This window comes from Macaca mulatta, chromosome 15, assembly GCF_049350105.2.
Source record: "Macaca mulatta isolate MMU2019108-1 chromosome 15, T2T-MMU8v2.0, whole genome shotgun sequence".
Lineage (NCBI taxonomy): Eukaryota > Metazoa > Chordata > Mammalia > Primates > Cercopithecidae > Macaca > Macaca mulatta.
The window spans coordinates 80273262-81355393 of record NC_133420.1 but is presented as its reverse complement, the minus strand read 5'-3'; the positions used below and the strand labels follow the sequence as shown (position 1 = coordinate 81355393).

The following is a 1082132-nucleotide window of genomic DNA, read 5'->3' as shown; positions in this document are numbered from 1 at the left end:
AACCCAGCTACTTGGGAGGCTAAGGTAGAAGAATGACGTGAACCCAGGAGGCGGAGCTTGCAGTGAGCCAAGATTGCACCACTGCACTCCAGCCTGGGAGACAGTGAGACTCCGTCTTAAAAAATATATATATATATATATATACACACACACACACACACACACACACACACCATAGATACAGATCTAGCAAGATTATGCATGATCTCTGTAGAAAATCATGGAACATATCTGAGAAAGTAATTGAAAGACATTCTGTGTTTTTAGATTGGAAAACCCAGTCTTGTAAAGGTATCATATTCCCCCAAATCTAGCTGTTAAAAAAGTGCAATTTCAAACAAAAAATGCAGGAAGTTTGTTTCCACGTGTTTGAGAATTGACAAGTTCAACTTTTAAGCCTGTCATAAAAATTTTTGTGGAAAAGCAAAAAGATGTTTTTTTTCTCAAAGAAGAACAAAGTTGGAGGACTAACTCTTTCTAGATATAAAACATTAAAAAGTTACAGTAATTAAGGTAGTATGGTTTTGATACAAAGAATAGATGGTCTATACTGAACAGCGAGTCCAGAAAGAGACATAGATGCATTCGACCATATTTGAAGGAAAAGCATTCCATTATGTTTAATGTGATGCACTCATATCAACGGAACCTTTTTAATATTAGTTCCATAACCCCAAAGTGAAAACAGCAAGACCTTGCACCAAATACAGTAATCTCACTATGAGTCAATGTCACATGAAACAAGTGTCGTGACCACAGATTCCAGGAAGAACTTACTCTTGATTTAAGGAAGTCTTTTGGAGACCATTACTAATGTACTCACCAGATACAGGACTGTTAATTCCTTATTTTTATTGAAGTATAGTTAATACCTTAGTACAAAACCTTACGTATGGAAATTACTCAGTGGACCACCACTAGAAGTTGAACTTACCAGAAAACACTTGTTCTTCTAAGTCAGATCATTGGAACAAACTGCCTGAAGTGGAAACAGAAACAAAATCAAACTGAACTAAAATGAATAATAAACTCAGTGGGGCAATCGTTTCGTTTCTTTTTCTAATAGGTCTACTAGGTTTAATAGGTCTTAAAGAGAAAGCTCTAGGAGTATAGTTACTTTCACATAGTTTCTCTTTGCCATAAATCAGTAGATGATAAGAATTATATGACCTAGAATGGAGATTTCCCTGGGGCTGTGTATAGTACACAAAATACTCTGGAACACGCCAAGTCCTGCATACGTTATTTAGGAAATTTAGCCCAACACTTTATTTTCAAGATAGCTTCTAGTGTTCTGGATGAAACTATTAATGTGTGGGCACTATTATTTTCTTTCATTGAGATTCCAGGAAACAGTATGTGGGCACTTTTAAAGCCTGTGTTTCATTAGCCAGAATTAGAACTACTGCTAAACATGCAGACTGCCTTCCATCCCACGGGGATGGGGAGGTGATGAAGGAGGGACGTTATGCTGAAGAAGGAGGCAGACAGCTGTCATTAGAACTCTGGCTAATGGTTGGTGGAAGAGACTTAGAGTGCTGCAAGGCCATACCAGCAATTTCTAGGCCCAGCTTTATGGGATCTAGCTATGAGCCCCTTGGTTAAAGGGGCTGTCAAGGAAAACAACAAAGCTATTTTTTAAGGACCCATTGAATGCTAACCGCTGACAGGTCAGGCAGTTGAATGTTACTCTGCTATCGCGTATGCCTAAGTGACGGCAGCCTTCCACTTAGGGCAAGAGACAACTGTGATTCCTGACAGCAGGGGAGTAGGCTGTCAGCTTTGGGAGCAAAAGAATGGAGTACAGCATCTCACTACCACTTTCTTGAAAAGGAAACTGAATATGATGATTTGCTAGTCTGGGAAAAGACCAAAGAATCCATTTTTAAAAAGCTCTGTCGGTGATTTTTATGTGCGTTCCTTATCAAAACATCTGCCTCCAGGACTCATGGAGATAAGAGTCCAGGTGACTCTTATTATCAGGTAATAAGATAACTGTACAAATTGGATTTCCAGGTTCTCATTACAGCTGCTCAGAATCAGAACTGCCCATAGAGGGACCCCTAGCAAGTGGTATTTACCGCTGAAAAATTTAGGAAAAAATCTACAGGGCATCTAAAACTGATATGCACCAGAATCACCTGGGTCTTGTTAAAACATGCCTGGCCTCCATCTCCAGATGTTCTCATTCAGTATGTCTTTAAGTGGGGCCTAAGAATGTGCATTTCTAACAAGCTCCATAGAGATGTTGCCAGTCCCTGGACCACACTTGAAGTAGTGCTGCTCTACCAAATAAACTTAGGAAGAGCCAACTGTTGGCCCTGTCGTTGGTGTTGAGAATGATCAGAAAACACAGACATATTATTCAGTCGTTTTCCTCAACTAAAATGTTCTTTGGGCTCACACCGTGAATAAAACTTTTGTGGAGAATGATGGCTTAGGGAAATCCAGGCATTTTTTGCAGACCCAGGAAGTCCCGCTTGAATTGTGCCCTGGTAGTTGCTTAAACATTCCTTCGAGGGTCAGCATCAGGTTTTTTAGCAAGCTTCCCAAGCAACTCTCCCATTCAGGCAAGTTTGGGGAGCTCTTGTGTGTATGATAACTTTTTAAATAAGCAGCCAACTGCTCACTGACTTTCTTATCTACTGTTTTTGGTTTGAGACATTCGCATTTTTTTTAAATTTATTTATTATTATTATACTTTAAGTTGTAGGGTACATGTGCATAACGTGCAGGTTTGTTACATATGTATACTTGTGCCATGTTGGTGTGCTGCACCCATCAACTCCTCATTTACATCAGGTATAACTCCCAATGCAATCCCTCCCCCCTCCCCCCTCCCCATGATAGGCCCCGGTGTGTGATGTTCCCCTTCCTGAGTCCAAGTGATCTCATTGTTCAATTCCCACCTATGAGTGAGAACATGCAGTGTTTGGTTTTCTGTTCTTGTGATAGTTTGCTAAGAATGATGGTTTCCAGCTGCATCCATGTCCCTACAAAGGACACAAACTCATCCTTTTTGATGGCTGCATAGTATTCCATGGTGTGTATGTGCCACATTTTCTTAATCCAATCTGTCACTGATGGACATTTGGGTTGATTCCAAGTCTTTGCTATTGTGAATAGTGCTGCAATAAACATACGTGTGCATGTGTCTTTATAGCAGCATAATTTATAATCCTTTGGGTATATACCCAGTAATGGGATGGCTGGGTCATATGGTACATCTAGTTCTAGATCCTTGAGGAATCACCATACTGTTTTCCATAATGGTTGAACTAGTTTACAATCCCACCAACAGTGTAAAAGTGTTCCTATTTCTCCACATCCTCTCCAGCACCTGTTGTTTCCTGACTTTTTAATGATCGCCATTCTAACTGGTGTGAGACGGTATCTCATTGTGGTTTTGATTTGCATTTCTCTGATGGCCAGTGATGATGAGCATTTTTTCATGTGTCTGTTGGCTGTATGAATGTCTTCTTTTGAGAAATGTCTGTTCATATCCTTTGCCCACTTATTGATGGGGTTGTTTGTTTTTTTCTTGTAAATTTGTTTGAGTTCTTTGTAGGTTCTGTATATTAGCCCTTTGTCAGATGAGTAGATTGCAAAAATTTTCTCCCATTCTGTAGGTTGCCTGTTCACTCTGATGGTAGTTTCTTTTGCTGTGCAGAAGCTCTTTAGTTTAATGAGATCCCATTTGTCAATTTTGGCTTTTGCTGCCGTTGCTTTTGGTGTTTTAGACATGAAGTCTTTGCCCATGCCTATGTCCTGAATGGTACTACCTAGGTTTTCCTCTAGGATTTTTATGGTATTAGGTCTAACATTTAAGTCTCTAATCCACCTTGAATTAATTTTCGTATAAGGAGTAAGGAAAGGATCCAGTTTCAGCTTTCTACTTATGGCTAGCCAATTTTCCCAGCACCATTTATTAAATAGGGAATCCTTTCCCCATTTCATGTTTCTCTCAGGTTTGTCAAAGATCAGATGGCTGTAGATGTGTGGTATTATTTCTGAGGACTCTGTTCTGTTCCATTGGTCTATATCTCTGTTTTGGTACCAGTACCATGCTGTTTTGGTTACTGTAGCCTTGTAGTATAGTTTGAAGTCAGGTAGCGTGATGCCTCCAGCTTTGTTCTTTTGACTTAGGATTGTCTTGGAGATGCGGGCTCTTTTTTGGTTCCATATGAACTTTAAAGCAGTTTTTTCCAATTCTGTGAAGAAACTCATTGGTAGCTTGATGGGGATGGCATTGAATCTATAAATTACCTTGGGCAGTATGGCCATTTTCACGATATTGATTCTTCCTATCCATGAGCATGGTATGTTCTTCCATTTGTTTGTGTCCTCTTTTATTTCACTGAGCAGTGGTTTGTAGTTCTCCTTGAAGAGATCCTTTACATCCCTTGTAAGTTGGATTCCTAGGTATTTTATTCTCTTTGAAGCAATTGTGAATGGAAGTTCATTCCTGATTTGGCTCTCTGTTTGTCTATTACTGGTGTATAAGAATGCTTGTGATTTTTGCACATTGATTTTGTATCCTGAGACTTTGCTGAAGTTGCTTATCAGCTTAAGGAGATTTTTGGCTGAGACAATGGGGTTTTCTAAATATACAATCATGTCATCTGCAAACAGGGACAATTTGACTTCTTCTTTTCCTAACTGAATACCCTTGATTTCTTTCTCTTGCCTAATTGCCCTAGCCAGAACTTCCAACACTATGTTGAATAGGAGTGGTGAGGGAGGGCATCCCTGTCTTGTGCCAGTTTTCAAAGGGAATTTTTCCAGTTTTTGCCCATTCAGTATGATATTGGCTGTGGGTTTGTCATAAATAGCTCTTATTATTTTGAGGTACGTTCCATCAATACCGAATTTATTGAGCGTTTTTAGCATGAAGGGCTGTTGAATTTTGTCAAAAGCCTTTTCTGCATCTATTGAGATAATCATGTGGTTCTTGTCTTTGGTTCTGTTTATATGCTGGATTATGTTTATTGATTTGCGAATGTTGAACCAGCCTTGCATCCCAGGGATGAAGCCCACTTGATCATGGTGGATAAGCTTTTTGATGTGTTGCTGAATCCGGTTTGCCAGTATTTTATTGAGGATTTTTGCATCGATGTTCATCAGGGATATTGGTCTAAAATTCTCTTTTTTTGTTGTGTCTCTGCCAGGCTTTGGTATCAGGATGATGTTGGCCTCATAAAATGAGTTAGGGAGGATTCCCTCTTTTTCTATTGATTGGAATCGTTTCAGAAGGAATGGTACCAACTCCTCCTTGTACCTCTGGTAGAATTCAGCTGTGAATCCATCTATCTGGTCCTGGACTTTTTTTGGTTGGTAGGCTATTAATTATTGCCTCAATTTCAGAGCCTGTTATTGGTCTATTCAGGGATTCAACTTCTTCCTGGTTTAGTCTTGGAAGAGTGTAAGTGTCCAGGAAATTATCCATTTCTTCTAGATTTTCCAGTTTATTTGTGTAGAGGTGTTTATAGTATTCTCTGATGGTAGTTTGTATTTCTGTGGGGTCGGTGGTGATATCCCCTTTATCATTTTTAATTGCGTCGATTTGATTCTTCTCTCTTTTCTTCTTTATTAGTCTTGCTAGTGGTCTGTCAATTTTGTTGATCTTTTCAAAAAACCAACTCCTGGATTCATTGATTTTTTGGAGAGTTTTTTGTGTCTCTATCTCCTTCAGTTCTGCTCTGATCTTAGTTATTTCTTGCCTTCTGCTAGCTTTCGAATGTGTTTGCTCTTGCTTCTCTAGTTCTTTTAATTGCGATGTTAGAGTGTCAATTTTAGATCTTTCCTGCTTTTTCTTGTGGGCATTTAGTGCTATAAATTTCCCTCTACACACTGCTTTAAATGTGTCCCAGAGATTCTGGTATGTTGTATCTTTGTTCTCATTGGTTTCAAAGAACATCTTTATTTCTGCCTTCATTTTGTTATGTACCCAGTAGTCATTCAGGAGCAGGTTGTTCAGTTTCCATGTAGTTGAGCGGTTTTGATTGAGTTTCTTAGTCCTGAGTTCTAGTTTGATTGCACTGTGGTCTGAGAGACAGTTTGTTATAATTTCTGTTCTTGTGCATTTGCTGAGGAGTGCTTTACTTCCAATTACGTGGTCGATTTTGGAGTAAGTACGATGTGGTGCTGAGAAGAATGTATATTCTGTTGATTTGGGGTGGAGAGTTCTATAGATGTCTATTAGGTCTGCTTGCTGCAGAGATGAGTTCAATTCCTGGATATCCTTGTTAACTTTCTGTCTCGTTGATCTGTCTAATGTTGACAGTGTAGTGTTGAAGTCTCCCATTATTATTGTATGGGAGTCTAAGTCTCTTTGTAAGTCTCTAAGGACTTGCTTGATGAATCTGGGTGCTCCTGTATTGGGTGCATATATATTTAGGATAGTTAGCTCTTCCTGTTGAATTGATCCCTTTACCATTATGTAATGGCCTTCTTTGTCTCTTTTGATCTTTGATGGTTTAAAGTCTGTTTTATCAGAGACTAGTATTGCAAGCCCCGCTTTTTTTTGTTCTCCATTTGCTTGGTAAATCTTCCTCCATCCCTTTATATTGAGCCTATGTAGAGACATTTGCATTTTTTATTGATCCAGTAATTCGATGCATATATTTCCACTCAGAGTGGTCTTGCAAATTCAGGACATCCTGGTGTTTTACCAACTTTGCTGACGACATTACCAACTTTGTGCTAGACCTGAGTCTGTGCTGACTTGGAATTCCCACCTTCTTCCAGGTCATTCATTTATGCTTTGCTGCCCACTTCCCATCTTGCGAGGGGAATCAGAGAGAGGTAAGTCTGCAGTTAGCCCCACGTTCCTCAGATGGGCTACTCTGAGCACTCTTGCTTTTCTTATTTAGATCAGTGGGTCACACCCTTCAGTTCATACCAGAACCCTGAGGGATACATGCTAAAATGCAGATTTCTGGGTCCTGACACCAGATATTCTGATTCATTTTTCGAGAACGGGGCCAGGATCCACATGTGTGACAGGCATCTTGCCCCACCCCACAGTTCTTACAGAGGCAGCATTCAAAGTCACACTGAAGAACCTGCCTTCAAATTTGGGAATTCTTTGGTTTGTGAGTGCAATGGAAGAAGATCATTTAAGAGATGGGTTGGTAACCAAGAAGGGGATATGAGGAACCAGCTTCCTCTCACATGGCAATACAAGTGCTTCTCATGAAAAGAGAAAGTTAACAGTGTTGCAGAATGCACAGGTTAATCCCTGACATTAACAGTAACACAGCCTTTTCTCTTGATTTTTCTTTTCTGGAATGAAAAAAGATCTGAATTTATTATGTGTAAAATAGGGATGAAGGAGGAAGGTGGTTCGAGTCTGAGGAAACATAGACCTACTGACTTCACATGCCCAATCACCAAAATTTTGGTGCCATCTAATTATATATTGTGTTTCATGTTCTTTTTAAATTTCTGTTCTTTTATTTTTCTCTTAGTATTTTTGTGGGACCTAGATTGCCCTCTGCTGGCCTGCCCAAAAATTAATCAGTTACAAATCTGACCAGTTTGCCTGGTGGTTATATAGTCATCATATACATAAGCTACATTTAAGATCTTTCTTTTTCACATAGCATGCTGTTTAAACTATTGCTCCTTTAATAAGTTAGTCATTTTTAGCAAGTCTGGGTGTCAAAGTGATATCCAGTAAATAGTATGTGATCTTTGGGAAAAGAACCAAGCTCCCGCTCGTCTAATAAAAAGCATGCTTGTGGATCAGCTGGCATAGTTACCCCATAAGTGACTGGCAGTTTAACTAGGGCTGCATGTTTTTACTATAGGAATTACCTAAACTCCTTGAACCGCTTGGTGATATGCAGTCTCACCTCAGCTTTTAGGTCACCTAAAGCTGAAAAGGTCTAGGTCACAGTATTTCACCTTGGACATCAGCCCTAGAAAAATGCCGTATCTAGAGACAATAGTAAAAGTTACAAAGTATAAACGACAGTATTCTTGTGAGTAATGCTTAGAGGAGCTTCATTAGTACAATTTACCTACAATAACATTCACCCATTTGAAATGTATAGGTTAATGGTTTTCGGTAAGTGTATAGAAACATGCAAATAGCACCAAACTCCAGTTTTAGAACGTCTCCATCCCACCCTAAGAATTGTGACTATTTGCAGTCAACCCTGTTTCTACCCCCATCTTCAGGCAACCACTAATTTATGAGTAATGTTATAAATTACAAAAAATTGAGATAGTTAAGTGGAAAATACTATAGTTTTGTTGATGAATCGCACTGGCATCATTAGCCATCCATCTGGAAAAATATCCCAACTAACGTGCTTACCTGCATGAAACCTCTTTCCTTGTCCTTACCACTCTGATAAGGTAGCTCCAGCATCTCTACTTTGTTTACTTCAGGCTGTCACCATATCCAAGTTTCAAGGGGCTATCCCAGCAACACATTAGGACTAGCTCTAGGTGTTGAATACTGAGTCACAGGAGAGTTCTCCCAGGCCAGTAAATTCTCCAATTCAGCCTTAGATTTCTGTCATCCATCCCCATTTCAACACCCTTGAGATCCACTCCCACGAGTCTGCCCCGAGTCTCTGCCAGTACATATGAGTCTGCTCCTCCTACAATGCATAGACTGTTTCACCCAGAGCAGGTACTGGGTTTTTCTGCTCTGGATGTACTAAGCTATGTCACTTTATCAGCTGAAAGGCAGCAGGGACTGACTTGGGAAGCAGGACCCTTAGGTGAAGTCTTTGCAGGGTCTTCAAGCAAGGGGAGGCTGCTGTCCTCTAGCAAAGTGGAGGAAGGATTTGCCTGTGTCAGATGGGATGATTCAGGAGAATCCAAGAGTTGAAGATTCTGAGCCTTGTCTACCTAGACAGGTCCATGACAGCTTGTGGGTCCTGTTGTTCCTCGTTCTGACATAAGAGAACTGTTGAGATTGCACATTCTATTTTCTTTTCCCTCTTCTTTGTTTTTGTTTTTGTTTTTTTCTGAGACAGGGGTCTCACTGTGTCATCCAGGCTGGATTGCAGTGCCACGATCTTGGCTCACTGCAACCTCTGCCTCCCAGGCTCAAGTGATCCTCCCACTTCAGCCTCCAGCATCGCTGAGAGTACAGGCATGCACTACCATGCTCAGCTAATTTTTGTAGAGACGCAGTCTTGCTATATTGCCCAGACTGGTCTCAAACTCCTGGGCTCAAGTGACCCTCCTTCCTTGGCCTTCTAAAGTGCTGGGATTACAGGGAAGAGCCACCATGCCTGGTCTACATTTTCTGTCTAGTTTTACCTCTGTAACAAGTTCTGAGTTTGATTTCTAGTATACTCTGCTCTGTAGCTGCAGGCAGTAATCTGCAAAGCCCATTTGTTTCATGGTAGGAGAGATTTTCACAGTTTTCATAACTGCTACACCTGTTTTATCTCATTTAATCTACACAACAAACTCTAGAGAAAGGTGTGGTCAATTTTACATAGGAAAAAAACCTAAGGCTCAGAATTCTAGCCAAGTTTTTCTGACTCCAAAGCTCATGCACTCCATGGACCTTAGCACACAGGGTTTCAAATAACTAACATTTTGTAGATGAGGCATTCAAGTCCCCAGATTCAAACACATCACTTCCACTACGTGCCATTTACTAACTCTGTTATGTTGGGTAGATTACTTAAACTCTCTGTGCCTCAGTTTCTTTAATTGTAAAATGGGGATATAATAGTACCTACTTAAGTATTATGGTAGGTGGTTGAGGTGAAGTGTTTAAAATAATACAAGACATAGAATAGGCACGCCATGTGATTTAATGAAACAAGAACAGTCCAAGGTTCACAAATTCTGGGATTAGAATCGGTTCTGACTGTAGCTATAAAGTCTTCCTCTATGAAACATTTCTGTGATGGTAGTTTAAGTCAGTGGAAAATGAGTTGCATTTTCCAAAATAGTCGTTGTGCACCTCTTTTCATAAAACGTACCATTGAACCGTGACAATGTATGGCTTTTTAAAATTTGGAGGCTGCATCCAGTATAGAATGATTCAAATTCATTCACCGAGAGACTAGGGAAAGAGCAGAAGCTCGTAAGATTGGAGCCACTGGAGCTTTAATGAATGAAAGGAGTGGCTGGGTGTGGTGGCTCACACCTGTAATCCAAACACTTTGGGAGGCTGAGGCAGCCAGATCATTTGAGCCCAGGAGTTCAAGACCAGCCTGGGCAACATGGTGACACCCCACTTCTACCAAACAAAAACAAACAAACAAAAAAATCAGATGGGCATGGTGGTGCATGCCTGTAGTCCCAGCTACTTGGGGAGCCGAGATGGGAGGATCACCTGAGCCTGGGAGGTTGAGGCTGCAGTGAGCCGTGATTGCACCATACCCTATGAGGCTTTGGAATGGGTATGGAGCCTACCTGTCCTATGTATTACAGTAGTGAAAATCTTCGTTATAAGTAACAGTAACCTAACACACACTAAATAACAAAAAAGGAATGAATTGGTTCATGTAATAGGTAAACTCAAGGATGGAACTCACTTTGGGCAAGACTGGATCTAGGGCCTCAAGCAATGTCATTAGAGCTTGCCGCCCTCTTTTTTTCTTCTGTTTTTATATCTCAGCTGTGCTTATTTCCATTCGTCTTGATGTGTTGGCTTAATTCTCTCCTGCCATAGACAACTCTTTGCACATCATGGGAAAGATGATTGCTGGTAGATGTGAGACTTCATACATAAAGGTAGAAGGTGCCCTTTCTTTTTAATATCCAAATAGGAAAATTTCATGGACGAAGCCTGATTAGCCGGTCTTGGATCTGTGTCCAACCTTGGACAAGTCCCAATGGTCCAAGCACTGTGGTGAGGTGGATGGGGCTCCATGGTAGTCCCAGTGTTGGTCATCGCCGCCCCCTTGTGGAGGAGGAGGGCCAAGGCTTTGGAATGGAGTCAAAGCAGCAGCTCCCAAATCAAAGTGGAATACTGGACAAACACAAATCAATTGATGTCCTCCCTGTTCCTTATATCCAAATCTTAGGCTCTCTTAATTGATCTGTTTCCCTTTCCGCCCCAGTCTAGGTCCCAACTGGTTCCTGGCTCTTGGTTTTATTTATGTTTTATAATCTCATCTACCCCTAGACTTATGTTTATGTTTGATTCCCTTGCTGAACTTCACTCAAGGATTGTGGCTCAGATGTGCTGTACTATTTCTGCTTTGGACAACTACCGTGAGTAGGATTTCTTTCTGTGGCCAGCCCTAAAGACCTAGCTTTTAACAGTAGTTTCACCTTTCCAATCCCCTCGAGCTTCCCAGAACCAGAGATCTTGAGTGACATCAGGGTTGTAGTGGATTTAGGGTTCATGTGACTGATAGCAAGTAGTAAGGCTTCAGTTAACATAAATGCATTGGCGGGAATGAGGGGTGGGATCTCAAGAACATGGAGGTAGAAGGAGAAATATTAAGGTTGGAGGTAGGACCTGAGGACTAACAATGTATCAGAATGAGAGCATTGTTGTAGTCACGTCTTGGGAAAACTGTGGGGCATTGAGGTTAAAGGGGAATAGATCACTCCATGGTCAATGAAAAAAGGGAATCAGTGATTTCCTTTTATTTGGGAGAGGGCTGATAGGACTTTTAAGACTCAATTCGTTGATATCCTTTCCATATTTTTTTCTTGCAATTCATTGAAGATACAAGATCATTCATTCCATAGAGTTTCCTGCAGTCTGGATTTTGCTTATTGTATCCCTCACTTGTTCCTAATATCCTTTTTGTTTCCAGTGATTTGGTGTTTAGATCTAGGGAAGTGCCTTGAGTTTTTAGCAAAACTACCTCTTAGCTAGTGTGTGCTTCCATCAGGAGGTATTTAATCTTCGATAATTTATCTTTGTGTGATTTTGGCAGCCGTTGATGGTCATTCCTTAGATGCATTCATTCATTAGAAGTTGCAAAGTTGTGACATTCTAATTTTATCATTTCTTTATTTGCTAGAATACTTCTATAAAGAAACTTTCATCATCTACTGCTGTTTTTCAGCAGTATAGTCTATAGAGGAAAGACAGAATAAAATCTTGATGTTTTTCTTCTGTTTTTGTTTTCAAAATAGTTAACTGACTACCATCTCCAGTGGTGACCAATAAATATTTTTAAAGTATTATGAATTCATGGATCTAAACATATCTGGTGTGCTTTTAATCCATTGGAGTTATCCTTTGATACTCAAATTGTCCCTACTTTGGCCAGTGTGAATCTATTCAAGTTGAATTCCAAGTACTTTGAATACAACCCTAGGTGTCACTCCAAACTTCCTTGCTTTCTGGTGAGGTTAGAAATACTAGGCTGCTCTGGTAGATTTCTTACCCCAGAACTGGAATTGGCCATTTCTTCAAGGAGTCTTGTTTCTGTTGAGTAGGAGGTAGAATTTGAAGACCACAGCCTAGGTGCTAGGGGGTTATTTTATTTTCTGAATGAGCAAGAACGAGAAGTTATTCAATTACAATTAACATAAGTCATATGTAAGCAATGACTGGTACTAATTCCATGAAAAGGTCCTACAGGTTTTCAAAAAAATTGCAGGGTATGTTTAAATAGTTTGTGACATGCCCCCTCCCCCATTATCTTTGGAAGGTCCTTGGGGGCTTCTCAAACACATAGGCTGTTCCTCTTCAAGGGAGCTGATCTTGAGGTCTACTGATGGGCCTGTGAAACTGCCAATCACGTGAGATATGCTAAGTGAACAGAGAAATCAAACCATGCTTTCAAATATAAGCCTAAAATTGAAGTCACTGGACCAGATGCTTCAAATTTGAGGCATTGATTTGTGTGAGCAAGCTGTTTCTCACATGGGCAACCCTGTGTAATAGGCCTCAGGAGGGCGAGCAGCAAGGATCTATTTATTTAACGCAGGTTAAACATTCACCCAAGCGGTGTGGGATGCCAGCTGGTGGGGAAACTATCACAGAGGCTGAAAGGCTGTATCATCCAATCTGTGTGTTCTTTGTGCAGGTGAGCTCTGCAGAAAGCTAAATTTGAGTCTGTGTGCTTACAGTCAGTTGTTAATTGTAATGTTCAGTTTCACCATGCGCTGATAGCCAGATGCGATGATTCCTACCAGGAGGTCTGGAATGCACCTTTCCACTAGTCAAACTCCCCCTTCCCTGGACATTACTGGAGGCTGTTCAAGTTGTATAAAGAGCAAGACTCCTCTTTATAATGAGTTAACGCCACCACCTCCCCCTTTTCTCTTAAAAATATGGCATTTTATGTATTTTATGATGCAGGTCTCCTAGAGGGTCCGGGTCTTTAGCTGCGGGAATTATTGCTTGCCTTGTACCCAACATTTGTTTAAAAGGATGAAGATATGAGTGGCCCTTGTCCACACATCTGAAGGGGTTTGCTGACTTTGCTTTCCAAAATTAATTCACTTTATTCTTCCCACATGAAGATGAGCAGTGGCATCTCCAGAAAGAACATCTGACACACGGAGATGATTGGCTTTTGGGTGAGAACATCAAATTACAGTTGCATATTTGGGTCTTATGAATATGGAGCCACCAAATCCAGCTGATAGAAACTGAGATAGTATGATGTCGTATCATTTTCTGGTTCATGTTAAAGCAATGCAAATCTTAAGTGGTGGCAATACCATGTTTCAAAGTCCCTCTAAGTAGTACAAGCATGAGAAAACATATCCCTGTATTTTTATTAAGGAGTTTGGTTACAAAATTTTTGTCTCTGGGGGAACACAAAACTTTCTTTCACCTTCACCTTACCTTCTTCTTTTACCTTTTATGGGGGAGAGGGAGCATATTTGGGCCCAAAAAATGACACAGGCCGCCATAAGTATGAATAGAATGATTTTCTGCATATGAGGAAGAGGTTGGAGGTGGAGGGGGAAGGGGAATTCTAACCTGTGTTGTGGACTCAGTGGCAGTACCCTGGGAGATGCTGGATTGTGTATATGATAAATCCTATGATACTTGCTCCCAGGCCTATGGGCTCCCAGTATCTCCAAAGCAGATGGGCCCTGTAGACTGGAAAAGTGAGCATCTCTGTGTTAATCACTGTGGTTAACAGCTGGAGTGCTCATCCAGATGTTTTGATGGTATGCTGTGACCCTTCCATGATCCTTGGGAGGTAGGAGAGCCCCCGTGTTGAGTGGGATAAAATTTTCCACCCAAGAGTTGGAATTAAGTGGCTTTGTAAGGAACTGTGTTCTGAATTTATTTGCAAGGCTTGTGCCTACAACTCCCTCCTGAAACTTCAGGGATCTTATGTCATCAGTTATCACCTGTCTCCCCTCTCTCTGACCCACTTCCTCTGCTGGTTTTCCTCTTCAATATGTAAATACATTCAAATGTCCCACATCTTGAAATACCCTTCGCCATGTGTTCCCTAACTGTCCCTCAATGTTTCTCCTCCCTTGCATAGCCATCTTCTCGAATGAAGCATCTACTGCTCATATCTATTTCATCTCTCCAATTTAATTGGCTTCTGTACTCAACACTCCACAGAACTGTCCTAGTTAAAGGCACCAAAGTGGTGTTTCCTCACCCTGTGTCACTGAAGTGGGAAGTTTCCTTCTGGAAACTTGGTTGCTTTGCCTTTGGAGAATGCTTCATTCTTTGCTTTCTCCCTCTGCTATTTTGTTTTCTTTTGTTTCTATGTAGCTTTCCTTTCTGTCTGTCTGTGGGTGTTGGTCATCGTGAGGGCTCCTCTCCACACTGTTTTCTTATCTCCTTCTCTCTCTCTATATATATATGTTCCCCAAAGAGTGACCAAGTTGAGTTCCATAACTTCAATTACCGTGTACACATTAATATGTTGAAAATCTTTCTCTTAAGTCCAGATTCTCTGATTTTCATATATGAAATTCAGCTTCTTGGTTCTTTAAACTCTGTGTGTAAACAGAATTCATCATTTCCATTCATTCATAAATCTAATTCTCCTCAATTCTGAATATCAAGAGTGACCCATCTACCTACCTCATTATTTAAGCCCCAAACTTTGGATTCATTCTTGATTCATCCCTTCATCCCATCTTCTAGTTCCCACACGAATGACCAAACCCTGTCCATTCAACTTTCTCATGATTCTTTAGATCTCTTCCTCTAGAGATTAGTCAGACTCTAATCTCTGCCTTTCTCCCCAGTCCTCACTTACACCATTATAGGTGTCCTACTTGGTCCTCTTCACTCTTATCTTGCTCTCTTTCAATTCATTCTCTGCTTGTTTTCAGCCTGATCTTTCTGAAATGCAAATTTCATTGTGTTACATCCTTGCTTAAACCTTGCACTGGTTCCTCACATCAGAGAATGTGAGTATATCATTGAGTATGCTTTAGCTAAAGATAACAGAATACCTAACTGGGAGTGATTTAAGCCATAAGGGTTATTTCTTCTTTCATAACAACAAGGACAGAAATAGGTGGTCCCAGGGGTGGATGGTTCAGCAGCTCTGTAATGTCACCAAGGACTGCCAGCCTCACAGTGTTAGTGATGCTGCCATTCATGTTCACCAGAAGGCTGCAGCAGCAAGGACCACCTCTTTTCATGACAGCTTTGACAAGCAGATTGACGTGATGGGTTGTCTTCATGGGTGTCTCCTCTTTTATCATCAAAGAAATTCTATCTCAGCCATCCCTCTAGCAAGTGTTCCCTTATATCTCAGAATTTTTTCACAGTGCTATTTCTAGCCATAAAAGCAGGCAGGAAAGTCAGTACCTGGCACATTCAGCCACCAACAGGAAGGCAGACCAGAGGGAAAAAGAAGTCAGGGGATGGTTGGTGAGTAGGCAACCAAAAGTAATTTTCTCACTTCCGTGCCTCTGCATCTGTGGCTCCACTGCCTGGAACGTCACTGCCCATCTACACACCCCTCCGTTCACATGGCTCCTACCCCTTTTCAATCCTCAGCTCAGGCACTGCCCCGCCCCCCTGCATGCTGGACGAAATGCCCACCTGGTGTTCTAGATTGCATCATTTATCCTACTCTACTGTAATTCCAAATTTCTCTTTCTCATACTTGTCTTCAACCCCCTTGAAAACAGGGACTGAGTCTTTCCCTCTTTTATAGCCACAGCTCATTTTCTTTGCAGGGACTAAAATATTTTTTAATAATCCCGTGAATGGATTTGAATATAAAGCGGCTTCCTCTGTGATTTTTTTCCCCATGGTTTGTTAGCTACCAATAGCCAGTAGAGGGCACTGTGACCTTTGGCTAGAATGCCCTTTAGCTTTAGTTTGATTCCTGTAGCATTAAGCTGGCTTTTATTTTTATTTTCTCCAAAAGAAGTTCTGATTTTTAGTTTTTTTAAATCAGAAGATTGAAATAATGCAATAGTTATTTTAGAAATTTGAGTTTTTTCATCAAAAGATTGAAATCATGCATTAGTTATTTAAAGTTATACTTTGTATAATGTAATGTTTGAGGTCATTCAGAGTTATGGCAAACGTTCAGAATCCTCTGAAGTTTATTACTAAAATGATGCACTCTTTAAGTTCCCCTCCTTAGGCAGAGGGGCTGCAGCTGCTGAGTTCTTGAGCATACCTGAAGTGGTCCGAAGAGCATCATCTGGCGTCTTAAAAATGTACCAACTTTTCGCTTGTTCAAACACTGTTTCATTTCCTCACTTTGTGGGAAATCACTTAGGCCAGGTTGGCCTAGGATGTTGTGTGGGCAAAGGTGGGTGTTATTTCAGGACTGGAGGGAAAATGAGTCTGGTTTAGGAAATAAGGATAGTGTATCATTCACTCATTCATTAAGTCTTACATGCATTTGATAAATACTTGAGAAGCTGCTATGTGCCTGGCGTTATTCTTGACACTGGGGTGCAAAGGCTTAAATGAAGCAGATTAAATCTTTCACTTCATGGAACTTACCTTCCAGGGAAGGAGACAAACAAATAAACACATGTATAATAAAATGGCAGGAAACCTGGAGACAAACAACCAAATAAACAAATGTATCATAAAACAACAGGAAAACTCCTGTGGAAAAAAAATAAGACACAGTAAGGGGTTAGAGGGATGGGGAGGGTGCTGTTTTAGGTATGTGCCGTAGAGGAAAGAACGTTCCGGACTGAGGGTTCAGCAAGAGCAAAGGCCTGAGGCAGGAGAGTGCCTGGCAAGTCTGAGGGATTCCAGAGAGACCCTGGGAGCTGGAGCCAGGGGTATGAGGGGCATGGTGGGAGACGAGATGGGAGACGTAGCAGTGGATGACGAAGGGCTGGAGAGTCCCTGTAAAGACTGGGATTTTCTTCTCAATGTGATGGGAAGCCATGGAGGACTTTGAGCAGGGAAGTGGCTTGATCTGATTTACGTCTTAAAAAGAATACCCTGCTGACTGTGAGAGGGGGTGGTCAGCAGTGGACGACTGGCCAGCCGGGAGGCCAGTGCGGGGGCCAGGCCAGAGGCACTGCTGGGTGGAACACAGTAGCAGTAGTGGAGTGGCACACAGTGGTCAAATTAGGCTGCCTTGGAAAGATCTTAGAGTTGCCAAGATTTTCAATGGATTATATAAAGTGTGTGAGAGAAAGAGAGTTGCCAAATCCAGAGTCTCCATTTTTTTCTTTTTTTCTTTTTCTGAGGATGCAATGTAAACAGACCAAACCATTCGTCTATCTTACGCTCTTCTGTACCCTAACAGCAAACCTAGTAACAAACAACTCTTGTTTATGTTGTCGTAAGCAATGAGGATCTCTGATTTCAGCCAGTAGGACTGCACAATGGAGACGTCCTCCATCGCTCTTGATTGACAGCTATCTGTCAGTCAGGTCTGAATGATCTGCGGGCATTACACACACATGAGGGACCTGCCCATACTTTTAGTGTCCGCTCTTTTCTCTCATGCTCTGCTGCCTGCTTTTTTTTTTATCTGGAACGGCAGCTTTTCATTTTGTTAGCTGAAGCAAACCACCTTTTTAATGTTCATCTCTGTAACACAGAAAAGAACATGTTCTATCCCTTCTGATAAAGTGAAATGAAACCTCAGTGTGGCATTTGTTATTAGCGCAGGTTGGCCAAATCCCTTGATCAGGGCTGATTATAATACTTTTGAGTCCTGTGCCTGTAATTCAGTGAGCTGCACCCAGTGGCGCCTGCAAAGAAAAACAGGCTGGCCTCCGCTGGCAATGAAGCCAGTAGGAAAAGAGCATAAGATCCAGTCACAGCCAGGCGCGGTGGCTCACGCCTGTAATCCCAGGACTTTGGGAGGCTGAGGCGGGCGGATAACAAGGTCAGGAGATGGAGACCAGCCTGGCCAACATAGTGAAACCCTGTCTCTACTAAAAATACAAAAATTAGCTGGGCATGGTGGCACATGCCTGTCATCCCGGCTATTCAGGAAGCTGAGGCAGGAGAATCGCTTGAACCCAGGAGGCGGAGGTTGCAGTGAGTTGAGATCGTGCCACTGCACTCCAGCCTGGACGACAGAGCGAGACTCCGTCTCAAAACAAATAAATAAAAATAAATAAATAAGTCTAGTCACTTCTTTTATCAAAAAAGAACTCACAATATATAGATATGAACCTCATTAAAAATTACACCCAATACTTTGGGAAGAATATTTGTGCAGCAATTCGTAATGAAAAAGCCTGTCCCGGCCAGGCACAGTGGCTCACGTCTGTAATCCTAGAACTTCAGGAGGCTGAGGCAGGCGGATTGCTTGAGCTCAGGAGTTCAAGACTAGCAACATGGTGAAACCCTATCTCTACTAAAAATACAAAAAATTAGCTGGGCGTGGTGGCGTGCACCTGTAGTCCCAGCTACTCAGGAGGCCGAGGCAGGAGAATTGCTTGAACCTGGGAGACGGAGGTTGCGGTGAGCTGAGATCACGCCACTGTACTCCAGCCTGGGCGACAGAGTGAGACACTGTCTGAAGGAGAAGGAGAAGGAGAAGGAGAAGAAAGGAAGAAGAAGAAAGAAAGAAGAAGAAGAAAAAGCTTGTCCTTCAGTGTTCCTGAGTCTCTCACCTTCTCTGCTGCTCCCTGCCTGTTTTGGGTCCCCTCCTACTATCTTCCTCATTTCCACAAGAGCCTCCTAATTGCAGTCCCTGCACCCGCCAGCCACTTCTCTTACCCAGTCCTTCCGTTTTAGAAACTCCTGTTGTGATCTTTTGAAATCATAGGTTTGATAACATCCCTGTTCTTCTCAAAAATTTTGCCCCCATTGTGTACAGAATAAAGCCTGAACTTTAAAGTCCATCATCTGGGCCCAATGCGCTTTAAATTTGCATTTTCTCCCATCCCATCTTTTCAACCCTCTGTTCTATGGACAATGTACACCCTCAGGATTCCTTTAGTAACAATATAAATTCAAGCCTTTGCTTTTCTCTGTGCTGTTGCTTCCATTTGGAATGCTCTTTCTTTTTTCCCTAGGAAATTCCTTACAGATCCTCCAATGCTCAACTCAAAGCACCTCCTCTGTAAGTAAGATCTTATACCACTTCCCCAAGTCTGTTCTTCTCTATGAGGTCATAGCAGTTTCTAAAACTTCACATGCCATTATCCTAAGCGAAATAAGGCAGAACAGAAATAGATACTGTAGTTTCCTACTTGTCAGTGGGAGCTAAACATTGGGTATGCAGGGACACAGAGATGGAAACAATAGGCACTGGGTATTCTGAAAAGGGGGAGGGAGGCAGGCAAGGGCTGAAAAACTAGCTAATGGATACTTCATTTACTACTTGGGCAATAGCAACAGGATCATTAGAAGCCCAAACCTCAGCATCTTGCAGTATACCCATGTAACAAACCTGCCCTGGACCCTCTGAATCTAAAAACAAAACAAAACCTCATGTGCCTCTATTATAGTGCAGAAGCTAATAACTAAAGCTGTTATCAAGGGATTTCTATGTGTCTGGGACTCCTTTAAGCCTTTTCTATGTATAATAACAGGAATCTATGTCTTCCACTCGAGACCACTTGAGAATCAAGTTTTGCTTACATTCTGTAATGTTTCAGGGCTTAGTAATGTACCAGAGGTATAATTCATGCTTATGCCTTGTCCACTGAGTAAAGATGCAAAGATTTTGTTTTTGCCTTTGTTGGTTCTCAAGCACCTCCTGAGGGTTGTTAGAATTCCCGTAAGAATTCTGAGAAGACTAAAAAAAGTCCTTTTTCACTAAGATGAAGTTTGGAGATGCCTCATTTTATAAACCATGGGTTATACCTTAATTCACCACAGAGGATAAATCAAATTACCCCTCTCCTATCAAGAGCACTTCTCACTTTCTGACATTAATCATAGATGTAACATGCTTTAGATAAGAAGATGAAATGTAATTAATTTGCTTAACATGTTGTAAAGTTCTATTCACAAATGTGCTAAATAAAGAACTCGGATTTGTCTTACCTTTCCCTTCTCCGTTATGCAATTTAATGGTTTAGGAGTTCTGGTATAAAAATAAAGAGCAAGTGGAACATTTTCCCTTCACTCTGAAAAGTTTCAAGGGTCACTATACGCTCAGAATTACGAATACTACAAATATAAGAAACTGTATGGATTCAGCTTTGTTCTGATGCTGCTTTGGACTCAGAAGGGTGGAACATCTGCAAACACCTGCTTGGTCCTGTATCTGCAGGGGGAAGAGTCTGATCTAAATGCTACCATGGGAGCTCAGGGGTGTAAAAGAAAACTCTTTTCATGAGAGGAAGAACAACAAAAAAAGTAGGTAGACGATTGATTGATAGATAAGTGTACAGTCAGACCCTTTGATACCTGGATTAAGACTCTTACCCAATGTCGGGGGAACCACGGTTAATTCCTGCTTCTGACTGAAGTGCTCTGAACAGGCAGAGACATCCTGCTGACAACCGGGATGGTATAATCTAGTTCAGGTCTGCGGAAAAGCTATTTTGAATGTAAAACTGGGTACAGGTATGACTATTCCAGTGTCTTACAGGAAGATCCCAGGAAACTTGGACCTAAGTCTTCCTCAAGAGGGCAGACTAAAATACAACCGGGGCATATGCCTGTCCTGCAGCCTAATAAAGAGCCCCAAAGACTGGTGTCAAAGGAAGGCTTTTCCATCAACTACAGAAGAGGAAAATAGTGGTGGACAAAAATCAGCAGCAGCTACCAAAGGAAGCTCCCAGTGGGCAAGAAAAAAAAACAACATCTGGGGTGCCAGGAGCAATTCACTGGCCACTTTGGGGAAAGCGAGACCTGACCTGGGATGAGAGAGGTGTCCAAGGGAAACCAGAGTTAGGTTTCTTATTTAAGGATTAAGGAAGCATAGGAAATGTGGAAAAGCACAAAACCACTAAAAAACTTCTCCATGAGGTGTGCTGCCCAGCCGTTTTGCGTAGATTTGGTCATACTGACTGGTCTGGGGTGTGTGTGTGTCGGGGTGTGTGTGTGTGTGTGTTTGTGTGTGTGTGTGTGTGTGTGTGTGCGCGCCCTGGGAGAAGGTATAGCAGAAGCATTTTCTTTATGGTTGTTGCTGTGTTGTACTGTGGTTTGTTGTTTGTGTGTTTCTCTCTCTTGACAGGTTGTGAACTATGTTGGAGAAAGGCATGCATCATTCCTTGTTGTATTGCTAGAACCTAACTCAGAACCTGGACTGCTGATTTATCAATAAATCTTGGTGAATGAACAAATTTATGAATGAATCAATGGATAAATGGATCAAGCTGTGGTTTGACTTTCTTTCACTGAAGGCTGACTCCATATGCTGCTTTCTAAAAAGCATTTCAGTAATCTCTGAGAAAGTTTACCACTATCATAATCTGCGTTTTAAAGGTGGAGGACTAATATTTTCTGACCTATGCAGGCATGGCTGGAAAGAACAGATTCATGGTTAACAGTCTTTCAGCGGCCGTAAGACAAAGACTTGTGCCTCCAAATGTACTCTGCAGATTCAGCCCAGCCTCCCAGAGCTCTAATAAAGGGCCAAAGCACCACTGTCCTCTAATTCAACTCTTTAATCAATAGTTAACATGATTTTCAGGCTCTGGGAATAGGTAGGCCAAAGGCAGTATGAAGGAATGCATGTTCAGGAACCATGCAACAATTTCTTGTGTGGAATTATGGGCATCTATATGAAATTCAGTACAGAACAAGCAGGTTACCAGTGTGTATTTTGTTTGTTTTGCTTTGTTTTATTATAAACTTATATTCATCATCATCACCATTGAAACACTTTTAATGGCAATTTAAGTTTCAAATAAGCAAACCCCAAAACAAGAAAACGCATAAGAGTGTTCAAGAACAGAAAGCTGATGGAGATAGTTTCCACACCCTGGCCCAATCTCCGTGTGGATGGAAACCAAAGAAATAGAGCTTGGGAGAAGTGTCTTTTCATGATGGGCATCCTTGTATTTCCTGAGTAACTTGCAAATAATTTACTGCTACAGAAGGGCTATGGAGAGTTCCTGAATGAGACCTCTGTTGCCAAAAACAAAAATATAAAAACCATCTTTCTAGAATAGTTATAAATTAGTTAACAAGTGTTTCTGATTCCAAAATAATGAAAACATTTTATCATGCTTCAGTTATTTTAGCATGTGCTACAGTGAAATTGTCTTGGTCCACAGCTGTTTTTCAGCTCCTTACAATTACCCTACTATACCAACTTGCTCTAAAAGTAACTATATTTAAGTGATTTAATTATGATGCTTAAAGTTTCTATGTGTTTGCAGGTCTTTCACATCTAAGCTTCTAGGAAACACTGTGGGACTTGCATCTTGTGGAGAAAGATTTATAGGTAGTTAGGGTACCCAGGAACTTCAGACCCCATCTTGCCCCAGCCTCTGATCCCCCCAAAACTGAGAGAGGAGAGGATGAGGATGGGGAAAGGGCCTGCTGGGGCCTAACCAAGTGTCTTGCTTAGCCAGCCCGCATGGACTCTGAGAGTCTCTCTCCACAGCAAAAGGAAAGACTTCCTGGACTGTTTACCCAGGCCTACCCTGAAATCTCAGGTGTCTGAGGTTTACCCCTCAGAGGGAAGAGGGGGAAAACCCAAGGAAACGTATTCCAAGGAAGAAAAAGGGCTGAATGCTGCAGAAGCTTTATAAGAGATCCCCATTCACCTGAAGAAGGCTGTTGAGCCAGCCCACCATCTAAGAAGTCCCCAGTGCTGCCAGAGTGGTGGGAGCTAACAGAGACAAAAAAAGAGGCAAAATATGCCACCAGAAAATAAGCAAGAAAGAATTGTGCCTTCATCTGACTTTTTCATAAACATGGTGGTGTTCTTGAACTTAATGTTCTTGTAAATAAGAGAATTTATATCATCTAATCAATTATTACCATAGTTGGTATTGTATTCATAGTGTACTTGGTATAGTTTTTTATGAAATATGCTTTATAGGAATCAAATAATTATGTGGAAACAACCAAATGTTGTTGCACAGTTATTGAATCAGTCAACATGTATTAAACTTGTTTTAACCTGTGATTACCCAAACCTGGCTAATCATTGCAAACACCCAGGGAGCTTTCTGGTTGGCCCTTTGTAGTTTCCAAAGTAATTAGGTCTTTCTTACGGTCAGCCAGATTTGAGAACTGCATCATGCCATGTTGTGCCTTTCTCCATATTCACCTTCTGTATCCCAACTATTCTTTAGGCCCATTTTATTGTCTGTTACCTTTGATGAAGCCTTCTCTAAATACTTGATCAAGCAAAGTACTCTCTGTTTTCTGGACACTTATAGAATCTATGTATTACGTTTCATTCTTAGTCATATTTTGAAGTGTGTAAATCTGGTTTCCTACTTATGAGTGAGAACATGCAGTGTTTGGTTTTCTGTTCTTGTGTTAGTTTACTGGGAATGATGGCTTCCAGCTTCATCCATGTCCCTGCAAAGGACATGAACTCATCCTTTTTTTATGGCTGCATAGTATTCCATGGTGTGTATGTGCCACATTTGCTTTATCCAGTCTATCATTAATGGGCCTATGGGTTGGTTCCAAGTCTTTGCTATTGTGAACAGTGACACAATAAACATATGTGTGCATATGCCTTTATAGTAGAATGATTTATAATCCTTTGGGTAGATGCCCAGTAATGGGATTGCTGGGTCGAATGGTATTTCTGGTTCTAGATCCTTAAGGAATCATCATACTGTCTTCCACAATGGTTGAACCATGAGAACACATTGACACAGGGAGGGGAACATCACACACCAGGGCCTGTCAGGGGGTGGGGAACTAGGAGAGGGATAGCATTAGGAGAAATACCTAATGTAGATGATGGGCTGGTGGGTGCAGCAAACCACCATGGCATATGTACACCTACGTAACAAACCTGCATGTTCTGCACATGTATCCCGAACTTAAAGTATAATAATGAAAAGAAGAACAATGAAATCTTAAAAAAAAAAATCTGGTTTCCTCAGACATGGAGGAATTCGAGTTTATAGCCCTTAGATCTTCAAGAAATCATTGGCCACACACTCAATGTACATTTGCTGTTTTTTTTTTTTAAAACAGAATGCCAAAGCTGAATTGGTCAATGTCAAATGCTTCAACTTTGAGCTACTTAGAAATGTGTCTGTTGCTGAAGACACACACACACACACACACACACACACACACACACACACACACATCCCTTATAACAGTTTACTGTTGTCAATATTTTACCAGTTACAGTGAAGTCTAGAATCTTACCTCACTTTATATCCATTTACCCTCTTTCCTTTATAATATAATCATCTAAAATAAATGTTAATTTTATAAAAGATTCGTCTACACACATTGAGAACCGAGTCAGAAAGTATTACAATTTTTGCTTCAACTTTCAAACATAATTTAGAAAACTCAAGAGAAGAAATAAAGTTTTCTGTACCCATGTTTTTGTTCTTTCCACTGTTCTTTCTTTTTGCTTGATGTTTTAATATTCCTATTTTATTATTATTTTTTTTGGTTTAGTGAACTTCCTTTAGCCATTTTTGGGGGTAGGTCTGCTGGTGACAAATTCTCTTGGTTTTCCTTCAGCTGAGAGTGTTTTGATTTCCTCTTCATTCCTGGAAGATATTTTTTAGTGAATACAGATTTCTTGGCTGATAGCAACTTTCTTTTAGCACTTGAAAATTGTGTGTCGCTTCCTTTTGGTTCGCATGGTTTTGATGAGAAATCCATTGTCATTTGAACGATTTTCCCCGAAGTGGTAAGGTGTCATTTCTTCCTCACTGCTTTCAAGAAGTTTTCTTTGTCTTCAATTTACAGAAGTTTGAAAATGATGTGTGTTAGCATGGAATTCTTTGGATTTAGCCTGTTTGAGACACATCTGGCTTCTTGAATCTGTAGTTTTATGCCTTCACCCATTCTTTGTTTGAATACTTTTTCAGCCCTATCATCCTTCTCCTCTCCTTCTGGACCAGTTACATGAATGTTAGATCTTTTGTTATAGTGCCGTAAGTCCCCAAGACTGTTAACTTTTTTCAGTCTATTTTTCTCTGTTGTTTAGATAGGATAATTTTATTGTTCTATCTTTAAGTTCACTTTTTATGTTTTTCTGTCTTCTCCATTCTACTGCTGACTTCACGTATTGAGTTTTTAGTTCATCTTTTTTTTTGGTTCTATAATTTTCATTTGGGGCTGGGTGCAGTGTCTCACACCTGTAATCCCAGCACTTTGGGAGGCCAAGGCAGGTGGATGACCTGAGGTCAGGAGTTCTAGACCAACCTGGCCAACATGGTGAAACCCCATCTCTACCAAAAATATAAAAAATTAGCTGGGTGTGGTGGCATTCGCCTGTAATCCCAGCTACTTGGGAGGCTGAGGCAAGAGACTTGCTTGCACCTGAGAAGGGGAGGTTGCAGTGAGCCAAGATTGTGCCACTGCACTCCAGCCTGGGTGATAGAGAAAGACGCCATCTCAAAAAAAAAAAAAATTCATTTGGTTCTTATTTATAGCTTATATTTCTTTGCTGAAGCTTTCTCTTCCTTTGCAAAGACTTTTGATTTTTTCATTTAGTTCAAGAGTATTCATAATTTCTTCTTAAAGCATTTTTATGATTTCAGCTTTAAAATCCCTGTCAGATAATTCTAACATCTGTGTCATCTTGATGTTGGCATCTGTTGAAGGAAAAACTTCAGCTGTATCAAATTTAAAGGAGTTTAATTTAGCAATGAATGATTTGTGAGTCAGGTAGCCCCCAGAATCACAGCAGATTCAGAGAGAGTCCAGAGGTGCATCATGGTCAGAACAAATTTATAGACAAAAAAAGTAAAGTGACGTGCAGAAATCAGAAGTGAGGTACGGAAACAGCTGGATTGGTTACAGCTTGGCATTTGCCTTATTTGAACATAGTTTGAACACTCAGCAGTGTATGAGTGGTTGAAGTATGGCTGCTGGGACTGGCCCAGAGTCAGCAATTGTTACAGGTGCATACTCCTAAGTTAGGTTTTCAATCTTGTCTACCTATTAAGGTAGGTTGCAGTTCATCCACAAGGACTCAAATATAGAAGTATGGAGTCCTTCTCAGGCCATATTTAGTTTGCTTTAATACATTCATCTAATCATTGTTTTCTTCTTCAAGTTCAGATTTTCCTGATTCTTGGTATAACAAGTGATTTTCAGTTGAATCTTGAATATTTTCAGTATTATATCATGAGATAGTGGATCTTACTTAGTCTATTTTCTTTTCCTTATTAGGCTTCCTCTGACACTGCTCCAGTAGGACAGAGGAAGCATGTCTTGTTGCTGACAGGTGGGGATAAAAGTCTAAGTTCCCCAGTTGGCCTTCATGGATACCCAGCAGTGGGTGGGTCCACGTCATTACTACTGGGCAGAGTTCGAGTTCAGGATCCTTACAAAGCTTCTGCTTCATGAGTATTACTGTGGAGTCACGTCATCCCTCATGTGTTGAGGTCCCCAGCCTGTCTGCCGTTTGCTGTTTGCTTATGAGAGTCTTCTTACATTTATTTTATACATAATGTCCAGGAATTTTAGCTATACTTAAATAGGAAAAGGTATGTTTACTCCATCTTTGCAAAAGTGAAAAATCTTAGATAATATTTTGATCTCAATGCTAGTGAAAACATAACCTATCAGGATTTGTGAGATGCAGCTAAAGCAGTACTTAATGAGAAAAGTATACCTCTAAAAACTTAGAAAAGAAAAATGATCTACAGTTGATTATCTAAACCTCCACCTTAGAAAGCTAGGAAAAGAGGAAAGGAGATAATAAAGATAAGAGCACAATAAATGAGCCAGAGAACAAAAGAATAGAAAAAAGTCAATGAAACCAGCAGCTCATTCTTTGACAACATCAACAAAATTGGTGAAACATCAAGCTAGATTGATCAAGAAAAGGAGAAGATGTAAGCTACAAAATCAGTCAGTTCTCATATAATCTGTTTTGAAATGTAAACCTTTCTAATGCAATTGATATACTTTGAGCATAGTACACTTTCACATATGCTTATACACAGCTTTGTACACAACAAACACTAGGTAGGTGCAGTAAACTATACCCAGCTGAACCAAGCCACGTAGGAATACACAAAGTGCACACATGTACACACCTCAGACATCTACCAGCTACCCCATTTCACTGCCTGTGCGGCAAGCCACTCCCATCCACATCTAGTGTTGGAAATTCCAACCAACCTCAAATGACCCTCCTTCCACTACTTCACAGTAACTCACAAGCTGCAAGAAACCTGATGCCTAACTCCACAAACAAATTTCAGGCCTTTTTCAAGGTAAAGAGCCATATTTGTTGCAGTATTTATGTATTTCTTAATGACTTCCCATACGTAAAACTGTGCTATTTTTAATAGGTATCTTTTTTTTGTACATGTCACTGACAAAGTTTTTGAATATGTGACCTCTAACCTAATTTTCCTCATGAGTCTTGTGGTTTATAATGTGCAGTTTTGCATAGCACAGTGATTTTCACGAATGCATAGGTGGCATTATAGCAGAACTGACTGCACTTTGCCAAGTGGTCAAATTTAGTTTCCCAACCCGACATTGTATGCCTCTTGATATGTTGTAATGTGAACTATACAGCATCACCTATGAAGAGTGATTACCAAAAATCTTAACCTGAATCTAACCATGCCTTTAGATACAATCTCCCAGGTAAAGAAAAACAGTAGAGAGAGATAAGGTAGATGACACCAAGAGGAAATCATGAGATAAATGCAAAATGCTGTATAGTCAGCTAGACCACTTACTTACTCTGATTAAATCCTATTCTGAAGAAACCAACTAAAAACACATTTTTTTGTATGACTAGGACAATGGACTAGACACCAGGATGTTACATGATATGGAATTTTTGTTAACTTCAAGGGTAATAATGTTATTGGTGTTAAGTCACAAAATGTCCTTATTTTTTGGAAATTAGAGTATATATATATATATATATATATGGCATTTTATAATGGTGTACACACAAGCACACACATACATATGCAAATATAACACACAAAAATATATTAAACCAAATATGGAAATACATATGAAAATATAAGAAAGTAAATATGCAAAATGCTATGGGTATTCATTGTACTGATGTTTTTACTTTTTGTGTGTTTAACATTTTTATATTTTGTTATTCTCATAATTTTACAAAATTGACATGTTAGAGGAATTAAAATATTTTTACCTCCTCTTTTTTAGAGAAACTTCATGACCTCAGTGGGCCCCCTAGGTCTATCCAGCTTGTACCACTCTCTCATTGCTCTTGTGTTTTCAGTTATAAAAAGCACTCTTAGCTCCAACAGCCTGTGCCCATCTTCGGGATTCCTTGCATTCCTGCAGGATATAAGACTTCCATTGTATTCCCTTATCTGGCCCCACAAGGAAAATTGAGCACAAATTTTTCTAACTTGAATTTTTTTCTTTGAGTAAAGGAACAATCAGATTAGAGAAAAATCTGAAAAAGTAAATGGAGTTGTGCTTAGTAGTCACTGAGAGAAGAGATGATATTCTAGAGGTTTGGGACTTAGGGAAAAAGAGTCAAAGATGTTAGCATGGATGAACAGCCCAGGGAGAAGGCCAAGCCCAAAGAATGATTTTCTAAAATGTGTGTGCCCAGGTCCTGCTTTCATGCCAGATTGGGCACAGTCTCTCTCTCCCAACTCCTTGACAACTTGTAGCCGCTGAATCTGAGCCAAGACTAAAGGAAACAGATAACTGAGCATTCCAGAAACAGGGGGACAGCTCATGTGCACACTGTTATGGTGACAGCAGAGAAATCTCAGAGACGAAGGGTGTGGGAGAGAGGGATCCAGGAGAAGAGTCAGGGGCATTCAGGAGTGATTATAGGACTTTTTTGCATTTTTTTTCTCCTTGAATTTTTCACTGGAGGAGTTGATTAACTGTTGTGCATCCAGAAATAGTTTAAGCTAAACATAGCAAAGCTGGCAGGGTTTGGGATAAAATAGAACTTGGGTGTAGGAATGTTGCCTCTTGGCTGTCATCCTTCCCTTGACTAAAGCAATGTTAATGTCATGAACTCAAACCAAGGTCAACCTTGAGAATCAAGTGCGAGATCTCATCTCTTCACTTCAGGAGGAAAAGTTTGTTCTCATGGTGATGCAACCTATCTAAAGTCAGGAGTCTTTTAAAAAATACCTATCAACTTTTTAGAGGTGAAAGAGACTATTATTAAGAAGATTCAGTTCAAAGTCTTGATTTTATGTACAAGGACTATAGAAGTGAGTTACCTGAGCTCACAGAGCTAGTCGATGGTAGAGGTAAGACTCTGGATTCAGTGCTCTTCCCAGTATAGCATGTGGTTTCTCGAAATTGAAACCTTGTAAAATTTTGGTTAGATTTTTGGAGGCCGAGAGAAGACTGAAGCTGGAGAGGAGACACAATCAGCAAAATAATCAAGACCTTTAGTTAGAGGCGGGTATTGGGCTTTCTGCCCTCTGGGTAGTGTGATCTCAAGGGATGCTCAGAGATGATTCCAGTGTACATCTGTGCTTTGAATGTGTGGGTGCCTGTTTGAAGGGAGGTGGAAAGCCGGTATTTCCTGGCTGTAGGCATTATGACATTAGGCCAGGAAACATTAGGAAAATAGGAAATGTGGCTGGGCAGTCACCACTCTGGACCTACTGTGGGTACAAGAAAAGAAATCTCTTCCTACCCCCAGCCTTACCCCATCCACCCTGTATGGGATTCCATGCGACTTTTTCTCTCTCTCTCTCTTTTTTTTTTTTTAGTAGAAGCTCCCTGGAATTTTGTATTAATTATTTTAAAATTAAAAAAAAATTTTTTTAAACCTTTTATTTTAAAATAGTTTCAGGCTTTCAGAAAGGTTGCAAAAATATTTTGAAGAATTCCCATATGTTTTTAACCCAGATTCCCAACATGTTAACATTTTATAGAGATGATTTTTCATTCTCTTTCTCTGAATCATTTGAAAGTACCCTGAAGATATGATGCTTCTTTATGCCTAAATTCTTCTGTGTGTGTTTCGAGAAACAAGGGCATTCTTTTGCATACCTACAGCACAATTATCAAAACCAGGAAATTAACATTCATACAGCTATTATTCAATCTACAGACCTATTCAAATTTCATCAGTTCTCACACTAATATCCTTATAGCAAAAGAAAAATATATTTTTCTGGGTAGGATCCAATCTAAGATCATGTGATGCATTTAGTTGTCATGTCTCTTCAGTCTCCCATAAGTTCCTCAGTCTTTTTCATGACCTAGACACTTTTGAAGATTATTGGCCGGTTAATTTGTCACGTGTCTTTCATTTTGGGTTTGTCCGATGCTTGCTGTATTAGTCAGGGTTCTCTTAGAGGGACAGAACCAATAGGATATATACATAGTTCCAATTATATGTTATATATATAAAGGAGAATTTATTAAGTATTAGCTTACACAATCACAGCGTCCCGCAATAGGCTGCCTGCAAGCTGAGGAGCAAGGAAGCCAGTCCGAGGGCAGGAAGCATCAAGCCCGGGAGAAAGATGTAGGCTCTCCTTTTCACGTTTTTCTGCCTGCTTTATATTTGCAGGCAGCTGATTAGGTGGTGCCCACCAGATTAAGGGTGGATCTGCCTTCCCCAGCCCACTGACTCAAATGTTAATCTCTTTTGCAACACCCTCACAGACACACCCAGGATCAATACTTTGTATCCCTCAATCCAATCAAGTTGACACTCAGTATTAACCATCACACTTGCCCACGACTGATTCAGGTTATGCCTTTTTGGAATCAATACCACAGAAATAATGATGTTTCTCTCAGTGCATCATCACAGAAGGCAAATGTGATCTACTGCCAATTATAGGTTATGTCTACTTTGAACACTTTTTAATGTGGGGTCAGTGAGATTTCTACACTGTAAAGTTACTATTTTTTTTTTCATTTGTAATTAGTAAGAGTCTGGTGGGGAGATACATCTAGACTATCTAAAAATTCTGCTTCTTATCATACTTTCCCCTTAGTTTTAACATCACTTGGTGATTCTTGCCTAAAACAGTTATTAGTTTACATAACTACAGCACAATTATCCAAACCAGGAAATTAACATTCATATAGCTATTATCCAATACACAGGCCCATTCAGATTTAACCAGTTGTTATGCTAATATGCCTTGTAGCAAAAAAATACATATTTTTCTGGGTAGGACCCAAATGGTTGTTGTCAAATGGTGATTCTTTTCTTATTCCATCGTTCCTACATTCATTTACATCGTTTCTTCTATATTTATTATTAATAGTTGTCATCCTACTGCAAGGAAGAGATTTCTCTTATTTCTCATTTATATATTTACATAACTGTAGACCCATGGCTTTTTAATGTATTCCATGAGCTATAATCTGTACTGTTGATATTTATTTTGAAGCTCAAATTGTCCCAGGTTTAGTTCCTTCAACTGGCCCCTTATGCTTCTGACACATCCTTGCATTCTTTGAGCACATCTTTGCCTTCCACGTAGCAAGATGTTCCAGGCTTATCTTGTACTTTTCCAGCTACACTTCTGGAATCAGCCAGTTCTTAAAGAGCCCTAATTCCTTTTAAGGGAAAATGGTATTTAGAAACTAAGATCTGGGTGTTAGGTTTGCTCATTTGTACTGGAATGTTCCAAATGACACTTTTTTTTTTTTTTTTTTTTTTTTTTTGAGACAGGGTCTTATTCTCTCACCCATGCTGGAGTGCAGTGACATGAACATGGCTCAGCTGTAGCCTCAACCTGCTGGACTCAATCCTCTTGCCTCAGCCTCCCAAATAATTCATACTATAGGCATGTGCCACCACACCTTTTTTTTTTTTTTTTATCTTTTATACAGACAGTGCTTTGTCATGTTGCCCGGGCTGGTCTCGAACTCCTGGGCTCGAACCATCCGCCTGCCTTGGCCTCCCAAAGTGCTGGGATTACAGGCATGAGCCACTGCGCCCAGCCCAAATGACACTTAGAAGCAGTGCTTTTATCACTTCACTTCTAGGAAACTTTCCTGGCCTTTTTGCTAGGTAAGACTCAGGGTCCACTTTTCCAATCCCAGACCAGTCCCATGTGCTGCCTCCTGTTTTCCAGGAAGAAGCTTCTACCTGCTTGTTCCTATCTTCATAGTAATATCTCTTCTCCTGGTGGCTACAAAGTTGCATGCAAGCTCCCTAGAGCCCTCCTTTCCGACCCATTTCTTCAGCAACTATGCGTTCTTAGCCAAAAACTAGGAAAGCACAACACGTGATCTCCCAAGCATGCATATACTTATGGGTAGAGTGGAGCACGGTATTTGAAATCAGGGCATTTCTGCAAATTAGATCTATCAACAAGTACAAAGACCTCCCTCTTCTTTAAATGGGGGCACAGGCATGAAAAAATGAAATTGGTCAATATGGGTAGAGTTCAATGTTTCCAACTGTTGCTTATGTGCATTGGTTTAGGGAGTATCTCTGCCTCTTATGCCTCTTTAATCCCTGGTAGTAAAGCTCATAAATTCATAAATTCCACTCTCTCTCTGTGTCTCTCTTTTCCTGGCTATCTCAGGAAGAGATTAGTCTCCTGTCAAAGCATATACTCTCCATATGAATTCCCAAATGTTCTAAATATCAACCCTCCAAAAGAAGACCTAATACAGTGAGTGATGGTACACAGGGAAAGTAACTAACATAACATATAAATTTCATTTTCCTAGTCCTAAAAGTTTTCCCTGGACAACTCTGGCATGTTTATTATGTCTTAATGTTGTACTTTGTTATCATTTCATTTGAAAACACATATCTTTGTTTAAAAATTTGCATTAGTTGAAGCCAGTTGGAGATCCTGAAACGTCTTCCTGGGACGATAGTACTTTTCATTCATTTCAGAAACCGTGATCTTTTCTGATGCAGGGGAAGCAGAAGCATGAAGTAGGCTTGTCAGAGCTAACTCTCAACTCAGGGCTTGATTTCTCTGTGTAACCTTAACAAGTCATGCAGCTCATGTATCATTTCTACTGCTGCCACTAGCCCTTTTGGTAACTTTATGTGAGTTAGAAAGAGGAGCCTAGGAAGTCTCCATCTCACAAGTACCTAATTAGTTGGTCACTTCTCCTCATAACTCCTCAGCCAGAATTAGTCATATGACTTTACATATCCACAAATGTCAGGAAATGCAGCCCCACTATATATCCAGTATGATATGTGAGACAGGAAAATATTTGGTAACAAGAATAATGAGAACTAAATGTCTTACAATTGGTTATATCTTACAATTAATCAGCAGTATTTTCTTATATTTGTAGTACATAAAATAATAATGCTTCTTATAATATGTGGCTTCTTAGATCATATAAAATATGGTAAATTTTCTGAATAGTTTGAGAACATCAACAAGATTTCTTGCTAGCCCTGCCAACATGGAGTGAAAATGGAAGTCTGTGGCCATAAAAACACTCATAGCCAACAAACAAATCCAAAAGCTCATAGGATATACTTGTGGAAGCATGCACCAATACTGTGCCATCTGCCCGTGTGTTGGGGAGGTACGTGCTCTGGCCACGACTGCTGTTGCATCCTCTCTCTTTGCTCTGTGTTCTCCTCGCCTCTCATGGTCATTGTAACTGCTTCTGCAAGACCGGGGCCCAGGGTTTCTGTGCCTGTTTGAATCCTGCTGGCCCTTGTGGCTCTTGCCATGCCTACTGCTTCCCCTGGAACCCTGGTCATGTCCATGTCCACTAAAGTTAACTAACTCTATCTCAGGCAGGAACTGCGGTTGGGCCAATGCTAGGGATCTGGACCAAATGGACTCTTTTATCTCAGCCTGAGCCCTGTGACTGCTCTGAGGAGGTCCTCTGGCTGTTTGCAGCTCAAGCTGGTGCTGGTATCTGGGAGTAATGCTGGTTGCCATCTGGCTAGATTGTCCCAGGAATCCCATACCTTGACTATACCTGTTTTGGTCCAGCTGCAGACAGCCTAACTAGCCAGCAAAATGTCCTTTTCCTGAGCACCCATGGTCATGCTAAGGAGGCTGTGTTTCTCCTGCTCCAGGATGTTAATGAGCTGCTCCTAGGGCACAGCACCCAAATGAGAGGAAGTCTGTCCCTACTGCCTTTCACCATGCAAGGCTTAGCACTTGCACAGACCATTTGCTCTCCCTACAGACCCACCTCAAACACTCCTGTCTTTGCACATTACACTCTAGCCACACTAAGCTGTCTGCAACCACCCACTCTCCAACACATCAGACTCTTTTATACCTAGGTCTTTTTGCAGGCCTTTGGTTTAGATCTGCTCCATCTGCTCCATCTTGCTCTAGCCTGTGGATTCTTGTACATTCTTCAGTGTCAGGCCAATGGCTACCACTTCTATGACACTTTCCTTGATTTCTGCAGGCTTGCTCTCCTTTCCTTCCTTTCTCCCTCCAAAGTCTCACTGAATTTCAGCCATGCCCATGTGGACTTCATCATTGTATCACATAATGACTGTGTGTATATCTGTATCTTCACTGTGAGCTCCTTGTAGGCACAAGCATATTCTTGCATTTCTGTGTATCTGATCTCTGGCACAAAGCCTGGCACATTATACAAGCTCATTAAGTGTTAAACAAATGCTCATCTGTGTTCTTGATGAAAAGAATGGAGAGTAAGTCACCAGGCTTGCAAACTTGAGGGCTGCAATAGGGCTCTCTTCCTGAAAGCGAGGGTGACACAAACTTTGAGACAAAAAATGAGAGGCAGGAGAAGGAGATTCCATTCATTTCAGCTTTCCTCAAGGAGAATGAGGAGGGGGCAGCCTCAGTGATGCTAGGAAACAGTGACTTCCCCAAGGACCGGTGTGTGCTAAGGAAGAGCTGTGGCACCGCAGCCAGTAAAAGTAATTGTCTTGAGGGGCCCACTTCACCCACAGGTTCACTGCTGAGCACCAGAGTTGTGTTCCCAGCTGCCCACTAAAATTCCCTGGATACCTTGGGCTTAGGGAGCCCAAAGGTGAATTCATCATTACCTTCTCTATCTCCCAGGCTTCTCCTTGGGAAGCGGGTACTTACTACCACATACCCAACTGCATGAGCCAGATATCTGGGCTCATTCATGATGCCTCTCACACCCTCACTTCCCGTATCTCATCCACCACCAAGACCTGCCAATGTTTTTGCCTGAACGTCTTTGGATTCTGCTTGCTAAGTGCGTCTTAATGCTATTCTTTTTTTTTTTTTTTTTTTTTTTTTTTTTTTTTTTTTTTAGGCAGTCTCACTCTGTCACACTGGAGTGCAGTGGTGTGATCTTGGCTCACTGCAACCTCCACTTCCTGGGTTCAAGTGATTCTCCTGCCTCAGCCTCTCAAGTAGCTGGGACTACAGGTGGGCACCACTACGCCCAGCTAATTTTTTTTTTTTTTTTTTTTTTTTTTAGAGATAGGGTTTCACCGTGTTGGTCAGGCTGGTCTCAAACTCCTGACCTCGTGATCTGCCCGCCTCAGCCTTCCAAAGTGCTGGGATTACAGGCATGAGCCACCGCACCCAGCCCGAATGCTATTCTCTTATCTCCACTCCATTGTCCCTGTTTTAATTCAGGTCGCCGTCTTCTCCCAGACTTCAAATTGACTTCTCTGCCTTTAGTTCCTGCACAGTGCTTTTTGATACTCCTTTCCTTTTCTCCTATAAGAAAGGAGAGGCTTTGCCAATAGGAAAAAATTGCCAATAGAAAAAAAATCTTGTTTTCTTAGAATGAGATAATCACGTTTATTATCTGGCCCCTTCCTCAATGTCAAGCTGAGTGAGGTGTCAGCATCAGGAAGAAATCTTTCTGTTTCCTACCCTTCTTGAGTTCTCCCACTCTAGGAATAGAGAGACAAAAGTCCCCCTTTTCAGTATTTCCTCAGCATCTCAGGGGCAGGAAGCCAGAGACACTTATCCAGGCCTAGTTGTTCTTTCCTTGGGAATGATGTTGAGGTGGGAGGTGGTGGTTGTTCATGGATCTCAATAGACTAAGTTCTCCTCCTAAATACAAATATTCTAATCCTTGACCTCAAGGTCTCTAATGCTGTTTCCAGGCTCTCACCTGGCCCAGGTGGGCAAAGTCCTGGACATGTAGTGATCTTTACCTTTACCATTGCCAACTGCAGCAGGGCAGTGCCTGACTCAGAAGTTAGCTGGGTTAGAGAAGAGACTGAAGGGTCAGGACACATTTGAGCTGCCATCTTTCCAGAATTCTCTGCTTTAGGGTCTATTGTTAAATAAAAGAAAACTAATCACAGGCTGGGCATGGTGGCTTATGCCTGTAATCCCAGCACTTTGGATGGCTGAGGTGGGAGGATAACTTGAGCCCAGGAGTTCAAGACCTGCCTAGGCAAAGTAGTGACGCCTCATTTCTATAAAAGAATCAAATAAATTAGCTGGGTATGGTGGCTCATGCCTGTAGTCCCAGTTTTGGGGAAGGATGAGGTAGGAGGATAACTTGAACCTGGGAGTTGAGGTTACCATATCAAATGTATTTGATTTATGTCTCAGGCCTTCCTAAAATGTATAAAACCAAGCTATACCTTGACCACCTTGGGCACATGTTCTCAGGACCTCCTAAGGGCTGTGTCATGGGACATGAGTCAAGATCCTGTCACTGCACTCCAGCCTGGGCAACAGAGTGAGAGCCTTTCTCAAAAAAAAAAAGAAAGAAAGAAAGAAGGAAAAAAGAAAGAAAGAAAGAGAAAGAAAAAGAAAGAGAGAGAGAGAGAAAGAAAGAGAAGAAAGAAAGAGAAAGAAAGAAAAAGAAAGAAGGAAAGAAAGAAAAGAAAGAAAGAAAGAAAAGAAAGAAAGAAAGAAAAAGAAAGAAAGAAAGAAAGAAAGAAAGAAAGAAAGAAAGAAAGAAAGAAAGAAAGAAAGAAAAGAAAGAAAGAAAGAGAAAGAAAGAAAGATTAGAGAGATCTTTCTTCACAAAGACTGGAGAGATTACCGAGGTAACCATCATTTTCTCCGTTGAGTGATGTGTGAAGCCATCTGCTGGTCAAAGAGGTCAAAAACCATCTGGTGGTCAAAGCCATCTTTGGAGTCACTCAGTCCTTGGAATTCCAGCTTTGCCACATACTCATAGTGGGCAAGCTACTTAAGGTCTATGGGCCTCACTTTCTTCCTCTGTAAAATTGGGAAGATAAGAGCTCCTTTATGTAGTTGCAAAAATTAAATTAGACAATACAGTCATGTGTTGCTTGGCAGGGACGTGTGAGAGCTGCAGTCCTGGGTGATTTAATCATTGAGCAAACATCGTAGAGTGTACTCACACAAACCTAGATGGTAGAGCCTACTACACACCTAGGCTCTGTGGTATAGCCTATTGCTCCTAGAATGCAAACCTGTATAGCATATGACTGTACTGAATACTGTAGGCAGCTGTAGCACCATGCTGTCTGTGTATCTAAACACAGAAAAGGTACAGTAAAAGTATTATATACAAGATTTTAAAAAATGGTGTATCTGTATTGGGTACTACCAGGAATCAAGCTTACAAGATGAGCTGCTCTGGGTGAGTCAGTGAGTGAGTGGTGAGTGAATGTGAAGGCCTTGGACATTACTGTACACTACTGTAGACTTTATATACATTGTGTCCTTAGGGTACATCAAATTTATTTTAAAAGTTTTTCTTTCTTCAATAATAAATTAACCTTAGCTTATTATAACCTTTTTTCTTTATAAACTTTTTTTAATTGTTGAAAACTTTTTGACTCTTTTGTAAAATCACTTAGCTTAAAACACATTGTCCAGCTGTACAAAATTATTTTCTTTCTTCATTTTCTATTTTGAATTTTTTTGCTACTTTTTAGACATTTTTGTTAAAAACAGACACAAACACACATATTAACCTAGGTACACACAGAGGCAGGGTCATCAGTATTATTGTCTTTCACCTTCACGTCGTGTCCCACTGGAAGGTCTCCACGCTCAGTAACATGCACGGAGCTGTCACCTCCTATGTTAACAATGCCTTCTTCTGGAATACTTTCCGAAGGACCTGGCTGAGACTGTTTTACAGTTGGCTTTTTTTTTTTAGTAAGTAGAAGGAATACACTCTAAAATAACAATAAAAAATATAGTATAGGAAATACATAAACTAATAATGTTGTTATTTATTATTTATTATTATTTTCTGTACCTAATTGTATGTGCTATACTGTTATGTGACTGGTAATGTAGATGTGTTTACACCAGCGTCACCACTAACATGTGAGTAATCCACTGCATTATAGCAATGTCATACGCCTATGACATCACTAGGTAATAGGGATTTTTCAGCTCTGTCATAATCTTATAGGACCACCATCACGTATGTGGTCCATTGTTTACTGAACCATCGCTATGTGGTGAATAGGACTGTGCATGCAAAGCTTCTATCACATGCAGGTAGCACTGTGTAGGTTCCCTTTTCCCTGCTTTTAGAAATTCTCTTTCTTCTGCTAACTTTCCCCTCTTTTAAATTATTTGTTCTCTAGCTGATAGACATGTTTCATAGCTTAGAACAAGGGTAGCCACAGGATCTCAGCCCCAGCCCAAGTTTTCCAATTTCAGCATTTTCCCAGTTGTGTGGCTATGTAATGCTGCAATATGTTCTTGTACTGTAAACACCAGTGTACCACACCCAGATTTTCCCGAAATAGGAAGAACTGGTGTTATGTAAGAAGCAGAGTTTGAGATGGGAAAAGAATATTTCTTACAGCTCTGAACTTAGTTCTGCTTATAACCCTGGGTAATGAAATATGTGAGAGAACCCAGGTCTGGGCAGAGAGAGAGGAACTAAAAGCGTGAAGGAGAATGGAAGGTGAACTGAGACTGGTAAAGGGACAGGGATGAGGATAGAGATTGAGAGAGGGACTGGAATCAAGAAAGGGAGTGTGGAGCTGAACTGCCTTCCTCTTTCTAGGTCCTTTAGAGCATACATGTGCCCTACATGCAGACAGAGCACAGCATCTGTCCCCTGTGCACAGCACATGGGCAGAACAGGCTGACAGCTGATGGCCAGATTTCCTGTAATTAACTGCCAGATCATTGACACACCCTAGGTGCCTGGTGAACCCAGAAAGGTAACCTGCAGACTAAATGGAAATATCAAGACCCTCTTTGCTTTTTGCCTTTTTCATATTTTCCCTGCTCCTCATTTTTGTCCAGTCTCCTGTTATCAGCTCTGCTCCTGATGATCTTGGTGCTCATGCACTCAATTTGGTTTCCATGGGTCAGCTCTAATGCTAGCCAAGGAGTCTTAATGGGATCACTCTCTTTAACTCCCAGGGGTAACCTCATCCCGGCATTAGCACTTGCTCATGGAATGGGGGTTGATCTCAGCCTGACCAAACTAAGTTTTCCTTTCTGGTGTGTTCAGCTATATTTTCTCTGTCCTTCCATGATTTGAAAATGTCTTTGTTTTAAAGTCTAATTTTCCTAAAAGAAATTTTGTTACATGGATAGATTGCATAGTGGTAAAGTCAAAATATTCTCTGACCTTGTCAGTAACAGTTGCTCAATCAGATTAGCTAATCTATCAGTGTGAGTGAATGAAAAGAGGAACCATAAATCAGGACGTAAATGGGAGGTGGGAAAGAAGCTTCAAGAAGAGGCTGAAGATTCGTGTAATTTAGGGAAGGCTGGGCTAATAGGTAAGAGCAGTCTAGAAGAACACCATGGCTGTTTCTTTCACATAGTATTTTGTTTAGAGAAGGTAAAATTGGGTGCTGGGGGAAAAGCTTTTCTTTACTACTTTCTAGTTTTTAACATATAAACCTTTCTTCTAGCTAAGAGACTAGGTTTTCTAAAATCCAAGTTGTCCAAAATATAATTTGTCTTAAAATGACCTTGCATACCCCAAATTAATAACCAAAACTTCCACCTTAAGAAACTGAAAAAAAAGTAAATTCACCCCAAAGCAAGTGGAATGTAGGATATAATAAAGATTAGAGCAGACACTAATGAAATGGAAAACAGAAAATTAGGTAAAATCAAGGAAAACAAAAGTTGGTTATTTGAAAAGACCAACAAACTTAAAATCTCATCTAGACCAGTGGTTCTCAACCAAGGGTGACTTTGTCCCCCAGGGGATATTTTGTCAATGTCTGGAGAAATTTTTAATTGTAATACTTTGTGTGTGTGTGTGTATGTGTGTGTGTCTGTGTGTGTGTGTGACTGACAGCTCATGGGTAGAGGTCAGATATGCTACTAAATATTCTACAAGGTATGACAGCCCCTCCATATTAAAATTATTGTGCCCAAATATCAATAATACTGAGGTTGACACACCTGATCTAAACTGAACCAAAGAAAAGGAAGAAAATGAAAAAGGAGACATCACTACTAATCTCACAGAAAATAAGAAGATTATAAGAGTACATGATGAGCAATTTTAAGCTAAAAAATTAGACAATTTAGATGAAATAGTTCATAGCATGATACAAATTAATGAAATGACTAAAGAAGAAATAGAAAACATGCATAGACTAGTAAAGAATTTTAATAGTAATGGAAAAATCTTCCCTCAAAGAAAAGCATAGGTCCAGATGTCTTCACTGGTGAATTCTACAAAACACCAATTTTTTTAAAAAAACATTTCCACAAACTGTAAGAGAGAACATTTCTGAACAAATTCCATGAGACTAGTATTACCCTTATACAAAGCGAGACAAAGACATCTCAAGAAAACAAAACTACAGACCAATATTCCTCATGATTGTAGATGCAAAAATCTTCAGCAAGATATTAGCAAAATAATCAAATTATAAAATGATTATACACCATGCCAAAGTAGGATTTCCCCTAGTAATAGAAGGTTGGTTTACTATCTAAAAATCAATCAATGTAATGTCATATTAATATAATAATATGAATAAAGACAAAAATCACATGATCATCTCAACAGATGCACAAAACATTTGACAAAAGTTTAATCCTCATTCACGATAAAATTTTTTAGTAAACTGGAAATGGAAAATAATTTTCTCAACCTGATAGAGGAATTTAATGAAAAATCTGTAAGTAGCATGATATAATACTTACTGGCTAAACACTGACTGCTTTTTCCTCTAAAATTGGGGGAAAACTATATATTGTATGATTCTATTTATGTAAAATACCTTGAGATAAGTAAATCTATAAAGGCATACAGTAGATTGGTGTTTGCCTGTGATGGGAATGGAGTGATAGCAAATGGGCACTAGGAATCTTTATGGGAGAATAAAAATATGCTAAAATTGGATTTTGGAGATAGTTTCACAACTCTGTCAATTCGCTAAAAATTATTAAATTGTGTACTTAAAATGGATGAATTTTATAGATCTAAATTATGTTTAACAATGCTCTAAAAACATTATAATGTGTGGGATGTGGTGTGTGTGTATGTACATGTTTGGGAATGATTCTTAGAATTTCCGAGGGCTTGAGCCTAGTCCTGGCCTAATCTTGAATTCGCTGTCTATCCTTGATAAAATTACCTTATCAGTTTTTCATCTATAATGCAAAAGGGCAGGACTACTTAATTTCCAAAGTTTCTTCCAGTTCTTTCAACATTCTATGCATCAGGGTGCTTTTGTGTGAATTGTGGCTCATGATTCAGATAGCTAAGATTAGATGCTAGGCTTCAGAGAAAGGTCTTCCTCTCTGCTTTAGAAAGTAAGAGACGATTAGGATGAAAGAACCTCTTAGAGATGGATCAGGGCTAGGTTATGCCTTTCACCATGGGGGTGAGAACACTGATTGATTGACTTCTCCAAACCAAAATATCTCCTTAAGTAGACAAGGTGGGACTAGAATCCACTCATCTGGTCCCATATCCATCCTTGCCCAGGGGAAAGTTATGTTTTTATATTTCTTTTACTAGGAGTCTGGAGAGGGTAAGTTTGGGAAAAAAGTAGGCAAGAAAGAACTCTTGGGTGCCTATATGAGCAAGTTATATCTTCATGCTTGTAGATGTGAGCCTGAGTCGGCGGCAGCTGTGGATGAGTGGGAAGGGTGTTGCCATATTTATGTCTGGTATCTTCCTTGCATGACAGTAAACACACACTCTCATTTTCTAGCCATCTTTTTCCACTTGTCTCCCTATCGTGGAGTAAAGTCACCATAAGCATCAGCTTTCAGGAAAACTCCTATTTATTCAAAAGATATTTTATTCCCATAAAAGCCAAACCAAAAAAAAAAAAAAAGTAATTATGTAAAAGTCAAAGCACAGTAAAATCCCTATAAATCCATGGCCTGATTTCACAGCTCTCACCAGGGACCCACCAGGGTCCCACCAGGTCCAGGTTCATTTCTCTTTCCCCTTTCATCCTATTACTGCTTTCTCATTGCTTCTTATCTCCAAGCTCCATCCCAGAGTATAATAGTTAGAGTGACAATCTGTCTGCCACCTTGTGGTTAGAAACCTGAATGTTGTCGGTTACGTTCCTTGGATCTAGAGAATTTGGAAAGTTTACATTTGACTATCAGGGTAATAAAAACCACAAAGCTCATAATTAATGGTGAGAACAGATGTCATGTATTAGGCACTACAAGCCAAGCAGAATGTGAAGCTTTCTGTATGCATTAATGCATCTATTTCTCAAAACAACCTTATGAGACAGGCACTGTTATCTCCATTTCCTGGTGAAGCAACTGAAGCTCAGATGAGTTAAGTAGAGTGTTTAGAATTAGGGAAAATGAGTGAGCAAGGCCCTCAAATGTGTCTACTTCTAGGGCTGAGCTCTTGGTGTGACCATTGCACCACCCTCCTCGATCCCTCTCATCCCAATCCAATTTCATCCAGTGCTCAAATATGTCTACCACACCACTGTCGATGGACCATCCACCCTTCCTGTGAAAGGGAACTTGGTACCACTGAGGCACTCCATTCCTTAGTAACTTTCTGCAGCCAGTACCCAGTATTTGTTCTGGAACTGTTACATCAACACATTTAAAATCACATAATTGGCTTTATATTTTGTTAAAAAGAGTATCATGTCCCTTTGCCCCTTGATCTCTCCCCACGCCCACAAAGCAATCCTAGTTCTTGAACAGTCTCTAAATGACAAGTTTTTGTGTCTTTCTACCACCCTGGTTTCTCTCCTTTTAACAGGCCCCAGGTCATCTCTATTCCCTCTTAAAATGTGGAGTTTGGAACACACAGCACAGGTGGAGCAATAGCATTACCTTCCTCTTTCTAGTTTCTATACTTCTAATGCTGCCTAAATTTTGTTTAGTTTTCACATTATTTGGTTAATTACTTGGGAAGTACATTTTAATCTCTATATCATTAAATAAAATAGATTTAGAAATAACAGTTGAATACATAGAACTTCAAGAAACATTTGTTAAATGCTCTTTTTTATCCACTGTATCTTATTTCAAAATTGATTGCCTCTATGTCTGTTTCCACGTAAGCTTGCTGATGATTTTACTCCTTGACCTCATAATCCAAATTTGGCCAAGGGTGTTTGCTGGTCCTCTTTTTTAAATGCGCTTTCCATAGAGGAAAAAATAAACCAACAGACCCTTGTTGTGACAAGCACGGCCAAGCCATGTCCTAGCGGAAGAGGATGCATCCTGTGCTCATTCCTCTCCTGATTAATTGCCAAGCTGCATATTTGACCACAGAAGATGCTGAGGAGCTCTGCCCACTCCAAGTTTAGCCTTGATCTTGGTGAGTAGAAAAATTCTCTGTGTCAATGGCTAAAATTACCTAGTCAGGCTCTCTCCAACTCTGGCCTGCATTTTCCATCATTTGTTTATTTGCAGTGGGAAGAGATCATCTTCCAAAGTGGGCCAAAGGCAGATAGATTCAGCTCTACTCCACGTTGAGGCATAATAATTTTCTAAATCTGCCTGGGGACTCAAATTAGTTCTGGATGCTTTCCTGTCACTTGGGTGGAGGGCTTGTCTCCAGCATTAATATCGACATAGATAAAACTGTTGCTGCCTTTCTAGTTTTTAACCAGTTCTTACGGCCTCACAAATATTTTTTAAAGGTGGAAAGCAACACACTTGCCAATTTCTTTATTTCTTAAAGCACTCAAGCAGTAGGTCCTCTCTGATACCCTTAAATCATAAGAACATTTCCCCCAACCAGGCCCTTGTCCTGTAATTCTACCTGGAAGCAACTTAATCCGCGTTTTTGGTTGTTGCCCTCTTTCTAAGGACCGACACAGAAGGTGGTTCAGTAGGATGAAATCTGAGCCCTCCTGGCAGGCTTGATTTTTAACACATGTCTAAAGCACGTATTTAGCTGTCACCAAGACAGCTGACAGTTTCTGGGAGAGGTACTCTGTACAAAGGACCAGCAGTGGGCATTCCCAGACCACACCCACTTACAGCATGCTGTGATCTGAGCTTCTTTTTTCTCCAGAGCCAAACACACAGAATGAAGAGAAGCTTCAACCACTGTAATAAAAAAAGAAAACAAACAAGCAACAACAACAACAAAACCCTACCATTTAAAAGGCACCAGAATAAGCCATAGCCAGAGTTTTTTTTGTTGTTGTTGTTGAGGGGGGCACCCTACAAGGACATGGATGCAGGTAGAAACAAGTATTCAAAAGCAAGTTTACTCATCAAAAGTACATTTTTCTGTCTTGGCTTAAAATAGTACAGGGAATGTCTGATTCTAGCCATCACCAGAGATCCTAGACCAACTGAGTTTCTTAGCATTGGAATTTCTCATTTCTTGGGCTGGATCTGGGCTCAACCTCTAAAATGCTGCTTCCTGACAACATTGAACAATTGACAAGCACCATCTAAACACAAAACATTGCACTTTATTACCTTATTCAGGATTCGCAAATACCCTGCAAAGTTGGCATTATTACCCCCCTTTTGGAGATGGGAAAATGAAGTTCAGAGAGGATGAGGACCTGCCCCAAGGCTACACAGCCTGTGAGTGGGGAGCCTTCAAAGTGTCAAAGTGGCCCACAGACGCTAAGGTCTTCATCTCTAAAGTCCATCTTCTTAACTGCTGTGCCCTGCTGCCTCCATTCGACCTTCTCAACCCTGTGCCGTGTCCCTGACCCATACCCACACTTCCTTTCAGGTTAAGTGTTAGGATTATTATAAACCTCCTAGTGTCACCCTCCAGGGAAATGCATTCTCATGCTTTAAACAAAATAATCCCACCACTTTGCCCAAGAAAGGAGAGGCCCCGTCAGGGCATGTTCACGCAGTCGGCAGCTGGTCCAGCCGTTTGCTGTCCAGGCTCCTACCCCTTCAGAGAACTCCAGCCCCAGCCTGAATCTGACCATGAGAGACCCTAAGTGAGAACTGCCCATCTGAGTCCATCAACCCTGGAACTATGAGAAAGAAAACTAAATTGTTTCAAGGAACTCAGTGTTGGGAAATTTGTTATGTATAAGTAAACAACCAGAATATTACTTTTAGCACATTAATATTCTTTCTGTCATTCAGTATCTCACAGTACCTAATGCTCAATGTGGAAACATCTCCTTCTACTGACTACTAGTCATTCAATAAAATTTTGTTGGCCAGGCATTGTGGTTCACATCTGTAATCCCAATGCTTTGGGAGGCCAAAGTGGAAAGACCACTTGAGGCCAGGAGTTCAAGACCAGTTTGGGTGACATAATGAGACCTCATCTCAACAAATAATTTTAAAAAATTAACCAGGCACATTGGTGCATACCTGTAGTCCCAGCTACTTGGGAGACTGAAGCAGGAGGATTTCCTGAGTGCAGGAGTTCCAGATTACAGTAAGCTATGACAGTGCCACTACATTTCAGCCTGGGGACAGAGTGAGACTCTGCCTCTATACATTAAAAGAAAAAATTAAATTTTTCCTTGTTGGATTGAGGGGAAGTGATCAGAACTCAAAAAAAAAAAAATTCCTTATCAGCGTTTTACTCCCGTGTTGTCATATAATGCTACAGAACAGGTTTGGTGGGGGTGGAGGTGGGATGGGGTGGTCAAAGCTCAAGGTCGCTATATATAGTTCATTACATGACATTTATACTTCTGCCATGTCCAACATGCCTTCGGATTTGATTTTCCAAATAATTTACTGGGACTGCTAAAAAATAATTTACATCATGAAGTCAGGGGGTAAACTCTCAGTATATCAAGACAGTTCACCGGTGGACAAAAATATGGACATGGGAACTCATATTTTACAAGTGCTTCCTACGTGCACAAATGCTTCCTACGTGCAGAAATGCTTCCTATGTGCCCGGAGTCTTCATGAATTATCTCATTTGGTCCTCATTCAAACACTCCAGGGAGACTCACTTCTCCCCATTTTATAGGTGGGAAAACTGACTCAGAAAGGTTGTAATTTGGCAGTAGTTGAAGAGCCAAGTCTTGAACCTCAGCCTGATTACAATATCTGTTCTCTCCTCATTCATTAGTGTCAGGTACATGCAGGAAACCAATGTGACTTCACTGCAGATGTCAAAGCCATGTGAAGGGAATCCTTGCTGCCTCCCTCTGCCCTTCTCTAAGGCAGGGGCCATTTTTTGACTTCTCTCCAGGAATGCATGACCATCACTGAACCAGCTTGTCCTATCTGAGCAAGAGCTTGTGCTCTATTCTGTTCTGCTCCCTATTAAGGCCCAGGATGCATGCCTGTCCTTGGGGACATGGGTACCTGCTAGTATTGGTTCCCCTTGGTGTAGGCATCACTCAGGGTTAGTTTATGGCTCTTGGGTCACCATCACATTTCCAGGTGTTTGGACCTTCAGAGCAGAGTCCTAGGTGACCTTGTCTCTTCATTCAGAAAGAAAATAGAGGCCTTTTACATGTGTAGAATCTGATGTTTACGGTGCTGCTAATCTCTGTCCCCTCCCTCCCAGCATACACTCACTTATCATAGCAGAAAAGTCTCAGTCACAGCTTAGAGGTGCAGCCTCTCTTTAGTTACTATTCCATAGCTGTAGGATTTCTCACAATTCCCCCTTTTCCTCTGATGGCTATTTTTTAATTTTTATTTTTTGCCACTTCAAGATAACTTAGTCACTTATGGTTTTAAAAGTGGTCAATTTTGAATTTAATTCGTTCAATTCAGTCTACCTTCCCAGGGGCTGTCCTAGCCCAGGGCAGATGGTCCCATGCCCCCCTTCATTCTTTGCTGACTGTTTGACTGTTGCTGGGCCATCTTGTCCCCTCCAAGGCTATGGTGTGGGCCTCTGAGTCTTCTGCCCCCTCTACTGAATTGTCTAGAGCTGATGTTGTTTGCACATCTCCCTCTGCACCTCCACTGGCACCCCTGCAGCCTTAGCTCCCTTGGCTCACAGCATCGTTGACCCTGACACTCATCTCTGTCCTCATGTAGTTCCTCAAAGCTGTGCCCTCTCCCTAAGCTGCCCAATCCTCTGGCTGGTGCATGGACTCCCCTTGCCATGGAAATTATGGTAATCATTAGTGCTGCTCACCAACTATCTCTGGACTATACTTCCTGGGCCCCATTTTGGGTGACTGGGGCCATGTGATTTGTTGGCTAATCTCCAAAATGAGACGAGTCAAGCTAAACATCTAATTGTCTGGGGACAATCCTCCAGAATCCTCTTTCCTCTGCAGTAGCACCCAGAAATATCCAAGATGGCGACTGTTGCTGCATCAGTCTGGATCCCTGAGGATGGAAGATGGGCTGACCTCCCTCTCAGAGTATTTTCTCGATTCTGGCTGCCCCATGGCAACTGAGACACCCTGGGAGGTACTTCAGTTTCCCAAGCCTGTCGAGTATCTAGTATTTCCATCTTGTCTTCCTCCCTCACCACTGGTTTTGACCTTGAGGAGTGAGATAGAGCTGGATTGCCTCTGGCTCTACTCTCTAACTCCTTCCTTTCCTTTTTTTTTTTTTTTTTTTTTTTTTTGAAACAGGGTCTTACTCTGTCACCCAAGCTGGAGTGGAGTGCTGTGTCTTGGCTTACTGCAGCCTCCACATCCTGGGCTCAAGTGATCCTCTCACCTCAGCCTTCCAAGTAGCATGCACCACCATGCCTAGCTAATTTTTAAGGTTTTGGAGAGACAATGTCTAACTATGTTGCCCAGGCTTGTCTTGAACTACTGTGCTCAAGGGATCCACCTACCTCAGCCTCCCAGAGTGCTAGGATTATAGGCCTGAGTCACTGCTCCTGACCAACCTCCATGAGTTTCTTCAAAGAAGAGCATAATCACCACCCATTCCTCACTTCTAGCTCCTTCCATTTGTATGTTTAGATTCAGTGGGCGTGTGTCAGCCTCATCTAACTTGACCTCTCAGCGGCATTGCTCCTGTTGACCCCTGGCTTATTAAAGCCCTGACCCTCCCTGGTCCTAGCTCTCCTAGTTTCTCTCTACTTTCTTTCAGCTACCCTAGGGAGCTCCTCAGCCTATACACACCCTTTTTATGTTATTGTTGTCTGGGTTCTGTCTATGGCTGTCTTTTCTACTTACATCCTGTCTCGAGTGAACTTGCCCATGCCCAAAGACTTAGAGACCATCACATGTTCCCTTTGCATCTGCCGTCTAACCCTTTATAGTTTCTTCGTTGTTCTCCTGGGAGCTGGCCCCTTGACACATTCTTCTTTAGCTTCCGACTGAAGGTGAGTTTGCAGGGTCGTGGGTGGTGCTGAATGTTTCTCCTTATCTGGGCAATGTTGTACCCTCTCTTTGCTCTTAAAGGCTGGTAAGGTCTGCCAGTGTGGGTGCGCTCTGTGCTCTGGTAGACCTCTCTTTGTCCTAAGCACACCTTTGATCCTGGCTTTATAATCACCTGATGGGTTCTTCCCACCTGCTCCATAGACAAAATCAATTCACTGAGACCATGGCACTGCAGTAAAGAAAGATCTTAATTGACATGAGGCTAGCTGTGCAGGAGATGGAGTTATTACTCAAATCAGCCTCCCTGAGAACTGAGAGGCTAGAGTTTTTATGGACAACTTGGTGGGCAGGGGGCTAGGGAATGGGTACTGCTGATTGGTTGGGTATAAAATCATAGGGGTGTGGAAAATGGTCCTCATGTGCTAAGTCCACCTCTGGGTGGGGCCACAGGGTCAGTTGAGTCATGATTCCAAGTGGAATCAGTCTGAAAAGTATCTCAAAAAACCAATCTTAGGTTCCACAATAGTGATGTTACCTATAGGAGCAGGGAAGTCACAAATCTTGTGACCTCTGGCTACATAACTCTTGAACAGTAAGGGATTAGAGAAAGCACACCTACATCTTAGCAGAATTTGGGCCCTCCAACAATCTTAATTTTGTGGCCTTTCATTAGTCTTACAAAGGTGATTTTCAGTCCCTGAGCAAGAAGGGGGTTAGTTTTAGGGAGGGGCTATTATCATCCATACTTTTAAGTTAAACTGTGCACTAAATTCCCTCCCAAAGTTAGCTTGGCTCACACTCAGGAATGACCAAGGGCAGTTTGGAGGTCAGAAACAAGATGTAGTCAACTATGTCAGATTTCTCTTACTATCAGAATTTTACAAATGCAGTTTCACCTTTCCAATACCACAGTTTTTTGCAGGAGTAAATGGAGTCTCTTTCATTGTCCACTCCCTGATGTTAACAATCTTGCTTTTTCCAGTGACTTGAGAGTTCTCCTGTCCAGCAAGCAGAAGATAATTTGCTCTCTGAGGTCTGTTGAAAGATAAATTTTGGCACATTAAAATTTTAGAGTTTATTTGAACAGACAGCAATTCATGAATGAGGCAACTCCAAACTGGAAGTGGTTTTTTTTTTTTTTCAGGACTCCACTAAAGGAGCATGAGAAGGAAGCTTTTACAGAGTGACTGAATAAGCAAGGCAAAGAAAATATTTGCTTGGTTAAAGTGGAGCAGTAGCCTTATTTAGATAATTCCAATGTAAAGTCTATAGTGGGCAGTTTCTAATTGGTTAAGCTTAAATTTTGTTTTCCTAGAACATGACCAATTCCACTGACTTGGGTTTTGGTTTGCTCATATAGAAACCCAGGGCATTAGAGCTGCCTCAGTCTAATGGCTTCCCAGTTAATTATTTTAACTTGTCTCAGACATTTGGTTTCAGAGAGAAGTGCAGCATTTGAGGAAGGTGAGAAGGAACATCTCAGTTAGGCCTTGTCACAGGAATACAATACTACCTTCTGAGGAAGACAGACAGTGCTCTTGGGCAGTAGCTGGCCCTGTGTGGAGAAGGACTCTTTCTAATGGCATCTTTCTCTAGCCTCCAAACCTTTGCACTGGCAGCTCCCTATGTCTGGAAGACTCTTCCCTTTCCTCCTCTCTTTTTGCGGGTCTTTGCTCAAGTGTCACCTTCTTTGACCAGTTTATGTTACCTAGCACCCCTCCATTACCCTCCATCCTTTTATGGATTTTTCTCCCTTCTCCTTAGCAGTTATCACCATCCATTCCTCACTTCTAGCTCCTTCCATTTTTATATCCAAATTCAGTGGGCGTATGTCACCCTCATCTCACTTGACCTCTCAGCAGCATTGCTCCTGTTGACCCCTGGCTTATTAAAGTCCTGTCCCTCCCTGGTCCTACCTCTCCTAGTTTCTTCCTACTTTCTTTCAGCCACCTTAGGGAGCTCCTCAGCCTATACACACCCTTTTCATGTTATTGTTGTCTGGGTTCTGTCTGTGGCTGTCTTTTCTACTTACATCCTCTCTCGGGTGAACTTGCCCATGCCCAAAGATTTAGAGACCATCAGATGTTCCCTTTACATCTGCCATCTAACCCTTTGCATCTGTCATCTAACCCTTTATAGTTTCTTCTTTGTTCTCCTGGGAGCTGGCCCCTTGACACATTCCTCTTTAGCTTCCGACTGAAGGTGAGTTTGCAGGGTGGTGGATGGTGCTGAAGGGGTTTCTCCTTATCTGGGCAATGTTGTACCCTCTGTTTACTCTTAAAGGCCGGTAAGGTCTGCCAGAGTGGGTGTGCTCTCTGCTCTGGCAGGCCTCTCTTTGTCCTAAGCACACCTTTGACCCTGGCTTTATAATCACCTGACACATTTTTTTTTTTTTTTTTTTTTTTTTTTGAGACGGAGTCTCGCTCTGTCACCCAGGCTGGAGTGCAGTGGCATAATCTCGGCTCACTGCAAGCTCTGCCTCCCGGGTTCACGCCATTCTCCTGCCTCAGCCTTCTGAGTAGCTGGGACTACAGGCACCTGCCACCATGCCCGGCTAATTTTCTGTATTTTTAGTAGAGACAGGGTTTCACCATGTTAGCCAAGATGGTCTTGATCTCCTGACCTCGTGATCCGCCCACCTCGGCCTCTTACCATCTGACACATTTTAATCTATTTGGCTGTTGTGCTGTTGTCCTACTCTCTTTACTGGAATGTAAGCTCCTTGAGGCCAGGGATTTCTGCTGCTTTGTTCAGTGCTGTATCCCCAGTGTCTTAGACAGGGCCTGGCACATGCAATACACATTCATTGAATAGATGAATGAATGCTATCTCCTTCCATGAGAATGGGTAAGTCAGAACAGTAGATTTTAAACTACCCCAGGTAAACCAAACCAGAAAGTGGGAATTTACCCGAGGCTCTTTCCTCTCCCCAGCATTCAGTATCACTAAGTTAGTTCTACCTATTCCATGTCTCTGAACTTAGTTCCAGTCTCTCTGGCCTCATTTCCAGTTCAGACACACATTACCTTTCAAGCCGTGGCTCAGTCTCATACCTGTTTTCTATGACTTAAGTTCATCATCCTCTAAATCATCCTTCCACAGAGCCAGAGGGTGTTTCCAACACACAAAGCTGCTAGTGGTACTCCCTGTGCTTAAAAGATTCCAAAATCTTCCATTTTCCCCAGGGTAGACCCAACCCCTTTTGCATGACATATCTAGATCTTGACAATTTGGCTTCAATGTGTGCAGCCTTATCTGTAGTAGCTTTTCCCTTAAACTCAGAGTTCTACCTACCTTCTTCCCAGTTCTTCATACCCACACAACCCCCTTCACCCTTCACCACGCAACCCCTGCTTCACACAACCCCCTCCCTCTTCACCTGGTTCAAGAACAAGAATGTTCTAGACAGACAGCTGGGCATGGACTGGGAGGGGCCATTCTGAGCTGAGAGTCTTCATGGACTCCAACACAAACAAAAGCACACAGCTCCTGTTGCTTCCCACCCCAGCTCCCTCTGGATCCACGCAAGGCCCTGTGTTTGCCGTTGCCAATGATATCATTACAACGTTTCATTGCAGTTGTCTCCTAATTAATCTCTCTCCTCCATCAGACTGTAAATTCCTTGTGGACAAGGTCTTCTCGTGTATTGTTCGTATGCTCAGAGTCTTTAAGGAAGACCAGCACGTGGCACAGAGGAGATATTGATTGAAAAGATGATGAGTGAATATAATTTTAACAAACACATTAATTTTATTCACAGAAATTGAAAAGAGAAGACAATAATATTTTTAAAGTGGAAAATACCCCAAGTTATTTAAAAATAACTCACCTTCTTAATGAAATGATTTTTATACTTTACATGCAGCCTTCTCTGAAATATGCAGAGTTATTGAAAGTATTATTTTATATTTGTGTACCTACATGCCTTTAGAAATGAATATTCCTAGGACAAAGTGCAGAAAAATACAACTTGAAAGAAATCATCAACATAATGCTCAGGCATTTAATTTTGGTGCTTTGAATTCTGACGTGTGTTTGGTGTGTTCTAGTGCAGGTGCGGGGCCTGGGGGGCAGCCCTTTCTCTGGGCCACCTCCTCAGCATTCCTCCTTCCTGCCCTGGGGTTGACGGCACTTAGAGACGGAAGTGGTTGTACAGTCTCCAAGGTCTATTTAATCTTTGGCCCAGTTACTGAATTTGCCAAAAAAGAGGGCAATTAGTTCCAGGTGTGATGCTGGGGTCTCTGAAGTGGAACTTCCCTATTGGGAAGCTGGCTCACACCTGCCTGCAAATGGCTCCAACATCATTATCAAGCCTCTTTCTTGCGTATGGGGTGGGAAGGGAACTCTGCTCACTTGTTTTATTTCAAAGTCAGTGTCCCATATCTCCTTCAGAATCAAGCATGCATTTGGTAATATTCCTTCCACAATCTAAGAATTCAGTGCTATTTAGGCCATACAAGTTACAAGTAAGAAATGACCCTCTGAAATATCTCAAAGCATACTTTTATTGGAAAGAAAAAAAGACATTTTCCCCTTTTCACTAGTTCAAAAAAGACATCTGTGTTGATGAAACTCGTCTTGCCCTTCATTCATGGTGTGGCTCTTTTTACCCAATGGGTGATTTGTCCCCAGAGAGGATGATGTAACAATTTCTCTCTCCGTGAAGGAGCGTAAAGAAAAACTGTGCTGAATTTTACGTACTGTAAAACCCCCTGCTTAATGTTTTCCAGCATTGAATGCTCATCTTATACACCCCTGCCATGTTCCCAATTACAGTGTTCCTTCCTCCAGCCCCTGGGAAAACCAATTTTACTATTAGTTGTACACACTTGTGGATCCATGTTTTCATTCTCAATCAAGAATCATGGCACATTCTCAGCAGCTGATGTATATATGGGGAACTAACATTGTTCATTCTTTAAAAAGCTCCCTACGGTATCAGATGTCACACAGAATTCACGGGGGCAGGAAGGCGGCCCCAACTCCCTAAATGCCTGCAGCTTTCTCTGTTCATCCCCCAACTTCTGCCAGGCACTCAGTCCCTGTGGTTTCAACAGAGGCCTGTGACCTCAGACTTGAACTTTGGGGAGATTGTTCCCACCCAGATATAAAGAACATCTATGAGCAGAACATGAGGATTTGATTAGAAAATGTGTTCAAGAGGTTGAACGGCTATGTACCAAGAAATGTTCTCTCATTCTTATGTAGTGTATAAAACTCATGTACAATTTAGGGTTGATTAAGAAATATTGGAATTCTATAGCATAGTACGTGAACTCTTTTCAAAATGGAAACAGAGGAAGTTCCTTATTTATAGTGTAAGAATCTGACTTAAAAATCAAATGTATTTAAGGGCAGAATCAGGTAGGTATGGATCTTCTACTCTGTAAAGATCATGATTCTTAACTAGGTACCAATCTTTTATAAATGTTGAGGTGAACTCCAAGGGCCATATCCTTATTGAGCACTAGTAAAACTGTAATGGTTTCATAGCACTAACACGGAACAATCTAACTATTAAGCCACATTCTTCTATTCTGTCCAATGTATTTACTTTGGGCATCAACTCTTCTAAAATTCCCTAAGATCACCGTATGAAGCATACTTCTAATAACTTGTAATCTTAAGGATGGAAGATAAAATAAAAGATAAAACAGTATGTCAACATTTGTGAGAGCTCCCTTTAACGAATCCTTGTCTTCGTCTGTTCCCGTTGCTATAACAAAATACCACAGATGGGGCAATTGATGAAATAATAGAACTCACAGTTAAACAATAGACTTTCACAGTTCGGGAGGCTGGGATATCCAGAAGGTGCCAGCAGATTCATGTCTGGTAAGATGGCATTTTGTTGCTGTGTCCTTCCGAGAGGATGAATGCAGTGTCCTCACATGGCACAAGGCAAAAAAAAAAAAAAAAAAAAAAAGCAAAACAGGCCTTTTATAAGGGCACTAATCCCACTCATGAAGGTGGAGCCCTCATGACCTAATCACCTTCTAATATTGCATTGAGGATCACTTTCAACATATATTTTGGAGGAACACAAGCATTTGAACCAGAGCTGTGCTAAAAAAAAAATTAAAGATAGCCAATAATGCTGGTAATAATTTACCAAATAAAATATATGAACTCCTGGTTCAAGATTACATTTATTTAGGAAAGTCAGCATTTGGTGCTTTGTAAACTCCTTTAGATGAATACTAGTCGTAAGTGACAGAATAAGATTCTTTTCCTTGATGTTACTGAGGGATTAAGGGCAGGTGACAGACTAAATACCAATGTAGCTCTGAACCCATGGGAAATGCTGGGAAGACAAGGATCAGAAATGATGGGGAGGGAGTTGCCATGCAATAGTTCTCTCAAAGGCATTAGAAACTTTAACTCATTTAACTCTTGATAAGTAATTGGTAAAACCCATCACTACTAAAAATACAAAAATTAGCTGGGCTTGGTGGCAGGTGCCTGCAATCTCAGCCACTTGGGAAGCTGAGGCAGGACAATCATGTGAATCTGGAAGGCAGAGGTTGCAGTGAACCGAGATCGCGCCACTGCACTCCAGCCTGGGTGACAAGAGTGAAACTCCATCTCTAAATAAATAAATAAAATAATAATTGAGCCGGTAAGCATTTGATACTGATGTTCAGAAAAGACTTAAAGTCACTGGTAAGATACATCTCAATAGTATTCTCTCTAACAACAGAAGTCCTTCAATTAGTGGGGGTTAGTGGTTTTGGAAACTTGATCTTCTGGTGATGAATATCAAGGAAAACAGAGAGATCTATGGGAGGTTGCCAATGCTTATGTCACAACTATATAAATTGTGCATATTATATGCATCAGATTCTTTTGGCATGACATGGAACAAATACATTTTAATAAGATACCCAGGCATAATTGAGCAAATATTTTTCTTTGGAATACAAAATTAGCTGTAGGAAAATACTCTTCTCTGATAATATTTCTAAATTCCCACTTATTTTTAAGCTTTGTTTCCTTGTGAGATTTTTAAAAAATAATATTTCCTATTTTAGCTGAGTTAAAACAACAACAACAACACCACTTGTTTGGGAAATGTGATATTGCTGGAGTGATTCCCTATAGGAAGATAGAAAATGTCCCTAGTGTTTAAGCTAGAAGATGTGGCATCTGTTGCATATAAACTTTCCAAAGACAATTTTGTATACTTGTTTTTTGAGCAGATGTTCTCTTCATTTTAAATGGCCCTATGATTAATGTGCCAGTAGAATGCAAAGGTGTTTTCAAAATTTTATGCACACCATGTGAGTCATCCTGCATGCGTTATGCATGTATGCCTTTAAATCTCAAGAAAGCCCTAGAAATTGTCTGACTTATCCTGCATTAGTGTACATTTGTTGGTCCAGAAAGATTTCCTCAATTCAGATCTGTAATACCCTTTTAAAATTCCTACCTATTTATTAACACATTTCCTTTTCTCATTTTGCTGTGTCATTGATTTTCTTCTCTTCGTTTAGCCTTCTCTCTGAATGAGGAGGCTGGCTGGCTATAGTATCTCACTAGCCATAAATCCTCTTGTTGGCCTGCTTGAATATCCTGCTCGCTCCCCTGTCCAATATTTCAGACGGTTCCTCAGCATCCTCTTAGTCTGCAGAGCACTTGGCTGTGGTAGAAGACAAAGTGTGCCTCTCTTTGTTTGGGAGGTAAACTGAGAACAGTTTTTCAGCAAATAATGCTCACTCTCAAACTCTTCGTCATCAACTGTGAGCATGTCCTTTCCAAAAGCAAAAATAATAGTCTGTAACCTGGCAGGTACGCTGTCTTTTAGGTTGAGCTCACAGAGTTTTAAAATTCAATGTTAATATGGTAAAACAGTCCGAGTTGTTGAGCAATGGGTTTCCTCCTACCTTCCTTTAAGTAGTTTTTTCCCTTTCCCTTGTTTCTATTCAACAACCCTCAGAGAGGAGCTGCAACAGGATGTAAAACTTTCCTGAATAAGTATTCCAAACACTCAAGCACATTAACAAGATTATGCTGGGTGCCCCTGAGGCAAACCTCAAGAGAAAGGGGCCATCATTCAAGAGCCTCCCATGGTAACTTTACTCTCTGCTTGAAGAAACAGAGCAGGCTTCCTTCCTCCCAGTTGTCCCTAGGGTATCCCCAAGAATTAGGGTACAGGCTGGAGGCAGAAATGTTTGCCTATTATCACAGTTTTGGAGTTTCCTGGTCTGTGCTCAGGGCTGAGAGCCACGGGGGACTCAGACTTCATGCTATCATTAGCCAGAGTAGACTCCCAGGAAGCTGTCAAGATACCAGGGAGGAAATTGCTCCCTGCTGCATTTAGGTACATGATGCTATAGTCAGCCTTGATGAAATCTGCATGCCTGGAATGAGTAGAAGAGGAGAAAGCCACCAGACTACAGGGGTCGTATGGACATGAATGAAATCTGTTTGTGTGTGTGTGTGTGTGCTGCTATAACAAAATGCCACAGACTGGGTAATCTGTAAAAAATAGAAATTTAATTCTCAAAATGCTGGAGGCTGGGAAGTCCAAGATCAAGGTGCGGGCCTTCAGTGTTTGGTGAGAGTTCTCTGCTTCCTTGATAGTGCCTTGTTGCTGCGTCCTCATGTGGCAGAAGAGCAGAAGAGCAACAAAGGGCTAAATGCTGGATGAAGCCTCTTTTATAAAAGCCCTAATCTCATTCGCAAGGGCTCTGCCTTCATGACTTAACTGCCTCTTAAAGGCCCTCTTAATATTGTCACATTAGCAATTAGCAATTACGTTTCAACACATGAGTTTGGGGGGACCTTCCGATAATAGCAGCTGTGGCAGGACAAGCAGCATAGAGAGAAGAGTTGAGAATCATGTTCTACCCTCCCACCCAATACAAATAGCTTTCCTATTATGATGGCACATATCTTGAAAATTATGGAGGCCTGAGAGGGATATTAAATTGTATTAAATTAAAAAAATTTTAACATGTTTTTAGTTTTTTTGAGTGGTAAATAAAATATAGACTCACTGCATTCATATATTTGGCATTCTGTTACAATTTTACAACAGTGACTTATTTCATTTATAAAACTGACAAGTGCTTATAATAATAATAAACAAAGAAGAAAGCAACAAATCATAACAAATACTACCACGTAGAGATAACCTATGTTAACAGTTGATGAGCCTCATTGTAGACATATCTCCAGGGATAGTCACAGATAAAAGGATGGAGAGAGGAGAAAGAGAGAGGATTTTATTAAAAGGGCATCATACTACATATTTTATATTTAAATAAAAAAGATTATACTTAATTTTACTTGGATGTAATATTTAATATAGAAAAAAAAACACTGAACCAATACTAAAGGAATTTGCTATGCCTCACATAATTACTTCTTTATCAGAAGAAATACTAGTTTGTATAAGAATGTTTGAAAATTAAGAGGGAAAAATATTAGGAGGCTAAAATCATTATATAGGTTTATAAAAATACCTTTGGACTTTATTAACTGATTCCCTGATTGAAATGATGAGATTAGTATTTTTGCACTTCCTCTCCCATACCCTTCCTCAATTCCCCATATTTCGTTAAAGTCCCATCTTAATGACTTTGGGCTTGACCATGTTACTTACTTTGGCCAATGGATTGTGATTGGACATAATGTTTGCCTCTTAAGCAAAAGGTTTTTCTGTGAGCATGTGCTTTGGTGTGGGACCTCTTGGTTTAGCTCTCCATGGTGAAAACAGCATGTTCTAAAGAGGGACTTCTCATTCAGTCTGGATTCAGCAAGGAGAAAATATGTGGAGTTGAACCCAGCAGAATCACAGCTGATTCGCTGCCCTTATCTAATGTGTGAGCAAGATAAAAATGTTTGTTATTATAAGTCAGTAGAATCTAAGTTTTGTTTGTTATAGCATCCAAAGTAGGAACTTAAAAAAAACTTTATGTATTTATATTCTGTCCTATAAACACAGTTTCTTCAATTGTTTAGTGTTAGTTTTAGAATTAAATGGATTTAGTGTTGAACACCAATGCCTCTATGATGGCTTCTCCATTTATTTTGATTTATCTCTTGATTAGCTAGATTTCATCATCCAATTTTCAGAAGGGTTCGTAGTTGCTGTGTTTTGAGTTTTTCAGATTTGTGAATACCTTCTTGTAGCCCTTCTCTACTTGAATACCAGCTTGGCTGTGCATAGTATTCTTGTATTATAATTTTTTCACTTTAGACTTTTGACAGCATCAAAAGAAATAGAACAATAAATAATGCTTATAGAAAAATTCAAATGCCAGGCTGATACTTTTTTCCCATAATACATAATTGTTCCTTTTGCCTGAATACCTCACACATACTTCATTTGTTTGTTTGGATTTCAATAAGTAAACCAGGATATGTCTCTACATGGATCATTATAGATTCATTTTTTAGGCTTTTTCTATGTCTAGATTTTTTTATTTCATGGAAATTTTTCTTTATTATAGCTCTGAATATTTTCTTCTGTTTAATTTATTAGATTCTGTACTTCAAGGAAACTAAATTATCTACATATTTCATCATTTGTTTGAGTTTTTTATTTCTTAAAATTGTGATAAAAATAAACATGACAAAAAACTTACCATTCTGTCCATTTTTAAGTGTACAGTCCAGTGGCATTAAGTATATTCACACTGTTGTGCAACCATGACCACCACCCATCTCCAGAACTCATTTCATTCTGCAAAACTGAAACCCTCTACCCGTTAAACAACTGCCCGTTCCTTCTTCCACCCACCCTAGCAACCACCATTTTACTATCTGTCTATGAATTTAACTACTTTAGGTAACTCATATAAGTGGAATCAGACAATACTTGTCCTTTTATGACTAGCTTATTTCACTTAACATAATGTTTTCAAGGTTCATCTACAGTTGTAGTATGTGTGAGAATTTCATTCCTTTTGAAGGCTCATATTCCATTGTATATATATTACCACATTTTCTTTATCCTTTGTCAATGGGCACTTGGGTTGCTTCTGTCTTTTGTCTATTGTGAATAATGCTGCTGTAAACATGGGTACACCAATATCTGTTTGAGTTTCCACTTTCAATTCTTTTGGGTATATACCCAGAAGTAGAATTGCTGGACTATGTTTAATTTTTTGAGGAACTGCCACACCATCGTCCACAGTGGCTGCACAATTTTACATTCCAACCAACATTGAATGAAGATTCTAATTTCTCCGTTATCCTCACCAATACTTATCTTCTGTCTTTTGTTTTTGTTTTAATAATAGCTACCTAGTAGGTATGAAATGGCGGATGATTTCTTGATCTAGTCTCTCTATATATACCATCTCTTCTCTATTTGCTGTAATTGCTTTGTCATTCTAATCTATATACACTGTGATAAATTCAAGTCTTCTTTCAAGTTAATGAATCCAGACATATCTATTTTGTTTGTTGCTGTTACTCCTTAGATATGGCATACTCTTGTTTTGGTAATCAGTTAGTTTCCTAGTTTTGCAACGTGTATTTTCAACTCATTCTGTAGTTTTATTATCCTCATATATTGAATTAAGCTATTTTTAAAATGTTGTATCTTCAAGTATTTCCAAGGAGTATCATTCTGTTTTCTGGCACAGGTTTTCCTTGAGACTAGGTTCATCATCTGTCTTTTGACTGTTATGTTGCTTTGTGTCTTTTTCTTTTCCTTTTTTTCTCATAAGTTTGCATAGTTGCCATTCCTCTTCTCTTCTTGTTTATATTTAATTTACAACATAGGTAGCTCTAACCAGTAACCAGTCTTCTCTTTGCTCTGAGAGCTTATGAGCACACACTCCTGGCCACCCTTTCTTCATTTTCTAGGCCTACTTCTCTTCTTCTCTCAGCTGCAGTTTGAGGATAAGTTTAGATTTCTGTCCACTTTTCTGTAAGGATTAGGGAAAGCAAAAGAGATTATCTGGGGGCTGAATACAATTCTTTGTCATGGGATGTGAATTCTCTGGCTTTTTTGCTTTTGTTTTTTTAATTTTCTGTTAGGAGGCCCCACTTGTCCAGAAATACACTCCACTCCTATGATTTTGGGCTGTTCCCCAACCAGCTGAGAGCCCAGGCAGCATTTCTGGCCCAGCCTTGAATCCTTCAGGCATGTACAGCCTTCTACCCTTTAAGACTTTTCCTTGACTTTTCCCTGAGCTGCCCACTCTCTCCCACAGGCTGCTTCTTTCAATTTAGTAGGTATTTCTAAGAAGCACAGAATTTTGTCTATTCTTCTTTCTTTACTATTATTTTTAGAAGGGTGGGGTTAGAAAGCAAGCCACAAAGGAATCTTTTGTTGTTTTTCTCTCACTGACGTCTTCTTAACATTTATGTCATGAAGTTTAATCATTTTTCCTTTTTTGGCTGTTTTTGACTATTGGTTTATGAATTTTTAATGCATTTTGTTAGGTACCAGAAGGAAAATATTTTGTAATCAGGATTTGTTCTGCTATTTTACCTGAAATCCAATATATTTTTTAAATTCCTTCCCCAGGGCCATGGAGAGTGTCACCTGCTCTCTAAGGAGAAACAAATATTGTGATTCTTTAGCATGGAAGGGATATTTGTTAGGATTTGTGTCAGTTACACCAACCTTACGTTTTTCACTTACTGTGAATTCCAGATAAACTTATAATTTCTTCACTAATAGATTGCAAGAGAGGCTTAACTTTTTGATTTAGAATGCTGACCTCTTGGGCTTGATGTGCATTTTGAGAGGGCCTTTTCCCCTCCCTGACTCCTGGACTTGTGTTGAAGGGGTGAGTTGAAGAGAAGGTGAAGTCAGGAGGAAATGTGGCGTAAGGGGTTGGAATAGATGGGGCTGTTATTTTGCTGGCTGAGGAATGGGGTGGCTGCCCCCAGGAAGCTGACCAGCAGGAGAGGGGGTCCTAGGGAATGAGGTGGGCTCCAGCTTGTGAGGGGGTAGGTACAAGCTAGATTCTCTGCTGGCCTGGATTCTGTTTAACTCCCTACCTGCCTTCTCTTTGTCTCACATCGCCTCTGCTGCTTTTGCCCCCTGCTCCTCTGCTTTTGCAGTCCTGCCTCTGTCCAGGTCTGACTCCACAAGAAATTTGAATGTAGCATTGGACAATGCAAAACTAGAATCGATCTCCTTTGAACATAATTGCATCATTCCATTCATAAGTCAGTCTCTTCCCACTTTTATCAATTACTTTAACTACTTGACAGGCCTTGTCTTAGGCTCTTAAATGATTTGTGATGATGGGATCTATGTGATGGTTAAACAAGAACATGATGCTTTAGACTCACAATTCTGTTCAAACAGAAGCGCCTATTCACTTACAACTAGAATATCACCAGTGTCAAAGAGCAGAAAAATGTTCACATTGTTCCAGGAAGAAATGTTACAAATCTTTTCTGGTGTGTGTGTGTGTGTGTGTGTGTGTGTGTGTGTGTATTATGATAAGAAAATTGTACTATATCTGGGTGATTGATCCAATAGTGGGGCTTTGCAGTACCTAGTATGTTTGAATTATTTACGTCTTTTGAGGTCATAAACAACTAAATTATGGACATGTTGGAAAAGGTCCAGAGGCCTCAAAATTAAGAGAGAACCATGGGAAAGGCAGCAATCCCAGCTCCCACATGACTTACTCTGCTGCCTCTGGCCAGGGCTTGCCGAGTAGATGCCCATCAGATCTGGGCTTCTGGATTGCCTTTCAGAGTCCCCCTTCATCATTCACGTGACTGCAGTTTGAGCCTCTCCCCTGGATGACCTGAGTAACCACACAGGCAATATTGAGTTAGTTTTTCCTTTTAAAAATTGATGTTGCCAAGAACTTGAATTTCAGTGGCATTCTTGCCTCTCTGCAGTTGGGGGTGAGGGGTCCCTGATTGGTGCTCAGGGCCAATAAGGATAAGGCCTTTGGGCGTTTTGCCATTCACCTGTCCTCTGAGCTTGCTGAGAATTCTCTTGGGCATATCTGGTGGCCTGGTCAGGTTTTCATGGACTATCCAGTCGCACAACACCATTTTGCATCTAAGGCTCCTTTCTCCTAAAAGGTAGTTTTGTGTCATGCAGGTACCATCAACATGATCATGACTCTGAGTTTATGGTTCCTGAAAACAATTCCACACCCTCATGATATCATCAGTAAGTGAGTAGCTCATCCCCCTTATGGGGAATATTTTCAAGCACATTCATTTTATTTGAGGGGATGGAGGTGGGATAATATCAAGACCCATACTCTCTGATTCTAATAGTAGTATTATTGTGATAAAATAACCCCATGAGTAGGATGTGTAAGGATTAATTTAAAATAACATACGCAAAGTGCATAGCATAGTTCCTGACACATAGTAAGTGTTCAGTAGTAAAAATGAACAAGGGTTCTTGGAAAGTCACTCTAATAGATGCATGTGTTTGTATGCTTACATACAGTGATTAGTTATTTTAACCACTTGAACAAGTTAGCCAACATCAAACATATGTGGGAGATTTCCTAAACCAACAATTTAGGCTTCCGTCTTTCATAATTCATAGGAAATAAATACCGTAATATTATATATGGGACAAACTACATATAATTATGTTGTATGTTATAACATGTATTATGTTGCATTATTACATAGTCATATGTTGAATAAAATATGTCATATATTAGTATATACAAGTTGCATTTACTAATCATTGTAAATATCATAGCTAATTTGTGGAGCTCTGTCTGTATGCCAGGTATTACACAAAGCACTTTACAAATGTGATCTCATTTAGTCCTACATCAACTCTTCCATGTAGGTACCCCTGTTATTTTTCCTTTATGGATGAAGCAATCAATTATATGTGTTTGTGTGTGTGTCCACAGTGTATGTTTGTGCATGTGTTGGGATGCCTTAAGGATTATTCTTTTGCTCACAGCGCTTCCAAGAGGACAAACCAGGATTTGAGCCTCACTGTGTTGGAGTCCAAAATCAGTGTTCTGATTTTGTAAGCACCGCTGTTTCTTCTCACTAGCTACTTATTTGCTGGGCTATTCCCCAGGCTGTCACTCACAAACTCTTCATCCCTCCGAAGAGCTTTGATGTTGGCTACAATCCTGAGTATATATTCATTATTTACTCCTCTCAACAACTCTGCAAGGTAATAGACTAATTTTACTAATATCCTCATTGTACAGTTGAAAAAACAGAGGCTCAGAGAGATTAAATCACACAGCTCTTAAGTGACAAAACCAGAATTGGCCATGAGTCTGATTTCAAAATCCTTCATCCTCTTTCCACTTCACCACGCCCATGTCCACACAACCACCACCCACCCACCAACTTGGAAACCTCTCGCCTGTGCAGGGTAGCCAACCAGGCTGAGGCTACCTCAATAGCGCCAGCCTCCTGATCGTGTTTGTCCTGGAATTTAATTGAAGGGGAAAAGGACCAACCAATGAGTCAGTGGCTTGGCTCTCTTGGGAAGCCGCTTTTGACCCTCTGCTCCAGTCCAGCCCTATTAAAATGATGAGTCCTGACAGCTTCACAGCTGGAGGTATGGCCAGCCTGCCAGTGGTCTGATTGATGATATTTGTTACGGTCTTACCACTGGGTGTTATTGTTTTAGCACTTCATCCATTTCCCTTTAGATGGCTGGTGGTAGAGATTTTCATCAATGTCTTCTGATTAATCTCAAATAAAGAGGAAGCTAGTAAGCACCAAACATGTTTGGAAGAATTTCAACTCCAATTAAGTGTGTACTGTAGCATGGTTTGATTTGTAGGAGTCACACAACAAGGAATTCAGAATAAACATGTCTAACATGAAACCAGGGACTAAATTTAGGTGCTTAACACATGCTTAATCCAACCATTATCCAGGTTGTGCTCGCTGACTCTCCAGATATTCACTGACATCCCAAAAGTTTTTCCACATCGACCATGAAAGTGGGACTCACCATGTGGGCTCTCCATTTATTTGCTAAGAGAGTTTTAAGGAGATCTGCTGTCTATTCCTTGATAAAACTGTGCAGTTTTAGTGCAAAATAAGTCCCCCATTGCTGTATCCCCTCATTTCCACCTGGGTCTGGGGAAACACACACAGTTCTGGTCTTGGTGCACCTGAGGCTCACTAGTTAGAGACGTATGTGTCAATTCTAGGGTCCTGCTTATATGCCAAGTTGTTTCTTTACATTCTCTCTCCCCCACCATGAGCTACTCATGTAACATTCACCAGAAGGAAATTGCAAACTCAGCAGCTACTGAAGAGTTCATTTCTCCCTCCAATCAGTTCCACTGAACAACCAAGCATTTTTGGAGAGGTCATAGCACCGTCAGTATTCTTTAGACCTCTCTATTCTATATTCAACAAATAGCTATTGAACACCTGTTACGTAATACCGTCTTACACTAATTTAATTTTTGCTCGGTGTCAATTTTTTCTTAATTTCTAATACGGGTTGAAATTCTGCTATTCGATGTTTAGTTTCATGACAGTTTCTGTCTTACCTACCTACCATTCATTTTTTATTTCTTGGCGCTTTAGCACTTTAACCTATTTTCAATGAGTTTTTTGTTTCTCTAGATCTTTTCCTTCTGGGTACTATAATAAATTGTCTTCCAATTTAGGTTACTCTTGTAAATCATTAGTGTTAGGGTCTCTTTTAATGGTCTGGTATTTTAATAGGTCTTATGCTAAGTATTTTTTATTTTTTATTTTTTTTTTGAGACGGAGCCTTGCTCTGTCACCAGGCTAGAGTGCAGTGGCAGGATCTCGGCTCACCGCAACCTCTGCCTCCCAGGTTCAAGTGATTCTCCTGCCTCAGCCTCCCAAGTAGCTGGGATTACAGGTGCCCACCACCACGCCCACCTATTTTTTGTATTTTCAGTAGAGACGAGGTTTCACTGTGTTGGCCAGGATGGTTTGGATCTCTTGACCTCGTAATCTGCCCGTCTCGGCCTCCCAAAGTGCTGGGATTGCAGGCGTGAGGCACCACGCTCAGCCATGTTAAGTATTTTCTCCACTCTTTTCTTATTTTTAAAGGAGGGATACAATGTTTTTCAAAGACAAAGGTTGTTGTTTGTCTTTGATCTTCTTTTTTTTTTTTTGTGACGGAGTCTCACTCTGTCTCCCAGGCTGAAGTACAGTGGCTCTATCTCGGCTCACTGCAAGCTCCGCCGCCCGGGTTCACGCCATTCTCCTGCCTCAGCCTCCCGAGTAGCTGGACTACAGGCGCCCGCCACCTCGCCCAGCTAATTTTTTATTTTTTTATTTTTTTATTTTTAGTAGAGACGGGGTTTCACTGAGTTAGCCAGGATGGTCTTGATCTCCTGACCTCGTGATCCACCCTCCTCGGCCTCCCAAAGCTCTGGGATTACAGGCGTGAGCCACTGCACCCGGCGGGATCTTCTTTAGATGAGCAGCTAAACAGTGTGTTAGCACGCACACTTCCAGACCCATTATCAAACTCTAGGCTGGGAAATCTCCAGGGGTCCTATTAGACTATAATCCTCAGCATGTACTGCTTCCAAAACGGCTTCTGAGAAGCAACCCTGCTTATTGTGCTTTACTTTAAGGGATTGCACCTTCCATTCACCTTCTTGGAATTCCCATCTCTGACTGGATACAGAAAAGAGAGATATGGGCAGGAATGAAGTATGGATTAAAGGATGGCACCAGGCCTCAAATTGTATCACCCATCTAAAGAGAGGCCCTCCGGACCCAGTTAGTAACTATGTTGGATTTCTGAGCCAGGGCTTGGATTTTGAGAGGATGCAGGGACTTCTTACCTACTTCCTGTCTATTTTGGGGGTGACAGGGAGAAGCTAACTTTATTTTGAGTGGTCATAGCACAAGGGATCTTGGATTGTGCTCTTAATTCCATTTTTCCAGTCTTGCAGTTAATGAAAATTGGTCCTGGATTCTGAAAGTAGATTATTTAGTTCCTGTTTTGGTGGTGGCATAAGTTTTCATTTTCTGTGTGTCTTTGTATGTATTTTGTTAGATTTTCGGGAGACACTGAGTGACTAAGGGCCTCCAAGCCAGATGCCATTTTAAACCTAACTTTCTCTGAGTCTTCATTACTTAAAAGTAAAAAGGCTTTTAGTTAAAAATATGGTTATGTTGATATCCTTGTAGATAACGCATCATGTACATGACAGGAAAGAAAGGTCTATTCAGCTGGGACTCGTTCTCCAAGGCAGAGAGACGGCTAATGAGGAATAGGTTTCATGGAACAAAAGTCCTCATTGTCTGGGGAGACTGCATTGACAGAAAGACTACATTGATGAAACAATCTGATCTTCTAACCCATTCACCTTATGTGGAGTGATTCTGTAAATTGTAATGATCTAATAGCAGAACTTGGAAACACCTGAATGAAAAAGCCAGGCAACTCCAAGAGCAGATTGTGTTTTCCTTGCTCAAGGGTCAGTTGCTGTGGGACGTTGACCAATTTCCCTGTCTCTCCTGAGAACTGGTGATGCAGCTCATTTCAGGCATGTGTATTCAGCCCACTATGACTTCATTACCAGGGGACACTTCCCACATGTGGGATGGGAAGAGGAGTGCCTTCCTCCAGTCACAAGGATGTTGACAGAGCTGAGTCTTTGCTGCATGGGAACAGCGTGTGGACAAATGTTTGGCACTGGAACAGGGCTTGGGCTCCAACATTTGAGTTGCTGAAGCCCAAAAAAGTCCTGCAGCCAAATCCACAGAGTCTTAGCAGCTTGCTTTACAAAACTTGAATTTAACAAAGTGTCAGTCTAGACTCGGTTTGATAGACTGCCCTGCACACTGGTAATTTCAACTAAGAACTAAAGGATGAGTCTGGTTGGGTGGAATAAAAAGATCTTTGGGAGTTTGTTTGCTCCTGTTGTTCTTCTCTTTTGCCAGAACTCAAGGACTGTAATCCTAGTTCATTGCATTTTAGTAGAATAGCATGGATGGCTAAGAGGCAGGATCAAACAAAAAAAACTGAAATATCTTTAAAAGTCTTCTTTGCTGAGGCTACATATTGATTTTTAAATGCGTTAAAGTAATTAGGTGTTGGGGTTGGACTAATACGAAGTTGGTGGTAGTGTATCTGTTCACTGATACTCCATCATCTACATAACTCTCAGTAGAGAATTACATATGTGAGAATGCTAATTAGTCCTTCTCAGGGTTGGCATTGAGATTGTGTGGCCAATGATTGAAATGATGATCTCACAGAAATCATTCATAGGAGCTAGAAAATGTGTATGCCTGTTTCCGTGTGCATGTGTAGATTCTAAAAGTACAGCGTGCTCTCATTCACTCTGGTTGTCAACATTATGGGCTGCCTAAGTGCTTTTCATCTTCCTGTATTTTTTTCTGTCTCATATCCATTTTACTTCCGTCCTCCACATAGAGAATGAGGAAGAGAAGGAAAAACCTACAATCAAATCAGATTCTTGAGCTTGTTTCTGGTGAATACCATCTCACCAAGAGTTAAATCTGCAAATGGCATTTAGCCTCCTGCTATCTTCCTGGAGGCTGGGCCTTGTGCTGATAGGAGAGAAAAAGATCAGGCAAAAAATCCTGTCTTGTCCACATTGTCCCTGATCTCAGGCAACCGGACTACTTTGGGTTGATTCTGGAATTTCCCCTGATGTCATTTGAGTTTCTTTGGTGACACTTAGACTCTTGATTGGTCTCAAAATCTTGAGGTCATGCTTGATGAACGAGTACAAGTTGGGGTTTTCTGTGGTAACAACCTCAAAATCTCAACCACTCACCACATGAAACAGTTTTCATGGTTCAGCCAGTCAGCTGCAGCTCTGTTGGCTTGATTGGGATCAGCTGGAGTTGCTTCTGGACTATATATTGGTTTGATATCTGCTCCATGTGTCTTCTCATCCTATCATCCAGGTGGAGGGGCAGCCACAGTCTGTCCTTCGTGGAGCAGGTTGACCTTGTGAAGGTTGGGATGAGTGAGAAAAAATGCCCCTCTTAGAAGCTTCTGCTCAGAACTGGCACTCTGACATTTCCATTCACAGTCCATTGGTCAAAGTAATTGATTCACAAGTCCAAGGTCAATGGGGGGAAGCTGTGTACTCTGCCTACTAGAAAGTATAGACATGTTACGTGAAAATGGGTAAAGTTGTGCTTCCCTATTACAGGGACAGAGCAAAGATTTGAAAAACAAAAACTAAAACAAAACAAAAAAACAAAAACAAAAACGAAAAAACCTATCCGACCACACCAACCATATAATGACCTGAAAAAAGGTTTACCATAACACACACCTATTTTTACTAGATATTCATAGTTCCAAGGTAGTATAATAGATAACATAATCACAGAAGAGTGCCTGTCTCAATCATGGCCTCATTTAATTTAATTTTCCTAGAAAACTGGGAAAGAAAGAATTCTTCCACTACTGCCCACACCCAATGTCTCCACCTGATCATGTATGTACACTAGAGGATATACTCATTTGATTATAGAAGATTTATTGTTTCTCCTCTTCAAGGGGGTGTGTAGTGGAAATTGCTTGGGATCTGCTTTTATATGCACATGAGTTTCAGTACAACTCAGGAACTAAATAGCTAAGAGGAATTTGGGGCCCTTTATTGCACCTCCCCAGTCTCCATATATTTATATATAGCATGAGAGACACAGGACCTTCTTCACTGCATTGCTCTGCAGATTAAATGAGATAATCTATGCAAATTTTCTACTATGAGTCTCATAAAAATTAATTTCATTTCCCTTCTCCTAAATCTCATCCATTATCCAAGATCAACCTTATATTCCAATGCCTCCTCTAAACCAACTTTAACTTCCTCCTGAATTCATTGAGCTTCTTCTCTTCTGAAGTTCTGCAGTTCTCTAAGGGAGGGATCCATAATCTGCTTCTGCATTCATGAATGGATTTCAAAAGTTAATAGACTGCTTTTTTCTCCTCTGGAATCAATATGAAATATTTTGCATATGAAACATATGCGTCTTCTGGGAGAGACTGCATAGTATTCATGTGAACTTCAAAGTGGTATTGGATCCAGAGTAGGTTCTGAACCATTGAGCAGAGATGAGCTATTGACCCTTGTCATATACCACCTTGTATGCTGGGTATTATTGCATGCCATTAGCTCCCTTTCTTCATCTATATTGTGACTTTCTTGAGGGAATCAAACATATACTCCATGGCTTATGTATATTTTACAGCTTGTAGCATAGGCTGAACACGATGAAAATTCAAGAAATATTTGTTAATTACTCAAATAAGGGTTTTAAAAATACCATCATCATAACCAAGGTGACTCTAAAAAGTGAAACATTTAACAACAATGCTGAAGGCATGTAGAGAAAAAAATCATTTGAAACAAAAACAAGCAGAAAACTCTGATGGTAGCAGAGTCAGTCTGTCTGTGGACCCCTTCTAGTCCTGGATGAAGGTTGCCAACAGTCCCTTATACCATGTCCCACAATATGTCTGTGAAACATTGCGTCAGATGTGATTATACATATCTCCATACTGATTAAAACTCATATTCTTACATTTTCTAAGAGAAATGTGAAATACGTTAGTGATTTTAAGTATAGTTATAGGTTAGAACTGGAAGAGAAAGGCTGTTGGAGAAGTGACATTTTGACAGAATGTTGGAGTGAAGCGGAGTAAGTCCTGTTACGGAACTCTGAGCTCTCTTTGCAAGCAGAGCCTCTCCTCATCTATAGGTTGATGTTTGGGTCCAAATATAATTTGAAAAAAGGAAGAAAACAATAAATAATGATAAATGAAGTTGTTTGTGCTTTTTCATCCTTTCCTAGGAAGCAAAAGAAATGTAGGGTTGAGATCATTAACTAGAATTATAAACCCACCCAAAAATATTTTCTAGAAAAGAAATTTCTAAACATTTAAGAATCTTTAACTTAATTGTAAGAACTAAGCAGATTTGAAGGAGAAAGAATGGCTGGGAAACTCCACAGAAGATGTAAGCATGTTGACAAAAGTTAAGGCGCAAGCATGTTGTTAAAAGTCAAGGAGGTTTGTTGGTCCTTTGCCTCCTTATTGGGAATGACTTTCAAGATTCAGGTCTTTGATTCCACAAGATTTTAAAAGTGATTTTAGGGTACGCATCATCAAGGGCAGCATGGTCATAGAATTCTTAAGACACGCTCTCTACATAAAAATTCACAAGCATACATATTCTCAAGTCAATCCTCTAACACTTTCAGAGGGCCAGATTCCGTATGCCTAGCAACAATTCTATTTTTTTGTGTGTTTTATCCTTCTTCTCAGCTTCCTTGCTAGGCTTTAGGGAATTAGCAGGACTTACCACCAATTGGATTGCAGAGCTTTTTGGCCCAGAGTGAGGCTTGCTATCATCAGGTATGTAAAATCTTGCCCAGTGTAGTCAGAAGTTAAAATCAAGCCATCATAAACCTGCAGGACTTATGACCCTGAAGGCCCTGGGGGAGTTTCTTGGACCAGACCTCAATGGAACTTTGCCCAAAACCCCAAATGGGAAATATATATGAACTGATTCTGTGCAGTGTGAAGGCTGAGGCAGCAGCAGAATGCTTTTACAGACTGATACAATGATAGATTAGCATACATTTAATCCTAGGTTGGGGGTTTAGAGTAGTCAGTCTTCCTCAGCCCCTCCTCCGTTTGTTAATGTTAATAGTCCAGAGTGCTGGGTTTAATGGTAATGGGCGTTTTTCTTTTGTGACACAATTATTCTATATTTAAGCCAATTAGAAAGTCATTTCATGAAGATGGGAAGTACCAGTGGGACCCCAGTGTGGCTACAATTTGCTATAGGATTGTAGACTTCTAGTCTAATCGAGGTTGGAGAAATAAAAGGAAATTTTTAAATAGCTATCTGATGACAAAAAAATAAACAACATCACATTTAAAAGTATCTACACACCACTGACTTTAAGAAAATCTGCTCCCATACAAACGTATAGAACAAGTAAGAGCTATTGTTTATATTACACTTTTTTTTTTTTTTTGGCTAGAGTTTCCATAAAGGATAGGTTTTCTGGTTACATTGAATACATATTTGATTTCCAGTAATCCAATGGGTATACCGCTTTTCAGGAACCAACTTACTGTGAGGAGAAAGCTACTTTGCAAAATTATTAGAGCAAAAAGATACCATGTTGAAAAAAGACTTAAGAAATAATCACAAAGTTCTTGGCCACAGTTTATGAGAGAGAGAGGAATTACAGGCAGTTCTGATAAAAGCTGAAGAGACAGTCCCCCATGGGAGAGTCTGTCAATATGTCATATGCACATGTGATGATATATTCTGAGTGTGCAAATAATCTAGCTACATACTCTAATCAGAAAATACAGACAACACCAAAGCTGTAGGGTTTATCCCTCTTGGTTAGATTCCATATTCAATTCTATATTCCATCAGAGTTTAAGCAAAAAACAAAAGCAAATTAAATTATAGGTCTCTGAATGAGTATTAGAAACCTCCTTTAGATAATTTGTCTCTAACAATGGAGAGTTCTTTGCAGCTGAACACCTCTAAGACATACAACACACCCTTACCTTAACTTCTAGGTATTTTAAATTGTCTGATTTATCATAAGCTCTAAATATCAACACTTGTAGCTGGAGATTTCTACATCCTATTCCCATGCCAGTGGAAAATGAGAAGTAAATACATTTACACACAGTGGTTCTGCCAGAAGAACTAGAAGCAACGAACCTTTCTTCCAGAGGCACTGGGAAATTGCCCAGGGATTGCTCTAATAGAGGTAGGTTGGCTATATCAAGGCCTGCAATCTACTTGATTTTTTTCTTGTGGGGCTTTTCTTCTCATCTTTGAGAAATGCTCTGGATGTCATTAAGAAGAATAAAAGGAAAACCTAGGATTTGAAACTGTGCTGTTGTTAGACTGACAGTGTGAGTTTAGGGTGGCTTGTTTAGAGTGCAGACTCAGATTTTAGTTCTTGGATGTGTCCAAGATCTCCAATTGCTTGGACTTCTCTGCCCTTTGAGATTTAAGCAACAATGGATATGAACCCCATGAAAAATATAGTAGTATATCTGATGTCTTTTCTAACATATCTAGAGGTTCTTGGTGGTGGTGGTGATGTTGGTGGCAGTGAATAGGGGTGTGTGTGTGTGTGTCTGGTGTTAGGGCAGGGGACTTTCTCTTGGTGCTCTGACTCTGAATTATTACTTGCAATGAATTCTCTGGGCCATCTTGGCTGTTTCCTCCTGTTCCTTTCCTTCACCATGTCATCCCACTGGGCACAATCCCAATCCCCCTTTGTGTCCTACCCTCCCCTCCCCTTCCCTCCCCTCCCCTTCTCTCTCTCTCTCTCTCTCTCTTTCTTTCTTTCTTTCTCTTTCTCCCACCCCCGGCTTCTTTCTTTTCTTTAGAGGCAGGGTCTCACTCTGTTGCCCACACTAGAGTGCAGTGGCCAGTGGTGTGATCATAGTGCACTGTAAACTTAAACTCTTGGGCTTTGGTGATCCTCTAGCCTCAGGCTCCCAAGTAGCTGAGACTGCAGGTGTATGCAACTACACTTGGCTATTTTTTAAAAAACGTTTTTTGTAGATATGGGGGTCTCACTTTGTTGCCTATGCTGGTCTTGAATTCTTGGCCTCAAAGGATCTTCCTGCATTGGCCTCCCAAAGTTCTGGCATTACAGGCATAAGCCACCATGCCCAGCCCTAATCCCTTCTTAACCAAAGTGCACTGACTGTATGGCAGTCTTCACTAACAGTTTGGGCCTAGGATTACACAATGTAAAAATCTATAATGGAAACTTGACATCTTTCTTCTTAATGTGATGACTCCTGGAACGAGGAATATTTGCTTTGCCACGTTGCTGTTTGTCTCCAACTCATTCATCATTCTTCCTTCTCTCCAGCTCGTGTCTCATCCTCCTCCTCTCCAGCTTACACCTCATTCTGCTCCCCTCAAATTCTTATTTATTTTATATAGAGATCAATTTAGCTAATATTATGTTTCAATTCAAACCCATCTAAGTTTGTCCTTAACTGCATTGCCAAATAAGCCCACTAAGCCTAAACGAACATGGTTATCTCCTCAGAGGAATTCTACTAGTTAGCAATAGTTAAATAATTATGTTCAATGAATTCTCTCTTCCCAGCATCACTGCACATCCATCACTCAATCAGTAAAAGTACATTTTGAACATCTATAGAAGCCAAGACTTCGGAGTCTTTTAAATCTACTCCCTCTGTAGGCATGGAAGAGCAGTGGCCCTTTTTTATTGACCACACCAGCCATGGAGGTGGAATCATAAAGGCCCGGGGATTTCTCCTCTGCCAATTCCATTCCCATTTTGTGCTAATGGGTAGAAATGGGAAGAACACAGATTTTCCTTGTCAAGTTCTTTTCTAAAATCTCCCTGGTTCCAAGAGACCCCTGCTCCCTGTTTCCTCTGCCATGCCACATGCGAAGCTGGGGGCCAAATACTCTGCTGAGAACTGTTACTGTTCTCATCCCAGTTGAGAACTGATGCTTCCCTGCCTTGGGCCAGGCCCAGTGATGACACTTCAATTAGAGCACCACGAAGTGGCTTTATTCCATTCCAAATACCTCTGTTTACACAAACAGCGTTCAAAGTCTGTTTCTAGGTCCACTTGCTCCCAAGTCCTTCATGATTAAAGGTTTAAAACTAGGCATGTAATTTTCTTTTGTGCTAATATATGTTCTATTGAGCATCTTCTTTTGAAAAAGTAAAACCAGTTTTGCCCATATTGAAGTTCTAATGTAATAGGACCACCCTCTATCTACACCCCACCACACCTTGCCTCATGATCTCTGCCAGTTATATCTGGAATACTTTAACAGCTACTGTATCCACACTCATCAACACTCCCTTTGATGCCATGCAGTCCATCAGAAACACTGAAAAACAAAAGTTTCTGTAGCAGACTTTTATGGTGAAGTTCTCCAACATGATCCTTGACTTATCCTGAATTAACATTAGGCTAATCAACTTTTGATATTAAGACTAAATATTTCAGCCTCTACTTTTCTTTGTTTCTTGCTGATTACTGTCCTTTGCGTAGAGATTTTCACCTTGCATGATTTGTTCTTCGTCCTTCAAAATTACTTCTACAGATGGAATGGGTCATCCCAGGAATCTGTGGACCTCTGTCATTTTCTTGACAATTTTGATTTTTTCTGCTTTTGAATTTTGTTTCCATGGCCATTAGAACCTTTTAAAATAGCACTTTGAAAGTTCTTGGTGGCCTTGTACTTATCAAAAATTAAGCATTTCCAGAAATAAAAGAAATAGAGGCATCGCAGTGTGGACTAACAAACGAGAGGACAGTTGGACCTAAAATACCACCAATTACAACACCTGTGGTAGCAGGCAGAGTTCATAGTATTTTGCTTTGGGATATCACTTTATGACTGTGATTGTATATATGCTGAAAATTTGTAAGGAGATGATATCTGCGTATCTCTCTTGCTATTGAAGCATTCTTGAGAGGATCCCTAGCGGCTGGGTCACTGTGCAATGTCAGTCTGTAATATATGGTTAGCATTCCTAATTGAACCTCTATTCTGACATGTACTCATTAATTCTATGCCTTAAGAGCAGCTAGTTTATTTTCCAGGGACCTTCCTCTCAGGTGCTGGCAGGGATTTCTTCTGCCTTTCTTTGTTCAGGAGCCTTCATCTCTGAGACTCAAGTGAGGAGTGGAGGGAGAAGGTAAAGAGAGCATTATCAGTATTTCTACTGAAGTATCTTTCTTCCAGATGGCATGGATGCTCTCGTGCACATAACTTTCCTGGTGGCCATGCTCCTTATTCCAGTGTTCCCAAGAAGTATTTCCGGATTCAGTTCTTACCATGATCCTTGCTAGAGTGATGAATTAATATCAGGACTTGCAAAGTTTTCCCTGTATTTCTCTCTAGATTACACAGTCTCCAGTGACAAAATAGAACCACTGAAGATTTCACTGAAGATTCAGTGAGACCTTTGCTATTCCACTGCCTCTCCATCCCAGGGGAATCACAGAGGGAGTAGGAGTAGAGGAGCAAGATGTAGTCCCAGAGCAAATCTTGTCTTGGCCTACTTGATACACTCATGGACCCAGAAGAGCTCTGTTTCACTAATTTTATAGGATTTTGCCCTTTAGCTTAACCCAAAAGATGCCAAGACTTTACAATAAATAGTTACCCTGGAAACTCAGGGAAACCCAGGATAAACCTAGAGTATGAAATCATTGTTTAGAATGTCCCTGGCCTGCTCTGTCTAATTCTTGGTTAACGCTTTTTGGACGGGCTCTCTATTGCTGAGGAGGCCTGAAACTGCACATGCTTCATAAACAGATGAGAAGTCAAACTGCTTCAGAGAGCACCCAACCTACAGGCAAAGATCCCTGCTTTGAACTTCATCAAAATGCTTTGCTTAGCTTTAATTCCATACCAAATAAAATGCAAACCTATGGCTGTCTCTCCTGCGTGCTCTTAGCCCCATACCTATTAACATTTTTGGTTCTTCAGTTTCACAGGTGTCACATGCACATTTCTTGGACCCATTTTGTTCTGGGAATTATTGCACAGCACCACCTCATATAAAAAACAGGAAAGAACAGTAAGACAGCTGTTTGCTGTCATGATCACGATTAGGGTTTCTGTGGCATATTTTTCCACCCTTTTAACCTATTTGTGTCTTTACATTAAGATTCATGTCTTTTTTAATAGACAACATAGAGTTGATCTTGCTTTTTTATTCATTATGAAAGTCTCCACCTTATTGTAGTTTACTTCATTCACACTTAAGGTGATTATTGATCTGGTTGGGTTGAAGTCAGCCATCTTGCTGTTTGGTTTTTATTTGTCACATCTGTTCTTTCTTCCTTGTTTTTTCCTCATTTTCTACCTGCTTTTGGATTAATTGAAAATTTTTCATGATTTTATTTTATGACCAGTTAACAGCTCATTATCCAGAACTTGTTGATTTGGTTTTTAATAGTTGCTTTACATTTACAATCTTCCTCTTTAAATTTTCGCTTTCTATTTTAAGATGATACTACACTATTTCATGCATAAAGAAAGAACCTCACCACAATATATTTTCATTTCTATTGTCATTACTTTGGCTATTAAGGTCATACATAGTATAAAATCCCTAATACATTTTTCTTATTTTTACTTTAAACATACATATGTCATTCATTTCACAATACATTTCTACTAGTCTTGCTTTATCTTTAAGTAAAATAAAAATGGAAAAAACAAATATTTATTCAAATACCATTGCTAGAGTGCTCATGCTTTGACTGGAAATGAATTCTATCTGATTTTTCTGTTTGTCTGAAAAAGTCTATATTGTTGCTTATTTTAGAAAGATATTTTTGCTTGATTTGGAATTATAGGTTGATAGGTATGTTTTTCTGTTTTCTTTTCAACTTTTAGCACTTTAAAGATGTTATTCCTTTGTCTTTGGGCTTCATAGTTACTGCCAAGAAATCTATTATATTTATTACCCTAGTTCCACTTAAGTTAAGCCATCTTTTTTTCTCTGCTTTTAAGATTTTTCTTTTATGCCCTTCCCGCCACCCCCCTCCCCCCCCGCCCCACACACACATAGAGTCTTGTTCTATTGCCCAGGCTGTAATGCAGTGGTGTGATCTCGGCTCACTCTAACCTCCACCTCCCAGGTTCAAGCCATTCTCCTCCCTCAGCCTTCTGAGTAGCTGGGACTACAGGTGTGCACCACCACACCCAGCTAATTATTTTTGTATTTTCAGTAGAGATGGGGTTTCCCCATGTCAGCCAGGCTGGTCTCTTGACCTCAAGTGATTCACCGGCCTCGGCCTCCTAAAGTGCTGGGATTACAGGTGTGAGCCACTGTGCCTGGCCTCTTTCATGACTTTTTAAAAGAAATTTGATGAGTATGTACTGGACCTTGAACTATTTTTTTCATTTTTATTTCGTATGTATTTTTCTTTGGGCTCATTGAGCTTTTTGTGTCATCAAATTTGGAACAAATTTTGGCCATTATTTCTCCCAAAATTTGTATTCTTTCACTCCTCCTGTTCTGCCTTTGTCAGGCTGTAAAATACGTGTTAGACCTTTTGTTATTATCTCACAAATGAGAGAGATCACTCATTTTTCAGTCTTTTCCCCCCATTTCTGCTTCGTTTGGATAATGTGTATTACAGTGTCTTCAGTTTCATGAATCGTTTCCTTTGGAGTGTTTAATCCTTTTCATTTAAGATATTGTTGGTTTTTTCCCTAGATATTTCATTTGGTTTATTTTTATATTTTCCATTTATATCCTCACTACATCCATGTGTGTTATTAAATATTTGAATGTAGTTAAAATAGTTGTTTTAATGCCTTTGATTGCAATTTCATCATTTTCATCATTTGATGATCCACTTCTTTTGAAACATTTTTATCTTGGTTATGAGTTGCATTTTCCTGCTTTGAAATATTTAATAATATTTTGTTATATGCTGAAACTTGTGAATATTATGTCATCACTGTCTGGATTTTGTTGTCACCCTTTAAAGAGTGCTGACATTGCTTTCGTTGTTCAGTTTGCTATTCATTTTGACCATCTTGAGACTTTTAAAAACTTATTAAGGTGATTCTACAGTACCCTACACTTTACGGATATTTAAATCCCCTTCTAAAATATAGCCTTTCTGGTGTTTCTACTGAGTGCCTGAAGTGGTCAAGACTTTCTGCCTCATCTGGTCAGGAATATAATACCTCCTATTATTTTTTGTTTCATATATATTTTTCATTGAGTTCATTGAGCTTTTTGTAATCAAATTTGGAATAAATTTCAGCCATTATTTCTCCCCAAATTTTTATTCTTTCACTCCTTCTGTTTTCCCTCTTCTAACACTGTAGATATACATATGTTAGACCTGTTGTTATTATCTCACACATCACAGAGATATATTCATTTTTCATTCCTTTTTCAGCTCAGCCCCAGGTGAGCTCTGTAAACCATTCGGTTCATAACGCCTGAACTGCTGCTTGCCTAGTCCCCTGATTTTCCATCCTATGCATAAGATCTTAGTATTCAGCTAAGACTCATGAGGACCTCTATTCAGATTTCAGAAACTATTTTTCTGCATAGGGCGCTGCTCCCAGAACTTCCTTGCAACTTTTTGCTATTTTAGGCTTCCTGAAGTCTGATTCTCTATCTCCTTAACTTAGCAAACCTGCCATGCTTGGGACACCCCCCCACCTTCCTTCATGGTCTGCAATGTGATTTCAGGCAGAAAGCAAGCATAATTGTAGGAACCATCTCGGTTTTTTCCGTTTTCTCAGAAATCAGAATCCTGCTGTGCATGTTGGCCAATGGCTGCAAACAGCTGTTTCATTTTTTCCCCCTAGCTTTCTAATTATTTATTTGGGGAAGGAAAATCACATCTTTGCTACTTCTTCATGGCTGTAAGTAGACTATGCAGCTGGGATTAAATTCAGAATATACAGGTAGAGCGAGTATTCTGAATTACACAGGTGGGCCCAATGTAGTCACAGGTGTCCTTTATAAGTGAAAGAAGGCAGAAGAGCCAGTCAGAGAGAGAGAGAGAGAGAGAGAGAGAGAGAGAGAGATGATGACAGATGCAAAGAGTGGAGTGGTTATGAGAAAAGGAATTCTGGCAGCCTCTAGAGACTGGAGAAAGCAAAGGAGACATGAGAGATTCTCCCCTAGAGCCCCCAGAAGGAATGCAGCTTTGCCAACACCATGATTTTGCTGTGGTAAGACACATTTCAGACTTCTGCTGTAAGAAAATAGATTTGTGTTGCTTTAAACCACTGTTTGTGACTATTTATTACAGCAGCAATAGGAAACTAATACAGTTTTTAAGAAACCATTGTTCCTGTATTAGGCTGTTCTTGCATTGAAATGCCTCAGACTTATAAAGAAAAGAGGTTTAATTGGCTTATGGTTCTGCAGGCTTTACAGGAAGCATGATGCTGGCATTGGCTCACCTTCTGAGGAGGCCTCAGGAAACTTACAATCACTGCAGAAGGAGAAGGGGGAGCAGGTATGTCACGTGGCCAGAGTAGGAGCAAGAGAGAGGAAGGAGTGCCACACACTTTTTAACAGCCAGATTTTACCAGAAGACATTTACTATTGCAAGCATGGTACCAAGGAGATGGTGCTAAACCATTCATGAGAAATTCATCCCCATAATCCAATCACCTCCCACCTGGCCACACCTCCAATACTGGGGATTACAATTCAACATGAGATTCGGACAGGGACACATATCCAAAGTATATTAGTTCCTGTCTTCAAGGACACTATTGTTAGTGCTTAAACATTTCTCAATTGGCCTATATTAACCAGTCTCAATTCAGTGCTCTTTGTGCTACATTAGTATTTTCCAATTGCCAGGCAGTGGGGCACTACCATCATGACTTTACTATAGCTTTGTAGCACCTGATACCACACCAGTAACTTTTGTGGGTAGCATAACGTGAATCACCATGATACCAGGTACTACTACCTCTCCATTAGCAAGTATGTTTATGAAGATCACAAGTTTGAAATTCTAATTATATTCTTTTTGAACGTGCATTAAAATATGCCATATCTGGCCAGGCGCAGTGGCTCACATTTGTAATTTCAGCACTTTGGGAGGCTGAGGCATGTGCATCCCTTGAGCTCAGGAGTTCAAGACCAGCCTGGGCAAAATGGCAAAACCCCATGTTCACAAAAAAATTAAAAAATTAGCCGGGCATGGTGGCATGTGCCTGTAGTCCCAGCTACTTTTGAGGCTGAGGTGGGAGGATCCCTTGAGCCTAGGCAGTGAAGGTTGTGGTGAGCCAAGATTGTGTCACTGCACTCTAGCCTGGGTGACAGAGCCAGACCCTGTCTCAAAAAAAAAGAGCCATATCTACAAAAAGTATTCTCCTGCATATCCCCATATATGAATTACAAACCGTCAGGGATGCACATCAATAATTTGGGACACCCAGCTGTACTCCACCCAGCATTTAGCAGGATTTTCACATGGTGGAGCTGTACGTTGGAGACTATAGCTTGCTTTGATAAGGCATGGGTTAAGCAGCATGACTACCCACCAGTATAACAACGATGGAAAGATGCCAGAAACCTGGACTCTTGCTGATCTCTTATGCTATTAAGCACCAATCTTTAATCAACTCTCGTCTCCTGAGAGCTTGTAGATAGGTGTAATTTGGAAGAGAAGCACAGGGTCTTGAACCGTTTGAAATACTCCCTCCCACAGGCAGACTCTGTCAGTCACTCCATGCTAATACTCTTCTTGAATGAAAAACAGTGGGGGGGAAGAAAAGAAAATTTTTTTAAAAAGGAGATCTTACGTCAGCATTCAAACTCCTGGAATTTGGTGTCGATTTAGGTAAACTTGCCAGATTCTGGCGTATGCTAAATAAAACAACGAGCTAGAGCCTGTGGAAGACACAGCCCAGTTGAACACATGATGCAAAGCTCTTCCAAATGTTCTGTGGGAATGAGTTGGAACAGCATACAAGAGGCCACGGATTCCAGCTTTAGCAATTACACAGCTGATCACACCAGGCCTAACTGAATTTGGCATGACTTTGAGGGCTGTGGTTTTCTTGTACTTGTCTCCCTTGCCCCCTCATGCAGCATGCAGGGTAAGACATTCCTAGACAATCTCTGCACTGTATATGCCACACTTATTCTTCCACCTCAGGAACACTGGATTGTGTTCGCCCTCATCACTGATGAACTCCACAGTAACCACAGTAAGGAAGACGTTATGAGTCTTCACCCTCTCCCTCTTGGTCTAGTCTAGCAGAAAGAAGACAAGAGCCATAAAACCTAAATTACCCACCTAGTTTAGCCACATATTCACTATGTGACCTTAAGTAAGATCCCAAACGTTTTTGAGTCTCTTTCCTTATGTACAAAATGTCAACAATAATACCTTAAAATGGTAGTAGTTCAAATAAAATTATATGATGAATAAAGGGAAAAACTATGTGCAAAGTGTTTGTAAATATCTGATAAAAGTGCCTTTCCTTGCTCCATTATTGCCTTGAAACAGATTGTCCTCTAGCATCTCTGTAGGCAAATATCTTAATTAGTGATTCCTTTATTTTCACAAATGTGGAGAAGGGTGGAGAAATATCAGATCCTGTTGTTTCTGTCTTAAGATCCTTGTTTCACATTTTCACTTTGAATCAACATCATCTGGCCACTGCTTATGTTTCTGACTTTATTTTCTTTTGCCTTGGGCCTATCTAGCCATACCAGCCTCTGGTATTTGCTCACACATAGCAAAGTCCTTTCCATTTCATAGTCTTTACAGGTTAGTCTTGCTTTGACTGGAACTGTCTTCCTGCTGCATAGATGGCTCTTTGCTTAAATCTCACCTTCTCAGAGACCCTTTCCTCTATTGTTTTGTGTAAAGGGATCCTCTTGTTTCGTAATTCTTTATAACAGTGCCCGCTATATTTCTTTCATGTGGCTGATCATAAACTCTAATTAATCTACAAGTCAATTTGATGGTCAGTTTATTATCTGTTGTCTGTAAAATGTAAACTCTGTGATTTTCTCTTTAGATATAATGAAGAAAGCTCAAAGAAACAGGCATTCATTTTGGCAAAAGACCCCTTGGTGCTTTGAAGAGGGGCATGACACTATGGTGAGTTTTGAATCTTCTTCTGGGTTTCTGTTCAAGAGGATGCAGTCCTTAAGGGAACATAGCTAACATGGTATTCTTCCTAGCACCCTCAGCATCTAGCCCAGGGCCTGGCACATAGGTCTCAGTGTGTTGTGGTTTGGACAGAATGAAACCTGCCTCTCTTTTCTGTAATAGACTGCCCAGTGAGTGTATAGCTGCTCCCCTTATCCAAGAGGGCTGGCAGCTCACGTTGACCTCACTGCCAACCTCAGTAGCTCAAACTTTGATTACTCTTCATTCCTGGGAATGCCTTTCACTTCTTCCGAAACTGGCTTGCACCAAATCCTTGAGTCTGTATGTAGACAGCAGGGGCTTTCCAACTTCTGTACTACTAACTGTAGGGAACACTTAGGAGAACTTGTTAAACATAGAAATAACCAATGATAACACTCACAATAACATGAGCTAAAACATAGTCTAATATGCACCAGGCACTATTCCAAGAGTTTTGCATATATTAATTTATTTAATCCTTACAATAACCCCATAAGGTAGGTTACGATTACTTCTTCCATTATACAGCTGAGGACACTGTGACATGGAGGGGCTAAGTAATTTGTCAGTGACAGAGGTGGGCCAGGCAGTCAGGCTCCAAGGACTCTGTGTTTAGCCATTCAGCTATAAACATTGCAGTTCTTCAAGACAGATCTTCTGGGCTTATCATCAGCCTTCTCTAGGCAGATGGTATATTTAGCCTTTAATTAAATGTTTAGTGTTTTATTTATGTAAGTAATGCATGAGATAAATTCTTCTATAAAGCAATTAATATTTTCAAATAAAGTAAAATTCCCCTTTGACCATCTTTTATAACCCTAAGTGGCTCCTTCCTTCTCCAAGGGCAGCCATTGTACCCAATTTTGTGTTTATCCTTCCTAAACATTTCCTATACATTTGTATGAACTTGTGTGTCAATCAAAAATACAAAATATTGCTGTGGTTTCTTTATCAATTGTGCATATATAGTAACATGTAAGAATAAAAATAATTGTATATATAGTAGGCCCTTCCTCTGACAATGTACATTTAGGTGGTCTGTGTCAGGTACAGGGTTGCTATTCAGCTGGTACGCAACAGTATGGCCATGGCTGTAGCTGCAATTCTGAAACACTTCTGTAATAATTTGGTAAATAGACCCTACTGCTCTCCTGGGACCAGGGCCAACTTATTCATTAGGCACACTAGGCACAATGCCTGAGGCCCATAATGCATTCAGCCCCCCACCGAAATATTTCAATTTTAGATTTTTAAAAATAATAAGAAAAAATGAATATAATAATGAATATAAAATTATGAATCTAGCCAAGATTATATCTGTTTTTTTATCACCATAGTCATAAAATATAATTTTTGATATAATTTATATAGGATGGGGTCCACAGAGGGAAAAGTACCTAGGTCAGTACCTAAGGCCCTGCCTGGGTCCTCCCCATGGTCCAGCAAGTACTGGGCCAATGTCTGCCAAAGCTCGGGTCTCCTGAGCCCTCTCTCTATGTTTAGGCTGGAGTTCCTAGGTATTAGGACTGGTCAAGGTAGTTCTATATGTATGAGTAAAATTTTTGAGTATCACTCATAGCCACATATATTCCAAAGAGAAAAACATGCTGGCTCATGCAGGGATATTTCTAATGCAAGGAACAGAAAACTATGCAAATATGCCTAAGCAAAACTAGCGGTGTGTGTGTGGGAGTCTAGAGCCGAAGAGCAACCAGGCCACATGGAGGCCTGGAACAGCATTAGAAGAGTTTCCAGAGACCCCAGTGGCTACCCCTCTCTTCCTTTTCGGGCCATGTGGCCTCTCTTCTGCTTCCCTTGGCTTATCTGCTTTTGCCCTCTTTCTTTCTGGTCCGGATTTTCACTTCTCCTTTAGAGCTCTGCCATAAATGTGATACACCTCCCACAAAACGGTTTCTGTGTTTTTCATTTCAAATTCATATGTGAGACAGAAACTATTTGGCCTAACTTAGGTCAGATGTCCATTGCTCATCCAGTAAGCTAGGGCCATAGGCCAAGGAAATGTCAGCAGAGGTGAAGTCTGGTGGTACTTGCATAGACACTCCAGAATGTCAATGTCATCCCATCCTTTGATTATCCAGTCAACACACCCTTCTGCCTACACATACAATTTCATTGATGGTCTTGCTTAACATGGGCTGGCATTTTCATAAATAACTACAAATATATTCCCTCCATTATCAGGAGCAGCAACCCACAGTCCCTTCCAGCTAATGCATGCAGAGATCATGCCATGGGCCAAGGCTCTGGGAGTGCACGAACTTCCCCTGAGGATGTTTGCTCCTGAACCCAAATTAACTTGTCAATCACTGATTTGTTAAATGATAATCTCAACTGCCATGTATAAAATAGTGGATGAAAAAAATTTTTTCTTTTTTTTTTGTTTTCTTTTTGTTTTGTTTTGTTTTGTTTTGTTTTTTTTGAGACGGAGTCTCGCTCTGTCCCCCAGGCTGGAGTGCAGTGGCCGTATCTCAGCTCACTGCAAGCTCCGCCTCCCGGGTTCACGCCATTCTCCTGCCTCAGCCTCCCGAGTAGCTGGGACTACAGGCGCCCACCACCTCGCCCGGCTAGTTTTTTGTATTTTTTAGTGGAGACAGGGTTTCACCATGTTAGCCCACGTTGGGATGGTCTCGATCTCCTGACCTCGTGATCCGCCCGTCTCGGCCTCCCAAAGTGCTGGGATTACAGGCTTGAGCCACTGCGGCTGGCCAAAAAATTTTTAATTTAAAGTATATAGTTAGTTTTTGTATAATTTAGCAGCAAACATGGATGTACAGGTAGAGGTGATAGACCCTATTTCTACAATTGTCATAAGGCTCTGGCTGGTATTTACCGTTTAAAGAAATTATAAACTAAAAGAACATTCTTTCCAAGTTTGTAATGAAAAATTAAGAAGTCAGTTGACTTTTCTTCCAAAGTATTTTCATGTCTTCCTTGAAACGAACTCGCTTTAGCTTAGCATGTCTTGGGAAGTACTGTTAGTTGTATTCTAAAGCCATCATTTTATGTGGATTTACAGTGTGAAGAAACACTAATCTTTTTACTATCTTAAGACCAAATCAACACAACTTCAGTAATCACTCTACGAAATCCGTGGTTTCTTCTAGGCATCTACTCAGAAACAAGGGAGAATTGACTCCACAGTTCTAGGGCCCATAATACATTCAGCCTCCTACCCAACAAATATTTCAAAAATTTTAAATTAAAAAAAAAAATCAGAAGAAAAAATGAACACAATAATAATGAATATAAAATAATGAATCTAGGCAATATTATATCTGTGTCTTCTGACATTGGGTAGACTAAAATCTTAAGCTTCAAATTTATAAAACTAATAAATCTAAGGTGGCAATGGGAGGGGCATTTAATAAGGACAGAATTTACAAGGTTGGAGAACTTTTAAATGAAAGCCTGAGAGGATGACTCAATGTGGCTATAATATACAGCTGAATGGAATTGTTTCATTAATTACCTATAGATACCTGAATATGATACATATTTGTTGAGGAAGCAATTCATAAGATAAAACTCTGGACTTTAAAAATTTATAATCTAGTTAGTCTATGGAATCTGCAACTTCACCAAAAAGTCAAAGATAGCACTTGAATATAATTCTAAAACTTTTCCTTTTTACCCTGCAACACAGATGGTGCCACATACCTCTTTGATGAAGGGTAATGTTTTAGGATAAAGTCTTGGTGGAAATGTTCTTTTTGTTTTTCCATAAGGATGGACGGAATATGGGAATGTATGTAACGTTATTGTAAGACCACATGTGCTATACACACTGACTTGGCACAAGGCACCTGGCTTACAGGTGCTCTGGCAAGTGATGTTGAGAAGGCTTCTTTCCTTTTATATTTCTAATATCATGTGCATGAAATGATTTTAATGTGTTTTTTTGGTGTTGGAGTGTATACTGCAGGCAGTCCCTTTGGGCTGAGTAGTTTGGCTTTGAATGTGGTTCCCTGAAACAGTGACAATCTCCTTTTCTTTCTTAAGAGGGTCCTTTGTTCTGGGTGGTGCCCAGGATTGCTAGCTGGAGCCAGTTCTCTTTTCCTTTTCATCAAAATTGAGGAAGGAAAATGTGAAAACAAAATAAATCAAAAAGTTACCTTAGAAAAGATAAGATTCAGCAAGGTAGTTCTAGTAAGATCATTTATACCAAGGCAAGTGGGTCATGAAAGATTAGTAAAAACTTTATAAATGACAAGGCAATTGTACACATTCTTAACAGCTTGTATCCGGAAGTATTCCAGTGTTTGTTTTTGAATCAAATGTATGCAGCTTTTGCTGTTGGAATGCAATCAGCCTGCAGGGAAGAAGATGGTCCTGTAATTATATGGCGAAATGTAAACTACAGGGGATGTTGCAGAAGGCATTTGCCTTACCTCGATGCCTTGCTGCTCCGTTGGAAATGTATCTGCCTGGAACATGGTCATCTAAGGGCTGATCTTTCAGCATGTGAAATAAAGAGAGGAAGGGGAAAAAATAGCCATCCATACAACTGTGCTGAAATAAAACTGTTCTTCGTTAGAGTCTGACCATTCCCCATCGTGCATTCTCCTTCGATGATGTAAAGTCGTTCGGGTGTGCGAAGCCATACCATGAAGCACAGGAAATAGTTTAAATCTTTGGAAATGTTTTTAGGTTAAATAAATGGGGAAATGACTATAGCTAAAGTTGCCAACCACTTGAGAGTAATTTTTACTGGCAGATTGTTTTTTTTTTTTTTGGTTAATTGTCAGTGTTCCTCTGAAAACATATACACAACCAAGGTATACTGTTATAGCCTGCTCCATGGGTACCGGACATGCTTTTAAAGAAGTGATTGTCTGTTCTTGGATTTCTTTCACACTCAGCTTACACTTAGGCAGCCTTTTGGGAATACCAATTACTGAGTTTGGTACATTTGTCTGATCTGAGGGTGTGACTGGAGATTTCTATATGGATGATGATAAACAGGTGAGATTTTAGGGGATTTTGGTAAATGTCTATTGTTGCCTTCAGTAATCCCAACAGACACACGTCTGAGTTACTTTGATGGAATTATTACACCTATTTTGTCAGCTATTCAGATATAACGAAGGCAAGGAAATCATGGGATATGGTTTTGATGACACAATCTGAATTCAAATCAAGACAGAAAGAAGCTAATTGGCTAAAATTACTTGAAAAGCTGTAGTATTCTCTAAGGCAGAAGCAACCAATATGCTTATCTGACCTAAAAACAGCTATTTTTATACCACCTTTATGACCACCAACTCTTGATGATTTAGGTCCAGGCAAATCGAGCTTCTTGTTTCTTTCTCTTTTTTTTTTTTTTTTTTTTTTGGCAATATCCTGATGTTTGACTGCCTGATCTCCAAAGAGTAAGGCAGGGAATGTAAAAAAATTAATTGCAAGACACCTTTTTAAAATACTTCCAATTATTAGCCAGTACCGTGTACATGTCATTATTCTGACTTATGGCACGTATCATATATTATTATAAATATATGTTATTGTTTCTATTTGTCCCACTAGTCTTAGGGACACTGCAACATGTTCAACTCTCTATTCCTAGTACCTAACGGATTGCTTATAAATAACAGGTTCTTAATGTTTCTTGAACAACTAAATAAGTAATAAAAGGTAAAGTATAAAGTTAAAATATGACTGGGTAACTATGCCAACCCATTACTATGTTAAAGCATGTTATTTAAAAAACCAAACAACTTTACTGAAATATAATTTATATATTATAAAATTCACTTACTCAGAATTCACTTGTTCAAAATTCACTTGTTAGCATATTAACAATGTTGTAAAACTATCATCACTCTCTGATTTTAGATCATTTTGACCATCTCAAAAAAAAAAAAAACCCAACTGTGACCATTAGTATTCATTCATTCTCCATATCCTACTTCCCTCAGGCCCTAGCAACCCTAATCTATTTTGTCTGTATGGATTTGGCTATTCTAGACATTTTATACTATTGGAATCACATAATACAAGATCTTTTGTGTCTGGTTCCTTTCACTTGGCATAATGTTTTCAAGGCTCACATGAATCAATACTTTATTCCTTTTTACACTTTTTTATATCTTACTGGATGGATATACCACATTGTCTGCCCATTTATCAGTTCATGGACATTTTGGGTGTTTCCACTTTATGGCTATTAGGAATAATGAGGTCATAAACATTCATCCCTAAGTTTTTGCATGGATGTATATTTTGAATTCCCTTTGATATACACCTAAGAGTGAAATTATTGGGTCAAATGATAACTCTAACTTTTTGAGCAACTGCCAAAGTGTTTTCCAAAGTAGCTGCACCATTTTGTAATCCCAAGCAATGTATGAGGGTTTGCATTTTTCCACATCCTCACCGACATTTGTTATTACCTGTCTTTTTTGTTTGAACCATCCTAGTGTGCATGAATGGCATCTCATTGTGGTTTTTGATTTGCATTTCCCTGATGACTAATGATTTGAGCATCTTTTCATGTATTCATTGGCCATTTGTTTATCTTCTTTGGAGCAATAAATGTCTATTCAAATTCTTTGCCCATTTTGAAATTGGATTTTTTTTTATTGTTTAGTTGTAAGAGCTTTTAACAAATATATTCTGAATATAAGTTCATATCAGATGCATGATTTCAAAATATTTTTCATTATCTATGGACTTCAGATATAACGTTTTAACTTTTCTAATGGTGTCCTTTGAAGCCCAGGTTTCAAATTTTGATGTTTAATTTATTTACTTTTTCCTTTGGTTGCTTGTGCTGTAGTTGTCATATCTAAGAAACAACAATGTAATCCAAGGTTACAAATATTTACACCTATATTTTTTTCTAAGAGTTGCATAGTTTTAGCTCTTGCATTTATGTGTTTAACCCATTTTAATTTTTATATTTGGTGGGAGGTAAGAACCATTTTTTTGTAATCCAATTAATTCTTCTGCATGTAACTACCTAATCAAATTTAAAGTAATGAATCTGATATATATATATACTAATATATAGTGAATGTATCAGCAGAAGTTGAATGATGTTTGAGCATATAATAAAACCTCAATAATTCAGATTTCACTACACTCAAAACTAATAATAATTTGAATATTGACTTACTGTGTTAGTTATAAAGAAAGACTTAACTAAGGAAATTATTAATGAACAGAATCACAGCAGAATGTTAGTATACATAGGAATTTCCTCTGCCAATCTGTTAACTGTAACCATTTGTTCTCAAATATTATTTATAATATTTTTATTTACTTATTAAAAAAAATTGTTTCACACTTTGGTTTAGTTGGGCTCTCCGAATTGCACAGAACAGAGACGTTCATCATTAACCTTAATTTAAAAAGTTTACTGGAATGAATCAGAAAGCTATCAGAATCTACCCCTGAGAAGGCTTTTTGTTACTTAGTTCACATTTGAGAAAGAAGGGAGGCTTTTTGGTACAGTAAGATGGAAAAGCTATGTAGGAAGGGGATCAACTCCCCATGGCAGAATGTCCTAATTTTCTTTAGATAACTCATCCTGAGACTATAGTACCTAATGGCCTTCCTCTTCTCTCCATTCTCAGGAATAAAAGCACTCCTAATGGAACTGGAGCACAGAGGGTGAACAGAGCTTAGAACTTCCATATAGGTAAGTGGCTAAAAGGACAGAGGGCTGTGGAAAGGTTTCAAAGGAGAAGCTCTGTACCCTGCATAGGGAGTGGCCATGTAGGACACCCCCAAAAGCTGGAACTAGGGTTCCAGTTGTAGAAAGACTTGGAGTAGAAGGACTGACATCTCCCCATCTTTCCAACTCTATATGGATTTAATTTTATTTTTTGATGCTATAGCAAGAAATTACTGGTACAGAGTTGGGGTTTTTATATGTATTACCTAACCTTTTTATTTTATGCACACAGAGACAAAGAGGGGACAAGCATGGTGGGAGACGATGCATCTTCCCTTTCTGATCAGGTTGGATGCCTAACTTCCATCAGTGAGGTGTGTACAGAGAGTCATTAGCCAAACAAGTTGTCCATTTTCTTCCCCTGACTATTATTCCTGGCCTCCATACTTGTCTTGGGTTGGTCCAGCTTAACCTTTTGCACCAGTCCTCCTCATGTGTGCCCAACAAGCTTGTAGGTTGCTCATCATCTGCTCTCTGGCTTACCTGCTATAGCTGGGCATTAGGTTCATGAGGCTTACAACTGGCCATCTGAAGCCCACGGAGTAGAGTTAGTGATCTGGGAGTACCTATGAACATGGAAGCTCTATGATTTCCTGAACTAGAAACTGCCTACTATGGAATGATATATAAATATGTTTAACTTCTTGGTATGTATAAATAAATGTAGACACATTTGTTTATTTTAAAATAAATAAAATTCAGTAATTTGATCATTCAGATTCATTACTTTAAACATTTCACAAATTCTTCAATGAATATCAATTAGTGAGGTTTTTATATATTTGAGTTATTTTAACCACCCATAATTTTTATATAATAGTAGAAATGGGAATCTGTCTCTTTACTATTTTTCTCTAATGTTCCCATACAAAGACTCACTTATTTTCTTATTCTTCTTTCTCTCCCTTTGTAAGAAAGTTTTTTTACAGGTAAAAGAATGTCATAGGCTGAACTGTGTCTCCTCAAAATTTATATGTTGAAGCTATAACCCCCTAGGTGACTGCATCTGGAGATAGGGCCGTTAGAGAGATAATTAAGGTTAAATAAGATCGTAAGAGTGGGGCCCTAGTTTGATAGGTGGCGATTCCTCAAGGATCTAGAACTAGATGTACCATATGACCCAGCCATCCCATTACTGGGTATATACCCAAAGGATTATAAATCATGCTGCTATAAAGACACATGCACATGTATGTTTATTGCGGCACTATTCACAATAGCAAAGACTTGGAATCAACCCAAATGTCCATCAGTGACAGACTGGATTAAGAAAATGTGGCACATATATACCATGGAATACTATGCAGCCATAAAAAAGGATGAGTTTGTGTCCTTTGTAGGGATAGGGACATGGATGCAGCTGGAATCCATCATTCTTAGCAAACTATCACAAGAACAGAAAACCAAACACCACATGTTCTCACTCATAGGTGGGAACTGAACAATGAGATCACTTGGACTCGGGAAGGGGAACATCGTACACCGGGGCCTATCATGGCGAGGGGGGAGGGGGGAGGGATTGCATTGGGAGTTATACCTGATGTAAATGACGAGTTGATGGGTGCTGACGAGTTGATGGGTGCAGCACAGCAACATGGCACAAGTATACATATGTAACAAACCTGCACGTTATGCACATGTACCTTAAAGTATAATAATAATAAAAAATAAATAAATAAAAAAGAAAAGGAAGAGATGCCATCCTCTCATCTCTCTCTCTCTCTCTCTTGCTTTGTTTGTGTGTGTGTGTGCGTATGTGTTTGTGTGTCTGTCTCTCTCCATGCAAGAATAGAGAAGAAGTCATGTGATGACACAGTGAGAGGGCAGCCTTCAACAAGACAGAAAAAGAGGTCTGCTATGGTCTGAATGTTTGTATCTCCTGTGAATTCCTATATTAAAACCTAATCACAATGCAATGGTTTTGAGGTGGGGCTTTTAGAAGGTGATTAGGTCATGAAAGCGAGTGCTACCCTTATGAATGGGAACAGTGCCTTACCAAGGAGGCCTGAGGGAGCTTGTTGGCCCCTTTCACAAGGAGAGGACACACAGAAGGCACCATCTGTGAGCAACAGGCCCTTACCAGACACTGAATCTGCTGGTGCCTTGATCTCGTACTTCCCGGCCTCCAGAACTGTGAGCAATAAATTTCTGTTCTTTAAAAATTACCCGCTCTGTGGCATTTTACAATGATGGCCCTAGTAGACTATATAAAATGTGAAGCAAAGATGAAATCAGTCCTAATTACCTCTAACTCTGAACCCAACTCAACTTTCTTCCTAGCCTATATAAAATGAGCTTATTTAAGAATTGATTTACTTGCTTATTTCCAGTCCCCCTTCCCTTTTTACAATGTAAACTCCTTGATGAGAGGACCTGCCTATCTTGGTCACTGCTTTACCCATCCCAGGCACATTGTAGACAAATACATATTTACTGAGTGAATGTATTAGTGATGGAATCATTTTGGTGCACCTTTATGAATGAAAACATGGGAGATTTTTCTACAAATATTAGTATGTGACCCAGAAAACCATTCATTTATTCCCATGATGCTGTCTACATTTGGCTCTTGGGAGACCCCGTGCTTGCTCTTGATTTAATCTTTTACCTCAGGGGCTGCTTCTTCACCATCTTCTTTGCTACTTCCTCTTCTCTCTGACATGAAAAACTTGGAAATTCAGGTGTCAGCTCTGTTCCCACATCTCTTCTTCAATAGAGTTTAGATTGATTTTTTTATCCAGATTGCCTGGGTCAAAATCCTGGCTCCACTACTTTTTTGTTTTTGTTTTTGTTTTTTTTTTGACACAGAGTTTCGCTGTGTCGCCCAGGCTGGAGTACAGTGGTCCTGTCTCAGCTCACTGCAACCTTCGCCTACCGGGTTCAAGCAGTTCTCTGCTTCAGCCTTCTGAATAGCTGGGATTACAAGAGTCCACCATCATGCCCTGCTAATTTTTGTGTTTTTAGTAGAGACGGAGTTCCACTGTGTTGGCCAGGCTGGTTTGAACTCCTGACCTCGTGATCCACCCGCCTCAGCCTCCCACAGTGCTGGGGTGAGCCACTGCACCACTATTTAAATAGTTGTATAAGGTTGGACAAGTGAATTAACCTCTCTGTGCCTCAGTATCCTTATCTGTGAAATGAGGCTTATAGATTCCTACAAGCCTGGGCAACATAAGGGGACCTCATCTCCACAAAAAATAAAAAATTAGCTGGGCATAGTGGTGTGCACCTGTAGTCTTAGCTACTGTGGAGGCTAAGATGGGAGGATCGCTTGAGCCCAGGAGTTTGAGGCTGCAGTGAACTATGACTGTGCCATTGCATTCCAACAGGGGCAACAGAGTGAGACCCTCTCATACACACAAAAAAGAACAGTGCCTGGCAAATAGAATGTACCTAATAAGTATTAGACATAGTTATTTTATATTAACATTCATTTTTTTAATATGCAGTCGCTCTGTAGGTAATTTTTACACTCCTATGGCTTTCATAGTCCTGAATTGCCATTGATTTCCAGTTTCATAGCCTCATAAAATCATCATATAACTAACTGTGGGAGGCAAGATTCCACTATGGCCTCCCAAATTCCTGTCTCCTGGTGTACATACTCTGTATAATCCCTTACTCTTGATTATGAGTGGACTCTGAATGTGGTGTGATAGCATTCCTGTTATTTGGTTACTAATCAGCTGACTTGGAGATAATGAAAAGGAGCTTATTTTGGGTGGGCCTGAATTAATCAGGCAAACCTTTAAAAGAAGGTGAAGGATTAGAGAAATGTGCTCCTCCTGGCCTGAAAGAAAGCAAACAGCTATAGTGTGAACTGCCCATGGGAGCCACATGGCAAGGAACATTGAGTGGCCTCTAGGATCTGAGAGCAATCCCTGTATGACAGCCAGCAGGAAAACGGGGACCTCAGTCAGACAGCTGCAAGGAAATGAATTCTGCCAACAATCAGTGAGTTTGGAAGAGGATCCCAAGTCGCAGATGAAAATCACAGCTCTGGCTCACCTCTTTCTGTTAGCCTGGTGACACCCTCAGCAAATGACCCAGCTATCCTGTCCCTGGAAGTTTCACTTACAAAAGCACTGAGATAAATCAGTGTTGTTTTAAACTGATGTTTGTGGTCATTTGTTATACAGCAATAAAAAACACATATATCAACTGCCAAGTTTCCTTCTCTACATCAATGTCTAACATAGGAATCTCACACTTTACACATTCTTAAAAAATTCTTAATTTCTCTTCACTATCCTGCATCTTTCTTCGTTCTTCACAGTAACTCACTTGGAGCTAAAAGCTGGAATAATTCTTGAGGCCTCTTTTTTTCCCTCAGACCCCACATACAATTTCATCAGCAAATCTTACAGGATCTGTCATCAAAATGTATCCTGCATCTGACCACTTTTCACCCCTTCCCCTGCTGCAACCTGGTCAAAGCCATCTCCATCTCTTGCTTGGACCCCTACAATAGCCTTCTAACTGCTTGCTCTATACCGTACAGTTGACTCTCCTTCCTGCAGTCACCGCAAATGTTTTAATGTAAATCAGGCCATGCTGCTCTGTGTAGGATCCACCAAAGACTTCTCATGGCACTCAAAATAAAATCCAGACTCCTTACTATACTAGTCCATTCTCACATTTCTATAAAGAAATAGCTGAGACTGGGTAATTAACAAAGAAAAGAGGTTTAATTGGCTCACGGTTCTGCAGGCTTTACAGGAAGCATGATGATCTGCTCAGCTTCTGGGAAGTTCTCAGGAAACTTACAATCATGGTGGAAGGTGAAAGGGAGGCAGGCATGTCTTAACATGACTGGAATAGGAGCAAGAGAGAGGGGGAGGTGCCACACACTTTTAACCAGATCTCACGAAAACTTACTATTGTGGCACAGTATCAAGGGGAAAATTTACTCCCATGATCCAGTCACCTCCCACCAGGCTCCACCTTCAACACTGGGGATTACAATTTGACCTGAGATTTGGGCAGCAACACAGACCCAAACCATATCACTTACCACAGCATCAAGGCCCCACGTGATGTGGTCCCTGGTGTCTCAGTTCATTTTGTGCTTCTATAACAAAATACCACAGACTGGGTAATTTTTAAGCAATAGAAATTTACTTCTCATGGCGCTGGAAAACTGGAGGCACCAGCAGGTTTGGTCTCTGGTGAGGGTCTTGTCTCCACTTTCAAAATAGTGCACTGAATGCTGCATCCTCCAGAGGGAAGGAACACTGTTCCTCACATTTCACAAGAGTAGAAAAGGAGAGAGAGGCAGAGAGAAAGAGGAGCGTGAGAAAGTTGAACTTACCCTTTTATAAGAACCCACTACCTAGATGACAGCATTAATCCATCCATGAGGAGAGTTAGAGTCTGCATGGCCCAATACCCTCTTAATAATCCCATCTCTTCATGCTGGAGAATGAGTGGCAATTAGAATTTCAGCATGAGTTTTGGAGTGGACAAACGTTCAAATCATAGCACCTGGCTACTCTCTGACCTCATTTCCCACCACTGTCCTCTTCCCTCATTATTTTCCAGCTACGTAAGCCTTTCTGCTTTTCCATTTTGATGCCAAGTAAGCTTGCATTCCAGGACCTTTGTGCTTGTTTTTTCTTTTGTCTGGAACCTTCTGCCTCGTATCTTCCATGATTCCTTCCCTCACATTGTAAGGTTTTTTCCCAAATGTAAGCTCCTCTAGCAGCCTTCCCTGATTGCCCTGTGTAAAATAAACAACCTCTTCCTCCCCCTACCAGTGCCTATTTGTCTCCATTGTACTTGGTACTCCTGGCATTGTTTTATGTGTTGTGTTCTCTATTTATTTGTTCACTTGTTTATTGCCTGTCTCCACTGTTAGAATGTAAGTTCCATCAAGACAGGGACTCTGACTTGATCATTACTCAATCCTCATGCCTTAGAACAGTGTCTGGCATGTGTAAGTAGGCACATAAATATTTTTTATTGAACAAAGAGCTTAGAGAAATATTTGACATGTTTACATTAAAAGCAGAATTGTAACTCTGTCTTTTCAAAGAAAGTCTTGATCGTAACACTTGTTAAAAGCAGGAATTGAGAAATCATACATTATTGAATTAAGAAGTATTTGTGCTATCAAAACTACATGGTGTTTTAGAGAAGTTTAATGCTATCGAAACATTACTAATGGTATTGCTGATGTAATTTTTTGCTGATGTACAGTTCTGTGGGTTGAACTCCAAGACACAGTGCAGTTCTCGTGATGTCTTCTTTTGTTTTGTTTTGTTTTGTTTTTTGGCAAGGAAGAGGCAATTTCAGTAATCCAAATGCCAAAATGTAAATTCTAGCCCTGATGAAGATAGACATGAAAATGGGACTGTGATGAGACCAGGTACTTGGTCAAATACTAACAGCCTTACTAATCAATAGCAAAGAACGCTAGACAATATCCAAAATATGTGTCATGGAAAATGTAGTTGTTTAGAGTTCATCTCATGGTTTAGATATCTAGATAGATCACAAGTTCAAAATTTCAGCACAAAAAATAGATGCCATTACAATGAAGTTTGGTAGATTGCAAAGTTTTCCCAGTATAAAAAGAGCTTAAATGATCCAAGATGTATCATTTTTTAAGGCCAAACTTCCAGGTTTACAATGATCAGTTTATAAGTAGAGACATATTCATCTCCTTTCCTTTTTCCCACAGTGAAGATTATCTTTAGAAACACTGACTCAGGCTGGGTGCAGTGGCTCATTCCTGTAATCCTAGCGCTTTGGGAGGCCGAGGCAGGCAGTTTGCTTGACCCCAGGAGTTTGTGACCAGCCTGGACAACATGGCAAACCGCATATTTACCAAAAATATAAAAAATTAGCAGGGCGTGGTGGTGTGGACCTGTAGTCCCGGATACTTAGGAGTTAGGCTGAAGTGGGAGGATCACTTGAGCCCAGGAAGTCAAGGCTGCAGTGAGCCGTGACTGTTCCCCAGCACTTCAGCCTGAGCAATGAGAGTGAGACTGTGTCTCAAAAAATAAAAAATAAATAAAAATAAAAACACTTACTCTACCAGGCCAATAATGAGTTAACTTCCCTGCACTATAGAATATGGCATATTGATTATGAAGAAAGGCAGTGCAATGTGGTGTGCCTTTTCCATCTGATATCTTAGGTTTCCACTCTTTCAAAACCATATCAGCTCACATAATGCACTTACTTCATTTTCCTTAACAGGTCACCTCCTTGCCAACTGGAGACTTTTTAATTAATTAATTTATTTTTTTGAGATGGAGTCTTGCTCTGTTGCCCAGGCTGGAGTATAGTGATGCTCTTGGCTCACTGCAACCTTCACCTCCCGGGATCAAGCAATTCTCCTGCCTCAGCCTCCCAAGTAGCTGGGACTACAGGCACCCGCCACCACGCCTGGCTAATTTTTTTTGGTATTTTTAGTGGAGACGGGGTTTCACCGTGTTAGCCAGGATGGTCTTGATCTCCTGACCTCGTGATCCTCCCACCTTGGCCTCCCAAAGTGCTGGGATTACAGGTGTGAGCCACTGTGCCCGACCGCCAACTGGAGACTTTTTACACAATGTAAATATCACTTAATTTATGAAATAAATGTTTCTTCTAATTTAGAGTGGTTTAGTCAAATCAAGTTCAACTCCCTCAAAAGAAAAGAAACACAATGTAATAATTTCTTTAAACTTTTAAACAGAAAAATATTTACTATTTACTAAAAAGAGCCTTTTTTGAGCTGTCAAGTATGGAAGTATGCTGTGAATTAAAAATCTGATCTGATAAAATAACACATACATATTTTAGCAGGAATTTTGGTCCTAACGCCCAGGAGATGGCTGTAAATCTGCCTGTAGCACAAAACTCTCTCTCGTTTGAAAACTTCAGAGAGCCAACTATTTGGGTGTTAAAAACTCCTGCCCAGATTACTGTTAATGCTAATCCTGATGGAATTACTTAATAATTATGATTTTTCTTCCTTTTAGAATGTCATAGCTGTGTGACTGTTATATGTCTCCACTAGGACTGAATTTCTGGCTGCTTCTGTTGTACACATGGATAGAAATCGCGAGTTCCCCCCCCGCCCCGTCATGAAGGTGGGTTTAGTTATAGTTGAATGGACATTGTAAAAGAATTATTTATTTTTGATTAATGTCAGTGTTACATCTATACCTTTACAAAAATCTGTCACAGTGATTTTATTTAGATATAGAAACGGCAATCTTTTAAAGATTTTTTAAAAAATTTATACTGACTAGAAACAGACTCATTTCAAATCATCAAAGCTTTAGTTAACAAAGTGGTTAAAGACCTAGAAGTGTCTGAGAACTTTCTAAATTGTACTCACATCACACAATAGCAGTTGTTCTTGAAGAGGTGAAAGTGATAAAGTATTCTAGGAACCAACAGGCTGTGACAAAATGTCCACAAACAGACCAAAATGATATTACGAGCCATTCTCTCCCATCACCTTCCCACTCCCACATGCTCCATAGATGGACAAAGAGCTAGTCTTCATTGAACCCTGCTATTTGTAATAAAATATTACCTCCCTACCTCTTCTTTAGGTCACAGGCTACCCTGCAGGTTAATAATCACATTAAATATGTTCAGATATGAAGAGGTACAACAACAGGGATCCACAGTGATCCAAGGGAATCACTGCATTCAAATGCCTGAGAGACTCCATGCTTCACTCTTATTTTATCATTAATCTTCATATTCCCATGAGGGGGTAGAATCTGTAACTCCATTTGACTCATAAAGGCACTGACACAAAAAAAGAGCTGAAGATTCTTAAAATGTCACAAAAAAGTTTGGGGGGAAAATGGCTACAGATTCCAGGTTTATAGACTCCTTAACAATGCTGAGTCCACAATGGTGCAATCCATGGAACTTATTTAAAATAAAATGTCTTTATCTAAGTGGAACAGAACAGTCACCCTGAGCTTGTGTTGGCCTCTTTTAGGAGAAGAAATGTTATTTTTCCTATTTTTTACAGGGGACCTGGAAAGCCTCCTTGTGAAATTGACTTCTTAATTATGTAAAATGTTCATTTTTAGAATTAAAATTTGCATAGTTGGGCAACTTAGCAAGCAGTTTTACTTGTTGAACTGCCACTGTATATACTTGTGGTTATTTGAGCCGTCATTCTCATCTAGTGACCAATTCTACTGCCTTAGTACATAGAGCACTAGCAGGTCCTGCAATTATTCCTTTTAAATCATTTTTGAGCTCAAAACCTTTTGTTGATGCTCTATTGCAAAATGCCAAGTCTGAACTAATAAACTTAGCTGTCAGGGCTCTCCGCTAACTTTTTTAAACTACCCTTCACACTCATTCATTCATTAATTTGTTGAACTAATATTCATTGACTTTCTGTGTATACCAGGTGCTGTGTTAGTCCACTGTTATTCACAGCCATGGAAACTGTCATCTTCCATCTCTTGAGAAACTCCCACTTTAGTAAATGGAGACACACATGTAAATAAATGTTTACAAGTGGTAGAGCCTTTCACAATGCCCTTTCCGGCTTCCTGCTCAGCCTCTTCCTGAAAATTGTAGTCTTTGGATGGTAGATAGGTAGTTAAAGGGAATCAGTCTGCTCTATTTTTCCTTGCAACAGAAAATAGCAATCACTTGGAGCAAGGATAATTCCTCAGGTTTGTGATTGGAATAGGCTTTAGAGGTTACCCCAGGGACTGACAGTGAAAACAGACAAATGGTTCTCTTATGGACTTCTAGGCCAGCATAGCATGAGACTTTTTCCATCTAGCTCCATCAGTCTTACAGTTGGTAGAAATTCTTTTCAAATTCTGGCAATAACTTGACTAATAGTACTGATTTCACCATAGTTGGTTTTTGTGTGTTTTCTTCTGAATCATTGTAGGTATTTTACAGTAAAGTTTGGGAAATCTTTTTCAGGGATCCATGCCAGCAGTATTAAAAGACCACTATTTCATTTGGCCAGTGCAATTTTAAAAAATTCCTTCAGACTGGACATTGATTCTCCATTTTGCCATAGTTCCACTTTCCTTCCATCTTGTACATGACTTACTCATCTATTGCCTGCCCATTGATACTATCAATGTTTACCATTTTATTTTACAAGCATAACAAAAATGGAAAAAATATATAATCTGGACTGGTATTATGATGCTTTTAGGTATTTTAAACATTTCCAACTTACAATCAGTAGGAACCAACAATAAATTCATATAGAGAAATTGTAATGATCCTAGCATTTTTCATTCATTCCTAAGTACAGGGAGGGAACTTTCCCAGTACCTGTAAAGTCTGTCTTTAGTCCATGAATGGGAGAAAGGAATGTGAGGCCTTACAGAATTGATGTTTGAAAGGACTAGAAAATGCAAGCTATAAAGAGTGACATGTAATGGGAATCCTGCCAAGTAATAAAACATTTGCCTTTCAAACCAGGCACTGGGTCCAAATCAACGAGCTGAATTCTTCATGGTTCAGATCGTCTTCATTTTCTCTGTAACTCTCCATTTTGCTCATCGACTCATGTTTTCCAAACATTTAGAAACTGGAATGTAATCCCCTAAAGTGAGGGATTTCCTCTGGGCAGCCACCCTGATCTTGCAAAGAAACAGGATTTCAGACTCCACACCCTCTTCTTGGAAAGTCCATTTCAGATTCCTTTCTGATAGCCTAGGGGAATGCAAATGACATTAGGGAAGACCTAAACCTTCCTGTCATTCAGCGAAATCCAAAACAGCGAACCCCTCTGTTCTCTTTTGGGTACATTCATATTAGATTGAAATATTTTGGGAGGTTTAGAAAAATCTGTGACCTATATTGATCACATAATCCATTTTATTCACTTTTTATTCATTTTATTTTTAAAACGTTAAAACAGAGAAGGGAGATTCTTAGATGTTGTTAAAAAAACACACAAAGATGGGGATGTATAGATATTAGACAGGAGCTGGGAATAGGCACTTTTAACAAGCATCCCAGGTGATTTTGATGCTGATGGTCAAAGGACCACGCGCTGACAAACACTAAGAATTTAATTTAATTACACCTGAAATATGTCTGCAGACTTTCCACTGTGAACTTTTCATTATTGGTGATCATGAGGGAATTGGGTAATATAAATCTTGTAATAATTGAGAACTTTTCACTTTGTCGTTGATTCAAAAATTCCCCCAAATCTCAACACACTGACAGAAAGCATTCTTCACTAGAACAAGGAAGAGAAGCAAACATCATTGATTATCAATCCATGAACTGGATAATCAAGTTTACCATTGAACTCTAATTAGAGCTCATCACACAGAGACTCACAAGAGAAAATTCAGTTTATTGAAATGTGACTTAATCGAAGATTTCCTCAATGGAAAAAGGAGACAGGAAAATAATTGAGAATGTGAGCTTGTTATAAATTTAGAAGGACAACAGCAAGGAATGTTACCTGTAATGAAACTTGAGAGAAATAGTGGATTATATAAAATCATTAGAAAAATGTAAATATATAGTTGCCAAATTGGCCAGAGTATCTCAAGCTTATATGCTTCTATGAAATATATCATTCCATGATTAGTAAAACTTCTTCCTAGGTGTATGTATTTTAAACATATGTAAATATTTCCCTTTTCAAGGTCATAAAGGCTGGAGTTTTGAATCTATGTGATGCTAATATGGCACGGGTTATAATTAATAAGCATTTCTTTGGAGATACTGCTCAGTTTGTGTATTGATTTTACTTGAGATCTTAAGGCTCTCAAAAGGAAAATTGACTCAAAATAAAATGTATTTGGAAATATTTAGGAAGGGGCAAATGTTGCATAAATGAGAAAATTCCTGAAATAATTTACAACTTTTACTCTTTTATAAAGTATCCCTATAAGCCTCATACTTGATTTTCTTAAGCCTAGAATTCACTTAAGATGAATGTTAGTAAAGTGCTTTATAATTTCTGATAAGACTGTTCTAGACTTTGAAAAGATGCCAAATTTTGTTCCATCAATGACTTAAGTAATATGGCCTTGTTTGCACAGCCAACACCATAATTTGCACATGTAGCTCGATAAATACATTTATGTACACTAAGTAGCAGTATCTCAGGCACAAGGGTTTCAGGGAGGCTCTGTTTGCCCTGTATGTTTGCTCAGAAATTTCTTTTTTACCCTTGTGGAAGGAGATGGAAACAGGCACAAACAACATTTATTCCCAAAATAAAGTTTTTACATATTATAGTTAATAGTAGGTTAATTCTAATATGTTCCTTCTCTATAGTTTATTTTCACGTAGTGGCACATAATGTGAAAAGCGTAAGAGTAAAAATGAAATTGACATTTTTTTTTTCCTGTTTTTCCCCCTCTAGCATAATGGCATTTAGAATTGGCATTTTTCACATTTCTGTGGCTTACTTTCGAATTAATTCACTTTCTTATACAACTGAAAGATTATAGCTAGTCTTTGTCTTCTAAGGTTTAACATCTTTTTGAGTTCTTGTGCTTCTTCCCTCTCTCCATTTCTCCTTTCCTTCTTCCATTTCTCTCTTCCTTCAATGAATATGAATAAGTACCTATTATGTGCTAGGCACTGTTCTGAGTACTGGGAAGACAAGGGTGAGAAGATGTAATTCTTGCTGTCATGGGGCTTACAGCCTAGTAGGAGAAATCACAACATTACATTACATCATGTGATGGTCACTATAACAGGGACAGCCTAAGAGGAGAAGTACAAGTCGAGTGGAGGCACTTGGGAAGATGCCTAATCTAATCTTGTCAGGAAGAGGAGGTCAAATAAGGCTTCCTCAAGAATCTCCCTTAGGCTGTTGCTAATGTATGACAATGTCCATCTTTTAACTCTAGATAACTCTTTATAGAAATACTCAGTTTTCTTATGTTCTGTTGACTTTCTGTAAGGATTTTTCACGTATTTCCAACTGTCATGCTTCACCTATTTACCTAAAACACCTGTTATGTTATGCTATCGAGATTTGGGGATTTATCTATTAACAGCAGTTACTATTACCCATCCCTAACTAATATGCCTCTTGAACCTGATTCAAGCCAGCTGTGGGATCTCAACACCACATCCCTAAGGCTGAACCCAGTGGAAATCCCAGATGAAGGCTGAGAAGATGCTCTTTTCTTCCCTCATTATGTGGCCCTTGATCAAGGTAACAATTTGCATGCCCTATATACAAATAGGCTGCCCCTGTTATAGCACCCATCACACACTGTAATGTAATGGTGTATGTACTATACCTTGCCTCACCTTCAATTCTGCATTTCTTCTTCTGTTTCCTTTTATGTCGTGGCTTCTTTTTGAAAAACTTAAATGTGATATCTAAAGAGAAAAATACATTTTCATGAAATATTGCTACAAGAGGTGGATATCATAATTGATGAAGAAAATTATAGTTTTCTAGATACAATGAGTGCCTAGAGATATAATAAATGCTAAAGTATAGTTTATCAATTATTTACTGTATCATTTTTTCTATATAACTCTATGCTAATAAACCTAAGGGCATACATGATAAAATCTATATGAGGCCAGATTTAAAAAAAAAAAACTGTGAAATTTTCTGATTTTCAAGGCTATAGTGCTTCATCATGCAACTATGGTCTGATACCCCCCACCTAGTTTGGGCACTGTAATTTATCAGGTTTCATGACTCTTTGAAAGTTGAGGGCCAAATCTGTAGCTGTAGTTTTTTATGGGATGTGCGTTTGTACTAACTTCATCTCTGGCTTTAATATGGGCATTTTAAGGCCATATTATTATTTTTGTTTCTCATCCACTTTTTTTTCTAAATGGAAATATCTTCATTGCTTTATTCAGTTATGAAGTTAATTTGTGCTCCAAGAAACAACAGTCAGATGATATTAAAAATTTAAGAAGAACCTGAAATATCCCAATAATCTCACACTGACCTCTACTCCCTGAGAATGTTAGTGTTCTCATCGACTTTTAATTAGATTTTCATGTCTATTTTAAAACATATCTTTCTAAGCTGCCATAATGTCTTCTGCAACATAGTAGTGTACTACTGAATAATGAATGAAATGTTTTTAATATTGCTTCACAATTTACAAAGCGCTTTTCACAGTTTAGTTCATTTAATCTTATCAGCAAAGATCAACAGTATCTTCTAAAACATGGTCATTTTATTGTTGCCAAAAATCTTGCTTATTTTTTTCTGGCTGAATTTTATTTTCTTGCCAGTGTTGTTTTTGTTTGTTTGTTTTTTGTTTTTTTTTTGGTCGGTAGTTCCCTGGTGCATCCAGTTAGGCGAAAAACTAAAATTTATCAGTCATTAACTTGGGGTCGAAAGTAACAGTTGCTTTCAAATTATATTCTATGGCTAGGCTCGGTGGCTCATGCCTGTAATCCCAGCACTTTGGGAGGCCAAGGTAGGCAGATTACTTGAGGTTAGGATTTTGAGACCAGCCTGGCCAACATAGTGAAAACCCATCTCTACTAAAAATACAAAAATTAGCCAGATATGGTGGTGTGCACCTGTAATCCCAGCTACTAGGGAGGCTGAGGCATGAGAATCACTTGAACTTGGGAGACGGAGGTTGCAGTGAGCTGAGATCACACCACTGCACTCCAGCTTGGCGACAGAGCAAGACTCCGTCTCAAATATATATATATATCCTATATCACAATTTGTTTTGATTCTCTGAGGGATTATTTTACTATGTTGTTCATGAGAAGCAAACAGAGTAAACAAAATCCTGTGCTTTCATGTGTTTATTCTCATTGTATGAATTTCCAGTGCTATCTGGAGATTCAGTGTTGAAGTTCTGGTTTTCCAGCAAAACTGAAGGGGATTGTGTCTGCATATACAAACTGATACTTCTTTCAGAATGAACCAAACAGAGATATAATAAATGTTATCACCTACGTAGCTGCTGATATGGAAACTGAGGATGATAGTTTAAAACAGGCCCGCTTTCCTTTTGTTTTAACACTGATTGCAAATAAAAAATAAAAGTTGGGCCAAGTGCAATGGCTCATGCCTTTAATCCTAGCACATTAGGAGGCTGAGGCGGGCAGATCATGAGGTCAGGAGATCAAGACCATCCTGGCCAACATGGTGAACTCCCGTCTCTACTAAAAATACAAAAATTAGCTGGGTTTGGTGGCGGGTGCCTATAGTCCCAGCTACTCAGGAGGCTGAGGCAGGAGAATTGCTTGATCCTGGGAGGTGGAGGTTGCAGTGAGCGGAGATAGCACCACTATACTCCAGCCTGGGTGACAGAGCGAGACTCTGTCTCAAAAAAAAAAAAAAAAAGTTGGTTATAATAAGCAGAAACTGTTGCTATCTAGATCCAGTTATAGGTGACAACTCAAAAGTGTACTGTTTCTTAGAAAACAGATGACAGTCATTTACCCTTGTTGTGTTTGCTACTGTGATTTTGTAAGACATGGACATCTAGCTTCCAGGACTTATTTTTGGAGACCTTGAAACACAGTCAAGGAACTTCAGATGTAAGTTTAGAATAAGTACACAACTGTACTTTATCACCAGTTTTCTAGGGATGCCTGAGAGCAGACAGAACATGAACTGCTATTGTACTGGATGATGTTATAACAAAACAAAACCACAGAATATTTTGATTTCACAAGGGCATGCATATATATATATACACACACACACACACATACACACAGGAGGTATATATATATATATACACACAGGAGGTATATATATATATACCTCCTGTAAAATAAGTTGAATTAGCTGGCTAACACCTACCTACTAAACCACTACTACTTTCTCTATCATATTTTAGATTATGTCTTAGAAACTGCATATCAGCACGTTATAGAAGTAAGGGTTCTGATCATTGAAATATTCTGACTTTGGCTTCAGGAAGCTGGGCATAAATACAGAATCAGTATTTATTCCTCACAGTACTCATCAATGTGGTTTGCATTAGAATAAATGTTCAGTGCAGTTCATCAAACATTTATTGAGTGCCCAAGTATGGTAGGTACTGAGGAAAAACGGCTGGAACAGAATACTCTGCTCTCAAAGGGCATGTATTATAATAGAGAACAAACATTTTGGAGATATAAATTTCTTTCATAAATGTATTTTGTGAAACTTAATTGTGTGTGTTTTGAAAAAACAAGGATCATATACTTCTTTTACATATTTTCATAATGGCTAACATAAAATGGAAACTGAATATTTTTGTTGATAGACTAGTTGAAGTATGGAAAACTTGTTGCCCATTCACGTAAACAGTTTCTGAGGTCTCCAGAGAAAAGAAACAGAATTCATAAATCTGTTTTTAAATGTAATTTTTTGATTCCTTTATAATCTCTGTTGTCCTTTGCTGTATTATTTGAACAAATACATCAACACATGGAGAAAGAATGACAATTTTTTTAAAAGGTTATTATTATATAAGATTTTCTGTGCGATAAAACCACACCCAGTGGGCCTCACCCAGACGAGCTTATATATGTTATTAGATTCAGGAATGTGAAGTGTGTTAGATTCTGTCCCTGTTGGGCAGTCATATGACGCAAACAGTGACTCTGAAACGAAGCCATAATATATGGTTTAACCTCTTAACAGTTTGTGATGTCATTTTTTCTGTGGTAAGAAAAACAAATGCTGTCACATTTTATAGTTGAGACTCCTGCAAGCCAACATCAAGAGATTAAGTATGCGCATGATGAACACACTATCATGAATGCAGTCAGACTGATGCCAGGGGATCACTGTGAGCGCAAACCGTCCTCCGGGACTCAGTGTTATAGGATGGAAAGATAAGCCTGCTGATAAGTTACCACCCTCCTGAGACACTGTGTTTTCCCCTTATAAGGAAGCAGAGGCAATTTAAAATATTGTGATCTGGATGTTAATTCATACAACTATGCTTATCTAGTATCAGCTAACCTTTATGCTTATAATTTAAGAATCTAGAAATACAGTAGCTAAAGAAAACCCTGTAGGTTCATCTAAAAGAATTAGAACAGACATTACACTGGGGCAAGGAGTAAGTAAAACTGCTGGTTTCCAGAGTTTACTTTCTTGAAATATGGTTTTGAGTCATTTCTGCCAGATATAAACATACTACTTTATGTTTCCTATCTTTTTTTATTATGCACATAATTTAACAGTTTGTAATAGTTGAAGCCACATGTCTCTGTGGACTGGTTTATTATTGAAATGGCTTCACTCAAGGAGGAGACTTTTAACTGTATAATTCAGGTATGTATATTTTCTTTGAACAAAGTATGTGACATTCAACTTGTCAAAAATGAACATTTCCTTGACTGAACAGCTTTGCTCTGTGTTTCCTTGTCTACTGAGGCAAAGAAAGGCTGACAAGAGGGCATATCCAGTGAAAAACCAAGAGGGGAACGAAGCAGGATTTGAGTCAGCTATAAGAAAATTCCATTCTTGCTGAACATTTTATAATGTACAGAATTTACTAATTAGAACGATTTAGATAAATCTGAACTCTGGGTAACAATGAGAGTCTCCTCCCTTCCCCTGCTTCTATGTATTTATGAAAAAAACAATTTGTATTGTGGTGGACTTTCCGTATTATTTTCATTATTGTTTTCTTATTGGAGACACTTTGAGATTATGATGGGTAATATAATTGACTCTAAACCAAACTTCATTTCTTAAAAGAAGGAAAAGTTGTTGCTACAACCTTGAATGTTTTATCAATTCAAGAACTCTACATAGGCTGATGGATTTTTTAAATCGGGGGTTTGCCTAGGAGTTTACATGATTAGTCAGTCTCTCACTCTATTAGTGCATTCTGTCCATTCATTTAGTCGGTCAGTCAGTGTTTGGAATACCCACCATTTGGGAAGACTACCATAGGTACCTGGATAAAGGTCAATAGTCTATCATGCTTATCTTCTAGGTGCCTGCTATTTGTGTCTTGCCTAATGGTTAAGTTTCCAGCCCATTGAAAGGTATGCAGTACTATATCAACCATTTATTAATACAACAAATTTCAATTTTGTCAAATATGTGCTATGCATTTGGATTGAGTAGGCATTGGCACCACAATGATGAATTGCTCTTGTAGAATTTACAACCTAGTGGGAGAAGAAAGGACACATTTTGGTTACTTCGGTTAATAAAAGAGTAATTACGAATTAAAATCAGTTCTTTGAAGGAAAAGAATGCAGATATATCCATGCAAGTAAACACGAAATCCAACCCATATATGGGAGAGGCTCAGTAATGAGTTCATCATTGAAGGAGATCCAGAGGGAAAGGGACACCATCTTCAAAAATGTGTTCCTAGAAGTAGCATCCCAGTGTCAGATGAACAGCCAAGAAAGTAGAATGTTTCAAGAAGGAGCAATCAACCATGTCATGAGGTTTTGTGAGGACAAGGAGAAGACTGACCAATGTCTGTTGGATGTTACAGCATGGAGGTTATGGTGACTAGAGTAGCTTCGAATTTCATAGAGTGATGGTGGCCAAATTCTGACTGGAATGGATTGAGGATTAAATAGACACAGAGGAAAGCAATAGGGAATATAAACAAAACCTTTAATAAATGTAGTTATGATAGGAAAAAGATATGGGGTCATTGAAGGAGAGTCCATGTCCTTATTTATACATGGTGGCGGGGGGGCTTGGGCATGTTTGAATATTAAAAGGTAGGATACAGTTTACAGTAAAGAGATGGAAAAACTAATGTTTCTTTACTAGTTGAAAGCAAGAGAAGATCAGACCCAGAACACTGTAGAGAGACTAGCCTTAGAGAGAAAACAGAAGGGAAGTATGGTATGGATAGAAGTAGATTTGGTGCAAAAGGGTAGAAGTAGAAATTGCTCCCATTGAACTAATTTGATTTTCTCTGAAAAGTTGGAGCCCTGCATGTCTTTTGAAAAGGAGCAGTGTGAAGGAGGAGTTGGAGGTCTGGAGAAACTGGGGAATGTTTGAAATAGTCGATCTAGAGAGTAGGATGGTATGAGAGTGAATAGACGGACAAATGTAGGAACACTGAGGGGCAGTGTTGCAAGTCCATCTGAAGCTGGTGAAGGTGATGTTCCAATACTTACCTGTCCTATTCTGTGGCTTTCCCCTGCGGTGCTTGTTCCTGGAGGGTGAGCACTAAGAAAGCAGGTAATTGAGTTCATTTTGAGTTGAAGAGTGAAGACCAAAGGGCAGGAGAGTGTAGGGTTATGAAAAGAGTGTTATTGAAATGACGAGCTCTGGAAAGAAAAGTATGCTGGATAGGAAGAAGAGTAGGAACTGAAAAAGGGATTGGGACATGGTGAACAGTCAGAAGTACCACTGAGATTAAGTGGAAGAGTGAGAGCCAGCCTCAGCATCATGCATTCGTGTGTTCCAATGGAACTATCCTTTCAGAGGATTGTGATGGCCAAAACACTCTCCTGCTGCAAATCTCAAATGAAAGGCCTTGTAGTATAGAGCAGAGGCTCTGGCGAGTTTGGAACTGGGTGAAGTGAAGAGCCATCAGTGGTGACTGGCATCTTCTGACACTCCATGTGGATTCCAGGGCCTGAGCAATGTGGCATTTCTTAGTCCTTGTGTGACAATGAGGTTATTAAGCTATTAAGTAAAGACATCTGTTTTAAAGCATCCTCCCTACAGTTTTTGCAGTATCAAGGAAAGTTGATCTTAGTGGATAAAGGGAATATTTTTGTCCTTGTCATTCATTCTTTAAACTATCCATCATGTATATTGATCAAAAGTCATCTAAAAACCTCTGGATTTTTAAGCAGACAATGAACAAAGCAACAAACTCAGGCTCTGCTAACATTCAAGTCTGATGTTGGACACAAAGATCTGGAGTTGAACCCTTGGCATGGAGATGCTCTAAGGAGATGCCATCTTTTCATATTATATGAGACCAGTCAATGCCTTCCTTCTGCTGTCCAGCTTTCCCAGCACCCACTTTGTTCTCCACTCACCAGCGTGCATCTCCAGGAATGAAGGCTTCATCATCTCATGGCCAGTTTATGGCAGCATCTTCCTAGCTCGTCTCCCTCCTTTTGAACCTTCTACCCTTTTTTAATTAACTAATTGCCTTATTATTAATTATTTTTTAATTAATCAACTAATTGCCTTATTAATTAACTTCACATTCCTCTTTTCTTCTGTTAGCTCACTATTCAAGGAATAGAAGGTCATGCTTTTCTAATCAAGTTGTAGGAATGAATTCATCTGCCTCTTACTTGTGAGACATTGGACACATAACTTAATTTTCATGGGCCTTAGTTTGTTCATGAATTTAAAAATCCAAATGTGGCTATTTGACTAGATGGTCAAATTCTTCATGGTTTGAAGTATGTGACTGGGCTAGAGCTCCCTTCCGATCCTGAAATTCTGTTGCTGTGCTCCCCTCCAGAGCCTACTTCCAATCCTAGTAATATAGCCATTGAGCTTCAGCACTCTGATGTGTCAATTTAGGATAATCTGCACCTATCTTGGGGGTTGTTTGAAAATTTAATTCAGTTAATGTTGCTTAGCACTGCTGCCTGGCACATCATTTCCCTTCTTTCTTCCTGCCTGGTGCTGTAGGTACCCACAACCCCAACAGTTTAGGACCACCTACCTGCCAAGCACAGCCTTGCCTTTTTCTGTTTGACATTGTGGCTCAATCATCCTAGCAAGACAAGCCATTTGCGACCTTCCGTAGAAATATTTTCCTGTCTCCAGCCTCTGTGGTCTTTGTTCTTATTGTGTGTGTGTGTTTGGTGTATTTACTCATTTTTTAAAATATCTCACCTTTTCCTTTGTATCAATTAAAGCTGAAAACTTGGCCTAAAACTCCTTTAGAAAAGAATCTCCAAATATTTTGATCTTTGAGCTTTAGCTTTCTGGGAATCTAGGCTCAAAGGTAGATGTATTTTTCCCATTTCTGATTTTTTTCTTTCACACTTTGGGAACTCAATACACATAATGACTAAACAGATGAATTTGAAAAGCAGCCTCCTTTACCATTAACAACTACAAAACTTCTATTCTGGACACAAGTGCTGATATTGGCACACATATGACATTCATTTCCTATAGGCACTTGTGCCCTGACTTTGCCTCTCATTCTATTAGCACAGTTTGTGTCTGGTCTGTGCACCCAATTAAAAAGAGCAGGATCCGCATCTGTCTCAGTCGCTGATGGGCTACAACGTTCAACCACAGCGCCTGGCAAGGAGTAGGCATTTAGGAATATGTGGATTGAATGAATGGTTGCTAGGGAGTATGGGGGCGTCTTAATTTTATGCTGGGCTTGTCCCAGTGCGCGCACGTGGGAACTTCACAAAAGTTATTTCACGAGCGCAGCGCTGAATCCCCTTATCGTACGGACTTTACTGAAGTGGGGCCAGTTCTCCGCCTCTTTTAACTTTACTGCCAAGGCTGGAGAGGGGTGGAGTGGCCTGGAAGACAGTTGGAAGGAGGGTGGGAGATTTGCTTTCTTATAAAGATGCTTTGGGAGACTGGCTCTGTAGCGCCAAATTTTCAGGAAGAAATGAGCCCGAGTCCCAATGGCAAAGAACCAAAAACAAAAAACAAAAACAAAAATACCAAAAATAAAAAACAAACAACAAAAAAATCCAAACCCACAAAAGCTGCAACTGAGTTTATCTTCTGTTAAAGAGACAGCCTGAGAGCCTCCTGTGTACTGACAGCGTGGTCCAAATCAGAGAAGGGGGCGCCCTAGCTTGCCCCCAGCAACGCATTAGTACAGGAAGACAATCAGCGAAGTCAACCTCACTGAACTCACTTCTTGGGCTCCCTGTGCCCAACGCCGGCTTCTAGTTCACGGCGTCCCTAGCCAGCTGTCGTGGGTCCCCGCCACTCCCGAGCGCATGTTGCAAAACAAATCAACTCCATGGGAAAAGCTCCATGAGCGCCCAGGGGACAAGTCTCCACGGACAAGCATGCCATAACAATTTCAGTTTTGTCCCATTACGTGAGGTTGTGAGTTTCTTCATCATTCCCCCCTCCCAACACGCACAAAATCGTCCCCAGCCCCTGGAGCGTCTTGCGGGGCTCCCAGGGCAGCAACAGCACTCGGAGCTCCGAGATCCAGGGAAAGCGCGCTGGGAATGGCTCCTAGGACTGGTTCCTGGGAAAGCGCCAGCGTCCAGGGAGAGCTTTTCCTTCTCCGAGGGCCGGCAGGGTGCCATTCCAAATGCGAGCAAGGTGGGCAGTGAGCGATCCTCCCTTTAAAAAAGAATAAATAAATAGAAGCCAGCGCGCAGCCCCGCTCGGGTTTCCCGAAGCGCGCACCGCTGTCGCTGCAGGGGCGGCTGGATGTCTGCGCTCCCCGCCTCCGCTGGGCTGACACGGGAGGGGAGGAGCAGGAGCTGGAGGGGTGTTGGGGGTGGGGGGAGCGCGAACCGTCCCGAGCCAAGACAAGCAGCACATTCACAAATAACGCCCCCACCCCCAGCGCACGCGCTCCCATTCAAAGCAGACCAGCTTCGCGGCCGCGCGGACGCTCCAAAGCCGCGCCGCCTGCCGCAGCACAGCCCTGTCTCGTGGGACGCACGCCCGAGCCCGCCTGCTGGCCGCCGCCGCGGAGCCACTGCAGTCAGCGCAGGAGGCAGCCACCTCTTCCAGGGAGGGGTCTTCCCCGAGACTCCCCTTGGTCCCCGCCATGGGGACCGTGGCACGGCTGGAGGCGCCCCAGCGCCCCGGGTTCCTGGCCCGCCTCCTCGGTGGCACCTGGTGCCTGCTCTATATCGCCGGACAGGTAGGGCAGCCTGTGCGTCTTGCGTCCCTCCGGGGAACTCTGCTTCTAAAACCTGTGCTACAGCGAAAAGCGCTACAGCGTGGGACGTGCTCTCTTCTGCGAAGGTCCATCCTGGGGCTCCGCTGCCGCCCAAACTGGGAACAAGTGGCGCGGGATTGGGGCTAAGGAGTACCCTGGGGTCTATTGGGTCGATCTCTGCGTTTAGTCTCGGCCCAGCCTCCTGGGACCCTGTTCTGGCTTTTCGCCCTTGCCTGGGTCCTGCTTCCAGCCAGGCAGAGCTGGGGCGAGAAGGCGGCGCCTGAGCTGGGGAGCTGTCATCCCCAGCAGTCAGCTGCCCCTCACCCTTTCCGACAGTCCTTCGCGGAGCCCCCTGTCTCGTTCCAGGCTCATGCTTGGGCGGCGCCGGGAGGCTCGGGTGCTGGGACACTCCTCCTCACTTCCGCCCTTCTGCGGACCTAGTGAACTTGTGACACTGTCACCCTAGGGCCGCCCGCAGCCGAGTGTCGGGGAGCAGCGTTGTAAGGTGTGCGCACGCCGGACCAGGTGGGCGGACGCCGGACCAGGTGGGCTCCCTGGTGCCTCCGCGGTCTAGAAGTGGCTCTGGTGGGTGGGTGTCCGAGGATTGGCCCTGACCACACCCCCTCCGAATCCTCCCAGGGTCTTCTCCAGGGCCAGACAGGGTGTATAAGGAACTGCGGAGTTCTCTCGAGTGGGAAACACAGGCCCCGAGGCGGCGCGGAAGGGCCCTGGGAGAGGGTATCTGATTAATTTAGTTTGCCTGGTAGTGGTTTATCATCACAAGACTTGGAGGAAGCTGCTTAGGGAAGAGGGCAGGGGTCCAGGGTCCAGTCAAACTCAGAATGCCTGCGGTTCCTTGGTTTTCACACTTTCCAGAGTCAGGTAACTTTTTATTGAAACCCACGATTTGGGCAGTTTGTACATAATTTAACCTCCATAGATTTGCCTTTCACAGGATTACTTGGGTAATTCTGGGAAAATACCCAAATACTCTTGGCCGGAATTACCGCCAGATAGCCTCCCTTTCCTCTGTTTTGCTTATGGAGACTTGTCCAAATAGGGGGATTTCCTTCCCTCACTTTTTCTTAAAGTTTTGAAACTTGTTTTCCGATCTCTATTTTAAAGTTTTGATGGCAGTGGTGCATTTCTAGAGTCTGAGGGAGGATCGAGAATGTTGTCTCAGAAGGGCCCAGAGCAGCAGGGATTACGCTCATCAGGAGTAGAAATTTTCAGCAGGGAACACCTGCTTAGATTGGAATATGACAAACAGTTGGAAAAGCTTGTATTAATTATCAGCAAGTTATATTCCCACCATGCTTCGTTCCTTGTCAGGGCTTCCCAGCCCTGGCTGCACAGTAGGATTACCTAGGGGAACTCTAGAAACTTCCTGCGCTAGGACCACACCCCAGCTGGATTACATCAGAATCCTGGTGGGAGAGGGGAGGCTGGGACGTTAGAACTTCTAAAGCTCTTGGGTAATTCTCTTGTGCAGCTGGGTTAAAAACCAATGTGCAAAAATGACCTGCCTTAATGACTTTTTTTTTTTTAGAAATAGAGTTTCGCTCTCGTTGCCCAGGCTGGAGTGCAGTGGTGCGACCTCGGCTCACTGCAACCTCCGCCTCCTGGGTTCGAGGGATTCTCCTGCCTCAGCCTCCCGAGTAGCTGGGCGTCTGCCACGACGCCCGCCTAATTTTTTGTATTTTAATTAGAGAAGGGGGGGGGGTTTCACCATGTTGGCCAGGCTGGTCTCGAACTCCTGACCTCAGGTAATCCACCCGCCTTGGCCTTCCAAAGTTCTGGGATTACAGGCGTGAGCCACCGCTCCCGGCCAGTGTGACTTGTTTTATAGAATCATGGCCCCAGAAGGAAACTTGAAGAACAGTAAAGAAGGCCTGAGACAGACTTGGGAGTCTTGACATGTAGCTTCCAGTCCCCGCGCTGTCCCTAAGCACCGTATCATTTTGGTCGAGGCCCTTACTTTCCACTTCCTCATCTGTTAAGTGAGGGTGTTGGTCTCTTTTTTCACAGGTACTGCCAGCTCTAACAACACCAGGCAGGTTGACATTTGAACCAAATTAAGACATCTTCCGTCTTATTTTTAAATACCCACAAGGTAGAAATTCTACCTTATCATTGATATTTTGCTGCAATATCTGCTCTTATTTGGATCCAGCAAAGATGTTAAACAGGAGCTTGTAGTTTCTTAGACTTGCAGTTTTTTTTTTTGTTTTTTTGTTTTTTTAAAATGCTTTCCCACTGCCTGTTCAAACTCACTTCAAGTTATTAGGTGCTTTGTTGGCATTCATGACAAGCTGATTTTTCCTAACATTACACACATGTTCTTTCTTGTGCCACTTCTCAACCATTTCTTCTGGATGAGGATGATCACAGCAGATTTGGGTCTTGTGTGCGTGTTGCAAGTGGTTTACTGTTTAATTCCAAATAGATCTTTCTCATTCCACCATCAGAGCTGCTGTCCACATGTGAAGAGCCTGATGAAACTTGTCTGAGAAAGAACAGAAAAGAGTTTAAAGTGGTAGATTGGTTCAGTATCCTGGTAAATGCAAAATGCCTTTGAGAGTTAACTTGGTCAGGTGTTTGTCAGAGCAGCTGTTTAATGTCTTCACTTCGTTTTTAATCGTATGACCTTATATTTAACCATCAAATTAAACAGATCAGAAATTTGAGGATACTTCAAATCAAGAAGAAATCATTCTATGATCAATAGCCAGTGCCAGATGATTTGAACATTATTTGGAATTTATATATTCTTTAAGCTGTTTTTGAATCAAGGCACTGAATACATGAAGGCATAACAATCAGACCTCCCTTGTAGATATTGTAGCCATAGTGAAAGGAGACTGTGCAATCAAGAGCTTTTGCTACCCAAATGGAATGAGGTTTGAGCTATATTCTCCAAGTAGTCCAAAGAAAAATTTTAATGCAAATAAAAATCATTTGGAAATGCAAAGATTTCTTTCTTCTCACTGGATTTCTGCTTTTGGGGGTTATTTCCCTCTCTGTTCTGACTGGATTACCCTTCTTACAGGATTCTTTTCTTTCCTTGCAACTTAAAGGCAACTCACTCCGTAGGTTCTTATGAAACTGATTATTTTACTGATTAATTTCATTTCATAAGCTGAACCCAGCATGATCCTATTACCTTAATTACTCTCAGATAAGGAAATGCATAATCAACTCATTGTAACCAGTAGATATTATCAATTACTTAACGATTTCTACAGCCTGACTGCAGCAATCCACTGTAAAACGAACAAGGCTGGTCAAGAGGATGTGTTACTAGATCAGCGCAAATCCATTACTGTTGCTTAAAAATGGTACTTGCTGGTAATTCATGTCCTTTTGGTGATATATCTGTGGTAGCTCATTCAAACAGAAAGATTTAATATTTCCATTTACAATGTTATTCTAAATGGTATCCTTGTTAGGAATTCAGTAATAAAATAAATAGTTCATGGTTGACTGGAAAGAATTGTGCCTTTAGCACCTGATTTTCAACTAAAATTCTTGAAGATGACTTGCTTGTTTCTTTTGTTATCCTCATGTATGTTCTTGCTGTTGTTTTTATTTATTTTCATTTTTTACCATAATAAGTTTGCATTGTTAAAAATGCTACTAAGGATTTTTGTTTGCTTTGCATTATATTAAGGTATAAATGGCATATGGTATACTGCACATGTTTAAAGTATACAATTTGATAAGTTTTGACATATGCATATATTCATGACACCATCACCCTAAAGTTTTCTCATCACCCTTTGTAATGTCTTCCTCCCTCCTGTCCTTGAGTCCAGCATCACCAGGCAAATAATGATCACCAGGCCAACATTACCAAGCAAATATTTTGTTACTATGAATTAGTTTTCATTTTCTAGAATTTTATGTAAATGGAACAATCCCTCCTCTTTTAACAAAAAGGAGGCTTTTGGCTTTTTTCCCTCAGCATAATTATGTTGAGATTATTCCTGTTACAGCATGTATCAGTATCTCACTGCTTTTTATTTCTGAGTAGTATTGCATTGTATGGATAGACCACAGTTTGTTGTCCATCAGCATTCACCTGTTGATGGACAGTGTGTCTGTTTCCAGTTTTGCTATTACAAATAAAGCTGCTGCAAACATTTATGTACAAGTCTTCATATGAATACTTGGTTTTACTTGTGTTAGGTAAATACCTAGGAGTGGAATGGCTGAATAATATAGTAGGTGTACATTTAAGTTTTTAAGAAACTCAGTTTTTAAAAAGGTTGTACCCTTTTCTCAGTAGCAGAGTGAGAGTTCCAGTTCCTTTGCATCCTTGCCAATATCTGCTGTGGTCTTTTCTTTTAGTCATCCAAACTGGTATAGCCATAGCTTGTTCTGGGTTTTAATTTGCAATTCTCTAATGATTAATGATATTGAGCATGTTTTCATACCTTTATTTAGAATCCATATATCTTCTTTGGTAAAATTTCTATTCAAATAATTAGCTCGTTATTGGATTGTTAGTTTTCTTATTGAACTTGGAGAATTATACATTCTGGCTGTGAATGTTTTTTTTTTTTTTTTTCCACAGAGTCTTTCTCTGTTGCCCAGGCTGGAGTGCAGTGGCATGATCTTGGCTCACTGAAACCTCCACCTTCTGGGTTCAAACAATTCTCATGCTTCAGCCTCCCAAGTAGCAGGGATTACAGGTGTGTGCCACCATGTGTAGCTAATATTTTTTTGTATTTTTAGTGGACACAGGTTTTGCCATGTTGACCAGGCTGGTCTCGAACCCCTGGCCTCAAGTGGTCTGCTCACCTCAGCCTCTCAAAGTATTGGGATTACAGGTGTGAACAACTGTCCAGCCACTATGACTCTCTTCTCGGATGTGTGATTTGCAAATATTTTCTTCCAGTCTGTGGCTTGTCTTTTCATTTTCTTAACAGTGTCCTTTGCTTAGCAGAAGCTTTTAATTTTGACAAAGCTGAATTTATCAAATTGTTTCCTGGACAATTGTGGTTTTGTTCTTGTTTCTAATAAATGTTTGCCTAACCCAAAATCACAGAGGTTTTCTTCTAGAAGTTTTATAGTTTTAGGTTTTTACATTTAGTCTCTTTCATTCTGAGTTAATTTTTGCATATGGTACAGGGTAGGGATCAAAGTTCATTTTTTGGCCTATGGATATTAAATTGTTTTTGCATGACTTTTTGAAAAGACCATCCTTTCTCCACTGAATTGTCTTTGTATTTCAAAAAGCAGTTGTCCATACACGTGTAGGTCTATTTTTGGATTCTCTGTTCTAATCCACTGAAGTATATGTTTATTGCTATGCTAGTAGCACACTTTGAGTGGTATAGCCTTATAAAAAGTCTTAATAAATAAAAATAACTTTGTTCTTCATATTTCAAGGACATTGATTTGTCTACCCCATATGAATTTTAGAATCAGATTGCCAATTTAAAGATGCATACAGGGATTTGATTAGGAGTGTTTTAATCTAAAGATATATTTTGAGAGCATTGTCTTTTTACTAATACTGAGTTTCATGACTCATGAACATGAAAATCTCTATAGTTATGTCTTCTAAACAATATTTGATACAATATTTTAGTGTACAAGTCTTACATATTTTCATCAGATTTATTAATATTTCATATGTAATGCCTTTTTTTTTTTTTTTTTTTTTTTGAGATGGAGTCTCACTCTATAGCCCAGGCTGGATGGAATGCAGTGGTGCGATCTTGGCTCACTGCAAGCTCCGCCTCCCGGGTTCACACCATTCTCCTGCCTCAGCCTCCCATGTAGCTGGGACTACAGGCAACTGCCACCACGTCCCGCTAATTTTTTGTATTTTTAGTAGAGACCAGGTTTCACTGTGTTAACCAGGATGGTCTCGATCTCCTAATCTCGTGATCTCCCTACCTCGGCCTCCCAAAGTGCTGGGATTACAGACGAGAGCCACCGTGCCCAGCCTGTTACGCTTTTTTAAATAACATTTAAAAAAATTTTAGTTTCCAATTCTTTTTTGTTAGTATACAAAAATACAGTTGATTTTATATATTCTTTTAAGCAGCTTTATTAAACTCATTAGCTGTAGTTGCTGTGTGCAACAATATGTAGTATATTCCATAAGATATTCCACATAAATGATTGTCTTGTGCAAATAAAGAGAGTTCTTCAAAGTCTTTATGTCTTCTATGAAATTTTTTCTTGTATAATGACAGTGTCTTCGAACCTCCAGTACAAGGTTGGATAGAAGTGGTATGAACAGATATCCTTGTCTTGTTTATCATTAAGTATGATGTTAGGTGTGGGCTTTTTTGTAGGTGCTCTTTATGTCTGAGGAAATTGCTTTTATTCTTCATTTGCTGAGTGTTTTTATCAGAAATGGATTTTTCCTTTTTAGTTTAATATAGTGAGCTACCTTCACTGATATTTCGATGTTCAACCTACGTTGCATTCCTGGAATAAGCCCAAATTGATCATAATATTATTTTTATATATTGTTGGATTCAATTTACTAAATTTTGTTTAAAATTTTTACATCTATGTCCATGAGGAATAATGTTCTGTAGTTTCCTTTTCTTGAATATCTTTGGTTTTGGTATCAAGGCAATGCCAGCTTCATAGAATAAGTCAGAAAATATTCCCTCATTTTCAACTTCCTGGAATCTGTATATGATTTCTTCCTTAAATGTTTAAGAATTCACCAGTGAAGCCACCTGGACCTAAAGTTTACTTTGTGGGATAACTGTATAATTACAAATTTAATTTCTTTAATAGATATGGGGGCTATTCAGGTTATCAATTTCATTTTGAATTAGCTTTGATTGTCTTTCACAAGTTTGTCAGTTTCATCTAAGTTGTTGAATTCATTGGTGTAAAATAGTTCATAGTGCTCCTTTATTATGTTATTTAATATTATTAGACTATGTAGTTATATTACCTGTATCATTCATGATATTGGTTATTTCTTTCTTTTCCTCTGATGAGTCTGCTTCATAGCTTATCAATTTTATCAGTCTTCTCAAGCAACTTTTGGCTTAATGAATTTTTCTTTGTTGTTTTTGTTTTCTATTTCATTCATTTCCTCTCTTTAATTTTTTCTTCTAGTCTGTGTTTTATTTGGTCTTATTTTTCTAGTTTTGTAAGGTGTATGTTGAAGTCATTGATATAAGGTATTTTGGATTCTGAAACACAGATGTTTAATGATATAAATATTGCCTAAGTGGAGCTTTAGAGGCATATCATAAATTTCTACATGTATTTTCTTTTTTTTTTCAGTTCATAGAACTTTCTTATAACCTTCTATTTCTTCTTTGACCAATGGCTATTGAGAAATGGTTGTTTGATTTCTAAATATTTGGGGATTATCTGGGTATTTTTGTGTTACTGATTTCTAGTTTAATTGCAATGTGATTAGATGACACACTTTATATCACTTGAATCCTTTTAAATTTATTGACATTTGTTTAATGGACCAGAATTATGGTCTATCTTATTAATTGTTCTGTGTACACTTGAAAAGAATTAAACTTTCTACAAATTTGTGCCACTCCTTTTTTTTTCCTGATCAGTTTAGCTATTGTTTGATAGAATGTTCTTTAAATGTCAATTAGGTCAAACTGGTTAATACCATTGTTCAAGTCTTCCACATACTTACTGATTTTTCTGTATACTTATTGTATCAATGATTGAGAAAGGGATATTGACATCTCTATATTACCACTGTAGACTTGTTTATTTCTTTTGCAGTTCTATTAGTTTTTGCCTTATTTTAAAGCTCTGTTATTGGGTACATAAATGTTTAGGATTGTTATGTTACCTTGGTGAGTTGACTCTTTATTACAAATAAATGACCTTCTTTATCCCTAGTAATGGTCTGTACTCTAAAATCTACTTTGCCTTTGGCTATATTAATATTAGATAACCATTTCTGATTTGAGATTTTTTTTTAATATAATAGTTACCTCCATAGTTCTCACACTGTACCTTTAATGTGATCTCCTGACTTACCATATTTTATTAAATTCCCATTATAGTTTGATTTCCTAATTTTCTTTCAAATCCTGCTTTCATCATCCTTTTGTTATCTTTTATCACATTAAAAAAATCAATGATCAGTATTAATATGTTGTAGTGGCAATAGTGAGCCAAGTAATACATCATTATTGTTTTTTTCTAGTACACTTCTTTTTGTAAAAAAAAAATTTAATGAGATATAATTCACAAACAACACAATTTATGCATTTAAAGTACATGTTGCTATCGAGGAATCCAGACTCCATTTTAAATGGTTCTGGTTCAATGGTTTTTATTATATTCACAGTCACATTAAACCATCATCACAATCACTTTTGCAATATTTTTGTAAATTCAAGAAGAAATCCTGTACCCTTTATATTACCCCCTTACTTGCCTCCCACCCTAGCTTAAACAACTACTTACCTACCTTCTTAATAGATTTCCATGTTCTAGATTTTCGTATCAATGGGATTATGTAATATGTGGACTTTTGTGACTGTCTGATTTCACTTAACATAATGTTTTTAAGGTTTTTCCAAGTCATAGCATATATCAGTACTTCATTCCTTTCTATGGTTGAATATTATTCCATTGTATGAATATACCACATTTTGTTTATTTGTTCATCTACTTCTGGGTATTTGGATTTTCCCCACCTTTTAGCTATTATAAGTAATGCTGCTATAAACATTTATGTACAAGTTTTTGGGTGGACAAATGTTTTTATTTCTCTTGGGTATATACCTAGGAGTGGAATTGCTGGGTTGAATAGTACACTGTATTTAATCATTTGAGAAACTGCCAGAGTGTTTTCCAAACTTGCTACACCACTATACATTCCCACCAGCAGTGTATGAAGGTTCTAATTTTTCCACATCCTCACCATAATCAAAAAGTATCTGACTTTTTGATTATAGCCATCCTAGCGAATATGAAGTGATTCCTCATTGTGATTTTTGTTTGCATTTCTCTAATGACTAATGATGTTGAGCAACTTTTCATTTTTACTTAGGTTTTATTAGAGTTAACAATTGCCTTGATTGAAAGAAAAGTTCTTAATTTATGTAACTGTTACTCTTTTCCTCCAATGCTACTGTATACCCATCACATGCCTATGAATAATTTTTCCAAATCCAAAGGCGTAATACCAATCAGAGTCAGTTCCTTTGCCCTGCTAGTGTTCCTCCTTTCACACTTGTATGTTGTCTTTAGGTCTGATTGCTTTCTGCATACCCACCCTCATAGCTGTCATACTGAGACTTTGCTTCTTTTATTCTGTTGAACTGGCCTATTTCATAGATTCCACAACCTCCAGAAAATAAAATGTGTATGCAAATAAACATTTTTAAAACTACTTTTGTGTCCAGAAAGTTATTCTACTCTCATACTTATTGCTTATTTTGCATGACATAGACTCTTAGGTTGAAAATAGTTTTCTCCCTGCTCCTACTCCCCTCCCTCAAATTTGGTGGCATCACCACATTCTCTTTTGACATCTCATGTTGCTATTGAGGAATCCAGTTCCATTTTAAATCTAACTCCTGTGTCTTCAGCCTGCATTTTTTGGTCTCTGGAAAATTCTAGAATGTTTTATATCTGACCCTCTAAAGCAAAGGTTGGCAAACTTTTTCTGTAAAGGGAAATAGAGTAAATGTTTTAGGCTTTGTGGGCTATACTGTCTTTGTCCTAACTTCTCAACTCTGCCTTTATAGCATGAAAGAAGCCTAGACAGTTGTAAACAAATGATCATGGCTGTGTTCCAATAACTATTTACAAAAACAGGCAAGAGGGTAGATTTGGCCCATGGGCCATCGTTTGCAGACCCCTGTGCTAAAGTTTCATGATGCTGTGCCTTGCTGTGGGTTATTTAAATTCACCATGCTAGGTTCTTTGTGGGCTTTCAGTAGATCTATGTCTTTCACTTTAGGGAATATTTATTTTCATATATCTTCAATAATTTCCTTTCCCACATTTTATGTGTTTGCTTTTTGTAAAACTCCTGTTAGTTATTGGGCCTCCTGGGTGGCTCATCATCTTTTAAAATCTTTTGTATTTATTTATTGTTTGTTATACTTTCTAAAGGATTTTCTCAATTTTATTTTCAACAGAGTTATATTTACGTAGATTTTGAACCAATATTCCTAGTTGGAGACAAACTTCACCCATCTCTCTCTCCTTTCAACAGCACCAGGTGCCTCCGAGTCTGAAGCCCTACAGGCCACATGGTCTGGCGTCTCCTCGTTTTATCTCTCTGCCGGCACAATTCTGCTAAGTCAGTTACAATTCCTCCACCAGTTTTCCATATTCCAAAAATTTATTTGCATCTTTTGCCTGTTGTTGTTGCCTTTCCACTCCTCTTGTCATCTTTATTTATTTACTGTTATTTTAGTAGACATTTGGGAGAGAATGAAGAAAATATGGTGTTCAACCTGCCATGTTAACTGGAAGTTAGCACTATTTATTCTCTTTAATTTCTATTTTTCTATCCTGGTCCAATTCCCAATCTTGTTATAACTCATTCTGGTTATGAGGCACACTTTTCAGAGGCTGATACTTTTTATTTCCTAGTGTAAATAAGACGCTGGTCAAAATTATAAAAGAGACACTAGATTTGTGGTGTAGAGGCCCAAGATCTAGTTCTGGATTTAGTGACCCTTTCTGCAACTAAAAAAGTCAGAATTTTCTTTTAGGGAAGAGAGTCCATGCTCACTGACTGCCTTCTGGTTGCCAAACACAATAATAATGGCTCTCTCCATCCCTATTTTTGTTTTTCAATTTTTCAGTAACTGCTCATTTTTCATTCTCTGTTGAAGTAAACATAATCTAACCTATTTGCTTAGAGATACAGCACAGAAATATTTTATTTTATACATTTTGACATTCATATTTGGAAACAGTTTTATGAGAGAACATAGAGTTAACATGATGTAAAGATCTGGCCTTGAAACATCATATGTGGTATTAAAAATTTATTCTCTAAGGTGTGATTGCAGTTCAGGCTTTTTTTTTTGTGGTGGGGAATGGAGATGAGGTGAAATGAATGGGAAATAATTTTGAATAGTCATTAATTTTGTATCAGTTTTAATGTTTTATTTTGCACTGAGATGATCTCTAAGTGGAGAATTACGCATTTTGGGGGCAGTGGGGTGAGTAGCGCAGGTGTTACCTATTTCTTTTCAGTTCTGCTCAAGACCATAGGATTATATGGCTGGAAGGCATACGAAGGACTCTTTAGCCTTGTGTTTCACAAACTTCAGTGTGCCTAAGTCAGTTGTGCCATGCTGCATAATTCCAGAGGTCACTGAAGAATAGATCTGTGCAACTAAAAGCTGAGAAGTTTTTCACTGCAGATTTCTGAGCCTCACCCTCAGAGATTCTGATTCAATACGACTAGGATAGGTTTAGGGCTATACATTTGTTATAGGTACCCCCTCCATTCCCAACCTTCCCTCTCACCCACATACCGACAGAGGATTCAGACACATTTTGACCAAAGACCACATCTTAGGAAACACTGATATGATCTGTCTTATTTACAGATGAGAGAGGTAAGGTTCTAGAAAGTTGAGTTGACTTGTCCCAGTTTGTTAGGGAGAGAGGTGGGAGTGAACCATGTATCTCATAACTCTGTTTAGTGACTTTGTTCCCATCAGAGCATACGCTATTATTTTAGTGTCTAGTTACATCATGAACTAAAGATATGAACCACCAGTTTAAAGTGTCTTTATTTGTAGTAACTGCAGTTGTTTATAAATGGTTTTCAGATGTTTAGGAATAGCCTCAGCTCAGTCACTCTGCAGCAGAGGAATGATCAGAGACATAGGGGAAGGAAAGCCCCTGTCCTTACGCCCCTCTTATAACCTGCTGGAACACGGCTTCTGTGTGTTTTTTCCTCAAGTCATCATGCTCCTGGAAGATTAATAGATACTTGTTTAGAAAACCATCCAAAGCATCCAGGAAGCTGACACTTGACGAAATGGAGAATACGTGCTGCTCAACACCTTCTATCCCCAAGTGCAATGTAGCAACTGTTGCTACATTCTTGGAGGAAAGGAAGGAAATGTTTCATGTGCCTATTATTTAGGATGTTCTCCCCATCTCTACCACAAACCAGCCAAACAAAATACGTGCAGACACGCTCCACTGACTCATGCAGTCTGTAATGTTGTACTGCATATGGAAAGCTAGGAAGTTTTCTTTATTATTAATAATCATTGTCATACAGCTTGTATGTTTTATGAAGAATGATTATTGTGATGTTTCTTTCAGACATCACCTGCAGAGAAATAAAGGTTGTTTATTATTAAAGAGTGCTTATTGATTGGTATAAGATGAAATTCAAATTCTCAGTTTCGAATGCTAGTTTTAAAACTATTATTCAGGATGGACTAGATCACGCTATAATAGCAAACAACCCCCAAATCATGGTGGTTTAACACCACAAAGGTTTATTTTACCACTCAGCCGCATCACCAGTGTGGATTCTCAGGAACGCTTGGCTCACTGCGTGCACTCAGGAATCCATGCTGATGGCAGCTCCATCTCAACCCGCATTTCCATAGCCACCTAGGCGGGAAGAAGAGAGTGCTGCTCTGAATAAATACTTCCACTCAGAGGTGACACAGGACACAATGATTTTTTACTTCAATGTAGAACTAATAGATTCACTTTGGCAATCTCCTGCCAATGGTTAAAACAAGAGGTGCTTTTGCTCGCATACTATCGGCCAATCAAATTCAAGAGGCTTGTAAGTGTAATGTTATCATGAATCCAGAATATCCCCTTTCTGGTTTTGGTTTCCACCAATTAGCTTTTCCAGACTTTCAGACTTCCAAGGTGTGGTCTAGATGTTTAAGTTTTCTGACTGTGTGTGTCTATGTGTACAGAGATTCTCTGACATTACAGTGAAACCACGTATCTTTATCTTACCCATTAAAATTATTTTAAAACTTATAATATGGGAGAATATATATAACACAATTGACCATCATGACCACTTTTAAGTTTACATTTCAGTAGTGTGAAGTACATTTACATTGTTGTACAACCATCCTCACCATCCATCTCCAGAGCTCTTTTCACCTTGCAAAACTCAAAGTCTATATCCATGAACAACTCCCCATTCTCTTCTTCCCCTAGCCCCTGGCAACCACCATACTGCTTTCTGTTGATGATTTTGACTACTCTAGGTACCTCACATAAGTTGGAATCACACAGTATTTGGTTTTATTTTGTGACTAGCTTATTTCACTTAAACGTAATGTCCACAAGGCTTATCCATATTGTAGCATATATCAGAATTTCCTTTCTTTTGGGGGCTAAATAATATTCCACTGCATGTATGTATATGTATATATGTATATGTATGCATATGTATATATGTACATTTACATACACACAGTGGAATATTTTTATATAAATGTATATTTAGATATAAATTATATATATATGGCCCTCTATCTATGGGATTGGCATCTATGAATTCAACTTTAGATCAAAAATATCTAAAAATAAACATGGTTGCATCTGTACTGAATATGTACAGACTTTTTTCCTTGTCATTATTCCCTAAACAATACTGTATAACAACATATTTACATAGCTTTACATTGTATTAGGTATTATAAGTAATTTAGAGATGATTTAAAGTATTTGGGAGCTGTGTAAATTATGCTGATATTACACAATAGAAGGGACTTGAGCATCTGTGGATTTTTGTGTTCCTGAGGTGTCTTGGAGTGAATCCCCCTGGATACTGAGGAACAGCCGTATATATACTGCATTTTATTTACTCACGCATTCATTAGTGGACACTTGAGTTGCTTTCACTTTTTGGCTATTGTGAATAATGTTGCTATGAAATTGATGTTCCATTTTGTTTTATGTGTGGTTCTTTCTCTTTTCTTTCTTTCTTTTTCTTTTTTTTTTTTTTTGAGACAGGGTCTTGCTCTGTTGCCCAGGCTGGAGTGCAGTAGTACTATCAGGACTCACTGCAGCCTCGACTTCCTGGGCTCAGGTGATTCTCCCACCTCAGCCTCCCAAGTAGCTGGGACTACAGGGATATGCCAGCCACGCCCGGCTAATGTTTTTGTATTTTTATTAGAGACAGGGTTTTCACCATGTTTCTCAGGCTGGTCTCAAACTCCTGGCCTCAAGCGATCTACCTGCCTCAGCCTCCCAAAGTGCTGGGATTACAGGTGTTAGTCACTGAACCTAGTTCTTTTTCTGTATACAAGAAAAGCAACACCTGCCTCTTGAGACTTCTAGTTTACTATTTTGGGAGATCCAGGAAACAATTCTTTTTGAGCTCAATGTAGAACTAATAGTTTCACATTGGAAATCTGCCAATGGTTAAAACAAAACCTGAGCAATACTCTACCACTTTTTCTACCTTTAGCCAAATCAACAGAGCCAAGGAGGATTCCTGTGTTTAGTCTTGTATGTAACCTGCAAATCTTGACATTTTTCAAGATCGGGGACAATATGTTGCTAGGACGTTATTTTTCCTATAACAATCTGGGAGTATGACAAAAAGAAATTATATGTTTTGTCAGGCATGGTGGCTCACACCTGTAATCCCAGCACTTTGGGAGGTTGAGGAGGGAGGATTGCTTGAGGCCAGGAGTTCAAGATGAGCCTGGGTGACAGAGCAAGATCCTATCTCTAACAAGAACAAGCAAATAAATTGTATATTTTTTGTGCATCTGACTCATACTATGTGAAGGGAGGTCAAATGTGAATCAGTATTTAAAATGCAAACTAATTGCACACATGGCATGGTGTGTGGAGCAACAGACAAGGTAGAATTTTAGGAAGGGTGCTGAAAGAGAAGGCAACAGATCAGGAAACTCTGCTTACTACTACCTGCTAATTACACAGCTATGGACAAAACAGTTATGTAGCCTTTCCGAGTGTGTGTGTGTGTGTGCGCGCGCGTGTGTGTGTGTGTGCGTGTGTGTGAATTGGTAGAATGAAAGGCTTAGATTACATGATCTAGTGGGTTAAGACCAATTAACCATCAAATTTTAAAACGATGAAGAATAGGGGTTTCTACCCTTTTTAAATATAAAAACTTTTTAAACACAAACGTATTAATAGTTCCTGTTTGGATTTTTGAGAAACAGAAATTGGATCATGGCACTCCCCTGCTTAAAGTCTTCAGTGATTTCCTGCTGCTTTTACATCAGTATTTCTCAGCCTTTTCATTATCACCTCCCTAAAAAGCTTTTTTAGACATTTTATCCTAATCCACTCCACCACCCCCATGAAATCTTAACACCGCATGTACTGTAAGACCTCTTCTGTATCCCTAAGAACCAATTTTTCACCCCTTTGGGGGCATTATTGCCCCCACTGAGAATGCATGCTTCCGAACAAGCTGGGAAACCCTTATTATGGACATCAAGGCCTTGCCTGAGCCAGCCCCTGCCTAGCTCCCCAGGTTCCCTCACTCCTCTTCCTCCCTTCCATCCTCCTCCTCTTCCCCTCCCTCAGCTCCCGTCTACCCAGGTGTCCTGCCCTTCTTTTCTTTCAGTTCCCCAAGGGCACCAAGCGTTCAGGGACTTTGCACTATTTGTTTTCTTTGCCTGGAGGCTCTTTCCTTTATTTTAAATTAATTATTTTATGTTCATCTATCTGGCCTGCAGCTTAAGTATCATTTCCCCAGAAAGTCCTGGCCCTGAACTTCCTTCTGTGTTCGATGGTTTCTGCCATTATTTCTCACAATGCCCATTTTCTTTCTAGCACGTGTTTGCATTTTCTTTCATATACTTCTTTGCATTTTTGTTATATGTCTGCCATCCCCAGTACATTGTACACATGAGGCCGGGGTGGACTCGCTCTGCACTCTATATATGTCACATCTAGTTCAGTGCCTGGCATTGTTGAAAAAAGGATTACTGAAATATTTTTGAGAAAATATGCAGTGAATAAAACTGTCCTGAACTTGGCATTGGTTTTACAGTGAATGTATACATTATTAATTACAGCAGCACCTATGTATGTATGTTATTTAAAGAAATATTAACTACCATAGTAGAAAAATCCTGAAATCTCAGAGTTTTAACAAAATAGTTTCTTTCTCAGTCACATAAAGTCCAGTTGGCAGGGCTGAAGTGGGGGTGGGTGCTCTTCAAGCACCCATTCAAAGGACTGGTTTGATGGAGTCTCTGCCATCTTTAATACATAACTTCCAAGGTCACCCTGGTGCCTGTATCTGGATGACATATGGGGGAAGGGAATGTTGAGAATTGCATGGGGAAATTTTCCTGGGGGTAGTCCTGGGAGTGGAATGCATCACTTCTGCCCACGTCCACTTCTTGTATTCTTTACTAGGCTCAAATCTGTAGGGTCCCATTCCCACTTATCCCTCTGCAAGAAATCAGTTTCATGGTCATACCTCCCAGCATGGGAGGCTGGGAGGATAGCTATGAGTTTAGGAGGTCACACAAACTGGTCTCTGGCACATTGCGCTTGGAGAGTCATATGTGCAAGTGCGTAGTTGATGTCTGGATACATATGGATTCACAAATGACTTTCAAGAATATAGAAATCCTAAAGAATTCCAAGACCCAGAGGATGGAAACCACTAAAAATAAGAGTGTGAGTTTTGTTTGCGGAGAGGGTTTTTGCCCGCTTCATCATTTCAAAATTGTAAGGTAAGATATGGTGGAGTGGGGTTGAGGGGAACCAGTTAGAAATGCACTACATGCGTCTTGACTGAACAAAGCTATTTGTTGCCCTACAGCAGTGAATCTTCCCAGGCTCTTGTGTAGCTGTATTCATAATATGTGCTGATTAGCATCTTGTCAGCTGAATGGAAGCCCAGGTGGGGTTCTGGTTGGACTGCTGGCGGCATTGTCCTTAATAAAATGGGGCCTTTCAACCAATGGGCTATTTTCAGTTCCCAAATCACCTGATAAGTCCTAGTCTTTTGATGAACTACAAATAAAAACCAGTTCTCCATCTCATAGGGGCTGTTAATCAAATAGTGTCTGTCTGTTTAAAGAGAAAAAAAGACCTATTGCATGTCTGGTTCATAATAAAACAAGGCAATTGTAACTGAGCTACGACATCATGATACTGTACTTTTATCTGAGCCAAAGCTTACCTGGCCATCCTTCAGATTTGCCATTCTTCCCGACTCCACAGGATAGGAGCAGAAATATGAGCCTGGGTGCTGCTTTTGTGCACAGCTTGTGGCCTCTCTTTTAACTCCATTCCTTAGCAGAAAGAATTCAGAGTTTGGTGGGTGAGGTGGGCTGCTGCATTCTTTCTATTTCAATTGTATTGAGGAGCCTTCGAAATTTTCCATTTTTGTTTTCTTTCATCGTCCATCTAGTTGTAAAAGCTAGCTGTCCCTCTGGAAAAGTTGGGGGGAGGAGACAGCATTTAGAGACAAACTACAGCCTTCAAATAGAAAATGTATAATTAAACTCTAAAATTTCAAAGAAGTTAGTTTGCAAATTGGACATTTTTCAAGAAATGTAAGTATTTCCCACATCCTCCCTCTTTCACCTGTCTTTTTTCCTTTTGCATAAGGTGCAGTCTCAGATCGGTGTTGTCCTGTTTTCTGTTTCTGATGAAGCTTTCAAGTGTTTGATTGGCATCTATCAGAAAGTTGTGGCAGCTGTGAACGCTCGTCCAAAAGCAGATGAGAGGGGTCATGGTGACATCCTTCTTGGTTCTTTAATAGGATTAGCAAGGAGGTTTATGCTGAAATCCCATCAAGGGTCAGAGCTAGACAACGAGGGAGCTCCCAAATCCATAGATCCGTCATTTGGCAAAATCTTTACAGCAGTGCTGATTGGCAACAAGCTGGTGAGTAATCATCTTCCCATGTGTATTTTCAAAACTGCCTCATTTAGAGCAAGACCACAACGTAGAGGCTGTGTGGAAATGGCTCAATGGGACCCCTGCTGTTTGGAAACTTTGCGTTGCAGGTCATTCAAATCCACCTGTGCACAGGCTTGGCTTGCCTGCATCTGGCAACGTGCCATTTCCTGCGGGTTTTGTCGTGGGTCTTCCCCCAAGTAGAGGATCTCTGTTCAGAGCAATGCTAATTGGGTGGGATTTCGGGAGCCTCTCAGCCAACCATGAGCTCAAGCAGTTCTTTCTTGCAGCTGTACTCGATTATGTTTTTAGCTGCCACTGTTAATGAGTCAAAAGCCACATCTGTTGAGAGCTGGGCTGGCACTTCCAGGGCGGTCGGCCACCTTTCCGTCAGTTGTTCCAAAGATAGTCCTGGGTAGGGAGCAGATGAAACAGAGTGTAGGGTGTTTGGTTCTGTGAGGCTGTTTTGAGGAGGAAAAAAGGGAGAAATGATTGAATTTGCCATTGAGTGGCTAGCCAGTACATTTTATATCTCTTATGCTTTTTTGTCCTGGTTGCTTTTATTTCAATTAGAAAGTCTTCGTGGCAAACTCATTTTTCACTGAAGGTGCAGTAGAGCTATCTCTCTGAGTTTTGAAGACTTTTCCTGTAGAATCTTTCATTCCTTGGGTGATTTCTGAAGCTGAAACTTTGGAAAAGATGACCGGAATAAACTTCCACTAAGTTTATCTCATTCATTTCTAAATCTTTTCTGTGTATTGGGTGGGGATAACTATATTCCCTTTAGTGCAGGCTATCCTGGAAAATATTTTCATTTTGAATACAGTGATCTAAGTAATCAGCTTATTACAATAGACTATTCTCCATGTTGTCCTTTTTTTGAAACAAATACAAGTAAATTGCAAGCACTTTGGAATTTCTTCAGGAATCCATAATCTAGATAGCTCCTCTTCTGTCATGACCATACATACGATTATTTCTTCACATTTTAGGATTCATTTCTTCAAGTGGTTTCGACTTCCTATTTTCTGGATTTGATCCATCACTTATGTCAGATCAATTAGATAGTTAAGTCCTTTGCAGAAAGGACTAAGCCTGGTCCATCATGGTTACAAAATGCCCAGCTTGAAAAACCATGCATGGTAGGTACTGCTTAGATAAAGTTGTGTGTGTTTCTTTTCAGTGCTGTAATAAATTGCCACAAATCAAGTGGCTTAAAACAAGAAAAAAATATTTTCAGAAATCCAAAATAAAAGTTTCAGCAGATGCCATGCTCTCTCCCGTGGCCCTGGGAGAGAATCTGTTCCTTGATGCTTCTGGGTTCTGGTAGCTTTCAGCATTCCTTAGTCTTCCTTGGCTTGTGGCTATATCACTCCACTCTCTGCCTCTGCCTTCATAGCACCTTCTCCTCTGTATGTGTCAAATCTGTCTCTGCATCTCTCTTGTGATGGCATTTGAGAACTCACTGGAATAATCCAAGATAATCTCATCATCTGAAAGTCTTTAACTTAAATATTCAGAGACATGAAGTCTTTGCCCATGCCTATGTCCTGAATGGTACTACCTAGGTTTTCCTCTAGGATTTTTATGGTATTAGGTCTAACATTTAAGTCTCTAATCCATCTTGAATTAATTTTCGTATAAGGAGTAAGGAAAGGATCCAGTTTCAGCTTTCTACTTATGGCTAGCCAATTTTCCCAGCACCATTTATTAAATAGGGAATCCTTTCCCCATTTCTTGTTTCTCTCAGGTTTGTCAAAGATCAAATGGCTGTAGATGTGTGGTATTATTTCTGAGGACTCTGTTCTGTTCCATTGGTCTATATCTCTGTTTTGGTACCAGTACCATGCTCTTTTGGTTACTGTAGCCTTGTAGTATAGTTTGAAGTCAGCAAAGACTTGGAATCAACCCAAATGTCCATCAGTGACAGATTGGATTAAGAAAATGTGGCACATATACACCATGGAATACTATGCAGCCATAAAAAAGGATGAGTTTGAGTCCTTTGTAGGGACTTGGATGCAGCTGGAATCCATCATTCTTAGCAAACTATCACAAGAACAGAAAACCAAACACCGCATGTTCTCACTCATAGGTGGGAACTGAACAATGAGATCACTCGGACTCAGGAAGGGGAACATCACACACCGGGACCTATCATGGGGAGGGGGGAGGGGGGAGGGATTGCATTGGGAGTTATACCTGATGTAAATGATGAGTTGATGGGTGCAGCACACCAACATGGCACAAGTATACATATGTAACAAACCTGCACGTTATGCACATGTACCCTACAACTTAAAGTATAATAATAAATTTAAAAATAAATAAATAAATAAATATTCAGAGACCCTTTTTCTAGAGATGGGGCAGGGCATATTTTTGGGAGCCTCATCAGTCTACCACCCGCATGGATGGATTCTGCATAACATTGTGGTCAGTCATTGGATCTTCATTTAGGCACTTGTATTAGTCCATTCTCACACTGCTATAAAGAAACACCTGAGACTGAGTAATTTATAAAGAAGAGAGGTTTAGTTGGCTCACAGTTCTGCAGGAACTATAGGAAGCATGGCTGGTGAGGCCTCAGGAAACTTACAATCATGGCAAAAGGCAAAGAGAAAGCAGGCTCGTCTTACATGGCTGGAGCAGGAGGAAGACAGAGATGGGGAGGTGCTACACATTTTTAAACAACCAGAATTCGTGAGAGCTCACTATCGTGAGAACAGCAAGGGGGAAATTCACCATCATGATCCAGTCACCTCCTACCATGCCCCTCTTTGAACATTGGGGATTACAATTTGACCTGAGATTTTGGTGGGGACACAAATCCAAACCATATTAACCCTTAACCTCAAAGATTCTTGATTCTGTTTCATTTTTGGTGGGCTGTTTGGTTCAAATCACTTCCTTTTTAATATCCTCTTCTTGTTGTTTCTTTTGTCTTTACAGTATTAACTTATCTGCAGTGAAAATGGCTCCCACTGCAGTGGGAATGACCTTGATATTGGCAGTCTGTGTCATTAATAATGAATTTCACATGTTGTTTGGGACTGAGGACAAAGCACTATCACCATTGAAACTAATCAGGAAGCTGTATGTGGTGTCCAAAGTGGGTTTATTGTGCATATATAGGTTAGATGGCATCAAAGTCTTGTTGTTAAGGTAATTCCCCCATAAACTCAGCTTCTGGCATTTTACTCTGTAAGCTTTATTCCTGTCTTTAAATTCCCTTCCTCTAGAATTTCCAGTTCCATAATTCTTCAAATCTCTGGGACCTACAAGCCCTATTACTTCCACCTTTTCATGACCCTATTTCCCTCCTTGGCTAGCTAAAATGCTTTGTCAAAGTGTTATAATCACTTCCTCAAATTCCTGCTCTCTCTTTGGTGCACTCACTTGTTTAAGTCTTAACACAGCTTCTGTGCAGATGAATGGCTTGATTTTGATTCATGACCACTGTCCTCAAGTGGGTTTGCATGCTGCTCAACAATGATGCCAAATTTCCCAAAGTCCATCCATTCTCCCACTCCCTTGGATGAATATTTTGTAGATTTTTTTCGTCAGACCTGCCACGTTTCTTTCCCTATCCCTCATAGCTTCTTATTTCATGGAGAAAATAGCAGTTATCAGAAAAAAAGTCTACATTTTCCCCACCTACCTGCATCTAGTTCATGTATTCTGACATACCTCCAGTCGTGATGGATAAACTACCCATTTTCCTGACAAAGACCCATCATTCTACTTGGCGCCCCAGACTCCATCCCCATTTGCCTATTCAAGGATATTCTTCTAATAATTCTTCCCCTCTCTCTGCATCCTATTTCCTTTTTTTTTTTTTTTTAAGAAAACTTCTATATTGTTTTAAAAAGTTTAAAAAAAAAACTTTCCCCTGTAAACATATTGTTATTCCGTCTTAAAAGCCCTCTAGCTATTCTCTGCCCCTTCAGTTATCTCTTGTATACTACAGTTATTTACTATTTATTCTTCTCTTATTATCTCTTGAATGGATTGTAGTAAAACTTTCACAGTATTTCTCCTCAGAAACTGCTTTTTCAAGGCCATCAGAAAGATGGCCTTCATATTATTAATATTACCAAATGCAGTGGACAGCTCTCCATCCTCATTTCACTTGACTTATCATTTTAACACACATGGTCATGCCCTCTTCCTGGAAGCCTTTGATCATGCGGCCTCCAGAACCCCACACCCTCCTTTCCTCCTGCCTTACGGGTTGTCCCTTCTGTCCCCATGCTCCCCCAGCACCAGTTCTTGGACACTTTCATTTTTTCCACACCTACTCCTTGGTGTAACTTACTTTCACTCAGTATCACGGTTTGAAATACTATTTAGACTCTAATTACCTAGATTTGTATTTGTAGCTGATAAGTTTCCTAGACTCTAACCTCATGCATTCACTACCTATTTAGCATTTCTACATGAATATTTAATAGGCCTCTTACCACGGCTAAAACTGAATTCCCGTTCCCCCTGCTCCCTCTCCCCCAAAAGCAAAATAAAACAACATGCTTCTCCCAGAGCCATTCCTATATCATTGAAAGGGAACTTAGTTCTTTTATTTGCTCAGGTCAAAAATGTTGTAGTTGTTCTTGACTCCTCTATTTCCCTCACACCCTTTGCCTGATTTACTATTAATAGCAATACCTCTAGCTGCTCTATCTATAGGTGCAGATGCACCATCTTGGTTCAAATTATCTACATCTTGCCTGGATTATTAGAAAAGTGCTTTATACTGGTCTCAACTTCTGCTTTTATCTACCTTCAGTCTTGTCTCAGTAAAGCATGCAGGTGATCCTATTAAACATGACTCAGGCCACGCTACTCCTGCTTAATGACCTCCAGTGCTTCCCATCTCCCACATGGCTTATAAGGCCTGATTTATCTAGCCGTCTCTCTGATCTTCTCACCTACCAGTTTCTCCTTACTTACCATTCTCTAGCCTCACTGGTCTTTGCTGTTCTTCTAACATGCCAAGTGTGCTTCTACCTCAAGGTTTTCTATTTAGCATTTAGCTCTTAGAAAAGAAAACAAAAATAATGTCTTCATTTACTCCCATTTCTACTCCCCTGATTTGGGGCCAAGTGTGCATGTGTATGCAATTTTTACTCTAAGTGTAATTTCCTTGCTATTTGCTAAGTAAAATCTATTTCTTTAAAAAAATTTTTTCAGATAGAGTGAAATTGTGGGTAAAAATCTATTTATATATGAAATGAATTTACACATGAGACCGTGGTGCCTTATGTTATTTTACAGACTTATTATGTATCTCCTTTGCAATTTCACATACTAATTGAAATTCTTGTTTACCTATGCTTTTAAAAAAATCACTGTAGTCCATTTTTAAATTATGAACCTTTTGTCTCTACCTGCTAGGCACTATTGAGGTAGAAGACTGCATTACCCCTAACATCAGTGGAAGTTCACAGATGATAGGGGCCATGGTTATGACCAAGTCCTCTCTCATCCAGAGCCTCTGAGAGAAGAAACGCAGGCTGGGTGACCTCAGGAGAGTCTTGTAGCCTTCGTTTCCCTTCTGTAAAGGGAGAAGGTTGAACCAGTTGATCTCTGAGGTCCTTTCCAGCCCTAACAATCTGTGAATGTGGGCAGGGCCGCCACTCAGGCCATAAATACCTGCTGGATTATATCGTGTATCTCCCTTTTCCTACCTGTTCTTTGCCAGCTTTCATGTTAAATTTTCTCACCACACAGGAACACCAGAGGCAAGAGGCTTACAGCAGGTATCACCCCTGCCTGCTGCCAAATATCTCCCCAACCTCGCCACTGCCTGCATGGATGGGTTTTTGCCAGAAATTGGCCTGCTTTACTCCCCTTCCACAAATAAACTTTAAAGTACTCCCTTGAAGAGTGAGAAGCTGCCAGTGGTACTGGCAGTGAGTTTTATAATGATGTTTTGATATTTTCCATGTGGCTTTTGGTCTGAGGGCAGCATGTTTGGGTTGGGTTGTTGGAGGGGTTTCCCATGGACATGGTTTTATACCGGCCAGCCATGCAGGATGCAGCGTGGTGGGGGAGCTCCCTGCTCCACTGGCCCTCCACTAGCCAGTGCGTGATTGCTCTCTCTGCAGCCCTAACCTTTGTCAACCTGTCTGCTATTGTTGGTGCCTCATCCATGGCAGCTGCAGAGAGCCTCAGACTACTCAGCTTAGAAACGATAAGCTGGCTTTTGAAAGCATCTTCTCTAAAATGACGCTGCAGATAGTGATGAAGGATAATCAGAACAGCACATTGCAGTGGGCCCTGCCCAGTGTTGGCCCGATCATTCATCCTCACAATAGCCATTTCAGGGGAGGCTTTATCTGCATTTTTGGAAGGAGAGTGACTGAGATCTTGATCAGCAATCAGTACAGAGTTGAACTAAATTGGAATGCAGACCTTTCTGCCTTCACTGTACATGTTCTCTTTGCTGCTCCATACTGCCTCTCAGTATAGCCAGTGCTAGACTTAGATCCCTGAAGGGCAACTAGATTTTGATAGTTGATCAGAAGCCCAGATCTAATTCTATAACATGGTTTCTATGGGGAAAAAATGGATTCCTACTTTTAAACACACTTACAAACTTCGGTAATATTAAGCCTTTTTAGATGGAGGGGAGGCTTGCTATACTTGTTGACTTAAATTCCGTGTTAATCACTCAGGTACCTCTTAAAATATTAAGACAGTGAGGTTAGTTGAGAATTGGCCTACTGTGCATTGCTGGCCATATATTACATTCCTCATCTCTCTTGCTTAAAATAAATAATTAAACACTCTTCAACCAACAGCAACAAAACATACAACTAGAGATTAGGAAATGAGGAAGACTCTAATGCTTCCTTTTAAAACACATGGATCTTGAGGTTTGAATCAAAATGATGGTGTTTTACATTCACGTCTGTTTAATTGTGACACAGTACACCTGCTTGCTCTTAAGAAGAGAAGTAACAGGAGTATGAGGAGGGGGGAAGGTGACGTGGACACCCAATAACTCTTCTCCAGTGATATCCTGATGAGTTAAGCATAAATGAATCAGAAACAGATGGATTTTTTCCCCCTTGAAATACACATGGGTTTAAAAACCAAGGGAAAATATGCTTGGAAAAAAATGTTCTTTGTTAAAGTCCAAATGTTTGAATTATAATTTAAGATTTTCATAGGTTCCAGCAAGTAGTTGTGTGCACTCATCTCTAATTTAGATGGGGTGTGTGCATAAGCTGAGCGTTTAAACTATTCCATGGAGCTGCTGTCAGGGAGGCGTAACAGTCCTGTAAAATGACATAAGGCACAAGGGCCTTATGTGCAAACTCGTTTCACATGGGTTCTTGGGTATTGAGTAACATGAATTTCGCGTAATTTGAGTCTTGAAAATTTCATAAGGTTTTACCTCAATATTTGTGTGTGAAAGTGGAAACAATTTCAAAGAGATACCTCCAGGTACTATGCCGGGCATCTTTACTGCCCATCCTCCTGCCAAGGCTGCGATGTCATCTCTGTGACCTTGTCCTTAACTCATTCTTCTTCACTGTGTCAAGTTTGACTGAAGCCAGTATTCCCTATAATTTGTTCCACTAGCTGCAGGTGTTCCTGTGAACTTTGACTTAACTTGGACTTCACTGTAAAGTAGAAAACTGCAGAAAGGTGTCAGTTGGGTATGAGGAAAGCCCCTGACCAAACAAAAGCTAGGTATGAGGAGAGATTTCCCAGTCATCTTCCTCTGACAAGGTTCTTCATTGTTTTCTTGGCTTACCTTGTCATGGAATCTTTGAGGAACTCTGGGAACAGTGACCTTTCAAGAGCACATTTTTCCTAATTATGAAGCTATTAACTCTGAGCAGATTCACATTGTGTTTCCTGACTCTCCATGGCTTCCCCCTGATACTTCTGCTTGAGTATCTTGTCATCATCTTAAGCTGGACATAGAGAAAACCTTTTTGTCTTGTTTTGACAAGTCATTAAGCAGCTTCTCTGCCTAATGCCTCTGTGCCTGTTGGGAGGGAAAATATCCCTCCTTACATTTATGGTGTCTCCACACTGAACTCCTATCAAATTCTTTCATTTCATTCTCTCAAATATCCATCGGTTCCCACTTATACTTTTTGCATGTGTAGCTTGATGCCTTCCACTCATAGCTTATTTATATGGTTCACAATAACTGCCTTGCTTCCATTCAATCTCTGGAAAATTCTCTTTATCTCCAAATCATCTTTATCTTGTTTCTTACTTGGTCCCTGCCCTTTCTCTGGTAAACTATTTCCTTTAACATGAATGTGGTGTTACCTAACCTTGAAAAGCCTCCCTTCATTAGAAACATTTTTTTTTTTTAACTCTCATAACACCATCTAGTGTCCAGCTGGATTTTTTGTTCTAATCAAACTAGTCTGTTCTTGGGTCCCCTTTCTACCTTTTTTTTTGGTTCATTAATTATGTTTTATGCTGTATTCAATGTCTAAATACTGACATTTTCACCTCATTAGTGTCTTTTCATCTCATTCAGAAATCTCTAATATTCTTTGAAAAAATGATGTATACTTGGTTGGTAACAATGATGTATGACTGTTGACATATAAAATTCCACCTCAAGGGAAGCTTGAGCTCCTATAATGATTATAATGACCATACGAATCTTGCTGGGATTTTAATTTTTTCAGCTGGATTTTGATTGTGATGTTCTGCCTCATTCATTCATTCTCTTACTTTATTTATTGAACACACATTATACTCCCATACTATATTAAACACTTAGGATAAAATCATGAATCATATGTGACCATGTTCTTGGAAAGTACATAATCAGAGAAACACAGGCATGTATAAATTATAGTAGAGTATATCCACTATGATGAATGTTTTAATGGAGGCCTGAGAGGACATGAAGTGGGGAGTGAGAGAGTCAGTTAAGGAAAGGGAGGGTGTCTTTGAGGAAGTGACATTGGACTTGAGCCTTCTTGGCTGAGTGAGGTCATGGGGAGAACCAGAGTATTGGTAGAGAATAGCACTGAGAGGCATGGAAGCATGGGAAAGGAGGCGTGTGGTGGGGAAGATGAAACAATAGGTGTGGTTAGAATGTAGGGTATGGTAGGAGCAGTAACAGGACATAGTCAGGTGGTAGGTTAGACCAGATTCGTGACCACGCTGAATCATATCTCAAGTTTCTGGAGGTTGCTTAATGCTTTTGTTTGCATGTGTGTTTGTGTTTTAGCATAATGAAATGATACAATTTGTTTTTGAGATTGTAACTTTACATCGTTGTAGAGGGTAGATTTGAGAAAAGAGAACTGGGGAGATGATTTGAGAGGGTGTTCCAAAGATCCAGGCAAGAGACAATGAGGGCTTGAAGTGGGCTGTAGCAGCAGGGAATGGAAAGGACAAACTTCTTAACAGCAGAATTCAGTGAGCGATTGAATTCAATGGCCAAGTAGAGAGAAGCAGCTGATGAATCTAGGAGACATTGTTTGTATGAATGGCAGGACAATTTACAGAGATAGGAGGACAGGGAGAAAAACCAATTTAGGGTGGGCAGATAGCATCTACTTTTTGACCTGTTGAGTTGGAATTGGCTAGGAGGCATCCAAGCAAAGCTGCCTGGAAGGCATTTGGAAATGCAAGATGGGGGCCAAAAGAGGGAGTTTGCATTAGAAATAATGACTTGTGTAACAAACCTGCACGTTGTGCACCTGTACCCTAGAACTTAAAGTATAATAAAAAATTAAAAAAGAAAAATAATGACTTGTCATGTCTTTAGGCTCCCATGGCCTGAAGAGTGGTAGATTTTTATGCACTTAAGGAAAATTCTTAAGGGCGGTATCGCTTATGCCTGCATTGCTCTTATTTCTCTCAGATATTTTCACATTTCCTAGACAAATTTTTCCATGAACATCTCTTCTGCAGCTACAGATTTTGATGCTGACTCTTTTTCTTAGGCCTTAACTTGAGACCTTTTAGAGAGAGAAGAGTTTCATGTTTTATGCCATTTTGAAGTTGCAGTTCTGTGGCTAAGCATGTTTTTCTCTGTATTGCAAAGGAGAGAAGTCAAGCACATTTATTTTGGTTTAGACATTTCAGGCAGGTGATTTCACAGATATTGTGTCATGAAAATCTTCCCATTCTTTATCTCATTGGGTAGATTGGAAACTTCTAATTTACCCAATGAGATAAATTTGGATTTTCAATTTGAAGTTATAAAAATTCATGCTTCAGTTGCCAGCCACAGCAGCCAGTGTTGTACTTGGCCGGTGTTACTTAAAAAGGCTTTGAGCATTAATCCGGTTTTTGAATACTTGTAGTTTATTTCTTAATTGAAGAGACCATATTCTATACAGTTTCAGTATAGAATCTATAAATGTTCTTAGTTGATACAATCTCTACCATTTATTCTATAAATGGAATCTCCTGTGTGATACAGTCTCTACCATTTATCCTATAAATAGACTCTCCTGTGTCCTACTATCAAACATCTGTCAGGCCTCATTTTTCAAAGAGCTTTTGAGTGTAGAGTCAGGGGTAACATTAAATACTTAATAACCAGTATAGTCATATGTATGTGTAAGTGTTTGGATTTATTTAAAAATATACTGCTGTCTTAGTCTGTTCAGGCTACTATAACAAGCTACCAATAAGACTGATTGGCTTACAAACAGCAGATATTTATTTCTCACAATTCTAGAGGCTGGAAAGTTCAAGATCAAGGTGCTAGCAGTTTTGAGGTTTGATGAAGGTCTACTCCCTCAGGATTCATAGAAGGCTGGCTTCTCTGTGTTCTCACGTGGTAGAATGGGTGAGGGAACTCCTTGGCATCCCTTTTATAAGGACATCCTAATTGCCTACGAAAGGCCCCACCTCCTACTGCCATGACATTGGAGGTTACGATCTCAGTATCTGAATTTTGAGGGGACACAATCATTCATTATGTAGCTGCTGCCATACAAATATATGATTCTATTGACCTGTATAAGGTATATAATAGGCAAATTCATAGAGACAGAAGGTAGAATAGAGGTTATCAGGGGCTGGGGGAATAGAGAGTTATTGTTTGATGGGTGCTGAGTGTCTGTTTGGGATGATGAAATAGTTCTGCAAATGAGTAGTGATGCGGTGAGTATGCAACATTGTGAATATAGTTAATGCCACTGAATTGTATACTTAACAAATATTACCATGTATTACCTAGGTATAAAATATACCTCATGAAAGTATGCTCAAATTATTCATTAGATCATTTCTAAGTTATCTGTTGATACCTAGAAATTATCAGTGTAATCTTTTGTTTCATAAATGATGTCACTGTCTAAGCTCAGATGTGACACAGGGAACAGCATCAAATGCTTCCAAGCTTCTAAGTTCCCCATTAAATTGACAGTCAGTTGGGTCTCTGGAACTGGTACTTTGTTATAGCTGAAAAATGACTGGATGATGCTCACCTAGAAGGCAGTCCTTCCCACATGGCCTAGGAAGAATTTGTACTTTGGCCTGCACCAAAATATCAGTACCAACCTGCCAGCTGTCACCCCTTACACATGCTCTGAAACACACGTGCCCTTGCTGCTCCCAACACCTGTGGAGTTTCAGCAGCCATGGGAAGCCACTCACATCTGTGCTGGCACCACTCCAAGGTCTATTACCTGCTTTCCTGGCTGCCACTGGTGACATAATTAGGTAGCTTGTAGTCTCAATAAATATAGGATTTCTTTTTACCAACTAGTATGGGAATATTTCAGTATTTTAACCATCAGTACATTCCATCTGAATGTCAACCCTGGTTGCATACTACAATGTACTTCCTTTTTTGTTGTTTGTTTAATAAGACAGGATCTCATTGTGTCACCTAGACTGGAGTGCAGTGGCAGGATCATGGTTTACTGCATCCTCAATCTCCTGGGCTCAAGTGATCCTCCTGCTTTAGCCTCCCGTGTAGCTGGGATTAGAGGTGTGCACTACTATGCCAGGCTAATTTCTTTCTTTTCTTTTCTCTCCTCTTCTCTTTTGACAGAGTCTCTCTATGTTGCCCAGGCTGTTCTCGAACTCCTGGGTTCAAGCAATCCTCTCACCTTGGCCTCCCAAAGTGCCGGGATTACAGGTGTGAGCCACTGAACCCAGCCTGCAATATACTTAAGAGTTTATAGTAACAATGTTCATAAAGAGTAGCTTATAATGGCTTATTCCTTAAAGATTAACATATAGCTGGGCTTAACCTGGATTCCATCTTGAATTCTTGTATTTTGGGTAGTTTAGAAGTATTGCTATTGGTTTTGAGATGGGGTAAAGATCATTCTCACCTTATCACAGGTTGAGGTAGAGATAATTTTTCTTGATTTCCTAAATAATCTTTCCTGAACCTTGTGGGCCGGGGTAGTGCCAAAGTTCCTGTTTAAAGTATTTTGATGTTTGATCTGGGCATAGACACACTTGTTTTGTCTCTTTTCTACATGGTATGAATAGCTTATGAGTTATGAATTTGAACCATTTTAGAAATATGAAACCTCCTCAGTTCCTTTGCCTAGAGACCTTCCTCATGGCTTCACGAATATGGATTCTTATGTGTACTATTTTACTTTAAATTCTATTAGTATCTGTATTAGGCTGTTCTTGCATTACTATAAATAAATACCTGAGACTGGGTAATTTATAAAGAAAAGAAGTTTAATTGGCTCACAGTTTTGCAGGCTATACAGAAAGCATGGTGCAGCCATCTGGTTGGTTTCTGGGGAGGCCTCAGGAAGCTTACAGTCATGGCAGAAGGTGAGGGGGGAACAGGCACATTACATGGCCACAGCAGGAACAAGAGAGAGAGGGAGTCGGGAGAGAGGTGCCACACACCTTTACATAATCAGATCTCATGAGAACTCACTATCACAAAGACAGCACCAAGCCATGAGCAATCCACCATATGATCCAAACACCTCCCACCAAGTCCCACCTCCAGCACTGGGAATTATAATTCAACACTAGATTTAGGTGGGAACAAATATCCAGTGTATATCAGTATCTTTCAGAAAATCTTTTGCCACATGTGATTTTTCTGTATGTTCATAAGTCTTTGTGTTGAAAGATAAGCTTGTGTGTGTGTGTGTGTGTGTGTGTGTGTGTGTGTGTACAAACAGAATTAAATGAAATAACATCTCTCATGACCACCATACCCAGCTATTTTTTTTTTTTTTTATTTTGAGTAGAGATGAGGTCTTCTATGTTGCCCAGGCTGGTCTCAAACTCCTGGGCGCAAGTGTTTCTGCCACCTTAGTCTCCTAAAGTATTTGGATTACAGGCATAAACCCTCATGCCGAGCTGACCTTAATATTTTTGACAGAAAACATATTTCGTCAATTGGTACTCAGGTATCTAAGTCCAGGAACATTCTGGTAAATGGAAAATATTTTTAGTTCCATATTTTTTCATAATTAAATGTATAATTATTTCACCCTCCAATGAACTTATCATCTTTGGATCTCCATTTAGAAGACATTCTTTACTAAATATTTTTGTAAGAAAGATCTATTTGTTATCCTTTTTTATGTTTGGCTAAATTTAGAGGCTGTGAAACTTTAGGCCTTCTGAACTTTTTTCATTCTGTGATTGAATGAAAATTTTCTAATTAAAAATAGGAATTCTTTAGGAATTTCATCAAAAGGTTCTTCCCACCAGTAGGAGCTATTATTCCAAAGTGAAGTTTGAGAATTTCAAATTAAGTCTTGCATACTATTTGAGGAGCTCTCACCATTGGATTATTTCAGTTGCTCCCTTGCATTTGTAGGGAAATTTCTTAATTTCAAGGTCTTCCTGTTGGCAAGCTTTAGTTTCATAATTGCAATTTGCTAAAAGCTTTGAAAACTTAAGTGTTTTGACATTTCATTGATTGCATTTTGATTACTTTATTAAAGCTTTCTACTTGATTTTGAACAGAATGCAATAAATTCAGTGGATTTGTGTACAAAAATAGATCAATACCATCATAGGACACTAGGGTTGATTTACAAAATAGTTCTACAAGTTTTCTAAAATCCAACCGATGATAAAGGAGCAAAGAGAGAGAATACACACTGCCTGGTAGAGGCATGTATAAGCATATCAACTTTGCCACCAAAATGTTGTTTATAGTTGCTTTAACTGTGTGTGCATATAAACTACATAGCTATATATATTTAGAGTTAACTATATATACATATATAGTTATATATAGTATACACTTACATATATAATTAAAAACACAATCTGCTAAACTGGTATGTATGTGTTTGTGTACATATACAGTTAAAATAACGAATGTAATGAAAAATTGTAAGGCATTTACCTTATGCGCGCACACACACACACACACACACACCCCACTATGCACTTGGTAATTTTGTAAACTATAGCTATTTTGATTAGTAGACTATCACAGTTTGGACACAATTTCAAATTATTTCAACCCTACGTGTTTCTTAATTTAGTAAAAACCATGTTTTTACTAGGATGCTCTATTCTACCAAATTTTTGTTTTATATTTGTATTACAAAAACAAATACTTTTATTTTCAGTGATAAGTTTTTAAACTAAATTTGCAATTGCAGTTGCAGTTGCAATATTGTCAGCTACTTAAGACATGGTGAACTTCCCAAAGCTTTAGTCTAGTCTAGAGAGTGAATGAGGAAGCAAATGATTATTGGCATTTATTTAACTGACTTTTTTGAAGCATCTGATGACAGTGATTATTCCACTGTTTGCAAACCTGTGCTAATGAGTCAGGCATCCAGTTAATGGTATTGCTTCACTTTTCTTATGTGCACAAGAAATCTTGGAATTGAAATAGGTGAAATTAATTTAGGGGAACAACTATGCTGCCTGAACAAAAAGTCATGCATCAAAGAGTGATGGATTAAACACACCTTCTGCAGCTGCACATGATACACCATCTTCAGGCAACATCTTTCAAAAAAAACTACCAATTTTTGAAGCAGACGTTGATGCTTCTTGGGCAGATTGTGGTCATGTGGTCAGTGATGCATTGTGGCTCCAGTGGTGGGTGGTAAATATTGACAAACATTCTGTTCAAGTTACATGCTCATCATCAATTTTCTTTCGAAATGGAAACTCAATGCTTAATTTTTCACTAAATATGTATTTTCAGTTTTTGAGCTGATTGCTGCCGGGAGGGTTCATTGAAATATTACAAAGCATTACCAATAAATAAATAAATGGTCATAGCTTTCCACCACAATATGTGATAAAACCACTGTAGCAAGAGTGTTCAGACTCCTTTCTGCATGTTCTTCAGCAGGACTGACTGCAAGACCTTTATTTCCTACACACATTTTACAAATACCAAATTTGTGCTTCTCTGCATTTTCCATTGCTCCAGTTGACTGGTGAATTAGCAGCTTCATGCCTTTTGCAGTTAGGGCATGTGAGTGGTTTGGGGAGCATCTTTGAATACTTATCCCATCACTATTTGGGATCAGGAGTAGCTGTCTGAAGCCACTGGTATGAAAATACACTTCATTTTATTAGGGAGTGCTGTGTATACTGCCCTTGCAAGTAAAGCGTCAATTGAGTTAAGATAGAAAAGTATGTAGAAAACAGCATCCATCGAATACTAGTTGTTTCTAGATTTAATCACATGTTACAGTGATAACTTTGTTGACAGCCGGAGTGTCTCCCATACTAATAGATAAGTCCATGGCAGAAATAAGTACAAAGTGGTTTATTGTGATGTTAAAAGAAACTGGAAACTAGTTAAACCATCCTGGTTTAGGTTAATGCAAATGCTAATAAAAAGACTTTTAAAATTAAAACAGCAACAATAGGACAAATGTAATGGTCAGGATGCCAGGACTATAGGTGTAAACCAAGACTGTTTCTACCAGCTGGGACATGTGATTGTGCTAATTATCAGTAATCCTCTCTAGAAGGTTGATATTACAACTCCCTTTACGTGGGAAGAAATTGAGGCTCAGCCAGTTTAAATACCTTATCGAGGATCAGATAGCTAGTAAAAAAAAAAAAAAATCTGTATGATTCTGACTATTTATCCCACTGTAAGAGTGATATAGTGGCCATTCTAGTATCTGAAAACCTTAAGTATAGAATGAAGATACAATGTTAATATATAGCTCCTCAATAATTGCTGATATTTTAAAAAACATTTAAAATACACGTAAAGGCTCCTTATGGAGCCTTTATGTTGTATGCAAGATAATTACGTAAGAGGTTAAATTTTGAAGATTTTTGCAGAGAGGGCATCACGGAGCTCAGAGGCTCAGTGGTAGAAGCGAGGGAGGTAGTCTCCCAGGAACAGAGTCAGGAGGTGGTAGCCAACCCTGAGTGTGAGAGAGCTGAGATATGAAGGGCTTGCTTAGTAGGTTTGCCCAGAAAGTACTGAAGGGCAGGTCAGTTGGTCAGAGGAAAAGCAAATTGGGTTATCTTCACTATTAAGCAGGGCTTTGGAAGGAGAGTGAGGGTCTTGTATTCAGAGTTCAAAGGAAAGACACCACAAGACTCTAAGGAGAAGGCTAGTTGATTGGAGTTTTTGCTTTTCCCTTTTATTAATCAACATATTGTAACTGAGACCGTCATTTTGTTCAGAATCCTGAACCCTCCAAGCCAGACCAGCCTAGTTCTCAATGCTATGAACACAATGACATGTTTCTGTCTTACTCCTCACAGGCAGTATGGTAGTAGAAACCTGAGGCCCTTTCTCATCTTTCTTCTCCGGGACTGACAGGATCAGTCCCCGGATGTATCTCCCGCGCTTCCCACAGCAACGCGCGCGCTAGTGTGTGGCTTCCATCTCTTTGGAAAGATAGCAAGGTGGATTTCCAGGTCTGTGACGTGATTTCCTGAAAAGCTTGTAAATGGAGAACCACTCTTTGATTTGACAGCAAAACATGGAAAAGCAGGCTCCACCTCAAATTGTGTTACATGCTATTACCATAGTGCTTTTTTTTTGTTTTGAGACGGTGTTTTGCTCTGTCACCCAGGCTGGAGTGCAGTGGCCCGATCTTGGCTCACTGCAGCCTCTGTCTCCTGGGTTCAAGCAATTCTCGTGCCTCAGCCTTTTAAGTAGCTGGAATTAGAGGCATGCGCCACCACTCCCAGCTTATTTTTTTGTATTTTTGGTAGAGATGGGGTTTTACCATGTCTGGAACTCCTGGCCTCAAGTGATCTGCCTGTCTCGGGCTCCTAAAGTGCAGGGATTACAGGCATGAGCCACTGCATCTGGCCTGTGTTCTTGAATTTTTAGAGAGACTTCAAAATTATATTTAAAAACAGAAAAGAAAAAACATAGTACAGTATTTTACAGTGCAATAGTACTAGAAAAAACTTATATACCTACCAGCTAGAATTAATATAAATTACATTTTGTTACATATTTTATTAAAATATTAAAGATAGTAGGGAAGTCGTCTTTGAACTTTTCCAAATCCTATTCCCATCCTTTCCCAGAAGAAACTGCTACTGTGAATTTCGTGAGTTTCCTTCCACCTCTCTTTTTATACTTTTATCAAATATGTGTATGATTGTATATATTTTAAAATTTAAATATTTATATACATTTTATATATACTACATAAAGCAACCTCTAAATATTTTATGTCACACTATAGTTTTATGATCTCTCATACTGATATATAAGAGAACTGGTTCATGAATTTTAATGGTTGTATAATATTTCCATCATACAAATATATCAGAGTTTATGCATTTCTCTACTGATAAACATATTAGATTTACACTCATCAGAGTCACAGCTGAAAATAGATGGCACACTCATGCTGGGTAACGGGTGAATTTAATAAAAGGACTGTTTACAACTATGTGGGTAATGTTTCAGAATATAACAAACACTATAACAAATATTGCATGCAATATAAAGGTCCCATAAATGCAATGTCCCAGGGAAGCAACAGTACGCCTATAACCACCCTTAGGCTTGACCCAGGGTTATTGTTTCCTAGAGAGAGCTGTCTAGAGAGGCCTCACACAAGTCATTGTCTTCATAAAGATGCAGCTACCTCCCCAAGATTCCTCTAAAAGAGAAGGTGAAAGCAAGCACCTTGATGGCATTCTCTTCCTTCCCTCCATCTTCCTGGCGGGGCATCCCATTGGGTAGATGAACTCGCCTGGAACACAGGGGGCAAGGGAGTCCTTAGGGATTAGCTCCTGGGGCACAGGACATCATGGAGAGGGATGAATTGTGCATCTGGAAGGGCGAAGAGATGGGTGGCAGATGGTAGTTTCATATACTCTGCTGCCATAGACAGTGCTTCAGGGGCGATTTCTGTCATGAATCCCCATGAGTCTGCCTGGAGTTTCTCCAGAGTGTCCATGTGGAAGTGGAGTTGCCTAGTCTTTGGCATACATTTTTTTTTTTTTTAACTTTCTGCGTATTGCCATCTTGTCCTCCCAGGTGGTTGTATTCTTACTAGCTCTCCAGGGGAGTTTCTTTCTCCCACATCCTAACCATGCTATTTTTGCCAAAATGGTGAGTTTTAAATTGTATCATAACATGGTTTTAATGTACGTTTCCTTGATTATCTATGAGGCTGAATTCCTTTCTCTAGGTTTCTTGAATATTCTTTTATTTTCTTGTGTTTTACTATTCATAACCATTACTCATTTTTTTTTTTCTATTGGGCTGTTTGTCTCTTACTGATCTGGAGGAATTCTTTATATAATTAGGATGCCAATCCTTTACTTCTAATATATGTTACAAATATTTTCTCCTAGTCTGTGGCTTATCTTTTAATTTTATGATATATTTTGTTCGAATATTTTATATTTTATATAGTCAATGTTATCAGTTTTTTCTTTTTTCTGTTTTTAGAGACAGGGTCTCACTCTGTCACTGAGCCTGGAGTCCAGCGGCATGATCATAGCTCACTGCAGCCTCATATTCTTCCACCTTAGTCTCCAGAGTAGCTGGGACCATAGGCGTGCACCACCTTGTCCGGCTAATTTTTTAATTTTTTGTAGAGATTAGGTCTCTGCAAGGTTGGGCTTGAACTCCTGGGTCTGAAGCAGTTTTCCCATACCAGACTCCTGAGTTCCTGGGACAAGAGGTGTATGCCTCAGTGCCTGGCTAATTTCTTTCTTTTCTTTCTCTTTCTTTCTCTTTCTTTCTTTCTTTTTCTTTCTTTCTTTCTTTCTTTCTTTCTTTCTTTCTTTCTTTCTTTCTTTCTTTCTTTCTTTCTTTCTTTCTTTCTTTCTTTCTTTCTCTTTCTCTCTTTCTCTCTCTTTCTCTCTCTCTCTCTTCCTCCCTTCCTCCCTTCCTTCCTTCCTTCCTTCCTTCCTTCCTTCCTTCCTTCTTTCCTTCCTTCCTTCCTTCCTCCCTTCCTTCCTTCCTCCCTCCCTCCCTCCCTTCCTTCCTTCTTTCCTTCCTTTCCTTCTTTTCTTCCTTTCTTTCTTTTCTTTCCTTTTCTTCCTTTTCTTTTCTTTCTTTTCTTTCTTTTTTGTAAAGATGGAGTCTTGCTATGTTGCCCAGGCAGGCCTTGAACTCCTGGGCTCAAGCAATCCTCCTGCCTCAGTCACCCAAAATGCTGGGATTACAGGTGCAAGCCACCACATCCAGCATCATTTTTTTCCTTTAGGACATATTTTAGGTTCTATTTATGAACAAATTCCTACCCTGAAATAATAAAATATTCTTATGAAATATTTTTCTGAAAGTTTTATTTTTTAACTTACAGGCCTTTAATCCATTTGGTAATTTTTTGTTTACATCTAGTTGATTTTTTTATTATGGAAAATTTAGTTATTCCAAGACAGTTTACTAACTAGTCTATCACTTGCCTTCTAGTTTATGATGCCTTTGCTCTCATACCCAGGTTCTCATGCAAGTATATAATTGTATCTGTGCTTTCTAGTCTGCTGCATTGACTTAAAAAAAAGTGTTCCTGCCTAGATACTACCATGTTTTTATTCATTTATTTATTTTTAAGACAGAGTCTTGCTCTGTCGCCCAAGCTGGAGTGCAGGGACCACAGGCATCCACCACCACGCCTGGCTAATTTTTGTGTAATTTTTGTATTTTTAGTAGAGGTGTGGTTTCACCATGTTGGCCAGGCTGGTCTTGAACTCCTGGACCCAAGCCATCCACCCACCTTGGCCTCCCAAAGTGCTGGGATTACAGGCATGAGCCACCATGCCCAGCTGCTACCATGTTTTAGCAACTATAATTTAAATCTGTATGCTATGGGATAATAAATCTTATCTGGGAAACAGTTTCTCTCTCTTCCTCCTTTCCCTCCTCCACCTTCAGAATGTCCTAGCTTTATTTGGACCTTGACTCTTTCATATAAATTTTATAATCAGTTTGTCAATTTCCATAGTTTTTTAAATTGGAATCACAGTGACTGTTTACCTTCATTTAGGTAAAAATGACATCTTATGATACTGCAAACCAAAGCTGCCCATGGAGAAAGCTTTGTCACATGACACATTGTATTGCTAGAAGTTCAGGTTCTCACTGCTGCTGTTGATGCTCAGCTGTCACAAGGACATTTGTTCATTTATTTTTTGATGCTACAACCCTTGATTAAACAAGAGCATGCTTTATGCCTGGTGAATAGGCTATCCCATAACTTCCCCACCAGCAATGCTACCGTTAGAGAGTTCACACTCTATTGGCAGAACATTGGGAGATTTCGCTGAGAAGGGAACAATTGAGCTTGTCCCTATTTATTAAAAGATATAAGTTTCCAAGGGGAGAATAGAAAACTAGCTTTACAAAAGCAAAGTGCTTTTGACCCAGAAATTTCACTTGTGGTAATTTGTCCTACAGATATATGTGTTCACAAAGACTTACACATGAGGATGTTCATTCATCATCATTCCTAAAAGCAAAATAATAAAAACAATCAAAGTGCCCATCATTATGGGACGGGTTTAATACTCCAAAACTGTCACAAGTATTAAGTGTTTATGTACTGATTTAGAAACATATAACATTAAATTTGAAAAGAATAACCTGAAGGCTCAGAATAATACATGTGGAAAGAAAAAGGATATGCTTATAGGTGCATGAAAAAAGTCTGAAAGGTTACTGTTTCAGTTATCCATTGCTGCAAAACGAACCACCCCAAAACTTAGTGGTTTAAACAACCCATTTTTTATGCTATTGATTTTGTGTGTGAGGAGTTTGGGCAGGACACAGCTGAGGAGGCTTGTCTCTGCTCCAGCATGACTGGAATCTCAGGTGAAATAGCTTATATAATTGGAAATGGCTGGTCTCCTTGAAGGGGCCATATGTCTGCTTGTTGGTTGGATCCCTTAATTCTTTTCTATATCTCATGCCTATTTAATATGGCTCCTTCATTCATGAGTCTGGAGCCTGGGCTGGGATAGTTGGAAGGTCTGGGGCTGACTGAGGCAACCTCTCTGTCTCCTTGCCTCTATTTTTTCTATCTCTCTAGTCTGTGTATAGCCTCATGTGGCATCTTCATGTGGCTAACTTGGACATTTTTACAGCATGGCAAGAATGCTGTAAAGAAGGGTAAATGGCAGCTTGCTTCTCCTAGAGTAAGCATTCCAAGAGGCCTAGGCAGAAGCCACAAAGCTTTTTGTAACCTGGCCTTGGATGTTCTGAAGCATTATTTCTGCCAAAATACATTGATCATGCAAGTCACTAAGGCCAGCCTAGGTTCAAGGAATTAGAAGCTATCTTAATGGTCGAACGGCAAAGAATTTACAGCCATCATTAATCCAATTCAGATATATAAGAAGTTTGTTAATAGCAATTGTCTCTGGGATATTAGATAGACTTATATTTCATTGCATATTTTTGAATGGTTTAATTTGAACAAAATGTCATTATCATACCTGCATGACATTTTCAATGGGAAAAGCAGCTTCCAAACCTAGTTACTGATAAAAAGCTCAAGGGGCATGGAATTGTGTAAGCTGGTGAGGCATGGAAGGAATCATGCTTGATTATTTAATTGTTCCTTAGTGTGCCTATGAAATATTTGCTGTATTTTCTGTATAAGGTAGTTTGAGCCAGAGAAGTAGGGGAAGCAGAAGACCAGAGTTTTAGTCTAAGTTAACGACCCTAAGTTCTAGAAAGGGAAAAAAAATTAAACACAGTTAGGTCTGTTTAGAGTTTTCACATAAAATGGAAATCACTCTTTACAGGAAAGGTTCATGTTTCCTGAATTTCTACTTCTTCTAGTTCAGCTATTTGAAGATGTTGGACCTGGAGTCTGTCAAGCCAAAGGTGAAAAGGTACTGGGCTGCTCTTGAACTCCAGAGGCCCCTTAGGAAATATAATGGTAACATCCAGCTTGCAAGATAGGAGTTAAGTGCAAATGGATGTGGCCCCAGTTAAAAATAATGAAGAAAAAGGTAAATGTACACATACACATGTATATATGGGTATATTTGATGCCGTGTGTATATATGCTATATCATGTGCATAGAAAGCTATTGAAAGACTTAATGTGTTGCCTTGAATCTACATGCCATGACTTTCTTTTAATAATACAGAAGGTCCTGCCTTTCATCTGAATTCAAGGCCCATTCTCTGTGGCCTTACGGTTTTGGGTAGCTTTCAGGCTGTTGCATCGACTAAGTGGCTCATCTCTTCTAGGGACCCAGAATAGGGGAATCTACTGTCAGCAAAGGAAAAGGAGGGGTTTTGTTCTGATGATTTGCTTGGTTTGCTGAGGCCTAAAGCTCATTTCAAATTTAGGATTGTAGTTCTAATCTTACAATTTAAAATTCTAAGAAAATTCCAAATTTAGGACTGTAGTTAAAGTAGTCCCCCCTTATCCGTGGTTTCACTTTCAGCAGTTTCGGTCACCCACGGTCAACTACGGTCCAAAACATTAAGTGAAAACTCCAGAAATAAACAATTCATATGTTTTAAATTACGCCAGTTCTGAGTAGCATGATGAAATCTTGCTCCTTCCTCCTTCATCCTACCCAGGTCATAAATCCTCCCATTGTCCTGTGTATCCACACTGTAGATGTTATCTGCATGTCAGTCACTCATTAGCCATTTCAATTATTAGATTAACTGTTGTGGTATTGTTCTACTTTATTATTATTGTTGTTAATCTCTTACTGTATCTAATTTATAAATTAAATTTTATCACAGTATGTATGTTTAGGAAAAACATAGTATATATAGGGTTTCGTTCTATCCATGGATTCAGGTATTGGGGTTCTTAGGATATGTCTCCTGGGGATAAAGTGGGACCGTTGTGTAATAGGTTTTGAGCTTCTAATTTATGTTGCTTTATTCAATTTCCCTTTTAGTCACATTTTTTTTTTTAAATCTGAATGCTTTCAAAGGAAAAAATAGTTCCGAAATTATTCACTGACGTTCTTGTAAATGACAACCAAATACCGTGGAAAAATCTGAAGTTTATTTTTTAAATCCAAATATGCACAATTATCCATGGAACTAATATTGTGCAATCAAATACTTTATTTAACAGAAATGTACATTTTTCATAAATACATCTTGCCTTGTAGTGCTTTTTGAAGTGGCTGTAAGACCTTCTTTGGAGGTCTTCTTTGGTAAATGCCATCAGTGTTTTGCAGAGAGATGATCTAAGTCTCATGATCAATTACCTACATGCAAAGAATAGTTTGAACACTGAAATTTGATCTTTTCTGTTTTGTTGTACTACTTAATATAATAGTAATGATAGTATTATTAATAAGGTATTGAGAGTATTAAGAGAGTTGGCAATATTGTTGGCAGTGTCCTCTTCTTTTGACATGTAACAGTTAGAAATTCTAAAGAGCTTTCATTTGATTTCAGCAAATAAAAGACTTCAAGAAAATAACAAAGAAAGTTCCACAGTAAACCACCTTATGCTTGGGAAGCCCGGGTGATTGTAACTATTTCAGTAGGTTTGGGTGCTGACTCACCTGAAGGTCTATAGGATGACTCAGTTTTCCTGCTCTGTCTCTTTCTTTGGACTTCTGGAAAGCCTTCTCTGTATGTAGCATTATTTCTGTCACATTCTATTGATCATGCAAGTCACTAAGGCCAGCCTAGGTTCAAGCAATTAGAAGCCATTTTAATGGTAGAATGGCAAAGAATTTGCAGCCATTGTTAATCTGACTCAGATACATAAGAAGTTTGTTAATAGCAATTGTGTCTCAGGGGGTCTGGGATATTAGATAGACTTATATTTCATTGGGGCTATTGCCCTGCCCTGGTTTGAATATGAAAGTTAAGTATTTCATTCACTGCTGTTCTTTCCTCATTAGCTTGCAAGAATTAAAATCATCCTACTTTGGTGCCTGTTAATTGTTACTGCTAACATGTATAATGAAATGGCATAGCTATCTGATGATTCAGAATATATGTATATTTTCCTAGATTTTCATGAATTGGAAAACATGGAATTAAAAATGTTCCAGTGTTGTCAATTTTAAATAGGAAAACTGATATTAGAAAGATTAACTGAATTTAAAAAAAGGATGGATATAGATGTAAACTTATTTTAAAGATCAATAAAATGTTCCAAAATAACTCACAAACCCATGCACCCTCAGTCTGAGAAACGCAGCTGGAGAATCAGAGCCTAGAGGAGCCCATTGGAGTTGCCTCCCCAGAATTCTGTCCAGAAACCCCTTCTGACTTCCAGAGACTGCTGCTGTTGCTTCTTCCCTTAGCCCCTATTAGCAGCTTCCTATTACTGCTAATCAGCATGGCTTGGAAGCCAAGGTACTCTGACAGACGCCACCACCGAGGTGTGGACACCATCATTGCCTTATAGCTTTTTGGGCTTCTGATACCTCCACCCTCAAGCTTTTTCACCATCTCTACTGCTTCAGCTGCTGTTCTCTCATTAGCCTAATTTTTGGCTCTCTATGGGTCAATCTCCAAAGGTAAGGGAAGTGATAAATCAGGTGGGACCTTTGTTCCCCACTGTAGTGGGTTGAATAGCATCCCCCCAAATTCATGTCCACTCAGAACCTCAGAATGTGACCTTATTTGGAAAAGGGGCTTTGTGAATTGTGAATGTAATACTGAATTAGAATTGACCCTAAATCTGATGACTGGTGTCCATGTAGGAAGAGGAGTAGACACAAGAAATGCAGAGAAGAAGGCTTTGTGAAAATAGAGGTGGAGATTGGAGTGAGGTAGCTACAAGCCAAGAGATGCTAAGGGCTACTGGGAGTCACCTGAAGCTAGGAAGAGGCGAGGAAGGATCCTTTTCTAGATCCTTCAGAGGAAGCATGGCCCTGCCAGTGTCTTGATTTCAGACATCTAGCCTCCATGACTGTGAGAGAATAAGTTTTTGTTGTTTGAAGCCTCCCGGTTTGTGGTAATTATGACAGCCATAGGGTGCTAAAACATCCTCCTACAAAACATATTATTCTTACCCTTGTCTTTTCTCCACATGCTTTTCCTTCTAGTCCTCTTTGTAAAGGTCTCTTCTTTACTTCTTCCAATTGTGTCTTTAATCATTTTACCTCTTTCCATTCAAACCCTACTATTTAAGAAGGGATGGGTACATTCCAACTGCGGAATGCAAGCCACCCTTTCACATAAAACCCCCTTGAGTTTCTATTACAGCAGTGTGGTATTTCACAATACAGAACAACAGGTTCCCAATAAATGATGTTATAATGTGTCTTTCCACTAGACACTCAGATGAGATAACGGGGAGAAGAAGCAACTTGTAGAAACATTCCCTCCATCTTGGGAAACACTTAGCAGTCTTGTTTATCAAAGGCACAAGTTTTGTGAGCAAGTTTATCATTATTTTAGTTGACATTTTTCTTCCAAGAAAAATTTGTGGAGTGCTGACAATGTCTTAGGCTGGGTCCCAAGCCAAAATAACTTGCTTATCCCTAGATGAGGAACAGCTCATTAATTGGGCATTGGACAAAATGTTCTTTTCCTCTATTTGTCTTTAATTACATTAATTAGCTTCCATTTCTATGGCACGGTATGCTTTGTGTATGACACATACCAGGGAAGTTCAACTAAGGTGATTTAAAAATTGGATTTATGTATTAAAACCAAACCCAAACCCAAACCCGTATTTCTTCCATGCCAAAGAAAGAAAAACAAGCCCTAAAAATTACATTGGGGACCATGTGAGATCTTGTCTGATATAAGCAATATGTAACATTACAGAAAGATAACCCTATTAAATTCCATGGGAAATGTGGGCCCGTTATAATTCCCGGCAGTAGTTGAGAAAATCCGTGTCATTTGGGTATTAATGCTGTCATACCTTAAATCAAGACCCTATAAGTATTGAGTTGGGTCTCTGACAAGTATTTCCAGATTTTAGAGGCTTTCTGAATCAATGTCTTTTCTAATATTGTCCTAAAGTTTCCTGCCTGTGGGAATAGTAATTTAATATAATTACTACTATAATATAGTATTATTTTTATTTGCCAACATAAATTCTGTATGTAGTTTGAAATGTAAAAACGAAACTTGAAAGGATTTCTAAATATTTTGAATATGTTTGACTTAAATACTCAAAGACGGTAAACTAAAAGTTAAATTCGTGCCTAGCATTTTGCTGAACAGCATTTAGATTTTATTTGATTAATGTCATTTGTCACGTAATATGACTTATTGTTGTACTTTTTTCTCATCTTCTTTTGCATTAGAGGTCAGCTACTTTTGGCGTTTTTGTATGATTTAAAGTTTAGTTGATGCTACAGAAATAGATGATACCCTCCTTCCTCTACCCACAGCTTTACTGGGTATTTGAAATATATGAAAATCAGGTTAAATTTTTAATCTGATTTTTTTATTTTTATTTTTTGAGACAGAGTCTCACTCTGTCACCCAGGCTGGAGTGCAGTGTTGCGTTTTCGGCTCACTGCAACCTCTGTCTCCCAGATTCAAGTGATTCTCCTGCCTCAGCCTCTCAAGTAGTTGGAATTATAGGCATCTGCCACCATGCCTGGCTAATTTTGTATTTTTAGGAGAGACAGTGTTTCACCATGTTGTCCAGGCTGGTCTCAAACTCCTGATCTCAGGTGATTCACCCACCTTGGCCTCCCAAAGTGCTGGGATTATAGGTGTGAGCCACTGCACTCAGCCTTGACATTTTTTAAAAAAGTATATTTTCTTCTTTCTTCTACCCTGACCCCTGCATCCTGTCCTAGAGTATGACTTACTCAGTTTGATTTTCCAAATCTGATCTGATTTATTCATAAAATGAGTTTTTATGACCTTCCTCCAACAATGATTTGGGCACTGCTTACCTTTGAAGTCCCTAGGAGTCCCTGAGAGAAAGGGTGGTGTATTAGTTAGGATTAATTTCAGATGGGACAGAGAACCCAAAGTTACAGTAGCTTAAATGTGATGTAAACATGTATTTCTTCTTACCAACACTGATGATCTGAGGGTGGTTTCTGGCTTCATGATCTTTGGTTCCTTCTTTCCTGGGTTTCCATTGTACTATTTTCAACACACGGTTCCAGGTTTGGTCCAGATGGCTGCTCTAGCTCGACTATTATGGCTACATACACTTCATCCAGTAAGAAGGGACAAAGTGAAAAAGGAGGGCATGACCCTCCCATGGAGGACACTTGCTACAAACTGTAGATACTATGTCTGCTTGCATCTTATTGATCAAAACTTAGTCACATGGATATGTCAGCCTTGGGGGACACTGGGAAATGTAGTCTTTATTCCATGTTGCTAATTTCCCAGCTAAGGACTTGAGATTCTACACTGTGAAAGAAGGAGAGAAATAATACAAGAATAACTAGCATTCCTGGTTATTGTTACAGAAAGAAAAGTCAGAATGCCTTAGAGAACGTCTCAAACTCCACCATTGACTGTGTGATCAAACTATTGTCAGAATCCTGCTTTGGGTCTTAGTTTCTAGTCATCATTCATTGTATAAACACCAGTTGATCTCTTCTTTGTGCACACCACTGTTCCCGGTATGGGTAGATAGGAAAGCAGGCAACATTGTCTTTTTCCTTAATTACTAATAACCGAGTGGGCAAGAAAGATGTTCTTTTCTCACTGTTCCTGTATTCATTTGTCTTTTTAACATCTCAGTCTTTTTAACATTTCATCTCATCACTGCCTGCACTTATACTTTGTAGATTTCATTTACATTTTCCCAGAGCACTTCCTTTCCATTCCACATCAGCAGTGTGCAAAGTGCCTGGCATGTAGTAAATGCTCAGTGAACAGTAACTATGTCAGGTCTCTGGACTGTTCACCCATTTTTCCTCCCTTACCCTAAATTAATGTGATTCTGGGTCAGTTGTAGAATATTTTGTTAAGATTATATAATTCTGGAAATATACCAGTTTAGTCAGGCTAGAAAATTGTTTTGAAAATATACTGTAAGCCACTTAATTTTCCTGTGTGCCATTTATCTACCTTGGAAATTTAGAATTTTTGAGGCAGTTTAGCACAATATCTCCACAGGGACTTTGGAATCACTTGGTTCTAGGTATATACCTGGGCTCTACCAAGTAATTACTATGCGGATTTGGACAAGCTTTTAATTTTTCTGAGCCTGTCTTTTCACCTAACGGGTAAAATAACTTTTCATGGATGTTGTGATTATTACCTCCCGAGTAACTGGGATTACAGGCATATGCCACTACACCTGGCTAATTTTGTATATTTTTTAGTAGAGATGGGGTTTCTCCATGTTGGTCAGGCTGGTCTCGAACTCCTGACCTTAGGTGATCCACCTGCCTTGGCCTCCCAGAGTGCTGGGATGACCGGCGTGAGCCACCGCGCCAGGCCTATTTTTAAGAGAGATAATGAAAGGTGGTGGTGAGGTACACTTGCCATTTGACTGTTGTCTTTGTGTTCCAGAAGTTTTTAATGATTATATTCAGTTTGCTGATTTGATTTCAGCCCCAGATTCATTTTTATGTGGAGCAGGCTTTGCTGCTGTGTGAAGCACCAGGGGTGAAAATGAGCCCGCTCTGGGGACTTTCTCTCTGTTTGCCTGTGGCCCTTTAATCTGAAGGCCTTCACCGTTTCTGCCCCATCTAAGGGAGTGCCAGGGGACAGCAGCATGGTGTGGTCACCACAGCTCTAGCCGCTCCTGAGAACCCCAAGAATCTGGGTTCCTTTTCAGAACTCCCCGGGGCCATAAGCTTAGACTAAAGTAGAATTCTCATGCTCATCCAAAAACATAGTAGCACTAACTTTTGTACAGAGCTTTGTGGTGTAGAGACACATTGACTTGCAGCAGGGATATTTGATTATCTTTACTATCAAGATGAGCAAAAGAAAAAAGAGTTGCTTAGAAATTGAACAACCTAGCTAGGGGTTGTGGGTCAGAGCTGGAGATTGGACTCACATGTCCTAATTCCAGTTCCACATTATGAGGCTATGTCTTGATCTTCCCTCGGCTCACCAGGGTAGAAACCACAACTCGGACTTACCAGACTTAGTTTAAACCTACCTGAAGGGCTATAATGAGACCAAGACTGGGAGGGCAAGGAAGCCTTGCCCTGGAAATGTACCGTTGACTGTGAATTGACTTCCCTGTGAATATCACAGGGTAGCTTTTGAACACTTTCCTATCAGTTGTTTTACATTTTTTATCTCTGGTTTTGTGCACAGTATCAAGTGTTATAATCTGTCTATGAAAGTAAGCCCTAGTTAGAGTAAATTTTCTGGCATTTCTCATCTCTCATTACTGTGCTTTACCTTATACAACCAGTGTTAGAGCAAAAATCCAGGGCCTGCTAGCTATGTGTAAAGAAAACTTCTCATTGAGAATGTTATCTGAATCATTAATGGCTGTGATTGTGTGAGATCCTGGAACCAATGTGCTTCAAGTTCAGAACTTCCACGTTCTAGATCTGTTTATAAGCTTCTTTGTGGAAATTCACTGGACCAATTACATTATTTCCCCTATATAATATCTTTAAACTTATGATTTCTGATATAGTTGTATATATTTTAAAATTTCAAGTATGCTTTCATCTATTTTCCTTAATATGTTCAACTTCTTTTCCTTTGAAGACAACTTTGCACAGCGTGAAGTTATTTCATGGGTTGAACAGTGAGTGACATCATACTCAAAGTACATGGCCTTGTTGCCAAGTTTCCTGGTGAAGTAATTGTCGGTTGGTATTCAAGGAGCCACATCGGTTGAAACTATTTCTCATGATGTCACCCTGTGTCAGGGCTTGGGGCCAGGAGATAGGATTCCCTCTGACCTTCAGGGCACTAAAACTTGCACTTAGCTACCTTTTGGCAAAATGCCCTTGAGATAAGTAAATGAGATTTAGAGGTTCATTTGAACAATTCCATTAAAGTCCTTTTTTATTTTTAGTTTATGATAAGTGACCCAATTATATCTAGCTCCTTTTCTGAGGCTGAAGTTTCTTTCATTTTATTATGAAAAATTTCAAACATACAGAAGTGTCAAAACAATTTGAAATCTTAGCTCCCCCTGCATAAATTATATAGTTAATGTTTTACCATGTTTGCTTTATCACATATTTATTCACCTATTTATCCCTTTATATGGTTGGAGTTTTTAAACATAGATACTAAAGAAGGCTAGCTATTAGACTGTGGACATTTTGAGGGGAAAATTAGAGCACAACCAGTAGTCATTCAGGAAGACGTTAGAGAAAGAGCTATTTAAAGAAAACAATTGTTAAAGTAATAAAAGTTGGCAGGAGGGTTGTTCAAATTGAGATTAAAGGTGAGACAGTATTCCATATGAAAAACAGTAGAGAATCAAGAGAAATCAATGAGTTTTTAGGAAGTTTTAGACTCTGACATCTGCATGTTGTTGATTCTAAAAGGATAGACCTTCAATTCTGGAAGCCTGAGTTCTAGCAGCTTCCTGTTTTTAATACAGGTCACTTCATTATGTAACATCAAGTAGTGCAGATTGAGATTCGAATTGAAGGCCACTAAACTGTAATGGGCCTTTGTCCCTCTAGCCTAACAGAAATTTTTGTTAATAGATCCCTTCATTTTTTGTGGTTGTTGAAAGATTCCCAGGAAGAAAAGAATTCTAACCCCATCTCCTCATTTTACTACTTAGGAGCCAAATTTTTAAAAAACAGAATCCTCAGTGACAGCTGGAATCGTCCTGCTGGTTCTCACTTTCCAATTCTCCTCAATTATATTTAGCTGTGCCTTTGACATGCTAATAGATTTATGTCTCTCAAATTATTATTTTTTTATTTAGTGCAATATATGGCACAAATTAGACAAAATTTTACAAAGCACGGTAAACCAAAAAGGAAAAACAAAATTGTGAAAACCATGTTTCCTTGACCACCCTGCTGTTTGAAGATTGACCAAAAAGTTTCCAAGGTTAGTTATTAGTAACACACTATACATAGAAAAATAAATCCTTCTGGGTAGTAAAAATATTTCGTTGGTCACTTCATGAAACACCATGTGCTGTGTAGTTAAAAGTGACTGCTGTCTTGCTTATAAGCTATGTCATTCCTGTGTCGTTCTTTCCTCTACGGTTACTGCTGATCTTAAAACTCTTTATTTACTGAAACTATATATTCTCCAAACCCTACAAACAATATTCCACACTGTAGGATTCTACTTATGTAACATTCTTGAAATGACACAATTATAGCGATGAAAACAAACTAGTGGTTGCCAGGGGTTAGGGAGAGGGGAACAGTCAGGAGGGGGCAACACAAGGAATCCCCGTGGGGTGACAAAACTCTTCGGTGTCTTGCCGGGAGTGGTGGATACATGAACATGCGCATATAACAAAACTGTGTTTAACTAAATATACACATGTACACACAAATGAGTGTCAGTACAACTGTGGAAATCTGAATAAGATAGGTGAATGGTATCAGTGTTAATGTCTTTGTTATGCTCTTATTATAGTGCTAGAAGATGTTACCGTTAAGGTAAACTGGGTAAAGGGCATGTGGGATTTTTCTTTGTTGCTTCTTATAACTACATGTGAATCCACAGTGATCTAAAAATTAAAGAAGTTTTCTTTAATGACTTTCTTTTGGGGAAAACTATCTTGTTTAAAAACAGCATTTAAGCATTTACTTCATCTGGATTTCACTTTTTGTTTGTTTGTTTGTTTTAGTTTTTTTTTTTTTTTTGAGACAGAGTCTTGCTCTGTCGCCCAGGCTAGAGTGCAGTGGCATGATCTTGGCTCACTGCAACCTCTGTTTCAGGCTGGCTGGTCTTGAACTCCTGGCCCCTAGTGGTCTACCTGCCACAGCCTCCTAAAGTGCTGGGATTACAGGTGTGAGCCACTGCACTCAGCTAGATTTATTTTCTATCTAGTATTTTTACAATGACAATAACATATAATGGACAACATAGAAATTAAATAGAACGAAGATAGAGTAAAACTTAATTTTCTTCAAGCTTGTAATTTATATTTGTTTTCTATCTATTTTCTGGCATATATTTCAGTAGAAGAGTTTCAGTTTTTCTCCTATGAACATTTAAAGGGAGAAAATAGTCTTGTACCAGAATAAAAACAAACAACTTATTTTTACAAAGGAAGAAGGAATATGATACAATCCAAATTTAGCATATTTTGTACTTTGTATCTCTAGAGAATATACTTATATTAAATACCGATGAATTATTATAGACCATCAAGGCATGCATATTGATTTCATTGATTAAATACTGAATTTCTGGCATTGTGGAATAAAAAGTATTCTATCAATGTTAATTACTAACTGATGTGCTATATTTAGGCTGATCTTTTAAAAAATTTAAAGCAATCACATCGTTTATTATTTTAACTTTATTCATTAGAGACAAACCAAACCAACCAAGTCCTTATAAAGATTTCTGTGGTATCCTTAAAGAAAATTCCCTCATACATGATAAATTGGGATATTCAGAGTTTTGACAATTCCTGTGACTAAAAGGAAATTATTTTCAGACTTCCAATTAAATTGGGCTTGAATAATTGATTCTGTGAGCTGGAGGCCCCAAGGGCATGTAAGTACCCATCCAAGTAAGTGCGGTTGACTGTTTCTCCAGGTTATGAGGATGCTGGATTGCTTTGGTCTACTCAGAACTCTCAGATATCCCAGTCCTCTGAGTGATGGGATTCTACATCCCAGAAGTAAAGCCAGGCAGCTTTTTTGCTGATGATGGCACATCTACTAGCCAGGGACTATGGCCTGTTCCAATCACTTGGGTCTTCCCTACTTTGTTCTCCTGCCAAATTTTGAACTAGTGAAATAAAGCAAATGAATCTCCTGTTTCTGAGTACCAGTGCAGTGGAATAAAAGTTGTTTGTCACATTGTTGCAAATCTGGTCTACATATTTTAGAAATGTTGAGGCCCACCAAGAGCTTCTTGGATAGAGCTGGATTAAGATAGGTCTGGGAAACCTTCTGAATACTGATCAATGAATACCTGAAGGCACAGTTCTTCCTTTAAGGAAACAAACCCATAGGAAACACAGAGAAGAAATAAGTGATAGTAAGTGCTGTGTCAGAGTGTTAGGATAGAAAAGGTTTACTTGCTCATTTACTTTTTTTAAGTTTTTACTGTAAAATAAAACAAGTACAAAAACCACAGAAATCCAATATATGACTTAATGAGGTTGAAGGTGAACACCACCCAAGTGAAGAAACAGAACTTTGCTGTGCACTCAGAAGCCTCTTCATGTGCTGCATTCCAATCACAGACCCTCCTTTCCGCAATAAATACCACCATGCTCCCTTTTATAGTAATTTATTTTTCTTTTTGTAGTTTTATCAACAAAATGTGATTGAGCAGAATGTGCATCCAGTGATAATCTAGTGTAGTCTTGCCCTTTAAAAACATGTCTAGTTTTCCTTTTGTCTGTAGATTTCCCCTTCATCTCTTTCTTTCCTTGCAGGTATCCATGAAAAAATAAGGGCCAATTGGCCTTAATGCTTATATCTCTTCATTCACTGAGGGCTACAAATGGTGATAGTCTAATTCTAGCATTTCTTTTTTTTATTATTATTTAGATTACCTTTTAAGGATTCCCCCTGCCCATCCTGTTGTTTGATTAGCTAGTAGCACAGTTCATGTAAGAAAAAAAGAATAAGCGTGTAATATTTCCTTTTATTTAGTAGTTATCAAGATAATGAATTAATTTTCTAACATCTTTGAACGTGGTCATTGTTTAGAAATGTTGTTATAAACTCATGGACTTAAAGGTATTTGGATTATAGTCCATTGTAATCTTAATTATTATTTAAATTTAGGTTGACTGAAATCAGATACTTCTCTAAAAACCATAATTTTCTTAAGTGAGAATACTATTTCAGAACCTATATAATATGGGCACTAAAGGTAGCATTATTGCTGCCAGGTTGATCATTGTCTCTAGGGCATCTGTGGATATAGGTGGGAAATAAACAAATACACACATTCATTGTTAGAATTGGAATGTCTGAGAATTCCTGGTATATTCCATTTTAAGCCTCCTGCTAGTTTCTGGCAAATTTATTTTCCGGCAACTTATAGTAATTTGTACTCCTGCCAAATTATTTATAATTTTATAGATAACTAGTTTCAATCTTTTGCCAGTTCAGTTTGCCCTGATTGCTATTCTTATGATCTCTAGATTGGCTTTTTGTATCTGTGATTCGGTAAAGATGGGAAACAATAGTAACGCCAACTAACGTTCATTGAGCAATTACTGTGAGTCAAGCACTTTCCTAGCACTTTACACACAACCCTCAAAGCAATTGTGTAAAATACCATTACATCAACCATATCGATGACAAAAAAGAGGCTTAGTAAGATTAAATGCTTCCAATATAGATATACATCTGTAGTTAGACTTTTAGTTTTTTTGTCATCCTGCTTTATCTGATTTAGTTTGCTTCTTATATCTCAGCTTTTTCTTCCTTTATATATTTCTATTCCTGATTCGTAGAGGTCTTTTGTGTCCTATTGAGGATAGTAACCGCTTTTCTGAAATATTCTTTTGGTTCTTATAGTAAATAATTTTAAAATATATATACTTTCTCCATTTTCTCAAAATTTCTAGTTTTCCTTCTTTTGTCCAAGGTTTTCTTCTGTTTATTCACACTGGGATCATGAAAAGTCTATTCAGACTTTGTATTTGCCAACAGACAGGGTGTGTAGCTTGCTCTTGGCCTTGCTCGCTGACCACTTATGAACTGTTCGATCTCATTCTCTGTTATACAACCAGAGAGCACGTTGCTATGCACAGCTCTTATTCCAATATTGAGTGAACAGGCATTTGTCTAATGTAGTTTTAGTTGTTTGAGGAAGAATCTTCTCTTACTCTCTTCCTGGGTCTCTGAAATGGATATGGAACCTATGGATTACGCCAAAGACTAAAGACCTTAGTGTGTACTGCTACCAAGGTTTTCAGGTTCATCATCTCTTTATCCTTCTTCACTTCATTGTACAATACATATTTATTCTATACCTCCAGGAAGGCATTGTGCCACTAGCAGTTCCCACCCTTCTTTGGGCATGGATGCATTTGTGTGTGTGTGTTTTCTTCCTAAATACATGTGTTTTTCTTCCTAAATACATGTCAGAAGAGAAGAACTGAGAGAATAGTTTGAGAACAGTGTGCTGACTATTTCATATTGCTTACTCGTGCTACAGAGAAGTGATTGCCCAATTTTCTGGTTAGTTCAGATGCTGTCTCCTTGCCAAAGGTGAGGCAAATGGAGGCAGATAAAATTATAACCCCACTATTCCTTCAGATTGATGAGTGTGCATTGTTTCAGCTGGTAAAGCAGACATTGGCTACTTTACCAATGTTTGATTCTTAGGTTAGCACCACTGGCATTGTAGTTAGGAGGATGTTCTCCCAGACAAACAATGTGGTATCCTCAATGGTTGGTGCTAGTTTGATTTCATCTGTTTCCAGGTCTTCTTACAAAATTTAGTATAATGTTGGGAGAGGCTGTATCATACACTGACTGGCCCCATGCCGTTTTAAAACCAGTATCCATGCATGAATTTTGAAGATCAGTTATTTTTAAAAGGTCTTTAGAAGGCTTCTAATACATTGGAAATCCTTCATTGAGGTTTTAAACATAATTTATTTCAATGCAGAATGGTATCTAAGTGCCTCAGTGACATTGTATCTAGGGATTTTTTCCTGTTCCATGTACAGCTAGTACTGGTTTTTAATTGCACCGACCGAGAAGATATTTCCGATGTGCTCAGCTAGGGTCTTTCTTTTGAGGCCTCTTTCTGAATCCTACTTGAGGAGTTCTGTATGATAAAACGTTCTCCTCCTCTCACAGCTTTCGGTAGTTATCTCCTGATTGAATTACATTCTTCAGTACCTAGAATTCTTTTTGCTATATGTGTATACATTGAGCCTAATTTTTATAATAAGCATAGACACTAACTGGATAAACATCAAAGACAAATAAAACAGAAACAGAGTGTTTACTAGATTGCCAATTAACATCTAATTTCTCTCTGCTATTGGAATGAGTAAGCCTTACAGGAAATAGGAAGAAGATGTGATATTAGAGAATAATTTTAATATTTCTTGGGCCATTTTTAATGCTTCCTCAGCAGCGAGTACAATGTGCGAATGCTTTCTGGAATAGGAAAGGAGACCAAATTACAAGGAAGGAAACTGAGATACAGGAAGTGGACTTTGCCTTCATGAGGTGTCTGGTGTCAGACACATCATTTAGCCATATTCTAATAAAAAGCAATTATAGTTTGTAAATCCACACCCTTTGGAAGGAGTTAAGGTCATATACAGTACTAGTCTTCCCTTTACACATCTTACCTTTTTTCCATAACTAAGAAAATGATCATGAGTACTGCTGAGTTTTAAATTGTTTGTTTTCTATAAAATGAGATCTGAAGAAACATTTGAACAGTATACTAAATGAGCGGGAACACCTAGTTGTAGATTAAACACATGTCTAATCTATACATTAAGTTATTTTTAGAAAGTGTTCTTAGAGAGGATCTTAAATAAGTTGAATATTAGATAATTTTTGAAGTCTAAAATTTATAAAATATAATTTGCATTAGGCCAGTATAAAAGCAGAAAATAATTTCACAAAGGTAACAGTTACTTTAGCCATATGCAGACTTGTTTTGGTGGTAAGAGTCTATATTACATGCTATATTAAAAGTCTATGATGAATTTCTTTTTAAATATAGAATCATAAAAACAAAAAATGATAAAATAAAAATTGAGGATAATAAAAGATAACTGTAGTAGTCTTACCCTGTACCTCTGGGCTTATCTCTTTTATCAGCCTTGAACTTGTGACTAATCTTCAAGTAGTATATTCAGATGCCTGCTGTATGTTTCCACTTGGGTATTAACACTGATATTTCCTCTTAATGGGGACTTATCATCTTCCTCTAGTTCCCGTTCTAGATCAACAGTATTTCTTATTTCAAATAATGTTCTACTGTCTATCCAATGACCCCAACAACAACAACAAATGGGAGTATCTTAACCTCTTCCTGCAAGGACCCATTATATCTTTTATCAACAAGTCCTCAAAACTACCCCCTCCAATATACCCCAACTGCCCTGTTAGCTGTTACTTGGAACATGGCATTGTCCTCCTCCTTGCCTTATTCATATGAGCATCTATACCATTTCTGTGTCTAAAACCCTTGGATGACTCACCCCTGTCCTCAGAGTGAAACAGAAGCACTTGGGTGTGGAGTACAGGCCTTGTGGTAACTTGGCCTGAACCACCTGGACAGCTTGGCCCTTCTTTCTGACCACCTCTAACTTGACGCTTCAGTGACTGAGCTGTGGGTGGGTGCTAAGGCTGCCAGAGTGACTTCCCTCCTGTATTTTTGCTGTTTCCTATGTACAGAATGACATTTTCCTTCTTTATTCTACATGTTTCATCTTACCCTTCAAGTCTGAGCTCATGCATCATCTTTTGCAGGATGTTGTCCCTGGTTCTGCTCCCCCTCAGTCCCTTAAATTGGATTAGGCACCTCTGTGCTCCATTGACACTATGTGCTTACTCCTATCTGCACACTTACTTGGTCTTTTCCTCTGGTTCTGAACTTGCTAAAAAATACTTATGTGTTTTCCTTGTGAAACTCCATGCTTTTTGAAGGTAGGAATCAAGTTTAATGTGTCTAGCACAGACCTTGGAGCACAGAAAAAGATTAATTGAATTTATGTATGCAATCATAAACATGCTGTACTTTAAATAGTAGATGTTTTCCTAAACATTTCTATATACATTTGCTGTTTAGTAAATTTGGTTATTGTTACATAAATATCTGTTTGCACACATACACATATACATGTAAATAACTAATTTTGTTCATATAGCAGAACTGATTTCTGAAAGGTGGCCTTAATGCTGTTTCTTTTGTGAAGGGCAGTCAGGTATGAGAAAATAAAATATACTATCATAACACACTTGTCTTTAATTTACAGTTTGGAGGGTTGGAAAATGTAGTCAAGTAAACTGCCACGTGCCCTTCGAACATTAAAACCAACTTCATTCTTTGGAGCCAGCAATTAACCTTGAAAAATAGTTTCTTGTCTATTCAACTGACAAGAGTAAATTCTTTAGGATCTCCAAACTAGTGAGTAGTTTTGTGACTTATATTTGTTTTAGCTTCTTAGTCTCCAAGTGCCTAAAAACTATCAATATTACTTTAACTGTGATATTAAGTGGGCTTTTAAATCTAGGACACAAGCAATCATAGCTAATTAGAAGTCTTAGAATTGGTACATAATTAAATTAACCTATGGTATAAAAGTCTCACAAAGAGAACAATCATAATTCACAAAATACCTGTATTATTATTATTGGAAAAGTAAACATTTATATGACTTTATGAAGGTAATTTTTTCCATGTCAACAACTGTTATAAAAGTGTGGCCAAATTTAAGTAGCTTTGCAAATTTAATTAAATGGGGCTTTTATTCAATTTTATTTTATAAAATTTAGTTGTGTTTTAGTAGTTCTGCCTGTACACTTGAAGATGCCTGTCCAAAAGATGCATTTTTAACTGCTTAAATGTGACCATTGATTGGGGGAGATTATCCTTTTTATATTTTATATGGGGAAAAAGACAACTTAAAGCATACCATGTACGTATTTTCCTCCTATGATTCTAATCAGAACTGGGTAAGACTCTCTCCCTATATCCTTTGTATCTTTCTTTCTTTATATTTTAATGTTAAAAATCTTATTTACTTTTTCTGGCTTTATCAAAATAAAATTTACAAAATTGTATATATTTAAGGTGTACAATGTGATTTTTTGATATATGTATACATTGTAAAATGATTGCCTCTATAAGCTAATTAACATATTCGTCATCTCACAGTGATGTATGTTTTGTGTGCTTGTGATGAGAACATTTAAGCTTTATTTTCTTAGTAATTTTTTGCAATACAGTGTAACTGTAGTCACCATGCTGTACTGATCTCTGAAACGTATTCATCCCATGTAACTGAAACTTTGTACCTTTTGCTCAACATCTCCCAATGTTCCCACCCCTCAGCCCGTGGTAATCACCATTCTGCTCTCTGCCTCTATGAGTTTGAGTTAGATTCCATATATGTGAGATCATACAGTATTTACCTTTCTGTGCCTTGCTTATTTCGCTTAGCATAATGTCCTCCAGGTTCATCCATGTTGTAAATGGCAGGATTTCCTTCTTTTGTTAAGGCCAAGTAATATTTCATAATATATATGTGTGTGTATATGTGTGTATATCATGTTTTACTAATGCACTCCTCCGTTGAACACTTAGGTTGTTTCCATATGTTGGCTATTATGACTAATGCTGCAATGAACATGGGGTTCTTTGGGATAGTGATTTCATTTTTTGATATATACCAGAATGGGGATTGTTTGATCATCTAATAGTTCTGTTTTTAATTTTTTGACGAATCCTCATACATTTTTCTTAATGGTTGCACTAATTTACATTCCTACCAACACTGCACAAGGGTTCCCTTTTTTTCACATCCTCCCCAAAACTTAACTTTCATCTTTTTGGTAATAACCACTCCAAGAGATGCAAAGTGGTATTTTGTTATGGCTTTGATTTGGATTTCACAGAAATTAGTGATGTCAAGCATCTTTTCACATATTTGTAGGGCCATTTGTATGTTTTCTGTAAAAAATGTCCATTCAGGTTCTTTGGCATTTTTTAATTGGGTCATTTTTTTTTCTTTGGCTACTGAGTTATGAGTTCTTTACATGGTTTGGTTATTGTCTTGACTTATTTGGGCTATTAAAACAAAATATCATAAGCTGAGTAGCTTATAAACAATATACATTTATTTCTTACAGTTCTGGGTGCTGAGAAGTCCAAGATCAAGGCACCAGCAAATTCAATGTCTGGTGAGAACTCGATCTCTGATTCATAAATGGCATCTTCTAGTGGTGTCTTCGCGTAGAAGCAAGGCAAACAAGCTCCACTCATCAAGAGCACTAATACTATTCATGAGGGCTGAGCCTAATCATCTCCCAAAGGCCCCACCTCTTCATAGTTAACTTTGGCGATTAGGTTTCATCATGTGGATTTGGGGGGACACAAACATTGGGACCATAACAGATACTAACCTCTTATCACATATATGGTTTGCAAATGTTTGCTGCCATTCTGAAAGTCTTCCACTTGGTAGGTCATTTTGTTGATTGATTCCTATGTTGCACAGAAATTTTTTATTTTGACATATACCCACTTGTTTATTTTTGGTTTTGTTACCTGTGCTTTTGGTGTCGTTACAAAAAATCATTGCCCAGACTAATGTCATAAAGCTTTTCCCCTACACTTTTTTCTTGGTGTTTTATGATTTCAGGTTTGATATTTAACTGTTTAATCTATTTAGAGTTTATTTCTGTGTTTGGGTAAGATAAAGGTCTAATTTTATTCTTTTGCATGTGAATATCTAGTTTTTCTAATACTGTTTGTTGAAGAAGCTAGCCTTTCCCAATTGTGTATTCTTGGCACCTTTGTTGAAGACTACTTCACTGTATATGTGTGAATTTATTTCCGGGCTCTCTGTCCATTCTGATCGTTTGGTCATTGTGTCTATTTTTATGCCATTAACATACTATTTTGATTACTATTTGTAATATAATTTGAAATCAGGAAGTGAGTTATTAAATTTATTGGCATATAGTTGTCATCGTAGTCTCTTATGATTGATTCTTTGTATTTCTGTGGTATCAGTTGTAATGTCTCTTATTTCTGATTTTACTCATTTAAGTCTTCTCTTTTGTATTGCTATTTTCTCCTTGAGTTCTGTTAATATTTGCTTTATATTTATATGGGTGCTTCAGTGTGTTGGATATGATTGTTTCTATTCTCTTGATAAATTGACCCCTTTAAAACATTATAAATGACCTTCTATGTCTGTCTTTACTGGTTTTAAAGTCTATTTTGTCTAATATAAGTACAGCTATCCTTCTGTTCTCTTTTAGTTTTCATTTGTATGGAATATCCTTTTCCATTTCTTTATGCTTATCCATGTGTGTCCTTAAAGCTGAAGTGAGTCTCTTTTGTAGGCAGCATATAGTTTGGTTGTTTTTTAATCCCTCTGTGTCTTTTGGTTGGAAAATTTAATCGATTTTCATTTCAAGTGATTATCGATAGGTAAATACTTACCATTGCTGTTGTGTCCAATTGTTTTCTGGATTTTGTAGTTCCTTTGTTATTTTTTCCTCTTTTGTTGTCTTCCTTTGTGATTAAATGATTTTCTGTAGTGGTATTATTTGATTTCTTTCTCTTTATTTTGGGGGAATTTAGTATGGGTTTTTTGCTTTGTAGTTTCCATGAGGCTTACATAAAATGTCTTAGAGTTGTAACAGCTTATTTTATGCTAATAACTTTGATTGCTTACCGAAACACTGTACTTTTTATTTCTCCCTCCTCATTTTATGTTTTTACTGTCATAACTTAAACTCTTAAATATGATGTACTCATTAACAAATTATTGTAACTATAGTTAAATACCTTTGTCTTTTAATCTTTATCTCAGAGTTAAAAATGACTTACATTATTACCATTACAGAATTAGAGTATTATGAATTTTTCTAAATACTAACCTTTACCAGTTATTTTTTTTTTACCATTATGTATTTTCTTGTTACTATTAGGGTCTTCTCATTTCAGTGTGAAGAACTCCCTTTAGCATTTCTCGTAAGTCAGGGCTAGTGACAATAAACTCCTTCAGTTCTTGTTTGTCTCAGAGAGTCTTTAGTTCTCCTTCATTTGAAATACAGCTTTAGTAGGTAAAGTATTCTTGGTTGGCAGTATTTTTTTTCTTTCAGCATTTTTCATGTGTCACTGCACTGTCTCCTGGCCTGCAAATTTTCTGCTCGGACATATGCTGATGGTCTTATTGGCGGTGTCTATGCATGTGACAATCTCTTTTTTCTTGCTGCTTTAAAAAATTTCCCTCTAATTTTGACAGTTTGATTATAATATATCTGATAAAGTCTTCTTTGGGTTGATTTTGTTTGGAGACTTTTAGGATTCATGTACCTGGATGTCCATATTGCTACCCAGATCTGGGGAGCTTCCAGTCATTATTTCTTTAAATATTCCCCTGCTGTTTTCTCTTTCTTTTCTTCTTCTTGGATTACTTTAATGCACATATTAGTTCTTTTGATGGTACCTTATAAATTCCACAGCCTTTTACAATTTCTTTTCTCTTTTACTTTCTTTTTTCTCCTCTGACTGGATAATTTCAATGTCCTGTCTTTGAGTTCATAGATTCTCTCTTGATCAAGAAAGATCAAGATCATGCTTGGTAAAGTCTGTTGTCACTCTGTATTGCATTGTTCATTTCATTCACTGTATTCCTCAGCCATGGATTTTTTTTTTATTTCTGTCTCTCTGCTTAATGTCATGTTTGTTTCATGTATTGGTACTGAACATTCTTAAGACAATGACTTTAAATTCTTACGAGCTTTTGTAAGATCAGTTATAGTGCTTTACCTTGCTCTTTTGGTGGTATTTTGTTTTGCTGCTTGTCTGTAATTCTTGATTCTGCTTTTCTGTGGCTCTGGTGTTTGTGCATTGGAAGGAGTAAGTACCTCTTTCAGGAGTTCCAGACTGGCTTCAACAGGGACACCCTTCATCAGTTAGCCCATCCAGGGATTCTGGTTCGGTCAGCCAGTGGGGTCCATGAGCATGCCTACTGCCAGAATCCTTGGGTAGGTTAGCCTGGTGCCTGAGTTAGTGGGTGGGTAGTCCTTCTGCTTGGGCCCAGAAGGACAGGAGCTTAGAACTGAGGGGGCTAACATGAAGCTTGGAACCATGGAAACCAGCTTGGCACTGAAATTCTATAGGGTGAGCATAGTGCTGGGATCACTGGTAAAGTTATGTGCTAACTTCACTCTCCTATCCCATGCAGAGGGCATTTCTCTTTGTACTGTACTGCATGGGCAGTACAGAGACGGGTGACATGGGTGAGGTGAAACTGTTCTTTCTACCTTCTTAAATGAGTATTTTCTTATTTCTGTGGTCTACCCAGATGCTATAATTTTTCACTTGTATTCATTAGATCTTGTGAAGGTATTTGTACTTGCAGACAGTTGTTCAACTTAATGTTTCTGTAAGGGGATGTGTGCCAGAAATTCCTATTCTTCCATCTTGCTGACATTGCCCCCTACCATATCTCTTTTTATTCTGCATTTTCCATCTTTTTGCCTCTCTATATGCCACATTTTGGACTTTTTTCTTTTTCTATCTTCTAACTTACCAATTTTCTCTTCCGTTACCAAACATGGCCATTGGGTTTTAATTTTGATTACTATCTATACTTTTTTATTTCTAGCACTTCTACTTGACTTCTTTTCAAATCTTTTGTGTCATCAGTATAAACTGAATGTTTGTGTTCCCTCAAGTTCATTTCTTAAAACTCTAACCCCAGCATGATGGTGTGATGGGGTTGGGAGGTTGGGTTTTTGGGAGGTAATTGGGTCATGAGTGTGGAGCCTTCAGGAATGGTATTAGGACACTTATCAAGAGAAGTACAAGAGAGAGGATCACTGTCTTGGCCATGTGAGAATACTGTCTTAGTCCATATTTGTTGCTCTGGAGGAATACTTGAGGCTGGTAACTTATAAAGAAAATACATTTATTTGGCTTACAGTTCTCCAGGCTGTATAAGAAGTATGGTACTGACATCTGCTTCTGGTAGGGGCTTAGGTTTCTGCCCTTGCAGAAGGTGAAGGGAAGCCAGTGTGTAGAGATCAAACTGGGAGAGAGAGGAGGGAAGTGCTGCACTCTTGACAGCCAGCTTTTGGGGAAACTCTCCTGGGAATTAATGGAGGGAGAACTCACTCATTGCCATGAGGATGGGACCAAGCCATTCATGAGGGATTCACCCCCATGATCCAGATACTTCCCGTTAGGTCCTACTTCTAACACTGCGGATCAAAGTTCAACGTAAGACTTGGTGGGGTCATAGCTTATCCAAACCATAGCAGATACAATGGGAAGGTGGCCATCTGAAAACCAGGAAGAATGCCCTCACCAGATACCAGGTCTGTCAGTGTTGTGATCTTGGACTCTCCAGCTACCAGAACTATGAGAAATATATTTGTTGGTTAAGCCACCCAATCTATGGTATTCTGCTATTGCAGACTGAACTGAGTAGAACAGTCATCTTTCATGATTCCCTATTCCCTGGAAATATTTTTAAGCTTACTATTGATTTCATTAAGTGTGCTAGTCCTAGTTACTTTGGTAATTTAAACATATAAAGTCACTGCAGGTCTCTTTCTGCTTTTTATTTGTGCTGGTTCTTGATCATGCTGCCTTATTTCCTGTGTGTCTTACTAATTTTGACCGCTTGCTTGTCATCAACCTTGAAAATTGTTCAAGTGAGCCATCGTTATGGTCTAGGATGAATGTGTCCTTCTTCAAAGAGATTGTGCATTTTCTTCTGCCAGGCACCTGAGGCCCTTCCCTTTAGAAACCTTCTTTTATACTTATGGATTGAGATTTTTTGGCCCACTGAAGCTGCTTGCACTTGTGGTATAAATCTATTCAAGGTCCAGTGTATGATCACACATTGTTAGATACAGGTTTTGTTTGTACTTTTCTTGCTTTACCCCAGGACATCTTTCTCTGTAGTTCCTAGAAGCTGGTGAGGGTGAGGTGGGGTGGAAAAAGTTTGGGTTGCTTTTGTCATTAGGATATAGCTATTTGGGCACCTATTTAGAGTATAAGATTCCCCAGAATGGTTGGACCTTGGCCTTGACTTCTGCAAGGTGGAGCAACAAAGTCCCAAGTGTGAGGTAAAAATGGCTTTCCACTCAGATGCACCTAAAAAGGGAGAAGGCCCGGTTTATGAATAAATCACACTACTTGCTTATACATTTTCCGTATAGATAATTCTCTTTTAAATATTGGTGTTCTTCTCTCTTATTTTATAGTTTTCCTCGACATTTCCCTGAAGCTTCCACTTATACACATCTTATACACATTCATTACTGACATCGCATGACATTAGTTTGGTGATAAAGCCGTGAATATTTTATCACATTCCATCAAATACCAGATATCATTTACAGATCCATATGAGTCATGGCCTTGTCAGAAAGAAAGACTATGAATAGAATTAATAAAACCAGGCCGGGCGTGGTGGCTCATGTCTGTAATCCCAGGACTTTGGGAGGCGGAGGTGGGTGGATCACAAGGTAAGCAGTTAGCGACCAGCCTGGCGAACATGGTGAAACCCCGTCTCTCTAAAAATACAAAAATTAGCTGGCCATGGTGGTGGGCGCCTATAGTCCCATCTACTCAGAAGACTGAGGCAGGAGAATTGCTTGAACCCAAGAGGTGGAGGTTGCCGTGGGCTGAGATCGTGTCACTGCACTCCAGCCTGGGTGACAGAGCGAGACTCTGTCTTGGGAGAAAAAAAAAAAAAGAATAAAACCAGGCAGGATGTAGTCCAGCAAACTAAGTGTATGAAATCACTGGCTCAGTTTAAATGGCAAAATTAGTTAATGTGTAACATTCAGAGGGAATAAAATATTAAAGGGACTCACCTGTCTGAGTTTCACAAGGAGCATTCAATCTTATTGCTATCCCCCAAAATACCATCAGAATAAGCAGTCTCAGCTTATTACCACTTATCACCAAGATAATGCCAGTTTTCACTTGGGATGTTATTATTTTCGTAGAGCAGAGGTTCTCAATCCTGGCTGTATATTACCATTATATGAACAGCTTGGAAAAAAAAAATCATCCTCAGAGATTCTGAGTTAACTTGGTTAGATTGGGGCTAGGCATTAGTACTTCCTCCCTCCCCTTTTCAACTTTTTTTTTTTTGAGACTGAGCCTTGCTCTGTCACCAGTCTGGAGTGCAATGGCATTCTGCTCACTGCAACCTCCAGCCTCCCAGGTTCAAGCACTTCTCCTGCCTCAGCCTCCCGAGCACCTGGGACTACAGGTGCGTGCCACCATGCCCAGCTAATTTTTGTGTTTTTAGTAGGGACGGGGTTTCACCCTGTTAGCCAGGATGGTCTAGATCTCTTGACCTTGTGATCTGCCTGCCTTGGCCTCCCAAAGTGCTGGGATTACAGGCGTGAGCCACCTCACCTGGCCTCTCTTCAACTTTTAAAGAATCCTAGGTGATTTTAATGTGTGGCCAAGATTGAGAACCTTTTCCTTATTGGGTATGTCTTTTAACCTTGAAATTTTAGCATTTAGTGTCAAAATTTAAAAATAAGTTACCTGTATTCCATTAAACTTTTGCATTGCATTTGGGAATAACTCTGTGGTTAGTTTTCTAAAGTTTTGTTAATGTTTAAGAGAACTTGATATTATGTAATTGACTAGCCTTGTGATTTCAATTTAAAATGTATAATTAAATAGTTTTAGAATTTATGATTTTTAAATGGAAATGTATAAGGTTATTTGGCTACATTTATAGACAGAATTGGACTATTAAAATAACTTGAGAGACACAATATTTATGTCTAATTGATTAAGTTTATTGGAATTAATAACCTGGGAACATTTTGTTTGTTAGTGAGCCTTTTGAAGTTAAAAAAAAAAATCCCACACTTTAACTTGTAAAATGTAGTGTAAAATGTGTATAAAAGCGGGTGTTTAATGATCTTATTTTGTAAATGAGACCAAATGTTAATCAAATCCTCCCTTAAAGGCAGTTTAAAAAATACATTACTTGGTTTGTAAATAGATAATGTGATTAATAAGTTAAATTTAAGTGATTTAATAAGAGATTTAATAAAATAAGCTAGATTTAAGGAATGTGAGACTTTATAATTTATTTAATTGAAAATTATTTTCCAAGTAGCCACAGATGGGATTTTTTTGTGTGTTTAAGACCCATTCTCAAGAATACCAAAAACTTACTTTAGCAATTAGCAGGTTCCTTTGATTTTTCTTTCTTTTTCAAAATTAAAATAGAATATTTCCTAATTATAAAAGGGACACATAATTCAGAGTACAAAAAGATGTAAGGAATGAAGTAAAATTCATACTCTCGGCACCCAGATTATAATTGTTAGCAGTTTTATATGTCCTTCCCAATGACTGGCTGACTGATTTCTCTCTCTGTGGTCTATTTACTTATGTTTGATTAACTACTAAATGGGACGATATTACACATGCTGTGTTCTAGCCTTCTCTTTCCTTTACTAGTCTCTCTTGAGCATTTTTAAAATAAATTTTAACTATAAGGATTGTATTGTATTCCATTATAGGGATTTATAAGATGTAAAATGAAGTGTGTACCAATTGACAAGCTATTTTCAAATTTTTCTGTTATAAATATTAAGGTGATGAACATACTTAATTTTTTATATTTGGGTACTTGTGTGACTATTTCCAGATACCTTTCTAGAAGTGGAAACTCCTTAGTCCGAGTTGTAAGTTTTTGGATGTATTGTCAAATTACCCTACGAAAGGATCCTAGGCTTGCAAGATTCTGAGAAATAAACCTATTATTTTCATGGCAACTGGGTATTTTCAGATCATTTAAACCTTTTTCTTCTTTGTAAATGAATGCATAGCTGTAGTCTAGTTCTGATTTAGGCTTTTCCTCAGTGGTAAGAGTTTGGGGACTGGGGTCAAAATCCCAATCATAACCCCCTCTACCTTTGTCATTTTAAATGTTACTTAAATTTTCAAAATCAATGTTTACTTCATAAGATCATATCTAATCATAGTTGCCTTAAACTATTGTGTTTGAATGGATAGCTTTGTGAGAGCAGAATAGTGCCTGACACATGAGAAGACCTCAGTAGGTAATTTTTTTCTGTATTTAAAAATGGGAAGATGGAATTACGTTAGTTCTTCCTAGTACCATCACTCTTTTAATGGTATAAAAGATTGAGGCACGGTTTAAGTTTGCAGCTTTTGCTTGAGACTTCAGTCTGACATCTTTTTCTTTTTGGATGGTTAATAAAAAAGTTTTTCTCTTTTTTGATGGTTAATAAAAATTTTGAATGCAATGATGTAATCACCCTGTTCACCACAGAATCTTCTTTCCTCTTTTTCATGATTTTCCAAATATTAAACCTTTCATATATTTTCCAGACATTAAAACTTTAAATGTTTAAATGTTAAAACATTAATACTAGATATCTAGGAAGACCATTTAAAATAATTAAATCAGTGTTTCTCTTCCAACACATGAAATTTAAATAGGCAGATTTAACTACAAGGAAAATAAAATATTGAAAAATACTTCATAGTTCTGAGTACTACACAAAAAGATACTTGAGCTAAGATATAAAGGTAAGACTTGACAGGCAGCATATAAGACAAGGAGGAAATTGGTTGACTGAAATGTAGAAACATTTTGCCTTATGGAGTTTAAGTGGATTCAATTTAGTAAAAATTTTTACTCTGAACGAGCAACTTTGCATATATTGCATAATCATACACAGAATCCTGCAATCTCTAGATATCATATGGGAAGCAAGCTTAGCAATCAGATACGCCAATCCTTTCATTTTGTAAATAAGCAAAATGAGATTCATGGAGGTTCTGATGTATATTTGATGATTTTTGTAAAAAGGAACATCTGGAGTTTTTGTTAGTATGAATTGCAGGCACCAACCTCTTCATTTCATGCAAGAGAAAATTGACACCTGGAGAATCTGAAATACATTGGCTATGATAAGCCAGAATCCTGGCCCAGGACCCTTGCTCTGGTGTTCCTCTAACACTAATTAAGACACATGATGAACGGTCAAGAACAATAAATGATTTTATTTATCAGCCTGAAATTCTTTGATATGTGAAGTTAGGTTCCAAAGGAATTGAGTTGTATGTGGGAGCAAGTGGCCAACAAATACCAATTCAGTTATTTGCACACAGTCTTAATTGTCCTTGGATATTGCTTGGAGGCTCTGAGTTCATAAGTACAGAATGGTTTCCAAGGGGTATACTTTAAGGAATATTAGAATGCCAGTCCAATATCCCTGGATGTTTCTACTTAAGGTAAATTGATTGAGAAAACCCATGTTTCTTTAACTGCCTTTCTGCAATGACCACCTACTGTCCTTAGGAATTCAGTTCTGGCCCTCTCTGGTTATGCACGTAAAGGCTGACCCATTCGTTCAATTTAGTTGTCCACATGGCAGAAGTCCAGGACTTTTGAAGACATACCAGAAAGAAATAGTTCTATGTACCCAAGGAGAAAGTAGCAGACATAGTGGAAGAAAGCTCAGTGTGAACAATTATAGAAAGAAGAATGATCTGTAATCCTCTATCATTTTGTAAAGAAGTGTCTTTTCCATTTTCTCTCACCTGTATTTCTCAAAGGTAAGACACATGCTCAAGTTAAGATTATATTGAATTTTAAACAGGATAGGCAAGGGAATCCATTTAAAATTATGCTGTATGTCCTTACAGAGGTTTGAGTTCTCAGGTGAGCCCTCCCTCTTTGCCTGTGCTAGCAAACCCTAACTGAGAGTGCGGCACTGCAGCACAATAACTTATTTTAAACTCCAGGTGTGTATGCAGTACTAGTATTTGGCCTTAAAAAATTTATTACAGATGTCTGGAATTGAAACTGTTGACTAGGTGCAAACATTACCTCATACTCCATTTGACACTAGCACAGTTGGGGGGAGATTATAAAGGTAAATAAAAAAGTGCTAAAATGTAAATGTGTGCTATTTCTTCAGCAAATTGGGTTTTCTTGTTATAGCCATTTTAGTGTTTTATGAGTCAGATAATAGAAATCCTGAAATTAAGTACAGATTTACAGCTTGTTAGGGGAACAGTTCCCACTAATCCCTTGCAATTTTGATATCCATGCTCTCTTTCATGGACTTAGTAAGAATAACTTCTTTTATATCACATCTCTCTGAGTTTTCAGAGAGTATCTAAGTTTTGATATCAGACAAGAGAGTTAGTGTTTTACATTTAGGAATCTAAAGTAATGGCAGTAGCGGATGCATCAGGGCAGTGAACACAACCTGGTGTTACTATTGTAGCGTTCACATCTTGTTTGTCTGTCTTGATAGTATGTCCCCAGATGGTAAGCACCACGTTGTAATAATTTTGGAGGGCTGAGGAAGCAGGGGATAGAACACAATAGATGTCATTTGATGATCAGCAACAAAAGGTTGCTACAGAGAATTAAATGTCACAGCAATCTGATGTTATTGTTTTATTACATTGGTTGAACACTACCACACATATCTGACCCATATGACTAAAGCAAAGAGAATTTAAAAGAAATATGGAAGAGGGAAGTGTTTAAAATATTTAGATCATTTTGGACTTTTTGTCTTAATGTGTTTGTAATAGTTTGTTAAGCAGTCTTTTTAAAAGGGCTGGGCAGGGAGAGCCTATCTTGACTAATGAAACCATCTAAAATGTGCCCAAGAAGCGCTTGGTAATGAAAAAATTGATTAACCTTCACATTCTTTTAGAACTGCAAGCAGTGTGCTCCCAAATGCCTTGTTTTTTGCTTTGGAGCCATTGGAACCTTTTCTTGTCGTTCCTTCAAACCTTGGAAGACTCAGGTTCCTTAAATGTGTTGCTTGACTGTCTGAGTTAAATGCAGACTCAGTCAGCAGTTTAGACCAGTGGCTCTTGAAAGAGTTTGTATGTACCCTTTAATCTCTCTGTGATAACTCAGGATATATGCATGCTTGTCTTTGCTGAGACCCCATCCCAGGATCCCAGCTTATTTTTTAATCTTCTTTTGAATTACATGAGCTATGACAAACGTGTTTTGGTTCATTAAAATAGTAATTGCAAAAGTACACTCTTAATTTAGTTCTGTGATTTTTGAATTTGTGTTGCCTGGTGTTGATTGCTGGTTCCACTATTCTGACATTTATGGCTGTGTTTCATCTTGGAAACCATGTGTGGTTGTAACTGGGAGTTGGCAGGTGCAAGAAAAGAGTAAGTGACGCTTTATTGGCATTGTTTTATTCCTCAAGATTCCTTTCAGAAGGTGAAATAAGAAATATTGACTAAATTGGAAAGAATGGAATGTTCAAGCCTGTTAGAGGTATGACCTGATTATGAGTTCACATGTTACTCTCTATTGACCTTATTGCTGTAGTGACAAATATAACATTGGGTTTCAAATACCTACCTCAGTAACAATTCTTTTCCACAATGAATAGTAACCAGTTAATATAGAATTAGAGAGCAGATGGCCCCTCAGTGAATATATTGTAAGTTTCCCCAGGGATTATTACACTGATGTGAAAATCACAAGAGTATTCATACCAGGTCCATGTGTTATTAGTTATATAATTCTTTTATATAAAATCCCCTTATTTTTTCTTTTTTTTAAAAGAAATTTATTGGAGAAGATGGCCAAGAGTACCATCATTTTAAAGTAAAATATCTGACTTCACCTGCCAAGGGGAGCTAATTTGATGTTAAGGTCTGTTAATGATTTCACTTTTCCTCTGCTGATGTCAGTGTGAATGTGTTACTGCTTTCAATTATCAATGAACTCTTTTCCTTTTTCAGAGGAAGACAATATACATAGTGAATGTGTTAGAATAATTTTGGTTTTTATTGTAAATAACTTTATACTTTATGTGAAAATTGGTAACAAGGTTTCATCTTGATCTGGTTTAGTGTTTCTCAACTTGGTTTTTCCTTATTGTACCCTAAGGAACTTATTTTTAGAAATTTTTTCCCCCAATTGCTCTCCCTTTCCCATGCATGATATTAAATACTAAGAACAAGATGATTTTGTCAGGTAGGGTTTTTCACACACCCCCAAAAACCAATTTTCACCCTCTTGGAAAGTGATTATACCCTCCCACTGAAAATGCATGGTTTTCTTAAAATAAGCTTATATAAACTACTTTAATTTTAAATTTTGTTTATCTAAAAAACAATTTATGTGTAGTACAGAAAAATCAGAGAATGTAAATAGGACATAAAACACACCTCTAAGCTCATCTACCCAGACACAGTCCTTGGTAACTCCTTTATACACTTACAAATTCTCATCTTCTTATATTCATGTGTTTAGAATTTTAAATAAGCAGATTGTACTATATGTAATGTTTTGTAACTTACTTTATTCATTTAATATTTTCAGTGAGCTTTCTTTTTTCAGGCCCACAATAGAATTATACAAAATCATTTATATTGACTGAATGTTTTATTGCTTTATCATGATTTACTTAACCAATATCCTATTATTTAACATTCAGGCTGTTTTAAAAAATCACTGCAATTTAAAAAAAAAATCAATTAAAAAGTCACTGCACTTCCCTTTCGGGCAAAGCTTTTTGCGAGTTAATTACTTTAAATGAATTTATTTCAAAAGCAGAATTAAAAGCAATGCACACTTTAAAGCCTTTTTTGCAATAATTTTGCATTAGTGGACATTTCTACCAGTGTTAACTGAGAATACTCCCTTTGCCTGGAACTTAACCAACGAAGAATATTATCACTTTTTAAAGTATTTGCCACTTTCATAGGCAAAATACTTACTTGTTTTAATAGGTGTTTATTTCTGGAAATGGTAGTCATTTTTTCATATGTTTATTGGACATTGATATTTTAACCCTTTTCAAACTTAAAAATAGCATCTGATTTTTTTTTAACATGCAAAGAAAGGTCTTCTAAGTCTTCAAGTATTCTAAGGGGCAAATGGTTTTGATACAAGGTCATTGTAAACATCTTTTTTTTTTTTGTTCCCCAAACATATTCTGCTTAGGTAGTAAAAATCTTCTCGATGTAAGAACAAGAAGTTCCTGAATGTAAGTTCGTGTTAGGGCAAAAAAACATTTAAGACATAAACTTGTTAAATGAAAATCAGGATTATTTAAATAAAATATTTGTGGTAGGAGAGAATTAGGGTGAAGGGGCACACAAGAATGACCTTTAAATTTAGGGTTTATTAAAGTAAGTGATATGTATCAAAAGGGAAGCCATCTTGTAGGTTTCTCACATGACACAGAGATGTTATCTTCCATCACACGTCGATAAGCTTTCCTTTTATGTAGCAAGCTCGACCTTTGGAAAGTTAGAGCAATAGCTCTTCTGTTTGGGTATTTTGTAGATGACCATTTATGTACTTTATTTAGTCCACATCATTAATGGTTTACGTACTTAATCACTGAGATGTTTGGACTCCTTTCATTTTGTTTTTGGTTAATTAAGTCAGTTCCTTGCCACAAAATAGTAACTAACTTATGCTAAGACTCTCAGTGGCCATGAACTATTACTCCACAAGAGGAACCTTTAGGTCTGAGATTTTTTTTCACTTATTTTTAACAGTAGATTTATGTATCAAAATATAAGTGATTGCACTTACTGACCTTATTTATTGGCCTCACCTTGAGTTGAGCTCATTATACTTAATTTCCTGGTTATCACGTTTAATTATTAAGACCTGTTTTTAACAACAGCAAAAAGAACTCAGAAAGCCAGATGAGTTTTTTAATGAACTATCTAGAAGTGGTCATAACCATTGCTTTTTTCTAAGCCAAGCCACGTTACTAGATAATATTGTTTTGCTTTTGAAATCACATGTTACCCAAGGAGTGATGATTGAATCATTCCTGTCCAAACTGTATGACCTCAGTTCTTTACTCTTTGACATATGAGACAAAACCTTAATTTCTATATCAACTTTACCTAGTAGGAAACTTGTAGGTAGAAAGATGCATACCCTTTATCTGTGGTTAGAATTCTTTTATCACAAATCTCAATAGCAAAGTAGATAATACAATAAAATAAAGGAAACATTGACTTTGACAGAAAATTCCAAACACGTAGCTTCATGAAACTTTTTGTCAAGACTTGGTTCTAGAATGTAATAAATAATTGAGGCAGAGAGTGTATGGAATTCCTATGTAGATGTCCTTACTGTATCCCAAACACTGTACTGGGAATTGGTTGAATATGTCTTAATCTCACAACCTTATTTTGACCTCTGCTTAAAATATGAGGAAATTGAATTCCAGAAAAGGATTTTCCAGCTCTATCTGTATACTATATGGCTGCTCTGGAAGCAGTGTAGGTGTTATTCCAAACCTTTGTCCTATCTATGACCATCTATTTAAACATGTGGGAAAAGAACATTTTTATCAAAGCAGTGATAAATGTTACATGATTATATGTAGATAGGTGGATCTCAAAAGTACCTGGTAAAGAGGTTCTAATCTTCTGATTCAGGGACTAAGGAGAAGCCACCTCAAAAAAACTCAGGTGCTAGTTGATGCTACTGAGATCCCAGTGCCACAGATACTCACCCTTGCTCAGACTTGGAAAAGGCCTGTCTTCTACAGGGTGAATGGTTTTGGTATAGTTCAAGTCTTTCAGATTCCTTCTCTGGATGGCCCCTGTTTGCGTAACTCCAATGTCCTACTGCATTGCCCAAGGACCCTTAACAGAAAAGATAAGAAGCAACTTGAAATCTTTGATTTTGCTAACATGATTTCATTCTTGTATGGAAGCTGAAAAAAAGTGTTCCTCAGTTCCTTCGGACTTTTATAAGGATTCCCCCACCCTGCCCCCACCCCACCGTGTGCATACATGCTTGTGCAACTTCTGCGGGCTGGCTTCACATTGTATAACAATGTGAACCTGGGCTGTATTGGAAGGAAAGAGAACGTGACTTGCCTGAAGTCCCTCTCCCGTGCCAGGTGCATTCATAGTCAGGCCTGCCTCAGATTTCACGGTTAGACTGTACACATGCGTCCTTACCTTTCACGTAACTTCCTTGATTATGCTAGAAGTACTCTAAGGAATGATTCAGCCAACTCATGAGAATTTCTCATTTTCCCTTCGGGTGCTTTCTTGGGAACATGAGACAGGGCCCTGCCCCCACATGACCCTGTGTCACTGCCTTGCCCCTTCTCTCATTGCTCCCCTTTGGGAGGGAGAGCTCCTAATCACCGGGGGCTTGGTGCTACCTCTTTCATACCTAGAGAGGCCCAGACGTCTATTGCCCTGCCCTGCTCAGCCGCCATCCCACCTACCTGATGTTTGTTTTGCCCCTTCTGTGGGTGTGACGCCCCACTTTCTCACAGGCCATTTGAGTACGGGTAGAGAGAGAGCAGAGAAAGAGACCCCTTTCCCACACCCCTGTCCAGGTTATATTCCAGGTTCATGTGGAGAGGCGGGGGGTAGGGCAGAGGTCACAGCTGGGATAGATACCTCTTGCCAGGGGTCAGAATCTTGTGCGAGTTTATCTCCAGCTGGTGCGTTATCTGCAATTCTCATTTGTTTTAGAAGTGGGTATCTCCTAGTACTTTGTTGCTTGCAAAATATATTCAATGCCATTCACATTGGTTAACTTTAGCTATCTCTTTTTTAAAATATTTTTTAAAAAATTTCACCAATGATGGTTTTGAAGGTTTTGCTAACTTTGTTTCTTTTCAGGCGAATGCTTGTACTTGGTCTCTTTAGTATCTGGGAAGCTGGATGGAATGATCCCAGCTACTCAGGAGACTGAGGCTGGAGGATCACTTGAGTCATCTGAAGGTAGGAGTTCCAATCCATCCTGGGAAAAATAGTGAGAGCCTGACCCTGCCATCTCAAAAAATAAAAGATTAGCCCTGCGTGGTAGTATGGGCCTGTAGTGGCCATGATCACACCACTGCAGTCCAGCCTAGGTGAACGGGCAGGACCCTATCTCTAAAATACAATAAAAAACAAACAAATATTTTGGAAGTAGGTGCTATTACCCTATGACTTATGAGAAGAAAACTGAGGTTATACAACTAGAGAGTAAGGCAAGATTCAAACCCAGGTTTCTGTAATCCCTTAACTTATTTTTGTTGTGTTACTCATGCTGCTTTTCCAGCATTATGCATAACCCTTTACTGAATTCAAAAATCAAACTGAATGGAAAATTGCAAATGTGAAGAGAGGGGTATTCATCTATGTAAATTTAAATTTGATACTAAGTTTACTAAAGTGAATAGCCAATTTATGGGTTATAAGTAAGATGATCTATCCCAATGCTGTGTTCAAAAAATGACAGAGGCAAATAATACATTCTTGCTAGTATGGGATTTACTTCTCTAGAGATTTACATAGCAGCTCTTCATGGAAAGGAAGAAAGATCATAAAAATGCTAGTAGGTTATCTCGTCGGGTGGAGTTGTAAGAATTATGAAATCATACAGAAGGGTGTAGCACACATCTGGCCTTTTATGAAGTTAGGGGAAAGTGTGACATTCATTCCTGTTTAACATGTTAAATTACATATTTGATCATGAATGATTTTTCTTCCTCACTGGAAAGATTTTTCTCTACGTATGTTTTCTAAGAATAAATGGATACCTCTGATGTACTGGTGAAAGTCACGGCTGAAGTTCATGCCTTTCAGTTTGTCCACAAGTAATATAATAAGAGCCTGTCATAGTTTACAGAGTTCTATTCAAGTAGAAATTCTTTGGCTATTGGAAATGTGTTTACATTTATGTGTATTGGTCATAAATTTTCATTTTTGGGAAGCCTGTTCCAATCTAATGAGAAGTGACAGGATTCTCTCATTGTCAGCCATCTCAACTTGGTCACCCTTAGCCTTTTTTTTAGTTAACATTCCTTGCAGGAGGTACATAGTTGTTATTAATGGTGCTAAGTTGGGGAGATCCTTCACAGTTTTCTAATACAGAGCACTGTTTGGATGTTGACTTTTGTTAATGAAATTGACTATTACATTCTGCAAATTTTTGTTTGTCTTCTTTGGCATTTACAAATTTCCTTTTGTCCCTAGCTTCATGATTGAAACTGTACATCCATCTCTTGTGGGATTTGGAGTTGTCTCTGTTGAAGAATGCTTAAAAATCTAACATATCCCTTAAAAATGAATCTCCATGTTAGTAGGAGATGGTTTTCTTTATCTTTGTCTATGTTTTGAGAGATCAGAGAGGTCTCTGGAAACTACCTTATGTTTGGTGAGTTTTTTAATTCGATTTTTTTTTTTTTTTTGCCTCTCAGTAATACAGATTGTGCTTACCCTCATTATACAGATTATTGCTCCAACTTGGCAGATATAATCCCATTTTGTGTGTGTGTGTGTGTGTGTGTGTGTGTGTGTGTGTGTGTGTGATTCTATATGGTCCACCGGGGTGATCATCAAGATGTTTAACCACTTGTTCATCAAAGACCCTGACTAATCTGAACAGTCATTCTGGCCAGTGACAAGTGACATTGACTGTAAATGACTGGGTGACTCTGTCCATGCACAAGGGTTGAGCTGTTGCTGGTTGGAGGTATTTGTGGGGTATCTGTCTCAAATAACTTTTCTGTCTTTTTTGCTTTTTACTAACTGTGCAATCGGTGTCATAGATTGTAGAAAATGTTGATAGACCATAGCAATAGTCATTTAAAGACACACTGATGAAATAATCAGAATAGTTAAATGCTTCAGTGCCATTCAAAAATGCTTTTATTAGATATTTGGTATATTCAGTTCCACTTTTGTATTGTACTTTTTGGTCATTCTTTTTTCTGTGAACATAACAGAATTCACAGATATTAATTCCTAGCACTTGTATTTAATGTGTGAGAGGTAATTACGTTGTATTTAAGATCAAGTTAACAAAGCAGAAAGATTAAATCTGAATGCTGTCAGGTCAGTGGTACATTTAGGATCAAGGTTCAGAATGAGACAGTTCATTTACAATCCTGATTTTCCACGTTCCTCTGAAGTCCAGGCACAGGCTCTTTTCTAGGTAGACAGGAATGTTTATTTAAACATTTTGAAGTGATTTATTAAAGTAGACGCATCAGTATTTTCTGTATGCATGTGAAATCCTTGAGAGATTACACAATTAAAAAGGAAATAGATGAGACCTCGCCCTTTATAGGACCCACATTCCCTTTAGCTGAAAGCAGGCTTGGAGAAAGAGATTAACAATTTTTAAAGAGGAATGCAATCTGTTTGTGTTTATTTCATTTTCTCCACAAGAGATTCTTTCTCACAGTCAGGATGTGTGGCTTAGCACTACCTAGGGAGCTTGTTTGCCTCCATTTTCTTGGTTACTTAACAGAGAATGGGAGGCCGAAGTTAAAGCCCAGCAATGTCTTTTAGCTACACTTTGTATTAGTACTTACATCTTCCTTTCCTTAACTAGGCTACAGGGACCAGATTGTTTTGGATCCTTTCTTCCTGAAGGGCAGAGAAAGAGGAGGTGAGAAACACTGTGATCTCACTGTTCCCTGTTAGGTCCAATCAAGGCGTGGGGAAATCTCATGGGGATTAGGGAGGTATTCTTTGAAGGTAGGACTGCTTTGACCAGATAGATGCTACTAAGAAAAATGCTGCATTTTTTCTGCTGGCAGAAGAAGGGCAACTAGTGAAATGCAAGGCAGGCAGCTTGAAGTGAAGTTATAATGAACTGAAAGACTTAGTAAGGAGGAAATTGCATTTTTTGGCAAAAGGAAATTAGGTGCTCCCTTTTATTTTGGGTTAATTAGGAATAGTTTGGTCTAAACTAGTGAAAAAATTGGAGTAAAATTTTAAGTCACTTCAGCTTTATTATTTTAAAAATCATAGTAATTTGTTTTAATTCTGATTTTTTTATTCTGTGAATTCCTTGCCAAATTGTTTTTTAACAGAAGGCATGCAAGAGAAACTCCTGCCAAGACTGCTTAAATTAATAGAGGAGATACATTTATAATTAGTATTTATATTATAGGAGTTAGAGTGCTAAAAACAAACATACTGTATTATTTATGGCATGGTGGATAAAAATGCTGGTTCTGGAAATAGAGGATGCAGGTTCAAATCCTGGCTCTGCTACCTACTGGACTTTGGGCACCAACACTTACTCTTTCTCTGCCTCAATTTCCTCATCTCTAAAATGACACAGTCCATATAGCTAGGCCATACAGCTGTTATGATGAGGACTAATGTAATCTAAGCTCCTTAGAATCGTGCCCAGCTCAAAGCAAGTGCTCTAGAAATGTGGGTTGTTATTACTGAGTAAACCTCAGGCTTTTAATACTACTAATATTTGTATCATTCCCTGTCTTGTGGATAAACTTGTCTCATCTATATTAAATTATCACATCATCCTAACTTACCAGTGTTCAAAAAGTATTTTTAATTATTTTTCAAAATATTTGGAGAGCTCCCATCATCTGTAGTTTTCTTCCACTCTCCATCCACCTCCTACCCCCAAGCTTTCATTAAAGGACCAAGCACTGTATTAATTATAATGAGGAACACAGACCTTGACTGGCTTTTCACTTGTATGCTTTTACTTCCTTGGCACACAAACCTGGATGTTAGAGAGAAGATGGGTTGGGGATAGCAGAGGACTTTTCAATATAAGGTGAGGATGAGGCTGAGCTACAATGTTATATTCAGTTAAAGTAACTGCCTCTTTTGTTACTTGTTCAGAATGACCAGAGAGGTGAAGATTGAACACAGGGATCATTGGGCAAGGCAGAACTAATTCTTGGAGAACTTTACAACACACTGCATTATGGTTTCGAGAGGTCAACTTAATGTTCTTATTGTACTGGGTATCGTTTTCCATATTGAATCCCACAGTGCTCTCAGCTGCTGTTAGTTGCCAACCCTTTTTGAACCAGTTTTCTATTCCTTTCCCTCCCTCAGTTCCCCGACCCCAGCTGTCTTACTTTATCCTTCTAGATTTTTGTGCTCCACAGTTCACTCCCTGTACTCCCTTCTCACCACCACCCCCTTTTGCATTTTTTATGGCAAATAAAATAATTGTGCAGTGTAAGCCCAATTACAAATGCAAGGCAGCATTTGTTATTGCATATCTTTTTGGTAACATAAGCCGCAGAAGGATGATGAATACTCTTTTATTTACAAACAATATACAAGTAATTCCACTTAACTGGAGATAACAGCTTAGGTTGCTTTCTGATTTAACCTCCTTGCTATTTCAGATAAGAACCTACATAAGCTTTCATTTGAATAGGTGTTTTGCCCAAAAATTGACCCTTTGATAGTGAGCAGTCTCAGGGCAGTTCTGCATCCATTGGTGCCATTTAGTATGCATGGTGAAAAGTAGCATACAGGGTTGGCTCTATCCCAGTTTGGAGCCTAACTGAAACTTGCACAAGTATCAGAGAAAAAAACAATTGAATCAAAGCCACATGGTCTAAAAATAGGTTCCCCTATTACAATAGAAAGGTTTTGGTTAAGAATCTTTCTTTTAATTGATATTGATATTAATTATAACAAACAAGGGTGTTGGTTACAATTCTACAGTACCCAGTTATCTTGCCAAATAAAGAATGGACTGGCATTGGTTGTGATGAAGAATTATTGTATATGTGGGCAAGGGAATACACATGTGTTATATTAGAAATGGGAACATTTATCGCTCCTAAACACTCTAGCCAGAAAATGAATCCATTGAAAATCTTATTTACACATATATTGGTAACATTCATTACTTGTTAATTCTAAGTTAGTGGCTCTGCTTTTAGTAGAGACAAAGATCTATTTGAAAATAAAAACATTTCTCAGCAGGGCCCTCCACACAGTGACGCCCCTGTTTCACTGACCTTTGTGAAAAAGGTGCTGGTTCTTGAATTCATGCATTACTGTTCTGCACAGGAAAAAAAAGAAGTAGTAATATCTCCTGTGAAGGATTCTTTTGAAGATCACACACGTAATGCATCTAGTATGTGGTAGCATTTCAAAAAAATGACAGTATTATTTTAAGAAAACAGATTTTCTTGAAAATATTGGGGAAAAAAATCACCTCTTTCTTACTGATCTCTTGTCTTCACACTGATGATACTCCAAACTAGCAGCTGCATTCACTTACTCTCTTCTGCTGAAAATGTTACGATGATAGTTGTCCCTTACTGTTACCTGGAATGGCTGGTACCACTGTAGTCCCCATTAATAAAAATAGAAGCAATATTCTCCATTAATAAAGTATGATCACTCTCCATTAATAATACCCATTGAATATTCTCCATTAATAAAAACCGGACTCCTTAGGCATCTGACATCGTCGTAGCCTTTCCATTCGGAAGCTAAAAAAAGCCAATTTAACCCAATAAGTGGAAGCAGACATGTGTTAAAAGAATACATATTTAATATATCTGCATATGCTTACAAACATATGTGCACACATACCTACACATGTGGAAATTCAAGCACCATATACTTTATTAATGGAAACCAACGTCTCCAGAAGGCAAGGAACAGCACTCAAAAACATAATAAAGTTAAGAAAAGATAAAAAGAATATGGTGAGTGTACATGTAAAAGGAGATAAAGGGGGTCATGGGGCTGGGAGGCAGAGCTAGGGTACATAGGGGAAAGCTGAAGACAGGTGAGGACTTTGCTAGTTAAGTAATGCTAGGCTGCTGGTCCGTGATACCAAGAAAGTGAAGAAATGAGAGCAGACTCACAGTTAAAGCTGTATTCATTGAGTGGTCTTGCTTGAAAGAAAGAAGAGAAGGAAGTCTATGGGCTGCAAGGAGTGTAGTAATCACAGGGTATGTTTAGTTATATGTATTTTTTCTTTAAATAATAATCTGATCTTATGAAGTCATCTAGGGAAGGTAAATGCTTTGGAAAGGGAAGTAGTAATGAGGGGGAAAGTCTTAAAAAGTCAGACCATGGAATGGGTTGGTGAATTCTTTATAAGTATTGAATTTCCTGTCTAGGAGATAGATTTCTGACTTTGTCTTCTGAGTGAGGTGACCTAGCAGGCCCTTTGCTGCGATGTCTGCAGCCCGTTTCAGCTTTCCTGCCTGTTTTATCTCCTGGATGCCTAGAATAATCTGAGAGGAGACAACAGAAATCAAGCATATGTTCAATACAAAGGCCCCATGAAATCTGCAAGCCTGCTGTGTATCAAGTCAATGTAATTCATTTATTTTTTTAAAGGGGTGATGATACAGTCTTTCCTCTAGATGACAAATTACAGTGCTCATCTGAAAAGCCCTCTCTTTGGGGAAAACATTCTGCCTCTTTTTTTGTTTTCTGCATAGCCTCTTTATTTTGTATGGTGAATAAAGAAATAATAACATGAACTGAATACCCATAAAGAGAAAAAGTTGATAAAAGCAGAACTGATTGTGTGATTGTGAAAATGAACACAAAGATAACGTACAAAATGTACATATAGCATTCAACTAGGAGAATCAATTCCTTTGTAGTTTTTTGCAACTGTTTAAAATATGGATTATAGCTAAATCCTATCATATGTTTAGACCAGAGGCTAGAAGTGGTGAAGCCTATCACAGAAGGGGCCACTGTGAAAGTTGATCTCTGTAGGATCTAGTAAGTTAGCGGCTGTGATGCTTCTCCAAGAATTATGCCAAAATAACAGCTTTACTTTCCTCAAAGAGTAATTTTCCTAGTTATCACTAAGATTTTTGTTGGTCATTATAGATTTTTTTATATACTTGCAATGAGAAAGATTTACAACTGACATATTAATACTATGCTCTATTGAGATTTGGCTTCAAGCTGTCCAATAATCCTCATCATCCTTGATTTTTTTAGTGTGCCCCCGAAAATATTTTCAGATACTTTTTTTATGTCTCCTGAAATCCCCTTCTTTACCTCCCCCCGACATAATTATTTCCTTCTCTAATAAAAACTGGTCATCCTGCTCACCACCCCTCGTCTGCTTTTCTCTTTAGCTTTACGTATCTCTCTTATGGACCCATAGTCAGAGGAAGGGGAAGAGTACCTCTCCTCTGAGCCCAGTTTCTTGACATCCATAGATTGATCCTTTCTCTCTGCCCTAGGGTTCCTTCTATATTAGTCATCTTGCTTCTAGGAATTTATAGGTCACTTTTAACTTGGGAAAAACCTCCTTTGACTCAAATATTCATTTGTTATTCACTTGGCAGATGTTTATTTAATACTTATGTCCTGTAGCATTGGTTGTTGGCAAGCAATTGAAACAGACTTTGGTTATCTTGAACAAAAAAGGAATGTACTGGAAGGCTATGAGATTATCCATAAAATGGGTAGAAAAGATTAAGGATCTGGCTCCACAGATGACATAGGCCAGAGCGGCTCAGGTGAATCCAGGTGACAGGGACTACAATAAATCTCTTCTGGGATGAAACAACTTTAACCAACTTTAACTTGGCCTTTGTATCACTTTTTTCAAAACTTCAGTTCCAGGAAGTGACGGTCTGATTGACTTGGGGCACTATCCCATCCCTAGAGATGAGAAGTATGGAGAACCTGGATTTTGACAGTCCCATCAGGACTGCATCCAGTTGGGGGAAGTTAGTTTCTAAAAGGAATGTGAAAATGCTATTGCCAGGAAGAAATGAATGGGAATCAGGGAGGAAAACCAATAACTTGTCACTGTAGCCTATAATATGTCAGGCAGTCAGTATTCCTGGTCTTTGAAATAGACAAATAAAACTAACATTTACTAAAAGGAAAAACAAATTGATGAAAGTGGTAAAATTGAAGGTGAGATTGCAAGAATAAGCCCAAAGATAAAAACATATTGTGAAATATATAGGAGAAATATTTCCCGTTCGTGGATGACAGAAGTAACTGTCCAAACATATGAATAAATTGTGGCACAGTCATACTGTCTTGTCCCAATGCTTAGATAAGAGATTGGAACTGGTCCAAGATGAGGGAGACAGTTCCTGTCCTCAAGAAGCTCACAGTCATTGGGGAAGTCAGATGTAGAATAGGTCATTTTAGGAAAATAAAATTAAAATAGAAAGCTACCGATCTCATGGCACATGGAGAAGGTGCATCTAATCTTAGAATGCGCTGATTCAAAGAAGGTCTCGAGGAAGAAAAATCTCAGTTGAAATCTAAGAAGAAATTGTCTGTGGTAGGAAAAATGGTGTAGCAGTAAAGAAGGGCATTCCAGGAAGACAGAATGGACAGGGAAGTGAGAAACAATGCATATGTTAGAAGAACCATGGTGATTTTGTAAAGAAGGGATTTGAGGGAGCAGCGGTTGGGGGTGGAGAGCTCTAGGCATTGTGGTAGCCTCTGAGGAGCATCACAGAGAGGGCCAATAGGGTGAGGAGTAGCAATGCCTGTTAGTTTTGGCAGATAGGAAGCCAGTGGTGAGCTGGGAAAGAGGAGTTTGAGTTGAGTAGAACAGGTAGAAACCAGATGATGGTGACCCAGGAGTGAATGGGAGAGAAGGAAGTTGATAGGAAATGAAGACTTCTGTGCAGAATGGTTTGGGTGAGAAGGAGCAAAGGGCATTTGGCTCACAGCTGGAGAGGACTGTGGAAGGAGGGCTGTACTTTCCTGCACTGAAAGAATGAAGTCAGTTGAGGGAAAGATTGAAGACACAGGGGAAGAATGATACCTAATGATGAAAGTAAAAGGAAAGAATGTTGACCTGAAGGGTAAAAGATGACTTATTTTCTGATACTAGAGATCAGAACATAAGAATAGATGTCAATCTAGAGGAATCTGTGGGCAGAAGGAGAATGTTGAAAGATGCCATTATGGGTAGCCTCCATTTTGTCAAAGAAATAGAAGACTAAAAATACCTTGGAATTAAATAAAAACCAAACACCTGAGTTCAGATTCTGGTTCTACAATATAATAATAGCTAGGTGATCTTATACACTGAGCCTCAGTTTCCTCATCTGTAGAATGGAGACATTACGGAAGTTACCTTAAAGGGCTATGATAAAATTAAATAGTATAATATATGTAAAATAGAAAATACTGTCTCTGATGCTTAGTAAGTACTTAATGTATTAACTGTTATTATTAGCATAAGAGTATGTGACCATAGGATTAATGAACTACTTTATAATATACATGATCTCATGTTTATGAAAAGATTCTGGAACTAGTGATTCCCAGCTCTGCCATTTATCAGCTTGGTGACTTTGGGGATGATAATAATGTCAACCTTATTAGGGTATTATGAGGATTAAATGAATTAATTCATATAATACACTCAGTGAGGATTCTGTAAATGTCAGATATTGTTAGCGCTTTTATTTTCATTCAAGATCCAAAGAGCACTTAGTAGTATATATTGTTATCTCTATTTTGTAGGAGAGGAAGTCAAAGTATAAGAGAGTTAAATGACTTACCCAGAGCCAGATAACTAGCAAATGGCAGAATTGGGCTAAAACCAAGATCCTTTGTATGTCCGAATTCCATTCACTTGCTATTACGCTGTGACTGCTGACCCACTGCCGACCTTTGACCTTTAGCATCTGTTTACCCATACTCTGAATTATTCATCATCACACAACCTGTGAGCTCATCTTGACCATTAGCTTCCAGGCCCATCCTGGAGTTCAAATTCTGGTTCTACAATTTAATAGCTAGGTGACTTTATACTAGAGAATGGATTTGAGGGAGCAGAGGCTGTGGGTAGAGAGCCCTAAGCACTGTGGTAGCCTCTAGACCGCTAGCTTCCAGGCTCATCCTGGGGTCCTTCCCAGTTCCACGCTGACTCTAGATTCTTGTCCTGCCTTTGCCTTTTTGACCTGCATGTTGAGCTCCAGCTACTGACAGTCTAAATGTCCATGAAGCAGCATGAGAGTAAATAAAAATCCGATTCACCCAAGGGTTGTTCTACAAGTACCTGTTGAAGGTTGCAAATACTCAAGAGAGAGAAGATGCCATCATGCCTTCAAATACCAAGTGCTGCATTTGTTTCTGTGAATGTGTTGAAAGAAATCTCTCCCGGCCAGTTCCAATGATGCTGCACATCTGTGCACACTCTACCTACATGCCTGTCTGCATTTCTTTCCCATCGGCATGACCTGTTGTTTTACTGCAACATGAATCAGCACTTTGGGAACACTCAGAGACTTACCATTTGGATTGTAGTGTGGATGCTTGATGATAAAAGTCTGACTTTGTTTCTACTCTTGTAGCAAGTCTGATGGGAATCTCAGTTCCGAATGTTATATAACATCATGACCTTTCTTTGATGCATTGTGCTGTAGCAGACAGATGTACTTAAGGATCAGCATTCAGAATATTTCAAACCGACTTTCTTCTTCATAGCAGGATTAGGAAACAGAATGAGCCTTCTGTGCAGTCCAGCCTTACTATATGAAAGAAAACTCGTGTGAAAACCAGATTCTCTGTATTTAGAAATGAAGTTCTTTGGAGTCAGGTTTTATTTAATTTAAGTACACTTAGGTTTTCCATTCAAATCATTTTCCCACTTCATGACCTTAAAGAGTCAACTATTAAAGTTGGAAAAAAGGATTCCAATAGTGTTTAAAAACAATTAAGCTGTAGAATGTCAATGTTTGGACACCTAAAAAGAAAATGTTTCTTTTAATGATTAGAAATGTAATCACTTATATACCAAAGAAAGGGTCCATATGGACCACTGAATTTATTAATATTTTAAAGGAAAGCAATTTTCATTCAACTGCTGAGGAAATGTTTCAGCTAGCAATACAAGGGTTTCATATGCACATGGAATGACATTGCAATATGGAAAGGATATGGAGGGAAGAAAACAAAGATCAGAAATGTTAAACAGAAAATTTGAAGGAAGGACAGGAAGGAGATGAGTGAAAGGCTGAGGGATGCCATCTTCAGGGAAGGAAGGGGCTTTATTTCTGAGTTCTGGCTGCTTCCATAGGAAGCAGATTCAGAGCAGCTTCTGCAGGTGGTAGGGGGACTCCTACAGATAGCCTAGGCTCAGCTGAGACACTGACGTAAACCCACAAAGCAAGTGAAGGCACAGAATGATGTGGGTAGCAAAGGTGGGGACCTGCCACATGCCAAGGGGAGAGTGGAAAGGTGCACAGAGGTAAATTGCACGTGTGTGTCACACACGGGTGTTTGTTATACTCAATTATCTCACACCCATAGCATGTCAATTTTAAGCCAAATTTACTAACCTGAGACCTGGGCTGCTTATATATCCCCTCTAGTACCAGTAGGAAAGTGATGTTTGTCAATCTCATGGAGGCTTTAGAGTGCTACCTTTGATGCATTACAGTGTATGACTAAAAATAAGAACTCAGTACTTTTCTTGGAAAATGTGGGAAACTAGTATTATTTATTAGAAGAAGGAACATTAAGAAAACAAAACTTACAAAAGCATTGACTGAAGGAGGAAAATTGAATCAAAATTTAGGTGCCAAAAAGTGAAGACGTACCAAATGTAACTGACTGTCTAAAAATATCTAATTCTACCATTCATTTACTTGGCAAATATTTTTAAAATGCTGACTATGTGTTAAGCACTGTACTGGACCCTTTACATATAATGACAAGTAAGAGAGATGAAGTTTCTGACCTCATGGAGTTACTTATTCACAGATGAGTAAGCAGGTGGTGACAGTGAAGTTTGATTCATGCTCTGATGGTAGCTTACACTGTAATGAGGGCAAAGATTCAAAAGCACGTAACTGAGTTTATAGAGTATCATGGAAAGCTTCTTAGGAGAAGTCACACTTAAATGATAACTGAAGGAGAGAAGATAGTGAGGCAAAGAGATGGGAGACAAGTCTACAGGGAAGAATGAATGGCAGAGACCTGGAAAACACTTCAAAGGCCTGCACAGCTCACTAGAGAAGTGTGCAGAATAAACAGATGACTGCTACAGAAGGAAGCTGAAGGATGAGACATGGCCTTTATTGAGCACCTACTGTGATCTTTAAATACATTATCATATTTAATTTTCCCAAGCACAACTTGCTTTCATTTAACAGATGAAGGAAAAGAATACAGGGAGAATAAGTAACTTGACCAAAGACACACAGCTTAGTGCCAATCCAGTCTATAACCCAGCCCCAACTGGTCCCTTAGCCTTTGTTCTCCACCCTCCCCCCGCCATACTACCTTATCTCTCTTGGTTTTAAGGAAATAATAACTTGTTTTATGACTATGACTGTCTACATTACAAACCAAGTAGGTCTTAACTTTTAAGTAGTACCAGATCTTTCCTATGAAGCATCACGTCTGGTACACAGTGAACAAATGAGTGATAGGAGTATGGAGCATGCTGATAGGAATGTGCTGGAGGCAGAACAGTCTTTAGTTGCTTTGGATCTTTGGCATGTCACCTAGCCTTTAGGTGAGTTTACTAAATCCATATCAAATGTGGCCTCTTCTCTGCCTCTCTTCACTGCCCTGCATAATTCATTGCTTCCTGCTGTGTGATCACAGGACTTTTTATATTACGGTTAGTTTTGCACAGGTCAAGTCTTCTACCAGTCATAAAATCTGTCTTGTAGACTTATTAATATGTGGAAGAGAGTATGAGATCATGTATGTGTGAATTCCTACTATAAACTACACAATGGTAAAGTACACTCCATATATATTCAGTGGCTGCAGTGGTGAGGTGGTGAATTTGAACAACCACCACTCAGAAAAAAAAAAAAAGCAAGCTACCTTGTAGTGTTTGCTAATATTCATAGTGTAAATACCCAATTTCAAGCTACCAATGTGATATCACTGAGTGTGGACTTGGGAAGAGATGTGCTAGAGCAGCCCATTGTATAATATTTTACACTAGAAACATAGTAAACTAATTTAGTTCTAGCATAGAAACATAGGAAGGTCTGTGCTTTGAGTACTTATTACCTTTAATTTCAATTTAATTAATTGCAAACTTATAGAATTTAGTTTTTAGTAATGACTATGTTTAACAGCTCACTAAGTTCCTAATAATTTCACAGTTGACCCTTTGAAGCTGGTAGCAGCTGGCTCCAACATACCAGTGAATTCTAAGTATCTGATGGGAACATTCTTGTGTTCAACTTCGTATTTTCAGTGATTAATATATATCCTGGAACTCAGAAGTTGTTGGGTAAATCAATAAATTGATGAATAAAATAATGAAAAGTGCCAATGTAAAACCAAGTTAGTTATGCATGTGAAAAAGACCTTGGATATATCCCACGGTCTCTCTTGGCCTCAGATTCCTCATCTGTAAGGTGAGGAACTTGGATGGATTTGATTGATTTGATTAACCTCAGTGTTCTTCTAGCTCTCACATTCTATGTGTTCTAATGACCAGAAGCAGAGTCTGTGATTATGTCAACTATTTTCTTAGCTGCATACTTACATTGTGATGACAACATTTTAACTACCTCATTTGGAACTTAAGTACTAAGTGAATAGGAGATTAGAACTGATTTACTTTATCTTGAACCAAAATGAAGACTACCTAATTTGCTTCGTTTCACTGTTGATCATTAGATCGTTTGTCTAGATTTGCTGGAACAGGGCATCATCATATGCTCTTACATATTTGGATTTAATGGAAAAATCGGGCTCATTTTTAAAGTGGTAGAAAAAAAAAAAACAGAAATTCCTCATTTTCAAATGTTTAAAGCTTAAAGGCTAAGTTTTTGGAGCTGTTAGCCTAGGATTAATTTTGCTGAGCATTTTCTTTGAAGGGGAGATCAGAATAAACAATAGAGTCTTGTTAACACAGTTTAAGCCAGGTTCCTTAAACTCATCACAGAACTCTTTTTCCATACAAATTGTAGTAGCACCTCCTGGAACACTGGTATTTTGTGGAACACAGTTTGGACAATGCTGCTCATGATGTTTCTCTCTGATAACTAGCCGTGAAGAGGACCAGAAAAAAATAGCTTTTTGATATTTGCTGATGTCAGATAATTTATATTTTTGAACAGTTCCCTGTTTATAGTTATTAACTTAGAATTCTACCTTTTCAGGTGTCATACTACCACATCATTAGCCAGCTACATAGTAAAAAAGCAAAAAACAGACGGTATGTTAGAGTCATCTTGGAATAAATGTAGAAAAACTAAGAAACACTTTCCTCATTCATTTCCTGAAGATATCCAGTATAATTTGCCGCCTCTGTCACCTTATTTGTAAAGTGAGGCAGGTGGATTAGATAAGCCCCAGAGTGTGTGATTTATACCCTTAACCCATGTAATCACTGCATTTGAGCTCTGGTAATGGGGATGATTATGGCACTGAAGCCTTAAACACATTCACAGAAGTGAAGGAGGAAGCAGAGAAGAGTATAATTAAGCTAAATGTTCTGATGTTCAAATGTTGACACACTCATTCGTACTTACATCCAAGAGAATTAAAAAAAAAATTTCCCCTGGGGAGAATAGACTTGATTTACATGGTACTTCTTTCATTAAATTCAGTGAAGCCTGCTAAACTTACTAATGAAGGAAAATTATGAAGTATTTTGGCTCAGTTAACTTGCTCTTTCCATAATAATTTGGCCTCAGACCATCTGACACATAATCTGAAGTAATCAGATTTCAAAGAAATTAGCCCCTTATTCTTCAGCTTAAAATTCAAAGAAACATATTTTGCTCTAATCAGAAAGAAAAGAAGATATAATAATGCTGCATTGGTAATTTCATTTCATTGTGAGATATTTAGGTTATGTTAGACATGAGATTTTAAAATATTCTTAGATGTTTCCGTTAGAGCTTCTCAATTTTGCTGAGACAAGTTACTCCTGTGTGACCTTCAGAAAATAGGTCTAGATGAGATGTTTAACCAGTCTGTGAAATGGCGATTCAGGAATTGAGATTTCCGCATTGTCCCTTCCAATCTGTTCTCTGGTTTGCCGTCAGAGTGATCAATATTAACATGCAAACCTGATTAAAACTCGGCTTAAATCTCTTTAAAGAGATCCCAATACTCTTGGCATAATAAACTTTTTTTACCAAGACACTGAGGCCCTGAGTGATTCAGCTCTTGTCTGCCACTCTCAGCTCGAGTAAGTTAGGACGGGCTTTATATTTTGCTTATTGTTTATTCCATGGTATCAACAATCCCAAATATTAGGGATTTAACACAACACAAATTACTCATGCAGAAGGAGCAACTCAGGTAGGCAATGGGAATTTGCTCATTACAGTCCACTCAGGGACTCAGGCTCACTATGCAGCTCCACCCTGAATAGTGCAAGTTGTTTTACCTGAGGGAAAAAGAGCTCTGAATGGTCCCACCTTAGCAATTAGGTTCTCTGGCCTAGAAGTGACACTTGCTTAGAACTCATGGCCATCTCTAGTCACATGACCTCATCTACCTACAAGGGGGCCAGAATGATGACAACATTTTAACTACCTCATTTGGGACTTAAGTACTAAGTGAATAGGAGATTCAGAACTGATTTACTTTATCTTGAACAAAAATGAAGACTACCTAATTTGCTTCATTTCACTGTTGATCATTAGATCGTTTGTCTAGATTTGCTGGAACAGGGTATCATCAACCCAAAGGAAGAGAGGACTGGACATGGGTGAGCAGTCGGAATGACTCTCACGAACTCCATGTCTCTTCCTGGTTACTCTCCCCTGCAGATCTGCACTCTAGCTCTACTGATACTGTCATTATTGTGTCGTTCATGTCCTTACTCATTTCACCAGATCCCATTATTCAACCAGTTCGTGCATGCAGTTCACGCATTCATTCCTTTCTCTTTCTCCTCCCCAATGTTGCATTAATGTTCAAAATAGTCTTCCTCATCTTCCCTTCACCTTCCTATTTTCTCTTCTGTCTTCCTTTACAACTAAGTTTTTCCGTCATCTCTTTCAACAGGCTTATCTAACTGTACCTAAAAAGCTGGCTTGTCATCCATTCTCTGGTCTTTCTATAAAACCTTGTACTCACTTCTAATAAAAACCTAAACACACTGCACTGGAAATGCTTACTTGCCTGTTTGCCTCACAGTAAGGTATAAGTCTCCTGTCTGATTCACTGCTGTACTCTGAGTACCTTGCATGGTGCCTGGTGCAGGGCCAATTAATAGGCATTCAGTTACTCTTTGCTGTTTCAGTGATGAGATTATTTATGGTGAAGAACTTAGCATAGTTTTGGATAAGAGAAACTACTTTTTCTCTGGTTTTCAGACTTGCTGAGTTAAAAATTTACATAATAAGAGATTTGTTGGTTTATTTTCTGGATAAGAACAATACAGAGAATGAATTTTGGATATTCCAGTAGCTGAAAATTTAACTAGCCACATAGGCTAGAAGCATAGGAATTGGAATTGAGTGGTAGTGTATAAGATCAAGTTTAAATTCAAAGAATATTCTAACTTAATGGTCATTGTGAAGCCGAAGCAAATAGTCACCAAGCAATTCTGCTTGTTGTTAGGATCCAGGCCTGCAGATATAGGTATTCAGTCACAAACATGCCCATTTTCTTTAATTACATGATTTTCCTTCTCTGAACATTTAGAAGATAGAAGACAGATAATATAAACATTTCTTGCTCTTCACGAACTTCAGAAGAAACTTTGAGCCCATGCATCAATGATATGGGAAATTAAAACTCAATCTAAGAATAATGCTTTCTCATCCCACAACTGATACTGTGTGTGGTTAAATTACCCATGGGGACAGTGTAGAATACCAATCACTGCACAGTGGCTGGTTATTCAAATTCGGTTTCACAATTTGCCAAGTTTCTCAGATGAAACTGAAGCAGCTCTGAGAATTAATATGATTGTTAAGGCAGATTCTTAAAGTTTAAGTATTAGAGATTAGCTCTGAGCCCTGCATAGTAGAAAAATTGCCAGAAAACTTAGCAAGCAATAACATATAATCAGAAAGAAAATTTTCTATCCACATACACATAATCACTTACACGTATATTACATGCTTTCAAACCTGGAGAGATTGTTACTAGAACATTAAACACTAGGGAGAACTATTTTATGGAAAGGGAACACATCAAAATAAAGGATTGAAGAACAAATAATCTAATTCTGTAAAATACTTCACTTGGTTTTAAGGACCTGTCAGAGCCAGAACAGGAAGAGATTAATTGTGAATTAAAGTGAGTAATCCTGAGGCCACAATTCAACATCTGCTGAAGGATAGGTGTCAATTCCATGGGACGTTAGAGAAAAGGAAACCCCTAAGTATCTTCAGCGCTGCTCTTGTGCTTTCTCAGCCCAGACAATGGACACAACCCTAAGAGAGTGGGTGGAGAGCTAGCTAAGCCAAAAAGGACATGCAGGCCTAGATTTGTTCCATTTGGTCGATGTAATCCTAGACCTAAGGGTATTCTACACAATTACCAAACTCGACACCACTGTGCAATGTAGTCAGATACTTCTAATTTTATATATCACAAATGTAACACATAATTAGTTTTGCTTATGAATTTTGTGTGATCACTGTATCCTGATATATAGTTACTTTTGTGCACATTGTTTAGATTTTTAAATATGGAATTATTTTTTATTTGTACTATTTTATGAGTATTCTATAATTTCATTAGGCAGTTTCTTAAATACATGGCCCATGTGGCAAATGAAAATTGCAAAATTCTTTAGAACACAGTCTCATGTGTCTTATAAATGGTAAAAACATGTATAAGAATTAAAAAACCTCAGAAAATGACATGAAGGTGCTGAACTTTTCTCAAGAGTTTATATCTAGCCTAGAACTAATGTTGGATCTTGGGACAAAAGAGATATGTCAGAAAACATCTTCTGTAACAATGAAATTAAGTTGAAAGTAGTTGAAGAGCTAATGTTTATGAAAAATACTAACTAAACTTTTGTTTAAACTGCTCTCATAACCTTCATCTCGGTCAAATACTACCTAAGGGTTTTACCAGAAAAATGTTCAACTTAAATAAACTTATTGAGCCAGGAGTGGGACAGGCAAACAAATCTTACACCCGGTGGTCAGAAATGGTCTGTTTACCCCCTGCAAGTGGTGAAGAAGGTCACACTCATGCCCAGGAGACAAGGATGGAAATGGCAGGGAACTGCTCAGCCTTGATGCTGAGGCTCTCAGAATGAGAGAAAACAGGTGGAAGTGAAATCACCAGCTCTGGAAATCTGCTTTCTCACTCCCTTAACTCTTTTTCTAGATGGCGCTTGAGCCTGCCACAGTTCAGGACCCAGCCGAGGCTGTCAAATTGAGAATATCACAGGGAAAGCCATCTAAAACTTATTATTAGAGCTCAAAGGAGTGTCAAATATCATGGAGGCTCTTTCATTTTGTGATGGGAAGGAAATCCAAAACCTAAAGGGGTTCTGTGACTTGCCCAAGCTCACACAACCAGTGCATAACACAAAAGCCAGGCTGTTGCCTTCCAGTCCAGTATATTGTCCATGACACAAGACAACCCATGAGTCGCCTTGGAAGGGGAACCTAGAATTACAAGAGCAGGGCAGCCATCGAAGAGAGTTGCTGTATAGAGCTTTGGCGGAGTGTTCCCTCTCAGACATAGGGGCCATTCTCTGGGAAATGTTCCCCTAGTGTTAGCATTCGGAATTCTAAAATGCTCATGGGGATATTTGGCCTTCAGGGTGAGAAGGTTCCTTCCATTTCTAGAGAAAGACACAGGTTTGGCCTGGCAAAGGTCCAGGGGTTTGCAGGCACTCTTTGTGGGACTACATTCATAAAAACTTGTCTTGTCAGAGAGAACCCCACCTTGGCAGTGTCTGCTGAAGAACTCTGAGCTGCAGGCCCCTGTCGCCAGTAAGAAGAGTAGCTTTGGGAAGGGTGGTGGCTTCTAACAGATGGCCCCCATCTGACCACCAACTCAGAGCCACTTTTTTTTTTTATGAAAAGGTTGCTGCTTTCCAGGGTTTCTGGTGTGTGCATTCCAAGCAGGATCAAGAACATCTGGTGAACTTGGAACGAGAATTGTGCTTAGGTCATGGCCTCTAGGCAAGAGATCAGCACTTGAGTCACTGAAATCTTTTATGAAGCATTAGCTGTAGGTCTGGAAACAGCACTTAGGCAAGTCCATGTAAAGTGGAGGCTACTTGCCTCCACCCGTTTTCCAGGGCTGGGCCTGTACTGGAGCCCAAGACTCATATGTGAACATTGCTTTCCAGCTACGGAATTTAAAATCGTGAGGAAAGAGAATAGTCACAGATTTGTGTGAGAATGCTGAGGCAGGTGGCAGAGCACCTCACCCTGGAGGCCTTAGAAATGTCTGTGGTGGGTATTAGGAAGGAGGATGTGAGGTGTCGGCTTCTCCCAGTAGATGGGGAGACCCCCAGAATACTTTGATCCTTGGAAGCATCTTTCAGGGTTGATGAGGTATCATGACATGGGGGCTTTATCTTTCTTGCTTCTCCTTATATATTCTGTGCCTAGAAATAAGAAAAAAAGAGTGACAGGAAACTTAACGTGTATAATACAAATTTTACTCAGTAATGGCATTTGTAGAAAAGTCTCTTTTCAGTTAGGACTTGGAATCGAATCCAAGATAGTTCTCTTTATTTTGGGCCTCCTTCTTCCCCACCATTTACTTACCAGCATTTTTTTTTTTTAGCACATGTTTTTAATTTTTCATTTTCTTATCTCCATTACCCTTAGATTTTAAGTATCATAAGGGTATTATTCCATGGTTATTCATCCTGTACTCTCAACACCTAGCACTGTACTTACTGAAACACCAAAAGTAACAATATAATAGAGTAAAAATTGTCAATGATGATCATAATTACAATAATAATTTTACATGTGCAGCTTCTTATATGTGGCTTGCAGAGCACTTTCACATATTTTGTACGCTTTCAAACTTTGATGAAGCCTGACAGAAATTTGACTTCTGCCTAGGTCTTTTGACTCCAAATCAGATGCTTTTTTAATGGTCAGGAGGATATCTGGATTTCAAAACAATGTGTTTTTCAGAGAACAGACTGATCAGGGTTGATAGTTCTATATGCACACAGCATGAGAGATGGAGGTCCATACAGTCTTACCTTGAGTGTTTAAGTAAAATTTCAGAGCAACAAAGTTTGTACATTTTTAAGTGAAGGAGTTTTCTAATGGTAAATAGCCAATTCAAAAGCCAAACCAAAGCAACCAAAAAACACGGACTCTAAAACCTTAACTGAGGAAATTACTGAGTTTTTCTGTTTCTGGTGCCACAACAGTTGTATCCTTATTCATGTTACTTTTTTTTTTTTTTTTTTTTTTTTTTTTTTTTGAGACGGAGTCTCGCTCTGCCGCCCAGGCTGGAGTGCAGTGGCCGGATCTCAGCTCACTGCAAGCTCCGCCTCCCGGGTTCACGCCATTCTCCTGCCTCAGCCTCCCGAGTAGCTGAGACTACAGGCGACCGCCACCTCGCCCGGCTATTTTTTTGTATTTTTTTTTTAGTGCAGACGGGGTTTCACCGTGTTAGCCAGGATGGTCTCGATCTCCTGACCTCGTGATCCGCCCATCTCGGCCTCCCAAAGTGCTGGGATTACAGGCTTGAGCCACCGCGCCCGGCCTATTCATGTTACTTAACTTTAGTTTTTCAATATGAAAAATAACAGCATTTAACCAAATGGGGCCTCTGCCACTTCCCATGCCAAAATGCCATACTTCTGTTAGTCTAATTTAAAAAGTTGGAAGGTAAGCCTTTAATTGTAACTATACAAAGCACGGTACTAATTTCTGGTGGGGGAACTTCTCATCTTGCAAGTTGAACATGGGGTTATTAAAATGCTGCAATCAAGGTCTCCATATAAAAAGGGGTTAAAAATTAAAAGCCAAAGTTTGAAAGGTCGCTTTTCATCATTCTGTAACTATGGTAAAAGAGAACCTGGGAGTAGTTCCTTAAGCTTTTGAAATCTGTTCCCTCCGAAGGTTTTCTCATGCCATCTTCCAGAGATTACCATCAAGGACATAGTCAAGCATATTTGGCAATACTGCATAGCAGATTATATTCTGAAAATAAGAGGTTCATTTTTAGTATACTTTTCCCATCCTATTTGTGATCTTGCCTCTCCTCAACCCCAAAACCTGCAGCTTGGGGGCTGTGTGTCCCAGGAAGTGCCCCCCATACACTTCCAGGCTGCTACCTATCGGCAGCACCAGTGCTCCACTGGCAAAACGGAGTACTAGTAAGTCACATGCAGAACCTGAAATCCAACATCATGTGAAAATTCAGAGGTTTCAACAACTTCATGGAATTTAGTCACATCAAAGCATAACTTGGGAATGGAAACCTTGGTTATTTAGAAAATGTAACCATAACAGTGGTTCTTATTCGCTCACAGAATTTCCTAAAGGCTATCTGTTTAACTCCTCTGGTGAAAACTCAACCTAGAATTATTTCAACAATAAAATATTAAAATAGACTAATGAAAAGGAATTCACTAAGAGTATACACCTTATGCATTCAAAACTGAAACAGTTTTAATGCAAGTTGGGTATGTGTGAAAGACTCAAAAGACTGCAGGCTGAAATCTCATTGCAGCCATCTCTGTGTGCAAAATAGTTTTAACTGTAGGTTTCAAAGCAAAGTTGTTAATGCTGAAGGATCATGTTGGATCAGTGGGAATTGCTTGCAGGGGAATTGCAGGGAGGCCAAGGCAGTGGAGGCTGATGACAGCTTGGGTCTGAATCATCCAGAATGGTGTCAACTGGTGTATCCAAATACATCAGAACTGTTTTCTCTGAGTTTCAGAGTCATTACTAGGAGTGTATGCAGCTTGTGGAAAATCACTCACTCTGCAGGGGCTCCCCTTCTCTATTGACATTTGTAATGAATAAAGGCCAAGTACAGTGATCATCAAGAAAAGCCATGTTAAAGTTAATCTAGGGTGTAGACATCAGGAATAGCCTGTAGGTGGTAATATAAATAATAGCAATCATAGCAGAAGTAGCATTCATTGAATGTATACTGTGCTGCAAAAAGTATGCTAAATCTTATTTTGTTAAATCCTCACCATAGCCACATGGGGCAGGTAGTAATATCCCAGTTTTATTAATCTAGGGAACTGAGACTGGGAGAAAGGAAACAGCATGCTCTGGTGTACATGGGAATGAGTTGGAACCTAGGTGTGCCTATGCTCATGCTTGCTTCTCTCTGGCACTCTCTCTCAATCTGTCTGTCTCTGCTGGGCATGATCTAATCAAAGGTTGATAAATGGCCTGAGGAAGTTTCTAGAGGAAAGCAGGGAATTTACATAAAGATGGTGATCTCATTTCACATGCTGATAACTGAATTAAAACTTAGCCTCTAGCTATTAACAACTCCCTTTCTTCTTATTCCTGCCATTCCCTTGGGGTCACCCAAAGCTTGAAGATTAACCATGGAGCAGAGGCATCTTGATCCTGTAGCTCACTTCCCATTTTACAGTTGATAAAACAGTCTCAGAATGTTTAAGGAATTTTTGTAATGTCCTGCGCTTATGAAGAGGTAGAGCAGGATATGGACTGAGGGCTGCCTGACCCTGAGCTTCTTCTCACAAGACCAGGGCTTATCATCCTAGGCTGCTCATTGGAAACACCTAGGATTTCAAAAAATATGCCTGGATCCCTCCCGAGACCACTGAGATTAGGATAAGAGAGGACCTGAACCTCACTCTTTCTAAGAGCTCCTTAAGAGATTGTAATGTGCAGTCAAGACTGATAACTTCTCATGTGAGTATTGCTGTATGCGTCCTCCAGCTGTCTTGCTGAACATAATAAAGATTTCGGGAAAACAGTATGGCAGCTGAATGATTGGCTTCTTTTAGTTATTATGGCAGATCTAATCTTCTCTGCAGAGCCTTGTATGCCAGGTAACCAATACTTGATAATTTATACAATCTTAATAAATTCCTCAAGGATTTAAATAGGCAGGAATGTTCCTGTTACGGGGTAAACATAAGAGAGAGAGTCAGAAGACATATATTCAATGTACATCCATTCTAATGGCTGCCTCTTCTTTCTAGTAAAAACAGAAATGCAATTAGTAGTCATTGAATTTAGGACTCAAGTCTCTGTGAATACCAGAGTACCCAGCTCCTAGTTGCCCTTACAGTCTCTTAAGTGGATTGAGAAGAAAGTTCTTGTCATTGTCCTGATCTCTTGTGTCAATGGGCCCATCTTCTTGATGTCAGTAAACATAGGTAATTCTCATCATAGTTTCTAGTATCGGTTGTCCTTCTGCAAGCTGATGGTCTGCATGGTGTGGTATGGACTCCGTTATACTCAAGACTCACTGAAGCACAGAACAGAGTCCTGTAAGTAAATATTTTCCCCAACATTTGCAAGATACCTGATTACAGAGACCCTGATATACATGATATCTTCTAATTTTTCCTTCCCACACCTGACCCCCTTATCAACTCTATGCACATAATGAACAATTATAAAATGGAATACAAATTATGAGATAAAACTAGTCCAGAAGAAAGGGACTCAGTTACGTTTTTAGATTGAATCTCCCATGCCCCATCAAAGTGTCATGTATGAAAAAAGTACCTAACAATTTGTGTTGGTATTTAGGATGTAAAATTTAACTTCAAATTGGTGGATGGCCAGCAGAATATGGTCCCTGCATTCAGGATATGGTCCCTGCATTCAGGTGACCAGTATTCTGTGTCATGTTTATGGTCAGTATAATCAAACTTTGGAAGCTGGCTTTGCAGCAAAATTTGTTACTCAAATGATAAAAATATTTTTTTCTGTGAATTAAATATGAAAAAATTGGGGGAGATAACACTATACACTTTCATACTAGTTGGATGGCAGATACCTAGCCTATGTACCCTTATTCCATCCTCCTATACCACTGGATACTTTCCCTTCTCTTTTTCTGGCTGAGCACAGGCATAGACTCAAACTTTTCAACACTGCGACCCATGCAGTGGGTCCAGATAGATCAGATTTTGCACAAAAGATTAAACCTATTTTCCATCTCTACTATAGCAACTTATAGTTTACAAAGGATATTCATGCCCAATACCTTGTTCATGTTGTTCTCTGCAAAGTTAAAAGCCCTATAAAATACAAGGTGGTGGTGATTACATAAAAGATGACAGAGCTCTTCATATTTGTTCTGAATGTTAGGTACATACTGAAGTTTTGTGGGTTTTTTGAAATATGCTTCCAAATTGCTAAATCCAGCAGGGGGAGTATCCTGCTTTCCCAGATCCTGCTTTTAACACCTGCTTAGTTTCAGCGCTGACAGTTTGTTTTGTAATCCCCCCAAATTTGAGGAGCCTGTTGGGAAAAATTATGTTGACACCTTATAGGATAGACCATCAAGGAAATTAGACTTCAGTTTCCTCCTGTACTCATAGAGCCTTATCTGTGGCACCTCTCTTCTCTTAGGTTTGGTCCCAAAGCCATGTATGGCTCTAATGATACGGTCTGTGAGCATTTTTGTTGGAAATCCTGTCTTTAGAATTGAACCTGAAATTATGATCAAATTTTTTCTTAAATCTAATAGGTCACATGATTTTTCCCCCTCTGGAGGAGCTGTGAACTGGCTAGGTTTCAATTTAGGTAATTATATCCAACTTCCCAAATTCCACCCTAGTTTATGTGTTTCTGTTTCTTTACCTGCGCCATTAAAGTTCTATTGGCAAAGAAAGATTGTGTCATTCCTTACAGGAACAGGCTGTCTTTTCCTGGCATGTGAAGTAATGTCCCCCTGCTAAAATAGCATTGTACCTGTCAGATCAATGCACATGTAATGGCAGGCTTTATTAAAAAATACCGTTATCTTTGTTGCTCTGAAACTTGTGTCTTAATATTAGAAATTTTCAAACTGTGGCCTGAGGGATAACTCCAGCTAGTGACCTATTTTGGTACAGGTCTCATGCTAAGACTGGGTTTTACATTTTCAAAGCATTGTAAAAAGAAACTACACATATATGGAAAAATGTAAAACAAATGATATGTGAACTCAAAAGCCTAAAGTATTTACTAACTAGCTGTTTACAGAATAAGTTTGGTGACTCCTGCTTAAGATAATCACAGTAGTGGTGATAGTACATATTAATAAGAGCCCACTCATATGGCACTTACCATATAATGTTTTAAGCATTTTTCATGTTTAACTTTGTTAATCTTCATAGAGACTCTGAGATAGTGTAGCAGACAACCTTTAAGACTATCTCGAATAATCCTTGCCTCTGACATTCATGCCCTTCAGTAATACCTTCTCAAATGTAGGCTTTAGTTATGAACTCCTTTTGAATGAATAGTGATTCTCTCTAATAGAACATGGCATGGGATATAGAATACGGCTATGGAATGTCACCAAGATTAGATTATAAAAGACTGTAGTTTTCTTCTTGAGTGTTCTCTCACTCTCCCTTTGATTGATCACTATGGGAGAAGCCAACTGCAACTTAGAGATGCCCATGTATTAAGAAAGGATGGAATGCTACAGATTAACCCGTATGCAAACCCCATCAATTAAACTCCCTGCTCCCTCAACCCAATTGAGTCTTCAGATGAGACCACAACCTCAGTCATCAACTTAACTGCAGTTTCATGAGAGACCTTTAGCCAGAGGTCCCCAGCTAGGTTATACCCAGATTCTTGGCTCATAAAAACCAAGATAATGTTTGCTGTTTTAAGCCACTAAGTTTTGGGATAAATTGTTAGGTATCAATAGATATCAATAGATAAATACAGGTATCAATAGATAAATACCGATTATGGTACCTGGAAGTGGGAGCATTGCCATAACAAATACATAAAATGTGGGAGTGGCTTTGGAACCAGGTAGTGGGCAGAAACTGGAAAGGCTGTAGTACTTTTAGGAGAATGTTAATAAAAGCTTAAAGTATCTTGAACACATTAGTCATAGAATTTTTGGCTTTGAAGACAGACACTGACAGTGAGAAAGTGCAGGAAAGTTAAGAAAATGTTATTGAAAACTGGAGGAAGGGGGGATTCTTATTTATGTAGTGGCAGGAAGTTTAGCAACACTCTGATCTGTGGTTATGTGAAAAGTAGGAAATATGTCTAATGAACTGGGTAACTTCCAAGTAAAGTGTTGAAGATTCTGCCTGGTTTCTTCTTTCTGATAACAGTAAAATGAGAGAAGAGAAATAATTTAGGGGAAGGACTGTTAAACAAAAAGGAGTCAGGACTTGATTGTCTTCAAAATTCTCATCCTCTATAAAAAATGACACTAAAATTAAAAAATAGCTTCTCAACAAAGATCGAATTCAGAGTACTGTCAGAAAAATATAGTCTAAAGATGAAGCTAAGAGTGTGACTGGACCTCTGTTAAGACCTCAGAAAGATCAAAGGTAATGCCTTGGTGGTCTATTCAGTCACACAGAAAGGTCTTTCAAGTATTGAAGGTATACCTCAAACATTCTCTCAGTCAAACAATAGGGCCCCTAAGAAGATTAAGACTATGTCTCTCAGCCTTCTCAGCAGGAGCCCAAGGTAGAGAAAGACTTACCTGGAAAAATTTGTAGGAGTGATTTTTGTCTAATAGAGTTGAACTCAAGTGGAGTCATAGGTGACCCACTGAGCAGGAACATTGGACTTGGACTTAGGGGAACAGAGGCAGTATAGAATGAAGAAAGGTCTTTGGAATCTCAGAATTCTACTGGCAGGAAGCAGGCAGGGAAAACTGTTCAGTTACCTTTCATCATAAAAAGAAAAGATGACTCATAGAGTAGAGTCCAGAGCCCAGAGGGCATAGCTGAGAGTAGTGGAGAATTATTCTTAGGCCTTGAGAATCTACCCAGGGTGTCCCTAACAGTTCCCTGGCTAGATGTTAGAATGACTATGCACCAGTGACTTCCTTATGCCTCCTATTTACCTCCATTTGAACAGAAATGTGTACATTGGTTATCCTGTGTCTTCTTCAGCACTATTGTTTGGGTGTGTCTGGAGAAGGGAACTTTTCTGTTTCACACGTCTAGAGTCTATTGTATTCAAGGAGCTATATTCAGAAATTACATCTGAGGTACATTATCTGTACCTGAACCTGATTTGCTGTGATTCAATGAAGCTTTTAGGGACCTTAGAAGTAGATGGATGTATTTTTCATGTGTAAAGGTGTGAATCATTGGGGGTTGGGGAGGGGACAGGCAGTTTCTAAGATGGTCCCCATCTACTGGCATCATTCTCTTTAGTGTGAACAAGATTTAGCGAATCATTTTTAACAATTATAGCACTGCAAAAGTGATGAGATGTTACTACCAAACTTAAGCTGTGAAAAAGATTGTGGCTTTTATCCTGAGTGCTCTGCTCTCATTCTCTTTTGGCTTCCTCACTTTGGGGAAAGCCAGCTACAGTGGGAAGCTCTGTGTAGAGGGTACAAAGCCTGCCAACAGCCATGTGAGTGAGTCTGGAAACAGATCTTCCCTTCTTCCAGTCCAGTCAAGCCTTCAGAGTGTGTGCAAAAATGAGGAAGTGCCACACTTCAAAACCATCAGCTCTTGTGAGAACTCACTCACTATCAAGAGAACAGCAGGGCAGAAACCACCCCCATGATCCAGTCGCCTCCCACCAGGTCTCTCCCTAAACACCTGGGGATTACAATTCAAGGTGAGATTAGGGTGGAGACACAGAGTCAAACCATATCACCTAGGTTCCTTGGAATAGGCATTAACTGACATAGAGGGAGCCTCTTGAAATTTCTGTCTACCTCATTGGTGCTCCTGAATATCAGTTTTGTTTGCTGTTTGATCAGCTACTGGCCAAAGAGTGAGCAAAGCATCAGTAACTGAAACTCATTTACACTGTTACGTTTAAAAGCCATGATTATATCAAGGAGAAAGATGCGGATATCCTTGGTGGTATAACTTCAACACCACCCTTCAAATCCCTAGTCATCGGGGCTTGATAGCCCCTGTGCCACTCAAAGGGTGGTCTGCACAGTGGTACTGTCAACATCACCAGGGATCCTATTAAAATGGAAATAGTTGGACCTCACCTCAGGTGTAATGAATCAGGCTCTCTGGGGCTTTGGTCAGCAATTTGTGCTTTAACAGGTGCTTCTTATACAAAACTATAGTTTGAGAAGCACTTGTGAGACTGGGCTATAGGTTTGATTAACTTGGTCACAAGTTTCTGAAGTCTGAAATACACAGTTTTAGCACTTTTGGCAAGAGTTACTTTGTTCACAGCAAATTTTTATCTTAACACTTCATATTTTCTTCTGTGGAGTAGTGATATTTGAAATGTGGTTTGTAACAAGTCATTTTAAAAGGGGAAAACTCCTTAACAGAATAGGTTAAGGATTTCATGTATAGCTTTATTTTTCCTCTGTGGACCCTCCTGTAATTTGGGGCTGTCTGGAGATTAATTTCTCTTTTCATGTGAAAAATGCTGTTAACATTACTAATTGTAAGAGCTTCAGTTGGTAGTTGGAACTGAAACATCTATCCTTAAATCTCCTCTTTACAAAACAAGTGATTGTGTCATGGTTCCATGGGACAAGCATAAACTTTCTGTGCTGTTAGAAAATAATTATTACTAAGGTCTAATAAATGTTTATTATGGAATAAAAGTTACTTAGTTATATAACTGCTCAGATGACTCTATTTAAAAGGAGATAGATATCTCTTAATCTAGCTGGGTGTCTTCTCATTAATTGTTAGTTGAGCTGTGCCAGGAAATTATTCTGCCATTTTATATACTATTTTAAGCTTATTGCAGATGTGGAGTCTCATGTCAAGACTGGAACATTCTTAATCTTTCCTGTTTCTTGAAAGAAGAAGATAAACATTTCTGACAAACTGTAATCAGGAACTGGCCTGGTAGTTAATGAACAGGTCAGAGGTGGCCATTGGGGATGTTTCTAAAGAATGTTCACAATGAAAACTCACTGGCTTAGACCTCAGCTCCATAAAAGTGGTAATAAAAGGCATGAGGAGGGTGGCGATTAAAGAGAGGAAGATTCGACACAGCCTCCAACATTCACAGCACTCATTTTTTTCTTGTTTTGCTCTCCTAATACTCAGTGGGTCTGTGATGTGTCTAAACCACCCACCCTGCACTGATCACAACCTTGAAGAACTAGGTTTGGTTCAGTACTTTCTCTGTGATCCCAAGGGAAAGATCACCATAAACTAGGAGGAAAGAATCTGAAATCGAATTTGAGCACTGCCAGTACCTCATGTTGACCTTAGGGAAGTCATAGATACCTAAGCAGCTGCTCTGGGAGGTTGCAGCACTCAGGCCCCAGCAGGAGGCAAGCTGTTGTCCTGTATTGTTCTCCCTTTCCCAATATTATTGATGTTCTGTTATTTAAGGGTGGACACCCCACACTATCTTTGCCTCCTGATGCCACAATATCTTCCGTCCTAGCTGGCTATGGGAAGTGGCTGAGGAAATCATAAATCCTGCAAGAATTCCTGCCCATTTTTCCACTTCCTCTAGGTTGTAGCATAAATAAAACATAATGTTATTTTTTTTAGTTGAAGAAAAATGTGTAATTAAAGCTGAATACACGTTGAATGTGATTTTTATGTGTCTACAAGGCTTGTGAATTTCAGGTATATTACGTGCAAACAGTCATTTACTAAGAATGTCATAAAGCAGAAGCAATTTTTAAAAAGCTAATAGCCTTTATAACCAAAATAAATATAGAAGATGATTTATGCAAGTGCTGAATTATTATTTCCTATTGTGAACATGAACAAGAATTCTGTCTCCTCTATTAATATTTACTCTGAAAATATTTATTCGGTGCCTACTATTTGACTATTTTGGTTCTGGAATAACCATGCATGATTTGGTCCCTGTCATCTTGCCTAGGTAGGAAGTGATCAAGATCACCAGCTCACTGGCTCCCCGTCCTTCTCCAACTTGCTGGGTTTCTTTTCCCTTACCCTCTTCTTCTTTCTCTCCATCTCCCTCCTCCTGTGTCCTTAAACATTTTTTGTGTGTGTTTGAGACTTATTCAATGGGCTGAATGGTTTGGAAGTATTTATAGGGTAGCTGTTTCCTGAAAGTACTTCCAAAATTTATGGTTTCTAGATCTCTATTTCAGAATTAGTTACTATGTGTATATATGTCTACGAAAGAGCAATTTACCTAGAACAATGACTCTCAAATTGTGGGCTGCATTAGAATCACCTGAAGGGCTTCTTAAACCACAGATTGCTGGGTCCGTCTCCCAAAGTATCAGCTTTAGTAGGTCTGGGATTGTGCCCAAGAATTTGCATTCTAAATTCCCAGATGATGCTGATACTGCTGGTCTGGAGATCACACTTTGTGAACACTCACCTAGGACAGTGTTTTTGTGGCAATTTGTTTGTTAATGTTTTTGTTTGTGGAATAGCTAAATAAAAAAAACGTGTGATAAGTTATTTTCTGCAAATGACCAGATGGGGTCAAGAACCCCAAGATCAGCCACTTTCTCCAGATTGCTTTTAATCTTCAGGAAATGCCCTGCATCTGACTCATTAACGCTGAAACTTACATTCCGGTGGATGGAGCAGAGCAGCTGTTGGCTTTGGGATTTTTATTTGTTGGGTGGGAATGGAGTAATATTATAACATTTCCCCAGATTTCTTCTGTCTGGTGGATTGTGGCCATCTATACGTAATATTTCGGGTTAGGACATTTGTGTCCTTTTTCTGTTTCTTCGTGTAAAAATTTCAAATGCCCTTATGTTTCTTCGAAGACTAATGATTTGCAATGAAAGCAAATGTGAAATTTGGCATAAATGATCTTGGCAAAATATAGCAATGCAGATAATTCAGGAGAAAATAGTTTGATAACTTAATTGCTTAAAAAATCCCAACAAGTATGTAACAAACCTGCACGTTATGCACATGTACCCTAGAACTCAAAGTATAATTAAAAAAAAAAATCCCAACTTATTAAACTGATATATTCAGAAAGAAATATGAAAATATTTACTTTTTAAATACTGAGATATTCAATTAAACTACTTTTCTTTTGTAGATCTTTATTCAAATATCTCCTCATCTTTTCATGGTGCCCCCTTCCCTCCCTTTCTTCTTTCCTCTCTGTCATCAGTTATCATTTTGTATCTGGTTACATAATAAGTTGATCAGATATTTTGAAATACAGTCTACTGCTTAATTTTTTTATTGGTGAAAATGGATTGATATCTTTGTCTTGATAATTGTAAGTGTTTTATAATTACTATGGTCATTAAAACAAAATAGTTTTGTTTGAATTAACATAAAAGGAAAATAGTGTTTTATTATTTATTTATTTTCTTACTTTTGCAACTTTATTTTAGCTTTGGGGGTACATCTGTGGTTTTGCTAAATGGTATATTGTGTGATGGTGAGGTTTGGGGTACAATTGATCTCAGCAGGTAGAGAGCATAGTTTCTCAACCCTTACTCATCTCCCTCCCTCCTTCCTCTAGTAGTCCCTAGTGTCTATTGTTCCCATCTTTATGTCCCTGTGAACCCAATGTTTAGTTCCTACTTGTAAGTGAGAACATGTCGTGTTTGTTTTTCTGTTTCTGAGTTAATTTGCTTAGAATGGCTCCCAGCACCATTCACGTTGCTGCAAAGGACATGATTCCATCATTTTTTTTGGCTGTATAGCATTCCATAATGTATATGTTCCACATTTTCTTTATCTAGTCTACTATTGCTGGACACCTAGGTTGATTCCATGTCTTTGCTATTGTGTATAGTGCTGTAATGAACATGTGAGTACAAGTATCTTTTTTGGTAGAACAACTAATTTTCCTTTGGGCCTATACCCAGTAATGGGATTGATGGATCAAACGGTAGTTCTATCTTTAGTTCTTTGAGAAATCTCCAAACTGCTTTCCAGAAAGGCTGAAGTAATTTACATTCTACCAACAGTGTATAAGCATTCCCTTTTCTCCACAGCCTTGCCAGCCTCTGTTGTTTGACTTCTTAACAATAGCCATTCTGACTGCTGTGAAATGGTATCTCCTTGTGGTTTTGATTTGCATTTATCTGAAAATTGGTAATGTGGAGCGTTTTTTCATATTTTTCTTGGTCACTTGTAGGTCTTCTTTTAAGAAGTGTTGTTCATTTCCTTTGCCTACATTTTAATGGGGTTGTTTCTTGCTTGCTGAATTGTTTATATTCCTTATAAATCCTGGCTATTAGACCTTTGTCAGATGCATACTTTGTAAATATCTTCTCCCATTTAGTAGGTTGTCTGTTTACTCTGTTGATAGTTTCTTTTGCTGTGCAAAAGTTCTTTAATTAGGTGCCACTTGTCAATTTTTAATTTTGTTGCATTTGCTTTTGAGGACTTAGTTATAAATATTTAGCCAAAGTTGATTTTCGGAAGATTACTTACTAGGTTTTCTTCTAGGATTTTTATAGTTTTAGCTTTTACATTTAAGTCTTTAATTCATTTTGAGTTAATTTTTGTATACGGTGATAGGTAGTGGTTCAGTTTTATTTTTCTGCATATGGTTAGCCAGTTATCCCAGCACCATTTGTTGAATAGAGTCCTTTCCCCATTGCCTTTTTTGCTGACTTTGTCAAAGATCAGATGGTTGCAGGGGTGTGGCTTTATTTCTGGATTCTCTATTCTGTTCCTTTGGTCTATGTGTCTGTTTTTGTACCAGTACCATGCTGTTTTGGTTACTGTGGCCTTGTGATATAGTTTGAAGTCATGTAATGTGATGTCTCCAGCTTTGTTCTTTTTGCTTAGGATTGGTTTGGGTTTTGGGGCTCTTTTGTTGGTTCTGTATGAATTTTAGAATAGGTTTTGGTAATTCTCTGAGAAATTATGTTGGTAGCTCGATAGGAGTAGTGTTGAATCTATAGATTGCTTTCATTAGTATGACTATTTTAACAATATTGATTCTTTCAGTCCAAGAGCATGGAATGTTTTTCCAATTGTTTGTGTCATCTATGATTTATTTCAGCAGTGTTTGTAGTTGTGCTTGTAGAGATCATTCACCTCCTTGGTTAGATGTATTCCTAAGTATTTTTTTGCAGCTATTGTAAATGGGATTGCATTCTTGATTTGGCTGTCAGCTTGAATGTCAGTGGTGTATCCTGAAACTTTACTGAAGTCATTTATTGGTTCCAGGAGCCCTTTGGTAGAGTCTTTAGAGTTTTCTAGGTATGGAATCATCATCAGTGAAGAGAGATTATTTACTTCTTCTCTTTCTATTCGGGTGCCTTTTATTTCTTTCTCTTGCCTCATTGCTCTGGCCTGGACTTCCAGTACTATAATACATAGGAGTGATGAAAATAAGCATTCTTTTCTTCTTTCAGTTCTTAAGGGAAATGATGCCAGCATTTGCCCATTCAGCATGATGTTGACTGTGGGTTTGTCATAGACGGCTCATATTATTTTGAAGCATGTTCCTTCCATGGCTAGTTTGTTTAGGGTTTTATTTGTTGAAGGATACTGGATTTTATTGAAAGCTTTTTCTGTGTCTATTGAGATGATAATATGGTTTTTATTTTAAATCTGTTTATGTGGTGAATCACATTTATTGATTCATGTGTGTTAAACAAATCCTGTACTCCAGGAATAAAGCTATTCAGTAGTGGTGAATTAACTTTTTGATGTGCTGCTGGATTTGGTTTGCAAGTATTGTGTTGAGGATTTTTGTGTCTGTGTTCAGCAGGTATATTGGCCTGAAGTTTTCTTTTTTCGTTGTGTCTCTGACACATTTTGGTGTCAGGACAATGCTGGCTTTGTAGAATGAGAGAGGAGTCTCTCCTCCTCAATTTTTGTGAATAGTTTCAGTAGGATTGGTAGCAGCTCTTCTTTGAACATCTAGTATAATTCGGCTGTGAGTGCATCTTGTCCAGGGCTTTTTTTGGTCAGTAGGATTTTTATTACTGATTCAGTTTCAGAATTCATTATTGATTGGTCTGTTCAGGGTTTCACCATCTTCCTGATTCAATCTTGGGAGTTATGTGTTTCCAGGAATTGACCCATTTCCTCTAGGTTTTCTAGTTTGTATCCATAGAGATGTTTGTGATAGATTCTGAGGATCCATTATATTTCTGTGGAATTGGCTGTGATATCACCTTTGCCATTTCTGATTGTGCTATTTGGGTCTTCTCTCTTTTTTTCTTTGTTAACCTAGCTAGTGGTCTGTTGAACTTGTCAGTCCTTTCACAGAACAAACTTTTGATTTCATTGGTCCTTTGTATGGATTTTTGAGTCTGTATTTCATTCAGTTCTACTCTGGTTTTAGTTATTTCCTTTCTTCTGCTAGCTTGGGGGATGATTTGCTCATGTTTTTCTAATTCCTCTAGGTGCAATTTAGATTGTTAATTTGAGATCTAACTTCTTGAGGTAGGCATTTAGAACTATGAACTTTCATCTTAATGCTCCTTTTGCTGCATTCCAGAGATTTTGGTATATTGTATCTCTGTTATTTATTTCAAATAATTTTTTTTTATTGCTGCCTTAACTTCATTGTTTACCCAAAAGTAATTCAGGATCAAGTCGTTTAGTTTCCATGTAATTGTGTGGTTTTGAGAGTTTTTCCTGTTACTGATTTCTATTTTTATTCCACTGTGGTCTTGAGAGTATGCTTGGTATGATTTAAATTTTATTTGAATTTACTGAGTTTTGCTTTATGGCTGAGCATGTGGTTGGTCTTAGAGTATGTTCCATGTGTAGATGAGAAAACTGTATATTCTGTGGTTGTTGGATAGAGTATTATGTACATGTCTAGTAGGTGAAATTGGTCAAGTATAGAATTTAAATGTGGAACTTCATTATTAATTTGTTTTCTGCCTCAATGATCTAATGCTGTCAGGTGGGTACTGAAGACCCCAACTATTATTGTGTGGCTGTCTAATTATTTTTATAGGTATAGAAGTACTTGTTTTATAAATCTGGGTGCTCCAATGATGGCTGTGTATGTGTTTAGGAGAGTTAAGTCTTATTGTTGAATTGAACCATTTATCATTATGTAATGCCGGTCTTTGTTCTTTTTTACTATTGTTGGTTTAAAGTCGATTTTATCTGATACAAGAATAGTGACCTCTGCTTTCTTTGTTTTCCATTTGTGTAACCTTTCTCCATTCCTTTAGTTTGAGCCTATGGGTGTCAGTTCATGTGAGATGGGTCTCTTGAAGATAGCAGATTGTTAGACTGTTTAAATTCAAGATTACTATTGGTATGTGAGGTATTGTTCCTGTCTTGATATTGGTAGCTGGTTTTGTAATCTTGACTGTGTAGTTGCTTTATGGAGCCTGTGCGATATATACTTAAGTGTGTTTTTGAAGTAGCAGGTATTGTTCATTTGTTTCTATGTTTAGAACTCCCTTAAGGTTCTCTTGTAAGACTGGCGTAGTGGAAACAAATTCCCTTAATGATTGCTTATCTGGAAAAGATTTTATATGAAATTCTTGCTTAGAATTTCTTTTCTTTGAGAATGCTGAAAATAGGCCTCCAATCTTTTCTGGCTTATAAGGTTTCTGCTCAGAAATCCTCTGATAGCCTAATGGGGTTCTCTTTGTAAGTGATCTGACTCTTTTCTCTAATGAACTTTAAGATTTTTCTTTTATGTTGACCTTGGAAAAGTCTGGCGACTTAATGTTTCTTAGAGGTGGTCATTTTGTATAGTATCTCACAGGACTTTTCTTAATTTCTTGAATTTACATGTTGACCTCTCTGGTAAAATTAGAGACATTTTTGTGGCCTATATACTCAAATATGTTTTCCAAGTTGCTTACTTTCTTTCCTTCTCTCTCAGGAATGCCAGTGAGTCATAGGTTTGGTTTCTTTACATGATCCCATATTTTTGGAGGCTCTGATCATTTTTAAAAATTCATTTTTTGGCTGGGTGTGGTGTCTCACGCCTTTGGGCACTTTGGGAGGCTGAGGCACTCAGCACTTTGGGAGGCTGAGGCAGGTGGATCACGAGGTCAGGAGATCGAGACCATCTGGCTAACATGGTGAAACCCTGTCTCTACTAAAAATACAAAAAATTAGTCGGGCATAGTGGCAGGCACCCGTAGTCCCAGCTACTTGGGAGGCTGAGGCAGGAGAAATGGCGTGTACGTGGGAGGCGGAGCTTGCAGTGAGCCAAGATCATGCCACTGCACTCCAGCCTGGGTGACAGAGCGAGACTCCATCTCAAAAAAAAAAAAAAAAAAGAAATTCATTTTTCTTTATTTTGTCTTGCTGGGCTAATTTGAGAGACTGGTTTTTGAGCTTTGAAATTTTTTCCTGAGCTTAGTCTAGTCTCTTATTAAGGCTTTCAATTGTATTTTAAAATTTCTGTAGTGAATTCTTCATCTCCAGAAGTCCACTTTGCTTCTTTCTTAAAATGGCTAGGTCATCTTTCAACTCTTGGATTGTTTTACTTGTTTCCTTGGATTAGATTTCATTTTTTTCTTGAATCCTGTTGAGCTTCTTTGCCATCCAGATTTTGAATTCTATGTCTATGCTTCAGACATTTGAATCTGGCTAGGATTCATTGCTAGGGACTTAATGAAATCCTTTAGAGGTTAAAAAAAAAACAAAACTGAATTTTTGAATTGCTAGAGTTCTTGCACTGATTCCTTCTCATCTGAGGAGGCTGGTGTTTCTTTTCCTTTTTGAAATTGCTGTTGCTTGCATGGGGCTTTTTGTTTTTATATTCTTTTTTCCTTTGAAGCCTTGACTGTGGTGTGTTGTGTATAGTTGAATGGCTTTGTTTCTGGCTGATTTCAGAGAACTGAGGCTCTGTATGGGTTTCTTTGTTGTAGATAGCTTGCCGCATTGGGTTTCCCAGGCTCTTGGGTGCTGAAGGAATTTTTGTTTGTTCATGTAATTCAGGCTGTAATCCAGTAGATGGTGCATAAGAGTAAGGCCAGCAGATAGTCTCTTACATACTTCTTTTATATCAAGAGGCATATACAGCAGTGCTCTGGGGAGGGGGAGATGGGAGGGTGAGAGATACCTGCCCTCCCAAGTCTATTCCTGGGCTTTGGTGGAGCCTTTTCCAATCATTGGCATTGTTCTTGCATTTCCTTAGTCCCAAGGGGGACCTTGTTGGGCTACACTCTCCCCTCTTATTGGGTGGCCTGAGCCAAAGGTTAGAGTGCCAGGAAACCTGTAACTCCCCAGGAACCTGCTGGTCCTCTGAGCTTGGTGGGGTCAAAGAAGGCTGTGGGATGTGTCTGTGAGTGGTCTGATGATACAGGGGTCAAAGGCAGATGATCCTGGGCAGGATGGTGGTGCCATATGTGAAGTTGGTATGGTGCCCACAGCCCAGGGATTTTAGTCCAGCTGATGACTTTGGGGTCCACCTAATTCATGCTTTTCAGACTGGGTCTCCTTCTAATGTCTTCCCTAGGAGCAGGCCCGCCCAGCTAGATTTGTACCAAGCCTTCTTGTGCTCATATAACTGCGCTTTTCCAGGTGTTCTGGGCTGTGTGATTTCCTTGGGCAGAAGCTATGACTGGCCAACAGCTACACCCTTCCTGGACCGATCTTGCAAAGGGAGGGATGCCTGGCTCCTACACTGGCACACAAACCAGCACCTCACTCTTCTTTGTGTCCCAAAAGTGGTGGCTCCTCCTCTGCTGAAGCTCTGGCCACAGACCTTAGCTCAATACCCCTCAGGGTAGTGTACTCGAATCCTAGAAAGTTGGGACTGAGCCCACAGCTTTGTCCTCTGGCCCCTCGGGACTGAGTACTGGCTGTGCTGAGGAGTCCAAACTACTCTCAGGCTGTTGGCAAAACATTTGGGGGTGGGGGGCAGTGGAGGCTGAGCTGTGTACACCCTCCTGGGGGAGCAGCCAGGTAGACAGTTTTGGGAGGGGTTGGCAGACAAGGGGGCATACAGATCAGATGCACCTCAGTACCATAGGAAACGTAGCCCTGCTCTCTCCTGGCTGGCAGTCAGCTGGGGCTGCAGCCAGTCAGCAACATGGAGAGCCTTGGAAGAGGGATAGGTGTGGTCCTGTTTTGCTGTAGCTGCCCCACGTAAGCTTCTGGGCTCCACACAAGATCAAGCTCTTCCTCTACCTACTCTCCAATTCAAATGTCTATGGGGGTTGTAGTATCTCTTGTGGCCAGAATCCAAGAAGTCTGTGGTGGAACTGTGGGCTTTTTGGAGTTCCTTTACTCACCCCTTCCAGAGGACCTATTCAGTACCAGCAACCTGTCCTGGTGCTCAGTGACTCTGTGGGCTACCCACTTCCTCCTCCTTCAGCTTCAGTGTCTGCATCACCTCTCTATTGACTTTAGGTGTTTTCTCTCGAAAGGTCTGTTCAAAGTGTAATTGTTTACTTGGTATTTTGGTTTCTTTCTGTGGGAGAGGCACCTCCCTGCTATGTCTAGTCAGCCACCTTGTCCCTTCCCAATCATATTTTAAAATTATACTAAAATAATATAATAGCTTCCTTATTCCTGACCTTATAGCGTGTGATAGATAGGTCTCTTCATTCTTCATTTAATGTCCCTATCAAGGATAACTATGAATTGTTTTTCAAAATTAATGAAATAAATTCTTATGGTACCACTTTAACAAGAAATGACTTAGAAGTTCTTATTCCAAAGAAATAAGTAAGTCATCTAACGGGTGTGTCAATTAGCTTGAGTCGCTCATTGCACAATGTGTACACATATCAAAATACCATGTTGTATACCATAAATACACATAATCTGTGTCAATTAAGAAATCACTAAAGTTTACTAAGTTGCTGTAAATGTTATTTTAACACATTGTTTCCACTTCTTTCCATTGAATGAAGCTCCTCTAGTTGTCCAAAGTCAGCTTCAAATAGATGTACTCATCTACAAAGCCGAAAAAGGCTTTAGGGAATGTCCTTCTAACCAGCCTGTGTCCTGGAGGCAAGATTAGAAATATGACTTTGATGGTAACCATCCTTTGATACCGAAATGGAAACAATCTCTCAACATGGTGTTCCGGATTTGAACTTTAAGACAATCAAGTTTCATATTCAGTCTACAATAAGCTCTTGCCCTCACCGGACGTCCACACACTATAGTTCCATTTTTATACTCATACTGTAATAAGCACCTACTGTTTGCAGCCCTTGAGTATACCCATTAACCTAAATTATTTTGAGGGGAGACCCCCCTCTTGTATATGTCTGCATCCCCCACATAACCCAACATAGCAGATGTTCAGTGTATTTTTGTTGGTTATTTTCTTCTTTTAACTATTACATACATTATCACAATAAAGTCCTTCTAACTCATGTTTTGTCTGTGTTCTCATTCCTTGTACTTTTCTTTTCTCCTCTCCTCTCCCAGAGTAAGAGGGTGGAAATCAAAGTCAGCAGCTCTTACTCTCAGAGTGAGGTTCTTTCTGTTGTTCTATGTCTCTCTTGCTTTTTCAATTGTTTCCTTATATCCCTCATTTTCTACAAGCATACTTTTCTCTTTCTCATCTTAAAACAACCATAAAAACTTTTCTTTGAATCTCTAACCCCTTGACTTAACACTTTTTCTCACTCTTCTCATTAACAACCTTCTAGAGAAGCTAGCCTCCATTTCCAACCACCTGTCCATCACTTCCTGGACTCTCTTTAACTTGGCATCTGTGGCTCCATTGAAACTCCTTTCTTTAAACATCACTCTTACTTTCTAATTCCCAAACCAAACTCTCTACAGTCATCCTCCTTCATACTCTTCTCTCTGGCCATCTTGCCTTTACTCCTATCTCTATTGGCCAGTCAGTTTCCTGTTGCATATTTCTCTCTGTCTCCTAGAAATATCCATTGTGTTTGTCACCGGGATCTTAAGCATATAGAAACGTAAACTCATCATTTTCTTTCCCTTTTTTTCAAACCAGTTTTCCCTCTTGACTTGTGTATATTTGGTAAGAAAACTACCATTCATTTGGTGAACTTAAGACCAAACCTCAGTACCATGTGACGGTTTTCTCTCCTTCTCTGTGGGTATCATTAAGTCCTAATAGTTTTACCTCTGTCATTCATGCCTTCATTTTTATTCTTACTTTCTCTACTTTGGCTTAGCTTCTCATTAACTTGAACTACTGCTACCAAGATTGTATAAGTGGTTTTGTTTTTTATTTTTCTCTATTTTCTACACACTTGGAACATCCTAAGAAACTTTTAATCTTATTTTTATAAAGGAAAGGTTATATTCTTCTCTGAGCTGAATATTTCAGTCTTTCCTCATGTTGTAACAAATATATTTTAAACTCCTAGGTCTGGAAATCAGATTATTCTAGTCTTCACTTTCCTGTCCTGTGATAGCTAGTCTGTATCCTGTGTTCTAGTTACTTCTAGACAGGTTTGATCCCAACTGTCTATTGGTTCACCTCAACTGTGGAGGACTTTTTCTGTAAGAAGTTACCGTAATTAAAAAAGATGTTTTAATAATTAAAATAATCTTTTCAAAGGATAAATTCTGCTTAAATTAGTATGTTATTAAACATGGGACTGTGCATAAAGAGAGCTTTAAAATTCCCACAGCTATTCCTCTACCTCCAAGGTTCTCAGCATAGACAGTGACTTTTTATGGTCAAATAGAGGAATGCCTGTTACGCATATTTATGCTGCATCCTTTTTGCACATCCTGAATTCGTCTAGGAGAAGAAAAATGATGTGCTTCAGTTGAAGTGGACCTATCCTTTTCTCTCAGCAGCCAAAGGAGGAGCAAAAAGACCAGATTGTGTCCTTTATCTTGTAGGGATTGCAATGGTGAGGATATGAGGAAGGGATGTAATAACATCAGTTATCCCAGGGAAAGCAGTCCATTTACTTGGGCTGGAATGTTTTCTCTTCAGATACTTATACAATTTACTCCCTCACCACTTCCTTGAGTCTTTGTTCAGATGACCCCCTTCTCAGTGAGGCCTGCCTTAATGGCATCTAAAATTGCAACCTATTTTCCCTGGGCACTCCTAACCCCCTTAACCTTCCTCAAGTTTTTCTCCCGTAGTGCTTCCCACCTCCTGACATTCTTTATAGTTTACTTGTTTTTTATGATCATCGTCTGCTGTCTCTACTAGTATTGAAACTCTATGAGGGCAGGTCTCATTGACTATTTCGTTATTACAATACACCCAGAATGATGATCTAGTAGTAGGTGTTAGTAGGTGCTCAGTAATTATATATTGAATTAATTAACAAAATAACTTTTTCAAAAATAATTTTTGTCATGTCCTGTATATGCTAAGAGCTGTGCTGGTGATGAGGACCTATAGTGGAAAACAAACAGATTTGGTCCTTACCCCCTAACTTGCTATCTAGCCAAGAAAGCCTACACCAACATTACAATAAAATGAGATGAGTGTTTTGCTCCGGGAACACTGAGCTACACAAGGCATCTTGTGTAGGAGGTCCCTGAAGACTTCCCTGAACAAATGACCAAGCTGAGACTTGAGGATGGTTAGGAGTTAGCCAAGTAAAGAATGACAGAAGGAGGACGCCTCTCCAGGTATACTTTAAAGCATTACTGGTTGAAGGAATTGTAAGAAATCAAGTGGCTGGACTATAGAAGGAGGAAGACAGGCTGGTCCTACAAAAAGAGAGGCAGGGAAGAGGTTGAGAGGCCTTTCTAACTCCTTCTATGGAATTTTCACTTTTCCCAAAGGCCCGTGGATTATCCGTATACTCTGCATTACCCCATGTAATAAAATGCTTTTTAGAGTATGAACATCTTCCAGTTGACTTTGTTCTTCATTAGACTGGATAAATACTTTGTAAAGAAATATGCACTTGGTCAAAGTAACTCTAGGTATAATATCACATCTTTATTTTTAGTATTTGTGGCTGTGGAGCAGGCACAACTCTAGCGATGGTATGTTTGGTTTGGCATTAGCTAATACCTTGTTGTTTAAGTAATCCTCAGATCTTGCTGAAAACAGCATAGCACATTTTAGCGTTAATCTCCAGAGTAATCAGATCAGTGACACGTATTGGGGAAGCAAAGAAAGTAGACGTGGAGGTATCAAATATCTTTGTTTGGTAAAGACCTACAGTGATACGGGCTTCCTCTAATTATGTGTTAAGATTCTCCTGCTTTCAGTATATAGGCCAAAGTTCAGACCACATTATTGAGATAGGTAGAAATTTGCTTTAAACTTCCTCTTAATACTCTGCCTTTCATCTTATCTCCTTTTTAGAGTTTCATTACGGGCACAGTAGTGTCCTGCTATTTTCTGGTTACCTAGAGGAACACCCTACCCTCACTATTACATGGTATTATTGGATGTGCAGCTAACCAGTCTGTGCTTTCTGCCACTAACAACCTCAAAACTCACATCTTTTTTGTCCCCTCCCTTTGGGCCTTCCTAGGTGATGTGTTGTCTAATCTCTCATAATGCTAATTTATGCTGATATCTTTATGACTGCAACATCTCTTGGAAGTATTTACATTTTAAATGATGAAGGATGCATTAAATCAGTTTGCATTCATGAAACTTCAAGCTTCAGAGAAAAAAACTACAAGCTAGAGTTGGGAAATTCCTGTTACTAAGGGAAAAATAAGAATACAACGTGGGACTTGTAGTCCCTTGAATTTGATCCTTGCATGTCTTATATTTGGTCAGTTTCTAAGGCCTGCCAGTTTTCATAGATAAAAGATCACAAGAGCTTTACTCTCTTCTGAGTGTCTGTGGTCCCTGACACAAATTTGGGGGACTACTTAGTACTTCAGAGCACAAACACCAATCTGGAGGTAGAGATGGAGCCCTGGCTCATGACAGTCACAAAAGTTGATCTATTGCTTGACTTCTTAGAGACTTGCTTATATTTTTTCCCCTTTTTCTAAAATGCACTTCTTTCTATAGCATATTAAATAAGTGTTAATGATTGTCAGAGTATTTCAAAACTATGAAATGTACACAAACAGGAGATAGTATTTAAATGCTTCCTTTTAGAGTTCCAAAGATGTTATTTATATAAGATTTCAGAGAGCTGCTCTGAAGAATTCCAGCCTATTGCAACTCAAATCCTGATGCGTATAATAAAGTTTAAAAGGCTTACTTTTTATATATGTAACAAGAACTCACCATTATAACTTCTTACTTGAGTGAAGTAAAATTGTTCCATATAAGAGAAATACATCCTCTCCAAATACAGCGTGCAAAAATAGCATCTGAAGATTTATTACAGAAACAAAACAAATGGTGCACAATTAAAATAGACATGTTCTCCAGGAAAAACATCCCCAGCAGGCTTCAAAACCCTGACTCTACTTTTGGATTTGTCTGGTCTGGTCTGGCATATATACCAAGAATCTAAAGTATTTTAGGGTGATGCAATTTTTTTATTTCAGTGATCATGATGATACGAGAAATCAAAGAACACTTGGGAAAGTGATTCAAAGCTGGGACCAACAAGACACAGTATCCATGGATGTCACTGACCTGGGCTTCTGCCATTATGGTCACCAATTGTGTGTGTCTTTCACTGAAGTGTCAACCACACCTCTGCCATCAGGTAGACCATCTGCTCATGTGACTTGTCCATGAGAGCCCTGGTTGTTCATTCCAGGGTGGCTATTAATGAGGCAGCAGCTTGGGAACCTTTCCAAGTGGCATTTTTGGCTGTTGCCCCTCTCTGGGCCTCTGGGGATCTTAGAATCGTCCATTCTCCCTATACTCTAAAGCCAAAACCAAAATCAAAACCAAAACCACTCCTGCCAGCAAGTCAATTAATTAAGAAATCAAGAAGGCCCTAACCTCCTTGAAAAATCAAGTTGGACAAACTTTTTTTCACTTTAAATAAAAGTCCAGATTTTGAAAGCATTAAACATATTGGCAGTCATGATAGTTTTCAAGCTGATGGTAATTCGATATTTTATCTCAACCTGTATCTTTTGTGTCTGATATTTTGCCTACAGAATTGCAAAAGGTGATACAGAAAAGAGGGAAAATAGAGAAATCAGCTGGATGAAATAGCATTACCTAAGGGAGGGTCTGCTGGCTTGGATTATTCCAGGTTTAGATTTGAATCCCAGCTCCATTATTTCTCAGCTGTCTGTCTTCTAACAACTTACCACTAACTTTTCACATGAAGTTTTGGAGATGACTGATTCGATAATGAGTAGAAAGCATCTAAAAAGAAAGTAAAGAAGATGTGCTAGTTCCACTTCTCCATAGGAAGGCAATTGTTATGGAGAATCTATTGTGTAAACTTCCCACATAGCTGAAGGTCAGATTTCTGTCACAGTAATTACCAGTGACAAAGCTATGAACACATAAGTAAGTTAAAGAATGAATGGGTTATCTTCTATAAAACTCATGTACTTCTCTTCATAGGATTAATAAAGAAAGCACTAACCCAGAACCTAACCCAGATATTTGTGAAATGAAAATATTAGCTCAGGACCTCAGGTATAATAACATCAAAGAAAAACTAACACCAGCTGAGAAAGAACTTTATAGAAAAAAATATGACACTAAATAGTTCAGGCCATTATTTTAGGAACAAACTGTGTTGCAATAGAATTATTATCTTGTGCCATTAAAAGAAGAATGAATTAGGTCTGGTATATTTGTTTTATAATATAATGCCATTAAGGGATTAAGATTTGAGCAAATAAATAGTTTTATCTGGGAAAATGTCATCTTTTGGAATATCACACTGACAGATTAAAGATGTATTACTGTATTTTTTTTTACTTCTCAGTGATAGATAATGCCTTCCTACAGGTGACTATTTTTAAATAATTCCCCTCTCAAATAATTATAATAAGTCCAGAATGTCTTTCAATAATTTTGGTGGGCTCAAGAATTAGCATGAGTGTATTATTGGTGTATTTTTATTTTATGAATTTTTCTTGTTATGGGATAGGGTTTCTTTTTACAGAACAGATATTTCTCACAAGGAGCTTTTCTTCTCACAATGCATTGAGCAAACTAACTGAGTTAGTTTCCAAGCCTATTATTGGTGGAAATTTAGAAAATTTAGACTGGGAAAAGTCAAGTTAATGCTACAGACACATGCACATGTAGATATAGAGGCAAAAAGCCAAGCATGTCTTGTTTCAGCCTATTTCTCTTACTACCATAGGCTGGAGTGCAGTGGCGCAATCTCGGCTCACTGCAAGCTCCGCCTCCCGGGTTCATGCCATTCTTCTGCCTCAGCCTCCCGAGTAGCTGGGACTACAGGTGCCCACCATCATGCCCGGCTAATTTTTTGTAGTTTTAGTGGAGATGGGGTTTCACCGTGTTAGCCAGGATGGTCTCGATCTCCTGACCTTGTGATCCGCCCTCCTTGGCCTCCCAAAGTGCTGGGATTACAGGCATGAGCCACCGCGCCCGGCCAGGATACTCATTTTTAAAAATTATTATTTTGTCAAGGTAAGGTTTGGGTTTGGGGGGAAGGTTAATTCTGAGGACATTTGCATATTTAGCTGATCAGATTTCTGAATCTGATTTGTCTTCTTGGCAGATAGAAATTGGCAATTTTCCTTTTTAGACATATGCTACTATCTATTGCTATGACAAAACATGTAAGCAAAGGATAGAATTACCATATTATTGTTTCTCCAGGATGGTCCTAACTTATGCCTATATCTTGGCATTTTGTCTGTTTTAGCATTTATTCAGTATTATTTTATTTTTAAAGTCATTATCATTAATGTCAGGTTAAAAATAAGCCAGGTTGAGTCCTACCATGTTCTCATTCACTAGTGTGTGAGGTGCGAGTACAGTAAGCAACACCCTTCCCTTAAATTGTGAATAAGCCAGGAAGATAACTATTAATAACCTGCCTCGGTTTTCCCAACCCCTTCTGGAAGCAAGGTAAGTAACATGTCTCCTTCAATGACAGTATGGTCTCTGATAAAATAAAGCCCTTTTGGACATGAGCAGATGAGGATAGCTAATTGTTTCTGATCTTAAGTGGTGGTGGAGAAAGTTCTTGATGCTGCTGTTCCTACTGACTGCTTTGCTTTTCAACTAGTTGGGCTGTGGCTCATGTGTGCAAGGTGCGTAAAACCTTCAGGCCACCAGCTTGCTGGGCCGGTAGGAATCGTGGGAAATATACATTATGTGTAGATGAAATGTGTGTGCATAGTAGAGCTTGAAGAGTCCTGCCATAGTGCATGTAGACCTTAATCTGAATACTACTGCTATAGTGATTTGGTTATTTCCTGCATGGTGTGAATCTGTACTTAAGTATTTGTTTTATCTATGCAGACAGAATTATTTCAGTTACTGGAGAAAGCTTACAACCTGAATGGTTTACAATTACAGCCCTTATTTGGTTTATCTTTCTTCCTGGAAGCTAAGTGAAATGAAAAAAAAAAAAAAAAAAAAAAAACAACTTTGGGAAGGTTAAACTCATTAAAGCCTGGAGTTATAATTTCTCTTCATTTGTCAAAGGAGTGATCAACAGATGGCCACAAATCTGAGGATCAGTTTGTCATTATTTGTTCTGTTGTTAACAATCTGAAAAAAATTTTAAATAGACTCATTTGGCACCAATTAGTTTTAAAAAATATATTTTAAGGAAAATTTTGATTTCTCAAGTGATTGATAATAAGTAGGAATTATGTATAAAATGCTTATTGATATTTACCATCCACTAGGGGGGCTATAGTGGTCTCAGTTAACCACATAAAAACCAAAGACACAAATCTGCTGAAGGAGCATCAGAAGCTGGCTGAGAAACCAGCAGTTCTGGTCAGAAGACTGGATATGAAGAGGATGATTTAACACATGTAGCTGCAGAAAGTACCCTCACCATCACTCTGTAAAGCCTGCCCTGTCATTTGGAATAAATGGCTGTTTTCCTGAATTAATTTAGCACATTTATTTTAGTTCTTTTGTGTGCAAGAAGTGAAGCAAGAGCCATTAATGTGTTAGTTGTATTAGAAGGATTTTGTAAATATTTACTGGTGCTAGTTTTATGGAAGTGTCATTAGATGCTTCAAATAGAAAAGTCAATTAAGCAAATTCCAGTGCTGCTTTGATTATTTTCATTCAATTTATGGAATAAAGGTAAAAGTTTGGAAATGTTGAGGATAAAATATTTGACACTGTTATAAATGCTACTGTGGATTCAGTTTAAAATTCAGATATAATGATGAAATTATTTGTTTTTGCCACATGCTGTGGAGGACTGAATCATCATAAAAATGATCTTACTAAAATGGTAAAAATGATTTAACTGAATGATTTAACTAAAATGATAAAAATGATTTAACTAAATGATTTAACTAAAATGATTAAAAAAAATCATAAAAATGATCTTACTAAATTAAGAACTCTATGGAGCAAAGATTACTTGGAATTAATTTGTGGTATAGTTTGTGGTATATATTACTTGGAATTAATTTGTGGTATATATAGTGCATATATTTAATAATTATTCCCAACCAAACTGATATTCTACCAATTGTGGTATTGTACCAATTGATATGCAAATTATAGTTTTCAAAATTTATAAATATTTTGTACATACAGATTTAAAATAATTGATATCCCAAAATCAGCTGAGGTTGAATTAAACAAAATGAAACAAGAAAACCCTTCAACAGAGTAGTACATACTTTCTGTCTTTGCTATTCATACATCTGATTTTAGAAATGTTGGAAACTTTGGAGCATCTCTTTGAGTGTCAAGTTGAGCATATCAACTTGAGTGTCCTGAAACCATATTAAATGTTTAATCATCTTAAAATGCTTTAAAATGGGTTACTTTAAATTTTGGTTACATATTGTTTCCAATCAGTTGGGTGATGTCTTTGATCAAATTATTGAGTGCATTAAATGCGAAAATTTCTACCCTTGAGGCTTTTAGTGAATTGTAATTGTTAAAAAAAAAAAAAAGCTTATGAGCAGTAAGAAAGTGGAATTGATTTCTCCTAAAACATGTGAGGAACCAGCCATGAAAACTTAAGTGATGTACAAATTACAAAGCATAGAAATAGTTAAGATTCATATGCAAAAGTTTACAAAACTTGATTTAGGTTTCAAAAATAGCTTAATTTAGCAAATATTAAAAACATTGTAATAATAATTCTGATTGAATTTAGCAAAATCAATGAAGTTATGCCTAAGAGGAAACTAAAAAAAAATTTACTGAGTGTTCACTATATGTCAGCAACTTTCATGGACTATCTCATTAAATCCTCAAGACAGTTCTCTGAGATGAGTTTAAAAAGATCTAGTTGTTTTCTAGATGAAGACATGAAGGGTTGAGAAGTCAAGTAACTTGTCAAAATCCTCACTAATACATAGGATCTGAAACTAGAGTGCTTGATAACAAAGCTCCCTTCTTCATTACTACTCTCTTCTGCCTCTATTTAGTCAGGATCAAGTTGAAGTTATCAGAGAAAGCTCTTATAACCCAAATGATTCACTGTTAGAGCACTTTTTTGGTGTGTGTTTCTTTCTGGAAGCCAGTTGAAATGAAAGGTTATATTTTGTGGAAATTAAACTCATGAAAGCATGAGTTATAACTTCTACTCAGTAGTCTAAGAAGTGCCTAGAAGGTATACTCAAAAGTCTTGTAGCTCCATTTAAGTCATGACTGATATGTAGTACAGAATGATGAGGTTGTGAGATGACATCTTCCCAAGTTGTAATTGTCAAGACCTCTTTAACCTTAGAAATTTGCCAGCCAGGAAAAAATTCACAGAGGAACCTATGTAAATGCTTTGTGGTAAGAAGTAATTGAAGCCAACATTCATAGTTGGGCAATGAAATGAAGACTCCTTTGTAAGACAAAAAGTAAGGAAAAGAAAGTCATAAAACAGGAACATTTACAGGCTAGAAAACTAAGAGGCTGAAACTGTAATACAGACCAGTCTTTTTCAAACCTGCCACGTGTCAGAATTACCTGGGATGTTTACAATGATATATATTCATATGCCCCACTGAGGACTGCAGTATCTGAATATGTGGCAGGAAGATCTGTGTGTGTTTTTTTGGAGCTTCCGAAGGTGATTTTTTTGATCAGCCAGGATTAGGAACTACTAGGCCAGAATACTCCCAAGCTGCTGCACTTTGGTTAGTTGGGGAAAAAAAGCCCAAGAAAGTAGTGGATTTCCTTAACATTTTTTGTGGGGGGGATGTGTATACATTTTTGGGATATTTAGAACCAGAGGTAGCTTCCAAATCAACTAACCAATTCAAGCTATTTTACCACTTGGGCTAGAGTAAGCAAAAGGTGTTATTAGCTTGGTGCACAAGTTATTGCGGTTCATTGAAAATAGTGGGAAAACGGCAATTACTTGTTCACCAACCTAATAGATGGCCTAGGCCTAACCCCCACTCCAGAGCCTGTGCTTATGACTTCTAGAGAGAAGATGTGGCCAGCAGCAAAGGGCAGAAGACTCCATTTGGCTTTTATGAACACATGAAAAATTGTAGTGAAAAGACATTTATAATTTATTAACGTTATATAATGAAATATTTTCAGCTTGTGGATAATACTTTTGCTAATAAAAAACAGTAATTCTAGATTTTTGTGAATTCTCCTGAATTATACATAGGTACAATGTATAGGGAAGGAATGTACTTTAGAGATGGTGAGCTTTATTGGCACTACTTTATTTAGTAACCTGATGACTATCCTCTTTCTTCATTCCCCTTCATTTTTTCGTCCCTTGTAAAATTTCCAGTGAATTTCTACAACCATGCTACACCCCTCTTCATGGATGTGTGCCTTCCCACCTAATATGTTCCTTTCCGTCATTTCCTCCTTGTGTCACCCTTGGGAACCATTGTTATCATTGTGATCAACAACAAATATATTTTGGGCACCTGCTATGTGTAGGCTATTGCACTAGGTATAAAAATAGGTTTAAGTCATATTTCCTGTAGGGAATAGACTTTGATCTAGTTTGGCCAGAGGGCATTCACTAAGACCAAGTGCCAAGTGGCTAAGGACCAAACAGATGGTCAGAAAAGAGAGATTGCAGAGGACTAGGCAGATGCAGTGAGACATAGGTAGGGCTCATGTTGAGCCCTGAAGGGAAAATTAGGACTTCACTTAATAGAAATAAAGAGGCTATTGAAAAACCAGCGAAGACACAGAGGCAGGGAAGGTGGTGGTGCCTTTGTGAAACTATGAATGGACCACGTGGTGGGATGGTTTGACTGTTTTTCTGAAGGGAGAGGATCTGAGTTGTAAGTTTGGGACCAGTCTTCATAACTCTTGGCCTGCAATTTGGTGTAGGGACTTTTAGGTGGAGGGCAATATTAACAATCTACTCAGATGATTGGATTGGCTTTTTATTTCTCCACCACTTCCTTTAGCATCTTACTACCAAGTAGTGTGAAAAGATTCAAAGATAAGGAAAACAGTGGATATAGGTACATTTGAGTTCAAACTGCCGGGTGAAGCCAGGACATTCAGTGATCTCTGTCCCAGTTCTAAAATTATAGAACCAGAGACTTTTAGGGGCACTTGCAAATATTATTTAGCCTTTTCATTTAACCTTATCTAGATTTATCTAAGACAACACAGAAAGTTATTAGCAGAGTCATGCCTAGAATACAGATCAGTTGGCTACTGTTGTATAGGTCTTTTCTCTGTAAAGTATGGCTCTCTGGCTCTCCTGTACTATGCAATATTAGAAAGTTGTATTCTTTTTCAATTACCAAATTAGTAATTGGAAGGACTCTGATGCATTTTTATTCCTAAATATGTTTCATTATTGATCTTGAATGTAAACCAGTTGAGAATAGAGGCCAAAGCCCGGTAGTGAGACTTAGGATCCTGAGTTCCACTGCAAACTCTGCCTTCTGTTAGCTTATGTATCTTAGGTGACTTCCATGACCTCTCTGGGGCTCTGGTTCCTCATCAGGAAAGAAAGGAGGTTCTATTAGAAGGACACTAACATATGTTAGTCTTTATTTGCTATGAATTTAATAGTTTTCATATCAGAAATGTTACTTGCCAAAAAGTGGGATTATATCAAACTGAGTATATGCAGTTTGAGAATCACTAGATTTCTTCTCTGGATACATGTATACTGATGTGGTTGGTTATTCAACTACTATTCAAATAATTCTTCAATCAGCAGTTGGAGTTGGCATGAGTGAGTGGGGGCATCAATAAGTAATGGTTCTGAAGTCTTAGCACAAAGAAAGTGATTTTGCCTTCTTTTGCTGACTCTAAGCAAATTTAGCAAGAAAGAAAAAATCTGTAGAGATGGTTTTGACTAAAACTTGGCATTATGTTTTAAGTCTGCCTACAAAGATACCCATTCATGATCAATGAATGCTTATTAAATTAGATGAATGGGTAGGTCCCAGAGGGAATTTCATTGCCCAAATACAAAAGCACTGCCTTTCCATAGAAATTCTCACATATAGTGATAGTCCATAGCTTTCTGCAGTGAATTTAACTCTGTTTTACCCTCACATTATCTAGTCATCATTTCCATGGATCAGGCTATCTGACTTAAAAAAAAAAAAAAAAAAAAAAAAAAAGCCTTGAGTTGTTTCCTTTAAGAAAAAGTTGTGTGGCCTTTTCCTGTTCTAAGTCCTGATACTCACTTGGTGCCTTTATTTTCTGTGTGACAGTGACACAGCAAAATATTAACATTTTCATCTCAGTTGACAATTTTGGAGCAAAAAAAATTCACTTTCTAGAGAGAGAGAGAGAGAGAGAGAGAAAGGGTAAACATTGAGATATTGAAGAAGCCGTTTGTAATTAAAATATAAAGTATTGGTTTCTCCGGGAGGAAGGAATCTGTTCATAGCCATTGTGGAGAGAATTGTCTTGTTCCTGGACGATACATCTTGTTCTTTCTTAGTTTTCTAATCTGTGAAAGCAAAACCACAGTGGGATTTTTAAGGAAATGGCAAGTTGAGGCTAAATTATGAGAGGCATATATAATAAAGGAAATTAAGAGTAAAAAGTACTAGTTAAGATATAGGTTTGGGTGCTGTCATGCAGAGACTCAAAACAAGAGTGGCTTAAATAAGGCACCAAGTTGTTTCAGTCTTGCTACTAGGCATGATTTATTTACCACAGGCCTTTTCTATCTTGTTGGTCTACCACCTTCAATGTATGGCTTTCATCTAGTTGTTCAAGATGGCTTTTCCAGCACTGCTCATCCCACATACATTTCAGTCAGCAGGAAGAAAAATAAAGAGGCATATAAGCCCTTTCCTGTTAAGGACATGACCCAAAAGTTGCATTATCAACCCCTTCTATTCACATCTAACTGGCTAAAATATAGTCACCTGGTTACATCTAGCTGCAAGGGAGTATTCTTTAGTTTGGTGACCATGTGTCCAGCTAAAAATTGTTAGCATGTTAGAAAAGAAGAGAAGCAGTCTTCTGCCACAGGAAATAAAATTTATTTTTCAACCTCTATTCTGTACTCATAACTATTTATATTAATAATGATGGAAACTATAATAATAATTATTATACAATATACCATTTATTGAACTCTACCTGCTTCATTACATTTTATCCTATGTAATCTTACAACAGCCCTAACAAGGAAAGTAGTTATGTGTTACAGAGAAGAAAATCAAGGCTCAGAAAAGATCATCAACATCTCAGACACAGAGCTAGTAAATAGCATCTTTGGAATTGTAGGTAAATTCTATGATTCCTGGAGGTCTCTGAAGACCAAGATAAAGAGGCTGAATTTTCTTCTGCAATATGTCAGCAACAGACTTGAAGAAAACTTAATGAAAACTAGATCAGGGATGTGTGTGGGAGTTCAGATGCATTGTAATGTGGAGTAATGGAAGGCAGAGAAATGGCTTACAAGATGACTACATAGGATAATGGGGCCTTAAATTGACAAGGGTGAAAATAAAAATAAAAGGGCTAATTCAGGAGTTGTTACTACAGAGCATTGTGTGAGTCTAGAAAGAAGATAGAAACTCCAGTTAGTTATTTACATACAGAAAATATAAAGAAATGTTAACTAGGTATAAAATTAGTAGTTAGATAATGGAAAGGATTATTAACCAGGTAATAAAGAGTGAAGTCTAAGGTAGTGGCTCTCAACCCAGGATAATTTTGCCATCCCAGGGAACATTTGGCAATGTCTGAAGATGTTCTTGGTTGTCACAATTTGGTGGGGAGATGTTGTTGGCATTTAATGGGTAAAGGACAGGTATACTGCTAAACATCTTTACACAGGACAAGTCTCTATAACAAAAACGTATGCAGCTTGAAATGTCAATAATGCCGAGGCTGAGAAACATTCCTCTAAGGTATCAGGAGGTAGCGACTGCAAGAAGCAGCCATCCCTAAAATTTAGATAAGTGAAGGGGTCTTGTGGTGCTAAAACTTAGACATCTAAAGAGGGGGCATTTGTTGGCTGATGCTGAGGTCTTGGGGGTGGGGTGGGGTGGGTTGATGACACTGGTTCTGCTATCGTTTGAGAACCTGTAAACTGAGAAAGCTGAAACTGGATCCTTTCCTTACTCCTTATACGAAAATTAATTCAAGATGGATTAGAGACTTAAATGTTAGACCTAATACCATAAAAATCCTAGAGGAAAACCTAGGTAGTACCATTCAGGACATAGGCATGGGCAAAGACTTCATGTCTAAAACACCAAAAGCAACGGCAGCAAAAGCCAAAATTGACAAATGGGATCTCATTAAACTAAAGAGCTTCTGCACAGCAAAAGAAACTACCATCAGAGTGAACAGGCAACCTACAGAATGGGAGAAAATTTTTGCAATCTACTCATCTGACAAAGGGCTAATATCCAGAACCTACAAAGAACTCAAACAAATTTACAAGAAAAAAACAAACAACCCCATCAAAAAGTGGGCAAAGGATATGAACAGACATTTCTCAAAAGAAGACATTCATACAGCCAACAGACACATGAAAAAATGCTCATCATCACTGGCCATCAGAGAAATGCAAATCAAAACCACAATGAGATACCATCTCACACCAGTTAGAATGGCAATCATTAAAAAGTCAGGAAACAACAGGTGCTGGAGAGGATGTGGAGAAATAGGAACACTTTTACACTGTTGGTGGGATTGTAAACTAGTTCAACCATTATGGAAAACAGTATGGCGATTCCTCAAGGATCTAGAACTAGATGTACCATATGACCCAGCCATCCCATTACTGGGTATATACCCAAAGGATTATAAATTATGCTGCTACAAAGACACATGCACACGTATGTTTATTGCAGCACTATTCACAATAGCAAAGACTTGGAATCAACCCAAATGTCCATCAGTGACAGATTGGATTAAGAAAATGTGGCACATATACACCATGGAATACTATGCAGCCATCAAAAAGGATGAGTTTGAGTCCTTTGTAGGGACATGGATGCAGCTGGAAACCATCATTCTTAGCAAACTATCACAAGAACAGAAGACCAAACACCGCATGTTCTCACTCATAGGTGGGAACTGAACAATGAGATCACTTGGACTCAGGAAGGGGAACATCACACACCGGGGCCTATCATGGGGAGGGGGGAGGGGGGAGGGATTGCATTGGGAGTTATACCTGATGTAAATGACGAGTTGATGGGTGCAGCACACCAACATGGTACAAGTATACATATGTAACAAACCTGCACGTTATGCACATGTACCCTACAACTTAAAGTATAATAATAATAAATAAATTAAAAAAAAAAAAAGAACCTGTAAACTGAATCCAGCTGATCAGAGACACTTTAAATTGGCATGCTGGTATATAATCAGACATTGAGTGCAGGCAAAGAAGAATAAAAAAATGATTTTGAAGTCCAACGCTCAGTTATTGTTAATACTGAGAGAAGTATTTCTCCAGTTACTTGATCTGGGGGAAAAGATGAGTTCAGTTTTAGTTTGTTGACCTCCAGATGGAATAATCCAACAGGCAGTAGGGAGGATTGCAGAGGCTAGGGACTGACGATAAAGATCTAAGTCCTCCACCCAGAGGTCAAACTTGAAGTCCTAAGAGGAGATGAGATCAGCAAGGGAGAAGCTGTAGTGAGAAGAACAGAGTGTTGAACACGTAACTGTCAGAATTGCCCCATTTAGGGACAGGGAGTAAACATTTGACATCATGCTTCTGGCATCATTATCTTGGAAGAGTTGTTAGATTTTTGATTTAGAAATGTTGCAGCTCTGATGTTGATTATTCTATTGTGTCATGGTATGTACTAGGTTATTATGGGCTTATCTTTGGGCTATTCTTGAAAAACAGTTTATTTTTTTCATCAACTCACATTTCGTTTATTTGTAGTTTGTAGTCTTTTGGTGGACCTAGTCTACTTATGTTTCCTTTATATGAAAATGTGTGAATACACAAATTTTCTGATGATCTTTATAATTATATTGCTTCATCTTACATAGAAATTTAACAAAAAACAGGTGAAATTCCAGTTGGTTTTATGGACATTGCCACTATTGTGTCCTGGAATAGAAAAAAATACATTAGATAAAAATAAGAAAATCTGAGTAGACTATGGGCTTTAATTAATAGTGCTGTATAGATATTGGCTCATTAATTGTAACAAACGTACCATATATGTAAGATGTAACATTCACATATTGTATAACATGTAAATATAATGGGGGAGATGTTTTAATCAGGGAAATTGAGTGTGAGATATATGGGGATTCTCTGTACCATCTTGGTAATTTTTCTGCAAATCTAAAAGTATTCTAAAATAAAGTTTACTTAAAAAGTGGATTTTATGAATGGTTGGGGTTTGACAGTCAGGAAGGTGTCTATGCCAGACATCCTGAGTTGCTTCCCTTTGCCCTTACCAGCTTTGTTCATGATAACTTCCATCTTCCACATAGTCATGTGCTTCAGGAAGACTGTCCAGCCCCAGACAGTCCATCCCATATGTCTGTTTCCCAGGGCTGCCATGGCAAAGTACCACAAACTGGGTGGGTTAAAACAACAGAAATGTACTTTTCAACAGTTCAGGGGGCCAGAAATCCAAGATTAAGGTATCAGCAGGATTGTTTTCTTCTGGAGGCTTCTGTTTCTTCTGTTTTCTTCTGGATCCAGTCCATGTCTCCACTCCCCTACTTCCGGTAGTTGCTGTCATTCCTGGTGTTTCTTGGCTTGTAGATGTGTCACTCATCTTCACACTGCTGCTTTCTCTGTATCTCTGCTCTCCCTCCCCTTTCTCTTATAAGGACACCAGTCATTGGGTTTATGGAAGATCCAAGATGATCTCTCTTAAGATCCTCAACTTCATTACATCTACAAAGACCCTGTTTCCACATAAGGTCACATTCTCAGCTACCATGAGTTAGAACTCTGACGTATCTTTTTGAGAGACAGAATGTAACTCATTGCATAGTTAAAATTAATAGTAGTGGCCAATGATCACTTTCATCCTCTACCAGTAGTCATTTTCGGCATGAAAATTTGTCAGAATTCTGGCCAATGAGATGGAAAGGAAAGTTTGCTTGGGGTTTTCTGGGAAAGGTTTACTGGCTTTTAAACATTTATAAAGGGTAAAGAGCCTCTCTTCTTTCTTTTGACATTGGTGTGTCTAGATAAAATGACTGGAGTTACACTGCCATCTTATAACCATGTGAGGATCTTGACCGATGATAAAGCTACTTTATGGGACAATCAGAGCCCAGTGGTAGGGCCCTGATGGAACTATCTCTGAGGCTTCCTGTCTTCGGACTTCTTATTCTATGGGATAAAAGCACCTTCATTTTGTAACACATTTATTTGAGTTGGGAACTTCAGTGACTTGCAGCCAAAGGAAGCATAACAGATACCATATCTATGTTTACCCATTCCTTGAAACAAAATTTAATGACTTTAGTCATCCAGTGGAAAATGTTAGTGTTTGGATTTTCTTACAACCTAGTATAATACTGAATAAAAATTAAATTTTATGGAGTTAAAATCTCGTTATACAGAAGACGTAAAATATCATGCTTCAACTATTCACAATTAAAATAAAAATTTGGTCTCTTAAGAATTAACTAGTAGATTTTGATATAACAAATTCTTTGTTTATTTTTAAATTTTCTGATAAATGGGTAATCTTTTCTAAAAGTAAATATAGAGACTAATAAACTTCTTGAGTTTTTTATATATCTATATCAAATTATTGAATACTTGGGTTGGAAGTCAGTAATATGCTACCTTCCAAAAGTGACTTTTTAATAAATATTCCCTGTAAGAAAAAAAAAAATTATCTAAATGAGTCTAGCATCAATTCAGATGCCAAATCTCTAAATTGGTCCAGCTGCTTCCATATTGCAAGTATCTCCTTATTTCATCAAAATAAGTTCTGTGTGAAATAATGTTGGAGCTTGAAATGCCCTTTTTCTAAGTCAGAGTGTTGTGAAAGAAATGCTGTGAGATTTCTAGTCTTTTGTAAATCTGTTGATTTTCAGACTTATTTTATGGAAGTGTGTACTTTTTTGTGATGTGTCACTCCTATTGAGACCCAGAGGGAAATCTAAAGTCACAGGTGGGGATCTGACTCACTTCATATTTAGGGGGAAACGTAACAGGTGAGGCTGCCTTCCCATGGCAGAATGATTAGGGTGCCATGTTTCCATGTCAAAAAGCTTGTTTTGGTTAAAAAAGGGAATCCTTTTCAATCCTGGGGTTGGTGATATTACCATTACATGTCAATTGAATTGTGCTGTGTCCCATATACACCCTGCTACTTTACACCAGTGCAATTAGAATCCATTCTAATTAGTGCAATCACTTTACTTAGTCCTTAAAATATCCAGACTATATGGCCAGGCATGGTGGTTCACGCCTATAATCCCAGCACTTTGGGAGGCCGAGCGGGCGGATCACGAGGTCAGGAGATTGAGACCATCCTGGCTAACATGGTGAAACCCCGTCTCTACTAAAAACACAAACAATTAGCCGGGCGTGGTGGCGGGCGCCTGTAGTCCCAGCTACTTGGGAGGCTGGGCCAGGAGAATGGCGCGAACCTGGGAGGTGGAGCTTGGGGTGAGCCGAGATGGTGCCACTGCACTCCGGCCTGGGCAACAGAGCGAGACTCCGTCCCCGCCCTCTGCAAAAAAAATTATATATATCCAGACTATGTAACATTATAGACTGATCATCACTTTCTGTGTTACTCTATACTGGAAGCTGGTAGACTGTGTGGGAACGAGTCTTCCATGAAGGGGAAGGTAGGAATACTTGGAACATTTGGGTAGGAGGAGGTCCTGAGGGGTCTTTTCAGAGGCATGCTTCCTGTTGGCCTATGTGGTATCAGCCCCTAAAGTTGGGTTCTCCTCAGAGAAGGAGAAAAAAGGAAAGATTCAGACAACTTTTTAAAACTTTTTTTTTTTTTTTTTAAATACAAGGAACTCCAGGATTGTTTTTTATTTACCATGTAAATGGCACATGCCTGTCCAATCATTATCAGTCTTACTCATGGCACAAATAGATAAGAGGAAGCTCCTGTTATGAAGCTTTTGGAAAGAAGAGTGACTTTGGTCAGAATTTTGGTTCACATCTATATTCTGACACAGCGGTGTCGTTTTTCTCTCTGTTGATTTGTGATACCTTGTCTGCTTAAACAGATGCTAGGTAGATGAAAAAAGTAGGTGACCATGTCAAAGCTGTAAAGGTGATTTTCCTTTGGTGTGTGCTTTGTTTCTTTGGTAAGAAGTGTTTCTTTCACTTTATTGGTTATCTGGGTCTGTGGATATAGGGAAGCATCATGGAGTAGTCATTACCAAATTTCTTTTTTCTTGACACTTTGTTAAAACATCTTTGAAGAAGTTCAAGATAGAAACAGATGAAAGTAGAGCTCCTATTTTTAGAACAGGCAGAGTGCAAGTGCAGAAGGATCCACAGCTCTTCACCTTGTGAAAATCATTGTCATGCTTCTATCAGTCAATGAGTCGGTCAACAAGTATTTATCCAATAATTACCTTTGCAGAAGTGGCCCTTGCCTGTCTGGAGCTTACAGTCTAGACCAGAAAGTGGGCACTACACACGTCACACAAATGAATACATACTTTCACACTTAGGTAAATGCCCTGAAGGGAAAGAATGAGCTACTAAGCTTGTGAATAACAGGATACTTACTTTAGGTTGAGAGGTCAGACAAGGGTTTTCTGGGGCAGTGACATTCAAGCTGAGCTTTAAAGGGTGAGTAAGAGTTGGGCCAATGGAGAGATGGGGGAGAAGGTTCTAGGCAGAGAAACCAGTATATGTGAAGCCCCTGAGAGGTGACGAATTGGCTGCTCTTAAGAGATTTGGGGCCAGAGAGCCCTGGCCTAGACTTTGCTTGGCAGCTCTGTGCCTCCCATTAGGCTGTCTACTTTGTGCTTCAGTAGCCTCAGTTGAAATGTAAGGCCCATGCAGTGTTGGGCCTCTTACAGTGTTGTCCTGAGGATGAAAGATGATTTCATAAAGCAATGGTGCAAAGTAGAAACTGTATTAGCAACAACATCATCATCCTTTTTTATTTTACCATTCTAGGAATCTTTTAAATGATGTATCTTAGTTAACACATCTGTGTTTTGTACTGGAGTAGGGGTGGGGGTGATATTTTTTTGGAAATCAGAGCAGGAAATTCTCTGTACATTTAGAAAATGATTAGAATTAGCACAAACCAAAGTAAAATCACCTTTCCAGCTTTGACATGGTCACCTACATTTTTGTCTAGTAGGTTTGAACATGGGGCTCCAATTTAGAAATGGGTTGTCTTCAAGTTTCATCCTTTCTGTTTCCTCAATCTTTAGAGTAGACTTGAGGGTAATGTATTATTTCTTTGATTCTTGCCTTGGTAATGCTGGGTCAAAATCAAAATCCATAAAGCTAAAGGAACATACCAAGTGTGGAGTTCTGTTCCTGCACTGCTGTGGGAAAATGGGATCTTTGAGCTTGAGAACTTCTTGCCTGAGAATGCAGGTTGGAGTTCATGGAGGAGGGTCTTCAGGTGGGCAGTGACACTTGGGGTTAGCACTGCTCCAATGAGCACAGTGCCTGCTCTGGATTATGATCTAGATCTTATAATGAGGCAAAGAGGACAGGAGAGGGGGGAGACATACCTGTCATTACTCATTATATTGCACTTTTGTTTTCTCTCTCTCAAAAAAAAAAAAAATCCCCTTGGGAATTAAAACATGTTCATACTTTTTCACAGTAAAGAGATTAATTTATTTCCAGAAATTATTCAAATATTGGTTCAGTGTGTTTCATATGTGACAGTCTCTTAATTTTTAAAACCAAAGACCTTTTTCTGATTTCATGAAAAATTGTATATTGTAATAATCACATAACATATTCCACCTTCTTAATTGCCAACCGTTCTTGTCTCATTCTGAGTATATTCATTTGAACGTTGCTTGCCCAAGTCTTTCCATTAATAAACAAAACAGAAATCTTGAAAAGCCACTATGATCATCACTCCCATGTTACATTCATATATTCTTTGAATAAATATTACTGAGCACCCACAATGTACCAGCCTCCAAGTTTACTGAGCACTCATGACGTACCAGGCTCTGAGGAGGCTTCAAGGATAAAACACAAGCAAGACCCTGGTAACTTTGGTGTGTATCATCACAACCTTAACAGATATCAGGCAATGTCTTTTGAAGTAAAGGGTGTTCTTTTGTTTTTTCTTTTATTGTTGGTGTGCAGCTTTCACTATGTATGACATCTATATCAATGTTTTGATGGTGTTGAAAGTACAGAGTGATGACGTACCGCCTCTCTTTTTTTCAGAATATTTCAGTAGCCTGTACAGTTCTGGTTATAAAAGGACACAGATACTTATAGAAACTATTATAATTAAAACTATTTGCCCATATCTTTTATAAAGCATAGTTCTGTGATTACACAGGAAATGTGTGTGTATAGTTATGTATGTGTGTGTATGTATATGCATACATTCGTATGTATATAAACACAGACATACAATTGTAGAAAATTGAGAAACCATGTAAAAGCCCAAAGAATAAATTTACATGCAACCCTACCTCTGAGAAAACATCTATTTAAATTTTGAATTATAGCTTTTCATTTTTTTCATTTCTAAGAGTTTATTGTGAAGAACTAATTAGAAAACTTTACTAAGTCCTATGCCTAACAAAATGAATTGCAGTATTGCTTCTAATAGCCCAAAATTTGAATCTGACAGTAACAAGTCAGTTACTCAAAGTTTGGCCCAGTTTCTGCTTTTCATTATTCTGTATACAGGCGTGGTGTATGTGTGTTGGAGTGGTACTAACATTTATTTAAGTCTTTCTGACATTCTAGGTCCTATTAGGCCAGGTCGACATGTTTTCTCATTGAATGATTCCATCCACCGTCGGGGGGCTAGTGACAGTGTTATAACCAGTGTACAGTTAAAGGGACCTTGAATCTCAGAAAGATTAAGTGACTTACTCATGGTCCTTCAGCTAATAAATGAAAGAGTTGGGGTTGCATGTACTTCAATAATATTTTTTTAAAAACCCTTTTATCAAGGCTGTCTTTTTATTATCTAGAGAGTTCCATATATTTCCAGATGCTTGGCAGAATGTGGATAAATTTAAAAATTGACATTATTTCCCTTGGGGGAGGTGCTTTGTAATATGTGAAGTGTTCCCTCCCTCCAAATCTTTTTGTAGAAGTAGTACTGAACTGGTCCAACTGTTTACTTGGAGCTTCTTAGAAGGCCAGTTATTTTGACGTTAGGGCATGCTCCCTTCCCCAGCCGGTGCTCTAGAGAGAGTGGATTTCTGGTGTGGGTGGCACAGGCAGCCATCTCACCCTGCCTGCAGCTCTGCCACAGCACTATGCATTCCCTGAATGGATTGGGGCACACACATGGATCTCTACTGAGTGGTTTTCCTAAAAAGCATAATGAAACTACAGCACTTGGTATAAGACACTAAAGTCTGTAGTAACAGTGCTCTTTTTCAGCACCTATTCATAGTCAGTTTAGTAAAAGCAGCTACATAGCTATCCTTATAGACTGAGTTGTAAAATATAAGACCTTGGGCCTCACAAACAGGCTGGTTTCATTGGCTCTGTTTTCAAAGCATTTGTTTATAATCATCTTACTTGTATTACCTTTCCTGCATGCGGTAAATGCTGCCACACCCCCATCAAAGGAAGTGTGTAAAAGTAGGGTCAATCTCCTTGTCCTTTTGTGCATTAAAGTGTTCTCATGGAAACTATAAAGGCTATTCTAAAAACCCTTCTATAAACTATAAATAAGCCCATAAGATCTCCTTGAATGTCAATACATTAAATGCTTAATATATGTACAAAGACCAAAGTGATGTTTGCTTTTCTATCATTCCCTTCTAAAATTCCACAAAGTCTTTCAAAGTAACAACCACAAGGAGTCGTAAGCACATGCTTCATCTAAATGTCACCTAATCGCCGGGGTGCTGTGTCTTAGAGTATGCCGTGCATAAAATCACGGGATCTGCACATGCCTCCAGCAGTTTAGGATATTTATGATAGAGAAGAAGAATGAGGTAAATTAGGATAAAGCTCTGGTTTTGGCTTTAAATTTCCTATATTTTACAAGTCCAAGTTATTCGTTTGCCATCCTGACAAGGTTTAATATTCAAAATATGGGCTTGAAGGCCCTGTGAGGCCAATCAGCTATTAACTATGCTTTCAGGTTTAGCTTTTAAAGAGTTTAAAAATACACTCATTAATTTGAATTGCTACTATTGCAACATCCATTTTTTGAAAATTATACCGCCTGAGCTATTGACCAGATAACCATGAGCAAAAACAGTTTCCTGGGATCTGCTGTATAGATCATGAGCCTCTTTTGCTCCCTTTATTCTATAAGGGGAAAGGGGCTTTAGGAACTGTTAGATTTTTAGGAAGGGTTATTTTTTTTTTCTTTCAGCAAAAGCTTTTTTTTTTTTTCCCTCTGCCCTTCTCCTCAAATATCAATATCCAAAAAAGCGTTCTCTTATTTTAGAAGAAAGAGAAAGACAAAACAATATTTCCCCTAAAGGTATGAAACGTTAATGTGGAAGGAGAATTTTTAGTGAAGAAATCTGAGTTTCTTCTTTTCTGACGCTGGAGGCAGGGTTGGATTCATTTAGTATGTAACGGCCTAGACAAGAGCTTGTTTCAAATACTGAACCATCCAGTTATGGCTCAACCGTGGTTCCCTACAGCAGCAGCTGAGAGGTTAATGTTACCCACAGCTCTTTTCCGGAAAGCAGATGAGTAATTCCACCTTCAGAGGGTGACCTGTTGGCGCTCCCTTGCTCATCTCGGTATAAACAACACATAGGGAGCGGGTTATTTGTTGGCAAGGTATATTTCTGTGGGAGGTAGGGAGCAAAAGAAGAGGCAATAAAAAGAGACTTAGATAGTTGAAAACTGCAAATCTCAACATGGCAAGCATTCAGAGCATGGTAACTGGCCAAGAAGAGGAATCTAAGTGCACAAATGTGCCTGATCTCTCAGACCCTTCAGGTAGAACCTCAGTGGGGCAATGTCCTGCTGCATTTCCCCAGCGTGTTCTCTAGACCTCAAAGAGGAACCCACTCTAGGTTTCTGCTCAACTTCTCTCCCTGCAGTGCCCTTTACAGACCTCTCCTCAGTGCCTCCTCCTCACTTTTCATTAATCTCCTTTCATATGTTTGTTTCAAGACTGGAGCCTTAAAATATTACACCTTGTCAGGATGACAAATGCAAACCAGACAAACCACTAATGCACTACTGTTCAATATGTTTGATTCTCCTTCTAATCAACCAGGAATCCCTCACTGCGAAATAGCTTTAAGGGGCATCTGGAAACATCCAGCTAGGCTTTACTTTGTCCTGGTGAAGGTCAATGTTGCACACCAGCTACAGCAGAGACCCTCCCACTGGCAGGCAGGTAGCGGTTTTACTAGTATGTGGTCTTTTCTGAGAGCTGCAGAGACCACAGGGTTTGCATTTCTCACATAAAGAATTTCTGTGCACTCAGTTTTCCTGTGTGTGGAACTGATGTGCGATATTGAGTCAGATGATTTTTCCTTTCATAATGAAAAATCCTCTAGAAGTAGACAATTATTTCCCTATTTAATTCATTTTTGGGAAATTGGCTATGAGATGCTAAAGAATGATTTTATAAACATCATCAGAAATAAAAGTTTTTTAATGTGCAAAATTAGTTCTGTTCTCCCAATATGAGTGTTAGAAGTTTACTTGTAAAATGACTGTGAGGATCCATGGAAAGCTGGCTACAGGTGGACTTGCAAATTTCCTTACCCTAGCTGAGGGATATTTGTGACTAGTGTTACAAACAAGGGAGAAATCATATTGGCAAATTTAGTACTGGGTTAGAATGAGCTTTTTAAAATGAAAATCTGACTGTGGGCTGACCATGGCCTATGGGTCCTGCATCACCCAGACCGGTCCAAAGTCACAGCTTGTCACTATCACCCATGTTTTCTGGGCTCCAGTCCTACCTGCTGAACTCACCAAGCTCTTCGCTGCCTCAGACTGTTTGCACATGCTGTTCCCTCTGCCAATAATGAGCTTCCCAGCACTTGTCTGGCTAATTCTTACTCATTCTTTAGGATTGAGTTTTAATGTCACTGTTTGAAACAGACCATCTTCTTTGAACCCCTAGTCTTCTTTAGGTCTCCCTGTTATCCATCTTTGTCATTTGCAGTATTTCTTCCTTAGAGCACTTATCTCAACCGTGAATGTGTAGCCATCTGGGATGTTATCATTAGCTGCTTGGCTAGGCTGTAAGTTGGCAGGGAAGGGTAAATCTGCTTCCTTGTTCATCATTGTGTCTTCAGCACCTAGCGCATAGAAGTATCTAAACCCTAAATATTTGCTAGCTGGATAGGTAGAGGAATGGATAGATGGAAGAATGAATGGTTGAAAGATTAAATGAATGGAAGAGTAAATGAAAGAATGCAAGAGTGTTTTGAATAATCTAGTACATTGTTTTGGTTTTTACACAATTAGGAATCTCAGTCAAGTCAGCTTATTTTATAAGATCAAGAGATAAATCTCCTCATCCCTAGAGAGTGTTCTGCCAGATGCCTGATAAATCTATCTGTGGATACCTAACTACAAGATTTCTACCCAGAGAAGAGACCAGATGGGCACACTGCCTTCCTGGAAATCTTTAACATATAAACGCCATGTTCACTTTAGTCTTTGTCCCAATGATAAGATTAATCATTGAAGATAAATATTATGTCTCATTTGACATGTATACCATTTGTTACATTTCAGAGTATCATGCACCAATGTAATAAATATCGTGAGCATGCTCTTTCTTCAATGATTATAACTATAAATGAGGATCTGGGGATGAATGGAATTTCACTGATAAAATATAAATACTGGCATTTCTCACATAAGAAAAATTGTAAAATCCCACACTTTTGACCCATGAAGTAGGTCTCACTGATTCTTTCCTTCACTGAGAACTCTTTGTCCTTATGTTGTGAATGCACAGAGAGACTATATTAAAACATTGTGTCTGTACATCTATTGTGTCTCTACACCATTTTCTTTTATGAATAAGCCAAGAAGGGATGTTTGCCTCTCATAAATCTTTTACAAGAACAGTTCCAGTGAAAGAAACCACAGATGTTACTGCCAGTTTAGGTTTCTAACAAACTACTCTGCCAGTCCCACATGAGCTTCTAAGTTGAAAGCTTGCAGTGCTTGGAAATTTCACGGATATTCCTGTATTTTAGCTTTGGAATGTTTACCAATCAGAGAAGCACATTCTTATTTAAGCCTAAGCAATCACATCGTGCTTAGTGTTTGTTTAAGATTAACCTCTGTTACTTTGGTCCTATCCAGTATCTTGCCCTTCTTTGCTGCTTTCTTTCCAAATGTCCCCAGTTTTCCATCAAATTCTGTGCTGCACTGATTTGGAGGGTATCACAGACACGAACTCCTGGTGTGAAATGTGACCCTCATCACATTGTCTGTCCTCTGAGTAAGTTACCTTCACTATTGGACTGTTAACTCCTTGCAACGGTAGGTTGCATGTCACCTTTGCATTCCTCAGTGCTTGTGTTGCAACTGCAGTCTTGATAGTGCTTGATGTTTGTAGAATTAAGATAAACCGAGTATCATTTTTTTTTTGGTTGAGTCATTTTTGATAATTTCACATCATGTATTTTGTGAAATATTGGAATGTGTATAAAGTTTTTGCTTCTTAATATGGTGGGGAAAATGGTGATTAGGAAGCTGGCATATTCAAACCTGGTAACACTTTGATATATATGATCTATATTACAGTAAAATTTATCATATGACTTTGATAGACTTTAAGGGAGAATGAATTTTTTCTCACAGACAATGATAAAGAAGTGAATGGTTTTATACACACATTATCACTTGTACACACATACCACTAGGTTCAAGGACTATGGATAAAAGCCAGTACAAAGTCTACTCTTGAATGATTGCTCTTGACCTTGTACAGTCTTACCTGGGAATGTTTGTGTATCCCATGTTTTTATTCGTTTTAAGCTATAAAACTGGATTTCTACCTCACCTCATTAAATTTTGAAACATGGCAATTTAGAACTAAATAAGAATGAATTTGGCTTTTTTATTCAGGCTGTATTATAAATCTTATTTAGATACCATTTTAAGTTCTCTTTTTGTGCATTTTTGTTTCTGTTGACTCAAAAGTCCTTAACAAACTTTTCTTTAAAAATAACTTTAATTTTATTTTTAATTGATTAGATAGTACAGTCACATAGTGTAAAATTTAAGAGGTACAAAATAGTAGATGGTAATATAGTATAAGTATCTTTTTCCCTAGCTACCCAGTTGAGCTCCTTGGAGTTAACCACTATTGTGACTTATGTATCCTTCCAGAGCTGGTTTATTCTTATGCTTGCCTACACATACACACACATTCCACATATATGTATATGTGTATGTACATAAGGCTGTCTTTTTAAAGTGCAAATGGTAGCAGATCATATACCCCACTTTGTACTGGCTTTCACTTTAGTGTATATGTCTAATCCTTTCTTTTGCCTGGATCAAATATTTGTTTTTACAAAGACTTTTCCATTTGTGGGGTCATGTGAATGTTTGTTGCAAGTTTGTTCAGTTACATTGTATGCACCTCAGATATGCTGTAAAACAACCCTATGAGCCATGAGCTAAGGTGCCTGCAATATTTTATTAACTTCATTTCAAAAGTAAATAATAATCTGGCTTCTGTCCACTGAGGGTCAGAGTCTGTGTGATTATCCTTACTTCCAGCTTCAGCTTCTGACATGTCGGGCAAGAGTAAACATAAAGACAGTTGAGTAAGTTGCCTATAGAAATTTGGCAAAGAAGCAAGAAATGCCTATCATTTATTTCTTATTATACTCTGCCTACTTAACAACAAAACAAAAAACATAAAACAAAAAACACTTTCATTTTCATTTCTGACATGTTGACCCTACTGATTTTAGTCAGGTTAACTTACTGTTAATAATTCGTCTCACCACTGCCCCCTATCCTGAACTTTTAGAGATTCTCAGGTTCTCTGTTTATATGCTTAGAATATGCTTCATCACAATTTTACGTTAAGAATCAATGTCATTGCTAATCTTTTTGCATATTCAGTATATATACACATTACTTATTAACTTTTTGGATTGTCCTTGCTTTACCAGAAAATCTCAGTAATGGCAAACATTTAAAAACTTCTCCTTATTTCTTTATCATAGAGATTAAACAGGTACTATGTCATACAACTAGAAAAGTAATTCACACTGGATGAGAGCATAATGCTACCTGTTACTCATGGCAGTTTTCTGCGACTCAGAGTTTTTTTGCAGTGAGGACTTTAGTGTCCTTGTATCTTAAGAATGAACTTTGTTTTACGGTTTAGAAAATCTAAATCCTGTCCCTCTCAAGGCAGGGGTGGGAGGGATAGAAAAAAAGAGCCATGACTTATTATCAGAATGTCTTGATCAAATCTAAACAGTTACATTTAACTATTTGTGTAACATTAGACAGGTCACTTAGCATCTCTGATGGTGGCATTAACAACTACTGAGCAAAAGTGTTTATGAAATGCTCTGATGGTTAAGATCGAGTAGCTTTTCTTTCACATAGTTTTCCTGTGCTTCCTATTGATGTCTCATTTTTTTTCTGGACTCCTTTAATATTTATTTGCTTCTACAAGAAACCATAGTAGCCTCAGTTTACTCCCATGTGAAGTGGTACTACAAACTCTTTCTCTATGTCACAAAATTGATGTGAAGATCAAACAGGGATAATATATGTGAGATTGCCCTCATAAACCACAAAGAACTCTGCAGCTATAAAATATTACTGTGCCATTTCCTTACACGTGGACTGGACCTAGGCTCTAACTGCTTTATGTGAAAAAGTCTTGTTTCCTGAACAAAGAACAAGTTAGATGCCCCCAGAGAAGCTGGGATTGTGCTATGGGCAGTATAAATATTGCATTCAGTACTCATTGAAATGAATTTGTCTGAAGTTAGTGTCATATCATTTGAAAACAAGTTTCACTTCTCTGTCTCTTATAAATCATTCTTTTTTATATTTCACAGAGATCGGTTTGGGATCAGTTTATTTGAGTCCATGCAATAGAGAAAGTGCATTAGCGGTTTCAAAATCTCCCATGATAGAAATACTTTGAATCACCAAATGGTATCTTCAATTTTCAACAGCAAAATGATTGGGCATCTTCAATTTTCAACAGCAAAATGAAATGAAGGGATCTGAAGATCAACGAAAGACTACACGGTGTTTGTTTTGTCATTTACTTGGAGACAGGATGAAGGAAGTACAAGTTGCAGTGCAGTGAATGGAGGGCCAGCCACAAGCTACACTCAGCCATCTGATTCACTGGTTTAGGGGTGCATTCTTGCTCAGTGGTGGATTTAAAAAACAGGAAGAATGGGTATTTTATGACCCACATAAGTTCTCTAAAGTGTTTTATTTTTATTTTCTGAATATTTCAACCTTAGTGATTCAATTTCTGGAACATTTCAGGTTTACAACATTTTCTTCTGATTGAAAAATCACGATTGACTTGTATAGGAATGTTAGAGAATATGCTCATTTTATGCAGATCTTTTCAGGTAAAGGTAGATCTAAGTTTGATATTGAGTTAAGAGTATTGAGTTACTAAACATTAAGATAGTTTGCAGAATATCATAGAATGTATTTGAATGCTGTTGCTAATGTAACTGAATAAATACCATAATAAATATAATATTTTAAGTATAATAGAATAAAAATGCATATGAGTGAAATTATACAATAATCAATTATCCTTTCATTTGGCAAATACTTACTAAAGATTTTCCATGTATAGGCTACCTAATATGTTTTGAGACATCTACGTTTAAAAGTAAATGAAATAAAGAAGAAAATTAGAAATAAGAGGAATAAGAAATCATTTTGGACAGTCTGAGTAAGGAGAACAGTCATAACATAAATATTTGGAATTAAGGAATTACACTAGATTCTAAAAATTTTAAAGTGCATGATCGAATAATTATATTTTATCCCTTCAATCTGTAGAGTATAATGATGGCAGTGAGAAACAATTCTAATGCTTTAGAAAATCCAACTTTTAAAAAACGATTTAAAGAATTTTTCCCTCTGACTTATGGCTGGATACTTTGATGAAACCTTCCATTAAACAGATACTTGCTAACATGACCTTCTCATTGGTTTTTCTAATTTTCTTAAATTTGATATTATTTTATTTCTTGGTTGTTGAAAAGAAACTATTTTGCATGGCACATTATGCCAAGAAAAATTAACTTTATTAAATAAACTCAAATAATACACAGTATGCCTATTACGTAAGTATTCATATTCAAAAAACTTTGTTGCTGGGTGTGGTAGCTCATGTCTATAATCCTGGTGTATTGGGAGGCTGAAATGGGAGGATTGCTTGAGGCCAGGAGTTCAACACAAGCCTGAGGTCAGGAGTTCAAGACATAGTGAGACTCTGTCTCTAAAAAATCATTGTTAAAAAAGTTAGTTGGGCATGGTGGTATGTGCCTATAGTTTCAGCGACTTGGGAGGCTGAGTTAGGGAGATCACTTGAGCCCAGGAGTTCAAGGTTGCAATGAGCTATGCTCATGCCACTTAACTCCAGCTTGGAGTTAAGTGAGAGCAGGAGAGCAAGAGCCCACTATTAAATTTTAAAAAGTTCTTGTGTACATCCTTCTATTTTGTAACAGTTAACTAAAGGCAGCCTTTAGTAACCAAGAGGAACATATTGTATTCTGAAATGAATAACTTAAATCTCTTTCCTCTTTTATCTAAACATATTTGTGAAGTATTCATTTTCAGTTTGGGAAGAGGACGCAGACACATTCATTGTAAAAACAGGCATAATTCAGTGTTCTTTTCTGTTGCGAGGCGAATGCAGGGAAGGGCCATGTCGACTAGGACCCGCCAGAATGGCGGGCAGCCCATCACTCAGGACGGGACAGTGATGCTTACTGTATACCACCAGGAAGAGCTCCTGGATAGTTCCCACAGGTAGCATACTTCGGTTTTGTTCATTTAAATCAATAATTGGGGAAAGTACACTAGAATCATCTTGTGAATATCTGTCCATGCATAAAAGTCTTTGGGCTGAGTGATTTGGCTGTCACAAAACACCCTCCTTTCTTGTGACCTCTGCCTCTTGCTGTCGCGGAGACGTTTGGCTCTGCACCTCCTTTATGAGTGGGTGTTCTGCACCAGAGCCAGCTTCCAATTTCCGTGCCGGTTTAGAATCAACAACCACAGGACTCACATTTTATCCCCCACTGCCTCCCTTCTCTCCCCTCATTCATGGCACCATGTATATTTTTATCAATCCTCTCTCTTTTTTAAGTTAAAAAAATTAAAGAAATAGGGAAGCACAGATGCTCCTACTGTTGCTCCATATGGAAACCCACTTTCTAAGCAAGCAAGTTGTAGATCTGGGAAGCACACGTTGCTGTCCCAAGCTTCCCCCTGGGAGTGTGCAGCTGGATGGGAGCCTTTATTCAAAAGAGCAAGGAGAAGGGTGTGCGTTGGGGATGGGTTACACCATGGAATGATCAATGTGGTCTGTAGGGAGATGCAGAGGGAAATCTGCAAAATGTTAATCTCCTCCGTCTCGGAGGATTCTCAGCATCTCCAACTGTAAATTCATGGTAGCCTTGTAGAGCCACTTGGAATTTGAGAACTCAGGTTTTGATGAACTTTCTGGCTGTTTCTTTTGTTGCTTGCAGTTTAGGAGTTCTGTTTCATTAGAGTTAATTCCAAAAGGCTATCTGTAGGAACATAAAGTGAAAGTCCTGTTACCTCCTTCTTGAACCACAGTTTCTATATTCACTTTTAAGAATCTTAACAGATTGCTTTGGGTGTAAGGGGTTTGAGAGCAGGGTTCTCTCTCCTTTTTATATGCCCTATAACATAAACCTAATACATGAACATTCATAAAGAGGTAGATGAGTTGATGAAAGCATTATTACATGTAGCTTAAATTTATGATTAATAACTGGATTTCTGTAAAAATCTCATTGGCTTCTTTGTGCCCTTTAATTTGTAAATTATATCCTTTTTGGGAGGGTTATATAATTAAAATTTTTATATATATTTTTAGAAAACATTATAGCTATACATATGCTAATATTTTCTGGAGATATCTTTGAGTCAAGACATTGGAACAAAATATATGTAAAATATGATTGTTATGATAACTGTATCACACTGGTATTCAAAGATTGATTCAGAAAGCAGTATTTGCTAAAGATTTATTTTTTTGGTGGGCTCTGAATAAATCTGGGAACACGGAAAAGATTGAAAAGATACGGATTTTTATTAAATATGTTTGAAGCAATTCAGTACCTTGGGGAAAACAACTTCAAACTTCCAAGGGCTTCTCTGCAGCTGGGAAAGTAAATTTGTAGAAAACTTTTTTCATGTTTAACTCCAAAACATGAAACCTGGCTCTATATACCACACTGATTCACGTCTTATCCAGAGGGACAGATTCACATCTCTGTTGGGATGTACATGCAAGGATTTCCTGTACACTGAGATGGAATAAGCTATTGTGTTTGCTGGCAATTTCTAGTTACAGAGTAAGGAGACTGCATGTCTTTAAGGATTTAGGTTTTCATCTTTAATAAGTGTGGATTAACTCATGGTGTTTCATTACTCTCTTCTCAAAGTTCAATCATTTGCATGCCCTCTTTATAATTATTTCCATTTTTATGTACCGTTATAATTTTGAACTGTGTCATTAAATCTGCTTACTTTGTAATTCAGTTAACTTAAAAGTGAACTTTATATCACTGCCATAAGTGAAAAGTAGTGCCACAGGTCATAGATGAAAAGTAATTGGAAAAATAAACACAGGAGTAATAAAATGACGTCTTTAAATTCTAGCTGTGTGTTGTTGTCTGCACAAGTCTCTTAAGGTTAGTTTGCTCTTTATGAAATGGGAAATTCTCAAGTGTTAGAAAGGGCCGGGCGCGGTGGCTCACGCCTGTAATCCCAACACTTTGGGAGGCCGAGGTGGGTGGATCACCTGAAGTCAGGAGTTTGAGACCACCCTGGCCAACATGGCGAAACCCCGTGTCTATTAAAAATACAAAAATTAGCTGGGCACAGTGGTGGTGCCTGTAATCCCAGCTATTCAGGAGGCTGAGGCAGGAGAATCACTTGAACCTGGGAGGTGGAGGTTGCAGTGAGCCGAGGTTGCACCACTGTACTCCAGCTTCAGCTTGGGACAGAGCGAGACTCCATCTCAAAAAAAAAAAAAAAGATAGCACCACCACAATGACCAGTTCTCCTTTATTTAATCAGAATGATTGAAAGAAATGATAAAAGAAATAAGCTTATGACAATGTGATGTTATGTAATATAGTGTCACTATGTTGTTTCAAATCATCTTGCATAAATCCCCAAAACAATTTGAGTATTCTCAAAATCCTAAGTATCGTCAGTGGTAAGGCATCCCAAGTCTTGGGAAATGCTGCTGTAAAATAAAGATTTTGACACAGAAACTGAAGCACCAATAATAGAAGTTATATAATAAATTGCTCATTTTTCTGGGATGCTAGCATCACCGGGGTGACTCGTGTTCAGTTACATAGAGAAAGATAGTTACAAATGTTTATATAAGACTTAGGAGGTAGAGTTATTTATATCTAATTAACTTTAAGGTGACTTAAAAATATCTAAAATAATCTTTGTCATTGTATGCATCTATACTCCATCCCTTTTGAAAATATATATTTATATAATGTAAACCTAAACATATAGAATGCATGTGATTATTAGATGACTAGCTCTTTACTAAAATATTGTTTTTATATTTTTAGGTAATTAACAATTGCTATTCTCATTTAAGTATTTCGTTGAAATATTTTGTTGGTGTTTATTCCCTTAATTTAAACAGCAATTCTAGGTGAAATTTAAACAGAATTTTATGGCTATGAGGTCCTAATAAAAATAGCAATGAGTTCAGTGAACAAGTTGTTAGATAAAAAATGTAAGTGGTTAAGGGTTAGCCTGACTCTTTAGATTCCAATCCCAGCTCTACTATTTACTAGCCACGTACATTTCATCAAGTTATTTAATCTTTTTGTGCTAATTTTCATTGTTAAGGTCACAATAGTAATGATGATGCTTACTTCATTTGTTTTACTTATTTAAAGAGTTAATATGTATAATGCATAGAACGATACCTGGCATGCAGTGAAAATCCAAAAACATTAGCAGATACTCCTCTTCCTCATCCTAGAGGGCCTTTTGTCATATTATGAGATGAGAAATATGAAAGCATAAAATGCCACATACCACATTGAAACTATAATCGTTGTGCTCTTACTGTCTTTAGTGAGTTTAAGTAGTGGGCAATTTAGATTACAAAACATTCCTGATTTTGAGAATTACGGTCATGCTAATTCATATTCCAGTTTTCTTGAGGCCATTACCTAATATGAAGAGATATTATTCACAGTCAGGATGGAGGAGCGGTGAAATACTCAGCACAGAGAGCTGTCGGCAGCACTAAGCTTTACAACAGCAGCCGGGCATAGGAACTTGGAGAGTCTTGTCTGGAGGCGGTGATTAAAAGCTTGTGAAATAAGATCTATGGAGGAAGGCTAAAGAAATTTGGATTGTTTACCCTGGAGAAGAGAAGACTTAAGGGTGATTTAATGCTGTTATTGAAGCATAAGAGGGTTCTTTTCTAGAGCCTCGTGGTAAGCTCTTCTGTAGCTCTCCTGAGATCCAAACAGGAGGGGGTGGGCTGACAGTGAGCACAGAGGATTTAGAGTAGGTAAGAAAAGCTTTCAACAGGATAATTTTTTAAAAAACACAATTTGAAAGGGAGACTGTGGAAGTTAGGTTTCTGGGAGTTGTTAGTAATAATAATAGCCATCTGAAGTGGTTTAGTGTGGTCCTGCCTGGAGGCGTAGTGATGGGGTGTATTGGCCAAGAAGGTACTTCCTGTTAATCAGTAAAGGGCTGGCCCACCCCGCTCTTAGAAATGGACTCTTTATTAAGATAGCAACTCTTCCCGTCAGTGGGAGTGTAAGTGCAGTTCGGCTTTCATATCTGTAGGTTACGCATCTCTGGATCCAACCAACCATGGATCACAAATGGTCAAAAAGAAAACAACTAAAAATAACAATACAACAATTAATGCAAATTAAAACAATACAGTATATCAACTATTGACATAGAATTTACCTTGAATTAGGTATTATAAGTAATCTACAAATCATTTAATGTTTACAAGAAGGTCTGTGTAGGCCATATGCAAATACTATACCATTTTATATAAGGGACTTAAGCTTGGACTTAAGCTTGTATGGATTTTGTTATTCCCTGAGGTCCTAAAACCATCCCCTATGGATATCAGTGAACAAATGCACCTCAAAATGGTAAACTCCACAAGGAAAGACTTCAACCCAGGATTACTAAAGAGAAACACAAACCAAGCAGAGGTTCTCAGCTGGAGCCATGACTGTCTATGTGTCCCCATGGATCCTTCTAGAAGTTTTTAATGTTGTGAATCCAGAAATTTTAATATATTTAACAAGTTTTCACTGAAAGCACTCTATGTGGCAATAACAGTGCTAAGTTCTAAGGTTATAAAGCAATTAAGATACATCCTTTGCATTCAAGAAGCCCACATTCTGACTGCCTAAGGCAGCATGTGAAAGCACAATTACAGAGTGGTATAGAGCCATAGCCCTTTGCTCTGGGACCTAGAAGAGGTTACCTAACTTGGCCTTGTAAGTCAGGAGTTTCCAGTGGAGGTGGCCCTTAAGGTAAATGTGTAAAGATAAATAGGAGTTTACCAGATGGATTTAAAAACAAAACAACAGAACAGCATGTGCAAAGACAGGAAGATACAGGGAAGCATGAATGGTTACAGTAGCTAAGTGTGTGTCTAAAACAGCTCTATCATTATGTGAGTCACTGCCCCCATGTAGCTATAGCTATCCAGCAGCTGAAATGTGGTGTCTGAATTAGGGTGTGCTTTAAGTGTAACATACACACCAGATCTAAAGACTTACTATAAAAAATAATATGTTTCAGCCGGGCGCGGTGGCTCAAGCCTGTAATCCCAGCACTTTGGGAGGCCGAGACGGGCGGATCACGAGGTCAGGAGATCGAGACCATCCTGGCTAACACGGTGAAACCCCGTCTCTACTAAAAAAAAAAATACAAAAAACTAGCCGGGCAAGGTGGTGGGTGCCTGTAGTCGCAGCTACTCGGGAGGCTGAGGCAGGAGAATGGCGTGAACCCGGGAGGCAGAGCTTGCAGTGAGCTGAGATCCGGCCACTGCACTCCAGCCTGGGTGACAGAGCGAGACTCCGTCTCAAAAAAAAAAAAAAAAAAAAAGAATGAAGCCACAGTGTTGAAACTGTAGTAGTCCATGAGAAAGATGAGGAGGGCTCTAAACTATGGTAATGACATTGGTGGTGCAGAGAAAATCAATTAAAAATTGATGAAGACAAAGGGAATGCTATTTAGAACATACATTATGGGATTTGGTGAGAGATTGGATGTGGGAGGTGGAAACATTGGAGTCTATAGTTGAATCTTTGGTTTCAGAGCTTGTCTTGGGGAGATTAGAAATTCAGGTTTAGACATATTGAGTGGAAATGTCTGCATGAGATCTAGAGTAGACCATTGAGTAAAGTCATCAGTCTTAAGCTTAGATGTGAGGCTACAGGTCTATATGAGATAACCCAGTGAGTAAGTGTAGACTGAAAATAGACTAGGTAAGAGGACTGAATTCTAAGAAACACAAACATTCAAAGAACCAGAATAACCATAAAAAGGACTGGATAGGAGAGTGTGGTCTAGTGAAGCTGAGGGAGGAAAGCATGTCCAGCAGGAGTAGATAGCCAGTCCTTCCACAGAGGAGCCAGTGCTGGGAAAACCCATCTGACTTGGTTGATATCGCTAATTGCAGCAGCTGCTTCAGAGAGGGATGGCAAGCAACTGTGGCTGGCTGGAAAATTAACAGAATGAGAATAGGGATGATAGACTCATACAGTTTTTCAAGAATTTTGGCTGGGGAGGGAATGTGAAATTGAAATGAGAGAGAGAGGGAATAGGAATGTATAAGTAAATGAATGAATGGTAGAAAATGGAGGATGCAAATTTGAGGAAGTGCTTTGGACAATAATTTTTGCTTTTTATTTTACGAAGGGAAAGATTTCGGTATCCTTGTGAGCTTGAACTAAATGGCCCAGCTGTGAGGGAGAATCTGAAGATGAAAATCTTGGGAAAGGTTAAGAAAGCAAAGCTCCTTAGGAGAAGGAGTCTTATAGCCCAACCAGAAGCCATGGAATTCACTGTGGCCAAATGCAGAGTAATGAGTGGGGTTAGATAGATAGAAGAGAGGAGGGTGGGATGGTGTGGAGATGATGCAGGATAGGCTGCTGAACAGCGTAGAAGGACTGCACGCTCGTCCCCACCCCGATGATCTGATACTCTGCACAACTTGTGGCATCAGATACATGAATGTTGTTGTCCAGCAGCACTCGGCAGCCCAGGTCCAGGGGCAGAGAAGAAAGGTTGGGGTTGATTCAGGATCAGGTTCATGCCCGAACTGTAGACTCAGGGCTAGACAGGGCTAGAAGGAAAGCAACGCAAGAAAAAGGAGGGAGGGGTCAGGGGACTAAGGATCTGAATGAGGTCAAAGATCAAGAATATTTGGAGAAAGAAACAGAAGAGAGAGGAGATTGCAGTCAGGGTTTAAGTTTTGAGATGAGCTTTCTGTGACAGAACCACTGTGGGGAACGGCATGTACTTAAGTTGACAATAGTCCCAGGAAGACTACTGAGCAGGCTCTAGAACTATAATTTTTTGGTTTGTTGACAGATGTTTTTGTTTCAAAAAAATTAAAGATTTGGTCACTTCAGAGCATATCTGTGGGAGCGCTTTAGAATTTGTCTGGAACACCAAAAATAAGTGTGTCAGTTTGTTCCTTATTCTGTCAAGATACTTGGAACAACAGGGGTTCCTGCCTTGTATAAAAGGATCTCCATGGTGAAGAAATAGTTAAAGGAACTGGAGTTGAGAATTCAGTTAAAAGATTAGTAAGTGGTTATGTTATTGTTCCAAATTCTCAAATGTGAAAAATACTTTGTAAATTACTAGAATATGATACAAATGCAAGGAATGCTAATGCACTTAGAGGGTAGGAATGATAAATCTAGTGGCAGGTACAAGTGAAGTGACATTTGCAAATGGCCCTCTGCTTTTATCCATGTACTTAGCAGAGCCCAAGTGAAGCCCAGGAAGGGAGTGTGTCCTCTATAGAGATTTCTCTATATCAGGGCGTTTCCTCAAAAGTAGGAGATAAGTGCTGAAGCATGTGCCCATACCTCAGAGTACAGCCGGTGAAATATTTGATGCACTGTGTGTTCCAGGATGACTCAATCCGGGGAGCTTGGAAGTCAGTGCTGGAGAGATCTTGTGAAGGGTGCTGAATGATGATGTTCATCAGCTGCACTTCCTATGTGTCCCTTGCTAGAACATGATCCTCAGTTTCATCTCCATTAGAGAAAAAAGACTCTGAGTTCTGTTTTAATATAGAACAAGCTTGATGGTTCCAAGCCCTTGACAGTGCCAGAAACTTCCTAAGGCTCTTAGCTATCCCTGGCAACTGTTAGAACAAGAACATTGCCATTCATATGTCCAAGCTTGCATTTTCCGGGTGGTCCAAAAGCCATGTGCCGTGGGGATCTTATTTTTGGACTGTATTTGTCATTTTTCTTGTTTTTCAGGAAATGATAGTTGCACAAGCAAAAATGGGCTGATTGAAGGCCTCTGTGAATATTTTTCGTTACTTTTGATGGCAACTGATGATTTTTAGGCTTCTTACCACTGTAACACAAAGCATGATTTTATGTGGTGGCCTCATTGCTGGGGGTGCAGTAACAGGAATAAAACAAAGATGGCTCTCCAGTGTAAGTCTTGACAGAGCAATCCGTGCCTGGAGAGTGCTACTCACCCTGCAGTACTAGATCATTTGCCTGCATCTTGTAGAGGCTCCTGAACTTATATTTGAGAAGCAAATATTGACCTAGTCTTCAAACCAACACAGCTTGCTAGTATACTATGTGAACTGTGTGTACACATACACACACTAATGTGTTTTGTATTTTTGGTTTTGTTTTTCAAGTAGAGAATGTTATTTTCTGTCTCACAAATAATGTTCCTTAAACACTGTTATCGCTAGAGGTTGATCATCAGCATATCTTTCAGAGACAACATCGTTCAGACAGAAAAAAGAAAATCTTGAACCACTTGTATTTTTTTATCCAGGCATTTTTGAAGGGTCCACTTCTCTTTGAAGGGTTGGTACTATTAAGCTGACAATTTTCGTTGCCCACGGAGGGCGATGAAGAATAGTGCAGTTTTCCAGTTCATGCTATCCGGAACTGATGTGTAGAATTAGTCTTAGGCTTAGATAATATCCTTTGTCTTTTCCGAAGATGAGACAATATTTTTTCTTTCTAGTAAAGATTGTATTTGTTGTCCATTTGCAGCTTAGGGGAAGCATTAAGAATTTTTATGTACTGTCCAGTTTGATGTTTGTTCCCTGTTTAGGAAGTGAGACAACGAAGCTGATATTTAGATAGTTTCTCTTTGGGTAGATTAATAGTGTTGTCATCACAGTGTTATCTTCATTAATGAACAGCACTTAAGTTCATGACATTCTGAGAGGCCAGAACAGGCTCACCAGGCATGCCACGTGTTTTCCTTTCATGCTAATTCCAGGATTACTTGTAATTCCTGGATTAAATATATTCATTGTCAGCAATTCAGAGCAACCCCCAAAATGCATGACATACTACAGTTCATCACTTGAATTGTCGGCCCTGTGAGGAGAAGGCTGCGTGGAGCTGAATGATTCAGCCTGTGTGAATGCCTGATGAAGATCCACATCTGAACTGGTTTTGCTGCTTTCTACTTGATCCCATGGACTTCTGTGAAGAGCTGCTTTATAAATCCATCTAGGTGATATTTATAGAATTGTTAAGAAGATATCTAAAGGGGTCACATATATTTTTCATGTGCACTTCACACATTTATAGAGGAGATTACATGCCACAGTAGTGTTTGCATTTGGGATATTGGTGAGGGCCTTTGGATGGGGTCCATTGTGCATGTGCAGAAGAAACACAGCTCTGGAGAATCAGGACACAGTCTTTCTTAGTCTTTCTTGGGTGAAAATACGAACACTTTCACGTATAAGTATATCACATTATTGGCATTTAAAAGATACGCATGCAGTTTTGATAACCTTGGAACTGTACTAAGATAGAAGACAACATGGTGTATTTAAGTGAGCTGTGGCAACGGATTAAAAATAACAGGTTCCAACTTCTACTAAATGACTGACCTTGAGGATGTCACCCAACTTCAGAGGTCTTGGCAACGTCATTTGCTAAATGAGGTAGTATGAGTTATAACTTCAGGATCTGCTTGGGAGTGGGACTTCTATGTCAGAATTCTCAAACTCTATTTTAAGCTAATTTGCTAAAGATTGCTTCACACAGGAGGTTATCAGCCTGTTTCATGCCTTGTTGTAAAACTGATTTTTTATTTTTGCATTGAAAAGGGAGGGAGTGCAGGAGGAAGTAGGCTTGTTTATTATTCAGTGCATGGTCTAATTTTGGGGTTCATTTCTCATTTTTTGGAGCATCTAAGAACTCTTTACACTTTGAGCACTGGGGACATAAGATTTAAAATCATGCGCCTCTGCTCTGGTGCAGGTCTGAGATGCCCACCAGTTGGCCCAGGCCACATCTGCTCTAATGACAGGCAAGCCGGGCTTCCCTTTGGCTTGTAAACTTCTTGCTGAGCTTCTGTGGTCGTTTTCTTTCACAAAATTATAAATGCAATGCAGGAAGCACCATCCAGGTGTCTGTGTGCTGCCAAAAGATGGAGTGCATAGAATGGAGCTTCCTGTAAATAGGTGTGGAGCAGAGAAATGAAGAGTATGTTATCTGTTCTCAGGTTACCCTGGAAGAAAACACTCATTCCACTTCGGCCCTTTTTTATTTGGCAAATTTATTCGTTTTACCACACTGTATTTTCTTTACTTTTCTATTTGTTGTTGTTGTTGTTATTGAGATGGAGTTTCGTTCTTGTCACTCAGGCTGCAGTGCAATGGCACGATCTCTGCTCACTGCAATCTCCACCTCCCAGGTTCAAGTGATTCTCCTGCCTCAGCCTCCCAAGTAGCTGGGATTACAGGAACTCGCCACCACCCCCAGCTAATTTTTGTATTTTTAGTAGAGATGGCGTTACACCATGTTGGCCAGGCTGGTCTCGAACTCCTAACCTTAGGTGATCCACCTGCCTCAGCCTCCAAAAGTACTGGGATTACAAGTGTGAGCCACGGTGCCCAGCCTCAGCACATTGTATTTTCCCTCACTGGAAAGGGAATGCTATCATCAGCCAGGCAGAACAAATTTATTGGAAATAAATGTACATTTCTTGTTTCTTTTCTACCTATATTCCTTATATATTTCCTTTTTTCCTTCCTTCCTTCTTCCCTGTCTCCCTCCCTCACTGTATCCTTCTCCTTCTCTCTCTCTTTCCTACCTTGCTCACTTCCCTCTTTCCCTTCTTTTTATCTTTCCTTTATAAAACTTCCGTGAGGAGGAGGGAAACCATTTTCCTTTGAGCCCTGATATGAATTTCTTTACTACAGTGGTAATTGAAATTTGAATCATTTCTTGCTTAGTCTAATGAGAATATTATAATAATGGTTATTAAATCTATTAAAACTTCTGTAACATAAAGAAGTATGTATGGTACACTTATATGCATTTTTAAAATATGAAGTAAAAGTGAGGTCACAGTCAATGTCCAAAAGAGTTTTATCTGAGCAAAAAAAGCCATGATAGTTTAACATGTGTGGAAGCCACTAGGACGTTGGGATTCACTCCACCCTATCCCACCCTTCTGAAGCTGTGTAGTTTGAGGACTATGTAATAAAATGGGGTTAATGTGTGTAGTTTGAAGTCAGTTTCAATATAAAAGTTTTATAAAAGTCAATTTCATTACTTTATAGCACACCAAAATCATTTAGTTTTGGCATATACCCTAGCTGACTGCAGTGATTTATCCGAGAAGAAAAACAGTTTCATTTCTAAAGGAAGAAAAGGCAAAAATCATAGCCAACATCAGAAAATGGATTAGGGAAAGAAAGTAACATCTTTGGCCCCAAGCCCACCCTGGGAGGGCTGTGTAACCCCAGAAGGAGGCCAAGGCTGAATTAGAGCTGACCCAGGCTTTGGGGTATTTCCAAGCTGAGTGTTGAGCTAATATAGGGAAGTTCCTGCTGTGGGCAGGCCTGTGCCTATAAAAGGTGATGACTGAATATTTATTGATCAAGCTGTTAATTAAATACCAACTCCCCAAACAGCATTCAATTTATTTGAATTCCAAAGAAAGTAGTGTAGTGTCAATACAAATAAACACTCACCTAAGTAATAGCATCTAAAACTGTTACACAATTTAAACATCACCTCAAGTTGAATCCCTGATTCAAGAATGAGGATATTAGTTTTTTCCTTTTATTAGGTTCCTGTTTGGTTTCTCTAAACAATGTGGCAGTGAATAATTGTGACTTCCTCAAATCCTTCGAAACCAAGATCTGTTCCTACGGTTTAACCTTTTATTTTGTTTCTTTTCTTTGTATAGATAGCTAAGCCCTAATAAAACTATTGCTCAACATGGGAAATATTGGAAATATTTTATGGAATTTAGGTCATGACCATGGTGCTGTGCTACCAGATTAATACATTCTTCCACACATATTATTGAGTTCCTTCTGTAGTCTAGGTGTTGTCCTCCTTGTGAGGTGGACACAGGTAAATACCAGTGATATAGTTCTTCCATTTAAGAAGCTTAAAACTTGTAGAAAAAGATCAGTGAGCAAACACATGTAGGATCATACGTGGCTATAAGTGCTGTGGCAGAAATGATGAGGGCACAGTGACAAAAGTAGTGCCTCCATGGGGTGATGAGGAGAGGGGCCTCTCTAAAGAGCTGGACATTAGGAAGCTGTCTTCAGAAAGATAAGCAAACAAACAAAAACAGCTGCACGTGGTTATGAGTGCTTTGAGAGGGTTCCATTCAGAGGAAACAGAATACTTGAGGACCTCTTAGGGGAATGTACAGGCAGCTAATGTTGGCCAGTGTGGCAATGTCATATGAGCAGGGAGCTGCTGTTAATGGCTGGGAGACAGGATTTTGTTGAGTACATTGAGGGACTTTGTGTGTGGAGCGGGGCTGGGATATGTACATTATGGGCTGGGATATGTACATTATTGATACATATCAGTAATGACATGTTTTGATAATGTGTGGAGTGTGGCTTGTCAGAAAATAGGAGGAAAAATGGGGGTATTAAGGAGGCTTTTGCCTTACGGTGAGCCATACAAGGTAGTAGAGATGGCGAGAAGTGGACCAATTAAATATATACTTGGAATTACATGCTGTTAGATGGCTACGGAAGATGAAGAAAAAGGAAGGATACAGAATGACTCCCAGGTTCCCGGTGTCTTTAAATGTTGGCAGCATTTACCCAGATAGGAAGAGTGAAAGAGAAGCAGTCTGGGAGGAGGAGGAGGAGGAGGAGGGTGGAGATTTATTGGTCTATTTTGGACCAGTGGAATTTCACATGCCTGTGAAATATCCAAATGTAGGTATAAAATTAGTGATAGGATATAAAAGTCTGAATTTCCCAGGAGAAATTTGGCCTGGAAATATAAATGTGGTAGTTATCACTATACAAATGGCATTTAAAGCCACACAAAGGCATATTTCACGTGGGGAGAAACAGAGGGCAGAAAACAAAGATGCAGAGACCCAGAGGCAAGCCCTGGACTCCTCTCCCTCATTGAGAGTTCATGGAGAAGAGGAGGAGGTTGCAAAGGAGATGACGAACAGCCAGAAGCTCAGGTGGAAAACTGGGACACAGTAATATCATGGAAGCCAAGAAGGAAAATTGTTTTGAGCTTAAAGAGGGACACGTGATATTGAGAAAATGCATATCATGATTGATAAAAGGCACCTTGGATTTAACATGATAAATTATTGGTGACCTCACTGAAAAGTTTCAAAGAAAGGAGTGGTGGTCAAAGGTCACCCTGGAGTAGCTGAGGAGTAAATGGGAGCTGAAGGAAGGTAGACATCAAGTAAATGCTACTTGTATGAGAAGCTGAATTGTGAACAAAATATGAGAAATGGAAAAAGCTGCAGAGTAACGTAGGGTCCAAGGAGGAATTTTTTAAAAATGCATATTTGCATGCTGATAGAATGAGTAAAAGGGAGAGACTGCTGAGGCAGGAGAAGGGGCCAATTGGAGGAAGATGAGAGGATGGAGAGGGGCTAGCCTTTTACGGAAAAGTCATCTTTGGATGTTAACAGGAGAAGATGCAGCCCATTCAGGAAGTTTCATGGGTGAGAAGTCAGGGCATCCCCATCTTGGCCTTTCTGGGGTCTCAATGAAGAAAGAGATATGTTTGTCACCTAACAAGGACAGGGTGGGAAGGGATGGAGGAAGGAGAGTTGAACCGAGAGAGAAGATATAAAAATCATATAGGATAATAGTGAGCAAACAAGCCTCCTACACAGATAAAAGTAGTAGCATTGCTGGGCTCTGTTGAGAGCCCATTTGGGGCTTGTGAGCATGGAGTTCAGGTGAAACCAGTTTAATCAGTACTTTTATAAGCATGACTCATGATATAGAATAAAAATAAAACAATTTTTTTTCTCCCGTTATGCCTTTTATAGTTGCACAGTGGGGAAAGTTTTCTCTCTGCCACAGGTAGAAAATTCTGGAGGCTGAGGCAGGAGAATGGCGTAAACCCGGGAGGCGGAGCTTGCAGTGAGCCGAGATTGTGCCACTGCACTCCAGCCTGGGTGACAGAGCGAGACTCTGTCTCAAAAAAAAAAAAAAAAAAAAAAGCCTTTCTTCCCCTACCTCACAGCTCCTGTGTATTTGTTCTTAGTCAGAGATTCACTGACTAACTTTCAGGCTCATCCTGGGATGTGCTCAGGGAGACAGGAGAGGACAGAGGAACAGAAGGTTTCTGCTCAACAGATACACTTGGAAAATAGATATTTCTTTGGTCCTGGTGTATATTTAAAGCTGTATCACTTTCTCTTGAGAATTTTTGTGGGTTTTTCTAGACTTCCCTTCTAAGCCCCTCCAATCCTAACTGCTGGGATGTAAGCATATTCTGTTTCTCTGGCTACCACTCGCTTCTCAGCTCCTGGTTTTCCGGAAGCCCAGTCCACCCATATTCTCTCTGCAGGGAATCCATTGCCTTCCCAATTGGTTTGTACACCTATAAGCCCCTGGCCCCTCAAAAAAAGGCAACTGAGCTCTCTTCAGTATGGCCCATCTCTGGCGTCAAGAAACAATCATGATGCTGCCTTTGCTCTTAGAAATTACAGAGTAGGCCGGGTGTGGTGGCTCACACCTGTAATCCCAGAACTTCGGAGGCTGAGGCGGGCGGATCACGAGGTCAGGAGATTGAGACCACCCTGGCGAACACAGTGAAATCCCGTCTCTACTAAAAATACAAAAAAATTAGCTGGGCGTGGTGGCGGGCGCCTGTAGTCCCAGCTTCTAGGGAGGCTGAGGCAGGAGAATGGTGTGAACCCGGGAGGCGGAGCTTGCAGTGAACGGAGATCACACCACTGCACTCCAGCCTGGGTGACACAGCGAGACTCTGTCTCAAAAAAAAAAAAAAAAAAGAAATTACTGAGTAGTGGATTCCAGGCAGCAGCCTCTCCTTGGCTCCCACATCAGAGGAGTTTATCAGCCTGTGTCTCTCAAGGTTCCCCAGGCAGGGGTCAGAACCTGTATCTGTGGAACCTCCATCCAGAGATGTGCTGTACTGAACACTGGGTGGCCCCATAGATGCAGCCCTCACTAGGGTTGACTCAAGGGGGCACATATCCCCAGATACCCTTTCCTTTGATGGTGGATACTAGGCTCAGTATCTAGCTGTTCTCACCCAAAAAAATCCTTCTTTTCTCAAAATGTGTTCTCAGTCTTTTACTCCCATCCTCATAAAGAAGGGTTTTTTAATGTCATCAAGTCATTTTCACTCTTTTTGAAGATTTGTATTCTGGCCACTTCACATTGGAATTTCACTGCTATCATGTCTTGATACCTTGCAGTGAGCCGAGATTGTGCCACTGCACTCCAGCCTGGGTGACAGAGCGAGACTCCGTCTCAAAAAAAAAACAAAAAAAAAACAAAAAAAAAAACCTTTCTTCCCCTACCTCACAGCTCCTGTGTATCTGTTCTTAGTCAGAGATTCACTGACTAACTTTCAGGCTCATCCTGGGTTGTGCTCAGGGAGACAGGAGAGGACAGAGGAACAGAAGGTTTCGGTTTAATATCCTTTTAACCTCTGTGTTTAATTTTTTAAAAGCAACCATTGGGCGGGGCGCGGTGGCTCATGCCTGTAATCCCAGCACTTTGGGAGGCCAAGGTGGGTGGATCCTGAGGTCAGGAGATGGAGACCATCCTGGCTAACATGGTGAAACCCCATCTCTACTAAAATACAAAAAAATTAGCTGGGCGTGGTGGCACATGCCTGTAGTCCCAGCTACTCGGGAGGCTGAGGCAGCAGAATGGCGTGAATCTGGGAGGCAGAGCTTGCATTGAGCCGAGATTGCACCACTGCACTCCAGCCTGGGAGACAGAGCGAGACTCTGTCTCAAAAATAAATAAATAAAATAAATAAAAAATAAAAAGCAACCATTGGTCTGAAGAGTACCATGGCGGAAAGCATTCAGTTTATGTTTTTCTGGTAAGTCTTACAGGCACATGAGGTTGGATGTGTTCCTAAAGGGGTGATTTTATTGAGGGACTTCAGAATCCCAGCTGGACAAAAAGAAGAACTGAAGACAGGCGACAACTGGTGGATAGTGAGGAAGTGTGTGGGTTGAAGGCCACATGCTTTTGAAGAATTGTTGTGGGAGTGCTTGACCAGGTGAACTGAACAAAGAGGAAGTGGTGGTTAGAATACATTGTGTACTGATGATGACAAGGGTCCAAGTGTTACCATAGGAGAGCCTGGCAGAGGCAGAATGGAGGAAGAAGTAATGGGAGGTCAAGCAGTGAGAAGCCAAAGTGATGGATAGCTCATCTTCTGTGCAAATGCAGATTAAGCTGGAAATAGATGGGAGGACTGAACCAGAACAAAGAGTAGTGATCACAAAGTTGATAGAAACACCAAAGACATATAAGGTAGAGATATAAGATAAGGTATTTGGAGGGTGTCAGACTCAGAGGAGCAGTGGTTTTTGTAAGACTGAGGCAGAAGGATGGTACAGAAGTGGAGAGGGTGAGCTAGGAGGACACCTACAAGATGCCTCTGAACAAAATCTTAAGATAGCATTGTGCATTAGGAATTGTGATTCTATCTCCTTTTCTTAGAATGGATACACAATACCAGAGAAAAAGGTACACTGTGCTAGAAAGGGTATGGACAGCAGCCAGGAAACCAGATTATTACATACTATGTTGTCTCTACAAAAAATTGGCTCTGCGTTATGGGATAAGTCACTTAACTCTGAATACCAAAACCCTACGTTGAAAGAGCAGCTTACAAAGCATGTTTATGATCAAGTCAAGCTATTATTTTATGAGACAAACCCACTATGTGTTAGACATTATTTTTTCCATTTTACATTTAAAACACCAATTAAGGCCTAGAGGCACTAACTGATTTGCCTAAGTAGTATTAGACTTAGATGTAGATTTTCTGGTTCTAAGTCATTTCTACTTAATAGTCATTCTGTCATCCTTCATTCTAGACACAGAAGTGCCCATTTGGACTCATAAAACATATTTTTAGAAAAAATCTCTCATTATTTTAATGTTAGTCCCAAAATTATTTATAACTGTAATTCTAACATATTTATTAATATTTTATGCATTTGTGAGTCAACTTTTAAAATATTAGTGATTTATCTGGTGATATAATGCCGACATTTAAACTAAAAACATTTCTAGTTGTACCTTATGTATAAAGATGACTTGATATCTTGAACTGATCATTCTTCTGGAAAAAAAGAAAACAACATTGCCCAGCTTGTTAATATTTTTGGCAGTTTGCAGCTTTGAGTGGGGGTGGACTTTGATAAGTCTAGTCTATCAGAATTAGTAAGTGGCAGTTACTGTCTCACAGTGGAAAACTGCTCTTTTAGTTCTGAAGATTGTAGAGAAGATACCATCAAGTGTAGTGCATATGGCTGCATGTCCCCAAATATAATATTCAGAGTAATTGTTTTACATGTAGTAATACTTTATTGTGAATGAGTATCCTTTCTTCAAGCTTGTAACACAAATAATTCTTTTTCATTGTTTTTTTCTGCCTTATATTACTCTCACTTTATAAACATTCCCAATCTTTAAGAACAGTTAACTATCCTACAGCTGACCTTACATACAAGAGTACTCTGTAGTCCTATTAAACACTTAACAAGCCTTCATGAAAATTGTGTGCAGGTGGATCAGGGCAATACTTTAAAATCACTCGAGCTGAATGACATATGTTTGCAGATTTCCATGGGCCCAGTGCATGTTGCTTGGCCAAGCTCATCTTTTTAAAGAAACTAAAATCAGGAACGTAGTTTTTAAAATTAGAAAACGACTTGCTTTCTCATTTTGTTTGTACCTCTCCCAAACCAAGGAACAAAAATTGAATCCTCTGTTTTTGTCTATTTATCTTTTGATTATCATTATAATTAATAGTTTAGACTTTAAAGATTATGATACAAGAATATGTAAGCATATCTGCATTGTTCTAAACAATTGTTTTAGGACAACGAAGAAAAACTATGTAACTGTGAAAATACTAGCGTATGCTTGTCCTGGATAAACTCAGGTAAACATTTTATATGTACTTATGATGTGAGAACAAGGTTAAGACTGATAAATAGTCTTTGTTATATTGATAATGGCTCTGAACTGGTGGCTTAATATATTTTAAACTGCTTTTATTTGCTTAGGATAGGAATCACTCATTTGGAATATTTTCCAGTGAAGTAATTTTTTTCCACAAACCAAAATGCAAATAAGCTCATTTTCAACTATAGTTATCTTTAATGTTGAAAATTGTATTCACATTTTTTCAGACAGCAGGTTCATATAAAGGCAGAACAATAGCTTTATTTTGTTAAATAACATATAGAGGATAAGAAGTACGAAACTAAATATGTGCCCATATAAAGTTTTGAAGTAGTAGAAAATGTAAACTATAGTGGACATTTGCATCTGATTATCTCCACTGACCTAGATAGATTAAACCACCATTTTTAGCCTTTTTTTTTTTTTTGAGATAGAGTTTCACTCTTGTTCCTCAGGTTGGAGTACAGTGACACGATCTCAGCTCACTGCAACCTCTGCCTCCTGGGTTCAAGTGATTCTTCTGCCTCAGCCTCCCGAGTAGCTGGGATTACAGGTGCCAAGCAGGACGCCCAGATAGTTTGTGTAGTTCTTAGTAAAGACAAGGTTTCACCATGTTGGCAGGTTAGTTATGACATTTTCAGCTTCTTAAGGACACCTTGAGACACATCCTATGTGAGCCTCCTTCACTCACCTATTCTTCAAGCCTCCCCAGACCAGATGACCCCAACGCTGTCCATGAATCCCTGTACTACCAACCTCTTTCTGGATGAATCCCTGTACTACCAACCTCTTTCTGGATGAATCCCTGTACTACCAACCTCTTTCTGGATGGTCTCCTGCCATAGGCTCAAGCAAATGTTGGGCTGGTTCCTGCAGTGTCCCTCTGCTCACTGTTGTGAAGGAGCCTACAGGATAAGAGAAGCTGAGAAAGGGAAGAGGCACAGGTAAGAAAGAAGAAGTAGAGAGTTTAAGGGACTAAGAAAAACTGTCTAGCCTCCAGTACCTAAAAATCCTTAAATAGCTAATATAACATGAGAACATTATGAGAAGCAGAGTAGGAAAACCCATAATTAGAAGTCAAAACGAATGTAACAAATTATAAATAAAGGTAATATGTCACAACCAGTACTGCCAGGAAGCTGGATTCTGATACATCATCAATTACTTTGCAAAATATTATTAGATAAGGATTGAATAAGTGGAAAAATTAAAACTGCATCTTTATTACAACAGCATTATAGAGAAACATGTGGAACATAAGACTTGAGACAAAAAGACTTTATTTTGAGGATGTGGGGCAAGACATGAAACTGTGTCTTTAAGTTTAGCTACTATTGAAGGCAATATTTGAGGGTTTTAGGGCCATTGAAACAGCGATAGGCTGGGGGACCTACTAGTGTTGGAAAGATGGTGGTAAGCATAGGTTCAGACACTTTAAAAGCAGGTTTGTCTTGTATGATGAGTTCGGTTCTCAAGGTTAGAGTTCTGTAACATTGAAATAATATATGGAGATATTCATCTAAAATTGGCTAAAGTCATTGAAGAAGTTATCATGATAGGAAATCTTTTAGTGCCAATGAGACTAGGCTTTTTTGGATAAAAATGCCCACATGATTGACTGTGGCATACATCACCCAAGAAAAATGTATGTCTGTTTTTAATGTTGATATTTAGCCTTTGGCTTGGTTCAAATGCTGTAGGTAATTTCAGGCTTAAACCTTTGATTGTGTAAAGCTCTGAAAATCTCAGAGCACTTAAGAGTTATATGAAAGACAGACTCGCAGTCATCTGGAATTCCAATTCTAAACACGGTACAACTGGGGCTCTTTATGAGGAACAATTTGCTGTTTTCTGCCTGCTATTCAGCGTTGTGTGGACAACCTCGTCCATAAGACATACAGCTTAAATAATGTTTCTGGATATTCTGTATAACTTGTAAATGTTATTCCTGATATTAAAGTTAGCTTATACCACCCTCCACAATACAATATTCTTGCTCTAGCTCTAAACGTTATTTACTCCTCTTTTTAAGGGCTCACTACATTAGAAAACCCTTTGCCCCAGTTCTCGTTTCCATAGACCTAGACCAATATGGTCGGTGGCTTCATTCTCTGTACTCTGGATGAAAGATGAAATAAAGCATCCTGAAAACTAACAGAGGCCAATTAAAATATTCACCAAGGAAAAATGTTTACTGACTTTTAAGAAGGAGATGACTTCCCTCCTCCACTTCCCATTGTAGACAAGTTTCCCTACCTTCCAAATTCCTTGCCACGTGAGCATCAATCTTTTGCCTTAGCTAGACCCCAAGACTCTAATCTTGGACAACTGCTTTCCATACAGATTAGGTGAGTGTGGTCTGTTCTTTCTGTAAAATCAAAGTAAGAGGTGGTGATGAGGCTGGGGCAGTTGCTCACGCCTGTAATCCCAGCACTTTGGGAGGCCAAGGCAGGTGGATCACCTGAGGTCAGGAGTTTGAGACCAGCCTGGTCAACATGGTGAAACCCCATCTCTACCAAAAATACAAAAATTAGCTGGGTGTGGTGGTGTGCTCCTGTAATCCCAGCTACTCAGGAGGCTGAGACAGGAGAATTGCTTGAACCCAGGAGGCAGAGGTTGCAGTGAGTCGAGATTGCACCACTGCATTCCAGCCTGGGCAACAGAGCAAAACTCCATATCGGGAAAAAAAAAAAAAATGGTGGTGATGGAATTCTCTTAGCTTTTCATTAATGTTCAATTCATAGTCACCTCTGATGCTATGAAGAAAACCGATCAATTACACCATACAGCTCAAGCTCCCTCTCTCCCTTTCTGCTTCCTTTCCTTCCTCTCTCCCTCATCCTCTCTCCCTCTCTCCCACCCTCCCATTGCTTTCCTTTCATCCATCCAAGTGCTAAACACATTCTAGGTGCTGGAGACATGAGAGTGAGCAAAACAGACAGAAATCCTTACAATCATGCAACTTAACGTTATAATCAGGTGAAGCAGAAATATGCGCAAGTAAAATATATATCTTGTCAAGTGCTGCTAAGCATTAGGGATAAAAATAAAGTTTGCAAAGGGGGAAGGAAGAAAGGGAGAAGAGGGCTGCAGTTTTAAATAGGGAAATTAGGTAAGATTCTACTGATAATCTGACATTTGAGCAAACCATGTGGGTATCTGGAGGTAGATTGAAGCTGAAGGGACAGCAAGTGCTACCACGCTGAGCTGGGAGCATGCTGATGTGTTCAACAGAGAGCAAGGAGGTGATGAGACTGGAGTGGACTGAACATGAAAATTAATAGGCAATGTGTAGAGAGAGGGCCAGATTATATAGGACCTCGTAGACTGTGTTTTTCCTGTGACTCAGGTGGGAACCTCCTGGGAGCAATAGAGGAACTAATGCCCATATTGCCTGGGTTTGAATCCCAGCTTTGCCACTTACCAGCAGCTGTGCAATTTTGGGCACAATACTTAACCTTACTGGGCCTCTGTTGCCTCCTCTTTGAAGAAAGTGATACTATCTTCTTCATAGACCTCATGATGAAATGGCATAATACAAGCAAAGCACTTTGGACATTGATACATACTAATTATATAGTATGTATTGTGTAACATATACACAAATACACGTGTGTGTGCATATATATATACACACACATATACATACTGTGTGTGGGTGTATATACATAGCAGGTTATACACACACACACACACACACACACAGAGTAGCTGGTTGGCACTTGGAAGTCTCACTCTGGCTGCTGTTTAGAGAAGTGACTGTGGCAGGAACAAGGATAGGAGCTATTTATCTAATGTAGCCAAGAGATGGCGGTGGCTCAGGCCAGGACAGTAGCAGCAGAGATGGTAAGAAATGGTCAGATTATAAGATAATATCTTGAAAGTCAAATCAATGAGCACAGATTGCGTATGAGGTGTAAGAGTAAAGGAAGACTGCAGGCCTTTTGCCCTCAGCAGCTAGTGGGCTGGCATTGACATTTACCAAAGGAAGGAAGAATATGAGAGACATAATTTTTTCAGGGAAATCAGAAATCCAGATTTTAGACACATTAAGTTTGAAGTGCCTGTTGATCATTTACATGAATTTGACTCTGCATCTTTGTTACAGAGTGAAGCAGGCTCAAGATAGTCCAGACTGAAGGAAGAACAGACCTTTCAGAGACAGGGACTACCATATAGAGGAGGGAGGAGGCCTTCAAGCATTTGCCAGTTGTGTTGTAGGAATAGGAGACTAACCTTAAATAAAACAGAGCGACCAGTGATTTGAATTCCATTGCCTGTGCTTGGTACAAATAATTTAGTGAGTTAAACAAAAAAAGCAAAATAAACAGCCAAAATCAATTTCTTTAAGAGCCATCATATAATCCTAAATCTGCTTAAAAGTTACATCAAAATCTCCCTAATGTTGCCTCTCAGAATTCCATGACTATGATAACTACACTCTTTCACCTACTGATGTATTGCCATAAAAATAGAACAGATATTATTAAACAGTAAGATAAGAACCTGTAGTGTACACTCTGATACAATCACATATTAAATACTATCTTCAGTGATCGGTAACTGGGTTACTTTGGCTAGCTGATTTATGTGTACTTTCAAAAGCGTGTAAATGATTTTGTACAACAAGGATGGTTATAATTGACTAAAATGATGCTTATGACAATTTCTGTAAAAAGTGGGACAATGGCCCTTAATGAGGGATGACTAAGTCGTGTTTCAATTTTTCATAGTATTAGCTTCATAGTTTTTGATTTCAAGTGCTTTGTAAACAGTGAATATTTCTTTTTAAAAAATGCTTTCCATATTCAGAACTTAAGATTTTGATGACTTATGATTGCTGATTGCTTGAAACTTTAAGAGAACTCAAACAATAACCTATTATATAACTCCGTAATCAACTCTGTTTTTGTAAAGTCATCTTCCAACCAACATTCTCATGAGGCTGAGTTAATTTTGTTATTATATGTTTAATTCTTGCTTTGCTTGACTTGGGTTAGATAGCCACTGTGTTGTATTAACTTTATTTTTGTGCTTTCATTTTTCTCATTTATCACACACTGTAGTTAATTTTAGTCATAACCTTTTCTTTACTCCCTCCCTAAATACTTTTAAAAATGCTTTCAGCCAGAAGTTTTTCATGTTTACTTTCATCTCAAAGAGCCATCTTCTGGAAAATTTAAGCAAAATATATTTAGCAATGAGTGTATTTTATGGAGGAAAAGAAACTGTTCATTTTTAAAGCAATTAAGTTTGTGCAGTAATTGATAAACTATAGTTTGGAAATATCCATGTATTTAGCTAGTTTTCAATGAAGAATTCTCCTAGGTCACTTAAAGTGAGATAATATGAAAGTGGTTAAGTTCTACAAATTGGCCTAAGTTCTCATAATTTTTAATTTTTTACACATAAATCTCTTCATAAAATATACTTTCTTATTAATAGATCTAGAGCCATGTGACTATGTAATTTTGGATTTGCATTTTATAACAGAAAATTTAAAGTTTTCTATTAGTAGACATGTTTGAGTTTAGGATATAGAAAGTTATTATAATTTAACAGTGGTTATTTTGGAATAGGTGAAATAATGGATATTTAAGTACTTTTTGATAATATTTTATGATTTTTCTGTAAAAAAGTAGAAAATGTCTCTTTTAAGTAGAAGAAACTAAGCAATTTGTGTCAGCGTTGTGTTGCAACTACTAAGGTTCTTGGTCTTTTGCAATTAAAAGTTGCAGAACATACAAATAGTATTGGTCACTTACCTGTCTTTTGGATGAAATAGAAGGCGGTTGCCTATCTCAGGAATTTCAATAAGCAACAATTTGTCCACACCTGATATCTTTGGGCCCTTTAACTTATATTAAACAATCAGCCCTGGAGGTACCATACTTCATGATCTCAAGATATATTACAAAGCTGTAGTAATTAAAACTCTACGTACTTGCATAGGGACAGACATATAGACCAATGGAACAGAATAGAGAGCCTAGAAATACACACATACAGGGTCAACTGATCTTTGATAATAGTGCCAAAAACACACAATGGGGAAAGGATAGTCTTTTCAACAAATGGCATTGGAAAAAGTGGATATTTATATACAAAAAAAATGAAATTGTATCCCTATCTTCATATATAAAAATCAACTTTAAATAGATTAAATACTTAAATATAAGGCTGGAAACTGAAAAATTTGTAGAAGAAAACGTAAGGGAAAGTCTTCATAACATTAGTTTTGGCAGTGACTTCATGGACAAGATACTAAATGCATAGGCAGCAAAAGGAAAATTAGACAAGTCACACCACATCACACTGAAGAGCTTTTACATAGCAAAGGGAACAATCAACATGGAGAAAATGCAACTTAAGGAATGGTAGAAAACATGTACACAAATTATATATTTGGTAAGGAGTTAAACTCCTACAACTCAATAGCAAAGAGACTAATAACCCAATTAAAAATAAGATAGGAACTTGAATAGACATTTCTTCAAAGAATACATACAAATGATCAACAGGCATATGAAAAGATGCTCAATGTCAGTAATCATGAGGGAAATGCAGATGAACACTACACACAATGAGATAGGACCTCATACCTATTTAGGATGACTGTTATAAAAATGAAAGACAACAATGTTGGTAAGTTTGTGGAGAAATTGGAACCTTAGTACAATGTTGATAGGAATGTAAAATGGAGCAGCCACTGTGGAAAACAGAAAGGTGGTTCCTCAAAAAATTACACATAGAACTCCCATATGATCTAACAATCCTACTTCTGGGTATTTATCTGAAAGATACGAAATCAGGAGCTCAAGGAGACGTTAGTATCCCCATGTTCACTGCACGATTAGTTATAATAGACAAGATATGGAAACAACCTAAATGTCTATCAACAGATGAATGGGTAAACAAAATATGGTGTATATACATCGTGGGATGTTATTCATTCTTTAAAAAGACGAAAATGAACCCAGGAGGCAGAGGTTGCAGGGAGCCAAGATCACGCCATTGCAGTCCAGCCTGGGTGACAGGAGTGAAACTGTCTCAAAAAACAAAACAAAACAAAAAATTTGTGACTCTGCCAGGTTTTGGTATCAGGATGATGCTGGCCTCATAAATGATAGACTGGATAAAGAAAAGTGGCACATATACACCATGGAATACTATGCAGCCATAAAAAAGGATGAGCTTATGTCCTTTGCAGGGACATGGATGAAGCTGGAAACCATCGTTCTCAGAAAAAAACACAAGAACAGAAAACCAAACACTGCATATTCTCACTCATAAGTGGGAGTTGAACAATGAGAACACATGCACACAGGGAGAGGAACATCACATACTGGGGCCTGTTGTAGGGTAGGGAGCTAGGGGAGGAATAGCATTAGGAGAAATACCTAATGTACATGATGGGTTGATGGGTGCAGCAAACCACCATGGCATGTGTATATACATGTAACAAACCTGAATGTTCTGCACATGTATCCCAGAACTTAAATGAAAAAAGAAAAAATATGGATGAACCTTGAGAACATTATGCTACGAAATAAGCCAGTCACAGAATGACAAATATGGCATGATTCCACTTGTAAAATAGTCAAACTCATAGAACCAGAGAGTATAATGGTGGTTTCAGGGTCTAGAGGGAGAGGAAATTGGGAATTGCTTATTAAGAGAATATATTTTCAGTCACGCAAGGTGATAAGCTCTAAAGATCTGTTGTATAACATCCTGCCTATAGTTAACAATATTGAGAGGTGCGCTTAAAAATATGTTAAAAGGGTAGATCTGTTAAAAGAGTAGAGCTCAGGTTAGATTTTTCTTACTATAATTTAGATTAAGTTTGGTAAAATACAGTGAAGAAGTTGTTGCAGTGTTTTACCATTTGTTAGCACTTTCATTTTCAGTTTAAATGCTTGGTCATTAAAAATTACTTGTTAACACACCCATAGTATGTCTATTATAAAAAGGAAAAAGAAAATAAGTATTGGCAAGAATGTGAAGAAATTGCTGGTAGGAATGTAAAAGGTTGCAGCTCCGTTGCAAAAAAAAGTATGCCACTTCCTCAAAAAATTAAATATAGAATTACTGTGTGATTCAGGATTCTACTCCTAGGTATAAACACAAAACAATTGAAAGCAGGGACTCAAATAGATATTTATAAATGAATGTTCGTAGCAGCATTATTCACAATAGCCAAAACATGAAAGCATCTCATATCCACTGTTAGACCAATGAATAAACAAAATAGGGTATATACACTCAATAGAATATTATTCAGCCTTAAAAAGGAAATTCTGACTCATGCTGCAACATGGATGAACCTTGAAGACATTATGCTAAGTTAAATAATTCAGTCACCAAAGGATAAATACTGGATGTTTCCATTTATATGAGGTACCTAGAGTAGTAAAATTCAGAGACAGAAAATAGAGTGGCAGTTGCCAGAGGCTTGGAGGAGATGGGAAATAGAGAGTTAGCATTTAATAGGTACAGAGTTTCAATTGGGGAATATGAAAAAGTTCTGGAGCTGCATGGTGGCAATGGTTACAACAGTATGAATACACATAATACTAGAGAACTGTACACTTAAAAATGGTTTAAAATGGTAAATTATATGTATCTTTAAACACAATAAAAATAACCTGTAAAACTATTCCCATTCCTGCTTGACATTTAAGACGCTTTCCAACTTTATCTCTGCCTTCTCTCCTTCCTCCCCCTGGGGTTTTTCTTCCTGTTTTCTGATAGTTTTCTTGTTCCTCATAACCACATGACCCTTCTTATTCTGGGCTGTGTACACTTGGAACACCCTTCATGTAGCTTCTCTCTCACTTGCTTTTCCAGGTTCTCCTCAATGGCACCTTCTCCATTAAGCTTTTCTCTCCAACTTGAAAGAATCTTTCGTTAAATAAGTAGCGTGTGTGTGTGTGTGTATACCTAACATCTAATCAGCCAATTATTGGATATAAGTTGGTCGTCAACCATTAGCCCCACGGTACTGTTTTTTGTTTTTTGTTCTTGGTATCACTGACAAAATTTTTCACTTTAAGCAAAGTTGCTTACATAAAGTTTATATGGTGTCTTATTTTTGATGATATTATATCTTATTTATATGGTGTCTCTTCTTTGTTAGTGTTATTTTTTGGAAAGGGTCTTGCTGAAGTGTCATGATAACAAATTATTCATATTTTATAAAAAAATGAACATCAAGGAGGCAAGTCTTTGAATTAATAAACCTATATAGAGCCTTGGATTTCACCCTGGCCTCTGGCTGTGCCCTTCTGAGATCTCTGAATGTGCCATTTAATTTCCCTCATCTTGGGGTTTTCTCTCTGTAAATCAGGACCTTCCTTGTACTATGGAGAATAAGCTGTAGCATCATCACACAGTGTCTAGGACACTAAGACGTTAGAGTCAGTGACATTTGGGTCCTGATACAGTCTTTACATTTAGCTGTGGATCCTTATCCATGTCACCTCATTTTTTTGGATTCTTAGTTTTCTCACATGAAAATGGGGATAGCCATCACAGTGAACTTATAGAGCAGTGTGGCTATGGGTAACTGATGAACACAGTATGCTATAAAGAAGTAAAGGAGGATTATAATTATTATAGCATGGCCCCATCCATCTAGTAGCAAGAGAGTCCTTGTGCCTAAAATGATGAATAAGAAAACAGAGCAGCACGGGTATTGTGAGGGAGTGAGTGGTATGATCAGTGAATGCTAGAGAGGCTGCAAGGAAATCACAAAGGTCGGAAACAAGCTTTTAATTTTAAGGAATCTCATGAACTTCTCTCCTGATTACACTCTTTGGGAATGGTCTGTGTCAGTTTCTAATTCTAATTTGATATTTTATCTGATATTTTTGTTCATCTGTAGATACATCTGGGATACTACATCCCCAAGCAGCTTGGGATTACCTGAAAACATAATCATTCAAAAAATGTTTGCTTGGCATTGTCTGTATTGGGGGCTTGGCTCTGGGGAAAGTAAAATGAGTAAGACATTCACTTTAGGTCATGGATCTCTCAAGACAGTTGGGGAAGACAGACACACAAAAAGACAATTGTAGCTCAACATCACAAAAGCTATAAGGTACCCAAGACTTTCAGAGTACAGGAGAGATAGAGATTGTCTCTCTGGGAATGTGAGGAAGGCTTCACAAAGGAAGTGACATTTTTATTGGGTCATGAAGGATGAGTAGAAAGTATCAGGCAGAGAAAATGACTCCAGCAATATAGTTGAATGAGGGAAATGTGTGTACACATACACATGTATTTGCTTCAAAGTCAAACATGAATTATTTTGAGGATTATCTTCTGTCTTTGGTCCATACCACTGCTTCTTTTTTTCTTGATGTGGATAATTGAGAAATGACTCCAATGATACAGGAATAAGCTCTTGTGCCTGGCGTTTGCAGTTTGGATTTTCCCAGTCTTTCCCCAATACTTGTGGTCCGAAAGTTCCTAGTAGAGAATTTTTCATTTGCTCCAGAATCCCCCAGTTTCACCTCCCACAAAGATAGTCTGGTCAGGATACTTTGGGGCCACCAACATAATAAAAAGTTGCCAAAATAAATGTTTTCCATCAAGACTTCACACTTGCACTTAATGAAATAGACATTTTTCAAACTGTTTCTTTAGAGCTAAGTTTTTCTTTAAGATTTGTAATGAAAATATTTCATGACCTGTTGACATATTCATATGGTGATTTTCAAAAGGCAGATTTCATTTACAAAATGGACTTGGCAAAAAGTAGGAATATTTGGGAAGTTGAACAAGGCTGTTGACAGGGAAAATTGGGGCTGAATCATGACTAACATTGTTTTGCAGCTGTGCCATTTTTAAAGAGTGACCAATGGGATGGGGTTTATGGAGGCCTCATGGTAATAATGCTGAGATTGGCAGTTAATGGCCATTCATAGTGGAACTGCATAGGTAGCAGCTGACAAGTAGAGAAAATACGTTCCTGTAATGGATTTTTTTTTTCTGCAAATGCCAGGAAAGTGATAGAAGAAATACTATTTAGAAGAAAGATAGTAAAGGAAAAAAAATCTGCAGTATTTTTCAAAGGAACAGATTAAAAAATCAGAATTTTTTCTTTGAATTCTTAGCCCTATATTTTCTTTATCCTTCATTATCTCATTCAGTTAGCTCTTTGGCTAGTTGACTAACAGATACGTAATTTTTTTAAATGCAGACGGTTTAGAATAGAATATATATGCTGTGTACTCCCCCCACTCCGTGGTTGAAAATTAACAAGGGTGTGTTCGAATTCAGACGGCATAAGGCCTCATTGGAAATAGTCCTCAAAATTAACTCAACTATTCTTTTAGGTTTGTGAAATTTATATTAGGACTATCCTCATTTTCCTAAGCTTCTATTCCTCATATCAGTAAGCTAAGAGGTTATTAAGAAAAATATAAATATTATTACTTAGAGTTACATAATAACAAATGTAACTATAAAAATCTAGTAAAATTCTTTAGGAACAGACTCTCCTAAAGTTTTTAGCCATCCCTGGGAAGGGTTTCGAAAGATTTGGCCAAGAGCATGGTATTTGAGCTTTGGTCTTGGAAGAGAAAGAAATCACTTTTCACGGAGGAAGAGATCACACAAAGCTTCTTGAAAAGCTGGTGTTTGAACCAAGCTTTAGAGAGGGTAAGTGGGGCTGGATGAGGGCAGGGCTCACTAGTGAAAGAAATACGGGAAGATCATTGTGCAATGGGGCAGCTAACTCTAAGAGGAGAGGAAATGAGGTAGGTCATCGTTAAGTCAAGCCTGGTCGTTGGAAAGTAAGGAGCTCCCAGGCAGAATTCTAGGTTTGGGAGTTGATGCATCATTTCATTTTGTCAGACACTAGGACACTAATGAGAGAGTAGTTTTGGTTGGATAATGTACCCGGAGTAGATTTCAGAGGCTAGAAACTGGAGGTTAGAAAACCTATGAGTAATAGCTACCATTATTGGTTGCCTGTTAAATGCCACTCACCGTGATGTAGACTTTTAATGTATTCTTTCAAACCCTTTCAAGAATTTACCTCCATTTTACAGATGAAGAGACTGAGACCCAGGGAGAAATGAATAAGACATTGACTTTAGGTCATGGATCTCTCAAGACAGTTGGGGAAGACAGACACATAAAAAGACAATTGTAGCTCAACATCACAAAAGCTATAAGGTACCCAAGACTGTCAGAGTACAGGAGAGATAGAGATTATCTCTCTGGGAAGGTGATAACCTCCTTTCTGTGGCTACTCTGTGTCTGGTCAGCGACAGGCTAAAACTAGTTGGCTTTATCTGCCTCTATCTCTGCGCCCTGATTACACACCATATATACTGCCACTATGTAAACTTCTCAGTTATGTGTGTAGTATTACAGTTCTTTGTCCTCTTCCTTCCTCCTTCCCCCATACACTCTTCACTTATGCATTTTAGATCTGTCATCCGTTGTGTGTACAGGACATTTTGTGTATGGCATCTGTGAGCCACCGCGCCCAGCCCTCTGGTTTTCTTATAGATGACTCTGTCTCATTTCATCAGGTTCAGCCAAATGCCACCTAAACCTAAGCATAATCAGTGGTTTTGTCTTCTAAGTACTTTCTAATTGCAACCTCCGCCTCCTGGGTTCAAGCGATTCTCCTGCCTCAGCCTCCCAAGTAGCTGGGACTACAGTTGTGTGCCACCATGCCCTACTAATTTTTTTTTTGTATTTTTAGTAGACACAGTGTTTTACCATGTTAGCCAGGATGGTTTTGATCTCCTGACCTCGTGATCTGCCCGCCTCAGCCTCCCAAAGTACTGGGAATACAAGTGTGAGCCACTGCTCACATAATCAGGGTTCCCTTTCAAAAATATAAAGACTAGAATTAGAATGTTCAATCATATCTTTTACCTGCCTTCCTCCTTCCTGTCCCTCTATGTAGGTCACGTGTTTAGTGTTTAGATGTAGACCTTTGATGCTAAATGGGTGGTTCATAGATGCAGCTTAGAGTGACACCTGGGAGCTAGTTGCAAATGCAGATTCTCAGACTCCACCTGAAACCTTCTGAATCATAATCTATCTTTTAACAAGATGCCCAGGGGAAGTCATCATCTTACACACATGCTCTGATGAAAACACTGCATCAGAATAGGGCTCACAGCCAACAGATCACACACAAGTACCTACATGCAGAGATTTAAACTAATGGATTTAAATATATTTTGATGGTTTTCAATCCATTTTAATTATCACAGTGTTGAAAGTTCAAATTGGCCAGGGAGCGACTCCATCAATTTGACATGCTCTTAGTAGTCCCTGATAAGTTTCTTTTTTTTTTTTTTTTTTTTTTGAGAGGGAATCTCGCTCTGCCACCCAGGCCGACCTTGGCTTACTACAACCTCCACCTTCCAGGTTCCAGCCACTCTCCTGCCTCAGCTTCCCAAGCAGCTGGCATTACAGGCACATGCCATCAAGCCCGGCTAATTTTTGTATTTTTAGTAGAGACGGGGTTTCGCCATGTTGGCCAGGCTGGTCTCAAACTCCTAACCTCAGGTGATCCACTCGCCTCAGCCTCCCAAAGTGCTGGGATTACAGGTGTGAGCCACCGTGGCGGCTATTCTCTGATAAATTTCTTAGTGCTGGTCTGACAACGTATTTCAGTCTCATCTTGCATAATTCTTGCCCCAGTCCTGGAATCAGACATTTAAGAAGTCCTGGTTTCTTTTAGTGGGAAGTGGTATTTTAAGATCCAAATCTGAGAGTTAGCAATGCCTACTGCTACTGGGTTGGCCATTGTTTCTAAGCCTCCTGAATGGGGAATATGAGTTCATTTTGTTATTTTTTATTCATATTCAGGACTATGGACCTTTTTATTTGGTCTTGTCTGTATTGTAACTCTTTCCTTCCTTTCTTGTTGTCAGGAGCATAGGGGATAATTGTATCAGACTTTCCACAGTCAGTCAATTACATTCTTTCTTATCCTTTATTATACAACAACAGTCTCAGTAACAATACTAATACTACCACTCCAATATGACAGTATCATGTAAGTAATATGGCATGTACTACTTTTTTGGTCAGCTGCTTTTACTCAGCATGTTTTTTAAAACATGTAGAATTGTTAAAAATGTTGCATATATAATGTGCATATTCAGTGAACGATAATGACAATGACTAAGTATATAGTAATTACCATATTCCCTTCTTTATCTCACTCTTAGTTCTATCAATAAATGTATATTTAATGTTTACCAGCAATTTTTATTTCAACATTTCTTTAGACCAGCATTGTCTAATGGAACTTTCTGCAGCGATGGAAATATTCTGTAACTATGCTGTTCAATATAGTAGCCACTGACCCATAGGGTGGCTCTTGGTACCAGTCTGTGGCCAGAGTGGGGGATGGGCGTGGTGGAGATTCCTGCCATATTGGATAGTGCACTTCAGATGTTTTGGTTATGTGAAGCATGTTCTCTATCACATTCTTCAGAATGGGCTCATGGGATCAATAGTTCCTAATGCTTTTTAAAAATCATCTTTTTCTGAAGTATACTTTATTTAAAATGCAAACATTAAGAGTTCACTTTTGTAGGTTTTGACAAATATCTATATTCCATCATCACCATCCAAATCATGAGTAGATCTTTTATGTCACCCTAGAAACTTCTCAAGTGCTCCTTCAAGTTAATTCCTTATTTCCTCTTCCCCAAATAACCATTGATAAGATTTCTGCCACTATAGATTAGTTTTACCAACTCTAGAACACATATAAATAATATGGTATGTACTACTTTTTTTGTCATCTTTTCTTAGTATGCTTTTAAATCAACTTTGTTGAGGTATAATGTACATATCATAAAAGGCATCCATTTTAAGTATGCTTTTGGATGAGATTTGTTAAATGTATTCATCTTTGTATCAGATATACTGTCAAGATACATGACAGTTCCATCATCAAAATATAGTCCCTTGTCCACCTTCTTAGTCAGTTACCCATCCCCATTCCAAGCCAACGTTGATCCCCGTTCTAAGCTAACGTTACTAGATTAATCTCTTCTAGAGTTTCATATACATGGAATCATGTGGTATGTACTCATTTGGTTCTGGTTTCTTTGGTGTAGGATAACATTTTTGAATGTTGTGTGTATAAATATTGCTGTGTAGCATTCTATTGTAGGCATATATTACAATTTGTTGATCTATTCATCTTTTGATAGATATTTGCGTTTCTGGATTTTGGCTATTTCTGAGATTTTAGCAGTAACACCGCTATTAACTTCAGCGTACAACATTCTGGCTGCCAAAAATTTCCGTTTTGCTTAGGTAAATCCCTAGGAATAGAATTTCTGGGTCATATGGTAACTGTATATTTAACTTTATAAGAAACTTCCAGTGTATTCTTCAAAGTCATTACACTGCTTTATCTGCAACCAGAATTGTATAAAAGTCTGGGTGCTCCACATCCTTGTTAATACTTCGTATGCTCTGTCTTTACAGTTTTCATCAATCTAATGCAGTGTACAATTTTCATCAATCTAATGCATATCTCTCATTATGGTTCTAGTTGGCATTTTCCTGATTAATAATGTTGAGCATCTTTGTAGAGTATTTGTAGCTCCTTTTGTGAGACTTTTACAGAATGTTTACATTTAGTTCTTATCTTCCCATTCCTAGGTTGTAAAGATTCTTTGTATATTCCAGTACAAGTTCTTTGTCAAACATATTTGTTCACTTTTTTCTCTTCTATGGTTATTGTTTTGAGTGTATATACTGAGAAATCTTTGCATTCTCCCAAAATGGTGTGGATTTTCTCCTATGCTTTTTCCAAAAGTTTTATAGTTTTTAGCTTTTAGGTTTAGGTTAGTGATCCATTTTGAATTAATTTTTATATACAATGTAAATTAGAGATCAAGGTTTATTTTTTCTCCAGATTGATACACAGTTTTTACAGAAACATTTATTGAAAAGATGATCCAATCTCCCATTGAATTACAATAGCCTTTGTAAAAAATAAATTACGGGTATTTTCTGGAATTTATTTTGTTCTATTTATCTGTATGTTTATCTTTATTCTAATACTATATTGACTTGATTAATACAACTTTGTAATAAGTATTGAAAACAGGTAGTTTGACTTATCCAACTTTGTTCTTCCTTTTTCAAGACTATTTTGACTGGTTTCTTTGCATTTCCATATAAGGTTTATAATCAGTTTATTCATTTATAAAAAGGAAATTTTAACAATTTTGGGTCTTCTGATTCATGGACATGATATGTCTTTATTAAAATGTAGATCTTTAATTTATCTTTGCATTGTTTTGTAGTATTCAGTATACAGAACTGAGAACTCTTGTTAAATTTATTTCAAAGCTATGATAAGTGGTATTGTTTTAAATTGCATTTTCCAAATATTGTTGCTAGTCTAGAAACATGTAATTGATTTGCATATATTGACCTTGTATTATGCAACTTTGCTAAATTAACTTACTAAATCTAATTGCTTCGGAAGATCCTTGAGTGTTATCTGCAAACCATGACATGCTAACAACTTCATTTCCTATCTGTAAGCCTTTTATTTCTGTGTCTTGCCCTATTTCACTGGTTAGAATTCTGGGCACTTTCTTTGTGCCTCTCTCTACTTTCTGGTGTCCTACCCTAAGGATTCCAGCCAATTCACCTACTTTGAATTCTGATCCATGCATTGTAATCTCATCAGGACCACAGTGCTTAGCTAGGACTCCAACTCACTGAACTACAATAGAGAATTGATAAATGTCCTTAAACAAAGATCCATGTCAATTCTGGGGCTCACTTTGTGAGTTTCTCTCCCCTAAGGATTATAGTTTTGTGCTGTCTGTTGATTAATGTCTGAAGAGAGTTGCCTTATATATTTGATTCAGTTTTGTCATCTATGGTGGGAGGATTAATCTGTTTATTTCATCCTATCTAGAAGAAGTCCATTGCATGAGTTTTTGCAGGTTGACAGCAGTTTTGTTTTTTTTTTAATTGTTGTTGTTTGTTTGTTTTTGGTGCCCTTTATATTTGGAGATCAGCTTTGCTGGATATAAAAGCTTTGGCTTACATTATCTGTCCTTGAGTATTTAAATATATTACTCCATTTTTGCCTGGGGTGTTGCTCTTGAAAAATCTGATTATAGTCTCATTTTCTTTTGCAAGTAAGTCACTGGCTGTTTTTGCTTTGCTGCAAATGGAATATATGTGTATATATACACACACACACACACACACACACATATACATATATACACACACATATATATTTATATAAACACCCAGTAATTGTACTAGGCTATGCCTTGGTTTTGGTTGCTCTAGAGGTTCATATTCTCAGATATGGGGTATTACATTTAATATGAAACTTCTTTTTTTTAATTCCAGAAATTTTTACAAATACAGTTTTAGTGTTTTTTTTCTGTTCCTTTGTATTTATTTTCTTCAGGGACTAAATCTGTATATTGAAATTTTTTTTACCTGTCTTCAATATTTGTCCCTTTCTCTTGAATCAGTTTTATTTCTTTCTTCCTTTCTTTTTCATTTTTTAAAGTTCCCTCCTTTTCACCTTCTTTTTATGAAGGCATGTTCCTTTTAAGTTAGTTTTATTTCTGATATAATTATTCTTCTGTTTCTAATTGTTTTCTGAGTGCAATCACTTCATTTCTGAGTTTGTCTAATTCAAACTTGATATCCTTTATGTATTGTTTCATTTTCTTAATATTATTTAGGCTGTTTTTATATAGATTGTTACAGTTTCAGACTGTTCTGTGGACATGTCCTTCAGACTTTTCTTGTCTGTAGGAATATCAATCAGTCCTTGTTCTTTTTGGTTTTCAGGAACTTTGCTTGGGAGTTGGCCACATTATTTTTATGTTACTCATTTGTATGTGAAATTTGTTTACCCAAACTTTTTTTGTTTTTGTTTTTGAGAGACAGTCTTGCTCTGTCACCCAGGCTAGAGTACAGTGGCATGATCATGGCTCCTTGCAGCCTGGAACTCCTGGGCTCAAGCAATTCTCCTGCCTCAGCCACCAGAGTAGCTGGGACTACAGGGTGTATATGCCTTGACTTTAAAGGATGGGCCACCATGCCCGGCTAATTTCCCTGAACTTTCAGAAGGATCCTTGCATCAGAGTAGTTTTTCAAGTTCACAGAGCTCCATATTCTGTTATTTGTTCATAGAAACTTGATTTCTGAAATTTCCTGAGTCTATTCCCCTCCCTGTTTTTTTTCTGGACCTTCTCTTTACTTCATCTTTGTTTTCCTTTTTCTGTTAAATTTTGATTCCACTCCTAGTAGTTTCTTTTCAATGTGGATCCGTGACCTATAAGGGAGTCTTGGCTGTTTAGTTTTGAATATCACAGGTGCCATCCTGCCCCAGCCACTTCATACCTTACCAGGAACTGGTTATATTCATTATTATTGGATTGGCCAGACATTTTCAGTATCAGCTTCTGTTCTGAAATTGACCTCCCGTGTTTTCCAGTAAACACCTGTTGGGTATTTTTGAAATTACTCTTTTACGAGTTTCAAATGTCCTCATTTTTTTTTTTTTTTTTTGCACTGCCATGACCCATACAAACACTAATACCTTTCCAGTTTTTCGGCTCTTGATGGCTTGTCCTCACCTGATTTGTGGGGATATGCTGTCACCTACTTTTGTTGTATATGTTGTCTGTGGGATTTCTTTTCTTTTGCTTTCTCTCCTCTATTTTGATACATTTCCTCTTAAAGACCAGCCTAGTTTTCACCATCTTTCTAGAAGTCCTACATAATACTTTTAAGAGAAGTAGATTCTAATTTAAATGAAATACAGATGAATGCATTGAAAATGGATTATGTAGGTTGAGCATGGTGGCTCATGCCTGTAATCTCAGCATTTTGGGAGGCTGAAGCAGGCAGATCACGAGGTCAGGAGGTCGAGACTAGCCTGACCAACATGGTGAAACCCCGTCTCTGCTAAAAATATTTAAAAATAAGCTAGGCGTGGTGATGCATGCCTGTAATCCCAGCCTCTCAGTTGGCTGAGGCAGGACAATTGCTTGAACCCAGGAGGCGGAGGTTGCATTGAGCCAAGATTGTACCACTGTACTCCAGCCTAGGTGACAGAGTGAGATTCCATCTCAAAAAAAAAAAAGAAAGAAAGAAAAAAGAAAAAGAAAATGGATTATGTGTCTTGAAAAGTTTGAAAAATTTTTCCCCTGGTAGAACATTCCCATCAAAATATCTGTTAGTTGAGCCCCTTCCCAGCAAAGGTCCTGGGAAGGAGGGTTACTCTGAACTTAGATGGGAAAGAGACAAGGGCAAAAGATGGAGGCCTAGGAGATGAGAGATAAGGCACTGTAAATAATTGTTGCAGGTAGGATTGAGTAAATGTACTAAGTTCGAGTAAGAAGATGTGGTAGAGAATCCAGCTGGTCAGAAAAAGAAAGGAAGAGCGGCTGGCCCTCGGCTCTAGTGTGCGCATGCAGGTGTGCATGTCTTGACTTTAGATCAGAGGATGGGATTGCTCTCTCACATTGGTGTTTCTTCTTGGTGAGAAGGTTGGTTCTGCTTATAGGTGTAAACAGTGGTGATAGGGATGTCAGAGGTAGATAAACAAAACTTACTGTATGCAGGGCAAGGACAGAAATTTTCATTTAGCCTCCGTGTGTAGGCATATTTTTATGTTTCTTTTATGTTGTTCTTTGAGTACCTTTTGAGAAAGGTGTTACTTAATAATATTTTCAAAAAAAACATGTCTGTTTTTGAATATGCTAGAGACACTCCTTAAAAGTATGCCATTTGAAATCCTTATGAATGTTAACTTGCTGTCTTCTAACCTAAGTTGATCTTTTCATACATTCAAATTTCTTTAAAGTATTTCAAGGTTTTTTTCTGCCACTTGTTTCTTTCTATTTATAATTTTGTTCAATGCTTTTAACAATTTATTTTATTTATAATTTAAAGTGTTTGTCTATATGCTTAATTAATTTATTTCTGAAAATATTATTTATCCAGTGCCTGAGATACAGACATGGTATTTTTCTTGTATATCAAGGTCTTATCTTTTGAATTATATACAAATATGGCAGTTCACAAATATTTCAAAAATGTGTTCAGCATGAGAAGAGGGTCTTGGTTCAGTTAGTTAATGGTCACTTCTACTTGAAGGATTCAGAAAAGTCCACGAAATAGTTAAAATTGGAAAATGTCTTGGACGATGAGTAAGATTTTGACCAGCAAGATATGGGAGTAGGTCATGAAGAAAGAACAGAGTGAACAATCCAACAGGAGGGCTGGTTTGTACAAAGGTACCAAGGGAGAAATCATGGAGTGTGTTCAGTCAATACCAAATAGACCCGTTTTTCTGTGTGGCATGTAAAAGGAAGTTACAGAGATTAGTCTAGAAAGCTTATAGCGATGATCAAGGAATGAATGGCAGGTAAAGGAATTTGTACTTAGCTTTGTAGATACAGGCAGCTTTCAAAAGTTTTGAAATAATAGACTTGTATAATCAGAGCTAGAAGATGATTCGGTGTGGAGGGTCGGTCAGAGAGGAAAAAAATCCAGAGATGAAGAGCCCAGTTATGACACTAACTTGATTATGACAAAGCTGTTATTTCTGTTTACATTTGAACTGATACCCTTGACTCTTAGTATTCTCTCCTCCCGATACATGGGTACTTATGCCACTTTTATATATGTTGTCTGAAAAGTAGACTGTTTAGTGAGAAATGGTTTCTGTATATTCCTCAGGATTTTATAATAAGCAAAGATGCCAAAAATTTCCAGGATAAAGAGATCTTTGGTGATAGGTAACAAATTAGATTGCAGAATGTTAGAAAAACTCTTTTTTTTCATTGAAAATTAAAGACATCTGGGCTCTTCATTGTACATATTTTACATGCTCAGGAGTAGGCCAGCTGATGAGTTTAGGGACAATTTGTAGCAAAACATATGACTTTTTAAGTTTATTACATGGTACATATATTTTTAGAGTCAGGGTTAGATACTTATGACTATGTTTTCTCAAGAGATTATAATCTTTTCAGGGGATTTTTATGATGTCAAGAAGATGAACATATTTTAAGAAATAATCTAAGGAAAATAAAAGAGCTCACTTTTTTTTCTCTTTATTCTTAGGCCAGCATATGAATTTCTGAAAAGTAGATACAAAACCATCCCAGTTTCTTATAGCAAGTGGGCATTACAGGATTATATGCTCTGCTTGAACAACAAGTTTTAAGGGTGAGAACTGCATATTTTAGGCTTACTAGCTATAAAGTATCTATCATTGTAGGCTTATTATAGCATTTGAGTGCCTGCTATAAAAACAGCAATGTTGTATGTGATATGAGGAATTTTTTTTGAAGTGAAATTTAGGTCTTTCAACCTATATTCCATGGAATTCTACTCAAGAACTTAAAAGCTGGAAGGGACTTTAAACATCTTCTAGGCCTTTGTTTCTGAATGTGTGCTCTGTGGAGCACTAGACCCATAGATGGTCTATAAATAAGAATTTCTGAGGAATTGCTGCATGCTACGCTCTTCACTTTGGAGATGTGTATACTGATATCTCTGATGTATTAGCATATTGCAAGTCCTGAGATTTTCCTAGTGTATATTTTCCTAGTGTCAAAACCAGTTTGACATTTTATAACCCAGAGATTCTCAAGGTTACTTGATCATGTGTGTGTGTGCACATATACAATTAAATAGTAACATCCTTGCAGAACTCATATTGTTTGAAATATGCTTGGGGAACTAATTGTTCAATCTCTTTATTTCATGAAAAGCCGAGGCCTAGGAATATTTATTAATTCTCTGCAGGCCACAAAACTCTTGACAGAGTTGTGAACAGTATCTCCCAGTTTCCAGATCTCTTCTCTGCTGAATGATCTTATGTGATATACCACTAGCAGTGTAGTCACAATCTCATTTTTCCCTCTCTAGTTACTGCGTGCTTCCCTTCCACTGATGAATTTTTCACCCAAATAGAGGGACGAAGTCAAGGATGAGCAATTCCATCGTAACCGCAAAGCCTTGGACTTGGTTATACGGTGTTTAGTGCTGAAGGGACTGGAGCCTCCGTCATTTCCATTTTAGCTCTTTTCCTTTCTTTTCCTGGTCTGCCAGCTTCCAATCACCACCAGTGCTGCCCATAACCTGCAGGTGGCCATTCCTGGGGTGTTGGGCTACCTCTGGGAGCTAAACAGTAGGTACACATGGAGATAGAGAATGGAATAATAGACACCAAAGGCTCCAAAAGGCAGGAGGGATGGATGGTAGGGAGGGATGAAAAATTACCTGTTGGGTACAATGTACCCTCTTCTGGTGATGGGTGCACTAAAAGCCCAGACTTCACCACTATGCAACATATCCTTGTAACAAAACTGCATTTGTACCCCCTAAATCTAAAGAAATTTAAATAACAATAATTTTAAAAGAGCTGAAATGTAATCAGTTATTCAATTCAATCATTCCATTATTCAAATATTCAATTTGCAAGTCACTATTACCCTAAGCTTTCTTTATCTTACCTGTGTCTACTGGCCATTTTATCACCTACATGAGGCTTCAAACTAAGGGTGGACTGGAGAAAAGTGAAATAAATCAGACTTAATGAGGTAAGTTAGAGATTACTCAGTAACTATGCCCCTAAAAACATTTATTTTTAAGAAAGAGGTCAAGGCCATATGTATAAACTAAAAAATAAATACCCTCTAAAAATAATTCATGGGAGAGAGTAGAAAGAGAGTACTGTGAGTCAGAAACTCAGTTCTGTTCTAGGGTCTACCCCTAATGAGACGTGTAAATTTGTACAGGACACCCTCTCTGCTCTTGGTTGTCTCACCTGTAAAACAAGTGAAGTGGAATATATGCTCTCTGAGTTTCCTTCTAGCCATAACTTTCAGTGACTCTATGATCCACAAGTGTTAATTATCCATGACCTGATTGCTATGGATAATCAGAACTTGGCTATACTTGTTTAGACTGACAGCATCTTAAAGGAATAGCCTAGAAAGAGAAGGAAAAGCTGAATCTCTGGAACATCTCTGACACTTGCCCAACCAATGACCAGTTCATGTTTTCACAATCTTTCAAGTTATGCCTTTTACTGTTTTACTTAATATTGCAAAATTGAAATCACCTTATTTTGATGGAGCATTTCTAAGCCCCTTATTGTATAAGATATCATCTTCTTAATTTCTGGAGTGTTTTGGCCTAGAGAGAAAAATAGGGTACTTGAAAGAATGTTATTGTAGTGGAGAAATCACATAGAAACAAGAATGCAGAAAGTAAACTGGCCCCACAAAGAGTGCTTTGAAGACCTTACCAGTAATGCCAAATGCAATAAAGGTCATGGGGCTGTTTCCATGGCGAAGATGTTGTAGAAAGATACAACCTCACTAGAATGTATACATAGACATAATTCTATTTAACTTAGTGACATCTTATACTGCATAGTCACTTTTCCTTTTGGGAAAACCATACTGACAAATTAGTCAAGTAATTCCCTCTGGAGAATAGAACAAAAAACACAGGCCCACTGTACCATGTCAGGGTTCTAAAAATTAGGAAGACTCGTCAAACAACTCAGCTGAAGTTATAGCAGTTGAATGCTCAGTTCTGCAAAAGATTATTCTGCAACATCAATCAGGAGATTATTTTAAATACAGATGTTTCTTATCTTTGAACTCCTAGGGTGACTCTCATCACCTCCTTTCATCCCTGGGAGCTTCTTGCTCTGCTTGTTTAAAGTTACCCAGTCTATTACTAAGCAGGCAAGTGAATAGTGGTATGTGCTTGAGGGAAAGGGGAGTCACACTGTTTAAGGCAGGCAGCTCGCTTTGGCCCCCTAACTTGCATCTTGTTCTCCCTGCTTCTGAATGAAAGCAGCTAACTAAGGGAGAGCGTGAGCCTCACATGAATAGACATTTGTTTCCAGATACAATGCTAAACTGGGATTGCTGGCCCATGCTGTTTTGCATCAGCAGATGCTTTAAGAATGCAGTGAAAACATCTTATAAAGTGAAAACCTATCATTTGTAAAGCTGCAAAGAGAGAGCTTTGTTTGCCCACATAGCATTTCTCAATGGAACCCCTGAGGCCATGGGTTTTTCAGGACAAGTTTCAACTCTGCTTAGCACACATTTATTGTGCTAAGGAAAAAAGGCCCAAATAAGCAGGGCATACTATTGTGAATCTTGTAAAGACAGCCTGAGTTTAAGATCTCTGTCTATCTGGCTTTAAACTAGAGCCAATTCACAATTACCAATGATCAAAATAACAGAGTATAGACAAATTAAAATGGAATCTACGTAATCTCTTCTTGACATTGAAAATGCCACCCTCGCCTTCACTTACTTAGTTATTTTCAACCAATAACAAGAGTAACTTACAAATATCTAATGCTTTATCAGAACAGCTGACAAATAGCAGCAATTGTACATTTGAGTTGCATCTTTTAGATGAGGTTCTAGCCAGCAGGAAAAATGGTCTAAGTTTAGATGATAAGAATGGGCCTGAGTGTCTAATTACTGTATAATCAAATAGACTGCATATTGCCAACACCACGTATTAAAAGGGTAATATTTCACAGATACCTGGTAATTCCCACATCAAAACTTACTTTATTGACTAACAAAAATAGACTGTAGACCACATAGATTGGGGCTTTTTTATGTAACATCTTCAAGCCACTTTGGGAATAGTCTTTCATTTTTATTTATCATTCTTCCCTTTTGTCTTTTATTATATCTGTTATTAAGCCTATGCCTAATTTTTCTTGCACAACTGCAGCACTCCATGCCTGTCATGAGGGTGTAGTGGGCTGCATTAGATATTTGTAAGTTACTCTTGTGATTTGGAGATAGAAGTGGTCCACATAGAAGGCTATGATAGTTCTCATCTCCCTTCAAACTTTGTGAGCTGGATGGCTCCGAATCCAGCAGTTTTACATTGATGGGCTCCATGTACATGAATTTTGCAATTCCCAGGATCCTAATGAAGATTTTAATTATGTTAGTACTAGAATTCACCTCTTCCTTCTGCAGCAGAAGCATTTCCTTGCATGCATGAAGCTGAAACAAAACTGCCTGGGTAGAAATCCACAGTGAGAGATACTCTTAAATGAGAGAAGTATTTTATTGTGATGCTGAACATGGCAGGACTTCCGGCAATAAGGAGCTGAAGTTCTAGATGAACATAAAAATAACATGATTTTTAGTAACCATGCTCTGGGATTTGAAAAGAATATGGACTCAAAGGGAGAAAAAGAAATAGTTTAGAGACTTGCAAATAATGTAAGCAACAAAATAAAAGCAAATACCAATTTTTTGAGCTTCAGAGCAGGAAGATTCATGAAGTCCAGATTGTGTTTTATGTGCTGCCTTTTTTACCCCAAACATTAAATCATTGTGAATTTGATGTCAAACTGCATGCCTGAAGACATTAACTGGAAGGCAGGTATATAACCTGGTACAGATTAGAAAGTTACGCCAGCAAGTGTTAAATGCTGAGCCAGAAGTCAATCATGACCAGCCCTGTTCTTCACAGCCACTGTGCTGAGACCTCCAGTGCAGTTTCCTGCCGTCAAACCGCTGCCGATTTCTGGTGGGCAAATAGAATTAAATGACACCTGAAAGAATCTTGTCTCTAAAACATATAGGAAGTGGCTTTATAATTAATGATTTTTGAAAGTAGGTCTTTATTACACTTGAGAAAAGGCTTTCCAGAGTGAAAGCCTCTTTTGAAGAAGACATTCGTGGTCTTTAGTTTTCTCCAAAATCCAAGAATCTTAAAATTGAGAGAAGTGGACAAAAAGTATTCACATTAACTCTTAAAAGCAAGAGTTTTGAGGTTTTTTTTTTTGTTTTTTGTTTTTTGTTTTTTTTTTTTTTTTTGAAGCACAGTTCTACTCTGTTGCCTAGGCTGGAGTGCAGTGGCACCATCACGGCTCACAGCAGCCCCAACCTCCAGGCTCAAGACATCTTCCCACCTTATCCTCCCAAGTAGCTGGGCATACAGGCATGTGCCACCATGCCCAAGTAATTTTTAAATATTTTGTTGAGACAGGGTTTCGCTTTATTGCACAGGCTGGTCTTGAATTCCTGGGCTCAAGATGTCCTCCTGCCTTGGCCTCTCAAAGTGTTGGGATTACCAGGGTGAGCCACTGTGCCTGGCCGAGAATCATGATCTTAAAGGCTTTTGGAAGCCAGATCATAGAGAAGCTTAAAATACAAAGTATTGGTCTATGTCTAGTAAATAGGAGGTTGGAGAGGCCCTGGACTTTTAACTTCTTGCATTTATTTAAAAAATACTGCATCCTCAATATCAAGAGTGATATTTATAACTATTTTTTTATTCTTAGAATTTATTTGAACATTAAGTAAAAATTAGTCAATGTGATGAGTCATTTAATATCCCTTATCATGGACTTTTGATGAGAGAATTAGGTCTTTTTTTTTTTTTTTTTCCTTTTTCAGTGTATAATTATTTATCTATTTTAAGTGAAATTCTTTTCAGTATTAAAGTAAAAATCATCAAAATACATGTTGCAGTTGAAATTCACCAGCAGTTACCCGTGAAAGTATTGTTGTGTACAAGGTGGGGAGGGATACACTTTATTGTTGTCTCTGATTGTGGTATAGAATTATTAAAAGTTTTGGGCTGTAATGAATTGATAGGAATTACTCAATGCTGTAGTTTTTTTGCAACTCACCAGGAATATTTTTAAATGACTTCAGTTACAGTATCATAAAAGACTCTTCTCAACTGCATACATAGACATTAGAAGTTTAAGACTTGTCGAATACAATTTTGTTGACAAATTCCCTTGCCTAATTTGAAGTTTATTGGAGGAAATAAATTCTAATAATCTCTCCTCCTTTACATTCGTATCTGGCCATTCCTGTGTGTTACACCCTCATTTTTCCCTTTCTCATTGTAAGGAGACTGGGGACTCCCTCAGAAAGGAATCCCTCAGAAAGACTCAGGTGTTTACTCCTAATCGGCAGGTCATCCAGGAAGAGTTTGGAGCCTGTGCACAGTAGCCCAGGAAGTAGCTGACTGCAGTACTTCTGTGTATCACATGTTGGCTAGTCTGGCACATTCTGAAGAATACTAAGTGCCCCAGGTAATAAATCATCCTCCTTCCTGTCATCCAACTTCAGTTTAGGACTCACATATTCCCTCTTTCCTGAGGGCAAATTTAAGGCATGGCCACATGGTCTTTTGACCATTTTTTTGATATTCAAAGGGTATAAATAAAAGATGCTTATCTCAGAAGGAGTCATCCTGGGACAAACAGATTCATGGTAATAACAAAACATGCATTTGAAGTGTATCAGACAGCCTTTTAGACCACCGTAAAGGTTTACCAAAAACATGTAGCCTAATTCTTGGGAGCTTTAACCCAGTGTCCCTTGAATTCTTAGCTGTCAGCAGCATGGCACCAGGTCTTGCAATTGTACAGTTGCCTGCAGTCCTCTGACATCTACGTGGGAGTGACCTATGGTCACACCCCTACTGCCACTTTCCCCTGCCTATAAAACCAAAGAGAGCAGAGTGACAGACTGATACCATATTTTCTTTCATAAACAGTATCACTTTTCACTGTTGTGTGCAAATTGCCTTGGGATATGAGAAGAGTGGAGAGTGATCCAGAAAGAGAAAGAGGAACACAGAAAGAGGGAGGTGAGGTTAAGCTACTCCCCAAGCCTAGCCCCACAGGCAGACAAGGAGCCCTAGCTTCTAGATGCCTTTTCTTTCTTCATTAAGTCTTTCCTCTTTCCCTAGAGACTACTTTCAGTTACTCAGTTTTCCTCTAATTGCATTCTCATGGGTGCCTGAGGGCTCCATTTCTCTGAATATTTTGTGCAGCCATTGTTTGGTCTCACCTGGATCTGAGGGCAGTTGGCTATAGAGTGTCTAATTCTCAGTTCTCTGGCATCTCAAGGGTCTTCCATGATCATTCAGTCCTCTTCATGTTGTTTCCTCAAAAAGGAACTGGATTTGCGAACTGTGGCCCAGAGAATGCTGCAGGTAGGGATGGTGCAAGACTAAGCAGATTTAGAGAATCTCCATAATTCAGGCCACCAGGGTTTAGGACTGAAATTAGCATTCTCATTCAAGGGATAAAGCCCAAAGATAATTTCCTGTGGCATACCTGCTTTGTACCACCCCTTGAGAAAGCCTCAACCCCTACCTGAGACATTCTGAGCTTGAGGCTTTGAGGGGTCTCTTTGAGCTAGTGATTCACTGTCTCTTTTGTAGGGGAAATGCCTGTGTGATGGAATTAGAGCAGCTGCTGTTCTTTTCTTGGTGACTACCAAGCTGCTGTTCAGGCATGGAGACTCTCTAAGCTAAGTGGCAATGGCCCTTTATACTTGCTAGGTAAAGGGAACAGATTTAATAAAGGTTCTTAGCAAAGGCCCAGGGCCAGCTTCTCTTTTGATCTCATCCTGCTATGCCTACTTATAGGTAATAGTTAAGGGCAAAAAAGAATCTGGCCCACATGAAGAATAAGAGTCAACTCAACCACCCCTCCCATAATATGTATCATTTGACTCGGGAATATTATTAATTTTTGATCAACTTTGTTGAACAAACTTAGGTGAAGCAAATACTCTTCACATCTACCTCTAAAATATGATCTAGTTTTAACTTATGTAAAACAGGTAGCGGCAATTTTCTTCTCTAAAATGATGCTCTCTCCACGTGTTCATTCTACAAAGTGAAGTGTAGAAATGTATTTCTTTAAACTTCCCTTGCTAAAAATAACAGAAAAAAAAAATTGACCTTTTGCTTTTAAATGAAATTGAAGAATTTTCTCCCACTTGGGTCAGGGCTAAGTTCTCCTAACTGTCTATACTATCTTCCCGATCATCATAATGACAAGAGTTATTTTATAAATCAAGATTTTATGCTGGGACTGGACACATTGAATTGTAATTTGTTTTAATATCCAAAACTAAAAATAACTTTGCAGTGGGCAAAACCCCAGATGTGTTTTGTCAGTCTCTTTTTCACTTAATGTCTAAAGCTTTATGTATTTAAGGAAAATTTTATCCATGTGTTTCTCATTTATTTACACTTAACTCATCAGTAGGTTTAGTATGAGTTTTTTGATGTCCAAGAAGCCCTTTTAAACGATTTTATGTGCTTATTTTATGTATCTGTGAAATGGGAAGTCATTGACTGCCAAAAAAGAAAACTGTGCAAAACCTATCATCATCGTCAATAAATATTTACCTCTAAAATTTCAAGCTCCATTTAAAAATATGAACAAGACATTTTAGAGTCTACTTTAGACTGACCGACATAAACAGAACTTACATCTTTTCTCAACAGACAGTTTTGTACATTCAGGTGCTCATATAGTTAAATACAGATACTTTCTTTTATGAAGTAAGAAGTTGGGGTCAGGGTTTTCATAAAGCCATGAGTCAAGTGTTGAGCCCAAGAAAAGTCAACCACTGGCTATTTCCATGCAACTGTTTCCTGATACCACTGGTGAACCCACCCCATCAGTACTGTCAGTACTATGCAGCTCTTCAAATGGGATTAATAGCTAGGAAGAAATTATTATTTAGGCATGCAATGGTAAGTTTTTTATGTGATAATTCACTAAGAAAACAGTTTCCCAACACAAGTCCCATCACCTGTGCCCCTTTAGCTTTCAGTGTTCCAGAGCACCGGGAACCTGATGCAGGTATTTATTTCACCACATTTATGTAGTAGAGGTTTACCCATTCATTCAGCACACTTATTTAGTTGTTACCCTGTTCTAGGATCCTACTCTGCTAAGTGCTATGAATAGGAAGATAGATAATGTGTACTTTTTGCAGTGCTTAGGCGGGCAGAAGAACTGGACATTGTAGTAGATGTCATTAAGATCCTGCCCATTTTTGCCTTAGTCCACTTGAGCTCACCTGTGGCTTGGTGGCTTGATTACATGCAAGTGCAATCTGAAAGTGCAGTGGAGTTAATCTCCCCAAGGGGCCGTATTCCACTGATAGGGATAGTGTGCTTCAGCTCCCATACTCCCTGGTATGATAACATTGAGGTATGTTCCATACAGATTCTCAGAGATTTCGAGGGGCTGAGACTCAGTTGCCCATAACAGTTATATACTCACAAATATACCCATTTGGGTTTTTTCCCCCCTATTTCTTATCTCACTTTTCCTCACCTGTGCTTCCTGAGATCATACCCTCTAAAACCAACTGCACCCATGTTCTTGTCTCACTGTTTCCTTTTGGGAGGAACCTAAGATAATGTGTGCAGAAACGCAGTAATTGCAATATAGTGATGAGCTGTGACAGAAGTGTGCATACATAGTAGGAGGAGATAGTTGCACAACACAGAGCAGTTATTTCATTTGGTAGAGATTTGTGGGGAATTTACTAGCTCAATGTCAATATCCCCCTCTACCATGTAAACCTTGTGAAGGCAGGGATACCATCCATTCACTGCCTCATCCCTCGAGTCTAGCACAGGCTTTGGCATATAAGAGCTTAATATCTATTTGTTGAATTAGTAGTCGTCTTTGTCAGAGGGATACTGAGGATTAGAAAGAAAGCTACCATCATTTGTATATGGCTTGCACTTGTACAGTCAATCAGTACTGATGGAGCTGCTATGAAATCCCAGGTGTTCTAATGTCTAGTCCAGGGCTTTTTCTCCAACTGGCTTTAAAAAATGGAATTAGCTAGAAAGTTGTGGAGATTAGGAGTGGGACAGTATGTATGAAAGCTGAGTTCTGAGTGAGTACGGGGTACTTAGGGAAGTAAGTCATTTAGATATGATGGGATTGTGAAAAATGGATGAAAGTTGGTTGGAAAAAAAGAGACGAAGGAAAATAAGTCCAGTAGGAAGACATGGTAGGCCATGCCCAGGCATTTAGGCTCTTACTGACTAATGACAGTGGCAGTGGTTATGATGGGGACATAGTTGAAGGATCTTAATGGGACAGTATCTGGTTACACCTTACAAAACTCCAGATGAAGTGGAAAGGATAGATGGGATTTGGGCAAGACTGGAGACAGCAAGATAAATTCCAAATATTTCCAGGAAAGAGATTTAATAAGACTGATGGTAAGATGTGTAGATGAGGCAAAAGAAAAAGTTAAGGTCCAGGGTCTTGACTTGGGCAGCTGGATGGTGCCACTTCTTGAGCTAGAGCAGAAAGAAAAAAGCATTATGAGAGCTGCTAGATCTCAAGGTACCAATAAAGCATTCAGTTTGAGGGTATGTAGGATCTAGAGAGAGAGGTCTTGACTGGAATGTGGATCCAGAAAGTCTTCAGCATGTGAGTGATTTTGTTGACACCATGGGAGTTAATTTAAAAAATTAAACATTGAAATACTGCTTACTATATGCCAGTCACTGTTCTGAGGACTTGTAAAAGATTACCTCTAACTATTACGTATATTAAAATTAAATATATTGAGGCCGGGCGCGGTGGCTCACGCCTGTAATCCCAGCACTTTGGGAGGCCGAGACGGGCGGATCACTAGGTCAGGAGATCGAGACCATCCTGGCGAACACGGTGAAACCCCGTCTCTACTAAAAAATACAAAAAACTAGCCGGGCGAGGCGGCGGGCGCCTGTAGTCCCAGCTACTCGGGAGGCTGAGGCAGGAGAATGGCGTAAACCCGGGGGGCGGAGCTTGCAGTGAGCTGAGATCCGGCCACTGCACTCCAGCCTGGGCGACAGAGCCAGACTCTGTCTCAAAAAATAAATAAATAAATAAAATAAAATTAAATTAAATATATTGATATTAAAGTATGAAGTAACTGTGTAACTATTAACTCAGTATCTAACTAAACAACCCTATGAGATAGATACTGTTTTTCCACTTTGTAGATGAGGAAACTGAGGCACAGAAAAGGTAAATAACTTTCTCAAAGTCATATAGCTAGAGAGTAGTGAAGGGTAAAGCTGAGGTTGCTCTATTGAATGAAGAGAGAAATAAAACACAAATGTCATAAATATGAAGAATGGAATAGAAGCTCGAGATAGATTAAGACCTACAAGAAGCATCAAAAGAGGTAAGAAAAATATCAGGAAAAGGGTAGAATCTTAGGGGTCAAAGAGGAGAACACTTTACTTGTGTCACATGCCATTGAGAGATCACGTAACAGGAAGGCTAAAGATATTCATTGAATTTCACATTGAAAAAAATCATTAGTGACAGCACTTTTCATGAAATGATGAAAGTTGGCCAGTTGATGAAAGCTGGCCATTCAACTCACTCTCCCAGAATCAGGAGAAACAGCTATGGACAAAGCTATGCAAACCAAACAGCTTAATCAAACTTGAGGAATCAATTCTAGAAAATGAGTTTGACCTGACAAGTTTGCGCTGCATATACCATGTGAGGAAATTTAAAATGAGCCAAACTTTCTGAAGGCTGTAGGTATGTATTCTGATATCAGAATGGACAAGGCTTAGGCAGCAATAATGCTAAAAAATAAGGAAGGAGGGAGGAGAGGAAAACCTGAGTAAAAAACACAGTAAAATATGAAAATTAAGGATTCCCCGATAAAGAATGTTCTCAAAATTATTATTTTTGAGACCCAAATGCTTTGCTTTTGTTATTGCTCACATACGAAGAAAAAAGTGTTACATCAGACTCTGGAACTCAAAATATCAAGAGAAAAAAAACAAAAGAAGATTCATGTTAAATCCCTTGCTGATGAATATTGGCAGCCTACAAGAAACATGTGGGAGAAAGTTCTCAAGCTTAGAGTGTAAGTGGAATGACTTTTGCACATGCAGGAAAAAGCATGTCCAAAGACAGTGGTGAAGGCTGAAGGGAATGTGGGAGTTAGAAATCTGTGTAGGCAGGCCTAACAAGGTGGAGACAATTCTTTCTTCGGTGATGTTTTAAGGTAAGTCAAGAGAGTTTGGACATAAGCCACGGTGGTCGACTTTCTCCGTAAGGGACTTTTGCTGATACCTGCAGTGAATTCGTTAGTTGTCAATGATAATTGAATCAATTCAGGGTGTTTGCCTGGAAGGGATTCTACTTTCATTCTAACTTGCCAGGTTTTAAAAAAACGAAACTTTACATCGGTCAGCTAAAATTGGTTTATGAATTGCTGGAAATCCCTAGACAGATTTCCATCAATTCAAAACATCATAGACAATCCTGTATTTGCAGTGGGCTTTGAGTTATTCATGAAATCCTATTGAACATCTTTTTTGCATTAATTTAGTGATATTTCTCACTGACGTCAAGGTGATGAAAAATAACACTAAACCTTACTTGGCTGACTGTGGAGAACTTGGAACTCTACCAGGCATGCTGCAGGCAATTTCTCGAAGGCAGGCAGGAAGGCAGGCAGGGGGACCTGGCATGCCTCAGAAACTACCTCAGAGATGAGCTTTAGAGAGAACAAGTCTACAATTATGGGAATAAAACTCAAAAATATTTAACGGCTGCCAGCAATTTCTGAAAAGCTATTAAAAATTTGAAAAACACGCACCAATGGTAGTGGTAAGAGAAAGGAGGTGTACTTTAAAAGAAAAAAATCTGTATTTTGTTTATTCACCAGAACTTGAAGAGGATTTACTGTGTTCCAGCCACTTTTCTAGTGACTTTATGAATATTAATTCACTTAATGTTCCTGACAACCCTCATGAAATGGGTACAATGATTATCCTTATTTTACAAATAGTGTTGATGTGGCATAGAGAGGTTGTTCACGGCCACATAGCCTGGTACTTTACAAATAGTGATTTTACAAATAGTGATGATGCTTGTTCACGGCCGTATAGCCCGGTACTGATCTGGGATTCAAACCTAAGTGAGTCTGGCTCCAAAGTTTATGCTTTTAGCTACCATGCATGTTCCCCTTCATAAAGGAAATAGCATTTTCTTTCAAGAGTCTAAACCCATTATCTCTAACAGTACTCAGAATGACTTTGTCACGTGATAGCTTCTGCTGCATTCTAGTTTTACTAAGTTGTGCCTTATAAAACTGTTCTCTGATATTGTGGAGATAGCCATGTACCATGTCATGCCAGCACTATTAGAGGAAGCAGGGATAGACCATGGGTAATGTCACATTGATGGTGTGATATTGGTTTCCCTCTTTGTGCAGTTGAAGGCTTGATGCCAGCATGTTAAAAGATTATAAATAGAAATGGTTTTCACTGCATAAACTGTGAACACAGACGTTTATGGACAATTAATGGACTACATAATTGTAGTAGTCCATTAATTGCAGACAAACTCACAGATTGTCTTTAGAGATTCAGTGGCTTCAAGAGATGGTAAGAAGCAGAAAGTCAGGATGTGTAAGCAGTGTGTAAATGGCTTTCACATAGGACTTTTCTCCTGAAGCACACATCTTTGAGAACAAAATTATTATATTTACAACAGTTATATTGAGTATTCTGAATAAGATTTGTGTTTCTGACATAAGGGCTCTTGGTTGCTGGCTTTTACTTTGCACACATATTTGCCTGTCAGATTGGCATATTGCTTGAAATTGTTTTTCTCACTGTGTTATGAAATCTCCCTTTCTATCAATTCTTTTTCAGCCAATAGTAGTTCTCCAATGAGTCATGTGGCTAAATAAAGACAGGGGTTGCCTTTTGTGTAGTAGATGTCTTATATGGTGGCTATAAGAATAGGCCATTTTTATTAAAATTTTCTATATTCCAGACTTCTGTCCTCAGACTCTGGTATCCACTTGTCTTCTTGACGTCTCCACTTATATTTCTAATGTACATCTCACATTTAAATGTCTACAGTGACTATCTTTCTACCTGTGGCATTCCCTGTCTTAATGAAGGAAACTCCATCCTTCAAATTGCTAAAGCCTAAGCCTCAGAGGCATTTGGCTTCTCTTTTTTTGCCATATACTTCATCCAGTTCAGCAAAGAATCTTGTCTCTACCTTCAGAATATGTCCAGAATCTAATCAGTTCTTATTCTACTTGATGCCACCACCTGTTTTGAACTACCATCTTCTCCTACTTGGATTGCTGTAGTTATCTCTATATTTATGCTTTTGCCACTCTATAGCAGTCAAAGCAATTCAGTAAAAATATAATTTGGTCAATGTCCTCCTTCTGCTAAAATCTCTGTTGTCTGCCCCCCTTTCAGAGTTAAGGTCGTAGTCTGTTAAATTACCTCTAAGGCCTGACATCATTTGGCCCTCATTACTTTCTCTCCTACCTCCTTCACCCTTGCTTCTCTGGTCCAGTCACACTGACTCATTGGTGTTTCTCATCCACCAGACACACTCCTGCCTCGGAGCCCTTGCATTAGCTGTTTCCAAGGACTGGAGAGCTCTTCCTCCAGATATCCCCAAGACAAATTCCTTCAGCTTCCTTTAAATCTTAGCTGACCTGTCACTTTGTTAATGAGGCTGACCTTCTCCATCTTATTAAATTAGGACTCCCACTACTCCCAACACCTCTTCCCATTTTCGTTTCCCATGGCACCTGTCACGTAACAAATGCTGGAACTTAATTATTTATTTCATTTATCATTTAGTGTCTGTCTGCCCTGACCATAAAGTATATTTCTCAGGGGCAGGGGTCTTTGTTTTGCTCACTAACACACCCTAAGAATCTAATATAATGTCTGACACATAATAGATACTCAATGTTTATTGAATAAACAAAAAACGAATTTAAAAATGCATGTTACATTGGACCTTTCTAATAAAACCAGGCATACCTACCTTGCTTCTCCATTCACTCTTGGTTAGCCACATGAGGGTTACAAATTTGTACTACTGTATCTTTTGCTTTAATGCTTGATCATTTAATACTTTACCCTCTTTAAAATTTCTTTTAATACACTGGTTTGCAACATAGTCCTAAATATAGCATGCACCATTGCAATTAAATCCATCATGAATGTATTGTTATCTGAAGCACAAAAATAAACTCCTATAGAAACATCTGGCAGGTAGGGCTGGATTTGCTCTCACTTCATGAGTTTAATAAGTTATCTTTCTATTTGAAAGTGAAAAGGAATCACTTGCATCTTGATTAAAATTAAAAAGAGCTGTAGCTTTTATTCAGAAATGGAGAAGATGGACAATTCTGGTTCACTCAGTGATTCTTGCTAATGATCAGATTTGCTGCACAAGAATTCCAACCTTGCCTAAGAAAATGTGTATGGAAAAGGAGGATCCAGTATGAAATCTCTATTTTGATTTAAGATGCTGAGCAATAAACAGTCCTTGAAGCTACCAGTATCCAAGGACACAGGTCCAGTGTTTTCCACCTTGTTTGAATATTCAGTTTAGGCAACACATGGCAGCTGGATTCAATCCTGTTGTTAGGAACATCCCTAAATGAAAGTGCCCAGTCATTACTCATAATCTGATTGGTATGCTTACAGAAGTGGGCCCACCAGCTTTCAGTCTGAGATTGCCTTTAATGGGGGAGAGGGAGAAGACTTTGGAACCAAGAGGCGGAAAACAAAGATAAACATAGAAACAGCATGGCCAAGTATTAGAATCATAGAATGCAGATGGGACAATTTTATCCTTCTACACTCAGCCGCTAGGATTAGGTGGGACTTAAAAAGCTGCAATGTCATCTGCACTGTCAATTTGATGCAGAGTGGAGCCAGTTGCTTATAAACTCCTCTAAACGCATATGCCTTTATTCAAAATTGTAGTAGATTTGAAGGTAGCACTACACCTAAGTTGTCTAATATCCCTGTATTTCTTCACTAAGACAGAAAATAACACAAAGCGTGTGATTTCCACTTAACCAGTCCCTTGACTTTTAAATTCATAGTATTTTAATACAGCAAACATTTGTTATTTCTGAGGGGGCTACAGAGAGGTTGAGAGCATGGACTCTAGAGCTAGCTTGGCCCCTTCACATACTGACTATATGACTCTGAACAAGTTACTTAACCTACAATTTCTTCATCTGTAATTTGAGAATAATTGTTGTACCCACTTCATTAATTTGTGAGAATGGTATGAACTAATATTTTAAAATGGGTCAGAACAGTAATAGAAAACATGATATAAGAAGTTGCTGTTATTATAATTAACAGTTCTTCTCATCAAGATGCTCTTATTTTGGATGTAGGCTAGACATTGTAATTTTTACCTATGAATTAGTTCTTGCCTTCCTGAATATTTTTATTTTTATTTTTTATTTTCTTGAGTCTCTCTCTACCATCCAGGCTGGAGTAGAGTGGTGTGATCTTGGCTCACTGCAAACTCTGCCTTCCGGGTTCAAGCGATTCTCCTATTCTCGTGCCTCAGCTTCCCAAGTAGCTGAGACTACAAGTGTGTACCAGCCCAGCTAATTTTTGTATTTTCCAGTAGGGATGGATTTCATTATATGTTGGCCAGACTGGTCTCAAACTCCTGACCTCAGGTGATCCGCCCACCTCAGCCTCCCAAAGTGCTGGGATTACAGGCCTGAATATTTTTAATATGAAGTTGTTTTCCTTCTTTAGCACGATGTGCTACAGAGGAGGTGGAGGGCTGCTTTTACTACTATAAATCACTACCCTGTTTCTGCAGGAGTGCAGGTTGGGCTGCTGAATTAGGAGTATATGCAGTAATAAGGTTGCCAGGCATGGAGGTCAGGGTGTATGTCTGAAAGCAGCTGCTGGCTTCACTGTCACCCTTTGCCAAAACTACTCAATGAGTAACAGAAACCAAGACAGAAAGACATTGATAAAACATCTGAATCCATTACGTAGCATGCTCTTTTAACTTTGGGAGATCAAAATACTCTACTAGAAAAATCCCATGAGCTCTAGGAACACACCAATTTTCTACGAATTCATTATCTATAGGCCATGTATTTGTTTCCTCTTGCTGTGCAACAAACTACCCCAATTTGCCAGCTTAAAATAACAAATTTTTATGAACTCATAATCTGTGAGATTCAAGGAACTGGGAGCAGCTTAGTTGGATGGTTCTGGATCAGGCTCTCTCTAGGGTTACAGGAGTGGGCTGAGGCTGCAGCCATCTGAAAACTTGACTGGCCCACAGGATCCCCTTCCAAGTTCACTCACGTGGTCAGTGGCAGGAGGCCTCAGTTTTTTACCACATGGGCCTCTCCATGAGACTGCTCTCAACATGGCAGCTGGCTTGGCCCAGAGTGAGTGATTCCAGAGAGCATGCAACAGAGCCCAAGAGGGAAGCTGTAGTGTCTTTTATAACCTAATCTCAGAAGTGGCACAGCATCTGTTTTGCTCAAATCTGTTCATCACACACCATTCCTGGCACAATACGAGAGGGGAATGGAGGAAGTGTCAGGACTAGAGGTAGGAATTGTTGGGGGGACATCCTGGAGGCTGCCTACCACAGCCACATGGAAATTTCTAAGCAGGAATTTATATCTCCTTTTAATGAATTAGGCTATAGTCCTAGAACAGTCTGAATTAAAAATAAAATGAAAAAGTTCTGTGTAATACCAGGTATTCTTCATTAAACATTGTGTCCATATATGCATAATATTATTTCATGTGTGTACACACACATACCAAAAAAATATAAGAAATGCAGAAATTAGCTCTGCCCAAACTTACTGAATCAGAATTTACATTTAAACAGATACCCAGATAATTTATATATAAATTAAGAAGCATCAGTGTAAGATAGACTATATTTCAAATGTTTCTACTCATGCAATTTAATATACCCTGAAAATAATGGAACAGATCTAACTCAATTACCTATTATTAATATATTAATGTTTGATGCTGAGTCTCTCTATCCGCTCCCTTCCCCACCCTCCACCCTAGCCCCTTTCCTATATAGACTCTACACAGAAATACAGTCTGGCCCCAGAACGTGGAAGTCACACCAGAGGTTTTTTTTTTTTTTCCCCTCACAAGAAAATAGGTGGAGTACTGCAATGTCATTTTAAAAAACCATGGTTTAAGATAAGGTTTGTTTTTATTGATTGCAGATGGTTAGAGACTTCCAAAGGATACAATTGGCTCTAGGAAAAAGAAATCATTTTGAAAATCATCAACTGGTATTTGCAAAATGTCATCAGGGACTTTCTTTTTCCCTGGCCTAAAACAAATACGGACAATTCTACATAAAGAGAAAGCTGTGTATAAAAGTCAGCCATGTGTTTGAAATGATTCCATTTTTATAAGACATTTGAAGTACCATGACAGTTATGCAGACAAAAAACTCAAACTAATTTGTTTTTATGGTATTAATGAATTTGTATTGGTCTTGTTGGCATCGAGATGGAAATACCCACCCACAATTTCATTACAGGGTCAGTCCCTAAAGAGGAAGCCTTGAAGTAAAGGCAATTATGCAGTCTGTAGCTTATTAAACAAAGCATCAAAATGTACTTTTCTCCAATTACTAAAGTGATGCAAACTCATTGTAGAACATTTAAGAAATACCAACAACTATAAGGAAAAGTTATTTGAAATCCCACTGAAAAATAACTACTAAAAGAGATAATTTTTATTAATAAATATTTTGACTTATTCCTTATCAGTCTTTTTCTATCACATGCCTGATATTTGTAACATATAAACACACATATCATACAAGAGGGAAATGTCTAAGACTCCTGCTATGAGGAAAGAGAAATTAAAATGATGGTTTATTTTTACCATGCAAACAGAAATTCTGAAACTGTGGTGAGTTTCTTGGTGACCATTTCTGCTATTTGTACACTACCAAACTGAGTTTGCACCCATCACCATTCTTCAAAACTCTTTAGAAAATTTTCATCACCTCAAAAAGATCCCCTGCACCAATTCCCCATGCCCTCCGCTACCCAGCCCCTAGCAACCACTAACTTACTTTCTATCTCTGAACCAGATGTAAAAGGCCATATATCAGATTATTCTATTTACATAAAATGTCCAGAATAGGCAAATAGGAAAATTTGCCTTCCTTAGTAACTGCCTTGTATGATATGTGACCTTGTGAAAATTTCCTACAAAGTTAAACGTGGAGTTCAACATGGAGTCCTTTTAAACATGGAGTTTAGTGTGGCACAGCAATTCCATTTCTAGATATATACAAAAAAAATTTAAAACTGTGTCCACACCAAAACTTATACATGCATGTTCATAACTCCAATAATAGTTAAAAAGTAGAAACAACCTATATAGCCATCACTCATTAATAGATACACCACGTGGTACATCCTGGAGAGCCTCTGCAACAGCAGCACCAGGAAACACAGATGGTGGGTGAGCACCAGACGGTGGAGTCAAGAGTTTAATACGCTGGGGCAAGAAGGGTCAGTTAATCACTGGCAGATCAGGGCGCCGGACTTTTGCTGTTTCTATGGATCCCTCCTTCCTCTTAGAATGAGAAATGACAGCCTCGTGGTGAAATTTGTTAGCTATTTATCGTTTTCATTGATCTGAATCTACTAGTGTGATTTATGCTAAGCATAAATGGCCCAAGTTTTTTGTGGTTTTTTTTGAAGAACATTGGAAAATAAACCCACAAAATTCTGATTTTATAATAACGCCGTTCAGTCCAAAATAAAGGAATATATTCATAGAAATTAGATGAAATTATAGAGGACGAGTTACATACGTCTTCTTTTCAGCGGTGCTGGTACTAATTCTATGTGGAAGAAGCTACACAACTGGGCAGAGCAGGTTGGTTTTTGTTTTTTTGGGACTAGGTCTCACTGTAGCTTCAACGACCCCAGGCTCAGGGAATCCTCCCACCTCAGCCTCCTTTGTAGCTGGGACTATACGTGTGTACCTCCACACCTGGCTAATTTCTGTACTTTTTGTTGAGATGGAGTTTCACCATGTTGTCCAGGCTGATCTTAAACTCCTGGACTCAGATGATCCAAATACCTTGGCCTCCCAAAGTGCTGGGATTAACAACATGAGCTTCTGTGGTCAGTCTCAATTTTAAAAATATATTTTACCATCACTTTTCAAGCTTTTTGTCATGTGTGACAACAGAAGATTGAATTTCTTAATCCACTTACATTGAATTTAAAATCCACTTAGGAAACGCTGGCTTCAGGTATTAAAATTCTTAACTCCTATTAACTAGATATTGTAGCATATTTCGTCTTCTAGATTGAGTTGTGATTATAACAGGACCCATTTTATGCATTTCAGTTTTCATCACAAACTGGCTGAAAATCATGTTATGTACAAATATGACTTGATTCAATACAATTTATTTTTTGGGTATAATATGAATTAGAAAGCCATTCTGTGTGCCTCTTACTCACTTATATTATGCTATTATGCTTTTGACATTAGAGGAAATACACTTATTTAAAATCCTCACAGATCCCAGAGCAAATGAAGAGATTTTGTTCTTTTAAAAATTGGAAGTAGTCTAATTTTCTGATTATATAATAACAATGTAATATATATTGTCTTTATTATTTATACACACATACATAGATCACCTTTCCTTCAGAGATCTCTGATAACTTCTAAAAATAAACAGCTTTACTGAGGTATAATTTACATATCATAAAATTTCCCTATTGTAAATGTATAGGTTCAATGAATTTTAGTAAATTTGCAGAGTTGTACAGACATCAACACAGCATAATTTTAGAACATTGCCATCACCCTGGGAAGCATCCCTGTAGCCATTAGCAGACACCCCCTCCCTGGCAGCCACTAATCTATTTCATATCTCTGGATTTACATATGCTGGACATTAGATATAAATGCAGTCACATAATTAAAGAAAAGAAAAACTGACAAATTGTTTTTCACGGTAACTGCACAGTTTTACATTCCTACCAGCAATGTATGAAGTTTCCAATTTGCCCACATTCTTGTCAAGACTTATTATTGTCTGTTATTTTAGCCATTCTACTTGGTATGAAATGGTATTTCATTGTGGTTTTGATTTGCATTTTCCTAATGATTAATGATGTTGAGCATCTTTTTACATGCTTATTATATTATTTATTTATTTATTTGAGACAGAGTTTTTGCTCTGTCTCCAGTATGGAGTGTAGTGGCACCATCTCAGCTCACTGCAACCTCTGCATCCCGGGTTCAAGTGATTCTCCTGCCTCAGCCTCCCGAGTAGCTGGGACTACAGGTGTTCACCACCATTCCTGGCTAATTTTTGTATTTTTAGTAGAAACAGGGTTTCACCACGTTGGCCAGGATAGTCTCGATCTCTTGACCTCGTGATCCACCTTTTTCAGCCTCCCAAAGTGCTAGGATTATGGGTGTGCACCACCATGCCCAACAGCCACTTCTGTATCTTTGGAAAAATATCTATTCAAATGTTTTGCCCAATTCTTGTCATTTCATTGTAGTACTGTAGTACTTCTTCATATATTCTGGATGCTAGGCCTGCATCAGGCATATGATTTGCAAATACTTTCTTCTGTTCTGTGGGCTCTCTTTTTACTTTGTTGGAAATGTGCTTTGATGCATAAAAGTTTTGAATTTTGATGAGGTCCAATTGAACATGCCTGTTATATGTGATATAGTATGTGAGTATATAAAAATAAGGTCATATTTGAACAGGTGTTTTTAAAAAGTCATTGTTTAAATTGGAATTTCTGAGTGTTCAAGATGATTTTTTTGAGAGAAAAAAAATGGAAAGCCATTTTGAGACAAGGCATACTTGACTCCTTTGCAATTCAAAAGGAAACTTTTAAGTTCAAATATTTCCTCTTCTTTTAAAAATTAGTTTTTTGGTCTGAAGTTTTTTTTCTTTCCTTTGAGTATGTTAAGGGAAATTCTTAGTGTCCAATGCCAGAAACTACTGTTGAGGGTAAGATAGGAAATATAATTTTCTATTTTCTTATTAATTTGTTGGACTGACTCATTCACCCAGTTTGGTATTGCTAGGAGAGGAAAATATTTCACATTCTCAAGGCAAATCCCATCTCTTGCTGTTAAAAAACAAAAAGAATTTAATGAAAGTTGTATTAGTCCATTTTCACACTGCTGATAAAGACGTACCCAAGACTGGGCAATTTACAAGAGAAAGAGGTTTAACTGGACTCACAGTTCCACGTGGTTGGGGAGGCCTCACAATCATGGCAGAAGGCAAGGAGGAGCAAGTCACCTCTTACACGGATGGCAACAGGCAAAGAGAGAGCCTGAACAGAGAAACTCCTGTTTTTAAAACCATCAAATCTGGTGAGACTCATTCGCTACCATGAGAACAATGCTGGAAAGACCTGCCCCCATAATTCAATCACCTCTCACTGGGTTCCTCCCACGACCATGTGGGAGTTACAATTCAAGATAGGATTTGGGTAGGGACACAGCCAAATCATATTAGAAGTTCAATTCATTTATTTTTTTTCTTGGTTGCTTATGCTTTTGCCGTCGTATCTAACAAACCATTACCTAATCCAAGGTCTTGAAAATTTATCCATATGTTTCCTTCTAAGAGTTTTATAATTTTAGCTTTTAATTTAGGTCTGTGATCCATTCTGAGTTACATTTTCTGTATGGTGAGATAGGGGTCCAACTTAATTCTTTTGCATGTGGATCTCTAGTTCTCCCAATTGACTTTGTTGAAGAAACTATTCTTTCCCCCCATTTAATTAGTTTGTCACCTTTATTGAAAGTCAATTGACCACAAATGTAAAGAACTTTTCTATATTGCACCTTTTTTCCACATTGCTGACAGTAATTATGCTAAACTGTAGATTTGCTCATTTTTCTGCTACTGAATTTCTTCAAAGGCTTCCACAGACTCTGACGACAGGACTAAATCTGGCAGTATGCTGAGAAAAGGCAGGGGCTCTGAAATCAGTCGTAGTTAGTTTGGAATCCAGTTCCGCTTCTTATTGAAATTGTGACCTGGGACAAAGTATTCAACTGCAACTAGAGTGTGAAGATCATGCCAGTAGGAACCCTGCCTGATGTACCTAACACCAAAACCTCAACACCATCACGGAGCTGACACATCACTCGCATTAAGAATGAGTCTAGTTTTCTCATCCTTAAAATGAAGATTATTGTAACTATTTCACAAGATTCTGATAAGTATTCAACTCTGTAATATACTCCAGTGATTTTCTTTAAAAATTATCTTAAATATAAAATACATTCAGAAAAGTACACAAATTATAAGTATAATGAATCATAACACCATGAACATGTTTGTGTACCCACCATCCAGATCAAGTATCCCAGAATCTCTCTCACAAACCCCTTTCTTATCGCTATTCCTATTTCTCTTCCCTATAACTCATTCCTTTTAAGATTTGGTTCCAGCGTTACCCTCCTTCCGGAAGTCCTCCTTGAGCCTTCTATTTAGGGTCCAATACCTTTCTGTATGCTTTCAAAGTCCCTTTGGCGTTGTCTTTATCACACTGTATTGCAGCCATCTGTTTATTTGTCTATCTCCTTACTTACTGTTGCATCCACCACATGTGGCAGAGTGTCCACCACTTGTGGTAGGCCTGCAATAGCCACTTGGGGAATAAAATCAGCTGATGTCATTTGGAGCCTGCCAAGACAACAAATATTTAATTTCAAACTATTATTATTATTCTTTAGTAATCTTAAAGCAATGGTAGTTTGGCACAGTAACACAGAGATGGAGGCAGACAGGTTAAAATCATGACTTGAGTTAATCTAATATTGAATAGTTATCCAAGCAACTCTGTAGGTTTAAATTAGTTATCTCTAAATCTTTGAAAATATGTCTTTGGTTATGCCTCTGGATTCAAAAAAGTGTGTTGAAAATCCAGATTGCAACAAATAGTTGCAGTGTGAGAAGATAGAGGGAGTTTCCTACCCAAGATATTTCAGTTTATCATCAGTGGTAAGCATCATCGTAACCAGTGTGCCTTCTGCCAGCCTGGTTGGGGAAGGAGAATTTATGAGGGTGATCTTCCAAACTGTGTGTCCGTCAAGATGCTGGGCAGCCAGCAGGGAGGCATCTAGGAGTTGTAAAGACAGCATTTCAGTGTGTAACTGGGAGCTCATTGTTAATCGTGTGTGACATATGGCACAGCTGTGAGGGTCTTGTGCCAGGCAGGATGAGCTAGTGCAAAAGCATGTGGAGACAACCAGGCCATTTAGACCTGAAGAGAAGCTTATGCTACAAGGAGAAGGAAAACAGGTGATAAAAGCCATTTGCCTTTATAGCATAAAGAAATAATTGTGATTAACTACCTAGACCACCTGATGGATTACACTGTACTAGATCCCTGAGACACCATTTTCTGATGTAATAGTCATGTAGAATGACTATGAGTGTGGGTGTATGTGAATGGAGTGGGAGTGGACTGGAGAAAAAAAGAGAATTTTTAACAAATGGAGTGTGTAGATGTGTGTGGGGGGTGGTACATGCACAGGCACATACACAACACACACACACACACACACACACACACACACACACACACAGACACACGCTTTAATAGAAGGAGAATACTAACATTTCACCAGTGCCAAAATGTTCCTCTAGCTTGGTGGGCTTGAAAAGTGATACATCCAGTTTAGACATTTGGCAGGCTGCATGTGGAAAGTTTTCACATCTTGTCAACCTTGTTTTAAGGAGTCTTCGCTGTCAGCACTGAGAAGGTTAACAACCTTGGGAATGGGTGGGGAAAAAGAAGAGGTGTGTGTTGGTTTGGCAGCACACAGATAGCAGAAAATGGTCACCAGGAAACTTGCCATGTTTCGGAAGTTCTGTTTGAAGCAAAGACTACCAGCATATCATCATTTTCATTTTGTTTTCCTCTCATGACAGAAGTCTTTCATATGTTTGTCTCATGTTTCTATGCTTAATGTGGCATGTAGCATATTGAGATTGGACTTTTACCTTTTCTTTTTTTTTTTTTTTTTTTTTTTGAGACGGAGTCTTGCTCTGTCGCCCAGGCTGGGGTGCAGTGGCCGGATCTCAGCTCACTGCAAGCTCCGCCTCCCGGGTTTACGCCATTCTCCTGCCTCAGCCTCCCGAGTAGCTGGGACTACAGGCGCCCGCCACCTCGCCCGGCTAGTTTTTTGTATTTTTTAGTAGAGATGGGGTTTCACCGTGTTAGCCAGGATGGTCTTGATCTCCTGACCTCGTGATCCACCCGTCTCGGCCTCCCAAAGTACTGGGATTACAGGCTTGAGCCACCGCGCCCGGCCACTTTTACCTTTTCTTAGGGGAGGCATTTGCAAATAGATTAAAGCTTAAGTTGTTGATAATTTTAGATGCTTTTCATTAAGAGATAACAGATTACCTGTTGGTTGCTCAGTTTTATGTAAATTTTTCGTCTAACGAATGACTAGTTGCATAAAGTTGTCAAATAGTTTGTGATATACTGAGTCAGAGTTTTAGTTAGGTAGAAAGGCTTCTGGGTATGCAGACTCTCAAATGCAGGTGACATTTTGGGAGAATTCTATTAGACTGTAATTTTCATAGGATCTGGTAATAGATAATCAGAAAATTACATTTTATTTCCTCTTAAGCTATCAATGGACCACCAGGGTAATGAGATTTGCATTTATAAACACAGCACCAATGATAGTATTTCTGGACATCTTCTTTGTTGATAGAAACAACTTAAAGTTGCACAATTTTCTTTCCCTTGAGACAGGGTCTCACTCCTGCTACTCCCAACTCAGTCTCCTGAGTAGCTGGGACTACAGGCACCATTTTGCCCACGCTGGTCTCAAAATCCTGGTTGAAAGCAATCTGCCCGCCTCAGCCTCCCAACATGCTGGGATTATAGATGTGAGCCACAGTGACTGGCCTGACAATTCAAACTACTGAACATGGTACATGAATCCCCATCTCTAATGAAATAGAGAATCACTAGGATTGTAGAAATTCAGTGATTCAGCTATGAAACAGAAATTAAGGATCCCTCTCCCCATTTTTTTTCAATTCCCATTCTCTCTTCCCCATATTGTTCCAGTAAATAAATAAGAAAGTAGGTATTTAGGCTAAAGGACCCTTATAAACATAACTCTGATAAACAATAGCAGAAAGAAGTTAGCCATAGAAGGCTTTTGTATATCTTTTTAGAAGAATATCGAGGTACAAAATACTTTCCTTTGAAAAAGAAAGAACCTATATTTTGCATGCATTATAATAAAAACATAGAGGCAATCTATAAAGTCTTCTATACAACAGACTATAATACATTAAAATTATGTCTCCCCCCACTTTTCCAAATAATATGCAGAAATTTCTCATTTTAATAACACCTTATTTTAGCAATGGTATAATCTGTTTTATATCTATGTCTAGTGAAGAATAAACTCTGGTCAGCCTAGCATAATATTATGATTAAAGGAGACAAAAGGCCTACCTGCTAAATATATCTTTGCCTCTGAACACAATTCTGACTGGTGTTAAACTGAGAAATCCTGAAAGCCTCTTTTGAATGCTAATATGCTTCCTGGGAGTCCACATTATCAGGGTGAGGTTCAGAATTGCAGGCCAATAGAGTTAGAGAAGAATTGGTAGATATTTTGCACTATGCCCTTTTTAAAAATAAGAACATTGCAGCACAGAGGGGAGTAATGATTCTTTCAGGGTCATATGGTTTGTTGATGCCAAGCTGAAGCTGGATACAACTTTCCTGAAAGAACTCAAGGCCCCTGAGAAGACCTGCTCATCCCACCTCAGTTCTTTCCTCATTATCTTTTCAATATCATCCCTTTTCTGTGGGTTTTTGTCTGTTAATTCTATCAATTCACAGATGCAATGTGGGCCCATAAGCAATCAGATGTAAGAAGAGATAAACGTTGTAAACTTGTATATGTTTATTAAGTTAATCATATTTAAAATGAAATAATAAGATATTAAAACACACCACGAACAGAAAAACAATTTTCCTTCATATTAGAAGAGAATGGATGATGATTACATTTCTTTTCAACCCTAAGATTCTGTAATGCTGAGAGTCAGAACTGCAAAATGGTCAGAGTATAGGATTGTGTTTTTAGTGTGTCCTGCATGGCCAACAAGAAAGTAGCCTGAGGTCAAGAAACCTTCCCTTGCTCCCCAGGGAAACAGGGAAGCAGGTAAAGGAAAGGAAAGCTTACCTAGGAAGATGCTTTTAGTAACTGGCCTTGTCTGCACTTGTTACTCTGAGCTGCCCGCTGCCAGCCTACATCAGTTGCATGCACTGGGAGTCGTGGTGAGGCAGCATGTTCCTGAGCCCAAGTTGCAGGCACTGCCATCCCCACTGCATGGGGCCCTGTCTCAGAGAGAAAAGAATGTGGAGCCCCACTTCCTGTGAGATCTTTGAGTCCCCTGCTGACCTCTTGCCATCACAGTAACTTCAGCTACTTACACTTCTTGTCTCTCCTTGCTCACATAGGCTTCCCTCTGCCTCCACAGATTGCTCCTTTTGGGAAGACAGGAAGCACCATACCTATCAAGCAGTTCTTGCTTTCTGGCCTGGTCAAGAAACTATTAAGAATCAGGCCATGTTCTTGAAATAGAGAAAAGCGTTTCAGGGATAACAAAAGTAAATTAACATTTAATAAGCACTATGACTGCATTCTCATTTCCCAGTTTTTATTCCCTTAATCCTTTTAAGCGACTGTCACAATGACATTTCTGATGAAAATTTGATTATTTATGCACATTTGCCATGCCCTTTTGGGTAGAATGGAGCATTCTTTTGGTTGTCAAAGGAGGGTCAAGACTTTCATAGGTCTGATTGCATGATGTCCTCTAGGTTCATAATTTGTCTTTACAGAGAGAAGCTAGCAAGTTTTTAAAAGACACCGAGCATGTCTTTTAGATGGCCAGGAAAATACATTGTTCAAGTATTTAGAGAATTTTAGGAATACAGACTACCAAATAAGATATAAAATTCAGCATTCCCACCAGACATACAAGGAACATTTTTTTTTTCAACAGACGGCTGTCTCCCCCAACTCCCTTAGAATGCAATGAACAATCAGTTTCTCTGCTACAACCTTAGAACATGAGCAGACACAGCATAAAAACAGGGCAGTCCACCAATGGTTTGGCAGCTAAAGTATCCATCATCAACTTTTCTGGACTTTCTTGAAAAGTAGTTGCCATTCCTGACTAGTGGTTTTACTCATTTCTATTGGAAACTAAAATCTGGGTGGGCTGGAATCCTCAAGAGCATGTTAAGAAGCCAGATAAATCAATGTCCCTATGGTATAACTAATCATAAGAGGAGAAAATCCTTAGAAACAGAGTATGGCTCAACCTCTGCCATCCTCGAGAAAGGCCCCATTTGGCTCCAAATCTTGCATTCTTTCTAGTACGCCACTCTACCTAAAAACTAAGTCTTGGTGCCATTGGCTATATTTGGGTCTTATTTATTTTGAGTAAGTTATTTAAGTAAGTTTTGATAAGTTATTTTAACTTTTTGTGCCACATTTTATGGTATAGTAGGTCATTTGGGGATTCTCTGGGAACAAGACCCAAAGTTATACCAATATTTCTATGGGAAATTTGTCTTCAAATAATACTGTTTTAAATAAAGCTGCCATCTCCAAGAACATGACCACAGCATTATTGAAGTCAAGGTTGTATGAGTGCTGTGGGGTCCTGAAGCAGAGGTGCTGTCACTGTTTGGGACGGTTTCTTAGAGAGGATTAGTCTTGTATGATGAAGCCATCAGATAATGCAGAGGGTTAATAGAAATCAATGAGGTGTTTCCTTTCCAAGATTTCACTTTGAGCTTCTAAGATTACTCTCTTCTTGACATTTTCTCTTCTAGTTTTCCATAGACTGACAAGGACCTCTCATCTTTTCTTATCCCTCATAATCTCTTGATTGTGGCTGTCCTGTGGAGGATTTGTGACCTCTCTCATCATCTCCCTCTGTAGTCTTTCCCCAGGACTGTATGCACTTGGCAAATCTAGGTGATGACTCCCCAATAAGTAAAGTGAAATAGAAGGGCCAATGGGTTGGGTTTCAGGAGATCTAATTCACTCTCTAGAAGACCTTGTATGGGCCACCTTGCTTCCCTAAGGTTTCTTCATCTATTTTTTAAAAATATGGTGGGGTGGAGTGAGATGAACTGAGTATATGAGGAGGTCACTTCCTTCATAGTCAGGAAGTTCTTCAGGAAGGAAGTGAAGTACTTCAACTCTAGAATCCCATCTTGTAACATCAGTGTGAATTCCTGAATTTATAGAATCACTCTGATTTGTCACCCAAGCCCTGATCTTCATTTCTATCTACTAAGGATCAATAATTTTTCTTTATGTGCCCTACCAGCCCAGAAATGCAAAATGTCTACCACAGCAATCATTTTCCCCTACCAAACAAGATGCCCTACTTTATTTCCTATTTTCCAAAAGTGCTGTCCCTGGGCACCCAGGCCTGAGTCCACATGGTTTTCTTTGATCAGTTCTTTTCCTTCATCACCTACATCCTGTGAGCCACCCCATATGCCATATTTTAATTTTGAAATGCATTGTGTCTATATTTTTTCCATCTACCTTTTGTGTGTGTTTGAACCAGTGATGTTAAGTACATTTACATTGTGTCCAACCATTACCACTACCCATTTCCAGAACTTTACCATCATCCCAAACTGAAACTCTACCCATTAAACAATATCTTTCTAACTACTCTTAATTGTTAAATATCAGAATATCAGAGGTTAGTGTGCTCTTCAGGATGATCTGCCACAGATTAGATCGGACAGGTTAGATAAAGGAACCACAACCTTGATGGGTTCAACTGTGTACTCACCAGCTCCTCATTCTGCCACTTCCAGATTGCATCACTGTTCTCCAAGCTGACTTCTTTGCCTCAGGCTTCTCCAACTTCCAGTCTACCATGAATGTTACTTTGAGCTTTATATTCTATTTGTACCATTGCCCCCCGTTTCACTCCATGCTTGGAAACTGGTACACTGTAAGCTTCTCAGTCACATTTTACCCAAATACACAGTTCAATTTCCTGCCATTTTTGTTGTTTATTGTCTACTATGTCAGGTTAGTGCTCCCCCAAGCTCCCATTTATTTATTTATCTAGGATTGTTTATTTTCATTTCCTCTAAGATTCATCTGGTTCAGGAGTTTGCCCAGGATTACAGAGATAGGGTTCAGACTGTCTCCCCGGAAGAAGGAGTTTAGACTCTTTCCCAGTGCTAAGGAGCCAGTGTTCAGATTCTGTCCCAGGATTAAGGAGTGAGGGTTCAGAATCTCTTTCAGGACTGTGGAGCCGGGGTTCAGACACTTCCAGGAATAAGAAGCTAAGGTTCAGACTCTCCTCCAGAATTAAGAGGCTAGAGTTCAGACTTTACTCCAGAATTAAAAAGCTAGAGTTCAGACTCTCAGGATTAAGGAACCAGGGTTCAGATTATCTCCCAGGCTTACAGAGCTGGGGTCAGACTCTCGTGAGGGCTCCAGTTAGGCTAGTAACTCATCTGATGCAGCAGGGTAGTAAGATCGGCAGTGAGGGGCCACCTCAGCCAGTTTTGCTGTGACTCCAGATTGCCAGTCCCAGCTCTAGACAGTGATCCCTCTGTACCTGCTGCCTTAACAGTAGCAGCCAGCATTATTGAGCTGGGTGGGCCAGGGTCTGGGCTAACCATTTTCATAAAGTATTTCATTGAATCTCATATATTATTTCTATTTTCAAAAATCTGACAGCTAAGTATTAAACTAGTGATTTTCAGTCCTGGCTGCACATTTAGAACACATTAAATCAGTAATTGCTACTGAAACTAACTGATGTTCGGGCTGTCTACCACGAGCTTTTGATTCGTTGGCCTGGGGTAAGACCTGGAAGTAATGGACCCCGTTCAAGGTCAGATAGCCAAGGAACCTGCATTCAAACCCAGGTCACTATGGCTTCAGAACCCAAATTCCGAACCCAGAGTTCTTGGCCCTGTTCATGGATCAGAATCACCTGTGCTTGTGTGTGTATATATATTTAGACACACAGAAATCATTATGGTATTGGGCTAGATTACTTAAAATATTTTTTAAAAAAACTATTTGGTTAACTTCAATGGGCAACTAGAATTGAAAACAAAACCTTAACCATGATACGACATTACATCTCATTAGACCTCATTCAACGAATACGTAACTTATCCATTCATGCAAAATGGGAAGGGTGGTATGTTGGAATGTATTGAGAGAAGAGGAATAACAATAACATCATTGTACTGTTGAATAGTAAGGAATGAAAATGGGACACATAATTCTTTAAGTTACCTACATTTGTAAGCCATTATTTGAAATAAACTCCCATTAAGCCGTATCTGTGCATGCCTAGTTTGGCACAGTGCAATTCTGGCCATTTACTAGGAACTCCGCATATGGAAGTACATACTCATAGTGAAAAGAAATGGGACTCTAACCTGAAAGGTTTTAGTGTAAAGATGTGTGGATGCTCTGAACTCAAGACTGACAGGATGTCCAGCATGCTGCTACTTATTTGAACTTCTGGAGAGGCAAGTTTGTTGTTGATGCATGTCATTGGTACCACTTGATTATTAGTATTATTAAACTGATGTCTTGGGAGCATAGCCATTAACTAATTTTGGCTTCAGATTCAATTCTGGTTGTTGACAAATGGTGGAATGGGAGTAGAGATTGACTTAGCTACAAGAAAGAGGCCCTAAGAGTATAATGTCCCTAAGGATTCTGTAAAAAGTGCAGTTATATAATTTGTTGAGATGAGTTAAGTGGTAATCATCCTGATGTTTGACATTTACACATTCTTCCCATAGTACTAGACGTTTAACTTATGCACACATTTGACACTGAAGAAGTACTGTTCTATGTAATGTACTCAAAACTTGCCAGTGGGTGTGGTGGTTCTTTCTTTAAAGTAAACAGCCTTAGATTTACTAAAGTGTCATTATCGAATATAGGGAGATGAATTCACTGGAGAAGTGAAATCCAAGCATCTGAAATGATACTTTGACCTTTAAAATAGGAAACAGAATAGCAGGGTTTGTTGTGGAGACAGACACTTCCTTTAGCAGTGACAATAAGGACATCAGCCAGTTCTGAAGACTTGATAGGGACTGCCAGGAAGGTTAACTATGCCACCATCACAACTTCAATAACTGTAAGGGAAGCAGTGTCATTAGGAAATTGCACTAATATTTCATGTGTGTAATTACACTGGTCTCTTCACTTAGAAAAACATGGGGTCAGACAAGGGAAGCAATACTGCTAATTGACTTTCCTTTTCTCATAGTTGGTAATACCTGGTTTTCACCTGGGGCACAATCTATCTCTGTTTCTTATCTGATTAAGTGAGTTATTTCAGTATTGATAATTATAAACATCTGACTTAGAGCTGGCCTGCGTGTATAACTCCATATGTAGAATCTGCTCTAGTTAAGTAAAAAACATAGAACACTGCAGTTAGGAAATAGTCACAGTTGAATTATTTTAACTGAGGCTCCATACATACTATGCATTCATATCAAGTTGCCAAGGATCAACTTAAACACAAAAACATTGTTCATTAATAAGATTAATGAACTATGAGGAAAGCAACTCTTTGGGAATATAAGTCGAGAGCCTCAAAATGTGAAATGTTTAAAAACATACGTTTACTGTTAATTGTATTGCTGAAAGGAAGGAGGGCATCTTTTACTAGCCACAAGGTGGACAGTTACCACATCCAGTTGCTTAACACATCAGAAATACAAGACTGCCAGGCACAGTGGTGCATGCCTGTAGTCCCACATACTCAGGAGGCCGATATGGGAGAACTGCTGGGCCCAGGAGTTTGAGGCCAGCCTAGGCAATGTAGCAAACCCTGCTTTAAAAAAATACAGTTTTCTTGTATATATTAATATATAGGCATGTGTGTGTATCATATGTATATATATCACATGTATATCTATCATATGTGTATGTATCCTATATGGATACCTTGTATATACACACACCACCTAAGATGCCTCTGAGGATTGCTCTATGGATACAAGGTGCTGTCTTCCTAAGGAGAAGCCAGTTTCTCCATCACAACTTACACTGATGCAGTGCCTTCCATGTAACAGGTACTATACCAAAGGCTTTATATGGCATACCCCTCACACAATCCTCACAAACAGTCCTCTGAGAGATATAGACTTTCTCTCATTTAAGATGAGGAATCCAAGGCACAGATTAGTTCATTTATTTGCTCAGGATCATGTAACTCTGATGTACAGAGCCAGGATTCAAACCCTCTTACTCTGTAACCCATGCCTCGCACTGCCTCCCTCAGTCACATAATACTGATGTGGAAAAAGGCAGTAAGAGCATTTACAAGGCTCCGTAAGTGAAGTAAGTTGCATAGTGGTTCCCAAACCTGGCTGCACATCAGGATCATTTGGGAAGCTTATTTAAAAATAAATATTTCCAAAGAATACCTGTAGAGAGTCTAATTAAGAATGTCAGAGGTGTGCATTGGGATTTATTTTCATAACTGCTCCCAGATGATTTCAATGCAGGCAATCAGCTGCCATTTGCGAACCATAGGATTAGATAGTAAATGTAAGCAATGTGCATTTAAGCAAGAGTGGGCTATATTCTCTAAAAACCCTGTAGTCATGGTATGTAGGTATTAGAGCTTTAACATTAATACGAAAAACAGTCGCTGACATTGTAGGATGTTAGGAGAGATAATTGTGTAAACAGGTACAGAATGCACAGGTGAGTGCTTTAGTAGAGTAGGAAAGAGAATCACACCAATATGGCACAGGAGAGAAAAGGGCTACCTCTGTTTGTGGAAGTCAACTCGGGCTTCACAGAGAGGACAGGATTTATATGGAACATTAACTTGTCTCCAGAAACAATAAAGAGAAGGAATGGCATTCCAAACAGAAAAGGCTGTGAGATCAAAAGCTGTGAAGCAGGAAAATGGACAGATATTTGGGCAGCAGCTGGGGTTGCAGTGTGGTTAGCCTTGTGTACTGTGGCAAGGAGTGAGACCTTATTGCTGGTCACCAGCAACCATTGGCATATTTATGCAAGGCAGTACAGGACAAAGGCTGCCTTTTAAAACAGTCACAGAGGCTAATGTGTGAGGATGGCTTAAAGGAGGCAAAATTGTAAGGAGGGCCAACAATGGGGAGGCTGAGCTATAGTTAAGGTGAAACGGGACAAGGCCTGAACTCTGGGGCAGGGTGTCTGAGTATGGTGGGAAGGGAAGGGAAAGAGTTGAAGCAAGACATTTGAGAGATCATCAGTAGAAAACGATGACAGATCAGATGAGGGTAGACCGTTGCAAAAAATGAGGGCATCCAGTCAGGGATGAGACTGGAATTTCTGGACTGGTCCATGCAAAGATAGTAGCCCAGGTTTCTGAGGGAAAATCTGTCATTGATGGAGATTCTCAGTCTAGTCTTGGATTTTCTTTCTATTTATTGGCAGATTTTCTTTCACTTTAAATAGAAAATAAATTAATATAAGTTTGAAAACAGATGAAAATATAAATGACTTTATTTTGAAAGAATTATAATACATAGCAGAGAAAGAAGTGTTTCCTTATCATTGTATTCAGGCTAAACTGGGACTGGCTGAAGCCTTGAGCCTTCAATATTCATCTTTGGAAAACACATGGGGATCTTCCAATATCATTTTTTAAAATTCTAACAGACTAACATTGCAAGTCCAGGCTCCATTAGTCTCAGTGGTTAAACTTAAATCTCTTAACATGTAAGTCCTTCTGTAGTTGCTGTCCAGTAATAAAGTGGGTGATGGAATTTTTAAGAAAACACTTTATGGCTCTGCAATAGATGAATTTTTCCACTGGGATTTATATAATGACTTCGGAGAAAACTAAAACAATGTATAAAATAAAACCCTGTGGAAGAAAAAATAATTATAAAGAATTCCCACCTGAAATGATGGAATGCCTACAGTTGTAGAGTTCTGTATTTTGTTTCACTATCTATTTAATAATTAAAGACCCTTTTAGTAGCCAGAAGTTCCACTTTAAAACACTGTATTCTAGGGTGCTAAGAATTTGGTGGAGAGCAATAACTTTTTCCAAATGTGGCAAGAGAAACATTCAAAAGAGAGGCATCTTTGACCTAAGACTCACTCAAGTAAATCTGGCTAGGGGGAGTTCTTCTTATTGTTAGGGGAAGGATCTCGAGCTAGGGACCACCTAATGGACAGCTGGACCAACTCTCCAGAAGCCCTGAGATGCACAACCTTTGGCACTAAGTTATGAAATGCTATAGAGCAGGGTTTGGTTCCCTGCTATGCCACTTGCTGGCTGCATGTTCTTCAGCAGGTAACTTAAATCTCCTGAGACTCCTTTCCTTCTCTGTAAGGTGGATGTGATGGAACTCAACTAATGGGAGTATGGCGAAAAGTAAGTATTAAATGAGGCAATATGTGTTCAAATTGCTGTGTAAATGGAAAGGAATATGTATTATAATTATTATACTTTTAGAATTTTCTTAAAATAAAACCAAACCGTGTTTCAGGTTTTTAAACCACGTATATATATACATACCTTGCAAGTGTTTTTTCTAAATAGATATCTCCCCGATTATCTCTTTTATACCCATGTATCCAGCAGCTAGGGATTTTAAGGCAGAGTATGCTACTTTTAGGGAGTAATGAACTTGAGGAGGCTGTAGGTTTGCAAACCTACAAATTTGTTGAATTTTTGCAAATTCATTTGCATTTGAATTTATACTCCATCTTCATAGTACACAAAGCGGCTGGTATGCAGCCATGGCTAATAGTGCTGGGCATTGCTTCTGCTGTGATGTTCCTCCTGTGGAACACTGACCTTGAAAACATGTTTTCGTACTGTGACTGTTCTAAATTTACCTAGATGATAAAGGAAGCACTATAGAGACACAGTAAACCAGTTCTAGGAGTCCCGGAGATCAAAAGGAAAAAAAGGAGGGTGAGGTTGTGCTTTCTGCAGCATCCTCACGAACTTCTGCTGGAGCACCAGCATTCCAATGAGATTATTTAGCTTCAAGTAGATCTTGTCTCAGGTGGTTGAAATGTCAAGGCCAAGATCTAACGCTCTGCCTCAAGTGGATTGCACCACAGCCATGAGCCTCTTGCATGTCTTCATGAGTTTAAAGAGTGTGTAGTTGACTGTGTGTATGAGTGTGAATATGTGTGTGTATGAGGAAGACTGATAATCTGGAGACATGGATTTTACTCATATCTGCCACTAAGGAACCTTGCAGGAGATCACCTCACCTGTTTAATTTCATTTCTCTTACCTGGATGATAAAGGGTAGAATGAGATACTCTCTTAAGATTTCTTCCTGTAACATCTTATGGTTTTTTGACTGACTGACTGACTAACTGATTCACCAAACCTTGAACCTTATGGAATTGTGATTCTAAATGCAGTGTTGTAATGGCAATCTTTTGTCAACCTAGTTTATGTGTTCTGTATTCATGAGGCATATGTTGTTCCCTAAGTCAGTGTTAGATTCTCTCCTCTCCCTCCCAAGGCAGGGGAGGGCACATGGGGGCATACCTACCTGATTCTACAAGGTCTCCTACACCTTGAAGTAGAACTGATGACATTACTTGTCAGCAGATTTAACAGCAACAAGAGTGTCTTCATTTGTGATGGATGGAAGCTTCCCAAAGTGGGTGAGAGAGAACAGAGTCAAAGGAAGGGGAGCCAACTTCCTTCTTCTGCATTCCACCTTCTGTTAATGGTCCTATTCTGATAACCCCTGAGAAAATCCACAGAAGAGTTTTAATCCCTCTAGATGAGAATCCTTCCAAGGAAATGAGTTCCATCCAACTTTTAGGTATCCAAGAAATCATGAATTAATAGATCCTGAATACCTGCCATGCTACATGTACAAAATAACACATATAGCTATCCTATGTGACTGCTATGTAGGTTATATTTTAACTTTATAAACTGCAGAAGTAATGACAAGATACAGACATGAGATCACAATTTTTCCCACTTGTATTGGGCCACTTAGCTTGAATTTTGAATTCTACATTAGAAAATTTCAAATGTATATCTTGTGGTCCATCTCCTAAATTAAAATGTGATTCCTCCTCATTGGTTTCTTGTGATTTTCAGCCAGTCACCCAAGCTCATATCCTCCTCTGTCTCCAGAGACTGATGAAATTTTTAGGTTCTGGAAATTTAGAGGATACTAATGATCTCATATTCAAATAAGTCGAATAAAAGTATGCAATGTTTTGAGCCAGGCATTGTAATTGAGAGAAGTACCTAAGTGGCATGTATTTTTTTATGTACCAACTGTTTGCTAGGTGTATTCTGTGTGTAAGTCACTGCACTGGGGATGCAAAGCTAAGCAAAGCCTAGCCTACTCTTAAATAATGTAAGCCATAATAGGGAAGTTAGGCTTGACAAAAATGGCCTAAATACAAAGTATAAGAAGCTGTTGAAGTGAGAAAAAGTTTCTAAGATGTTAGAAAAGGCTCTTTTTCTTTATCCTCTTTGTTGATGGTCCCCAAGACCACCCTCAGTTTCAGTGATTTGCTGGGACTCAGGATTCAGCATGTAGTTGTACTTATGGCTATGATACAAAGTAAGATCAGCAAAGGGAAAAGGTGTATGGGACAAAGTCCAGCAGAAACAAGAGGCAAGTTTCCAAGAGTCCTCTCTCCCAGTGGAGTCAGTACTGAATGAGCTGACTTTCTCCAGCAACAAGTTGGACACACATGTGTGAAATGTTGCCTACCAGGGAAGTCTATCAGAGACTCAACACTAGAAGATTTTTATTGGGGGCCAGTCATATAGGTGTCCTCTTCCTAGCACATACCAAAGTTCTAGACTCCCAGAAGGAAAGAAGGTGTTCCACATAAATCACATTGTGCGACAATTGAGGCAGTGAGCCACTCATCAGTTCTGAGAATGGTGGGAGCATGCCTAAAATCCAAATTTCCACATGCCAACCAAGGACCAACCTAGTCAGCAGGACTTCAAAGGATAGCAGTCTCTGGCCTGGTATGTTAACTGTTTTCTGCACACCATCAAAAAATTATCATGGAAAGCAGTAATGGAAATAAAGATCCCAGAATAGTTAATGTGACAGAGCTGTCCAAAATCAGGCTACTTGGAAAACAATCAGAGGGAGGCAAAATTCCATGTAGTCATTTCATTCATCCATTCATTTTTGTGTCCACCAAGTATTTGGTGAGCTCTGAAAAAAGAGTGAGCACCAGAATGGTTTCTTATTTATAAGAATCTATCATGTGACCCAACACCCTGGAATCAGAATGATAGTCCACTTGGAAATTCCACATTTTTATTGAGTGACTGGTGCCAAGCCCTGGGCTCAATGTTGGCTGTGTGAACAGGTCAGAGCAGATTGCTGCCCTCACAGGGCTCACAGGTGGACACAGTTTACTTTCTCAACCAACCCCTGACCCCATGCTCAATAATGCTGAGCTCAGTGAGAAGGGGAGGAGAGTGGAAGAGCAGATGAAGGAGGTTTGGGTTCCTCATCATGGACAGAAGAACATGGCGCCCTGAGGCAGCAGTTCCTTAACAGCCCAGGGAACTCTACGCTGGGAAAGAGGCTCTAAGAAAACAGCTGTGGACACCAGCAACATGCTGTCCTGTCCCCAGAACACCAGACCAGCTTTTCTAGGACACAGAGTTGCAGGGCCTGGATTCAAGATCCTGAGGTTAAAGCAGTTGAAACAAACACCAGGCCCGTAGTTGGAGAAATGAGAGCCCCCTCACTCCAGTTCAAGTAACCAGCTAGAGGCAGCACAGAGGTGTCCAGCACCCTACCTGCACAGCCTGGTGGTGGCCAGCACTTCTTCCAAGTAACCTTCCATCACAAGGTTGGCGGCCTGCTCTTTGTGGCAGCCCCTCTCTCACTGGACTAGAGAAGCACTTCTTGACCATTCGATTATTGGGATTAATGGCATATTCCTCACAGCATCTCCTGTGAGCATCTGACAGCATCTCCTGTACATCACATACTCCTATAGATCTTGTCACTGACTCTTTCACCAGCAGGCGCTACTGAGAAAGGAGGTACTATGGTCTTTCAAACTCAGGAAATTGACCAGATTCTACCTCCTCACAAGCCACCGTGCAGCTGTGGTCAAGTGATTTAACTTTTCTAAGTCCACATCTTCTCACTGAGACACAAGGATAACAGTACTTCCCAGGGTTGTGGCCAGGTTCAATGAAACTTTGCATCTGTATCACCTGAGATGGCCCAACATGTAGTTGACAAACTCAGTAAGTGAGAGTTCTTGTCCTTTTTCCCTGCAGGATCTTGCCTTGGATGTTAGAGGACACTGAGGAATGTTCCCATAGCTTTAGAAGCAAGAGCTCTAGCAGTCCCCCGACCTCTTCCCCTTCTTTTTCTCCTGCCTGCAGTATCTTCTACTGTCAAGTTACAAAATGAATCTGGAGAGAACAGCTGCTTCTGTTGTTCCATTCTCCACACACAGAGCTCACGAAATATATTGAACATCTGAGGTCAAGCAGCACCCATATTCCTTTCCCCCACTTGCTATTTCTTCAGAGTTCTTGCTGTCTTTGTCTTTGCTAACAAAGGACAAAGTAAAAGTCAGTGGACTGGGGAACAATGAAATTAAGACAGGCTCTTCTTTTCATAATATGTGTTCTTTAAAACCTTAGAAATCTCTTCTGCATCTAACCCCTGTTCTCCCTCCTTTGATCTCCATGGAGGGCGCCCCCTCACCCAGTTCTATCCCTCAGGTTTTACAATGGGGACTTGGAAAAGTATTTGGAGACTTGGAACAACTTATGAAGCAGGTGCAGCTGAGAAAACTGAGGCAGAGGTAAATATATCTGTTGCCACAGTTCCACATCTAACAAGAGGCAGATTTGTAACACAGGAGTCCAAGAATCTATGCATTTATCTATCACAGCATGCTGGCTCTCTAGAAAGGAGAGTTGCCTTTGACAAGATAACAACAGGGTTGCACCACAAAGCCACCGTCTTAACAAGTGACCCAGGCCATATGTATGTGCCATAGTGCCAAAGAGTGGTAAACATTTCCAAACTTTAGGATGAGACAGGGATAGAGTTCAAATCCTGGTTCAGCTAGTTTTTACCCTAATCTTTCTGAGCATTCGTTTTCTAGTCTATCACACTGGGGGAGTAATGTTTAGTTTTGGTATGGTTTTGAAGATGAACTAGTATCCATGAAGCACTAGTCTGGGGTTTGGAATCCAGTAGGGACTCAGTAAACATTGGATGTGATGAGGATGATGCAGGTCTGTCGATGGCAGTTTCACTCCAATGCTAACTGGGCAGCATTGAACCTGGACAAAGTGGTATTTGTTGGAGTTAAACAAGCTTGTAATCAGAAGGCTTAACCACCATCTACTCTCTGCTGCCATCTAGGAAAGAGGAGCCGGAGCCAGAGGACACACTCGTTATTTTAAGACTGGATTGGCATGTTCCCCTTAAGGGGTATGCTCAGAGGAATCCTGTGGAGATTCTGGACCAAGTTCCCTTCTCCTTCATTTAGCAATTACACATGAGCTCTGGTCAATTGGCTCTAATTGAAGGATTTTAAATAGTGGGTTTGTAGCTTCTCTCCATCCCGAGTACATCTTCCTTTCCCACAGTCAGTAACTTCCACTTCACTCTATTTTTTATGGCAGCTGGGGGTAAGGGCTGTGGAGCAGGACTATGTTGCTTAGCAGCAAATATCAGAGCTGCCGTGTGCTTTTGTGTTTTTTTTAAGCTGGGTTTTTTGTCAGTCTGTCTGATGGAATCATATTGGCATCCTCCCTTGTCAGAACCCCATGGGTCAAGTGTAGGCGTGTGCATGCTTTATAGATGGGTCCCCGTTCCTGCCTGCTGCCTGCTCAAGATGATGGTGGCTGCTGGTTTTGTTTAACAGACACTTCATGCTGCAAATTCTCAAGTGCAAATCACCTTTTGTTTCTTTTATCCCTGGCAATAATGAAGGGCTGAACTGGAGCTTAAATAATTCTTTCAATGAATACATTAAACAGACTCTTTCATTATAGATGTTAGAGGAATGAAAATAATTTGCACAAAGCCACATTTCCTTCACAAAGTTTTAAAAGAAGTGAGGGAACGGCCATTGAGGGAACAATTAATTTTGTTTCTGTAGGAAAATGGGGAGGGGGCAGATGAAATATGTTTTAAGACTTTCGAAAAGATTTCTGGTGGGAACATTTAACAACTGAGTAAAACGTTGCTTCGGGATAGATAGTGCTATTTGGATCTGTGTTTTTGTGGCAGTTTCTTACTATCTTCAGAGCAGATGAAGAATGGAATTCTCTGCTGGTTTTGAGAGTTAAAACTTACTACAAAGACAAGTAATTTTGAAAGTGATGTTTCTATTAAAGCTGTGGGATACACTTTGCATGTCATAATAGTGTATACATCTTTGTTTTTTCTTTCTTTCTTTTTTTGAGACGGAGTGTCCCTCTTACTCAGGCTGGAGTGCAGTGGCACAATCTTGGCTTACTGCAACCTCTGCCTCCTGGTTCAAGCGATTATTCTGCCTCAGCCTCCCGGGTAGCTGGGATTACAGGTGGCCACCATCACACCTGGCTAATTTTTGTATTTTTAGTAGAGACAGGGTTTCACCATGTTGGCCAGGCTGGTCTTGAGCTCCTGACCTCAGGTGATCCTCCCTTCTTGCCCTTCCAAAGTGCTGGGATTACAGGCATGAGCCACCATGCCTGGCCCTAATAGTGTACATCTCTTTATGGCTAAACTTACACATATGCAAAATTGGCTATTTAAATTTTTCTCTCATTTCAGTGCCCCTTACATTTTTCCTACCATTTTGCTATTCCCCAGGTCTTCCCCATTATTTACTTTCTTTTTTGGTTGGATTAAAAATTTTAAATTTTTAAATGTTTAAGACTTTTAAAACTTTATCTTAAATGAGATAATTAAGACTTGTAGGAATGACAGAGTGGCCCACAGTCACCCAGCTCAGAGGGGTCCATGTACTCCAACAGCTTTCATTCAGGTGAGTACTCCTGCTAAGATACCTGGCCGAGGATGACACTCTGTTTCTAAACAGTGGAACTATGATGGAGTTACAGCGAAATGAACTCTGTCTCAGCATGATAAAGATATTGCCCTTCAGATCTTTGGAGCTGTCAGGTCAGCAGGCTGCCTCATAAAGATGCAAATGCATAGATAATAGAAGTGTCCAAACAGAGATTGTGGGAGCTGCTGTGAGAGCTGGAGTGAGGAGATGGCCTCATTCTAGTTAAGGGTCTACAATAGTGATATCAATGTTATTTAGGCATAACCTGATCATTCTGACAACTAAAGAGGTGAAACAACTCTTAGTGGCATTTATATGTTAAAAGTAGACTGTTGAAGACAGAACACTTTAAAAGCTTAAAGAAAGAGACCATAAAGGTGTATTAGTAACAAAACAGCTGACCCTTCTTGAACAATACCCCATAGGTATTAAATATTATGCACAATTGCTGTGACCATTTGTTTTCAATTCTTTGAGGACCATGCAGGAGCTTATTTGGTAACTATTTGACAGATTCTACATCTGCTGATCCTCAGTTTCTTGTTTTCCAGGTGACTCATATTAATAACTCCTAGTGCTTTACCAACTTGAGGGAATTTTAATCATCATGTTAGTCTTATTAATCCATTAATAACTGCATGTAACCTACAATGATCCTTTCACTTTCCCAATTTTAAAATTGCATGATTATGGTGCTGGAAAAATTGAATATTCACATGCAACAAAATGAACCCAGACACAGAACTCATCTTTCATAAACATTAGCTCAAAAGTTGATTATAGGCATAAGTGTAAAATGCAAAACTATGAAATTCCTTGACTATAATATATGAGAAAACCTTGAGTTTGATGATGAGTTTTTAGATGTTAATATAATACCAAAAGCATGATCCATGAAAAAAAATTTACAAGCTGAACATTATCTAATTAAAAACTTTTGCTCTGTGAAAAACAATTACAAGAATAAAAAGGCAAGCCCATAGAATGGGAGAAAATGTTTGCAAACTAAATATCTCATAAATGACTTGTGTTTAAGATATACAAAGAGCTCTTAAAACTCAACAATAAGAAAACAAACAGGCAAAAACTTGAACAGATGTTCAACATAATCTATCACTAGGAAAACGCAAATTAAAACCAAGGAGATACTAGTACACGCCTGTGAGAATGACTAAAATCCAGAAACTAGTCAATACTAATTGTTGAGAGGGATACAAAGCAACACACATTCTCATTCATTGATAATGGGAATAGAAAATACACCAATTTTGAAAGATTGTCTGTTTCTTACAAAGCTCAACATAGTCTTACCGTATTTACATACCATAGTTACCATATGGTCCAGTAATCACATTTTTAGGTATTTACTCAACCAATTTGAAAATTTATGTCCACACAAAAACCTGCAGTCAGATATTTATGGCAGCTTTATTTATAGTGATCAAAAATTTCAAGAAACCAAAATATCCTTCAATAGGTGAATGAAATACTATTCAGTAATAAAGAGGTATGAGCTATAAAGCCATGCAAAGATATTGATGAATCTTAAATACATATTGCCAAGAAAAAGAAGCTAACCTGAAAAAGCTACATAGTATATGATTCTGATTTTATGACATTTTGGAAAAGACAAAACTAAATAGATTGATGGTTGCTAGAGGTTTTGAGGGAGGGAACAGGACTGAATAGGTAAAACACAGGGGACTTTTTAGAGTGGTGAAATTATGTATAATATGGTAATGTCAGATACATTACACTAAGCAACACTTTTTTGTTAGCACAGGCTATCTGCAAGGCATGTGCTCAAACAATATTTGGTGAACATGTGGTCTCCAGTGAATGTGGTAGTGTGCCCTTATAAAGAGCACACAGGATTCAGGGTTTAGGAGATTTTCATTTATAGTCTCTATATACTTCTGTATTATTGAAAAATATTACAAGAATGCATTTAAATATTATACACGTTAAAGCATGAAATTTATTGTGTAGAATTTTATGTTGATTTAGTGCATTGCAAAGCAAATTCATTCTGTCCCACATTTCTTAGTGGCTAACACCTTTCTATTTCTGTTTCTCATTTTAGATTCTATCTCTTTGAAGGCATGGATCTTACCTTTGAATTACTTACAGGTTTTAGCATAGTTGTTTAAGTATATTTAGGTGCTCAAGAATATTTAATATAATAGTATTCCTTAATTTCTAAGAAAACACAGTCCTGTATTCAAATTCCAGTTCTACCATTGGTCAGGGTACCTAACCTCTGAAACTTAGTTTGACCAAGTATACAATATAAATAATAATACTGAATTCATCTTGCTGATTTGTGAGGATTTGATTCTAGCTATAGAAAACTTAGACTAATTTTTGATATAAGTTAGGAATGTAATAAATGGTTTCAAAGAAAGTGATGACTATAGATGGATAGAAATGGTATAATATTTTAGTTAATCAGGAAAAGAGGTGGCTTAGCAACCAGAGTAAGAAAGATGTTGGTAGGTATTATGGGGACAAGATAGGAATGGCTCACCACTCAGCACCTATTGGACCCAGTCTTGGTTTCCATCAGCCCATTCATTGCTTGGAACCAACTTGCAGCATCTATTTGCATTATTGCAGAATGGGTATAATTTGGGGGTATTCCCTCTTCCTATCTGCTCTTTACACTGGTGAGGCTACCCAAGAAGCAGATATGCTTGATCTCTTATAAGTCTCATTTTCACTGCCATCAACTAAGTGGAATAGGACTTTCCATAGAGCCTTGTACACAGAATGGAGGCTCAATTGCTATTAGTTGACTGACCCATTCTTTTGTTCCAAAAGACCAAGGCAACTGTAGAAACTGTTATCTAGAGACTGTTCCATTCCATTGATTGAGCTTCAGGGATCCACATAAGTAGGCATGAAAATGAACATAGGTGATTTACAATTCTCAGAGCACATGTCATTATATTTTGCAAGAACAGTGTATTCCACTCTCCTCTATAGTTGCACAACATGAGGCTTTTATATCCATATTACAGATACCAGCTTCTTTTTGGCATTTTAGGAAGTTGTTACTTGCCATTATCAATTCTACTAGACTGTAAGAGCATGGAAACACGCTCAACATGTTCAGCACCCCCCAGCACCTGACACATCTCTTATAATGTAGTAGAAGCTACATAAATATTTGTTGGAATGAACAAATCTGCTTCATCGATGTAAAGAAGATTTTAAAACCCTAGAAACATAGTAATGTTTCCACAACAAAAACCTGACAAACTTTTAGATTTAAAAAAATAGAGTTTTAGAAGAGAAGGGAGTGGGCTTTTTGGAACTGAAGGGAAAAAAGCTCACATTTTTTCATGTCTACATAGTATAAACAAATGGAACATCCTATTTTCAGTTTGAGTTTGAAAAAGAATGTTTGTTTAACATTCAGTCACCTACACTTCAGTGACAGCCAAAAAAAAAAAAAAAAAAAGCAGATGATTAACAGAGTAGAGGAATTTATTTGGTAACTATAAAACAGAAATGTCTCTTAAAAAGTCAAGATCAGATACTAAAGTCAAGTCAAATGGGAATCTGCAAAAATATAATTAAAATTTGCAACCTCTGTGAAGAGTGAGTAAAATGTTGGAAGCATCCATGTATTCTAGGAAGTACAAGAATGAGCAAATTATAAAGTTCTAGAGAATCTTACCTATAATAAATAAAGATATTTTTATTTTATTTTTCCACTTCTCCCAGGATATTGATAACAGTTGATGATTGGGTTCCAGGCAATGAAGCTATAAAAATTAATAAGCAGGTCCTTCAAATGACTCATTAGCTAATCCTTCATTATCCATTTTGTAATGGGTGACACATTTTACGCATTTGGTAATATACTCAGGGGCACATTTAAACAAAAAGAGTTTGGTGAAGCAATTTGAAAAACATGTAAATATTTTTATTAGTGTTAAATTTGCCTAAATTCTAGTTGATTAAATATAAGATAGGATCTAACTCTATATGTAATACATGTTAACATTTTAGACCCTTTCCTTATCTACTCCCACTTTAGTGTTTTTGTTTTAACCTCTAAAAGGAAAAATTTTCTAGACTTATCTCATTAAAATTTTGTTTATGATTATTTGCCAGCAGGCTCTCCAATAGAAAGTGTTTATGGAACACTGGGAATTTTTAAGTGGCTTATGCAGTAGAGGAACAGATTGAGTATCGATTCCACAAACTTTGGAGAGTAGCTCCTCTGGACCAGGATACTCTGCTAGGGCTAGAAACTGGGAGATGAACCAGACCCTTTTTAATGAGCTCATCATCTGGCAAGGAGTCAGACTTGCCAAAATAGTGTAGAGTACATATAAACTGATAGACTTTTATAGTTGGGCAGGCAAGTCAGATGAAACTGAAAATATAAAGCCATAGAGGAGCAGATGATCATGGTGGGTTTAGAAGGTCATAAGCCATCCAATGTTGCTAGAGCATTAAGAGCAAAGAAGGAAAAATGGTTGGAGAAGAGTCTATAGGGATAAATGGAGACCCAAGAGAAAAGACTTTGGGGGCCCTTAAAAGGAGGTTAAGGTTACAATCTAGATAATTGTACAAGAGTGGTACAATTTAGTACCACTTGCTACTAAAGTGATTTCTGGAGCACAGCATCACGTCACCAGGGAGTGTGTTAGAAATGCATCATCTCAGGCCCTAACCCAGACCTCCTGAGTGAGAATTAATAATATAATGAGATTCTCCATTGACATATGTACATCAAAATCTGAGAAACACTGCATGTAGAAGTGAAGAGTTGTTGATGCATGTCATGCCAGAGAGATGTGATTGGCATTGTTTTTTTAGAAAGCTCACTTAAGCAACAATGTGATGGATTGAGGAAAGGATAAGATTAGAAACAGAGAGACTATCAAGAAGAATTCTCTGGTGGTCTAGGAGAGGGCTGACCAAATCTACAGATGGAGCAGTCAAGTAGAAAAGATATTCAGGAGGCAGCAGGGCTAGGATATAGCAATTTATTTAATGTAGAGGGAAAAGAAAAGACAGTTTCTAGGCAGAGTTACAGTTTCTGGCTTGGATTACCTGGGAGGATGTGGTACCAGTATGGACAGAGTTTGTAGAAGCAAGAACACATTTGGAAAGTCTGGATGAGAAATAAATTCAATTTGAATTATCCAGTTAGAGGTGCCTGGGAGACATGTGTTTAAAAATGCTTAATAGGCAATTGGGTGTGTAGGTGTCTGGAATTTGAAATAAAGGTACATATATTTTAAAGTTGTCATTGTATCAGTGCTGTCTATTTCCATGGTTATGAAAAAGATTTCCAGGAATAATTGGTAGAATAAGATACTAGTGGTATAAGGATGGAGCACCAGAGAACATCAGCCTTTAAAGGATGGGCAGAGGAATACCAAACTATGGGGAAGATGGAAGACAGTCTGAAGGGTATGGTGTCATGGAAAGAAGATAGTTTCAAGCAAAAGGGATGGCCTACTGGTCACAATTCATGCATGTAAAATGAAGACTGGAAAATGCCTCTTAGGTTTGGTATCTAGGAAGATATTGATAATTTTAGCCAGGGAAATTTTAGCTGGATAATGACATCGAAAGTCAGAGTTTCTGTTTGCTGAGTTTGTGGAGTCATGAAGTATAGTGAAGACTTCTTTCTAGAAATGTGGCTGTGGAAGGAAGGAAAACCTTTGACTACTAGGAACAGGAACATAATGTGGAGAAGAGGCTTGCTCTTGCTTTCTCTCATTTTGTCTTAAATATGAAGATATGAAGAGATGAGCATAGAGAAGAGTCAATGGGAGGGAAAGAGTGACATTATAGAGGAAGGGGGAGAGTAATAAATAATGGAATGACATTCCTTTGGGGACAGCAGTGGATGGAATTCAGAGTACAGATGGAAGAGATTTGCCTTAATCAGCAGAAAAGACAAGTTAACCTATGAGAGACTGAAGGAAGCATGATGCAGGGGCATGGAAGTTTGGGGAGGCAGTGATTTTAGGGTATTCAAATCTAAAGGACTTAAATTTTTTCTGTGAAATAAGAGACAATGACATATGCATAGAAGGAAAGGAGGGGGCTAGTAGAAATGGGATCCCTGGTGGAGAATGAAGAAAGAAGCTAACCAGGAAGTGCAGTGGATGTGGGCAACATTTAAAACCATTCAACTCAGACTCTTGATTCTGGAAAATGTGTTATGGTAGCTTCTGTGTTACCTAGTCCATCTATTTAATGAATAAACAGATCTAAATGTGTTTGAATTATCCATCATCTGTGACCTTAATGCAAGGTCAATGAGGCTGTTATTTCGGTGCCTAAAAACTAGACAGTGCTCCAAAGATGCTAAGAGCAAACAAAAAACCTTTACACAACTGTAATGTGGGGGGAGTCAATGTCACCAGCAATTACTGAACATCTATTCTATATCTACTATTATAGAGGACGTGGGAAGTAACAGTGGACATACTAGCAATAATTTTAGCTAATTCACAGTTTCTCAGAGTTGGAAAGACTCACAGAATTCATCTAAATTTTTTCTTCAGCTCCTGTGTGAATGCCTCGGTGCCAAGGTTTTCATTACCTACTAAGTAGCCAACTCCATGTTCAGTATACTGTATTTGATTATTTGAAATGGTTATTTTTATCAAGATAAGGAGCTGAATTCCACTTTGATGAATGAGATGTGCCAAATTTATTTTCATTCAATTCAACAAATACGTAGACATCCTAACTTTAAGATGCTTGTTCTTGGCCTTGCAGCATGATCAGTAGGTTAGGGCCCCGGCCTTGGTATCTTTATAACATAGTAAGAAAGGTAAGACGAGTTCCCAAATAGCCACAAGAGAGATGAAAACACACGCCATCAGATAAGTAATAATATGCTGTGCTTTTTTGTTATTGTTTAAAAATGAGGTGCCGGGAGTCATATCTCAATAAATTATGACATAAATGTCCTGTATCCCCTTGTGAGTCTTGTTTACATTGGAATGTCCACATGCTTTGTCAGCCAAGTGAGTCAATCAAGGTGGAAATACTAATTAATTTGAGTGGACATGCTCTGCTAGCTCATACTGTAAAAAAATCTGTGGTGTGTACTACCAAACTCTGTATAGCACTTTATAGTTTACAAATCACTTTTCATAATTATCACCACTATTCTGTAAGATAAGTATTATTGTTCTTCCTCACTTACACATGAAGGGCTTAAGATTCAGTTTCAGTAATTTACTCAAAGCACACAGCAGGGAGGTGGTGAGCCAGGACTTCCACCCAGGTCCTGTGACTTCACATCTTGCTACAAGAACAGGAACTCTGTGGATTCTGTGGAGGGGAGATTGTAGGTGCTTGGAGGATGCATAGAAGCAGCAGCCTTTAAAGATTGATGAGATTTTAGTATAAGGAGATAGGAGGGAGGGCATTCCAGGCACAGGGCACTACAAAGTTCAATATATGAATGCAGGAAGTATGGACACGCCACATAAGAGTCATGGTTCCGTGCATGGGTTTGGGAATCATCTGACTAAAAGAGATGGTTGACTCACTGAGAGCTTAAAAGAAGTGCAGTCAAGAAACAATAGAAGAAAAGATACCCGTTGACAGAACCCTGGGATCATCTATGGTTAGTTTATTGGGTTGGAGGCCCAGGAGGAGCCCCCAAATGAGTAATCAAAGGAATGGCCAGTGAGTTAGGATCATTCTCAGTTACTATAGAAAACAAGGGGGAGAGATTTTCAAGAAGGAGGATATGATCATAAGAGGGTGATGATTGAGGGCCAGTGGGTGGAAGACGAGCCTTGGTGAGCTTGGAGAGAGTGGAGTAGTGATGACAGAAGTCAGAATGTAAAGAGTAAGAATGCAAAAAAGAAATCAAGGTAGTGGGTAGGACAGAGGCCAGTAAATCGACACTATCTTAGAAGTACTTGAAGACAGCTCTCACATATTCTCACTTCTCCTCTTCTTAGGCAAAATGCCCTTGCTTAATCCCACGGATTGTCAAATGCTTTCCAGATAACCACAGTCATGTTTTCTTTCTTTATAAATTGTTGGTTTGGCCACTGTCCTTCTTAAAGTTTGGCATCTAGAAATTAACTCCCTAACAGTGTTTATGATCTACTCAGCATGAAGTAGAAAAAAAGCTGTCATATATTTTGTTTCCTACACTGTATTTTTAATAGCAGCTCACATTTACATTAACCACATTTCACTGTTGATTCATTGTGCTTGCAGTCAGCTATGATCCACGTCATCCACATCCTATACTTGCCAACTCTTTGAAGAGACAACCCAAACAGGGAATAGGGAACCATGGAGTGGAAAAGGACATGACTGGCATCAAGAAATCTATTTTAGTCTGTACTCTGACCCTTATTAGATATATGCTCTTGGGAAAGTTGGTCTACTTCTCTCTGGGCTCCAGAAGGAGCTAGATTAGATGATTTTTAAGCCTCTAATTCTAAACTTTATAAAATTAATAACTGATTTTTTTAAAGCCTTCATTAATTTACCACTCATATATTTCTAGAACTCAATTCTGTACCAGGCACTGCTAGGCTTTCAAAATAGAGTGGTGAGCATGGTAGCAGTAGTCCTAATCTGTGGAGCTTAAAGCCTCTTGGTCACATTTTAAGGCTGAAAGGTAGTTGGTTCAATGCAGGGAAGAATGGGTGAGGACTGAAGCCCCTGGCAGTGCCCTGAACTCATTTCTTCTGAAGGATGTATGAAAGGCAGTGACTCTGATGACTTTTAAAATGCAGAATGAGGAATAAAGTCATTACGCTTAGAATTACATAAAGAAGTAATCACTTTATGTCATTTCACAGCTACCAAAACATGTATAGAATAACATGGCAAGCAAGAGAATAGTAAAGTATGATACTAAAATTTTTCCAGCCACCTAGTACTTACAGAAAGCCATAGGCACTTATACTGAGGAAGGAGATGTGAAGAATGACACCATCCCTTAAGATGGAAATATCATTACACGGCTTTAATGTTTTCTACCCTAAAGGCAAAAGTAGTGAGGCATACAGGGAAATTCTGGCAGCAGGCAATTTTGAGATTTATAGCATCAGATACAAAAGCACAGGGACCTGCTAAAAGACTGTTTTTCTTCCTTGGTGTCAGCTGAAGATCAGCACCTATCATGATATTAAAATCCCATTTTTCAACAAATAAGGATAACCTCGTAAGAAAATCACCCCCTTTTTTGTGCTTCTGAAAGCAAACTTGGCTATGAAGATGAATTTTTCCTTTCCGCCTTCAACATATGCTACCATGGTGTTCCATTGACCTATTGTTATGTAATAAACCAACCCAAACTTAGTGGTTTAAAACAATATTATCATTATGTCCCATAATTTATGAGTTGACTGAGTTCAACTGAATGATTCTTCTGCTCCTTGTGGCATCCACTGGGGCTGCACTCTTGGGAGAGCTTAGTTGGATAGAATGTTCAGGATGGTTCAGTCACGTATCTGGTGGTTCCGTAGGCACAGTCAGAGGCTGGGTTCAGCTGGGACACTGGAACATCTGAGTCTCTCTGAAGAGTTTTAGAACATTTCCTATTCCACCTAGCCTCTCTGCTTGGCTGCTTCACATATACACATATGTGCCTGTGCAGTGCTTTCCTGTCCATACAAATATTATGCTTCCTTAACAGGAACAACATATTATTAATATAAACCAATGACAAAATAATAATACATAAATATATTCAGCATTCTGATTCTCTTCCCCCAAGGAATACATAGGCTGAATTTCAAAAATAACTTAGTAGTTGAGAGAGAAAAAAATTTTTTTTGAAGAACTAGTTGCCATTTGTGTGAAGTACATCAAGAATGACAGAAATGGGTGGGAAGAAAAGAGTGGACATTGTAGAATGCTTGCTATGCATTAAGTAGAAACCTCCCCCTTTCTTAGGCATTTTCTTGAGATACTGAGTAAATATTTGAAATTCTTTAAGTTACATATACAATTTAAATACTGATATACATTTCTCTTGGTTTTGTGTGTTTACATTTTTCGGAGACAAGGCCATGGAGTGTATGGTGGGGGTGCTGGGGGGTGGTGATGGAGGTGGTGAGTCGTGGATAGCAGAATTACACTACTTATAATGTCAAAGCACTATCTGTAGAGTTGTGCCTTGAACATTTTGTTTTTGAAGGGGAAATAAATCTGTATGGGTTCAAATTATTTTCTTCTATTTTTTTTCCTTTGACATACTCACATATACTGATGAGACTTCTAGCCAGTAATAAGAGAAACTTTAGGGTTTATGAAACAATATGAGTTAGCTTGCCCATGAAATGATTTAATTTGCTACTCTGACTTTGCATGAAATTAAAGTCATTGCACTAACTGGATATAGTGAGGATCTGAAATACATCTGCATTTTAGTGCTAGGATGAAGAGGAATGCTAGAATGGTAGTGAACTTGGAGCCAGTCTGGGTGAGGATGATGTCTGTCACCCACTAGTTCTGATCATTATTTCAAAACACTGTACAGCAAGCTTGTCCAACCTGTGGCCCGTGGGCCTCATGTGGTCCTGGACAACTTTGAATGTGACCCAACACAAATTTGTAAACTTTCTTAAAACTATGAGATATTATGTGATTTTTAAAATATCATCAGTTATCATTAGTGCTAATGTATTTTATGTATGCCTCAAGACAATTCTTCTTCCAATGTGGCCTAGAGAAGCCAAAAGATTGGACTACCCTTCTGTAGAGCATTAACTGAGATGTCACTGGAGAGAGAGAAGAGAGGAGCCCTAACAGAGTTACCACCATTTCCTTAGCATCATGGAGACTGGGTGGCCTGTTTTGATACAGATAGGGATGGCAAATTGCAAACATTAGGTCTAGTCCAATAGTACTTGGGTCAAAAGAAGAGATGCTATGAATTTAGGTCCTCCTAGAATTTTGTCCTGCCAAGATAGGATTAGGAATACAAGAGATTTATTGGGAAAAAAGGTGAGGGGTCAAAGGATGCTGGAAGAGCTATCAGATTGCAGTGCATCAGACAGAATGCATGCCTGTCTTCTGTGGAGAGAGGGAAGACAGAGGGTTGAGGAGGATGAGTCTCAGACTGCAGCCTAGTGCTAAGAAAGTTTCGGCCAGACTGGGGAGTCTTTGAGAGGAATCCATCCTCAGAGAGCTCTGCCTCTCTCAAGAATGAACCTGCTGTAGTATCTCTGCTATGCTCAGTCATTGGAACAGCCCTCAGAAATCATGGCCTCATTGCAAACAATGAGGTGGGTTCAGAATACAGCATCTAGGGCCATCTGTTGGTTAAAATAACAGACTCCTCTGTGGCAGGAGATCTGGATGGTTCATCTTTATGGCCACGAAAGGAGCCAATGTAAACTAAGCAGGGGTGAAGAGAGAAGCTCCTTTGCCAATTTATCTTCAACTTGATTTAAAGTATGGGTGGTATCCTGACTTCCAACTCCTAAGCAACTCACTTTAGATAAGCCTAGATAATGATGTTGACCAATATAAACATTTGCCAAGTGTACAATCCAGAAAGGTTGATTTCTACCCCTGCATGTGTATGTAGACATTTTTATGTTCTTCTTCCTTTTTTTCATCCTAACATTTTCCTCCAGTTAACTGTTCAACTCTCTCTTTTAATTCTTGGCATTGAATGAGTATTTTACATGTAAGATTTAAAGCACAGACATAAACACACACACACACACACACACACACACACACACACACACACACACTTTGAAGACCATGTCTATTTTGACTTGTCATTAGAAGATGTGACAAAGGTGTGCCCATCCACCTAGGAGTGGAGTACAGAAGAGTCTAACTTTCATGTTTTGTGTGTTATTTTATTGTCTAAGTGTAGATATGAATCATAGCTGTTATCAGCAATGCTTTCTGAAGCAGAGTGTATTTAGAACTCTTTGGAAACAGAATCCTGTTCCCCTCATGAAAGGAATGCGATATAATATGTTTTTAAATGTTTGGGGACAGTAAGGAATAAGATAATTGGCTTTATGTTTTGGGAAAGGTGCTGCCTTTTTTGTTGGGCTGTTTTATCATCTTATATATGTCAAGGAAGATGTCTCAAAACCCATGTTTTCTCTGCCCTACATCTAGGAAGGTGTTGTCCCCCTCATCCAAAAAGTCAGCTTGGTGAAGATGGTTGCTGAATGTCTTCTTAACATTTTCATTTCAGTGTCTGTGTTCATAACAAGTTGGAGAAATGCCATAGCTTGTCCATAGATCAATCCCACATTATACACAGTGCATGCTCTCTGATAAAATTCCTTTTGCTAGTTTTTCTTTATACACTGCTCTGTGAGAATAAGCTTTACAAAATTGTTTGTGGGATTTATGTTTGATAGTTTTATTAATAGTTATTAAATTTTGTTTTCTTTTTAGAATCCTGTCTTGTCAAGTTGTAGATATCTATCTACTTTAATGATAAAGTAGGTATGTCTTTAAACATAAGTTTGTTCCCTCCATAAAGGCTATTTTGCTAGGGTAACAGAGTTTCTTTTCATTGACATTCTGGGACAGATCTTTAAATTCAGCTACATCTGGTCACCTTGCCTCAAACCATATTATAGCTGTTTCCCTAAATCAGACCTGAACTAAGCAGGAACATCTGTACCAAGAATTATGAGGCCCAGCTGAACTTCTGGACCAGCATGTTCCATCTCACTTCTTTCAGCTCTAACCTTTTAGCAATTATCTTTACAATCCTTAGAAATGGTAATTAAAGTTGGTAGAAGAACAAACAGAACACTGAAATGTTTTTAAGCTCCAAACACCAGGTATATAAATGTCAATGGGTTAAATACGGTTATAAGAATGCTTTTATTAGCACCCCCCCACGAGCTTTTTGGGGATCATATTTAGCCTTTCCTTCAGGGAGTGTAACACTGCTAATCAGCTTGCAGAGTTGGCAGCCATTAGCTGGGAACACCTGAAGCTACTTCAAGAATCTTTTTCTTCCCCTAGACAAGCCTGATACAGCAGTGTGTGTGGATAGGTGTATTGTCATTGCAGAGTTTCTGTCTAAAAACATTTAGTCACCCATCAACACAACGACCAAAAATACTTACAGAGATAAACAGAAGGTGGACCCTTTCAACACTGAAAGCAGTTTATTCAGTGACAATGCCCTCCTGCTCTCTGTATAAATGGCCGGGTCATTGCAGAGCTGGCTGGAGGTTTGGGTGAGTTTGAGTGCATGCAGATAGGGGTTGTTGATACTCATGCATGATAAGCTGATTGAGCCTCTTCTGATTGGCAAATATGAGTTTGGAGATATTGTGAATATCGTTATTTTGGTACATATTCTTATCAACCTCCAGAGTATTTCTCCTCCTACATTGTGATGAGCAAATTTTTTAGTAGAGGTGTATGCTCATGATTTTTTTCTAATCCTTTACAATCGAATTACTGTTCAGTCATTTCCCTATCTTGCTACGTTTGAATGTTCCAGTCAGGAATGAAGATTTTTTGGATTAATGGAAAGAGGCCCATTGAGGGTGGACTTGATCCCATCCCTGCCTTGACATTTAAGCTCATTAGAATAGTCCTACCAGGAGCAAGCTGTCAAAGTATTAATTCCCTTTCAAAAACAGGGACCCTTGTTTATCACAAGTGAAATTTACTGAAATCTGGTAAACTCAATTTGTTACCAAATGACAGACCATTTGGCATCTTTATGATAAAGTTGAATAGATCTGTTTTTATTTTTATTTAGAATCTATTTCTAAAATTTAGGTACAATTTCATTTGGCAGTATGCCCATTTCTGACTTAGGATATCAGTATTTTAGCCCTTTGCATGGATGTCCTTCCAACCAGAGGTTAATTATACTTTCACACTGGAACCAGATTTTCCTTCCTTCTGTTGATCTCTGTTACACTTCAGTTTTCATGATTAGGTAGTAATGATATGGATGGCAGGACTGGATTTGGGCTCTTTGGATCATGTAAGTTATCATTTCCTCCTAATACTTAGCAGTGATCCTCAAAACTGGAGCTAGATTGTTTTGGCTCCAATAAATGTTTCTATTCAGCTATTTATCCAATAAACATTTGCATGTTCTACTTGTGCCAAGCAAGAACTCAAAACCTTGACATCAAACATTTCAGTATCCACTGGTATTTAAATATAGGTGTACCTTCAAATAACACAGTGGCCAGTTACTTAGATTGTTTACATTATTATTCTGATCTACTGAGAATGTATAGCTTTACTATCTTAATTCTCAGTAAACTATGAATCAAAATATAGGCATAACATATTTTACAGGGTCCTTTTGGTAGGAAAAAAATTTTTAACAGTGTGGTTTTCAGCACTACACTTCCTAAGTAATGTTGAAACCTAAGTCCTACCCACGAGACATGAGATTGGCTATGATTCAGTTTTCACAGAGAAACTAAATGAAGAAAGAAGAACAATAAACTGATCATTTGAGGGCATGTTTGTGTGTTTAAACTTGAGTTATTTCCATAGCTCTTCCTCCTAGCCTAGAAGTAAATGGCTGCCCCTCCCGGAGTTATAAGAATCTTATAGCTGCGTGGAATTTCTAGTCATAATCAACTCCCTTCATAAACATTACAATTTTTATAGCAATTATGGCTCTTCTTTAATGATGGCAGAGGTTCCAAAAGACAAAGCAGTTGCTCTGTATTTTAACTTTCCAAATTTCAGTCACAGCTCATAGAGTAAACTTGTTAGAAGTAGGAAAATTTGAGGGGAAATTTTTATCTTTACACCAAACATGTTAATTGTGAGCTGATGAGTCAGAATACTAATCAGTATTCTCTAGAGCCACTGAAAATCAGTCAGTCAAGAGAATGGTTAGTGCCAGGTTATGAACCAAGTGAGTGTGAAGTAGAAAATAAAATGTATATTGCAGACATAGTTTGAGTTTCTGACTGCATCCCAAAGCCAAATGCAAAAGATTCTTGTTATTCAGTGACTTTTGTTTTTATTTTTAAACTACCTTTACCTCATTTTCCCCTTAATGAAGTAGAGAATAGAAAGTTATTTGATGACTCCCTAATTTCTTATATTTACCTATGTCCCTCTGAAACATCTCTAGATGATTGATCAATCAGTCCCATTGAAGAGAATCTGTTCTACAACAACAGATTGCTTCCATGACTTCCTGGGTCTAATGCAGTTCTATTCTGGAAGCTGGTGTTTCTGTATTCCCAGGTTGGTTCTCTGAGGAATGCTTTGGTGTGCCAAGAATCAGAAAGAGGAGTCACTGTTTGAAGTGGGAAATCACACTGCAATAAGGAGAAGCAATCTTCATCACAGGACACAAATTCTAGGCAGTCTTCGTATGTCCTGGAGAACTATCCTTACGAGTCTGGGAATCCTATGGGACAAGAAGGTGTTCCTTACCCTATTCCTGTGGGTGAATAATGGGGGTTGAATCCAGAAGAGATTTAAGTTTTTAAGAGAGACTTTCTGGCTCCTAATCCTAACATAGCCATTGGCCATACATACAATTTCTCCGCTTCTCATGCTTCTGTTTTCCCACTGCAAAACTAACACCACTGAACCATAAGATGCAATGGGGTGCCAGTTTTAATGCGTTTTTATCGTATGCTAAGTACCTTAAAAATGCAAGGTGTGTCTTAACATATCAAATGTAAAGTAACCATATTTTCCAATCCCCAAATTGGGAATCCTGGTCTGAGCATGGGAAATACAATTTTCCTCATTTCTTTTTTTTTAATTTTTTTTTTTTTAATTTTTTTTTTTGAGAAAGGTCTAGCTCCGTTGCCCAGGCCAGAGTATAGTGGCACAGTCATGGCTCACTATAGCCTCTCTCTGCCAGGCTCAAGCGATCCTCCCACTTCATCCTCCCGAGTAGCTGGGACTACCTGTGCACACCACCGTACCTGGCTAATTTTTTTTTTTTTGTAGAGACAAGGTCTCACTAGTTGCCCAGGGCTGGTCTGGAATTCCTGAGCTCAAGCATTCCTCCTGCCTCAGCCTCTCAAAGTGCTGGGATTATAGGCATAAGCCACCATGCCTGGCCAGGATTAAATAGAATTTTAGGTTTAGTTCAGAATTTCTGCCTTGATATTATGTAAAAGTACTGGATAAATTGAACATCTTGATATGTATTATGAGACTTATAAAATGTAAGCATTTCTTGGGAAATACAAGCAGGCAGACATTGTTTCTTAAACAAATACACAGTTATAATTAAAACTTAAAGTATAAATGGACAAAATGTTTGCTGTTTATTCTTCATTATTAGCATTAGTGAGTGTTCAGTCTTTATATTTGACATCTCACTGCCTCTTTTGGAGGATATTTGAGTCATTTTTGTCTGTTTAATTGGTTTAACAAAAAAACCTTTTTTGTAGGCACAGAAGTTTTCACAAAGAAAATGCGTCTAAGTTCATTAAGTCTTCTTTTCAAATTTTAGCTTTTAAGAATTGGCATCGAGTGATTAAAAGTGATCTCCATTTTGGATAATAGAGTTAGAATTCAAAATAGCCTTGGATTTTTGAAGAAATGATTCATAAAATATGGGATTCAACAGGAATCAACATACATTAGTCCTTTCAAAAAACACCAAAATTAGAACACATCAATTCTGGATTACTGTAAACCCAGTTCTTGATCTTTCTGAAAAAGACAATTGCATAAGTGCAGCCATTCCTTACCTAGAGCTTGAAGAGCTGTGAGTAGACCTGAATAGCAAGTCCATGAATTTTGAATGCACCCAGCAAGAAGTGGGGAAGGCTTCTGAGCAGGGGAATTACGCATGGTCAAGACAGGCTTTGGAGTATTTTTAACTGTGGACTGAAGGAATGATTGTCCTTGATAGGGGAAGAGCTAAGAGAAAATTAATTTTAAACATAGCAGGAGTAATTTAGGTTAGCTAGAAGGCTACATTTCCATGAATCAGTTTTTGTAAGTTATACCACTATTCGTTTAGTATTTGTTAGTTCTTACGAAACCCAATGTAGAAGAAGAAACAAGATAACCTCATTGTGCCCTGAGTTTCAGGGATTGTATTAGTTTTCTATTGCTGCCATAACAAATTGCCACACATTTAAAGACTTAAAACAGCATAAAAGTATTATCTTACAATTTCTGTAGGTCAGAAGTCTGGCAAGGTATGGTTGGATTCTCTGGTCAGTGTATTATTGGGTTAAAATCAAAATGTTGGCTGAAGATAACAGTTCTTATCTAGGACCGGGGTCCTCTTTCAAGCTTCCTTCTCATGCGTCCTGCATGCCCCTGCCCCTCCCATCTTCAAGCCAGCAGTGGCAAGTCAAGTCCTCATTACACTTGAAATCTCCTTGGTATCCCCCTCTGCCACATCGCTGACTTCCTCTTCTCCCTCAGCCTGGAGAAAGCTTTGTTTTCACATACTCATATGATTACATTGGGCCTACCTGGATAAACCAGGTTACTAACCCTAATTAGTAGTCTTAATTACATCTGCAGTCCTTTTGGCCATGTAAAGCAAGTGTGTGTGACACCAGAGTGTATAGGTGCTGGGGCACCATCAGTCATATTGACTATACTGTATAACAACAGAATTTTAAGTTTAATTAAGACTTTTTGTCTTGGTGTCATATAAAAGTATTTGATGGATTAAGTATCTTGATGAGATGCCATTATATATGTTATGGAAGAGTACACCCCTTTCCAAAAGACATAGGGTTTAAAATGACTAATTTATTATGCATTATTTTCAAGAAGGTATAAATTAATATAAACATCCACATAATCATTACTGATATTAGCAATACCATAAAAAGGTATGAAATTCAAAATGTATGACAGTTAAAAAGGCAATGTGATATACTATGTTCATTATAAATATTATAAATATGATTAAAGAACTTCATGTACTAGAACCTTAGATTTTTACTTGTTTCTTGGGCAGAATGTGCTTTTGATAATAATAATGGCTGCTATTTACTGAAAGCTTACTATATGAAAGGCATCAGACTAAGCATTTTACATGTCATTTCCTGTTTTCTCAACAATGCAACATTGTTATTCCTGTTGTATGGTGAGTAAACTGAGGCATAGAGAGGTAGGAGGAGGCCTGGGTGAATTGATTATACCTTGAATGTATAGGAGTTACTTAACAATTTGCCTCTCACCAGAGGAGGCTTGAATAGCTCAGTAGCCAAATGATACAATGAAAAGATGAGGGTTTTTGAATGCTGTATTTGAATGCTGATTTCAGCACTTACTAACTTGACAAATTCCTGAAACCCTTTGTGCCTTTAGTTCCTAATTTGTAAAGTGTGGCTGATAACAGACACCTTCTGGGGCTGTCACAAGATAACCTTTGTAAAGAACCTGGAATGTGATAAGCTCTAGATGAAAGTTCTCCAATACTTCCTTCCGGAGCAGCTAAAGTACATCTGGTTCTAAAGCACTTGAATAGCCCAGGAAGTCAGTTCTGGGCTCAAGGCAGGCTTTTCTTACATGATAAATATTTAACAGGACATGGGGACCCATTTAGGTGCTGGGATTTATTGGACTAAGGATAGATCCCTGTGGGTCCAAGACACATTTGAGTTCAGATCCATGGATAGCCCAATAGAGTGAGTTTAGGAGCCTGACCATATTGGACCTGGCCACAGAGATAACCTATAGTCACTGGATTTTGAGATTGTACAACCATCAGTTAAGAGGCATCAATTTAGCAGGGGACGTTCCTGGCATCCATTGGAGGAGCCACATGCCAGAATGTTCTAGTGGTTCTTGCATTAGTATGTATTTGCATACATTGTTTTTGATTGCTCTAATCAGACTTGAAATGAATCCAAGAGCTTTCTGCAACTAATCGCACAGTGCCCAGTCCCTCCAGGCTCTGTCTGAAGGCTTAATTCAGCTACCTTATCTCTCTAGGTATGCGGAGACCAAAGCCAAGGGGCTGTTTTCCTGCGGGAATTTACACTGATTCGAAGAGAGAGCCTCCATGAAGATTTCCTGTCTGACCTCTTGAATGGTCACAAAACTGAAGACTCGGTACAGTGTCGCTTCTTCTACTTATTCACAGAAAACACTGAGGTTCCGTGGCTGATTCTGACTTGTGGTGGTGGTTTTTAGCAAATCTGAAGAGGTTTGGATGGTATTTTCTCGTGTCTGTGAGAGGAGGGGGAGGCAAAGTGATAGCACAGTGGACAGACTGTGTAGGGCAACTTTCTGGCTTTTCCTGGGTCTGGTGAGATTTAAACATTATACTCAAGCGTTAAAGTTTGTTTGGGGCTGCATGTGGAGGATTCACATTAAAATACTGATGTTTTGCCAGCGCGTCTGAACATAAAATGGTAATAATTTAAATGAGTAAAGCAAAAAGGAGATTTATAAGTAAAGTCCAGATTGTTTTACGGGTCAGTGGAAATTCTACTATCTTCCAATTCTGGCTTCTTTTTAGAAATTCTTACTTCAAAGTGATAGTGATACTTGTTTTATGAAAGTTTGTTTCTCTAGTGGTGGTTTTAGGGGAAAAAAGTCTAGAAAATGAGCTCTTAAATGAAAGCAATAGTATAGTTGACTGGAGATGTCAAGAGACAGCTTGCAAATCAAACTGTGGTTTGTAATTTGGACTTCTTCGTGAGAATTGGACAGATAACTTGTGAAAGTTCTAAATGTGGTTCTGTATAGTGATGACCTTGTGTTCCTAGAAGTATTCATATGGAATTAGAGGATGCCGTGTATATAAGCCAGTGGGTTTCTTATCCAACATAAAAGGGTGGGATCGCAGAAAATAACGTCTTAGAATACCCTCAAAACAAACATACAAGTGACTTTATTTCTACCTTCTGTGCCCGACCTCCTGACTGCCCTCTGTCAAGAGCATATCTTTTGCATATTGTGTCACGTGCTGTGCTTCTCTTTCAGACACTGAGTAAATTGGTTCTCTTCACCACCATTCACAAGCCACTTCTTATTGTTTTTGTCATTTACATGTTTTTGGTGTGGGCATTCACATCTTTCTCAAAGCGTATGGCCCGGTATGAGCAGGAATGGCGGTGGAGGCTCCCAATGGTACTATAATACATTGTCATGTGGTTCATATATTGGGTTTTTCTTCTCAGTAAGCCTGAATATGCAGAGCTTGCCTCTGCATATGTAATGTAAACATTTTCCTTGTTTGTTTACAGCTTTCTTTGTGATCTACTATGGACCTACACGTTGTCACTAAGTTTTAGTTTTCCTTCTTATGAACAACATCTTGCAATTATATCTTAATTTTGTCCCATTTGCTGTTATGTGAAATCCAAAATATTTTAGCTCATATTGAGTTTGATTTATGCAAAGTCCTGGTAAGTGCTGCTGTGTAGGTACTACATGAAAACTTCATAAACAAGTCTAATTATTATATCATTTTTGCTGTAAAGGAAATTGAATAATATGAACTAATTATGGACATAATGGAATTGTCACAGTAGTTCTACTGAAACCAATTTTTGTCACTTGATAAGCATCAAAGGGTGTCATAAACATTATTGTTACTACCTAGTATTACATTGATTTCCATTAAAATGAAAACTGTACATGCTGTTGAATTTCCTCAAAGGTAATTTGTAATTACCTTTTAATAATTATAATTAGCTTACTCATAGTAATTGAGTGGGTGGAGGCATTTTACCTGTTTTATCTGAAAGAGGAATTACCTACCAACACGAGTAGTCACTCCACAAAGCTGGAGTTTTACAAGAAAAAGAGGGGAAACAAAGAAAACTTCAAAGCTTCTCAACTACCAGAAGCTACTTCAGTCTCCCAATAAGTGTGTGAAGTTCTAACAATTTCTGTGGAAGACGTGTCTCCATACGTGAGAGCTTCATTTGGCCCACAGATAGAAAACTTTGAAAGTGTAACTTTATTTCCTAAATCAACATTGGAAGATGAGTCGCCATAATCTCTGTTTGTCTAGGGGAAGAGTTCAGACATGAGTTGCTACTCGTATTAGTAACCAGAAAGGTGGAATTCCCTTTCATGCCCCTTATTTATGAGTTTCTGTCTTATTGGGAGGAGGCTCTTCAACAGAAGGAGAGAATCAACAAGAAATCTTCCTCGTATAGGTCACAAGAATCACTTGACAAAAGCAAGTGGTTGAGAGATGAAAAATAGTTGAGCAGCATACTCTGTTTGTACACACCTATCTGATTTTAAGTATGTCTTCCCTAGTATCCCAAACCTCCCCTACCAGATTAGCAGTTCTGCTCCTTGAAGACAGGATCTCTGTTGATTCTCAGGTCCCTAGGATTTAGCCCAGCACTTGCTTGTGATAAATGCTCATTTGTGTTGAGGGTTTAATCACAAATGAATAGAGAATAGTCATGGTGAGAAAACCCACCGTGCCTATCCTCTATTGCCTTGTTGTTAACATTTTATATTGAAAACACTGTGAGAATTCCATCACAGAAGATGCATGAAAAGGGCCTTATAAATGTGAACATCCTTCTAAATGCAAAGCGTTCTTGTTAAAATGGTATGAATGACTTCAGTTTTTAATGAGGTGATAAAAAAAATATTTGGGATTATCTGTCATGATGTCTCTTCAAGCCAATATATAGGTTTATCATAAGTAATGTAAATTCAGGGATGTTTGCCAACTGGAAATTGATAGTTGTGAAAGTAACAAATGTATCCGCAGCACACAGAGCATTTTGGACAGAAGTAGCATTAACTCTAGGAAATACTATGTCTCACTCCAGGTGAAAGTATTGCTATTCTCTTCTAAGGGCTTTAACTTTTCTTCTCTCACACCCTTTACTAAAAATTCTTCCAGAAAAAATTTATTTCAAAAATGTAAATAATTTTTGAAAACCAGAACAGCCTGCCTTATGTGTGGCACTCTTTCACCTAAAAACATAATTTATTTTGACCAAAATAAGTGGTCATTTTGACCTTTCAGTGACACTTTCTCAACCCCTTCTCAACGAGGGCCTATTGGAGTGAATTAACTTTTCATTGCATTAGAAAAACTTTCTAGCTAGCTTCCTCTTAGAGGGCTAATTTCATTCTCTGCACTTTGAGACGCTATTTACGTGAGCCTTTTTTCTAGAAGCCACAGCAGGCAGCTAAACTTCCAATCATTGCCTGAAATTCTGCATGTATATAATTTGCATTGTTTGCAGAGAAGAAATAAGATGTTTGTCAAAGGCTTTTATTCATTATTGAAATAGTCAAGAAACAGATCATGTTGATTTTGATTGTGAACTGGCTACAAAAACAGGATGATAATTAACAAAATTCATTAAAGAATGAGGTTTCTTCTGTGTGTAATTAGTGCTCACTTCATTTGCCTTTAGCTTTGTGGTAAACACAGTGGTTATTGAAGCCACGATTGTACCTTGGTATAAAAGAGAAGTTACTTAAATATTTATGCCAGTTGAGGGGGTTGAGTGTTCCTTTGAATGACTGGTAAAATAGAGGTGTCTTGTGGAATGGAGGTGAGCTTTCACGAGGAGATCTTCAGAAATGCCTACCTTTAATCACAGTGTGTAAAGAGTTTGTTTTTTAGGGCAAGTCATTAATTTGCTGAAACTCAACTGAAATAAAAAATGCAATTGACTGAAAATGATTCTGCTTTAAAGTAAATTATATTTTCTCCATTGGTTGGCTGCAAGGCGGTTAACTGGTGTGGGGCAGTATTGTTTCTACGAACTGAAATATTCACTCAACCAATACATACTTACTCAAGTAAAATGGAATATAACTATTTCCATGTATTCTTGAGGGGCTCACCAACCTCCTCCCCACTCCTGTCAATGGAAATGAAATGTTAGAATAGAAGTGCTAGTACCTGAAGATAATTTAATTTGCTTAATTATATTTCTAAACTGGCTACTATTTTAGAATATTTAGTGGACATAAATACAAGGAAAGTAACAATGTGTCAGGAGCATTTGAATCACTGAAGAATGACTCACTCTTTCATTAGCATCTTCCCACCTGAATTCATTCAGCACATTCTTGACAGAATGTTTAGGAACAAATGTGATCTAATTGCTTCTTCCATAACTGTTTGTGGAATAAAGAGAAGAATGAACTAACATTTAATTGCAAATATACACATGCTCTAAATTGCCTATAACTTCGTAAAGCTTTATTGATTAGTGACCATTATATTTTTTCTTAACTAGTTTTATGCAAAGGAGAACAGTGCAGTGATTTTGGAGGGGTCAGATGTTTAAAAAAGGTAAGTCATTCCAACTTAATCTTTGTTTTTTGGGGATACTCACAACTATAACTTGAGTTGGCTACCAAAATTCTACCTTGGGCAAATGCATTGAGACAAGAAGCATAGATTTGGTTTATAGCACATTTGCTACTTTGAGTTATATGATATTACAAAGAAAAAATCAGAACATCCTACATAGTTTGTAAAATCTGTTACCCTGTGGGGTTTTTAAGTGTTATTATTTGCCTGTATTTTACAAGACTTACCTAATGTATTATGTCTCTACCAGTAATGAACTATATACATAAAAAACGCTTTAAGTTTCGCACATAAATATTTCATATAACTTCACGTTTTCTGATTTTACTTTGTATTCTAAACTAATACTCTAAATCATTTCTACATTTTTATGGAAAGGAAAAAGGAAGCTGGGGAAGGCCGGATATGCACCAAGCACTTTACTAAGGGGTGTATATGTATTTCTTAGAACAACCTGAGGTAGACAATAAATATCTCCATTTTGCAATATAGAGCTATTTAATGAAAAATGGAAAAAATATATTGGAGAAATATAATTTTAGAAAGATACCGCTTACAGTAGTAACAAAACTATAAAAACTGAAGTCTGAAAGAGGTACAAAATGGAGTATTAATGAATAACTCAAAGATATAAAGTTAATTAAGACCACATTATTTACTTGTGTACACATGAAGCCTATGGAACCAATAATTAATTTCATCTCAGAAAGGCAAAAGAGATTTAAATAAGAGAAAGAGAAAAGAGGAAGGAGAAAGAAAAAGCCTGGATTGTTTTAAATAGCAAACTGTTTCCATTTTTTATTGTTTGAAATGGTAAACTACTGGTTAGCAGGCAGCTCTCAGAAAGGCCAGCCCATGCTCTGTCCTGGAGAGACTGGATGGGTCACATAGAGATTTTCTAGGAGAGCTGGGCGTCTAACTGTGGTGGACACATGACAGGCTTTCTCTCTACTGTGATCATCAGGTTTCTCTGTTAGTGTCTCCATTTCATTATACCAGGAATACATCATCAACCTTATCAAAATTCCTCAGGATAGATGATAAATGTTTACTGAAGGATTATGGGATCTAATAAATGGAGAGATATAAAATGTTCATGAATGGGAAGTGTTAATGTCATGAGGATGCCAATTTCCCCACAAATTAGTCCACATATCTAGTATAACTAGAATGATTTTGAAGAAGAAAAAGATGAGTGTTGCTCTATTTGCTACAAAGCTATAAGAATTAAAAGTGTGGTATTAGAACATAGATAGACAAATAGAACAATATAGATAAGTAAATAACTTATAAATAGACACATGTAAAAAAGAACTTGGTATATCACAGATGTGCTGTTAGAAATAATTGCTAAAGGATGTAATAAATGGTTACACAAAAACAAATTTCAGACAGATTAAAAGTCTAAGTGTGAAAAGCATGACCTTAAAACTTAAAAACAAACTTGTATAAGAATTTACTTAACTAGGACATAAAAAGTGCAACCTGTAAAAGAAAATATTGATACTTTAAATTATATTAACATTTTAATGCCATAGAAATTTAATATGCCTAAAAATGTCATAAACAAGGTAAAAGGACAAGACACAAGCTGGAAGATATTCTTTGTAATGTACATAACTGGCAAAAAATTATGTAATATTTGAAGAACTTCTTGATTTTGGATATTAGCCCTCTGTCAGATGGATAGATTGCAAAAATGTTCTCCCATTCTGTAGGTTGCCTGTTCATTGTGATGATAGTTTATTTTGCTGTGCAGAAGCTCTTTAGTTTAATCGGATCCCATTTGTTTATTTTGGCTTTTGTTGCCATTGCTTTTGGTGTTTTAGTCATGAAGTCTTTGCCCATGCCTATGTCCTGAATGGTATTACCTAGGTGTTCTTCTAGGGTTTTTATGGTTTTAGGTCTTACATTTAAGTCTTTAATCCACCTTGAGTTAATTTTTGTATAAGGTGTAAGGAAGGGATCCAGTTTCAGCTTACTGCATATGGCTAGCCAATTTTCCTGACACCATTTATTAAATAGGGAATCCTTTCCCTATTGCTTGTTTTTGTCAGGTTTGCCAAAGATCAGATGGTTGTAGATGTGGAAAACATCATTCCCACCAAACTAACACAAGAACAGAAAACCAAAGACCACATGTTCTCACTAATAAGTGGGAGTTGAACAATGAGAACACATGGACACAGGGAGGGGAACATCACACACGGGGTCTTGTTGGGGGGTGTGGGGCTGGGGAGGGATAGCATTACGAGAAATACCTAATGTAGATTTCGGGTTGATGTGTGCAGCAAACAACCATGGCACGTGTATACCTATGTAACAAACCTGCACGTTCTGCACATGTACCCCAGAACTTAAAGTATATATATAAAAAAGAACTCCTAGAGATCATTCTTAAAAAGATGAACAGCCGAATAGAAAAAAATGAATCATTAGAAAGAGACATGGATGGCTAATACACATGGAAGAGGTGCTCAGCCTTACTCATCATAAGGGATTTATGAATTAAAATAACAGAAATAGCACTTCATACCCATCAGATGGGCAACAAATTGGAAGAAGCAACAAAGGCAATTGTCAGTGAGAAAGTAAGGTTTTGAGAAGCACTCCTATACTGCTGGTGGGAGCATAAATTGGTATAACCACTTTAAAGAACAACTTGGCAATGTCTGTAAAGTTGAATATATTCATGTCCTAAATCCCAGCAATTTCACTTTAAAACCCACCTTAGAGAAGATCTTACACTTACATTCAATTAAATATTGAATGTTATAGCCTAAAAATAAAAGAAATCATGAATATCCATCAGAAGGTAAATGGGAGAATGACCTATGGCTTATTTATACAATAAACACTATATAAATAAATAATAGATCTACATGTATTAAAATAGATAGATTTCAAAAATAAAATATTCGGGGGAAGGGATACCATTTTATAATATGGTATCATTTGTTCTCGTTTTAATGTTATATAAATCTTTATTAGATTTCATTTAGAGAAAATATGTGTAAAGACAGGTGCAAAAAATATGCTTCAACTTTGGGATGTTCGCTAACCTCTGTAGGCAGAGGAGGATAGATAATTGGTTGGGATGCTATGCATAGTATGCTTTAGCCCTATCTATAATATGTTACTGATTTTTTTAAATATAAAATGTTTCTATTTGTTTAAATGGCTAGTGGTTGCACACATATTTGCTTCATTATTTCAGTGTGCTTTAATGACTGAGATATTTTACAATGCATGTATAATAAAAACTTGGGATAATATCTGGCAAATAGCACAAAATAAATGGTAACTGTTTTTATTAGCAGTGGTTGAACTGGAAAATCACTGAAACAAAGTGACAAAGCTCGGTGCCCAAGATTTAATATATTTTTGCCTCATGATATAATTAAGCAATAGTCAAAAGTATGATAGCAGAACCCAACATCATGGGGCCTCCTATGAGTTCATGAACTGTACCTCTAGTAAATAATGTCAGGATGATGAATCTCAGTAATGAAGGAGAGGGACTATTTTTTTACACTTGACCTTTGGAATTAATGAAAACCATTATCCTTTAAGGGAAAAATAATTCTTTTTTCTTTATCAAGTTCTAATTTCCTTACAGCTTACACAGCCCCTATCTTTTATTTATGAGCTGTCCACCATTTGCTAGGATTCTGCCATTTATTCCAAACAACAAATAGATACCAAGATTAATTATCTAAAAGACACTGGAAGTAATAAAATGTGAAGCATTAAAAGCCCCAACACTAATGCAGACAGATTTTTAGGATCAAACAACCTCTCAAATTTAGAGTAAAATTTGGTTTAAAAAATGTTAACATTAGTTGGAAATACATAAATAACATGTGTGAATTTTATGACTCTTTGGGGGGCATTTTCATGTTTCGTATTGTGAGGCCCTTCCCAAAGAGAACTTTGTCAATAATGGTGAAATTTCATATTACAGAAATTCTTGCTAGACATGAGCTCCAACTTTTTTTCTTTAGGTTAGTATTCAAATTCCTGAGATGGTCACCACTTAGAGTTAATATTAAGCAAACTAGAACACTCTGAAATGAATGATGAATATCACATATCTTTAGTATAGTTATCAATGTAAGGAGATGAATATTTGCTGCTTAACTTCAGAACTGTCTTAATAAGCAAAATAAGACTTAAATTATACCTCAGAAAACCACTTGAGGCACCAAAGAATAATTTGTTGCTTCCCTGTACTAAATGTCCTTAATATAAAGAGCAAGTTCACCTTACGGAAGGACAACTGTCTTTCCAAGGAGTCCCTTAGTTGTTTGTAAGGTAATGCTGAAGCTATCAACCTGTGCATTGAGTTTAAATGCCTATCCTAACTGGACCATTTATGACTTAGTCATGTGTGGAGGCACCATCCATCAGTAGTGGAAGGCAGCTGAAGAGGCGTGGTTGGGGATTCTTCTAGTGGTTGAACAAGGTCATTTGGCATCAGAGGTCTGCACAGAGGGGTGCTGAGTAGAACTGGAGTGGTCAGACAGCTTTCTGGAATCACATGAGCAAAAGTCAGATATCTGATACCTAAATTTAAGAAAATATGAGAGGATATTTTGGGCTGTGAGCAGTGACAAAATGTCCTTTTGATACAGCACACCTTCTCCTAGAATTTTAAAATTTTCTAATATGGATAGACATGATTTTTTTTTTTTTTTAGTTTTTAGAGTTAGTGCTATTTCAGAGTAGGTAGAAATTTGCATCTTTAAACTAAAATTGTAATCAGGCTGACCAACTGAAGTAAAACACTAACAAGACATTATTTAAATAATAATATTATTGAATTGTTGCAATTTCTAAATACTCATTTTAAAATTTATATCCTGTTTTCCCTGGTTGTTGATGGTAATTTTTAAGTAAGAGAACATTGTAATAGTTTTGTTAAATTTAAAAAATGGTAGCCTTATTACCCAATGGAAAGTTTCCAAAAGGAGAACAATTTAGTTTTGTGTGTGTGTTATTAAGTTCAGTTTCAACTTGAGGTTGACAAGGAAGAAAATGAATACTAAAAAAAGAATTAAAGATCTATATTATTTAAACATATAGATGTGACTTTTGCTAGGAGAAAATGTCTGTGTCTGTAATTAAATTGCAACACCAACATTGAAAATATGGGATTTGGTATCAAGGTGTCATTTATAGAGCTTAAAACTTGAGCAGGGTTTGTGTTGTTGGGTTGAAGCTTCATTTCCAACTGGCTGTGAGACTTTAGGCAAGTCATAGAACTCTCTAAACCTTGTCTTCTTGACCTTTAAAATAAACGTGTTCTGGATGATCTTGAACCCTAAGATACTGTGTTTCAAATTTGATATTTAATGGAAACTTTAAATTCTTAGAGTTCTTCCTAGTAGACTCAACTTCCTTCCCAGTTCTCCACAAACATCAACTGGCTGCCCATCCATTCTACATACACTGTGCACTTGTCTACATAATATTGGTAACAAATAAAATGCACTTTGCTCTTGACACAGTGGGTACTTGTACGCCAAAGCCCATTATGTGTTTTTGGAATGTCATATTCCTGAAACACAATTTAACATCAAAACACCTTAGTCTGATTCCTGCTTAACTCTAACCTTGCTTCTGACAATATCTATTTAGAACTTCTTAGCTCCAACTTGCTGAGACCACATTTTGTTTCATATCATATTATCAGTTCAGTGCTTTGCTCGCAGGACCTCTTCTGCCTGGTATGTCTTCCTTCCCTCCTCTCTAGACTTTCCTTTCTTAACTCAATACAAGTCCTACCTGCTCCAGGAAGCCAGCTCTCATTCTGGTCCTCAGGTTGGGCTTCTCTCTCCAAGCTCCTATGGGTCTCACTATCTTTGCTCATGGAACCAGCTCATGGCATGCCTACTCAGGCTGCCTGAAAGACCCTACACAGATACAGAGAATCCTTGACTCAGACTGAGGGGCAGTCTAGTACCAGGCTCTTACTCTTCAGAAATCATCTTCCGAGAAGGGAATTTTAGTCCAAGTCTGGGAAAAAGAAGCAGGCATATTGAGATTTCAGAGGGCAGGATTTAGGGAAGGGGCTAAGAAGAGAGAATGCAAGAAAAGGCAAACAAAGGTTTGGCTACAGGTGCAGTTGGACACAAGGCAATTAAAAAAATTCATACTAGGAAATAAGTCTGTGGTCTTGTTTCAAGAATGTTGTCAATTTGTTGTAGCATGCTGCTGGGGACTGAAACCCTCCTACCTTGCAACTTTACTTATCTTTTTATATATGTAGATCATTTTGCCCTAGCATATTTTTAAGCAAGGAATATGTTTGACAATACTTTGTTTTTCCAGCACATGGAACAGAATCTTAAGCAGAGTAAAAATAATAACATAATAACAACAATAGTAATAATAACAATTAAAATGTTAACAATAGTAATGAGAGTACATATCATTTATTGATGCCATAGTGATAATAACTATATTAATAACAATATTGGTAACAATAACAATAATTATAGTTATTGACTATCATGATAGTAACTATCATTTATTACCCCCTTCTGTATCAGGTGCTGCCTTAAGCACTTTGCATACATGTCTTCATTAATCTTAGAGACAGGGTAACATTTTCCACTTGTAATGGAAGAAGAAATGAAAAGCAGTTTTTCCGGGGTCACAAAGATCTGTTACTTACATTGTTAAAATGATGCAGTTTAAAGAATACAGGAATTCAACTTAACAACCATTTACTGAGCATCAACTGTATTCAACACAGTAATATAGGTACTAACAGGGGATACAAAAATGAGTTAAATAATTTATACTCTCTAGGAGTTCTGAATGTTAACATTTTAATTCTGACTGTTGGGATATTTTTGTTTTTAGGTCAGTTCACTGGGATAATGGCAAAGTACTTACATTGCAAGTATCATTCATTCAGGATATCTCATCCTCTTAATAAGAAAATCTTCAGAAACAGCGCTTGATTTTTTTAAAGAAGTCTTAAACTCAGTTACATATGAAGCAGGTTTGGAGGAGCTGATGAGCACAGAAAATTTCAGATAGACATCATTATAGTTTGCAGTTATATTCCCACATAGGGCTATTGCTTTGCACACTCGATTGCCTTTTGATGGATTTGAGCATTGACATATGTATGTTTAGATGGTTTCCTGACTCCAGTTAGAAAGTACAATTTAGTAAATTGGTTTGAATGTAGGACCAGTTACCAGTGCTGGCCAAGTTTCTATAGGGACTGTTCACCTTTATGTATTACATATGCCCCAAAGAATGAATGAATGTGTGTGTGGAGAATGTGTATAGGAAGCTAAGTAAGTTGTTGAAAACTATGGTATTCTGTGCTGGGCACCAATCTGGTATAATTCTTATTAATAGCAGAAGAAATTGGCCTCAGTTTTTTATGTACCCTAACTTCCTGGCAATTAATAATGCACGACACTGATGGGAATATGGCTAAAACATTGTGTCATTTAATATTAAGTCCATTGTGTGTGCCTGAAACTTCCCGTGACAGTGGCATAAAAATAGACATTTGTTTTTTCTTATGTAAAAGAAACTTTCCAGAGATAGAAATGTCAGGTCCAATATGATCAAAGGTGCTAGAGATGCAGCTTATTCTACTTTCCTTCTAAATCATCCAAGCCTCCTATTTGCAAGGATACTTGGTGATCCAAAATGGCACCAGAACTCCAGTCATTACACCTATATTCCAGCCAGTGAGAAAGAGGAAAGGACAAATGGAGAAAAGGTGCATATTAGGTGGCTCGTAAGAGATTTTCCAGTTGCTATCCCTCACTTTCTTTTTACATCTCATTGGCAAGAATTTGGTTACATACCCATGCCTAGGTGCAGGGAAATCTGGGCAGCCATACAGCTAGCTTAAGGAAGAAGGGACAATGGGTATTGGAGTGAGCAGCTAACAGTCTCTGCCACAGTGATATAGTAGGTGAAACAATAATTGAATCAAATCCCCCAAGTTTGCATGCTGAATACAAAATTCACTTGCCAGTGACTTTAAGATTTTTGGTAGGTGATGAAAATGTTTTAGAATTAGATAGTGGTCATGGTTACACAATATACTAAAAACTGCTTAATTGTATACACTTTGAAGGATGACTTCTATGAATTACATACTGGTTTTCAAAAAGAATCCTGTGGTCTATACAGTTTAAGAAGGGAAAACAGAGACTCAAAAATGTTATTCTCCAGAATATAAAGACAATAGCTTAAAAAAGAGTGGAGGCTCTCCCAACATGTCTTATGGCTCTGTTTATATAAGGAGAAATGCTCCCACACTAATACTGCATGCCTGATGCTGGCGTGTAAGGCAAAGTGAAAGAGAAATGGTTCAACTGCAGAGTGGCAGGTGGTGATAATAATAGTGATGAACACAGCAGCAGCACATATTTATTATTTATCGGACACTAACAAGTTATGAATGTGACAGTTATAATGGCAGACATTTCAGATCATATCAGAAATAATCTTATGAGAAAACTGAGGCACTGACTGATTCACCACCTTGTCAAGGTTACATGCTTTGTAAGTAGTAGAATGTGGGTTCCAATTCGGGCAGCCTGATTCCACAGTCCATACTCCTGATTGCTATACTGTGCTATATGTTGCCTCTAAACACTGAAGCAGGAGCCATGGACTCTCATTTACAAGTAAGGAAACTGAAGCTGAACAAGCTTAAATATCTGGCTCTAATGATCATACAGCTAGTAAGAAGGTGTTGCTGGGTTCAAAACTAGACCTAGATGATTCTAAAACCATTGATTCTTATATGTTACTGCCTGCCAGGTAATCAGACTTTCTCTTACTGCCAAAAGTGTCCTCCCCAACTGATCTTTGATAAAGGAGCAAAGGCAACACAATGAAGCAAAGACGGTCTTTCAACAGATGGTGCTGGAACAACTGGATGTCCATATGCAAAAAATTAAATCTGGGCACAGACCTTACAACCTTCACAAAAATTAACACAGAATGGATTATGGATCTAAACAGAAACACGAAACTAAAAAACTCTTAGAAGATAACATGGGAGAAAACCTAGATGACATTGGGTATGGCGATGATGTTTTATATAGGACACCAAAGGCATGATTCATGAAATAATTAATTAATAATGAAGACTTCACTATAACTAAAAACTTCTGCTTTGTAAAAGATAATGTCAAGATAACGAAAAGGCAAACCACAGACTGGGAGAAAATATTTGCAGAAGACATTTGAAAAAGGATTATTATCTAAAATATACAGAACTTAAAAACTCAACAATAAACACACAATCCAGTTCAAACATGGGCCAAAGACCTTAACAGATACCTTACCAAAGAAAATATACAGTTGGCAAATAAGCATATGAAAACATGCTACACATCATATGTCACCAGTGGGGGATGCAAATTAAAACAACAATGAGATACCACTATACATCTATTAGAATGGTCAAAATCCAAACACTGACATCACAAAATGCTGGTGAGGATGTGGAAGAACAGGAACTCTCATCCATTGCTGGGAATGTGAAATGGTACAGCCAGAGCCACTTTGGAAGACAGTTTGGCAGTTTCTTACAAAAGTAAACATACTCTTACCATACTTCCCAGTAATCACGTTCCTTGGTATTTATCCAAAGGAGTTAAAAACGTATGCCTCCACAAAAACCTACATACAGATGTTTATAGTAGCTTTATTCATAATTGCCAAAACTTGGAAGCAACCAAGATGTCTTTCAGTGGGTGAATGGATAAATAAATGAATATATCCAATGAAATAGTATTTTGCACTGAAAAGGAATGGAAGAAACTTAACTGTGTATTACTAAGTGAAATAAACAAATTTGAAAAGGCTACATACTGTATGATTCCAACTGTATAAGGTTGTCAAAGGGCAAACCAATGGAGACAGTAAAAAGATCAGAGGTTGTTAGGGGTTAGCAGAAAGGGAGGCATGAATTGGTAGAGCATAGATTTTTAGGGCAGTGAAAATACTCTAAATTATACCATAATGGTGGATTCATTATGTTTGTACAAACCCATAGAATGCACACAGCAAGACTCAACACTAGTGTAAACTGTGGACTTTGGGTAATTATGATGTGTCAATGTAGGTTAATCAGTCTAACAGATGTACCATTCTGGTGGGGGTGATATGGGGAAGGCTATGCATGTGTTGTGTTAGAAGGTGTATGGGAAATCTCTGTATGTTTCTCTTAATTTTGCTGTGAAACTGAAACTACTTTTAAAAAATAGGCTTTAATTTTTTTACATTGAAAAGGTTTGCCATGTGGTGCTAATCTGTTAGTAGACACATTTGTCTCACAGATTTGTTTTTATTTTTAATAGCAAAAATAAAGTGTCAAAACCACCACTGACAACAGTGTCCTCTGATTTGGAGGAAAAAATAATCTTTTAAGGATTTGGGGATTTTTATAATATATACTTAAAATTAGGCCTGGTGCAGAGGCTCACATCTGTAATCCCAGTACTTTAGGATTAGGGACTTTGGGATTAGTACTTTGGGATTAGGGATAGTACTTTGGGACTAGGAGTTTGAGACCAGCCTGGGCAATATATAGTGAGACCTAGTCTCAAAAAAAGAAAAAAGAGAAAGAAAGAAGATTAAAATAAAAAAGATAAATTTGGTTATAATTATTAAAGGGCTTCTGTAAAGTAAGACTGAACATATTTCATTTTAGGAGTTCCTTGTTCATTTTTACACTAAAAGGCTCTCCTGGGCTAATTGACATGATATTAATTTAAAAGCCACACACACAGACACACAAACACATGTAGGCGTGGTGAGGAAGATGACCTGCCACACAAGACTTGCTTTTAATTAGATATTCAAAGCACATCTTTCCTTTGACAAACCTAATGTGATGCAGTAAGACAAATTTCTTTTATTTTATTTTTTCCTCCAGATGATCCCATGTGGTCCTGCTAAGTATATGGCTTACTTTTGACAGGCATAGCATCTTTTTAAAAAACTGGATTGAAGTTGTTTGCAATTTTCTGACCACTTGGGGTATAGATGTTTATTGCACTCTTGTTGCTATGATTGAACAAAACACAGGAATCTGAACAGTTCATTCTTCAAGGCAGTTTAAAGCTCAGGCAATCCTATCTCAGAGCGGGAGAAATACTCCCTTTCAAATTGTGTGTACATGGAGTTATTCTGCACATAAGTGGTGTATGTGATAGATGCAACACACACTAAAACTTGAAGGAGTAGGATGTTGGAGGTGCGTGTGACATATCTGATTCTGTACTAGTACTTATTCTGTGAATATGTTAGAGCAAACATAGGGCAAAAATTGTTCAAATATAGCAATTATAAAACCAAAAATACACACAGGGATACATGAGCTCAACAAAAATATAATAGAAGGATGGTTTTAATGGGAAGACATTAAGACTTTTTACCTGGCTTGTTAAATTTCATCATCCCTGAAGAAACACAATTTTGTTGAATACTTTAAAGAGTGTGTTAAAAATTTATATTTTAGAATTTAGAATTTTATCTAAATACTGATGTGGTGAGTGCAAATATCACAATCACACTCTCAGGTGTGCAAAAGGCTGACTTTGTTTCCTTTTGGTGTTCAAGTTATTTTCTGTTTTACCCCATTCCTCACTTATTGCAGGAAGTTACTTTAGTTCATTCCAGGCGAATTGAATCTAAATTAATGACTTGGATCCAGGATTGTGTCTTTGTTGTTTATGTACCCTCATTCTCTGGGGAGCTTGTGTAAATGCCCCTGCAGAGAACAAGGAAAAGGTGCTTGGATCTAACCTGGCCTCACACTCAAGGTGTTAACTCATCCCAGTTGTCTTCAGCACTTGCATGGCAACTTGGGGTAGAGAGAGAAGCAGCATCTTGGACCTGCTGCCAGGCCACTAGACTTGCTACTACCTGCCTGCTGAAGCAGGGTATTTCCCTGACCCCTTTCCAGGACGTAGAACAAGGGTGCCTGTTTACTTAGCCTGCCACTCTCAACTCCTTGTGAGAGGGCACACACAAGTCAACGAGGTGGGAACTGGAGTACACAAGCACTGGAACCACTTGGCCGCTTCAGTGCCAGCAGGAGTGAACTCTGTGTGGGCCCTGCAGCAGCATTCAGATTGGCGTGTCTGCAACCCACAAAATATCAGAGGGTGTGTACAGTGCTTTTAGCACTGCTGTCTGTGAATGGCTTAAGTGTTAACAGCTCAGTGGGCTGTTTGCCTTGTTGCGTGGGGTGGCTGCCCTCCACCAGCGAGGGCAGAGGGCCAGTGTGGCAGCCTTTTGTATTTGTCCTCCTGGCTCCTGAGCTCTTGTCCAGCATCCGGGAAAAACGAGGTCTCATGAATGAATTGGAGGATGGTAAATGCGGGGGATTTTATGGTTGATGAAAGTGGCTCTCAGCAGGGAGGGGAGCTGAAAAGGGGATGGAGGGCAGAAAATCTTCCCCTGAAGTCTAGCCGTCTCCAGCCAGATTGTTCTCCAAAGTTGTGCCATCAAGTTGTCCCTCTGAAGTCAATCCGCTTCTCTACAACATCCAGCCATAGTCCAGATGTCCAGCTGCTTCTCTCCACCAGCTGAGTCTGGGGTCTTTATAGGCACAACATGTGGGGTGGGGCAGGACCATCAGTGGTTTAGGAAAAGGTGACATTCAAGCAGGAAAACAGGGATAGAAGTTCTCACTTTGGGCTGTGGCCTCAGGCTTCTTGGCTTGAAGGTGGGTCTTCACCAGGGACCTGCCCCTGTCTACCTAGAATTTCTCTGCCTCTTGTTGCTATCGTTGCCAAGGAGCAGCCATATCCAGCAGGTTCCTGGTGGGAACTATACAGGCTTTATCAGTGTGAGCAAAGAGTCTTCTGGTAGACAGGCCATCATTTTCTCTTTCTCTGATCATCTGAGTGTATCTGTAGCCCATAGGATACTTTAGATGCTTCTCTCCAGCCATAGGAAACCAGAGTTGAGGGTGTGGATGTGTGTTTGAAGTCTCTTGCTCTTTTATGCCTAGTACTTATGTAATGCCACCATTTTCACAGTTCCACTGCGTGGCTTGGAGGACTTTTCTGTGAAGCCTGATGTCCACTTCCTCTAAGACAAAGTAGATAATGTATTTTCTTTTCTGAGATTCCCAAACATAAAACTTAAAGTAAGGGTACATGCTGCCCATTTCCCCTATGTAAGACTTTCTGGTGGATGGGAAGGGCATATAGTTTCCAGACATGTGTATTTATCTTGAATTTTCTCTGCATTCTACCTACCTAGCTTCTATAGAAGATTCTCATCATGTGGAAGTAGTCGGGAGAAGGGTACATGTGGGGAAAAAATTGTATGCTAGATTTCATCTACTGTTAAATGTTTTATCTTTTACCTGAATTTCAGCATTTGAATTTAGAATTCAGTGATTCAATGTTTTTGTGCCCTGGCCTGGTCTGCTAATCTCTCACTTGGGGTTAATGGTGACCCTCATATCTTTTGGATCAAATGGGAAAAAGTTAGTTAATATCTCAAATAATTATTCTGCCACTCTAACTTATGTGCAACATTCAGTAATTTATGTAAAAAAGAATAAACCAGTCTTTATTTACAGATTGGGTGACATTGGACATAACTTTATTATTTTAATTACAGCTTGAAGATTGTTATACTGATAACTTTTCTATTATTTTGAATTTGCACTGAGAAATTAAATTTTACATAGTTGAAACAAGTGCAAACTAATTAAATAGGGAAAGGGAAAGAAGTTTCAACTGTAATTTAAATCTGAGACTTTGTTTTTCAGATAGGATTTGGTCATAGAATAAACTCACCCTGTTGTCTTGTTTCCCAGTGCTGTCTAAAAGAGGGAGAGATTATTTCATCATCCAACAGATAATTCCGAAATGTAACAAATGCTGACAGAAGTGACAAGCATTTCGTTTTCTTTGAATGGATTCCAAAGTTCATTCCACTTGCTGCATACATTTCTTGTTTGTCAGATAACTGCTCCAAAGAGTGTAAAGTCTGAGAGCAATTGTGGTGTAAAATTGTTATGCACACTAAATACTTTACCTATGACCTCTGCCTTGTCTACAAAAGGAGGGATCAGGAGCTGACCTTCTCATGCCTGGAAGAGGAAACTAATTTAAACAAGTTCCAGACTTGTGGGTACAGTGAAGGAAATATCAATTTTTCTCAAGTTTGTCTAGGATTATTCAAGTATTTCCTACACATAACTTTTATAGAATATTTTTTAATCACCAGTATCAAAATTTTCCATAGGCAGTTAAATACCTAAGAGGATATGATAAGAGGGTAGGATTTTTACTTTTTGGAGTGAGTGAAGAAGGGAAACTTCCGCTTTTATTTTGCCTGTTGTCATTGGATTTCACCATAACCAAGTGCCTTGTCCTGGCCTACTTCCATGAGTAGGCATTCTTTAGTAACTGAATATTAGCCAGAGATTCACTCAATCCACTGAATAACAAACTCTTCTCATGTAGAAATGACAGTGAGTTGATCAGTATTTTCACAACCCATCTACAGAAGAAAAAAATAGGAGGCAGCAATATTATTTCTTGAAAGTGGTGACCTCTGGCTTGAGAATTCATCCATATATCTAAAAATCACATATTAAATACCTGGACTATTGAGAGCATGGCCAAATTCAGAAAGTAATTAAAATGGCAGTCATAAAAATCACTGTAACTAACTCAGAAAGGCCTTTGGTCTCCTGTTTTGGGTCTATTGTTCTAACTTTGCATTTGATACTAAGCAGATTGATTAATTGACACAGGTTGAATATCCCTTCTGTGAAATGCTTGGCACCAGAAGTCTTTTGCATTTTAGGGCATTTTGGATGTCAGATTTTCAGATTAGGGATATTTAATCTCTATGGCTCAAATATTTTAAAGTAGCCCCTATGATCCTCACCTCCTCGTCTTTATAGCCCGGTGTTCATAATCTCTTCCCTTGAGTTTGGGCAGGATCTGTGATTGCTTCTAACCAATAGAATATGGCAAAGGTGACAGGATATTATTCCTCTGATGATGTTATATAAGACACCCTTATACTAGAAGACTTGCTTGAGAGTCTTGCTCTCCTTCCTACTGGTTTTGAAGAAGCCAACTACCATGAGTTCTACAGACACAGGCCATGAATTCTTCCAACAACCTATAAACTAAGAAGTAGACGCTTCCCCTGATGAGCCACCAGATGAGAACCCAGCCCTATCTGACACTTTGATTTCAGCCTTGCAAAGCACCTGGTCAAGCTATGCACACACTCCTGACCCACAGAAACTGTGAATTTATAAATGTGTATTATTATTAGCCACTAAGTTTGTGGTAATTTGTTATGCAGCGTTGAAAACTAACACAACTGGTTTCTTAAACTATGAAAAAAAGACATTGCTACTTAAATCAGGTAGGTATTGATAGCAATGAGAGAAGAGACAACTGAAAAGGAGACAAAATTATCAAGAAATTATTTAAAAAGCACTAGCTGTCTAAATCAATTTGGTATAGAAATGAGTAGCCTTATACATCAGTATAATCTTTGAAAGCATAATTGAGTAACAAATGTGTGCATAATTGTGACTCCAAGTTTACAAGCATTGGTTATGTCATGTAAAATACTTGCTGTACAAGAAGGTAGAAATCTATGTAATACAGTTGGGAAAAAAGTTTCATAATTATTGATGGGGCATTGGATGTGTTTGACCATGGAATGTGGAATAGTTTGAGAATTTAAAATTTATTCTAGGATTAAATGAAGACATCATAAAATAAGTATTTATCATCAAAGAATTACATATCCCTTTCTCACATTGTGATGTGTCAAAATCTTTATAGAATAGGAAGTAAAGATTTAAAATTATGATAAAAGCTTGAGCTGAGAATTCAAGTACCACTTATTTCTGTGCAGCCTGGACAACTTGGCCTCTGCTACCAAGGAGAAAATATTCCTGGAATTATAAACAATACAGAATGGCTAATGATGGTTGTGGACCATAGGCTGGCTTTTCCTTAGATTGTAAGGTATGAGAGGAAGAGATGTTCTTGGTCTGTGAAACAGCTAGTAAGGAAACAACTATTATTGAGTTCTTATTTTTAAAAAAGCACAAAACCTGAAGTATGTTTCTATAACCTTCCTATAAACTTGCTTGAGGTTTGCTTTCCTTGGTCTTCTCTGCATCTCTTGACATTTGAAGTAGGATGATGTCATGTGAGTAAACGCTTGCAATGTCCTTGATCAGGAATTTGAGGCTTTATTGCCTAGTCTCTGCCCAAACACATCCTAGTCATGTCACCTGCCTGAGACTTCATTTTGCCGATTGTAGAATGGGTATGTAATGCCCCACCATAAAAGTAGACTTTGCATCTCAGTCCCTATGACAGAACTGCCTTAAAAAATTATTGCAATATATTTTGTGATTGGTTCTGATTTAAAATAAAAGTCGCCTAACATGTTTAATGAGATCGGTAGGATGAAAAGTTTGAGCGGGATCTCTTTGCGTAATTTGGAATTGCATTTCACATTTTATAAGGCACTTTTCCTTGCATCCAGTCACTTGATCTTCTTGGTCATTGGTCATGCTGGATAATTATTATTATCATATTGTGCCAGCAGTGCCTACTTATCACTGTACAACACACGCACACGCACACGAACATATATATTATTGACGATAAGGATGGAATTGTCCAGTACCCCATAACTGGTAAATGGTGGAACCAGGACCCAGACCTAAGACTTTCAACCCTAAATCCCATGTCTAACTCTGGAATATTTCAGTGGAAAGATAGCACTAGTAGAAGTGGTCATCTTTTGAGAGCAAAATTGTTTCTGGGTCACCATGCTGCATTGTCATCAGCAAGTGTCATGTGCTGTTCCCAGTAAGTAACTCACATTCGGAGTGATGCAACCCCTCAGTCATGGGCCTAACTAACTTCTCTCTGTTGATGCAGAGTCTAGGCACACAGGGAAGCCCTTGTCATTATCTTCTTTCTAATAACTACTCTCCATGGAGTACAGTCCTTATAGATGATGGTGAAAACACGATATTTATCATTGTTCCTGGAACCCTAAAGCTAAATAACTCCTATTTAAGGTATTGTTACTCTGAAAAACTGCTTCAGATTTTAAATGAATTTCAAAGGTATAAACATGACCTGTCCATAGGTTTACATTGGGACTATTCAGTCTTTAAATGATTTATTTAAAGATCTAAAGGGCCTACATACCCAAATATAGTAAGATCTTGATAAGATTGCACAGTAATGTGTATAATGTGGTCCCTGTTTTAGAATAAAAAGAAAGAAAATTTAAATACGTATATACATTTATATGATCATAGAGAAACATTAAAAAAGGACGCCAGGTTATTTATTTAGGTGCACAAGAAAAGTTGGAATTTATTGGCTTCTTTTTAATATATGTCTGGATTTTCTTCACTGTAACAAGGACAAAATAGTAAGTTTGTAATTTAAAATTATACAATAAATATGTAATAGGAAGGAAGGATGGCAGAAAAGAAGCAGGTAGGGAAGGAAGGAAGGAAAATGAAACTTGTTCTCACAGTTCACTTGGACCTCATTTGCTAACTCAGAGACATATTTTATCTTGTCACTATGAAGGAAATAAGAATATGTTGTGTATAATTATGCAATGTATTTATCCTGTGTTTCAAAAAGTTTATTTAAATGCCATTTATACCTTTCTGTGATATCTATTGCTCATGTAATTGAAATTTAAGAACATGAGGTTTTGATAGGTACTGTAGAGTGTGCAAAATGTGTGACAAAGCCATTTATTCATTCATCCTTAGAGCTAGGTGCAGAGGGATGGAAGATCAACAAAATATCATGCCTGCTCCTTGAACCACAAAAAGAGAAACCCTAGGAAAGCTGAGAGGCTGTTTAACATAAGTTGGTGGTACACCCACCACCAGCACAACTCCTTTTCCCCCCAACACATACGTTCATGTAAAACCTGGAGTTGATTGTGTTACTTTTTCATATGGTTCCAGAACATCCTTCAGAGTCCCGCTCAACCCAGCACACCAACAGTCTTTAGGAATTAGTTGGCAGTGGCATTCAGTCAGTAGTAGAATTGAGAAGTTCCTGGGATTTTGAATTCTGTGGGGTCTTTCCTGTCTGGCTTATCACTTGTGCTTCCTCATTGGCAAATGAAAACATGAACTATACAGGTGACTTTTGATGAGACGCTATCTGGGAGCATAATTGTCTTCAAATAGGTGTACTCTAGAAGATGAATTTACTTTTACTAGATGAGAAAGGATGCGAATAGGTGAAAATCACTGGAAGACAACTCTTAGAGGATTTTAAGACATATTTCTAAGGGAAAACAATGCAATAATTAGAACTGCGCCATTAGGTAGTGAGTTCTTTATTGACAAAGCTACTTGAATGGATTCTGGCAGCAGCAAACTGCCGAGGATGTTAGAAAGGGGGGATTCATGGGTCAACCCTCCTTGGTGCTTTCACTGTATTTTGTACATATTCTTTATGGTTTCTTTATTTTATTGTTTTGTAATTATCTGCTTATCTGTTTTCCTATGTATTCGGTGATGATTAATTTGCTGAACATTGTTATGGGCCAGGCAGCATTAAGGGCTGTTGGCATCGGTTTTCATTCGCTACAAGAGTGTGAAGCAGAAAGGATCTCCATTCAACAAGTGAGGAAACTGAGGCTTGGGAAGGTTAAATAGCTTTGCTTAGGTCACACTGTTAGCAACTTTGTGCTCTTTATCACTGCACAGGTTCCCAAGACAATTAGTGGCTGAGCGATGCTTGGATGAGAATGATAATAGGCTTGAGTAAATGGGAAAAGCTGTATCCTAAGTAAGTCATTTATATTTCCCACCAGCTAATTGGAGACAGGCGTTAAGAGGAAGGAATTAGTTCCACTCCACAGTTGCCAGGCTGAGCTGTGTCCTGCTTCCAACTGAGGTGGGAGCTGGGGGCGAGGGGATGCATGAGAACATTGTTCTAATTGAGATTATAGAGAAAATTTGCTCTCAAAATGGCTGTGGAAGCCACACTGCAAATTTATTTGATTTAATTTCGCTAATTAAAAAACTGTAAGTATTAGATAAATTTTACCATTGTCATTTACAAAGCAGCAGACTTCACAGTTGATCTAAGCTGGTTCTGTAGAAGACTATGTGGTATCTGTATAAGATTTTTATCAAGACAACTAGCAAGCAAATACGAGTTCTTATATAAGGCCAGTCCATACAAACCTAAGAAGCCTTTTTATATTATTCCAGAGGGCAACATTTAATGCCTTTTCCACCCCCAATTTGGTAAAATGAAATAAATAAATAAAACTTAAAAGTTACAGATATGTTATAGTTTGAAATATGTATTCCCTTCTTATTTCTCTTCCATGCAGCTCCCTACAACTGTACAGAGTAAAAGCCTGACAGCAACTAATTTTTATTAGGAAATTAACTCCTTCAGCTCCCAAAATTATACATGGCTTCCACGCTGTTATAAAACTGTGTTTAGCAAGACACGTTTAAAAAAAAAAAAAAACTCCTCAAGTTTCTTTCTTTTATGCTGGCCAGTTCTGTGGACTTTTAAACTCTCTGAGAACTACCTTTTGAAAGGTTTTTGTACCCTATCTCTAGCATGTGTTATTCAATAAATCATTCTCAACAAGTAAGTCAAATAAGCATATTAGTCTATGTGCTGCATTTTAAAAGAGCCTGTTAAACTGGCTGCATTTTGGCAGTTTGCCCAATTAAAGGTTGTCATAATGAATCTATCTAGAACAAGAATGAGCCTGGTCAGGTTTCAAATGAAATGTATGTTTTTGTATAAGTAACCTCTAAGGGGATCCAGCACTGCAAATTGCATAATGTGATACAAAAGTCACAGAAGCTCAGAAATCCAGGGGAATGAAGTGTAGCATAGTCCTCCAACTATGTCATAGATTAATCAAAATGGTTTAGTGTCAGCTTTTGCTTTCAAATTCCAGCAACTAAGAAGACAGCTTATTTTCATAAGGATATCATGATGTGTGTGTGTATTTTAAGTGGAATGTTATAGGAATGAGTTACGCTTGTCCAACCAACTCTTTTTAATCCTTGACCATTTAAATGGAAAATCCATCTAAGCTGACTTTATTCCATGGAAGTCACTTTTCAGTGGGAGAGATTAGGAACTGTCATTGTGACCAGCACACTCTTGTACTTTAAACAGAGGACTCTTATTGTGCTAGCCTGAATTATGTCCTTTATTTTGTTAATCAGAGTGCCTATTTCAACCTGATTTCAAGCCAGGCTTTTATTGATTGTTCCCAAACTGGGAGATAATTCAGCTATTTACAAGATAAGCATTGATTTCTGGCACTGAGTCTAACAGCAGCTTTCTCCAAATTTGAACCCATTAAATAAATCCTGCTGCAGAATTATAATTGTTTTTTGAAATTTGACTAAGATAATTTTTATTGCATATTAATTTTTAAGTATTAAGCTTATTGTTTGCCCCAGTCCATTTGGTAACCATTCTCTTTGGCTTAACAAACTGCTGGTTCTTCCCCTCAGTGTTCATAAATTCCATGACAAGACTGGAAAGACCAGTTCTGACCACCCACCAATAAGTGGCGCTATGTCTTTGCCATTCCAGAGAAGTGGGTTTTGCTCCAACGTACCCATAGGGCACATGAACCTTCTTGTTTTCTTGTTAACCTGCCTACAGGTGTCAAAATAATCCAAATTTCCACAAGAAATCTAGAATGATGTTACAAGTAAGCAGATGAAAATTATCCTCTCATAATTGTTTTTACAGTGGTAAAGGGAGCAGCAGAGGACTCCAAAAGAAATATTTAGGTCATATATTTCTGCTGGCAGGTGCCAGTTGAGGACTGGGTTCAGACTGGAATTCTTATGAACAGGCCTAGATAATTTGTATGGGTGGCTGCTTGCCAGGCAGTCATCTGGTCCTGGGGATGGGGGTCAGGGAAAGAAGAAACTGGCTTGTGTGCTTGTCCCTCCCCTGCTCCTATGTACCCTCTGAAAAATTGCTAGTAGGAGCTTCTGTTGATGTGCCTCAGCGCTCCAGAGCTCCTGTCTTGTCCAGTCATCCTCAACTGTTGAGGCTGAGGGGGACAGGCACTGCATTGACTGGGAGGCCCGGACAGGAAACTGGGAGACTGATGGCATCTCAGACGACAGAGACCGACTACACTAAGCCACTTTCTTCTTCAATCCCTGAAGGCATAAACTTCAGAGAAGGAACCTCATAAGTTCAGCCTACAGCCTAATGAAAGTGGCCTATTACCTTGGACAGGACCTGGGCCCTTAGCTGAGCCTCAGATCCCTGAACCCAAGAAGGTTCCTTAAAGGCTCTGGTCTTGGCAAGAAGACTTCTTCCCTGAATCTAATTACCAGCTTAAAGTTCACAGTTGCCAGCATGGATGCCCAGCTTCCACAAATTTCCAGGCCTGATTATTGGTATATACTTAAGACTGCAAATAATTGTAACTGGCATCAATTTTTAGAGGGCTTTGTGAAGCTTATTCCAGTGACTTGTCTTACTTTATTTCTCGAAATACTTTGTTATGCTCATATTCTCTCTCCATTTCATGAAGTTATAATACAACACTTGGGAGCCTTTGAAAGAGAGAGTAATAACAGGGATTCTTAGAATCTTACAATGAAAACTTTATTGTTATTTTAATTATAGTATAACTGTGTAACTGGTCCTCTGATAAGTACAATTAAGATCTTGTGATGAAATAAACTGGGTGTGATAGTTATGGGATTTGACATTGATAGTATTCTTTCCTAAAAGTGGTACATTTAACAGTCATTTTCTCATGTTGCTATCTTCATGCTTAAAATTAATTAAGTCCATTTAACTTTTCTAATAGAAATATTTGAATTCTTTGTTGCTGACCTTTCTACTCTTGCAATGACTTATTATGTTTCATCCTTCTATGCTTCAATAAATCAATAATGATGTTTCTATGAAAGATTTCTTTCCTAGACTTTGTTTGTTATTGAAAACATCACCACTTAGAGCATGTCAGGAAGGCTGAATTCTAAATTAAGTTGTTCTCTGTCCTGGGCAAAATCTCTTTATATTTCAGTTTCTTCAAATCCCCTAAAGAAGTCATATCAAGTCGACTCTCTAGATTATGATTATAAACAGATCAAATATAACACAACTTGAACATACCATGGGGGTGTTCAGAAATTCATCCTGCTGTATGTGTCTAATGTTGAGTGGAGTATTAAGCTTGTTGATCGTTTCCGTGATTTAATTGTCAAAATGGTCTTGGAAAAAATGAATAAGATTTTGGAAGCTACAATATTCTCCAGTATCTTTCCATGGTAAATGATAGTGAACCATTACTTTTGGATAAGACATTTTTAAATTTTTTTTACTGGATAATTTTTGGATCACCTAGCAAATATTCAGTACTACACTTCTACTAGACTAAAAAAAAATTTACAGTACTGTTTATAAGAAGAATTAATATAGAAAAAAGTGCAAAATCAAAAATATACAATGTGTGGTATTAGAAAATGAAAGAAAAGACTGGCCAACTTAGAATATTTTCATATCTCAATTCCTAATGGGTTTTATTTACACAATATGCATTTATTGAGCAGCTTATATTGCAAGCACTCTATGAAACATAAACTTTAAAAGTAGATCATTTCCGCTTGCTACAATTCCTATTTTAACTTTATATATAATATATACAGGAACTATCTAACCAGAGAAATAAAGGATATAAGGAATACTTAGAAAAAATGTGCTGAAGACATTGAGAGTATGGTGAGTGACCACGGAGTCAACGTACTAAATCTAGATTTCCTTTTCCAGGTTTTTTTGGTTGGGCTACATAAATAAATAAAACTGCTGTTGTTCGGGTTTCCCATTCCTCTCAGAACTCAACTCCAGCAGATTCAAATAACTTTCAAGATTGTATTCAAACTCAAGAATCACTACAGGTTTGTCAAGTTACTACAAAATTCAAATTGTTTTGAAAAGATGACCCTGGCAGCGGTGAGATCAACGCAGACTGCAGGTTGACTAGGAATCGGGAAGAATCGTATAGAAACGATGTTTATGGCAGCCAGAGTGGAAGGAGATGATAACATGGGATATGCAGGAGGAAGAGGAGGAATTGGGAACAGTTACAGTTGGTTCCGTGCTGCCTCTGCTAGCAATGGAGCTCTTCAGAAAACCTCCTTTGCCTTGGAGGAAGCCTCTCTGTCGTCTTCTGGCTCGCTCTCTCTTCCTCTGGTTCTCTCCCACCCCACTCTTTTTCCTTTATCTATTAGATTTCAGATATGGCTTTCATGTCCGAATCCAGATGTGAGGACATAAAAGGAAGAGAGGCAAATAGAATAAAAGAGATAATGGAGAAATGGAAAGAAAAATAGAACTACAATTTGTCACACTCGTCAAATGGGAAAGGACAGACCTGTCTTTTTGGACAGCCTATTCCCATAGCCACATAATTTTCCTTTCACTGGGTCCCTGTATGGATTTTGAGAAGCAGATCTCTCTATGCCATAAACCTAGGGTTTTTTAGGGTGAAGACTGATTGCCCTTTTCTTTATCCTCCCAGTCCCTTATTATTTGAATCCCTGTATTAAAATTGTTTGCACACACTCATGTTTTGTCAGATTTTTCTGTAAGGATGGGCAAAATGCATTACAATTCTCCACTGTATGTATATACTATATTTAGTGGTATTTAGTGGCTTCTTTTTCCTGTAGGTAATAATACCAACCATGATGATAGCAGAAAAGAGCTATTGAATTTGGTGGGGAGAAATGTGACTGATAAGCCTACTGAAGAGGACAGTTGGAGTGATAATGAAATTGTAAATGGAAAAAAAAATAGGGTTCTGAGAAGTAGGATGTGTAGCAAGAAAAAAAAGAAGAGCATTTGTTTGAACTCAGGTACTAAAGTGATGACCTTAGACGACTCCTTTGACCGTGAGGGTTGAAAAAAGCATATTAAACCCTGAGAATAAAAAAGTGGCTAAGTCATTTTTTTAAATAAGAGATTTGAACATATTTACAGGCAGAAAGGAAGACACTAGTAGAAAAGAGATTGAGAAAGTTGACGGGAACACATAGTTATTATAGCAGAAAATGAAGAGAACAGAAATGTAACAAAAGCAACATGCACCCTCCAAGGGCAGTGCTATTTCCCTCTGACCCCTGTATCTCGTGGTCCCCTGTGCTGGTCCTCCTAGTTGTGCCAGTAACAATGTTAACCTGTCTCGCTTTCCCATTCCAGCTTGATGAAGTCATAGGAAGCATTCTCTTCAGGGAGAATGAGTTGAGATTCCTAAGAGCAAGAATCTTGCTTTCTTGCTGCAGAGATCACCCTCTGCCATCTTTTTCTTCTTGCTTTTTCATCAGCCCCAGCAGTGTACATGCCTCGTGGCCCAGGGTCAAGGACTGTGCAAATTGATATTTGTAGAACCCCAATACTGGAACCAAAATGGCAGAGGAGAAGCAGTGCTCCCCTGTCCTGCTTCTCTTCTTTTTCCTCCTCCACCCTCAAACCTGCCTAGACTTTCTGGACACCCACATTCTCCAAGTTGTCCCGCCTTTACTCCTGGCCAAGTCTGCATTTGCTGTGACTATCCTTTGATTAAGGTACTTGACACCAAGGAGTGGATGACACACAAGCTTCATCTTTTCAGAATTTATTAGCTTCTCCACAAAATGGCATTGCTACCTCTTCATAATGCCCAGTTTAAGAATGCGTGAAAGACTAGTAATCAGTCCTTGTTTCATAATAGTTCCTATAAGATGAGAGGGTTAAATTAAATGGTACATAGGAACCCTTAATATGGTACCTGGCATACAGTAAGCACTCAATAAATGTTGGCTGTTATTATTTGTATTGTTTATTTTGAGGAATGAGGGGTCACAGCCACCAGTGTCCACCAAACAGTAAAATTCGTAGTCAGTTCACTAGTTCTCCAATGGAAGTGGTTCTACCCTCGCGCAGCCTGTGTGTAGTCCTTTCTGTGGGAACAGACTATCCAACTGCTCTAGTGGTGTATCCTCCAATGCTTTTAGTGGCAAGGATCAAAACTGCCTCCGGAAAGGCCATCTGTGTGCCAGGCTACATGTTAGGCACTTTTATGATTTTATTTTATCCTCCTGACATCCTAAAAGACAGGTTATTGTAGTCTCATCTTGCCTGTGAGGAGCGAGGGTCAAGGCTAAGTTCCATGCTTGTACGCAGCAGGACTGGGAACAAACATAAGTTGTCTGACTCCAAGTCTCATGCTGTTTCCAGGGACATAGTCAAACATTTTTTAAAAAATTGTTCTCTTCGGAGAAGTAATGATACATTTGCACAGAGACATTTCTTTTAGTGGTGTTTTCTTTGGCCTTATAATCTGAAAAGAGCTGATACTTTTTGAACTTTGTTTGATAGCTAAATCCATCACTGTAAAGCAATTTGTGTACAAGCAAATGCCATGAGCCATAAGCCCTATTGGTAATGGACATAAGACATTAGTGTCACACTTGAAAACTTGTTTATCTCATGGCCCTTTTAAGTGACTTCTATTTTCTTTGCTAAAATTGAAGTCATATGTTCATTTGGTAAGATATTTAGCAGATTTTTAATTAGATGTCCATAGAGAGTGATTTTGTCCACAAATTTTTCTCTTTTTTTGGAAACTGTTTTAGCTGATTCATGTCTTGTGAAAAGTTAAAAACTGTATTTTTGAAACTTAAAAGAAAAGAAAAAAACAATTCATACATCACTTCCCATTTTCTGTTACGACCGGTCAAATAAGTTTGCATATTTTAGAACATTGTGCCATTCCACAGGTGGATGTTTTGTAACAAAGATTCATCCCAGGGACTTTGCCATTCGTCTACTACATAGAGGTTCAGTTTGTGATACCTTATATGAAGTTAGAGAGGTCTCCAGACTTGCATTCCCCTTTCTTCCTACCCACTCCTAAACAAACTGCTAAGATAAATCCATTTGGCTGGGAATTAGATGAGCTACTGACATGAATAATTTATAAAATAACATGAGTTTATTTGCATTCTAAGACATACGTGTGTGTGTGTGTGTGTGTGTGTGTGTGTGTGTGTGTGTTTATTTCTTACCTCATCATAAAAGAGGAGTCCATGAAAGTTGTAGTTCTGGAAAACTCAGCTCAGAGATCTTAATGGAATAAATATATTCAGGCTTAATTGTAAAAATGTGGTTGTTGCAGCCAACCAAAGGGAGTAGTAGATGGGCCTCCTCCGGGATTCCTTGATAATTTTGGGAAAAACTTCCTGGTACGGCAGGGACGCAGAGAGCCTGAGCTTGGCCTAATCCCTGCTGGCCTTTTCAGCTTTTGATAGTCCCCGTAGGTGAGGATGGCTTTACTTGGGGGTGCTCTTCAAACCTGATAATCTATACTCAACTTTTCAAGTTCTTCTTTTCTTCCACATCCTGATCACAGTCTCCAGTCCCCATGAATCTGATTCCGTGCATCTCTCCATTCTCCTCTCACACCTCTCACTCCTCGCTTCCTAACCCTAGTCCTTTAGTTCCTCGCACCAAGCTCCTTTTCACTTCAGGGGCTTTGCCCAAGCTGTTCCCTCTGCCTTAAATGCTGTCCATTCCTGCCCTCAACCCGACCAGCTTCTTCATGCCCTCAGGCTTCAGCACAAGTTTCCCCTCCTCAAAGAAGCCTTCTAGAACTGTGCTACCTAGAGTAGGCCCCTATACCTTCACTCCCATACCTTCCTTCACACATGCTAATTCTCTATCTTTGTCTCTTGTTTGTTTCCTTAAAGTGCTTTTAACACATCTGGCAACTGCATTTATCTGATTATATACTTTTGTTTTCCTCTTTTTCTTCTACCAGTGAAAGCTAGGAATGTAGAGATTGTGACTGTCTTATTCAGAGTAATGACTGAGTAAGCAAATGAAAGAGTGAAGGAAGAAAATGCACTTAAAAGTATGGCTTCTCTGTTAAGATAGTCTCACTTTCCCTAGGAATTGAAATATGCAGGTCAGTGTGTCTTTTCAAAATAAAAATAAAAAATGAATATATTATTGAAATGATGAACCCATCAAATGTAAGACCATTGATCACTAGATGGAGCAATGCATTTTCCTTCCGTATTTATTCAGAAGTGTTAGCATTTTCACAAGTAATACAGGGCAATGAAAGAAAAACCAATCTTTTTTAAGTGACCTAAGATTATAAAGTTATTTGTATTTTGACAGTTTTATCATTTTCAACTTAAATGAAGCTTTCAATAGCTCTTAATATGTAAAAATTATACATCCTGTGGCTAAAAGTCCAAAGCAGGGTTATGTCTTTTTTCTGGAGCCAATGTAGCATTAAATAAGCTGATGTTGGTGGATATATTTGAGTTTTTTATTTAATTGAGTTTTAGCACATAGAGATATATGCTGACCCTCCAAGGTAGTTTGGTACAGGATGCAAGATTTATAAAATTCTTCATTATTGGTAAAATAGATGTGCTAAGTAAGGATCAAACTATAGTTATAAGTTCTTTGAAAATAAATTTCACAATACAAGTGGTTCATAAACTTGCTAAATATTTTTCCTGTTAGATTTGTTATCTGCAGTGTGGTCCTTAGTTTTACATGAATATATGAATATTGTCTCCAAGCTGATTATAGCTTGTCTGATTATAATGAAATGATCTGATGGCTCATAATAATGATGGCTCTTAGCTATAGTAATAAAGCTAAGTAAGGCTCTAGTAATAAAGACATTATTACTCCTGTTGAGAGAGAAGAGGAACCCAAACTAAAAACAACCCAAGTAAACTTCAGGACCATGTGATATACCAAGTGAATACTGTAAAAAATGAATTTGGTCAGGCACAGTGGTTCAGACCTGTAATCCCAGCACTTTGGGAGGCCGAAGCAGGAAGATCACTTGAGACTAAGAGTTTGAGATCAGCCTAGGCAAAATAGCGAGACACTGTCTCTGTTTAAAAAAAAAAAAAAAAAAAAAAAAAATTTGTACACAAGTCAGATAACAATTTTGTTTTTTAAAATGTTTTGCTTTGATTATTATACTCTTCTTCTGTACTCATTTGATTCTCTTTTGGAACTGTATAAATTTTTTTCCATTTGAAATACCAGAGGGATTATTATGTTTGATTTTGAAGAGATGATTACACATGATGTTTAAAAACTTCAAGCATCATTATATACCCAAACACAGCTATACACAGAAAATAAACTCTTACATCTTTCTTAGTCTATACTGCCATTTAATTTAAAGTTGCAAACATGGGTTTTTTTTTTTGTTTTTTTTTTAGACGGAGTCTCGCTCTGTCCCCCAGGCTGGAGTGCAGTGGCCGGATCTCAGCTCAGAGCAAGTTGGGCCACCCGGGTTCACGCCATTCTCCTGCCTCAGCCTCCCGAGTAGCTGGGGCTATAGGTGCCTGCCACCTTGCCCGGCTAGTTTTTTGTATTTTTTAGTAGAGACGGGGTTTCACCGTGTTAGCCAGGATAGTCTCGATCTCCTGACCCAGTGATTCGCCCGTCTCGGCCTCCCAAAGTGCTGGGATTACAGGCTTGAGCCACCGCGCCCGGCGCAAACATGGGTTATTATGTACATCCTTTGACTTGGAATGGCTGCCATAATTGTTTACTGAGGTAGTATAACTTACCTCTCATGCTTTTCTCTTTAGGGAAACCTTGTGACATATACCTTAATCAAAATTAATAGATTTCTGATTCAGAGCACTTTCCAAATGAGTTATGTTTAAGCTGAAAATTAAAAGTTTAATGTATATAAAATAAAATACAGGCAAAAATAAAAAGCATACCTCTTTTTCTTCTTCATGTGATCCAAGCAACAGAATAAAAAGATAAAATAGGATAACTAATTACAAAGAAAAAGTCACGATGACCTCTTTTAGTATACTTTTCTGCAGAGATAAATGTAGTGGCCCTCAGACTCATGTAGTTTGCATGGATTCAAGACAAAATAATACATTTAATGCTTGGATTCTAGTCTTCACCTCTGCTAATCTTTCCCAACAATAAGGAATGGTATCAAGTTATGAAATACTCAATCTGGGAAAATTCCTGATTGGGCCCCTTTGAAAATTCATCTATTTTGCTTAGTGTATTAAAATTTAAGATGTCAGTTTTTTACTGAAGACATAGACAGTTTATCAAACAGTGTGTTGGAGTTTGAGGAAAGAAATTGATTTCCCACAGAGAGCGAAATTTGGTCCAGAAATGAATACAGCACATAGACTTTGTTAAGGAAATGCTTGCCTGTATCCATTCGGGAATCTCTTGGAGCAATAAATCTGATGATTCTAGCCATGTACTTTCCAGTATGTCTACTGTATTGGATGATGTCGAGTTATTTCTGATTAAGAAGAGCATGCTTTGTTATTCTAAATTTCTTTACCATTATTCACTTATTTAGTTACTTTCATATAGTTTTGCTGATATTTTCTTGCTAATAATAAGAGTTAACTTGGATTTTGCCAAATATTCTTGGAAAGTTTCTAAGAATATTTTTTTATTTTACTTTTTCTGTGCCCCACCTTCCCCACTATACAATATTATGGCCTTAGAAGGAGCAATGGACTAAAAAACTTTTCATCTTGTTTTATTGCAATAAGAGCAGGAATTTGGGAGAATACCTCAGGGCTTTGTATACATAAAACTAATAAAAGAATAGGAATAAAACCATTTTACTCTGCTCTCTTATAGTGTAATATGTAAGAACATGGGGGTTAGGATTTAAAAGAACCTCAATTTGAATCCTGCCTCTGCAACTTATTGTTTGTATGTCTTTGAATATGTTATCAAACCTATTAACCCTTAGTTTCTCCATCTGCAACATAGGGGTGATAATGCCTATACCATTGTTTTGCTTTTATTGTTCATTGTGGACGATATGTATAAGGCACTTAGAAATACTTGTGTATTAATTTATCACCACTGAATTTGGCCTTCTTTTCAAATCTCATGCATTAAATTGACATACTTTTTAAATAGACCATTTTATAAGAAAATAATTCAATATGATTTGCTGTTACTGTATTAGTCAAGATACACAGACTGTGATTGTTGGGTAATGTGCAGTGATAATGTACTTATTATGATAACTGAAATAAAGTGGGTCGTAAGCAAGTGTTAAAAATCAGTGCATTTCCCAGACAAACACAAAGTCATGGGGGAAAAACGTTAGTGTAAAGTCAGAACTGGAGTAAAATTTTGCTTCTAACATATTAAAGCTGTGTGACATAGAGAAATTTCAACAGATTTCTTGGTTTCTTCAATTTGAAAGGGCAACAACAAAACAAGCTACATAAAATTCAAAGAATTGTTTCAAAGATAATTTATGATAAAAACCAAAAGTATTATTTGGGACTTCATTTGGACACTAGTTAATGTTCTTTCAATACATCTGCTCAATCTTCAGTGGAGCTGGTACATAGTCCTACAAATGATGATCCCAGAAACATTTTAATTCTCTTTCAAGTTGGTCACATTCTTGGACTTTATTTATTACTTAAAGACTCTCCGCCCACCGGCATGTTATTCTGTCTCCCACACCTCTCTTCCATCCCAACCTGTAGTTACTCCCTCATCTTTCAAGAGCCACGTGAAGGCTTTTCTGACTCCCAGCAAAATGAGTGACTCTTCTTCTATGCATCCATTGCACCCTGAACACACCTCTATCCTAGCACCTGCAGCACTTCTGTCCCCTTATTTATCCGCATATATGCTTCTCTCTTCAAGGCTTTTAAATGCACTCCTTGGAGGCCAGGATGGTGTCTTCTTTGTTTTTTTCATCTCCAGTTTCTGTCTTCCAAATAGACACAACCTTTGGTTGAGTGGGTTCAGTGGATGGAGAGATGGATAAGAGAAATAAACAGACTGTCAGTTGACCTCAAGAGCTCTTTCCAGAGTGCCTAGAAAGTAGTTAGCTGTAACTAGGGATGCTGTCTCTTAACGGGAGAGGTTAGCCACAAACTCAATTCTCATTGGGCACAAAGCTCTGGAACGCCCGAGGCCCCCGGGTGTCAGGTAGCCAGCTTTCCCAGCTCTTTCCTGCCCAGGTTATACCCAAGCTCAGACTTTGATCCCAAAGCTGTCCATGAATTGCACAAAGTCCATGCTCATGCTCTGTTTTTACAAACAGGACAGTAAGCTCTGCTGGAGGCCCCCTGCTGAAGTCTAGCACCATATTGCATCCCGCTGCACTCTAACCCTAGGATGCCTCTGATAGGATGCTGAGAGAACCAGGGACTACATTCACCTGCTGACGCTTCTGCCCAGACATGAGTTCCAGGCTGCACCATGTGATAGTGTTGGTGCTTCCTCCAAGTCCCTTTAACTAAAAATGGACAAGTTGATTTGACAAAGTCATATTAAGTCCATATTAAATCTATTAAGTGGTAATTAAAGAATACAGGGTCTATGTAATAGAGGAGATTGACTAATATAGAAAGGCAGGCAGATAACTGTACCAAAACGCCTAGGCTCAGGATAGATACTAGAACAGAACAGAAAGTTGAGCACTGTGTGTCCTGAAACACAAGGTCCTAGAGTTAAGTTGTCAAGATAATAAAACATAATTGATTCTATAGTTTATGTACATACATATGTATTCACAAAGGATTTGAGGCAGCTCACATATATAATAAGATAGAAAATGTGGAATAATAGAAAGTTAAGGACAGGGAAAATATAGACTATCTGGAAAGGTAAGACTGGAGGGAGTGAGGTACATTAAGGCACAGGATCAGCTGTGGTTAGTGCAAGTATGGCTCAGATTTGACCTAAACTTCACACATAAACACCATTAGTGGAAGAATCTGGCCAAAAAGGAGATTTTACCCTACATTTCTGTGTTGAAATGGAGTTGAGAAGGAAAGAGGACCTCTGTGTTCTCCATGATTGTCACATTAGCAAAAGAAACACAGGTAATTGGGGAGAGGGGAGAAGAAAGAAGAAGTGAAACTTACTGAGTCAGAAGTCCTGTCATCCTGAGCAGGGCACTAAGTATCATCTCCGATTCTCTTATTAAGAACGTATCACAAAACTAATGATACTATTTAGTATCTACTGTGGGCTGGCTGCTCTTTGGACATTTTTCATTTATTATTGAACCCTATGTGATTGATATGGTTAGGCTTTGTGTCCCCACCCAAATCTCATCCTGATTTATAATCCCCATAATCCCCACGTGTCAAGGGAGAGACCAGGTAAAGGTAATTGGATCTTGGGGGTGGTTTCCCTCATGCTGTTCTCCTAATAGTGAGTGAATTTCTCATAAAATCTGATGGTTATATAGGGGACTCTTTCCCCTTCACTTGGCACTTCTCCTTCCTGCCGCCTTGTGAAGAAGGTGCCTTACTTCTACTTTGCCTTCTGCCATGATTGTAAGTTTCTTAAGGCCTCTCCATCCATGCTGAACTGTAAGTCTTTTAAAGCTCTTTGCCTTATAAATTACCCAGTCTTGGGCAGTTCTTTATACTAGTATGAAAACGGACTAATACAGTGATAGATATACTTGAGAAAATTGAGAAGTCCAGTGACTTTCATACCCAGCAGGTTTATTCGCATAGGTTGGTAAGACCCCTAAACCACCCTGCTCACTATAATACCAAACAAAAAAGTTCCTTCGATCATCTAAAGACTGGTTGCCAGCAGCCTTATAGTGTTCAGAATGATGTTTGTGAGTTTAACCAGAAATTTACAAGGGAGGAGAATCTATTGGCTATAGTGAATTAGAGGCTATCCAAAGTCAGCAATCTGGTTGCCCTGGACAATGACTCTAATGTAAGACTTTAGAAGCTGCATCTACTCAGACCTGTTTGTTTGTTCTAGAATAAACTTTTGAGAACATCTTTGTTCATTTATATCCACTGTATTATGGCATTCATAGGAAGTAATACATTTGATTGAGTTTATTTTAGAGTTGGGCATTACAACAGACAAAATGCCACCAGCACTGTCATACCAAAATCACCTTTCTCAAGGTTCTCACAATCTGAGGAAGAGTGGAACCAAATCCACAGTGGTGGAGTCACCAGCATAAGTTCTAAACATGCCTTGTGTCTCCTATCAAGGCTCTCTTCCAAGCAGAAATCAAGCTCAACCCTGATTTATTAATGAGTTCTCACAGAGTTATTGCCCAAGGTGGCATATACACATTGATTTTACTATGTTAAAACAATTAAAAAGCCATCAAAAGACTTTTAGCATGACTTATAATTATATACACTATAATGCTCTTAGAAATACAGTTTACCAATTTAATTGAACTCTAAGAGAAGAGAAGATCTAAGAGAGGTGAAAATGAAAATACACAATAACATCTTAGGATGTGATTTTATAATTCCCAGAATTTGTATTTCCAAAACAAACTTATCTTTTATGGCTATCATTACTTTAAAATAAATACAATAAAGAATTTATGTTCTCCCTTTGTGTTTTGAGTAAATCTGAGAAAAAAAAGTTTTCATGTTTCTTACTAATTATCTCTACTGAGCTTAATTGTAATGTTAACCTTGAGAAAACTGACAAACAGAGGGTCAGGGAACATGATTGAGGTTCCATAGGGGAAAAGCAAGCTAGGTCTCTCTGGTTCCAAAAACCTATGCTCTTCCTGTACTTCACGATGTTCTCTCCTGTGAATTCATTCATATTTTCTGGAGCAAGAAGATACTAGCATTCTCTCCCAAACTCATAGTCTCATGAGATTTAGGTTAAAGAGGCTTCTTCATAAAAGCCATGTATGGCCAGGCGCAGTGGCTCATGCCTGTAATCCCAGCACTTTGTGAGTCTGATGTGGGTGGATTACCTGAGGTCAGGAGTTCGAGACCAGTCTGGGAAACATGGTGAAACCCCGTCTCTACTAAAAGTACAAATATTAGCTGGTCGTGGTGGCATGCACCTGTTATCCCAGCTACTTGGGAGGCTGAGGCAGGGGAATCGCTTGAAACTAGGAGGCAGAGTTTGCAGTGAGCTGAGATCATGCCATTGTACTTCACCCTGGGCAACAAAGTGAGACTCCATCTCAAAAAAAGCAGCCAAGAACCTAAATTTTGACTTGGAAACTTCCCAGCATGAGTTTTATGTTATCTTATTGTTCAATATGGATCATCTTTTCATTGCAGAAGCCCAAAGTTGGAACTTCCAGCTAGGAAGGTGTTCCTTAGAAGTTGATACATTTTGTGTGTGTGTGTGTGTCCTTGTTCCTTGCCTTCTTTGATTTGAGGAATTTGCCAGGTACTCTATTTGATTTGTAGTCTTAGAGCAGCACATGTGACTGACATGGAGCCCAGGGAACTGGGTGTACTACAGCAGCATGTCTGCTGGTCCCAGGTCCTGCGTTGCCCTCTCCCTATCTCAAATTTCCTTCACTCCTTTCTCTTTAATGAAGCTATCAGCAAAAACCTTCTTTTTTGTTCTCTATTGACTTCACTGAGTTCTCATGACCCAGACTGTGTTTATATTATAGTTTCTAATTATTTTATGCTGTCCCTCTCATCTTCATACTCCTGAAACACTCTGCGCAGACTTCTAGCCCTACATTAACCAGATCATGTCGAAATTATGTTACCAAATCAATTTTAAGCTCTCTGTAAGCTGCTTTATCCTTTCTCTATCTTCTAGGACTTAAAAAATATATTTGTTGATGCTTCTTTGAGAATATGAATTCCTTATAAATAGAAGCCATAATTACTTATTTTGCATCCCTGACTTTTTCTTACCTAGTACTTGGCAGTAGAGTTGATCCCTAAAGTATCTAGAAATCTATTGACCTGGACAGAATTGAAATCTATCCCCTAGGTGACCAGCACACAAGGAAAGAAAGTGGAGTAGGCTGGGCACGGTGGCTCACATCTGTTAATCCCAGCACTTTGGGAGGCCGAGGTGGGTGAATCACCTGAGGTCAGGAGTTCAAGATCAGCCTGGCCAAAATGGTGAAACCCCGTCTCTGCTAAAAATACAAAAATTAGTTAGGCGTGGTGGTGCACGCCTATAATCCCAGCTACTCAGGAGGCTCAGGTAGCAGAATTGCTGGAACCCGGGAGGCAGAGGTTGCAGTGAGCTGAGATCCCGCCATTGCACTCCAGCCTGGGTGACAAAAGTGAAACTCCATCTCCAAGAAAAAAAAAGAAAAAGAAAAAAGAAAATGGAGTAAATGGAAGGGAAAGAAAGAAGGTAGGAATGAGAGAGAGGAAAAAGGAGGAGAGGAGAAAAGAAAAAGAATAAAAGATTACAAGAATATTATAGTGGCAGTAGCTAACAATTATTGGGCACCTGTGTGATTTGTCAGCCAGTACACCTTATAATATGGTATCTCATTTCATGCTCTCAAGAAACCCTAAACCTTAGGTTCAGTAACTTGCCTAAAATCACCCATCCAGTTAGTGAGCAAACTGGGATTATAACTCAAGTCTACTTGACTAATTAATGGTGGTTGGTCGAATAGTTAGGTACAACTCATTTTAACAGTAACTAATATGTTTAAATATGCATCAGGCTGAAGTCCTGCATAAATTTAACATTGCATGATTCTCCTACAATAGAAGATAAGAAGTTAAACTCTTTAACGCAGATGAAAAGGAGAATCCATGGTCCGATGCTAGTCATTTTACATGCCCTCGTGGCATATGGTTCCTATGTTAACTTTCGATCTGGCACGTCTCTACTTTCTATTTTCTGTTTTTCAACCTCTTGGAAAATTTTTATTTGGTTTATGTATTTGTATAAGTGGGTCTCAGGTCCTTTTGAAACAATGTAGAGTGTTAAAAAAAAAAAAGCAAAATAGCATAAATAATTATTGCACAATTTAGTCCTAGGAGAATATAAATACAGAGTAATAAAAAAAGATAGAATAAGTAAATATTGCATGACTTGGCTGTAGAGAGAAGCACTGTCTTGTATGTCAGGAGCATAGATTTTGGAGGTTCACAGACAGCACCTGGGAACCAGGTGAATGTCAGTTTTACCACTTGCTGTGTGTCTTTGGAAAAACTGATGAATCACTCAGAGTCTCGGGTTTTCTTGCCTATCAAATGGAGATAATGATGTGCATTTTTTTAGGGGTACAAAAATTGTTGGAAACACTTAGTCCAGTATCTTACATCTAGGTGCTCACTAAGTGGCAGCTGCTATTATTTACAATAAATAAAAATAGAAAGGAATGTAACTCCTTGAAATATAAAATGTATTTATTATCTCAGGTTAGAAAGAGGCTGAGTCCCAAGTGGCAGTTTCTCTGTGTCTTTGGATAGGAAGCTGTGAAATTGCTCAACAAAATACACACAAGGGAACTCTCTGACCCCTGGTGGCAGGATTCCTGAGGCGAATCTGGGTATCGATGCTGGGAAATTCTTACTGAAGTCTGTGAGTTGCACCTGCAGCCATGGATCATCAGATACATGGCAACCAATGAGTGTCCAAGCAGTCAGCTGGGTCCTCAGGGCAAATGTCTTACTTTGCTAAGCTGAGATTAGAAGAAATTAATTTTACTTGGTAGATGCCAGGCACGTTTTAAGCACTTCATAAATATTTTACTCCTTATGACAATGCTATGAGTTAGGGGGTATTATTATCCCCAATTTGTAGATAGTGAGCCAGGCATAGAAGGGATAAGTGATCTGACTGAGATCACATAGCCAGCAAGTGCGGAGTTGGACTCTATCCCAGGCAGTGCCGACTTTTTTATTGCAATAATGAAGAAAATATCATAATAATATTTGTTTGACTTGAATGAGTTATGTTAGAGGAGAAAAAGGGAAACTGAAAAGGAAATACCTTGATTAATGTTTAACTTCACTTATACCTCTTTCTGGTTCTGTGGCCACAAACCAGATTTTTAAACTTGATTATCTTATCTACGAAATAGAGATCACTGAACCTTGATTTCCTCATCTATAAAATGGGGAAAACAATGAATGATTTCACAAGGGTTTTATGAATATGCTCAAAGATGCTTGTGAATTGTGACATGCTATATAAAGGAAAATATTAGTTATATTTATAATTTAGATTTAGAGTATGCCAAGATACGTGTGTGTGTGTGTGTGTGTGTGTGTGTGTCATTATTAGAACCTTCACTATTGTTCTGGTGAATATGGCACATGTTGCATTTTATTTAACTCTGAGATGTGTAGTATAATGCCTTTTGTTATTGAATCAGTACCTATTACCCAGAGTTATGTGAACACTCATTGGAGACCTATCATAAATATTTAGACCGTGGAACCAAAACAGAAAATCCTGCTTAAACTCTGTGTCTAGAATTAGTAAATGGAACTTAATTTTATAAAGCTAAAGGGAGGTCCTGATAAACTTAATTCTTGACTCTAAGTAAACCACCTGAATTCAATTTAATTATAGCTATTCTAATTAACAGGTTGATGATCTTTAAGAAATGTCAGTTTTAGCTTTGCTGATTTGCTTTTTCTTATTGAAAGATACCTTTATTCATGTAAACACACCTCTAACTAATTTTTGCTGGAGATTATTTCCTCTTTGTTCTGTTTGAGTGACATCATAGTGGATAATTCATTTTGTTAATTGGTGACTTTGATGGGAATTGAGTAGTACCTATGCCAGCTTGCCTGTAGACAGTGGAAAAATCATAACTGTTCTCTGGATCTACCTGTGTCAAATTATCTAGGCTGAGGATCTCAACAATAGATGTGCCTTTCCAGTACAGAATGCATGGAATGAGCACATTGTTTCCCACATGTTATATGTATGTTTATGTCTCTGTTTAAAACAAAGTCTGCTTTATAAGAGGGCTACATTGCTGTCTCATGTTTACCTTATAAAATGGCCTTTCTTTCTGATGCCTTCCTTTTCTTTCCTTCACCAGTTTCTTTCTCTTAACATAATCACAACCAGGTCAAGCCAGTCCCCAAGAGAGTGAGCACATAGACTTTCCAGCTGATACTCCATTTTCTTTCTTTCCTTTCTCTTTCCCTCCAAATATAAAATATAAATACAAAATATAAAACATATGTTAGAGTTTTTAATTAATACAATAATTAAAATTTTAATTATTTTGTTAATTTTTAATTAATTCATTAATTAATAAGAACAACTTTTAATATGTTACAACTAGTTTTAAATAGAAGTCAAATATAACACATATATTAATATTATATATTATGTATTAATTATAATATATTAGTAAATATATATGTTAATATTACCAGGAATGCTAAGATGGATGTTAGTAAATGAAAAAACTTATTAATATTCCTCTGACAATAATCAATTGCATATTCACCAAGATTTATTTGCATTTCTGTGGATAAGAATCATTGGCATTACGGTCAGTTTTCTATAACTTACACGGTGGTAAAACAGCTCAAAGGCAATAAACAGCTCAGGCAGGTTAGAAGGGTATACTAGACAGGATAGCCAGTAATTTTTCTGGTTTTTTTGCCTATCTTAAAATCTTTCACAATATCTCCTGATGCTCTTTTCTTTAAATAGTAATTGAGTGCCTGGCCAGCTATTATGCAGTAATCAACCACAAAAGTAAAACTTGTCACCATAGAGTTTAAAGGCTGTTTAGAGACAGAGAGACATTAAAGAAACACACAAACAAATCTGTAGTTACACATTGTGATAATTTCTATTAAAAATGGTGAAAGAGGAGACAAGCGACAAGGTAGGTCAGAGGAAGTGATATTTAAGCCATATTTAGGGTGAGCCACAGCTGGCTGGACAAACAGAGTCCCTGGACTGCCTCTCTAACCTTGCAGCACTATTGAATGGTCCCCAATCTGTAAACACTCCCAATTTATTTTCTATCTCCTTTTCCCCAAAGCAATACACAGTCGCCAGTTTTCACACTTGCCAATTCCACTTTAAGAATGTCTTTAACTTTTTAACTCCATGGCTCTTTTTGTTAACTCCTAGGTCAGTGTTCTTTCAAAAATTTTGTGATTGTGACCACCCAAACAGTAAGAAATACAATGGCCCCCTCCATGTTTTCCCTATTCCATTTCATTCTAAAGATGTGAGTCTCAAGACCCATTTAATTTCATAAACCTGATGAACAGCTACCTACAATTTGAAAACCATTGTTCTAAAACAAAAGTTTTTTTTTTTTTGAGACGGAGTCTCGCTCTGTCGCCCAGGCTAGAGTGCAGTGGCCGGATCTCAGCTCACTGCAAGCTCCGCCTCCCGGGTTCACGCCATTCTCCTGCCTCAGCCTCCCGAGTAGCTGGGACTACAGGCGCCCGCCACCACGACCGACTCATTTTTTGTGTTTTTAGTAGAGATGGGGTTTCACCGTGTTAGCCAGGATGGTCTCGATCTCCTGACCTCGTGATCCGCCCATCTCGGCCTCCCAAAGTGCTGGGATTACAGGCTTGAGCCACTACGCCCGGTCGACAAAAGTTTTATCTATTTAGCTTTGTATCTCTGTTATAGGATGTCTTGTTTAAAAACAGCAAACAAAACAAAAAACCTCTCTAGGATTCTCTTCTGAGCTCTGTCCTCTACTTCAGGGACTGAAAATCTTCTGCTGACAGACCACATGTCTCCACTCAGCCAAATTGACATCTGTGGGGAAGTACCTAAATAAATATCCAATGTGCCTTCAGTTGCAAAAAATGTAGCAATCCCATAAAAATCCTGCTTTTATTTTAGAGAAGGATTTCACCATCTCTTCAGCATCTGAAGCTAAAAATACCTTCCATGTAATTTTACATTTATCTGTTTCCTTTACGAAACTTTGTACTTTACAAGTATTGCTTCGAAAGTTCCATTGAAAATCAGATAGTGAAACTTACACGTTCCCAAAGCAAAAATATTGGAAATGTGTTTTACATTCTTAGGCCAGCCCTCAACAACCCAGTTAAACCACAAACCGTGGGACTTCAAGTGCACCTGTTTTCATGACAGTGTTTCTGGGGGAAGCACATTTTGATTTTGACTTAGTATGCCAGGAATGAAAGTCCCATTCAAGGACAGAACCTGGGACTCTCCTGGGGTTGTATGAAAAGCAGTTAAGAGAAGAAACAAGTCCACTGTGACCGGATTTAGGCACCAGAGAAAATTCTGGAACCAAATCTGGACAAGGTGTGTGTATTAACATGTATGTATTTGAGTCTTGGACCCTCGTTTAATCTGCCAGTTCCTGAAAAGAAGGAAGACATACTCCTGGTCCCCTTGGGAGATTGATTGCTTTGGGTTGATTGAATAGCAAACTCAAAGTCTCTGTGGTAGGAGGAAGATTGATGTGTTTATGAACTTTATGACCATGTTTGACCTCCTGGGCCAATGTTTCTTGTGTGATATGACAAAATTCCAAGTGTGTCCATAATTTTAAACACTGAAAAGGCTTAGGGTAGATCATGTTCAGCAAATGTACTTATGACTAGTTTGATTTAACCAAGCAAGCAAACAAACAAACAAAAAACAACTTCATAGAAAAAAGCAGTATTTTACCTGTCACTATGTCAAACAGCCAGATTCATCATGCTGCTCTTGGAGAAGACTGGATTGGCCAGGCTGAAGTGTAGTTTTAAAAGTTGTAATCACCAATAAAATCTTATCTTTGCAATTGCACGTGCAATTGTAAATCCATATGCAAATTGATGTTGGGCCTTTGTAAAAATGTATACATTTCAAAAGTATGAGAGACTACTAAATCATACCTTTCCCACAATGTGTAGTTAGAGTTTGAGTTGTCTTCCATTCAAAGGCAAGACAACTTCTAGCTCTAGGGTGCCCTTTGCCTTTTTGGTGTGGATGATAACCCTTAGGTCATACTGAGACCAGGTAAGATGTGCTTCAACATTCCCTGCAAATTTTTTTTCCCACATTGGTCATAACGTTGTAAAGATTTGGGAGAGAACAACACCTGAAAGTCCTATTTTAATTTTACCTTTTGAATAGAATTTGCAGTTCATGGTCCTAAATGCAAATTACTAGCATTTTGAGACGTGATTTATAATGGGAGCTTCTGTCTTTATCTGTTAGTGTATTGAACATCAATTCAGCCTGACTTAATGCAAGACTTGACCATTCTGTTTTTTGGCAGAAATTCTCATGAGTGCTCACACCAAAAATTCACTTACCATGTAACTTGAAAGAAAGAAACTGTAAGCTACAAGCTCTGCTCTTCCCTCTTTCCCCTCCTTGGAATTTATTTAATATCTTTTTCACCTGATTGGATGGTAGACTATTAAACTGCTAGAGCCGGTAAGATTCTTGTTCTCTCCCCTTTTGTATTCAGGGAAAACATATTTGTAGGATCACGCTCTTGATTCGTTGGAACTGTGATGATAACGGACATTTTCAGGGATTGAATTGGTGTTGGTATCCTTCAGAGAATAAAACACTTTGTGTTCCTGGCTGAGAAGAGAGTAAGTTGCAAACTTCCAGCGCCCTCTAGTGTTGTTTTCCCTTAGAACTCAATGAGAAGCAAAACTTCTGCCTTTGAGATGATGCTGAAAAGGTGATTGAGCCTGGGACTCGGTATTAGTGAGTTGACACTAAAGCATAAAGGTGTCTTTTTTTTTCTGTTACTTCATAACTATAACTAGAAAATGAGGACGTTCTGTGTCTGTTGTTTCAGAAATCTATTTATTTGGTATGTCTCTCTAGGGAATTGACAGTTTTCAAGATAGCACATATGGAAACATCAGAAATAGAGGAAGTTGTACCTGAGAGGCCTAAAGGACAGAATCTGAGTCCAAAGAATTTTTTTCTTTTCTTGAGACAGAAACAGTTCCACAGGAAAAGACAGAGCGAGAGCTCTGTCACCCAGGCTGGAGTGCAGTAGTGTGATCTCGGCTCACTGCAGCCTCCACCTCCCTGGTTCAAGGAACTCCCCTGCCTCAGCCTCCCAAGTAGCTGGGATTACAGGCACACACTACCATGCCTGGCTTATGTATGTATGTATGTATGTATGTATGTATGTATGTAGAGATGGTTTTTCACCATGTTAACCAGAATGGTCTGAAACTCCTGACCTCAGGCAATCCACCCACCTTGGCCTCCCAAAGTGCTGGGATTACAGGCATGAGCCACCACCCCTGGCCTGAAGAAATTTAATGGTAATTTAAAAATTTTACGTTTTTAGTGTATTTTGGTTGTAAGAACAAAGTCAACTCTTAGTGATCTGTAGGCTAATTTTTCATGGTCAGGTTATCACCTGTATTTTCTTCTCTTTCTATCAGCAGTATTCCTCTCTTCTCTCCATCAATAAACCCAGAATTACATCTAGAAAGTATATTTTAAACATTTTTAAATTAGATAAGCATAGTTATAGTACATGTTATCATAAAATCTATTCGAAATTCAAATACAGTTAATTTTCAAGTAGCTAATTTGAAGTTATGTAGTACGTTTATTATTAGGAAGCATAGCCTGCAATTCACCCAGAGCAATGATATTCTTTGGAACAATTCAGAGATTATGTACTTTGTTTTCTGAATCTGTCTATATGTGGAACATCCCAAGGAAATACATTGAAATTGACCTTAGAGCTACTTTTTGACATCTAGTGGCAATGCCAACTAAATGTTACTAAAATATTTGGATTAAATTTAGAAAAGATATACTATAATTATGTGATATAACAACAGTTCCACAGGAAAAGAATGGATCATAGTCTTTGCAGAAGCTAATTTTGAATTTGTATATCCATGGTCATTTAATGTGAACTGTTGTTTGCTATTAATCATGTTTACAAAAGTTTTATTTCATAAAAACCCAGAAGTATCAAAGTATAGTTACTTTATTTGATAAGTGATTTTAAAATATTTCAAAACATTTTAGAGAAAATACTTTTACTACCTAGAAAAACCTAGGAAGCCACACAATAAAAGCCACACAATCATAGATGTCATGAACTCTATAATGGGAAAGATTTATATGTGTGTAACCCATATAAATGTCTTTCAATAGACATTTTCTTCTGCCCACCATAGATCAGGCAGTAGTCATCACTGAAAGAAGATTTTAACAAATTGAGCAACACATCCTGCTGTGTTTGGTTTTCTTTTAACTCAGCATTGAAAAAATTGAAAAAACAACAACTAAATTCTTTACGGATCTAGATATTACTTTGAAAGGGGGCAGAAATTGAATGAGATGACAATTTGAATAGTGAGATTAAAATATTGTTACTTTTTATAACAATTATAATTTATCGTTTATGGTTATATTTGAACATAAAATAATATATAAAATGGTCATCTCTGAATTTGTTTTCCTGTAAGAATTTTGACAGTTCCAGTAGTTACTGCCTCAACATAAAGAAGTTTATCAAAATTGGAAATAATGAAAACCATCTAAGAACTATGATGATTTAAAGAAGATTATCTAATTTAGCATTACTGTCAATATAAGAAATTTATGGGAAAACCTTAACTATAATAACATAATTATTTCATAAAAATGAAGGCAAGGAAAATCGTATTTTATGAGGTAAACATATTTATGAGTTCTGTATGTGTTTATGACTCATCTATACATTACTGGCCTATCAAAAGAATCCCTGATATACACAGTAATAATGAATATCAGTCATCTTTGATGTCTTGCTGACTAGCAATCATTAAAAAATCCCATAGCTGCACTCCTTTTTTCAATTTTGTTGTCACAGAGGTATATTTGTCAAGATGGGAAGGTAACAATTTTATTTAATGGTTTATTAGCTTGGCTTATAACTTTTAGACTATCTAGTTTGTGGTGTGAGAGCCCCTGTCTGTTCTGTTTTTGCTGCTCTTGCAGATGCTAAGGCCAACTTGTAGGGGAAGACTCTGGGAGTCACCTTAAAGGCAGGGGGGCCAGCTCCTCCTGTCCTCACGGAGAACTCTGATTCACTGCGTTTCATGTGGGACAGCTGCTACAGAATGAAAGAGACACCACATGTCACTTTTATCTACTCACCAAATGTTGGAATTGTGGGTTGTCTTCTTTCCAACCTAGAGAGAGTCCATTACGAGAACTGAGTTAGAGCCTCAAACCTTCATAAACATTAGGAAAGATTCTGTGAAAAAAAATCCTGTGATGAGTCCTCTTGTAAAACCACCACTCCTGGAAAAATTTCCGAATTCATTTTTAAATCTGTTTTCCCCACACATTCCATTGATTACTTGAACCAAGATATGTCTCTAATAAGAGAATCCTCAATGCAACTTCATCCAATAATAACAACAATAAAATTACTAGGCTTGTGCTAAGTGAAAAATTTAGGTCCAACTTTTGTTGTTCTTTGTCAAAACTGCTCATATACACCCCCACCCCTGGGTGTGTACTGTTTTGGACAAAGAGGTTGCCTTTAATCTGAGATTGGAATAAGCATGAAGCGTTGTGGTATAGTATTTCGTAATAAGCAATTTTCAGGTAAGGCTGGAAGGAGAAACTCTGCCAGGTTAGAGCTGTTGATCAGGCAGCTTTCACCACAATTCTTTTGCACTTGCAGTAGATGCCTCTGAAAGAGACACAGATGAAAGATTATTGACAGGAGAATAATTTAGCATAGGCATGAGGGGAGAAAACACCACACAGTTTAGGAGGTTGGCAGCAGCATCAAGCTCCCTCTGACAGGTAAGCCCCTAAAGCCAAGGCAGCGGAGCCAGCACAAGTCAGCCCTTACATGACAGATTTGGGCATGCAGCAGTGACATACCACTCGTGCTCTCATTTTTGTTTTTCCTTTTCTTTCAAGATGACGAACATTTCATAATTCTCTTCCATTTTCCTTTAGTTTTTTTCTCCTCCCTTCTACCCTGACCCTTTGGTGCATGCTGACTCCAGACATTAATACCTTTGTTCTTGTGAATTTCAACTTTTTATTCAGATTCTGTGTTAATAGTATTGCGTGGTAGTCGAGAGCAGAAACACTGGAGCCACACCAGTTGGGCTGAAATCATGACTTTACCCCTTACCAGCTGTGTGGCCTAAACTTTTATGTGACTCAGTTTTCTGAGTAAAATGGGAGTACTATTTGTACCCTCCCCTCCATTAGATTGTTGGGAGTTGAGATAGGGCTACAAGGAAGACAAATAAGGGGCCAAGTAGTGAATAAAGGACATGTACTTTAAATAAGTGACCACGGAAGTCCCTCTAGGAAAGGAGCATTTAATCTGGGCTCTAAAGGAAGAGAGAGGGGTCAGTTACTTTATCTCTCCAGAGAGGCATTTTTGTTCTGTTGCCTGTTTTTTTCTATTAGAAAGTTAGGCATTGGGTTCCACAGAAATGACAGCTAATAAAGAGCTTTTACATGTTCCATCATTATGCTGCTTGTTCTTCATAACAACCCTGTGAAGCTTAGATGAGGAGCCTGAGGCCCAGAGAGGTTCCATGATTTGCCCATGTGTTTTTCTCACTGCATCACTATTGCTTCCCATCTTGTGTGCTTTCAGGCAAATGTTTCTTGAGGCTCCAAAGAAGCAGTATTACCCCTCCCCAGCTTCATTCCTCCCTTTCCTCCTGTCTCCACCTTAGAAATCTTGGTATCTTGCCTTTTCTTTCCTGCTTTTTGGAATCAGTGAAGGATTCTGTGGCTTTCTTCTTTCTAAAGTCTTAGTTGACCTCCATCTCCCTACTTCCTACCATCATATATCTCTGAGCAGATATATGGACCATGATGGACATGACTGGTTATGTCTAAATGTAGTTTTGGTTCCTTTGCGTTCAACTCTTGCCTTCTTGCCTAATTATCTCTTCCATTAATGCCAAAGGCCATTTGCACCTGACTCATTGGTCATTGTGCTCTATGATCTTAGCCAAGACTGATGCTGGCTTCGCTGGCAAATGGAGATGTCCTAGAAATGTAGCTAATGGCTGAATGTTCAGCACAGACAAGGCATCCCTTTGATTAGGCATAGGAAAGTTTTTTTTCTGTGCCCTAAGGCCATGCATGTGCTGAGAAGTGAGTAGGCTCCTCAACTTGGGGGTGGGGGTAAGGGTGTCTACTTGCCAGTGGCTGGAATTTGAAGTTCTTTTTAGCAACCAGCAAATTAAATCAAAACCAGCTATTAATCTATTAATATTGATGTGGAAGTAGGAATATACTCTGAAGAAATATAAAAAATAAGCAAGTTTAATTTTGAGTTTTTCCTGACATTTTCAAAGTGCTTACTTAGTATAAGTGGAAAACAAATACTTTTTAAAATCTCTAAAGTTACAGTCGTCTTACGATCAAATGGAATCGTAGCTGAAGATCCAAGTATTGTAAATGATATTTACTCTAATTTTCTAACATATCCAACTTTATAGAAAATGCAGTAAGAGGTCCTACAAAATATCAGTACCTTTTAAAACACTCATGTACATGATTTAGCTGGAATCACCATTGAGTTAGGCATTTCATTTAAGTTAATTTTGGAAATTAAGTCCATGCTATTTGGCTGCTAATTCTTATTGTAATCATTTTTTCTGTCACAAATATATTGACTGCTTGCTAGTTTTTGGGACAAGATTAATCATTCCTATGCTTGAAAAAAAGGTCAAACATTACAAAATGATGTGAAACAAAAAGTAAAGTGATAAAGTCTTTCTTTGATTACAAAGGATGCTGGAGAACTTTACGCTTATTGACCATTTCTTTCTTTTTTGTTAATTGCCTGTTCATATCTTTTGCTCATTTTTCTATTAGGTGATCGTTTTTATCTTATTTATTTATATGCATTCTTTAAATATTCTAGACATTAATCATTCATATATATAAGATATATTATCTTTCAAGGTGTGGCTTGTTTTTGTTTTTGTTTTTGGAGCCTCTTATATAAATGTAATTTTAATAGGTTGAATTTGTCAATCTTTGCATAATGATTTGTGCTTTTAATTATTGTGTAAAACCTCTTCTCTGTATTAATTCATAAAGTTATTCTACATTTTATTATAAAACCCTAAAGTTATAATTTTCGCAGTTAGATATCCAATTATTTAATAAATGATTTAATATAAGGATCTAATTTTATCTTTTCTGATATGGATTATCAATTTTCCCATCTTGTTTACATTGATTTATAGTGCTCCATCTGTCATATTCATATATATTTATGAATATATTTATATATTCATATATTATATTTTTATATTTATATTATATATTTATATATTATATATTAAAATATTTATATATTATATAAATATATATAAATATTTTTTTCATTCTCCTTATTTTCATTACCCTATTGACTTATACTTGGCCAATATTACATTGCTTTAATTGTTCTGAGTTTAATGAGTCCCACCACATTATAATTCTTTTTCAAACTTGTCTGATTTTTTAACTCTTCAATTTGAATTAGATTTTGCTTTTCAAATTCTAGAAAAAACTCTTTTGTAATTAGTATAGCATGGTGGGCTTTATAGATTATTATGGATAACTGCTATCTTCATAATATTTTATCCTCTTACCTATGAACCCAATATATATTTACTTTATTTATTTATTTAGTTAGTTAGTTAGTTAGTTAGTTATTTGAGACAGTGTGTTGCTCTGTCGCCCAGGCTGAAGTGCAGTGGTGTGATCTCGGCTCACTGCAACGTCTGCCTTTCGGGTTCAAGCAATTCTCGTGCCTTAGCCTCCTGAGTAGCTGGGATTACAGGGATGCACCACCATGCTCGGCTAATTTTTGTATTTTTAGTAGAGATGGGGTTTCACCACACTGGCCAGGCTGGTCTCGAGCTCCTGACCTCAGATGATCTGCCCACCTCGGCCTGGGATTACAGGCATGAGCCACTGTGCCCAGCCTATATTTACATTTAATTAAAGTAACTTCATCTTTTAATGAGGTTTCAATTTTTTTCCCATAAATACTCAATATGTTGTTAGGTTTAGGCCTAAGTTCGTTGTCATTTATAGTGTCCTTATAAAAATATCTTTTTAAATTTAAATGTTTTAACTGTTTGCTGATGAATAGGGATACAACTGATATCAAGTGTACTGATCTTGTATCTAGAAATCTTGCTAAACTCTCATATTAGTTTTTGTTCTGTAGACTTGCTTTGATTTTCTGTGTAAACATATCAGAAAATAAGGACAGTTTTGTATCTTCTTTTTCAATATTTTATTTTATAATTGATTAATTTTTATTTCATTGACTAGGACCACTAACTCCCTTGGCCTGGAGTATGATTTTACTGGGGGTGTTTTTAGTCTTTTACCATTAAATAGTTGTTTTCTGAGCATTTGTCAGGTTAAAATGTTTCATATCACTCAGTTTGCCAAGATTAAATTCATATCTTTGCTAATTTTTCACCTGCTTGATTGATCAGTTTTGGTTTAGATATGATCCAATTTTCCATTATGATGGTGAATTTGTTGATTTCTTTTCATGGGACTGTTTTGCTCTTACATTTTAAGCTTATGTTTTTAAGTACAGAAAGATTCAGAATTTTTCTTTTGATAAAAATATGATAGATAAATGGTGAATTTCTCCTTTTACCATTATGTAGTGACCCTCATTTTTCTTAAAAATTATTTTTCCTTAAACTACATATTGTCTGATTTTAATATAGCTATACAAACATTTTATTGGCATTGTTTGTTTTTAAAAATGTTTCAATACCTTCATCTTTAGTGTCAGTATGTGTTTCTCTTCTAAACACCATATTGGATTGTCACTCTTGTTTTAAAATCAAAGATGAGAATCTCTAATTCTTTTACTGGTAAACTTGTTGGATAGTAGTTGTGAATACTGGCATGTTTTGATTTATTTTTACCATCTTACTTTGTACTCTCTATTTTGCATGCATTTCCTCCTTTCTCTTCTGCCATTGTGACCCGATTTCCTCATCCTCTTTTTCTTGCTAATGGTTTCTCAGTTATATATTTTACTTATACTTTTTAATTGTTACACCTTTTTTTTTTTTTTTTTAAACAGAGTATCACTCTGTCACTCAGGCTACAGTGCAGTGGCACGATCTAGGCTCACTGCAACCTCCGCCTCCCAGGCTCAAGTGATCCTCCTGCCTCAGCCTCCCAAGTAGCTGGGACTACAAGCCTCTGCCACCACGCTGAGCTAATTTTCCTATTTTTTGTAGAGACAGGGTTTTGCCATATTGCCCAGGCTGGTCTCAAACTCATGAGCTTAAGAGACCTACCCTCTTTGGCCTCCCAAAGTTCAGGGAGTGGGCATGAGTCGCCACGCCCAGCCTGTTACTCCTGAAGTTTAAGCATGCATACCTTGTTAAAGAAAATCTAAGTTAGTAGATATCATGCCTTCCTCCTAAAAGGCTGTAGAATGTTTAATTTCAATCACCTCACTGTTTAGTTTTTTAGTTTTACTTTGTTTTGAACCCCCGCAAATTGGACACAATTATTGCTGTTGCTGTATACAACGGTGTGACCAAGTGCAAATTTATTTTTGTTGGTCTTTTGGGAATGCATTATGTTTCTTTGACATGAGGATTTTATAATTTTCTTTAATTCTGAAGAATACTCAGCCTTTACTTGTTCACATAGTGCCACTTCCCCACTCTGTTCTCTTATTCTAGGAGACGCCTGAGTTTTGCATTGAAATATCTTATTTATCCTTCACATCTTTTAGCTTGATTTTCCTTCTTTTTATCTCTCTATACTGCACTAAGTTTTGTCCTTTGTGGATTTATTTTCAGCCTTATTTTACTTTTTTTAAACTTAAGAGTTTGCCTGTAAAGTTTCCTTTAACAGTTCTTTTGCTGCATTATACATGTTTTGGTATGTGATTGTTGTTATAATTTAGTTCTATATATTTTCTAATTTCCATTACAATTTCTTCTTATTTAGAAATATGTTTATAAATTTCCAAACATATTTATCTTTTTGTTATTGGCCTTGTACATTGTCAACTGTGTCTTTTATTCTGTTGTTGCTGCAGTGTTCTTTATAAGTTCCTTAGATTATTGTTATTTTATTGGGATTGGTGGCATTTTCATATCTATATTCTTGTTGTTTTATTTATGTCTTCTTGATTTATCAGTTTGTCAGGCATGTTAGAATTTCCCACCACTATGATAAATTTATAATTCTTTTCTTCAAGTTTAGTGTTTGTTTTTTATATTTCAGGCTCTATTATAAAGTACATTCAAGTTTAGATTTGTATCTTCCTGAGTCTTAAAAGTTATATAACCATTTTATACCCTCTTTATCCCTAGTAATAATTTTTCCTTGAAATCTCTTTTATTCCGTATTAAAATGGCTATTTATGATTTTGTTTGGTTAGTATATTCCTGTTAAATTTTTTCTGTCTTTAACTTTCAGTGTTTTGTTTCTTTATGTTTTAAATGTATCTTTTGTGTATAACAAATAGCTAATTTTGTTTTTGCTTTTTCTCAATTCAGTCTGATAAACTTTCTAAAATTTCAAAACTGATCAATTTTTATGACTGTTACTATTGTCATTTGGATTCACTTATATTTCATAATTTCTATTTTATCTGTTTCTTGACTTTTTTATTGTTACCTTTGGCTTGGTTTATTTATTTAATTTGGAACTTCTAGTTTCTATTCATTTTGTACTTATCTTGGCAATTGTGACATACATATTTAAGTTAACAGCATCTAACGTTAATAAATATCTTTAATCACCTTAAGGTCATTTGAAATGCTTTAACTTTAATCATCTTTTCCCAATTTGTTTACTGTTTTTGTTTAGGATTTTAGTCCTACTTTGATTTTGTTTTTATCTCATAAATTAGTTATTAACATTGTATATTCCAACAGTATTTGTTTGAATTTACTCATGTATTCTTTTTTTTTTTTTTTTTGCCATTCCTTTTTTCTTTTTAAACCCAAATCCTGGGAAAATTTTCTTTCTTCTTGAAATGAATAGTTTAGGAGTTTGTTTATTATGTATAGAAAACACTTACCATAATTGTTTGCCTGCAAAACATCTTTATTTTACCCTAATTCTTGAAAAGGAATTTTCCTTGGTACACAATTCCAGGTTGATATTTATTTTATAGTTTTACTTTCCAGACATTACTGTACTATTTTTATCTCTTATGTGGCTATTGAAAATAGAGCTGCCAGTGTAATTTTTGTGTCTTTATAGATAATCTGTCTTTTCTGTCTGCTTTCAAGTCTTCTCTTTTGCAGTGAAACTGCAAAGTATCTAGGTATAGATTTCATTTTAATTTATTCTTCCTCATTCATTTGGGGAGGGGGATTTCTAAGTGTAAGGATTGGTGTGTTCATGAGTTTCCAGCCAATATCTCTAAATCTGCTTCTTCTTCAGTATCAGTATTACATGTTGAGCATCCCAAATCTGAAAACCCAACATTCTAAATACCCCTAAATCTGAAACTGTTTGAGTGTGAACATGATACTGAAAGGAAATTATCTTTGTTGAATTTCAGATTTGGGAGTTTCAGATTTGAAATGCTCAATTGTTAAGAATGCAATTATTCTAAAATCTGAAAAATTCTGAAATCTGAAACAATTCTGGTTCCAAGAGTTTCATATATGGGATACTCAACCTGTATCCTCTTTAAGAACTACAAATATATAAGTTAGAAAATTTTTCATTTTATTTTCTTTACCATCTTTTTGCTTTTGTTGTTGTATTTGGTTTAATATGCATTTATCTCTGCTTCAGTTCATTAGTCCTATCCTCAATAGTGTCTAACCTCTTTAAATCTGAGTTATTAATAAATTATACTTTTCATCTGTAGAAATTCAATTTGGTTATTTTTCAAATATGCTTAGTTAGTTATAATAATATCTTATTACTTCATACCTGCAAGCATTTTATTTAATCCTTTAACTATATTAAACATGTCTGTTTTATGTTTTGTAACTGAAAATTCTGGTATATGCAGAATAGCTATCTTTAATTCTGTAGTTGTTGCTTCTTTTATCTCTCACCCATGGTGGCTTGTTTCTTTATGGAAGCAGTGATTTGTTTTTTTTAATTGTGAATACATTTTCTTTTCAACTTACCATGGGAAATTTTTGAGGCCTGGGTTTAAACTGTGTTCCTCCATAGAGGTTGTATGTTTTCCTCTGCTAGGCATTTGGGATCATTGCTAATCTAGGACTCTTTTATATTAATTTTTAAAAGGCCACAGATAGTAGGAATACAGATTCAAGACAAGTATGAGTAAAGGCATACATTTTTTTTCTTCTTTTCCGGAACCACGCCAGAGCCTATAACATGCCCAGTCCTTAGAAGCCAGAGATTTTTCCTGCTTCAACTGTTGAAACAGTTGCCATTTGGGCATGGTCTTTGTCCCTTTGTGCTGCTTTAAGAATATACTACAAATGGAGTAATTTCTAAAGTACAGAAATTTTTTTCTCACAGTTCGGAAGGCTGGGAAATCCAAGGTCAAGACACCAGCAGATTCGGTGTCTGGTCTCTGCTTTCACGATGGTGCCCTGAATGCTGTATCCTCCAGAGAAGGGGAGCGCTGTGTCCTCACGTGACAGAAGGCAGAAGAGCAAAAATGGGGGCAAAAGCTCCCTGATGAAGACAGGGATGATTCTGCCATCATAACCTAAACATCTCCCCAAAAGTCCATCTCCCAACACTATTGCACTGAGGATTACATTTCAACATGAATTTTGATGGAGACAAAAATATTCACATCATAACATTCTGCCACTGGCCCCCCAAAATTTATGTGCTTCTCACATACAAAATACATCAATTTCATCTCAATGTCCCCCAAAATCTTAGCTCATTCCGTATCAACTCTAAAGTCTAAGCCCGAAGTCTCTTCTGAACATCCTATGGATCCCCTAAAGTGTTACCTAGGCCACAAGTAACCATTCCTCTAATTACCTCATTTACCTGTGGCTTTTCTCATTATAATCCATTACCATAGGTGGGAGTAGAGGACAGGCGTGATCTCAGTACTGCTATTGAATAGTGATATAACTGGGATCATATTATACTGACAGTCTCATAACTTCGCCATATAATTATTTTGACAAGTTTTCACAACCTTCTGTCATTTTGATGTTCTGTAATTTGTTTTCCATTCTTTGTTTTGTTAATTTTTTCCCATTTTTTTCCATCATAAATACCTCATTATCAGCATCTTTATGCATAAAGCTTTTTGTAAATTTTTCATCTTTTTAAAGTATATAAAACGGTTCTTATAAACAACGTATTCTCTGCTTCTTAATTGCTGTGAGATAAAAAAAAAAAAACCTGGCAAGTAAACTTTTAGAAGTAAGCCTAAGTTAAAAGTTAATAGGCTCTGAAGGAAGGTTAATATATGGACTTTGTGATATTTTAACGTCTTAAAAGCCTTTTGTGTTTTTCTCCTGCTTTCAGGCTGGTCCACATGGTGAATGTGACCTGAAAAATACCTTCCTCTAAAGTGTTCTAAATTTCTCTAGACCTGGTTGAAAAGCAAAGGACATCTTATAGCTCAGATCGTTAGTGTAGTTTAACAGAAGCTTAGACATAAAGTAAAACTGCACTTGTGGAGATCCGATTGGGTTATGATTTATATCATTATAATAGGCAAAAATGTACCTTGTCCTAACAAATTTCTCCATAATGGAAATTAATAATGTGAGTAAGGATTTTTAAAACTTGGTGTTTCCAAAAAGTACATATTTATTATTTAGATATATTTGTTAAAATCCTTCTACTAGGCAAATACCTTATTAACATAGTTTGAATTATTTTTCATGTTTAAAAGCAATTTCATCACATTTCTCTAAAATATTAAAAAATGCTGAACTCTGACCCTTTTAGATAACCCTCAGTTCTCATGATGCGTTTCTGTAATTTTAGCTTAATAGAAGTATTGATTTATTCAGAAGTATTTTCAATAATGCTGAGGATAATTAATGCAGAAAAGAAAAATTCAATTTTACTCCTGGGCCGATAAAATTAAATATGATCATTTATGCAGTAATTATGGTTTCATATACTGTAATTAAAATTCCTGCATACATATCTTTCTTTCTTCTTGCCTGAGGTGTATATTAAAATAACAAAAGTCTTTGTGAATTCAAGGCCTGTATTTCAGTTTTGCTTATGTCTGATTAATTTTTTCTGTATAATTATTTGCCAAACCTGGTAGGTGGGTGCTGGTTTCATAGTAAAATTTATGTTTTTGAGGAAAGTTTTATATTTAATAGGAATGTGGGTTAGTTTTTCTTTAGTCATGTCTGCTTTTTGTAGAGTGGTAGGTCCAACTAGCAGCAGATAAAGATGCCATTTTTTGAGGTAATGTAATTAATTGTTTCTTTTTAATTTTTTAATTGACAAAAATTACATACATTTATTTTGTACCTCTTGTTTAGTTGTATTGCTGATCTTGGAAATGTTCTTATACCCTTCATCCTAGCACACTGTCTCCCTCAAATCCACTCTTCTTGCAGCCTTTCTCTCTTGGTCTTGACATTCTTCTGGTCACCCAGGTTTGGAATGACAATTACTTTCTGACCTTCCCCTTTCCTCACCTCTATTGATTCTGACATGAGTTCTTATGGATTCTACTTCCCTTGTAATTCTTCTGGTTATCCTCTTCATACTCTTTACCAGATAAGGATCTTATATATCTTTCCTGGATGGTTACAGTCATATCCTAGATTTTTTTTTTTATTTTTAGAACGTTCTACCTCCCTCCAGATATTTCACTTTCATTCTTCCTTCTCATGACGCTGGTCAGATCACTTCCCTATGCATAAATCTTCACCTGCCCTCTCTTTATCTTAGCATGGCATTTGAGGCTCTCCCCATTCAGCCTTAAGTGGTCTTTTCAGATTTATTCCCTTCTGTTCCATTTGGTCATGGGGCCAATTTGTCCACTAGATTTGAAAGGACAGTGCCTAGGGCCCAATATACTTTGAGGGGTTCATTAATATGTTTTATTTTAATGAATTTTTAAATCAGAAGAAAAAATAATAGTAATGAATAATAATCATGAATCCAGCATGAATATGTTTGTCTGTATATAGACACAGTTATAATTTTTAATATTTTTGATGAAGGATGGGATCCACAAATATAAAAGTGCCTAGAGCCCATGAAAGTTGGAATGCATTCCTGTTTGCACACATTAAATTCTAGCCCAGTTATATTTCTCACTGTTCCTTATACATTTTACCTGCTTTCTTATTTTCATTCCTGTTATTCTTTTTTCCTGGAAGGTGTATCCAGAGTTAACCCCTCCATTTTTTCCTAACCAAACATTACCCATACTTCAAAACACAATGGTTACTTTTCCCTCAAGTCTCCTCTAATCCCTCATCTGTATTATATCTATGCTAAATAGCTTACATTCTGCATTGTCATATATTTTTCAGCTCAGCAATTATTGAATACTTACCATGTACCTGATGCTTGGCTCTGTGCATGATTGCTCAAAGAGGAATCAGATACCCTACCCTATGCAGATTCTCATCTTAGTGGGAGCAGGAAGGCAGGAAAACAAATAATCATTAGACTATCATATGATAATGCTACAGTAGAGGTACATTCAGAGTGTTCCTCTTATGTTGTCCATAGATTATAAACTCACTGAAAGGAAGTACATTTTATTCATTTATACTCAGACAGTTCTTACCCTAGAAACAAGCTGTGTTTGAAGTTATGTTTAAGCCTAGCTTACATATGTCTAGGCCCTACTCTATGCAAGATGGCCATTTGTCCCCAGAATTGGCAGCAAATATGCCTGTACATTCAAACATCTATGTCCTTTTCATGAAGGCTTTTCTGCCTAAAATGCTCATTAGGTCCTTTTCTGTCTATTGAAGACTTAGATTAGTCTCTGAAACCTTCCCTAGCAACCCCAGTAGCCTGATCACTGTCTCCTCAACTCCCCTAGTGCCTCATATGGTATATGTTATAATACATTATATCATTGTTTCAGAATGAAGAAGAAAAAGTCATAATTCATTGCCCCTTAAGGATACTGAGTCTTTCTTCATTTTTGAATCACAGAGCCTAGACGGTGCTCAAAGCATGTTTATCAAGTAAGTGCTGAAATAATATTAAGGTTCATCATTTGGAACTCAGAATGCATTCTTCCGTTTTACCATAGAAGCGTGTTATGCCAGCAGTTAGCTCCTCCAGTCCATTTTACAAGTGACTCTTTAACCAACAACATAACTGAAGTACAAGCCCAATAGCCACGTTCCACCTGAATACCTTAGACTGCACAACAGTGCATGCAAAAGTTATTTACAAAGTCATTGGAGGATACAAAACCTTTTTCCATGCAGAGAGGATGTTGGCTTCTGCACTTGCTGTCTGGTGGAAGTGAGAGGAAAGTTGATCAGCTCTTAAGGCTTGATGATGGTTCCTGTGTGGTTTGGATCACAAACTAGAAGAGTCAGTTATGGGCACTTGGGTGTTGAAGGACCAGAACTCTAGCACATTGAGGAGGGGGAAAGGTGGGACTAGAGCCATCTTGCCCAAATCCTCTCATCCTGCTTGGATCTGTGTTCTCATACAAAGGTAAATTCTTCTCCTTCTATCCTTTATTCTTACTGATTGATTGACAGGATGTTGCTTTGTTGCCTAGGCTTAAGTGCAGTGGCAAGATCATAGCTCATTGTGCTCTTGAACTCCTGATCTCAAGGACCTTCCTGCTTCAGCCTCCTGGGTAGCTGGAACTACAGGCATGCACCACCATGCCCAGCTAATTTTTAAAATTTTTATAGAGACAGGATTTCACTGTGTTTCCCAGGCTGGTCTTGAACTCCTGGCCTCAAGCGATCTTCTTGCCTTGGCCTCCCAAAGTGCTGGGATTACAGGTGTGAGCCACACTACATCAGGGGATTTTCTAAAGCCTTGCTTTCGCAGGAAATGGAAGTATAACTCAAGTTTTAATTTCATGAAATGCATGTGATACTTATTTTACAGATGAGAACACTGATCGTGATTCAGAGGTTTTTGGGTTTTGGTTTTTTGTTTGTTTGTTTGTTTGTTTTTTTGTAATTTGCTTGGGGTCACACAGCTCATGCTCTGTAGTCTCACACATTCTCTTTAGATGACAATTTCTTTCTCACTGAGATTTTGGTTTTCTTCCTCTCTCGCTGTTTCCTTTGCTTGTTTCTCTTCATGTCCTTGATACAGCTTTCATTTTATAGGCCTCCATGGTGGCATCATCCAAATATTTAACATGGGTAATTATATAGCACCAAATTTGCAAAGGTACAGGATAGAGAAGAGGTACCTTAGAGCATATGCAAAAAAGAAAGTACTTTTACTGCCAAAAATTAATCCTGGTATCATTTTAGGAGGTGAGCAGCTCAGATCATCCCTGGAGCACTGCACACCATCTGAATGCAGCAGTTTAAAAGGAGTATAGATCAACTGGTCACTATTTAAGGCAAAAGAACAGTACAATGTCAGGATGGAGAATCCAACTGTGTAGTGATGTAGTGTTGCAGGAATTAGGACATTTCTGGTAGAGATGAGAAGGCCAAAGGGACATGATTATGGTCCTTAAATACCTTAGGGACTGTGATGTGACAGTGGCTTTACCTTTGTTTTGAATTGTGCCTGCCCCACCCTTCCACCCTGCCAGGAAATAAATGTAGAAGGAGACAGATTTTAGGTTAACGTAAGGAAGAGTCTTTCTATAAAAGACTCTTGTCTAAAGAAGAGTCTCTCAGTGGAGATTTTAAAATATGAGCTCAGTGACTTTTTGGCTGGTATGTTATGAAAGGAATATGGAACACTGAAAAAAGTTAGACTTCAAAAAGCTACCAAGTCTCTTCCAATCATAAAGTTCTATAATTTGATATGATTCTTTTAATGCATTTTCTCATTCAACCAACATTTTTTTTTTTTTTTTTTTTTTTTGAGACAGAGTTTCACTCTTCTTATCCAGGCTGGAGTGCAATGTTGTGATCTTGGCTCACTGCAACCTCCGCTTCCCGGGTTCAAACAATTCTCCTGCCTCAGCCTCCCGAGTAACTGGGATTACAGGTGTCCTCCACCACGCCTGACTAATTTTTTGTACTTTTAGTAGAGATGGGCTTTCATCAGGTTAGCCAGACTGGTCTTGAGCTCCTGACCTCAAGTGATCCACCTGCCTCAGCCTCCCTAAGTGCTGCGATGACAGGTGTGTGCCACCACACCTGGCCATTCAACCAACATTTATTGACCAATATTCCAGGTACTTCATTCCCAGGCAAGCATTGGTAGGTAAGATAAGACAGAATTTCCCACCCTCAAATAGCTAATCATTGCCTGGTGAAAACAAACAAAGCAAACAAGTCATTTTATAGAGTCACATTGATAAGGGGTACAGTAACCCAGAGGTGAGACATCTTTGTAGATGCTGTCCATATCCCTCTGACCTGCTTGGCACTCATCATATGCACACATGCTATTTGCTTTCTATTCTGAACACCTGTGACTCTCTAACTGCATGCTTTTCCTGGGTTCAATATGATACCGGCCTACATGGGGAAGCCTGGAAGTTTTAGGGAATTCTGTACTAGTATCCAGAATGCCAGTTAGAAGCTGGCTGGGAGAAGTAGGGGAAGAGTCCCCTGGGCTGAAGGGCAATGTGAGTAAAGGTCCAAAAGCCAGAGAAATACTGTTATACTTGGGGAAATGCCCTCATGTGACTGGAACGTAGAATCCGAAGGGGAAAATGAAGACAAATGAGACACTGGCACATAACGACTGCCCAATAAATAAATTATATGAATGAGACTGGAGAGGGAGTATACCATGAAATCTGCCTTCATAAAATCTAGGGAAGAGTTACTCTAAGAGGGGTCCTGCGAGCCATATGCATATCAAATGTTACCTGTAGACTGAAAGAGTAATACGGAAAGTCTCAAACATACATGCATTACTTTTTCCTAAACAGTATTATAATTAATAAATTACAATTTCAAATAAATGACCAAACTCATGATAGCTTTTGGTCATAAATTTTTAGGCACTAGATGTTAAAATTACACCTATTCTTCTGCAAGTAACTGAGAATATAGTTTATATTAAATGAGAGTTGAAAGGCTGAAATTGCTAACCTAGAGTACATATTTGTGCCTAGCATTTTCCTCCTTGGGGGAATTTTCCCGTGCCCCAACCAGACACCATTTATCAATTTTCTTTAAGTAATCATGTGCTTAATGCATCACTTCCTTTCTTGTGCCTCCTCATCAGCCTAGGCATAGCTGTTCTCAGACTGGACGTCCCAATACCTCAGACCAGCTCTACCTTTCTTGATGTCATTTTGGGCAACCCCTGGGCATTTTACTTCTGCTCCTTCAGGCTAACTACTTGACAACTACCAATGCCCACTCCACCTACTTGTCTCACTTCTCTGTACCCTTTCGTACCAGAACCTTTAAAATGTGTTCTGTACTTGCTGTTTCATTTCTGCTCCTCCCTTTCTCTCTAAATCTCATTCCCATCTGACTTTCACCCCTACCACTCTACCAAAACTATCTTTGTCGAGATCACCAATGATTTCCATATTTTTTAACCCAGTGACCTATTTTAAGTCCTCAGGTTCTATGACCGAGAGTCAGCACTTGACAGGTTGACCAACCCCTCCTCCTTGGAATCTTTTGTGTACTTGGCTTCCAGGACAACACATTCTCTTGGTTTTCCTCCTATTTATCTGGTGAATGCTGCTAAGTTTCCTTTGCCTGTTCCTCCTCATCTCCAGGGCTCAGAACTTGAATTGTTTCTTTCCTCTCTGTGCTGTAAGGTTCGCATGCAGTCTCATGGCTATATGTGATCAGTGCACTGAAACTTCTAAACTTTAACTCTGCTCTGAACAGCTTCCCCGAAACCCAGACTTGAATATCCAACTGCTCACCTGATAGCTGCACTTGGATGTCTAAAAGGAATCTCAAACTTAAGTGAGTTAAACTCTGGATCTTCTCCCCATGTCAGTTAGTAGCTACTCTATCCTTCTAGTTGCTTATGCCAAAAACCTTCAAGTTATCCTTGACCCTCTTTGGCCGGGCTTGCAGCAAATAATACTAACTCCACCTTCAGAATCTACCCTCATGTTACCATCTTTACCCATATCACAACCACTCTGGTCTAACCCAACATCACCTCTCCCAGGAGGCCATAGCCTTCCATGCTTCCACCCTCACCTTACTCCTAAAGCTTGTTCTTAGTAAGCAGCCAGAGTGCAACAGAGAGATGTCGTCAAAACACAAGTCACATCGTGTCACCCCTCACCTCTCCATGTCACTCAAAATAAAAACCAAAGTCAGAGCAGAGGCTGTCAGACCCTAGAGGAGCCCATCTCCTATTTAAGCACTGACCTTATCTTCCCTCCTGTTCTTCTCACTCACTCTGCTCTAGCCACACTGCCTTCCTTGCTCTTCTCCAGACATGCCTGCCTGGATCCTTTATACTTGCTGTTCCCTCTACTTGCACTGCTCTTCCCCTAGATATCTACATAGTTGTCCCCCTTGCCAAATTCAAATCTTTTGTCAAATGGCACTTTTTTTGACAGGTCACTCTTTAGGTAAGATGTTCTTTGACTGTCACATTTAAATTATAACTTCCCATCCTGGCCTGCAACTTCCCTTCTCCTTTCCTCACTTTATATTTTTCCATTTAAAACTTTGGAATAATTTACCCATTTATCTTGTTTATTCCACAAGGATAACATGTATGTTCATTTTTTTCACTGATGTGTTATTGCACCAAGAGAAGTGACTATTGCATAGTTGAAACTTAATAAATATGTGTTGATTGATTGATTGAATGAATAACTGAATGAATGAGTTGAATGCAGTGTGTCTCTATAATTAGACCTCTAGAGTTTGACTCATTCATATTTCTTCTATTTCTGCTCTGAATCATTCTGACAAATATTAAATTTGTACACAAAACTTGTCTTTCTGAATATACATGACAGCAGTGTCATTATCATCATGATGTTTTTTGGAATCTTTATATAGAGAAATAGCATCCTGTTTAAGTGTAGTGACTGGTAGAAAAGGCACTCTGGTTATGAACAACAAACTACTTTTATATTTAAGCACATTAATGTATTTTATAAATATAGATTTTTATCTTTTTTATGAATAGATTTTATCTTTTATTTTAATCTTTATCTATTTCTAGGATAGTTAAATATCTTAGTAGCATACAGGCTAGACTAGAGGAGAATCAGAACAACCAAATTTTTGTGGTACTTTCGAGTTCACCAAAGTCAAAGGTAGGAAGGCATTGCTATTATCATCTCTGTATCTCATAAAGGAAACTCTGTCAGATTTCTCAAGCACAGAGCTTGTCAATGCTGAAGCTAAAACAATAACTTCAGACTCCAGAAACTATGTATTTTGCAGTATAAAATAGCAAGCACCTCCTTAGATTGCAGCACAAAAAAAAAAAAAAGGAAGGTTCACTAACCCAGAGAGCACCTTGTATTTTCATCATTAATTCACTATGTATTATTAATTAAAAAATTTTGTTCCGGCCATTAAGGTAATATTCTTATCAGAGAAACTGGAAAGTATAAGAATATGAAAAACAAAATATAACCTGTAACTTCATCAGTAAAAGACAATAATCATTAACCTTTTTGTGAATTTCATCTTTTTTATTTTATCCTAGGATAAGTATATAAGGATAAGATCCTAAAATTGGAATCATGCTATGAATCTATACATTTATGGTGCTTTTCACAAGAATCAAAAGATACCTGATGGACTCATTCATCCAATATATCTGATGCCTGCTGTATGCCAGGTAGTTACCTAGGCACTGAGGTTGTATCAGTCAATAAGGAAGACTCATTCCCTCCCATCTCGGAGCCTATAAAATTGTTAGGTGAGACAGACAACAGACAAAGAGATGAGAAATTGTGAAATAAGAGAGAAAATAGCCCTTGAAAACCTTCCTGGAAAGAATGATAAGAGATGCTGTCAATCCCTAAAGGTTGAGAAGAAGCCAGTTGTGGGCAGTGCCCGAAGCACTGTGCTGCCAACGGACAGAACAGCACATGCACGCTTTCTTCTACAGAAATGACTTCTGGGTTTGGAGTTGGGAAAGGTTTGTGTGGCCCTCGGATGGCTCATGAGAGGCAAGGGAGGCACAGTATGGTGCAGGGATTTGACTTCATCTCCCAGATTATTAAGTCCTTGAAGTCTTTTAAGAATAGGAGTGACACACCCTGATTCCTATTTGAAAACCTGCATTCTGGCCAACATGTGGGCACTTGACAGTGGGAGGCAGAAGTGAAGTGAGAGCACCTGTGAAGGTTGGTGTTAAGGCAGATGGAGGGAAGTGTACACGTTGGAGAACTATTTCACGGGTAGAAAGGACAGGGCTTGCTGAAGGTTTGGACGTGGTGGGTGAGAGGGAGAAAAACGAGGGACTCCATTATGATCCCACATTTCTGCATGAGCAGCTGAGTGCCTCAGCGGTGCCAGTTACTGGGCTGGGGAAGCCTAGAAGCAGAACGTGTTGGCAGAGAACGAGTGTGTGAGCAGGTGTGAGAAGACTCAGAGTTTAATATAAAATATGTTGCATTTGAAATATCTGGGAGAAATCCAGGTGGAGATGTCAGAGAGGTGGTTGGATGGCAGCACTGAAAATCGAAGTAGAAATGGAGGAAACTGACATTTCTTGAGCTTCTGCTGTTCTAGATGCTGCTCTGATGTTTAATACTCCCATGAAACTTGGGAGCTGGTGTACCTGTTTAATAGACAAAGACACTGCAAATCTGAGTGGTTGACATGACTTGTACTACTAATAAATGGTAATAATATGAGTGCCAGAGCTAAAACCTGAATCCCAGTTTGCCTGGCTTCAAAATTAATTCTTGGTTCCCACCAAGACTGACAGTTGTTCTCATTTGATTAACATTTAACTGAGCTAGAATTGGCAATATGGAAATTCAACTAAACACCTCTTAGGAGTGTTTTAAAAATGTAACAAGATATTTATTAATTTCATACAGTAAATTACAAAATGCCTCCTATGGATGATTCAGAACCAGATTTGTCCTCAGTCTCTCCGTTGCATCTCCTAGTCTATTAAAAGTATCAAATACCTTGCCGCAATAGGCCAAGTACCAACTTTTTCATGGAGCCAATTTTAAAATAAACATTTTACTATAGAATAGTTTTAGATTTATGGAAATGTTGCAATTATTATAAATAGTTTCCATGTACCCCACATTCAGATTCCCCTGTGATAAGCATCTTCCAATACTGTGGTACATTTGTCACAACTAAGGAACCAGTGTTGGCTCATTGCTGTTAACCAAATTCTAAATGTTTTTCAGATTTCATTTCTTTTTCCCTGATTTTTTTTTTTCTGGTCCAGAATCACATCCTGGATCCAGCATTACATTTACACATCATATCTCCTTAGGCTCCTCTTGGCTATGACAGATTCTCAAATTTTCATTGATATTCATGACCTTAAAGGTTTGGGAAAGTATTAGGTATTTTGTCAAATGTCTGAAATTGGGGTTTGTCTGATGTTTACATCATGACTAGATTGGTGTTACAGGTTCTTGGGAGGAAGGCCACAGAAGCGAAGTGCCCTTCTAATCACATTGAAGGTACCTGCTATCAATACGACTCATAGATGATGTCAACCTTCATCACTTAGCTGAGGCAGTGTTTCCTAGGCTTCTCCACTCTCTAACGTTGCTACTCCCACCCTCCCATGGAACATATTTCCATTGTCGTTGATTTCCTTTATATGCCTCTAGAGCTGCCCTGCTGTACTTACACAGGTATTAGCTCTAATAATTAATAGAATACTGAGAATTTGCCCACTAGGCATTAGGCTAAGTAATCACCTTGAAATAGCTCCATATGTAGTATGCATATTTCCGTTTTATAGGTGGAGAAAACCCCACCCATGCTGAGAGAGGTTCTATAATCTGCCCACAGGTACACAGCTATTGACTCCAGGCTCCGTGATCTCATTGCAGGAGTGGTGCTGACGCCTCACTTTGCCTCCTGCATTGATCTTAGCAGAGCCCAGGATACAATAGAAAGGCCAAGCTGAAGGTCCTGAAGACTTTACCATCCTCCTGCTGAGAATTTTTCTCTTTCTTCGGGGGGAATTCTTTAGCCCTCAGCATTCTGTTCCTTTCCTTTTGGCATTGATTGTTCATTACCACATTGCTAGACACTAAGAAAAAGTAAATTCATGGGCAAGATGATACTTTCACAGGTTGCTGTTCTTAGAAGTTGTCTTTCAATTTCATCTACTCAGATTCTAATGAACATGATTTTTGAAGACCTGTAATGATTGTTGCAATTCCATTGAAATTCGAAATAATCAGCACCCTCACCCAAAATTCGTCAGGTGGGAGTGCAGTGGCATGATCTCAGCTCACTGCAACCTGCGCCTCCCAGGTTCAAGCGACTCTCCTGCCTCAGCCTTCCGAGTAGCTGGGATTACAGATACCCGCCAACACACCTGGCAAATTTTTTGTATTTTTAGTAGAGACGGGGTTTCACTATGTTGGCCAGGTTCGTCTCAAACGCCTGACCTCGTGATCCACCCGCCTCAGCCTCCCAAAGTGCTGGGATTACAGGCGTGAGCCACCACGCCCGGCCTGCCTGTGGAGTTTTGACTGTGCCACTGACATGCTGTTGGTTCTAGCTGTATCTATACATTTCAGATTCCAGGACCCAGTTGAATGTGTCTGAATGAAAAGGCTAATACTGTTCATATCAACAGCTGTTTCATCTGAAGTAGTATATAAACCTGCTTCTCTTTCCTGTGGTGATGATGGAAAATGTGTGTTTGTACTTTTCATCAAAGTTGGGGGAAAATTCCATTCAGCTGTTATTTTTAGGTTGTTAAAAGAGATAAGCTGCAAGGCTATTAAATTCAGTATTATTGATATAACCATGATTAGATCTATTAAGCTAATTTATTTCAGAAGCACTGGAATTAAATTAAATCTTTGCTATATTTTCAGCGAAGAAAAATATACATCCCATTATTATATATGCTTTTGGAAAATGCAAATGCAGTGCAGTGCAAACAATTGATATTTACATTCCAGTGCTATTCAGTTTCCCAAAATGTAATAAATGTCTTATCTTAAAGAAATACAAAGGATCTGGTTCAGGAAACTTCCAGATTTATGTGCACCTACAATTACTGAATCACATGTTGCTAAAATTTTCATAGTTTATATCAACGTAAGGGGCAAATTTTTACACAGATAACATTTTTCCAGAGCCCGACTATTGCCCTATACATTTTTAAGCCGCCCAATAAATATTTAGTAACATTTTTGTGTCTCCAAGTGAAAATAGATCCAGACAACAAACAAATATCACTAATGTGCTTCTTTAATCTTTAACTCCAGAGATTTCCAAGAGGTCTTGTGTCAGAAGGTGTGTCCCACAGGGCAGGCCATGAGCTCTCCAGTGTGGGAGATGGCCACCTGCCTGCTTAAGTCCCTGAAATTAGCACCATGTGTCTCATAGTTGGCACATCTTTTTACCAGCTCAGGAGGAGCAACATGACAGTGATGGTTACAGATACACAGGGGCACTGTGTACAGGATGAATCCATTCACTCTGTTGGCCCTTATAGATGTATTTCCATCTATATTTTTTGTTCTTATTTTCTCACTGTTCTCATATTCTGTGCTCTCCTTTTTACCTTGTTGCTTTTGGCATTTTGAGAAGTGTTTTTGTCTTCTTTGTATGAATGTTGTGGATAAAGCACTTAGAGGATTTCAGAGAAAGCTCACTGCTATACAAATCTAATAAATCTACAATGTCCTCTTATATAGAAATCCAGTACCAACTGCCTCTGAGATACAAATACTTGATTGACTTCTTCTATGGTATATAAGTAAAACATGACTATTTAGAAAAACTTAAGTAGTCAACTGAATCTTTTTTCGTTGCACTGTGATGCATTTGAAAAGATTTTGTAACCTCATTAAATTATCCCGTCCCATTTTACATAATGCATCAGTACTTAATGGTATACTGCTTTCTTCCTTTGTCAGTAATTTTTATAAACTCTATTTGATGCATCCTTTGGTTAAGACAAAGCAAAATTAAATGCAATTGTTTCTCTAAAAATCATGAACCTTTCATGGACTAGACCAGGTACACTAGAGCATATGGCAGAGGAGGTAGAATGCCATTGCTCACACTGCTTTACCCTGTAGAGGCTAGAAGGAGGAGCTTCAGTTACTTTCCCTGAAGAACCACTTTTTATCTGGGTTCTAGATATTTCTCTTAAGAAAGCCACTTTTTGTCCACAGTTCTGATTTAGATTCAGAGGTCTAGGAGATGTTGACTGTTGCCTTTCATGGAGTAACTGCCATTATGTTTATTAAAGAGAGCTTTAATGAATGAATTTTAGGACTGTGTGGAAATTTCTTTGAAATGGTCAAGGTTCTCCTATACAGTTTTGAAACTGGGTCATAGAAATAGAGAAGAAAAAGAATTAAAGTTCTTTCGTTACACTTACAGTGACTCCATCCATTGTTTGCAGTGAGTAAGTGACTCATTTGTAACTCAGTATTTGGGGAGGAGGAGGAGATGCCAAGTTTGAATCACATCCCTTTGTGCAGACAGTAGAGTTGTAGGGGAAGGAGCTGGGCTTACAGGGCGAGGGTGGGAGGTCATAACTTGGTGCCGGTCTGTGTACTCTAGCTGCTACTTAATCTCTCTGAATCTGTTTCTTCATTTGTAAAATGAGGCTAGAACGGTGTCATTAGGAATGTTAGGTGAGCTGAGTCAGCACTAGTTTGACATGTAATAGGCACCAAAAAAATGACAGTTCTCTTTCCCGTTTCTTCTCTAATATCATAGAAAGAGAGCACTGAAAGGAACTAAATGATATAACTTTTTTCTTTTTTTAAGTTGTGAATTGACAATTTATATTTGTATACATTTACGGGATACAAAGTGATGTTATGATTTATGAATCTAATGTGGAATAATTAAATCAAACTAGTTAATATATCCACCACCTCAGATAGTTAACTTTTTTGTAATTATCACATTTAAAATGTACTCTTTTTTGAAATGCACAATATAGGCATACCTCAGAGATATTCCAGGTTCTGTTCCAGACCATTGCAACAAAGTTAATATGACAATAAAGCAAGTCACACAATTTTTTGGTTTCACAGTGCGTATAAAAGTTATGTTTACACTATACTGTAATCTATTGAGTTTGTAATAGCATTATGTCTAAAAAACAGTGAATATACCTTAATATTAAAGTATTGCTAAAAATGCTAATGATTATCTGAGGCTTCAGTGAGTCTTAATCTTTTTAGTAGTGGAGGGTCTTGCCTCGATGTTTATGGCTGCTGACTGATCAGGGTGGTGAAGGGTAGGGTAGCTGTGGCAATATCTTAAGACAACAATGCAATTTGTCACACCAATGTACTCTTCCTTTTACAAAAGATTTCTCTGTAGCATGTGATGCTGTTTGATAGCATTTTACCCCAAACAGAACTTCTTTCAAAACTGGAGTCAGTCCTCTCAAACCCTGCTGCTGCTTTATCAACTAAGAGAAACCCGGTCTCAACTGAAAATAGAAAAAAAACAATTAGCTGGGCATGGTGGTGCATGTCTGTAATCCCAGCTACTCGGGAGGCTGGGGCATATTTTCAACGTAGATGAAACAGCCTTGTAAGATATGTTAGGGAGTACTCCCTCTGGAGTACTTTGATATCTTATATTCTATGACATCTTATATTCAGTGATATCTTATATTGAAAGAAGATGCCATCTAGACCTTTCATTAGCAGATAGGAGAAGTCAGTTCTTTGCTTCAAAGGACAGTCTGACTTTCTTGTTATGGGTTAACAGAGTCGTGGCTTTAAGTTGAAACCAATGCTCATTTCCCATCCTGAAAATTCTAGGGCCCCTAAGAATTATGTTAAATCTACTCTGCCTGTGCTCTATAAATGGAACAACAAAGCCTGGATGACAGCTCATTTATTTATAGCATGCTTGACTAAATATACAAAGCCCACTGTTAAGACTTGCTGCTCAGAAAAAAAGATTCATTTTAAAACATTACTGTTCATTAACAACACACCTCGTCACCCAAGAGTTCTGATAGAGATATAAGGAGATACATGTTGTTTTCATGCCTGCTAATACAACAGGCTAAGTTTATGGAAATATTTTAAGTAATTTGTTGCCATTTCGAGAGACTTCACAGCATCTTCACCAGGAGTAGATTCTGTTTCAAGAAACCCACTATCTGGCTGGGCACCATGGCTCATGCCTATAATCCCAGCATTTGGGAGACCGAGGCAAGTGTATCACTTGAGGCCGGGAGTTTGAGACCAGCCTGGCCAACATAGTGAAACTCGGTTGAAGAGAGTTAGGCCCTTGCTCTGAATTAGGCTTTGACTTAAGAGAATATTGTGGCTGATTTGATCTTCTCTCCAGACCACTAAAACTTTCCGTATCAGCAATATGGCTGTTTCTTATTCCTGTGTTCACTGGAGTAGCATTTTTAATTTCCTTCAAGAACTTTGCGTTTGGCTAACTACTGAGTATAAGAAGCTTGGTTTTCCATTTTGGCTTTTGACGTGCCTTCCTCACTAAGGTACATTTCTAGGTTTTGATTTCAAGTGAAAGATAAATGGCTTTTCCTTTCACTTGAACACTTAGAAGCCATTATAGGGTCATTAATTGGCCTCATTTCAATATTCAATTATTCTTCCTCCCTTTCTTTGCTGTTGCTTCTATAGATCCCTTTCTGGCTTCTCTTAATTTCACCCACCTGTATCCTTGATCACACTTTCTTAAGCTTCCTAGTCTTGCTCCATCAATGATATCTTGTCCAGGTTATCATTTATCTGGCCTTTTGCAGTAAGGCTTTCTTTCAGGCTATTAATATTCCCTTCTCAAGCTCTGAGTAGACTAAAACAGCCAAAGTGGGTTTCTTCTGTCTTTAAAAAAATAATTTGTGTTGTATATGTTTAACATATATAACATGATGTTATAAGACATATATAAACAAAATGACAAACCCTTAACTAGTCTCAAAAAAAAAGGAATATACTCAAAAGAAATAAAAAAAATGAAAGTGAAGAAGTTACAACAGATGCCTTAGAAATATAAAAGGATCATAAGGGATTATTATGAGCAGTTATATACCAAAAAATGGGATAACCTAGAAGAAATGGATAACTTCTTAGAAAAATGCAACCTACAAAGACAGAATCAGCAAGAAATAGAAATCCTGAACAGACCAATAACATATAAAGAAAACGAAGAAGCAACAAAAACTGTTACAACGACACAAAACCTCATGCCTTCATAGTTGAATTTTGCCAAACATTCTAATAAAAATTAATACTAATACTTCTGAAACTCTTCCAAAGTACTCCAGAGGGAGTACTTCCTAACACATCTTATAAGGCCACCGTCACTTTGATACCTAAGCCAGACAAAGACATCATAAGAAAAGAAAACTGTAAGCCAGTTCTCCGATGAACACTAATGTAAAAATCCTCTATAAAATATTAGCAAACTAAAGTCAACAACACATCAAAAAGACTGCATATCATGACCGAGTGGAATTCATTCCTGGCATGCAAGGCTGATTTAACATATGCAAATCAATCAATGTAATATATCATGTTAACAGAATGAGAGATTAAAAACCACGTGATTGTCTCACTTGATGCAGAAAAAGCATTCAGCAAAGTCAAAAATCCTTTCTTAATAAAAACTCTGAACATTTTAGGTAAATAAGGAAAATTCCTCAATGTAATAAGGGCCATTTGGAAAAACTCACAGCTAACATTATAATCAATGGGGAAAAACTGAAAACTTTTTCATTAAGATCCAGTATAAGGCCAGGATGTCTACTCTCTTTACTTCTCTTCAACATAGTATTAGAACTATGAGCAAGAACAATCAGACAAGGAAAAGAAATAAAAGGCATCCAAATAATAAAGGAAGAAATAAAATTATCTCCATTTGCAAGTGGTATGATCTATTATATGTTAAAAAAACTGAAAGATACTACAAATAAACTTTTAAATAAATGGATGTACTAAAGTTGTAAGATATGAAATCAACATACAAAAATAAATATCGTTTTATACACAAATGACAATCTGATTGAAAAAATTGAGAAAACAATCCCATTTATAATAGTATTTTTTAAAAACCTAGGAATAAATTTAACCTAGGAGGTGAACAGTCTCTACACTGAAACTGTAACATTGATGAAAGCAATTAAAGAAAATACAAATAAATGGATCGATATCTCATGTTCATGGATTGAAATAATTATTATTGTTAAAACACCCATACTACCCAAATCAATATACAGGTTCAGTGCAACATCTATCAAAATCCTAATGACATTTTTACAAAAATAAGACAGTCCTAAAATTCATATGGAACCAAAAAAGACCCTGAATAGCCAAAACAATTCTCAGAGAAAAATGAAGACATTACACTTTTTGATTTAAAATTATATTACAAAGCTCTAGTAATCAAAACAGTATGGTACTGGCATTAAAACAGACACATAGACCAGTGGAACACAATAGAGTCCAGAAATAAGTTTATACATATATGATCAACTAATTTTTGACAAGGGAACCAAGAGGATACAATGGTGAAAGAATAGTCTCTGTGATAAATGGTGCTGGAAAATGGATTGCCACATTCCTTCTCTTTTGTAATTCTTCCAAAATATTGGTCCTTCTTCTCTTGCCCCTTCTTATGCTCATTGCTCATATATGCTTAATAATCAACTCACTCCATTACAGATGTTTTTCTATCCTCACCATGTCTAACTCTGAAGACTCTCAAAGATTACTGGTGATGCCCCAAGGAACAAATTTGATTATGTTTTATCAGCTCTACTCACCCTGACCTTTGAAATAAAGAATGTCTTTCTTTGTAAAACCCTTTTCTCCCTCAACCTCTGTGGTACTCTGCTTGCTTCGTTTTTGCTGGACCTCTATAATCATATGTTCATCCTGCCTCTCCCTCATCCTGCCACACAAATGTAGACTTGCCCCAAAACTGTTTCCTTAAGCCTTCTTGCTTCTTTCTCTCAGCATAAACTCACATCTTCAACTATGACATCTTGGTAAACATTTTTCCAGTGAAGATTCTCAGTCCCATTTTCTGTCCACAGACCCAGGCATGCATACCCCGAGGCTTCCTGATATTTTCTTCCTAAATTATCCACTGCTGCTTCATAACCTGAAATTGAACCCATTTTCCCAGGGAAGACTAGACTCTTCCTGAGCTTCTCTGCTTGTACCAGTGGCACCAACATTGTCTTAGTCAAGTTGTCATGAATGCTTAGTGCAGTCATATGCTCTTCTTCAATGAGATGTCAAAGATATACATCCAACCTCTGATATAATTTTGCATTTTTCCTTTTTCTTACCAACTGCTACTACCCCAGATAAGGGCTGGAACTCTTTCGCTAAATGAAAGAGAAATAGTTTTGTGTGTGTATGTGTGTGTGTGTGTGTGGCCAATTTATAGCTTCCTACAACACTGTGTTGAGAAGAACTCAGATGTTGCATTTGCGAACGGGTGCATTATCACCTGGCAGTGTTTGCCAAGAATGTGGAAGAGAGAATGGCAGCCTGTCTGGCACAGACTCTTTCAAGAGTTTTCTAATTTATCTGCTCACTTCTAGCCTCTCCCTCATTTCTCTTCATGTATAAAACACTATAGATTATTCTTCTGAAAGCACAGTTCTGTTGGCTCAAAATTGTCTGCTATATTAAGTAAAAACTTCCTAGCTCAGAATCCAGAATTTTCACATTTTTCATCCTAAACCCCATCTACTTCTCCAGTCTTGGCTCATCTGCTGCAGCCAAACTCAATTACTCTCTCCTTCCCAAACATTCTTGCCCTTACTTCCTCCTCTTTATCCAAAATGTGATCCCTCACTCCTCCCCTTCACCCTTCAAGCATGAACTCATGTAATGAGTGTGTATTACTTTTTATTTGCGTTTTGTTTGAAGTGTCTGAAATGGAGCTTGCATCTGACAAAGACCATCAAGGTGGGAGTAACAAGTTAAGGTCTGTTGAGCTGTTACATGGCAGGTGTTAGATCAGGGAATTCCTACCTCAGTATATCAGGGACGCAAACAAAGATAAAATCCAAAACATTATTAAGAGAGTCTAAAGCAGCATTGTCCAATGGAAATATAAGGCAAGCCGCATATGTAATCTAAAATTTTCTAAAATGCATTTAAATGAAAAGAAATAGGTCAAATGAGTAATTTAAAATATTATTTTGACAATCAATATGAAAAAATTATAAGTGGGATAACTTATATTCCTGTTGTGATAGTAAATCTTAGGAATTCCTGTATTTTTCACTTATAACATATGTCAGTTTGGACTAGTCGTATTTCAAGTGCTCCATAGCTACTCGTGGTTTGTGACTGCCTTATTGGGCATTGCAGGTCTAGAGTATCATCCAAGCAAAGGCACTTTAGGCTAATACAAAAACTGGAGTTGAAAATTGGAATTATGGGGTTGAGAAAAAATGGGTCAGGATATAACTGGGGTCCTTAGGTGTCCCAGTTGAGAAGTCAGAATGGAAGAAGAGAGTAGGTGGCATCCACCAGCCCTCCATTGAGTTCCCAGGACCTAGATTAGTGTCTGGTGGAAAATAAGAACACAGCCTTTTTTTTTTTTTTTTTCCAGTGAAAGAGTAAAATTAACAAAAAGCAAAGGAATCTGGTCTGAAGTTTTTACTCAGACTTCATTTTGAGTAACAACACAATTTACCGCTCTGAGTTTTTAAACTTTAAATCAAGCTTCTGCATGCAAAATTTCATTTTTTGGTTGTCCTTTGCGATCAATTAGCTGCTCCTTAGAAATCCAAGTGTCACCATTTTATTTTTTGTGGTCTGAATTGAAATCTTCAAGTCTTTTTAGACAAATTAGCAGAGAACTACTCTTGCAAAAAGAATGGCGAATTGTTGCTATTACCATACATTAAAAGTTATTTCGTCCTATGTCCCTCTACTGGCTGCTGTGGGTAAATTACAGACACAGATTAGACACAGATTCTGCCCTTAGGGAAACTATAAACAATCAAGACTTTTATTTTTTAATAACCATGTCATCCTAGAGCCATCTGGTGTATATTTAGAGTAATGTAATTTCTTCTCTTGCTTGATGATACTGATATTATACAGCAAATATATTGCATTTAGAAGAATAATTGGGTTAATTTCTGCATGTAATCCAACAGTGATTTAATCTTTCATTCTCTGTGAACCACAATAAATTCTGAATTAGTTCCAGTTTTAGAAAAGTCACAGAAAAAAGGGTACACTGAAAGGCCAATGTGTATTACCATTTGGAAACACAAGATGATTTTTAAGATATGTTCATCTGTTAGGCTGGTCTAAGGGTACCCAAATGAGAGAAAAATAAAAACATCAGATACAAGAGGAATGGTATCTAAGCAAGGAGAATAATAATAGTTATTATTTGTTGAGTATTTACCCATGTCAGGCAGGAAGTGCCAAAAAGACTTTAGCTACATTTTCTTATTTAATTTTTATAACAGTGCTCTAAAGTATCTGCTATTTCACCCTTTTTAAAGATTAGATAAATGATTCAGAGAAATTAAATTACTCACTAGAAGTTTGATAGCTGCAAAGTGACATATCTGAGAGAATACTCTTCCATATGTTTTAATACATGAATCGTAGCAGGAAGACACACACACACACATATGCACACATGCACATACATACATACATACATACATAGTGGCGGCACCACTACCAGTAAGAACCACATCAAAATCAAATAGCTTCAGAAACAATGGGCATTTCAGTAGGCCCAATGTAATAAATACATGGTGTGGAGAGGAGATTTTCTGATGACTGCAAGACAGTGTATTTATTACTCTTTCTAAAACTCAATTCAGGAACCCCTAACCTTGGGTTTGATTGGGCTTCAGAAAGGCTCATGCAGTCATGTATTTTCTACAGAACCTAGTTGTGCATATGTTTTTCTGGGTATTAAATTTAGATTCTCAAAAAGATACATGACAAAAGGGTTAAGAACAGTCACATTAATAAATATAACCATGGAAAGTGTTGAAGGCATGAGATGTATAGCATTTTCTTCACAAATAATAAACACAATATTATCCCATGTCCTCATATTAATAGTAACAGTAATAGCAAATATAGCATTTATAGCTAATGTAGTCATCCATCTATGACACTAATAAAATTATCAGGGTGCCCAAATGAGAAACAAGATATAATAATTATCATAATTACTTATATTTTGAAGAAAAAATAAAATATTTATCTCTTTATTCATCTATTTTCATCAACAATTTTCATTCATTTGTTTAACAAATACATGTTTGGAGCTAATGTTCCAGGTGTTTGGGACATAGCAGTGTTCTCAAAGTTCTGTCTCTTGTGGAGTTTACCTTGAAGGGGGTACTGAGAAAAGAAATAAATACATACCAAATACTAAGTTGGTGGGAAGTGCTAAAATGAAAATTGAATGAGTGAAGTTCAGAGAACAATGGGAAATTATGGTTGTATTTTATTTTAGTTTATTTATTGATTGAATGCTGTTCTTAATCTGGTGTTCCGAGAAGGTCTTTCTGATAAGGTAACATGAAGGCAGAGGCCTGAAGAAAGTGTATGAAGAAGCCCTGTGGCTACAAAGCAGAGGCTTCAAGGCGGCCTGTGTGGCTAGATGGAGGGAAAGGCAGAGGAAGGGAAGGAGGGAGGGAGGAAGGGAAGGAGGGAGGGAGGAAGGGAAGGAACACCAGTTGTAGATAAAAGATAAAACAAGTGTATGTGGAAAGGGCAGGTTCTGGGAGGCCTTGCATGCCTGGTTAAAACATATATATATATATATATGGATTGGATACTAATGTAGGAAGCTGATTCAGTGCTTTGTGCAGAAGATGGCTTGATCTGTCAGCCTAGGTGGTAATTTTATTTTCCTTTTCCACGGACTGGGGAAGACATTCCAAAGTTGCTTTCTTTATTTGTGGTTTGTTTAAAAGGTTTCTCATTTGTGTACTGGCCGGGTGCGTTTTAGTTACCAGGAAACCTATCCCTTATTTAAGCCTCAGCTTAATTGAATGTAAAATTTACGGGATGCAGCTTTGAACATTGTTAGATGCCATAATTTTAATATTTTCAAAAGGAGTAAACTTGAGTATTCACATTGCTCATTCTCTATGGCAGTGCGACATGAAAGCTATAATTGCAATAGCTGGAAGAGAGGAGGCTCACATGTACCCCATCCTTCCTTTCTGAAAACGGCATCAGACAGGGTCAAAGATGTTGGACTGTGGATTATGCGGTATATAAAAAGCTTGGCTTCCCATATTTTCTATTCCAGACCGCTGCATTGGGACAAGAAAAGCCAAGGTGTTTTCAGCCAGTTCAGCAGCCCATCCAGGGGCTAATTTCCAAAACACGGTTCTATGTTCTTTGAGAAATACTAGGTCTGAACATTAACCAATAGGTTGAGTACTAGACAGTGGTGCCTGTAGTATAAAAAAAAGAACTTTGTGGCAGTTAAACTCTTCAACCAAAGCCATGGAAAGAAAATGAAGCAGTAGCATATAAAAATCACAGTGGGAAGGTTTCAGAGCCGCTCCAGGGCTAGGACTCTTCCACGTGCCATTCACTGAGTTCCTGGACTGCAGCAAACACATCCTCCGTTAGGGGGGCCCATAACCCTTTTCTGGTCTGTGTGCCTTGTCACTACAAAGAGATTCCAATTCTGATTCACCCTCTCAGCCTGTCTCTCCCTCAATCTCTCTCTCTCTGAAAACAAGATAGGGTTAGTTAGTCAAGAATGTATTGTGTGTATTATATTTTTTCTTACCTAGTTGAATAAATCCCAGCTTTTGAACAAAGAAAACAAAGTACTATGTGACATAGTAAGGAAAAGTTGTGAATGTAGCACCGTCTGTACCCCGTACACAGTCTGAAAATTCATTTGAGTTTTTGGATAGATTTGCATATGGATTGAGTGACCGTAGACTGATGAGAGGATTCTTGGATGTTGTGAGGAAAGAGCTCTAGATCTCCTGGAGACATCCGTGATGCGAGAGAGCCTTGCTTGGCTGCCCCTCACCTTCAGACACGAAACAAGGAAGCCACGTCAGCAGTTGTTTCATTAATCCTGAATGAGGAATAACAAGTTGTCAGTAAAAAATAGAAATGATGGAGTATGGGTAGGATATTATAAAAATATTCCCATTTGCTCAAATCACAAATGCACATTCTAGACTTGCCAAGTGGTAATTAACAGCATATAAATGCATTTTTAATGGTTTGAGTCTCAGCTTATTACCTAAGTCTATAGAAAGTTATCACTTCTGTCAATAAGAGTCTTTTGAATTTAATACAAAATACTTCAAACCTACAGAGAGGGACATTACATATAGAGACATTAACATAGAGACATTAATATAGAGAGGGACATTGCAAACACCAATATACTCATCCCTGGATATAACAAATCTTACTATTTGCCACATTTGTGTTAGGTTCTTTTTTTAGTAGATCAAGACATCCATAAAAAAAATTAGGCTACTTTAGCCTACTGTTGTTGTTTCATGCTTAATTAGAATATTTTATATTTCATGGAAATTCTTATGTGGCATTGCTAAGGCCTTGTGACTCAAGAGTAATCAACCATTACATTTCTTGAAAACTCTATGGATACATAGGTCTCAAGGCTCCTCATGTTACTCTCAACCAAAAGCCAAAACCAAAATGTGTGCCTCAGAAACTATTGAACTGAACTATTTTTTGGAAGGGAGAGTTCGGGGCAGAGAGGTTGGCCTGGACTGTTATTGACTAGGGTGTAACTCATGGACGGGGATAGGGTTCTCCGAGGAGCAGTCTCTAACCTGTTTGGAATCCTTGATGTAGTTCCCAATGGAATCATGTACTATAAGGCTCCTCAAAAATATATACTTATTACAAACAAAACAACATGCTAATGCTTACCTAAATGCTATCTAATATCCTGCCCCTTTGTATGTTAGTGTGAATTAGTCTTGAAGTAGAAAAGTGTTATCAGTGTAGCTTACACGAGTTAAAGTTCTTGCTTGCTACTATCTGCTGATAAATTTCCTCATTCTATTTTAAGTACATTTGAACTCAGACACAGAAGCCTGCCCTCCAGTCATTCTATACATTTTTTTCAATGAGCATTTGAATTCCTCAGGGTAATCATTGAGATTGTCTGTAACTGGAAGATGACTAAGGGTCTGAGAAATGTCTGACAAATGTCCAGTATTTCATGTGTTCAAATCCAGTAACTAGATGTATAGGGACAGGATTGAATGCCTGTTCCTGACTCCCTCTTTGGGAGAGATGTCTGGAGAGTACCATTGAGGACTGTGGTTCTCTTGAGAGCATTAGGGACTAAAGAAGTAGGGGATGTGGTTGCCCTGGTTCCTGGTGAGAACCTAAAGAATGGAAGCAGAGGAAAATAATGTCCTTTTTCTTTTTTTTTTTTTTTTTTTGAGACGGAGTCTCGCTCTGTCACCCAGGCTGGAGTGCAGTGGCCGGATCTCAGCTCACTGCAAGCTCCGCCTCCCGGGTTCACGCCATTCTCCTGCCTCAGCCTCCCGAGTAGCTGGGACTACAGGCGCCCGCCACCTCGCCCGGCTAAGTTTTTGTATTTTTAGTAGAGACGGGGTTTCACTGTGTTAGCCAGGATGGTCTCGATCTCCTGACCTCGTGATCCGCCCGTCTCGGCCTCCCAAAGTGCTGGGATTACAGGCTTGAGCCACCGCGCCCGGCCGAATGTCCTTTTTCAAGACAGAATGAAGGCCCAGCTTTAGACACTACCTTCTGAGCCCTAGAAAGCCTGGGAATCCCCTCCGCTCAAAGAGGCTCCTCAGCTACGGAGTTGATCTCTGTGACCTGGAACGCCTAAATCAGTGCTGCGGATGGCTGGGACCTTGGGAAGTGACGCCCATGGACGTCAGAAGTGTTCTCACGCCTTGCTTGTGGGAGAGGGGGCTCCTAGTTCCTGGGAAGCTGGGGATACAGTGGCGGTTTTCCACACCCCGTTCCATGTTCGAGGCTCCTCATTCCTGAATGAATTCATTGCAGATGGTTAAGTGAAGAAATGACTCGTTTTCTACCACCAGGCCATTTGCCACTGCTAAGGAATCTCTACCAACCTGTGTGTGAGTGCTAAAGAAACACAAAACCCTGGTCAGGAGAGAATAATGACAACTCACTAAAGAAAAATGTGATCCTGACTGTGAGCCTGGCTGTGACTGTCTTAGAGCAGCAGGTCTCAATGAAGAAATAGAAGAGAATGTTAACAAAAAACAGAAACAGCACAGAACTGTCAGGAAGATGTAATTAGGGTACCAAAATTTAACTCTAAAACTAAAAAAAAAAAAAGACCATAATTAAAAATTAATAGATAACTGGATTAGAAGAATCATTACTGTGAAAATTGAAATTGTGATGTAGAAGATCAAAAGGCAGAAGTTGAAGTTTATAGAAAACAGACTTGGAGGACATATCTAGAACACACAGGATGCACTCATAGAAGTTATAGGAAAAAAATTGGAGATAAAAACAGGAAAAATCATTAATAACATATAAAATAGTTTTCTGAAGACAGTCCTGAGTTTCTAGACAAGAAAGGTTTATCGAGTCCTGAAAGAAGCATTTTGATGTTTCTGAGTGTCTTTCTAGACTTCAAAAGGACAGTGAAAAAAACCTGACAATTTTCTAGACAGAAAGTACAAGTTACCAACAAAGGATGTACTTCTGAATGGCAGTAGAGTATATGACAGTATCATAAATGCTTATCCTTTAAAATTATTTTAATTGAATTCACTTTCTATTAGAGTATCAGTTGGGTTTATGTATTCTTTGTTTGCAGAAAGGGACTGGATAAAATGATTTCAAGGCTCACATGAAAGAAAAAGGGTGTGACAAGACCCAAGAAAGTCCTGGGGAAAGAGTTGTGTGTGGAACTTGCCTTACCGGCTATCAGTTGTTTCTGTAAAGCTACTAAAAACCAAACAGGATAGAGCTGGCATGGGCACAGACAGAGATATTGGTGCAACACAGTAAATATCCAGAAATAGTTTCAAATATGTGTGAAAAATTAAAATTTCACAAGGATGGCATTTCAATTCAGTGGGAAAAATTTGGTTCAACTAAATAAAATTGGATAGCATTACTGACCTAATGACTATCCAACACAGGAAAAAGCAAAGCTAAATGCCAATCCATATTACAAAATGAATTCCAGATCAATTAAAGGTATAAATATAAAATATGAAATTAAAAATATTTAAAAATTTCCTACCAAGACAGGAAACCAAGATACTAAAAGAAAAAAAAAATGAACCATGTAACTTTTTAAATTGGATGATATAAAATGGTGTAAAAAGAAGAAAGAAAAATGAGAGGTTAGGAGAAAATTTGCAGTACATAGGAAAGATGAAGGGTTAGTATCCCTAATATTAAAAGTTTCTATAATTATTTTTTAAAGACATATAACTCAGTAGAAAAATAGGCAAAGAATTTGAAAGTGGAATCCAAATGGCCTATAGACGTGAACATGGCCTATGAACGTGCTCAACCTCATTTACTAGTTATAGAAGAAATGCAAATTAAATTCAAAATGAGATAGAGTTGTCCCTTGTTATCCATGGGGGGGGTTGGTTCCAGAACCTCCCATGGATACCAAAATTCTTGAATGTTCAAGTCCCTGGTACAAAATGGTATACTATTTGCATAAAACCTACACTTACCCCCTGTATACTTTAAATCACCTCTAGATTACTTATATACCTGATGCAAAGTAAAGGCTATGTAAAAAATTGTTATACCATTGTTTAGGAAATAATGACCAGAAGAAAAAAGTCTGTACATGTTCAGTACAGATGTACAGATGCAAATTTTTTTTCAAAATCTTCTATCCACGGTTGATTGAGTCCCTGGATACAGAGCCCGCTAATAAGGGGGTGCTGACTGTATTTTAAAGTCCCATCATATTAGCAAAACTTCAAGAGTAAACTTATCTATTCCTGGTAAGAATGTTAGAAAATTAGCATCTTAAATGTTGCTGGTTGGGTATTAGTTGTCACCATTTTTGAAAATTATCTTGCTGTATCTAATAAAATTTACAAATACTTATCTTTGACTAAGCTATCCAACTTTGGAGAATCTCTGGAAAGCAAGCAGCAGGAGGTAAACATATGTTACAGTATGGTTATTGCCCCATTATCTTCCAGTGCTTTAAACTGTAAAGAAAATAAATTTTCACCGTTAGGAAAATACTTGAATTGATTATGGCACGTCCATATTATGGAATATTGTGTGGCTATTTGTAAACAATGTTACATTTATGTCTGTCAATTTGGAGAGGTGTCTGTGATGTAGATGTCATGATGAGTGAAGAAACCAAGGTGTAGAACAATATGTATGGTACTATCTCATTTCTAAGCCAAATAAACTGAAACCTTACCTATGCCTATATATGAGTGTGTATGTCTGGATATACAGAAGGTGGTAGAAGGATGAACATCGGATGTTAACATTGGTTACCTCTGGAGGGAGGGAGTGAAAGGGACTCTGCGTGGATGGAGATGACTCATTTCTCCTTTATATATCTTTTGAAGATTTTATTGGTAACAATGATCACATATTAGTTTAGTGCTAAAAAATAACAAGAAAGTAAAATAAAATAATTCTAACTAGTTGTCTAATTTTATCAAAGATAGTGTAAAAAGCTAGTCCTGTATTTCTTTTCTAAAAATAGAGTGAAAACTTCCACTTCCCCCATTACTATAGGAAGCGTCATTGATTATTACTTCCTAAATCCCAATAACAGAAGCAGCTGACAAAAAATTAAAGTGCATTCTGAGTGACCTGGGTTGTATATCTCTTGCTGCTCTGTGGGCAAAGTCAGGGGAAAATGCCTGTTTCTAGAAGTTGTCAAGCTTCCCTGTGGTCTGGTTGGTTTCTTGTTTCTAGCTAGAACTGCTTTTCAGGTCTTTCCTTTTAATCTAATTTTATGCTTTAAAGAAATTCTAGCTATTAGGAGCAGCCCCAAAATTTCCAGAGATCTCCCCTTAAATAACCATTCTACTAGAATCTTAGCTTCACAGAGTTTTAGGAAAATGATAGAGCTGTAGTTCTTAGGTAGTGGGGATGAGGCAAGCACCAGCAGTGATAATGGCATGCTTTTTAATGAATCTTTGATGATATACAACTTTTCAAGCACATTCCCATCTTCATTCCTTTGGCAACAAATTTACACCACGCCAATTCATGTGCTGACCTATCTGTGTTCAACCGCCACTGTAGACCAGATATCCTCGTGTCTGGGAGGCAGCACCTCCCTGAGAGATTAAGAGCCTGAGCTCGGGAGTCAGACTCCCTAGATCTGAATTTTACCCGAGCCACCCTGTAAGCTGCGTGGTCTTAGACTCAGTTTCCTCCCCTGTAGGATGGGAGAGCTAATCACGTCCTCCTCATTGGTTTGCTATGAGGCAAACTCTATAAAACTCTTACAAGTAGTGTGTTAGTCATCATTATTATTTGAGGGCTAACATTTACTGACGGGTGGCCACCTTTTCATAGTATCTTAAACAGCCTCACCTATGGAACTACCCTCAATAATCTTTTTTTTTTTTTTTTTTTTGAGACGGAGTCTCGCTCTGTCGCCCAGGCGCGATCTCGGCTCACTGCAAGCTCCGCCTCCCGGGTTCACGCCATTCTCCTGCCTCAGCCTCCCGAGTAGCTGGGACTACAGGTGCCCGCCACCACACCCAGCTAATTTTTTGTATTTTTGGTAGAGACGGGATTTCACCGTGTTAGCTAGGATGGTCTCGATCTCCTGACCTCGTGATTCACCCGCCTCGGCCTCCCAAAGTGCTGAGATTACAGGAGTGAGGACCGCGCCCAGCCCGCTTCAATACTCTTAAATATACTTTGCAGTAAGGAGAAAGTGTGGGAAGAAGGGAACTGTGAGTGAAGCATTTTACAATCATTTTTAAAATTAAGAACAGTTGGTATGTATAAAGTTATTAGCTATGTGGCAAGAAGGGGAAAATTGGTCTGCTTTGCTAATTCACTCTTTGTTAAACTTAAATATGATACATAAGGAGCTAAATTTATGACATTATCTAGAGCAAGAATTAAATTAGTCATCTTTCCTTGTCTTAGCAAGAGACCCAGTTTTCCAAAGCCAACTTACCTGCATTTGATGATCTATAGGTTATATTTTTTCTGTAAAGTGTGACCTTACTGGATTTGCAAATGATACTGCATTGATCTTCATTAAATGTTTAAGTGTAAGTTTATGTATCTGACTTGTCTTCATTTTTCCTCCCAATAAACTTGATATTGTTTGAAATCTTGTTTGGCGTTATAATATTAACAAATTCAAGCTTTCGGTGTTTTAGTGTCCTGGCTGTCAAGGGACGAAAGCTCAAGGGCCCCGTGTACTTGCACGTTTGTGGACTGTAACTCCACCGAGAAACCACTAGGGGGCGCTGCCGCATTCTTTACCTTGTAGCAGGCGTATGAACGTTTGCTAGCATCTTTAAAGCATGATGTGTGTATGCTCATATTTAGAAAAAAAAGAATGAGGCTTTGAGAGTAAAAACAGATGAAACTCTCAGCAGGTTTCACATGTCAGTACTTAATTTCTGCAGAGTCAGAAAGAAGGCTTTGTTTTTTAGGCTGTACTCCTGTGACCAACTACTTATGTTAACTTCTAGAAAAGCTTTGAGCATTTCTGTGACTCCCCAGTGCATTTAGCATTTCCTATGTAATAAGAAATAGGCCTTTTACATTACAGGATATGTATGAATAAAGGTGTGAAATATGAACCAATCATAAATATAGTGGTTTCCTCTCTAAAGGAAATATCTGTGTTTGCAAATCCAGAGACAGGTGAAAATGAGGACTTTGTCTTTTCATAGGCTGTTATTAAATCTTATTTATTTGGATGCAATTCATTGTTCTGTCGAAATCCCACTCCTTGCTCACTCCCTCCCTCCTCTCTGCCTCTTTCCTGGTCTCCAGCTGGCCCTTGGTAAGCCTTCCCATCTACCCTCTTTGTCAGAAGACCCAGCGTCTTTCTGACTACATAACTGAGAAGCAGAGATTATAATCTGTTTCTAAATCTGATTGTGGTCTTGTTTCTCATTTGCAGTTGACTTTCACCCCCATCAAAGAGCCCTGTTTTTGTTTTTCATGTCTGGATGATTACAACATTATCTTTGGCAATCTTCCTTGTTTCCTAAAGATTCTCTTCCAACCAAAGAAGTATAATTTCTCTCACTCTTATGAGATTCCATTTCTTAAAATGTGACATATTGCTTCTCTGAGCATAGTCTACAAGTCTACATACTGCACCTTCAAACTGAAGGTCCCCTCCTTACTCAACTTCCATGACATGACATCTCATAAATGACCTTGAGGAGGGTTTTATTTGTGCTAGGTCAAGGGCAAAGGGCATCGTGCAGGCTGGGAAGTTTGTCTAAGCATGAGGAGTGTGACAAAGATGGAAGATGCTAGGCAGGCAATAGGTTGGTTGTAATAACAAAGGGCAACTTAGACCCTTGAACTCCTGACAGGGTTTCCAGGAGTTCCTCAAAGGTAGGGTGTAGGTATAGGAAAGGATGCAGAGTACAGTTCAATGAACCTGAGGTTGGAGGATATAGATGCTTAATGGAGCTTGCAAAAGTCATCGTGGACCTTCTCTGTCTAAAACACTACCCTAGATGTTAGAGGGTGTTTTGAAAAAGAGATGGGTATAGACATGAATAGAACATGGTTTCTGACATCAAAGGAACTAACAGCCCATTGGGGAATAGCAAGGAGCCAATGCTATAGTAGGAGAGGAACAGAGAGGCTTAAGAGCTAATTGCGGAAGCTACTAGCCTCAGGAAGTTTTGCTTCTAGCCCAGGATTCATTGCTTATACATGAACCAGATGAGCCAGCGGTGTTGCCCAGCAACCATCGTAATATACAGCCCGGGTGCTGTGATAGTGACATCTCCCTGTCAGCACTGCCTATTCCCTGGGAATGTTTTCTTTGATTCATTTTCCCAAGAAATTTCATTAAGGCATGTTCAAAGTAAAAGAGTTAAACTCCCGCTGACTTTTACTCCTCTTCTGTGCTTGTACTTTATCTGCCAGAGAAGTCCCAGAGACAGCTGTACCCCTGCCTCAAGCTTACTTACACATTTCATGAGAGTGGTTTTTGTTCATTAAAAATAATTTCCTCATATCTTCAACTTATCTTAAATCCATCCACAAAATAAGCTTGATTGATGGACAGGTAGAATGTTGGATAGATGACAGGTATGAAATAAGTCAAATATAATAAAGTATCAATTACAAAAACTAGATGTCAGGTATGGTGATCATCACGATACAGTTCTTTAAATTTTCCTATTTGAAATTTTTCATAAAAATGTTTTTTAAAACAAAAAATTATTTTGTAATTTTTTAATTTATCAAGAGTATCTTGCTATGGAATGGAGGAGATCCAAAAAGATGATGTAAAAGGCAGAGAATTCCACACACAAAAAAAATCCAAACGACTCAATTAAAAATTTGCAATGGACTTGAATAGACATTTTCTCTAAAGATATACAGATGCTCAATAAGTGCATGAAAAGATACTCAACATCACAGTTATTAGGAAAATGTACAATAACACAACAATGAAAGACCACACTACAATAGTTAGTATTCCAAAATAATAATAATAACAACAGAAAATAAAATGTGTGGGTGACAATATAGAGATATTGGAATCTTTGTGCATTGCTGAAGAGAGTGTAAAATAGTACAGGCACTGTGAAAAACAGTTGAGCAGCTTCTCAAAAAGTTAAGCACAGAATTATTTTATCCAGCTATATTGTCTTTCTAGGTATACACCCCCAAAGAATGGAAAGCACACACCCATGTTTATAGTGAATTACTCACAATAGCCAAAAGGTAGAAACAACAGATGAATGGATAAATGAGGCCTAGACATAAAATATTATTTGGTCATAAAAAGAAGTGATTCTGATAGAGTTATAATGAATCTTACAAATATGTTAGGTAAAATAAGGACAAATACTGTGTGATTCCAATTATAGAAGGCACCTAGAATAGGCAACTTCATAGAGAGAGAAACTAGAATTGAGATCTTCAGAGCGGAAGAAAGGAGGGCAAAAGGAGTTATTGTTTCCTGGGTACAGAATTCCTGTTTGGGATGATGAAAAATTTCTGGAAATAGATCTTGGTGATAGCTGCACAACATTGTGAATGAATGTGCTTAAAGCTGCTAAGTTGTACACTTAAAAATAGGTAAAATGGCAAATTTTATGTTACGTGTATTTACCAGTAATAAAAGAAAAACCAGAGGTTTTGCTAAATTGTATACTTAAAAATAGATAAAATGGCAAATTTTATATTATGTGTATTTACCAGTAATAAAACAACAACCAGAGTTCCTTTCTCAAACAAGATGCATACCTAAGAAAAAGATCAATGAAAAGTCAAGGTGATATGCTATTATGGTAAATGAGGAATTATCTGAAATAAAAGAGTTGGAGATGACAGAACACTGGGAGAAAGAGGGTTCTGAGCCCGAAAGCCACACAAGAGAAAAGGGGGTGGGGAATGCAGGGAGAGCCTCAGAGCATGCCAGGGCCTCCTTGTAATTCCAACTTTCTCTTTTCTCTGTTCTTCCCTTAATCTGCCATACTTGCCTCTTGCCATTCTGTTCCAAAGGGAGAGGTCTCACCTAGCAGAGATAATCACATTCCTGTGTGACCTGGATCTCCACATCCACCACCAGTGCCATCCTGAGGACCCCATGGCACCAGCATCGCCGCCCACATTGTTGATCTTTCCCTGGCCCCTGGAGTCTTCCGGCAGCACTTCTGTGTGCTCACGTTGCTCTCTCAAATGAACCAACAAAGCCTGCAAATTCTGCCTGGTCCCTCACACACCAGGTTGTCTCTCATCTTTCTCCTTGTCATAACCAGGCATCTTCACTTACTGTCTACACATCCTTTTATTCAGTCTTTATTGTACTTTGGCTTCTCTCCTGATTATTGAATGAAATTGCTTCTGCGTAGGTCAGCAATGACCTTCTCTCACCAAGTCCAGTGAACATTCCTCAGTCCTTACCAGAATTGCCACCATCATTTGATGTACTTGACGACTCCCTTCTTGACATAGTCTCTGCCCTTGGCTTCCAGTTAAGTAGCTTTTCTTCGACTCTGAGTCTTCCTTGTTGGCTTCTGTTTCCTGCATATTTCTCCTGGCTCCATATTATATCCTCTTTCCTTCTCTCTACATTCATTTCCTAGGCAACTTCTTATGCTCATGTGGCTTAAAACACCATCCATGTGCTTACCAAAGTCATAGCTTCCAGCCCAAGCTTTAGGAATGAAAGACCCCTATAGCCAACCACCTACTACCCATCTTATTTAAATTCCTCATCTACCCTTTGGGAGGCTAATGCGAGCGAACCACTTGAGCCCAGGAGTTCAAGACCAGCCTGGGCGACTTGGTAAAACCCGTCTCTACAAAAAGTACAAAAAATTAGCGAGGCATGGTAGTGCTTGCCTGTAGTCCCAGCTACTCAGGAGGCTGAGGTGAGCCTGGGAGGCAGAGGTTTCAGTAAGCTAATATCCTGCCATCACACTCCAGCCTGGATGACAGAATAACTCTGTCTTACAAAAAAGAAAAAAAAATCCTCGTCTAGCTTCACAAGCTCAATGTGCTCAGGTACTACAGCTTACAAGGCTCCCGGTGGGCACAGCCCTCCTCTTTCTGTCCCACTATTCCCCCATCACACCTCCTTTGACTTGTTAGGTTTCCGTCACTGTGACTTTTCTGAAAGTTTCCTAAATGTGCCAAACTCAAATTTTCTTGGGAACTGGGGTCTAGTAATGCCTAACGCGTTTGTAAGATGAAATAAGATAATAGGTGAAGTGCTTAGAGTAATAGGAAATGGTGCCAATGTGTTATCATTTTTATTCCTATTCATGCTAGTCTTCTTGGTTAAAAACAAAAAAAAAAAGGAAAGAACAATTATATAAAGTTCACAATTATGGTTGTTTTCTAGTCACTGTGAGATCATGATCTTTTTTTTATAACTATTTACCATTTTTAACTCATTCAAGGAGTTGGAAATAATTTGCTGATACGACCCATCTTGGAAATTAGTTTTTATCTTATTTTAACATTAAGGCTGGCATTTAAACCATCAAAGGCATCAGCCAACTCAGGGCAAATCATCACACTATTATATATTGTTTATCCTTGGGAAAAGCTTTTATTCCATTTCAGCTTTCCAGCTAGCAATGTTGGCATTGTGTAGACACCACCATGGATGGTAAAAATGGGGACTGGCCAATTAAAGCCCCCTGCTGAGTCTTCTACCCACTGAACTAGAATCCTTACTTTCACACAGCTCAAAGCAGGAATGCTTCCAGTACCAAATCATTTGGCAGTCTTCAATGGCATGAAAAACAACTGTTTGTACAGCAAAATATTTTCCAGAGCTAGAAGCCCATGAAGATTATTGCCTTCTTTTTCGTACACAGAAATATTCTGCATACATGACTGTCTCGGCTTTCAGCAATATGGCACCCAACAGGGAGAAGGCCCTCTCCATTCCTACCTTGTGTCTACTCTTGGGCTACCTGGGCCTAGGATCCTCCACGGTGCCTGCCCATCCTCCCACGAGTCCAGCTCACCATTGGCCATCCCAACCTGAAGAGAAAGAAAATCCAGCTGGCGAGGCTGGCCCTCCCTGCTGATGTGGGGGCCTTGGCATTGTTTCTGCTGCCAATCTGGTTGCCTACTTGTTGCCTCTGGAAGCCTGCACTTTCTCTGTGGCTTTTGTGGTCGTTTCCATCCGCCAGTGTGGTCCCTCTCCGAGGCACTAGTGTGCCAGACCAGCCTATTTGAATTGGTGCCAGGCCACTTACGGGGGAGGTGAAGCCAAATCCCATATATTTAAAACTGTAATGCTTTGCTTGTCCACCTAGCTCCTGTCTCCTGAAGTCATTCGTTGTGGTTTTACTTTACTGTTAAAACACTCTTCTTTTTTTTCCCTTCTCTCGGCTCTGGCTATGTTCAGCTCTATATATTTAGCAAGTTGTATGTAAGTAGAGATTCTGCTGTTCTACTTAAATCTCCTCATTTTTTTTTCTTTTTTTTTTTTTTGGTGTGTCCTACAGAAAGAGAACGTGTTTCCTATTAAATGGGGAAAAGGATCGGGGAGGGGGGAGATAGAGAGACCTGACGTTTAACTAGAATGGAAAGTGATAGAGAGTGGCAGTCTGTCCGGCAACACAGGAGTAGGGTGAAGCCCATTTCTGTGGCCACAGGACAAATATCATCCCTGATCTTGAATTTCTTTGGGAAAATAGACCTGTGGTTGCTTGAGAGAGGCCTTTTGTGCTTCATTTTGCTTGGCACATTTTAAGGTCCTTAGAATATCACAGGGATCCCTTCGCACAGCATCTAAAGCTTTGTAAAGATAGAGCATGGTTGTGCAATCGAACACAGATAAATAATAACATTTCCATCCAACAGCTGCATTAGGCAAGTAAAGTGATTTTCCTGAAATCCCTCAGGAAGCTCGAGACACATCTAGGAACACAACATGTGAATTCTAAGCCTCAGACCTTTCACCCATGGATACATTGCTCTGTCTCTATTTACTCTAGAATTCTGCACATATGTTTTTCAAGTAAATATTTGGTTCTGGGGAGACTTTAGGGGAAAATATTCCAACCTTTGACAGTTAAAGGTGCTGGATTAACAGTGCTATAGACCAAAGTCTGTCATTTATCAGTATGTAGCCATTCCTTGAATAGCTGTTGTCCCACAGTGTAGCTGCTGTGGGCTTACACTGCAGTCCTAACAGACCTTGTATTTATTAAAAGCAAAAAGAGAACTATTGTAGCTGGCACTCATATAATATGTGTTTTCTGGAAGCACCCTAAATAAAATAAAAAATGGAATTCACAGCATGGAGAAACATTCTTTGTGGGGTGACAAAACAGTTTCCAATAGTTGGTAAATATGAAGGCTACATGAAAGAAACATGGGCTAATGAGTCTCTACCATAAAACCTATGTAATTAATCCTCTGCAAAAATATGTGAATTTCTCATCTGACTTAAAAAATGCAATTACAATATGTATGGTAGATAGATGTACCAGGACTTGCAAAAGGTGAGAATTTGACTAATGTGTTAGATACATATAACGTGTTTGACTAATTTGGTAGATATAGCCAAACAAACCCTACAACTTCATTTTAGATAGATCTTACCAGAGTGAGGGTCACAAATTTAAGTATTTTCAGAGCCTGATAAATCAATAAATGAGAGTAATGACTGGTGGAGTATACAGGAGCTAAGGATCATATATTAGGGAGTGGTAGAGACTGTGTCAAAATAGAACACCCAAGGCCCTTATGAAGGATGCAGTGCCCACAGCTTCAACTAATGTATGTCAGGAAGGAATGCAGCCCCACTGTGGTCAGATCATCTGATCTTTCAAGAGAACATGAAAATACAGATTTTTTCATAAACATATTCCAGTTTTTTAATGTGAATAACTAATTTTTTAAAATGTATACCCTGTGTTGGCCAAAGAAAGCATATTGTATAAGAGACATTCTTTAGGGGATAGAGTACCACTGAGCTTCTTCTATTCTTGAGGTTGACAATTTATATGATGAAATATGGGAGCTTCTTGCAGGAGTTAGTAGAGAATGCAAAAACCCAGGGAGAAATGGGATGGTTTGGTATAAGTCAGAGATTCTCATTTGGCACCTACAAGAGCAGTACGTTGATCACAAATAAAAAGTCCTGTAAAAATATTTCAAATAGGAAAAGACCAAGGGAAATCCAGAAAAGCCCATCAGGGTATTTGTGCTCAAAAGAGAAACTGATTCTGATTCGTTTCTGCAAGTAGGAGAGCAAGAGATTATATGGAATGTTCAAATGACAATAGAGAAAGTACTTTTGATCTGGTTACACCAGGATCCCCACTGAAAGAACACATCATTTGAACTAGGTGAGAGCAAAACTTGGAACTAGTAAGTGAAATATAAGTAACATAAACATCTGATTAATGAGTTACGCTATGCCAAGATAATTAAACCAATGAAAACTAGCTACAAGTACTGAGCTAATATGCACAGGATGTATAGCCCAGTGCTTGCTGACGTCAGTAAAGTGATTGTTTCACTAGGAGGATCTAAGAAGGCATGTGTTATTTATCTTTTTCATCACAGCCCCTAGGACAGTGGTTGGCACATGAGAAGCCCAGAAAATGACCACTCAGTAAAGAAACCATAACCACATGATAGCACATTTTGGACTGAAGGGGACACAGGGGAGCAATGATGTATTTAGTGCCAGATTTAATGGCTACTTCTCAGTGCACATACTCTTCAGTGAAGGAGATCTAACATTATTGAAACTCCAATCATCCTCTCCTAGAATTTTCTAATATCTCTCTTTCCTCATCTTTTCTTTACCTTTCTATTTTTTGGGCTTTCCCCCTTTAATCTAATTCCCTGGTTCCTGTTGCTTCCTCCATGTGCCTCTTCAATGTTGGTGTCACCTGGTGTGGTAGAACTCTCAGCACTTCTCCCTCTACAGTCTTCTTTGGTGATTGCACCCATGCAGTCAGTTCAGTTCTCATTTATATGTTGACATCCCCACATTCCAACCTGACCTCAAATTCCAAAGACAAATTTTTAGCTACTGTTGTGGACTGAATGTTTCTGTCCCCTACCCAAATTCTTATGTTGAAGTCCTAATCCCCAGTGAGGCTGTATTTGGAGATGGAACCCATAAGGGAGTAATTAAGGTTAAATTAGTTATAAGGGTGGGGCCCTGACATGATAGGATGAGTGTCCTTATAGAAAGAGACACTAGAAAGCTAGTTGCTCTATGGACATGCACCACAGAAAGGCCACATGAACACACAGGGAGATGGTAGCTGCCAACAAGCCAGGAGGAGAGCCCTCAGCAGAAACTGAATCTGTAGCTCCTTGATCACAGACTTTTAGCTTCCAGAACTGTGAGAAAATAAACATCTGCTGGGTAAGTCACAGTGTACGGCATTTTGTTAGGGCAATCTGAGCAGACTAAGTTCCTGGACATTTTAACCAAATTAATCTATCTATGCATTAAATGCAACCTCTTTAAAAGAGAACTCGTCAGTTACCTACCTCCTACATTCTATTTTCCTCCTGTCTGCCGTGTCTCTATTACTAGCATCTAGATTCTCTAGAATTTTTAGTCATTGTCTATTCCTCCTTCTTTATGACCTACTCAATCCAGTTATTTATTTATTATTATTAAAGTCCTAATAATTTTGTCTCTCAAATGCCTTCAAATGTAGTTTCTTTTTCTTGATTCTGGCTATCTCATCTATATTTTAGGACCTCACCATGTCTTGCTTGAAATTTCTGTTAATGGATCTGTACTTCCAATGTATATTCTACCTTATATCCGGAATTATTCTTATAAAACATCTGATTGTATACCAGCCCTGACTCCTGCCCGGTGTCTAAGCAACTTGATACGACATAGGAGAGCTCTCTACTGAAGACATGTCCCATTCAGAATAACAACGTGTAAAGGCTGGGGAGTGATGTCCACAGATGGGATATGGAAGAAGTCAAAAGTCACAGACACTACCTCAGGAGTCCCCTTAACAAGGACCCCAAGGAAGCTGAAAGAAACAGGCCCCTGATAGGAGTGAGATTTGATAGTAAAGAAGTAGAAAGTTTAACATCTGGATGCCACAGGGAATTTTCACTTCCAATTTAAGGACTTAATGTTTATTACAGGTTATTCCTGGTGATTATCAAGCATGCCTACCAAAATTGAGTTTGCCACAGATATGATGAAAGTAGCTAAATATTTGAAACATCTCTGTATCTCTTGTATAGGATATTAATTCTTGTTGGAGGCTCTGGACTCAGATTTAGACTGCCTAGACTTAAGTTCTGGCTTCACCTCCCATTGTATGTCTTTGGGCAAGTGACTTTACCTTGCCAAGCCTTCATTTCTCTGTTACATGCATACGTAATGATAGTATGTTTTAATAATAGTAAATTGTCTTACAAAATTGTTAGAAGGATTAAATAAAGTAAAGCACATAGCACAGTGCCTGGCCTATGGGAAGGACTTGGTGAATGTTTACGCTGGTGTTAGTCATAGCCACAGGAATAGTATTTTCTAATAATGTTTGAGTAAAAGTGCTAACAAAAGGCACTTTAGAATTCTAGAGCTCAAGGAACTCAATTTGAGAAACACTGACCTAAGCTCCAGACATACTGGCTTCCTCCTGCTCCTTAAATATGCCAGGCCTCTTGTACCTTGGGGTCTTTTCTGTTTCTGTCTCTTCTTCCTGGATACTCTTCTGCCAGAGCTCTGCATGTATTGCTCCTTCAGTTAATTCAGTTCTTTATTTCAGACTCACCTTCTTGGGGAGGCCCATCACCCCACCCATAGCCAGTGCTTCCTATCTATTCCTCTTCCTGATTTATTTCTGCTCTTGAATGCTTATTATTAGCCCAGTATTTATTATACTTAATAGGAGAGACTTTTATTCTCTCTTTCTCCCAGTACATGAAGCCAGGGATTTTTGTCTATTTTGGTTCCTAGCACCGATAGAGTCTCAGTAACTATTTATTGAATGACTGAATGAATAAGCTATGGTAAAATATTTAACATAAGGGTGTACACCCTGAGCACAAAATGTTCATTTAACGGCACCTGCTAAAATAAGATTTTTTTAATGCTATTTATTTTTTTAAAAGAATATGCTAAGTGTTGTACTCATGTGAGCATTGAGAAATTTTTGCCAAAAATCTCTTTTCAAATGATCTGAAATAGAATCATTGCACATGGTATACAGTTCTAAAAGAAAGGAAGACACCTAAATGTTTAGGAAAATGAAATTATGGGAAAGGGAGGTTAAACTGCAGCATATTATAAGTTTTTAGATATGGCACAGGATCAGTGATGTTACCTAAATCATAAATATCACCTAGAATGAAAACCACTATTGTGAAAATTAGACCTGGCGCCTGCCAACAAGGACATTTACTATTTTTTGAGGGATATTTGTGACATTAATATGGAATAACTTAAATTTAAAATAAAAATAATTGAAATTTAAAGTAAAAATAATTTAAGAACTTTTTAAAATTTAAATTTATAAAGACCACTCTGGCTTATAGCATTATCATTATTAGGCACCAATATCCCAGAAGTGCAATTTACAAAGACAGCAGGCGCCACTGCTGCTCTAATTATATGCTTCTCATTGTCTTGCCTTCTGCCTAGTAAAGCTTATTTTCTCATTCGTATTTCTTTGCTGGTGTTAACTTTTTCACCTAGATAAACTGTGGTTTGGTGGGAAGAATGCCTTAGCAGGGGCATGGGTCACATCTAGGAGGCCATCACCTCCTGAAGTCACAGCAGACCAGAGCCTGGTCCTCTGTCCAAAAATTCAACTGTGTTGGATAATCCTGAGTCAGTTGGCTAAGAGAACTGAATGAGACTCACTAACCAAACTGATTTGAGTAGACAGCAACAGAGTGACTATGGATATCTATTCATAATCCAAAATGATACTTCATGAGCTTCTGGTGTCTTAGGAGCTACTGAGTGAGGGTCAGACTCTTTCTTCCTGTGGATGAGCTCTGGGAAAGTTAAAACTTGAATCCGAAGTTATATTTGTTTGTTGAGTTTTCAGAAATATAAAGCCAGAACAAATTCATATGTCTCTAAACAGTCACCCTCAGGAAGGATGGCGTGCTTCCATGGTCCTCATCATGGTGATGGTCTCACTTCAGGGGCCCTATCGATTAACCCCATTGGCCAAGACTCAGTAAACATGGCCAACTTCTGACTCTTTGGAATTTTTTCATTTCTCACCTCTATGGTTTCTTTTTTCTTTTTATAATTCTTTCTCTAGACAGATGAAAAAAGAGTTGATTAGGTATTAGCTTGCCAAATTACAATCGTATTCCAGGTCCAGGCTCCTTGCGATAACTTCTCCTGAGTCCTTCCTGTTGGAATTGCATTGTTTCTAACCTCTTCAGTTTCCCACCTGAAGACGACATGCACAACAGTAATGAGTTTGCTCAGGTGCAGGGGAGATTGCAGGCCACAACATCTTGCCACTACTTCTTTTGATCTGACTTCTTTGTGCTTTGCAAATTGCAGTGGCATTTAGCAGGTCTATCATCCAGGACCTTACAGACATCACTTTATGTTGCTGTTCTCTGAAGCGAACTGGAGCTATTTTGAATCATGTCTGGACTCCCAAAGCCAAGTTAGGTGCAGTGTCATTTGGGGACTATTTTTCAGAGGCAATATAGTCAGTCATGCAACGATTTCTTACTTCATAGTATGAGTATCAGCCAAGCTCAGTTCCAGATGGTGTTTAAAGGGTAACATTTTGAGCTTTTATCTTTTATAGTTCTTACAGGTGAGAGAGCTGGTAAACACAGGACCCGACTGTTGCATGTGGCCAAATTGAATTCAGAGTAGTTCATACCTCGAAACTTATCAGAAACACATTTTTCTTGCCACCAGAAGAGAGGACAAATGGCAGGAAATGTAAAATTTGTGCATTACCATGCTTCAGCGCATGGCTTACAGAAATGAACCTGTCATTGTATTCAGGGCCACAGGAGTTCTTAGTTAAGAGGCAAGCACTCTATGAAAACTGAAGAAAGAATAGACAAAATTGTATCAGTAAGTGTTCCAATTGTAAATAACTCAGTTCCTGACTCACCTTTATAAGTATTTTTTAATAATTTGTTTTAAGTTTAGAAAAGTGAATTGTGAACCCTTCTATATTTCTCAGGTTACTCAAAGGCTATTTGCTCCTTTCAAAAAGAAACAAAAACAAACAAACAAAAAAACCTTAATCTCAGAAAAATAAGACACTGGGCCCAGAAGCCAGGACTTTGTCTTGTAGTGTCTTTGAAAGATACATTCTTCTTTGAATGAAAGGATTCTTAGAGATTTTACCTTGACTTCTAATTTCTCATAATCTCACAATGTACAGATTTCTCATAATCTCAGAATTTCTCATCATCTAATAATATACAGATTTTAAAAATTTAAGCATTGTGCTTAGCAGTAAAATGTATTTAATTAGCAAAGATTGATTGATTTAAATACAGCCAAGAAGATGTGAACCTTCCTTTGGCATGACATGCTGCATCAAATTGTCTTTCAGCATAAAGCTTTGGAAGCTGAATATTATGCTATGTGTTTAAAACGCAATTTATTAGATACTTTAAGTCACTGTGTTTATTCTGATATCTCTATTTTTGCTGGTTTCCTATCATCTATATCAAAAATAGTTTGAGGTCGAGTCACTGCTACTTGTATTGATTATAATAGTATAACATGTGAGCAAAATAACCCCTTTTTGGTGCATATTGGTTCCAAAACCACTGGTTTTCCCCCCTTCTTGTTAGTTTCTTTCTACTCTGATTTGGTTTATCAGTTTTAAATTACAAAATCACAGCAGCTGCACAAAAATACACATGATGGGATTTCAGAATTGCTCTTTTATGTCGTTTGGTAAGGTGTCAGTCATTTAAAGATATTTAGGAGAAGGAGAAGGAGGGGACATTGAAAACTATGACACATGTGTGAAGCATTCCCATCTTCTCTGGGCTGACAATGCCTCCATTCATTTCTCTAGACTCTGGGGAATATGTTCTTCCTTTCTTCCAGGAATGTGGGTTGGCCAGAGAAAAAGAAAAAGAGAGAAGGGCAGTAGAGTCCTCTCTAAATCATCAAATACCTTTCCAACTGACAGACTGGCTCATTCTCAGTGTGGACTTTAAAAGAAGGAAAGTTGAAATAAGTTCTTTCAAAATAGCATATGGTGATTCCTTTACTAGTAAGATCTTGTTGTTTATTCTTGAGATTGGAAATAAAAGCAATTGGATAATAGTTCATTAGATTTTTTTCTTGAGTTCTTTTTCTCCTATTGTATATAAAATTGTGTAGCAAATTCCTTAAAAAATGAACATGTATCTCTCAATAAGCTAAGCTTTAAGTATCATCAAAATCTCAAAGAACACTGTTGTAAGCAAAATATCCACCTATAAAATGGTGTCTGTTTTAGTTTTGCAGTTCTATACAAATCATTGTGTATAACTTATATAGTCTATATTATCACATTGTATAAAATAAGAAGAAAACCAGATACATGTTAATTTTTGGTAAACATTTACCTAACCATGATAAATAATCCTTATGATACAAAGAATATTCTATAGATTAAAGTAATGTGATATATTATGCTCAATAAAATTTGTAGACTCTTGCTTTATAGTTATTTATATACGTATCATTTCTCTCCAGCTACACGGTAAACTCTTTGAAGGAAGAGATTAATTTACTTTTGAAATGCTCACAGAGCTTAGCATAGGGACTCTGCATCATAAGTGCTTAATAAACATGTACTACATGAAGGAAATAACACTGTAGGACCCCTCTGCATGGATTTCTTGAGACCTTCTCTATAGGTCCTACAAATAAACTTGACACCTCGAGTTCTAAGAAGGTATATAATACATCAAATAAAAACCTGACAATTGAACACTAGAAAAAAAATACTAAAGGAGAAATATATAATGGTTTTCTAAGAACAGAGAGATGTGGTCTCATTATTGATAAATTTGGCAATGGTTTTCCTTCAAAACATAGAACAAATTAGATCATAATAATCTTGGTCACTAATTGGTTTTGCAAAAATGTCTCCTTTCATTTTATAACTGATCTACTTGAAAATGTGGTGAACCATAAAAGGCCATTTCCTTGGAAAAGAGTATGGACAAGCCTCTTGCAGTTTTGTTTGGGTGATATTCAAAGCCAAACCCTAAGCCTTTCCCAGAACTTGAAACAAATGCTAGTGTTACCACAAACCAAACGGGGAAACTCTGCAGAGAGTTTGTTTCCTCTTCATCCCTTCTTTTAAAATTTGTGCATCCCAACTGCTTATTTAGATTTATTCTGCTTTCTCATGGATGTGTTGTTAGCTCTATACAGTGAAATCTCAGGGACCAGGTCTTTGGAACAGCAATTTTTGGGAAGTTTATAATCTAATGCCATCTCTGCAAGACTCCTTCCCATAATAGGCCAGAAGAGACTTTATCATAGTCCATTTAAGCTGCTATAACAAAACACCATTGATTGGGGAGCTTCTAAATAACAGAAATTTAGTTCTCATAGTTCTGGAGACTGGGAATTCCAAGGTCAAGGTGCCAGCAGATTTGGTGTCTGGTGAAGACCCACTTCCTGGCTGACAGATGGTACCATCTTGCTGTGTCTTCACAAGGTAGAAGCGACTAGTTAGTACTCTGGGCTACCTTTTATAAGGACATGAATCTCATTCATGAGGACTCAGCCCTCCCCAACACCATCGTCGAGAGGGTTAGTATTTCAATATATGAATTTGCTGGGGAACACAAACATTCAGACCATAGGAGACTTCTAATGGGATAATTCAGCTGGAATCCTAAAATCTACAAAGGCCAAATTATGTTTGTATCCTTACCTAGATCCAAAAAGCCTTTGCTGAGAAGCTGAATCTTTGATAAGGTCTTTATAAAATGATAATAATTGAATGGGATAAATGCCAGCTGAGAAGTGAGTATTGCCTATATAATGCCTTATTTATATTTCTATAATAATCCAGTCAACCTATTGCTTTATTGAAACTTTTATCCAGAAAGGCAACATAATTTAGATGTAGTGACCTTAAACATATATACTTTCAGAGGTGTGGTAGGGGCAGCTAACAGACCATCACAATTTCATGTTCCCCTTCCACAATGTTGAGTTGTCATGGAGAAGTAACTCTTCAGCTAAGGACCACATTTTTCAGCCTCCTTATATCTAATTTGGCCATTAACTGGTTCTACCCAAGGCAAATATGAGTGGAAGTGATATATGTCACTCTGGCAAGTGGTAAAGAGGAAGCTACATCTTTTGCATAGTCTCTTTCCCTGTTGTTCTGAAGAAAGAAGACTCTAAGACCCTAAGAAGGGAGTAGGGCCACAAGATGGAAGGGGCCTGAGTTTCAGAATGACCATGCTGGGGCGTGGTTGGAAGGCTACCCAACTGGGAGCACCTACATTAGTCTGCATCATGAGCAAGAAATGCATGTTTATTGTTGTAAACGGTGGAATTTGGGAATTTACCTGTTCTAGTAACTAACATTGCTCTAACAAATACAGGGGATAATAAAAACGTCACAAAGGTATTATGAAATCAGATTTTTTCCTATTCTCTATTTTTGTTGAAATTTTTTGATTTAAACAGTGAAGGCAGGTTTTGAGTCATATTGAAGTTGTAGGATTTCTAAGAGAAGGCACACATGTTTCCTGGATGCTGACCTATTCCTAACTACCACTTCACAGAAAAATGGTTTTCCTAGACATTGTGTTCATCCTAGAGGCTCATCTCTCTTCAATAGACCTGGCCCTCTCTTAACCATTTTTTTTTTCCACTCAATTTCCATCTCCTCCGTGGAGCCTTTCCTTACTACTAAAGAGATCATTTCTTTCTTTGAGCTCATAACAGTTAAAATCTGCACCAACCTTTGTTTTGCCTCATGTGCTGCCTAATGAGAGAACTAATGAGAGAACTCATATTAGTATGTTACTTTTTAATGGGTAAGTGCATTATTTCTTACAGTGGGGGAGAAGAACAAAATGTTATAAGTAATTGGCATTGAAATACTGAAAATAGATACTCATTCTTTTGTGTGCAGAAGGATGATTGCAGGGACCAAAAGGTCCAGGTTGTTTTATACCTTGCAGAGTCTCACTCTGTTGCCCAGGCTGGAGTGCGGTGGTGTGATCTTAGCTCACTGCAACCTCTGCCTCCCGGGTTCAAGCAATTCTCTTGCCTCAGCCTCCCAAGTAGCTGGGACTACAGGCATGAACCACCATGCCTGGTTAATTTTTTGTATTTTCCGTAGAGACGGAGTTTCACCATGTTGGCCAGTTTGGTCTCAAACTCCTAACCTCAAGTTATCCGCCTGCCTTAGCCTCCCAAAATGCTGGAATTACAAGTGTGAGTCACCACACCTGGCTACCTTACAGTCATATTGACATCCATAGTAGAACACTTTTAGTTGTGTTATTAGATATAGCACTCTCGGAGCCTTTTATGTTCTCACAAAAATTAAGACTTTTATTTATGAGCAGAAAAGTGGAAAATTGGTCAGGGCCTGTGCAGGCATTTCTAGTAATTTTGGCTCTGCAGGCCCCCTGGTTACATTTATCTTCCAAATTTGAAAATATATTTTCAACAAATTTAGTCCTTGGCATCATTCTCATTCTACCACTGAGAGTGTCAAGTGTGGTACCATTAGGATGGCAATTTTATGTGTTGATCCCACCTAAAATTCAGATTCATTCTACTCACAGTGCCAACCATGTGGTCAACTTCATCTAGTTCCTTGGATGTAACCTAGATTTCAATGGACAAAGTGTAATGTGAAGGCTCCATATCTTATTACCTAATTCTGAGTGATCAGTCCTCCACTGTTGAGTATCAAATATCTACATTCATCATACCAGATCTTAATCATGGTCAACTGTGCAGAAAGATCCTTAGAGATTTTTATATGCATTAAATTCTGGAAATTCTCAGGTATGTTTCCCTAAAATCTGTAAATCCTGCTGCTGTCTTGTGTGCACACATACAAATCATAATTTAAATGGCCTATTTAACATTTAGGTTTAGATCATTTGGAGGGTGAGTCCAGAATGAAGCCGTGGAAGAGAAATTTTCAATGAAGGAATTTAGATATCTCTCACTTGTATTGCAAAAGCAAGAACTGTGAGTTCCACTCATGCAGTTTAGTTTGTTTTTTTCAAATGTGTCATGGGAAGAAAGCTTGAATCTTTATCCCTATCTCTAAGCATGGTTTATTCGATGCATTTGTAAAAATGTGCATAATATCTAGTGCTCTTTCTTCTTGCACATTAAGCTTTGATTAACATATGGTAATAATATAGCATTGTTGAGTTGTCCAAATCTTAAAAAACATGAAATATAGAGTACAAAAGCACACATGTGCAAATTGAGCTAATATTTCTTCCCCCAAATAAGCAAATTTTTCATCTAGCTTATTTTCAGTTACAGCAATTGATTATATCCTCATGAAAAGAGTTAGTAGTTTGAAAAGAAATCTGCAATGTCTGAGGTATTTCATAATACAGCAGAAATAGGCAAAATAAAAAGGAAGTTTGTACCTAATGCAAAAGAAAGATTTATTATGCTAATGTAGAGAGAAACAAGTCTGAAAAATTTTAGCACCAAGGTTAATTTTTATTATATAATAAGTACACTAAAACAGAGTTTGGAAAAGGCATGATTTTCAACCACTTTTTCTAGCATAAGACAAAAACAACAAAAACTAAAATGAGGCAAATCATTGCAAAAGAGACTATCATAAAAGATAGTAAGTAAATGTATACAGCATTCATTATATCAGCCTATTTGCAGCACTACATTTGAGATTGTGTCAGCACTTCCATTATAAGCCTGTACTTTGAGGAATTTGGAATTTGGCCAATAAAAGATCATTCTGAACTAAAAGTTGGCACAGAAAATTTCCTCCCATGAGCAAAAGTTGTTTTCATTATTTCTTCTTCATCATTGTCTTCTTTTTTCTTTCCTTTTTACAAAATTCCATGAAACCTCATCTGGTTGCTTTTAAGCTTGGATATCTAAAGTAAGAGAGCCAACCCAATGGTTTGAAGACAATACATCTTTTGTCCATCTGGGCAAAATTTGTATTTGGCATTTTATGTGAAAGAGGCATACAATTCAATTGGGAGTATTTAAAGAAAGAGTAAAAACTAATTTCAAAAGACCTCTTAGTCATTACCTCTAATAATGAAGTTAAAAGGAACAAAATGAGGGTGAGAGAGAGCTTGTTCACTTACTCCCATTATTGTGTGCATTACTTTATAGCTATTAATAAAAACTCTTTTTCAGAGCGCTTCTGCATAGTTTCATACCCATTTATTTTACAGCTTTATTGATGTATTTTATATATACAATAAAATTAGCCCATTTTAAGCGTACAGTTCTATGAGTTTTGGTAAATATGAATAGTCATCCAACTATCACCAACCACAGTCAAGTTTCAGAACAATTTCCTCAGCACAAAAGGTTCTCTTATCCTACTTGCCAGTCATTGCCCACCCCTAATCTCACCTTAGCCCTAGGCAACTACTGATCTGTTTTTATTTTTTTGCCACTACAGATCTGCCTTTTCTAGAATTGTCTATAAATGAAATCAGATAATATATAATGTATTATGTCTAAATTGTTTCACATAGCATGATGTTTTTGAGGGTCATCCGTCATCTTTAATGTATTAGTAGTCTATTCCTTCATATTGCTGAGCAGTATTTCATTGTTTAGATGTACCAGAATTTGTTAATCGTTTAATGAGTCATAGACATTTGGGGCTGTTTCCAGTTTGAGACTATTATTAATAAAACTGTTAAACATACTTGTGTGCAGGTCTTTATGTAGGCATGTTTCTACTTCCCTTGAGTAAATACCTCAGGGTAGGATTGTGGGCTCCTATGATAAATGCATGTTCAACTTTATATGGAACTGCTAAATTCTTTTCAAAAGTGTATGTGCCATCTTGCATTTCCACCAGCAATATATGAGGGTTCTGGTTTCTCTACAACTGTCCTTTCTGAAAGTTTCTTACTTAAAGTCTGTTTCGTCTGATACAGGTTTAGCTACCAAAAGTCTTCTTTAGTTATCCCAGTGGTTGTGTACTGATATCCAATTGTGCTTATTTGCCATTTGTATATTTTCTTTAATGAGTTGTTTTTTCAGACCTATCACTCCCCCTTTTTTATTGGGTGTTTGTCTTTTTATTATTAAGTTGAAGGGCTTCATTAAATATTTTAGAAAAGAGTTCTTTGTCAGATATATGTTTAGCAAATGTTTTATACTAACGTGTTGCTTCCCTTTTCATATTATTGATGGTATTTTTTTTGATCAGCAAAACTTTTAAGTTTTATGAAGTGCAATGTATATATTTTCATTTATGATTTATTTACTATGTGTCCTATGAAAAATTTGCCTAACTCAAGTTCTCTACGATTTTCCCATTTTCTTCTCAAAGTTTTATAGTTTCAGCTGTTAGGTTTGGGTGTCTTACATATTTCAAATTAATATGTGTGTTATTCCATTTTGCATCTCTATAAAGGAATACCTGAGGCTGGTTGATTTATCAAGATGAGAGGTTTATTTTGGCTCACAGTTCTGCAGGCTGTACAAGAAGCGTGCTGCCAGCACCTGCTTCTGGTGAGGGCTTCAGGAAGCTTACAATCATGGCAGAAAGCAAAGGGGGAGCAGGTGGTGTATACCACATGATAAGAACAGGAGCAAGAGAGGAGGTAAGAGGTGCCAAGTTATTTTAAACAGCCAAATCTGGCATGAACTAATAAAGTGAGAACTCACTCATTATGGTGAGAATAGCACCAAGTTATTCATGGAAGACCCACCCCCATGACCCAAACTCCTCCCACTAGGCCCCCCTCCAACACTGGAGGTCACATTTCAACATGAGATTTGGAGGGGACAAAACATCCAAGCCATATCAATGTGTATGCTGCATCCAGTTGTGTTTGCCTCAAGATTTTTAAATTTCCCTTTTAATTTCTTCTTTGACCTATTGGCTGTTCAAGAACATGTTTAATTTCAATGTATTTGTGAATTTCCAAGATTTCTCTTGTTATTTGTTTCTAGTTTCATACTATAGTGGCTAGAAAAGATACTTGATATGATTTTCATCTTCTTACATTTAAGACTTGTTTTATGACTTCACATATGACCTATCCTGGATAATGTTCTTTGTGCACTTGAAAATAGTATGTATTCTGCTGCTGTTGGATGCAGTATTCTGTATATGTGAGTTCAGTACCTTTGGTCTAAAGTGTTGTTCAAGTCCACAGTTTCCTTATTGATTTTCTGTCTGGATGATCTATCCATTATTTAAAATGCCATGTTAAAGTCCCCTATTAATATTGTATTGCTGTCTATTTCTCCCTTCAGTTCTGTTAATATTTGGTTTATATATTTAAATGCTCCTGTACTGGGAATATTAAGTATTCCTCTACTGGAAACATATATTTATGGTTGTTATATTGTCTTGATGAATTGACTTCTTTATCATTATATAATGACCTTCTTTGTTGTTTGTGATAGTTTTTAACTTAAAGCCTATTTTGTCTCATGTGAGTTTAGCCACCTCTGCTCTCTTTTTGTTACTAGTTGCATGGGCTGTTTCTTTCTCTCCCTACTCTTTCAGCTATGTGTGACTGTAAAGCTAAAGTGAGTCTCTTTTTTTTTTTTTTAAATTTATTTATTATTATTATACTTTAAGTTGTAGGGTACATGTGCATAACGTGCAGGTTTGTTACATATGTATACTTGTGCCATGTTGGTGTGCTGCACCCATCAACTCGTCATTTACATCAGGTATAACTCCCAATGCAATCCCTCCCCCCTCCCCACTCCCCATGATAGGCCCCGGTGTGTGATGTTCCCCTTCCTGAGTCCAAGTGATCTCATTGTTCAGTTCCCACCTATGAGTGAGAACATGCGGTGTTTGGTTTTCTGTTCTTGTGATAGTTTGCTAAGAATGATGGATTCCAGCTGCATCCAAATCCCTACAAAGGACTCAAACTCATCCTTTTTTATGGCTGCATAGTATTCCATGGTGTATATGTGCCACATTTTCTTAATCCAATCTGTCACTGATGGACATTTGGGTTGATTCCAAGTCTTTGCTATTGTGAATAGTGCTGCAATAAACATACGTGTGCATGTGTCTTTATAGCAGCATAATTTATAATCCTTTGGGTATATACCCAGTAATGGGATGGCTGGGTCATATGGTACATCTAGTTCTAGATCCTTGAGGAATCGCCATACTGTTTTCCATAATGGTTGAACTAGTTTACAATCCCACCAACAGTGTAAAAGTGTTCCTATTTCTCCACATCCTCTCCAGCACCTGTTGTTTCCTGACTTTTTAATGATTGCCATTCTAACTGGTGTGAGATGGTATCTCATTGTGGTTTTGATTTGCATTTCTCTGATGGCCAGTGATGATGAGCATTTTTTCATGTGTCTGTTAGCTGTATGAATGTCTTCTTTTGAGAAATGTCTGTTCATATCCTTTGCCCACTTTTTGATGGGGTTGTTTGTTTTTTTCTTGTAAATTTGTTGGAGTTCTTTGTAGGTTCTGGATATTAGCCCTTTGTCAGATGAGTAGATTGCAAAAATTTTCTCCCATTCTGTAGGTTGCCTGTTCACTCTGATGGTAGTTTCTTTTGCTGTGCAGAAGCTCTTTAGTTTAATGAGATCCCATTTGTCAATTTTGGCTTTTGCTGCCGTTGCTTTTGGTGTTTTAGACATGAAGTCTTTGCCCATGCCTATGTCCTGAATGGTACTACCTAGGTTTTCCTCTAGGATTTTTATGGTATTAGGTCTAACATTTAAGTCTCTAATCCATCTTGAATTAATTTTCGTATAAGGAGTAAGGAAAGGATCCAGTTTCAGCTTTCTACTTATGGCTAGCCAATTTTCCCAGCACCATTTATTAAATAGGGAATCCTTTCCCCATTTCTTGTTTCTCTCAGGTTTGTCAAAGATCAGATGGCTGTAGATGTGTGGTATTATTTCTGAGGACTCTGTTCTGTTCCATTGGTCTATATCTCTGTTTTGGTACCAGTACCATGCTGTTTTGGTTACTGTAGCCTTGTAGTATAGTTTGAAGTCAGGTAGCGTGATGCCTCCAGCTTTGTTCTTTTGACTTAGGATTGTCTTGGAGATGCGGGCTCTTTTTTGGTTCCATATGAACTTTAAAGCAGTTTTTTCCAATTCTGTGAAGAAACTCATTGGTAGCTTGATGGGGATGGCATTGAATCTATAAATTACCTTGGGCAGTATGGCCATTTTCACGATATTGATTCTTCCTATCCATGAGCATGGTATGTTCTTCCATTTGTTTGTGTCCTCTTTGATTTCACTGAGCAGTGGTTTGTAGTTCTCCTTGAAGAGGTCCTTTACATCCTTTGTAAGTTGGATTCCTAGGTATTTGATTCTCTTTGAAGCAATTGTGAATGGAAGTTCATTCCTGATTTGGCTCTCTGTTTGTCTGTTACTGGTGTATAAGAATGCTTGTGATTTTTGCACATTAATTTTGTATCCTGAGACTTTGCTGAAGTTGCTTATCAGCTTAAGGAGATTTTGGGCTGAGACAATGGGGTTTTCTAAATATACAATCATGTCATCTGCAAAGAGGGACAATTTGACTTCTTCTTTTCCTAACTGAATACCCTTGATTTCTTTCTCTTGCCTAATTGCCCTAGCCAGAACTTCCAACACTATGTTGAATAGGAGTGGTGAGAGAGGGCATCCCTGTCTTGTGCCAGTTTTCAAAGGGAATGCTTCCAGTTTTTGCCCATTCAGTATGATATTGGCTGTGGGTTTGTCATAAATGGCTCTTATTATTTTGAGGTACGTTCCATCAATACCGAATTTATTGAGCGTTTTTAGCATGAAGGGCTGTTGAATTTTGTCAAAAGCCTTTTCTGCATCAATTGAGATAATCATGTGGTTTTTGTCCTTGGTTCTGTTTATATGCTGGATTATGTTTATTGATTTGCGAATGTTGAACCAGCCTTGCATCCCAGGGATGAAGCCCACTTGATCATGGTGGATAAGCTTTTTGCTGTGTTGCTGAATCCGGTTTGCCAGTATTTTATTGAGGATTTTTGCATCGATGTTCGTCAGGGATATTGGTCTAAAATTCTCTTTTTTTGTTGTGTCTCTGCCAGGCTTTGGTATCAGGATGATGTTGGCCTCATAAATGAGTTAGGGAGGATTCCCTCTTTTTCTATTGATTGGAATAGTTTCAGAAGGAATGGTACCAACTCCTCCTTGTACCTCTGGTAGAATTCAGCTGTGAATCCATCTGGTCCTGGACTTTTTTTTGGTTGGTAGGCTATTAATTGTTGCCTCAATTTCAGAGCCTGCTATTGGTCTATTCAGGGATTCAACTTCTTCCTGGTTTAGTCTTGGAAGAGTGTAAGTGTCCAGGAAATTATCCATTTCTTCTAGATTTTCCAGTTTATTTGCGTAGAGGTGTTTATAGTATTCTCTGATGGTAGTTTGTATTTCTGTGGGGTTGGTGGTGATATCCCCTTTATCATTTTTAATTGCGTCGATTTGATTCTTCTCTCTTTTCTTCTTTATTATTCTGGCTAGTGGTTTGTCAATTTTGTTGATCTTTTCAAAAAACCAACTCCTGGATTCATTGATTTTTTGGAGGGTTTTTTGTGTCTCTATCTCCTTCAGTTCTGCTCTGATCTTAGTTATTTCTTGCCTTCTGCTAGCTTTCGAATGTGTTTGCTCTTGCTTCTCTAGTTCTTTTAATTGCGATGTTAGAGTGTCAATTTTAGATCTTTCCTGCTTTCTCTTGTGGGCATTTAGTGCTATAAATTTCCCTCTACACACTGCTTTAAATGTGTCCCAGAGATTCTGGTATGTTGTATCTTTGTTCTCATTGGTTTCAAAGAACATCTTTATTTCTGCCTTCATTTCGTTATGTACCCAGTAGTCATTCAGGAGCAGGTTGTTCAGTTTCCATGTAGTTGAGCGGTTTTGATTGAGTTTCTTAGTCCTTAGTTCTAGTTTGATTGCACTGTGGTCTGAGAGACAGTTTGTTATAATTTCTGTTCTTGTACATTTGCTGAGGAGTGCTTTACTTCCAATTACGTGGTCGATTTTGGAGTAAGTATGATGTGGTGCTGAGAAGAATGTATATTCTGTTGATTTGGGGTGGAGAGTTCTATAGATGTCTATTAGGTCTGCTTGCTGCAGAGATGAGTTCAATTCCTGGATATCCTTGTTAACTTTCTGTCTTGTTGATCTGTCTAATGTTGACAGTGGAGTGTTGAAGTCTCCCATTATTATTGTATGGGAGTCTAAGTCTCTTTGTAAGTCTCTAAGGACTTGCTTTATGAATCTGGGTGCTCCTGTATTGGGTGCATATATATTTAGGATAGTTAGCTCTTACTGTTGAATTGATCCCTTTGCCATTATGTAATGGCCTTCTTTGTCTCTTTTGATCTTTGATGGTTTAAAGTCTGTTTTATCAGAGACTAGTATTGCAACCCCTGCTTTTTTTTGTTCTCCATTTGCTTGGTAAATCTTCCTCCATCCCTTTATTTTGAGCCTATGTATGTCTCTGCGTGTGAGATGGGTCTCCTGAATACAGCAGACTGATGGGTCTTGACTCTTTATCCAGTTTGCCAGTCTGTGTCTTTTAATTGGAGCATTTAGTCCATTTACATTTAAGGTTAATATTGTTATGTGTGAACTTGATCCTGCCATTATGATATTAACTGGTTATTTTGCTCGTTAGTTGATGCAGTTTCTTCCCAGCCTCGATGGTCTTTACATTTTGGCATGTTTTTGCAATGGCTGGTACCGGTTGTTCCTTTCCATGTTTAGTGCTTCCTTCAGGGTCTCTTGTAAGGCAGGCCTAGTGGTGACAAAATCTCTAAGCATTTGCTTATCTGTAAAGGATTTTATTTCTCCTTCACTTATGAAACTTAGTTTGGCTGGATATGAAATTCTGGGTTTAAAATTCTTTTCTTTAAGAATGTTGAATATTGGCCCCCACTGTCTTCTGGCTTGTAGAGTTTCTGCTGAGAGATCTGCTGTTAGTCTGATGGGCTTCCCTTTGTGGGTAACCCGACCTTTCTCTCTGGCTGCCCTTAAGATTTTTTCCTTCATTTCAACTTTGGTGAATCTGGCAATTATGTGTCTTAGAGTTGCTCTTCTTGAGGAGTATCTTTGTGGCGTTCTCTGTATTTCCTGGATTTGAATGTTGGCCTGCCCTACTAGGTTGGGGAAGTTCTCCTGGATGATATCCTGAAGAGTGTTTTCCAACTTGGTTCCATTTTTCCCCTCACTTTCAGGCACCCCAATCAGACGTAGATTTGGTCTTTTTACATAATCCCATACTTCTTGCAGGCTTTGTTCATTTCTTTTTCTTCTTTTTTCTTTTGGTTTCTCTTCTCACTTCATTTCATTCATTTGATCCTCAATCGCTGATACTCTTTCTTCCAGTTGATCGAGTTGGTTACTGAAGCTTGTGAATTTGTCACGTATTTCTCGTGTCATGGTTTTCATCTCTTTCATTTCGTTTAGGACCTTCTCTGCATTAATTACTCTAGCCATCAATTCTTCCACTTTTTTTTCAAGATTTTTAGTTTCTTTGCGCTGGGTACGTAATTCCTCCTTTAGCTCTGAGAAATTTGATGGACTGAAGCCTTCTTCTCTCATCTCGTCAAAGTCATTCTCCGTCCAGCTTTGATCCGTTGCTGGCGATGAGCTGTGCTCCTTTGCCGGGGGAGATGCGCTCTTATTTTTTGAATTTCCAGCTTTTCTGCCCTGCTTTTTCCCCATCTTTGTGGTTTTATCTGCCTCTGGTCTTTGATGATGGTGATGTACTGATGGGGTTTTGGTGTAGGTGTCCTTCCTGTTTGATAGTTTTCCTTCTAACAGTCAGGACCCTCAGCTGTAGGTCTGTTGGAGATTGCTTGAGGTCCACTCCAGACCCTGTTTGCCTGGGTATCAGCAGCAGAGGCTGCAGAAGATAGAATATTTCTGAACAGCGAGTGTACCTGTCTGATTCTTGCTTTGGAAGCTTCCTCTCAGGGGTGTACTCCACCCTGTGAGGTGTGGGGTGTCACACTGCCCCTAGTGGGGGATGTCTCCCAGTTAGGCTACTCAGGGGTCAGGGACCCACTTGAGCAGGGAGTCTGTCCCTTCTCAGATCTTAACCTCCGTGTTGGGAGATCCACTGCTCTCTTCAAAGCTGTCAGACAGAGTCGTTTGCGTCTGCAGAGGTGTCTGCTGCTTTTGTTTACTGTGCCCTGTCCCCAGAGGTGGAGTCTACAGAGACAGGCAGGTTTCCTTGAGCTGCTGTGAGCTCCACCCAGTTCGAGCTTCCCAGCAGCTTTGTTTACCTACTTAAGCCTCAGCAATGGCGGGCGCCCCTCCCCCAGCCTCGCTGCTGCCTTGCTGGTAGATCACAGACTGCTGCGCTAGCAATGAGGGAGGCTCCGTGGGTGTGGGACCCTCCCGGCCAGGTGTGGGATATGATCTCCTGGTGTGCCTGTTTGCTTAAAGCGCAGTATTGGGGTGGGAGTTACCCGATTTTCCAGGTGTTGTGTGTCTCAGTTCCCCTGGCTAGGAAAAGGGACTCCCTTCCCCCTTGCGCTTCCCAGGTGAGGCAATGCCTCGCCCCGCTTCAGCTCTCGCTGGTCGGGCTGCAGCAGCTGACCAGCACCGATCGTCCGGCACTCCCCAGTGAGATGAACCCAGTACCTCAGTTGAAAATGCAGAAATCACCGGTCTTCTGTGTCGCTCGCGCTGGGAGTTGGAGACTGGAGCTGCTCCTATTCAGCCATCTTGCTCCGCCCCACTAAAGTGAGTCTCTTGTGGGCAAAATGCAGTTGGAACTTTTTTCAGTCCTTTCAGTCATCCTATGTCTTTTCACTGGAGAATTGAATCTATTTACAATTTAAATAAGTACTGATAGGTAAAGACTTACTACGGCCAGTGTAGTAATTGTTTTCTGACTGCTACTTATTTCTGAAGGAACAAATAGTTTCTTTATTCTATTATTCCTCTCTTGTTGTCTTCCTTTGTGATTTTGGTGATTTTTTTTTTGTAGTGGGATGGTTTACTTGCTTTATCTTTTTTGTGTTTTCTATCTGTGTGGTTGTTGTGAAGCTTACATAAAATATCTTACAATAGTCTATGTTGAACTGATAATTACTTCAACTTCATATAAAAACTCTCCGCTTTAATTATTCTCCCCTACATTTTTCCCTGATTATCTGTGATCCTCTGACCTTGCTTTGGTGTCTGTCCATTTGAAAAACAGGCACCACTTCCATTCTTTTCAGATTGGCTTTGTCAGGGAAAACCCTTCACCACTTGGGGAAACATGACACCACCAAAGTGAAAAGATAAATCACTAGTAACTGACCCTTAAGAAATAGAGATCCACAAACTTAAATAATTCAAAATACAGCTGACCCTTGAACAACACGTTTGAACTATGCAGTTCTGTCTACACAGATTTTTTTTCTTTAACCAAATGTGAATTAAAGATGCAGTGTTCACAGGTTCCACAGTTTCTTGGCAGGCCATCTTGTGGGGCTCACAGGTGCCAGCCTGATGCTGGCGCGGTTCTGAATGCTGGGTCTATGGGTGCTGGCCTGAAGTTTAGAGCTGCAGGGGCTTGCTTGGCACTTGTTCAGGCCTGAAACTTGATGCTGGTCTGGAGCCTAGGGCCCAAGGGAGTGACTTGGCACTGGGGTAGGCCTGGAGCCTGCAGCTGTCCATGTAAATTTTAGTCAACTTGTTTATCTCTCAAAAAAAAAAAAAAAAAGGTTTCTTTTTAATCCTACTGGAGCTTTTATGGACTGTGATGTATCTGTAGATCAGTTTGGCAAGAATTGCCATTTGAACAATATTGAGTCTTCCACTTTGTGAACATGGTTTGCCTCACTATTTTGGCACAGTGGGAGGTTAGGCCTTCTTTAATTTATCTGAGAAATGATTTGTTTGCAGATTTAAGTGCTCAAGTTTTATACATTATTTGTCACATGTATTAAGGTTTTTGGTTACTTGGCATTATAAATAAATTTTAAAATTGCATTGTAAAATTGATATTAGTTACGTAGAAATATAAGTGACTTGTCTTTCAACCTTGTATCCTATGATTTTGCTAAATTCACTTAATTGTTCCAGTAGCTTTCCTTTGGATTCCTTAAGATTTTCTGATACAAATATTTAAGGCTCTAAATTTCCCCATAGTTACTGCTTTAGCTGCATTCCACTTTTTTTTTTTTTTTTTTTTTTCTGAGACAGAGTCTCACTCTGTCACCCAGACTGGAGTGCAGTGGTATGATCATAGCTCACTGTAGTCTTGAACTCCTAGAGTCAAGTGATCCTTCTGCCTCAGCCTCCTGAGTAGCTGGGACCACAGGTGTGTACTACTACGCCTGACTAATTTTTAAAAATTTCTTGTAGAGACAGGTGTTCTGTGTGGGAGATGCATGAAGGGAGAAGAAAAGGCACACACACACAATACCTTTAAGAGTAAATAAGCTTTATCCCATGTAAATGGCAATGCAGATATAATAAGCAAATGATATAATAAGCAAACTAATATAATAAGCAAATTGCAATGGGAAGGGAAGAAGGGAAAAGATATATATATATATATATGTACATATTTACACTCACCAGACTATGGAGGATTCACCACCAGACTGGGAAGCAGCAGTCTGGGCTCCAGAGTCAGACACTTCACTCACCAGATTATAGAGGATTCAGCACCAGACTGGGAAGCAACAACGTGGCTCCAGAGTCAGCCACTGGTCGGTGCACAGATGAGGAGAGGTCTCAGGAAGCTTCGGCGCAGTCTGGGACCCTAGCTCTTTTTGTAACAAGTTGTTTGGCATGAGGCCCAGTCACAAGGGCCCTGCACCACTGTGCTCAAGGAACACAAAAAGGTCAACTTGTTTTTGCGATCGTCTATTGTTTTTCAATAACTAGCGTATAAAAATAGATTGAAATAGAGATTTCTCTGAAACAACGCTGGGTGAATGCCTCAAAGGGCTCTCACAACCTGTTTCGGGACCATTGTTTGTGTCCATGTTCAATTGAGTCCAAATTTAACTTTTCCTCCACAACAGGGTCTTCCTGTTTTGCTCAGGCTGGTCTTGAACTCCTGGCCTCAAGTGATCCTCCCACCTCAGCCTCTAAAAGTGCTGGAATTATAGGCATGAGCCACTGCACATGGCCCCATTCTATAAATTTTGATTTGTTGTGTCATTTTCAGTCAATTCAGTGTATTTTCTTATTTCTTCTTTGACCCATAGGTTATTTGTTTTTTTTTTTTTAAACTTAATTTTAGATTCAGGAGTTACATATACATTTTCCTTCCATGAGTATATTGCATACTGCTGGGGTTGGGCTTCTAGTGTACCCATTACACAAATAGTGAACCTGTACCTAACATGTTATTTTTCAATCCTTCCCCTGCTTTTAGATTTCCCAGTGTCTCTTATTTCCATTTCTACATCTATGTGTACCCATTGTTGGTTCTTTGTTTCTGTGTTAGTTCACTTAGTATAATGACCACCAGATCCATCCATGTTGCTCCAAAGGACAAGATTTCATTCTTTTTATGGCTGCGTAGTATTCCATGGTTTCTGTATACCGAATTTTATTTATCCAGTCAACTCCTGATAGACAATTATGTTGGTTCCATGACTTTGCTATTGTGAATAGTGCTGCAATGAACATACAAGTGCAGGAGGGATCTTCTTAATATCATGATTTATTTTCCTTTGTTATTCATGGGTTACTTTGAATTGTAACAATATGTGAAAATTTCCCAGATTAATTTATATAATTAATTTCTATTTAAATTCTGCTATGGTTGGAAAACAACATTTCAGCTCTTTAAAATTTATTCAGGCTTGCTTTATGGCTTAGAATATGGTCTGTGCTAGTGAATGTTCCATGTGCGCTTGAAAATAATACATGGCCGGGTGCGGTGGCTCACACCTGTAATCCCAGCACTTTGGGAGACCGATGCAGGTGGATCACCTCAGGTCAGAAATTCGACACCAGCCTGACCAACACAGAGAAACCCTGTCTCTACGAAAAATACAAAATTAGCTGGGTGTGGTGATGCAGGCCTGTAATTCCAGCTACTGGGGAGGCTGAGGCAGGACAATTGCTTGAACCTGGGAGGTAGAGTTTGCAGTGAGCCAAGATCACACCATTGCACTCCAACCTGGGCAACAAGAGCGAAACTCCATCTCAAAACAGAAAAGAAAATAATATGTATTTGTTTTTAACCTGAAGTTTTCTATACATGTCAGTTAGTTCTGGTGGCTTATATAGTTTTTAAATCTTCTGTACCTTTTCTGACTTTTTGCCTACCTTTTCTAACAGTTGCTTAAAAGAAGAGAATTGAAATCTTCAACTATAACTGTTGACTTGTCTATTTTCTTTTCAATCTTAGTTTTTGTTTCATTTGTTTTGTTGCTCTGTTGTTAGGTGCATAAGTTTATATACTCTTATAATTGGTGTATCTTTGATCCTTTATCATTATAAAATACTCCTCTCTTTCTCTAGCAATATTTTTGTTTTAAAATCTATTTTGTCTGATATTAATATCGTCTCTTCAGTCTTATGCTTACGCTTTGCATAATATATTTTTCCATCCTTTTACTTTAAACCTATCTTTAACCAGGTGTAATGTTCATGACTTTAATGCCAGCATTTGGGAGGTCAAGGCAGGAGGATCACTTAAGCCCAGAACTTTGAAAACAACCTGGTGAACATAGTGAGGCCCCATCTCTACAAAAAATTTTAAAAGTTAACTGGGTATGATGGTACACAACTGTAGTCACAGCTACTAGGGAGGCTGTGGCAGGAGGATCGCTTGAGCCTGGGAAGTTGAGGCTGCAGTGAGCCATGATTGCACCACTGCAAACCAGGGTGGGTGAAGGAATGAGAAACTGTCTTTTTTTTTTTAAAAAAAAAAAAAAAAAAAAAAAGAAGGCCTGGTGTAGTGGCTCACGCCTGTAATCCCAGCACTTTGGGAGGCTGAGGAGGGCAGATCACCTGAGGTCGGCAGTTTGAGACCAGCCTTACCAACATGGAGAAACCTCGTCTCTACTAAAAATACAAAATTAGCTGGGCGTGGTCTCACATTTCTGTAATTCCAGCTACTCAGGAGGCTGAGGCAGGAGAATCGCTTGAACCTGGGAGGTAGAGGTTGCGGTGAGCCGAGATCGCACCATTGCACTCCGGCCTGGGCAACAAGAGCAAAACTCCATTTCAAAAAAAATTAAAAAAAAGAATTAAAAAAACATTTTTTAGATAAAAAATACATGATGATACCACCATAGTTGCTTTTTATTTTCCCCCTTTCTATTCCAGACTTTGTCCATATGCTTTTGTACCAATTTTAGCATATTCAGATTTAGCAGTTATATTTTTTTCTACCATTAGAACTTTCCATCTTTATTTAATATATCATGTATATTTTTGATGATGTGATAGTTCACAATTCCATATTGCTTCATCAGAATTACTTGTATTACTTTAATGCAATGTCTGCACTATTTCTTATGATAGATGAGGAAACTTAGGTGTAAATAACAGAGTTAGGAAGTAGCAGTACCAGGTTTTGTAACCAGGTAGTCTGAGTCCAAAACTCATGGCCTCAAGTAATAGGCCTGTTTCCTGTGTGATCATGTTGAATTTTTCTTTAACATAAAGAAGAAAATAAAACTTACCTTTTATTTCATAACCCAAAGATAATACTACTGCTCATATTTTATTTCCTTCCAGACTTTTAATGCAAGTATGGATATTTATTTTTTACCAGAAAGTAGCATATTATATATTGGTGTATTATCTGAGTTTCCTCACTTAGCAATCTGTTACTAATATTTTATATGAAAAAATAGAAAACTATCTGCATTAACATTTTAACGGCAGTTTAGTGTTTCATTGTGTAGATGTGCCACAATCTGTTTAATCAATCTAAGACTATTGAACATTTTGGTCACTTTGAATTTTTTTCTATGTTCAAACAATCATTCAAGGAACATCTTTGTGTTTGTGTCTTTGGACACATCTAATGATTTTCTTAGGGTAAATCCCTATGGTGAATGGTTGGATATTCAACAGTATTTTTAAAGTTGTTTTTAAGATGTTTGTTGTGTCTAGCTAAATTGTCCTACAGAAAAATAAATACATTCAAACTCTCAAAGGCAGCATATAAAACTGTCCATTCCTTCATATTACATATTTTATGAAATCGTATATGCCAATTTTATAGTAAAGAATAAAATCATAATAGCATTTAAATTTTACTATATTCCATGTGCTATGCTGAATACTTTATATGTTACTAATTTAATTCTTATATGACCCTCTGAAATACATACCCCATTGTACTGATGAGATTGAGGATCAATATGAGAGATGAGAGAGTCAATAATTTGCCTAAAGTCACAAACATTAATAGAGTAATATACCCTATAGTGATCTGACATTAATTTTAGAGTTGTAGCTATTGCAGTTTATTAGATTCCAGTGTGTTTCACCTTTTAAATACAATTATTAGATATTTATACTATTTTGGAAACTCTGCAGCTGTAACCTACTTTCATTTCAAAATTTTCTCTTTTCTTTTTTTAAAATGATGTATAAGGAACTTTGTTGTGGCAGGAATGTTGACACTGTTTCATCATGTTATCCAAGTTTGTCCCTTTCCTTTGTTTATAATCATTTTGAATGGTTTAATTTTTACTGTAGTCAAATATACCACTCTTTACCTTTATTATTTTAACCTTTGATATTGTGCTTAGGGCTTCTCCAATATTAGAATTTTTGTTGTTTCTGTTTTCTTAAATACAACAGCATTATCAAGATATAATTCACATACAGTGCAATAGAACTTACCCATTTAAAGTGTGCAATTGAGTGGTTTTTTAGCATATTCATAGGATTATGAATATGTCCTATTTAAGAAGATTTTCATCACTCCCAAAAGAAACTCCATAGCAGTCACTCGCCAAGTTCCCAACCCCCTAGCTCTGTGCAACTGGTTACTTTGTCTCTGTCTCTCTGTGGATTCACACCTGTATTTGTTTTGCTAAGTCCTGTTTAAATAAGAAAAGAAAAGCATCATTTCTGTGTTGGAGGACAGTACTCAAATCAACCTTGTGGGCCAACCATGTTCTAGCAAACGCTTTTCCATATATGTGTGAAATTTGGAGGGAAATTGTTTAACGTGGTCTATATATCTAAAAACATAAACCTCGTTATGATTCTGTATTCAGTCTAAGAACATTTAAACTTAGAAAAGTAGTACATAAAATGTTCATGAAATACAGGAATGGACTCAGTGAATATGTATTAACTTATTTATCTTCCTTTGAATATACATGATGATAATAAACTTTTTGTTGGCTCCTTTTTTTTTTTTTTTTTTTTTTTGAGACGGAGTCTCGCTGTGTCGCCCAGGCTGGAGTGCAGTGGCGCGATCTCAGCTCACTGCAAGCTCCGCCTCCCGGGTTCACGCCATTCTCCTGCCTCAGCCTCCTGAGTAGCTGGGACTACAGGCGCCGCCACCACGCCCGGCTAGTTTTTTGTATTTTTAGTAGAGACGGGGTTTCACCATGTTAGCCAGGATGGTCTTGATCTGCTGACCTCGTGATCCACCCGCCTTGGCCTCCCAAAGTGCTGGGATTACAGGCTTGAGCCACCACGCCCAGCCTGGCTCCTTTCTATTCTTCTTTTTAAAAGATACTTCACTGGTTAGCTGGCTCCTGTTTGAAAATTAGAGGGTAGAGAGACAGAGTCAGAGAGCAAGAAATCCTCACAGCCCTGTGATAAACAGAACTTGCATCCAAAGATAATGATAGTAGATACTTTGTGTTTGTATAGCAATTTATGGTTTGCAGATATAATCATTTTAATGCAGCAGTCCAGACATATTGGAAAGTAACAGGGTCTTTCTGAATCTGTGCTCATATTTGATGTTAAATTCCCTAGAGTTATCGAAATAACTCCTAGGATTATGCATTATCAGGCCCATTCCATAAAAGAATTTTCCATAGAAGAGAACACATTTCTTTTCAGTCTCCAAAGACTAGAAAGATTCCCACCTAACTATAAAAAAAATGTAATTAATTCACTACAGTAACTCACAGATTTTGTGTTTATGTTATAAAATATAGATTTTCCTTCAATCTCCCTTAAATAACAGGATATTCCCTTCACCTGTAATGTATATAAAATAGCATTTAGTCTTTGTGAATCTATTAAAAACAAGTTAAGAAATAAACTGTGTAAAACACCATCAGCCAGGATAGGCCAAGGGTATAATGTGGTAACAAATAATCCCAAATTCTCAGTGCCCTACACTAACAAATATGAGTTTCTTCCCTTCTTCTGCTATATGTCTGCCACGGGTCAACTGTAGTTGTACCTCCTGTAGGCTCCCTCCACGATCCAAGGTAATAATGTGGCCTTGTTACTGGATATTGCCAGTATCACTGAAGAAGAAAAGCTGACAAGCCACCTACCAACTTTTAAAGCTTCTGCTTGAAGATAAAACACTGTTTTGGCTTTCATTCCATTGGGCAAAGTAAATTACATGGCTCAGCCTGGCATCAATGGAAGTATATATGTAATATTTTTACATATATATGTATATGTATTTTATATATATATGTAATCTATTTACATATATATGTAAGTATCCCCCTTTGTAGTTCCTACAGGGAGATATATAGGGGTGCATATATATAGTCTTCCAGTAGGAAGGGACCCCACAGAACCATAGTGGAACAGTAATATAATCACAATAAATTATATAAATAAATTATATCAATAAATTAAATTGTCAAACTATTCACCGCTCCTCTAATCCCATTCGAGTTTTTCTCCTAGTCCCTGAAGTAGATGTAATTAGTAATAAGCTCAACTTAGCCAATTAAAATGTAGAAAGCTTTCTTACTGACAGTCCTAAAGTGTATTGAGATTGAGTTCTGCTTTGGATCACACCTAGGACTATGCTTGAAAGAATTGAGCCTGAGAGGTGGCACTGGCTGTGGGGAATGAAGAGAGAGGATGACAAAGCCAGGATGGACAAAATAAATGGGGCATATGATTGGGAAATTCTAGGTGAAGTAGGAATGAAACCTTATATCACATTCAGTCGACAATCTCGGAAGTTTCTGGCCAGTGTAAACAGACCAATGAGAACGCATACGTTGGAAATTAAGACCGTTATCCAGTGAGGAATACCAGGTCAATGTCTCCGACAGTCAAAGCAGTTATCGAGAAAGAACCAAGCTGGGTGCACCATCTGGATAAATTCTCTGGCGAAGGTTTATGTTACTACATATTTTTTCTGTTTGCTTGTTTGCTTAGGTATTTGTTTTTTTATTGTTGTTGTTCTTTAAATGTAGCAGTTCTGAATTTTTCAACTTTAAAGGACTATATTACTAAGAAGGACTTTCTTTAAAACTGAATTAGATTTCTTAATATTGTATATAATACTTAGGTCATGTGATCAGCTGCTTTAGACGTATGATTTGAGATTCTCTAAGTTCCCTTCATTCAAACTACTTCACAGAGGCAGAAGCCAGGAATGCAAGAAGGCAGGAAGGCAGGAAGGTAGGAAGGCAAACAGGCAAAGAGAAAGGAAAAGAAAAAGATAAAGAAAAAAAGAAAAGAAAGTAAAAGAGGCAGCAGAGGCTAAAGAAGCCAGCCAGCTCTAGAAAGGATTCACAAAAATGAGAAATATCCTCAGGGCTCTCAGCCTGAAGGCTGCCCTGGCTGTTTCCCAGGGTAATTTAACAAGAACCAGAAACAAAGAGTATGATCTACATCAGAAGTTAGGAAGCCAGTGTGGTATAAACGGGCTAGTTCACTATAGAACAGTGTTTAAGAAACTGAATTGATTGGCATTGTGAAACTGTAGGTGAGTTCCTTAGTCTTTCTAGCCCGTGGTTTCCTTACTTTCAAAGTGATTACACCAGAGGATCCTGAAAATTACTTTAAACTGTAAATTATATGAGTCTAAGTTAGAGGTAGTAGAATTATGTATTAGTCTGGGTTCTCCAAAGAAATAGAACCAAAAAGATATATACCTAATACATATCTTATTGGTGTGTATATATGTATATCTATCTATGTATCTATGTATCTATCTATCTATGTATCTATGTATCTATCTATCTATCTGTCTATCTATCTATCTATAGGGAGATATAGATATAATTACTTACTATAAGGCCTTGGCCCACATTATTTATGGAGGCTGAAGTCCCAGTTTCTGCACTTGGCAAGTTGGAGACCCAGGAGAACTGATGGTATAGTTCCAGTCTAAGTTTGGAGGGCTAAGAAGTACCCTCACAGATACCCAGAATGATGTTTAACCAAGTATCTGGGCATCTTGTGGCCCAGCCAAGTTCACACATAAAATTAACCATGCAAATTTACCAAAACCCAGGAACAAGAGAAAGACTTGAGATAATGCAATGATACAGAGTTCAGCCAACCATAGGAATCAGAATACCAGGGTGGCGTGTAGAGTTGCTGAGATTGTTTCCCAAGGAGCCAGTATTCTATTAACAGGGAAGACTGCCCAGTAGCCAGGAATTTGAGTGCAATCAGCCGGAGAGACTCAGTTACCACAAAACCCTGACCTTCTCAGATCTGGCTGTGGTAAGTATGATCGTGTTGAGGACGAAAGGATGGCAAAAATGACCTTTGTCCTGAGCTCCTTCCTCAAGTTTCTTTCATTTTTATTCGGCTGCTGACACCTAGAGAGGCACCGGCTCTTTTTTTTTAATATTCTGGCCAAAGTATGACAACTTTTCTTCTCCTGATTTCCCAAGACAGGCTGGAACCTTCAGCAAAGTTTCCAGTTTATAATTCAAAAGGAAAACAATATGGAAACAAATACAATGATTGCAAAGGTAACCAGCTAGTGAGAGACACCGAGATGTCTTTTGACCCTCTGGGAGGGTGTTACGGCAAAAGGAGATGATACTCTCTAAGAAAAAGTTAGCAAATTCTTCACAGCAGGTTCAAAGAGGATAATTTTTCAGTGTGAGTGTGCCTGTGCCTTCCAAGACCAAAAAGACTAGACTGGGAACTTTAATCATCAAGGGATGTAAGAAATTACAGGCAAGGATACATGTCTTTTCATAGAAGAGGTGATTCAACTTGAGCTCTGCATGTTCCTTGATAAAAAGCAAGAGTGCCGATATGGTACTTATCACCATTCCTATTAAGTCAGGGCTGGGTGATGTTTTCTTTGAAAGCCGCTCTGCCAGGGGACTAGATTTTTTTTTTTTTTTCTGGTGCTGCAGGGTTGTGGAGAAATTGGCAGGAGCAAGATGACAAAGCAGTGAGAAGGGGCAATGAAGAGATGTGTATTCCCACAATTTGGTGTGCTGAGCCAACGTGAGTTCACCATAGATCACACAGACACCAAAGAATGTGGCTGGGATTGAACCATCTTGCAAGAATTCTTTCCTTCCTGGCCCCACAAAGCTAATAGCCATGGTAGAGGCTTGGGATAGGGTAGGGAAGAGGTCACTTTTAAAATGGCTCTCTCACATGGGGGCTGTGATACAAAAGGCCACAATAGGATCTTCCCCCAGCCCAACATACGTACTCCACGGAAGAAGCCAAACACGCAGCTAGAAGCTATGCCATCCAATGTTAGACCTAGAAAGGAAAAGAACCAATGAAAGAAGGAATCACCACAGGCAGTGTTCCCCTTTACCCTACTCGATCACAGAGTGTTAAGGGCTCGGGGTTGAAAGCTGACTTATGAATTGGGTAAGAGATGAAATTTCACCCTAAGTCATCTAGCTAGGGATATAGGTAAGCTGAGGAAGAAGAGAGGAAGAGGGCTCAGAATTAAATGAGGCTTCATTTTTAAAATAAATGAGACTAAATCCTAAGAGCTAGAATAAAGCTTGATACCCATTGGTAGCAGTTACTGGAAAATTAAAATTGATTTCATATTTATTTGTGAATAAGTCAGAACCCTTCAATAACATCAGATGGTTCCTCAGGAAACAAAAGCCAGCTTACAAACTAGAGGCTCTGATGCTCTCATTTATTCATTCACTCTATAAATCTTTACTAAGCACCTATGGTATGCTAGACCCTATTGTAGGTGCTGAAGACATACCAGCAAATGTGGCTCTTGTGCACTGTCCTTCTCAACTTACTGTCTTGAAACACCTACTTTAGCCCCAAGGTGATTGAACCATTTCATACACTTCATAATTGCCTTATGTAGACTCCCTTTGTCTGTCCTTATACCTCCCACTGAAGATCCGACTACTGGATTCTTGCCCACCTTTATAATCAAGACCAAAAGGCAATCTCTCCACATCATCTCTCTCTTTCTGTCTCCCTCTCTCACACACACACACCCCTACATCTCTTAGAGAATCTCCCTAAATTCTGTTTCATAGTCTAGAAAGCATACCTCTAGACACTAAGAATGCCATTACCTGTCTGGTGAGACTCTGGCCCTTCACACAAGGATATGCCTTTACGCTTTGCAGCCAATATTGTTCATGCAACATCTCATCAGCCATATTTTATGAATTATATCCATTAGGTATTAAGAACTGAGTGACGTAGTTGGTAGCCCAGGGAAACTGGAGCAAGTGGAGAAGAACAGCAGAGCTGAGACTCAGAAGCAGAATTTTGTTTATCATAGAAGACCAGCCTGTGTCAGAGCAGTGTTAGGCACTGAAACTACCCAAGGCATAAGCTGGTCATTTGGTAAATGGAAATACCAATCCAAAGAAGGATCTGGATCTGCGTCATCCATCTCTAAAGGAAGCTTCAGGTGATCTTCCAAGAACCATTAATTTAGAAGTTCATACAAAGTCCAGATGATGGGCCAAGCTGGAGAGGTGAACAGCAGATAATTGGCAGAGGCCTGGGCCGGCTCGCCATCTTGGTAGCTGTAATGGATATGATAGCAGTATGATCAAATGGTAAATAAAGCAGTTAACAAGAAACTAGGGTGGTAGGCAAATTCTCAGTCTTAGGGACTGTGATGATTAATATTGAGCATCACCTCGATTGCATTGAAGGATATAAAGTATTGTTCCTGGGTGTGTCTGAGAGGGTGTTGCCAAAGGAGATTAACATTTGAGTCAGTGGACTGGGAGAGGCAGACCCTCCCTTGGTCTGGGTGGGCACCATCTAATCAGCTGCCAGTGTGGCTAGAATAAAGCAAGCAGGAGAAGATGGAAGAGCAGACTTGCTAAGTCTTCTGCCCTTCATCTTTCTCCTGTGCTGGATGCTTCCTGCCCTGGAACATCAGACTCCAGGTTCTTCAGCTTTTGGTCTGTTGGACTTAAACCAGTGGTTTGCCAGGGTCTTTGGCCACAGATTGAAGGCTGCACTGTTGGCTTCCCTGCTTTTGAGGTTTTGGGACTCAGACTGATCCACCACTAGCTTCCTTGTTCCTCAACTTGCAGATAGCCTACCATGGGACTACCTTGTGATCGTGTGAGTCAGTGCTCTTTAATAAATCCCTTTCATATATACATATATCCTATTAGTTCTGTCCTTCTGGAGAACCCTGACTAATACAGGGCCTCAAGGCTAGTCATGGTTATTGAGGAATTGGAGGTATCAAGATTACAGTAAAACCAGTTGGAAAATGAAGAGGAGGTATATTTAATACTTCGAGGTAATACTAAGTGCCAGACATGATCTTATTCTTTATGGCTGTATCGTATTCAGTGGTGTATATGTACCACATTTTCTTTATCCAATCCACCATCGATGGGCACTTAGGTTGATGTCTTTGCTATTGTGAATGGTGCTGCAGTGAACATGCAAATGCATGTGTCTTTTTGGTAGAACAATTTGTTTTCTTTTGGATGTTTGCCCCATAATGGGATTGCTGGATCAAATAAGTAGTTCAGCAATAAAACTTTATTTTAATAGATTAAGCTGCCAGCTACATTTGGTCCACGTAGTTTGGTGACTCCTACAAGGAGCCATATGTCATCAAGAACTGAAGACTAGCTAACTTGAAAAATCATATTAATTGACTAGACCAGCAGTCATCATCTTAAGAACACTGTCTGGGCCAGTACCGTGGGCCTGCTGGTAGCACAGAGGCCCTGGGTGCCAAGCTCAGTGGAGAACAGCGAAAGGTATGCAGAAAGAGTGAAAAAAGATGAACTTTGCTGATCTCACACTTTTTCTCAGGCCTTACCAGAGTGAGCAAATGAAGAATCGTGAGGAAGATAAGACACTGAGAACTTCATACGCGATTTGGCCTTATTTCCCCGCTGCAGGATTGTACATGGGCTCTGGCCCATATAGGAAGGAAAATAAACTTCTGTTTAACTGGTTATTGTCAAGATGTATTACCTTCTGCCTGAAAAGTGGGTCTTAGTTCTAGAGACTGCATGAGTTACTTATATAGGCTATACAACTGAAGGATTTGCAAGTACTAAATAAGGAATATGGTACTTCTAATAGGCCAAAAATGGGTTGGAGGATGGGGTGGAGGAGGAGGTGATATATTGTAATAGCCATATTAAACTGTACTAAACATAAAATAACAGGGAAAATATTTCCTTGAAGCTAATAGGAAAAATCAGTTACCAGACTCAGAACCATGAATCTAAGTTGTCATCCAGCTGCACGGGCTTATGAGGAGAGTTCCTATGCTGAGGTTTTCATTATAAAACACAGAGGCATTATTGGGGATAAATGAACCAATATGAATGAAATACCTGTAATTGCCAACCTGAAATTTCACGCCAAAAATCATCTGATTCCCAGGTTGATGTGGAGTGGTTTTCTTAAAGTTCAAAAAGAATCCACTTTATTAGTGGAGTGGGATGCTTTAGCAGGAGTGTATTTATAAACTTGGAATCCTTCAGGTTTCCTCTAATATTGGAAACAGAAATAAAAGGAAGTTCCTCCTTGAATTGTTTTTCCTGCATCTACTTGTGGTCTTTTGTTTCGTGTGCTAAAAATAACAGCAATGCTGCCCAGCCATAGGAGTGAGGAGAGCCAAAATCTTGCCCAGGCTCTGTGGCTGGACTGGGAGCCATTGTGACTGTGTTTTCCTGGGGCTGGGTACCTTTGTCTAATTCATCTGTCCAGGTGGGTTGCCTTTTTCCAAGTTTGCACAGAGGAGCCACATAGTCTAAGCTGGCACTGTCTGGTGGTGATATTGGAAGACTGGGCCTGTCTTGAACTAACGGGGAAGGGAAAATGCTGTGGGAATGCTTGAGCCCTTTCTAAGGAAATCTGTCAGTCTAGAGACTTCAGAGGGGGCTCTAAACTGAGCTGTGCACCCCCTTCTCTCATACCCCCAAGTTCTTCATTTTGAAGAATTTTTCAGAATAAAGTCACATAACAAATAATACCCAGTGGAAGGTGGGTAACTATTGGAGGAACTGACTGAACAAGAGTTTTATGGGAATCCCCATGGGTTGTGAGAGTCAGAGGAAGGCCTGCCATGCTTTCTCTCATTTGCTTGTATTAGATAGACTTCTATGTCCTTCTATCTTCCTCTTCCTCTTTGCTCCTTCTTCTGCTCTCTTTCTCCCTCTCCCTTATCAGTACCAAGATCAGCTTAGATCACAGCATGTGGCTGTCTCTCCCTTCTCCTCCCAGGCACTCACATCCCATTTCCTCTTGCTGTATGTGTGTGTGGCATGCTGCTGCTTAATGTCCTTAGAAAGCGTCAACCTGTATGCTGCACTACATAACATGGTCACAATAGAGTGGGCCACATAACTGTGCAACCCCAAAGTGGTGAGTTCATTAACTGTGGCAATGAGGACCCAGGTCAGTAAATCATTAGCTTTACCGAAAGGTCACAGTGTACGAGGCACCAAATTGCCAACATAAGGAGAGGGCAAAATGGATGATATTAAAATAGAATTCAAGGATGGAGATTTTGACTGAAACTGTTATTTTTTTATTTTATTTTATTTTTTTAGACAGAGTATCAGTCTGTCACCAGGCTAGAGTGCAGTGGCATGATCTTGGCTCACTGCAACCTCCGCCTCCTGGGTTCAAGCAATCCTCCTGCTTCAGCCTCCTGAGTAGCTGGGACTACAGGCATGTGCCACCATGCCGAGCTAATTTTTTTGTACTTTTAGTAGAGATGGGGTTTCACCATTTTGGCCAGGATGGTCTCAATCTCTTGACCTCATCATCTGCCCACGTTGGCCTCCCAAACTGTTGGGATTACAGGCATGAGACACGGCGTCCGGCTGCAACTGTTATTCTTAATCACTTTTGTGTCTTCATTCCCTTTGAAAATTTCTTGAATTTCATGCTTCCCAGGAATATGCCCACACATAACATTTTGCAAACAATTCTAAATAGTTCATGTACATACTCCAAGCATGGATTGGGCCTAAAAATTCTTGCATTAGAAAAAATCTGTAATGAATCATACACAATATAATTAAGTACCATCAAAAAAGGCATAGATTTGGGTTTTCTAAAATGTATTAACATAAAGAAGAATATGTGCCTTATGTTGGAGAGATCTGTCACCACCTTAAATTAAGTGATATTAAGTGATTAACCTTAGTATTACTAATATAACCTAGTAGTGTGTGCCTCCTGATAATGATGCAATGTAACATGAAATGCATAACCAGTGAGGTATCCTGCCCAAAAATGTTTACCTTGCATCTAAACAAGCATTTAGGCCTAACTTTTAGTTGACAGAAAATTCAGGAAATAAAGGAACAAGTTAATGAATATTCAAGGGAAAAATCAGACAAATTCAAAATATGAAACTTTCTAAAGACAACTAGTCTCTTGAGAAAGTCAAAATCTTTAAAAAGCAAACAAACAAAACAGCTGTAAGGACTGTTATAGATTAAAAGAGAGTATAAAACATAACCAAATATAACATGTGAACCTTGATTGGATTCTGGTTCAAATTGACAAGCTGTAATAGAATTAAAAAAAATTTAGATAACAGGGAATATTTAATATGGGTTGGATATTATATTAGGGAATTATTTTTATCTTAGATATGATAATGGTATTATGGTGATATAAGAGAATTCATATTAAATAATTTAGAGGTTAATTGTCATGATGGCAAAAGCTTTCAAAAAGTTCAGCAAAAGTAAACAATTTTATATATCTATATTAAATATGGGTGAATATACATATAAGTAAATACAGTAAAACCTTAATGTTGCATTATATTATTCTTTAAACTTTTCTATATGTTTGCAGTCTTCAAAAGAAAAAGAAAAAATGAATTACATACAGATATTTTTTAAAAGGGAATAGGACAACGAGTTTAGTTCTTATGTATTTTACCAGTTTAAAGTCCTTTGCTGGAATACATGGCTCTAAATAGTTCACAGATCCAGGATTGAGCATTTTACTGTAGATCATCATTGAGCAAGAAACCGGTGTGGCTCTCTTGTGGTTTCTCTCATTTATGCTGGAGGTCAATGTAATTAAGAATCTGTACCTTTCAGGCTAAAAATGCAGCATTGCTTTGGAGGACTTTGTATCTCAGAGGCTTAAACAATAGTTGCTGGCGAATGCTGAAGTTGAGTACTTTTTAAAAGAAAACATCCCACAACTGCCACTGGCCACCACCACCTCCACCAGGCTCCTCTGATGTAATAAAAGGAGATACATAAAAGTTAAGGAAATGTTATCACCTGAAGATCACATTTTCCAACTGGAATTCACTGGGAAATAACAAAATTGGACTTACAGAGTCACGATTTTCCGGCATCCCAGAGTCTAATTAAGTCAGCCCATATTATCTCATGTCCCATTTGGTGCAGTCTGTGTAATGCTGCAGATTACTGGGGATTGCCAGGGACTTACTACACAGTATTAAATTGTATAGATAATGACTTTTGGCGTTTTTGTTAGGAGGCACTGGTTTCAATATGCAGTAAGGCAACACCATTTTACTCACAGTGGTTAGTTCATCACCAACTAACTTTTTTCTTTCTTTCTTTCTTTCTTTTTTTTTTAAGTCCTGAAAATAGCTTACCAAAGATTTGTCATTTCCTGCCTGGAGAAAGTTCTTCAGTATTTGTGTTTTTATAAATATCAGATGTGTAATCTCAGACGTGAACTTATAACTAGCCCCAAGGCATCATGAACTGCAAGTTGCCACACAAAAATTAAAGGGGTCAAATTCAAAAGGAATATGTGTCAAAAGGTTCCGTAAAAGGGCATGCGCTTAATATGCATCCCTCAGATGAACCTGCAGTTGCCGCAGAGCCTGCCATCTGTCTTTCGCTGTTGGTTAGGCTCCCAAATACCTTTTGTAGCCCCCTAGGGGTGAGTAGTGTCCCTTGGGCTCAATTTGAAGAAAAATATATTAAGTTGGCTCTTCTTAACTGAAGGGAAAAGGGAGAGAAGTGTTTAAAAGACTTACTATCTCTTGGGCTCTATTTGCTCTGTTAAAAAATATTGTACCTAGTATTTCAGAAGTGAGAACCCTTTGAACCGCAGCAAAAGTCTTTTGAGGGTCATTTGGTCTCCTTTTGGAGCTGGGGACTTGATGCTATTGTTTTATTGGCAGCATTTATCATTCAGTCCCACGTCCTATTTTACCTTTTTCTTTAACATGAGATGATAAAGTAGCATCATAAAAACAGACCTGCAGGTTTGAATTAGTCTCCATTCCGCTAACCCATTGTTTGTCAGTTGGAGTCTGCCACAACCAGGCACAAATCCCGTGAGCTAGGACATATTCCCAGAAGAGTGAAGAGACAGAATTCACAGCTCGGGTGCGGGTGGAGAGTAGAATAAAAGGCAAACTCCTGAGAGGCTCCAATTAAGATAAAGGTATGGAGAATGGCAATTATTTATACACAGGAAAGGAGAGACCAGATACCAAAAGTGCCAGAGACCCGAGCAGGGTAAAAATGAAGATATATGGCCCACGAGTCTTACAGAGAAACAGACTCTTCTTGTTTAACGGAAGGGGACACCAGAAAGCAAAATCAGATGACAAAAAGTGTTCTTATCCAAAATGAAAGGAAGGAGGAGCTGCTTTGAATCCAGTAGCAGTAACCATGTGGCACAAGGCACTGACTGAATTTTGACCTAGAAACATAATCTCTGGTCCAGACAGGTCAGCTCAGAATATTTGAGTAAAAGATGTGTGTGTGTTTGTGCATGTATGTCTGTGTGTTATTCACTGCTTATTGTGAGCAACACTGAGCGAGTGCTTTATGATCATTTAACCATTTCTTCTCCAAAATTGCCCTATAAAGCAAGCACTCTCAGTATTTTCATTTAACAAGTTAAATAAAAAAGGCTGGAAGTAAGCAATTTTCTCCTGTAATTGGTGTCAGTCAAGAACAATAATAATCGCCATTGTTTTTGCTAAGCAACGTGTATATTTACCTCATTTAGTTCTCATAATAGCTGTGTGATATAAGTACTGTTTTTTATCACCATTTTGCAGATAGAGAAACAGGCTTAGAGGAGTGGGTAAGTTTCATGAGCTCATACACCTAGTAAGTGTGAGAGCCAGAACTCAAACCCTCGACTTCTAGCACCTGGCTTCTGAGCCGCCACAATCTTCTGCCTCTTTAGGTATTTTTTACTGTATAAATTTGAACTCCCTCCCCACACATGTCTACCTATATCTTCTCCATTGGTAGAGAAAATACTTTATTACAAAATATGAGTTTTCTATTTAGATATATGGATATGGGAAATATTTCTCCTTCTACATGTATAGATCTTGCCTCTGTATCAAAATTGTAAAGTATTTGAAGGCCTAAACTCAAAATACTCTGGTGCCAAACAGAGTGCTAGGTATATAGTGGGTACTCTATAAATACACACAGGTTGATTTTAATATGACTTAAACCCTTTTTCTTGCTTAGGACTGAAAAGAGTTAACTGCATATGTAACAGTCTAATAATCATTTACGCATACTGCCTTTTAATGCTTTGTCTTATGTTTCTTACTAATGCTTAATGGTGGCTTAGATTCATAAGAATCTTTTAAATTTTGTGCTTGGAAAGTTTATAATGAGAAAGTGCTCATTGAAACAAGGCAATTTACTTTTTAACTTTAAAATGTTACCTAAGACTTTTATATTTTTGTTCTTACTTTTTTGAGTGAGTGCATGTTGTATATGGGAAAGAGAAACATCTAAGCTAATGAGATATATTGGACATGAAGGTATCTGAAAAACTTTTCCAGAAAAGAAAGCTCAGTTAATAATGGTCCTTTAATACATAAGAAAAGATGCAGAGAAACTCACACTTTTATCTTTTACCATTTATCAAGTATCCTTAAATAATTGAAAGGGTAGAGTATGGAAAATGTCTAGCATTGTCTGGTTAGTTAGTAGGTACTTATTTAAAGAAAATAATGGAGACGGATGCTGAATACCAGGTTTGACATTTAGAGGAATCAGGAAACCCTCGAGGAGTGTTCATGTACAAAAGTAAGAAAGCAAAGATACACAGCTGTAATCATTTCTTTTTAAAGAGTTGTTGAATGTCCTGCCTCGAGTTGGATTGCCTACCCTGAAGACCTTTCTCCACACTTTCACTCCTCCCAGGAGGCAGAACTAGTCAGGTCTTCCAACCTCAGCCAGAGAATGAGATAGGTTTTTCTTCAATAGGTTTCCCACAGCTTCCTGTCTGGGATGCTTCACGGGGAAAGGGGAACATTAGCTGTTCCTTCAGGCAGCACAGGCAGTGACGGCTCACTCCACTCAGCTCAGTCCAAGGCCATGAGCAGGCTTCTTCAGCTACCATGAAGGTCAACAGAGTCACTGTGAGTGGGTTTCATGTTTAAAGTCCCTCTCCACAGTTGCTGAGACATCCAGCTGAGGGAATGAGGGAGCTCTAAGGGAAAGAGGAGAATGACAAGAGTCAGGAGAGGAAGAGAGAGCGCAGAAAGGCAGGGATGAGGGTGTGAAATAGTGGACCTTGCTGAACCCATAGAGAATAAAGAACAATCCCGTCTAATGAGGAGAAGGGTGATGGTTTTATGACCATTAATGGATTTAGCAGTGATATTTTTCTTTTTAATAATCCTGGAGTCCATTTGCAATTTTGACCCGGGCTTGGAATATCCTGCTTTTCTCTCCTGCACCCTGCTATGCTGTCTTCCTTTCATCCAACAGCCTTTCAGTTCTTCCTTTCTCTGAGAGGCCTTTTTGGGCAGATCAGTAGGGAGGTGACAGCTCCCTTCCCAGAGCTCTCCACCAGTTTCGACAGTTACACTGCTCTGCACCAATAAAATGCATTTAACCTTGGCCTGTGGGGGATGTAAATCTTTCAGGGTCTATTTATGTATCAATTTAATATTTTTATTTCCCTGTCTAGATGTCCTCTATGTGTCTGTCACTGTTATAAAACAGTGGCTTTCACTTTTTTTTTTTTTTTTTCTGTTACAGAACACTTTGTTCAAACTCATTCTCACATAGAACCCAATTTGTTTGGAAAGCAACATGAACCTGGGATCTTTGAAGTGACGGTAGGAAGAAGGGGGCCTGGAGCTTGGCCCACTTCTTTTACTCCTGCCCCTACCCTCAACAGGCCCTGACGGGCCTCAAGGAATAGAGTTTTGAAAAAGACACTTTTAAAAAAAGAAAACTTTGTGAGCTACTGGGTGTTGGAAATGTTTATTTTTTAATTCCACTGTACTGTGCCTAACGTTGTTTATCATGCGATATTAAAATAGCAAAACCTCAATTAAAATTTGGAATCAGTAATTCTTTCCAAAGAGTGCAGGCTCAAATTTGTCTTGTACTATTAGTGGAGCAAAGGATTTTCTCAAAAACCCACACTTAAAAACATATATAAGCATGTTGTTTACCTACATTGAGAAAACAAACTATCCAAACACATTTGGTATTGCTGATCTAGACAAGTTTGGTAGCATAACGGCCTAAACTTTTATTTTATTTTATTTTTTTAAGGACTATTCTTTAGTATGCTCATTATAAAATGTCCTCTCTAATGAATAGGAAGATTCTGAAAAAAATAGTATCTTTGTTACTTGTATGGAGTATAGGCATATTCTATAACTCATATTTGCATTAATTCAAAATGACTTTCTCATGGCTCTAAATTAGGAACGTTTTTACTATAAACTATTTTTATAAGAAATAGAAAAATGTTTCTGTTTTATTCTAAGAAAATATATGCTTAAAAAGTGTACATTCCTGGGCAAGATGGCTGAATAGGAACAGCTCTGGTCTGCAGCTCCCAGCATGATCAACACAGAAGGCTGGTAATTTCTGCATTTCCAGCTGAGGTACCAGGCTCATCTCACTGGGTCTGGTTAGACAGTGGGTGCAGCCCATGGAGGGTGAGCTGAAGCAGGGTGGGGCATCGCCTCACTGGGAAAGTGCAAGGGGTCAGGGAACTCCCTCTCCTAGCCAAGGGAAGCCATGAGGGACTGTGCCATGAGCAACACTGCACTCTGGCCCAGATACTGTGCTTTTCCCATGGTCTTCACAACCCACAGACAGGAGATTCCCTTGGCTGCCTACACCACCAGGGTCCTGGGTTTTAAGCACAAAATTGGGTGACTATTTGGGCAGACACCGAGCTAGTTGCAGATTTCTTTCATTCCCCAGTGGCGCCTGGAACACGAGTGAGACAGAACCATTCACTCTCCTAGAAAAGGGGCTGAAGCCAGGGAGCAAAGTGGTCTAGCTCAGAGGATCCCACCCCCAGAGCCCAGCAAGCTGTGATCCACTGGCTTGAAATTCTTGCTGCCAGCACAGCAGTCTGAAGTCGACCTGGGATGCTCAAGCTTGGTGGCAGGAGGGGCGTCCGCCATTACTGAGGCTTGAGTAGGCGGTTTTCCCCTCACAGTGTAAACAAAGCCACAGGGAAGTTCAGACTGGGTGGAGCTCACTGCAGCTCAGCAAAGCCACTGTAGCCAGACTGCCTCTCTAGATTCCTCCTCTCTGGTCAGGGCATCTCTGAAAGAAAGGCAGCAGCCCCATTAGGGGCTTATAGAGCAAACTCCCATTTCCTTGTGACAGAGCACCTGGGGGAAGGGGTGGCTGTGGGCGCAGCTTCAGCAGACTTGAACGTTCCTGCCTGCTGGTCCTGAAGAGAGCAGTGGATTGCCCAGCACAGCACTCAGGCTCTACTAAGGGGCAGATTGCCTCCTTAAGTGGGTACCTGACCCCCCCGTGACTCCTGACAGAGACATCTCCCAGCAGGGGTCAATAAACACCTCATACAGGAGAGCTCCAGCTGGCATCTGGCAGGTGCCCCTCTGGGACGAAGCTTCCAGAGGAAGGAACAGGCAGCAAGTTTTGCTGTTCTGTAGCCTCCACTGGTGATACCCAGGCAAACAGGACCTGGAGTATCCAGCAAACTTGCAGTAGAGGGGCCTGACTGTTAGGAGGAAAACTAACAAACAGAAAGGAATAGCATCAACATCAACAAAAAAGACATCCACACATAAACCACATCTGAAGGTCACCAACATCAAAGAAAGACCAAAGGTAGGTAAATTCATGAAGATGAGGAAAACCAGCACAAAAAGGCTGAATATTCCAAAAACCAGAATGCTTTTTCTCCTCCAAAGGATCACAACTCCTCACCAGCAAGGGAGCAAAACTAGATGGAGAATGAGTTTGGTGAACTGATAGAAGCAGGCTTCAGAAGGTAGATAATAACAAACTCCTCCAAGCAAAAGGAGCATGTTCTAACCCAATGCAAGGAAGATAAGAACTTTGAAAAAAGGTTAGAGGAATTGCTAACTAGAATAACCAGTTTAGAGAAGAACAGAAATGAATGATGGAACTGAAAAACACAGCACAAGAACTTCATGAAGCATACACAAGTATCAATAGCTGAATCAATCAAGCAGAAGAAAGGATATCAGAGATTGAAGATAAACTTAATGAAATAGATCATGAAGACAAGATTAGAGAAAAAAGAATGAAAAGGAATGAACAAAGCCTCTAAGAAATATGGGACTATGTGAAAAGACCAAATCTACATTTGATTGGTGTACCTGAAAGTGATGGGGAAAATGGAACCAATTTGGAAAACACTCTTCAGTATATTATCCAGAAGTACTTCCCCAACCTAGCAAGACAGGCCAACATTCAAATTCAAGAAATACAGAAAACCTCACCAAGATACTCCTTGAGAACAGCAAACCCAAGACACATAATTGTCAGATTCACCAAGGTTGAAATGAAGGAAAACATGTTAAGGGCAGCCAGAGAGAAAGGTTGGGTTACCCACAAAGGGAAGCTCATCAGACTAACAATGGATCTCTCTGCAGAAACCCTACAAGCAAGAAGAGAGTGGGGGCCAATATTCGACATTCATAAAGTAAAGAATTTTTAGCCCAGAATTTCATATCCAGCCAAACTAAGTTTCGTAAGCGAAGGGGAAATAAAATCCTTTACAGACAAGCAAATGCTGAGAGATTTTTTTCACCACCAGGCCTGCCTTACAAGAGCTCCTGAAGGAAGTGCTAAATATGAAAAGGAAAAAAACAGTACCAGCCACTGCAAAAACATACCAAATTTTAAAGACCACTGATGCTGTGAAGAAACTGCATCAACTAACAGACAAAATAACCAGCTACCATCATAATGACAGGGTCAAATTCATACATAACAATATTAACCTTAAATGTAAGTGGGCTAAATGCCCCAATTAAAAGACACAGATTGGAAAATTGGATAAAGGGTCAAAACCCATCAGTGTGCTGTATTCAGGAGACCCATCTCACGTGCAAAGACACACATAGGCTCACAATAAAAGGATGGAGGAATATTTACCAAGCAAATGGAAAGCAAAAAAAAAGCAGGGATTGCAATCTTATTCTCTGATAAAACAGACTTTATACCAAAAAAGATCAAAAAAGGCTAAGAAGGGCATTATATAATGGTAAAGGGATCAACGCAACAAAAAGAGCTAACTATCCTAAATATATATGCACCCAATACAGGAGTAACCAGATTCATAAAGCAAGCTCTTAGAGACCTACAAAGAGACTTAGTCTCCCACATAATAATAGTGGGAGACTATCCTAAATATATATGCACCCAATAAGGAGCACCCAGGCTCAAAAAGCAAGTTCTTAGAGACCTACAAAGAGACTTACACTCCCACACAATAATAGTGGGAGTCAATATTAGACAGATCAATGAGACAGAAAATTAACAAGGATATTCAGGACTTGAACTCAGCTCTGGACCAAGTGGACCTAATAGACATCTACAGGACTCTTCACCTAAAATCAACAGAATATACATTCTTTTCAGCACCACATAATATTTATTTTAAAATTGACCACATAATTGGAAGTAAAACACTCCTCAGCAAATGCAAAAGAACAGAAATCATAACAAATAGTCTCAGACCACAGTGCAATCAAACTAGAACTCAGGATTCAGAAACTCACTTAAAACCACACAACTACATGGAATCTGAACAACCCGCTCCTGAATGACTACTGGGTAAATAATAAAATGAAGGCAGAAATAAATAAATTATTTGAAACTGATGAGAACAAAGACACAAGTTACCAGAATCTCTGGGACACAGCTAAAGCAGTGTTTAGAGGGAAATTTATAGCACTAAATGCCCACGGGAGAAAGGGGGAAAGATCTAAAATCAACACCCTAACATCACAGTTAAAAGAACTAGAGAAACAAGAGTAAAAAAGTTCAAAAGCTAGCAGAAGACAAGAAATAACTAAGATCAGAGCAGAACTGAAGGAGATAGAGACACGAAAAACCCTTCAAAAATCAATGAATCCAGGAACTGGTTTTTTGAAAAGATCAACAAAATAGACCACTAGCAAGACTAATAAGAAAAGAGAGAAGAATCAAATAGACACCATAAAAAAATGATGAAGGGGATATCACCACTGATCCCACAGAAATATAAACTACCATCAGAGAATACTATAAACACCTCTGTGCAAATAAACTAGAAAATCAAGAAGAAATGGATACATTCCTGAACACATACACCTTTCCAAGACTAAACCAGGAAGAAGTCAAATCCCTAAATAGACCAATATGAAGTTCTGCAATTCAGGCAGTAATTAATAGCCTACCAACCAAAAAAAGTCAAGGACCAGATGGAGTCACAGCTGAATTCTACCAGAGGTACAAAGAGGAGCTGGTACCATTTCTTCTGAAACTATTCCCAACAACAGAAAAAGAGGGACTCCTCCCTAACTCATTTTATGAGGCCAGCATCATCCTGAAACCAAACCTGGCAGAGACATAACAAAAAAACCAAAATTTCAGGCCAATATCCTTGACAAACATTGATGCAAAAATCTTCAATAAAACACGGCAAACCAAATCCAGCAGCATATCAAAAAGCTTATCCACCATGATCAAGTCAGCTTCATCCCTGGGATGCAAGACTGGTTCAACATATGCAAATCAATAAATGTAATCCATCACATAAACAGAACTAATAACAAAAACCACATAATTATCTCAATAGATGCAGAAAAAAGCCTTGGATAAAATTCAACACCTGTTCATGCAAAAAACTGTCAATAAATTAGGTATTGATGAAATGTATATCAAAATAATAAGAGCTTTTTATGACAAACCCACAGCCAAATATCTTCCTGGATGGGCAAAATCTGTTTTCATTCCTTTTGAAAACTGGCACAAGACAAGGATGCCCTCCCTCACCACTCCTATTCAACATAGTATTGGAAGTTCTGTCCAGGACAATCAGGCAAGAGAAAGAAAGAAAGCGTATTCAGATAGGAAGAGAGGAAGTCAAATTGTCTGTATTTGCAGATGACATTATTGTATATTTAGAAAACCCCATCATCTCAGCCCAAAATCTCCTTAAGCTGATAAGCAACTTCAGCAAAGTCTAATGATACAAAATCAATGTGCAAAAATCACAAGCATTCCCATACACCAATAATAGACAAACAGAGAGTCAAATCATGAGTGCACTCCCATTTAAAATTGCTACAAAGAGAATAAAATACCTAGGAATACAACTTACAAGGGATGTGAAGGACCTCTTCAAGAACTACAAACCACTGCTCAAGGAAATAAGAGAGAACACAAACAAATGGAAAAACATTCCATACTCGTGGATAGGAAGAATCAGTATCATGAAAATGTATAGATTCAATGCTATTGCCATCAAGTAACCACCGACTTTCTTCACAGAATTTAAAAAAACAAAAAAACAAAACTACCTCAAATTTCATATGGAACCAAGAAAGAGCCTGTATAGCCAAGACATTCCTAAGCAAAAAGAACAAACCTGGAGGCATCATGCTACCTGACTTCAAACTATACTAAAGGCTACAGTAACCAAAACAGCATGGTACTGGTACCAAAACAGATATATAGACCAATGGAACTGAACAGAGACCTCAGAAATAGTACCACACATCTACAACCATCTGACCTTTGACAAACCTGACAAATACAAGCTATGGGGGAAAGATTCCCTATTTAATCACTGGTGTTAGGAAAACTGGCTAGCCATATGCAGAAAACTGAAACTGGATCCCTTCCATACACCTTATACAAAAATTAACTCAAGATGGATTAAAGACTTAAATGTAAAAACCCCAAACTATAAAAAGCCCAGAAGAAAACCTAGGCAGTACCATTCAGGACATAGGCATGGGCAAAGACTTCATGACAAAAACACCAAATGCAATTGCAACAATAGCCAAAATTGACAAATGGGATCTATTTAAAGAGCTTCTGCACAGCAAAAGAAACCATCATCAGAGTGAATAGCCTACCTATAGAATGGGAGAAAAATTTTGCAGTCTATCCATCTGACAAAGGACTAATATCCAGAATCTACAAAGAACTTAAACAAATTTACAAGAAAAAAACAACCCCATCAAAAAAATGGGCCAAGGATATGAACAGACAGTTCTGAAAAGAAGACATTTATGTGGCCAACAAACATGAAAAAAATGGTCATCATCACTGGTCATTAGAGAAATGCAAATCAAAACCACAATGAGGTACCATCTCATGCCAGTTAGAATGGCGATCATTAAAAAGTCAGGAAACGACAGATGCCAGAGAGGATGTGGCGAAATAGGAACGCTTTTACACTGTTGGTGGGAGTGTAAATTAGTTCATCAATTGTGGAAGGCAGTGTGGCAATTCCTCAAGGATCTAGAACCAGAAATACCATTTAACTCAGCAATTCCATTACTGGGTGTATACCCAAAGAATTAGAAATCATTCTCCTATAAAGACACATGCACATATATGTTTATTGCAGCACTATTCACAATAGCAAGGACTTGGAACCAACCCAAATGCCCATCAGTGATAGGCTGGATTAAGAAAATGTGGCACATATACACCATGGAATACTATGGAGCCATAAAAAGGGATGAGTTAATGTCCTTTGCAGGCACATGGATGAAGCTGGAAACCATCATTCTCAGCAAAGTCACACAGGAACAGAAAACCAAACACCGCACGTTCTCGCTCATAAGTGGGAGCTTAACTATGAGAACAGATGGACATGGGGAGGGGAACATCGCATACTGAGGCCTGTTGGGGGGTGGGGGGTTAGGGTAGTAATAGCACTAGGAGAAATACCTAATGTAGATGACGGGTTGATGGGTGCAGCAAACCACCATGGTATGTGTATACCTATGTAACCTGCATGCTCTGCACAAGTATCCCAGAACTTAGGGTATAGTAAAAAAAATTTTATAAATCCTTCAGAATGGTATCGTTTTATCACTGTCGTCGCCTGCTGAAGCTAGTAGAATCAAATAGCACGTCAGTGTGTTTCCATTTCAGAGTATCAAAGTTAACAAGTGTAGTAGCTGCCCAGTAGCTGGAAGCAGCAGAGCCAACCTGGCTCCATCACATTTATTCAGTGTTGATCTGTACTCTAGGTACTTCCCTAGGCCTGAACTGCTGAACATCATGAACAGATAGAATTGGCCTCAAGTCTCAGTAAGGCTACAGATCATAGAATCCTAATGGGATTTGATGCTGGAATCATTCATGGTTTCAATAAGTGTTTCCTGAGCTTGAGCCAGGGAGCCCTGAATGTGTCATATTGGCAGGGAGGCAGTCAGTCCCTGCCTTCAGGACTCTCACAGTTCAGTGGGGGAGATTTAAATGGGAACACATTTAAAATATATCTACAATACAGTATTACAAAGGGCTGCAATAAAGATCTCCCTCCTTCTGCCCACAGTGGTCTAGAGCTGTGGCTGAAAAGGCATTTGTCAAGTGGGCAAGGAAAAAAATGTATCCCGGGGATAGGACAGCATGTGGAAAGACACAGACAATTACATATTTGTCGAATGCCTTTTACGTGTTGTTCTGGGTACTAATGATAAAACAGCAATTAAAGTTCCAATTCCCACCGAGCTTACATCCTAGTAGAATGAGAAAATGTGTAGTATTTAGGCAATAACAAATAGTTTAGTATAAAATAGGGGAAGTGGTGAAGATGAAACTCGGGTACAGATTAGGGGTAGCTGCCATCTGAAGGGTCTTGAAGGACAAGTTTAGGAATTTGAACTTTAACCTGTAAGGTGGTTCCAGGGACTATTGACTAGTTTATCATCTAGAGGGCAAGATTGGTGGCGACTTCCTGTGGATAAAATTAAAACCACATGGTATATCTAAAAACTCAGTAATATGCATCCTGGCATTTGCTTGAGCAAAAGTCCTGGAGTTGATTTTATATCCTCTGTTGGATGGGTATTAAGTGCCACATCATTGTATCTAAGAGGACTTAAAAAGGAGAACAATTAGAGTAAGAGTAGGAGTTACAGGAAATGGCTGCTAAGTGATGGCCTTATGCACAGACCTTGGCCTTGAACCTGAGTTGCTTTTGCCTGGCAGTGGTGTGGACTGTGCATATGACTTCACCTGAGGCAGCCAGATGGATAACTGTGTTTGCTATGCCAAGACGATCCCACTGGGTATTTTAAACATTCCTGGAGCAACACAAAACTTCTGTACAAGGCCTAGAAATGTGTAAGCTGGGAACCAATTTTTCACCCTCAGTTTGAAAACAAATCAAACCTGTTGATTCCTGTCTGCCCCCACCCCAGGCTCTCCAACTGTCTTAAGGTCCTTGAAAGAGCCCAACATACAACTCTCTGCAAAGATGATTGATTTTTTTTTAATGACAGTCACTCTAATAGCTTAGACTCCAGTGGAAAGAGTATTTTTAATGATATTTTTATGAATGATGTGCTGCTTCTGGCCACCAGCCACTAACACATATACTTCTGTTCTTTAGAGTACTAATAAGGGACACTGATTCATTTACATTTGGCCAAAGGCTTGGATTAAAAGTATAGTCTGTGGAGATAATAAAGCTTCTTCTTTTATACAGATCAAACTCATGACTGTGGCCTGAAATAGCTCTTTAGCCAGTGATTCTTGAAATTTTCATGTGGATTGGAATCACATATGACTATTTAAAACACAGATTGCTGGGCTATACTTTCAGAACTCCTGATTCAGTGGATATGGGGTAAGGTCCAATAATTTGCATTTCTAACTAGTTCTCAGGCAATGCCGATACTGTTCGTCCTCCAGACAACTCTTTGAGAACTATTTATCTTGTATTCCAAATTTCCCTGACTTATTGGAAAAGAATTTTCGGGGGAAGAGTCCTCAGATGCTGATATTTTTTTCAGTGTCAGGTGATTCATTTGGAAAATGCTGTTAACTCACCCCAGGTGAGTTACGTGATCATTATTTCTAACTTATTTTAACAATCATTCAAAGAAGTGGTTCTCAACTTTGGACACACATCAGAATCATAGAGAGTTTTTAAAAAATACCAATCTCTGGGTCAAACCTCCAGAGATTTTGATTCAGTTGGTCAAATGAAGCCTGGCATCTGTCTCTTTTTGAAAGCTCTCCAAGGAAAGGATAGTCTTTCCAATAAACAGTGTTTGAAAAATCGGATATCTACATGCAAAAGAATAAAATTAGGCTCTCATCAAAATTTAACTTGAGATTTTTTAAAAACTTAAATGCAACACCTGAAACTGTAAAACTCCCAGGACATCAAGAGTGTTGTAGGAGTTTCCTAGAGGAAAATATAGGGAAAGAAACCTCTTGACATCTTGGCAACAACTTGATTGGTATGACTGCAAAAGTGCAGGTAATGAAAGCAAAATAAATGGTAGGATTACATAAAACTACAGAGCTTCTGCACAGCAAACAGTCAACCAAATGAAAAGGCAACCTATAGAATGGGAGAAATAATTTGCAAACCATATATCTGATAAGGGGTTAATATACAACATATATAAGGAACTCAAACAACTCAGTGGCAAAACACCAAATTACCCAACTGAAAGAAAAATGGGCAAAAGACCTGAATAAACGTTTCTCCAAGGACAACATAAAATGCTGACAGGTATGTGAGAAGATGCCCAACATCTATAATCACTAGGGAAGTACAAATCAAAACCACAGTGAGATATCATCTCACATCTGTTAGGATGATTATTATCAAAAAGACGAGAGATAGCACGTGTTGGTGAGGGTATGGGGAAAAGAGAACCCTGGTTTGTACACTGCTGAAGGGAATGTAAATGAGTTCAGCCAATATGGAAAACAGTATGAAGGTTCTTCTCAAAATGAAAAGTAGAAATATGATCTAGTAATCCTACTTCACAGTATATATCCAAAGAAGATAAAACAGTATCTCAAAGGGATAGCTATACCTCCATATTTATTGCAGCATTATTCACAATAGCCAAGATATGGAAATAACCTAAATGTCCATGGATGGATGAATGGATAGGAAATTGTGGAATATATGTAGAATTGAATTTTATTCAACCTTTAAAAATAAGAAAACCTTGTCATTTGTGACAATGTGGATGAACCTGGAAGACATTATGATAAGTGAAATAAACTAAACGTAGAAAGGCAAATACCATCGATCTTGCTGATATCTGGTGTGGAATCTAGGAAAGAAGCCAAATCCATAGAAGCAGAGAGTAGAACAGTGATTACCAGGGGCTAGAGGAAGGGATGGGGAAAAGGGTAGATGTTGGTCAAAGGCTACAACTCTCTGTTATAAAATGAACAAGTTCTGGGGGTCGAATGTACAGCATGGTGACTTTGGTTAATAATACTGTATGCTTTACTTGAAATTTGCTAAGAAAGTGTATCTTAAGTGTCCTCAACAAACACACACACACACACACACACACACTCACGTGAGCAGATTTTAACTAAGTTTGGTGATGGATGTGTTTGCTAATTTGATTGTGATAATCATTTCACAATGTATCCATATATAAAATCATCACATTTGTACACCTTGGATATATACAATTTTTGTTTGTCACTTATGCCTCAGTAAATTTGGGATGGCGAGCCCTTCAGTATTTCTCATGTTCAGCCAGGGTTTGGCTGAAAGCCTGCTAAAAGGCCTTTAGTCCCCATCTTTACCAGACTATTTGCTTCAGCACCAGCCTGCTCACCCCCAGGTCTTTCCTTACACCCTTACACCTCTCTCCCTGGCCTTGGTGAAGTGCTTCTCCTCTGCAGAAGCAATATTTCCATCAAAACAGTCAGGACAAGATTGGAATTTAACAGTTTCCCCTGTTAGAAAGTATACTTCCTGAGAACAAACACCAGGGTTGAATTTTCCCTGAATCCCAGTGCCTAGAGAACCGGATTTAGCCAGCTCTTTAAGAAGTAAGCGGAACTGTTTTGTTTTCTGCACTGCTTAGTGCAGGACAACATAGGCCAGATCTGGCTCTTCCCCTTACCAGCCCAGAACACTGGACATGTTAGATATAATTTTAATCTTGCTGAGCTTCTGTTTTCTTTTCTGTAAATTGGACACCTCTTGGGCTAGTTGTGAACTTTAGAAGAGATGACTAATGTAACGCATGTCTCATGATGCAAAGTGTGTCGTAAGTGATTTAGTAAATGTGGATTATTTTTATGTTATGCTAATTTGCATTGGTGAGTTCACTGTATGTTCTTTAACATTATCACTGTGAGAGAGGTCATAGTTTATCCATACCTGGCAATGCATTTTAGAGAATGGCCCCAAAGTATGCTTTATGGACGGGTACTTCTACTTTCTTGAATTCTTAGACTAATGGTTTTCAAACTGTGGTCTGTGTCTGGTCTGACAATATCAGTCAGCACTACCTGGAAACCTGTTAGAAATGTAAATTCCTGGGTGCCACACCAGACCCACTGAATCAAAAACTCAGATTCTGAGTAGCAGTAATCTACGTTTCAACAAGCCCTTCAGAAGATCTGGATATACACTGAAGGTTATAAGATGCTGGTTTAGAAGAACCACTGTTTAAAAACATTTAGCAACCTGATACACATTCCTAATTCTTTCTGAACCACTGGTTCCTGACCAGAGGAGAGAAGGATGGCACCTCTTCCTTACAGTGGTGTATCAGGTCTCCGAGGGGCTTATGTGATTTGAGAAAGTACCGCAGAGATTCTGATATCTCCCCTAGAGGCCGTGTTTCCTGTAGCTGATTTTTTTTTTTTCGTATGTGATTTTAGGCTATATGTTTGGAAGTGATTCAGATTCAGCAAGTCTAATGGCTGAAGGATATTATATAGATGTATATTTAAAGGATATTATATGCCAAGCTGTATGCCAAGTGCTTTTATAGGTATAATTTTATAGATATAATTTTATTTAGTCCATGTGTCTACAACTTTATTATTGATACTTTACAAACAAATAAAGAGGCTGGGCACAGTGGCTCATGCCTGTAATCCTAACACTTTGGGAGGCCAAGGTGGGAGGATGGCTTGAATCCAGGAATTTGAGACTAGCCTGGGCAATATAGCAAGACCCCATTCCTACAAATTTTTTAAAAAAATTTTCTGGGAGTAGTGGCACACCTGTACTATAGTCCCAGCTACTCCTGAGGCAGGAGGATCACTTATGCCCAGGAGTTCAAAGCTGCAATGAGCCATGATGGTGCCAGCCTGGGCAACAGAGTGAGACCCCATCTCTATTTAAAAAAAACAAAACAAAACAAAACTGAAGATCAGAGAATGTAAGCAGCATGACTTTAATAACACGTAATAATGACGGAGCTGGATGTAAACTTCCTAAATCATGTGGAAATGTCTCTTTCAATTATATTTATATTTTCCACTTATTTTATGTGGCCTCAGTCTATTGATCTTTGAAATGAATTAAATACAAAACAGTCTCAACTTAATCATCCTGTTATTATCAGTAACTTCACTGCTATGAACTATAGTAATAATATTTGTCCAACTTCGCAACCAAGAGATTTAAAGGGAAAGTTTTCACTTCTGATAATGGCTGATTCTCCCTAGATAACTATGTAAACTCTCAAAGATATAAAAAATAAAAATCTGAAGACTATGGGGAGAGATAAAAAGCCACCTCACTCCTTGGCTTGTAGCTCCCCCATTCAGGAGGGAGTTTGACCCTTAAAAGAAGAGCAGTACATTTGCTGAGATCCATATCTATAGATTTCACATGGAAGAACAACTATTAAAATGGCAGCTGAATTCTCACCAGAATGGAGTCTATGGTTGGCAGAATAATGTTCTCCCGCCCTAAAATGTCCACATCCTAATCACCCGAATCTGTGAATATGTTACCTTACATGGCAAAAGAAATGTGGTAGATGCAGTTCAAGATATGGCATGGAGAAGGGGAGGTTATTCTAGATTATCCCAGTGGGCCCAGCTGGAGTCCCAGAAACATATGAGTAGAAGACAAGAGAGATTTGAAGTGTGATAGGACTTGAAACATTGTTTCTAGCTTTGAAGGTGGAGGATGGGTGAGTTGCAAGCCAAGAAATGAGGTGGCCTGTAGAGTTGAGAACAGCCCTCATCTGACAGCCAGCAAGGAGACAGGGACATTCATCCTGAAAATGGAAGGGACTGAATTTTGCCAACAGTCTGGATGAACAAGAAAACAGATTCTTCCCTAGAGCCTCCAGAGGGAGTAATCCCTGCCAATGCCTTGATTTTTGTCATGTGAATTGCTAAGAAAAGGAACAGTTAAACCATGCTATACCTGAACTTCTGACCCATAGAACTGTGAGATAATAAATTTGTGTTGTGTTAAGCCACTAAGTTTGTGGTAATTTGTTATGGCAGCATTAGAAACTGATGCTGCAGAAAATGCATCAATATCTTTAAAGTCCTGAAAGAAAAACAAGTCCACATATAGTCCTATATCCAACAAAAACATCCTTCATAAATGAAAGTGAAATAAACACACTATCAGATAAAGGAAAGCTGAGAGAATTTGGTGCCTGCAGATCTACACTGTAACAACTGCTGAAAGAGCCCTTCAAGATGAAGGGACATGATACATGATAGCAGATGGAACTCCACATCTAGAGGAAGAAATTATATATAAGAGGGTAAATACAAAAGACAGTTTTCTAAATTTCTTTTAGAAATAGCTGGTTTTTAATGCAAAATTCCAACATTACATTGTGAGGTTTATAAATGTATGGGAAATACATTAAAATGTTAACACGAAGGATGAAGAGAGGTTAATGGAATTATGCAGTTGCAAAGTACCTCTATTTCTTGTGAAGAAGTATGATGTTAATTCTAAATAAACTGACAAAGGTGTGTATGTGTGTAGTAATATCCAAAAATGTGCAAAAAGATACAGTTAAGCCTTTAGAAAAATTAAGATGGAATATTTTTAAAAATGTGTATTCAAAAGAAGGCAAGAATAAGAGGCAGAAATATAAAAAAGATGAGAAATAGAAAACAAATAACAAAATAATAGATATAAATACAACTCTATTAATAGTTATATTAACTATTAACTGAATAAATTCAGATTGACTGAATTAAAAAGTAACACTCAATTTTACATTATGTATATGCAACACACTTTAAACGTAAACCCACAGGTAAATTTTAAGTAAAAGGATGGAAACAGATATGACATGTAGACAAGTAAGCATGAGAAAGTTGGCATGGCTCTGTTAATGTCATACAAGGTTAATTTCAGGACAATATGTATCACCCAATATAAAGATAGTTTGTAATAAAAAAAAAGTTAATAAGAAGACAAAAGTATCATAAATGCATAGTAACAAAATTTAACAATGTAGAGAGCAAAAACTGACATATTAAAGGGAGAAAAACATAAATCTACAAACATGGTTGACGATTTTTAAAAGCTCTTTCTTAGTGTTTGACAGTATAACTAGACAAAAGAAATCAGCAAGGATATATAAGATTTTATTAACACTATCAATCACCTTGACCTGATTAACATTTATAGAACACAAAGCCAACAACTCACAATACACATTTTTAAGTGCATTCTTTTCAAGTGCAGTTAGAGTATTTACCAGTGCATCACATGCTATATCATAAAATAAGGATCAGTCAATTTTAAAAGATTAAAATTTTACAAGATATGTTTTCTGGTGATAATGGAAGTAAATTAGAAATCAATAATAATAAGATATCTAGTAAAAATCACCAAATATTTGAAAATTAAACATATTTTAATCTATGAGTCAGGTAAGACATCAATGGGAGATTAATAAATATTCCAAACTAAACTATAATGAAAATGTTAGAATTTGTGGAATGCAGCTAACCTGTTGCTTAGAGAGAAATTTGTAAACTTAAAGAATAAGAAAGGTTTAAAATATATCAATCGAGTTGCCCCTTTAAGATTTTAAAAGAGGAATACATTGAACCCAAAATAGGTAGATAGAAGGAAATAATAAAAATAAGAGCCAAAACCAATTATATAGAAAAAAATTAAAGTTCAAACTACAGTTTTTAAAAGATTAATAATTTTGTTAAACCATTAGCAGTATCGGGCATGGTGGCTCACACCTATAATCCCAGCACTTTGGGAGGCCGAGGTGGGCAGATCATCTGAGGTCAGGAGTTCCAGACTAGCCTGGCCAACATGGTGAAACCCCATCTCTGCTAAAAATACGAAAATTAGCCAAACGTGGTGGCAGGCACCTATAATCCCAGCTACTCCGGAGGCTGAGGCGGGAGAATCGCTTGAACCCAGGAGGTAAACGTTGCAGTGAGCCAAGATTGTGCCACTGCACACTACAGTCTGGGTGACAAGAGCAAAACTCTGTCTCAACAACAAAAATAAAAGAAGAACAAGAAGAAGAAAAACAGAAAAACCATTAGCAATGCTGATAGAGGAGACAAGAAGAAAGAAAAAATACAAATCACCAATACCAGAAATAAGAGTGGTTATTATAGATCCATAGATAGTAAAATGATAAAAAAAGAATATCATCAACAACTTTATGCCAATAAATACAGCAACCTAGATAAAATGCATACATGAATGCAACTTTAAAATGTTAAAAGAAAAAATAAATAGAAAATATCAATAACTCTATTTTTTTTTCCCTCACAAAACAACACACCAGGCCAGTTTGTTTAGACTAGTGAGTTTTATGAAGCATTTAAGGAAGAGCTAATACCAATCTTACACAAAATCTTTCAGAAAACAGAGGAGAGAATACTTCGCTATTTGTTTTGAGACCAGTGTGACCCTGATACAAAATCTGAGAAAAAAATATGTTGCAAGACAGGGATATTACACATCACTGTATCTCATAAATATTTGCAAAATTCTCTAACAATGTGTTGTAGATCAAATACAGTAACATACAAAAAAAGATTAATAGAATATTAGCAGCCCAATTAATCCTAGGAATGCAAGTTTGGCTTGACATTTGAAAATCAATCAATGTGACATACCACAATAAGAATTAAAAAAAAAAAAACTATAGAATCAGCTCAATGGAGTCATAAAAATCATTTGACAAAGTACAACACCCATTTGTGATTTAAAACTTTTGGCAAATTAGAAAGAGAAGGAACTTTTAAAATCTGATAAACAGCATATAAGAAACCTAAAATTAGCATCACAGTTAATGGTAAAATAGTAAATCCTTTTCCCCTTAAATTAGAGCAAATCAAGGATGTTGCACCTCTATACAATATTTTACTGGGTTATTAAGTTAGAACAAGAAGAAAACATCCCCTAAAATTAGCAAGAAAGAAGCCAAACTCTCTTTATTGACAGACAGTATGGCTTTATTGTCCTAAATCATCTACAAAAACACTTATAACTAGCAAGATCATAGGAAACAAATTCAATATACAAAAATCAGTTGTATTTCTGTATACCAGCAACAAATATTTGGAAATTAAAATTTAAAAATACTTCTTTTCAATAGCTTTAAACATATGAAATACATAAGGGATACGTTTAACAAAATACATGGAAAATCTGTGCACCTAAAATCGCAAGGGACTGCTTAGAGAAATCAAATAGGCCTAAATAAATGGAAAGATATGCTATGTACATGGGTTGGAAGATTCAAATTGTTAAAGATGCCAACTCTCCTCAAATTGATTTATAGATTAAGTGCAATTGACTTAAATTGCAACAGGCTTTTTTGTAGATATTGACAAGCTGATTTTGTAATTTATATAAAAATGTAAAGGGCTCAGAAGAACCTAAAGACTTTTGAAATGCGATTAAATAGGATTTATACTACCTGATTTCAAAACTTAAAGTAATAAAGGCAGTGTGATATTGTTCTGAGAATAGACAAAATAGATGAATGAAGCAGAATTGAGACCAGAAATATACCCATATGTATATTTACTTTTTACAAAAGCACCAAGTTAATGCAATGGGAAAAGAAAATCTTTTTAACGTGTATCCTAGAAAAAAGTGGATAAACATATGGGAAAAATGAACATTGATCACTACTTCACACTCACACAAAACTTAATTCAAAATGGATGATGGGCCTAAACCTAAAAGCTACAAATATCAAGCCTTTCGTAATAGCATAGGAGAAAATCTTGAGTGTCATTATGAAATAGAATACACAAATATATGTATATTTTTTACAGGGAGCACAAACAGTATTAAATGAAAAAATAATACACTACATCAGGCTGGGTGCAGGGCTCATACTTATAATCCCAACATTTTGGGAGGCCGAGGCAGGCAGATCACCTGAGGTCAGGAGTTCGAAACCAGCCTGACCAACATGGTGAAACCTCATCTCTACTAAAAATACAAAATTAACCTGGCATGTTGGTGTATCCCCTGTAATCCCAGCTACTAGGGAGGCTGAGGCAGGAGAATCACTTGAACCCGGGAGGTGGATGTTGCAGTGAGCTGAGATCGTGTCATTGCACTGCAGCCTGGGCAACAAGAGCAAAACTCCATCTCAAAAAACAAAACAAAACAAAAACAAAAAGAAAAACAAAAACACTACATCAAAACTTTAAATTTTGGTATCTTCACCAAAAGACAACATTAAGAAAATATAAAAGTAGGCCACATACTAAGAGGAAATATGTACAATACATATCTGATGAGAGACTTCTAAATCAATAATAATGAGGTAACCCAATTTCTTAAGTGGGCAAAAAAACAGACACTTCACAGCGAAAGATATGTGGTTAGCCAATAAATATATAAACAATGTTATCAGCAACATTCATCAGGAAAATGCAAATTATAATCACAAGAAAATATACACACTCAGTAGAATGGATATAATTAGAAGACTGACATCACTAAATATTAGCAAGAATGCAAAGCAACCAGAATCCTCACCTGTTGATGATGGCTATGTGAACTGGGACAACCTCTTTTAAAAGGTTCAACAATTTCTTAGAAAGTCAAACATATACCTACCCTATGACCCAGTGATTTTACTTTTGTGTATTTATCTAAGGGAGATGAAAACATAACATCCACAAAAATATATGCTCAAAGTATTCATACCAGTTTTGTTCAAGCCAGCCTAATGTTGGAATCACCCCAAAAGTCCATCAACAATAGAATGGGTAACACAATTGTGATATGGTCATACCACATAGTATGACTTAGCAGTCTAAAAACAACTATCATTACATACATATTCATGTGGATGAATCTCAGACATTATGTTGAGTGAAAGAACTCTGACACAAAATAAGATACACTATATATGTAGGATATATATTTGTTTGTGCTGCTATAGCAACGTATCAGACTGGGTAATTTAAAAATAATGGAAATTTATTTCTCACAGTTCTGGAGGCTGGGAAGTCCAAGATTAAGGTGCTATCCTCTGATCTGGTGAGAGTATCCTTGCTGCATTCTCACATGGTAGAAAGGGAAGATAATGTAATCTAGCTAGGTGTTGCCTGAAGCCTCTTTTAAAAGGATCTTTTTTTTTTTTGAAACGAAGTTTTGCTCTTTGGCTTAGGCTGGAATGAAGTGATACAAGCTCCACTCACTGCAACCTCTGCCCCCAGGATTCAAGCAATTCTCCTGCCTCAACCTCCCGCGTCACTGGGATTATAGGCATGCAACACTACGCCTGGCTAATTTTTGTGTTTTTAGTAGAGACAGGGTTTCACCGTGTTGGCCAGGCTAGTCTTGAACTCCTGACCTCAGGTGATCTACCCGCCTTGGCCTCCCAAAGTGCTGGCATTACAGGTGTGATCCACCATGCCCGGCCTAAAAAGATCTTAATCCCAGTAGAGAGGGAGCAGCCCTCATGGCCTAAGCACCTTGTAAAGGCCCCATCTCTTAATGCTGTCATAGTAGCAACAACTGAATTTTGGAGAGGATCAAGTTTCAATACGAATTTTGAAGGAGACAAAAATATTCAAACCATAGCAGCTGTGATGTACTATAATAAGGCAAAACTTATCTATAGTAATTGGAATCAGAACAGTGGGTACCTCTGAGAAGGAGGGCTTAACTGGAAGGAGGCATCAAGGAATTTTCTGGGGTTTTGGAAATGTTCTGCATCGATTGTGGCAGTGATGTGGATGTATTTTTTTAATCAAAATTCATCCAGTTATACACTTAAGATGTGTGCCTTTTTCGTATATGTAATTTTTTACCTCAAAAAAAAAAAAAAAGTAGAGATGGAGAGGAGTCAACAATTTGAGACTGGTTGCTAGACATTTTTGAAAAAACAGGTCATAGTGTGCTGGCATGCTTTGTATTTTACTAACTGTAAGAAAATACATTTTATTATACATTTGACATTTAATATATATCAGGCATCTTAAATATTAATCAAAAATTGATTTAGAAACATTAGAACCTTAGCACATTCCTCTTGAGTAATGGATTTTCACACATTGGCCTTGCATGGGTCCATGCATCCCTTCCCCCTTGGTAAATGAATGCAGGCTATTGAGGCTGTTTTGCAGATCAGCGCTTCATTTTCCATATACTTGACCACTTTATAGTATTTGAGTATTTCTCAGAATGCATTTTGCCTAATGTGGAACTTTTATATGAGAATGTCTCTAATATAAGGCTACTTGCCATTATTTAAGTGAAATATGACCTGTTGCTTGCAACTGGATTTGAATGCTAAGTCAATCTTGAACAAAAAATTGAGACCAGTTAAATATTTTTTCAAAAGCCCTCTTTTGGCTAATACAAAGGGAAACAAAAAGCCAACAGAATTTTATATTTAAGATCTGTTTAGCAAATAAGGAATGATTTTTTGGTTTGCAGTAGAGGGAAAACTTAGCGAAAGCTGATTAAAAAATTTTTCAAATTACTGGTACTCTACTTTTGAGTTTCATGGTAGATCATTTTTAGTTATATACAACTTCCTTCTAAAGAGCAGTGACACTCCTGTTTCTGTAATAACTGACTGGGCAAAAACCTCTGCTCTTCTGATACTGCATTTTACCAAATAACTGAAACATAAATAGAATTAGACTTATGGGTGTTGGGCATGATGTCATACTATGGTTATGCTACTCTTGACCTGAATGATCTATTCCGAAAGAATGAATTGAGGAGACCACTAATGATCCCAGAGTACAGTCAGGCCCTGTGGGCATACTTTCTCTTTTTATTTTAGGGGATTTAGAAGCTGACCTTTCAACCCAAAACGGGGGAATCTGGGCTCTTTCCTTAGCAGAATTGGAAGTCAATCAGCCCAAGTAGGCATTTTTCCCCTCTTATCTGTGAAAAGTAACTGTATGTCAGAGATGTTCCCTCATTTATAGATGTAGATACTATAATAAAAACAAACTGGGCGACTTGGGGTTTCTAAAGCCTCAGAGTGAGGCAGAGATCAGCAACAGTTACACTTCAGGTTCCCAGTTCTTGATCCAATAGTTTAATGTTTGTTTTGTTAGGCAAGTGGACTTATAATCAGTTCATATGAGTGCCTTTGAGCTAATATAAGGATGATTATGAAAGGTCTTGACTAAAAGCTTAAAAACTTATACGCTGAGTTTAAATAATTCAAAATAAATCCAATTAGGAAAAGAAATGTTACGCAGAAATAGAACTTGCTTACCAATCTAACCAAGTTGGCTTCTCATTTATTCATTCAACCGTGATATTTAGCTGTGTCGATTGTGGAAGCTCAAAGATATTTAAGATGGTTTTCCTGTTTTTTTGTTTGTTTGTTTCATGTTTTAAAGTAACATACACTCTATTGTAAGAATAAGAAATCCACACCGGAAAGCTTGAATTAAGTAACAGGACAAGATTCAAATAATGTTATAGTATCTCTCTCAAAGAAGTGTTACAAGTCAAAGATCATCAGTGATTACACAGATTTTGAGAAGGAAACTGAATATCAAGGAAGAATTGAATCCTGTTTGCACAAAGTGCTTACATGGGTGCCACTTCAGCTGTTTATCCAATTTGTTAGTTTTCACGGCTGTGCAGAGTGCATGTGTGTTCTCAGCAGAATGAAATGAGCTGCAGTTCTTATTATATGTATGTGTAACGGCTGGAGCTGCCTATTATAACTCTTCACACAATGCATTATAATCAGTTATTTTCCTATTTGTCTCTTTAACTATATTCAGTGCCCTTGAGGGCATGAACTGTGACATAACAACAACCAGCATTTATTAAGCTCTTACTGCATACCAGGTATCATTTTAAATTTCAAGTGTTTTCCATGTATTAACTCACTTAGCCCTCCTAATAACATCATAACATAGGTATCATCCCCATGTTTAGAGATGAAGAAATTGAGGCATGGAGAACTGAAGAAACATACCCAGAAGGGATAGAGAACATGTGGCAGAGCTAGGCTATGAAAATAGGCAGTCTGGCACTAAAAGATCATGCCTTAATCCCTACACTGTGCCACATCTCATCTTAGTATCATTTGTGCCTAAAATAATGAGTGACACGGTATCATTGGCTAGATGAACACGTGGATGAGGAATAGTTTATGTAACTATGAGTTTTTAAAAAGGCATCTGAGTATTAGTAGAGGCACATGGGAGGCAACTCCAGAAAGGGTCACTGACCCTGGAGGATACAGAGTACACAGATGCCCCCCAGAAATGACAGGATGTCCCCAAACCATGGTTGTCCTTATGCTTTTAGTCCTTCTTCTATTCCTCTCTTTAGCTACAGTTTACATTTTAGCTTGGATGATTGTCCCATCAAAACTTTTTTAAAAAACAACCCCCACTCCTTTGCTATAGTCTGAATGTTTGCATCCCTTCAAAATGTCCTATGTTGAAAGCTAATCCCCAGTGTGATGATATTGGAGGTGGGGCCTTTGGGGAGTAGTTAGGTCATGAGGGTAGAGCCCTCATGAATGGGATTAGTGCCCTTATAAAAGAGACCCCAGAGAGCTCCTTTGCCCCTTCTACCCGTGAGGACACAGTGAGAAGATGGCCATCTATGAAGCAGGAAGTAGGTTGTTACCAGACGCTGAATCTTAATCTTGGGTTTCCCAGCCTCCAGAACTATGAGAAATCAATTTCAGTTTTTTATAATACACCCTAGTTTCTGTTGTTTATAATACATATTAGCCTAAACAGACTAAAATACCCTCAAACTCACTCAAGTATTAAGTTCATGAAGAGAAATCTCATGCATATAAGTGGAAGAACATTTACTGGGGTACAGAAAGAACCAATTCCTAGAGATAGAGTGTGACCCAAGGAGTCCTCCAAAAGGTGTCTGCTACAAGAATGTTAAATTTGTACTTTTACATGTTATGAAGTAAATGTCACTTAAGGATTTATTATGTTTTTCTCGTGGTTTAGGGATCTAAGATACTCAAATGAAGGCAGTACTTAAAACTCCTCATTCAAATAGGCAGTGGCTTATCTTTATCAGCCACGCTAACCTAGTCATGTCCTTCAAGGAATCCAGCCATGTATCCCAAGTTCTCTGGCCAAAACCAAAGTTCTCATGCCTTTCCTCTGAATACAGGGTATTCATCCGTCAACGCATTCATTTCCCCAATTATGTATGCATTCATTCATTCATTCAGCAACCTTGCTATTCCTTGTTCTTTGCTTTGTATTTGCCATGGCCGGCACCAGGCAGTGCATATGGAGTGGTTAGCAGAACAGTCTCAGGCCATGATTTCTTGGAGTTTACACTTTAGTGGTGTCAATATATAAACATGTATCTTAGTGATTTTCTGTATATGTCATATGTAATTCTTAGGCATTTAAATTCTGAGTCTTGTTTTCTCATCTGCATAAGGGGGTTAAAACAGGCCTGGCCTTTTTCACGTGATGAAATGAGACTTAATGTCAGTGAAGTTCCCTATTTTAAATGTCAAAACATAACCCAGAAATAAAATGTCCTTATTTAATCAGTTATAACATAGGTAATGTTGATAGCTGGAGCTATCTTGCAAGGTATCATGTTGCAAGGTAGTTTGGAGGACAAGAGAGAGTTTGTGAACCACTTGACACAGTTAAGTCTTCAATAAATGCTGGCTATTATTTTCAGTATCATCAGTTGTTCAGAAATTACATATTAGGACTGTTAGTTTTCCTAAGTATCTTCCTTCTGCCCTTTTTCTGCCTCCCTGATCCTGCCACTCTTGCATTCACTGGCATTGTAGTCACCACCTACAGTGCCCTGTTGAGGACTACCTCAGTATCATAACCTTCTTGGTTTCACCAACAAAAACTAAAATTTCTCATCCTATTCCCTCAGGGTCCTGCTTTCCATGTGGATGCCCGAGGCTGATGGTATCATTCCAAGATTAATTCTGTTGGTTCATTTGTTGTATGCCAAGTGTGTGCTGGGTGTTTTAGCTCAAGTGTTCCTCCCAAGCAAATATTATTTCCATTTTATAGACATGTGGGATATTATCCCAAATTCACACAGTGGAAAGTGGTAAAACTGGGATCTGAACTCTTTCTCCTGAATCTAACACCTACTGACTCCCTATAGACAAATATGAGTTATAAAGAAATACAACCTTTAAGATAGGGCACTAAGCAAACCAATAGTTAGGGACTATATTTTATGAAATACATGGCTTTTGTAAAAGCAAATGCATAAGACTGCTGATTAACTGTTGTTTACTGCGCACCGGTTACATGCCAGGGACTGTCCCAGATTTTCAACATACAGAGATGGATAAGCATGATCTTGCTTAAAGAAGCTCATGTAGCTGGAGGAAGAGAAGTGAAGATAAAGTCATGTGACTATGAAATAATTCAGCCTAGATTGGGTATGGCATAGTCAGGGCACATTTCACATGTGGTTTTGGTGGAGGGTACTCACAGACAGAGGAAGGAGAACAGGTGGATCCAGGATAAAATAAACACTGTGACAAGGCAACAAAGGTGTAAGACAAAGGAGCTGTTTGAAGAATTGCAAGAAGGAGTGTGGCTCGATAGAAAAATATGTTCATGGAGAAGAGTGAGAGAGGATGCTAAGGAAGTGTGTTGAGGTTAACCCAAAGTGACAGAAAGGTCTTTGATGCTATGCTGAGGCATTCGGACTTGAGTCTATAACCAGTGAAGAGCCATAAAAAGTCTTTGTTTAAAACTGTATTTTAAAATAATAACTGTGTGAGTATCGTCTATCCCCACTGTGTTGGCCTATGGTTTTTAAGATACCACGCAGCAAATTGTGCCTCCCTCCTGGATATACTACAGGGTAAAACCTTAGTATAATTCAGTCTGAATGAACAATAGTAATTAGTCCTGAACTATGCCTTGGTGGTATAATGCACTGCACATGGTGATAGAAAATAAGCCCCCCGGGGACTCACAAACAAAATGAATGAATTATTGAAGTCCCTGTACTAATTTTATCTCTGGTGTAGAGGTTGAACTATCCATTAGAGCAATTCTAGGAAAAAAACAAAACAAAAACAATTTGCCACAAGACTTCAACTTTTCTATCCTACTGCCACCTTTCCTTTCTATCTTGAATTCTATTTGAAGCTGTAACTTTCCTAAATCAGATGCTAGAGTTTTAGGAGCTATGCATCAGTAGCTCTGGCATGGCTTGAAGTCTTCCTTAATCCAGCAATGGAACTAAAATGAAAATAGAATTACCAAAAGGGCAGATGCAGTATCTTATATCACTTTTATTATATTATATTTTAGCAGCTGAGACAGGAGGGGAGAATATTATAGAATCAGCTTGCTGCAGTCTCGCCTATAATTATATTTTTCCTTGATAAGGCATTGGCAAGTAGCCCACCAAAATATTGATGCGAAACTTGATCTCCCAGGGATGTGGAATTTCTCCAGCCCTGGGATTGAGACTGAGAGGTTCTGGAAGTGTTTGGCAGCTGTAGTAAATTCAGGAGCTGGAGGCAAGGAACAATTCTTCTAGCACAAGCCCAAAGTCAATATATTATATAACTACAAAAGGCACACTCCTCACTGAACTTTTATACTCTTCATTGATCATGTTATCTTACATAGATGTAAACATACACTTTACATACTATTTGAGAGAAGCTGGGAGTCCTATAAAGTTTTCGTAATTTTATATTTAGGGATGGGTATGTTAATTATAAGTGGAAATGAGGATTCAGGATTTCCCTCAAAATAAGAGGAAGTGAGAAATTATCTGCATGCCCCATTTTATCCCATAGTTTGAGTTTTGCCCTGTCTTGCTATCTTTTTTATATGCACCAGCCCAATTTTTCTCCTTTTCTTAGAGACAAAATCCTACTCTCTCACTCAGGTTAGAGTACAGTGTTACAATCATAGCCCCCTGCAGCCTTGACCTCTCAGGCTCCAGCAATCCTCCTGCCTCAGCCTCCTCAGTAGCTGGGACTAAAGGCATATGCTACCATACCTGGCAATTTTAATTTTTCCTTTTTTTAAAAAAATTTGCTACAGTATGGACATACAGCATCAATAGAGTTTGTTGATAACCACACAGTTATGGTTATAAGTTAAGTTATTTAAAATTAGAGCCTATATAGTTATTTCCCTAGGTGAAACTGCAGGCATTGTATCCTCTGGCCCATTGAACCACCAGAATTCAGTAAGAGTGTGTCAGAAGGCTGCTGGCAGAGTGAAAAGAGCATAAGGTTAGGATCCAGACACACCTGAATTTAAAATCCCAACTCTGGCACTTAGGAGCTGCATGAGCTTAATGAGCATCTGAGTCTCTTTCATCATCTGTAAGCATATGAGGAATAAAATGATATCATGTACAAGAAGCACCCAACCATTGTTGGCACCTAACAGGCATTATTTTCCCCTGTTTTCTTTTCTCTTTCCCACTTCAGAATGGCCAGAATTCCAGGAAATTTATATCACAGATTATCTAGCAAGTAAAGGATTTGGTGATCAAGGTTTTCAAAATGGCTTCAGGTGTGATTATTTTTATTTTTTAATGTTGCCATGTATTTATACCAAGTGATATGATTTGGCTGTGTCCCCAACCAAGTCTCATCTTGAATGGTAATCCCCATAATTTCTACGTATCGTGGGAGGGTCCTGAAGGGAGGTAATTGAATCATTGCAGCAGTTTCCCCCATGCTGTTCTCATGATAGTAGTTCTCAAGATACCTGATGGTTTCATAAGCATCTGGCATTTCCCCTGCTGGCACTCATTCTCTCTCCTGCCTCCTGTGAAGAGGTGCCTTCCACTATGATTGTAAGTTTCCTGAGGACTCCCCAGCCATGTGGAATTGTAAGTCAAACCTCTTTTATTTATAAGTTACCCAGTCTCTGGTGTTTCCTTATAGCAGCATGAGGATGGACTAATACACCAAGCCAATTTTGTAAAAAATTATTTAAGATAGCTTTACAAATAAATTCAGTTGGTGGGATAAATGATAGTACTAAAAAGATAGAGAAACAGGGACAAAATAACTGAATATAATATTTGGTCAAGGAATTTCCCAAGGAATTTCCATTATATGTAGCTTCCATTATAAGAAAAAAGCAAAGTTAACAGTTCATCAGAGGAGACAGATTTTACCCTAGAAAAAAGAAAGTTCTTATTTGAGTAATTGTGTTGAGATTCTTCAGAGGGATTATTGATTTGATATGACAGGCAATATTCTTAATTCACACCCTTGAGAATCTAACTAGAGCAATCAGGCCTGACCATGGCCGCAGGGTATACACAGGGTCTGTCCAGATCTTCCATTAGAGCCCCAGTTCTGAGTCAACTAGCTTCACAAGCGACCCAGAGAAGACACTGTGCTAAGTGGGGATTTCCTAGACTCTAAAGCTAAATCAACTTTGATTCAAACTCAGATCTGCCTCCTACTATCCTTGAAGTTTGGGCAAGTTAGTGTAGCTTTCAAATCATAGTAAAAAGTGATTAATAGTACTTACTTCTTAGAGTGTTAGTAAGCATTTAATGAAAAAAAAAAAATGGAAAGGGAGAAGTATGTGCCTAAATGGTCTGCCTTTGGTCCCAGGAGTGCCATTTCATTCATTTTCTAAGCACAATTCAAATTGGAATTGTGAACCTCTGATTAGGCTCTATGCGTCCTTTTGTTGGAAAACCCTCAACAGAGAGAAGGCTTTCAAGCCATCAGCTCCTTAGCAAATGCTTGGGCACATACACATGTGCACATATGCACACATGCAAGAGATTAGTTCTTATATATTATATTGTGAATTATGAAAAATTATACCAGAGAATTATGCCTATCCTGTTTTGTTTAAAGTGCTGCTGTTTGTACTTTAATTCCAAAATTAACTTCTACATTATTGGCTGGATTGTAGGTTTGAAACTCTTAGTCCTAATAGCGGTATTACCCAGTCAATATTTTGTTTGTTTGTTTCTTCAACATCGGACATACTTACAAATCATCTTCTTTATAAAGCAATTCATCTATCTAATTTCTGCATTTCTTCCAAATTCACATGGTAGACAGAATAATCTTCTAACAAACAGAGTCTGTTATCAATTTAGGTCACCAGTCTGGGACTTGGAAAAAACAGAAACCAAATAGAGTAAAGACTTCTCTCTTATTTTATTTAAAGCTACCACTTCCATTATAAGAAAAAAGGAAGGATTCTAATTCATCAGAAGAAAGAGATTTTTGTCCAGTATCCAAGTCAGGAGCTAAAAACAATTTTCACTTGGTCAATTTTCTAAGCGTTCCCTTTTCCAGTTCTTTATTTGGAATATTTTCTATTGTTTTATTAACCAAGACAGATCCTCATGCATGTAATCATATAAACTTGAAGAATTATTTGTATATCATATATAATACAAATTCCTGATAATTTAGATTCCTTAATAACCAGAAGGTACATAAGGCATTATGAAACTATACCAACATCTTAGTGTAATGACAAAGACAATCAAAGTAGTGATAGCAGATCTTTGATAAAGATATGTCCTTCTTTCTAAGGGGCTCCATTTCTAGTAGAAAAGAGGCAACATATTTATGTATTTGTTTTTTTAAAAAATATATTGAACATGTCCCTAAAGTTATTGGGTTAAGGCAGGCAGCAGATAGAAAATATTCTAGGCAGCTATTCAACTTATTTTCCTCTCGTTCTTTTTTATTTTGTTTATTTATTTTTATTTTTATAGAGATGGGGTCTTCCTGTGTTGTCCAGGCTGGTTTTGAACGCCTGGCTCTATATTTACCAACAACCAACCTACTGACCACAGATTGATTCCAAACTGGGGAGGCAACATATCACAACCTTCGTAATGGGGCTGCCACAGGTGGTAATCTTTACAGAGGTATTGTGTGTGTTTGGTTATTGTAACCTAGTTTTCTGAGGACAGATGACCCCATAACAGAACAGATTCTGGACCCCTCTTAGGTGCTTCACATGTTCAAGACAATATTACTGTTCACTATTCCCATTAAATAACCTCATAGCTTTCCCACTTTAGAACCAGGTACTCCAAAAATAAATCTTCAAAAACAAAAATCTGAACTTCTCTATGCCGTGTCTGTATAAGGTGATGTAAAACATATATTAGTGCTGTTAGATTTTGAAAGTATTTGGAGGTGCAGCCATATTTTACATGGGCTTTTATTACTTTTAGACTTTCATAGAACAACAAGATAATTGAAGATTTGAATGTTTGCCTAGTTGAATTCGGTAGGTTGTAGAAATGTTTCCAGAAAGAGAAACAAAAGTTCTGGATTCCTGCTTTTAGCATCTATAGGAAGGAGTATATTCTATAGTTTTACAGGAAAGAATAATTAACCTAGCATTATGGGAGAGGCATTGAATCAAGTCTCTTTAAGGCATAGTCTTATACAAAGATAAGTAAACAAGTTCAGGTTTTATTTCATTGCACGTAGTGTAAACTGGAATTTAATACTTTACATAAGCCTTATCCCAAAACTTATGCCATAGAGTCTATATAAATCCTGGTGAAACATTTAAAGAGTTTGTGTTCCCAGTAGATGGACCTATGAAAGAGCTTAGAGTTGGTTTGGAGAAATATTGTTTTGTCTGTAAGACAAAATTTAAGTAGCTTGTAAAGATTACTTATGATCTTTAAACATTTTGCTTTTAGGGGAACGATGCAATTTCTTTCTTTCTTTCTTTCTTTTTTTTTTTTTACCACAGGCAACAATTTTTCTACTTGGACTATCAGCCGTGAATACATCTAAGCTGAAGTGGAAAAAAAGAGATCTAAATATTTAAAGTCACTCAAGAAAGATAGTTAGATTATTTCAGTTTTTCAAAGAGAAAGTAAAACTGTGAGAGAAAAACATACAATGTTGAAGATAACAATCTGCAGGGCTAAATATGTAAAAAGTAGAACCATGTGGTTTGTATCAAATTCTTTAGACAATACAGAGTCTTTTACAGTATAGTATTTAAAATTTTTAATGTAGCCTAACATCTATTTTTATAGATAGGTGAAGTGGAAGATTACAAAAAGTAAAAGGAACTTGGCAAATCTTACCCTGCCTGTTTACCAAAAACATCACCTCTAGCATTACTAGTATTAGAGGCACTGTTTGACAGTACATGCAAGTTAATGTGAATGTTGGACTAGATTTTAGATTTCTATCTTTGTCTATTTATAAATAAAGATCAGACTGTGTTTGTTGAGATGGTCATCTTATTGGGACCATGTGGGAGCAAAGAAACTCTAATAATGATATTATAATAATATCATGACTATGCACATAAACCTCACTGTGTGCCAGACATTGTTCCAAGCCTTTTATTTTTATTAAGTTGTCTTTTGAATTAATGCAGTGGGTTATTGTGATGGTTAACATTGAGTGTCAATTTGATTGGATTGAAGGATGCAAAGTATTGTTCCTGGGTGTGTCTGTGAGGGTGTTGCCCAAGGAGATTAGCATTTGAGTCAGTGTCCTGGGAGACATGGACTCACCCTCAATCTGGGTGGGTACAATCTAATCAGCTGCTAGCACAGCTAGAATAAAAGCAGGCAGAAGAACATGGAAGTACCAGACTGGCTGAGTCTTCCAGCCTTCATCCTTCTCCCACTGGTGTAAGACCCTTGGACTTATACCAGTGGTTTGCCTTGGGCTCTAGGGCCTTTAGCCACAGACTGAGGCTGCACTTTCAGCTTCTTTACTTTTGAGGTTTTGGGACTTGGACTGGCTTCCATACTCCTCAACTTGCAGATGGCTTATTGTGGGACTTCACCTTGTGATGGTGTGAGTCAATACTCCTTAATAAACTCCCTTTCATATATACATCTATCCTATTCGTCCTGTCCTTCTAGGGAACCCTGACACGTACAGTTATTATCCCCATTGTTTCTTTCCTATCAGTATTCTCATTTTACAGATGAGGAGGCTGAGACACAGTGAAATTATATAGTTAACCCAGGGTCACACTGCTAGTAAGTGGCAAAATTGGGATTTAGACCAAGGAGACAAGTTCCAGAGTCTGCTTTACTGCTAACTACTACAGTATGAGCTAAGGTTTAAACTCTTCACTTCATAGGCAGAATGTAATTAATGTTGGTCATCACTGGTGCTGCAGTTCATGGAGAAAATAAATTCCTTCTGGGTTATCCACTGTGATTGCATCTTCAAAGAGAGACATCTGGCGACAAAATACTGAAAAGTGGTAGAAATACTGAATATAGTATTGAACTTTGGAAATCAGCCAAACTTCCTCCCTGCCAAATGGAAATTCTGGGCTCCACCTGGGCTAGGTTCTGCAGCTCTGATTGGTGTGTGGGGGTGGTCAAGCCTGTCTCAGTTACAGGAGTGGGGCAAAAGATGAAGTGGTACAGGGAGAAAGATTATTTAGGATCCTGAGGATCCATGTAGAAAAACCATACAACTTTGTTGATTACTTTCACTGTTAATACACGGTCTACTACCTCAACCAGCTACCTAATCAGCATTCTGTTTTTCATAGTCTGCTTGCTCTTCCTGGGTTCCATAGTAAACTGTGTTTTTTAAATGATGTCTTCCAGCCACTGACCCTTAACTTTTCCACTGCACTCTCAGCACGGAGAAAAGAGTCATCAGCCTGGAATTCCCTTGGTCTCCTACCACCAAGAGATGAATTTCCCACATGAGCATCCACCTTTGGCCCCTTTCCTAGCTCAGTGGGCTTCCTTCCTATTAGTGGCTGGTTTTCTATTTCCATTCAGGTTCCTACCCTTCCTGCCTGCTCAGAGTCCTCACACCTCATGTAACTGATAATCCCCTTTTCTGGTTTTGGCTTTTGTGTTTTTGAGACAAGTTCTCATCCTGTCCCCAGGTTAGAGTGCGGTGGCATAATCATTGCTCACTGCAGTCTTGAACTCCTGGGCTCAAGCAATCCTCCTACCTCAGTCTCCTGAGTAGCTGGAACCACAGGGGTATGCTACCTTGCCCAGCTTATTTTTCATTTTTTAAAGCTTTTCTTTTAGGTTCAGAGGTACATGTGCATGTTTGTTATATCGGTAAATGCACGTTGCAGGAGCTTGATGTACAGATTATTTGTCACCAAGGTAAAAAACAGTACCTGACAGGTAGTTTTTGAATACCCTCCCTCCTCCCACCCTCCACCTTCAAGTAGGCCTCAGTGTCTGTTGTTCCCTTCTTTGTGTCCATATGTACTCAAAGTTTAGCTCCCACTTAAAAGTGAGAACATGTGGTATTTGGTTTTCTGTTATTTCTCTTCCTTTGTTTCCTGTAACTCAAAGTAATTACCAAGCTCTATTAAGTCTGTGATATGGTTTGTCTCCCTACCCAACTCTTACCTTGAATTGTAATAATCTCCATGTGTTGTGGGAGGGACCAGGTGGGACGTAATGGAATCATGGGGGTGGGTTTTTCCTATGCTATTCTTGTGATAGTGAATAAGTCTCATGAGATCTGATAGTTTTATATAAAGGGGAGTTCCCCTGCACATGCTCTCTCTTGCCTGCTGCCATGTAAGATGTGCCTTTGCTCCACATTTGTCTTCCACCATGATTGTGAGTCCTCCCCAGCCATGTGAAACTGTGAGTCCATTAAACCTCTTTCCTTTATAAATTACCCAGTCTTGGGTATGTGTTTATTAGCAGCATGAGAACAAACTAATACAGTCTACTTACCTGTCTCTAAAATTTGTTTGTTTTTTCTTTATCCCCACTGTCACTACTGTCATTAGCCTAGACCATTAGCCTAGACCAAACCCCCACCACTTCTCAAATGGGTGATGACTACAGTTTCCCAATCAGTCTGCTGTGCTTAGGGTTTGTTCCAGCAATGCAGCCTGGATGATCTGTCAGGAACACAAAATTGATCATTCTAGTCCCTATTTCAAACACCTTAGCAACTTCAAGTTGTCCTCTGGATTAAATCCAGACTCCCTACATGATTTGCAAGGCTCCTCACAAGCCGGTCTCTGCCCATCTTCTCAGTTTTATTCTCAATACTCCTCTTTCAGGCTCTCTGGTCCAGTCTTAATGAAAAAATTTTCATCTCTGAAAGTTTCATGCTGTTTCTTTTGTCTGGGTTTTTGTTATGCTGTTCCCTTTGCCTATTCAACATTCTTCATTATACCCTTTATCTTCCTAACTTGCATTACTTCTTTATCTTCCTAACTTGCATTCATCTTTCAGGTTCCAGTTTCCAAATGACTTTCATTTTGGAGAGTGTTTTCTGGCCTTCCACATCCAGAAAAATGTCCCTCCATAGCCCTTTTGACTTCCTATATGGTGGCACTTATTGCACTGTATTATAATTGCCGGCACTGTGCTTGGATGAATAATTTATAAGTATTTAATAAGCATTTAGTTGAATAACAGAAACTGAATAATATTTTTTATTTTCTCTCATTTTAGAAATTAAGTCAGTAAAACCTGACAACTATCACCCCACAAAATAACCCTAAATTCATTATAGTTTTATATAACTTCATTCTTTGGTCTAATAGACCTTAATGTATAAATGTTTCTCCATTGCTTATGTAGACATAAAATAAGATATGCCAAAGGCGGGTAATGGGAGAGAACTGAACCAAGTGTGCATTAAACCAAGGCATTATGTTCAATGAAAAACAACATCTATAGGTTTTAAGGGTTAAGATAAAGGTATACTTGGTTGATGTCCACTTTGGTTTGGTTAGTATTTATTGGGCATAATATACCATATAACGCCGTATTCTCTCTGAACTGAATACTTTTGTATGGAGGATTTATTATATGACCAAATAATGAATTAGGTAAAATGTCATGCTACCATTTTTTCCCACTTGCTGCCTCAAGGCTGATCCTACTCCCAGTTCTTCATTTCAATGAAATTTTTCTTCCCCCAGTGTCTATATGTGGGGCTAGTCCCTGATTCATTGAAAAGATATGGCACAGGCCCAATGAAATTGCAAGCTGATTACAACTTGGGAAAATTAGGCTTTTTTTCCTGGATCTTTCTTTGAATAATCTTTTTTTAAAAATATTTAGACAGCATATAGGTCATTGACTTTAACTTTTATCTCATGGCTTTCATGTTGGTTTGTAAGTTTCAGACACTATTCTCAAGTATCAACTCAAGTGGTAAGAAGCATTTGGGCTACACAAATGGCAGAGAGTAGCATGGCAAAAGGACTAAGAGGAGGGTCCACTCGTTTAGGAAAGTTGTCTTGTAGCTTGTCTCATTTTAGTTGCATCTCTCTAAGTCAGAGAATTATATTAGAAAATATCACTTTTTACTTATTAAACATATGTATATATTTTAAGTATTTAACCTTTACCTTTTGGCTTCTAACAGATCAGACCATGGTTTAGTGAGATATTTTAGTGCTGAGAAGGTGGCCATCATGGCTAGTGCTGCCCAACCTTCCTCTTCCCCATGTGGTTGTGCATATTTAGAAAAGCTGAGACCTTTGAAAATCTGTGTTCTGGTTGTTTATTTCTGAGTCTTCATTTGCTTTACGTTATAATATTTAACATCTTCTCAAGGATTACTTCTCTCTGTTCTGAATTTAAAAGAAACTGGACTCAAGAAAGATTTGATCTGAAACTTCTGATCTCTCAATTTCTCTCTGCCAACAAACCCTAGCATGTCAGTACATCCTGTAATATGGCTGCTGGTGCTCGGATGACAAGATACACTTCAGTTTAATGGAAGTGAGCATAATTCTCACTAGACTGCACCCATTTTTCATTCTCTTTCAAAAATGTGGGGTTTTTTTGTTTGTTTTTGTTTTTTGCCATGGTTAGTAACTCACACCTGCAATCTCAGCACTTCGGGAGGCTGAAGCAGGAGGATTGCTTGAGACCAGGAGTTTTAGACCAGCCATGGCAACATAGTGAGACCCTGTCTCTACAGGAAATAAAAGTTTTTCCTTAACATATACATCAACTGAGTGGTTAGTTTTTCATTCTCTTTTAGGAAAGCTTCCCCCATATACCATTTTTAAAGCACGTTTGTTCCCCTTTCATCTTTCAAACCTTATCCTATGCCGCTACTTCTATGCTTTCCTTTTCCCCCTCTCTCTCTCCCTTGCTTGCATATTAATATCTAAAAATGAGGTTTTCTGCTCCATGATCTGGACCCCACCAGTGATCAATGAAGTGAGTATCAGTTACAAGCACAAGTCCAGCAGGAGCCAGTTTGGCTTAAAATCAACCTTCCTTGGTAAACCAAGAGAATATATAATCCTGATTGATTACTCCTAGGAAATATATTTGTGTCATTGGTAGTCAGTGCAATTGAACTAAAATAGTTCTTAATTCTAAACCCTCTTTTAGATTTTTACCTTCTCACATGTCTATGCCACAAGTAAACGGTTGGGATAAAGAATGAGGAGATGAAAACTTATTTCAGAGCTTCGTACAGTACTGACTAGGTCGCACCATCTGAGCTCCTTAAGCTTCTTAGAATTTGTCTTAGAGGATGTAATAAACTGTGATGCATTGATCTGGCTTAGGGTCCCTGGGCATTTGTGCTTGAAGAATTCCATTTATTGAATCCTTGACTCTACAGCAGTGACTCCAGGCTCAAGCTATTACCAAAACAGTTTTATGTCTGAAAAATATGATAAGCATGCTTGCTTCCCTAGGAAGCAGAGTTTATGATTCTGCGTATGCAAATCTCTCCTGAGGCCCAGGAGAATATCTCTTGCTACAGTCCCATGTTATTTCTTCATCTTTAGTACAAATTACTAAATCATCAACTTTTCCCCAGAATTACTTCATCTTTTTCAAAAACACGTATTGGATAATAGTCCTAAAGCCTGTCTAGGCAGTCCAGATCTCACTTTCTTTGTCATAAGTATAAAACATGTTTTAATTACCAAAATTAAGGGTTGATTCACCGGAATACTGAAGTTCTTTTGTTTAACTAAAATTCGTTAGGCTCTAATAATTTTTTTCATTTATTTTCTATATCATTCTCATAAAAAACTCTTCAGATTCTCAAAGGAGTAATCTAACTTTTCCTTTTGCTGTTTAATAACATTTTAATTATTTTTTTAAATTAACAAAATTTGTTTTTATAGAGATGGGGGTCTCGTTATGTTGTCCAGGCTGGTCTCAAACTCCTGGCCTCAAGAGATCCTTCTGCCTCAGCATTCCAAAGCACTGTTTTTTTTTTTGTTTTTGTTTTTGTTTTTTAATTACAGGCACCTGGCCTTAATTATTTTTAATGACATATTCTGCACCATATCTATATGTATCTTTTAAATTTGGAAACTTTTACGTGCATGATACACATGTGAGATTCACAAATAGGCTCTTGTTGATAGTAATGGTAGAATACATTTTAGCATTTCATCTGGAGAGGTCCAATCCCGAATGCATACACTGACAAGGAATTGGAGGTTCTTGAATCCTAGTGTTTCCTTTGGCCATTAACATTGATACAGGAGCCGCAAAGCAAAATCCTGGGGAAGAGCTAAGTGGAGCTACAGGGCTGAGATAATGAGTAACTGTGAGGTGGAGGTGGAAACATCAGTAGCAACAGTGGCCGAGTCTAAACACCACATGCTTGAAAACTAACATTCAAGACTTGATCAGAGTTCAGAGCCCATGGGGTTCTGGAGGAAGCTCAACAGGAGACCTTGGAAGCTCTTTCCTCATCCGGATGGAGCTGTTTAAGCAGAGTTCCCCTTAGGAGGCCCTCTTTTGACAGCCTTGTGGATATCCCTCCACTAAGCTCAAAGGCATGGTCCTGGCTTCCAACAGACATGAGAGTGGCCAGGTGACTCTGACCTCCTTCTCCTGTCCCTGGAGGTTTGGTCTCATCATCCAGAGACAGTGTTATACTTTCCTCACATTCACTTTCACTCTGACTTCCAGTTCCCTACAGGATCTAAGTGTCTGTCAAGTATATCCACAAGTCAGACAGCATATTGGCCACTGCCTAAATAAGGGAACATACAAGTTAACCCTTTTCCTGTCTAGAAAAATAAGAAAAAGTGCAACTCACTGCCAATGCCCATTTAATTGTACATAAACACAGTATTTGAGGCTGAAGCAAATCTAACTCATTTTCAATGTGAAAATAAAATCTAAAAACTGTTCTAGGAGTTATTTCTAAGCGGAACTAACATCAGAATCCTCTATTTCAGAAAAAACTGAATAAATCAAATAAATCTTTAGCCAATAACTCTTCGAGAATGATGTTAACATCACGTGTAGGAATGCTATGTTTTCTCGGATTTGACATTTTCGGCAATCGAGAATCACTATATTTTGTAAATGGACATACCACTACTAAAATAGAATGCTATAAACAGAATGATGTCTTTTGTTTCCAAAGTTGATATACTAGAGCAATGCAATAATAACAATAAAATTAAGATATTTCGTGGCAAAGTTATCTTAGGGTAAACGCCAGCACCGCTGGAGAGTATTCTCAGGGCAAATGGGAAAGGGAATGAACGTGCATCTCAGAGGTGAGAGGAGCTGCTTCTGTGGCAGCTACCATGGGGTTCCACAGCTCACATGCCATTGGCACAAAGAACCCTGAGCTGCAGAATTGGCCACTTAGCATCCAGAAGCCCATGTGACAGGTGATACCCAAATCAATGATGAGGAATTGAACACGGAGGTCCACTCAAGGACTGAAGGCCCCACAAATAAACAAATCAGGGACTTCAGCCCACTCTGTAGCAGTGGGCCTGGCCCTCTCATTTTTCTCCTTTTGTGACTGTCTCGTCCTGCTCTATTCTTGGATCAACCCGCTTCTAATCCTCTCTAATCTGTACCTTATCCCCGACCCTGTACGCTACACATCCATTAGCCTTCTGTTTCTTGGAGGTTTTTATTATTTGTTTAAATATAACAAACACATTGATCTTAGTACTTTACAAACATGAATCCCTACAATGATGAGGTGATGAGGTAATCCTAGCGTTACCCCCACTTTGTAGAGGAATTTGTCATCACTTTTGCCTATTAATGTTCCTAGACACTGCATATAGCCAGTCTCTTGGGCACCCAGCTAGTTCAGCATCACTACTATCAGTCTCCTATCAGTGCCTTTCTCAGAGCAGGGTTGGATGATACCCACTGTATGGTAGCAAAAGAGCTTGAGCTTTTGGAGCTGGGCAGTCTGGGTCTGTACTTCAGGTTTCCCACATACTAGCTGAGTGACTCTAAGCAAGTAAGAGTTTTCGCATCTGTAAAGTAGGAATCACATCTACCTTGGAGAGTCATCCAGGAGGTTGAACATCACATGAAGAAAACCCTAGCACTGTGCCTAGAACAGAAAAGCGATTAGGAAATGATAGCTACTGTTACTCCCCCAGGAATATACAAAGTCCTGCTTGACTACGTTGCACACAGTTGAAACTTTAGAAGTAAAAGTGGCCTTCGATTTTGGCTAGGTGGATTCTTTCCTTTTTGAATGAGGAAACTGAAGCCCAGAAATCTTTAGACGTTTTTGAAGTCACCTGCTAATTAACAAGAAAACAGAGAGAGCACTGAGGCCACCTGATTCCTTACAGTGTCTTTAACTACCACCACACCCTGCCTCTGCTGAACTTGAAAGGCTCAGTCTCACAGGGGCAGAGCCCAAAACAGGAGATGATCTGTCAGACAATGGAAGGCCGCAGCACATTCTCCTCCTTCCATTCATTTTCCAGTAGAAGCAACTCTTTGCCTCAGACGTCTTCAGGTTCGGAGAATAACAAAGCTATTGTTCAGAGTCAGATACACAGAGCTCTTGCTACAGCTGCCTGCTTTTCAGTCGCAGTGGTTTTTGACTCAATTCCTCCAAGTTTTGTAGAGGCTCATCTTGTTTGAAAGAGAAATGTGCCTTAGTCTCTTCTTTTCCTCCTTATGTGAATGGTCACCCCACTTGTAGGGCAATAAATGATATTGCTTTAGCTTACATTTATCCTCTCCCAATAATTTACAGATTGAAATTTACTTCTTAGAGACAAAAAAATATTTCTGGGGCTGAAGTTGAACAATTTGATGTCTCTGGTAGCAGGAATTTGGTTGTGGTAATATTGTTACCATATGGATAAATAAGTAACTATTGAAAACTGGGATGAGAATTCCAGGGCATTTTACTGGGACCACCAAGATGATGAATGACATATTCAATTCTAAGGAACTGAAGTGAAGAAGAATTCTGCATTTTAAATTGGAGTATCATGTCAAAATGAAAACCTTATTACAAATAAAACTACATATACACATAGGAGCAAAACCTCTTCAGCTCTGGGAAGGATCTATGTGACACCAACATAGTTAGAATGTTTCAGAATTATTTAAAAAAACAATGAATCAGCACAGCTGTCATCATCATTTATTCCTTTCTTTCTCTGTAATGAAGCACTGTTCCTTTTCCTCTCCCAAATGAAAATCAGTTGGGCCTGTCCTAGAATATTGAACTATTTGGGGTTTTCAGGCCTTTTTGCTCATGATATTTATCATTGAGGCGACTGACTGGTGAGCTGGACCCATTGTGCTCTGAGGAGATTTTTGTTTCAAGCACTGCTTTGTTTTAAGTTAGGTGTTGAATGCGGCATCAAAGGTAGGCAGGCAGACATTCAGAGGCAGATGTGGGCACATTCCCAAAAGTTCAGTGCCAAGGGCCTTATGTTTCTTAACAGAGGTGACCTGGAAAGATTCCAAAAACAAGATGAAAAATACAAAGTTGAATTTAGTTAAAGGGAAGGAGAAAGGAAAGCATTGAAAGCTTGAATCCTGTTAACTTGAAAAGTTGAGTTCTGGTCTTTTAAAAGCTTCCTTCCAAAATAGACCCGAATTAGTTTAATCTCTCGCCAATTGTAGGTTTAAATTTAGCTTCTCACACTTACTAATCTTTTTAGCAGTGAAAATAGCCATTGTTGCTAATAGGAAATTGATTTAGTATTTTCTGTTTATAATGAACTTTTAGTTAACTTGGATGGTTAAAACAAAGACCGTCGTTACTGATTTTATTAATGGGTCCCTAACTGAACAGACGGAGGGAGAGTCACAGGGTTAGGGCCAGCACACAGAGTCAGCCATACTTGCACACGTCTTCCATCACTTCCACTACTGCTGCTTTTCATTTCAAGCACTGCTTTGTTTTAAGTTAGGTGTTTAGGATGAATTTTGGATTTTGGACAAGTTGCTTAATTTCTCTAAACCTCACTATTGTCATCTATAAAATGGGAATATTTTGTGACATGTAAGTGAGCAAATGAATACGAAGTATAGCACTTGCTACATAATGAGTACATTCTATAATTCATAGACATGTTAAATTGCATATATTTGGAAAGATCTGGAAGTAGTATCAGGACCAACTGCAGACTTCCTTTTTAAACATAAAGTAGTGAAATAGAGTTGTCAGATGCTTCACCCAGGACCATGTGGCCCGCAAGTCACAAATTTGGCCCGAGCTATGGTGAGAATCCAGATCTTCCTTCCTTCCGTTGAATCTACTTTGTATATGTATAAGGCTATTTTAAATCTAATTGCCATAAAATAATGATTTTATAGTGATATAAGATGTGTATTATTACAGTGATATAAAACATATTATAACTCCTATATAAAATAACAACTACCATTTATTGAACGTGTATTGCCAGTCATTTTATTAAGTATTTACATATATTATCTCATTTAATCCTCATATTGACCATGAAGGCAAGTACTACTATTGTACCTATCTTTCAAAGTTGGAGAAAGTTAAACACAGAAAATTTTTTGTCCAAAGTCATACATTTACTAGTAGCAGAAACATGATTTGGATTCAGGAAACCCGTCCCTGAAGTCAGTGCTCTTAACCATCACACTGACTGTATTTGAATATTTGAAAATGAGAAGAAAATGAGGCCCTTGGATATTTGAAACTGAGAAGAAAATGAGACGTGTGTGAATTGTTATCACTCTCATATACATGGGTGAACTTGGACAACAATGAGGGCATGTTACAAAGAACAGTAAATTCAGATAGCCACGTGTTGGTTGTCACAACTATATGGCTGCATTTAAATGACTCCCCAGAACGCGTAGGTAGCTGTGTAGCTCTTAAGGAAGTTCAGGTGTCAGATGCCCTCTTTTCAGGTGTCAGAAGCTCTGTTTTCAAATCCTGCCTCTGTGTCTTTCTAAAGAAAACCAAACTTGTGTCCTCATACTTGTTGGGCTTTGGTTATCTGTTTTGTTAAATGAATATGATAAACATCAAGATATTATTGGGGGGATTTTAAAAGATGTCAATGCAATTGTATGGCATATAAAACGGCCCCAGAGAGGGTCCCTGCCTTAGTGGAAAATATTTGGTATCCTTCTCTAGTTTCCTTCTCCTGAATCCTCTACCAGCTTTTAGAGAATTAAACCTAGTAACACATTGACCTGTTTCCAGCTGGAATCTGTTCAAGGTAAAATGCAGTTATTCCCGGGTCAGCCCGCCTGAGGCACAAGCCCTAAGCACAGGACTGACTGCGGACAGTGATCCTCTCAAGGGTTGACTTAAAGGGGAGAGTTTCTGCCCCCCAAGCGTTTCAGAGCGTTTAGCTTTCAGAAGCACACATCTGCTAGTTTGAGAGATGCTTTCTATTAGTAATGTGTGTTTTTATAATGGCTGTTTTTGCCGTTACTTTTGCACCAACCTAGTATTTTTCTTTGAGGTTAGACCTCCGAAGACAAAGATACACAACACAGCACAACGTGTTGCTGGCCTGCAGTAACCCGGGCCTCAGCACAGCCAGAAATGGAAAAATACCCTCAGAGAGCTAGAGAAGGGGGAGCAGATCTGAAAAGGGATTTAACTAGTGTGGCAAATGGCCCGGCACACACTCCCCTCTCCTGGTTTGTTTTGATACATCCCCACCTGGTCCCCAGGTGTGTAAGAACCACAAAATCCTCTTCATGCCACTGCTCTGGGCCAGACTCATGCAGTGGGAGCTGGGCTGTGCACCTCGGAACAATGGCTTTATTCTTTCAGGTGCCTGAAGAGAGGTCTGAATGTAGAAGGAGCTGCTGCTGCTAAGGGCAGGGGGAAAAAAGAGGTTATATACCTTGAGGAATTTGGGCCCAATGAAAAAAACCAGGAAGTTGCAAGATGCCATGTTGAAATGTGAAGCCAGTCCTTCCCTTCTAGCCTGTACCCCAAGTTTGAGATAACTGTGAAGGTGAATTGACTGCATATTGAGAAGGGAAAGGAGCAAGGAGAAAACATTTTTTTCTGTGAAAACCCAGGAGTTTAAGTCTAGAAATTCAAGGAAGTTGTCAGAACGGAAAGGTAGGGGGTGTTCTTGACTCCACACAAAGATCTGTAGTAATAAAGCAAGTTCTGGGGAGTTTGTTTTGGCGTTAATTATTTCACACTGGAAATCATCATAACAAAATGGCGAACTCTGGAATTTCGACTTTTCCTTCACCTGAAGAGGGTATACATTTTTCCTTTGGCCAGACAGAGACCTCATGTTATTAGAGACAGGGGTGAATGGGAAAGAACAGTTTTCCACCTCACAGTTTTATGGAATTGGCAGGAAAACTTTACTAGTCTCAAGGCAAAATACGGACTATGATATTCTCAAATGTTTCTATTAGGAGAAAAGGTGGCAAGAACTTCATAGAATTTTGTCTGAGGAGATTTGGCAAAGCATCATGTAGATGTATATGTGAAATTAAATTTCTTATATGGAGCTTTTAGCAATGGAGAAAACAAATTGTATCTCGTATAAATGGGATGAGACTTAGCTATTTGTAACCTCATTACATTGAAATAACTAAAATTGTAAAGGGACATTAAATAATAATCTGCCTGCCTAAACATGGATTTTCTAGTTTGAAATGAATGCTTTGCATCTAGATTAATAAGGTGACGCAAGACACTACATCATCTGCCAGGGGAAGATTTAAAGCAGGTCAGGTTCCTTGGGAGGAGAGAAAAATAACTTTTAAGATGAAAGACCAAAAAAAAAAGAAAAAAAAGAAAAGAAAAAGAAAAACCTGTGTGTGGTCCGAACTTCTTTTTTAAAACACAATTTGCCAAAGGTGTTTAAGGTGCATGGTGATAGTTTTCTCAAAGCTTTAATGATTCACTTGCAAGGCATGATTAGTCGTATCTTTGACCAGATGAGGAATACATAAATACAACCCCCCCCCCCTTTTTTTTTTAAATCTTTGGTGTTTAATTCTGAGAGTATTGGGAAATGTGATGAGAGAGGTGCATGTAATAATGCCTATTTCCCAAGGAGGGTTGAGAGAGTGTTGGCATTTGATTGCCCATAAATCTTTAAAAATATAAATACTTAGTAAGTTTAGGCAAACAGGGGAAAGAACCCTTCGGCTAAAACAGGACAGACCTCCCTGAAAGCTTCAACTTGACCTTCTCATTTCTGCTCTTGCAATGGGTACACTATTAAGACTTTCTTAACCTGTGGCTCAAATCTTCGAATTAGGAATACTTTGTCTATTTATTGCCCTTTAAAAATACATGTGCTGGTCTTCCTGAAACCACATTCTTTGAAGCAACCAATGTGGTACAGAGTAGCTTTATCACCAGAAAATTAGAGAGACCTTTTAAAGAAATACATTTGTATATTCTTTTATACTTCACTTGGTAGTTAGGGAGTATAGACAGCGGTTTCAAATATCAATGATGACAAATATCAATGATGACCTAGTTGTTTAATTACAGTCAATCACTCTGTAATTTGTAGCTTCTTTTAGAGCTGTGAGAAGTAATCGATGGGATTTCTTGTCCTAGCAGCTATGTAGTTGCTAGGGTTTAACAAACTTTTTTTTTTTAGTATCTTAAGTTCAAAATATATAAAAATAGATGTATTCTTTGTTCTTATTTTAAAATACACAGTTGTAGCTTCTATGGTGTTATCCTTAGTGCATCTTTGAATGGAAAACAAATAGCATATACTATAGAGACTGACACTAATGAGAAATCTCTTAACGTTGTAAGAAGTGTTTGGAAAAGGAAACAAACAATGAATTGTACAGGATTTCAGGTGTTACTGTATGGGGGAAATGGCTTGAAAGGCAGATACTGTAAGATTTGGAAATGGTTTATAAGTATGTTTGCACAAGGATGTTGTTCTAAATCTTCCTTCTACCCATCCTACAGATCAGTATCCTGAGAACATGTGCCAAGTCAAATAATTCCTCAACTCAGTTGACCTAGTGTCCTATTCTAGGCCTTGTTCTGTATGTAACTGTCCCAGTGCATGTCTTCTCTCTGGACAGCCACCTTCTTCAGGTCAGGGATTACATTTAAATTTCCTTTGTATCCCAGTATTAACGATAATTGTATGTGCATGTGTTCATGTCCCTTTGCCTTTGTACTGTGTTAATGTATTACTCTATTTTCCACCCATACCTAAACATGTACGCCATGTGATTCCATTTTGATTTATTCCCTACAGAAAACCATCAGATGATTTTATTTTTTATTAGGCAATAAATACACAGGGTACAAAAATTAGAAGTCATAAAAGGGTATGCAGGAAACATACGTTTTTACCCTATTTCTCAATCATTCAGCTTCCCTGGCAAGATGGAAAGTCTGTTAGATATCTTGTTTCTTAGGAATCCTCCTAGAAATATTTAACATACATAAACAAATAACATATATTTGGTAGTCCATGACTAACCCCATAAGAGGCCCTTAATACAGTGAGAAATAAACTGTGACAAGGTAGAGATTTCTTGGATGGCAGAGGCACAGACTCTTGAGTGTTAGCATGATATGCCCACTGAGCGCTCCTGAAGCATTAAGTCCCCCATTCTGGGTTCCTCTGTTACGGTGATTACTACGCGTGGCTGTGCTTGACTTGAATGTCAGGCTTGCTTGTATCGGGGCACAAGGGAGGCCCTGAGGAACTCAGTTCATTTATATTCTTATCTCCTGGATATTATTTGTAGTGCTTCTTCATTACTGTGGTGAAAACAGTAGTTGTAGCAGTGATAAAGTGGTGAATACCTTCATAGCGCTTACTATGTACTAGACAGGGTTTTGAGTATTTACTTAACTCATTTAAACTAAAGTAAAATCAACCTTAAACCTGGACTCAAGTGTCTAGTTTGAACACAGCTTACTGAAGAATGTACTCCCACATGAACTGGATCAATAACTTTACATACTTTCGAGATAAATTCATGGACATCCACAATATTTCTGGAGGGTAAAAGATTTTTTGGCATAATCCACAAAAGCACAGGTTAGGGTGAACATGGGCACACTCTTGGTCATAAAACTATAATTTATCTGACTTTGAATTCAAACATTTTATGGGTTAAATATAGTTAGTAAGGAGGCCCATAAAGCTGTAACTTATCTGACTTTGGAATCAAATATTTTATGGGTTAGATGTAACTATTAAGGATGCCCATAAAATTTCTATATTGCTCCACCAGGGGACAATGGAAAGTCATAGTCATATTTTCTGTTTTCACAGTTATAAGGTATAAACCAGAGGTTGCCATCTTTATGTGGATGGGTGGGTGGATGGGTATATAAAATTCAGTCTCCTTTTCCTCCAAAATGAAAATAGCCTTATTATATCTTCTGATTACAAAAGTAATACATACCTACTGCAGAAAACCTTTGAAAATTCAGTCAATTATAAAGAAAAAATAAAAGTCGTAATCTAATCTCTCAGAAATAGAAACCAGTGCTAACCTTTTCCATTTTACATCTTTCCAGAGATTTTCTATACATATATATATCTTTCCAGAATTTTTTCTATACATATACATACCTATAAATTTTTATTTTCTTTTTTTGCTAAAATAAGATCATATTCAACATAGTTTCCTTATCTAATGTAATATATCACATACACCTGTCTCTGGTATAAATACATATTTATATTACCTTTTAAAATAGTTGTATAGTGCTCCCTTGTATAAATGTACCATAATTTAATTAACTAGTCATTTATTGATATTCTTTTAGATATTTGAAAGGTTTTGATAATATAAATAAATATTATTGTACATATATCTTTATCTCTATCTCTGGTTGTTTTTCATGTATTTGGTTAAGTTGTTAGATAGATTTTTAAACAAATGATATAACCACATATTCCATAAGAGATTTTTAAACAAATGATATAACCACATATTCCATAAGTATAGTGATGTCTACATATGGAGTGACAATTCAGAAACTTTGCTGTTACGTTGGATGTCACTTCTTTTTATTTTAATTGAGAATCCATTTCTCCTGACACAATGAGATCACTAACATGTAGTAATAATCAAGACTTCATTATCCCTTCCTCTGTTCATTTTTGAAGAGGAATCTGGAAGGTGCAAATTGATGCCAGTGCAGACAGGAGGCAACGCAGTGGTTAAATGTGGGAGAGTGGTGTGTGTCTAACGTGGTTATGATGACTTAAAAATAAGTATCTGGGCCAGGTGTGGTGACTCACGCCTGTAATCCCAGCACTTTGGAAGGTCGAAGTGGGTGGATCAGTTGAGGTAAGGAGTTCTAGACCAGCCTGGCCAACATGTAGTGAAACCCCATCTCTACTAAAAATATAAAAACTAGCTGGGCATGGTGGTGCATGCCTGTAGTCCCAGGTACTTGGGAAGCTGAGGCAGGACAGTTGCTTGAACCCAGGAGGCAGAGGTTGCAGTGAGCCAAGATTGTGCCAATGTACTCCAGCCTGGGAGACAAAGCAAGACTCCATCTCTATAAACAAACAAACAAACAAACAAACAAACGGACTAGGAAAATTGGCAAAGCACCTTAATTTTGCCCCTTTCTCCTTCATGCCCCCTTTCTCTCCATCCAGGGAGCCCCAGCAAGACCAGGTTTGGAAATCCCTAGTTGAGAGTCTACACCTGTGAGGCCCTCGCTGACGAGGTCCCTGAATCCTGCTGTTTCACCTTTTTGATATTGCATATCTTTATAGAATGGTATCACTGTTCTCCCTTTCTCAGGCAGTACTATAAAATGAACCAAATACCAGTTGTTTGAAGATCCTTGAAACTCTAGATGAAATTCTTTAATGGTAGAAAGCTGTAATATAAAGTATATATATTTAAAAATTTTTATAACAAGTCTAAAGTAGGCTAATCAAATGACTTAGCTTGTTGTGTAAAGTGTGTGTATTTTAGGAATACCAGCAGAATGTTAAGCTGGCTCAAAGATTGGAGGTGATGTTTTCATCCCTGTCCGTTGTCATTCCATAGCAAGGATTCTTAAAATTGTATAACCCCTTTTCAAATTCAAATGAGAATATGAGATGTTTCTAAAGCTATTTTGATGTATTTCTGTAGTGTTAAAGAAAGACACTGATAAAAATACTTATAGTGGCCGGGCGCGGTGGCTCAAGCCTGTAATCCCAGCACTTTGGGAGGCCGAGGCGGGCGGATCACAAGGTCAGGAGATCGAGACCACAGTGAAACCCCGTCTCTACTAAAAATACAAAAAATTAGCCGGGCGCGGTGGCGGGCGCCTGTAGTCCCAGCTACTCAGGAGGCTGAGGCAGGAGAATGGCGGGAACCCGGGAGGCGGAGCTTGCAGTGAGCCGAGATCGCGCCACTGCACTCCAGCCTGGGCGACAGCGTGAGACTCCGTCTCAAAAAAAAAAAAAAAAAAAAAAAAAAAAAAAAAAAAAAAATACTTATAGTATCTAAAACTCCATTCTGTTTCAGACCAGTCTATGAATATTCCCCAAAGGGAATGTTAAAAGGGTTGTTTAGATCAATCTTAGTTTCTTTAACTTTCCCTAAATACACCAAGTAATGCTTCTTACTAAAAAAATTAAAAAATTTAAAACTGCTGGCCAGGCATGGTGGCTCACATCTTTAATCCTAGCACTTTGGGAGGCCAAGGTGGGAGGGTTGCCTGAGGCTAGAAGTTGCAGACCAGCCTAGGCAACACAGCAAGACCCTGTCTCTACAAAATATATATATATATATTTTTAATTAGCCAGGCATGGTGGTAGCACAGGATTTTCTTCTCAGTTACTTTGCAAGCTGGGGACCTCCAGCCAGTGATGCTGTGCCTGGGCCTTGCTTAGCTGTGCTTACCTGATGCAGGAGATGGCCCACTCACTTGGCCCACCTGGGCTGAGTCTGACTTTAGCAGTGGTTCCCAAGTTCTTGTTCTGTGCCCAAGAAGAATGAAGATGCGCTGACAATCTAAGAGTGAGCAAGGAGGATAGTTTTACTGAGTGATTAAAACAGCTTTCAGTGGAGCGGGGATATGGGGGTGTCTCCCTACCCAAAGGCAGGAACATCCCTCAATGTGGCTGAGTCCTGGGGCTTTTTCTGGGCTCAGAATAGGGGAAGGGCAGGCAAACGGAAACAGAAGTTCACAGTTTGGCTTGCAGGTTTCATCCAGGACCAGCAGTATATTCTTTCAGCCTTCAGGCTGTTTTTGGCTTGATGGTGGGGTTTCACCAGGGACCTGCCCCTGTCTGCTTGAGCATTTGGCTGCCTCCTGTTGCTGCCAGTGGCACAGGCCTGTGGTCCTCACTATTTGGGATACTAAAGCAGGAAGGTCAATTGAACCTAGAAGTTCAAGGCTCCAGTGAGCTATGATTGTGCCAGTGTACTCCAGCTTGGGTGACAGAGTGAGACTCTGTCTTTTAAAAAAAGAAAGCTATCATCTGCAGCCTAAAAAATTTTATGCAGCTACTCAATACACAATAAAACACACACACACACATACACACACACACAACTTTCCTACTTCGTTTTGCACTACTTTCTAGAAGGTATTAAAGTGAATCAATAAAATTGACACATAACCAAAGTCAGGAGGTAAGGGAAAAGCTCCATGGTCAGAGAGATATGGTAGCAAGAATGGATCTAAGTAAACGAAGATTTGGAACAAACTGCTTACTAGCTTCATAGAAAAAGAAAGCGCTATGGTCCATTAATTCATGTTCTAAGAAGCAGAAAACTTTTCACATATCACACACATGTGGACATCTGTGCTGAGATCTATCTATGCTGAGTTTAAAGTCCATCACTCCTAGTATAATTTGTCCTGGCTGATTCCTGTAACAATTTCTTAGTAATGTGTACATGGAGTCCTTTGAATACGTATTAAACAATACTGTCAAAGCTGGGAGGCCTCAGATTTGTCACTGCCACCCATCTCTAAAGCCCACACACACATATCAGCCATACTGGGACATCTTTTCTTCAAATTTGCACAGTTATTGGGTGCCTGAAATGCGTAAGTTAATGCTTTTTAATAGAAAGGGCTCTAGAGTATATGCCCTAATCAGAAACTTCCTCTGGAGGCTCTTGGTTGAAATTATAAGTAGGGCCACCCCAAGCAAAGTATTTTTTTTTCAATTAGCTCAAAATAATCCTGTTTAAAAAAAACAGAACATTTTGATTAAGAACTCTAATTAAATATATGTTGAGGTCCAACAGTTGGCAATCCCTTTGGTAGAAGGACTATTAATATGTTCCGTTTCACTTCAGCAGAACATGAAAAAGGATGAGGATTGAATTCCTCTGCCGCATAGATTCCTAGAGGGCAGGGAGTTCTAGAGCAGAGTTTTTCTAACCAGAGGAATACTTCAAATGCTTCCTAGGGTTCTTTGGTGGGTATTTTGCAAGCAGAGATTAGCTTAAGCATTGCTAGATTTTTTTTCACTATTTCAAGTTTGCATAAGGGTAATATTTCAGAATCTGAATCTAGTTCCTCTTTCTTCGTCTGAATTGTATTCTTTAGTTATGTGTATTTGTTCTTAAGTATAGTCAAATATAGTGCCAAAAGCTCAATAGTCTAAGTATTGCCAGCTACAAGGTATAATATGTATTTCATTTGCTTTTCCATAACCTAGAATTGGAAAACATGAAAATGAAGAAGACCTGTCATTTACAATTATGCAGCCTCCATCTCTATATTTATTATTCTGCTAGAATGATACTGCTATCATTTCAGACCTGGAACGCTCTCTACCCTGTCCAGCTCTCTGCATATCCCTACCCCCACTGCCCCAGTATGGATTAGACTCCAAAGAATATATTTTACTTTACTGTTCAGTCTAAAACTCCCTCTCACCCTGTTTTCCAAGGAGGCTGTGTTGAATAGTGAATGAGAGCATTAGGCTTTAGACCAAATAGACCTAAATAGTTCAAATCCTGGCTGTTCCAGTGACTTAGACATGTTACTTTGGTCACGTCAGTTAATCAGTTTTCCCATCTGCACATTTAGAATACCACTATATACTTACAGTTGTGAAAATTCAGTGAGAAATATATTAGGTACATTACAGTGCATGGAATAAGGGAGAGCTTAATGAATGCTAGTTAACTTCAGATCTATTTCCCCAGATATTGAAGTATATGGAAGAAATGATAGTTGGAGTCAATTATTTTTCTGTTCTTTGCTCCTTCCTTTTGTGGGAAAAGTAAAACCATTAAGAACTTTTTTGCATTTTTTATAGAGATAAAATTTGTATAACATAAAACTCATTATTTTAAAGTATAAAATTCAGTTATTTTAGGATATTCATGACGTTGTGTAACCATAACCACTAATTCCAGATTGTTTCCATTATTCCAGAGAGAAATCTCACACTCATTAAGCAGTATTCACTCTCAATTTTTCCCCAACCCTTATCCCCTGGAAATGACTAATCAACTTTCTGTCTCTATGAGTCTGCCCATTCTAGACATATTATATAAATGTAATCATGTGATATGTGGCCTTTTGTGTCTGGCTTTTTAAATTTAACATAATGTTTTAAAGGTTAATCCGTGGTATTGCATGTATCCATACTTCATTCCTTTTTATGCCTAAATAATGTTCCATTTTATGTGTATACCATATTTGTTTTTCCATTCATTGTTTGATAGACATTTGGATTGTTTCCATATCTTGGCTCTTATTAATAATGGTACTATGAACATTTGTGCACAGGCTTTTGTGTGAACTTACGTTTTCAATTAGGACCGTTAAGAATTTGCTTCCCGATATCACATGCTAACTAGTAGCGATTATTGTAATTTTCTACAGCAGACATCCAGAGTCATGGAGGATGGGGCAGGGGTTGGGAGTGTCTTAAATTTCAGTGACTTCAAAATGTTTAAACCCTCCTCTCTTTTTAGAATGCGTGCTACAAGCAGATCTACTGTCATGCTCTTATCCAGTAATTTAGGTAAAGTTAACTAAATAATAATTATATACAATTGTATAACATACATGCAAACATATTTGCATGCACATGTTGGGCTGAAGTGACTTTTTTAGTCCAAAATAAGCTCTGGTCCTGCACCTACTTATTAAGGAGTTTTGTGTGTAAAGATATCCCTTCCCTCAATCAGGGCCCTTTTGGATCACTTCAGCCTCCATCTTTTCCATTCTTCTGCCCCCAGAATCTGATGCTGTCCTAAGAATGTTTGGCACCAATCATCTTTGAGAAAAGGTTGCACAGATTAAATATTTCAGCAGGGACTTATAGTTTAACAATGTGCTTCTTTTCCCAGAAGTAGTTCCACATTGAAGGAGAACAAAGTGAGGACAATGTTTGACACAAAAGATGGTTACTAATGGTGGGTTTTTTTACTCATCGGGAAGATATTTGAATCAAGGTCCTTGCCAGTGTTCATAGCTTTCCATTAGGGAAATGTCTGCTTTGTTCTGCACCAAGATTGTGTTTTCAGATCTTTTTCCATCTTCTGTAAGCCTTCACCCATTTTGATCATGTAAGATATATATAAAGCCTGATTCATACTATTTTTAACTTTTCTGAGGGTGTTCCTTATTAAAGTGTTGGCATTATACTAGAAGTCCCCATTCAGCAGGATTAAGGCCCCACCCCACACAAATATCCTGCTTTGACATTTGATTCCTTGGACTCAAGTCTTGCTAAGTAACTTTGAAAAAGTTATTTAAGCTCTCTGAGCCTCATCAGTGTCCTCAGCTCTATGACAATAATACTACTAATAATGTTAACCCTCCATAATTATTGGGCAGATTAGAGATGAAAACATCTAGCAAAGTACTTAGCACTTGATTAGTGCTCAATATATAGTAATTGTATTATTGCTGTTGTTCACAATGAGGGAAAGTGAGATGTGGTTTCCTAGGTCCTACCTATTTACAAAAGGTTCCTGTGTCTGGTGTAGCTTTCTTAGGTTATGCTCTGTCCTCTGATCGTCAAGCAGCTGCCTCTGTCTCTTTATCTCAATCACTTTAACTCCAGATTGAGTTGAATTGAATTGAAAGCAAAGAGAAAGGAATAGTAACTTGAAGACATATGATCTAGGAGCTACACAAAAACATGTTGAAGGGAAACAAACAACCTAGGAGTCCTGTCATGGTTTCAGTGCACTGGATTGTAGGAAGTCAGAAACCTGGGTGCCAGTTCTGCTTCTGTCATTTGCTAGGTGCAAGATTCTGGGCAAGATTTTTGAACTCCCTGAGCTTCAGTGCCCTCTTCCATAAAATGGAATTAACATTGATACTACTTCATGCTTTGGGGTAAAGAGGTGAGATACCCTATGTGAATGATGACCAACCAGAGGCAACTGTAAATAAAAGTTTCTTTATTTCCCCAGTGACTAAGGGGAGGCTGTTACTGATGATGGGAACAGAGACATTAACACTCTTCAATGTGGGGCCGTCCCATATAACAAAGAATTGTCCTATGGCAGATGTCAGTAGCACTCCTATTGAGAAACACTGCACTTAATGAATATGATTTTGAAATTTTAACACCTAACATGAAAAATCATTCCAGTGCCCACCAATTAATACGTGGATATCATTGACAGGGATCTCTCGTGTTCTGTGACTAGTATGTCTTGAGCATATTCTTAAACTTTTCATTTTCCCCCCAGAAAAATGGACTCCAAAACAACCATTTTTAAGCTTCCCATCTCCTGCTTTCCGTGCCACCAAATAAATGAACAAATCTCAATCTGAGTAAATCTCAGGAGTTAACAATTGGTAAGAAATGTATCTCAGAAAAATGGTCATTAGAATCATGAAATGAAGCTTGTTAAATGTGTTTTGAGCCCATTGGAATGCAGGAGTTTTATAAAATACAAAATGGTATTGTTTTCCCCCGAATGTGGGTGCCTCCATGAGTTGTACTGTCGACAGGTTTACATTTTACAGCAGTATGTGAATGGCATGAGAAAAAACAAAACCATCTGTAATGTATCTAGGATTCTTTTCCAATAAGTGTATTTTTCTATTATAAAGAGCATTAAAGTCACATTATAGAAAATTTGGAAAATAGAGAAAACAGAGGAATCATCTATAATTATTCAACTCCTAAAATAACCACTATTAAAATGTTGATGTATTTCTTTTTAGTGCATTTTACTTGGTATATTCTCAATTTTCACCAACAGTTTTGTCGCTGAACATTACATCTAATATTTATATGATTCCTTTTGAAATTAGACGTTGTTTGGCAGTAAATGTCTTTATGGCTGCAGGCTTTGGGGGGAAATTGTAGGTTCTTCCATTTAAATGACTTTGAACTTAATGATGTGTTGTCCCTTAAAGCAAACAATAGGGAAATTATATTTTCAGCATCTAGAGTTGTTTGTGTTACACTCCAAAGCCACTTCTTTTTTTCCAACTTTTAATCCCCTAGAGTACTTGAAGGAGCAGAACTATGAGAAGCAACATCACACTAATTTAGTTTTCGTGCAGAGAAAGATTCTAGTGCTGGATTCAGATATTTTTGTGAGCAAATAAAATCTCCAGAGACTTTGTAGCTTAGTGAATAAAGGATTGGCTTCCAACCAAACCCAACTAAATGAATTTGGTGGTCTCAGCTGAGTTTCCAGCAAGTTTTAGCCTGCATTACAAATTCATCATGCACAATTATGTGCAATTTGGCACAACTTCCAATCCCTGCTTAGTAGAGGGCCTCTGTTTGGGACAGAAGGGGAGCATAAAATACTTCTTGTGCCTAGAGGGAGCAGTTCTCTTAGGTCAAGGTTGTGTTACATATGGAAATGGATGGGGTAAAAGTGTTGTCAAGCACAAAGAATCTAGGAGTACGTGGGTACTGAATATTAGCTGTGTTTACCATTTGAAATTTCTCACTGTAAGTATCTTCATTCAAACAGAAAATGACAGTTCTGACACCAGTGGGCACATAGGTTCTCTCCTAGCTAAAATTGAAACAGGTGAGTTAAGATCCATAAAATTTTGTACTCACCTAACACTGGAATACAGAGCAGAATGCAAAAGCAGTTTAGAAGGTAGTTGGAAAAAAACTCAGACCTGATGAAGTGCCTAATATGTTGGAACAAATATATTATGAATCTCTAGAAATATCAAATATGTCTAGTATTGCAGTAATGCAGAATAATTGTTTGATTGAACATAGGCCAACTCAGGAAATGAAAATTTTAGCAATTAACTTTCTTTCCATGGTCCATTCTTCTTATATTCCATATATTCAACTTGGGTTTGTTTTAATTATTTGGAGAGAAGTATATTGAATAGCTGAGTGTTCCTTGCTTTGTGTTCTAGTTCTTAAAGAGCTGGCATTTTGCTGGCAGTTCACGCTGCATAAGATGAAATGTATAGATTCCTAAGTATATAATCATAATCCATAATCAGAGATTGGACCGTGAAACACCATTAAATGTTATGCATTTTCTAGTTCTGGGTAGCAAGGTAAAGCCAGTCTGGGAGAGGTGCTAATTGATAAATCAAGATTTCCTTCTCTGAATTAGTCTTTCATCACTGTCTAATATAACCGGAATACTGAGACTAGAGTTTGTTGGTAGTTAGACAAAACCTAAAATAGCCTCTGCTGATTGCATTATCAATAATTGAAACTTAATGGAAACCAACAAACTTGATTTATCTAACAGAGCAAAGAAATCCAACCAAGTAGCCAAAGGAAAATAACCCCGATAAGCATAATGTTGACATTTCAACTCTTATTCCAAAAAACGCTGGCATGGATATTAAACAGATTGTCTTTCTAATTTAGAACAAAAGGACTCAAACTAGCCAAGAGGGCAGAAGTTGATATCAGAACTTCCTCTTTCAGTTTCACACCTAAAAGTGTCATGGGAGACAAAGCAACTGATGATGGAACCAAAAATATCCCAAGGCAGTTGGTTGAGTGGCAGCCCTAGCCTTCTCTTTCCTGGGGAAAGGTTAGTACCTTTCTGTCTAGATGAGGTGTTGACTGAAGGACCCGCACCACTCCCAACAGCTAACCCATCAGGCATCCTGCCACAAATTGTTGGCCATAGCTAATGTGATTCTTCTGAGGTCTCTCCTAAGTAAACAATCATAAACTCAGTTGTGTAGGCAATCCAATTTCTCATTTGCCTATTATAAGCCTACAGCGTATACAAGATTTAATTAATTCTTTGGGAGACAGCATGGAAAGAACTTGGGCTTAGAAGTCAGATTAATGTTCAATTTTGCCTTGCCTCTTCTAAACTGTGTGACCTTAAGTTAAATTATTTAACTTTTTGTGGTTTGGTTTGTTCACCCTTAAAATAGGAATAGATAATTCCTTACATTTTTTAGTGAAGAATGCTTATAAACCACTTAACATAGAACTTGGCACACAACTGTAGGTATTACAGATGAACTTTTAAATCTTGGTATGGTACTTATGGTGAGTCCATGATATACAAAGGCAATAGTATGTAACAAAGCCCTTCTGATTAATGCTTGAGGAAGGGGAAAATCAGAGCTGACAACTCCTCCTTTCTAACATGTTACATCCTCAAATAATATCTAGCTGCTTTGGTTCAAGAACAAATGAGAGAGGGAAATTAAAGGAGAAAGAGGTGAAGAATGAAACAAGCAAGATAAAGAGAATGCAGAGGTGCCTCCTAGAAACTCTTGATAGAGGAGAAGCAGGATTAAGACCACTAGAAATAGAGGAACATAGTTTCTAGCAACATGGTCTAAGCCTCCTAGACAGAACACCTGAAGATATGGAAAAAAAAAAAAAAAATTCGAATCACATTTTTTAATGCAAGTCTAAGCTGGAAATTAAAAGAAATTCCTAGAGGCAAAAATGAAAAGAAAGAGTGAATCTGTCAGGGAAAGGCTGGGCTGGAGTCCACTGGCAAGCCCTGCTGGCCTTATATTACCAGGACCAGAGACAGAGCCTAAGAGCCATAGATGAGTAGGAGGTCAGAGTGGAGATTCCTTCATAAGACTGCAAAACCCCCCACTCAACCAAATAGCAGTACACTCAGTGAGAAAAACCACCTGGCAGAGGAACGTCCTAATCTTTCTTATCTTTACCATGACTCTGAATAGAAAAATTCTCTATAGGATGGCTACTCACAAACACAGGTTTGAGGACCACTAAAAAACTCAGGTGACAATTTTGGTTAAATTGTGTCCATGTTGATAATGCCTCAGGGGTAGAAGCAAACCCCAATTCTCTCTCAGACAATATAATTTAATCTCTGATCTTAAAGAATTCCCAGAGAGAAAACTCCAAGAGACATGAGTTCTTAATCAAACTCACTGAACCTGTGAAAGCCTTCATGAGGTCCAATCAGTAAAAACAATAACCTATATAAACAGACCCTCACAGAATATTGGAATTACAAGATACAGAATAACATGCCTGTATTAGTTCATTCTTGCATTGCTATAAAGAAATACCTGTGACTGGGTAATTTATAAAGAAAAGAGGTTTAATTGGCTCACAGTTCTGCAGGCTGTACAAGAAGCATACTAGCTTCTGCATCTGGGGAGGCCTCAGGAAACTTACAATCATGATGGAAGGTGAAGGGCAAACAGGCAGGTCATACATGACTGGAGCAAGAGGGAGAAAGGGAGTGGGGAGGTGCCACACGCTTTTGAACAACCAGACCTCACAATTACCAAGGTGGGTATTAAACCATTCATGAGAACTCCACCTCCATAATCCAATCAATCATCTCCCACCAGGCCCCACCTCCAACACTGGGAATTACAATTTGGCATGAGATTGAGTGGGAACACAGAACCAAACCACATCAGTGCCCATATCCTATGACCCAGATATGTACCCTATATAGGGTCTGGCATATTCTCCTGGAGATAATGTACAGAATATTCACAGCAGCAATTTTCTTAGTAGCTCCAAACCGTAACCAACCTAAATTTCCACCAGTAGTAGACTAGATAAGCAAATTGTAGCATGTATTTTCAATGGAATACTTACCATTGAAGCCCATACAAATTAGTGAATTATAGATATACTTGTCAACATCATCCAAAACATCCAGGAATAAAGGGAAGTCACAGATACTTATACCAAGTATGTTTCCATTAATATCAAATTCAAAAGCAGCATACTCTTTAGAGATGCATTCATATGTAGAAAAACTATATGTAAAAAAAAAAAAAAAAAAAAAAAGCAAAGGATTGATTAACACAAAATTCAGTATACTAGATACCTCAGAGCAGAGACGACTCTGAGGCTGAAGGAAGGTACGCAGGTGTTCATTTTTTAAAACATTCTTCAGACTGTCATGCACGTCATATATATTCTTTGGATATATGGCAATTTAACAGTAATAAGCAAATAAAAGCAGGAATTAGAAGAAAAGGGAAAGAGGAAGAAGAGCAGTTTTTTAGGCTAGGGTGAATTGAAGGGAAAAAGTGGGAGATCCTAAAGTGGAAAAGGGAAAAGAGTGTGAGAGAAAGAAAATGGGGGAGCATGATTTATGGCAGGGGTGTCCAACCCTCCAGGCTGTGGACTGGTACCTGTCTTTGGCCTGTTAGGAACTGGGCCACACAGCAGGAGGGGAGCGGCTGGGGAGCCAGCATTACTGCCAGTAGGAGCCAGCATTACTGCCTCCTGTCAGATCAGCAGTGGCATCAGATTCTTACAGGAGTGCGAGCCCTATTGTGAACTGCACATGGGAGGGACCTGGGTTGTGTGCTCCTTATGAGAATCTTAATGCCTGATGATTTGAGATGGAACAGTTTCATTCCCAAGCCTCTCGCCTGCCCTGTCCATGGGAAAATTGTCTTCCACGAAACCGGTCCCTGGTGACAAAACGGTTGGGGACCACTGTATTTTGAGTGTAATCTCCCTTTGGCATTTTTTAGAGAAATACTAATAACGATGTAATCTACTTTTTTATTTGTTTTTGGGTGCTGGAGTGAGGTTCCTTTGAATGCAATGAAACAAGAAACAAGGCAGTTCAATTTATATGGGTTTATGCACATAAACTCATGAATTTATATGGGCTATACAGCCTTTCTTTTTTGTGTTTGTATTTGCTTGTGCAAGTTTTTCATAGAAGAAAAAGATTGAGCCTCCATCAGCTTCCTTATATACATATGGCTGAAGTCATCGCCGTGCTACCTCTCATGTGCCTTAGGCTATTTTTACCCCATTTCTGTTCCCCTTTTTTTCATTTGTCCCATATACTATAATCCTCATTTATATGTACATTTGTAAGCATCATCATATACTGCTTTCTCATTTTGGGGACACACGGGTTTTTATATTATAAAACCTCTTTGGAAAGTGGGTGGCATTTCATAATCAGGCTGCATATTCATTGTGGTATATTAATTTTATTTTCTCTTCCAACAAAAGCACTGTTATTTAAATGAATGGTGCCTCTGAAATTGCCAACCTTTTTTTTTTTTTTTTTTTTTGAGACAGAGTCTCACTCTGTCACCCAGGGTGGAGTGCAGTGGCACCATCTCAGCTCACTCCAACCTCTGCCTCCTGAGTAGCTGGGATTACAGGTACCTGCCACCATGCCGGGCTAATTTTTGTATTTTTAGTAGAGACACCAATGGCCAGGCTGGTCTCAAACTCCTGACCTCAGGTAATCCACCTGCCTTGGCCTCCCACAGTGCTGGGATTACAGGTGTGAACCACCACACTCAGTCAAATCACCAACCGTTTAAAGTGAAAAGAATATGAAAATAAATACTTATCCCTTACTCCTTTTGTCTCATTCAAGTGCATTCTCATTTAAGGCAAAATCATTTCCCCTCCCCTGAACTTGCTAAGTATTTAAATAGTAACATTTCCTCATGTCACCTGCCCTTGCTGCCTTTTTCTTCTTTAACTCTGTTTTTTCTACACTACTTAGAAAATGTGTATTTCTCAACCAACCAATGTAATCTGCCCATTTAATGGTTCCTAGCAGTGTCCAAATTGACAAAGGTAATAGCCAAAAAATAACTGTGACAAAACACACGTAAATAAAATGTTTTATTTAAAACAAATCTAAGATACGGTCCCCAGGAATGCATGAAATTCATGCTTTTTCATTTGTAATGGACCATAAGAATTTAGTTACTGGAATTAAAGTATTTCAGATAAGTGAATCTTTCAGATAACAGAAGATAAGATTTTTTTTTTTTTCAGGGAAATTTCATGACATAATGGAAAGAAATGGAACTTGGCATGAAAATATCTGCCTGGGTCTAAGCCCTAGGGTTGCCATTTACTAGCTGTGAAACTGGGGAAGCCAAAATCTCTAAATCTATTTTTGAATCTCTAATAATATTTTAAGACATTAATAATAGAAATAACTTAATATGCTATATATAATATATATGGTATAATATATATATATATGATAGCTATGAGGTACTAGCCACTGTTGTTCTAAGCACTTTACATATTCTAACTCAACCCTCAAAATAACCTTATGAGCTACATACTATTATTATCACCATTTTGAACAGTGGCAGAAACTTAGGAACAAAGAGACTGAATAACTTGTAGGCACAGAATTACACATTTATAGGCACAGAGTTACACATTTATAGGCACAGAGTTACACATTTCGTGTCAGAGCCAGATTTTGAATCCAGGCAAAGGATGGGTGGATGGATGGACGGGCAGGTGGGCAGCCAGACGTAGCTCTGAAGATGAGGGAGTCTTTTAAAAGTGTATCACATGCTTGCTGGCCTCATCAGTATGAAACATCAGTTAACCTTTTATTGCCACTACACGACTTTCACCATGAGCACACATTAAAACGCACTGCTGTACCAGAGGGATGCTCCCATGCTGACTGCTGTGGTAATAGGGCGTGTCTTTGTAGAGATGCCTGTGGTCCGTGACTGGGGCAAAAGGCAGTAGAACTCATACTTGTTGTGTAAGTACAGCATGTGTCCATTTGCCTGCATATTTGATTTAGACAGATTTTTTTTTATCATCATGTTACAGAAGAGGAAATTGACTCAAAGAGGGCAAGTGATTTGCCCAGTGTCTCACACTCTTAGACAGTAGAGGCAGGATTGGAGTGTAGAATAGTTTGCCTCCAAAGTTGGCCTGCATTCTTTATGCTCACATCTGCCTTTAACGTTTTTTATGTTATTTTTCATTGACAATCACAATTGTATCACATGCTGCCTTCTGTGGTGAGACTAGACCCATCATTCTGAATGGTGAATATGTTTGATCGGTTTATAAGCCCATGTTATGATCATTTCAGTAACATTCATTTAGTGCAGATATATAAAAATTGTAGACATCAAGTAATGAAAAAGCAATCACCACTGAGATTTTAGGGCACTACTATTTTGTTCAGGATTTTGTGAGGAAAGTATAAAACATAATACTTCACCGATGGTTCAAACTGATATGTGTTCTTTATACTTTGCCTCCTGATTAACTTTGTTTATACCCAAAATGAGGATTCCATTCTAGAGTTACTATTCTTCACTTGCAGATGTGTCTAAATATGTTAACGAAAGGAACTGGAACTGTGCAATGTTATAGGGTATTATTGAAACTGATCTATTAACTATAGTTTATATAGAAAAAAAGTTGGCTAATGTAATACTTTTCAAAAGAGATTTCATGTTTTAAGAAAAGCTCATACTTCACTAGATATAGCATAGCTCTTGAATTAGAGTTCCTTAGCTGAACCCACAACTCTACCTCATGACTCTCTAGTTGTGAGATTTCAAGCAAATTAATTAGCCTAACTAAATCTTAGTTTTCTTATCTGTAAAATGGATATCACAATTGTATCTATATCATGTGATTGCTGTTAATTCAAGTGGCCTAGAAAATATGATAAAGTATTCAGTATCACTAATCATCAGAGAAATGCAAATTAAAACCACAATGAGCTATCATCTCACATCAGTCAGAAGGGCTGTTATTAAAAAGTCAAAAAACAACAGGTGTTGGTTAGGATGCAGAAAAAAGAGAATGCTTATACACATTGGTGGGAATGTAAATTAGTACAACCACTATGGGCAACAGTATGGAGATTTCCTAAAGAACTAAAAGTAGAACTACCATTAGACCCAGCAATCCCACTACTGTGTATCTACTCAAAGGAAAAGAAATTATTGTATCAAAAAGACACCCACACTTTTGTATATTTATTGTAGCACTATTCACAATAGCAGAGTTCTGGAATCAGCTTAAGTGTCCATCAGTGGATACCTGGATGAAGACAATGCGGTATCTATGCACCATGGATACTGTGTAGCCATAAGGAAGAATGAAACTATGTGTTTTGCAGCAACATTTTGCCTGTCTTATAATTACCTGGAGGCCATTAACCTAACCTGAAATAACTCAAATACAGAAAATGAAATACTACATGTTCTCAGTTAAAAGTGGGAGCCAAACAACGTGTACACATGGACATAAAGATGGAAATAGTAGAAACTGGGGTCTGGGTGCAGTGGCTCACGCCTGTAATCCCAGCACTTTGGGAGGCCGAGGCAGGTGGATCACCTGAGATCAGGAGTTCGAGACCAGCCTGGCCAACTTGGTGAAACCCTCTCTACTAAAAATACAAAAATCAGCTGGGTGTGGTGGTGCGTGCCTGTAATCCCAGCTACTCGGGAGGCTGAGGCAGGAGAGTCGTTGGAACCCAGGAGGCAGAGGTTGCAGTGAGCCGAGATCACACCATTGCACTCCAGCCTGGGCAACAAGAGCAAGACTCCATATCAAAAAAAAAAAAAAAAAAAAGGATACTGGGGACTTCCAAGGGGAGGAGAATGGGTGAGTGTTGAAAAATTACCTGTTAGGTATACTCTTCACTATTTGAGTGATGGGTTCATTAGAAGCCCAAACTTCACCACTATACAACATATCCATATGAAAACCTGCATATGTACCCCCTGAATCCCATAATACAAATTTTTGTTTTAAAATGACACAGCCCACTTAAAGCACTTAGCAGGGTGCCTGATGCATGCCAATGGCTCAATAAATGATAGCTGTTCATATTTGTATTGATAGGGTTGGTAGCAGAAATTGTTATAGCCTTCATTTTATTTATCATTACTTACATATCTAAGCAATATGTCCTCTTTTGGGTTGTGTGTGTATTTCATACATAAATAAGGTGTGTTTGCAGAGAATCTTTTTTTTTTTTTTTTTTTTTTTTTTTAGAAAGAAAGCACAGCTCTTTCCTATCATTTCAGCAATGCCGGTTATGAGCCAGGCACAACCTTCTGACTAAGTGGATGTAGATGGAGACAAGTGATATTACCCTTGCTTTTTTTCAGATAGAGAAATTGAGGTACATAATCCCAGGTGTTCCTCTCAAAGCATAAATTAGCATACAAGTCGAGGGAAGTGTTGATAGATAAATATTCTAGATGTAGTCATTTTAAATTGTATTGACTTTTGCTCTGATTGTTACAAGACGCTGCCTTGAAAGCCATTGTTTAAGAGAGTAAAAGCTTTTTATTGGAATTCTTTTGACCTTCATGTCCAATTATTTTTTTAATTGCTATATTTGAGTGACAACATATCTCAATTTAAAAACTAAATTCTTGCTTTAAATAATACATGGATTCAGATAGAATAGGTCCTTAGTTTTGCAATACTTATACAATTTTTAGTCATGTTCTGACGCTTTGTTTTCTGAGCCACATATGTGTATATGCATTGTCTACTCTGACCTTGTTTAAAGATCTCGATTTAAGTTTGCTTTTTGATATAAAGTTCAGCACAGCTATCATGCATTCCATCGTTAGAATAATCCATTCTGATTAAACACCAAGTGTCTGTCTCGGGCAGTTGGTATTTTAATAAGGGTGGAGTACATCTGAAACTTACATCACATTGCAAGCTGCATGCATTGCCAAACCTTAAAAACACGCTAGACACAAGAGGGAGGTCTTTCTTTTTAATGGAATCTGATATTAGCTGAGTTGTTACACTTAGGTTTACTGGGTATTTTTATTTCTTTATAAATATATGTTTGCTAAAGCATAATAGTTTTATTATTGTGATAGGTTTATGTATTTCTTTTCACATATATTGTTAAACACAAAAGGATAGTAAAGTTATATTGCATAGGGTTTTAGAAGCATGAAATACATGCCAGTAAAAATTTATCAACTTTTTTTGTTACATCCTGAATTTTGGAAAATGCATTTCACAATCACAAATAAATGTGGGCATTAGGATGTGAGGAGGCAAATTTTATTCTAGTTTAGAATCTCTCTCTGCTGCCAGATGTGTTTTTTGACAAAACCCAGATAGCTTGAAGGGTAGATATGTTATATAAATAAAACAAAGTTTCTTCCCCATAAGAACTCTGGGCTCAGCTCTGATGTTAGATCTCTGAACATGCTTTCTCACCATCAGGCACCAGGTAATTCTAACACAGGCAAAATAATGTGTTTTATTATAAAATAAATTTTACATTTCAAACAACAGGAATTTTTAATTAATACAAGATTAGGCTTGAATAACAAGGAGACTTGAAAGTCAATAGCAAATCCTTCAACTGCACTTCCTCAATGACTGATTTAGAGAGCGAAATCTGGGAGCTTAGAGGTAGCAAAATAACATTTGTCTGCAGTACAACACTTAAAACAAGAGGGAATACATAATAAAGTAACCTAGAAACTGACTTAGAAAATGCAGCTCTCAGGTCTAGGTAGTACCAGCAAGAAAATAAATAAATGTCTTCATTAGGGTTTGGAGGAGAAGAAAGGCCTGGGGAAGGATATGAATGAGTAACCAGAAGGGTAATCGCATGCCATGACTGGAATTCTTTTGGAATAATGGGAACAGCACTCTGCAGCTTTACAAAGACCTTTAAGATAACTATCTCATTTGATTGCCATGACCACCTTATGAGAAGTACAGCAAGAATCATCTACATTTCACAGTGGATCAAAAACTAAGGGAGAAGGAAGGGGATACAGGCTAGCCCAAGGTCTTAATAATGGGCTTGAAATGAGGTCTTCAGACCTCCTAGTTCAGGCTCTTTCCATTACCACACAATCAAATTCCAAATTTCACAAGTCTTATTTTTCCTAAATTTAATGTGTGTTCACCAACATTCTAAAAACACATAATCACTAAGCTCTATCATCAAGGTCTTTTGGTTTGGCTTTTAATTGAAGGCTTGCTCCCATCTATCATAGAGATAATACAGTATTGAAGGCTTTGGTTACGTGTGGGACTCTTTAAAATATATGCCTTCTGTATACCCAACCACTTCCTGATTCCAGATTGAAATATGCGACAAATCATAATAAAATCATAACCACAGCAAAAATAACACTAAATGGGACAAAGCAACAAACTATGGAATCATCTCACTTCCTCACTTATTCCCAATGCTTGGGCTGAAGCCACATCATAAAGAAGATTCTGTCCTGGGCATACGATAACTCCTAAAGTGAAAGTGAGGCTGGTATCAGGGAAAGCCTGAAGGAGGCTAGCTGCATGATCCTTAGGGAATCCCTTATCTTCTGGAACTTCCTGCTATAATTTCTAAAATTATAGGTTTAAGTTGGATTATTTCTAGAGTCTCTTCCCATCCAACTCTAGGGTTTAATTACTCTTAGTTGACCTTCTCAGTCCCCAGAATTTTGATCATTAATCCTTATGTCACAAAATAACCTCTGAATTAACTGTCCCAGCTCACATTTATTGAGAATTTATTCTAGGCTGATCACAAGCCAAAGAGCTTTCCACTTTTCTGTCAGGTCATCTGGAATTTAACCTAGTTATAAACGTGCAGAAAGTGTGGCATCATTTAATGAAATTACTTAATCCTGATTATAAGCTGACCACCCTGCTGGATGGGTAGTGCCTTATAGTATTCCAGTCATCTTTCAGTTTACAACAATCTTTTCATACCCTTTCTCCTTGTTTTTCTTCCTAAGGTGGCATCTAAATGCAGGTTGGTTTGGCTCTACCCTTGGAAGTTAGGAGTCATAAATTTGCCAACTGATTCTCCTCTACCATTGTCCTCTGGAATAGTAATACCTTCCGTTATCTGCCAACAGGGGCTCTTCTAAATCCAAGGGAGACTTTGGAGATCTACACTTGACACCACTGCCAACTCTAGCAGCCTAACCATGCCACACGAAAGAGTTTACTCAGCTGCACATTCCCCAGGCTAATACAAGGGACATAGCATTGTCCCATTCTAGAGTGCCAAGTTACAAACAGGGCAAAATCTCCCTACTTTGGTCTTGCCTGCTACCCATAGCATTCTCCCTCTAGGATTTTCACCTAGCTACTAGGAGCACTAGGGAATGCCATAACACACATATCTCCCCACCTGTGTCTCCTACCACTGTCCCCAGCTCCCCATAGTCTCCAAGTCCTGAAAGGGATGATAGTAGTCAGCATGTGTTGGGCAGTTATAATAGACTAGGAACTGGGCTAGGAACTTTCCATTTGGGGAGCTTTCTGCTATACCTTAGAATCACCTGAGGAGTTTCAAAATCATAGACAACCTGCCCCACCCAAGGAGATTCTGACTTAATTGAACTTGTGTATGGCCTGAACATCAGCAATTTTAAAAGCTATCCAAATGAGTCTAATAGGCAGCACAGATTTGGAACCCCTTACCTTTGCCAATGCCTACTCTTTTTTTGCCCTAGCATTTGCCCTGGTCCTTCCTTGGAGCCATAAAGAAAGGTGCAGTTCTGAAAGAGAGATACTGACTTAGCAATAGGGGACTATGCATTGTCAGATATTTTATTTTATTTATATTTATTTAATATTAATTTCTTTTTATTTTTTGGGACAGCGTCTCACTCTGTCACCCAGCAATTACACAGTGGTGCAGTCACTGCTCTCTGCAGCCTCGATTTTCCAGGCTTGAGCAATCCCCCAACCTCAGCCTCCAAGTAGCTGGGAATACAGATGTGCACTAACTCACCTGGCTAATTTTTGTATTTTTCAGAGAGACAGGTTTTCGCCATGTTGCCCATGCTGGTCTCTAACTCCTGGGCTCAAGTAATCCTCCTGCCTCAGCCTCCCAAAATGCTATGATTACATGCATTAGTTAATGCGCTTGGCCTGACAAATTTTTTTTAAACATTATTCCTGTTTCACCTACAAAACACACTTACTCCTTAAAGCAAATGCATTGTACAAATGAGTGAGACTCTATTCAGCCTCACCTGTCTACATGACCTAATAGTATTAAAAAAGCAGTAGCCTTGCCCATTCATTAGATGCACTAAAGAAGAAAACATATAGGTCACCTATCAACCACCCCTCTCCATTTTCACATCACTTGTCCCAGGGCTAGATGTTCAACTACTGGGGGATTATCCCCCTTGGATGAATGGAGCTGAAAATGGTTAATAATGGTCAGTCATTTGGGACTATGATTTGAATACTCTAGGTACCTGTCAGTTGTTTCCTAGATACCCGTCACTGGCACAGGTACCTTCAGTAGCTTTCAGGGCACTGGGAAACATCTTGCTCACTTCAAAGTAAAGGAATCAGCCTGGATCACCAGATATCCGTCATCTAGACAAGAGGAATGTGCCAGCCATAGTACACTAACCCCTGACCAGAGCTGAGACAGCTCATGGAGCTCTTCCTCAGTTCCAACTTGGTAGAAATGAACTATTCTGATAGAGAATAGCCCTTACTGGTTCATTTCTTCTAAGACTGTTACACTAGAGGAAAGACACAGTCATTATTTTTCTATGGATTGTTATCTCAGTCATATCCTGTAACTGATTACTGGTGGGCTAATTACTCGTTTTTAATTTTTTTTTATTTTATATTATACTTTAATTTCTAGTGTACATGTGCACAACATGCAGGTTTTTGGGCTTTACCTGCCTTAGGTAGACAAAATGCAGAAATATGTAAAGGTACGCCATTTTTTTGTCTAATTTGTGCTGACAAATACAAGTTTATTTTAAATTCATTATACACGATCAAACAAAAATGTACTAACTGCACAACATATTTAGTATGACTCCTCCTTCTGTGTCCAGAGTTGGTTCCTTCCGGCGGGTTTGTGGTCTTGCTGACTTCAGGAATGAAACCATGAACCTTCACGGTGAGTGTTACAGCTCTTAAAGGTAGTGTGGACCCAAAGAGTGAGCAGCAGCAAGATTTACTGTGGAGAGTGAAAGAACAAACCCCCCACAGCATGGAAGGAGACCCCAGCAGGTTGCCACTGCTGGCTGGGGTGGCCAGTGGCCAGCTTTTATTTCCTTTTTTTGTCCCCACCCACGTCCTGCTGATTGGTCCATTTTACAGAGTGCTGATTGGTCTATTTTACAGAATGCTGACTGGTCCATTTTACAAACTTCTAGCTAGCCACAGAGCGCTGATTGGTGCGTTTTACAGTCCTAGCTACAGAGTGCTGATTGGTGTATTTTACAGTCCTCTTGTAAGACAGAAAAGTTCTCCAAGTTCCCACCTGACCCAGAAGTCCAGCTGGCTTCACCTCTCACTTCTTCTGTTCCAGAAATAATAATCTGCAGAAACTTCCCATGCAGTAAATAATACATTCCTTTTGCTCTTACTTCCCAAAGTAAAATGATCACAAACAGAATTTTAAGATGTTTCTTGTAAGCCTTAGAGTTTATAAATATTCACTCATTCAAAAATATTTATTAAGAACATGGTTCTAATAGGGAAGATAAGATATGTACACAGATATCTATGATGCAGAATTACAAGGAAATGTCAAGGGCTGTCAGAGATAACATGGGTGAGGGTGAGAGCTGAGAAGGTGGAGAGAGAACCTAAAAGCAGCGAATGAGGAAATGAAAAGAAGAATAACTTGAGAGATACTGAAGAGGAAGAAAGAGAATTGCAAACAGCTGTTCACCTTCAACAGAGAAAGTAGATGTAATAGAAATAAAAGACCTAGGGCCGAGTGCAGTGGCTCATGCCTGTAATCCTAGCACTTAGGGAGGCTGAGACGGATGTATCACCGAGGTCAGGAGTTCGAGACAAGCCGGGCCAACATGGTGAAACCCCGTCTCTACTGAAAAATACAAAAATTAGCTGAGTGTGGTGGCACCCACCTGTAATCTCAGCTACTTGGGAGGCTGAGGCTGGAGAATCACTTGAACCCAGGAGGCAGAGGTTGCAGTGAGCCAAGATTGCACCACTGCACTCCAGCCTGGGTGACAGAGAGAGACTGTCTCAAAAAAAAGACTTAATATTGATGTTTGTTCAGATAGTCAAGAAAACTGATACTATTTGGTTGACCACATTTCTATATGCCATTGCAAATACCCTTACAAATAGTTATTTAAAATAAAATACATGTTTTTATTTACATCTTTATTTTTATACATGTTACTTATCAAACATTATCATAGAAATTTCATTTTGATTCAAGAACAGAGCAACCAGTTTGTGAAAACAAATCGTCAAAATTCTCACAGATAGAGCCTGATAGAGTTTCCTTCAGATTTATCAAACTCAACTTTATGAATATGGACTGAGAAGTTTGAGACAACGGTTAAGACCATGGGCTCTGAAATTGGATTATATGGGTTCAAGCCCTCTCACATCATTTACTAGCTATGTAAACTCAAGGAAGTTATTTAACTTCTCTGTGGATTTCTAATCTGTAAATGGGGAGAATGTAATTGTACCTCTTGCTTAAGTTTGTTATGAGAACTGCCTAAGTGCATAGAATAGTGTCTGGCTGTAGTAGACACTCAGTGAATATTATATTTTGTTTAAAGCATTCTTTCTGATAGTGGAATTACTGTCTACATCCAGATATCGAGATCTTAATTTTTCAAGAGTGACTGTGAAAACTGAAATCATTGTTTAACTTAAATTCATTAAATACAATGCGGACATTGGCGTTTCTAAGTATAAATTCATCAGGCGGGAATTTCAGTTTGTGCAACAGGACTACATTTGAATTGTGAAAGATTCACTTTTTGTTGTTGTTGTTGTTTTTGTTTTTGAGAGAGAGTCTCACTCTGTCACCCAGGCTAGAGTGCAGTGGCACGATCTTGGCTCATCGCAACCTCCGTTTCCTGGGTTCAAGCAATTCTGCCTCAGCTTCCCAAGTAGCTGGGAATACAGTCGTGTGCCACCATACCCAGTTAATTTTTTGTATTTTTAGTAGAGACCAGCTTTCACCTTGTTGGCCAGGCTGGTCTTGAACTCCTGACCGCAGGTGATCTGCCCGTCCGGCCTCCCAAAGTGCTGGGATTACAGGCGTGAGCCACCATGCCTGGCTGAGAGATTAACTTTTATAAATACATTTGGAAAGGCCTAGTGTACCTAGACTCCCTCCCCCTCAATTCTGTCCCTATAATCATAACCTGAAATGGGCAATGTGTTTCTCAGTACCCTGAAAGCTGCTGGGGGTACCCCTGCCAGCATCTTGGCACTTCGCCTTCGATGAGCCCCCTGATGATGAGAACATGATTCTTCTCTGGGAAAAGGCGTCTTCTTTCTTCCCTTTTTTCCTCCTCTGTGTAAAAGGGTGGCAAGAGGAGGAATTAAGATTGCTTTTGTTGACTCATATCTCACGGCTCTGAGGACAAGGGACCTGCTTCTAGTTCTGCCTTTGACGTAGGAAATGAGGCTTTAACCAAATTAAAATGCAAAGATTGTTATTTGAGGACTAGCGGAAATAGTGTATGTGAAGCTCAGGTGTCTGGCACATAGTAAACACTCAATAAATGGTAGCTATTTTGAGCTATTTTTCAAAAGTGTAATGAGAGTAAGCAAGTAGAGACCTTGAATAAAGAAATCTTTCAAGAATCTTGGCACTAAGCCAGGGAGGGATATAGGATTGAGGGGTCTTTTTAATTTTGCTTATATGCTTTATTTCTATTTTAAAGATGAGCAATATCAACTTAAGATATTAACTTGAGAAGCACATCCAAACAGAAAAATGTCTTTGCTGACATCTCTTCCATGACGCTGAGGTAGATCCAAATGATTCCCCTGGCAATATCCCATTTCTCACACCTCACCCTCTTCAGAACAAGCCTTTCTCCTCCTTTACCTACCCGTATCAGCTTTTCCTCCTTCTTCCTTCTCTTTCCTGGCTCTCATGATGCCCACTTTAGTTCTTTACTATGTACATTAAGTTCATGTCTTTTTTCTTTCATTCCTTGGCTTCCTCTCCCTCTCTGGTCATGTCGTCCTCTGACCAGTCCCATATCAATAAGTAGCTTTTTTTGTTGTTGTTTGTTTTTCATTACAAAGGTTAATGGAATCAAGAAAGGGATAGGGGATAAACATAATGGATTGAGTAAGGTCCTTGGAAGGGATAGGGTTGAGAATCCAGATGAAGAATTAGCTTTGGGCTGCAGGACACTTGGTCATCTGAAACCAGACAGAAGCAAGAAAAAGTAAGTAGAATATCAGATAGTCATGAAGGGGTCAGAAACATGAGGGAGCCTCTACTTTTTTCTGTAAGGAAAGAGGCAGTGTCATCTTCTGAAAGTAAGGAGGGTAGTCACTGAGGCAAGGGACTAGAGGGTGTCAAACAAAAGTTATAGGAGGCCACTGTTTTGGACAGAGCTTCTGCGCTAGGCCCCAACAGACCAGACCAAACCAAATGGAGTCACTCATGCTAAATGCCACATCATCAAACAGAAACTCCAAGGAAACAGATGGATTTCAAAACAGACTAGTTTTTCGTGAGATCGAGAGATTCCAATCTACCTGAGTCAGGGTAATGAGGAAATCCCCTCTGCTCTAACCCTTGCAAAAACATAAGTTGAAGTAACCTGATATTAAGCAGTCAGCTTTTTTTCCCTATTGTTCAGTTTCCTTGTTCCCACCTTACAAAATCCACTGTTTTTGCCATTGCCCAGTGGAGGCTCTCATTCTATTTTGTAGAATGGAAGCTGCCAGATTCATGAATTACAAATGATAGCCAATTAGATCTGTAATTAAATTTGTTGTTTTTTTGTCTTTTGACAATGGGAATGAGCTGAAGGACCAGGACAGCTGTGGATAGTGTGGGAGAGGAAGCTGACTGGGCTGACGAAGGCTCTCCGGGCTGTCTTTAAAGTCTGGGAAAAGGAAAAAAGAGAAACGGGTTTTATACCGGATGAGAGCATTAAAAAAATGGAAAAATGATGACTATGAGATGAAAGAAAAAATGTAAACTAGGTCATAGAACAAGAAAGAAAAGGCACAATTATTGTAAGAAGGTGTAAAAGTGAGTCAGTAAATTAAGAAATGAGCAACACTTCCCATTTTTACATTCTTGGCCATTTCCTTTACTCCATCCTCCCATTGGGGATTAAAGGCTTTCATTAAAGCCCGCCTTCCTGTTTTCCTATTCCATGGGCATAAAGAAATAAAGCACATACGGAATGGGATCGCTGAATTTTGGGAGTACCCAGGGGCTGTTAAAATAAGAAATTGTTGACTGTTTGCCTACTTGCCCATTTTTCTCATTCTTTTTTTCTCCTTGCTGTCTCCTTTCCCCTCTATGTTCTTATTTCTTCGTCTATTTTAACTTTTTTAAGATTTCTAACTGTTTATTTTAACAGCCTTTCCTCCACTTATGCATTCCCTAAGCTTTCCTTTTAATTTGAATGTTGTACTGTCACTGTAAGACTCTAGAAATTAGAGTCTGGGGGAAGAAGGATTACAAAAGATTAAAAATTAGAAGAAATTGGCTCAATGAGAAACTGGAAGTTTTAGAATTAATGCACAATTTGTGAAACAAAAAGAGAGACGTAATACATAGGGAAGAAGCAGAATGAACAGAAGATATGAAATACAGGTAGAAATAAAACATATTAAGGAAATAAGGGAATAAAAATTAAGGAATAGGTATATTTTATATAGATACTATACAGCAAGTTTGAGTTTGATGTTTCTTCCCTCCCTTCCCTCACCAATAACCCTTATAGTCATTTTTCAGTTATAAATAATTTTTTACTTGTTGGCTTTACTCTTCTAGTCATCCCATCTGGGAAAAGAACATAAAAAGTTGCCATTTACACATGAGGCAAAGAGCAGTTTAATGAAAAAGTTGGGAGGGAAGAAAGTGCACATTTTCATGAATAAGGTTTCACATGACTTGGTCAATCTGGAGAGTTCACATTTTATATATTAGAACTTCATTAAAAAAAAAAGAATTTTGTGTTGTCATGTTTTTCTCATTAAGGCTGAGTTCACCTCCGTTTCTGTCCATTCTATTTTCCTCATTTACTACAGTCTGTCAGGTGAATGCATGCCACAAACAAATGCAGCATGAGCTGTTACACAATACAGGGAGAGGAATTGATCCTTCCCACCAAAGAGAACCCTTTATTCGGAAGGAGCTACAGACATCCCAATTGGTCTTGATTGAAAACCCATGTGGGTAGCGTGTGTCTCCTGCTAGTTCATCTCCTCTGTCCCAGAAGGTGTGCTAGCATATTTGAGTATTTATATGGTCTTCTCTAGACTGTTGAGTTCTTATTCCGGCTGAAATCATGAAAGTGGAATGCACTTGAATGGGTGGAAATGCTTTGGGGTGAAATGATAATGTTTATATGTTTGATTTAAATAATGATGCTTACAATGGACTTTCCCTTTAGGCTAATCACTACATTATTATTTTGGTTTTCCATTCATCTTTTCCCTTATGTTTAAAGTTTGATTTTCTTCTTGCTGTCAAAAATCAGTAGGTCTTTGTGTTTGGCTTTCTTACAGTATAATAGTAGTATCAATCACGGCTACCATTTATTGAATCCCTACTTTGTCCCAGGTACTGTTTGCATATTTTATCTTTAGTTTTTCGAGAAACTTTGGAGACAAATATTAGTCCTATTTTAGAAATCATAAAGCTATGGCTTAGAAAAGTTAAGGTTCTTGCCCAAGGCCTTATACCTATTTTAGAACAGGGCCTCACGTGTGTCTGGGACATTCTGACTCCTCCACTACATGCTGTGACATAATCCCACATTGCTGGTTGAGATTGCGTTAACAGAACAGAAGCCTTCACCTGGAGAAGAAAGACTTTTCTTCTTTTTCACAGAGAAGGAGAAGGTTCCTTTAATGAAATGTGTGTAGAAATCTGGAATTTACACTCGATGAAGGGTCATGATGTTACTGGCTCTGTAAAGAAGCAGGGAAAGAAAAATCAGCCAATTTTTGAAACTATGTATCACCGAGAACGCGTTTGGAGCAGGAGAGGCGGAATTAGACTTTGATTCCCTTCACACGCTCCTGGTGAACTATCGCGCCGTCATTAATAAGGATCATTTTAAAGACAGCCAAAGGATGAAAGAAAAACACCAATGTTTGCACCTTTAATTTAAAGTGTAGTGGTTTTAGATATTTTCTTTTTCCCTTCCCTAGCCTGTAAAATACTGTTTCTATACAGCTCAATGAAATATTTTTCCTGTACTACATCTTGGCTTCTTCCTGACGGCTTCTTCTTCTCCTGTAGCTGCTGGTGCACGAGAATGTTAAAGCAGACTAATGCAATGATTGTGTAGATCGACTTGCTGCTAGAGAATTTTAACCAGGGGCAGGTAGCATGCTCTTCCTTGCAAAGTGCCTTGGAAAATGAGTGGCTTTTAAAACCAGAAAACCTTACCATGATTATGTGTGTGTTATCTAGGCTGGCAAATGCAAAAGGGTAGCTCAAGTTCAGAGATCTGTTAAGTCTTTAGGATGTCAGTGAAGACTACGTCTTTCTGTAGTGAACTCTAGCAATGGTTATATTACTAGTTGCCAAGCATATTGCCACATCTCACAGTCTTATCACGTGTGACCTTCTCATTTAGATTTGCTTGGAAATTTTAATTTTTTCAGAATCCTGGCAGGAGAGATGACTCCAAAATGCATGTCTAAATATAGCCACTTTTCCTTTCAACTGTGGTAAGATTACGTTTTTCTTTTTTTAATAGCGAGAACTGCTTTAGGGTGGGAAGAGTGGGAGGAATGTTTGTTTTGGAGAACCTCTACTGGCACATGGAGTCTTACGGTACAGCAAGGAAAGAAATATCAGTATCTCCAAAGAAACAAAGGAGCCATAAAATCCAGAGCCTGTTTAAGGGTATGTTAATGGCAGGAAGGAGACCAGGGCTTCAGGATGTACCCTGAATATGTGTGAGACTGAATCGTGAATGACATCACAGTGTACTTCTTGTGGTTTCCTTGCAATTACCCCTCCGCCCTACTGAACACCTAGTGAAAAGAGATCTCCACTAACAAAGTTCTAAGTTATGATGAACAATGCTCATTATAACACGGCTCTGTGAGGCTGGCCGTCTTTGTAGACTTCCAGATGATTTTCAGATGCCAAATTGAAGGATGACAAGTATACAGAGGGAACATGGGAAAACTCCAGTCAGATCGTACTGAAACAGAACATCAACAATAGAACATCTGAGTAAATGGGGAGTAATAACCCTGTGTTCTCTCCTTAGACATTTCCTTAAATGAGGTAGAAGGGGACAGCTAGACTGGGATCCATTTCTGGCCCAACCATGTGCATACTGTCTCTTTGAGAGTTTCTGAAATGCACTAAGATTAACTTTCCTAATCTGTTAATTCTATATTATAGGACTGTGGGGTTTTGTGAGGGAAGGGAGTTATTAAATAAGGTAACTTAAATTACAAATGTCACAAAGTCTTCTATACTTTCTTGTATCTATTGTATTTCCCTAACTCTTCAGGGAGTTTTCTGTAGACACTGCTTTTGGCTGTGGAGACAGTGGTAAGGAGAGGACACCATCACCCCAGGTTAAAGACTTTTTTCCTTTGAGTACATGTTTAAGGCATTTGAGTATATGTTTAAGGCATTTGAGTACATGTTTAAGGCCTTTCATTTGCAAAAGGTGGGCCCAGGACAGAGAAATGGTTCTCTGGTCATGGAGTCTTCAGCTGCCCACAGAGATCGGCCAAGCCAGAGACCAGAACTGCCCAGCTGACCCCCAGAATCATCAGAAAATTTTTTAAAGTAATAATTACTTGAAGCCACTGTGTTTCAGGGTTGTTTGTTACTGAGCAATGAATAACAGATGTGAGGCTTCTGAGATGATGGAAGCATCCTGGTTGACTGTCCCCTTGGACTAAGGTTAGATCCTGAATTAATCAGATCTTTGCCACAGCAAGACTATTTTCAACTGAAAGACACCGCCCTACCTTGAGCCTCCAAATGCAAAGTAGTTTTTCTTCCAGCCAGATAGAACTGGAGGGCCTGTGATGAGGCTGAGTTCAGGTATGGGGGAAAAATGTTACATTCCTCTACTTTTGAATACCTTTTTATGAAAATCGACAACGGTGCTCCTGGAACTTTACATATGAATCACCTGGGGTCTTGTTAATGCAGATTCTGATTCAGTAGGTCTAGAACAGGCCCCAGATTCTGCATTTGTAACAGGCTGCCAGGTAATGGTGATACTGCTACTCATTGCTTTGTGGACCATACTTTGAAGCTTTGCATTACCAAATGCTTGGTACCTGTATTAAGTCTGTTCTCATACTGCTATGAAGACATACCTGAGACCAGGGCTATAAAGACCTGAGGCTGGGTAATTTAAGAAGAAAAGATCTTTAACTGACTCACAGTTACATATGCTGTATAGGAAGTGTGGCTGCGGAGGCCTTAGGAAAATTACAATATGGTGGAGGGCAAAGGGGAAGCAGGTGCCATCCTCACATGGCAAAACAGGAGAGACAGCGAGCGAAGCGGGAAGTGCCACACACTTTTAAACTATCATATCTCAGGAGAACTCAGGATTACAAGAACAGCAAGAGGGAAATCTGCCCTGTGATTCAATCACCTCTCACCAGGTCCCTCCCCCAACATTGGGAATTACAACTCAACATGAGATTTCAGTGGGGATACAGAGCCAAATCATATCAGTACCTGATCATGTAGATGACACTCAGCAAATGTTAGGTCCTTCCTCCTTCAATGCCCTCATCTCTCTCTTTCACAGCTCCCTAAGAAGTCTTATATGAAGAGTGTTGAATCCAAAAATGCCCTCATAGGCATCAGTAATGAGGTGCCTGCCCCACTGGGTTATGTATATCTCATTCCTTTGCCTCCTGTAACTTCATAGGCAATCTTGCCATCCGCTAAATTGTGGTTGGATCTCTGATGTCCTCCGGGTCAAACTCAATAGGATTCCTTTTATCAGTGCTCCCTTTCCTTGACATTCCTCCTCCATTTGTCACCACAGAGCACCTTAATGCGGAAATGTTCTCTTCCCATCGATGTTGTTGTGCTTAATGAGCTCTCCTGATTGTACTTCCATGTCTCCTAGATCACCTTACTCTTTCCTTGTCTCTCTTCTTTCTCCCATTCTCTTCCAACATGACTTGTAAACATCTTGCAGAGAACTGCCTCTGGGTACAGCTTCTAAATCTACACTTTGGAACTTCATCTTCCAATCTTTTGTGTCCACTCAGTAATACACATTGACTGAACTCCTCCTAGCTCCCTGGGGATGCAGACATAAACACTGTATTTCCTTCCCTCCCAGAGCACACAGTCAAATGGGGCCACATTACAAGCAAAGTTTGGATGGGCAGAGACATTTTAATAATGCTATTGTGGACAGTCTGGACTATTTTTCTCTTTTACCCAACATAGAAAATCTTATCCACCAACTTTCCCACCTAAATCCTTCCTCAGAATTGACCCTTTGCCTGCATTTCTTGAACTATTCCCTGGTTGTCTGGCTTTATGATCTACCCAGATTCCCACATTATCCTCCAAGATCTAATGTTGCCAATTGCCAGACACCCCTTGAGGGTAGGGGTGGTGTTACTCATTGTATGGTTAAATGAATGAAGTGTCTCCACTGAAAACAAAGAGGAATTTACTTTAATTTGGTTCTAAAAGATTTCTCTTACTTTCACCTTGCTCCTTGAAATTATTTCAAACAGTACATTAGTTACAATGATTTTTTAACCAAAAATGCTGTTTATTTACATTTAATTTGAAGATAGGTAATAATAAAGAATTCAAGCTACCTAGCCCTTCATTTTGCCATACCTTTTCCATACAAGAGTTCCAAAAGCTTTGAGTAATGTTAGCTGTAAAATGACTACTCAGTTCTAACTTCAGCTATGAAAAGAATAGTTATGCATCTTTAAAATTTCACCCCTCTTTTTAAAAAGCAAAAAATTAATTTTAAAATCCTTGATACATGATGAATTGTGGTTTTCCCCACTCCAGTAGTATTTGGCTGACATTTCACTTCATGCTTGTCACATTTATAGTCCCAAACTAGCAACACATGGTGCAGGAAAGGAGTTATAGGCAGTGGGTGGCAGGATTTGTTTTAAATGATGTGAGAATGTCGGTTACTCATTCTTGTTTCTCAAGTAGGTTTCTCCCCACCTGCACCTTCTCTATTCCAAGCTCAGATGATAATAATAATTTTATGGCAGCATATAAATGCCAGCAAAGTCAAAGAATGCATAATAAAACAAGCATCCGAAAACCATTAATTCATCATATCTGTGCTTAACTATTTTTTTTAAATCAACAAAATGTTATTTTAGCTCTAACTCCCTCCTTCTTTGTTGCAGGATTAGTGTTCTTTTAGGATTCATTGTCTAAAAGAGTTGCTTGATAAAGAGTGCTGAAGAATGTTATTTTAAACGAACTTGAAAATACACTGTTGGTTCATGGAAAATGATCACTGGTTTACCATTTCAAAATAAAGGCAACAAAATGACAAATTGCTGAGTGTTGAACCTTCGATTTGATACGGTTCAGTTTTTCAGCTCTGCATGATTTCTCAACCATGATGGTTAGTGGTGAGGTAATTACTGGAGCCAGCGTAATTAGGGACTATATCACATTATAGACACTGGAATACTTGGGTTCAGAATTACTTCTGTGTTCCAAGGTAATAGTGTGCCTCCCCACAGATTTGCTATCAGACTTCTTCATGCAAAATTTTAAAATGTTTTTCTCCTTTTTGAGAATTTTGAGCATTTCCTTGTTTAGAAAGGTGGCTCTCTTTTCTCTTTTGATTTTTATACTTGACAGAAGGTTTACCTGGGCTCATTCTGTAATTTTGTGTACCTTTATCCAAATTTGCTTTTATTCCTTATGTGCTTACCTAATAATCTGATCCAGATTCTTAACTTTGTGACATGTTAATTTGATTTATATTGTATTCTGCATGTAGTCATTGTATGTCTTTTTATATTTCCCTGTTTAACATTTTCAGATCCTTTAGACTGACTCCAAAGAATTTCTTTGCTGTTTTGGATTTCTTCTCAGCAATCTTTCTCACTTATTTTTGAGAAAGCACAGTGAGCTGAATATTAAAGACTATATTCTTTAATCGTCATCTTCCTTTCTTTAAAGCTCTAAATTTCATAGTTACCCAAATTTTCTATACTTTCATGGACAAAAATCAAGAAGGTGTCCAAGAAAGCAATTTGTCGGTATATACCAAAGGTCTTATAAATGATGTGGTAGAAGTATATTTATTGATGTGGAAGGGGTGTTCACAAAGTACTGTTAGGTGAATAAATAACATTCAAAAATTAGTATATTTATATAGGGATCTCATTTTTATGTATTTTTATAGATATGCTAAATATTTTATATTTAGGATATAATATATAGAAAGAAAAACCTGTAAGGATAGGTGCCAACATAACAAATCATTTTACTGTGAAATATTTAAATATATAAAATGTGAAGAAACATATAAGATAAATAAATAGTCATACACAATAGGCAACTTGTGTGCCCATTGCCAAGTTTCACCAGTCTTAAAGACATATAGTAATGATACCATGGAATCCTCCTATCCAGCCTTACTATATTTCATCCCCTTCCTTCCTCCTATGCAGTCTTACTATATTTCATCCTCTTCCTTCCTCACCCAAAGTATGATGATCCCAAAGGTAGTATTCATTATTCTCATGTGCATTTCTAAATTATTACTAAATTTGTAGGCATCTATAGATCATATATAGTATTACGTTACATTTTAAAAATTATTTCACTTAGTATATAACACCACTTGCTTTTTTCTCAAAATCATGTTTTTGAGATTTATCCTTATTTACACACATAGTTCTAGTTTATCTTCATTTTTTAAATTGATTTTGGATTTAATTGCATTATAATCAAATAACATTATCTATATAATGGTCTTTTAGACTTTCTTTAAGACCAATTACTGGGCCATTTATTGTAACTGTAGGCTTGAAAAGTATTCACACTCTAGAAGTGGAGTGCAGAGCTATGAATTAGTTGTTCACATTTTCTCTGTTCTAATTTTTGTTTGATCTATCCATTGAATGACATGTTTTTGAAGTTTTCCTCTAAAATTCTCAATTTCTCCTAATAATTCTGGAAATTTTGCCTTCTATATTTGGAGGCTGTATTATTAGGTACATAAACATTCAAAATTGCTGTATCTTTCTGATGAGGAATTTATATCTTTTTTCATATGTAATGTTCTTCTTTATGCCTATTAATGCTTCTTGGTTTGATATTTAACAAAATTAGGCCTGTTTTATCTTGGATAATATTTGTCAACTAGTTTTTAAACCCTATATTTTGAACCTTCTTATGTCCCTGAATTTTACACATTTTTTTTGTAAACAGATATCTGGATTTTGTTATTTTTTATCTAATCTGGTAATTTCTATTTCATAAGTAAATTTGATCTTTTATACTTGTCCTTATTAATGATTTATTTATGTCTATTTATACTTGATTTTTTTGTTTTGTTTTATTTCTTGAGACAGGGTCTCGCTCTGTCTTCCAGGCTGGAGTGCAGTGGCACAATCACAGCTCACTGCTGCAGCCCTGACCTCCTCATTTCAAGCAGTTCTTCCACCTCTGCCTCCTGAGTAGCTGAAACTACAGGCGCACACCACCAAACCTGGCTAATTTTTGTATTTTCTGTAGAGACAAGGTCTCACCATGTTGTCCAGGCTGGTCTCGAAGTCCTGACCTCAAGTTTTCTGCCCGCCTTGGCCTCCCAAAGTGCTGGCATTACAGGCCTGAGCCACCGTGGTCGGCCTGGACTTTATATTTAACAGACTCTTTCTTTACTGCCTTTTTTTTTTTTTTTTTAAATTGCTTCTTTTCTAGACTTTTCATTTTCTAAATTTTCTCTGATACCCTTTTTTCCCCCTCCACTGGTTTGGAAGTTAAGTATCCTATTTCAATTTTTGTTGTTGTTGTTTAATAGCATTGAATTTTTTTTTTTTTTTTTTTTTTTTTTTGAGACAGAGTCTCGCTCGGTCACCTAGGCTGGAGTGCAGTGGTGCGCTCTCGGCTCACTGCAACCTCCGCCTCCCAGGTTCAAGCAATTCTCCTGCCTTGTCTCCTGAGTAGCTGGGATTATAGGTGCCTGCCACCATGCCTGGCTAATTTTTGTACTTTTAGTAGAGACAGGGTTTTATCATCTTGGCCAGGTGGTCTTGAACTCCTGACTTCGTGATCCACCCGCCTTGGCCTCCCAAAATACTGGGATTACAAGTGTGAGCCACTATGCCCAGCCCTAATAGCACTGAATTTTAACACCTATATTTGACTTCAGTAAATTTAAAATTTATGAATATTTCTGCCCTTTCTTAAATGATAGAGAGATCTCAGATTTCTTTTTATTTCAATAACCCCAATTTCTACCTCTTTTTTTTTTTTTTAAGAAACTGAACAGAGTTTCAGATTCTTTGCTTAATTCCTGAAATATAAGACCTCTTCAGGAATATATATATTGGCCATGTCAGTAAATTATTTCAAGAACCACTTTCTGTGTATCTTCTAGAAGATGTAAACTGGTTAATGTACATAACTCAATGTCATTGTAGTCACCAATCAAAAAATTTGCACTGATAATCAAGTATATTTCCAGAATTGTACCAAATATCCTGAGTTATGTAAAGAAGCTGGTCGCCCAGTTCTCTCTTTTATCCAATCAGAATGGCTATCCTACATTCATATTATTGAAATCATTTCATCCAGACTTAGTGCAGCTAGTTGTGTTGTAGTTCCTATTAGGAATTGAACTCCATAATTCTTAGGGCTCTGCTTGAGTCATAGATCCTAAGTGTGGAGAGTTCATATGCAATATGTAGGGATAAAACTTCATAACAAGCCTAAACATAAAAAATTAAGCTACACATTCTCTTCATCAATATATTAATTTCTGAACACAGGAGTTAATCGTGGTGAGTACTTGACAACTAAAAATACAGATGGCCATCATACTATCATTGGAATAAAAAGAAAATCCCATAAAGAGAAAAACAATTGAAATTACAATCTTATATTTAGTGGTTTTTATTATTATTTTTATTTTTTTATTTTTTTTGAGACGGAGTCTCGCTCTGTCACCCAGGCTGGAGTGCAGTGGCCAGATCTCAGCTCACTGCAAGCTCCGCCTCCCGAGTTTATGCCATTCTCCTGCCTCAGCCTCCTGAGTACCTGGGACTACAGGCGCCCACCACCTCGCCCGGCTAGTTTTTTGTATTTTCTAGTAGAGACGGGGTTTCACTGTGTTAGCCAGGATGGTCTCGATCTCCTGACCTCGTGATCCGCCCGTCTCGGCCTCCCAAAGTGCCGGGATTACAGGCTTGAGCCACCGCGCCCGGCCTATTTAGTGGTTTTTAAGTCCAAATATTTAAAGATACATAGCTTAAATGCCACAGAGAAGCACAATTTGTGCCACAGAGAAGCACAAACTGTCTTTTCACAGTGATAAGTCTCATCTTATGTATTCATCTATACCTTGCATTGTTCCAAAAAGGGCTTTAAAGAAAACAATAGAATATAATATGTGCAATGAGGTCAAATAAATCCTAAATGAGTATTTGATGAAATTTGAGCAGGTTAAAAATTAGAATAAGAATATTTAGTTTAAGCCAGATTTCAGCAAAATATCTACCATGAGATTGTATACATTTATTAGAAGTGAGATACAAATTTGGCTCTAGATTTCCTAGCAGCTAATATGGGGCGGGAAGGGGAGATACTTATGTGATTCATAAGTGTCCATACGATTAAAAAAATAATTGCTTGAGAAAAGCAAACCATTTCTGTTACAGAAACCAAGAAGTAATTTTCCTCCGGGTAATCACGACACACTGAAATGTAGGGCATGCTAATCTTAACAACTAGCAGAGTAACTTCTGCAGTAAGATGCACAGGTGTTTTCTGGGCAGACAAGTGACATCAGATATCAACAAAGGCAGTCTGCAATATTGAGTTCTAAATTGAAGGGAATTGGTTGGACTGTCTTTCAGGCAACCCAAACTTCATTTCTCTCCGTCAGCTTTTGCTTATGTACTGCATGACAGTAAACACGAGAGGTTTACCCCATGGTGAGCATCTGGAGTGCAGCTATTCTCCCTGTTAGCAAGTGTGCAGAGCCACATGCTGTAATCATCAGCTGCACTGGGTCTGGCCAAAATCTCAGGAGTGTTGACAAACTCCCAACAAGAACACTCAGGAGAAGTCTTCCCCACCTCCCAGTGGAGGAAAACAAGATACTTGTGCTCAGCACCAATGTTTTCTCAAGACACAACTCAGGACCCACTCTAGCAAACAGATAAATACAAAAACAAAAACAAACAAACAAAAAACCTCACCTCAAAACTCCGACAGTGAGGACCCACAGAACTTTAACCTTTCCTAATATAAGTAAGTCTGTCCAAAAAAGCCCTCCAAGATAAACAGGGCTGGATAATAATGTATGCTGAGATAACCGGAGGTGTTAATTTGTTTATGGCTGTTAACTATAGGCTGGATGTTGGGGTCATCTAATGAAAATGATTGCTTTGGCTGTAAGAGGAAGGATCTACAGGAGCCCTTCTTCCTGGCAGTCATGAGTGAGTGGGGTCTCTTGTCGATTCACTCCATTGCTATTTAATAACAGCAAAGTCATGCCTTGTGCCTGGAGGTGAGGAATCTCATTTATTTTGTTGGACCTAAAACACTAGGGACACTTTTGATACCTAGACTCTGGTCATTTTTATACATTTTTCCTATAAAAACTCTGATATTTTAAAATCTACTTTCTTGACCTTTTCAAGTTTTAGAAGTCATTTCAGTATAATTTTATCAAAATTACCAGAGATTTTTTAGTGGGAATTACATCCGTGTTATAATAGTTTGCTAAATTTTATAAAATTATATCGCTTATTTACTCTCTTCTATAATGCAAACGATCGAAAATTATTTTACTAGACAGGATGTTACATAGTTTAGTTGGTAATTTAAACATTTTTTTTTTTTTTAGAGACAAGGTCTTGCTCTGTCACCCACGTAGGAGTGCAGTAGTGCCATCATAACTCACTGTAGCCTCGAACTCCTGGGCTCCAGCAATCTTCCTGCCTCAGATATGAATAATTGAAATACGGGATTATTGGGCCATTATATTCATTGGCACAAGAATTATTCTCATGCTGAATATTTCATGCTTCTTCCAGAAACGATGTTTAGGAGTAGATTTTGTCCTGAAAACCAATTTTCTTTAGTTTTTAAGAGAGTTTTTAGTTAGGGAGTGTGATTCAACAGAAAAGACAGTGACCGAAGACTCAGAGGATTTTGGTTCAAGTACTGATTCAACTACTTTCTTTTCTTTCTTTCTTTTTTATTTTATTTTATTTTATTTTATTTTATTTTATTTTATTTTATTTTGAGACGGAGTCTCGCTGTATAGCCCAGGCTGGAGTGCAGTGGTGCGATCCCGGCTCATTGCCGGCTCCGCCTCCCGGGTTCACGCCATTCTCCTGCCTCAGCCTCCCGAGTAGCTGCGACTACAGGCGCCCGTCACTACACCCGGCTGATTTTTTGTATTTTTAGTAGAGACGGGGTTTCACCATGTTAGCCAGGATAGTTAACCTCATGATCCGCCCGCCTCGGCCTCCCAAAGTGGTGTGTTACAGGCATGAGCCACTGTGCCTGGCCCTGAATCAACTACTTTCTAGATTACCTGGCACGAGTCACCTAAATTATAAATCTCAGTTTATTTGTTACAAATATGATTAGTAATAAGGGTCCTACTACTTTACAGTACTGATATGATTACAAAATAATGTCATATGTGTGAAAACATTTAAATTACATAAAGTCACTGTTGCTTTAGTACGTGTGGTTAATAAAGAGACACTCACTAGCCTAGCTTCATGGTGATAGAAAAAGGAACAGTGCAGTAGGTTGTTTAAAAAGCTTTCTATAGTTCAAACTATCATGCATACAGTGGCATCTTAGTGCCTGCTCTCCAATAAGCATCTCTTTACTTCATCCTACATCTTCACTTGGCCTGGCGTGCTCTACAAACCTGCTACTGACAACAGTTTTCCCTGCTGATAGCCCTTATCTTTTTTTTTTTTTTTTTTTTTTTTTTTGAGACAGAGTCTCGTTCTGTCGTCCAGGCTGGAGTGCAGTGGCGCGATCTGGGCTCACTGCAGCCTCCGCCTCCCGGGTCCACGCCATTCTCCTGCCTCAGCCTCCCGAGTAGCTGGGACTACAGGCGCCTGCCACCACGCCCGGCTAATTTTTTGTATTTTTAGTAGAGACAGCGTTTCACCGTGTTCGCCAGGAAGGTCTCGATTTCCTGACCTTGTGATCCGCCTGCCTCGGCCTCCCAAAGTGCTGGTATTACAGGCATGAGCCACCGGGCCCGGCCCATAGCCCTTATCTTTATCTCTGTTACTTAGTATTTTTGAAACTTCTATCATTGGTCCCTGCATTCTGGGCATCCATTCCAGGCTACCTGTGTGTACATGTTCAAAGTAACCTTATACAACATAACCTCAAAAACATAGTAGGATGATGGAATCAACCAATCCTGTAGCTTAGAGAATTATGCAAAATAATTTATTTTCACATTTGTAAACTTCAGAGGATACTCTAAATTCATACAAGAAAAAAATAATAATCTTAATTATGAGCCGGAGCAGAAACTTTTCTTCACCTACCTCTACTCTGGGGCCTCCCTCACTTTTGTAGTAGAAAATCAGGTCTTTGCTTCTGCCAGTCTTAGGCTACACATGGCTATTTCACATGCTAGCTATGGTATAAAGATGCTCTACTTTGCATTTGACTACTACATTCAGGATGACAATTATGGAATACTTGTCATATTCTAGGCATAATGCTATGTGTAAGAGGCACATGATTTTCTCTTACAGTGCTTGTGGACTACTTGTAGAAAGGGGTCTGCTTTGAGTATTCTACTCCAGTTATTAGTGGATGAATGAATGTGGGAAGCAGGAAATGAAGGAACCTCTAAATTTTACTCCAACTTACAGAGTCTGTTATCCTCTATATAAAATATAATTATTATCACAGATTATATACATATACAGTATGCTGGAGTTTTTAAAATTAGAATTATAATTTGGGCATTAAGAAGTACTGTTGCTGTTGCATTCCACTTAATTGCCTGTGAATGTATTACTTCCTCTGCATGGTCAGGAGAGTTCATGGTTGCTTGGACCTGGTAGGGATTAAAGGGGAAGGTAGAGTAATGACTCACCATCCCAGTTGTCTCAAGACTCATCCAATTTTAGCACTAACAGTTCCACATACTGGGAAACCCCTCAGTTCTGAGAAAACAAGGATAGCTGGCGCCTTAGAGAATGTCTGAGTCATATTTCTTCTTATATGTTGCATCATTCAAACTTACTATGGATGTTAGAGAAGACAGTGTGGTGATAATTGAGGTTGGCTCCCAACATCTATTTCATCCTAGTAAACTTCTACACTCTTGCTGTGTTTTGTTAGAGGCGGCAAGGGCTAAGGCAATTTGGCTCAAAGTGATGTTAGGAGAAGCTTGCTGGGGACTTCTGAACATGGCAGTGCCTTACTTTTAAGAGAGAACGTAGAAAGGCAGCCTTTCTCTCCTGTTAAATGCCCCAGTATTCCTGGCAGTCATCCCACAACCTTGAAAGGAACAAGGCTTGGAGGGAAGCCAAAAGTGAAGGCAGAGAAAACAAAACCTGGGTCTTAGATGATACTGTTCAGTTGTGAAATAAACCCAACTCCACAGCCCACTGGACCTCTGACTACTTGTTGGTAAACAAATATCCTAATGTGTAAGCCAGTTTAAGTAAGGTTTCTGGTTTGTTTGTTCCAGCTAAAAGCATTGCAGATGATGATCATGGAAAGTAATAAAGCCCTTAATTACCAATTGTCCTGACTGAATGGGTGAAAAATGTATCCTGGCATAAGAAGACGGTCATGCAGCGAAAGCAGAGCCATAAAGAAATTGTTGCTTTAACTTTAGAAGTACAACTAGAACAAGGAATGTTTTTGTTTTTTAAAAAAGAAGAAGCTGTGAAACAATAGAATAGACCATTGATCAATAAAAATTAGCTGGAGGTTGCATTGTTTTAAATCCTCAAGTTGATTGTTAAAAATAGTAAAAAGTTTTTAAAGGCCATATGCTTTAAAAGGAGGTAAGATGCCTAATTCCAATAACAGAATCTATCCACAGCACTGCTTTTTGGTCCCATGCCCCAGGAGATCCATTTTGGTTTGTCAGATGTTATTTGTTGAATGGATATGATATTCCTGACATTGTAAATGTAAGCCCAAATCAAAAAGGATAGAAATAGAAATGAATAGACCCATTCTGCAAGAGAGAGAGAGAGAGGCAGAAATGAAGAGAGAATAGGAGAATAAGAGAAAGAAGTTTGTTATAAATTATTGTGCTTTCAACTTACCACAGAAAGCTCATTTTTGTATTCCCAAACTGCAAAGACAACAGGTTAAAATAATAACCTTGAGTATAGATAAAAGAAAGTTGATTAGAAATTCAACATGAGTTTCATTATTCGTTCTATATCTTAAGATGACATTCATCATAAAGGCACACCAACCCAGAAAATAGTTACCAACTCTCCATTTTAGACAACATGAGACAGTATGAGAACAGCAGGTCTGAAAAAAGGAAAGCATTTTTTGCATTACACTATTAAATGGAACACTTAATCAGCTTTTTTGCCAAGAGAAAACTTCCCATTATGTTAAGTTATAAATAGGGCTGTGGGAAAAATGTCTGCAAATAGAAAGACTGTGGAGATGTGTCCGTTGACTTGAGTTGTTTCATAAAGTGTTAAGAGAGTCAGCATTTGTCAAAGATTCTTGGAAACCTTGGTTTAAGAAATTCTCTTTACGTTTTAGTCTGAGATTTGATGTCCCAACTTGGTAAATAGTGCATTTTTCAGGACAAATCTGTCAGAGTTTCCTCTTGTTCCCCCTTCACTCCTGTTCCCCCTTGTCCTTAGGCCATTGCCAGGTGTGTGAGTATTATGTCAGATCTCTAGCATTATGTCATGGAAAAGCAACAGGAAGATCTGTAAACTGCCTTTCAAAATAGTTCTTCAGGAAGCCAGTCTGAATTTACTCTGGTTTTAAAAAATGAATCATGCGTTTGACCAGCAGTGACTTTAAATCCTGCTTTTATCCACAAGAGATAAAGAAATGAAAAATGTGGGTATTGGTTTTTGCTGGCAAGATGTTGACCTAAAGTTTGTAGCATTCAGCATAAAATAAATGCACATGCTTTATTCAGAAATCTCATCCATTGATAGATGGGATCATTTAGACACAGGACTAATAGACTCTACCTATTCTTCTCCAAAGGAAGGCCTTGAGGATTTGCACTCTGTATGACATGATGGAAACAGACCCATTTTCTGATAGAGTATTTATTTGTCAAAATCCAATAAATGAATGGTTGGAGAGTCGGTATAGAATCTGTTCTGGAGCTTCTGAAGCATCCCTAGACTGAATTATATCCTGAACTGTACAGGCCTATCATCCTTCTCAACTGCAAGTGATCAAAGAGCTCTGAGCCTGTGTATTTGAAACTGACTGGTGATGAAAAGTGTAGTTGAACTAGTCTTGATTCAGCCTGGTTTAAGTGGGACACATTTTAGTTTCTTAGGTTTGTGACACAGATGCCTGCTGGATGAGCACGATGCTAGAAGATGAACTAAAATGTACAAATATGTCATTTTTCTGCATAGGTGATATATACATCAAAGAAGAAGTACAAGACCCCTATATGTTGTCTTCTGCTTTCCAGATGTTTCTGAAATTACTTACTCCCTTTCAGTCTGGCCTTTCTGTAGAAGGAAACCTTTGATGCTAATCAGCATTTGAATTAGACCACTGATGTTGAGAGTTCTTGGGGCTAGCTTTTGCCTCTGAAGAGAACTTGCATAGGTTATCTACTGTAACCTACAAGGCAGTCAGTGCCCCCATACTTTATCCAACCTTACAGCACTCTGGTCCTTTTGATTAAACTATTGGCCGCCTCTTAGGTGCTCCTGCCCTTCCACAGTCCCAGTTGATGATAAGACAGTTGGTGGCCATGGCTGTGGAGATTTAGCTCAATATGGAAGTAGTCAGGAGGTTGACTGAAAGCTGGAATGTCAGGGTACCCCCTCCTGGACTTATTCAATATAAAAATTAGATTCTGACTTAGTTCAGAGGAAGTTTGCTATTAATCCGTAAAACCTGAGTCTCTTGTGCTGCAGTTTCTGTGTTAATATTATTTTAACCTAAAAAAATTCATTAATATTCTAATAAATAATTTAATATTAAATTTTATATTAACAAATATTAAACTTTAATATGAATTAAATTATAAATTATATTTATATCATGTAATATAATTAAAATTAATATTAATTAGTTTTTACGTTAATATTCCATTTTAATAAATATTATTTTTATGTTAATATTATCCTGTGCAAATAGAGTACAAGCCTTTATCAGCTTAAAAACTGGGTTCCCTTGCACAAAACTATATCCTTGCTTTGCCATGGTAATCTCAACTGTCAAGGTTTAATCACTCATGTTTTAAAACTCTTATTAGTTCACTTAGTCACTTTTAAATTACAAGTATAAAAATTCAGCACATTTTTATGATCATGCCACCGCACTTCAGCCTGGGCAACAGAATAAGACTCTGTCTCTATCTTTTTGTTTAAAAACAAAAACAAGAAACGAAACCTTACTACATTCCTAAATAGGTGTCCTAAGAAATGTATGCCTTGGTTCTATATACACTATGCCTATTTATATCTTAACATTGATCTGGCTCTTATATCTTCTAACAGAATCCCTGATGATGATTTTTATTCTCTGTGCCATGGTATTCACAGTGATCCTGGGATCTACTATTTTTTTAACCCCTATGCATAAATTAGACATTATCACTAAGTTTAGGTTTGTTTAGATTTCTTATCCGATTTTTGTTTCCTCTTTTTCCCCACTCTTTTACCCTTATCCACAGGTGGTATTCTTGAAATGATTTAAATAGTCTATGGAGTTATGAACTTAGAATGAGTTGAGAGTGCCTTGCTTCTTTTTCCATATGATATTATCATCCCAGAAGGAAATCCTGCCTTGTGGTATAGTTCTTTTCAAGATGAGAAAGGAACATATTCTCTGAGCTTTAAAAGTACCGTATTTCTTGAGTATATGATGCCATTGAATCCATGAAGAAAGATGCACCACTAATATTACGTGCACTCCAAAATAGAAAAAATAGAAAAAAAAGCTCAAGATGAAAAATCTAATAGACTTGCACTTAAGAGGGCTACATCATTACTATGTGAGTAATTAAATGAACAAACAAAACCACCGTGTGAAAAGAGACAGCAAGAAAATGTATTTCTCAACATTGGCACTGGTGGAGGAAAGAAAAAATTCTCCCCTGATTATTTGAACCAAAACCCAGTACAAATACATGTTTTCAGACTGAATTCATGAAAGTGATCGTAAGTCACCATTGGATTATAGGACATACCACAATTTTAGAGATGATGAAATACATTGAAAATGGTTTATTTTTAAATCAACGAAATACACTAATTTAAATTGTTCAAAAGTTAGTGTTTGTCTGTATTTTTCTTAACTTCTAAAAGGTTTGGGTAAGCATCTATACCTCATTGTCCTACTCCAAACTGGATTTCCAGATGTCTTGAGGTCATTTATCACTGAATAAACCTCTCTGGATTCAACTTGATGTTTTCTCCCAGCCTCCATAAAGATGGAATATTTTAGAGGCTAATGTCCATAATGAGGTGCGTACATTTTAAAGACCCTGGGAGCAATACAGTATTGTCTTGCTCAGGGCAGTGTACATCAAGATGTAATTGTCAGATGTAAAATGACACTGAAAGTATATTCAATCTAACAGCTGGCTTTATAGTATTGGTTTTCAACACTCTCTTTCCATCAGAGCCACAATAGACTATCATCTTACTAAATTTCTCAAATTAAATAGAATCAGCCTTCTCATTCATATTGAATGGTAGACTCCCAGTGAATACCCTGATGCTTCATGCAACATATGTGCGGTTGAATTACTCTGCTACTGACCCATAGGTCCTTCCATGGTGTCATTATGATAAAATAGAAGTATGAGGTCATATTGAGTAAAACAATGTAAAATGTTTTTGTTTAAGAATGACCTGAACACTGTCTGTTCATCAGATACAGTTATATGCAAATTTTCTTCTACTTTGATCTAGATCAGAATTTTCCACTCTGGATCATTAGTGCAGTTATTAATATTAATTAAATTTGGAAAATTCTATCCACTTTGTTCCCTTTCTTAAAATGTCACAATGCCCATTTGAATTTTAAATGTCTTGAAAGGCCCTGGGATAAGGAGATTTAACTTTTCACAGTCAACTTTTTACAATTATTTTACCATGAAGCCATGTCTTTCACACAGAATTTATTCTAATTTTGCTTTACACAGTTTAAGGTGCTGTCTAGATCCCATTTATTCATTTTCACTCTATTAGCAATGATTAGAGAGGCAGATCTGGTAGGACCTTATAGGCTGTTTTAATAGGAAGTCACTGAAGGGTTTTATAGGGGAGTGATCTAATCTGATATACAGTAGGAGTAAGGAAATCAAATTCCCTTCATCAATAAAAAGTTCATTCATTTATTCATTTAACAAATGTTTAATGAGTTTCTATTATGTGTGAGGCATTGCGTTAGACATCAAAGAGTGAAATTCAGATGATAATGTAGATGGTACAATGTGACCAATTATAGCCATCCCAGGGCCTGGAATCTTAAGATAATATATTGAAGTGTAAGGGTAGGGAAATTCAGTTCAATAAACACATACCACAGAGCCACTTATGTGCTAGTTAGATGTTCTCTCCTGGGGTTACAGAGATGAATCCAGTACAATTTTAGCTCTTGGGGAGCCTACAAGCTTGTGGGTGGAGCCACATCTGTTCACTGCCAAGTGTCAGAAGCATTTATAGATCAAGAGTTGAAGAAAGCAGAACAGTCTTTTCTTTGCCCAGAGATAACTCACAAACTTAAGGACTGAAGGAGCTGATAAATTTCTTTAGTTCCTCTGTCTACTTTACATATATATCTATATATATATGTATTATTATTATTATTATTTTCTTTTTTTCTTTTTTGAGACAAAGTCTTGCTCTGTCACCCAGACTGGAGTGCAGTAGCACGATCTCGGCTCACTGCAACCTCCGCCTCCCGGGTTCAAGCAATTCTCTTGACTCTCAGCCTCCCAAGTAGCTGGGATTACAGGCTCATGTCACCATTTCTGGCTAATTTTTGTATTTTTCATCGAGACAGGGTTTCGCCATGTTGGCCAGGCTGGTCTCAAACTCCTGACCTCAAGTGATCCACCCACCTCAGCCTCCCAAAGTGCTGGGATTACAGGCGTGAGCCACTGCACCCGGCTACTTTACCTTTATTTTAAAGTCTTTATTTTAGAATACTGTATGCCATAGCTTTCAAAAATAATGCTTTTTATTATCAAAGACTATAGGAAAATATAAAAAAGAAAATTTGAAGATTTCCCAGCCATGGAGCTGGCTTGTTCCGAGACAAAAACCAAAGTTTCCTAGAGTTACCTTGGTTCCTGACAGATTTTTTAGTTTTGGTGCTAGTCCAAAGGGTTCTTATAATCAGCTCCCTTATTATAGGCAATAACTCAGGAAAGGTCTGTGTTTATACATCAACAATCACAATAACAATAACAACAACAACAAAACTAATTAGATATACTGTAGCACTGAGGTGATAGTGCTATAGTATATCTAATTAGTGATGATTGATGAGCGCTTTACTTTCCAATAAAATGTGATTTTTAGCTACTGGTGCTCAAGATAATGTCTTTCACTACGTTATTGTACTTAAATCTAACCCTAGCAACTCCGTCTTTCCAAAGCCATTAAGTCATGACAGAATCTTACGAGGTTGACTTCATTAATTTGCCCATTTTCTAGATGAGGAAGCCAGGAGTTCGTGACTTGATTAACCCAAGATGACACTGCCAGTAAGTGGCAGAGCTGTGATTTCAGTCTGGGTTGATCAAATGGATTGCAATGCTAATTCTGTTAAGGGCAGCTTAAATGCTGCTCATTTATCACATTTTCTCATTTTCTTGTAATCTTTTTTTTCATTTTCCCTATTTTATTATCATTTTATTTTTTTGAGACAGAGTCTTGCCCTGTTGCCCAGGCTGGAGTGCAGTGACATGATCTCGGCTGACTGCAACCTTCGCTTCCTAGGTTCAAGCGATTCTCCTGCCTCAGCCTCCAGAATAGCTGGGATTACAGGCACACACTACCACACCCAGCTAATTTTTGTATTTTTAGTAGAGAGGGGGCTTCACCATATTGGCCAGGATGGTCTCGAACTCCTGACCTCAGGTGATCCGCCTGCCTCAGCCTCCCAAACTGCTGGGATTACAGGCGTGAGCCGCTGCGCCTGGCCCTTCCCCATTAAATTTTAAGTTAGTTCCTCAAGGAAGGAGACCTTGACCAATTTCTCTGTCTCAACAGCTCCCAGCACAGAGCCTAACACATGGAAAACTATCACTAAATAGGTGTTTAATGCCTGGATCATAGATATATAAGTGAATTAATAATTTTGGCATCCTAAAGACATTGATTACTTGCTTGTAGAGATCTGTGGTAGGTACCATTTGTCTTTCCTCACCACACTGTCTCCTCCATCTCATATTTTTGTTGCTCATTTGACTGGCATGATCTTGTCCTTCAGTTTCTTTTGAAATTTTACTTTCTTTATCTAAAGTTTAATAACATTTATTATGTTACCCAAAAATATTTTAAATCGGTGTTCTTATGGTCTTCCACATATATTAACTTTGAGGGCCTGTTGTTGTTTTTGGTTGGGGAACAGCAGGGGTTATAGTGATATGTGAGCCTTTTATGTTAAACTATACTTCCCAGAAATTTCTCAAATCGAGTGCCCCGTGGAAGGATCAATAGAAGGGAATAATGATGAGGTTATAGCCTCTGTTCCATCATTTTATGGCTTACAGTAAAATAATGTTATAATTTTCATAAGGGTGATGTTACTTATCCTTTTCTCATAGAAACTTCTTTCACAAATAATATTCTATCTCATCACATTCTAGTTTCTCTGACTCTAGATTAATTCTTTTATTTCAAGTATCTGCAATAAGTTTATGCTTTTTAAAAGTTATTTTATAGAAACATTTTTATCTTGTTTCCTTCATACTTCAATTTATTGGGCATGATTAACTCCTGAATACTTTAAGGCCTTCTTCATGATGTATTACCAAACAGTGATGTAGAATCATGGCAGTTGGTTGTCGTGAAGGATTTTATGAATATTTGAATCTAAAAAGCCTCATTCTCCCATAGCTCAAAGAATGCAGGGTTTACAGGTTTCTTTCTAACTGCTTTGAACCCATGGGGAACACAGGTCTAAATCATATTAGGTTTTGTTCACCAGGCTCAAGTCAGCCTCTGAGGTGGTGCCCTGTAGTTTTGACCTCTTTCCAAATGACCCGATGATGAATTCACCCAGGCCTTCCTTTTCAGCTACAGTTCTCCCAACCGACCTAAGCGTCTTTTGACAAACAGTCTGAATATCTTAATCAGTTTTTCTCCTCTCTCATTACCTCTCCTGTCAGGACCCTGGCATTGTGCCCAGTGGAAGAAAAACAGTAAATTTCCATTAAAGATCATCAGTGGGGTTTCCATTGGATTTCTAGGTGCCACCTTTGAGAGTTGCAAAGGCTCCCATTACAGAAGCTGCCCAAACTAGGTGTTTTGGAATTCTTGGCTCCCTGGAATGGAAAACCACTACTCACCCTTTTATTCCACTTCCCCCTTTTCCAGTTTGTATCCTGTTGTTCCATATGTGCCCCTCCCCATCTTCTCTGGTTCATCTCTCTCCCTCTCTCCCTTTGCCCCTGGATCTAGTCTGCCATCGAGTCTGGCCAACAACTTTCTTGACTAGACTTGCCTTGAATCTCCCTCTTTCTTTTTTTCCAGAGCTAGACCTCCCCAACTAGCCCCTAAATACCTCATGTGTTTGTCTCCCTCCAGCCTCATGATGTAAGAGCTGAGGCTCTACCTGCGTAGCTGCATCTTTTTCTTTATGGTGCTGCACAGTTCTCACTATATTGAAATTGACAGAAAACACAAATCCTTATTTCCAAGGGCAAAGAATTACGTGACTTTCTGATCATGCCAGCCACAGCAAATACCTTCTATTCAGTGTCGTTCAGCATCTACGCCTCACCCTCAGCACAGCTGCTGTGTTTTCTTCATATACGTAGACTGAAGGCAACTAAGTTGTCTCCAGACCATGAGGTTGATGAGAGGATGGAAATGGAAGACAATAGTGATGACACAGAAAGGTCAGGTAGCAGATGGCAGGGGCACTTTACCAAACCTCTGTGAATGTCTACAGTTTAAATTCCAAAATCATTCTATAGGTTTGGCATTGGGCCACCCTGGGATGTAGATTCCAATCAGGCCAAGCAGCAGTTGATGTGAGAGGAGGGAAGAAATGTCATGCCATGCTCATGTTCCTATAAGTTTTCTCTTTGGAGAGAAGAAAGGGCAAAACTTGGAAAAACAGAAGAACGAAAAAAAAAAAAAAAAGACTTACCTTGGGCTCAAGTTAATTTAAAACTATTATAATGGTTCCTTGAAGATTACATATAGCAGTAACTAAGATTTTATATAATAATGTATTATGTTTAGATATAGAAGACCTTTAAAAAGACAGGGAGGAAACGAAATATCACTCATATTAATTAATGTAATCTTGTGGGTATTCTTCACCTGACCATTTCATGGCCCCAGATAGCTTGGTTTGGCTCTATTTCTTTTTTTAAAAAAAACAGTTACTCTTGGGATCTATTTCTGCTCTTTCTAAGCAGAGAAAGCTACAGTTAAGTTACCCACATAATTTATCATAAATATCTTTAAACCTGGTTGCTTAGCTCTTCTTCAGAATGTTAGGTCTTGAACAAATTATATTTTAGATACCCATGATTAAATTGGCAAGACGTGCAAGTTGAATGTAGTCCAATTGTGTTTTAGAGATTTTTCTCCAAACACATCTTCTCTTCACTAATTCATAAAGATTTAGGTCTACAAAGCAATCTAGTTTTCCAATTCCGAATGCCTGAGGGAACAGAGAAATCATAGGGTCTTTGGTGAAGAACACCCTATTCAAAGAGTATGCTTATGAAAGTAAAAATAAAACGGTATGGCTCGTTGGTATAAGACAGTTTTTTCTTTTCTTTTCTTTTTTTGAGACAAAGTCTCACTCTGTCGTCCCGGCTGGAGTGCAGTGGCACAATCTTGGCTCACTGCAACCTCCGCCTCCTGAGTTCAAGCAATTCTCCTGCCTCAGCCTTCCAAGTAGCTGGGATTACAGGCACACACCACAATGCCCGGCTAATTATTTTTGTATTTTTAGTAGAGACGGGGTTTCACCACGTTGGCCATGGTGGTTTCAAACTCCTGACCTCAAGTGATCTGCCTGCCTCGAGCTCCCAAAGTGCTAGGATTACAGGCATGAGCCACCATGCCCAGCCAAGAAATATTTTGTTATGGAAAAAATTTTAGTGGAAAACTGCTCCTTTGTTTCTGTTAACTAGTAATCTTTATTATTTAGATAAGCAAAAGTCATTAATATTATCTATTGTATTCTACTCATGTTGCTTAATTGTGTTTTACCCCCATACGCACTGGAACCCTGGATACAGAATGAAGATTTGGGTACATGTTACCGGTCTGCCATTTAACAAATGTGTGCTTGTGGAAAAGTTTTGTTTTTCCTTATTTGTAAAATAGAGTTCATAATAATAATATCTACTTCTCAAGGAGGTTGGAGAATTGATTTTGAGAATAAATGTGAAAAGCAGGTTTATAACAATAAAAGATTTATGTATTCATCCAATGAACATTTATTGAGTTTCTGTTAGGTAACAAACACTATCCTAGGAATTGGGACTATAACAATGGAAATCAAAGCCCGTCTCTATGGCACTTTGCTGTGCAATGGAGCCCATATTCAAGCAGTTAAAGAATGAGATACTTCCTTGAATTAAAGTCTATACAAAGTGCAGGAAGAGCAAGGAAAGCACTCAAACCTGCCTGGAGTTCTCACAAGAGCTTTGCAGAGAAGATAGACATTTGAGCTAAATTGAAGGAGGAGGAAAATTTTCTCAAATGATTGAGCAGTGGAAATTGATCCAGTGAGAAGAAATAGAATGTGTGCAGACCCAAAAGCATGAGGGAAGATGGTACATTTATCATCTGGAGCTCAGGATGAAGAATTGAGTTACAAATAGAGATCTGGGAATTCTCATCATAGAAGAAGCAATTGAATCCTGGATAGAATGAGAGAAGAGAGTTAAGGATTGTTTCAGAGGGAAGATGGGGATAAATATCAAGTAAACCCATGAAGAGGAATGAGAAGTAGTAGCCTGGGAGGTAGATGGGGAGCCAGGGTAACGCAATGTTTTGGCAATTAATGGAAGAGAAAATTCCAAGAATAAGGGAGTGGCAATAGTTTCAAATACAGCTGAGAGATCAAACAAGGTATCTACTAAATTAAAAACTTAGATGTCTAGATCATCTTAATGAGGATCAGTGAAGAGGTAAGAAGTGGAAGCTTACAGCAATGTTTTGAGGTGTTAATAGGAAGTCAAAAGGTGAAAAGATTATTATCTCACCTTTGGCTGAATATGGAAAGAGAAAGCTGAGACATTGTCAGAGAAGAATGAGAGGGTCAAAGATGTTAGGGAATGTTGACTCTTATTTCCAGCAGCTTTGCTAGGAGAAGAAACCTTATGGAGATGTAACTAGGGAAGACTGTAATGTTACAGGAGATGTTTCAGTTCGAATAAAAAAGACTGGAACATTTAAAAAAAATTTTTACATATATATAGTATATATATCTGCATAATTTAGAACATTTTGAGTCCCCACAAAGTACATTGTGATGTTTTTATCAATTAAAATATGAGTATGAGTATTATAGCCTATGGCTGAAGATAGATTTTAGAAACACAGGTAATTTTCTTTAAGTTCAAGCTGAGAGGAACAGTTATCCATCCTTTCATTTAAGAAGTATATTAAGGGCCAGGTTCTGTGGCTTACGCTTGTAATCCCAACACTTTGGGAGACCAGGGCGGGTGGATCACCTGAGGTCAGAAGTTCAAGACCAGCCTGGCCAACATGGTGAAACCCTGTCTCTACTAAAAATATTTTAAAAATTAGCTGGGCATGGTGGTGGGCACCTGTAATCCCAGCTACTCGGGAGGCCGAGGCAGGAGAATTGCTTGAACCCAGGAGACAGAGGTTGCAGTGAGCTGACATGGTGCCTCTGCCCTCCAGCCTGGGCGATGGAGTGAGACTGTCCCCCCCCCACCACCACCCCCAAAAAGAAATATACGTAAAAGACAAGTGTGTTCCCTGCTGTTCTAGAACTTGCAGTCTAACAGATGAGGCAGATACCACTGATAATATCATAAAAACGATTATTGAAACAAAAGTATTTTCAGTCTCATTCTAGATATGAAAAGTATGTTATGTCTCATTCTAGATATGAAATCTCACGTTTCTACTTTTCGAGTTGTTAATAAGTATCACAACTATCCCCATTGCTATCCACAAAGATTTCTCATTTCAGCAGGCATTTATTGGACATAGAATGTTGTCAGGCCATCAGGCATAAGAGAAAACAAGGAGTTGGAAGACATATGTTCTGCCATGATAGAAATAATTGTGCTAACTGAACCCAAACCTTTTAAGAGTAAAATATAATATAGGGTCACATAAAATAAGTTTAAATGAGAGATAGATCAAACAATTTTCATAGGAGTTTTATAGATTTACTTTGATACACGTGAAGCTTTTTTTTTTTTTTTTTAACTGCTCTTTTAACTTATTAAGATCATGGAAATTAGAACTATAAGGGATATTATTGATTGTGTTAATCTATTTTTCAAATCGGAAAACTGACATCCAGGCTGGGCACAGTGGCTCTCACCTGTAATCCCAGCACTCCGGGAGGCCAAGGCAAGCAAATCACCTGAGGTCAGAAGTTTGAGACCAGCTTGACCAACATGGTGAAACCTCATTTCTACTAAAAACACAAAATTAGCTGGGCATGGTGGTGTGTGCCTGCAATGCCAGCTACTCGGGAGGTTGAGGTGGGAGAATCGCTTGAACGTGGGAGGCAGAGGTTTCAGTGAACTGAGATTGCGCCTCTGCACTCCAGCCTGGGTGACAAGATTGAAACTCCGTCTCCAAAAAAAAAGAAAAAGAAAAAGAAAAAGAAAACTGATATCCAGAGAAATGAGGGACTTACCTAAGATCCCACAACTTAATCAAAAATTGACATTCTAAGCATATACTTCCATTTGCATGTTAGGCAGCCATTAAAAATTAAGCTATAATGTTAAATACAACAGGAAGATTTTTATGATACAGGGTTAAAATTTTTGATTATCACTTCTTTGTGATATCCCAGTTTAAACTGTTTTTTGTGTGTGTTCTTTCCCTAGTTCTATTATTCCCAGTTAAAACTCATGATGGTCAGTTTTGGAGTCTTCAAAATATACATAGTCTTCATATATACATAACATATATGTACACATACATACATGTTATGGCTCTCTAGAAGACTCCAAATTTTTTATATATATAATGAAAATTTATATATGTACATATATAATGAAAATTTATATATGTACATACATGATGAAAATTTATATATGTATACATATATATAATCAAAATTTGTTTCTTTCCTATTCCTGAATATTATTTACTTTATGCTCTTCAAACTATACAGCTAGGATATACATTATGATAGAGTCTCAATTACAAGTATCTTTGCTTTCTTCCTGAGTTTAAATGAAATACCTTTAATATTTTAATATTGAGCTTGGTGTTTAATGTACACTTTTGTAGATACCCTTTATTACATTACACAAATGTTTAATCCTATCCTTAGTTTAAATATTTTATTATGAATCATTGTTGAATTTTATTAAATAATTTCTGAATCTAATTAGTCCCCGAATCTTTTTTTTTTTTTTTTTTTACTTCTTTTTTTTCTTTCAACTTTTGTTTGAAGCTCAAGGGTACATTTACAGGATGTGCAGGGTTGTTACATAGGTAAACATGTGCCATGGTGGTTTACTGCACAGATCACCCCATCACCCAGTTATTAAGCTCAGCATCCATTAGCTATTCTTCCTGATGTTCTCCCTCCCTCTGATGCTCTCCCACCCCCTACAACCCCCAACAGGTGCCCAGTGTGTGTTGTTCTCCTCCCTGTGTCCATGTATTCTCATCAGTCAGCTCCCACTTATAAGTGAGAACATGTGGTGTTTGGTTTTCTGTTCCTGTGTTAGTTTGCTGAGAATAATGGCTTCCAGCTTCATCCATGTCCCTGCAAAGGACATGATCTCATTCCTTTTTATGGCTGCATAGTATTCCATGGTGCATATTCATCACATTTTCTTTATCCAGTCTATCACTGATGGGCATTCAGGTTGATTCCATGACTTTGCTATTGTGAATAGTGCTGCAATGAAAATACACATGCATGTATTAATATCTTAGAATGATTTGCATTCCTTTGGGTATATACCCAGTAATGGGATTGCTGGGTCAAATGGTATTTCTGCCTCTAGGTCTTTGCCCTGAATCTTTTAATCTATTAATGTATTTAATCAACTGGTAGATTTTCTCTCTCTCTGTCTTTTTTTTTTTTTTTTTTCAGATAGAGTCTCGCTCTGTCACCAGGCTGGAGTGCAGTGGCATAATCTCGGCTCACTGCAACCTCCACCTCCCAGGTTCAAGTGATTCTCCTGCCTCAGCCTCCCAAGTAGCTGGGACTACAGGCGCACACCACCATGCCTGGCTAGTTTTTGTTTTGTTTTGTTTTGTTTTGTATTTTAGCAGCAACAGGGTTTCACCATGTTGGCCAGGATGGTCTCAATCTCCTGACCTCATGATCCACCTACCTCAGTCTCCCAAAGTGCTAGGATTTCAGGCATGAGCCATCGCACCTGGCCTTTTTTTTTTTTTTTTTTTTTTTTTTTTTGAGACAGGATATCTCTCTGTTGCCCAGGTTGGAGTGCAGTGGTGCAATCTTGACTCGCAACATTCACATCCCAGACTCAAACGACCCTCCCACTTCCGCCTCCCACGTAGCTGGGACTACAAACATACCACCATGCCTGGCTGATTTTTGTTTTTGTTTTTTGTTTTTTTTTTAATAGAAAATGGGTTTCACCACGTTGCCCAGGCTGGTCTTGAACTCAAGTGATCCACCCACCTTGGCTTCCCAAAGTGCTAGGATTATAGGCTTGAGCTCCCATACCCAACCTGATTGGTAGATTTTCTAATGTTAAACAGACCTTAAATTTTTTCAATCAGTTCAACTTGATTATAATATATGTATACAATTTCTAGATTTATTATCAGAATTGTTATATATACAATAAAAGAATAGTAAAACACACCCTAATGTTATCACCCAGCCTTAAAAGGTATCAGTATTTTGCTATTTTTTTCTTCATCTATCCTTCCCCTACCTCCATTTTTTTAGAGTATTTAAAAGCAAATCTAAGACATCATGTCATTTCACCCATAAATATCATAATACGCATCATTAACTGGTAGGCACTTTTAGAAGATATAGCAGCCATCCCATTATTACACCCAAAAGAATTAATGGAAGTTCCTTAATATAATTTAATACCTGTTTTATACTCACATTTTCAGGAAAGTCTCTGAGGTACTTTTTATGTAATTTTGTCCTCCCCACATTATTATATAAAAGGAGGTTCATACACTGGAAATTGCACATCACTTTTAGGTCTCTTAAAGCTTCTTTTTAGCAGTCTCTACACCATTCATTCCCTTTTGTAAGACATTGACTTGTCAGGGAAACTGGATCATTTCTCCTACAATATTCATTCTGCATTTTGCTAATTGCTTCCTCATGGCACCATTTAACTTATCCTTCAGTCCCCACTTTTCCTGTTAACCAAAATTCACATCTAGAGGCATTATTTAGGTTAGGTTCAATTTTTCAGTCAAGAACACTTCATAGGTGGTACTGTGTCTTTCCTATTGCATTGCATTGTGATGTACGAAATATCTGATTGTCCCACACTTGGTGATGTTAAGATTAATCGGTGGACCCAGGTGGAATCAGCCATCGTAAAGTCTCCCGTCGTCATTTACCTAATGGTTTCAGCATCCATCTACAATTATTACCCACATGTATTATTTCATTACAGGTTGTAAAATGGTGATTCTTTAATTCTATTATGAATCTTGCATTTATTAACTAACTCTTTTTCGTAAAAGAACGTTTCCTTGTCAACTTTTTAGGTATAATGAAACAGAGTTCATACAGGAAAGATAGGATAAATGTTTCATTCTTTTCCTTTATTTATCAACTTTCAGACTATGAATTTTTGTCCTAGCAGCCACCAGTGATGATCAATGAGGTGGTTTTGGTTTTGTGTTTTTGCTACCATGGATTTTTATAGTTTTGATGTGTTTCCATCCAATAGAGTTATTCCTTTTGATTTTCAAGTTATCCCATGTTAGGCCACTAGAAGCCACTTCTCAATTTATTCTATTTTCTTTTGACATAATTTCATTCATGTGTAAAAGTCTCTTTGCTTTCTGGAACAACAAGATGTTCCAGGCTAAGCTTTTTTTTCTTTTTTTTTTTCTTGCCTTTATCAGATATAGAGTCAGCCATTTCTTCAAGAAGCTCTGGTTCCTTTAAATGGGTATGATTTGTTGATATTTTGTATGTGATTTTTGCATCTACATTCAAGAGTGATATTAGAGATATCCATATGTGTATGTGTTAAACACACATTGCCTTGTCATTTTTTGTTATCAAGTTTTTAGTAGGCTCATAGAAAAGTTAAGGCATGTTTTACCTTTTTCTATGCTCTGAACTAATTTGTGTAAGAGGAGAATTACTTGTTTCTTGACTGCTTGTGTATTTACCTGTAAGCCCTCTAAGGATAAGGTTTTTTTGTTTTTTTTTTGGGGGGGGGATGGAATTTCGCTCTCGTTGCCCCATCTGAAGTGCAGTGGTACAATCTTGGCTCACTGCAACCTTCGCCTCCTGGGTTCAAGTGATTCTCCTGCCTCAGCCTCCTGAAGAGCTAGGATTACAAGCGCCCACCACCACTCCCTGCTAATTTCTGTATTTTTAGTAGAGATGGGGTTTCACCATGTTGGCCAGGCTGGTCTTGAACTCCTGACCTCAGGTGATGCACCTGCTTCGGCCTCCCAAAGTAGTGGGATTACAGGTGTGAGCCACTGTGCCCGGCCAGGATAATGTTTTCTTTTTGAAAACATGCTTATCTACTGATTCGGTGTTGGTAATATTTATTTTACCACCAGCTCAGCTGTGACTTCAACAAAAAAAAGTAATTTTTAATATTTTCCATAGCATTTTAGGTGTTTTCTATTGGGAGAATTATCTCAGCACATCTGGTACAGTATATTGACTTACGATTTGTTTTTAAGGAAGGCAAGATGGAAGAAAAAGTTTCAATTACCCCAGAGCCTAACTCTTCATTCTCTTTTATTATCGAATTGTTGTGGCTTCAAAGTCTTAGTTGTAAAGTCTCTTTCCTCACACAGCTTCCCGTCCCATTTTTCTTGCCTTCCATCATGGCAGAATTATTCAAGACATGTTTATGGGATTTCCAGCAGAGCTTTAAAATAAAAGATTGGCTACAGCATGATATCCTGGCTAAATTTTCTGTTTCTCAAATACTCAGAAGAAGAAAAAATGCACAATTCTGTCTGAACTACTAAATCTTTAGGAAAATTACAAATTCTGAATTGTTGGAGCATCACAGTGAGTGGCAAAAAAGCAAAGGGACTTGCCAGTTGACTCAAGGCAGTGAGATGTTGGGTACAGCTGATGTTTTTAATTAGTTACAAAAGATATTTTCTCTACAGTTGACTATTCAAGTATGAGTGTAATAATGACTCTAAGGCTTATATCATAAAATTTTGTCACTTCATCAATTTTAATTCTAATTCTTCTAAAGAGGTTTACCCTTCAAAGAAGCTAAATCTGAGATGTCACATAAAATAGGCTTATTAATGCATTTATCAACATCTGGAACGTACAGCATGTTCTCCCTACTGATTGATTCTAAAGAGGACTTTAAGATTTGAACAACGCAATCAACTAATTGACATTTATAGGATACTCTGGACATTTATAGGATATTCAGTCAGAATACACATTATTTTCAAGTGTAGATGGCACAGTTACCTCAATAGACTGCATTCTGGGCCATGAAACAACTTTTCAATAAATGAAAAAGATCCAAGTCACACAAAGTATGTTTACTAATTAGACTGGAACTAAATTAGAAATGAATAACAAAAAGATCTCTGCAAAAATTTTCAAAATATTTAGAAATGAAATAACCATTGCTAAGTGAGCCATGTACCAAAGAGGAAATCAAGGAAAATTATAAAGTATTTTGAAGTGAGATTTCACTAGAGCATTACTTGAGAGGGGGAATTTATAGCGCTAAATTTCTGTTAGTAAAGAAAAAAGGTCTTCATACAATGACCTTGGCTTCCACTTTAAACTAGAAACTAGAAAATAAAGGCTAAATGAGACCTAAAGTAAGCAGGAAAACAACAAAACAAAACAAAGATGAGAGCAGAAATTTAAATTGAAAAACAATAGAGAAAAAATCAATAAAAATAAAAGCAGTTCTTTGAGGGAAACAACTAAATGGATAAACATTTAAAAAGGTCAATCCAGAAAAAAAGAAGAATTAAATTACCATTTCAGAATGATAGAGAGGCTATTACAGACTGTGTAGAAATTAAAAAGAGAATATTACAAACAACTCTGCTCATCTACATTCAACAATATAGATGGAATGGACCAATCCCTAGCAAACCACAAACAACCAAAACTCATCCAAGATTCAATAGAATCTGAGTAGTCCTGTAACTGTTTAAAAAGTTGAATTCGTAGTTAAAGTTCTGTCAAAAAAGAAACCTCCAGACCCAAATGGTTTCACTGCAGTTTTTTACCAAACATTTAAAGAAGAAATAACAGCATGTCTACCCAATGTCTTCTCAACTAATTTTATAAAGCCAGAATGAGCCTGACACAAAAACCAGACAAAGATAATAAAATAAAGAATAACACTATAGAGCACAAAAATTCTCAACAAAATATTACCAAATCAAACTCAGCAATATAGAAAAAGAAATAATACAATACGACCAAGAGCAACCTATACTGGAAACTGTAGGCTGATTTATTACTTTTAAAAATCAGTCAGTGTAATCCACCACCTTAATAGTGTAAAGAAGACACTATCAATTGAGGCAGATAACAAAACTCAATATTCTTTCATGATAAAATCTCTCAGCAAACTAGAAAAAGGAGGGAGTTTCTTCTACCTGATAAAGAGTATCTACTAAAAAACCCCACCAAACAAACAAAAAGTCACTACAGGTAACATCAAACTTAGTGTGAAAGACTGAACATTTCCCCCCAACACTGGAGAAGGCAGTGATGTCCAATCTCACTGCTTCTATTCAACATTGTACCGGGAGTCCTAGCCAATGCAGTAAGAAAAAGAAATGAAAATTATATAGATCAGAAAGGAAACAAAACTACCCCTATTTGCATAATATGCAGTTTTGGTTGTCTATGTAGAACATCCAAGGAATCTACCAAAAACTACTAGAAGTTTAAGTGAGTTTAGCAAGGTAGCAGGATACAAGATGATCAGACAAAAATTAACAGTATTTCCATTGGTAAATGAAATTAAAAATCAATACTATTTAAGAAATAGGGATAAAATGGGGGAAATGATATAGAGCTAACAAAATATGTATGGGATCTGTATGCCAAAAACTAAAAAGTGCTGATGAAAGAAATCAAAGAAGACCTAAATAAATGGAAAAACATACCTTATTTATGGACTAGAATACTTAACATGGTAGTGATGTTAATTCCCCACAAATTGGTCTATAGATTTTACGCCATTCCACTCACAATCCTATGAGGTTATTCTATATATACACAATCTGATTCTACAATGTATATGAAAGGCAAAGGAATAAGAATAGTTAAAACAATTTGGAAAAGAAATAAAGTTGGAGGAATTACATTACTCAGTTTTAAGACTTACTATAAAGCTTCCGTTATCAAGACAGGGTGGTATTGGCAAAGAGAGAGACAAATAGATCAATGGAACAGAATAAAAAGTTCAGAAATAGATTCATATAAATGTGGCAAATTGATTTTTGGCAAAGTTGCATAGCAACTCAATGGAGAAAGAATTGTCTTTTTAACAAATCATGTTTTTAAAATAGAAATCTACATATGCAAAAACAAAGCAAAACTCTCAACCAAAACCTTGTACCTTATGGAAAAATTAACTCAAAATAGATCATTTGTCTAAGTTCAAAGTATAAAACTTTTCAAAGAAAACCTAGGAGAAAAATCTTTGTGACCTAGGATTAGGCAAAGAGTTCTTAGATATGACACAAAAAGCATAATTCGAAAATAAAAGAGTGATAAATCTTAATCAGAACTATTAATTGGACTTAATCGAACTATTTTTTTCTCTTATTATAAAATGTTGAACATGTACTTACCATACAACCCAGGAGTCCTATTGCTAGATATTTACTCTAGAGAAATAGAAAATTATGTTTGCACAAAAACCTATACATGCATATTTATAACAGCTCCCTTCATAAGCACCCCAAAATTCACCAAGATACCATTAAACAGAGGAATGGATAAACAGCCTGGTACCTTTGTACCATGGAATACTACTCAACAAGTAAAAGAGACACACTGCTAGATACACTACATGTAATACCTTGAATAAATCTCAAAAGTATGCTGAGTGAAAGAAGTCATTGTCAGAAAATTACACCCTGTATAATCTCATTTATTTGACTTTTTTTTTTGAGACAGAGTCTCGCTCTGTCACTCAGGCTGGAGTGCAGTGCGATCTTGGCTCACTGCAACCTTTGCCTCCCGGGTTCAAGCGATTATCCTGCCTCAGCCTCCTGCGCAGCTGGGACTACAGGCGCACGCCACCACGCCCAGCTAATTTTTGTGTTTTTAGTAGAGACGGGGTTTCACCGTGTTGGTCAGGCTGGTCTCAAACTCCTGACGTGGTGATCCACCTGCCTCGGCCTTCCAAAGTGCTGGGATTACAGGCGTGAGCCACCGTGCCAGGCCTATTTGACATTCTTAAAAAACAAAATTGCAGTGTTGTATTAGGTTGATGCAACCGTAATTACAGTTTTCACCATTACAGTTTCGCCAAATAGGAGGCTAAGCATTACTTTCGCCATTACTTTTAATGGCAAAAACCGCAATTACTGTTGCACCAATCTGTAGAACAAATCAGTGATTACTAGGGGTTAAAATTGGGGGTAGACTTTGGTTATAGCATTTATAGGATGAACTGGAGAGGACAGTCTGTTACAGTTATCCATATAGGAGGGGATAAGGGCTTGAACTAGAAGGGTATACTGATTATACATCTGTAGACCCAGGACCAGCATTAGAAATAGAAGTGTATGTGTCTGGCATGGAATCCCTTATATGGTGATAGGGTGGACTCTTGGATGCTAACCTGGCCTTTCCTCAAATGTAGGTAAGAAAGGCAGCAAGCCTACAGCTCAGAGTGTCTCTGACCGGGTGGCTTTCTCCTTCCTCTCAAGCTATCAGTACCTCCAAATATTGGACATGCCTTTGTGAGGAGCTAGGGTGGCATGGAGAGCTGTGCCCACTTACCTGTGTTATCTGGTGTATATTTACTCTTTCAGTGCTATTGCTGGTATCATTGATAGCCGGGGACCTGTTGAGCAGGAGAGGGTTTGAAAGGGAGGATGTTGCATTCAATAGCCAGCACATGGGAAGCTCTTTACAGTTTGCTGAATGAATGGAGAAATGAAATCCAAAAAGTATGTTCCTTAAGGCAATTAAAGAAAAAAAAGGACTAGATTCAGGAAAAAAAAAAATTGTCTTGAATGTCAACTCTGAATGGTAATGGGTGCCTAGAGCTCCCAGTTGAGTGGAAAATAAAGGCTGTGTCTTGGCTCCCTGAGAAAATGTGCCAGGCATAATCCTCAATGTCTGCCTAGATCATAGGAGAAGGAATGGAGGATAGGAGGCTAAGCAGAGGCTGAGGAAGAATTCCGATTGGGCAGACTGGGACTGGAACATCATCAACAAAGGTGAAAGTTGAAGCCTTTTCAGTAGATGAGCATCTGAAAGACGAAATGCAGAGGGTAAGAGAAGTCCCACATCACTGGAATGTGTTCCCTGATCACCTTCCTCTCCTGTTCCCAGCTACCTTTCAGTTGGGCTGAGTGGGAAACAGGGAAACATAGCTGTAGCTATTCTTTAGACACATTTAATACTATGAGTATAGATTGCTGTTAATAGCAGCAAGGACACAAATTTTGCTGTCCTATGTTTGATTCCTGGCTCTATCGCTTAGTAGCTCTGTGATGTTGGCCAAGTGTCTTAGCCTTTCAGAGCTGGTTTTCTCACCTGTAAGAATAGAATGATAATAACTTGTAAAAACTTTGCAGTATGAATGAAGTGTGAAATAAAATAGGTGTTCAATAAATGGTAGTTATTACAGGTATTGCAGAGTTACTCAAATGCAATACTGTATTTACCAATGGGATATTACTTTTATATGGAAGTAGATTATTATAAGTAGTCAAGGATTGAAGAATGTAATTGCAGGATGTTTCTTTCATCATCATTTGCTGCATAATCCTAGCAAAGTAATTTTAGTATTAATTAGCTGAATGCTACTGGAACTGGTGATAGCTTTGTGATACAGAACTAAATAAAACGATGGTAGTCATTTAAATGTTGTACTACCTATATCTGTTAAACACTGTAATAAAATTGGCGACTTATAACTGTATCCGGCTCATCTCTGTTTCATTTCTCCCTGGTCTCCTATAAAATCTCCCTGGTGATTTTCTTTAGTTAAAAGTGCAGTCTGTTCTGCCTATTGAATAATATCATAAACACACACACACATACAAGCCACCTTAAACATGGAAAGTGTGTCTAAGATGTTTGCCACTTTCTACATTTGGACGAGGCTCCTAAAAGTTCTAATCACATCGAAAGAGATACCCCTCTTTCTGATGTCATTCTCTGGCATCTTCTGTGAGTTATTCCTACACCTCACTGAATTCCCTTCTTCTAGACCACGAAATAGTACATTGACTTCTCTCTGAATAATGGTAAATGGTGTTACTGTGGCATTCAGACACATCCTCCCTGTGGGTTTTTATGTGGTTTGTCATCCATTTTTTGAAACATCATTGGGCATGAATTGGCGCCTGCTTTCCTGAGCCTCATTGTTCACCCACATAGAGAACAGGCTCCAGCTACTCCTGCTTCTTGTATTTCACCATGCACTGCGTGCTGCTGCATGCCTCTGTGTCCTTTTACCATCTTGCCCTCACTATTCAGAATGCCTTTTCTGGTTTTCACAAAAACTCACCCTTCAAGCGCCCACTGACACATCTGGGAAGCCTTCCTGGGAATTCATCAAAGGGCGTAGATCCTTCCTCCTCTGTGTTCCTGCAGCATCTAGTATGGCCTCTGTCACAGCCTTCCTCATATAAGCCAGCAACTGGTTGCTTTCTTGTATGTCTTCTCACCCCTAAAGATAACCAACAGCCCCCTGCGGATAAAGACTTTATCTTGCTTCTTTTTGTGTCCATAACACCTATGCCAGTGTCTTGCACAGAATAGAAATAATTAAATGCTAAATGAAATAACCTTGCCCTCTAACGTTCTTTCTCATGGTTGACAATAGCACTGTGCTATTACATAGTGTTCATTGCAGAGGCTTCTGGAAGATCTCACTTGCCTTCCAGACTTTGGTGTGTCCTGTGTGTAAGACCTTTGTATCGGATAGGAAAACTCCCTCATGTTGTAGTGACCAATTTCTTTAATTTCTTTCCCCTTCCTGGAAATCTCTTTAATTAAATTTTCCGAGGCCTTTCGCTGGTGACCTAAAGGCCCCAAGGGATTACGTGTGTAGGAACTAACCTGGCTCTGAGCCTAAGAATGGTTTATTGCTTCGGAGAAATTACTTTCTGGACAATTTAAACTGGATTTTCCTTCTGTATATGTTTTTAGATAATAATGGAAAAAAATCATAAATTACCCAGAACCTAGGAAAGAGGGTTTTAACCTTGTTGTATTACATAAGTCACCTAAATAGGAAATGAGCATTTTCAAAGATGCCAACAAAAACCTGATAATCTTGAGTCTCTGGTCCAGTTGATTCCCCATTAGATTCATACTCTCATCCCCATTAATGGTTAAATAGGTAAACACATGTACTCAGTCTCTTTGGTATTTTTTGAGAGAGAAGTCATTTAAGTGAATATGTGTTCAACAAATCTTTCATGAGAATCTGTTTGAGGTAAGGCATTGTACTAGGCACTTTGAGGGATGCAGTTCCTTAAGGACAACATTGTCCCTACTCGCAAGGTAAGAAACAGAAAGAAAGCAACACAAAAATGGCATTATGCCTTGTGAGAAGTATAGGAGCATGCTTTTGGAGGTCAGAGAAAAAGAAGGCTCTAACACAGCCTGAGCTGTGTTAGAGAAGATTGGGTGTTAAAGCCAAATCTCCTGGTAAAATGTCCAAGAAATCCATCTTACTTGCAATGTAGGGACAAAATAGGACGGCTTCCATTATCTTTTAAAATAATTTGGAGATTTAAAATGTATACATATCTTCAATCCTAACTTTCATATCTTTAGTTTTCCAGTATGAGATTAAGATAAACATATACACGAATGGCATTTATCCTCAAAGTCTTTATCCCACAGGCTAATGGGCAGAGTCTTGGTATGTTAATAATGCTTCTGAAGAAAGAGCAGAAATGTAGCTGAACATGAGAATGTTTGGTTACTTATTCAAAGATATGCTAAATTTAATCTCAAAGAAATCACTTTAGTGGTATCTCTGAATGTTTTCTAAAATAAGATCAATTTCCCTCTGTCTGGGATATTTTAGATATGACCTTGCTTAATGTTGAAAGAGTAGACAAGAAGTTGAACTATTAATGTTTCTTCCATTTCCAAGACTCTCTGCTGACCCTCTCAGCCAATAAAATACAAGGAAGTGGGGCTGAGAAACAATTAATTGCCCTGTCGAACTCATGCTATGAGAGAAGTTGTGCAATGTCCAGGGACACATTCAGTGAATACTTTAGACAAAATACTGTGCTAAGCAGAGGGCCTGGAAAGATGAATCTTATACAGTCCCCATGACAGCACTCATAGCTCCGTGGGGCAACAGTGAACATGCATCTCCTATATTACCATCAATCAATACATAACATAATAAGTGCACAATAAAAGTGAAACAAGTACTATGGGGTAGATAATTCTCCAGGATAGCCTCACAGAATGATCTCATTTGATAATATTGAATAATAAACCCCAAAGTTAGAAAAACGCAAGAATCAAAACACCAAACATATACGAGGGGAGGAAAGCTGTACCCATATTGTCCTGTTTATTAGAAAGAATGAAGATGATTTACTCACTCATAGTCTAGAAAGAAGAGCTTTGCATTGTCTTTCTGGTAGTGATTTTCATGGAGCCATTCAGACCTACCCAGTCTTTTGCATGATCAGGATGGGCCTTATTTTCAAGTGGAATCTTGAGGGTTTTGTGAGGAGGTGTTCTACAGCCAGCCTTTCTGACCCACTAGGCTCTTTCATACTGTTATGGTATTTGAAATGTGGTTCATCGCAAAAGATGATGCTTTGGAGTATTTACGTCTTTCAGTCTTCAGATGACCTCTTATCCACATATCCACCCAGAAAGTGTTTGAATTACCACCTGTGATCTGAATATTAGTTGGCAACTGGCTAAAAACAATGCTGAACTATTAAAGAAAGTAGTACAACCTTTACAAACACTACTAAAGGTGCTAAGAGGAGAGATAGGGCTGAAATTTGAAACTGATAGTATCTGCTTTGCAATTTTTCTGTACAGTGTGCATTCTCTCTCTTTCTCTCCCCAACTTCCTCTACCCATCCCCTACTTCAACTTCTCTCTCATTTTCTCTTCCAGCCCTCATCCTCCCAATCTCACTCTCTCAACTAAAAAAAGAACTGTAAAAATATTAGAGTAATGGGAATTTTCATAGCTGAGTAGAACAACCTTGGCAAGATAGATACAAAATGCACACATGCCATCTTACCACCATTTCTTAGCCAAATTTGCTACTCAAAGAGTTCTATTAGAATAGCAAAAATATACCCTCTCCCAAAAATATACCCTCTGCTAAGCACCAGAAATCCCCAAACATTGCTAAAATATCCAAGAGCACTTCAAACGTCTGAAACTCTGGTTAAGTATAGTTCTTAGTTTTACAGCAATAGTTCTGTGTGAGTTAAAAAAGAAAATTTTCCAGGCACAGCAGCGTGCATCTGTAATCCCAGCTACTCTGCTCAGGGGGCTGAGGGGGGAAGATGGCTTGAGGCCAGGAGTTTGAGACCGTTATGGCATCATAGCGAGACCCCAGGCGTGGTGGCTCACGCCTGTAATCCCAGCACTTTGGGAGGCCGAGGTGGGCGGATCATGAGGTCAGGAGATCGAGACCATCCTGGCGAACACGGTGAAACCCCATCTCTACTAAAAATACAAAAAATTAGCCGGGCATGGTGGTGTGTGTCTGTAGTCCCAGCTACTCGGAGGCTGAGGCAGGAGAATGGCGTGAACCCAGGAGGCGGAGGTTGCAGTGAGCCGAGATGGTGCCACTGCACTCCAGCCTGGGCGACAAAGTGAGACTCCGTCTCAAAAAAAAAAAAAAAAAAAAAAAAAAAAAGCTGTGCAGGTGGTGCATACCTGTAGTCCCAGCTACTCTGAAAGCTGAAGTGGGAGAATAGCTTGAGCCCAGAAGTTTGAGGCTGCAGTGAACCATGGTCATCCCACTGCACTCCAGCTTGGGTGACACAGCAAGATCCCTGTCTCTTAAGGAAAAAAAAGACCTGTACGATTTGGGAAGTGAGGGGAAAAGATGTTATTATTGAAAGATGAGAAAAATTTCCCAGAAAAGTGCTGACCCCTTTAGCATCAGATGTAGGATGCTTATATTTTCCCCTTTATGTTTAGTTTATTTCACCAAAAGTGTGGCTATAGTAATCCTAATCAGAACACTTTGCTGGAAGGTCACTGACCCCTAAAATTCTCAGAATCATAAAGAGATCAGATAAGCAGCCTGATTTGTGGCACTACTTGGTTAAGAAAAAAATCCCGGGATAGGAGGGAGAATCCTTGCCTAGGGCCCAGCCCACTGGCCAGCTATGATACACCCAGGAAGTCTCCACGACCCGAGTCATAGAGGGCTGGGATAGAAGAAAGCTTTATAGGAAGAAACTCTTCACTTTGCATTCAAGTTATTCTCTCTCCCTAAAGGGATACCTGCATTTTCAAGTTCCCTTAAAGTTAGATTGGCAAATAATTTCCTAAATATAAGAAATGTGTCTTAGAAATGTGTAAGAGGTATAAACATTCAGTAATTAATCTGCATTTGGGACTTAGCTTCTTCCTCCTGGAAGCAACCATAATTATGAAATTGTCTACTAATAAGAGCTACTATTGGTTGATTTCTTACTATAGTTAGGAATTTTCTAAGCATTTTAAGTACATTTTCTGCTTGTAAGGTAATGACATCTCAAATGATGAGACTTTAGGTATCAAAGATCACAGATTTAGTGTAGGGACATAGCTCTGAGCCCAGGGGGTTGCACCCTCAACCAAGAAGCCATGCTGCCTCCTGGAAGGAAACTGAGGCCCAGAGATACTTTTTACTTGCCCAAGGCAACTTGACTTGCTGAATTCAAATGTGGGTCCAAATCTTTCTAAATTTTCATGCTCGTAATCTGAAATCAACAAGCTTACACACTAATCAAATGAAGAACAGGGAACAGTTTATCATTTTATTTTTTTCAAGGAAAGCTGTTCCTTAATGAATCTGATTGAGATTATAAAGGGTTTTATTGGGAGGCTTGGAGAACTGTAGCATCTTGGAAGCATTTTTATCATTTTCTGTACACATCCCACATAGCACCTTGCTCTGAAGTCACAGCTGTCTTGACGGACTTTAAGCAGAATGGATATTTTGATGCTTCCCTGATTATCATTCCCAAATGTTTTTTCTTCCATCTGCCAGTCTAATCATCTAAGACAAATCTTGTAGCAAATTGAAAAACTTGTCATGAAATAAATCTAACTAAAACTTAGTGCACACAATTCTTAATTACTTAGGAATGGACTCAAGAATTATCAGCTATAGTTAGAAAGATTCCAGTTTAGATTTGTATTAATTGAGTTACTGAATTGCTGAACAGGGATATACTCAGCTGTGTTTTCAGTGGATGCTTTCCATGGCTCAGACTAGGGATAATTCCTGTATTTTTGAACGAAAGCTCCTTGATGGGTAGAAAAACAGGTTCTCGAGCTATGTCATAGAAGTGTGTTACTAAAATATTTGGAAGCTGACTTCTATATCTAAACAAATTATAAGTCACCATAAACAGATATTATAGAAAGTTGATAAAGCAACAATGGCAAAAAGGAAGAGAAATATGATTTTTTAAAAGTTTCAATCATTTTGTGCTTCTTGGCTAAGAAATCTATTTCTTTTAGTGCAATTCAACTTAAACTAGAGGAGTTAACTGGCTTTGCCCACATTTTTCTCTTGCTCTCTTAAACTCTCAAGAGACTGTCTTGCTGAGGCAGGAGCCCAGAACCTGCATTGAGGCTTGAAGCTTCAGGAGGTAAGCACAAAGCCTTGCAGGTTACATTTTCCTAAACCTTTCAATTAGCTAAAAAGTTTCATTTAAGCTTGTGTTGGCTCTCGAAAGCAGAGGCGGAGCCTGCTCTGCCATTCAAAATGAATGTAGAGACAATGAGAATGCTCAGTTCCTACTCATTTCCTATGACTCTGTTCAAACGGATGTGCTTAGTACTTGGTAAAGAGTAGAGTACCTCTTCCTTCTTCTGTGCCTAGTCCAGGTCTTTGAAGTCTGATGTCTACAAAGCTCTGCAGTGCTGGAGCTGTCAGGCAGTTTGCCACCCTCCTTCTCCACCTATCCTGTATCCCCCAAACAAGGTTATTTCTTAAGGGCTACCCTTTGTTTTAAACATCTTACAGTCATCCAAGCATGGTAAAGCAATTTTGGATCATTATATAATTTTTCCACAAACTTCAATAGGCTTTTATAAAATCTGTTGTGTTTGGCACTGTATTTGGACTTAAAGAGGAAACAGAATATTTGGAACATAGTCCCTGATGAATGCAAGGTTCTCTCTTGTTTACCAATAAAAAAAGAAAAGAAATTATACAAATACAAGAACTGGGGCTGGGTTTGCCATCCCGCATCTATCAATAGCTCCCATCTATAAATCCCAGCACTTTGTGAGTCCAAGGTGGGAGGACTGCTTGAGTCCAGGAGCTTAAGGGGAGCTTTAGTAACATTGTAAGACCCCTATCTCTACCAGAAAAAAATAAAATAAAATTAATTAATTAGCTGGCAAGGTAGCACGCACCTGTAGGCCCAGCGATTCAGGAGGCTGAGATAGGAGAATTGTGTGTGAGTCCAGGAGTTCAAGGCTACAATGAGCTATGATCACACCAGTGCATTCCAGCCAAAACCCTGCCTCAAAAAACAAAACAAAAAACAAGAAAAACACAATTGGAACATATCAAACAGCGGCATGTAAATAGAAGAAGCAAATTGTGCTATATATAAAAGTGAGGCAATCTACATGATTTTTGACCATTTCAACTGTATATTTCTTTAATGTGCATAAATAAAAAGCTTCAGTTCTTTTGAATGCCTTCTTTCTTACTCATTCTGATCTTTAGTGTGTAATCCATAAAAGGCCATTGCACCCTCCATAAATCTTCTTTAATTCAAAGCATAACTCTCAGAGTTCAAAAACTGAGCAGATTAGCTATTGCTGCTCCTCACTGAAATTGTCGGTGTATAAACGTCTCCCTGGAGTCACCACTACAGTCGGCATAAAAATAAATCAAAAGTCAGCTATAAGTTCCAATGATTTATCAATGAGTTTTTTAATGGTGTGTGTCTGAATTATAGCATTTTTACAAACCCCACCACCAGTTGCTATTTTCATTAGTTCATAGCATTTTTGAGTTTGTGTGTGTATATAAATATACATACATACACATACGTGAATTTGCATCTATAAATTTTGCATTTCATAATGACATATTCTTTGCCACTAGATCAGCTGTACTATTTTTGGAAACATTACTCTCTACTTGGAAATCATAACCTCTTAGTCAATCTAAATATGACTTCATAACTTTTATAGTTTTTACCCATACTTTTGCAAAACCTTATTGTGATTGCAAAATAGCTCTGTGTGGTTAAGGGGAAAAAAGAGAGTAACCTTGCATTACATACCCTAAAAATGCTTCGAGTCTCTCTTTGGGTATTGGGATCTGGATATGTCTGATGTGTCCGTGTGCTAGTGTGAGCAGAAAATCTAAGAGGTTAAATAAGTGAGGGTTTTTAAATCAAAACTTTGACTCTATTTCTTCTCCAGTTGCTAATTAAATTAAAGTCGAATACCCAGAACAATGCTTCCAGGATTCCCTTGATCCTGGAAAAAAGATTAACATTAACTTAAAATGCAGAGCAGCATTAATTTTATTCATTAGGCCTAAATAATGCTCTTATTAATTTATCATTCTCCTTTAGAAGGAGGGGTATAAAAGTTCTATTGTTAAATGCTAAGGATTTGTTCATTAAAAATTTTATTATACTTTAATTCTCTATTGACATGATAGTAGTACATTTTGATTTTTGTTTTTGTTTTATTTTTTGAGATGGAGTCTCACTCTGTCACCCAGGCTGAAGTGCAGTGGTGCTATCTCGGCTCACTGCAACCTCTGCCTCCCGGATTCAAGCGATTCTCCTACCTCAGCCTCCCAGGTAGCTGGGATTACAGGAGTGTGCTACGACACCCAGCTAATTTTCGCATTTTTAGTAGAGACAGGGTTTTACTATGTTGGCCAGGCTGGTCTCAAACTCCTGACCTCAAGTGATCCACCCACATCAGCCTTCCAGAGTGCTGGGATCAGACATGAACCACCATAACCAGCCGATAGTAGTAAAATTTAAAACGACTTCTTAAAATTTTATACACACAAAAATCACCTGGGGATATTGTTGAAATGCAAATACTGATTCCAAAGGTCCAGAGTTGGGCCTAAGATTGCTCATTCTTAATAAGCACCAGGTGGTTTCTAGACAACATTTTGAACAAGATTTTAAAGTATCTAAGCATGTATTGCAAAGTTTCACCAACAGCATTATTTTTCTGTGACCCACAATGGTTTCCTAAAGTGTGCTTTCCTGAGTTCTCCTTCTGATGCCAAGTTCAGCATTACTCACTCTTTTCTTACTTATGTTAGAGGTTGCTAATCCAGAAGAATGTCTCAATAAACCTTCTTATGGACTTGGAACTGATCTAGTTCTAACTTTTCTCCAGGTGTGTGTTTGTGCGAACCTTAAAAATATTCTAGCGGTGTGTAGAAAACTAAAGCATGCTTTAGACACATATTTTGTGCATTTAAAAGGGTTTCATGTGACTTACTCCTGGGATCTCATCCCAAACTGCCTATACTGTTTCCCTAATCCCCATGCATGACAGAACTAAAAGAGGCTGGTGAATTCCTCTATACCAGAGATACTAGGGCAAGGCCAATCCATTGCCTTTCAACTTCTCCTTGCACGAGACACACATCCCTTGAGCTAGAATGAAAACTGTACATCTCAAAGGGATAAATAAATGTTTGCTGAATGAGATTGAATGACAGGGGCAGAAAGTTGAGGCCCCCTGTACCACTAACAGAACAGTAAGTACTTTTAATTGGGCAGGAAGTGGGTTAGAATGATTAGCCCCATAGTGATTTAGCCATAAATGATCTGTACAAACATAAAACAGGCTGAATGGGTCATATGACATTTGGATATATTAGGTCCCTACAGAGATGGTAGGGAAATGGTGCCAAACTGCCCAGATGCGTACGCTAATCATTGAATGCCAGAGAGACTGTGTAGGCCAGGGATGTGGAACAATGGTTAAATGCCCTCTACTAGGTGTACACACTCCACACATGCCATACCTGTGCCATCAACCCCTGGTCACCTACTGGACAATATCCAAAAACTAGATTACATTCAAGACAGACCTAGGGGACCAGTTCAGGTTCAGAAATGCCCCAGAGGTGTTTTTACTTGTTGAGATGTTGAATTTATATGTCCAGCATGCAGATGCAGAAGAGGACTGCTTAGGATGACTTTCAAGAGTCTGGCACTGTCAGAAGAAAATCCTACAAGATATCCCATTGTTGGAAGAAGCTAAAAGTGTATCAGTGTGCCTCATTATTCACAAGTCTCTCTTGGACTAAGGTTGTACATGTTCATTCAGAGACAATTATGAACATCCTTTAAGATGTTTAAAGACCCAGATTCCTGAAATTTGGAAGAAACTGCACTGGGGATAAGAATTAGTAGATAGGACTCTATACTAGAAACTCAAAATCTTAGACTTGGAAGCAACATTAGAGGTCATTAGTCCAAACTGCCACTCAAAGCTGGAATCCTCTTTGCTACATTCCCTGGCAGATGGTCACCCAGCCTCTGCTTGAACATTTCCAGAAGTCTTCACCTTCTTCCACCTTGACAAAGAAAATCTCTCAGCTGCCCCAAAGTCTTCTCTGCCTCAAGTCAACAGCCCCGTTCTTCTAACTTTTCTTCCCTTGACCAATCCTTACCCACCTAAATAAGTAGCAAATTATCAAGATCCTTCTAAAAATGTCACCTCCAGGACTGAGCATGGTACTCATAAGACCTCACTAGTACAGATGCAGCACAACTAATATCTATGTATGCTGGGTTGTTTTTTTAAATTCATGTGGCATAAAATTGTACATTTTTCCACCAGCCATGACACTTCAGAATTTTACAAAGTTTATAGAAAACTGAAAGCCCATAGCATTTTCACATCGAACAATGATAAAACCCTTCCTTATTCTCTGTTGGATAATGAATTTTCCTTTTAAACCTAAATTCAGAATCTGACATATATCTCTTTAAAGACGCCAGCTCATTGACTTTGGTCTGTTGTTCTGGTTGGAAAGGATTTTTTTTAGCTACTCATCTCAGTTGTGTGCCAACCATAGATTACATAAAATACTCTTTTTTGTGTCTTTAATCAAATCGTTGATGAAAATGTTGATTAGACCAATATCGAGTCTGTCACATATCTCTTTATATTGGCATTAATTTACTAGTTTCTATAGACCTATCAGAGAGCCCAGCACATAGTAAGTGCTCAATAAATGTTTGTTGAGTTAAATGTATAGGTTTTCACCATGGATGTATCTTTCAATTAGAATCTTAGGTAGCCCACATTATTCTGTGTTTCCATAGCAAATAACCAAAAATTATCAAATGCTTTGCTAAAATAGTCATATAGTAGAAATGAGCACTAGATTGAGCCAATAAAACCCACATTCCGAATCTTATCTAGCTTACATTAGTCTGTCTTTCCCATAGCACATCACCAAAAATTATCAAATGCTTTGCTAAAATAAAGTAGTCATATAGTAGAAATGAGCAGTAGATTGAGCCAAGAAAACCCACATTCCAGTGGTTGCTTGCTGAGGGCCTCAGATAACCTCTTTTATTGTCCTTGTTTCCCCTTTGTTTGAAAACAGGAACCATTAGTACCGGCTCTGACACTCATACAATTATTATAAGGATCAAGTGTGATAACATATGTAGCAAGTGTCCCTACCTCCTTTGTTTCGAATCTTGCTTTAGCTTTTGAAACTTTGACTACTGGAAAACATATAGAGGTTTTAATTGACATTTACTCAAAATAGGCAACATTGTCTAATAGGATTAGAATGAAAACATTTTCATCTTTCTTACTATTTAAATCTTTTAAAATAACTTTGGCTAGTTGTTTTTAACCAACAAAACCTCCTGTTTGTTTTTAAAAGAATGGGGAAGTGTAAATCCTGTAAAATGTGAATAGATGAGTAGGCTTTTATAAACCCTTCCCATGCTGGCTACAACTAAAAACAAAAACATAAAAACTTCATTTGTATGACTTTATCACTCAAAAGTTGTGAACAGTTTTAATGACTGTACATTAATTCTTCATATAGATTCTATTGAAGACCTATAATAACCAAAATGATATCAATGTTTGTGTTCTTTCCCCTAAAAGAATAAATGTCTTTATGAAGTGAAACATAACAGAATGACTCCTTATTTCCTCTGGCCTAGATTGGATAATTTTATTCATGAACTATGATATAAATTATTGGAATGTCTTAGGGTCTGTAATGGGTAGATTTAATTTAATATTGCCATTAAGAAAAAACAATTTTGAACTTCCCTGATGGGCTGAAATTGGGGAAGCCAGATTGCTTTTAATAGACTTGATCTTGATATATGTAAAGTTGGTGATATACCTCAGCTCAAACTGGGCAACTACTCAGAAAGGTCAAATTCAAGGCAAAATTTGAAAAGGAAGCCATGATTTTATACCCAGTTTTATATTAATCCCAGAGATCTGAGCAGAAAACTTCATTTATTCACTCAAAGCTAATTAAACCTAACTACTGGCTACAATCTAAACTACACACTTAAGAGTGGACTAGGAAAATTTTCAAATAGTTCCACAAGTTTTAACAAAATGACTCATAAAATTGTAACAGATCTGTTCCATAATGTGTCCTGATATATAGAACATGGAATTTCTGCTGGATTCAATACAGAATGTGTCCATATAATGCTTTGTTATTTAGGGGAATGCTAACTGCAATTCTCATATCTTTTCACCAATCCAAGGAGCTGTTAGAAACTGTAAATTTTAGTGTTTCACACAGGTAGGTTATCATAACAAATCATCTAGCCAGGAGATGCTGAACCTTTGTGTAACTTTTCCAACACAGGAAGGATAGCTTGTAGACCATAGATTCAGCAGCTTAGAAAAGAGCAATTACAGGGAGAGTACATGTTTACATTTAGCCCTAAGCTGAGTTCCATCAAGGCAGCTCTTAAGAGACTGTAGAAGTTTTAAAAATTATCTTATTTAAAAGAATTCATTGTCATAAAAGCTTTGGGCAAGGTCCTTATGGGCCCATTTTCATGAAAACAAAAAACAAACAAACAAAAAAAACAAGAGGCCGAGCTCAGTTAGTGAAGAAGAAACGATATTATTCCCAGAAGCTCCAGCATGCATCTCTTCTGTCTCACCTCCCAACCACAAAGGTTAAAATTCAATTTTGGCAAATCTTTATGGATACCTAGAGTATGCCTGGAACTATTGTATATACTCTGTAGTAAAGAACAGGATAGACAAGATTCCTGATCTTCATAGAGCCAACTTTCTATTAGAGCAGGCAGATGGGACACATGAGAACAGGAAATGAGAAAAAGAAAAGAAAATGTTCAAGAGTAATGAAGATTTTGAAGAAAATAAAACAGGTAGATTACCTGAACAGTTCCTTTCAATTGGGCAGGTGGTTAGAAAATTCTGCAAGAGGTATGGCATCTCCACCCTGAAGACAGAGTGATATTTTAGAAATGCAGTTGGTTATTGTCACTCCCACCCTGAATTGAAACACTCAAATGGCTTCTGCAGTCTTTAACATGACCTGCCTGCCCTGCAAGATCTGGCTGAGTCTGCCTCTCCCATCTCATTTAGTACCATTCCCCAGCTTGCTGGTATCACCTTATCAGTATTCAGTTCTATGTGCCTCTTCAAGATCATAACCACAGTTGAATTTTTCACGTATGTGATGCTTTGACTGGTGTATAAGTCAACTACTAGACTGGGAACTCCATGAAGACAGGGATTACATCTGGCTTTGATCACTACTGTATCCCCAGCACCTGGTGCAACATCTGGGTCACAATAGATGCTAAATGCATGCTTTGTAACTTGTGAAAGCATAAAAGAGTCAAAGAGGGAGTTGAGATGTCATGGCATAGCAGTTCCCAAAACCAGTCTGCTCTAGGATTATACAGTCTAGTAATTCTTTTCAAGAATCATTTTAAAAGTTTATTGCTCACACAGGTATGGTATATTGAGTGCCTGTTGTACAAGGACTTATACTAGATACTTTAGGAAATAAAAAGATGAAAATACATGGCCTCTGTCACTGCAGAATTTATATCTTTAGTCTCTTCATATGTGAGAAAACCTTAAGGTAGACTGTAGCAAGTATTCATTTATTTATCCAACCAATAAATGTGCCAGACACTGCTCTGGGGATGTAATGGTGAGTCTCTGACTTTACAAAGTTATGATCTAATGGGGAAACCAGAATTGGTCAAATACTCACACAAATATGTAACTGCAACACTGATCTGTATTATGAAGGAACACACTACTAGGAGAATATATGGAAGGGGTTGGAGGTAGGGGCTCTGATCTATTTGGTCAGCTAGGAGATTTGAAGTCCAGGGAAGGGTTCTGACGGAGAGTATTCTAGGAAGAAATGGAAGTGAACTGGACCTTCCTTTGAAGAGATCTGTGAGACCAGGACAGAGAGGAGAGGAATGTGGTGTATTAATCCATTGTCACGCTGCTGATAAAGACATACCCAAGACTGGGCAAGCCTCACAATCATGACGGATGGCAAGGAGGAGCAAGTCACATCTTACGTGGATGGTGGCAGGCAAAGAGAGGGCTTGTACAGAGAAACTCCCATTTTTAAAACCATCCCATCTCATGAGACCCATTCACTATCATGAGAACAGCACGGGAAAAACATGATTCAGTCATCTTCCTCGGGTTTCCTCCCACAACAGGTGGCAATTATGGGAGCTACAAGATGAGATTTGGGTGGGGACATGGAGCCTAACCATATTATGTGGTTAGATAATATTTGACCTTTTACTTTAAAGAACAGGTAAACGTGTTTAAACAGATAATCTTGCATAAAGCTAGAAGGGCAGGCCACGGAAACAGCAACAACCAGATTCAACAGTATAGAATTGGGGGCACCCTGGAAGGTTTTCAGGGGTTTAGATTGGTTTGAGGATTGCAAGTCTGAAGGAGGCTAGTGGGAAATAAGGGCAGAAGTAGAGGCTGAAGAAGATTGTGCAGGACTGTAAATGCTTGGGGAAGGATGTGGGGCTTGCTTTAGGAGAAGGTGTCCAGCCACTCGCTTCTTCCATTTCCTTCCTTCACACTTCTCTATGGCCAGTGTCAGAGAAAGGCATGACTCTGGACCACATCCCATGCACCTCCTCAAGCACATCACTCTTTTCATGCTCTTCTCTTTTCCCAATTTCAGTATCCTCTTTCTTGCTCTTATTTCACCTCTACTCAGTTCTTTTCTGATCAGGGGAACACTTGATTCTGTATCCTTCTTTACCTTGCACTACATTGGCTCCCTTTATCTCAACAGACAAGCTTCTTCAAACAGTGGTCTGCACGGCCTCTCTGCACTTCCCCAATTGCCCAGGACATCTTCAGCCCACTGCTCCTTTCAACTGCTCTTGCCAAGGTCACCCATGGCCCACCTCTCTGTTGCTCAGCAGACACTTTTCAGCTCTTATTTTATTTTACCTCTCTGTGAGTAATTGATGCTGCTGATTCCTCCCTCCTCCAGGAAAATCCCTCTTTAGTTTCTAGAACCACATCCTTTTTTCTCAGCCATTTTCCTAGAATCCTTTCTCCTACACTGTATTATACAGCATGACCTGGAAGCAGACTCTGAGCTGGAGAGCTTCCTGCAAAAATGTTTGTTGGGGAGTGCCCTTAAGAGATACACCTGTAAGGAAGACAGGAAGGCAGGAGCAGTAGGTGTAGGGATAAGCTGACCCACCGTCAAGTTGTAGCCAACCATAAGGGACACTCTAGAGCTAAAATAACCCTTCAGAATTGTCTCAAATTGAAGCCAGAGTGGCTCAGCCTTGTTATCTGAGCATCAGCCAGTCATTGGCTGTGGGTCACCATCTAGGACGGTTGTAATCTTGGGCAAGGCAATTCTCTGTGGCTAAGAGGGATTCCCATGGAGGGCCACACTGCATATCAAAACTGAACTCACTATCTCCACTCCAGTCCTCTTGCAAATTCACTGCTTATCTTCATGTCTCAACTTCCTCAATAGCAGCAACAGCGTCTGCCTAGCTAGGCTGCCAGAGCAGTGTTCTCTCCATGGCCCGTGTCCAAATAGTCACCATGGCCTGTAAATTTTACATCATTCACATATCTTGTATTCACTCCCTTTTCTCCATCCCCAGTGCTGCTAGTTTGGTTCGGAGTCTGAATTGTCCCTCCAATTTCTCCCAATGAGACCCCTTCTTCTAGTTGTGACAGACTGCAATCTATTACTCTGTTTTGCACAATGCTTAAAATCCCTAACTGCCTTCTCACTGCTACAGGGCCAAGTCTGAACTCCTTAGGATGTCACAGAAATCATCTACTGACCTGCCTCCCTGTCCACCCCCAGCACCTCCCTTTCTGAATTCTCATTGAACTTGCTCCTAGCTAACTGGCCTTCTAGGGTCTAAGTTACAGAGATAACTTTTGAGAGGTAAGGAAAGCTACCCACAACACTAGATCATATTATACTTGGCAGTGATTTCTTCTCAGTGACAAACAAAGCCCTTGACCCAGAACAGTGATAAGCAAAGCATTTCATTAAATACCAGTATTAACCCCAGGAGATCACGTGACCTTTTGAGCTGACCAGCTTTGGCAAGAACACAGCCCCTGCCTGCTAGCTGGGCTAATCTGAGACCGAAAGTTGCCACTAAATCCTGATTAAGCATGACTTATGCCCCCAGCTGTTAACACTGATACACTCGCAGTGCCAAGACCAGGCGCCATTCCCCAGGCACTCACACACGCCTGTCTGCTAATGCCCGCTGCTGTTGCTGCCCGCTGGAATGGGAAGGAGAGGATCAAGGTCACTCTTGAGTCAGTGAGGAGCCAGGAAACTTTTGCTAACGCGTGCCTGACGGTGGTATGCTGGTTTTTGTTTATTCTCTGCATCAGGCCAGACAACATCAAGCAGAATCTAAAGTCTCTTCATTGGCATTATGTGACCTGAAAGCATTCGCTGCACGTTTCTAGTCTTAATCATAGGAAGAGAAAGAAGGGGGAGAGATGGAAAAAAAATTAGGATAGGAATGATAAGAGAAATAGAGAGAGAGAAAGACTATCAACCGAACTTGTTATTTTTGAGAAATAACTTCTGGTGAAAATGAAACTCCTCTGGAAAACACAGGCCAGTTTTGCTTTCAGAGTAGGAGCTCGCCTTTTGATCTTTTGCTAAGAACCCAACACCCTCAGGGCAGCCACCCCCACGGACAGCTGAAGGCGGCCTCCCAGCCCCTCGGGTGGCCAGGGATGTTTTTGCTTTGGTGTCAGCAGGACCTGACGGCAGTATTTTGGAACCAAGGCTGGCTTCCTTCTCCTCTCTCCGGCCCCATCCCGTTGCTCGGGTTTCAAGCGTGTCCCTTCCGCACTGCCCTCTTGCATTCGCTTTCTTCTCGAGCTGGCGAATGTTACCCTAGAGGGGGCTGCAGCACCGCAGGTTTCCTCCTCGCCGCCACCATTTGCTGTTGTTGGCTGCGACTCCGGTGCCCGGCGCCAACTCCTCCGCAGCTAGTGAGGACCCTGCACTCGGCTTACCCAAACAGACGAGCCGGCGCAGAGTCTGCACACACCGGGCAGCCCCTCTCCCTCACCCCCACGATTCTGAGCACGGAGATGCTCATTGCACCACGTGTGCATTTCCCCACGTGTGCATGGTCCACTGCACCCAGGCACATGCAGCCTCGATTCACACTGGCTTAGCTCCAGTCCTGAGCCTTTGTCCCCCACCCGCATTTATGCACACTTCCCTGCTGCCCATGATCGGTTGTTGGCAGGGTTGGTTTTTTTTTTTTTTTCCTTTTTTCTTTTCCTTTTATTTTCAAAGGATCCATATTAGTTTCCTGCAAAATTCCTTTGGAGGCTTCCTGGACATTGCGTTCTGAAAGCTTTTTATGAAACACGGTGTCATCTTCACTAGGTCATGACCGCCCTGCCAGGGACTTGTGTGTCCTGCATTCGCAAATTCCAAGCCCCTCAGGCAACATGGCCTAGAAACAAATCATCCCTGGTGCCTATGTCTTCATTTTCCTTTAATGTGTTCCAGTAAGGCATTAAAGAATAGATAACACTGTAACACTGAATTTGCTCGTTGTTATTCCTTACTGAGGATGCTCAGTTTTTGGAAATATGTGGCAGATATCAGTAAATGGCAAACATTATAATAGCGTTTTTGTTTGTTTGTTTGTTTGTTTTTGAGACAGAGTCTCGCTCTGTCACCCAGACTGGAGTGCAGTGGCATGATCTCAGCTCACTGCAATCTCTACCTCCCTGGTTCAAGCAATTCTCCTGCCTCAGTCTCCCTAGTAGCTGGGATTACAGGCGTGCACCACCACACTCAGCTAATTTTTGTATTTTTTGTAGAGACGGGGTTTCACTATGTTGGCCGGGATGGTCTCGATCTCCTGACCTTGTGATCTCCCTGACTCAGCCTCCCAAAGTGCTGGGATTACAGGCGTGAACCACTGAGCCTGGCCTATAATAGCTAACTTTAAAAAAAAAAGTTGGAAGACTTAAAATTGTATTTTGTTCATGGCTGTATTCTCAGACTCTAATGTAGTGCCTGACTCTTGAATGCTTTATCAGTACCTACTGGCAGAATGTCAGGTAAGGTGCTAGGCACTTTATAGTTTATCCCATTTCATCTTCATACAGCCATCTGATAGATGACAAAAGGATAATTTGTGTGTCCAAGATCATATAATCAGAAAGTGGTTGACCCCTGATCCCTCGTGTGGTCTGAGCCTAAGTTTTTAATCTATAGTACACTACTTCGTACCATCCAGTAACTTACTATGTGTATTCAATTTGAAATTTGTACTCAATTTTAAATCTTCCTCAAACACCCTGAGATATGTTCACTGTGGTACTAGCTAGCTAACCACTGCAGATCCTGCTTAAAATTCTCTTAAAATTTATGTATTATGTTTTTGGTAATATTCTCAGGTAGCCTTCCTTGCATTATGCTTTTACAGATACAAGAGTTCTGCTGTGGTACAATATGCATCTCTGGAAAACACCTTGCATCCTGGGAAACACACACTAGAAACAGACTCATGAGAAAATTAGATAGAGGCAGACCCCTCAATACCCATGCAACTTCGTTAACAGAACACCCACAAAAACAGTAACAAATCTGTAAAATCACTAGCACCGTTTAAAAGATGTGTTAGGTTTCTATAAATACTACTATAAATATAGGACTCTGTCTTAAAAAGTAAAAGTTTAATGACAGGGTAGATCAGGACCCATTCTTCCACTCATTCAATAAGCACAAGACACTGCAGTCAGCATCTAGGATGCAGTAATTGGCCTGACAGTCCTACTTTATGAAAAGCATTTTAGGTTAAATTTTTAGGTAAATAAAAACAAGACTTTATTTTAGTAAACACGAGACTTTATCAGATATATAATGTATATATATACATTATATATATATATCTTTAATTCAAAGTCAAATGCTTCTTTATTATAGGTAGGCTTTCCTAAAAATTACTGCAATTTTAATATGATGCATCATTTTGAAGAGATGGTCATATTTAAGGGCCATTTACTTTTTCCAGTGATTATTATTGAGATATGAAAGCAGAAGAGGGGAAAATCAAGAGATTTATTTTTACTTACCAGACTACCAGGAATTTCTTGACTTCAAAATCTATTTGGTTGAGCTATTAATATTTTAGCATATAGGTTAATCTTTTCCTTAACGCCATTTGGAGACCCATATTAGCAACTCGCCCGAACAAAGAACAACAGTTTATGATAGGCAAAAGAGCAGAAAATGTGGAATATTATTTAGCCGTAAAAAGGAATGAAGTACTGATTCATGTCACAACATAGATGAACCCTGAAAACATTATGCTTTGTGAAAGAAGCCGGACATAAAAGGGCCCATATTATATTATTCCATTTGTAGTTAATGTTCAAAATAGTCAAACCCATAGATACAAAAAGTAGATTAGTGGCTGACAGGGGCTAGGAGTGGGGAGAGGAACGGGGTTTGTTTTGGGGGTAATAAGAATGTTCTGGAGTTAGTGATGATAGTTGTACAATCTTATACAGTTAAAACCACTGCACTTTACACTTTAATTCACTCACAAAAAAGTGAATTTTATGGAATGTGAAATTGTATCTCAATTTTTAAAAAGGAAAGAAAATGCTGACTCCGTTCATTCTTCTAATAGCTGACCCTCTTTGGGGAAATCCAGACTACTGAGAGATTTGTGTGGGCTGGTAAATATTAGTTCTTAGTCACAAGGCTGCTATACATGTCTTACTTCTAATCAGTTTTAAAATAAGACAGGATTTCAGATCCAGTGTTTTTTTTCTGTTGGGGATAGAAAGGAAGATCTGGGAAATTCACCATGGACTGCCAAGGGAAGGAAAAGAATTCACTACAGAAAATACAAACAAAGCTAAAGCCTCATGTGTAATGTCAGAAGATGAAGAATGGCATGATGCCTCTTCAAAGACCTGCTGAGTTTGTAAAAGGAATCCATTTTTTGTTCTATAATAGGAGATGCTAAGAAGACAAAAACCTTAAATATGTGTGTCCCAGGAGGCAGAGAATGTAATGATCTCAGCCTGGGAGGGATAACATTTTGAAATACGGTTTCTCCAAATGATTGAGCATACAGTTTTGAGCTATATTACCTGGAACAAAAGGTCCTCAGTTCAATTTTTAACTAAGTTTTTGGTGCTGCACAAGTATACAAATATTTAAAAGGAAAAATATATGTTATAATAATAATAATTGTTAATGCCAAATGAAAACCCAAATCCACTAAAGGGCTACTTTGGGATGGTTGGATGATAATGGTTATTACTCTCACACACATAACAATTGTGAATAAAGTTTTGGCTATAGAAGAGCAGCTGGCTTTTCATTATTACCTTGTGTATCAAAAGTTTCCTCTCCTTTAACACTCTTCATAGATGAAATTCGAAATACCTTCTGAAGACAAATGAGAGCTTTATTCTAAAAGAGTCATTGTATCAAATAGTTTGGTTTAAACTTTAAAGGGAATGTTATACATCAAAGTAACTTAGGATGTGTGATAAATGTGTATTTTTATCTACATAGCAGACTCCAATCTTCTATTTTCCTGTAGTAAGATTTCCAAAGTTTGAGGAAAATTTCGGAGAGAGAGAGAGAAAACAAACAAACAACTTTCATGCGCTGACATTTTGCCAGGTGTTTATTAGGAGGATTAACGTGGACTTGTAAAGGTTAAGTCGTATCTTCTACACAGACTTTCAGAGGCAGTTATTAAGATTCAAAGCTGGGAGGCATTGGCTTTTCAAATGACTCTGCAAACAAGCAGCTCAGTTGAATGTATGGTTTGCTGTCTTCAAAAAAGAAGGAAAAAAATCATAGGTCCTCAATTTAGTTATATATTTCTTTATTGAGTCTCTCAAATGTGCTAGGTATTTGCTTTTATAGTCTCAGATGATATTGACTATAGGATTTCAAAATGAGTTGAGTAATATACCTTTAGCTGCTATAGTAAGGAGAACCTGACAGATTTTTCTTTTATCATTTAAACTTTTTAGGAAGATGGAGCTCCTGACAGGTGGCTGTCATGCACAGACTGGGTAGTAAAAAGGAGCGCCACCTAGTGGCCTGCAAGTCATTTGGTCGGTGCTGCCCTCCAGGGGAGAGCGGGGCTAAGGAAAAGCAAATAGGAATTACACTTCTCAGCCTTCTACGACCTGCCACAAACCAGCACAGTACCTGGTTTTATAGAACAGAGTGATGGTTCCCCTTCCACGCCAGCCCCTCCCTAGTCAGGACTGGTGTTAAACTGTGTCTTTACAAGCCTGTGCTTGCAATTTCTAGCTTTGCCATTGCCACTGCCATCTGCTTAAAATGAAGGCTATGGGGGCCTGGGTATACCTCTTTCCAAATGGCCAGTCATAGAAGACTTTGAAAATCTGGCCTTTGATGTGTTTTATAGGGATAAGGAGCCATATATTAAAGTGAGCTCTGCTGCACACACTAGGCCACATAACTGGGTCAATACTAAAGTTGTAATTTCATCTTCAGTTTTTGAGGAGCTTAACTGTTCTAGCTTTCCTGTTGCTGATGACATCATAGGAAGTCACTGATGAGCTGACAACCTTTTATGATCTAGCTGAGGATACATTACTTTTTGTCTTTCTCCTTCAGTGTGTAATGAATACCAGTGCTTACATAAATGTTAAAGAATTATCTGTAGGAGAAAACTGAACCTTCTCAGTAAGCCAGCAGTAGATTAAAAGGCAAAGCTAGTGAGGTATTCTTCTCAGGGTTTTGTCTTTTGCTCTTTAGTCAGCCATGGGAGTTACAGGTATAGAACTCATTCAGCGTTGGAAGACAGAGAGTGGAGGAGTGTTTCTAAGAAGATGAATATTGGAGATTACAAGAAAGAAAATAACTTCATGAATCAGTTCAGGGTGAATGAAAGTTTGGAGAGTTTGCAGTCCTTTTTCAGTCTGAGTGTGTACTGTACTGACTTGTAGTTTCTCCACAAAGATATGGAGAAATCTGCTGTATACATGTGGCCCAACTCATGAATTCAGTGTACATGGCTTATAGCTCCGTTAAAATGATCTTAGAAGAGAAAAGCTAGGACTTTCTCTGTACATAGACTATAACATTGTCAGCACGCTTTTGAATAGATTGTCTGTATACGCCACAAACAGAAATGGATCTAAACCATAAAGTAGCAAACCATTTTTTTCATTAATTGATGAAATTGTGAAGTATAAGTACCTGTGATGGAGACGATCTTGTGTTCTAATGGCATAGGCGTAGAGTATGTTCACATTTAGGTAAGAAGAACAACTATGTTACTAGTATTTACTATAGAAATGATATTGTTTTTGTGAGGATGTGTCAGAAGTTATTTTACTTGGGGATAAAACAAACTAAATAATGCTTGCAGGGTTTACCATGATGTCTAGTATGTGTGACAATGGCTGCATGGTTTTAGAGAATTCTTAGAATCTTTATCTTTTTAGTTTATGCAGTGAATGAGAAAAGAAAAATTATTGAGAAAATACTAAGGGTGAGGCATTGTGCTGGGTGCTTGGCAAATGCCATCTTATTTAATCCCCACATTGATCTTTTGAGCTAATGGGTAATATATTCCTTTTATGGATGAGGCCATTGGAGCTCAGAGAGACTAATGAACTTGCCTAAGTTCATTACTAAATGGTGGATACGGGATTTGAACTTCGGTCTTTCTGATTCCAAAATTCATTGTTCTCCGATGTTGACTTATATGTGAATAAAGAAATAAATATGTATTATGTATATGTAACATTCCACTAGACTCTACTATTTTGAATTTTAGCCTATAAGGATAAAAACATAAGCCTTGAAGACTGGCCTCAAGCAGATCCTCAGTATTTCACCTGTGTACGCCTCTGTTTCTATTTTAAGAATAGTCCACTCCTTGAGAACAGGTTTATGTCTTTTGCTTTACCTTAAATAATTGGTAAAGGGAAAACAGATGCAGATAATAATGGTAGTACAAGTTAAGGCCAAAGGGATGGCTCACAGGCAGGAGGACAGGAAAACATCCTTAAAACTTTTGTTCAAGTGCAGAAATGCTCTATTTAATGTCTTTCCTCCTATTGATTAAAAGACATCTGTCTATGAATCTTACCAAGAGACTAATAATATCAGCAACAGCTAACACTGTTGAGCACTTAATTTGATCCAGGCCCTTTTCTAAGTATTTAGCATGCCTTCTTAGGCACTATGATTACCCTTATTTCACAGGTGAGAAAACTGAAAGTCAGAGAATTTAGGTAATTTATTTGCCTAAGGTCAAATAGAATGTTATGGATTCAGGATTCAAACCCAGTCAGTTGAACTCCAAAGCTCAAGTTCTTAAACACTGTGATATTCTTCAGTTCAATAAATGTACACATTAATTTTCCTTGGTGGGGATGGTTCCTCCTCAAGAAGTTTGAAATTCTTCTAGATTGTTCTGACGGTGATAACCAGTTTCTCTCTTCACTATCTGTTTTGCCGCCCCTTAAAGTACAACTTTTGGTTTCAGAGCTAACCAATCTGTCACTACCATTAAGCATCAAATATATGTTTTATCCTTGGGGAAAAATTAAAATCATTGATAATGAACTCTTTGACTTTGTTTGTTTAATGCAAAAATAAATTGAACCTTGAACTTGATAAGACAAAATCTTTATAGTTCGCCTACATTCCTACATACAAAATGATACCCTTGTGGTACATCTTTTAATCACAGTATATTTAAGAGTTCTTCAATATCCCATATTTACAAAATGGGTAGTTAATAGCAATATTTGGTATCTGTATTATTCTATGATTTCAAAGTTTTGTCATCCCATTTTATTGATGGAGAAACTGAAGACTTAAAAATATTTGTTATAAACAAAGAGTTTACCAAATGTACACCAAAAAAGAAAATACTAACCAAGACTCATACAAAATGCTGAAAGTATTTGATTTCCTAGTTGACTGGAGACACCTTGAAAAATTTTTTTTATCATCAGTTGAGTTTTTATAAAATATCTTTAGTTGACCTTTACTTGCATGTATTTAGAAAATACAGTATTTTTTAAAACCTACATTTAATCCTTGTCATGTGAAGAAAATTACAATTATCAGAATAATCAGAACAATATACTAAGGATAATAAGGAGCTAGTAGTGACTATATGCACAATACTGTATCAAATATTTGTAAACATTTTTACATTTAATTCTTATACTAACCTTATCATGTAGGTATTCATCCCCCTACTTTATAGAATAAACTGTGGTTCATGAAGATTAGTAACCTGCTTAAGACCATATAACCAGGAAGTGATGGAGCGAGAGTTTGATTCCAGATTTGATCCTAGAGCCCAAGATTTCTTCCTGTACTGAACAACATTTACATTAGCTCAATTTTGCGATTACCCCTAGTAGAAAGGTAGAGGTATAAATGTCTTACAGGACAGGAAAAGGAAAAAAGCAACTCCACAGTGATCTTTTAGGATTGACGTTCCAGAAACTCTATACATGGGCTTAAGTCTGAGATGAAAACTAAATCTCACTCCCAAATTCTCTGTGGGAAGATACGCCTGGGGGAGAAAATGTTGACATAAATATTAGTCTAGATTCATACTGGTATACTTGGTTTTCTCAAAGCATTCAAAGGCATAAACTGAAAATGTTCTGCTACTCTAAATTTGTTTTTCTTTCTTTAAAATGCAAAAATAAACAAGTATGGGTTTTATTGATTTTAAAGTCAATTAGAATTCTACCAAATGATAAAAAGTATCACAAAATGTCAACCAGCAAGGATGCCTGTGCAGGTAGTTGGGTTGACATGTTTATTGTAATGTGAACGTGCAGAAACTGGACCATACAAAAGGCCAAAGGGGTCCACTCCAAATCAATCTTTTAAAGCAACTTGAGGTAAACAAGGCATATTGGTCCTAGAACAAAATAGAATCAGCAAAGCCTTTGACATATATCTTCATATGGATAAAATGCATCTGGGTGCAAACACATGTTTTTCTCAACATGTTCTTACCTATGTCATCTAAAAAATAGTATTCTTGAACTTAAGGGAAATAGTGCTTGTCTTAGAACAGAATTAGGCCTACCTTGGACCATATCCAAAGAGAAGATTTGGTTCCAAAAGTACCTTGAAAGGAGTTCATGGTAACATGATTTCCTATGAAGGCAGTCAGAAGTGTGGACTGAAGACAGTTTTGAGGGGTAAAACTTGCTTTAAAATTTCAAATTAACATGAACATTTTTTTTTTAAAACAAAACTTTCCTTGTGCTGGAAGGGGAGGTGAGACAATCACAAAATGTGTGTCACACAATCACTATGTGGGTTGTTTACATAGTTTTTGACTAGTTTGGAACAATGGTAGTAGAGAGTGTTTTGAACTCTGTTTACCACAAGTAACAAAATCAAAATAAATATTCAGCTGGCTTCATAATGAAGCAAATATTTTCTGTATTATATAGTAATGAAAGTCAGTGTGCATGGTAAATAAAGGTTGCTCAAGGGCTCTGTGAGAAAAAGCCAAATGCTGAATGACAGCCAGAATTCTACTACAGAGCAAACAGGGCTTGGAAATGTGTCCCAATCCCTGAAGCTGAATGTTGCAGTGTGTTTGGTTTGGTGCTTGCTTTATTTTGTAGAAAGGGGAAAGTGTACAGTGCCGGTAGGACTGGCTTCATGCCCTTGGTGTCATTACTCATTGAAGTAATGGGGAAAATGAGTGCCAAACCTGTGGGGAAGAGGGAGGGAGGGAGACTTCACAAATACCTCAGTTCAGTATTTAAAAGGAAGAGACAAAAATAGAACTACTAAAAGAAAGAAAAGCAATGACATTGTCCTGGATAGGGGAATCAGGCTGTTAGAGTCACCCGATGCAAAACAAAATGTCTCGCAATTATAAGTGTGTGTTTGGAGGCTTAGCAGGACACACACTGCTAAAGAGTCCTCAGGGAGCTCTTTGCTAGACCCTCTCTGAATGTCTATTGCTGTTCATTCTTTCTTGAAATAGAGTACCTTCCTCCGGAGAGTCTCATACGCCTCTCTGCCAAATGAGTTTGCTTCCTTTCTCTATATGCATGCCCCTCAGGGGCCTGATGACAGGAGCTCTTTGAATGCAGAAGAGCCTAAACTTTGATGTATAAAAAATTGCAGGTGTCGAGTACACATGGTTGTGCATTTGTGGGATGTGAGCAATTTGGTTTGGTTTATGAGTTTCAGTCCAAAGCTTTGAAAACTTTGGAAAACACTTTTCAAGACTCCACCAAAACAAGAGATTTGTGTGCGTGCTCGCTCTCACTCTCTCTCTCTCTCTCCCTCTCTCTGTCATAAAGTATTTGCCCAGAAAACAAGAGAGAACAAAAATCAATTAATAAACAAAACCCCAAGCCTCAATAATAAATTCTTTTATACACTTCGGAATACCCGGTTAAGAACCACTCTGGGTGTTTCGTTCTTTTATGATGCTTTTGTTGAGCTGCTCAGGAGGAATGTCAAGGAGGAGGCTTGGAGAAAGAAGTTTGGCATGAACAGTCAAGGGTCTGCTGCCAGCCAGCCAATGTGGGAAGGACACAGGACACTGGATGAGCTAGCCATCCACTTGGTGTCAAGGGAAAATTATTGCTATTGTAACCACGAACTGAGAAGCTTGAAACTAGGACAATGAGATCAGGGCCAAATGTCACAACTGCCAGGGAGAAAAGGGAAAGAATTACAAAGGTCATGACCCACCTTTCCAAATTTTTACTTTTAAACCCCTAAAAGAATTTAGAAAATATCTATCACAAGCGCATTTGTAAGTTGGCATTTAAAATTCATTAACATAAGTTGAAATAGTTGCAAAGGAAGTTATATCTGGAAAATTATAAATATTAATTGTAGATATTTCTACTGGAATGTAAATACCACGCCACTTAGATACGAAGTTATCCATAAAAGTAAATATATTGGACATTCATCTCATTTTCTTTTCTCTTTAGACTCATGCTATCATAATGTAGTATATTTTATGGTTGAAAGTTTTCCTCTTTCTGCAAAACAAAAAAGAACCAAAAGTATGGTCACCCAATTATACCTTACTGCAAAAAATATATAAAAAATAGAATTTAATTTTAGAGTTTAATTTTTAAAAATGTTCTGTGGTTACAAGGCTCAAAGGTTTAAAATTTATGTGAGTGATATTATTGCAAGTATTATTAATATCAATAGCACAAATAATATAAATGTTGATAATATGCTTTATTGAAAATACTAAATAAAATAAATGGGGTTTTCTTTTTTCTTAAGTAGTTCATCAGTGGATAAACATTTCTTGCCATAGTGAGACATAGTTACTCATAAATCCTATTTTTAACTTTCACATTTATTCATGTGAGTGCTGAAGAGCACTGATTATATAAAAAGTATGGGTTGGGGGGATTTGGGGAGGAATTCTTAAATAGCATAAATTCTTTGAAGTTTTTCTGAGTTGTATGTCAAAAATCACTTAGTAATTAATGATCAAAAATTAAATTTAGTTTATCAGCTAGCAACTATTATATAATTTAAAAATATAATTATATAATTTATATTTAAAAATCTAAATAGCTTGACATGCAAAATGATTTGTAAAACAGTGATTAGAGCCAACACACTCATAGAGCCATTTGCCTTCTTGCTTTCTGGAATGTATAATACCAAAGGGCTTTACCAAGACTTAACAAATGACTATTAATTATATCTGTTGGTTTTTCTCTTAGAGGAACCTTGTTTAGCTTAATATATTCAGAAATAGTTAGGATAATTGAAATATAGTTAACTTATCTTTGGCAATACAATTTATTTTGATAAAATGGTATTATCACATCTCGTGTTTTAAATATGCTGTTTCCAAGGCTTTGTAATTGCGAAAACATATATCAGATGAAGGACTTGTGTCTAGAATATGTAAAGATCTCTCACAACTCAGTAACAAGAAAATAACCCAATAAAAATTAGACAGAAGATCTAAATAGAAAATAGATGCAGATGATAGATATGGGTGTCAAATTAGCACATGAAAAGCTTTTTCAGCATTATTAGTCATTAGGCAAATGCACAGTAAAATCACAGTGATATATTACTATGTACCTAGTAGAATGGCTGGCATTTTGAAAACTGACAGTACCAAGTGCTGGCAAGGTTGTAGAAAAACTCTCTGACATGGTAGTGAGAATGCAAAATGGGAGAGTGCTTTAGAAAATAGCTTGGCAGTTGCTTATATTAAGTTAAATATACACTTAGCATGAAATTCAGCAATCCCATTCCTAGTATTTGTACAAGAGAATGAAAAAATGTCTCTTTGCAAACATATGTACGGGAATGTTTGTAATAGAGTCGTAATCACCAAAAATTAGAAGCAACCAAATGTCCATTAACTGGTAAACAGGTAACCAAATTATGGCACATCCATACAACAAATGTATATTCTCTGATAAAAAGTGGAGTTGGCTGCCTACAACAAGACACAAGGGAATTTCATGGAGCGATGGAAATATTCCATATCTTGATTGCTGTGGTGGTTACATGATTGTATATATTTGTCAAAACTTATAAAATTGAATGCCCAAAATGGGTAGATTTTATTGTATTCAACTTATACCTCAATAAACTTGATGTTTTAAAAAAAACGCACTTTATAGCTACAAATTTAGCTCACTCAATTAATGAAAAAGTATTTGCCATATAAGTAAATCAGCAAAGTCAGTCAGGAAAAGGCCAATTTTATCTTTCAGTTGAATGGATGTGTTAATATGTAGCTGCATAAAAACCACATCTCTTTTTAATTCTAGGAACCCAGATTCATATATACATATACATGTGCATATATGTACATGTGTGTGTATACACACGCACCACATACAACTTTTCTGTGACTCAGAGAAAGTATGTTAATCCCCTTTAGCAAACTTACCAAACTCCCTTTGCTTTGTTGTCACTAGACAACCTCTGAAGTGATTCATTCTTTGACAATAGTTGAGAGAGTAGGAAGAGGCAATATGGTTAATTGAAAAGTGTCATCATTTCCGTCGTCCACTCTACAGTACATATGGATTCAGAATATCATTACATAGAGTAAAATATCCTGCTTCTAAAGCCATGCTTTGCTTTTACAAAATAATTGTACAAAACAGGGAAAGACAAGAACTGCAGTCTGGGTTTATGGTGCCTTAATTAAAGGAGGTTTCATTTGAACCAGTATTTTGAATCATTCATTTGCTTGGGGTCCTGAGTTTTATACCCAGGGGTAAGACACCAAAGTAAGGTTCAGGTACTTTTGAAAAGTCAAAGAAACATGCTATAAGAAGGGGGACTGGGATAGGGAGCCATCAGCACACCACAGCTGCATGTGCATTCTCCTGCCGTTCAGTTTGAGGAAAACCATTTTTATCAAAGCTGAGAGTATTCTTTTCCTTGAAACAATTATGTTTATATACTCCTTGGAAAGATGTTGGGTACCTCCATGCATACCTCAATGTAAAGGGCATACTAGTATATCAGTTTTTATGGTAAGATCACCACATAAGATAACTTGCTGTCATTTTTTCAACCTAGCTCATAATTAGTTTAGAAGTAATTTTATGTCTACAATTTCCATATAATTTTATACCTGCAAATTGAACAGAGCTTTACCTGTCTAAATGAGGTTCTTTGTGTGTATCTACATTATAGCCATGTGAATGGACAGAAGAATTATGTTACTGAAACCATTATTTAAGCAACTTTCAGAAAAGCTATTGCCACTTACATAAGTATTAGCTTAAAATTTGTACTACTCAACCAGCTCTTGTGTAAATATGCTTGTTTATCTGGCTACCCCGGAAATGAAACCTTACAAATTTCAGCTCCATGTGTTACTAATTTACTCTATCTGAATTCATTGTTTTATCTTCAAGCCTGAAAAGGATGGAGACTGTCTTAGTCCATTTTGTGTTGCTATAACAGAATACTACAGGCTACGTAATTTACAAAGAAGAGAGATTTATTTCTTACAGTTCTAGAGGCTGGGAAGTCCAAGATTGAAGGGCCCACATCTGGCAAGGGCCTTCATGTTGCATGGTGGAAGGTGGAAAGGGAAGAGAGGATGACAGTGACAGAGCAAGAGAGGTCCAAGCTCCCCCTTTTTTTTGAGACTGAGTTTCACTTTTGTTTCCTAGGCTGGAGTGCAATGGCACAATCTCAGCTCACTGCAACCTCCACCTCCCAGGTTCAAGTGATTCTCCTCCTTCCTCAGCCTCCCGAGTAGCTGGGATTACAGGCATGTGCCACCATGCCCCGCTAATTTTGTATTTTTGGTAGAGATGGGGTTTCTCCATGTTGGTCAGGCTGGTCTCAAACTCCTGACCTCAGGTGATGCATCCACCTCAGCTTCCCAAAGTGCTGGGATTACAGGCATGAGCCACCGCACCCTGCCCCAAGCTCCCTTTTATAACAAATTTACTCTCAAGATAATGAGCCCACTTTTATAATAATAGTATAATCCGTTCACAAGGACAGAACCTTCATGATGTAATCACCTCTTAAAAGTTCAGCCTCTCAACACTTGCACTGGGGCTGACTTTCCAAAACATGAACTTGGAGGAATACATTCAAACCATAGTATTCTGTCACTAATCCCCAAAGTCACATCCTTCTCACATGCAATATGCATTCATTCCATTCCAATAGTTTCAACAGTCTTAACTTACTCCAGAACCAACTCAGAAGTCCAAAGTCCAAAGTCTAATCTAAATCAGATGTAGATGAAACTCCAGGCATGATTCATCCTAAGTCAAATTTCTTTCTAGCTACAAGCCTATTAAACTAAAGTTATCTAACTCCAAAATACAGTGGTGGACAGGCATAAGATAGACATTCCTATTATAAAAGAAATAGGCAAGAAGAAAGGGGTAGCTGCCCCCAAGTAAGTCTGAAACCCACCAGGGAAAACAACATTAAGTCTTAAAGCTGGAGAATAATCTTTGATTCCATGTCTCACATCCCGGGAACATTAGGGTAGAGGTTGGGCCCCCAAGGCCTCAGGCAGCCTCATTCCTTTGGCTTTGCTGGGCTTAGTCTACCAGCAGCTCACATAGGTTGGAGCCCCAGGCCTACAGCTCTGATAGCCTGAAGCTGTAAGCTGGTAGCTCTATAGTTCTGGGTCCAGGGGTGGCCCCATTTCCAAAGTTCCAATAGGCTTTGTCATAGTAGGAGCTCTCCGCGGTGGCTCTGCCCTTGTGACAAGTCTCTGCCTGAGCCCCCAGGCTGTCCATGACATCCTTCAAAATTTAGATGGAGGAAGCCATGCCCCCACAGCTCTTGCTCTCTGTGCACCTGCAGAATTAACACCATGTAGCCATTGCCAAGGTTTACAGCTTATGCCTTGCAGAGCAGTAGGTTGAGCCTCACCTGGACCGGCTTGAGCTATAGCAAGGGTGGATGAGAAGCCAGAATGCAGAGAGCAGAGACCCAAGGTAGCTCTGGGTGACAAGCCTGTGGAGGGTGCCTGGGGCTTGTCTCCCCAAACCATTCTGCCTTCCTAGAGCTCTGGACCTGCAATGGGAGGGGCAGCCTTGAAGCTCTGAAATGTCTTCAGCATCATTCCGTTATTGACTTAATAATCCCTTCTATTATCTATCTATACTAATCTCCTTAGCAAATGGTCACTTGGCCACACCCTTGGTTTGTCGTCTGAACATGCTTTTTAAACTTTTTTCAGGGCCAGGCTGAAATTTTTCAAAATCTTTTAGTTTTGCTTCTCTTTTAAATCTAAATTCTATCTTTAAGTCTTTTCTTTTTTCTTGCAGCTTACTTTATTCAATTAAAATTAGCCACACAGCTCCCTCAGTATTTTGCTTAGAAATCTCTCCTGCCAGATACCCTAGTTTATCACTCTTAAATTCCACCTTCCCCAGAGCCCTAGAGGATGGAAATAATTCAGCCAATTTCTTGGCCACTTATAAGTGGTTGATTAGGAATATGAAATGCAGATATTTTGTGTATCTCTGTAAACAGTTCAAACCATGAACTATCAGTGCTCTCTGTGCTATTAGAAGTAGAGTCCTTAGCATTTTTTGATCTAATCAGATTAGTGAGCAAATTCTAGAAACCTCCAAGCCAATAAAGGAAACTCATTCTTATAATTATCTTCCTCTAGAACCACTCATAGTACCAAAATCCGTATTAGTCAGGGTTCTCCAGAGAGACAGAACCAATATCTCCCTATAGATAGACAGATATAGATATTGGTAAGCAAGAGGTATATTAGGGGAATTGCCTCATGTGATTATGGAAGCTGAGAAGTTCCATGGCAGGCCATCTCTAAGCTGGAGACCCTGAGCATAGCTCAGTCTAAGTCTGAAAGCCTCAGAACCAGAAAAGACAGTGGAATAAATATCAGTACAAGGCCAAAGGCCTGAGAATCCAGGGGGCTGATGGTGTAAATCATATAATCCCAAGACTGGAGAAGCTGGAGTTCTGATATCCAAGGGAAGGAGGAGGACACTGTCCCACTAAATGAAAGAGAGAGAGGAAATTATTTTCTCTCCTTTTTTGTTCCATCTAGGACCCCAGCCGAGTAGATGGTGCCCACCCACATTGAGGGCAGATCTTCCCCACTCAGTCCACAGACTCACATGCCAATCTCCTCTGGAAACATGCTCACAGACACACCCAGAAATAATGCTTTACTAGTTCTGTAGGTATTCCTTAATCCAGTCAAGTCAACACCTAAAATTAACTCTCACAGAGACCAATGACTTGATGCAAATGTCTCGATATGTCCAGGAACACACCTGTCCATCTCAGTCATTGTTACGACAATTCAGGCTTGCATTTTGTGCTACCAGATCAGGATTCCAGAAAACAGAGTTCCAGTCCCATTTTATCTCATTATTTCTGGCCCTTAATTTCTCTGCTAGTCTATATTATTCCACCTTTTTAAAATAATGGAGCCAAGGCTAATGTGAGTTTAAATTTTTATTGTGTTTTATAATATAATTATTTTATACTAAAAATGAAATTATTACTGGTTAGCAAATTAAAAAAATGGTTACAATCATAGGCAAACCCAACCACATTTATTTCAAAGATACAAATGAGCTTTTTAGGCTTCATAAACTATGTATCTTCTACTATTGCTTCAAATTTGGAGGTAAAAACAAAATAGAATTTAATGTTTCACCTGCTTCACAAATACTGCAATTCTTCCCCACCCCAACTTTGCACAATTCATAGGGTAGGTGGGTGTGGATATTATCTGTATGCCAAATTGATTATTATTTTTACTACACTACTTCCTGTGGATCTCTAAAATTTATATTTATTGAAAACTGTTTAGTCCATCAAGTTAAAATTACTGTTTATTGCAAAGTAAGCTTTAGGTATGAGAAATTTAATATGGAACTTGATAGTCTCCCACTTAGTAACATTATGATTTCTTTCAGTGTTTTACTGCTTGCTTATAAATACATTTTTTGTTAAAACAGAATAGTGTATTCATAGTCACGATTGTATACAGGTACAAGTTGTGCACTTTTCTCAAACATTTGGAAGAAATGCAAACAAAAACCATATGTTTTAAATATTCCACAGAATACCTTTCTCCCATTTACTCATATGTTGCAAATATTTTTAAGGTGGTACTATTCCAGAGGAGTACCACTTACCCCCCAGTTTTATGACAAGTATTTCTATATATATTCATAAATGCATTTTACACTTTAATGTAATTTTTAAAACCCAACATTAAACTCCTAATCTTTTTTTTTTTTTTTTGAATCTTTAGGACAGCCATACATGTAGGTCTCAGAGTCACCTAAGTAGCTTATAAGATGCTAGGCAAACTTGAAAAGGCCTCTCTCATTCACTTTCCATCTTCAGACCAGTGCTCTTCAGCTCATCTAAACAGATGAGAATATAATCCATTTTTTAAAAGTAGTGGTTTTTAAACATTTCAGGCATGGACCCAATCTAATAAAAGTTGCCAATCTCTTCCCACCCCCCTCAGAATGTACATACATACACATATACCCACACAATTTTGCATTGAGCTTGGCAAGGATCACTATCCCCATCTATATGGAAGGCGTTCAAGGATCTTAGGTTCATAGCCCCCATTTCACAGTTTAAAGAAAGAGACCCAAAATGCTTGCTAGGTAACTCACTGTGTTTTGGATACTTTCTAATCCAGAAATTCTTATCTCTAACTAAAAGCCTTCCCATTTCAACTTGTTCTCTTCCTAGAAGTCGTAAAGAACAGTTAGTCACCATTACCTTTCATATTCTTGAAGGCCCTATTAAGGCACACCTTGGATATGTCCTCACCAAGATAAATAATCCCAGCTAAGTGATTCCAGTTTGGCTATACCTTCTCTCAGAGGCCCCATTATTCAGTTCTTAATCATTTTCATTGACTTCCTCTGAACAGCCTTCAAGTTTTTCATACTCCTTTGAGTTTACTGAGGCTACAATTATTCCTCATACTCTAGCGAAGGTCTACATAAGTGTGCATAAGTGACTTGGTCCTTAACAAGCCTTGAATAACCAACAGTTGAATGCTTCTCCCATGCATCTTCCTCCTGCCACAATGGAAATCCTGAGCTGACACATTGCTGCACACTTCCTCAGTAGCACTCTTGGTTGCCTGGTCCACTAGATTTTCCTTTTGGAATACATAAAATATCTTACACAGGCTGCCAAGGTTGTGAGCTGCACTCAGCAGGGGTGTCATTTCCATAACACAAGGGACATCATTGGCAGCCTGAACAAAGGTAAGAAGAGGTCCTTCCCTTAGTACCTAATGGATTCATTTAAAATTAACTTCTATAAAAATTTTTCACTGCCTGAATGTCTTTGTTTTTGATTACCAATTTTCTATTTTGTTTTCTTTTCAAGTCAGGAGATTTTTAAATAAGAACTATTTAAATATTAGTACTCACACCAACTTGCTTTAATTTCCCTAGAAACCTTGGCTTACCTTCTTGCTGTTCACTGAGATCTTGGTTCACAGGTCATCCCTGAACAACCACCTCAATCTGATTTGCACTTCAACCCCACCATGAAGCTACTCCTGTTTGCTTTTGGTCGTAGCACTCACTGCTATCTGAAATTACCCTGTTCATTTATTTAATTTTTTCCATACCTTTCACTTCTGGCTAGAATGTAAGTGCCACAGAATCAGAGATCTTACCTGGCTATCTCATTCATTCATTTAGCATCTAGAACAGTCCCGGACATAAGTGAGGCCCTCAGCAAAAGTATGCAGTTTTTTGTTTTGAAAGAAACTGTTTCATATTCTGTTTATCACCTTGTCACTCCACACTTCAAGATCTTTAAACTGTACACACAGTGAAAAACTACTTTTCCATGCATTTTGTGTGTATTATACTGGAGTGCTGCAGTCTTCCCAGTTATTGAGCTAATGTTGAGATACTACTTTTACAAAAGCCAAAAACTGTTTGGTAAATGGTTTCAAAAGGGGAATAAATGAGGAATAGTGACACATCAGTTAAAATAAAATCACAGAAAAAATGTTATATAGACCTATATTAAGGAGGGAATAATTTCTTTCTTTTGTGTTTTTAGAGACAGGGTCTCGCTGTCTCCAAGGCTGGAATGCAGTGGTGTGATCATGGCTCACTGCAGCCTCAAGCTCCTGGGCTCTAGGCATCCTCCCACCTCAGCCTCCTGAGTGGCTGGCTAGGACTACTTGCATGTGCCACCATGCCTTTTTTTTCCTCAGTTTTTGTAGGGACAGTATCTCACTTTGTCACTCAGGGTGGTCTTGAACCCCTGGCTTCAAGTGATCCTCCTGCCTCAGCCTCCCTCAGTGCTGGGATTACAGGCATAAGCCTCTGCGCCCAACCAGAAGAATTTCTATTAGGTGTTTCCACTTCTAGAACTTCCCTCCCTGTCTTCAGGAAGCTAGTATGCATTCTGAGTAATGCCTTAGACAGAAATACAGTATGCTGAGGAGGAAAGAGGAGTTAGAGAGAGTGATAATGTTTTTCCTTTCTCCAAGGGATGTAAAAAGAATTCCTAATTGCAATTTTCTATATGCATATTATACTTCAATACAAAGTTATTCAAAAATCCCTTGTCTGGCCTGTATTCTATTTAGCTCTTGCACAGTCACCATTAGGCATAGCTGACATCTAGCCTCCATCAAGCACTAAATAGGGATTATACCTATGTGTATGATCAGATCCATTATATGGAAGAGGTTGAGGTCAGTGATCTTGGCTTCTGGCATTCAGAATCAATGGATCTGTTTGGTGCTTCTTTCCTTTGAAGAAAGAAACCTTTCTATTCATACCCTACTCCTTTTTTTTTTTTTTTTTTGCAACTGCATGGGATGTCCATAGGATGTTCAGGATTTCATAGAAGTAATTATAGAGTTTGAAGGGAACTTGAAAAGCTGTTTTCATTTAAACCCAGAGTTTTCAAACATTTTTTAGTGTGTCCCACTGGAAGAAATAAATTTTACATGATGACCTAGTGTGTATATACCTACACTGAAACACACACACACGCCTGAAATAAAAGTTTCACCAAACAATACATATGCTCACTATGTGAGATATACTCAATATTTTCTATTCTACTCTGAACATTTTTTTATACTAGTTGTTACAGATGAAATTGACTTCATGACCTATTAGTGGATCACTGCCCACAGTTGAAAAATAATGATTTAACCATTCCACAAAACAGCTCATGTGCGATCTGAACACTTTACCTAGTTTTGCCCTAACCTTCCATAGCCTTACGTGTCTTCCCTCAGTTTGGGTGTCAAGTTCCCAGACTCAATTATGGCCCATGATAGGTTCTCCTTAGCTATTTCACAAGATTTTCAGAGCATTCTTAGAGGAAAAAGGCTTTCTACTGCAGCTTTATATATCAGGAAAAAGATTCGGTCCAGGCGGTGCTGAATCAGTGAGGATTTTCTCTCCAATGACAAAACCCTGAGTGACTTTAAAAGGCACTGCTTCCCCATGGGTAATTATGGGTCATTTGTTTTTTAAAAAAGAAAATACCAGAGTCACGAAATTCTAGATCTAGAAGGGACTTTAACAAATCCAGCCCAGCCCTTTGATTTTATGACAAAAATATTTCCTTGCATGTTCTGAGGAGTTCAGAGCAAAACTCCTGTTCCCTTATCAACAGTATTTTAAAAAACAGTATTTGCTGCCATAAGCTGACATATATTAAACAGAACCTTTGTGTTTAAAGAAATAACACAGGCCTAAAATTTTCTAGTATTGTAGTTTGAAAGGGGGAAAAGGTGGGATCTTATCTTTGTTTTTTAAGTTTGCCATAATAACTGAGTTGTAGAAGCCCTATACTCAAAATCCACATGTCCACTTGAGACAATAGTCCTATGCACATGGATTTTCCATTATTTAGACATTCATTAAATAAATATTATTTGAGAACCTAGTGTCTGTTCTCAAGCGGCTTATATTATAGTAAAATATAGAATGTTTGTTTTTTATATTACAAATTATATTATCCAGGAAATAATACCTCATAAACAGTGTATCTTTTATATTTCATTGGTCAGACTTTATCGATGTTTTATTGGACATAGTTGATGTACCACTCTGGATCCTAGTTTACTAGCATGGATCTAGACCTTTTGATTTCAAGTCCTCTGTTGCACTTGAGGACTTACCTCACTAGTTACTTTATTTATTCAATAAATATTTATTGACTATCTTAGAATAGTCAAGCTTTGTTCTAAACACCGGAGTTGCAGAAGTGTGTTAACAGGAGTCACCAAATCTCTGCGCCCAGGGAACTTGCCTGCAAAAGAGCCCCATCATGACTTAGTTAATCGAGTCAGTTTACTAAGCCCATCTGGCTTAGTTCATCAGACCCTTTGGGAGAGTATTGAACATTGAACTATATCGTATTTTACAAAAATTGATTCTCAAATCTCAAGCAGAACTAAGGAGACTGATGTTCAAGGAGTTGGATGTATTAGGTCATTGTAAAAATCGAGAGCTTATTAACCCACATTGCTGAGTGTTTTGGAAGCAATTCGTAAATACGGTTCTTCTCATTTGGTTTTAAACCACACAAGAACAATGACATTACTAATCAAAAATTGACAAAGAAACGCGGAGAGAAGAGAAGGATAAAAGGAATGTGGGAGGAAGGTGGGTTGCAGGGGTGGATGATATTCTCAGAATGAAGAAGCAAGCAAGAAAAAAATCAAGATTTGCCGAGAATATTATCTGAGTCATGAATAGGCATAGTAACAGGAAAACCTGCTAATGCTCCTAACTTGAATAGAGTTGACTCTAGCAGAAAAAGTGGGAAAGCTGTTGGCACTCTCATTGCAGAAGTGCATTGTTTTGATGTTCTGACTCAAGTCTTAAGCATGACATTTCATGATCAGCTAAGCCGCTGAGCAACCACACCCTATTCTTGGCAAAAATATGTATCGTATTACATTACCAAAGACAGCACAATGGAAAGTTTTTCAAAATAGTAAATAAACACCATATCTTATTTATAAATCTTGTCAAGATTTTCAAGGACTTGCCCAACTCCATGGCGAAATCCCTATTTGCTGTAGAAGATACAGCATGCAGAGTATCTGCCTGAACAGCAAGCTCCCTTTCAATTTCAACTTCTTCAGCCCTAACCAAGGGGGACTATCCTCTTTAGTGGTAAAAGTAGATCCAGGTTTTATGGCTGGAGAGAGTCCAGGGCACTCAAAAGTGAAGCAGACGGTTGTGAAAAATTATTTATGGCAGATTTTGTGATGCCTGTGTTGTACTCTGATTTAATAGGGGGAAAATGAAATCTGAAGCAGAGTGAATTCATTTTCCAAATTTTACTAGGTGTACATGCAGGTTTACACCAGGGTACTATCGCTACCCTCAGCTTCTTTTCATTGCTTTCATACTTTGCAAAAGTAAATTCTTCCCTGAACAGACTCATGAAAATACTGCATTGGGTTACCCACAAGAAGCCTCCAAGACAACACTTTTGACATCCATAGAGTGGACGTTTCTTCTGCAACACATACAATAAATGACATCCTCTATATATACTACTATGAACAAACTCACATGTCAATGAAAATCACCCCTCAAGAAAGGAGAATAATAATAAGAAACCTAAAGCAAATGACACCTCAAATTGCTCTTGCAAACTCTTTATAAAAGCATTTTATTGGCATGTGAGTGATAACATTGGCCATTTAAAGAAATCAGAACATTGTCATTTTGCAAAATGACGTGTACAGACACGTGTCATTTTACTTGTGTCCAATCTAATTTTTAACAAATGTGACTTTTAAAGAAAATCCTGATTATTTTTCCATGCCTCATTTTTAAAGGGAATGTTGCAAATCCAAGAAAGTTCCATAAAGAATAAGCAAAATAAATCTTACTTCATTGTTAAGAAACATTTTAGTAAATATTAATTTTTACAGATTTTAGTAAATATCAGTAATAAATATTGCATATATTTTATCATATAATCAAAATGTTATTGTTGATAAGAATATTTCATTTGCATCATCTTTTTCTCTTTGTTAGGCAATCAAGTCAATTTATCATTATTATTTTTCATGTAATTTTACTTTTTTAAACATTTAATCAACAAAAATTGTATGCATTTATAGTGTACAACATATTTGAAATATATACATACATTATTGAATGGCTAAGTTGAGCTAATTAACATATGCATTACCTCACATACATTACTATGGTTCTTATATTATGGTTGATAGACATGTTCAGTATATCACTTTTGTTCATAGATAAGGTAGATGTAGATGAATTTTTCTTACCTTTTTATTTAATCTACCTAGCCTCTTGCATTATTCAACTGGTATTCTAGAATAAAATTTAAAGAAAAAATGAAATTACATTCAGTTGCAAGGCATTATCTTGCCCTAACCTGTCCAGCACAGACCTCAGGAGTAAGAGAAGGGAGAAATAAAACAAGATACTGAACCGCAATATTAGTATTTGAGGAAGCAGGTAGGAAAGGAAGTCGACACAAAGAAACTTCATTTTGCTTCACGGATCCATTGACTAACAGTTAGAAGATAAATAGTCATCCTTTGACATACATGGAGGATATTGGTTCCAGGACACACCCCCTCTACTCCCCCATGCCCTGACATCTTCCCCTTGCCACATATACTAAAATCCATGCATTCTCAAATCCAGCAGCCGGCCCTGTAGAACCATGTATATGAATAGTAGGCCCTTTCTATATGTGAGTTTTACATCCCATGAATATTGTATTTTCCATCAGCTTTTGATTGAAAAAAATCTGTGTATAAGTGGATCTACAATTCAAGCCTTTATTGTTCAAAGGTCAAATGTGAATATGTTTACAAATACAGATATGTATTTATATAAAGTTGCAATGTGTGTTTAAGGCATACAGAATATGGGTCTACATTATATATATATATATGTGCATGTGTTGTATAAAGTGTTAAAAAATGAAATGTCCATTATTTATTACTGACTTTAAAAAACTGAATGCAATCAATGACCTTGAAAACTGCTGTATAGAAATGAATTTATTTCTTCAACAAATACTTGATCATTCAACAAATATTTATTGAGCGCTTATTGTGTGCTGAGCCCTATGCTACATACTGGGATACAGTGGTTAACAAAATGGAAATGGTTCCTGTCCTTATGGAGCTACATTCTAATGAGGGAGAGAGACATTAAATGTATATTACACAAATAAATATAAATACAAATAAAAATTTTTATATAACTATGAACTTTGGTAAGTCCTGTGCAAGAAAACAAATGACAGAAGAGTCTAGTTCAGGGTGACAGATCTATAAAGACCTATCTGTGGAAGGAACTTTTAAGATGATATATGAGCAACCAAAAGGATTTAATCAGTAGAAGAATGAAAAACGGGCCGGGGGTGGTGGCTCACGTCTCTAATCCTAGCACTTTGAGAAGCCAAGGCGGGTGGATTACCTGAGTTCAGGAGTTTGAGACCAGCCTGGGTAACATGGTGAAATCTCATCTCTACTAAAAATGAAAAAATTAGTTGGACATGGTGGCACACACCTGTAATTACAGCTACTTGGGAGGCTGACACAGGAGAATCACTTGAACCTGGGAGGTGGAGATTGCAGTGAGCTGAGATAGCGCCACTGCACTCCAGCCTGGGTGACAGAGTGAGAATTCATCTCAAAAAAAAATTAAAAATTAAATTTAAAAATTAAAGAATGAAAAAGGGAGCACTCCAGGCATCAGGAAGAGTAAGTGCAAAGGCTCCAGGAGCACAGACTCATACCCATCTAAGCTAAAATAACCAAATCCAATCAACATATGTGAAAATTTACTCCAGAGAAATACTTCTTTAATATTGGCTTTTCCTTTGAGTGAGGATGGCATTGTTGAAGTAGCATTGATAAAGCTTGCGTCTTTTTTGAAACTTATAAGAAATTTAGTAAATAGACATGGTTCATCACACCTATTATCACAATGAGTTTCTGCAGTTACTTGGCACAAGATTTCAGAGTTCACATAGAGGAATTTCATTGAGATTGCTTTTACATAAGTAAATTTTGTAATTTTTCTGTTATCTTTTTTCTCTTCTTTAAAAAAATTTTGTGGTAAATATATGTGATGTAAAATTTACTCTTTTAACCATTTTAGGTGTATAGTACTGTGGCATTAAGTATATTCACATTATTATGCAACCATCATCTCCATCTATCTTCAGGACTTTTAAATCTTCCCCTACTGAAACCCCATACCCGTTAAACATTAATTCCCCATTCCCCCTTCCCTCAGGCTCCTAGCAATCACCATTCTACTCCCTGTCTCTATGAATCTTTCTACTCTAAGTACCTCAAATAAGTAGAATAATACATGTCTTCAAGGTTCATCCATGTTGTAACATGTGTCAGAATTTTCTTCCTCTTTAAGGCTGAGTAATATCCCATTGTATGTATATGGAACATTTTGTTGATTCGTTCATTTGTCAGTGAAGACTTGGGTTGCTTTTATTTGTGGCTATTGTATTAATATATAACACTGCTATGAACATGGGCATACAAATATCTGTTTGAATCTCTACTTTCATTTCTTTTGGGTATATACCCCAGCAGTGGAATTGCTGCATCATATGGTAATTATTTGTTTGATTTTTGGAGAAATCAAACTTGTGCTTTTAAAATTCATACATTCGGCAAATGTCCATTAGACTCCTATTATGTGCCATGCAGCTATGCCAGAGGTGGGGAATGAATGAACAGGACACACTGCCTTCCAGGCTTACTGTTTCATGTGTGAGTAGTTGTTGTTACTGTTGTTCTTTCTTTAGATGGTGATAATGATTTACTGTGGAATCGTTAACTCTCTTTCCCAACCTTCTTGAGACTATATAGTGCATAGTAAGCATGCCCTCATCATCCCAAGCTTCATTAACTTGAAGTTCTGAGCCAGAGCGTCAAGCTAGATGCAAACATTACATTGTCATGTCATGACTCAGGATATCTATAATAGAACCCCTCTCCCTTCTGTGTCATGTGTGGTGGTAGCTTGAAGAGAAAATTATTTCAGCTAAATCAGAGATTTGATTAACAAAAACCTGTACAAATGAAATTGTAATATTGTTACACAGATAATACTGTTGCATATCATAGTATTATATGAATTCTATTAAGATTTAAATTTGAATATGAGAGAAATAATTTTTCCATTTGAATGACATTATTCCAATAGAAGTGATACATAAGAAAGGAAAATCCACTTTGAATAAGTTTTCTTACCAAAATGTGAAACTTTGAAAGTACAGAATAGCCTTTGAAAATTTAATGAGTTATGAGTTATGACAGTCAACAAAAATTAATCACCATAAGGATAAAGAAAAACAATGTTTTCATCACCATGAAATCAATCTGATCCTGCCTTCTCCTTAAGAGAGTGGTTCATAGCCAATTTACTTTTCATAATTACAGTGTTTTATTTTGTATGTTTATAACACCCCTTCTTCCAAACAAATCAAAAGCTCATTTAGCGTAAAGTTGCACTGCAAAAAAGACAGAATCATTTACAAGGAGTAGGAAAATAAACATCAAGAGAGAAAGGGTGAGATTTTTTAAAAACTATACACTGAGAAAAGATTTAGCCATTGAGCACAGATTTTTCTTCTGAGCTTCCTAGTAGCCAAAGAAAAGATGGCATCACAGAGAGTGATAGAGCTCTCATTATCTAAAAGATAAAACATAATAACCAACAACAGATTTCTTTTATTTGATCATTATATTCTGAGAATTCAATGTAGGGATTCCTATATAATTAAGCTACATAAGGAAAATTATCCTAGAAAAGTTTACAAAATCTCAGGAGTATTCCACATACACATGTTTCTATACTGGTCATTAATCAAAGCCAGGGGCATGTTTATTCACAGACTTTCCAAGGCAATTCTCCAAGAGGCCAGTATGAAATGGGCCAAGCTTGCAGCTTTCAGCTGCTACAAGGATATATAGCTTGGCCTGTTCTTTTAATAGTTTTGCATAGTCCTGCCACCCTGTATTGCTTTAAAACATACATGTTGTAATAAACACACTTCTGTTTCTCATAAAAGTCTGGAGGTGGGCAATCCAGAAGCATGGTGATACCCTAGAGTTTCAGGAAGCCAGGGCCCTTTTTCTGGTTCATAATATCCACTTCAAGGTTACTTCGTGGTTCAAGATGGCTGCTCCAGCCTTCACATCATCATTCCAGCCACACACGTGGAAGAAAAGGAAAAAGGGAGACAGGGTATGCCCCTCTCTTTATGGGCATTTCTTGGAATTGCACCCACTTGCTCCACTACATGTCCTTAGTGAGAACTGTGTCACATGGTCACACATAACTGCCAAGAGAGGTTAAGAAATGTTTCTGTTCCGAGTGGCTATGTATGTTTGCACCAAAGCAGAAAAAGAATAGCTGTGGAGAGATGGCTAATATTTCTGCCAGAAGTATCTTTTTGTTTTGTTTTGTTTTTGAGATGGAGTCGCTCTGTTGCCCAGGCTGGAGTGTACTGGCGCGATCTCAGCTCACTGTAACCTCCACCTCCTGGGTTCAAGCAATTCTCCTGCCTCAGCCTCTGGAGTAGCTGGGATTATAGGCGTGTGCCACCATGCCCAGCTAATTTTGTTTTTTTAGTAGAGATGGAGTTTCACCATGTTGGCCAAGCTGGTCTCGAACTTCTGAACTCAGGTGATCTGCTCACCTTGGTCTCCCAAAGTGCTGGGATTACAGGAGTGAGCCACCATGCCAGATATCTTATTTAAAAGAACTTTTTGTCCTTTTAAAATGCAGATGGGCGTTTAAGGAGGAAGTTTTTCCCCTTTATCCTTGGGACCCTGTGCTTTCCATAACTGCCAGTTTCTGTGCTGGGAAAACGTTTGGGATTTTAACTTCTAGGAAATTGCACTTGTAAAAAGAGAGAAAATGCTGGATTTTTTTGAACCTATGTTTCTCTCAGTTGCACGCCATATTTTTCCCTCAGGACACCTGCATATATAGTAATCGTTTTATTGTTGTTGGCTTGTATTCAGTTCTCCATGCTGTTATCTTATATTTTATTTCCTTCTTGCCATACTCAACAAGTTCCAAATTCCTTCATGAAAGTCTTTTCAAAAGAAAGGCCCACCATAGTTTCAAGTAGGAAAGATAAAATATTCAGTTTTACCCACAAATTCCGTGTCCTTTCTGGAAACTTTAAAAATAAACCACAAAAAAATCTTAAGTATGTGAAGTAATGCATAAGTTAAGTTGGTTCATTTAGCCATTCCACAATGTTCAAAACATAATGTTGTACACCATAAATATATGCAATTTTATTTGTCAGTTATTTAAAATAAATGGTTTTAAATGAACTATACTACAAATTAACTTTAGTTATAGGTTCTTTTTTTTGTATTTGTTTGAAGGATTTTGGTATTTCTTTGTGACAGTATGTATAATTATGATATGAGATAATTTTTTAAACAGAGAACCTATTAATCTAGTTCATGTTAGCAAATATAAGCAACACAGAACAGGAATAAAATTGAAGACCACACAGTGATCTGTTATATTTTAGGGGAAGAGTACTCTGATTTTCCGTGGTTTAATTGCTTTTCTGAAATTTAAATTTCCTTTCATTTTTTATCTACATTTTCCTTGGTTTTCAGAAACCATCTTTTCTTTTGTAATTCTCCTATTTGCTTTTCTTTTTCTCTACTGTCATCTCTGTGACTATCTCATATGTTAATAACTCACATGTTAATTTAACAAACATTTATCTAATGGCAGTTATGTAAAGGGTGCTGTGGTCTGTTCTGTGAATACAAGAGTTTGTAATCTTGATATTTGCTTTCACAGGATTTACAATCTAGTTGAAGGAGAGTGACACGCTCTACTTACAAACAGGGTGGCAGGTGAAAAGTACCTATAGATACATGAGACCCGTTTTGTAGGGGTACACAAAAAGGAACTATTATTATTTGCTATTTAGATTGGTTAAACAATTAAATATTAAAATGTCAAATTAAAAAATAGAAAAACGTTTGCCACCACAGAGAAAAATAACTCTTAAAGCTTGAAGCAGTGGAAGAAATCAGAAATGAAAATGATCAGTAACTCTTTGACAGGTTGAAAACTTCTATACAATAAAAAACTAGTAAAACTAATAATATTAATAATAAAACAGTGGGGAAGATTTTTTCCAATAAAAGGAGGACTCGTATCTATGATATATAAACAATGTATTCAAATATATTGAAAATATTATTAATATTCCAGCAAATAAATGAGCAAAAGGAAAAAGGTTTTAAAAAATCACAGTTAGGAGAAGGCTTTGTGGAGGAGCTGACATTAGAGCTATATCTTAAAGAGTAAAAAATATAAATTTTAGCAAGGCAGGGATAGAAGGAGGGACCTTCCAGGCAGAAGGGACAGGATGAACAAATACACAGTAGTCAAAAGACTTGGAGTAGTTGGGTAATATTTCAATCGAGTTGGAACATGGCTTTCTATTATCCTGGGACTGGAAGCAGATCAGGGAGGTCCTTGAATGCCAAGCTGAGGAATTTGGCTTTTGTATTTCAATCCCACTCTCTGTATATTGTCTATAAATCTGTTAACAGCTCTTCACCTTATTGTCTGGCTCTGGTATAATTGTTTTATCTGTGGAGGATGATGTCATGGAAATAGAACTGAACTAGGAATCAGGGGCCTTGGATTTATGTATTACACTTGGGTTTACTATATGAATATTGCAACCATAATTCAAACCTTAACAATTAAAATGATAAGTTTCTCTATGTCAAAAAGACTACAAAAGAGAGTTTATTGCCAGGATTCTCTGTAGCATTGTGCATTGCATACAGTAGGTGCTCGGTAAGTGTTTGTTGAATCTAATTCAATAACAAACCTCTTGGGTGCAGCACACCAACATGGCACATGTATACATATGTAACAAACCTGTACGTTGTGCACATGTACCCTAGAACTTAAAGTATAATAAAAATAAATTTAAAAAAACCTCTGAGATCTGTGCCATAATTTCAGCAATGTAGAATAAAGAACAAGGACAGCAGGTTTAAGGGTGCTGAACAAGTCTATCCTCCTGGTTCAGTTCAGTGCTCCGCTACAAGTTCTGTTGTTTTGTTTTGTTTTGGGGGCAAGTATCTTTGAATTTGAATCTACATTATGATAATATTTTTCCCAGAGTTTCATTAGATCTTTCAAATGAGGAAAAATTGAGAGACGTGTTCAGTGGCTACTTCTATATCCACCACCTAGAATGGTACTGATTTATTATCTCCTGCTTCTAAACCTCTCACTCTACTGCCCACAACTGCCTGGTGGTGGTGAACGTAACTCTCTTTGTCCAAAAGCCTAAAACAGAACAAGCAAGCAAACAAAAACACCCTAAGCTCAGAAAGTTTCAGCAATTTATTTCCTTAAAGCCCTTCGAGTAATAAATGCAACAGCTAGGATTTAAACTGTCTGGCTCTAAAAACTTGAGTTCTTTCCATGGTACCAAACAGCCTCCAGAATTCCTTTCTTCTACTGACTGGGGTCACAGATTTTAACCAAGCACCTACAGTATGAGAAGCCCTGAATTAAGTCTTGTAGGAAGAACTGTAAGCTGAGGCCCTTGGGGCGTCTGTCAGTTGGAGATGAATCAGATCAAATTTTACAATTGTTGAGTTTGTCACATAAGTAACACATGCCACGCTGGACACTTTGCAGGGAAAGAGAGGAAGACCATGTGACAAAGAATCTAAAATCATAATTTTTGCCCATTACACAACCTGCAATGGTGAATCAGTTTGAGTAAAACAGGAGTCTTACCTTTTTCTATGTTCTCTCTGCGTGCTCTGTTCTCCACAGCTGTAAAGCCTTTCCTTAGTTTCTTTTAATTACCTAAAAGTCTGTGTACATCTCAAAGCCTTTTTCAGTTTCCATTTTCCTCTACCAGACTCCTCACTGAGTCCTTAAATATGCACTGACATCTCCCTTCTCTGAATTCTAATGGTCCTTTGCTTTACAAAGAGTCAGTATAACTTAGTGGTTATGAATACAGATTGCTTGGGTTTAGATCTTGGCCTTTTCCCTCTTTGGAGATATGATTTGGGCAAGTACTTTAATTCTCTATGCCTCAGTGTTCTCTGTTAAAGTGGATATATCAGTTGGGATTCTGTTGCAAAGAACAGAATTTATTCTTGCTATTTTAAGCAGAAAGTGATGTGTTACAGGATATTAAGTAAAACATAACATTTGAGTTACCAAAGAAAAAGACTCTAATTTGAGCTTTCTGAAGATTCCAGTGCTACTTTACAGAAACACATTACCATAGGAGTTGCTGCCTCTTCCACAGCCAGGAAGTCATCTGCTGAATGGAAAAGCTGAATATGAAATAGCAAGTGCTGCAAGGGCCATGCCCACCTTCCCTGATCCAGCTAATAAATGCATGTCCCATGCCTGCCTCTTGACACCTGCAAAAATAGCAACTGGTTAGCATGGTTACAAGGAAAACCTCATTGGTTTGTAGCCATTTTTACAAGCAGAGAGAGCAAAGTGTAGTAGTTTCTGCCTCACTTCCTCCTTCCAAATTTTTGTAGTACTTCAGAGTGGCCAGTTCTCAATTCCATCCAGTACCCTAGCTGCAAGGGAGTCTAGAAAATGTTTCTGGACTTCAGGCACCGGTTGGGATGAAGTTGACTGCTAATCCATCATTAAAAACATCTATGTGAGGTTAATAAATGTACCTACCCCATAGAGTTATTGTAAGGATTACATGAAATAATACATATAAAATACTTAGAAAAGTGCCTACACGTGGGAGACTCTCAGTGTATGTCTATTGTCTGTTTTCATCTGTCAATGTCTCAGATGGTAGTCCTGGGGAAAGTCAAACAGCCTTTGATAGAGCCCCAAATTTCCTGCCTGCTAATAACTTTGATGAACCCATTTTCTATGTAGGAGGACTGATTTCCTCATCTGCAAACTGGGGATAATAATCAGTCTCTGACTCCTAAAGTTTCTGTTCATGTCACATTAGACCATGTGTGAAAGGTGATTTGAAAACTGTAATGAATGCTCTAATGGCGTTAGTGTTAAATAGATACTAGGTGAGTTGGCAAGTTGTGGAGTAATGCTCAAATTCCAGTTCTGCCCCTGAGAATAGCAGTCTGCTTCCTATACTTTTATCTTAGTCACCCTTACTTTATTTTTCAGAATTAGCCAGGGAAATCAAACTTCACTGCATCCCTGTGAGGAAAACAAGGCTCAGATGCTGCCATAACGACCTCCTTAAAGAGGGGAGATTAGGCCCTGCCCAGCTCTTGAAATCCTCCCAGCCCTGAGTTCTTTCCAGGAGACCCTGTGTCCCCTGTAACACTGGTTTCTGCAGCTGACAGGCTAAGCAAAGAGGCTCAACCTGAAGAAAGAGACAGGTGGCTCCAGAGCAAGGCTTGTAACGAATTCTCCCCAGGGAGAGAAATACCGAAAGTTTAGCTCACTCTTTCCTCCCATAAAGCACACTGAATGTTAACAGCTTGCTTCTGTCCAAGCTGGTGTTTTTTAAATTAAGTATTGTTAAATCCATACCATTTGGAATGATGCTTCAGACAGCCCTGACACTCTCTCTTGATTCTGCTTTCATTTCACCTAATATGTTGTGCATGGAGCCAGTAACCAGTATTATTCGGCTGCCGCGGCTTCTGCTGGTGCTGCTGCTCACACACTTGCAGACGGCTTTAATTTAGACACCTGAAGAGGAAAAAAGGAATTTGGCCAACGCCCTGCTCAGATGCCATAAGGGGCCTTTTCCCGGCTGCCACTAATATGGATCTAGATTACCTAAAGTTTTATGTTATTTTTCCTAGGTGCTGAAAAAGTTTTAGACATGAGAAAGTCAAGAGACATAGAAGCTGGAGGCTAAAATAAGATACTTTCCATCGTCAGGTAACATATACCCATAGTAAACCCTGGTAGCCTACTTTCCTTTTCCTATAAACATCCCCCTTCAACCACATCACTGCCCACATGTGAATATATGTGTGTGTATACATCATATATAGATATAAATGCATATATGTGAATATGAGATGAGGGTGGATTTCAATTTGGTTTATGGCTCAATGGCCAGTTCTAGCCAGCAAAGCTTCAGTCAAGTTACTTCACTTCTCTGAGCCTCAGTTTCCACATACATAAAATGGGGTGATTACTTAATTTCAAAAAGTAGTCACAAAGGTCAAATGAGATAAAAACTGTAAACTTATATTGTAAACCATAAAGATGGCATGTAAATTTTGGCCATTATCAAAATGAGTTCATTACCAAAACTTTCCCCAATCATCTTAACCCAACTTGATTTTGTTCTTCCTTTTCTGAAGTTACAGTAAATTTGTAATTTCCCCTGCACTGTGTAGCTCTGGATGTGCAATTGCTTTTCCTAGTTTCTCTGGGTATTCCCAAGAGGAGACAATGCTGTGAGGAATCAGAAGCATGAGACAACGTGGTGGGCATCCTCCAGGCATTCAATAGGTGATTGAGGCCTGGACTTTAAAATAGTGTATTATTCGTTGACTTCATTGAGGTGACCATCTTGCTGTACATTAGCATGCCCATCAAAACTCCAAGGCAGAAATTTCTGACTCAAAATACCAAGGCAGTATTTATTTGCAAAGCAGAAAGGAATCTAGACTAGCATACAACTTGTTGCCAGTTATTTTCTGACCATGCTGATTATTTTTCTATTCCTCTACAAATAGTATCTTGTCGTTAGCATTGTTGCTACTTTTCTTTCTCCCATTACCTGTTCTTCCCTTTGCATCTGCTTCATGAGCAAGGTTTATGTGTGAAGAGGGAGAAGGTGGTATTAGGTAAAATGTTCCATTAATAGAACTAGTTGAAACTCTTCAGTTAATGACTCTGATAGGAGGGAAAAAAATAAACCCTTTAGCAGAAAGCTCTGGTGTGTAACAGAAAGACACATATAACATAGCTTTATATATGAAAGTTTATTTCAATCAATCACCTTTCTTTAATGTGATGAGGATTTCAGATAAAAGCAATAGTGGAAAGACAAAGTTAAGCATTTTTATATCTACTTGTGAATCCACTTTAGCTTATGAGCATTAGCTAGTTTTTGACAGATTTGTAAAACAAATCTTTCTAAAAGGGAAAACATATTTTGAGAATAGGCTCTCTTTGTTATGGATTTGTACTATCCATTTTTCTAGGTCCACATACTTAGTATTGAGAACAAAGGTGAATCTTCGTATGACCTTGACTTTCCTAAGAGCTTGAAAATAGGATTTTTAAAGTTTCTCTCTCTTTAATTGATATACCATATGAAGTAGGTAACCTAAAGTTGAACAACCTGCTTTTCTTCACCTTTTTGAAAAGCAACACAGCAGGTATGTATATAGGCAGACCTGCCTGTATTCACATGCCCATTATGGCTTGATCAGGTTTTCCATATTTGTGTATTTCATATCTCTTCTCAGTACTTTTTAATAATGAAAGGAAAGAACGTTAATTCTAAATGTCTTGTGCGTCCACCGCATATATTTCTGGGCTCTCAGGAGGTCTGTAAAGGGAAAACGTCCTGGTGACACACCTATGGCAATGTAAGGCCAAGGCTGCTCTTTTATTCTTTCAAAACTCAACGATTTCCTTTGCAGATAAGGGGAAATACATCCTTGTTTGACACTTGACACTTTTCTAAAACTGTAATAAAACCTTCCTCTGGTAGAGTCAAATCTCCCTTGCTGGTGGATTAAGCAGCTTCAGAAGCTTCCTGACCTTCTCGTTGCTGTTGCTGGCCTTGTTGTCATTTCACTGCTCATTAGCACTTCCTTCAGGGTTGGACTGGCCTCCAAGGTCATCTCGTCCAACCCTCTTGCAATAGTGGACGGAAAAATGAGGTAAAACTCAGTTCACCCTTTTCTGTATTATAGCAGCTCTGATAAAGGATGTGGGTGAGGTGCAGAGGAAGCTGAAACTTGGTTAAAAGAAGGTTTGGGGATTAACTGAGGATTTAATTCATCCTTTCTTTCTCTCCCGTGGCTAAAGCAGATAGTTGAGAGTTGGCAGTGCATCAAAACCAGGCTGCTCCTCAACCCCAAATTTCAACCCCACTCATCCTGGAGTCTTTGTTGAGGGCTTCTTTTTAAACTGGGGGATCTAAATTTCTAATTGTGCCTTTACAATTAGCAAATCTTAAGTGCCTTAAATTGTCACTTTACGAAGAAGCAACTTGCTTTGTGGGTTTTTTTGTTTTTTGTTTTTTTGTTTTTCTTCCAAATTAAGTCCTTAATAACACAAAATAACTTATGCCACCGTTTAGGCTTAGTGAGGCACCTTCAGAAAATGTATAGAGTGTTTATTTTCCAAGTCAAGAGAGAAAGTAAAGAGGAACTTTATGGAGGCGAAATAAAACAGTTGTACAGAACACATTTACAGGGCACATTAAGTCGGTTTTTGTCTATGGTTCTTTCCCTTTATGGCATATGTTATATATTGACAGGGATTAAGTTTCTCTCCTGAATGGAACAATACACAGTCACAGGGAGCTACTGTACTTTACAAAGCAACAGACATCAGCACAGGCAAATGGCAAATAGAAACGCATCTCACAAAGAACTAACCAGGTCCATGGGAAGCACAGTGCTTGACTTCATCTTTTGCAATTCTGCATCTTTTGCATTTCCCTTCTCGCTCTGCTGCTCGCTCGCCTTTCTTTTTCGTCCTTTTCCCCCTTTTTTGCTCGCACTGTTACACTTTCTCTGTCCTCCTGGCTTTGTTATTCAGCATGTCTGATTAGCAGGAGCCTGATTGGCTGGCTGCCTGCTCCGAGAGAGATTCCATTCAGCTTACCCCCCCACCCATCCACCCACCCACCCCTCGGTCAGGAAATGTGAGCGGGGCTGATGGAAGCTGATAGGCAGGACTGGAGTGTTAGCACCAGTACTGGATGTGACAGCAGGCAGAGGAGCACTTAGCAGCTTATTCAGTGTCCGATTCGGATTCCGGCAAAGATCCAAGCATGGAATGCTGCCGTCGGGCAACTCCTGGCACACTGCTCCTCTTTCTGGCTTTCCTGCTCCTGGTAAATGCCTTTTCATTTCAATACATTGCTATTGCCATTGAGTCTGGGTGCTGGGGTGTGTGTGTGTGTGTGTGTGTGTGTGTGTGTGTGTGTGTGTGTCTTTATCTGAAAGCTCCAGGTGAAATAATGTACATGATTACAAAGAGAGAAAACTCCTTCCAGAACTTTGAACCCCAACTTCCCAAGCAAGATGAAGTCTGCAGGACTTTCTGGAATTAGTTACTGCTATATCGTAATACTGATACTGAGACATGAACTTTGGGACATACTGCATGGAGTGTGGGAGCTGAGGACTGTATACATGGTGGTGTGTATGCTCGGAATTTGGATAACAGACATCCTGAAATCAAACTCACTCACTGTGGTGTTCCGAACTTTTTGAAGGATACGCTTTGCCGGGCTTGCCCGTACTGCCTTTAATGAATTATTTTCCGCTATGCACATGTACTAAGGAGCCAGGTAAACAGGGGAATGAGAGGCTCTTTGCAGCCAACCCAGATTATAGTTCATAATTACTGCAAGTCATTTATGGATAGAAGTTAATGCTAGGATTTATGAATTGAGGATTATGGTCTTTGATCTCTAATTTACTTTTAAAGAAGAAAAAAGAATGATGACTTTTAGTACGGCTGATTGTCACAGTCATAGTGATAAGATGCTCTGCTCTTGAACATCAGTACACATTGCATTTTTGACTCAAAGTAAATGTTCCGTTGTGACTCATACTTGGTTTTATGGGCAGAAAATGAACATTTACTGTCCAAAATAAATCTACACTCAAAATATTAATAGCAATGCACATTTTTTTAAACCAGAGTGTTCTGGGCAGGCAGCTTAGTAAACCTCATCTAAAGGTTTGATTCCAAAATTTGCACACACTGATCCAAACAAATGTGATTGTAGTTTTTCCTGTCACATTTATAACATGCCAGAACTTCCTCAGAAGGTAACAAGGCAAGAAGAGAACAAGGTAAAAATGTAGCAAATGAATAGGTTGCATTGATTCCTTGATGGGGAAGGAATGTTTTGTTCTGATTAGATTCTGACACATCTGATCTGCCCTATAATTTTGAAGTAGGGAAGCAAGCCATTTGGTACAAATTGAAAAAGTCCAGGAGATTCATCAAATAGAGTAATCAGACAGATTAGATATTTTATACGTTCCCACTTCTTAATGATTTGCATCTTTGTAGCTAAGAAATTATAATGCTGCATTGCAGGTGCTATAAATATAGAAATATATTTTTAATACATTTTTCATAGAAATTTAAAGGCAAACTACATTTTAAGCATGAATGAACTGTAGGTTTTAGCTGTTCTGAAAAATATAAAGAACAGAATGTTTGGGTATGCTTTATGACTTGTGGAGCAAGCGATTTATGAAAGGTGTCTCATTTTTTCCATATGGGATGTGTTACTTGTATACACCATTAGTTTGTCTCATCTTTCCTTCTTTGTGATTTTTTTAAGTGTGTGTTATTTTCCCATTATATTGCATCATAAAGCAAATTACCAGTACACATTACTTTTTTTGATATTTTCATATGGAAGCATGATCTCATTATACTTTAATAAAACTTTCCCATTCAGGAATAGATTGTTTTGCTATCCATTTGGTAAATGCATTATATCCCACTCTGATATCTTGAATATTCATATATATATTTGAGCATATAATTTGACTTATGTGGAATGAAAAGGTATGTATGCTTATTTCAGAAGGACTTAAAACGTATCATGTTTAAATTACAATTATTGTATTATAAAGATAAAATTAAAACAAACCTAGGTTTGTTTTACCCCTGCATTTAAATGAAATGGAAATCTGAGAGTTATGCTACAAAAGAAGGAACTGACTGGTGTTTACATATATCCCTTTGCAAAGCAATAACAGCATTAGTAATTGCTGTCATGTATTTTCTGTATGAATATGGCTAGTTGTTTGGAGATCATTACAATGAATCCTTACAACAATCATACAAATAAGACATTTTTGAACCCGTTTTTCAGGTAATGAAATAAGCTTGCATTTGAACCCAAAGGTCAAATAATGGAGGGAATAGGGCATGTTTGCTTTGTATGGTGGTTGTAAATATTTAGCAACAGTGAAAACAGTGGTGCAGGTTAGCCTGTACCCTTTGTTGGAGATATTTAGGCTTTTTGCATCATCTTGATCATTAAAGATATGTACAATATCATGAGCGCTTGTTAGACTTGCTCATTAACGGCCCCCTTTAACATTAAATTTAATTATTGGCTTAAGAGACTGACCTTTAGCCTGTTCTGTACTTGATTTAGAACTACAACTGTAGCATCATCAACTCAACCTTCAAGCTTGATAGAGAAATTGAATTGAGGGGTTTGTTTTTCCTATAGTTTTTTGGGTTTTTTTGGTTTTTTTTTTCATTTACACATTGCAAGGATTCTGTCTATTTTTGGACTTACTTTGGGCAATTTCTAAAGGTCTCTGTAACTTAATTGGAAAAAATCCTGTCCATTTAGTGGCAAGTCCAGTTTCTACCTTATCAAAATATCCTTCATTTCATTGACAACTGAATCATCTGTATCATGACTAGGTTCTTCAGTGTATATAAATATTGAAGGCTGTTCAGCCTCCATTCTGTCAAAATCCTTTCCTCTTGGAACTTACTTCTGAGAGAATGGGCTTCCTGTGTCTTGAATCTATTTTAGGTTACCACCCATATTTTCATGCAAAGAACATATATCATAGATTTCTCTTATATTCTGGACACAATAGGACAAGTCATACTGATCAAGAGATTTCATTTGATATTCAGGTGAAATTAAACTACATAATGCCATTTTCCCAATCCTCCCATCCTGCTCTCTCGTTTTTATTCTCTCTCCTTTGTCCCAATTTGTTTAGCTCAAAAAGAATGTGGCAAAAACCATGACCGGCCATTGATATATGTGTCCATCTACACTTGAAGTCAAATCACTTCTTGTCAGAAAGGCGTTTAATCAAATTTGCATTTGCCTTTTGTTTCTTTTAAGTAGTTTTAAGCTCTTTCGCCTGCTATTGTGAGAGTTGCAAGAGTAACACTAGGAATTATAATAAAGTACATGTGTTTTTCTGTTGAATTTCTTTTTCTTCTCTGCACTAATTTATACATGGCAACTAGTCAAACACAATAGCCCATTCCCTTCAGTCCCTCTGGCACTCTCTCCCACTATTATCTAAGTGGATCTATCTTGGATGGGGAGAAGCACCATTAGCTTGTGGAATGAATGTTAAGTCCCTTATTTACAGGAGAACACAGCCTGTTCCAGCAGCTTGTATGTCTGTGTGTGTTCATGTGCATGCACAAGCACCTTTCTATAATTGTTCACTCCACACAGATTTCTTATTCTCAAGCCTAGCTTGTCCTTAAATCAAGCTTGAAGACTTTTCACATAGATCTAAAGGGCACTATGAAGCATTTAAAATTTAAAAATCACTTTCTTCAAGTTTTTGTGAAGTTTCTTATCTAGATATGGCCAGCTACATTTTTGTTTTCTCAGGCTCCTGTTTTTAGTGTTTCAGTGTGTTCAGGACCACTTTCTGGTCCCCATTATTATTTTCACATACACCATTTATGTTGCTTCATTTAAGTTGAGGGAAGAGTGTCCAATAGTGGTCACTAGTGAACTGCAGAAGAATCTTGTTATACCAGGAACATTTTTCCTTGAAAATGTATATGGATATTGAAGTATTTTGAGAGACAAAGAAAATGAATAAATAAATGCATGTATGTGTTTGTACATTTGTATGTTTTAATACATGTTGGTGCCCTTTACTATTATGTATGTATAATTTGGAGAGCAGTCTTCTAGCACACCATGCAGTAGGCTATTACTCAAACTTAGGAGGTGCACAAAGTTTATTCTTATATCCTACTAACAAAATTACAGTTAGGGTTTTCCATTTTTATCAGTTAAGTGTGGTTAACCCTATACAAGTTACTCATTTTTTTTAAACTTAGTTTATTTGGGCTGTATTTTGTTTGGGGATTATATTAGCATGAGACATGGTCTGGGTGTTTTGGTTCTCCCCTTTATTATGGCTTACTCAGAAAATAATTTTAAATTCTTCCAGGAAAAATACAGTGTCCTATGAATTTCTGCTTTTCCCGAAGGACCTAGTAGAGTGCCGTGTAGATATGTGAACTAAACGAAAAGAAAAAATGACTTACAGAGACTATCAAAGGGTTCTTTAATTCTTCATATTTTCAGTGATTCCTAAATTCGTATATGTAGTTCTGTTTCTTTGGTCAAGTGGCAGCTCTGCTTTTAATGCATGTATCTTTCAGTTTGCAGGAATGACACACTCTCAGGTACGGCTATATACGTTTAATTGTGCCCTCCTCTCAGTAAGCGTATTCTACTGTTTCTGTGGTCTCATGAGTAGAGTGACCCAGAAATGACCTCTTCATAGCATAAGGACTGGAGCCTTTTCTTGAGTGAGGGCATTCCTTGAATCACCATGAATAACCTACTGGTTAAGTGTGTTGAGATAGTCACAGGAAAATGTGTCTCAATCAAGTTTTAGAGTCTTGTCATTGTTACTAATTTTCTTCTTTTAGAGAGCTGGCTTCAAACTTTGTGTTTTCACCAGAATGAGACAAGTGCATGTCATTTTCTGTCTACATCATAAAAACCATACCATGTGGTTGAATTTTGGCTTGATTGGCAGTACTGGCTCATGAGCAGCTTAGGACTGGCATACCAGAGGTGATGTAAGTCCTAAAGGATCCTAATTGAAATAGGCCAGCACAGCTGTGTGGGGAGCCTGCCTGCTAACTGGGGTAAGCTGTTGCTATCAACCCCTTCTTTCCATGAGCTCAAAAATAAATGACTAAATCTCCCCAATTCCCGAACTTCAAGATTAAAACCTACATTGAATAAAGCTTAACTGTTCTGTTTCGCCTCTCAGGGACTCTGTTAACTGGAGGACCCAGCGTGGAGGGCAGTTAGTTAAAAGTTTTCTGGCCCCGTCAAGAAGATACCCAATGGCCGTAATCTACAGCCAACAGTGACCTTGGGCTTTTTGTTTATTGTCTTTCCCAAGAAACTCAGTATTTATAAATCCATTGAAATGTTTTGCTGTATTCACAGGCATTCTTTGTTTTGATTACAGAAATATACACTATCTCATGAAGTAATTGTAACCTTTATTAGGAGAAATACCGTAATTTCTGTGTTCAGAGAGTCTCATCCCAAATTCTACCCATATATAGCTATGTGTATAGTCAGCACTTAGTAATTGCTTGTCAGAAGGCATAAATGATTCATTGTAATCTCTCAAATATTGTATATGTAATTTTTATAGTTCTTGGGCTGCTTTGCATTTATCTGTGCCACTGCCCGTCTCCTACTTATCTTATACTTCTGTCTGTCCCACAAAGCCGTGGGGGGCAGCAGAAGGAGTGACTTATTCCTGCCTCTTTCAGAATGCCTGGTAATTTGATCTCAATAAATGTGGGTGAATGAATAAATAAGTGGAAAAATAAGAATGACTTGGCAAGAAAAGGTGAAAACAAGGAAAAGTACAAGTAGGAAGGAAAAATGTAAGCATTCATTTTACATGTGAGGCATTTCACTATTTCTGGTTTTAGTAAGACCAAGTCAACAACCCTAATAAATGCAAAAGAGGAATATATTCTGTATTCCTTTCTCTGTCTCTTAAATATACATAGCCACACACTGAACAACAATTAAATAACAACCCCTTTTGCTCTTGTTAATTAGAATGAATCATTTTGGATGTTTCATATATTTTTTATCCATTTAGTTCTCAAGTATTTTTCCTTTTTCAAAACTTGTCCTCAGGAAGAAAATGATATTTACATTAGTCACAGTTTTATAAAACTTGAAAGTACTTATAATAAATTCTCATGTTAGCAGAGACAATGCTGTGGATTCACTAAAACCTATTTCTTCTTACCACTGGGTACAATGATAAACTGTATTTGCCAGCCTTCCCTGTGATTGGATGGTGCTGTGTAATTCTCATCAGTGAAAAATAGCTAGAAGTACTATACCGCACTTGTAGGCCTGATCCCTCAGCTCTATGTGATCCTCCAAGCATCAAACACTCTCTTTACCTGCCTGCTGGATGCAGAGAATCCACTAGAAGAAACTTCATGACTCTAAGGAATGGCAAAGCCACCAAATGGAAGTCTAGGTCCCTGAATGACTACATGGAGCACGGCCCCTCAGTGTCACTCTCACAGACTTACACTGTGAACATTCATTTAACCATGAGCAAGAAATAAACTTTGTTTTGTGAAAACCCTGAAATTTGGGGAAAGGTATTGTTTGTTATACTGAAAACTTTTAAAAAATAACATATGCTTCAAATTTGGATGCTATGCGTGCCAGTACTTACTCATAAGTAAGTACTAATACCATTTTCCATTTATTATATGGGAAAAGAGAACTAACAAGATGCCACATCATCCTAATGGTGGTTTGATCTTTGTGGTTTGCAATTGACTGCATACCTAAACTGTGATAAGTAGTTGGGGGTATGTGTCAGTACTACAGGGAATATAGGAAAATGGGTCCACTTTTAAAACATAGAATCTGGAAGTGGATGAGAGAGTGGTAGAAAATGAGGAAAGAAAACCAAAGAGGCAAGGCTGTGGTGAAACAGTTAGAATCTCCTGGGACAGAGTGGGATCAAACAGTGAGGCCAAGGACACAGAAGCACACAGATCCAAGGGGAAGGCAAATATAACAGAAAAAGACTCTGAGAAGCTGAAACCAGGGTGCAACACTGAAACTGCTCCAAGGGCAGAATGTCCGAAAATCAGAGTGAACAATTCACAGAGAGGGGAACAGACTCCCAAAGGCAAAGAAAACAAATGTCTTGTACAGCGGTATACAAAGCAAACCACACTTCTTGAATATCCCTAGTTTTAAACAGTCTTTAACACATTTTTCTTGGAGGTGTTTGAGTGCCGTGAAAGAACAGTGATTTTAGGCTGGGTGCAGTGGCTCATATCTGTAATCCCAGCACTCTGGGAGGCCGAGGAGGGTGGATCACTTGAGGTCAGGAGTTCGAGACCAGCCTGGCCAACATGGTGAAACCCCGTCTCTACTAAAAATACAAAAATTAGCTGGGGGTGGTGGCAGGCACCTCTAATCCTGGCTACTTGGGAGGCTACGATGGATTTGCTTTAACCCAGGAGGTGGAGGTTGCAGTGAGCTGAGATCAAGTCATTGTACTCCAGCCTGGTGACAAGAACAAAACTCCATCTCCAAAACAAACAAACAAACAAAAACACAGTGGTTTTGGAATGGAACCATCTGGGCAGCAGCACTGATTCCAGCTCCATGACCGTGGCCCAGTCACACAATTCCCTTCAGCTTCTATCTGCTCATCCATGCTCTACTGCCCATTGCACCCAGCTCTCCAGGATGCTGCGACAGGCAAAGGCACTGTTAGATGTCGAGGTGTTCTGGAAACTCCCAAGTACTGTAACAATTCAGGTGATTACTCTCATTCATGTGAAAATCATTTCTCTGTCACCAACTGTCTGCCAGTGGGTAGAGCCAGGCTTCCATGGAGACAGACAAAGGTTCCATGAGAGATTAAGACACAATCTCTACAGTGAGGAACTTGGTAGTGTGTTGGACATTTTGTTGTCAAGAGTTGTTTGTTTTTTAATTTTTCAAAACACAGCTCTTCTGTAGGCAAGTTTTATGATGGACATTATTATTTTCAATTTCCCCACAAGCTGATTCATCTTGTAAATAACTCTCTGCACTTGCTTAGATGCTGTTTGTTTAACCCTTTTATCCCTGTGTAAATGTAAATCATGGCTTTCCATAGATTATGAATGTGTTATTTTCAAATTATCAGTCACTATTTGACTCTGAACATGAAAAATTATTTTTACTTTTTGTAGAGTTCATAATCTGAGTTTGTGCAACAGAACACATTGGAACAATTTTTTTAGTTAATATTCTTTAGGGAAAAACTATTCTCAAGATAAATTGTTATCTTTGAGAGGATTATCATTATGTGTGACCAATATCTAGAGAGTTTTCATCTGCCTGGTAATTTGATCTCAATAAATGTGGGTGAATGAATAATAAATGGAGATTCCCCACTATCACTGGGGAATCTGCTGCCAGATTACAATCTGTACATAGTTTCTACTACATTGTGCTTTCTTTGCAACAACCAAAATCCATGCAAAAAACAAATATATTCCATTTGGAATTACATTTCTGTCAGTGCAATTACTATACAAGGTTGGATCTCCCATCCTCATTAGAATTATACCTAAAGTTCTTATTAAAATAAATTAATTACAATAGGACCAAAATGGCCTTGTGTATCAAAAGGAGGATAGTTGAAAGAAAGGGAATAGGAGAAAAATCACGTGCATGAGCATATGCCATTTATAATACAGGAGATTTATTCCACTTCTGAGGCAAGAAATTGCCGGACTCTAATAGTTTCACCACCTGTGAATTATTTGGGTGCACCTCATAAGCGGGTTCTTTCTTCTATTTGTTTAAAGAAATAAGTAGTATGTTTGCCAATTCTACACTACATTAATTTTCACGGAGTTTCCATTTTCATCTTCATTGCTTTTTCAGATTTTTTTCCAAAGCTTCTGCCATTCTCCAGCTAAAGCTTTGGGTATTTTCCCCTTCAATTTTTGTCCAGGGACTTTCTCTAAGTCAATTCAGTTTGTTGGCATAAATGTTGGGATGAAAAGAGTGTGATAACCTAAGACATCCTGACATAAATTCCAAGAGCACTAAAGAAATGAGACAGGAAATTGTGAGCAACCTATAATAAATTCAAACTGTCTAATAAAATAAATATACCTCACTTTGTTCCCATAGTAAGGTATGGTAGGGTGTCTGATTTCTCAGCCTCCTTTGCTGGCTGTCATCTCAGTCACCATCTGAAGTCTGTAAGAGTATTGTTAGAATATTGTACTTCATCAATAGAACCAGGAATGAAAAAGAGTAATGGAAACAGTAAGAACTCCTACTGTTCAGGTGTTCTTAAGTGAGATTTGAAGGGAACGTTTTCAGAACTAGCTGGTTCTTTTATTCTAGTTGTTATAACCATTTGTCACTGAGATCTAATTTAATTTCCCTAATACACCACACACTTTTAATTCTTATTTGGGGCTTGTAGCTGGTCTGAGATAACAAACATGCTTTGAAATTACTGTTATGAAGTTAATTGGCATTTAAATTCCCAGCCCATAGATTCATAGCATTTCAGAATTAAAGGGAATCTTCGATGCATGCAGAATGTGACCTCAGTTGACTGGGATCTCTTTGAAGGCAGGGGTTTTGTTTTATTTTGTCCTGAATATCTTTGTATCTCTAGCACCAGACAAAGAGTTTGATATAGAAAAAGTGTTCAATGTAAGTTTGTTGTTTGAATAAATTAATTAGTTGCCTATTCCAGCCCTTTCATTTTGCAGATAATTTAATTTAAAATATAAATGTCTGTAAAGAGATTCGAGTCATATTTATCAGGAGCACCTAGTACATAGGATCTGGATACCGGAATCTTGTGCTGTTTGCTTTGAGTCTGTTCTCCTTCTGTTGAGTTCATTCTCCTGTATTATACTGTGTGGCCCCTTAAGGACCTTTCAATAACAGCCATCATGCTGGCTTTGGTAGAGAGGGATTCAAATGTTGAAATGTCACGTGCAGAAGAAACCGAGGATCGAATGAAGCTGCTGCAAAACAATCTTGAGTTAAAACTCAAAGATCGTTGTTGGCTTATAAATATCAAGGTGACCTGACAAGAACAGAGAACTAAAATCTGTAAAGTTGTGTAAACTAAAATCTTCCCTAGAGTTGTGTCGTACCAATAAGACTCATTTATCTTGTTTCCCTATTAATGAAAAATGTGGATAATTTGGTGATGTATGTGTGAAAATAACTTCATATGGGATCTTGCATGTAGCAGGTCTCCAAGAAGTGCTAGCTTTCTTTCCTCCCTCAGTGCAAAATAGCATCTTCATTGAGAGCCTGCTATGTATCAGGCACTGTGCTAGGTATTTGCTATGCTGTGTTGAACAAAACAGACATGGTCCTAAAGATGAGTCCCTCTACATAGAATATCAGTAAGGATTTGGGACAGGGGTGAGGAAGACAGGAATTAATTGGCTAGTACTTTCCATCGGTTTTATGTTGCTGTCATGATATTATTTTCTTTAAACTGTATATTTAACTATTGCTGATGTAAGGGGGTTTCTGCCTAAAGAAATAGACACATTAATTCATTATTTATAGGGATTCGAGAAAGAATGTGTTAGAAAAACTCTAAATCTCTACAGATTTATATTAAGGTCATTTCTTTGACTTTTGCCTTTTTTTCCTAAAATCCTCTTTTTTAGGAATACTGAAACCTAAGCTTAATGAGTGTATTACTTTGTCTCTGTGTTTATTTGATACATAAACACCTGTCTTTTCAATCTGGAGCTATGCTGAAGTAGTAAAACCTTTCAACCAGCCCTCTTTCAGGCAAATAAAAGGCCAGTCCGCTGCCTAGAGAAGGCTAATGACAGTAGGTTTTCCCACAAAGGGTTGGCTAACTTCAGTTTGCTGGTGCTGGGACTCTTATTAAGCAGGACTGTTTTGGCTGCAAACTCCAGGATCTTGATTTTAAGAAACTCGATCAGTGGGTTTTGCCCAATTGAGAGTTCTAGATGATTTACAGCAGTGATTCTCAGACTTTTGAATTTCATAGACTATTAAAATTTCAGAAGAAAAATAAAGCTGGTTGGCAGGTAGGTAGGAGTTATGGAAAATAGAGATAAAATTTCTAATTTTTTGTATTGTTAACTAAGGATGCTAATAAAATAAATTTCTATCACCATAGTTTCATCAATGAAATAACATTAGTCAATACTAAAGAGAGTACTTGCTTCAATGTAAGGAGCACTTTATAGACACCGCATTAAATTATCTAATTCCCAAAAGAACTCTATGGACGGAGTCATGACAATTTTCCATCTTGACAAGGAAACTGAGGCACAGAGAGGTTATGTAACATGCTTAAGATCTCTCAGTCAGTAGGGGAAGGGTACAGATTTGAACCGAGGCAGAGTTCATTCATGTCTCAACTCTCCCATTTTCTTTTACCAGTACAAGAAATTAAAGGTCATTTGAAAAAGCCAAAAGTCCCAGGTACGTGATTTCAGAAGAAAAAAATAACTAAACACGTTTAGCTTTATGGAAAGCTAACCAATGTCCTTATTGTCTTTATTATATGTGTCAACACATGCTTTGTCGTGGATTGGCCTGCTCTCTGCCAGTCACTTTCCTTGAAACACAAAGATGAACAAGACAGAGTCTTACTCCCCAGGAAGCTCACAGGCACCGAACAAAGTTTTAAAAAAAATAATAGACTGAGGCTGAGCAGAGGATATGAGGTTCTGTAGTAGCACAAAGAAGAAAACAAAGAATGGGAAGGATGCTGGCATTTTTCTGCCTGACGTGTCCCAGGCACTGTCCTAGCAGAGAATAACTCAATGGAAGTTCATCAGGCAGATAAGAGAGGGAAGAGGGGGTATTCCCAGCAGAGGGACCTGCACCGGCAAAGGCCCAGAAGAAGGAAAGGGAAGGGAAGTTCAAGGAACAGTGAGTGAATCCCTATAGCTGGAGCACAGCCAGATCATGCAGGGTGTTGCAGGCCACCCCCAGAAGCTCTGACCCAAGTTTTTGTTTTAGAAAGACAGCTGTGATGGCCACATAGAGTGGAAAGGCCTGGAGAAGGGAGGCCAAAAGTTGTAAGATTATTACACCTCTCCTGGTGAGAAGCCACGAAGGCAGTAGCAACAGCAGCAGCAGTAGTGATGACAAAGAGGCCTAAACATCCAGCTGCAAGGCTACATAGTTACTGGTAGCAAAAACCTCGTGTGAGCTCCCTTTGCTGTACCTCTTGAGGCCTCAGAGGCTCTTATAAAGTGCCAGCTGGGTGCTAGGGTTCTTTAGATCCCACTGTGTAGCATAGAACCAGGGCCTGGAACTGAGTCGGTGCTCAACAAAGGTTTGCTGAATGAAAGTGTGAAAGAGTTAGTAAATTTATTCAAGGCCCCCCAGTTAAAATTTTCGACCTATAGTTAGGGATTATTTTTCCAAAATTATCGAAGTTCAGGAGCAACAAATGTATCTGTATCCTCAAAAGTTAAGAACTTTCTGTCACTCAGCAAGGTGTGAATTGAGGCCCAAGTTTTCTGAAGAGACTGCCAAACTGTTGTGACTTAACCCTTTATTCACTCTAAGCAAACTTTTGAAAATAAATAGAGGCTATTTCAAAAGGGCAATCCTGGCCTGGCCAGCATGGTGTCTCATACCTGTAGTCTCAGCACTTTGGGAGGCCAAGGCAGGAGGATCACTTGAGCCCAGGAGTTCAAGACCAGCCTGGGCAACATGGCAAAACCCCATCTCTACAAAAAATGCAAAAATTAGCCAGGCATGGTAGTGCATGCCTGTAGTCCCAGCTACTCAGGAGGCTGAGGTGGGAGGATTGCTTGAGCTGGAGAGATGGAGGCTGCAGTGAGCCAAGATGGTGCGACTACACTCCAGCCTGGGTGACAAAGTGAGACCTTGTCTCAAAAAAAAAAAAAAAAAAAGCGGAGTGGGGGTGGAAATCCTGTGCTTTTGAAAGCTTTACCTCCCTCGTGTAACACAGAGCCCATAACCGGCAGTCATTTTTATACCTTTGAGTGACTATCATTATCTGAGACTGTAGTAGTTTCCCATGTGTGATCTTTATCTGTTTTCTCACCAAACAGTGTCCTACTCCACTCCTTAGATTCATGCCACAGTTACGAATCTTTCCATGGGATGCTAGCAGATCTCTTTGCCCTAATTCTTGCAGCTTTTCACATTGTCTAATATGGGCTCCACATGTGAAGTTCCCTTTGAAAACAGCTAAAAACGCTGGTAAAAGATGTAGCATTAAGGGTCTAAATGTATCTGCCCTGTGGTAAAAGATGTAGCGTTAAGGGTCTAAATGTATCTGCCCTGATTGATTAAATATTAACTGTGGTCTTCAGAAAATAATCAGGCCATATCTGAAATTCCTCAGTATATCATTTTATACTAAAAACCATAATTTGAAAAAATAACTCCTAAGTTATATTAAAGTGAATTAAATGTCACATCAATTCTTTATATTGTTTCTTTAGTAATCAGATTGCTAAGGCATCAGATTTTAAATCAGGCATTGGAATCTGGTGTATAGAATTTCTTTTCCTAATTATAAACAAATAGTCTCCACTGTGCATGTAGCTCTTTACACAGCATTAGTACAAAATTGATTATAGCCTGGCCTCACCTCATAAAGTAGATTTGCTTTGGAACAGCATCAAATAGGTATTTATGTTTTAAATCACATGGTCCTTCTGACTTTCATTCTAATTTTGGCCAATTACCACTTTTACTTTCCTTCCTCCTTCCCTGAAATTGACTGCAAACAGCATGAAAATGTCTTTAGACTTAGCAAAAGGGAAAAAGAAGTTAATTTCAGTCTCCTCCTAGGTACCAAGTACTGTGCTATTTGTTTATGTATGTTATGTCATATAAGCCTGACCACAACCCATTTTACCGGTAAGAAAACTGAGTACCAAAACCTAAAAGGTGATACTACCTTCTCAACTTTTCAAGTATGCATATTCAGTGCTTATAGCAAACAAATATTGAAATATGCAGTACAGATTATTTTCCATGTTGTTTGAACTATGTTTTTGGCCTTGGTTAGCAGGAGCCTCCCCAGTGTGCTGAGTGATTTCCACAGCTTCAGAACCAAGTTCATTGCAGTTCACAGCTTGTACCGTATTTCATCGATCCTAAGATACACACTTTTTTTCTGATTGTAGCAAGTTGAATGAATTTCATAATTATAGCAGCCATAGTTTAGTGAGTGGGATTTTTTAAAGGGTTCATAATGGTATATAAAATAAGAATGTCACTTCAATCTATAGTGTCTTAGGTTTGACGCAATGCTGTATCAGAGTCTTTCCAATATCTAACCAATGGGAGCAAAGCTAGGCTTAAGATTCAGATGCAGAAATATGATTATGGAACCCTCTCATTCCCTGTCCTCTGATGTGGAATATTCCTGCCTTTATTTACTGATCTCCCCAATATGAGGCCCTGGAGAGAGTCTGTATGTTGGTCTCACCCTAGATCTGTTCTGTTCCTTACCAAGGTCAAAACCCTCTGCCCAGGACCCCCTTTCTTCTTAATCTAGGGGTGCCTATTTCCTTATCTGGAAGCAAGTATACCGTAATTCAGTAGCTTCCCACGTTTGGTCAGTAGCCAAATCAGCTGGACGCTTGTTAAAATTATGAAGTCTCTGGCCCCTCCTACTTCAATAAGTATAGACCTCTGGGTATTTTATTAGCTTTCTAGGTAAGTCTGATACACACCAATGTTTGATAACCACAGGAATAGTGGTTAAGAGATGGACTGCCTGGATTTCAACCCTGGTTCCACCAGTGTAACCTTTCTGTCATTTTCTGTGCCCCAGTTTCCTTGCCTGTAAAACAGGGACCAACAATGGCATGTACCTCAAAGGATCATTGTGAAGTTTAATAAAACAAGTCATGCAACCTACTCAGCACAGTACCCCACACAGGTAGCAGGTGCCCAATAAACATCAGCAATTATTACTCTCTCCCTGCAAGGCTGACATTTCCCTACCTCGTTCCAGAAACCAACCTCTTGTCTTTCCCTGGATTCACGGCAGCTGACAGTTTTGCCTCGTGACTACAGTCTTCCATGCAATCTCAAAGAAAGGGACTGAGAGGAAAAACTAATATTGCTTTTGAATTTGTGGGGTCTGGAGCCCATTGAAGCCAGTAAGTCTAAGACAGAGTAAAGATAAAAGTTGGTTCAAGAAAGTCATCCAGTGAATTCACCCATAAATGCTTGTCTAATTTAGGGTTCTCAACCCTCTTCTGCATAAAAATCACCTCGGGAATTCCAAACAAAATATCTGGGTGGCTGGCAGCCTCCACCCCCAGGAGAGATTCTGATATGGTTGGTCTGGGGAGAGGCCCAGACATTGGCAATTTTCCCAGGTAATTTGAATGTATAGACAGAGTTGACAATCACTGATCTAACTGAATATTTAAAAGGTTCCAAAAACCTCTTAACTGTTAGGGGATATATCTCTTACATTTGAAGATGCTTTATAAACTCCCATCCTCCCTGTGAAAATCAAAAACTTAGCAGTCCCCTGTCCCTAAAACAGGGATGATATACTGATTCCAGGAACTCCTGTAGTTGATGTGAATGCACTTTGTAGATTGTAAGTAAGCGTGTGAGAGGAAGGATTCTGGTGCCTAATGTGAAGATGATCATCTGATCCTGTTACATAGCATGCACAGAGATTCAGAAATCCTCCAGTTACCAGGATGTCGTGTAATCTGAAGTATAATCCACCAGCCACTTCAATGTATACACTTTTCATTCAAAAGTAGGAACCATGAACATGTTAAATCATTTCGTAAAAGATAGAAGAAATTAAAACCTACCTGATCCCGATTTGAAAGGACAAAATAAAACAGATACGCTGAGAGCATTCAGTCTTCCACACAGACTAGTCATCTCATCTTTTATTTTCTTTATTTTTCTTTTTCTAGATGGCCATTGTGTGAGATTAGGTATTTGGTCATATTTCCCACTGCTCTCCTCAGACTGCTAAATTTAATTCTTATCCGAATGACCGGCTTACCCATCTATATCCCACTTAATTAGACATAAAGAGATCCTAAATTCCTCTCATCTGTTGAGGAAATGATGGTAATCTGGCTTTCTCTCCTATCCTTTAACAGCAACCATCAGTTCCCCTTTTTCCCTAAAATGCCCATAAACCTTCAGTGCCTCATAGGAGTATTATGAGGATCAAATAAGTATGTGTAACTACTTTGAAAACTGTAAAACCTCAGTCATCTCGTGCTCAAAAGCCTTCACTGGCTCCAGCTGTCTGGAGTCTACTCAAGGACCAATCCCAAACCATCATTCCTACCTTACGTTCAACTGTTTTATTGCATGTGTCCTGGCACACTGAGACCCATGCCACAGAGGAACTGGCCTGGCCAGACCTGGAAGCAGACTGGGGTCCCACTTGTGTATCACGTAGAAGACTGCAGGAAGAAGAGTCTGAATGGGGGCTATGGGGGCTCTAGAAGAGAGAGGGAACAGAAGGAAGCTACACAGCAGAAGCAGAATAGGTGGCACAGGCAACTGATTGGAGGGAGGGAGAGGGGTAGGTGAAGGGGATGAGGAGGAAGACAGAGGAGGCTGGAGAAAGGGGAATTGTTGTATAGCAGCGTCTGTACGTTCATCAATGTGCTGGGGGAAGGACTGCTTAAAGTCTGGGGCTGCAAATACTAGGCTTGGTTTTGGATGTGCTGAGTTTAAAGTATCAACATGGCATTCAGGTAAGTGGAACTAGAATCCTGGAGACTGGAAGAGATGTAGATTTGTAAATCACCTGCAAGGAGAAGACAGTTCAAGTGAGGAAAGTGGGTAAGATCAATTGGAGCACAGAGAGAACAGGGGCCTGAGGAAAGAACCTTGGGGATGACAGCATTTGCTAGTCCAGATGAGTAAGAAAAGGCAGAGGACTAAACAGGGGAGAACTCGCTGCCAAGGAAGCCAGGGGAGCATATTCCACAGCAAGATGTGAGGGAAGGTCATAGGATGTGGTGAATTACAGGATGCTGGTGAATTTCAGAGGAGCCACGTCAACCAAGCGGTGGGCAGAAGCCAGATTACAAAGCACTAGAGAATTCGGGGATATTGGGGAAGTGGGTGCAGTGAACATGGGTTAGCCTTTCAAGAAGTTTAGAACTGAAAGGAAGGCAGGCAGGAGACGAGTTAGACCTCACCACTGACAAAGTGGAGTGTAAAGGCAGGAAAACACAGAGCAGGGGCTATGTGATAAAAGGGAGCTTGGTTTTAATAAAAAGAAGAGAAAGTGCTTTCGTCTTAATAGCTCAAAGAATGCTGATAGCAGCCGTGTGTGAAATTGATTTCTGAGGCCCAGCACCAGAGACAGAGAGGCTGTGAGGCAAATGGGGTAGTAAACCATGATTTAGCACCTTCACTTTCTCTGCTTATTACAAAACAAGCTTTAAAAAAGATGCCTGTGGTGCGCCTCAGCAATCTTGATATTGTCTGTGGCCAGGATCCATTTTAATATATTCCTGCGGCATTTTTGGTAATTCTAACACTGCTTGAGACATTAATCTATTAACTTTTCACATTGCTAAGCATGTTAATGCAATTTAAATATTATTTCTCTATTAAACAATATTGAATGATGTGGAAGGAAAAAGAACTCTTCTTGCTGGAAACAAAAAGGTAACAGGCTGAAAATGCTTACACATTGAAAAGCACAGTTAAGCTTTATAAACTCTCAAAGTGTTTGCTTCTACTTTGCAAGCATTGAGAGCCAGAGAGGGCTCACAAGAATCACAAAAAATCATGTCCTGTTACATGTACTATTAAAAATAAACATTTAGTAAGTCGTTTTGCAAATGGCTCCTTAACATGATCATTTAATTTATAAATTAGAAGATGGTAGTGCTTCCCATATGTATAATATCTGGATGATATTTTTCAGTTTTAAAATGCCAACAGTACACAGAATTTGGCCAGCCCCCAAATGTAAATATTTCTGTTGAACTTGACTGGAAGATAGGAAGAGAAGACTGCTATATTTGTCTCTAATCACCATTATTATTTCCCATTTTAATACAAGTAGAGCTGTACTATTTACAGATAATGATGACAAATTATAATGGCCTGGGAGGGACAGGTTCTTTTAGAAAGTTATTTTAAATAGGGCACTTATACTACAATCTACTCTGGACAAGATTTTAAAGAAAAAATTTTAGAATACCATGTTTTTGAAATAAATACCTATTTAACTAGAGAATGCATGGGCTGATTGATGTAGTTACAACAAAAGCTATACTAAGACAATAGTAACTGACTCTCATTTATTATCGATAAAGGACTTAATATGTAGGAAAGCATTTTTAAAAAAACACTCTAAGTTATACAGTAGGGAAGCACAATAACAGAGTTTCTGTTTTGATACAAAACAAAGTATGTCATGAAGATTATTGATATAGCCCATTATAATACAAACATCACAGGAAGAAAAAAAAAAAACATCATTCCTTAACACTTGGCTAGGAATTAAGTCAATACAGAAACTGAAAACCATCAAATAAAGCTGACTTTTATCTCATCATTTGGAAGACTTTTGCTTACAAGTATTTATTGCTTTTCCATATATTAAAGAGTAAACCCATTAATAAAAAAGTACAGATTACAATTTAGCATTTCTTTTATTATTCAGAAGTCACTTTAGGATCTGCCATAGGTTCTGGAAGCAGAAAATTGTATTAGTAAAGAAAGAAAGTCCCAGCAGAGATTCTCTGGTTCAAGAGTTGCTTTGTAACAAAACAATTCTTAGGACTGAAGCTGTAGGACTGCCTTTACTTGGATTTCATTTATTAATTGCACTGCACAACGTTTTTTCATATATTAGCACTTCTATTGAAAAAAATAACTCTATGAGTTATATAGAACAAATGCTCACGTTCCATTTTACAAATTAGAAAATTGATTTGTAAATGTGCTTAAATGAAATAGACTAATTTAGAATCATAGACATTTTTGTAGCTAGAGGTGTCTTCGAAATTATCTAGTCGAAATTCTTTTTTGTGGAAGCGACTAACCTGAGGCAGAGAGAACTAAGTTGCCTAAAATACAACAGCAGCAAAGTCAAGATATAACTAAAACACCACAGTGGCCAAATCCTGTTGCCTAGACTGTGTCTCTGTTTAGAAGTTTTTGCTATCAATATTATGTATGTATACTCTGAAACATTTTAAAATTAAAAGTGCTCACCAAAAACTCAGCTGAACAGTAAACATCCATTGAACATTAAACTCTGTATCAAGCCTTGTGTTAGACATTAGGGGTTAAGCTGAATATCACCTAGTCCCTAGCTTCAAGAACACTGTATTGATATTTTGCCTCTATAAATTTATTTTAACATCAGAGCTCTATTATTTGAATTGCAAGATTTAGTTTTATGGATAATCTAATGGAAATATATTCTCCCGAGTCCAAAACTCTGACTTTAAAATGTGTGCCCAGATTTGCTTCTATCAGATTTGCTTCTATCAGGTTATTTTTCCTGATTAATTCTGCTCAATTTTACATCTTTCTGTGATCTGTGGTTATCTATATATTGTACTAATTTTTACACTCATTAAAATATGATTTAATAAGTATTCTTTACTTCTTTTTAATTGGTAGAGGCCTATGCTTTTAATTAAGTCAGGATTTCCTCACCCACCTCTCTTCGTTCCCATTCCCAGTTCTCCTTCTAATCCCAGCACACTCATCTTCAAAAGCACAGCTTCCCAAGTGCTGCAGAGGGATGAAAATTGTTTACTCAGTGACGAGGTCCCTTTGGCAAACAAGGATCTAGTACTTGGATAAAGCTAAATTAAGCCAAGATGTGACAGGTTAATCATCTTTCAGCTTTACACATTTTGGGTAAATTTAGAGTTGGCATAAGAAGACATGTGAATAAGCAGAAATGTGATCCTTTTTGTGTCCCCATGGTTCAGATTCATTTTTGCCCTCTTATATTCCCTTGCTTATCTGCAGTTTCTGCATGTATTTTTCCCTCTGCCTTTAGATAATTTGAATGTATACGGACAAGAGTGAAAGCTGACAGCTGTTATGAATTAGACATTCAACTGCAACTTATCCTAGCCTGCCTTGTGTTAATCATTCATTTAACGAATATTCACTGAGACCGATTACGGATCTGGTGTTCCACAAAGTACTGGGCATATTCAGAGGCATATTCCTCTTTGTCACAGCCCTTAAGAAGCACACAGTCCACTTCTGGGCATAGATGTGTAAACAAGTAACTATACTGGGTGGCTGACAAATGCTAAAACAGCCATTTGTATCAAGTTCTAGCAATATGCTCAAAACACACAGGATGGCCGGGCAGTGGCTCATGCCTGTAACCCCAGCACTTTGGGAGGTGGAAGTGGGCAGATCACCTGAGGTCAGGAGTCCAAGACCAGCCAGGCCAACATGGTAAAACCCTGTCTCTACTAAAAATACAAAAATTAGCCAGGCGTGGTGGCGGGTGCCTGTAATCCCAGCTACTCAGGAGGCTGAGACAGACGAATCGCTTGAATCCAGGAGGTGGAGGTTGCAGTGAGCTGAGATCACACTACTGCACTCTAGTCTGGGTGACAGACTGTCTCAAAAAAAAGAAAAGAAAAGAAAAACAGGCCAAGCAGTGATTGATTCTACCTAGAGATAAGATAAAATTTTACTAGACGATGGCAGTGGCATTGCATCTTAAAGCAGGAGCAGAAATACACAAGTCGAATGAAATAAAAAGATGTGAGCAAGATGGTGAGGAGGGGAATCTAGGTACTACCAAGATCATGACCCGATTACTAGATGTCCTCACAGCACCTGTGTGACTGAGAATCATGACCCATTACTGGAGTGTAGAGGCCATGTATGATCACGAAAAGCAGGAATGAATCTAGAACGTTGATTTAGGGCCAGTTTATGAAGGGTCTTGTGTGCTATGCTAATAACTTGGACTTTACCCTATATCCAATGGCTCTTCACCTTTTTTGAAGAATTTTATGAAAGCTATAAATTCTCTCTCCAGAAGTATGATAACACACATATGCTCAAAATGTGGCATAGAGTTTCTGAGAGTTCACAGCCCACCTGGAATTTATTAGTACTACTAGGTCCCACCAGCTTTAGGCAGTGGAGCCATAGAAAATCTCCTAGCAAGGAGTGAACAGTTGAGCTTTGTATTCTAGCAAGATAACTGGCAATGATGAAGAGGACAGATTGGTGGGAAGAGAGGCTGGAGGTCGAAAACACCAGATGGGAAGTCGATTGCAAAGTGCCAGACATGAATGGTAGTACCAGAATTATGTCAGTGAAAGTAAGATTGGACGGGGTGAGAATGGAAGAGAGAGGCATTTCAGAAATGGAATTGATAAGACTTGATGTCTGATTAATTACAAATGATGTTGAGCAGTTAAATATTTTGTTGTTATCTTAATCTTCCCCACTAAACTGTAAATCCTCTAAAGCTGTTGCTGACTCAAGCAGGACTCAGGGAATGAGCAGAAATGAACACATAAGCATGCAGGATTAGAAACTTCACATTCATGTGAAAGCAACAGGTCCCTCAAAAGCCAAGAGGCGGCCGGGCGCAGTAGCTCAAGCCTGTAATCCCAGTACTTTGGGAGGCCGAGGCGGGTGGATCACGAAGTCAGGAGATCGAGACCATCCTGGCTAACATGGTGAAACCCCGTCTCTACTAAAAATACAAAAAACTAGCCAGGCGTGGTGGCGGGCGCCTGTAGTCCCAGCTACTCGGAGGCTGATGCAGGAGAATGGCGTAAACCCGGGAGGCGGAGCTTGCAGTGAGCCGAGATCGCGCCACTGCACTCCAGCCTGGGTGACACAGCGAGACTCCGTCTCAAAAAAAAAAAAAAAAAAAAAAAAAAAAAAAAGCCAAGAGGCAGAGGGCTATGAGGTAGGGTAGTGACCTCTGAGGCTAATCACTGCTTATGGACACAAAATCAAATAAGGTGCTGTCGAAAATAGTAAACCTGAGTATAGTAGTGATTAACTTGTTGGTTGCCACCTTTACCTTACATGGTTTCCCAGTCCCAGAGCATCTCCTGGATTGCTAAGAGACTAGGTTGGTTTGCTTTACATTCATAATGGGAAATTATGACCAGAACCTCAAAATCAACCTACTCCCAAAACTGCAAAATTTGCCAAAGCGTTCCAAATATCCAAGCTGCTGCCTGTAGTTACAGCTACAGGTTAAGCTAGAGGAAAATGTTATCAAAGGTACAAAGATATGGTAATTGAGAGAGCAACTGCTTTTTAGAACAAAGTCATCTAAGTTGCAGGCGCAGAGTTTTTGATGGAATTCATCTCCTAGTGTGTGTGTGAAGGTGGGGGAGTGATACATATTTGAGCTGGAGAACAGAAGAAAGTCCCCAAAATGGAAATCACTTGGCAATTTTAAGTGACTAGATATTTCTCATGCTCTTGCTTTCTACCCCACCTTATGCTTACTCTATGCTATACGTACCTTTTTGAGAGATAAATGACAAATATGTAAACATTTAAAACAAAACATACTTCCAGGCATTTCATCATTGATTAAATATTTGTTGAAATCTCACATTTTCTTCAAAATGATATTCTTAATAATTATTTCAATAACTGCAGATAACTCAAAAATAGAAAGCATCACCCCTGCCTTTAAAGAGCTTCCAGTCCAATTGAGAAGATAATTGTTAGACAGAACGATAATCCCAAAGAGCTACAAAGTCTTGTTTTAATTTATTCTATACTGATTCTTTGTAAACTGATACTACATAATGGGACACCAAGTAACTTCAGGTTAAAGAGAATATTGCAATACTAAGAGCTTATCATTCTACTTTTTCTGAGTACGGAGAACTGAACTTAAACAAAAGTAGAAACAAGAATGTAAAAAAGAAGAAAGCATAATATTAAGCCAGGGAGAATGTTTTAAATTTCAATCCCATACATCCTACAATATCTAGATGGTATTTAAGAGAGAGTGCATCCAATTATAAGCATAGGAATAGAACCTAAACCACATCCAGCATCCCATGGAACTTAATTCAGAACTATTACACCACATTTTTTTCTTGGCTCAGATGGCACAATAGTCAACCAAAGAAGAAAGAAAGTTCTACCAAAACCAAAAGCTGACTTGTTTGAGAGTGACATGAAGTTAGCTAGTCATTTCATGCAGCTTCCCTTTTATCAGTTATAATTTGGGTTTTTTTTGCCTATCAAACCCTAAGCCATATTAATCTATTAACGTTCCAGTTTCCTCAGCAAATCACAAAATGAGATTTTTCTCCAACAGGAATTCTTTCTCTATGATTCCAAACCCCAACATGTGCTTTCCAGAGCCTCAGATGTTTCCTTAGTTCTACAGATGTTTTGTAAATTCATTTCAGCTAAATTTGCCAGCGCTGCAGAAAGTATCTATGGCTGATTGGAGTCACAGTTTGGATGGAGCTCTAGTTAGATTAGATGGAAATGGAAACTAAAACTTCTAACTGGCTCACCAGGAAGTCAGGAATTCACAAAAAGAGCAGAGAAGGAATTTCGTGGGAAGGGGTGTTTCAAACATGCCTGTTTCGGGGAGTGGAGGTTGTGGAAGCCCTGGGGGGGTGACTCTTCACTGTTTTCCTTGGTGTTGGGCCTACATATTATTTTCCACTGGAGATTTGTTTTCCTTTCTAAGTATAGGAAAAAGAAGAAAACAAAAAACAACAGCAACCAGGAACAGTTGCTTCATTTTTAGAACTCCAGGTAAAATGGCTGTTTCACACCTGAGGTGAAATAGTATCAGGGTTTAAGATATCCCTACAGTCCAGGGGCCAGGAAAGTGATGACTTCCTTCAAAAACATGAAATAAATGAATTTTTGAAAATGACTGTAGTTTCTACAGGATACAGTTCTCCTGTTGTCCACTTTTCCTTTGTAAAATACATGAATTACCAGCTTCAGCCTTCTCCTCCTAATTGAGCACTCCCTAGGTCTAGAAGTTCAGCTATTATAGTTATTATAAAGCAGATTATTATCATGGAAAAAGAGAACCAGACTGACAGGCTATTTCTAGTAGAAAATCTCCTTAAGTCTTGCAAATTAAAAGTGTTTGAAATCTCTATCAGAAAAAACTGCATTATAATGTTTACATTAATATTCTGTCAGTCTTATGACAAAGCAGTTATAGTGTTTCCGTTTGCTAAGTTTGTGCTTTTAAAGTAATAGAAACTGACAGTGATCAAATATTTTATCTATGCCTTCCCTTGAGATAAGCTGACGCAAAATATTTAATGGTCCGTCGAAAATTTCCTGAATACTAATCTTTGTTCATATTGGCAATTACTGATTTTAATTCAACTGGCTGTGAAATTGTGTTCCATTGAAGCTTTCCAAAATGCCCAGAGGTTTCTCAGCAGTTTTCTAGATGAGCTATAATCCAGGCTTGACCTTGGATAGAATACAAAATAAAATCAAGTTACCATAGCTCTGAAATGAAAACCTTACAGAGTATTTGACATTGAACAGAGTCAGATTTTTGTTTCCTAAAAAGTGATGAAGCTGTTTTAATTCCATCTCCAAATTGTTATCCCAGGTTGAGAAGGAATTCTGAGAACAAAATAATTTTTTAGAAGAAAAGCAACACAGTTCATTGTCATTTTAGAGTAAATTAACATACTGATAAATACTCTTTGAAAAGGAAAGAAAGGTCAAAATATGCAGCTAGGCAGCAAAAAAACAAACAAACAAAAAAACCATACAACAAAAACAAAACAAAACAAAAGATAGATATAGACATAAAACCTGGCTTTACCAGATATTAGCTATGTGACATAAGTGTGTGTGTGTGCATTTGTGGTATGGGGGTGGGAGCAGGGAAAGATAAAATAATTGGCACTAATATTCCAGAAACTACGCTAGGTATTTCCCATGTGTTCTCTCTGTTAATCACCATATTATGAGAGGTATCAATGTTTTCTTTTTCTTTTTTTTTTTTTGAGATGAGGTTTTACTCTTGTTGCCCAGGCTGGAGTGCATTGGCCCAATCTCAGCTCACTGCAACCTCCACCTCCTGGGTTCAAACGATTCTTGTGCCCCAGCCTCCCAAGTAGCTGGGATTACAGGCAAGCGCCACCACGCCTGGCTAATCTTTTGTGTTTTTAGTAAAGATGGGGTTTCACCATGTTGGTCAGGGTGGTCTCAAACTCCTGACCTCAGCTGATCCGCCCGCCTCGGACTGTCAAAGTGCTGGCGTGAGCCACCTTGCCCGGCCAATGTTCCCATTTTACACATGAAGAAACTCTGGCTAAATGAGGTCTGGCAACATGTCTAAGTCAAGTTTACCAGTATATGACTAGGAAAGTCCATCTCACTCTAAAGTCTGTGCTCTTTCTCCTGCAGCATGATACAGGTTGTTCAATCTCACAGCCTCAATTTTCTTATTTCTAGAATAAGGAAAAAAAATTCTTACCTGACCTGGGTAATTGTGAGGATTAAATACAATCATTTGTCTAAATCTTGGCATGCTTCCTGGCATGTAGGTTACTTAAGAGACCCCAGTTTTCCCTCACCGTCAACTCTTTAGGCGTAGGTGCAGTTAGGTGCCTTAACAGGAATGTGCAAAAGTGCACTGGAATGTGTGCATAGATGCTGAGAAAGCAAAAGGGAGACAGGTACCCAAAAGTCCTCCTTGGCCTGTATAGCTTTTACACCCTGTTACAGAATTGACTTTTCTCTTCAGTAGCAAGGGACAGGCTTCATGCAGTGGCCTCTGAAAGACCATGCACTGTGTCACTGGCAGTTCATCATATCTCCCAACAGTGCAGCTGTGATAAGAACCAGATGATCCAAATTTCCTAAGCAAAGCCAGCAGCAAATATCATCTGGGAAGGCGCATGCCTCAGTATCCACACACTACACTCTTTAAGAAAGTACATCAAAAAGCTAATGGACTTTTACAAGAGCCCAGTTACTGCTTAATGTCTGTGAGCTCTCAGGAGCAGGGAATCACAACCCCTACCACGTACAGTTGGCGGCAGAACCAGTATTCCAACTTGTTAAAGAAGCCAAGGATTAGATAAGATTTATAGAGACCTGATGTGGGTAGGGCAGCTAAAAATGGAATCTGCAGATTTGTTTCCAAAGCTGCAGACATGGCCAGGATGTTTCTGTGTATAGATTGCTCCACTTTGCGTGGGCAGACCACAGGAAAAATGGTTCTCTCATCACTGGAGGAGTTGCCCCTCTTTTTAATGCAGAGCTGTGTGACATCCATTTGATACAGCCACATACACAGCTCCAGATAGCTTAAGCTAAATGCTGTCTGTCTGGAAGTGGAAAACCAGAGGTTCAGGTACCTTCTCGATGTTCTTAGAATTGTAAGCGCCATTCTTTGCCTTGTCTCATAGCCTTTTTGTTACTTCTGAGGATCTGTTGACATCTGAAAAACACTTCTCTTATACTATAACTTCAGCTGTTACATGACTTCATTTTTACAAAAAAAAACTATCAAGCATTTCCTCAGCACCTACTTTTTTTTTAATTAATTTTGTATAGCTTGACCTCTTGTTTTAACATTTGGAAAAAATATTTTCCAAGTACCCTGTATATATGGGTCTCTGAGCAAATATAACTCTAGTCTTTCATTGCTAATTTCTGCTTCATCTTACATCTTTCACGTATTTGATAACCTGTGCAGGTTCCAATGAAAGAGGCTATGGATAAGTGGTACATAGGAGGTCATTCTAAGGTGAAGTGTCTATTGGGCAGAGAGCTGCAGGGAAAACATTGCTTCATGTGATTACTCAAATTGTTTAACTACTTGTAGCTGTCAGGCTTGGAGCTGTTCACCTGAGACCTTGTTGCTGCAATTGGCTCTGGAATTAACCACAAAACTATCAGATGAAAACCACATTTAGATAAGCCAGTAATGGCAAGAAAATGACACCATTCTCAGGTTGATGGATGTAGGAGAGCTCTTCTAGTATTTGTAGAAGGCATATAATGATCTGTGACCACAATCTGTATTCCATGCAGTTGGCATTTACTGAGGCTGAGAACGTCTTGACTGGCCAGGAACAATGTATCAATGGAGTTGGGGGGTTGATTGCTGAGTTCTTGAGAAGATCGCAGTTGATTTAGGAGACTTAATCAACACTACATTTAAAGGTCAAAATGTGGCACCAAAGATCTAAAAATGGCTGAACTGTTTCTAAATTCAATAACTCAACGGGCCTAGTCAATTTCCATAAAATTATAGGGCCAAAAACTCAGGCACTTCTTCTCTCAGTGGATTTCTCAAATGCTAGATCAAAACAGCTGCCAATTGTCCATTCTCACTCATCCAATGCCTATAAAGTAAAATAGTTGTTGTAATAAGAAAGGGCTTTATAATGGCCTTTTCCCTCAAGTTCAATATGAGATGCACTCTAGACTTTTTTATGATAAATCTCCTACTAGTGAAAAATTGCCTTACATAAAGAACTTACTGGTTGTTCTTTAGTTCTTTGTCATTGATATTAATAGCTAAAGACCATCATCTCACATGACATTGCTACTGAAATTTCCAGCAGTGGGGTCAGGGATAATCTTTTGATCACTGTGTTCAATAGCACCCATAACCTTCCTTTTGAGACACTTAATTACAATATTACATTTATCTGATGAAAATCAAATTGAAGAACATTGGCTGGCCTGTATAGAAAAACTTAGATTTTTTTTATTTCAGAGGCAATCAGCATTACTTTTAAGCAACCCATTATCTGCTCTTTATTTTTCTTCTGCCTCTATTTCCCCTGCTAGATGCAATTCAAAGTTTACCCTTTAGAAAACTGCTGCTGTAAAGTTAAAAGGACTGTACATTCAAAAGTAAAAGAGTAATGGGGCCAAGCATGATGGCTCATGCCTGTAATGCCAGCACTTCGAGAGGCCAAGGTGGCTGGATAGCTTGAGCTCAGGAGTTCAAGACCAGCTTGGGCAACATAGCGAAACCTTGTTTCTATGAAAAATACAAAAATTAGCTTGGTGTGGTGGCAAGCACCTGTAGTCCCAGCTACTCAAGAGGCTGAGGCAGGAGGATCCCTTGAACCCAGGAGGTCAAGGCTGCACTCCAGCCTGGGAAACAAAGCAAGACACTGTCTCAAAAAAAAAAAAAAAAAAATGTAGAAGAGAAGTAAGTATGTGTTCTACCAGGGCCAGACACAAAATTTGTTTATAGTGAAGAAAGTCTTAAAAGCTGCAATAAGCAAATACTTCTAGATTTTAAATAATCAGAAAAGCATCTCTAAAAAGTCATTGCTGGTTATAGATGTAAATGTCTGGCACAGTTAAAAAGCAGAAAAATTACTTTCTCCAACATTAAACATGGATTCCATTGGAATGAATTATGTTTATTCTACTTGTTAAAAGAAAACTTGGAGTTTGTTTGGCTTTGTGAAATAGACCTATAACTTGCTTCTGGGTTTGCATGAGATCTCATTCAGAGACATCGTGGGCACTTACTATGTGTAGTGCTGAAACGTGTAATATGTGATGAGATAAGATGCTTAGCAGTGAAACCTCACCATTGAAGCTTTTAGCACTTCTTCAAACAAGGCACATGAAAAATATCAAGGAACTTTAGCACAGAGTTTGAAACAACTTGTTTTTCTAGAAAAATTCACAACCGTACATTATTTACCAATATCTTACCCAGAGAACAGCCAGAGGGAAACTCCCCAAGGATTTGGCATTGAAGTGTTTTTATCTCATATGAAAATGCAGTTTGCTGGTGAATGTTGCATGTGGATTTTGTTTTGTTTGGTTTTGTTTTGTTTTTGCAGTTGTTGTAATGGATAGCATCAAAGTTTGTAATCACTCATTTCAATTACTGCATGAATCTTTACATTTGTGATACTGGTTTCATCAAAGTCATATTGAATTTGAGTAAAATGAGAGAAATTGCATCCCACAAATGTATATTTGTCACACAAATAGAAACTGCTTCAGGAAAATCCTGTACCTCTCTCAGCAGTCAGCAATCCTATCTTCTATTCACATGCAGCAAACAAAGAGTTAGAAGATATGCAATTAACTTTTAAAAATCTGAGGGATGAATTTAATGGGCCATGGAGAAGAAATTTGGGTATGGCAAAGAATCTTTTCTCTCTCACTGTTTTAAGTTCTGAAAACAGAGCACCTCATATTGCAGTGATTAAAGATTGATTTTAATAATCCTAAAAACCAGGCTTTGGAGCTCAATAAATTCTTCCTTTCAAAAGTACAGATTTTGGGGTTACCAATGTGGCTCCGTTACCCAGGCTTTGCCGCATTTTATAGGAACATAAAACTGCTGGCAGATGACATCACCAAGCAGATGCAATATGACAAGTGGATGCAAGGTCGTACTGTGGGAAAGTCAGGGATTTCAGGGAGATGATACCTTACAAGTACAGTGTCTCAACTAAACTCAACAGCAAAAAGCCTGGTGCCTTACCAGTGTACCTCCTGTAAACTTTCAGAGCCCATATATGTGTATACATATTAACAATAAGTAATAAATAATGTTAAATAATAATAGCAACAAATGCTTATACAATGTAGTGCTTATTATTTAGGCCCTATGTACTTTTAAAAATATATGTGCATATTTGTTTTTATGGTAGTGAAATGTACTAATACAAAATTTAATATTTTAACTATTTTTAAGTATATAGTTCAGTGACATTAAATACATTCACATTGTTTTGGAATCATCACTACCATCCATCTCCAGAACTTTTTCATCTTCCCTAACTGAAACTCTGTATCCACAAAACAACTCCCCATTCCCCTCTCTCCCAGCACCCCCTAGTCTAGACACAGACACAGACATTTCTATGTCTATGAATTTGACTATTCTAGGTACCTCAGTAAGTGGAATCATGCAATATTTGTTCTTTTGTGTCTGACTTATTTCACTTAGTGTCATGTCTTTAAGTTTCATTCATGTTGAACCTGCATCTAAATTTTCTTCCTTTTTAAGGCTGAATAGTATTCCATTGTATGTATATATCACATTTTGTTTACATATTCATCCACTCATGGACATTTGGGTTATTTCCACTTTATGTGCTTTTTATATATCAACTCTTTTACTGCTCACAAAGATCCATTGATTCATTCATTGTTGTAGTATCTTTATTATCTCCATTTTATGATAAGAAAACGGAAGCATATGAGATTGTGTATGTGCCCAAGTTTATAGAGCTAGGAAGCTCTAAAGCCAGTATTGCATCCCAGGCTGAGTAGATCCACAGTTCCTGCTCCTAATCACTGTGCTATCTCATCTCCCTTTCAAATGATTCAGGAAGCTAAGTATAACATGCACCAGTTGGAAAACCATTTGTGTAACATCGTAAGGCCAAGTTTCTGACTTAATTTGTACAGGTTTTAAAAGTTCAAAGGAGTAGTCAGTTTAACAACCGAACCCCATAGCAACTGATTTATAAAGGATCCCATTGCTACAAAATAAAAATTAGTGCTCTGCTCTGGCACTAGCTCTGGGTGGGCTAAGTTCATTTTGCTAATCTTCCTATACGATATGTGTGTGCGTGTGTGTGTGTGTGCAGTAGCATGGTTATAATGTTATCCCCACTTTGTAAAAAGGGAAATTGGAACATAGGAAGGTGGTAAGTTACTTGTTCAAGGACTCATAATAAAAAATAGAATCTGTACGCAAACTCAGATAATCTGTAACTCCAGAGCCTGTTCTCTTAACTATAGCACAAATTTTATCTTTTTCTTGAATGTGAAGCACAGCGTTGAGACCTGTACATAGCCACAAGTATTCTTACAGTGTATGGAAATTTTCCTAGAAAGCCTGTAAATAACCAGCAAGTCTATTTGTCAAGAGGCAATCCCTGCATTACTAAAGTTATTTGTATAGTTATTCCAATGAACAAATCTAAAACTAGGAATGCAGTTGCTTTATTAAAAAGTTGTCAATGGTGTAAAGCATTGTTAGATTTTGGGAAGCAGTTTAGTATGCACATGCCAAGCTTCTCAGGATAGAAATACTTCTGAGAGCAGCTTCTTTCCCTTCGCAAAGAGATGAAGAATACACTCATGAACCCTGAGCAGAATTGTGACTTCAATGCAATTGATTGTTTTCTAACCCAAATTCCTGCTTCTGGCTTCCTTTTTCATTTGTTCCATTTGTACAACCTCGTGCCCACTTCAGTCATTGCCCAGGGCCCTTAAATTTAAATATCCCTCTCCCTGAACATATAGGTAGTATGAAATGGAAAAGAATCCGAGAATCTGATTGCACGTTTTCATTCCTAGCAAGGCCACCGTGTACACACGTACAGGCCAGTCACATTTTAGGACACATGTTTCAGGGTTCCATGGGGATATGATGCTGACCATTCTTTTGTTTCTCACAGAGTTCCAGGACCGCACGCTCCGAGGAGGACCGGGACGGCCTATGGGATGCCTGGGGCCCATGGAGTGAGTGCTCACGCACCTGCGGGGGAGGGGCCTCCTACTCTCTGAGACGCTGCCTGAGCAGCAAGTAAGTCCTGCACCTGTTGGGGGTCTTTGTGAGAACCAGAGGTAGCAGGTTTGAGGCATACTTTCGTGATTGGGTTTAATGGGGAATATTTTGTTGCTTACAGATCCAGATAAAAGAAAATAATTAAAGGAACGTACAAATAATTAAATTTGTGTTCTTACGTGTTTTTACTTGTGTACTTATGTCCATCTCCAGCCAGGTCTTTATATACTCTTATCAGATGATAAGCAATAGAGAACTTATCATCTTTACCAAGCACATGTTACCTGTTTTCATGTTAGGACTGGAAGGAGAATTTATTGTTAGGAATGGTTCTGGAATTATTAGCTCTATAATATATTGTACAATATTGGTGTTAGTAGCATATTGGGTTTATGCTGGATTTTTAGTATTACCAAGTACTTTACAAGTGAATAACATATTGGTTTATCTTTGTAGATGTCCTAATAGCCAGAATTTTCTTAAAGTCATTCAGTTCAATGAATGATGAATTTTGGATATAAAGAAGTTTGGAAAAATAGAAGCTTCAGTGGGAATTGGGTCAGGAATAGTGAGAGGGATGAAGAAGGTAGACATGGGGGTGGCTAATGACATTTAAGCTAAAAGGAAAAGGCCTGAGGCCTCAGAATGGAAATTTTTACTTAGAGTAATAATAATTTAAAACTCCTTCTTAAGCTGTGTCATCTGTGACTAGATCTGTCTCCAAACTGTAAAATATAAAGTACTATGGTAATATTTTTAATGAAAGATTTTATTTGACTCTGAAAAGTGTTATGTATAGCAAGTAGGAGATTTGATCAAAATTACTGTATATACTATATTATAAAACAGGAAACAGAAAAAGAATTCTAGACATTTCATAAACAAATAGCAGAAAGTGGTGAGACAGAGGTTCAGAAAAATGTCAACTTACTTTAATAAGAGTGAGAATTTCTTGAAATCAGCATCTGAGCCTTATTCCTTTCTGTCTCTCCAAGGCCTGCACAGGGTCTAACAGATATTAGAAGCCCAATAGATGGTTCTTCATTGAATCACAAAAGACCATTTTGGCTCCAGGCAGGTCTCACTGGAAATGTTATAACCTGAGATATATCCAACAAAACACCAGATCAATTCTGATATTTGGCCACTGTGGCATTGCGGTGTGCACTAAAAATGGGTCAATGTGATTATATCTACCAGTAAGTTTGTTTGTCTCATTTTTGAGGCCAGCTTCGAATCAGCGAGAACCTTAAGCTGATAAGAAAGACTAGACTTTTGCTCCTTATGATTCACCTGCTCTCTTAATCTCGAATATACAAAACTTCCTAAATCTGCAATATATGCTGCTACAGGGTGATAATGTAACTGATAATATTCATACATCAGTAAAGCCAAAAAGTATAAATTTAGAATGTTCCTGTTACCTAGTTTCCTCAAATTAGCATCCTTGAATATTTTTTAGAGATGAGCCAAAACATGTGTCTCACAAAACTAATAAGAAACAAAGGGGAATTTTCATACTGTCTCAGTGATATGTATGTTAGATTGCGGTAGGATCTTTTACTGAGTGAGAGACTGAGAAGCAATTTAGGGAGTACATTAAAATCACTAAATTCTGTCATTCAGCAACTAATCAAATATTGATGCCTTGTGGAATTAAAAATAAAAACAATTTTGCCACCTAGTAAGTTAAAGCTCTAGGTGTTAGGGCTCTATTATGAAACTACAAAAGATATCAGTTGTCTTCTACTTCTAAAGCATTAGAAAAGTAGGATATAAATGCCAAAATTATAAACATATAGAAGATATGTCCCTATTTTACTTTCAAGTATTAAAAACATATATTCGGTAATCTCATACAAGGCTGAACAAGAAGTTTAAAAAATGGGGCAGAGGTACACTACCCATTCTTTAGGAAACTGAAGAAGAAAAAATGTCTCCAAATAGAAGGCATTTCCAAATCTAACAAGAATATAAAGAAATATTAGTTTCTTAAAAACCAGTGCTTAGTATGGACTGATACATTTTACACATGGATATGTTCTATACTGTTAAATTCTAGTAATTCTTTAGCAAATCAAAAACTTATCATCATCATTAAACTCTGGAACAATCTGGACAGAAATGTAATATATATTTTTAATTGTGAAATAACTATTTATATATGCCTGGTCATATATTTTGACATCTTTCTTCAATAGGATTTGTATTGTTAGGCTAAACTGTATTAATTCTGATCCTTATGAGACAAACAACATAGAGGCTGATTTAGCTGTTCAGTCTGAGATTCTAGTGGGCTTTCTGGAGACAAGCAGCTCATGACATGACCACATGATCATATTACCTCTGTGCCCTAATGAGTTAAATCTTACAGCTACAGATTTTAAAAGGAGCAAAACTAAGACTGAGTTACTGTCTTTGGGGGTGTGTTGATTGTAGAAAATCTGCATCTCCAAGGACAATTTAAACATCTACAGTGACTAAGTAAATACTTTTATAATAATACCAAAAAAGTATGTAACCCGTTGAATGTTCATAGATGTTATAATGCTGACTTTTAACCTATTAGGTTGGTGCAAAAGTAATTGCAGTTTTTGCTATTACCTTCAATTCACTAACCCAATACTTTAGCTTTTATGGCAAGTATACACTTATTTTCTAGAAGGCACAGCAGAATATGCTATTATTGAACCACTTAGATAGTTCCTGCTTTGATTCAAGACCTTTGTGTATGTTGCATTTTTCAAAACAAGGCATGCGTATACACATGCAAACCCCCTACCCCACGCATGCATTTGTGTGTGTGCTGAGCTGTGATAGAAAATATGTATCATTTCAAAAGAGTCTGAAAGCTTCTGTTGCAGAGAACTTAACCTGGCAGGGGCCCTTTGTGGATGCTAGTCAGACCCACTTACCCAGGGGAGACCTTATCCTAAGTGTCACTGGTCCTCAATCAAAATTCAGTTTGGCCAGGCACAGTGGCTCACGCCTGTAATCCCAGTACTTTGGAAGGCCAAGGTGGGTGGATCACCTGGGGTCAAGAGTTCAAGACAAACCTGGCCAATATGGAGAAACCCCGTCTCTACTAAAAATACAAAAAATAGCTGGGCGTGGTGGCGGGTGCTTGTAATTCCAGCTACTGGGGAGGCTGAGGCAGGAGAATCGCTTGAACCCCAGAGGCGGAGGTTGCAGTGAGCCAAGATCGCATCACTGCACTCCAGCCTTGGTGTCAAGAGTGAAACTCCATCTCAAAAAAAGAAAAGAAAAAAGAAAAAAATCCGTTTTCTTTACCGTGGGATTATTATGTTTGGAATCAGAGATTCTCAAATGTTTGTGTGTCCCTGGCTTTCTCTTTCTGCCGTTCTGTATCACTTCACAAGTTTTATTAATAGGATTTTAGCCCTGTGTTTTCTCCTTTTTTATGTGTAATGAAAGTGTGGAGCAAGTCCCCTTTGGTATCTAAAGGGAATCAGACAGTTTGGATGATTTCATTTTAGATGATTTATATTCTCCTCCCTATATAGTTTGAATGCATCTGCTCAGGATCTTGGATGGAAGCGTAGTTGTCTTCATTATCTTTTAACTTGTCAAGCACCTAAGAAGCTGTTTGTTTTCTTGATAATTTTTATTTGCAATCAAGATCTTTCACTATTAACAGAAATTCCTGGGTTACAGCCTCATGTTTCAAAAAGCTAGGTTTCAGCTATCAAAGTTCATGGAGATACCTAGCATTGATTAAACTTTTCAGTTACAGTCATGTATAAAAATTTTAATTTTCATTAAAATAGATAACTTTAAGCAGTAAGAAATATTAAGTAAGTATACTTATAAAAACAAAATATAATATTAATGAAATACATTCTAACATTTTTCTCATTCATGCTTAACGGTAATTAAGTCATTGCTTAAGTATGGCCCTAAATCAGTCCTTAGGCTGAGTTTAGAATGTATTTTGACTCTTATAATTTAGAAATAAATATGTTCTGAGATACGTGCTCAGCCTCAAGACTTCAAGTCAGTTTGATTTTTAAAGTTTTCAAGTTTTTTCCGTCAACAACTGATTCTATCTATTCTAGTACCAGCAAGAATTTATTAGTATACTCTCCTTAGTTCTTTACTCTAATGGAAACTCTAACTGGTGTAGCAATTATTCAGTGCCACAGTAATGCTACATAACAACCACTAATCCTCACTAGAATATCAGATATGGAATTATTGCTTGGCTAGGTGACTCTGATGGACTTGGATGGTCTTCATCACATATATAGGGTTGGCTGGATGTTGGCTGATCTAGACTGGCTTCATCTGAGCCAACATGGGAAACCCAATTCTGCTCCACAAGTTCTTTATCCTCCGGCAGGCTAGCCTAGGCAAGTTCTCATAGTGACAGCAGAGGTGTAAGAGAGAGCAATTCCCAGTGCAAAGCCTGTTTCCAGCTTTTGTACCATATTTGCTAGTATCTCATTGGGCAAACTAAGCCACCCAGCAAGTCCAGAGTCAGAATGGGAGAGCCAAAATGTTACATGTGAAAGCATGAGGTAGAGAGAGAGTGAAAAATTGGGACTATTCTTCAATCTACCATGAACAGTCTTCTATGGCTTTCTTACTCATTTTTAATGAGATAATGAACTTAATGGGTTCTGTCTCATTTCTCCACTCCAAATTTATGCATCTAAATTCAGTTCAGTCATCTTATATACCTTCCCAATAGGGAAAGATCAGAGGTTGTGAATGTATATATCCTTAGAGGCCTAGTAGGTAACTGGAATGTATGTAGTAGCATTCATATTGAATCCAAATAAATCCCATCTACCAGGTAAATTAACCTGCCAGGCCAATTTTCCAACTCTGGTAATATGACCTCTTAGATGACTCTCAGGTCTGATTATTTTTTCAAGTCTATCAGCTAATGATTATTCTATTCCCAATATGACAGAACTGTAAAGGAAGCTAGATTACTCAGATTTTATGGAGTAAATGACAACTACTCAATTTCTGGAGTTAATTTTTTTCCCTGATGGATTGGGAGCTTGTGAGGAGACTTGGTTTACCCTCTGAGTACAGAACATCCTCTCTGAGTGATCTTTTGAAGGTTATAGAAAAAAATTCAATGGAGACAAAGCAGAATGAAAACATAGACACATGTTAAATATAAATGCCTTCATTCTCAACAAGCAGTACTTGATACTGGAGAAAAGGTTCCGACCCAGGAACATACTGAGCAGAATTCTTTCCTTGGTTTCTCCCCTACCCTTTCTCTGAGGCTTGCAGAAAGTAGGCAGTGCTTGATTTTCCAGGTTTACAATATTGGAACACTGATCATTGCCTTTATCTGCAACCCTGGTCTGAACAACAAAGAAAGACAGTGAATGAACATTGTCTCCCACCTTTACTAATTTTTGTAAGATTATATGAGGTTTCATTGAGTAACTCTTATAATGTAACTTTTACTAATCTAGTATCACCAAGTAGAATATAATATCTGTTTTTATTTTTCATCAATTAGAAAAGAGACTATACCTACTGGTGCTTGATGATGGACATTTATTTTACTTCAAATGAAGTGCTAGCTACCTTGAGAAGCTGCTCCTCTCTTCAGTTCCTCAACCCTCCTACTAAATACTCTGAAATAATACTTATAGTGAACTCATTCGTCTAGCTTTTTAAAAAAATACTTGATACTAAAGATCTATCTTTCAGAGCTCTAGGTTTGTCTTCAGCCAGCTAATTTAGCTTTGCTCGTAAGAAGTTCCAAATGCATAAGACACTTAATATGGTATGTAACATTGTCTGTCTCATTGTATTAAGTCAATGCCAAGACCAGGCTCAAAGGAGGAAACTGCAGCTCATTTGAGATGGTAGCGAGTCAGATAGCTGGCTGCTCTTAGGTGTGATGTGAACCTTTGCACTGGTGACTAAAGAAGATTTAAAGGTCTTCTGAGACCTTTTATACTTTCTGAAATGCCAAATTCATCTAGCTAATAGTATAGATTAATACTACATCAATATTGCATTAAGAGCGTAATTAATTAATACAGTCAGAATACAAATATTATGCTAAATCTTAACTGATTCAATGATGGGTTTGGCTGTTTCATATCTATCCAAATAGCAAAAACTGATCTTATGAAGGATGGCAGAATTGTTAAAACGTTAATATATTTTGAGTTAAATCTTAAAATTGAATTTAAAAGTTTTTGAGGTAAATACAATTATTAGATGAGCAAGAAATAAAAGTCACATGAGGGGTGCCTAAAACAAGTAAGATTATAGTATTATTCCAAAGACATGTGGCTGCCAGAATGGTGTCAACATAAACACAGAAAAATTAAAATAAATAGCCCCAAGGAGTCTTAGTCCACAGGAATAGGAAAGATCATTCTACAAGTCTCATTTCATAATAATTGTGCTAAGAGAAAGTAAACTGACTTCTCTGATTTTTAGTTGCAAACACAGATATTCTGCCATGAAAATATTGATACACTAATATAGGCTTTAGTTAGCGTCTTACTTCTATACTGTATAATAATATATACCAAAAGAAAATTTTCAATGGTAAGGTTTTGCTTCTAAAACAAATGTTTGCTTTTTTTCTTTCAAAGACATCTCATCTCTGTCATAACATCCAATTAAGGTTCACAGGACTTGTTTTAAGAGGTTTTAGAACTTTCAGCTCAAGTGAGCCCCAAAGCAGGCTTTATCTGTTATTCTTCATCTGGTGTTATATGTTATCACCCTTGTTTTCCTTGGAAATGTTTGAATTTTTGTTTAAAAGAAAGATATACAAGTTCAGAGTGGGTATGACTACTCATGTCATTTGTATGAGATGGTCTTTTTGTTTCATTAAAGGAGATTGCACATTTTGGAACAGATGCTTAAGAGTTTGCAGTTGCCTTCCTTTTACTTTTTGGGTGAAAGCCTAGTCTAAATGTATTACCAGGACTTCTAATATTTCAGGTCATATATCTTAGGCAGGGGTATATTGTTCCAAGATCTGATCTCCTTTCAGGAGACAAATGCTCTAAGGCCAATGACTGAATGTTTAAGACCAATTTATGGCCTGTTTTATCCCATAAGCCAATTTGTTGGAATAAAAGATGATTGGAAATGTGTTTGTTGTCCATAACCTTTACTTGCCATATCAGGAATCTGTAACTCTTAGCTGTCTTTTTCTGTTTATTAAAAAAAAAAAAATCCTTATGTGGCTTGTTCAGTAGCCCTTCTAAAGTTTGTATATCTCCTCAATTTTAATTCATTCATTCAATAAATATTTATTGAATACTTACTATGCATTAAGCAAATTGGTAGGTATAACCAAGGATAGAAATCCCAAGGGGCCAGAGTCTCAAGAATTTACCAAATTATTAATTTGCCTCTGAGTTTCTACTGATTATAGTTGTAAGATATTTTAAGAACTAAGAGAACTTCCCCCAATTCTGTAAATAATACATATATGGAACTGGATTTTAAAAATATTTTATATGTATTGTTATTTTATTATGGTAGAATCATTTTATATAATAATGCTTTCTTTTCCTAATTAAGTTGTATGAAGTCCTCCTTTTTTACAGTGCTTAGCACACAGCAGACACTCAAATGTTTAATAATTGGCTTTTAAACAGTATATGCAGTGTTGTCATTTTATTTCTTCAATCTGCACTTTACCTAAAGAGGAGGAAAACTATGTGATATTAAACATCTCTACAAAAGAATTGGGAACCTAATCCCTATACCACAGAACCAAGGTTGGTGGAACCAATTCTGCATTTGCAGAATTAAGAAAATATTTCAAACTTAGACCTAGACTGAGCTGAGAAGGATCTTAGAGCTAATCTCCTCTCTAATTCCCTCTTTGTTATTTCCCTTCCTCTTTTTATTTTCATTTTTTATTGTGGTAAGACAATTTAGCATAAGATCCACCATCTCAACCAAATCTGAAGTGTTTTATACAGTAATGTTAACTATACTAGCAGTGCTGTGCGGTAGATCTCTACAATTTACCATCTTGTGTAACTGAAACTAGACTCTTTGAATGGCAAGCATGATTTCTCCTTCCCCACCAACCTCTGGCAGCCTCCATTCTACTGTCTGCTTCTGTGTACTTGACTAGTCTAAATACCTTATATACATGGAATCACGTAGTACTTGTCCTTATTTCTGACTTATTTCGCTCAGCATAATGGCCTCAAAGTTCATTCATTTTTGTTGTTTCCTTTGCTGTGCAGACTCTTTACTTTGGTAGTGTCCTACTAGTCTACTTTTGCCTTTGTTGCTTGTGCTTTTGGTGTTACAGCTAAGAAATCATTGACAAATCAATATTAGGAAGCTTTGCCCCTATATTTTCCAGTTGGAGTTTTATAGTTTCAGGTCTTACATTTAAGTCTATAATCCATTTTGAGTTAGTTTTCATATGTGGTGAAATTTTGATAGCAATTTTATTCTTTCACATGTGGATATCCAGTTTTCCCAGCACCTTTCCCCACTGTGTATTCTTGGAACCTTTGCCAAAGATCAGTTGACTGTATATGTGTGAGTGTTTTTCTAGGTGTTCCATTGGTGTGTATGTCTGTCTTCACACCAAGGTGTCTTTACCCTGGCATATCTTTACACCAGTACCATACTGTTTTAATTTCTGTAGCTCATAAAATGTTTTGAAATCGGGAACTGTGGTGCCTTCAGCTTTGTTCTCTCTCGATATTGTTCTGAACATTCCAGATTCTTTTTGGTTTCATAGGAATTTTAGAACTGTTTTTTCTATTTCTATAATAATCAGTTACTGGGAGTTTGATAGGCAATGCATTGTATCTGTAGATTACATTGGGTAACATGGACATTTTAACATTGTTAACTCTTACACTCCATGAACATGGAATGTTTTACCATTTATTTGTGTCACCTTTAATTTCTTTCAGTAATGTTTTGTGATTTTCAGTGTATAAGTCCTTCACTTCCTTAGTTTATTCCTAAGTAGTTTATTCTTTTTGATGTGATTGTAGATGAGACTGTTCTCTTAATTTCTTTTGTGGATAGTTTGTTATTAGTGTGTAGTATTGCAGCTGATTTTTCTATATTGATTTTGTATCCCTTAATTTTACTCAGTTTGTTTATTAGTCCTTCATGAACTGTTTAGAGTTTTCTGCTTATAAGATCATGTCATCTGCAAACAGAGATCATTTTACATCTTCCTTTCTTTTTTGGATGCCTTTTATTTCTTTTTCTTGTCTTACAGATCTAAGACTTTCAGTACACTTTTGAACAGAAGCGGCAAGAGTGAGCAACCTTGCCTTGTTCATGATCTTAGAGGAAAAGTCATTGCGTGTGATATTAGCTGAGGACTTTTCACATATGGCCTTGGTTATTTTGAAGACATTTCCTTCTATGCCTAGTTTGAGAGTTCACATCATGAAAGATGTTAAATTTTGCCAAACGCTTTTTCTGCATCTGTCAGAGATGGTCATGTGGTTTTTATTCCTCCTTCTATTATGGAAGTAATTCTTAATCCTAGTTACACTTTAGCATCACCTGGAAAGCTTTAAAACATACAAATATCTGGGCCCTACCAAAGAACAGTTAAATTAGGATCTCTTGGGGTGGATTCCTGACATCAGTAATTTTTTCAAAGCTCTCCAAATGATTTTAATGTGTATCCAGGGTTAAAACTGCTGCTGTCTTGAAGGGGGTGATAGTGCAATGATAAGGTTTATCTCTAGCTCCCTGAAAAATTAGAGGTTAAGGTGAAGAAGAAAAGAAGAATTTTTGTTTGTTTGTTTGTTTGTTTTTTCAGACAAGGTCTGACTGTATCGCCCAGGCTGGAGTGCAGTGTTGCCATCTCGGCTCACTGCAACCTTCGGCTCCCAGTTTCAAACCATCCTCCTTCCTCAGCCTCCCGAGTAGCTGGGACCACAGGCATGAGCAACCATGCCTGGCTAATTTTTGTATTTTTTGTAGAGGCAGGGTTTCACTATGTTGGCCAGGCTGGTCTCTCACTCCTGAGCTCAAGTGATTTGTTCGCCTTGGCCTCCCAAAGTGCTGGGATTACGGGGGTGAGCTACCACAGGATTTTCTGACAAAGAAACTTCTTTTATGTTCATATCCTCACTGCAGTTTCTGTGAAATGATGGAGTCTGCCATGTGGGAGAGAAGTCATGGGTACAAGCATGTCAAGATGTAACAGTGGGAATTGCCCTAGGTACTACTCTGTATCTACTTTTCTGGTCTAGTATTAGTCATCATCAGCCTTGTCCAAAGTGGTGAATGAACTAAGTGATTTCTGACTTATTCTTTCATCCTTTTATTATTTAAGCCTACAAACATGATCCTTTAAGCTTCCAGCTTGTTGGTGAATGACCAAGTTAATGTCCTAGTGATTCTTGGGTTGTTTATTCAAATTCTCGGAGACTCACCTCTCCTTAAAGTCATTAAACTTCCTATTCACAGAGTTGAGTTGAGTTTTCCATCTTCAATTCAGCATCCATCCCTCCAGGTCCTCCCTCACCTCAACTCAAAACAAAAAAAAAAAAAGAAAGAAAGAAAGATTTCCTAATGCTACTTGCATTATTACTTGAACTATTTCTTTGGTTTGGGCTCAATTTGTAGAAAATAGAAAAGATTTATCTGACCCTGTTTTCCTTAGTTTCAGTCACTGAGAAAGAGAGAGAAAGGAAGAACAAGAGAGAGAGATGGAGACACATACTGGATATTAAGAGCAAACAGAGGGTGGTCCATCCAAATCATATACAATAGGGGATGGACACTTCACCTGGAGGCAGGAAGAATAACTATAAAACACTAGGTGATGTTACATCCATGCATGGATCATCAGCTGAAGCCCCTAACTAACATACCAACCTTAAACAGCTGCAGAGCCAGCCCCTGCCTTTGGGCTTTGGAGTAGGAATCCCTGGTCCAGATAAAGACCCTTTCCTACTGGGAGAGAACCACATGTTGTGGGAACCAGAATTTGTAGCAGTGAGTTTCATTGCCTACTTTGTGGATTATTCCTTTTATTTTATTTTTCGTAAAACTACTGATTTTGAATTTTGGCACTGTTCTCTATTTGCATGACATTGGACTGGATTTGAGTTTCTCTCGGATTTTGTTTGCTTATCTGTGAAATCAGGTGGGCAGTGCCTGGAACAGAACAAGTGTTCCATAAATATTTGTTGAACAGACATCCAAGGTGCCCTTCAACTCTGAAATGTGTGCCCCTAAAAAAGAGATAGTTTCTCCTCCAGATATGCAGTCAAGCCCATTTTGCTGTTAGATTGGAAGAGGAGCAGAACTGGTCTTCATATAACTGGTTTTAAAGAAATATGTTGTGACTCTCCAGACCCCCATTTTGCAACAAACATCTGGGTGACATGGAAGGATTGGAGAGCTTTTGTCTCTAGCCAAAATAATTCATAAATTTCCAACTCAAGGCTTGTATCGGGAGAGGTTGTTAGAGTCCTAGAGTTTCATAATATACATTTTCCTCAGAGGGAAGATGGAAAAGTTGGACTTGATGTTGCTAAAACACATTTGTTTTTATTCTCATTCTTTGCCTCTTTTGGCTACTGAGCAAATGTAAGATCATTTGCAAACCTTATGGCATGTGTGTGTATACTATAAAGTCCATGTCCTTCCTGCTAGTGGATCTTTAGCCAAAGGCAGCAATCCCCCGGCCCCCACCCCTAGCCATCTTTCAGAGGAAGCAAATGCATTGCAATGACAAACACAACTTATAATAAATATATGAAAATAAACGTGTTCATTAAAATAGAGCCCAGTGTTTTTTACTTTGGTAGCTATTTAGTTTCATTTTAAAGTTTTCATCTTGTTATAGAAAGATTTTAATCAGGTTTCAAAGTTCAAAAATTAGAACAGATGTGAGACTGAAAGTTCATCATGGCCTGAAATTATCTTTATAACATTTCCTTCTGTATGTTTCTTCCTTCTTCCTTTGGCCATTTGTTCTTTCCTTCCCTCCTTCTATCCCTCGCTCCCGGGATTCTTTCCTTCCTTCCTTCTCTCACGAAATATTTGTAAAGCACTAACAGTACACCAAGCACGTTGCTAGATTCTGCAGCTCAGAGACCAAACAGACTGCAAGGGAAAAAAGTAAATCAATGTCCAAAAATATTTACTGTTTTTTATTTTAGATTCAGGGAGTATACATGCATGTTTATTACATGGGTATATTGCATAAAGGTGGGGTTTGGGCTTCTAATGTACCCATCACCCAAATATTCAACATTGTACTCAATAGGCAGTTTCTCCACTCCCACCCCACAAACCCAGCCTTTCCTCTTTTGGAGTCCCCAGTGCCAAGTATTTCCATCTTTATGTCCATGTGTACCCATTGTTTAGCTCCTACTTATAGGTAAGAAGATATGTATTTGATTTTCTGCTTCTGAGTTAATTCACTTAGGATAATGGCCCCCAGCTCCATCCATGTTGCTGTAAAGGACATGATTTCATTCTTTTTATGGCTAAGTAGTATTGATGGTGTATATCTGCCACATTTTCTTTATCTAGTCATCCACTGATGGACATCTAGGCTGATTCTATGACTTTGCTATTGTGAATATTGCAGCAATAAACATATGAATGCAGGTGTCTTTTTTGTATAATGATTTCTTTTCCTTTGGGTTGATACCCAGTGTGGGATTGCTAGGTTAAATGGTAATATGGTTTTCTTTCTTTCTTTTTTTTTTTTTTTTTTTTTTTTTGAGACAGATTCTCCCTCTGTCACCCAGGTTGGAGTGCATTGGTGCAATCTCAGCTCACTGCAACCTCTGCCCCTGGGTTCAAGCGATTCTCCTGCCTCAGCTTCCTGAGTGCTGGGATTACAGGCATGCGCCATGATACCTGGCTAATTTTTGTATTTTTAGTAGAGACAGGGTTTCACCCAGTTGGCCAGGCTGGTTTTCTAAAAGTGAAAGAGGCGTGGGTGCCACAGGATGGTGTCCTAGACCTTTAAAATGCTGGCCTTTTGCTGCCTCTGTGCCTCCTCTCCTGGTGAGCTCTTCACCTACAATGTCCCTCCCTCCACATGCTCACCTGTCAAAATCCTAAATGTTATTTAAAGCCACTTTCACCTGTACCCCTGAGTCTCACCATGCTGTATTTGTGAGGCATTTTGTTTGCACTACCTTTAAGTCACCTTTACATAGTCTGGCTGTGTTATCGTTATTTATATGGTACTGTCTTTAATTAGATTATCAGTGTTATGGTCTCAGGTTTTATTTTCCTTTTCTTTATACCTTCTTGCCTTGCACAGAGTAGGTATCTAGTCACTGTTAGGTGAATTTACTGAATTAAACTTAGGGTAAGAACCTAGTGTAGTACTCGAGGGAGCAGGAGTAGGAAGGGAGGGCTGAATCGCAAAGTAAGTCTCCTTTCTCCCATCACATTCTTGGGACTCCTATCACACATATAGGACCTCCCACCTAAGATATTTCCTTTGTAAGCTATTGCCCTCTCCTCAATCTCTCCTTTTTCAAATTCCTTCTGTATTTAATATTCAGATCATTCCTATGAGTTGTTCACCAGGCATTATACTGTTGTGTGTTCTATTCTGATTTGTGTGGATTTGTTCAAGTAAATAATAACTTTGATAAGAATCAGGGAGGTCATTATTTTTGCGTCTTTCACAGTGCCTTGCTTAGTACTAGTACAGACCAGATGTCCAATGAATGTGTTAAGTGACTGCAAATTGGAAAACATTGTACAAAAAGTGTGTTAACCAGGAAGCACTGCCCAGGGCTCATTTTCCCCACTGGGGTGTTTATCGTACATTGTCTCAGATTTTTTGAGCAGTATGTTCAGAGCAGTTTCTGGCTTCATTAGAAGCTGGGCATGACCTTCATGGTCTACGTTCTCATTCTCGCCTTTTTCTTTTCTGATTACATGAGTATACTCCTCATTTTCATAACTCCAGCCCATATTTGTGAAAACTTGATGCTTTGTTATAGCATGTCTTTCTTTGAAGAATAGGCAGGGATATGTAAAATCATACTTGTTTGGAAAAAAAAAAATTGGCAGTGATTTTTCTAGTTATAATTTAGACATACCAAACAGTCATAATAGCAAATAAGCCAATTTGAAACTTAAAGGACAAACTCCACAATTCAGCCATAACATTCTCATGTGGGTCTAAATTTTAATTTACCAGCCTCCTAACTGTTGCTCAAAAACCTGTAAAAGTACAGAGATGCTTTCCTTAGTTCCATCTGGTCGAGAGAAGATCAAACAACCAGAGAGGATGTTGTCTTAGACTGTTTTCCCCAAACCTACATAATTTCCATTTATATCAAATTTAGTCTCCACAATAAGTTTTAGTAACTCTCTGGATATACATAAATCAGTGTTTCCAAGTTGGCACTGTGTTCAGAACATTTTTATAATGACAAATTAGGATCGAGCAGAAGTGTTGAATTATAAAACTGAGGTCACAGAAATATGTTATCTATGCCAAAGAAACACTTTTAAGTCTAGTTCACAAGTTACAGCACCATTTTTTAATGTGGAACTTCACTCTCCCCTGATCAGTTTAAAATTGCTTTGAGAATGCGGCTTTAAGGGCGATTCTTCTTTTGGCTCCCTAGGGCCCTGTTAGGGCCTCTGGCACACTGGGATGAGCTAACATGGCACCAGGGCTGTGTCTGTTCCCAGCCAGCTCACCTACTGATGGATGATGCCTGGCAGCATGCCACCTTGTTGTTTCTTGTATTATTACAACAGAAAGCATTTTCAAAAGCCACATTTATCAAGTCATCATAATAGTTTGGCTTGTGTATCTATCCAAAAAAAAATAAATAAATCTTTCCCTTAGCACTAATCTGTTTGAGCCACGTGATGTATCCCATGTAGAAAAGGCAGTGGAAAACTGCGTCTGTGTGGGATTCAAGGACCTTTCGACCAAATGCTTAGGAGAAAGGGAGATTTTTTATTTATGCTTTTGAAAGTCCCAAAGCACCAAGAACCTCTGTTTCCTCCTTTCTACTTTTATATGTACAGGGGATGCATTTAGTTCTAGAATTATAGTGGCTTTGTTCAATGAAGGAGATTTAACCTTAAATGAGAGAAAAATGTGAACGTTAGCCTCAAAAAAGGAGAAGGACACATTTTAATGTTTAAGGTCAGTTTCCATAGGCACGTGTTACCAGATTAAACATTACTTGTTATGAAGTGTATTATAAGCAAATTTCTTTTTTTTTTTAATTTTTTATTATGCTTTAAGTTCTAGGGTGCATGTGCACAACGTGCAGGTTTGTTACATATGAATACATGTGAAACGTTAGTATGCTGCACCCATTAACTCGTCCTTTATATTAGGTATATCTCCTAATGCTATCCCTCCCCACTCTCCCCTCCCCACAATAGGACCCGGTGTGTGATGTTCCCCTTCCTGTGTCCACGTGATCTCATTTTTCAATTCCCACCTATGAGTGAGAACATGCAGTATTTGGTTTTCCATTCTTGCTATAGTTTGCTGAGAATGATGGTTTCCAGCTGCATCCATGTCCCTACAAAGGACACAAACTCATCCTTTTTTATGGCTGCATAGTATTCCATGGTGTATATGTGCCACATTTTCTTAATCCAGTCTGTCACTGATGGACATTTGGGTTGATTCCAAGTCTTTGCTTTTGTGAATAGTGCCGCAATAAACATACATGTGCATGTGTCTTTATAGCAGCATGACTTATAATCCTTTGGGTATATCCCCAGTAATGGGATGGCTGGGTCAAATGGTATTTCTAGTTCTAGATCCTTGAGGAATCGCCACACTGTTTTCCACAATGGTTGAACTAGTTTACAGTCCCACCAACGTGTAAAAGTGTTCCTATTTCTCCACATCGTCTCCAGCACCTGTTGTTTCCTGATTTCTTTAATAATTGCCGTTCTAACTGGTGTGAGATGATATCTCATTGTGGTTTTGATTTGCATTTCTCCGATGGTGAGTGATGATGAGCATTTTTTCATGTGTGTTGGCTGTATGAATGTCTTCTTTTGAGAAGTGTCTGTTCATATCCTTTGCCCACTTTTTGATGGGGTTGTTTGTTTTTTTCTTGTTAATTTGATTGAGTTCTTTGTAGGTTCTGGGTATTAGCCCTTTGTGAGATGAGTAGACTGCAAAATGTTCTCCCATTCTGTAGGTTGCCTGTTCACTCTGATGGTAGTTTCTTTTGCTGTGCAGAAGCTCTTTAGTTTAATTAGATCCCATTTGTCAATTTTGGCTTTTATTGCCGTTGCTTTTGGTGTTTTAGACATGAAGTCCTTGCCCATGCCTATGTCCTGAATGGTATTACCTAGGTTTTCTGCTAGGGTTTTTATGGTTTTAGGTGTAACATTTAAGTCTGTAATCCATCTTGAATTAATTTTTGTGTAAGGAGTAAGGAAAGGATCCAGTTTCAGCTTTCTACTTATGGCTAGCCAATTATCCCAGCACCATTTATTAAATAGGGAATCCTTTCCCCATTTCTTGTTGCTGTCAAGTTTGTCAAAGATCAGATGGCTGTAGATGTGTGGTATTATTTCTGAGGGCTCTGTTCTGTTCCGTTGGTCTACATCTCTGTTTTGGTACCAGTACCATGCTGTTTGGGTTACTGTAGCCTTGTAGTATAGTTTGAAGTTAGGTAGCGTGATGCTTCCAGCTTTGTTCTTTTGACTTAGGATTGTCTGGGCAATGTGGGGTCTTTTTTGTTTCCATATGAACTTTAAAACAGTTTTTTCCAATTCTGTGAAGAAAGTCGTTGGTAGCTTAATGGGGATGGCATTGAATCTATAAATTACCTTGGGCAGTGTGGTCATTTTCACGATATTGATTCTTCCTATCCATGAGCATGGTGTGTTCTTCCATTTGTTTGTGTCCTCTTTTATTTCACTGAGCAGTGGTTTGTAGTTCTTTTGAAGAGGTCCTTTACATCCCTTGTAAGTTGGATTCCTAGGTATTTTATTCTCTTTGAAGCAATTGTGAATGGGAGTTCATTCATGATTTGGCTCTCTGTTTGTCTGTTACTGGTGTATAAGAATGCTTGTGATTTTTGCACATTAATTTTGTATCCTGAGACTTTGCTGAAGTTGCTTATCAGCTTAAGGAGGTTTTGGGCTGAGACAATGGGGTTTTCTAAATATACAATCATGTCATCTGCAAACAGGGATGATTTGACTTCTTCTTTTCCTAACTGAATATCCTTTATTTCTTTCTCTTGCCTGATTGCCCTAGCCAGAACTTCCAACACTATGTTGAATAGGAGTGGTGAGAGAGGGCATCCCTGTCTTGTGCCAGTTTTCAAAGGGAATGCTTCCAGTTTTTGCCCATTCAGTATGATATTGGCTGTGGGTTTGTCATAAATAGCTCTTATTATTTTGAGATACGTTCCATCAATACCGAATTTATTGAGCGTTTTTAGCATGAAGGGCTGTTGAATTTTGTCAAAGGCCTTTTCTGCATCTATTGAGATAATCATGTGGTTTTTGTCTTTGGTTCTGTTTATATGCTGGATTACGTTTATTGATTTGCGAATGTTGAACCAGCCTTGCATCCCAGGGATGAAGCCCACTTGATCATGGTGGATAAGCTTTTTGAGGTGCTGCTGGATTTGGTTTGCCAGTATTTTATTGAGGATTTTTGCATCGATGTTCATCAGGGATACTGGTCTAAAATTCTCTTTTTGTGTTGTATCTCTGTCAGGCTTTGGTATCAGGATGATGTTGGCCTCATAAAATGAGTTAGGGGACATTCCCTCTTTTTCTATTGATTGGAATAGTTTCAGAAGGAACGGTACCAACTCCTCCTTGTACCTCTGGTAGAAATCGGCTGTGAATCCGTCTGGTCCTGGACTTTTTTTGGTTGGTAGGCTATTAGTTATTGCCTCAATTTCAGAGCCCGCTATTGGTCTATTCAGGGATTCAACTTCCTCCTGGTTTAGTCTTGGGAGAGTGTAAGTGTCCAGGAAATTATCCATTTCTTCTAGGTTTTCTAGTTTATTTGCATAGAGGTGTTTATAGTATTCTCTGATGGTAGTTTGTATTTCTGTGGGGTCATTGGTGATATCCACTTTATCATATTTTATTGCGTCTATTCAATTCTTCTCTCTTTTCTTCTTTATTAGTTTTGCTAGTGGTCTATCAATTTTGTTGATCTGTTCAAAAAACCATCTCCTGAATTCATTGATTTTTTGGAGGGTTTTTTTGTGTCTCTATCTCCTTCAGTTCTGCTCTGATCTTATTTCTTGCCTTCTGCTAGCTTTTGAATGTGTTTGCTCTTGCTTCTCTAGTTCTTTTAATTGTGATGTTAGGGTGTCAATTTTAGATCTTTCCAGCTTTCTTTTGTGGGCATTTAGTGCTATAAATTTCCCTCTACACACTGCTTTAAATGTGTCCCAGAGATTCTGGTATGTTGTGTCTTTGTTCTCATTGGTTTCAAAGAACATCTTTATTTCTACCTTCATTTCGTTATGTACCCAGTAGTCATTCAGGAGCAGGTTGTTCAGTTTCCATGTAGTTGAGTGGTTTTGATTGAGTTTCTTAGTCCTTAGTTCTAGTTTGATTGCACTGTGGTCTGAGAGACAGTTTGTTATAATTTCTGTTCTTGTACATTTGCTGAGGAGTGCTTTACTTCCAACTATGTGGTCAATTTTGGAATAAGTGCGATGTGGTGCTGAGAAGACTGTATATTCTGTTGATTTGGGGTGGACAGTTCTGTAGATGTCTATTAGGTCCGCTTGGTGCAGAGTAGAGTTCAATTCCTGGATATCCTTGTTAACTTTCTGTCTCGTTGATCTGTCTAATGTTGACAGTGGAGTGTTAAAGTCTCCCATTATTATTGTATGGGAGTCCAAGTCTCTTTGTAAGTCTCTAAGGACATGCTTTATGAATCTGGGTGCTCCTGTATTGGGTGCGTATATTTTTAGGATAGTTACCTCTTCCTGGTGAATTGATCCCTTAACTATTATGTAATGGCCTTGTCTCTTTTGATCTTTGATGGTTTAAAGTCTGTTTTATCAGAGACTAGTATTGCAACCCCTGCTTTTTTTTGTTTTCCATTTGCTTGGTAGATCTTCCTCCATCCCTTTATTTTGAGCCTATGCGTGTCTCTGCATGTGAGATGGTTCTCCTGAATACAGCAAATTGATGGGTCTTGACTCTTTATCCAGTTTGCCAGTCTGTGTCTTTTAACTGGACCATTTAGTCCATTTACATTTAAGGTTAATATTGTTATGTGTGAACTTGATCCTGTCATTATGATATTAGCTGGTTATTTTGCTCGTTAGTTGATGCAGTTTCTTCCTAACGTCGATGAACTTTACATTTTGGCATGTTTTTGCAATGGCTTGTACCTGTTGTTCCTTTCCATGTTTAGTGCTTCCTTCAGGATCTCTTGTAGGGCAGGCCTGGTGGTGACAAAATCTCTCAGCATTTGCTTGTGTGTAAAGGATTTGATTTCTCCTTCACTTATGAAACTTTGTTTGGCTGGATATGAAATTCTGGGTTGAAAATTCTTTTCTTTAAGAATGTTGAATATTGGCCCCCACTCTCTTCTGGCTTGTAGAGTTTCTGCTGAGAGATCTGCTGTTAGTCTGATGGGCTTCCCTTTGTGGGTAACCCGACCTTTCTCTCTGGCTGCCCTTAAGATTTTTTCCTTCATTCGAGCTTTGGTGAATCTGGCAATTATGTGTCTTGGAGTGCTCTTTTCGAGGAGTATCTTTGTGGCATTCTCTGTATTTCCTGAATTTGAATGTTGGCCTGCCTTACTAGGTTGGGGAAGTTCTCCTGGATGATATCCTGCAGAGTGTTTTCCAACTTCGTTCCATTTTCCCTGTCACTTTCAGGCACACCAATCAGATGTAGATTTGGTCTTTTCACATAATCCCATATTTCTTGGAGGCTTTGTTCATTTGTTTTTACTCTTTTTTCTCTGCACTTCTCTTCTCGCTTCTTTTCATTCATTTGATCTTCAATTGCTGATACTCTTTCTTCCAGTTGATTGAATCAGTTACTGAAGCTTGTGCATTTGTCACATAGTTGTCATGTTGTGGTTTTCATCTCTATCAGTTCATTTAAGGACTTCTTTACATTGGTTATTCTAGTTAGCCATTCGTCAAGTCTTTTTTCAAGGATTTTAGTTTCTTTGCACTGGTTACATAGTTCCTCCTTTAGCTCTGAGAAGTTTGATCAACTGAAGCCTTCTCTCAACTCGTCAAAGTCATTCTCCAACCAGGTTTGTTCCATTGCTGGTGATGAGCTGCGTTCCTTTGGAGGGGGAGATGTGCTCTGATTTTTTGAATTTCCAGCTTTTCGGTACTGCTTTTTCCCCATCTTTGTGGTTTTGTGTGCCTTTGGTCTTCGATGATGATGACGTACTGATGGGGTTTTGGTGTGGGTGTCCTTTCTGTTTGTTAGTTTTCCTTCTAACAGTCAGGACCCTCAGCTGCAGGTCTGTTGCAATTTGCTTGAAGTCCACTTCAGACCATGTTTGCCTGGGTATCAGCAGCGGAGGCTGCAGAAGATAGAATATTGCTGAACAGCGAGTGTTGCTGGCTGATTCTTGCTTTGGAAGCTTCATCTCAGGGGTGTACCCAGCTGTGTGAGGTGTGAGGTGTCAGTCTGCACCTAGTGGGGGATGTCTCCCAGTTAGGCTACTCAGGGGTCAGGGACCCACTTGAGCAGGCAGTCTGTCCGTTCTGAGATCTCAACCTCCATGCTGAGGGAACCACTGCTCTCTTCAAAGCTGTCAGACAGGGACATTTACCTCTGCCGAGGTTTCTACTGCTTTTTGTTTAGCTATGCCCTGTCCCCAGAGGCCGGCAGGCCTCCTTGAGCTGTGGTGGGCTCTACAGAGGCCGGCAGGCCTCCTTGAGCTGTGGTGGGCTCCACCCAATTCTAGCTTCCTGGGGGCTTTGTTTACCTACTTAAGCTTCAGCAATGGCAGTTGCCCCTCCCCCAGCCTTGCTGCTGCCTTGCAGTTAGATCTCAGATTGCTGTGCTAGCAACGAGGGAGGCTCCATGGGCGTGGGACCCTCTGGGCCAGGTGTGGGATATAATCTCCTGGTGTGCCATTTGCTAAGACCCTTGGTAAAGTGCAATATTAGGGTGGGAGTTACCTGTTTTTCCAGGTGTTGTGTGTCTCAATTTCCTTTGGCTAGGAAAAGGAATTCCCTTCCCCCTTGCACTTCCCTGGTGAGGCGATGCCTCCCCCTGCTTCAACTCTCACTGGTTGGGCTGCACCCGTGGACCAGCACCAACTGTCCAACACGCCCCAGTGAGATGAACCCAGTACCTCAGTTGAAAATGCAGACATAACCCATCTTCTGTGTCACTCACGCTGGGAGCTTGAGGCTGGAGCTCTTCCTATTCGGCCATCTTAGGCGTGCCCCCCCAGCACATTTCTTATTATTTGAGGTACAGTGTTATCTCCAAGCATGTGGCATAGAGGAGGGGCCTCAAAGTACATTTTAAAAGTACTATAAGAGTGTAAGTAACTTGTTTGTAACATAAAGGATAAATGTTTGAGGGGATAGATACCCACTACCATAATAATTATGCATTGCATGCCTGTATCAAAATATCTTCTGCACCCCATAAATGCATACACCTACTAGGTACCCACAAAAATTAAACATTTTTAAAAAACGTCCCGAATAAATATATATTTATTCAATGTTTATTAAAAATAATTTAAATATGTTAATATTAATAAAGTACTAGAGATGCATACTGGAACATGTCTAATTGTTTTTAGATATGATATATAATGAAGATACAATATAAGCATGATTGTCTGCAGATACTTTTAAAGAAGATACAGTGCTGAATTGACTCCTCTGGTTGGGAGCAAACTCCCTCAAAATAATGCTTTTACATAAAATACATAAATAAATAAGGTTCATTGTAATTTTTATTTATGACATTATAAGTTAGAATTAAATAATAATTATTTTAAACACAGAATAAAATGTAGAACATGATAGAATGACATTTTTAACTACAAGAGTAAAGCAAAGCTAAGAAAATGATTAGAATATGGGACTTGTGAAACTGTGAAACCCACAGGGACAGCTTGTCATCTAACTCCTCTTTCTCTCCCATACAAGGTAAGACCACAAGTAACCATCTGTTATGCACAGGCTCCAGTTCTAGTCCCTGGGTGTTCAGCATCCAGTTTGAACCACAGGTGAGGACAGTTAGCATCTGAGAAGAGCTTTACACACAGGGTCCAGTGGTTCATATAGTTTCCTATTTCATGGCCAAGTTGATTGGCCTCAAGTATTTCCTGAAAGAACCTCTTACAATAATGTGTCTGTGCTAGGGACTACTACAGAGGAGGAGGAGGGATGGGGTTATGAGCTGAAAAACTACCTAACAGGTAGTATGCTGACTCCTGGTGACAGGATCATCCATAATCCCAACCTCAGCCTCATGCAATATACCCATGTAACAGACTTGCACTTGTACCCCTGAGTCTAAAATAAAAGTGGAAATTATTTAAAATAATAACAATGTATCTGTAGAAAATGAAAAGAAGCTGACAGTACACTTGCGCTTGGTTCTCTCAGTTGTTCTCATAATTTATTATTCCTCTTGAGTTCTTTGTAAAGAGCCTCAGGAATGTAGAATTTTTTTAACTGGCTGGTTGGGGCAACCTCCTGCAGTATAGCTCCAGTGAGTACTGAAATGCTCATTTGAAGTGAAGGGAGAAACCGTGTTCCGGTATTACTTGAAATCCCTCAGTGGGGTTGCAAATTCGCTTGTCTTGTTCTAATCTGTGCTTGCTCTAAGATTCACAGTCTGAATGGCCCAGGCTTCCTGGAGCTTGAATTGTGAAACATGGCTTTATGTCTTTTCTCTTGTAAAGAGCTCATAGATTTCTTTGGATGACTGAAAGAAGCGAGATATGCTTGTATTCACAGTGCTTTAGGAGGCTGAGGTGGGAGGATCGCTGGTACCCAGGCATTCATGGTTCCAGTAAGCTATGATAGTGCCACTGCACTCCAGGCTGGGTAACAGAATGAGAAGAGACGCTGTCTCAAAAAAACAAAAACAAAAACAAAAAAACCAAATGGACCGTCCTGTTTTAAAATTCTTTGCCATAAGTCCGTATTTGAAAGGCAAGTGATGTTCAGGGAAATACAGTAACCTATTCTTGCTTAGCAACATTCTTTGCTTTTTAGCAATCAGAGATAAAGCCTGGGGTGCCATGAGCCTTATATAAGTGCAATTGTCCTTAAAAACCCAGAAGTGTTAAATACACATGATCAGATTTTCTTGAAACAGTTTATTGACACCAGGTATAAGTCTGGCTATGTCACCAGAAGGTTCTTTTGCTTAGTGAAGAGATGACAAGAATAAAGGTAAAAGAGCGATAAATCAAATGCCTCCCCCTTTTTAAAAGGTTTAAATGAGAAGGGGGATGGGGAAATAAGAAGCCAACAAGTTGTTTGACCCTAGAGAAAAAACTTTTAATTTTTCATGTCAGTTCACCTCTTCTCAGGTCGTTAAATGATGACAGCTGAAACTGTAACATCAGGATTTTAAGAAGTGGAAGTTTAGATGGTGTATTATGTGTTAATGAGAGACAAATAAAGTATGTATCAAGTCTATACTAATCTCTTAAGTGAATTAAAGTCTGAATAATTCACACATAATAGCTTGTAATTGAGATTATTTCTATTTTTGAGAGAAGGAATTAAATCAAAATTAATGTGACTGGCCTGGAGTAAAGTGCTGACTAAGCAAATAAGGAACTTTTGATGAAAATTTGAGTTAGAAAAAAATATATATATATATATATACACTCTCTCTATATATATTTTCTATATATATATATACTCTCTATATATATTTTTTTCTCTATATATATATCTCTAGCCCAGGCTGGAATGCAATGGCACAATCTCGGCTCACTGCAACCTCTTCTTCCTGGGTTCCAGTGATTCTCCTGCCTCAGTCTCCCGAGCAGCTGGGATTGCAAGTGCCCGCCACCATGCCCTGCTAATTTTTGTGGTTTTGTTAGAGATGGGGTGTCACCATGTTGGCCAGGGTGATCTTGAACTCCTGACCTCGCATGATCCACCTGCCTCAACCTCCCAAAGTGCTGGGATTACAGGCATGAGCCACCACACCTGGCCCATTTTTTTATTTTTGTTTTATTTTCTTCAGCTTTTATTTTAAGTTTGGGGTACATGTGTAGGATATGCAAGTTTGTTACAAAGGTAAACATGTGCCGTGGTGACTTGCTGCACAGATCAACCCATCACCTAGGCACTGAGCCCAGCATTCATTAGCTATTCTTTCTGGTGCTCTCCCTCCCCACAGTCTCCCCAGGCCTCAGTGTGTGTTGTTACCCACCATGTATACATGTGTTCTCATCGTTCAGCTCCCGCTTATAGGTGAGACTGATTTTCTGTTCCTGCATTAGTTTGCTGAGGATAATGGTTTCCAGCTCCATCCATGTCCCTGCAAGGGGCATGAGCTTCTTTTTTATGGCTACATAGTATTCCATGGTATATATGGACCACGTTTTCTTTATCCAGTTAATCATTAATGGCCATTTGGGTTGATTCCATGTCTTTGCTATTGTGAATAGTGCTACAAGAAATATACGTGTGCATATTACATGTTTATATTAAAGTATATTCTAATACTTATATTTTGTTCTTTCATACTTCACCCGGTTTCTGAGTTCATAATTGATATGGTTCTGAACTGCCTAAACACAGTACTGTAACTATTTTATGGTTTATATTGGGAGGATATCTTTATTTAAATCCTCTCCTATCATTTGTCTACAGCTTTCCTCAGACATCGTTTTGGACTGAAATTTCTAATGTTTGTTTTCATCACCAGAGGTGAATTTTACTTTGTTTAAATGTGAAAGAAATCCCTCAGCTGTTTTGTATTAACGACCTGTTAAAAAAATGAAGGAAAATATTTTTTACTGCTTAATTCTCAGACAGGGATTTTGTGCCCAAATAAATGCCTTGGATGAAGAAATTCACACTTGGCAGGAATTAAATCCTTGTGGTGGAATAGTCACTAAGCTACTTATGTAAAATTTATATTCAAATTTCATAAACTTGAACTTTCAAAAATATAAGCTTCTCTGCACTGAAGTTCTTTCACATTGCATTTTACTGATGAGCATGGTTTTCTTGGAAATGTTCCAATGTGTGTCTACCTATGTTTTTCTAGAAGTGGATTTACCAGAATTGAGAAATAGTTTATAAACTGATATAATAACAACAAGGCACAGTCAACCCTCAGGCCAATTCCCCTCTCAGCTTTCCGGATCTTTAGCTTAGTGTTAGTATACTATGTATCTTGAGCACATCATGTTCCTTTTCTTATTGTTTGTTAGACTTAGGAGTTAGTCACGCCTAAATTCCAATCCCTGGTTCACTTTTCTGTGTATGTAGCTTTAAGCCTCCTCAGCTTTCTCTGCCTCAGTTTTCTCATCTATTAAATAGGAATAATAAAATTTTGTAGAGTTGTTGGAAGATTAGAGATAATATATACAGAATACCTAACACTGGGCCAACTACCTATAGCAGGCACTGAATAAATAGTAGAGACTAGTGTTTCTATTATAATCCACAATTTGATAGTGTCTTTCAATAATGATCACTTTGCCATACTTAAGCATTACCACCTTCATATCCTATTTCAGTCAAATTAAAGAAGCTCTCAAAAAAGTAATATATTAAAGGGAAGATAGTTCAGAGGCATCCATAAATTACCTGCAAATCCATATTAGGCATTAGACAATTACAGGATATTCTTTGGAAATTATGACAAGTAGTTTTTCTTTGCTTTGCTTTTGTTTTGTTTTGCTTTTCCAAAATAATAAGTATTTAAATCAACCTTTTACATTCTATGCTAATATCCCCTGTTATTCAATGATGCCTGTAAAATTTGTGTAGGTATTTGCAGATTAAAATATCTGGGAAAAGGCTCATTTGGCATTTTAACAGAGCTTTTGTACATTATTTCAGTTGGTGATCCTAACTTTATGCATAGGTATTCCTATATTCATTTGGCAGATAAGGAAACTAAGACCCTAAGAGAACAAGAGGTTTATGCAAGTGGAAGAACAAAATCTATATCCCAGATCTTCAGGCTCCTAATTCAGTTTTGTTTCCATTATTTCTTTCATGGATATAAGGTTAGGTAAAAAATAAAAAATAAAAAAAGAATGAAAAACAAATAGTATTAAAGTCCCAATAGTTAACACCAGGGTTTACCTTTTAAAAGCAAAATCTCACCATTGAATCTCCTCTGTTTTAATACCTTCAGTGGTTCCCCTCTGTGTATTACAAAGTTCAAAATTAGAAGGTATTTCCAGCACTTTGGGAGGCCGAGACGGGCGGATCACGAGGTCAGGAGATCGAGACCATCCCAACATGGGCTAACATGGTGAAACCCCGTCTCCACTGAAAAATACAAAAAACTAGCCAGGCGAGGTGGCGGGCGCCTGTAGTCCCAGCTACTCGGGAGGCTGAGGCAGGAGAATGGCGTGAACCCGGGAGGTGGAGCTTGCAGTGAGCTGAGATCCGGCCACTGCACTCCAGCCTGGGCGACAGAGCGAGACTCCGTCTCAAAAAAAAAAAAAAAAAAAAAGAAGGTATTTCACTCATCTACTACAATTCCCCACATAAACCCTAAACCCCAAAAAACCAGACCTGTTTGAAAATTTGGGAGCACACCAAATCTTTTTGTGCCTCTATGCCTTTGCTTAGTTTCTTCTCCATATATCCTTGACCTCCTTTCAATAGCTATTATATTTTTACATCTATTATGTACTTAATTAATTTATCAAATGTCTACATAATGCTTACTGTGTCCTAGACACTGTCTGAAGTGATTCACAAATACTTACTCAGTTAATTCTCATAATTCCAGGAGACAAGTAATATCATCCCATTTTACCAAAGATAGAACTGAGGTATAGAGCCAAGATTCTAGAATGCAGAGGCTGTTTTTAAACTGGGTACTCTTAAGCACTGCACTGTGGTACATATGCAGCAGGAACTTCAAAATTGAAAAGCATACCATATTTTGCAAACACTGATGTCTAGATGGGATGCTACCAAAGACCTCCCAGTTGCAGAATTCAATTACCTTGTAAATTTACCATCAACTGGAACCTAGCTCTCATGTTGTTAGAGTCAGAAACCTGATATTTTTCAGCAATAGCACCAAGAACACATCCTTTTCTTGGGCGTGTACTCACAATGACTCAGCCCATGAGATGAATATTTCAAACTAGAATGCCAGTTGATTAATTTACAGCAAGGAATAGAACTGTCCATCACATGGACCAGAGTACCCACATCAGCATGGCCAGCACTCTCTGTTCTCAGCAGTCACGAAAATCCAGATCACTCTTGGTAAGTAGCTTGGTCAACCTGATACCATAATGAGGGGCGGTCCTTGGATGAGCTGAATGTTCATTGGTATCAGCAAGGTCAGCATGAGTCATCTATGTGGAGATTGCGGCAGTCTTGTCAATGGGACATGCAAGACTTGAAATTCATTGGCCTTTTGTCTCGGACATTGCTGGACTGGACACTGACAAATATGTGTCTTTGTCATGCTCCTTATTTCTGTGGTTCCAATGCCTGGCCAGACATTCCTTTTCTATTTTTAATGCATAGTAATAGTCAGTCTGATTACAGTCAAGTCTTTAGGAATAGGAACCTTTCTATATTTTTAAGATAGTCTGTGTATCATTGTATTGTCAGATGACATTTTCCTTCTGGTAACATTCTCAAGACCTAATACAATTACTATACGCATTTCTTACATCAAATTATATGATTAATTTTCTTAATAACAAAGACCAAGTCATATTCATTCTTCTTTGTATTCTTCATAGTAATTTCATTGCCAAACACATAACAGAAGCTCTGTGGACGTTTATTGAACAAAAAAGTAAATTAGGAGGCATTAAAGCATTGTGATCATGAGTGTATGAGTTCTGAAGCCAGATGGCTTGGTTTCAAATGTCAGCTCTACAACTTAATAGTTGTGTCATTTTGGCAAGTTACTTAACCTTCCTAAGCTTCAGTTTTGTCATCTGTAAAGTGGATATGATGATGGTATTCAAAATGGTATTAATATTTTGAGAATATTAAATAAATTTATACATATTACAAACTTATAAATGTACCTGGAATTCTAAAAGTACTAGGTATTAGTATAATCATTCTCAGAGGATTTTGTAGTATATTTTTACTTTTTAAAAAAGTGTGACATATTTTGAAAAGAGTACAGTACTGTTTTTCATGACTTAAGTGTCAACATTGAATGTTTTATCAAAAGTTGATTGTTTTTATTCATAAGAATTCAGTAAAATGGAAACTCCCATGTATTGCTGGTGGGAGTATGTAATGGTACAACCTTTATGGAATGCATTTTGGCAATATTTATGAAGAAACTTACAAAAGTTCATTCCCTTTAGTCTAGTAATTCTCTTCTAGAAATTTATCTATTCAAAAAACACAGTCAGAAACTTTGATAAAACATAAGCACAAAGTTGGTTTATCATACTATCATTTATCAAACCCCAAAGTGGAAATTACTTAAATGACAAATAATGAAAGAATAATTATGCAAAAAATTACATCATTTGTTAGAATATTATGTAGCTCTCAAAATGGTGTTTTTAAAGTTATTTAATACTGTGAGAAAATGCGTCCCAAAATATTTTAAATGGAAACAAAAACAGGCTACAAAATTGCATAAGTGATGTGATTTTTTTATTTATACTGGAAAGGGCTAAATAAATCAAAATAATAGTGACTGTCTTTAGATGAGGCAACTAGCAGGGGACTTCTTTTTTTTCTTTTTGGTAATCTGTCTTTTCCAAAACCTCCATAATGAGCATATATTTTAGAAATAAAAATAATTTTTTTAAGAATTATGACTTTCCACATTCTTAGAATTATGATTTTAAGACATGTTGAATATTAATTCCATTAATTCCAATTTATTTTCAAGATCTAAGTTTTTCAATGAAATATATCTTCAGTTTTATATCAGAAATAAGAAAGGATTCATTGAATATCAGTTTTTTCAGGAAAGTTTGAACTAACAGTTATTTGATTAAATATGCACTACGCACTTATTTTGAAGATTTTTGAAGCAAGACAAATACTTAGTTTCAACCCTTATAGAGAACAATTTACATCTATAACTTCTTTAGATCTGCTCATTTGATTTTTAATAGTAACCCCTCTAAGAACATGCTTAGAAGAAAAGAGAGGCCCTTTTACTAGTATTTAGAGGAAATTTTTTATGAGAAAATATTTCTGATTTTGAGCCTTTCATAAGTAGTAATTTTTTTTTCTTTTTGCAACCTAGGAGCTGTGAAGGAAGAAATATCCGATACAGAACATGCAGTAATGTGGTAAGTATAAGGTTCTGAGATTGTGATCATGTATTTTTGTTAGCACTGAATGGTGCTAAGCAGTTTTATATCCTGAGCAGAAAATCAACCAATTAGAATTTCACTGAAAGTTTTTATCTCATACTGTACTGATTATGCAGGACTAAAATGATATTTTTAATGTTCCTCAATATAAACTTCTAATCATTTGAGCAGCTTGAAACTAACTAGACTGTTTCAAAACAAGGACTCTGCATTTCCTCCCTACTTTCTGCCTTTTTGCATATAGATCTCACGAGGATGAGTAAGAGGGGTGATAAGAGGGAAACAAGTTGGGGTATCATGAAATAAATATTAGTAAATCAAACTCAGATTTGACAAACTCATTCATTTATTCAACAAATATTATTCAGTGCCAACTATGTATGAGGCACTACACTAGTACAAGAATAAATAACATATGGTCCCTGTTTTAAACATCTGTAGTATAGTAAGAGGTATAGAGAAAGAAGACAGATGTGCATTGCACATAACCACACTCTAGGACAAAATATGACAAAGCCATAGAGAATGAATAAAGTTCTTTGTGGGTTAAAAGAGAGAGAAATCCAAAGGGTCTTAAAGGAAAAGGTGATTTGAGATAGGGCTTGCAGGACTATGACTAGCCCATATTGGGTTTGAAGGGATGACAGTCAGTCCAATGGAGAGGACATAAGGGGCAACTTTGGAGGCAGGAATGTCTGAACACTCATTTCAGTAGAGTTGAGTATAGCAGTATAAAAGAGAATTGAAATATGTTTTTGAGGTTATACCATAAAAAGATTCGAATGTTAGTCTTCAAAGTTTATATTAGTTCAGTGAATAATGGGAGTCACTAGAGCAAGAGTATGGTGTTGCAGAGTTTCCCTTTTAGAAAGGTTAATTTTTTAGTGATACAAGGGTTGCACTGGAACAGGAAATGGATGAGGAGCAAGAAGTAATGAAGGCTTAAACCTTCATTAGTAGTCGCAGCTACTCAGGAGGCTGAGGCAGGAGGATCCCTTGAGCCCAGGAGTTCAAGACCATCCTGGGGAACATAGCAAAACCCTGTCTCTTAAAAACAAAAAGAAGAAGAAGAAGGAGCACTTAAACCCAGAGGAAATACTAAATAGATACAAGAGAGATCAAAATTAAGTTCACTCTACAAGACTTGAAAAGAATTTGATATTAGAATGATAAGTTGAAGTGGGAATAAAGGAAACAAAGAGGCATATGCATATTTAGGGCTTTTGTACTTGCTGATTCCTTTGTTGAAAAAGCTCTTTCCTCAATATGATTGGCATTTTTATTATTCCACGTTTCCCTTCTGCATTGCCCAGCAGAGAGTCTCTGTGAGGGCTCCACCCCTGCAGCAGACTTTTGCCTGAACATCCAGGCATTTTCATACATCCTCTGAAATCTAGGCAGAGGTTCCCAAACCTTAATTCTTCTGCACACCTGCAGGACTGCCACCACATGGAAGCTGCCAAGGCTTGGGGCTTGTACCCCGTTAAACAATGGCCTGAGCTGTACCTTGGCCACTTTTAGCTACAGCCGGAGTGGCTGGGACACAGGGCACCAAGTCCATCCAGAGGCTGCATAGAGCAGGGGTCCCTGGACCTGGCCCAGGAAACCATTTTTCCCTTCTAGGCCTCTGGGCCTGAGATGGGAGGGGCTTCCAGGAAGGTCTCTGACATGCTCTGCAGACATTTTCCCCATTGTCTTGGTGATTAACATTCATCTCCTCATTACTTATGCAAATTTTTGCAGCAGGCTTGAATTTCTCCCAGAAAAAAAATTTTTTTCTATTGCATCATCAGGCTGCAAATTTTCCAAAGTTTTATGCTCTGCTTCCTCTTGAATGCTTTGTCACTTAGAAATTTTCTTCTGACAGATACCCTAAATTGTCTCTCTCAAGTTCAAAGTTACACAGATCTCTAGGGAAGAGGCAAAATGTCCCCAGCCTCTTTGCTAAAGCATAAATAAGAGTCATCTTTGCTCTAGTTCCCAACAAGTTCCTCTTCTCCATCTGAGACCACCTCAGCCTAGACTTTGTTGTCCATATCACTATCAGCATTTTGGTCAAAGCCATTCAACAAGACTGTAGGAAGTTCCGAACTTTCCCACATCTTCCTGTCTTCTGAGCCCTCCAAGTATCCACGAAGTTCCAAACTTTCCCACATTTTCCTGTCTTCTTCTTAGCCCTCCAAACTGTACCAGCCTCTGCCAGTAACCCAGTTCTAAAGTCACTTCCACATTTTCGAGTATCCTTATAGCAGCACCCCACTCCTGATACCAGTTTACTGTATTAGTCCGTTCTTATGCTGCTTTAAGGACATACCCAAGATGGGGTAATTTGGAAAAAAGAGATTTAATTGACTCACAGTTCTTCAAGGGTGGGGAGGCCTTAGAAAACTTACAATCATGGCAGAAGGGGAAGCAAACACATCTTTCTTCATATGTGTCAGGAGAAAGAAAAATGAGCACTGAGTGAAGGGAGAAGCCCCTTATAAAATCATCAAATCTTGTGATAACTTACTATCCTGAGACTAGCATGGGGGAAATTGCCCCCATGACTCAATTATCTCCACCTGGTTCTTCCCTTGACACATAGGGATTATGGGAAGTACAATTTAAGATGAGATTTGGGTGGGGACACAGCCAAACCATATCAGACTCTGACCTCATATTACTTAAAATCCATAGCACTCCATGAGCCAAAATCTTTATAGCTTGTAGAATCAAACTGACACTGAATTTTTTAATGAGAATCTAGCTTCTTCAAATAATTTTTCTTGCTTTTAGTGATGACAGAAGCAGCATTGCCAAGAAACACAAAAATAATTTTTTAAGAAAGAATCTTTTCATGATCACATCCCAGTTTTTCAAATTAGGAAATTTAGAACAATTCAGTTAAATACTCTTTGTTAGATGCTTGATTTGGAAAAACTTGAGAGTCTCTTAGCTAAATCACCAGGGTCATCTTTAATCCCTGGACAACTTCCTTGGGGCACTTCTGAACTACTTCATCTCCAAAGATTCAGCCTCTTTTCCTATTTTTTGTAGAACTGCTACATATAACTTTTTGGGGGAGTTCATATTCCCCAGGATAATCTGAGGAGTAGAAAACATCTCCCCAGTTTCCCTTTTTTTTTTTTTTCTGAAAAGTCAGCTCACAGACTTTTAAAAATTTATTGCCAACCACTCTATAAGTGGTTTGTCAATACAAGAAAGTTAAAGTTCCCATAATGTTTGCATAGTTCTCATAGTCATGGTACTTTCTTACATTCTGTGTAGCTGGTTCAAGGAGACTATTTTCATTCCTAAGGACAGAGTTTATCTAATCTTTCCCATTTTACAGTTGCCTGCTCTATTCTAAGGAAGCAGCAAGGTGCTCTCTCTCTGAAAGGAGAGACAAAGGTGCTATTGGTGGACAATAGATGTGAGCTAGCAAACCAATCAAAGAGGTCATTTAGGTCTCAGAGATTTCACCACAAGACTAACTGAAGGAGTCTCTCAAAAAGGTTTCCTTAGGTCATATCTTCACATTAAACCTCAAATTTGAACCCCTTGAACTTAATTAGGGATTTTAAAGTGACTTACAATGTGTTTAGAGTACTTATAAACTGTTTCTTTTGCGCTATCCTTAAGGCTCATATGAGTTGGTGTTTAGGAGACAGTGACCTTCATTAGCAACATAATAGGCCACGCTGCTTGTGGTAGCTGGTGGTGCTCTTAATTTCTTTATTAAATTATTTGTTGCTCACTACAACATTTTACTGTTTTTAAGACAACAATATGTATTAAGCTCAAGAATTGTTCTTGGTCCTGGTGTTCATTGTTACATAAAACCAAGACCCAATTCTCCTGAAGCTTTCATTCTAATGGAGGAAAAGAGGTTACAAACAAGCATGCAAACAAATTATTTAAAAGGAAATATATGAGATAGCAGTTGATGCAATGCAGAGAATTAAGCTATTGGTAGCTAGTTCAGAGAGGAAGGTCAGAAAATCCACTTGAGGAGTAACACTTGAATAACAAGAAGGAAACAGCTGTATGAATACTTGACGAGCAGAAATCCAGAAAGAACAGCTAGTGCAAAGGCTGTGAAGTACGAGAGAACTTGGTGTGTCAAGGAAAGCATAAAGCCAATATACCTAAAGTCTAGTGTGCAAGAGAAAGAGTACTGGAAGATAAGAAAAAATCAAAACCAGAGGTAGGTGGGAGCTAGATCATGCAGGACACTGTAAAGTACTTACATTATATTTTAAGTTCAAAAATTAGCTACTGGATGGCCAGGCACCATGGCTCACACCTGTAATCCCAGTGTTTTGGGGTTGAGGGACAAGGCAGAAGGGTCACTTGAAGTCAGGAGTTTGAGACTAGCCTGAGAAAAATAGCAAGACCTTGTTTCTACAAAACAAAAACAAAATATTAGCCTGGTGGTGTGCACCTGTTGTCCCAGCTACTGGGGAGGCTGAGACGGGAGGATTGCTTGAGCCCAGGAGTTTCAAGTTGCAGTGAGCCTTGTTTACATCACTGCACTTAAGCCTGGAAGATAGAGCAAGACCCTATCTCTATTTAAAACAAACAAACAAACAAAAACAAAAACAAACAAACAAAAAAAAACAAGAACAAGAAAAAGAAGAGGAAGAAGCTCCTGGATAGTTTTAAGCAGGGGAGAGTAGAACTGGACTTACAATGAAAAAGATAGGTTTGGCTGCAGGCTCAGCCTGGAGAATGGATGCAAAGCAGGGGGAAGGAGCAGAAATTCTAAGAGGGCGATCACTGCAGTAGTTCAGGTGGGTGCTAATGGTTGCGTGGACTAGAATGGCTCTGGTGGGAGAATTTGGGTATGTTCTAGAGATAGAAGGGCTTTTCCTAAGTTATGGTGCCTCATCCTCAATTTGACATGATTCACTCTTGTGATCTCCAGCATTGTTGTGTGGAACAGGAGGCAGAGAGAACAGAATAATCATGGCAAGTTTATAATTTCTTTGAGCCTCAGTTTCTACACTCAAACAGTGAGAGATTTGAAACGGATGACCTCAAAGGTCCCGTCCACCTCTGAAATTCTGTAATTCTTAGGGAGTATCATATCTGGACTATACTGGATTTGGATCTGAATGCAGATTAATGAAGATGTCTATGCTAGTTTAGTAATTGGCATGATTATAGTGAAAAGATTCATAGCCAGGGATAAAGTAGAGTCAGGGCAAAGAGAGTCAATGTGGAGAGTGGAAGCAAAGTTCTCATTCTTGCTGTACAATTGACCGTTCATCTTGACTAGTAATTCTCACTGAGGTTGTGAAAATTCATGGGATTCACAGAGTTGTTCATGTGGTTCTTAATGGTGGTCATAAGGTAAATTCCCATTTGGTCTTTATGTCCATTTTTCTCATAAGGCCTTTGTATATCACAAAGTCAGGAAACATTTGCTGCTTTATGTCAAGGATCAAATGGAACCTATGGAAGAAACAATAACTCTGCTACAGGTCTTCCTTGGGCAGAATTTGAAAGAAACTGTTGAAACAACATTCAGACCAGAAAACTACCCCTGAAATCTAGACAGATGCTCTAGAAAATAATAACAACTGCAGGAGCTGATCAGTGAGCCTGCACACTGGACTCTTTCCAGCCAAGAGGCACTCTAAGATGGGAAGTAGGCTACTAAACTTTGCCATAATCTAGTCCTTATTATTCTAGCAGTTGAAAATAAGGCATGATGCTACTTGCCAGGGCCATTTATTTGTTTGCGTATTCACTTATTCATTCTCTTGATCAATCAGTTTTAAAACAGCATTTATTGAATACCCAACTCCTGTTCTGCACTAGGGATATTAGGAGTTGCCACCATCAATAAAGAGGTAGGCAGGCTGTCCTTGGGGAATGTCAGAGGCTACTAGAAAAGACAAATACACAAACACAAAACTAAATGAAGTATGATGCACACTATCAGTATGGAGGTAAGAACAAAGTGCTAAGTCATGGAAGGACCATGTCTCTTTCACCCCTGTATACTCAGCATCTGGCATTCAGTGTCTGACACCATGCCTCTTGCACTATGAACTGGGAAATGCAGAAAACTCACAGAACTGCCTTAGGACATTTTAAATATTTATGGGAAACATATCAAGACTTAACATATGTTGAACATTCTTTGAACTATTTGATCATGCTGTATTCCTTTTTATGACATCTTATCTTCGTAAAGTTGGGTTTGCTTTGATAAAAAGCAAGCACTGTGAGAAAAACAACATGGAATAGGAAACAAGAATGAGGATTGTCCAATCTGATTCCAGGCTTTGGGAAGTAGTACAGGCACACACATCCCATTAGTAAATAAACGTTATTTATGAATGAAGTAAAATAGTACCTTTCTCTCAAGTTATATGCATTGTTTTTTTCAAATGGCTATTAAGTCATTAGGACACAAATATATATTAAGTTGCTTGGACCTAACTGCTTAATAAATGGGATTGTTTGGTATTCCTGTTGGCCTAGGAATACCACAAAAAAATTGCCCAGACATTAATGGTGCTGTAAACAAATTAAGAGCCTCTGATCCAACTCACTGTAGTCATTCAACACGTAGGATGAATGAAAAAATGCATGACATTCTAAATAAGGTGACAGTTGAGCTGAGCTTTAAAAGATGGGAGGGATTTTTTTCAGGCTGCAATGAGAGAGAGAAAGAGAGAGAGACAGAGTTAGTTTTCTGAAAAATGGAAGTAGAGTCAACAATATCCACTGGGATTTACTAGGTCTCAGGTACTTTTTCTAGGCGCTGGGGTGTAATATTAACAGAGAAAGATAATGCCCCTGTTCTTATGAAGCTTATATTATAGTGCAAGAAGGCAGATGATAAATAAAGTTTTAAAAGATGACAGTTACATATAGTGAAGATTATGCTACACTTGATCTTAGCCAAAAGGCCGAGAAGCAATAGTGAATGATTATGAAAGAAATAAAGCAGAGTAATGGGATAGAGAGTGACACAGGGGTGGAAGGTTGCTCTACATGAGGTGGTCAGGAAATTCTCCCTGAGGTGACATTTAAACGTCCTTAGTATGTGTGGAAGGTGAGGCATGAAGGAGCCCAGCTTATCTGGGGGCCTGTGGGTCATTTTATCAGGTGCAGTACAAAGTATATCGTGGGGAAAGAAGTGGGATATTTATCTGTGCTGAAGAGTCTGAACTTAGCCCCAGATGTTATTTCATAAGGGACATTCTTAGCCCCTCACTCAGGGTGATGAGCTTTGGAAGAGCAGAAGGCTGAAAGAAAACTTGAGGGCTCTATCTACCCCTTCTGTGCATTTCTCTTCTCCCAGGCCCGGTCTGCCAATCTCAGGTGTAATATATCCAAGGCAGGAGAGGGATTTCTTAACCTCAAGTAGGAAGACTCTTAAATGAGAAAGAAATTCTAATTGCTAGAATGTTGGATTCTTCCTAATAAATGTGCCAAATCCCCCACCTACTAGAGAGGGCCTCCAAGGACCTGGCTGCTGCTTCACCCTGCCGCAGACGTACTCTTTCCAGTAGTGGACCAAAGAAATGCACTTCTCCCCAGACCCATCCATGCTTCAATCTTCCCTGACCTATCCAGCTGAGAAACAGAAATTTCCCTCATACTATGTAACCTCCCCTGAGATAAACATTGCTCTCATGTTAAAGTCAGATAGGACGTGTCTTTTCCAAGTCACTTGATGAAGGCTTGATTTGTATGCTGATATAACAAAATTGGGAGCAGGTTCTCCTGTCTTTCAGAGTCTACATGCATTCCGCATTTGGACAATCTCTAAAAGGCTATTACGATGTATGAGTGGCCAGGCGCAGTGGCTCATGCCTGTAATCCCGGCACTTTGGGAGGCCGAGGCTGGTGGATCACCTGAGGTCAGGAGTTCAAGACCAGCCTGGTCAAGATGGTGAAATACTGTCTCTACTAAAACTATAAAAATTATCTAGGCGTTGTGGTGGGCACCTGCAATCCCAGCTACTCAGGAGGGTGAAGCAGGAGAATCACTTGAAATCAGGAGGTAGAGGTCGCAGTGAGCCGAGATCTTGTCATTGCACTCCAGACTGGGCAACAAGAGCAAAACTCTATCTCAAAAAAAAAAAAAAAAAAAAAAAAAAAAAGGTGTTTGGGTGGGAGGAGTGTGGAGAGTAATTTAAAGGATATATTTTTCACTTTTCAATCCCATGGATAATGAAGACTTAAAGCAGTGTTACATAGCAGAAAGAACATGGACCCTCCTGAGTCCTGAGCTGCCACTTACTAGTTATGTGCTCTCAAACAAATTTGTTAACCTCTCTCAATCTCAGTTTTCTTACCTATGAAAATATCCTTCTATTATATGTACAGAGAATGTTAACACAATGTTATTGGTAATTTTAAAATTGGAAGCAAATGGAGGATGGCTGGTTCAATAAGATATGTTCATAGCATGGAATGCTATACAGTCATTAAAAAGATTAAGGTGGATCTATTTGTACAAACCTGTGAGTTCTCCCAAACTATCTTGTTAAGAGCTTAAAAAAGCAAATTGTGGAGTAATAACCTATAATATGATCTCAGTTTTTAAAAATCCCCAGACTGAAATGTGTCTGGTTGTGTGGCACCATCCCAAGGCATTGAAGGACACACATCCAACTGATCACCTAATACAGAGCAGGGAGGGACTGAATAAGTTAGGGGGACTTTCATTTTTTATTCTATATGCTTTCATAGTGTTTTAATTTTTTATAATCAACACATATTCCTGTATTTGTAGTATAATTTTAAAGAAAATACAAAACAAAAGAAGATGAGGTTGAGCAAAAATATTTTATATATAATTGAATTTTTATTTGTTTTTGAAACAAAGAAAAAAATACCACCTCCCAGAGTTCTGCTGAGGATTAAGTGAGAAAATGTCTAAAATGCACTCAGCCTGGTACCTGACTCAGTTGTGTTGGCTCTACTCTTCCTTATTACCTGTTGTGGTTTGAATTATGTCCTCACCCCATTACGTGTTGGAATCCTAAACCCCCATACCTCAAAATATGACTGTATTTGGAGTTGTGGTCTTTAAATGTGTAAATAAGGTCATTAAGGTAGACCCTAAATCAATATGACTGGTGGTCTTTAAAGAAGATATTAGGATGCAGACACACAGAGAGAAGACATGTGAATACTCAGAAGAAGGCTGCCTTCCACAAGCCAAGGAGAGAGCCCTCAGTAGAAACCAACCGTGCAGACCCCTGATGTTGACCTTTTAGACTCCAGAATTGTCTAAAAATAAATTTCAGTTGTTTAGCTCACCCAGTCTGTGGTATTTTCTTATGGCAACCCTAGTCAACTAGTATACTACCTTTCTTGAACTTCCTCCTCTCTTCTGACAAAGCACTCTTTCTGAAAGACTACATTCTTTTTTAAAAAGTGAAAATTAGATCACTTTGAAATTCCAAAGATCAGCCTTATTCTATGGCATCATAGGTAATTTCTCCTGATTGTTTTGCCAAATGACAAGTTCCAGGTATTCTGGAAAGAGAATGTTAGACCTAATTTCTGGCAGAACTGCAGGCTTATAATGGCCCTTCTTTTGGACGAACTCTAGAAAAACAGACTTTCTATACAATGCCCAGTTATTAGACTGGACAGTCAGGTCTCTGGCAACTATCATGGCTTGGCTGTTCTTTGGCCCAATACTTGATTGGAATTGCTGTATATTCTCAGAATTATATCCCAGGGGACAAATCAGTATCCACCAAAAGAAGTCTAACTTACTGTAAAGCCAGGATGAATGTAGGATGGTGACTAAACTCATTACAGGACGTTGTGGTTTGTGTGTTTCTCCTTTTTGGAGTTGAGAAGAACTGCTGTTGCTAGAACAAAAGGATGTTCTTTAGGCAACACATCTGCAAAAAATCCTAATTTCTCTGATTTGACCCACAGTTTTTTTTTTTTTAATGCTAAAATTAAATAACAAAGGGAAACAATGTTTCTGAAAAGAGAAATGATGAGTGACTTTGATCGTTTCTCTGAGGGCAGAGTCCCTATCCAACCTGTGATAACATCAAGGCTAAATGAGCTTTCAGTATCTTGCAAATAAATTAATCTCTAAATGCAATTGCACAGCATGCCATGTGGACAACTGGAGGTTGACTTTGGTTCAAAACACATCATTTCTTTTTCCCTAGTTAAACACTGAGCATTTAGAGTAATGGTTGAAAATATTTGCAGCAATTATTCTGGGAAAAAAAAAAACCCTCATATTTTATGACTAACTGTTTTATCATTTGTGGCATAAAGAAATAAACATTTTTTTAATGATTCACAGATTCCTTCATTTGGTGGATCTGGTGGCTGTAGATCTCCCTGCAGTGCTTGCTGCCAGGCAGCTGGCCAAGTTCACTGGGTGCCCCCCAGCCCCAGTAGGTTAGGCCTTCTGCTTTTCCTCTCCCCTCGGCCTTCTTCTGACTGCGGCACACATTTCTTTTTTAATGCTTTTTCTGACATGTCTTTATTTTACTCCTCCTTATTCTCTCTCCTTTCCCTTCTCCTTAATGTGTTCTCAATTTCTTATCCTCTGCTTCAACTCTGACTCTCTGGGGAGGGTTCTGGTGTGAACACTAGTTAGAGGAACGAACACAGGCTTGGGGGCTCTGTTACTTACTAACTTTGTGGTTTGGGGAAGCTCTTCAGCTTCTCGTAGACTCAGTTTCCTCAGTCTTAAAGTGGAAATAATAGTAATGCTCAGTTACAGTATTCCTTTATAGGAATCAGTGCAATAATGGAAATACATGGGAAATACTCAATAAATTTTAGCTCTTTCTTCCACGTTACCTCGGTAAAAGCTAAGTGAGTGACGCTCTCACAAGAGACAGGGCCCAGTGAAACCACAGCCCACCGTATCACATCAGCATTAAACATTTCCTTCCAAAAAAGTTAAATTCCTTGGCTAAGGACAATTTCACTCTTGTTCATAACTCAAGGTGATATTTTAAAAACTCCAAATTGTGAGGGAACATATAAAAAGGAATATATTAGTAAAACCGATTTCTGCTTGATGGCATCTTTCTGGTATACTTAAAGGGCCATAGGAGACATTGTCCCCTAAATTGATCATAGTTTTTTTTTTCAGCCAGCATCATCCATGGAGACTGCCAGAGTGGGGGTTAGCAATAGTTGTAAATGACTTTGAGTGATATGAGCTGGCATTCCTGGTCTGAAGAGTCACATCTTCCAGCTCATTTGCGTGATGCTGACTGACAAGCAATCAGCTATATTATTGTCTTGTGGATTGATGGCTAATGCCAAGCATCTACTTTCCTTGACTCTTAGTATGAATAGGAATGCCTACTTGGCCAACCCAGAATTTCCTTCAATATTGCCATGATCAGTTGTTATATTGAGACCCTCTCAGCTAGCGCTAACTCCTATTATTAATGATATAGTAATGACTAAATGTATGTTTAAAGAAAAGAAAAATCATTCAACAGCTCAACTTTCAACTGATGAAGAGAATTAAGAATGAGACCATCATTTTCCACAGGGCTGAAAATTATTAGATTGAGAAAAGCTGATGTGAGTCCCCTGTCCCGGCTAGCTGCATGAGCTTAGGCAGACAGCTTTCGTCTCTGTCTGCCACAATCCCCCTTATTGAAAATGACAGATCAAGACTGATTACATACCTCAAAGAGATCCTGGCCAAGTTATAGACTCATAGAATACTAGAATTAGAGAAGAATTAGTATATTTGGGTTGTCTGCCCTGTGCCAGGCGTGGTACCTTATGACCTTTTGCCCCAAACTCATTCAATTCTCACAACTGCCTTGAAAAATGGGCATTACTTTCATTGTACAGATAAGGAAATTGGAACATTTAAAGACATGAAATGCCTTATTTAGGCTACACAGCTAAGGAGTGGTCCTGTCAGGTTTGTAAATGCCGAAGCACATGCTCATTTCACCATAACACCAGGAGGTATATGGATGATCTGGACTAATTCTCATTTAGTGAACAGCAAAACTGAGATACAAGAAGTTTAAGCCTCAAGCATTTTTACAACATATGCTTTTTTTTTTAAGAAAAGAGATATTCAAACAAGTCTACTATAGCAATTATAATTCTTCAAGGCTAGAAGTATATGAACTGCTGAGAATTTTAAGTGTGCGAATTAAATACAGCAGAAAAAGTAAATCCAGGAATCCTTGCTGCAGACATCTCTAATTCCCTCTCCTTTGAACGAAGCTGCCTGTCAAGAGGATATAAATTTATTAAGTCAATACTCCTCAGAATTTACTTTCTCAAGTCCTAGTTTCTGAATTTCGTAAAAAGAATGCTGGCCTCTAGTGAACCAGATAGAAGCTTGAAGCAGGGATTTGAGAATGATTTAGAAAGAAATTACTACTGCAGTTCATCCCTTGGCAAGGCCCTACGGAATGAAACCAAATAAGCTGCCATGCCTAGGCTGCTAACATGCAAATACTTGCCTGTGCTCAGCCTGGTTTATATGAGCCTAGAAATGATAAGCAGCATCAAATCTTCTGATTAACACCAAGATGTGCTGAAACTCAAGCAGCATGAACTTGCAGGTTTTTCCCTCCAAGACATCACTTTGTGCTGGGTACTATAAGCAAGGACCATTATTGAATTAGTTAACAAGTGTTTGTACTATCATTCTAGAAATCTTGTCCTTCCTATGTTTTCTTTTGCATTTTAAACATTCCCTTCCTTTTAAGAGGAAATTGTGAAACTTAAAGAGGTTATCTTTGAGTTTTGGCTATATTTTTCTTTATAATCTTGCTATGAGCAGTAACTACGTATGGCTGTTGGAGAGTGTTTAGTTTGGGTTTCAACTCAGTTAAGAGTTTTGAGTGAAATATGGTCATCACAGTGGGAAGGCTAAAGAGGCATTATTATTTTCATTATTGTTATTTTTTAGAGACAGGGTCTCGCTCTGTCTCCCAGGCTGGGTTGCACGGGTACAGTCATAGCTCAATATAACCTCAAACTCCTGGACTGAAGTGATCCTCTCACTAAAAAGCATTATTAGGTTCCTTTTCTTTTGAATCTTCACTGAGCAAATATACTTTATAGCTCTTTAACACGCGTATCCAACAACGTACCAACATCCCTTTCCTAAGCAGCATATTCGTTACCAAAAAACTCCTTTCTTCCCCAAATAGAAATGTTTAAAAGAAATATATCACTGTTTTACATTGTGTAATTTATAACTTTCTATTTTTTCTCCCATTAAAATATGACTAGGATTTATTTACTTTGAATTGTTATAGATATTGGAAGTAATTTAGGCAAAACTCTCAATTCTTATAGAACAGTATTTTGAAAAAACTATTTTCAAGCTACTTTTTATATTTGACTACATGACTGGGCAATGAAGACAAGCAGCCAGATTTCTAGGCACACCACCCCTGTTTCATTCAAAACAACTCTGCTTTTAACTGCTGTATTTATCAGCATCCTATGTGGATTTCTTTGGAAGAAAAATAATTATGCAACAACAAAAATAAAGTTTGAAAACACCTGCTTTATGATATCCCATGAGGTCTTCTAAATTTTGCATGGCTATTTCTAGGTAAGAAATTCTCCAACAAATGTCTATTTTGTACACTTCTAGTTGCCAAGAAGATGTTTCTTACGCAAAATGATGTGTACTTTCTTATTACCATTTAATTTAGTATAACAGATGGTTTTTGACTATGTGCAAAGCATGGCTCTAGGAAAATCTATGTAAATTAGAAAATCTATGTAAGATTTTGTACTCTCAAATGTTTTAAAATCGGAGGAAGGACGAGAATAAAGATAAAAATATAGATAGGATTTGATGCAGAAGAAGTTACAAAACTATAACAGAAGAGCTCAGAGGACTTCTATGCAATCTATTAATCCTCCCCTTTCCAAGCAAGCAACAATCACAGATTAAATATAAAATGATAAAACCAGTGGCATAGCCAGGTTCAAAAGCAACAGAAAAAGTCCAAGGACCAAAAATGGAACATAAATGCAAGAGGGTGAATGGCGCTGATTTCACAGGCTTTTTGGCTCCAAGACTGGAATAAAGCAAAGATTGGCAGTAGCTTGACTCCGGTAGGATACCAGGGTTGGATTTCCTTCACAGAAGAAGCGGGACCTAAGCCAGGTAGAAAACTTGATGTCAGGAGTTTCAAGGAGGCTCTCTGTTGTGAAGAGAGGCTGCATATCAAAAAAAAAAAAGAGAGAGAGAGAGAGAGAGAGAGTTGCCAGTTACCTAGGATGAGAGCTTTATCTGAAATTGTGGGTCTAAGAGAGGCTGGTTGATGGACATAGATACCATATCATGAACTGAAACTCTACCAAGCCGTACTTTTCCTCTGAGTCTAGACTTGCAATTTCTTCATTACGGATTAAAACCCAAAATTTTAGTACAGTATCTGATTCTGGACCAGGGGCCATGTGAACCATATGGAGATAATCATAAAACCATTGGAACAGGCAAGGACAGAGAGAACAAAAGGAAAACAAACAGCTTTTCACTAAAAATGAGCCTGCAAATAAAAATTCCAAATCATAGGAAAAATATGTATATAATACCAAGAAAGACAACAAAATTAACCTTCACACCAGATAGAATTCTGCAAAACAGTTTGACAAATAACTTTAAAATTAATAAAGTCAGTCCTCTTTATTCATGGATCCTTGCCATTGTGAATTTGTCTACTCACTAACATTTACTTGTAACCCCCTAAATCAATACTTACGGTGCTTTTGTGGTCATTCATGGGCATGTGAAGAAAAGCGAAATCTTTGAGTCACTGAATGAGCATGTTTTCATCTGTGGTTGAACAAGGGACACTCTGCCTTCCTGTTTGAGCTCTCATACTGTAAACAAGTGTCCTTTTGGCAGTCTATTTAGTGTCAAGTTTTTCACGTTTATTTTTGCACTTTTTTGGTGATTTCATTGTTTAAAATGGCCCCCAAGCATATGCTGAAGCGCTGTCTAGTGTTTGTAAGCTCAAGAAAGCTGTGATGCGCCTTATGGAGAAAATGTGTGTTAGATAAGCTTCCTTCAGGCCTGAATTACAGGGCTGTTGGATGTGAGTTTCATGTTAATGAATCAACAATCTCTATAAGGAGTGTTTAAAAAGAAACATACATTAAATAAGGCTATCTACAGATCAGTTAAAATGTTGGTTAAAATGTTGTGACCAGAGACATGAAGGAACTGTATTTCTCCCTAAGTGCAATGGTTCATTATTTGCTAATTCAGCATTTATGGTGATTTTCTAGAACGAAAGTGACACAAATAATGAGTACTGACTTTATGTTGAAAACAAAACATATTGAGAAATAACAACTCTTAAAAATAAAGAATAAATTAGGGAGTAAAGACAGAAATAAAGTATTAAATAGGTGGATGAAGAAAATAAATTATTAGAAATTTGCAATTCAAAAATCTAGTAATTGAAATAAAAATTTATCCACAGATGGGATAAATTCCAAACAAGACACAGAATCAGTGAAAATTTGAAGATAGGAGTTAGAAACTTTACCCAAAATACAGCCCAAAATTCCAAAATATATAATACAAAAGAGCCCTTAAGAGATACAGAGAGTGAATAAAAGTCTCCAATATACATCAAATAGGAGTGTTCAAGGAGAAGGGGCGAAATTCCATTTAGAATATTCCAGAAAGGAAAAAAATAGTTATCAGACTAAAATTGCAATGAGAGTGCTGAACAGGAAAAATAAAAATACATAACCAGACATATCATAATCCAGCATCAGAAGGAGATTCCAACTTTAGGATAAGGGGGAATAGTAAAAGCTACCAGAGAAAAGACAGAGTACCCACAAAAGAATGAAACTTAGACTAAAGCCTGAAACTTCTCAGTCATAATGGAGTCTAAAAGATGAGTTAGTATCTCCAAAATATGAATGGAATATAACTGTCAGTGTAGAATTTTGTGCTCTCAACTATCAATGAAGAGTGTAAGCAAAATACAAACATGTCCTGATCTACAAAGATGAGCATTTACTACACATGGACTTTCACTAACATAATTACTACAGGCTATATTTGAGGAAGAAAAATATAGGAAAGTTGGGCAAAAAGGAAAACAATCATGATCCCCAAAGGGATATGTGAGTGGGTATATGTATGTATGTATGCATGTTACATGGCGTCTCTTCAATAATATTTCCAGTGTTCTTGTCCTAATGAGTATCTGGGACTACTGAACTTCCCCAACACTTTGAAGTTAGACATGACCACATACGTTGCTTTGGTCACTGAAATGTGGGTTTAAATGAGCTATGTTACTTTCTGGAGGAAGCAATCAAGGGACACTGTGACAGTCCCCAAGTTGTGTCTTTCTTGCTGTAGTGACCAACAAGTCTATGTGCCCTAAAATCTTGCTTCTCAAAAAGTAGTTTGGGCCGGGTGCAGTGGCCCATGCCTGTAATCCCAGCACTTTGGGAGGCGAAGGCAGGCGGATCATGAGGTCAGGAGATCGAGACCATCCTGGTTAACACGGTGAAACCCCGTCTGTACTAAAAAATACCAAAAATTAGCCGGGCGTGGCGGCAGGCTCCTGTAGTCCCAGCTACTCGGGAGTTTGGGGTCCAGCAGCATCAATATCAGCCTGCTTCCTATGAGAAATGAATATCAAGTTTCATCTTTGGCCTGCAGAATCAAAATCTTCAGTTTAACAAGATCTTCAGGTGACTCATATGCACATTAAAGGCTGAGAAGTACTGATCTATCAGATGGTCCTTCCTCTCCCAGCCTGGGTCACTGAGTTACCCCACAGATGACAGCTGCTCTGGAAAGACATTTTATGAGTAGGAAATAAATATTTGTTGTGTTAAACCAAAGAGATTTTGGAGAGGAGTTGTATTTTCAAAATCACCTAACTTATCCTGACATCTGCAGTTAATATGGTAACACAATGGTTCTCCAAAGATATCTATGTCCTGATCCCTGAAACTTGTGAATATATGTTACATGGCAAGAAGTATGTACTTCTGTAATTAAGGTTGCAGACCTTAAGATAGGAAGAATATCCTGGAGTATTCAGGTGAGCCTCATCTAATCACACAGACCCTTAAAAGCAGAGCACTTTCCTCAGCTGGAGGCAGAAACGATTGCAGCAAAAGAAACCAGAGATTCTAAGCACAAGAAGGCATTCGTGTACTGTTGTTATTGACTCTGAGATGGAGGGGGCCATGGCAAGAACCACAGAGAGGTTTCTAGGAGCTAATGGTATCCTCCAGCTGATGCCTAAAAATGAAGTGGGACATCTGTCTTAAAACCCCAAAGAACTGAATTTGGCCAACAACCTCAGTGCATTTGGATGTGGATTTGTCTCCACAGCCTGTAAAAAGTAAGCCCTTCCAATGCCTTGATTTGGGCCCAGGGAAACTAAGAAAAGGACCCACTGAGCCATGCTTTATCTGGGTGTCTGTACTACAGAATCGTGAGATAATAAACTTGTGTTGTTTTAAGCACCTATGTTTATGATGAATGTTTATGGCAGCAATAGAACACTAATAATTATTAAGCCAACTGCTGACCATAACTATGGCGGGTTTTTTGAAAAAACATATTTGTGTATTACCAACATTCCAATGTTTAGTGTGTGCTAAGATCCCCCTTGTACTGGGGAGGAAAATGGAAACACAAGATAAGGTTACATTTTTAGGAAACGCAACTTTAGATGTATATTTTAAAATTTTAAATATTCATTAACAGACTAGAAATATCATCTGTAGCTTCCAAACTAGCAGAGAAAATCTAGAGAATAAAGAGAACCTTACCAATTTAATAGAAGCTAGGAAAGGAGAGAAAAGAATCAAAAGGATGGTAAACAAAAAATACAAAGCAAAATGCCAACGTTTTCTAAAGTGGTTTCAGTCCATACTCCCACCAGAATTATACTTGTTCTCTTTGCTTCGTATCCTTGCCTTGATATTGTAAGACCTTTTAATTTCTTTTCCTATCTTGTGGGTGCATTCCTAGAATATACCCAACTCACTCATAATATATTATATTGCTTACATACTTCTTGTTTTGGTTTCCTAATAATTTGTTTAGGACAATTTGCCTCTATGTTGATGAGTAATTTTATTTCTTATATAATTCTTATCTGATTTTAGTAAAAGAAATTGGGAAATGTTTCTTCTTTTTCTAGTCTTTGAAAGAGTTTATTTTATGTTGAGATTGTCTATTCCTTTCCTGTTTAGTAAACCTTGCTTGTAAAATTATGAGAAGGGATTTTCTATGGGGGAAGACTTTTCATTACCGCTGAATTTTTTAAGTCTACATGCAGTACAGCACAGTGCCCAAAGAATGAGTTTTGGAGGCAAACTGTCTGGGTTCAGTCTCAGCTCTGACTTCCTAACTGTGTAGAAAGTCATTTAACCTCACGGTGCCTCAGTCTCCTCATTTGCAAAATGAGGCGCATAGGGTCGTTGTGAGGATTTCATGAATTGATATATGTAAACATGTAGGATAGTGCCTGTCACATAGTAATACTATAAGCATTTACTTTTATTGTTATTTCTCTTTCTTCTCGAACAGTGTTTTTTTTTTTTTCTCATTTGTCTAAGACTGTTTTTAAGTATGATAGCTTAAAGTAGGTTGAACTTCTCTGTAACTTTCTCTTCAACTCTGGTTGTATCTGCATGTGTCTCCCTATTTGCATCTCTAATGGTGTTTGGGATTTCTTCTTCGTTAAAAAAGAAGAAATTCAAACTTCATCATTTAATGAAGTTTGTCGGAAGTTTATTTTATTAATCTTTTCAAGTAGCAGCCTTTGGCTTTGTTGAGCCTATGGTTTTTGTATTTTCCATTTCATTGATATTTATATTATTTTCTTTAGTCTACTTTCTTCAGACTTATTTTAGTGTACTTTTTGTAATTCCTTAGGTTTGAAGCTTGGTGTTTTACATTTCAGACTTTCTTGTTTTCACAGAAATGTTAAAATAAATACAGCTTTAGTTGCATCCCACAGTGTGATTTAAAAAATTTCATTATTCAGTTCTCGATTTTTTTAAATTTCCATATAATTCCTTCAAGTCATAAATTATTTACAAGTCTGTTCATTAACTTCTAAATATATGGGGGTTTTACATTTTTCTTTATTAATTGCTAACAATTGCATTGTGCTTTTTCCAAAATGGTCTTTTTATTCCATTTCTTTGGAATTTGTTGAGACTTTGTTTGATGACCTATTATCCATGTGTTATTGTAGAGAACATGTTTTCCTGATCTGGAGTGTAAATTTCTATATGAGTATATCAAATGGTTTGAATGTGTTTATTAACTGTCCTAGTTCTTTAATGATTTTTAAAAAAATACTTGAGAGAATGATTTTAAAAGTCTTCTTGTTTATTAGGTTAATTTGCCAATTTCACCTTGTACTCTGTTTGAGTTATTTTGGCCTGTCTTATTAGGTAGATATACATTTAAAATTATTTGATCTTTCTGAGGAAGTTAATCTTTTTTCATAAGTTAGTGACTATCTTTATCAGTAGTAATTCTTTTTGCCTTAATATATCGTTTATCTGATATAAATATCCCCCTTTCATTTGATTAGATCTGTCTCATATCTTTTTCTATTTTTTTTACTTTCCACCTTTCTTTATCTTTATATTTATGGATATTTAATGTAAACATTTCTAATTTTTAATCTTATAATCTTTGCTTTCTTCCATCTATTTGGTGTCACTATGATTACTATAAAATTAGACTTATTTCTGTCTTTATGGATATTTAATGTAAACATATTTTTAATTTTTTAATTTTATAATCTTTGCTTTCTTCCATCTATTTGCTGTTGCTATGATTACTGATAAAATTAGAGTTATTTCTGCCATCTTACTTTCTAATCTCTATGTAGCCTGCTTTTCCAAGGTTTCCTCTTTTCTTCTTGCCTTCTTGGAACTAGTCCCACTCTTTTTTTTTTTTTTTTTTCTTATTATACCCTTCCCTCTTCCCTCTACTGGTTTAAAAGTTATATATCCATTTCTATTTTTTTAGTAATTACCCTAACTTTTAATATGCATACCTAAAGTTAAATAGTATCTCTCCCCGCCTATCAAATAATTCATGTCTCTTCAAACACTAACTCTGATTACCCCCCTCAGATTTATGTGCTATTTTTGTCAAGTGTTTTAGCTCTATTTTTCTTAACTCACAGATTAGACACTTGATATAATCAAAGTTTATTTAGATATACTTGAAAACATTCTACTTTATTCGATCCGATTTTTTCTCAGATCATAGATCTTCAAGGATTACTTTCCTTTTATCCAGAGTATATCCTTTAGACATTCTGTTAGTGAGGGGTCATCGGAAGTGAGTGGTTTTGGTTTTCTGTATTTTGTTTGTTTAAAATATTTGTATTTGATGCTCTCTCTTAAAAGTTAGTTTTGCAGTGAACTTAACTCGAATTTGACAGTTATCTTGTCTCAACACTTCAAAGAGAATTGTCCACTGACTTCTAACTACCATTGTTGCCATTGAGAAGCCAGCTGTCATTCTAATTTGTTCTTCCTTTATCTTTTCTCCCTGACTTCTTTTATTTATTGTTGGTGTTCAGTAGTTAGCTATGATCTTTGTAGAAATGAATCATTATTTTATTCTCATTAGACTTCTAAATCTGAGGATTTGTATTTTTAATTATTTCTGGAAAATTCTCATAAAATTATTCTCTATGTAATTGACAATTCTTAGTCTGTTATTAATATTTTTATATCTTTGTCTCTCTGTATTGTATTTTATATAATTTCTTCAACACTTTCTCTCATTTAACAATATTTCTTCCCAGCTGTATCTAATATGCTTTTTATTTGACCTAAAAATTTATTAAAATATTTATATCTGCATTTATATGAGTTCTGGTTTTTTTTTTTTAATCTACATTATGACACCTGTTCTTTGGTTACTCTTTCAAAATTCTTCTTAAAAATGTCCATAAGCATGTTAAATTTTTTATTTTGTATCCTGTGTCTGATAATTTCACTATCAGAATTTTCGGTAGGTCTGATTGTCTTGCTTCTGCTGTCTGCTTTTCATGTTGCCTTGTTTCCTCATGTTTTATGATATTCTTATATGCTTTCATGATTGTTGGAATTTAAGAGGGAGTTTCTTGTAATCGGGTTTACGATGTGTACTTCATGGAAGAATTTACATTTTACTCTTGAGGAGGAGGAAGTTGGCATGGCGTGACCCAATGCTAATCCAAGACCACTTTACATTCCCAACTGTCCGCACTAAGTGAATTGTGTCCCAAACTCTCATGAGTCCTATTGTTAGAAACTCTAAAGGAAACTTCTAACCCCAACCTTTACCCATAGCCAACCTGAGATAAGCAAGTTTTCCTTATTATTTCTTTATGCGGATCTGAGTGAAGTTTTTTTTATTTTGCTTGTTTGCTTTTATTATCTCATTTTATTTTAATTTTTTAGAGAAATTGTAGGTTCACAGCAAAATTCAGCAGAAAATAGAGAAGGTTCCACATGTGTCTGCCTACCACATGTACAGTCTCCCCCACTATCAATGTCCTGTCCCAGAGTTGTACATTTGTTAGAATTAATGAGCTACATTGACACATCATCAGCTAAATCCATAGTTTACATTAAGGTTTACTCTTGGGTTGTACATTCTATGGGTATTCACAAATATGTGATGAACATATATCCATCTCTGTGGCATCATACAGGATAGTTTCACTACCTTAAAAATCTTCTGTGCTCCACCTATTCATCCTCACCTCCCCGTAACCCCTGACAACTACCCGTCTTTTTATTGTCTCCTTAGTTTGGTGTTTTCTAGGAGCTGAGTGTGATTTTCTTTTCGTAGTTTATTCCTTCTCTGAGGGTTTTGCCTTGGAGTTGTGGCATTATGAACAGATCTTCATCTTCTTCCGCAACTTGCAGTTCATAGACTTTAACCCCTGTTCCCTGCTTATATAGACTGTTAGAATGGAAAGTTCAAAACCATCAGAAACCGACAGATCCTTTCAGAATCGACTTCCATCAACTTCCTCTCTGGATTTGTGCCTTTTTATTGTTTTTGTCTCTGAGGAAACTTCCTTGCCAGCCCAGCTGCGTATTAACAATTTTTTTAATTTTTATTTATACTTAAAGCTATTATTTTTAGTCACTTGTAGTAACAAGCTTTCTCAGAGTTTCTAGCCCTACATCCTGTTGCAACTAGAAGGTCCTTAATTCATTCCTTGATGAATATTATTTAGCATTCATTTTGTATCAGGCGTGGATGAGGCCCTTGGGTTTTCACTGTTTTGGAGGACACAGATTGAAAAAACAACAATGTGTTAAGTCCAAAGATGAATGCATGCACAGGGTGCTGTGGCATCCCAGAAGGAGTTGCCTCACACAGGCTGAGAATAGGGAGTTGTCAGAGAAAGAGACCAGGAAGTGACACTTGAGCTTTGAAGGAGTTAACCAGGGGAATAAGAGGTAACCATGTTGAATCATGTCAGCCAGAGGAGTGAAACAGAGAGAGAATATCAAATATGCCAGCATCAAGTGTGGGCTGGATGGTGACAAATAGGAAGAAAAGAAGCTAGAAAACAGGCAAAGCTGGGTCAGCTCCTCACAGAAACCTTGTGAGGTATTTGTTGCATTGCCACACCATGTAGAAAGGAGAAAACTGAGACAGCTCAGCTCTCAGGATCGGTAAAGAACACTGATGACTTGCAGGGCAAGAAACAGATTTGACATTCTTTTTCCTTTACTGCCTCGCACAGAATCAGTCTTAAAGAAAGACAGAATAGGAAAGGAAGTTGGCTTTGTTCAAAAGTAATCATCCACTTTTGAATTATCTGCCCCTCTGTCTGTAATTCTATCATTATAATAAAAGCTTGACTTATGGTCTTAGCATCTATCTTTCCCCTTTAAATTGGAAGTACATGAAGGCAGGAACAATAATTGACTTTTTACTATAGCTGAGTGCTTGGTAAATGTCTCTATGTTTTTGAACATATGTGGCCAACAGTTATTGAGAGTGATTAAGTGGAAAGCATTATTAATCATGCAAATCTTACTCTAGATAACTTGAATCAGTTTTTCCCCCTCTTTACCTTTATCTAAGTGCAGTCCACTGAAGGAAATGTAATTTTCATAGGAAGAAGAAAGGAAAATTAACTTTGGAGCCTAGTACTATTCAGGATGGGGCTGGTGCTAAGAGGCTGTGCTGTAAGCCCCAAAGGACAATCTAAAAGCACTGGGTTTTAGAGGTCAGAAAATACGTTTCTCTATTTTTTAAGTTTCTTAAAATATGTCCATGCTCCAAGATCAACAAACTAAGAAGTATGAGCACATTTGAACAAAGTTGAATGTTGTCATCCATTAAACTTATAACCCAGTACTAACCCAGTAAATTTGGCACATGATATTGTTTGATTAGACTCATATGTTAAGCCACTCATATAAGTCACTTTAATTAAAATTATATTTAAAGAAATTATATTTAAAGTGGTTCTAGAGGCAGCGAGGCATGGTTTTTAACCTTCAGTTTGGAAAGAATTCTCACCAAATCTGTGATGAAGCTTTTTGAGACCTAAAATACTTTTTCACGGGGTCAATTTATATGGCATTAACCATGAACTTGGATATCTGTAGGAGGAATTCTGATCTAGAAGTTAGAAAGAGATTAAGGAAGGAAGTGACAGGGTCATTAAACTCTTTCCATGGTTTTGTCCATATGAACCCTACTTCTTTCCCCTCTTTCCAAAGGCTGTAAGGAAAGGCACAGATAGTCTTCAGTGGTATCATGAAACAGTCTGAGAACTCCTTGCTTTCTCTCTTTGGACAAGGAGACATAAGAGAACACCCTGTCTCTTGCCAAGAGGATTTGTATTAGTGGTCAGGTTGGAGTTTACCACCCAGGGAGGAATCTGGGTGAGAGGACACTGTTTTCCATTCCAGTGATTAGAGAATAGATGTCTTTCTCTTTCACCCATAGACCTGGAACTTTCTCTCAGGTGAGAACCACCTCCAGTTCTAGAATCATTCTTCAATGAACTGATTCAATAGTGATTAAAATGAGAGCTTGACCTTGGCTTTGCAGGAACTGACCCAGGTTAACCTTAAGTTGTATGCTACAAAAATGTTACTAAAAGAGGTATTTCAAGTCATTCATGGTGCTATGTTGCATGCCGCCAGTAAAGGAGCATTGATTAGATATATTGCCAGGAAATACACAGTGTTGTCAGGATTCACTGACAGTCAAAAAGACGTTAAGCCTGCAGACAATATCAGATGGTTTGTTAGAGACTGGGAAGGAGAGAAGGTGAAGAGAAATGCTAGAGTCTTCTGCAAGTTGCCCAACATGGCATTTATCTTTTAATTGCTCTAGAAAGTGCCTTTTTCCCTTTGTCTGGTAAATGACTGGCATAAGAACCACATGTTCCATGAAGCAACTGCAATCTCCATATTTGCAATCTATCAATCTCACCCTTTCTCATCTGTTTTTTTTTTTTTCTATTTAGCATGTTTCATTGTAGATTAAACAGATTTTATTACCTGTTGCCTGGTAATTATATATAATTAAAAAGCACAGAGGAATGTGCATAAAAGCACGATGAAGTAGTAATCATATGAACAGTGTCTTATTTGAACTCACTGCTGAGGGAAAGTTGCTTTTTGAAAAAAATTATACTTTAAGTACTGGGATACATGTGGAGAATGTGCAGGTTTGTTATGTTGGTATACACGTGCCATGGTGGTTTGCTGCACGCATCAACCCATCATCTACATTAGTTATTTCTCCTAATGCTATCCCTCCCCTAGCTCCCTACCCCGCAACAGGCCCCAGTATGTGATGTTCCTTTCCCTGTGTCCACGTGTTCTCATTGTTCAACTCCCACTTATGAGTAAGAACATGCAGTGTTTGGTTTTCTGTTCCTGTGTTAGTTTGCTGAGAGTGATGGTTTCCAACTTTATCCATGTCCCTGCAAAGGACATGAACTCAACCTTTTTATGGTTGCATAGTATTACATGATGTATATGTGTCACATTTTCTTTATCCAGTCTATCATTGATGGGCATTTGGGTTGTTTCAAAGTCTTTGCTATTGTGAACAGTGCTGCAATAAACATATGCGTGCATGTGTCTTTATACTGGAATGATTTATAATCCTTTGGGTATATACCCAGTAATAGGATTGCTGGGTCAAATGGTATTTCTGGTTCTAGATCCTTGAGGAATCGCCACATTGTCTTCCACAATGGTTAAACTAATTTACACTCCCACCAACAATGTAAAAGTGTTCCTATTTCTCCACATCCTCTGTAGCATCTGCTGTTTCCTGACTTTTTAATGTTCACCTTTCTAACTGGCATGAGATGGTGTCTCATTGTGGTTTTGATTTGCATTTCTCTAATGATCAATGATGATGAGCTTTTTTTCACATGGTTGTTGGCCGCATAAATGTCTTCTTTTGAGAAGTGTCTGTTCATATCCTTCACCCACTTTTTGATGGTGTTTTTTTTTTTTTCTTGTAAATTTGTTTTAAGTTCCTTGTAGATTCTGTATATTAGCCCTTTGTCAGATGGATAGATTGCAAAAATTTTTCTCCTATTCTGTAGGTTGCCTGTTCACCCTGGTGATAGTTTCTTTTCCTGTGCAGAAGCTGTTTAGTTTAATTAGATCCCATTTGTCAATTTGGCTTTTGTTGCCATTGGTTTTGGTGTTTTAGTCATGAAGTTTTTGCCCATGTTTATGTCCTGAATGGTATTGCCTAGGTTTTCTTCTAGAGTTTTTATGGTTTTAGGTCTTATGTTTAAGTCTTATTCCACCTTGAGTTAATTTTTGTGTAAGATGTAAGGAAATGGTCCAGTTTCAGTTTTCTGCATATGGCTAGCCAGTTTTCCCAACACCATTTATTAAATAGGGAATCCTTTCACCATTGCTTGTTTTTGTCAGGTTTGTCAAAGATCAGATGGTTGTAGATTTGTGGTGGTATTTCTGAGGCCTCTGTTCAGTTCCATTGGTCTATATATCTGTTTTGGTATCAGTACCATGCTGTTTTGGTTACTGTAGCCTTGTAATATAGTTTGAAGTCAGGTAAGGTGATGCCTCCAGCTTTGTTCTTTTGGCTTAGAATTTTCTGGGCTATATGGGCTCTTTTTTGGTTCCATATGAAATTTGAAGTAGTTTTTTCTAATTCTGTGAAGAAAGTCAATGGTAGCTTGATGGCGACAGCATTGAATCTATAAATAACTTTGGGCACCATGGCCATTTACACGCTATTGATTCTTCCTATCCATTAGCATGGAATGTTTTTCCATTTGTTTGTGTCTTCTCTTATTTTGTTGAGCAGTGGTTTGTAGTTCTCCTTGAAGAGGGTCTTCACATTCCTTGTAAATTGTATTCCTAAGTATTTTATTCTCTTTGTAGCAATTGTGAATGAGTGCTCACTCATGATTTGGCTCTCCGCTTGTCTGTTGTTGGTATATAGGAATGCTTGTGATTTTTGCACATTGATTTTGTATCCTGAGACTTTGCTGAAGTTGCTTATCAGCTTAAGGAGGTTTGGGGCTGAAACAGTGGGATTTTCTTTTTTTTTTTTTTTGAGACAGAGTCTGCTCTGTCGCCCAGGCTGGAGTGCGGTGGTGCGATCTCGGCTCACTGCAAGCTCCCCCTCCTGGGTTCATGCCATTCTCCTGCCTCAGCCTCCCGAGTAGCTGGGACTACAGGCGCCTGCCACCACGCCCGGCTAATTTTTTTGTATTTTTAGTAGAGATGGGGTTTCACAGTGTTAGCCAGGATGGTCTTGATCTCCTGACCTCGTGATCTGCCTGCCTTGGCCTCCCAAAGTGCTGGGATTACAGGCATGAGCCACCGCTCCTGGCAACAGTGGGATTTTCTAAATATACAATTATGTAATCTGCAAAAGAGACAATTTGACTTCCCTTCTTCCTATATTTGTATACCCTTTATTTCTTTCTCTTGCCTGATTGCCGAGGCCAGAACTTCGAATATTATGTTGAATAGAAGTGATGAGAGAGGGCATGCTTGTCTTGTGCCAGTTTTGAAAGGTAATGCTTCCAGCTTTTGCCCATTAAGTATGATATTGGCTGTGGGTTTGTCATAAATAACTCTTATTATTTTTAGATATGTTCCATCAATACCTAGTTTATTGAGAGTTTTTAGCATGAAGGGGTGTAGAATTTTATTGAAGGCATCTATTGTGCATCTATTGAGACAATCATGTGGTTTTTGTCATTGGTTCTGTTTATGTGATGGATTACATTTATTCATTTATGTATGTTGAACCAGTCTTGCATCCCAGGGATGAAGCTGACTTGTTCATGATGGATAAGACTTTTTATGTGCTGCTGGATTCAGTTTGCCAGTATTTTGCTGAGGATGTTCACATCGATGTTCATCAGGGATATTGGCCTGAAATTTTCTTTTGTTGTTGTTTATCTGCCAGGTTTTGGTATCAGGATGATGCTGGCCTCATAAAATGAGTTAGGAAGGAGTCCCTCTTTTTCTGTTGTTTGGAATAGTTTCAGAAGGAATGGTACCAGCTCCTCTTTGTACCTCTGGTAGAATTTGACTGTGGTCTGGTCCTGGGTTTTTTTTTGGTTGTTAGGCTATTAATTACTGCCTCAGTTTCAGAACTTGTTATTGGCCTATTCAGGGATTCAAATTCTTCCTGGTTTAGTCTTGGGAGGGTGTATGTATCCAGAAATTTATCCTTTTCTGCTAGGTTTTCTAGTTTATTTGCGTAGAGGTGTTTATATTATTCTCTGATGGTAGTTTGTATTTCTGTGGGATCAGTGATGATATCTCCTTTATCATTTTTTATTGTGTCTATTTGGTTCTTCTCTCTTTTCTTCTTTATTAGTCTGGCTAGTGCTCTATTTTGTTTTGTTAATCTTTAAAAAAAAAAAAAAAGAAAAAAAAACAGCTCCTGGATTCATTGATTTTTTTTTTTTGAAGGGTTTTTTGTGTCTCCGTCTTTTTCAGTTCTGCCCTGATCTTAGTTATTTCTTATCTTCTGCTAGCTTTTGAATTCCTGATCCTGTTTTGAAATCCATTCCTGTTTGCTCTTGCTTCCCTAGATCTTGTAATTGTGATGTTAGGGTGTCGATTAGATCTTTCCCACTTTCTCCTGTGGGCATTTAGTGCTATAAATTTCCCTCTAAACAGTACTTTAGCTGTATCCCAGAGATTTTGGTATGTTGTCTCTTTGTTCTCATTGGTTTCAAAGAACTTATTTATTTCTGCCTTAATTTCGTTATTTACCCAGTAGTTATTCAGGAGCAGGCTGTTCAGTTTCCATGTAGTTGTGCAGTTTTGAGTGAGTTTCTTAATCTTGAGTTCTAACTTGATTGCACTGTGGTCTAAGAGACTGTTAAGATTTCCGTTCTTTTGCATTGGCTGAGGAGTGTTTTACTTCCAATTATATGGTCAATTTTAGACTAAGTGGGATGTGATGCTGAGAAGAATGTATATACTGTTGATTTGGGGTGGAGGCTTCTGTAGATGTCTATTAGGTCTGCTTGGTCCAGAGCTGAGTTCAAGTCCTGAATATCCTTGTTAATTTTCTGTCTTGTTGATCTGTCTAATATTGTCAATGGGGTGTTAAAATCTCCCAATATTATTGTGTGGGATTCTAAGTCTCTTTGTAGATCTCTAAGAACTTTATGAATCAGGGTGCTCCTGAATTGGGTGCATATATATTTAGGATAGTTAGCTCTTCTTGTTGCATTGATCACTTTACCGTTATGTAATGCCCTTCTTTGTTTGTTTTGATCTTTGTTGGTTTAAAGTCTGTTTTCTCCAAGACTAGGATTGTACCCCTGCTTTTTTTGCTCTCTATTTGCTTGGTAAATATTCCTCCACCTCTTTATTTTGAGCCTATATGTGTCCTTGCATACGAGATGGGTCTCCTGAATACAGCACACTGATGGGTCTTGACTCTATCCAATTTGCCAGTCTGTGTCTTTTAATAGGGGCATTTAGTCCATTTACATTTAAGGTTAATATTGTTATGTGTAAATTTGATCCTGTCATTATGATGCCAGCTGGTTATTTTGCCCATTAGTTGATGCAGTTTCTTCATAGTGTAAATGGTCTTTACAATTTGGTATGTTTTTGCAGTGGCTGGTACCAGTTTTTTCTTTCCATATTTAGTGCTTCCTTCAGGAGCTCTTGTAAGGCAGGCCTGGTGGTGACAAAATCCCTCAGCATTTGCTGGTCTGTAAAGGATTTTATTTCTTCTTCACTTATGAAGCTTAGTTTGGATATGAAATTCTGAGTTGAAAATTCTTTTAAGAATGTTGAATATTGGCCCCCACTCTCTTCTGGCTTGTAGGGTTTCTGCAGAGAGATCTGCTGCTAGTCTGATGGGCTTCCCTTTGTCAGTACCCTACCTTTCTCTCTGACTGCCCTTAACAACTTTTCCTTCATTTCAACCTTGCTGAATCTGATGATTATGTGTCTTGAGGTTGCATTTCTTGTGGAGTATCTTTGTGATGTTTTCTGTATTTCCCGAATTTGAATGTTGGCCTGTCTTGTTAGGTTGGGGAAGTCTCCTGGATAATATCTTGAAGAGTGTTTTCTAGTTTGTTCCATTCTCCCCGTCACTTTCAGGTACACCAATCAAACATAGGTTTGGTCTTTTCACATAGTCGCATATTTGTTGGAGGCTTTGTTCATTCCTTTTTATTCTTTTTTCTCTAATCTTGTCTTCACAGTTTATTTCATTGAGATGATCTTCAATCTTTGATATCCTCTCTTCCACTTAATCAATTCGGCTATTGATACTTGTGTATGCTTCACGAAGTTCTCGTGCTCTGTTTTTCAGCTCCATAAGATCATTTATGTTCTTCTCTAAACTGGCTATTCTAGTTAGCAATTTGTCTAACATTTTTCAAGGTTCTTAGCTTCCTTGCATTGTGTTAGAACATGCTCCTTTAGCTCGGAGGAGTTTGTTATTACCCACCTTCTGAAGCCTACTTCTGTCAATACATCAAACTCATTCCCTGTCCAGTTTTGTTCCCATGCTGGCAAGGAGTTGTGATCCTTTGGAGGAGAAGAGGCATTCTTGTTTTTGGAATTTTCAGTCTTTTTGCATTGGTTTTTCCTCATCTTTATGGATTTATCTACCTTTGGTCTTTGATTTTGGTGACTGGATGGGGTTTTGGTGTGGACGTCCTTTTTGTTGATGATGATACTATTCCTTTCTGTTTGTTAGTTTTCCTCTAACAGTCAGGCCCCTCTGCTGCAGGTCTGTTGGAGTTTACTGGAGGTCCACTCCAGACCGTGTTTGCCTAGGTATCAGCAGCGGAGGCTACAGATCAGCAAAGATTGCTGCCTGTTGCTTCCTCTGGAAGCTTCATCCCAGAGGGGCACCCACCAGATGCCAGCTGGAGCTCTCCTATATGAGGTGTCTGTTGACTGCTGCTGAGAGGTGTCTCTCCGTCAAGAGGCACAGGGTTAGGGACCCACTTCAGGAGGCAGCCTGTCCCTTAGTAGAGCTCTAGCGCTGTGCTGGGAGATCTGCTGTTCTCTTTAGAGCCAGCAGGCAGGAACGTTTAAGTCTGCTGAAGCTTCACCCACAGCCTGCCATTCCCCGAGGTGCTCTGTCCCAGGGAGATGGGAGTTTGATCTGTAAGCCCCTGACTGGGGCTACTGCCTTTCCTTCAGAGATGCCCTGCCCAGAGAGGAGAAATCTAGAGAGGCAGTCTGGCTACAGCGGCTTTGAGTAGCTGTGGTGGGCTCTGCCCAGTTCAAAGCTCCAGGGGCTTTCTTTACACTGTAAGTGGAAAACTGTCTACTCAAGCCTTGGTAATGGTGGACGCCCTTCCCCCCACCAAGCTCAAGCATTTCAGGTCGACTTCAGACTCCTGTGCTGCCAGCGAGAATTTCAAGCCAGTGGATCTTAGCTTGCTGGACTCCATGGGGGTGGCATCTGCTGAGCTAGACCACTTGGCTCCCTGGCTTTGGCCTCCCTTTTCAGGGGAGTGAATGCTTCTGTCACGCTGATGTTCCAGGTGCCATTGGGGAATGAAAAAAACTCCTGCAGCTAGCTTGGGGTCTGCCCAAACAGCTGCCCACTTTTGTGCTTGAAACCCTGGACCAGGGTGGCGTAGGCACCTGAGAGAATATCCCCGTCTGGGCGTTGCGAAGACTGTGGGAAAAGCATACTGTCTGGGCCAGATAGCACCGTCCCTCACGCAGTGTCTCATGGCTTCCCTTGGGTAGGGAAGGGAGTTCCTCAACTCCTTGCACTTCCTGAGTGAGGCAACGCACCATCCTGCTTCGGCTCGCCCTCCATGGGCTGTACCTACTGTCTAACCAGTCCCAGTGAGATGAGCTGGGTACCTCAGTTGGAAATGCGGAAATCACCTGCCTTCGGTGTTGATCTTGCTGGGCGCTACAGACCACAGCTGTTCCTATTCTGCCATCTTGCCAGCCCCCACCTCACTTGTAAATAGAAACATAAGGAACTTGTTTTGCAACAGACCCAAGGAATAGTGATGAGGAATTTATGTGCTGAAATATCTCCCTTATACTAGTCCTTTTCACGACCTGACTTTCCACCACAAATATTTTGGTAAATGCAGTCTAAAAACAAAGCACTGTATAATTGTGTGCTTGTAAAATGAAATTGTATGCCATGGTACAAAAGGATTATGAAGTACTCCTTCAGATATGCTCATTTTAAGGAGGTGGGAGAGAACACTTATTTTAGACTAAAATAAAAAATAATAAAAGGTCAGAAATGCTGATTTAAGAAAAGATACTGCTACATTGGAGTGAATTCAAAGAAAGGGACTAAAAATAATAAAAAGCCTCAAGGAATGAATATTTTCAAAATTGAGAGAATTTAAGACTCTAAAATGACAAACTACAACCTTAGAGTCTTAGAAATACCTCTAGGGAGCTGGATTCCAAACGTCTGCATTCTTCAAAGGAGAAAAAGTAAAAGCACTGAAATAAAAGCTACCCAAAGGAAAAAAAAAAGAACTTTTAAAACTAAATGTTTTTACTTAGATCAACTCTCAGATGCCTGGAGACATTAAAAACTAGCCTGGCGAAGCATTTGTTTTCAGATAACAAGCTATAATAGAGCAAGGACGGCGGGGGTTGATGATTCATTATGTCACACATTTCATGTCTTTTATGTCTGGACCTGAATGAAGACATTGGAACAGTTCAAAGCTGTTTAATATGCCTGTAACTAGTGTTCTTTTAGTAAACACGTAGTAGGGCACACCCAAAGTTTGAATAAATCAGAAAGAGTTCCATATTCTTTTCAAGGTCATAGATTTGTAAAGGTATACTTACACTGAGCATGAACTTGATCCACAGTGAGGCATTAAGATGGTTAATGACTAATTTTCACAAACACTCATTTCCCTTGAATATGTTATTTTCCAAAAGACTTGAGAGTTTGAGGGAAAAGTAAAATAAATCTGTGAACATTTTGCACCAGGAAAAAGAACAAAAACAATGAGTTTTAAACTATATCCAGTATACATGAAAATATGGTGCCCTGAGCCATTTAATCCTAGTTTTGAAAAAAAAAAAAAAAAAACCCTGTTGGCCTTTTCAAAAAGGAGGGAAAATTAGCCAAGAACAGCCTTTACCTACTATGGCACCACCCTCCAAAACTGACCCCATTTTCTGTTCTTTGCACTTATAGTGATGTGTTAGAGATTTAAATATTATGCTTTTAAAATATAACAGAGTTGTCTCCACACAGACTGTCTAGACAGGGCAGCAACTATGTCTGTTTAATTTCATTTTACATGGCAGCTGAGTCTTGCACAAATAAATGTTTTTGATGATAATTTTGATGTTAGTATAATCAGGTGGCCAAAATTTGGGGGTTAAAGCTTGGTACCTTAACATGAGTACTTTATAGTGTGTGCGTATAACATTAAATGTTATATGAAATTTACAAATGTCTGGCTATTTTTTAAATAATAAATGATTTCAGCACATTTTATGTTTCTTAATATTGGCCTATTAAATTTGTTTACATGGAGAAGGAAATATCAATCTGCCTATTCAGAAACTAGGCAAGACTCCCTAACCAAATTTCCTAGTGTCTGAAATGTATTAGTATTCTTGTAAATGTATTTTCATAAATTTTTTTGAAAGAAAGAAAAAAATTAGATATTCCATCAATTAGAAAACTAAGATTTAAATTCCTGCAAGACTTATGAAAGCAGAACTGGAGTTCCCACAATAAAAAATATGACCTCTGTTTCCTTTATTCAATGTGTTAGTCATTCTTTCAACAAATATTTGAGTACCTGGTATGTAACAGAAAGCCAAATGGGAAAAGATTGCTGTCCTTCTAGAGGTTCTGCTGTAGCAGAAGAAGACAGACAATAAAATATTAAGCACAGTAGATGAGTAAATTATCTGATATACTTGAAGGTGACTAAGTGTTATAGGAAAAAGGAAAGTTGAGCGGGATAAAGACGAATCAGCAGTGGGAGTGGGATCGCAGTTTTACACAGAGTAGGCAGCCTAAGCTTTGTAGAGGTGATATTTGAGCAAAGACTTGATAAAGGTGAGGTAACTCACTCCTCAGAATCTGGGCAAAGAGAATTCCAGGCAGAAGGGATGGATAATGCATGCATCCTAAAGTAAGAGTGTTCCTGGAGTGTCGCTGAAGATGCAGGACCTTGATTCCAGAAGAATCAAGGGTGACTGGAGCTAAGTGAGCAAGGACAATAGGATGTGATAGGCCTGAGGGATGATGGGGTCTCTCATAAGATCATTCTGGCCACTGTGTTGACAAAACTTTCCAGGAGAGCAAGGGCAGAAGGGAGATAAGACTATTGCAGGAACGCAGGCATGACATGATGGCTCCTTGGACTTGTTTGTGGTCAGATTCTGTGTTTTTTGTATCTAGAAAAATAGTTCTGATAGATTGGATGTGGCAGTCAAATATGGCTCTAAGGCAGTGGTTATCAAAGTGTGATTGCCAAATTAACAACATTCGCATCACCTAGGATCTTGTTTGAAATGCGAATTATTAAGCCTCACCCCAGGTCTACTGAATCAGAAGCTCTGGAGGGTGGGACCCCAACAATCTTGTAGTTTAAAAAGGTCTTCAGGTGATTTTGATGTACGTTTAAGTTTGAAAACCACTGCTTTAAAGTTTTGGGCCAGGCTGGACGAGGTGGCTCATGCCTTTAATCTCAGCACTTTGGGAGGCCGAGGCAGGTGGATCTCTTGAGGTCAGGAGTTCAAGACCAGCCTGGCCAACATGGCGAAACCCTGTCTCTACTAAAAATACAGAAAATTAGCCAGGTATAGTGGCACACACCTATAATCCCAGTTATTTAGGAGCCTGAGGCAGGAGAATCACTTGAACCCAGGCAGTAGAAGTTGCAGTGAGCCGAGATCATGCCACTGCACTCCAGCCTGGGTAACAGAGCCAGACAAAAGAAAAAAAAAGTTTTTGGCCTGAAAAGTATAGAGTTGGCATTGACTGGGATGGGGAATGCCACAGGGAGAGCAGATTTCATGAGAGTAGTAGGAGGATCAGGGAGATTCAGGTTTGGACATGATGAGTTTCCAGTGTCTTAGATGTCCAGATGGCAAGTGAGCACTTGTACACTGTAGTCCCCCCTTAACCTCAGGGAATATGCTTCAAGATCCGCAGTGGATGTCTAAAACTGCGGGTAGTACCTAACCCTATAGATACTAACACAGATATTTTCTTATACATACATACAATGAATGTATGTGTGTACATATAGATATTTTCTCATACATATGATAAAGTTTAATTTATAAATCACATTTATAAATTAGCAAAAAATAATAAATAATAATAAAATAAAAATAAAAAATAATAATAAATAAAAATAAAAATAAAAATAAAAATAAAAAATAATAAAAATAATAATAAAAAATAATAAAAAATAATAATAAAATAGAATTTTAACATTTAATGTTGATAGAATTTTTATAACAATACACTATAATAAACTCTATTGTATTGTTACAACTCTATTATAACTACACTGTTATAACTCTATGCTATTATAACTCTACTATAACAACATGCTGTAATAAAACTTAGGTGAATGTGATCTCTCTTTTGTTCTCTCAAAATATCTTATTGTACTGTGCTCACCTGTTTTCAAACTGTGGTTGACTGTGGGTAACTAAAACCCCAGAAAGCAAAACCACGGCTAAGGGGGACTACTGTATATAAGTCTGAGTTTCAAGCGAGGAGGTCTGAGTTGCAAATAGAAATTGAAACATTGATTTTTTTTTTTTTCCGAGAACAAAATATAGTACGTTGGATTTTATCAGTGGATATTTGCTATTCAGTGGTTTCATTTTAACTTTGAATAAAAGATACAGAAAGCCAAGTAATAAAGACCAAAATATCTAAAAGAGGCAGCACTTAGGTGTGCTAAAAAATTCGAAAACTTTAGAGGATATATTTTCCAGAGCATTTATCCATTTATTATAGAGCAGCCTTTTATGGTAATCTTTTCTTATTTTACTGTCAGTAAACTGAGGATTCCTAATATTTTGAGGGTAAAACAACTGGTAAGATTTTCTAACATCATCCAGTAGCTGGTAAATTTCTATATATGTTTTTATCATAAAGTGGTTATCCACAGTTGTTGGAGGATAGAGTATATGCCTTGTTAGACAATTCTAACTGTATTTCTTGTATAGTAACTGTTGTGGAGAGTGAGTGATTAGGACACTGTGGAGAGGCAGTATGGGGTTTAAAAGTACATTTTTTTTAATTTATTTTTTATTATTATACTTTAAGTTGTAGGGTACATGTGCATAACGTGCAGGTTTGTTACATATGTATACTTGTGCCATGTTGGTGTGCTGCACCCATTAACTCGTCATTTACATCAGGTATAACTCCCAATGCAATCCCTCCCCCCTCCCCCCTCCCCACGATAGGCCCTTGTGTGTGATATTCCCCTTCCTGAGTCCAAGTGATCTCATTGTTCAGTTCCCACCTATGAGTGAGAACATGCGGTGTTTGGTTTTCTGTTCTTGTGATAGTTTGCTAAGAATGATGGTTTCCAGCTGCATCCATGTCCCTACAAAGGACACAAACTCATCCTTTTTGATGGCTGCATAGTATTCCATGGTGTATATGTGCCACATTTTCTTAATCCAGTCTGTCACTGATGGACATTTGGGTTGATTCCAAGTCTTTGCTATTGTGAATAGTGCTGCAATAAACATACGTGTGCATGTGTCTTTATAGCAGCATAATTTATAATCCTTTGGGTATATACCCAGTAATGGGATGGCTGGGTCATATGGTACATCTAGTTCTAGATCCTTGAGGAATCGCCATACTGTTTTCCATAATGGTTGAACTAGTTTACAATCCCACCAACAGTGTAAAAGTGTTCCTATTTCTCCACATCCTCTCCAGCACTTAAACTAAAAGAAGAAGGAAGAATTTTATAGTGATGGAAGCAAAAATCAATGCATTAGAAGAATTGTTGAATTAACAAATTAGGATCTATTTCTCTTAAAAAATGAATAAAATAGATTGACAAGCAGTAGATTTAATCAAACAAAAGGGAGGAAGCACAAACAATAAGAAAAGACAAAAGAAAATAACCTTAACAACATAATAATTTTAAAAAATAAGGCTATTTGAAAGTACATTTTTAAGAGAGGAAAATTAAGTCAGAAGCATGGATTTTTTTTTTTTTCCGGTTGCTACAGTACATGTAGTCATCTGAATATGATTTCCAAGGTTCTTGACACTATCAGATACAAATATTGATTCTACATATAAAAGCATTAATAGCATGGCACTCATATAATAGGTTAAATGAAACAACAAAATTAATAGAATAGGACAACCACTGAATATTTAAGGGCAGAGGAAAAGCAGAGGTATGTCTCTCTGAAGGAAAATGCCTTCTTTAAAAAGAATGAAAATAAAGAAAAATTAATGCTTCTCCTGACCCTGAATCTACATTCTGTATATTTTTCAAAGTCACTTTAAAAACCTTTTATATGCTGCCACCTGAGCTGCTGCGATAGAATCTTTTACATTTCACCCGTTGAGTAAACTCTGGGAACCCTTACCCTCCTTTGTCCCACAGTGTAATCCGATCTACCGTCATCATCAGGGGACATCTGGGATCCATCTTATCTTTCCCACTGGATAGTTGATTAACCAGAAAATGTTTTGAATTGGATTCATATATGGCAGAACTCCATGGACTTTATAAATTATAATGGGAGCAAATAAAAGGTCAGATTTTATTTTTGTGCTTTTAAAGAAGAGAGCTCTGACACCATTAGAATTAAGTGCTTAAAACTTGAGGAGAAAATGATTATATTAAATGGCTAAATACAGTAATTCGTGGGATCATGTGATTATTTCAAAGAAAATAGACTTTATAGTGAGGAAGTCTTAGCCCAGTAACATGACACAGAGCTGTCAATCCACTGGTGTATTTAGAGTTTATTGGAAATAGGCAGGAAACTAAGAGAAAAAGTATTAGATTGCTTTCTCTTGCTCCATTTCTATTTGATGGCAATTCTGGAGATGTATGAGGGGCTAGAAGTGGTAGTCTTTAGTCCTGTGCATCCCTGCCACACTGTATTTTTTGCCGGGTTCTTGTTAGGGGATGGAATGCATTTGGTCCATATAACTACTAGAGTTTTTGACTATTTTAATTGTCTCCATCAGTCTTTCTATGAGCCAAGTTCAGTGCAAAAATCTATAAATACACGTAAGCATATTTAAGCCATAATTCATTTGTTTTATTCTTCATTTTAAATATGCCAATTTAAAGTTTATTATTCCTACCACTAGGGTTTTATGAGAGCAGAAATCCCACATTATATATATTTAGTACATTCTACATTCAGTTTTCCTTAAAGAAAACTACCCCTCATGGTTAAAACTGATTACTTGTAGTATCAAAAAGCATGTCTCCAAAAGCTGATATTTCAAAGATGATGCCCAGTAAAATATGTTAAGTATTTTTCCAAACAGTTAGGTTATCATTTTCTGAATCTGACTTTTAAAAGGGTCAAGCACAGTGGCTTACACCTGTAATCCTGGTACTTAGGGAGGCAGAGGTAGAAGGATAGCATGAGTCCAGGAGTTCCAGACCTGTCTGAGCAACTTCAAGACCTGCCTGGAGAATGAAGGGCGAGACCCCATTCGCCACAAAAAGAAAAAAAAAATACCAAAAAAACCCACAAAAGGATCAGGAGGTATGGTGGTTTCATGGACCAATTTATAATTAAAAACCAAAAACTTTGTAGATGGTAAATCTCTATGCAAATCATTTGTATTAGCATACTTGTGGAACAAGAAGTTACAATGACTGCTTGCGTTTCCACTCTTGCAGCTGGATGATCCCAGATGCATTAGGGGTTCAATGGATGTCTTGAACTATGCTTGAAATGTTTTCGGTTCAAACAAAGAATGTTTTGCCAAATCCTTCTTCCCCTTAATTTTTAAACATGCGTATTTCAAGGGAAATTTGATTCATATGTTTCTGATTCATTTACACTTAAATCATCAAAATGTTATTTTGTAAAAGCTATTTGATGTCCAAGAAGCTTTCTGAACCTGTTTTATAAGTTTTCTTAAGTCCTTTTTCTTGAAACAGGAAGTTGCATTTTGCCAAGTACAAATAAACTCACACACTAAAAAGGTTCAAGTTCAGTGTCCAACTCTGAACTCCAGGTTTTAAGAGCATTCTCAATTTAGCAAAATATATTTTCCGACCCCTACAAAAATATAGGTGGAAGGAAAGACAGGAGTGATAAAACTGAGTAAAGATGTTCTTAAGCGTTATTCTTCTCAGAGCTATTTCTCTAGTTGTGAAACCATAAAACTTGTAACAGGTGTTCTTGAAGCCATTAGATACAGATGAATTGCAAATAAGAACATCTGTCTGCATGTTGATTCTCTATGATGTGTCTAAATATGTTTACTGTGTTTGTCACAGAAAACAGAACCTAAAGGTCTTAACATTTTAACTTCATTGTTTTACCTTTGACTGCCTTTAGGTCTTATTTGTTTTAGGAAAGGTGGGAAGAACCAACACAATTTATTGAACAGAAGGGAATCACAGGAGACTCTGTAGAGGTTTTGTGTCTGTACTAAGATGATATTGCATTATCAATTGAAAAACGTAATTGACACTTTTCTCAGAATAGGAAAAGTGAGAAAATGTTTTCTGGTTCATATTAAGAGGTCTCTTAATTATATCTTCCGCTCATTAAGGCAGAGGTGATTCAGCCTGACCCTTCTAGCTGTTTCACTTGTATAGAAAAAAGAGGCAAAGGAAATGTTAAGAGAAGTTTGGAGCCATTTCAAACAATTTCGTCAATGTTCTGCTTTATTGTATTTCAGTATAATAAAGTTCTGTACCTTCAGTACAATGTACTCTAATTCTTCTGTACTACTGAGGAATCAAGTGACTCCTGGGATGATATGTATTATCAAATGAAAATACTGTATTTAAACATTGCTAAACTGTCAGTTCAACTGTAGACACTCCCATGCAATGACCAGGAACTTGTGGATCATATAAAGGTAGGTTTATTAAACATGCTAAGCAGGGGAGAGCAGAACCTTGGCAGAGACTCTATCATATCTCAAGTGGGGAAATTTAAGGAAGGCTACGTGTAGAGTTTGGGGGCAGTTGTCAGTTATAGAGTTGTCTTAGGGCAGAAGTTAGTAAGTGAGGCCTAGGCAGATATTGGTAGAATTTGTACATTAGGCAAGTGGAAGTCTTGTCTTTGGAATGTGAGTTCATTAAGAGCTAATATTAAACCAGTTTCTCTGTGCTCTAGAACATATGGTCTGAAAGGAGCTGGTGTTAAACATTTAAAGTTGTTTGTGGCCAGTTGTGGTGGCTCATGCCTGTAATCCCAGCAGTTTGGGAGGCCGAGGCAGGTGGGTCACCTGAAGTCAGGAGTTCGAGACCAGCCTGGCCAGCATGGCAAAATCCCGTCTCTACTAAAAATATAAAAAAAATGAGCTGGGTGTGGGGACATGCACCTATAATGCCAACTGCTCAGAAGGCTGAGGTAGGAGAACTGCTTGAACCCAGGAGGCGGAGGTTGCAGTGAGCCGAGATCATGCCACTGTATTCCACCCCAGGAGACAGAGTGAGACTCCATCTCAAAAATAAAATAAAATAAAATAAAATAAAATAAAGTTAATTTGTTTTGTATGTCATGGTTTGACACAATTTACCTGTGTTGTAATTCATAATATAGTTTTGCTGGTTGTAGTTTTTGTTTTATTTTACAAAATAAACAAGTCAATAGCCTGCGCAGCACACATATTTATTTATTTATGGATCTTTAAAATTTTAAACTGCATCCTATTATCTAAAAAATTAATAAGTAGTAAATTTTAATCATACTCTTTTCAGACAATATTCCAAATGTTAAGCCTTGCTGGGTGCCTGTGTGTCTATACCTATGTTATATACATTATTCTTTTCCTTTACTACTATGTTTTATTCACTCTGAGAACACATAATACTAACCCTAAAATGTCTTTTACATTCTTTATTGTATTTTGAACAATTTCATGTTCACCCTAAATGAATATTTGTTTCTACCCCACATTGCCTAGAAAGAATTTGTGCTCCCTCCATTACCAGAGCTTTATATGCTATTTAATAGTATCACTAATGTTTTGGAAAAGAGTCAAAATTTTCAATCCTGTTCTTAGAATGTTTATTTAAAGGTAAAGAGATTTTCAGAGAAAGAAACCTTATATAAGAGAACTCTCACTATGATAATGCAGTAACAGGGAACTGCTGAAGGCCACATGGAAATCCTTTATTTAAAACAAAAAATTAGAATAAAAGCCTTTCTACAGCTGGAGAGTCGACGACAGTCTTCCACAGTAAATTTTAATCTGAAGGCTTGTAGAATAAGATAAACCATCAAAAAGCCTTTCCAAGGGATAGGCGATATTTGCTATTTTAAAATTAAATCTCACTTGCTTTTACTGAGATTTATTATTCGTTAGATAATGGCCATTGTTAGCCATAGTTTTACATTTTAAATTGCCCTTTATGAAACTTCATCAAAAAGATTCTTATTTTTCCATTGATCTGTAACAATATAATTTAAAACTCAAATTGAGAGAATCTGCTAATACTCCATCCCTTTGTCTTCTGTGGCCTCATTAAATAATCATAGTAATAGCTACCATCTACTCAGTATATTCCTTGTGCAGATATTTGGCCAGCATGAGCTCATGAACTTCTCACAACAACCTTGAGAGTTGTGCAGAGTTATTGTCTCTGTTCTAACACAAGACGAGGCTTCCCTGTGTTAGAATACGGCAATAACTCTGCACTGCATTGCAGCCAGCCACTCGTCTAAGGAGGAAGTCCATGCTCTTTCCATTCTGCTATGCTGCCTTAAGCCAAAGAAATTCATATATAAATGGTTTCGTATTTTTTGTTCCCCATGTTTAATTCTAGATACTATGCAGCCTAAGTCCTAGACAAAAAGTTACAACTCCACAAAAACTTTTTGAATGAAATTATTGTAACTTTTTACTGCTAGTTATTCAAATAAAGAATTGTCATAGCTCTCAATATCAGAACGGAAAGAGACAAATAATTTCAACTAATCCTCCGACTTTACTAGATTCTACTTATGAGGAAGTCAAAATGATAGCACCATGTGGAAGAATTCATGAACCAATAAACAACTTTCAAAAAATGTATGTCCCAACTAATCAGAATATCTATTTCAAGCCAGTTACTTTTCCATTTAAACTCAATCAGAAAATGTATTTTGAGGTGATTACTTTCTCAGATTTCTACATTTTGAAAGCCAAATAATTATATAAGCTCTGAGATGATATTATAAGTTCCATCTGTCATGACCAGGACATTTGTTTTGCTTTCTAAGGTCTAAGCAGACCATATAGCTGCTCTGGTTTCGTATTGGGGGTATCCTCCTAACCTTTGTTTGTCCTTTCTCTCTTTTTTCTCCAGGACTGCCCACCAGAAGCAGGTGATTTCCGAGCTCAGCAATGCTCAGCTCATAATGATGTCAAGCACCATGGCCAGTTTTATGAATGGCTTCCTGTGTCTAATGACCCTGACAACCCATGTTCACTCAAGTGCCAAGCCAAAGGAACAGCCCTGGTTGTTGAACTAGCACCTAAGGTCTTAGATGGTACTCGTTGCTATACAGAATCTTTGGATATGTGCATCAGTGGTTTATGCCAAGTAAGTGCTGATTTGTTTTCATTCAACTTGTCCAGAGGGTTTGAGTGTCTTTGTGTAAATAGTTTACATAGTCTCACTCTCTGAATCACTCATATTTATACTTTTTAGAGTTTATAAATGGTGAAAGATTTGAAAATTAAGGTGTGATTTCAGTGAAAAGTACAAGCGTTGTATTGCGTGAAGGAAAAGTATACTAGAGTTAATTTTCCTTCCTTGAGTGTCACTTGAATATAAAAGAATAAAAATTTTTGAATAGTGTTTATCAATTATGTACTAGACTTTGAAATTACCCCCATATTGGCTATTCCTAAAGTGTGTGTGTGTGTGTGTGTGTGTGTGTGTGTGTGTGTGTATTTAGAAGCCTTGATTTTCATTTACTCAGTTTCAGAATAAATCAGGTAAGATCAATTCGAAAATCCCCAAGTAAACTATAGGAAAACTCGCTACTTTACTATAATTTCCATTGTATTGAAAATTCAAACAAGAAAGTCATGAAAGAGCCAGCTAGGTTGGACTTAAGCCAGTTAAATCTTTAAAACAGGGTTACAAAAAGATTTGATTTCTGGTATCCATCCATTCATCAATGTCTACTTTAGGTAGGGAATTAGTAAGGTGAGTAAGAGTTTGTATGTTTGTCATGTCTTTGCCATCTTTATTTCAGGTCCACTTTTTGGATTAGGATGACCAGTCTAGTTTTTGGAGCAAGCAGTTGCTATTAGTTTTCTGTGTGCTATATTTGACTATATACTTTTATATTTCATGAAGCAGACACAAAATTTTGAGAATATTTGCCTTTTGCAATATGATATCAGCTGAAATTTTCTCTCTTCAGAATCTGTAATATCATGGCTAGGAATATAAGAGAAATATAAAATATGTTTTAGTAATTTGTTTCAAATTCATTTTTTTTAAAACGTAACATCTATATTTGGATGTAAAGGCAAAAGCTACAGTGTACATGACTATAAGAGATCTGAGATGTCAGGCAAGGTTTTATGTATACAAGAGGGAAACAGACATAGTCAACCTTCATAAAGTTTAAAATCAGAGACAGAGAAACTGGTGTCATATAGGAGAATGCAGATGATGAAACATATCTGAAGGTTTCCTTATATACAAGAGATATATGAATTTCAGGTGTAAATTCAAATGTGAAATTTTACTATTTTAAAGCTAGGAAGGGCCTTAGAGTTATTCAGTCAACATTCTAAAAGCAATATATCTGAACAAATCATTTCTGATGTTTGCTATTTACTTTCTCCTCCAGGACTCTTAGTGGTATTGAAATGGAATTATGGAATCTGAAAAAAACTTTAGGAATAGTAGAGAATTGTAAAGCAAATAGATTTAGAAAGGGGGCTGTGTTGTAGGGAATGGCAAACAAAATAATAATAACTCCCTATGTATGTATACTGTTTGAGTGAAAGCAAGGAAGATTTCCGTTTTAGAAGTGAAAAAACTGAGGAGCAGAAAATATGCATGATCTTCTGAAAGCTGTATGTTCGGTCATGCCAGAAATCGGACTAAATTCCACATCTCCTGAGATCCAGTTCAATGTTATTGCTACTCTATTACCCTGCTGAATGAACCAAAATAAACAAGACAGCTCAGCAAATTAGGTTTCATTTGTTTCTTTTGCATGGGAGTTCAATGTGGCATATTTTTTCCTAAACTAATCCTGCCAGCAGGCCTCATGTACCTTAGCAACTGAAAGATAATCCTATCTTAGTTGCTAAGGAATAAATTTCATATATAATAAATATGGAGTGATAGTACTGGACTTTGGGTTACAAGTGTAAACATGCTTTAACTTAGATTCTTATGAGTATGACAGATTTGGGAGCAAATGTAAATTATACTGTATTTGAAAAGCATTGTGACTTTTACATAGAAATAATGACTGGTTATTATTATTATGTTCTTCATTTATTTGTCTTGTTAGAGGCAATCATGTAGTAAAGGCGATGGAAAGACAAAGATTGCATTTAAGCACTAACAAGACATTTAGTTTGGCTGGAGAGCCAGATAAGACCTAGCTATGCAGTAAGAAGAGGGAGGTAGTTTGGGAGAGAATCATGGAGGCTTGAATGGCAGACAGGACTGTGGTAAACCATGGATGACCAAGAAAGAGTTAAATGGTGAAAAGACATAATCAGAGCTCTACTTTAGAAATATTATTATAGGCCAGGCACAGTGGCTCACACCTTTAATCCCAGCACTTTGGGAAGCCAAGGAGGGCGTATCACCTGAGGTCGGGAGTATGAGACCAGCCTGACTAACACGGAGAAACCCCATCTCTACTAAAATACAAAAATTAGCTGGACATGGTGGCGCATTCCTGTAATCCCAGCTACTCGGGAGGCTGAGGCAGGAGAATCACTTGAATCTGGGAGGTGGAGGTTGCAGTGAGCTGGAGATCTGCACTCCAGCCTGGGCAATGGAACTCCGTCTCAAAAATAAAAGAAAGAGAGAAAGAGAGAAAGAGAGAAAGAGAGAGAGAGAGAGAGAGAGAGAGAGAGAGACAGAGACAGAGAGAGAGAGAGAGGGAGGGAGGAAGGGAGGAAGGGAGGAAGGAAAGAAGGAAAGAAGGAAAGATTATTATAGCTACTGTTGCAAGAAGCTTGAAGTGGAAGGCTCTGGAGGGAGAGACCAGCTTCACTGGAGGCTTTTACGGTGGGAAGTGAGGCAAGGCATGAGCTTGGGCCAGGACAATGATAGCAGGAACAGAAAGAAAACTGAGTCTAAAACCAGGAAGGAGTTTTCATTTTGATTATAACAGAGGGTAGAAAGCAATAAATCAAACATGCTCAGAGGATCAAAAACTGCAACTTAATATGGATTTGTAAGGGATGTCATCTTGGATTCTGTTTTATCACTACCATCACAGCCTGTGTCTTCATGATTAAAACCTATTTAAATTTTACAAAATGAGTAGAGAAACAGAGGATGACAAGATGATAGAGGAATAAAGATGAAATACTTACCTGCGGTATGTACTCTTTCAGAAGAACAAGGATGAAGATAGCAAAAGAAAAGCTGAAAGACACTGCTACCTCAAAAAAAAGAATTTAAATATATGAATTCCATTCTACTTAGACAATAATCCTTCATTTGAATTGCACCTGAATATTGATGATAATTATTTTCAGACTTTGGCAACAAACATTGAGAAAAAAACCTTATTTTTATTTTTTTTTAAAACATGGTCAGTAATCTTAAAGCTAACTTTTATTTTATTATTATTATTTTTTTGAGATAGAGTCCCGTTCTGTTGCCTAGGCTAGAGTGCAGTGGCATGATCTCAGCTCGCTGAAACTTCCTCCTCCCGGGCTCAAGCAATTCTCCTGTCTCAGTCTCCTGAGTAGCTGGGATTACAGGCACATGCCACCATGCCCAGCTAATTTTTGTATTTTTAGTAGAGGCGGGGTTTCACCATGTTGGCCAGACTGGTCTCGAACTCCTGACTTCAGGTGATACACCCACAAATGTGCAGTTTTCATAAATGGCTTCTCCTAGTTTCCTGAAAAAAAGTCATTTCCCCTGCCCTATTTTTCCCTTTTCTTCCTTGTCTACCCTATTCATTAGGGATTCTTAGCTTTTTCTCTGGTTTTATTGTTGTCTTATTATAATTTTGGGGGGTAAACTGCTTCAAATACTTTTTAGCATAGGCAGATATAAATCACAAACTACAAGTAAATGAATATTTGGATTTGCACATAGTCTTACCTTGATAGAAAATGACAACATAGCTATAGAGATTTGTCATTCATATGCACTAATTTATTTCAAGTATAGCTGTTTAATACTCTTCAAAGAGCCACATTCTCAAGACTGGATCTTTAACTCTTAAAGAGAATCATAGAGTCCTGGACTTTTTAGAGCCAGAAGATAGCTTAGCAGTTCACAGATACTGCTTTTACATTGAGAAGGAAACCGAGACCTGGAGACTGTCCTGAGATCAAGAATAATTTGGGTGACATGTATTTATTGTAAATTTGCTTCAGGAAAATTCCAGAATCATCACTATTTATGATATATACCTAATTCTTACCTGGTAATAATAGAGCATCATACGAGGTAGTAGTAGTAATGATAATAACTTCCATTTTTGAGTGACTACCATATCTAGGTAGTTTTTTTTTTTCCCAAATATTCACAGTTCTGCATGTTAGACATCGTTATCCTTATTTCACAGATGAAGAAACTGGAAGCTCAGGTCGATTTTATATGTTGCCCAGAGACTCCCAGTTCTGTCTGAGTTCAAAACTCCTATTCTTTCCAGTGAGACCAGGTATATAGAGGCTCAGACCATTTGGTACTGGTCCCCAGATTTGGCCACCTATCAGAAACACCTGGAGAGCTCTTAAAAGACACAAAAGTCCTGTCTTCCAGAAATTCAGATTTCTTAATTCTATGTATTGAAAACACCTTTCTTATGATTCTATCATGGCCAGATTCACTTAGACTGGAAAGCAGACAGAATTTAAAATCAAAAGACATGAGTTGGGGTCAGGCGCTGTGGCTCATGCCTGTAATCTGGGCATTTTGGTAGGCTGAGAAGGGTGGATCACCTGAGGTCCAGCGTTTGACACCTGCCTGGCCAACGTGACATAACCTTGTCTCTACTAAAAATACAAAAATTAGCCAGGCATGGTGGCAGGTGCCTGTATTCGCAGCTATTTGGGAGGCTGAGGCAGGAGAATGGCTTAAACCTGGGAGGCAGAGGTTGCAGTGAGCCGAGATTGTACCACTGTACTGCAGCCTGGGTGACAGAGCAAGACTCCATCTCTAAATAAATAAATAAATAAATAAATAAATAAATAAATAAATAAAACATGAGTTTGAATCTAGCTCCTCTTTAATGAACTGTGCAGCCTCCCTAAGCTCTATTTTTCAATCTGTGGAAAATGGATTGTCTCCTAGACCATAGTGTTCCAAAGTGAGATAATATATGTGAAAATGTTTAATAAAGTGTAAAGTGCTGTAGAAATGTAGAAGACTCTGAAAATTTTGAGTTGGAAAATACATTACACTAGTGGTTCCCTATATAAGATTTTATAACTCTGTAACATTTCAAAAAATTTTCCAGGATGTGACAAAGTAACGAACTTCTTAATTGGTTAGGTAGTGACTTTAAAAAAACAAAACGAGAACTCCTACCGTGTACTATCCCCATCATCACTTCACAATTGAAACGTTCATCACAAGAAAGTAGTAAGAAGCTAATTTCAGAATAAAAGACAATTCTTTGAACTGGAGATAGTTTGCCTTATGAGAAAGTTACTACCCCTTACTTTACTCTTTTTTTTTTTTTTTCCAGAGCACAGAAATTGTCACTAATAGCGCTTCACAGCCCAGCGTTTGAAAGCAGGGCCTTTGAGATCATCTAGTCCAGTCCCAGGAAATCATTGTATGATTTTCCCTGGAGCCTATGGCTAGTTAATGACAGACTAGAGGTCAGACAGTACTGGTGTTTATCAACGTTTTCTAACTATGCTCCCTACAATATTTCTTCAGTTTATCCCATGGGCTGAGATTTTGTCTAGCTGTAATTCTGTCGTTAATATTATGAAAACAATAGGTTTAATGAATATACCTTTTCAAACCACTTTCTCCTCCTTTCCTTTTCTCCCTCCTAGATTCTGATAATCATCCCCAGGGGGTCATTGTGTTATCCCTCTTCACCTTGCATCTCAGACTGAGAAACACTGGGATTCTTATTTGTTCATTATCATTCTAGACTAGATGAAGTTGGAGAGAGGGCTGAGCTAGGGAAGCAATTTATCATTGTATGAGTAGTTAAGGACAGAGGCTCTGGAATCATACCATCTAGGTTGGAATCTAAGCTCCACCACCCGTTGGCATGTGCCTTTGAGCAAGTTCCTAAGCCTCAGTTTTGCCATCTGCAAAATGAGGATAATAATTTTAAGAATAGGATTAGAATGAAGATTAAGTAATCAAATGCATTTAGAGTGCTTACTATGAGTTTGATAAATACTACTAGTATTAATTGTATCCAAGTTATTTCTTATCTTTTTCTTTTCCTTCCTTACAGCCTTTCTCAGTGCATGATTTAATATGGTTAGACATACGAAAGGGGTACTGACTTCCCAATGAATGAACAGACCTTCTGTTAATTTCTTATTGCAGTCATCTTTTGTAAATAGCTCCACATTGTCCAATTATCAACTCCTGATCCAGGGCAGTGAATTACATCCTGTACAGAGTTAATGAGCCATCACAAATAGGATCAGTTCTATTAGTACTGCTGTTATTCATTTATTTTCATTATCCAAATTACCCCTATTTATATTTGTTGTAAAGCACAAAGCTGGTTTCTGTTTTAAATATATTTTTTAAAAGAGTAGCATAAATTTACAGATAGAACATCTGCTGCTGTTAAAAATAATTTTGAGGTTATTTTGAAAGCAAATAGAGAAAACTATGTTTTATTTTCATAATTAATAGAATTCATCAGCTGATGCCTAATATATATCAAAAGAAAAAGTATGATTATAAACAAGCCTTTTATCATGAATCTGCATATTTATAATATTGCTTATTGCTATTTCAAATAATTAAGCATTTCAAAAAGGAAAAGAATTCCTTTCAAGTAATGCCTTATTTAATATTATTTTAAAATGAATAATACAGTACAGCAATAAATTGAATCACAGAGTTTTGATGTCTATACTTTATTCTGGCAACATTAAAATGAACCATACTTCTAACAAAGAAATTCTTTTCATTTTTAATAATTCCTGTGGTGAGTAGTTTGAAATGAATTGAATGGAATGATTATTTCTCCATCTCTGTCTGTGACCTAAGTCACTAGTATCAAATGTCCTCCAGTTATTCCAAAGGTGATGATGTCAGAAATAAGGTGTTGGACATTTTTTTCTTCTATACTTTATAATCTAATTCCACATGGAAGCATGGTGTTGCTTAAAATATTTAATGCACAGTCTTTCTTATTCTCCTCTTTTCATAACATAGTAAAGATAAAACTAACTACTGCTAACTAGTTGAATTTCCTTAGTTTCAGAATCTTGTTTATGCATTCTTCCAACAATCTGCTCTATGTTGATTATTGAGGATATAAAATTGATTAAGGTCTCTTTCCATAGGAATGATACATTTTTAGAGTTATTGTGAAAAACTTTAAAAAATTCATTTGTCTGACAAATTTTACTTAGGAATTAACAGTATGCTAAATACTGAAAATACATTAATGGATAAGAAGGACAATCCCTGTGCTTCCAGAATTTTCACTCTGAGAGGAGATAAATAAATAGGAAAGTGTACTGTAGTCACTATACTATATTCCCCTCACTGTAAATGGGAAGCTCTTTCTAAAATGCAGATTTGGTTGATTTCTCATCTGCTTGAATCATTTCAATTGCATTTTTTTTGCCTTCAGGTTAAAAAAAATCCCAAATTCCTTTACATGGTGTCTTAAAACAACAGAAATTTATTCTCTCACAGTTCATGAGGCCAGAATGCAAAAATCGAAGTGTCATCAGAACCATGCTTTCTCTGAGGCTCTGGGTGGAATCCTTTGCCTCTTTTGCCTCTTCCTAACATCTAATAGTAGCCATCAATCCTTGCTGTTTCTGAACTTGCAGCTGCATCACTCTAATCTCTGCCTGTGTTATCAAATGGCATTCTCCCCTCTATGTCTGTGTCTTCACCTCTTCTTATAAGGACAGCAATCATATTAAATTGGAGCCCACCCTAATGGACTATGAATTCATCTTAATTTGGTTACATCTGCAAAGATTCTATTTCCTAAAAAGGTCACATTTATAGGCATCAGAGGTTTTGACTTTAGCAGACACAGTTCAACCCATGACAGCCAGCTGTGTGACTCCCAAATTTACGTCCTTCCCATGTGACAAATATTAACCTGATCCCAATATCCCAAAAGTTTTAACCCATTTCAGCATCAACTCTAACTCTAAAATATTATTAACTCAAAAACTCCAAATTCTATCAGCTGAATCAGCTATGGCTGAGACTTGGATGTGGTGCATCCTGGGACATCATTTGTCTCCATCTGCACACACTTGCAGCCAAAAATAAGTTATCTGCTTCCAAAATGCAACGGTGAGACAAGCAGAAGTAGATTCCCATTCCCACTCAAAAAGGGGAAAATACAAAAGAAAAAGGGATCATAGGTCCTAAGCATGTCTGATACCCAGCAGGAAAAAAGTCCACTAGTTTTCAAGGCCTGAGAGTAATCCTTGTGGCTCAATGCTTCATTCTATGTGCCTGCCAAGGAGGCAGTCCTGCCCTCTCACCTCAAGGAGGTAAAGTCAGCCCAAGCTTCTGCATCTGTGGCTCACACCTCAGAGTCATTCTTCTCTCACTTTGTCCCATCTCTGGGACATTTATTCTAGGTTGTCAGTATTTCTGCTGGTATGAAATTCTCAGAAACCACATCAATCTTTCTTGCAATTAACAGGCGTCCAAGCCATCAAACAAGGGGGTCCTCTACAGTTCTTTCCGGAATAACTGCATCTCTATTCCTGGCTTCTGCTAAGATGTTTGAGGGATTCATGAGTCACATGCCTAATTTCTTTAGCACATGGTTATCTAGCCATAACCTTGGCCCTGTTACCAAAGCACACTACCTGAACAAGCTGAAAATGTTTCAACTAATCAAGTGCTTAATAGTTCATCTCTCAGTTTATCTCTTTGCTCTCACATTTTACTATAAGTACCAAAGTGAAACCAGGCTGTAGTCATCCACACTGTGTTTGGAAATCTACTCAGCTAAGTACATAAGTTTATTGTTTGATATGGTTTGGCTGTGTTCTGACCCAAATCTCACCTCGAATTGGAACTACTACAATTCCCACATGTGGGAGGAACCCAGTGGGAGGTGATTGAATTATGAGGGCTGGTCTTTCCTGGGCTGTTCTCACGATAGTGAATGAGTCTCCTGAGATCTGATGATTTTTAAAAAGAGAAGTTTCAGGCTGGGCACGGTGGCTCACACCTGTAATCCCAGCACTTTGGGAGGCTGAGGCGGGTGGATCATGAAGTCAGGAGATTGAGACCATCCTGGCTAACATGGTGAAACCCCATCTCTACTAAAAATACAAAAAATTAGCCAGGTATGGTGTAGGGTGCCTGTAGTCCTAGCTTCTCTAGAGGCTGAGGCAGGAGAATTGCTTGAACTGGGGAGGGGGATGTTGCGGTGAGTCAAGATCGCACCACTGCACTCCAGCCTGGGCGACACAGTGAGACTCCATCTCTAAATAAAATAAAGTAAAATAAAATAAAAATAAATAAAATAAAAAGAGGAGTTTCCCTGTACAAGGTCTCCTCTGTTGTCTGCTGCCATGTGAGACATGGCTTTCACCTTCTACAATGATTGTGAGGCCCCCCCACTCCAGCCACATGAAACTGTAAGTGTAATAAACCTCTTTGTTTTGTAAATTGCTGCGTCTTGGGTATGTTTATAAGCAGTGTGAAAATGGACTAATACAGTATATTGGTATCAGTAGAGTAGGGTGCTGCTGAAAAGATACCCAAAAATGTGGAAGCAACTTTGGAACTGGGTAACAGACAGGAGGAAAAAGTAGTTTTGTGACCTGGGTCCAGAGTCCCCATGCTGTGTGCACCCTAGGGACTTGGTGCCCTGCATCCCAGCTGTTCCAGTCATGGCTGAAAGGGGTCAATGTAGAGCTCGGGCCATAGCTTTAGAGGGTGCAAGCCCCAAGCCCTAGCAGCTTCCATGTGGTGTTGAGACTGTGAGTGCACAGAAGTCAAGAATTAAGGTTTGGGAACCTCCACCTATATTTCAAAAGATGTATGGAAACACCTGGATGCCTAGGCAGAAGTTTGCCACAGGGGCAGGCCTGTCATGGAGAACCTCTGCTAGGGCAGTGCAGAAGGGAAATGTGAGGTCAGAGCCTCCACAGAGTCCTTACTGGGATACCACCTAGTAGAGCTGTGAGACAAGGGCTACCATCCTCCAGACCCCAGAATGGTAGAGCCACTGACAGCTTGCACTGTGTGCCTGGAAAAGCTGCAGACACTCAACACCAGCCAGTAAAAGCAGTCAGGAAGGAGGCTGTACCCTGTAGAGCCACAGAAATGGAGCTGCCCAAGACTACGGGAACCCACCTCCTGCATCAGCATGATCCAGATACGAGACATGGAGTCAAAGGAGATCACTTTGGAGCTTTAAGATTTGACTGCTGTGATGAATTTTGGACTTGTGTGGTGCCTGTAGTCCCTTTGTTTTGGCCAATTTCTCCCATTTGGAATGGCTGTATTTACCCAATGCCTATATCCCCATTGTGTCTAGGAAATAACTAACTTACTTTTGATTTTACAGGGTCATAGGTGCAAGGGACTTGCCTTGTCTCAGGTGAGACATTGGACTGTGGGCTTTTCAGTTAATGCTGAAATGAGTTAAGACTTTGGGGGACTGTTGAGAAGGATGATTGTATTTTGCAGTATGAGAAGGGGATGAGGTTTGGGAGGGGCTAGAGTGGAAAGATGTGGTTTGGCTGTGTCCCCACCCTAATCTTATCTTGAATTATAAGTTCCACAATTCCCATGTGTTGTGGGAGGATCCTGTTAGGAGATGATAGAATTATGGGGGCAGGTCTTTCCTGTGCTGTTCTTGTGATAGTGAATGAGTCTCACGAGATCTGATGGTTTTAAAAAGAGGAGTTTCTCTGCACAAGTTCTCTGTCTTGTCTGCCACCATGTAAGATGTACCTATCACCTTCTGCCATGATTGTGAGGCTACCCCCAGCCATGTGGAACTGTAAGTCCAATAAACCTCTTTCTTTCGTAAATTGCTCAGTCTCAGGTATGTCTTTATCAGCAGCATGAAAATGCACTAATACCTCACTGAAAGTTCTACTTTCCACTCAATGGCAGAAAATGACACAGCCAAGTTCTCTGCCACTGTATAACAGAAATCATCTTTCTTCCAGTATCCAATTAAATGTTCATCATTTCTTTCGAAGGCCTCACCAGTTACCTTTAACATCTATGATGGTTAATTTTATGTGTCAACTTGACCAGATTTAGGGATGCCTAGATAGCCGCTGAAGCATTGTTTCCAGGTGTGTCTGTGAGGGTTTTTTTTGGAGGAGATTGCCTTGTGAATCAGTGGACTGAGTTGGTAAAATTTGCTCGATATTGGTGGGCACCGTCCAATTGACTAGGGGCCTGAAAGAAACAAAAAGATGGATCCATGGATGATGCAGCAAGAAGGTCCTCACCAAATGCCAGCACCTTGATCATGAATTTCCCAGTCTCCAGAATTGTGAGGAAATAAATATCCATTTATTATAACTTACCCAGTCTCAGGTATTTTGTTATAACAGCACAAATATACTTTGGTAACATCTATATTTCTATCAACTGCCTCTCCAATCTAGGTTTTTTTCTATGAAGCACCTCAAAATTCATTCAATCTCTACCCGTTATCCAATTCCAAAGCTGGAAAGTGACATTTCATAGAAATTCATTTATTTTGTAATATTTTATTTTTGTCACCTTAGCTGGTTTTTTTGTGTATTCAAGTATTATTTTTATTCATGGAAGGGGTTCTTCTGCTATATTGACATTGTTTTCCATCTTGCTATTCCATTTATGAAGTGAAAGTTTCTATAGCTTAATAAAAAAACTTTTTGGAAAGTTGTATATGTTTAATTTTTCCTTTGAAATTATCCCAGAGATGCAAGATTGGTTCAATGTATGCAAGTCAATAAATGTTGTTCATCACATAAACAGAATGAAAGACAATAGTCCCAGATGCAGGAAAATACTTTTTATAAAATTCAACTTCTCTTCATGTTAAAAATTTAATAAACTAGATATTGAAGGAAAATACCCAAAAACATTAAGAGTCATCTATGACAAACCCACAGCCAACATTATACTGAATGAGCAAAAGCTGGAAAATTCCCTTTTAAAGCCAGCACAAGACAAAGATGCCCTCTCTCACCACTCCTATTCAACATCATATTGGAAGTGCTAGCCAGAGCAATCAGACAAGAGAAAAAGATAAAAAGCATCCAAATAGGAAGAAAGGAAGTCACACCATCTCTATTTGCAGACAACATAATTCTCTGTCTAGAAAACCACATGGGCTCAACCCAAAAGCTCCTTAAGCCAATAAACAACTTCAAGAAAGTCTCAGGATATAAAATCATTGAACAAAAATCATTAGCATTCCTGTACACCAACAGCCAAGCTTAAAGCCTGATCAGGAATGCAGTTCCATTTATGATCACACAAAAAGAATAAAATATCTAAGAATACAGCTATGCAGAGAGGTGAAAATTTTCTACAATAAGAATTACAAACCATTGCTCAAAAAAAAAAAAAAAATCAGAGATAACACAAACAAATGAAAAAACATTCCTTGCTCATGGATAGGAAGAATCAGTATCATTAAAATAGCCATACTGCCTAAAGCAGTTTACAGACTCAGTGTTATTCCTGTCGAACTACCAATGACATTCTTCATAGAACTAGAAAAAAAACTATTTTAAAATTCATGTGGAATTTTTAAAAGAGCCCCATAGTCAAGGCAATCCTAGGCAAAAAGAACAAAACTGGAAGCATCACATTACCTGACTTCAAACTATACTACAGGACTACAGTAACCAAAACAGCATGATACTGGTAAAATAACAGACGCATAGACCAACGGAACAGAATAGCCCAGAAATAAGATCACACACCTGTGACCATCTGATCTTTGACAAAGCTGACAAACATGACCAATGGGGAAAGGACTCCCTGTTCAATAAACGGTGCTGGGATAACTGGCTAGCCATGTGCAGAAGACTGAAACTGGACCCCTTCGTTATATCATAGACAAAAATTCACTCAAGTGGATTAAAGACTGAAATGTAAAACTAAATACTATTGAAAAAAACTCTGGAAGACAACGTAGGCAATACCATTCTGGACATAGGAACTGACAAATATTTCATGACAAAGATGCCGAAAGCAATTGCAACAAAAGCAAACATTGACAAATGAAATCTAATTAAACTAAAGAGCTTCTGCACGGCAAAAGAAACTATCAACAGAGTAAACAGATAACCCTACAGAATGGGATAAAATATTCGCAAACTATGCATCTGATAAACGTCTATTATCCAGCATGTATAAGGAACTTAAACAAGTTTACAAAACAAACCACCCCAAGAAACCCCATTAAAAAGTGGGTAAAGGACATGAACAGACACATTTCAAAAGATGACATACATGCAGCCAACAAGCATATAAAGAAAGCTCAATATCATTGATCATTAGAGAAATGCAAATCAAAATCACAATGAGATACAAGGTATACAAGGTGTAAAGACCAAATTAGAGTAACTGGGGTATCTATCACCGAAAACATTTAGACCTTTTCTTTGTATGGGGAACATTACAATTCTTCTTTTCTAGCTATTTGGAAATATACAATAACTTATTGTCACTATAATTTTCCCCACTGTACTGTCAAATACCAGAACTTATTCCTTCTATCTGTGTTTGTATACTCAATAACCAACTTCTCTTTACTGTTCCCCTCTTGCTTCCCTTACCAGCCTCTGGTAACCACCATATTATTGTCTATCTCAAAGAGATCCACTTTTTAGCTCCCACATATGAGTGAGAACATGCAATATTTGTCTTTCTGTGCCTGGCTTATTTCACTTAATGTAATGACCTCCAGTTCCATCTGTATTGCTGCAAATGACAGGATTTCATTTTTTATGACTGAATAATATTCCATCGTTTGTATATATCACATGTTTCATATCCATTTATTAATTGATGAACACTTAGGTTGATTATATATCTTGACTATTGTGAATAGTGCTGGAATAAACATGGGAATGCAGGTATCTCTTTGATGTAGTGATTTCCTTTCATTTGGATATATACCCAGCAGTGAGATTGCTGGATCATATAGTGGTTCTAGTTTTAGTTTTTTGAGGGTCCTCCATACTGTTTTCCATAATGAGTGTACTACTTCACATTCCCACCAACAGTGTGCAAGTGTTCCTCTTATTCTGCATCCTCACTAGCATTTGCTATTTTTTGTCCTTTTGATAATAGCCACTCTGAAGTGAAATGATATATCATTGTGGTTTTGATTCACATTTCTCTGGTGATTTGTAATGTTGAGCATTTTTTCACATGCCTGTCAACTGTTTGTGTGTCTTCAACAAATATCTATTCAGGTCTTTTGTCCATTTTTTATCAGATATTGTTTTCTTTGCTGTTGAGTTGAGTTCCTTATATACTCTGGTTATTAATTCCTAGCCAGATGGATAATTTGCAAATATTTTCTCCCATTCTGTAAGTTGGCTCTTCTCTTTTTAATTGTTTTCTTTGCTGTGCAGAAGCTTTTTAGCTTAATGTAATCTATTTGTCTGTTTTTGCTTTTGTTTTCTGTGCTTTTGAGATCTTATCCAAAAAATCTTTGCCCAGACCCTTGTTGTGGAGCATTTCCCAAATCTTTTCTTCTAGTAATTTTACAATTTCAAATCTTACATTTAAGTCTTTAATCAATATTGGGTAAATTTTATATTTAGTAAAAAATGAGGATCTAATTTTATTCTTCTGCATATTGATATCCAGTTTTCCCAGAACCACTTATTAAAGAGACTATTCCTTCCCCAGTGTATATTCTTGGGATCTTTGTTGAAAATGGGTTGGCTCTTGATGCATGGATTTATTTTTGGGTTCTCTATTCTGTTCCATTGGTGTATCTGTCTGTTTTTATGCCAGTACCATGCTGTTTGGGTTACTATAGCTTTGTGCCATATATGTATGTGTGTGTGTGTGTGTGTGTGTGTGTGTGTGTGTATTTTGTTGTTGTTTGTTTGTTTTGTTTTGTTTTGTTTTAGACAGAGTCTTGCTCTATTGCCCAGGCAGGAGTGCAGTAGTGTGATGTCAGATCACTGCAACCTCCACCTCCTTAGTAGCTGGGATTACGGGTGTCCACCACCATGCCTGGCTAATTTTTATGTTTTTAGTAGAGACGGTTTTGCCATGTTGGCCAGGCTGGTCTCAAACTCCTGAACTGAGGTTATCTGCCCACCTTGGCCTCCCAAAGTGCTGGTATTACAGGCATGAGCCACCACACCCGGTCTTGTTAACAATACTAATTCTTCTAATCCATCAACATGGAATGGCTTTCCATTTTTTTGGTGGCCTCTTCAATTTCTGTCATCAATGTTTTAGTTTTACTTATAGAGATCTCTCACTTCTTTGGTTAAATTGATTCTAAGGTATTTTTTCTTTAGTAGCTATTTTAAATGGGATTGCTTTCTTGATTTATTTTTCAAATTGATCACTGTTAATATATACAAACACTACTGATTTTTGTATGTTGATTTTGTATCCTGCAACTTTATTAGATTTGTTCACAAGTTATAAGAATTTGGGGGGAAAATCCTGGGGTTTTTCTAACTATAAGATTATGTCATCTACAAACAAGGATAATTTGACTTCTTCCTTTACAATTTAGACGCCCTTTATTTTTTTCTTTTGACTAATTGCTCTGGCTAAGATTTCTAGCACTGTTTAATAAAAGTCATGAAACTGAGCATCCTTGTCTCATTCCAGGTGTTAGTGGAAAGGCTTTCAGTTTTTTCTGTTCAGTATGTTAGCTGTGTGCTTGTCATTTATGACCTTTGTCATGTAGAGGTAATTTCCTTCTATACCCAATTTGTTGAGGGTTTTTATCATCTACAGATGTCGAATTTTATGAAATGTCTTTTCAGCATCTATTGAAATGATCATATCATTTTCACTCTTGATTTTGTTCATGGACTGTATCATGATTATTAATCTGTAAATGTTGATCATCCTTGCATCCCTGGAATTAATCCCACTTAATCGTGGTGAATGATCTTTTTAATGTATTGTTGAATTCTGTTTGCTAGTATTTTGTGGAGTATTTTTGCATATACGTTAATGAAGGAGGTTGGCCTGTAGTTTTCTTTTTGGTTGTGTCTTTGTCTGGTTTTGGTATTAGGGTAATGTTGGCCTTATTGCATAAGTTTGAAAGTTTTCTTTCCTCTTTGATTTTTTTTTAATGTTTGGTAGAATTCAGCAGTGAAGTCATTGGGTCCTGGGTGTTACTTTGATGGAAGACCGTTTATTACTGCTTTGATCTCTTTATTCATCATTGATTTGTTCAGTTTTCTGTTTTCTCCTGATATGTTGAATGTGTCCAGGAATTTACCCATTTCTAGATTTTCCAATTTATTGTTATATAATTGTTCATAATAGTCTAATGATCATTTATATTTCTATGGTGTCACCTGTAATGTTTCCTTTTTCATCTCTGATTTTAATTTTTTGAGTCTTCTCTATTTTTTTCGTTGTTAGCCTAACTAATGGTTTGTTGATCTTGTTTATCTTTTCAAAAACTCAACTTTTCATTTTGTTGATCTTTTGTATTAGTTTTTAGTCTCTATTTCATTTATTTCTGCTCACATCTTCAGTATTTATTTTCTGCTACTAATTTAGGATTTGGTTTGTTCTTTTTTTTTTCTAGTTCCTTGAGATGCGTCATTAGGTTGTTTATTTAGATTCTTTATATTGTTTTGATGTAAGCATTTATTGCAATAAATGTCCATCTTAGTATCACTCTTCCTGTAACCCATAGTTTCTGGTATGTTGTGCTTCCATTTTCATGTTTTTCAAGAATTTTTAAAATTCCTTCTGTATTTATTGACTCAGTGGCAATTCAGGAGCATGTTATTTAATTTCCATGTATTTGTATAGTTTCCAAAGTTCATCTATATTTGTATAGTTTTGAAAGTTATTGATTTCTAGTTTTATTTCGTTGTGTTCAAAAAAGGTACTTGATATAATTTGAATAATTTTGATTTTTTTTAGATTTGTTTTGTGTCCTAATATATGGTTTATTCTGGAAAATGTTCCATGTGTTGATAGGAAAAGTATGTATTCTGTAGCATTTGGATGAAATGTTCTGTGAATATCTGTTATGCCATTTGGTCTAGAATATAGTTTAACCCTGATGCTTTTTTGTTAAATTTCTGTCTGGATGATCTGTCCATTGCTAAAAGTGGGGTGCCCTACTATTTTTGTATTGCCATCTATCTCTCCTTTTAGATCTGTTAAAATTTGCTTTATATATTTGGGTGTGCTAGTGTTGGGTGCATACATATTTACTATTGTTACATCCTCTTGCTGAATTAACTCTTTTATCATTACATAATGACCTTTGTCTCTTTTTACAGTTTTTGACTTAAAGTCTCTTTTATCTGATATAAGTATAGCTACTCCTGCTCTTTTTTGGTTTTCATTTGCATGGACTATCTTTTCCCATCCCTTCACTTTCAGTGTGTGTGCCCTTATAGGTGAAGTGAGCAGTATATAGTTGGGCTTTATTATTTATTTCATTCAGCCACTCTTTATCTTTTAATTGAAGAATTTAGCCCATTTACATTTAATGTTATTATTGATAAGTAAGGACTTCTTATTTCCATTTGGTTACTTGTTTTCTTGTGATTTTGTAACCTCTCTCTTCCTTTTTTACTGTCTTTTTTTGTGGCTAAGTGATTTTTCTCTAATATTAGGTTGGTGCAAAAGCTATTGTGGTTTTGCACCATAAATTTTAAATCACTATAATTAGGCTCAAACACATTTTTATTAATCAAAATAGGAACCATTACAAACAACACATTTTGGCCAATGAGAAATAAGTTTGTTTATTCCTGTAGCATAAAAATTCATGCTTCAGGATTTGACTAACCCTTGGAAAGCATTTTCTGCATCCTGCTGGTTGTGGAGGTATTTTCCCTGCAAAGAGTTATCAGGATGCTTGAAGAAGTGGTAATCAGTTGGCAAGAGTTCAGGTGAGTATGGCAGATGAGGCAAAACATATAGCCCAATTCATTCAACTTTTGAAGTGTTTTTTGTGCAATATGCAGTCGGGCATTTTCATGAAGAAAAATTGGGGTCTTTCTGTTAACCAATGCTGGCTGCAGGTGTTGCAGTTTTCAGTGCATCTCATTGATTTGCTGAGCATACTTCCTTGAGATAATGGTTTCACCAGGATTCAGAAAGCTGTAGTGGATCAGATCGGCAGCAAAACACCAGACAGTGAGCATGACGTTTTTTCTGGTGCAAGTTTGGCTTTGGGGAGTGTTTTGGATCATCTCTCAGTCGAACCACTGAGGTGTTCTTCACTGCTTGTCATATGAAATCCATTTTTCATCACACATCACAGTCCAATCAAGAAATGGTTCCTTGTTGTCGCATAGAATAAAAGAAGATGACATTTCAAAATTATGATTTCTTTTTCTGGTCAACTCATGAGGCACCCGCTTATCAAGCTTTCTCACCTCTCCAATTTGCTTCAAATGCCAAATGACTATAGAATGGTTGATGTTGAGTTATTTTGCCACTTCTCGTGTAGTTGTAAGAGGATCAGCTTCAATGATTGCTCTCGGTTGGTTGTTGTCAACTTTCAATGACCAGTCATTATGCTCCTCATCTTCAAGCCTCCTTGAGTCCTTTGCAAAACTTCCCAATACCATACTATTTTGGTTACTATATCTCTGTAGTAAAATTAGAAGTCAGATAATGTGATTCCTCAGTTTTGTTCTTTTTGCTCAGGATAGGTTTGTCTATTCTGGGTCTTTTGTGGTTCCATGTAAATTTTAGGATTGTTTTTTCTGTTTCTGTGAAGAATGTCATTGGTATTTTGACAGAGATTGCAATGAATCTGTAGATTGCCTTGAATAGTATAGACATTTTAACAATATTGATTCTTCCAATCCATGAACATGGAATCTTTTTTCATTTTTTGGTATGTTCTTCGATTTCTTTCATCAGTGTTTTCTAGTTTTCATCATAGAGATATTTCACTTCTTTGGTTAATACCTAGGTATTTTATTTTATTTGTAGCTATTGTAAATGAGATTACTTTCTTTATTTCTTTTTCAGATTGTTCATTTTTGGCATATAGAAATGCTGCTGATTTTTATACATTAATTTTGTATCTGGCAACTTTGTTGAATTTGTTTAACAGTTCTCGTAGTTTTCTTGTGGGTCTTTAGGTTTTTCCAAATATAAGATTATATAATCTGCAAATACAGATAATTTGACTTCTTCCTTTCCAATTTGGAAACCCTTTATTTCTTGCTGCAGTTTGATTTCTCTAGCTAGGACTTCCAGTAGTATGTTAAATAGCATGTTGGAAGTGGACATCCTTGTTGTGGTTCATATCTTAAAGGCTTTCAGTTTTTCCCGATTCAGAATAATACGAGCTGTGAATCTGTCATATATACTTTTATTATGTTGAGGTATGTTCCTTCAATATCCAGTTTTTTAAGGATTTTTATCATGAAGCCATGTTGAATTTTATAAAATACTTTGTCAGCACTTGATGAAATGGTCATATGATTTTCTTCTTGATCCTGTTGATAAGACATATCATGTTGATTGATTTGCATATGTTGAACCATTCTTGCATCTCTGGGATAAATACTACTTGGTCATGATGAGTGATCTTCTTAATTTGTTGTTGTATTTGGTTTGCTAGTGTTTTGTTGAGGATTTTTGCATCAATATTCATCAATGATATTGGCCTGTGGTTTGTTTTTTAATGTGTCTTTGTCTGATTTTGGTACTAAGGTAATCTTGGCCTCCTAGAATGAGTTTGGAAGTTTTTCCTCCTCCTCTATTTTTCAAAATTGTTTGAGTAGGATTGACCTTAAATGTTTAGTTGAATTCAGCAATGAAGTCACTGGGCCCTGGGCTTCTCTTTGCTGGGATAATTTTTATTATGGCTTCATTCTCATTACTTGTTAATGGTCTGATCCGGTTTTGGATTTCTTTATGGTTCAATCGTGGTAGCTTGTATATGTCTAGGAATTCTTCTAGATTTTCCAATTTATTGGCATATAGTTGCTCATAATTGCCAACAGTGATCTTTTGAATGTCTGCAGTATCAATTGTAATGTCTCTTTTTTCACTCTGATTTTATTTATCTGGATCTTCTCTCTTTTTTTCTTATTCTTCTCTAAAGGTTTGTCAATTTTATTTATCTTTTCTAAGAAACTATTTTTTTGTTTCCTTGATCTTTTATATTGTTTTCTTCATTTCAATTTCATTTATTTCTGCTCTGATCTTTTTTTATTTTTTTCTTCTACTAATGTGGGTTTGGTTTGCTCTTATTTTTCTATTCTTTAAGATGTACTGATTGTTTATTTGAAGTTTTTCTTCTTTTTTGATGTAGGTACTTACAGCTATAAACTTCCCTCTTAGTACTGCTTATACTGTATCCCATATATTTTGTTATGTCATGTTTTCATTATCTATAATTTGTTTCAAGACGTTTTTCAATTTCCTTCTTAATGTATTCATTCACCCACTGATCATTCAGGAGCGTATTGTTTAAATTCCATGTGTTTGTATAGTTTCCAAAATTCCTCTTGTTATTAATTTCTAGTTTTATTCCATTGTGGTCAGAGAAGATGCTTAATATTATTTCAGTGGGTTTTTTTTTTAATGTTATAAGACTTGTTTTGTTACCTAACATATGGGCTATCCTTGAGAATGATCCATATGCTAAGGAAATTATGTGTATTCTGCAGCCACTGAATGAAATGTTCTATAAATATCTATTAGATCTATTTTGTCTTTAGTACAGATTAAGTCCAGTGTTTGTAGATTTTCTTTTTTCCATTTCTTGTAGATGGTTTGGTCTGGTAATGATAAATTCCCTCTGTGTTTTTTGTTTTTTGTTGTTTTTGGTTTTGGCGGTTGTTGTTTGGTTTATTTTTAGTCTGGGAAAGTCTTTAGTTCTCCTTCATTTCTGAAGGATATTTTTAGAGGTTACAAGCTTTCTTGTTGACATTTTTTTTTCCTTCAGCATTCTGAGCATATAGTCCCACTCCTTCCTGGCCTATAGGGTTTCTAAGAAGTCTCCTTCCAGTTGTATTGGATCTCCTTTATAAGTTATTTACTTCTTTTCTCTTTCTGCTTTCAGGATTCTTTTTCTTTTAACTTTGTGAATTTAATTATATCTTGGGTTATTCTTATTTGACTGAATCTGATTGGTGACTTTTGACTTTCCTGTACCTGGATACTTACAACTGTCTTCAGGTTTGAACATTTTTCTGTTGCTACTTTTTTGAATATTGTCTCTACACCTTTCTTTCTCAGTTCCCTCTTCAATGCCAGTAACTCAAATATTTGCTCTTTGATGTCCTGTAGATCCCATACATTTTGTTCATTCCTTTTCATTCTTTTTTTCTTTTCTGACTGTATATTTTCAAAGAGTCTGTCTTCAGGTGCACTGATTGTTTCTTTTGTTTGATTAATCCAGCTGTTTATGTTCTGTCTTACATTTTTCACTTTATTCATTGTATGTTTCAGCTCCAAGGTTGATTTTTAAAAATTATTTTAATTTCTCTAATTTCTCTGATAAATTTTTGAATGAACTCTCTCTGTTCTTGAATTTCGTTGATCATCCTTAAAACAGCTATTTTGAATTCTTTGTCTGAGAGATCACACCTCTCCATCCCTTTAGGGTTGGTCTCTGGCATCTTGTCTGTTTGGTACAGCCATGTTTTCCTGAATGTTCTTGATGCTTGTGAAAGAGTAATAATGTCTGTGCATTGAGGAATTAGGTATTTATTTTAGTCTTCAAAGGGTGGTTTTGTTTGTACTAGTCCTTCTTCAGAGGGCCTTCCAGGAATTCTAAGCTGTTTGACTATGGTGTTCCCTGAGCCTATCACAGGTGAAGATATCTCAGCACTAGAGGATGCTCTAAGCCCAGTCTTGCCCACAAGTCTCACAAATGCTCAGAGGTTGATGTGGCCATCTGTCCTAGATGGATCTGGGGAAGACCCAAAGAGAGTAATGGGGCTGTGTGGGAATGCTGGCCAAGGAACTGAGTGCAGAAGACTGTCCTTTTGGCCCAAGAGGGGGATCCCTGCCTGCAGGCCTCTACCCAGGTAGGATGTGTCCCTTATTGCAGTGAAAGGGGCTGGAGTTGAGACTGAGCATTTGGGGATCTTCTGTGAGAAGGAGGCTGGTGGTCTGTCTTATTGGATCAGATGAACATGCATCACCCAGCAGATCCCTGCACAGATGGGAGAGTTCCTCAACTGCAGCAGGAGAGGCTGAAGCTGAGACTGGGACCCCTTGAGATCTGCTGCGGGATAGATGCTGGAGAGCCTGGTCTTAGCTCAGAAAAGTGTACATCTCCCAGTAAGTTCCTGCACAGATAGGATGGTTCTCCTACTGCAGTGAAAGGGCCAGGGCTGAGACTGGACTCTTTGGAGTCTGCTGTGGGACAGAAGTAGATGAGCCTGTCAGGGAGGCTCAGACTGCCAGGCTTGATGTATGGACAAGTCTCCCTCTAAGCTGGGATCTTAGCTGAGGAAGGCTGGAATAGTGCCCCAGGGCAACTTTCGGGTTCACTGCCAAGACCAATGTCAGCAAGCTGATGAGCCTTTCTACCAAGGCAGTAGTGTACACAGTTCTTTCTGGACCCCTTGGCAGATGATTTTGGTTGTAGGCTTAAGGCCAAATGGGGCTGTAGCCAAGCCCCTTCAGGGACTGGGCTGTTTCTGGGCTTGAACCCAGAAGCAAGTTTGGCAGAGCAGATCTGTCAGCTGGGTATTGGTCTGCACTCTCAAAATGTCCCTCCTAGGTTATGGGCTCTGCTAGGCTTTCACAGACTCCTAACTGGATTCCAAGGCTCACACAGAGAGACTTTTTACTGTGGACAGGTACAGAATTGTTGTGGGGAAATATAAGCAGGTTACCTTCTATTCTGCCATCTTGGTGACATCATCCCCACAGAAGACAGTTTTGAAACTAAAGGAAATATGAAATCTTGTAGTTTAATATTTCCATTTACATTTAAGATATCTGAAGTCTAAGTGGGTTCAATCAATTTTTAAAAAAGGTCTGCCATGTGGGCCAAATTAGGCTCAATGGGGACATGAATGTAAGTGTCATAACATCCTGTCTTTAAGAAGCTTATAATTGTGTAGTGATGAGGTTCAAACAAAAATAACTATAATCAGCAGTACATGGTGTGGGCTTTAATTTTGTATTCAATCAGATACAAATTTGAAGTCCAGCTTCTGATCTTACTATCTGCGTGATCATAGACTAATTTACTAGGTCCTTTTAGCTTCAATTTTTTCATCTGTACAAACAGAGGTAACAATATCTAATTTTAATGAAAGCCAATATTGGCACTGAGCACTGACATGGTGCCTCAGCCTCCTGAGTAGCTGGGATTACAGGTGTGCACCACCATGCCAGTAAGGCACTGTGCTATGTAAGCATATGTCAGGCACCGTGCTATGTGAGCATTTCACATATGTTACCACCTTTAATCCTTGTGTGAACCTATGTGAGATGATATTGTTACAACTTTATAGAGGACGAAAATGAGGTTATGAGAGATTTAGTATTGTTGATTCTGATCATTCAACAGATTTTTATTGAGCATCTAATGCTAGACATCATGATAAAATAACAGAAATGCAACTATGAGTACAGGATGCAATGGGAACATACAGAAGAAGTGAAACACTGTAATTCAGCTTTGGAGAGGTAGACAAGGCTCTAAGATCCAGCTCTAGGGTCACTCTCTCTCTCAGGAACTCAGGTAAGTCAGTCAGCAAAACTCCCAGGGGAATTAATATTCATTTTCTTCTCTTGGAACCTGTTTCCTTCTTCTTTCTTTTGTCTTATGTTAAATGTCATGACCATATAGCCAATTATTGTTGAGAACTTCTCACTAGCAGAGACCACATATTACTTATCTTTAGTTTCTTTATATTATGTTGCTCAGTATGACTGCCACATGCATGGATGGAGCAACGAGTCAATAAATCTCTCTGTCGGCTATTTTTGTCTCTTGATGACCAAACCCTCCCTAAAGCACATAAATTATTCATCTTAAATATCTTTTTTAATCTTTTAATATATTTGTGCCTTGTTCTCATTTCCTTCAGGCTGTGAAACAGAGCCTGTTGATGTGAACTAAATTTTGTTGTATTCTAGGCTAGAAATAAGTTGGAATTTGGATTCTGCTGCCATCTACTCCTTATTTACCACGGCTTAGGATTAATTGGATAATCTTCAGTCATATTTCTAATTAGTTCAACCCTCCCTATTATTAATATGCTTATCTAGTTGTTAACCCTAAAATACTAGTCTTTCCAAAACTTGAGTACAAGGTTTAAAAGTATATTAAAATTTTGAAAGATTTGAAACCTTGTCCTTGGCTTTTTTCTTTTTAAGTCAAATTAAAAATAAGCAAAGTAGAATTCAGAAAGCCTTTTTGAGATTGAGTGTCTTATGACACTTCATATAATTGTTTTAAAAATGTTAAAAATCAAATTCAAATGTGAAAGGCAATTAGTAATTATACATTGGCTAACTGGCATACTTCCAAGGAAATATCAAGTGACGAAAGGGGTGATTTTTTTTTTAATGTTGTAGCTACTTTAATTGTAAAGATCCTTAATAAAAAAATTTAAAGCATCAAGTACCTTCCAGATTTGAACATAATTTTACCCAAATTTTAGCACATTCATGGTTGCCAAAGACTCCCTTGGAACAATCCTAATAAGGGCTGCTTGCCAAAGTCAGGAAAATCCACCCAGGCCCTAAAATTACTGTAATAAACCCCACCTGTCCTCTCTATTGCCTCTTTGGTTAGACTGCCCTGAGGAGCCCAAATCAAGAAGGAACAAAGTGTTTTTGCTGTGGACTGACTGCTTATGATCCAAGAGAACACTTAAGAATCTGAGAAATCTAGGGAGAATGGCAAGCAGTGATCTGTGTGGTTAATAGAACAACAAGGCCAAGACAAATTCAGAGACCTTGGGGATATTTTGAACCTCTCTACAAAGCTAATTGCAAATTAGTACCTTTGAAAGGGACCACGGAGAAATTATCAGCTGAATCTCCTTATTTTGTTTTATTTTATTTTACTGAAACATAAAATATGACCAGCATCAGGGCAGGATGTGACTTGCCCGAAGTCTCTCAACTAGCAAGTGGCAAAGCCAGAAACACTCAAACCTGGGTCTCTGGCTCCAAGTCCAGTGCTCTTTAATCTGAATGAAGTGAGAATGCTTTTTATGTGTGTTTTTAAGAACCTTTAAACAAAAAAATTAAAGTACTTTATTTGGATTATTTATTCATTTTTGTTCATCTCTTTTTATTTGGATTATTCATTTTTGTTCGTCTCACCATTACTAAGTGCACTTCTGTCCCTGTGCTAAATTTCCCTCCCTTGTGGCCAGCTGATCACAGGAACATTCCATTTACTTAAAAGTGGTTGTATTATTAAAAAAAAAAAAAAAAGTGGAAAACTTCACCAACAATGCAACATTCTAAAAACATAATGCTCATCATTTCCACTCCTGTAGAAATGCCAAGTGCAAACCCACTGCACCTGCACATTGTAGTGATCTCAGGGTGGCCAAGAGCTGGTGGCTGGCTAGTCCTGTGTGAGCATGGGTTTACAAATGCGCTTGAGTACCAGTTTAGTTTCTTTGCCATTGGCGTTACAAGTGATTTAAGTAACAGATATTTCAGGGAAAAGGGCAGGGGTGGGTTGGGGAGGGAAGCTTGAGAAGAAGCAGCCAAAGTCACACTCAAATGAAAGAATATACCCAGTGTTTTGTTTTCCCAAGTTTTTGACTATACTTCATACTGTCCTCTCTGTCCCAAGGGTTCTCATGGTGGGGGAGGATTTCTGTCTCCTCTAGACTCCTGAGGGTGGCTGTCAACTTCTGAGGCAGAAATCTCAGTATTACTGTTGATTGACAGAAAGATTTATTAATTTGTTAATGTACCCATCCATGCAATTGTCTTTTATTGAGCCACATGATATAATGTTTGTTCAGCAGTTTCCACTCTTGGCTTTTTTATTTGACCCAAGTTAGGGATGAAAGGATTTGTTTTTCAAATAGGGTAAGAAGGATTTGCTTTGCTTGGGTAAAAATACAATTTGGCTTGTTAAGGAGGCAAAGACACACTTAGTGGTGAAGCAAGTTCAGCTCTCCTGGCACCTGTCTTTTCCTTCCTGAAGGTGTGCCTTGGGACAGGCATGTGCCTCAATTATTGAAGAGGTGGGTGCTTAGGAGGAGGCAGGATCATCTCGTCAGGTTAGAGGAGCACTGGGTCTCCTCCTCATGCATGGCCTTCTATTTTTTAATCTGGATATTTTTATGCTCACTTAAAACATGCTCTCTTAGGCAGTGGGTAGGTAGAATGGTTTTGTCAAGGCTATTTGGGTTTAGCTTCCCATTTTCCCAGTAGTAGTCTCCAAGTTTCTCCCTATAATTCAAAGTATGGTTTTTTAGTTTTCTCCCAGATGAGTTTCTTGGCTCTATAGCAGAAGTTGCAACTAGCAACACTCCAGCCAGATGCAGCCTACGGATAACTTCTGTTCTGCACCCATCGTGGGGTTTTGTAAAAATTTGAATTAGTTGCCAGTATTTCAATGTAATTAAATTATATTTATATGATTTATTTATAAATTAAATGTATTTCCAATAAAAATCTGAATTCAAAACAGATTTTTAATCCTTTAAAAATCAGATCTGCTGCATTTGGTCTGTACTCCAATACAGCAAGCATCTGACAGAGCTGAAATGACACTGCTTCCTGGAGATGCTGCATCTCTTTGGGGCCTCTTTCACTCACTGCACAGCCTGGACCTGTAGCTATCTGCTTTTCTGATGCTTCCCCAAAGGCTGTGTAGGCCAGGTATTTCTAAGGGGAAGAAGAAAGAACTATTGTCATCATCATGGTAATGATAAGAATAGAAAAACAATCCTCATATATTAAGCTCTAACCATGCCAGACACTCCCAAGTACTTAACATGCTGTTTAAACCTCAAAGGACCCCATCTACAGCCCAAAAAGTCTAGTTTTCTTGCCCAAGGTCATATAACTTGTGAGTGACTGAGTTAGGATTTGAACTGATCTGTCTGACCCTATAGCCTGTGCTTTTTATTTTACTGTACTGATTCTTAGAATTATACTTACCTCTTAGACAACACTCCCTGAATTTTAAGGGCCTGAGAATCTATGACTGGATACCAAGAATCGGGGTCTCTGCTGGCCACTGGTTTTTGGTTTTCTATGAGAAACAGTAGGAAAGAGAAGGTCTGGTTATCACTGGTGGGGCTTCTGCTTTGGTCTCCTCTAGCTCAGGATCAGCTCTGGGTGCTAAGGCACACAGCCATTCTCCTGGGTAAAAGGGACTCTTTGGAAATTTTTTAAAATCTAAAGATACAAAAATATAAACTCTTAGCCTGTACCTATGGTTGTTTCAAAAGCAAAAGAATAGATTTCTTATTCTTGGAACCATACATCTCATTTATGTTATCTTTCTTTCTTCCTATTGATTCCAACCCCCACATCATCTTTAAAGCCTACTGCTTTTCAAATCCAGAGTATTATCAGTTTCCTATTGGTTTCCTTCAGCATTATTCTCCTTCACTTGTGTTTCTTTTCTTTCTGATTTCTCAAAACCTTAAACTAACTCTTTTGGTTTTCTCCATCTCCTTTTAAAAACTCTGGGAATACATTTCCTAACAAAGTTTCCTTCTATATACTCAGCTCCAGGGTAGGACAATAAGTGCCCTTCCTGGTGAAATACATGTACTCTATTTTAGAATTCTTTGGTTACAAGCAATAGAAATTGAAACCTAATTGAAACAAATAGAAATAGAAACCTAAGCTCAAAAGGATGAATCATTGAAAGGATAAAGATTAATGACAAGAACATCAGCTATATATTTAGCAAAATATATATTGGGCAACTAGAACCAAACAGAAAGCTGAAACGCCAGGCCTCAAGAAGCACAGGTGCCAGGGTAGCTTTGAGGTCCTCAGTTACAGGTGTGCACGGATCTGGCAAAAAATAACTTAGTTCTAATCATATTCTGATTCTTTCTGTCTCCAACCAGTTTTCAAATTCCCAGGGAAGAGAATCTGGCCTAGTCTAAGAGTCTCTATTATTGAATTAATTAGCCATGGCCATGGGATGGAGTGACTAACACAGTCATGGCCACTGGGGATTTCCTAGGGATGCTGTAAGTGAATATGGGCATAATGCCAGGTCTGTAATTATTTTTGTGTATTTATTTCTAAATTAGGGATTTGGTCTATATGAAAGTTGATTTTATTAAGTATGTAGCATATATTATACATTATATATAATGTATAGTATAATGTAGCACCTATATAAACATTTATATATTATATTATACATTAAATATACATTATAATATACTTTATATATAAGATGTAATGTAGCATATATACATTTCCATATACATTATATATTTAATGTATATTGAAGTACATAGCTTCTGATGTATGGTAAAATAATTTGACAGAAGGTTCTTAGAACTTTTAAAAATCTGAAATTTGTATTGGTTAGAGATTCAGTCTGAGAAATATATCTTTTCCTATAACAGGAAATAATTTATTAAGGCAGTAGTTTTGTAAATCACGTTAAAGTTTTACCATCTTCATGATTGTCAGCAATTGTAGCAGGACAATGTAGTACAGGCTTCTGCATAAGAAATGTCTTCCTAGTTAGTGAATGGGTGTGATTTCACTACTGCCTACTGCCTATGAGAAGGTAGTCATACCTTGAGTCATTCTTCTGCTCCCTGTACAGTGAATTGCATCTTTTATGCTTTGGTGGGTGTATCTGTTCGGCTGGGAGTGCTCAGAAGTTAATAGTGATAGACAAGCCATGGAAAACTTCTGTCTTGGTTCATACTAAAATCTTTTTGCACTAGGACAAAATGAACCTTCTCCTGAAAACATGAGCCTCCTCTCTTCTTTAGCCAAAAGTTCACCAGGGTTCAAACAATTTCTTAATGGATTCCAGCAAGATTTTGTGGAGCTATAAGAAATACGTTTCTGGTTTGCAGCCTAGAGGAATGTGTCTCGCACAGTACCAGCACTGGAGTCAGGACCCACCTGGATTCAAGCCCCAGACTGGGTTTCTAATCTGGTTCTGATTTTGGGGGGACTTGGCAGCCTGCCTTTATTGTTCCAGGGTATTGCTGCCATCCTTTAATTCAGAGCTCGCATCTCACCTCCTCCATCAACCGTTCCCAGGCTGATGAGGAATCAGCCCCATCTGTACCCCAAACCTAGTCCATAAGATCCTTTTATTCTCCCTCTCGAACAAATCTGTCAGACGCAGGCACTTCTCAGTTGTGCATACTGATGAAGGAATGTATTTCTATAGGTAATCTATGCTATCTAATCTAAGGAGACTTTTTCTCCCCTGTGGAAAGGTATCTGACACATGGAGTTAAGCAGGTCAGACAGTGAGAACTGGGAACACTGCAATGCCCACTGAAGGGACTGTGTGTTTGGGTGGGTGAGTTTTCTCTGAATTTTTGATACTTACTTTCTAAATACTCCCATTTTTCTTTCTTAGATCAGTAGGGCAACTTCTGAGAGGAAAAAAAATGAGGTAAATATTTTTACGTAAAATGAGAGCTAAGTTTCTCACTTATGAAGAACATCAGAAAATAATATTTTAAAACACCGATTAACATCCACTTACTTTTGTTCTTCTTCAACTCCTACGGTTGGATTTGTTGTAACCATTGTAATTATTAATAGTAGTGGTAGGTGTCCCATGATTAAACTCTGAGAGCTTTCTATTCCTTTGTTGAATCCTTCTAACGACTCTTGGATGTATGATTGGTACCATTTTACAGGTGAAGAAACCAAGGTCTGGAGAGATGAGGTGACATGGACAAAGTCATGCAGCTAATAAACAGCAGAACTTAGATTAGATTTAGATCCATCTGTCTCCAAAGCTGTATGCTATGCTATGCTATGCTAGGCTGTGCTGTGCTGTGCTGTGCTGTGCTGTGCTGTGCTGTGCTATACTGTGCTATGTAGTATGGTTGGGTCCATATATGTCTTGTTCAGTAGAACAGCGAGTGCAAACACATGGAGTTTTGTCCACATCTAGTTAGAAAGAGGCCATAGAACCAGCTGGTATTTAGGGCAGAGGCATCATTCCATACCTCCTCAACAACCAACCATTTAGCAGATGTTTACTTTTATTTCTTTCTGTAATGACATGGCTCTATGTATTCCTTGTGTTAATTACTTCTGTGTCTGTTGCTTTTCTGCCTGCTATTCTTATTATAGTAAAACGTAACATAGATTTTGCCATTTTAACCCTTTTTAAGTTATAGTTCAGGGACATTCAGTACATTCATGTTGTTGTGCCATCTCCGGGACTTTTTCATCTTCCCAAACTGACACTCTATGCCTATTAACCAATAACTCCCTGTTAGAAATACCAAAATTGTTAGAAATAGATAATTGGTTCCACAAAGAAAAGTCAGCATGGAGACAAAAGATCTCTCAGCAAGGCAATCTTCACTTTCTGCAGAAAGGGTGCTCAGTCGCAGATGGAACAATGGCGAGAGCACACCTGAACAAAGGCAAACCGACATATTTATCCCTTACGCATTTGGGTCGTCCTTACTGCTGTGTCCTGCATCCATTGGCTGAACCTGGACCTCATATTCTTAAACTGACACCCAATTTGCTAATAGCCTAAAACTTTCCTAAATAGGTAAGTGCAAGGAAGAACAAAGAAGTTGCTTACAAAATGTTTAAGGAAGCGATAACATTTCCAAATAAGGAAGGGGCATAGGCTGTGAGCTGGAACATGCCTGTGAGCCTGTCCAACAGTTACACAGGATAGGGCTTAATAGAGTTATTAGCACAAAGCAAGGAGGCTTGAGGAAAGTTGGTCTTTAAAAGAAACTATTATTTCTAACACTAATGATTTATTTTTTAACAAGAAGGAAAACTTTGAAGAGAAAATTTTACTCTCTACACTCCCCATCTTCCCCTCTTTCTAATCCCCAGTAATCACCGTTCTATTTTCTTTCTTTATGAATTCGACTATTTGGGGTGCCTCATATAATGAAATCATGTAATATTTGTCCTTTTTTGTCTGGCTTATTTTACTTAACCTAAGGTCTTCACAGTTCTTCTGTGTCATAGCATGTGTCATAATTTCATTCCTTTTTAGAGCTGAATATTTTGTTGTATGAATATACAACATTTTATCCATTTGGCATCTATGGACACTTGAGTTCTTTCCCCCTTTTGGCTATTGTGAATTATGCTGCTGTGAACATAAGCACACAAGTGTATGCTCAAGTCCTTGTTTGCAATTCTTTTAGGTAGATAGGCACAGAAGTAGCATTACTGAATCACGTGGTAAATTGCATGTTTCATTTTTTTAGGAACCGCCATGCTGTTTTCTACAGCGGCTGCACCATTTTACATTCCCACCAGTTCTGCTTCCTACTTAGGCCTACTCTTAGTTTATGAAGCCCTCTAAAGCACAGCTGCTGCAACTTTTGAGTCTTTTACCCTTTAACAACTAGGACAATACCATTCCCATAAAGAGTGTTGATTAAAAGACATGCTCATTGTAATGGAGATCATGATACTAAAATTACTTCAGCTTCTCCAGGAGATTTACAAATGTTCGGACATGGAACTCCTCTCACTTGTATTCTTCCCTACCTTTTTTCCCTCTTCTGCTCCCAAGCTCAGAAAATAACCATGAAAATAGTGAGATGCCTCTCTGCAGGAAAGAAATAAAAGTGTAACTGTGCCTCTTTGCATACCAATGGGGTATTTCAGAGAGTGGCAACCCGTTTATCTATGCAGTTGTTGATTTATGATCGCCAGTACATGTTTGGCAGGCTGAATCCACATCTGCAATTTAAATGACTGCTTACAAAATGAGCCTTTTTTCCCTAATATCCAATTAGGCCCAAGGGTGGGCATTGTAGATGAAAAAGCAGTTATGTCAAAAACAGTTCTGATCCCAATTGCGAAAGAAGTTATCACTGGTGGAACTATCAGAAAAAGTCTTGGTTCAGGAATGCAACCTTGACAGTCTACACATTTTAAGGCAACAGCATGTTTGTACTCAGCAATGGGTTCTGCACTCCACCTTGGGAAAGAAGAATAGAAAAGACAGCCTGCTTTTGGTGTAGGCCCAGAGACAGCAGCAGGCCTCAGATGAGCTTCCCACTCAATTCTTCCTATATCTCTGATTTTGTACTTGCATCATCCCTGGTACTGTAATCTTGAACACTTTTGGTGCTAACGCTGCCAATTTTCCTGATTTTGTGGAATTTTTTGAGGTTCACAAATAGAAACAAGTATACAAATATTCCATTCACATGCTTTCCAAATGTTTTTATTTTAGCTTTGACTGAAAGGGGTCAGAGCTGAGTGTAAAGGTGCTTTGATATTGGAACGCACTCTCCTTGCCTCACACTTGACCCAGGTTGGGTGGCGGAAGTAGGGGTAGGTGCTATTTGTGTGAACTGTGTGTTCAAGTCAGTATGCTCTGGAATTGATAGCGTGTCCTTCTGGGTTTTCTACTCCTTTCTGACACTGCGTGGTACAAACCAAAAGTTCACACTGGGGTCATGACTGCTGGCTTTTGGCAGGGCTTGGCGAGAAGGTCTCTGCAGGGTTAGGCCGCCCAGATGCGAGCTGTTTGGGCTGAGTTCAGTTTGTTTCCATTCACTCCCTCTCCCTCCTCCCTTCTCCTGAGTCATGCCAACTGCTACTGGAGATGTTTTTCCTCTGTTTAAGGTAATAACCGAGTCAATGCTGAAGCCAAGCTATAGGCAAGCATTGAAAATAAATTTTCAAGGGGGTTGTTTTCATGTTATTAGAAAACGCCTTGGAATCTTTTTGAAAGTTTTTGTTTCCTGAGAAACTGCCCTTTGGGAATATCTTTGTTTTTTGAGTGCCTTTAGCTTGGTGCTGAGAAATAAACTTAGGAAATATGATTGAGATGTAGTGGGCTAGGTTTTTAAACAAAATGCTCCAAACATTCCCTCAAAAACCATTTCTCTAAACAGAGTGCTCGCATGAGTAGCTGATTAGTACATGTGGTGCTGCCCGACCTCTTGAGGATACACACCGTTCACTTGAAAGTCCTCTGGTATATTAGGTGACCTAGTGTAGTAGGAATGACATTTTTTAAAGAGACTAAATCCCAATTCTATCATTTTCCAGATAGGTGATATAGGTAGTTGCTTTGGTTTTGTCACTTGTTCAGTTGCAGAGTTTGTTTTACAGCCTTCACGAACTCTGTAAAACACCTGACAGGACTTGATCCACACACCGTACTTCAGAAACACCACAATTCCTTCCCTTCCACTATTTATGTATTTATTGCCTCTTCTCAGCCTCAAGTTTGGTAAGTGAGAACCATCCACTGCTACAGTCTATAATTCCTGATGTAATTTCCCACTCTTCAGAATAATTGTGGCTGACAGTATTTATTTTCTCCCTTCCTGCCAACTGAGATACAACCTCCATTCACTTGCCCTAAGACAAAAGGTTTTGTGGCCTCCAGCTGTAAGACCAGATCTCACTGAGACAAACAACTGCTCTTATCTTAGGGAAAAAGGCAAATTAACCAGCCAACAATGAGCAATCCATGTAAGCCTTGCTCTTAGCACACTCATTAAAAAGAATTTTGAAATTGAGGTTGGAAATCATCTGACAACTCAATGCCCAAATGTTCTGGGGAGCATGCTTATAAAAATTCTCCTAGTAACAATGTGTTCATCTCCCCTTTGATTTGTATCCCAGCCTGTGATTCTCTGGAACATGCCTGCACCTACAGAAGATAGTTGAACTTTCAATTGTAAAATTTTAATGTTGAAAAACAGCCCGAAGACTCAGTCAACACTCTGCCAAGAATCCACTTGAAACAACCCTTGAAAACCATAAAATTCATGGTCAAATATGTTTTTCTATCGAATGTGGCATTTGATAGACCCAGTTTGTAGAATATGGGGACTTTTCAATTTAGAGTCACATAGATGTATTGAAAAGAATGCATTGCATATTTTAAAAATATAAACCACTTATTGCAAATTACATGCTTTTTACACATGATACATGCAGAAGAAATGCAACGTGATGCAATCTAGCCAAATTTGATTGTGGGATGAACCATAAAAATTGGAAATCCCTTTTCTTCTTTTCCCATGGTCCACCGTGAAGCAGTAAGGTTAGGGTAGAGAAGCAGGTAATTTGGGTACTGTTAGGGGAATTTGAAGATAGCATGTACACTTCCTGAGTGAAGGTAATTCTTTTTAACTAGTTTGGGACAACTGACTAAACACCAATAACCTTTATAAAACTGTAGTGTTTAAAAAATTTCTAAACTTAAATATTCCAGTTACTACACGATTTAATTTCACTCTCTAATTAGACATACGCTGTGTGTTGAATTCTGTCAGATTTGGAATTTATAGTTTCAGCTGGATTTAAAGTAGGACTATAGCAGGAAAGAAAAAGAATTCATTTCTATGCATGTGAGTGGGGGGTTAGTGGAATCTTAATCTTTCTGAATGGGAAAATGTATGCAGTTATTTCTTTTCATCTCAGCGCCTTTGAGTGAATTTGCTTTTGTCTAAAATGAAAGGAGAAACAGCTCATTTTTCCATTGTCATAATAGTACAGTGATTCAGCAAAATGTAACTGATTATCCTGAACCCACAAGGCTAGAGTTAGAAAGGGTAGCCAAATTGCTGTCAGCTGTTTTCCAGCTCAGTCCCATCACTACATCCAGCAGCTCACCTTTCATCTGGCTCTGGAAATTTGGGGATCATTAAAAATCAGCCAGCTCACTTTTCTCTTAGAATTTTGTGACTCCTATTTGATTGGTTCATTATTAATTCTGATGAATAAGAATTTAAATTCCCAACTTCCAGAAGACTACTTTTCTTTTTAAAAAGATTGTAACTGATTTGCTTTTGGCTTATTCATTTAGATTCAGGAATTCTTCTCCATTAAAATAAATAAATTTTGAATATCACATATATTAAGATGGGTTGCTGAATGCCCACTTCCTTTTGTTATATTCAACTGGTGTATCGCTACATTCATATGGGCAGGAACACCAAAGGAGAAAACAGGACCCCAGGCTCTTGTCCCTGTCCCTGGAAATATGTCTTTCCCAGCACCTTAGGTTTTAGAAGAATGGCTGTAAGAAATCTCTATTTTGTGTTGACAAATATATTTAATGATAGTTACTTGATTGTATGTATTTGAAAGTGGTTCCTGAATTAACTCTGGATCAGTAATCCTAGAGTTGGAGAGCTAAGGAAGGATGTTTTCAGAATCCTCAGCATTTCTCTTTAATTTGAGTACAACGCAGAGGAGATGATTTGCTACTCCACAGCAATTTCCGAAAAGTAGTTTTCATTTCTAATAGGACCCTACCAGAGGTCATTTCCCAAACAGCCAACCACACTTGCTGGTATTTCATGGCTAAGTTAGCAGGGTAGAGGGAAGTTAAAAAAAAAAAAAAAAAAAAAATTATCCGATGGAACTCCATCTGCTCTAACCTCTAAAGGAGAGTATATTTCTTCAATGGAATTTGAGTTGTGATCTTACTTCCTATATGCTGTTGTCAAATCCAAAGGGGCTGAAATAGATCTGAGCTTTTGCAAACTTGACCCTGTCTCTAGAGCTGTGGGCCTTGGAGTCTACAGGTTCCCCGATCCCTAAGACACCCTTTATCGCTTCAGACGCATTTCACATATATAATGAGAAAATACCTCCTATTTGCACAATGGCTACATATCCCCCCCAAAATAATCAGCACACGTGGTCTGATAATTGTGGAGACTATGAAATAGAAGAGTTGAAAATAGAGTTGTCCCAGAAATTCCAGGATATGTGGTCAGAGTTGTTATGTGCTAGGCAAGGAACTGGATCTTTTTATATAAGCTATCACCTCAAATCCTTAGACCAAGTATATAAAATAGGTCGGATTATATAACTCACAAGAGAACTGAACTCATACTGAGAGTGATATATTCAAGCCATCACATCCAGGTTGAGTTGTTGGTTGCACCACAATGTCATGCTTCCTCTTTTGTGGTTTAGGGTTCCACAACACATAGATTCTTGGTATAAATAATGATGTTCCAGGCTAAGAAGTGGCCAGGGAAGTGAATATGTGGATCAAAACCTGAAATGCAGCACTATGGTCTTGTTGGTCTTAAGTGTGACATTTCCAGAGGGGGAAATACACTTTTAGCAATTATAAAGTTTATGATAGAACTGGGGGTCATGTCATGGCTCCATTTGTTCTGTGACAGAGTAAAAATTATATTTTTTTTAACAGAAGAAATTTACTATCCCATCCAAATATTTTGTGCTATGGCTTTTTCCTCTGGGAAAGGGTCTTAGATTAACAACCTTTAGTTTCTCAAGCTGATCTGAAAATTCGCTGCCTTGTGCATGCATTCGAGATACTTTTGAGGGACAGAAGTTTAGAGTTACTTTACAGATGATGCTTTTCCTTAAACTCTGCTTTTGATCAATTCTCTCCAGGCTCTACCCTAAAGAGACCCAATGTAGACAGACAGAAATGGCAGTAGAGAACCAGGAAGGAAAAAGGGTTATATTATTAATACATCAGTAGAGGATGTCTTTAACAGACTTTGAAAGCAGGATATTGATAGCACTGTCAAAGAAGTTTCCAATTAATACAAAGTCATAAGTTTTGAGAGGTAACCAGGTAAGAGCCAAAGAATGACACAAGCCCTCCTAACTTGGGAATCTGAGATGCATGAACAATTGTGATGGGAGGAGAATTGTTTGGGGACATAGATAAATCCCTCTTCACCTTTCCTTTTCCATCCTCTCTAACCTTGACACACAATTGCAGCCAGCACACTATTGCTGTTGGAATATTGACTTCAGATAACATTTCCAGACATGTAAATAAGAGTTTAATTGTGTGTAGAATTTTGTTTAAATTATGGACCATATCTGGAATTTAAAACTCTTTAAATATAAATTTCCAGAAAAATTTTCAGAGGTACACGTGTGAGTGAGTTCCAGGCATCATAGTAGAATAGCTACTTTGTAGTGACTTACTGAACAGACACATTCCAGTAAGATCCACATTTGTACCAGGGCAGAATACCAGCCGCTATCCTGTCTTCTCAACAAAGGACTCTTGTGTTTAAACAAAAAGTATGTACTGTATGCCCAGCAGCAGAAGTGAGTCTGAGCAGTGATGTCAAAGTATACCATGATGTCACCACAATTCACAAAGAATTACAGTTAATGCCATGTGAAGTGAGGCCAAATTCAACACTTTCCCTCTTGGGTACTTCACAGTCTGAGAGACAGAAGCAAGGCCAGAGGTCAGGCCTTTGTATAATTTTGTTTCGCATTCTCCAGACACCCTAATTTTGGAAGCAGGGGAGGGAGAAGACAGCCTGCTAAAGAAAAGTCCCTGACCATCTGCTGAGAATGAATTGTAGTGTCTGTATGCACGAATGTCTATACTAGGATAGTTCTTAGGATTTCTGCTGAAGACTACTAAATAAATAAATTTCACAAAAACAATACGCAAAAAAATCCAGATGTGTTTAGCAATAAATTCATACAAGAATTTGTCCAAGACCCTGAAGTAAATAAGACGAGAACAAAATAAATCAGATGGGGAGCACCTGAGAGTTTTAGTAAACGTTAGAAATCAGATTGACTTATTCTCTTTTTCCCTTTCAGAGTGTTTATCCACTCATTAGATGGTTTAGATCCTTGACCTCAGGAAAGGCAATATATGAAAAAATTATTTAAGATGTTTGCAATCTTAGTTCAAAAAATAAAGGACAGAAATAGGACCCTTAAAAATTAGTACCTGGCAAAAGTTTATTCCTATGAAACCAGGTCCTCCTCTATAATTTAACCACAGAGGCTGCCAAAGTTCCTACCCTTTGGTGGAGGTGGGAGTGTGTAGGTTGGATGTAGAAAGAGTGTGGCTTTGCCCCAGCCAGACCACCAGCCAAAGGGCCAGAGCTCACAAAAGGTAAAGGGAAGAGCCAGGCCAGGGGGTTGCCCAAGCTGAAGTCTATTAGGAAGTGCCAGGAATCAGGAACTCAGGAGATCAAGTACAAAGTGAGTCTACAGATCCAGAGTTGGTGTCAGAGTCAGGGCATGAAGCCCGGGGCACTGTGCCTAGCAGGAAAGAAGTCAGAGGGAGATGCACTTGGAAATAATGAGCATTTATGCCCCAAGGCAATTCTGGAGTAGTGGGTGAAGGACCAGAGACATAGCAGGCAAGGTGACAAGTGGAAATTAAACTCTCAGATTACAATGTTATAAAATGATTTGTCCTTAGAGATCTTTTTCTTTTGGAGAGTGTTCTTTTGGTCTTTGGAACCAGTGGAAGAGAGTTGAAATGGTAGCAGCTGTTATGTTTTAGCTTGAGACAAAGAGGAAAATTCTTTGTAATCACAATGTATCCCTGTCACCTGTGGTGTTGCCTATCGGCTGAATCCATTCATTCATTGAACACGTATATTTTAGTTGCTTGCTGTATGCCAGGCACTTTTCTAGGTGGACAATGAACAGCGCATCCAAATATCCCTGACCTAGTAGGAGATAGAAAATAAATAATATGCTTAATAAATATCCATGGAACAGAATAGAGAACCCAGAAATAAGACCGCACACCTACAACTATCTGATCTTTGACAAAAGCAATGGGGAAAGGATTCCTTATTCAATAAATGGTTCTGGGATAACTGTCTAGCCATATGCAGAAAATTGAAACTGGATCGCTTCCTTACACCATATGCAAAAATTAATTCAAGATGGATTAAAGACTTAAATGTAAAACCTAAAACTATAAAAATCCTGGAAGACAATGTAGGCAATACCATTCTGGACATAGGAACTGGCAAAGATTTCATGATGAAGACGCCAAAAACAACAGAAGCAAAAATTGACAAATGGGATCTAATGAAGCTAACGAACTTCTACACAGCAAAAAAAAAACTATCATCAGAGTGAACAGACAACCTACAGAATCGAAGAAAATATTTGCAAACTATGCATCTGACAAAGGTCTAACATCCAGCATCTATAAGAAATTAAACAAATTTATAAGAAAAAAACAACGCCATTGAAAGGTAGGTAAAGAATATGAATAGACACTTCTCAAAAGAAGACATTTATGTGACCAAAGAGCATATGGAAAAAAAGCTCAACATCACTAATCATTAGAGAAATGCAAACCAAAACCACAATGAGATACCATTTCTCACCAGTCAGAATGACTATTGTTAAAAAGTCAAAAAATAACAGATGGTGGCAAGGTTGTGGAAAAAAAGAAACACTTATACACTGTTGGTAGGAGTGTAAATTAGTTCAAGCATTGTGAAAGACAGCGTGGCGCTTCCTCAAAGACCTAAGGACAGATATTATTTGACCCAGTAATCCCATTCCTGAGTATATACCCAAAGGAATATAAATTGTTCTTTTATAAACACACATGCACATGTATGTTCATTGCAGCACTGTTCACAATACCAAAGACCTGGAACCAACCCAAATGCCCATCGCTGATAGACTGGATAAAGAAAATGGGGTAAAGAAACACCATGGAATATTATGTAACCACAAAAAAGAATGGGATTATGCCCTTTGCAGGGACGTGGATGGAGCTGGAGGCCATTATCCTTAGCAAACTGACACAGGAACAAAAACAAACAAATAAAAAAAACCAAATACTGCATGTTATCACTGATAAGTGGGGGCTAAATGATAAGAACATATGAAGACAGAAGGGGAAACAACAGACAGTGGTGCCTACTTAAGGGTGAAGGGTGAGAGGAGGCAGAAGATCAGGAAAAAAGACTATTGGGTACTAGGCTTAGTACCTGTGCAATGAAATAATCTGTACGATATAGCCCCATGACACACATATACCTATGTAACAAAGCTGCACATCCTGCACATGTACCCCTGAACTTAAAAGTTAAAAAATAAATATTATGACTGAGGAGAACAGCTTTAAATAGTCTGATCAAAGTAGATCTTATTGAGAAGGTACTGATTTTCTCAAAGACTTCAAAGAGTCAGACAACTGCCGTAGAAGTGCCTGAGGAAGAGTGTTACAGCCAGAGGTAGCGACTCAGGGCTGTCCTGAGATGAGAAAGTGTCTGTTGTGTTTGAAGGGCAGCAAAGAGACTGAGCCAGAGGGAGTGAGGTCAGAGAGGTCGTTCACATAGATGCTGCAGGACGATGTGGGCTGTTGTAAGGGTCTGGTGAACCTGCAAGGAAATTTGCTAGTCCTGGCTATGACTGCTAAACCCCAGGAGAGAGAATGCCAGGTGTGGGGAGGATCTGCATCCTCCTTCTGCGTGTGTCTTCATTGCCATCTAAACCTCAAGGGGAACATGGTATCTCATAGACTAGAGAGAAGCTCACTGATGACACAGTGCTATTTAGCCTAGACTTCAACTCTGGTGACAACAAATCCTAGTAATGCGATTTGTGGCAAGTTGTGTAATCTGTTTCAGTTTTATTTCTGTGAAATAGACACGATTGTAGCTAATTTTCAAGATTATTACAAGAATTATGTGAGAAGTTATGTATCTAAAAATAGCAAGTTTTCACAAACACTAGTTCACATTTCCTTCTGTAAGCAGGTTTCCCTCCTGTCTTTCTCCTCCTCCATGCCCCTTTGACCTTTAGTTATACTGATCTTACTCCCTGTCTACTCTCACCTGTTTTGAGGAAAAGTCTGATTAAACCCCCTCACCCTAGTTTGAGACCATGCCTAGCACCTATCTGTATTCCCAACAGCACCATAACAGCCAGCTTAATGCCTTATGCTCAGTTGATTTGGTCTAATTTAAGTATAATCAGCAACTTCATGTGTTACTCCTCCCAAGGGTACTGGAACAACAGACAAAGGACTACACCAGTGTTTCCCAACTTTTTAACACAAAGGAGCCCTTTATTATTTTTTTTCCTATGGGCCTTGTGTTTTGGAAGTTTCCGTCTACTCAAAACACTGCATGTATTAAGTAATAATTTGTTTTCCCATTTTATAGCTAAAAAACCTGAGTTTGCAATTAAAAAATAAATACAGTAAAGGTCAAGATTCAGCTTGTTTGTGTAATGAGATGATTGGTGTTTTGGTGACCTTATGTAGTTTTACTGCAGGTAAATATATTTCCATTAGGCTTTTGGAAATAGTAAACATAGCTCATGGAGCACCGTTAGCACCTTTGTGAATTACTGGGGATTCTGTTTTCTCGTATTGGAAATCTTAGTTGTAAACCAAAAACAAAAACAAAAAACCAAGTGTGTAAAAGAGGAAATTTTTGTGCCCATAACAAACCATGAGAGAGGTATGTATGCCTGCCTGTGTGGCAGGGGGAGGGGTAGGAGGTATGGACCACAGGTGGTGTTGGGGCTTAGCACCTTCCCATTCACTTGCTATATGTGCTTCTAAGTCAGAGATCACAGATGAAACCATCTCTTCATCCCTGTGCATAAGTGTAACTCTAGAGGTAGTGATCTTGATTAGAATATTCAAACTTGTTATTACAGCTCACTATTGCCATGTAAATACTGCATAGTATGCCTTTTCATGGTTAATGGGCATCCTACTATAATTTATAGTCAAAAAATCTCAAGGTGGAATTTTGGTTTTGTTATTAAGCAGCTATGTGACCTTGGGGAAGTTACCTTCTCTGAACCTCAGTGTTATAATCTGATTGGTGTTTTGGTGACCTTATGAAGTTTTATTGCAGGTATTAGAGCTACCTCTTTGAAACTGCTTGTATTTATTTGCTCAGATGTTATTGAGACATTTATTTGCTCAGATGTTGTTGGGACATTGTTATATGACATTGTCTTTCAGAAAACTCACAAGTAATGTGTATTATTTCAGTACTTTAATTATGGTGCTCCTGAGCTGGTTTTTGATTTATTCATTTATTACACAAATACGTATTGTCTACTATAAAGAACACATTATTGCATACATTTTCTAAAAGATTCAGTAGATTCTCTGACTCTTACAACTGCTCATGTGTTCCTATTTTCTGGGAAGCTCAAATCCAGATGTGACCTCCCCCACCACATCTAGCAACTGTACAGGACGGCATAGTGTGCATTATGTGTAGTTCTCTCACTTCTAGATTTATCTTTCTTACCTTTGCCTTTCTTTTTGCTCCATTCACTCATTTGTTTTTTTAAATTTATTGTTATATATATGCTATAAATCTTTTTATTATTTAATGAAAGGTTAAGCATAAGCAAATTAATGAATAGCTAAATCTTTTGAGGATGAGGTTAGAAATGCGCTCCCTCCCCTATATATTAAAATAGTAAATAAAGGATAATCTATGTAAATCATACTGTTACCCATAAAGTTCTATCTGAATGAAGTAAATATAAATAAGAGCAGCTATGATCAGACTTGCACAGTTTAGTTTTCCATATTTGTCTTTCCCAGTGCTGAAAATAGAAGGCTTTAAAAGTTTCTTACCTCATGGTGTTGGATCAAGAAAAGCTTGACATCACTGGCTCAGTATTTGATGCTAGATTGAGGTCCTTATGGGAAACCATTTGAAATGAAGCCAGTGTGAACCCATCCTAAGAATGTCAGTCTGAGGCATGATATCTGCTTATGGATTATATTTATTTATGTTCTCCAAATTATTAGCATGGTGATCTTTCTTTCTCCTGTGGCTACTAATGAAGGCATTTTATTATACATATTTCAGTGTCTAGAGAATTTCAGTCTTGCATACTGCCTGTTCTCTTGCTATCAGCTCTGTAAAGTGAAGGAAGAAACCCCTACTGCAGGCCTGATGCCTAAAATCTGCACAACATGCTAAGTCTCTGAGCCAACTTGGATTGGATGCTATGATCCTAGTTTGTTTGTTTGTTTTTGGCAGTGGGAGGGGGTTGGGTCGGTGGGCAGTTCTCTCCCTCCCTTTAGTAAATCTGAAAGAAGAATAAAGAAAAATCAGCAGTGTTAAGTGTGTTTGCTCAACTCAAAAATAAGACAAGGGGCTGCATATCTTTGTACACATATATGTACATAAGAGAGGGTACAAAAAACATACATTTCAGATATGAAAGCAGAACTTGATAACCCACTAGTGGTGTCTAAACAATGAAAACACTATTAATTTGGTAAGTTTCGGGGTGCTATTTTGCCTTTCTTTAAATTTTTCTTGGATCTTCTCACTTTTTTGTTACCTGAGATTAAAATATTGCAAAATAAGCAGCACCGTGCAATGATTTTGGGTGAGGATGAGGTCAGACCACTGCATTCAGCTGACACCTCCTAGCAGAGTACTAATAAACTGTATTAGATCAAAATATTCAGTTTTCCACTGTTTGCAAAAAAATTTCATGCAGTTGCCAAAGTTATGAGTGGTCATTATCTCACTTAAATGTTTTGTCCAGAATGGGGTGGGTCTGGGAACTCAGTGACCTAAACGTTGCCTTTCATGACACTTCTCTAATAATTAACATAGGTGCACTTGGGAAATAGTCTCTGAAAAATAATAGCCCTTTACAGCAATTCTTGTTCATGCATCAGGACAGAGGTTTAGGTAGTCTCTTGCTGTCATTTATGGTATGTCTGTTTCTTTGTGTGCACAGTTAAAAACACATGTACATATACATACCTACACACATGCCTGCACACATTTTTGCAGACTCGTATGTCAATGGCTGCAGTCTAAGGTCTCCTATCTGCAAACTACATTGGAGCTATTAGCAAACCATTATGTGTTTCATTGATTCAGCAGCATTTATTGTGCATCTCAAATGTCTGATACTGGGCTGAGCAGCAGAAATATCAAGATTAGTAAAACACAGGTTCTCAGGTAGCCCAGGATGTTGTGTAGAGATAGACATGTTAATAGAGTAAACTCAATATAAGTTATATAACCATTTGAATTGGGTATACATGAAAAAAAACACAAAATAATAGTAGCTTAGACACGTAAAAAATTTATTCTCTCACAAAAAAAGATGTAATCAGTCCAAGTGTGGTTCAGGAAACAGGATCTTTCTCTCTTTCTGCTCTGCCATTCTGAGTACAAGGCTTCCATTCTCAAGATTGTCTCATTTCCAAGATGGCTGCCGGAGCCAGCAGGAAGGTAGGAAGGCAGAGGGCGGAAAAGGCATTCCCCAGCTAAGTCAGCTTCTTTTAAGTAGCCTTCCCAGAAGCCTCACACAACACTTCCACTTTTATTTCAGTAATTATGATTTGGTCTCATGACGAATGAGAAATGTATTCTTTTAACTGCATATAATGCTAACCAAGATAAAATTGGGCTCCAGTACAAGAAAAATAAGAGAAGATGAATATTGGATGACAACCAGAAACCTCTGCCACATGGAGGTATGAAGAAACGACTATGGAAACATACAGCAATAAGGCAGTTACCTCTGGAATCTGGACAGGCTTTCTTGAGGAGACACCTAGTTTGGGATTTGAAGGATGAATAGGAGTTTGCCAAATAAAGACTAGGGAAAGAGTATCCTAGACAAAAAATAATAGCACGTGCACAGAGGGCCAATTAAGCCCATTTTTGTATTTCTATTTATTTTTCTCTCTGTTATTAATAGTAGGTCTTAAAGTAACAACTAATTTTAATTAATCTAACAGTTATTCAAAATCAACAGATTAAGATATGTCAAGTATGATTATCCTGATATCTCTGCAAACAATTTTCCACTTGGACCAAAGTAAGAACATTTTATCTGATATCAAGTATTCCACATTTTTAAAATAATTGAGTTAGAAGATTTTGGCAGATTGAAGAGGAATCGATAACAGAGAAAAGGAAGAAAAAAAACAATTGTGTCAGGGAGATGTTTGTCTTTTAAATTCTGAAGCTAAACAAAGCCCATTTAAAACTGACTTGATTCATATCCTGGGGTCCATAAACCCACACTAAGAGTGCTAAGTCAGGCATCTAGCCAAGTTAGTCTTAAAGTATGTCACCTCCTATTTAGCTATTTCTAATATTACTGTTACTTTGGATCTGTGAAGCTGAATTGCTCGTTACTGAAAATGGTTTTGGAACCATAAGAAATCTTTAGACTTAGGGAGAGATTTTCATGATTATCTCCTTTGGCTCCATTAGAGGTATCAGAGTCCATTAAAAATTTTCCAGAGAAACTTAAATCCTTTGAGAAACCTGAAATTCCTATAGTTTAAGGAGTAAATCCAGTTAGATTTGGGATGCCTGAGAGTGGAAATTCCTGTGCCCACTGCCCGTGCTGTCCTTCCACATAGCCAAGGATCTTGTCAGATTAAGTCCTCTTTAATCCCAGCAACCACAACAACAGTAGAGTCAATAATGCTTTGAATGTTGCCTAAATTAAAACTGCCATGCTTTCTCAAAGAATTTGGTCCCTCTAAGGCAATTAGGTTATCAGTTTTCTGATTTTTTTTGGTTTTTTTTTTTTTTTTTTTTTTTTTTTTTTTTTTTGGCCAACTTTGGTTTTTGCTTCCTCTCCAATTAGCTAGTATCCAGCCATTTCTAAAGGACACGGTGAACCTCATGTGACACCTCTCTTCCGTTGTTAACTCTGACTTCACATCTCAGCTCAAAAAAGTCTCTTCCTAAGGGAAATCTTCTCTTGCCTCCCTAACCAAATGGAGTTATCCACATTTTATGCTCTCAGAGTGCCATGTGTCTGTGTTTTATAGCTTTTATCATGATTGTCATTTTACACTTTTTGCGTGTGACGATTTGAGCACTATCTCCCTCTGCCACTAGACTGTACAGTCTCATGAGAGTGGACCCATAGATGCTGAAATTCACCATTGAATGTTGCTGCTAGCACAGTGCCTGGCCCATAGCAGGTCCTCAATAAATGCTGCCTAAACAGTTAAATGAATTCTTTTATAAAGTACTTCTGTAATCCCATTTCACACTGTACTAAGAACATAAGAGTGAATACAGAAGTGATCAGCTCATGGGCGGGCCCATCTACAGATATGAATTTTGAAAATAATTTTACTGCAGTTACGTAGAAATACACCAAAGAACTCTTAAGCCAGCACATGCTTGGCACTGCAGGGATGAAATTCGGTTGCTTTCTGAAGTGGCCTCACTGCAGCCTCTGAATAGATTGAAGTGAACTGCTCCTCAGTTATGGTAAACTCACAGGGATAGAGCCCATCTGCCTTTGTCCCTGACTTTAGAACTCAGCATCATGTTTTCCTGACATCTTTGCACTTAAAAAAATGTACAGTTATCGAAGGAGTTGTTGCTTTTCATCTATTTTTAAAAGATGTTCATTTGCTATTAATGAAAAAATACACATTACCACATTTAAAAAATAGAGTACATATATAACACAATGTTAAATAATTATGTTTTTAAACCTTTGCCTAAACATGTGTTTGCAATTATTAATAAAAGGAATAAAAAAGAAAAGCCTCAAGGCTCTGGTCATATTAACAACCAGATTTTTGAAAGGCAAGACGAACTGTGGGGACTTTATGAAGAGAAGCCATAAGTCCCTTTAGTTGTCACTACCATTATCATTTTATTTTGTCAAACAGAGTAATTGAAATAGTTTGGGAATGGAATACATCTTTCTATATTTGATCTAACTAGAACTATAAGCCATACAACCTGGCATAGTTTGGATTTGAATTTCTAAAACTCAGATATTGGAAAGTAAAGAGGAAAGACACAAATGGCATTGCCCACATACCTTATAAAAGCCCGTGATGTTGTTAAGCCTGATTTGGACCAGGCGTAATTGTTTCACTAGAAGTCTTTAGAACTTGACTGCTTCTTAGCTAAGTGACCTTGGGTAAGACTCATGGCCTCAACTATAGAATGGAGATATCTTACTTGCATGCCTCTTTTGAGAATAAATGAGATATTTGTGCCGTGCCTGGTACAGGACAGGATAAGGCAAATGACAGGGTCTTAGTGGTGTTCATCCCTGCTGCCCGTCATGCAACCCTCCTCTTCCTCACGCACACACACACTAAGTTCGTATCTGTTTGCTGACTGTCTTCTCTTTTTTAAGCTGGAGTGCTAGCTAGAAAAGGAAGTATTTTCATTATCACTCAGCAAATATTTTTTGAGGGCCTACAGTTGACTAAGCACTGTTCTCATTGCTTGGAATACATTAATTAACCCAAGATACAAATCACCCACCCTTATGCAGCTTACATTCTAAGGAACCATGTGGAACATGGAGATCATTTATAAAATGTTTCCTGCTACCATTACCTCTTGGTTGTAGTTTTTGTCATTTGGGTGAATCGTAATTCTTAACATAGAAGTTATTCTTGAATTAGGCCCTAAAACATCAATAATTCAGGATCTTCTTGTTTCTCTTACTTTCTTCCCATCATTCCCTACCCTGCTCCCTATTCTCTCTCATTCTCTTTCTTTTACCCTTCTTTCTATTTGTATATCTGAACTTTGAAAACATCTTTACCCATGCTACCTTTTTTTCTTTCCTAGCTTGATTCAAATTCCGGTTGAATTCAGTCCCCTTCATGGGAAGTATGTTTTAGGCCCCTCAGGGATGAAGGGAGGGTTGTTTTGTGGTGATTGGCCTCATAGTGGATTCTGCCATCGGTAGCTGCTTGGTTGAATTACACATCTCTCTTTCTTGTTAGATCGTGGGCTGCGATCACCAGCTGGGAAGCACCGTCAAGGAAGATAACTGTGGGGTCTGCAACGGAGATGGGTCCACCTGCCGGCTGGTCCGAGGGCAGTATAAATCCCAGCTCTCCGCAACCAAATGTAAGACACACAGAGATGGGTGACCTTTGGACTTGTTCATTTATCCTCCCCTGGCTTAGGTCTGGCCCCACTAAACAGCCAGGGAACAACATATCCACCAAAATGATGATGAACCTGAAAATGTAGAAGGCCTCATGCTCTGGCATGTGAATTAGCTTAGGTGGACAAGTCAGGTTACCAGCTGCAGTTCCAAAGAGGAAACCTGTCCTTCTGAGGCACATCAGGAGTGAGCCAGACATGGGGCTACAAATACTCTCTGTGCAAACATGAGCTTTGCTGTCCAACATGAGGACAGACTGTATCCCAGCTCCTGCATGATGTGTAGTGTGCTATGCCTGGTAGAAGATAGCAGGGAGAGTGGGAAGATAACACAAATTCACTCCTGTCACTGTGAAGTCACATGGCCTTCATTTACAAGGTGGCCTTTGGTCAGTATTAAAACAAGTTCTTTCAGAATTAATGTAGGGCAGTGATTACGTGAAGTTTTGGTTTTTGGGTTTTTGGGTTTTGTGTGTGTGTGTGTTTTGTTTTGTTTTGTTTTTTGTTTTGTTTTTTTTGAGACGAGGTCTCTCATGCTGTCACCCAGGCTAGAGTGCAATGGGGCGATCGCAGCTCACTGCAACCTTCGCTTCCCGCATTCAAGCGATTCTCCTGCCTCAACCTTGCAAGTAGCTGGGATTACAGGCACATGCCACCACACCTGGCTAATTTTTGTATTTTTAGTACAGACAGGGTTTCATCATGTTGGCCAGGCTGGTCTTGAACTCCTGACCTCAAGCGATCCACCCGTCTCAGCCTCCCAAAGTGAGAGATTGCAGGCACAAGCCACTGCACCCAGGCTATATGAAGTTTTTTATTGACGTTTGTGTCCTGATACCTCAATACTAGCAAAAAATAAAAAATAAAAAAAGTATGCTTATTATACATGTACTTGCTGAGAACTTCACACAGTCATCCTCTGTAATTGTTATAACAACCTCATGAGCAAAGTACTATTAATCCCCATGTTATGGATGAGATAACTGAAGCTTAGCCAGATTATGGGACTTGCACAGAGTCACACAGTTGTAATGGAGCCAAGATTGGAGCTCAGAGTCTGATTCCAGAGCCTAAGCACTTACTTGTTCCTCTGCACTGGTCACAGCCCTGCCGATAGTCTCTGTGGTGGGACATTTGCAAAGCAGATAGATGGATCAAGGGAAGGTGCCCCAGATGTCTACCCAGTCAGGTCCTGCTAGGATAGATGGTACAAGTTCTCATGGTACCTAAGCCAAAAACGGAGTCATTAATCTGAGACATTTTATGATACACAGTCCTCTGTGACAAGCACTGTTCTAGGCACTGCAGCAGATACAGATAGAAATAAGACAGCCCTTGTATTAAGGACATGCATTTTTAGAATTATTTTGGCATTGCTTGGCATATTGTCTCCAGATTTCGCTACTATGCAGAATCCTTCAATAGATCCCTGATTGAGTATTTCTTTCCACATGTCTCTCTGGCTTAGGAAATGAGAATGAATATCTTCACTGAATGTGTTTTGTTATCTTTACTTGTTGACCAGCTGGAGGAAAACAGTTGACATACGGGGAGTTTGTTGCTTTAAATGGACTTACAGGTCAAGGAAGAAAGGCAGAGGCAGTTATTCTGGTATGCAGTGGAGAAATATTCTCAGAAGTCCTGAAAAGGCAGCTTGCCAAAGGATTAGCCTCGAGGTAAAAAGAGGGGGCAGAAAGAAAGAACGGGGACTTCTACACACATGAAAAATTGGAGATACCAGTTTAGGGAACTCTGTACATTCTAACTCCGTTGGAAGCAGTGGAAAATGTAATTCTGCAAAAATAAATAAAATAAAATAGATTTAAAAGATTCTGGCATATAGAATAAAGAATGAGATAACTTAGACATTGATATAATACATTTAGGCAAGATTTTTCTTTGGTCATGTCTGTTGGTAGCTTCTTCTATAAGATGAAAAATTTCTAAAGTTAGAAGATGGAAACCAGAAATGGATAGAGGCATAATTCTCTTGTAAATCATGGTTGGATATTAGGAAAGAGTTATATTTAAAAGATCACTCTTAAGAACTCTTCAAGGAATGCTAGAAGAATTAAAATCTCTCTAATTATTTCTGTCTCGTATCTGAATCAGTTTTCATTATCTAGGAATCTAGGAATTACTGTTAGGTACAAAAGGGAATGTCATGCATGTGTGCAGTAATGGCTGTATAGTGTCCTGGGAGCATGTTTTTAATGGTAAAGATGCTTCTTTATTCTCATGCCCATACCTTCTTGTTCTCATAGAGGAGCTAGACTACTATACTCAGATAGACATTCCTCTTACCGTACTGTTAGGGAAGGATGGGTAACCTCTGGGGCCTGAATCACAAAACAAAGATGGAGAAGCTCCGAGGGAACAAACTGAAGCAAATTGAGAGCCCTATATAATCTCCAAGTCTACAAATAAATACCTCAATGAAAAGTGCCCTATTCAAGACCAACAGTGGGTGAATTATATAATACACGACCTGATGATTATACATAATGGCAAAATGCAATTGATTCATTTACCTTAGCACTGATGATGCCTCATGACAAAATGATTGATATCAATAAAGCCCAGCGTATGCATGCATCTCACCACAATCTATAGCAGATGCTGAACAAACTGCCTCACTTATGTTTTCTCCACCCTAGAAGAATCTTCCATCTTATATTTACGGACTGTGAGGCGACCCACTGGCAGGGAATATGAGGCTGCTCTGCAGGGCCCCGTGGAGCGGCCAGGTGAGCAGTTCTCCATGCCTGGAGGAGTCCTGCCAGATCTCTCCCCTGCCTTCTGCCAAAAGGCACCGTCAGCTCGCCACATGCTCTCTTCAAACTTCTGGCACTCAGATTCCCCACATTGAACTCATTTTCTTTCTGAACTTATATCCAAGTTTCTTTTTTTTCCCCGTATGTTATCAAGCCTCAGAGGAACAAAGCAAAAACAGGAGAGTGGAGAAAACCATGGTAGAAAGTGCCAGAAGGATAAAGAGAAGTAGGAAAAGTTTATCAAATGGCTGCCATTTGCTGGTGAATTTTTAAAAATCATCTTTTTATTAAAAGACATTACAATTGCCTAATACAAATACAGACAATGGAAATAGAGCAAGATCAAAGTACTCTTTCTCCTTTCTTAAAGGAAAAGACTGCCCACTGGTAGCACTCAGCCGTTTCATTTTTCCTAGTTGCTTCCCAACTCCCCCAGCCCACAAAAATAGTCAAATATAGCTAACATTACCTTGCTTTTGATTCTTGAAATTTAAAGGCTCATTTCTCACAAGATGTATTGACTTATACTATATTATATATTTTCCAAGTATACTCGGAATATTTTTAGGGCTAGAGCCAGCCTATTTGCTATCAATTTGATATTTCCAGCTTTGCGGAGCTCTCATCTGTATCTGTATGTTTTGAAATCACCTGGAGATCCTAAAGCTCTCTCTCTCTACCTTCCTTGCATGGTGAGGTCACTTAACTAATTTATATCAAGATAAAATTAAGCTTAAGCTTTTAATACTTAAAAATGTCCTCTCAGACTGTGGCTTATGCTGATGTATGATGGCTATGGGTAAACATATTCTTGAACTATCATTCCACCTCAAAGATTTTGAGGTAAAGTACGCTTATAATAAAACACAGGCCTCTATGCTATAAAGTACAAAATACATATGGATTTTTTTAAAGAAAGCACAAAACATTAAAGAAATTTCCACTTGCCCCTGGATGTTTCAGGCTATCCTCACAAGCCACGCAAGGATATATTCATTCAACAGCACATATTTAATGGGCACCTGCTATGTGCTGAGGAACTGTTCTAGGTGCTGGAAACACAGCACAGAACAAAACAGACAAAATCCATTTATCTTCATAGGAGCCATGGAAAAAACAAACCAGAGCAGGAGAACAGGAAATGGGTATAGGCTGCCAACCACGGGTGATGCAGGGGAGCTGCAATTTTCAGTAAGTTAATAAAGAAAGGGCTCACTGATAACATGGCATTTGAACAAGGATCTAAGGGAAGTGAAAAGAGGTCACCATGCAAAAGTTAGGGAGAAGAAAATTCTAGGATATATTCGGGATATATTTCAGGAAGAACAAAGAAGCCAGTGTGACTAAAATGAGATGAGTTTCAAAAAGGCTAGAGAAAATGATGTGAGGCAGGGGGAAGAATGGCACAGATATTGTGGGGTTTTGTAAGTCTGAATGAAATGGGAAGTCGTTGGAGGATTTTGAACAGAGGAATGACTTGATCAGATTTCTGCTATACTGAGAGTAGACTGTAGTTGGAAAGACATTACACTAAGCCAGGCCACAGATGACAGTGACTTGGACTGTACCAGTAGCTGTGGCAATGATGAGAAGTGATCCAATTCTAGATACACTGCAACTGTAATTATTTATTTATTTATTCATTTATTTCCTTCCCTCCCTCCTTCCCTCCTTTCTTTCTTTCCTTTCTTTCCTTTCTTTTCTCTCTCTCTCTCTTCCTTTCTTCCTTCCTTTCTTTCTTTCTTTCTTTCTTTCTTTCTTTCTTTCTTTCTTTCTTTCTTTCTTTCTTTCTTTCCTTCTTTTCTTTGAAACAGGGTCTCACTCTGTCTCTGAGGCTTCAGTGCAGTGGCACAATCACAGTTCAGCTCATTGCAGCCTTGACCTCCTAGACTCAGGTGATCCTCCCACTTCAGCCTCCCCGAGTAGCTGGGATTACAGGTGCACACCACCACACCTGGCTAATTTTTGTATTTTTAGTAGAGATGGGGTTTTGCCATGTTGGCCAGGCTGGTCTCAAACTCATGGCCTCAAGTGATCTGCCCACCTTAACCTCCCAAAGTGTTGGGATTGCAGGTGTGAGCCACGGCACCTGGCCAGCATTTTATATTTCAGCCATTCTTATCAGTGAGTAGTGGTATCTCATACTTGTTTTTATTTGCCTATTCCTAATGGCTAATAATGTTAACATCTTTTCATGTTGCATTAGCTTGCAATTGATGCTGTAACTAATTACCACAGACTAAATGATTTAAAGCAACACAAATTTATTATTTGATGGTTCTGGGGGCGTCAGAAAACTGAAATAGGTTTCAGTGGGCTTAAAACAAGGTGTTTGCAGAACTCAGCTCTAGAAGCATTGAGGGAGAATATCTTTTTCTTCAATTTTGATTTTCCTGTTCCTGGAGCCTATACACATTCTTTGGCATCTTCAAAGCCAGTAGCGTAGCATCTTCAGATCTCTCTCTGACTCAAGCTTCCTCTTCTGCCTGCCTCTTGTATATTAAAGAATGTTTGTGATTACATTGAGTCCACTCAGATCATCCAGGATAATCGCTTAATTTTAAGGTCAGCTGATTAGCAATCTTAATTCCATTAGCAATCTTAATTTCCCCTGCCCACATAATATCACAAATTCACAGATTTAAGGACTTATTTAGCAGAGGAGAGGGATGCATTAGTCTACTTACCACAGTGTGCTTTGTTCATCTTTTGCATAGTGTCATTTCAAGTCTTTTGCTCATTTTTTAAAAATGTGTTGCTTGACTTTCTCTTGTTGAGTTTTGGGAGTTCTTTACATGTTTTCTAGGTGCAAGTCCTTTGTGGGATATTTGAATTGGAAATATTTTCTCCATCCTAGCTTTTTTCTTCAAAATTGCTTAATGTTATCTTTCACAGAGCAAAAGCTTTTCATTTAGATGAAGACCAGGCTATCATTTTTTTCTTTCATGGCTCATACTTTTAATGTCATGTCTAAGAACTTCTTGCCTAAGACCAGGACGCAAAGATTTTCTCTTATGTTTTCTTGCAGAAATACATTTCACCTTTAGATCAGTGACCTATTTTCAGTTATTTTTAGTATAAGGTATAAGTTTGACAGGTAGATTGAATTTTTTTTCATATAGATGCCCAATTCTTCCAGTACCATTTGTTGAAAAGACAACCTTTTCTCTTTTGAATTGCCTTTAAACCTTGTCAAAAATCTATTGCCATTTCTGTGTGGGTCTGTTTCTGGACTGTATTCTGATATGTGTCTGTCCCTTCATCAGTACTCCATTTTTTTTTATTACTGTGGCTTTAAGGTAAATCTTAAAATGAGGTAGTGTGATTTCTCCAACTTTATTCTTGTTTTCAAATTCATTTTGGCTATTCTATTCTGAGTCTTTGCCTTTCCATATAAATTTTACTATCTGCTTGTCCATATCTACAAAAACTCTTGCTGGGATTTTGTTGTGTTAATTCTACAGATTGATTTGGAGGGGGTAGGAATTGGCATCTTGTTAAGTCACTCAATCTGTAAGGTATGAGAATTTTATGTCTCTGTTTATTTAGGTCTTATTTTATCTCTTTGATTAGCCTTTATTAGCTTTCAGCATGAAGATCACATATACTTTAGTTAGATTTACACCTGCTGTATTTTTTTGTAACTATTGCAAATGGCGTTATATTCTCTTTTTTAAAATTAGAGGTGGGGTTTCACTATGTTGCCCAGACTGAAGTGCAGTGGCTATTCACAGATGTAATGACAGCACACTACAGACCCACATTCAGATCAAGTGATCTACCTGCCTCAGCCTCCCAAGTAGCTGGGACTACAGGAGTTACTGCACTTGGCTTGGCATTGTATTCTTTGTTTCCATTTCCAATTATATATTGCTAGTTCATAGAAACATGATTGATTTTTGTGTGTTAGCCATGTATTATGTAAACTTGATAAACTCACTCAATACCTCTGAGTTTTTTGGTAGATAACTGGGATTTTCTCAATAAACAAACAATCATGTTGTTTACAAATAAGAGTGGTTTTGCCTCTTTTCAATTTGTAAGCCGCTCTTTTTTTTTTTTTTTTTTTTTTGGTAGTCTTATTGTACTGGCTACGCATGCAATAAAATAGTGAATAGGAATGATGACGATGGAGATCCTTATCTTATTCCCAATCTTAAGAGGAAAGCATTCAGTTTCTCACCATTGAGTATGATGTTAGCTGTAGGTTTTTATAAATGCCCTTTATCAGGTTGAGGAAGTTCCCTTCCTTTCCTGATTTGCTGGGAGTTATTATCATGAAGGGATGATGAATTTTATTAAATTCTCTTTTACCTCAACTGACAAAATCGTGGTTTTTCTTTAGACTGTTATTGTGATGAATTATATTAATTGATTTTCAAATAACCAACTTTGCATTTCTGGGATAAACTGTACTTGGTCATACTGTATTATTCTTTATATAGATTTCTGGTTTGATTCGGCAGTATTTTGCTGAGGCTTTTTATCTGTGTTCATGAGAGATACTGGTCTGTCGTATTCTTTTATGTATTTGTTTGGTATTAGTATTAGCACAAAATGGCCTCAAATGATGAGTTGAGAAGTAATCTCTTGTCTTCTTTTTTCTGGAAGAGACTGTATAGAATTGATGTTATTTCTTCTTTAAGTGGTTGGTACCATGCCCCAGTGAAATTTTCTGGATCTGGAGATTTATTTTTCAGTATGTGACCTTATGAACATATGGAACACCATTATAGTAACTATTTTAATGTCCATTCTGTGTTTGGATTGATTGATTTTTCACTTTAATATGTGCTGTATTTTTTTTTGTTTCTTTGCATGCCTCGTATTTTTTGACTGGATGCCAGACATTACAAATTTTACTTTTTTGGGTACTAGATATTTTTGTATTTCTATAAATATCCTTGAGCTGTGTTCTGGGAGCAGTTAAGTTACTGAAATCAGTTTGAACCTTTGGGGTCTTAAAATGTGGTAGACAGGACCAAAGCCATGTTTGGTCTGGAGCTAATTGTACCCTTTTACTGAGGCAGGACCTTTCTGAGTATACTACTCAATGTTCCATGACTTACAAAGTTTGTCACTTTGGCTGATGGGATAAGATACTATTCTCAGCCCTGTATGAGCACCATGTACTCTTCTCTATAATTCTTTTGTGTAGTTCTTACCCCAGGCCAGGTAATTTCCTCACACTTATGTATTGATTGCTATGCTGCTGGCTACTTTAAGGAAACTCTCTTGGGTCTCCAGAGTTGGCTTTCTGTATAGCTCTCTCCTTTCTGTTACTTTGTCCCAGAAATTCTAACCGTTTTGGTCTCCTTGGACTCTTGGCTTTGTCTCCTCAATTCAGGGAATCTACTGAGCTCTACCAGCCTTCCTACTTCCAAAGCTGTAGCCTGGGAACTCTATCAAGGCAGTGAGCTGAGGCAATGTTGGGCCTTATCTGATTTGTTTCCTGAGTGTACAGAATTGCTGCCCTTGTTTGCCTGATGTTCACTAACTTAAAAACCATGGTTTCATCTGACTTTTTAATTGTTTTAGGCAGAATATTAAATCTGGTTCCTGTTAGTTCATCTCTGTCAGAGGCAGAAGTCTTGGTGCTGGGCTCTCAATTCCACTCTGCAGTTACACAGAGCTAGCCAGCTTTGGACTCCTTCTGTGGCAATGTAGTTAAGCACCTCTAGTTCTGATTCCTCATCTCCCCTCAACCTCCACAGCCATTTGATTCCTAGAGGTTGAACGTGTTCCAATATTGTCTTAGAACTTTCTCCCAAGCAGCTGACACTCATTTTGTGAATCTGATACTGGCTGTTTTGATGTTATCACCTCTGCAGGCAAAGGTGTCTATGTCAGGATTATTGCCTGAGTGAGAATAGAAGATACTACTAATTGTGAGATGTGTTCTGATTTCATATATGTTAAGGCATGAAAAGTTGTCCCTCTTGGAATCAATGAAATAGGATATTTTGACAATAGAACTTTTTAACTGATTAGATATAGAGATGAAGTATAGGATGCCTCCAAGGTTTCTGGCCTAGGCAAATGGAAGGATGAAGTTCTCCAGATGGGAATGAGGAGGGCATCTTGTTTGGCCTGTCTAGTATATATCTTCTATTGTGCAATTACAGATAAACCAGGGAGAAAATTGAAAGCCTCAGATGCTCAACTTCTTATTTTGTTGGATGTATTTTAAGTAATAAAACTGTCATGAAGATGCAAAATATACCATTTAAATCTCCTCAACATTGGCAAACTAATTTTATATGTGGTCAATTGTATTTTTAAATGGCTCTTTCATTTTTAAAAATAAAATAAAATTTAGTATCAGCTCCATAGGCATAGAGGGAAGAGTTTTTAAAAACATGAACTTATCAATGGATCTAAAAATAAGATAAACTCAGATATCAGAATAGGAAATTCTGTCTTTTCAAAATATTATCCTCATCACCTTCCTCTGATACAGCTGTGAATCACACAGAGCATCCACATATGATAAGATTTTAAAACGGATATAAAATGTTCTATATAGAAAGTTGTGTGATATACATATAGATAGATAATTTTTAAAGAATTCTCTTACATACAAACCTTGGGAACAATTTTCTTGAGAAAAGACATTTGCAACCCATATCTATGAAATGACAGAATTTATGATTCCCATGGAAAGTTTGTCCGTTGAATGGAGAAAGGAGTTATCTGGTATCTGGAGCAGATCATTTAGAATTGTTGATTAATAAGCTAGAAATATGTCCTGAAGACTGGCATCATGGTTCAGTCAACAAAGCCAGAATAGATTAGGGCAGATGCACTCGATCCTAGAACAGTGTGCCTTTGTAGGAAAGGGCACCCAGAGGAATGTGCAGCACAGTGGGAGAGGATGTGGCCCCTGCCTCGCCAGCTATACTAATGGCATTCATCACCAAGGAGGCAGGTGTTGCAATCAGATTGCTCTCACATCCTGAGAAATCTTAAACACCACTCTGTGCACAACATTCTAATAGATGCCAAGTAGAAGCATCTTCCAATCCATCCCAAATCATTGAGGATTTATCAGCAAGTGAGACAATTATTAATACATAAACAACTCAAAAGTGGCTTTTTATGAATATGCAGAAAATGAAATTTTTAATTATTTTTCCTATTTTGTTTTTTGTTAAAGTAAGAGTACTGTCACTTAACGTATGTTCTAAGATATATCAGCTGACTTTAACAGATGACACACATAAGAAGTTTTTATGGATAAACATCTTAGGGATACAATGGGTTAAATAGACTGAAATGGGTTTCTTTGGTGCAGGGCACCTAAAAAAATGAATGAATGTGCTTTGGGAATTTCATCTGTGGGGTGTAGTATTTTGTATTTCCCCCATGTTTTATCTTAGATCCCTTTTTCAGGACCATCTTGTGGGACTAGTGCTTTGTTTATCTTCTTTGTCACTGAAACCCTAGTTCCTAGCATGCAGCCTGACACTAAAAGACCCTCAAAAAATATTTATGGAACAAAGTAATGAATTTGCAGATCGTTTAATGACTTGCCAGGGGTCCATCAGCCCTTTTCAGAATAATATATAAGAGAAGGCTGTGGCTCTTCCTAGTTCTGTGCCATGTGCTGCCAACTGCTACAGTTTGTACCAGCCTGAGTTGCCTCATTTCTCTGACTAGGTGAGTGCAAGGGGCATCAGAAAATACTCTTTCACCTGGTCTACTTTCTCCATATACCCTCTTCCTCAACAACTTTCTAGGAGGTTCTTCTCTTTTTGGGGAGCATGCAAATGTTACCACACCCTGTCTTCTTTAGGGAACATACAGATACTACAGCATCAGCCAAAAGCTAGGGTATTAATGTTCCATTGTATGGAATGCGAGTCACTTCCCAGCAGAGCAAGAGGGAGGCTGCATGAGCTGTGTGGGGGTCAGAAGACTGCTGCTGAGCATGGCAGGGCCAAACAGAAAGCTTTCCTTTTACTTGCACTTTATTTGACCTGTGGGTAAACAAAGACTTTCTATTTCTAGAAAGTGCCATTGTTTTAACTGCTTTGAGTTTCTTTTGCAAACTTAAAAAGTCATGTCTTTATGCAAGGCATTTAAAGCTCTGTAGGCCCAGTCTTGGCCGGGCATGGTGGCTCGCTCCAGTAATCCCAGCACTTTGGGAGGCCGAGGTGGGTGGATCATGAGGTCGGGAGTTCAAGACCAGCCTGGCCAAGATGGTGAAACCGCGTCTCTACTAAAAAATACAAAAATTAGCCAGGTGCGGTGGCAGGAGTCTGTAATCCCAGCTACTTGAGGCTGAGGCAGGAGAATCACTTGAACCCAGGGGGCAGAGGTTGCAGTGAGTCAAGATCGCACTCCAGCCTGGATAACAAAGTGAGACTCCGTCTCAAAAAACAAACAAACAAAAAAAGCTCTGTAGGCCTAGTCCTAACATTTTGTTGTTGTTGTTCCTTTTCTATGTTCCCCTTACACTTTTTTTCTGTTGTTGTTCTTATATATCACAAACTCTTAGCTCTCTGAAATTCAACAACATATGCCATTAAAAATAGCTATAAGATTTTAGCATGAGTGGAATATTCAACTTTGTAGAGAACTTGATAATATAACCTCTCCGAGGAAGGAATTGGGAGAATATGATTCTTCTTTCTCATTCAACAGGTAATGTGCTAGGGGCCTTGGAGAGTTGAAACACAATAAAAAATAGTTTTTCAGTCCCTGTCCTTTAAGAGATTTGGAGTAGAGGGAGGAAAATAATGTTTACAGAATACTTACTGTGTTCCAGGCTATACATCCATATATCTAGATTCATGTCTATATTTATATCTAGTCACAACAATAGTATAAGGCAAGTTTTGTTTTCCCTGTTTTACAAATGAGCAAACTGAAGATCAGAGAAGTCAGGTAACTTCTGAGATTCACTAATTTAAACTAAATTCTCCTAAAGATAGGATGATAATATTAAGAGAAATATTGAGTAAGAATTGGGATTCTCTTATTTAACCTAAATCCTTCCAATGATAGGATAATTATGTACACTATTAAAAAAATATGTCTGAACAGGCCAGGTGCAGTGGCTTACCTGTGCAATCCCAGCACTTTGGGAGGCCAAGGCAGGTGGATCTCATGAGTTCAGGAGTTCAAGAAAAGCCTAGGCAACATGGCAAAACCACATCTCTACAAAATTACAAAAATTATCTAGGCATAGTGGTGTGCACCTGTAGTCCCAGCTACTTGGGATGATGAAGTAGGAGGATCTCTTGAGCCCGGCAAGCTGAGGCTGCAGTGAGCTGTGATCACGCCACTGCACTCCAGTCTGGGTGACAAAGCGAGATCCTATCTCCAAATAGTAATAATAATAAGGGCCTGGCGTGGTGGCTCACGCCTGTAATCCCAGCACTTTGGGAGGCTGAGGTGGGCAGATCATGAGGTCAGGAGTTCGAGACCAGCCTGGCCAACATGGTGAAACCCCATCTCTACTAAAAATACAAAAATTAGCCGGGTGTGATGGTAGGTACCTGTAATTCTAGATACTTGGGAGGCTGAGGCAGAAGAATTGCTTGAACCCAGGAAGCAGAAGTTGCATTGAGCCAAGATGGTACCACTGCACTCCAGCCTGAGCAACAGAGCGGGACACCTCAAAAAAAAAAGAAAAAAAAAATATATATATATATAAAAGATAAGTAGTATGAACAAAGAATCACACAGGGCTTCTGAATATGCTGGTAAATATTTTTAAACCTACCTTTCTCTTGTCTTCTGAAGTGCCTTCCTATCCATTTGATCTCGGACTATGCATTATACTTCCCAGAAATTTCATTTCTTCATCAGAAAATCCTCTATGCCAATGTCAGAAGTTTTGGGTGAGGGAGTAAATAGTATAATTTAGGTGAAATTGAAACTCTGCAGCACCATAAAAATATAAGATACTGTCATTACAAATGGAGTTCTGAATAAGAATACCTATGATATATTTGAGATGCATATTAGCTCTAATTTTTAAAAATGCCTGCTTCTAATGAATTTAAGCTCAATTTATAAATAGAGTGAAAAGAAATCCATTATAAAGTGATCTGTGGTTCAGTCGATTTCTAAAAAAATATTTTTAAATAGAGTGTGTGTAGAGAAATGTTAAGAAATATTTATGGGGTACTCACTACATATAGTTTTAGGGGTAGATGTTGTGAAGGATATTTAAGAACTAGAAGGCATGATTTGTGCCCCTGGGGTGTTCAGAGCATACAAATATATCTTCCCTTTCTCTTATCTGTTCTGCTCATCCAGGATACTCTGCTGGGGAGAAGTCCAGATTTTGATGTAATAAATTCATCCTTTGAACATTAGAATTTATTTTTATGTTTTAATTCAGCACAAGTGTTTTTGATCATATAAGACCAGATTTTAAAATCAAAAATGAAAACTTGCAAACTAATTTTTCAGTATTTCAAAATTCCTATTTTTTAAAAGGCCACATCCTCCAGGAGTTAACTAGTGACTAGCATCTTTGGCATATTTTATTTTGAGAAAAGTGAAAATGTTGATTTCTAAATAATGGCCTTCACATTTCAAACACTTTAAAAAACTGTAGTTTTTAAGGCATGTAAGTCAGTGCCTTTATTTAGAAGGCCATCAATAATTTTGTGTCAAGTGACGTGCTTTAAGATTTTGCTTTGTCTCTCTCTAGCGGATGACGCTGTGGTTGCGATTCCTTATGGAAGCAGACATGTTCGCCTTGTCTTAAAAGGTCCTGATCACTTGTGTAAGTAACTCTGTTGTTTTCCTTTGGGAATTGGGAATTGTAGTCATTATTATTTATTTTGTGTTCCCAGAAAAGATTAAAACACAAGAATACACATCTTTCTACTCTATCATAATATGATATTTTGAGGGCTTCTGTTTATCTTTTAGCTGCCTGATGAGATGGCAGAAAGCCCTGTGGTAATTATCTTTAACCACAGTCATCCTGAAAAATACAAAATAGATGCTCCCAATGGGTTGTTGATGGGTTAAGCGCATGTTTATGCTCTTGTGAGTATTATATCTCATTCCCTCTCTTCTTCCTTTCCAATCTCAGTCTTTTTTTGCCTTCCCTCTCCTTTTTTCAGCTTTCTTCTAACCCCCTTCTCTCTTCTTCATTCATTTTCTTTTTCTACCTACTTTCATGTTTCATTACTTCATCAATCCAGAGGAATATAGAAACACCAAACAACCTTAACACTGTAGCATTTAAAGAAAACCATCATGGTGTAATTAAGCATCCCATGTATTAAAGAAAAATTCAGGGCCCTCATATCTTAAAGAAAGCTACTGGGATTCAGGATTAAATGGTAATCATAACCCCAAAGATCAAATGGCAGCATGGCCCCTCCAGGATTTGTGCAAAAATTGATCTTCAGTCATGCCGAGGCAGCAGTACAGAGCCACCTATTTCTTATTATTTAGTGTTGTTTAGATACAGAGCTGTAAATTACGAGAAGAAAATTATAGGCTATAAACAAGGAAGAGGATGGGAGGGGATATGATAGCATTTTCTGTAAAATTCAATTTCACTGAAAGGCTTCACTTCAGTTGGTTCCTTGAGCATTTCTGATCTCCTCCACTGTGATTGTTCCTGGGTTTCCACAAAGCCATCTATCATCTGTCCTTTCGCCCCTCCCACACAAATGTCTGTGAAACCAATTTAGATAGCAAGCATTATTTTTTAGTGATTGGATTATGAATGAAATCATGCTAAAAAGGCAAACAAGAGGAAGACAAATTGAAGCCCATAAAAGTCAAGATCGCCTACAGTACTCTTTCTAAAAATAAAAATAAATACATTTCATGGAAGAGGTGGGATTTGAAAGGCCATGTGAAGTAAAAGAATAAGTAAGGTACAGTTCAGGCAAAACCAAAAAATGCTGATAAGTCACCTTCTATGGATTCAAGTTTGTTTCTAATCCTGAACAACCCTGTAAAATATGGCGTTCACATGTGAAAAGATAATGTACGTGTGTGTATTATTACCATTCAGATGATTCATTTTTCCCCATTTGAGAATTGGAGAGGGCTAACTTCTAATGTAACAACTGCACTCAAAAGCAGTACTTTTGTGAGCAGTAACAGATACTGGAATAAAATATTCAGGCCAATATCATCACCAAGTGGGGGACTGACTCTTCATTGCATTGCAGAAGAAAGAACCCATAGGAATAGATTTAAGAGGGAATTTTTTTTTTTTTTTTGAGATGGAGTCTCGCTCTGTCGCCCAGGCTGGAGTGCAGTGGCCGGATCTCAGCTCACTGCAAGCTCCGCCTCCCAGGTTCACACCATTCTCCTGCCTCAGCCTCCCGCGTAGCTGGGACTACAGGTGCCCACCACCTCGCCCGGCTAGTTTTTTGTATTTTTTAGTAGAGACGGGGTTTCACCATGTTAGCCAGGATGGTCTCGATCTCCTGACCTCGTGATCCGCCCATCTCAGCCTCCCAAAGTGCTAGGATTACAGGCTTGAGCCACCGTGCCCGGCCGTGGAAATTTATTTTTATAAATGTACTAGTCTCCTAGATTTCCTAATTATGTGATCACAAAGAAGCTGAAGAATTGGCCTTGTTTGATTTAATTATCCTAAAGATTTGATGAAAAGCAAACTGGAATCTGCTTTTCTCTCCCAACAAACATACTATTGGTAGCATATGTATAACTAAATCATTTTTCCTTATGTGTTCTTTTTTTATATTTGAAATATAATTCAGCAAAATGAATGTGGGAGTAAAGGATACCCTGCTTCTCTTGTAGCCCTTTTGCCCTTCCTTCCCAGAAGCTGGCATAGTGCGAAATCAACCTTAAATATTTTGGACCAAACCAGAATAAGATGAGGCAATCTAGTCTGCCCCCTTGGCTCATCTTTAATTAGATGTACCTTGAGAAGGACAGCTGTAAGCCTCTTGATAAAATGGAATCAGAAGCTCAGATCAGGCCTAAAACTGCAAGATTTTTCTAAAACTAAGTTAATTGATGTCCTAGAAATATTTCTACAAGTGCCTGTGAGGCAGTTTGAGAAACGAAGGCTAGAGGAAGGAGATTTAGTGCAGTTGCTTTCCCCTATGACAACAACTGTGATTTCCTCCCTCCAATATTCCCTTGATGTGCCCTATATTCTTCAGTGGGATCCCCTCTGTTCTGAGGAAAGGGAGTGAAGTCTTGTCTACTCTAGAAGAAGGGCTCCACAGACTTCATCTGAGAGTCCCTGGGCATTTAACTGAAGACCAAGATTTTCCAGCTGTTGATATTCCTTGCAGTAGAGAACTACAAGTAGACCACCTCTACAATAATGTAATACAAGTATCTAGGTACTTGAGTGCCCCCAGAGATCTTAAAATTGTTTTAACCCAGAGCCCCACCCAAGCATTCCCATTTTTCTGCTGAAGAATCTTTGCCAAAACCAAACGTTCTTGTCAAGTTTTGGAAACCATTAGCCTTAGTCCATCCATCTTTCTTCATGCAACACAACAGACAGTTGTTCTAAATCACCCCTCAGTGACATGAGAACTTAGTCTTCTCTGAATCACACATCATAATTGCCATCATCCCCAGCGTGCTCTGATTTTCTACAACAAAACATGCTTCATAGGCTTTGTCATTGGCCAAATCTGGATTTGAATGCTCCAGAAATAAAGGGGCTTTTTTTCTATCTTAAGCACTTATGAAATATCTTATATTTGCATAAAGCTAAGTATCAAAATGAATTTTAAAAAGAGAATACTGAAAATGGTAGCTCCTGTTCTTATGTGACTATTGTTTCTTCATTTTGAGCAATAGCATCAGTGCAGTAAGTAACCAGAAAGTATAAATAAACACAGGTTAATGCACTAATATAAAGTCATACAGGTACTGAGGCAACTCAGAGATACACCCTGGATCTTGTAGAGCAAAAAGAAAACTGGAGGGTATCCTAGGCTGAGGGCCATCAAGATTGAAGTCAAAAAGAGACTATGAGAATTGGTTTACTCAAAAGAATAGGGTTGCAGTAAAGTAGGGTGCCCAAATAATGTCATCTGGAGAGTCAAAGATTTTTTTGACAGGAACCCTTGAATGCCTGGCTAATGACTTTTAAAATAATTTCAATTGCAGCATAAATTCCTATGTGACTCATCAGTGCCTATATATTTTGTTGATATCACAGTTTCAATTTGTCGGTCATATAAAGAATGATGTGTCTCCCTTACCTAGCTCTAAACATTGTTGCATGAAATGTGCTTGCCTGTGGTTGCCCTAGGAACATCTTTCTCTCATCTTTATGTGTTTGATTATGTAGATCTGGAAACCAAAACCCTCCAGGGGGCTAAAGGTGAAAACAGTCTCAGCTCCACAGGAACTTTTCTTGTGGACAATTCTAGTGTGGACTTCCAGAAATTTCCAGACAAAGAGATACTGAGAATGGCTGGACCACTCACAGCAGATTTCATTGTCAAGGTGAGCCCAATTTAGATACCTCCTTTTCAAGCCACATCCAAACTGATGTTACTTATAATTTCCTGAGCAGAGAGAGACTTTAGGTTCTGACATATGTTTGGAAAGCCTGTTTGTCACCCAGGAAATGTTTAATCTGAGGGTGTTGAGCTAGCTTCATCCTGGACTTTATGAGAACATATGGTATTTTAAGATCATAGGAAATCTTTATTATATAATTAATATAATCTTTATAATTAATAAAATAACCCCACATAAGAAGCCGGTGTATCATAAGTTGGTGGCTATAGATTGTTTTTAAAATAGTTTGGATACAGTCATTGACTTATATAGGCTATCCTCAGTAAAAGAGAAAAACCGATTATCCACAGACTTGGTCAACTCATCATGCTTCCAATGGCAAGTTCTGTTTTCTTTTGCACTGGCAAGAAAACTAAGTTGTTTCCTTCTATCAGAGCTTCCCTACTCTTCAAGGTAATATAAAACACATTGCTGGAAGCTACATGCACATTCTGCTGGAAAAAATGTACACACTAGAAGAACATTTGGGAATCACAATAAAATAAAACATATTTTTTCCTTCAGTAGGTCAGGAGGACCTGAAGGATTTCAGCTGTAAAGCTGTAAAACTTGTAATGTGTCCAGGACTCCATAAATTTTTCATCATGGGACCTGGAGCCAGAGGACATTTGATTTAAGCTAAAGCTTGATGACCCCATGGCAGCTGGAAGTAAGAATGCGTATAGAAAAATACAATAGGCAGTAAGGTTGGAGGGAGAAAGGTTCCAGAATACTGTCCTCCGTCTCCATCTGCATGGTAGTTCTCTTTAATCCAGTCCAGACGCCAGCCACATGAACGTGAGCAAGAAGCTACAAGCCATCAGAGGTAGCTCACAATAGAAATGATGCTGTAGGTAGTTAAATGATTTCCGTTAAGCAAGAAAATCCAGTAAAGAAGTGAAAGATGTCTTTATTCTTTGAAGCCCTTGGAGTACCATTAAATAGACCATGTATACTATAGTAATTTCCCTAGTGGCCTTGTGAGAGTTAATACACATACTGAAATTATGTAACTGGATTCAAGCAATATTACTTACATTGGAACAGCTCACAGCATTGTCAAATGTGTTACATCTATCCAGTTGCCTTCTGCACCTCACCACTTGGATAACCCATAGGCACAACAAGCCCAACATGCCTAAGTTTAACTTGAGCCCCAGATACCTGCTTTAACATCTTTATTTTTTTAATCTTACAAATTAAGACACTGTCTACCCAGGCAAGTGAGAAACCTTTGATTCACCCTGATTTTCCCTTCTATGTGCCGTCGGTCAGGCTTCAGCCAAACTGTCTCTCAGCATTGTTTTTTCTCCTCCATCCTTGCTGCCACTGTGTTAGCACAGGCCTTTACTTTTTGTCATCTGAGCTAGTACCATGGACCCTGAGCTAATTTCCCAGCCTCTGATTTCATTGCCTATGTTACCTTCAGAGTGCATTTCCTAAAACCCCTTCCCTAATTCTTCATAACCCTTCACCTTCACTCATTGCCTCTAGGTTAGAAGACAAATCCATAGCACAGCATCTGTTACTCTCGTTTAGCTGGATTGTGCCTACCTTTCCAACCTCACCTTGGACTTTTCCCCTTCTGTTTCAGCCCTGAATGATGGGCAGGTCCCCTAGCACCTTACACTCTTATAACCCATTACCTTTGCAGGATGCTGTGCCCTCTACCTGGAATGCTCTTATCGTGTCTTCTTCCATTCTCTTCACTACCTCTTACTTCTTCTTCAAGATCTCCTCCTTCTAGGAGTATTCTTTGACTCTACCCCAAATTTCTGCCTGTATCTCCCCACCTCTGTGTTCCTTGAGGGAAGAAACTGAATTGTATTTGTCTTCATATCTCCATGAGAAGAACCCAATAAGCACTAACAAGTGCTGGATGAATAAAGAATTTTTGCCACACAACAATTGTTTAAATAGAGCAGATGCTGACATCTCTGTTATACCCACAAGGAAACTTAGCTTCAGGAAATTTGAGTGACTTGCCTGAGTTCACACTGATGGGAAGCCAGCACTGAAAATCACATCTCTTTACTTCTGGTCCAGAACGCTTTCAATAGTTTGTGTTGCTTCTAAGAGTATATATCTTTTTCTTCAGTGTTTCATTAGAAAACACTGGGAATCAAATAAATGTAAAGTTATTCTAAGATAGATTATGTCATTCTTAAATTAATTTACTTAAACTTTAAAATGAGCCAGATAATTGAAGTATATAGAGAAAAAAAGAAGAAAATTATCTTTTTTTCTAGTACTTCATAATGAAACAATTTTCTCTTCCCTAATTTTCATCAGAGAAATAGCTGAAAATAAGATATTACTATTGATTATTATTTTTCATGATTTAAGTATTACAATTATATATATATCATATGAATTAAGCTTTCAGTAGCATTCAAAGTATAGTCTCTTTTGCATTATGTATATAACACACGTATATAGTTGATTAATCAAATCCTCTTTATAGATTTAAATGGCCATTTACTCAAGTCTCAAACCAATCTCACCTTGATAAGCATCATTAGAAACACTGAAATCCATCTTCACAATAAGCAAAATAGCATCATCCTTGAGATGAGATCATTACCCTGGCGATCTGATGGTATGAAGTCAGGTGATTCAGAAAGTGGAATAAACCAAACATAGAGCAGAAAGCCATCAGTGTGGTGCTTACACAGAGGCCATGTGTATCTGGTTCTTCACAGAGAGCTGTCCAATGGCTATGTGAAGATTTTTTTTTTTAAAGGCATGGAAGGATTTTATTTTTGAGATGTGGACATGTCTCTTCAAACAGTCTAGTTGAAACAAGTTCTCTTTTATTTTTTATTAATTAATTTTTAATTGACAAAAACTATATATTCATCATATACAACATGTTTTCAAATATGTATACTTTGTGGAACAGCTGAACTGAGCTAATTAATATATGTATTACTTCACATATTTATCAATTTTTTTATTATACTTTAAGTTCTAGGGTACATGTGCACAATGTGCAGGTTTGTTACATATATATACATGTGCCATGTTGGTGTGCTGCACCCATTAACTCATCATTTACATTAGGTATATCTCCTAATGCTATCCCTCCCTGCTCCCCCAACCCCATGACAGGCCCCAGTGTGTGATGTTCCCCTTCCTGTGTCCAAGTGATCACATTGTTCAATTCCCACCTATGAGTGAGAACATGCAGTGTTTGGTTTTCTGTTCTTGTGATAATTTGCTGAGAATGATGGTTTCCAGCTGCATCCATGTCCCTACAAAGGACAGAAACTCATCCTTTTTTATGGCTGCATAGTATTCCATGGTGTATATGTACCACATTTTCTTAATCCAGTCTGTCATTGATGGACATTTGCGTTGGTTCCAAGTCTTTGCTATTGTGAATAGTGCCACAATAAACATATGTGTGCATGTATCTTTATAGCAGCATGATTTATAATCCTTTGGGTATATACCCAGTAATGTGCTGAGAACACTTAAAATCTATCTCTTGGCAATTTTCACAAATACAATACATTGTTATTAACTGCAGCCACCATGTTGTAGATAGATCTCTTGAACTTATTCCTCCTAACTGAAATTTCGTATCTTTTGACCAACATTTCCCCCACAATTCACTTCTACCCCAACCTCCTGGCAGCCAACATTCCACTCTGTGTTTCTATTGGGTCAATTGTTTTAGATTGGACATAGAAATATTATTCATATCACACAGTATTTGTCTTTCTGGGCCTAGCTTATTTCATTTAACATAATGTTCTCCAGGTTCACCCATATTGTCAAAATGACAGGATTTTCTTCTTTTTTTAAGGCTGAATAGTATTCCATTGTGCATATATACTATGTTTTGTTTATCTGTCTGTTGATGAACATCTAGGATGATTTCACATCTTGGCTCTTGTGACTAGTGCTGCAGTGAACATGAGAGTGTAGATATCTCTTCAACATACTGATTTCATTTCCTTTGAATATATACCCAGGAGTGAGATTGCTGGATCATATAGTAGTTCTATTTTTCAAATGTTTTAAAGAAATCTTTATACTGCTTTCTACAATGGCTGAATCAATTTACATTCCCACCTATAGTATTCAAGGGTTCCCTTTTCTCTACATCCATGCCAACACCCATCTTTTGTCTTTTTGATAATGGCAATTCTGTTAGGTGTAAGGTGATATCATAGTACTGAATGCCTTTTCCTGATGATTAATGATGTTGAGTATTTTAAAATATGCTTGTTGGCCATTTGTATGTCTTCTTTTGAGAAAAAATCTATTCAGATCCTTTGTTCATTTTTCAGTCAGATTGTTTTCTTGCTATTGAGTTGTTTGAGTTTCTTGTATATTTTGGATATTAACCCCTTATCAGATGTGTGATTTGCACATTTTTTTTTCCATTCTGTAGGTTGCCTCTTCACTCTGTTGATTGTTTCCTTCGCCTTGCAGAAGCTTTTTCTATTTTTGCTTTTGTTGCCTGTACTTTGAGGTCATATTCCAAAAATTGCCCAGACTAATTGAAGATGGTCAGTATGTTTTCTTCTAGTAGTTTTATAGTTTCAGGTCTTACATTTAAGTCTTTAATCCATTTTAAGTTGATTTTTGTGTATAGTGTGAGATACAGGTCTGATTTCATTCTTCCACATATGGAAGTTTTTCCAAACACTACTGTCCTTTTCTCAGCAACTTTGTCAGGAAATTAATTGACCTTAAATTTGTGGAGTAATGTCTGGGCTGTCTTCTGTTTAATTGGTCTATGTGTTTGTTTTTAGACTGGTACCATGGTGTTTTGATTACTATAGCTTTTCAGTAGATTTTGAAATCAGGTTGTATGATGCCTTTAGCTTTTTTCCTTTTTGTTCTAGATTACTTTGGCTATTTGGGGTATTTTGTGGTTCCATTTTAATTTTAGGGTTTTTTTTCTATTTCTGTGAAAAATGTTATTAGAATTTTCATGGAGATTGCATTAAATCTGTAGATAGTGTTGGGTAGTATGGACATTTAACAATATTAATTCTTTCAATTCATGAACACAGGATATATTTCCATTACTTTGTGTTTTCTTCAATTTTTTCATCAATGTTTTATAGTTTTCAGTGTCTTTCACTTTCTTGATTAAATTTACTCCTAAATATTGGGGGTTTTTGATAGCTATTATAAATGGGATTGTTTCCTTAATTTCTTTTTTGAATGGTTTGTTATTAGTGTATAGAAATGCTATTGATGTTTATATGTTGATTTTTTTATCCTGCAACTTTACTGAATTTATTGATTAGTTCTAACAGTTCTTTGGTGGATGCATTATATATTAATTTAAGCACCACATTGCTTTTTGAAAAAGATATACAGGAATCAGAATGGCCACTTGTCAGTATCTCCATGAAATTTTCTTGCCAAAATACCATTTTTGTTTCTTTAAAAGGAAAAGACTTTTTTGTGCAAAAGGAAGATTTTCTGACAGTGAGCAATTGTTATATATTGCCCTTGGTTCCAAAACAACGTTTTGGAATATCCTTCTCTTGCCACCTTTAAAACTAGACTGAATTCTCATCTTGCTTCCTAGAGGAGCATTTCTTCTAAAAATTTTAAACTTGTTTCGTTGGCTCTACATACATTTTGACAATGGCAGTTTAGTGTGGTAGAATAGATAATCTGATGCTTACTGGGTGTGTGACCTCAAGAATATTGCTTTGCCTCCTCGAAACTGTTTACTCCTTTATGAAATGGTAATAAAATACTCCTCACTCCTGAAGGAGCCCTTGTGGGGGATTAAATGAGATAATGTGTATAAAAGTGGATAGATCCAAATTACTTACTTTCCATCTTTTTGAAACACTTTAACTTTCAGTCAAACAAATCACTATACTCTATCTAAACAACAGCAGGAAGCTGCTTTGCTGAAGATCGTGAGAGGCTGATGCATTTACCAGTGATATACCCAGGAACAATTTGGCAGATGTAGCCATTAAGATAAATGGCTATGAGAGCAGACTGGCGGTGACATCTGTCAGTACATTAATTATTAGAGGTGATCTGGCCATCATCTGGATAACTGGCTGGCTTAGTATCCCCTGCCTCCCTTACTATGCCATGTGCATCTTTTCTGAAGCTGCAGACCCAAGGAAAGAGAATGACTTTCCCAGGTAGAAGAGTCCTTCTCAGTCATAGGTCCATTCTTCATTAGAACCTCCAACTCAGCTCTACCTGTAAAAGCAGCTAAGATATTTTGGTACATATTCTGGTTTTGCCCATTTGAAAGATCTCTGCAGAAAGCCAGATTAGACAGAGAAGAAGGTCATTGATAAGTATCTAAGCTACAAAAGTAGCAGAAACACACAGCAGAAGAGAAAGCAATAGCATACTCAGACCTAAGAGCACTAACTCATAATTCATGCACTGAAAACAAGAGAACACTTATTTCCTGCAGAGGACAATTTTAAAAAGATATTGCATTTCTATAGTTGGAAAATTTGGTTAGGAAGATTGGCTTCATTCCAATTGTTACCAAAATAGCATCTTTGAGAATTCTAAGGGAACAGAAACTTTGTGATTTTTACTTGTATCAGTTAGAGTATTAGGCAAAGATGATGCCTTCATATTTTGTTCTAGACAGCCTTGAACATAACCTTGCGTACAATTCAGGATACAAAACTTGTTTTTATTATAAGAGGAAACAATACAAGGAGTCTGGAGAGAAATCCCATGTGCAAAATAATGGGAATTTACTTTATTAAGTAAGTTTATAAAATTATATGTATAATTTTATATATATAATTATATAAAATATATATAATTATAAAATATATATAATTGTCTCTCTATATAGACAGTTTGAAATAATGATACATACCATTGAATACTAAAGAAAAAAAGACACATAGTGAAAGCTATAGATATGCCCTACAAGCTAATATGCTTAAGAAAGCCTTTGTGGTGGGTGGATCACTTGAAGTCAGGAGTTCAAGACCAGCCTGGCCAAAATGGTGAAACCCCATCTCTACTAAAAATACAAGAATTGGCTGGGTGTGGTGGCAGGCACCTGTGATCCCAGCTACTCAGGAGGCTGAGGCAGGAGAATCGCTTGAATCCAGGAGGCAGAGGTTGCAGAGATTGCACCATTGCACTCCAGCTTGGGTGACAAGAGCAAAACTCCATCTCAAAAAAAAAAAAAAAAACCAGAAAGAAAGAAAGCCTTTATGATACTTGGGCAGCCTGTAAATCTTGGGTAGGATTGAAATATAGTTAGTCCTCTACTTACAATAACCAACAACAAATTTTTGACTTTATTTTGGTGCCACTGCAATATACATTCAGTAGAAAATGCATTTCAAGTACCCATACAACCATTCTGTTTTTCACTTTTAGCACAGTACTTAATAAATTATATGAAATATTCAACACTTTATTAGAAAACATGCTTTGTGTTGGATGATTTTGCCCAACTGTAGCCCAGCATAGGTGTTCTGAGCACATTTAAGGTAGATGTGGGGAAGCTGGGATATTTGGTAAGCGAGGTGTATTAAATGCATTTTCTACTTATAATATTTTCAACTTACGATGGGTTTATTGGCATATAACCCCATTGTAAGTTGAGGAGCATCTGTAACCAATTCTTTTATCCACTGGAGGCTGAGCATTGGCCAATATTTAATCCCAGATTGGTTTCGCTCTGACACCCAGCCTGTTTCTAGACAGTCTCCCCATTTCCATCAACCCATGCTTATAGAAGGGAAAACCATTGTCCTAAGCCATGTGTTCTTGAGAGGGAAAGTTTAAGTCAACTGTAGGAAAGAAAAGAAGTGAATAGTAAGTACTGGTTCATTTTCCTACCCAACTTTTACGGGTAGTGACTCCGCCAATAAATATGCCCCTTTTGCTGATAGATGCCAAGCGTTTCAAACTGAGCTAATCAGAATATATTGCATTTCTTGGCAGATTTCACACATTGTTTTGCCAATCACACAGCTAGGTTTAGGATGCAGAGACAGAGAACTGGTTCCTCATCTTTCTTTCACTCTTGAGAGCTGCAGATCCCTGCCCAATCCTGCCTCGCTCCCCACCACCACAGTACTAAGCTCAGTTCTGGTCATTGGTTTCCTGTCCTCGTCCTCCATCTGACCACTGGGACAGTCCTTCAAGTAGGCTGCAGTCTGCTTTGCCACTCAGTGTCTCCTTCCTGACAAATCTTTGCCACCCTCTTTGTTCTTTAGACAGCGTTATACCTGTTGTTTCCAGAGAAGCATCTCTGATCTACTGCCCTACTCAAGGGTTGGGGGCAGCATTAATCACAACTCTGAGCTAGGTAGGTTGGGCACAGTGGCTCATGCCTGGAATCCCAGCACTTTTGGGAGCTGAGGCAGGAGGACTGCTTAAGCTCAGGAGTTTGAGACTAGCCTGGGCAACTTAGTGAGAGATCCCATTTCTATGAAAAAGAAAAAAAAAAAAGAAAAACTCTGAGCTAGGGGTCTATGGGCTGAACTGCACTATTTTCCAATATGGAGGTCTGGAGTTCTAGAAAAACTAGAAAACTCTATAAGAAGTATAGAGGTAAAATTGGGTACTAATATTTTTTAAATCATTTTTAATCTACTAATGCCTAATCTTAGCATTTCCAACTGTTAAAATTATCAGGTATTTCAAACAGCAAGACGACTGAATCTGTTTCATTCCCATAGTAAGTAGCATTTTGGCAAACCCTCTTCACTATACTATCCTGCCTAAAAAGACAGCCTTCCAAGGAGGGTAGAAAGTGCTCTTGGGGTTGGGTGTGGTGGCTCACGCCTGTAATCCCAACACTTTGGGAGGCCGAGGCAGGTGAATCACCTGAGATCAGGAGTTCGAGACCTGCCTTGCCAACATGGCAAAACTTCGTCTCTACTAAAAATACAAAAAATTAGCTGGGTGTGGTGGTGGACACCTGTAATCCCAGCTACTCGGGAGGTTGAAGCAGGAGAATCACTTGAACCTGGGAGGTGGAGGTTGCAGTGAGCCAAGATCCTGCCACTTCACTCCACCCTGGGTGACAGAGTGAGACTCCATCTCAAAACAAAGTGCTCTTGGATAAACATTGTTTTGTAATAATACTGTTTCTTTTTATGAAACAGTATAATCTGATGATCAAGTGATCAGTAACATCTTCAAGGAAACTGGCAGATATATATAAAAAGATAATGACTCATTAAGTAATTTATCACATATAATAGTTTGAAATTCCAAAAGTACCTGAAAGGTATATAATTCAATTGTTTGTTCATTAATGCATTTGTTTATTCAGCCATTATTTGGATACCTACTATGTGCCAGACATTGTAGATGACACTGAAAAGTGATGAGCAGGATAAATGTACCTGCCTCCATGGAGTTTATAGAATATGAAGGAGAAAGATGATAAGATAACAATTATTTCAAAATGTGGTATTTATAGATATATAACTACTATAAGAAAGATTTTATTATTGCTGCATATCTTTTCAAGCCCATACAAAAGCATTTTAAAATAGTCTTAACAGCAGTTCCTGAGGATACAGTATCACTGTCAACTACCAGAACAACCCAAAATTGAGTCTGGTAGACTGACACATTTAATAAACAGATGTACCAGTTTTTCATGTTATCCTCTCCCTAGCAGGCATACTGATGTATATTCACTGTTTCCAAGCTTTCCAAAGTCATGACATCCCTGTTGCTCTGAGAGCAGTGTGACCAAGTCACATAACACTGTGGATCCCAGCTCAGAGGTACACAGTAGTGGCTCACTTGTGGGTTCCTCTTGCCTCCCTGTCCTCATGAGAGCAGCAACTGAAGAGCTAAGCCAGGTTGGGGGGACCCCTGATTGCCAGTCCCCTTACTGGCCCATCTGAGGCAACAGTTTCTACATCAGTGAGAGAAAGAAACTTAGGGAATATCCCAAAGCTCACAAATTGCCTTTTCCCAATGAAAAAGGAAAAGGTGCTTTCACAGTGCTTTATCTGGAAAAGCCTTTGTGTGCTTAATGATGTTTTCATGTGCTTATGATATCTCCTTGACTCCTTGGATTTTACATGGAATTAAAGCTCAACCATAACCCCCCATACACATTTCTATGGTCTTCCAGCTCTGTCATGACAGTGCAGTCAATCACTATGGAAAAGTTTTTGTCTTGTCTTTTCATGTTAGTGTGAGAAATCATTGTGTTGAATTAGAAACACTGTGATTATAGGAAGAAGAGTTTGGTTTGAGTACTCTTTTTTATTAACATAAGGAGGTCAAAATTACATATACCAGATGTGTTTAGCTCCCTAAACCAAATGTGTCAAACTGAAGCTTTCTAGAACAGAGTTTCTCCAAGTATTATGATGTTATATCCTCCTCACTTTGGCTGTAGGAAGCTAAGATTTTTTCCCTTACTTCCCAGGACTCAGGTTGGCATTCCAAAAAGAACACCTGCAAAAACAAACAGAAAAAACAAAAAACAAAGCAAACAAACAAAAAACTCATCTCTTTGAATCTAAACAAACGTTCTGGTCTTTTATTTTTTCATGAATCTTATGTTTAAATGAAAGGTTTTTTCTAATAGCTTTCCAGTGTGATAACCACACATCCGAAGAGAGCTAGAGACTTTTGTAAGCTTAAAAAAAATTTTTTAAAAAGAACTTTCCAAGGAGTATGATTAATACTACACCCCTAAGCAAGAAATTAGGTACCCTTGTATCTGACACATAGAAATGGGAAATAGGAATCTATAGGCAGTGCTCTTTTTTTGTGAAAGACACTGTATTGCTTCAGCTGTTTTTGTTTTAAAGTAGGGAGTGGTATCACTGTTTATTCTAATTGGAAAATACGTGAATGCTCTACAGGTCAAAATCCCAGGATAATATGAGACATTCTGTAGGGTTTCTCTCTTCCTTCTTTCCACCTCTCTCAGACTTTCTGGGAAACTTTTGCATATTCCCATCTAAACTCCAAAAACTGATATAGACTTTAGCATCCATCAATTTTTCTTGGCCCTGTTTCTTCAATATTCTTATTTTCCCCCTGCATTCTAGATGTTTAATCTACTTGTTAAATTAAGTAGCACAGAAATAGGACTGTCCGTAAAATAATCTGAAGGCCAAATCCATCAATGTGTCCTACATTACGGGCAATTAAGAAAATGGTAAGACTTAAAAACACTTAAAAAAGACTTGGGGCAGGTGATTCAGTTGGACTGTGATACTTCTCTAATTGTTGCAATGTAGAGTAAGAGGTAATCCTCTCAATTGTCCTTGGAACCTCCTTATAGTAAGTAGTCCAAACCTTGTCCAACAGTCTAAATGTTGTATCATTCTGTCTTCATGAAATTGTTGACGTAAGGTACTTTTTCCTTCTCTTCAGTCTGAGTATGTTTTCTCAACCTTGTACTCTTAAGAACCATTAAGGACTTGTCTCACATACTCACATACCCCCTTTAAAAAAAAAAAAAAAAAAGAAGTTGTAATTTCCATTAAGCACCAGTTTTATGTAAAAGTAAATAAATTGTTTTTAAGTAAATAATTGTTTTTATAACATAAATTTGTGTTTTTCAGTTTTATTCTTAAACCATCAACATTTGAGTTACCTAGTTCTCTAGGCATGGGCCCAGAAATTTGCATTTTAGCCAGCATCTAGTTGGTAACTTTGCACACTCAAATATGTGAATCGCTAAATTGACAAGAAGCCCAGTATGTGTCTCTGAATTGGCAGTGTTACTTAATTCTTCAACTCTTCTTTTTTCTTAACCAAAACCAGTATATTTTCTGCAGTATATAATTTTCTTAGAACAAATTGTCTATTTCTGAATCTACATTTTAAAATCCACATAATTTTATCTATTATACCAAAGACGTTGGAAATAAAGGACAGAAAAGGAATACCAGCTTGGATTAAGATGATAGTGAAATCATAAATTGAGATATTGCTCTCCCTTGTTCTGTGGCAACAGAACTGAGAAGATAATGATAGTGAAAGCTCATGCAAGGACCATTCACTGGTGAAACGGTAGGATCAGTGATACTGCCATTGCCATTTCTCCCCCGATGCAGTCCCTTAGACAGCCTAAAACCATCGACACTACCATATACTCTTGTTCAAAGCTGCAAGGGACCAGAAAGCACCGCACTGTCACGTTACTTCTTTTACTTTCCTGTTGACTCCTGCAGATTCGTAACTCGGGCTCCAGTGACAGTACAGTCCAGTTCATCTTCTATCAACCCATCATCCACCGATGGAGGGAGACGGATTTCTTTCCTTGTTCGGCGACCTGTGGAGGAGGTAATGGTGTTCACTTAGTCTAGAAACTGTTAGCTTCCGTGAGGAAATACGTGGGTATTATAAGAGTAGAGTTACTTCAGCGTGGAAGAAATTTTATACTGTGGTGGACCAGATCCTTTCTTAGCAGAGTGGAATCTCGAGGCCCTCCTGTAAGGCAGATACCTCCGCCAAGATGCCAAAGACATTTTCTGCCTGTAAAGGAGTCCCACTCGAGGAAACAGTCTTTTTTTTTTTTTTTTTTTTTTTTTTTTTTGAGACGGAGTCTCGCTCTGTCGCCCAGGCTGGAGTGCAGTGGCCAGATCTCAGCTCACTGCAAGCTCCGCCTCTCGGGTTCACGCCATTCTCCTGCCTCAGCCTCCCGAGTAGCTGGGACTACAGGCGCCCACCACCTCGCCTAGCTAATTTTTTGTATTTTTGGTAGAGACGGGGTTTCACCATGTTAGCCAGGATGGTCTCGATCTGCTGACCTCGTGATCCGTCCGCCTCGGCCTCCCAAAGTGCTGGGATTACAGGCGTGAGCCACCGCACCCAACCAAGGAAACAATCTTTACTTCTCACCTTGATTTTGTAGAAGGTCACAGCTAGAAATATTCTGATTTGGCAGCAGTTTGGTCCTGAAACAGGCGGGTCCATTCACTTACATGTAAACTACTCATGTAATTGAAGTAAAGTCATCTATTCAGCTATCAATTAAAGAGTGTTTATCAGGCTTACTTAATTAGAGAAAATAGTTTGCTACCGGGAAAAAAAAAAAAAAAAAACCTCTGCATTTTAGACTTAGGCTCAGTTATTTTTCAACTCCACCCCATCATCCATGCAGTAAAAGAAATGCCATTTGCTTTATTTATTCATTAAAATGCATCTCTCCTGAAAAGTCACAAAATAAACTCCCGTCTCTCTCCATCATATTTGTAACACGAACACATTTCGTGTTACTAGAAGAGGCGTTTGTGTTACCACAGAAGGTTATTTTTCCTCATTTTCTGCTCATCATAATTATAGTGTTTACATAATAATTGCATTGAATTATTTCCCAATAATTTATTTAGACATTTCCCTACAGCAAATCATTTAGTTCCTTTAACTTTTATGCTTTGATAAGGCAATGAATAACTTAATACCTAAGTATTTTTCTCCTTTCAAATTATTTTCTTGGTGTAAATACTCAGGACTGAGATTATTAGATCAAGGAATTTCAGAATTTTTATGGCTATTGGCACACATTATCAAATTCTTTCAAGAAGGATAACAATCAGTGTGTGAATATTTTAGATTCATTGCCAACTGAGTCAGTATTTGTGGATTATCGTTTTTCTAAGTTTTTCTAATGTAATGGATATAAAATTGTATGTCTGTTCCTTTGAAAATCAGCACATCAAATAAATTCTAGGTCTAGTTTCATAGAAACCAGTTAATTGGCTGACTTTAGCTAATCCACAGAAGTATCACTAGATTAATTTGACAAGATATAAAAGGATAGTACCTCAAAATGGAGATAAATGATTACCTATAAATTTTTGGATAACATTGTATGATGTAATTCATCGTTACCTATGTTTTTCTATGTACACAATGTGAACAAACCACTGAAAAATGTGGTTCTATGGAGCAAAGTTGGATTTTAGCTTGAAAGAAGTCAGTAGAAGTGCCATGAAGTACTTTTACTCAGTTGATAAAAAAAGGTCAATTCAACATGTTAAGCATTTCGATAGAATGAGTGTTTGTACTTGTTCCATCTGTCAGGAATAGAAAATCATTTAGCTGGCCAGGCGCAGTGGATCATGCCTGTAATCCCAGCACTTTGGGAAGCCAAGGCAGAAGGATGGCTTGAGGCCATGAGTTCAAGACCAGCCTGGCCAACATGGTGAAATCCCGTCTCTACTAAAAATACAAAAATTAGCTGGTGTGGTGGTGCGAGCCTGTAATCCCAGCTACTTGGGAGGTTGAGGCATGAGAATCACTTGAAACCAGGAGGCAGAGGTTGTAGTGAGCCAAGATCATGCCACTGCACTCTAGCCTGGATGACAGAGCAAGACTCTATCTCAAAAATAAAAAAGAAAATTGCTTTGTTTTAAAGAAGAAAATTGCTTTGTTTAAAAATGAACTGTCAATTACTTTGATGTTCCATGGGACTACATTATTTTGATATATTTACTAATGACTAGCATAGGAAATAGTTTCAAGGAAAGAATCTAAGGTTTTTTTTTCTTTTGTAAAAATGAAAACCATGCTTTGTGAGAAATAGCACTTCAATTATATGCACACATACAGCTGCTATTAGAGTATGATGTCAGCAACCTTGATAATAGTTCACTACATAATAAAAACATTATTCACATATATCTTACTTCTTTGGGCCTCATTTTCCTCACATCCAAATGAAGAAGTAGAACTATCAGTGGTTTTCAGATGTTTCTGGGTATCAAAACTTGCTTCAAAGGAAACCTTAATTATGAAGCCAGGATAAAAGGAAGACTGTTCTGAGTGAAGGTGTGAGGGATGTGGAGACCAGCCGTCCTTCCACTTTATTTTGAAATTTACTGAAGTTTCCAGCTTGAAAATTACTGAAGAAATGATCTCTAAGTTGTCTTCTCTGTTTCTGGTTCCAGATTCAACTGGTTGGTTATTTTGCTTAGTGTAAAAATTGCTACTCCAAATACCATATGAAACTTTAGAAAACATTATTTTCTGAAGATTTTAGTCAGTTCCTTCATTTTTGCTCTAACCCTTCATTTTATCCATGCTATAATAGCTTCAAAGCAACAGGTTTAGGCTGACAAATTTTGATTTTGAAAAATAATCATCTCAGATTAATAACTTACTCTATTGTTCCTGTATTTTACTATGTGATAAATTCTGTCCCTGTGTAGAAATTATCTGGAAAATTATAAAATGATTAGCCTGTTATAAAATTAGATGCTTTTTGAGTACAATGTGATTGAAAAGTAAAAGTACATTTACTTACTTAAAATGTCATTTTGCTACTTGATTTTTTTATAAAACAAATATTAGATGGAAAAAGTGTTCTTATCCATTGCTTTCATTACTTTTCATGCTTTTCATCTTTATAGTCAAATTTTAAAAGGCCTTTTTTTAGGGTCTTTAATGAACAATTAATTTTTGTGGGTGGTCTGAGAACACAGCCTTAAGCCAGGAAATCTGGCTCATAAACCTCCTTCTGATTTCCTAAAATCTTTTGCAAGTCCCTTAATGATTTAAATCTTGCTTCCTAATATATATTTAGCAATAACAGCGCTCAACCCACCTGCTAGGGATAATATATTTGGCAGATTAATTAGGGTAAGAATGATATAAACAGTCTAATTTTTAAAAATTCTCTATGTACATTTATTTTTCACCCCAAGAATCTAAGTCTTGATTACCACCCTACCAGAAATCCACAGGACAATAAAAAGGCAGGTAGGAAAGATAAAACATATGAAGAGAATTAACTATTAGTCAACAATACTTTTTTTTAAGAGAGGCTTCTTCAAACAATGACAATTTGTGGGTGGAGGCTAAGAAATATTCACTAGAGATTTTTTAAAGAGAATGACAGAAGATTTTGAATATAACAAAAATGGAACAGTAACAGGGAGGTATTTTTATTAATTCTGCAGGGAAACAGGATTTGTGATGTCCACTGTTGGAATCTCAGTGGTCCATTTACTCAACCCACTCAGGTTGAATTTAAGCAAAAGTAATGTTCCCAGGCAGCTGGTGGGACCTGATCCTGTGCTGGCCCCTCATGTGCAAGGGGAGCAATGTGGGATTTATTTTGTTTATTTATTTGGGAGTTTATTCTCCCTAGTGCCCCAGTTACTAAGGAGGCAATTTAGCATTCTTGTATAAGATGGTTGGTAAATACTGATGATCTTTTTTGGATATAGAATTCTGCATTATATTTTTAGATCATATAAAAGAAATAACAAGAACAGTTCTTACCACAGTCTTATTATCTGGCTGGGCCCTTAAGTAGTTCAAGCCTAATTATATAATGTAATTATTAAGATTTGAGTGGATTACTTGAGAAAAGCACAGTACTTGAGGTCTGCAAAAATTAATGAGCCTTCCAATTATGTGTCTTTTTTTCCTGGAAATGACTAAGGCATTGGGGAATAATTTCCATTGATATGAGCTGGCCAAAATGCATAAAGAAATATATTGCATTGGCATGTACATTTAAACTTGCCTGGATGGTTTGATACTACAGGTTATCAGCTGACATCGGCTGAGTGCTATGATCTGAGGAGCAACCGCGTGGTTGCTGACCAATACTGTCACTATTATCCAGAGAACATCAAACCCAAACCCAAGCTTCAGGAGTGCAACTTGGATCCTTGTCCAGCCAGGTCAGTCAAATTTGCTAGTTCATTTGTCATAAATATAACTCAAGTTCCAAATAGGTTTCTTAAATTAAAATGAAATATTTTCATTGAAAATAAAATGAAATGAAACATAAATAGCGTTGCTGTCCAGTGTCCATTACTAATCATGTATTAGTACCCATGCTTCCTGCTCTTGCTGCTATGCGAGGCCATCTCAGAGTCTACAGACTTTCCTTTTATAAAGCAGCAGGTGACATGCTCTTCAGAGTCATTTTCTCTTCTGATTTCCTTTCCTTCTGGTTCCTTGTTTCCTTCCTTAAGAAGGTCCAGGCCAATGGACCATTCAACGTTCTTAACCCATGTGATGACACAATGTTCTCAGGATTTTTTCCATTTTATCTCTGTTCCCAATCAGGGACATGATCAGAGCAGACCATATTTCAGGGCTACAGCTGATTCCTTCTAGTCTGTCCACACTGATTATATAGAGTCAAAACCAGCCTTAGAACAGTTCTGCTGCCTTTGAACATACTCAGTCTTTGCTAAAGAGAAAACAGAACTTATTCCCAGTAGTCAGATTCTTAAAAGGTCTTTTAAATTAGAAGCTTTAAGCAGGCACTTGACACTTTCACACATGATTATTTGCTTTTTGGAATCCACAGTTAGCCCTCAGATTATTTGCAGGGTCAAGAATCTGCCTGATGAATGAAATATCTCAGGTGATGAGTAGTCATGGAAGTGCAGGTCAAGAATCTTTTCATGGGTGTAACATTTGCCTTTGCAGTGACGACACTTGCTGGTGATTCTCTTTAGTATAGCGTCGCTTACTCATCCTCAGCTTATGAGAGAGAATATAAGAAAAGCCTTCCCCTACAAAAGCAATCAGGAATACCAAAAAACAAAGATTCATTTTCAAACTCCTTGGATTTTTGAGAAACATCCCAGTGTTATTTTTTAAAATCATAGTATACTAATGATGTATGCACAAAAAGAAAGCTTCAACTCGTTAAAATATGACTTGGGCAATGTTGATGCAAGTCATTCTATTTTGAGGTTACAAGCAATGCAATTTTAGTTTTTGTTTTCTGCTGTTAATTTCTTAAGGTGTATGTTCCTGTACTCTTCTATCTTTACATTTATGAATGCTAAGTTCTGCATGTGATATGAAATTGCTCTTATTAATTAATTCACAGGAACCATATTCCCTACCTCATAAAAGTGAACTCAGAATAACAGGTTTTCATTAAAGGAACAAAAAGAATAGATATTTTATAACTGTAAAATTTAGGTGAAGTTTAATTTAGCATCATATTACATCAGAAAATTATATATTAAAAATTGGATACAATATAAAAACTGAATAAGGTGTTGAAATTGTGCTTGGATTTCTTTATTTTGGAAATCTTAAGGGTTTGAAATTTTTTAGCCAAGATAGTTATAACCCATGCAATTTGATTTCATTTTAAAATTATTCTACTTATACATTTTTTATGTATAACTGTAATAGGAAGAAGACCAGTGTGTGAAAGGCACAGTTATCCTAATTCAGACAGGTCGAGTCAGCCCTAGAGAGACCTTGAAAGTCTTTTACACATTTCCATGAAAATTTGTACGTATATTTCTAGGAGAAATGACAGTTTCACTTCCCACAACTTCATAAAGCTTTTTTCCACCAGGAAAAAAAAAAAAGTCAATTAAGAGATGGCCATGGAAGAGAGTTATGTGAAATAAAAGCATTTTGTTAACAATTTGAAAGAAATGTTTATAATAATGTTTACTCAGTCTTTCTCGCCTCTGATTTTTACCCACTCTTGTCTGTTGGAGAAACTTTTTGGCCTATTTCTTATTACCCAAAGCAAAAGGCCATTCTACAATGGAAGAAGTCTGCCTGTGCAATTTCTACCTTTTCTATGTCCTGTGTTATTTTAAAACATTTAATACAGCACATGAATAAGTGTTGGGACAGGTGGCTATTTAAAAAAGAAAGACACAAAGAAAGATAAGTGAGAAAAGGAAAAAGAAAAAATAGGCAAATGTCCGGAAGCTGCTTTTTTTGTTGAAAAAGTAATTAGACAAAGCTGAGAAAATGAAGACTTAGCAGTAAAAAGGTCTAAGGGACAGCTGCTTCAGAAAATATAAGTATGCTACTCTGAGGTTAAGATACTTCAGAAATTGCCGTGAAATTCATTGAACTCTTTTGCATACCTGTAATCGAAGCAACACTTCTGAATTCTAAGAGAAAATGCAAAGTGATGGTCTAAGCAAAGTAGATAGAAGAGACTCCATAAAACAGATCTGCTCTTCCATCAGCCATTGCAGAATCAAACCCTCAGGAAACTGTTTTTTCACTCAGATTTAATGGTCTAATAGTAAAATCAAGAGCGAACAATGACATTCCACCAACACTTTTGTGTCCAAATTTAGAAATTCCCAAAAGGGAAAACCAATATTCTTGGTATAAAATCACATATTTTTAATTTCAAAAGAAATTTATTATATCTAGCCACTGAGATATTTATTCATTTTTCCTGAATCACACTAGGATTTTTACCTATTATAGTATTTAAAAGTAGAATCACTTGTAGTAAGAAAAGAGAAGGAAAAAAATTTTTAAATTTTAAAAAATTGAAAAGCAAAGTCCCAGTTAGATAGCCAACTTTATTCCATATCAAGGCTTGCAAGTGTCATTGACAGCCAAAACCACATCAAACAATTAAGTCTACAACCTTATATTTATTATTTTACCCTTCTGGGCTTCCATTTTCTCACCCACAAAATGGGAAGAGAGGGTCATTTGTTGTCAAATTAGTGGTTTTCAAACTGTGCCCACAGAGCCTGTTGTTCCACAGTTTTTTAAATTAAATTTTGTTTTATATATTTTAAAGTTTTTTAAAATAATAATTCACAAAAAAATATATTCAAATATGTTAAACTAATTTTAACTGATTCACACTAAGTTAAATTATAAAAATTATAACAATTTTAAGTGTTGTACTACCAAAGTAAATGCTTTTGCCCTCATGATTGAGTTCCTTGGTTATGTCTAGTTGAAAAAATAACTACCCTAAGATTGCAAGGTAAGCTGTAAAAACAGTTTTCATTACCAAACACTCTCTGTGATAATAAGAATTTTCTTATTACTACATATCTAAAACCAAAACAAAGAAGAAATAAACTAGACATGGCCACCGGTAGCCACAATACCTGATACCTGCTTTTTGTGTTTACCAAAATAGCTTCCCTATTCTCATTATTTTGCTTTATAATAGGTAAACAATTTGTTTTCTTATTCTTGACTTGTATTCTAGTTGAAAATGCTATGTTATTAATAGTTATATGTATTAAGAGCATTTTCTCTTAGTCTGTCATTTATCTTTTCATTTTCTTCTTTTAAAAAGTAAAAGTTGTAAATTTTGTTTTGATAAGTAAAAGTTTTAAATTTAAAAAAAATAATAATAATAGGTAAACATTATACGTTTGAACTAATCAACTAAAATCATAAATATCATCCGCGTTGGGTCTATATATGTTGGTCTTTTACACAATATAAAGCCTCCCAATGACCAGGATGTTTCTAGTCACTGCATGTAATTGTATCCATGCTCCCTTCCAACTTCAAACTCAATGACTATAAATATCAGTCATTATTTTAGTTTTAGGAAGTTTACAACAGCCTCCTAAATACATGAACAAATTCTAGGAATTGTCTGAAATCAACAGAGAACGCAACCAGTGGCATGGAGGGGTCTCAGGAATATCTCACTCCACACATCTGTCTATTTTTTGGTTCTCATTCTGTTTTCCTTTTGTTCCCACCATCTTTTTTCTTTACTTTCCCATCTCATGTTTTGTTCCTCCTTCTTACACTCACTGACAACATCCACTGGCTTCCATGGTGGTGGATTAGTTCATCTACTAGTTCTTGAGACTGGAGAGATTGTTGACATCTCGCCTATACTCTTCAAAATAATTTTTATGTTTTTATGGCTTTTTTGCTGATTCTAAGTGCTAACTTAGAAATGTTGATAAGTTAAAAGACTATAATGAAAACAATGAACTCACTAATAATCCCCAATGCCCGCAGAGAACCTCTCTTAATGCTTTTGCTGTATTTCTTTCCAGTCTTGTCTATAGCTCATAACATAATTGAGATCATACTTTATACAGTAGATACTTGGCATAGAATAACTTGGCATTCTTGGTTTTCATTCTTCTAAAAGCAAGCCTGAATATCCATGACACATAGTAACTCAACATTGTGCTGAGGTAGGAATTTAAGTCCACTGGACTATAAGACCAACAGTTGAGCCTTGCTGGCTGCCCAGCAGTTTCATCCCAAGAAGGCTTTGTTGCTCTCTGCTGGTGTCATTTACACAGTCATTTTTCTGAAGTGATAAAACACTTTGTTTCCTGGCCAAAAGTTGTCTCAAACAGGGAGCCAAAATTTAATCCTTACAAGGGAAGTGAAGAGAAAGTCAAGTATAAAGATTTAATGACTTTTAGCTAAAATTAATAAGGTTTTTCATTAGTGACTCAGAGCTATGACCTCACTAAGCCCATCATATGCTCTGTACACAGTGTATTACATGTTCTACTGGTAGTCCCAATGGGCATTCCCAGAAGTCCAGAGACATACCCCACCTGCATGTGAGGGATCTAGCACATGTTTATTTTCTGCTTCATACATTTAACACTATGTTCTGTGTGCTTTCCCATGTGACTAAGACATTTAGGATCTAGTCAAATGTAAAATCCTCTCTTGTGCCTACCACGGTATAATCAAAGCTTCTGTCTTACACTGGGGGAAGTTTTTTTGGAATTTGTGCAATGATTTGTGGCATTTTTACCTCTTGGGTGAAAGGTCAGGTCCATCATGTGGCTAGAAAGCCTCAAAGTATAAGCCCTGTGGTTTAGCAACAACTAAAAAGGGATAGCATGAATTCAGCTAATAAGCACCTTGACGTTTTCAAAGCAGCTTTAGATGTAAAACATACAACATTTAGCCTTACATATCTTAGTCTGTGAGACAGTGAGACAGTTAAGGCTGTCTGGAGGAATTTGTGCAAGTTACTCTTTGTGAGACAATAAGAGAACCACCTTTGCAGATTTTTTTTTTTTTTTTTTGGGGCACAGACCTTTAGTTTTCCCTCCAAGGCAGTAATGAAGGGGGCTTAAATTGGCAAGAGGTGGACAAGTGAAAAAAGCTCTCACTCATCACACTATCATGGCCACAATTATTAGCAAACAAATCTGTTTCTAGCTGAAACTGCATCCAGATTCCCCCTTCCCCCAAGGAATTCAGAGCAACAGTCCTAAGCAAATGCCCAAACTTGTATACACCAAGCGGCAATTCTTGGCAAGTTCAAGTGAACTTTTATTTTTTTTTTTTGTCCAGCTCCATTTAGTTTCACAGTAAATTGCATCAATTATCTCTGGCCAGGAACCAAAAAAAAAGTCTCAATTAAACTCCAATGCAACTATAAAGAAATACTCTGCATTAGAACAAGTGATATATGTAGTAGGCATGTAAAATCGTGATTCTCACACTAACTTGGTGACCAACTAGTCAATGGCAATATAGCCTGATGTTTAAGAGTGGGACCTTTGGCATAAAATGTCCTGGCTTGAGACCCTGGCTCTGTCACTTACTAGTTGAGTAGACTTTGGCAAATTCCTTATTCCCACTAAGCCTCAGATTTTTCATCCTGTGAAATGAGGATAATAACAATACTTACCTCATAAAGTTGTCATGAGGAACACATGGCATAATACATTTAAAGAGCTTAGCACAGTGCCTGACTCATGATAAGCACTCAATAAATGTTAGCTGCAGCAGCTATAATGACTAAGATCATGGTTATGATGATGTTGATGTTAGCTCAGAGAAACTCCTAAGCTCTCTAGAAATCAGCTTTCTCATCCATAAAAGGAAAAGACGGAACTCTAGAATTCTATATGGGTCTAGAAAGATGGTTCTCTATTGTGGTTTTAACACCAGGAGCTGTAAGTCCTAGGAAAATCTGATCTTGAGAGTAAATCACATTTATCAGATGTTTTAAATATAATGATCACAAGAAATTAAGATAATTGGCAACTCCTGACGTCTCAGTTCACAAGTGTCTGATAACGTCTACTTTACCAGCTGTGAGACATTGCCATTTAATTTACATGGGATTTAGGCCAGATATGTCTCCAGAAAAAACTCAGTGTAGGGACAAGAAAATGGTTGACTTATTTAGCAATTACAGTATAATGAAATGTTTTCTTAATTATGGAGGTCTTTTAGTTTTATTACAGTAAGTGAATGATTTAGAAAAGTAACAACTTCTTACCTTTTGATGAACCTCATTTAAGTATACTATTTTGTGCAGTAATTAGTAAATAATAAGAAAAAAATACCCATAAAATCCCATTTCCACATTTATGTATTATTCATAATGAGATAAATGAAGCAAAGTTAGGGTGCTTCTTAGAATGCATGATCATACCCTTCCCATGCATGTAGCTGCACCACACGTCATCAGACAATTACATAATCAACTATAACTCAATTATCTGGGAAATTCCATTTTCTGCAAAGCTGGATCATCCCTAATAGTAATATCACTTCTTATGGTACACTTTAAAGCTTTTAAAAGTGTAATTATTTGTGTAATTCTTTTAATTGGCCTGTGAGTTAATAGAGTAGGTATTGTTACCATCCTCATTTTTAACTTCAGTCCGTCCGTTTGTAGCCAAAAGACTTTACTAGCTAAGTAACTTCTTATCTATGCCTGAGTTTTGCCATCTGTAAAATAAATATAATATTCCTGTCAGAGAGTAACTGTGAGAATTAATGAGATAACAATATAAAGTCCTTAGTAAGGTGTCAAGCACTCACCAAACATCAGCTATCATGATTGAATTGAGAAACAGAGTGGTAAAACAACTTGCCCAATGTCACTTCTGTTTGAAGTTTATAGGGTGCCTTCACATCCATTATCTTATTTAGTTTTACAATCCCTAGGTTAGCGGGTCAGGGGTTGTCACTTATATTTTACAGATGAAAAAACTGAAGCTCAGAGAGGTTAAGTGTTAGGGCCACTTTGCAAAAGCAAATCGGGATGTGGATCTAAGTTCTTCCAGTTCCACAGCATCTCTACCTACAGACAGGCATAAAGGCAGGCTACCTGATCCCTGGTGCAGCCTTCATGCCATCGAATCCCACAGTCATCCTTGTTCTGCATGATGCCTTCAGCAACCTGTAAGATCTGGTTCCAACCCAACGTAGAACAGCACAGCCAGCACAGAACTGCTAACCACACCAATGCCAAGTCTGGGTGTTTGAATTGACCACATACCCAGGTTACGCAAGCCTCTTTCATGTAAGTGTAAATACTGATGTTTACTCAAATCAAACAATGGCTAAATCACTCAGTGCAGAAAGAAGTAAAGACCGAGGAAATATTAGTCCCACTTATTTAAAAGCAGTTCAGAAATTACATTCATTAATACCAAGAATGTTTAACCCCAGAAATGTAGATGTGAGGAAGTGTTCAATGATTTGACCCAAAATATTAAAACGCTTCAGTATTTAGTTTATTACAGAAAATGAACTTGTGTCTAAAAAACTGTTTTCAGATCTGCCTAAAGCAGACTCCTTTTGATCTGATTTCAGTGGAAGCCCAGATAAATGAGTGTTGCTGCTTAGTTTATGGTTTTTAAAAAATGGTACCTAATTATAGAATATTTTCTATTTGCGGGATCCTAACTTGCCTCTGTACATGTTAGGGAAGTTCTCTGTTTTAAGAAGTCATGAAGTGTTACAGGAGGAGAAATTTTGAGAGAATTATCTTAGTTCAGTGGTTTTCAAGCTGTGGTCCACTAAGCTCTGAGTTCTACCCTCAGTAGCCACTAGGAAGGGGCAGGTAAGATAGAGTCCAATAGCATGGGTTTCCAGGCACCTACTCTTACTTCATCTTAAAACTTCTGATCTCATCCAGTACTTAGATTTTGCAGATGGCCAAACCTTGATGTAAGGTACTCAAGGTAACATAAAAAGAAAGTAGCAGAGAGGAGTACTGACCTTCCAACTCCCAGCCTCTCATGTGATCCTTTTCCTCATTATGGCTAGATCCTCTGTGCTTTGCTACTCATGAAATAGTAAAGTGCTTTCATCTCTTCCAACTTTTTATTATTTCTCTTCTGCACTCTTCTAAACTGTTGCTTAGAAATAGACTGGTTTCTATTGCCCTGAGGTCATCTAGAGAAGATGGAGCACCATTTTCTATACAAGAGACCCTTCTACTACACACAATTTTGTTCATTTTTTTAAAAATATAGTCACCTATTTTGTGAAAGGTTCTGTGCTTGGTGCCATGGCAAAGGTAAAAATGAATAAATTAGAATCTAGGCCCCCACAGTGTCCAGGGCAGGTTGAGTTGTCCAAAGCAGCGTGGTATCTGAAAGACACATGAGAAAGAGAGAAAAGAAGATCTTTTAAAAAGCTTTCAGAGTTATTTCAGGGAGATAGCCAATGAAAAGATACAGAGGTAACCTAAGCAGGATAGAAGTACAGTCACTAATCTGTCCTTTCTCTGCTCACATCAGGCAATCACCCCTGCTTGCCAGAACAGCCTTCCTAAACCGCCAGACCACTCTCCATATCAAACTGCCCTCTCTCAAAGATGGCAGGGCCAGCAAAAGGCAAGGCGTGGGACTGAATATGTGCACAACAGTGGCAGTTAGGGAGTTTCTTTCCTTCCTTTCCTAACTAGCTTTTAAAAACTTTTTTTTTGCTTTTTTGTTTTAATTTTGGATGGGGTTGCATTACTAGCCTTTGCATCTGCACACTGATGACATAAGTTCACTCAATGGTTATTTACTAATCACCTGTGTGCAGAGCACTGTCCTAAGAGATGCAATAAAGAACCAATATAGCTTCTGACTCATGGTGATAAACTAAAGAAAAACTTGTGCAATAGTTAGAAGTTAGTACAGTTGGCCCTCAGTATCCATGGGGGATTGGTTCCAGGACCCACCCCATCCCCACCTCCACAGATACCAAAAGCCACAGATGCTCAAGTGTCTTCCATATATAAAGTGGTGTAGTATTGGAATGTGACCCATATACATCCTCTGTGTACTTTAAATCATCTCTAGATTATGTATAGTACCTTATAAAGTGTAAATGCTATGTAAATAATTGTTATACTATAATGTTTAGGGAATAATGATGAGAGAAAACATCTGTACATATCCAGTACAGATGCAACCATCCATTTTTTTTCTTCAAATATTTTCAGGCTATGGTTGAATCCATGGATGCAGGACCCATGGATATAAAGGGCCAACAGTACACAGTTAAAAGTGAGGAGAGGAGTTAGTATTACGGGTGTTGAGAAGAAGGAGAGAGAATTTCTGGCTAGATGTTAAGAGAGAAAATAGGCAAGAATTTAGGAGAAGTAGCATTCGACTAATAAATTTCGGTGGGCATTATGGAACCACGTGAGTCATCTAAATGGTGAAGTGAAATATTAGGTGCTTTGGCAGCAGAGTAGACTGGATTGATTTGTTAGGAGACTGGTATGAAAGTGCCTGAACTTGTGTCAGGAGGAGATCTACTTGTCAAACATTGCTGGTGTTGCGATGACAACTGGAAGAACTGAGTGGTGAAGATAGCCCAGTGTACAGTGGATAGGAGAATGGCCATGTCTGAATGGTAGTCATGATCACAGGAGAAGAAGCAGGGCCAAATAATGAATTGTCTGGGATGCACTGAGCTTGAAAAGCCTAGAGCACATCTAGTTATCAGGAAGTCAGAAATGAAGATTTGCAGTTCCAGAGAAGAGGCAAGAGGTCCTGAGAGATTCACTGAAAGAAACCCTTGAAACCATAAAAGGATCTCTTTATGGCTCATTTTCATTATAAAAAGAACAGAACTGGCCGGGCGCAGTGGCTCATGCCTGTAATCCCAGCACTTTAGAAGGCCGAGGTGGGCGGATCATGAGGTCAGGAGATTGAGACCATCCTGGCTAACACGGTGAAACCCAATCTCTACTAAAAATACAAAAAATTAGCCAGGCATGGTGGCGGGCACCTGTAGTCCCAGCTACTCAGGAGGCTGAGGCAGGAGAATAGCGTGAACCTGGGAGGTGGAGCTTGCAGTGAGCCCAGATCGCGCCACTGCACTCCAGCCTGGGCGACAGAGTGAGACTCCGTCTCAAAAAACAAGAAAACAAAACAAAACAAAAAACAAAACAAAACAAAAAACCAGAACCCCAGTAAATTAGGTGTCCATGGACTTAACTACTTTAGGATTTTTCTTGTAAAGAGAGATGTATCACAATAGTTAAATTCTACAACTGATCAGTGTGAGCCCAATTTTGGCTTGTTTTTTTTGTTGTTGTTGTTGTTTGTTTTTTAACACTGGGGACTCTGTTCTAAAGTAGCATCTTAGATCACTTCTGCACAGACTCAATGATCTTGAAATGACACATGGAATTTGAGGTGATGGCCTCATTTCATCCACTTACATCATAGTTCCAAAGTTTCTGTCTTTTGCTTTCTTAGATTTGAATTTTTTCATACTTGAATATTCTAATTGTTGTGATTGTAAAAGATAATATAGAAAGCTTAGAAAACAGAAAAACATTTAAAAAGAAAGCAAAAAATACTCATAAGCCAAACACCAATAACTAACCACTGTTGAGAGTTTTTTATATATGTGTGTACACACATATATGCATGTATACATATGTGTGTATACATGTGTCACAGGAACACACATATGCAAGTTATGAAAATGCATAGATATGTACGCCATCTATATATTTTCTTAGTATTATAGATCGTATCATACATTCTATTTCATAGTCAATTATTTTTAGTTAACATTACATTTGAGCATTTTTCCATGTCATTAAAAATGATTCAAAAACCATTATGTCCATGTGCTGCATAATGTTTCATTATATAAACTTGTCATAACTGAATCATTCTCCTGAATTGTCATTGGACAATTCAGTAAGACATGTATTTTTAGAGGATGAGGTGGGATGCCTTTTCTACGTATACCACATCACTCCAGAATGATCACTTGCTCATGCTCACCTTCTCTTCTTACCACCACAACCCCTGATGATGGGGATATTAGATGGAGTCATGTTACTGCCCAGTGTAAGAGAAACAATGTAAGAACTGTGAGCGTGGTGGTCAGCATAGTGAAGGCAGTAGAGAATGAGTTTTACCCGCAAGCCAACTGTTTCTTCTATCTTTTCCCTTTGGGATCATTTTTAAAAATCATTTTTGCCTCCTTCACCACACCCCACATATTCAGATGCATGTCTGAATGCATGCATATACGCACACACACCCACATGGAGACCTAAACATGGGGAGAACTTCTTAAAGTCCCGAAATTACATTATTTTTCATTATTATTTATGATTCGCACTTTGCCTAAGAAAAAAAAGTAAGCAATAGGTAAGCAATAGGAAGTTAACTTCAGGCAAGCTTGCTTCCCCCCCGTAACAGTGTAGTGAAAGGCTAGGGCCATGACATGAACCCCAGAGAGAGCTGAGCCCGTGCACACGAATATGCATTAGCAGGACTGGACAGAGCACCATTGTTTTGATATCTTTCTGTTTTCACAGGTGCTATAGAGTCATTTTATGAGTCTTCACCATGACCCATGTCATAGAAGACAAATATAGCTATAGTTTTGCTGAATCCAGGTTTCAAGCTCCTTGTTCAAACAAAAACATAATTTCTAAATCGGTCCAAAGCAAAGTTCAACGTCTTGAATTTTGTACACTCTCCCTTTTATTCTCCTTCACTTCAGCTTGTCTCCTTCAATGTTACTGTCTCCATTTTAAATATCATCAGCTGATAAATCAATTGACAGAGATCTGCAACAGTTTATTCTAATATTGAAGATGACAAATTACAGCCATAAATTTTTTCGGGAGAGAAGTCTATGGTATGCATTTCTGCATTTAGAAATTGATGTAGCATGAATAAAGATACTAGAGTAAGGTAAAATATAATTTCAAAATCATCTTGATTTATTCCTTGATTGACTACTATTAGATAACAGTGTATGTACAAACTCACTAGAAAAACTGTGGAAGATGATTGGCATTCTTTAAAATATAGTCCTTTTAGAAAAAAAGTTCCCTTTATTACTAGATGTAAAAATGATTCTTACTAGATATTAGAATGATTCTAACATAAGGAAGGATTAAGCTTTCACCTGATTTCTTATCTGTCAGAAGGTAGAAAAAAATAGGATGGTTAACTCAAAAAACAGAAAAGGTTAAAGACTGTTCATTTCATTCTTGTGTGAAGAACTGTGGGATTTTGAGCATGCCCAAAAGGCAGCATCCCATTTCTTATACATTGTTACTGAAAGTTAATACACACACATGCACACACACACATACACACACCATGAAAATTCTCTCACAGAAATGAGTATAAAAAAACTTATTCACACAAATAAATACAGAAAATTTAGTCATGTAGAATAAATAAGTTAGTACTCCAATGACTTGCCCGCCTGCAAATAGATATCCATCTTAATCCCTTTGTTTCCTATTTTTTAAAAAACAAAATTTGACTTCTCTCATGTATCCCCTTACCTTTCAGGAATTTCTTCAGAAACTATGCAGGCCCCTTTATCCCCCTCTCTCTCCTTCTTACCTTTCATCATCTCCAGCCAGTGCTGTTTTTATCTTTGTGATCCACACTCATGGCTCACTCTTTCTACCCAAACACCTGGATTTGCTAGCCATATTTTTTAAACCTACTATATCATCTTATATCAGAGGAATGGGTAAAAATGGAAGTCTTTATTTATTTAAATATAAAGATAAACATATTTATATTGAATATATAGATATTATATAGATATATAAATATATATACATCCATCTATCCCAGAGGCACAGATAGAATACATGAGTTCCTTCAATAGCTTTCTATCTTTTATCAGTTGCAAAATAAGCATCTTCCACTTATGCGCTACCATGCTCTACGTCTGTGCATCTCCATCTCCCACTCTTGATGAAGGTGCTGTTGCACTAGTAGTCTTATCCAAAAACCATGAATCATCAGTCTGCCACAAACTGGACAATTAGGCCTCTGGAGGGACCCACCAGTCTTACCAGTTGGAGACTTTAGTCGAAATCAGTGAAGTAGGTTAGAGTAGTTTGTTGGGATCCTAAAGGCCTCCAGGAACTTCCACACGGCCTATGATATGTCTTGTGGATCCTGAGCAGTCACTCTGTCTCTAAACCTCACAGGTTTCCCAGGGTCCTAGATGTACTAACAAGCCATGACAATCACAACCATCACTGCAATAGCAGTTAACACTGTATAATATTTCATAGACCAAAAAACCCACTTTTCATAATATCTCATTTTAACTGCCTACCTTTATTTTGTTAGGAAATTTCCCTTTGCTAATAATTGCCTACTATGTTCAGTAGTTTCCCCCTCCCCTTATAAAATACCCAAGTGGCTACTTTCCAGGTATTAGTGAAATCCCTAGATCTGCCAAGAGAAGAAATCTAGCTAATGCAGTTACGTAGTATTGTCAATTCTGAGGTACATGTTCTCTGGCTTGAATAGCTCTCTCTTTCATCAGAAGTGAGACAGTTACTGTAATTGCTTGGCGAGCATCTGGAAGTAACATGAATAATGATGATAATAAGAATGACCTCATAGGATGTATAATTTGGGGATTAAAGAACATTTACAACCTTATTGTGTCATAGTTAATGATGAGGTGCCAAGTTTTCTTGCCACCACCCTTTGCAATGGTATTTCCTGCTTGGATCAGAGAACTAATTATAGTAAATGGTGTCCTTTCAAAGAACTTGCCCCATCCTAAAGCATATGCTGGCATAAAAATATAAAACTGTTTTAGTGTTGTTTTACAGATACAAGTTATTAATGTTATTTTGCATTTGTATTAAAAATTTGTATAATGTAATCATTTAGTGTTTATTTTATTGTGTGTACCTTCTACTCAGAGGGTTGGCATTATTGTTCCTAACAGTGACGGATACAAGCAGATCATGCCTTATGACCTCTACCATCCCCTTCCTCGGTACGTAAATCAATCATCCTGATGTTAGAATTAGCAAATTAGTCTTCTGCTGCTTATCGATATATATGGATAAACATATACAAAGAGAGAGAGATTATATGTTTTTAAGATGGTAGATGGTATATTTTGCAATCCATCCTGAGTTCTGCTTTTGTATAATACTAGCCTGCTCAGACTGTAAGCTTATCATTCAAAAACCATTTTAAGGTAGAATCAAGTTACACTGGAGTGAACACAGTAATTCACTCTGATTAGATACAGTGTATGGGTTTATGTTATGTCTTTCTTTCCCTCCCTTTGTTCTTTTCTATTTTTCCTCTCAATAGGACCCTAGTCATTAAAGCACTGTTGCTAACTATTAAACAAACACTGCCTAAAGTATTATTGCACTACCACTAACATGGAATTCCAGATGTGGTATTATTCTGCATAGGGGCTTTAAATGTCCACTTTTGATTCAAAGAAATTATAATTAAGTACAAAAGGCAAATTTTTATATTCTAATTGTTCAGAACATTTTGGGGAACATTTTTTCTAAACAAAATTCAGTGTGCTGCATTGCTTTTTTAAAGTTCAGTACTTTTAAAAACTAGAAAAAAGGTAATGAAAGTAATTCAGGAACTTTTAAAAGAAATTGTTCCCTTTATAATATATTCATAAGAAAACTGGAGAAGCTGAAAAATCCGCTAGCTACTGAGTGTGTTGCCTGCATTGGAAACAGCTCCACAGAGAGCAGAAATTAGAGTTGGGATTGAAGTAGACCTATGGTCTATTTTCTTTGCTTATTTGGCCCTCAGGGAATCAGCTGCTATTTAGAACCAAGGGTTTAAATCAGATCATGAATGGTTGGAGTAATCCACAGCAGCCTGCTCCATCTCAAATTAAACCAAGCCCAGAAAATAATTTTATTTTGAACTGTAAAGATTTGATGGAAAAATCTCCAAATACCTAATGAATTAGAATCCAAATAGAAGTCCCTTGAGGTCATCTAGTGCAACTCCCCATTGATGCTTCATTCTCCCATTCCTTCTCCAACAATCACAACCATATACCACAGATATGTTTAATATATATTTACACAAATATGCATTCACATATTCAATGCATATGTATTCACACATGTATATACACATCTATTGATGTTTATATAATACATATATACAAGTGAAAATTGTCATCCAGCATCTACTTAAATATGTCTAGCGACTGGCAGGCAACTCACTTTTCACCTAATGATCACATATAGGAAAGGAATTTTACTAGATATACTTCTTGTTTTTCTTGTTATTTTTAATTCTTTCACTACGTGACTATGTCATTAGTCAGCTCCCTCCTACTTTCCTATGACTATATTGATAAAGACAATAAATGTCTTCACAATGTTCCTAATGCATCATTTTTCTGGTTTTATCCAGAACTCTTGTCCTTGAAAAAATTTTAATGAAAATAGCAAAGATTAATTTAACTGAACCAAGATTTCCTTTGGTTTCAATTTGTGTATCTGTGAACTAAGTGTTCATAGGATATACGTATCTGTTTGTATGAAAGCCATACATTTCATTATTTCATGATAAAGGTAAAGTTGGACATCAGGAGTAAGCAACATCAAGTTTATGTTTTATGTAATGACAACTCCTAGATTTCTGTTTTATCTGTGATCTCTCTTGTTTATATTTCTCTGGCATAACTAATGCCTTTATTAGGTTAAAATTGATTTCTTATAGGTTGGGATTTTCTCCAAATGCCTAAATCCCAATGATATATTAAAACGATCCTCCTGGGTGTGTGTTTGTACTATGTCCTTGTATACACTCTTGGCATATCTATGTATCACAATGGGTAAGAACAATAAACTTTATTTCTTACCCCTTTGTATGTCTGATACTGAACTAGTTATAAAGTTAGATATTCAGCTATATTGACAGACTGTTAGTAAATGGAAGCTATTTTTACAGCTGTGTTTTCATTCATAAGAAGAATTAAGGCTCAAAAATGGTTCTCGAATGGCAGCTACCTACTAATCAAGGCAATTTCAATTATTTAAATGGGGTCAAGAACACAAGTATAGATATAAAACACAATTAACATATTTTTACCTTGTTCTTTCCTGCTTTCAGCCTTTGACTGTAACACATATCTGGACATAATATGAGGATGTAGTCTGAATAATCGTAATTAATATATGTCACTCTTGTGCATCCTGCTTTATTTGAGAATTTCTTAAACACACTGTGTGTTTAAAAAAATTAAAGGCCAAAAGAGTTTAAATGTATGATATATAAATTCATTCAATGTTCTCCAGGATAAGATTCTTGAATATGTCTTTTTTTTTTTTTTTTTTTTTTTCCAAGCACTTACCTGGTTACCATCTTCAGATCTCCTGATCTCTCTCAGCTTTTGTTACGCTTTCTTTAAAGCACACGGACATGTTTTACTTCAAGATTCAACAAAACCCTGTTATTATACAAGGATTCACATGATAATTTTCTACACATAGAACTGTAGTTGTATGCTGGAACCATAGTATAAATTTTTGAGATAATATTAGCCTCATTTGTCTTTCTATGATCACGGACATTGAAAAAGATACTTACTGCTATGTGTGAAATTACACTATGGTCAGGTCCAAGTGCTGAGACAGAAATTAATCACTCTCCCTTCAGTGGGGTCAAGCTTGAGAATTTTAGAGTACCAATTAGAAAATGTGTTCTTTTATGGCATCTTAATATTCTAAGTGATTAAATGTACATTTAAAAAACATATTCCTACTTCATTGTCAGGTCAAATCTAATGTGAATACATACTTACATATTCAACCCAACTTCAATCTGAATCAGGCCTGTTATTCATCTCCAGAAGGAAGCCCTGCAGAGATTTGTGTGGAGACAAAGGAGAATTTGTCTTACCCCTTGGTAAGAGAAACTCTCTACAGAGCTACTTCATTCTGTTGAAAGAGATCAGAAGGTCTCCCAAGGGCCAAACAGAGGGCCTCAGTTTCCCCACCATGACATTTTCTTATGTGTCTCCTGGGGAAATACACGTAGGAAAATATTGTATCTGGCAGCATGTCTTGGCTTTTGGCAGTGGAGATAACAGTTGTTGCCTAAACTTTAACAGTGTCGAGAAAATGTGAAGGAAAACCCTTTGTAACTAGGAAAAACACATGATTCAGGCTTATGCAGAAGAGAAATCAAACTCACAATGTACACAGAAAACTTGACTACAGAATAATTAATGTCTCGATGGTGTACCTGTGCAATATTTTAAAATTTTAACTATTCAAATGGATCAACCCGGTGACATTTTGTTTCTCTCATTAAAATTATATCTCTCATAATTCTAAGAGAAATCTTAAATCTCCTTAGCAATCCTCATCAATAAGCAGAATATATGTAAAAAGGATAATCTCAATTCACTCAGTCCCAATGTTTCTGTTTTTAGAAATTCTACATTCTCTAAAGCGACAGGAGGAGAGAAGAGCATTTGGCAAAGATCTCTCTCTGCATCTGGGACCTAATGCTTCAGAACTGTTTAAAGCTCTGAAAGAAAATCAGTGGAAGTCTCTTAAATGTTTTGACATATTGTTATTTTCTACCCTACTTAACTATGTATCTACTTTCAGATGCCATTAGCCTTCCAACCCAAACCAAACTTCTTCACAGTTCCAAGAGTTATTTACTGGAGGAACTCTAACTACCAGTATCCCTGAACAGTTAGGGAATATGTAGATAATATTAACACTTCTGCTCCTCAGCTTAATAATCATAGCACAGTTTGAACATCAGAATTGTGCTGAATCTATGTGGTCCCAAAGCTGACGATTGCAGAAGCAAAGGAGAGGGTCTTTTGTTTACCTTCATCTTTTATGAGCTGCTTCTATTATAAAAAAAATACCTAGAAGTTAAGTAATAAAGTATTACATTGAAAATAAAAAGTATCTGCAGGTGCAAACCATTAGTGTTAACTGAGTATACCACTTTAGTCTTGAGATGGATGCTTAATGGGTTTAATGAAAATAAATTTTATATACACATATCTTGAAACTATGGGAGAAGGATAGAACTACATCCTACATCTTCTGAGTAGGTTACAGACAGCACAGATATCCTTCTGGACAGCTCTCAGAACTGTAATGGCTTACATTTGTGTAGAGCTTCACGGTTTGCAGAGCCCTTTTGCCAGTGTTGAATCCTTCTCTCTCACTCATCAGATTTCGGGCAATAGATGGCTTTTGGTTCTCTGGACCTTAGCCTCTCAGAACCTGATTTTACCAGTAGGCACGGGGAATGGGTTGGTCGACCGGTCACTGAGGAGGCTTAGCAATGTGCATGTCTGCCCTGATGACTCCCCTTGCTTCTGTAGGTGGGAGGCCACCCCATGGACCGCGTGCTCCTCCTCGTGTGGGGGGGGCATCCAGAGCCGGGCAGTTTCCTGTGTGGAGGAGGACATCCAGGGGCATGTCACTTCAGTGGAAGAGTGGAAATGCATGTACACCCCTAAGATGCCCATCGCGCAGCCCTGCAACATTTTTGACTGCCCTAAATGGCTGGCACAGGAGTGGTCTCCGGTAACTGTGCCTTCTTTCTTTGTTCATTAGGAGAGTAAGTCCACTCTTCCCTCTCATCCTCATGGCCCCACCGGGTACCCTGAGCAGCTCCACACTTCTTGAGGTGTCTAGAAGCCTACCAGCTTAGCTCCTGGAGTAGAAATGCCCCAAATCCAGCATGACCAAAAGTAAATGATGTTTTTTTTTAAATGTCTTTCTTCAAGTTTCTTCAAGAAGCCTCTATTGTTCCCCAGACAATGTTCCCTCAAATGGCAAAGGGGAAACAACTGCCTTTCAAGGGTGATTGAGGCTGAATGACTGATCCTGAATCTGTAAAAGCTGCTTTGATGATAGAGCTCAGTAGACCAGAAGTTTGATTTCATTTTGTATGTATTATGCTTTGCATCCAAAAGGGTCTAAGTAGATTGATATTAAAACTATGTATATTAGTCATTGGAGGAGGGAGGAAGATGAAATGAAAATAGCACAAAAATTAAAATTGGAATGAAGTAAGATAATTAAAACAAAAAACTTATAGATGTTAGGAAACCTGCTGTAATTAAACATAAAATGTCATTCAGGGTTTCCTGACTGCTAATGCAGAAAGGAAAGTGGCAAAGGAAATAGAAAGATGAAATAAGCCATTGTGCCTTCAGCCTCAGAAATGACAAAAGACTCTTCACTGAGCCCTGTGGCTTCGTGGCAGCAGATCAGAGCTGTGACATTTTCTGCATCTAGACACGTTACCAGACATGGGGAACCATTAGAGGTGCAATCTACATTGGGCATCTGGTCATTCAATCTGTTCTTTTAAATATTATTTTTGCCTTTCAATGTAATCAATTGGATTGACAATGCTGCAATATAATTTAGCTATAATCGCAGTTTAAATTTTTTCATATCCATGTGGAGGTATTTCCCATATTTTTGGAAGTAGCAGTCATTAGCAAAGTAACTAAATAAAATACGGTGTTGGTAATCAAAATTAAGCACGCTCTACAGTCTCTTTTCTCCTTTCTTCTTTTTGGTGCTTGGTTTGAGACTTTGCACACAGTGGGTACTTAAACATTGCTGACTGATTAATCCAAAGCTATGGAATTGAAAGTGATTTAATTTTCAGCGAGCTCCACCTCAAATAGCCAAATAGAACAAAGATCCCCTTGACTGGTAAGAAATGGTGTAAGTTTACCAGGAGTCCTCGTGTGGAAAAAAAAAAAAAAAGAAAAGAAAACTTAGATTAAAAGTTTTAGGTGCAAAGTGAAGAAAAGTAAACAAGGCTTTGCCTACGAGTCTCCTCTCTCTTGCAATCTCTTTCCAGTGCACGGTGACATGTGGCCAGGGCCTCAGATACCGTGTGGTCCTCTGCATCGACCATCGAGGAATGCACACAGGAGGCTGTAGCCCAAAAACAAAGCCCCACATAAAAGAGGAATGCATCATACCCACTCCCTGCTATAAACCCAAAGGTAACTTGACAGGTGCTCTATTACCAGCCTGTTAATTGTTGTGTGTAGTCAGATGTGTTTTAAACTCCTTAGAACATTTTTAAGTATCCCAAGTATTCTTAGTAACAATTCTTTATAACTTTACTAAAGGAATTTGATTCTTGTAAAGAATCTTTCAAATGATTTTGATTGCAAAATTTCATTAACCACTACATGTAGAAATATATTTATATAATTATCTCCCAAGTCATAAAGTTGTTTGAGGACTATTGCTGAAGAATGCAGATGTATCTGTTTAAAGAGAGACCAGATATCCTAGAAATATATGTTTGATTTACTATCCACATTTCTTGCCTTTAAAAACAAGGGAATGAACCCAAGTATGTCTGTTTTGCTAAGGTTGAAGTACATTGGGAAGTCTCATACTTCAAACTGATGAAACAGAAAACTATCGCTTTTATATTGAAAATTAAAACATTAATATGAGACTGAATTCTAGAACCATAACTTAAAATATATCAGAGTTTAATAGATATTGCAGGAATTAATAAAAATAAATTTTAGGGAAGTGTAGAACTAAGCATTTAGTGAGCCAGACTTCTTATAATTACACTGGGTGTCTCAGATTAGCAAGAATACGAATTTGATTTCTGTACAAGTATTGTTACTTGTCTGTGCCAATGGAATAGAAAAATTCAAAATCACAAACCATTCAGAGGTAAATAACTCTTTAAATCTCCTTTAATTTTTAATATTAAATATGGCTCCCATTTCTTTATTTCTTTAAGCCATTAAATTTCTCTGAAAATCAGTCACAGTGTAGCTCTTTATTATACTATAGGTAGTCCTAATTGCAAATGAATGGCATCATAAAATCTAAATTAATGATATAAAAGGAAACCAAAAAACCTCAGAAATCCTGATTTATTTTAATAAATACACCTCTCTCAAAGCCTTGGTTTCCTCCTCTATAAAATGGGTATAATAATAGTATCTAAATCAAAGATTATGTGAAGGTTAAATAAGATATACCATAAACAAGGTGGTTAACCTAGTGCCTGGAATATAGTAACTTCCACATACAGTAAGTTACTTTTAACTCCTGACTATCATCAGCGACCTCAACTGTGGGAGGAGGTTGCCACAGGTGTGTCTGACAGGATTTAGTTCAAAAGAACAATAAAGTATTGCAAGTTTACTATTAGTGCCAAACTGAATGCTTCCTTATTGAAAGACAGAGAGCTAACTTACGCCATCAGAGACAGCCTCATTGACTGAGTCTTTTTTTTTTTTTTAAGACAGAGTCTCGCTCTGTTGCCCAGGCTGGAGTGCAGTGGTGCGATCTCGGCTCCGTTGCCCAGGCTGGAGTGCAGTGGTGCGATCTCGGCTCCCTGCAACCTCCACCTCCCGTGTTCAAGCAATTCTTCTGCCTCAGCCTCCGGAGTAGCTGGGACTACAGGTGTATGATGCCGTGCCCGGCTAATATTTTGTATTTTTTTTAGTAGAGACGGGGTTTCTCACCATGTTGCCCAGGTTGGTCTTGAACTCCTGAGCTCAGGCAATCCACCCGTCTCGGCCTCCCAGAGTGCTAGGATTACAGGCATGAGCCACCGTGCCTGGCCGACTGAGTCATTTACTGGGTTAGTTGTGGTAGTTGTAACATGATGTATGTATAGGTACTGTGTTGCTATGTTTAAAATGTGAGCAAATCCTTTTGGCTTTGGCAGTTTTACATTTCTCACTTGCTTTGCTTTTTGACTATAAACAATTGTTGTGCATAGAGAACAAGAAGTGATGCCCGTAACTTAAAATAGTCAATTATTTATTAGCTTTATCTTCACCAAGCCACTTCACAGAAAGAAAAGCAGTTTGCAGTTAACTATCAAGAATCAATCTGGATTTTCACAACTAAGGAGTGAGCCTGGCTCTCTAAACATCATTAAAATACCAGATAATTCTATGGTGCATATATGTATAGACATATTTCTTTCATCCTTGCAATTATATGTTATAAAATGGTGATAGAGCGTCTTTGGCTCATACTATAAAGGCAAATATCCCCATAAATGACCCTAATAAATATGCTAGAATGGGAATCTTGGCAGTTACTTCTGTAGGAGCAGTTATAACCTCCCTCTTCATTTTTCTCCTCCCCAATTTTTTCCCAGGAAGTAACTAGAAGTTTGTTTTGAATTGTTTGGCCAGAGATAGATAAATAGGCGAAATAAGTCAAATTATGTGTTATGAGCCCTCATTTGCACATATTCCAGTTGTCAGTGAGCCTTGGGGTAGTATCGAATGAGTCAGATATCTAAACCAATGGTTTGTGAATTTCAGAGTGACAGAATTTGTTTTTGGCAATGTGACATAGATCACACTTAGCTAAAAGGCAAAAAAAAAAAAAAAAAGTTAGAATTTATGAAAGTATCACAATATAATTGATTGTACTTTGTTTTCCAAGGTACATGCTGCTCTACCTTTTCAAGAGGAAATGGTGAAAAGACACTTCGATGATTCTTTATATGCATATTGAGCTAGTGCTCCTACACTTACAACTTTCATAATAAAAGGATTTTCCTTTGCTATTAATCATTATAAAGAGGAAACTTGTACACAAACTAGTATTATTAAACATTTTAAAATTCGATTTTATTTTTCTAGATATAACCATCATCAGAGGCAGCAATTTACCTAAAAACTTATTATTCGTGTTTGTCAACATAGTAACTTCTTGGTGACGAGAATAAGGAATTTTCCTAAAATCCCAGATGGGTTCTAACCTCTTCTCTTGTATGTGCACTCACTGAATTCTCAGAGAAACTTCCAGTCGAGGCCAAGTTGCCATGGTTCAAACAAGCTCAAGAACTAGAAGAAGGAGCTGCTGTGTCAGAGGAGCCCTCGTAAGTTTTAAAAGCACAAATTGTTCTACATTTGAAACTGATTTGTTTAAAGAAAGCAGTGTATCACTGGTTGTAGCTTTCATGGGTTCTGAACTAAGTGTAATCATCTCACCAAAGGTGAAAGGAGGCTTTTTGGCTCTCAATTAAAGATTGATTAGTTTCAAAAAAGTGTTTATCAAAACTGTTGATTACATTGTAAATACTTCTGTTTTGCCTAAAGTAAGTAAATGAAGGTGTAGTGCTTACCCTCTTCTCCAAAATCGGACCTCCTCTCTTGGCAAGGGGCCAAAGGTGAGAAGGCACAGGCTGCAGCTGATGATATAACATAGATTTGATGGGAAAGTCTGAGCTGCTTTTCACACTCTCCCAGTTTTGCAATACAGTTGCTTACAAAAATTAAAGAGCAAGTAAAGTATACCTGAGAGGCAAAGGAAGTTCATTAACTTTTCTTTTCTCTTTCTTTCTGGGATTGATATTAGGGGTGGACCTAGTTCTTTGCCCTACTTGATTATGTCCCATGTGTGCTCAATTTTATCAAGGCCATGGAATCTGTAAAACCGTGAGGCACAGATTTGCCAGATGCTTTGGAAGAGGAAACAAAGAGAGACAAAAGTAGATTAAGTGGTTGATTGATTGGCTGATAAGTTTATGTATTGATTTCATTAGAAAACACTGATAGGCATAGCTGCTACATCACTTTACAAATGAGGAGATACAATTGATTGAACAATGTCATCAATGACCCAAGAAATTTCTCAGGTTGAAAAATTTTCTAGATTAATTGATTTAATGTAAGTTCTAAGCTCTGTGCTATTCACTGGCACTTAAGATATGTCACCTACCCTCCAAGAGTTAATAGTACAGCATGTAGGATACAAAATGATTTCCAAATTTTACTGGAGATATAAATTAACATTGCAACCTATTCAAATGCAATTTAGAATTTTCTCAGATTCATTCTATTTGAATCTAAATCTGATGTGGTTTGCCAGAACACAGTTGTGTACCTGAGTGCACAAGAAATCCAAAATATAGATTTGTACAATAACCAAAGGTGATTTCTAAAGAAATGGTATTCTGCCATTTGATTTCACACATAAAAAAGATGCACACATTAGGAAACACTTTTTTTCCCTATTTTTTCATTTTTGAGATAGGGCCTCACTCTGTCACCTAGGCAGGGGTGCAGTGGCATAGTCATAACTCACTGCAGCTTCAACCTGCCATTCTCAACGAATTCTCCCACCTCAGCCTACTGAGTAGCTGGGACTACAGGCGCAGGCCACCACACCGGGCTAAGTTTAATTTTTTTTGTAGACAGTGGGTTTCTCCATGTTTCCCAGGCTGGTCTCAAACTCCTGACCTCAAGCAGTCCGCCTGCCTCAGCCTCCCAAAGTACTGGGATTGCAGGCGTGAGCCACCGCGCCTGGCCCAGGAAACACGTATTTTTACTTAAAAGGATAATTAAGCAAACATAAATTATTTCTGTAATGTAAAGTTACTACAGCAAACTTTTTGACTTCTTTGAGAAAAAACAACTAACCATTGCAGAACTTTGGAGGAAAGGAAGTGATTAAAGATCACGATGTAACCTTGAAATGAATATATGAAGGCTTACAATTTTTTACTTCTCCTCCACCAGTACCTGATTTGACAGGCCTTCTTGTTGCTGAGGAGTAAATAAGCAGTTCTTTTTAGGGGGGCATTAATAACTTCTTAATCCAGTAAGGTCCTATATAAGACACAGAAAGATGCTATATAATTAGAACTGGTGACTCCTTTTATATGCTATTGGGTTAAATCTGTTTGAAACCAGGTATGTATTATTTTACCTAAATAAACTCTTTTCCTCTTGTACACTGTATTTTGTCACTTGGACTAAAGTATAATCCTATGTATAATCTTGCATTCTGGCTGATGGTAAATAATAATACAAAATTGAAAATAAATAGAAACATCTTACATCAGTAAACATCTTCCCATTATTAGATGCCTTTCAGATGAAAGCTAACAGTGGAGTTTAATGCATCCACAGAAGCATTACATAGGCCATCGTCAACCATGTTTTGTAATGAATGTTTTCTACTAAAGGTCTGATTAAGATGCATTACGTTTAACTTTAATCTTAATAAAGTCTCTAAAGTAGTTAAACATAGCTTTAGCCATTGAAAGTATAGCCATATATTAAACTATTAAGATCTACTCTTAGTGTAATGAAATTGCCATTTTGGCATGATTAATCTGAATTGGAGTAGATTGTAATTGGAGTGCTGGTGCAGGGTAAAGGAAATGTATACTATTGTGCTCAGAATAATAATTACTTTTATACCAAAATAAAATAAATGACAGCTGTAGAATAATGTAATGAAAGGTATATGGTTTCCACATTTTAATACACTTGTATGTGTTTAGTGCACTGCACCCTAAGAAAGATCCTAAGTGTCACATGTTTTTAAATCTATATTGATTTTGAATTTAAAAAACATAATGTTGCATGGCCTTAATTCCATCTTTTCTTAAACCACATAGACTGGTTTCTAAATGTATGTAACGACCTATAATTACTCTCTGAAGCATAATGAAAAAAAATGATCAACTGTCAGCAAGTCATTCCTTTCCCCCACCAAAGAGACTCATACTGCTTAAATTAAATGGTAATGTTTAGAAGCTGTGACTGTCACTTCTGAACTGCTACAGTGAGGCAAGAAGAGTGGTCCACAACTATTATCTCTTGCTTTGGCTCCAGCTAACATTGGAGAGTTTGGTAGTAAAGCAGTAATTATCATTTATTTCCCCATATGGAAAGTGAAAATATTATCACCAAGCTATCTCATTACATAATACAGAAAAATCACCAGATTAATGTCTTCAGCATATCAAGATACCCTTGTTCAATGTTAGATACTTTTAGTAACCCCAAAATGTTAGGAAAAGATTGGTTAGCACTCAGGCCAAACATATGTTGGGAAGTAACTGCTTTAAGATGTTTAGAAGAAAACAATGATAAAAGACTAAAAACTGAATTGCCAAGAAATAACATTTTATAGACCAGAAGAATGTACCAACAACCAACATTGTGGCTGCACTAAACACCGTGCACAAGATACAAATCCAGATATCAGTTTCATAGAACCACTGAAATAAATATGGGGATTGGCTCACATGGTGGTGATATATAGATAGATTCATCATAGAAAGCTGAATCTTCAACTCAGAAATACTTCTATATGTTTATTTTTTTTCCCTCAACAACAGATTGGTTTGTTACGACACATTTGATTCATGTGGTGGAAAGGTAGGAATATTGTGTGAATATATTTTCTTTTCTTTTTTTTTTTTTTTTTTGAAATGTAGTCTCACTCTTGCCGCCCAGGCTGAAATGCAATGGCGTGATCTCGGCTCACTGCAATCTCCACCTCCTGGGTTCAAGCTATTCTCATGCCTCAGCCTCCCGCGTAGCTGGGATTATAGGTGCCCGCCACCGTGCCCAGCTAATTTTTGCATTTTTAGTAGAGACAGTGTTTCACCGTGTTGGCCAGACTGGTTTTGAATTCCTGACCTCAGGTGATCCACCCTCCTCGGCCTCCCAAAGTGCTGGAATTACAGGCATGAGCCACCACGCCCAGCTGAATATATTTTCTAGGTATGTACAACATGAGGAATTTAAGACCAGCCTGGGCAACATAGCAAGACCTCGTCTCTACTAAAAATCAAAACACTTCGCCAGGCATGGTGGTGTGTGCCTATATTCGCAGCTACTCAGGAGTGTGAGGCTGAAGGGTTGCTTGAGCCTGGGAGGTGGAGGCTGCAGTGAGCTGAGATCATGCCACCAAACTCCAGCCTGAGCAACAGAGCATCTCAAAAAAATAAAAATAAAAAAATATATATATATTTATATTTATGTGTGTGTGTATATGTATACATATACACGTGTATATATATACATATACACGTGTATATATATGTGTGTGTGTGTGTGTGTGTGTGAGAGAGAGAGAGAGAGAGAGAGAGAGAAAGAGAGAGAGAGAGAGAGACCGTGACTAAGAATGCCTAATCTCCTGGGAATACAGCCCAGCCGGTCTCAGCCTCATTTTACCCAGTGCCTATTTGAGATGGAGTCGCCCTGGTTCAAATGCCTCTGACCGTTGAGGTAGACTTCTACAATTCCTAAGACTCTGGGAGAGTCTGGGAGAGGGTAACAGCAGTGCCATGCTAGTAGTAGAAAAGGGGGGATGGGGAAAAGACTGATAAAATTATCTTCTGTTAAGGTTCAAACTATGTCATTTCAAATTTCCCTCCAGCTGTTGAGAGTGCTGTTAGATTTAGGATATATCATTTTAATGCCAGATTGAGCCCATCTGGTTGCTTTCGTGGAACAATATGTAGGAATAGCTTTCTAGGACTTTTTGGAAAGTCAAAAGTGTACCTTTATTAGGTGGGGAATTGGAACTGCAAAGTGGTAGTACAATTACATTTGTTAATCAAGTGAAAGTTAAAAAAATTACTGACAGGTTTTCCACCTCTTATTTTTATACTGTAGTTTTAGTCTTGGTTGAGATGTATGCATAAACATCACTATCGCCTGACACGCATCACCCAGGCAAGTACATAGTGTGACCCTTCCGACAGCTTCATTTCTTGAGGAAAAATGATACAATGATGATCCCTAGGACATTTAAAGAAATGTTGTTGGATAGGAAGTCATTCAGCTTACCTTAAAAAGCCTGTCTGACTTGGAACCAGAAGGAAATTGTTCATTTCCTTAACTCCTTCAGGCTGCTAACAGGCTACCTAATGCCCTAGAAGGTGTAATTTGCTAAGGGACTCATGTGAAAAAAAGAAAAAAACAAAAAAAGGTATAGTCTGGATGCTTTAGATGCTCTTCCTGATCTCTGAAACAAGGCATCCCAGGTAGAGAAAGTGAGGACCAGTTGGCACTTAGGGAAGCCAAGTTCTTCCAGATATATTTCAGTTGCCAATAGTTCTTCAATGGCTCAGAAGAACAATGGGATATGCCAGTTGCTTTGGACACGGTGTGGCCAACATAACCATTTTATCCAGGCATTCTCTTGTTAAATAGCTGGCATTCACCAGGTGGAGAGCGTTAATGATGCCATTTTTTCAAAAGTAAGATTGGGTAGTTCTTGTGCCTTGATCTTGCATTTTAAAAGATCTTGAGTTATCTTACTAGATTTTCAGTCAACGGCTTTGCATGGTTAGGAGACTATATTTGTGCTTCAACATAATAGTCAGGGCTTAAATGCATTGCCATAAATAACCCTGTTGTGAGCCATTACAAAAAAGAAGAAGAAGAGGAAGAAAAGTAAGTAAGCAGAAGGCAGCAGTAGTATCTGGATGCCAGATGGCATCAGCTTAGCAGTGGGGTTTATTGAATAAGAAGCAAAGGGAAATTCCTGTCATGCATCTATGTGAACAGAACCGACAAGGAATTAGATGCATATAGAAAAGCCAATAAGAGTCACCATGGTGATTCTGTAATCATTAAATGCCTTGTTTACCTTGTAGAAAATAGTATTTAAAGATATATTTAAGCATATGTTTTCATTAGTCCATATTTATACCCAATAAGTAGTCTAAGAATGTAGATGACTTAACTCAGTGGTTAAGAAGGTGAATTAATATTTTTTTAAGTGGCTAGAAATGTTAATTGTGTGACATGTGTTTTTATATCCCTCCTTAAAATGTAGTGAACCAAACATCAATGATGGGTCCATATAGTGTTACTATTTATATTCTAAATATGAGATACCTGAATTATATTCTCTATGAATCTCAGGCTACAGAAAAGTAATGAGGAATATCTTGTTTATGTATAGAAACAGGTGAGATGATTCATGATTCTTAAGAAATCTAAGATCAAGAAATTTAAACACTTCACAGATTATTCAATCAACAAAAAGAATGTTCAAGCAGCAAAGAGTTGAGCATTAGAATTATAAGATAAAAAAGCACTTAATTTTGAAAACTGGCATATGGTAGAGCTAAAGCCTCACCCTGGCCAGACAGCATCAACCCTTCCCCTACAATAGTCTTGACCTCTCTCATTTCCAACACCTTTCTTTCTGGCCTCCTCCCTATTATCTGCAGCAGCAAAGTGCTTAATATAATTTCTTGGGCTAATTCCGTATTCTAGATGACTTTAGAGAGCCACTAGACTTGCTACATTGTTCACACCTCCTAATGATGGAAGCTAAACTCACCTATAAATTGCTTGCCCTATGCCATTCTATGTACCAGGTGCAGGTATTGCAAAAATAACCATAGTCTTTGCCCTCAAGAAACCTTTAGTGCATTCTTATCACAAGAGCAATAGGATTGTGACCAAAGTGTTGAGTACTGGTTGTCTATCCACAGACTGAAGAAATGAGCTAGCTGTCTATAAGAAATGCAATTTGATGTTTGGGTATCATAGCATGAGAGGGTTACTGATTTAAAAAGGAGTTCAGGAGACTTATTTGTGGAATTTCCAAATTCTCTACCAGCATATATTAGAATTTCATCTGCCTCTAAGGTAAAATATCAAATAGTTAAGCTACTACATGGTAATGCATAAACATCAGAAATAAATGATAAAAGAATATAATATATACATTGAAAGGGTTTGAGGGGGATGTTGATGTGAACCGATGTTTGACAGATTATGATCAAACTGATTTGAATCTGGCTTTGATTCCAAAACTAGTACTTGGGGAAAGATATATGATGTTTTTACATAGCAAGTGATCAGATATTTTGTATCATTATGCGTACCTCAGATATTCCTACCTATATGTTAAAAACAGGCTATAGAAGTCACAGATAATTTCCTAAAGTTGATTTTTTTCAGATATATTAAGCTGCCAACTGTGTGAACTGGTGAGGGGTGAGTCTCAGTATTTGTATGCCCTAGCACAGATACAATCCTGCTGGAATCAGAGTAAAAAACAAGGTGATTTTTGATCATGCCTCCATGCAAGACAGCTCTGCACAGTGACAAAAAGTGTGGGCCCCAGAGACACAGAGCTTGTGTGTGAATCTTGACGTTGGGAGTCATTTAACCCCATATGCCTCCATTTATCACCTGTGAAGTGAGGATGATAATAATCTCTACCTCATAGGGTTCTTCTGAGGTTTAAGTTAATCTGTGTAAAGTACCTGGTATGCAGGAAGTGCTACGTATATAAAGTATTGTTATGATTAGGCCTTTTCTAGCATCATTCATTTTCCTAGAGAATATTTAAGGGAGTTAAGATGTCTAAGAACGATTTATTACAAATAGAGAAATTGAGGCAGCTGTTGTATCTGCCTCATACATCTTGTATCTAATGGCATTTGAGAGAGAACAACAATATTTAACTCAAAACTCAGCTAATGGGTTCCCAGCTCACACCACCTTACTGCCTTTCTTTGTCTACACTCCTGAGGGTCTTTGAAGACTCACTTAGAAGCACCATACTTTTGAGTTAGCCCAGAGTTTAAGAGACAAATCTTTATTTAAATAAAAAGAGATTTATGAGGAATTACAAAAATGAGTAAGAAAAGTTCAGAAGCTGCCTGGGTGAAAAAGCAACCTCTCTCTACTCTCAGTTAAATATACTTGATCTCCATACGCAGAGACAGCAGAATCAATAATAAACTCAAGAGCAGATAGAGCCCTTTTTATGTAGTCATTAGAAAAGCCTTGATTGCAAACCAAGAAGTTCTAAATTTATCAGCCCCTCCCTCTGTCACCACAGTTGCTCATTCTGTAGCTACTTTCAGAAAGCTAAATCTGAATTGTTGCTTAGCAGAGCCCTAGAGAGTGACAAAGACAAATTAATGGGATCCTTGTGTGCCAAAATAAAGTATGCACCCTGTCACCACCAATATATGTTAAGTCCGTTAAGGTCATTTCTAATGAACTGAACTTTTCATTGGAAAGCTTAGCCAAACGTGTTGAATTAAGGGAAAGAAACCTTCACAAAATTACAAGATAAACTAATTTCGTTCCATGTAAAGAAGAAACGGTACATGAAAAGTATTGGTTTCCAATATTTTAAATCTTTATCAAAGCCAGGGAAAATGATAGGCATTTAAACTACATTCCAATATTAAGCTGAGAACTAAAAATGCAGTGATAGCATTGTAAGCTGTGATGGCATCTGAGTCCCTGGGATGTGGCCTTTTAAGCAGACTATTTTCAAGGAAAAGCAAAGCAAATTTTCAAATCACGTTCTGTTCATTTAGGTCAGAAAAGCAAAGAGAAAGAAAGATGATCTGAAACAAGTGTCATATCCTCACTTTTCATTTCTGAAAAGAATAATTTGGCTTTATTTGTATCTGCTACGTGTAGTGAGTAGTCTTTCTTCCTTTTTTCCCAAAATTGTATGGATGTTGGGTTTTAAAAAGTAGATAAAAAAGACAAAGCTCTACCTTGGGTTTCTCTAACCTAGAAACAGTTCCAAAGTGCTCCAGCGCTTCACTGTTGAGTAGCTGATGGTATGATAAGGCAGTGTTTGACCGGAGTCCTGTAAAAATTATTGAAGTCAGCGTCTGTCTCAAAGCTGCCCCTTAATATTTTATTCTTCAAAATGACATTTTATTGATATTTCACTGAAGTGTGATAGACACAGAATTTCAACTTACCTCAAGCTACATGACTACCTAACAACCCATCAAGATGAAATTCAGCAGGCATATACTGCCCAAGTATGGCTATAAGAAATATAAATGAATAAGCCCACAATAGCTGCTCAGTTTGGGTATAGTAACTCCAAGCTTTTCCTGCTGTAGGAGTTTCTTATGGTTTCTATAGCCATATGAAACTCCTTCAGTAGGAAGAGGTTTGTATTTCCTCATGCCAAATGCCTAGAACAGAAAAGTATGACTTAGTTTCTTAGAGTCTTTTGGCTGTTGCCTCTTTATCTAGCTTGGTTTCAGTCTTTGGCCCTAAGAATAAGCATAGTACCAAGTCAATCATAACAGTAACTCATATCCTTCTGTTTATCAATCCATTTATTTCTTTGAAAAATTATTTATTGAGCTCCTATTATGTGAAGTTCTACCTTCATAGAGATTTGGTCAAGTGAGGGGGACAATTATTACATAAAGATTTGCATTGTGATTATCAAAGACTGGTAGCTGTTCTAAGAAAATGGAAAGATGCTCAAAGAGGTTAATAGGGGACCTATTAGGCCTGAGGGTCAGTGCATTAGTCTGTTCTCACATTGCTATAAAGAACTATCTGAGACTTGCCAATTTATAAGTAAAAGACATTTCATTGACTCACAGTTCCACAGGCTGTGCAGGAAGCATAGCTAGGGAGGTCTCAGGAAACTTATAATCATGGCAGAAGGAGAAGGGGAAGCAGGCACATCTTACATGGCTGGACAAGGAGGAAGAGGGCAAAGGAGGAAGTGCTACACAATTTTAAACAACCAGATCTCGTGAGAACTCACTCACCATCATGAGAACAGCAAGGGGGAAATCTCTCCCCATGATGCAATCACCTCCCCCAGGCCCCTCCTCCAACACTGGGGATTATAATTTCATAGGAGATTTGGGCAAGGACATAAATCTAAACCATATTACCCTGCCCCTGGCCCCTCCCAAATCTCATGCCCTTCTCATATTGCAAAATACAACCATCCATTCTCAACAGTCTCCCAATTCTTAACTCACTTCAGCATTAACTCAAAAGTTCATAGTCCAAAGTCTCATCTGAGACAAGGCAAGTCCCTTCTTCCTACGAGCCTGTAAAATAAAAAACAAGTTAGTTACTTCCAAGATACAATGGAGGTACAGGCATTGGGTAAATATACCCATTCCAAAAGGGAGAAATTAGCCAAAACAAAGGGGCTACAGACCCCATGCAAGTCAGAAACCTAGCAGGGCAGTCATTAAATCTTAAAGCTCCAAAATGATCTCCTTTGGCTCCATGTCTCATATCCAGGCCACACTGATGCAGCGGGTGGGCTCCAAAGGCCTTGGGCATCTCCACCCCTGTGAAGTTGAGTGCCTGCAGCTTTTCTAGGTTCATGGTGCAAGCTGTCAGTGGATCTACCATTCTGGGGTCTGGAGGATGATGGCCCTCTTCTCTCAGCTCCACTAGGCAGTACCCAGTTGAGACTCTGTGTGGGGCCTCCAATCCCACATTTGCCCTGCATGCTGTTCTAGTAGAGGTTCTCCATGACGTCTCTGTTCCTGCAACAGACTTCTGCCTTGACTCCCAAGCATTTCCATACATCCCTCTGAAATCTAGGCAGAGGCTTCCAAGCTTAAACTCCTGCCCTCTGTGTACCCACAGCCTTAACACTATGTGGAAGCCTCCAAGGCTCATGTCTTGCACCTTCTGGAGCAGATGCCTGAGACGTATCTGGCGTTCTTTAAGCCATGGCTGAAGCTGGAGCAGCTAGGACACAGGGAGCAGTGTCCCAAGGTTGTGCAGGGCAGTGGAGCCCTGGGCCTGGCCCATAAAACCATTTTTCCCTCTTACGCCTCCAGGCCTGTGATAGGAGGGACTGGCACAGCTCTGAAATGCCTTTGAGGCATTCTCCCCATTGTCTTGGTTATTAACATTTGGGAAGGGCTGCTGTGAAGGTCTCTGAAATGCCTTCAAGGCATTTTCCCCATTGTGTTGGCTATTAAGATTTGGCTCCTTTTTACTTATGCCAATTTCTGCAGCTGGCTTGAATTCCTCTCCAGAAAATGGGTTTTTCTTTTCTACCACATAGGCTGCAAATTTTCTAAACTTTTATGGTCTGCTTCCCTTTTAAATATAAGTTCCAGTTTCAGGTTATCTCTTTGCTCATGCATGTGATTATATGCTGTTAGAAGCATCCAGGTCACATCTGAAACACTTTGCTGCTTAGAAATTTCTTCCACCAGATACCCTAAATTATCACTATCAAGTTCAAGGTTCAAGGTTCCACAGTGCCTGAGGTGCCTGAGACCACCTCAGCCTGGACTTCATTGTCCATATCACTAGCATTTTGATCAAGTCTCTAGGAAATTCCAAAGTTTCCCTGATCTTCCTGCCTTCTCAGACTCTTCCAACCTCTGCCAGTTACCCAGTTCCAAAGTCATTTCCACATTTTCAGGTATCTTTATAGCAACGCCCCACTTCTTTATACCTATTTTCTGTATTAGTCCATTCTCACATTGCTATAAAGGACTACCAGTGACTGGGTAATATTTCTTTAAAAAGAGGTTTAATTGATTCACAGTCCCACAGGTAGTACAGGAAGCATAGCTGGGGAGGCCGCAGGAAATTTACAATCATGATGGAAAATGAAGGGGAAGCAGGCACATCTTACATGGCCAGAGAAGGAGGAAGAGGACAAAGGTAGAGGTGATACACACTTTTAAACAACCAGATCTCTTGAGAGCTCACTATCATGAGAACAGCAAGGGGAAAATCCATTCCCATGTTCCAGTCACTTCCCACCAGGTCCCTCCTCCTATACTGGGGATTACAATTTGACAGGAGATTTGGACAGGGACACAAATCCAAATCATATCAGCCAGCAAAGCCCTCTTTGAGAAGGGACATATATACTGAGACCTGAAAGATGAGTGGGAGTTATTCCAAGCAAAGAGAAGGGAGGAGGGTGATCCAGGGTACAACCCACACATGCCAAAATCTTGAGTCAGGAAAGCATTGACCACATTGAAGGAAGTAAAAGAAGATTAGTGTGGCTGGAGAGAGTAGTAGCTGGAGGAAAATCGTGGGAGATGAAGTTGGAAAATGGCATAAGATAACCTTGGGAGAGAGTTTGTCTTTTTTACCTGGGGGCAGTAGGAGACAATTGAAAGCTTTACATTTTAAGATTTCCCTAGCTACGTCATTAAGAATAGGTCAGTAAGGAGTAACAGAGGAAGAAAATAGACCAGTGGCTATTGTGGTAATCCAGCAGAAAGACAGTATTAGCTTTAGTGATCATGGTATGCATGGCAGCCCATGGCAGGACAGTGAGGTGATGAAGAGCACCAACTGTGGAGCCAGCCTGCCAGGGTTCAAGTCCTGACAATACCATTTACTCAGCAGTGTGGCCTTAGAAATCATTGTGTTCCAATATTATCAACTAGAAATTGAGATGAAAGTAGTACTATTAAAATATAATTTTCGAAAGGGTACAATCATAAGTCTTATAAAAATATAAAATAATCACATGTCAAAAATGTTATTATTATTATTATTTTTTTTGAGATGGAGTCTCGCTTTGTCGCCAGGCCGGAGTGCAGTGGTATAATCTCAGCTCACTGCAACCTCCACCTCCTGGGTTCAAGTAATTCTCCTGCCTCAGCCTCCCAAGTGGCTGAGATTACAGGTGTGTACCACCACACCCAGCTAATTTTTGTATTTTTGTGTGTGTGTGTGTGGTAGAGATGAGGTTTCACCATGTTGGCCAGGATGGTCTTGATCTCTTGACCTTGTGATCTGCCCACTTTGGCCTCCCAAAGTGCTGGGATTACAGGTGTGAGCCTCCGTGCCCAGCTAAAAATTTTATTTAACTCACAAATTATTGAGGAAGCCAGTGTGATGTTAAAACTAGTTTAAATGAGAATTTGATTTAAAGTTTATATTTTCTACCAGACAAAACCACTTGCAATGCCATGACCAGAAAAATGCATATATTATTATGGACAAGAAACATCTGTATCATCACCAGCCCTCTACAGGGAAACTTCTATCTCTATGGAGTTGCAAAACAGACTAAGTAGCCAAAGACCTTCAAAGGCTCATAATTCCATAGAACAAGACCACCCCTGGAAATTTGCTAGAAAATGCCAGCATGTCATTGAAAAGACAACCAGTAATCTCTTTTGCCTATTTCAAAATGTTTCCAACAGTACCCATTTCCCAACAGTGTCATAATGAGTTGTATATGTAAAATGCATAAAGCATGTAAGTGTAATGTTAGCTTATTATTGCTATATTAAGGTGGTGGTAATGGAAATGGAGAAAAGTAAATGAGTTTGTATATATTTTCAAGGGAGAATTTATAGAATTTAGCAATCAGTTGGAAGTGAAATGTGAAAGAAATTGAGGGGTCAAGAATAACTCCTGATTTTTTACTTGAGCAATTGGGTAGCCAGTAAAATCCTTTGCCGTGCTGGAGAAGATTGGAAGAGGATTGGGTTACTGAAGGGGGAAATCAGGAGTTCCATTTTGGACATCGTAAGTCGGAGATTGGAGCTGCCTTTGAAACTTAAAAGCAAAAATGTCAAGAAGGAAAAAATAGCAATGTGCAATAGTTAAGAGCACAAAACCTTACTAGTTGTGTAACTGATGCTTCAGTTTCCTCATCTATTAAATGAGAATAATAATAGTTTTATCTCATAATGTTCTTGTTCAGATTTAACAACTTTTGTTTATAAAGCACTTAGAATAGTGCCTGTCACATAAGAAACATTAAATAAGCTTTTGATAAATACATTAATTAAATTAATGTTTACTTTTTTCAAAGAAGAAAGTTCTAGAATAGAGATTAAATACTTAGAAGCTTCACGTACACTGATGGTATTTGAAACTAGGAATCATTGATTAACACATTGGAAGACAGCACAAAGCCAAGCCCTGAGGCTCTGCAATATTTTAATTTTTTTTTCTTTTTCCTTTTTTTTTTTTTTTTTTTAGACAGAGTCTTGCTTTGTCTCCTAGGCTGGAGTGCAGTGGCGTGATCCTGGCTCACTGCAACCTCCGCCTCCTGGGTTCCAGTGATTCTCCTGCCTCAGTCTTCCAAGTAGCTGGGCTTGCAGATGCACACCACCATGCCTTTCTAATTTTTTGTATTTTTAGTAGAGATGGGGTTTCACCATGTTGGCCAGGCTGGTCTTGAACTCCCGACCTCAAGTGATCCACCTGCCTCGGCCTCCCAAAGTGCTGGAATTACAAACATAAGCCACCATGCCTGGCCTGTGCCACTGCACTCAGCCAATATTTTGAATTTGGGAATAAAAGGACCTAGAAAAGGAGACTGAGGGAAGTAACCAGAGAAGAAAACCAAGAGAGTTTGGTGTCATGTAATTCAAGAGGAGATAGTATTTCAAGAAGTGCTTGAAAGCAATGGTCAATTATGTTTAATGCCATTGGAAATGAGACAAAATGAGGATTAGATTTGTTAAGAATAGCAGACAGTATGAGGCCTGCGTTCTTAGAACTTGATACCTGTCTTCCTCCTGGCCTTTTTCTTACTGTTAAAGAAAAGCAACCTCCTGATGGTCAGCAGGACCCTCCTTTAATAAGACTCCTTATAATGTCTGATCTAGAACCATATCCGAGAAAAGAGAAGGCAGAACTTCAAGATGACTCCAACAAAGTGCTCAAACATACAAGATCTCAGGCTTTGAAAGAGCCAGTAGTCTCTGGATGAATTGGAACTTTCAGAAAACTCATCCCCTGCAACATTTTCCTTTAGTATAAAGTCTCTTTGAAAGGAAAATGTGCTCTTTAATGCAGTCAGCACTTTTTTTTTTTTAACCCAACTTCCAGCACTGAGCATTTTCTGCAAGAAAGACATTCAGGCATTCTTGCAGAGAGGCCAGCCGCCTCTCAACCCAAAACAGCACCATTATCATGAGAAAAAGTCTTTTTGTTACTTGAAAAATGCCTCTAAATATAGCTTTTCCATGTGTTTTGCTGGGTTTTTTCCTTTTTAAATTTATTTTTATTTTTTATTTATTTTTTTTTTTGAGAGCAAGACTGGGTCTTTCTTCATAGCCCAGGCTAGAGTGCCGTGGCACAATCAGAGCTCACTGTAACCTTGAACTCCTGGGTTCAAGAGATCCTCCCCCTTAGCCTTCCCAGTCGCTGGGACTACAGGTGTGTGCTACCACACTCAACTAACTTATTATTATTATTATTGGTAGATAGGAGGTCTTGCTATATTGCCCAGGCTGGACTCAAACTCTTGGCCTCAGATGATCCTCCTGCCTTGGCCTCTGAAAGTGCTGGGATTACAAGTGTGAGCCACAGTGCCTGGCCACTTTAGTATGTTTTTTAAATTAAGTTCTTCCCTCAAATTATTACTGGTTAGCAACATTAGACAGGGACAGTCACTCAATTCTTTTCTTTTCAAGTAGTTGTATTGGTGGCTGCTTCAAAATTATTTGTTTTATTTTAATTTTCAGGATCATTCTGTTTTTGATTATTCTACTGGGGCACCTTACAGTGCTGAAAATGCCTCATAGCCTAGGCATGACACTTGAGGATTTGAGAAATCTATGAAAAGAAGTGGTGCTGTCAGATGTTGTGAGGAGTGATGTCCTAGAACCTTTGAAAAATTTTGCTTGGAGACCTCAATATGAGTTGCATAACTAGCATGAATTATTTGCAGTTCCAGAGAGTTGTAAACAACAGCAGTTGAGAAATATTTTCATAATTCCACATTCAGATCAAATATCCTTGAGTAAAGATCTTTCCTAATAAGTAGATTCTCATTTATGTGGATTCATTTAGGCATGGTTCTAAGTAAATGTGTGGGATATTTGGATAAGTATTTTCTCAAAACTTTAATGCTCCAGCTATATTTTAAGATTGCCTTAATATTATAGATTTTACAAGTAATTTTAAAATTACTAAAGTGATTCAATTGAAGAGTTTGCCTTCCATTATAGCATTCCAAATGGTGTTTGTTTACTTATCTTAGAGGGTTTATTTAAATCTTTCTTTTTGACATCATTGAGAGGCATTAAAGAACTAAAGAGTTTTTACACGAGATCAGAAGATCTCGTGTAAAAATGGGAAGTAGAGGCCAGGCACAGTGGCTCACACCTGTAATCCCAGCACTTTGGGAGGCCAAGGCAGGCAGATCATGAGGTCAGGAGATTGAGACCATCCTGGCTAACACGATGAAACCCCGTCTTTACTAAAAATACAAAAAAATTAGCCAGTCATGGTGATGGGCGCCTGTCGTCCTAGCTACTCGGGAGGCTGAGGCGGGAGAATGGCGTGAACCCGGGAGGCGGAGCTTGCAGTGACCTGAGATCAGGCCACTGCACTCCAGCCTGGGAGACAGAGCGAGACTTCGTCTCAAAAAAAAAAAAGGAAGTAGATAAGAGTAGAAATACAAAGAAGGTGTTTCCTTTTCTCTCTTTCAAGCTTCTTTCTCATCCAGTAGCAATTTTTTTCCCTATTTATCCAAAAGCCTCTTCAGATGCCAAAATGTGAAGCTTAGGTTTAGTTAACTGCACTTTATCCTAAGGCTTTTACTCCATTAATGTCTCAAGGATTGCCCAGAATCAGGAGAAGGATCAACTTTTCAAAGTTTAAAAAATACATGTAAGAATGAAGATTGGGTTAAAAATATGATGAGGCAATATGGAATTACATATTTTACCAATAAAGTATGTAAAATTTTTGGTCCTAAATAACATATTTATGGAAAAGACTTTTTGGTCAATTCAGAGTAGAATTATTTATGAAATATTTTCTTTTTCCAATACACTATTTCCAGATCCCTTTGTGGTCACTTGTTAATGGTAAGATTTTTAAAAGGGAGAATCCATGATTCTCGTGTAAATATAAAATGAACATCTGTCAAAGATTTTACCTACCTCATTAACCAATGAGGGAACCAGTAAGATGTTACAGCCAATTCAAAGGAAATGTAAAAGAACCCTGTTTATTTAGGCAAATATGAATGCCCAAATGACTTTACAAATAGATGCAAAATAGGTCTAGCTGCAGGGCAACAATCAACTGCATTCCACCAGACGGAATCTGTATTTCTCTGGGCAAAATCATTTGCACTATCAATTTTCTGCCACTTACAGGGTTGTAAAATATAATTGCTCAAATCAATGAAAGGCTAAGACAACCTAGAAAGAATGCACTTAACAGAGATATCCAGTAATCAGTAATCTTTGGGGTTCTTTTTTTTTTTTGAGACAGAGTCTCACTCTGTCACGCAGGCTGGAGTGCAGTGGCGGATCTCAGCTCACTGCAACCTCCATCTCCAGGGTTCAAGCGATTCTTCTGCCTCAGCCTCATGAATAGCTGGGATCACAGGCTCATACCACCACACCCAGCCAATTTCTGTATTTTTAGTAGAGACAGGGTTTCTCCAGGTTGGTCTCGAATTCCTGACTTCAGGTGATCCTCCCACCTCAGCCTCCCAAAGTGCTGAGATTACAGGCATGAGCCACTGTGCCCAATTTTAAACTCTAATTTTTCTCACATATTATTCAGTTTATTCCCTTCTCTTTTTTCACCCTATTATCATGCCACCACTCACATACACAAAAATACACCAAATGAAACAAGTAAAGAGAAATCCACAACCCCTATTGGCTTATAGCTTGAAATGTAATTAGATTGAAAACCTGTACCTAAATTGAGTATTTTTAATGAGACTTCCTGCATGTTTCAATTTGCATTTTTTAATTAGGCCATGAAACTAGTGATGGCATCAAAATAAGACACTTATAAAGCTGTTTTTATTTTTAATCATCCCAATGATTTTTAAAACAAACATATATGAGAAAGGAAGAGAGAGGAAAGTAATAGGATAAAAGGAAAAGTTAATTTTCACATTGTATTTGTCCATTTTCACATTGTATTAGTCTATTTTCACATTGCTGAAAAGACATGTCTGAGACTGGGCAATTTACAAAAGAAAGAGGTTTAATTGGACTTATAGTTTCATATGGCTAGGGAGGCCTCACAATCATGGTGGAAGGCAAGTAGGAGCAAGTCACATCTTACATGGATGGTAGCAGGCAAAAAAGAGAGCTTGTGCAGAGAAACTCCCGCTTTCTAAACCAACAGATCTCGTGAGACCTGTTCACTATCACGAGAACAGCACAGGAAGGACCTGCCCCCATGATTCAGTCATCGTTCATCAGGTCCCTCCCACAACACATGGAAATTATGGGATCTCAAGATGAGATTTGGGTGGGGACACAGAACCAAACCATATCAAATATGTTAGTTACAGACCATGTAGACATACACGTAGAGGTTAGTGCTAGCTAGTATCTGTGGTGACACGAGACTAATCAACGAAGAGTAAGTTGTTTTTGTTTAACAGTATATTAATAAAGTGATTATTTTTATTATTTCAGTGCATGCTTCTAACTCTATAATAGTCACTAATAAACTTTTAAACCACTTCGGAATTTTACAAGTGAATTTTATTGTCACTGTTTTCTATTTCATAAAAGAGACTGGTAATTACTCTAATTAAAGACTACATTTTTTGTTAATGAAAGGAAAAATTAAGCTTGCAAATAGGCCAGCCAGAAGCATACATCATTCATTTGCCAGGTGTGGTTTGTTGTTGTTGTTGTTGTTGTTTTAATTTCCTGAAAGGAAAGACTAAATACAGAATTCATGTCAGTTACTTCTGAAGTTTTCACCCATCTTCTAAAGAAGTCATTTGTCAAACCGTTCTTCATTCATCCAATGGTAGTGGTGCTAACAAAAAGAATTTTTTTTTTTTTTTGAGTCAATCTCACTCTGTCACCCATGCTGGAGTGTGGTGGCGCAATCTTGGCTCACTGCAACCTCTGCCTCCCGGGCCCAAGCAATTCTCCTGCCTCAGCCTTCCTAGTAGCTGGGATTACAGGCGCCTGCCACCATGCCCGGCTAATTTTTGTGTTTTTGTAGAGACAGGGTTTCACCATGTTGGCCAGGCTGGTCTCGAACTCCTGACCTCAGGTGATCTGCCTGCCTCGGCTTCCCAAAGTGCTGGAATTAAGGCGTGAGCGCCCGGCCAACAAAAAGAATTTTTAAACTTCCCAAATTTTAACCTTTTTGTTGTCCATTTTTACATGAAAGTGATTAACATAGTGATTTAAAAACAAAAATTTTCCCTCTATTTTAAAGGTCCCTCTTTAAAGCTTCTAGCTCAGCAAGTGCTGTTCAAGATGAGACTTCTAAACATTAGAATTAAACCTCCTAACTCACTTGCCTGCCCTCTCACTGACCTCGCTTCCTCCCACTTGTGGCCAGAAAACTCAAGATAGTAAATACAGAGTTGGGAGATCTAGGGACTTGGGGAAAAGCCTCCTATGAAAAACAGTTATTATTCATTTGGCCATTTGCACTATCAGATATTTTTCTTTTGAAACATAATCTCCTGCCTTCAGTAAGAGAGATTGTATTATATCATACACTGTATGCACTAGAGAAATTAAGATGACTGCCAAAGGACAGCACCACTTAAAAACCAAATTGTTTTTAATTGGTGTGAACTCGATGAAGACCTAAGGATAGTGGATTGGGAGATAAGCCAGTGAGGCTGTTTTACATTTGATAAAACTCTCATTTGGGAGACATAAAACAGACATTTATTGTTTTTGCTATTAACCCTAAATGTCTAGATAGTAAAAAATTACACACATGTGCATGCGCACATATATATGTATATATGTGTGTGTGTATATGTTTTAATTGAAGCATGATGCCTTAAAATAAGTTTCAACCATTGCAACAAGTTCATGGGGCTTCAGTAGAATGGCCTTTCTGTTTTATGTGCTTTTGGTGTATCTTCTTGGTTCTGGAATGACATCAAATGCGAAGTCATTCATATTCTAGACAAGCAGAGCTAAGGGTCTAGTTTGTGCATCATTTATATTCTAGATCTTATCTGGGGTTCACTTAGAAAACACCAATCAAGTTGGCTACTTATCATATTCCATAAGCTTATATATGTGAAAAGAGATGGAAACTAAGACCTAAAATAAGTTTGAGGATTATCTGTGGATCTCAATGTGTTTGTATCTCTACCAAATGTTTTTTCCTATAGCAGGGGTTGGAAAGCTACAGTCCACAGGCCAAATCAAGACCCCTCCATCACCATCCCATCACCTCCTTTTTAAAACTGAAGTTTTATTGGAACACAGCCACACTAATTTGTTTACATATTTCATTCCACAATGGCAGAGTTGAGTAGTTGCAACAGAGTTCACACAGTGTGCAAAATCTAAAATATTTTCAATCTGGCCCTTTATAGAAAAAGCTTGCCAGCCCTTGCCTTGTTACAATGGTTCCTAAAGAGGGCTCTTTATAAGCAACAGAACCGTAATTCTTATTGCATAGAAAAAGCAGGTAGGGTGCAGTTCTTCTTGAGATCTTGCCATCTTTCTGATTCGAAAACAAAATTTGGTACCACACTATTAAAGAAGTGTTATTCATCACACCATTGTCAAAGTTGGCAGGCTAATCATTTGCTTTTGTGTCTTTCTTACACACAGAATAGTTTAGCATGCGTTTTCCTTTGTGTCTGCACCTGTGTGGCAAAATTCGGTGCTTGTGTATCTGTTATGATTCTTGTCACAGGAGCCAGGCAGGTGGATGTGGATGTGTAATAAAAGGGTTAAAACGATTTTGCTGGCAGCTTTTGGTTTTATATTCCTAAAAAGCTCCCGCCGGGGGCATTATTTAAAGCAAGAAGACTTTTTAATATTTTAGGATACCATTTTTTTCCAAGTTCTCTAGGTGCAAAAGGTAGAACAAAGAAGTCAAAAAGGTGAGAGGGAGGTGAAATTGTGATGAGATTTTCTTGGGATAATTCTAGGTGGCCATTCTACCCTCATTCACCTTCCTGACAAGGCTATATGGGGACCTTTGTTCTCTCCTCGTGGATGACTCTTCAAAGGTAGCTGGGGTCGGGCCTTTCTCAAAGGGTCTCTTGCCATGCCTCAGAGCACTGAGTGCTGTTTTGGGGGAAGTCTTATCTTCTGAGCAGACCACCCCTGTTCCACATGAAGCCCAGGCTCAGGTCCAGGCCACATGTTTGTTGTGTTCCTTCCAGTTTGAAAACTTGGATCGGTTTTCTGTTAGAATTTCAATTTCCCTGAACCAGATAGGAGCCATTTGCACTTGCTAGCATCTCATGCTGTAACCTTCTTATCAGATCTTTCATTGTCTGCCAAAGTCAAGGTTAAGGAGCCAGGTCTGCATGCCTCCTCAGCATGACTCCCTGTGAGAAAGCAATAGGATCATGGAAAAAATGCAAAATAAAAAATTATCCCAAAGTTTTTGTCGGAATTATACTAACTTTTTGAAACTGTTAGTGGTTCCTTCTAGGCTTTTTTTTCCTAGGTCCCTCTCAAGGTCATTATAGTTATGGTCATGGTTGATTAATGAAGGTGGGAGGACATTTTTGGAGATTTGGGTATTTTTCTACGTTCTAGGGAAAAACTCAGAAGTTCTTACTAATGTGGCTTGTTTTAGGGGACTGGGTGTGAGGATGTTGAGCACACTTGTCTGAATGAGAAACCTCTCATTTACAGTGGTATGCCTGTGGATTTACATTTGTAGCACAGCTTTTCTCTATGATATAAAAAGAATTGGAGCTCAGGCTAATTCAAAGAATGTGTAAGGAACAAGACTTCGCACCATTCTTGGAAACTTACACACAAAAATACCTTCTTATACATATAAGTAAATCTCGGGAAGCATATTGAACAAAGAAAGTTACAGAATATGAGACCCAGACTATTTAAAAAAAAAAAAAATTCCTTAAATATCTCCAAGGGCTTATTTCGTTATCAGTATCAGTCTGCTATAAGAATAGCCAGCCACTTGCAAGAGGCACAAGTGCTGGTGTCACAGGGCAAACCCCAAAACTGAGGTCCAGCCTTGGTGGGACCTCATGGGTTCTTGGCTTCATGCAGGAAGGAATTCAAGAGCTAGCTGACAGAGCAAAGTGAAAGCAAATTTATGAAAGTAAAGGAATAAAAGGGTAGCTACTCCATAGGCAGGGCAGCCCTGGGGGCTGCTGATTGGCTATTTTTATGGTTATTTCTTGATCATATGCTAAACTAGGGGTAGATGATTCATGAGTTTTCCAGGAGAGGAATGGAGAATTCCTGGAATTGAGGATCCTCCCCTTTTCAGACCATATAGGGTAACTTGCAGACATTGCTATGGCATTTGTAAACTGCCGTGGAACTGGTGGGAGTGTCTTTTTAGTATGCTAATCTATTATAATTAGTGTATTAATGAGCAGTGAGGACAACCAGAGGTCGCTTTCGTTGCCATCTTGGTTTGACAGGATCTGGCCGTCTTCTTTCCAGCATCCTATTTTATTAGTGGGGTCTTGTAAAACAAATTCCTATCTCACTGGAATTTAGAGCGAGGAGAACAAACCACCAATTCCCTGCTTGGAAGAGCTTCCACTGTGGGTGCAAAGCAGGGAGCAAGCAGGTGGTCTCTGGAATGTCTTGCAGCTGGGAGTTCATGTGACCTTCATGAAGCAAGCAACCCAGAGACAGTGGCAAAATCGCTTATGAACTAAACTGAGGCACCATCACTGGACAGGGTGGAGGAGCCCTGAGCACCCCTGGGACAGTTCTGGGCAGTGGAGGCAGGTGGGATGCAGCCCCTCACAACCCCCATGGCCTCCTGCCTGGGGCTTCTCATCCTGTCCTCTTGTTTGCTTGCTGATTGCAGGTTCATCCCAGAGGCCTGGTCGGCCTGCACAGTCACCTGTGGTGTGGGGACCCAGGTGCGAATAGTCAGGTGCCAGGTGCTCCTGTCTTTCTCTCAGTCCGTGGCTGACCTGCCTGTTGATGAGTGTGAAGGGCCCAAGCCAGCATCCCAGCGTGCCTGTTATGCAGGCCCATGCAGTGGGGAAATTCCTGAGTTCAACCCAGACGAGACAGATGGACTCTTCGGTGGCCTGCAGGATTTCGACGAGCTGTATGACTGGGAGTACGAGGGGTTCACCAAGTGCTCCGAGTCCTGTGGAGGAGGTAAGAAAGGGGACTCTGGCTCAGATCCCTGCCAACTTCTTGCTCTTTTTCTCTCTCTTCTCTTCCTGCGTGCAGCTGGGTCATGGGACTGCCTCAAATCCAAGAATGATAAGTAGGACGAGGAGGGGAGGCAGCCATTCTAAATGTAAAGCACACTCAATGAAACACAGATGTATTTCTTTCTTGGCTCCAGTGGCTCTCAGACTGTCAGCTGTGAGTGGCCAGTACAACAAATGCTTTGGCTTTTAGTTGTCATTCTGATGTCTTGCAACATATCATCGTGTATCTAGCTGAGAAACACAGTTGACACTGACCTGGCAGTGCTCTCAACATTGTTTTATTGATCTCTGCCCTTGCCTCAGTGCATGCCATGTGAACCAAGACCCAAGAACTAGTTGGAGTCTCTCTGATGTACTCAGCTGATTTCCCAAAGTAATAATCTGTTTACATCTCGAGGAAGGGTGTCTAAAAGGTAACTGATACGGTGGTTACCTGGAGCTGGAAAGGAGTTTAAAGATCAAAGTCTGACCCCATCCCCATCTTACAGATGAGAAAACTAAGAGTCAGAGGAACAAAGTGATTTGTTCAAGATCATACAGCTGGTGAGCAACAGAGCTGGGAGTAGGACAAAGTGTTCCTTTCTCTGTCTAGTGTCTTTCCATCATACCATACTTCTTTAAGCACCTAGAGAATTCTTGAAGCTTTCTCATTATAAGTATTAGTTAACTCATGTTAAATGTTTCCACACATGGTTCTCCTTGGTGTATTCAATGGTGATAGAACAGTAGATTCAGTGACTCTTTCAGATGTTATGAACAGGATTGTAGTGGCAGAGGAAGGCATTGAAATCAACAATTGATTCTTCAAGATCACGATCTTTCTTCCCGCTCTAAAAATACGGTAGATTAATATTGACACCATCTCCTATGTCTAATCCCAAGAGAGATTTTAATAGATGAGGAAGTGCCAGATCTTTCCCTGGCTATTAGTAACCCCTTTGGGCATGCTAGGATTCTGTTTTCTCAGCAAAGATTCTTAATAGTCGGTGGAAAAAAGTACTAAAATGATTTCCAAAACTGTTTTCTAAACCATGACATTTTGGAAACTTTGAAAATGCGTCTTTTGTCGTGATTGAGAACGTAAGAATAAATGTGCCACACTGTTCACATGTAGTTGAAAAGGAATGAATAGTGGAACAAGTACTAGCAAAGAATCCATTTTCTCCAGCAGGTCTTTTGTAAGCATTTAATAGTCCTGACCTTGAGGTTCGTGTTTGTTTCCACGTCTTCCAGTTTCAAACCCTGGAATTCTGAAGTGTTTTAATGGAGAGCCCTGGTATGTTAAAACCTAAATTCTTATGTTAAAACAAATGATTCTGGAAGACAGTTTCCTGGAACTTAGTGAATGTAACTGTGTTCATTTGGGACTCTTCACTCACTTTGAGGACATCTTTTCTTTCACGCTTAATGAGAGAGAAGTGTTAAATAAGCTTTGGTGATCTCTGGAGCCTGGGCAGGAGCTGAGAGATCAGGTAGAAAGGCTGTTAGCCAGTGGCTACAGTTGCTTCTTTCCAACATAACAGATGACTCAGAATTCAGATGGTTGTGCTTTCATCCCCAATTTCCATGATCACCTGAATTGAATGATCATTATTTCTAGTCTAAAACAAATGTGCTTTAAAACATTATTTATGATCTCTCAGTTATGGTTCTCAGTTACAAGTCAAGCCTGGAACTTTATGAACAGATGGAAAAAATAGATGCAGTAATGGAATATATAAATAACCAGATACCTTTTTCTTTAAGAGTCTAACCATTCTGCTGACCAACCAAGGGTATAAAATTCGAAGTGTCGAGTGTATGTGGAATGTATTTAATTTAAAATGTTTTCAGAAGATATTGATTTAGAAATAAGACTTGGATGTTTGAGATACAATTGATCTCTACCTGTAGAAACGAAGTATTTTTATATAACATAAATTGTACATCCTTTATATCCAAGGCAGGGTAAGTTACTGAAATTTCTTGGGTCTTTAAATGTCAACAACTGAACACACTTACCTTCAGTTATGTCACTGTGCCAAGGTAATATATTTATGCCTAAAATATGAGAGTTGAAAATTCCAAAGTGATGAAAATATGCTTGGGTTATATGGTCCATATGATGCCCATATGCACTAAAAAATTATTTTGGTATATAGGACATGTATATTTTTCAAGTCTTTGTTTGGCAGTAAGATTTTACTGTGTTATCAACTTTGATGTTTCACCAAGATGTAACCCACAAGGTAATATATATTTTTAATTATTTCTGCTGAAGCCAACAAAAAATGTGCGGGATTAATAAATAGATTTTAAATCAATTTTGGGTTGTAGGGCCGGTCAGGCTAATTTTATTGTTTTTGTAATCTCAAGAGATGAAATTGGATAGACATAAAAGTAACCTTTCACCTAGCAGAGGTAGCAACCAGAAGGAACTAGTTAGTAATTTAGTCTGTAGTTGGTGGCTGCGTTTCCCTGAGCTGTCATCAAATATCATGTAACAATTATGCTATTCTGGGAGATATAAACACTGAAAATCCCATTTTCTGGAAGATCGCATGTGAGCCTAACCTGCTCAGATCTGAATCCTGTGTCCCACTATCACCTCCTTGTTAGATTTTAATTTCCCACATATGAACTGATAGGTGTTATCAAGGAAAGCAACTCTGAGCCCGATCAGCTTTATTGTATTGAACTCCTAGACAGTAAAATCCACATTAAAATCTAGCTGGGAGAAAGCTTGACATTGACTTCAGCAAAAATGGAAGATGAAGCCTTGTACCTGTTGTTCCCCTTTTCTTACAAGTCCTCTCTCCTTTTTGCTTCTGTCAAGAAAGGAAAACCCAGAATCATCAACTACTGTGCTTAAACATGTTCTCTGTCGGTTTACAATGTCCTCCTAAGAGAATGTATTAGCTGTTTTGGAAAGAGCACAAACTTGATGAGCTAACTTCTCACGTCGTGCCTGCCTCCCATGGGCCAACTCTACTGTGAAATCTAAGGTGAAACCCTCAGAATTTTTCCCTCCTCCAGCTTCCCACACTCCCAGTTCCAGGGCGGCTCCCTCACTCCAGGTTCATGCTCCCCAGGCATCCCATTCCCACCTTCCCTCAGCCTCAATTGCATGCTATGCTTAGACTGCCCTGCCCTTTAGCCATTGCATTTGTTCATCCTACAAAAATGTATTGAGTGTTGACCACAGGGCTGACCCCAGATACCCCTTAATTATGACAGAACTTCTGTCCTTAGCTTCACCCACCACCCTGGGCTCCACCTAAGAAGGATGAGGCAACTGGTCCCCGTAACAACAGAGATTTAACGCACAGCGTTGGGGAGGCCTAGTGCCTTGTTTTAGAATACTTTAGATTAGAATGTAGTAACTCTGGAATGCTTCTTAGTCTCAGCACTTCATTACCCCCTGAGTTATTTTAATTTCTGAGCTATGATTATTGGTTTAGGGTAATGTAAATTTGTGTTTGACAAACCTAAGGGAGGAGATTATTGGCGTCTTTCTAGAAAGGTAGCCCTTACTTTCCCCATTCCTTGCAGTCTTAGAAGGGCCTAAGTTCTTTTTTTTTTTTTTTTTTTTTTTTTAACAAAATGGAACCACTTTAATTAAGGCTTTTAGTTTACATTTGGCCACCTCAAAGTAGTTGTAACATTAGGTTGCTCAGTTTAAATATTGTGGCTCACTGTTGGATAGACACAATCTTTACATCCAAACGTTAATGCATACAAAGCAACAAGGCATTGTTAAATAAAACAGCAATAGTTACTGCAAATTAGGCCTTGTGACCAATTACATATGATTACAATTACTTCCCACATTCATGTCCACAGTACTCGTCCACCATTTAACATCTCAACCAAAATGTTACACGTGTAAAACAATCACTAACAGGCAAAAATACTAAACCTGTATATTTGGTATTACAAATACACTTATGCATGAGCAAGGAAGCAATTCACAGTGATAATCTACAGCTGCAGAAGCCTGAAAATGATTTGTAAAAATTGTTAAATCATTAAAAAATTGTTTGAAAATATACACTTCTTGTCGTAGACACCCACTGTACATATAACTATAAACATTATTCCTTATATAAACAAAAAAGGAAACATAATAAGAAATTTGAAAAGTCTGGACATTTCCTTCCCAACAGATATTGAAGGCAGTGTCTTTAAGACATTATACTGAAAGGACTATCGTATTTTAAAGACAAGATCACTGTTTCCATAGGTTTTTAAAAAAATTTTAAAAACTATACAGCTGTATTAATCAAAGCACTTATTTTGTACAATAATAATGACCTTAAATTTCTTTTAACAAAAACTACAATAAACTACAAGTATCAAAGAAGCAAAGTTATCTGGAGTAGTCCACATAGGAGCTCTTTGGACTTTCTTTTATTATGCTACAATAGTGGTGCTTTTAGGATTTACATTATTGTACTCTCCAATACAAAGTATGAGGCAGGGGTAGGGTATTCAGTACACCATTTTCATACATGTACAACATTGGTGGATGAAGAATGTCTCTTACCAGTAATACCGGATGTAGCCTCTGCTTTTACCAGCTGCATACTCTAGGACTATTATATAAGGAAAAATCTCTCTTGTGATACTGGAAAGTGATTAGAATGTGCAAACTGATATAGTAGCTTTCATCCACCTCTTGAGGGGTCCCACCACAGGAAAGCCCATTTAAGATGTTGGTAGGTTTAACAAAGCTGGAATGCTGGCACTGCTGAATTGGGCAACAGTTCTTCAGACCTCACTCAGAGCTGCAATGCATTTAGTACCTTAAAGCAGCTGACATGAGGACTTTTCACGAGCCTTCCCAGGCACTGGAGTTTTTCTGTTAATCTGCCGCACTAGGTCATAAAAGATCTCATTAACATTTATTTTTGATTTTGTAGAAGAATCTAAGAATGCACAGTTGTTCTATTGTCTTGCTAGACTTTGACCTTGTTCCTTCCCTACAACTCTTTCATCTTCCAAGTCATCCTTATTACCAACAAGAATCATTGGAACATCATCAGTGTCTTTAACTCGAAGAATCTGTTCTCTCAAGTCTTGCAAATCATTAAATGTGGGCTGTGCTGTGATGGAATAAACTAATACAAAGCCTTGTCCATTTCTCATGTACAGATCCCTCCTTGCTATAAACTGTTCCATTCCTGCAGTATCCAAGATTTCAAGCCTATACTGTTGTGCATCTACTTCAACTTGCTTTCTATAAGAATCTTCTATCATAGGATCATATTTTTCAACAGAAATTCCTTGAACAAATTGTACAGTCAAAGCAGACTTTCCAATGCCTCCTGAGCCAAGAATGACTAACTTATACTCATGCATGATGCAAACTTGTAGAAACCTAGTACTTCTCACGCTGTCACCGGGTCCCCGCAGCCAGTATCACCCCCACGCTCCCTCCGGATTGCTACTCTCGACTCCACAGCAGTCCTGCCGCTGCCGCCGCCACTCCAGCTGGTTTACACACCTGACTCTGGGCGAGGTTTAGCAGTGTCCAGAAGGGCCTAAGTTCTATCAAGAAGGAGTTCACAAGGTGGAAACACAGATCACATTACTCACACACCTTCACACACACACCTGATACAGTCACTTTCAAGTAAAGCATGTGACAAGCCCATGGCCCACTTCCTGCCTCAGGATCGTTGACCCAATTTCATAAGGTTTTCAACAGACGAATAAAGCCAAAATATGTTTTATTTTAGAGTCTCATTTAGAATCTCTTGAATACTACCAAACGGGTAAATGAGTTAAAAATTTAACTTCTAAGATAACCACAGCTCTAGATTCTGTATGGGGTAGAAAGCTACATCCAGTGACTTCTCATCACTACCTTAATAATGCTAGACTATTCCAGTGGGAAGTATCAGTGATTATATCAACAGTTTCTTATGAAGTGTTTGGCTGTGTCATCATGCCATGAATTTCAAATGGCTCATCCGAGCTGCAACCAGGAGAACACCCTGCAGTCAGCATTACAGAATATAATGGAATAATTTGAATGTCTGATAGAAATCTCAAATGCTGCACCCTGAACTGGCCATGATATATTTAAATTAAATTTCAAAGCTCATAAACAATTTAGAAAAAAGAAAATATAAAGATACCATCACAGCCACAGGGTAAATATTGTGATTCATTTTTTATTTTTATTTATTTATTTTTGAGACGGCGTTTTGCTCTTCTCACCCAGGCTGGAGTGCAATGGTGTGGTCTCAGCTCACTGCAACCTCCACCTCCTAGGTTTAAGCAATTCTCCCGCCTCAGTTTCCTGAGTAGCTGGGATTACTGGTGTGCATCACCACAGCTGGCTAATTTTGTATTTTTAGTAGAGATGAGATTTCACCATTTTGGCCAGGCTGGCCTCGAACTCCTGAACTCAGGTCATCCGCCCACCCTGGCCTCCCAAAGTGCTGGGATTACAGGCATGAGCCAGTGCACCCGACTTTGTCATTTTTTTTTTTAATGTTTAATTTCTCAGACTTACAAGGAAGAAAGATGTTTTGGACTCCAGTTGAGTCACTTTTTAAATGATGGTCTTCCTAAGTGGACTAGATTAATGTCACATCCGCCTAGCAGGTATTAGCCGATGATTGAGCTGATGGCTTCTTGGAGAAACACAGGGTACGTAGGAGGAGAGCAGCATGATGGGTCAACTGTACTATACTAGGTAGCGTCTGATGAAGCAGTGCAGAAAATAAAGCAAGGCAATATGTGTGTATTTATATATATTGCTAAGTACATGGATAGTCCCAGACTCTGCTATAACTATATATAAATGTCCAGCTATAGATAGGTATCTTTAAATGTAAGTATCTTTATATACACAGCTATGTATGGCTGAAGGCAAATTAGTGAGAATGTCCTGTCTTGCCTCTTAAACTGAACTCTGCTGAAATGATTCCAGACAAATGCCTAGGTTATTCCTAAAGATCTCCAGGGAAGCAGATATGACAGCCTCTTAATGTTTTTAAATATTAAGTCTGTTGGTCAGTGCTAAGGGCACAGCCATCCTCAGCTTTACCATTTACAGCTGTATGACCTTAAGCAGGTCTCTTCACCCTTCCCAGCCTGTTTTCTTATCTGTAAAATGGGGATAAAAATAGTGCTTACTTTGTGCAATTGTTGATGCATGCCAAGCTCTTAGCCTTGGTACCCAGTTAATAATGATGCATGCCAAGCTCTTAGCCTTGGTACCTGGTTAATAATGGTCATCCTGTAAACGTTAGCTATTGTTATTATGACTGGGCATCAAAATGAAATGTCTGGCTATTACATTGCTCATTTAAATGTCTCCACAAGGGGGCCAGGTGCAATGGCTCATGCCTGTAATCCCAACACTTTGGGAAGCAGAGGTGGGCAGATCACTTGAGGTCAGGAGTTCAAGACCAGACTGACCAGCATGGTGAAACCCCATCTCTACTAAAAACACAAAAATTAGCCGGCCATGGTGGCACACACCTGTAATCCCAGCTACTCAGGAGGCTGAGGCAGGAGAATCGCTTGAACTCAGGGGGCAGAGGTTGCAGTGAGCTGAGATCGTGCCACTACACTCCAGCCTGGGCGAGATTCTGCCTTGAAAAACAACTAAAAAATAAAGTAAAATAAAAATAAGCGTCTCCCCAAGGGCCCTGCAGACCACCTTGGAGAACTTCCCAGTGTGCCAGTCACTGCTCAAACTGCTGTTTCACTAGCACTGAGTCAGGGCGTGTGGGTGTCAGTGGAGAGGTTGTTTTCCATAGCTGTGGTTATTATGCATTTTATTCTCTTTCTTTGTTCCAACTTCCAAGGCTGCTTTAGGTCACAAAAGAAATGAACCAGAATCAGAAGGAAAAGAGCAAAGACTGGAGTCCTAGATTCAAGACCTCAAGAGCCCAGCAGTTTACAGAATTCTGGATATAAAACATGACCTTGGGCCTCCCTTCCAAATACAACAAACTCCTATCGATTAAAATACAAGATGTGAAGTTCTTAGGCCCTTTTTTGTCACCCTGTGCTCCTTGTGCATTGAATTATCACGTTCCAGCATTGACGGCATTAGCCTCGTGGCATTTTTTAAGCATTTCAAGAGTCTAGGTAGCAGCCTGTCTTCTGTGGGGGAGTTGCCTCCCTCAAAGAGCATGCTCCCAGAGGCAGCAAGCTTATGAGTACTTTCTCCCAGCTCGAGTGATGCTTGACAAGATTGGCAGTCCCGGGCTTTAAACTGCAATCTCTGACATGCAGCGAGAGTCCTACAGATCAGAGGGACCTCCCACCAGCTGCCTTGTCCACACTTCATCACCCCCACACACACACACCCACTTTGCACTCTGGCCTGACCGTGTGATTTGTACCCAGGTGTCCAGGAGGCTGTGGTGAGCTGCTTGAACAAACAGACTCAGGAGCCTGCTGATGAGAACCTGTGCGTGACCAGCCGCCGGCCCCCACAGCTCCTGAAATCCTGCAATTTGGATCCCTGCCCAGCAAGGTAAGGGATGTGTGGCCTGCCCTGCTGCCCAGGGGCACGTACAGAACTGGGTGCATCTTTCAGTGGGCAAGACTGAAACACTTATTGTTACGCAATGTTTTGAAAACCAATTAGCATCAGTTCAAACTTTTAGTCAAATCCACTTAAGTTTAATTGAAACCAGGGCTTTGGAATTCCAGCCCAGTCAATGGTCATGCCAGAGTCTGGAAGATACCGTGCATGCACATGAGCCTGTGGCATGGCTGGTAGGTGTGTGTGCCATGCAGTTGCTTTCCCCTAAAGGGAACATGAGGTGACCACAGACTTCATGGGTTCTGCCACCTTTGAGCCTGTGTCCTAAGCACTCACTCTATAGTAATGAACTGGTCTGTGAATTGCAAAATATCAGGACCTGAAGCAATTGGGTGGTATAATTGATCCACTGTGAAATCAATATGCACACAGCATGCAGATTCATTATAGCATGCTCTGGGTGTGTGTGTGTCATTCCACATGCGTAAAATCAATTAGAGCATTTCATTGTTCAGCCCTGCCTGGGTCTCATTATTATCCAACCTTGAGTCACAGCCTTGATTGAGTTAATCAATCCAATCACTGCTTCAGTCCATACAATTTTATGGTGTCTTGAGAAACTTGCCTTCTAGATACTTCTTTTTGAGCAAATCTCATCTATGGGTTTGGAAGGGAGACATTTAAGAACCAAAGCCAGACTTTCAAATCTGCTGATGGAATGAAGAAATGTTGCTAAATAGGGTCAGATCCTAGATAAAAGGGGGAATGCTGATTTCAAATGATAGTTTTTCTCTTTCTGCAAAGTGTGTCATGTAAGAAGCAGTTAATAACTGTATTGCTGTCAGGCATTTACAGTAGTTTGCTGGTCATGCTGACGCACTGTTTGTATTGTTTCCCAGCTGGCTAGATTCCTTTCTTTGGGACTTGGAGGGTACAGATCATAGTCCTCCTGCAATCAGATGGAGGCACATCCCATGGTGACACTTCTCCTGCTAGTCACCAGAGTTGTTCTGTATGATGATCTGAATGGTGAACAAGGGCATCCTCTCTTCAAATACAGAAGTTAAGAGGGCAACTCATGCCACATTCTCCAAGGCATCCAGAAAATCAGTCAGCCACTCCTTTGGAGAAGCACCCCATTGATGCTTCTCCAGCAGTCAGCAAAATAGAGTCCAAGTCAGGTCCAGTACATGAAATCCTGAGTAACCTCCTTTTCTATCCCTGCCCCACCTAGTTCCACATCTCTGTCCTAATTTCGCAGCTCTCTAGTTGTTGAGCCTAAGTGCATGGGCAAAGGACACAAACTTCTATTTGACTACAGTCCTGTCATCTAGGAAGAAGCAGTATCAATTCAGCATGGAAAGCCTGCAAGGTTCTTTGTTAGGCAGCCAAGAGGCCTGGCTTCTCATCCCGCTGTCACCAACTAGTTCTGTGGCATAGGGCAAGGTGCCTGCCCTTTATGTTTCCACATCTGCAAAGTGAACTGGTTGTACGTGATGATCTGAGGTCACCATGACTTGCTCACGTGTCCCATGATTCTTTATTTTGGAGGCAGAAGCATTAAACAGCTGCTTCTGCTGTGTGCTAATGATTGCTGTAATTTCTGTTCTGCTTATTTGCCATTATTTGAAAAACATGCAAAAGGGTCTTTCTAACCACATTCCTATGTTGTAACAACACCCAAATGCTGAGGCAGTGCTGAGGAGTCAGTGCCTGGGACTTGCTTAAAACTGCTGGGACTCGTGGTCCCCAAACCCTTCTCTGAGCAGCAAAAGGAATAAGACATGAGATTGTACTTCTCATTCTCAAAGTACTAACCATGGTTAAGTTAGATAAGGTTAGGTTATCCTGTGACCCTTTTGTTGACTCACAGACAAGAACTGTTGTTGAGCTGAATGTATTTGCATTTGCTCCAGATAAACTCAGTTCTCTGATTTCCCAGCAGCCAATTGTCAAGCCAACAGGCAAGACGTCTCACTGGGCACAGCCAGGAGTTTCTTGGGTCGACCATACACATTTAAACATTTGTAGAAGGTTGCTAATTACAACAATAAAGGGGACCAAATTATAATGGCCTAATCCAATCCCAGAGTCAAAATACATTTTCCTCCTAAAAGTGATATTTGTATAGAGGTTCCTTTCCTGTGGAATATCTCACTCTGATGTCAGAGAAAAATCTCTTCTTCCCTTCTCCTGGTGTTCAATGTATACAGAAGAGAAAATGTGTTTGGTAGGAGCATAATAGTGTATTGTTTTCTCACACAACCCACAACCTCTGTTCTGTTGGAAGCAATTTAGATCTTTAGTTCACAATTCCTACCCCACATGGTTCAGCGTTCCCTGTACATTTTTGTGTATCTTCTGATGGGATATAAGTTTCTAGACCGTGTCCTTTGGGGTCTTGGTCTGTGCTGCTATGCATGTGTTTAAAAAAATACCATAGCATTTTCAGTGGGACATAACAAAATGACATTTCAAGTCTTAGCCGCTGGGCCTTTGTCTCTGAGAGGTCACCCCCTGGTTAAGATAAATAGCTTTCCCAGGCAGTCGTTAGTCCCACTGAACACCAGTTAGGAAGCCACTTTTTTTCTTGTATGTGGTCAGAGTTATCAGATCACATGGAGAATACCAAAGGCCCCGGAGGGCAAGTCCAATCTGTTTAGCCAGGCTTTCTAAGGTTAAACTTGGCTTCTCTTGACTCTGTGTGATGGCAGGGATTGTTCAGAAGCACATGTCTAACTTTAACCGGGTTTAGGCAGATATATCCTCATACCTGGTTATTCACGACAGGAGGATGTTTTCTTGAGCTGAAAGTATTCTGATTGTTCCAATTTGTATGTTTGTGTGCATGCAGTGCCTACATTTTTTAGAACATTTTTTAAAAATAGTTATTTTCTGTTCGAAGAGTACTAGATTTTAAAGTTCTTACTATCAGCTTTGTGTCTGAATCCTCCTTTCTATATTTCTGACACCTAGTGTAATGTTTGACACATAGCAGATGCTTATTAAGTGTTTATTATATAAATGAGTATGAAGGACCAGGGCAAAATTTATAGGTAGCAATGTTTGGACCATATTATCAATGACAGCTGGGAAGACCTCAGTGCTTTCTCTCCTCTGCATCCTCCTTATCCCTTCTCTCTCACCTTCCAGATGCTGTTGATCCTTTCCTTAAGCTTAAGGCTTTAAAAGCCAACTTAAAACATAAATGGCCTCAGGATTGAATCTTTCTTTTTTTTCTTTTTCTTTTCTTTTGATACAGAGTCTCACTCTGTTGCCCAGGCTGGAGTGCAGTGGTGAGATCTCAGCTCACTACAAGCTCCACCTCCCAGGTTCACACCATTCTCCTGCTTCAGCCTCCTGAGTAGCTGGAACTACAGGCACCCACCACCACGCCCAGCTAATATTTTGTATTTTTAGTAGAGACAGGGTTTCACCATGTTAGCCAGGATGGTCTCAATATCCTGACCTCATGATCCGCCCACCTTGGCCTCCCAAAGTGCTGGGATTACAAGCGTGAGTCATCGCGCCCGGTCAGGATTGAACCTTTTATGTTATCATGCATGTATGGCAAAGTATCCCCCAAGTAAGGATACAAGTACAAGGTTTAATAGAAAAGAGAGGGAGAGGTGGAGGTTAAGTAAGTTATAGGCATTACCCAGGGAGGAGTTTGATTGTCGAGAAAGATTGAAAGTAGTGTATGGAAGACAGATGTTAATCCCTTCACAATTTTGCCTAAGATTAACCATAAGAAGTTAGGACCATTTTTGCTTGTGAGCTACCAGTGAGAATTTTCCATGAAAGTTAATGAGTAATTTGTGTGTGTAGAAGGCATATCATCCACCCAATCCTTCAGTAGTGAAACCAGCTCAAGGGAGAAATGCCCAAAAAGGACCTAAGAGCAGTCATTCAAAAAGAAATCAGCCTCCCGTTCCTAATAAGGAGGTTTTCTGTGTTATTATTATACAAGGAATACATGAATAGTCTCATTCTTTAAAACTCAAGCACAACAGGAGTAATAAAAAAAAAAAAAAAGGTACACCTTCCCCTTTCACCACCATCTTCTTCAGTTCTAGTTCCTTCTTATACCCAGAGATAGCCATTGTTAATGCTTTGCTACATATACTTCCAGATATTTTTCTATGAATTTATATACATATAAGAACATATACAAATAGATAAAGCTTTTTCCCTTTGTAAATGGGATCTTACTGTGTGTATTGTTGAGAAATTTGATTTTGTCATTTAATATTATGCACTGAAATCTTTTACATCCCTGAGACACCAAAATAAAAGAATCAGCACATTGATGTAGACCTGCTCTGTCACTTTCAGCTATCTGACCTTCAAGAGGCCATACACCTTTTGAATCCTCAATGTTCTCATCTCTGAAATAGGAACATAGTAGACACTCAGAAAAATTCATATCTTCTCCTTTCTTTTCATTTTCAAACTAGTACTTCTAGTTTAAAAGAAAACATGATTTTTAAAAATTCAGGCCTTCAATTGTATTAGATGTTTTTATTTACCTAAAGTCTTAATAATTAAGCTATAGTCTGGGTGTGGTGGCCCATGCCTGTAATCCCAGTACTTTGGGAAGCCAAGGCAGATGAATTGCTTAAGATCAGGAGTTCAAGACCAGCCTGGACAACATGGCAAAATCCTGTCTCTACAAAAAATACAAAAATTAGCTGGGTGTGTGTTGGTTGGGGGGGGTGCCTGTAGTCATAGCTAATTGGGAGGCTAGAGTGGGAGGATCACTGAACCCAAGGAGGTCAAGGCTGCAGTGAGCTGTGATGACACCACTACACTCCAGCCTAGGTAACAGAATGAGACCCTGTCTCCAAAATAATAATAATAAGCTTTAACAACTATCTCCCTGGTTTACAATAGCAATGACAAGAGCAGCCCAAGGAAAAGCAGAAAGTACTACCTTTAAAAAAAAAGTGTATGACTGTTATTAATTATAGCATTTGATAGCCACGCCAGTGTGTGTTGAAAAGATTTGGTAAATGTATGTGGAGGAGGGGAATGAAGTAAGCAATGAAAGCCAGATGCTGAAAATGAAGGAAATTCCAAGCAATTTCTGCAGCTTTGTTCTAACATACTTTTTAAACTAAACTTTTATTTCTGTGCAACAGAGAACAGCTGAGTGGTACAGAATAGATAAACAGGGAAGGGGAAAAAAGCTCGTAATTCCAGGAACAGTCCTTGGTTTCTGCCCTCCCCCTGCCCCAGCCCCAGTCTCTTTTCTCAGACCTAGGATGGTTCTTAGAACCAGCAAGAGCTATAAACGAAGCTTGAGAATCCCTGTTTGAAAGGAGAGAGTTAAGAAACACGTCTGAAAGGTCACAGAGTCTTCTCTTTAAAAGCATACTTCAGAATGCCTATTTTATTATACACTAACAAAATCCATGTATACTAGCAGCAAATGATTTTCAATTTCAAATTTTCTTTTATATTAGCTTACAATGGCTAGAGCAGAAGGTGCTGCCTTTTAACACAATCATATTTTAATTTATTTGATGCAGCTTTCAAAGCTTTGCATGTTCTTCCCCTGTGACAACTTGTTTTAAAGGTTACTGTTTCAACATGCTCTTGAAATATTGGTTTATCTTCTGTTGTACTCCTAAATTTCCATACGCTGCCTTTTGGCTCTGTCCACACTCACTTTTAAGTGCTTAAAGCAAAAGTACACCAGAGCTCACTGGCATCCACAGAAATTGAGTCCATATCCAGGCGCCTTTGAAGAGTTCATGCTGTTACTACTGCCATGCCCCTTGGTAAATTCAGATGTATCTTACACTGTCTCTCTCTTTTCTTCCATTGATGGATAGGAACCTACCATAGCCTGTTCCTTAATAGTTGGGCCTGACTGGGCCAGTGAGAGTCTCTTTTGTTTCTCTAGTGGGACTGTATTAGCCCAGTGATCACAACTGTCCCCAGCAGCATTTTGACATCAACAAGAGTAAAGGTCATATGTTTATTTGCCTCAGGGCTAAAATCTTCATTTTTCCTGTTACATCGGTCTTGAATCTATGAGAAATAAGCTTTGATGATATTAGAAATCGCTTTGAAGCCGGGCCTGGTGGCTCACGCCTGTAGTCCTACCACTTTTGGAAGCTGAGGTGGGTGGATCATCTGAGATCAGGAGTTCGAGACCAGCCTGGCCAACATGGCAAAAATATGTCTCTACTAAAAATGCAAAAATTGACCAAGTGTGGTGGCTAGCCCCTGTAATCCCAGCTGCTCAGGAGGCTGAGGCAGGAGAGCCACTTGAACCCAGGAGGAGGTTACAGTGAGCCAAGATGGTGACATTGCACTCCAGTCTGGGCAACAGAGTGAGACTCTGTCTCAAAAATAAATAAATAAATAAATAAATAAATAATAAAGACAATTGCCTTCCATGCATATATTTAGTTGCTGCATGAGTTTGGGGTGAAAATCAAGGGGTTAGATCTACCTTCCCATCATGTCACCTGAAAGCATATATGATATGACTCATTCTAAAGAGATAGAAACATCAGCATTAGGAAAATCCATGCAGTTACGTCCTGAGAGGGAAGCTTTTCTGGTTTCTTAACGTCTATGTGATTGGACAGCACCTTAGACCACATAATTCTGCCTAGACTCTGGGAAATGCCTTTATATAGACCATTGATTAGAGTTAACTTTCTGCACGAATATTAAAGCAGAGAGTGTTTTTGCATCCCAATTCAGGGGGAAAAAAAAAAAACAACAAATAACAAGCATCTTTGTGTCTGCTTGTATTTGGTTGTCAGGGATGACTAGAAGACAAAACCCTGTCCTAAAGGAGTTACCAGTTAATAGATGAAGAAGATTTCAAAACAGTAACTTCGTGAATAGGGCAAGCATGGAGTTTGGTGGAAGCTTGAGGCTGAGAGAAGGCTTCCTGGAGGAGGCAATGCCTGTGCTGAATGGTAAGGCATAAGTAGGAGTTATCCAAGTAAAGAAGGAAGATGTTGCAGGCAGAAGGAATACCATGAGAACAAAATGAAGGACAAAAAATGGAAGCAAGTGTTAGAGAGTGGACAGAGAGGTCAGATCCAGGAGAGTCCAGTATGCCAAGTTAAGTTGTTTAGACTTTGTGTCCTGTGGGCATTGAAGAGCCATTCAAGGATATTAGCCAGGGGTGTGGAACCGTCAGATTTACTTAGAGAAAGATGACTCTGGCTGCTCATCCAAGAAAGCTAAACTGGTAATGGGGGTTAGCTTTTATCATAGGCATATTTCCTTTTCCTCATGTAGAGTCAAAAATAAAGAGTGTGCTCTGTGTGATCTGAACCGTAACATTTTTTCATTGAAAAATTAATGCCCTCCTGTCCCAGGTATGTTCACATTTTGTTTGTTCCCATGATCAAGCCAGTGTGTGTTGACTTGGCCTAGCCACTTGGCAGGAGGAGGATACAGCCCCAAGGAAGGGTGTCAAGGCATCATGAGCGATGCAACTGCCTGATCCCTGGCAACCCTTCCAGCTCTAATATTCTGTGATTCTTTGAAGGAAATGATAATTATCCACAGAATTGAAACTTTTCAACAAAGAAGGAAAAATTAAATTCTAATCAGAAAAATACCTTGAGTCAAATTTAAGTTCCAAAGACAAAGCACCTCTATTCGTTACAAAACAGGAACTGGCTTTAACTATAAAGAGTCACAAAAAGTCTGCAGGGAACAAGACTTACATGGCCATAAGAAAAATGCAGGTGAAAGCATTGGGGCAGCAAGGATGGTTCCACACTGAAATGCTGAATGTTTTTATAATGCCTTAATGTTTTTATAATGTTTGTTTATGTGTAAAGGGATATACATATCCTGCATCCCTCCATTTAGAATGTTATGATGCCCTTTAAGATAACGAGAATTTCTCTTCCTTTAGTCTCCATTGAACAAACGTCTATTGAATGCCTGCTTTGTGCCAAGCATAGTGTGGGAGATACAGTAGTGAACAAGACCCACTTTGTTCCCTGTAGCAGCCAAAGCCAGAGTTTGGGAATGGTCCTGGAGGGGTCACTCTATTTTCTAAATCTTGGATGCCTTAAGTGCTGCTCTTCTTAAGACACTTATTAACTTAAACCTCCTGAGTTATTCACTGCACTGAGAGTTGATGTATCTGTACCAGTCATCAACCTCATTGTTCATAAGCACCATGAGAATGGAAATAGCACCAGCAGATAGCTTTCTCCTGTGGATATGGTGATGAAACATTGGAGGTTTATAGCTCAAAACCTTCCACCTTACAAATCAATCAACAGTACTAATGTGGAGTTTCCCAAAATAAATCTTTGTTTTTTCCTTCAGTTTTTTGCTTTCCCTACAATCTAGTGTTTCCAAAGTCCTAAAGTAACAATTTAAGAGCAGGCAATAATTTGGCTGATGCTTTGAAATGATGATTATTGCTTCCTAAGTATACAAGATGCCTTCTTAGGAAATTTTGAGCAGAAGGCCTCATGAACAATTTGATGAGAAGAGTTTTTCTATTGACCTTATAGTTAGAAATATGCTATATTACTATGTTCCTTAAACTTGGAAAACAAAGTAGGAAAAAGACCTGAGAAAGAGATAGAGAAAAAGAGATGTTAAAGCGACATAAAAATGAGGGAGTGAAAAAGAGAATGCTCTGATTTGTATCCAATAATCTGGCAGATACAGTTCAGGAACAGTTCATACTTCTGAAAATATTATTCCTGTCATGGCGCCAGCCAAGGTTAGTCGGTTCTTAGGTTATCTACTGCAGGTGCAGAAAGATCTGTCACAAAGCAGAGCCCAGCCAGCTACCTTCTTTTTCATAGTGAATTCTTCCTTCATTCATGTCTTTTCCATTCCCTCTTTCTCTTCATCATTTTATCTAGTTGTCTTTATCCAGGGCTGCAGTGCACTTTGGTGTTTATGTCAGGGACACAGGAAACCTAAGGGAAGAATGATTGTCGCTGCATTAACACAGCTCCCAGACCTGTAGATGCTCATTACCTTCTCATGAGGCTTCAATTTTTACATGGGGAGTTGCCGTCCTTGAGGCCTAGACAGGCACAGACATGGGCCGTAGGCTGCATGCTAGAACAGCTGAAAGTGGTGCCTTCTCTGTAATTTACTGCTATCGACTCTGGTCACTGAGTGGGTAGACACAGACACCTTTCTGGCTGCCTAAAGGAGCTACTATACTATTCACACAGGTAGAAAGGGCCCTCTGCCCAAATTGCCTGGAGCTTGACACTTATTCCACTGGTAGTGATGCTGTTAAATACCAAGCCATGACTTACTTTGATCATATATATATGCCTCTGGAAGAGATAGTTGATTGTCATCTCATCATGGTGTTTCTTTTTTACCAGACATGATTTTTCCTAATGGGGGGATCTTGGCAATTTTTAAGAATGGGGAAACTTCAGTAGGACAAGACCAAGAGGAGAGTTGGCAATGCCAAAGCTAAATATTCCCCACCAGGAGTAGAGACACTGCCTGGAAAAAAAGAAATATCGTAGGGTTTTCAGATCAGACAGATGTTGGCTTTCTCACTTGCTCTGTAGCATGGGCTGGTGTATTAGGCTGTTCTCACATTGCTATAAACAAATATCCGAGACTAGGTAATTTATAAAGAGAAGAGGCACTGGGCATAGTGGCTTGTGTCTGTAATTCCAGCACTTTGGGAGACTGAGGTGGGAGGATCACTTGAGCCCGGGAGTTTGAGACCAGTCTGGGCAACATTGTGAAACCCTGTCTCTACAAAGAATACAGAAATTAGCCAGCCACAGTGGCATGCACCTGTTGTCCCAGCTACTCGGGAGACTGAGGTGGGAGGATCGCTTGAGCTCAGGAGGTCAAAGCTGCAGTGAGCCATGAGTGCACCATGCAGTCATGCAACTCAAAAAGAAAAAAAAATGGAAGAAAAGAGAAAAGAGTTTAATTGGCTCACAGTTCTGCAGGCTGTACAGAAAGCATAGCAGCAGCTGCTTTTGGAGAGGCCTCAGGAAATTTCCAATCATAGTGGAAGGCAGAGCAGGGGTAGGCACTTCACATGGTGAAAGTAGGAGCGAGGGAGAATGGGGAGGTGCTACACACTTTTAAATGACCGGATATCACAAGAACTCACTATCTTGACAAGAAGTGTGATCTTGAAATGAGCTGCTGTGTCCCGATGGCCGCAACGGCCTGGGATAAGGCAGGAAGAAATCAGGAAGCATCTATGAATTGTGTTATTCCTAGCCAGTTGTCTCCTCTAATGTTTGCGGGAGGGAAGAAGGAGAAAGTGAGGAAGGAAAGAAGGAACAAAGAGAGTAAAGGAAAGAAAAGAAGGAAAAAAGGAAAAGCCACATCATGGTAGAGATAAGGCACAGGGCATCTTGCCCCCATATCCTTGCTGACCTTCACAGGTCATCTTTGAGCAAGGTATGGCCTCCCTCCATACCTAATTAATTAAATACCTAATTAATTAATAAAATTAGGACCGGGTGGTGGCAGCCGGAGTCGCCTTAGGGACGCGCCTGCTCTCCGCCCTTCGCTGCAGTCCGTCGATTTCTTTCTCCAGGAAGAAAAATGGCATCCGTTGCAGTTGATCCACAACCGAGTGTGGTGACTCGGGTGATCAACCTGCCCTTGGTGAGCTCCACGTATGACCTCATGTCCTCAGCCTATCTCAGTACAAAGGACCAATATCCCTACCTGAAGTCTGTGTGTGAGATGGCAGAGAAGGGCGTGAAGACCATCACCTCCGTGGCCATGACCAGTGCTCTGCCCATCATCCAGAAGCTAGAGCCGCAAATTGCAGTTGCCAATATCTATGCCTGTAAGGGGCTAGACAGGATTGAGGAGAGACTGCCTATTCTGAATCAGCCATCAACTCCGATTGTTGCCAATGCCAAAGGTGCTGTGACTGGGGCAAAAGATGCTGTGACGCCTACCGTGACTGGGGCCAACGATTCTGTGGCCAGCACGATCACAGGGGTGATGGACAAGACCAAAGGGGCAGTGACTGGCAGTGTGGAGAAGACCAAGTCTGTGGTCAGTGGCAGCATTAACACAGTATTGGGGAGTCGGATGATGCAGCTCGTGAACAGTGGCGTAGAAAATGCACTCACCAAATCAGAGTTGTTGGTAGAACAGTACCTCCCTCTCACTGAGGAAGAACTAGAAAAAGAAGCAAAAAAAGTTGAAGGATTTGATCTGGTTCAGAAGCCAAGTTATTATGTTAGACTGGGATCCCTATCTACCAAGCTTCGCTCCCGTGCCTACCAGCAGGCTCTCAGCAGGGTTAAAGAAGCTAAGCAAAAAAGCCAAGAGACCATTTCTCAGCTCCATTCTACTGTTCACCTGATTGAATTTGCCAGGAAGAATGTGCATAGTGCCAATCAGAAAATTCTGGATGCTCAGGATAAGCTCTACCTCTCATGGGTGGAGTGGAAAAGGAGCATTGGATACGATGATACTGATGAGTCCCACTGTGCTGAGCACTTTGAGTCACGTACTCTTGAAATTGCCCGCAACCTGACTCAGCAGCTCCAGACCACGTGCCACAACCTGCTGTCCAACATCCAAGGTGTACCGCAGAACATCCAAGATCAGGCCAAGCACATGGGGGTGATGGCAGGCGACATCTACTCAGTGTTCCGCAGTGCTGCCTCCTTTAAGGAAGTGTCTGACAGCCTCCTCACTTCTAGCAAGGGGCAGCTGCAGAAAATGAAGGAATCTTTAGATGATGTGATGGATTATCTTGTTAACAACACGCCCCTCAACTGGCTGGTAGGTCCCTTTTATCCTCAGCTGACTGAGTCTCAGAATGCTCAGGACCAAGGTGCAGAGATGGACAAGAGCAGCCAGGAGACCCAGCGATCTGAGCACAAAACTCATTAAACCTGCCCCTGTCACTAGTGCATGATGTGGCCAGGCAGATGACCTGTTATGTTGCAATTAACTTGCTAGGCAACCCTAAATTGGGAAGCAAGAAGCTAGTAAAAAGGCCCTCAATTATAGTTGTTTCTAGCTGAATTAAGAGCTTTAAAGTTTCTGGCATTAGCAGATGATTCTGTTCACCTGGTAAGAAAAGAAGGCTAGGCTTGTCAGAGCCTATAGCCAGAACTCAGAAAAAATTCAAGTGCACTTACGTTCTCATTCTGTGGCCATTGTGTTGCCTCTGTTCCTGTTTGTATTGAATAAAAACATCTTCATGTGGGCTGGGGTAGAAACTGGTGTCAGCTCTGGTATGATCTGAAAAGTCCTCTTCACTGGTTTATCTCATGATGATTACTTGTAAAACTTGATTTTAGCTTTTTATTTCTCAAATAGGAATAATACTACATTTGAATTTAATAAAATTCACTGCAGGATAAAAATAAATAAATAAATAAAATTAATACCTTTATTAATAAATAAAGCTTCTATTTATTAAGCACTTACAATATGCATGGCACTGTGCCCATCACTTTATATACATTGTTTTGCTTAATCTTCCCCACAATTTTGTAAGAGTGATTCCATTCCTATCCTAACTTTACAGCTGAGGAAACAGTCGTTAGTGAGATATCTTGTAACTAGCCAGTGGCAGGTCCAAACTTGGAACAAGGTATGTTTAATTCCAAAGCAGTTACTGAGAGCCCGAGGCTGTCTGTCCCTCTATCACTGTGTTTATAGATCCATCCATCATCCCGTCTGTCTTTCACACTGTCCTGGGTACCACGGTGTAAGCATGGGAATGACCGCAGTGTAAAGAACCAACTGTAGTCTCATAGCAGCTTACAACCTAGTAAACATCACAAGTTAACAAGGTCTGCTTCATCTCTATCAGATAACCTTCATCTTATACTCTGAGTTAATGAGAGTAGGACTGGGCTCTTGGTGAAAGTGAGCATTTGAAAGACAGTCAAAAATTCATTAGAGTACAGATTTCTCAGGGCAGAGCCCAACACATAGGAAATGAAGCATGCTAAAAGAGAAGTCTAGTAGACCTAAAGTGAATGTGTTCAAACCCACCACTGAGTTATTAGGCAAAAAGCTCATATCCTTAAAAAAATATAAAGAAATACTAAGACATGCAGAGATGCATCCTTTGCTTATAAATCAGGAAGAAGCTTTGTATCTTTGCTCTGCCACTGGTCCAGCTTATGCTTTGGTGATGCTTGTTCATGTTGTAAATTATCAGCACCACCACTCCCCCCACCGCCACCCACCCACACACACACTCTTTCTCTCTCTCCACCCCCCCACCCCACTTCTCTTCTCTTTCCCCAGGGCAAACCTGGGTCCTTGCCTCCTTTTCTGTGCCACTCTCTTTCTGACTTTCCTGGTGCTTGTTCCCTCTCTCCCCTAAAGACTTATTCTCAGTCACATTGTCTTTTGACTACCCAAATTCCCAGCTGACCCTTCTCAGTCACTTGTACAGGGTATAGTCTTCTCACTTCTTTCAACTCTTTTTCTTCACTCTCCACCTCCCCCATCCCCATTCAATTCAACTCAGCTAAGAATTAGGAAAAGAAAACTACCTAAACTAATTCACACTAAGGTGTAAATGACTGATTCCTAGCCCTTCATTCCAGCTGTGAGAGCATGGGCTTCTGAGTCCCACAAATCAGGGTTAAAATCCAGTTCATATGATACGCTACCTCTTTGGCCTTGGGTGGGTTGTTGAACTTCTCAGAACTTCAGTTTCTTCCTCTTTAACCCCAGAGAGTGGTCGTGAGGATAAGTGTGTTAAGCGCTCAGCACAGTGCCTAGCTCATACTAAGTACTCTATGAATGGTAATAGAGATTAGTTTGGGGTTTTATAGGGTTTTTTATGTATCTTTGTAAGAAGCAGTCCTTGATTGGAGGATGTAGGTGATTTGTGTGCACTTTAGAAAACTGTGTTCTCACCTTTTTTCCTGAAGGAAAGACAGGCTCTGTTATAGAGGAAAGGTACTGCCCAGTCTAGACCAAGAATGCCTGGCCTTCATTATCTGCTTCTATTAGCTCTAATCCTTGGGAGGGTGGGCATTTTCTACTGGTTAAGAGAAAATCCAGCACAGTTCAGCAAACATTTATAAAATTCTTACTGTGTCATAGGTTCTGGAGAAACAATAAAGTCTAGGACATAGACCCTGGGCCAGGCACTAACAACTTATTAGGAAACCAATATACAAACAGATTGTTACAAGACAGACCCATAACAGTCATGTTAGAGATATCAACCAGTGTTTTATGGAAACACAGAGATGATGGATTCACCTAATCCAGGTTAGAGAAGGTAACCTTGAGAAGGTAACCACTGAGCTGAGTCTCTTGTTCTTAGAGCTGGTGAAATATTTTTTCTTAAAAATCTAATCACACATGTTATTGATCTACTAATTAGATATTCCCCCAGAGTCCCAATCCAGGCTTTTCAAGAAACCTCAGGGCAGTTTTGTGCCCTGCCTTCCGTCCCCTTTCAGTCTTCCAGGTAAGCCTAAAATTGCTTGATTCCACTGTGTAAGAGTATCTCTAGTTACTCTCAATGACCAGGAATCTGATAGATTTGTGTCCTGTAACCACATAATGCAATAATCACTATGCTGACTGTTAAAAATGGATCAAATTAACTTTTATTAAACCTCTGTCCCTATGGACAACACTGGAACTTGAAGCCTCACAATTTATCTATAGCTTTCCTGTGTTCTCCAAGGTGCCATGCTGCCTCAGACACCTCTCATAGCTCAGGACATATGAGAGAGATCTAGAAGACAGGGCAACGTATTTATGTTGCATTTCAGGCAATGGTGAAAAAGTATGGAAGACAGAAGGACCACATGGTTCATGCAATACCAATGACTTGCCGTCTCCCTCAGTGGTAAACTCAAGAATTCTTCGGTTAGAATGTTTTGCAAAGTTTTCTGAGTTCTGTGAAACTAGGTGTTATAGAAGTACAAGATACTGAATTATTAGTCTCTCCTTATTTCTTCTTTTAGGGCATCCCTTCATCCTTTGCCACATGAGCGATTTCAGAGGGTTGGTTTTCAGAGCCCCACTATCTGATCAGTCTTCAAAATGCTTGCTTATTGTACAGATGTCATTGGAAGATTTGCTTAACACAGAGAAACAGCAGTGCTACAGAGATCTCTCAGATGTGAAATGGACATTCAAGTTGTTTTGAAGTTTAAAAAGTAAAAGTGTCAGGAAATGTATACTCTGGCATTAGTAAAACCCCACATGTCAAATATGGGTTACTCCTTTATTAGAGTCAAAGTGCAAATGGGAGGACACCGTAGATCGTTACTGAATGTGCTCAGGATGCTCTTTGAGAAATCGGATTGCACCCTTTTTCTTTTTCTTTTGGTCTTTTTTTTTTTTTTGAGACAGGGTCTTGCTGTGTCACCCAGGCTGGAATGCAGTGGTGTAATCATGGCTGACTGCAGCCTGAACCTCCTGGGCTCACAAAGCTTATGTCACTGATGCACTTGCTAGGGAAATTCTCTCAAATTAAAAAAAAAAAAAAAATCTTTGTAGATGGGCAACAGACCCCCCACCTCCTTCTACCATACTTTTCCTGCCTCAACTTTCTCCCTAGACTAGCATGCCAACAAAAATCAGAGAACATGATGAGCAGAGTATGCACAATTTTAAGTTTCATCGTGCTGTAGAAAACCACGGAAGGAAACTGATGCAAGCAAGATATTTATTGATGTAAAACTACCATAACTAGACCATTTATCAATGCTCCTTTCATGAGAAAATGATGCCAAAATTCTAATAGGGAGGAGAAGCTGATATGGAGCCAGATCTCCTTCACAAGATGTGCCCCCACTGTCCAGTTTGACTCTGTGGCTTTTGGGGGTTAGGGAGCATAAATGGTAGGCCATGTGGTCACAGGTGAGGGAAGACAGTGAGATGACAGTCTGGGGGCCAGGAATGCTTCCATTTCTCTCTTCTTTTTTCTGTGTTACCTGCTAGGTACTACCATAGGCCTTGGGAAGGCACATCCCAGGCACACCTAGAAACACCTTATGTGAAAATGGATAGTGTCAGGCACTTTATCTTTAACTCAGTAGAAGTTGACAATATAACTGACCCATGGTGGAGTGAAGTGAAACCACATGTGAGCTGGATTGACCCTCCCTTGATCTAGAAAAGAAAAAGTGCTGTTTTCCAGCTCACCCTTCCATACCTAACTCCTCCAGGAGGGTAACTCTGCATGACAAGGTTGGCAACAGGTAGACTACTTTTTACCACACATGCTCTTACTGCAGTTGTGTGTTTCTATGTGTGTAGAAAGTGGTCCCATGGATTATATTCCTTTCTCTTAACACATACGAAAATAATGTGTTGAAGTCTGATATATTTGAAGATAATATCTTGCTATGTTGTTTCATTCTCAAATGTGTAAAATTCTCTTTCCATTGTCTCTCTGTGCAGAGGTAAACTTTAAATGAAAGCCTACCCCAACATTTATGCCATTTCCATAACTGTGTAATTATGTGCTACTTACCACATTTTGGGAGCCCCAAAACCCTCCTCTGTGAACAGACTAGTATCTGAAATAGATGCATTTTCTGAGTATCAAATGTGCCCACTTGTCCACATAGAACTCTCTCTGCCTGAAAGGTCAATTAAAAAGGTAAAGTACAGGATGGGCGTAGTGGCTCACACCTGTAATCCCAGCACTTTGGGAGGCCGAGGCAGGTGGATCACCTGAGGTCAGAGGTTTGAGACCAGACTGACCAACATGGAGAAACCTTGTCTCTACTAAAAATACAAAAATTAGCTGGGCATGATGGCACATACCTGTAATCCCAGCTACTCGGGAGGCTGAAGCAGGAGAACCGCTTGAACCCGGGAGGTGGAGGTTGCAGTGAGCTGAGATCAAGCCATTGCATCCAGCCTGGGCAACAAGAATGAAACTCTGTCTCAAAAAAAAAAAGTGAAGTACAAGGAAGACTTCCACTCCAGGGCCCCATGCCCATGCCAGATAATATGGATGAATCACGTCACTTCACCAGTGAGTCCATGATCTTCAAGTGGCCTTGGGATTCCTTCACTTCTAGTGATTGAGGGATCATGGTCACATGAAGAACTTGGTGCACGTCAAACTCTCATCACTTCCCAGTAGGCTTTATTAGCACTATTAGTCCTATCGATACCAAAAGGTCATATGGCTTTATTCTTGACATTCCACAAAACCAGAATGGTAAGAAATTTAGCTGACAGATGTGTCTGGAATCTAACAATTTGACCAATGAGTCTCCCTTAGTGACTAGGGTTGTAGAATCCCAGAATGTAATTCAGTTAAATCCTCCCATTTTATCTGTGAGAAAAGAGAGGCCAGAGGTATTAAGCCACTTGTCCAAATAGACACTGACTGGCAAAGCTCAAAGCCTGAAAAGTAATGTTTTCCAATTTCGAGCTCAGTGTTTATCATAAACCAGAAGAACCAAGAGCTACTTTAGTGATTCAGAATGTAGTGTCTAGAACCAGACTTCCAGAGTTCAAATTCTGGTTCCACCACTCACTGTGTCCTTAAGCAAGTCACTTAACCCCTCTCTGTCCTCATTTGCTTATCTATAAGATAAAGATTTTTAAAAGTACCTATCTCATAGGGGTTTTGTGCAGATAAATGAATTAATGTTTGTAAAGCATTTTTGTGAGTTCCTGGTTATTTAAGAATAGATTCTATATTTGAGTGTTTCAATTGATAAAATGCACTAAGAGCTGGACTCCTGTGATAGAATAGGGGACCCAGATGGTCACTAGACATCATATATTTTTCACTAGGGTAAGAAAGGATTTTCTTACAGCCCTGCTTTGAGAGGTTTTGTGCTTTCTCTACATCTTAGTCTTTAAAACTATGGAAAGGAATTGAATATGATATGCAGTTACCCCAGGTAAAAATCTTCTGTGCTTCAAACATGTTCTTAACCATCAACAAGAAAAGCATTCCTTGCTATTTAAGAGTGAAGAGTAGAGGGTAAGAGGTCAGCTAGACAACGAGAGTGGGAAAGAAAGAAGATGGTTGCATTCATAAAGCTTGAGGATTTTTCTAGTAATTTAGTATAAATGAATGATAGTCAAGAAATAGGAATTCATCTGACCTCTGTGTGGCTTGGGGTAAAAACACTCTCCATGGTTTTTGTTTGCAAGTTGTGTGTAATCCAGTGTTCTTATTCAGAATCTAGTTGCTGGGTTGCCCCCACTGTTTCTGTTTTCCTAGCTGGAAAAATAGATAATCTGCTCTGAGGGTCAGAGGGCAACTAGAAAATTCTCTGTGGCCTAGAGAATGTGAGGCTGCATGAAGCAAAACAGTGAACTATTGTAAATGTGGGAGGCAAGGAAAATTAAATAGAAAAACAGTTACTCTAACTTGGGGATAGCAATAGCAGTAATTCTAAGCATAAGCAAAAAGGAACTCCAAAGACAAATTCTTTCTATTTTTCTCTCTTGTGTATGAGAAATAATATTATAACAACAATGATAGCAATAATAATGGTGGCAGCTACCACATGGTATTTTGTTTCCAACACCTGTACAAGCTAGAGGCTAGCAGGGAAAAACACGATTACGAACTCTGGAGTGAGACTACTTAGGGTCAAATCCTGGATCTCTTACAACTAGCTATGTGAACTTAGCCAAGTTACTTCAATTGCCCTATATATAAAACGGCATAATAATAGTACCTAGATCTTAGGGTTGCCATGAGGATTAAATGAATTAGTACATGTGAAGTTCTTACAGCAGTACCCAGCACATAGCAAGCACCCAATAACTACTGGAAGCTATTATTGTAATTATTGTTATCGTCCTTATTTTATAGATAAACGAGTTGGCATTCAAAGAGGGTAACTTTCCCAAGGTCATAAAACACAGATGGAAGTGGATGGTATGTTGAAATTCAAAGTTCTGGGGCAGTCTGGTTCTTGACATTATGCTCACGTGTCTCCTACTTAGTAAATATAACTTAGGGATTTAGGCCAATTCATCAGTTCTATCAGATCCAAGTGTGTTTAAAAATAGTGTCCCAGGGATAAAAGTCCTAGCAATAAATGAGAATCATGGATAATCAAAAACAAATGAGGGATTTAATAAGCCAATATAAATCCTAATGTGAGGGTTTCAATTTATTCAGGCTTCAGCCTGATAATAATCCCTTAACTCGCCCTAAGATACCAAAACATCAAAGAGTAAAACATGCATTCTACATGAAGAGATCTTTGAACCTAACTTGAAAAATCAGTTTAGGTCATTTTTGTGTGGTCATATATAAAAACATTTGTGGAAAGCCTCATTCTCACTCCCCAAGTCAACACCCTTCAGGGCTAGAAAGTACATGGGCTGCTGGTCCCCACATCATGTGAATAGAACATCTGTGTGAATAGGAAGCCTGTGCAAACAGCAGGCACTGCCCACAGGGGTGCGTATGTGTGTGCATCAGGCATATGCATGTATGTCAATGTCTATGTGTATATGTGTGTCCAAGTCTACTATCTGTGTGTGTGTGTGTGTGTGTGTGTGTGTGTGTGTGTGTGTGTGTGTGTGTCTCCCCAGCCCTGAGGGAATTAATCACCCCTGCATCAATAGCTACCTGCTTCCTCTCCTGTCTTCTCACATATCAATCTCCTGAGACAGACAGGGAGATGTCTCCAGGGGAAATGGCTTCATTTTTTGCATTCCTCTGCCAAGCCAGGCTTAAATTGGTTTCATGGTCTGCTTAAGCAGGGTAGAGGGCCTACTTGAAGCACCATGTCACCCTGTGCCGTGTCCTGCCAAACTTCTCACTAAGGCTGGCAAATGTCGGGACAGACAGGAAGAGCCTGCTGGCCATTCCGGCACTCAGCGGATTAGGGGAGGTCAAGAAGCCTAATCCATGAGGCTGTGATTTTGAAGGATAGTGAGCTGAAGTCACCTTTGTCATTAATGGTTTGGCTGCCCAAAGCACCTCTGCTTCCCAGTCTCCCCCGCCCCCACCCACCCCTACGTAATTACATCAAGGAGAGAAGAGAGGAGCAAGAAGTAGAGTTTTCCATGGATTTACTAGGCTTTCTACTCAATGTTGTTTCTTTCTTTCTTTTCTTTTCTTTTTTTTTTTTTTTTTTTTTTTTTTTTTTTGAGAGGAGTCTCCCTCTGTCACCCAGGCTACAGTGCAGTGGTGAGATCTCGGCTCACTGCAGCCCCGCTTCCCCGGTTCCAGCAATTCTCCTGCCTCAGCCTCCCAGGTAGCTGGGATTACAGGCACGCACCACCACGCCTGGCTAATTTTTGTATTTTTAATAGAGACTGGGTTTCACCATGTTGGCCAGGCTGGTCTCAAACTCCTGACCTCTGATGATCTGCCCACCTTGGCCTCCCAAAGTGCTAGTATTACAGGTATGAGCCACCACGCTCAGCCTCAATGTTCTTTCTAGTCCTGAGCATGGGAATTTCAAACTCCCAGTTCCCTGAATGCTTCATGGAAGCATTCTTATACCTCATTCAGCCTGGAATACCTTCTTTTTACTTCTGCCTTTGCCTGGCTACCACTTATTCACCTGTCAAGACTCAATCTGGATATCACCATCGTGAGGAAGCCATTGATGATACTACCTCATTCCTCTAAACTCCCAATCTATGATTCTGTCTTAGATTGTGCTTATCTGCTTCATAGACTAGACTCTGTGCCCCAGGCAAATAGGGTTGAGGTCCGACTCATTTACTACTCTGTCTCCTTACATAAAGCCTGGTGCACAAAAAGTGTTCAATAAATACTAATTAAATGGATAAATAATGAATAGTATTTGTTACAGCATCTTATGGTTGTCTCTAAAAACTCTTAAAATCAAGAATATTTTGAAAATCTCTGTGTCCCAATCATTCAGCATAATTCTCAGTACATACCAGATTTTCAACAAGTAAATGCATGAATACAAGTACACATACACATGCGAGTGGCTGAATAGATGGGTAGAATTAAAAATGAAGTCTGTAAGACTGCAAAGACAATTATCATGAAAGGAAAGAGGAGGCAGAATCTTACAGAAGATAATAGAATCAAAACCATAGATCCTGACATAAAGACTGGCCTTCCTAGGCATTTCACTTGTAGAGAAAACTCATGAATATAAATGTCCAGAAAGATTTCTATTTGCAATGTAACTAGATGGATTAAAAACTACTCACAAGAACTGACTCAAGAGAGTGTATTAATCTGCTGGGCCTACTATAACAAACAAACTGGGTGGCTTAGAATAATAGAAATGTATTCCAAGACTAGTGTCTGAAATCAAAGTGCGGACAGGGCCATTTCCCTCTAAAACCTGTAGGAGTAGGGGCCTTCCTTGCCTCTTCCTATCTTCTGATGGTCTGCCAGCAATCTTTAGCATCTGTCAGCCTGTGAATGTGTCCCTCTAATCCCTCCTTCGCATGGCTATCTTCCCCTCTGTGAATCTATGAATTTGCTTCCAGCTTTTCTTGTCTAGGGTGTTCTTCATGTTCCTACTTCAAGGTCAAGGTCTGATTCAAGCCCTTCCTCTTCCAGCAGTGTTGCCCTCACCATCTCAACTCATTCAACTCAAGCCTCCTTGCAATTTGATTGGATTTACTGCCTTTTACATTCTACAGTACTTCCTATGTAGCTATTCTAAGTAGAGCGCTACAGCATCTTATCTGATGCACAGCCATCTTTCCCTCTGTGCATCTCTGTCATGGTGTCCAAATTTCCCCTTTCATAAGGATACCATTCCTATTGGATTAGGATCCACCCTAGGGACCTCATTTTATTTTATTTTATTTTATTTTTATTATTATACTTTAAGCTCTAGGGTACATGTGCACAAGGCACAGGTTTGTTGCATATGTATGCATGTGCTATGTTGATGTGCTGCACCCATTAACTCGTCATTTACATTAAGTATATCTCATAATGCTATCCCTCCCCACTCCCTGCTCCCCACAATAGGCCCCAGTGTGTGATGTTCCCCTTCCTGTGTCCAAGTGATCTCATTGTTCAATTCCCACCTATGAGTGAGAACATGTGGTGTTTGGTTTTCTGTTCTTGCAATAGTTTGCTTAGAATGACGGTTTCCAGCTGCATCCATGACCCTACAAAGGACACGAACTCATCTTTTTTTATGGCTGCATAGTATTCCATGGTGTATATATATGTATATATATATATATGTGCCACATTTTCTTAATCCAGTCTGTCAATGATGGACATTTGGGTTGATTCCAAGTCTTTGCTATTGTGAATAGTGCTGCAATAAACATACGTGTACATGTGTCTTTATAGCAGCATGATTTATAATCCTTTGGGTATATCCCCAGTAATGGGATGGCTGGGTCAAATGGTATTTCTAGTTCTAGATCCTTGAGGAATCTCCACACTGCTTTCCACAATGGTTGAACTAGTTTACAGTCCCACCAACAGTGTAAAAGTGTTCCTATTTCTCCACATCGTCTCCAGCACCTGTTGTTTCCTGATTTTTTAATGATTGTCATTCTAACTGGTGTGAGATGGTATCTCATTGTGGTTTTGATTTGCATTGCTCTGATGTTGAGGCATGATGAGCACTTTTTCATGTGTCTGTTGGCTGTATGCATGTCTTCTTTTGAGAAGTGTCGGTTCATATCCTTTGCCCACTTTTTGATGGGGTTGTTTGTTTTTTTCTTGTAAATTTGTTTGAGTTCTTTGTAGGTTCTGGATATTAGCCCTTTGTCAGATGAGTAGATTGCAGAAATTTTCTCCCATTCTGTAGGTTGCCTGTTCACTCTGATGGTAGTTTCTTTTGCTGTGCAGAAGCTCGTTAGTTTAATTAGATCCTATTTGTCAATTTTGGCTTTTGTTGCCATTGCTTTTGGTGTTTTAGACATGCAGTCCTTGCCCATGCCTATGTCCTGAATGGTATTACCTAGGTTTTCTTCTAGGGTTTTTATGGTTTTAGGTGTAACATTTAAGTCTCTAATCCATCTTGAATTAATTTTCATATAAGGAGTAAGGAAGGGATCCAGTTCCAGCTTTCTACTTATGGCTAACCAATTTTCCCAGCACCATTTATTAAATAGGGAATCTGGTCCCCATTTCTTGTTTTTGTCAGGTTTGTCAAAGAAAGATCAGATGGCTGTAGATGTGTGGTATTATTTCTGAGGGCTCTGTTTTGTTCCATTGGTCTATATCTCTGTTTTGGTACCAGTACCATGCTGTTTTGGTTACTGTAGCCTTGTAGTATAGTTTGAAGTCAGGTAGCATGATGCCCCCAGCTTTGTTCTTTTGGCTTAGGATTGTCTTGGCAATGAGGGGTCTTTTTTGGTTCCATATGAACTTTAAAGCAGTTTTTTCCAATTCTGTGAAGAAAGTCATTGGTAGCTTGAAGGGGATGGTATTGAATCTATAAATTACCTTGGGCAGTATGGCCATTTTCACAATATTGATTCTTCCTATCCATGAGCATGGAATGTTCTTCCATTTGTTTGTGTCCTCTTTTATTTCACTGAGCAGTGGTTTGTAGTTCTCCTTGAAGAGGTCCTTTACATCCCTAGCTCTTATTATTTTGAGATACATTCCATCAATACCGAATTGATTGAGAGTTTTTAGCATGAAGGGCTGTTGAATTTTGTCAAAGGCCTTTTCTGCATCTATTGAGATAATCATGTGGTTTTTGTCTTTGGTTCTGTTTATACGCTGGATTATGTTTATTGATTTGCATATGTTGAACCAGCCTTGCATCCCAGGGATGAAGCCCACTTGATCATGGTGGATAAGCTTTTTGATGCGCTGTTGGATTCGGTTTGCTAGTATTTTATTGAGGATTTTTGCATCGATGTTCATCAGGGATATTGGTCTAAAATTCTGGTTTTTTGTTGTGTCTCTGCCAGGCTTTGGTATTAGGATGATGTTGGCCTCATAAAATGAGTTATGGGGCATTCCCTCTTTTTCTATTGATTGGAATAGTTTCAGAAGGAATGGTACCAGCTCCTCCTTGTACCTCAGGTAGAATTCGGCTGTGAATCCATCTGGTCCTGGACTCTTTTTGGTTGGCAGACTATTAATTATTGCCTCAATTTCAGAGCCTGCTATTGATCTATTCTGGGATTCAACTTCTTCCTGGTTTAGTTTCGGGAGAGTGTGAGTGTCCAGGAAATTATCCATTTATTCTAGGTTTTCTAGTTTATTTGCGTAGAGGTATTTATAGCATTCTCTGATGGTAGTTTGTATTTCTGTGGGGTCAGTGGTGATATCCCCTTTATCATTTTTTATTACATCTATTTGATTCTTCTCTCTTTTCCTCTTTATTAGTCTTGCTAGCAGTCTATCAATTTTGTTGATCTGTTCAAAAAACCAGCTCCTGGATTCATTGATTTTTTGGAGGGTTTTTTGTGTCTCTATCTCCTTCAGTTCTGCTCTGATCTTAGTTATTTCTTGCCTTCTGCTAGCTTTTGAATGTGTTTGCTCTTGCTTCTCTAGTTCTTTTAATTGTGATGTTAGAGTGTCAATTTTAGATCTTTCCTGCTTTCGCTTAGGGCATTTGGTGCTATAAATTTCCCTCTCCACGCTGCTTTAAATGTGTCCCAGAGATTCTGGTATGTTGTATCTTTGTTCTCATTGGTTTCAAAGAACATCTTTATTTCTGCCTTCATTTCGTTATGTACCCAGTAGTCATTCAGGAGCAGGTTGTTCGGTTTCCATGTAGTTGAGCAGTTTTGATTGAGTTTCTTAGTCCTGAATTTTAGTTTGATTGCACTGTGGTCTGAGAGACAGTTTGTTATAATTTCTGTTCTTGTACATTTGCTGAGGAGTGCTTTACTTCCAACTATGTGGTCAATTTTGGAATAAGTGCGATGTGGTGCTGAGAAGAATGTATATTCTGTTGATTTGGGGTGGAGAGTTCTGTAGATGTCTATTAGGTCTGCTTGCTGCAGAGTTGAGTTCAATTCCTGGATATCCTTGTTAACTTTCTGTCTCGTTGATCTGTCTAATGTTGACAGTGGGGTGTTAAAGTCTCCCATTATTATTGTATGGGAGTCTAAGTCTCTTTGTAAGTCTCTAAGGACTTGCTTTATGAATCTGGGTGCTCCTGTATGGGGTGCATATATATTGAGGATAGTTAGCTCTTCCTGATGAATTGATCCCTTTACCATTATGTAATGACCTCCTTTGTCTCTTTCGATCTTTGATGGTTTAAAGTCTGTTTTATCAGAGACTAGTATTGCAACCCCTGCTTTTTTTTTGTTTTCCATTTGCCTTGTAGATCTTCCTCCATCCCTTTATTTTGAGCCTATGTAAGTCTCTGCATGTGAGATGGGTCTCCTGAATACAGCAAACTGATGGGTCTTGACTCTTTATCCAATTTGCCATACTGTGTTGTTAATTGGAGAATTTAGTTCATTTACATTTAAGGTTAATTGTTATGTGTGAACTTGATCCTGTCATTATGATGTTAGCTGGTTATTTTGCTCGTTAGTTGATGTAGTTTCTTCCTAGCATCGATGGACTTTACATTTTGACATGTTTTTGCAATGGCTGGTGCCTGTCGTTCCTTTCCATGTTTAGTGCTTCCTTCAGGATCTCTTGTAGGGCAGGCCTGGTGGTGACAAAATCTCTAAGCATTTGCTTGTCTGTAAAGGATTTGATTTCTCCTTCACTTATGAAACTTCGTTTGGCTGGATATGAAATTCTGGGCTGAAAATTCTTTTCTTTAAGAATGTTGAATATTGGCCCCCACTCTCTCTGGCTTGGAGAGTTTCTGCCGAGAGATCTGCTGTTAGTCTGATGGGCTTCCCTTTGTGGGTAACCTTTCTCTCTGGCTGCCCTTAAGATTTTTTCCTTCATTTCAACTTTGGTGAATCTGACAATTATGTGTCTTGGAGTTGCTCTTCTCGAGGAGTATCTTTGTGGCATTCTCTGTATTTCCTGAATTTGAATGTTGGCCTGCCTTACTAGGTTGGGGAAGTTCTCCTGGATGATATCCTGCAGAGTGTTTTCCAACTGGGTTCCATATTTCCCGTCACTTTCAGGCACACCATTCAGACGTAGATTTGGTCTTTTCGCATAATCCCATATATCTTGGAGGCTTTGTTCATTTCTTTTTACACTTTTTTCTCTACACTTCTCTTCTCACTTCATTTCATTCATTAGATCTTCAATCACTGATACTCTTTCTTCCAGTCAATCGAGTTGGTTACTGAAGCTTGTGCATTTGTCACCTAGTTCTCGAGTCATGGTTTTCATCTCTATCAGTTCTTTTATGGCCTTCTCTGCATTGATTATTCTAGTTATCCATTCATCCATTCTTTTTTCAAGGTTTTTAGTTTCTCTGCGCTGGGTACATAGTTCCTCCTTTAGCTCTGAGAAGTTTGATTGACTGAAGGCTTCTTCTCTCAGCTCGTCAAAGTCATTCTCCATCCAGCTTTATTCCATTGCTGACGATGAGCTGCATTCCTTTGGAGGGGGAGATGCACTCTGATTTTTGAAATTCCAGCTTTTCTGCACTGCTTTTTCCCCATGTTTGTGGTTTTATCTGTCTTTGGTCTTTGATGATGGTGACGTACTGATGGGGTTTTGGTGTGGGTGTCCTTTCTGTTTGTTAGTTTTCCTTCTAACAGTCAGGACCCTCAGCTGCAGGTCTGTTGGAGTTAGCTTGAGGTCCACTCCAGACCCTGGTTGCCTGGGTATCCGCAGCGGAGGCTGCAGAAGATAGAATATTGCTGAACAGCGAGTGTTGCTGTCTGATTCTTGCTCTGGAAGCTTCGTCTCAGAGGTGTACCCCACCGTGTGAGGTGTGAGGTGTTGGTCTGCACCTAGTGGAGGATGTCTCCCAGTTAGGCTACTCAGGGGTCAGGGACCTACTTGAGCGGGCAGTCTGTCCATTCTCAGATCTCAACCTCCATGCTGGGAGAACCTCTGCTCTCTTCAAAGCTGTCAGACAGGGACTTTTACATCTGCAGAGGTTTCTGCTGCTTTTTGTTTAGCTATACCCTGTTCCCAGAGGAGGAGTCTACAGAGGCAGGCTGGCCTCCTTGAGCTGCGGTGGGCTCCACCCAATTCTAGCTTCCTGGTGGCTTTGTTTACCTACTTAAGCCTCAGCAATGGTGGGCGCCGCTCCCGCAGCCTCGCTGCTGCCTTGCAGTTAGATCTCAGACTGCTATGCTAGCAATGAGGGAGTATCTTTGGGTGTGGGATCCTCTGGCCCAGGTGTGGGATATAATCTCCTGGTGTGCCATTTGCTAAGACCCTTGGTAAAGCACAGTATTAGGGTGGTAGTTACCCAATTTTCCAGGTGTTGTGTGTCTCAGTTTCCCTTGGCCAGGAAAAGGAATTCCCTTCCCCCTTGTGCTTCCCAGGTGAAGCGATGCCTCCCCCTGCTTCAGCTCTCGCTGGTCGGGCTGCACTGGCTGACCAGCACCGACTGTTGGACATGCCCAGTGAGATGAACCAGATGAACCCAGTACCTCAGTTGAAAATGCAGAAATCACTCGTCTTCTGTGTCGCTCACACTGGGAGCTGGAGGCTGGAGCTGTTCCTATTCGGCCATCTTGGGTGCCTCCCAAGTGACCTCATTTTAACTTAACTATCTCCATAAATACCCAATTTCTAAATAAGATCACATTCTGAGGTACTAGGAATTAACACTAATATATCTTTTGCGGGAACACCATCCAACCCATAATAGGGAGAAATCCTTAGGTTTGTAGGGTTTTAGTAAGGAATGCCACCTACAAATCAGTAAATAGATAGAGACATTTATGGTCTGATTGGATGAATGTCAAATTATTTCCTTACTCCCAAAGCACTTGATCCTAAATCTTAAATGCCTTGTGGTCTACTTGGGACAGTCACTAGGGGGGAAAACATTTAAGTAAATAGAATTGTGTCAGACTAAATGTTGTAGCAGTTTACTTAGAATAGCTGTGTAGTAAGCATTGCAGAATGTAAATGGAAGTAAATCCAATAGAATCGCGAGGAGGGTACAGTTGATGTGAGCTGGGACGGTGAGGGAAATCTTGCTGGAAGAGGAAGAGCTTGAATCAGTCCTTAATCTTGAGGTAGGAACATGAAGTCAGGAAGAGCTGGAAGCAGATTCACAGATGTGAAAGAGAAACATGGTGTATTGAGACGCCAACAAGTGGCTGAGCCTGGCAGAAACCCACTCTGTATAAAGGAGGTAATTCTAGAAAAGAAAAGGGGTTCATTTAGTGAAAGGCTTTTAGTGTAAAGATGCTAATCAGTTAATATAAAATAGAGACAAACTGGAATAAAACCCAAAAGATGGTATTAGAGAAGAAACACAACAACAGATGACACCATTCATGATGCAAGTAATTTCTTCTATGATCTTGACCACCATAAGGAGAACAACCCTGGAACTATTTTTAACAAGAAATTTATACCTAGAAATCTAGACAAACCACCTAAAATATCAAACTCCTCTGAGTAAAAGTAACTTTGCAGATCATCTACCCTACTAATTTGTTTCTCAAGAGGCTCATATCTGAATTATAACAGTCAGCAGGAATTCTAGCTCATTTTAATGTGCTATCACCCGGAAGACAAGGTGATCAGAAAATGGGAACCAGAGTTTAGAAGTTTTAATTAAATCAAGCTGTGTGTAGGTGAACAGGCACATAAGTATTTTCAGACAGGGGGATGTCATAGAAAAGTGTGTTAGAGTGAGGGAAGGCTGAAGACACTTTATATAATTGGACCTAGTTTTAGTGTTATTCTGCTGTTTGGCATGTTCTGTAAAGGAAGTAGGTTTAGATGCAAATGGCGTGCTAGTAATGAAATGGTAAATGTATATCTTGCGCAAGTGCCATTTTTTTAAGAGCTATTTATTAATTTACAAAATAGCAAAGATGGTTTGACAGGAGTCATATGTAATGTTGGTAACATTGATTTTATTTTTTTTGAGTTATTTTAGAGATGATTTCGAAGGTGCGGCAAATTGGCAAGGCCAAACTGTTTTTGAGCAGAAATGAGTGCTTTGCCACTTCAGGTGTTTGGTAGTCTTGGCTATCACTACTTTTATGGAGCCAAAACCTCACAGTGTGCAGGCAGACTTCCAAGAGAAGTGTGGCTGTATCTGCTATTTCCTGAGCCATGCAAGTTACTGTTTGATAGACAGCCCCGATTCTCATGGTGTGATTTATCATACATGTTTCTGTTTAATTTTTGGCCTTCAAACATATTTTTGCTTTTTAATGTCTAACATCTCCTTTGATCTTTTGCTGTATCTTTTCTAGGCCTCTTTTAAGGGTTTTCTAGAATACAGTGGTTGTAAGTGGGGAGTAGCAAATCCATCTGCGATTGCTGGGTGTAACTGCTTTTCTGACTTCGTCTATTTCCTTCTCTCTGTAACCCTTCCTGATTCACTCCTCCAGTCCTTAGAGACTTAGCAGGGTAGAGGAGTAACCCAAGTGCCCATCCCAACTTTGGGAAAATCACTTGTTTCTCTGAACCTTGGCTTGCTTGTCCATAAAATGGAGATGATACTGCCTGCTTGCTTACTTCAGAGTTAGGAGGATGAAGTGAGATAACATAAACAGTCTTTGGGAAGTGTAATTGATCAGGTCAATGCAAGTAGTTATGAGCACCACACTGCACATTTTCTGAACTCTTGCAGTCCTCATGGTTTAGCCAAATAGTTTAGCAGTTCACTCATAACTGTTACCTAACATTGTTTGTTATGTCTCCTGGGCATTTGTCTGCTTTCTCCATCTTTGCTGAAAGCATCTTAAAGGTGGTAAGCATGGTTTCCACATCTGGATCTGTCACAGTGCTTAGTAATGAATGCTCAAATGAGAAACTAAGTTGGACATGTCACAAATGCCCTTCTCCTCAGTCTCCAAAACCGATGGCTACTTTCTCTGACTGACTTTAGGAAACTGCCTCACTCTACTTACTTGTTTCCTATCCTCACAATAATCATCTCTGCATTGAACAAATATTTATTGAGCATGCAGTAATAACAGTTCATATTGGCTAATACTTACAGAGCCCTTCATCTGTGCCAGGCCCTGGGCTTCGCCCTTTACATGGAGATTCTCACTGGAACCTCATAACAACCCTGGAAAGTAGGTATTGCCATTATTCCCATTTTGAATGAGTGAATTGTTAAGCAACTTTCCCGAGATTATTCAACGGCAGGGTGGCAGAGCACAGTTCTTTCACAGACAATCCAATCTTAGAGCCCAAGGTCCTATATTATGTCTCAATATCTGGGGGATTTCTTCAGTCTTCTGTCTTTCATATAGTTGACATTTTTGAAGAGTACAGGCCAGTTACTTTGTAAAACGTCTCTCCATGTGTGTTTGCTTGATGTCTTCTTATGATTTTTGAATTTTTGACAGAAATAAAAGGAAAGTGTGCTATGTTCTGCTTAGTACATCATATCAGGAGACAGATAATGATAATGTGTCTCATTATTGGTGATGTTTACTCTTATCACTTGGTTAGGATGATGGTCAGTCAGGTGTTTCTGCTGTAAAATTAATAAATATATAGCACTTAATAAGTAAAAAGAAGTATTTTATGGGAGACAATATGAGTTAAGTAAATATCCTGTTCATCATTAACCTTTGACCCACTAGATATAATATTGATTGGTGATTACTGCCTGAGTCAATTATTATTATGATGATTGCCAAATGGTAACTATAAATTCTGTCATTCCTTCTAGATTATTAATAGGCATTCTACTATAAGGTAGTTTTTTCTTCTCTCCGGTTTATTTATTTATGAATTTCCACTTTGCTCAAAGGGTTAAAATATATTACTATCAAATTGTCCCAGACAGGACCAGCAAAAGCCCTTTCAAGCTGGCCCCTATGCCCTTTTGACATATACCCCATCGTTCTTTGAGCACTTCTCGATATTCTGGTACAAGATACTATTTCAGGCTCATTTTTTTCTTCTCCCAATTCCTGCCCAGAAGTCAGTTCTTTCTACAGAAACTGATTCCTTTTAGTGGAGAATGGTATTTACAACCCAAGATCTGGACACTTGTTTGCTTGATACTACTGGGATATCATTGCTTCTAAGCCTTTTAGAGAGAGCTAGGAGATACTGTACACATATATGTATAGTTGTATATATGCATTTATATCTGTTGATATATCTGTGTCTATCCATCTATGAAAAACCATGAGTTCATACTGTTTGCAACAGCAATTCAATTCTACTAGATTTATCTTAGTCTTTCCACTTCGCATATTTGTAACTCTCTCCTCTGACAGTAAGAAATCTGGCTCCCATTATTTTTTATGTATTTATGTATTTGGTCAGTCCTCCCTGAATATTTGACTCCCAGCCATCCTGGCCCAGTGCTGACCCCCGTCCCAGGCCAGAGGACCACTCCCCACCAAACCTCATACTAAAGTTCAGTCCCTACAAAGTAGAAGAGGAAAGGAGAGGAAGAAGGAAAGGCCAGTTTGAAAGTTCAGCTCCAGACATGCAGTGCTCCAGTGCCCCCAGGGAGCAAAGCTGAGCCCTGGACATACTAGCTCCTCACCTCCACTGAAAGCTCAGCTTGACTCCAGTGGAGGTTTTTAATCAGACAAAGTAAGGTGACCAGATTCGCATTTTTGAGTGACATTTTGGTGGCTGTGGCCTAGGGAGGAATTGGAAACCGAGAGATGTAGAGATAAATTGGGAGCCACTAGTGACAGTCCAAGAAACTGAAAGTGAGATGCATCCTAGACCCTGTATGTGCCCCTCCTTAGGCTTTCTAGAGGTGGCACACTCAGTGATGTCTGATTTATTATTGTCGGATTGCTGTCCACCTCCCGACCTCAGAGGCATTCTAAGGGAAACAAATATCTTTGGAAGACAAGAAATCACAGGACAGAAGTGTTGGACAGCAATGTCAAGCTAGAGGGTTACGCACAAGTTTAAAGAATGCTTCTGACAAATAACTTCAGTTTACAATAACTTCAGTTTCCTCCAAACCAAAACTTCATTTTAAATTTCTGAATAAAGAGAAACTTTGCTGCAAAAGTCGAGGTAAAAGAAGGTTCTTAGGGCATAATAGCTCAGGGTGGGGAGGGTCTGCCATTAGAAATTATGAACATTTATACCAGCAACAAACAATGAGTTTCTGGAGGCAATAGTCATTACCCTCTCTGAAAGAGTAGAGGAGCAAAACCTTGGCAACTCACATAATGAGCCCTTGTCCAAAGGAAGGCAAAAAAAAAAAAAAAATTCCTCCTTTTGTATAGCTAATACAAACACAAGCTGCCAAGAAGGGTCAACCATCATGGGTGGTTGATTGCCCATATTAACCCTGATGGCCGCCTTTACAAAAAACTAACACTTGGGGAAGACCACACTCTGCCTTTGCCCATTTGGCTGCCAAGTACACTGCTGCTTTACAGAAATAACAACTGCGAGTGGACTCATGGCCCGGGGTGGTATCAGTGTGTTTGTTTCTATTATTTAGAAATAGATCTGTCATTTTGTCATCTGTGATTTTCTGAAACTATGAGCACTAGGAAGCCCAGCATTTGCCACTCAGGTCTATTAATACTTTGTTCTACTGGCCTTAAGAGATAGTATAATATAATAATTAAGCATGCAGGAGCCAGGCCGCCTGAGTTTGAATGCTGCTTCTCTTGTTTACTAGCTGTGTGACTTTGGACAGGTTACCTAACCTCTCAGAATCTCTGTTAGTTCATCCTGTAAAATGGGAAAACTTACAGTACTTTTCTCTCTAGTAAAGAAGTCAATATATGTTCCCACATCTTGGGTAAGCTAAGTCCTGGGCTCTGCTGAGACCTCAGCGAATGAGGCTCGGATCATGCAGAACTGAGGCTCATAAATCCACAGAGCTGGTCCCGTGATAAGGAGCAACTCCATTCTCAGTGTGTTTGTGTCCACGTCATGGTGGACTTGGGCGTGACACAGGTGCCATGGCATTGAGGGAGACCCAGCAGCAGACGTTTGGGGCCATGATTTGAATTCTCCAGGCCTCAGCTCCTGCTTGTGAAAATGGAGAGGATAATAGTACCTATCTCATGAAGCCGTGGAGAGGAATAAAGGGGGTAATGCACTTAAAGCAACTAGCACAGAATCTGGCTCATTTAAGTGTGATATGAATGTTAGTATCACTATTGTTATTGGCAACCATGTGTAATGTCAGCTGGATTGTGGTCACATCACAGTTTATAGCTCATGCGTGGCTAAGGGTGCTGTGCCCAGCCCAAGTTCAGGGACTGGCCAGATCCAGGCAGAGTGACAGGACCACAGTCTAGTAGGCTGGACTTTGGGCAGAACTCCAGCACTGTCTGGGAAACGAAGTGGAAATTAGGAAGCCAAGCTGAAAGCTTAAAATCCAGTTAAAATGACAGGCCGATCCAGGCACACTTGAGGCTGGGCAAAGGGCAGGAAGACTAATTCCAGCCATTAAGGTGGAGGGAGACCCTCTGTCTCCTGCCTGCCCCTGGTCAGAAGTCAATTGCTCGGGTGCTGGGCGGGGTCAAGCCAGGAGGACTTCAACTGTGATCTGTCAACTCATGGAGCCTTTCCTGCAAGCAGGTTTTGACAAAAGGGACAGAAACAGGGAGAAGAAGCACTCAGAGGAAAGAAAGCAGTATAGTAAAAGAATGCTGGGGAAAGCAGCCTTCCAAATATTTTGGCCAAGAGCCCAACCACGAAGCTAAACACCTGAAGCCTAGGAGCTGAGAGAAACCATAGCAATCATGTTTACCACCCTCCTTATCTAGGGACACAATCCTTTAGCCAAAACCACTGAGGCAGATGTGTTTCAGATTCCAATTTTTTTTGTACTTTAGAAAGATGTTAGGTTTACTAAGACATAAATTGAATAACACCCCTAGCAATTTCTGGGGGAAAGCACCATAATCCAACAGGCTAATCTTGCTGCGGTAAAATGTATAAATATTTACATAAAGTGGGATGCAGCCTGTCAAAAGCATGCCAATTCAGATCCAGTTTGTCACGAAAAGAGTTTACACCACACTGAAGGAAAATGTGTGGTGTTCAGAGCTCCTGGGACCTTGAAGTTGGGAGCAAACAGTTGTATATAGGACACAGCTAAGATGTCCACCAGCCATGTGACTAATCCAGAGGTACACACACAGTTCACTGCAAATTCAACTCAGTTTTTCACTGCATACTAACATCTACCAGGTCCCAGGCACCATGCTCAACACTGAGGTTCTGGTCGTGTATTCATATTCAGAGCTGCTGTATCAAAGTACCACAAACCAGGTGGCTTAAAACAATAGAAGTTTATTGTCTCACAGTCATAGAAGCTAAAATCAAGTTCAAAGTCAAGGTGTCAGCAGGACTGTACTCCCTCTGAAACCTATAAGGAGAGTCCTTCCTTGCCTCCTCTAGTTTCTGGTGGCTCCTGGCACTCTTCGGCATTCCTTGACTTGTAGATGCATCGCTCCAGTCTCTGCCTCTGTGGTCACATGGCATTTTGCCTGTGTGTCTCCCTCTTTTCTTACAAGAACACAGTCACATTGGATCAAGGGCTCACCCTACTCTAGTATGACCTCATCTTAAGCGACTACATCTACAGTGACTCTATTTCCATGTAAGGTCACGTTCTGAGGTACAAAGGGTTAGGACTCCAACGTATCTTTTTTTGGAGACACAGGTCAACAGATAACAAGTGGCAAACCAAAATAGGCATAGCCCCTTGCTTTCATCAAGCTAGCGTCGAGTGGGGAAGTCACATTACAAGTATGTTGAGAATTTTCAAAGGGGGAAGTATTAATGGGACCATACAGTAAGAGAAGTTTACCCAGTTGAGAGTTTCCTCTCTGAAGAAGTAGCATTTTAAATGGAAATGAAAAGATGAGTAAAAGCCAAGCAAATAGGGGAAAAAGGCACTAATGCCCTCACTCTCTGATGCCTAGACCACAGCCCCGGTCCTCCTTGCACTAGGCTTCTGCAGAAGCCAGGCCCCTCAAAGAAGGACTCTGAGTGTCTCCCAGGCCACCACTCATAGCCAACCTTGCCCCTAAGCCGGCTCTGCCTGGCCTGCAGTTCCTCTCTCAGAAACAGCCAAAGGCACAGAACACAAGGAGTAGGGCATCAGCACCCAGCAAAACCCAGGCCCACAGTTTTTCTATTGGGCAGGAGAGAAGTAGAGGAGAGTCTCTGCTTTCTCTTTTTTGGCCCAAGTTGATTCTAGTATTTTTTACCCAGAATCAGCAAAGTCCTTAATATACAGATAGCTTCTGCTGACCTCTGTCCTTGAGAATGCAGTGCACTTTTATCAGGGCAGGCAGATACATCTGTTATGTGAGTTTCTCTGAGCAGTGCTCAGGTGGCCTCATGGCTACCAAATGCCTCTGCTTCAAGGTCCCAGGGGCTAAATTTCTGCCAGAAATGGTGGTAGAGTTTGGGGAAGTGAGGACATAAAGCCTCTACTTTGATGAGCTTTAACCTTGGGACAGAATTAGCTGTGTAGGCAGCTATCTTATGAGACATACAAAGAGGGGTCACCAGCATTGGCCATGGATGTTAGATTTTGTTTTACACCCACATCATTTTAGTATTTCCCTTGAGTGGAAAGAAAACCTTTTTTGAAGCATAATACACGTAAGGAAAGTACACACAAATCCTATGTGTACACTTGGTGATTTTTCATAAAATGGACCCAGATCCAGCACTAGATCTAGCAAACACCCCGGAAGCCCATCCCACTCTGCTCCTCTTCCAGTTTTTACCCACCACGGGTAACCAGGGTCCTGGCTTCTAACACAGTGGATTAGTTTTGGCTTTTGAGCTTATATAAATCACACAGTATCAATTTTTGTGTTTGTGGTTTTGTTCATTCAGTTTTATGTTTGTGAGATTCATTTATGTTGTTGCTTATTGTTGCAGTTTATTCTCATTGCTTTATATAATCTTGTGTGAATATATCATAATTTTTTATTCATTCATGTGTTGATGAACATTTGGGTTTTTCCAGGTTTGAGCTATTATGAGCAGTGCTGCCAAGGATATTCTTGCATATGTCTTTTGATGAACATATGCAAATTGGGGAAAGGTATATACTTGTATTGGTTGTCTATTGCTGCATAAAAATGTCCCTCCAAACCTAGTAGCTAACAATGACAATAAACATTGATCACCTCTCATAGTTCATTTGAGTGAGGAATTTGGAGGCATCTTGGACATGCAGTTCTGGCTTGAGGTCTTTCCTGAGGTTGCAGTTATCTAAAGGCAAGCTTGGGGCTGGAGGGTCTGCATTCAAGGTAGCTCACTCACATGGCTGGCAAGTCAATGGTGATTATTGGTGGGGAGGCTGCAGTTTCACACATGAACTTTCCTTAATACTCTCTGGGTATTCTCATGACATTGTGGCTGGCTTCCCCACCACCATGAGTGGGCAAAGAGAGAGCATCAAATTGGAAACATTATCCTTTTTGTGACCTAGTCTTGGAGGTCACATAGCATCACTTCTGCATCATTCTATTCATTAGAAGTGAGCCACTAAGTCCAGCCCATACTCAAGACTCCACCTTTGGAAGGAAGGCATGGCAAAGAATGTATGGATGTATCTTAAAACCAATAACACCACAACGTTGTAAAGCTTATAATTAACTTAAGCTAAGGGTTTAAAAATAAGCTGATCGAAATTTACACAAGGATCTAAAAGAAAGAAATTCAACCAGCTTCTCCTCTTCTATTCCTTTAAAACTTTGCAAATGTTCATAGGAGAGTTTTCAAGGTATTTTTTTGGAGACAGCATGGTACAATAGAAAGTGCAGAGGCTTTAGAGCCAGAAACAACCAAGAATGAATCCTGGATTCACTACTTACTAATTATGGATACTTGAACAAGTCAGCCTCTTGGATTTCCAGGTTCTCTCAACTGTAAAATGAGGATAATCAATAGAGCTTACCTTATATTGTTCTGGAGGCAATTAAATGAGATAATGTGTTAAGGTGCCCTTTATGATGGTAGGTCTCACTGATTTGCTCATTTAGCCAATAACATTAACTATCTAAAAGGTGTTCTGATGGACCCTGTGAGTGATACAAAACTGACTCAGAGGCAGGCCCTACATCAGGAGGTGCATACGCTCGTAGTGCCCTTGACACGTAGAATAATCATAATACAACTGAGAAAATGGTCAGTGTCTGGAGCAAGTATGGATACAGTGTTTTAAATATGGATTATATTTGGACATATAGAAATGAAAGACGTTTTGAAGGGCAAGGAAAGGGCAAAAGATATTCCAAATTAGAAATACAACTTGCATAAAGACACAACTAGAAAACCATGGGGCATAAATGGAGAATAACAAACAGATTATTACAGATATGGCTAACCTTAGTGTAGATGAAAGGAGGTAGTGGACACAGGTTGGAAAGTTAGTTACATGTCAGAGCAGTAGGAAAAGATTGAGCGCATACACTTAGTCTTACAGTCTGATGAAAAACATTAAGACCAAAAAATTTTCAACCAACTTTCAGGACAAAAGCTAGGTGGGACTAGCTACTAAAGGATCTACTTACCATGCTTTTTCTTGGCCAATTCCTGTTTGTAAAATCTTTACAAAGATTGTAAACAGAACTTTCTAAAACTGATCTTTAGAAGATGCTTCTGACTTAGAGCCTGAGCGACTGAGCTTTATTATTCCCAGTCTGGAGGCTGCATCAGCAGGGAAATGCAGTGGGATTGTTTTCATAGGCCCTTAGCTCACTGTAAATGTACTTCTCAAGATTTGACCCTTTGGAAATGGCCAGTTCATGCACTCAACTCATCTGCTTATTTGACTGCTACATCCAGATCATGAGCCACTCTCTTCACTTTACTTCCCCTCAAGAAGAATGATCGATTGAGCAGCCTTCACTTCTGTTACATTATCCAGTCCCAGGCAGTGATGATGTTTAAACATAAGACAGAGACGTTTCTATGCAGCGATGGAACTTTGAAGGAAGCTGGAGCCAATGACCTTTCACTTTGAAGCCAAAGAATTACAAGCAAAAAATTTTCAGTCTTGCTAAGAATTGGGGCTGCAGAAATTAGCAGAAAGTCCTCTTTAAGCCTCACAATTCAGTATGTGGTGCCGAAAGCCTTTATGTACTCAATCTATGTCTCATCCAGCATTCCCCTCTTAGTTTGATGAAGTTTATATGTCCCATCAGAATAAACATGGTTGTAACCATTATTGGTGATTTTGTGGGTAAAAATTGGATATTCTATTTTATCTCCCTCTTTGCTTTAATGTAAATGAATTCTAGAGCATTGAGGGAGAGGATAGATTCTAGGCTTAGGATAGAACTGCCAGCCAATCTTGGGCTGGCACTTCCCACTTTCCCAGTTAGGGGTTTTTACTCCATTTGAGTTCATGGGAAACGTTCTCTGCGCAGGTACTAAGGGTGTGTTCTCTCCCTCTCTGGTTTCTTCTCAGGTGGGAAATTGGCAAGTGGAGTCCATGTGGTCTCACGTGTGGGGTCGGCCTACAGACCAGGGACGTCTTCTGCACCCACCTGCTTTCCAGAGAGATGAATGAAACAGTCATCCTGGCCGATGAGCTGTGTCGCCAGCCCAAGCCCAGCACGGTGCAAGCTTGTAACCGCTTCAATTGCCCCCCAGCCTGGTACCCTGCACAGTGGCAGCCGGTGAGTTCTGAGTTACTCAATATTGGAGCTTTTGTTTGCAACAGTGACTAAAGGGATGCTCTCTCAGAGTGGTTTTGTCCAGGGATGTTAAAGGGATGTTCAAGGTCTGCTCATTTCTCCCTTCTTAGTACTCCCCTAAGCTGATTTAAATCCAGATCTTTTCGTTACAAATATCATGCTTTTCCTACTGTATCACATCCCAGTGACCTCCAAAAGCAATGCAGATGACCCATCTGTTCACCTGAGCGTATTTATGACAAAGTTGTCACCAAGCTAAGGAAAATTTTTTAAAATAAAAACAATGTGGTGGGTTTTCCATAAAGCTAAATTTGTTTTTAATTTATACCCTTTCCAGTTTTTTTGCTGTTTAAAATTCTAAGAAATAAGGGTAGTAGGCAATGATTTTTTTAACATCATTACTTAGCAATATAAGAAGTTAGAAATGCTGAGCCAATTCCAAGTATTTTATTTTCCTGGTCCTGTGAATTCCAAAAGTCTGGGAACCATTGTTTCAAAACAGGGGTTGACAAACTGCAGCACTCAAGCTAAATCTAGCTTGTAGTCTTTTTTGTGTGTGTAAATAAAGTTTTATTGGAACACACCCATTATTTTACGTACTGTCTATGGCTGTTTTTGCTCTACAAGGCAGAATTGCATGGTTGTGATAGAGAACATATGGCTCATAAAATCTAAAATATATGCTATCCCTTTACAAACAAAATTTCTGATCCTCTACCAGGCATATATAATAATAGCACAACTATTTTATCATAATTTCCTTTCTAAAAATAATACGCATTTATGAAATGTTCATCTTTTTGCATGCCTTTTAAAAACACAGGATTTTCAGTTGATTGCATAAAATCTTATTTTGCAATTTGCTCCCTATTAGGACATAAAACACTGCTTTAAAGGGACAACAAAGGTCACAAAAAGTAAGCATGAAAGGTGGAGGCGACATACATCTGTGTTTCACTGAGACAGTTTTTTCACTCTCAAAAGTGTCCCAATTTGGGTGATAAATGATATGGTCATCAATGGAGAAGGAGAGAGAATGACAGCTCATGTACCCTCGCCTTGTGCAGAAGGGGCTCCCTTTTCCAGGTAGCTACATGTCCTCCTCTGTGCTTTCTCCTAATCTTTGGCAGAGCCCCTTCCTTCTCCTTGCTCTCTGCCCATCTTGGAGCTGTGGTTTAGCAAAACACTCAAAGAATCAAATACTGATGAATAAGCAAAACACTAAAGTATGAAGCCTCTGGCAGCAGACATTAAATATATATTTTCTTTTAGAGCTTAAATGTATATGGCTAAGTTCATTAATTCCACGATACTAGGGATGGTTTATGGAAGAGGATGTCATATATTTTGAACACCAATGTACCAGCACTTAAGAAATATATATCATCGCACACCAAGCTGAAGTAAATCCTCACAATTCAGTTAAAAGGAGGTTTTATTAGCCTTATTTTAGGTTTGAGGTAACTGAGGCAAACACAGCTAGCAAATTTGGGGTTGGCCATCACCTCAATCTTATGTGACCGTTTCCACTATACCAAACCCACTGTGTATGACTCAAAGGCCCTTCAGGGATTAAACATGAGCACTTTTGTTTTACCAATGAAGTAACTGTGGCCTAGATGTAGGCTTGCTTAAGATCATAAAGCCTGGACCAGAACCCAGGTCACCTGATTGCTAGTGTATTTATACTGTTACCTCTAATTGGAATGAATCTATGACCTTAAATGGCACCACTAACCCATGCCAATCCTAATAAAAGGTGAGGAACCATCTCAAATCAACCTCCACTGTTGAAATTGTTAAGTCCCCGTATTATTAGTAGCTTGTTGCTATTAGGTACATAAGTTATGGATAAAATGTTTACTGAATGATGAAATGAATGAATAGATGAAGACTAGTCCTTATAGGCCCTGAAAACGCTGGCTTTACATCTTACTGGTAAGTTTTTTATGGTTACAGGTCTTAATATTGTTCTAGCCTTGAAATGCAGTGAAGCACCGATGTCTTTTTGATAGCCACACATGCTGCTGAATAATGACATTGACTTATAATGCTTTTTCAGTTTCTAGGGCACAGCCACATATATGACCTTTTTCTGGTCAATTGCCACCACCATCACCCATATGCCCAGTATCCCTGTTTGAAACAGTGGACTTCCAGAGAATCACTTATTCTTCAATTTTCATCTACTTTGAGCCCGTGAAGATATGAATTAACTTTGAAAGCTTTTCTATTTCCTTCTTTCAGGGAGAAGCGTTTGAGGATGAGTCAGGTTTAAGTCCATTTTTCAGGTTGGGAAACTTAATAGTAAACAACTGTTTAAAGTTCATCCAATGAACCTTTAAAAAGTCTCTTCTTTCACACCTGAGACACCATAATTGTGAAAAATAGTCAAACATAACAAGAAATAAAGAACACAGAAGGTCAGCAGTGTTTCTACCCTCCAGAGACAGCCATGTTAACGGTTTGGTGCATAGGGTCTGTTTGTCCAGCAGGTGAAACCCCATCTCTACTAAAAAAAAAAAAATAATAATAATAATAATATATATACACACACACACACACACACACAAAAATTAGCCTGCTGTGGTGGCAGGTGCCTGTAATCCCAGCTACTCTGGAGGCTGACGCAGGAGAATCACTTGAACTCAGAAGGCAGAGGTTGCAGTGAGCCGAGAATGCACCACTACACTCCAGCCTGGGTGACAGAGCAAGAGTCTGTCTCAAAAAAAAAAAAAAGAATCTTTGATCACTTTTAGTAATCTCTAAACCTGGAGTAAACAATAGACTATTCATCTTACATTATTTACTGGAATCCAACTTCATTAGTTAAGTTTTGTTGGGAAAAATTAGCTATTGCTGACTGCTTGTGAGAAGAAACCATTGTTTACGTTGGATGGTGCAATGAGTCCAGAGTAACTTCAGGGATCCCTAGGCTAGTTGGTTGTAGTTTTAGAACTCAGCTTAGTTAGGACACCAGCTGTTGACAATCCGTCACATGGTTAGCCCTGATTCCTCAGCAGTTCTTACTGGAAAAAGGGAACTTAGTGTACACTCACCTGGTCTTTTCCATTTAGCAAGGATCTGCCAGAGGATACTACTGAGGTCTCCAATCCTTCAACACCCAACCTACACCCTCTTTCTTATGAAAGAAAAGGACATGGGGGAATCACATGTTTCATTTAAGGAATACAGATAACAACCTGATAGACATTACCTGTTTGAGGGGAGAAACTCTCTCTCCTCTCTATGTGAACACAGTGTTGCCACTGACCTCATGTGTATGTTTCTCTTTCTGGAGGGAAAAAAGTATAAATTATGTAAATTGTCATCTGCCAGATAGGAATGCAACCTTCTTTGTTCTTTGTAGAGTATTTGTCTGACAAATGGCAAATAGCCAATATTTACACATTCTGCAGGTCTGGAGAGGACCTGGCATGGAGTTCAAGTATTGATGTTAAGACCTTGTTTTAGAAACAATTAAGCAGAAATGAAACAGAAATCTAATTCTAGCTTTGGTTGTTAGGGGACCATCTTTATTTCAGTTCTGCCTCTTAATACTCTACCCTTTGCTTTTCATCTCTGGTCTGTGGGAAGGATTCATATTTACCTTTACCAATGTATTAATAGCTTTAATATCTTGTTAGTTTATATTTAGATGGCTTTTGAACACTTATTTTATGTGCATTAGTCCTCTGCATCTTCTGTAATTTATTAAATACACTCATCATCATCATCATCATCATCATCATCATCCTCTTTGATATGGGTTATAAGTGAATTTTTGCCCACCTCATGAGGGATCATATCACACGGGTGAGTTACAACACCATGATTGAGAATCACTGTTACCTATACCACAATTTAGTCTGAAACACCTTGGTCGTGACAGTCTACTGCTAGGGTTTTTCTCAGTGACTCTAAAGCCAGTACATGCCTTGTTCAGGCCTTCATCCCTCTGCGCATCTGTCCCTGCCCTGTCTCCAGGCATGGCTCTCCCATCCCTGCTTGTACACTCCCCTGCCCACCTACCATTTCCCACTCCCCTCTGCTCGTCAAGGCCCAGCAGGCAGCCTCCCTCTTCTGCAGTGACTCCTCTATTATCCTACACTGAAACCACATGGTGTTCAGTCGCAGACAGCTCACTTAACAACCACATATTACCCGCTCAGGTGCTTTCTCATGACTTCTGAGTTAGACCACAAGGTCAATGAAGGCAGAGACCAAGTCTCAGTGAGACCCCATAACTCTCAGGACACATCTGCAAAGCGTTGAGTTTGGTACTAGAAAGGTACATGCCCATTCTGCTGGTTTCATTTATTGAATACTTGCTACATTTCAGGAGCTGCTGCTTTTGATAATGAGAGCATCACTTTCTCTGTGTTCAGCACAGCTCTAGACACTTTACATATTTAGCTCACTTAATCCTCACTATCCTATGTGATAGTTGCTTAATAGGAATTTGAACATTCTCTTTTAGACTCATTTGCTGCACTTGGCCTCTCTCTTTTGAGCCTCACAGCAACCTAGTGAGGAAACCAAGACACAAGGCTGGTAAATGTGAAAGGGCCCTGTGTGCTTCAAACTCATTTCCTTTTCCACTATGCAGTATGGCTTTCCCAAGACTTCTTTACTATCTGCTCTTAACTTAAACTATGAAGAAACCTGGTAACAGTCCTAGAATCAGCAGTTTACGGAACACTCGGTATTTGTTGCCTCTATTCAGGACAGTTCATCTGTGTGTTGGCTTCCTGTTGCTGCTGTAACAAATTACCACAAACTTGGTGGCTTAAAACAACACAAACTTACTATCTTATAGTTCTGGAGATCAGAAGTCCCAACTCAGTCTCACCTAGCTAAATTCAGGGGAGCAGCAGGCCTACGTGCCCTCTGGAGATCAAGGCGAGGATCTGTTTGTCTTTTCTGGCTTCTACAGGCCACATGCTTCCTCGGCTCATGGCTCCTTCCTCCATCTTGCTCCCACTGCTAATTCTGTCCCTTCATCCTCTCTCTCTAACTCAGACCCTCCTGCCTCCCTCTTCTAAGGACCACTGTGACTACCTCAAGCCAAATGATCCTGGATAATCCAGGATCATATCTCCCTCTCAGGAGCCCTCATCACATCAGTAAAGACCCTTTTACTGCACAAGGCAAAGTGTTCACAGGTACCAAGGATTGAAATGAAGATATCTTCGGGGGCCATTGTTCAGCCCACCACCACCTGCTATTTTGTGGGCGAAGCACTTAGTCTCCACTAGCACAAGCTCCTTGAGACTGGGCACCTGTCTTCCACTACCCTTTTGCCTCTCTGCATCTAATATATCAACGTATACATCGTATGCATCAGTATTCCTTCATTTTTGTTCTAAAAATTAAATTGAAACAAGGAATTGAAGAAAAAAGGTGCTGAAGGGTTAAACTGAAATGAATTGGTCCACTTTGAAATACAATTTATTTTTCCCTATATTGCATATGTTTTATGTTCAAGATTGCGTCCACCCAACTGTACGTACATATTGCACACATCTGTGCAGAGACACAAACAATCACCACAATCTCTGGATCCCTGCCTTGCTTAAAACTGTGATTGTGTTGCCATTTCCCTCTATACCTTTCTTAATCGAGGTCAAATTCAAAATGCCTGCAGTTCAGCTGTGTGAAAAAGCATAAGGGAGAGGAGTCCCTGCTAGTGATATAAAGAAAAAGAGAATTTTAATGATAACTATAAATGCCTGAGAATTAAAATTTTCATTGTCTAGATTTAAACACACATACATACATTCAAGCAAAGATAAAAATACCTTTGGTTTGGATTAGAAGACTGAATTCTGGCAGAGTCACATAGTAATCAGTTTTGTTATATTCCAGTGACTAAAATATAAATCCACATAAGTTAGAGGCTATATTTATTTAAAATTTTCTGTCCCAGGGAGGAAAAAAACTCTTAGGATGTTTATCTCATTTTCAATAGTGTATTTCATAAGGAAATGGACACTTGATCCTATCTTTAGAGGCAGCAATAAACATAGCAAAACAAATTGAAAGTCCAGCTTCACATGTGGTTGTTTTTGTTTTGATTTATTAGCAGGAAGCTCTTTGGCATAATTGCTCTGATTCTGATGGGTGTGCAGCCCCTTGCTTCACACCAGAACAAGAATGTGAAACCTGGAAGGTACAGTGTACACCCCTTATACTTCCAGAGTCAAGAAAGCTTAATTGAGACTAGATGAACAAGGGAATTCTAATCCCCAAAATGGCCAAAGACTTCTGTTCTCATTTTAATAATTATGTTTAGTAAGTGAGATTCCAGTTCTCATTTTTCTTTCTTTCCCTAGGTCCTAATTCAGTTTGGCTCAGCTATGACCTCGACTGTGTACATAGCACTGTGTCCAGCTGCCTTTGGGCTCCCTCAGTCTCACACGTTGCTAAGTTACCTCAAACTCCAAAGGTCTGACTCCAAGCTTGATACACACCTGCCTGCCACCCCTTCCCCCATTAACCTGGTCTTTCGTCATTGATCATTATCGTATGGGTGACACCACCATCTGTCCTGCTTTCTACCTGGAAACTCAAGCCATTATCAGCCTCACACATCCTTCACGCTTAGTCAACATCTATATCCTGTTTTATTCCATCTTCTATATCTCCCCCCACCACTCTCTTCCTTTCTAATCCCTCTCCTTACAATCAACTTATCAAACCCTTACAAACAATCTTTTACTTGATCTCCTTGTCTCATCTTGCCTAACTCTCATCCAGTGTTTCCCAACTTGGTATTGATGATTCTTTACCACAGGTTCTCTCTTCCAGCCTTTAAAACATTAATATGCAATGAGAACCCCTGCATAGGGTTATGGTACGCAGTGTTACACATACTTATTTGACCAGGAAGCTCTTTCTCCATGGCATACCTATTAATACCTCACAAAGCAGTATTGTTTGGAACTTACTGGCCTATGCTGCCTGAGTCATTTTCAACAAATTGGATCATGTTACCCCCTACTTTGAAACCCCTATTGATACCCCATGGTTTTAAGGTTATATCCAAAGGCACTTCACCATGTGCCCCTAATCTAATGTCTCGGAATAATTTTCCACCTACTCTTTTTTATGGACCCAATGGTGCACCATCTAAGGACTGCTCTGAGTCATCTGAACATGCCAAGTCCCTTCGCACCTTGAGTGCGTACACACAGTCTGACTAAGCCACATCCTCATCTCCCTGGAAACTGCTCATGTGTCATTGCTCTCTACAGCTTCCCCAAGCTTCCCAGAAAGATTTAATTGCACTCTTTGTTGTATTCCCTTTTTGTAAAACTGATCACATTATACACTAAGTTTTTCTCCCTCACTGGACTGCAAATACCTGAGGCTTAGTAATCATTTTTTATAAGTCCCCAGCATCCAATACTGTGCCTAGCACTCAGGGGGTACTTAAAAAATGTTTGATGAAAGAATGAATAAGTGAATGAGGAAACAAATGAAGTGAGTTGGAAGTTGTAAGCGGAGTGCCGAGTCCATTATGTTAAGTGGAAAGTTGACCTTACAAACAAAACATAAACATCACTTTGTGTTGGGTTCAATAATATTAGTAAAAGTGTCAAAGAAATCAACTCAGCTCTCAGTAAATTAAACTACCAAGAAAAAACCAGAAATTCCAGTACAGGCAGAATTTATTAATGTACTTATCATGGGAAAATCTTTAAAAATAAAAGACATTTGGGCCATTGTATTTTTTGTGTAGAGACATAATTGTTTTCCTTATTGTGTATTTTTTACTTCTCTTATAAAAATGAACCCATGACCTCATATCATGAAATGTGTATGGCAGCTGGTATAAGCAATATAAATACTATTTTTGTTATTTGTTTTGCTTATTGCATATGTTTAAAGATAATACCCCTTACTGGAGATTTATCTCTTCATACTAGAATATTATTTTAAATGATGACTCATAAAGGCAAACAATTTTTATTTAATTTCATTACATTTCTCTTGCCATTGCTCCTTTGGAAACATTTTTTTCTTTGCATCCTGCCTCTTGCATAAGAACTGTCGGCCTCACCAGGTCATCTTAGCACATTCACAAAGTCATCACGACTTTGGAACCTTGACTCCTTTGAAATTCATCTTCTACAAGTTTTTTAAATTTCTGAAAATACCTTTCATCAATGCAAACACACTGAAGAAAATTTGAGAACACAGACAAGACAAGCATTTAGGAGCAAAATCCCTGACATTGACTCAGCTAGATGGCTGCCTCCCATACCTGGAGCGTCAGAGTCTCCAGCAGAGCCCACACCGTCACTGGCTGAAACCCACTGCTGCCTTACTGTGAAGCAGCTCCTGGCTAACGATAAAACAGCCTGATAAAAGGTGGATGATCAGCCCATCAGCTGGATGCTTGTTTTACATCTTTTTAACATCTGGATTTGGAGCTCTTTTGCTCATCCAATCATCAATTCAACAAACGTTTATGAAGTGCATGCTCTTTGCCAGATACTCTACTAGGCTCTGGGGAATATAAAGATGAATGAATTCCCTTTCCTCAAAAGACTCATAATCTTGTGTGCATGCAGGGAGGGAGAGGAAAATAGCAGGCACATAAACGATGAGCCCCTTATAGAGGAGATAAGATACTCTTCTAGGCCAGGGTGGGTTGGAGGTGATCTGTTTGCCAAAACGCAGAGGGGTTGGAGGAGGCTTTAATAAAGAAGTGGCCTTTTAAAAAATAACTATTTTAAATTAATTTTTGTGAGCAATAGTCAGTATATGTATTTATGGGGTACATGAGATGTTTTGATGCAGGCATGCAATGTGAAATAAGTACATCTTGAAGAATGAGGCATCCATCCATCCCCTCAAACACTTATCCATTGAGTTACAAACAACTCAATTACAGATTGTAAGTTTTTTTTAAAATCTACAGTTATTATTGACTATAGTCACCCTATTGTGCTATCAAATAGTAGGTCTTATTCATTCTATTATATATTTTTGTACCTATTAACCACCCGACCCTCCCTCTCAGCCCCTCACTACCCTACCCAGTCTCTGGTAACCATCCTTCTTCCGCTCTTCCATGGACCAACTTCTTCCATGGACATGTCCCATATACATGAGTTCAATTGTTTTGATTTTTAGATCCTGCAAATAAGTGAAAACATGTGATGTTTGTCTTTCTGTGCCTGACTTATTTCAATTAACATAATAACCTCCAGTTCCATCCAGGTTGTTGCAAATGACTGGATCTCATTCTTTGTCTGAATAGTACTCCATTGTGTATATGTACCACATTTTCTTTATCAGTTCGTCTGTTGATAGACACTTAGGTTGCTTCCAAATCTTAGCTATTGTAAAAAAAAAAAAAAAAAAAATACTGCAACAAACACAGTAGAGCAGATATATATATCTGATATACTGATTTCCTTTCTTTTGGGTATATACCCAGCAGTGTGATTGCTGGATCATATGGTAGCTCAAGTTTTACTTTTTTAAGGAACCTCCAAGCTGTTCTCCCTAGTGGTTGTACTAATTTACATTCCCACCAGCAGTGTACAAGGGTTCCCTTTGGTCCACATCCTCTCCAGCATCTATTATTGCCTGTCTTTTGGATAAAAGCCATTTTAACTGGGGTGAGGTGATATCTCATTGTAGTTTTTTTTATATATATACTTTAAGTTCTAGGGTACATGTGCACAATGTGCAGGTTTGTTACATATGTATACATGTGCCATGTTGGTGTGCTACACCCATTAACTCGTCATTTACATTAGGTATATCTCATAATGCTATCCCTCCCCTGTCCCCTCACTCCACAACAGGCCCCAGTGTGTGATGTTCCCCTTCCTGTGTCCAAGTGATCTCATTGTTCAATTCCCACCTATGAGTGAGAACATGTGGTGTTTGATTTTCTGTTCCTGCAATAGTTTGCTGAGAATGATGATTTCCAGCTGCATCCATGTCCCTACAAAGGACATGTAATCATCTTTTTTATGGCTGCACAGTATTCCATGGTGTATATGTGCCACATTGTCTTTATCCAGTCTGTCACTGATGGACATTTGGGTTGGTTCCAAGTCTTTGCTATTGTGAATAGTGCTGCAATAAACATACGTGTGCATGTGTCTTTATAGCAGCATGATTTGTAATCCTTTGGGTATATACCCAGTAATGGGATGCTGGGTCAAATGGTATTTCTAGTTCTAGATCCTTGAGGAATCTCCACACTGTTTTCCACAATGGTTGAACTAGTTTACAGTCCCACCAACAGTGTAAAAGTGTTCCTATTTCTCCACATCCTCTCCAGCACCAGTTGTTTCCTGACTTTTTAATGATTGTCATTCTAACTGGTGTGAGATGGTATCTCATTGTGGTTTTGATTTGCATTTCTCTGATGGTGAGTGATGACGAGCATTTTTTCATGTGTCTGTTGGCTGTGTAAAAGTCTTCTTTTGAGAAGTGTCAGTTCATATCCTTTTCCCACTTTTTGATGGAGTTGTTTTTTTCTTGTAAATTTGTTTGAGTTCTTTGTAGGTTCTGGATATTAGCCCTTTGTCAGACAAGTAGATTGCAAAAATGTTCTCCCATTCTGTAGGTTGCCTGTTCACTCTGATGGTAGTTTCTTTAGCTGTGTGGAAGCTCTTTAGTTTAATTAGATCGCATTTGTCAATTTTGGCTTTTGTTGCCATTGCTTTTGGTGTTTTAGACATGAAGTCCTTGCCCATGCCTATGTCCTGAATGGTATTGCATAGGTTTTCTTCTAGAGTTTTTATGGTTTTAGGTGTGACATTTAAGTCTCTAATCCATCTTGAATTAATTTTTGTACAAGGTGTAAGGAGGGATCCAGTTTCAGCTTTCTACTTATGGCTAGCCAATTTTCCCAGCACCATTTATTAAATAGGGAATCCGGTGCCCACTTCTTGTTTTTGTCAGGTTTGTCAAAGAAAGATCAGATGACTGTAGATGTGTGGTATTATTTCTGAGGCTCTGTTCTGTTCCATTGGTCTATATCTCTGTTTTGGTACCAGTACCATGCTGTTTTGGTTACTGTAGCCTTGTAGTATAGTTTGAAGTCAGGTAGCGTGATGCCTCCAGCTTTGTTCTTTTGGCTTAGGACTGTCTTCGCAATGCAGGCTCTTTTTTGGTTCCATATGAACTTTAAAGTAGTTTTTTTCCAATTCTGTGAAGAAAGTCATTAGTAGCTTGAAGGGGATGGCATTGAATCTATAAATTACCTTGGGCAGTATGGCCATTTTCATGATATTGATTCTTCCTATCCATGAGCATGGGATGTTCTTCCATTTGTTTGTGTCCTCTTTTATTTCATTGAGCAGTGATTTATAGTTTTCCTCAAAGAGGTCTTTCACATCCCTTGTAAGTTGGATTCCTAGGTATCTTATTCTCTTTAAAGCTATTGTGAATGGGAGTTCACTCATGATTTGGCTGTTTGTCTGGTTTTGGTGTATAAGAATGCTAGTGACTTTTGCACATTGATTTTGTATCCTGAGACTTTGCTGAAGTTGTGTTTATCAGCTTAAGGAGATTTTGGGCTGAGATGATGGGATTTTCTTAATATACAATCATGTCATCTGCAAACAGGGACAATTTGACTTCCTCTTTTCCTAATTGGATATCCTTTATTTCTTTCTCTTGCCTGATTGCCCTGGCCAGAACTTCCAACACTATATTGAATAGGAGTGGTGAGAGAGGGCATCCCTGTCTTGTGCCAGTTTTCAAGGGGAATGTTTTTGCCTATTCAGTATATTGGCTGTGGGTTTGTCATTAATAGCTCTTATTATTTTGAGATATGTTCCATCAATACTGAATTTCTTGAGAGTTTTTAGCATGAAGAACTGTTGAATTTTGTCAAAGGCCTTTTCTGCATCTATTGCAATAATCATGTGGTTTTTGTCTTTGTTTCTGTTTATATGCTGGATTACGTTTATTGATTTGCATATGTTGAACCAGCCTTGCATCCCAGGGATGAAGCCCACTTGATCATGGTGGATAAGCTTTTTGATGTGCTGTTGGATTTGGTTTGCCAGTATTTTATTGAGGATTTTTGCATTGATGTTCATCAGGGATACTGGTCTAAAATTCTGTTTTTCTGTTCTGTCTCTGCCAGGCTTTGGTATCAGGATGATGTTGGCCTCATAAAATGAGTTAGGGGGCATTCCCTCTTTTTCTATTGATTGGAATAGTTTCAGAAGGAATGGTACCAGCTCCTCCTTGTACCTCTGGTAGAATTCGGCTGTGAATCCCTCTGGTCCTGGACTGTTTTTGGTTGGTAGGCTATTAATTATTGCCTCAATTTCAGAGCCTGTTATTGGTCTATTCAGGGATTCAACTTCTTCCTGCTTTAGCCTTGGGAGAGTGTATGTGTCCAAGAATTTATCCATTTCTTCTAGGTTTTCTAGTTTATTTGCGTAGAGGTATTTATAGCATTCTCTGATGGTAGTTTGTATTTCTGTGGGGTCGGTGGTGATATCCCCTTTATCATTTTTTATTGCATCAATTTGATTCTTCTCTATTTTCTTCTTTATTAGTTTTGCTAGCAGTCTATCAATTTTGTTGATCTGTTCAAAAAACCAGCTCTTAGAATCATTGATTTTTTGGAGGGTTTTTTGTGTCTCTATCTCCTTCAGTTCTGCTCTGATCTTAGTTATTTCTTGCCTTCTGCTAGCTTTTGAATGTATTTGCTCTTGCTTCTGTAGTTCTTTTAATTGTGATGTTAGAGTGTCAATTTTAGATCTTTCCTGCTTTCTCTCATGGGCATTTAGTGCTATAAATTTCCCTCTCCACACTGCTTTAAATGTGTCCTAGAGATTCTGGTATGTTGTATCTTTGTTCTCATTGGTTTCAAAGAACATCTTTATTTCTGCCTTCATTTCATTATGTACCCAGTAGTCATTCAGGAGCAGGTTGTTCAGTTTCCATGTAGTTGAGTGGTTTTGATTGAGTTTCTTAGTCCTGAGTTCTAGTTTGATTGCACTGTGGTCTGAGAGACAGTTTGTTATAATTTCTGTTCTTGTACATTTGCTGAGGAGTGCTTTACTTCCAACTATGTGGTCAATTTTGGAATAAGTGTGATGTGGTGCTGAGAAGAATGTATATTCTGTTGATTTGGGGTGGAGAGTTCTGTAGATATGTCTATTAGGTCCGCTTGGTGCAGAGTTGAGTTCAATTCCTAGATATCCTCGTTAACTTTCTGTCTCGTTGATCTGTCTAATGTTGACAGTGGGGTGTTAAAGTCTCCCATTATTATTGTATGGGAGTCTAAGTCTCTTTGTAAGTCTCTAAGGACTTGCTTTATGAATCTGGGTGCTCCTGTATTGGGTGCATATATATTTAAGATAGTTAGTTCTTCTTGTTGAATTGATCCCTTTACCATTATGTAATGGCCTTCTTTGTCTTTTTTGATCTTTGTTGGTTTAAAGTCTGTTTTATCAGAGACTAGGATTGCAACCCCTGCCTTTTTTTGTTTTCCATTTGCTTGGTATATCTTCCTCCATCCCTTTTTTTTGAGCCTATGTGTGTCTCTGCATGTGAGATGGGTCTCCTGAATACAGCAAACTGATGGGTCTTGACTCTTTATCCAATTTGCCATAATGTGTTGTTTAATTGGAGAATTTAGCCCATTTACATTTAAGGTTAGTATTGTTATGTGTGAACTTGATCCTGTCATTATGATGTTAGCTGGTTATTTTGTTCATTAATTGATGAAGTTTCTTGCTAGCATCGATGGACTTTACATTTTGGCATGTTTTTGCAGTGGCTGGTACCTGTTGTTCCTGTCCATGTTTAGTGCTTCCTTCAGGATCTCTTGTAGGGCAGGCCTGGTGGTGACAAAATCTCTAAGCATTTGCATGTCTGTAAAGGATTTTATTTCTCCTTCACTTATGAAACTTCGTTTGGCTGGATATGAAATTCTGGGTTGAAAATTCTTTTCTTTAAGAATGTTGAATATTGGCCCCCACTCTCTTCTGGCTTGGAGAGTTTCTGCCGAGAGATCTGCTGCTGGTCTGATGGGCTTCCCTTTGTGGGTAACCCCACCTTTCTCTCTGGCTGCCCTTAACAGTTTTTCCTTCAGTTCAACTTTGGTGAATCTGACAATTATGTGTCTTGTAGTTGCTCTTCTTGAGGAGTATCTTTGTGGCATTCTCTGTATTTCCTGAATTTGAATGTTGGCCAGCCTTGCTTGGTTGGGGAAGTTCTCCTGGATAATGTCCTGCAGCGTGTTTTCCAACTTAGTTCCATTCTCCCCATCACTTTCAGGTACACCAATCAGACGTAGATTTGGTCTTTTCACATAGTCCCTTATTTCTTGGACCTTTGTTCATTTCTTTTTACTCTTTTTTCTCTAAACTTCTCTTCTTGCTTCATTTCATTCATTGGATCTTCAATCAGTGATACCCTTTCTTCCAGCTGATCGAGTCAGTTACTGAAGCTTGTGCATTTGTCACATAGTTCTCGTGTCATGGTTTTCATCTTTATCAGGTCGTTTAAGGACTTCTCTGCATTGGTTATTCTAATTAGCCCTTCGTCAAATCTTTTTTCAATGTTTTTAGTCTCTTTGCGCTGGGTTCGTAATTCCTCCTTTAGCTCTGAGAAGTTTGATTGACTGAAGGCTTCTTCTCTCAACTCGTCAAAGTCATTCTCCATCCAGCTTTGTTCTGTTGCTGGCAAGGAGCTGCGTTCCTTTGGAGGGAGAGAGGTGCTCTGATTTTTAGAATTTCCAGCTTTTCTGCACTGCTTTTTCTCCATCTTTGTGGTTTTATCTACCTTTGGTCTTTGATGATGGTGACATACAGATGGGGTTTTGGTATGGATGTCCTTTCTGTTTGTTAGTTTTCCTTCTAACAGTCAGGACCCTCAGCTGCGGGTCTATTGGAGTTTGCTTGAGGTCCACTCCAGACCCTGTTTGCCTGGGTATCAGCAGTGGAGGCTGCACAAGAGTGAATATTGCTGAACAGCAAATGTTGCTGTCTGATCATTACTCTGGAAGCTTCATCTCAGAGGTGTACCCAGCCGTGTGAGGTGTGAGGTGTCAGTCTGCCCCTAGTTGGGGATGTCTCCCAGTTAGGCTACTTGGGGTTCAGGGACCCACTTGAGCAGTCTGTCCATTCTCAGATCTCAGACTCCGTGCTGGGAAAACCACTACTCTCTTCAAAGCTGTCAGACAGGGGCATTTACATCTGCAGAGGTTTCTGCTGCCTTTTGTTTGGCAGGCCTCCTTGAGCTGCGGTGGGCTCCACCCAGTTCGAGCTTCCTAGCTGCTTTGTTTACCTACTAAAGCCTCAGTAATGGCAAGTGCCCCTCCCCCAGCCTCGCTGCCACCTTGCAGTTAGATCTCAGACTGCTGTGCTAGCAATGAGGGAGGCTCCGTGGGTGTGGGACCCTCTGAGCCAGGTGCAGGATATAATCTCCTGATGTGCCATTTGCTAAGACCCTTGGTAAAGCACAGTATTAGGGTGGGAGTGACCCAATTTTCCAGGTGTTGTGTGTCATGGTTTACCTTGGCTAGGAAAGGGAATTCCCTTCCCCCTTGCACTTCCCAGGTGAGGTGATGCCTCGCCCTGCTTCAGCTCTCGCTCATTGGGCTGCACCCACTGTCCTGTACCCACCGTCCAACACGCCCCACTGAGATGAACCCGGTATCTCAGTTGGAAATGCAGAAATCACCCATCTGTGTCACTTACACTGGGAGCTGGAGGCTGGAGCTGTTCCTATTCGGCCATCTTGGTGCAGATCTTGCTATTCCATTGTAGTTTTGATTTGCATTTCTCTGATGATCAGTGATGTTGAGCACCTTTTCATATGCCTGTTTGCCATTGTGTCTTCTTTTGAGAGATGTCTAGTCAGATCTTTTGCCAATCTTTTGATTGAATTATTAGATTTTTTCCTACAGAGTTGTTTGAGCTCATTATATATTCTGGTTATTACTCCCTTGTCAGGGTAGTTTGCAAATAATTACTCCCATTCTGTGGGTTGTCACTTCACTTTGTTGACTGTTTGCTGTGCAGAAGCTTTTTAACTTGTGATCCCATTTGTTTATGTTTGCCTGTGCTTGAGGGGTATTGCTCAAGAAATTTTTGTCCAGACCAATGTCCTGGAGATTTCTCCCAATGTTTTCTTGTAGTAGCTTCTTTGTTTGAGGTCTTAGATTTAAGTCTTTAATTCATTTTATTTAATTTTTGCATATGGCAAGAGATAGGGGTCTATTTTCATTCTTCTGCATAGAGATACCCAGTTTTCCAAGCACTATTCATTGAAGAAACTGTCTTTTCCCCAGTGTGTGTTCTTGGCACCTTTGATGAAAATGAGTTTACTGTAGCTCTATAGTTTTGTTTCTGGGTTCTCTATTCTATTCCATTGGTGTATATGTCTGTTTTTATGTCAATATCATGCTATAGCTGATACTATTGCTCTGTAGCATAATTTGAAGTCAGATAATGTGATTCCTCCAGTTTTGTTTTGTTTTTTTACTTAGGATAGCTTTGGTTATTCTGGATCTTTTGTGGTTCCATATAAATTTTAGGATTGTTTTTCTATTTCTGTGAAGAATTTTTTTGATATTTTGACAGGGATTGCACTGAATCTGTAGATTGCCTTGGGTAGTAAGGATATTTTAACAATAGTAAACCTTCTAATCCATAAACATGGAATATTTTTCCATTTTTTGATGTCCTCTTCAATTTATTTCATCAGTGTCTTATACTTTTCATTATAGAGATGTTTCACTGCTTTGGTTAATTCCTAGTTTTTAAATTTTATGTGTGGATATTATAAGTGAGATTACTTTTTAAATTTCTTTTTCACATTGTTCACTGTTGAACATAAGAAATACTGATTTTTGTATGTTGACTTTGTACCTTGCAGATTTACTGAATTTAAATTTATCAGTTCTAATAGTTTTCTTGTGGAATCTTTAGGTTTTTCCAAATATAAGATCCTATCATCTGCAAACAAGGATAATTTGACTTCTTCCTTTCCAATTTGGATGCCATTTATATCCTTCTCTTGTCTTATTGCTCTAGCTAGGACAAGAAGTGGCTTTTGAGCTGGACCTTCAAGCACATCTTGGAAGTCTCTGGATGAACAAAGAGTTGGCGGACATTGCTCATGGACTGAATGACATGACCAAAGGCCAGAGCAGACAAGGTTGTCTGTGTGCCCAGGAAAAGGCAAATTGTCCACTGTAGCTAAAGCATGGGCACATGGCAGTATGTCAAGGAATGGGCTGGAAAGGTCTATGCAGATCAAAGTGAAGGGCATTGTCAGGAGTCTAGATTTTACCTTCTTACCATTGATAATATCCTAAAAGCTTTATGTATACATCAAAATTTTAAACGACAATTTTTAGAAACTTTTCTTGCAGCTGTTTTATCATCATGTTGTTACAGACCTATATACTGTTGGAGGTCTGTGCCTTAAATCGAGTTCTATCTGCAAACTGATAACCCAGTTGTGTTATTTTCAATGAGTGATCACTCTATAGTACAGTTTTATTACATCTATACCCTTGAAATAAGACAAATTATTTTCATTATCTACTTCCTCAATTTGAAAGAGAGAAAAAATTAACCTACATTGTTCTTTATTGCCAAATTCACTAAGAAACTCTAACTGAACAGCTTGAATCTGAGAACTGTTCTTATTTAACTACTTGTTTATTTTGGAGCATTTATTCAAATTGAACAGAAGCCTATGTGCCTCATAAAATATTTAGAAAAAGAAAACTTCAGCCACTACTCATTGAGGAGATCCATACTCCTACAAATTCAGCATCACTAGTGGAGTACCTAAAATGTCAATCACTGGGTAACAGAAACTTTGGGAGCATGTTCTTTATGTCTGAAGGACTCAGTAGGACCCATGAGGAATCTGAGTGTGAATTATAATCAAAGGATTAAATGAAAAGTGGCTTGATGTCATTTTGAGGTTTAGGAGATAATAGTTCTATGAACCAGCCATTATTTCTCTCAGAGAAAAAAAATACACTGCGTTTTCAACAGTGTAAATATTTATGGATCATATCAAAACATCATATACTCCCAGAACTTATTGTAAAATGTCACTCCACTGTTCAGCTCAGCTCATACCCTGACCACTTCTTTACTGGGAAACAAACAAATCATTAATTTTAAAAGAAAGAAAAGGAGAGAGCATGTGTAGGAAAGAAAACTAGAGGTGGATTTAGTCAATCCTAATTTTTTTTAAAAGATGTAATGATATACTGGGGAAAAGTTTTAAATGAAATTCTCAAACACTTAATATATGCAACAACAGAAGCAACATCTCTTCCTTCATAGAGCTAATGGTCTAAATGGGTAATAATTTCTGAAAATATGAAAGCTATTTTTAAAAATAAAATGAGGTAATGGTGATAGAGACCCCTTTGACTACTCTAGGTAGGAAGGTTAGGGATGACCTCTCCACACAGCTGAGAATGGAATTGAACCTGGATTATTCAAGAGACTCAGCCACATGAAGATCTAAGAGAAGAATGGTGCAGGTAGAAAGAAGAGCAAATGGAAAGGCCCTGTGGGAGAAACAAGCTTGACATATTTGAGGAACAAAACAACAAAAAACAAGTCCGGTTGGAGTATACAGGGAAAGTGGGGAGTCGTAAAAGATAAGATTACAGAGGTGTACGACGCTTCTCTTGCTCTGCTGTACATTCACCTACCCAGAACCACGCTTGGTTCATCATTGACATATAATAAATTTATGTGGAATGAATTAATAAAGTTGGAAGGATTTGAGTTAGACAATGTCTAAGTTCCACCAGGGCAGGAACCAGAATCTATAGCGGTTTGCAGGGCAGGGTTAGAGGAGTGTAGATTTTATTCTCATTGCAAGGGAACGTCATTGGAAGGTTTTAAGCATGGAAATTGTGTGATCACATTTATGCTTTGAAAACATCACTCTTGCTACTGTGTGGAGAATAGAGTGTAGAGAAGACAATATGGGGTTTCCAACAGGAGGGAGGAGCTCTTTTCAAATGATCACATTTGATTGTATCATCTATATCCTGCTAGAAACGCTATTTCTTAGTCCATTCTGGCTGCTAAAACAGAATACCATAGACTGAGTAGCTTATCAATGACAGAAATTTATTTCTCACAGTTCTGGAGGGTAGAAAGTCCAAGGTCAGGGTGCTGGCAGATTCGGTGTCTAGTGAGAACCCTTCTTCTGGTTCATAGATGGTCTCTGTGACTGTGTCCTCACATGATGGAAGGGGCAAGGCAGCTCTCTGGAACCTGTTTTATAAGGATACTCATCCCATTCTTGAGGGTTCCACCCCCATGACCTAATCACCTCCCAAAAGTCCTTACCTCCTAATACTATCACCTTGGGAGTTAGGATTTCAGCATGTAAATTTAGGGGAGTGGCAGGGAGGACACAGACATTCAGACCAGAGCACCAGTAAAAGGCAAGAGATGATGGATTATGGTATGCTGATTCATTATGTATTTTAGAAGTATAGCTTATATGTTTTGTAAGTAAAACTGACCTTATTTGGCCATGAATTGGATGTCAGGGGAAGTGGGGTAAGAAAAAAGAAAAACTCAAGGGCCTAAGTTTTTGCCCTGGATGTGGCACAATTAAATGAATGGGGAAGACTGAGAGAGAAATAGGTTTGGGATGAGGTTGGAGGGGCAGTATTAAGAGTTCCATTTTAGGCATGTTTAAATCAAGATGCCTATTTGCATTTAAGTGGACATGTTGAGTAGGCCTAGGGGAGAGGTCAGAGCTTAAAATTAAAATTTTTGATTTATCAGCACAAACTTGTTTCTTTCCGACAATTGTGGTTTCAGAAGAATTACAATAAGTTCATGGAAGAATCTTAGTAATTCACAGAATGGAAAGTATTGTGGAGAATATAGTCCCCAAATTTGGCAAATCCTTCAGAGTCAGTAATCCACATGGTTAGTTGACTACTTATAAAAAGAAAGAATGAACAAGAAAAGTTTGTAACTAATCTGATTATAGTATAACTTGTTGGTTTGATGTAAGAATTTGACAGCAATAAGAGAAGGCTGAACCTTAAAAATCATGCAAAAGACTAAAACTAAATTTAAAACCTTAGTTATCCATAACAACAAGAAGATTATTCTAGATAAATGAAATTCTTAGCCACTAATTTAAATTTCTTCCAAGTACCAACTTCAATTCAATGCCACAGACATTTATTGAGAACATTCACAGGAGGCATTATTCTAGGCAGTGCGGGTACAACATTAGTTAAAGAAGGGAAATCCTTTAATGTCTTATTGAATCGCTGCCAAATGAGAGCTAAAATTAAAATTTGCTTCTTCAATACATGAAAAGCCCACAGAGTCACTGAAGTAAGCCACAAAGAAGACAAAGGTTTAGGCCAGTCACTTGAATCATTTGTTCTGAGACCATAGGTTTTGTTCTTAATCAAGCCCAAAGGACACACTAGAAAAGCCTTTAGAAGGAGCTGGTAGGACTTGTGATGAGTAACAAGTGGTCTAGCTTAAATGTTGCCTTTCAGAAATCAGAGTTTAGGGAGAACTCCCTAAACTTTCCAGGGTCACCAGAATGTAGACAAACTACTTTAAATTCTGCTCCCCAACCTGAATTGTGGGCTGGCTCCTGCCTGTCAGGGATGGTCACAAGAGTGGAAGCTAAGAATTGAATGGCAAAGCCCAGCTGGGTGAAAGGGTAAGACCAGGCTCCTGGCAGGCTTGGTGCTCATCAGGCTGGGAGCCCTCCTCATGAAGCAACAGTCACGCTACCCTCCTCTGGGTCTGCAAAGCACACAGGAGTTGTACAACCACAGAGGAGGGAAGCTGAGTTTGGACTTGTTCTCCAGCTGTGTCCAGAGCATGGTGTCCAGTAGCTCAGTAAATGTCGCAATGAATGGCAATAAACCAACTCTAGCCCCTGTGTGGCCTTCATTGGGTTGTTTACCTCTCTGAGCCTCAGCTTTTTTTTTCTTTTTTCTTTTTCTTTTTTTTTTTCCTGTAAAATGGAAATAAGACCTAGCTTGTAGGGTCATTTCACATTTTTTGTTAGCCTTCAATGCTTCAATGGGTAGGTAGTTGATCCCAGCAATAAGAAAATATATCCTTTTTCCTAAGAGACTCGATATGGTTATTTTTTAAAATTTGAAATGGAAAAAAAAAAAAAGGTTGCTCACCATTGGTCTGAATCATTTAGAAGACTCTAAGACTAAAAGGCTTAACTAGACAAAGTTGATTACTTTTCTAACATCATTATCCACTAGCTCTGTGACCTCAAGCCATTCACAACTGCAGACAAATGGCATGTTTGCTCAGGTGGGGTCCAAACAACCACTGGTCCTAACAGTCCTAACAAACTCTCTGGGTCCCAGAGTTTCCTCTCTGGGTCCCAGAGAACATTCATTTGGAGAAATGGTTCTCAGCCCTGGAGACACAAAAAAATTATCTGAGGAAAAATTACTTGGAAGAAGATTATACTATCTTTCTTAAAAACAAAACAAAACAAAAACTGGTACCTGGGACCCACCTCCCAGAATTTCTGATTTGTTGGGTCTGAAGTGAGGCCCAGGCATCAGTACTTTTAAAAAGCTTCCCAGGAGACCTTGACGTGCATGTAGGGTTGAGAACACTGAGTAAGAAGGTGAAAACTGGGCTGCAGCAATGTTCTGACTGTACCCAAGGACACTGGTGTCACCATCATAACCTTAACTGCCAGCAAAAACCCCCATAGCCATTCTGAGTACAACTTACTAGGCAAAGATCACCATGAGTTCTGAGAGGGGCACTCCTCCAGCAGAGCAAGTCCTTCAGCACAAACTCTCAGGCTTCTTAAAACCAGGCTTGATCTCTCAGCAAGGCCAAAGGCAGCAAGCTAATGATGAGAGACTATTCTGGAAGAAATCAGCAGGCTCCCTAAAATTTTACAATAAAATATCCCCACCACAGAGTAGTCGTGGGTTGAACTCTTAGCTAGGGTTATGTCTGAGTGAAAGTGATAGAAAACCCAAAATAACATTGGCTTTAAAAAGAAAAGTCTTCCTCTCTCACTTAAACACAGACAGTCCAGAACGGGTATGGTGGTTTCACAGTCAGGAAGCCAGGCTTCTAACTTTTTGTTTATGACAGCCCAAGATGGAAGCTTACATTTCAGACATCACATTCACATTGCAGCCAGCAGGGAAGAGAAAGGGAAGAGATGCCAGACCCTCTTTTTGGGCACTTCCCCGAAAGCACACGCAACCCTTCCGTTTATATCCCATTGGCCAGCATTAAGTCAAATGGCTGTATCTATCTTCAAGGGAGATTGGCAAATATAGTCTTTATGCTGAAATGTCATATGCCCAGTGAAAAGCTGGGGACTCCTTTGCTCTGTAAAGGGACACATATTTGAAAATAGCCAACGGTCTGTGCTTCAGAGGGCCTCCCTCCCACTTCATGCCCCTGGATCATAACTATTCAGTTACATGTAAACAATGTTTTATTGGGGTTCCTCTGAAAACCACTGACATGAGGCCATTTTTCTTGCATTCCAAATTTCAGTGGCTCAGGCTTCCACTGCCCTAAGAAATCATCAATCCTGCATGAAGAATATTCCAGGGGGGTTCTTAAGAAAACCAGACCCTAAATCTAATGCCCATTCAGTGTGGTAGAGTGCCTTCACTTAGAGAAAGGGCTGTCTTTTCTGCAAATTAATTTCTCTAAATTTATACTGATGGCAGGCGCTCTCTCCTGTTCATTCTGGAAGCAACACAGATTATTTTCCCTGGATCGTAAATATGCTGAACACTCTATTATACTAACCTTTTAAACCAGTTGTCTTGGATGGGGCTGCAAATCATAGTTCAGGAGCAACTTTCTAAGATTTAAAGGCCCCAGAAATTCCTGGATGCTCTAGTTAAATACCTGGGATTAAGTGGAGAGGGTAGATCTTGCTACAAAATTCATCTCAAAGAGAAGAAACCAAATCCTTTGGGCTGATTCCTGGTTTTTCTTCTTTTTCTGGGTTTTTTTTTTTTCTTCTTCTTCTTCTTCTTCCTTTACTCTGCCAAACTAAGATGAGAATTAGCAGTCAGACAGACTGCCTTCCCATATTGGGTCTACTTTTTCTTCCTTCCTTCTTTCCTTCCCCAGTGTTCCAGAACGTGTGGTGGGGGTGTTCAGAAACGCGAGGTTCTTTGCAAGCAGCGCATGGCTGATGGCAGCTTCCTGGAGCTTCCTGAGACCTTCTGTTCAGCTTCAAAACCAGCCTCCCAGCAAACATGCAAGAAAGATGACTGTCCCAGCGAGTGGCTTCTCTCAGACTGGACAGAGGTATGTATGTTCCTCAGGAGAGAATAAGAGAGACCCAAGTTGGAAAAGAAGGCACCCCAGACATATACATAGAAAAGGCAAGAAGAGAACAAAACAATCTTCCTAATACTATGGAATAGTACTTTTTTTAAACCATATATACCATAGTGTGTAACTAGCTTTTAACGAGACTGCGGGGACCTGAGTTACACAGCCAGCCCCTACCCAATGATCGGAAGTTTGGAATTGTAAATGGGCTCCTCGTGGAGCAAAACCAGACCTCACTGGTGCTGTTTTGGCCCAGGATTCTTTTGCACACACTGGGTTCTTCTCCTTCTATCTCCACACAACACCCCCTCCTCCTGACCTCCCTGTACCTCTTACTCCCAGATGTTTCTAGTCTCTATTTAGGAAGGGCACAGCCTCTCTAGCAAGTCTCTTCCAAGTTACTGGACAATAAAGGACATGATTTATTAGGAAAAGAAGGCCAAGGAAATCCTGCCTGTTTACTGTTAGTTTCCTGGCTCTAAAAAACTTCAACAGCTTCCCAGCAAGAGAATTTGATTTCCCTTGTTCTGCACTTTGGGAAGTGATTGCTTCAGCATTCACCATTCCTGACTTGATCTCCTAAGTTAGAGACATACCTCTGACTAACCTATCTTTCTAAATAATGCCTCTTCTAATTCTAGTGTATGATCATTCATTTACACCTAGCTTCAAGTCCTTTGTTTTCAGCCGCTACCAATTCTTTGAGTTGCCTTCGAATTCTCCAGCTCCATAGGCCTGTGTGTCTTCCATGGAGAAGTTCCCCCAAAATTGTTGCCTCACAAGATTTAGCCAAGAACAGGATCTCTAGACGCGAAGTGAAAATTTCTGTGAAGCCAGATTCAAGACCTTCCTTTTTCTAGCATATAAGCATTTGAAATTGCCTTCCTAACCCCACTGTCTTTTTTTTTTTTTTTGTATAGTATACAACTCACAGGAGGGAGCTGCTGCTGCTTGAAATACCTCACATAGATACTTGCTTACAGAGGGCAGAGCGGCCTGTGAAAATTCAGATCCAGCTCTCTCAACTTACGTTCTTAGAATTCTTGCCCATATCTTATCAACCCACACAGAATTCCATGAGATGGTGCCTGCTAAGTGCATTGCAATTAAGAGTTAACTTACATTACCACAGGTTTTATAATTTGGCAGTAAAATTGCTGCTTGTGGTATCTGACACCACATGTCTCAGAACATTTGGGGAATTTCTTTCTCATGCTTTAGAAAGAAATTCGATTTCTTTCTAAATTTGATTTCAAGATAAAAGTGAGTAAAATGAGCATGTGTACATTTGCGTGTGTGTGGATGTGCACGTTAGTGACAATTTTTCCTTGGGAATGTTGATTTGGGGTATGGCATTTGAAGAACACAGATGTATTTGCCAAGTGGCTCTAGATGAAAACATTCTATCAGTGGAGTATTATAAAAGAAATTGCTCCCCTAAATCTATTAGGTGATAGTCTGCCATGAGTGGGCTGCTGAGGAAGGGACTTGTGTGTGTTATAATTGTCTTCCTGTGTTCCTGGAGTTTGTGGTCTCTGAAGCCTATGAGACACAGAAGATTCAGAAAAAGTTCTTTTCTGACTACAGATTTGAGAGGGACCCTTGAGATTTTTGGACTGAGAAAAAGGTCCCATTGATACCATTAAGTACAGTAGGCCTTCAGAACAGTATCATGTGTTGTTAAGAGTTCAGACTCAAAGACAGGCAAACCTAGGTTCAAATCCTGACTCTGCCACTTACTGGCTGTATAACCTTGGGCTAATTATTTAACCTTTTTGGCTTTCGGTTGCTTATCTTTATAATGGAAATATAATAGTATCTATCATGTAGGTGGGAGGCTGAAATTAAATATAATTTAATATATATTGCATGTAAAATACTTTGGCCTACTAAAAGTGAGCCCTTATGATTCTCTTCCATTTGGGTTCACTTGTCATGAGAAGGAAAGGAAATGAAAGGAAGTACTCACCGTGGCTGGCTGGGCCTGAGGCCACAGCTTAGGTCTCCTACAGGCTCTCCTGGTCTTCCTCAAGAGGAAGTTCTATTTTTGGAACTGGGAGGAGGTAGCCCTTATCCAAGGAATGTTGCTAGCTTCTGAGCTATCTGGGTTAATGAATGGAAATTCCAAACATTGGGGAGGGGCTGGGAATGGTGGGAAGTAATCCCTGAATTGCTGGGATTAAACTCAAACTGGTGCCATACTGAAGCGCTCCTGGTGTTCACAAAGGCTCCACATTGGCCCTGTCATCCTGATGACCATTCCCCTGGCCCTCTGGCTGAGAGGAGATGCGCATTCCACACCTCCCATGAGACTGACCTTGGAGAAGGGAAGACCCAGATGATCTATGGGTGTTTTTCATCCTCAACTATCTTGGCTCAATCTCATAGTTACTGCACAGAATCCCATAGAGACAGAATTAAGCCAAAGTTTTAGACATTTCAAATAAAATTACTTACAGATTCTATTTTGGAAGTAAGACCTCTCAAAAGGCCATACTTCTTTTCTTTAAAAGAAACCCTCAATCTCCTGAAAAAGTTTGATATTAAATATTTTTAAACCCTATTTTATGGAAGTTGCTCCTTTCTCCCCCCAAAAAAAAATTCTTAAAAAAGAATAATTTTAGAGCTAGAAGGAGCTTAAAAGATCCTATAGACTAATTACTTTGTTAAAAAATTAAGACCACAGAACCTTTATCAAATGAAATGTTACTATGAAGCCAATAATCTTAAACAGATAAAATTGAGCTATTTTGGTTTAAGTGTGAGTAGGGGTCTGAGATCTCCAACAGCTGGGTCTCCTCACCACCTGAGAAGCCCCTGAATCACTTTGTCAACATAGTTATGGAACACAGCTTTAAAATCCCTGCTCTAGCTTAGCTTCCTTATTCCAGAGATATGGAAATTGAAGGTAGAGAAAGAGCTAGACTGGACCAAAGTCATAACCCAGTGTTCTGACCTGAAACTCTGTTTTTATGTTTCTACTTAGCAGCCTTAAAACGACCATGCTCAATTTTCAGGCTTCTTACTTCCATCCCACCTGATCTTGGATTTGGTGCTGTCATTTACAATCAAATAAGGAATGGGTGGAATCTGGAACCCACAATTGTCAGGCTATAAAAGCAGTGGGTTTGATTCTCACCACTATCCTTTGCATCTTAAATTTCTTTCAGGGTGGCATATATCACAGCACATCACACAAAATAGTGTCACTTCAATATGTTAGCATATAACACTTGAAAATATAAGATCGTTTTTTGTTTTTACTATCATTTTTCAAGTTAACGTGGCACACTCCCACAGTCCTCGTTCAGGCAAGCCTGGAGATGACAGCCTCCTTCCCCGACGCCCTGCCTCCCATCCATCTCCTGCTTTCATCCCTTACCTACAATGTTGCCAGATTAACCTTCTCAAAACACCTCTTTCATCATGTCAACCCCTCTTTAGTGGCTTCCCACTGCCTTATGGACCAATCACAAACCTCTTGTCTGAAAATTAAAGGTCTCCAAAATTTGGCCCCAAACTAACCCTCAAGCTCCTGACACTTACAACTTGAGCCCTCTATTCTCTCAAACTGTTCTGTCCCATGCCTGCCTTGGGACTCCTACACTGAACTTTTTTATCTTTTTTCTGGAAATTTCCCTTTCTCCCATCTGATCCCTGTTTCACTGCATCCACCCAGACTCCAGTCATCTTCAAGACCTTGGTGAGGAAATCCCTAGTGTACTATGAGAATTCAATTATTGTTAGCATTACTTTTATACTACTTTACTTGTCTTCTAATTGTATGTTTTTACTAAATTCTGTAATTACAATTCTATAAACACCTTTATTGAGGTATAATTTATATATTATAAACTTTGACTTAGCATGTTTTTAAGGTTTATCCATGTTGTAGCACATATAAGAACTATACTCCTTTTAATGGCTGAATAATATTCCACTGTAAAGATACGGCATATCTTGTTTATTCATTCACCAGCTGATAGGCATTGGGTGATTTTCACTTTTGGCAATTATGAATCATACTGCTATGAGTGTTTGCACACAAGTCTTTGTATGGATGTATGTCTTTGTCTCTCTTGGGTAGCTACCCAGGAGTAAAACTGCTAGGTCTCCTGGTAAATTTACGTTTAACTTTGTAAGAAACTACCAATCTGTTTTCTAAAGACACTGTATCATTTTACTTTCCCACCAGTAATGAGTGAAACTGCTAATTTTCCATATCCTTGCCAACACTTGTCTTTTTTTTTTTATTATGGCCATTCTAGTGGATATGAAGTGGTGTCTCATAGTGATTTTGACTTATATTTCCCAAATGGACTATTTCATTTTAACAATGCATTTGGAATTTTCCCCTCATTTGAATGACAGCTCTTTGAGATTTGGAACTATCTTGCACATCTTTTCTTCATAACATCTAGCACCCTACCTTAGACAAAGTAGATTCATAACTACCTTAACCTTGACACTAAAATACTGTCACTTATTTGTGAAGGAAGGAAAAAGGAATTAGCAATAATTGTCATTTCTATGTATGGCATTTAAAATATATTATCTCACTTAATTCACAGGCTTGCAAAGTAAGCATAAGTGGAAACAGACTGAGAGAATTTAAGTAACTTGCCAACTAGTGAAATACTGAGCTGGGATTTAAACACTCTATAACTAACTCTGAAGCCCAGGCTATATAAGTAAAATAGATAAAAGGTCTTCAGGAAACCTCCGAGTAGAAAATCTTAGAGTGCGATATGTCTATAAGATTGGCATGTCTTCCACATTGTGACCTCATAATTAGTATTTCTATCTCAGTAGTTATTGCTTTTCCAAGCAACTTTTCTCATATTTTGATGAGTGTGAGAGTCTATTAAAAAATTAGCTTCTAGTTCCCTGAATTTATGTACATTTGGCCTTTCTTTCTCCGCCAGTGTTCCACAAGCTGTGGGGAAGGCACCCAGACTCGAAGCGCCATTTGCCGAAAGATGCTGAAAACCGGCATCTCAACTGTTGTCAATTCTACCCTGTGCCCGCCCCTGCCTTTCTCTTCCTCCATCAGGCCCTGTATGCTGGCAACCTGTGCAAGTAAGTATGTCAGGGCTCTGGGAATGGGGAGATGAAACCCACACAGCAGCAGCTATAGCCAGCACTCCGTGGCCTTTCCTAAACCCAACACCTGTGGGAAATAGTGGGCCAGTAGAACCCCATGGAGGGCTGCAGGCAGGAGAGCTCAGCTGGAAACGGAAAAGGAATCTTAATTACACGTGGCCAGGCTGAATTCTCTTCTCCACTGGAAAAACAGTTTGCAGGGGGTAGAGCAAAGTTCACTTGCTGGCATACAGAGATCTGGAGGCTGGAGGCAGTGTATTACTAATGATGTCTAATGTTCTCCACTCTGGGGTTTTAAACGACTCTAAACAGATCTGTTTAATATTAATCCCTAGAGCCGCAACACTTCCAGGCTCTCCTCACCATGTCCTTTAGGGCTCTGGTGCCTTGCAGGACCCAGAAGGCAAACATTTAGCGGAGGACATTCTCCTCTCTGTCCTCTGCCTTTTTATGACGTTGATTTCTTGTTTAAAAATTCTTTTAATGAGAGGAAATGGCTTTCCCCGGGGGATCCCCCTCCATCTAGAACTCTGCATCTCAGCTTCTAGGGGCAACAAGGCCCAGCAGGGAGACACTGGGTTGCCCACTGCATCTCATTAGTTCTGATTGTGGTGGCAGCTTGGTGGTCCACAGCTGGGAACGAGGTCCTCCCGAAAAACACAGATAGTAAAGACTGGCCCCGGCCAAAATAAACCCTGAAGAATACTTTCTTTCCCATCCCTCCGGCGCCTTCATCTCTGCTTCTCTTCTCCACTCTGGCCCTTTCCTCTGCCCCTCTCTCCTGGCTGCATCTCACCCTGGGTTTTCTCTCTCCCCACCTCTTTTCTCTGTCCCTTTGGGTTCGCTCTCCTTCCAGGGCCCGGGCGGCCGTCCACGAAGCACAGCCCGCACATCGCGGCGGCCAGGAAGATCTACATCCAGACTCGCAGGCAGAGGAAGCTGCACTTTGTGGTGGGGGGCTTCGCCTACCTGCTCCCCAAGACGGCGGTGGTTCTGCGCTGCCCGGCGCGCAGGGTCCGCAAGCCCCTCATCACCTGGGAGAAGGACGGCCAGCACCTCATCAGCTCGACGCACGTCACGGTGGCCCCCTTCGGCTACCTCAAGATCCACCGCCTCAAGCCCTCAGATGCAGGCGTCTACACCTGCTCAGCGGGCCCGGCCCGGGAGCACTTTGTGATTAAGCTCATTGGAGGCAACCGCAAGCTCGTGTCCCGGCCCTTGAGCCCCAGAAGTGAGGAAGAGGCGCTCGTGGGGAGGAAGGCCGGCCCGAAGGAGGCCCTGCAGACCCACAAACACCAGAACGGGATCTTCTCCAACGGCAGCAAGGCGGAGAAGCGGGGCCTGGCCGCCAACCCGGGGAGCCGCTACGACGACCTCGTCTCCCGGCTGTTGGAGCAGGGCGGCTGGCCCGGAGAGCTGCTGGCCTCCTGGGAGGCGCAGGACTCCGCGGAAAGGAACGCGACCTCGGAGGAGGACCCGGGCGCGGAGCAAGCGCTCCTGCAGCTGCCCTTCACCATGGTGACCGAGCAGCGGCGCCTGGACGACATCCTGGGGAACCTCTCCCAGCAGCCCGAGGAGCTGCGCGACCTCTACAGCAAGCACCTGGTGGCCCAGCTGGCCCAGGAGATCTTCCGCAGCCACCTGGAGCACCAGGACACGCTCCTGAAGCCCTCAGAGCGCAGGACTTCCCCCGTGGCTATCTCGCCTCATAAACACGTGTCTGGCTTCAGCAGCTCCCTGCGGACCTCCTCCGCCGGGGACGCCGGGGGAGGCTCTCGAAGGCCACACCGCAAACCCACCATTCTGCGCAAGATCTCAGCAGCCCAGCAGCTCTCAGCCTCGGAGGTGGTCACCCACCTGGGACAGACGGTGGCCCTGGCCAGCGGGACACTGAGTGTTCTTCTGCACTGTGAGGCCATCGGCCACCCAAGGCCTACCATCAGCTGGGCCAGGAATGGAGAAGAAGTTCAGTTCAGTGACAGGTGAGCCTTGTAGCTAACCTGGTCTTGGGAAGGAGGCAAGGGGCCACATCTGGCCCAAGTCACACTACTCACACATTCTTCAAGGTGTTTCCAGGAGTAGGGCTTAGAGCTGGCCTCAGGGATCCCACCATGGGGTGCAGGCCCTCTCTCAGCACTGATAGACTACTGGAGCAAAGACAAGCTATTTCATTTTTCTAAGCTGTCTGTTCTCATCTTTATAAGGGAATAGCAGCATTGCCTACCCACCCCCATCCCTGTAGGATCCCAAAGATAAATGAGATACTCTCTGGATAGCTTTGAACTTCTGGCAGAAAGACATCATTCCAGGCCAAGGCATTATTATGTTACTACTCTGTAAGACGAACCATGGAAAAGCTTTGACACTGGAACACTGTCTCTGTGTGTGTGGTCCCCCAGGACTGGGCAGAGAATGAAGCCAGCACCTGCTGTTTCCCTTGGGTGAACCCATCTTGTGTCTGGGCTGGACAAGGCTGTTTGTTCCAGAAAGCTTTTATTCCCAGTTGGAACTGTGATTAATTATCCTGATATTGCCTGTTGTCTCTGTTTTGATGTATCATTATCAGGATGACAACATGTATCACTTCCTAGTCTCTTTGGGTCATAGCCATTCATAATGTAGAATCAATAGTGGTAGTAGAATTAATAATATTTTTTACCACTACCTGTGCCATACTTTGTACACATTTTGTCTCTTTTAATCTTTACAGGGGCCTTGGCAATGAAGATAGTTGTCATTAACTGATTAGTGACTATCTGCCAGGCAAATGTAAACTCTTTATGTGTTTTATCTCACTGAATAGAAGTGGATACAGTTTTTATCCACACTTTATAGAAGAGGAAACACATAAAGTTAAGTAATTTACTAAAGGTTATATTTATTAGGTGGCAGAGCTATGATATGTAACAAAAAAGGAACTTCCCTATGGGTAGTCACTTTAAAGAATCATGAAATCATAGTCCTCTAGTCTAGATTCCTCATTTTAACCTTTTATCTTCTCAGAATCCAAGCATAATGCTCTTTAAGTCTACATCTAAATGTTATTGTTTGACTAATCGTCTTCTCTGGCTTGCTAGCTTTTGGTAAGGAAGGAAAGAAGCCAGCATTTATTCCAGGCACTATGCCAGGTTTATTTATAAGTAACTGCATTTTTTATTCTAGCAGTCAATCCACAAGATTGACATTATCCTCCAGTTTTATGTAGAAAACTAAGGTTCAGCAGCTCACCTAAGATCACAATTTAGTAAGAGCTGAAACAAGCATTCAGTATTTGATTTTGATTCCAAGAAGTTTATTTGATTCCAAGGAGTTCTGTCTACTCTTCCGAGACTTGGTGAATAGATGCATAATAACTTTTGTCCATCCCGCACACATTATTTTTTGCCTTTGAAATGTCAATAATACTGCCTGTCAGCCTCAGTACTTTTAGACCAAATAGCTTTGATAACAATACTAAGTATTATTTCTTTATGCTCCAATGGTATGCCAGACATAGTGCTCAGTGCTTTAAAGGCATTATCTTGCTTAATTTTCCCTCAAAATCGTAGGAACTAGTAGGTACAATTGTAGTAACCATATCTAGATAGAATGCTGAGGGACAGATGTTGGAGCCACATAGAAACACTGGAAATGGTCTGAACACAGGCAGCATGCCCCAGAGCTTGTGCTTTTCACCTGCCCCTCTGTCCGTGCCCTCCAGCCCCCACCACTCATACTTTCCTTGATCAGCTTAACTGCTGTTATCCCTGTCGTTTTCTCCAAAAATCCTTATAACATGGTTGCAAAGATTTCAGTCAAGCCCTTTGAGATCACTGAGTGGCAGCTCCAGTGTCTGGTCCCAGGGTGATGAGGGGTGGCCTGATACTCAGGTGGGTGGTTCCCTGCAACTCAGTCCTATCAGTGCACTTGCTGTACCTATTACACCGCTATCATGCCCTCTCCTCTATCAGCCAGTCAGTTTATCAAGCGTAGGTACAACGTTTTATTTCTATCCCCTGGGCCTATTGCCTGGGATTGGTGTTATTGGGATTGAAGGGAATGACAATTGGCATGAGGGAAAAGATGGAAATTAACATCTTCCTACTTCCTCCTAAAAAGCTGTGGAACAAGACAGGGCAATGGGAAAGGGTCATCAGGACTCTGCTCAGCCTTTGCCTACAGGGAGAACATTGAGGTCCTGACAATTTCTTTGAGTGTTGGAGACTTTTTATGAAAACCAAGGCCCATGGCCCATCTAGGTCACCTGGTGACTGCAGGAATGATGTGGAAGGAGGTAGACAAGCATGGGGGGGGTCCAATCTGATCTTGCCAAGGCCCTTCACTTTTCACGGTCTTAGTCTCTTCATTTCAGAAATGAGGAGACTGTACCATATCATCTCCGAGGTCCCTCCTACCTCCTTCCCTCATTTACAGAAGGCCACGGAAGGTTAAAGCCCATATGCTGATGGGAGAACCTTGACCACAGTAACTTCCAAAGTTGTGGCACAAGTTGTTTCTAAATGTTCCACAAACAGGCTCAGTGATCACATGAGTTTGAGAAGGGCAAACTTAAGGCTAAACAGATGTATGTACTGCTGGATTTTATGTCTGTTTTTTTAATATCACACTTGATTTTTTATTATAAAAGTAATAAAAGGGCTATAAAATAATTCAAATAATATCTAAATCTATAAAAAGTGCAAGCCTCCCTCTTCCCCGCAATGCTCCCAGAGGCTATCATTCTTAATAATTTGGTATACATCCTTTTTGAATGTTTATATATTTTACTGTGTTACATAAAAAGCATATATGCACACATAGGATTTGGGTTTTTTAATAGGATATTAGTCATGTTCAGAAATGTGACTTGGTTTTTACTTAACAGCATGTCTATGAGATGTTTTCATAATAGTATGTAGTGGTCTAGATTACCTTTTTTAACAGCTGATTACTGTTCCTGAATGCATTTAACTATTCCCCGACTGAAAATTATTTGGAATTTTTCTTTTTATTTTACTCTTTTAAGCATCCCAATGTGTGTTGTGACTTTCCAAGTGGACAATACAGTATGCTGTGTTTTCAGAGTTCCCCTTTAATCACTGAACAATTTTTTGGCTTAGTAATCTGAGGAACACCAATAATTCTTGAAATAGCACTTAGGAAACACAGTTTGGCCCTTTTAATTTTCGCCTTAATGGGCATTGAGAGTCTAACCCCAGTGGCTTTAAAATGGAGAAGGTTCAGTGGAATCTTGCTAGAAACAGACGTGGCAGCCTGGTGCTAAGAACACTAAAGCACTGGGCCTAGGTGAGCAGAGGGCAAGTCCTGGATCCTCCATCATCCAGGACATCATTATGGGGGAGGGTAGCACTCAGAGGGTAAGAGGGAAGATACCTGAGAGGCAGGAACAAACAGTTTTTGCCACCATCAAATTTTGTCTTTTTCTGGATCTAGCCTTTACTAAGCGTTTCAATGCAAGTGAATGGCATGCGGTAGGAAAAAATAAGAGATTTCCATTTTTGATCTTTCACATCATAATTTTTCCATTTTTCTTGGCTGCTCAATAAGAAATATGGCTGGAGCTTAGTTTTCTATATCTTTCAAGTTCTGTTTAAGAAAAGAGTGACTGTATCTGCACAGAGCATGCAGGAGGCACAGAGCTGCCGTTAGGACTGCTGTGCTGTGGGCTATTGGTGACCTTTCCTGTGTTGGGTTTCATTGCTTGTCATCATGACTATGTCTGGTGGTGGTTCAGAAATGCTCATTTATTTTCAAACAGAAGTGCTAAAATGCCCAGTGTTATAGTTCAGTTAGTCTGTTTTTGCTAAAGGCCCAAATCTACCTTCTGAATATCTGCAAGATTCAGCTGTGTGTTGGTCTGTGGGACTTTGCAGTTTGTTAAAGTAGACTCCAAATAGTATGAGACAGCAAGATAGGTCCAGGTCAGAAAAAAGTGAGAGAAGTCTGTTGCTTCTTTGCTTTTAAATATTCCAAAGTTTGATTTGAAAGAAATTAGTTTTAGAAAAGAATCACTAACAATTCTGATACTACTGTGTCTCATCATTTATATAACTTACGAGTTGAAATTCACATGGTTCTTAGAAATGCATGTCAACTCAAGCAGTCATTTACAGGGTGTCCTTAGTGTGTTATGACTGCCTGGTTCATCATAATCCCTACTTCCTTTTTCCTTTATTCTGCAAACAGTCTCATGTCTACTCTAAGCCAGACTCTGTGTTAGATACTAGGGATGGAGGAAAAGAAGATTCATTTCCTGTTGATGAAATTCAAAGTCCCTTTTGGGAGCCAGAGGAGTAAATGCAGTATTATAAGTGCTAGGAGAGAGGTATGCATATTTATTCATGGCTTAAGTATTTACTAACCTAACTATAATATACCAAGTATACATTGACTTGCTGAAAATATTGTGATAAATGAAACTATGTTCCCTTGGAGTTTACATGCATTTGGAGTTCTGCTCAAATGGCACATATTGGAGAGGCCTTCCTTGTCACTGTATCTAAAAAAGCACCCCTCATCATTGTCTATCCTTTTAACTCTATTTAGAGAATTTTATCATTCTCTGATGTATTATATAAATATTTGTTGATTGCCTTTCCACAAGGCTACAGACTTTCTTTACTGCTGTATCCCCCGTAACTGGCACCAAACGTATTAAATAACTGAATGAATTAACAAATGAATGGAGCAAGGCAACAAACACATAAAAGTAAGCAAGAAAAATATCAGGTGGTGATAAGTGTCAGGCAGAAAATTAAAACGGGTGTGATAAGAGAATGATGTGGTGACTGCTTCAGATGGGTGTGCTAAGGAGATTACACCCAAGATCTATCTGAATGATGACCAGTGCCCAGCACTGTGATGTGAGGAGGAAGAACACTCCTGGACAAGGGAAAGGCAGTGCAAAAACCCTAAAGTGACAATGACTTTGTGTTGAAAGAACTCAAAAGAAGTCCATTTGGCTGTAGTAAGGGAGGCAAAAGGTAGAGGTGGTATGGGATGAGGTTGTGAGGGTAACTGGAGACCAAGGGAAGGGGTTCGAGTTTTAGTCTGAGTACCACAGGAAGAATTTGGAGGATGTTAAGCAGGAAAGTGGCATGATCTGATTTGCATTTTGCAGATTCACATGGGCTAACTTGTGGCATGTGGATTGTAGAGGCGCATGTTTGGAAGTTGGGGGCTGGTAAGGGGCCATTGCAGTAGCCCCTACAACGCTATTGATCTTTACTGGGCATTAGATACATTGAGATGATAAATAAGGCAAGAACGCTTCTCTCCAGAAACTAAGAAACCCTCAAGTGCTGGTGTAGGATGAAGTAACTTAGGACCCCAGTTTGTATTGAACTCCAACTGGTAAAATACTTCTCTTTTAAGCTTTTAAAAGTAGATTGAAGAGGGGTTCAAAAATCCAATGTTATTAATTACCAGGAGCTTGTTAGAATGCAGACTCCCACATCCTCCCCTACCATTAGAAGCTCTTTCTGCAGTAGGGACCCATAATGTGGATTTAAACAAGCACCACAGGTGACTCTGAAGCCAGATTCAGGGATCACTTTGAAGAAGCACAGGTTTGCTTTGTCCGCTCTAGATTATCGCAGCAGCTTCCTAATTCTCTATTTGTCTTCTTTAGACCAGGGGTTGGCAAATTACAGCCAGTGGCTTTAACATTTTTTAAAGGATTATTAAGAATGGCTTTTAAAGGGTTATTAAAAGAGCCAATGAAATTGAGCACGGAGCTGTTAGGTTAACTTGCTCAAAGTCTCACACTTAGTAAGTGGTAGAGCTGGGATGTGAAACCAGGCATGTAAAGGGTTATTAAAAGAATGACTTTTACATTTTTAGAAGGTTATTAAAAACAAACAAAAAATTATAATATACAACAAAAACTACAGGTGGCCCTCAAAGCCTAAAATATTTACTATCCGTCCCTTTACAGAGAAGTTTACTGCCTCCTGCTGTAGACTGTTCACCACGCTACCGCCAGAGCATCTTTCTAGCAAACCTGTCCATGCTGCTTTCATGCTTACAAATTCTTTGCGTGGCTTCTCATCACTTGAGGATAAGGTCCAGATGCCTTGGCTTTTATCATTTGACATCCACTTATCTCTCTAGCTTCATCTCTTACCATATCCTTGCCCTCATAGAACTGAGCTCTGCCCTTCAGCAGTACACAAATACTTGCTGTTCACAAATGTGCATGGGGCCTTCTGACACACTTTGTCTGGCTAACTCCTGCCCTTCCTTACAGGAAGCGTATCCCCAAAGCCAGGTCAGATGACCCCCTCCGTGAACCACATAGTGCCCTATGCATAATACTCTCTCAGCCTTACCATTGTGTATTAAAATTAGCTGTTAGTGTTTCTAGAGTTTGTTATTCATCCTCAAGGGCCTATATTTAAGAATGTGTCTTATTTTCTCCATAATTCTAAGAACATGATAGACACTCAACAAATAAAAACCTGAATGAATAAACAAAGGAATGAATAGTTGGATGCCCGCGATTAGGAGGAAGGTTTTCTTATTTTCAGGAGGCTGTGGTCTGCATGGTTTTTCATAATCTGAATTTCCAGTCTCTAATATGCCATTGTGGCAGAGTTCCGGAGTGATACCTGCTCCTAACTAAACATTTCTGCCTTGCCTGTATGTTCTCCACCAAGGAAGTTTCAGGCAACCCTTAGATTCTGTGACACAACTGTGCAATTTGAAAAGCACTGCTGTAGTGTGTATAAGTCCAGAGAGTAATCTCCTGTCACATCCTATCTCCCATCACATCCAGGCCAGTAGAGAAATCATCAGGCTCATCATCACAGGTAACATTTATAGAGCACTTACAATGGGCTTCAGGTATTCATTTATCCTCACAAGAACCCTTTGAAGTTACTATCCCAATTTTACAGATATTGGAGTTGAAGCAAGGAGATATTAGATTAACTTGCTCAAAGTCTCACACTTAAAAAGTAATGGAGCTGGGGCCAGGCACGGTGGCTCGCGCCTGTAATCCCAGCACTTTGGGAGTCTGAGGCAGGCAGATCACGAGGTCAAGAGATCGAGTCCATCCTGGCCTACCTGGTGAAACCCCGTCTCAACTAAAAATACAAAAATTAGCTGGGCATGGTGGTGCATGCCTGTAGTCCCAGCTACTTGGGAGGCTGAGACAGGAGAATCACTTAAACCTGGGAGGTGGAGGTTGCAGTGAGCCAATATTGCACCACTGCACTCCTGGGTGACACAGCGAGACTCCATCTCAAAAAAAAAAAAAAAAAAGTAATGGAGCTTGGATTTGAATCCAAGGCAGTCTGGCTTTTGGAACTATTTCTTGTTATCGATTATAACTTTAGTTGAATACAGGGACTTGCCACTGTTTTATAAGAAGGCCACTGGGGTTGACTAGACCCAGCATAAATTAACATTCAATATTCCAGCCAAGTGGCTTCCAGCTCATGAGGCTTTTGTTTTTATTTTGGCATAACTGCTTTAAAGATAGCCTTTTCTTCTGATAGCTCTACCTTTATATATACACATGTATATGCAAATATGCACTAAATTAGGCACTCAATAAACATTACAATTGCTACATTTGTGTGTGTCTGTGACTGTGTATGTTTACAGTGTTGATGGCTCAGGCACATGTGTGGTTAGAGACCTAGACCACAGACAATATGAAGCTAAACTGTTCCTTGCTTTCAGTCATTCTATATAAACACCGAGCACACATTTGGAGATGAGACTCAGGCAAAAGCTAACTCCAGTCTGCTTTTGGATAGAGCATAACACCCCTAGCCAAAGAATCTGGTAAATTATCCTTCTCTACATCTAATACCAGGAGGCTCATGTAATATGGACAAATATATGTTCAGTATTCCTACGTCTGAATCCAGTTCTAGAAACAACAGCTGGAAGGGCAGTGCTGACTTCCTTATAGAAAAGAAAAGCCAGATTCTGCAAAATTGGCACTGCAGGTTGGATTACCAAATTAGGAAAAATTACTGGATGAGGATTGATCTTCCCCCCAAGAAAGACCTAAATACTGCTAATAGCACCACACTGTCAGGGAAGGCCTTGCTTACCACTTAACACTATTGGACCAGAAGTAACCCAATATCACAGATTCCTCATAGCTCAGCTGATAAGCTTTTAGGTAAGACTTTCTTTTCTTTTTAAAAGGAATGCAAGTGAACATAAAGAATAATATGAAACTAGATGCTTGAAGAAAATACTTATTTCTTCCCATGGGTGGGAGGTCACTCCCAAGTGATACTTAACATGGAATCCTAGGGAAATGGCTAAGTCCAAGGAGTTTCAGCCTTTTAATCTCTAAGCCTGTTCTGTTTTCCTTCTCTTCTGGGCCTTGGTGTTCCCAGCTTATCCTCCCCACCCCCTTCAGCCAGAGGAGCAACCTGATGACACATCAGTTAACACAAAGGGCAGCCCACGGTGGTAGGAGACAGTAAGGCTGGAATCAGAGCAACTTTGGCACAAATCTCAGTTCTGCCATTTAGTATTGTGAGTCTACTTTTATCTCTCTGAACCTTGGTTTTCTTATTAGTTACATTAAAATGATACTAATACAATCAGGCACTTTTATTCTGCCCTTTGGACTAGCAGGAGTGCAAAGAACAGAAATAATGTCTGTAACATGCCTGACACACAATGGATACTCATTTGTCAGTACGCAAAATCATTGTCATTTAGACATGGGGCCATTGTATCACGCTGTCTTCCAGGACATCCCTAACTAAGAAGCTTCACTCTTATTTGAGGACCATCTAGGTAGTTGTTCGAAGAGTTGGGTTAGCAAGATTTCTAGGAAAACCACATGATGGAGAATTATCTGCCTAAATCCAGGCATCATGAGGGGATGTTGATATTCTACTGACATTCTTTGCTATCATCTCTGAGCTGATAGGAAAGTGAAATCTATAGCCTATAAATGATTATATTTCCCAGAAAGCTTTGTACAGTGTTCCAAAGTGGTGTTGGATAGGAGATGAATTAAGGCATATTTGGAAGTCTTTAACTTGGGCAACACAGAGTTTCAGCAGATGGAAACTTCTCAGAATGGAAGTGAGGATCAGATGGGAAATTCCTCCAGGGTCAATTTCAGAAACATAGTTGTGAATAATCCTCTGTGTAAAAGTCATAAGCACATGAAATACAGTTTCCAAGTTTGCAGATAATATAAAAACTAGAAGCAGGGAAGATAGGGAAGGAAAAATAAGCCCGTTTCAGTTTGGTTTGGCTTGTTTCCCTTATAGAGCTAAAGGAAATGGAGATGACAAATGTTTTTCTCAGTTGAAAAGTATAAGAATAGCAAGCCAGAGAAAAAAGAACCATCCCAGTAAATACATAACCCTCAGCAAAAGAAAAGTATTGAGTGTCAACACAGTGGTCACAGAAATGACCATCATGAATCATGCAGGTGAAGAGCACTGGAGGATAGTAGACAACCAGTGGCAACCAGACAGCACTAGTGAGGCTTCGAGTCAGGCACAGTCTATTCCCTGAAATGCTAGGGGATCTCCAGCGATCCCCCTAGCAGTTAGTTTACTCTTCCTGGAAGAGTGGTCCTAGCACATGGCAGAGTTCCAGAAAAGTGGTTAACTGTTTGGTATAAATAAGGATGTCACTGAGATAAACCAGAAATGAAAATTTTTCCATGTTATATGCCAGAAGTCAGCAAACTTTTCTAGTAAAGGGCCAAATGGTAAACATTTTAGGATTTGCAGGCATCAGGAGTAAGGAATGACCTTTGACTATTCTTAAACTGACTATGTTCAGCTCTGCCATTATCGTGTGAGAGCAGCCGTAGATAATACTTCAATCCATATGGTAGTGTTCCAATACAACTTTATTTATAATGAAAGCAAGTGGTAATTGGCTGCAGTTTGAGGACCCCTATCCCAAGTGGATAGGAAATCCAGTCAGTCATTTCATGCAGAGGTTTGTAATTTGAAATGAGTTACCTAGCAAGCAGATAAAATACACATATTAGTAAATTCAAGACTCTGTGAACTTCTGAAAGAGAAGGAAGTTAAAGGGTCTGGCAAAAAGAAGAAGACCAGGGTTAAGAATGTGTGGTCAGGTGGCCTTTCCCATTCCAAAAATATTTTCTATACTTCCATCTGAGCAAATCATGAAGCTTCTGGCATTAAATAACTTTTAGTTGGCAATTGCATTAAAAACAGTAAAGGTTAAAAAAAGTTGCCCTAGCCAAATGGTGATATGAAACTCTTCATGAACCTCAAATCTGTTGCCCAAAATTTTTGTACAAAATAAAATTCCCCCTTGCAAGCCTCTGGGCTACTATAATTTTTGGTTTCAGAAAAATAATCCTGCTCATGGAGGAATTCTCACAGCATTCCTTTTGCCTACCATTTGAAAGTATCTAAAATCCAGAATATTTTTTAGTGATTGTCCATTTCCCAAAGTAACTACAAATCTTGACGTTAATTACACCCCCACTGAAAATGAGGCCAAACCATATGCCTGCCAACTAGGCCCCAATCGATTCCTGGATGCTGTCAGTTTAAGAACAATCAAAGGTCATTCCTTACTCCTGATTCCACCATGTACTAGCTGAGCAAATTGCTTCTGTGACTTTTTGCCTCCTCTCTAAAATGGAAAAATAACATAAATCTAGTAACATGGTAGTAAGAATTCAATAATATAAAGCTTATACATTTGCCTATAAATACTAGCACCCACTCCCACTTTGTGGTAGATTCCATTATCCTAATCTAAGGAATCCCTAAGCAGAAAAACACTCATTTTAGGATAAGGAAAAGACCTCACCATCTGGTCCTATAAATAGGAATTTGGGGCTAAGGTTCTTTGTACAAACTTTGCTTACTTGCTCCTGAGTTCACTGTTTTCTGGCTCTAACTGTTTTGCTCTTGTTTGTATTCCTTTCTGAAATTGCAGAATTCTGGCTTTTTTTTCTTTCTAGTGTTCTAAAATTTCAGTATTTAGTTGATGGTGTTAATACAGTTATGGAAATAACGAGTTGTCCTTATTCAGAGATTCCTGAGTCAAGAATAGCATTAAGGTAGTTGCCAACCCAACGTGCCACGTGGCCTCAGTTCTCTGCTCCTCTTTTCTGCTCCCTGGTCCCATGCACAGCAAATCCCTTGCTCCCTTTCTATACACCCGATTTATGTTTTTTTCATTGAAATCTCTGTATTTCTCATTTCCCCATGTCTTCACAACATCTAGAATTTATGAGCCCTGGCATGAAGAGTGAATGGTAATGATCATGGCGATGTTAACTGTGACAAAATCATAATCATCTACATTTCTTTGGTTTTTCCTACATGCCAGGCACTTTTCTGTGTCCTTTAAATACATTAGCTTATACAGAATTCTCACAACAACCCTAGGTAGGTACTATCATTCTCATTTTATAAATGAGGAAACTGTCACTGAGAAGTTAAGTAAATTACTTGCCCAAGGCTACAGAGCTAAGTGGCAGAGCAGGGATTTGATCCCATCATTAATGGCTCCGGAGTCTGTTCTCTCAACCACCGTCTGCTATGCTATACTGTGGATATGATCATTTTCAGCCCCGCTGCTTTGAAGGTAACCAAATGAGTATTCATTGTGTGTTTATTTAGTGTGCCAGCCCTATGCTGAATACTGAAGACAGAACTATGGATGAGATAATAATTTACAATCTCACTGAAGAAATGAGACAGTTGATTGAAAGACTTTGTAGTGGAGTTTTAACAACTAGATCAGGAAGTGGACAGATTCTTGTGTAGTATAGCAGCATGAGAAAATAGAACTAGAACTTGTTCTTAAGGGAGGGGGAAGAGGAGGAGCCCATCTTTAGCCCCAAGCTAATGACAAGGAGAGTCAAAGAGGCCATCTTGACTAGAGTGACAAGTTTGTATTGGGATGTGGGGCAGATAAGTTTGAAAAGATGAGGAAGCTACTGCTCTACAGAGAAAGGATACATCCATAATTTCTAGCTTCCAGTCCTGTGTTGAGACCTAAAATAGGTTTAGGAAAGTGTACCAGTCAGAATAAGAGGCCTGAGGTGGCACAATAACATATCCCAGATAGTAGATGGACATTTCTCTACCCACAACCTAAATATTTTGTCTGACAACTAGAAATTCCAAGAAGGTTACTCAGGTTATGTGTACCATAAAAAAAAAATCGTTTATTAGCTTTATCTGGTGTTTAAACTGAGACCTTTTTACTTGGAAAACAGTAAGAATGAGTTTATATACTCTTCTATGAGATCTTCACAAGAACACTCTTGAGGTCAGTATTAACCTGAATTTATAGAAGAAACTTAAAGCCTCACACAATCGAATGACTTGCCCAAGACCACCACGTGACTCTAGACTGGAGTGCGAGTCTATTGGCTCCAATTTGGGAAGTCTTCCCCTCCACAAGGCAGCTCCTCATAGCTGGGCATGGAGATCAATTTGAGAAGTAGGTTCACACAAGACAGTGGTGTTTACAGTTCAGCCAAAGATCCAGAGGACCCAGCCTACTGGGTGGCTGATGCCAGCCTACTCACAGAACTTCTAGAGACTTTTCCTTTATACACCTGGAGTTGCCTTTATTTCAAATAAGAGCTCTTAAGCACAGAGGAGATGATTTAGTCTGAAAGAGATTATACTTGGTCAAAACGGCCTGTGAGCATGTTGTCCATATCTTATTCTCATGCATGACAAGGATTTTTACTTGTGTACAAAAACAATTTCTTGCACCCTCTCAGCTGGTCCTTAATTTGTAGGATGCTTGCGAAGGCGTATTGTCACATAGAAGCTTACAAATGAAGGCCCCCAGAAAAACAAAACTGCTTCTTCATTTTCTGGCTAAAAATAGGGTCAAATAAGTAAAGTAATAAGTTTTAGGCTAGAAAACTGAAAAGGAAGTGGGGTACAGGTCTGGGAGGAAGGCAGGGAGTGTTGATATACCTATCATGACCAAATTACCACTTGCTGTGTAGGTCTTAATTGTACCCATTCTATGTCCCCACATCCTCTGATTCCATAAATTCCAAAACAGCTCCAAAGGAATCCTATTGGTTTTGTTTGGAAAGCAGCCCTATGTTTCTCTGACTGCTCATTCTAAAGCAAGCCTATCAAATTTGGAAACTAAATATAAGCTGACAGAAATAAGCTACCAGCAAATTAAGCTAAATTAATAGAGTAGACTCCTGAAATACGAAGAAAATATTTTTCTCCAGGAATCTTTCTCTCTAGTTGCCAGGCTAGGTAAACTGAAGCAAGCCTCCGTCTCTGCAGCAAGCCCTTTCCTTTGCCTGGTGGTGCTTCCCAGGAGCCCTGCGTGGGACCCCCTTCCGGAACTACTGCTCCGCCTAGTGGCAGCCTTCAAGCCTTCATCTACCAATTTTATGGGTGTATTGTATGTATAATAATAGGAGTGAAATCCTCCCCTATCCCTGAAAGGACTTATGCCTTACTGAATTATAAGAGAAAGGGAAATAACATCCAAATGGGCCATATGTACAAAGAACACACCGTGGGCAGCTTTCTAATTACAAGAAGAAAGCATGACTAAACAATTAAGTCTTATGGTGGTCCCAAAGGAATTATAGGGTGGGGGGAAAAAGTGCTGGACCAAAAACAAGAAATTCTACTTCAAATCCTGACTCTGCCCCCAAATAACTATGTACCCTTGAGCTAGACAGTTCCATTTTATAAATATAAGTCACTTTTGTAAGTATACACAATAAGTGAGAAATTCAGGCTTTCTCCCACGTAGATTTTGTCTTAAGACAATATTTAAGACTGTTTTTATGAAAGTGAATACTACAGTGTCTCTATCTTTGTATACATTGTTTATGGAATAGTAGACTATGCAAATGTTAAATCTCATGATCTACACGTCACCCTTTCCATTGCCGCTACTCCTGTTCTAGTTCAAATCCTTAAAACTCTGTGCCCTCTGTGACGGATCACCTCCCTTACTTTCACCAGCCTTGTAGGAATTCTTTTCCAGGCTTTAGACATGGGCAGAAAGCGTGGTGGCTTACTCAGTGCCTGGAGAAACCGGTGTAACTACAAAAACTAACCCCCACCTAAAAATAAATGGGCCAGGGTAGGAGAGGGTTACATCCTCTGCCTGAAATCAGACAGGTGCGGTAGTTGTATGCAAAAAAAAAAGAAAAAAAAAGATTCTAATATGGAGATCTAATAAGTTGCCTGGGGGAAACTGGCCAATATCATGTGTCCCTCTCACTCCTTCCTCACAATTTCCTCATCCTTCCTCCTCCCTCACAGTTAATTTGCCATTCAGAGTGTACAGCATTACCAAGAAAAGAGTTATCGGAAATACCAAAAGAGGATCTAGAAATTCATTATATACCCCAGTTTAACAATTCCCTCTGATGAGCATGAAAACGTACTTCAATTGGGTTTTAGAAGTTGGTAAACTGAAATAGAAGAAGGTGAAGAGATTTGCCAATGGCCATTACTTAAATCATAGTAGGACCAAAACAAAGTTCAGAAGAACTATCTTCTAGCCTCCTGCTGTGAGTGTCCAAGAACCCTTTTCTGCAGGGACAAGAGAGATGTTTCCAGTGTCAGGGAGCCAACTACCCTAATGGGTTTGGGAACTTAGCATATTTTAATTTCTACCTTTGCCATGTGGTAAAATTGAATAATGATCTACTGAGTTCCATCATTCTCAGTTCTATTGAAACTTGACTAAGCCTACTTTTATTATTATTTAGAATTTTTGTGAAAGCATAAACATTCCTGGGACATCATAAAGATTTAAATCATAAAGTTGATTTTTAATTTTCTAATCTAAAACAGCTTGAACACCTGAAGAGACTTAGCAATGATATTACATTATGTTGCGTCTTGTAAGATTCCTTCAGGAAACAGTCATACGATGATCTGAAATATTGTATGGTTTGCCGAAGATAAGTAAAGTGTATAGTCATCTTTCTCTTAATAGCTTCTTTGAAATAAACTAACATGTAATTGTTTGAGAAAAAAGCACCTAATGTTTGATGGATGAGTGAATGAATGGGTAGATAAGCTATAACACAATCTCTCAGGGAATGAATGGGTGGATGAGCTATATCACAAGCTCTCAGAGGCTTCCTTTCATCCCTCACAATGTTTCAGCTCTAGTTCAATGCCACAAAACTTGAGTGTCTCCAATAATAGTGGTGATGGTCTGGAATAGCACTAAATCAAGCACAAATCATCCAGAAACTTCCCTTTAACTAAGGTATCTATTTCATTCCCCATTTTACTAGAGCTGCCCATATATAACTCAATTGATTGATGGAAGCCTTACTTCTACTTCCTGCCTTTCCTCTGACAGTAAAGGAGGTAAGAATAAGCAATGCAGTAGGCCCAAGGCTAAAAGCCGAGCTGAGGAGATCTCATTCACTGCCAGACTGTCACCCACCTCAGAATAATTGACAGCTGATTAGAAGTGGTGTTGAATTGCAAATATCATAGAGCCTGGAGAGACCCGGCAAGGGAAATAGTGAGGAAAGAATTGTATAGTGGGAGAGTGTTGCTGGAGCAGATCTGACTTCCAGGCTTAATCTTACCACAGAGTCTTATGGGTTCTCCTGACCTTTCTGTTTCCCCACCCTTTCACTTTCTTGAAAAACAACCCCTATTAACTGCTTACCTCCTAGGGATGGATGCTAGCATAATATTGGGTGAACAGTTTTTTTGAAGCTTTTGAAACTAGGGAGGTTAAAAAATCACAAAGCTAGAAATGACTGGCTTCAGGATCCCCAAAACTGGCTATTGAGCCATTTCTTTGCTGTCAAATGAACTGTCAACCTAAAGCACCTGCCAGGTCTAGGCACCGGATCTCTGAGCTTCTCCACTGTTCCCCCAACCCTTCTAGATTCCCTCCTCCACATACACATTCCAGTTATCAGCCAGCCTCACTAAGTCACCAAGACATCAGGTTCAAGTCATTGTTAGTCATTAATTAAGCTGGCATGATGTTACATGTACTTTCTAGAAATGACATAAATCTAGAAGAGAAAAAGCAGACTTGGATGGAGTGGGTTTGAAGCTCACTGTAGGCACTCACAGTTTGATTCTTTTAAGTCTTTTCAGATTAAAAAAAAAAAAGTCTAAAGTAGACTCTGATTATTCTGGAATTTTCTCTCCATGACCTTGAAGGGCAAGTTTTGACTTTTTCTACTGGGAACCTACTCTACAGAGAGTCCCCTGTAGCAGTGGGGAAAATAAAAGCAATAAATAAGACCTGAAGAGGATCATGTGAACCCAGGAGTTCAAGACAGCCTGGGCAACTTGGCAAGACCCTATCTCTACACAAAATTTAAAAATTAGCTGGGAATGGTAGTGCATGCCTGTGGTCTCAGCTACACAGGAGGCAGAGGTGGGAGGACTGCTTGAACCCAGGAGTTCAAGACTGCAGTGAGCTGTGTTTGTGCCTCTGCACTCCTGGGTGACAGAGCAAGACCGTGTCTCACAAAAAAAAAAAAAAAAAAAAAAAAAAAAAAAAAAAAAAAACCTAGGTTTTGTGCCTTATAATATTTATAACTAAATAAAGACAATAGATGTATATATAACTACAGCGGGGCTGTGACACATAGAATTTCCTTCATTTATATGTGTAAGATCCTCTCATCAATATGCAATTCTTGGCTTTTTCTCTCCTACCTGCAAACCTGAACAGATGTCTGTCTGGTTGTTTGTTTTTTGTTTGTTTGTTTGTTTGTTTTGAGACAGAGTCATGCTCTGTGTCCCAAGCTAGAGTACAGTGGGGTAAGTTCAGCTCACTACAACTTCTGCCCCCCATGTTCAAGTGATTCTCTCACCTCAGCCTCCCAAGTAGCTGGGATTATAGGCATACACCCCCATGCCCAGATAATTTTTATTTTTTGTAGTTTTAGTAGAGACGGAGCTTTGCCATGTTGGCCAGGCTGGTCTTGTACTCTTGGCCTCAGGTAATTTGCCCGCCTCAGCCTCCCAAAGTGCTGGGATTACAGGCATGAGACACGGTGTCTGCCCAAGATATCTTTCTTCATCTCTGGAAGCCCTACGTTCTTTCAATCATCCAACCAAGCTCCACTTCTCTTTGTAACTTTGCTTTTTCCTTAATGAGCCTTCCCCAAATCTATCTGTGCCATTTGTTCTAGCATCCCCCCTCCCCCTAGACATCTGTGTGTGTTATATGTATTTGGTGCACATATGTTGTCTGGTCCAGCTGGTAGCATTTAGATCAAGTAATCCACAGGCTGCAAAAGCAATGAGAAACCTCCTTATTTGAGATCACTACCACAGTCACATTAATCAAAGAGGCAAGAGAGCCCAGGTTCTTGATTGTCCTTGTAGCTGGTTTGTCTCTGTTGTTAAAACAGGGCTCTGCATACATCCTGAGGTTCCTTCCTGCCTTACCAATATTGAATGCCAAAAAGGAGTCAACTGACTTGACCAGGTCTATATTTCTTTTCTGTTGCTCCAGGATTCTTCTACAGCCAGATGATTCCTTACAGATCTTGGCACCAGTGGAAGCAGATGTGGGTTTCTACACTTGCAATGCCACCAATGCCTTGGGATACGATTCTGTCTCCATTGCCGTCACATTAGCAGGTAACCCGAAAATCCCTGTTCTGTTCATTTCATAAACTTTTATTGAATGAGTGCCTACAGTGTGTCAAACGGGCCCAGAGATGCATAGATAAAGAAGGCTGAGATTCCATCTTCAGGGAGTCTGTAATCTATAATTACAATGGCAGTGTAGTATGAGATGGAATGAAGTGCTATAACTGATAACCAAAGAGTATGCAAGGACAGTACATTCCTGCCAGGAGGTCTTAGAGTTGCAGTGAGTGGAATTTTGATAAGAGACAGGGATATTTCATGCAGAAGGAATAATGTGAGCAAAGGTGATATATGCAAATAAGTAGCATGTTGGAACATGAATTGTGAATTATGATCATTGAAGACTCTTTTGGATCCTGTCATCTCCGTGTTCCACCTGTTGCAAGAAAGACTACAACCCTTAAGTAATTGGAATTCTGTGGTCATGGCTTGAAGCAGGAGTGTTCCCCAGAACTTCTCTCTGATTCTGCTTTATTTCAACCTCTTGCTCTAACGCACTGCCAACACTTCCCCTTTATCCATTGAGGTTAGACAATACATTCTGCACATGGTGACTTAAGAACATTGTAATTCAGAGTACAATGTCTCCCAAAGTTGTGGTCTTGTAGCAAAAGACATGTAGGGCTTTTATAAAACCTCTTTGCATAGGACAAACCCATGCCTTTGAAACTGAAAGAGAACTTAGATACCAGCCGGACCAGGGCCCTTGTTTCTCAGAGGCCAGGCAACCCGAGGTCACACAGCTGCTCGGCTAGTGGCAGGGGAAAAAGGGAACTGGAGTCGCCTAACTCCCAGCTAATTGTTCTCCCTGCTTTCCCACTGATCTGAGAAAATAGGATCCTTCCTTTCTCAAATCTGGGCCATCCAGTCTTTGTGGCTGTGTCGCATGTGTTTGTATTTATTCTTTTCAATTGCTACTCTCATCAGATGATTCAGTAGATGCTAGAAAAGCCAACATCACCCCACACTGACTTCATCTGTCCCTGCCGGGATTATGTTGTCACACTGTACTCCAGTCACACATGCTACCCCCTTGCATATCTGTTTAGCAACAGTATGTATGCCCCCATGACTTCAGGCGGGTCTGGGAAGGGACCCTTAGCAGGCAGCTTTGCGGGGAAGATCAAAGTCAACAATGAAGAAGGCAAGTTAAGGAGCCCTGGGCCGGTTTAAAGACTGATATTATTAATGCCCATTTTTTGTGAATAAAACATTTGCTTTTCTTCTAATGTATTCCAGTTGCAATCTTTATTCCCCTCTTTATACAGACTCCAGATGCTCAGCACCAATCTTGTTAAATCTCTTCTGCTATCCACCCTCCAACCTGCTTTAGCAAGGGCACCGCTGACATCTTTCCAGTTGCTCGCAGATAGTGGCTCTTGCAGGATTAATTCTCTTGTTTATATTAATCTAGATACAGTTCAGCTCTATCACAGACTAAATACCCTTTGTTCACCCGAGTTTAATACGACTAATAGAAACCTGTCTGGAATTAAGCAAGGCAATTGTAACATCAGGCTTGCCTTCAGCTCTTTGAAGAGGGGTTATTGGAGGCTGCCAACAAGTTCAAAGCTGGGGAAGAGAGACAGCGGCCAAAGAGGCACCAAGGAAGGGGAGGAGAGGGGCTGCCTGGTGAAGTACGACTACAGACACAACACCCAGGGCATAGGGAGCTGCATCCTTACACCTTAGCTGCCAGGGTTTGTTTAGGTCTGCTAGAAAATCTATCAAGCAGTCCCTCTAAAAATAAAGGCTCAAAATGTGCATTGCCTTATGACTGCATTTGCACCCTTACCTGAGCTTATCATCCACACCTGTGCCAATATCTGCACTCACAGTGTTAGGTGGTTCACCAGCTCCTGTTGTGAGCACACCCTCTGCCACATATTGTGGAACCTACAGCAACAAATAAAACCTGCATTTCGTGCTCCCTGATGCTTACAGAGAAGTGAAGGCAAGCGATGGATAACTGGCTATCTAGAATTGGGAGATAATAACAATTTACTTCAAATGTATGCATGGAGATCCTGCTTAGTAGTTATAAGGTATAATCTGAACATAACTTAAATTGGAGGGGTGGGGGTGAATGAGTATCAGGCATTTCTAAGTTTGATTACCAGTTATACTGCTTATTAGCTATGTGATCTTGGACAAAGTATATAACCTCATTGAGTCTCTGTTCTCATCTGTAAAAATTAAACTAACATTATTTTACAGGGTTGTTGTGAGGTTAAGTAAGATTGCATGTGTGAAAAAGCACTTAACCCAATGCCAGGCACATCGTTCACACGCAATAAATGTAAACCTCCTTTCTTTTTCTAGCTCTTCTAGAATGAAACAACCTGAAAACAGTTCTAAGATGTGCAAACCATTATCCCAACTCTGCTTCCATGTATCTTTCAGTATGAGTCTTCACTGATATTTTTCAAGTATGAACTTAGAAACTGATTCAGTTCACTTGCTGTCACATCCTCATGGTGAATCTCTGCACTACTGTGTTGTTATGGAAACTGCAGGGGGGTTTTCCTGGACTTCAGTATAAATGTAGGCCAAAGCGGGAAAAAAAAAGACTTTGAGCCTCAAGATAATCACGTGTCCCCATGATTTTATAAGGAAAGTATGGACTTGTGTCTTGCCAGTGTGTCTGCATTGACCAGATGCAGGGAAATTTGTTCATGATTCACAAAAGCAGGTATAGCATGGCAGTTAAAATCACGGGCTCCGGAGCCTTGGGGTCTAGGTCTGTGTCCTGGCTCTGTCACTTCCTAAGTGTAACCTTGTGCAACGTCTTTATACTTACTGACTCAATTTCTTCATCTGGAAAATGACAGTACCTAATAACAGTACCTGACTCAGTTCTCATGGAGATTAAATGCAATCATTCATAAAAAATGTTTGTAATTGTGGCTGGCACGTAGCAGCCACGCAATATTTGTTAGCTATTATTATTATTGAGAGAATAATACATACAACAAAGGCCAACTTATGTTTTCAGTGGGAGAGACTCCTTTTCAGGGACCAGAATGCTCACAAATCCTTTGTATAGCAGCTCTCTCAATGTCTCAGTGTCAACTAGGGAAGCTAGGATAGCCATCTGGAAAGTACTTGGGGCACCTGGATTCAGAGCAAGGGAGGTGACTTGTGATGAATATTTCACACGGGCCACAGAGAGAGAGGCCTGGCGGGCTCTCCCCGGCCCACAGCAAGATGCCTGACATTAAGTTTGCCCCATCCCCTGGATCCAGTGTCTTGCCAATTCTGCCTCTCAGATTCATTTCAGTCCTATTTCTTATTCTGTACACAAGTTTTCTTTGAACATGTAAACACCATTTAGTTTTAGACATAGAATACAGCCAAACCTTCCTTGCTCTGCCATGTCTGGCCTGTAAAATACTGTCTTGTGCCTTTTGCTCCTCTCTCAAATCTTCCATTATGTGTTGATTTTATCTTTAAGTCTCAGGGATTTGGGAGTACCTTGCAAGCGTCTCTCAGCATGGAGATGGCCAGTGTTTCCCTCCCTACCTCCCTGGAACAGCCCAGGGAACTCACAGCCATTTAGACCGAATGGCACAAAATTCCTCTTTCTGAATGCACTTAACTGGATGCCTGTTTCACTGCTCCGGGTGTAGATGAAAGTAGCTTAGGAGGGGAGGATTGCAGGGAGGGGATGATAGGAATGTCACCAAAATGTCACACACCTAACACTCTGAAGTGTGAATTTGTGTTCAGGAATAAACAGGGCTAGGTAAAGGAGAGTCTCTGATGTGTACAGACATAAACACAGGAGAATCATCTTGGCCTGTTAAATTCAGCACTCAGCCATCTTGCTCAGAAATCTTCCAAATCTGAATGGCCTAGGCAAGGTTTTGAAGGAAAGGAAGTAGTTTCCTGGTAAATTGCTTCAGTCTGGATCCGTGGAGTTTAGCTGTACTTACCAATGCAGATAAGGGCCTCTCCAGGTATAGACCATTGGTGAGGTCATCGACAAGAGGGAAACGTTTTTGGTTGTTATTGATTTTATAAGATCACAAAAGAGATACTGTAAGGCCTGCCTGACATCATCAATGGGAAATGAGAATAAAATGAGGGCTGAGGGATGAGTGTATTTTTCATTGAAAGGAGAGAACACAGATGAGCTCATCTGACGTTTTCACAGGAAGGGAGAGACAGAAAATATTTCTCCTTTCCTGGCATGTTTTTTTGCTCTTTATGAGTTGAATAGCTGATACACATTGTGTCTAATAAAGAGATCACAGAAACCTCACTGGGAAAATAAAAATAAAAGGCAGTTTTTTGAAATTCTTCTTCCTCTGTCCCTCCCCGTCATGATTTAGTAGTTACAATAAAAGACGAGCAATTGTGTAAGCTTATCATAATGTAAGTCACTTCAAATTGGCATTTCTGAATTTTTCACCCAGCAGCTCTGTTAACAAAGGAGGGTTTTGCTTCATAAAGAGTTAGACTCACAGAGGACCTTGTCACCAATGCAAAGGCTAACAAAGGAAGATTTACTCCCATGCACTAGATCAAAAGGAAAGGTGGTCCAGGTGCAGTGACTCATGCCTGTAAACCCAGCACTTTGGGAGGCTGAGGCGAGCAGATCACCTGAAGTCAGGAGTTTGAGACCAGCCTGGCCAACATGGCGAAACCCCATCTCTACTAAAAATATAAATATTAGCCGGGCATGGTGGCAGGCACCTGTAATCCCAGCTACTCGGAAGGCTGAGGCAGGAGAATCGCTTGAACCCAGAAGACAGAGGTTGCAGTGAGCCAAGACCATGCCACTGCACTCCAGCCTGGGCAACAAGAGGAAAACTCCATCTCAAAAAAAAAAAAAAAAAAAGGAAAGGTGGACAGGTTTGACTGTGTTCTCTGGGCCACATGGTAATAGCCATTGACTGATCTAAGCTGACATCAAGGAGATTTCAAAATCTGTTAGAATACTGAATAGCTAAGGCCCTTAAGTTTTTCTCAGTAAGTACAAATGTAGAGAATGCCCATGAAAGACCTCAAACTTTTATAGAACTTAAAACTGATGAGAGTATAGCAGGAGAATCTCACTCAGCTCCCCAGTTGACTAGAGGAAATAAAAAAGAAAGTACAAGCGGTTCAAGTTGGCACATCTCAATCTCAAAAAAGCAATTCCAACATCTGTTCAATGGAACGCAGGAAGGATGGTGGTTGGACAGGTGGTGGACACGAACATCCTTCGTTAGTGGTTTCTAGAGAGGCTGCAGCATCACATGGCTGTACTAAGTATGGGGTCCCTTGGCTAGGACTCTTGCAGTGGAACATGCAAAGAATTTGTGGCAGAACCACTTCCGGCCTTATTCTACGTAGAAACCATCATCATCAATTACATAATTAGAAGAGGTAATGGTAGTTACCTGAGCAACCTGACCCACCTGACCCACCGACATTGGCAAAAAATATCTAAATATTGAAAGAGAATGGTAATAGAAACAAGGATATGAGAAGGACGCCATGCAGCCTGGGAATGTCTGGGAAAAGGCAGTCTAAGCCCTACCTACTTCCTCAAGTGCTAAGGGCCCTGTAATACTTATGCTGAAGGCATGCCAACTAAGCAGAGTTTCAAAGGCATAACAGTTCTAATTCCTTCTCATCTTTTATGCAAGGCAATTAATTAGTAGTCACATTGTTGACTCTAAACAAAAACAGGCAAAATTAGGTTAAAACTATTTTTTATCTTTATTGAGATATAATTTACATATCATAAAATTCTTTGTGAATGTGCAATTTAGAGATTTATTTAGCAAACTTATATAGTTATGTAACTATTACCAAAAAGTTCTTTACCTTTTTTTAACTTCTAGGTTCGGGGGGTGCATGTCCAGGTTTTTTATACAGGTAAACTCATGTCACAGGGATTTGTTATACAGATTATTTCATTGTGTTATAGCAGAGATAGTGCTGGTGATAGCCAGCATTTATTCAAACTTCCTGCTGTGCAAAGCCATTGTTCTCACAGCTCTGCATGCATCCATTTACTTACTCCTCTCAGACACTGTAGAAGTAGAAAACTGAGGCACAGAGATTAAATAACTTGCCTAAGGGTACTCAGCTACACTATGCAGAGATGAGGTCGGGACACCTAACCTGTAGGCAGCCCCTTCTCCTGCTCCTGCCCAATGCAGGCATCACTAGCTCATCGTGTATTTTTGCTCTTCAGCCCTTATGAATGTAACTCAGGATCCGTGTCTGCACAGTACTCCAGGAAAACTCTATCAGTCATTACATTTGGCTTCAGGATCTCAAACCTATTTGCTGTTTGTGGGCCCTTTCTGAAGCTCTCATGTCATCTCCAAACCTGCCAAATCTGCCCAGCCTGCGGCCCTTGTGTCTGCTGTTGCCCCATTTCTAGTTATCTTCCACAAGTCTCTCTTCTCCCTGAGAATGAACACACGTGCACACTTCCTAGCCTAAACTGCCTTAGCCAAACAGAGAATCTATGTCCTTGAAGTACAACTCATTGTTGATAGCTAAGACTAGGGGAAATTATTTTCAAGTATATTTGTGACTTACAATGTTAGAGGAATGGAAGGAAGACCCATTGGATTCACCCATTCAAAGAGTCAACAAATACTCATTAAGCCTGGGTTAAATGGCACTTACAAACTGTTACAAAAACACAAACCTATAAATATATGATGGCTAAAATATGATAGTTTATTTCTTGCTCACATAAAGTCTAAAAGAATTGCACAAGAGAGTTTTTGTATTTTGGGCCAAGAAGTGGCACACTTCACGTCTGTTCATGTTCCATCTGCTAGAACTCAGTTCCATGCTCACACCTAACCGCAAAAAGGCTGGAAAATTATCTAGCTGTGTGCACAGGAAGAAGAGGAAAAGGGTTTGGCTGATAGCAAGTCATCCTCTGCCATGGCTTCTAAAATGGAAGGCAGCATGACATTTTAAACAAAGTTTCTATTAGCAGAGGCCTGGGATTCAGCCCTGAGTAAACAGTACTTACAATGCTTTCTACTCTTGGCTTCATTCAAAAAACAAACTTTCCATCTCCTCTGGCTTCTCTCTCAATCACCTTTATATTAGGCCAAAGATATTTTTCAAACACGTATGTTCAGATTTTTTCCCACTGAATTTTGATTTTACCCCAAATCACATAGGAGAGGGACCTGAACCAGAGCCCAGACTATGTGCAGGAATGGGTTTCCAGGGATTCCAGGGGTTACCTGTCTGTCCCTGCCTGTCTCTCCAGAGGTCCTCATCCTTCAGGATCAAGATGGTTCCTGGTTTGCTGAACACCTCTGTTTTTAAAGGCATCACAAGGCCATGCTCCTTCCTCAATGGCCTTCATATCCTTGGATGCTGACGTACAAGTTTTAGCCATATGTCAGGCTCGCCTTTTATATAAGAGCTGCCCTCCTTTACTAATGAGGCTCTGTTTCCTCTGTTACATCACTTCTAACGGGAACTATAATCCAAAAGCTGTGCTGTGAGTACAGTGAGGTCTGAAGGAACCATGCAAAAATGATTCTCGTAACGCTTCTGTTTCTGTGTCTGACTATCTTGCAGGGGCTTCACTTCTCATATTGTGCCTGATTAATTGAAACGCTTGCCTTTATTTCTGTTTCCTTATTTTTTCTTAAATTTATACCGATATAAAACTGAGCGTGATCTCCTTCTGTTTGTATGGCTCTCATTCAGCTACAACACAAATACATTTACAGATTAAATGAAAGAATGTAAACCCTATCAATTTCTATACATTAACACTAATCTGTGAGCTGATGCTGACTTGCTAAAACTAAATGGCTGTTCACAAAGCATGCATAGGACTGACTGCTGAGGCGCGGCTCATGCTGCTGAGGGCTTAGTGATGATGATTTAGCTCTCAGCACCTTTTTCTGTTTTTCCTATTCTGAAAGCCCTTTTGGTACAGCGTGCTGTGGCTTTTGTTATCTTAACACAAATGTATAATTTATCATTTCACTCCTTCTCTGCATCTTTGTTCTATTCTCCTTAGTTAACTTCTATGGTTAAACTAGTACTAGTTAATATCAATGTGATTGTAATCATGTCCACAAACATAGGTATTGGCAATTACATGGCAGTCATCACACAGCAGTAATCAATTAGTAGGTGATCAACCAGGTCATCTAAAGTAGGCTTATGCTGATTTTTTTAAGTTGGTCACTAAAATAGCAGCTCCAGCTTGAAAAAAATCTAATAGAGATCAAGTGGTATCTCAAAAGATATCTCTCACCAGGAATAAGAGGAACCAGTTAAAGAAAAACTAAAAGAGTACAACGTATTGAATATCAAACCTGCCTGCATAGCAGAATCACCTAGGAACTTGTTAAAAATAGAGATTACAGCTTCTACCTTGTCATCTGAGATTCAGATTTAGTAGTTCTGAAGCGGGACTCAAAATATATGCTAACATTTTTCTAATAGGTCTAAGAGGGTCAATTGATTAAGAAACATTATTTTCATTATAAATCTCTATTGATTATAAATAGCTGGATAACTTTGTGCTTTGTCTTAACAATGGATCATGAAAGTAATAAGAATGTATAAGAAGTAGCCTGTGTAACAACAGTGCTTCTGGTGAGAAAAAAAGGCCTTTACTTTCCAGCAAAAGCTCAATATAATTAATTAAGGGCTGGATTTAATTCAGTGACATTTGAATTTTATAGCTATACACTTGCAGCTATAAAAAAACACCTTATTATTAAAATTCCTGTAGGAAAAATAACTTGGTAATTGTGACTCTAAAGCCCTCCGGTCCCTAACCTCATTTTCCCCATTGGCACAGTTGTTTTTATAACACAGTAGAGCAACTCTTGTCTTATAGCAGGACAGATTATATTTTAAACAAGTGCCCTGGGGATTCTGAGGCAGCCAGCCCACAGACAAAGACTTGGGATTACCTATCACAAGCACCAGACTTTAGGTCAAAGACCTGGGCTCCAGTTCAGCCCTATAACTTGCTATTCTGTTGCCTTGGACAAACCATGGGGCCTTTCTGAGTCAGAGTTCTTTGTGTATGTAAAAGATAGTACTGTTGTTTCTGCCTCTCAGGGTTGTTATGCAAAAAATCCAGGTAATGCACATAGCACACCATATAAATACATATTTTCATTTAACAGATATTTATAGAGAATCTACTAGGTGCCAGGCCTAGGTGATAGAAATAAAGAAGAGAACAAGACAGATGTGATCTCTGATGTTATCAAAATTACATAATGAACTAGCAGGGGCTGGGGGGAGATACACAAATATAGAAGATAAATTCTGCTAGTTCTAGTGCTTATGAAAAGAGTAAAGTTGCCTCCATCTAAAGTATACATCTCTTCACTCCCGTGCCACACACAGGGATGCATGCTTTCTATGGAGTGGTTAGAAAAGGCCTCACTGGGAGGTGTTATTTGCACAGAGATCTGAATGACCAGAAGAGAGCCATGCAGAAGTCTGTCGGTGGAAGATGTGAGGGACGGGGAATGGCCAGGTTGGAGGAAAGGAAGACCAGTGTGCTGGAGCACTGTGATTGATGGGGAGTGTGGGCTAAGTGAGGTAGGTGATGTAGACCACTGGGTCTTAATGTACAGCGGATGGCTGGTCACGAAAAGGAGCTTGAGGCCAGGCATGGTGGCTCACACCTGTAATCCCAGCACTTTGGGAGGCCAAAGCAGGTGGATCACCTGAGGTCAGGAATTTGAGACCAGCCTGACCAACATAGTGAAACCCCATCTCTATTAAAAATACAAAATTAGCTGGTTGTGGTGGTGCATGCCTCTAATCCCAGCTACTCAGGAGACTGAAGCAGGAGAATTACTTGAACCCAGGAGGCAGAGGTTGCAGTGAACTGAGATCCCGCCATTGCACTCCAGCCTGGGCAACAAGAGTGAGACTCGGTCTCAAAAACAAAAAAAGAAAAGAAAAAGAGCTTCAAATTTTGTTTTAATTGTACTGAAAAGGGACTGGAAAGTTTAAGCAGAAAAGTTGTATGGTTTGATTCATGTTTTAGCAAGATCACTCTGGCTGCCATAAAACTGTAGTAAAGGAAGAGTGAAAGCCAGAAGACCAGTTAGGCTGTATAGTAGTCCATCCAGAGATTATAGTAGCATTAGATCATAGCAACAGAGATGCTGGTAAGATGTAGGGTAGATTTGGAGTCAGAGCTGAGTAGCTCTAACTCTGAGTAGGGAGGAGAGGTCATTTATACCAGTGCTAATTCAATATCATTCCAACTGCTTCCTCCCACTGTGGCCATGCATTTACTATGCTCAACAATCATTATAGTACTAAATCACTCATCACATGATACATAATCTCAAATGTATGGAATATAAGTGGTATAAGGAAAAAGTCCCCTGAACAGTCAAAATAGAGCCTATGCATGCATTCCAAGGTGAGCTTCTCAGAACATTATTCAAGTTTCTGCCCTTGAACACAGTTTTGATGAGCTTAATTACCTATGCCTAGAAGGCAAATAAAATGGCAAAGAATAAAGAGGGATAGCTTCTATTATGAGGCTGTGGGACGGTACAAGCAGGAATACAGGATAAATAGATACCGGAGAAAACAAAAAATATAAAAAGCAAGTATAAGACTCCAAAGGGCATTTCTGAATTAAGGTTTTCTTCACATTTAATGAAAGCAGAGAAGAGTGAATGTAATTGTAGAATATCCTGCCTATAAAATGGTTAAAACAAAATTAAATCCACTTGCCAAAGGTTAAGCTTTGGTTATATGAATATGATCTCATGTGGACCCTATTTCCCCAAGGTGTTCGATGAATGAGTCTTTTCATTGTATTTTGTAGTCATGTGCACAAAGTGCTGTATTTTATTTCCAATTGATAAAGGCCTATGAAAACACAATGTACACAGGACTTCGACTTCTGGGAAGATGGCATATTTATACTATTCCCTATTCTTACTGCTAAGTACCACTAAAGGTCCTGTACATTATATATAAAACACACATAAGGAGATTGAAAAGTAAAGGGAAGAAAGCCACCTGACCAAAGACCTTGGAAATCAAACTGTAAATTTGTTGGGTTTTCTTTTTGCCTCATAAATCACAAACTTGGAGCTCAAGAAGCTGGCTACTGGTAAACACCAATGAGTACCAAAAACAAAAACAAAAAACACCAGCTAGAAGCCTAGAAGCCTTCTCTCTCTCTAACCAAAGGACCAGGAAAGGGGAATCATAGAAGACAGAAAACCTTTAGCAAATTCTACTCTAGGCTACCAGATGCCACCGAAAACACTGCATCCACCACTACCCACACCAGCAAAGGCTGAGCAGGAAGCCTAGATTCCCCTGCAGCCAGCCTCAAATGAGGTGCCCCCCAACCCTCATGGAGGGGAGTATCAGAGATTTTCAGTCCTCATTCATTACACCTACCAGAGCGTAATGTGGAGACCACATGGGGAGCCTGGAGTTCCACCTTCACCCTGCAGTGCCCACATTCCCCTCCCCACTGGGATGGTGAAGAGGAGGTCCCTTGGAGAGTGAGGACTTGTACCACCTGCCCAAGGTGAGGAGGCTTCTCCCACAGCTGTGTAGTGGGGACTATGTGGGGATCCAGAACTCCCACTCCTGCGTAGCAGTAATGAGGAGCCCCCAACTTGAGTAACAGAAGAGGCCAAGTGGAGAACTTGGACTTAACCTGCACTGGGTAGTAACAAGGAGGCATGTCCCTGCTCCCACACCTGAGTGATTTTATAGAAAGCAGCTAAAACTGAAGGTTTAAATAAGATCCAAAGTCTCATAACTAGAAAAATATACAGGTTTCAATTGAAACCTAGACATCATGAAAAAAACCACCTTCACCACCCTTATTCATTATAGTGCTAGAACTTCTACCCAGTGCCGTTATGTAAGAAAAGAAAATAAAAGGCATAGAGACTGGAAATAAAGAAATACAACTTGTCCCTATTTGCAGATGAAATGATTGTCTATATAGACAATCAAAAGAAAACCAAAATAATTAGGTTAATGTAACAAAATATAACAGGACTTGTATCTCAGAAACAACAAAACTCTGATGAAAGAAATTAAAGAAGATCTAAATTAAAGAAGATAAATAGACATACATACAATGTTCATGGATTGGAAAACACAACAAAGTCACGATGTCATTTCTTTCCTAATATACATGTTTAATTCTTATCATAATCTTACTAATATTTTATACATGTAGAGAAGATTATTCTAAAATGTATATGAAAAAGCAAAGGAACTAGAATAGCCAAGAAGCAGGAGAAATCAGCGAACCTAATTTCAGAATTAATTATATAACTACAATAAATAAGACTGTGTGGTACTGGTAGAGGGAGAGACACATAAATCAGTGGAACAGAATAGAGAATAGAGAATAGAGACCTCAGAAACAGATCTACACAACTGTGTCCAACTAATTTTGACAAAAGTGCAAAAGCAATTCAATGTAGGAAAGATAACCTATTCAAGAAGTGGTGAGAGAGCAATTAGACATCCATAGTCAAAAAATAAATGGGCTTTGACCTCCTATCTAAATGTGACCTCTCACATCTTATCTAAAAATTAATTCAAAATGTATCACAGACTTAAACATAAAATATAAAACTATAAAACATTTAGAAAAAATAGGAAAAATCATCAGGATCTAGATCTAAGTAAATAGATCTTAAACTTGATATCAAAAACATAATCCCATTTTTGCTTTTGTTGCCTATGTTTTTAGGATCTTTTCCAAAAAATTGCTGCCCAGACTAATGTCATGAAGTGTTTCCTCTATGTTTTTTCCTAGTAGTTTTATCATTTTGAGTCTTACATTTAAATCTTTGATCCTTCATTTTTAATTTTTGTGTGGTAAGAACTAGGGGTCTAGCTTCAGTTTTCCCAGCACCATTTATTGAGGAGACTGTCCTTTCTCTGTTCTGTGTTCTTGGCAGTTTTGTTGAAAATGAGTTGGCTGTAAGTATGTGGATTCATTTCTGTGTTCTCTATTCTGTTCCATGGGTTTATGTGTCTATTTTTATGGCAATACCATGCTGTGTTGGTTACTGTAGCTTTATAGTATATTTTAAAATTAGGTAGTGAGTATGATGCTTCCCCCTATGTATTCTTTTTATTATTATTATTTGAGATGGAGTCTCACTCTGGCACCAGGCTGGAATGCAGTAGCACAATCTCAGCTTACTGCAACCTCTGCCTCTTGGGTTCAAGTGATTCTCCTGCCTCAGCCTTTTTAATGTGCTATTGAATTTGGTTTGCTAGTATATTGTTAAGAATTTGTATATACATGTTCTTCAGGGATCTTACCCTGTAGCTTCCTTTTTGTTGTTGTGTCCTTGTTGGTTACATCAAACTAAAAAGCTTCTGCACAGCAAAGAAAACAATCAACAGAATAAAAAGACAGTCTACAGAATGAGATAAAATATTTGCAACCTCTTTATCTGGCAAGGGATTAATATTCACAATATGTAAGGAACTTCAACAACTCAACAACAACAAAAAATTAATTTTCAAAAACGGACAAAAGATAAAAAAGAACAAGATCAAATTCTTTGTAGGAACATGGATGGAGCTGGAGGCCATTATCCTTAGCAAACTAATGCAGGAACAGAAAACCAAATACTGCATGTTGTCACCTATAACTGGGAGCTAAATGATGAGAACACATGGACACACAGAGGAAAACAACAGATGCTGGGGCCTGGTGGAGGGCAGGAGGAGGGAGAGGATCAGGAAAAATAACTATTGACTACTAGGTTTAATACCTGACTGACGAAATAATCTGTACAACAAACTCCCATGACACAAGGTTACCTATGTAACAACCCTGCACGTGTGCCCTTGAACTTAATTAGTTAATTAATAAGGGCAAAAGACCTAAATAGACATTTCTCAAAAGAAGACATACAGATGGCCAACAGCCATATGAAAAATGCTCCACATCACTAATCTTCAGAGAAATGTAAACCAAAACCAAAATGAGATATCACCTTACCTCTATTAGAATGGATACTATCAAAAAGACCAAAAAAAAAAAAAAAAAAAAGCAAATACTGGTGCTGATGTAGAGAAGAGGGAATTCTTATACATTGTTAATGGGAATGTAAATTAGTATAGCCATTATAGAAAACAGTGTAGATGTTCCTCAAAAAATTAAAACTAGAACTTCCATATGATCCAGCAATCCTACTCCTGGGTATATATGCAAAGGAAATGAAAACAGTAATCAAAGCGATATCTGCACTCCAATATTTACTGCAGCACTATTCACAATATCTAAGATATAGAATCAGCTTAAGTGTCCATCAACAGATGAATACATAAAGGAAATGTGGTATATATGTACAGTGGAACACTTTTCCACCATAAAAAAGAATGAGGCCAGGTGTGGTGGCTCATGCCTGTAATCCCAGCACTTCGAAAGACTGAGGTGGGTGGATTGCTTGAGCCCAGGAGTTTGAAACTAGCCTGGGCAACATTGGGAAACCCTGTATCTACAAAAAAAAAAAAAACCAAAAAAACAAACAAACAAAAAAAATTATATCCAGGTGTGATGGCATACACCTGTACTTTCAGCTACCCAGGAGGCTGAGGTGGAAGGATCACTTGAACTTGACAGGCAGAGGCTGCAGTGAGCCAAGATCACACCACTGCCCTCTAGCCTGGATGCCAAAGCAAGACCATCCCTGTCTCAAAAACAAAAAAAAAGAGGGGGAAAAAAAAAAAAGAAATCCTGTTATTTGCAGCAACATGGATGAACCTGGAGGTTATTATGTTAAGTGAAATAAGCCAGGCACAGAAAGACAAACTTTTCTTTTTATGTATCATGCTTTTCAAAATTTTTTCGTTGACACATAATAATTGTACATATTTTTGGGGAACAGTCTGATTCTTTTGGATACAGGTATACATTGTATAAAAATCAAATCAGGGTATTTAGCATATCCATCACTTCTTACATTTATCATTTCTTTGTGGTCAGGACATTCAAAATCCTTTCTCCTAGATATTTTGAAATATACACATAGTCACCCTACTGTGTAATATAATACCAGAACTTATTCCTCCTATGTAACTATAATTTTGTGCCTCTTGACCAATATCTCCCTATCTTCCTCTCCCCACTCCCTTCCCCAGTCTCTGGTAACCACTGTGCTACTCTCTACTTCTATGAGATCAACTTCTTTAGATTCTACATATAAGTGAGATAATGCAGTATTTGTCTTCTGTATCATTTCTTTTTTGAGACAGAGTCTCACCCTGTCACCCAGGCTGGAGTGCAGTGGTGCGATCTCGGCTCATTACAACTTCTACCTCCCATGTTCAAGCGATTCTCATGCCTCAGCCTCCTGAGTAGCTGGGATTACAGTTGCATGCCACCACACCTGGTTAATTTTTCTATTTTTAGTAGAGAGGGAGTTTCACCATGTTGGCCAAGCTAGTCTCAAACTCCTGGCCTCAAGTAATCCACCCACCTCAGCCTCCCAAAGTGCTGGGACTACAGGCATGAGCCACTGCACCCAGCGCTCTCTATTACTTCTTATAATTGCATGTGAATCTACAATTAATCTAAAATTAATTGAAAATTAATTTTTAAAAAAGGCCCTGTAAAACATGATGTCAAGGGTTATTAATTTAATGATTAGAATGCATAAATCATCTCAATTTGTATAACATGCTCTATCTTCAAACTCTTCAATCCTTGGTCTTTTACTGACAACACTATGGTAGGTAGGTAGGTAGGTAGGTAGATGCTTTTATACTGTGCACTTACAATTTTTCAAGAGAAAACATAGTTATTTGCAAAAGTCTGGATAGACCAGCCATGCATTGGTGGTTAGCCCACATTTCAAAGGAATGCCCCAATTTCCACAGTCACCACCAAGTAACATCTCATATTCTTTCTTATCTATCTTCAGGAAAGCCACTAGTGAAAACGTCACGAATGACCGTGATCAACACGGAGAAGCCTGCAGTCACAGTCGATATAGGAAGCACCATCAAAACAGTGCAGGGAGTGAATGTGACAATTAACTGCCAGGTTGCAGGTGAGAAATTCATGTATTTGTTCACATGTTAATGGAGCCCTGTGCTAGGTTGGGGATACAAAGACAAATTAGACACAAATTTTACTCTCAGGGATATAGTGCTAGTAGGAAAGCCAAAGCATGAACCTCAGTCCCTCTGAAAGTAGAAAGCGCTATAGAAATTTAGAGGAGGAAAGATTAATTCTGACTGGGACAGGTAGGTAAAATTGATCTTTTTATGTGTGTGTTTTTCTTTAATCTTAGCCTTCCATACAGATAGAATGTGAACATGCAAAGATGGGGGCAAGGAGTTTCAAGTGGACGAAGGAGAGTGATAAATTCATGGAAGTAGAAAATCCTCTAGGCTATAAGAGAACAGTGTGAGCTTTAGTCTGGGTGGAGCCCAGAGTGCAGAAATGCAGGTGGGAAGTGACATTAAAGAGCCACGCTTCCAAAAGCAAAGCATTGAAGAGAATAGATTGAAAAAGGGAAATACTAGGGCAGAAAGGCCAGGTAAGACCCATCACTGTCGTTTAGAGGAGAGGTCATGGAAGCCTGAACTCAGGGCAGTGGGAATGGGAAGGTAAGGACTGGATGGATATGAGAAAGACAGCAAGAGGTAAGGCCAATAGCAGCCTGGAGCTTGCTCGGATCAGAAGTGGGCAGGAGTTATTAAAGAAGATAGCCAGTGGAGTTCTGATAAAGGCATTGCCCTCAGGTGGGCTTTGCATACTCAGAGGCCAGCGGGGACCAGGAAGGCACAGGGAAGCAAGGAGTAGTAGACAATAGGGGGTGGTAATATGCTATGTATAAAAATATTTACCTTCAATTAAAAGACAGAAAACACCTACACATAGCAGAATGAGGCCCAGCTACTATTTTTCCCTTCCTGTAGACCACTCATTTGTGATGTGTACCCTAGGGGTTTCACTGCCACAACGGGATGAAGAAATGAATGGTTCTTGTGCCATTGGACAGCTAGCGTTCTGATTGCTGTCCTCATCAGATATACTCACAGTGGCATGGCCACGCCAAACCCACGTTCCCCGATCATACCCTATGGGCAGAGTAGACAGGCTCTGGCACTCCATGCTTTGGTGGTTTATTCATCTTAGATCTTCATCATCTGAAGGTTTACCTCACTTTGTTACTTATAAGACCAGAAAACCCATTTTAGAGTAAATAGGAGGAATATCTTAACCTAGGACTTACTGTTTCCAAATAATAGCCAAGTCTGATTTTCTCTGAAATATTCTGATAGCTTTAGGATATCTGAAATATGGCCAGACCTGGTGGCTCACACCTGTAATCCCAGCACTTTGGGAAGCTGAGGTGGGCAGATCACTTGAGCCCTGGAGTTGAAGACCAGCCTAGGCAACATGGCAAAACCTTGTCTCTACAAAAAATACAAAAATTAGCCAGGTGTGATGGCGCATGCCTGTAGTCTCAGCTACTAGGGAGGCTGAGATGGGAGGATCGTTTGAGCCCAGAGGTCAAGGCTGCAGTGAGCCATAGGCATGCCACAGCACTCCAGCCTGGGTGACAGAGCGAGAACCCTGTCTCAAAAAAAAATTAGGATATCTGAAATGTAAATCTATCTTTGTAAATGTGCATTAGCTTCGCCTTTGTAAACTGTCTCATGGCCTTTGTGATGCTTCCCTTCCAGCCTCATCAGTGAAATCTAGAACCAAGTCCCTTCAGTCCCTGTACTCCTAGATAGATAGTAAGACAAAACCCCTGACAGGGACTGGCATGAATGAGCTACCCCTCTCTGCAGGGATTAATGGTGGTGCCAGTAGGGCCCTTTCTGCAGAACCATCACCCCCCAACACACACCTGATCACTATGGACGCATGCTTTGGTGAGGAAACACTGGTGATATGATGGATCATGTTGTGTATCTTCTTGAGAGGTGGAACTGGTAGGAGTAAAAGAATAGGGGAGGGGCCAGGTGCGGGGACTCACACATGTAATCACAGCACTTTGGCGGGCCGAGGTGGGTGGATCACCTGAGGTCAGGAGTTCGAGACCATCCTGGCCAACATGGTGAAACCCCATCTCTACCAAATACAAAAATTAGCCAGGTGTGGTGGCAAGTGCCTGTAATCCCAGCTACTCAGGAGGCTGAGGCAGGAGAGTCACTTGAACCTAGGAGCAGAGTTTGCAGTGAGCTGAGATCGAACCACTGCACTCCAGCCTGGGCAATAGAGCAAGACTCTGTCTCAAAAAAAAAAAAAAAAATAGGGGAGGAAAGGGCAGCAAAACAAGGAAATGGGCATTTAAAGGAGATTGAGAGAACCAGAATCTGGTTGAGGAAGCATTTACATTGGGGAGCCTACGACATTAAAACAAGCTTTGGTCACTCTTCCGTGTCGCCTAGGGCCCTCTCTCTGGGACTTCATCCAGAGGCTCACTTGATAACCTTATAGTGAGAACCTAGGTGGTTATACCTAGTTTTCCCTGGCTGTGGCATTGCAGTCTTTATTTTTGTTTTTACCCATCAAACCATCTGTATTAATGCTGATTAACTAAAATAAATATTTGTATATTTGTCATTATTCCTTTTGTTAAACAAGATACTCATTCAAAGTAGGTGGGAAAGAGCCTGCTTTTAATTACACAGTAAGTTAGCTGGACAAGGAAATCATCTGTGAGCTTAGTCTCCAGTTAAAATACTGACAGCTATAATGCTAAATGCCAAATGGCAGAGGACTGCTTTTACTTTGCTGCTGTAAGTGGCTCTTATGGCTCTTTCCTTACTCTTGGACATCTCTATCCCATTCCTAGTCAGGCAGCTTAGTGACCTCCTGATTGGTTAGGTGGGATTCTCTGAGCACCAATAACACTGCCAGTAGCTAATACTCTAGCTTGAGAATTTGCCACCCAGACTCTGATAATAGACAGGGAAGTGGGACTCCATCAGGGCCTCCTTAAAGAAGTATTTTATGTCAAATTCATTCATGTTATTCATTTGGCAGTTTTTTATGGAATATTTAATCCAACTTAGATCAGATTTCTCCTAATCCAAGGAGCCACAGATAAACAAGATACAATTTTCAGGAAGCTCACAGTCTGGGAAGGAGAAAAGTTATGAAATATGTAATGATAATACAATGTGATATTCAGATACAGTTGTTGTTTTCTTATTATAAAATATTAAAGTACTAAAGAAATTTTAGAAAACACAGAAAAACTCAGGAAGCCAAAAAGGAAAGAAAAAAGCTGGTTCAAAGTCGTTCTCTCCAAACTCAACCACAGCTGACATTTTATTATATTTCCTTAATCATTCCCTTTTATCCTGCTTTATTTCCTCTCAGTAATAAACATTTGTCTGTATCATAAGCATAATTTTAATGGCTATATAATAGCCTATGTTAAGAATATTATGTAATTTACCTAGACCGACTCACATGTTTGAATTGTTAGCAATTTTTCATTAAACAACTTTTTGCATACATGTGCTTTCAGCTTATAAAGTACAGCCTCACACATTCTTCCCAGTCCTGAAGCATCAACAGCATGAGGCAATGAGTATGATAGGTTTTTTCTTGAAAAATGACCTAATTGACTGTATTACTCCCATGCTTGTTCTCTATTCCTTCTCTGAAGAGGTCAGAAAACTGAGTCGGTGATAAAGGATCAGGGGGAGAAGCAGTGTTTCAGTAAATAGGAACAGAATGTGCAAAGGGCCTGAGGTAGAAAGAGCATGCTGCATTTAAAGAATTAAAACCTGGCTGGTGGTGTGGCTATAATATCAAGAGCAAAGAAGAAAGTAGCATATGAGGCTGAGGAGGTATGGGTAGGCAGGGGCTAGATCTTACATGTTCTCATAGATTATGGTACAGTTTAGGTTTTTCTCCTGAAAACAAAGGAAGCATTTGAAGGACTTACTTAGGAGATAAAATCAGCAGGACTAGGGATGCCAGATAGTTCAAGAGTCAGTGATGGGTGGTGTATTAGGATAGATTAGACTCTGGTATCAAGTAGATGCCCAAATGTATAATGACTCAAACACAATAGAAGTTTTATTTTTGCTTAGCTAAGTGCCCAAAGAGTACACCTGGTCATCTGGAGAGGATCTGTCCCCACAGTGTCATTCGGGGTCACAGGATGCTGGTCGCTCTGTCATCTGAAACACATGCCTTCCAAGGCCTCCCTAGGGGTTACCTCTATCCTATCAACCAGGAAAGGGGAAAACAGAATATGGGGGATGGTTGAGAAGGCTTTTAAGGGCGACACCTGGAAGGAGCACACATTAAGACTTTTCACATTCCTTTAGTCACATGGCCACGTGCAACTACAAAGGATGCTGGGGAAGGTAGACTCACTGGGTACTCAGGAAAAAGAGGGAAACTGGTTTTGTGAACAGCTATCATTGTCTGCCACAGTCAGTATGGAGAAAAGTGGAAGGCTGGAAACCTTCTTTCCAGACTGCCATGGTTCTTTAGAATAACTGACAAGGCTGACAGTTGAGTTACTGTATCCTTTCTCTTTTCTTTCCCTAAGCCACTCTACCTCCACACCTCCTAGGAAGCTTCTAGAATTTCCCATGTAAAGGTGTACCTTTGAGTGGACACCCCACCTTGAGACGTTGACACACCGCTGTGGTGCAGGCAGCCTTCCAAATATAGTAAGAGATCCAATTAACAAGAATACCCTGTCTGGGATTTTTTTAAAAAGAATATTATAGCATCACCCTACCTGGCAGCTCCGTGGACATCAAAGGCACTGAACCTTGTAATCATATCAACTTACCACCCATTATGTCTAAGTTCTTTTACTGATCCTTTCAAGCAGCAGGGAGAGCATGGTGCTGTTGAAAAGATATACCACAGGGGAAAATGTAAACATGGGTTCTTTTCCTCCCCGAGTTTAAGATCCAAATAATACCAGGGAGGTTAGCATGTGGAGCCTATCCAAGTAGCTGGTCCACAACAACATAGCTCTTGGATTTTGTTCTGTGGTAGAGCACATTTTCTGTCATTTTCAGGTGTTCCTTTTTGTGGCATTTGCTGTCACACCACAGCAGGCTAGAAAAGATCATCTCCCACAACCTGACCAAGCTTCTCAACAAGAAAGAGCTAACAAAGCCAGAACACATGGATTCTGGAACCTCTCTCCTGACAACAGCTTGGTTTTACAAACACAGCAGAAACATTAATTCTGAAAGTAGAAAGGAATTAAGCATTTGACAGTTCAGAAATAGTATAGCAGCAGTTCAGATTTTCTCTCAAGAGTCAGGCTAGTATAATGACAGGCAGTGTACACTTGTTAAGATGGGGACTGTTGGCACTAAAGGTATCTCAGTTTGAATCCCTACCCTGGCACTGGTGGATTACTGATTGGCTGTAGGGTACGGAATTTGGGGGAACAGGAACTCTGCCCCCATGTAATCGTTCAGGCATCCAAACAAATGTGACCTTAGGCAGATTTCTTAATCTCTATGAGACCCTTTTTCTCATAAAATGGAGTTACTAAATAGTACCTGCTTCACAGGATCATTGTGAAAAATAAGTGATTGTGTTTATAAAATGTTTGGCTTACAGCAAATATTCAGTCAATGTTATTTCTCCCTTGAACACACTCAGGATACGTTTGCATAGCTCAGTACACTCCAATGTTGAGGCATTCTGAATGTCAGTATTAAGCATACGTATCACTACCTTTTCAAGGGACTCTGTGGAACATTCAAGGGCTGGTGAAGTTTTCTAAAGCATCATTGTCAGCTCTTGAGAGAAAAAGAAAAATAAAACTTTATAACACCTCAATTATTGTTTTCTCTTTCCTCATTATACATGTGTAATGTCAGAGCCAGTTATGGAAGGACTGGCTGTCACTCCAAGGTGTCTTTGTAATATTCTCTGCCTAAGGCCCACAATCTGAGGCAGGAAGTCCTCAAAATGTGGCACCAGCAACAGTACCTACATCGGCAAACTCATAATGCAGATCTGTGCGTGAATGAATTTGAGAGAGGTTTGCCAGTAGACTGAAGAATGATTCCCACTTAATTTCTCTTCCCTTGGGACTGCTGTCACATCCACAGTTCCAGGTTTACAGAAACTGGAGGTTTCTTCCTCCACCCTGCTATTCTGAACATTTCCACTTCTCCCATGAAGCCCCCTACTGTCACCAGAGGAATTCTGCCCTTTTGGTTTATATCCAGTCCTGTCCTCTCAAACAAGCACAATTTTAGAACGGCATGAGACAGACAAACATAAAGGGAATGGAAGAAGCTTGCAAGCAATTCCTGGGGGAGTGAGAAATAGCTCCCAGGTCTCTCTCCATCCCTGGGTTCTCTCCCTTCTCCCTCTGTTCCACCCCCCCTCCTCCCCTCTGTCACTCTCACTCTCATTTTCTCTCCCCCTGAGTCTCTGTGTTTGCTGCCCACAGCCCTCCTCAAAGGAAGATGCAGGCAGTAAGTGCTGCATGGAGCAATGTGAGGGAAAGAGGATGAATATTGGTAGAAAACGGTTTGCAGGGCTGGCATGGTGGCTCGTGCCTGTAATCCCAACACTTTTGGAGGCCAAGGCAGGTGGATCATCTGAGGTCAGGAGTTCGAGACCAGCCTGGCCAACATGGCAAAACCGTGTCTCCACTAAAAATATAAAAATTAGCCAGGCGTGATGGTGCACACCTGTAATTCCAGCTAACTCCGGAGGCTGAGGCAGGAGAGTCGCTGGAACCCAGGAGGCAAAGGCCGCAGTGAGCCAAGATCATGCCACTGTACTCCAGCCTAGGTGACAAAGCAAGACTCTATCTCAATAAAAAAATAAAATAAAATAAAATTGTTTGCAGGACCTCATTTTTCCTTGTTCTTTCAGGAGAAAAATAACTAAAAGTGCTTTTCTTTAACTTACTTCTGAGGCTTTCTCCTGAATGCTGTGGATCTTTTTTTTTTTTTTTTTTTTTTTTTTAATGGGAAAAAACTAAGCTCAGGGCCCAAAGTCCAAGCTGGCATGGACAGGCATCATGATGCTCTTGCTCTCCCTAGTGGTGCTGTAATGAAAAATCAGCTGTTTCACCCCTCACCTGTATCTTTTCTCCAGGTATCTTTAGAGATGATGCCAACCTGGCCCCTCTTATGCACTTGAGCATCAAGTATCCTACTGCTAGAGCCAGATTCATGTGTGCCTCTCTCTGATGTAACAAGGCTGTGGTATCCAAGTCTCCACCTGCTTTCGTAGCCCTGCCTCTCTTTCTCTAGCCACTTTCAAGGACACGTAACAGATACACAGGCAACTCCTTGAACACTCTGCATCCTCAGCAGAAGGCTAGCCATTAAGGGCAAACTGCCCTTACCCCAAAGGCAAAAACCAGCCCCAGCTCAGGGAAAACACTAGATCACTAGACTAAGGTCTGGCTCCTTGGCCATTTCTGGCTTTGACCCCCATTTCCCAGGACTTGATACTTCTTTTTTTTTTTTTTTTTCCCCTGAGACAGAGTCTTGTTCTGTCCTCCAGGCTGGAGTGCAGTGATGTGATCTTGGCTCACTGCAACCTCTGCCTCCCAAGTTCAAGTGATTCTCCAGCCTCAGCCTCCTGTGTAGCTGGGATTACAGTTGCCCACCACCACGCCCAGCTAATTTTTGTATTTTTAGTAGAGACGGGGTTTCACCATGTTGGTCAGGCTGGTCTCAAATTCCTGATCTTGTGATCCATCTGCCTCAGTCTCCCAAAGTGCTGGGATTACAGGCGTGAGCCACCGTGCCCCGCCAGGACTTTACACTTTAAGCATGCCCTGGATACATGCCAGTAAGTTCTATAAGTAAACTGTGTGAGCTGGGTCAGCAGGCTGAGGTGTGCTTTCCGCTCCCTAGAGACCTGTGAATCTGTGCCACACACTTTCAGTCTCTCAACACACTCAGAGCCTGGCCTCCTATAGCATCCTCCTAAAACAGCATGTAGGAAGGCTCATCCTAAACCCCCAGGGCCTGTTTTCCACAATGTCAACCACAAGGAAACTTCCTGAGGAATTCACAGGTTCCCTCAGAGCACAGAGCCTGGCTTCCAAAGACAGAACTCATCCCAAGTCAGCAGATGATGTCCCCATCTCTCTCACAGAAAATAAACTTGGATTGTGGAAAGAGTTGAGCACTTTCCTTTTGTCCTTTTCCTGTTGTTCTACCGATACTACCATTTCATGTTCTCTTGCTCTGAGAAGATATGTAGGCTTCCAAAAATGCAAGCATGTTTTCTACATAGAGTGTGAACTCCAGTAACAATCTAGCAGCTTCCATTCATCTAGTTCATACATATATTTTAACGTCGTATAGCTTTTCACTTTTTATTAAAATATATCTATACAGAAAAGTACACGTATCATAAAGGTACCAAGTGAACACTCCCCACCAGACCAGCCTCAGGTCAAGACACAGAGCATTGCCAGTGGCCAAGCCCCTTGTCCCGTTTCTCAGTCACAACCCCTCCCCGTTCATTCCATTGACTGACTAACAGCGTAGATTAATGTTACCGGGTTTTGGTTTTTTACTTACAGAAAGGAAATTATACAGTATGTTCTCTTGTGTCTGGCATCTCTTACTCAACATTATGTTCGTTTCATGTAGTTTCATTTTCACTGGTGTATACGTTTGGTTCTCATGTTTTTCAAATACGTTTTCTCCAAAGAATTTGGGTACTCTCCTTCCACCTTGGCAAGCCCCCCCGCCAGTTGTCTGTTTCCTGGCCTCCCTCTTCCTGCTTCATCACTGTAGGTTATAAAGGCAAAAGTTACGGAGACAACTGATATTTTTATCTTGTATCAGCATTTATTCTGATTCTTTGGTCAGCCTGAAGTCTATATCCTCATCCTACCAGGCTCTGGGCATTATTTAGTTTGGCTAAAGCATGGTAGAAGATGCCGCTGTAGAGCAGCCCCAGGGAAGAGGGATTCAAGAGGCTATAAATGCTATAAATGCCTCTGGGCTCATCTGAATGTGTTTGACTGATGAGTTTGTTTTTTGTTTTTTTTTTTTCCTTCTTCCTAGGAGTGCCTGAAGCTGAAGTCACTTGGTTCAGGAATAAAAGCAAACTGGGCTCCCCCCACCATCTGCACGAAGGCTCCTTGCTGCTCACGAACGTGTCGTCCTCCGATCAGGGCCTGTACTCCTGCAGGGCGGCCAATCTTCATGGAGAGCTGACTGAGAGCACCCAGCTGCTGATCCTAGGTAAACACTTCAAAGCTGGTTGCCTCTGCTGCACCCTGTTGGCGGAGACTATCGAACCCACCCTCTACCTCCTTTGTGCCCTAATCCAATTAAGGACATAAAAGGTAAAATTGGTATCCCTTGGTTTCTTCCCAATGTAGGGCCTTTTGATAGAAACACAGACTTTGAGCCCAAACAAAAGCTTGAACCCTGGCTCTACCATTTACTAACTGTCTGGCACTGGGCAAGTTACCTCACTCTGCTAAGCCTTAGATACTGGTCTCTATGTGGAGACTCCAGACACGAGGACTGCAAGGGGAGAACAGGTATCTCAAACAGAGATAACTGAATTAAAACAATTATCCTTAACTCTTCCTGCATTAAGGATTTCTTTGAGAATCAGATAAAAACTATGGATTCCTCCTTCGAGAAAAATTCATACATGTAAAATGTTTCATATAATTCCAGAAGCTTATGGTCTGGTCTACCTAAAGTCTCCACATGCACCCCTAAACATAAGAACCCCTGATTAAAGAGTCTGGCATGGCTCCTGGTATAAAATGGGTGTTAAAAATAACAATTGCTGGGACACCATCCACAATCTGATTATTGCCCAGTTCTGGACTCAGCCATGTTGCAAGCCAGAACCATTTTTGCCCCCTGGACTAGGGATACCCTGCTGTTCTTCCCCACTGAGTCTCGGTGCTAGGGAGATAAAATTTTTTAAAAAATGAAAAACTTATTTTTGGCTTTCTCAAAAAACAGAGCAATTATTAAAGCACTTAGGCTCTAATTATGCGCTTTCTCACCTACAGAAAGCTGTCATTCTAAGGAAAAAAAGGAAAGATGAAAGAAATAATAATTCATGCCACACATATATGCATACACATACATTACAGACTTCCTCAGGGAAAAATATTTAAACTTTACACTTCTGTTTTCACACCCAGAGTTGAAGATATACCAACCCATAGGTCCTTGTAGACCCTACCCACTCAGATTTCAGAGAGGCCCAAACGGGTTTTCATCTCACTGGTGGCTGCATAAACCTCCAGCCATCTTAGGAAGCCACAGAAAATTGGCTCAGAGAAAGATGTCATTTGTTTTGCACTGGGTTTCATCCAACTGAGCTGCTAGTCTGGAGCCCAGAGCCCAGGGAATATTGCCCCACGCTGAGTTATGGTGCTTACCAGTAAGACTTTTCTCCCTAATAATCCTTCCTTGTTGCCTCTGCTAACAGAGATGAAAGTCTAAGATGTAAGGCTGCTACTGTGACTTTGCCAATGAAGTGTGCATGTTCTGTAGGCAGGTGCTTACTGCATTCCAACTGTAATACAGTATAACAGTGAATATGGTGTTTGAAGAGCAAAACATCTTCCCCATTTCATCATACTTAATGGGGAAAAAAAAATCACTGTCAAGACTCTTAAGTTTAAGGCTTTTCTTGATCACAGTTATTGGTTTATTAATGAAAGTTTGTTAGCTTTTAATAGGTACTTTATGAACATCAAAGCAATGTCTCTTTTAATCCACAAAAATGTAGCTTAATTTTTAAAGGGGGAATTTTGTGGATGAAGCTGAGATTTCACCCAAGTTCTGTGACTTAACCTGTACCATGAGGACTTGAAGTGTAGTAAGGCAGACTTTCATCCATGTATCCAAATAGTCCATTGGACAGTTATTCATTAAGTGTTGCCATTTAATGTTGCTGACATTAAGTTCCATGTCACCTGGATACTGGTAAAGTTTTAGGAGAAATATAAGTGGTGGCCTCTACCCCTGGAGAATTTACAGTTTTCCTGGGAAGAGCAAATGGACATGCACTGGAGAGGAAAATTACTGTCAAAGCTGTCAGGACATTAGGAGGGGCCAACATTTGGTCCAAAAAGAGCTGATTGTTTTGAAGATGGAAAGTAGCCCCCACTTTTTGCTCTTACTAAATAAGCAAAGGTTTCATGAGTTTCAAGAAGAAATATTGAGGAGGAGAGAAGGATACTTTGAGTAAACTTCCACCATCAGTTCCTAAAATCATGGTATTCCAGAGTAGACAGAGATCTTGGAAAGGAACCTCATTCTGTAGATGAGAAAACAAGGCTCTGAGGATTTAAATGATCTAATTATTGAATGACACAGCCATGGCTCAAACTGAGGGTTCCTGAACCCAGGCATGATGTTTTTCTCTATGCCATATGAAAAGGGTTCTTTTTAAGCTATATTTTATATATCTCTATATATCTCTCTATATATATAGAGAGAGAGAGAGAGAGATATATGTAATCTCAAGTTCATTGTTTTTTCTATAGAATGGTCTTTGTCAGTCAAAGGCAGAAAGACTGAAGGTATGTTTTTCAAGTAGACTCAGGCACCATCATGTCTTATTAATTCACCAGCCCTAACAAGTGCCTTACAAGGTGCCAGGCACGTAGTAGGGCCCTTGCAGAATGCTGTTGAAATGACCATCCATTTCAAGAGCAGTACTCCTGGGCTTCTGCTTCCATTCCAACAAGCGCTCTGGAGAAAAAGGTGGGAGCTGGCCTTGGGAGTGTAAACTGCAGTTCTTCAGGAGATGCAGGAAGAGGGGCAAAGGGATCTGCTGCTTTTCCAAGAGAATCTGGCATCATCCCACCGCTAAGTTCAGCGGGTGCTTGCCTCTTTATATGTCCAGCAGAAATGATAAGCCAGTATATATTTCCCGTTTTAGTCACTTTTAGCATTGATTAACTGGGACCTCTGATGACCTCAGCGCTGATTCCTTGTACGATTCTGAGTGTTGAAGCATAGCATAGCAACATTCTCCCCTCTGCTTTATCTAGGTCCTGCTTAGGCATTAAAATCTAAACCACAAAGCAAATTAACTTACCGACTTCACAACTTCATCTTGTGCTTCATAGAAAAAGGTCCTTTTAAATAAGAAATTCCTGTGGTGTTTCTTTATCTGTGCAGAAAATAACAAAGTGCCTCACTCTAAAGACTGTTACTAGGGCTAAATGAAAAATGGACTGAAATATATTTAGCACAGAACTTGGCATAGTAAATGCTAAAATTTGCTATTTAAAAAAAGTGTCTTTATGATATAGTTTATCTACAAATGTATAGGTACCCAGTAGTCTAAAGTGAGAAACCCCTGAACTTTGTATGCCTGCTTCTTCTTACTGACCTTATTATTTCAGGCATCAAATACCTGTATTAAGTTTGAAATTCAGACTCACCTTGATAGGGATTCCTCTATAGGAAAAATGATGTTAAAAGGCAACAACAATAATGTCTATCTTACATACATGCACACATGTGCACATACATGCATACCCACCTCTTCCTCTTCCCTTGACACAGCCTTGTGCTTTAACCTGCCTGATCCACCCTCTGCCTTCTCACAGATCCCCCTCAAGTCCCCACACAGTTGGAAGACATCAGGGCCTTGCTCGCAGCCACTGGACCGAACCTTCCTTCAGTGCTGACGTCTCCTCTGGGAACACAGCTGGTCCTGGATCCTGGGAATTCTGTTCTCCTTGGTGAGTCTAACCCTTGGAAACATTGGGCAGAAATCCAGGACTGGACAGGATTTATGGATGGGTGACTGCTTGCAGGTGGGAGGGAGGCAGCAGTGGGGGGTGGCCAACAGGAAATCACTAAATTGCCTACAGAATCCAGACTCACCAGTGGAAACTTGGCTGACTTTCCATATGAGGTGAATGCAGTTGTTAGTCTGGACTCTATGGCTTGTCTAGATTCCAGTATGGCTCCTTTCTGAATCCTCTTGGGTTGATGCCATCTCTTGAAACTTTGAGAGAACTACAGCAGTAAAGAACAGCTCCTATATCTCCTCTCCTCTTGCTAACCATTCCCCAGTACTCCTCCATTATCCCCTCCCACCTAAACTAGAGCAATAATCAACTTTCGAGGAGGAAGTCAAATATCAGCACCCTCCCAAAGGAAGACTATACTATTTAGACCAGCTTTCCGTAGATACAGCCTAAAGCCAACCCAGATAGACTCCTTAAGGCAAGTGCTGAATTAATTTCACCAAGTACAACCTCCCTGTCATCTAGTGTTGGAAACCTTCACCAAGTTATTTCCCACATGGGTAGTGCCCTCTGATAGCAAGGAGTTGTACGAGGGCATTCAAGTCCTGGACCCCCACACCAGAATCATGGAGATGCCAGAAAAAGCTTCACACATGACCTCTGGAGAGGGACAAGGTGGAAGAGAAGAATTCTTCTGCCTTCAAAAGGCCTGAGTGGGGAAAAACAGACCCACACACGTGCAGAGACAGGGAATATATGAGAAGTTTCTGTACCTTTCTCTTGTGCTGTGAAACTAAGATCTAAAACTCCTCTTTAAAATAAAACAAAGAGCCAAGGCCTACAAAGTGGTGAAAATCTTCATATTAACTCTATGTGATCCCAAATGTTGACAATAATAGCTAGAATTATTCCTGTGGCTCAAAATGTAAAGCTTCTATATTCTTTTATCTAGCAAGGAACAGGAGGCCAGTGAGTTCCCAGTCATACTGTGATGACTTATCAACATGGCCACAGGGGCCTGTTACCTTTAGGATGAGAGCACAGAAAGATGACCTTCAATTTTCGTTTTCATCTGAAACTCGCAAAGAATCTTCATAGCTTATCAGCATATGGAAAAATCTGATTTCTCTGTTTTTGACTTGAGTAAAAATAAGACAGGGAAAGTAACAAGTAGCCCTATTCTGTTGCCCATGATTTATACAAGTTTGGCACTGAGTTTTTCTGTATCATGTTGATCAGAATTAACAGAAGTTTCAAAATTGCATATTGCCTCTGGCTTACAAATAGTAAACTTATTCTAAATGAAATGCGGATTGTGAACTTCTTTATTTTAGACTCATCACTGTGAGAAGCTCTCATAACTGTTCATCACAGCCCGGTCACAAGCAGGGTGTGCAGCAATTGTTTCTTTTCAACTTCAATAACTCTTTTGGATCACTCAGGTGCCATTTAGCATGCTGGAAAACTTAACCTGTTCATATTTTTACATGATAGCTTTACTTTCATTCTCCCTTCTTTTGGAATAGCATTTTGTTTTATTTTAGCCATGGGCAATAAGAATTTATTGTACTTTATGTTGCCACAATCCATTGCTAGTTTATGGTGCTTTGTTACCTTAGCCTGGTATTTAAATCCAGCAGTTAAGAGACACCTTAAAATCCCAGTCCACATCCAGACTGCTCCATTTGAATGAGACAGTGAGTCAGTATTCATAAAGTCCCTGAATGTAACTGCCTGAACCAAATGGAGTTGAATGGTGAATGTCAGTGTCATGCCAGCGCTATAGGACTAGGAGATTCACGTGGAATTGTGGAGATAAATGAGACAATGATGTCAAGTATCAGGACTCTGAGAAGTAGGTTGACACAGACAGAGCCTCATTATGATGATTTGGAGCTGAGCACTGCAGAATAGGTGGGATTCAAATAGGCAGAAAGGAAGAGAAATACGCACTCAAGGTGAGGAAGATTCTATGAGCCCCAAGATGAAAAATGTGCGAGATATGTTTCAGATGTCTGTTCAGAAACAGCTGTAAAACACCACTGCTTTACGACTGATGACAGACAGCTAAACTAAGATCGAAACTAGGCCATAAAAATGAACAAGCCTCAGCCACAGTTTGTCCATTCAGATTTGGCTCAGACCCTCACCCCAACAATCCTAATGCCCTCCATCCATCCTGAACTTCCCCCTCAGCCTGCTCTGTTAGTCCAGTTGCTTCCATCTGGACAGGCCCTGACTCCTATAGGGTGGCCCTTTCAGACCACAGTGTGTGCTCTGGGTATGAGAAATAAGCCAGAGAGACTGGAGAGAAGGTTTTGTGTAGGGTTGCTGAGAAATTAACATCAAATTGTGGAGGCCTTGAATATAAAATGAAGGAAGTAGGTGTACTACATGGGGAATGGCAACAAATCTTTAGGGGGTTTTTAAAAAGGAGAATGACATACTAAAAGTAATGTATGAGAAGAATTAATCTAATATTCTTTAGGAATCATCGATAGTGGGAGAAATGTAATTTTTAAAAAGCCCTATTTTGAGGATAACAGATATTCTAGACCAAGGTGGAAATACATGGCAAAGATACTGTTAATCACTCCTCCCACAGCCAAGACATCCCTAATCAATCATGACATTCTTTTTCACTCAGCCCAGGCACTGCCTTGGAATTCATTTTAACGTTCTTACCAAGCCTGGTGGTAGTTGATATATACAGGATGAAAGCCATTCACCTGCCCTATTGTAGCCAGTGAGTGGTGAGATACCACTGCACGTTTCCTCTATGTATGAGGTCAGCTGGCTGTAACAGTCTTACAGATCTTCATGGTTCTGTGGCACAGGAACAGTAACTCATAGACCCTGATTTTCATGTTTCCCAGCAGTAAGGGTAGAAGGGAGAGTTGGAGTTTTTTAAGCCATGTATCAGAGCTCATTCTTCTTCATTAAGTCTGGAGTGTTGAGATCCTCACTAGGTGAGACTATTCCAGAACTGGCTATTTTAGTTATCAAACAGCCTGGCATTAATGTCACCTCAAGCCACTGCTACAACTCTCCAAAAGGAATGTTGCCTCAGCAACACATGCACAGGCCCACCTGGGCCTCACTTTTCCATAACTATAAAAACGAAAACTTGAGACTAGCAAGTGCTTGTTGCTCTCACACTCTTGACCATATGGCTTAGACATAGAAATGCCCAGTAGAGGCTTGGCCATGCCGAGTGGACGCAACCTAACTGGACCCATTGTCCTAGGCAAAACAGGTGCTAATTTTTTTATCCTTGTTTGCAACTATTCTTTTTGCAGGGAGGCCAAAACTGTGCCGATTGCTCTGGAGGGCAAGGCTGGTGGTCATGCCATCGCTTTTTGGTGGTCCAGACCCAAGCAGTACCCCACAGGGCTCCAATTATAGAGCAGCAGCATTTCAGGCCTCCCTGCAGCACCAAAACCTTTTTGCAGACTTCTGCTAAATATTTTTTTTGGCCACTAAGACCTAAAACTAATATTTCTCACAGTATCATTTATAGGGCATTAGCACTGATATTTTTTGAAAAGTAACTTTTATTGGAGTTTTTATTATGAGAGTAATACATCTTCATTTTAGAACAATGAATTAGAGAGAAGCAGAAGGAAGACAATGAAAATTATCTACAGTTACCTAACTCAGAGATAATTCATTCAAATACCTTCTTCATAGACATTAATATACATATTATACATATCTTTTGCCTAAAATGAAATATACTCTATATATTGATAGTAACTTTTTTCACTTAATGGTATGTAACAGCTTTCCATGTCTCCAAATAGTCTTCTACAATTTCATTTTTAATGGCTGCATTGGTAGGAGGTACTATATCTTATTCAACACATTCTCTAATGTTTTAGGTTCTTTACAATATTTTGCTATTATATCAAAATAGATATAAATATTTTTATTTCTAAGTCCTTGTGTGCACCCCTATTTACTTAGGATCAATTCCTAGAAGTGAAATTGTTGTATCAACAGCATTGAATATTTTAGATTTTTGTTGTATGTTGTCAAATTGCCCTCCAACAAAGTTTTACCGATTTTATATGCCCACCAGCACTGTATGAGAGTTCCCATTTCCCCAAAATGTTGCCAAGACTACATATGACCAAGAATTTTTACATTTACTATTTTAATTGGTGAATATACAATAGTATAAAATACAATATGAAAAATGGTATAAATGCATATATAATTTTGTTTTTATTATGTTTATCATTTATATTCATTTATGAATTGCCTATTCAAGTCCTTTGATAGTTTTTTGATATTTCTCTTTGTTTTTTTTTTTTTTTACCTTTTAAGTTCAGAAGTGCATGTGCAGGTTTGTTACACAGGTAAACTGTGTCATGGGGGCTTGTTATGCAGATTATTTCATCACCCAGGTATAAAGCCTAGTACCCATTAGTTATTTTTCCTGATCCTCTCCCTGATCCCACCCTCCACTCTCTGACAGGCCCCAGTGTGTGGTTTGTTCCTCTCTATGTGTCCCTGTGCTCTCATTTGGCTCCCACTTAATAAGTGAGAACATGAGGTACGTGGTTTTCTGTTCCTGCATTAGTTTGCTAAGGATAATACTCTCCATCTGTATCCATGTCCTTGCAAAGGACATGATCTCATTCTTTCTTATGGCTGCACAGTATTCCATGGTGTATATGTACCACATTTTCTTTATCCAGTCTATCATTGATGGACATTTAGGTTGATTTCATGTCTTAGTCATTGTGAATTGTGCTGCAGTGAACATATGTGTGCATGTGTCTTTATAATAGAATGATTTATATTCCTTTGGGATACCCAATAATGGGATTGCTGGGTTAAATGATATTTCTGTCTTTAGGTCTTTGAGGAATTGCCACACTGTCTTCCACAATGGTTGAACTAATTTACACTCCCAGCAACAGTGCATAAGCATTTCATTTTCTCTACAACCTTGCCAGCATCTGTTGTGTTTTGACTTTTTAATAATAGCCATTCTAACTGGTGTGAGATGGTATCTCATTGTGGTTTTGATTTGCATTTCTCTAATAATCAGTGATGTTGAGCTTTTCTTCATATGATTGTTGGACACCTGTATGTCTTATTTTGAAAAGTGTCTGTTCACGTCTTTGCCCACTTTTTAATGGGTTTTTGTTTGTTTGTTTTTTGTAAATTTAAGTTCCTTATAGATGCTGGATGTTAAGACATTTGTCAGATGTATACTTTGCAAAAATTTTCTCCCATTCTGTAGGCTGTGTTTCTTCTGCTGATAGTTTCTTCTGCTGTGCAGAAGCTCTTTGATTAGATCCTGTTTGCTAGTTTTTGCTTCTGTTGCAATTGCTTTTGGTGTCTTCAACATGAAACCTTTGCCCATGCCTATGACCTGAATGGCAATGCCAAGGTTGTCTTCTAGGGTTTTTATAGTTTTGGGTTTCACATTTAAGTCTTCAATCCATCTTGAGTTAATTTTTGTATATGGAGTAAGGAAGGGACTCAGTTTTAATCTTCTGTATATGGCTAGCCAGTTATCCCAGCACCATTTATTAAATAGAGAATCCTTCCCCTATTTCTTGTTTTTGTCAGGTTTATCAAAGATCAGATGGTTGTAGGTATGTGGCCTTATTTCTGGGTTCTCTATTCTGTTTCATTGGCCTATGTGTCTGTTTTTGTACCAGCACCATGTTTTTTGGTTACCGTAGCCCTGCAGTATACTTAGAAGTTGGGTAGCGTGATGCCTCTAGCTTTGTTCTTTTTGCTTAGGATTGCTTTGACTATTCAGGCTTTTTTTGGGTTCCATATGAATTTTTAAACAGTTTTTTCTAGTTCTGTGAAAAATGTCATTGATAGTTTAATAGGAATAACATTGACTCTATAAGTTGCTTTAAACAGTATGACCATTTTAACAATGTTGATTCTTCTTATTGATGAGCATGGAATGTTTTTCTATTTGTTTGTGTCATTTCTGATTTCTTTGAGCAGTGTTTTGCAGTTCTCTTTGTGGAGATCTTTCACCTCCTTTATTATTCATTTATAAGATACAAGTACATCTTTATATATTTGACCCATATTTGACAATTTGATAGTTGATATTCAATATATAATACATATTTAAAGTTTAAAATATGATGTTTTGATATATGTATACACCTGTGAAATCATCACCACAATCAATATAATAAGCATATTTATCAGCCCCCAAAGTTACTTCATACCCTTTGTAATTGTTCCCTCATACCCCTACCCCCACCACCACTGCTCCCACCCTAGGTGACCACTGATCTGATTTATGTCAGGGTAAACTAGATTGCATTTTATAGAATGTTACAGAAAAGGAATAATGCCTTTGTGATATTTGATTTCTTTCACTCAGAAAAATTACTTTGAGATTCATCCATATTGTAACATGGATCAATAGGGTATTTCTATTGCTAATTAGTATTTCATTGTATATACTACAGTTTGTTTAATAATTCACCTGTTCGGAGACGGAATCATTATTTTCAGTTTCTAGTTATTACAAATCTGCTGTGAAATTCATGTATATTCATCTTTGTATTCACACATGGTTTCATTTATCTTGGTTGAACACCTAGGAGTGAAATGACTTGTTCGTATCATAGGTATATATTTAACATTTTAAGAAACAGTCAAACTGTTTTCCAAAGTAGTTGTACTACTTTACATTCCCACCAGCAGTGTAAGAAAGTTCTCAGTTCTCCTTGTCCTCACCAAAACTTACTGTAGTTGGTCTTCTGCATTTTGGACATTCTACTGTGTGTGTAGTGGTTTCTCATTGTGGTTTTAATTTGTATTCCCTTAATAACTAGTAGTGTCAAACATCTATTCATGCGCTTATTTGCCATCCTGATTTCTTCTTCGGTAAAATGTCTGCTCAATTTTTTGGCCCTTTATTTAAAAATTGAGTTGTTTACTTATATCAGATTTTCAGTGTTTTAATATATTTTGAATACAAGTCTTTTAATGAGATATGTGATTTCCAAATACTTTGTCCCAGTCAGCAGCTGTATTTTCATTCTCTTAACAGTGTCTTTCAAAGAATAGAAGATACTAGTTTTGATGAGGTTCAACTTATTCTTTTTTTAATTTTTAAAAATAATTTCAACTTTTACTTTAGCTTCAAGAGGTACATGTGCAGGTTTGTTACGTGGGTATATTGCAGGATGCTGAGATTTGAGGTATGATTGATCCCATCACCCAGATACTGAACATAGTACCCAATAGTTTTTCAGCTCTTGCCCTGTTCCTTCCTCTCTCATTAGTAGTCCCCAGGGTCTACTGTTGCAATTTTTATGTCTATAAGTACCCAATGTTTAGTTCCCACTTCTAAGTGAGAACATGTGGTATTTGGTTTTCTGTGCCTGCATTAATGTGCTTAGGATAATGACTTTCAGCTGCATCCATGTTGCTGCAAAGGACATGATTTCATTCTCTTTATGGCTGCATAGTATCCTATGGTATATATGTACCACATTTTATTTATCCAATCCACTGTGGATGGGCACCTAGGTTGATTCCATGTCTGTGAATAGTGATGCAATGAACACACAAATGCATGTGTCTTTTTGGTAGAACGATTTATTTTCTTTTGAATACATACTCAGTAATGGGACTGCTGGATTGAATGATAGTTGTGTTTTAAGTTCTTTGAGAAATATCCAAACTCCTATCCACAGTGGCTAAACTAATTTACAGTTCCACCATCAGTATAAAAGCATTTCCTTTTCTCTGCAGCATCACCATCATCTGTTGTTTTTTGATGCTTTAATCGTAGCCATTTTGACTGGTCTGAAATGGTATCTCATTGTCTTCTTTTGAGAAATGTCTGTTCCTGTCTTTTGCCCATTTTTAATGGGGTTACTTCTTTTTTGCCTGCTCAATTTAAGTTCCTTATGGATTCTGAATATTAGACCTCTATTGGATACATAGTTTTTGAATATTTTCTCCCATTCTGTAGGTCGTCTGTTTACTCTGTTGGTAATTGCTTTTGCTGTGCAGAAGCTCTTTAGTTTGATTAGGTCCAACTTGTCAATTTTTTGTTTGGTTTCAATTAGTTTTGAAAACTATTTTGGTTACTGAAGCCCTGTAGTATAATTTGAAGTCAAGTAGCATGTTGCCTCCATCTTTGTTCTTTCTATTTAGGATTACTTTGGCTATTCAGGCTCTTTTTTCGTTGCATATTAATTTTAGAATAGTTTTTTCTAATTCTGTGAAATATGATGTTGATAGTTTGATAATAATAGCATTAAATCTGTAGATTGCCTTGGGCAGTATGGCCATATTAATGATATTGATTCTTCTAATCCATAAGCACGGAATGCTTTTCCATTTATGGAGGTCATCTATGATTTCTTTTAGCATTGTGTTTTATAGTTCTCCTTGTGGAGATCTTTAACCTTCTTGGTCAGATGTATTCCTAGATATTTTATTTTTGTGTATTTTTGTGTTGCTATTGTAAATGGCCTTGCATTCTTGACTGGGCCCTCAGCTTGAAGGTCATTGGTATATAGAAATGTTACGGATATTGTTCATTGATTTTATTTTTATTTTTTTTATTTTTTTTTTTTTTTGAGACGGAGTCTTGCTCTGCCGCCCAGGCTGGAGTGTGGTGGCCGGATCTCAGCTCACTGCAAGCTCCGCCTCCCAGGTTCCCGCCATTCTCCTGCCTCAGCCTCCCGAGTAGCTGGGACTACAGGCGCCGCCACCACGCCCGGCTAGCTTTTTGTATTTTTTAGTAGAGACGGGGTTTCACCGTGTTAGCCAGGATGGTCTCGATCTCCTGACCTCGTGATCCACCCGTCTCAGCCTCCCAAAGTGCTGGGATTACAGGCTTGAGCCACCGCGCCCGGCCAAATTTGTTCATTGATTTTATATCCTGAAACTTTACTGAAGTCATTTATCAATTCCAGGAGCCTTTTGGCAGTCTTTAGGGTTTTCTAGATGTATAGTCATATAGTCAGTGAAGAGAGATAGTTTGATTTGTTTTCTTATTTGGATGCCTTTTATTTCTTTCTCTTACCTAATGGCTCTGGCTAAGACTTTCCATCTATTCTTTTAGGGCTCATTCTTCTAGTATTGTATTTAAAAAATCTTTGCCTACTCCTGTCTCAAAGATGTCCTCATATTTTCTTCTAGAAGTTTCATAATTCTAACTTTTAAGTTAGGTATATGACTTATTTTTAGTTAGTTTTGTATATGACATGAGCTATATATTGAAGTTTGTTTTTATACATATGGACATCCAACTTATCCACTACAATTGGCTGAAAATACTGTCCTTTCTCCACTGAGTTGCCTTTGCATCCTTCTGGAAAATCAATTGTTCTTATATATGTGGGTATATTTCTAGATTCTCTATTCTATTTCATTGATATGTTTGTCTCTTATACCACATTCTACTTAATGCCCTATAAATCACAAGGTCTGGCTTGTGGAAACAGATAGTGTTCCCTACCCTGTGTGAGCCTCAGACACTGGTACTTCTAATTCTTTTAAGTGGTTCTTCCCCGACTTCACACACACGCCACCAATGTGCATTCTGCTGCATACTCAAGGAGATCCTCTGCAGATTTACAAAAACCACTTGTTTTTGTAAATACAGTTTTACTGTAACACAGCCACACCCATTCATTTACCCAGTTGTTGTCTGTGGCTGCTTTCGTATTACAACAGCAAAGTTGAGTACGTGTGACAGGCACTGCACAGCCCAAAAACCTAAATTATTTCCTATCTGTCCCTTTACAGAAAATGTTTGCCAACCCCTGATCTGGTCCCTCTACCTTATTATTGGAAAGGACACCAAGGTCTTATGGGGGTCTTGACATATTCCCTGTTTCTGAGGATCATATCCTTCCCACCGTATCACCGTGTCCTTCATCCTGTCACTGGCTTAGGCTTTCTCCATAAGGTCAAAGACCCTAAAAGATGCACTGTATTAGCCTGTTTTCATGCTGCCGTTTTCTTCCCAAGACTGGGAAGAAGAAGAGGTTTAATGGACTTACAGTTCCACATGGCTGGGGAGGCCTCACAATCATGGCAGAAGGCAAGGAGGAGCAAGTCACGTCTTACATGGATGGCGGCAGGCAAAGAGAGAGCTTATGCAGGGAAAACTGTTATGTTTAAAACCATCAGATCTCATGAGACCAATTCATTATCACGAGAATAGCATGGGAAAGACCTGCCCCCATGATTCAGTCACCTCCCAGCAGATTTCTCCCATGACACATGGGAATTGCAGGAGGTATAATTCAAATGAGATTTGGGTGGGGACACAGCCAAACCATATTACACACACACACACAGAGAGACACCAAAAAAAAAAAAAAAAAAAAAAAACCTAGAGGAGTAGAAATTGTCCTCAGGAAGGTAGGGAAAGAGAGAAAAGCTCTAAAGAGCCTGGAGTTTCCTCAGAATTACATAGCCTCAGGTGGCTCCAGTTTGAAAAAAAAAAAAAAAAGGCAACCAGGCTGGGCATGGTGATTCACACCTGTAATCCCAATGTTTTGGGAGGCTGACATGGGAGGATTGCTTGAGGTCAGGAGTTTAAGACCAGCCTGGGCAACACAGCAAGACCTTATCTCTACAAAAATTTTTTTTAAAATTTAACTAGGCATAGTGTTGCAGGCCTGTAGTTCTAGCTACTTGGGAGGCTGAGGTGTAGTCCTAACTACTTGGGAGGCTGAGGTGGGAGGATCACGTAAGCCCAGGAGGTGGAGGCTGCAAGTGAGCTATAATCACACTGCTGCACTCCAGCCTCGGCAACAAGTGAGATCCTGTCTCTTAAAAAAAAAAAATATATATATATATATATATATGTAATTACATGTGACTTAATAAAAGCAGTGCCTTTTTCCAACATCTTATTTAGGTGCTGTTCAAGTATCTTTCAGCATACATTTGGCCCGCCCCCTCTTTTTAGCAACACACTCTCCTTAGTGAGCAAGCTCCCATGCCTCCTTCAGAGGAACTCCTCACAAATCTCCACTGGAGGCTCATGTCAGCCCCACAGAGAGCAAACAGCACCAGCCTTTTCTCATGCCTTGTGATGTACCAAGAGGAGGGAGATTTGGTCAGTCATTCCAACCTGAGTATACAGAAAGAAGCCTTTCCATGAAAGAATTCACTGTGACTGGCCCTTCTCCGTGGTGGGAAGCTCGAGGGGGCACAGCCAACACAACAGTAGCACCAACATGCTCACCAGGGCGGCAGGCCCATCACAGGCAGAGCCTGCACAGGTGGCAGCTCCACTTCTTAGAGCCCTTCCAGCCCTGCAAAGCCTGGCTGTGAGGCCACAGCCAACACATTGCAGTTGGGCAGTGTTGTTCTGACCACCCAAGACAGACAACTTACGCATTTTTTCCTCTGCTTATTCCTCTGCTGAGAATTGCAGAACCCAGCTGGCATGAGATGCAGTTCAGACATCCCTGCTAAGAGCGGCAAGGCTCTTATTGACCCTAAATCTCATGCAAAAAGTTGAAGGAATTACTTCTTTCTCCAATACTGAGGTTAAGACTAGGACACTCCTACAAATAATATCACGCTGGTATGAAAACTATGGTTGGAATACAGGACCCAGGTCTGGAGTCTAAAGGCAGAACTCACAGTGTTCACATGTAACCCTCTCAAAGTAGGAGGGTATATGAGAAAGCAGTTGAATGAATATTAATATCCAAAGTTGAAATTGGTGATAAAGGGCCTAGGAAAGCACTGTCTGAAAGTAAATGGACCCATTTACTTGTTCAAGAAGTATTTACCAAGTGACTACTCTCTGCCAAACACTGTACTGTGAGCTAAGGACACACGGTAAATAAGATAAATACAAACCTAGTCTGCATTCATTTATTCAAAAAACAGTATTGAGCATCTATTTACTATACCAGGCACTGTTCTAGGTACTGAGGACACAGTAATAAGCCAAACAAATCAATGTTCCTAGTCCTGTGCAGTGTGATTCCAGTGGGGGCACTTAGAGTCTGATGGGAAAGTAGTTCAAGTAAGAAGAGCATGATGGAAGCGGGAAGAGCTGGGGGCTTTTCAGGTCTCAGCTTGGCCAAAGTTGCTTTGAGAAACCAATGTTTGAGCAAGACTGGAAGACTGGATAGAGGTTACCCAGGTGAAGAGAGGGGATGTGCGCTTCAGACAGAGGAACCGGCAGAGGTTATAAAGAATGAAAATAGAAAACCTTTCAAGAACCTTCCTGGTCAGAGGTAAGGGGGAGTGGCCTGAGACAAGGCTGAAGAGGGAGGTGGAGCAAATTGCTGGCACTCTGTAAGCCATAGTAAGACGTTTACACTTTGCCCTAAGTACAATGGGAAGTCTCAAACGGCTGAAAAACAAGAGAGAGAGATTGTGTGATTTGTGTTTTTAAAAGCTTATTCTGACTGGTGTGTAGAGGATGGTTTTTTAGGGAAAGAGGATAGATAGAGTCCCCTGTTTAGGAAATTGTTGCAGTGTTCCAGGTAGCCATAGATTACTGTGGCATAAAGTACAGAGGTAGAAAAAATGGACAGAAGTAGATGAATTCAGGGATCTGTAAGAGGTAACTTCAATAGGACTTGGTAAATAGATTAACATGAGAAGGGAAACATCAGCCATAGAATGAACAGAGTCTCAAAGATATCAAATTTTGGGAGTTTTTCTCACTGAAACTCTCATGTACCTCCTAGTGGTACATGACAGATCTAACATCCCAGATCACTCAATCCAGGATGTTAGAATAAATTGAGAGCTACATAGGTGTGCAATGCAGAACGTGTAGTTATAAGGAGGAGAATACCCCAAACCTTCTGTTTGCTAAGTCCTGCTCATTTCCTTTACATCTTCCTGCTCAGGCTTTGTTAAATGCTAGGTACTGAGCCTTTCTCCCAGTTTTTGAACAGCTCAGAAGCGTTAGGACAGACAGAAAAGTTGATCATCATTGTAAGAAAAGCTCTATAGGTTGCACAGGAAATCAAAAGGAACAGGAGGGGAGACTGCTTTCTTTGGTGAAAGGGGAATTGGGGTGGGGATAGGGGGCATTTAACAGAGGAACTGCTCAAGCTCAGCCTCAAGGGATGAGGCAAAGTATTCCATGCACTGATACAATTCAGCACCATCAAAGGCAGCAGAGACAAAACGGACAAAAGTCCCTCCTCTCTTAGAACTGATGTTATAGTAGGAGAAATAGAAAATAAATGTATAAAGAAGCAAATGGCATCATATGGTAGAAGGTAATAAGTGCTGTAAAGAAAAATAAAGCAGGATAAGAGGGAGAGGTGGTGCCTATGTGGGAAGGAGGTTCCTATTTAAAATTAAACAGGCCAGAGAGGGCTCACTGAGAAAGCAGTTCTTGAGCAAAGACGTGAATGTGTGCTCTTGAGCCTTCACATGTCTGGAGAGAGAAGAGAGGAGAAGAGCATCCCAGGCACAGGAAGAGTCAGTGCAGAGTTCCGCCTGCATGAAACATGCATGCCTAGTGTGTTCCAGGAACAACAAAAAGGCCAGTGTGGCCACAGTGGGGTAACAGAGGGAGTACACAGAAGGAGAGAAGATCAGAGGGGCAACTAGGCAGAGGGCAAGTTGTGTAAGGCCTTGTAAATGGTCATGTTAAAGCAACAGTGAGAGAAAAATCTATAAATGCCCACATTTATAAACAGATGCAATATTGCATTGAGCATCATGGGCTTTTCCAGCATTAGACAAGGTCAGGCAGAATTGATTTATTTTATTGGAAACCATGTGGCCAACTGAATGCTACAGAGCTGACTCTAGTAAAACAGAGGCTTATCAGGCTGGCTCTGGTACAAACCAATATTGCTGATTTAATTTGGCTCACATGTGCTGGGCACCTGCTCTGTCTGCCTGGCCCTGAGCTTCTGCAGGCACGTGCCTGGCCATTTCCTTCATCTAGTAAGAGGGGGTCCCAATTGCACAATAGAGTCAGTTGGGAAGTTTAGAAAAAAAATTCCAACAGAGACCAATTAATTCAAGATCTCAGGGTGGGACAAGGCATCAGAACTTTTTAAAAATGATTCTCAGGGATAGAGTAGATTTTAAAAGTTACTTCTCCATCTTGTACAGCCCATGTATAATAGAAATTGGCATGGGAATATGGTGTGCTTAATCATTTAGAATATTTTAATCTGACATTCAAGGCTCTTTGCTATTCAGACCTAGCCTTTACATCCATCCTTCCATCCTATTTCTCTCTCAGGTAATTCCTTCGTTCCAGTCAAACCTCTCCCTCACACTTGCCATGGCCTTGAGCCTCATGTAACTTCCATGCCTGAAATACCCTCCCCCACCCCACCATATCTATCTAAATCCTAAAGATTTTCAAGGCACAGATCAAGCCCTCCATGCAGCCTCTTGGAGCACCCCAGCCAGGAATGATCACTCTCTGCTGACTTCCTAAAGCACCCACCCTAGACCAGGGTTGGGCAAACATTTTCTGTAAAGTGCCAGATAGGAAATAGTTTAGGCATTGTTGGCTATAAAGTCCCTGTTGCAGGTATTCAACTCTGCAGTTGTAGAGTGAAAGCAGCCATAGACAGTAAGTAAAGGAATGGGTATGTCTGTGTTCTAATAAAACTTTATTTACAGAAACAGCACTGGATTTTGCACTCGGGTCATTCCCTTTGATAATATCAGCCTATCTCAGATAAATGAAGCAAGAAAAAGGAAAGGGAGTTTGCCAACTAATGAATCAAAACTAATGAAAACAGCATGAACTTTGAAATCAGAGCTGAACTATGGTCAAACCACATAACCTCAACGAGTCTGCCTTTCTCATCAACCTCAGCTCTAAGTCACCAATGTGATACTTAGCCTACCCCACTTTATATTATTGGAAATATTTCTTATTTCTGTCATGTCTCCCAGCTAGATCTAGGTCCTAGGAATAGAAGAGGCTGCATAAGTATTTTTAAGTAATTTCAAACAGGACTAGGTAGCAGGGTCTTGACTTGGAAGGCCTCTTGAGTTGTTTTCATCTCTCATTTCTATTCTAATTGTAGCTTTATCATCTGTCCCACATACCTCCACCCTTCACCCCACCCTGCACATTTCCTACAGCCTGGATTTTTCTTGTACAGCCTGGATCGGGTACTTCCTGGATCCAATTATGTGGTAATGCACACAATGACAGTTAGTGAATGCCCTGGGCCACATCTGTTGGGAAGCCATTTTTTATATAATTGTTTGGAAGACTAAGGCCATCACTACTTCCTCTCTTAGTTGTGGGAACAGCAAGTTCTGACGGTCAAAGGTTAGGTAAAAATTAATCCACACTGGGGACCCACCCAACAGGTGGCAAGGAAGGTGATGCCAAGGAAGGAGAGGGATGCCGGGAAGGGGAGGACTGGCCCCCTTAAGGAGTGGGAAAGGAAGACAGAGGGAAAGGGAAGGACTCATGTCAAAGAGACACAAGTCAGCATCTGTTTCCTCATTTATACTGGAAGGCTGAGGTTTTATGTCACAAGGAAAATGCTTCTGATTTCCTAAAGCTTTGCCCACAAAGAGAATATGCTTTGCTATTAAGAAGAAAGGTCAATATTTTCTGGTTATTTATGGCTCTTGTTTATATACTTTTGTATTTTTTTAAATAAAATCCAAAGTGTAGTATAGAGCCCCCATAGGGACTGCAGAAAGCTCTATAGCACATACAGTGTAAAACTAAATCGGCATTTCAGAGCGCATTTACGGGGAAGCCACAGGAAGGAATACAGCAGTTTTTTGGACTGAAGTGCACATCCATAAATATAAAAAGACACCAGAGCATAAGTGACACTTAAAATAGTTGGACGTGGAAAGCAAGGCAGTAAATCTCACTGCCTCGCCACTGTTCTGAGCCATCGTGAGCACCAGGCATGGGCTTATTTAAAGACTCTAGATAGGAAATGAGGACGTTGAGAAAATGCACTCACACTTGCTCCTGCCCTTTCCTGGCAGCAGGACACAATTCCCAGACCCATGTGCCCTCCCTACCTTGTCCAACAGGAATGATGTGAATGAGTTTCATGTTCCTGAAATAGACAGGTATTGAAAGTCCATCAGTGGGAAAACAAGGAACTCTACTCTTTCCCAAATAAATCCTTCCTCAGCCCTGAAATGGCCGTTGAGAATATCCACTCTTGCTCTGTGCCCCCTTGTGTTTGGTGGTGCTATAATGGCAGTTTTACAGCACTATCAGAGCCCAGAGGCCGGCTATAGAAGAGAGGGCAGGATGATGGCCTAGGGCCTTGATGTGATCTGTGAAGGCAGAGGCAGACCCTCCTGCCTTGGTTCCAAGCCAACTTTGTAGGATAGAGAAGACAGGGCACCTCAGTCAGAAAAGCTTTTTCCAAATCCTCAGCATCTGACTCCTTATTTATAAATAAATGTTCTTGGCCCTGCCCCCTTCTTGAAATAGAGAGATCGGGAAAGTCAAGATTTCCCTTAGGGACCAGATCCTGGAAGCAGAAATAAAGAAAGTAAATTCTAGCCTCAGTCAACTTACCGTTTTATTAACTTACTTATTATATGCTGTTCTTACTTCCTTTCTGTATTTGCTAATTAATTTAACTTACCTTTTAGTTGAGTTCCCTTTGACAAAACCAGCCAATCTCAGGTAAATTAAGCAAGAAAAAGGAAAGAGTATCTGCCCACCAAGCTCACGGAACTAATTATAGTAAAGGTTAAATGAGATGCTATATGCAATGTGCCCAGTTTAGTGCTGGTTACAAAGTAGATGCTAATAATTGTTCATTTTTTCACCTGTTCTCTTCCTTGTTGAAAATCTAAGTTCATTCTCTTTCTCACTGTGCTCTACCACAAGTTCTTCCATAAATTATAGGATCACAACTTGATTGCCATTGACAGTGTAAATTACTGACCAAAAAATCATTCAGGAGACAGGTACCATATGGGAGGGTTCATTCTATGCCAAGCTCTGGATGGGAGCAGAGATGTGGCCCCTGACATCAAGGGACTTCATATCTAGTTAGAAAAGATCAACACAGAAGCCATGGTGAGAAAGCAGTATCAGCAGGTGAGAAAGGGGAATAAAGAGAGTGCTGAATACCTGCTCTATGAATTTATGATAGAGGAGGAAGGTTGTAGTGCTCCCCTGGCAATTCTGTTTCCATCTAGCTGTTAGCAGTGGCAAATCCATACAGGTCGGCAGCAACTCAATTCTTGCCTCCTTGGAGGAATGAATTCACTCCAGGAGCATAAGGCAGAGTCAGAGACTGAGGCAAACTTTAGAGCAGAAGTGAAAGTTTCTTAAAAATTTTCAGAGCAGGAACAAAAGGAAATAAAGTACATGTGGAAGAGGGCCAAGCCGGCAACTTGAGCGATCCAAGTGCTCTGTTCAGGGTTGGCTTGGGGTTTTATGCATTAGAATGATCCCAGGGTTTGTGTCCCTTCTCTTCTGATTCTTCCGTTGGGGTGGGCTGCCGGCATGAGCAGTGGCCTGTCAGCACGTGGGAGGGGCCGCGTGTACAGTGTGTTTACTGAAGTTGTGGGCGTGCTCCCTTGGGGCGTTTTTCCCTTATCAGTCAAACGTTCCTAGAGGAAGGTCATGTACCAGTTAAACTCCACCATTTTGCCTCTTAGTGTACATGCTTGAGCTGACCCAGCTCCCAAATTCTTATCAGGAAGCTGCTGATCACCAGCTTCAGGTGTTTTCTACTAGGAGACTGCCTTTCCCTAGCACTGGATGCAACCAATTATTATTTTAGAGAGACGGTTTAACAACTGCCTGACCATCACCTAAATGGTTGCCTGACATTCCTGAAAGGGTGCCCTCTTCTGCCTTGCTCATGTCTGCCTAACTACCTACTCCAACACATCCATCTAACCCTGTGCTCTCTATTGGGGTCCTTTACATGCACCTTAGAGCTTGCATAGCACTGTAGTTGGGAGCAGGCTCCGGAGCCAGAATGCCTGGCTCTGCCACTTGCTAATAGTTGCATGACCTTGAGCAAATTATGGAAGTACTCTCTGCGTTTGATTGTTAAAATAGAGGTAATAACTGCATATACCTCCAGGGTTTATGAAAGGAAAAAAATGAGGCAGTATATGTAAAGCACTTAGAATGGTGCCTTCCCACATAGTAAATGCTCAGTTAACATTAGTCATTCTTATTTTGGTAGTACTTGATCTTGCCCCTGGCCACTTGAAGTGGAAAAATCAAGAAAGTTAAGAATGCCCTCAGAAGCCAGGTCCTGGAAGTAGGAATAAAGGAGGAGGATTCAGGCCCCAGTAAACCTATCTTTTCATTAACATTCATTTTATGCAGTTCTTATTTCCTTTCTGTATTTGTTAGTTAATTTAACTTTTTAGTTAAGTTCCCTTTGATAATATTAGCCTATCTCAGATAAATTAAACAAGAGAAAGGAAAGGACTTTTGCCTACTAATGAACCAAAACTAATGAAAAGAGAATGAACTTTGGAATCAGAGTTGAACTATGATCAAACCACATAATCTTAATGAGCCTGCCTTTCTTCAACAGTACAGTGGGTTGATAAACTGCCCCTCGGGACTGATTTGAGCATCAAATTAGATTAAATATATAAAAACAGTTTGTAAACTGTCAAGTACTCTATAAAACCTCGTTGTTGCCTTATTTCTAGGGCTAGAAGCAAAGATGGCTGCTAAGGTAGGATTTCTGGGACCCCATGGAGAAGGCAGACATTCAGGGAAGATTCTGGACCACTTGTGAAGCCTGCCTTTCTAGCCAGGAGCAGTTTCCTTGCTTGTTCTTTGCTACACACTGAAATATAGATGGTATTGTTTCTTTAAGGAGCCTGGGGGTTTGGGAGATGCTGGCTATCCTGGAGAGTGCTGTTCATAAAATGCAATGACCTCATGGCATCTGAGTAGACCTCATGGGGAAATGGGACCTAAACAACAGACTGGGATTAGACAGGCCAAGACAGGAACATAGGTGGGAATTAGACATCTCACCATGTGTGACTGTCCAACAGGTTCTTTGTGCCTGCTGCCCAGGTAGAGCCAATTTATCAAGACAGGGGAATTGCAATAGAGGAAGAGTTTAATTCACACACAGCTAGCTGAATGGGAGACCAGCATTTTAGTACTCAAATCAGTTCCCCCAAAATTTGGAGGCTAGGGTTTTTCAAGGATAGTTTGGTGGGTTAGGGAATGGGTACAGCTGATTGATTAGGGATGCAATCATAGGGTTGTGGGAAATGGTTCTTGTGCATGCTCAGTCCACTTCTGGGTGGGGCCACAGGACCAGTTAACAGGCCCAGGTGGAGTCATCGATCATCAGAAATGCTGGTAATCATTTACATCTTCACCTTAGAAGAATTCAGGCTCCTCTCATCCTCCTAACCTTGTGGTCTTTCATTAACTTTACAAAGGCAGTTTAGATTCAGGAAGGGCTATTATCATTTAAACTATAAACTACATGTCTCCCAAAGTTATCTTGGCCCAAGCCCAAGACTGATTAATGGCAGTTTGGAGGCTAAAGGCAAGATACGGATTGGTTAGATCAGATCTCTATCACTGTCTTAATTTTCTCACTGTTATAATTTTTGCAAAAGCAATTTCACATGAGAGGGAGGAACACCAAGCAAAGAGATAAGTTCCTGTTCTAAGTCCAGTACTTAGCCTGTGGAGTCTAGACACTTGTATTCACTGTGTGTGTGTGTGTGCGCGCGTGTGCATGCATGTGCGCACGCACGCACGCGCACATGCAAATAGTTGATTATAATAGAATCAAAATTCATGCAGGATTTGTCTCCAAGATCTTGTCTACCACTGTTGGTGGGGGGTGTGGGATTGTAATCTTTCACCTTTTCATGTGCTACATCCTGCTATGTTTTTGGAAAAGTTGAGTCAGCTAATATTGTGGAAATAAAGTGACTCTCATCTGTTATAATTAGCTACAGTTTTTCCTTTCACAAAGCAATAGAATTACTATGCAACTTCTACCTTTTTGTCTTCTAGACAAGAGTTTTGAAATCATCCCTAACACACACACACACACACAACCCTTAACTTCCTCTCCTTATTGCCCAGTGGTATTGGCATTGATATTATCAGTATAACCGTAGGTTCCCTGAAAAAAACAGCTAATTTGATTGTACTTTGTTCTTGAAAGGAGAAAAAGAGAAAGGCATGCTTTTCTTTGGGGTACCAGTTTGTATATGATTTTCTTAATTTGAAAAGTGTACCTTACAGATACACAAGAAACTTGGAACACTGATTGCCTGTGAGAAGAGGAACCAGGTAGTTGAGGGAGATGGGTGTGAGGAAGACTTTTCATAGCATTTCCTCTGGGTATCTTTTAAACTCTGAATCAAGTTTATTTCTTGACTATTCAAGAATAGATGAATAGAATGGATGCCAGAGATGTCAATAGCAGAGGCAAGGTACAAAGGAGGGAGGAGAGAGGGCAGAGAGAAAAAGCTAGAGAAAATGAAAGAAAGAGAGTGAATAGCGGGGCTCTAGAAATTAATAAATCTCTGACTCTTGGAAACTTGGGAGGGGGGAAGAACATGGAAAGTGTCAGTCAACTCTCAAACAATTGTTCAGTGACATGGACCATATTATGACTATCGTCAACCCATAGGAATCATTAAATCTGTTCTCAAAATGCAATCTAATATTCTGCAAAGGAATGTAAAATTATTGACAAAGGTTACAATTGTAAATTATTTTTGATCAGGTTGAATTCCCACTCCCCACCTTCCAGGGTAAGTCTCAGGGTCAGGTCTTTGGAAATACTCATGCCACTGATGCCTCTTTGAGTGGGAACCTAAAGTGAATTAGGATTGGGAACCTACTTCACTTCCACAGATATTCTTTTGCACTTCTACTCTGTGCCAAGAATTCTGATATCTTGACCATCACAGAGCTTACAGATCGGGTTTTCCATTCCACAGAGCCTCAGAAACACAAGGCTAACAGCTTGGAAAACAACTTCCCTTTGCTGGTAGAAAGAAGGCCAGGGAAAATGAGCCAGAATCATATCTTGGCACCAATAAAATCCCAGTAAGGAACACATCGGTGTAGTTGGGCTTGGGGTTTTTGTGTAACCGTTTTCATGAGCATTCTGGGAGAAACATTTTGCCAGGACATCCTGTGCTAGGGTTATAGGTAACATTCCTGAAAATAGAAAAGGATTCTTGCTCTTTTTGAAAAACTGTATAGTTTACAAAGGATTTTGTTGACCATCTGCTGCTCTCTACCCATGAGAACCTATCAAAGCAAATCTTACAAAATAGATCAGGCCAGAAGTAGGGTAGGCCAAAGGAGAAAATGATGATAACAATAATTGTATTCCTGTTCTAGAAACATAACCTAGTAACATGTCTATATCTGTTTAAGAGTTCGAACTCTTTTATCCTTCACCTTTAATACTTTATCTCTGAAAGGATGTAGAAAGACCAGTTTAGCTCATAAAACATCATTCTATCAGGAATCTTTTTATGTGAAAATCCATTATGATTATGGAATTCTTCATTTCTCTGTTGGCAGTGCCTGCTCAAAAATAATGAGCTCGCTGTACATTTTGTTGCCAAGGAGATAAGACCAAAAATTCATTCAACGCCCTCTCTGGAACCTGGCAGGGACCATTGTGTGTAATGTGTGACTCTTTGAAGTGGTATCAAGAGAGAGAAACCAGCACAAGCCTGTGCGTCTGATGTCCTGCCAGCTTCCTGAGCCCAGAAAAAGAATTTAGGCACAGAAGAAAATGACCATGGCATTCTTACATGCACAGTAAAAACTGACCTCCTCTTAATTCTTCTCCTTGTAATCCTGTTGTTCTCTACATTAATGAACTTTCCTGGCATCTCAGATTCTCACTGAAAGGCATGTTCAGAAACTGGTTCATGACAGTTCATAAAACAAATATCAGGGAGATAGGACCACGAGATTTTAACGAAGAGCTTCTGCTAAGCACACTGAAATGATGCAAAAAATGGTATAACTGCCAAGAGAAAAATATTATAAAAAGTTAAATTGGAGGAAAAGTGAAGGAAAACAATGCTTTTTGTTGAGCAATCATTACAACTTTTTTTTCAGGATCTAAACATCTTTTATACAAAACTTGATTATGAAATGGTTTTTGGTTCATTAATATATAAGTATTGCTTATTCAAATGATAATAATTGGCTAACTAAACTTAATTTTAAAGAACTTTTAGTTTTTTAGTTTTATGGTTGACATAGCAATGATAAACTGGTTGTTGCCAAATGATAAGATTTTTTTTTTTTTTTTTTTTTGAGATGGAGTCTCACTCTGTCGCCCAGGCTAGAGTGCAGTGGCACAATCTCAGCTCACTGCAACCTCCATCTCCCAGGTTCAAGTGATTCTTGTGCCTCAGCCTCCTGGGTAGCTGGGGTATAACATTGTAACCCTGGCTAATTTTTATATTTTTAGTAGACACAGGTATTCAACATATTGGCCAAGCTGGTCTCGAACTACTGGCCTCAAGCAATCCCTCTGCCTCCACCTCCCAAAGTGCTGGGATTACAGATGTGAGCCAGTGTGCCTGGCCCAAGAAGGAATTTTTTTTTTAATTTGAGAAGAAATCAGCATTCAAATAAAACAAAGTTATTGCATTACAGACTTTGAGTTGTCTGTAGTATTTAATGGATAGACAAGACACTTATTTTCAGAGCAAAAGCTGGTTGGAGAAAGGAGGAAAATTTTTCAAAAGTCGTGGAACATGTTCAAAGAACTGTAGAACAACCCCATTTTCTGAGCCATCGGCGATTTCACCTTGGATGCTCAAGTTTATCACTTTCCCGGTCCTCCAAATTCTGAGGTCTCAGTGGATAGAGCAGGATTTTTTCCTCTCTTTTCACATGTTCTACTTCTTGGTTTGAGATGCGAGTTTTTCTTCTTTGATATACTTTTGTTTTGAAATAACTTCAGTTTTACAAAAGAGTTGAAAGTGAAATACAAAGAACTTTTTCTACATCATCCATTCGAGAGTAAGTTGCTGACATAATACCTCATCGCCCAGTGCATATTCCTTCAAGGTTTCTCAGTTATCCCAATAATGTCTTTAGTAGCAAAAGAATCCCTTCCCAAATCACACATTGCATTTAGTTGTCATGTCCCTTCTGTTTCTTCAAATGGAAATAGTTCCTCGGGCTTCCCTCAGTTTTTAGGACCTTAACACTTCTGAAGATGATAGGCCTATTATTTTGAAACACGTCCCTCAGTTTGGATGTGCCTGATGTTTCCACATGATTAGATGAGTCTTGGTTATGAGACTTTGGCAAGAACATCAGAAGTGATGCTGGGCTCTTCTCATCACACCCAGTCACATGATTATGATTTCCATTATACCACGACTGCTGATGTTAATGCCAGTCACTTGATTAAAGTGCTATCTTCTGACCTTTTCCATTGTAGAAGTTAAGTTCCAAAGTTTTCCTTTGGAATTGATATGTCTTTTGTGAGGAGGCACCTTGGGACTGTGGCAAACATCTCATTCCTCATCGAACTTACCTGCATGAACTTGTGGCTTCCTGTCTTATCCAGTAGGCTATAATCTATGCTATGCTAACTTCTTTCATTTTAAAGTAAAACATTCCCAGATGCAGCCAATGTGACTTTAAGATGACTCATATCTTTTGACATGTTCATATCATTCTTTAAGAACTTCATTACTTTCTGGCACAAGAAGATATTCTAAGTTCATCTTGAACTTTCCCTGCTCCAGCCCTGGAGAATACTATTTAGATACCAAGATCTCAACATCAAGTATGTTCATTGCTACTGATGTGTCACTGGTCTCAATATCCAGAAGTTAAAAAAAAATGCATATATCTGTGCATGTATTGCCATACACACACACACACACACTAATACAATCATTTCTATATTTATCTATACATTGAGTCATGAGTCCTCCCTTGTATGTCCAACTCTTACCCAACACCACAGGATTTATTCTTTTTTCTTCTTCCATATTTGTAATTCTCTGGCACCCACTATCCTTAACATACTTTCTTATTTGATCAAGTTCTCTGTATAAACAGCCTCCTACCATTGCTCCCCCCACCCCCACACAGATGCTGTCCTCACCTCACTCAGGTTCTACATCCCTCCTCAGGTCACCACTGCGCCCCCGGTGTAGATGCCCTTTTCACTCTGCTCAGCCTCAGTGTCCCATCCTGGACTACCACAGCTCCCCATCCCCCTATGAACATTGTCTTCTTTAGCCTTGCCTAATGGGTTTTGACTGAATCATTTAAGAAAAGAAGGCAAAAGGATGAGGAATTGCTGAGGATTTCCGAACAAAAACCCGATGGCTTCCAGGCTTAGAAGCTAGAGGGTGAAATGGGCAGAGAACAAGAGGAGTAGGTGCTGGGCAATGCCCAGCCTCTGTGCTCCACGGTGCAGGAAGGATCTGCTTGGCCAGATTCCTGATTATTGCCTTCCTGGCCAGGCACTTGCTTACATCAAATCTTGCCTATCTGCCAGGCTGGGACATGCTCTCAGATCTTATCTTTGTGACTTTGAATAAGAGAATGCTGTCACTGGAACCTCTTCCACTCCGGCTTTCTAGTTCAGGGGTATTTAACCTGGGGTCCACAAGCTTTGGGAACTCCATAAGCCCTCTAGTATATGTGCAAATACACTTTTCACTGGTGAAAGAATCCAGAGCTTTATTCAGTTTCTTAAATAGATGCATTACCCCGCAACATTAACTACTTGCTGTACATCAAAAGGTTGACAACAAATTTAGTCTTACCAATAATTAAAGAAAAGCAAATAAAAAGAAATCCTATTTGCCATAAATAGATTGGTAAAGATGAAAAATGTTTATGAAATCTGTATTAATTTGATTGCAGCTGTAAGAAATTACCATAGTTGGCTTAAAACAACACAAATTTGTTCTGTTCTAGTTCTAGAGGTCAGAAGTCCAAAACAGATCTTACTGGGCTAAAATCAAGATTGACCAAGCTGTTTCCTTCTGGAGGCTCTGGGGGGAAGTGTATTTGTCTTTTCCAGCTCCTCAAAGCCACCTGCATCCCTTGGCTGTGGCCCTTCTCCCATCTGCAAGGACAGCAGCATAGCATCTTCACACTTCTCTCTGACTCACTATCTTCCCCATTATAAGGCCCCTTTTGATGACATGAGGTCTACTTGCATAATCAAGGATAATCCCCCATCTCAGTATCCTTTCTTAACCACATTTGCAAAGTCCTTTTTGTCATGTAGCATATTCATAGGTTTGAGGGATTAGGAGGTGGATTTCTTTAGGGGGGCAGTAGTTATTCTGTCTACCAAAATATCAAAGAATTAAATAACATATACTATCATGCGTTGTTGTCCAAAACATAAATTAGTATAACATTTCTGAAGGGCAATTTAGCAATGTATATCAGTATTTTCAAATGATACCTATTGAGCTATCAGTGCTACTTCAGTCATGTAACCTAGGGAAGTATTTGGACACAGAGATGTATGTACTAGGAAATTCACCACAGCATAGTTTATATTAGTGAAAAATTGGAAACATGTAATTATCTATGGAGAGTTGATTAAAGATTCTTTTTTTTGCTTCATAATGGTGCTGATTTTATTTTTATTTTTTTATTCCAATAGCTTTTGGGGTACAAGTGGCTTTTTGTTACAGGGATGAATGAATTATATAGTGGTGAATTCTGAGATTTTAGTGCACCCGTCACCCATTTAAAGAATGAGGTAGACCTATTTTCATTGACAAGAAAATTGTCCAAGATTTATTAATCTGCCTAATGATGTATGTGCATATGTGTGATTGGAATGAGTGACATTCAGATCAATTACCTCTGAGAAGTGGGACTTGAGGGATTTTTGCATTTTTAGATTTTTGTGAGCTTTTAGTCTATAATGAATGTACACTGGCATTTTTTAAAGTAACAAGTTGAATCTTTTAATTAGAAAAGAAGGTATTGAATTCATCTTCCTTCTCTTGTGAAAATGGCTGTTTTCTTTGGGGGTAAAAATATATCTTGCACAGGCAGTTAGTGGCTTTACTAGACCATTTGTTCTCAGCATACAGAAACTCTAATGATCTCATACCCTTAACCAGGGGTTAGTCCTGAAGCCAAGTCTAGACCACCACCCCTTTATAAATAAGATTTTAGTGGGGCACAGCCATACCCATTTGTTTACATATTATTTATGGCTGATCTCAAGTTACAGTGGCAGAATTGAGTAGTTGTGACAGAGACCATATGGTTACAATACCGTAGACCAAAGTCTACAATATTCACTATCTGGCCCTTAAAAAAAAAAAAAAAAAAGTTTGCCAACTCCTGCTCTGGCCTTCTTACCAACAATGACGAACATCTTTGACTACTTTGTAATAATTTTTTGACAAGAGTGAAGAGTCAGATAGCAATATGTAAACACCTTGTTGTAAACACTGTTCATTCCCAATTCCCACCCCCACCATCATATTCCAAAAACATATGTTAAGGGGGAAAAACCTCATTACTGTAGGAAAAGGTTGGTTTTCCTTCTCTATATTCTGGGGTTTCTCAGCTTTGGTCTTTAGAAAGATCTAAGAGCAAACTCTAATGAAAGGCTAATTGTACATTTTAAAACAGAATATAGGTGCCCAGTAATGGTACTGGGTAACAGGCATAATTTCTGTCCCATAGTAAGCGTACTTGCTCTGTCCAAGCCTGGATTTAGGCTTTCAAATCTGCTGTCCTTGGAATGCCTTTGAGAAGCTCTGTGGAAACTTTCGTTCTCACTTCCATTCGTTATATAGAGATCACATACACATCCCTCGTTATACAGAGATCATATACACATCCCTCTTTTAATATGCATTTCCCATTCTAGACCCTCCACTTTCATGCAATGTGAGTGCTATGGAAAATAGGGAAGCCCAAAAAGAACTGATTCAATCAAGTTATCCATTCCCAGCAGAACAGCATGTGCTCTGCCTCATCCAAGTCTAAATTGGCCTGAATCCCAGGTTGCCTAAGGAGACTGCACTGGTTTTAGGGCTCCTAAATCCAAATGCATCTCGGAAAGGTCAGAATTGGACCCAGGGATCTGAACCAGGCCACTTCTTCCTTAAGCCATCAGAGAGTCCACTAAATGCTCCACAGGAATCTCTGGAGTATATAAATCCAAGGCAAATTGAGAACCACACCCAAAGAAGATTAGGAGCCAAAACAAATCAATACTAGAAATGTAGGTTGCAAGACAAATAGCAGGCATTTGGTCAACTGTCTGCCCTTCAGGTGCCCATCACAATGATGCTGTGACATTTCCAGTAAGGGCTGTGGATGGATTTCTGATGTTTCTTTATAGGACCTATCTATTTATGGGTCCTTGCAAAACCATTTGCTCTTTGGGTTTGGCTGCCAAAGGCCAGACATCACCTGCCAGAGCATATTCTTATCCCAGGAGAGAGCCAGCCAGACCCTTTCAGACACCTCTGTCCTTACTCCTGTTCTTCCTCCCTTGCCATGGCTCTCATCCCTACTTCAGCTCACCACTTAACTCTCCCCTTTCTTCCTTCCCTCACATTGTTTGTTATTTTCTTTCCTTTGTTGAGAAGTTTCTGGAGCCTCAAGACCCAGGAGACTTATGTGGGAATAATAAATCCAGGAAAGGTCTTCGCATTCCCCCGGTAGCTCCGCCCCCACTGCTCACCGTGGAATTCCTAGTCAGCAGTGGCTCCTTCCTGTGGCTTGCCGCTGAACCCTGTGCTGTGCCCAGTGAGGCCGCCTGGGATACCTGCTAGGAATATTAGCCATTCTTCATATCCACTGCTGTGCTGTGGCTTTGGTTCAGCGGAAGAGAAATGAAATGGGATGTAGACAGGGCTGTGAGTGAAGGTTCTTTTTTTGTGTTGGGGTGGGGGGCGTTATTTCTTTTGCAAAGGCTCTCACCCAAAATCAGAGCCAAACTTAGCCTGAGTTCCTAAGGCATGCTGGCTCAGAGCTGCTGCTGGCTTTTGTTTTTCCTCCAAGCTGATCTGTATATTTTCTAGCTTGCCTTTCCATTGGCTGGAGTGAGGGGCTGAGAACAGCTATATCACTCAAGAGAAGAGAATATTCTTAGAGTCCACGGGTTTTCCTCTGAAACCGCTGTTTTCTTCTCAGAGCAATAGCACCTTGATTATGGAGCGCTTCCCTGAAAGTCCTAAAATAATGTCCTATTTCAGACCAAATGTGAAACATCATTTCATTCCTTACAGAATCTAATCTTGGTGAGCGTAATGGATAAGTATATACAGAGAGGGGAATTTCTGACCTAGGACTCTCCTCAAAAGTATGGTATGACCCAAGTATGATCCACATTCTAGAGTTCATTAAAAGGCCATCTCATCTGTGGACTGAAATTACTTCCTCAGCTCCAGGCAGCGTGCATCCAGGCCTTCCCAGGGTCATCCTGGTCTTCCCTCCTGCAGGCCAGGTGGCACCTGCCAGCAGCCTGAGGGTAGAGTCAACCAGGGACTTATAAACCCAGAAAGGTGAAACTTCTTAAAAAATGCAAATGTGTTCTTAAAAGGTATATTTTATGCCAAGAGCCTACTGGCAAAGAAGGACATATGGGAACTCTGTGTATTATCCATGTGAGATAGGTTCAATTCCGATCAACACTCCTGTGAATTTTTAATATTGGACTGATTTCCTAGAGCCTGCCTGCCTGCCTGCTGCCCCCTAGAGGTGGCCCAATCCTGGAGAAGCATGTTGTTTAACACGGCCAAACTCTTATCTTACAGTACAATCACATTTTCATAGTTGTGTGTGCATATGTATCAGAAGCAGGCATCTCATCTTCTTCACCTGTAAGAGGATAACCAAGTCCTAGGGTATTAGTGAGGGTAGTAGCCACATAGTAACCCAATCATTTTGGAAAAGGCAAGGCCTTAATCAAGTCATAAATCTGGATGGAGCTACTTTTCATGCTGAGAAAGATATAAAGTTCTTCTACCAGATGCCCAGGCTCACGGGAGACATTAGCATACCCCCTGCCAATGGAAACCCAAAGCTTTACACTAGGGGTGAAGAGACATTTGAGGAATGGAAAATCGGCTTGGATAGTTTTATTTTTCCAGGAACGTCTTTAAGTTAGTTTTCTTTGGGCAAATGTACATGGGAATCATCTTGGCCCAGTTATTTGACCAGCTCATTGGGAGGTCCCAGAAATCGGAGTGAAAATTAAAGTTGCTTGTCTTCTCCCACAGCCTTCTAGGGTCCAGCTGACAAATGGGAATGAGTAACTGCGTTTTTCCAATATGAATTAATCATTCCTCTCGGCCGGCTGCTTGGTGCCAGCTCCCACTCGTTCTAAGCTCTTTAGCGACCATCTCTGCCACCCAAGAGAATGCCAAACCAGAAATGGAAGGAGCCAGAAAAGGCACAGAAACGACTTCCCTACTTTTGCTCCGTCACCCCATGGCCTTAGAGTGAGGCCCGTACATACCATATACCATAAGCAAAATGGAGATCCCTCTATAAAATTTACAGGACTGAGTGTTTTCCAGTTTTGGAAAATTAAATTAAGGAAAGGACTCCCAGACTGACTACACCAAGTGCCAAGTTTCATCCCGACACACATCATTTTTATAGTAAGTTTAACTCTGTGAAAAATAGAGGATTGTAATGAAAATGCTGACAGGCCTAGAGCCAGTTCATGAAGTAATAATGCCACATCTTTCATACTTTTACACAGCATGTCCTAATCAGCCACAGCTTTCTTTTCCTTTAGAAAGCAGTTAAATAAGTGAAAATTCCCAGAGTACTACTTTTTCTTCTCCTCTTTTAGATTGTATATTCTTATTTTCAGACCATTCTTCGTCATGAACTGGGTTCAGTCCATTTACACCTTTTACTCTGTGCAATCAGTTTATCAAGCTCAGGTGCTTTCTTCTGAGCTGTTTTGCCAGAGAGTGGAGAGAGGAGAAAAAACGTGCACTCAGAACTCTTTTGCTTCTGCTCATTAAGGCTAAGAATGCATCAAAATGATCTTTGGCTGTGTGGCTCACTCAAAGTGACTGGCAGCTAATGAATGCCTGAGCTGGTTTGATCTATCCTACAAGGAAGCCCACAAATTAAGCCATTTGCCAAAAATCTTGGTGATTTTCAGACCTTTGAATCAACAAAAATCCACTATATAATGACCCTTGTATTGTGAATTCAGAGCTTCTTTAGAGACAAGTGCCACAAAGGCAACCTTATGCTGTGAATTTTAAAGTTAGCATCTTCTGCTGGGGGTGCAAGGAAGTGAAGCCAGGGCTGCCAGGGCTCCCAGTTTTCTACCCCAATTTCCTTCTCACCTGTCCAACTCAGGCTGTTTCCCTGAGTAAGGCTGTTTCCCTGAGTCAGGCTGTTTAGTCACAGAAGCCAATGTAAAATCAAGAGACAAACATGCAGAAAGTCAGTGAAGTCAAGTGGACAAAAGCAAGGATGTCAACTGGTGGCACATTATAGGTTACATCTGGACCGATGCCCTGTCCTTGCTGGAGGCCATTGATTCTGTCATAGTTGGAGCAAATAATGAGGGGAACTCCCTGGTCTTTAGTGCTTCCTTTTCCCTATTTCTTATCTGTACTTGGGGATGTCAGACCCATTCAGAGAGATGTCTTTTCTGGCGTTTAAGATTTAAAAAAAAAAAATCAATCACACATTTTTAAAAGGGGGCAACTTCATGTATAATTTAGTTTTCTTATTGGGTACATCTGTCCCATTCTAAACTTTTCTTTCCAGATATTTTTTTAAAACTAGATGAAACTAGGGAGAGGAAACCTTCCACATATGTGAATCACACCTGGCTTTGGCTCAGTTTAGAACCACTTTAGGCCTGGGAATGGGGCCTAAAGACAATATTTTCTTTCACTGGTTAAGAAGGTTTGATAGAGAGAGGCCTTCTGCTGCCAGAACTCTCGTTAGCTAAGCAGCCTTCCCACGTGCTGCATCCTCCTCAGCCACCTCACTAACCCAAGCGCTTTAATAGCTGAGGCCTGGGGAGGAGAGAGCACTGTCACTGCCTGCTGATGGCCTCTTCCCTGGGGTGGAAATGCTCCGCATATATGTAGCTGGGAGGGAAACAGAAAAGACAGATGCTCGCCCCCTGCCTTAAACACTGTGAACTTCTTCGCTGAAGGAAAAGGGAGGGGTGGGAATGATTTATTATTTGGCCTCTCGGAGGCGTGGAATACATTATTAGCACGTGTTTTTTGGTGTCCTTGTAAATGGCACGCAGAGATTGCTTGCCTTAAAAAAACAAAACAAAACAAAAATGACGGGCACTTCATTTATTTTAACAAATGAGAAATGTCCGTGACAGAAAGGAACCTGTTACAAGCCAGGTTTTCTCATTAGCAGTGAAATATGGATAATTATTCCGTGGGAACATACACAGTGGGGATTCATGTTAAATTCCTTATTTTGCCTGTCGCTGCTGGCAATCCAAAGAGAGCACTGTATACACACAGAGACATACCCATAAATACGTACATAAAAGCACAGGGGCCTGTACTGCATGTGCTGAGAATACCAATTCTGAACACAAAGTTTTTATAAAATAAGCTATGTATTCAGTTAAAGGCCTTGAAAAAACAGATTGACAGAAAAGGCAGATGGCTGGCAATTTTGTTCATTTACCTTGGTTATAATTAGTTTATTTTGATCTTTTCCTTTACTGTTGAAAGTGGACTTTCCTAAAAGGGTTTTCAATTCAAGATGAACAGTCATGCTTATTAGAAGTACATTCCCTGTGGTCAGTGTCCCGATGCGAAGGGAACTACAGTCACCTCTACAGCAGAGGGACATTGCCTGAGGAATGAGAGGGTATGTTAGGATTGCTGTAGTTAGGATATACATTCAGCAGCTTTTAACAAAGACCCCCAGCAACAGTAGCTTAAAGAAGGCAGAAGTATATTCCAGTTTCAAGTAACGGTCCAGAGGAAGATGTTCCAGGCCTGGTCTGACACCATATCCTCTAGAGACCAAGGCAAAATGTCTTTAATCTCCTCTTGCTCTGACATCTCTGGGGTGTTGCCCTTATCCACCTAGGCCAGGATGGCTTGCTGTGTGTACGTGTTCTCAACAGCAGGATAGAGGAAGGGGCAAGAGGAACAAATCCTTTTAAAGATAAGTTTCAGGACGTGTGCACAGCCCTCTCTCTCTCTACTGAATGTAACCACATGCTGCACACTTTCTTGCAAGGGAAAGTTGGAAAAATCTCTATTCCAAGAAACTATGTACCTCAAGTTCAGAGGTTCTTTTCCTATAAGAGGAGGACAGATATGAAGGGACTAGCAGATTCGGCCACCCACAGCAACCAATCTAAAGTTGTCAGAAGCAAAGGTGTTGAGCACAAATGAAAGTCATCTCCGAGTGCAACAGAGCTGCATGAATAAAAGTGAACCTACCAGCAGGAATTTTTAATTTTGACAGATTATAAAATATTTGGGGAAATATTTTTAAATAGGCTGGTGCACCAATTGTTTTAAACTTGTTAAAACTTTCTAGAAAAGGTATAGAGCTGAATAGGCAAAGTATGTAAAAGCAATTGTGTAAACACAGAGTCATTCCTGATGATTTAAACAGTGCAAACGTGTTTTTCTTTTCATTATGGGTAATTTCACATACATACAAAATAAACCTAATGGTATATAGAGAACCCCCATGCCCTCATCACCACCTTCTGCCATTCTTATTTCATTTGTACTTTCACCCATGCCCCACTCCATCCCTACTCAATTATTCTTTTAGGTAAAATGTATATACATTGAAATACATACATCTTTTTTTTTTTTTTTTAGACGGAGTCTTGCTCTGTCACCCAGGTGGAGTGCAGTGGTGTGATCTCGGCTTACTGCAACTTCTGCTTCCCGGGTTCAAGCAATTCTCTGCCTCAGCCTCCTGAGTAACTGGGACTACAGGCGCCTGCCACCATGCCAGGCTAATTGTATTTTTAGTAGAGATGGGGTTTCACCATCTTGGCCAGGCTGGTCTTGAACTCCTGACCTCGTGATCCACCCACCTCTGTCCCCCAAAGTGCTGGGATTATGGGCATGAGCCACTGCGCCTGGCCATAGGGTTTTCTATGGTAAACGATTATATCATTGGTGAACAGCAACAGTTTTACTTCCTCTTTACCAATTTGGATGTCCTTTCTTTCTTTCTCTTGTCTAATTGCTCTGGCTAGGACTTCAAGTACTATGTTGAAGAGAAGTGGTAAAAGTGGGCATCCTTATCTTGTTCTGGTTCTCAGGGAAATCTTTTCCCCATTCAGTATAGTGTTGGTTGTGGATTTGTTATAGATGGCTTTTATTACCTTAAGGTACATCCCTTCTATGCCAATTTTGCTGAGCGTTCTAATCATAAAGCAATGCTGGATTTTGTCAGGTGCTTTTTCTGCATCAATTGAAATGATCATGTGATTTTTTATTTATGTGGTGTATCACATTTATTGACTTGCAGATATTAAACCATCCCTGCATCCCTGGTATGAAACCCAATTGATCAAGGTGGATTATCTTTTTGATATGCTGTTGGATTTGGTTAGCTAGTATTTTGTTGAGGATTTTTACATTGGTGTTCATCAGGGATACTGGTCTGTAGTTTTCTTTATGTCCTTTCCTGGTTTTGGTATTAGGATGATACTGGCTTAATAGAATGATTTAGGGAGGACTCCCTCTTTCTCTATTTTTTGGAATAGTTTCAGTAAGATTGGTACTAACTCTTCTTTGGATGTCTGATAGAATTCAGCTGTGGATCCATCTGGTCCTAGACTTTTTTTGTTGGCAGTTTTTTTTATTACCATTCCAATCTCAGTGCTTGTTGTTGGTCTGTTCAGAGTTTCTATTTTTTCCTGGTTTAATCTAGGAGGGTTGTATATTTCCAGGAATTTATCCATCTCCTCTAGGTTTTCTAGTTTGTGCATGTAAAGGTGTTCATAGTAGCCTTGAATGATCTTTTGTATCAGCTGTAACATCTCCCATTTTGTTTCTAATTGAGCTTACTTGAATCTTCTCTCTTCTTGGTTAACTCACTAATGGTCTATCAGTTTTGTTTGATCTTTTTAAAGAACCAGGTTTTTGTTTCATTTATCTATTTTTTTGTATCAATTTCATTTAGTTCTGTTCTCATCTTTATTATTTCCTTTCTTCTTCTGGGTTTGAGTTTGGTTTGTTCTTGTTTCTCAGATTCCTTGAGGTGTAACCTTAAAGATCGTCTATTTCTGGTCTTTCAGACTTTTTGATGTAGACATTCAAGGCTGGGAACTTTCCTCTTAGCACCACCTTTGCTGTATCACAGAGGTTTTGATAGATTGTGTCACTATCATTATTCAATTCAAATAATTTTTTAATTTCTGTCTTGATTTCATTGTTGATACAACAATCATTCAGAAGCAGGTTATTTAATTTCCATGTATTTGCATGGTTTTGAAGGTTCCTTTTGGAGTTGATTTCCAATTTTATTCCACTGTGGTCTGAGAGAGTACTTGATATCATTTTGATTTTCTTAAATTTACTGAGACTTGTTTTATGGCCTATAATATAGACTATCTTGGAGAATGTTCCATGTGCTGATGAACACAGTGTATATTCTACAGTTGTTGGGTAGAATATTCTACAAATATCTGTTAAATCCGTTTGTTCTAGGTTAGAGTTTAAGTTTATTGTTTCTTTGTTGACTGTCTTGATGACCTGTCTAGTACTCTCAGTGGATTATTGAAGTCTCCACAATTATTGTGTTGCCGTCTATCTCATTTCTTAGGTCTGGTAATGATTGTTTTATAAATTTGGGAGCTCCGGTATTACGTGCATAGTTAGGCTTGTGATATTTTCCTGTTAGACTAGTCCTTTTGTAATTATATATGTCTCTCTTGGTCTTTTTAACTGCTGTTGCTTTAAAGTCTGTTTTGTCTGGTATAAGAATAACTACTCCTGCTTGTTTTTGGTGTTCATTTGCATGGAAAATCTTTTTCTACCCTTTTCCTTAAGTTTATGTCAGTCCTTATGTGTTAGGTGAGTCCCTTAAAGACAGCAGGTGCTTGGTTGGTGAATTCTTACTCATTCCTCCATTCTCCATCTTTTAAGTGGAGCATTTAAGCCATTTATATTCAACATTAGTATTGAGAGGTGTGGTACTATTCTATTCATTGTGCTAGTTGTTGCCTAAATACGTGTGTGTGTGTGCGTGTGTGTGTGTGTGTGTATTATTGCTTTATAGGTCCTATGAGATTTATGCTTTACGAAGTTCTATTCTGGTGTATTTTGAGGATTTGTTTCAAGATTTAGAGCACCTTTTAGCAGTTCTTGTAGTGCTGACTTGGTAGCGGCAAATTCTCTCAGCATGTTTGTCTGAAAAAGACTATCTTTCCTTCATGTATGATGCTTAGTTTTGCTGGATACAAAATTCTTGGCTGATAATAGTTTTGTTTAAGGAAGCTAAAGATAGGACCACAATCACTTCTAGCTTGTAGGGTTTCTGCTGAGAAATCTGCTGTTAATCAGGTAGGTTTTCCTGTATAGATTATCTGTTACTTTTGGCTTGTAGCTCTTTAGATTATTTCCTTTGTCTTGACTTCAGATAATCAGCTGACTATGTGCCTAGATGATGATCTTTTTGCAATGAATTTCCTGGATGTTCTTTGAGCTTCTTCTATTTGGATGTCTAGATGTCTAGCAAGGTCAGGGAAGTTTTCCTTGATTATTCCCTCAAATATGTTTTCCAAACATTTAGATATCTCTTCTTCCTTGGGAACATCAATTATTCTTAGGTTTTATCTTTTAACATAATGCCAAACTTCTTGACATCTTTATTCATTCATTTTAATCTTGTTTTCTTTGTCTTTGTCAGATTGGGTTAATTCAAAAAACCTGTCTTCAAGTTCTGAAGTTCTTTCTTCTACTTGTTTTATTCTGTTGAGACTTTCCTGTGTATTTTGCATTTCTCTGTGTCCTTCATTTCCAGAAGTTATTATTGTTTTTAATTTATGCTATCTATTTCTCTGGAGATTTTTCCATCCATATCCTGTATCATTTTTTGGATTTCTCGAAGTTGGTATTCCCCTTCTCTGGTGCCTTCCTGAGTAACTTAATAATTAACGTTCTGAATTCTTTTTCTGGCAATTCAGAGATTTCTTCTGGATTTGCAGCCATTCCTGGTGAGCTAGTATGATCTTTTGGGAGTGTTTTGTCATAATACCAGGATTGTTTTTCTGGTTCCTTTTCATTTGGGTAGACTATGTCAGAGGGAAGATCTGGGGCTCAAGGGCTGCTGTTCAGATTCTTTTGTCCCACATGGTGCTCCCTTGATGTGGTGCTCTCCCACTTCCCCTAGAGATGTGGCTTTCTAAGAGCTGAACTGCAGTGATAGTTATTTCTCTTCTGGGTCTAGCCATTCAGTGGAGCTACTGGGCTTCTGGCTGGTACTGAGGAGAGTATGTAAAGAGTCTTGTGATGTGATTTGTCTTCAGGTCTCTCAGCCCTGAATACCAGCACCTGCTCTGGTGGCAGTAGCAGGGGAGTGAAGTGGATTCTGTGAGTCCTTGGTTGTAGTTTTGTTTAGTATGCTGGTTTTATGTTCGTTGGCCTCCAGTCAGCAGGTGGCACTTTCAAGAGAGCATCAATCAGCTATGGTAGTATAGGGAGTATATAAGCTTGCCCTAGGGTCACCTGGATAAATATTGGGGTCTCTCAGGGCAGTGGGCAGGACCACAGATCTTCCAAGAGATTATATCCGTTGTCTTCAGCTACCAGGGCGGGTAGAGAAAGACCATCAGGTGGGGCAGGGTTAGACGTGTCTGAGCTGAGACTCTCCTTGGGCAGGGCTTGCTGGGACTGCTGTAGCGGATAGGGTGTAGTTCTCAGGCCAATGAAGTTACATTCCCAGGGGGATTATGGCTGCCTCTGCCATGTCATACAAGTTGCCAGGAAAATGGGGAAAGCTGGCAGTGACAGGCTTCACCCAGCTCCCATGCAGCCCGAAAGGCCAGTCTCACTCCCACCAACAGCACCAAGTTTATTTGCAGGCAGCTGGTGAGTCGGGCTGAGAACTTGGCCCAGGCTACAAGCCTCCCAGCTGAGAAAGCAAGCAGCACTTTTAGGTTTCACACCTCCCCAACTGCCGTGGCTTCTGTGCTCATATCTGCATTCCCTGTTAACCCCACTCCCCAAGATTCTGTCCAGGAAACTTCACATCCAGTCAAAATTGTACAAAGTTCATTTGGAAATTTCCTTCTCCCTGTGGTCTTTCCCCAGTTCCACTGGCAGCCCTCTCCAAGGACCCCTGTAAGACAAAGTCAGAAATGGCTTCCCCAGGAACTGAGAGCCAACAGGGGTCTTCTCACTACTTCTTCTAACCCTACATTTTCCTCAGCTCTCTAAATTAATCTCAGCTCCAGGTAAGGCCAAATCCTTCTTCTGTGATCTAGGCTCCCCAGTGAGGATGTGCATTTGGGGGCAGATTTTCACCCTCTCACACTTTGGGCACTCCCAGTTTTCTGGCTGTCTCATGGCACCTGCAGTGGCAAGCAGTTTCCTTGAAAGGGTCTGTGGATTCTCTGGCCTTTCCCGGTATGTTCCTGTGGTAGTTCTTGGAGCAAAAATTCACAATGTGAGTCTTCACATGCTGCTCTGTACATCTGAGTGGAAGCTGCAAGTTAGTTCTGTCTCCTATCTGCCATTTTTTTCCCTCAGGATTATTAGAATTTAGAAGCTTGGAGGAGAGGCCACAAGGAGCTTGGACTCAGAGCTCTGCATGGAAGGGGAGGTGACAGTTGCTGCTGGGATCTCTGAGAGGGCACAATAAGGCAACTTCTGAAGTGTGGGATAAAGCAAATTGCAAACTAGGACCAACTACTGACAATGGAACCAGCTGCACTGCCAGGTTGAAAACCCTAAATTACCTTATATATGACATTTTTTCCATGAGCCCCTTCATTGGCTTAGTTCCATTTCACTATATGTCAACCCAAGCAATGTAGATTTAAATCGGTCCACTTTGCCCTGGCAGTTGGCTTTGGGGGAGAGAGAAGAGGGGTGAGAATGAGTTTGAGATGATGTTAAGAAATCTGGGAACCTAAAAGCACCTTAAAGGTTATTTCATTGGAACATAAATGAACCTTTAAAATCATCAAATATTCTCACTTACAAATTAGAAAACTGAGGCCAGAGAACCCTATTGAATCCAGAGTTTTCCTTCAGAGTCATGAATCTATGTAACTAACTTTCACAGTAACAAAACCACTATTTTCAAAAAAATTTTCCACAAAACTGATCTTAGCCCTGATAAGTTTCAGAGGCTTTACAGTTACACCCTCAAGATACTTTGGGTTCAGTTACAGACCACTGCAATAAAGCAAATACTGCAATAAAGTGAGTCACACAATATTTTTTGTTTCCCAGTGCATATAAAAGTTATGTTTACACTACATTGTAATCCACTAAGTATGCAACACCAATACATTTAAAACACATACATGCCTTAATTTAAAAATACTTTATTGCTAAAAAATGCTAACAATTAGCCTTAAGCAAGTCTAATCTTTTGCTCATGGAGGGTCTTGCCTTCATGTTGATGGCTGCTGAATATTGGAATGATTCTGGCAGTTTTTAAAACTTCATTTAAACAATGAAGTTTGCTGCATCGATTGATTCATCTCATGAAAGAGTCCTCTGTAGCATGTGATGCTGTTTGATAACATTTTACTCAGTTGAACTTTTTTCAAAATTGGTATCAATCCTCTCAAACCCTGCCACTGCTTTATTAAGTTTATATAATATTCTAAATCCTTTGTCATCATTTCAACATTGTTCACAGCAACTTCACCAAGAGTAGATTCCATCTCAAGAAACTACTTTCTTTGCTCATCCATTCAAGTTTTATTATGACATTGCAGCAATTCAGTCACATCTTCAGGCTTTACTTCTCATTCTAGTTCTCTTGTTATTTCTACCACATCTGCAGTGACTTCCTCAACACTGAAGTTTTGAACCCCTCAAAGTCATCCATGGGGGTCGGAATCAGCCTCTTCCAAGTTCCTGTTCATGTTGGTATTTTGACCTCCTCCCATGAATCATGAATGTCCTCAATGGCATCTGGAATAAATCCTTTCCAGAACATTTTCTATTTACTTTTCCCAGATGCATTTGAGAAATTACTATCCATGGCAGCTATAGCATTATGAAATTTGTTTCTTAAAGAGTAAGACTTAAAAGTTGAAATTACTCCTTGATCCATGGACTGCAGAATGGATGTTATGTTTGCAGAAATGAAAATAAGAATCTCCTTGTACATCTCCATCAGAGGTCTTGGGTGGATAGGTGTGTTGTCAGTAACCAGTAATATTTTGAAAGAAGTCTTCTTCTCTGAGCAGTAGCTAACAAAAGAGTGATCTTAAAATCTTCTTTAAACCATGCTATAAATAGATGTGCTGTCATCCAAGCTTTGTTGTTGCATTTATAGAGCACAGGCAGACTAGATGGAGCGTAATTCTTAAGGGACCTAGGATTGTTAGAACTAGAGATGACCATTGGCTTCACCTTAAAGTCACCAGCTGCATTATCCCCTAACAAGAGAGTCAGCCTGACCTTTGAAGTTCTGAAGTCAAGTATTGACTTCTCTCTGACTATCAAAGTCCTAGATGTCTTCTTCTTCCAATAGAAGATTGTTTCATCTACACTGAAAATCTCTTGTGTTTAACGTAGCCACCTTCATCAGTGATCTCAGCTAGATTTTCTGGATAACTTGCTGCAGCTTCTACGTCAGCACTTGCTGCTTTAACTTGTACTTTTATGTAAGAGAGACTGTTTCTTTCCTAAAACCTTATGAACCAACCTCTGCTAGCTTCCAACTTTTCCTCTGCAGCTTCCTCACGTCTCTCAGCCTTCATAGAATTGAAGAGAGCTAGGGCTTGCTCTGGATTAGGCACTAGCTTAAGGGAATGTTGTAGCTGGTTTGATCTTCTAACCAGACCACTAAAACTTTCTTCATATCAGCAACAAGACTATTTTACTTCTTATCAATTTATTGTGTTCACTGGTGTAGCTCTAATAATGTTCTTCAAGAGCTTTTTCTTTGCATTCATAACTTGGCTGTTTAGCACAAGAGACCTGTCTTGACTTTTGACATACCTTCCCCACTAGACTTAATCATTTCTAGTTTCTGATTTAAAGTGAAAGATGTACAACTTTTTCTTTGTCTTGAACACTTAGATGCCACTGTAGGGTTATTAATTAGCCTAAGTTTAATATTGCTGCATCTCGGGGGATAGGAAGGCGGCCCCAGGAGAGGGAGCAAGATGGGCAAATAGCCATGCAGTTGAGCAGTCAGAATACAGACATTTATCAATTAAGTTCATCTTTTTATATAAGCATGGTTCATGGCACCCCAAAACAACTACAATAGTAACATCAAAGATCACTGATAACCATAACAGATCATAATGAAAAGTTTTGAAAATCTGACACAGAGACATAAAGTATGCACATGCTGTTAGAAAATCACACCAATAGATTTGCTCAGCACAGGGTTGCCACAAACCTTCCATTTGTAACAAATGCAGGATCTATGAAGCGCAATAAAGCAAAGCACAATAAAATGAGGTTTGCCTATACTATGAAGGCAGCCTCTCAAAGACCTCTTAGTTGCTGCTTCTCCTGGGTCTTGAGTTCCAAGAACTCCACATCCATGGCAGGCCTGCCCTTGGAAACATCTCTACCCTATTCTCATCTGCACGAGGAACAGCAGGCTGGGAGGCCCTGGGAACATGACCAAGACCCAAGGCTCAGATGGGCCAAGAGAGATTTCCTGGCTACTCACTATGGCCTCTGATTCCAAGAAGGAGGGAGGAATTTGGATGTAATTTTTCTGCAAATATTCCTCTTATTTAGCTGACTAAGGTTTCTGGCTCCCAGATAAGTAACTTCTTCAGCCATAGAGACCAACCTAGGGGCTGCTACCACTCCTTTTTCTGCCTAAATACTCTCTCAGAAAATCCTAAGGCAGTTGGGAAAATGAGAACTAGGAGAAAATATGAAAGATTCCTTGGCCAAATGTCTTCTGTGTGCTTAGGAATAGTAAGGTTCATATTTATCAACTTAAATCTCCTCAGCCTCACCAGGGCTGACCAAACAGGATTCATGGAGCCAGCATCTTGATAGCATATGGCCTTTTTTTTTTCCTTCAAAGTAGATGTGATAGGGAGACATGCATTTGCCTATTTCAGTCAGGCTAAAAAGCTTTATTTGTTTTAGCTGCACTTTTAAAAGTATATTTACCTTCATACACATATAGTTTTCCTGGCTTTTATTGGAAAATGAAACCAGCATTTTACTCCAGGCTACATTTGGGGTTGGAGAGTATAGGTGTTGTGATCCCAGGAGATCCCCAGTGGACTGATTTCTCTCCCCAAGGTCATTTCTACCCTCATTTCAGAACAGGAGTGTGGTGACACCACTATGGACCTCGTGGCATGTAGATGCCTAGATGCCACCAGGAGCTTGTGCTTGTGGTGAGCCTCATTCTCCTAAGTACCTTGAGTAAGGTGATACAAGGCCAGGCAAGGTGACTCACACCTGTAATTCCAGCACTTTGGGAAGCTGAGGAGGGAGGATCACTTGAGGCCAGGAGTTCAAAACCAGTATGGGCAACATAGCAAGACTCCATCTCTACTAAAAAAAAATTATTAATTAGCTGTGCATGGTGGCATATGCCTGTAGTCCTAGCTATTTGGGAGGCTGAGGTGGGAGGATCACTTGAGCCCAGGAGTTCAAGATTGCAGTGAGCTATGATTGCACCATTGCACTCCAACCTGAGCAACAAAATGAGATCCTGCCTCAAAAAAAAGAAAAAAAAAAAAAGAGGATACAGGTCAGGCAAGAGCTGGGTCAGTACACAAGCAGCAGCTCTGTCCTATTCCAGGCCTTCAATCCACTGGCCAAGTTGAAAAGCTGGAAGATACCTCTCCCTAAATGTATCAGTTAGCTATCACCTCACACATACACATGCTGCATTTTAAAAAGCCCAAACTTGGTGACTTAAAACAACAATCAATTATTCTTACTGATCTTACTTAGTTCAGCTGATCTAAGCTGGGTTTGGCTGGAGTGACTTGACTGTTCTCCGCATTTCTCTTGTCTTCCTCTTGGGATCATCAGGCCAGTCCTGGCATGACTTTCTAATATAATGGCAAAGGCACAACAGCACAAGCAAAATCTCCCAAGATCTCTTGAGGTCTAGGTTTGGAACTGTTACATTAGCATCTCTGCCTCAGTTTTTTATTGTGGTAAGAGATACATAAAATTTACCATTTCAACTCTTTAAGTGCACAGCCTGATGCCATTGCATACATCTACCTTGTTGTACAGCTATCACCACTGCCTCCAGAATTTTTTCATCAACTAAAACTCTGCACTCCCCCTCCCTCCCTTCTCCCAGCCTCTGGTAGCCACTGTTCCACTTTCTGTTTCTATGAATTTGGCTGTTCTAGGTACCTCATATAAATGGAATCATACAGTATCTGTCCTTTTATATCTGACTTCCTTCACTTAGTATAATGTTTTCAAGGCTCATCCATGTTGTAGTGTATGTCAGAATGTCATTCCTTAAGGCTGTATAATATTCCATCATATATATATATACCACATTTTGTTTATCTACCCATCTATTGTTGGATATTTGGGTTGTTTAAATCTTTTGGGTATTATGAATAATGCTGCTATGAACATAGGTGTACAAATATCTTTTAAAGTTCCTGTTTTCAATTCTTTTGAATATATACCCTAAAGTGGAATTGCTGGAGCATACGATAATGCTATATTTAATTTTTTAGGGACCACCATACTGTTTCCCACAACAGCTGCTCCATGTTATATTCCCACTAGCAATGCACAAGGTTTCCAATTTTTTCACATATTTGTAAACATTTATATTTTGGGTTTCTTTTAATAATAGCCATCCTGGTGGGTATGCAGTGGTAACTCATGGTGGGTTTAATTTGCATTTTCCTAATGATTAATTGAGCATCTTTTCATGTGTTTATTGGCCATTTGTGTATCTCTTTTGGAGAAATGTCTGCTCAAGTCCTTTGCTTATCTGGGCATTTGCCCAAACTGGGTGGTTTGTTAGTTATCAAATTTTAAGAGTTTTTTATATAGTCTGCATATTAATTTCTTATCAGATCTGTGCTTTGCAAATATTTTCTCTCATTCTGTGAGTTGCTTTTTCACTCACTTGATAGTGTCTTATGATGTGTAAGAGATTTAAATTTTGATGAAATCTACTTTATTTTTTTGTTTGTTGCCTATATTTTAGTGTCATATCTAAGAAACCATTGCCAAACCCAGTGTCATTAAAGTTTTCCCTGTGATTTTTTGTAAAAGTTTTGTACTTTCCACTCTGAGGTTTAGGTCTTTCATCCACTTTGAGTTAATTTTTATATTTAGTGTAAGTCATTTGTTTAACATATGGATATCCAGTTTCCCAGAACCATTTGTTGGCAAGACTATCCTTTCCCCATTGAATGGTCTTTGACCATATATTTAAAAGTCTGTTTCCAGTCTCTATTCTGTTCTTTTGGTCTCTATGTCTGTCTTTATGCCAGTACAGTACTGTTTTGATTACTATCACTTTGTATTAAGTTTTGAAATCAGGAACTATGAATCCTCTTTGTTCTTCTTTGGTGATTCTGGGTGTTTTGATATTCCATATAAACTTTAGCATGAGATTCTCTATTTGCAAAATATATCATTGGGATTTTGGTAGGGATTGCATTGAATTGGTAGATTACTATGGGTAGTATTGACATCCTAACAGTATTAAGTCTCCTAATCCATAAACATGAGATGTCCTTCCATGAATTTATATCTTCTTTAATTTCTTTCAGCCGTATTTTGTAGCTTTCAGTGTTCAAGATTTTTGTCTCTCAGTCCATTTTGTGCTGCTACAACAGAATGCCTGAGACTAGGTAATTTATAATGAACAGAAATTTATTGGCTCACAGTCTTCCTTTGCATCCTCCAAAAGGGAGGAAAGCTTTGTTTTCACATGGCAAAAGGTGGAAGAGCAAAGAAACAAATAAGGGCTGAACTCACCCTTTTATAATGGCATTAATCCAACCCATGAGGAGAGAGCCCTCATGGCCTGATCACCTCTTAATACTGTTACAATGGAAATTAAATTTCAACATGAGTTTTGGAGGAGACCAGCATCCGAACCATAGTAGCCTCCTTGCTTAAGTTTATTCCTAAGTATTTTCTTCTTTTTGATGCTGTTGTGAGTGGACTTGTTACAATAACAATGAACAATCAGAAAAGAAAAACATCTGTCTAACTCACATGGCCAAAGCCAGAAGGGGGAAGTATAACCGCTCTCTCATGGGAGGGCACTGTCAAGTTGCATGGTAGAGTCAGCGGATACATGAAGGAGTGAAGAATTGGATCATATAATACTACATCCCATACTGAGCTTCCAGGGGTCCATTTTTAGGTTTATCTTTTTAGAACCCTCCCTTCCAAATAGTCTGCTCCTACCCTCTCACTACTACCTCACTACCTCAGGAAAAACAAAAATGAAGGGGAAAAAAGTAAGTGAGCAAAGAAACAAAGGAGGTGGCAAGGTGCCCAGCTGAACAAGTAGCAAGTATGGGGGAAAGAACGCAGTCCAGGAGTCAGGTAGAAGGCCTGCTGCACAGTCTCAGGAAGGTCTCCTAACCTCTCTAGGCCTCAGTTTCTTCCTCTGGTGGTGAACTAGATGATTTCTAGGGATTCCCCATCTTGTATAAATTTTAACAGTTCTATCCCTGGATTCACAAACAAGAAATATTAGACCAGGTGTGGTGGCTCACATCTGTAATCCTTGCACTTTGGGAGGCTGAGGCGAGCAGGTCACTTGAGGCCAGGAGTTCAAGATCAGCCTGGCCAACATGGTGAAACCTCGTCTCTACTTAAAAATATGTGTGTGTGTGAGAGAGAGAGAAATTATCTGGGCATGGTGGTGCACACCTGTAATCCTAGCTACTTGGGAGGCGGAGGTTGCTGTGAGCTGAGATTGCACCACCACACTCCAGCTTGGGTGACAGAGCAAGACGCTGTCAAAAAAGAAATGAAACATTAGAAAATCCCTTCTCTCTGTAGATGCATAGGCATCCACCCACACATCCACAGAGGGTAGCCACCTGTCTTAGTCCAGTCAGGCTGATGTAACAGACATATCATAAAAACTAGTGGCTTATAAACAAAAGAAAATTGTTTTTTACAGTTCTAGAGTCTGGCAAGTCCCAGATAAGTGCAGCAGCAGATTAATTGAGGGCTTGCCGTCTGCTTCATAGATGGCAGCTTCTCAATGTGTCCCACATGGTGGAAGGGCCAAGGCAGCTCTCCAGGGCCTCTTTTATGAGGACACTAATCTCATTCATGAGGAAAGAGCCCATGTGATGGAATCACATCCCAAAGTCCCCACCCTCTGAAACCATCACCTTGGTGATTAGAATTCAATATGAATCTAGGGGGTACACAAACCCTCAGACCATAGCACCATCTTTGTGCCTCATATCTCATCATTTCCTGCCTTGCATCTACAGTTTTGAGTGTGTTTTCTAAAAATCTTATACCAGCTTGGGATCTCCCTGGAAGAGGGAAGATAGTCTTAATTATCTTATCTTAACTCTCCCCAGAGCAGTAGGTACCAAACAGATATTTTTTCTAAGTGAACTGAGGGGAAAAAAAACTTCAGATTCTTTAATTTTCGATGGCTTTAATGAGTTTTACATATCCAAATAAATTCTCTGTAAGTTGCTGGGGCACAAGGGCGAACACAGCAAATACCCTGTCCTTCCAGGAATTTCTCTCACAACTGCAACCTGTTTATCTTACTGATTCTACACTACAAAGTCCTAGGTAAACATGATGATATCTGAGTTTATTATATCAAAATATGTTTGATGGCTCTGTAGAGATGTATAATATTGTACATGTCCAGCGCAGGCTTTGCAAAAGCCTTCAGAAGACAAAGCCTTATGCAGAAAAAAAGATCCAGGTTTGAAATTGTGTTCCTAGTCTCTGATGAAAACAATTTTGACTGGAAAAATCACATAACAAGTAAAATGAGGGAATATGATACTTTTACCAATTCAAGTTTGTTTCTTAACTATTACTATATAGTATGGTATTTTTTTCCCAACATATTGTATTTGAAGAAGGAATCTGTCAGAAAAAAAAAATCACTCTAAGAACTACTTATCTTGAAAACACTGTTCAAGGAATGAAGATTAACTGTATCATTATTTTAAAGTTAGTATAGGGACATAAACAGAAATAGGTACTTTTGTTATCCAATAATTTTACTTAATTGAATGAATTATAGTCACCCTCCTAGAAATTCAGAGAATAAAAACATCTCCTGTTCACTCAGGAATGGCAAATATAATAAAAATGCCATGGACAAGGCCACATTGTGTGTACAGTTTCTAAAGCCACAAAGACAGTAAACCAGTGCACCAGGAATGTGTTCCTTATGGCTTTACTAAGGCTTTCTTCTTTTCCTCTCCTCCTAGGCTGCCCCATCACAGGTCACCCTGTCCCTAATATCACCTGGTTTCATGGTGGTCAGCCAATTGTCACTGCCACAGGACTGACACATCACATCTTGGCAGCTGGACAGATCCTTCAAGTTGCAAACCTTAGCGGTGGGTCTCAAGGGGAATTCAGCTGCCTTGCTCAGAATGAGGCAGGGGTACTCATGCAGAAGGCATCTTTAGTGATCCAAGGTAAGAAACCCTGCAGGCTTTGCAAACTGGACTAATTTCTTGAAGAAGAAAGCCCGTTTGGGAATCTAACTATCTAGTAAAACAAAGTGATTTCTGATCTTCAGTGGTACCCAGGGCATGAAAACCGAAGCTGTGCCATGTTTCCATATAGTGAGACCCTACTTCTGTCAACATGGCTCTTCAGAACAGCCATCATGCCCCTCCCAGCAGAACCTGGAAAAGCCAATGCTGCCTTCAGAAATAGGCCCTTCTGCTTATAATGTTGCTGTTGCTCAGGACCATGGAAACACCACTATATATCAAAGTCAGATGTGATTCCTTTATGCTGATTTAACTAGTACAGATCTCACACACACGAAGAGTAGCCTGTTTGGTTACTGCCTCCTGCCTAGAGAGACAGGCCTGGTGCCTGCTGATCATCCTGAAGAGTCTTCAGCTTTAGTCATAAGCTGAGGGCTTTCCAGGCACCTTTCCTTTGGCCCTGGCAAAGAACAGACTGTGAAGCCCACATGGCTCATGCATTAACCTTCCAGGAAAACAGGCATGTCAGAAAGCCTTTGGGCGGGGCCTGGCCTTCACTGCACCAAGAAAGAGTTGTAAATGAGGCCAAATCAGTGGGAAAGAGGGGAAAGTGGCCTTTTTATAGAAACTGTGTGAGGCTTTGGAGTTTTCCGCAGGCTAGTTCAACCTGTGGCCTGTGTGTGATATATTCCAAAATGAAGGATGCAATGGGAAGGGACAGAGTTGTGTGCCAAAATGGCACAAAAAGATGGAGAAAGGGAAATCTTTCTAAGCAGATAAGTTTTCTTCCTAAATATCTTCCTTCACCATTTGGCTTTTCAGACAGGAAAACAAATGTTCCATTTTCTCGCCAGCCAGCCAGTATCTGCTGAAAACCAGAAGCCAGGGCCTATTTGCAAGACTTGTAATACACAACTTTGCAAATAAGCACTCAAAATCTGCCACCTCATATTTATTTCTAACAGCTTTCCTATCAGTGAGTCCCAGACCCCCAAAGCAACTGGCTTTCTTACTGACATCATTGTCTCATGTAAATAAGCACTCTCTGTATAGGCTTTTTTGGGTAACATTTGCAAAGTCCAGCTCGAATCTGTACTGTGATGGTTAAGTATTTACTATATTTATATATCTTTGTAGAAAACAAAATCACTTTCTGGTGAACCAATGAGGAAAGAAAAGGACTGTAGCAAATATCTTTAAAAATAAGATGACCTATGGCATTAATTAAGTACCCTTCGTACGTCAGGCACTGAGCTACTTTATTTCCTGTCCCCACAGTAACTGGGTAAGGTGAGGGTCACTGTACTCATTTCATGGCTGAGGCCCCTAGAGACCACGTGAATTCCCCAAATAGTTCGGGAATGGTGCCCATCGAGGAGCGGGGCCTCATTTATAATAGCTCCTCTCCTTCAGGCCACAAATCCACCCCTTCCACCCTCTCCCTGCCCTGCTCAGAAGGAATTCAGAGTGTGGGCAATTAAGCTATATTCTTTTCTACTCTGCTCCTCCTCCCATGACAGATTACTGGTGGTCTGTGGACAGATTGGCAACCTGCTCAGCCTCCTGTGGTAACCGGGGGGTTCAGCAGCCCCGCTTGAGGTGCCTGCTGAACAGCACGGAGGTCAACCCTGCCCACTGCGCAGGGAAGGTTCGCCCTGCAGTGCAGCCCATTGCGTGCAACCGGAGAGACTGCCCTTCTCGGTGAGTGCGGCGGACACTGGCTCAGACCTCCCCACCCTAGGATGGGCCCTCACTTTTATCAAGGTCGATGGCGAGCCCTTGAGTAGCACTGTGCAGGGAGAGATGCCAGCCAAGGAGCTGTTCTTCCCTCTAGGCACAGGCTTGTCAGGCCTCTCCACCCTGCTGAAAATATCCTCAGACTACACCACCTCTCTCAGCTCTGTTTATTCCTCACCCCGCTAATGGTCAACCAGGTTTCCCAAGTGCCTGACAGGGTCTGTTCAGGGAGCAAGAGCATCCCAGGCCCTAGCAAGCCATAGACTCCCCCACCCATCGTACAGTAATCAACTGACTCTGAGTTGTTTGGAGAAAGCAATGTCTTTTCAATTGAAGGGCTGAGGAAACAATGATTACTGGGCTCCACCCGCCCTCCAAGTCTAACCTTAAACACCCGTGCTAATCAGTACTCCAGTTTAGTTGGGGAAATCTTATCTTCCTCTTTTCTACAAAGGCTTGCATCTCACTAAAGTTGAAATAAATCTTTGTTTCCGATAGTAGCCTCACGCTCAGCATTTGGGTTCCTTGTGTGGCCCAGCATGACACCCAAGCCTCTGCCATCTTCCTCATGCTTCAAGAGGCTATGAGTCCCCCTGTGCACCCCATCCTCTGTCCTCAGCAGTAGTTAAGTGGATAATAGATGGGCTTGGAGTTAGCACTGGTGTGGTGCTCAGAGCCTGGGGGGACTTGGCTCTGCCCTCAACCCTCAAATGCCCCTTTACTACCTATCTGTAGGACTTTCATACAATACTTAGGCAACTGCTTTCTGTTTTGCCAGCTGAGTCCTAAGGAGCAGCTGAAACCAGGAGAGACTCAATGAAATATGAAACATGCTCATTAATATCAGCAGTTTGACTTGCTGACGGGAAGGTTTCCACAGGAATGATTAATGTCCTTTTATACCCTTCCTGAACTGTAACATACCCCGGCCCTTTCCATTCTCAAACCCCCCACCCCAGCTCCTGAAAAATTGCTGAAACGTATATTTGGAAATAAAAGTTGATTGAAATGCAGGCCTGACATTCACCAGGGACATAAGAGGCTGGAAAACTGCCCTTGCCAAGCTATGCAAAATGAAGAAGAGATCTCTGAGGTGCCAGGAACTTTTTGACTTGATTTGGTGATGGTCAGAGTCAATCAGCTTAATTTACTTCTGCCAATGAAATAATAATGGCTGTGTTTTCTTGGATTTCAATGCCCCCAGGAGTTTTTAAACACCTCTTGCCTGCTTCCTAAGTGGCTCTGCTCCTGTGCGTTGGAAATCTGCATGCAGTCATCCCTCTACAAGGCAAAAGAGCAGGGAAGTGGCCACAAAACTAAATAAGTCACAGATCCAGATTTAGGAGGAATTTGCTCCCCTTCCCTGCTACATGCCTCTCCTGAAAGCCACATGTGGCGCCGCTTGGCTAGGACGTAGCCATAGGTTCACTTTGCCTGCCAGATGTTTTGAACACTTAGTATCCTTCTTTGCACATGAACAAGTGTTGCCCTGGTTGTCTCTTTAAGATACAACTGGGTAACCCTGCTGTGACCCAGGTAGCTGCTTAAACCATTTTGTTAGATAAATTTTCTCAATCACTAAAACCAAAGAGTGGGATTTTTTTTTTTTGTTCTAGATTACATGAGCAACAAGTCTTGCAATTTCCCCAAGCTGTCTCCGTCTCTTTGAGAATTATTACAGGGCACACACATGCAATGAGAATCCCTGCATGTTTGTATATGGACCAAGGATTTCAGAGTGTTCCCAGTTTACAGGCTGGCTTTGTGAGAAAAGTCCATTTGTCACAGTCCCACTTTTGGAACCTAACATTCAGAGAACAACTATCTCTACCACGTATGCAGCCCTCTGAGAGGTATAAGACCTATAGACTATAACACCAAGAGATGGGAGGAACTTTACCTGTTTCTGAGGGATTGACCAAAATGTGCGGCAGGAAGTACACTGAGCACTACCAGACAAAAGTTTGACTTCAGTGAGGCCCAGATTACTTTCTGTGTCAGGAGGTGACACAAATTTGGATCTGACTTCCCTAGAACCTTGGATCTCCTTTAGGAAGTACAAACACTGCAGTTACAAAACAACAAATTGATTCTCTTACAATTTTGAAGGCCAGAAGTCCACGATCAAGGTATCCGGAGGGTCATATCACCTCCAAAGGTTCTAGGAGAGAATCCGCTTCTGGTGGTCCCAGGTGTTCCTTGGCTTGTGGCCACATCACTCCACCTTCAGCCTTTATGGTCACATTATCTCCTCCTCTTCTCTGTATGTAATCTCCCTCTGCCTTTCTCTGTAAGAACACTTGTTATGGCAGGCATATAGGGCCCAACCAGATAATCCAAGATAATCTTATCTTAAATCCATAATTACATCTGCAAAGAACCTTGCCACATAAGGTAACATTCACAGGCACTAGGGATTTGACATGGATATCTTTTGGAGGAGTCATTTTTCAGCCTATCTTTCCAAGTATATACTGTGAAAAGGGTACTGGCCCCAAATCAGTGGCAAGAGCAGGGATGTGGGGTGGGGAGGGGATCTCTTTTCCCCAGGGCTTGTCCCTTTAGGGCTCTCCTGACACTTCTTCCTCTCCCCAGGTGGATGGTGACCTCCTGGTCTGCCTGTACCCGGAGCTGTGGGGGAGGTGTCCAGACCCGCAGGGTGACCTGTCAAAAGCTGAAAGCCTCTGGGATCTCCACCCCTGTGTCCAATGACATGTGCACCCAGGTTGCCAAGCGGCCTGTGGACACCCAGGCCTGTAACCAGCAGCTGTGTGTGGAGTGGGCCTTCTCCAGCTGGGGCCAGGTGAGGAGCCAGAGAGGTTGTTATTTGAAAGCTAAATCTAAAGGAGTGGACGCTGCCACAGTAGGAAGTGAAATGTTATCACTGCCACCTCCTCCTTTCACATTCTGACTGGCCAGGTATAGCTTTTGTTGGTTGTCCAGCTGAGACACCCTCAGAGCAGCAGGCTTTTAATTCTTTGTGTAATTCTATGAACCAATGTGATTGAATGTTTTTAGGCAGTTAGCAATTCAAAACATCTTCTAATTGGCCATCTATACATTATTACATTTATGTCCTCCACTCCCACCCTTAGGTGTGTCCTTTGGAAAACAATCACTTGCAACTTTCTGTGGCCATCTTTAACGAAAATCAAATGTTTTTGGCCATAGAGTTCACGTTCCAACTCATAAGCCATTTGTGTCCCAGGTAAGTTGAGGCTACTGCTCAATGCTAGCCAATCAACATGCCTAACTGGAGACTCCTTTCTGGAGCTTCTACTAACGCTTCCTTATTTCCAGTGACATAATGTATATGCTTCATAATCAAAGAGGCATGAGCTCCCCTTGCCTGGGGGAATATCATCTCTCTCTTACCTGGAAAAGCCCACTTCTCATAGCTCACATACCTCTCAAGACAGCTCTGCTTCCAGGCCCTTGAGGCTTATTGGTAGTTCATAAAATTACAATAGCAAACAGATCTGGCTACACATGAGAGATGTTTCTGCACTGTGTCATCAAGGTCACTCAAGGGGGGACATATGGTGCACCAGTGATTGTTTCCTAACAGAAAGAAAAATACATATGTCTTTCTCCTTTTCTCTATTCCTTCCCCTCAAAAAAATTCACCCCCTCCTCCTCTTTTCTGCAACCCTCCAGGACAGTATGTTTCAAGCTTTAATGTGAATCACCTGGGAATCTTATTAAAGATGCAAATTCTAATATGGTATGTCTTAGGTAGAACTTGGGTTGCTGAACTTCTCAAAACTTCTGGTAACATCAATGCTCTTAGACCAAGGGCTTCACTTGAAAGAGTAGCAAGGCTTGAGGCATTACAGATTGCAGACAAATGCTTCATCTCACAATCCTGTTGATGTCTCTCTGCTGGTAATATTGCTGATATTGTGCTTCAAACTGTAGATGCTTCTCAAACATCCACACTCCACTCCTGTGAGAATGAAAGTGATGATAGTTTCTAACAAAAAATTCCTTTTGGAATAGTGTTAGACTTCATGAAGGCAGGCAGAAGGAAAAACATTTGTATAAGAAAACCATGCCGATTTTAGTCCAAGTAAAACTAAGACCACCTTCTTAGCTCCAAAAATCTGGCTTCATGTAATAATTCAACTTTCTTCTTTTAATCCAACATACATTTATGGGACACCTGTCTTGGGAGGGGAATGTGTCCCATTTATAAGCATGTGTGAAGAAATGAAGGGAAAAGCAGCCCACAGTGTTTGCAGGAGAATGAAGTGGCAGAATAGAAATAGAAATGTGGCCTGGAAAGCAGGTGCAAGATCATAAAAGGGTCTTGTATGCTGTACAAAGAATTTGGATTTTATTGTAAGTGCAACTACAAAGATTTTTAAGAAGGAGTGGCACAATCAGACTTTTAAGATTACTGTCTGGCCAGGCACAATGGCTCATGCCGGTAATCTCAGCTACTCAGGAGGCTGAGGCAGAAGGATCACTTGAGAGGTTGAAGCTGCAATGAGCTGTGATCACACCACTTTCACTACTCCAGCCTGGGTGACAAAGCAAAAACCTCTTTTTTTTTAAAAAAAAAAAAAAAAAAAAAAAAGGTATGCTGTCTGCAGTATAGTGATCAAATTGGCAAGTGAGAGGACTACAGAAAGAGAAACCTAATCTAGGTGAGCAATTTTGGTGGTCAGAATGAAGGTATTGAGCAGTGCCAATAGAGAGGAATCCATTTCTCTTTATAAGTGTGATTCACATGGCTTCCATGAGCCATTGGATATCAGGGATGAGAGAAAGGAAGGAAGTCAAAATTTTACTGGAGGGTCTGAATTGAATAACTAGATAGGAATATAGAAAAAAGAGGGTGGATTCGTGCTATATGGAATTGTTTGGGACATGTTTAGTAAGAGATATCTAAGTACAGACGCTCATTAAGTAGTTGCACATATAGGTCTGGGGCTTAAAAGAGAACTGTGCTAAACACTATCAATTTGAAAGTCATTAGTATACAAGTGGTGGCTAAGAATCATAGATGGTATCACCCAGAGAGAGGGAAAGGATCAGATTAAGAAAAGGCACAGGACAGAACCCTGGGGAAAACAACACTAATTAACCTGGGGGAAGAAGAGGAAAAAAGATTAACCTAATGAGTGGGAAAATTCACAGAAACCAGTGGAGGAGCTTTATCAAGAAGGAAGGAAGTCAATGGTATAAAAATACATCCAACAGAATAAACAAAATACAAAATAAGCATTGGCCTTATTTTGTACATACAGTGCATATTCGAACTTGACTGATAGGCAGTCACTGGTAACTCTGTGAATGGCAGTTTCAGTGTAAAAGTAGGCAGTGTAAAAGTAGGCACTGAAATCAAACCAGCAATAGGTTTAGTTACAAATGAGAATGGAGGAAATAAGTGCTTCCAGGGACACATTACTCCTTCAAGAATTCCCAGTGTAGTCAAGAGACATTAGCAAAATGGCAAATTAGGAAGCTCCAACTCCATGTTCTCTTATGGAAGCATCAAAAAAACAACTAGAAACTGGCTGAACTAACCTTATAAGTGTTCTGGAAAACCGCCCAAGTTCTATAGCAACCAAGTAAACAGCCAATAAAGAAAAAGCCATCTTTAAGATGATATGAAATTTCCTGGTATTTTCATTCATCCTTGCCCCACCCCTCCTCCATGTGGCATGGTTTTGATCTTGACAACGTAGCAGCCACTAATTGTGAAATCTGCACAAGGACCACAGACCTGCAGACACCTGGGAAAAAAGATTATGGGTGGAGACATGGGGGAAGGCAGAGCATCAAGACAAATAACTGAAGGATGCTGGGCTTACTACCCAGGTGATGGGATGGTCTGTGCAGCAGACCACCATGGCACACGTTTACCTATGTCACAAACCTGCACATGTACGCCAGAACTTAAAAGTTGAAGGAAAAAAAAAAGAAATATCAAAGACTTGATAATGTAAAAATATACGGACAGCCAAAAACAAAAGAGTCTGGTGCCTCCCTCCCCTCTCTTACCCTGTGACAAGCCAGCTCCTCTTGCCTTCCTCTATGATTGTAAGCTTCCTGAGGTCTCACCAGAAGCAGTTGCTGGCGCCATACTTCTTATACTACCTGCAAGACCATGAGCCAAATAAACCCTTTTTCTTTATTTAAAAAAGAAAAAGAAAGAAAAATTATAACGTCCAGAAAGAAAAAACTATCAACCAAGAATTATCGGGCAAAACTCTCCTTCAAAAACAAGGGGGAAATTATGACATTCCAGAGAGCTTGTTACCACTATTCCTGATTACAAGAGATGTTAAATGGAGTCCTTTGAGTTATAACAAAAAGATGCTAGATAGTTAACTCCAAGCCACATGAACATATAAAGACTCTCCAATAAAGATAAATAGATGGGCAGGCATTAAAACCATTATTATTTTGTTTCATAGCTCCACTTATTTTCTATAGATTTCAAAGAAATGCATAAAAAGTAATTATAAATCTGTTAGTGAATATATAGCGTATAGATACAATTTTCACACCAATAATGTAAAGTGGGGATGGGAAACAGAGCAGTACATATGTAGAGTTTTGTATGAAATTGATATCAAAAATCAAATTAGATTGTTATAACTTTGGGATATTATATGTAATCCCCATGATAACAACAAAGAAAATATGTATAGCCAAAAGAGAATGAGAAAGGAAGCAAAATTTGTCACTACGAAAAAGCAACTAATCACAAAAGACAACATAAGTGGAGGGAATGATGAGGGAAAGCTATAAGATGTACATAAAAATAAATAATAAAAAGGCAAAAGTAAGTTCTTCCCTATCAGTAATTACTTTAAAGGAATTAAACCCCCAAAGACATAGATTGGCCTAGTAGATGTTAGAAAAAAGACATGATTCAACTCTATGCTGTCTACAAAAGACTTGCTTGGGATCTAAAGAAAAAAGTAGGTTAAAAGTGAAGGAATGGAAAAAGATAGTCCATGTAAATATAAAACAAAAGCTGAGGTAGCTATACTAAATCAAACAACATAATGATAATATACCAAGAAAATATAACAATTATAAACATGCATGCGCCAAACATCAGAGCCCCAAAGTATATTAATCAAATATTGACAGAATTGAAGAGAGAAATAATTAGTTCTATAATAGAAACTTTAGAAACCCACTTTCAACAATGGATAGGACAACTAAACAAAAGATCAGTAAAGAAACAGAGTAACTGAACAATACTATAAACTAATTGGAGTAACAGACATACAGAGGACTCCACCCAATATAGCAGAATACTTGTTTTTTCTCAAGTGCACATGAAAAATTATCCAAAAAAGGACTGTATGTTATGCCAAAAAATAATTCTTAATACATTTGAAAAGAATGAATTTATACAGAGTTCCTTTTCCAACCACAGGGAAGGAAACTAGACAAGTGAAAACAAAACCACAACATACCAAAATGTATGGAGCACAGAGAAAATAGTGCTAAGAGAAAAATTTATGGCTGTAAATGCTTACATTAAAAAAGAAAGACTTCAACAACTTAACTTTACACCTTAAAAATTTACAGAAAACAAGCAAACTAAACCTAATGCTAGCAGAAGAGGATAATAAAGATTAGAGAGTAGTAAAGAAAACTCAGCAAAACCGAAAGTAAATTCTTCAAAAAGGTTGGCCAAAATAGACAAACATTTAGCTATATTGGCAAAGAAAAAGAGAGAAGACTCAAATTCCTAAAATCAGAAATGAAAATGGAGACATTACTACCAGTATTACAGAAATAAAAAGGATTGGCCAGGCATGGTGGCTCATACCTGTAATCCCAACACTTTGGGAGTCCGAAGCAGGCAGATCACTCGAGGTCAGGAATTCGAGACCAGCCTGGCCAACATTGCAAAACCCTGTCTCTGCGAAAAATACAAAAGTTAGCCAGGTGTGGTGGTGGGCGCCTGTAGTCCCAGCTACTTGAGAGGCTGAGGGTCAGGAATCGCATGAACCCAGGAGGTGGAGGTTGCAGTGAGCAGAGATCATACCACTGCACTCCAAGACTCTGTCTCAAAACAAAAAGAAAAAGAAAAAAGAAACCAAGTGTTAATCAAAAGTAGAATGGAAAATTCAATCATGGTATGTTCATAAAATAAAGTGCTATACATCAGTGAAAATGAACAAACTTCAGTTATGTACATAATACACTGTAAGAAAATACCAGATATAAAACAAACATGAAATATGGTTCATTTATGTAAATTTCAAAAACAGTCATAAACTAAACTGTTTTAAAAGTTAAGTCTCAGTGGTTACATGTGGAGAAGGGAAAGAGAGTAAAGAGTAGGCACAAACTAGGCTCCTGAGTTGCTGACAGCATTTTATTTCTTCACGTGTATACAGGACTAGCTACATAAGTTGTGGGGCCCATTGCAACATGAAAATGTCAGGCTGCTTGTTCAAAAACTATAATGAATGTCAAGGTTGACAGTAGAGCGTCAAACCAACTACAGTTTCCTTCTAAGGGTGTAGGGACATCCATGCAGCTAGCTTTGCTTTTATACAGTTGTCCCTTGGTATCCATAGGTGATTGATGTAAGGAGCACCTGTATATACCAAAATCCACACAAACTCAAGTCCTGCAGTCAATCTCACAGAACCTGCATATACAATAAGTTGGCCCTCCATATACATGGGTTTCGCATCCCAAGACCTTTGGTTGAAAAAAAAAAAAATGTATAAGTGGACCTGCCCATTTCAAACCCATGTTGTTTAAAGGTCAATTATACTCACTTTATAGAACTCCCTGAGATATACTTCATGTTTTAATCACTTTTTTTTTTTTTTAGAGATGGGGTCTCACTATTTTGTCCAGGCTGGAGTGTAGTGACTGTTCACAGGCATGATCATGGTGCACTATAGCCTCAAATTCCTGGGCTCAAGCAATACTCTTGCTTCAGCCTTCTGCATAGCTGGGAACACAGGCATCAACCACCACACCTGGCTGTTAATCAGTTTTCTGTATGCACACTGTGCTTCACAATAAAAAGTTATTTTTTGGCCAGGCACAGTGGCTTACTCCTGTAATCCCAGCACTTTTGGAGGCCGAGGCAGGCAGATCACCTGAGGTCAAGAGTTCAAGACCAGCCTGACCAACATGGTGAAACCCTATCTCTACTAAAAATACAAAAAATAGCCGGGCATGATGGCATGTGCCTGTAGTCCCAGCTACTTGGGAGGCTGAGACAGGATAATCACTTGTACCTGAGAGGCAGAGGTTGCAGTAAGCCGAGATTGTGCCACTGTACTCCAGCCTGGCGACAGAGTGAGACTCCATCTGAGAAAAAGGAAAAAAAGTTCTTTTTTAAAATATGTTTAAAGAGATAAATTTTAGCCACTCAGGAGGCTGAGGTGGGAGGATCACTTGAGCCTAGGAGTTGAAGGCTGCAGTGAGCTGAGATTGTGCCACGGCACTCCAACCTGGGCAACAGAAAGAGACCCTGCCTCAAAAAAAAAAGTCCCGGTTATTGGTGTTAAGGGGTTTTTTTTTTTTTTTTTTTTTTTTTTTTTTTTTTTTACATTTACCTCAACCCTCCATGTGTTTGTGAATAATAGTGTCAAACTGGACCCTTCAGAGTCCAGAAGAGCAATAACTAACCTTGGGCACAGCTGTCTGACCCAAGAGAGCTACTTTTACCTTAAATCCTGCTCTTTCAGTGGTTCTTAATCTTTGAGGTCATGGATCCCTTTGAGTACTTGATGAAAGCTAGAGGGAACCTCTTGCTAGAAAAAAGCCAATAAACACAAAACTTTTGCTTATACTGTTAAGGATTAACACCCCAGCACCACCCCCAGTGGAACCCTAGGGACCCAAAGACCCCCAACTTAAGAGCCTTTGTTCTCAAGTGACCTCCATGGGATGCCTATCCTCTTGTTCTACTAAAATAGCAGATGTTGGCTAAAGGCCTGCTGCTTTTGTATTTCACAGACAATTGTTGCTAAGTGTATTTACTGTGACAGGGTCAGGCTCCATGAACTCTGGGGAAAGTTTAACAATCTCCATGAGCACACAGAAGAGAATATGAGGGGGGACTCTGCATACCTAAGTCTGCTTTCTGTTCAGTCATCCTAGGTTTAACCTGCAGAAAACGAAGCCAGGGAAAGAAAGGATGGAGTTGGTTATTTGGATGACTTTAGCAAGAAAACGATAAACCATATTACCCTCTCTGCTCTGAAGGGGTGGAGCTATTTAGGGGTCTTCAGTTCTAAAGTCTACCACCACATTCCTAGCATATTATGCCAAAATATCTTTCATATGGTTAATCTCAGAGGGGCTTGACTTTCTCTTACTGGTTGTACACTACCATTAGCCATTTGCTGGCAGAATACCCACAGACCACAGGCAAGCTAACCATCCCATAAAGAAAACTTATCAGTGAATGTCTTTTAGTTAGCCCAAAGAGGGGAAAGATGAATGGTCTGAGAGCCTCCAACAAGACCTACACAAGGATCTTGCATCCCATGCAGCCCAAGCGTGGCGGCCTCCACCCTTGACTTGGCTAATGTGCTGTATGTTACCTTTTTCTGCTTTCCAGTGCAATGGGCCTTGCATCGGGCCTCACCTAGCTGTGCAACACAGACAAGTCTTCTGCCAGACACGGGATGGCATCACCTTACCATCAGAGCAGTGCAGTGCTCTTCCGAGGTAAGAGAAAGCCCTGAATCTCCTTTTCCCAGCCCCGCGTCAACGGCTCGGAAAGATGGTGCTGAGTGAATGTTTCTCCTCCAACTTACCACAGACCTAAGCCCTGCCCTCTCACCTCCATTCACCCCAAGCCACTGGCCTCCCCAGAGGCAGATGACTCGGTGTTGGTCTTGTGCTTACCTAATGGGCTAGGCTGGGATTTTCTCTCTCAGGGATGAAAAGTGCAAGGGTGTTATTCTTCTGAGAGAGGCCTCATACCTCGAGAGACCCACACTAGCCCCAGGGTGGGCAGGAGGTGAGGTCTACACAACGGCCACCAAGTCTCAAAGGTTCAAACCCCTCACTCTTGTTGACCTCCCTCTAGAAGTTAGGCTAAGATGAGAGCCCTTGTTCCTCAGTCTCGACCTACCATTCCAATCCAGTCCCCATCCTTATAACACTTCCTTATAGATGTCCCCCTGGGGCAAGGGGACTCACCGCCCCCACCTCAGAGCCCAGCCTGTGAGACCAGGCTCTGCCAGTGTCCACATGGGGGAGAGCTCATTCTTCAGTCATGCGGTGAGATCCATATTCATTACAGAGAAGAGCAAAGGGAGGCCCAATAAGAGGAAATAGCCTTCTTGAGATCATATGGCCATTTAGTAACAGCACAGAGATTAGAACCCAGGTCTAGTAATGCTGAAAGTTCTTGAGGAATCGCCTAACATTTCTGAGTTTGCAGCACTGTTTTCACATCTGCCCTGATTCAGCCCCCACAGAAGCAAACCTTAACCCTTCCACCATCCTTCTGCAGGCCCGTGAGCACCCAGAACTGCTGGTCAGAGGCCTGCAGCGTACACTGGAGAGTCAGCCTGTGGACCCTGTGCACAGCTACCTGTGGCAACTACGGCTTCCAGTCCCGGCGTGTGGAGTGTGTGCATGCCCGCACCAACAAGGCAGTGCCTGAGCACCTGTGCTCCTGGGGACCCCGGCCTGCCAACTGGCAGCGCTGCAACATCACCCCATGTGAAAATAGTATGTTCCAACCCCCAAGAACCTTCTGCAAATTCCCCACAGAGCATCAAGTGCAGAGAGCAGTCCCTGGGACCAACCCTGAGCACAGGGCATGGGGTCAGCTTCCCCAGGGATTGTGAGCTGGTGGTGGAGTTGAGCATTTTCAGTGGGGTGCATGGGTGTGTGCAGAGATGTGTATATAGGCATGACAGGGTATGCCCCGAGGGCTTCCACGATCTCCATCCTGGCCCTGAGAGAGCCAGGTGCTGTTGGTCCAGTGCTGGAGGAAATCAGCCTCCAGTTCCCCTGCAGTCAGTCTGGCTGGTGCCCACAGGGGTTGACACATCAACAACTCTCAGGGGCCAGGCTACTAAACAGAAAGTGCTGTTAACTCTGAAGGCACACAGACTGCCTCCCGCTCAGCCAGCCAGCTCTGCGCCCATCACAGCTCTGCTTCTCACCCGACACGGACCTGCTGACCCCCTCCCTCCCAGCCCCACAGGCATCTCCTGGAACTGTCCAGGACGCCCCAGCCTTGGAATTTGATACTCACTTCACTCCCTCCTCCTCATCCCAATACTGTCATTTGTATTCCAGTTGGGAAGGAGTTTAGTTTTTTTCTTCCTCTGAACCCAAATCGGAGGTACTTACCCATGAGAAAGGCGGCAAAGCTTGAGGCAAAGAATAGGAAGTAAAAAACAAATGTAGCTGTGCAGTTTTCTCCCAAACTGGGCCTCACTGAGCAATAAATTCCCAACACTAAGGCAGATGCCATGTAGGCAAAAAGACCACTTCTTTTTACACACTGGGGGATGGATGATCTCTTTGTACTCGGGTAGTGTTAACCCATGTTTGTGTCAGTGGCTCACCATGCTCAGAGAGAACCAATATTCAATGCACATAGTTAAAACTTACCAAACCAAGTCCGCACAATATTTAAGATCATCTAATCTGTGCCAACACTGAACTAGAACATCCTGGTGCTGTGTTTAAGGCAGAGTGGGTAGAAGGAAGAGAGACTGGAGGGCACATGAAAATAAACCTTCACAGAGAAAGTATGCCCAAGTGCCTGGGGATGGGGGTATCCGACGCAAGCCTCACTTGCATACTCCTGCAAAGTGGGGGAGAATGCAGTCCTGGGAACCATCTTAAGGAGGAGAGTCATTTACTTAAAATACCAAAACCCATGGGAAAAGGCAGGTTTGCCTAGGAGAAGAGGTGATCACCTAGGAGATGAGGTAATCCCAAGAAGGAAGAGAAAACAGGCATCTTCAGGAAGTAGAGGGAGCTACAGAAAAGAAGCAAACAAACAGCCCAGGGAGGGGCCCCATCATTCAGCCAGACAGACGGCTGCAGGCTGGTGCCACCCCCACTGTTGGCAGCCTTGGGGAGCAGGTGGCTGAACTCTGTCAGAGTGAGGCTGGAGAGCGGTGGCCACGGCAGACCCCAGGATGTACCCCAGTGGCTGAAACCCCCGGCTACATATCACGCAGGCTGCATTCATTCGTCTCTGTTTCACATCTCTTTTCTGTCCCCTCTCCCCACCCTGTCCTCCTTTCCCAGTGGAGTGCAGAGACACCACCAGGTACTGCGAGAAGGTGAAACAGCTGAAACTCTGCCAACTCAGTCAGTTTAAATCTCGCTGCTGTGGAACTTGTGGCAAAGCGTGAAGACAGGGCATGGGGAAGCACTCTACCCTGGCCACATGAAGGACTCACGCAACCACCTTGGACAGAAACTAAGCTTTCTTCATTTTATTTATTTATTTCCCCCTCCCCACCCCACACACACCCTTCCAGCCTCCTCCACCTCCATCCTCAAGCATGAGGACGTCCGCATGTTTTCTCTTTCAGTTAGCTGGAGGGCGGGATGTTGGGAAAGGAAAGGACAGATGTCTAAAGGAGGTTGCAGAGCAGGCCAGGCAGACGGGGAGGCTCCCTTGAAGAGCTTCCTCCCTCCCAAACCTGGGTCTCAAAGACCTAGGAAGAGGCAGGCACAGTCCCTGGGGACAGCAGGGAGCCAGAAGGTTTGTAGCCTATTGGTGCAAACATTGGACAAACACCTGTGTCTTTCCTAGAAGTGCACTATCAGAAACACAGGAGTGTGTTGCTGCTTTGTGTCCTCTTCCCCATCTGTCCCTTTAGTCATGGTTAGGACAGATGGGGAGGGGACACCATGCTGAGGCAGAAACTAGCCCAGAACTCAGTTCTTCTAGTGGGGGAGTGCAGAGAGAGGAGAACTCAAATCACCAGTAGGGAGAGGTAAAAAAGCAAACAAAGCAGGCCCTAAGGCACACAACGTTGCAGAAAATGAAGAAGGGAGGGGAGGGGAGGGACAGAAGCAAAAAGGAGCCTGTGCGTGTTCCCCAGTGGGGCAGGGTGAGCAGGGGCTTCCAGGCTGCATGAGGCTCACGGACCGGCTCTGATCCCATGCATGTGCGCATGCTCAGAGCCCTGCTGCCCACGACAGAGCACTGCGCTGCATGGGAGTCCCCACTCCCCAGGCTATCAGAGTCAACATCCTGCCTGTGCAGCTGCGGCAAAGCCAGCGAGAGGTGGGTCTGGCCATGCAGTAAGGCCACCCTGGCACCTGTTTATCTCCATCGGAAGTCCTCCAGCCCTGCACTAACTGCTGCTGTGGACCAGGCCATTTTTAGCATGAATGGGCCAGGTTTTCTGCCTTCTAGGACCTTTGCTGCTCCACTGAAGGGCCAGGGACTATGGTCAGCTTGTCAACATCAACCCGTTAACTAGTCACTTTGCCAGAGAGTATCTGTCAGGCTGTCAGGCTGTAGCAACCTCTTCATTCCAGAGCTGGCCAGGGACTGGGGTGGGACAGTGGGTTTACGCGCGCCCCACCGTACACCCTCCCTCTCCCAGCCTCCACCCCAGCGGTCTGCAGGCCCTCCCGCATGTAGTATTTATCTAGCAAGGTGGGGTGGTGGAGGCAGCACCCTGGCAAAACAGCTCACACACTGCAGCCACGCTCATCAGCTGTGGTGAGGCGGCTGGAGCAAAGTCAAGCAGCAAAATGAAAACTCTGGGACTCTTTGGCAAAATCCTCATTAAGCCAGGTAATTTTTGCCTCCTTCCCTAGAGTGACCTGAGATTAGGAGCAAGGGTGGCCAGAGTCCCTTACCTTCAGATAAGCCTCCCCCCTCATGAAATGCCACTCACACTGGGGCTACCACTGACATCAGGGCTGCATTTTCCAGCCAGCCTGGAAGTAAAATTTGAGAGGAAGACAATATTAATCTGTGTCCCCCCCCCCACCAGTGAGCTGTGGACAGTTAAGTTGTGTCTCTTTCTTCCTCACCACAAAACTAGGCTCTAAGAAATTATGTTACTAAAAAATCAGTGTAATGTCTGTTTAAAATAAAAGAGAATGTTTTCTATGTCTGTATATCTTTTGTGAATATTTATTAGGATTTCTTGTATAAAAAAGTGCAATATTAATAATTGTACATTGTCATCCAGAAAAAAAAAACTATTGGGGGGACTTTATTAACTTCCTGCAGTTGTGTTCCTGTAAACTTGGTAGTGATTATTATATTTTTCCTATTTTTAATAGAACCTGGTGTTTAACTCTGGATCCATTCACTGTACAGGATGTGTTGTAAAAACTAACATGGGATGCTGAGGCAGTAAGAGAGAATTCATTTGTGGCGCAATAGTTGTGCACGGAATGATAAAGACAAATTCCATACTACTACTAATGTGGTTAATTATTTCTAGTTCACTAGCGATTGAAAAGCAGTGGTCACTATTTACATTTCCTAAAGAACAAGCAAGCATCCTCCAGCTCCATGTTGGGTTGGAGCAGTTGGCAGTGGGTCTCAGTGAGCTGGGAGAGCCTAGGTTTGGGTGGGAAGCAGAGTGCTCCTTGCATGAGATGAATGTACATTTAATGTTTGTTCTGTAAATTGCAACTCAGCAGCACCACAAGACAATGAAGCCTGCTGGCTAATGTGGAAGGAGGCACTTTCTCCTCTAAAACACAAAACTGTATTTGTATTTTTTGTACAGATAATACAGCTTATTTATTTAAATCTTGTCGTCTGAGTCTCTATTAAACTCAGCCTTCCCCTGGTGGTTTATGCAGGGAGCGAGAGAAGTCCCAGTCAGTTGGGTGGTTCCCAGCCAGTTATTTGTGTCTGGCTGAAGTGGAAGGATTGCAGTTTTCATCTTTACACAGGAAGCTGGGCGCCCACGCCTAGAAGTGCTAGCTCTGTAAATAAACCCAAAGAAGCTGCATTTGTAGATGTACACACATTCAGGCTGAGTGCAACCGAACGAGATGACAGTTATCTCACTGACAGGCCTATGTGGTGGGACGATGGGAGCCACAGTACCTTCAGGAAGTGAAGCGAACAGGGATATCTCTTGGGAGAGATGCAGACTTGGGTGTGGAATTATCCTCACTCATCAGGCTTCCTACCAACAGAGACACACACAGTGGGAGGCAGCTGCATAGTGAAAGTTCGGATGTATGCTATTAATAAAGACTAACACTTATACATCACAACTACATTTAATCTTCACATCAACCCTATGATTATCTCCATTCACATATGGGAAAATAGCAGCCCAAAGAAGCCCAAGGTCACCCAGCTGGTGGAACTAGGAATCAAAGTCAGGCAATCCTACTCCAGCCAAAGACTCGATTTGACCCACCATGCTGCCTCCCGCCCCGCTGCCTGCAGCTGCTGTGCCACAGCCACCTTTGGCAAGCATGACATTCTTCCCTACTACTTGAAGGTTGGTGGTTGACAATAACAGGACATTTTACTGAAATTGTCACTTTCTCCTGCCCTAAAGGCAGTTCTTTTACCATGACAGCACTTCTAGCTCCCTATTTTTAAAGCATTTTAATAAAAACAGCTACTGTAGGAAGTGTCGGGGGGAAAAAAAGGCACACCTCTAGAGCTCTTCATAAACAGGCCCTAGTGAAAGGGCAGCATGTTGCCAGGCCCAGAAGATGCCCACGCAGAGACTATGGTGAGAACTGCTACAGAGGACCCATGGCCTGAAAGCCCAACTCCAGCCGGTTTGCCAGCAGCTCGCCCCGCAACATCACAGGCCTGTCAAACAGTGTGAAAATATACCAGAAAGCTCTTCTTGACATTTCAGTTATTTTTTAAGAAGTCGTAGGTTTTGTTTTAAAGAAAAAGTCAATGCTAGAACTATACATATTCACATACCAGCAACCAAACAATGTCTTACAGAGGCCCCACAGCCGGAGGGAGGAGCTGGAAATGCCAGAGCAAAAACCCAGTAAGGCTCAAATGGTGGGAAGGGCTCGAACACAATGTATGGCAATTTTTGCAGCCAAAAGCAGAGTCCTTGCTTAGTCTCAAAGATTTCCAGGAAATCCCTGGTCCCATTAAGATCAAAGTGGTCAACAGTCACTGAAGCTCATTTATGCCTCAGTTTCTTCTTCCTGCAACAACATACCTCATCAGGTAGGGCTGTGTGAAAACCATTAGTTGATTCATGTTGAATTTCTTGAACCCAGGAAGCAAAGGTTGCAGTAAGCCAAGATCACACCACTACACTCCAGCCTGGGTGACAGAGCGAGACTCCATCTCAAAAAAAAAAAAAAAAAAAAAAGGTTGGGGGGTAGCTGGCTTATCATCAAAGCACTTATTGAATGTTAATTGCTATTATCATCAACATCATCTAAGTTACCTTGGAAGAAACAGGAAGATGAAGGGCAGGGCTGGCAGAATTTTTGCTATTTTACTTTACTTCCCATTATCAGCTTTGAAAGACTCTCCCATGTTTCCATTTTTAATTGAGAGGGAAATCAACTGCTCCTCCAAAGCTCAATACTACACAATAGCCAGGCACAGTGGCTCATATCTGTAATCTCAGCATTTTGGAAGGCCAAGGCAGGAAGATCCCTTGAGGAATCTGAGACCAGCCTAGATATGGCGAGACCATATCTCTACAAAAAAAATGTTTAATTACCTGGGCATGGTGGCTCACACCCGTAGTCCCCAGCTTCTCAAGAGCCCTGGAGCTCAAGGCTGCAGTGAGCTGTGGCCAGGCTACTGCACTCCATCACGGATGAAAGAGTTAGACCCTACCTAAAAAAAAAAGTACACAAAAGTATAAACAAGAAAGACAAAAGACATCAATGAACCACGTTCTACGTCTTGGAAGAAAACCTATCAGTCCGTGTAGCCAACTCAAAGACTCACCAAAAAACTGACAAAAATCCAGAAATACTACTTCCCAGGAAAAATGTTATAATTCCAATGTACTGCCTAGACTCAACTCAGAACACCCAACGTATACTACTATTTCCTTCAAATAACTAAAAAGCATGGAGAGATATTCATTCATGAGCAAATATATAAGCAAAAGCTAAAATTAAGGGTATTTCACTTGCAAGTGGTTGAGTTTCTCATAAATAACATGCGGTTATCCCCTCACTTCATCCTGCAAATGAACCCAAAGAAATAGTCCACCTTTATTCATGGTTTTCAGCTAAAATGAGACAAGTTAGATCTCAATCATCTGTTAGCGGGGTTCCCAAAAGAAGTCAAAGCCATCTACTAAGGGTCAAGGAATGGTGGGGTAGAGAAAAGGATGGAGCACTTGGGAAGTAACCTAATGAAAACTGACCTGTTAGGTGAATTAACCCAGGGAAGGATAAATCAGGAAACAAAATAAGGCATAACTCCCCTTTGGTCTTCTCTCTCTGTGTTCCTCATTTTGTTCAGTAAACCAGCTATCACGTAAAGACTTCAGGATTCAGTTTCAGTCTGCACTGAATGTGAGTTAAATCAGAGAAGGTTATCTACCCACATCACATACTGCCAATTAGGACAATATTGGCATTGATTGATGTAAGACCTTGAAGTAAACAGTGAAGACTTGAATACCCAATGAATTCTACAATCCTCCAAGTTTAACCTCAAATTATTGTCTGTTCCCCACTCACCCAGTTCACTTGGAGATGCTTTTACAAATCAAATGTGTATGAGTTTGTCAGAGACTGTTTTTTGGCCAAACCTCAGCTTATTCGTAGCACCCCAAGATTTTCAACTGTTTTGTTGCCACCCCAAAACTTAAAAGGCAGATATTGGTAATCAAGCCTCTGCTAAAAGAACTGGGGTGCTGCCTTGTCAACTAGAGTTTTACAATTTCACTCAGATTCTGTGAAGCACCTCTTCCCAACAGAGCATGTGTCATGCCTCTGATAACACAATATACAGATGTCGCTCACCTCTGTGTTTTCAAAAGGCAAATTCCATCTCCAACCTAGGATTTCCCAGGCTGCCCCTAAAGATATGGTTCATATATGTGTAAACAGAAATTAAATGTGAGGTTATATGAGTGAGGAAAAAGCAGACGGTCAGGAATGGTTCTCCTGCCGAACATAAATAATGTTTGTTTAAGCAGAATGCTTAGGAGAACCTGAGAATGGTCAACATTCAGACCAGAAAGCAGAAAGCCTGGGAAAACTGCCTCCCTCTCTGGGACTTCATGATGGCCAGGGTGGCCTTCGTTACAAATCCTGTGAAGCATAGTAGACAAGCTGTGAACAACTTAGTTACCAGGTGAGCAAGTTGAGGAAATGTCTGGTGGTGAAGCCCAGGAGAGTGGTGATAAAGCGTGTCATGGCTTGGTTTTCTTCCCCTAGGCCCCCATCATCATTTTTTAAATAACAGCAGAAGCACCAGGAAATGGCTTGGCTGAGGCTAGTGAAGAATGGCAAAATTGTTCTTTAGTCACCCATCTACAGACAATCCCTGAATTATGATGGTTTGACTTAACGGTTTCTCAACTTTACACAATGGTGCAAAAACGAAACACATTCAGTACACTTCTTCTCTGACAATGGGGCTATGTCCAAATAAACTCATCATGAATTTAAAATACTCTAAGTCAGAAACACACTTTTCATTTCTGATTTTTTGACTTATAATGGGGTTATCAAGACAACTTGATTGTTGAGGAACATCTGGGTTCTGTTTCATGGCTGGAAGTCAGCATGTCTCAGTACCAGAGCACAGGGCAGGTGCCAGCTCCGTGGACTCCTGAGCTGAGTTTCTTCAGCCTGCACAGGCCCGTCCCTACTACAGTGAAGAGATTCAAGGTAACCCCCTAAAAGCAGGTCCCCAAGACCTGAATCCTGTACACCCTTTGCACGATGAGGGTTTGCCTTCGTACTTGGCCAAGTACGAAGCTGGGATGGAAAACAACCAAAGTCCTCATCTAGCCCTGGTGGTCCTCGCCTGACCCTTCCATTACCAGATGATCATCCATCCCTTCTCATCTCATCTCTTTCTTCCTGATTTCTTTTTCCATGACATACCTTTCCTTTTCCTCAGCGTTTAACACACTTTGCTAAGCACCAACTCTGGGCTCCAAGGACACAGGGGTGAGAGCCTAGTCCCTGCTGTAAGGGAGCTCACAGTCTAATTGAGAAGCAGACACATCCCACAGCAAATGACAGTGTGTCCTACCACAATTACGAAGTCCAAGTTCTGGGGAATCTCCAGCTCTTCTCCCTCATTTGGCCCCTTCCATAGTCAGCACCAGTGATTGCTCTCTTTAGTCCTAATCTTCTCTTTGCAAAGGTCTCCTAACTGGATTATTTAAATCTACTCTGGTCTCTACCAATCCACCTTCCACACAACAGCTAAAACTATTGTTATATTGCCTATAGAACTTCAGTATAAACTGATATCTATGTATAAAATTAACTTAAATCTGTACTCTCGGGGTAGTTAGATAACATTTAAAACACCCAATCATAAATCCACCCTCCAGAAGTACTATTGCAAGTATTTCAAATATTATTATCTAGTTCTGCACTAGAAGTTTCATTAATTATACAAAGTTTATTAGTCACACAGTAGTGAAATATGCCGTGTTTGAGGACCAGAGAGAAGAAACAAACATGACTGCCCTTGTATAGATAATGTGAGAATCCAGCTACTATCGTTTGAGTGTGCCCCACTCCACTCCAAAATTCAACTGTTGACAATGTGGTGGTATTAAGAGGTGAAGCTTTTAAGAGGCAATAGGTCACCAGGGCTCCTCCTCTCATGAATGGGATTAGGCTCTCTAAAGAGACATCACAGAAGGAGTTCATTTCCTTTCTGCCCTTCTACCTTCTGTCATGTGAGGACACAGCGCTCCTCCCTTCTGGAGGATGCAGCATCAAAGGCGCCATCTTGGAAGTAGAGAACAGTCCTCACTGGTACCTTGATCTTGAACTTTGCAGCCTCCAGAACTGTGAGAAATAAATTTCTGCTCTTTATAAACTACCCAGTCCGTGGTACCCCTGACAGCACAAATAGACTAAAACACTAGCAAATCCAGTAGCCTGATGATCCAAGTCTACTGTTGTCTTTGGTTCTGTGTGCCCAACTCTGTTTGCCTGATCTGAATAGGGAAGTTTTTGGCTAATCTTACTTTAGGAACATTCACTTTAGAGTAACTGTTTATCAGGGTGCCCAGGGTTGGACAATAGGACTTATTCAAGTTCAAGGAGCAGGTTATACAAGTACTTTGGACCAGTTTGCTAGCATTTATGCCCATGCCAGATTTTGGTCTGAGACTTGTTTTCTTGTAACACACCACCTCAGGTACTGAGACAGTGTAGGTGGAGACACAGCCTCAGCCTCTCATGGATGGGAGCTACCCATCTTCACCATGATAACTTGGGAACTGTTGATCAACAAAAATGGCTTAAATCAGTTCAGTTCACAAAGAGACCTTCCCAAAACACGGTTTGAGTTGTATCAGTCCTCTGGTCCTCAGCTTTAAAATCTTTATACCTTCCCACTGTTGTTAGGACTGAACTCCTTAAAATATCCTGAAGTACCCTACAACAGCCCAGCTCATTTCTGGCCACTTTCTCTGGGTGAATGGCCTCAGTTCCATGAAGTTCCCATTTTCCTTCTGCTCTCCACCTTCTCAAGAGCCATGGAATAGCAACCACCAAACCCACAACCATCTACTCTTGTTAAATCAGGGCAGGGCAAATATGGAGGCTATAAAATGCTTGTTACATAAAGTCTTTAAATATTAACCAATTATACAATTCTTTTCCCCACTGCCTTGCAGCAAAGGCAGAGAGCTGGGCCCCTCCATCTTTGACAGCCTTTAGAGTTGGAGGCTGCCTGAGATCCAGAGTCACCATCAAGGGTACAGAATCCTATCTTCCCAAAGCTACCTCTTCCCCTCACCTCTCCTCCATTTCCCCATGGCACACAACCAGGGCACACTAATTTCAGGGCCAGATCTGGATTTGTGGTGGAAAAATAAAATTATATTATTTATTGTACAATTATGTACAACATCTCTTCTTCTAACTGATCTTTTGCTGAAAAACTGATCTTTTGTTTTGCTGAAAAAATGATGGGTGGGAATACAAAAGAAAGTGACCAAGAAAAGACTAAATTGAATGACATGATAAAGGATGAAGAAATCCTAAGGGACAAGATCTGGCTAATTGGCTAGAGACACCTGGGATGAGGAGACAGAGGAGAAAAAGGAAAAGAAGGGAAAGAACAGGGAGGCAGGTCACCTCTCAGCTGATATTCACAACCTCAGGAAGCTATTCCCACTGCCTGAGCTAACTCCTTCTCCCTCCTCCTCCCTTCTCCCTCAAAGCACACAGCACAGTCACTATTACTTATCCAACCCTGGTGCTGGTAACCTGACTTCAGAAAACCCTTCCTTGAGGATGTCAGAAAAGACCCCTTTCTCCCTAAAGACCATGGGACAGAAAAGGGAAACAGAGAAAAGGCTTTCAGAAATCAAGGATGTTGCAATCACTTCTCAGGGACCATGGCAGGAAGCAGAAGTGCAAGGCCTCCTTCACTGCAGGTTCTCCTCAAAGCCCCACAATACCTCAATTCCCAGAAGCAGCCCGTAGTGATCCCACCCTCATCCACCTCCATGGATGGTAGCTCTGTCCTTTCAGTCACTTAAACCCCAAATTATGGCATCATGCTCAGTTCTCTTATTCCCAGCTCACATCCAATCAGCAACTTCATGTGGCCCACCTTTGAAACACATGCAGAAAGTGACACTTTTCTCATGGACCCCACTTATCCCCACCAGGTGTGAGCCTGCATCGCCTTCTATGGAATAAGCCTTCTACCAGGCCTTGCTTCTACCTGTGCTCCCCTACAGCCCGTGCTCCCCTACAGCCGGTGCTCCCCTGCAGCCGGTGCTCCCCTACAGCCGTGCTCCCCTACAGCCTATGCTCCCCTACAGCCTGTGCTCCCCTACAGCCTATGCTCCCCTACAGCCGGTGCTCCCCTACAGCCTGTGCTCCCCTACAGCCTGTGCTCCCCTACAGCTGGTGCTCCCCTACAGCCTGTGCTCCCCTCCATAAGCAATCAGGGTGACCACAGTGATGATTTTCACAGACACCAGATCTTGGCACTTCTCAGGTCCAAGCTTGATGTTGTCACCTCTCAGAACATGAGCCAAATTCCTGGCAATTGCCTGTGAGGTGCTCACTGGCCTCCTCACTGCTCTCTGAACACACCTAGACAGAAACATGCCCACCTCAGGGCCTGTGCTCTAGCTGCTCCCTGACAGCCACTTGGCTCCTTCTCTCATCTCCTCCTTCAGGCCTCTCAAATCTCACCTCCTCAATGAGGCCCTTCCTGATTGCTCCATTAACTAAAACCTGTGCCTCCCAGAACCTGAGCCTCTTCATCCCAATGAGCTTTTCCTTGTTGCCTTCTGACATATCAGATCGTTAATATGCTTATGATTTAGTATGTGTTATTTTAATTATACATTATATAGTTGTTCATTATTTATTGTGCTTATTTATTATTCATGTTTGTCTCCCCCTCACTAGACCATACGCTCCACAAGGGCAAGATCTAAGTCTGCTCTGTTAACTGATGTAGGCCCAAACACCTCCAGAAGAGTGTGTGGTACCCAATAGACATTTTTGGAAAGAATGAATAGGTATAAGTACATATGGATGGATGGATGGATGGATGGATGGATGGATGGATGGATGGGAGGGAGGGAGGGAGGGAGGGAGGGGATGTGGTCAATGCTATGACAAGGCATCCCATCCATCCTGATGACCAGAGCTAAGTCAGCTGCGACAGGCAGTGGAGGAGGAAGTAGGCAGATCTAGGAGGGGGCAGCTTATATGACAGGACATATGGAGGGAGAAGGCAGGGTTCCTGAGTCCCCACCTACCACACAGGGAACTCACTGGACAAGCAGAGAAAATGAATGCCTGGAAGAGGCTGAAGACCACCTGGGGGCCATCTGGGCGGGCTCCCTGGGAGATGCCCTGGGACAAGAGAATGTTAGAGCAACCAACCCAGGACTCTGCGAGAGGGGTTGCACAGGCCAGGAAAGGGCACTGTGATAGTCTCAAGTCAGGCAGATTCCTGGAGCCTATGGGAAACAAAGGTAGGAGTCTCATGGAATCTTCGTGAGCTTCTTAACAAAGAAGATAAATGTTTCCTAAATACCATCGTTTGGGGTTTTATAAGATAAACTCCAAGATGTGACTATGTGTTACCAAATCACAAGACAAAAATACGTTTTTCCTTGGTGTATCCAAAGAAATTGTTTTCTCGAGAGAAGAGAATCCAGTCTAAAGTGATTAACTGTTTCAAACCAAGAACTTACACACTGAATGATCTCTTCAAATGACCTTCAGCTCCTGGCTGTAATCGTTCCTTTTTACATATTAGTCTTGTAAATAAACATCATGTAAAAAAGCCCCATTGGAATCTAATCAACATTTTTGTATCTCTGTTCCCAGAAGCAATTATTGAATAGATCTGAATGCTAACTCTATACTAGGTATAGTGGAAGATCACACACACACATACACACACACACACACACACACACACACACACACACACACACACAGAGTTACTGTTCCTAAAGTTTTTTCAGCCTATTTCTTTGGTCATACACCTATAAACTGCATGTCCCTTTAAAAGTATTCCAAAATTCATTCTTTCCTCTCAATCTGAATGAAGAGATTATTCTTGCATCTCTCTAGCACTCCCCTTCTTCCAAGGTACCATTCAAAAATTACTGTCCACAAGGTTTGTTTTACAAACCTCATTTCCTCTAATCCCCTGAGCAATCCTGTGAGGACTTTGCCAAGTTGCATGACCTCTCTGAGCCTCAGTTGCCCAACTGGAAAGGCAGGAATAACAACAGAGAGGGGTTTTGTGGATTGAATGAGACAGGATGTGCTGGTGCTTTTAGAACTTGAAGGGGCTTTACGCAAGTGATACTCGCATGAGTCCATTGTCTATCACAAATGAACTTTCCTAGGCCCTCTGTGCCCTACACTTTGGCTGTACCATAACCTCTCATTTATCAAGAAGCCAAACAATCTAAACGTCAACAACCAGGATATTTTAACATTCAGAGCTGACCCTGAGATGCTACAGGATCCAATGAGATTTCTGAATCATAAAAAGATAGATTGAACTACATGTTGGCATGGCATGTGTATTTTATTGTATTCTAAACTTATTTGAAAAATTTATGATGAGTATTTGGCAGTACTTCTCCATGTGTGTTCCAACAGGTTTTACACAATAAAAAGGCTCTATCGTCAGAGCTGAAAAATGTTGCTTCTTCCTGCTCAATGTTCGTCCCTCCCTTCCCTGGAAACTATACCTCAGTTTTCCTTTGGGTACCCACCCCACCCCTTCAGCCCTCATGCAGTTCATGTAGTTCACACGAGATTGACCCCACACATACACACTGCTCCATCCAGGGGTGGACCCCAATTCAAGCCTGTATGATTAGTATTTTCTATTGCTTCAATGATCAGCTCAGGGATCCCCATAAAACTCAAGCCAGGCAAGACTCAATTCAGGGATTTTTACTGGAACCACCGGGAAGCAGAGGCCCTTTTCTCTCCGTTGGGATTGCTAGCTAAAAGGATGCTGTAAGGCCTGTGTAAGAGGGCAATGTAGGAGAAAACGAAGCCAAAAGATGAAGACCAAGACCTCATTATATCACTGAAGCCCCTGGTTCCAACTATGCTTAAAGTCAACAGAGAAAGCCCTAGACTGTACAACTGCCTGAACCAATAAATTATCTTTTTTGCTTAAGCACTTGTAATGGCAAGAATGCTGATTCATACACTGGGTCATACAAAGTTAAACAAGATTTCTTTACTATAGGGCTTCACAGAGCCTTCAAAATATTAACATGCATTATGACTCTCCAACAGGGAGATATAACATACAGCACTCCTCAAACTTACGTGTCCAGTGAATTTTTTTTTTTGGAAGACTGTATCATTGGACTTGTATTCCATAGACAACACCTTGGGAAAGGCTAATACATATTACCTATAGGTTAACCAAGTATTAAAATACTACAAATCCCTATTCCCTTATTATTCTGGATAAATGAGACAAATGGGAATTCATTTATCCAACACTGTTGATGCATTTATCCAGACTTTAGATGTATGTATATAATTTTTTCTTCTTTTTTACTAAATTGGGGTCATAAGCACAAATCATGGTATATTTTTCCAGACTTAATAAAATATGTGTATATATACAGTCGTTTTTTATTATTATACTGGGGTCATAATTCCTGAGCGGCTATACTTTTGAGTTCTGCATTTTAAAATATTTTGGCCCTCTAGTCTCACTGCCAAGTTATCAGCTGTCACTGCGCTTTGTTTAAAAGTGTCTACCTCTAGCAGCAGCCCCTAGTGTTCTGCTGTAAGCTAGTAAACAAAATGAAAGAAACTCATTGGAACTGTGTGTTTAAAAACAGAAGTCGGGGACGGGGGCAGTATGCTGACAGTGCGAGCCAGGGTAGGAGTATGTCCTGAGTAGAGTACCTCAGTTTCTGTACATGAAATCTATGTCGATGCGTCGATGATTTTGGCAATTTAAAAGTCACTTATTTCCAGGTTCCTGCCTTGGTTTTGGACAGCTAAAGTTTCCAAATAACTGACCTTCGAATATGGGAATTGTTATACTACTTAGCCAAGAAAAGAACCACTCCAACTTGATAGAAAGCACTGAACTCTGCTTAGGAACTTTAAAATGAAAAATTCTTTGTTTAAGGCCAGGAGCATCCATAGTCCAAAAATTCCATTTCCTCATAAGTCATCCATTGGCACAAAAGTCAAATTTCAGTCATTTTTCAGGCGTTTTTTTTCTGCCTATAACTCTCAAGTCACTGATTGCCCGTTTAAAGGGTATTTGCGGGCTCCCCTGTTTTATGATCTTATAATAAAAGACATGGGGATTTGAGACAACAGAGAGATAACTAAACTCCCTTCTTGTCGTTGTAAGTATAGCCTTGGCCCTAAGCAGGTAGGCAGAGCAGAGGCAGACAGGCTGGTCTGGGCAACAAGGCCCATGAAAATCAGTGTTAGATTCAATGACAGCAGTGGAAACTCCTGAGTCTTTTTCATTTGCATCAAGCTGGGTTTGCAGCCACATTTAGAGGCTTGACAAGGAAAATGCATCAGCATTTCTCATGTAAGTATCGAAGGATCCCAAGGCTTCAAGAACCAGGGCACCTGCAGCCCAGTAGTGTGGCTGAAAGAGGAGCCCAGCCTTGCATTGCCCTGATGCTTTTTCCAGATTCCAGAGCACATGTTCTGGAAGGGTCACAGGCTCCTGGGCTACTGTTGCACCCTCAAAGTGGGGAGGAGCCAAGCACCTGCTCAGACAGCCATGTGCAATTCTGAACCTGCTCTGCCAAAGAAAACACCCCTGTCTGCCCCAGCCCCAGCATTTATGTTCAGAAAGGCCTGTCTTCCCACTTCCAGGGCTGCTGACCAGATGTGGACCTGGGTGAAGGCGGGGCAGGTCTGAGGAACCAGGAGGCCATTAATCTGCAATTAGGACTGTGCACACCCCCGCCTGCTCCACCTACTTCCTCTTGACAACTGCACAGCTAAAAAGCACTTTTAGAGGAAATGGATCCCTCAGTTCATCTTCTGGATGAGTCATTTTGGAAAGAGTTTTTGTGCAGATCTCATTGCCCTGGGGCAGTTAGCTCCACTCAGAGGCCGAGGTCAGGAGATCAAGACCATCCTGGCTAACACAGTGAAACCCCATCTCTACTAAAAAAGAAATACAAAAAATTAGCCAGGCGTGGTGGCGGGCGCCTGTAGTTCCAGCTACTTGGGAGACTGAGGCAAGAGAATGGCATGAACCTGGGAGGTGGAGCTTGCAGTGAGCCGAGATCGCACCACTGCACTCCAGCCTGGGCGACAGAGCGAGACTCCACTTAAAAAAAAAAAAAAAAAAAAAAAAAAAAAAAAAGCAGAAAAAGGAGGAGGAGGAGGGTCTTATTCTCAATATCTACGTTACTTCATTTCAATTTTAGGGCAATGAGACTATAATGAAAAGGCAGTTAGAAGACACACACAAAAGCAAAACCTTAAGATGGGACAGGAGTTCTGGCTCCCTCAGCTCAGACCCCAGCCAGGACTGTTGCCCCTGATGTCAGAACTGGGCTGTGGTGTCTGCTCAGCTGCCCCTGGTCTGCTGGTGCTATCTGAGAGGGTGTGGAGGTGGACAGCTGGGGCAGAGGATGGAGGTGGGAGAGCATAGCCTCAGGGAATGGCCTGGGGTTCAGGGGTTAGCGACCCCTGCCAGGGTTCTCTTCACCTGCATACACAAGTTAGCCTGGTGCCTGTTCTGCTCCAGGTTTGCCCTTCTGCCCAGTCAGAGCCAAAGTCACACTCCAGGTATGCTTTGCAGTTGAGAAGACCGGTGAAAGCCCATGAGCGCTTTACCCCCTCCAACTGGCTCTAGGCCAGGTCTAGCAACGGGCTGCCTGCCTGTGCTGACTCCTTCGCACTCCTCACTCACACAATACTAAACTACAGCAGAGGAATAACGAAACATAA

The 1082132-nt window shown here is 38.9% G+C and overlaps 1 protein-coding gene and 3 pseudogenes across 7 annotated transcripts; 2 read left to right on the top strand and 2 right to left on the bottom strand.

The window, feature by feature from the left end:
- Nucleotides 1–112493: 112493 nt before the first annotated feature.
- On the top strand, nt 112494–1069305 carry ADAMTSL1 (ADAMTS like 1). 5 transcript variants are annotated; one of them, XM_077966031.1, is made up of 30 exons: nt 112494–112803; nt 356406–356525; nt 682322–682449; nt 711781–711826; nt 753823–754059; nt 801629–801755; nt 815238–815312; nt 818847–819004; nt 831211–831322; nt 835536–835674; nt 849692–849742; nt 854105–854309; nt 855607–855754; nt 858549–858633; nt 881015–881316; nt 889728–889857; nt 928182–928392; nt 951537–951716; nt 956669–956822; nt 957703–958828; nt 976299–976426; nt 992347–992475; nt 1001438–1001617; nt 1004974–1005108; nt 1051617–1051829; nt 1053371–1053551; nt 1056183–1056390; nt 1064155–1064264; nt 1065058–1065278; nt 1066821–1069305. In XM_077966031.1, the coding sequence occupies exons 1-30, from the start codon at nt 112708–112710 to the stop codon at nt 1066925–1066927; spliced, it is 5442 nt and encodes a 1813-aa protein (XP_077822157.1). In that variant the 5' UTR covers nt 112494–112707; the 3' UTR covers nt 1066928–1069305. The 5 variants fall into 5 exon arrangements, with proteins under 5 accessions (XP_077822157.1, XP_077822156.1, XP_077822158.1 ...); XM_077966030.1 differs by lacking the exon at nt 849692–849742 and having other exon boundaries at nt 112563–112803; XM_001109888.5 differs by lacking the exons at nt 112494–112803; nt 356406–356525 and adding an exon at nt 650861–651221.
- On the bottom strand, nt 718611–718770 carry LOC114672947 (U2 spliceosomal RNA; annotated as a pseudogene).
- LOC144334814 (ras-related protein Rap-1b pseudogene) lies at nt 884924–886715 on the bottom strand (annotated as a pseudogene). The gene has a single exon (XR_013405053.1). The product of XR_013405053.1 is annotated as a ras-related protein Rap-1b pseudogene (transcript).
- Nucleotides 900313–902230, top strand: LOC712840 (perilipin-2 pseudogene; annotated as a pseudogene). The gene has a single exon (XR_001440060.3). The product of XR_001440060.3 is annotated as a perilipin-2 pseudogene (transcript).
- Nucleotides 1069306–1082132: the final 12827 nt, after the last annotated feature.

What these genes read in the sequence shown, in the direction of transcription:
- ADAMTSL1 (XM_077966031.1), top strand. Translation starts at nt 112,708, where the DNA reads ATGGGGACCGTGGCACGGCTGGAGGCGCCCCAGCGCCCCGGGTTCCTG. An exon ending in ACAGAACATGCAGTAATGTG is followed by an intron (nt 711,827 to 753,822) that starts GTAAGTATAAGG and finishes TTTTTTCTCCAG; the next exon opens with GACTGCCCACCAGAAGCAGG. An exon ending in CATTGCCGTCACATTAGCAG is followed by an intron (nt 976,427 to 992,346) that starts GTAACCCGAAAA and finishes ATCTATCTTCAG; the next exon opens with GAAAGCCACTAGTGAAAACG.